This window comes from Podarcis liolepis (assembly GCF_965112155.1).
Source record: "Podarcis liolepis genome assembly, chromosome: 4".
In the NCBI taxonomy this organism is placed as follows: Eukaryota; Metazoa; Chordata; class Lepidosauria; order Squamata; family Lacertidae; genus Podarcis; species Podarcis liolepis.
In genome coordinates this window covers 22,421,007-23,403,147 of record NC_139558.1, presented here as the reverse complement: position 1 = coordinate 23,403,147, position 982,141 = coordinate 22,421,007, and the positions used below count along the sequence as shown (strand labels likewise).

The window sequence follows — 982,141 nt, the reverse complement described above, 5'->3', positions numbered from 1 at the left end:
GTGACCCCATGGACCAGAACACGCCAGGCACCCCTGTCCTCCACTACCTCCCGCAGTTTGGTCAAACCCATGCTGGTAACCTCGAAAACACTATCCAACCATCTTGTCCTCTGTCGCCCCCTTCTCCTTGTGCCCTCCATCTTTCCCAGCATCAGTGTCTTCTCCAGGGAGTCTTCTCTTCTCATGAGGTGGCCAAAGTACATGCCTTCAGCATGTAGCAGTTGGTAAAAAGAGGCAATGCGTATCATATGGGCTTCTGAAAACAAATGACTAGACTGCGTTCAGGTGGGGAGCAAATTGAAATACAGGTGTGTTTGAGGTTATCTACTGAAACATCAGCACAGATGTGGCAAACCACCAATTACAATATCTACTACAGACTGCAGATGTGTAATGGATTTTTATAAACCTATCTCTTGAGAGTCCCATGGACTGCAAGAAGATCAAACGTACCCATTCTTAAGGAAATCAGCCCTGAGTGCTCACTGGAAGGACAGATTGTGAAGCTGAGGCTCCAATACTTTGGCCACCTCACGAGAAGAGAAGACTCCCTGGAAAAGACCCTGATGTTGGGAAAGATGGAGGGCACAAGGAGAAGGGGACGACAGAGGACGAGATGGTTGGATAGTGTTCTTGAAGCTACCAGCATGAGTTTGACCAAACTGCGGGAGGCAGTGGAAGACAGGAGTGCCTGGCGTGCTCTGGTCCATGGGGTCACGAAGAGTCGGACACCACTAAACAACAACAACAACTGAAGCATCAGTACAGATGTGGCAAACCACCAACTCCGAAAAGTACAATATCAAGCTTCCACACTACTACTGCCTGCAGATGTGTAATGGATTTTTTAAAACCTATTTTGTGGATTTTTTCGCTGTATGAGGAAATCAATTTTAAATTGGGGTGTGTGTGTGTGGAGTGCAGGCTGCCATTTTTTTATGATACCTGCATAAAAACCTGTGCACGTGAGCAGCAATAAACCTCCATCTGGAAACACCCCTAGAATCATTGTAAAGTTTTGCATTCCTAACATAACATGAATCAACACATCAAGTTTAAGTTGTTTTTTGAGCATGTGGAATACAAATAATTTAAGGTACATACTTTTATGTGTCCAAAGGATATCGATTCATAAAATTAAGTTCCACTTAGCCCAATGGGACTTATTTTATTAATATTGTTAGCCACCTTTCAACCTGCAGTATTTTCTCAATGTGGCATATAATGTATAGTGAATTAAAAATCAGTTTAAAATATCTAGAACACTCAAATTCAACAATAAAATAAGAGTTCTATTTCTGTCAGCCACTCCACAAAAAGGCCACCTAATCTACCCCCTCACAGTTACAAGAAATCTGGAAAGAAAAAACCCTTTTAGATCCATCTAAACAAACAATAAGGGAGCTGATCATAAGTGAATAGCGGATTGGATCCTTCATGATTTATAATGCCAAAACCATTTTAAGCTAAAAGGACTGGTATACGTGTTTGTAAGAACAATCAGGGGGTCAGGCAAGAAAATAATAATCTATTTCCCCGTTATTCAAATGAGATTATCAGGAAGCGAGCAGAGGACTCGTATATACAGTCATACCTCATGTTAAGTTTGCTTCAGGTTGCGCGTTTTCAGGTTATGTCCCGCGGCGACCTGAAAGTACCGGAAAGGGTTACTTCCAGGTTTTGCTGCTCGTGCATGCACAGACGTGCAAAATGATGTTATGCGCATGCGCAGAAGCGGAAAATCACGACCCGCCCGTACGTAGACATGGGTTGTGTTCTTTTCAGGTTGCGAACGGGCCTCTGCAATGGATCCCGTTGACAACCAGAGGTACCACTGTATTAATATTTTTAGAAGTGAGTACAATATTGCAAAATTGCAAATAGATGCAGTTAGTCTTGCATAAACAAAAGAAGAGTGCAGGGCACTGAGAAGAAACATTAATAGGGAATTTATTAATGACCCTCGAAGGTAAAGATTAACACAAATCATAACATTGGGCTTTGAATATAATAAGAAATGACCTCCTGTTCTGCCTCAGGTTGGCTTAAGACAGCTTCATATTAACATTTCTTTGATGTTTATTAATTCTGAATTATGAAAGAGAAATGAGCAGCTTGGCAGTCAAAGAGTGACGTACACCTGACTATCTGTAAGTGGATATTTTCTTTGGCGGGTTTTTTGTGGGTTTTTTTTTCAAAATCAGGAAACAAACAGCTGCCAAGGTCAATCTTGAAAATATTTTTGACATTTTGAGTTGAAAAGTCACTTTGGAAACAGCTCTGATACAGATCCTTCAAAGGAGAAACATTTTCCTGTTCCTGTTCAGCTTTACCTTGTGCACTGGTAGTACATAGAAGCACCAGTAATATTACCTCAAAACCTAGAAAGCATTAAAAATAATGTAATGGCAAAACAAAATGCTTCTGTGCTCACCTCCTTTTTGAACAGTGAATTAGCTGTGTTACAAACATAAAGTCGTATTAGCAGCCTGACGCTTCTTGTTCCATCAGAACAGATTGATACACAGAAATCAGCAAGTGAAGCTATTCACACCATGGAGATACTCACCACCTATTGATATCTGCACAAGAAAGGCAGAACAACCTTTATAAAAAGTTTGCATGGGATACATAGTTGCAGTCTGATCCTTAGCATGTTTACTGCGAAAGAAGTTGCACTTTGTTCAATGCGTCTTTGTCCCAAGTAAGCATGCGTAGGATGTGGCAATCAGGCCTAGTACTCTGGCTGAAGTAGTTTGCCAATGAAAACATCAGCATGTAACTCCACACAATTCATGGAATCCCAGGTGGCAAAGGAGGGCCTATTTTCAGCTTACCTGAGCTCTAGTAACCTCATGTTTAGATTACTGTAATGCCCTCTGCAAGGGGCTACTTGTGAAGATCATCTGAGAGCAGAATGTGCCCACCAGGGTTGTAAGCAGTGCTTCTCTTTGGGACCATGTTGATGTAATATAGGAATATAAGCAGTTGCTTTCTACTGATTCAGACTATTCACCCATCTAGCTCACTATTTGTCTACAATGAATGGCAGAGGCTCTGGAGAGCTTTAGACATGGGTCTCTCTTGGAAGTGAGAGCTGGACCATAAAGAAGGCTGATTGCCGAAGAATTGATGCTTTTGAATTATGGTGCTGGAGGAGACTCTTGAGAGTCCCATGGACTGCAAGAAGATCAAACCTCTCCATTCTTAAGGAAATCAGCCCTGAGTGCTCACTGGAAGGACAGATCCTGAATCTGAGGCTCCAATACTTTGGCCACCTCATGAGAAGAGAAGACTCCCTGGAAAAGACCCTGATGTTGGGAAAGATGGAGGGCACAAGGAGAAGGGGACGACAGAGGACAAGATGGTTGGAGAGAGTTCTCGAAGCTACCAGCATGAGTTTGACCAAACTGTGGAAGGCAGTGGAAGACAGGAGTGCCTGGCGTGCTCTGGTCCATGGGGTCACAAAGAATCGGACACGACTAAACAACTCTCTTGGTCCTACCTGAAGGTGCCAGAAATTAAACCTCAGGCTTTCTGCATGCAAAGTCAGATCCTCTACACGAGCTAAAACGCTTCCCCAAGAATGGTTCTATTCGGATGGCTACTTACAAAGCCCAGAACTTGGGTCCCAAATATTTGTAGGGCTGCCTCCCCCATTATTAATGTACCTACTTGGGGGATTTATAGCATCCCCTTCTTCAAAATGGCCACCAGGTGAGTCACAATTTTGTAACTGTCCATTCTGTCAGAAAACGGAATACTTGGGCTGCATGCAGAACATACAGTTAAAGTACACCCCCCCCCAAGAATCCTGGGGCAATTTACCCCTCAACAGAGCTACAACTTCCAGCACCCTTAAACTACAAGCTGGGTGGACTATTTTTAATTTTCTCTCACCCGTTCCCAGACTGTTCTTGGTCTTTTTTGGGGGGGCACTTAAAATTCCATTGCACCTCACCTATTTCTATGCCTAACTCAGCTTCCTATACATATTTCAGACTTTCTGTATTATCTGTGTCTAATCACAGAAACCTGCCCTTTGTTGAGCTTGACTCTTCCGTTATTCGTTATTCAAATGGTGTCAGTTTCCTGAACTATTTTATTATTTGGTATAAAAGCACACATGCAGTGTGCCATTGTAGCAAGAAGATACAGATTCTGTTCAATTTTTTTCAAAATTGTTGTTACCATATTGAAATGTAAGTCATGTCATTTAATCTAAACAAATCCCTTAAAAAACCTCTCAATCCTTGTATTTTTATTTACTATGAAATTATGGAAAGAATAGAAAAGCAGCTGATGCTAATGTTGTTCTCTTTTCTTTGTATATTAAGCTTCCATTTCCCACCTCCAGCTTTTCCGTATTATCTATTTATTTTCCCTGGCCAGTGTGTTAAGTTTCTCCTGTCCCCCCTCTGCTTTTTGCTGCTCTCTGTGGAACACCATTTTGTTTAGGTCTCATCATTGTGCCCAAGCCCATTTAACTTTTAACCCTTGGGTAGTAAAAAACTACTTTTAAAATCACCCTCTGCTATCTTGATGAAGACCAGGCACCATCCCCTTCCTCTTGACTGCTAAACATGGGCTCCCACATATCTCATAATGGTGGGAAGGCTTAAGAGCAGCAAGTTGCAGAGCTCCAAAATCAGGGAGCACCTCCCTGCCCTCCCCACTGCATTGCTCTTGTAATATTGTGGTACGTCAAGCTACACGTGCCAAAATTCTCCTCTGCCTTGCGGGTCATCTTCAAGTGAAGAAAAGGCTAAGGAGAAAAGCCTACACAAATCTGGAGTGGAATCCCGAAGTGGAGTGGGAAATGTAGTCATACCTCATGTTACGTTTGCTTCAGGTTGAGCGTTTTCAGGTTGCATCCCGCGGTGACCCGGAAGTACCGGAAAGGGTTACTTCCGGGTTTTGTCGCTCGCGCATGCGCAGGCGCACAAAATGACATCACACGCATGCGCAGAAGCGGCAAATCATGACCCACACACGCACAGATGCGGGTTGCGTTCTGCTCATGTTGTGAACGGGCCTCCGGAACGGATCCCGTTCACAACCAGAGGTACCACTGTATTGCTCTGCTTTCCTTTGAATCACATCAGTGAGGACGGGGGTGAGGGGTCGGGTCTTCTTGTCTGGGCAGCCTAGGACCTCCATACTCATTGCCCAGGCTTACGCCCTGGAGAGGCCACTTCGGTACTGCCAGTGCAGCAAAAACAACACGACAAGCAGTACTAAAAAGCTACCGGTCTCTGCAGCCACAGATGGCACTTTGAGTCTCCAGAGATCTGACCACCCCTCAAGGTGCACTCCATTGTCTCTCGGGCCAGACAGTGATCCAGGCTGTGTACACATTACCTGCTTAAAATGCAGCTAGGTCATTCTTTTGTTCATTTCAAACTGAAGCTTTTTTTGGGGGGGGATGCATTTGCGTATAGCATTTTACAAGGTACAGAGAATGGCTAATATGCATACACCGCTTCCCAGAGTGCCTGATTAAAAAGAACTATTTTATCTCCTAAAAATTTCTTATGAAAATATAACATGAACTTTTTGCCTTTTGATTTTCATGCTTGTTCTGGTGGGAACTGCAGGATGCAAAAAACAAGACTGGTAAATGTGACTGACGCAATCTCCATTTTGATGTTGATCTGTAACCAAAATCAGAATCGGGCTTACTGTTCACATATACATGCCACAGATCAGCCTGATGGCTTAGCAGGAAAGTGATTTCCTGATAAGAAAGGCTTTATGTGTCATTTTCACATGAAATACTTTCCCCAGCAGACTAAGCACAATTTTGGTATCAAATGTTTTGTTTTCACCTGATGAGTGCTTTTATATATCCTGTCAAATCAACAGGCTGAACACCCAGAAGTAATTGTGCCTATTCCCCTCATGATATTCTTTTCATATGCACATTTCTGAAGTTCCTGAAAATGTTTAATGTATGCTAGGAACATAGCTGTTTTAGATTTAACACATTTTTAAGACTCCTTCAAACGCTTCTTTCATTTCCCCCTTGTTACAAAGTCAGTATTTCACATTGTATTTGATGCAAATAGAATTAAATTAAAAGGCTTTTAGAAGAGGAGGAAAAAAGTAATGTCACACTTTAAGTTTCAGAAACACTTCTAAAATGTCAATCCCTGGTGACAGTTGGTAGGGTGAAAACTTTTCTTTAATTCTTAAAAGCTTTTTCATCAAATATTTTTGTTCAGGCCTCTGATATATATAGCTGGGTTCTTACAACAGAACTTCTGTGGCTGAAAAGATCTCAAAATGATCTGCAGAATTTTCAAAGGTCTCCCCTCATTTCCATCTCTCCTGCAAACTCAGGTTATACCTTTTAAAGGAGATGTAACTCACCTCCCAGAGTGCACCTAAGTCATATTCTGGAAAAAAATTACCTCAGAAAACCTGATTTGTGAAGTACGTAAAGCTTAGTTTCTCACTTGTGACACAGCTCTATCCCCAACTTATAAAACTGGCAACTTCGTGGTAATGCTGACTTTACATGACTCTAATGCATATGAGAAAAACATGTTTCCAAGGAAGACACAAGAGGCAAAGGGAGCCCAGGGGTCAGGAGGTTTCTTCAGACAGGATAGGACAAAGACCTGAAATGAAAATGATGGCTGGAACAAGACAAACAGAAGGAGCAGAAGGACAGAAATGGGGAAAGGATGCGGCTATGAAGTGGATAGAATTTTAAGCATAGCAAGATATTGATAGAACAGAACAATTGGTTGGGGGCAGCAACAGAGAAGCCTGGTATTCTTTTGGAATACCTTCCCTAGGACAGCCTACCAGGTCTTCTCATTGCATTCACGAACATGGTCAAATTATGTTCGGTTAGGTCAGGCTTCCTCAAACTTGGCCCTCCAGATGTTTTTGGCCTACAACTCCCATGATCCCTAGCTAGTAGGAGCAGGGGTCAGGGATGATGGAAATTGTAGTCTCAAAACATCTGGAGGGCCGAGTCTGAGGAAGTCTGGATTAGGTTTTAGGACAGACTTTTGGTATTTGACCGAAGTTTGATATTGCTTGGCCAGTGGAATTTTTTGGTGGTTTGAGTTTAACTTGTGTACTATTTTTATCAAAAGTCATTTTACCAGTTTGGTCGAAACCAAAAAGCAAGATAAAAACAAACTGCCACATAGATGCAAAGGGAAACAGCTCCAGTAAGAAGCAGAGAGTGATTCACACTTTCCCCATCAATTAAGACTTAAAGGAAGGGAGGGAACCCTCCACAGCCACCCTACACTATAGAGCAAAGTATGAGATTGGCTGTTCACGAAACCAGAATATACATTTGCTGCATGTTTTCTCTTTTGGTTTTTGTAACATACCAAGTTTAATTACAGAGTTGTAATGCTAGATTACAAGACCAAATTCAAAAGTTATTAACAAAAGATACTTTTATTGGATTTTAATATTCAAGCATTAGTTTATGATCTTTAGAAAGAACGCATTAGAAAAAACATAGGTTCTTTTCTCCAATCAGAATGTCTGAGCCCAAAACATGCAGTTTAACTTGGTTGCAGATATGCTCTTGTGGGAGGCATGCAGGCATTAACGTAAACTCAAAGCAACTCAACATAATAAACATGTTTCCATTGCTTTTTTCCAGGGATGCATATGGGTTAATGTAAATTCCACATCTAGCAAATTGAACCATTCTATTAATACAAGACAAACAGCATTTCTGCTTGTGTATGTCCAACCCCCCCAATCCATTCTACATAATATGAATCATTAAAATCTGTTGTGAGCACACTTGACAGTGCGTCTTCCTTCTCTGTATGCAGATCTTCTCAACATATTATCCAGTCTCTTAATCTAGTTATGCTAGCGGATTAGAACTGACAGTGTAGTGCAGTTATGAACAGTTACATCTATATAGGGTAGAGCAGATTAACAAAAAAAAAAAGGTTAAACCAACCTAGAATTTAACAAATATAATCTACATATTTTTAAAACATATCAATATATCTGTATTTACAAAATTTCATGGATTTATTTATAGTATGTGATGATCCACTGAAAATGTTGATAGCAATTATTACAATTATGAATGGATAGATTCCCAAGACTCAAGAGGCACATAGTTCCAAAGGCCAACAACACTGGAACCTAATGAAGTCACAGAAAAAGTGAGATGGATTTATGGCCATAACTCCAATATAAAAAAAAAATTCAGGGGGGAAAAATCAAAAGCAACACACGAGTCAACTTTCCAAGTCATGATAGAAAGAAGTTATTTCATTGGGGCAAGGGGATAATTAACCCCACTCAACAAGCCTAGAAAACTGTATTTACACCCGTTATTTATTTAGAAGCATCATTAAAAATTCTGTAATGTACTCACTTCTAGCCAGTCATTTAGAATTTAAAAGTTCTACTATAAGCAACATTTACAAACGCATACAATATTTAACTTCAACCTTCAGTAAGAACACCCAAGTGAAAACAAATTGCAAAGTTATAATACAAATGTTTTGGGTGGGCAAAATGTATATTCAGTATCATTCACAAGGTACAGAAGTCAATACTTCAGATAAAGCTTAAATTCTTCTTCAGAAGCGTATCATTATATTAGGATGATGGCTCCTATATTTTACAGTTTCTTCAATCCACTTTTACAACGCTGTATATTTTGGTCACAAACCAGAAGCATGCGAAGAATCCAATTGTTCCTACAAAACAGAACATGAATTTTAAATTGGCAGAATAAACATCAATGGATCTGTTACAGCAGGGGGCCTCAAACTATGGTATATGGGCCAGATCCGGCCCACCAGGCTCCTGAATCCGGCCTGCAAGCGGGCGGCAAGGTCTTTGGGCGGGTGCTCCCATTGTTCCCATTCAGCGCCTCAAGAGTCTGCCTCAAGCTCCTCCGTGCTCTTTTTCCAAGCAACCGCCCAAAGACTTCGCAGCCTGCTCAGTCAGTCCCTGCACGCTGAGGTAAACTCAATGTGGCGTAGGAAGGTGGGTGCGTGGGGAGCGGTGCACAGCCTGGGGGGGCGGGGTGACAAAATGGCAGGCGGCACAGGCTCCACGCCATTAAGACATTGAAACAAGAAGCTTCTGTGCCTGAAAGAGAAGGTATTGTGTATTGCAAAATAGGGTTGTGTTGATGCAACACAGCTGTTTATGCAGGAAGCGCAAGGATGCAAATGAGCAAAGGATCCATGTGGCCTGGAGAAAGTGTGGAAACCACATATACCAAGGATGAGTTTACATTTCTGTTAGATACTGTAACACAGGGGTCCTCAAACTTTTTAAACGGGGGCCAGTTCACTGTCCCTCAGGCACTGTTGGGGGCCGGACTATAGTTCCCCAGAGTTATTGACCTTTTTTACAGAAGGCTGCCCTTTTATGGAAGGTTGCCTCTCAGGACAGGACCGGATACCAGCACTCAGAGCACGGGCACCCACAAAAAATACCCATTGCTAAAAAAACCAAGACGGGACACTGAGGCCCACGAAGGATCCCACTGCTCAGCACCGCACAAATGCACAAAAGACATGTTGTGCATCAACACAACCCTATTTTGCAATACACAATACCTTCTCTTTCAGGCACAGAAGCTTCTTGTTTCAATGTCTTAATGGGTTTGGTAGCAGTAGAAGCTGGAGTGTTGTGATGTATTTTTAAAGGGAAGTCTGTACCAGTCAGATATTTTTTTTAAATCTCCAGGTAACAACATCCTAAATTGCCAGGAGATTAGTGTTAGTTATCTCCCTCAATTAGCATATACAGTGGTGCCCCGCAAGACGAATGCCTCACAAGACGGAAAACCCGCTAGACGAAAGGGTTTTCTGTTTTTGAGCTGCTTCGCAAGACGATTTTCCCTATGGGCTTGCTTTGCAAGACGAAAACGTCTTGCAAGTGTTCCTTTTTTTTCGCTTCCCCCCCTTTTTCTAAGCCGCTAATCCGCTAATAGCCTTTTAGCCGCCAATCCGCTAATCCTTTAATAGCCGCTAAACCGCTAATAGCGCTAATCGGGTTGCTTCGCAAGACGAAAAAACCGCTAGACGAAGAGACTCGAGGAACGGATTAATTTCGTCTTGCGAGGCACCACTGTATTTGAGTCTATATGTAGATTGAATTCAAGACAGTCTGTACCTACTCACAAATTATGGAGAAATAGCTTGACCAGTTCTGAGTGAAAGTACATTCCTCTTTATGTCTCCACACAGTGAGAAGACACACTAAAGCCTTCTTCTATATGAATTGGTGGGACTCAGAATTAAGTCCCACTAAATTCAAGCAAGAACATTTCCAAGGTAATGTATGCAGGGTGGTACAATGCAGTCTGAGTGTATTTTGTTATTTGGGTAAATATGTACATAGTTTTTATGCTGAAAAGCACAACCAACCAGACTATTTGACTTCATAATTTTTGGCTGATTTAGAATCCAGGGTAGCTGAAGGATATTGGAGAGTAGAACATTTGATATGTCTGTTCATGGCTGGAAGATAACCATGTGCTCCAATAAACCAACAGAGACTACTGCTTTTACAGCCCTTTGAATATATAAGTTCCCGAGCAGTCAAAACCTGCGTGACAATGGCACATTGATTTTATGCACCTTATTGATTATTCACAAAAAGTATGTACAAATAGACTTTTTTAAAAATGTCACTTGAAGTCTGTGTTTCATGTGACTGAGAATTAATGAGTGTGAATTTTTGACTGAAGATAGGTATTGGTCCTTTACACGTTGCAAAACTTTTCTATGTTTATGCATCAGGTTCTAATTCAAAGTTATGTATGTGTGTGTGTTTGTAGCAAAGAATGAAGATTTAGCAATGGTTCATTCACGATGAATAAAATTCAGCAAGAACTGTGAATGATATTGTATTATTTTTTTCCATAGTAGCTAAGCCACTGATGTTTAACTGACTCATTTACTCCGATACAGTATTGTGGGCCCAGCTGTAAGTCAGATTTGTCACATAGCTCCCAGTATTTTGCCTGCTGCGTCTGATCAATGACCCGGAATGCAGTGTGAGAAGCAAGTGCCCCAAGCATGTGCTACACCGTCACAGCAGCAGGGCACCGTCAGAACCCTTCTTGAGGCTGACCATTTTTAACAGATGAGTAAGCAGCAATATAATAGTTTTGATGCAACAATTATGAGTTTCTCTTTTTAGCTTTTATATCATCTTGACACAGGAAGCTAGATGCCTTCAGGGCTTGTGTCTGTAATTTTGATCACTTGCTAGAATGATCTCATCCAAGCTTAATGAAATTTACTATGTACGTATCCCTTAATACACAGCCTCTTTTTTCTTGTAAACAGCTACGTTTCTGGGGGGGGGGGAGGGAGAAGAATCCCAATGCACAGTTATCGGCATATAAAACTGGAAAACGCTACAAAAACTGTTCCAGAAAGCAACAGTAACTTGTGCAAAAAAATTGTTTAAAATACTAAAATGGAATCCAATTAACTTCTTATATTTTATAGCCACCAAGGTTTTGACGCCTTCTCTCTGAACCCTTACAAGTGGAGAAGAATGTTCTCCAAATAATACAGCTCTCTCTTTATAAAACTATAAGGACTGTTAGGTCCTTAATAGGTAAACAAATAGAAGCATGCAACAATACAGATAAAAAAGTGGAAGGGTCTGTATTTTGCATTTTCAATCAAATTCTGAAATGGCCCCTAACTGTGTTTAGGAATTATACAGATGACTGCCAACATTCAGCAGTCAAAGCTTCAGGTAGAAAGCAGAGGAGCAGGGAAATGAACATAAAGATGTCCTGACTACAGTTAAACATCCCACCTTTATGTCACGGCAACTTGAGGTCCATAGTCCACATTAAAATAGATAGGCACACAAGTTTGTTTGTTTTTTAAACCAGCAACCATAGGGATGTCCGTCAAACACTAGTATGAAAAAAGTTTGCACATGGCTCTAGAACTCTTAAACTGTATTGTGTGAAGCACCCCAGAAGCACTCTAACATAAAGTCTCAGTACCAAAAAATATATTCATATTTACCTGTGAAAAGGAAGAAGATCAGTACCATTATCATAGTGTACCCAAAGTATAAAATGGTGCTTGCTGTACCCGTAATTTGAAGTTTGGAAAAGAAGTAGTGTACTGCGTATATTAGAAAATAAACAGCGGTAAAGCCACTGGTGAGAAATGAGCGCCACTGCCAGTGATAATCCTAGAACAAAGAGAAAAATGGTTGAAAAACTGCTAAATACTAAACCAAAGCAACATAGACTATATATTTCATATCTAATAATGATGACCCTTTATAAGGTTTTAATAATTTTCTAAGATGAGCTACTGGCAATTGATTGCATAGAAAGAGACCATTTGCGAATCATTAACTTACTCAAATAAAATACTACAGGGATGCCCTTCTGAAGGGAGCAAACACATTCTAGGCTGACATTTGGAGCACCTGCATTCTGGAGCAGGTACCACAAATGTTCTAAGACAGTGCACAGTGCCAGGCATGTAAAGGCAGGGGTACTTCCCTGGCCAGGCCTTCCTATCTCTAACACAGCAAGTATGTACTGCAGTCCAAGTACAGATTCACTTGAAATGTAAAATGGGATTAGCATTAAGAAAACCAGTTGAAACCATGGAGCCTGTTTTTGGTAATATTCCACAGCTAGGTTCTTTTGGTGATCAGCAGCAAGCTCCATTTACTGTATCTGTCAATCACACCATGGAAAGTTTTAGTGTCAGAGAGGACAAGGCTGTCTTTAAAAAGAAAAAAAGAAGAGGCATTTGACCCCAGCAGCTGATACGATTTTAAAGACAACCTGTTGGGAAATTGATGCAGATCGTCACCTAATCGAGTTAAAACGATTCAAAATATTTGAAGGTACAAACATTTGATTTATTTAAAAAGATGCTTAGGTGGCCTCATAGGATGTCTTCTCTAAACAGCCAGCAAATGAAAATTGCAAGTGTAAGCAAGCAATAAATACAGATTAGAATGTACAACCCATCTTAAAAGGGCCATATATTTCACATTTCTCGGCCCCAGCAAGTTTTAGCAGTTATTACACTATTATATTTGAGTCAATACACAAATCTGGAGTATACCCTATGTTGCTCCTAAAACATGAAGTAGAAATTAAGGAACCCTACAAATAAGGCTGAGCAAAAAATGGGGGTGGATGATATTATGATGATGAGGAGGAGTCCTATACCGTAAGTTGGATCCCAAACGCCTTGCGAGTCAAACGTTTTGGCTCCTGAATGCCGCAAACCCAGAAGTGAGCATTTCGGTTTGCAAATGTTCTTTGGAACCCGAATGTCCAACGTGGCTGACCCAGCTTCCTGCAGCCAATTGGAAGCCACACCTTGGTTTCTGAACATTTTGGAAGTCGAATGGACTTCCGGAACGGATTCTGTTCAACTTCCGAGGTACCACTGTATTTATATGGGTACCTACTCAAAGTTTTTTGGGGGGGATTTTGGCCTCGCTCCGGGCACCCTAATACCAAAGTCGGTCCCTGATCCTCAGTACAAACATAAGCAGACTTTATGAAATCTCCCTCCATCATTGTGTAAAATGAATAGTAACTTAGGAGCCAAGTCACTGATCGTATCCTTTTTGCTAAGAATTTAAATCCCCCCAAGACAGGACTGTTGCAAGAAAGAATTCTGTAGGCTTACCTCTGCACACAAGTGGAAATAGCAAAGTAGAATTGTAGCCTCAGAACACGTGATAACCAGAATAATGAACACCAGAAACAAGAAGCCAAACATGTAATACATCTGATGAGACCTAGAAAACAGAAGTTTAAGCATAACAAAGGTAGTCTTGGTGAAGTTTACCTGGCCATTCTACGTGGCAAATATTGTTGAACTCCAGCATCTGAAGACTGCTCAACCAAATTGTATCCATTAAGAGTTTATGGCATAAAACTACTTCCATGTTTAATTCATCTCAAAGTTGCCCATGGACTTTAGGGACATAAGGCAAAGAATCCCCACCAACGAACTGTCTCACCTAAGACTGGTAAGACCTTCTGTGTCATGACACTCAAGACCTGCATCAGGCAACTTTTGGTTGGATGGTTTCAAAAGCCTATGGCCAGACAGCTACATACTTGCAAGCGTAACACAGGCTTTATATGTCATTAAAGCAGAACAGTCAAAAGCTTTGATAATGGAAGAAAGTAGAGAGAAGTGCAGAAAAACAAATACAAGCTCTTTTTTAAAAAACCAGCAAATTGAAGGCATCAAACATTTTTCAAGAAGCATACTGGCTTACCATATGCTATTAAGAATGAAGAAAAGTTGTATGAAGATGCATCCGAAGGGCAGAATGCCTCCCATAATGATACCAGGTAATGGCTGCGTGTAAAATGACTGTTCAGGAATCTGACGAGGAATCTGATTAGTACGAACTGGATGTTCTATGGCCTTTAAAAGATATAAACACAAAGGTGGAGGAGAGACTTTCTAAATTATACTAAACACCACAAACAGAAGGAAGTACCTACTCAAAAGAATTTACAATCCTATGTCATTCTAGCACATTAAAGGAAATCCAAGCTAAATCTCATCTAACGAGGTCTACCACATTCAGAATGGTTTTCTTTGCTTTGAATCCTGTTGTTTGACCATGCTTTGCATATACACAACTCAATCACTGAAGTCAGGCAGGACCCCCAAATCCACAGCCTTCTAAAGGACTTGACCCACCATTTGTTTTCAGGCAGTTCAAAAGGTATGAGATATGTGTGCAGAGAAGGCGAGTAAAACATGTAAGATCAGAAAGACAAAGAACTTACATTCTTCTTGAAACCAAAGTAGGCCCCAATGAACGTCAGTGGAACAGATATGCAAAACCAGAGGGCTAGAACGGCAACCAAAGTACCAAATGGAATGGCTGCAGAGGAATGTTCTCCCCAGAGAATCAGATTCATGATGAAGAAATCGGCAAACACAATGCTAAAAGAGAAACGAGATTTAACCATTAACTCACACTTGATTAATTTCAATGTTATTGAAATCATATCACTATATGTCTAGCTTAACGTTGAGCCCAGGTGACATGTAGAAAATATCAGGCAAAGAGGTCAAGCAAGCCTTTCTTCCTTAATCTAACAGGACTGAGCTCCAGCAGGAGTTGACGTTTCAGTTAAATAGCTCCAAATATATGTCTGTCTTAGCTCCACTTCAGGGGATGACTGCTTGCTGTGATTAAGCAGAAAGATTTGACATAGGCATTGTATAGTATATGACACCACAGATGCAGCGTGGTCTAAGAAGCAGCCCAAGGAGTAAAAGCAAGAATCAATGAAGAGAACCCCTGTCTTTTTAAAAAGTACTTCTGTCATGCTGGCACTGCTTAATCAACTTTTTTCATGTGGCAGAAGGAAACAAGGTTCACAAAAAAACCAAAAAAGGGCACGAACTGTGCATAGCTCTAACATGAAATGATGTTGCTGTGTTTTACTTATGTTGCTGAAGACTCACCAGTTTTAGCCAAGCTTCTCATATACCTATTTTAACAGTAATCGTAGGAATTAACTTACCCAGGGCAAAGGAAGGCTGTCAGCAGAACATTTGTCTTCCATTTTTCACCCCCAAATGCTGTATGAAAAGAAACCCAAAACAGCACCAATTAAATGACAGGTACTGTACAAACATAATTCCCTATTTATTAGAACAGTTTGGGAAGGCACTTGAACTTAAAGTTCAGTTTTGTTATTTGTTTCTTCATCTTTATTAAAACAAAATTTTGAGAAATTAGACTGATTCAACATACCGTACTGCATAATACTAAAAGTGCACACTGATTGAGAAGCTCAGTAAAGCAGTTATAGGTTTAACTTTTGTTTTATCTCCCTTTCAAATACATACAGACCAAAGCAGACAAAAGCTGGATCAAACTTCATATGTCAAACAAAATGCAATTTCAAAAGCCACTGACAGTCTGATTTCCATAACAGCATGTCAGTTACCTCTTCCCCTGCAAGTAGATCTAAGTAAGAACAATTGACGTTAGAGTTAATACAATAAAAGAATATCCAACTTGAAAGTTTGCTAGCTTGAGAACAATCTAAACCTGCATGTAGTCTCTCTTCAGTCTTAAAACATTTTTCCATCTTGCCCAGAGGGCAAACAGGATCAGAGGGGAAATCACTGCTGTGATGATAATTTAGACTAATGAACTTAAGTGCTGTCACGTTAAATGAACTTTTGTACTTACATTTGTAGAATCTGGCAGCAACGTAACCTGCTGGGGTTCCAAGCAGCACCCACAAGACCACAGCACAGGTCATTAATGCCCCCCGATTTGCAGGTGACAAAAAACCAAGGCAAGCAAAAACTGAAAAAGGAAATACACAGTATTTAGAGGCCTCTAAAAGATATGTGTGCTTCTCATGTAGGTGACCTTATTCACATCTGTTGTGCACAGTGCCTAGGAGTGATGGCACAATAGTATATTTCCCCCTTTTTTACCAGAGGTTTCAGATTTTTTACTTTGTGAAGTTCAATATATTTAGGATTTGTGCAGACGTAATGCTCCCTGATCTCTTCATCTATCCACAGTTCAAGTAGCCTGAAGAATACTGCAAATCACCTATGTGAACTTCCTGCTGGCTCCTACAACATCCATTTTCACTTTTGGAACCGACTACGATAGCACTATCTGTATACTGGCATAAAATGTGTTAAAATGTGTTAGGGAGGGGGGATTATTGGGTTGTTTTTATTTTTAGCATGTGTTTTGTGTTTTATCATGTGTTTATTGTGATTTTATGTTGTGAACTGCCCTGAAACCTGCAGGTATACGGCAGCATTCAAATTTAATTTAATAATAATAATAATAATAATAGCAGTAGTAGTTACCAACCAGAATTCTTATTATTTTATTTTTACATTCAATTCCATGTTTCCTACAAAGAGCTTAAGGTGGTATACGTGGTTTCCTCCACATTTTATTCTCATGACAAATCTGTGATGTGTATTAGGTCGAAACATGTGACTTGACTGATGGTCAGCTAAAGAGCTCCGTGGCTGAGTGGACATTTGCATGAACCCTGGTCTTCTGGGTCCTGATCAGTTCGCCACTCTAGCTCTCAGCATCAAAGCAGTTTGAGAGTCAAATCTCCTGTGTGTGTTTATGTATGTTTTGAGGACCTTGTGAACATCCAGCACCAGCAAACATGCCTCAAACCAGGAGGGGGGGGATAGATACATGCAAGGGAAGGACGAGGAGAGAACAAACACATTGCGTGCTGTTGATCATCTAACCAAGGTTAGGCAGAAGAGCTTTTAGAATTAAGGGGGACTGCTTCACCCATGTATCCCATTATGTTATACTTACATAGAGTAACAAAAGTCATAATTAAAATCTGTGTTCCAGACCCCAGAAACACTGAGAGTAGCATTCCTTTTCTTGGGGGCCTAAATATGTCACCATGAACCAGTTTCCAACCAAATTCTTCCTGGGCATCTTCCTGAAAATTAATAAGCCAGTTGAAGGGTTTATACACACAATTATATATACCTCTAACTTCATCCTTCCAAATAGACAAACTCTGCGTATGGTTTATATAAAATACTGAAATATCACACGACATCAAACATTCAAACTTCGTAACTCGGAAACCAACGAGTAACATACAAATGAGACCTCAGAACTTTGTTCTTTCAACCTTTTGGGACATAGTAAAGTTGGGCACTTAGTGTGAAGGTTCTTGTTGGGGGTGTCTATGGTCTACGAGGCTCCTCCCCAGTTCTGTCCCTGGCCAAGCTGAAGCAAGAATGCCCTGAATCATGCAATCATTTGTAGACAGAGTCACTCCCCAACAGGAAGAAATCCAGTGTGTGCTGGGATGACAATCTGAAAATCTCACTAGTCTTGGCAGGGTAATTCATGGGATACATCAGGCTTCCTCAACCTCGGCCCTCCAGATGTTCTGAGACTACAATTCCCATCATCCCTGACTACTGGTCCTGCTAGCTAGAGATGATGGGGATTGTAGTCTCAAAACATCTGGAGGGCTGAGGTTGAGGAAGCCTGGGATACATCATTCATCAAAAGAAGTAAGTAAAATCAAGGTAATCACCCAGCTCCCCTTGGTCTGTTTGGGGTAACCTTTGGGGGGATTGCATATGTGCCCAGCATTACCTTATGGAAAACATATAAGGCGGCTCGCAATTCAGATCCCCTGGGGGCTGCAGTTATTGCAACTGGGAAGGCCTCTTATTAGTCAACTGTCTCAATGGTAATTCCTTCAGGTGTTCAAGATGCCTGTGATATCCAAGATTAATCATACTCAGACTAGATCTAATGAAACCAATGGACTTGTTATTTATGCCCATTGAGTTCAATGGATCTACTCTTGAGTATGACTTAGATTAATAGCATCCCTATTAATATGTATTATTTTCACAGAAATTGAACAGACTGCGTTCCACCTTTCCTTCTGACATTATACGCTACGATGTCCTAACACAAAATTCTGTCAGTAACTATTGTTGCAAAAGGAGTATGTTTATATCAGTTAATACGGTTGCAAGATCAGCTGGTTTTTATTTGCTGTAAGCCACAATGAGTGGTGTATTTATACTGTACTTGAAGGGTAGCATATAAACGTTCTAATAAAATGAATATACATAAAAGCTATTTGGGCATAATACAGATAAAGAGTTAGGTTGTGGATGTGCTTCTCAGAACATGACTGAGGCAAAGACATTCACAACATTTCTAAACATGAATATTTAGAAGGCATCACAAAAAATGTTGTATTAGAGACCTGAAAAATTATAAACATTTCTTTTCCAATTTGTTTGAAAAAAACCTTATACTTACAGTAGAATCCATCTGATTATATCTTGCAATGTCTTTATGCAAAGTCCTTAGCATGATCATAGCAACCATCCCAGACAGGAAAAGGACAATCACAAGAGAATTCATAATGCTAAAAGGAAACATGATGGCCAGTTGTCAAACCATTATCTTTTTTACCAAAAAAGTGCTCCAATATGTTGAATTACAAAATGAAAACATTTCCCTTACCTAAACCATTGTATATGTGTGTGAGGCATGGATTCTAAAATGTAATCCCACCTGGAGGCCCACCTGATTTCATCATTTTTCTGAAGAGAAAATGGTTAATTATTAGGTGTCATACAACTGAAATAAAATTATAACAGACTTGTCAAGTTTTTATCCTGGGAATGGCAACATAACTACTAATATATATATATATAGAGAGAGAGAGAGAGAGAGAATAAATAATTCTTGGGGATCATGAACAACTTATTTTCTTCTGATCTTAGTTATATAGATACTAATGAGAATTTTATCACTATTTTCAGTGGAACTGAGAAATCACTAGGATTCCTGGCAACCAACATTATGATTTTCATCATAATATTCAATATTTATATAATACTTTCAAGTCTTCAAAGATGCTCACAATATGCTCATTATCTTGTTATAATCCTTACAGCAAGCCCTGTAAGTTAAATCAGTATTATGACCCACCACATTGCTGAGGAAGGACAACTAAGACTTTGAGTGCCTTACTTAAAAGTTCATGAGTTCATGACAGACACAATATTTGAATTGTGGATTTCTAACTCACCATGTGACACCTCTCTCACATTTAAGATCAGATGTCAAGAATGTCAGCTAAAACATAGTCTTTCTGAGCAAGGAATTGCTTCACTAAAATTATATCAGACATGATAATGAACATATAAAAGGTGGAAAGCAGCTACCATTGCCTCTATACTTCTTGAAGGCTATATTCTGCATAGAGACTTCTCACTGAAGCTGCAATCCTCTACAAAGAATCATAGAATTGTAGAGATGGAAGGGACCCTAAGGATCATCTAGTCCAACCCCCTGCAAGGCAGGAATATGCAGCTGTCCCATACAGGATTCGAACCTGCAACCTTGGCATTATCAGCAGTGTGTTCTAACCATCTGAGCTATGTGCTTGCCTAGAAGTAAGTTTCACTGACCACAGTGGAACTCATTCTTGAATAAACATGTATAGCATTAAGCTGTAAAGTAAAAGGACCCCTGACCATTAGGTCCAGTCGTGGCCGACTCTGGGGTTGCAGCGCTCATCTCTCTTTATTGGCCGAGGGAGCCGACGTACAGCTTCTGGGTCATGTGGCCATCATGACTAAGCCGCTTCTGGCGAACCAGAGCTGCACACAAAAACGCTGTTTACCTTCCCGCCGGAGCGGTACCTATTTATCTACTTGCACTTTGACGTGCTTTCGAACTGCTAGGTGAGCAGGAGCAGGAACTAAGCAACGGGAACTCACCCCGTTGCGGGGATTCGAACTGCCAACCTTCTGATCAGCAAGTCCTAGGCTCTGTGGTTTAACCCACAGCGTCACCCGCGTCCCAAATACCATTTTAGTGTAGATCCAATATAGAGCAACCAGGGGCCTGCTCACCCAGTGGGACTTCTTCCTCTCCTACCACTATGGCTCCCTGGCACACTTACAAAATCTGCTCCGGAAGGCAAGCAGATTTCTGTCGCTCAGGCAAGTGGCCATCATTGCCTGTCTTCCTTTATTAGGATTCCAAAGAATTTTAACTGAGTCACATCTATGACATTTTCTACAAAAGTTATTTCCCTAGTTAGCCTAGAATAACGCAAGAAAAAAGTTTAGATGAACCACCTTTCTTCAGACATTTACCAGGATTTCATTAATATTCCATAATGCCAATTTTTAAAATTCACCTAAGACAGCTCAGTCAGTAGAGCACAAGACTCTTAATATCAGCCCCACGTTGGGAAAAAGATTCTTTCATGGCAGGGAATTGGACAGGATGACCCCTCATGCTCTCTTCCAACTCTGCTATGAACTTCTGGTATAAGAATCACTAACAGAGTGTTATTTTAAAACCTCAGAAAGTACTTTCCAAATCATGCCCTCTCCAGGAAAAGAAATGGGAAAAGCCGACAAGCATACCAACCTCAAAAGTAACTGAATATGTGTAGGGAATTTTGACATTTCCAGAAGCAAGCTTGTTACTTAAATCCATAGGTGGTCCCGTGCAGTCTGGGCTGTCAGGATTAGTGTGCTTGTAACTGTTTAAAAAAACCAAAGACAATAGATTTGAGTGCAAAATGCAGTCGTTCTGGCAACAGATTTTAAATAACAAAACAAGGAGGAGGGTATTTGGTGGCCTGAAAGAGACTAGCTTTAAATCATAGCTTAAAGTGCACATTGCTCAAAGGTCCCGACAGTGCTCCTTCTCCACTGCTTCATTTAACAAAACCAGAGACTGACTTGCTGTTATGTGTGAACCAGCACTCACGGTTTGGCTTTCCCCCCTAACAAACCATGTTGGCAAGGCAAGGTCGGTTCTTGACTAAACATTATGTTTTTTAGGAGAGAAACAAACCTCAAGTGCTGGTTTGCACATAATGGCATGGTATCTCTTCTACCAGGAATAAGCAGGGGAGGAGTGACTTGTGAACTTTGGGGCAGCAAAACCACGATTAAATTGTAACTATGGTGCAGTTTGTGTTATGTGTGAACTGAGCCTATATAAATGGGATCACAATGGCAGCAATGTTTACTAACTAGTATCGTATATACTTGTCCGGTATTATTTTTCCTATTAAGAATGAAAAATCTTAAGTGTTCCCTCCCCCCCACTCCTATACTTTCCACTTAACGTGAAGTCCACTGTGAGGAGCATGTTAAATTCCCTTATACAGTGGTGCCTTGCAAGATGAAAAGAATCCGTTCTGTGATTCTCTTCGTCTAGCGGTTTTTTCGTCTTGCGAAGCAAGCCGATTGACGGATTAGCGGATTAGCGCTATTAGCGGCTTTTAGCGGCTTATCGGATCAGCTGATAAGCGGCTTAGCGGCTTAGAAAAAGGGGGGGAGGGGAAAAAACCGCAGGAACTCGCAAGACATTTTCGTCTTGCGAAGCAAGCCCATAGGAGATTCGTTTTGCGAAGCACCTCCAAAACGGAAAACTGTTTCGTCTAGCGAGTTTTCCGTCTTGCGAGGCACTCGTCTTGCGGGGCACCACTGTATCTTTCAAACCAAGTTATAACATTGCCAAAATGCCAAACAGATCTAGTAATAAAACTAAAGGCTCACCTTTTTGGTTCAAGTTTAGCAGCTACTAGTCTTGCGCTGGGAGCTTCATTTTCTACCATGTGGTAGACTATTTTGATGTCCACATGGTTGAATATATAGAAGGTGTCGTGTTCATGGAACTCAGACTACAGAAAAAAGTATATAGAAAAAATGGAGCAGCGCACAACTGGCTTATAAAATAACTCCCCTCCCCTTCATCATCATCATCACCACCATCATCATCATCGTTATTATTAAAATTTATATGCCGCTTGTTTCAACAAACCACAGCTAAGATTAACCACATTTTTTTTTTTTTGTTTGAAAATCACAACAAGCTGCATTTCCATCTAAAATGGAAGTAAAAGCTTCCAAACTCCTTTTATAATTCTACGGAAGGGGGAACACATCAGTCCACTGTTTACTTTCTGCATTCTCATACCATACATAAAAATGAGGTAACTGTGAAAAGCCATTTCATAAGATTCCATTTTTACACAGTCCAAGCTTTAAAAAATGATCCCATTTCTCAGGTTTAAGAAATTAAGTCTAAAACCTTGCAGTACAAGAAACAGCATCACAATTTACCATTAATGCTAATTTATGAACTAAGCTGACTTTTGTATACAGAATCATGGATGCTGGGAATATCCCAACAGCCAAACTTTCAGGAACAAAAATATAACATTTTATGGGAGCTGAAATCCAACTCCAAAGAAATATATTCTGTCTTTCAGAAGCAAATTCTCCTCCACGCAGAGACTGCAAATTAGTTTGAAAATTCAAACCGGTTCACCATAATCACTAATGGATAACATTACCTGTCATCCAATTTTTCTTTCATGCAACAATTCATTTCTATGTTCTTTTTATGCTGTTCTAACACCAACTGCTTTAATAAAAGGGGAAGGCATAAGGTGTGGAAATTAATGGTTTCATGGAGCAGACTTAGGATATGGGAGGAAGATGTCAGGCTGAGAAGCACAATATAAAGCAGATTAGCTGCCTATTGTTATTAGAAATAGCCTTTGTCCATCTACGCCTCCTTCCTTCTACTCCTCCATGATAACTTAGTCATTGCAATGGTGTCAAAGCAGGCTCCTAAAAATAGCATACTTACACTGATAACAGCAAAAATTTAGGGGGGGCGAATCAAGCAGCATAGTAATCTTGTACGCATTATTTAAAATTTATTTATACATACACTGATAACACAGGCATCTTTGGGATGTCCATCTTCTGTTAAGTAACAACCAATGGGAAATCCAGGATTGCAGAACCTTTGGTTATCTTCCACATCATAACACCAAGTTACTGGCATATTATCCACAATCCTATAAAATGAACAGTAATACATTATTTTCAGATGAAGCCTGTATCATTAAAGATGTACCACAGCTATAAATTTTGAGAAGAACTTTATCTGTCAAGGCAAAATATAGATTCACTAACAATGTTAGTAATAGTAATGTTTAGGTGATAGCTAATGGATACTGCTTGGGGAATAGATTCTCTGTTCTCCTGAATGCCTCCCCAAATCGGCTCCAGATTTTCCTCACCATTTGCCTCTGTAGCTTTTAATGCACAAAAGGATATCGAATTGCTGTCCCAGTAGATCCACACTTTTATTTTTTAAACAGAAATAATTATAACTATGTTGTTTTAAATGGAAGAAAACATTACATTTCTTTCCACGAATGTCCCGCATTTCTCATCATAAGCTACCACAATTCTATATTTTCTACTAAAAGTAAGCAGTTGGTTAAAAGTTAAACATGAACCTACCAATGATGCTGATAGTTCAGTAGCATACTCTTTTTCAGAAAATCTAGTTTTTGCTTGTGATCTGGGTTTTTCAAATCATATTCTTTTGTACAAACATGCTTGCACGTCTCTGTTTTCTTAAAGGTAAACTAAAAAAATGAGAAAGAATTTAGAAACAAGTCTCCTTTTTACACATTGCTCACTCAAATTACTTAAAGATTTAATGCAAAGGTTCCCAAGATAATAACAGCAGGACATCAAAATGCACACATGCACAGTTTCTCAAATTATACATACAACAATTCAGTTAACTTACGTGATTTTAGCGCGTGCCTAATAGCAACTTTTTTCTCCACAACAGCAAACCCAAACTCTCAATCCAATTTTTATTTTGTTAAGAAGTTCAACTATACTGAAAACTATTTCAAACTATTCTCTCTTTTACCTTAAACCAAAGGGAATTTTTATCCAAGTCTTTTAACAACCTTAACTGCAAAAAATATTTCAGGTGGCTAATTCAGAAGGATTTAATAAATAAAAACTTACGGGTAGAATAGGCTAAACAACAGAATTTTCTACATGGCAGTAATACCACAAGCACATTTAAAATAATACCTGAGTGAATTTTTATACATACTGATCCTATACTAGGCTTCTCTGTCCTAAACTGCTTTAAGAGACTGCCTAATATGGTTGCGACGGGACGTAGGTGGCGCTGTGGGTCAAACCACAGAGCCTAGGACTTGCCAATCAGAAGGTCGGTGGTTCAAATCCCCGAGACGGGGTGAGCTCCCGTTTCTCAGTCCCTGCACCTGCCAACCTAGCAGTTCAAAAGCACGTCAAAGTGCAAGTAGATAAATAGGTACGGCTCCGGCAGGGAAGGTAAACGGCGTTTCCGTGCGCTGCTCTGGTTTGCCAGAAGCAGCTTAGTCATGCTGGCCACATGACCCGGAAGCTGTACGCCAGCTCCCTCAGCCAATAAAGCGAGATGAGTCCACGACTGGACCCAATGGTCAGGGGTCCCTTTACCTTTTTAATATGGTTGCATGATGTAATTGAAAACTATATAGTAAGATGAGGGTACAAAGAAGCAGGACCCATCTTAGTTTAGATTCTAGCAATACTGTAGCTGCAAACAAAGCATTACATTTGGTGCAAATGAATGAATGTGTGTTGGGGCAAATGGAAAATATAGGATACCAAGGTGAGATGTTCCCAGTTTGTTTGGTGTTTTTTTTTAAAAAAAACACCACATTCCTAATTTCATCAACTGGCAGCCAACATGTCCGCAATTCCAATGCAGCACAACTGTTTCTAAGGTAGGAATATATTATCCAGGCAAGCCCTTTTCTTCTATAGCTTGGGGCCCTTCCCTTGAATAGCCTAGGAACAGACTAAGGCTGTGTGCTTCTAGAGAGGTCTGGCCAGACATAGGGCATGCCTATGAGGAGCATAGCTAGACATGTTTCTAAGATGGCTAAGCTGACCAAGCTTCTGAAGCCCAACCAGATGGTAGGCGGGGGCTGGGGGAGCGAGCGTCACTCTTGTCAGCACTGCCAGAGCTATGCAACTGGACTCACCAGCCCAGATATTATTTTGCATAATGCAACACCTGCGATATTGCCCAGTCTCAAATCTTCCATTTAGTGGGAGATTGAGAGGGTGGTTGCTGAACAACTCCAAGCACGCCTGGAGGATGCAGACCATTTGGATCCCTTCCAATCAGGATAAGACCTCATCATGGGACTGAAACTGCCTTGGTCGCACTGGTCGATGATCTCTGGCGGGCTAGGGACAAAGGTGAAAGCTGTTTCCTAGTTCTGCTGGATCTCTCAGCGGTCTATGATACCGTCAACCATGACATCCTTCTGGACCGTCTAGAGGAGCTGGGAGCACTATTATACAGTGGTTCCGCTCCTTCCCTCTGGGCCGTGTCCAGAAAGTGGTGTTGGGGGATGAGTGTTCAGACCCCTGGGCTCTCACTTGTGGGGGGCCTTGGGGTTCCATCTTCTCCCCCATAATATCCATATGAAGCTGCTCGGAGAGATCATCAGGGGTTTGGGCTGAGTATTCATCAGCATGCAGAAGACACCCAGCTCTACCTCTCTTTTAAATCAGAATTGGTAAAGGTCCTGTGTGAGTGTCTGGAAGCAGTTGGAGGATGGATGGTGGCCAACAGACTGAGGCTGAATCCTGACAAGACAGAAGTGCTGTTTTGGGGGGACAGGGGGCAGGCGGGTGTGAGGGGCTCCTGGTCCTGAATGGGACAACTGTGCCCCTGAAGGAGCAGGTGCATAGCCTGGGAGTCATTTTAGACTCAGTTATCCATGGAGGCGCGGGTCAATTCTGTGTCCAAGGGAGGTATCTACCAGCTCCATCTGGTACGCAGGCTAAGACCCTATCTATCCGCAGACTGTCTCACCAGAGTGGTACATGCTCTAGTTATCTCCCGCTTCGACTACTGCAATGCACTCTACGTGGGGCTACCTTTGAAGGTGATCTGGAAACTACAACTAATCCAGAATGCAGTAGCTAGACTGGTGACTGGGAGTGGCTGCCAAGACCACATAACACCGGTTCTGAAAGACCTACATTGGCTCCCAATACGTTCTTGAGTACAATTCAAAGTGTTGGTGTTGACCTTTAAAGCCCTAAACGGCCTTGGCCCTGTATACCTGAAGGAGTGTCTCCACCCCCATCATTCAGCCCGGACACTGAGGTCCAGCACAGAGGACCTTCTGGCGGTTCCCTCACTGTGAGAAGTAAGGTTACAGGGAACCAGGCAGAGGGCCTTCTCAGTAGTGGCACCTGCCCTGTGGAACGCCCTCCCATCAAATGTCTAAGAAATAAACAACTGACTTTTAGAAGACATCTGAAGGCAGCCCTGTTTATGGAAGATTTTAATGTTTGATGTTTTATCATGTTTTTAGTGTTCTGTTGGGAGCCGCCCAGAGTGGCTGGGGAAACCCAGCCAGATGAGTGTAGTATTATTATTATTATTAATCATAAGTCAAGCAGTGTGGGGCTGGTGCTCCTGTCAGAGTTGAAGCAGGCTGTCTCCTTGTTGCCAGGCAAACTGTCCAGTAGGCAGCTCAGCAGCAATGGGCCTGTGCAGCAGGACTCAACAATACCCACAATGTAATGCTGATGTTGCAGGAAGTGCAGTGTGGGAAAATGTAAATGGTCTAATTTACCCACTTAGGGCTGGGATTCCTGTGAAGAAAAGGTAAAGCAGGGGGAGCAACACCAGTGAGTCCTCTCCTGATCCTAATATTTCCTCAAGAATGTCATGTGCTAGGGCAGGCTTAACCAAAAGCCTAATAAAGTTTTAAAAACCTTCAGTCCATTTGTACAAATCAAAACATGCCAGCAACTGGTATTCACTGCTTGGATTCGGCAAATTCTTTGATTTTTAAAGCAATTAAAATACCTTATATGGCGAGGGCTCAATCCGTTCTCCAAACAACACCTGACCAAGATTTTCAGATGGACGTTTCCCTTCAGATGCTTCGCAAAAATCAAACCTAAAATCAAATTCAGCAAAACGTGAACTCTGTCTTATATTCTATATCTAAAATGCATACCTACATATAATTCAGGACAATTTGATGAATTTCACAAGAAACTTTTGAATCTTATTTAAGTTGCCTGATTTGAACACACCTCCCTGTTGACAATTATGTTCACTAAGTTGACTTTCAACCAAGTGTGCTTATGTCGGCATCGCTGAGCAATACATTTGCGATAATGCTCCACACAAATTATTTGCTTGTTACAACTCCCTTCATTCCTGATCATTGGCCGTGCTTTCTGCAACAGATGAGAGTTGGAGTTCAACAGTACTGGTCTATATTAAGCACCCCCAAAATAACATCTAATTAAGTTACTTGTGCATGCCATTTAAAGATGATTGATTAAAAACTTTCATTCTTTACAGGGATCCAAAAATGTTAAATTGGCTTAGTAGTGCAAATTGCAAAATTTGTGATTCTACATTTTGAAACTTCTATAGCCAGCAAAAACCATTAGTTCAAAATTCTTCCCAATTTTTTTGTTTAAAATATATAATATATAATATAATGAAAAAACCAACTTCTAAAACAGAGCAAAAGAATCCTATCCTCTTGGCAAATATCAGGAGCTGGATTTAGCAAGCTAAACCTTGGTACAAAGCAACTAAACCAAACCAAACACCAAGTAACACTGACACTGCAGCTTGGACAATCATAACCTTGTCTACGAAATCTATCCCACCCTAATTCAAAGAATAGTGTTTCATATACTTACGCAGTATATTCATATGGAAGGACTGATTCCACAGAGTCTAGTCTATTCACAAATAGCTCTATCACAGGCTGCAAAAACACAATGAGACATTATTTATATATTTAACAACATGTATACACGTCATTGTAATAAAACCTTACATTCTTTTAAAAATTCTTTTTGTAAACTGCTTATCAGTAAATAGCAGGTAAGAACAAGTGTTTAAAACTTTCAGAATGTTAGTACTGTAGTGTTACACTGAATTAAGATATGTACATAATGTATCAGTCATCAAAGCTATACACTCTAAAGTTATAGAGTATTTTGACCATTATTCTAAATGTGCATGCTCTGCCCTTCCTTACAAAAGATGAATAACATTATGCACTTGGCATTATGTAATCAAGCTTGCCTGTGTGACTTCTACAAGTAGTTATAAAGAATAGTTGTTTTGATTTAAAACCACTGCATACCAGCTCTCTGCATAGTTCCCATCTGCATAGTTGCTCCATCAAACAATAAAAGTAGTAAAATAGAATTGAGATAGGACAGATTTAATAAACAGAAGACTACATGCATCTAAACTACTTAGACGAAAGTGACAGAAAGTCAATGAGGAAAACAGAGTATTTATGAATTTTTTAATTAAAAGAAAAGAGTTTGTGATACAAATACACTGTAGGAAAACTATATCGGAAATGAAAATGGCAAACAGTGCAAAACAGTCTTCCCAATAGAAAACATGATATAAGTTACACTTACAATCCTGACTTGGGGCCAGGAGGAGCAGAGAGGCTGGTCAACCACCATACCCCAAGTCCTGATAGCATGTGCCAGGGCAAAAGGTGGTGGTAGCGGGCAGATCTTCCTTCCACTTTGCTATACTAGCTCTAGACTAAAGCTTCCATTGAAAACTTGCCATTTCAAAAGGTCATAGAATCATAGAGTTGGAAGAGACCACAAGGGCCATCGAGTCCAACCCCCTGCCAAGCAGGAAACACCATCAGAGCACTCCTGACATATGGTTGTCAAGCCTCTGCTTAAAGACCTCCAAAGAAGGAGACTCCGCCACACTCCTTGGCAGCAAATTCCACTGTCGAACAGCTCTTACTGTCAGGTGAAAGCTCTTACTGTCAGGTGAAAGGATGCCAATAGCAAATGTATTTAGAAAGCGTGGCAATTTAAAGATTTACGCTTTCTTTCCTGAATACAAGGAAACTGAACATGCCAAATCAGCTTATTCTCTAGGACACCAACTTTTCATGGCAAATTGCCCTAATTTGTGTAGAAAAGTTTTCCCATTCAAAATTTTCTGGGAAACCCACATCACGGACCTCCACAAAACTTAGAAAAATAGCATGAAGCCAACGCCTCTCTCCACCAAACTGCATCCAGTGTTCTGTTTTCCCGGAGGAAATGAATTAGAATTTTTTTCCAGGTTTGAAACAGATTATTTTTAGAGGACACTCTCTTTTGGGTTACTACCTTGTTTCATCTCATTTGGCAGAGGACTATTTTAAGACACTCAGGGCTGAACTTTATACAGCTTTTGTTGACTTAGTCCAACATGATGAATGAATTTTATTATTTCGGTCACAGACCAGTTCCAGCCCACATACAATATCAAGGAAGTCATAAAACACGATAGGGATACATCTGATCCAACATGATCGTTTATGGAAAAAACTGGAGGAGTCTTCAGCGGACAAAAGTCTATTATTTCTGATTAGGTGTTTTACTGTGAGACATCCCCACAAGCCAGCTATAGTACAAGAGGTCAGCTCTCAAAAATACTGTTGCATCAAGGGAAGAGAGTCAGATATGTACTTTGGCTCCCTTTCTGCTTGATCTGCCCTCGTATGATTCAAGTTCAATTCACTTGAGATGCATGCCCTCAAATTAAAAAGCACCTCCATTAGTATATTACGGTAAGCAGATGGTGGTGTATTGTTATCCTTAACAAAAAGTTTTAGAAGGGCTTTAAAGCAATTTTCTTCATAGAGAAACAGTGAAAAGCTGGTTGTGATAGAACTAAGATCTTGCTGTTGTTGGTTTTCTAGAAGGGGATTGATTTCTAAGTGGTATATGGATGACTATTTGTTGGAGTAATTGAGAGCCTTTTCGTAGTTGGTGTTCTTTTTTTGTTTTCCATTGCTATGGAAGACCCACATAAAGCAGGCTATAGCAATGGAATCTCTTACCTCTCAGGCTTTCGTTTCTAAAGGTGGGCAGTTCTAAAGGTGGGCAGTTCGTTATTCTAAAGGTGGACAGTTTGTTCCAGCCATCTTCCAGGTCTATAGCAGAGCTTTCCAAACTTTTCATGTTGGTGACAAACTTTTTAGACATGCATCATTTCATAACACAGGAATTCCGTTTTACAAAGAAACTAGAGGTTAAACTAACCCCTTTCCAGCCCCAGGAGGAGCGCAGGGAGTGTTTGCATTACACACCTATACACTGCAGTTGACACACTAACGTGCTGCAACACACAGTTTGGAAAGCTGAGACCCGCGGGTATAGGGCAGTATATTAATTAATTAATTAATTAATTAATTAATTATGCAAGCAAGCAAGCTCTGGTCTCTATAGGGTCAAGATTGCAGCCCAACAATTGTTTGGATTTGTTTTTTGGGCAGGGAACATTGATGGCACTCTAGAGAGAAGGTACAAGGGAATTTTTTGAAAATAATTTTTGGAACTCCTAAATGTGTAAGGAGAGCATATTGAGGTGGGTTTTAGGTTCCTCCAAGCAGTTGCATGGATCACTGTTTGAAATTATTGGCTTCATATCCATCTTAGGAAATTTACACAGTTGACTGATAGTCAGAGATTCATTCATGAGCTTCTGGGGTGGAATCTGCATTAAATACATCTTTTGGGATTTTTTTGTGTGGATATCCCCACTACTTCTCACCAAGAAGCTAAGGTGTGCATAGAATTAAGGAGCTGAAGGCCTTTTCTGTCAAACGTGTTCCCCAATATATTTGGGTTTGGATAACTGGAAATGTTATTAGATATAAAAGTATTTTCATCCCTCTTAACCTTCCTAAAGCTCAAAGAGCTTTTATGCTGGTGTGCTGCAACTCTCTGCCAGCAGCATTAATGGAAAGTAGATTTTACTGAACTTGATTAGAAGAAAGAGTACACCATTGCAATGAGGGTTGTCAGAAATTTATTTGTCATGTTCTGTTTCACTGCAAACATAACAGAGCTAGGAAGCATCTGATCCTCCCATATTTAAAGCATCAATCTGGTACTGATGTCAGAACTCCATATGAAGGAAAAAGGTGAGTATGTTATAAGAACTGGAGCCCTTTTTAAAGTTTGGTGATCAAGATAAGGGTTCAGATGATCTCAGAGTGAGTTTGAAATGGATGTAAAGCACTATATCTTTTTCAATTATATTACATTATGTATGTAAATATCCATGATGTTTGGGGTCTGGTACTCCAGTTGTATTTTACAATGGTATATGACTTTATGAATAAATCTGATCTGCAACAAAACTAATTTTTTTTGCAGTTGTCCTGTTGTTATTATTCTTATTTCATGATGTACTTATGAAATAGAACATTTTCTGTGAAAAATAAAGCAGTGGAACATCCCCCAGTTATTTTATACTTGTAAATAACTTTGGCAATTAAGCAGTATATAACAACAACAACAACAACAACAACAACAACAACAACAACAAATGGTATTTAAGTGCACTTGCAACATTCATTCGCTTTGCTACTCTTACATCTCTTTCCCCACAACTTCTGCTGTTTTATACTTCTTCTTCTTAATTGAATTTATACACTTTATACTCTTTGCTAACTCTGCCCAACATGCAGCAAAGGTTTCAGGAATCTTAACTTGATTTCCAAACACAAAGTGATCCATTGAAAGGAAAAAACATACAAATGCAAAGAACGTGGTATGGCCTTTAGCCAATAGACCAGGTTGAAAAGGCATCATCAGACACATGGAGAACATCTTTTCTCCTGAGAACAATGGAGTAGCACCTTTACATGCCTAGGTTCACTGCAGTGCCTTCAATGTATCCATACTGGAGAGAAACCCTATTCTTGCCCATACTGTAGTCCAGTGTTTCCCAACCTTGGGCCTCCAGCTGTTTTTGGACTACAACTCCCATCATCCCTAGCTAGCAAGACCAGTGGTCAGGGGTGATGGGAATTGTAGTTCAAAAACAGCTGGAGGCCCAAGGTTGGGAAACACTGCTGTAGTCTGCCCTTCACAGAATCAGGAACTTTAAGGAGGCATGAATGGGTTAATCAAGTTGTCCAAACATAGTATTCATCACATTGAGATTATTGTTGTTTTAACTTTCTACAAACATCAAAAACTTCCGCATAACACTCCATATGCACAGACTATGGCATGATCAATGCATGCATCACAATGAGATGGTAAAATCCTCAGGTGATAAATGGAGTGCTCTGCTTTAGGTTACAGGTGGCAGTATTGTTTTCCCCTCCCCGAAGAAGAAGCCCCTTGCTGCTGTTTAACTCTTCCAAGCTCTATGTACACTGAAGGTGTTGCATGTAATTATAAATAGGCTATCACCAGTTTAAACCACCAGTTTAAACATACAGTATAATTTCTAATCTAAAGTCTGTGAAGCTGCATGAAATTCAAGGGCAGCTTAAACTGCAAGGTCCATTAATACCATGAACTTACGGTATTTATCATCATCACCATCTTACTTAAAGCATGTTTACCCCTCTTTAGCCAAAAGTATTCCAAGAGGAGCTTACAAAAATCAGTATAAGACTGAGGAGAAGGTACTACATAAGAGACATGTCACATAAGGAAAGAGTGATGGGTAAGGAAGAGGGAAAATGCAAGCCCATGTTTCAGTTCCAAAGTTATGATTCCTAAACACATGAATGCAGCAAAAGTGGTAATCATACTCCATTGCCAAATATTATTATTTCAACTTCAGGCATGTCCTTCATCAATTTATGACTCCAGAGAAGGAGAAGGGAAAATAACAGTACTTCAGGATGGAGAGAAGAGGAGCTAATCTTGGGGATATGCAATCTCTTTAGGCAACTCATTAATAAAATAAAATATTCCTCTAAAAGACCCCGTCACTAGAACTTAATAAGTTATCTAACACTGGCCTACCCAATCACGTACCCCTACACAACTATTCAATGAAACATGACTCCCTTACAAAGCAGCACTAACAGTAAAAAAGAAAGGAAGAAAAGGAGGGGTCTGAAGGAATCCCAAAGAGAAGCATAAGACAAGTTAGGCTGCTGCCAATCCCACCACAGAAGTGGAAGAAAGTGCATTTTACACACACACACACACACACACAGAGAGAGAGAGAGAGAGAGAGAGAGAGAGAGAGAGAGGTTGGATGGCCACATGTCCTGTATGATCTAGTTGAGATTCCTGTATAGCAGGAAGTTGAACTAAAAGACCTATGGGGTCCATTCCAACGAGCTACCTGCAGAGCATTCTTGAGAGTGGGATGGCTCCTCCCATCTGATGGGGCAGGCAAGGTTCATGAAGATCCTCCTTGTGGGAGAGGCCATCCTGCTCTACCTGGACAGCCCCAGGCGGTTGGGATTTCTGCTTTCTCAGCTACATAGAGCTCAGCTTTAGAGCCTTATTTTAGTATCATTTCTCCAACTTCCACTTCCAAGCACCCATCATAGGAGCCGCTGCATCCTAACATAAAGGTCTAAGGAAATGAGCAAGCCGCAGCGGGCCACTAAGCCTGACCAGCTTGTTTGCACTTACACATGCCTGGGCACAGACCCCTACAAGTGTCCCTATTTTTCAGGGACAGTCCCGGATTTACTGTCCTGGTTTCTTATTTGATCCTGGAATGTCACACTTTATCTTAGGACATCCATATTTTCCTGGGAGAAATATTGGGAGGGTATGGAATAAGATGTCCCTATTTTCCTGGGAGGAATGTTGGGAGGATATGGAATAGGATGCCCCTATTTTCCTGGGAGAAATATTGGAGGGTATGGAATAGGATGTCCCTATTTTCCTGGGAGAAATGTCCCTATTTTCCTGGGAGAATATGGAACAGGGTGTCTCTATTTTCATAAGAGAAATGTTGGAGGATATGGAATAGGATGTCCCTACATGCTGGCCACATGACCCGGAAGCTGTACGCCAGCTCCCTCAGCCAATAAAGTGAGATGAGTGTTCGCAACCCCAGAGTCGGTCACGACTGGACCTAATGGTCAGGGGTCCCTTTACCTTTATTTTCCTGGGAGACATGTTGGTAGGATATGAAATAGGATGTCCCTATTTTCACTGGACAAATGTTGGAGAGTATGTGGACACTGACAAAAGCAGAGATTAAAAGATGCAGTTCGGGGCATTCTGGAAGACTTCCTGCCAGCCAATCCACTCCTCCATCCCAAACGCAAGAAAGCCTAAGCAAGCAGGAAAGACTTTCGATCTGAAGGGGGGGGGGGTTTCCTGTCACTGCACAGCTAGTTAGTAAGTATGTATGTATGCATGGGGGGGCTATTATGACATGACACCCCCCCAATAACCGACATTACACACCCCTCCGGCATTTGAGGCCTCGCTCTCCGGACTCAACCGCCCTTCCCAACCCGCCCCTACGGACCTTGCAGTCGGATTTGTCCGGGTCGTCGCAGAAGTTGACGGGCGCCAGGCCGGGCAGGTAGAAGGCCGGGCCGGAGGGCGAATTAGCCACCAGGAGCGCGACGGCCAACAGCAGCTTCGCGCCAGTCATGGCGAAGGGAAGGCGGGTGGGGTGTAGGAAGGTGGGGGGGTGAGGGAGACAGAGAAAACGGATACGGGGGGGGGCGGGTTTTTTTCTTTAAGGGAAGAGGGTACCCTCCCCCGCGCCCAAGCACGAAACCGAGCCGAGCCTCCTCAGCCGCTACTTCCGGCTTCCTCAGACACGTCAGCTCGCGCACACGGAACTGCGAGGCACGAAGTTCGTGCGTGCGCGCGCGCGCGACCGAGCGGCCGAATCGCTTCCGCCCTCTTCCTCGCCCTTCTGCCCCGGTTGCCATAGAAACGGCAGGATGAGGCGGCTCCCCCACAGGGCAGGCCTTTTGGGCCTAGCGCGGCCTGCCGCGTCCTTTGAAAATACGTCATTCGGACGGCAGGACATGTTTAATAGGCGGGCAGCCTGGTGTCCTGACGTTATAGAGTTATCAGGCTAAGACTGGGGAGAGACCCCGCTTCCAGTCCCCGTGAAGAGTACTTGGGTGACTTTGGGGCAGCTGCTCTCTCAGCACAGCCTAGCCTGCCTCGCAGGGTTGTTGTGAGAATAAGGGGACGGCGGGGGGAAACTATGCTTATTGGCTTCACTCCTTGGTGGGATGTAAATACAGTTCGTACATCAAAACAATAATATTCGCAGGTATCTTATATGCTCCCAGATTAAATGCCATTTTAAGCAATGGACCATTACAGAACATGAGCAGCAGTTAAAAGCTATAACAGTAACAGCACTTCTGAGAGTCCTGGGCAAAATCATTATCAGAAGATATCTGAAGACAGCCCTGTTTAAGGAAGTTTTTTATGTTTGATGTTTTATTGTGTTTTTAATATTCTATTGGGAGCCGCCCAGAGTAGCTGGGGTATAAATAATAATGGGTGCGGTATGAATCATCATCATCATCTTTATTCTGGCACTGAGATCATAGAGTTTCCATTAGGCAAGCTTATCTGCTGATGAAATTTCAAAGACAGGAGGCCACTATTGAGAAGGCCCTGTATCGCATGTCAGCACCTGCCTTACCCTGGATAGTAGTGGCATGCAAAAAAACCTACCCTGAGGACCAGACCAATTTATGTGGTTACAAGTCCTTGAGGCACACTGGTCCTAAGCCATATGAGATTTTGTTTTGCTTTTGTTAATTTAAAGCATTTCAGAACCACTTAGGAACATAGAAAGTTAATTTATACTCAGTCAGCACCAACAGTTCATCTAGATAGAAAAGCTGCCTATAAGCTTATACACTTGCTTCATGACTCCTTCAAAGAAACAAAACACAATTTTCTGTGTTCTAACGTCTAGGGATCACAGGAAACAAAGCTGTAATTGTTAGGTCGCTTACTAGGAACATAGGAAAGACCATTATAGTCAGAGCATCCAGCTTAGTATTGTTTTTGTTTTCACAGACTAGCAGTGGGACTTCAGGGTTTCAAGCAGCGGACATTTCCAGCCCTACCTGGATAAGTCAAGGATAGAAGTTAGGACCTTTTGCATGCAAAGCAGGTGCTCTACCACTGAGCTATAGTCCTTCTCTACTCACTTCAGAGTGCAGATGCTTAGAATTCTGCAATTAGAATATTTGTACAACTGCAAAGACCAGTCTAGATACACCAAGAATGGGGAACATGTGGTCCTTCACATGCTGGACTCCATGCTAGATGGACCAATGATCTGAATTATTAAGGTAACTTCCTACATCTCATTCTTGCTTAATAACTGCTTTATTGAATTAGGCCAAGGTCCACCTTGTCTAGCATAATTTGCAAAAATCTAACAAACAGGCACTCAGTTTCTAGCAGAATTTAGCCAACATATGAAGCCAGGTCTGCCTATTACAATACCATCCAGGAAATGCAGGAGGAAGGGATTTTTTTTAAGACAATAAACTGAAATTACGAAGTACATATGGGCCAAACAATTTTTATGTGTCAATACATTTCATATATTTTTACAGCCGGAAGTTATAAAAACACAATAAGCCAGGTGTTGAAATACATATTCAGCATGGTTTTGATGCTTTTGCTTTGCACAGCATACAAGCAGTGGCGTAGCGTGGGTTGTCAGCACCCGGGGCAAGGCAAGTAATTTGCGCCCCCTAACCCGTGGATTTGCGCCCCCTAACCCTAACACCCAGATGTTGCGCCCGGTGCAGCCGGCCCCCCCTGCACCCCCCACGCTACGCCACTGCATACAAGTACTTCACATAAAATAGCAGAAGACCAGTAGCTTTACAGTAAACTATAATATTTTTACTTGTAGAAAAGGGAGGCAGTTTCTGGACATTAGATATTGGTATCCATATCCACCGTGGGCATCACTGCAGAATATCGTTTCCTACTTCTGCTCAAAAACAAAAGAAGGAAACACACAATTATGACAAGTTATGGAGAAACTGAAAAAAGCAACAAAAATTAAACACACCATTGCTTGGATCATGTTTAACTACCATATAGCCAAGCCCATCCCAACATCTAGTAAAATAATCAAGCCCATCCCTAAGAAAGCAATGGTATTCTTCAACAAAACAAGTCCTTCTGGTTTTATGTGGGTAAACTAAGCTGATACATAGGATGAGGCTCAAAAAGCAAGAACAGAAGAACTAATCTATTCCTCTAAGTATTGACAAATTATGTAAGAGTCAAATCTCCCTACCTAATTAATTAAATAAATAAATCAAGCTCTCAACCCAGATGTATATGGGGAAAAATAAAAGTGATTAAATAGATTCCTTTGCAGTGGGAAAAACCCACTATCTACTGTACTGTTGCTGGTGTTATGAGTTTTTGGGGTGCCTGGACTCAACTTCTAATTCTTAGGTGCAAGCACTGGATTTAGCAAAGTGTTTAAACACAGGTGAAACCAATTTCCCGTGTTCAGGAGATCGCCTGAGAGATGGGCCATTAACAGAGAACAAAGACAGGGAGGTGGGATATCAGCAAAGCAAAGACTCTGTTCCGGCCAGCAAATGAGGGAAGCCCATGTCTGAGCTCTGAGATAGAAGAGCCAACGCATGGTGGAAAGTTTAGGATTGCAATTTGGGAATGATGTGAGCTGGAGAGAAAAAAGCCAGTAAAAATTCAGCAAGCTGTGGAGTGTCAGAGCCATGACTGATGTCTGTTTGAATCCCAGGCTGCAGCAATGGGAGAAAAGGGGCCCCCTTGGAGTGTTAATGCTATGAGCATCGCAGGCTCAGGTTGTAGACACACACACACACACACACACACACACACACACACACACACACACAGTAAAGACACCACAGTCTCTGCTGTGCCTCATTTCCAAAGGAAACACAAACCCTATGTTTGTGTCAGGAACCCCTGAGAATCTTGCACATCTTGAAGATTAGGGTGGTGTGTAACATAGTTGTCTCTTAAGTTTTCATGCTGTTTTTAACACATTTTAAATTACTTATTATGAACACAAACATTAGAATACTGATAAATCTCTCCTCCTCCTCAGGGCTTCTTTTGCCCTTTTCCTCCTTGACTATGAGCTCTTCTCCTAGCATGCTTCCACTTCTCGATCTCCTTGTTTGATCAGCCTCTCTCAATCTAAAAATAGGGGGGGGGGGTTGTAAGAGCTGAAGATAGTACAGTGGTACCTTGTGTTACATACGCTTCAGGTTACAGACTCCACTAACCCAGAAATAGTGCTTCAGGTTAAGAACTTTGCTTCAGGATGAGAACAGAAATCATGCTCCGGCAGCGCGGCAGCAGCAGGAGGCCCCATTAGCTAAAGTGGTGCTTCAGGTTAAGAACAGTTTCAGGTTAGAAACGGACCTCCGGTACGAATTAAGTACTTAACCCGAGGTACCACTGTATGATGCAGCATTGTTCATGGTATGCACACATCCTGCTACTGTCTCTTTTAACAGGGTTCACAAGGTTTTATAATATTTCACACAGCGCATGCAAAACCTTGCAGCCTCTCCCTATCCTCCAGCATCTGCTGCCCAATGGTAGGGCCGGGCTTACATATACTTTTGAAGCCTTATTTCACCAGGGATTTGGCATTCTAACTAGCCTATCTGCAATTCTCCCCCGTAAACCTATGGCTTTCTTTTTTTCTTTTTAATAGTCCCATGCACACAATCACCTCTTAGCCTAGAAATAAGTCCAGACTGGGTGGGTGGAGGAAGAGGTTGCACAGGGAAAGGATGGATAAGTATGTACATGTTATCTGTTTTTCCTACAAATGCTCCCCAATCTCATGTTTGGAAACACACCTTTCTTGAGATAATGTGTTGTTTGTGCACTAGACAGCAAGAACATGAGTTTCCAAGGCATTTAGAGAGGTGCTTTTTGCAATAGATGCTAAGAAAGGGTGCAATAAAATGGGCTGCAGCAAATGCTTTTAAAATGAGCTAGAACAGATTAATTTGTCCTCAGTTTCCCAACCACTTAAGCAGCTGGCTGGATGCCTTGAATGAGCTCTCAAAAGTATTGTATCGGGAGCAATTAGGTAATTGAGAGGTGGAAAGGTACCAGGAACAGATGGCCTTCCTATTGATTTTTCTAATATATTTTCTGATAAATTGTTCCAGTCATCACCACCCCCTTCTCCCTGGCTTTGAAAATGTGTGGCCATTTTGTCCAAAATATTATCGACGATGGAATAAGCACAATTCTCATAACAATTTCCTAACTGCATCCTAGCCAACATCTAGATGTTAAGAATGATATAAACGTTATCCCAGAAGGCTGGAAAGTATCTTCATTTTAAATTATTGTACTTGTCTCCATTCAGTACAATAACTGTGTACCAAATATGCCCTAAAGATTTTCCATATCTAAAACAGTGGTTGATTTTTAATTTTCTTTCGTCTCACCATAGCCGCCTGAGATTATAAAAAAATGATTTACTTGGATCCTTAAGTGGTTTTTAAAATAATTACTCTTGTTACATCAAACAAGGTTAAGAGGCTGGTGTTCTGGGCCCTGGCAGGTGCCTGAGAATGGCTCCCGCTGACATGGAGGCCTCATCTGAGCTGTGTAATATCGGTGAAATTTACAGAATACATAGTAGCAACTTCTGTGAGATATCCCTGGCTTGCAGAAGTTGCTACTGCGTCTTCTGCAAGTACTTGTCTCACATTATACTGGTGGGATTGTAAGTAGGCTATAGGATAGTACTGCTGGTGGTGAATAATTGATCTGGGAACCGGACTCTATTTCCTTTCCTTGGGAGTTTTTTTCTGAATCGCGCTCCAGCTAGCAGCGGTGGCTAGCGATCCTTGGATAAGATGGATCTTCATCTTCCTCCCTTGTGCAAAAATAGTAGGCTCTTAAGCATTGCCATTTAGGGACGCGGGTGGCGCTGTGGGTTAAACCACAGAGCCTAGGACTTGCCAATCAAAAGGTCGGCGGTTCGAATCCCCGCGACGGGGTGAGCTCCCGTTGCTCGGTCCCTGCTCCTGCCAACCTAGCAGTTCGAAAGCACGTCAAAGTGCAAGTAGATAAATAGGTACCACTCTGGCGGGAAGGTAAACGCCGTTTCCATGCACTGCTCTGGTTCGCCAGAAGCGGCTTAGTCATGCTGGCCACATGACCCGGAAGCTGTACGCCGGCTCCCTTGGCCAATAAAGCGAGATGAGCACCGCAACCCCAGAGTCGGCCACAACTGGACCTAATGGTCAGGGGTCCCTTTTAAGCATTGCCGTTGTATCTTTCTCCCCAGTGGTATTTTATTTGTCAACAGTGCCTACTTCTAGAGGTAATATAGTCTGCTATCCTATATGCGAAGGGTGGAAAACATTTAGCCCCCTTGATGTTGTTGTTGTTAATTGAATTTATATTCCGCCCTATACACGGGGGTCTCAGGGTGGTTCACAGAATAAAATCAAGATATGAAATCATAAAACGCCTAATAAAAACAAAAACAACTACAATTCCCATCAGCTCCAGCAAGCATGGCAAATGGCAATGGATAATAGGAGTTGTAGTTGAGGGCCAAAAATTACTCGCATGCTGTGCTACGCACACTTACCTGGGAGTTAGTCCCATTGAGCAGAAAAAGCATATATAAAAAGTAAAACACCAGAAAATGTTTTATCCCTTCTCCTGCAATTAGAAATATAGTCTTAAGTTCTGTGCATTGATTGCAACCAAGTATAAAAAGTTATCTGTGGAAATTTAAAGACTATCCGTTCAGATTAACACGCAACTCCCTCACCCTGCCGTTGTTTCGACATGTCCAGAAAAGCACAAGCCTTTTAAATTCTGCGTCTGACGGTGCATTCCAGTCAGTGGTAGAACTTGATCTGCAAGGTGTAAGACAGAAGGTGGAAGACTTGGGAGACAAGGTTTCAAGTCCCCCATGAAACTTGGTGAGGCAGCAGGCTGGGGCTCCTGGGAGGAGCAGCAGATCTGAGCCCCCAAGGAATTTGCCACCTGCTGCCTCCTGCCCTTGTCCCCTATCCCCCCTCCGCCACAGACACACACCTCCACCTGCTCCTCTCTGGCCTTCCCCCCCCCTTTTCTCTGGGGCATCTCCAGGCCACTTCCAGTCAAGTCAGGTGGTGGCGGCAGCAGAAGGAACAATGATGCATTTTCTATTTTGCCTCAAGCAACAAAACGTCCTGCGCCAGCCCTGCTCAGAGGATTGTTGTGAGGATAACATGGGGAAGAGGAGAACTATGAATGCCACCTTGAGTTCCTTGTAGGAAATAAATGCAATAATAAATGAATAGGAATATTAATAAGAAGCCTATCCCCCAGCCTCTTAAAAAGCAGAGACATCACCTTGCCGACAAAGGTCCGTATACTTAAAGCTATGGTTTTCCCAGTAGTGATGTATGGAAGTGAGAGCTGGACCATAAAGAAGGCTAACTGCCGAAGAATTGATGCTTTTGAATTATGGTGCTGGAGGAGACTCTTGAGAGTCGCATGGACTGCAAGAAGATCAGACCTCTCCATTCTGAAGGAAATCAGCCCTGAGTGCTCACTGGAAGGACAGATCCTGAAGCTGAGGCTCCAATATTTTGGCCACCTCATGAGAAGAGAAGACTCCCTGGAAAAGACCCTGATGTTGGGAAAGATGGAGGGCACAAGGAGAAGGGGACGACAGAGGGTGAGATGGTTGGATAGTGTTCTTGAGGCTGCCAACATGAGTTTGACCAATCTGCGGGAGGCAGGAGTGCCTGGCGTGCTCTGGTCCATGGGTTTACGAAGAGTCGGACACGACTTAATGACTAAACAACAACAAATCCCCCAGCCTGCCTTGATGTAAGGATTAGAGGGCTGTAGGAAACGCAGAACACTTATTTTAATAAAACTTTCAGATTAATTGATAGAGGTTCATATTTGTAAATTAGTATCCGACCTGTAGAACTCTGAAAAAAGATTAAATTGATTTACTGCTTTCTGCTTTTTTCTGTCTTTCTATCTGCCCAGGTTCACGGCAGTGTGCCAAAACAAACACTGAGCTATCAGACATCAGCTTGGTGCCTTCTTCAGCTCAGCAAGCCCTAAGGCTGACCCTAATAATGAATCTGCTTTTTAATAATCGTATCTTTCCCTTTCCAGTAGATGTAACTGGCCATTCAACACTGCACACCTGGCAGTATGGATAAAAGAGCAAGTCATCTACCTTCATTGTAAATTACTGTGATGGGAGATAGAATGAATCACCCTTCTTATTTTGATGGCCATTTCTGTGGTTCACTGAACAGCTGCCCTGAGATTTTGTCCTCTTGTAATTAATTAATTGTTCTGGACTGGTATCCCATTTCATTCCAATACAGTTTTATAAATTATTTGCTGTTAGAAAGTGATCCTCTTAAAAGTGTGACTTCTGCACACACCCACTCTCCATTTTGAAGAGAGAAAATTAAAATATAGAGCCATTTCCCCTGCTCCCTTATTTAAGAAAACCTGGATAAGCACCACGCAGGGGAAATCATAAATGCCTGCCATTAGAGACAAAGTAAGAAATGGATTTATGAAAGTATGACGGAGCCTCCTGCCATGAGCACTGATCAGGAAAGCTCTGATGTGCATTATGTTTTCAGTTTGTAAATTAAGTATACTTAACATTTATAGACTCTGACTGCACATGAGACCGTTTTATGATTCTTAAGGTGGAATGGTTCCTTGCTCTCCCTCCTGCACTGCACTGCTCTGATAAACCAAAACACATTTCTAATAAACAGGCAGAGAGATTAAAAATAAAGCCACTACTTTTTTTTGTAAGGTGCGCTCCAGACTCATTATAAAAGTTTATCGCCTAAGTAAAGCTGCACTCTTAAAACATTTAAAACCTGCTATGTAAGAGAAGCAATAATTCTGCCCTGACATGACTTGTCCATGGTATCAGTCTGTGATGTACACTAAGAGCTTTATTTTAAGGAAATCAGCACATAAAAAGTGCATTTGTTCTGAGAACTTCAGACTGAAACACAAAACAAACAGCCCATGGGGGTGCATATCCATTTAAAAGGCTCAGTGCCTATACGGGCTACAGCCCTGCATGCAGTTAAAACCTCTTATATCCTGTTTATTTCAGTGCAGTTTATAATACAATCCTTTACAGAGTTGCCTGGGAGTACGTTTTGCTCAGTTTGTAGGGACTTTCTTCCAAGCGAACATGTATAGACTCATACTATTGAGCAACCGACCTTAGTCTATGCACCACAGGTATTGACTTTGTATTGAATTTATGCCCAACAGATCACATATACTCCATCTCTCTGCTAGAGACAATCCCCCCTTTTCTGGTACTAGCCCCTAGTAAAATAATGTGCCTATTTTGCAGAAATAGCAGAGGTGCCTTTTTAAAATGCCACACATACTGCGTATCTGTATGTTTACCATTTTGAGTTAATAGCAGCTGAGGGAATGACAGGATAACAATGCATATGAGGAAAACAATACAGGGAACAGTTAGCACCCACCCACACGAATTTCCACCCAGGGTTGGGATGGTGAGCAAACAAGCAATAATAATAATAATAATAATAATAATAATAATAATAATAATAATAATAATAAAGTGCTTTTTTCAGCTGGAACTCAGTTCCGGCCATCTCTGGTGGACGCCATTGTCATTGTTAGAGAATAAGGGAGGCACTCATGGTGAGTTCCAGCACCTCTTTTTCTAGAAAAAGAGCACTGTTACTGTAGATAAACTTTTTGCCTAAAGGCCACACAGTAAATTCATGCATAAGATGACTTTTGGGTTTTCCTAGTTCATATTCTCTTATCGGTTGCACCGCAGTCTCAGCCTCCAGCCTCATCAGCAAGGGAAAGTACACAAGCCTGCTTGCCTCAGAGGGGTTTTCCACAAAAGCAGTGTGGCAGGAGGAGGGCTATTCCCACAGAGCAGTTTCTCGTGAGCATGGTCAGCCACAGCAGTGAGACAGCACAACAGAGAGGATGAATGACGCCAGCTTTGTGAATAGCAGCACAAGAGACGAGGATATTTAGCCCGTTTAAGAATTGCTCTCTATAGCCTTTGAGGAAAACGATGCTATGAGAGCGCATGAGGCCAGGGAACGTTGGGTCTTTGAGGGAGAATGTTTTAAGAGAGAGAGAGAGAGCAAAGTAATGTCTGTGTGTCTTGGGAACAGAGGGAGGGAAGGGGAAAGAGATAAGAGATGCTTTTTTAAAAAAATGCATCCACAGAGGCTAACGTTTTGACAAAAATGTTAATAGGCAATAATCAATAGGATGAAACTTTTCCTCACTTGGGAAAGCTGCATCTGTTGCTTTCTGTGAGCTGCACTAGATACTGTCTCGGTAGACATGTGGCTTTTTAACACTTAAAAGTAAAGGTAAAGGGACCCCTGACCATTAGGTCCAGTTGGGACCGACTCTGGGGTTGCAGCGCTCATCTCGCTTTATTGGCCGAGGGAGCCAGCGTACAGCTTCCGGGTCATGTGGCCAGCATGACTAACCGCTTCTGGCGAACCAGAGCAGCGCACGGAAACGCCGTTTACCTTCCCACCAGAGTGGTACCTATTTATCTACTTGCACTTTGATATGCTTTCGAACTGCTAGGTTGGCAGGAGCAGGGACCGAACAACTGGAGCTCAACCCGTTGCGGGGATTCGAACCACCAACCTTCCGATCGGCAAGCCCTAGGCTCTGTGGTTTAACCCACTTAGGAAGCAGCTAACAGTTTCTAAGTGCTGTACAGACATTAAAAGACAGGGAAAGTCCCTGCCGCCCCCTGCCCACAGGCTCACCATTTAATACAAAGTGGGGGATGCAATGCAGAAGGAAAATAAAAACAAGCCCGGGAGCAGCTCCACCTTCACATTGGTCTCCTGCTTGCCGTATGATGCAGTTCCTCAGTCTCCCCAGGGTAACTTGCAGTCCCTTGCTATTTACTCCAGTTCAGTGGTAAAATGTGGGGTTTCCCACGGAAGGCATTAGGGGGGGAAAACGAAAAACCCGCTTGGACACAGAGCTTTAACATGCAGCCCTGTGCCAAGGTAACGTAGGAGAGGTGGCCCTGGAATAGGTTGATTTCAGTGAGGCTCTCCCCTCCTTCCTTGGGCTTGTCCTCTGCCTGCAAGCCAAATTCTGTATAGCAAATTCCTCCACCACTTCGCCACAATATAGTATCTGTAAAATACACAGCACCATTCTCACCAGCAGCCTCTGAATATCTGGGAGTAGAGGGCAAGGTTTCCTAGGCAGATTAAAGCCCCAGCACCTCCCCCTCTCTCTCTCTCTCTCTCTCTCTCTCTCTCTCTCTCTCTCTCTCTCTCTCTCTTTCTTTCTTTCTTTCTTTCTTTCTTTCTTTCTGGGACACAGGTGGCGCTGTGGGTTAAACCACAGAGCCTAGGACTTGCCGATCAGAAGGTTGGTGGTTCAAATCCCCACGACAGGGTGAGCTTTGTACCTCTTTTTCTTATACAAATTATCCCTGCAATTGTGTCTGTAGACATATGGCGCAATGAGTCAGTGCATCTGGCTGTTAATAACTAGAAGGCTGTTGGTTCGAGCCCACCTAGGGACAGCTATGGGCAGGATTCTTGTGTTGATAGATTATGACTAGATCATCCTCACAGTCCCTTCCAACTCTTCAATTCTATGATTTAGCCATTAAATTCAGAAGACTGCTCACTGAAAGACTGGAGCCATACTCCACCAACCAAGGGGAAGAGAAGCCACGAGACGAGTTATCTAAGGATTAGAAGCTATATTTAGTTCCTCTCTTTTTTTTCTTCTAAGGCAGGGCTGAGTCACACTGCACTGGGCTTGAGCTGATATAAGGGCTTTCTGTATCCAAGGCGTAGTTTGTGCACAAGCCTGCAACAAGCTTCATGTGATTTCTTCTGTTTATGTCCAGACTGTGGAGCTCCCTGGGTAACCTTGAGGCAGTCACTAGCTCAAAGGTGCCTGATCTCATACGCCGGAGTTGTGAAGAAGAAAAATGTTGCGTGCCTATATGAAACAACACACTACCCTGAACTCTTTGGGATAAAAAATGCAAATCAATCTATCAATCTCGACTTTTCAGTAGGTACTCACGTTTGACTATTCAACTCCCAGCCACTCTTTGGGGGCCTCTGTAAAAAAATGTTGGCATGCACTGAAAGAAAACAACACCTAGGATCTATGAAGTTGCAACTACTTTAATGCATGTAGAGAATCAAATGCCATTCTCTCCACAGGTCCTTAAGTTATCCATAGTTGTCCTCAAGGTAAATGAAAAGGTAGCAAGCTTCTCTTGTCCTGCTGTTAGGAATTTGTGAAATGCTGACCTCTAGTGGCATTGAAGGAAATTTGATGTGTTGGTCTCTGGCTTTGTACTGGCAACGCAGTGAATATTCTAAATTAGTGTATGGTTTGCCCTTTATTATGCTTTCGGATATTTAAGGACTTGTTATACGCTGAATGGTGGATAAAATCACTTGCATCATATTGACTCTGCTGTTACAGCAGCTGAATCTCAAGGGCTGCCCACAGAATTTCCTAGTCTTGTTGTGTTGGATGAGTTTCAGTTGGTAAGGCTCGATGATGAAGGTTCTTGGATTGGTCAGGGTGACTACTTGTGCTCTGGACCCTTGCCCCCCCCCCCGGCTGATAAAAATTAGCAGGGAGGGGACAGTTGGCTGGGCCAGGGAGGTGATTAATGCCTCCTTGCGTGGAGGAGTGGTAAAACCCTCCCTGGATTTGGAAAATCTAAGTAACTATCTCCCTTTCTTGGACAAGATTCTTGAGTGGGTAGTTGTGGACGAGATCTAGGCTCTCGTGTAGGAAACTGATTTTCTAAATAATAATAATAATAATAATAATAATAATAATAATAATAATAATTTATTTATACCCCGCCCATCTGACTGAGTTTCCCCAGCCACTCTGGGCGGCTTCCAATCAAGTGTTAAAAACAATACAGCATTAAATATTAAAAACTTCCCTAAACAGGGCTGCCTTCAGATGTCTTTTAAAGAGAAGATAGCTGCCTATTTCCTTCACAGCGGAAGGGAGGGTGTTCCACAGGGTGGGCGCCACTACCAAGAAGACCCTTTGTCTGGTTCCCTGTAACCTCACTTCTCACAATAGGGGAACCACCAGAAGGCCCTCGGAGCTGGACCTCAATGTCTGGGCTGAACGATGGGGGTGGAGACGCTCCTTCAGGTATACAGGACCGAGGCCGTTTAGGGTTTTAAAGGTCAGCACCAACACTTTGAATTGTGCTCGGAAACGTCTATTTCAGTTGGGGTTTCGGCACAGAAACTGTTTTGGTCACGCTGTATGATGACCTCTGTCTAGGAGAGAGATGGGGAAATGTGTCCTTGTTAATTCTCCTTGACCTCTCAGTGGCCTTTGATACCATGGTATCCTTCTGGAGCAACTGTCCGAGTAAGGGATGGGTGGCATTGCTTTGTGGTGGTTTCGGTCCTACTTGGGACGGTCGTTTTTAGAGGCGATGCTTGGGGGGTGCTCTTGGGCCCTGTACAGCCTTCAATGTGTTTGACACCTACATGAAACCTCCAAGTGGGGTCATCCAAAGCTTTGGAGTACGTTGTCAGCAATATGCTAAAGACACACAGCCCTACTTTTCCTTTACATCTACAGGTGTGGCAGTGGAGGTGCTGGAAAATTGTCTTGCCTCAGTAAAGGACTGGATGAGAGCAATCAAACTGAAGCTCAACCGAGATGAGACTGAGACACTGTTGGTGGGCGGTTCCCTAGACTGAACAGATAGGAAATGGCCTGCTCTTGATGGGGTTACACACCCTCTGAAGGAGCAGGTACACAGCTTGGGGGTTCATTGCTGTTGCTGGAGACTCAGGTGGCCTCAGTGGTGTTCCATCAGTTTTGTGTGGTGGCCCAGCTTTGCCCCTCTCTGGACAGGAATAGCCTAATTTCTGTCATCTATGCTCTGTTAACCTCTAGATTAGATTACTGCAATGTGTTAGACGTGGGGCTACCTCTGACGACAGTTTGGAAACTGCAGCTGGTGCAGAATTCAGCAGCCAGGTTGCTCACCTTGAAAATCCCTGAAAATCCCTGAGAAGTAATTGACTATAGAATAACAAAAATAAAAAATAAACTAAAATTAAACAAAGACTTTACGAGATGCCGGCTACAAAACTCGTTTCACTGAACTAATCAGTTTCCTCAGAAGGAAATAAAGGAATTATAAGATTTTAAGTGATATCAAACAAGCTCAAGAGCAGGGCTGAAAATGCTTCCTGGAGTTTACAAAAAAGGTATGAAAACCTCAATGACAAGTTTTAAACATAGCCCTTTTTAAGAGAATCCAGCAGTAGTGATAAGAAACTGAGGTTTTAAAGTTTCAAACAAACTCAAAAAACAGGGCAGAAACTCAAAAAAGTTTTAAACATAACCCTATTTAAGAGAACCAAGCAGTAGTAATAAGAAATTGAGGTTTGAAGTTTAAACAAACTCAAAACCTTGACCTATGAAGCCTTAAATGGACGGCAATACCTCAAGAACCGCCCCTCCCCATATGAACCACCCTGGACCCTGCATTCATCATCTGAGCCCATTTTTCATGTGCCTCCTCCATGAGAGGTCTGGAGGGTGGCAACACGAGAACAGGGCCTTTTCTGTGGTGGCTCCTTGCTTGTGGAATGCTCTGCCTAGGGCGGCTTGCCTAGCCCCTTTGTCACGTATCTTTAGGCACCACCCCTCTTTTCCCAGGTCTTAAACAATCTATGGCCTTTTAAACTGTGTGCGTGCGTGATGGTTTTATGATGATACGTATTTTTGTATTTCTATGCCTGTGCTGCTTGGATGAAGGGTGGTAGTAAAGGTAAAGGGACCCCTGACCATTAGGTCCAGTCGTGACCGACTCTGGGGTTGCGGCGCTCATCTCGCTTTACTGGCAGAGGGAGCCGGCGTACAGCTTCCAGGTCCTGTGGCCAGCATGACTAAGCCGCTTCTGGCGAACCAGAGCAGCGCATGGAAACGCCGTTTACCTTCCCGCCGGAGTGGTACCTATTTATCTACTTGCACTTTGACGTGCTTTCGAACTGCTAGGTTGGCAGGAGCAGGGACCGAGCAACGGGAGCTCACCCCGTCGTGGGGATTCGAACTGCCAACCTTCTGATCAGCAAGTCCTAGGCTCTGTGGTTTAACCCACAGTGCCACCTGCATGGTATATTAATTTAATAAATAAAAACAATAATTATTAGACCAAGCTGTGGGAGGGGAGGTTTGGACGAGCTGGGAGGAAATAACAAGGGCGGCAGCGGGGGATGGTTTGAAGTGTAAAGACAGGTTTGTCAAGTGTCAAGGGAGGAGGGGTTGGGGGAAGGGGCTTAGCAAAGGAATACATACTGTATTCATACATACGTGCACACACATACACAGGAAGTTTGTATTAGCAAATGCTTCAGTCTTATTACACTTTGGGTTGGTAGGATTTCATGCCAGATGTTTTCTCTACTTTTTTTTTTTTAAAGTCTTACTTTGTTAGTACACTGTAACATTGGGGAAAACTCACAACTTTTAAAGTACCCTACTCTTTCCTGTTACCCTGTCATTCTTGTATTTTTTTTTTAAAAAGCAATAAATGACTATTTAAGTAAGAAAAAAACTCCAATACCGTTTACTTTGACACTTTGAGTCAGATCTAGTCCTCAAACACAGTATTTCCCACACCTCCTCATCCTTCAGTCATATATTCTGTATCGCCTTAGAACCAGCCTGCCTTCCTACTTCTTACAGTGGTACCTCGGGTTAAGTACTTAATTCGTTCCGGAGGTCCGTTCTTAACCTGAAACTGTTCTTAACCTGAAGCACAACTTTAGCCAATGTGGCCTCCCGCTGCTGCTGCGCCGCCAGAGCACAATTTCTGTTCTCATCCTGAAGCAAAGTTCTTAACTTGAAGCACTATTTCTGGGTTAGTGGAGTCTGTAACCTGAAGCGTACGTAACCTGAGGTACCACTGTATTTCTTTCACTGTCACATACCTCTTAGTGGCACTCTTGGAGTGAGCGTTACATTCTGAAAAATAAAACAGGATTCTATGCTATTATTGCAAGGAGAGTTCCTTTATGAAATGTTGTATGCTGATGACAGACCAACGTAGCCAAGTGCATGTAAGAATAAGCTCACAGACGAATCACCACAAGGAGAACTTTGACAATCACCCATAGTTAACTCAAACAATATTCTTCCATGGCGTCTGCTCACATTTTCAACGGCGAGTCTCTAAAATGTACCCTTCATTTTGTGGAATCTCCTGTTGGTACTGCAGTATACATCGTCTCCTGGTGTAATCTTGTTTTCTCATCATTGGTAGTTTATTTAATTTGAATTTAAAAATTAAAGAAACTTAACTGGTGAGAAGATGGGATTCTTTTTCCATTTACAGCCAGATTGCTCCAATATATAGATAATGGGTTATAAGCTTATGGCAGCCGGCAGCTGATTGGCACCCATCAATAATACGACTTAAGGCATTAGATCTTCTCATACATGCTCAACGTTCTGTGCTTCACTACTAATCCCTATGAAGATGTGGCCTGGGAAAATAAATAGGTTGCTCCCTGAGACATGCCTAGTTAGTAAGCCAGCTTACCCATTTTCTTCCTTGGTTTGTACTGGAAATAATGTTTACATATTAGATACGTATGTATGAACAGGTGATTTGGGCATATGCTTCTAAGTAAACCAAACACAAAGTATCTCTGAAAATGCTCAGCAGCTCAGATGATGGGTGAGGAAGAGTTCTATCCAGAAGCTGAGCATAATTCAGACAGCAACAGTAGCTTTGCAATTTGGACGTGTGCCATTGCGGGTCTAGATGCCTCTTCTGCCGCTTTGGCAATTCCCACTTTTGCTCTTGGCCCCATAAATTAGCAATGGGAAAGGTAACCCTAGGGATTTCTGCCTTGTGGGAAAAAGGCAAATTAAAACTTCTTCATCAGACCCAGTTTGAAACTCAAAGAAAGAATATTGCTAAATGTTTACTGGACCCATTAATGACAAATTGAAAAACACATGAAATCCTACTTGTAATGTCCTGTGGCCCAATATTTTCATTCACTTACTGCATTCATTTACCACCTTTTAACACCAGAGTTTCCCAGGTGGTTCATGGGATTCAAACTTGCCCAATTGTATCCTGATTCCAGGCCAAAAGCAAGCAGACATCAGTGGCCTCACAGTCTGCATTATCCCTATTTGACTAGCACTGTCCTTCAGCCTCCCTCCAGGTAACTGGGACTTCCCAAATGGCTCTGTCACTTGCTCAGGTGAGTAGTCCTATTTGCCGAGAGTGTGATTTGGGAGGGCTGTAATTTTCCCCTTTCAATGGACTTCTGGTCCAGCCTAGCAATACATCAATATGGTATTCCTGATAAGTGGAAACAAGTAAGTACCTGCTGTTCAGTATGAAATTCTTACATAGGAATCTGTGGCTGGCTCAGAAGATGGCTACTCTACAAAGGTACAATTCACTATTCCTGATTTGGCAAAAAAAAAAACCTCCTGTGAATAGTGTACAGTTACTTCAACTATATATGATTGTAGATGTATGTGATCACCATGCTTTTAAACTCTTTTCCCTTGTTGTTTTTCATTAAGCATAAGCATTTCACAGTTATGGAATTTGAATGTGTGTGGTAAGTTAAATGAAAAATATGAAACATATCTTTGTTTTATTGCAGTCTCTATTTTTCTTCTTCCCAGAAAGAAAACCAGCTCTAGAAAATATGTGTACAATCTTTTCCTCACTCCCACAGCAAGAGTGAGCAATATTATAGATCAGATTTGATTTGATTTCTGCTCATTCAGAAAGAGAATGTAAGCAAATGTGGGTTAAACTGGAAACAAAGGGTTAAAGAAATGAAACATTGCTTTTTGTTCTTATTGCTTATTGTTCTTTGGTAACTGAAAAAATCTTCAAATAAAATAATAAAAACATTTTAATCAAGAAATCCCTGTAGTGGTCCGTTAAAACCAATTGTGGTATGATAAATTACAAGTAAGATTGTTGAGGGTGTTTTCTGAACAGTTGATTTTTTTTTCTCACTTGCTTTTACAAATGTTACTTTTGCTATAAATCTTTTTCAGCAAAACACACACCCTAAAAAGTGTGATCCTGAAATTAGATATGCCATAACTACACAGGAGACTGCAAGCAGCAGTCATTGAAACCTGAAAGATCACCAAGATAACGATGTACAGTCGACAAACCGCAGTATTTGAAAAACAAGAGAAACACCATGCAGGCTTATTTGAAAGGAAGGGTGCACGGGCATTCTTTGCTGCTGTTTTCAGAGTTTTCATTCTATGCTAACAATTGTAATATTCATATTTTTGTTTAACTGTGACTGGGATACAGAGGGCTTTAACTGGTTAAAAGGCTACCCAGAAATATTAATAAATTATGGCTCAAAGTTCTGCATCCAACCCTGATATGATGGGGCTATTATAGGCATTTTTAAAATTATGATTTCAAGAAGATTTGAGAAGGGAAGCAGCATTAGTCACCATGGCATTCAAATAAATTTATTATGGCATAAGCTAGTCTTCAAGGTGGCATGGAACCTTAAAGTCAACAACTTAAAAAGCACTTGTAGATCGAAGCCATGAGTGATCAATCCCAGGCACAGTGAATGTATGAGGCCACCCAAGCAATTTTTTTGCCCACCCCCTCCCCCAAGACTCGAAAAGAAAAGAAAAAGTTGACATAGCACTTGAGTGGGCAGAAAGATTTATAACCAGTCCAGCACCTTGATTCAATTTGCCCCTTTCCTCGCAATCAGATCAATCGTTTGTCGAGCATGGAGAGAGCAAAGACTCTCTGCAGTTGATTTGTGCAGGTCAGCCGAGGAGATGGGCGATGTGGACCTATTTATATGTGAGCACGCAGACACACAGGAACGCGGGGTGGTCACAACTACTTCTGCCAAGGGTTGGCTAAGGGTGAATGTAGCCTTCGGGTCAATAAAGGCGATCTGATCTGGATCCAGCCCATAGACAGTGTGCATATATGTAGCCTAGGTGTGGACTGATTTGAGCCAAGATTCGCTGCGACTCATACAGAACATACTCTGAATGCCAATACTCAGTCACAGAAAACAAAACAATGCCTTGCGGCATGGACAGAGTTCCTGAGTAATCCCAAGTAGCTCACATCTGTCTGGCATTAGGATGCAAAGATTCCACCTAAACTGCATAAGCTACAGGTGGGCTTTAGCCCTGGTACTTCTTTCTTGGTTAAGATATAGAGCAAAGCACATACCAACATGCGTAGCCTTCAACCTTTCAGACAGGGACTCATCTTTAACCCAGTACTTGCCCTCCCTTCTTCTTTCCCTTTTAAAAAGTGACAAGAGGCAACAATAGTTGTGTCTGCTGTGCAACCTATTTTCAGTTAAAACCCACCAGCAGAATACCAATGATACATTATTTCTATCAAGTGTTCTATGCCTGATCCATGTTTTCTTAGAAACCTGAGATATTATGGGAAAAAAATGTGGTGAGTGCAATGTTACCAACTAGTTCATTTTTATTTCCCCTATTCCCATATTTTGAGTGAATTATAACCATTTTTTATTAGATGTATATGGCCAATCTACTGTGACTTGCCAATATTGCTCTTAATTTTTTTAGTATCCCTGTTTAGCTACATAGATGACTTAAAGGTTGAGAATGGAGATTAACATTTTTCAGAAATGTTAACAGACTCCTCTGAACAAGAACCTCACAGTCCTTTCTCCCTTTAATGAAATCACATGGCTAAGTAATTCTTCACATTTCTTAGAGCTGTGATGAAGGAGATGAAAGAAATGTTCAAAAACGTTAAAGATTAGAAAAAAGGAAAGTGATGAAAGATAGGAAAACCTGTATTTTTTTGCAAAAAGAGCCATAGTACACACTTTTTTTTGTTTCCTCCTGTTCCTAGTTATTAGGAATGGTGAAATATTTTCTGCTGATTTTGTGTTGTTGGGTGTGGGGTTTTTTTTGGGGGGGGGGAGAAACCACAGAATTTGTCAAAATAAATATTGAATACAACCTATTTGTACGATTGAAAGTACTCTTCAAGTGCAATCTGGCCAGTACAAATCACCATTCAAGAGTCAGGTAATTCCAGTGCCATCCATCATTTCTGCTCTGATATGTCACATGTGAAGAGTCAGCTTATTCTTCTGGATTTAGACATTCAGAAGTCTATCCAGTCAATGGCTGAAGTCTTCTTCTGGGCAGCACACCAAACGTGAAAAGTCAAGTCCTTCGTGCAGGCACTACTCAGTGCTGGAGCAGAAAGTTGGTGGCTACGTTAAGGTCATTATTTGAAGCCCTCAAAGCTTCCAGAGCATCCAGTCGGGAAAATCCCATTTCCATGAGCCGTGCGACCTTGCAGAAAAGGAGAGAGACAAAAAGAGGTCTTTCTCTGGAATTTCGGCTAAGCAGCCAAGATAATTGCATGCTTTAAAAAATGGTTAAGAATAGGTAAATAGTATAAGATAGGACTTTGGCTGCCTCATGGGAAGAAACCACTCTGTAGCTCCTTGTCCAATGTCCATGCCTGTGTTAAACCAGTTTCTGGAGGCTGATGCTGGGAAAAGGAGGGGTCTTATCTAATGTGATCTGGGGCTTTTCACTGTTAGTAACAAGGGAAGGGAGGCACAGAGGTGGTTACCACACCACCAGAAAAGTGTGAGAACCCAGCCTTAGTTTTCAGGTCTTTTCTCTTAAATGCTACGTTCTGAGACAGTGAGATTTTCACATGGAGTGGTTGTCCCCACCCACCCTGGTTTAAACTGAAGCTATAGTCCAGGGGTCAGCAGACTTTTTCAGCAGGGGGCCGGTCCACCGTCCCTCAGACCATGTGGTGGGCCGGACTATATTTTGAAGAAAAAAATAAAAATAAATGAATTCCTATGCCCCACAATTAACCCAGAGATGCATTTTTAATAAAAGCACATGTTGTACTCATGTTAAAACACCAGGCAGGCCCCACAAATAACCCAGAGATGCATTTTAAATAAAAGGACACATTCTACTCATCTAAAAACATGCTCATTCCTGGTCCATCCACAGGCCGGATTTAGAAGGCGTTTGGGCTGGATTCGGCCCCCGGGCCTTAGGTTGCCTACCCCTGCTATGGTCCTATCAGAGAAGTGTATTGCCTCAAAAAGGGAACATGTGAATTTGGTTTCAGAAATGCACTGTACGAAAATATTGAAATTGGAGGAAACACTGTTTAAAATAAGGTTATCGACAGCTTGGAATCTACTTCCTTATCACAATAAATCTGTCATTATCCAAGTTCTCAGTTGGAAGCAAATGTAAAACCATGTTGGACGGTACTATATAAGGACTCGCTGAATGCCTTTTCTCTTTTAAAAAATGTGTCATGGGTGTGCTACCTGTATTTCCAAAGAACATTTAATGAGGCCCTTAACTAAACCCGCTGTAAACAAAGTTGTCATTCTAACACGCACTGTTCCAGCTCCAATGCTCATAACAAAAGGAAGAAGGGTCATTGGCTTTTGATGCACCGTGTGCATTTAATTGCAGTTATTCAGGGAGTGCTGCTGCTGTTAAGATCTAGATGTGCCTGCTGCTTTGCATGGTGGAATGGACATGTTTAAACCAGAAAACACATTTCTAAATGAATCAACATTTCCAGACTGATGGCATGAGTACTTTTAAAGAACAGAGAATGATCAGTATTTGTCACAGTCCTGATTTTCATTTTTTCTTACGCAGTTATAGAAATGAATCAGAGAGACAGGTGAGTCAGGGAACCCCCACACCAGCTCATCAACTGCCATTTGGTTCCTGGCCTGATTTTCTTTCCACCAATGGTCACCCACCAAGCAGTGAGCCCGCCCACCCCACCCCACCACCCATGGTCTCCGCTGGGTCCAAGTGCTACTTGGCTCCCACTCCTCCTAAAATTGTCTCATGCAATTCCAATCTTTGGCCTCTACACTTTCAAGTCTAATGCTTGTAAGAAAGGAAAGAAAGGCCATTGTACCTTTTGTTTTCAGCTGTGTGTGTGTGCACTTCTGTGTCCTACACCTGATATGCAAAACCTGCTCCATGTGGCTGACGGGAACCACGGTGGGAACAGACAATGCAAAATTCCCATGATCAACTTTCTATTCTCTGATTGGGTACTCTATGGTGCTAGGAAGGGAGCATGGAACGCTATGGAAGTGACCTTAATTAAGCAGAATTGTGTAATACGCCACATAACCATGTTGGCTCTCCCCATCACCAGCAAAATCACACATATTTACCTGTTCTTCAGAAACTTCAGCCGGAGGTAGCACCTCATGTTCTGTCTGGTGATTATCCTGATAGTTTGCATTCCGTCGATGGCGTAAAGGAGGAAAGAGACGATTCCAGTTGATCATTCCACCCTGTAAACAAATATCCCCAAAATTGCTATTGTTTAAACACAAAACTGGCAAAACGGCCATTAGGACTGAAGAGGCAATCAATCTCTGCCACACAAAATGAAGCATTACATGCTTTGAGACCAGGATATTAAAGGACGGCCTCTTTCCATATCAACCTGTCTATACCATGTCATCTTCGTTGGAGGCCCCACTATGCGTCCCACTAGATCAGGGGTCAGCAAACTTTTTCAGCAGGGGTCCAGTACACTGTCCCTCAGACCTGGTGGGTGGGTCGGACTATATGGGCGGGGGGAGGAGAACGAATTCCTATGCTCCACAAATAACCCAGAGATGCCTTTTAAATAAAAGCACACATTCCACTCATGTAAAAACACCAGGAGGCCCCACAAATAACCCAGAGATGCATCTACTCATGTAAAAACCTGCTGATTCCGGGACTGTCCACGGGCGGGATTTAGAAGGCGATTGGGCCGGATCCGGCCCCTGGGCCTTAGTTTGTCTACCCATGCACTAGATTCAGAAGCATGAGTGCGAGGCAGGGTATCTTCTATTGTACCCAGCTTATGGAACACTCCCTAGAGAGAGGTTGGCTGGATTCTTGCAGTTAAGCTTCATGTGTATGAGTGGAACTTTATTATTATCATTAAATCACAGACCTTTCAGTATGTGGATTAAATCTGTATCCCTGTTTCTTTTACTGCACTCTTGGTTTTCATGTAGAAAATAAATTTTAATCGTTCACAGTGTTTCTATTGTTAACTTGTTGTATTTTCTTTTGTAAACCGCTTCGAATTTATTTTATAATGAAAAATGGGGAATGAAAAAATAAATACATGAAGACTGGTCAGAAAACTTGTAAGAATGATGTAAAATGTACCTCAAAATAAACCTTGTGTTCTGAAAGTAGTTTAACATCCCTAACTGCCAATGCTAATTCCCATCCTAAGGTTGACTCATGTTTGTCCCAGTGTCAAACATTCCATTTGTAAGATAAAGTGACTAACTACTACTACTACTACTACTACTACTGTTACTAATAATAATAGCAGTCCCTTAGCTCTTCCCTGGTCATTCTGTTGAAGTGCTGTGCTAAGCCACAATTTGACTTAAGTGTGTTGTCCAAACCTAGTGAAGGGGCCATTAGAATATTGTTCTTTATATGATCCCAAAAAAACTGTTTAAGGCATTTTCTCCTCTCTCATATGTTATCCCAAAGGGGGGAGGTTTTGAAGGTTTTTCACCAGCCAGAAAAACGAGGCTTTTTCTTGCTGAGATGTTACAGTAAAAATAGGCCTATCTCAGGAATGTCTGGCTTGGGCGAGTAAAAGATAAAGAGCAAGGTTGAATAGGTTGAATGGATGTTATTGTAACCCCAGAGGGAGGGACTGGACATATGTGAAACAAGGAAGTCCAAATATGGAGAAACGAAAGCTAAATTCTATACCATTTCCCGTAAATCACATGCTTTCTTGTAAATCAGATGATAGACCGTCACAGGGGATATAAAAAGGGCTGGCAAGCCCAGAGAGGGTGGGCAGGCAATGAATTTTACCTTGTCTGTACCATTATTTTGTCATGATAAAATAAAAATGATTTTACTGCTGTCAAATTGACTTTTTGAAGCGAATTCTGATACTCCGAAGGGAAGGAACTAAGAAAAGGTCTTTCACTAGAGCTCATTTAGCTTCCGCCAGACAAGCCATAAGTTGTAACCAAGGTTTGGCCTATGGTTGACAACTCATGGCTTGTCTAGCAAAGCTAGGCCCTGTCTGATTCCTTATGTTCCACCTCAATCATTAAAATACTCTAATGGGGGACTGAGGTTTGGTTGATCATCACCAGGGTCTAAGACTTCATTGTGGTGTGGTAAGCCCTGCCCTGTGAACGCCCCCCTTCCTTCAGACATCTTTTGAAAACTTTTATTTTCTTTTCACAGGCACTTACAATATGATTTTTTTAATTAAAAAAAATCAGGTTTTTTGATGTTTTACATGTGTTTATGGATATTGTCAGGGGACTGCCATCGGAACAGGGGAGGAAGCCAGGGGGCTACAGAGAGCCTCCGGCACTCCTGAGGAGCAGCGCCTCGTCCGGCGGTAGAGCTCGAAGATGCTACTGAGAGCCCAAGCGCCTCACCTAGCCTGGCTGGCCAGGAGGCAGACATGCCGTTTCCGTCACCCAGCTTACGCAGAGGGATGAAACGTAAGGAGTGAAGGTGGAGATTTGGGGTGTCTAAGTTCTTATGTTGGGAGAGAAACCGGAAGGGGCCGCTCCAGGAATCTGCAAGCGACTAAGACGGACATGAACTTTATGTTTTTGCACTGTGTACAGTTTGCATCAATAAAACCTGCAAAAGACATGTTGGAGTCCTGCCTGGTTACTCACAAACAACCACCACTAGCACCTGACAGATATCTTTGTTGATTTTTATTGGTGTATATTGTATTCTGTCTTGCTATATTTTTATGAATGCGTGGATTAGAAATTCATTCATTCATTCATTCATTCATTCATTCATAAATAAGCAAGCAAGCTCAGGTTCAGATGGCAAGCTAAGGCAAAATCATGGCTTTGATTTTGCAGCAGCAAAATGACCAAGGAGGAGCAAAACGGTCACAACCTCCTCTCTGAGAGCCTACGCATTTGCTTGTTCATGCTACACCACGATTTCATTGGGCATTATGTGCAAATAAGGGCACTGTGGTTCTTTTAAGAGCCTATTTACTAGAAATAAATCTGAAGCAACTTCTACCTAGGTGGCACCAGCAATTCCTTTCCCTTTTTTAGCAAATCCGACCTCATTCAAAGTTACTATGTCCATATTTTTTTTCCAGATTTGCAAGCACGCAGGCGTATTCGACCATTTTCTTACCTTAACTCTTCCTGTTATTTTTAGCCAAAATAAAAAAATTCCTTCCTGTAGCACCTTAAAGACCAACTAAGTTAGTTCTTGGTATAAGCTTTCGTGTGCATGCACACTTCTTCAGATACACACTGTTATTTTTAGCATCTGCATCACTGAACCGGCACCTGACTTCCACTAGTGGCAAGTTCTGATCTACATTAGTTAGAAGGTCCTTGAAAAATATTTGATTATTTTGAAGAACTTATGTTTTAATTATTCCCCATGGTGTGCGTATGTATATCTCAGAGGCAGACTGGGTTTATTCTCCCTTCCTCTCAGATTTGTGACAAGATTCCTTCCTTTCCTGTTTCTATAGGAATGTGGTTTCCTTCCTGCTGAGCCTATCAGTCGTGTTTCTCAGCAAGGTTCCTTCTTAAAAGGAATCTATTTTTGTCTACTTTGATTGTTTTTGTTTTCCTTTGGGTGGTGATTTTTCTTCCCTCTGCTGTCTAATGGCTTATCTGAATTAAAAAGTAACTTAATGTTCCTTTTCAGCCTTTTTAAAAATGGATGGCCTAATCTTAAGACCCGCTTTGCCTTATTTGTAGGCTCACATAATCCTAACTATGGCACATGCCACAGGGGGACAAAACATGGTTGCCATCATGTCAGCATCACCAGGGCCTTAGGTTGGCAGATATGACAAAGTAAAGTTTCAGAGTGCCCACTTTGCACATCACAGAGTTAATTGCTTACCATTAATGCACCTATCTGGGCTGTTCTGTTCCTTTTTACTAACACGGGGGGGACGGGACCCCCAATTCCCAGCTGGGTGTTCTGTCCGAGCTAGTGATTGTACAGTGGTACCTCGGGTTAAGTACTTAATTCGTTCCGGAGGTCTGTTCTTAACCTGAAACTGTTCTTAACCTGAAGCACCACTTTAGCTAATGGGGCCTCTTGCTGCTGCCGCGCCGCTGGAACACGATTTCTGTTCTCATCCTGAAGCAAAGTTCTTAACCGGAGGTACTATTTCTGGGTTAGTGGAGTCTGTAACCTGAAGTGTCTGTAACCTGAAGCGTATGTAACCTGAAGCGTATGTAACCCGAGGTACCACTGTAGTTTGTTTCACTCGGAACAAACCACAACAACAACCCAAAGTTTGTTCTTGGCTCACCAATAATAGTGTGCTTAAAGTGAAATACACCCTAATCTCTAGTTCAGCTGTGATTGGCTGAACATGGTAAACGGTTAACTATGGTTTACTAGGATGCGCAAACACAGCCATTGTCATTTAGTGCTCTCCACCTTTGAAACAGAAATAATAATGACCTAATGCATGGAGCTTTGAGAAGATATGAGATAAATATTACTGAAGTTGCACTAAAATAATTAGGAGTAGTCATGCTAACAGTGTGGTATATTAGCACCAGGTTACTGGAGGGTGTTACCTACATTACAATTTAATGAACGCTCCCTCCCCCCCAAGTAAGTAAGACTTGAACCCCCCCCCCCGTGTGTGTTCTTGTGTCTGTCTGTCTCTCTCCACCCCATTCAGATAGCCCGAAAATAACTTGGAAATGAGCAGCACAGAAACCTCTGTTCTCTTAAGTTCAATTAGTGCCTTTCTATTTTCTCTACTGTGAAGAACAGCTGGTTGATTTGGAGCTTTAATAGCCTGCCTCATTTCAAAAATTCCAGCAGCTTTCAGAGATGAGTAAAATTACAAGTCATTAGTAAAGATGAGCAAAATCAGTTCCTATCGCTCTCTGCAGCTGTGCAGAATTAACGAAAGACGAATATCCCTCTTCTTTAGCAGTGAGAAAAAGAGACTACATAAAGGCTGCAATCCTACACGCTGCTCTGAGGAAAAGACTCACTGAACACAAGGAGTCTGACTTCTGAGGGAAGATGCATAGGCCTGTGCTGTAAATATACTAATTCTGTTCTTACCTCTGTCACCTTCTTCTTTATAGCTCTATGAAGATTTTTATGAGTTGGTAAGCAGGTGATTTTTTAAAATAGTTTTTTTTTAGAAATAACTGTTAAGAACAGCAGTTGCCTTTCTTTCCAAGGAGATTACTGTCCCCTCATCCTGCGCATTACTGATTTCAGGAACTCTATTAAGCTCACCAGGTTTTTAACTGCATTGGTTAATTTTATGTATTTCTGCAATGTGGGCTTGTGTTTTCCAAGAAAGCAGGGTAGGAATCAAATGAATCAATCATCTCTTGATGAAGGGTGGTATATAAATTTAATAAAAAATAATAAGTAATAAAATTCAAAATATAATATAGGACTAACATATATTAACTTCACTTCAACTGTCTAACCTTCTGAGAGGCAAAAAGCCCCCTAGAATAAAATTTGCTTTACAAATATCGTAAAAATGAGGAGGGGGGGAAGAAGGCGGAAATGGCCAATTGAGTTTCTTCAGACAAATAATTCCAAAATGTGTGTGCCCCAGCTAAGATAGTCTATGAACAGACAATCTTAAATTGCAAAAGAAGAGAAGGCAGGTCGCGTCATATTATCATTTTAGCAGATTAAAGGTAAAGGGACCCCTGATCATTAGGTCCAGTCGCGGACGACTCTGGGGTTGCGGCGCTCATCTCGCTTTAATGGCTGAGGGAGCCGGCGTACAGCTTCTGGGTCATGTGGCCAGCATAACAGTTATTTGAGTCTAAAAACAAATAAGGAACAATTTGAACCCAGAAGTTCTAAACTTGCCTCTGCCTTGAACTCTTTGGAAAGCCTCTATCTCTTAGCCTCTTACAGGGTTGATTTCCTGAGATAATGTAAGTCAAGTGCACGCCCTTTACCCAAAGAACATAGGGCGGATTACGTAAAAGATAAAAAAGTATAAGAACTACAGAACCTAAAATCACCGGAAAGACAGCAGTGCACCAATACAGTACATTGGGTAGAGTCAACTAAAACCTCAACCCCACAAAAGCCTGGGCAACAAGGTGCATTGGCTGACCTGCTGCTTAAAGATGGACCATGTTTGTGCAAGACGCATCTCAGTGCAAGACGCCATTTAAGCAGGATACTATACAAATCCAAACCATTTGTTCTTATTATTTAGACATCAAATGCTCCCCTTCCTGTGCCTGTGAAACATCCTCCAAACTGTGACCTTCATTTACCATCATACGATCGGTTAATATAAAGGAAACAAGAGTAGGAGGAATATTTGAGAAACTGATTTTATCGCTGGCATGCTCAGCTAAGGCACCTCAGGTGACAGAGTTGTCAGCCTGGGGTACTGCTGTTAAACTCAGGCATTAAGGAAAAAAAAACACTTCCCACATCTCCCTTGCCCTACGATGGCTTAGCAATGACTCTAGAAAGGGGCATGATATCGATGGGAAAGAAGAACAAAAACGGGATAACTGTGCTAAAGAAAAAAGAACAAACTTGTGGCCATTAACTCGTTCTTGTTTTTTTTTTTACACATAAGTTAATAATGAAAGAAAATATTGTTATAACAAAACAAAACAAAACAAAAATTGGTCAAATGACTGTTCCAACCGACAGGAAAGGTAAAGGGACCCCTGACCATTAGGTCCAGTCGCGGACGACTCTGGGGTTGCAGCGCTCATCTCGCTTTATTGGCCGAGGGAGCCGGCGTACAGCTTCCGGGTCTTGTGGCCAGCATGACTAAGCCACTTCTGGCAAACCAGAGCAGTGCACGGAAACCACCGGAGCGGTACCTATTTATCTGCTTGCACTTTGACGTGCTTTCAAACTGCTAGGTTGGCAGGAGCAGGGACCGAGCAACGGGAGCTCACCCCATTGCGGGGATTTGAACCGCCAACCTTCTGATCAGCAAGCCCTAGGCAAGACCACAGCGCCACTTGTGTCCCTCCAACCGACAGTAGGTTGACACAAAAAGATGTTGAGCAAGTTCACACGTCATGATAACTCGCAGTTAAAATAAACAATGGTTTGATGCTCCTGCAACTACACTTGTTCACATGTAATGGGCTTAGCATTACATGTGAACAAGTGCTCACGGTTCATTTCCCTCAAACAAACCACAAGTCCTAGGTGAAGAAACACCCTCGGTTTCTGCTCATGCTTTGTTTGGAGGGAAACAAAACTCAAGAGCTTGTTCACATGTAATGCTAAGCCCGTGCTGCAGTTTGTTTCCTCCTGGCTGGGGAAAGGTAGGAGGGAGCAAAGTGGGCATGAATGAGCAGCATGTATTATTTTCAATATGGTTTAATGTGTCATGTGCACCAGACCATTACACATCGGTTCCTAAGGAAAGGGTGATGGCTCTCTGAAGAAGGCAACAGATATTCATGAACCTTAAGTCTCAAGTCTGTGGAAAGAACTCCTCAAATCTCTTCTTCAGATTAAAATAGGGAAAAACCCTAATAACAGACTTCCAACCAGGAGCTTTGAACAGCTGTCTGCATATCACTGACCTTTTGTAGAGCCTTCCTAGATCATGAAGGCAGCCAGATTTTATTCTTAAGTGTGCTACTGACACTTTCCCAAATTCGCCATGAGTAGCATAATGGCCAGTCCCCACATCATAGGCCTGGAATGGGGAAGAGACATTGTGCAACTGGAGTTGCTCCTCTGTTTGAAAATTTAACAAATGAGGGCAAATATATGCTTTAGCATTAGATAGGAGCATGGATCCCTTAGCGAACAAAGAAAAAAATAGGGATATACTCAGACAACAATATTCACTTCAGGCACTGATTCAGTGCTTCAGAAAACAGCCCAATTTGGTTTGGACTGATTGGGTCTGAATCCCAGTTTGAAAAATCCAACACTTCACATTTCCCCATTCACTATTATGAGGAAATAACAACATGGCTATAACATTCTTCCGTTAGGCAGAATTGGATGAAACCTACAGATATAATAGTAGCTCTTCTTGGGCAAACTGCAGAAATATAAGTCCAGGAAATCAGAGGAAAAGCTCCTGAATTTTTAATTCCAAACATCTACTTTGTCTCTTCATCACCACTTGTTATGCCCTCTTTTCAGTTTTCTAAACAAAGAAGCCCCCAAAACAATCTCTTTATCATTCTGGTTCCCATTTTCTGTGCTTTTTCAAACTCTATGATATACTTTTGAGATAAAAAAATTTCTTCCAGTAGCACCTTAAAGACCAACTGAGTTAGTTCTAGGTATGAGCTTTCGTGTGCATGCACACTTCTTCAGATACACGAATTTTTTTATTTTGACTATGGCAGACCAACACGGCTACCTATCTATACTTTTGAGATTGGATGATACCAAATGCTGCCATGCCATGGATTTATATATTTACAAAACAACCTGGTAAAGCCAAGATGGAAAGTGTCTGATCACTGTTTTTATTTCAAACCAAACACAAAGCTTGGGAACAGATTGATCATATGACCTTTGCCTAAAAAACAGACAAACACTCTTAAACCAGCTTTTCCAACCTTTACTTAAAGCTTATATATCTCACAATAGAAATGCAGACAGATTGTTAACCAATAATGGAAGAATACAGACAATGTTTATAGAGGGAGAAAATAAATCAACCAATTTAAACACCCTGCCAGAGTTTCACAAATATTCCTTCATGTTAAAGGGGTTGTGTGCAGTTGCTATGGCAATCTTACTTTTCATATCCCTGCTTTCATTTAGATCTTGGTTCCTACTGGAAAGAACACTGTTGTTCAAGACAGTCAGTGGGAAGGAGAATGTTGGGAAATTGAGCGAATTAAAGAAGAAGGGGCTTCGGGAAATGTATTTGTAAGGGGAAGTGTGTAGGCGGTTTCAACACCTTGATAACAAGTGTTGCAGAAGACACTGCCCTCAGAAAAGTTTATGCAAACCTATCCATTCTGGCAGCTTCTCCAGGATACAGACTGACCCACTGAAGGCACAAATTTCCCTCCAAGTTTGGGCTAGTCAAGAAGATGTGGGTCTTGCTCATGCCCCCTCTTTGAATGTCATGCCACTTATATCAAGAAATGACAGATAACAGGAGAGGGTTCTCATTCCATATTGGCCTAATATCATGCAATGGGGAAAGAAAAATTAAGCACCATCAATGTGAATTGTGCACAATAAAATGGAAATGAATATCGGAGAGGTCTATTTTATATTACAACTGTGGCATCTGCAGGCCATATTCAATCAAGTTGAACGTATGTTGCTGGCCATGTTTTTGGGTGTACTTATATTTGCATAAGGTATTCAGACCTATAAACTTTTTATCATATGTTTCTTATATGTTTCAACTAGTCTTAATCCTTCTACCTCTTTGAATGAGGGAAAGGGGGGGGAATCATTAAAGAACTGAGAAAGTCCACTTAGGGGGCCTTCTCCACCACTTCCTGCAGGGTCAAGGGCCACTTGGAGAATGCTTGGTGGGGCCCCTAGCTATTCTCCTCCAACGATGCCCCTTGCTACATCATAGGGTGGATTCATTTCAGAGGGACTACCGGGTGTGGGGTGCACAGTATCAACTAGAGGCCAGCCACTGAGAGGATCTCTGCTATATAGCCCCCTCCCCAAATGTCCACAAACCTTTGCCCCCTGAAATAGTCACCCCTAGTTTCACTACCTCTTTTTGCACCCGGTGTGCCAAATTTCAAATCCAAAGCTTAGAAAAGCAGCCCTTCAGCTCACCCCTAAATATAGATATATCTAAGTACCTATAAGGGACGTGGGTGGCGCTGTGGGTTAAACCACAGAGCCTAGGACTTGCCGATCAGAAGGTCAGCAGTTCGAATCCCCACGACGGGGTGAGCTCCTGTTGCTCGGTCCCTGCTCCTGCCAACCTAGCAGTTCAAAAGCACGTCAAAGTGCAAGTAGATAAATAGGTACCGCTCCGGTGGGAAGGTAAACGGCGTTTCCGTGCGCTGCTCTGGTTCGACAGAAGCAGCTTAGTCATGCTGGCCACATGATCCGGAAGCTGTACGCCGGCTCCCTCGGCCAATAAAGTGAGATGAGCGCCGCAACCCCAGAGTCGGCCACGACTGGACCTAATGGTCAGGGGTCCCTTTACCCTTTAAGCCCTGTAATCCCAAGTCCAGCCTCTAGGAGGAAAAGATGCTCTGCCAAGGTCTGGGAGACGCTACCACCACCACCACCCTCTGCCACATCCCTACAAAAACCACACTTTTCTGGGGAGTCTTGGGGCAGGGAAAGGGGACATTGTGAGAGGTACTTCTCAAGTATCCTTGAAGGTTCGTAATGGTTTCAAATGCATAGAAAGCCTTGACTCTTTTGGGGGCTGCTTAGCATCCCTCGATCTAGATAAAACAAATTACGCTCTACAAATAAGCTAAATCCCCCAGGCAATATGGTATTTTCTTTACCTGCTGCTGTCTTTGATGCCTCATCTGGGCAAACTGAGACATCAAGATTTGTCTATCCAATAGCTCCATTCTTTGTTGCCTCTGTATGTCCACAGTTGCTCCCATTCCAACGCTTATCTCACTGGATGGCTCCACAGATGAGAAAATTGGTTCAAGAGTCCAAGCAAATATTCTTGCCACACCACTGGGTACACAAAGTACATGGTACACTTTTAGCACACTGCTGCTGTAGCACATTCCAGAAATCTGAAAGCAAAAATAATCAACAATTCTTAACATGCAGCTATAAGAACGCCAATTGACTAGCAAAATTTGGATAATATTAATCTGAACAATTATTAGCTTTAGTGACACATCATTACCTCATAACTGGATATGAATTTCAAAAGGTTACTTTTAATGTGAAAGCAAAACTCCAAAGATGACGAATCTTGTCTCACACATGGTTCCAGATTTTACTGAGGCACAAGTATATCACAAAGAATATGGTTCTGGCAAGTAATACAAAGAAGAACCAACTATTTGAATAACTGTCCAACTAAATGTGGGCAGGCAAGATGAGAAATTAGGAGGGAAGTTAGTTATCTATTCCACAGCAGACTCTACTTGGGAACTTCACAAGGAAAATGTTTACAAATGGCAGAAATCACCCATTTCTTTATGCGAACACAACAAGAGACCCCACTTGCTCTAGAAAAGGTAATTTTCCTCCATCTAAATCATAACTGTTTAATCATTACAACATAGCAAAGAAAGAAGTTACATCATCCAACAGGTTAATAATATTGCTTGTCCAAATTAATAAATTTATGCCTGGTTTTTACTACAATTACAGTATTTTGTAATCTTAAATCAGACGGATGTTTTTAGAAACTAATACATGCCTCGAGAATATTTTTGGGGGATGAAAAGGGTATGGAAGATGGCAGATATAGATGGGAAAATTTCAAGTCAGGGTGACGGTTTATTTACCTGCTGAAACTTCAAGCAATTCAGAGGCCCCTCTTTGGCAATATCACCATTGCCTATGTGTCACGGGTATTCAGCATAAGTTCTTTTCTGCTTGGAGCTGCAACTAAGCTACCCACTTGGCCAGATGAGTGGATATTTGCCTCAAGAAAACTGAAACATTGGTATTGGCAAAAGGGCCAGGATCTTTTGTTAAGCAAGTGCCTTAACTGTCCTGCTTTAGGACAGGAAAGTCTGTTTTCTCCCGGAACAAATACTATAAGAGTAGAGATGAACAGCCTCTTTCTTCCACTTATTTTGTCCATGTGTAAGATGCAACCAGCACAAGAGCAGCATGCATTTTTCTTTTCTCAGAAGAGATACGATCTTACACATATAACACATTGTGGGGAGAGGCATAGCTCGTGTCTGAGACAGTGTTCATTTCCTCCTTGGAGTCTAATGTGGCATGGTGAAGATGCACCACATTCACTCCCAACTCTACTCACATAATCGTGCTGTGTGTGTGTGTGTGTGTGTGTGTGTGTGTGTGTTGATGTTGCCTAAGATCCACCAGTTAGCTATCCCTGTAGGAAACTAAGAGAGATATTTAACTGTCACATATGCTGATACCGTGCAACATGAGTACTGATGCATCTATACTGGTGTAAAATGTCTTAAAACCACAAAAGGAGATGGTGAATTATACCTATTTCCATTTGCCCTATCAAGCATTTATGCGTATTTAGTGGTGTTTGACTTGGTTTTTTACTTTCTTTGACACTCAGAACTTCCTCTTCTGCTAGTTTATAAGTTATCACCTGAGAAGCTAAACACAGGCAAATTCAAGCTGTTTTTCTTTCTATAAAAAAACTGTTTTTCTTCTGACTTAAAAATAAGATGGACTGTGTGAGGATCTTTGTACAGTTCAATTGCTTTCTAAATGAACTCTATTACAGCATTATCCCGGAATCTTAATGCACAAACTAAAAAGGTTGCAAGGATATATATTCACGCAAGAGCCTAACCAATTAATTAGTCAGCAAGCTAAATGAGGTGGAGTCATATTTTGTATTCTCTCCAGGGTTTACTTATGTTTTTAAAGAGTAGCTAAACTGTCCTAGAGCAGAGATCAATATTGTTATGGTGTAAGCAGAGGACCCTTCGCATTGTGCATAAAATCTGGCACATGATTTTAACAAGCCTCTTCTTTTTCCCTTGGATTAGCATTGTCAAATGTCCTCATTTGAAATACACATCACTGTCTAGTGGTCTGCACCCTCCCATCGCAACACTAAACCACAAAGAAAAAAGGAAGTGGCTGTGGCTTTGTTTTCACTTCCGATAAATCAAACAGACATTCTGTGCTGACATGCTATAGGACAGAGATGTCCTTTTGCACTCCTTTTGCTTAAATGGAAGATTTAACAATTCAGCTAGAATCATCCACATTCCACTGAGCATGAAAAAGGGAAGAAGTAATGAATGACAGCCAAAACCCGTTGCCAGGCATGTGAAACAAGACTGTCCCATCATTTTGTTCAGCCTTCTTCCCTTGGCCTTCTGTGAGCAAACGTCAGGAAGCCAAGGGACAATTTCATTACTCTAAGTTTCCAGCACATTCATCATGACTCACAACCCCTTTCCAGTTTAGGATAGTACTTAAGCAACACCATATTGGCCCCAACAAAAGTTCTGCAGTACAGCTGATTTGAAAACAAGTGCTGTTTTGAAATACTGGCTACCGATGTGAAATCAAAGGCCGGCATATGGCTCAAGGGGCAGATGGACTCCACATGTTTTGGGACTACAACTCCCATCATCTCTAGCTAACAGGACCAACGGTCAGGGATGATGGGAATTGTAGTCCCAAAACATCTGGAGGGCCGAGTTTGCCTCTGCCTGCTCCAGAACAAAACCTCCTCACACTTTACATTTCAACCTGACTCCCTACCTAACTCCCAACCTCAGTTCCAACCAACACCTCCCACTCGACTAGACTTAACTCACTCTCTCCCTCCAAAGCCTCTCTTTTTAAACTCTCCCTCCTGGAACCACAGCCAATCAGAGGCTGCCGTTCTTTAACCATTTGCTGGTAGGAGATAAAAGTAAAAAGCCCTATGCCTGGGCTAAGGGTACAGGTCCTCTTATGAATCTGTAGCTGAACAGGAAACAGAGCAGGAATAAATCAGCAGTAGTCACAATGGAAACATGTAAAAAGGATTTGTATTGGGACTGGCCCGTTTAACTTGCTTATAAAACAGTGTTGAATTACGCTGGGGTGAGCAGTGTGGTTTGCTGATGACCTCAAATGATTCAAGGTGAAAAGAAAAAGGCGACTGCCGAGATTCCCAAAATGATTTCTCCGAACTTGGGGAGCAGGCAACAAAATGACAAACACAGTTCAAAGTAAGAGTACAACGAAATACAGTGAGGCAAAAGCTCCTAACTTCGTATGTACACTAATGGAGTTTGAGCTGATGGTGACGAACAAGGAAACCGACCTTGGTTGTCCTGGGTGGGTAGCCAATCAAATCAAATCACAGCAGCTGCGAAAAATGTGAATCCCACCCTAGCATTAGCAAAGCGACTAAAAATGAAACTCCCAATACCACAATGCCTTTATACCAGGAGTGGCAAACCTCTGGCCTAAGGGCCAGATGTATCCTGTAGCCCTGCCCAACATCTGGCTTGTAGTCTCACTGCAGCTGGGGTGGATCTTTCAGGGGTGTCACAGGTAGGGAGGGGGGGCTTAACCCTCCACCCGGTGCACCATCAGTTTGTCAGTCATATTTTTATTGTTTGCAGTACAATATCACTCACTCTCCACTCCTCAAAACCCCCAGACAATTCAAGAGCAAGTTAAATATAAATGTTCAGAAAAACCAAGTTCTCAGAACTTCAAAATGTCAAGTTCCCCAAATCATTTAGGTTAAAAAGTCCCATGGCAGTTGACACTGTTTAAGATTTTAGAAGTAGTTCATAACTATCTTGATGCAGCTAGTGCATATAAAGTGAGCCTTGTCTATGTCACCCAGCGGCTATTTAATTCCCAAAGCTTTTGACCTCCTAAATTATTATGAAATGGACAGATCAATCTATCCATAGTTGATTACAGGAAGAGTAATGAAGAATGTATTACCCAATATCTTCAGTCTGGCCTGATCTGCCTACAGAAAGGTGGTCCCGTCAGATATTTTGTGGGCATAGTTTGAAATATAAGCTGAGTAAATGCATGCCCTAACAAGGGGTGGGGGAGTTACTGATAATTTCTGCAGATAAACAGTTCATTTATGGCCAGATTTAATTTTAATATTCCAAACTGAAGGCTAAGAATCTTTCATATAGTCAAAGATCATTTTGGAAACTTCAGCAAAAATTACATCACAGATCTTATGGTCAGAAATGTCCAAAGATAACATTTGAAATGGAATAACTTGACAACAAATGATCACGACGCCTACAAAACACAGTTCTCCTAAATCTTGCTAAATTAGCAAGATTTTTTAATGGAGAATAAGGATATCAATGGCTACTAGTTATGATTGCTATAGTCTAGCTCCAGGACCAGAAACAGTATGTCTCTGAATACCAGTCACTCTAGCACAACATTAGAAGGCAATTGCCAGATCAAGGGTTTCCCCCACAGTCACCAGTTTGACCACTGTAGGAAACAGAATGGTGAACTAGACAGGCTTTGGTATGATCTGGCAGCATTTCTGAAATCTAGATCTCAATGTTGGACAAAAGACTAATCTTTCCACTACCTAGTAATCTTTGCACAGAACACAGCACAATCAAAAATGCAATCCGACTTTCTTTTTTTAAACTTTTTATTTTAGAATACATTACATACACACATGCAACAAAATAATGAGGAAATGGAAATATAAAGGGAGTGGGGTAAAAAGGACATCATTCAGTTTAACGTGCAATAAATAATGAATTAAAGTCCACAATACAACATGTCCTTCCTATCTCAGAAGCTGCATGTGTCACATTTTTCAAGCTCAGAACAGGTAAAAAAACCAAAACAAAAAACCAAACTATTTTGTAGATAGTTCTCGTGGCTTAAAACAAGAGGAAAACTTTTACTCTTTGACAGTTAATAGCTGTAGTCACTAACAGAGGCTGCCAAGGGTAGCTTGAAAAAGGAGTGCAGAATGACAAATAGATTCATTTTTTTCTATATTCTATGGTTTTGTCAAAGGAGTGCCATGTGCATAACAATGTCAGCATTAACATTGACATGGTATTCATTCATTCATTCATTCATTCATTCACTCAATTTGCATCCCACCTCCCCCCCCCCCCAGGTGGGAGAAAAGCCCAGAGCATCAGACACAGTAATGATAAAACATTAAAAACACAACAGGTAAAAACCGTTTAAATATTATAAAAAAGGGTTACAGTGTACTGCCTTAGTAAAATGCCTTAGTAAAAGGAATGTTTTAAAATTTCTCTTGAAAGTTAATCATGAGGGAGACAGATGCACCTTACTAGGGAGGATATGCAGGGTTGTGCAGAGTTGTTAAGGCAGCAGAGAGCATTGTTGGCTGCCCACTCTCCACCTTAGAGCAGATTTATGCCACAAGGTGCCATAGGAAGGCACTGGACATAGTAAAAGATCCATCGCATCCTGGTCACTGTCTCTTCGAGCTCTTGCCGTCGGGACGGAGATACAGGACGATGAAGACAAGAACGAGTCGTCTTAAGAACAGCTTCTTCTCCAGAGCGATCTCGGCCCGGAATGGGAAGCCCGGACTTTGAAAGTCATCTAATCTCCCTTGCTGTATTATACTGTATTGTTTAATTAGTGTTTTTATGGAGCAGTCAAGTAATTTCGTTGTCCCCGAAGGGGGCAATGACAATAAAGATATTATTATTATTATATTCCACAAATGAGGAGCCACCACTGAAAAGGTCCTTCACAGCTCATCGTCAACCAGGCAGCCAGCTTATTTGAAGGCAGCTTTCCAGTTTTTGTAAATACAATGAGTTGGATCCAAAGGTCCCTCAATCAAAAGAAGGGAACCTTTGTATCCAATACGACATATTTTTGGCATTGGTAATAAACACTGAAAGGAAACACAGCTGGACTGCAACTTAAAACTTGCCAAGTCTGCACCAAATAAAAGTTTCATAAACATCTGAAAATAAATTAAAATTCTCCAGTGAAGTTACCCACTCTCTAACAAAAGTAAGACTGCGCACTGAGGCCAAAAGTCCTTTAGCAACGATAGATCTCCCAAGATAGCTCAGTCAGAAGGGTATGAGACACTACAATCTCAAGGTTGTTGGTTAGAGCCCCGCATTGGTCAAAAGATTCCTGCATTGCAGTGGTTTGGACTAGATGACTCTTATGGTTCCTTCCAACTCTACAATTCTATGATTCCAAGACCTTCAAGCTTCAAACACAGTTCCTAAAAGGCTACCCTGTGGCTTACAGCAACTAAGTTCATCCTTCCTCAGCCTCCCAAGGGTGACCCTATATAGGGAAGCTCATTCAAATATCAATGGATGACATTTTACCCATGGATGCATTCCTCCAAACTCAATAAAGTTGCATATTACATCACCAGCCTATGCTTATGGGATAGAGCACAGAACAAAGGTTACAGAGTGCTGGAATTAACCCTACCACCTGGGATTCAGATTTTATGTTGTAGTACATTTTCTGCATTGGCAGGAGGTTGACTGGTTGACCTCTGAGATGAAGAAGAAGAAGAAGAAGAAGAAGAAGAAGAAGAAGAAGAAGAAGAGGAGGAGGAGTTTGGATTTGATATCCCGCCTTTCACTCCCCTTCAGGAGTCTCAACGCGGCTAACAATCTCCTTTCCCTTCCTCCCCCACAGCAAACACTCTGTGAGGTGAGTGGGGCTGAGAGACTTCAGAGAAGTGTGACTGGCCCAAGGTCACCCAGCAGCTGCATGTGGAGGAGCAGAGACACGAACCCAGTTCCCCAGATTACATGACTACCGCTCTTAACCACTACATCCCCTTCAGCTCTATGAGTAGCACAGACAATGATTCCTCCAAACTCAATAAAGTTGCATATTACATCACCAGCCTATGCTTATGGGATAGAGCACGGAACAAAGGTTACAGAGTGCTGGAATTAACCCTACCACCTGGGATTCAGATTTTATGTTGTAGTACATTTTCTGCATTGGCAGGAGGTTGACTGGTTGACCTCTGAGATCCCCTTCAGCTCTATGAGTAGCACAGACAATGATTCACTTAAGGATTACAGTGGTGCCTCGCAAGACGAAAAGAATCCGTTCTGTGACGGATTAGCGGATTAGCACTATTAGCGCTATTAGCGGTTTATCGGCTTAGAAAAAGGGGGGGAAGGAAAAAACCCCCGCAGGAACTCGCAAGACATTTTCGTCTTGCGAAGCAAGCCCATAGGAGATTCATTTTGCGAAGCACCTCCAAAACGGAAAACTCTTTCGTCTAGCGAGTTTTCCGTCTTGCGAGGCATTCGTCTTGCGGGGCACCACTGTATGCAGTATTAGCTTTTTGCAAGCTTTCAAGTAGGGTACAATATCAAATTGAGGTCCATGAATTTTCAAATGATAACGAACTATCCTTTGAAAATGCAAATCACACAATGCATTTTGGAAATGAGTGTCAGGTCTGTCGAAGTCTGCCATTCTAACTGCAGAAACAGCAACTTGAATGTCTAGGCAACTGATAAAACAATCACTACCTTACTCACCTCTGATTGCTGGTACTTCTTGTTCTGTGGTTTGCTGACAAAACATGAGAACAAAACAAGAGTCCTATGCTTTCAAACAGACTTCCAACTAAATAAATGTGACAGACAAGAGATACTGAAAGAAAAACCAGTCACGGAAGTTGAAGGCAAGTATTTAAATTCCACTTTAAATATTTGGAAGTTTTGTAAGAACCCAAAGAATGCCAACTTTTATTTTAAAATATTTCTGTTCATCATGCTACATTTTCACATGGTAAAAAGTAACACAGGATCATCTAATGAAGGGCAGCTCTAAGACCACTTTGCACCTGTTGGATCTGCATGGCAATATAGGCATTAAAAAGTCCACTTCTTCTGTTATCCACAACTGAAATGCCATGTTGCTGCATATTTATGCTACATAAAAATGTCCCTACAGCTGTGACTTGGGGCAGCCTGGGACTGATTTCCACTATGAGAAAATAACCATTATCAGAAGAAACCTTAAAAAACCTGACCCCAAGAAGCATTTCTCAAATGCAGCCACTTTTATAAAGAGAGGATGTTGAATCTAAAACAGCCTGGAAATGAATACACAGGATAGGTCAAACAGGTGGGCATTTAGAGTAGCATTGGTGATTAGCAAGGACAAGTATTTTAGAAAAGGCATTTTTCATTCTCTTGCAAAGATTTTATGAAATATATCAGTACAAGAAGGGAAGACTGTCAAGCATCTAACTACTTATGTACTCTTGCCAAAGTGTACATTAGAGTATAGCTTGAAGTCATGCCAAAGGCACAGTGCAATTCAATTCATGTGCTTTTGTCTTCCACATACAGGAAGCTACATCTGTCAAAGGATGTCAAGGAAGACTGTTTCCCCTCATCTGTCCAAATAATCAGTGTAAGCATTTCTTTGTTTCGAAAACAGAAATGAAAGCCTCAGTTTTCCTGCCCATTATTCCAAAAATATCAGCTATCAACCAGCCACACAAAGAAAAACAAGTCGTCTTGGCCTAATATGGGCTAAACGATTAAATTATAAGAGACTAAAAATAAGCTTCTTAAAGCATAAGCTTTATTTGTAGTCTAATGCAGAGATGAATACAAATGCTAAATTAAACAAAGGAAACTGTATTAAACATTACGTCTGAAAAGCAAGTCTGAAAAGCAAAATGACAACCCTGTTACCACTGGCTTGCGCTCATGCCTATGAACCACGAGCCAGGCTCCTGGATATATTTAGATTTGCCTGCATTGTGTGCGTAAGTCTACTTCCCAGTCCCAGTCCATTGTAAACAAGATGAAAGAGATGTAGTAGCATTCACAGGTCCTATCCACTAACGTCAGCCGTCAACTTTTACAATATTGTGACCTGAAGTAAGGTGAATTTGGTATGACCTTAGAGGCAGAATGTTGCAAATCATAGACGCTTCAGGGTTGGTAAAGTCAACTTCAGGGTTTTGTATTTGTTTTTAATGGAAATGTGGAATGATAACAGTTTTACGTACAGCAGAACAAAGCTAGCAGCTGGCTAGGCTAAATTCAGCTTGCTAAGAGGTGTTTTCCCCACAGATGCAAGTTCACTGGAAAATGAGGAACATGGAGGAATGACACCTGCGGCAATGGGACTTGGGAGCAGGAATCATCTGGCAAAACTAGGTGTTAACCAGACTTCTTAACTTCCAAATTTACAAACTGTGGTGCACACCCCATGGATGCATGTGTTTGGGACAAGACAAAGTGTGTGCAAGGTTTCTGAGAGGAAACCTTAATCAAGGTTAGGCATTGCTGTCTCTAAGGGAGACAGACTTGGCATAAAATACAGATGGGGTTAGGGTGATGAAGTTTCAAGGAGAGGATCATACCTTAACTTTTTCTCCAACCCCTAGCAACTGAGGCTTGACATTGCAGCTATCACCTCCTCCAGGCATAGGCAAACTCAACTCTCCAGATGTTTTCAGACTACAGTTCCCATCATCCCTGACCACTGGTCCTGTTAGCTAGGGATGATGGGAGTTGTAGTTCCAAAACATCTGGAGGGCAGAGTTTGCCTATGCCTGACTTACTCTGTGCTTTGGGAACATTTTCTGCCATATATAAAAGAGTGTGCCTGAAACTATGTGGAAGAATTGCTATATCATACATCTAACAGCTAACTAGCACTGAGCTACGAGGTCCAGAAAGGGCTGCTGCTTAGAAGAAGGCTTTGAGTTCAAAATGTCTGATAAACAGAGCTTCAGCTACAATATCCCAAATTGAAAATTTGCAGAAATTGTAGATGGAACATCCCTTACCAGCTTTTTGGATGTTAAGATCTGCAAAGGGCCTCTCTCCACTTTCAGAAGTGCAAGGAATGGCAGCCCAGACAAAGGCTTTCTCCATTGAAGCTAACTTGTGGAACTCCCTCTCCAAAGAGGTCACATAGCAGCCTCATTGTACCACCTCTGTTGCATGTTGAAGATGTACCTCTTAACACTAGCCTTTCTTTGACGGCACAGGTCCCAATTTGGCCTGTGAGGCAATTTCCCTCAAACTCACCCACCCACCTGCCCCACAAGTGGTGTGGGGAATCAGTTGACGAATGGCGACTTCAACCCTGCTAGATTGGCTGTGTGACTGAGTTTCTTGAGCCCTGCAGAAAGCAGCTTTGCTAGCCCTATGCTCAGTGTTTTGCCAAGCATGAGGTAGGCCCTGTCTAATCTTTAAAATTCATTTTATGGGCAAGATGCTCAAGGGCATTCTGGCAGCTTGATCCAGTATTCCTGGAGGAAGCCATTTATCTTGATCCTTTTTCAATCTGATTTCCACCCTGGTTTATAGACGGAAATTGCCTTGGTATCCTAGTGGATAACCTGCACCAAAAGATGGATGGTAAGAGTCTGAATCTGTCGGTTGACCTGTATCTCTAATCAACATTCAATACCACCAGCCACAGTATTAGTGTGAGTCAACTATGCAGTGTGACTTTATTCCTGGAGGGCAGACTCTAGAAAGCAGAGCTGGAGGACTGCTATTGGACTATGGGTCCATCTTATCCTCAGTGCTTTCTAAGATCTACATCTGGGGTGAAGGACTTCTGGACCTACGAATACTGCTGGACTCCAACTCACTTCAGGTCCCACCAGCTTAACTAATGTTTGGAGATGATGTGAGTTATAGTCCAGCAGCAAATGGAAGACCAAAAGAGAGCCACCCCTGATCTATGTAAACAGATGGAGCTTGGGTGATCATCAATATTGCTTTCGCTTTTTCATTCAGGTTGTAGGAAGTCAGTGGAAAGTCTCAATCAGTACTCATTATGGTGCATCAAGGTGCATACATTAAAACATAACCCAGAAGACAAAAGTACTGCTGGACAGCGAATCAATCTATCCAGAGACAGGTGTACATTTTGTGATGACTCCCTTTTGTTGTTGTTTAGTCGTGTCCGACTCTTTGTGACCCGTTAGTGCTGATCACTTTGAAAGGAAAAAGATCTGATAATTACAAACACTGAAACACAGTGCAGTTTGCAAAGTGGAAGTGTTTTACTACAGGTGTGAGGCGACTGCCCCCACCCCACTCCCACAGAAATAAAATAAAAAAATAAAAATACCTGCTGCAAGATTTCAATGTAGACACGTGAGCTGAAACCCAAATATAGATTCTATTTTTGGACAGTTTGCATTTAGTGATGCATGCAACTTATGTATATTATTTTAAAGAACACTTTATATAGCTTGAAAGGGGAAGTAAAGAGTGGAAGAAATTAAATCTAGTTCCAAGGTAATGATGACAGAGCTGGAGAATGACTAAAGTATAAGCCCATCCATTTTTTTAAAAGCTTGCATTTTACTAGGAATCGTCCCTTGTAGACCACGTTTCACCATACTGGTTCCCATGTACTTCAACAGGGAACAGGAAAAAAATGTGAGTATTTGCAGCAAAACTGCCCTCCGCACCAACACTAAATGATCTGATTCACCTTCAAATTATCAAGATATTCCAGGGGGAGCAATGTGTCTCGGTGCGCCAAGTGCACAGAAACTCACCGCATCCTAACCCCATGTCCTGCAGTAGGAAGACTCCATGAGTACACAAAGGTCCATGTTGAAGAAGTTCACTTTAATCCAGAAAGAGGCTTGGAGGACTCACACACCTCAAGGCTCCCTTCTTAGGGCAGAACCGCACTACCTGGTGTGAAATGCAAGTGCCTATTGTAGCTTACCAATTGTTTGTGGTTGTCGTGCGTTGGCTGGATCCTTCCTTGTTTACTGACTTGCCCGTGCATATTTTGTAGATACAAGCAGCACTTTTTGCTTATGCACAATATACACAAATGATCCCCTGTGGTTGTGTGTTTAGGAATAAAATGTACACAAAATGCAGTCTTTGAGGTAATGGTGGAGATTTGAACCCAAGTTCTAATTAAATAATCTATGGCCTTTTAAACTGTGTGTTGGGGGGATGCTATTGTTTTTGTTTGTTACTATGTTATGTATTTTTGTGTATTTATATTGTAAATCACCCCGAGGTCCTCGGATGGCCGCAATCATGAATTTACGTAACTAAATGTTTATGTATAGATTTAAAAATCTGAGCATACAGTGCACTGACCTAGCTATTATATGATACAGCTTACAGATCTATCACCCTCCATCTTCATGCAACCCTGTATTGTCCAATTAAAAAGTAGGTAAGTATAACTTCAGTCATTGCCATCTTTGGCAATTACTGTTCTGTTTTGATTCAAACCTGGCGGGGGGGGAGAGAACAACTTTAATTTGAAAATTAGTGTTACAAATAGAGAACAGAGCATCAGAAATGCTGCGGAAAAAACAAGTATGTGAAAATTATTTTGCCTGGCTTTAATTTTTTCTATGGGATTTTAGGCTGCTCTTATGTCTTTCGTTTTTGTTAGTGGTGTTTTAAACATTCAGTATCCTCCTGTTTTAATTTATCTCGCAGCTGTATGGCAACCATAGAATTGTAGAGTTTGCAGTGGCGTAGCGTGGGGGATGCAGGGGGGGCCGGCCGCACCGGGCGGAACATCTGGGGGTTAGCGTTAGGGGGCGCAAATCCATGGGTTAGGGGGCACAAATCCACGGGTTAGGAGGCGCAAATTACTTGCCTTGCCCCGGGTGCTGACAACCCACGCTACGCCACTGAGAGTTTGAAGGGACCATCAAAGCCAACCACCTGCATTGCAGGAATATGCAGCTGTTCTGTATGGGGATTGAACCTACAACCTTGGCATTATCAGCACCATGCTCTAACAACTGAGCTACCCAGTGGTGCCAGCAAATTCTAAATTGTGCACAAGTAAAATGTGTACTTGATTATGTTAGCTGCCTGGAAACCTCAATGAAGGGTAGGATATAATTACTCAAATAAAAATCCGCAAACCTCCCATATTATCGCTTCTTCTGTTGTGATTATTAGACTTCTCTTATCAAAAAGGAAGCAACTGGCTACAGAATTTAAAATAAAACACAACACTGAACTTATGATCCAATCTTTACTGGTCACAAAAAAAACCCTCACTCATGTGATACGGAAAAATATAAACGAGATAGAAAATGTTTCCTACCACTACAGTCTAAGGGACTTTCCAGATTATTCTTTTTGTGCTGAGGGAACCTGAATGGCCAAATCCCAATCCTATGCAGCTTACTTGGAAGCATTCAGAGGAACTTCCAATGTAATTTACTTAATTTCCGTGTATCAAGCCAACATCCATGCCAGGGAAAATTGTGGGCCCCCCCCCGAAACCAAAGCAAAATACTCAAATGCGGACATCAAAGGTACTGTACCTAGTTACTCTTGATTAGAGTTTGCCATGGTCATCTAATGGGCACTGCCCATGACACAACTGGTAGTAAGTGACGCAAGCCATTTTTGCCACATTTGGACATAGTGCTAACCCAGCCTTCCCAAGTCTGGTGCCCTTCCGATGTTTCGGACTGTAATTCCTATCAACACCAGCCAGCATGGCCAATGGTTGATGGGGTGGTAAGAGCTATAATCCAGCAACATCTGGAGGTTACCAAGTCTAAAAAGCGCTGTGCTAAGTCTTAGTTAGGTCCAGCGCCGAGGGCCTTCTGGCGGTTCCCTCACTGCGAGAAGTGGGGTTACAGGGAACCAGGAAGAGGGCCTTCTCGGTAGTGGCGCCTGCCCTGTGGAACGCTCTCCCAGCAGATGCCAAGGCAATAAAGGACTATTTTACTTTAAAAGAAAACTGAAGGCGGCCCTGTTTAGGAAATTTTTTAATGTCTGTTTTTAATATTTGGTTGGAAGCTGCCCAGAGTGGCTGGGGAAACCCAGCCAATGGGCAGGGTATAAATTAATAATAATAATAATAATAATAATAATAATAATAATAATAATAATTTTTAACCGTGGTTTGTTGAACAAGCCAGCATCAAACACAGAGCTATTCAAACAACCCAGTTTGTTGCCCCAGCTTCCTCTGTGAATATCCAACAACTGCGCCTAACCTTTTGTGTTGCCTAAAAAGGCATCACTCCATGCCCAGTTCACTGGCCAGCTGTAGAATTGGTGCAGGGAACACAAACCCTCTCCTTCTGGGAAATCTCCCGCAGCTCTTGGCAAACCCTGAAGAAGAAACCCCCCTAAAGCATTCCTCCCTTCTATCATTCCTATCATGACAGTCCTCTTTGTAATGGATAAGTACTGACAATGTATAGATTTATAAACTGTATCAAAGGCTCTATCAGTTACCACTGGGATTTCTTTTAATTAAATGGAGTGTAGAGTACTTGTAATGTAGCAGCCATCTCTCTGTGAAAGCTAGCCTATGTACTGAGCAACGGAGCAAGCTGGAAGGGAAATAACAGGCAAAGTTTATGTGCTGAACCATTTTGGCCACAATTTTTTGTTGTTATTGTTGTTAAGAACCTCAGCTGAATTGAATTTGGTAAAGGCTGTAAATATTAAAACAGAAAAGTGCACGTGAGTGCTGAAAACTGTTAACTTGTTGTAAAGAAAACAGTAATGAAATACACTTACCAGCCCACTTAAAGCTACAATCCAGATGTAAGACCCAGAAGTTAAAAGCTACAAGACAAAAAAGCACAGTTTAAAAACGCAACTTTTATTACACAATGCTTTGGTTGAGTATTGCTACCAATAAATAATGTAGCAGATATCACAGTAAATCTGTGTGAGTAGGAAAGTGATCGAAACCAAAGGGGATAGAACAAGAAACAAAGCTAGACCACAACCAATGAAAACACCTTGGTGGAAACAATTTGCCAGTTAAATCTTTTGGAATATGGTGTTTCAGTAATGGTACCTGGTTGGTGTGGGGGGGGGTGAGGGGTTGAGTCCAATTGCATATATAAAAAGGAGAGGGAGAATACAGTTGAAAAACCATGCACCAATCTGCTGGCGATTGTTGTGCAGCAAAGTGCAACTGGATCTGACCCTTTTTTCTTCAGAATTTACTTCTACAGGCAAAGATGGACTTAATGACTTTTCTTCATTAGACTCCCCATCTCTACTATTTAAAAACAATGGGTAAAATACTTTAAACGGAGAGAAGGGTTGGAAAGGAGATACAAAGTTACAGAAAGATGAGACACAAGAAGATGCTGAAGCCAGAGAAAGAAGTATTTAAAAGGAAACGGTTCTGTACATAGTGCAGGAGAAGCAGAAATGAGTAATAACCTGACAGTGGCATATTCATCCCCCCTCTTCTGCAAAATGTTAATTAAAAAAAACCAACCCCAAAATGAACATGGAACAGATGAATAAAAAACAGGCAATTTCCGCTGGCCATTGTATTTATTTTATAAATTATGCTATTGTTATGTGCAGCTCTTCAACCTTTTTAGAACTTTCAGTGTGTAGCTCTTTCTGGATCAATAATAATTTTTTAACAAGTCTTGCCACTGAATTCTGACAAACTGCTTGAATGTGTGCCATATGTTGGACAGGCATTTAGTCGGCACGAGAAAAGCACATTCAGATTGCAAAACCACATAACCGAGCAAAATCTCTGTTGCACATGGTGAAGTTTTTAACGGCACACCTACCAGTTTGTCATGATAAGAAAGGAAAGCACACCAAGAATAACTGAAGCTGAGATAAACATCTAGACTAGTTGCTAGCAGTTATCGCCTTACTTGTAAGATAAAAATGATCAAAATAACAGACTTTGCAGAGCATGTACTTTATTTTCCTCTGTTATTAGGAATAACGAATGGCTCTGTCAACAGAGCCAGGTTTGAGGCTATACTCAAGGGATGCATTTCTACTTTAAGATTCCAAACATCAGCATCTGAACTGAAGTTATTATTATATTAAGCAGAATGCACTGCTCTGTTAACTATTCAGAAGACAGAGACTTCTGGCCAACCTAGGTCCCTAAGACTCCCAGTTCAAGGCCCAGGGGCTCCAGTAGCCTCCTGTTTTCTTAACTTTTTTAAAATACTCATTTTTAAACTCCAAGGAGAACCATCTCACCCTACCTAATCAATAAAATTTTGTCAATGGGAAATACTAGACATGCAGAAAGTGGGCTGTTATCCACTAACAGCTATGGAAAAGGGAGAAACTATGGACACTCACTGAATTCCATTTTCCACAAGGTGTCTGGATTACTGTCACTAACATTTGCAAAATTAGCGAGCACTTCAGGTTCATCATGCAACTCCATGCACTGCAGCATTAATTGAAAAGTTCCCAATTCAAACAATTCTATTGTGTCTTCGGACTAAATATTTGGAAACAGAGTATATAATACGGGGGAGTTCTGGAAAACGCTGCAAGGAAATGAAAGTTGCTGCACTGCTAAGTAAATGAAAAGCAAGCAAATCAATACATACTGTACCTGCAAACCCAATATATAGACCAGTGTCTTGTTTGTGATGGAAAACTGGCCTAGAATTTGTGTCACTTGCACTCTTGGAATGGAGCAATAAAATGGTACAAAAAGAGCAAATACAGGGCCCAAGCTGTTGAGACAAAATACAGTACAAAAATGGGGGGTCAATAGAATTTGTACAAAAAAGGTTTCAGCCTCTCTCCCTTGACTGATTTTGAAGTCAAAACATGTCTCTCGGTCTATTAAAAATGTTAAATGCTGTGCCTATCTTATTTAGAGCAAAAATTCTACGAATGACCAGAGGCTTTCCCCTCCCCAGATTAGCATATGATGACAACAACCCAGAAGGCTGAAAGACCCTTGCCTGCCTCCCATCTACACAACCCTGTAGTCCATCATTAAAACTGCTATTGCTGGATGAAGAATGATGAACAAGGCCCACTCTCATCTAAGCACCTATCTAGCATGTCAGAGGTGAGGGATTTCACCTGCCTCTTTTCTGCATGATCCATTTTTCTTCATCATACTTGGTTAATTTGAATAACAACCAAGAGACAGAAAGTAGGAACTGGCTTTCACAGAAAGACTTGCTTAGAAAACTGCGCTCCATAAAAGCAGTAGGAATATATTTCAGTATAACGATGGTAGCTTATCCTGAGTAGCTACTTTTACTTAAAGAACAAACAGCAAAAGAGCATAATACACATAATATTTCCGGGCGGTGGGGAGGGAGCAGTTTATCAAATTCAAGTAGAAGAAAAGCAAGAAAACAGGAATTTCAAAACTCTGATTCACAGCCCTCTTCACGACACATCACCACCTATTTAGTGTCTCTGTGAATAAAAACATGAAACCATGTGCTTAGAGGTGCAAGACCAAAACACAGAAGTTTTTTATTGTAGCAAGGTCACACCCAGTTATTTTTTCCGTAGCATTTCTCTGGCTCTCCCACTTTGTTGCACATACAGAAGTTACTTTGAGTTATTTTGTTCTCTCTTAAGCACCTTCTCCCACAATGACCAAATGTTCTCTTGCCTCATACATTCTCTTAGCATCATTTCCCTCAAAGGATAGAGAGCAATACTGAGGAGGAAACTGCAGCTGGGTGAGCAAGGAGCCAAATGTCATTGCTTCTTGTGCTGCTTTTCACAAACCTGGTGATATGCATTTTCTCCTCTGCTGTGCTCTCTCACTGATTTTATCTTTAGGGACTGGACATGCTCGGGAGCAATGGCTCTGTGAGAATAGTGCTACTGCCATACTGGTTTTGCGGGAAACCCCTTTGAGACAGGCAGCCATGCTTGTGTACGTTCCTTTGCTGATGGGGCTTGAGGCCAAGACTGTGGTACAACGCATAAAAGAATATGATCCAGGAAACTGAAGTGCTCATGAACCTTTTGTGTGGTCTTAGGCAAGTCACTATTTACAGAAGTATTACTAGCTTTCTAAATGTAAACAAACAAACAAACAAACAAACAAACCATTGAACAGAACACCAACATTTCCTCAAAAGCCAGTCAATGCTGGCTTGAGACAACCCTCATCTTGGCTTCCTCCTTCAGTTACAACAAGAGCCCTCAGAGAGCTGCTACCTCATTTGAAGGAGGTAGCCAGTGGTCTTCTAAAGTCAGCCTCAGGTCTCAGGAACTAAAGCTCCCAACAGATGTACATTACTGGTAATCTGTTTTGCTATAAATCAACAGAGCATTGGCCTGGGGAGGCATAAGATCCTCACATCAGAAAATTGTTAGGGAGCTATATTTCTAAGGGCATTAAAAAAATTAAAATTCTGACATGCGTAATGCAAGTCAGTGTGACGCCCTTGCATGTAAACAGGTTTTTAATATGGAAAATACCAGTATAAACTGAAAATGCAGTCCTATCTAATATGTTTGAAAATGATAAGAGAGCCCAGTATGTCTTCTGTCTGTAACATGGCAACAACTAATCGCAACCAAGGTTCTGGTAGTGCAGGGGTTCTCGTATGGCAGACAAGAAATCGAATGCCAGCTGTATTTCCCCCCTACAATTCCATCTGTATAAAGCCATGTGTGGACAGGTCTTTGATAACGAAGATGCACAGGCAAAAAATTCTCCAGAAGCATCCTAACCATGTAGTTCCTTATTCTCTGTGCTTTTGAGGTTTTGCAACTCTCTATCACAATGCCCATTTCTTGTTAAGTAATATGTTTACTTACAGAAGAGGTTTCACGAGACTGAAAAAACCTAGTCAAAGTGCTCGATGCTGTCTATAATAAAAGTTCAGCCTTGTCTCCATGTGCACCAAAATAAGACTATAAGGTTCTGCTGGATCAGATTAATGGTCTATCTCACCTAGCACCCTGTTTTACAGTGGCAGCTTCAAGCATTTGGGAAGGCTACAAGCAAGCATGAAGGCAACAGCTCCTCCCTGTTGTTTGCCCCTTCCCTCAGTCATTAGTATTAACATTACCTCTGAACAAAGAGCCTATATTTACAAGTCATGATGAATAACCACTGATAGATCTATTATCCCACGAAGCATCTAATGGCAGCAGATTCCTGAGGTTATTTATGCACTGTGTGAATAAGCACTTTCTTTGGTCTGTCCTGATCTTACTGTGAAAAGCTGAGTTCTAGTACAATGTTCTAGTACTGAGTTCAGCAAAGAAGAATCTCTCTCTATCCTCTTTTTCCATACTATAAATCTCTATAAACCTCTGTCATGGGTGTAGGAAGGGGGGGGGGCGGTTCGCCCCGGGTGTCATCCCTGGGGGGGTGACAAAATCCCGGCTGGGCGTGAGCTCTGAAATGTCAGGACTTTGCAGATAACTTGTGAATCTTAGCAGCATTGACAGTACCCCAGCCTAAACATATGTATGTCTTTTCCAGAGGGCTAATGACAGGCTGATGGCTGAATCTTAAGCTACTGTACATTGCATTTACCATCTCTGTGCAATGGAAGGGACATTGCTGGACAGTAATAGTAATATCTGAAAGTACCTGCAATGAAATATAAAGAGTTTGTCTGCACCAACTAATTTTCATGCCCTTTGTATTTGCAGATACTTAAGTAGCTTGTCCCATTACCCATACATCTCATGATCCTTGATAGCTGGCACTTCTACTTATAGTGTCTCAGCAGGAAAGTTAGTAACTCACCAGATACTAACTGCAGAAAGTTTGGTGCCTGGTTTCTCTTGCTTAAAAGGAGAGAATTCTGTATTATCCTTTAGCATGAGCCACCAAAAACATTGCAAAAGGTGGAGAAGAGCTCGTGTCGTGTAGTAATAAAAATAAAAAGGGTGGGGTGACAAAATCCCGGCTGGGCGTGAGCGCAGCCATGCCGATCGCACCCCCTAGCCGGGCATTATCGCCACCGTGCCAGATTGAGACTATAATTCTTTCCAACAGACAGTGCAAAAGAGACTTTCCCATGATCAGCAGACTTCCCCATCATCCCTGATCACATGGTATATGTATCAATGGTGGGGAGGCAAATGTTGAATGCACGTTAAAACTGAACATATCAGGGGAAAGGGTAAAACTGTATGGAAAAGCATTCAGATATTTGGCATTTGACAGAATCCAGCTGCAAATAAATGTCATGGCACTGTGGATTACGTAACTTGGATTTAAAAGCAGCTTCCTCTGTATATTTAACCAAATTTGCTATTGTCAGCATGTGTGATGCTCAGGCCTGGCCTAAGACATTTTGCAGCCTGGAATTACAGTAATTTCAGACACAGAAACTGAGTGGACTCACAGTGGAACAACCTCTTCTGCTGTACCTGAGGGTAGATTAGGAGTAGAGATGGATTTGAGGAGAGCAACCAGTTCAGTCACACTGGGTGCAGAACATCAGTGGCACTGCAGGGGGCTCTGCAACTATTATGTAGAATGGAAGGTGAGGGGCCAGGAGGGGGCACCAAATTTTGGCATTGCACAGGGCTAAAATTTGAGACCCCAAGTTACACCACTGTTGTTAGCAAGCTAGCTTTGGAGGTTGTTGCAGCCCCAACCTGAGGCAGCTGCCATATTGCTTAATGGCAGTGAACTTTGGAAACATGTTTCTTACGTACAAACAAGAGCACCACAAATCATGTTTAATGCATCATTGAAGTCGCACTAAGTACTACAGTATTTTGATCACATGCCTACATTAAAAAACAAACAAACACCTGAGCATTTCATTGCTTTTTGGAAAGACTACACTATAAAATACTAAGCAGGTGGCAGCTTATTAAAAATGGCACATCACACAGCATGTTAATAGCTTGCCTCTTAACACCAGTTAACTGTCAGTAACTGAACAGATATGACTGCAGACTTGATTACATTTACAACTCATGGACTGATTTGCATTAACTGGTGTGGAATTTACTTGTACAAAATCCCCCACACTAAAATCAAGAGATGCTTCAGGGAATTGACATACATAGATACCCCAGGTAATTTCCTATGGAATGACTGCTTTTTAGTTTAGGCTTGTATCATCCCATTCATTATGTAACACAGCTTCTTCTTTTTTAAGTCGGGGAGGTCCTGAAAACCCCACAAAACAGACAATACAGAATACAGCACCACGACCCTTTCAAAACGTTTTCCATTTTTTGTCACAGAAACCCACGAGATGCTTTAAGTTCTTTAGTCAGACCATGATATACAAAACCCATCTACCCCACAAAACCTCACTTTTCACCAAAACCTGATACTTGTTTCTAGGTAAACAAAACATTGGCTAAATGTCAAGTAGACGTCACAGTTCTTCCCTTTTGAGTGTGGCAGCTTCTGTTTTGAGTTGGCTTTCTTGTCTAGCTAATTAGATTTTATTTGTGGATGTGTGCCCTTGCTTGCCCTAGGTGTTCTCTTACTGCTAAAGGAAGACCACACTCTCATTCCTATTTTATATTTGAATGAGGAGAACAAGCCCCCGTGTATTTTGGGGGGCTCAAAATTTAGAAAATGGGGGGAGATTGTCCAGAGTTGTTGAACCACAAAGAAACCGTTCACCGCCAGCTACTGCCTATTGCCTGCCCAAATGCCGCTGCAACACCCAATCAAAAAAAGGCCTTGCCGCAGTAAAAAAAAATCCTCGTCTTATACCCGGAAAAGTACGATACCTTTCTGCCATCATGATATGAAGTCTGGACCTTGGTTTCAAGAACCGCTTGTGCTGAGATTATGATATCTGCAACAGTGCTGAGCATCCACACCATAGCCCATCAGGCTAAAATATAAACGCCTTCATCTTACGGTAGATATCATATCTAGCAATTTTAACTTTCCCCTCTGCTTTTCTGACTTTCTTTTTTGGAGGGGAACTGATGAAGTAAGGTTTGGTCTATGAAAGCCACGATCTATCGGTTTCTTTTTTAAATGCCGTTAACACTCTTGGGTGGGTGGGGGGAAAGAGGCATGAAAAACATGAGGTGAATAGATGCTGTCACTTCCCATACTGTTTTTTTAGGTATACTTCAGCCATAGGGAGGGGAAATGCCATCACCTCCTTAAAAGGGTAGTCTGACCTAATCACTCGTAAGAACAACACGCAAAGGGGAAACAGTTGCATCTGAAATGTGTAGCAAGTGCAAGCACCACACAGAGGACTTAACAGAGGACTTAAACTACTGATAAAGTGAGTAGAGGGAATACTATGTTCCGTTCTTTTTCAAAATAAGGCATTTAAACAGCTGTGGGAGTCAAATTTTCTGATGTGACTACGAAGCAGGCACTTCTTTAGACAGGAGGGAGAAGCAATTTGTGGAGAATATTTATGATACAGCAATGTTCATAGAAGGATGTAGCAGAGCAAATTGGCAATTAAACTTAAGGGAATATGTAGGGATGGAGAGCCTCTCAGAAGAATAAGAAATCAAGAAGAGAGACTTTTTAAATGGGGGAAAATTTATTGATTATTTCAGGACATATTGTAAACAAAATAAAACATTAGCAGAATTGACATAAACACGTGCAGTAAAAGATAACTAAGGAGTGGATAAAGGAAAATTTATAAATATATTTGAATTAGATATGCAGTAACAAAAAGATATGAAAGAAATAACTGCAGAAAGGAGGGGAGGGAATTCGAGGGGAAGGTAAATTAAATTTGTAAAGAGTTTGCTTTTCTTGCTAAAATGTTTCAATAAGTTGAAAAATAAGAAGCATGTAGTAGTAGGACTGTAGTTAACATCTGTTGCAGGAATACAAATAACTTTAATTTCAATTGCAACATTGTTAATGTTTCTAATATAGGTATTGGGGTGGGAGTTAGAACCGGGAACTAAGCCTTATATTAAAAGTGTACTAGAAAAAAACAACTGGTTCAGTACAAATTTTTAAAGAATAAAGGATAGGTACTTATAGGATATGAAGTAATATTAAGCTGTTATTTACAAACTAGTTTAATCACTATTCATGTTTAAAGAATGTGATAATGACTTTACAGTTCCCTTTTAAAAATGGATTTTTTCTTTAAAACTTTTTATTTTTAGGATGCATTAAAATGTCTTCCCTGGGAAAATTGTTCTAAAGTAGTCCAGCCCTATGCATGTTTTACAATATCTGGTGCTTTTTAGATTAGAAAAAAGGCAATCAAGAAGGGACATACAGAGGTGTGAAAAATACTACACAGTGTGGAGAAAGTAGGCAGAGAGACTTTTCCCTCGTTCTCTGCAAATTTCAGGAGACACAAAAAGAAGTGTTTTTTCACACAGCACATGAGAAAACAGAATTTGCTGACATGTTGTGATGGGCGCCACACCATGACTTTAGAAGGGACTTAGACGATTTTGTGGAAGATGAGGCTAGCCTATTCATGATGGTGGAGTGCTGTCTCAAGTAATGGAAATGGTATACCTGTGAATACCAGTTGCAGGTGAACATAAATGGAGAAAGTGCTGTTGGGCTTCCTATAAACATCTGCTTGGCGACTATGAGTAAAGGATGCCAAACAAGATGGGCTTTGTTCTGATCACAGAGGGATGCGCATGGCGCTGCGGTCTAAAACCACTGAGCCTCTTGGGCTTGCCGACCAGAAGGTTGGCGGTTCGAATCTGCACAACAGCATGAGCTCCCACCATTGCTCTGTCCCAGCTTCGGCCAACCTAGCAGTTTGAAAGCATGCCAGCGCAAGTAGATAAATAGCTGTGGCCAGGAGGGTAAACAGCATCTCTGTGTGCTCTGGCACTCGTCATGGTGTCCTGCTGCGCCAGAAGCAGTTTAGTCATGTTGGCTACGCGACCCTGGAAAGCTGTTTGTGGACAAACGCCAACTCCCTCGGCCTGAAAAGCGAGAAGAGCACCACAACTCCATAGTCGACTTTGACTGGACTTAATATAATAATAATTTATTATTTATACCCCGCCCACCTGGCTGAGTTTCCCCAGCCACTCTGGGCGGCTCCCAGTCAAGTGTTAAAAACAGTACAGCATTAAATATTAAAAACTTCCCTGAAGTTGTCTTTTAAAGATAGGATAGCTGCTTATTTCCTTCACATCAGAAGGGAGGGTGTTCCACAGGGTGGGCGCCACTACTGAGAAGGCCCTCTGCCTGGTTCCCTGTAACCTCACTTCTTGCAGTGAGGGAATCTCCAGAAGGCCCTCGGCACTGCATCTCAGTGTCCGGGCTGAACGATGGGGATGGAGACGCTCCTTCAGGTATACAGGACCGAGGCCATTTAGGGCTTTTAAGGTCAGCACCAACACTTTGAATTGTGCTCAGAAACGTACTGGGAGCCAATGCAGATCTCTCAAGACCGGTGTTATGTGGTCCCAGTGGCCACTCCCAGTCTCAGGACTCTTAAGCTGTGGTGGTGAGTGCAGACCCCGTCCCTTAGGCCTGATGGAGCTGGCTGGAGGGGGAGCGGTCTTCCTAGCACTCACAAGCGCAGCAACAGCAACTTTACCATCCAGAGGTCCTTTACCTTTTTTTTTAAGCTACCTGTTCTGATCAGCACGGCTCCTCTTTTGTTCTTACCCCCCACTGATTAGATTTACTCCCAAAGAGGTATGCATAGCATTGTCCCCACATGATCCAAACCAGTCCACATTTATACAGACACTGCGCCCACTGGAGCTTACTTCCAAGTAAGCATTGAAAGGGGGCTTCAGTCCTCGGATAACATCCAAGCTGCCTGCCCACTCATGCAACGGAAGCTAGTGGAACAACAGGATCCCTGGTTTCTCTTAGAATCATAGAATTGTAGACCTGGACCTTGAGCGTCATCTAGTCCAACCCCCTGATATGCAGGAATCTCAACACGTGGTTCCCCTGTGTGTCACCCGACCCTCTGGAGCAGATTTCTGGCACACACAGTGGGCTACAGGGGGAAGGAAAGGAAAGAGAAGCTCTGCTATGTGTGTGAACGCTCACACAACATTGGATCTCACTCCATACACAACATTGGATCTCACTCCGAGTGGTGTATTAATAGGCTTCACAATGTTTTGTTGTTTATGTTAAATGAACAGTGACCTTGTAATATACTTTGGCTTTTTAAGTGGGGCAGAAAAGTAATATTCACAATGCATTTTCTCATATCTATTTTATCCCACAGTAAGTTTGACCCCCCCTCAAAATAACAGTACACTCTTATATTTATATTCAAAACTCAGTTACACTGTATTCAGCGGCACTCATTAAGATAAATGTGCATACGATTGCAGCCTCAGACTTTTTATTTAAGAACAACTGCAAATCATACACTTTCAAAAAGTGTTGTCATTGCTTTCACTGTGATAATGATCATTGCACTTTATGTATATTTGACAGTTAAATCTTATTTTAATGTACCAAATCTGACAAGTTGAGGGTTATAGTTGTGTATCTTTTAACCACTTCATTAGAGTGAAAGGTTATATACATGCTGGTTTGTATCACTGCAGAATGTATGTTTAATGCATTCAGCAACTCATTTTGACATCTCTAGGGTTCTCTGCCAATTCAAGACATTAATAGATATGACACTAAGAGTTTTTCACTTTTCACAGGCAATCACATTTCAAAACTGCACACAACTATATCCATATGCTATGTCCCCATTAGATACTGGTCATCCTCACATTGGCAATAATTCAGTATCATTTTGTGTATGGACACCTGCATTTACTTCACTCATCTCTTGATATTTTGACAGGCTTTCTTCTTTATGAACTAGATAAATTTACAAAGCTTATTTTTTATCTATCACAATTTTTCCCTGGACACAAAAATCTGGAAAAGGACATTTGATTAATGTATTGAGTTTGAACAGAATATGTAACAGAACCGGTATACTTAAGCATAAAAACATACTAAAATGTTACAAAATCTTCTTTATTTTGCAGTTGTGAGCTCTGATTTGACATTGTGTGTATATGCAACAACCCTTAAAGAAGGCTAGAATTGCACCAATCAGCCACAGAGTGAGAAGAGGGATGGAGGGGGACTTTTCACAGTTTAATCAAGCGCATACTTAACTTTGTCCTGTTCAAATAACCCAGCCTATTTGTGGAGTTCTCACTGTCCAATACATCTTCCATACACAACTATAACCATGCAGAAATTATTGAAATGGAGGAGCGTTTCAGCCCACCAATTCCCACAGCCCATCAAAACAGATAATGAGGATTCCAGCTTCCCTTAAAGAGCTGTGCAAACGCTCTGCTGGCTGTGAGATAGGAGGATCACATCTATAGCTCCTATTTCATGCATTTCTGTCTAGGGATACAAATACAGATGCTAGCTTCTCAGCACATAAATCCCCAGGTTAGTTCAGGGCACTGCTATTTCTCTAAGCACAACAAATTCAAAAACACTTGACGCAAACTGCTGTTAACATTGCAACTACTGGAAACCCCAAAATTAGGAATCACATATAAATAATATTGTGAAATACACAGAAGTTGGGAGGAGCAGTTCTATCTATTCATGTCTCCTATTAAAAGCTCCCTTGCACTTGAAACAAAAAACCATTAGGAGTTGTGCCAGCAAAGTCTCTTCCTTCCTCTTTTCTACATCTGTTGTCTCCACCCGCCCCCCCCCAAGCTAGGTTAGTTTTTGTACTTGCACAAAACGTTATTCTCAATAAAAACACCATGGACTGAGCTCTAAGTTGCTGCTGCTGCAGATATACTACAAATCGAAGAATATATCCTCATCATCCAAGACAGCTAGTGAGGTGCAGAAATAATGTTACTACAAACTGAACTAATGTCCTGTTTTTATTAACTGTGCCACAAGACCGCTTTGTAACACAGTTGTGAAGCAATCTGTGTGGCTGAGGGTTGCTAACTATACAACACACTAGACTGAGCAGAGTGAAACTCCATGTAAGTTTGGGAGCTGAAAGCCACACAACCACTTCTGCTGCCACAACCAACCATTGTAAGCTTTCTAACCACTGTGGAGTGTAGATGAATGAACCTAGACTTCATTTCTTTCCCCTCATACAACCATAGCCATTCAGGATGGAAAAATTGTTGGACTAGTGAAAAGGTTTATGAAGTAGTATGTACGTGCAAAGTTTCATTTGGTAAATAAGGAGCTACTGTGCTGAAAGTGAGAGGTGGGTTTGTGTACCGGGGTGGGGGGAGGGTTCTTAATGGGCGTGCAATCATAAAATAATATCACAAACTTATTTCCCCCGTCGACACACCATGAAACAAAGGGTGTGCATGGGTGTGAAGAAGTGAGTCTGAGCATGTTGGAGGTGTTTGGGGAGAGGATAGAAACTCTTGAAACAATGCAAAGGCAATTCACATGAAAGAAGTTCACACACAAAATACTGTACTCGTTTTTGAAAAAGGAAATCTTCAGAACCTACTTCTAAAATGCTAGAGAGCTGCAGTCAAAGCTTTGACTGCTTTTGTTTTTTTAAAAAAGTAAATGAATGAATAAATAAATATATTATTGGCTGCTTCCCTGGCCTTTGAGCTCCCACCTCTGTTTGCTTATCACTTTCCCTTTAATAGCACACAACTGCTTCCGTTCTTAAGACTGATGTGAGGATTACAGACAGAAGTTAGTCAGGTAGTTACCAGAGACAGCAAGCCATTGGGATGGGTGGTCTTTGGAATTTCCATTCCCAGGGAGAGTGCATGGGCAATATTTCACAGGGTGGAAAAAAATAGTCATATCAGAAAATTTGACAGTGTATTTTGCAGCATGGCAATGATTTAGTTGACCTGGTCTGCCAACAATCCTTTGAGACAGAAAGTTCGTTCTGTCATACTGTTCCAAGTCTAGTGTCATGGTGTCAGTTTCAGAAAGCAGATTTCTCCATTTATTAATACTGCCAGTGAGCATTTAGGTTAATCCCGAAGAAACCAGAGGCATGGCTTTTGGCCCTTCCTTTCAAGTTATTAACTTGCTTTATCTCATTTCAAACTTCTGATCTTCTATAGAATGCCGTTTTGAAATCCAAACTTAAAGAGTTGGAATTATATTTTTTAAAAGAAGAAGAAGAAGAAATAATTTAACTACTAATTTAACTACTTGGTTTTACACAAGGCTAACCTATTGACCACTTGCAATGAAAAATATGATTGCCTATATTAAACACAACACCCCCACCCCCTTTCTTCTGTTTTTCTAGGTCTCCTAAACTTCCTGGATATATCAGCTATGGCCAAAGCCTGGGCCACCGCTGCCTCGACAGTCAATCAGACTAATAATTCAACTTGCGACCTATATGAGCACAGCGACACGGCACATATCCTGTTGCCCATGTTCTACAGTGTTATTTTCTTAATCGGAATGCTTGGAAACGCACTTGCTTTGGCTGTAATCGTTAAGAACAGAAAGAAGATGAATTCTACTACTATTTACTCAACGAATCTTGTCGTATCAGACATTCTTTTCACTACGGCGTTGCCTGGAAGAATAGCATACTACGCACTGGGCTTTCACTGGCCATTTGGAGAAGCACTCTGCAGACTCTCAGCACTTGTCTTTTACATCAACATTTATGCCGCTGTGAACTTCATGACATGCCTGAGCATTGACAGGTTTGTCGCCGTGGTTCATCCTTTACGCACAAAGATCAGAAGAGTTAAATGTGCCACGTATATCTGTTGCTTTGTGTGGTTTCTTGTACTTGCCCAAACCATTCCATTGCTTTTACAAAAAATGTCATACGAGGAAGGAGAAAGAATAACATGCATGGAATACCCAAACTTTGAACGAATTGCAAATCTCCCTTGGATACTTCTTGGAGCCTGCCTTCTGGGGTATGCATTCCCCCTTGGGATTATACTAGTCTGTTACTCTAAAATTAGTTGCAAGCTCTGCCATATTGCAAGAGAAAACCCGCTAGCTGAAAAGTCCGGAACCAACAAGAAGGCTTTTAATACAATTATTTTTATCATCGTTGTCTTTGTCATCTGTCTTACTCCGTATCATGTTGCCATTATTGTATACATGATTAAGAAGATTGTACTTAAAGATATCATTCCATGCAGCAGTCGGCAAATCTTCCAAAAGACCCTCCATTACACTGTTTTCCTGATGAATTTAAACTGCTGCTTGGATCCTTTTATCTATTTCTTTGCATGTAGAGGATACAAAAGAACAATCATGAAAATATTGAGACGTCAAGGAAGCATATCACTATCGAGCGCTGTCAAAACAGCTCCTGAGGAAAGCTCTCGTGATATAGGAGACACACAGTTGTCTCCCCTTTCAACATCTCTAAATGGAAAAAGGTGAACACAAATTAACATTTGAAACGTGCTTAGAGTTTCTATTTCAGAAAACATTGGTAACAGTAAAAACCATGAACTATTTCTTTTTTTTTTAAAGGAGCTAATATTTTTATTCTTCCAGGAGTGGCGTGGATTGGAGTGGTGATGTAGCACATGTAGCCACAAGAAAGAGAAAAACTGGCATTGTATTTGCTTTTAAAATTTGGTTTCATGTCTTTGTTTGTCCATGTTGCTTTATCATGGGGTGCAGTTATGTATATTTCTTTTTCTGAATCTCAGGAGCCCAGGCAGGAGAGTGAATCACTTTGTGATTTAGGACTTAGACAGAGAAGCAAGATAAAATTAAACTGAATGTTTAACTCCAGTTCATTCACCTTTAACACCCATGACTGGCACAAGGGATATACCTGGAAGGGAGCATGTAATCATCTTTGCTTTTTCATAGGTAATGAACTATATAAAATCATTGTTTATATATAAAAGCCTCCTGTCACAAGAAGGGGGTGATTTGCCTAATCTACCAGTGTGACTTTCCAATATACCATGTGGCTCACATAATACGTCTCCAAGAATATGCAGCATGCTGGCAAACAGTAGAGTATGAAACTACCACAGCTGGGCAGATGGTAAGCAACCAAGATAGGGAGGAGGTCAGATGCAGGGTGCGGCTAAGAATGGCACTTCTGTTCAGTAGGAAGCCAGTCAGTGATTTAAGCAAAAAAACACCCAGTCTCTTAGCTTCTAAAAAACAAAGAAGAAAATAGCATGTTGTACAAGAGGAAGGAGGGAGGGGTTGCTATCCACCATCAGCAACATCTGCATCCTAAAAACCCTTTGTTGCAATTCTTCTGGTTTACTTTTCATACTGTTTTGTTTTCCATTAGTGAGTTCTTTTGCATCCTGATCCTGGGACTTTTTGTTTGTGTTTTTGTACCTACGTGCTTTCCTTTCTCAGAATCTGGGGGTCGTTGGATCACGATGGGCTTGCTTTTTTTAAATCCCAAGCATACATATAGGCAGCTGTGTTTTGGCAGAAACCAATAACCTTGCTCGGTCCCTGCTCCTGCCAACCTAGCAGTTCGAAAGCACGTCAAAGTGCAAGTAGAGAAATAGGTACCGCTCTGGCGGGAAGGTAAACGGCATTTCCGTGCGCTCCCCTGGTTCACCAGAAGCGGCTTAGTCATGCTGGCCACATGACCCGGAAGCTGTACACTGGCTCCCTCGGCCAATAAAGCGAGATGAGCGCCGCAACCCCAGAGTCGGCCACGACTGGACCTAATGGTCAGGGGTCCCTTTACCTTTACCTTTAATAACCTTGCTTGGATTAAGGGTGAACTATGATAAATTAGTAAGCATGCAAGGGAAGTCATTCATGGAATAAGAGACTGAAGAATGGGTAGATATGTACAAAAACATATATTTTATAAATTCAGCTAAAAAAACTCTCCAGTAGGAAAAGTAAAGCAATGGCTTAAAAACTGGCTGTTACGAAAGATGTGTCTATAAAATTAGAGATATTGTGGTAAAAGGCAGTACCTAGTTTTATAAGGCAATAACTCTCCCAAGTACGAAACCCAGAAGCAGGAACAGTGATTGGAACTTGAGGTTTGGATGGCACAAGCTACCTGTAGTATTTTTAGAGACATATCAAGTGAAAATTAGGTGGTATGTTTCATTGTGGGAGTTCTGATACCTCCTGATGTTATAAATAGTTGTGGACTGGGACCTAAAAGCAGTTGCTCTGTAGTAAAACAAGCAGTGAACACGTGGCGCGTGACAGCTGCCCGTGCAGGTGCGGAACCGTGGCAGAGCTCAAGCTAGCAAAAGAAGAGGAGTTAACACCACTACCAGTTCTCTTGCAGTGTCCTTCCTTCCATTTAAGGATTGATAGATTTTAAAACATCAGAAATGAGTTAGAGGAGCATTCCCATGTGAGCCTAGTACTAGGTAGCATGAAGTGACAGATGAAAAACAGCCTGATTTTTAGACTTTTAAGGGTGGTATTTTTCTTCTTCTAAAAATCACGTGTTTGACATGTTAATTGGTCTGAGACACATGGCAATCAGCAACGTTGTTATTTGTCTGAAGAAGAAATGTAACACAATATCTATTCTTTAGGAACATATACAAATATAGTCAAAGCAAATTAAAACCATCTACTTGCAATATCCAACCTATGTTCATTTCGCTTATTTATATTCCTGCTATTTTCCTGGACGCTTTATTTTTAGTCTAAGAGCAAGAAAAGCTGGGTCTACAAAAAGGTACCAATGCCACATATGCCTATTATAAACATTGCTGTAATAGCAAATTTGAAGTCAAGCCAAAAAAACTAAGAGTTTTACACGATAAAGGCTTAAAGAACTGGCTCATATTAACTCAACACCCTTTAATGTAAAGCTAGTGAGGAATGGTGCCTTAAAGCACTGTTCCTCACGGTGGGCTGAGATGGAGCAGTTAGCCTGGAGCCACTTTCAGGTGGGCCTCCTTGCAGCTGCCTGCCCAGCACCTTCTTGCTTGCCTGTCTCACCCACTAGCCATGTCATAGCCTTTTGGTTGGACCAACTCCTTGCATGCTGAACAAAGGTGGTCACGAGATGGAGAAACTGGGGGAAGAAGGAGGTGGGAAATAACGTCTTCCCTCAGTGCCAGAAGTTTCGCCATCATGAACCCAATACAGTATGTATTAAACCAGGGATGGGGAAACTATGGCCCTTGTGATGCTGTTGGACTGCAACTCCCATCATCCCTGACCATCTTCCCATGCTTGCTGGGGGTTAAGAGAGTTAGAGTCTAACAGCATCTAGTGGGCCTCTGGTGCCCAATCTGTACATTAAACAATACATAATCGTCAACATAAAAAACTTGTACAAACATACACACACAGAGCAGAGAGTACATAATATTTAAAAAAACCAAAAACAAACTAACTAACCTGGATGATAACACAGTTCTATTACTTCTGTATTACTGTTGATGCTGAGACAGTGTCTTGACTGAAGCTATTACAGTGGTACCTTGGGTTACATACGCTTCAGGTTACATACGCTTCAGGTTACAGACTCCACTAACGCAGAAATAGTACCTCGGGTTAAGAATTTTGCTTCAGGATGAGAACAGAAATCATGATCCGGCGGCGCGGCAGCAGCAGGAGGCCCCATTAGCTAAAGTGGTGCTTCAGGTTAAGAACAGTTTCAGGTTATGAACGGACCTCCGGAACGAATTAAGTACTTTACCCGAGGTACCACTGTACTGAGTTGAGATTTGGACCATCAATTGTATCCCACCCTCTTTATTACTACACGATACAAGCTCTTCTCCACCTTTTGCAATGTTCTTGGTGGCTCGTGCTAAAGGATAATACAGAATTCTGTCCTTTTAAGCAAGAGAAACCAGGCACCAAACTTTCTGCAGTTAGTATCTGGTGATTTTCCTGCTGAGACACTATAAGTAGAAGTGCCAGCTATCAAGGATCATGAGATGTGTGGGTAATGGGACAAGCTACTTAAGTATCTGCAAATACAAAGGGCATGAAAATTAGTTGGTGCAGACAAACTCTTTATATTTCATTGCAGGTACTTTCAGATATGACTATTACTGTCCAGCAATGTCCCTTCCATTGCACAGAGATGGTAAATGCAATGTACAGTAGCTTAAGATTCAGCCATCAGCCTGTCATTAGCCCTCTGGAAAAGACATACGTATATTTAGGCTGGGGTACTGTCAATGCCGCAAAGAGTCACAAGTTATCTGCAAAGTCCTGACATTTCAGAGCAGTATCTCATGATCTCCCATTGTGGCTTCATCCTTGGCAATGAAGAGGAAGGAAGTCTGGTGACTTAAGTCTGGCAAAAGGTACTCTTCCCTTTATAAATGTGGTCTCACAAGGCAAAAAGATATTGACAGTATTTTCAAATGTGATTATTGAGCAAAATGCTGCAGACAAGCTGGTAATTAGCAATGATAATTATCAGTGTTGTCACTAGTTAATCCTTTGAATTGTAGAAAAATTCATGTATGGAATCTGAATATATCTGGCTATGACGAAGAAGGTGGTACCCAGACCTAGAGCTAACACACTCACTGAAATCAATGGAGGTTAATTATGACTGACTAAGCGAGATGAGCGCCGCAACCCCAGAGTTGGCCACGACTGGACCTAATGGTCAGGGGTGCCTTTACCTTTACCTTTTTAAAATCTGATTGATTTCATTAGTTGTACCTAAATCTTTAGGTGCTGCAGATATATTCTTAGAAGAAGGGATCTTCCCTTCACTTTTATACTGGAGGGAATGCCTGTTCTAAGTGTGCCCTTGCCGCATGCAGCTTTTATTTGTATAAAAATAAAGCACTTTTTTTAAAAAAAAATATGCCATCTAGTTGAAAATGTCATAGCCCTAGTAATTACTGGTATGTTATCCCCTGAATCAAGTTCTCTCATACAGGAGATGAGAAACCAGCACAGGAACACCATCTCTCCTGCTCCTCTTCTTAAAAAACCATGGTTCTCATATCTTCCATGACCAGACATGATATTAGTGTCAGCAGCAAAAGAGCCAGTTCTGCTACTGTACTGGAGAGTTGGTACCTGACACTGACAATGGCAGAGATAGTGGCAGAATTCCATACAGGCCCCTTGTACTGCACCCTATAGGTCTTTTCAGTCTTTTTCTGAGCTCCAAAGAACAATGTGCAAACACGTATTAGTTCTAGCTTTAGCTGTGTTATACATAACACTACATTTGGGATTTATAAACGTGAATAGGCAGAACTCGCATATTGTGAAATACGATTTCACAATATCTGTACAACTAGGTCTGTGACCTCAATGGAACCTATTGTTTAGTTTGACTTTTTTTCCAAGTATTTTGAGACATGGAATCGTGTTTAGGAAGAAAGAAAAAAATGCAAATTCTCACTCTTTGGAGTCAACCTATTATCTTGAAATACATTTAAGAATAACCTGCAGTACAAACTCCAACCCAAACAGCACACTTTTGGAAAAGTTATTTGTATATGTATTTCCCACTCGGATAAAAACAAACCAATGTTTCAGTTGCAAAGCTGATGAAATTTCTATACCTTCCTCTAAGCAAACTTTTTTAGAAAATGAATAGATTAAGGTCAACGCACATCTGTATGTGCTTATATAAGTTACCAAGGCAGAGACACAACATGCGGTTTATGTTTTGAAATGCTTTCTCAGAATAGCCCGAAAACTTCCTCCCAAGAATGTTTCACAACATGATATCCATCAGTAACAAACAAGAAAAGGAAGCGAAGGTACTGCTGGCAAGACACCTTTCTCATTTGATTTGCCACCTCATTATACCTTGCCGCTTCTAACCGCATTAAGCACTTTTTGTGTGGTGACAATATTGATTGGAAGTGAAATTGAGGTTTTTCAAGGTGCTGAACCAGTCCTGCCATGCAGCTACTTGTTGCAATTGCCAAATTTTGTATGAACTTTTTCGTTTTGAAAAGCATTTCTCCTAAGGCAATGGCAAGAAAATACATCACCAAGTATTATACGAAATTTTAAAAAGAGAATGAAGTCAAAGCTTTTCTAAGACAAAAAACCTCCCTTATTTCCGTGAGCAGCTGTCCTGGTTTTACGTCTACAACCAATTCAAGAAAGTCATTCTCTGCACAAAGAAAAGGGGAAATAATCATAGTTTTACTGCAAAAAATAGGCAGGACTCACACAAGTGCCTTTCAAAAGAGCCTTGCAGTTAAGAGGAAGTTTGCCCTTATCTTCCTTGATGTTGCTGCTTGGAGTGGAAAAACAAAGAAACGTAAGTGGGCTTGCTCAGATGCCGGGGCTCTGGCAATTACCCTAGGATGCAAGGTGATCTTATTGGTTGTGTTCATTTATTTAATAAAATGTATGCACTGCTTGATTGTAAAAACAACAACACACCACAAAGCAGTTTACAAAAGGATCAAACAAATCAATAAAAAAATACAACAATAGTTTAAAACATGCAAAAAGTTGAAATACTAATGATGCACACATGTCCTCTTCACGTGGTCAAATCTGCTCACTGGAACGGGGCCTGTATCAATGCTATGTTGGATGGCACTAGCAAAAGTGTTTTACTCATTATGGCAAAGAGAAGACTAGATACTGTGAAGCAGCCTTGGGAGATAATAAACTGTCACATACAGGTCTGTTTCTCTCCAAACAAACCACAAACGGAAGCCAAGGTCCGTTCCAGTATGCTGCTCATTCACTGTAAGTCATAAACCATAAGCTGCCGTGACATGTGAACCAATCCACAAAATCCAGGGTTCAAATGGTATTTGAACCTGGATTCCCATGTCTAAGCCCCAAGTTTTGTCTAGCTGATGAAATATCACTTTCTTGAAGCCCTACCATATCAGAGTAAGGAATCAAGGTACTTTTGCAAGATATTGCATCATCCATGTAGACATTTGCGAGGTTGGTGGAAAGAAAAGAACTTGTGATTTTTAAAAAGAAAAGCCTTTTGTAAGCCTACAGCTAGGAGTAGTTTTATGAATAGTTTCATGGATATCAACAGTTTCAACAGCTATGCCAAAGTCACACAACAGTTTGCAACCCATAAAGTCGAATGCAGGTCAACAGCTGTGTAGACAGTCAACCAAGTGGTTGATAAAGTTTTGGGGGGTGTTGTCAGCTGTATGCTGATGACACACAGCTCTATTCTCCTTTACATCTGCAGGCGTAGCAGTGGATGTGCTGGACCGGTGTCTTGCCTCGATAATGGACTGGATGAGAGCCAATAAACTGACCAAGACGGTTTGAGCATATAACATCGATCCTGGCCCAACTACACCATGTGCCAATTAGTTTCCAAGCCCAATTCAAAGTGCTGGTGCTGACCTGTGCAGTCTTACATGGTTCAAGACCTCAATACTTTAAGGACTGCCTCTTCCCATACAAACTGACCTGGACCCCGTGCTTGTCATTTGAGGCCCTTCTCTATGTCCCCATCCCCAAAAGGTTTGGAGGGTGACAAAACGAGAACCAGATTTTTTTGTGATGGTTCCCAGTCTGTGGAGTGCTCTCTCCAGACAGGCTTGCCTGGCAACTTCATTACATGTCTTCTGGCGCCAGGCGAAAACATTCCTCTTTACTCAGGCCTTTGGCCATTAAATAAGCTATGGCCTGTTCAATGTTGGGAGGGGGGCTGTTATTATGATAATTTTTAAAATTATGCTGTGCATTATTATGCTCTGTATTTTTTAAAAATTATGCTGCGTAATTTTTTTAATGTTGTGCACCGCCCTGGGATATTTGGCTAAAGGGTGATAGATAAATCAAATAAATAAATAAATCTCCTGTATTTACTATCTGTGCAAGGCTGCAAAAACAAAGAGAATTTTCAAGGATCTGACATACCACAATATTCAGGGGTATAGGCTGGATCTGGCTTGGTGGGTCACAAGTTATGCAGGCTATGTAAAAACAAGTTAGTCCCTAGATATAGTAGGAAGCCTGCACAACTTATGGCTGAACAAGCCAAACACAAGCCACCAGCTATTTATTTGGCATGCCAGGAGGTTGACACTCACACATGACCATGGCAGTTTTTACAATCCTAAGTATGCAGCAAAAACCAATATGTTAATGAAGTTTGTGGGCTGCATTTGGCTTGATGGATCACATATTGTAAGGTCTGATCTCTTATGTCAGAGTTAAGACAGTCACATATGCCACCAGCAAGTCAAACTACTGTATTCCATGACTGCTCTGTAGCAATAATAGATACTGAACAGTAGAGGGCAATACAGTTATGTCAGGGAACTGCCATCAGAGCATCAGGTGGTGGAGGGACTCAGGCAGGATGAAAGAGACTCAACTGCTGAAGCAGGGACCAGCAGGGGGAGGAGTGGGTCTCTGAGGGAATGCGAGCAGGAGGGAGGGCTCAGGGAGGCTTCCAGCGAGAACAGTGGGGAGGTATCGGAGTCTCCCATAGGGAGACCCACACCTCGCAGGAAACTGTCACGCCGTGAGTCCAGGAGACGCGTTTCCGTTAAGGAACTTCTTTGCTGGAAACGCTTCCGCAGACAGCCACTGTCGGACTCTACTAGTGACTAGAGCAGACATGTCTGAGGAGCTCCGTCACACACGGAGGTTTGTGGGGTCGCACAAACTCTGAGGGAGCACGTTTTCACGCACAAGCAGCTAATCAAACCCTCACAGCAGTCCGACAGTCTTTGTACGCTGCCTGTGCAAGAGAAGGCATCATGAGCGAACCAACCGGAACCGGAGGAGCAGGGGCTGGAGCTGGTCCAAGCTTGGAAGATAGATACCGAGCGTTGGAGGTTCAACTGGCCCTGCAGACGGCGAGGCTGGAGGAGAGAAGGGCTCAGGATGCAGACAAGAAGGGGAGAGCCACTCAATTCCCCAGAAAGGTACCAGGATTGGTGCAGAAATTTGGGGGGGACCCCAAGGACTACCATGCTTTTAGGACAGAGATGCAATATGCCCTTAATGTGCAGTTCGATGAGTTCCCTGATGAGGAATCGCGAGTTGCTTTTGTAATTGGGCATCTTGAGAAAGGGGCTAGAGACTGGGTTCGACCCCTAATGGCAACGCACAATGACATACTAAAGGACACAATGAAGTTCTTTCGTGCAATGGATATCATGTTTTCCAGCGATATTGAGGAAGGGGTGGTGCGCAGACAGCTAATGGCTTGTAAGCAGGGAAGTCGATCTGTCCGTGAATATTGGACTGAGTTTACCATGCTGATTCACAGACTGAGTTGGGATTTATCGGCGGCACCCGTTCAAATGCTATTTGAAGAAGGTCTTTCTTCGGGGGTGAAAGACGAGCTGGCACGGAGCCCCAGGGCGGAGTCTATGGATCAGCTGACCAAATCTGCGCTGACCATAGGAGCGCGGCAGGAGGCAAGAGCCTTGGAGAGGCGGGAAGGGAGAGGGGAACGTTGGAAGGAGTTCCGCATTCCAGACATTCCTGAGCCAGCTTTCCCGCCGGCAGAGCCGATGGAAATTGGAACAGCGCGCGCGCGCGCATTTTCAAAAACCAGCGAGGGAGCTAAGAAGGAGGGAAAGGGCCCCCGGAAATGCTATCTCTGCCAACAGCCAGGCCACTTTGCCAGAGTCTGCCCCCAGAGGAAGGAATGGCAAGGGATGGTGGGAGCTGTTGAGGGGGGAGAAGAAGGGGGAGCGGAGCAGGTAAAAGCCAACGCCTGGTTGCCACAATTGGGGCACTGCAGCCAGGCCAAAGAGCAGTGAAAGTGCCCGTGCCAGAAGCTCCTCGACCTGCTCTAGTGATTGAAGTGTCGCTAGAGCTGCAGAATGGGCACCCCCTAAAAATAAAGGCGCTATTGGACTCAGGCAGCTCCTGCAATTTTATGAGCAAGGAGTTTGCTGCTGAACACCAGATACAGACCATCCCTTTAAGCAACCCCCTGCAGGTGACCACGATTGATGGCAGGGAGTTGTTGGGAGGAGGAGTCCGCTTGCAGACTGTCCCAAGGATAATGAGGGTGGCAAGGCACACAGAACTGATAGCGTTTAATGTGGCCACCCTGGGAGGCGCTCCCATTATTTTGGGAATGAGCTGGCTAGCTCTACATGATCCGCTGGTTGGCTGGCATCAAAGAGTGGTGTCCTTTGGTTCAGCACATTGCCTAGAACACTGCAAAGGGGAGAAGGGTTCAGCAGGGGCCCAAGCCACCCTAGCAGGGACTGAAGTAATGGGGAAGGTGAAGGTACCACCACAGTATGCAGATCTCAGCGACGTGTTCAGCGAGAAGGAAGCTGACCAACTACCACCTCATAGACCCTTTGATTGTCAGATCAATTTACTCCCTGGAGCACAGCTTCCCGTGGGCAAGTTGTATGCCATGTCAGACAGGGAAATGCAGGAGTTGCGAGGGTTCATTGACAAGAACCTGAAGAGAGGCTTCATCAGAGAGTCCAAAGCAGCAGGGGGGAGCCCAGTGTTCTTTGTGGACAAAAAAAATGCGGACAAGCCGAGACTTGTATGTGATTTTAGGCGGCTGAATGCAGTGACTGAACCGGTGGCGTTCCCTATGCCCAGAATTGATGATATTTTGACCAGGGTGAGGAAGGGAAAGATTTTCACAAAGCTGGATCTAAGGGGGGCGTACAACCTGATACGCATAAGGAAAGGGGATGAATGGAAAACCACCATGTTTACCCCTTTGGGGGCGTTTGAATACCTCGTTATGCCATTTGGATTACAAGCCGGCTCCGCGTGTTTTCAATCTTTTATGAACCACGTGCTGGGCCCTTTGCTCTACAAGAATTGCGTTGCCTTTCTAGATGATGTGTTGGTGTATTCTGAGAATGAGGAGCAACATGTGAGAGACGTCAGAGAAGTGTTGAGCAGACTGCAAGCCAACAGGCTGTGGGTCAAATTGGAGAAGTGTCGGTTCCATACCAAGGAGGTGGAATTCCTGGGGTACCGCCTGTCAGACAAGGGATTGGCCATGGATCCCGGCAAGGTACAGGCAGTGCTGGAATGGAGAACACCCAAAACCAAGAAGGATGTGCAGAGGTTCCTAGGGTTTGGAAACTTTTATCGTAAGTTCATCCGCAACTTCGCCCATCTGACGGCGCCCATCACTGACTGTCTCAGCAGTAAAAAGAAGTTTGTATGGACGGCGGAGGCGGAGCGAGCGTTTGAGGAACTGAAAAGGGCCTTCGCCTCTGAAGAACAACTTCTGCATGTGGATTTACGAAAGAAGCTAAGGGTTGAAACAGACGCATCTGACAGAGCCATAGGGGCGGTGCTTCTTCTGCAGCCGGGGAAGGAGGAGTCAGAGTGGCGTCCGTGTGCCTTCTTCTCGCGGAAGCTGAACAAATCCGAGAGGAACTACACGGTGTACGACCGAGAACTGCTTGCTATTCATGAGGCGTTCCAGAGATGGAGGCATCTGCTAGTTGGTGCACAACATAAAGTGCAAGTGTGCACGGACCATAAAAATCTAGAGTACTGGAGAACGGCGCGAGTGCTCAACCAAAGGCAGTTGAGATGGGCCCAAGAGTTCTCCAAATTTAACTTTGAGATTTGTTATGTGCCAGGCCCAGAGAATGTTAGGGCGGACGCTCTCTCACGCAAACCTGAATATTTGGAGGGGGAGGGAGCACCCGAAGAAACCCATATCATTCCAGAGGACCGCTGGGTGTGTGGGGCGACTTTGGTGGGGCAAAGGGAATTGGTAGAGGGTACGGTGCAGGATGCATACGCCCAGGGGAAACTCAGGGATCTCAGAGGGGAGGAAGACAAATCCGGTGGTTTTGAGGAGAGAAACGGGGCATTGTATTATAAGGGAGCGTTATATATACCTGAAGGGGAATTGAGGGAGAAGGTACTCAAGCAGCTGCACGATAGCCCCACAGCAGGGCACTTTGGGCAACACAAAACCATGTGGCTGGTTACCAGGGAATTTTGGTGGCCCAAGGTCAGGGAAGATGTGCGGGAGTATGTGAGAGGGTGTGAACAATGCCAAAGAGCCAAGGGGGAGAGGCAGGTGCCGGCTGGTTTATTAGAACCACTGCCCACACCTGAGAGACCGTGGGAAGCAGTGGCAATAGATTTCATGACTGATCTGCCAAGGTCTAGAGGGAAAACAGCCATCATGGTTGTAGTAGACCTGTTAACTAAAATGGCCCACTTCATAGCCTGCTCACATGCGGTTACAGCAGAAGAAACCGCCAAATTGTTTGTAGAGAATGTGTTTAGGTTGCATGGCGCCCCCTTGAGGGTGGTTTCAGACCGAGGGAAACAATTTACTTCCAGGTTCTGGAGGAAGCTCATGAGCTTACTGCATGTAGAGGTTAATTTCTCGACGGCCCGTCATCCTGAAACCAACGGGCAGGCGGAAAGAGCAAATGGGGTTCTCCAACAATATTTGAGGTGTTATGTTAATGACAGAGAGAATGATTGGGTGGAGAAGCTGGCGTTGGCAGAATTTGCCTACAACAATGCAGAGAACGTGTCCACGGGGATGAGCCCCTTTTTGGCTAATCACGGGTGCCATCCCAGAGCCTTCCCAGGGGGGGAGGGGGAGAACTGGAGCGTTCCAGCTGCAGAACAGTTCGTGGAAGAAATGGAAGCGATCCATCGCCAGCTCCAACTCAACTTAAACAGGGCTAAGGAGGAATATAAGAGGCAGGCAGACAAAAACAGAAGGGAAGGTGAAAGCATCAGGGTGGGGGACCAGGTGTGGCTGTCAACCCAAGGGTTGCCATTCAAAGGAGGTTGTAAGAAATTAAGACCCAAAAGGCTGGGTCCGTTTGAAGTCATACAGCAGGTCAATCCAGTGGCTTTCAGGCTCCGGTTACCGAACCACATGAAGCTGCACCCAGTTTTTCACAGGTCGTTGCTGTCACCGTATAGAGGAGACAGTGAGGGGAGGGTCACTAGGGGACCAGCAATGGAGGAGAAGGAACACAGCTACCATGTAGCGGAGATCCTCGATTCCAGGTGGAAGGGAGATCAAGTAGAGTATTTGGTAATGTGGGAAGGGGAACTGGAGTCGGAAAACACCTGGGTTAGGGCAGAGGATATCAATGACGAGGTTTTAATAGAGACTTTTCATCAGAGGTTCCCACGTAAACCTCAGCCTGTAGCGAGGTTCCGAAGGGAATACTTTGCCACCACCGACGAGGAAGAGGAGTTGGAGGGGTTCCCAGATTCTGAAGAGGAGGAGGATTCAGCTGGCCAGGACGACGATCGATGGAGAGAATTGTTCGAGACGTCAGAAGATGAGGAAGATTCGTTTCGGGGTTTTAGCCCTTCACCTCCCAGGGGGGAGGAATTGGGAGGGGGTGAGGGGGGCCCTGGAGGGGAGGTGGATGTCAGGGAACTGCCATCAGAGCATCAGGTGGTGGAGGGACTCAGGCAGGATGAAAGAGACTCAACTGCTGAAGCAGGGACCAGCAGGGGGAGGAGTGGGTCTCTGAGGGAATGCGAGCAGGAGGGAGGGCTCAGGGAGGCTTCCAGCGAGAACAGTGGGGAGGTATCGGAGTCTCCCATAGGGAGACCCACACCTCGCAGGAAACTGTCACGCCGTGAGTCCAGGAGACGCGTTTCCGTTAAGGAACTTCTTTGCTGGAAACGCTTCCGCAGACAGCCACTGTCGGACTCTACTAGTGACTAGAGCAGACATGTCTGAGGAGCTCCGTCACACACGGAGGTTTGTGGGGTCGCACAAACTCTGAGGGAGCACGTTTTCACGCACAAGCAGCTAATCAAACCCTCACAAGTTACATCAATAACTCTAGCCTTTTGAAGGCAAGGCGAATAAATACAACTAAGATAAAGCATGGGCATACAGAACGATATTTAAGGAAACAGGCTAAATTCAATGGAATGAATCATTCGGAGTGTTGCTAATATCCAAACATAACAACAGCACATGAATGCTATACTCATGGTCCCTCACAAAGATGACCTAGCGTTCTATATAGAATCAACAATTTCACATGGAATTATTAGGGAACTTGCCACATCCACCATAAATACTTTCAGTCTCAAACCAATACTAAGCATTGCCCAAGCACTAACAATAATTCTGCTTCTTGATTTCTTAATTTTAAGAAAAGCCCCTAAGGTCTCGCGGCTTTGTAAGTACCGATTGTCATCTTTCTGAAATCTCAGCAGCCTAAAAAAGTATGCATTTGTGTCACACTGGAGCCAAAGTCCAAACCTCTACACTAGTGCTTAGTGCTTGAGGGGATGTATTTGGGCTTTGTGTTGTTTTCCCCTCAATTATTACTTCCTCGTCCTCTGAAAGTTCCAGAAACCTGAAGTCTGTTGTGGACATGTGTGGACATGTACAGTGGTACCTCGGATTAAGAACTTAATTCGTTCTGGAGGTCTGTTCTTAAGCTGAAACTGTTCTCAACCTGAGGTACCACTTTAGCTAATGGGGCCTCCCTCTGTCGCCACGCTGCCGCCGCACGATTTCTGTTCTCATCCTGAAGCAAAGTTCTTAACCCGAGGTACTATTTCTGGGTTAGCGGAGTCTGTAACCTGAGTGTCAGGGAACTGCCTTCGGCTCAGGGGCAAGAGGGGAAAAGGCAGATGGATTACAGAGAGCCCCCAAAGATCGTGGGAAGCAGCACTTCCTCAGGGGAGGAAGGAAGCCACGCCTCTAGTGGGGAGGAGATGCAGGGCTCGGGGGAGGTGAGGCGGTGCCAGGACACCTTGCCTGAGCAAAGCAGGGAGGAGGGAGGTCCCCCGTCACCCAAGCCTTCCTTGCGCAATAGGCTTCCGCGCAGAGAGGGGAGGCGCAGACTGGGGGTCAAGAAACTACTCTGCTGGGGAAGATTTAAGGACCGCCCACTCTCAGATTCTGCCAGTGAATGAGCAAGACATGGAATAGAGGCGCTCTGCATTCTAAAGGTTTTTTTTAGCACCAATAAGCAAGCTTTAGAACAGACTAGTGAGGCATCTTGCCTGATTGCTCTCGAGCAACCACCCGATACCCTTAACACTGAGGCACCAGTGTACTCATGTATTTATTCACCTATGCATGTAAACATTTTTTTAAAAGGCTATCTTGGAACAGTGCCATAAAGTTACCTAAAACAATTTTCTCTCCTCTCCTTCTCACCCACTCTCCTGCAGCCACTACCCAAGGGAGGTGGCCAGCAGGGGCAGCCATGGAGAGACCATGGTGAGGAAACAGGATGCTCTGTCGCAGTCGCCACCGTTGTGGCAGCTGCTCAGGACAAGCACTGACTTTTCCTCTTTCCTGAGCTCAGCACTGGCAGTGCTGGGGGCGGGGACAAAACTGGGACATTATGGGATCAAATCAGAAGCCGGTTTGGCTTTTGAAATTCCGGGACTGTCCCTGGAAAATAGGGACATTTGAGGGTATGCCACACATGAGCGCTTGCATGAAAATTCGAAGTTAAGAGTGAGCCCAAAGCACAGGAGAGCCGAGTACAAAAAGTTCACATGCCAATTTATCTGCAGGATTTCTAAAATCTGCCTGCTCTTACTTGCTTACCGCCCCCCCCCCCACTCCATAGTCTCTGGTAATAACAGCAATTTCCTGAGCAGCTTCAGCCTGGTTCCCAATGGAGTACTGCTTATAAAGCAAATAAGGTAAAGGTAAAGAGACCCCTGACCATTAGGTCCAGTCGTGGCCGACTCTGGGGTTGCAGCGCTCATCTCGCTTTACTGGCCGAGGGAGCCGGCGTACAGCTTCCGGGTCATGTGGCCAGCATGACTAAGCCACTTCTGGCGAACCAGAGCAGCGCACAGAAACGCCGTTTACCTTCCCGCCAGAGCGGTACCTATTTACCTACTTGCACTTTGACGTGCTTTCAAACTGCTAGGTTGGCAGGAGCTGGGACCGAGCAACGGGAGCTCACCCCGTCGCGGGAATTCGAACCACCGACCTTCTGATCAGCAAGTCCTAGGCTCTATGGTTTAACCCACAACGCCACCCGTGTCCCTATAAAGCAAATAAAAGGTAAAGGTACCCCTGCCTGTATGAGCCAGTCGTGTCCGACTCTAGGGTTGTGCGCCCATCTCACTTAAGAGGCCGGGGGCCAGCGCTGTCTGGAGACACTTCCGGGTCACGTGACCAGCGTGAAGAAGCTGCATCTGGCGAGCCAGCGCAGCACACGGAAATGCCGTCTACCTTCCCGCTATAAAGCGGTACCTATTTATCTACTTGCACTTAATGGTGCTTTCGAACTGCTAGGTGGGCAGGAGCTGGGACCGAACTACGGGAGCTCACCCCGCCGCGGGGATTCGAACCGCCGACCATGCGATCGGCAAGTCCTAGGCGCTGAGGTTTTACCCACAGCGCCACCCGTGTCCCTTTTAAAGCAAATTGGCAATAGCAAATGAGGCATCAGTCACCAGTATGCTGAAAAATGTACATCATTCTGCAGACAAACTGTTAATAGGTGGTAGAATGCGCCTGAGACAGGGCTGTAGCTCAGTATTTTACATGCAGAAGGTCACAGGTGCAATTCCTGGTGTCACTAGGTAGGACTCAGGAAAGACTGCTGCCAAAAATCTTGGACAGCTGCTGCCATTCAGTGTTGACCATGCTAAGCTAGATAAGCCAATAGCCTAGCAGTCAACGGTTTTCAACCTTTTTGAGTCCACGGCTCCTTTGACCAAGTACACTCTTTCTGTGGCACCCCCGAGGGGCTCAGGGGCCCAGTTATGTCACCCCTTGCCTGCAGGGCTGGCAGCCTCTCGCCTTTTTTCAAACACCATCCCCTTGTGGAGTGTTCCCTCAGCCTCCTCTCCTCTCCTTGGCAGTCCTCAGGGCAGCTTCTGCTGCAACAAACAGCTGTGCAAACCTTTGGGAAGCAGAGATGTGAGAGGACATCAGAGGAGGGAGGGAAGGAAAGAGGGACAGAGGCCAGTGTTGTCTGCGGCAGGCACCCCTGGCCATCGCTCAAGGCAGATTTCTAATGACAACTAGGGCATTTCGGGAAATGTCGTTTCACTATGCTGGCAAAACAGCAATTTATTTTACAGTAATTTACAACTGGGAGTGATTGTGTCAACCTCCCATTTCATACCACTGTTCTATAGCGGAACTAGGGCTTCAAAAGAGTGGCTGGGGAAGTCCAGCCAGATGGACGGGGTATAAATCATAAGTTGTTGTTGTTGTTGTTGTTACAAAAGGATTGTCTTCTTTCTCCACTGGAAAATTCCCCAGAATACACAGGACCACATCAGGTTCCATCCGTCTCTGAGGGTAGGACATCTGAATGCCATTAATAATTCTCCCTCATTTTCTCTCAACCAACGCTGTGCAGCCCATGGCATTCTCTTTCCTTCTTTCATATACAGTCATACCTCGGGTTACAGACGCTTCAGGTTGTGTTTTTTTGGATTACGGACTGCCAAAACCCAGAAGTACCGGAACGGATTACTTCCGGGTTTCAGCGGTCACACATGCGCAGAAGCGCTAACTCACTCTTTGCGCATGCATAGAAGCGCTGAATCGCAACACGCGCGTGCACAGATGCGCCGCTGCAGGTTGCGAACATGCATACCGCACGGATTACGTTCGCAACCCGAGAGTCCACTGTATATGTGCCATTCATTTCACTGTACAGTGGTACCTCGGGTTACATACGCTTCAGGTTACAGTCTCCGCTAACCCAGAAATAGTGCTTCAGGTTAAGAACTTTGCTTCAGGATGAGAACAGAAATTGTGCTCCGGCAGCGCAGCGGCAGCAGGAGGCCCCCTTAGCTAAAGAGGTGCTTCAGGTTAAGAACAGTTTCAGGTTAAGAACGGACCTCCGGAACGAATTAAGTACTTAACCCGAGGTACCACTGTATTATATTAGGTCAACTGACAGCAAATCTTCATGAAGAGTTTAATGTTGCTATTATGTGATGAAATGTAGTCCTCAATCCTGTTAGTTACAACTTTCATAGTAATCACCAGTAGGAGAATTAGTTATCATTAGGATTTACTAGGAATGAAAGGGAAGTGCTAAAAACCTAACCTCTGCATTCACAACGTGCTTTCGATTTTGAAAAGAAGGGTTACAAATGACATGCGCAAGGGGATTTCCACAGGAGCACAGAGTTAAAGCATAATGATTTATCAGAAACTCCCTGCCCTATGAAAATAAATAAAATGTATGCTTATAATACACAGCCATTACAACAATAAATGTGAACATGTTTATTTCTTTACAGTACTTCAGCCATATTAATGCTTTATGTTTATGCCATGAAAATGAACAATTTAAGGGTAGGAAAGCAGAAAAACCACACTCTAGCAGACAGGAGGAAATATTTGGTCAGCTGACATATGTAACAAGAACGAAACGCGCCTTGTTTATACACCTATAGATTATTCACAATATTTTTTTTATTGGAGAAAATCTATATAACCAATCAGGGAACTAGTTGCATTATTTCATTTCCTGACTGTAAATGAGGGCTTCTATTTTAGTAAACGGAAGTTATTACAAAGACAAGAGCTCCAAATCTTTTGCAGATCAGAGAGTACAAAGAAGGCATCTCTAAAAGAAGAGCAAAGTGCAACCAGGTAGGAAATGTGATTAATTGTCCATCTCCGTTTGTGCTATCAACCATTTTAAAATATCGACATATACAAATATACGGATTCTAAAGCAGCAAAATAAAATTGAATGCCACCACTGTTTAAAGCTTTTAACACTAATACTTCAGTATTGTAATGTAAGTGATTTTTAACTTTCTGAACTAAATGCAATTTTTCAAAATCCCTGCAGTTTTTTATCAAATAACTAGAAAGAAAGACTGACAACATAAAGACCATCTCTATAACAAAGGGAGGACTGTTCCCACATTTCTGAAATAATGAATACGCTATACTTACAATATCCTCAGTTAATTTAAATTCAGAAGCATTGAGAAATACAAAGAATTGCTGAAAAATTGAGTTTTTCCTGTAGAATTAAGCAAACGAAAGGATAAACCAAAGCAAACTCAGGATATATATATATGCCATATTTATGATCCAAAGACTTACTTTAGGCACACCTAAGGCACTGAACACACTCTGTGGGGTTTCTACTTTCTTATTTTTGGACAGATTTCCATGTAATGCTGCAATCTCCTTTGAAAGTCAACTCAGCTCCAAACATCACCAGCCACATTTCATAGGGGCAAGCTACTTTAAAAAAAATACAAGCCTCGCACCCCCTGTTGCAAGGTTATTTAGATCCAAACCCATGTTGTGTTATGTTGTATTATAACAGAATTGTTACTAAAAGTACTTATACCAGCCTAACTTTAAACTACTAAACATTAATGTTGTGACCATTTTCACATTATCTTTAAGGTTAGGTTTATAAATAAGCAAATTAAAATAAGCCGCTGGGAAAGAGGTTTTTTGATGGAGCTCATTATTCAGTTACAGCAGCTAAATGTTTTTACCACTAAACATAGCAAATGGGTCCAAATTCTGAGGTCCTCTGTGCCCAAAATACAATTATAGATGTGCAGCCCTTTTGGGGTTTGTTTTTTTAAAGTCACTTGGCTGGTAGCCCTCGTAAACAAGATCTGCCTGATCAGAAATCCATTTTTTTGTTGTCGTTCAGTCAACCAGTGTGCCACAAACTACCCCATGTATCTCCGATCAAGTAGATCACTAAAAATGTTAAATTTGCCCAACAGCTGCCCTTTCCAGACTTCTTCCTTACATTTTCTCGACTTCACGCACCAAAATGGTGACAAATCGACCAGCCAAGAATAAGCCTTGGCTACAATTCTGTTGGTGAACCACAAACTTGGGGTTGGGTGATACTCAAAGCCAAACCTCAGCTTGGCTCAGTGTGGGATGGGAACAAAAGGAACCAAGGAAGAGCAAAGCAGATGGGAGCACTTTTCTGGGAGCCCACACATTCACACGGCCCAGTAAGCCATGGTTTGGCTTACTGTACATTGCGAATCTGGCCAGACTGTGCTATATGATCTATCTAAAATTCCAGAGGTATGGTACACATACAAAGGTAAAGTACTGAGAGATAAAGCAGCAGTAGTTCATGGCTGGCAAAGTCTTCTCTTACTAAAGTGAACAGGTTTAGCCATAGTTCAGTGGCAGAGCGCATGCTCTGGTTGCCAAATGCCTTCAACGTTCCAGCTTCAATTTCTGGCATCTCCAGGTAGGGCTGGGAGACACTTCTCTCTGAATCCCTAGAGAGCCATTGCCACTTGGTATAGATGCTACTGAGCATGATGCGCCAATGGTTTGACTCCCATGGATGGGGAACCTGTGGCTCTCTAGATTTTAATGGGTGACCAATGGTCAGGGATGATGGAAACTGTAGTCCAACAATGCCTTGAGGGCCACAGTTTAGCCACTCCTTCGTTAAATTTGAGTTTTATACTGAGAAACAAGGAAGTGGTCCCCTCCAACATGAAAGCAATGTTTCTGAGGTTGGAAGCCAGTGTTGCTTTCTAACTACATCTGGGCTAAGCAATCAGTTCTGAGCATGTACTTGTAACATGTTGTGGTAACAAATATATTCCAAATTTCATCTAAGCAAACTGGTTTATTTTAGTTGGGCGTGTTTTTTCTTTCATTTCTAACACACTTAGTATTTAAGCCTTTCTTCCTATTCATATAAATAACTAGATGTCGAAATGTTATATCATTTCCCAGCTTGCTTTTATTCTCACAAATTTACAACACCATCATGAAAATTTTCATTCAGAAGTTCATCGGTGTTCAATAGGGGCTTGTTTCAAGCTAAGCGCATAAAAGACTCCAACCCTAAATTACCAAAACCACTTCTGTTGTTTAGTCTACACTAAGGCTCATAGGCTAAAGGGAACTAGGAAGCCTTAACACACAGCTGCAAACTTTAGCTTGCTTTCATTTCCAAGGTTCTATTGACCTAGGAAACCTAAATAATCCAGTGGACAATGGCAAGATAAATTGGTTATCATGTGTCCTAGTCTACACATGCCACCGATTACAGATGAACAGGAGGAACATGTGTTTGGGTCTTTAACCAAGGATTTTGGTGTACTAGGGTAAACTAGGTCTCTTGGTGATGGGTCTTAGGGATGAAATATTAGTCATGTTCTCTGGAAAGGGTTCTCTGGAACTTGGGGAAAACAATGCCCTTCCAGGCCCCTTGAGCCTTGCATGTTATGAGGCTTTTGGGGTGAAGACTTGGGGGAGGAACACGAGGCTCTTGGAACCCTGACTAAAATCACGTACAAATTATAAAGATGGGGGGGGGGGAGAGCAGAACCTGACTATATCCCTGAAGAACCAAGCACAGTTTTTCCATCTGGATCCCGTCTTAAGGGTTTGGTCATATGAAAGAGGGATTTTCCTAGACTGAAGAATGGGAAGGGTATCTAAAGCAGTCATGAGTAGGTAGTCTGTGGGGTGCAGTATTATGTTAGCATAAATTGGGTGATGGTCTCTAACCTTGATTGGTACTGATGTGTTTACCAGTTCCTGGCATAATGCTTCATGCATGGTGCTTTTCCTAGGCAGGCCTCTAAAACCAATCAAGAGGTGTTCTGTAATAGTTTGATCGCTGTAGGAACCAGGCTGGGAGGAAGACACTTGCATATTCCGGAGGTCTCACACACTTCTTTGCATAACAAGTGAGAGTCATTCTGGTTGCTAAAGAATGATATTATCCTGGTGCTCTTAGCCAAAGCTAAGTTTAGTTTCTCAAACAAAAATTGAGATTTCTAAAGTCATGGTGCGAATGAACATTCAAAATGGCAGTGGGACCTCAGTAACATATTTGGATCTAGAATATGCTGTGATCTAGATCATGTTAGATATGCTGTGTTAACGCCAATTAGCTTTTCCCCCTGCTTTCTGATCTAAGTTGAGGATCCCATCCAAACTGTACTAAACAAAGAATACAGCAGCTTCTTGACAGTATTATGTGGTCTCCATGTCAGCTACTCGTGGTGGCTTAAGCCAACGTCACTGCAACAGCCTCATGTATGTGATGCTAAGCTAGCTGACTGGTGGTCTAAATTCCATTATAGCAGGTTTGCAAATAATCAATTGCTCATTCACCTGTGATGAGTAAGAATCTCCTCCAGCGTACTAGGTAGGAAGCTTAACAAAATGTCACCTTTTAAAGGGCAGCACAAGTTACTTTCATAGGTGGGGGGAGGGTAGGAACGTTAGTAAAAGCTGAGTAGGTTGGTAACTTGCAGACGTATTGGCAAGACTGCATTGCAGCAAGCTACTACAAAATATCTAGTGGCTAGGACTGCATTGCCATAACTAACTTTGTGGTAGCTAAAGGCTCCTTAAGAGACTAGGTTGCCGCATGCAATTATGTCCCCAACCCATCTTATCTCTCTGTCCTATGTAATGCTTTTGCATACAGCTGCTGTGCTTCATCTGGACTTTCTGGAACCACAGATTTCAATGCTAACAATGATCAGCTACTGCAGTAGTAGCAAAGACTGCAATCTTTGCAAGAAATGTGCAAGTGTCAAAACCAGTGGCACCCGCCACTTCTGCACATGAAAAACACACAGCAGAGGCAGTTCAAAAGCACAGCTGCTCAGAAGACGAAGCGAGACCAAAGGTTTTCTCATTCAGCCACAAAAACAGGGAGGGTGTGGGGAGCTGCAAAGCAACAGGCGCTGGCAACCCACCCAAGAGACTGAAAGAAAGTAAAAAGACTCTCTTTTACCATGTTCAGAACTTCCTCTATTAAAATTATCTGCTGCAAAAGACTGCAGAGTTTTTCAGTCTACTTCCCTCTACTTTCACCACATCTTATTTCAGATATGAGCATACTGGAGGAGGAGGAGGGAGATATGGTCATTCTTTGACATGAGTAACGATGCATAAATACGTGGTTCAGAGTTTGCCACTTACAGCAAATAAAAGGAGTTTGCATTAACACATTGCGTATGAGAAAATCCAATGAATATTCAGGAAATATTTTTGTCTGTTGATAATTCTGCAATATTAGTAAATACCAATCAATTGCTCTTGCACGACAACCTACTCTTTATGGCAACAACAACACAGTCAATAATTTGTGAAATGCTCAGCATTTCTCTGTAACGAGGGTGCGGGGTCATGGACTAATGATGAACCACCTGTTGGTGCCTGGAATTTCTGCTAATAATAATAATAATAATAATAATAATAATAATAATAATAATAATAATGCTAAACTAGGCCAGGCCTGGTCTGATTCAATTCAATGCATTCTTAAGTTCTTAATCAAGAAAGAATGCTTAGACTCACCACAGGAATCACTATGTCAGAGCCAATACAGAAACCATGAAAATGCATTCCTGCTTTGTAGATTCCAGCATGCACTGGGAGATTCTAATAGGATTCAAGCAGAGTCTACAAAACTGAAGTTAGTCCACCCTTCCTCTAGTCCCCTTCATCAGCAAAATTTATCAGCAGGGGGCCAGTCCACTGTCCTTCAGACCTTGTGGGGGGCCGGACTATATTTTTTGGGGGGGAGGGGGGAATGAACAAATTCCTATGCCCCACAAATAACCCAGAGATGCCTTTTAAATAAAAGCACACATTCTACTCATGTAAAAACACCAGGCAGGCCCCACAAATCACCCAGAGATGCCTTTTAAATAAAAGGACACATTCTACTCATGTAAAAACACGCTGATTCTCGGACCGTCCGCAGGCCAGATTTAGAAGGCAACTGGGCTGGATCTGGCCCCCAGGCCTTAGTTTGCCTACCCATGCTCTACAATATAGCTATTATAAAGTTGCTTCTCTAAAAGCTTGTTTGTGGGTTTTTTTCTAAACGATATTCATTGGCATGATTTCACTTTAAACCATAGTTTAAACTATGGTTTAAATGTGGACACACAGCTGATGCACATGCAGATGCTTCACTCCTCTCCCACTCCTGTTGCACTACCAGGAATGAAGTCATGATCTGCCTTTTTCAGCATGTTCGGGTCTCACTGATCTCTAGGTAAAAGCCAAACCCCGAAGAAAATTATGTGTATACATAAAATGCGCAAAAGGATGGTTAGATAAATAATTGTTCTCCACTGGGCTCCCTTGTAGAGGCTCAACATAGTACGTTCATGTTTATTTTTTTCAAAGATATATATCTTTAGTTCTCTAAATCACCTTTATAACTATATAAAAAAAGAATGAGCTACCTTCTGATATAAAATTATGTGCTAATTCTTCAGGCTAACAATCATTACTTTCTGTGCAAACCTTGCACAGATCATGGAGTGGAGAAAATGACATTTTAATTTTTTTAAATAAAAGCAGTTAACCTAGAGTTGCTGAATGGAGGTAGAAACTTACTACAGACCATGTTCCTTCTCTCAAACCTTCTACATTTAAGGGATATGGACTCAATGACCCTCGGGATCCCTCCTAACCCTACAATTCTATGAAGAACTGCTTTGCTGTGGCTGATTTCTCTGCCCCGCTCCACCCACCTGCCCATTTTGCATTAGCATCAGCATTTTACAGAACTTCAGGGGGTCATTTGTAACTTATAAAGATCTCATGGGTCTATAACCTAAGCTAGCACATCAGAGGTTATGTTCAGCCGAAGTTTAACGTGCAGCATTTTAAGAGAAACCACTTTCTCCCCAGTGAAAAGCAAGCATGGGACTGCCTGGTTCCAAATGCATCTTCCCCATTGCAAACTGACCTGACTGATTGTGCGACTTAATTTATCATTGATCTGTTTTGTTTTTAGGTATCATGTTGTAAGTTTTGAATAACTACAATCAAAATCTAATTGCAATGTCTGGAAGCGATCATCCTGAAGAGTACAGAATTTCATCGCTTGTCTTCTACAGCTTTATTTTCGCAATTGGCTTATTTGTTAACGTCACGGCTCTCTGGGTCTTCAGCTGTACCACCAAGAAGAGAACAACGATAACTATATACATGATGAACGTTGCATTGCTTGACTTGCTTTTTATATTTTCCTTGCCTTTTCGGATGCTTTACTATGGCAAACGGTCTTGGATCTTTGGAGATGTCTTCTGCCAGGTTCTTAGTGCATTTACAATTTTTTACCCCAGCATCGCTCTATGGCTGCTAGCTTTTATAAGCGTGGATAGATATCTGGCTGTTGTGCAGCCCAAACATGCTAAGGGACTCAAGAACAAAACCAAAGCTCTGATAGCCTGCATAGGCCTTTGGATAACGACTCTAGCGACATCTTCTCCACTGTTGTTCTTAGATTCTGATCCAGACAGAACGTCAAACTTCACCACTTGCATTAAGATGATGGATATTATCTACCTAAAGGAAGTCAATGTGTTAAATTTTTCTCGACTGATTCTTTTCTTCTTGATCCCTCTATTTATCATGATTGGTTGTTACCTAGTCATCATTCACAGTCTCGTTCGTGGAAGAACTTCCAAGCTGAAACCAAAGGCTAAAGAGAGGTCGATCAGAATTATTGTGACACTGATCGTCCAAGTGCTTGTGTGTTTTGTGCCTTTTCACATCTGTTTTGCATTTCTGATGCTCCAGCATGGACCTGTAAGTTACAACCCATGGGGAGCGTTTACCACCTTTCTCATGAACCTCAGCACATGTCTAGACGTAATTTTGTACTATCTTGTTTCTAAACAATTTCAGGCCCGAGTGATCAGTGTCATGCTTTATCGTAATTATCTTCGAAGCGTACGAAGGAAAAGTGTACGATCTGGAAGCTTGAGGTCATTAAGTAATATCAACAGTGAGATGATATAAAAAACTGTCAATAAAGACTTGAATAGTATTCAACAGAGCACAAGAAAGTATAGCAAAACTTAAGAACAAATGGAAAATGTCAAAGAAGAAAGAAATAACTATTATTCCTCTCTCAAATGGTATCCACTCTGAAAAAAGAGGTTAGCCTATGTGGACATGCAATGAGACTCCTGCTTATTTAATAAATTCAATTTTATACCTGTTTCCTTATAATTTTATTATCTTTGCTGCTTGGCTGTAAAGATTATGTTACCTTTCTGGAATTATAAAATCTGAAACTTGGTTGAAAACTGTATTATTTCAGTGTTTATAGGAATGCCACACACATGCAAGAGGGGGGAGGCGTGGAAAGGGGGAAACTGTAGAATTCCTTATTTTGAAATAAAAGCCTGTAGAATTCTGTATTTCGAAATCAAGTTTTCACCTGCAATAAACATTTAAGTAATAACAACTGATACTGCCTAATCTGTTATTTGCGCCTGCCAAAATAAGAGCAAGATGCAAAGACTTCCACACAAGCAAACAAGCATGGAAGCCAGCACTGTGCCCCTGGCTGTAACGAAGTTTGTAATGCTGAAGGCTTCATTCTTGCAATGCATTGAGAAGGACCTTAAACAGCTCAGGACCGCAACACTTCAAGGTTCACCTTTCCCCATATGAATCAACTTGGAACTGCGATCAATATCTGAGGCCCTTCTGTGTGTACCTCCTTCATGATAGGTCCAGAGGGTGGAAACACGAGAACGGGGCCTTCTCTGCAGTGGCTCCCCATTTGTGGAATGCTCTCCCCAGGGAGACTCGCCTGGTGCCTTCATTATACACCTTTAGGTTCCTGGTGAAAACATTCCTCTCCAACCACGCCTTTGGCTGATTCACATTCTATGTCTTTTTAGATGTGTTTGTTTAAATTGTTTTGGTTTGGTTTTCACTGTGTATTTTGTGTTTTATTTTGTATTTGCATGCTGTGAATTGCCCTGAGATCTTCGGATGAAGGGCGGTATACAAATTTATTTAACAACAACAACCTTGGACAAAAAACATTTTGTTTCTGCAGCAGTTCTGATATGGACAGGGTGGAACCCTCCCAAACGAAAATAGTCCAGCCTGTCAAATTGAAGGGCCTTTTGCTAATTATAAAAATAACAACAAAGTATAGTAACATGATAGTATCTGAATTTAAAATGCCAATCTTTACGGCAAACCTGAAAGGAACTTTTAAGTATCATAACAAATCTTTGAGGCTTTCTATTGCTTTCTGTTAGTGCAATGTAATAGACTTTACTTCCAAATCTGGTATAGGTATTATCAGCTTATCATCAAAAAGGAAGATTTCGCAGCTAAAAGTAAAGGTAAAGGGACCCCTGACCATTAGGTCCAGTCGCGGACGACTCTGGGATTGTGGTGCTCATCTCGCTCTATAGGCCGAGGGAGCCAGCGTTTGTCCGCAGACAGCTTCTGGGTCATGTGGCCAGCATAACTAAGCTGCTTCTGGCGAACTAGAACAGCGCATGGAAACGGCGTTTACCTTCCCACCAGAGCGGTACCTATTTATCTACTTGCACTTTGACGTGCTTTCGAACTGCTAGGTTGGCAGGAGCAGGGACCAAGCAACGGGAGCTCACCCCGTCGTGGGGAATCGAACCACCGACCTTCTGATTGGCAAGCCCTAGGCTCTGTGGTATAGACCACAGCGCCACCCGCGTCCCAGATTTCGCTGCTACTACTACACAAAACATGTCAGTGCTCTCTTTGAACCTACTGCACTTTACAGCTCATTGGCAAAAAAATTTACAAGGGTTCTGCTGTTTTATATTCCTGATGCAGCACTTATCAGCCCTCCCAACCCCCCAAGTTGTGGCCTTCTGAGAAATATAAATAGAAATTTCAGTATACAGTCAAACCTCGGAACTCGAATGGCTCTGTTCTCGAACGTTTTGCTCCCGAACGCCAAAAACCCGGAAGTGCTCCAGTTTCCAAATGTTCCTCAGAAGTCGAAGGGCTTCTGAGGCACATTTTTCATTCCCCCCCCCCCATGACTTTGCAACCAGCCCAGTGATACTCGGTTATTGAACATTTTGGAAGATGAACAGTCTTCCAGAATGGATTATGTTCGAAAACCGAGGTTCCACTGTACTTAATATGTGTAGTTTATACTCCCAGCTGTTTTTGAATTGAATAAAAGTACAGTGGTTACTCAGGTTAAGAACTTAATTCGTTCTGTAGGTCTGTTATTAACCTGAAACTGTTCTTAACTTGAGGTAGCACTTTAGCTAATGGGGCCTCCCGCTGCTGCTGTGCCGCTGGAGCACGATTTCTGTTCTCATCCTGAACAAAGTTCTTAACCCAAGGTACTATTTCTGGGTTAGCGGAGTCTGTAACCTGAAGCATCTGTTACCCGAGGTTCCACTGTACTTACAAACTTACACAAAATAAGGCACATGCTATCAATTTTATGTGTCTAAAGTCACACATACATACATACACACAAATAAAGAAAGACAACTTTTCAAGAAACTTTGAATGGACTTTTTGATGAAATCTGATTTCCATTTCAAAAATGGCCATGTTCATGAAAACAATTCCTCTTTTTCATATATGTTAGCAGCAATTATCTATCACCTGCTGCCGCCTAGGCTTCCTTCTCTCTTTTTTTCAACTCAAAATAATTTATTCAACGACCCCAATTTATTCAGTGCAGGATCCCAGCCAATTGGGTGCTGTATAATAAAAGTTATGGCAACAAAGTGACATATAGCCAATAAAATTTGGCTATGCGAGGGTATCACCGAGGGCAAACGAAGCATTCCCATTGCTTAACAGCAAGAGGAAAGCAACCCCCCCCCCCAGATGACCAAGCTAACACTTCTTATCTTACAATACAAGGTTTCCCCCTCAAAACAATTTCAGTTGTAAGTAGCAAAGTTTATTGCTCATTGGCCAATCAGGCCTTATGTGTACATACATACTAGTATATATAGCTCATGATCAAGAAAGGAACATCAGAACAAGTATCTGCGATGGTGGCTAGTTATAAACTTTCCTTCACAAAATATTAATACATATAATCTTAACACGTTTCAGTTTTGTGTAGGTATGCATGATCAGTTAGTAGAGTGTGGATCAGGATGCTGAGAAGTAACGAATAAAAGAAATGCATTTCCTTATAAGACTTAAAACTGTACTAACTACATCCCTTAAAACCATATTTAAGGTACCCAGAGTTCAGCAAACCCCTTAACAAGCTGCGGTACTTACAATCCCGACGGCAAACTATTGATGGTGAGGCCAAAAGAATATTCAACAGCTTCTACAAGGAGAAGATCAAACAATACTGACAGCATCCAGGAGCCCAGCAAAAATGACTGAAAAAGAGGAACACAAATGGTCAGAATCACAAACTTAATACATCTTCCCACAGGCTTGAGATGCACACCGTCTTTAAAAGACTTTTCTAAGGTCTAAAGATGATTTTTAGTTTTCTGGATTTTAGACAGAAGAGAAGAAAGTGGTGAAAGAGATCATAATCCGGAGAGCAAATACTTCAGCTCCCAACTTTGGTCTACCTAAACACAGTGATACAATTCCCAGCACCCTTAACATGTTTTGCACTAAGTTTGCCAACAGGGAGGAAGATACAAAGCATGAAGATGTAAAAACGTGAGAGGAAACAGAACTGGAACTTACAGAAAATTTTCTGCTGCCATATCTTCTTTCAAATATCCTGAAGTTGTAGATGAGCAAGCTGCTACAGAATGTGTCTTTGAGATCAAGACATACTGTTCTCCCACATACAAGTCTCCAAACCTGAAAGTAGCAGAAAACACATGAATATGCATGAATATGTCCCAAATGCCAATTGCTCTTTTGGTAAGATAATTTAAAAGAACAAGTTGCTTATATGAACACATTTTCAACCTTCGTCTTATAAACTGCATGTCACCTCAAGGCACACTAGATACAATTCCAGTGCACGTACCTAACGTAGCTTGCTCTGTACTTTGAGAACCAATGGTCCATAGCACTATAAAGCCGTAATACGTACAAGGCCATAAAATGTTAATAGAGAGCAAAAGAAAACCTTCCAGCAAGGACACTGCTATTGCTGGAACAAGTTATTATCCTGGATCCCCTTTTAAAGACAAATCACAAAAGGAAATAAATGACTGTGTCCGCACTCTGTACCCACAGGGGTTTGCTACAAATATTTCTATCCATATAACACTGGTCCTGAAAGATCTTCATTGGCTCCCAGTACGTTTCCGAGCACAATTCAAAGTGTTGGTGCTGACCTTTAAAGCCCTAAACGGCCTTGGCCCAGTATACCTGAAGGAGCGTCTCCACCCCCATCATCCAGCCTGGACACTGAGGTCCAGCTCCAAGGGCCTTCTGGTGGTTCCCTCGCTGTGAGAAGTGAGGTTACAGGGAACCAGGCAGAGGGCCTTCACGGTAGTGGCGCCTGCCCTGTGGAACGTCCTCCCAGCAGATGTCAAGGCAATAAACAACTATTTTACTTTTAAAAGACAACTGAAGGCGGCCCTGTTTAGGGAAGTTTTTAATGTTTGACGCTGTATTGTTTTTAATATTCGGTTGGAAGCCGCCCAGAGTGGCTGGGGAAACCCAGCCAGATGGGCGGGGTATAAATAAAGAATTATTATTATTATTATTATTATTATTATTATTATTATTATTATTATTATTACATCACCATCAACTTTTTTTCTTGTTCCAACAAGATTAAAAATCATATACCCATTTCATATTACAGTCCACATGACACAGTACAGCTGCAAGGCTGTGTCTTGTGGTTCCGTAGGGGGTGGGGATTAGCATCTTATTTAAAGAGCAAAAATGTCATGCTGGTAGAGAAACACTTCCCTCCACCTGCCTGATGCTCATCTCTCTACATTCTTCCCCCAAACATTACTTTCCTTTCTCCAGACTCAGATACTAGGATGCATACTGACAGTGGCCTGGTTAGCATATCATGGAAAGCCAAGCACTGGCTTACTGGAAGCATCCAAATGTAGCTCAATCGAAGTTTGTAGTTAAGAAGTAGAGAGCTTAACCATAATCTTGTGCTCAGATGGCACATTAAGACAAACCTTGGTTTAGCTGTCATGCCAACAATAAGAGAGGAAAAAAGTGGCTGTAATTTCTCTCTGGAAGCCAGCATTTTCATCCTAAATCATGGTTTGGTGTGATGTAAGAATGTGGACGGTAGAAGACTGTGCTTCTCACAGGGTTTTCTGGGCTGAATATGCTATAGATTGCATCCTTCACCCCATTCATTTTAAAAAGGGCAATTTCCATCAAATTTGTATGCATTGTGTGCCATGTGCAAATATGTATCCTCTTTCAAAGGTGCAATGGAGAGCTCCAAAAGAAATCAGGCTCACACACAAGCAAGAAGATGCCCGGCAGGCAGAAGTCAACAGGTGAATTTTCCTATACGTTATTTCTATAGTAGGAAACCCCTCACCTGTTGAATTTATGCTTGCCACACAGCTGTTAAAAGTACAAGAATCCTCTTTCACTCAATGACAATCCAAAACCATGCAAAGAATTCAAGCTTCATGAGCTGTAAACCAATCATCTTAATATAGGTCTTTTGTCAAATTGATTTAGACTGGCAATAACACATTGAATGCAAAATCAGGCATGGCATTTCAGATTTAGGGTGTGTGTCAAAAGATATTTTAGATTTATAGTGATCAGGGTTCAGATACTCATGGTTGGAGTAATTTTTTAAAAAAGCAAGCAGTGTATTCCAATAACATTTATTGTGGTTAGTCAGTCGTTGATCGGCTATCAGCACAGAACAAACAGCCATCATTTCCTCTCCCTCTCCCTTTCTCTTTGAGCAAAAAGGATCTGAGATTTTGACATTCAAGTGTTCCAGCAGCAACAATCCGCCCCCAATAACTCTCTCTTTTCCCCTCACGGGTGAGAAAGCAATTAATCACCTCCCACATTGCTGCTGCGGTCAACAGCCCCCATAACTGCATTTTCATAAAAATATGTGTGAGAAGCAGAGATATGCATACATACATACATACATACATGATCAGTATGTATGCACCCACCCAAGTAAGTCAGAGCAACTGGAGTTCTCAGCAGCTGGGCTATAGCACTTTACCTCCTGCATCACCACAACTCAGTTTTTGTAGCAAGCCCAATAGACTGTGTCAGTGTTTTGAGGCTGCACTCACTTTGCCTTGATACTAGCCAGTATCCCTACAGCAGGCCAAAAGCATCCTCTGGAATGCATGCTTCAGGCAACATGGGGATTCCCTCCACCCCAGTGACACAATCCCCCAGCAACAAAGCTATTGCTCCGTCTCTAATTTAATATGACCTTTGGACCTTTAAACTGAGACTTATAGGACTGGATTGACATCACTGAAGGAAGAACAATTATGCGAGAATGCACTTAACTCATGGATGAATGAAATGGGCAGAGCAAAAAGCCTTTCCCCCAGTGTGGGTCCTCTGTTGCAGCCACTGCTAAACATTTGACATGAGAGACCTGCTTTCCTATTAGTTATGTTTCCCAAGTGTTGTGTGTTAATATTCCATTTGGCTTAGAATACACACATACACACACACACACACACACACACAGGTTGCAGAATTCCTGACCTTTAAAGTTATACATATGCATTCTTACAAATGACTTCTTGCTTACCTGAAATTCCTCTTTTACTGCTTGCAGATTGTATGTGAAGAACTTCTGATAATGTTGAAAGAGCAGAGCCAACAGAAGTGAGAGAGTGCTCGGTATTATTAAGAGGCCTTTTGACAGAGGTGCTTTATCTTTAAAACAAAACAAAAATAGATAATAAAATGTTCCAGTTACAATAATATTTCTGAAAACAGATTAAAGAACAAGAATGCTTCCCAATCCAAATTAAATGATATTAATTCCCGTTACTTATAAAACTGATTTATGGTCCAAGACCGTAATACTCATCTTCAATCTTTTCCCCACTTTGAGTCTGTAGGAATGTGACTCTCTTATGAAAACGTACGTGAAGAAACCAACTAAACAGAAACATATGCAGTAATTTTATTTTATTGATTTCTTAAAATCACAGAATCATAGAATTGTAGAGTTGGAAGGGGTCCCAAGGGTCATTTAGTCCAACCCCCTGCAATGCAGGAATCTCAACTAAAGCATCCATGACAGATGGCCACCCAACCTCTGCTTAAAAACTCCCAATGAAGGAGAGAGAACCACCTCCCAAGGAAGTCCGTTCCACTGTCTAACAGCTCTTACTTATTTCATGAGCATGCTATTCTTTATTCATATTACAGCATTTGTACAGGCTCTTCGGCCAAAAGGACTACCAGAGCAGCTTAAAGGTAAAGGTAAAGGGACCCCTGACCATTAGGTCCAGTTGTGACCGACACTGGGGTTGCAGCACTTATCTCGCTTTATTGGCCGAGGGAGCCAGTGTACAGCTTCCGGGTCACATGGCCAGCATGACTAAGCTGCTTCTGGTGAACCAGAGCAGCGCACAGAAATGCCGTTTACCTTCCAGCAGTACCTATTTATCTACTTGCACTCTGATGTGCTTTCGAACTGCTAGGTTGGCAGGAGCAGGGACCGAACAACGGGAGCTCACCCCGTCGGGGGATTCGAAAAGCCGACCTTCTGATCGGCAAGTCCTATGCTCTGTGGTTTAACCCATAGCGCCACCCGTGTCCCTACAAGAGCAGCTTACATACAATCAAATTACATACAATAGAGCATAGCAGATGGTTGTTGGTTCGAGCCCATCCAGGGGAGCATTGCAGGGAGTTGGACTAGATGACCCAACTCTACCATTCTGTGATTCTAATCAAAACAAGAGGAGTCCTTGTCTGCAGGCTTACAATCACATCAGGGAAGAGGGACCGGGACAAGTGGAAAAGCAAATTCAGGCACCAATTCCTTAATTCTTTTGACCAGCTAGGACAGAGACGGTTCAGGAACAGGAGGTGCCTGATGGGGCTTGTCTTCAGCAGAGCTGATGGAATAAGCCTTGTTTCTCACGTGTTCCCGAGGCAGTCAGCTGTTGAATCAGATGATGGGTGAGGGAGAGGAGACCCAACGGAGCTCTAGCATGTTATGCTATGCGTGCTTATACTACTTTTTGAAGATTTTACCAATAGGCTCTTACTTCACTCTGTATACTTTATGTGTTGAAACATATCCCAAGATCTGCTGGCTGTGGGGCAGGCAATATGAAGTAGCAGGCTGCCGCCACCGAGTGTGTTAATGCACACTCATTTACCTACATGTGCATTAGATCCAGGGTTGCCAATGTGGTACCCGTGGGAACAGCAGTGCGCTTCCTTGAGGACTTCCCCTGGTGCCCAAGAGCCTCTGAGCACCTTCGCTTCTTGCTCATTGCCCCCTTTGTGATCAGATAGTGAGAGTGCTTACCTCCACACTCCCTCCCCCCCCCAAAAAAAATATGTACAGCTGATGGAAGAAGTTGGAAGAGCAATGCTCTTTCCTACTTCTTCTTTCATTTCTAGGTGCTTTCCAAGGCTCCAAACAACTAAAGAGAAAGTGACTGAAAGGGTAGGAGGGAAAGGGGAATGATATGGGAGATGGGAGCAAAGAAATGGTGCACACGCACACACACAAAAATACAGTAAACTGGACCCTTTTAAAATTGCAGCGTTTTCTCTCATCCTAACCCCTCACCACTATCACATCACAGACTAGATCTGTCTTCACTGACCGATGACATAAAAATCACAGCTCTGGTGCATTCCAACAATACCATGGCACAAGAACGTACACCCAAGACACAGATCCTTATGTAGTCTCATAATTTTATTTTACAAGGTATTCCCTCAAAACCACCAGCAAATCATAGGTCATCTCCGTGTCCATAGATGCATTCTGTGATTTGTTAGCAGCTTGTTGTAATCCAATGTAAAAATTGTGACTATGACCTGGATCAATGTGTTTGTGGTGCTGGTGTGCCAGATCTGTTATTTTGATTGAGAGGACTACGAATATAAGCTTTAATTTGATTGAGTTTATCTTTGTTTTTAATGGTGGTTTTATGTATGTTTGTTTTTAAGTTGTTTGTGGACTGGGGTGGGTGGGGTGCTGGGCGGGGATAGTACCTCTGGTGGGGGACACATTGTGCTCCTTCTGGGGTGGTTTGTTTAACTTTGGTCCCTACCCTGCACTCAGCTCTCACCAGTGGCTGCTAGAAGTTGTCAGCATGCGACAGCAGCCACACCCTGGAAAACAGTTTCAACTGACTAGATAAACCAGGCGAAGGTTGCCGATGGGTCTCAAACCCTCAGTGAGTTAGGGACTTCCCCTGCATGTGAAGACAGACTCTGGCACATTGAGCGGACAAGACCAATATTGGGTCCAATGGTCCAGAAGACAGCTTCTAAACATGAAGAAGAAGAAGAAGAAGAGTTTGGATTTGATATCCCGCTATATCACTACCCGAAGGGGTCTCAGAGCAGCTAACAATCTCCTTTCCCTTCCTCCCCCACAACAAACACTCTGTGAGATGAGTGGGGCTGAGAGACTTCAGAGAAGTGTCACCCAGCAGCTGCATGTGGAGGAGCAGGGACGCGAACCCGGTTCACCAGATTACGAGTCTGCCACTCTTAACCACTACACCACACTGGCTCTACCACACACATGCTGTAGAGAGAAGCAAGGGGCAGGTGGGGCTTGTCAACCTGAGAAGGTAGCCCATCTAGGAGATGTTAAACCTTCGCTGCCTTGCAGGATATCTTCGGGAGAAGAAAAGGCTAAGGAGTAAACCCCACACAAATGCAGGGTGGATTTCACAAGGTGGTTGGATAGCGCCTTGTAAGTTCCTTCTGGCAACTCCTGTAAGCAAGCTGGTGCCAAACATATTTCTCTGCTTTCTTTTGGGCCATATCAGCAAGGCCAAGAGGAAACTCGTGTTATCTGGGCAGAACAGGACCTCCATACACATTGCTCAGGCTTGCGCCCCAAGATCTCATTACACAGACTCAGACCCTGCAGTATACAGTATATAGATGCAAACCTTTCACCCGTACTTGGTCATCTGTGTTTCTTTTAGACATCTAAAACTTTAGCATACAGGAAGTGAGTATTTGGCTATTTTTACTTTTATCACAAGGTAGAGTAGCCACAGCTGTAACCAACACCTAAACGTGACAGTTACCCACAGTGGAAAGTACAGCTGTCTGTTCAATCATCAGATGCAAGCAAAATGTCGTCAGGAAATTGTTTTAAAATAAGAATGCATGTCAGTTTTAAAGGTATAATAAAGTTGTGTGGCTCTATGAAATTGTTCAGTAGATCAGTATAAAACCTTTACTTATCAGCAGCAAAAATACTGCTACTAAAACAGTGCCTGTTCACATTACCTGGATTTTAAAAATATTCAAATTGCCTAATAAGTTTATAAAATCCTGAACTCGTTTATAGCAACAATGATTTGGCATTAGGAGTCCACAACTCAAGAAAGGCAAGCATTCAAGTCTTCATAAAAAGGACCTTCCTAAGAATACTAGGGGTCAATGAGGATTTTTTGACAGCATAAATTGTCAGCTCATTCTCCCTTCACTACCAAAAATATTTTTGGGAAAGGGAGAAATTAGCCCTCAAAGCCCAAAAAATCACATTATAATCACATTATAAGCATCAGGCAGGAGGCATGGTTGCCATGAAACTAACTGGAGACCTAATTTAGTGTCTCCTATACCCTCAGAGCATTTTTTAAGCCAAATAACTGTAAAATTTACTTTAATAAAGCATCAGGTAGACACCCCCCCGAAGGCCCTGGTTTTGGTCACTCAATATATTTTGGTTACAAGTCCCATCAGCCCCAGCCAGCATTACTAATGGTCAAGGATGATAGGTATTGTAGTCCAACAACATCTGGCTAACCTTGATTTAAGGCATCTGTCTTTTTCAATTCCTTCAGAAAAATTGGTTAAATCCAGAGATACTACAAGTACTGTGACACATATGATACACTTTTTTAAAAAAAGTTCAAAGATTGGTCTTGCCTGCCATCTATCTGTTACTGGATATATTTATTTTAAAGTCTGAAGTTTTCTGCATGCTGAACAAAATGCAGGAATTAAAACAAAGGCTGTAATCTTGAAAACACCTGTATGCACTGCCCTATTAACCTACTATTTAACTAACTGCATTCCTATGCTAGGTGGGGAAGAGGGGGCTTGCCTCTTCCAATAGCCCTCTTTCTATGTTGGGTACAGAAGAGAAACAGAGAACTCCACCTATACTAGACTGAAAGAGTTCAGCACTCCACGCTTCACTCGAATGAAAAGGATCCTAATTTGAACAAATAGCAAGCATTTTAAATCTACTTTCTAATCAGAATCTTCTTTTTAAAACAACAATATTGAGTATATGGCACTCTTTCCAAATTATCTAAACAAGGGGTGGGAAAACTGTGGCTCTCCACATAATATTGCAATGCAACTCAACAGCTATAGGCCAAGCTGGCTAAACATAATATTGCATGACTATTGGCCAAGATGGCTGGAGTTATGGGAGCTAGAGTTCAACAATATCATGAAGCCCATAGCTCCCCACCCGATTTAAACTCAAGGGTTCAGAGTGGACAATAACTGCTCAGCAACAATACTTGGTCTTGCTCTAACTAGTTGATGCAGTCTCGACCACAGCTGCTATTTAATGTGCATTATCTGTGTATCCTACTGGTAAAGGGGTGGAATTTGAACTCATGCAACAGGAGGCAGAGGAGAATGTTAAGGGAAAGTTCGTGTTAAGGTTTAATGCTCTTCCCACATTCTTACAAGTCATCCAGTCACCAGGTAAAACATCCCTATACTATATTAAGTTGGCCATCACAGCTCATTCTTACATAGTCCAGACTCCAGTTGTGCCATAACCACAACGGAAGAACAAAAATGTGTAACTCAACTAGCTGAGTGCAGCTAGAAACAGCCGTCCCGGATAAGACCATAGCTCCTTTTAATCTAGCATGCTGTTTTCGACAACAGCTGGCCAGATGCCTATGAGAAGTCCACAGACAGGACATGAGGGCAACAGTCATTTCTCACTGTTGTTCCTCAGCAGATGATATCCTGGGGCACATTGCTTCTGATCCTGAAAGTAGTATACACTTATCATGACCAGCAGCTATTGACAGCATTATCCAATCTCACTTTAAAGGCATCTAAATTGTTGGCTATCACGTCTTGTTGAAGTGAATTCTACAGTTTCACTCTGCGCTGTCGTTTACATGCAGTCAGATATAGAAAACACACAGATTTACAACGTATTATTAACATGAACACATGGTGGGAAACAATTTCCCTGCTAAGGCCATTGTGAGTCAAGGGTGAGGAGGGAGTGCACTGCGATGGTTATATTATTGCAACACAATCCTAACCCTGTCTATTCAGAAGTAAAGTGCTAGAGGTTTCAGGATTGCAGCTTTAGGTGCAGGAAGGTTCAGGTTCAATTCCCTGAACGATGACACTGACTGAATGACTTCAGACCAATCGCTGTGTCCCAGCCTAACCTATTGCACAGGACTGCTGTTGAAGGTAAGACGGAAGAAACCATGAGTGTTGCCTTGGATGAAATGTGGAATAACACACTTTTTTACCCCTGGCTTTTAACACTTGAAGTGTATGTTTTTAGGACCCACCTCGTATTTATTTTTATAGGTGTTGTAAGTTGTTAATTGTTATTAATGCTGTAACCTGCCCTGGGACCTTATGTTGAAAGGTGGGCAATCAATCAATCAGTCAATCAATCAATCAATCAATCAATCAATCACATGTGTTGCTGCCACCCTGTGCACACTTATTTGGAAGTATGTCTCTCTGAACTTTGCATAGGCGCCGACTCCATGGGGCCTGAGGGGGCTCGAGCCCCCTCAAAAATTTTTTTGGGGGGGCTCAGCCCCCCCAATAATTTCGGGCGCCCTTCCAGCAGAGCGCCGCCGCCGTCCCTCGCCAGCCAGCCAGCCAGCCAGCCGCGCGCCCTAGTCTGAGAGCCCCGGCCGTCCCCCGCGAGATTAGGGAATCCCCGGGGGCGGGGGCTCCTGCCTCGCTGCTTCGTTTCAGCTCCCGCGAGAACAGGGGAATCCCGACTGGCCACACCTCCCAGCCAGCCAATTGGCTGGCTGGGGGGCGTGGCTTGCCCTATTTGGGGCCGGAGCCACTTTATTTGCATATTCATGAGCTTATTTATTATTCATGAGCTTTCCCGGGCCCCCCCAATATTTTTTCTAAGTCCGCGTCCCTGGAACTTTGCTTAATTGGGGAATCTATGGCCTTTTAAACTGTGGGGAGTTACTGTTTTCGTTTGTTACTATGTCATGTATTTTTTTGTTTTGTTTTGTGTGTTTTTTGATATTGTAAACCTCCCTGCGATTCTCGAATGAAGGCCAGTATAGCCATTTAATAAATAAAATAAATAATAGTAATATGCTCACTCCAGAGGGTTAAGCCCGTTGCAGCAGAAACCAAAGAGTTGCATCTTTCAACGACAAGATCTTTCTTTTAGAACTTAGAGAAGACATGTGAAGGCAACCCTGTATCGGGAAGTTTTTTTGTTTGACGATGTTATATGTGTTGGAAATCCAGCCCAATGGGCAGGGTATAAATAATAAAAGTATATCATCATCACTTCCCCCCCCCCAGAGGATACTCAAGGATATGCAGTACCAGCACTTTTTGTTGTTAAAAAGTGTGACACTTTTTTGGTTAAAAATTGTGACACTTATTGTAACAACTTCATGGTGAGTACAGGCCCCTCTCTTTTTTTGGTTAAAAATTGTGACACTATAACAACTTCATGGTAAGTACCTGAACCTATTTTTCTAGAAAAAAGTTGTTCTTCTTCTTCTATTATTATTATTATTATTATTTCTGCAATGCGAACTTCCTGGGACTCTAGATAACCCACTAAGGGCGGACTCGCGATCTGGCTAACGCGCGTTCCGAGCGGGCGCCGTGCACACGCGCAAAAACTGCGACACGGGGGGGGGGGAGCGATCCTTTCTTGTTAACGAAGCGTCGGGCCGGGCCTGCGCGGCTCTTGGAAACGTCCCCCCGCCGGGTGGCGGCCAGAGGGTTTCGGGGTTGGGGAGGGCCGAGGAGAGCGGAAGAGGGAGGAGACTCCGCGCGGGCGCCCGGAGAGAGGAGCCGGGGAAGGGGAAAGGGAGAGCCGGGTTCCGGAGGGCGGCTGCCTGCCTTGCCCCTTCCCTCCGTCCCCCAACCAAGGGCAGCGCTACTTACACAGCCCGCTGGAGCCGGTGCTGGTGAACATGGTCCCGGGCCGCAGGCCTCGCCGCCGCCCGCTTGCTCGCCGCCGCCGCGACGCCTTCGCTGGCCCGCTGCTCCCTCAGGAGGCCCAGGAGCCTCCAGCGGCGGCCGGGCCCGGAGCCTGAGGAGAGCTAAGGCGGCCGGGATGGGTCAGAGGCGGCCGGGAAAGGCGCCCCCCCCGTGGCAGCGCCCCCTGCCGGAGCCGCGGCGGCATCCCGGCAGCAGAAAGCGGCCCCGGCCCGAGAGGAAGCGCCCTGGCCTGAGGCGCGACGGGCAGGCGGCCTCTCGGCTACAAAATGCCCCCTCCCCACCACACACATTGTTTTTTGGGGGGCTTTTCTACGCTACCCCGGCCCTAGTTCGGTAAATGTCCCACAGAGTTTCGTGGGGTGGGGAGTAGGCGACGCTGTGGTTTGCTCGGGTGGGGTTAGGGTTATAATCCCAACCCAAAATTGGGATGTCCGCACGGTCATTTTGGACTCTGAGCACGCGTTAGAAGTCGAAGGATATTGCCACGCTTCACCTCAGAAGAAGGAAGCCCTGCTGCGGGGTTTTTTTGGGGGGGGGCTGCATGCTCCTTTTGAAGTCCAGTTCCAGGGGCACCACCGCCCAAGAGACCTCCATAAGCACCTGCCAGGGGAAAAAAAGTTGCCTTTGATATAAAAGGCTTTTTAAACTGGTGATCCAGTCATGTTTACTTTGGCTATTAAGGCTGCGATTGTAGGAAGTTTCAATGGGGTGGTCTTCAACCAACTTTTCCATTGGAAATCATGGACCCTAACTTAAGTCAATGGGTCTCCCAATGAGTAAAGGTTAGCTGAATACTGTGTCATCGGTTGCAGTCGGTAGTACTCGCTTCTGAATCTTCAATAGTTTGGGCTGCGAGTCCCACTGAGTTAAATGTATAATATTGGACAAATGGGGCCTGCAACAAAGTGTTGCAGTGCAGAGTGCTCCTGTGCAAGGTGCTGGACAGCCATGACTTTTTTCACAATAGGTAAAGGGACCCCTGACCATTAGGTCCAGTCACGGATGACTCTGGGGTTGCGGCGCTCATCTCGCTTTATTGGCCGAGGGAGCCGGCGTACAGCTTCCAGGTCATGTGGCCAGCATGACTGAGCCGCTTCTGGCAAACCAGAGCAGCATACGGAAACACCGTTTACCTTCCCGCCGGAGCTGTACTTGCACTTTGATGTGCTTTCAAACTGCTAGGTTGGCAGGAGCAGGGACCAAGCAACGGGCGCTCACCCCGTTGCAGGGATTCGAACTGCCGACCTACTGATCAGCAAGTCCTAGGCTCTGTGGTTTAACCCACAGTGCCACCCGCGTCCCATCATTTTTCACAATACTCCATTTCCCTCCTCCTTCAGCCAGCATGCCATGGCAGCTGAGTATACGTATTCCTCATTGGTCTGTTTTGGGGGATCTCTCCCTGTCAGATTTCCCCCCACCCGACTGCAAGAGTTTTTGTACTTCTGCAAATCTTTGGGTTCCTCAAGCTTCCTGATAAAAGGATCCACACTTAAAGAATGAGTTCAGTATCAAGAGTGTAGGATGCCAGCCACAAAGCTTTTATAGCGAACAAATCTTCATTTGCCGCATATGTTTGTTCTACACGGTCGCTTTCTCTCCTGATAATTACCTGTTCTACATACCAAACACTAACACGGAGTTAGTGCATGCACACACTGGAGCATGCAAAAGATCTCTTTAAATGCCTTAATATCTTTAACCAACCTGTTGCATTGACAGTCTACATAGTTAAGGAATGGTAAAGCAAAAAATAAAAAATGAAATCCCTTCCACTCTTCTGATGTTTGCTTATAGCTGAAGTATGGATTCTAATTTGCATTTATGAACAATAGATCACTGAAAATGGCAGCCTGGATGAATTATACAGTGAAGGTGTAGCTAAGCTTGCATCTCAGGACTGAGGCCAAATACCATGTAATGATTAAAAAGGGGTTAATGAAACTGACCACTTTGCAGGATGGTTGTAAGGATTACCTACTTCAGAAATGTGTTGTATAAATGCAGAGTATGTATTATAGTAGCAATTTACTGTTTGGACTGAGTAAAATAACAAAAGCAGTGATCCTATGCACATTTAATTGGAAGTAAGCACATTAAGCTCTTAAATATTTTCTTCTAGGTACGCATTAAGAGGATATGGCTGCATTTATTTGTCAAAGCAGTAACCTGTGGACTTGGGTGGAGGTAGGTACCATATTTTCAGAAGATCTAAAAAAAAAGTAATGGTGCTTAGTAACCTCCAAACGTATTTCCCACACAATTCCAGCGTATTTCTACTCCCACACAATAAGGCCATGGGTTGGGGTGTAATAGCTAGTTTATCATAAATAACAGTAAGGATATACTTGAGTTTCGATGGGTGTTTTAACAGTGGGAGAGCATATTCTGAGCTAATAATCTTCCTGAATGTTCTAAACCTAACTCGTCATACCTTCCCTCCAGCTCCCATAATCCACTGCCTCCTACTGCTTTGCCTTAAAGCCTTATAGGAGTGCTCTGATGGTGTTTCCTGCTTGGCAGGGGGTTGGACTCGATGGCCCTTGTGGTCTCTTCCAACTCTATGATTCTATGATTCTAAAACATGGAGCTGCTGCATAAATGAGGCCCTGTCATTAGCCGTAATAGCAAAGTGCTGAATGTTTTCTGAACTTCCTGGAACTAGTGTGAAGAAGCCTTTTTATTTTATTTCCATCGTGATGAATGGGAATTCATGCTTGGGGGCATCCCATCGGCATCTGGTTAGCCACTGATAAGAGGATGCTGAGCTAGGTGAGACTTTGGTGTTACCCAGCAGGGTTTTTCTTATGTCCTTAGGATCTAGTTAAATTATGGAATTCCCTCCACGTGGACAGCAGGACAAAGTACAAAAAGATGCTTTTCAATATAAATGTTTCCAGATTTGCTACTCTTGAAATTTGTGGCTCATACTTTGTAGGAGGTATACAAAGAATTGCAGTTTTAACCCAGAAGTGCTTCTAAAGAGGTGAGCTGGGCATACTTCCAATAAAATATAATATTAAAATATTGTAGCTGGGTGAAAAAGAGTGCAATAGCTGTGTAGAAAAATGGCAGCAGGTGTAGCTTGTCATGCAAGCCACACCTCAGATTCCTCTTCTGCACAAATATTAACATACCCTCTAACATTTCTCTGATGAAAATAGGGACGTCCTATTCCATGAGGGGGGCAGTGGAAGACAGAAATGCCTGGCGTGCTCTGGTCCATGGGGTCATGAAGAGTCGGACACGGCTAAACAACAACAACAATTCCATAACAATAATTTTACTATTTATATCCCACACATCTTACTGGGTTGCCCCAGCCACTCTGAGCAACTTCCAACATATATAAAAACACAATAAAACATCAAACATTAAAAAAAAAGGATTGAAGGGTTGCCTTCAGACGGCTTGGGGGTCGGATAACGTCATACCCTCTAACATTTTTCCAATTTAAATAGGGACAGCCTAAGAAAAAGTGGGACATTCAAAGATCAAATCAGAAACCAGGATGGCTTCTCTAAATCAGGGACTCCAGTTACAGGCAGCCACATTATTCCATACATACGACAGTGATCCAGTTTATAAAAACAACTTTTACTGATCAACAAGAGAGAAGGCAACTCTGTTACAGTCACATGCCCTGCCTCCAAAATAACTCCTCACCAACCCATGATCCCCTGGCTTCCAGAACACACTCTAGTATCACAAATATCTCCCTCTAGAGGCTGTTCTTGGAGGTGCATAAGGCATACAAAAGTTTTTGTTTATTGTTGGGATACCAAAGGGAAGCAGCCCTAAGCTTTAATACAATTATTGTTAACAATTGATGTCTGCTGCTGAGTATAGCATCAAAACAATTCCCCAGTCCAGTGACACAATCAACTGGCAGTTTCATGACACGGCTGCAGATGTTCGTGAATAGCTGTTCAGAGGCATTCTGGAAACAAAAGCTGGTACTTCTCAGTACAATGGACCAAGCGGATGAGGCTTCACAGTGGCCTCTTGCCCTGCTTTTGACACTTGTATAATTGCAGCAGTGAAGATCCGGTTCTGCTCATGGTAATTGTGTTACACAGAGAGCCAAGAAACAAATTTCACTCCTTAAAGACTTTCGTTATTTATGGGCAGGACATAACATAATAAAATTATTATTATTATTATTATTATTATTATTATTATTATTATTATTATTTTATTATTATTATTATTATTATTATTATTATTATTAAGAACATAAAATACAAAACAAAACAAGAGTTAACCAACAATAAAGTTTCTGGTACTGGTTTTTAAGAGCCTGGTTCAGAAGGGAGGGATCAATGATATACAGCTGGCTCCCACATCTCTCCAGAGAAAGCTGCCAACAGAAAAAGGTAAATGTTCAGGAAGGCAATGGTGGTAAGGCTGTTCATCCTCCTGGAATTGTCAACTGCTGGTGCAGGTCTTACTGCACTATTGGAATGGGTGGCTTGTTTCTAACAGGGTTGCATAATGCCACCATGCGATTGTGGCTACTACAGTCCTTGAATCACTTAGTCTGGGATAGCACTGCTGATTCTGAAAGCCTGTTTTGGACAGTGCCGGATTTATGTATAGGCTAAGTAGGCTAAGCGGGTGGCACTGTGGTCTAAACCACAGAGCCTAGAGCTTGCCGATCAGAAGGTTGGCGGTTCGAATCCCCGCGACGGGGTGAGCTCCCATTGTTCAGTCCCAGCTCCTGCCTACCTAGCAGTTCGAAAGCACATCAAAGTGCAAGTAGGTAAATAGGTACCGCTCTGGCGGGGAAGGTAAACGGCGTTTCCGTGCACTGCTCTGGTTCGTCAGAAATGGCTTAGTCATGCTGGCCACATGACCCGGAAGCTCCCTCAGCCAGTAAAGCGAGATGAGCGCCGCAACCCCAGAGTTGTCCACGACTGGACCTAACGGTCAGGACTCCTTTTTTTTTTAAGTAGGCTGAAGCCTAGGGCCTCTAAATCTAGGGGGCCTCGCCAGTCCTCCCGCTCCCCAGCAGGCAGTCCCCCCCCCCTAAAATTGCAAACCCAAGACTTCATGTGAGGGCAGGGCAACTTGGGCATCTAAGTCTAGGGGGCCTCACCAGCCTGCCCTCTCCCCAGTGCCGCAGTCTCCCCTCTCCCAAAATTGTAAACTTGCAAGGGCAAGGCAACTCAGTAGTAGTAGTAGTAACAACAAACAAACAATTCCGCTCACCTCTCAGTCTCCACATAGTAGAACAACTTAAAATAAGCTTTATACCTCTCAAAATACATAGTTGGAGTAGTCTAGTAAGAAACTACATTCAAGTCTATAATGTCTGTGTCAGACTCCTAAGAAAGTTTAAGCATTTTATGATAAATGCATTACAAATAAGCTTTGAATGAAGTCATTATTATTTTTTGTAAGGTGGATCTCAAATTAAATAATGAGTGTTGCATGAATCCTGCATATTTTAACAACCATCTGTAAAAGAGCAGAGACCTAAGCACAATATATGTATGACAGTTGAAGAACTTAGCAGCAGAGCCCAGTCTTCCTTTTATACACAACATAGCATACTTTTTAATTTGTTCCCTTGAGAACCAGTCAGCCCTCTGGGGAGTGTGCTGTCAGCTTTCTCCTCCTTAGACTTCTGGAACTCAGCTGGAAGAGAATGGGAGCAAAGGTGGAATTAGTTGACCCTGGCGCCACCTACTGTTGACTTCCCTGTCTTCCACTCTCCCAGTACCAATGGGCACCAGCCACCACCGCTAACAAGAATGTATTTTATTTCATTTGTGAGGTAGGATCCCGCTAACCTGCTGAACTGACCTAGAAGCCAAATTACCAACAGTTTTTAGGATATGGAAACTAAAATTACACATAAATAAATCTATGCTGCTTTATTAAAAGATAATCCTGCCGCCCAATCCTATTATGCTTTTGGAGCAATTAAGTCCCAGTGGGGTTTACTCTCAAGTAAATGTGTTTGGGATTCCTTTAATAATATGTGTATGCAGAAGTAGCTGTTCCTTTTCTGCCTTCAGGGATTATGGCTAGGCAAACTACCGTACTTGGAATAAAAAGGACCCGCACCGCTTTTTTTTGAACAGGTAGTTTTCAAGTTGCATCCTAATAGGAACATTCCAATTACCTTAAGGGTGCATACAGATGTGCAGGAAGGGGAAGGCACACTCAGTTTGTTGTCACTCAGAGATATATATTTTTCTGGGGGCTGAGCTCTGGTAAAACCAGTTCTGCTGTGTGGGCCTAAGAGGAAATTCTTGGTTGTTATTAAATGTCTGGTACTTTAAATTCTGGGCGCAGATGCTCGGACAAAGTAGACCCATCAACTCACTGCATGGTGTACAGAATGATTGTTCCTAGGAACTTGCAAATCCTTACTAAGTTTTGAGTGAGGCATTGCTTATTTTTATTTTTGGACTTCGCTTTTGTGCAAGCATTGTAGATAACAAAAGGTGTATGTGCACATTTAAATAAAAACCCATGGATCTCAACTTTCCTGGCTTGGAGCAATACAAACACACACACACGGCTGCTGTTTTGTGCAAATTTGGTAGATTGAGAAAGTTGTATTTAATATTTTTTTTAAGTGTGTGCTTACAGGTAAGCAGATAGCAGTGTGCATGCCCATAATAACCTCAGGCAAGGCCACCCCACCCATGAAGTGAAGTGAAATGGCTGCCTCAGCTGGAGTAGGCTCAGGTCAAGGTCAGATGCCTCATTGAGCCCAGAAGGTATAACAGGAAAGCCATCCTGGCCAGGCCTACGTCCATAGTTGGAGCAGAGTGCTGTGGCCAGGCTACTGAGCAGAACACCTGGAAATGCACATATTGCACCTGTGTTGAGGGAACTGCACTGGCTTCCAATCAGCTGTTGGGCTATGTGCAAGGTCTTGTGTAAACGCATAAAGCCATGAGCAACTTGGGACCATGTTACCTGGAGGAGTACCTTCCCCTCTGTAAGTTCACTTAGATCATCTGCGGAATAGTCTCTTCATGATTCTGCACTCTCCAGAATGTCATTGGGCGATGTCCCTGAAAACAGGCCTTTCCAGCTATTGCGCTTGTACTGTGGAATTCTCTCCCCTCTGCCATACATGAAGCAGCAACCATCAATTGCTTCAGGTGTATGTAAAGATGTATCATTTTTCCATCTAAAGGGTAAGGGCATTAAGTCCACATTGAGCCTGGCGACCATGTTTTGTGAGACTCCCTTTGAACTGTCCTGCAGGCTCAAGCACCGCACAAGGGGGGAGTGCTAAAAAAGCAAAGGGCATCAAATGATGAGATTCAAGATGCCTGCATTGTTTTTCTATTGGATATTTATCTGCATGCAAAATTACTATACTGCTTGTCAAACTCAGTTGAGAGATGGCTTATTATAACTGGCATATGATTCATGGACCAGATGCTTATTTAGCAGGATTTTTTTTTTCAATGAAGGGGGAAATGATATTTAGTGATTATGAAAGCTGTTGTGCCTGTGCTGAATATAAAGTGGTTAAATGAAATGATGCATGAGGCAAAGAATGGGAAAAAAGGGCGTAATCATGAGAAACTTAGGGTGATGGAATGTAGGGAGTTGGCAAGGTGTGAGGGGGAGTGTAGGAGGAGATGAGGGGAGCGATATTGCCACGTCTGAAGTTACGCAAATTGCCGTTCCTTAAATGAGACTGAAAAAACAGAAGAAAGCTAGGCTGGTGTACAAAAAAAATGTGTGGGTGATGATCACTGTGATAAGCTAGTGCCAATTATACTATTCACACAGAATGAATATTTATATCTTACTGGAGAGAGAGAGATTATTTCCTCACATTTAAGCTAAACACTGATGCAATTTATAACACGGAAGGAATTCCTTTGATTCCAGTAGGGTGACTGGCCTTCATATCACTGAGTATGAAATCAGAAGGCAATGTACAAAGTTGGGAAAACCTGCTGTTCAAGATAGGCATGACGTTTAGAATAAAATACTCAAAGCTGTAGACTTTCTGTTTGCTGAGTGTGGCAGCCCTGCCCTTGAAAAAGAGCCAAGGCTGAGGTGGAGAAAGAGGAGTTTGTGGTCACTGTACAATCTTCTGAAAAATACAGCTGGGTTATTGATACCAAGCTTTAGGCTGATGGCCATGAGCCCTGTGGATTCTGAGACAGACCCAGACACTCCCCAGATGTGATTCACCCAAAGAGCCAAGCACCTTCTGCTCCACAACACCTTTCCAGAAACACAAGGACATACTAGACAAGAAGCCAGCGAGACTACGAAGTGCTCTTCTGCAAGGCAGGGAGTTGCCCCTTTAAGAAACTATGCTCTAAAGGTGGAGCCTAGGAGGACTAATCTGGGCTGAGGGATTGAGGGAATTATGAAGCCTCCGGCAATTTCTACCTTTATTGAAGCTATGAATGGTGCCAAGACTCCAGCTGCCTTGCTTTCTTGAAGTGTTGCCATCTTGCCCTATGGGTTCCTGCTGCAAACAGAACCAGATAGCTTGCTCCACCCAATTTTTGCAGGCTGGTGGATCTCCAGAAGTAGCTTACCAGCTAGCAGCCAATAATGCCAAACTGCAAGCGTGCCTGGAAGTCATAACCACACTGGGTTTTGCTTTCACATTTTACTACATAGTCTAGGTGTATATGCTTGTACCTACAGAGCTAATCTAATCTAATCAATGCTTCTTAATGAACAGCTCAAGGCCAGGATGACATATCAAATCCCAAGTGTTTTCCCACAGATTGTGTTCGACCTATTGACAGAAAAGGAAAGAGAAAATAAAATAATCAGAATGGCAAACCAAATTTAGTTACAGTAAAAATGACATTAAACTCACTCACTCAGAAACTTCAAAACTGCTTAATGATAACATGTTTCAGGGTGCTCAGTTCATTTAAAGTGGCATCACTTCTTAATTAGAGCTGTACTAATTTAAATAAGCTCAGAAATCTGGGCCTGCTTCCAAGTCCAAACCTATAAATACTTACCCCTTTATATAAATAGAACCTTTTTTATAATAGGTGTGAGTTTGTTGCTGTTGCGTTGAACTATATTTATTATTCTTGGCTCAGAGAATGAATAATGTGTACAAGTTTATCCATGTTAATAATTATGGCCATATTTCAAATTATTTCTCCATTGTACTTGTCCACTGGAGCAAGCACGCTTCTATTAATATCACTCGATTCTTCTGCTGTTTTAGTTTAGTGGAATGAATGAGAGCCTTTCTGGGAGCAACCTTTCAGGAACGCATGGATGGAAAGCTCCTCTGTGGACTTGGTGGTAAAACATAGTTGTATATTATTAAAGTGACAGGACAAAACAGGCTGCACAAAAAGAATTTTTGAAGGACTACAAAACACTTTGGCTGCATTCCTAGGCCAACTTAATTGAATTCATTGGATCCTACTTCTGAGTAAATGGGTGTGATCACATGGGTTTATGGGTAACAGAAGGCGTGGGGAACCTCTGACCCTCCAGGTGTTGCTGAACTACAATTCCCATCATCCCCTGGGTTAAGGAAAGAGCCATAGTTCAGTGGTAGAGCATCTGCTTTGCATGCAGAAGGTCCTGGATTCAATCTTTGGCATATCCAGGTAGAGCTAGGACTGCTTCCTGGAAAGCCGCTGCCAGCCACTGTAGACAAAAGCCTCTCCTCCTTCCGGAGGGGAGGGGTTGTGAGCGGGAGCCGATTCCAGCGTCATGCAGGGGGCTCAGCCCCCTGCCCTTCCATCATCACAGGCGCGCCACGCCTCCCGGTTCGGCACCCAATCGGGTGACACCGCGGGGGGCGTGGTCTAGCCGCTCAAATGCGGCTGCGCCAGCTCTCCCCGCCATTGCACTGCCAATTTCCACAAGTCTCCTACCCACCACTCCCTTTAGAGCGTAGCTTCTCGCCGGACCTTACTATGGACCCATGGTTGGTCGCCCTGGTTGCCCAGGGGGCCTGGTAGGAGTTTTTTCCAATTGGCAAATTGGCACCGGCCTCTTGGTTTCTTTCGCCTACCTAATAGCAATCGTCACAACTTTCTTGGTATTTGGCATTTAGGCATTGGAATGTGTTGTTGGTGTATGGAAGGGCAAGGTGTGGCCATCGCCTAACCCTTCACTTATGTGTATTCCGTTAAAGGAATCCAGCGGTCGTGGATCCTGTCCGATGCCCTGTGTGGCGGGGGGCCATGGCACGACCCCCGGTGACATCAGGGGAGAGCTTATAGTTGTATTTGTATCAACAGGCTCCCCCTACTGGTGGTTAACCCTTCAACAGACTCACCCCTCTCCAAGTGGATGGAGTCAGATTTGCTGTTGTCCAATGCCTAAGCCAATACCTTCTCAGATGCTGTAATCAATAAAGTTGTGGCCTTTTCTAGCCCATTAACCTTATATGCTGTGTCCACGTGTCATTATTATTCCCAAGCAGGGGACGGGTCCTGGAATCACAATACTGAGCTTGATGGACCAATGGTCTGACTAAGTATAAGATTGCATCCTATATTCCCATATGTTAAGAAGCATAGTACCAGAAAAGGTCACAAACTTTCTGAAAACTGTCATCTCCATGTTATTTGTAAAAGAAACATGGCTTTAATATGAGTTATCTGTAAGAGAGACATGGTTTTAATATGAGTTGTTATCAACTATATTTTCAGCTACATTCACTTCATAATTCTCAGGCAAGAAGTAAATGTTCTGACGTATTTAGGAAGCTGCCTTATACCAATTCAGAGTACAGTACTGGTCCATTTAGCTCAGGCAGGGGTCTTTTCCAGCCCTATCTCAAGAAGCCGGGAATTGAAGCTGGGATCTTTGGCACCTGATGCCACAACATTGCTGAAGCAAAGCAGGCATGGATATGTTCAGAAATTGGGAGAGGAGACTGCTGGGAGCCTCATGTGGGACTACATGTAAGATATAGCTTGCTGTGGCAGGAACTTGAGTAAATAGATGTCTCCTGCTACCTATTGGGAAGCAATGGATGATTGGAATAGAGAAATAGGACAAAGAGATCATAAGCAGTTCAGCTTAATTGCCAAGGAGCCTTGGCATTGGGCAACTTCCTTTGTATGAGCAATGCCCTGCAGAAATTCTGGCCCTAGTCCAGTCATGCCTTGCAAATCTCCAATTGATTTCCTATGTTCGTTTTTCTGAGCACAATATTGCAGTTGTAATATTGCTGATTTGAATACTGTAATTATCAAAGGTGTGACCATGTATAATTGGGAGGATGCTTGATATGGAGGAATGTGCATGGAGCTGAGGAATCAGGAAATCCTGTGACACAAGAAAGGCCTTGCCAATTAGTCACTCTGTCTCCATCCATAAATATAAATAAGAACACCTGAGCTTCATTTTCTGTTTTTGTGCCAAGAGGACTGCAGTATTTTATTTCTTTTAATGTGATGGTTGGTTTATTAAATGCATGTACATCAGTCATGCAGTAAATGATGCTTATAACTTCTCTACCCAGTGTAGCCCAAAATAGAAATATATTTACATATAGTTAACTATAGAAACATAACAACTTTTTATGAGACAATCAGGAGTCCTTTGTGTCAGACTCTGGTGGTGGCCAGGCAAGATTCAAAGTCTGAGCCATGTGAACCTGTTATCAGTTTATATAAAAAGGTAAAGGGACCCCTGACCATTAGGTCCAGTTGTGGCCGACTCTGGGGTTGCGACGCTCATCTCGCTTTACTGGCTGAGGGAGCCTGCATACAGCTTCTGGGTCATGTGGCCAACATGACTAAGCTGCTTCTGGCAAACCAGAGCAGCGCACGGAAATGCCGTTTACCTTCCCGCTGGAGCGATACCTATTTATCTACTTGCACTTTGACGTATTTTCGAACTGCTAGGTTGGCAGGAGCAGGGACCGAGCAACGGGAGCTCACCCCATCGCGGGGATTTGAACCGCTGACCTTCTGATCACCAAGCCCTAGGCTCTGTGGTTTAACCCACAGCGCAACCCGCGTCCCTCTATCGTTTTATATAACAGGGCCTAAAAGGAGCAGCATAATCCAGTTCCTTAAGCACTGTTTACATATTTATATGGAGTGACTATGAAAATATATATGATCTAAACATTTTGAATTACAAGCAAAAAGGCCATATTATTTTCATCCAACCCAAACCCACTAAAATAAGGATTTATTATTATTATATGCTAAAATTCCCAGATGCATTAAGCTATCTCAGTAATTCAGCTGCTGGTGAATTATGAGAAAGATGCATCATTCCTAAGAGTCAGATGGGACTGAATTGCTGCAAAGGTTACTAACATTCCTGGGAATGTCATCATGGCACATTATTTGTCATATGATCTAGTTCACATAACATTTGCCCCTGAAAGATGGAAGAAGATTTAGTCTAAAATGACATGCTCCCAAAGAATAAAAAAGTTTTTTTCCCCTTGAAGATGATACATTTAGGCTGCATGACACACATGATGCAATATATGCCAGGCAGTAAATAGGCTTGAATACATAACATCAGAATAACTGCAAAGATTGTGGAATCTGTTTAACCACATGGACTACAAGAAACTGAGGACAAGCTCTCACATGCCGGAGGAATGCTACGCAACAAAGGTTTTAAGGCGAGGATGAGGAGAAAAACAAATAAAAGATTATTAATGGGCTGTAGAACCACAATTGGGGAGTGAGTAGGACCAGCTGTGGGATGCTCCTTCCCAACAAAGAAAAATGTGGCTAGTACCACAATAACAATCAGGGACGTGGGTGGCGCTGGGGGTTAAACCACATAGCCTAGGACTTGCCAATCAGAAGGTTGGCGGTTCAAATCCCCGCAACAGGGTGAGCTCCCGTTGCTCGGTCCCTGCTGCTGCCAACCTAGCAGTTCGAAAGCACAGCAAAGTGCAAGTAGATAAATAGGTACCGCTCCGGCGGGAAGGTAAACAGCGTTTCCGTGCGCTGCTCTGGTTCGGCAGAAGCGGCTTAGTCATGCTGGCAACATGACCTGGAAGCTGTACACCGGCTCCCTCGGCCAATAAAGTGAGATGAGCGCCGCAACCCCAGAGTCGGTCACGACTGGACCTAATGGTCAGGGGTCCCTTTAGCTTTTTACAATATCAATCAGTTTTTTGTCGTTAACACAATGTTAAAAGTCTTGAGCAGAAAGCTTGAGCAGCCTCTGGGTCTGACGTAGCTCCCCAGGCGAATTTTTCTGCCTCCGCCCCCCACACCATCCATTTTGGCAGCAGGGGAGAAACGTGGGGGAAATATTAAAGTAGACACAGCACTGGGGTGGACAGAGTGTTTAAAACCTGTCTGGCCAGTCCTGGTGAGGATGCAAATTGTTTCCTTCCTACTCATCAGATGGATCATTTGAGAAGTGAAGAGAAGGCAATTACCCCGTATCTTAACTGATCTGTATGGATCAGCGGGGTGGGAGGGGGGGCTGTGTGCACAATTCCTCTCTGTGTGTGCTTGTGCAAGTGAGGTGGGGTGCCCACACCTTGCATAGGAATGTGGCCCCTGGAGTGGCCAAGAGTGAATGTGGCCCTTGGGCCAATAAAAGTTAACTGCACTTGGTCGAGAAGATGTAGTAGTGGCTCCCATATCTATTACTCAGAATTGCTTTGGAGGTGATTTTTAACATCTATGTTAGGAAAAGCCAGCTTTCACACTGAAACCTAATTCAGGTTGCTGCTACCATGTCATCCCTCAAGCCACCCCAAGTTTAAATGTATGTAGGTCTATCGGCACATTTCTGTTTTAGCTAAGTTGCCTTTCCAACTTGCCATTTACGTCCTTTCTGTGTTATAATTTATGAATGCAACCTCTGATCCTATATCATAAGTATGAGCATGATATGTTATACTGTGAATATGGAGTTGACCTGAATATTACTTATCAAGTTATGTTTTCTATATACAGGGCTGCTTCTGTTGCAAAAGAAAATACCACAGTTTTTGCTACCAGGTCCTTAAACTGCTTTTTTCTATTAAGCAAGTGGTGTTATTGGGCATGCATGAAAAGCAGGCTCATCTCCTCTGTAATATAATTTTATCCATCATTGCTTTTAAACTGTTACCACATGCTGTATATTTCCATTTCTCATGCCCTATTGGCCTTGGCAGCAAGCTTAAATTGAATGAATTTTTCCTCCTAAAATTGACTGCTTATGCTATTTTCCCAGCATCCCAATAGATTTCTATTTTTGTATGACTGCATTCCTAATGACTTCCCCAAATAAATATTTTTAATCAGTATTCTATTCTCAGGAGGTAAGGCAGTGAATGTTCAGGTCTTCAGATTGTTAGTATAGTAATTGTTGAGGGAAAGAAAAATGGAAGTATAAAAGTTTATGAATTATAATGCTAATTTTAAAACGCAAGGAAGAGAGAATAGTTAGAAGCTAGAATATTCATTTATGCAACTTAAGAATTAAATCTAAAGCAAATTAAGAAATGAGATATTGCCTTTGAAATAGGGCTGCCATATTCTCCCATATTGGAAGTGTTGATTTTTTTTGCGACCCCCCCCCCCAAAAGGAAGAAACCATCAATCTTTTGGTGAAAAAAGCTCAACAAAGTTTTTAAAAATAAAAAACTCACCCCCCCATATTTTCCCTTTTTTGAAATATTGCAACCCTACTTTATATATTATTATTATTATTATTATTATTATTATTATTATTATTATTATTACTTTGAGATCCATAGTCCCCCAGCACAATTGTGCAGGCAATAATTCCTGTGTTTCCCAGAGATACTAATCTTCCTTGGCATTGTGCTTTGCTATTTTTTAAAATCCTCAATAAGAATTTAAATATTATTTGGGCTGGGGGTGAGTGGCACTTAAAGGCTTAGTAGTATCACATGGTTTTAAGCATCTGTATTGACTGCCAGTTCATTTGTGGGCCCAAATTTAAAAGGCTGATTCTGATATTTAAAGCCCTAAAAGTCTTTGATGCAGAGTTTCTCAGGTAATGCCTTCTGCATAATAATTTATATTTATATAATTTATATTGTATGACCCCCCCCCACAGCACTTAAGTTTGTCTGATGAGGTCCTGCTCTGAATTTCATTTTATAAGGAGCAGAGGCGTAGGAAGTGGGGTTTGATGGGTGCGAATCGCCCTGGGTGTCATCACTGAGGGGGTGACAAAAGGTCACAAAATGAGGAGACCGCCCCCCCCCCCCAGCAGGCTCTGGAATGGCCGCTTCAGTTCCTATGGGAAGAGAGAGAAGAGAGGTTGAGTGCTGGGTTAAATCTTGCAAGGGTGTGAGAAGAAGAAAGAGCTGTGCAAAGGGAAGTCAAAGCAGAGGACATACCTCTTTGTCCTCCTCCTTTTCTGCGCCCCCAAGAACAGCCTCCATTGTCCTACGCAGGATAGCACTGATCATAGCGCAGCTGAAATGGGGTCTCATGAAACTGGAGAGAGAAAGGGAAGGGGTTAGACACTGCCTCCTCCAAGTCTCATTTGCCCCCTTTTCCCTCCTGCCTGCTCTTGACCACCCAGAGCACCCCCTGGCGTTCTGCTCCTCACCCACCCCATGCCCACCCCAAAGACCATACTCACATCAGCTGGAGGAGGGCCTCAAAGGCCAGGGCCAGGCTCAGGAGGCAATCCCTGAAGCGCTCGAAGTGGCCACGGATTTCCTGGAAGAGAGCAGAGGAGGAAAGTCAGCTCCTTCCGGGAGGACCTGGGAGAGGAGGGTTCGAATCCCCACTCAGCCATGAAGCTCCCTGGTGGACCTTGGGCCAGCCTAGCCTACTTTGCTGGGCTGCTGTGAAGATAACAGTTGGTGGCGGGGAGAACCATGGGAGCCACCTTGAGCTCCTGGGAGGAAAGTGAGCTAGGAATGTCTTAGTAAATGTAAATGATGAGAGGGGAGAGAAAAGGGGAAGGCAGGGAAAGAGTGTGGAGGAGCTGAGCTCTCTGGGGAAGACTTGCCGGGTCGATTTCCAGAGAGCTAAGGCTGTGCAGCGGACCCCAGGACTCACACCCCGCCCCCAGGAGACCAAGAGAAAGCAAAGGAATGCTACTTACAGTCTGCACATTTTGTTCACAAAAAATTCCCACCCTCCTCACTAAACTAGCTATCTAAAATGCCCACCCAAGCCTAACTCTGGCCCCAAACCCAGCCCTAAGCCTAACCCTAACCCCTGCCCTAACCCTACACTTACCCCTAACTACTCCTCTATGCACAAAATAAATATATAAAAATATGTGCATAAACGTGCACAAAATAAAAATGTAAAATAAAAAATATGAAAATAAAGAACAAAAAATAAAGTGTTAAAATAAAAAGTAAAATAATAAATAAAACAAAAATTAATAAAATCAAATGAATCAAATAAAAGTACAGTGGTGCCCCGCAAGACGAATGCCTCGCAAGGCGAAAAACTCGCTAGACGAAAGGGTTTTCCGTTTTTGCGTTGCTTCGCTAGACGAATTTCCCTATGGGCTTGCTTCGCAAGACAAAAACGTCTTGCGCTTTTTTTTTAAAGCCGCTTGAAGAGGCGCAGTTGCGACGGACCGTGCTTCGCAAGACGAAAAGACTCGCGGAACGAATTCCTTTCATCTTGCGAGGCACCACTGTAATAAATCAAATGAGCACCTCTCCTCCTCTTCTCCAACCACCACCAACTCCTCTCCTCCACTTGCCTCACTGCTAACCCACAATGACCGCCTGCAAGTCAGTGGCTTTTAAGGGAGAAGCAAGAGATGTCACAAAGGAGGGCAGGTCCTTGTCACCGTGGCAACCCCCCCCCCCAACTGATAATGAGACCAAGCTTTCACTGGAAGCAAGGCCTTAGAAGCCCCTAAGTTCTGGAACTCTCTCCTAAGGATCAACACCACTCCTTCCTGCAAATTTTATGAGACTTAGCAAAAACGTTTTCCTTTCACTTGTTAACTGGTTCTTTTTCTGGCCCTTATACAGATTATGTTGCTGCTTCTTTGCAGTTTTTATAATTTGGCTTACAGTGGTACCTCGGGTTAAGAACTTAATTTGTTCTGGAGGTCCGTTCTTAACATGAAACTGTTCTTAACCTGAGGTACCACTTTAGCTAATGGGGCCTCCTGCTGCCGCCATGCGATTTCTGTTCTCATCCTGAAGCAAAGTTCTTAACCCGAGGTACTATTTCTGGGTTAGTGGAGTCTGTAACCTGAAGCATCTGTAACCTGAAGCGTCTGTAACCCGAGGTACCAGTGTATTTAGATTGTGTTACTGAGGTTTGTAACTGTTAACGGAAAAATCCGAGGGCTCTCTTGGACAAAACAAAGACACCAACCAGGATAACTTGGAGCAAAACAGCAGCCTGTAGGCTTGGCCTTTATTGAACTGTTGCAACAGGGTATTTCCTTCACTTGCAAGAGAGAGGAAAAGACCCAGAACAATGGGCTGCAAGACCTTATAAAAACTTTTGAATTTCCCCTCCTCTAGGTCAAGCCCACCCCCAGAAACATCATGCATACATTACAGAAAGGAGGGGTTGACATCATGCATACATTACAGAAAGGAGGTGATGAGGGAGGAGTTGTGGTGGTAACCTGAGTGTCCTGTCACCTGGCTGGTTCCTCCTTTCCCCCTCCCCCATGAGTACTTTCCAGGTGACAATGGGGAGTTTGCAGTTTCCTGCCCCCAGAGGGAAGATCTGATCATTGTCCTTTGTTTCAGCCTGTGGTGAATCCACTGTTCTTTGTGATTTTGATTGTCTTCTGTCTGGGATTATCAGGGTTGACATAGCAACTGGGCAGGGCTCCTGTGGATGTGCTGGTATGCTGAAGAGATTATGGCTGACCAGAAACCAAGCACCCCCTTTTGATATTAAAATAAAAATGGAACAGTGCAAATCCGTTGTATGGTTGATTTTCTATGAATTCATAAGAGAAATGTGGCGTATGTAGTGTGTGAGTGTGAGTGTGTGTGAAGTTTGTACAAACAGAATGATTGGGGTGGGGGGGTTCCTGCTACAGTTCCCCCCTTCGGAGATAAGATTGCAAAGGTGGCTACTTTGCAATCCTTTTCTCCGCACAATTTAAGGTGGTAAATAATAACCTGGTATTCTCCGTCCCAGATGTGTGTGTCCATGTGAACCTGAAAGGGACTTGGATATCATGCTACTTTAAGGATATTTGCATGGAAATATAATGGTGTAACAGTGCACTGCTCAGTTACTTGTGGTATTCTAGCACCTTGGAAGAAATATTTTCTCAATAGTGATCTATGCTTTACATTTAGGCAGGAAGGTCCACTAATGACTGAAAAGTGCAGTTTGCTTCCCCCCCCGCCATTTTTGTGTTCTCAGGTGTCAAGGTAGCTCTTCTGTGGTCTCACATCGGCATGGTGTCGCAGTAGTGGCAATCCCTGGTGAATCCACTTAGGGCTTTCATATTTATCATGTAGCCTGGTACCCACCACAGCTGGCACAGGTTTCGGACACGTCCTGAGAGAAATGTCTTTGCCTTGGCCAAAATCCATGGGATTCCTTATTATTATTACAGGCTCTGGTCTTGCAGTCATGGGAGTTGCTCACTTGCACTTTAAGGATCAAAGAGCTAATTGCAGCCTGGATACACTTGCCCAATTCAAACTGAGTCCAATTTGAATTTATGTGCCCCATGGTTCTCAACTCTTGAAACCAATCTGTTAAAAGAAAACCATTCTTAAAAGGGCACTTTGTCGAAATAAGACAATTTAACTCTATAAGGGATCATTCCTGCTAAACCAAAGCATATGCACCTTCATATATCTTATAAGCTTCTCCTTGGTAAAGCCAGTTTTAGCACATTTTAAAGTGGATAGGGAAAGTTGGCAGAGTGCCAGGTGGGACAATGAAATGTGGTTATCTAAACATTGGACTACACAATAGTGTGAGCTATCAGAGAGTATAAAATGCATGAGAATTGGTGTGCAAGCAATAAGACATTAAACATAAAAATAATTACACACAAAATAGCCCCCCCCCTTGTGGGAATAACACACTGTCAGACACATTTCAACATTCCTACATAATAACACTTAAAACAGAACAAACTAATTAAATATCAGTTGCATATCTTGACACAATTGTGATCTTTTACGCATGTATCTTTTGAATCCTGGAGCGCAGAGGCTTGAGGTTCAAGTGAAAAGGTGTCCTTGCAAGTCAACTCCACCCCCCTTTGTCAGGCCCACTCCCCTGGCAGTCTATATCCTTTGAAAGAGATAGCTGTGGGCACTTGAAAACTCTGGTGTCTTGTGATGACGGAAGAACTGAGTTGAGGGGTTGTTGCTGCTTTTCATCATTGCACATCTGTATAGGTGATATCCTGTAAGGGGCAGGGTTTTGAGGCTTAAAGACAGTTAGAAAAGGGAGGGGGCAAAAGGCAAAAAGGATGTCCTCCAGTTTCCATGGGAAGCTGCAAATAATAACAATCTTAGCACATTAAGCATTTTATTCATTTCAATATTATTATCACATTTCCGCATAATTACTGTTATTATCTGCTAAGTTTGTTTGCTTTCCTTCACTTAGTTTTTGTTGTTGTTGTTCTTTTCATATTATAAAATAAAAATTACTCCACATGTATAGAAAGAGAACTGGAACTGTAAAAAAATACAAAGGTTAAAAAATACAAAAGGAAGCAAAAAATTAGATTACCAGTCAGATGAAAACAAACTAGACACAAAGACATCAGATTTAGAAAAGAATTATTATTAAATATATTATCAAAACCACGCAGATTACTACTAGACTGGAAAAAAATGGGAAAACCATGGGGGAAAAACTTTAAATTCACCATGTGCTATCTGATAAAAGAACTTCATGGAACTGACTTTCAACATGCGATGAACATGTCCCCAAAGTAGAACACACAGACACAAAATTACCTATGAGGAACCAAAAATAAATAAATGCTAAGACACGCAATTAATAGAAACTTGAAGTAACCTGAAGTAACCTGTTTTGGCATTTTAACATCCCAAATGATGTGACAACAACAACTGTAATGTTAATAGCGGAATACTGGGAAATGAGTTAATACCAAGAAAAATGAATGGCAATTTAAAGTTGTGCAGGTACCTTGCACTAGCCAAAATGACAGAATTAATAAGAAATGCTCAGGCCGAAGGTAAACAAGTACCATTCCACAAACAATGTTTGGTTGTGCTTCGATTAACTTCATAGACATCATGGAGAAACGGATTAAATAAATGAAAACAGATTATTTGTAACTTTAAAAGGAAGTGTCAAGGCCACAAAGAGATTGAAGTTACTAATATAGCAGGGATTCAGACTTGTTTCACAGAACAGAAAGAAACTTGCTGTGGGAGGAAAAAGGGACAAACACTTTGTTATCGGGGTTCACATATCCTGTTAAAAGGGAAAATTATTTCATGTGAGAAGCTTGTCAGGAAATGCTGTTCCTAAAATTCCCATTGAGGGGGGAATGCTTTGATATTTACCTGTGAAAAGAATTTGGCATGTTAAGAATTGGAACTTGGAAAGCTCTTGACTTTTGATGGGCTAGTTGTTGTTTTGTTTTTTAGCCTTTTGTCTTAAGTAGCCCTGGAGCAAAGACAGATTAAGGGTGATTTACCTCAATGGTTCCAAGTTTTCTTTTCTTTTTTTTTCTTTTTTTTTTTTTGGAAGAAACCTCCTCTCCCCCCTTACAGTTCCCCCCTTCCTCTCTCTCTCTTCTTTAGCTGATCTAGCCTCTGTGCATGTGCAGAGTTCATGTCTCAGCAAACCTTTTATACTATTGAAAATGTTGCATCCTTTGGCTAAATTACCATTTGAATAAGGGAAAGGAAGGGTAAGGAGTAGATTTTGAAAACAGGGTTTGATTTTAAACAAAAAAGAGAAACTCAGCAATTTAAGTATTCATCAAAGCTAGCAATTTCAGCCCAAGCAAACTGAGACTGCTTCCTTTATGTACAGGAAAGGGCTAATATCCCTCTGGCCATTCACGGAACAATCAACCGCTCTCTTATTTATGAGTAAAAATGGCCAGAGTTAGAATTCATAGGATTTTTTTATTTTATTTTTTAACATTCTCAGCCATTTCAGCCTTACCATTTGCAGACAAAAAAATATTATTATTATTATTAATATTATTATTTCCTGCCCTTTATTTACAGGAATGGTCAAGGCTAATTCTACTTGATTATTCATTTGTATGTGCTTAAACTTTGAGTAGACTTTTAAGTCTGATTTTTTAATAGTAGACAAAATGATAAACACTGTAATCACTCAAATGCTTGATATTACCAGTTGGGCTTCACCTCTCACCTTTTAAAACTAAAGAGCAAAGCTAGGCTGAATTTCAACTCCATTACCACACCAGAATTTAAGAATTACCCTCCAATGCTTGCAGACACATGGTCTTCCACACAGCCACAAATTGGGAGAGTTGAAAGGGGACCCTGGGGTCATCTAGTCCAACCCTCCAAAATATAGGGTTCACAGCAAGATTTCACAGCAAGATTTGTACTACCAAAGAGGCATACACATTTAAGTACAGATTTACAGCTGGGAAAGGAAACATCTATACTCCTGAGAGGATCTCTTATAAAGCACAGTTAAAGCAGCCCTAGATTTGATTTTTTTTAAAGGGAATACACAAGTGTTGCCCCCTCCCCTCTTTGCAGTTTCCTTTAAAGGAAGCTTACTCGGGAGTAAATTTACCTAGCACAGAAGTAAGAAGGGAGAAAACAACTGAAAGAGGCAGAGTGAAACAAGGGGGAGGGGGGCATTTTCTAACAAAAGAGGCCATGAAGTCTTATAGAGACTGATATCAGGAGCCTTACAATAACTCTTCTGTCCAACCAAATCAAAGTTAAAACTGGACTCAAATATTTTTTCTTAGAATGAACACCATACTTTTATAGGCATACGCTTAATGAAATACATACACTGCATTTTAGCTTGAGAGAGCAGTTGTGCTCAACTAGGCTTTTGCAGCAGAAACATTAGGTTAACTTCTCCTTCTCGCAAACTCAAAAGTTACAACAAACATCATTTGCCATTAGACTTAGAATCACCCTCCTCACTTAAAACTAGAAGAAACAGGTGGGGTAATCCCCCTTTCAGAACACAAGTAGCACGTATACAGGATTTCACCACTTGGGAGGGAAACTCTCTTTTAGAGCCTCTCTCAAATAACAAACATTTGCACACTCCATTCTCCATTTTGTTTTGTTTAAGATCGATAAGGCGCAACATGGCTTCCTTAGATTTAGAATTTTGAAGCAAGCTTGCAATTTAAAACTATGTGCATTTAAGAACAGTCTGTGGATGCCAAGGCCAATGTAAATACAAACCCTTGAAATATTTCTAAATCTTTGAGTACATCTCTTATTCATTTATTTTATTTTATTTTATTTTATTATATATATATATATATATTTTTAAGAGAAACTAAAATCTCTAATGCGTGGGCTCTCGGGCTGGGCTGTTATTATATCTACTGCCTTCTGAGCACCATTAAGTTTACAGTTTCATGTTCCAGCTGTAGGCTACAGTTTAACAACACAAACTTAACCATTTTTTTTTGCCCCTTTATTTTATTTCTATTTTTTCTCTAATTGGAGATGACAAGCTGGAGGGGCATATTAGAGTCCTCTCTGGGGCAAAAAGGCTTCATGGAAGCTTTGTTGCCAGGAGGAGTCCAACTAGGGTGTTTAGTGAGCCCCCATTCTCTCATATGTTATTATTGGGCTTTTTTTTTTTTTTTTCGTTAACAAAGTACGCTAAAGACAGAAAGAGTGGAAACACACACACAAGGGAGGAAAGGGGGGGCAATGGGAAAGAAAGGGGGAACAGATAAAAGATCCTTTCAGTACTCAAAGTACCCTTGACTAACACAATTCCTACTTATCTATAAACCACGAATTAAATTCTGGAAATCTCAAACCTGAACCTGAAACAAAACCACGGGTCTCTCAGCCCAGAAACTCAAACCACGGGTCTCTCTGCCCGGAATTCCTTTCCTCAGCGCTGCTTCACAAGACTAATCCTAGTGTGGGGCCCCAATTGTGAACCTCCCCTTCTACCCTCCACAACAGCCTCCTGCCTAGCCTTTGAGACTAAGTTTGGGCTCCCTACTGGACGCCTGCGCTGTGCAGTGCCAGATTGGGGGTCCGAGAAAACAAAGTTTTGAAGGGGGAGCAAACGACCTTGCGTTCTCACATACCCAGGTCATCCCTAACAAAGGTCGCCAGGCAGGAGGGGCAGCTTCATTTGCAGAGTTAGGGTAGGTGGAGAGTAAGAGAATACTTGAAAGACTCCCCTGGACGACTCCGAGAGAGGGATGTCAGAGAAACAGTAAAAGAGCCACGCTTTCCCGGACTCAATTCCAAGACGGAAAACGGGGGAGAAAAGGGATAGAGAGATTAAGACGTTCCTGGACGACCCCGGGGGGAACGTCAGAAAACAGCAAAAGGTACCACAATTTCCCCGGTCACACACCGCGTAAGAAATTGAGGGGAGAGAAAGAGAAAGGTTTTGGCGTACCTAGACGACTCCGAGAGGTATGCGCCACACAGTAAAGTTCCGCGATCTCCCTGGCCACTTTCCGAAGGGGAGAATCGGGTTAGAAAAGGGTAAAGTTAGAGCGCACCCGGCCGACTCCGAGGGGCTACGCCAGAAATGAAAGAAGGAAAGTCTGGCTGTCGTGGGGTCGTTACTTTCCCACCCCCCTCCCAATGTATTTACTTCAAACCATACTCACGTTCAAAGATGTCCCCCGCGAATCTCAGGATCCTTTTCTTTTTAGCCGGCTTGACCTCGCCTTTGCTCCCCTGGTTGAGCTTTTGGTGACGATTGATTACCGCCCGCAAAGAGGAGGCAGGGAGAGGAAGAAGGATCTCTGGGCTAAGGTTGCCCAGTGGCGCCTGATCCCTTCTATCTCCCCTCTCACCTTTACAGGAGAACCAAGTGTCCCTGAGTCGCGGTCGCCAACTGTTAACGGAAAAATCCGAGGGCTCTCTTGGACAAAACAAAGACACCAACCAGGATAACTTGGAGCAAAACAGCAGCCTGTAGGCTTGGCCTTTATTGAACTGTTGCAACAGGGTATTTCCTTCACTTGCAAGAGAGAGGAAAAGACCCAGAACAATGGGCTGCAAGACCTTATAAAAACTTTTGAATTTCCCCTCCTCTAGGTCAAGCCCACCCCCAGAAACATCATGCATACATTACAGAAAGGAGGGGTTGACATCATGCATACATTACAGAAAGGAGGTGATGAGGGAGGAGTTGTGGTGGTAACCTGAGTGTCCTGTCACCTGGCTGGTTCCTCCTTTCCCCCTCCCCATGAGTACTTTCCAGGTGACAATGGGGAGTTTGCAGTTTCCTGCCCCCAGAGGGAAGATCTGATCATTGTCCTTTGTTTCAGCCTGTGGTGAATCCACTGTTCTTTGTGATTTTGATTGTCTTCTGTCTGGGATTATCAGGGTTGACATAGCAACTGGGCAGGGCTCCTGTGGATGTGCTGGTATGCTGAAGAGATTATGGCTGACCAGAAACCAAGCACCCCCTTTTGATATTAAAATAAAAATGGAACAGTGCAAATCCGATGTATGGTTGATTTTCTATGAATTCATAAGAGAAATGTGGCGTATGTAGTGTGTGAGTGTGAGTGTGTGTGAAGTTTGTACAAACAGAATGATTGGGGTGGGGGGGTTCCTGCTACATTTCTAAGTTTGTGGACTTTTTTTTACAGCTAAAATGATAAAGTGGTTGTAATAAATTAAATTACTCACTTAATTTGAATTTTAAAAGTACAAACGAGGGCAGTTGTTGAGCTTTCTTTCTTACAATAAGGCGCCAACCCCCCCCCCCTGCAATTTTTCGATAAGATCCAGAACAAAGTGCCACCTTTCAGAAATTCCTCCTGGACTTTAATTCCGCCTTTGAAATCCCAGTCATGTACGGCAGAAAAGCTGGACGTATGGCAGCCCTATTTTAAAAAGCAGTAAACAGCAGACAGATAATTTTGGAAGGAATGGGAATCAAACAAGGACAGCCCAGTTCTCCTGGAGTAATCCAGTACTGTACATAAAAATGCTACTCAACCTGAAAAAGTTAAAGCCAGTTTGGGATAATATTTTAGGCAATATTTAGAGGCAAACATTAAAGCATAAATGGCAGAGTTTCTGGAAGTGGCTTTCTCAGTTTAACACCCCACCTCCAAATCAGAGGAACTTAAAGCTGAGGTAAACAGAGGCTTAGTCTTTGAAACATTTATGGCAGTGGATTGCGAGAGCTGTCTTCGGCTGATTGATGGGAACTCCGCTGACTATTGTCTCAGCTACTGAGGTGTTGTGAAATGTTTATATGCATTTTAGCTTCTCATAAGTTAATAAAACAAACAAAAAAAACCTGTCAGCACACAAAGCCTAGAGACGGACACAATTAAAATCTCACCCACTCACAAATATGCACTTACAGAGATCTTGTACTCTTATGTTGCAGTGGAATGCACCACAGCTTCATCGGATAAAAGGGGTGGTAGTCAACGAAATTTTACTCAGAGCAGACCTATTTAAATGAAATAACTTGACTAATCCAGGTCCATTAATTTTAATGGATCTGAGTAAAACTTAGCTGAATACCACCCAAGCATTACAGATGGCTTGTCATGTGTGTACATAGTCTCCTGGAGCTAAAATATTATGGAACGGCAATTTACACAGTCCCTGCCGGTTCTCAATTATTCCAACAAGTAAAAACTTTTGCAATTTGTTGGGAAACTGAGCACACAAACATATAAAAGAGCAAATATACCAAGGACAGGGCCTGTTAACAGAGGCTGCACAGTGGCTTTAATAATGCTGGACTTTCCCCTCTGCTCATAACAGTTTCTGTTTATAATTTCCATTTATTTCAGTGGGCATCACTTCCAAGTTAGCATCCATAGGACTGCACTTTTGTAACTTACTTTTATTCAGTTACCTTCTTCCCATTTCCCTGAGCAGTGAGAAATTTAAGGGGCAGAGCATAGTTGCCTTTGGTTATCTTTAGAAGGATTGGTCCCCAAAGGCTTGTTGTTGTTGTTTAGTCGTTTAGTGGTTTAGTCGTGTCCGACTCTTCGTGACCCCATGGACCAGAGCACGCCAGGCTTATAACCTTTATAATTAAATTTGTTTACAGCTATACATTGACCAAAGCTGGAGCCAGACAGCATAGCTCTACTGCCTTTGCAGAATTCAGAGCTAACTCTTTTCCTGTTTCTCTAAAGACTACACCTTCTGTAGTTTTTTTTCACAGTCAACTCTTACTCATCGCTTCCCTTAGCTAGGGAGAAGAGAAGAGAATGAATCATCTTCACCAAAATGGCTCTGACCTTCCAGCGCTATCTCCAGCTATTTCCTAGCCACTCTGGGTCATTTACCTGTAATTCTTCTAACAATCCTGTGGCTGCCAGCTTATCTGCTGACTACGGATGGAAGAGAAATTAAATTCAGTTCACATTTGAAAGGGAACTTGGCTAATCTGAAACAAGATGCAAACCAAAATGCCGCTGTCTTTCGAAATCCACACTTTTCTGAATTTTGCTAGGCCGTTCTCCATTCAAGATATTGGCATCCATCTGTCCTGAGAGACAATGGAGTGCCCCTCCAGGGGTGAAGTCAAGACACTGCAGTGTGTATGGGGAGCAAGCCTGTGCAGTGTGTATGGAGGCCCTGGGCTGCCCATATGACAAGGCCTTGCCAATGTGGTCCAAAGGCAAGCAGAGCAAAAGGTCTGGCACCTTCTTGGCTGCAGGAGTTGCTAGAAGGAGGCGTACAAGGCAGCATCCAACCGACTTAGGGACTCCACTCTGAATTTATGTAGGGTTTGCTCCTTAGTCTTCACTTCTCCCGAATATATCCCCTAAGGCAGTGGAGGTTTAGGATCAGAGTTTTCCTTCTCCTAGATGGGCTACCTTTCCAGGTTGATGAGCCCCACCTGCTCCTCACTTTCCTCTACAGCACATGCACCTTCATGACTGTTGGACCCACTATTGGTCTCGTCCGCTCAATCTTCCGGAGTCTGTCTTTGCATAGGGGGAAGTTCCTAACACAGAGGGTTTGCGACCTATCGGCTGCCCTCACTTGGTTTAGCTGGCCAGTCGAAACTGTTTCCCGGGGCGTGGCCACTGTTGCATGCTTACAGTTTCTGGGAGCCACAGGTGAGAGCTGAGTGCAGGTTGGACACCAAAGCACTGGTGGAGGAAGAGGGGGCGGGGGGAGTGCACAGCCCCCAGCACCACGATCCCAGTGGGGTGCCACCATGGGCTGCCCCCCGTGCTGGGCGCCACGCCCCTGCGGGCGGTGTACCACGCTCCCAGTATGCACACCACGCCCCCAGGACCCGTGCCACGCCCCTGGGACGTGTGCCATGCCCCCGGGACACGCGCCAGCCATGCCCCCACCTGCTCTCTGTCCCCGGTGCTGGAGCATGAAGCTCCGCCACTGCACCAAAGGTGGACAAACTACCCCAGATGGAGCACAATGTGTCCCCCACCAGAGTTACTACCCCTCCCCTAACACCTCATACAAATAAGGTGTAGGAAAACTGTGTATGTAAATACATACATTAGTGAAAACAACATACGAAAATGCAATATATTTGAGAAACTGCTTTGCAAACATGTATATTGGGCAACATTCTCACCAGAATGCTGATGAATTTTCCCAAGGGCTTTTTATTAATAAATCACATACTGGTGTGGAAATGTGGGGAACTGAAGTTAAGATAGGAAAAATGAGAAATTGAGAGTTAGGCCAAAGCTGTCAGATCTGCCCATCCCTACTGTTGACTGTTAAGGAACTTCAAGCAATCTGTCTCACCCCTCCACTGCCCCCATAAACCCTCTCCTATCAAAGCTCTCAAAGTAAGATGGGACTTGCATGTCACAAAAAAAGGAAACATGTCATCAAAAGACATACTTGCATGAAATGTGCATAAAAACCCATATCTGTATAAATGCAACTTTAGAAGCAGAAAAAATTACTATAATAGAAATGCAATATAGCTAACCCTAGACTGTGACAAGGTGCCTAGTACTCACTGTTGGAAAGGCAACTTCAAAGCCTTATTATAGTTCTTTATCTTTAAACTAGAGTTAAATCAAATAGAGGACACCTTCAAACAGAAGGTTGTTCTCTGTAAGGCAGGATTCTTATCCAGCTTATCACATGCTGCAATACATCAACTGTTTAAAGATGGTGAATAAAGGCAATTGTAATAACGCTTTAGTGAGAGAAGCAATAAGGGAGGATTATGTTTCTTTTTTCAGATGCTCGGTTACACTCATCGTACAGACTTTGAATCTCTGTCATTGGCTGAGATGTTGTTTAAGACACACACACAAACAGCAGTGTGGTATAGTGGTTAGAGTATTGAACTAGGGCCTGTGGGGCAGGGTTTAAATCTCCACTGGGTGGCCTTGGGCCAGTCACCACCTCTCAGCCTAACCTACCTGATAGGGTTTTTGTGAGGATAAAAAGGTAGGGTGAGAACCATGTACACTACCTAGAGCACCATGTGGCGATCACACAGGGTCCCCGGACATTTGATGGTCTATTGATCCCTGTGCCACCACCACTGTGCTCGCTTCCCCGCTGCCACCAACCCATTTCTTTCGGGTACACACTGAGTCCAGACAGTTGTTAACATTAAGCCAAATAAACAAGTTAATTTTATAAGCATGAACAAGTTTATGGCTTCAGATAATTTTCCTTGTCAGTTTCTTAATCTTAGTTTTTTTACCGGCCTGCACCTTCCTAATACCTTCTAACTGATTACCCCAACTGTTTAACCGACTCCTCTTAACAGATTCTCTCACTCTCTCAGGTCAAACTAGCCCAACCCACAGACTTATCCTCCCGGAGTCTCCCTTCTCTAACTCCAGACTCACTTCTTAACAACTCTAACTCCTCCCCTTGGGTTCCTATTGGTTAATCATTTTACACTTAGTTAACCCTTTCCTTATGACCCAGTATGATGTCACACACCTAGGAGGCAAACGCCACACACCACTTCAGAGGAAAAGTGGTAGAGAAATGTAGTAGTAGTAGTTAGTAGTAGTAAGTAAAGGTAAAGGGACCCCTGACCATTAGGTCCAGTCGTGACCGACTCTGGGGTTGCGGTGCTCATCTCGCTTTATTGGCCGAGGGAGCCGGCGTACAGCTTCCGGGTCATGTGGCCAGCATGATTAAGCCACTTCTGGCGAACCAGAGCAGCACACAGAAAGGCCGTTTACCTTTCCGCTGGAGCGGTACCTATTTATCCACTTGCACTTTGATGTGCTTTCGAACTGCTAGGTTGGCAGGAGCAGGGACCAAGCAACGGGAGCTCACCCCGTAGCAGGGATTCGAACCGCCAACCTTCTGATCGACAAGTCCTAGCCTCTGTGGTTTAACCCACAGCGCCACCCGCGTCCCATAGTAGTAGTAGTATTAATACATTAATAATTATAATAAAAATTAATTAATTAATAGTAAAACAATTGAGTGAGCATCAGTAACCTGAATGAAGAGAGAGACATGAAATTATAATTGCATCAGGAAGCGTACTTGGAAATGAAAAACTTTATCCAGAGCTGATAGAACAAATTTTGAGGATGTGAGGCCCATTTGAAGCAACCAGCCAGTTCTCTGTCTATCAACCTCTTGTACGTGGCAGTTCCGATCATTTTTTACGGATTAATTCATTTGCTTTTTTCCACGAGCTTCAGAAATAACCCCTGTATACGTTTGCTTTGGTTCACCGCAACTCTGTCCTTTTAAGACTAAGCACAAAGGGATTAAAGCCGTCAGACTTCAGGTTTGCCTGGCTGCAAATTCAGATGTTTGACTTACAGTTATTGGCTCTAGGGAAGTTGGATTTGTTTCTGTATATTTATGTTGCCAAGAAACAAAGAAATGACTATTGTAAGAATTTTTCCTGGTGCTGGTTGTACACAAGAATTTCCTTGTGTAGCCTGAACTATAAGTATGTAATCATAATTGTCTTCAGCAGTGGGTTTTTTTAATATAAAAGGGGGTACTCAAGGGTACGCAGTACCGACACCTATTTTGTTGTTGTTAAAAAGAGTGGCACTTATGGCACCCATTTTTCTAGAATGGATCTTCAGAACCATTCAGATAGCCAATGCATATCACAAACTGCTTAAGGCAGAGTATTGGAATTTCAGCTGAATGTAGTACAGTGGTACCTCAGGTTACATACGCTTCAGGTTACATACACTTCAGGTTACAGACTCCGCTAACCCAGAAATAGTGCTTCAGGTTAAGAACTTTGCTTCAGGATGAGAACAGAAATCATGCTCCGGCGGTGCGGCGGCAGCAGGAGGCTCCATTAGTTAAAGTGGTGCTTCAGGTTAAGAACAGTTTCAGGTTAAGAACGGACCTCCGGAACGAATTAAGTACTTAACTCGAGGTACCACTGTATTATACCGGGGGGGTGTCAAATTTTATTTGAACTTCTTGATGCTGTAATAAGGTAGTTGTCTTACCAATAGTACAAAGCCACATTATTTATTTAAGTCATTTATACCCCAACATTCAGATAAAAAGACTGTCCGAGAAACTTACAAAAACGAGTACAGTAGTCCTTGTCTTTCATTTTACAGTGACATGATACATGAGGAAAAGTGAAGAAGACAAAGAAAGGGGGGAAACAAGCTCAGGCCCTGGTTCTTATAACACATTTATGCAGATCTGTGAAGATCCTGGCTGTCTAGGAGAGCAGAAAAATATCCACCCTGATCAGAGGACAATGTCTAGGCTAAGAGGCCACGGCTGTTCCTGCAACACAGTTCTGTTCCCAGACAGCTGACTTGATGGCAGCTAGAATCCTCATAAGGTCACACGTAGGCACAGATGAATCTGTCAGTTTCTGTTTCTCTCAGTTTCTAATTTTTCCGGTCACATTACTGCATCAGTTGGTGATTATTGTTTACATAGAAAATGTCCTCATGAAAATCCATCAGTACTTTTGTATGCAGTTTTGCCTAATATGCACATTTTTGCTAGCAATCTTTTAGGTTATTTCCATGAATATATGCATCTTTGAATACAAAATTGTATGATTTTTGCACACATTTACTTACAAAAATGCATTGCAAAATTCTGAGAAGTGAGAATTTCAAAGGATAGCCATGTTTCAGCTCACGTAGTGTTTTGGAAACTGCAATTAGGTAAGGATGCATCAAACTGTTAAATTAACCAAATTTTCTTCCCTGTCACTACTACTCACAGCAGGGGTTTGATGGCCAACGCTAGTGGAATTCTGGCTGACTTGGCACTGGCAAAGAGCGATCCCTTCGCAGAATAACTCTTCCCACCCCAAGCAGATCCTTGACCGGAGCAGATGACAATGTCCAGGCCAGAAGGGCAGGGCTGCTCTAGCCACCCAGTTAGTTTCTCAGACAGCTCGTTTATGATTAATTATATTGAGGATATACTTATTTAAAATGGATTGGACCCTTATCTTTTCTGCATTCAGAAATTCTTTTGTTTGAGTGTCTGTTAAGTACAATGAAATTAAAAAGATATCCACAAGACAGTGAAAGAACACTGTTCTGGAAATAACAGAGAATACATGCTCATCAGAGGTTAGATGCTAAGAAGGATAAAAATTAAAGCAGGTGGATGGATTAAATCAAATGAAGCGGCTAGGCTTAGGCCACAATAAACTATGTGCTATTAGAGGATATTAAGATAATGATCATTTGGGTTAGCCTACAGCCTAATAAGAATTCTGGGATTGTAAATAACCCTTGATGGGTACAATAGTTCATGACTTCCTTGTTGTGAGAGAGCACCAGCTCATCTTCATTTTGGGAGCCAAAAGTCTCTATCTGGAAATGTTAGTGTTAAGTTGTGGGTGAACATATCAGATGACACAGCGATTCTTCAGACAGCTCTTGTTTATTCACAGGCTAGAACAGAACTGAACTGAACTGAAGGGTTCAGCCAACCTGCTTATATAGAGCTCAACTACAAAGCAACAGTAACAACTTTCTGTAACTATCCAATCACTGAACGTCACTTTCAATTCCTTATTTGCATATGCGGACCTGAGTGAAAACTATCTACAGTATCCCCCTGCTGGCCCAGGGTGAGAACTTCAGTACATAACAGTTAGCCTTGGTTTCCCACTCATATCCTTTATTGCAAGAGGGAGAAAATGTTTTCATTCCCCTTTCCCGAAATTGTGGAACATCCATTGGCAATGGTATTGCATCGTTCCCTCTCTACCTCTCCCTTCTCAGATGTCTGTGAAAACATGTCCTAAACTATGTGGTAACATCCCCACTTTTCCTCCCAGAGATTAAAATAATGTTTCAGTCTTCCTGCTGACGGGAACAAACTGCTTGCTTTGATTAAAAGTTCTGCTCCACCTCTGCTGTACCAAGTCCTGAGATTTGGGGGAGACAAAATTCCCCATGCTACGACTCTCATAAGCTCTGATGCAATAGGATTTATTCATTTAAGGAACTTATACCCCACTTTCCTGCATAAGTCGCAGGTTAATTCTGTGTCCAGGGCAGCTGTCTACCAGCTCCACCTGGTACGCAGGCTAAGACCTTACCTGCCCGTGGACTGTCTCGCCAGAGTGGTGCATGCTCAAGTTATCTCCTGCTAGGACTACTGCAACGCGCTCTATGTGGGGCTACCTTTGAAGGTGACCCGGAAACTGCAATTAATCCAGAATGCAGCAGCTAGACTTGTGACTGGGAGTGGCCGCCGGGACCACATAACACCAGTTCTGAGAGATCTGCATTGGCTCCCAGTACATTTCCGAGCACAATTCAAAGTGTTGGTGCTGACCTTTAAAGCCCTAAATGGCCTCGGTCCTGTATACCTGAAGGAGTGTCTCCACCCCCATTGTTCAGCCCGGACACTGAGATCCAGCGCCGAGGGCCTTCTGGCGGTTCCCTCATTGCGAGAAGTGAGGTTACAGGGAACTAGACAGAGGGCCTTCTTGGAGGGCCTGTGGAACACCCTCCCTTCAGATGTGAAGGAAATAAGCAGCTACCCTATCTTTAAAAGACATCTGAAGGCAGCCCTGTTCAGGGAAGTTTTTAATATTTAACGCTGTACTGTTTTTAACACTTGAGTGGGAGTCGCCCAGAGTGGCTGGGGAAACTCAGCCAGATGGGTGGGGTATAAATAATTATTATTATTATTATTATTATTATTATTATTATTATGACTCAAAGTGACTTACAGTAAAAACAAACCATATACAAAATTTAAAATGCATATTAAAACATCAGAAATAGAAACATTAGAACAGCACTCAATGTGCAAAGGCCTCCGGGGTGGGGGAATGTTTTCACATGGTTTCTGAAACTTAGCAGGCATGGTGCCTACCTGATTTTTAATAGGAAGGAGTTTTACAAAGTTGGGCCCTCTGCAATTGAAGGCCTGAGTCGTGGTTGACACGAGTTGTGCTTCTGGTCCATCTTGGTGCTGTTACGGCCTGCTTCAGTCCGTCTGGTAGGAACTGGAAAGAGGAAATTATCATAGCCTGCTTCAGTCCGTCTGGTAGGAACTGGAAAGAGGAAATTATCATAGGTGATGCCTGCAGCCCCTGCCCACGATCTGGTGAGCATTTTCAGTGATGCGTTTCCCCCCAACATTCTTAACATCATTTTTTATTTACCCAAGTGTATATGAATGAGATGTTACTGTGGGTGGTGTTATTGTTGTGCTGTGTTTTGATACTCGTGTGAAAAGCAGTATATAGGTCTTTGAATAAACAGGGCTCCTTTGGGAGGAAAGGCGGGATACAAATTGAGTAAATAAATAAATTTAACAAAGAAAAAAAAAGTGGGAAGCCCACATAGCAGGACATGAACACAATACTATCTCCTTATGTTGTCCCACAATGACTGGTATTCAGAAGCATAGTGCTTCTAACTCTGGATATAACTATTTTTTAGTTTTTATTCTTATTTATTATTTAAATTTGTATACCACCCTTCATCTGAAGATCTCAGGGTGGTACACAGCATAAAAATACAAAATAAAAACACAAAATACATAACAAGAACAATAAAAGAACAAACCCATAATCACCCTCCCACGAACACATTTTAAAAAACCCATAGAACGTTAATCAGCCAAAGGCCTGGTTGAAGAGGAACTAGAAGCAATTTATGGCTTAATCCTCCATGAACTTGTCTAATCCCCTTTTAAAGAGATCCAAATTGGTGGCCATCAACATTTTTTATGGTAGCAAAGTCCATATTTGAATTACGTTCTGTATGAAGAAGTACCTCCCTTCCTGAACCTGCTTTGTGTTCTAGTGTTGTGAACTTATGAGAAAACCACTTTACATTTACCGTGCATAATTGTATAAACCTCTCTCATATCTACTAAACTCCCCCCCCCAAACTAAGATGTGTCATCCCTTTGTTTCAAGGGATGAATAAAGAAACAACTCTTCCTGAAGAAGAAGCAGAGCCTCCTAAGATTTAGCAGAATTGTACAGAACAAGCTGGCACCATCTGGTCAAAAGACAGCCGCTTCCCTTCTGCATCTCTGCGACATGCATAATTGACACATTGATTCTTATTTTTTAAAGAGGAATGTTTTTTACAACCTTCTGCCATTACACCATTGTGCCAGTCAGACTAAGATTTTGTCTGCATCTCTGCCAAGTCACTTAAGCACAGGATGTTGCCAAATTGCTTTTTAAGCTCACCAGAGAGTTTGGTAGCAAGGATTGGGCGGAGGCTGTTGTGGCAAAATTTAATGAAAAGCACTGGACCTCTGCCATTGTTTCAGCCATGTGTCAGTCATAACTAGCATGGTTTAGTTAAATAGGCAGGGTTTTGTTAAGTGGGGTATGTTGGGTCTATGGGTTGCTATCACTCAAGGTTAGGTCACTGCGAACCTTAAAACACTCTCTCACACACAGAGACACATTCACATGCACACTCTTGCCTTAAAGGAACTGTCAAGCTCTTAATCCTGCAAATTATCTGAGTAAATCCTATTGTTTCTGCAAAGAGATTTATTTGGGGGGTGGGGCTTACATTTCCACCAGAAGGTAAACAACAAGCTTCCAAAAGAATATTTCCAGTGCTTGCCTCAAGTTAGATGTCTTTTGAAACCTTTAAAACAACCAACTGAAGTATCCGTCTCATGACGGCAAATTAAGAAACCTAATATCCATTCATGATTATAGTTTGAAATCCAGTTTTAGCAGTTCTTTTCTGCCATAAAGGGGGCAGGGGTTGGGTTTTTTTAGGTCAGCTACCCAATAAAATTGACAGCCAGCTGAGGCTGTCTGGTGAGTTTTGTTTTATAAGCAAACACGTATCTGCAAACTGATATTAATACTTCTTAATTAACAGCTCCCATTATTCCTGCAACAGGTTATGAGTCAACTGTGCCTAGCTACTACTAGGTGTCAGGATAATACGACAGCCAACGCATGAGCCACATCCTTAAAAAAGAAACAAGGTTTAGATGGAGAAGGTGAAAGAAAAATCTGCTTGCTGGCAGGGATTTAAGCTTACTCAGCTGTTCTGCCATGAAGCACTTTTATGGAGATATATTTATGCTATGCAAACTGCAAGATTTTTACAGCTGAATACCACCCTAACTTGCTCCATCTTGCTTTTCTCTGAAGTCAAAGGTGCTGACGCACAGACAGAAGCACAACTGAATATGGGCAGGCATAATGGAAAGGAAGATGTTAGCACTGAGAACTAGCAGAATCAAAATAATCTGTTCAGTTTAACTTCCCTGGCATTAAACACTGTGCTTATCTAAGCTGGTTTGTGTGGTCTGGAAACATTTGATCTTGATAAGTACTGTTGTGCACACACCAATCTCTGAGCAGTGAGAGACTTTAGGGGTTCCAGCACATATCCAGGGTGCTGTTTTCTTGGAATGGGGTCAATGGAGGCTCTGATGTCTTTAGGATATATGGTTTTTATAACATATATAACCATACCCTACCCTACTTATGCTGGTCTATGACCGTAATAAGATTTGATTGATTGACATATATAACCTGGGCATAAGCTGGAAATGCTCGCAGCATTAACACTCCAACACATCTTGTTTTCCTATAAGGCAGGGGTGCCCAAACTTTTTTCAAAGAGGACCAGATTTCATTAAGTGAACATGTGTGAAGGCTGACCAAAAGACCAACCATAGTTGTTGAGCTTTTAGGATTGAAGTTGTTGAACTTTTTTCTTAGGATTTCCCCCCAAAATTGTTGGGCTTTTTAAAGGATTTTAGCCAGGACATGTACTGACATGGGAGGGGATGCGGGTGGTGCTGTGGGTTAAACCACAGAGCCTAAGAAGGTCGTCGGTTCGAATCCCCGCAATGGGATGAGCTCCCGTTGCTCAGTCCTTGCTCCTGCCAACCTAGCAGTTCGAAAGCATATCAGAGTGCAAGTAGATAAATAGGTACCGCTCTGGTGGGAAGGTAAACGGTGTTTCTGTATGCTGCTCTGGTTCGCCAGAAGCGGCTTAGTCATGCTGGCCACATGACCCGGAAGCTGTACGCCGGCTCCCTCGGCCAATAAAGCGAGATGAGCGCCGCAACCCCAGAGTCGGTTACGACTGGACCTAATGGTCAGGGGTCCCTTTACCTTTACTTTATGACACGGGGGCCAGAATAAATCGACCAGCGGGCCCCCGAAACGGACTTTGGACATGCTTGCTATAAGGTTTCTAGTTATGTCCCCAAACCCAGAGCTTTGGATTCAGCACAGAGGGCAACTCAAGCCTCTGTGACCTTCCAGCTTTCACCCATGGCCCCATACTAAACCAAAAGACTAGCTCCTGGCCTACTGTTCTCCGGGCCTATAAGATGATGTGACCTCTAGCCAGCAGGGAGGAAAGTCTACCTCCTCTAGAAAAAGCATCAGTGCCCAGTTGTCAACACATCTGTTCTTCACCACCTTGTCAGACATGCAAATGGAGGGTGACAGGCCGGACTAGGGCAATTAACAGTAAAAACAAACAAAAACAAACCTGGTCTGAATAGTTCTACTACAAACTACAACCTTACAGTTATGAAATCACAGACTTGGTTGGGATCCATGGACACCACCCAAACAAATCCTCCAATACTATAATCCTCCAATACTAGACAGCACACCTAGGCAATTGCAGGGGTGTGTAACCTCTTTCAGACCAAGGTCCACATTCGTTTTGTGGTCAACCTTCCAGGGACACACCAGTGATGGATGGGACCAGAGGCTAAAATTTGCAGAGCAATAGACACGGATCGGTCACATGGGTAGAACCTGTCAGAACCTAGGATTTACTGTATTTTTAGTACTGATTACTAGTTAGTCCCATATAGACATACTCTTTAAATATCCTCTCAGCTGCGTGGGTGGGCAGCTCCTACCCAGCTGAGAGAATTGCAAACACTGTAATATCCTATACTGTACATGTTTACCGAGAGGTAAATTCCACTGAGCAAAGTGCAGCTTATCCCTAAAGCAACAGTCAGGATGACTCAACTAGAGTTGTGTGGGTCAACTGCTTGGTGCTGTTCAAAAAGATCCAGCTGATCCACGTCCAGATGAATGGCTCATTTAAATGTTCTCCCAGTCTCACGGAAGCTGCTTATGGAGAATAGCTCCCACACAATATGTCTAGGTGCACCTAGCAAAACGTGATTTTACAGGTTGGACTAGTATGTGTACTGGGTGGTTTGCAAATTCTTAAATACACTCTAAGCCTTTAGAGGCCAAAAACTACTGTGATTCCAAACTGTACACAAAGCAACCTTTGGGCTACTCTAAAATAACATCACTAACAGGAGAACTAACAGGAGGCTTTGTTCTCCTGGCAAAGAGATAGGAGTTCACATACTCCACCTTTTACTTATATGTCATATTTGAACCTTCTACAATGTACAGCAGGGAGGGGAAACTGTTTTTCAGCCCAAGGGCCGCATTTCTTTCTGGACAGCTTTCTGAGGGCCACATGGCAGTAGTGGTCAGAGCATGTTGGCAGGCTGCTAAATACAAGAGCCTGGGAAACAAGTCTACTCCTGTATTTGCATTTATGATTTTAAAAGTGGCTTCAGTATGGTTTCCTGCACAGAAAAAGCATGGAGGCTTCTGGAGGCCTGCCTGACAGGAAAAGTAGCTGAAGGGATCAAATTGGTCACCTCAGTGGAGGTGATGTTATATATCTTGTGAGCAGGACATAGCTTGAGCAATCCAATCCAATCTACCCACCTTACAAGAAGATTTCCCTCTGGAGATGGGTCAATTTTTCAGCAGTACAAATTTAATAATATTAACAAAGGAGTGAATAACACTACTGTTCTCCACAAAATAAACAAAGAATATCCTGGCAGTGTAGGGACTTGCCCCATCTTGCCACAAACAGAGTTTTACTATGCTGTAGAGAACAAAAGGATGCCCAGGAATTCGTGCCTTCCTCTAACCAATCAGTTTTGGAAGTGCTCTGAAGTTTTTATTTAGGAGGGTATATTCACTCTGGGCTCCACAGCCAAATTGCAAAATCACTCTTGCTGTCAGCACATAGGCCAGGTCTGACTCTGTTTCTCCCCTGGCTTTTCCTCCATTGCTTCCTGTCAGCTGCCTCCATTGAACTGGGCTTGATGAAGCAGATATTATTGCCCTAGCTGTTCAAAAGCCTTTTTTAGGGATCTACATACTGCTGCCACTATGACTATCTTGCTTCTGTTTTCAGTGTGCGATGAGTGTTTTGTGAATAAACCTGACACACTGAGAGGGGGAGCCACCTCTGTCTTTGTCATTTCCAGTTGATGATGTCAAACACCAGGAATCCTGTTCAGGTGATGAAGTGGAGAACTCCAAAACAAAAGGGGAAGGGTCTGCTGAACACACCCCAGAAGCACTGCCACCTGATGACTCCATGGAAGAGTCACAGTAGCCAGAAACTCCCTTTGGCTCTGGCTCCCTACTGCAACCAGATACTAACTGAGCTCCTTAAAGCAAAGCAGCAGCTTCCAATACTGGAAGGGCTCACAATTAGGAGGCAACTGTGTTGACCCTATATAGGGCTGAGGCTCAGTTCGTTCCTCGATGAAGCAACATGGGAGCTATGTGTTCTGTGCAGGGTAGAGCACATCATGAAACCTTCCCTAACTAGTCTTGCCTCATCTGGTGTTCCACTTCAGTCAGCTCCAGAGTATGACAGATGAGTCTAAAGATGGTAACAAAAAACCCCACTTCTTCCTCAACATACAACTTGCAAACACGCCTTAGTGAATTTTATTCCATATCTCTAGCCATGGTTTATGAAGTCACCCAGTTCATCCTACACACTCTACCCAATTCAGTGGTACCTTGGTTCTCAAATGCCGAAAACCCGGAAATAAGTTTTCTGGTTTCGAACTTTTTTTTGGAAGCTGAATGTCCGATGTGGTTGTTGGCTATTGTTTCTGGGGCGCCTGCACCAATCAGAAGCTGTGCCTTGGTTTTTGAACATTTTGGAAGTCAAAACGGACTTCCAGAATGGATTAAGTTTGGTGCTTTTGTTTTTGCTATTTATTTTGCATTTTTGTTTTTGAGGCTTTTTCGGTTAATTTGTTATTGTGACTGTGTGAAGCCCAGTTCAGCTACTGATTGATTGAATGAATGTGTGACTGTGGAAATGGATAAAAGCCCTCCATCCAAACAATGGCTATCATCAGTGCCGGTTAGAAAAAAAATAAAATTTAATTTTTAACAGCTACAATACTGTCTTATGTATTTTATAGTACAGTACATAATTATTGCTTTCATTTTATGGATCAATGGTCTCGTTAGATAGTAAAATTCATGTTAAATTGCTGTTTTAGGGGTTGTTTGGAACAAATTAATCTGGAACAAATTAATCCCTTTTGCATTGCTTTCTATGGGAAAGCGTGCCTTGGTTTCGGAACGGACTTCTGGAACGGATTAAGTTTGAGAACCAATGTACCACTGTATTAAAATATGTGCCCTAAGTTACTTCGCTCCACCATATTACTCATTATAAACCCTCAGAGTTCCGTTGTTACTCATGAAATTAGGACTGACGTGTAAAGAGGTGTCTAGGATTGTTCTAGCCCCTTACGCAGTACCTTTTCCCTTTGAAATTTCCTTATTCTTGTGAATATAATTTTTGGGGGATTTTTTAAGAATCTAACATAAAATGTATATTTGAATCAATAACACAGTAGAAGTGTGCATGCACACGAAAGCTCATACCAAGAACTAACTTAGTTGGTCTTTAAGGTGCTACTGGAAGGATTTTTTTTATTTGGACTATAGCAGACCAACACGGCTACCTATCTGTAACAGTAGATTCCAGTAGCTCGAATGTCAATTAGGGCTAGCCCTACTGACAGCCATTCTCTTGGACAGAGTTTCAGAGAATGTGAAACCTATCTGATGTGTCTGGTGGCAATAGTTTCTGGACTGGAGAAGCAGGTTGCCCCCCTCTACTTTTCCAGGTTCCCAGCCGTTTCACTTTCTCCTATACAACTCAGCTGAGAACCACCTGCATAGCCCTGAGCTGGGTCTGTCATGCCAGGCTAGAATATGAGGAACTGGCAGGTTGCCAGATGTTGCTTTTTCAAGGCAATCTCCTGCTCATGGGCATAAAACAATAAAAATACTTAACTACCCAATCACATTGGTTCTGCCCCCCCCAAAAAAATCCTCTCTACACCCACATGCTCCTGCTGTAACATTCAAGTGTAAAAACAGTGATGTAACTTTAAAAAATGAAAAACATTAAAAATGCTACCTTTGATTATTCTTTGCAGCATTGTGTCATACTTGACAAATAAAAGGCTGTGCAGCCTTGATAAATAAATTCTAATTCTAAATGAAAGTACTGCTGTACACCCCCCTCCCGTAGAAACGCTACCAAATCTACTTCCATAATATGGAGACAGGAATTTGGCAGTATGTAGTTGGAATATTTAAAAAATTGTGGGTGAAATCTGGAAGAGTGCTTATGGACTTGGAACAGAATGAGGTGGCGGCCTTTTAAATAAGTAGAGCCTGAGCCATTATGGATTGAAGCCGGCAACTGGCCTCGTTCCTGGAGTGTTTTAAGGAGCCAGCACAGATGCTAGAGCTCTCTAGAAACATGCATCACTTACGGTAAAGAGCTTCCTCGCGAAGCCGCCCTTTGAAGCTGCATCGGGGGGAAGTACTCACAACGCAAAGGTGATCGGAAAACAAAAAAACCGCTAATGCTTTAAAAGTAATAAATCTTATTTATAGAACGTGCAAATCGTATTTATACACACATATCCGCACCGCCGCCCATTGGCTGGGAGTTATATGTATTGTACTTCAGGAAAAAGACCAGCAGGCACAGCGCTCTGCCAAGGGCATCCCTTCCACAGCCGCCCGCGCCATCCACTGTGGAATGACCTGGTGGCACTCAGTACCGCGCTAGAGAAAGCCAGGAGAGAATAAACGCCGCTCTGGGATGGGATTTCCGCTCCCTCTCAGCCACGCCCCCTCCTCCCAGGCCGAGCCAATAAGGGGGCCGAGGCCAGGGTGGTGCAGGAGAGCAAGCCGGGCAGGTAACGCGAGGCCCAATCAGGAACCTCGCCTGGGCCACGCAGGTTGGGGAGGCGGCTGGGAACTTCGCTCCTTGTGGGGCGAGGAGGGAGCAGCCGGGCCACGCCCCTCCGGCGGCGCCCGCGCCAATCAGCTCAAGCGAACCCGCCTCCGCTTCGCTCTCTTCACCCCCGACCGCCCACCCTCTCCCGCGTGCCAGTGTTTGGGGGCTGGCGCGAGCGGGCGCCGTTGGTGTGTGTGTGCGCGCGTCGCCCGGAGGGAGGGGCCGCCTGACAGGAGCGGCGCCGCCGCGAGCCAAGACCAGCTGCGACACTGACTGGCCGGCCGGCAGCTCGCTCTCTCGCTCGCGCGGCGTTGTTCAGGGGATGGTGGGGGCGGCGACGGGACTCCGCCTGAGGAGCCTCCAGGCAGCGCCCTGAGAGGGCCGGGGATTCCGCCAGGGCCGCCGGGAGGAGCGAGGGCCATGGCAACGATGCCCTTCCAGCCGGCGCTGGGGCCCCCGGAGACGCGCAAGTTCACGCGGGCGCTGAGCAAGCCCGGCACGGCCGCCGAGTTGCGGCAGAGCGTCTCCGAGGTGGTGCGAGGCTCCGTCCTTGTGGTGAGTGGGACGGCGACGCGGGTGGGAAACGCGCACACCTGACCGGGATATCCACTTCGCGCCCACTTCTTGCCCCGCCATTACTTCTCGCATGGGGGAGTGGGGGGTGGCGTCGTTGAACCTGGCGCCCTGTTCCCTACTCCCCCCCCCACCCTCGGATGGACCTGGCCGAGATGGACACGCCTCCTGGGGCACTTCATCCTCCTCGCCATCTCCCCACCTGGCCTGACAACCCCCCCCCCCGCCATCCTCCGTCTCCTCTCGGAAGCCTCACTCGCTCCGCATCCCTCCCCCCGTGGGGGTTTCCTCCTCTTCCAAGTCAGGGCGTATCCAGGGGCCGGATCCTGGGCTCGTTTCCTCGGGAAGGAAACTCTTTCCCTAAAAAAAGGGGGGGGGCTGTGCTTCCCTCCCAGGAAAGCGTGCGTGAAGGCGCAGCCCAAGGCAGAAGAAGCAAAAAGAGGAGAGGGGCGCCTTGGGGAGATTTCTCTTTTTCTTTCTCTCTCCCCTCTTCCCTCTCTTTTCTCTCCTAATCCGCATGTCGGAATTTGCATGGCTCAGCTTAACCTAATCAGCTGGGGGGAAAGGAGCGCTTGGGTGGGTGGAGAGAAGGGGGACACAGCCTGCTTCCGGCCGGCCTTTCCTCCTTTCGTTTTCCATTCCAACCTGCGTATATAATACTTAGACCCCATTTCCCGTCGCTCAAACCCTTCTGTTTTCCGTTGCTTGCACCGGGATGCTGAGCGCACAGGAACGGGAAGGAGAGGGTGGTCCTTTCTAGCCTCGGCGTCTGTCTCCAGACGTGCGCTTCTCCCTCTCTCTCACCCCCCTTTCTTTCTCTCCCTGTGAAAACTTCCGTCCATTCACATTGAGTCCCGCCCTTGCTTCCTTCCCCGCTATATCTATGAATGAATGAGTGGCTGGAAAACTTTGGAGGGGGATTTCATATTATCTGCCCGCACACGAATAAAGGCTGGGAAACATTTCTGGGTAATTCGCAGATTTGTTCAGTCCCACCCCACATCAGATCACAAAACCCAACATTCAAAGTTGTGGCTGTACATTCATCATACACTGATATCAGGGTGAATGTTTGATTTAATGTTTAAATAGTTTTACCCATCCCCAGTTATGTTTGAAAGTCTGGACTGCATTCTTGTTACTGCCACTGTCCTCAGTTCTATGATTTTTTTGTGATCTGCTGTCTCTTGGTGTCTTATTTGGAATGGCAAGTGGAGCACATTCATTGTGTTTCTATTTGTGTTTAGTTTGGCAGCTTAATTGTTGCTTCCCTGCCTCCTTTTACACTGGGTATAATACTGTAGCTATATGGTAAGCTAAACTGAAGATTCACAGCAAGGATAGAATTTATTTCAAGCAAAATATGTGTTATGGAATCTTTCATAATCTACACAGAATAGAATTTATATTTTGGCAGCCTTTATTCTAATTCCTACTGTATTATTCACCTTGAATTTGTTGCAAGGTTTTAGTGTGATGATATTACTATTCTAAGACATTTGCTATTAATAACTTGGTATAGTCATTCACAATTAATTGTCTTAAGAATTTGATGCTGCTATCTAATTCTGTTTCTACCTTTTGACAGGACTGGCACTTAAACATATTTTTAGTATCCTAGAATTTTTCATATAGTTATTGGCCATGGTTGTTTATTAATTTACAAGAACAAAGTGCTGTACAGTAAAACAAAAGTTAGACCGGTCTTGCCTGCAAATAGGCAAAAAGAAGGAGAAAGGGAGCTTTAGCATTTCATTCAGTGATGTATATTCACTTTGCTAAGGCACTTGAATTTGTCATGAGGACTGGTATGTATCACATGACTATCCTGCTGATAGGGGAAACTTTTTGTGCACATTAATTGTCATAATCATGTTACTTTTATTGTCACAAGCAGAAATGCCATTGCATTACCATAATTAGAAGATTGTTGTATCTGGCAAAGTATCAGAGTCTAAAAACCTGTTCACTATACATCTGCAATGTGCTGTGGAAAACATGGCCACCATGAGCTGGACATATGTCAAGAAATGTTTTTAAATTCTTGCTCTCAGCATTGTTGAGTACTTCATTCTCAGTGACTTGAAGGTTCTTCTGACATACTAACTTGCACTCCAGTTTATCAGAAATAAAATGTGATTAAACAAAGAAACATAGAGGTACGAAAATGTACAGCTTTTAAAAACTGCTGAAGCTAGATTCTATCTGGTTACAAGCTGTTCCATTACCACATAACTCTTAGCTGTTAAAGGCTGAACCATAAATAGTGTACTGGTCAGGTTTTAAAGGAATTGCTTTACTATGCAATGCAATATGACAGACCACTGCTTCACAGATCTCTTAGCTGTCTTTTTACCTTCTCTCCTCTCTATGTAAATTTCATTGTATATTTTTCAGTTGTACTGTCAAAACTCTGTATAGTGCATTTTCTTTGCTATGTGAGGTATTCCTCCCTCTGTGCTATTCTATATATTTCTTAGAGTTAATGTTGCTTAATATGTTGGAAATACTATGGACGTGTTGACAAATAATACCACAAGTAGTTAATATGTTCTAAAATCTTGCTGTTCTGGGCTTGAGTTCTTCTGTTTATTGTATATTACTGGCTACCATAGTGAAATTGTTTCTCAGCAGAGGTACTAGTCAACTTGGATCTGGGAAATATGCTCTGTGTTAGAAAATACTCTTTTTTTCATGCTGGTCCCCACCTAAGCTAGTTGAAGCCTGGTGAAAAAATTAAATCATCGTCACTCAATCTGGTTCTACTAAAGTCGTCAGTCTGCTTTTTTGGAAACATTCAAATCATTTATTTCAAATCTGTTTTTGATCTTCCTTGGATATAGTGCTATCATCTGGATCCTTGTTATCATCTTTTGTCTCTCATGTTTGTACATATTTGTTCTGCTTGGTCTGTTGGCAAAGTATTGCCTACTGAAGAATAATTGGTTCCCCTGATTTTGATTGCAATACTGGTAGTATCTTCTTGTCTGTCATCCTCAAGGTCCTTGAAAAATGAATCTCTTCCTCATCAAGGCCCTTAAGAAGAATCTTAACAGTGCATAGGTTCAGAAATAACAAACTATTAACAGACACATGAGAGCTGGCACAAACCTCTGGCCTGTAGAACTATATTCCCCTATATATTGGAGGGGGGAGATTTATAGTTTCTGCCATCATTAGGAACAAACAGTAGTTTGTTGCTTCTTACAAACACTGTAAACAGTGGTTTCTGCAGACCAGATTTTTTTTAATTTTTATTTTTTTTACAATCCAGGATATCAAATCTAGATCTCATCCTGAGTCATGGTTTGTTATACCTGAACTGCATCAGTGAATTTAGTGAATTCCTTTATTAGACCACTTTGAAGCTTTGGGGGTGTGGTGATGCTTCATTCCAGGGTTTCCTAACCTAACAGCATTGTATCACCAGGTGCTCAGTGGGGCCTTGGGGAAACCTGAATCTCTATGCTGAGAGCCCTGGAAGTGTTTTCTTGCAATTAGGTCATACATATATGATAATGAGCACTATATTAGTGAGGGAAAGCTCTTTGCTTTCAGTTACGATTTGTTCTGGTCTCTTATCCATTCACTAACATTATTTTAATTATTGATTCATACTAATACTCCCTCTCACCTCTATCTTCCAAAGCTGCTCCTATTACACTACTACTACTACTACCACCACCACTACTGATACTAAATGTAGATTCCATTCTTGTTCCTGAAGGGCCCAGGGCAGCAAACAACAGAGTAGTTAAACAATACAATTAAAAGTTTTCAGAAAATTAGGGGGGAGGAATTAAAGTCATAAACCCTCACATCTATTGATGTGAGTCACTCATGTTTTCTTTATCTAGCATTGGGCAACCTCCAGCGCACTGGCCTAATTGGGCCCAGTAAGTTCCCTGTTTGCTGCTTTTGCTAAATGGTGCTCACGGGCCCCATACCTGTGGCAAAGCAACATTTGCAGGCATTGTCAATCAGTCCTGTTCCTTTGCAAGTACCAACAATCAGCAGATTGTCAGTGCTTACAAAACCCTTACCTGCAGTAGTGGAGGAAGGCTCTCGGGCACCTGGGGCAGCGTGCCCAGGGGCAGGGCGAACCGCCCATAGGGGCCGGGCGCAGCGCTCATAGGGATGGGTGCACAGCGGGGAGGAAGCGGGTGGACAGCACAGAGCCTGCAGGCACCGAGACGTGTGGCTCGTGAACGCTGCAGGCCCCACAGTGACAAGTGCCGCCCGCCATTTTGTCACCCCCCTGTCAGAGTGACACCTGGAGTGGACCATACCCTCTGTATCCCCCCTCCGTACATCCCTGCTTGCCTGACAGCCTGTCTTCAAAGTCCATATGCTTATATTAACCAATAATAACTGCATGTGAAAAAACTTTGTGAACTGGTAGAGGCATTCATTATGGAACTATAGTGATTCCATAGTTTTAAAGGGACTTGCTTTTTAAACATTCAGTCATTATAAATCCTGAAAGTTCTTTGTTGTGGAGATAAGATGATTTATCCTATCAATATGACATTTGACATGGGAATTTGCTTTCATTAGTAGTGTAATTTGAGCAAATTGCAGAAAAATTCTATAAAAATTGTTGAGTTACAGCAGTTTTAGAAAGTTTGCTTTTTAAAACTACAGGTGCTTCAATTGTTAAGTGTTTTTCTGGTCATCAAATACATCATATATGCGTTTAAATTTTCATTTTTGTCTTTTAGATTATATAATATAATCAGAGATATTGTGGGAGTCTGCCCTTCAGTGGAAATGCATTGTGTATTTCTAAAACTATCAAGTTTCTAAGACCCCATTTTAAATGGGAAACAATGCGTGTCAGGAATTCTGTGGGTGCAAAGAAGTGAAGGAAGTCCTGGCAAATGCAGCACATGCCTGATTTGGCAGATGGAGTTGCCAGGGTACAGCTGCATCCTAGCTGCCATCAAATCAAGCAGAAGGTGGGGATAGTGGTATCTAGAGATGTGAATGCCTGAAAAAAGAGGGGGGAAATGAAGGACTCCCCCAATTTTCCTGTCCTTCCCCATTTGTTTTTGAAAAGCAGTGGCCCACCAGATGCTTAGACAAAACTTGCATCGGAAGGTACCTAGCACTGAGTTCGACCATTGGTTTGTCTAAGTAAGTATTGTCTACACTGACAGGTAGTGGTTTCCAGGATTTCAGACAGGGTTGTCTTCTGCCCCTACCTGAAGATGCCAGGGATTGAACCTGGGACTTTCTGTATGCAAAACTGACTTTTTACCGATGGCTAGAAGCTTGGCCGGCCACTTGATGGATCTGATCAACCCCACAGACTGTTGGCTTGCCACTTTGGCTATAAAAAGTAAACATGTACTTCAGTCTGTTATAATGATCACTTAGAACTTCATCTCCTTTTGCTCACACTTACCCTTGGTCTTTCAGCCCAATCCTTTTATCCTCTTGTTTGGAGTTTTTGGGGCATCGCTTGCTGAAATTTGTGGTATGTCAAATTTTAACATATGCTTTGAAATGCTAAACCATTAATTCTGACAATCAACCTCTGGCAAAATTTATTTTAAGTTGAGCGCAATCTTTAACCAAAAGTTAAAACAGTAGAGTATCTAATCATAATTAAAGCATTCTCCTTGTAGATATGCTCTGCTTGAAAAATCTAAATATTTAATAATATTAAAATAGAACCATCCTGTGAGAGAGCATAGTCCTGTGCAGTTTAATTCATAAATATTGGGTTCACCACCTCTTATTTCTTTTGTGTATCACTAAATAATAATTTGCCCCACTGCCTGTTTCCCTCCAGTCTTATGTCCTTTTCTTCATCCTTGGTCTATCATCTTTATTCTCTCTCCTTTGTATATAGGTGGAATCTAGACACTTATAAAAAACGTTGTGAAAAATGCTATTTTTTAATGTCTTGAAAAACATATTGAATTTGCCATAACTCATCATTGCCCTCTAGAGTCCCATTTGTATAATGCACTTTACAGCACACTTAAAACGTTTTATTTGCAGCTGTATAGCTGAGTCCTTAGTATGACTTTTTACTAATGCCTTTCTCTAACTCAAATGAAATAATGTAGGGGAAGCAGGGGAGAGTCATTATTTCCCTCACCTGGAAATACGAAGATTGGAACTGTAAAGCCTAAGATATGAGGATACAATATGTGGGATCAGAGAACATGTTTATTGCTTATTAGAACAACTTGTCTCTTAAATGAAAGGCGCCCATTCTAGGGGAAGTATGTAGCTTCAAAAGTTCAAATTATAAGATATATATTTAAAATTATTGTTTTTGTTGTTTAAGTACACACTTAAAATATGCTTTGAGAGCCAGAGCTATGATAGACCCTAATCTATTTGTGTTCATACAGATTTTTTTTCTTTTGAATTCCAGAGGATTATTCTGTAATCTAGGAGCGGCAGGATAAAATGCCATTATAATCCTGGGGCTGTCAGTTTGGTTCATGAGATTTATCACTAGCTACTTTACCTCAGTGAATCTCCTGTGAATACTCTTTGAATTTTTGCAGCCCATGTGCAGTGATGAGAATTTAACAAAATGGAACTATTTGAACATATCTTTCATTCAAAAATTGTTTTAGTTTATGGACATATCTAAGATCCTTCTCTTAATCAGACTCCTGATTCAGTTCTATGGCTCAGGCCAGACAATACAAAAAATGATTTGGTGCTATGGGAATTAACCTTATGCTCACATGTGCCTTCCCTTGCTTCAATAAATTGCTTTGTGGTTTGATCAGACCACAGTTTCCTATGCCTAGAGAGGTTTGCCATGTGCCAACCTATTGTCGTTTTGGCATCAAGCAGAGACTGAGCTTTTTAGATACGGTTTTAATCCTGCTGTTTTATGCAGTTCTTATGTTTTATACTTTTTGGGGTGCACTTTTTGTAATTTGTTCCAGGAATACAATTGAATGGCAATATAAATAGACTTATTGCTTGTTTGTGCTTGCCCTATAAACCACAATTGGAGTCAGCTCCATGTATGTGGATTGAGTAGATAAACTCTAACTTTTCTGTAGTGTTAACTTGTAAAATGTTTTGGAAATGGATTAAGAATTAGTCAGCAAAATTGTTGGATTATTTATATATATATACACACACACACAATTTAACCTAATCCTTATAGAGAGCACACATCGCTGGAATATATGAACTGATAGCATGGCTAAGTGAGATTTGAAGTTAGGCTTGAATTTTTTGATGATTAAGTCCCCCATCAGATTTTATTTGAAAATTCTACTAGAGCTATGTCTGTTTTTCAGCCACTGCAGGGGTATTCTGCTTCAAGTCCTTTACCTGTAGATTCACTAAGCATTTTTTCAGTATACCTTGGTGCCCACTTGATTGGTAAAATTTGATGAGGAATTCTGCATTCCTTATTCCAGTAGAAACTTGTTGAACATTTTTTTTCAGAAGTTGTTTGGTTTTACCTACAGTTTAATGCCTTTCGGCAAGATCAGCAGCAGAAAAAATTGAGAGAGCATGCCTGTAAATTTGAATTCCACCCTACTGACTTAAACCAGTTACACATCGTTTGTTTTGTCATTAGTTGAGGATTAATTAGAGCTCATGAAAATTCACAGAATACTGAGTAGGAATTTGAGCTTTAAGAAGCATGTTTCTCTCCTTCCCTCAGATCTTTTGGTGGTAAAAAGGTCCTCCTCTCACTCACCAAATGATCCTTAGAGGAGAAGGCACTGCGTCCTCGGAGACCCATTGGCCACTCTAGCCCCCTTCTCGCAGTCCAAGACTTGAACGGAAGCTAGTGATGGGCTGCTTACAGTGGTGCCTCGCAAGACGAAATTAATCCATTCCACGAGTCTCTTCGTCTTGCTGTTTTTTCGTCTTGCGAAGCACGGCTATTAGCGGCTTAGCGGCTATTAACGGCTTAGCGGCTTTAAGAAAAAGGAAACAAACTCGCAAGAACTCGCAAGACGTTTCGTCTTGCGAAGCAAGCCCATAGGGAAATTCGTCTTGCGAAGCGACTCAAAAACGCAAAACCCTTTTGTCTAGCGAGTTTTTCGTCTAGCGAGTTTTTCGTCTTGCGAGGCATTCGTCTTGCGGGGCACCACTGTATTTCCTTTAATCTTCCAGTCCTGGTTGGTTGAGGGCTAGTGCCTGCCCAGTAGTTAACAGGAATTACTGTCAACTTGAGAGCAGTGTCCAGGCTTGTATGTCCAGGCTTCACAGAGTAGTATATTTAGAGTTACCGGTAAATGTATTCAGTGGTATCTATCCTTGATACATCTATGTTGCCATCTAACCCTAGAGCATAGATTGGTTGTAATAGACAAAAATATATGGCTGCTTTCATTGACACATTGCAATTTACCAAGCCCCTAAAATAAGTTTTATCTAAATTGAAAATATGCTTTATATGAATAATGTACCTCTTCTCATGAGAAGACTCCCTGGAAAAGACCCTGATGTTGGGAAAGATGGAGGGCACAAGGAGAAGGGGACGACAGAGGATGAGATGGTTGGACAGTGTTCTCGAAGCTACTAACATGAGCTTGACAAACTTCAGGAGGCAGTGGCAGACAGGAGTGCCTGGCATGCTCTGGTCCATAGGGTCACGAAGAGTCGGACACGACTAAACGACTAAACAACAACAACCTCTTTACTATTAGGTCATTTTAATTAACCTCAGAATTTCCCCAACCATTGAAATTTGGGGCAACAGTGTACTTTATAATGAGAGAAAAGGAACAATATTCTTAAATCAAAGATTTATAATTTGCACTTGAACATTTTAGTAGCTGAAGCATTGAAGATTTATTTTATATTGTGTGAATTCACTTCCACGTTCCTGACCAATACAGCTTGTTGATTTTTAAAATACTGTATTTTTAATATAGTGTTGAGAAAATGCCCCACTGGACTGAGCAACAGTGAATTCACTGTAATGTTTTGAAGTAACATGCATAGAATAGTACTGCACATGACTTTAAATGTATGTACTCCAACCACTAGATGGAGTAATATGAAAGCATTTTAAATAAGATGCATCATACTTCAAAAAACTATATTTGAAGACAAATTGTATTCTTTTGGGTTTTATATTAAATATTTGTTTATCACCAGTGAGAAACATATTTTTCAAGTCATAGCTGTAACATTTTTAAGCTTGTGGATAATAAACCAAAATATTTCTAGTAGTATTCAAATCAAGAAGCTGCTTGTTGTTGTTTAGTCGTGTCCGACTCTTCATGACCCCATGGCCAGAGCACGCCAGGCACTCCTGTCTTCAACTGCCTCCCGCAGTTTGGTCAAACTCATGCTGGTAGCTTCGAGAACACTATCCAACCATCTCGCCCTCCGTCATCCCCTTCTCCTTGTGCCCTCAATCTTTCCCAACATCAGGGTCTTTTCCAGGGAGTCTTCTCATGAGGTGGCCAAAGTATTGGAGCCTCAGCTTCAGGATCTGTCCTTCCAGTGAGCACCCAGGGCCGATTTCCTTAAGAATAGATAGGTTTGATCTTCTTGCAGTCCATGGGACTCTCAAGAGTCTCCTCCAGCACCATAATTCAAAAGCATCAATTCTTCGGCGATCAGCCTTCTTTATGGTCCAGCTCTCACTTCCATACATCACTACTGGGAAAACCATAGCTTTAACTATACGGACCTTTGTCGGCAAGGTGGTGTCTTTGCTTTTTAAGATGCTGTCTAGGTTTGTCATCGCTTTTTCTTGGAATCCAAGAAAGTAAAATCTCTCACTGCCTCCATTTCTTCCCCTTCCTATTTGCCAGGAGGTGATGGGACCAGTGGCCATGATCTTAGTTTTTTTGATGTTGAGCTTCAGACCATATTTTGCGCTCTCTTCTTTCACCCTCATTAAAAGGTTCTTTAAATCCTCCTCACTTTCTGCCATCAAGGTTGTGTCATCTGCATATCTGAGGTTGTTGATATTTCTTCCAGTGATCTTAATTCCGGCTTGGGATTCATCCAGCCCAGCCTTTCGCATGATGAATTCTGCATATAAGTTAAATAAGCAGGGAGATAATATACAGCCTTGTCATACTCCTTTCCCAATTTTGAACCAATCAGTTCTTCCATATTCAGTTCTAACTGTAGCTTCTTGCCCACACCGAGATTTCTCAGGAGACAGATGAGGTGATCAGGCACTCCCGTTTCTTTAAGAAGTTGCCATAGTTTGCTGTGGTCAACACAATCAAATGCTTTTGTGTAGTCAATGAAGCAGAAGTAGATGTTTTTCTGGAACTCTCTAGCTTTCTCCATAATCCAGTCCATGTTTGCAATTTGGTCTCTGGTTCCTCTGTCCCTTCGAAATCCAGCTTGCACTTCTGGGAGTTCTCGGTCCACATACTGCTTAAGCCTGCCTTGTAGATTTTTAAGCATAACCTTTCTCGCGTGTGAAATGAGTGTAATTGTGAGGTAGTGGAGCATTCTTTGGCACTGCCCTTTTTTGGGATTGGGATGAAGACTGATCTTCTGCAATCCTCTGGCCACTGCTGAGTTTTCCAAACTTGTTGGCATATTGAGTGTAGCACCTTAACAGCATCATCTTTTAAAATTTTAAATAGTTCAGCTGGAATATCATCACTTCCACTGGCCTTGTTATTAGCAGTGCTTTCTAAGGCCCATTTGACTTCACTCTCCAGGATGTCTGGCTCAAGGTCAGCAGCCACACTTACCTTTGCTTTAAAATAAACACTCTAACAGCATAGCTTATACACTATAGAAGAAAAATGCTTATCCTTGATCTTATGTACTCCTTGATCTTATGTACAAACAAATTAAGATCAACTGAGTATAAGCAGTTGTCTCTAGTGCTTACTCTAAAGGCTGGAAAAAATATTTCCAATTTCTAGGCTCTTATCAAGCATTGTAAGAAGAAACGCCTGCTTGGAGTGGCTGTAATAATTAATAGACAGAGAAGGGAATACAAACTGATGTTCTGGGTAGGGTTGCACTTGCTCTGAATGAACAGGTTTGTTGTTTGGGAGTGCTGCAGGCTCCATCTCTCTCACTTGAGGCTCAAGTAGCCTCAGAGGCTAGGAGTGCCTTTGATCAGCTATGGCTGGTATGCCAACTACAGTCATACCTCGGGATAAATACGCTTCAGGTTGACCGCTTTCGGGTTGTGCTCTGCGGCGACCCGGAAGTAATGGAGTGTGTTATTTCCGGGTCTCGCCACTCGCGCATGCGCAGACGGTCAAAATGACGTCACACCCATGTGCGGAAGCGGCGAAACGCAACTCGTGCACGTGCAGATGCACTGTCGCGTCTTACATTCTGTTCAGGATGTGAATGGGGCTCCCGAACGGATCCCGTTTGCATCCCAAGGTACCACTGTATAGCTGTTCTTGGACAGGGATAGCTTGACCACAGTGATTTATCTATCTATGTATTGGTAACCTCTGACAGAGACTCCCCCATCACAAAAGCTCAATTGTTAAGCAGGAATGTGAAGAATTCTGCAGTCCTTAAGGTATTTGGGCCCAAGTTGCCAAGGGTATTTTAAATTAATACAAGAAACTTGAACTTTGCCAAGTTCAAGTTCTGAGGACTGGACAGTTAAGTCCAGTCGAAGGCAACTATGGAGTGCGGCACTCATCTCACTTCAGGCTGAGGGAGCCACTGTTTGTCCACAGACAGTTTTCCAAGTCATGTGGCCAGCATGACTAGGCTGCTTCTAGGGCAACGGGACACTGTGACGAGTGCCAGAGCACACAGAAACGCCGCTTACCTTCCTGCTGCAGCAATACCTATTTATCTACTTGTACTGGTATGCTTCCGAACTGCTAGGTTGACAGGGGCTGGGACAGAGCAACAGGAGCTCACCCTATTGTGTGGATTTGAACTGCCAACCTTCTAATTGGCAAGTTCAAGAAGCTCAGTGGTTTAGACCACAGTGCCACCCACTCCCCTTACTTTGCCAAGTAACACAGGCGCAGCCAGTGCAGACTTTTAGGCACCAGAGTTATGTGTTGGTGGTAGTCTGTCCACTGGCATGGTGTGTGTGTGGGGGGGCATTGCCCTAGGTGCACAACAGAGAGGGGTGCAGCTGGGTGAGTGCGGAGAGTGAAGACCACCCTCTGCCTCACGCCTGCCCACGGTCTTAACCCTCTATTTAACCCAGCCCTCATTCCCGACGAGCAGTTGGTCTGCACCTGGCAACTCCACTCCTGGGTCAAACTGCTGCCCCTCTCGGCCTGGTGACACTGAGTGAGGATGCTTCCAAGCAGCATTCTTGCAGCCCGGGCTGGGTGCAGTGGCCTCCCAGCACATCATTAACGGGTAGAAATCAATAGCCCTTTCACCAATTTTAATGCATATGCTAACAAATTTTAAAAGGCTCCCTCAAAGACAAAACAAAGAAACTGGGGACAGGAAGCTAGAAAATGATACTGCATGGGCCAGGTTCCAAAAAATAAGCACAGATGCAACATACATGAATATAAGAAACAGGAAATATCTTTTTTTAAAATAAAAAAAATATTAAAGATTTTCATAATACAAGCCGAAGAAGTGGAATACCGAGTTCTCTCCTAAAGGCAATTCTCAGCCCCACAAGCTACAGAAGGTAGCAACCCAACCCATCTCTCACCTGGGATCCCTCCTTTTCCTTCCTGACTCTCATCTGGGGGAACCAACATAACCCTGACTCCAACCTTGGAAACAGAAAAAATATCTGTTTTGATATCAGGGAGGGGAACCTCAGGCCCAGAGGCTGAATGTGGCCCTCCAAACCTCTCTCTGGTCCTCAGAATTCTCCTCAGGACAGTTCTCTTGTCCCAAGGCCATAGCCCTCATCAACCCTTCTTTGTACAGTGGTAACTCCAGTTACGAACTTAATTCATTCTGGAGGTCCATTCTTAACCCGAAACCGTTCTTAATCTGAGGTGCGCTTTTCCTAATGGGGCCTCCCGCTGCTGGCGCGCCACTTCTGCAATAATATTTTAAATTTAAATTCAGACTTCAATTCTGATATTAAACATATGGGATTGGATTCGGCTAACTGGTCCTGCTAGCAGAAGCCCTCATAATAATGTACGCTAGTGCAGTGTTTCTTCCCCATCCCTCTCCCTGCTACGCCCTGTTGGCTTGGGGGTGTTGGTAGAAGCCTGAAAACAGTGCATGGGAAGAGTAGAGTGAAGATTGCTCCATTAGGCAAGTAGCAATGTGCGATAACAGAATGTTTGTTTCAGCATGATGATGAATTCCTCCCATAGGGTGGTATTCAATTAAGTTTTAATTAGAGTAGAACCATTGAACTTAATGGCACTAATGTGGACATGCTCATTTGTATAAATGGGTCTTAGTTGAACACACCTCATAGTCTTGTTTTCTGTATTCAGTGTGAGTTACTTTCAAATACAGATTTATTCAGAAGTGTTAAATATGTTTGTTCCATTCTGAGTGGACATAGGATTGCAAGTTTACAGCACATTCCTATACTTGTCTACCTTAAGTCACATGGAATTCAGTAGGGCTTATGACCAGAAAATAGAGTTTAGTATATATTTTTTGTTTGTGTGTGTCCCCAGTTAAAATAACAAGGTGTGTCCTCTTTGTTTGGACAAGGGGAAAAACCAAAAACGACAGAACAAAATCTTATGCTCCCTAGTGGTTTTCTACTTACAGTACAAGCGTATAATAAAGTGATTTGAAATAGGCTTGCACGTTAATATGTGTTAAAGTGTTTCCATAGCAGCAGTAGGTGGGACAATTTTCCTGAATTTTGATTTTTATGAAAGGAATATGGTTCCCTGTCAGTTCCCCCACCCAATGCAGTACTCCCCCACCCTGCAATATTTAGGTCAAGCAAAGAAACGTTGAATTTGAAGCTAAGCATTCTGGGCTAGCCTTTTCTTGCAGCAGATGAGAATTCTTTGTGCCTGACGGTAGAAGCTGCAGCAGCATCTTTGCTTTAATAAGATTTGAGGATATTTGACAAATGGAATTGAGGCAATTTCTTTAACAATATTATGTTTCAGTATATTGTATTAATAGTATTTGAGAGAGCATTCTCTTTGAGAGAGGGTTATATTATGAGGTGTGGCTCTTGCTGAAACCACAGGATTTTTAGCACTCAGCTAAGCAAGCTTGCAATACGGTCACTGATGGTATTTAATCTGAATAGCTACTAGCTGGACTTGGTAAAGAAGACTGTGCTTATGAAGCAAAGGAATTAGTCTCTGAAGAGATCATTTAGCAAGAAATGCAAGCTGAATTGTTTCTGGAATGGGTTGCACTACTAGCGTGATTTTATTTAAAGGTATTCGTACAGTTATTGAGAGAAACTGTTCATATATTTGCAAACATCAAGGAGAAAACAATGCTCTGGAATATGCAGCAAATAGTTTGACAAAAGAAGATTCTGGACTATTGAGCCATTCATTACTGGTAAATGTTCACTTGTTTCATTAAGATTTTTTTAAACTGACTTAATATGATTATGTTTTTTTATATCTGGTGTTTCAGAAATGGTCCAACAACTACTGAACACAACGCTGTTGAGTCTTTATTGGCACTATAAATGCTATTTGGAATGGGATTTTAATACTACTCTTATTTTGTGGAAAGCAACATATCTTGCATAGATAGGCTTATTCATAATTATAGGAAGCTCTCTGTTTTTGTACAAATGTCCAAATCATACATTTGGATAAACCATGATTGGGGTAGATGGGAAAGTTATTTCTCTTTCCTGTACAATATATGTGGTTTAATGGGGTTGATTGAAAGGATGAACTGAATGCACAGAAGGCAAAAATAAGTCATAGCCTCTAAGGCAGGTTTTTATTTCTTATAGCCAGGTGTTTTGTAGGTAAGTGTTGATAACCTAAAGAGGGCTGCTTAGGAAATAGGCACCACTCATTTACTGATGCTTCTTGGCATAACAGTGCATGAACTAGTACTTGGTGGTGGTGGCTGGTAGGTACCACTCGCCTAACTATACACTGTAAAAGCTCATTTGAATAGTTTTTACCTAAGGCTGATTCTTGTTCCTTTGTGTTTCGCACGGCTGTTTTGGGAATATGCAATCCTGTACAAGTCCCATTGAACACAGTATGGATTGTACTTTTATGTTTTGTTGTAGATAGCAGGAGACAGTAATTTCATTAGTTTTTGTGGAATTGATCTATGTCTAACATTTTCTAATAAAATCAGAAATGTTGAAGAGAAAATAATATAGTGCAGTGGTTCCCAGTTAGCTATGCACTGCGGATCCCCTGTTTTTAAAAGCCAAGCCATGGACCCCTCTACTTTTGAAAATTTAGGTGTCTCTATGGTAGTTTTTGTGTGTGAATGGTGCCATGGACCCCCTGCGTGGGTTACTGATACAGTGCAAGCAATTTTATTGAAGAAAGAAGTTCTGGAAATTAGGTAGCTAATGAGCCTGATTCATACAACCATCCAGTGTCAAAAGAAAATCTAGATATAGATTCATCTTAATTCACCTTTTTAAAATAGCATTGTGGTAATATTAATATATTAAAGTAGCTAATGCCTGCAGACTTGTGGAGGTAAGTGTCAATCCTAAGTCTGACACATTGATATTTTATGGAAGGTGTGTTCATTTGAATATGCTTAAGCAAAAAAACAAAAATCTGATTGCCTTAATTAGGAAGACACTTTGGTTTGAAAAGGCTGTATAAGGAGAACTAGGTTACACTACTGAATTTCTTTAATCTTTACCACATCAGTGGATGTAATTTCTCTTTGAAAAGTTTGAAAGGAAATATTGGCTAGAAAAAGTTGCATATTTAGACATGAAGGTTATTGGGTGCTGTTCTGACTGAGGACACTGAAAAATTCCAAATTATCACTTAAATATAAGCAAATATAAAATTTGCCTAGGAGCAGATCAGAAGACTGAATCATGACATTGTCCTAAAAGAAACTCCTTACTCTTCCTCTATGCTCTTGGGTATACATTACCAGGATGAATATTAAAGCTAGTTTCTAATATAAATTTACACTTAGTAGTCTTGTGCCTTCTCCCAGACTACTCCATTCCATTTTATTTCACCCTCTTTATGCCTTTATGTCTCTCTCTTTCAAGCAGACACTCTGTGACTAGTGAGCCTGCTCATTCCTAACTTACCTGTTTTGGGAATATACTTAATTCAAGGCACTATAGTATGCCCTGCCTTGTATGATGCAGAAGATAGGTGTGCACCGTTTGGCTTTCTCAATAAAAGCACATAGATTATATACTTGTAAGGGGCTGTGGTAATCAACTTCACTTTGTGTGACTAGGTGACAGGTCAAAATGTTTTTATTTCAGCAGACTCCCCATATATTTTGTGTTGTGAAGGAATAGAATGCCTGGCAATTTGGATTATGCAGATTTATATGTGCCGTGTGTGGAGTTGGTGGTGATTGGAACAGCATTCAGTGCCAGAGTGTATTTAATATTCAAGTGCATGCACTTCAGCATTCTGGGCTATTTTATTTTTGAATAAATCACAATGCCTCAGTGTTTACAAGCGGAGACTAGTGAAAATTTATTTTTTTATATTCTGTACCTTCTGTATCCATTCTCTATTTACACAATAGTAACACACACTGCGAATACCACCCATTCATAACACTTATTCACACACAGTCTTAACAGCTGAATATCCATTGTAGTAATGGTCCATGTTCCTTTTCTGTAGCCCTTCTCATCAAGTGTAGCATCTGTTTTTAGTAGGGCCGTGCACCAGATTTGGCTTCTGCCTCAGTCTCAGGCCAAATCAGATCAGAAGGATTTGGGACTCAGTCAAAGTGAGTTGAGACAGCCACAGACTGCTTAAGTTGGGTTGGATGGCCCAAAGGATCTGGGGCTGTTATGCAGTAGGGCATCAGGCAGGAGGAAGAGGCAAGCATTGGGTTTCCCATGAAGAGACGGGGTCCTACCAGATGCATTGCTGGTTGTGTCTTCCCAGGAGAACTGAATTCAGCGTGATTTACTTCTGAGTTGAAATGTACAGGGTTGCACTCTCAGGCTGCAATATTATGCCTTCACACTTGTTTGGAAGTAAGATGACAGTTGCACAAAGATGATTTCTAGTTGGGTAGGGTTGAAATGATGAAAGCGTCATGAAAAGGGCAGGGAAACCAACCAGGCAATTCATATCAGGCAAAGACATCTCACTCCCTCTTCACCCTCTGGTGTGGACAGACAGCAGGAGATGTGGAAACACATCAAAGCAGAGGAACTATAAAACAACATGCAAATTCGAATTTAAACAGTGTGGTAATGTGAACACAGCATTGGCCCTACTGGTTTGGGATAATTGTCACCCAGATTCAAATATTCTATCTTGGACAAAGTGTTGAAACGTATGCTGGTTGTTCAACTCCAAACAGTGTTGGAAGATGCAGAATCTGGTTTCTGGCCTGGTTTTAGGATAGATGAAGTCTTGGTTACCTTGGTGAATGACTCACACTGGTGAAATGGATACAGGAAATTCAAGCCAGTTGATTTTCTTGAACTTCTCAGCAGTTTTCAATACCACTGCCCATAGAACCTTTTGGAGCACTTGTCGTTCAGCCTGAGACGCATGATGTGATGGTGTTTCTAGTCCTTTGTGGATTATTCTTCTCAGGCAATGCTGAAGAGTGACTTCAGTCCCCATAATGACAATTGACTTAATGACCGTTTCCAGGTTCTGTTCTGTCACTCATGTTTTTTAACATCTACATGCAAACATTGGGAGAAGTCATCCAGAGATTTGGACTGAAGTGCCATCAGTATGTAGTAGTAGATTATATTTGTGGTGGTGGGTGTCCCAAGTCATATCAGAGTAAACCTATTGAAATTAATGGACTCGACTAACTTTTAAAATTTAATTTCAGTGGTGATACTCGTGAGTATGACTAACCCTATGTGTTTTATATGTTAGTTTGATTTTGAGAGCCACCTTGTGTTGCTTTTTTCTAATATTTGGGGTATAAATCCACTAAATAAGTTACTTATTGGCATCCCATTATCTCCTGAACATTTCTTTTTTTTTCAGTAGGTTGTCACTTCTTTAATTCTGCTTACTCTTCTGTCTTTTGTTTTGCAGTTTTTATCAACTGATTATTAATCATGTTTTATGTTTCTGTGTTTAATTTATTCTAGCTGCCTTCATTGGTTCAAAGCTTTAACTGGAGAGTTGGAATATAAGTACTTTAATTGTATAATCCTTCAGCTTTCTATTTAAGGCTAAACATTGTTTCTAAGTCACTATGTTTGCTTTTCTTATAAATCAACATTGACAATAGTGTTAGGCAGTCAGATCTCCTTTATCTACAAAATGATGCTATTCATTCCAATAATCCTTATATAGAAATATGACATCACATTTTATCTTGAACTCTTTCCTGCACCTTACTGTGGCTTATTGTTGTTAAAATAATCAGTGATAAATTTAACCCATTTCTGTGACTAAATACATTCGTTTGTCTTTTAAACGTCAAACATAAATTCACTAGCATACATTTTAGATAATGTTTAATGTTACATCTGTGTTTTATCATGATGAGATCCACTTCATGTGTAGGTTTATGCAGAGCTCTGCAGAGGAAGCATCAGGCTGTTGTCCAGATCTTAATCCCTAATGATTGGGCTTTTTTAAACAAATGGAAATTCTGACAGTTTGTGCAGATACATGTTTATACAAAGAAGTGGCTGACAGCCAAATGTTAAACCCATCAATAATATCAGAATCTCCTCAGTGTGGTACGTAGGTCATCGATTTATAACTGAAAAATGGCTATCTTTACTAGCAAAGTACCTGTAAATTTCATGACTGCAAAAGGGAAGCCAGGCCTCGCTATCCCCAAATACAGATCAGCTTGTTTCTGTCAGATAGTTTTGGCAGCTATACAGGTGAAAGGTGAAAGAGAACCCACATGGGTAGAGGGATTATCAAATAGTTTTTGTTTTACAGTTTTCCAGATCAGTGGTACTCTGTGAAAACACCTTTTAAAACAAGCTAGAAAGCAAGATCAGGAGAATGTGGTAGATTGTGTTGTTCATCACTACCATCATCACTAAGATGTGCAGCAAGTGTCCCCTTCTTTCTGTCTCCACACATGCATACACATGTGCTACATTCCACAAGGTAAACAGAATAGCAGTGGAAGTACTGTTTGAGAGAAAGTACTATATTGGTAGCACCGCTAAATATATTTAAATGGGCAATAAATATATTAACATCTATTTATTGCCTATTTAACTTCACTCTAGAAAGAGAATATATTATTTTTAACTTTCAGCTTCCTCCAAGTGCTGAATGCTGGAACTGTTAGGTGCAGAAAATGAGGTTCTGATCTCAAATACCTGGTCCACCTGACTTACTGCAGCACCAAGCTAAGCAGAGCTATCTACATTTCAAAAACTGATGCTAGGCTGCAACAGGGTTGAGTCCTTGAAGCTTTGCTCTGAGGTTGTGTCCAGAAAACTAGCACTGGGTCATTAACATCTGGGGTGAACCAAGGCTGAGAGTTAGAACAGCTGCTGAGAAGGCCTAGGCTAATAGTGCTGCTGAACCAGTATGAAACCATTCCTAAATCAGCTTCAATAGAGGACCATTGACTAATCTGGGGTGAAGGAGAGGTGAAGTTGTCTAAGGTATATGACCCTGAATAAGAAGAAAATGAATGGGTATGAGAGGGAGGAGAGAGCAAGCAGGTAGTGGTAGGGTTATCTGTGACATCCTTCTTCTTCCTGTTGAATGAATTCTGCTTCTGAAGCAAGGTAAGGAGGATTTGAAGTAAACTCATAATTTTCGATATCGGAAACTAATATGTCAGCACAATCCCTATTCCTAGTAACATATGTCAAATGTTTACTGAATACATAATTTGTTCAGACTGTGGCAGAAATCCACCCAACATTCATGGGAGAATGTGGTACGATCTTTTAGAGCAGTCAAATAAAACTTTATTACATAGCATGACAAAGGTCTGTAATTTTATCAGGACAATTATTTGTTGTTTACTGGGTTGGGGCAGAGTAGAAGCTATTAGTAATTGTGGCTCTGCAGGTGGGCACACGCTTGCAGAGCCATTACCAGAACTCTGCTGACCTGACCTCCACCTTGTCCCTCCCCATCCTGATGAGTGTGACACCCCACCACAAGCCACTACCACATCCTACTGTAATCTTGTGGCTGCCCTGAACCTTTTGTGATATGCATATATTGCCCACATCCTCTTTAAAACTTGACCACACTGTTTCTTCTCTCCACAGTTGCCACAATATTTTACTCTGCAAAATATTGTAGAAAGAGACATATTTAGGTGGCTCAGTTCAGTAATATCAGTGCAGAGGTGCCACATTAAAGGCTCAGACAATTTTCTTTGCATGCTCCTGAGAAAAGTTGGCTATTTCATATCAACATCAGTGTTAACTGAGAGAACTTTGACTTGAGTTAGTAATTAATTTCATGGTTTAAGTTAATCATTTTGAAAATCTACTGAAATGACAATACTGAACTGTAAGATTTGCTAGCTTTATTTCATGGGAAAAATTGCTTTCTGTTCCTAACACTGAAAGGGATCCGCCTTCTCTTCTCCCACACTCTTTTTCTCCCCCTCCCAAGGGGTTGGCCTTCATATGTCATGCATTCCCACCCTAACTTGTCTCAGACTGCTGCAGAGTAGCACAAATACTTGGTTTTCTTTCTAGCTTGAGGGTGGAAGAAGCTTTCATTTCCTTGAGATCACTGGTATGCTGCTGTTGGAAGAGAAAATTGCTGAATTTTACAATTGTGTTAAACCTTTTGGTTAAGAATGCTGGCAAGAACAAATAGTAAAAATATGAAAAAGGAACTGGTTATAGAATCTCCACAAAAGTGCCCAAACGCAGCAAGTTCTGAGGCAGAAGTGGACAGTCCAGTTGAAGTTTTGGTAAGGTGATCTCTCTCTCTCTCTCTCTCTCTCTCTCTCTCTCTCTCTCTCTCTCTGTGTGTGTGTGTGTGTGTGTGTGTAAAAGGGAGAGAGGCTATGCAGAAACATTTCTATTTAGAAATCCTTGAAGTCTTGTAAAGTTTCTTAATTTTCTTTGTGATTAACAATTGCATCTTCTACTGTTCAGTGTTCTGTTGCAATCTGCTAGTGTGACTTTCAGTGACTAATTTCTATGTGAAACATTTGGTCTCTCTTTATAGTTGGTAAAAACACTTTCTAATTTCTTTTCTAAACGGCTATCTAATTTTAAATTAATATAAACAATCTAAAGTGGAAACTGTTAATCCTTTGATATTTTAAATAATATGATGAAGCAAATGTTCTGCTGTCCCCAGTTTAATTTTCAATATAGGGTGCATTTAAAATACTTGAGTGTTTGAAATGTGCAGTACAGATATTGTTGCTTTTGCTATCTTGTGGTACACTTCTTAAGAGGAACATTTTTTGTAAGTGCAGACTGAGAATTCTAGTCCTCTTGTTGAGCTTGATTATATTCAGGGGTGAGGGAGCAAGGCATGCAATGCACTTCTGAGGAATCATTGAAAATATTATGCTCTTTGTGACTGATGAGCTTCTATGTTCCACAGGCGACCTGTATAGTTGTACAAGTTGTACAAGAAGTTTCTGGTTGCGTACTCTTTTTGTAAAATCTGCATTAATTTTGATATGTATTGTTTTCATTTGTTTTGGGGTTTTTTTGGGGGGGAATGAGAATATTATGACTTAATAGCTCATGAGTTGTGACACCAAAGGAAGTATGGTTGGACCTTATTGTGTGCAAGGTCCACCAACACTCTGCACTCAGATAATTAGTTCTTTCAGCTGTTTGGCAAGACATTAACTAGAACATTGTGTTAAAACAAAACAGCTGCAAGTGAGCAATTGTTCCAATTGGCAGGCACTCTTCATTAGACCTAGGTGTATTGTTTGTTAATATATAAATGGCTAATATCTGCTAGACAATTTTCAAACATGCATGTTCTCCATGGAGAAATAAAATAAACACGGCAAATGTTTTGCCAGAAAGAGATTCATTTTAAGGAGAAAGCAATGAGCAGTGTGCTAGATTCCTGCTTGCTTCTGTTTTGAATATCCTTCCTGTAAAATCCTTGTGGATTTTGTATTTGGATGCATTGTACTTTCCTAAGTATTTGGGAAGGGCAGTGGGGGATGGAAAAGGAGACATGTCTTAATAGCTCATGAGTTGACCCCAAAGGAAGTGCACACTGCTAACAAAATTGAACGGAGAAGTGAGCCACATCCCTTGTTTTGAGAAACTAGTAATCAGTGGGTGTATATTCTAAATAATATCCAGGTTTTCATCAGAGATATTCTCAGCAAGTTTTCTTTCTCTCAGCCCTTCTTTTGCAATGCTTCTTTATTTAGACACATTGCATTTTCACCCTTACGTTATAAACAAATTAAATGTTAAAAGTGAAGTTATTCTGCATGCTGGTTATTGAAATTATTTTGTACATTTCAAATGAGTTAAAGGGGGAGATGAAACATTCATAACTTCATATTTGTTGTGTAACATTGAAGTGGGAACTATGTAGAGAGACCTGCAAGTTTCAGTTACATATTATGCTTGTGCATTTAGTTCACAGGGAATATGCCAATTACGGTTGTAAAAAGAAGGGCTTTCTGTTTCCCACCTGGGGAAACAAGTATGGCTTGTTGCCTTTCACATGTAATTTCAGAATGTTTTGTAACGGTTAAAGGTAGATCAAAAATGAAACCGTATCGCAAGGTGGATTTCTGTTAACCATAGAATAATATCCTTGTTCAGCATAATAGTAAGCTGTTGCTTCACGCTATGTACATAAGTTAGAACGAACCCAAGCAAAGCCTTGGGACTATCCTGTCCCCATGTAACTGGGTGAAGGACTGCTGCAGCATTATGCATGAACCAAAAATTGTTGTTTAAAACACACTCACACAATTTCTAAACAAACCAACTTCAGAACATGGGTTCATTGTGGATGTAGTGCTAAACTATAAACAGTAACATGAAAAGTCAGTCCATTATGGTTGACAAAAAATAAATGTGAGTTTAAGGTGGAAAGTTGAGTACTGTAGTGTTATTTCTTTGTGTATTTTCTTAGAAAAATTATAGGGCGGAATTCAACTCATTGGACCTGCTAGCAAAAGCCCACACAACTACTTATACTTAAATCCTACCAAATGAAAGTAAGCTTGATAAGGATAAGTCATGTACGGAAATACTGCGTTATCTCCTACCTCTACGCCATTCATGCTTTTCATGAAGGGAGAGAGGAATGCTCCAGATACTTTGCTCATAGCTTACCATGTTTTTGCCGTAGGGTGGGGAAATCATGGTGGTGAGGCAGAGCAGACTGGTCTTTAATTGTGTAACTAAGGGGAATGTATATGCTGCTTTCCTACATCTTGCTTCCCTGTCTTCTTCAAGTTCTGCAGCTCCTTTACTGGATCACCTTCTTGCTGTAATCCATGTTAGAGTAAAAGGACCCCTGACAGTTAAGTCCAGTGGCGAACGACTCTGGGGTTGCGGCACTCACCTCACTTTACTGGCCGAGAGAGCCGACGTTTGTCCGCAGACAGTTTTTTCCGGGTCATGTGGCCAGCATGACTAAGCCGCTTCTGGCAAAACCAGAACAGCACACGGAAACGCCATTTACCTTCCCGCCGGAGCTGTACCTATTTATCTACTTGCACTTTGATGTGCTTTCGAACTTCTAGGTTGGCAGGAGCTGGGACTGAGCAATGGGAGCTCACCCCATTGCTGGGATTCGAACCACTGACCTTCTGATCGGCAAGCCCAAGGCTCAGTGGTTTACACCACAGCGCCACCCGCATCCCTACCCACCCGCATCCCATGTTAGAGTAGTAATGCTTAAATGCTTTTACCACATTGGACATACAATTATTTTAACCAATACCCTTTTGAGTCCTTAATTACATAACTTCTCTTGTATGGTTTGTACAAAACAAAGTAGTGAGGAAGGAGCAGAAATGCAGACTCTACTGAGACCTTTCAGACTTTACTTCACATGAATGGGTCTCAGATTCCAAATTCAGGCACATGTATACAGAGTAGGATTGTAAAGATAAGGACAGAAGGAAATGAAATATAGAAAAATACAAATGGTGGTGATCACAAATGGTGATCATTACCTTGTTAAGAATGGCCATTCACAAAAGTAGTTGATAATACAGAAATTATGGCATTGATAAGCCAGTTAGCACATGCAGTGTGGAAAAAATACCAATTGTGCTGATTCAGATGTAGTCTGAATGTAGTATGTCAGATGTAGTATGCATCTGAATACCAGCTAATAGAAACTGTAGAAGGGCAGAGTATGTCTGAGTTCAGGTCATGCTTGCAGGTTTCCCATAAGCATCTGGTTGGCTACTGCAAGAACAGGATGCTAAACTAGATAGGTCACTGGCTTGTCTTATGTTCTTATGATAGTACAAGTGCTGAACTGCAGCCTTACAGACCCAGAGGGAATGTAGCTCTCCAGGCAGGGGGTGGGAGTTGCCCCACACCTGCTGCATGGTTCATTACTTTTCAGCAGGCCCTTTTCTTGTGCTACAAATACCTCTGTTCACTACTTACCCCAAAAGGTCACAATATGTAGTTCTGAATACATCTAAAGAGTGGAGCTTGTGCTTCCAAATGTGTGTGTTTTACAGGGGTGAAGTTATTTCCTAGCATCTTGAGGCCCAAAAATAATCGCTTTAGAGGTAGTATTGTATGCAGCCTATAACTTTTTCCCTGTTAGACAATGGTTTATAGAATGGAAAATATCTGTAAGAGGGAGCACAGGGGAGAATCTGCTTTCCTGGAAAGTGTGTCACTGTAAGTAGTGCCAAAGTCAATATGTTGTCCTCTATTCTTTTGTTGAGAATGATGAAATATCCTTCCTCTTACTGAGGATGTGAACTCTAGAAAACATATCAGAATATTCTCTTAAATGAGATGATTATTGTTAGGGTTATGCATAGGTGTGTAAGGCATTAGTTTCAAGAATAGCATGCAGTCATAAACGAGGGCCCCGCGGCTAAGGTTAGTAGATTTCCATATGTTTCGGTAGGGTAGAAAGGATAGGAATCTTGTCCATTAGAGCCAAATGTAATCCATGCTATACAAAAGAAGATAAGAGCAGGTTCACTGGATCAGGCCAAAAGACCATCTGGTCTAGCATCTTGCTCTTACAGGACCAGCCAGACCACAAGCAGCACGTGAGGTTATGAACACTTCCCACTTAAGACAGTGGAAATACAACATAGCCATCATAGCTAGTAGGCATTATATGGTGGTTTTATTTATATTTATAAACTGCTAAACCTTACAAAACACCACAGTGGTTTTTACAACCATTTCTATTTGTTTGTTTAAAGGTCATACCCTGCTTTCCACCATGCAGGTTTCAAAGCAGCTTACAACAACAAATAAAGTACAACAAATAAAGCAGTTATCCCAAGAGAAATCAGTTACTGCCCATGAGTCAGCTCATCCTTCCTGTAAAGCCTGTAGAAATAGGAGAGTTTCTGGCACCTGACAAAATATGTACAATCTCATAGCTGGGTTAACTTCAGTGGGCGATGTATTCCACAAGGCAGGTACTCTGTGTGGAAGGACTTCGAGTCACTGTGAAACAAACCTCTGGTACATGGGACACCACAAGCAGGGCCCCCATAGATGAGCACAGTGAACAAGCAGGGCTTTATATATAAACAGTAAAATACTAAGTTTGGCCCAGTAGCTTATTGACAGTTTCTCAACACAGGTATTATGTCCCACATAGAATTCATTGCAATAATTCAGTTGTGATTTTACCAATGTTACCAATGTCTAGGAATATCTGTAGTTGGCACACCAGCCAAAACTTACAGTAACTACTCCCGGCCACTGAGGCCACTTGAGCCTCCAGTGACAATTACAGATCAAGAGGTACTCCTAGACTATATAAATATTCCTTCAGAGGTAGCATAACCCCAGGCTGAAAAGGTAACTGACCTATATCCAGAACAGCACAGCCATTCACCCACAGAGCCTCCATTTTACCAGGATTTGGCTTCAGTTTATTGCTTTATTAATATTCTGGGACAATAGGCTTTGAAATACATTCTTTATTTTATTGTGTACCTACATGTGGTTGCAAGATGAAAGGGGGAAATAATCCTATTTTGTTGGATCAACACATGTCAGTACAAACAACAAATAATCTCCCAGTTATTCGTAAACCTTAGCTTTTTCTTCAACAGATTAACTACTTTGCTAGAACATAGAAGTAAATATGTACAGTGCCTTAAATATTAAAACATTGTCATGATAGGGAAGAATAACTTTTACTTGTATTCAAACAACAAATTTTATAGTAAAGTAAATGAGGAAAGGAGTTTAAAACTGGTTGTGGGTAGAGATCTGGAATATAACTGTCCACACTGAGGAAGAGAGAAGGAGGTTGTAACTTTTTCCAGGCTTGTCTTTAACAGTAATATTTCTAGCTGCTTTAATTAGTTATTTTTCTATTGGAAATGTGTATTTATTGGGGCTTGAACCTCTCATTTACATTGTGTGCGTATACTTTGCTTGAACTTTTCGTGCTATTATCAGTATCTTGTAATCTCACCAGATGCCTTTTTCATAGGAAACTTTCCATGATATGCTTTATTTTGAAGCTTTCAGGAAATAGAATTTCAGGAAGCATATTTAAAAACAATAGTCTGAGCTGTGTTTGTAGGAGATATTTCCACCTGATACCATAAAACCAGTGTTCTTTCTTAGTGTTGCTAATAGACCTGGGCCCTTGTCCAGAGAACCACAAAAGCAAGAGAACATTGCATAGATGGGCTTGTTCTCTTACAGTGCCAACTGGAATTGAAGCAGGAGCTTAACACAGTGCTGATCCACAGTTGAAGGAGTATAAACAGGGGAAGGGTGTGCCTCTAGTTGTGTTTCTCCTATTGCAGATTGGCATTATGAAGCTTTAGAGTGAAGACTCTCGCATGTTTACCTATTAGACTGGTGAGGAGAGCACAAAGATGGCACTTGTTCAAGTGTGCACATACAGGCAGCTGTGTCTGAGACACAGCACTAACTGGTTCACCCATAGTCTTCCCCACAGTTGGCTTCTGCACCTGTAGTATGGCTGATCTGGAAGATATCTGCATATGGGAATTGCATTCTCTGGATGTATGCAACTGGAAGCTCTTTCACTACCTGTGAAAGAGCTTCAGTATCATTCTGCTTCCCAGTGGTAACAAGTGGGTACAGTGGTACCTTGGGTTAAGTAATTAATTCGTTCTGGAGGTCCGTTCTTAACCTGAAACAGTTCTTAACCTGAAGCACCACTTTAGCTAGTGGGGCCTTCTGCTGCTGCCATGTCCCGGAGCGCGATTTCTGTTCTCATCCTGAAGCAAAGTTCTTAACCCGAGGTACTATTTATGGGTTAGCGGAGTCTGTAACCTGAAGCGTCTGTAACCCGAGGTACCACTGTATTTGATCATGGATTAATAGTCATTATTTCCCTACCCCATAGTATCATTAATCTAAACAGTGGTGTGAAAAGTACAAATTACAGAATCTTCCATTTGTTCGTGTATATTTTCTTTTGGTGGAGGAAATAACTGTTATGGTTAGCAGTTCATGCACAGGGGTAACAGATTCTTTAGGTAGCTTGTTTCCCTTTTGAGATCAACAAAGAACTAGTATTTGTTAATAGCACCAAATGGAACTAATTGACATGAAGGGGTGTGATTGGATCTCAGCTAGAAGAGAGATGCTATCATTGAGCTCTATGTAGTGTCCTTTCCCAGGGGCAGAGGAAGGGGGGTGCAGTGGGGGCAGTTACCCTGGGTGTCACCACTGAGGGTGGTGACAAAATGCCAGGCGGCACTCGGGGGGCCTGCAGCGCGCCCAAGCCACTCGTCTCTCCTGGGAGACACATGGGGCTTGAGCGTGCCCGGGCTCCGCTCTGCCAAATGGTCCGCCCGCTGCCTCCCCCTCAGCTGTAGGGCAGCAGAGTGGGGGGAGGCAGGTAGACTCCGGAGGCCCCGCAGAGTGTCCTGCCCCGGCTGGCCCTGCTCCATGGGTGGTTGGCCCCACTCCCGGGCGCAGGGCACGCGACCACCCCCAGGCGCCTGATGGGCTTGCTCTGCTGCTGCCCTTTCCATCCTCTGTTTATAAGGCAGGCTAATTATTTAAAACCAGAAACAAATTTAGGAGCAATACTGTTAAATTGAGAAACAATTTCCTTTGAAAAAGATTCTGAATTAAATTTAGATTAGGAGTAAACAAAAATAGCTCACCCACAGATTTTTATTGGCTTTTATTGGCTCAAAAACCTCAAGTAAAAGTTGATCTATCTGTGTCCTAATACTAGAATGTTCAAGCCAAATGGCTTCCATTGTGTTTTACTCCTTTGCGCCGTGCTGTTGCTGTTTCAAACACTGAGAGAAAAATGAAGATACTAAGTAAACTTGTGTCTACAGTACTCTTTTGGGAAAATGTCTCTGGAGTCCTTCATGGTTCTGTCTTAGAAGCAAGGCAGAAAATTTGCTGCAACTCTTAACTGTACACATTCTAGCATTTAAAATCTGCCACCTGGCTTATGCAGGCAATTAGGAAAATTGATGGTCACTGATTTTAAATGTGTATGTGTTGTATTTTATTGTAAACTGCTTTCATGTTTTTTATGATACAGTGGTATAGAAATATTTAAATAAATAAATAAATAATACACATAATACACATAATACACATAATACACATAATACACATAAAAGTTATTTATTCCTATATAGCACAATAAAAATCATATGCGGTTATTACTTTCACATACAGTTGTGTGAAATACCTATGTAACGGCAATCTGTTTCTAATAGAACCTAGATGGGTAGCTATATCATGTCTGTTAAAGTTTTGATACTTTCCTGCAGTACGCCTTTCTCAGAGTAGGATCAGTTACCTTTATGTTCTTTTTAATAAGTGTTCCTTGATTAAAGGAATTTATCTTTCACATTCATTGGCAATGGTCAACTGCTTTAATAAGTCTCATCCTGATTTGTTCATTTGCTGAAATCATTAGATTTTGCTGGTGGTTTCAGCGAAAATATGTCTGTATAACTAGAGATGTAATGATTTCGTTATCTAGCTGTTGAGTAACAAGTGGGATATTATGGTCAAGTTGTATTTCAACCAGAAAAACTGTGTGTGTGTGTGTGTGTGTGCGCGCGCGCCTTGTATTTCTTTAGGGTTTGGTCTATTTTATTATGTCGTCAAGAGTTTCTACGTTTACTTTTGAAGTTAAGTTTGCCTATTCTTTTGCATGTGGGTGTTCTTATTATTCTTTGAACTAAGTATGCTCCGCTATACAAACAATTAAAGCATACTTTTCTTTTTTGTGATAATGTATTGTGTTCTCTGTAAGAAAACAAAAACTAAAACTTAGTTGCACACTCCCAGTTCTCTAGCCTCTCCTTTGATAGTGTTTCTTTCCAAATATAACATTTTGTTCTTTTGAACTCCATCCAATATGACGTTTTATTTAACAGGAATGTTCCCATGTGGTAGACATTAGAAAATCTGAATTAAATTTGACTAACCTGTGTGCAGATCAGTGTGTCTCCAAAGAAGCCTTTTTCGAAGAAAATCTTAACATATGCTGTATCTTCCTCTGAAAAAAAATGATCTTTGATAAAAAGTCTTCTGATTTGCCTTAATTTACTTCATGTAATTGTTAAATATTGGGACTTACGGTAAATTCCCACATAGTGTTCCTGATACAGAGAAAGTTTACATATTTTCCAGTAAAAGGAGCATTCAGAAGAAAAATACTTTATGGGAATTCAACCAAAAAAAGTGAACTTAAACCATTCTCGTACTATTTTCTGCAAGCTTCCTTCCATGGTATTTACACAACTAGAGCCTTTCTAGATAGCAATAAAAACCTTATCAAGACATGTAAAGTGTTCTATTGCAGCATAATTAGTATTCACAGTTTCAGCTAGAAGTTTACCTGGATCCATGATCCAAAAGGGTTTTTTTTGTTTTTTTGTACAGAGATTCTTTAAAAATAATCAGTTGCTCACTTGGAGTTGGGCAATAATTGGCATAGTTTCTTTATCTATGTTATGTAGAGTAATTTTGCTTAAGTTGTATGTATGTATAATGGATAGATAGTTGGATTAGATAGTGTTATTACAGTTATTTCCAAGCCATTAGAATCAGGTTGCTTAATTGCAGCAAAATATACTAGAGGTGTTTGCCTTGTGTTAAGAAAGGCTGCACAATATTCAGTGATAAGAGTAAAATATCTCATTTGTAAACTAGGAGAATACTTGAGAATAATGCAGCTATTAGATAAAGTGAAGCATCAGCTTAATGACATAATACTGTGCTGATTAAAAGGAATGGATTGCTTTATATAAATAAACCTGCATAATTTGTTAAGCATTTTGAACTTAAGTAAAACTTGACTTGTGTCTCCATTGTGCGCAGCCATTTCTCCACACATGTTGGCTATATTGTTTTTTATACAAACACTTTGTTATCTGTAGTTCAGTTCAAACTCTGTTTCTATGGTATTCTAACTTTATTAAGTCTGCAATCCTATACACACTTTAAATGGAGCTTAATGTGTAGAATTGTGCTACAGTAGCCCATGGGTATATATAAATCCACATAAGTATATTTATAAATAAATTTGTGTTATCTAATAACTTAAATATTTCTATTTCTTTTTAGGCAAAACCAAAGCTCATTGAACCAATAGACTATGAAAATGTCATTGTTCAAAAGAAAACTCAAATCCTCAATGATGCCTTGCGTGAGATGCTGCTTTTCCCTTATGATGACTTCCAGGTAGCGTCTTTAATTCCAACACTAACAATTTTTTAAAAAGTTATTGTGTATTACCTTGTCAAATGCTATTTCCTTTAAACTTAGATTCAGCCTATAACCTAACTGATTTTACTGGTTACTATTGCTTCCCCTCCCTCTAGGTATATGTGTGTATGTATATATGTGTGTGTGTGTGTGTGTGTGTGTGTGTGTGTGTGTGTATGTATACACACACATACACACAGTGTATGTGTATATATGTGTAATACACACACACACACACACACACACACACACATATCTTTTAGTACTTTTAAATTATAAATATGGTAAATATGATTTACCATTATGAAGAAACAAGGCTATTGTTTCTTCTGTGCTGCTTAGTTGCTTGACTCCAGACTCTGTTCAATGTCTTGGTCCTAATCTTAAAAAACATTTTTTTTTAATTGAGTGACTCCTTGTACATTTGTGTCTGCATGCTCAGATCAACATCTGAGGTTCTGTGTCTTGCTCTGTGTGTCTGATGTGCAGGCAGGTACAGATTCTCAGTCATGGAATCTAGCTGCCCTTAAGGATGCTGATGTAACTCCCATCACTGTGTGGTTTTGCCATATAGTAACATCTTGGCTCTTAAGGCAGGGTCTTTGAGATTGCACAACTTGGCTTTTGGCAAATGGCTGTGTAGCTGATTTCCCCACTGTCTTTTTTGTGTCTTTCATTTTTGTTTGCTTCTGTGGCTTTGGTCATGTTAATTTTTTTGTTATAAAACTCTTATTGATTTTATTGTATTTTGTATCGGTTATTAATTTGATTAACTTTTATCAATTTTGGAGTTCTTTTTTGAAAGAAAAATAGAATACAATTTTTAAATAAAAAAGGAAAAGTAAACTATGAAATTTACTATATTTAATCACCTCAGTGTAGCTAATGGAGTTATTTCCTCCCCAAGAAAGAGTTCTTTAATTAAAAATATATATAAACAAATATTCTGCTTCCAGAATAAGGTTAACTTAATTGTGTGCATTTCTACACTGACTTCTTCCTTTACCTCACCATAAAAAAGGTGGGGAACCTTTTTTAGTCTGATGGCCACATTTCCTTCTCAGCAATTTTCTAGGGGCCACACACACCAGTGGTGCACACAGAAGCAAAAGTATGTGGAGCAAAAAATGAATCCCCCCCCCTTATATAGTAGGCTGTTCTCTACACAAACTCATGCATCCGTCTCTGTCCCCAGTCAAGGCAAGCAAAATGCATCATCAGAGTTCAAGGACATATTCCAGCCAGTCAAAAACAATCAAGGAGGTTGCAATGCAGGACTAGAGGGCAGAGTCAGAGGTGGTTAGGAAGAGATCATAGGCGCCGACTCCATGGGGCCTGAGGGGGCCCGAGCCCCCTCAAAAATTCTTTTGGGGGGGCTCCGCCCCCCCAATAATCTCGGGCGCCCCTCCATCAGAGCGCCACCGCCGCCCCTCCCCCAGCCCAAAATGCACAGGGTCGGGCTGCATGCCTCCCGCCCTCCCTCCCGAGCAAAAGCTCCACCCAATTTCCTTCGGAGCTGATTAATAGGCGCAGAACGCTCTCCCCTATTCGCTCACGAGGAGGCGGCGCCACTTTATCTGCATATTCATGAGCTTATTTATTATTCATGAGCTTTCCCGGCCCCCCCCAATATTTTTTATAAGTCCGCGCCCCTGGAAGAGATTGCAGTTTGGGAAGAATCCCAAGGACCAGATAGAGAGGCTTGGACAACTTCTTTTGTCGCTTGGGCCAGATGTTCCCACCCCGGATATAGAGTCTTCCATCCACTACTTAAAACCTGGTTGTACAGCTAGCATAAAAAACAACAACAACCAGTGGTGTTAGTTTGTCTCACAAGAAGACTTGGATTTCTTACTGCAGCCATGTGAAAGTATTTTAACTGCTCTGGGATTGACCACTATAACTGGCTGTGGCATGGTGACATTGCTTTAAAAAACACACAGCAAAAACTATTCTGAAGGCTCTCCAGCTATCATGGAAGTAACTCAAATTAGTATGTAACCACTTTGACAGAGATGGTGCAAAAAATGAACATGTAACATAGCATTGCAGACCTGCTTCATGTGTTTGCTGTATCTTCTTGAGACTTGTGGGATCTACTGGGGTTTAACTATTCATTAAACTCCTTTAAGAAAATGATCACAGTTCTGGCTGTGAGATTTCTCTATTTCTTGTTGAAGCCCCATGTATCCTGATGCAAAGTAAAATGAGTGATTTTTTTTGTTGATATTTGCCTTAAATGTTTGATATAAATACTGGATTAAATTCATGGAATGCTGATATTTTTTCTGGATATGAGCATGTTACTTTTTTCTTTTTCTTTTTGGTAAATGCCTTTGTTTTAAAGAAGGATGCCCTCCTTCTTTAAAGGGTTTGAACTATGTTTATCTCTGTTTGGATAATACTATTTTTAGCAGAACAAAGGAAGAAGTATGCTGAGTATCCATGGAAAGACCAGTATTGAATGCAGGAAGCAGGTGTGACTGCAAACAATAGCAAATGTATATGTGGCTCAAAGAAAGTTAAACATCTTGGGATTTGTTAGCAATCCAGTAAGACTCCAAATAAGCTTAAAACCATCCTAGAGTGTAGGCCATAATCTTGATAAGAATTATTGGGAAGACATCAAAGTTAATACACATAATGTACTTTACAAAACAAATTAAACTACCAGTTCTGCCACAGAGCTGACTTTCTGATGCACAATTTGATTTGTAATACAGTAGTAGCCATACTATGTTATTGTACTCCATATAATATGTAATGTAATACTCCATTGCTAATAGCTACGGAGAGAGTCATAGGACTATTACATCAAAAGAGGCAAATCACTTGGGGATCCTTTGTTTGAGTGAAGTTATGTATATGAAGATTTGTAGATGAGGGATTATTGTGGTGTAGAAGGATAGGAGAGGCATGAGTCTCATAGTTCAGGCATACACTAATAAGAGGAGGGGGAAATAGGACATGCCAGGGGAGGTTTGAATTAGGGGAGGAAAGAATTATTTTGACTAAAAGTAGAGCTGAGACAAAAAGTTCTTTCAGTTTGAATTTGGGATAGGCAAAAGTGGGGGCTGATTTTCCCTTACAAAATATTTTTGGGGTAACTCCCCATAATTTTGGGAGGGAGGGGCCCTCTCAGTAGCAACTACAGCTTTCTCTTTATTTAAATTGCTTTTCTGTCAGCTGCTATTCCATCTTCCAGTGCTATATGTCATAACATAGTCCCATAGTGTGTATCTGAAGAAGTGTGCATGCACACGAAAGCTCATACCAAGAACTAACTTAGTTGGTCTTTAAGGTGCTACTGGAAGGAATTTTTTTATTATAACATAGTCCTGTAACAGTCCACCACATCTTGTGAGGGCAAAGTAAGATTGTTGTTTTTTTTCTTTTTCTTTTTAAAGCAAATGAGGAAAGCTCCCTGAAGCTTAAATACAAATTAACCTTCACTCCCAGGAATAGTTCCAAAATATTTTCCCCAATTTGCTGCCCCCAAATGGGGTGATGAATTAGGGGAGGGCATTTTTCATCTGCACTCAGTGAAAGAAAATGAAGGCCATCCCTCTGTTGACCCCAACAGACAAAACATAGGTTTGTGGAATTGAAGAGGAGGAGCTGCTACGAGAGAAGTAAGGAGAAACAGCATCAGCGGTGGGTTCTAGTGAGCTCTTGCTGCTGCCACCACTTCTCTGATGGGAGAGGGCTTCAGCAGGGAAGAGCAGTGGCAGTAGCGGTGGTGGCTGGGTGAGGCAAAACACTTTTTCATTTTGCCTCAGGCAGCAAATCAGGATGAGCCGCCCTTGAGGTTCCTTGTATCTGTGGTCAGTTAAACTTCCAGGCAGTCTACACTCTTGTGAAAATTAGTCTTCAGCTTTGTTAACTCATACACAGCCTTAACAACTGTAGAATAAAGATGCTTAAAAAGTTGAATCTGAGATAAGAGAGGTAGGAAAAAACTGGGACAATTTCTTTTAGCTTTTTTCGTATTTCAAAAACAGGATTGTGAACACTAAGGGCCCTGTCTCAGAATGATATGTATGATGACTAAACTAACAAAATCCAGGCTACAGTAAAAACGTATTAGTTATAAAGTGTGGTGTAGTGGTTGGACTAGGATTTGGGAGACCATGGTTCAAATCTCCCCTTGGCGTTGAAGCTCACTAGGTGACCTTGGAACAGTTGTGCCTCTCAGCCTAACCTACCTTACAGCATTTTTGTGGGTATTAAATGAGGAGGGGAGTGTATACCACCATGACCTCCTTGGAGAAAAAGGTGGGATAGGAATGTAATTTATAATAATACTGTAATGACAATTTATTTCCATAGTGTGTATTTTAGTATTTTACATATAGTTCCCAAAAAATATATATAATGAATTAACAAATTGATGAAGAACAAACCTTTCCTTGTGAGCTATTTGATTTTAGAAATCATTTTAGTTAAATTTTATATTCATTTCAGCCTCAGTCCTTGCCATATTTATTTGGGAGTAAGCCGCATGGAACTCAGCGGTGCTTGGTCTTAGACCTTGATAGAATTGCATTGGAGGATGTAATTAGCATTTATAAATACAAGTGAAAACTATTTGCAATTAATTATACTTTGATCTCTCACTAAAGACAGCAGTACTGAAACGACAGCATCGATATGTATGCTCTACAATTCCTGATAATGCAGAGAAAGAAGCTCAGAGTTTATTTGTTAAAGAGGTAATGCTTCTAGTGTATTTGCTACTTGATTCCCATGCTTTGTATTTTTAATTTTATGTTGTAGCAAGTAGAACATGCAGCAAAATGTTGTTACATAATTATCAACCCTAAAAGGAATGGTCCTGTTCAGGGCTCCTGCTAGCTGGAATAGAAGACATGTAGTTCTGTTGATGCCTCTTGGAGTTTTAAGAAGAATTTTAAAAAGCTCTCACTTTTTAGTGTGTTCTGTGAAGTGGTAAAGACATTCTGACTGTCCTGCTTTATATCACCCATTCTAGTCTGTTCATACATGTGTTATTTTCACAGTTGTGAATGTTTTTACAAGTTGAGAATTGTATGGTTTATCTAGCTGTATTATTTCACTATAGGACTTTCAAGGACAGCTACTAAATTAACTTTTATGAAAAAATAGTTGCTAGCATAGCCTTGGTTCTTATAATGAGCTTGACCAACATGCAAGATAAGCTAGTGTTGAAGCGAAAATAAATGAGAATTGTTATGTTAGCAGAGCATGGGTGGAGTAAAAATGTACTTCCTCTGATCGAGGGTTGAAAAGGCTTTACTGCAATTTTAGCCAGTTTAGCAGCAGAACAAGCTAGTTGTATATTCAGACGGATATTCAGTAATATTAATTGTGATAAATTTTATACAGTATATGGGTGCATTTTTATTTTTATACTTTTTCTTACTACAGTATCCTTATTTAATGGGGAGAAATGCTTTTTCACTAATAACAAATCTCATCAAAAAATTTAACTGACAGTTTTAAAAGCAACAATTTAAATAAAAAGAAACTCGCACTGCTAAGAAAATCACACTGTTCTATAAAGAATCTCACTTAAAGTTATATGTTTTGTCCTTATTTGCAGTGCATTAAAACATATAACTCGGACTGGCATGTTGTAAATTATAAATATGAAGATTACTCAGGAGAGTTTCGACAGCTTCCAAAGTGAGTAGGGTTTTCTAGGATTATACTACCTTTGTACTTGCAATAAGATTTTTGTAAACTTTGGATAACTAATCTGAGGCTGTGTGGGTGATTTGGTGAGTGACAATTCCTTATCTTTGTGCTGCTTATGTAATGTTTGAAATAGTTTTGCCTCTCCTCCTTGCCCCCTTCGGATATTCAAGAGGTCCTTCAATGAACACAGAGTAGCACTGTAGTAGTAGGCTGTATCCGTGTGCTTCCTTATATGCTCACAATGTCCCAAACATACTTTGTTAGGCACTTCTGCCTATGACTGGGAACCCTGTTTCTTCAAGATTTTACATCACAGGGAGATTTATAGGCCTGTTGAAAGAAAAAGCCTGCATGCCCTAAACATGTTTGGTACGTCTTCTTTGGAACTACTGAAAGGGGCTTGAGATCCCCGAGTTCCAGATGTAGATATAACCTACATATTTCATTGGAAACAATGCAGGACACAGGAGTCATTGGGCTCTTATGCTACTTCGTTGTACCACCATATGTTGTATCTGAAGTTGCTATAGGTGGGAATGCTATAAGGAATGTCAACTTTAAATGTCTTCGTTTCATTTTTACCTTTACAGTGCACCTCTGAAAATAGCAACTTGTTACTTGGGAGGTACTACAAAATGGGAATGATTGGAGAGGCAAACATTTTTTAGAAGACAACAAATTCTCCTTTGAGAGGACATATTTGTTGCCAACTCCATTTTATTAAAGAGCATAGAATGTGCCAAATAATGCAAAAACCCAGTAAACATGGAAAGGGGTGAACGTGATCTGTGTGTTAGTACTGGCAGAATATATAGCGAGAATGCCCCAAACACATTGTCTTTTCTGCCATAATTAGGATCATTGCAGCTTGAAGAAAAGTTCCTTTTAATGGTTTCTTGGCAAATAGGAACTTTGTTTTTTATATTTTTTGAAGAGAAATAGAATACCATTTTCTAATAAGATACAATTGTGCTGAACCTGAAAGGCTAACACCATGCAGAGTGTCTCACCTGCCACTGCCCCCACAAAAAGCCCCACTACTTTTACTTCCATTTAGGCAAACTAATAATATATGTTCTTTCAAGTATACATCTCTATTTTACTGTGCATATATGCATTGACCATTCATTACTCTAGTGATCCTGAACTGATTATTGTGGGATGTGGTATTCTTTTTTTCTTAGCAAAGGGACCAAATTAGATAAACTTCCAGTTCATGTTTACGAAGTTGATGAAGAAGCAGATAAGGATGAGGTAAGCATATGACTTCTGTTTTCAACTTGTCAGTTTAAACTCCTGTAATAATTCTTCAGATATTCTAGCATGGTATAATGTCAGATGGTTATCAGAGATGTGTAAAATATCCATCTAAACACAGTTTTTAGTTTGTGGTGCATATCTGGTCCCAGAGTTGGCAGCTTAATAATCCTAGCGCTATTGTCAGCTCCTGCTGACTTCACTTTAACTCTGGTGGAAATTCTCTCAGGCCATGTCTCTCTAACTCAAAACTAGAGAAAGTGTCATTAAATCTCAGTAGTTAAATGTGAAACAAACAAAATTTTAAATAATAATCTAATATGGCCATTGGCACAACCTATCAGCATTAAGTAGTTTTTGCTTGATTCAAAAGACATTTGAAAACATGACCTGTGTGCAACTTTGATCGGGAAATGACCTGACCTACAGGAACCAGAAAGTCACTTTCTGTTATAAAATTATTGTGTAATTAGTTAGGGCATTGTCTTCTTGATTCAACAGATGGCATGATATGAGGTACTTTCAAAGTTTGTAAACTAATTCTTTATTCTCATATCCTGCCTTATTCCCTCAAGGAAACATATGTTAAAGCCGATGCAGTCTTGATCTACCACAGTAACATCAAACTGTTGACTACAATTGGCAGACAAGTTAATAGGGCCCTCAAAGATGTAGAAATGTGAATTGAATTTAAGGTTGGAAAAATGAGAAAAGGAAAGAAACTGAAATGGACTTACTTATCGATCTCTAGTACAGTTGTGTCTTGCATCCCGAATGCCTTGTGAGTTGAACATTTTGGCTCCCGAACGCTGCAAACCCGGAAGTGAGTGTTCCGGTTTGCGAAGGTTCTTTGGAACCCGAACCCTCCGCGGCTTCCGATTGGCGGCAGGAGCTTCCTGCAGCCAATTGGAAGCCATGCTTTGGTTTCCAAATGTTTTGGAAGTCAAACAGACTTCTAGAACAGATTCCATTTGACTTCCGAGGTACCACTGTATATATAGAACCAGCAGCTCATGATAAAGGACCCAAATATGTATCACTGTCTTATTGTAGCCTTTTCTTTTCTTTTTTTTAAAAAAAACAAAACAAATCCCAGGATGCAGCCTCTCTAGGATCTCAGAAGGGAGGAATTACAAAACAAGGATGGCTATACAAAGGCAACATGAACAGTGCTATCAGTGTTACTATGCGGGTAGGTTTTATCTCTTCTGCTAGACTTTCAGTACACACAGTTGCACATTGTCAATATTATTGATTTCAACAGCACTTCAGCATGTGTAGTGCATTGTAGCGTTGGGGTTGAAATCCAAAGAACTCCCTACTAAAGATCTGTGAAAGTGCATTTTCACTTTCTCCTCTGATAACCACTCTTCACAATGCTACAGGATGTTTCTGAAGCTGCTTTTGGGCCAGGCAATATGACCGTTCCTGTTTGGGGGCTTGCAAGCCCTTGCATGTTCCTAATAGGGTCTTTGGATTATGGTGTATGGAAATTGAGTGCTTTTGTGTGTGTTTTGTTAGTTTCATATTTTTAATGTGACTACTTTTTCATAACTAGTCATTCAAAAGAAGATTTTTTCATCTTCTCCAACTTGGTGATGGATCATATAACCTAAATTTCTACAAAGATGAGAAAATATCAAAAGAACCAAAAGGGTCAATATTTTTGGATTCCTGCATGGGAGTGGTCCAGGTAAGTAGAGAATTCTACTGTTTAATATGTTAAAGTATTGTACAAACTTAAATCTATATGTTCCTTTTGTCTCTCTTCAGTACTTTTGGAGTGGATAAATAGGTTTAGGTGGCAGTCATAAATATAGTAGGATATTTACCTCGTTAAACACAGTCTTACTTTTGAATATACACGATTGCTCCCTCAGTGCATATTGAATAATAGGGATGATTTAGATAAACATAGTGTTTCTGTGCTTTTAGTGAGCAAATAGTCTAAAATAATGTGTGCATTTTTTATGTTTAAAAAATCAGTAATGATAGCACAGTTCATATCAAGATTTTCAAAGAGTGCTCTGTTTTTATATAAAACAATCAAGAAATATTGCCACTAAGTGTTATGTTGGTTGCTGCTGTCAACTGATTATTTGTGATTATCTGCTGACTTAAGTTTTATGTCTCTGGAGTTAAGAATAGAAAAATAAATAAATCACAGAATGGAATTTAAGATTGCATGAAGATCTAATAGAAGCACAAACAGTGCTGCAATATGACTGTAAAATGTTTTGCATAACTTCTTGTGTGGGATTTCAGTTGTAGGAGCTTCATCACATTCATAGCTGTACTCCCAAATGTTTTCACTTGACCTTTCCGATATTAACTTCTTTTTATAAAAAAAACCCCAAGCCTTTGAAGCAAAACATAACGTAAACTCCAAGTCTAAATCTTGCCAGTAACAAATGCCAAAAAAGGGCTGTTTGCATCTGTGTTCTGCTCAAAGAACACTATGGACTTGTTCTGATGGAAAAAACTTAGAAACAATTGGGTTCTTGGATCTCTCCTAGTGATTATTGCATTTCAGTCATAATGGCAATCATACATTCTTACAAATTGCTTTGCAGCAATAAACATCTTTTGCTTATATTTTGTAGTATTCTAGTTTACAGATTTTGTAGACCTGCATCAGAATGTGTGAAATCGATATTTATGTATGCATGCATTCATTCATTCATTCATTTATAAATGGTCCCATGTGTGAAATTTTATCTTAGGGTTAAAAGAAAATAGTCGTAAGTATTCCTCTCCATATGATAAAGTTGGTTACTAGTTCCAATTCTTTATCTGTGTGAAAGTTTGAAACCTAGCTCAATCACAAAACTTTAAAAACAGCTGACATTTACACCTCTGAATCCCAAAGAGTAGTTGTGGCTCTCTAGGTGTTGGTTGACTACATCTCCCAACATTCCTAATGGCTGGTCCTGCTGGCGGGGGTTGGTGCACCTGAAGGGCACCATGATGGCTACATAAATTTCAATGTCTGGGGACTTGCCTCTTTGGGATCCACAATAATTTTCTCCACTCCAGACAGTTGCTAGGTCCCTTCACTGCTTACATAGTTGATTCATAGTCCATTGCTTTAGAGCCCTCTTCTAACCTACATCTTTTTGGCACTCTAGATTCTCCTATTTCCTGTATTTCAAGTCCCTTTTCCACAGTACAATATGGGCTACAGCAACACATTTGGGAAATGTTGCCAATGGCCCACAATTCATTAAATCTACTCTTAATCATGGTGTCCGCAGTGCAGTAATTTTTATTGAGCTGTAAGGACTATAAAAGTTAAGATTTTCAAATGAAGCCTGTCACTTGCTTTAAGAAAATAGCTGCTTCCCCTCTTCTTTTCTTCCCCATTCCCTTCCAAAATGTTCAGAGGCAAGCACACAGATATTATATATTTTAAATAAATTAGTTATTTATCTTACTATTATAAAACAATTCATACAATAATTTAACCTAAAAACAATTCTTATATTGGCTCTACATCGTCCTATATCTACACATTTCATATTTGTTTTGATTGTTATATGTTTAGAGCTACACACCAAAATTTACACCGTGCCTAAAACATATGCTTAGATTTAATTCTGTGAATGTGAAGCTAGAATCTCTTTCCCACTTGCCAAGAAAGAGATAAAAAAGGGCTTCAAAAAGTTAACAAGTTCTGCAAGCTCCAGGGATTTATGTTGAACATGTTTATGCACAATACTTTTCTCCACAGTTACATTTGCCCAATGCTTATATATGTGTGATGACAAAAATAAATAAATAAATCCATTGCAGGTAACATGTTAATATCCTTTATTATATTGCAGAACAACAAAGTCCGGCGTTTTGCCTTTGAGCTTAAAATGCAAGACAAGAGTAGCTATCTTCTTGCAGCAGACAGTGAAGTAGAAATGGAAGAATGGATTGCAACTCTAAACAAAATTCTCCAATTAAATTTTGAAGCTGCAATGCAAGAAAAAAGAAATGGAGACTCCCATGAGGGTAAATGCGAGTTACATTTGCTCAGTAATTTAGAAAATGTGATGCACTAAAATAAAGATTTGTAAGGATTTGTGGCTACTAAATACAATATAGTAACTACACACTTCATTTATTCAGCCTCTGCATGAAATACTTTGTTTCTTTGTGCAGCTGTTAGCTAACATCAACATTCTTGAAGGGATTACCCCTTCCACTAAAGCCCCAGTTGTCTTCTTGCATTTGCAGGAGTGGCAGGTTTCTTAGGTTGGACCATTTTCCCTTTAGATTTGCCAACCTTATGAAGGGAAGGGGAAGGGGTCAGGTTAAATCTGCATCTTGTTCAGCATTCAGTTTCCAACAGTGGCCAGGCAGAAGCCTTTCAGAGGGCTGAAAGCAGCAGCCCTCCCTTGTTGCTTCTCCCCAGTATCTGGTACTCAGAGTTATAATGTGAACACGGAGATTTTATCTACCTGTGATTACTAATACCTGTTAATAAATCTATCTACCATGACTATGTCTAGTCCTTTTAAGATTTATGCTTGCCATCATCTGAAGTGGCCTTAAAGAATTATCTGAATGATTTGGAGATGACTAAACTGTGAACCATTTTATATAGGAAGTGCTTAAAGTTATCACGGTAAAAAGCAGCTGGTACATTAGATGGTACCAAGGATAGAAAAAAGTATTGAGGGAATTGCTGATTACAGCAAAAACATCTTAAGTTAGAATTTGCCTTCTCCATATTTCAAGTTAATCCTTACAACATTTTGGTTATAGCACTTTCCTAAAGTCATCAGTGAATTTTTATAATTTCACTTTTTAAAATTTCCAGATGATGAGCAAAGCAAGATGGACAACTCCTCATCCAGTATAGATAGCTATTTTCCTGAAAGTGCCAAGGTAATGTTGTGCTTTTTAAAATTTTAAAGTATGGTATGTCAATAAAGGAATTACAAAATCTAATCCTAATTATGGGAGTACTGCTGACTGTGTTGCAATTTGATTTATGATACCTTCACACCATAAATGTTCTTTTGCTGAATGTATATCAGACAAGTATTTTTGAAATAGTTATTTAATAGTCTCTAAATCTTACAAAGAAGCTAATGTAGTTTTCCCCTCCATTGATAACCAAAACCACTCCAACATGAAGTTGCTTTTTTGCACGTTTATACCACTTATACTGAAGAATGTAATGGGTGGACTAGTCTGTCTAGTTTAACTAAAGCAATCTATGGAGGCTCGACTGTAAGACGGATGATAGTTTCCAGTATCAGATCTGTGATTCATCAACTAAAGCCTCTGTGCTCTTCCATCTTCTTTTTTGCTGCTAAAAATTATTCACTTATTTTTAAAAGGTAGCATTCCCTGCTCAAAAACAGACTTCTTGTTCTGTCTGGGCAATGGAAAGACAGAGCTTTTAAGATAAGCTTCTCTGTGCCATCATGAGTGTGCCTAGATAACAATATGCTGGCCTTGAACTTCCTAAAATAAGACAAATAAAAGTTACTCATCTAACAGTGCTTGGTGATTCCAGGCACTGGGTAGCAAGATGAGTGAGAAAGAGAAGGGAGTAGAGCCACATTAATAGCATTCTTCATAGAATTGCATCTCCTTGGAGTTCCTCCAACTACAGAAAGTTGCTCCCTTCATCCAGTACCCAGTGATGCTGGATGAATTTAACAAGCATAAACTAATCTGTGATAGATGGGACTACATTTTGTTAATTTATTGAAGTTAAGCTGGATATAAAACTTAAAGTGTGAAGAATTCTAAAATTTTTACATTTTAATGCACATATACTGTGAAATAGGAAATGTTTTGGTTTATAGGCAATAATTGAGATTTGACTCCTCCTTGAAAGTCTGAACACCTGCTCATTATATCTAATCTTGGTGCCACAAATGCAGCTTCCTTTTTCCGTGAATGCTGGAATCTATTTTGGCATCTATGTTTTTCTTGTATGTTCCCCTGCCTTCCAGGGGCAGTGTACTTTTAGTTGCTCTTTACGATCAGCTTATTTTGTTTTGTTTTGGAACCTCTCCAGAGAATTCCTGAGTGCTGTGAACTAGGCTCTAATGCTCACCATCAATCTGTTAGCTATCTTTTTCTATACAGAAACAAATTTACATTTTACATAGGCATGGAAAACCTGTAGCCGTCCTGATGTTGTTGAGCTCCAACTCCTATCCTCTTCTATTGGCCATACAGAGGATTTAATGGAGTCCAATAGCATTTGGAGAGCATGTACAGGTGTCCCATCCATGTCTTAAGCATTCTCAAAAGTGACACAATGTGTGCCCTATATATTTTGGATGCTTTCTTGTTTTGTTTGGTTTTTAATAAACTTTGTAGCAGAATTTCCAATTGTAATATGCTACTTATCATACATTCTTCTCTTCATTTTTACAAAGTATCATTGCAGAGGTTTTGTTTTGTTTTGCAGAGTTCACTGTGCCATCCTAATTCTTAGTGTAGCGCCAAAATCTCCTGTCACAGTCGTCTTCTTTAGTTTCGAACCAAAATAATTCTAGACAGGATGTATGTTGGTCAGGAAGGTTGTGTTTTAGTACAAAAATAACTGAAAAGTAGTTCTTGCAAAAATAAACTTTATTCCTGGAGAACTGTGGAGAACTGAATATGTTGCCAAATGTGAAAGTTTGCCCCATTGTTACACTATAAACTTTGTCTCAATGACTTAATACTTCCTCTTCATTTTATTAGTTTTTCTTCTCATAAGAACAGGCACTGCACTATTTCCTTAACCTTGGCACTTGTTACAGTGATTCCTTTTCAACTTTTTGTTTTTCAACTGCTCACACTCTTGATATACCTGATATACCTTTCCATACTTTGCAATGGAAGCAAATATGCATGCTTCAGGGTTACAAAATCTCTGAGGATGTACTTTTGGAAGCACCTACTTGGATTGTGTCTGGGTAATAATTAGAATAGGAATAATAATAATAATTTATTTATACCCTGGCCACTTTGGGTGGCTTCCGACAAAATACTAAAACTACAAACATCAAGCATTAAATACTTCCCTAAACAGGGCTGCCTTCAGATGTCTTCTAAAAGTCAGGTAGTTGTTTATTTCCTTGACATCTGATGGGAGGGCGTTCCACAGGGTGGGTGCCACTACCAAGAAGGCCCTCTGCCTGGTTCCCCAGGGAGGGCATTCCCTGTGGCATACCCTAAAGCTTTGGAACTCCCTCCACACAGAGGTGCATATGACACCTTCATTATACAGCTTCCAGTGAATGCTGAAGATGCACTTCTTTACTCTGGTTTTTGACACTTGAGATGTACATTTTTAGGATCCACTTTGCTTCTGTGATTTTACGTTGTTTTAATCTGTTATATTTGTGAGAACTCTGTGAAATGGTACCAATTATTCACTTCTCTCTAGAAATATTCCATAAGTAAACTATTGTTTATTGCAAAGAACAAGCGTAACATACGTTTACAGTTAAAGAAACAACCTTTTGTGTTTGTAGTAAAAATCCTGTTTTAAAATATTAACTTATTATTTTGCAGAGTTCCAGAGATTCTGAAATCAAATTCAAAAGTGAAAGCAGAGTGAAACTCTTTGCATTGGATCCAGATGCACAGGTTAGATAATTTGGTAGGAAAATTGAAAATTTTAAAGAAACAATTATTCTTTTTGGCAAGTGAGACGTTGCTTTCTCTCTTCTATTTATTTTAAAGAAACTTGACTTCTCTGGTATTGAGCCAGAAGTAAAACCATTTGAAGAGAAGTTTGGGAAGAAGATTCTGGTGAAGTGCAATGATTTATCTTTCAATCTGCAAAGCTGTGTGGCTGAAAATGAGGAAGGACCAACAACAAATGTAAATACTTCTGAGAGTTCTCAAGTCTCTTGATGTTGGAATGATGAATCAATATCATGCCTAAATCCCCCCCTTCAGTTACCCCCTTGATATATTAATGGATGCTTAGAGAAAACAAAACAATGAGGGACATAGCTGCACCTGTAGATGTTTGTCAAGATTTTTATGAACCAGCCCAGAAGCAGAATGAGTGGCTATTGCCAGCAGAAAGAGAGAAAACAGGAAAGGCATAAGTTGTGCGGAACTTCATGAGTAATTGTTAGTTGTTGATTACATAGCAAACATTGTAGTGTCATATTATAGTGTGTGGATTTTTGTTGTTGAATAAAATACATTTTCCTAAAAGAGAGCCTAAAATCTTTACATATTCAGTGGTATAAGGTATTTGGCTCTCTAAATTATAGAGGTTCTAAAATACAATTCCAACACATTGACTTTTTAAAGTAAAAGTCACTGTATAATATAATAACTGCTCTTCCTATGTGCCAATTATCAAGTACCCATTATTTCTTTGCCTGATGGCCATGTTTACTGTTTTGTTTTTGTTTTAAATGCCCAGGTAGAGCCATTTTTCATAACACTGTCACTTTTTGATATAAAAGAGAACCGGAAGATTTCATCAGATTTCCATGTGGATTTGAATCATAGCACAGTGAGGAATATGCTAGGTAGTGCATCTCAACAGGTATTAAATGACAGCAGTGATTGCTTACATCGGATTCAAGATATTATTCCAGAGATAATGTTACAATATCCCAAACAGGTAAGGAATAAAGAAGTCACTATTTCCCCTTCTTTGCAAAATATTTTCATTTCAGTGTCAATAAACCAAGCATTTATTTTCAGGGAATATTCTCAGTGACGTGTCCACATCCTGATATATTTCTAGTGGCCAGAATAGAGAAAGTCCTGCAAGGGAGCATTACCCACTGTGCTGAACCATATATGAAAAGTTCTGATTCTTCCAAGGTATACTCTTGACTGTTTGACATCCCATTTGTAAGTCTCAGTTTGTTTGCAATGCCATATACACTGGAGTATTAAAATGTAGTACATATATTCAAGGCAAATGAACTTTTCAGGGTCAAAGATCAGATCAGATTCTGAATCTTTTGTTAAACATGAAAGTTCAAAATGTGGTGCAATATCTCCCTTGAATGTTATGGCTCAGTGCAGACATCACAAACCAGGTCTTCTCAGCTGTGGTTTGGAGATACACTAGGGGCTTTCAGGTTCTGTTCCTTCTCCCTCTTTTCTCCCTGCTTTCTTGAAAGTTCAGTCTTTCACTTCCTGGCTTTTTCTAACTGTAATTTGCTATGACATCAGAGATGGAGAAGGGACGCGGGTGGCGCTGTGGGTTAAAGCACAGAGCCTAGGACTTGCCGATCAGAAGGTCGGCTGTTCGAATCCCCGCGACGGGGTGAGCTCCTGTTGCTCGGTCCCTGCTCCTGCCGACCTAGCAGTTCGAAAGCATGTCAAAGTGCAAGTAGATAAATAGGTACCTCTCCGGCAGGAAGGTAAACGGCGTTTCTGTGTGCTGCTCTTGTTTGTCAGAAGTGGCTTAGTCATGCTGGCCACATGACCCAGAAGCTGTACGCCGGCTCCCTTGGCCAATAAAGCGAGACGAGTGCCACAACCTCAGAGTCGGTCATGACTGGACCTAATGGTCAGGGGTCCCTTTACCTTTACCAGAGCTGGAGAACTGTTGTTAGTGCCTTGCTTTCAAGCCATCATTTGCTGACCCACTTCAAACCTGCCATAGTCAAAGGCACCAACATAACAAAAGTAGTCATAAACAAGAAATAAATCATTAAAAAATACACAACCAAGCCAAACAATTTCCAAATAAATCACAAGATCTAAAATAAAGATACAAAAAACTAAGCGGCAACCCCCAACACCACCACCACCACCAAACAACACCCCAACTCAATAATCTGTTCAGCAGCCCCAGCCTTTGTAGCTGAAATCAGTCCGGGCCATGCAGAACTTGAGCTGAGGTTCATGGTTGCCTTGAGCACACATACAAAATTTCACTCTGATGCCCCTAGCTCAATTCAGACATTATAAACCTGGTCCTCCAAATCATATTTGGAAACTTAAGAACATACCACTGGCTCCTTACCATTTGTGTGTAGGATTCCTCTTCCCCTTTGATTTTTTCTACCTATAGTTTGTTATGTTGTACTTATGTATTTTTTGTGTTGTACGCTGCTTTGAGCATGGTTGGAACTGTGGAAAGGCAGCATATAAATAATACCATGTATATATGCATTTTAATAATCAAGTAAAGTAACAGAAATGGGAAAAGGAAGAGGGGAACCCAGGTACTTGGTGAGAATAATTATAACACATATAGATGTGTCTGTGTCTTGCTCCATACTGTGTCTTGGCTACTATTGTGAGTAATAGTGTTAAAAACCTAAAATCTTCGCCAGTACCTTCCAATCCAAAATTCCCAGTCTGGGAAAGAGGCCCTTCTTGTGGTCCTGTCAAGAAGAATACAGTGGTACCTCTGGTTATGAACTTAATTTTTCCTGGAGGTCCGTTCTTAACCAGAAACCGTTCCTAACCTGAGGCTCGCTTTCACTAATGGGGCCTCTTGCTGCCGCTACCGCGCAATTTCCGTTCTCATCCTGAGGAAGATTTCTTAACCCGAGGTACTACTTCCGGGTTAGCAGAGTCTGTAACCCGAGGTACCACTGTATCATGAAGGATGAGTATTTGAGATAAGTCATTATCAGTGGAAGTGAGGTTAAATAAATAAATAAACCAAATGTTATTTGATGAAAAACTTATGTATTTCTATTATCATTTACAGGTTGCTCAAAAAGTTCTGAAAAATGCAAAGCAGGCATGTCAGCGGCTAGGACAGTACAGAATGCCATTCGCATGGGCAGCTAGGTAAAGACTGGGGCTTCTTTTCTTCGAAGTGTATTAATTTGTGTGCCTTTTTATTTTAGTCAAAACTCAATTTAGTATTTGGGACAGAATTCCCAAATTTAGTGGGCAAGGCTAAAGTCACTCTCAACCTACTGTATTTAAATCACAGGACTTGGAAAAAACCAGATACTATTTTAGAAAAATACATTGTGTAGGTTAGGAGTTCCCAAACTGTGCTCTGTTAACCACCAGTGGTCTGTGAGCTTTATTCAGGTGGTCTGTGGTGTTTCTGTGGATTTGTGGCTGAGAACACAAATTCACTGTATTAAATATTCATGCTGATTTTTAATAGCGTTTTTATTGCTTCTTGTTGTATTTTATTTCATTACAATCTGCATTCTACAGCATTCAAATTATAATCAATAAAATGCATTAAATAAGAAATAAAAGAAGCACTAAAAGTACAATTTTTAAAAATCATGTTGCTTCTTGCTCATTGCATTACAGTTGCTGCAACATGCAGAAAAATCATTAAGTAGTCTGCCAAGACCCTCAGCAATTTTCAAATGCTCCATGGGGAAAGAAGTTTGGAAACCACTGGTGTAGGTAGTAATATGTATTGTTACTCAATAAATGTTGGCTTCCTTTCTTGGGAGCATTTATGCATATTTCAGTGGATCAGGGTTTGCCAATCTAATTTCAGGATGTCAAGCGTTCACTTTAGTTTTTTTCTCTGTTTCATTTTGTAATGAGATTCTTATATAAGAGTTCATGTTTCAGGACACTGTTTAAGGATGCATCTGGGACACTAGACAAAAATGCACGATTTTCAGCACTCTACAAACAAGACAGTAACAAGCTCTCAAACGAAGACATGCTTAAATTGTTAGCTGATTTCAAAAAGTGAGTACTGTACATATTTATTATTTAGAATACTTACACCTTGCATTATTTTCCTTAAGGGCTCTTAAAGCAGCACCTGTCACCTTTGTTATATCTCTTTAGGTGCCAAGTAGGAATATTCCTCTTCTCCCAAGCCTTTGGCTAATTAAACAATCTATGGCCTTTGAAACTATGGGGTATTGTTTTTGTTTGCTACTATGTTGTGTGGGGTTTTTTGTGTGGTTTTATATTGTAAATTATTAAATTTCTATACAGGGCGGTATAGAAATTTAATAATAATAATGTGGCTAAGACTAATTCAAACAAATAAAGTAATATCTCTTGAACTGAGTCTGCAGCAAGCTTCTTTCCATAAAGAAAACAATCTGAGTATGAGTGGAAGTGCTTTCTACTCATGCAAGTACAACTTCAGAGCCAAATCTGTTGTCACATACTGTACATTTGTCAAGTGCTTGCTGTTTCTTATGGAGGGCGGAGGCACCAAAGAAGGCCTTATTGAGTGCCATCATACCAAAGGCTCTGGGTTGGCCTCTCCTGTTTTAAGGTTTCCGTTAAATGGGTGCTGTGGAAGAATGATTTTTTTTTTACAAACAGATTATAGGTGAAAAGTCTGGACTGAAGACAGTGGTCAGTACAGCTGTTATTGTCATAAGGCTAAAAAAGTCAAGTCTGTGAGGGTCAAGTTGTCAAGGGAAGTTGCTAAATTGGGCTTGATGTGGTTTCAGTGAAAAGCTGCACAAATTGAGGAGATATAAGTATTGCCAAGGAATGTAGTGTTTACCTATCTCTCTGGAAAAAGACTTTGTCATGCTTTCCAAGCCTTTTGGGGTGTTTCCTTTCCTATTTGAGTTCTGCTGTATTATCCATCCCGAGTGATTTTTCTGTTGAGTCACTTTGTTTTTTCCTTCTTCCATAGACCTGAAAAGATGGCCAAGCTACCCGTTATTTTAGGAAATCTAGACATAACAATTGATAATATTTCTCCAGACATCCCAAGTAAGTATAGAAAAGTACTTTTAAATAGCTGAGAAGCATTTTTTCTTCAATTTTTTTATTGGTTTTTAATATATTTTCAGATTTTGTTAGCTCATCATACATTCCCATGAAACAGTTTGAAAACAGTACCAAGACAGTAGTAACGTTTGAAGTAGAGGAGTTTGTTCCCTGTATACCAAAACACACTCAGCCTTTCACCATCTACAACAATCACCTTTATGTTTATCCAAAGCACTTGAAATATGACAGTCAAAAGTCATTTGCAAAGGTGAGTTAATGGGCCACTAATAACATTCAGATTCAAGACCAAATTGAATCTGAATTGAATTTGGTGTTCTTTCTTGGAAGTTTTGGTTGCTTGTCTGGCACTTCTTAGGAAAAACAAAAATCTCTGTATGTGTTCTTTTTAGGCAAGAAATATTGCAGTTTGCATTGAATTCAAGGATTCAGATGATGAAGATTCCATACCTCTAAAGGTTTGTTGATCTGACTTACAGATATTTATTCAAAAACTCACTGCTTATTATTCTGTGCAGGTAAGGTGTCCTCAAGTAGGAACTCAACCTCCCCCTAGTAGTTGAAGGCAGGAATCAGTTTGCTTCAGAATACGTTTATGGCCTTTTCAATTAGATTGAGTAACATTTCCTTTAGTAGGGCTTTTTTGTACTTGTAGAGAAGTATTGAGCAGGCTTCTTCAACCTCGGCCCTCCAGATGTTTTTGAGACTACAATTCCCACCACCCCTGACCACTGGTCCTGCTAGCTAGGGATCATGGGAGTTGTAGGCCAAAAACATCTGGAGGGCTGAGGTTGAGGAAGCTTGGTATTGAGTATGTGATCCTTCTGATGATTTCAGTGAAAAAATAGAGTACTGATTCAGACCTTCTTTTCTCAGTAAAGTAATATGCAGAGTATGCTTTAATCACAGCTGCTACCTAATTTTGGTTTATGTGTCCCTTACATTTGAATATAGTTTCTAGGTGATGCAGTGCCATCACATACATATGTGAATTTATAGAATAACTTAGGCAAAAAGACAGGTTCCTGCTTATGGTCTAAAATCATAGACATCAGTCTAGTTGCATAAAACAACTATAGTTCTTGTGTGGTTGTCATACATTGAGTGGGAGCTTTGGTTTATCTAGGCCCAGCACTATATAGTTTGACTAAAATCAGTTCTCTAAGGCAGGGGTGGGAAACTTTGGGTCCAGGGGGCAATGCACTTCAGTATGCCCCTTAGGACTCTTCCCTACCTATCCTCAGGCCTTCTCTGCTTGCTCCTCATGTGCTTTTGCCTGGTTAGAATGTGACCTTGAAACATGATAACACTTCTTGTTTACCTAATGGAGATTGGGTGTGTGGGTGTGAGAGAGAGAGAGAGGGAGGGAGGGAGGGAGAGACTTTTGTATGGCTGGAATGTGGCCCACTGTAGATATAAGAGTCAGATCAGTTAATCCCATAGGCAGACCCTGGAGGCTTTCCCGAGAGGGAATGTGACTCTTGGCTGAGAAAGTTTCTCCTGCTATATAAGGTATCAGGCGGATAAATTTTCCAGCCCTGCTACCTGAGATCCTTTCACTAGGCCGTATTTTGGCATGTTGCTGCAAGTGTTGTGTTTACATAATGATAGTTGAAGTTCTCTTTGAATTTTTTAACAGCACATCAAAAAATGTTTCAGTCATGTTCTTGACCTAAAATACAATAGAATAAGTCTTTCTTTTGTTATTTGATTTTTAGTGCATCTATGGCAGACCCGGTGGATCAGTATTTACAAGACAAGCATTTGCTACAGTTCTGCATCATCACCAAAACCCAGAGTTTTATGATGAGGTAACCCATTATATACTTGCCAGTTTCCAAAAACATAGATGAGATGAGAGTGGAACTGGTTCCTTAAATTAGAGTGCAACTGTCTTAATCAATTTATCAGGTAGCCGTAGGCAAGCTAGCATCTGTCTGCCTCAGTTTCCATCTTACAGTTCTGTTGTAAGCATACCTAGAATAATTCATGTTAAGCGCTTTGAGTGTTTAGGAAAGTATAGTAAAATAGTAACTAGTAATAAATAAGTGGTGGATCTGAACGGTTTCTTGACTACTTTGGAGAAATTGCTTGCTGTCTTAAATGACAGTCCTGTCAGAAGCCCTGGATGATCTCTGGAACAGAAAGATGAACAGAGAAACATATTGGAAGATAGTAGGATGAGATGGTATAATTTCTCTCAGATTACCTCTCTTATCTACAAAAACCAGAGCTCTATAGTTTTCTGAAGAATTGGGGGTGGGGACAGGATACAGCTCATTTTAGGGATTATTCTATGGATGTACGAGTGGAAAAGAGATCTTACTTGCTTATCACCATTACAGTGGTGCCCCGCAAGACGAATGCCTCGCAAGACGGAAAACTCGCTAGACGAAAGGGTTTTCCGTTTTGGAGGTGCTTCGCAAAACGAATCTCCTATGGGCTTGCATTGCAAGACAAAAATGTCTTGCGAGTTCCTGCAGGGTTCCCCCCCCCTTTTCTAAGCCGCTAAGCCGCTTATCAGCTGATCCGATAAGCTGATAAGCCGCTAAAAGCCCCGAATAGCGCTAATCCGCTAATCTGTCAATGGGCTTGCTTCGCAAGATGAAAAAACCACTAGACTAAGAGAATCACAGAACAGATTCTTTTCGTTTTGCGAGGCACCACTGTACATAAATTCCACGTTGACTTGTGACGCTTTTCTGCATACTAAGGGGGTTAGTATATCTAAATCGTTTAGGAGAAGAAGAGGAACCCTTTGTAGTCTGTTATGAATAGTTTGTGGAAAACCTTACTGATAAAACAGCTAGAATCCATTTTGATTTTGACTTCTCATTTAAAGAAGGTCACTGATTGTGCCCATGGTATCTGCTTGAGGTTTGAAGCCTATTGTAGCTGCTGAAAGCTGCCAGAGGAGGTCTGTTCACTTGGGTAGCAAAGTTAATGCCTATCTTGAAGAGTATAGTACCATCAATTCTGAAAAATGCTATAGAGAGACCTCTGCTGAAAATGAGTTGTATCCTGCACTTTTGACAATCCTAAACAAGTCTTTAATCTGCCATTTTTGAGGTTTGTGTTGCACCTGCAACCACTGGGAGAAATCATCTAGAGATTTAACGTTGCATGTCCCTCTCCTTTCCCTGCATGTTTCCTAAATCTACCCCAGGGGTTCCCCTAACTATCCAGAGCAAATTTAGGGTGTGCGATAAAAGCCACGACATTAGTGTAACTGTTGAATGATGTCCAATTGTTTAAAAAAGGAATTTTATTGTTTTTTTTTTGTCTTTATTGCAAGCATCTTTTTGAGCCCTTTTTAGAGCCAAAAATCAAGGTGAAATCTATGCACACATAAAAAACGTTCTGAAAATGCTTTTTTAAAAAAGCGTTTTTAAAAATACATTGAATTTTCCTTAAGGCTCACCATCGCCATCTAGTGCCACATTGTATATTGCACACTTAAAACGTTTTATTTGCAGCTGTATAGCTGAGTCCCAAGGTAAATAGGTCTCAAAACTGCCTCAGAGATACATATGGAAAAACATTGTCATTGATACGTCTCATGTTAAAATTCTTCTACACATATGAAGCTAGAAGTCTGTTGGGTATAATTGTTCTAGTTCGGCCTTGTTGCATATTTAAACTCATATATTCACTTTTGTAACTTAATTAGAACTTTTAAGGGTAGCACTTTACTACTGTATTTTAATACTGTACACTTAAGATTATATTAAGCTGAAATCATGCAAGCTAGTCAAAATCTGTATATGCTGCCCATTCCATTTTAGATAGCCCCCACCTAATTCATGTAATCATGCAGTGCACTTCACTATATTGGAGGGAAAATTCACTGTGTGTATTTCTTTGCATGATCACAGCTGTCACCTCCATTGAAATGATTCTAGAGTTTCACTCTATATTTGTCTTTTTTAAAGTGCATATAATCCACTTTTCACCAATTGCTCCCAATGTATGATCTCTTGTTCAAAATCTTGCTTTAATTGCATTGAAAATTATTTCCTATATGTACATTTTATGAGGCATGCCACAACACTATTGGGAATATTCTCTGAAGCCAAACTTATATGTTTCTTCTTCTTAGATTAAAATAGAGTTGCCCACACAGTTACACGAAAAACATCATTTGTTGTTTACCTTCTACCATGTCAGCTGTGATAGTTCAAGCAAAGGGACTACCAAAAAGAAGGACATAATTGAAGCACAAGGTATGATTGACTTGGATTTTCTGTGTTGAATTCAAAGTCTGACACTCATTTCATAGCTTCTGAAGATTTATCATTAAATCTATCATTTTCTTGTTGCTGGGTTACAATAAAGAGAGTCCAATGCTAAATATATTTACTGACTTAAAAGCATTTTTAGAGAAATAAGTTGACTGTCAATTGCTTTTTAAAATTGAAATTTCACTCTTAACTGCTATAGATAAAAATGGGTGCTTTGTTCCATTGGGTAGAGCCTTTCTTACATGTTTAACAGGATTTTAGCGGGTGAAGTATAAGACCCACCAAGTCTTGCTAGATGAGGCTGTGTTGTGTTACATTATATACTAAAGGTGTGAATATTAGAAATGTTTTTTCTTTGCATTTTTTTTAGTTGGGTATTCTTGGCTTCAGTTGTTGAAAGATGGAAGAGTAGTGACAAATGAACAACATATCCCAGTAGCTGCATACCTTCCATGTGGATATCTCAACAATCAAGAACCTGGCATGATCAAAGTAAAAAAACTCAACAACACAATAATGATTGATTATTTTTCATAGAACTTGATAGGGCAGAGTTGTTAAAACACACACACAAAAGCAAACATTAATTTTTGTATCTAAATATTCAAGATGTTCAAAGTGCATTACTAGATTTTTGTCATTTTCAAATTTTAAAGTGTCAAGCCTGCTTGCTGTATACCTGTTCACTGTCATGTGTCACTGACTGACTGTGAAATAATTTTTCCTTGCAAATAAATGAAAGCACCAGTAATTTATTATGGTTCTTGCTATAGAAAGTACACCATGCATTTCGAATCCTTGGTTTGCCAAACAAGCCATGGTTTAGTGTTATATTTAAACCAGGCCGGTATATCCATATTTGGCGTTTGCTAACTCAAGAGTAGATGGGAAATCTTTCATTTGTGCGAAAGAAACAAACTATTATTGGACAACATATGGTTAACTCATGGTTTGCTTTAAAAAAGCATGGCTTTTCTGCGTGTGCAGACCAGGCCAACATGTCCATATTTGGTGTAATAACAATACTTACGTAATATCAACAGTATTTTAACTTTCTTCTCTATATACAGCATTCTGGTTCTGAAATTAAATGGGTAGATGGAGGCAAACCACTGTTAAAGATTTCAACCCATCTGGTTTCCACTGTATATACACAGGTAGGCTATTCCACTAGAGCTTTTTACCACATTTTTTGAGTTGATTGTGCTGTTAGATTGTACATAACTGGAGGGCAGGGTGACAAAAGTCCGTGTTCAGTGATGGTAGGGCTGAGTTGGAGTAGGTAGGGGGGAGAGAAGTGAAAAATAATTTTTGGTCTTCTGGTGCATATTATAAAATCTTTGCTGTTATAGCACACCAAGCAAGCAAAAGCAAACTTCATAAGCTTTGGCTGTGAGATTAATGTAGCTTCAAGAATCAGGAGTTATGCAAAGTTTAAATTGCTGAGAATTCCGTCACATTGCTTTATTCTTTTTAAGCTTAACTTTAATGGATACTTGAAAGGAGGAACATTTTGGTCATATTTACAGTGGATTTCTTTTATCTAGAGGAAGTGACATTGCAATAGCACATTTGATCAAATCAATTTGAATTATATATTAATTGACTTAACCTGTTTTTGTCTTTCTTTTCCTAGGACCAGCACTTAAACAATTTCTTTCATTATTGTCAAAAAACTGAGTCTGGAGCTCAAGCCTTAGGAGTTGATCTTGTGAAGTATCTTAAGGTATATAATTTATACTATGGGTAGGCAAACTAAAGCCCGGGTGCTGGATCCGGCCCAGTCACCTCCTAAATCCGGGAAATCTGGGAATCAGCATGTTTTTACATGAGTAGAATGTGTCCTTTTATTTAAAATGCATCTCTGGGTTATTTGTGGGGCATAGGAATTTGTTCTCTCCCCCCCCCCCAAAAAAAATTATAGTCCAGCCCCCTACAAGGTCTGAGGGACAGTGGACTGGCCCCCTGCTGAAAAAGTGTGCTGACCCCTGATATATACCATGGCTTGCTAGTGTAGACTGTCATACTAAATTATAGTTAATCTTCCTTAATTGTGGCTTGACACGTAGCCTGAATTTGAGTCTTCCTGTGGTATGCCACAACGCAACATGCGGGGAGGAAGTGATCACATGTAACTAGCACATATTTTAGACTTCCTTTATATTTTAGCCATACTATTATATTTTGCCATGCAAAATGTGCACCTTGCAATGTTGCGGCTGCGAAGTATTTTCAACATTTAATCAACATTTATTTCACAAATGTCTTGACAAGTATTTTAACAAGGCAGCATTAGCCACTATCATATTGAACACATGTCATCTTATCCCACAGCATGATGCTTTTGTGCTGATTTCAGTATTCTCTGCTGAATTGCTATTTAATAATGTATCCTGTATATGTATACCTTCAACTCCCAGTGCACTCTCTCATTTACACCGTCTGCTTGAAATCTGACAGGCTATGGAATAGCATCAGATGTTGCATAGGAAACCATTTACTTATATTCTTAGATTTCCATGTTTCCTCCTAGAATAAGTTATGTGTAAGTCCTGTTATTTCAATAGAACTTGCTTCCAAGTAAAGTTTCTGAAGATTGTTAAGCTTTACACTTCTGATATATATATCTATAAAGTACGTTTTTATTCTCATACAATTCTGATTTCATTTTATTATTTTCTTAATTTAGAGTCTTCATGCTATGGAGGGCCATGTGATGATAGCTTTCCTGCCTACTATTTTAAACCAATTGTTTAGAGTCCTTACTAGAGCAACCCAAGAAGAAGTTGCAGTGAACGTGACAAGGTAAGCATTTTGATGCAACAGTCCTGGTACATTTAATCACCTAAAAAGCAATTTTGGGGTATTAATTTGCCAAGGTTGTTCTAATTTTTGTCAAAGTACTTTGCAATGATATTTTATGGTCACTTCATTTTGTTTAGGGTTATTATCCATGTAGTTGCCCAGTGTCATGAAGAAGGGCTGGATAGCTACTTGAGGTCCTATGTCAAGGTAGGATTCATACAAAGTTGCTTTATCAAAAATTGTACCATTAACATCTGTAATAATTACTTCTGCATTATGCAAAGCTAATTTCACTTTTTGTCTTGCCAAGTATGCCTACAAAGCAGAGCCTTACATTGCTACTGAATATAAGACCGTACATGAAGAACTTGCCAAATCCATGACAACAATCTTGAAGCCATCTGCTGACTTTCTCACAAGCAACAAGCTGTTAAAGGTATATATAGAAAAAATCATTGATTGCTGCTTTTCTTGGTATTACCTATTTAACTGTGCGGGGTTGTTCTATAACTAGATTGGAGTCTTTAGTGCTGCTGAGGCATTGCTTTTCCATAAAGTGGAATTTAAGTGGAGATTCCACACTGCACATAATATACAGATATATTATCCAAGATCTTCCTTTCTTCATGGCTATGAACCTTCTACAGTGGTACCTCGGATTAAGAACTTAATTCGTTCTGGAGGTCCCTTCATAACCTGAAACTGTTCTTAACCGGAGGTACCACTTTAGCTAATAGTACCTCGGGTTAAGAACTTTGCTTCAGGATGAGAACAGAAATCGTGCTCCAGCGGCAGCAGGAGGCCCCATTAGCTAAAGTGGTGCTTCAGGTTAAGAACAGTTTCAGGTTAAGAACGGACCTCCGGAACGAATTAAGTTATTAATCCGAGGTACCACTGTACTTTGGTTGTACTGCAACTGCATGCTGTTGCAAAAGATAAAAATGGTGACAAATCAGATATTTTAAAAAGCATGAGGAGATAAGACAGAAAAAGATGGACTGCAACAATTTGACAAAGTTATCTACATTTTTTATTTTAAAAAATGAGTGAACAAAGAGTAGCAATGCCAGTGAAAACCATTTAACAATAATCCCATTAACAATAAACATTTTATGTATTACAGGTATAAATGGACTGCTTGTATAATGTGTTGATTTTGTTTTGTTTTAATAGTACTCCTGGTTTTTCTTTGAAATTCTAATCAAATCAATGGCCCAGCACCTGCTAGAAAATGCTAAAGTAAAGGTACGTATAATATTCTGAAGAGGCTTGGTAAATGGCTAGGCTTTTAGTCCCCTTAATTCTAGGCACTTCCGATTTTTTGCTGTATGAAAACGGAACAATGCATAAGTCTAGTTATTTCTTTAGTACAGCCTTCCACAACCTCCCAACCTGGTGCCCATCAGCCCCAGCCAGCCTGGCCAGTTTATTTTTATATTTTTGTAACATATGAAGGAGTATCAAACAGAATTATAGCAAAGATGTTCCTGCTCTAAATAATCCAACAGCATACATTTTATTAGAACCAACGTGGAATAGTTGTGCATGACATAGTCCAGACAGACAGAAGTCCAATGCCATACTCACCTGTGAAGCTGGCTGGATGACCTTGGGTTGGTCACTATCTCTTAGTTTAACATACTTAACAGGATTGTTGAGAGGATAAAATGAGAGGGGAGAAAGAGAACCACATTGGCTGGAGAAAGGGCAGGATATAAGTCTAGTTAATAATAAACAGATGCCAGTGATATTCATAAACTTTTTTTGCCTTTTCCTCTTGGTTTGAGTTTTTAACTACCAATTCACCGCGTAAGGGTAAAAGGATAATTTTGTCAAATTCTGTTGGTTAATTTCCCCCCCTAGTTGTTACGAAATCAGAGATTTCCAGCATCTTATCATCACGCTGTAGAAACTGTCGTAAACATGTTGATGCCACACATTACTCAGAAGTATAAAGATAACCCAGAAGCTTCAAAAAATGCAAACCATAGCCTTGCTGTCTTCATAAAAGTGAGTATGGTTCTTTGTTGGCCTTTCTTGAAGAAGGCTTCACTTAGTCAACATAGCAATACCTGAAGTGTTACGAAAATTTCTCTTTGGCCCACAAGCCAATCTTGGCCTGGCAGGAGGTCCAATTTGCCCCAAACCATGCCCCTGGGTGGATGGGAGCACATTGTTAAATCCAGTAGGGAACAGGCTGCATGCAGCCAAGGCACGGCTGGGGTTTTTTAACTCCCCTGCTGTCATGAGTTAATGACTAGGGGTTAAATCCTGTTCAGTTTGACAGGATTCCATGGAAACTACTTCCTCATTCAGGAGGAGGGTTGTATTGGACTCTTGCTAAACAACAGCAGCCATCTCAGAAACAAAACTTTACAAGCTCTTGCATTGTGTTTGTGAGAGGAGTGCTTTTTCTCAGCTGATCTGCAAAATGCAGGGGGAAGAAACCAGCTTTTGGCAAATTGGCTTTGGGAGGGACCTCTCTTGCACATGTTGATGCCTGCAAAATGCCAGCTTCTGTGTCCCCACCTCCCCATGGGGAAGTATGTGTCAAGAAAATAGATAATGTAAATCTTTGATTAAAGCTGATTTTGAATGCTCTGCTATTAATTATAGATAGTACTGAGATGATAGAAGGGGCAGCACTTTTCAAATAAAAATCCTGCAGTTCTGGGGTATTTTGTCAGTTATCATTGATCCTGGATTAATAATGAAGACTATGAATTCATAGTCTCTCATCATAAGTAGTTATGCACAATAAAAACTTGTTTGAAATGTGGTGTAGAATAAGAAGTTCAGATGAGATTATTAAATCTTTGATTTAATTTAGAAATATTTAATTTATGAGTCATGTATTAAGCATCTGATGCTTGGCATCCGAGTGCTGCTTTAGGCTAGTTTAGTTTTTATAGATTTTTTTTCTTGTAAATAGCTTTAAAAATATAACTTACTAGCTACCATGCCTTTAGAATGCTCTTGTGACTTTTTCTGCTTTTGCAGAGATGTTTCACCTTTATGGATAGAGGATTTGTGTTCAAGCAAATTAATAACTATATCAGCTTCTTTGCTCCAGGAGATCCAAAGGTACTGTATAGCTTTGTTGTAAGAAATTGTGTTGCCATTGTCATTTTGGGGTGTTTTGGGTTTTGTCCCAGGTCCCCAGCTTACCTAGAGAACCCCATTTGGCTCCCTGTGTGGGCAGAGTGGGTGGAAAAGGCTTGTCCTGGATGCAATCCCCTCTAAAGCGCTGACTGACTCATAGCACAGACAGGTCTTCCGCGGGGAACTAATGTGAGCTTCCATTTGGTTGATTGAGGAGCAGAGCCTGGCAGTTTAACCCTACTTGCCACTGAGCACCTCTCCTTAAGGGATCTTGGACTGTTGCTTTCTACCTAAAACAGAGCTCATGGGTGGCATGAATCCTAGTTTGCCTGAGAGGCCCACTGGACTTGCCCACACCCAGATTGCCCTGTACTCAGGCCAGCTCTTCATTTCTGGTTGCAGATGGGGCTGCACGATGGATAGTTCCTTGTCCCCATGCTAGAGCAAACCCAGTAAAAGTTGTGTCCTTGTTACACCCATGAAAGGTCTGTGTCCGTAACGTTGTGTCCTGTAACTGCAACCTTTATGCATGTAGCATTCTGAGACATATATTTTATGGGCAGTGATTTTTTTTCTTAGTTGCAATATTTAAATACGTTTCCAGAGCAAAGCTTGCTTGCTTTTTGGTTTCCAAGAATACCTTCATCTTATCTCACAAAGCAGGCAAGATTTCACCATGCATAAGCTGGAAATTGGTTATACAAAAAGATCTGCTATATTTCATATTTCTAATAAAATTAGAAGAAATACAGTGGTGCCCCGCAAGACGAAATTAATTCGTTCCGCAATTTTTGTCGTCTAGCGAATTTTTCGTCTTGCGAAGCACGAAATCCCATAGGAATGCATTGAAAATCAATTAATGCGTTCCTATGGTCAAAAAAAGTCCAAACAAAGCCAAATTTGGTACAACAACAGTTTATTAACTGCTCTTTAAAGTCACACATACTGTAAAGAGCAGTTCAAAAATTTAAGGGAAAATAAATAAACTTTATAAACATGACAGAAATACATTTAAAAATCAATAAAGTACAGTATACAGACATTTTCTAAGTCTCTGGGGGACCACTTGAAGAAGGCTCCTCTTCCACTCTTTGCTTCTTGGTCAAGAACCTGTCCATAGTCTGCTGCTTTATCCGCCTTTTCAGCAGCTCCCTGAAATACGACATGACCCTCGTATCATAAAAGTTCCCAGCGTCATGTGCCACGTGCTTCTCATGGTGGTGTAGATCTGCAAAAGTCTGCACCTCCTTCCACCTCTGGCAAATGTCCCTCAGTCTTTCGGAGGACAGCCGTTCCTCAGTTGCTTCCTCCTCTTCCAGTGAGGCCTGCTCCTGCGCAGCCTCTGCCTGCAGTTCGACCAGCTCCTGGGTGGTCAGCTCGTCGTCGTGCCCCTCTACCAGCTCGCAGACGTCCTCCTCCGTGACCTCCAGGCCCATGGTCCTCCCCAAGGCAACAATGTCCTGCACCACTGTTGACTCTGGTGCATCAGAGTCACTTGGTGCCACACAGTCCGGCCACAGGCTGCGCCAAGCGCAATTCAAATTTCTCTGGCTGATCCCTTTCCAGGCCGTGTTGACCATCTTCAAGCAGGTGGCGATGTCGAAGTGGTCCTTCCAGAATTCCCGCAGGGTGATGGTGGTGCAGTCAGTCACCTCGAAGCATCGCCTGAAAAGCTCCTTGGTGTAGAGTTTTTTGAAATTGGCGATGACCTGCTGATCCATCGGCTGGAGCAGTGGCGTGGTGTTAGGCGGCAGGAACATGATGTTGATGAAGCTGAACTCCTCCAACAAGTCCACCTCAAGGCCTTTAGGATGGGCAGGAGCATTGTCCATCAGAAGCAAAGCCTTCAGCGGCAGGTCGTTGTCCAGCAGGTACTGCTTGACAGCAGGGCCAAAAGCAAGATTGACCCAGTCCACAAACAGCACACGTGTGACCCAAGCCTTGCTGTTGGATCGCCACATGACACTCAGCCGCTCCTTGTCGATCTTGTGTCTCTTGAAGGCCCGTGGGTTCTCCGAGTGGTACACCAGCAGGGGCTTGATCTTCAGGTCGCCGCTTGCGTTGGCACAGAAGAGCAGGGTCAGACGGTCCTTCATGGGCTTGTGGCCAGGCAGCCTGGACTCCTCCTGAGTGATGAAAGTCCTTTTGGGCATCCTCTTCCAAAACAGCCCGGTCTCGTCGCAGTTGAAGACCTGCTGCGGAACGTAGCCCTCCGTCTTCACAAGCTCCAGGAACTCCGCTGCAAAGTCTTCAGCCGCAGGAACATCAGAACTGGCAGCCTCTCCATGCCTGACCACGCTGTGGATGCCAGATCTTGTCTTGAACCGGTCAAACCAACCTCTGCTAGCCTTGAAGACTTCTGGCTCGGCTGAGGTTCCTGGCTGTTCCCGGATGAGGTCAGCATGCAAGGCCTTGGCCTTCTCACAAATGACGGCCTCAGACACTGTGTCCCCTGCACGCTGCTTCTCTTCTATCCAGATGAGCAGCAACTTCTCGACCTCCTCCAGGACAGCTGGGCGGTTCCTCACGATCCTGGTGACTCCCTTGGCTGCATCAGTCGCCATGATCTTCTCCCTCATCTTCAGGATGGTCCCGATGGTCGATGGGTTCCTGCCGTACTCCCTGGCGATGTCCGTCACACGCATTCCGCCGTCGTGTTTCCGAATGATGTCCTTCTTCATTTCCAGCGTCACCTTCTCCTTCTTCCTCTCGCCGGCCACCGCAGCAGCAGTCTTCTTGGGTCCCATGGCAGCACAGGTCCTACCTTCGTAAACTAAGAAACAGGAAAAAAAATCAGTGATGTGCTTCAAACCCAAAAAATACAAAAGCACCCAGCCACCCACCACACAGAAATTAAAACCCAGAACCAAGGCCTTGAATCCCAAGCACCCCAACCCCAAATCCAAAATCCCAAAACCCCCAAAAAAGTTTTAAAAGTTGAGCTTACCAAATGGATGAAAGAGAAGTTCTGGAAAAGCTTCAACAATCAACCACCGAAGTCCTCAGGAACCTCAAATGGCTGCAAAAAAAGTTTAGGAAAAGCTTCAAAAATCACCAATGTCTTCAAAAACCTCAACTGCTCCCACAGACACGCACCAACTCACCCACAACACAGAAATTGCAAACCCCTCCTCAACTGCTCCCCCAGCCCCTCCCCTACTGCTGCAAACCCCTCCTCAACTGCTCCCCCAGCCCCTCCCCTACTGCTGCAAACCCCTCCCCAACTGCTTCCCCACCCAGACAAAAAAAATTTCAAAAAATAACAACATGGCCAGCACTCAGAAATTCAAACTCAGAAAAAAAAATTTGAAAAAAAACAGCCATGCCTAGTGGTCACAGAAAATCATAAAAATTCCAAAAAACCCCCACATGGTCCCAGATTTCTGCAGAAACCTCCCCCACTGTTCCCCTAGCCAGCCAGCACTCAGAAATTCAAACTCAGGAAAAAATTTTTGAAAAAAAACAGCCATGCCTAGTGGTCACAGAAAATCATAAAAATTCCAAAAAACCCCCACATGGTCCCAGATTTCTGCAGAAACCTCCCCCACTGTTCCCCTAGCCAGCCAGCACTCAGAAATTCAAACTCAGAAAAAAAAATTTGAAAAAAACCAGCCATGCCTAGTGGTCACAGAAAATCATAAAAATTCCAAAAAACCCCCAAATGGTCCCAGATTTCTGCAGAAACCTCCCCCACTGTTCCCCTAGCCAGCCAGCACTCAGAAATTCAAACTCAGAAAAAAAAATTTGAAAAAAAACAGCCATGCCTAGTGGTCACAGAAAATCATAAAAATTCCAAAAACCCCCCAAATGGCCCCAGATTTCTGCAGAAACCTCCCCCACTGTTCCCCTAGCCAGCCAGCACTCAGAAATTCAAACTCAGAAAAATTTTCAAAAATAAACAACCTGGCCCAATGGTCACAGAAAATCATAAAAATTCCCAAAAAAAACCCACAAGCCCCCAGATTTCTGCAGAAACCTCCCCCACTGTTCCCCCAGCCAGCCAGCACTCAGAAATTCAAATTCAGAAAAATTTTCAAAAAAAACCAGCCATGCCTAGTGGTCACAGAAAATCATAAAAATTCCCAAAAAACCCCCACATGGTCCCAGATTTCTGCAGAAACCTCCCCCACTGTTCCCCCAGCCAGCCAGCACTCAGAAATTCAAACTCAGAAAAATTTTCAAAAATAAACAACCTGGCCCAATGGTCACAGAAAATCATAAAAATTCCCAAAAAAAACCCACAAGCCCCCAGATTTCTGCAGAAACCTCCCCCACTGTTCCCCTAGCCAGCCAGCACTCAGAAATTCAAACTCAGAAAAATTTTCAAAAATAAGCAACCTGGCACAATGGTCACAGAAAATCATAAAAATTCCCAAAAAAGGCCCACAAGCCCCCAGATTATCGCAAACCCCTTCCCAACACCAAGTCCTTGAATCCCAAACACCCCAACCCAAAATCCAAAACCCCCCAAAAAAGTTTTAAAAGTTTAACTTACCAAATGGATGAAAGAGAAGTTCTGGAAAAGTTCTGGAAAAGTTTTGGAAAATCTTCAAAAGTGAGCAAAGTCTGATAAAAGGCTACCAAACCACGTGCTAACAGTTGCTCCTCGAAGCCAAGTCGCAACTGCAGCTGCTCAAGCTAAGCACCCTTGGTTTTAACGGTTTTTACACAAAGGAAACAATGTCGCGAGACGTTTTCGTTTTGCGAAGCAAGCCCATAGGGGAATTCGTCTTGCGAGGCAAATCGCGGACAAAAAAACCTTTCGTCTAGCGAGTTTTTTGTCTTGCGAGGCATTCGTCTTGCGGGGCACTACTGTATAATGAGTCCTCATGTTATCAGAATATGTGTGTCCTTGTATGAAAACATTGTATGGAAATCAGACAGTGTGCTGTTTGTTTATTAGGTCTTCTTAGCCATCCTTTCAAAGAACTGAAACCAGATATTAAAAATCTTTTGCTTGCTTATTGAATTTAAATACGTTAATTTTGTTAAACAACCAATTTTATGACTTCAACATATTTTTGCAGACCCTCTTTGAATTCAAATTTGAATTTCTCCGGGTAGTATGTAATCATGAACACTACATTCCTTTGAATCTGCCTATGCCTTTTGGAAAAGGCCGGATTCAGCGATATCAAGGTAAATTCACATTTGAAAAGATAATTTGACATTGTTGTCTTGTAAGAAAAATCTTGAAATCTATTGTGACTTGATATATGTATATTGGGGTTCTTTAATTGTGAGATGGAGATTTTATTTCTGTCTCCTCTAATTTTCACCAGTTTGTATAATAAAGTGATAGAGTGAAAGCAGATAGGTAAGTAATTTAGTTCTGGTATAAAACACACACACACACACACACACACACACACACACACACACTGTCTCGTTGTTTCTTTGTGTTGTCTCAAACCAGAAAAGCTATTTGTTACTTATTGGTTTTGTCCTACTTTGCTTCTTTTTTTCCTTTGAATTAGCTTTTCTTTCACCAACAGTGGAATCCTATGACACTCCTATAGGTAGGTGTGGAGTGTGCTGTTTGATCCTACACTGACTTTCTAATTTAAAAACCATGGTGACTTGTGTAAAATGGAAGAATGTGCAGTAATTCCATTTGTGAGTCATGCTACACTGCTATAGATAAAACAGAGCTTTTAAAATAAATTTGATGTGCTTATTTGGAAACAAATTGAAAATGCATGAACATGTCACTATAAATTGATTGAAAACATTCCAGAGCTTTCATCTTGCTAGTACAAGCCAGAGTATCAAGAAACACTTATTTTCTTTCAGTTGCCCTGTGCTTGCATGGATGCTTCAAGCTTGTGTGTATTGAATAGCAGCTCCCCTGCACTTCACTGCAGAATCCTTGACACAGAAAGGGTTTTCAAAAGTATTTTGTGATGTGGCCTGCTACTCAAAGGGAATAAATTCCCTCTGGGTATGCCCATGCTCTCTTTGGAACCTGTTTTGTGTCAGCAAGCTTTGCTGATGCTAATTGTGGAGCAGCAGGGGTGGGATTAGTTGTGAATCATTTTTGAGTGACTCAGATTCAATGAAGACTATGGGGTGCATTGCAATAAATCACATACCTAATTTTCTCCAGCAGTCATAAATATTAAACTATCCTTTAAAGTGAAATTTCAAGTTCTCAAAATTCAAAAGGACTCATTCTGTCTTTCCACCTACTGGACATATTCTATACGCATATGCACCCTGGTGGTGTCATTGGACCAACAGAATGGAATTATTATGCAAGAAGCGAGGCACACAAATATAAAGGCCCAGCCTCTTAAGGATATATTAATTATGGGGTCTCCAAAAGCTGCCTCATCAGCCTCTTGTTGTCTACAACATGCTGACACAGATGGTAGACACTCGCTACAGCTGGAGTCATGGGGCATGTTTTCTTCCTGCTTTCTTCTGTTTCACAGTGCATAAGCAAAATAAGGCCTTTTCCACCATTTTCCAAGCTCTGTATTTCCTGGAAATATCTGTGTCCAATGCATCACATTCTAGGGGCGGTGCTTGCCTTTTTTCCAACCAAGAAAAGGAAGGCTAGCTAGCTGTGTGTCCAGTTCTTGGGCTAAATAAAAAAGTAATATTAAAAACAAGAAGTTTGATAGTACAGGTGCCGCTGAATTACTAGGTACGCCATTGGTTGTTTTCTTTTTAAAAAATGCATGTTCAGTTTTGTCACAGATAGCTGACCTTTTGCTTGTAGTCACCCACACTTGCTTGGTTTTAGCAGAACATATTTGTGTGAAAGTGTGGTTGTCTGAAAATTATTTAAAATGCATAAATGTTGCTCTTTAGCCACATAAAGCATGAAAGAGCTTTGGACCACAGCAGACCACCAATTGAGTTCTTTTCCAAGAGTTCATATTTAGTCAGTAAGCCACCATGTACTCAAGAGAGTAAATTACTGAATTACTGTCAGTACCGGTGACTCTCCATTTACACAGGGCTTCCATTTTGGGCCCCCGTGTGCATATCCAAAATCACGTAAAATAGAGAGCACCCTGGCGAGTCCAACTGGCTCAGCAGGAGGAGACCTACTCCAGAGCCCAAAGAGGAAGGGTCTCCTCGTGAGCTGGAGGAGCTGCAGGGCTTTGTTGAGATTTTCAGCCTTCCCATCTCATCCTCTTTGGGCTCTGGGAACGGTCTCCTCATGAGCCAGAGGCTTGTTGGGGCTGCTCAACAAAGCCCTCCTGCCCCTCTGGCTTGTGGGAGCCAGAGGGATGGCGGGGCTTGGTTGACCAACCTAGCTGACGTGCGTGGGGAAGCTTCTTCCCCACTCGTGGCAGCTGTGGAAGCTCCGCCATCCCTCCAACTCAGTTGACCAGGTGATCCCCATTTCCTGGTACCACTTCTGGATATCTGGCACGGTGTGTGCATAGTAGTGTGCAAGTAGAATATACATAAACTGGGAATTGCCTGTAATTCATTACTGCTTAAATATTTTCATTTTTAGTCTTGGCTCTGCTTATAAAAAGCAAAAGAACAATCTGTAGATACATTATTTTGTTTTTCTAATAAATAAGAGGACATAGAATGTAGTGAACATTGTGGTGCTTCCAAATGGCAATGGATTGCATCTTTCTGTATTAGAATACACACTTTCTTAACAGTGGTGTTTGCTTTCAGACCTTCAGCTTGACTATTCCTTATCAGATGAGTTCTGCAAGCATCACTTCTTGGTAGGACTGCTGCTGAGGGAGGTGGGAAATGCACTGCAAGAGTTCAGAGACATCTGTCAAATTGCAATCAGTGTTTTGAAGAATTTGATGATAAAGCATTCTTTGGATGACAGATATGTTTCCAGGGTAAGTATATTTTCAGAAGCTTTTTTAGTTACATTAAGTGCAGAAGTTTTTGTGACTTGGGTCCTACGAAAAGTTAATTTAAGGAAGTGAACTGAAGAAATGTTTTATATCCCTGTTTCCTTATTGTAACCGCCTGTGCCCCATGAGAATCCTCTGTGGGGGAGGTTGAGGGGCTCTCCTGAACAATGTGGGGTGTGGGTATATGGGACTATTGGGAATCCCATATTAGGTTGCAATTCACAGATAAATTGAAGTTCATGAAATGAAATCTCACCTTCCCATCCTTCTCCCAACAGGCCTCCATGCTCTGTCCCCCCATTGTTCAGGAGAGGGCACCACATCTCTGGAGAGGCTTTGTGGAGGTTATAGGTAGCTACAGGAGGGAGGAGGGGATGAAAATATTTCCCTCTATGAACTTCACTAAGCTAGCCTGTGTATGCTACAAAATACCTGCAGTGCTTATTTACTGAAGTTTCACAAATAAAATCAGTCTAATCCCAGGGCTCCTCTACTCATGCTTTAATAGTAGATGCAGAGATCATAGCCAATACAGGATTCTAAACTTACTGCACTTCTCTGAATAGGGGGAGCCTGTCTGTGCACCAGAACTCTTTATTTCTTTGTAAGCAGAGATCTTCTGAGATGAGGTTCGAGAACGCTGGGGGAGATGATCAAAGAGCCTTTTGCCTGTATTACCAGCTCAAGCAAGAGTGAATCATTGGGCAAAGATAGACTTGCTCACCTGGCAAACTATGCTTCTTGCACTATAAAATATATTATTAATTCTCACCTTGCCATACTTGTTGAGCTTTTTCTTAATTGCTAACATCGTGATTAGCAAATTCAGATTCAGTAAACTTGTGACTCCCACCTGACTGCAAAAAGGATATGTTTGAGGGTTTGCACATTTAAAAGGAACAGCCAACATCTGTTCCTTTTAAATGTGCAAGAACCAAAAATCAAGTTATAACTCTAGCTTCACAACAGCGAATATCTGAAATGTGAGTGTGTGTATATTCCCATTGAATAATGAGAACAAAAATGTTTTGGTACAGAGCCATCAAGCGAGAATAGCTACGTTGTATTTGCCAACCTTTGGAGTGCTGATAGAAAATGCCCATCGAATTGATGTCAAGGATATTTCACCTTTCCCTATTAATGCTTCCAGCAGTGTGAGTAGATATTTTTATTTCTGAAACTTTAAAGCTTGAAAAAACTTTAGCGTAAAAATATACCACTTTTAGGCATATCAAAGGAAGTGAAATTATTTCTTTTTTAACAGAGCACAAAAGATGAATCCCTTAGCTTACCAGCTGCAAATCCACTGATGACTCCTCAAAAATCTGTGAATACCCTTGATAGCAACCTCCACAAGGACGTGTTTGGTGCTATATCAGGCATTGGTAACCATTTAAAAATATTTTTTACATTTATCTTAATTCTTCTAAGAAATGAAATTTGATACTTTACATGTAGATCTTTTATTGGTGAAAATGATCTTTTGAGGGATGTAATGTTGATGTGGCATAGTGGGTGGTGTTTGAACTTCGGTCACTGAGACATGGGTTCAAAATTTGAGTCTGTTGTTGATGCCGTAAATGGCTTGGGTATTATCTTGTCATGTGATGGAGGCAGGAGAGCAAAGAACTCTGGGAGGCAGGTGTGGTCGCTCGTCAGTTTTTTCTCTCCTGCCTGACAGAGCAGTTCATTTTCCTGCTCTCGCTGATCTCTCTTTTCAGTTAGGTTTTTTAATTAATTTTCTATCTAATTTTGATAACTTTCCCATATACTTTTTCATCCTTTACCTTACGGTTTCTTCTTCTTTCCATTTCTGCGTTCTATTTCTAACTTCACATCCCTTTAAGCCCTTATATTACTTTAAAAAATCAAATTTCCACACAGTTACAGAGCTTGTTCCCATGAAACTCTCTCAGCCAAATCTACTTTCAGTTGGTTATAAGGAAAAAATTGGGTACTCATTAGTTTCTTGAATGGGATATAAAATAATGAAGTCATATATATGTATATGTATATCCGTTAACTAAATACCGTATTTTTCCATCTATAAGACGCCCCCATGTATAAGACGCTCCCTATTTTGGGGGACTCAGATTTAAGAAAATGGGGGACGATGTATCTGTGTATAAAACGCCCCCTAATTTTTGACATTATTTTTAAGGAAAAAAACCTAGTCTTATACATGGAAAAATATGGTAAGTCTGTATTTCTTCGCATTCAGATATCTCCTACTGATAAATCCAGATGTTGAATTCTGTCACCTGAAACATGCACCCAGCTGGCAATCCCTTTACAAGCCAGGTTTCTGGCATCTACCTAGCATATAGATACTGGAAGGGTCATTTGAATAAAAGAGGGGCAGTTGAATGCAGGTTGAATCTCACACTAGCAGAGCCTCTAATGTATCCCTTTTCTACCATCTTATTATTCAGCATCCCCATATACCTCTTCGAATCCAAATGTTAATTGTGTAAGAAATGCAGACTCAAGAGGTTCTCTTATAAGTACAGATTCAGGAAACAGTCTCCCAGAAAGACATAGTGAAAAGAGCAATTCCCTTGACAAGGTAAGGGTACTTTTATATATTTGTGTTTGTAAGAGAAGCTTCTTGCTTTTTCGCTACTACTGTATAATTTACTCCGCTGAGGGAAAATGAGTAGCCATTTCTAGTTCTTCTCTTATTCTACATTAAATAAAATGTGTCTAGCTGTAAGGGGAAGGCCCCTATTGAGTGAACGTTAATTTCTAGAGGAAACCATGCCACTGTCTCAATAAATATGTTATATGTGTATTTACTTATGTGTATATATAAAGGTAAAGGAACTATGTAAATTTTCCTGCATTCATGCAGTCTAAAAAATAGTCAAAATAAGTTGGTATTATATACGTGTATAATTTCCTGCATTCATGCGGTCTAAAAAATAGTCAAAATAAGTTGGTATTATATACGTATAGACTATTGCTATGCATTCATGCAGTCTAAAAAATAGTCAAAATAAGTTGGTATTATATACGTGTATAATTTCCTGCATTCATGCGGTCTAAAAAATAGTCAAAATAAGTTGGTATTATATACGTATAGACTATTGCTATGCATTCATGCAGTCTAAAAGTCAAAATAAGTTGGTATTATATACGTGTATATAATACCAACTTATTTTGACTATTTTTTAGACTGCATAAATGCAGGAAAATTTACAATAAATTAATATTTTTAGACAATATAGTACCATTCTTTGAAGGACACTCTTAATTCACCAAGGGCTGTCTCCAATAGTAGCCACACTCAGTGTAAAGCCATTAAAATTAAGGGGGATAACTTAGGTTCATTCATTTCAGTGGATCTGCTTAGAGTGTGACTACCATTGGATACAGTCCTACTTGTCTTAGTTCACTGGTATAAATCCACATGGTTGCTTTCAGTGAAAGAGTTTTAATAATTAAGCGTATTTAGCTTCTCACGTTCAGTTGCATTTGCCTTTTACCTGTCATATTTCTAACGTTTTGAGGTTGGATCTTGTGGCAGTCACACCATGGTTTAATGTTTTCTTCTTGACCCTGACATGCCGCCTTGTGGCAGAGGGAGAAACTTCTCAGAAGGCATTCTGCTCATACATTATTTACTAGTGGAGAGGAACGAGAACACTACCATTCATCAAAGAAAAAGCGTGTTACAGTGGATTTTTCACTATTGACAGTTCCATCTTTACTAGAGAGAGATTTCCATGCTGTTGTGTCTCCTCCATTACAAGAAGTATTCATTTTTGTGTGGTTTATTTGGTTAAGTTTCTGAGTGCAGCTTGTTGCCAATTTTGCCCTGAGCATTGAAGAAGCTTCTACTGGAGAGGAAACAGTATTTTAATTGTTTGAAAGTATCATGGCGTACTGAAATGTAAAAAACCACACCATCAAATTTGTTAATGATCTGCACACTGTAAGGCTACTTCTGCTATATGGCAAAATTGTCATCTAATTATTTTTTTCTTCATGGTAATGGCTTGATTTGCAGTGTGAAGCAATTGACAGTAGTACTGAAATTTTAAAACTTGGTGTAGCCTTTTTGAATATCATATGTTATACTCGTTTCTTGCTTGACATAGCTGCTATTTTATTATACATTTCATGATGGTACTTATCCTAGCTGACTTACTTCTAAGCGTTTCTCCTGGCTGATATTTTATTTGGTCTGATTGATTTCAAAGCAAGTTGCCTTTTGGGGCTACAGTGATGGGTGCAGGGCTTTCCTGCAGCAACAAATATTGCAGAAAGTCTTTACAACTCAGGAATGGAAGTCAGAAGACCTGAGTTGATCTTAATAGGATTGAAAGACTACTCTGCATATGTAATTGTATATTTTTATCTTAAAATTAGTATGCCTGGGGGAAGGCATGCAGGCAAACACTTGAAAGAAGGCCTGAAACATCTGTAAGGCTTAATTAATTAATTAATGCAGGTTTAAGCATTTACTGTCAAATTGTCTTTGGCTTTTGTGTGATATTCCTGTTTCCTGTGTGTCAGATGATCATGCATGCCTACCAAATATTCTGAAACTTCCATATAGTTTCTATTCCATTTTTGACAATTATGATGAGGCATTATTTGTGTTGGCTCTTTTTATTGTTCAAAGTTATACCATGACACTTCATTCCTTGCTCGTAGTCTTCTCTAATTCCACATTAGTTTAAGCTGTTTGTGCGCGTTTGCAGTGTAGTACTTTTGCTATTGTAGTTTGAGGCTCAAAAGTAATTGCTTTATGGTTTGGCATTTCCATATACAAATCACATATTGAAGCATGGCTGTATCATACACCTTTAGATACTGACCAATTGCCCTAAAGAAGATACGCATTTACTTTAACTCTTATCCTTAAGTAGTTTTTCTTGTTTACAAATTGAAGGCTTGAGAGAGGTAACCATCGAATGTGTACAAAAAGGGAATTGGATCTGGGTGCAATGTACAAACTTAGATTGGTCTATATGCTGGTGTGTCTTAGCAACTTACACTATCAACATGTGAGTGTTCCTCTCCCCACAAAAGGATCTGGTTTGTGATTTAGGAGTGTTCCACCTTTGTCCTTGGATACCCAACTCTCTCGGTTTTGAGATGCTGTGTTTGTGCCTTAATGCATTAAGATGAGCCTCTTGTCCGACTTTATTCCTGTATTTTTCAGAACCAACAGATTTGCCCTTTGGGAAGTTCTGTAGTTCGATGTGACAAGCTTGATCAAGCTGAAATCAGGAGTCTACTGATGTGTTTCCTTCATATTTTAAAAAGCATGTCAGATGGTAAGCAAAAGCTTTTCACTTCTTAAATTCTGACAGTGAGTGTTTTAAACCCCTGTTCAGTAACAGCTGTAACATGTCATGTGTAACTTGGAATGTAATAGCCTCTGTTAGATTCTCTTCTGATTTGTATTCCTCGTGTTTAATTCTGCAAAAAGTTTTCTGGTTCTGCTGTTATTTATTAGGGGCTGAAGACTAGATTACTTCAATGCTTCCTGCTTCCCTGCCCCAGAACTCATCTCTGAATTTGGCATTCTACCAACCAAATACTTGCTAGGGGATGTAAACTTATATAAATGAGCAGAAAATGCCCACAAGATGAATGCTTAATCCAGACAAGACAAAAGGTACCATTGGTGGGTAGTTTATCCCTCTACAGAAGTGGAGTTCAGCCTGTTCTGGATGGGATTCCTCTCCCCACAAAAGGGTCAGGTTTGTGGTTTAGGAGTGCTACAGCTTTGTCCCTGGATACCCGATGTGTGTTAGTGGCACAGAGCATCTTCCACCAGCTGAAGCTCCTTCCGGTCTGAAATGGAGAATCTGGCTCCGTTATCCATGCTCTGCTAAACCTCCATATTAGACTATTGCTATGTATTGTATAAGGGACTGGTTCTGAAGACTGTTCAGAAACGCCTGGCAATTGCCAAGCACAATTCAAAGCTCTGGCATATATTTACATGGCTGGGGACCTGGGGGAATGCTTCCTTCCACAGCATTCAGCTTACACACTTAGGTGATATCTCATCCTAGTTCCCCTGCAATACCTACCTAATCCTTCCCGAATGGGTATCTCCCAAAATATCCTTTGAATTTCACATTTCTACAAATGTTGTAATCCAGTTCTTCAATCAAAAAAATGAGCAAAAGGTAAAAATACAATACAGAAATGCTTCATGTTAGGGGGTATTGCTTGCATATTAGGAGAAATGTGCGCTGAAATGCAGAGCAATATTCCTGAGTAGTTTTTTTTTTTTAATCACAAGCTAATGTGGAAATGGGACGCGGGTGGCGCTGTGGGTAAAACCTCAGCGCCTAGGGCTTGCTGATCGCATGGTCGGCGGTTCGAATCCCCGCGGTGGGGTGAGTTCCCGTCTTTCGGTCCCAGCTCCTGCCCACCTAGCCGTTCGAAAGCACCCTTAGGTGCAAGTAGATAAATAGGTACCGCTTTATAGTGGGAAGGTAAACGGCGTTTCCGTGAGCTGCGCTGGTGCCGGCTCGCCAGAGCAGCTTCGTCACGCTGGCCACGTGACCCGGAAGTGTCTCCGGACAGCGCTGGCCCCCGGCCTCTTAAGTGAGATGGGTGCACAACCCTAGAGTCGGACACGACTGGCCCGCAAGGGCAGGGGTACCTTTACCTTTAATGTGGAAATGTGGTGAACTGAGCTTAAGAGTGGAAAAATTAGAAACTGAGAGAAATTGATAGATTGGCCCATCTCTAGTTCAAGCTATGTAATCTTGACCAGTATAGAATAGAGAGCCTATACAGAAGAGCTGTGGAGTAATAAGCTGTGCACTTGTACCTCAAATGCATATTTAGAAGGCTGTCTGCTGTTAGATGTGTAGTCTCAAACCAGGTTTTGCTTTGTGTAACATACTAGCTTTCCTGCTTTGTGTCCTTAAAACTATTCACATCAGTGATACTCACATTTTATTAATTGCTTTTTCCAATACATTGTAGATGCCCTTTTCACATACTGGAACAAGGCCTCAACATCAGAACTTATGGATTTTTTCACAATTGCAGAGTGAGTTGGCTTGGCTATTACTATAATTCTTTGTACAGTACAGGTATTGCATTTCAGACATGAACTTAAAGTCCGCAGTAAATATTGTATATACTATATAGCATTGCAACTTTTTGCAATGTCCTGGTAATGGAGAAATCTGCAATACATCTCACAAGCTCCCACATGCACACATTTATCTCCACACATTCAACATTAATACCATGTTGGCAATTAGAAGTAAATCAGCTTGCAGTTTTTCCAACGAGATGTATGCAAACCTGTGTGTGTATACTGTTCTACTATTGTTCACGTATAAGTTGGAGATGGAAATTATCATTTTATACTTCATGAAAAGGGATGCACAGATGAGGGGACATTAAACATATTTCCTCTCCCCATCTTACCTTGCTGCATTCTGTTGTTCCAAGTGTTATTATCATTATACAGTATATTAATAAGGTCTTGTGAGCTGCTTTGAACATTTTATTGTAAACACAGGATAATTGTGCTTAACAGAGTACAAAAGATGAATCCCTTAGCTTACCAGCTGCAAATCCACTGGTGACTCCTCAAAAATCTGTGAATACCCTTGATACACCTAAGGTGCTATCAGATTTCTATAAACATTGACGGGAACTGAAGGCCCTCAGTCAGATACAAAACTAACACATGGTTGTTTGCATCAATCTGTCTGTCCCTAAGAAGAGCGAAAGAGCCCTGCTGGATCAGACCAAAGATCCATCAAGTCTGTTACCCAGCTTCCCACTGTGGCAAACCAGATGACTCCAGGAAGACCACAGAGCATGGAGGAAATAGCTCTTCTGCATTATGTGTCTGCAATATATCATATTCAGCCATACTGCCTCTGAATATGGAGATTCATTTATCAGTCATAGGTCGTATCTCTTGATATACCAAATCCCTAACTAATTTGTTTTCTATAAGTCATGATCAAGGGACACGGGTGGTGCTGTGGTCTAAACCACAGAGCCCTAGGGCTTGTCGATCAGAAGGTTGGCGGTTCGAATCCCCGCGACGGGGTGAGCTCCCGTTGCTCGGTCCCTGTTCCTGCCAACCTAGCATGTCAAAGTGCAAGTAGATAAATAGGTACCACTCTGGCGGGAAGGTAAACGGTGTTTCCGTGCGCTGCTCTGGTTCGCCAGAAGCGGCTTAATCATGCTGGCCACATGACCCGGAAGCTCCCTCGGCCAGTAAAGTGAGATGAGCACCGCAACCCCAGAGTCGTTCGCAGCTGGACCTAACAGTCAGGGGTCCCTTTACCTTTACCTTTAAGTCATGATCAAAGTTCTTTTATTATTAAATATTTTAGGTTGCCTGTTTTCTGGGCATTTCTGACTGCCTGTTAATGTTTTCAATGAAGTTACCTAATAATGTGAATAAAACACTCACTACTTCTGATCCCTTATCTATTAATGATGGGATGCCAGCTACTAGAAACCCAAATAAGTACACTGTTACAGCTCTTTGAGAAGATGTTCATGGTAGTGAATTTTTATGGAAAGGTCGCTCCGCAGGACAACAACATGTTCTATGATGCCCCCATCACACAGTATCTGTGTGTGGGAGATATTCTGTAGACTGCCTTCTATAATTAGAGGTTACTATCATGACCTCTCTAGCATAAGTAGAGCCCAAGACAGATCCTGGTAAGAATGCATTTTGACCCTAAAGAAGACCACATGCCTGTAGGCTTTTCATTCATTCACTTGACTGATGTTGCTGCCATAGCATTGGCATAAATATTTTTGTGAAGAAAGCAGATTGGCTGTGAACTGTTTTTTCACTGTTGGTGGTTCAGGAATTTAAATGTACTAGAGATCATTGAAGACGCAGGTACAATCCTAACAACTTACTTTTCATTAGACATGGTTTGGATTGCACTACAGTACTACAGAAAGTGGAAAAAATTGTCAGTGATAATTCCTATACTGTTTTAATAAATAAGACAGGCATAGCAACTACTGCATCTTGGCTTCACTCTGCATGAGAGCAGAAAGTGTTGAACATAACTTGTTTGGCAGAAAGGTGACAGCTGTAACATGGGATTGAGGTAGAGACTCTGGTTTGGGGATGGGAATTAAGCCAAGTGATCATTAAAATCGTGGACATTCATTATTTTATCATATCATGAGCTGGCTCCAGTTAAGTTTTTACTAAAATTATGCCTTAGTTTTAAAACTAACCCTCACTGTGTTCTTTGCAGAGTGTGCTTGCATCAGTTTCAATACATGGGAAAACGATACATCGCCAGGTACTGTGTATAACCTAATGGTGTAACTTTGTTGTGACAGAATGCCTTAAATTCTTGTCATTTGAATAATGTTCAGTTAATACTGGAAAGAGATGTCTTTGTATTAGAAGGTAAGTATACGGCCTTTGTAGTGCTTGACACATGTTACCTGTGTTGCCTTACTAGCACTGAAAACTCATCCCAAATTGCTGCACTACATAGTTAGGGATTTTTGTGTTAGCTATTAAAACTGTGGAGGTTTGCCCAAACTGCCTTGTGACATTCTCAAAACCGTGCATAGTACCTGAATGATAGCCTGTGAATTATTCCTACCTCCTGTGCACTCTCCAGTCAGACTAAACAAGGCTTTGTAACACCACATGTATCTTTTCATCCTATCCAGTGCTGGCCACACTGGGCTTAGTTCCATTAGCTGCTTGTATGGAAATTTACCTCGTTTGTTGCAATATTTTGATGTTAGAGACAGCCTCCACATGGACTTTTGGCACAAGCCTGTCACTTGCTAGCTGATGTTATTGTGACTTACATCAGACACAAATACAGGAAATTATGACTTGGATATATGAAAGAGAAATATACAACATACATTGCCTTTCTTTCTCTCCCAAAGATTATCCTATTGCCATTGGTTGATTTTTGCTTTTAATCTTTGACAATGTCTTGAAAGGGGGCATGGAAAAATCAAAATAAAGCATGCTGTTCTGTGAATCAAACTGAATAGGTATTTGAACTCACCTAAAAGTGTTGCAACACTTATATGGCTATTTATCCTCCATCTCCTCAGCCTGCTCCCAGGGGAAAATGCCATTTGGGGTTCTTTAAACCTTGGATTTTCCCCCAGCTTTAGATTTGTTCTGCCTGTTTCCTAATGTTTGCACCTAGTTCTCACAAAGCGCCTGAGGTGGTAAAGCAGTGTATGATCTGTAAATCACTTCAGATAGCAGGTCTGGGCTCTTCTGACCAAAAGATCCCTCCACACAATAAATTAGATGTCAGGGAGGACTTATCTTATCTTCAAGACATTGTTGAACTATAGTGTCCATTATCCTGATTATTGGCTATCTTGACTGGGCTAATGAGAATTAAAGTTCAGCATCTGGAGGGCAATGTGCTGGTTACTCTTGAGTAAGACCTCACATGCAGACTGAAGTGATACAGCACATACATGGTTTTGCCATCCAGAATTAAGCCACACATTTCTAATGTGGCACTGGCACTTGTGTTATTTCTTTGGACTGGAGTAAAATATCCTTTATTTCTTTATTGTTGCATTTTTCTTAATGTACTACATGATGTTTAACCATTTTATTTAAGAATAATACATATTGCTGCTCCTGAAATTACAGTTTGAGCTTTTGCCCACTTGATATAGTTGTATAAGTAGGAATATTCATAATGCATGAAAATGCATTAAATAGCTCTTGATAAATTGGTTAAGAGACTATTTCACCAATAACATACCACTTGGTTGTGTTGCATGTGAAAACATTGAACTGAAAACTATGCACGTTTCTGATGTAAATTGTGATTATTGAAGTGATTCACAAATATTTCACATTGAGATGCACCAAAGGAATGTGCTAGCAAAAAAATAGTGCATGCAATCTTTACACACCCTATGGTTGAGGAAACAGGGATGTGTGTAATTCTGGTATTGGTTTTCATTTCTTGTCAGCTCTGGTGGTGGTACACACTAGGAGGTTAGTCTGTACTGATTGCTAACACAGATCACTTTTCTATTTCCTTCACTTGATTGCTGGCAAGTTTAACAAAGTATATGGCTCTACTCCCTTCCTGCCTCGGTAAGATACAGGCATTAGTATATCACGTAATTTTGCTCTTACTGCATGTGTGCTTACTAAATACTCTCTCAGATCCTCCTTAAACTTTCTATAACAAATTCAGATCACACAAAGCTCTCTTAAAAATTATTTGTATACACGGTAGCACATTTACTATTCTGAACTAAATGTTTCTAAAGCAAGTTGTGTGCTGCTGCTTTCAAGCATTTTTGAAGCTTTTGGACTGAGAAGGTACTTGCTGTGATGCTTTTGGAATTCTGCCTAGTTTAAGCTAATGTAAAATGACCAAAGTACAGTGGTCAGGTAGAGTTAGTCTTCCTGACTGAGTCTGTCTTCCTAAGACTCTCACTATAGCTAACCTACCTCCAGTCTGTCCAACTGTAAATAGTCCATTGTGGTCAAGAAGTAAATACTATAGTCCACATCCTTTATATACTGCTTTGACTGACTGGATAAATTTCCCAAAACTTTTAACTAAAATAGATAATAGGCTGCATTGTATTTTCATCTTCTAGTAGAGTTTTTGCTTGGCCTGCTTAACTAACTCTCACCCTCTCTTGCTGCAGTGCAACATGTTTAACTTTTGCTTCTGTCCCATTTCACCCATCTTGCAGGAACCAGGAGGGGTTGGGACCCATAGTTCATGATCGAAAATCTCAGACATTGCCTGTTTCCCGTAACAGAACAGGGATGATGCATGCCAGATTACAGCAGCTGAGCAGCCTGGATAACTCTCTCACATTTAGCCACAGTAAGTTCCATGACATAACACCTGAAATCTCATCCAGTACCACAACACCAGAGGCAGGTCGAAACCCACACCAGAGCATGTCATGGACTTTATTTTTCAAGGTCAAGCACCAACATGAATTCCGTTCACAGCTGAGTGGAAGTAACAAATGATGACACAATGTGGAACATGGTTAACTACAGCATTTTAACATGCTATACTCAAATTTTTGTATACATTGGTATTTGATGTATTCTACTTCAAATTTATGCACTCTGTGGTGTTCATCTTGAACAACGTTTTCAACTGCCATTGAGAACTTTCATTATACTCTTTCTCAAGAACATTTTGAAAACGGTGAAATGTGCTTGGTTGACCATGTGACCATGTTTTGGCATCAAGTTTTTAAGGGGAAGTAGCATAAAAGTACTGTGACAGTCCATGATTTAGTTTGGATGTGAAGAAGCACCCAGTAATGAAGTGACTTTTTCTGTGTTTTCAGTGTGAGAAAAATATCAAGTTTGCTTGGAATTTCTGTAGACAATGGTAAGACAATCAGGTTGAAGTCAGCTTCTGTTGGAATTTTTGAAATGAAATCTAGATTTAAGTAATCTTTGGAAATATTTCAGCTGCATCATTAAGAATATCACTCGACTTTTGTGAAGCTTCACAGTATTCAAGAATGGGCAGCTTACTGAAATAATAAAACCCACATTAACTATGTACTGCCTGAATACTTTTAACAAATGCATCTCTGGAAATTAGTAGTGAGCTGATTTAAGTCTTGGATACTTTTTCTTCATTCTAGCCTGTTTTTAAGGCTATAATCTAGCAGTGTATTCCCCATTTTTCAAATTTTCCAAAACTGAAAGCTCACCCAGACCAGACACAGAAAAGATTGATTGGCAGCTCTTTCTCAAAAATACCTCACAGAATCCCCAGAATTATTCTCCAGAAGACTTCTATCCCTGAGTTCAATTTTTTTGTGGGGGGGGGGGCGAAGAGATTTTCCAATACACTTTTTAAATATGGACATGGCACTGCTGCATGCAGATTGATTTGACTGAACACTGTCTTTGTGAAATCGGAAGTAATTTCCACTCAAGCAAAGGGGGGGGGATTTCCCCCTCCATCTGGAACTCCCACACCACCTGCTTTGGAGGGCCCCAGGAGCAGCAGACGGAAGGCAGAAAACCCCTATTCCGCAAGTGGAACTTAGGACCAAAGTCATCATTTTTGTTCTGTTTTAAAAACCCTCATGTCAAATCCCATTTTGAGCACAGACATTTAAAGAGCACTTCAGGAATTTGGTTGGGACAATTTTTGAGAAGGAAGGTATTCAGGAGGGAAATGGGTGCATGCAAACCCCCCTGTGTCTCTGCTTGAGCCTTAGGAGATCCTTAGATTTCTTCTTCTTCTTGTAGCCATATTTCACAGTTTGCCAAAATTCCTTTGCCATTCACCTGATGTTTCAATGACGGTTCTTCTCTGCTGCTTCCTTTAATGTACAGCAGGGCTGTGGAACCTTTGGCATTCCAGATGTTTATGAACTACTCATCAGCCCTAGCAAACATTCCCAAATGGCCAAGGATAATGGGATCTGTAGTTCAGCAACATCTGGAGGGGCAAATGTATTAAAGGGCCACCTTATTCCTAAGCGTAGGTTGATCAATGCTTCATATTTCTGGGAAGAAAATTTGATTTTAAATTTTGCTAATTGGTATTCCCCCCCCCTTAAAATGACTATACCTATTTCTTAGCATCTTATTTACTGATATTATGCTCCCCTGGAGTAATATGTCATTAAATAGTTAAACAAATAACTCGTTTCAATAGTGCTTTTATGAAGATAGGAAATAATGGTGTTCAGTTAGGGAAATACAAGAGATACGTACATTTCTAACATACCTAGTCTAGCTTTTTATTGGTTTTGCAATACAGTTTTAGTGCAAATTCAGTTAACTGTATATGAGCAAAAAATCCAGAAATTAATTGTTCTAACAAAGTGGAGATACAGGAATGAAAGGTAGTTAACTTAAAAAAGGGTTAACTCCACTAAGTTGCTTGGGTTTGCAGTGATTTTAGATGCTGCCTTGTGAGGTGCCTAATGCAACATCAAGCCCAGTGTTGCTGGATCAGTTCCAGTTAATGCAATCTGATGATATGGACAGGATACTTGCAATGATCTGCCTAACTACCTATTCATTAGATCCTTATCCATCCTGGTTTATTAAAAGAAGCTGGGGTGAGATGACTGAATGGGTCAGAGGAGCAGTAAATGCATCTTTGTGTGATGGGGTGGTGCCCACTCCCCTTAAAGAGGTGGTGGTGTATCCACTCCTCAAAAAGCCCAATGGAGTGCAATAACTGTAGACCAGTCGTAAGCACTCCTTTCTTGGCAAAGGTGGTAGAGAAGGTGGTTGTGGAGCAACTGCAGGTGTTCCTGGATGAGCCTGGTCATCTAGATCCAATCTGGTTCAGACCTGGTTTCAGAACTGAATCCGCCTTGGTTGTCTTGATGGGTGCCTTTCATCACAAAAGGGGACAGGAGAGTGCAACTCTTTTACTTCTGCTTGATCTCTCAATAGCCTTTGATACCATTGGCCATGTTATTCTCCTGGATTGACTTAGTGAGATGAGTATCCGTGGCATAGTATTACAATGGTTCCGTTTATATATTCAGATAAGAATGAAAGTAAATGCTCTTGTGAGCCCATTGTATGCAACCATGAAGGAGATTGCCCATTGCATCTCTCAGAGATGCATGCTGGGGACTTCTTTCCTTCTGTCTGTGTTGCAAATGATTAGAGCATTTAAAGACTCCTGATGCAGCAGAATTATCTGCCTTTAGAGGAGGCTAACAGTTGTCTGTCTGCATGAGTCTGCTCAGGACTTGTCACCTTCCAACAAGCAGGCATATCCTAGAATGAGGACTCATTAAGAAACGCATGGATTGTGTTTTTTGAAGGTGGGTAATTCTTAATCTTACATTCTTAGTATGAGGGTAAAACTTTTTGATTTTCTTTCAATTTTAAATCATGAAAAAATGTGCTTCAGCTATCAGAAGTCTGGAAAAGAACTGTCCTAGACCAAACTGAATGGGTCTCAGAATTTTTGAAAATTATTTCTCAGTTGTCACTTATCTAGGCTAATTCCACCTATGTGTAGGCCACAGGTCTGGGATACAACTGGAATATTACTGTAACTCATTTGTTATTTATGTACTCTCAGCCCTTACTTTTTGCTTCAAGCTATCTGAAACATAAAGCAATCATTTACACGACCCAAGCTTGCAAATATGTGCACATGTTATATACCTGCAACTGCAGCATTCCTGTAAGACACATAAGAATTCCAGCTTTGCTACTATTCAATTAGTAGTGTGGATATTAAAAGGTTGGAGTTTTGTCAAAGTCTGGTACAGAGTTCAAAGTAACAACTGCCTCAAATTTCCACAGGTTATGGCCATTCAGAAGCAGACGTCCTTCACCAATCTTTACTTGAAGCCAACATTGCCACTGAAGTTTGCCTTACAATTCTGGACACTTTATCTTTATTCACAATGGCATTCAAGGTATGTGCTTAGATACCTGTATAGTTAGGCGTAGCCATAGTTTTTATCCAGAGGTAGCCAATGTAGTGGTACGCGGGTGGTGCTGTGGGTTAAACCACAGAGCCTAGGACTTGCTGATCAGAAGGTCGGCGGTTTGAATCCCCACGATGGGGTGAGCTCCCGTTGCTCGGTCCCTGCTCCTGCCAACCTAGCAGTTCGAAAGCACGTCAAAGTGCAAGTAGATAAATAGGTACCGCTCCGGCGGGAAGGTAAACGGCGTTTCCGTGTACTGCTCCGGTTCTCCAGAAGCAGCTTAGTCATGTTGGCCACATGACCCGGAAGCTGTACACCGGCTCCCTCGGCCAATAAAGCAAGATGAGCGCCGCAACCCCAGAGTCGGTCACAACTGGACCTAATGGTCAGGGGTCCCTTTACCTTTAGCCAACATAGTGCTCTCCAGATGTTTTTGGACTCCAACTCACATCAGCCCCAGCCAGCAGTTCTGATGATCAGGGATATTAGGAGCTGTCACCTGACAACATCTGGAGTACAGGCAGCAACCAATTTGTGCATGGTTACACCCCAAGGCACCGCACACTTACGTGGAATCATGTATAATCAGAACACCCATTGAAAAACTCTTCAAACAACCCCTGTTTGTGATGTTTCCGGGTCACCTCTGAGTTTGACACAATGTGTATAGTCACGCTCGTGCTCGTTCATCAAGCACTTTAAGCAACACCACTGCAGTTGGGTCCCACCCAGTTGGGAATCACTGTGGTATGTCCCAATCCAGTGGGCTTCATCATCCACTGCAATAAATAGAACGATTGGTCTTACCTGAAGAGTAGATTTGTAAGGTGACAAACAGATGAAAACACCAGAGCCCTCCCTGCTGTGGTCTGCAGTTGTGCTAATTTCAGACTGCTGTCAAGGCTTTACTTAAGGGTTCCCTTTGTTCCTATGTTTAAGGGGTTATGTTATTTATTTTGGCGGCATGTCATCAGCTGTGGGGAGGTAGGCAGGTACATTCAGAGTTCTTTTCTATGTACATACATCGATTACTGCTGCTTGGTGAGCCTGAAAAACTGAGGCGATTAAGCCTACCTCCCACAATTCTGTGTTCCTGCCTCCATTACTTGATTACCGAATCAAGTGTCTTCATTGTCCATGTTACCAGTCTGCAATTCAAGTAAGATCAATAATTCTTTCCCAGATATTTGTGTGCAGATAGCCAAAACGGAAGCATTCCATTAACAAGTCTATAAGGTTTATAATGGCTTTTGAGGCCTTAAAGTAATTCATCTGTGTAGGTATCAAAATATAATTCTCTTAATTTTAAGAATCAGCTCCTGATGGATCATGGGCATAATCCTCTGATGAAAAAAGTGTTCGATGTGTACCTTTGCTTTCTGCAAAAAAATCAGTCAGAAACTGCATTAAAAAATGTCTTCAATGCCTTAAGATCACTAATTTTTAAGGTAAGTAGTCTTCAATTTATAACTTCTTCTCTCTGTATGTTATATTGATTGGGGTGGTGGTTCTGTTTTGTTACTTATATGCTGCCTCTAAATGTAGAGAGCCTAGGGCAGGGTATTGCTTTTCTTCAGACAGCATATCTCTTTGTTCAATCGGAGTATATACAGTGGTGCCTCGCAAGACGAAAATAATTCTTTCCGCGAGTCTTTTCATCTTGCGATGTTTTTCATCTTGCGAAGCATGGTCCGTCACAACTGAGCCTCTTCAAGCAGCTTTAAGAAAAAAGCGCAAGACGTTTTTGTCTTGCGAAGCAAGCCCATAGGGAAATTCGTCTAGCGAAGCAACGCAAAACCGAAAAACCCTTTCGTCTAGCGAGTTTTTCGTCTTGCGAGGCATTCGTCTTGCGGGGCACCACTGTATTTCTGAAACTGAGTGAAGGAGGACTCTGTTGTGTTCATGGAGCTTTAACTTGGGAACTAGATGCCAGGTTAATTGCTTTTTTGAATTTGGACAAGTCATTGTCTTGTTGAGTAGACTGACATTCTAGTCCAGCCAGTGCAAAGAAGCAGGCTCCCAAATCTCTTGATGGAACAGGTGGGCCCATTAACTGAGCAGGCCACTGTATGTTCAGAACCCGGAACTGCATTACCAACAAGTGCTAGTCCGGTATGTAAACATAGTGTTCGGCCATTCAGTTTTACAGTTGTTATCTCCGGGTGTCATGGGAGAGATTAGAATGTGGGCCATATGGCCCACCCTTTAAAACAGGTGACAAAGTCACAATTGCTTTCTTTTTGGGAAATGGAGTTGCAGATCTGAAATCTGACAGCCCCGAAACACTGAATTCCTGTCTAAGCTTTGGTCTTATTTTGAGACAACCACTACCTTCTGTCAGGCTGTCAAAATAGATTTTCTAGTCACTTTAAGGGTGAAGCTTTACAGAGTTGCAAATTTCTGCATAAACTACAATTTACTAAATTTGTGAGGTAGGCAAGCTAGCAAACTCTTTGTACACTTATTTGCAAAGCTGACTTGGGGACTCCTAAACAAACGGATGCACATACAGTGGTACTTCGGGTTAAGTACTTAATTCGTTCCGGAGGTCCGTACTTAACCTGAAACTGTTCTTAACCTGAAGCACTACTTTAGCTAATGGGGCCTCCTGCTGCTGCCACGCCGCCAGAGCACGATTTCTGTTCTCATCCTGAAGCAAAGTTCGTAACCCGAGGTACTATTTCAGGGTTAGCAGAGTCTGTAACCTGAAGTGTATGTAACCTGAAGCATCTGTAACCCCCAAGGTACCACTGTATCTGTATCAAGGGTGTTTGTTTTCGGGGACCCTTTCTAGTGTGTTACAAATTAAACAGCCAACTCCCATGTGACATTTTTTTGAACACTTTGCTATTTGAAACTTGTTACCTGATGGTTTCGTTTTATCCTACCTTTTAAAGAGTAAATGTTTCTGTGTGTTCTACAGTTTCCTTCTACATTTTATGAAGGAAGGGCTGACATGTGTTCTTCACTGTGCTATGAAATTTTGAAGTGCTGCAATTCCAAACTGAGCTCAATACGAACAGAAGCATCACAGCTCCTTTATTTCTTGATGAGGAATAATTTTGATTACACAGGAAAGAGATCGTTTGTGAGGACACACCTACAAGTCAGTACAGTTTGTTTTTATGTATTTAAGGGGTTTTAAGGAGATGAAATGCTGACCTTTTCTGGTATCATGTTTTAAAGACTGGATTGTGTGTACTTAGCAACATAATATTATAACAGACTTCAGCTACATAGTGCATCGAGCAGCACACACACACACTGTAAGTTATGTGTGATAGTAAACGCTGCATGCCCAGCAGCTATGTGAAAAGGTCACCCTTGCTGCTGCACTCTCTATGTGTACTTCCTATACACAAATTTTGGAACAAGTAGCTGATTTTTCTAGATATTCAAACTCATGCCCTATTGTATCACTGCAGTTTTAATGCAAATTATTCACATACAGGTTTGCATTTTCCCCAGAAGTGTCTACAAATCTATTTATTTATTTTATGTATTTGTTTATTTACACAAAGTTACAGGCTGCTTAATATTTAGGAAAGTTCCAAAACTGTATACAGAATTTATAATGCATACAATATAAACCCCAACCTGAAATCTTCAAGATTTATGTTTCTACTTCTTTACAAGGTTATCATTTCTGTGAGTCAGCTGATTGCAGATGTTGTCGGAATTGGTGGAACCAGATTTCAGCAGTCTCTTTCCATCATCAATAACTGTGCTAACAGTGACAGACTTACTAAGGTTTGTAGTAGGCTTTTTCCATTTAATTTTGAAATTATAAAGAAGGGTCTGGATCATCAGTTTCATTCCCGTGGGACTGATGCTAAAACCTCATCATGTAAACAGCCCGTATGGATCAACCATAAGAAGGTTATAGTCATGTATAAGCAGAGAACAAAATGTACAGAAATGCTGTAGAATGAAAAATACAGAAGCAGTCACAAAAGGGACCTTGATGAAGTGCCAAAAATGCCAAGTTGTTCTTGATGCTTGAGAGAAAAAGGAAAATCTCTGTAAAATCTTTTCAGATCACAATAGTCCATGTTTGAGACACTAGTTTAAATATTCGTTGTATAATATAAGTACATACAAAATTAGCTTTTAAAATAGTTCCATTTTAGAGTTGTTTTACTTTGAAGGAAACAATGTAACATTAACAGGAGTAGATGCAACTAATAGCCAAGACCATGTTCATGTGGTTAGGATTCTGAGGAACAGTCCACACAACTTTACTCTTCTTTCATACTACTTGATTATTCCTAAAGGAATTTCAAGCAATAGGTCACTAAGTGGATAGGTACAGTTTAGCTTCCCCTTGTTGAGCTCATTTTCTATATCTTGCCGCTGTTTTCACATTACAGCACACGACATTTCCTTCCGATGTCAAGGATTTGACAAAACGCATCCGTACAGTCCTAATGGCTACAGCACAAATGAAGGAGCATGAGAATGATCCAGAAATGCTTGTGGATCTTCAATACAGTTTGGCAAAGTCTTATGCCAGTACACCTGAACTCAGGAAGACATGGTTGGATAGCATGGCAAGAATTCATGTTAAAAATGGAGATCTTTCAGAGGTAAGCAAGACAGAAAGTACTCCACTGGTTTTTGATGATCTGGCCATACTGTTCATAAAGTTCAAAATAATTCTATAAATCTATCACACACATATTGAAGAGGTTGGAGAAAAATGTGCCAACAGAAATTAGAAAGAATTGCTGTGCTGCTCCAGCGTTTTTAGTTTTATTCAAGATATACAGTAAGCCCACAACTTATGCAGGGGTTACATTCCAGGGATTGTGCCTAAAGCCAAAATTGCATATAGTCAAAATATAATGGGTACAATGGTAGATGGGATTGCCAAAGTTGTGGTTTTTTTAAATTGCCAAGCATGTAAAGCTGAATGTTGCAGGCTTGCTGTATACAGAACTTAGTCACAACAAAAATTGTGTAGTAATGGTTGCTATTGTTTGTATTTTAGGCAGCAATGTGTTATGTCCACGTAACAGCTCTGGTGGCAGAGTACCTTCTCCGAAAAGGTATGTATCATGCACCTACTCCTTTGTTGTTGGGATATTTTAAACTGCTGCTTAAGTGGTTATATACCTGTCTGCTTTATAGTTTGTGCATTTATGTTTTGCCTAGCCAGTTGTAGTTATGCATATTGTCTATTGCCCTCGCATCCATGTGGATAAAGGTCCAAAAATAGTTTAATAAATAACAATTAAATTAATATTCTTTCTATTTAAAAAATAGCAACAAAACATTTAAAGAAATATCTTCAGAAAATACTGTTACAGAAAGGAAAATCCAATGTAATCTCATCACACTCCATCTGTTAAACTGTCACTCAGAATGTTTGTTTTCTATAGTTTTACCATTGCCTTCCTCCATAAAGCTTAGGGTTCTCTTCTCCTCCCTCCTCCTTTTATTCTCACAACAATCTTGTCCGTGCAGTGATTGCATGGTAATAGTTGATCAGTGGACCGCTCTATTGCACTGGTGAGCCTTTTAAACATATCAGCATCACAGGATGTACCATCAGAAAAACAGCTTCTTTACTTATCTATATTGTCTAAAGACCCCCATACAGTTTTTCTGTTTGCTATGAAGGTACCTCACTTCTATTTTGCCACACTGGGTTACTGAAGATAATTATATCTAATGCCAGCCCTGAATAGTCATTAGTAACCATGTGTAAGAGGCCCTCCTGTTACCCAAGTTTCCATCTTAGGCTTTGAAGGAACCAAGGTTGTGAAAACAGACAAGCTTACTTAGTAACTTGCAATCAGTAGAATTTTGTCCTATGGTTCAGAAACCCAAGAGCATGGTTTCTGATTATTCAAGTCTTTACTAAAACACTATACTGTTTAAGAATAAAATCCAAACCTGCTGCTGCTGACCCCCTGCATAGTGGTGCTACTGCCACATGGCAGTGCTGCAGCCTAGCCACTGGCAGTGGCAGTGGCAGCAGAAGATTTGCAATGGGGCAGGGGGTGGATCAGGACTTTGGGATTGGCTGTAAGAGCAGCTTGGTATCCAACAGAATGCCCTTGAATGCCCTATTTGGGGACTGCATGCTGGCAAGGATACTGACAGTTCGCCTTCTGCCCACACATTCAGCAGGCAGAAAAGGGGGGGGGGGCTGCTCCAGCATAGTGGCACAAGCACTACTCAGTTGGCAAGAGGAAACCAGCTGAGATTGCAGAATTTAGTGAAGGGATGCCTCTACTCAATTCAATACCCCCCCCCAACCAAGGGTAACTTGAAATTAGATTTATTCACTGCAACTTTAAGATTGTTAATTTCTTTCATGCCTTTGTGGGTTTTGCTGTTCCTCTCTTCCGTTGATCTACTTCAAGAGTGTTGTCTGCATTTTTCCCATCCAATATAAATAGGAATGTTTAAACAAGGCTGTATAAGCTTCAGAGTAATCACTCCAAATATAGATGAAGAGGCTTCTATGATGGAAGATGTTGGGATGCAAGATGTTCACTTTAATGAAGTATGTAAACTTAATTCATACTTATTTCTGTATCCTTATAATACTAATATATTTTTTATTGAATTCTAAAATGTCTTGCTTGCTGTCTAACCCAAAGAGTTCATTAACACATTGAAAATATTTTTAACCCATGGAAACACAACTAAATAATAAATAGCATACACCATTACTCACTTTATAGCATGTTAAGACAAAGAGGCCAAGTTATGCTGGAGATGCTATAAAAGCAAGGCATAAGTTCAGGGGAGAACCTGGGGAGAGAGCATTGAGGAACCTTGGACCTGGCAATTAAATGTTAACCAGACGGGATTTCCACAGTACCCTTTAGAAAAGTGTGACACTGCAGACTGTAGGAAGAAGGGAGAATTGGTAAAATTGCCTCTCCCCTTCCACTGTCAGGAGCCTTTGCTGGATCAGAAACACACTGTACTGGAAATTAATCCTTTTTTATGCTGCTTGAGAAAAATAAAATTAGATTGCTCCAGATTAGTCTCTATCCACATGTGTGTGCTTTTCTTTCTGTAACTAGGATGTACTGATGGAGTTGTTAGAACAGTGTGCAGATGGGCTGTGGAAGGCTGAACGTTATGAACTGATTGCTGACATCTATAAACTTATAATTCCTATTTATGAAAAGCGGAGAGATTTTGAGGTATTTGATACAAATCTATTTATGCTATAATGATTTCATTTGATACTTGTTAATGCTGTGGGATGTTGAAATAGGTAATGTTCAACTAAAGTTACAGCGAAGTCTCCTTGAAAGTTGTGAGGATTCATTTGATTGCAACTAACTTCAAAGTGCTCTGGGTTTTTGTACCTATAAAACTTTATAAGGCTTGGGACCCCATTACCTTATGGAGCCTCTTTTCCCCTATGAATCTGGCCAGCTCTTCAGCTCAGCTTTGGAGTCCCTTCTCCAAGTACCTCTTCTAAGGCAGGTGCAGAGAGTGGCTACATAAGAAAGAGCCTTTTCTGAAGTGGTTCCCATTTTTGGAATGCTGTTCACAAGGAGATACAGCAAGCCCTTAGTCCACCATCTAAGACTTCTTTAGATTCCAAGGCACTGGAAATTTTGATATCTGCATCCTGCTCATTCAATGGATGGTTAGCTGTTTACTGGTTTACAGTGATGATGATGTTATGGTGGGATATGTGTATACTTGGGGAAATGTTCACTTTTGGTTATCATTCTTGCATGTTTTTAATATATATTTACTACTAAAGTCAACTTCAAATATAATGTTACACCTGAAAAAGTAATCATTAACTGTTCCATTGCTTTCAGTGGTACTTAGTTATCCCTAATTTTAGCTAAATTGAGACAATTGGGTTTTCCAAGCCGTTAAGCACTGTATTATTTTGATACAGTTTGCTAACAATATATAAAAGCTTGTATGTTTTTTATTCTGTTTTTTTGTTGTTCAGAATATACTAAATATCTCAGTGCCACCATTTACCAAAACGTATTTTCCCATTTTTTTTAGAGGCTAGCTCATTTGTATGACACATTGCACCGGGCGTACAGCAAAGTTACAGAAGTTATGCATACAGGAAAAAGATTGTTGGGAACCTATTTCAGAGTTGCATTTTTTGGACAGGTGAGCATTGTCCAGTGTCTTTCCTGAACTTTAACTTAGCATATGAAAAATTGCAATTTTTTTTGCAATGTATTCTTTTTTACAGCATGTGTTAACTGCATTGTATATTTCTACTTGCATGTATTTGAAACTAATGAACTATTGAACTAATAACTGTTTTCTGAATGAGAAATTTCTTCAGTAAACTTTCTTTTCTTCCTTTTTTCCTTTTTCTATTACTTTCTTAAGGCAGCGGTAAGTTTTTCAATAATAGCCATTCATAGCTATTACTTAAACACTGCCTTTGGTGTTTTTATATATTATGTTGGTTCACTTTCTGATCTGTATTATCTTGGTTTAAAATATTAATATATTTAGTTCCACTTGCAGAAGAAAACTGCACATGTTCTATATTTGTACTGCATGCTTATACAAAGAATCAATCTTTTTCACTTTTATATGTTATTCCATAGTGGCAAAATACAGTGACTGCAGGATGTGTGTGTGTGTGACATGAGCATGTGTATTCAATGGAGGAAACACAGTTTTAGATAGAAATAGTTGATCAAAAAAAAAATTCAGTCAGGGCACTGAATTGTACAATTTGAGTGATATAACATTCCATTTATTCTATTGTCTCTTATGACTGTAGCAATACCAGTTTACAGACAGTGAAACAGATGTGGAGGTAATTACAGAAACTGCTGTCCAAAACAAGCAATGCAGTAAAAATTACTGCATATAAGCTTAGTTTGTTGTGGGTATTTTTGTCAGTCTAGTTTGCGTTTATACATGCTATGTTGTGATCCTTGCACTACATTGTCCATTTCATCTTCAGATAGGAATATTTATTTTTGCAACTTAAAACATTAACTCAGATCTGACATTCTGTATGAAAGCAGACACCTGTTTCACCTTCCATGGGACCTATTTTGGTTGTGTTTTGGGCTTCAAAGTAAATTATAAAATACGATTATATTAAAATTTATCTAGATAACGTTGCTTTATTTGTATAGAACACTTGGCCATATTTTGTTCAAAATAACACGGCTTTCTCAGAGGACTACCATATTGGCATGTGAAACAGGCATGCGAACAATGAATATGGAAATAGAGTGCTGTACTCTCAAAACATTAAAGTTGACATATCATGTAATTTACAGCATTCCCTCAATAATATTGTAATAATTTTCAATGCATCCATACTATAATAGCTGTTTTGCTCTCCTTACCTTGATTTTTCAATATCACTTTTTTCTTTTCCTTTTTGCTTGCAACCTTTGTGTTCTACATTGACCTTGCTTTAATTATTAGGAGTCATTCTTTTTTGGACCTTTGTTTGTTTAGAACTTAACTGTTGTTATTGGTTTTTCTTTTCTAAAGGGATTTTTTGAAGATGAAGATGGAAAAGAATATATATACAAAGAGCCTAAACTCACATGCCTTTCAGAGATTTCCCAGAGGCTACAAAAACTCTACTCAGATAAGTTTGGATCTGAAAATGTCAGGATGATCCAGGACTCTGGAAAAGTAGGACTTAACTAATAATATACAACTGACTTATATATAAATTAACATGAGCTCAAATCGAAATTTTCTTTCTAGCCTGCCAGTTCTTAAGCATAGTAAAATGTGGTTCCACTAAGGATGATCATCTACTTGTGCAGTACAAAAAATACCAAATGAATGAAGCAAGAAGGACCTTGGTGGCATACATGGATAATTTTTATATTGAAGGCACCATAAGCGTTTTAAAATTTTATTAATGATGATCAGCGTATTAGCTCAAGTAACCTTTTAATAATGTAACTTTTAAATAATTGCATATTTTCATAGTTGAGATTTTAATTCTCTCAAATTCTTTTAAGGTAAATCCTAAGGATTTGGATTCAAAATATGCCTATATTCAAGTTACTCATGTAGTTCCATACTTTGAGGAAAAGGAACTACAAGAGAGAAAAACAGAATTTGAAAGAAATCACAACATCCGTCGCTTTATGTTTGAGATGCCATTTACTCAGATGGGCAAAAGAAGAGGGGGAGTGGAGGAACAATGTAAACGACGCACCATTCTTACAGGTACTAGGTCAAAATTTGCAGTTCTTTGGGACAGTACTTTGATTTCTAAAAACCAAAAGAGAGCACTTAACACCTTTCATTGATGTTTTTTGTCTATAGCACCTGTAACACGCTTCCATTTAATCCAAAAAAGCCACAGAGAAATCTGAGTCTTTGCTAAATCCTGCATGTTTTGGGTCCTAATAACCTATCGGAGCCTAAGAGTTCAGCAGGAAACTAACCTATAACTAACAACTAACCAAGTTAAAGCTATTTCATGCAATACACTCACATTTTGTACACGTAAAGTGTTATTAAAATTAATGTTTTGCAGCCACATGAACTATACTGCTATACTTTCTGGGGAGCTGGAATTGACATAAGGGTACACTCTGACAAATATGGGCTACCACAATATAATGTGTGAAACAAAGACACACAAATTGATGCTCTATCAGTACCCTGGATGTTATTGATGCAGTTTCTCTGGTCTGCCAGGAAGCTGTTTAACAGCAAGGTCACGTTTTAGAAGCACTTGGAACTGTGATCCAACTCAAAGAGAAAGGTCTTGGGTGTATTTTAAAACCTGTGTAGAAGGGGAGATATTTTATGTTCAGGGCAGTTGGCTGTAAAATTAGACAGAGGTATTCACCTCTGGCAGCAGGTGCTCAGAAACAGGAGCTTCCCCATTCATTCCTCCTGAGCCATTCCCTTCTATTGGAGATCAGAGCTGTGTGTGCCACAGGCTTGCCATACAACTGGTCTACTACCCTTAGGCTCAGTGAAGTATGCTATCCCATTTTGCTTCATCCCTAAACTGGCCTAGTATGTACTCTTGCAATCCTGTGAATAGCTAATAGATAGGTAGGTAGGTAGATATTTAAGTTGACTCAAACATTTATTGCCTCTCAATTGCCTTGTGTTCATGTGCAAATATGTCAAGGCCAGGGTCCAGTTATTTTGCATGCTGACTCATGGCTACTCTTTGCACCAGGATTACTGGTAGCTTAAAGACTGACACTGCATGTGAACTACTGTTATTGCTAATAGCTAATCTCCTGGCAAAGAACCAAGTGGAAACAGTAGTGTTGTCATCCTTCTTTAGATAACAAAATGTGAATTACATTAACTAAACAAATAGAAAAGCATAGAAAGACCCATGCTTAATATTTTTCTAAGTTTTTCCCACCTGTTGGTTTACCTACTTGATACTTAATCATTAGTCCTTTCTGGATAGAACAGCATGTAACTTTCATGGGCTAGCAGACAGTACTATATATGTCCCGCATAATGAGAAGATACAGGCTAGTCTTCTTCTGCAGATCAGAATTTTTCCAGGGGCATACAAACACTGGACAAAAGAAGCACACAGTCTGCAGAGCAGGGGTAGCCAATGTAGTGCCTTCCGGATGTTTTGCACTAAACTCTTAGTATCCCAGACCACAGGCAATGAGAACTGGGGCTGATGGGAAATGCCGTTCCAAACATCTGGACACATCACATTGATTAGCCTTGCTCTATAGAATTATGCTATTAAAATATAGGCTTGTTTGTTTATAAGTCTAATTGCTCACAAAATAAAAAGCATTGACTTGCAAGTTTCTTAATATTTCAAGATAGCATGAGTATAGTCGTGTAAACATAATTTCATTGTTTTCTTTCCCTAGCTATACATTGTTTTCCATATGTAAAGAAGCGGATTCCCATAATGTATCAACACCATACAGATTTAAACCCAATTGAAGTCGCTATTGATGAAATGAGTAAGAAGGTTGCTGAGCTCCGGCAACTTTGTTCATCAGCTGAAGTAGATATGATCAAACTTCAGTTGAAGCTGCAGGGTAGTGTTAGCGTTCAGGTATGTTGATTAAATTGATTATGGTGTGGAGTTTTCCTTTACCTTAAAATCGCCTAATAAGCTTCTTCTCGCTTTAGAATTCTGTTTGTGTGTTTGTGTCACACCGATAAAATAATATGCAGCGCCAACAATGTCCATTGAATAAGAGTGGTAGACTTTGAATTTGAGACTAAGTTTTACGCAGAATAGACCTATTGAAATTAATAGGCCTCACCTATTCATGTCCATTTATTTCTGTAGGTCTGTTCTGAGTAAAACGTAGTTGAATACCACCACAGGTTCAACACTGCGATCACTTGAGCAACTTGTTAATTCTCAACCTTATTTCACAGGAAGCCCCTTCATTTGTAGTTCTGTTTGGGTGTTATCCCTCATGAGATTAATGCATAAACTTATAAATCACCTTTGCTTGTAGAGCAAGCTGCTTACTACAGCTGTGCCCTCCAGCAAGCCCATGCACAGGGGACAGCAGCCGGGTAAACTTGCCCCAGGCCTTGGAGGACTAAGGCTACTGGGGGGGGGGTGCCAGGGGCCTGCCGTACCTACAGTCATGCAAGGAATGCCCTGTGCCTCCCAGCTGACCAGGAACTTAATGGGTGAAACATGCATGTCTGTCCGTATGCACTGCAAGGTTTCGATAGTAAAATCTAGACCTGCGTTACTGCATACAAGTGTGTAGCATCAGATCAAATTAGGTGCCGGCACTGTGGTGGCACATCTCATGGATAAGGCTCAGACCATCTCCTGCATAGACATGTCCTCCCACACAGGGTTGGTGCTAACCCCACTCTTCCCTCATGGAGTAGTTAATCATATGAAGGATAATGCCTGTGCAGAGCTTCTGTCTAGTTAGTCACTTGTGTGCAACTTGTTCCTTTCATGGATATGAACTCAGTAGTGTTTTTGCACCAGAAGGGCAGGATAGGTAAAGGTAAAGGGACCCCTGACCATTAGGTCCAGTCGTGACCGACTCTGGGGTTGCGGTGCTCATCTCGCTTTATTGGCCAAGGGAGCCGGCGTACAGCTTCCGGGTCATGTGGCCAGCATGACTAAACCGCTTCTGGTGAACCAGAGCAGCACATGGAAACGCCGTTTACCTTCCCGCTGGAGTGGTACCTATTTATCTACTTGCACTTTGATGTGCTTTCGAACTGCTAGGTTGGCAGGAGCAGGGACTGAGCAACGGGAGCTCACCCCGTCACAGGGATTCGAACCGCTAACCTTCTGATCGGCAAGTCCTAGGCTGTAAGGTTTAACCCACAGTGCCACCCGCGTCCCTTAATGTTTTAATAAATACAGGCTATTTTTCAGAAATGTATTTGACTTGTGTATAGCCCTTTTCAGAGGGATGAGCAAAACTGGTTTTAATATTATTGCAGAGGGGTAGGAACATAATTTATAACTGTTTATATATTTTTAGGTTAATGCTGGGCCATTGGCATATGCCAGAGCTTTTCTGGATGATACAAGCACCAAACGGTATCCAGACAATAAACTAAAGTTACTCAAGGAAGTTTTCAGGTAAAAAAATATGAAAGTTTATTAAGTTTCTTTTTGGAACTTTGAGATTAGAACCATTCTCAATATATTTCATTTTATGTAATTAAATTTATTTCAGACAATTTGTTGAAGCTTGTGGGCAGGCCTTAGAAGTAAATGAGCGGCTTATAAAAGAAGATCAGATAGAATATCAAGAAGGAATGAAGGCTAATTACAGAGAAATGGCAAAAGAACTCTCTGAAATCATGCATGAACAAGTATGTACTGAACATTAAGTATTTCATTCAGGTCATCCTGTTTTGGTTGAGAAGAACCAAATATTTTTCTTGGAATTCTTTATTATTTAAGTATTTAATTCAGAGGATCCAAGTCTTTAGTATATTCCTAACTGTAAATTGCTGTAAATTGCCAATAACAATTTACTGCTTTGAGGGTGGTTGTTGTTTTTTACACTCAAGTTTCTTTCTGTAAGCCACCTTAGGGGAAAGACGAGGTATAAATAAATGTGAAACAATTATAATATGTCTTTTTATGACATTAAATAATATAATGATGCTGAAGGAAATGGGTTAAGACTTCCACCCTGGAATGTTTTATCTAAAGTTAATATTTATAATAGATGTTAATGGATAATGCCCTTGAAGCATATGCTATGATTTATTAACTGCTGTAAGAGAGTTATCTAACAATAAATCCTTTCATTTCTTCCATTCTGGTTGGTACAATGCTGACAATTTCATGAATTCAGTTGTACGGGGGATTTTAAAATAACAGAATTACAAAGAAAATCAGTTTAGTTGGCACATGAATCAGACTTAAATGCAGTAGCCTATCTTGCCTTAAGCCTGCTAGTTCTAACATGAAAAATGAGCACTTTTCTCTCCCTTTTTTCCATTCTTGTCGCCTAATAAAACAGCTTAATTGATTATTATACTTTACTTGGCAATGTAACACTAGAATATGGTCAGTCCACAAGTACACCATAAGTTGCTTTGCTAAAAGAATGACTTCTGCTGTGACTTCTGTTCCAACATTGCATGATGTGGGTGAATGTTCAAGAATTAATAGACTTCTAACCATTCCTCTACAGCAAGGAGTGGGGAACCTCAGGCTCAGGGACTGCATGCCTCTGTATTTGACAGTTTGAACTCTCCCCAGGCTACTTACTTCTCTGAGCCTAAATATGCCCTAAATATTTTTGCCGGCTAGAATGTGCCCTTGAACTCGGACAGTGCCTCTTGTTTGTCTGGACAGAGCGTAGAGAAGAGGGGTGGGCAAATGCAAGTAGAAATTAGCTTACCACACCAAGATAAAATTAACATTAATTGCTCCACCCACTTTTGCCTCTGACTCTGCCCACCTCAGGCTACTTTCCCCTGCCTAGAAGGCCCTTGAGCGAAAAAGGTTCCCCATTCCTGTTTTACAGATTTAATTTCGATTTGAAGCTCATGTATTTTTCCATTGGAAAATGTAATCATGATGGAAGCAACTCTTAAATACCAAGGAAACAGGCATTTTATGGAAATATAAGTGCATGGCTTGCATGTAAATTTGGTTGTACTACCTATTCTGCAAACATTGGAATGTCCATTTTGCTTTCTTAAATAAATGTTTCAGAGATATTTTCCCCCCTGTTTAATACATTTTATAGAAATCTTAATGGGCATCTCTCTTTCTTCCTTCCCTTTTCCCCTATGCTGCTTTGAAAATGTGATCAGCTGGGATGGTAATACATTTTTAGTTTCTCTTTCGAGTTCTGAGTTTTGTTTAACTTCCTTTACCCAATATATAATGTGGAATTTGTAGTGCAGAACTGAGGGAAGACTTAGGCTTTATTTCATTTTAATGTTGAATAGTCAATCATTATGCATATCGCTGTTGCTTAACAAAATGTTTATCAGTCAAATAATAATGTTTTGCTACACTGCTTCTTACATAACTAATAGGGCAATCAGATTTTTTTAAAATAAGAAGGATCTAGTTTCTTGACAGAAGTCGTTAGAGAAGGGTGAATTTTAGCTAAACATCTTTGCTATTTTCAGAACCAGTCACAAAATTAAACATATATTAATTCAGAAGGTCATCTGACCTATATCTAACTTTTGTGTCACTATAGACTTGCTCCCTATCATAATTCCAATTATCTAGAAATACATTCCATTTAAATCAAGTTGGACTTTGCTTCCAAGTAGAGATGGGGGAGGAATTTAATCCTGATTGCATTTAAAACTGAATCTACCTAATTCCCACTTTTTGAAACAGTATGCAAACCAGAAAACAGCCATCCTTGGAAATTTGCAGGCTTCCCAGTTTTGTAATGCAGTTCTCTTGCCAAGCAATATGTAGAAAAATGCATATCTGGTGAAAATAATATACAAAACTGCATTATATTAGAGAAAATATGTTTTGCAAGGATGTATGTGCTAGGCAGAGTTGCATACTAAAATGTGTCCCCCCTACTTGCTGTATCTGAAGTTAGGTCCCAGTTCACATTTTAGCTAGAAGCCAAAGGACAAGCCCATGGTTACCCCACTCTTTTGAAAACCTCCTCCCTCAACCATGTCTAAGGCATGTGTTTTTCTTTCTTTAAGATTACTGCTATGGAAGAAAAAGCCAGTGTAATGCCCAACTCGCTACACATTTTCAATGCCATTAGTGGGACACCAACAAGCACAACAGTTCATGGGATGCCCAGCTCTTCTTCAGTTGCATAAGCATTTTGTGACGGAAAGCGCTGCTTACCTTGGAACACAAGTGGATCTTTGAACATTTGCAAACTCAGGATGAAATCCAAATCTGAAAGAGGACTGTGAAGATACTAACAATTGAGCATGCTTAACTCTTTGGGTCAGTCAGGGATAAGGAAAAAGTAAGAGGTAGATTTCTAAAACATATACTGATGGTGCACATATTTTTTATATTCTGCTGGCAATATTACAACACCCAACACAGAATTGTTCTGGGGAACTTAACTGGTTCTTCTGCTCTGATAATGGTATTCTAAAATAAATGGCACATTATAGGCAAGTGTTATGGAATGTAAGTTTGCAGACACAAACCATAAAAGTGTTCTTTGATATATGCACATACAAACTGATATAAAGTACAAACACTATTAGACTTAATAGGCACTAATTTGAGGGGTTAATGTAGGTAGAAGTAGTTTTTTGTACTGTTGACTATAACAGTTGTGCACCATTTTATACCTTGTTGGCATTTTGGAGAGCATATGAGCTTAAAATTGATCAAGCAGTTGCATCCAACCAAAGGTTACCATATGTTACTAACTAACTATATATTAAGCAAGACATGTACATATTTGTTAATACAACTCATAAACCCTGTACATAAATGAAATGCATTTCTAAACATTTTTAATATTCATACCAGCTTTCATCCTCCTACAATTGTGATAAATTCATGTTCATTCCAAGTAAATGCTCTATTTTCTTTTACAGTTATTGTATATAAATACAGTAAGTGCAATATGAGGTTGTATACAGTTTCTATAACGTTATGCACTGTTTTTAAAAAGAATACATAATTTTTGCCAAAGTGATGGAGTATATAAGTGGTGATAAACTACTGTGGCTAAATGGTGATGTAATTTAAAGCTTTTGCTATATTGTTTTAAGACATGAATTAGTAATTTTATATTTGAGAAAGATAAAGGGTTTTAATTTTATTTAACTGGAATCACTGGCCTGCTGTAATTAAACATTATGTACTTCATCTATATTAAAAAGGAATTAATTTATGTAGAGTGTGGTTGGATCATTTTATTTTGCTGCTGTAAAGGAACATTGTGTATTAAATCAATTTATGGAGGGTGTCGCTGGGCTATGAGGTTGGTCTTAAGATGACAAGGCAGGAGCAAAATTCTTCAGGGCTCCCCATCACTTTTCTGCTCCTGCCTGCAATAAGCAGATCACTTCTGTTTTTTCCGTCAGGTTTACTCACTTTTCTTTGCTATTTTTTCTTTATTTGCCTTCTCCAAATCTCTTCTTGGCTCCGCTGATATGAGTTGCCCTTAATCTCCTTTCCTTTACTAGGCGAAAAAAGGATATATACGATATCTTTATTGTCATTGTCCCTTGCAGAACAATGAAATTGAAAAACTACATGATACATACAAAAACCCCTAAAAACTCTGAAACCCCATTTTAAAATACACTATACTATAGAGACCCCTTATGCTGCGTTTAGAACCAGAATTACATTTGTGTAGAAACTGTTTCTACACAAGGAAGGAAGACAAAAATTATTTACCTCAGATTCCCTCTGTCTTCTGTTTTCCCGCCTTTTTTTTTTTTTTTTTTTTTGCATGCCCCTGCACACCCTTGCTTTGTTTGCTGGTGGATGGGGTTTTTTTGCCTGCTCTTTTGGGTCAGAAAGAGAGGAAGGCATATTGGGTGAGACAACCTTTGAAACAAAAGCAAAAGCAAAAGGGAAGCTCCTTTGCTTGGACTGAGGCCTCAGCCCCAGTCGCTCTAGAGCTCCATTTCTCCCTCAGGGTTTGTCGATCCGGTGAGTCTCCTCAAGACCTGCTAAGCTCTCTCTCCTCATGGTATTCTGAGCTCTGTTCCTTCCTCCTGATACACAGTGGTACCTCGGGTTACATATGCTTCAGGTTACATATGCTTCAGGTTACAGACTCCGCTAACCCAGAAATAGTACCTTGGGTTAAGAACTTTGCTTCAGGATGAGAACAGAAATCGGGCTCCGGCAGCGCGGCGGCAGCAGGAGGCCCCATTAGCTAAAGTGGTGCTTCAGGTTCAGAACAGTTTCAGGTTAAGAACGGACCTCCGGAACAAATTAAGTACTTAACCCGAGGTACCACTGTACTGAGCTTGGTAATCTTTTGTCTTCCCGGGCTCCCTGGCCATAAGCTCTTTTCCATGACAAGAGGTCCAACAGGCCCAGTTAGCCATGACCCTCACTGCCCTGGGAAGCCTCTCAGGGCAAAGAAGGAGGAGGAGGAGGAGGAGGATGAAACCTTGGAGGCAGTGGCAGCATGCCAGCGGGAGACAGGCCAGACAAATGGAGTTTGAATCGAGAAAGAGGCAACTGTTACAGGAGAGGTGAAGATCTTCCCAACCCTTCCTTGCCCACATGTGGACTTCCTCTTCCCCAGAGGCTTCTTCATTTCTCCCAGCTCAGGGGAGGGATGGTTTAAATTCACAGGATCCCTCCCAGCTTTTTTGCTTTTTCCTCCTCTTCGGATGAAGACGGCTTAAGGGGCTTCCTGAGGCAGTTTCTCCAATTTATGGCCAAAAAAAGAACAGCGGCAGCCTTCCAACTCCAATCCCATCCCAATAATAATAATAATAATAATAATAATAATAATCAGGTTTGCGGTTGAATCCTCATTTAATTACTCTGTTGAAGGAGACTTTGATTGCATCCATTGCCTCTGAGGGAAGAGAGTGAAGTGAAAGTGAGGTTACTGAGGAACTGCAATCCCACTGTCTGTTTCAGGATGTGAATCATATGTGGCTACTGTGCAGAGCCTCTAGGTTTGAATTCCTCTCCTCAAGAAGCCCCCACCCTAACCCAGCTCATCTTGAGAGATTACTCTGCCTTGCTTTGCCAAGTTCTCCTGGCTTAAAGGTACACTGTGCAGTAGGGGGGGAAATAAGTATGAAAATTTGTATTGACTGACAGAGCACCACACCTCTCCTGCTGCCCTGCTCTGAAATAGCTGGGTTTGAGCAAAATGCTTCCATACTTCCCTCCTTTGCTAAGGGGACAAATGAAATTCTGCTATCTGGGCTGCCCTTGATTCACAGGACAAAGGCGGCTCTTAATTTGCAAAAGAAAGAGAAAGCCCAAGTCCCCGTCAACATTTTATCCTCAGCAAACAGGAAAAAGCTTTTTATTGGATATTTATTTCTATTGGATCCTAGAACTATAGGCAGATAGGATCCTAGAATGCAACAATCTGATTGGCCAGCAGGAGCAGCCCAATCAGACCCCAGGGGGGATTTAGTCAGCCTGTTAGGCCGGTAGGATACTAGGATGCAACAACTGATTGGGCTGCAGCAGGAAACATAATCAACCAATCAGTACTCATTGTGTAAATAATGTATATAAAGCCTGAGGTTTGGGGGGGGGGATTCAATCACTGTTCCTATGAGCTGAAAGAAAGAGCATGAAATTAATACTTGACTGAGTATATTGAGAGCCTCAACTCATTTGCAACAAAACTGAAAGGAGAAGGAATTTAGATCCACCCCTTTCCTATAGACTGTTTGGGTGTGTTGTATCTCCCAGTCATCCCTCATCAATGACTGAAACCTCTTCTGTTTCAGTGCCCACTAGTGTTACAGTTCATCTCACCGTGTGCAAAGCCTCATCCCCGCCCCCCCAAAAGGCACCTGGATCCTGCAGGAGGAAATCGGGATACAGGGCATGATCAATCGAGGGAGACTAGATAGCTGTGGGGAGGGGGGAGTAAAATACCATCTCCCTCCCTTGAGGCAGATCCCAATTTAAACTTTATTCTCAATAACTGCACAAGTGTGTCCTACACTGTGACTACCATTGAAATACCTGTAAGGCTTAAATAGCTATGTAAAAGGTATGCCCAGTCTATTAAACAGCAACAAAGATACATCGGCGATGAGTTGTACCCTTCCCATGGTTTACCGTAGCCCCTAGCCTCATTTACACCCCAAAGTGAGCCTGCTGAGGCATGTTCTATCGTTTCCATAGAAAGTGGTGCCAAGTCCAGAATAATAATAATAATAATTTTTTATTTATACCCCGCCCATCTGGCTGTGATACATCAAACATTAAAAGCTTCCCTAAACAGGGCTGCCTTCAGATGTCTTCTAAAAGTCTGGTAGTTGTTCTCTTTGACATCTGGTGGGAGGGCGTTCCACAGGGAGGGCGCCACTACCAAGAAGGCCCTCTGCCTGGTTCCCTGTAACTTGGCTTCTCGCAGTGAGGGAACTGCCAGAAGGCCCTCGGTGCTGGACCTCAGTGTCCAGGTAGAAAGATGGAGGTGGAGACGCTCCTTCAGGTATACTGGACCGAGGCCGTTTAGGGCTTTAAAGGTCAACACCAACACTTTGAATTGTGCTCGGAAACGTACTGGGAGCCAATGTAGGTCTTTCAAGACCAGTGTTATATGGTCTCGGCGGCCGTTCCCAGTCACCAGTCTGGCTGCTGCATTCTGGATTAGTTGTAGTTTCCGGGTCACCTTCAAAGGTAGCCCCACGTAGAGCGCATTGCAGTAGTCCAAGCGGGAGATAACCAGAGCATGCACCACTCTGGCGAGGCAGTCCGCGGCAGATAGGGTCTCAGCCTACGTACCAGATGGAGCTGGTACACAGCTGCCCTGGACACGGATTTAACCTGTGCCTCCATGGACAGCTGTGAGTCCAAAATGACTCCCAGGCTGCGCACCTGGTCCTTCAGGGGCACGGTTACCCCATTCAGGACCAGGGAATCCTCCACACCTGCCCGCCTCCTGTCCCCCAGAAACAGTACTTCTGTCTTGTCAGGATTCAATCTCAATCTGTTTGCTGTTTGTTTTCAGAAGAAATGGAATGGACTGTGTGCACTTCAAATTGCAAGAGAGGCAATAACACATTTAAATATGGGGCCCCAGCAACAGAAGAAGAGGAAAAGGTACCCACTCCTCAGTGATTTCCAGCAGCTGGCCTTGTGGCCAAGACATCTGAGTGGAGAGATTTAAAAGAGATAGGTGGGTTGATACTGCTGGCTTCTGGGTTTTGGAGTTGGGGGAGAGTCATTGAATCTTGCCCAGAAATAATTGGGAGGGGGGGACTTTGTGCAAGCGCTAGAAAACTAGCACAACGGGGGCTCGAACCTTTCTCTCTAATGTGCTTGTGTGTTTTTCTACTTAGAGGAACCTTTTTACGCGATTTAATTTTTTTTAATTGTAAAATAAAAACTTACACTCTTATCTTGCTGCATATAGACCAAGCCTGAGAGAAGTGTGGAAGAGAGCTCGTTATCCTTAGGCAAAGTGTCCCATATTTAAATAGAACCTTTCAGGTTGCTGCTGATTCGGGTTTGAACATGCAGCCTTGCACCATTGCATGCATTTTGAACCTCAGCCATGCATAGATTGTGCTCACAACATGGGCGCCTCAGGGAGGTTCATGGGTAGGCCGATACCCAGTGTTCCTAGAAACCAGCACATCCACCCACCAGTGGCGCTAATACATAGGACCTGTTTGTCCATCTAGCCAAGTATTGCCTGTTCTGACAGGAAGCAGCTCTCTTAAGGCCTTCGGCAGAGGTGTTTGCACAACACTTGCTAGAGCCATGATGGTTTCTTCTGTCACTGGAAGCCGTCTGTGCACACCCTGCCATTGACCCTGAAGCCGCAATGATGTTGTGCACCTTTTATGAATGGTGCACCAAACACACAGTGCCCAAACACAGCATCCTGCTCTTTATGCATAAAGGGCAGATAACCCCATTCCAAAAGTATAAAATACAACCCAAGACTTATCAATACACATGCAGATACTGAAGTGGAATCTTCTTCCTAATTTAACAGTTCAGTTACTCTTATCATTTGCTATTCTTGTCTAATCCTCTTCATATACAATGGTACCACAGGTTAAGTACTTAATTCATTCCGGAGGTCCGTACTTAACCTGAAACTGTTCTAAACCTGAAGCACCACTTTAGCTAATGGGGCCTCCTGCTGCTGCTGCTGCTGCTGCTGCTGCTGCGCCGCCGGAGCACAATTTCTGTTCTCATCCTGAAGCAAAGTTCTTAACCTCAGGTACCATTTCTGGGTTAGCAGAGTCTGTAACCTGAAGCGTATGTAACCCGAGGTACCACTGTATTTTAGAGATGATGATGATTAAAATTTGTATACCTCTTTATACCCATAGATCTCAGGTCAGTTCACAGGAGGGAGAGACCCCTATGTATGGGGGGGAGTCTTTGTGCGATGTTTAGGGTGCTTTTTGAAGATATTTTTTACTTTGAATGTATCATTTGACTTCAATTATATTGGTTCTAAATATAATTTGAAATTCTTGCTACACCAGGATTTTTGTAGTTTTGTTGCCTCTAATTTATATCTCACTATTTCAGCTAGTTACAGGTAGGTAGCCGTGTTGGTCTGCCGTAGTCGAAATGAAATAAAAAAAATCCTTCCAGTAGCACCTTAGAGACCAACTAAGTTTGTTATTGGTATGAGCTTTTATGTGCATGCACACTTCTTAGCTTACAATTAAAATCCATCACAATGACAGTGACAATCTCCTCATTTTACTGTTGATCATCTTGCCTACTATTTGCAGTTTCACTGACACATTTTAAGAATGGACACACCCTCCCAAGTGTTTCACATTTAGGCTGGCAGAACTGGTTTTGTGAGAGTTAACACCTAATATTTAGTTTCTCTAGCTTAGTTGTTTCGCGTACTGGAAAATATCCACCTAGTGGCAGAAGGTTTGTCTTGTCAACTGAGATGACACTGCGTTCTGGAAGCAGCAGTCTTTGAAACAATATTTTAATCTATTTAGGTCACACAAGCGTAACGGAGAAAGAAATTTCTAATTCAGTTACTCTTATCATTTGCTATTCTTAACTAATCCTCTTCATATATTTTAGAGATGATGATGATTAAAATTTGTATACCTCTTTATACCCATAGATCTCAGGTCAGTTCACAGGAGAGAGTGGTAATCTTGCTGATCCCCATCCCCATTAGGAATGGGGAACCTGTGAGCCTCCAGATGTTGTTGGACACTGTTAGCATGGTCAGTGGTCAGAAATTGTGGAAGCTGCAATCCACCAACATCTGGATGGTGATAGTTTTTAATGTTTGAAGTTTTATTTTGTTTAATATTCTGTTGGGAGCCGCCCAGAGTGGCTGGGGAAATCAAGCCAGATGGGTGGGCTATAAAAAATAAACTACTACTACTAGTAGTAGTAGTAGTAGTAGTAGTAGTGCTCTCTGTAAGGAGAACTATGCTAACAAATCTCTCGCTTCAACCTAGAGCCAAAGGCTGTGCTCACACCATGCATTTAAAGCACATTGTCGTCGTCCCCAAATCCTGGGAACTGGGATTTATCCCCCAGGACTACAATTCCCAGGACTGGGGGAAGTCAGGTGTTTTAAATGTACAGTCTGTGTGCATGCTATGCAGCCTTAGCTCACACATGCACTATACAAAAGAGTTCCCATTCTGCTGACTGTAGGGTCAGAGGGAGTGTATGGAACCTTTTTCAACCTAGATTATCTGAAAATACATTAGAATTTAAAGCTACATAACAGCTAAAGGGAAGAAATTATACCTTCATAAGGTCTATGTTTGGAATGTAGGTAACACAGTCACTCGGGTTTGGCCAATACCTTTATAACCTTTGCCTGAATTTAACAGAGGTGACTCACACTGGTTGTGCTTCCATCTTCAGTAGTTAGGGATGTGTGAAACTGATTAAAATCCTTGCACCACCCCTTAGAATTTTGCAGATATTGTACCCGAATAGAAATCTCTGAATTTGCCTCATATTTCAAGGTAGGCAAAATCTGGCATTAAGTGGAAACCCACTGAGTTTCCCTTAGTCTTCTTGACATTCCTCTGCTTCTCTCAACATTCCTTTGATGTTTCGCTGAAGCAAGGAACCTCGTCCACACCCACCTCCAGCCCAATTTGGTGTCAGTGATGTTTGTCTAGAAGGAGATACAAAGTGAGACATTATCTTGCGCATACGTTCTCTTCATATTCAGAACGTGGCAAGCACCTATATGCTGTCCCAAATCCAATGTGAGAAAAGCCATGTGAGCACAGATTAAAAACCCAGCACTGGAAACCACAGTACAGTGGTACCTCGGTTTTTGAACAGCTTAGTTCCTGAACAACTCAGAACCCAACGCTGCAAACCTGGAAGTAGGTGTTCCGGTTTTCGAACTTTGCCTTGGAAGCTGAACGTGCTCCTGAGCTTCCATTTCTAATGTTGTGCAGCAAATTTAATTCCTTTTACCCTTAAGCAGCAAATTTAAGTTGTCCGAATCTACCAGACACAGTTGCACGCAGGAACCGCCAGAAGACTAGAAAGAAATCCAAGACAGAATTGACACCACCAGGTGAGTCAGTAGCACTTATCTATGTTTGGTATATTTTTGTATGCCTTCCTCCTCCTCCTCCTCCTCAAATCAGACTTGAGGTCAAGCCTTTTTCCTCCAACTAGGACGGTATAATTTAGATTACAACATAACTGTGGGCAGCTTCTGTTTAGAGGTGTTTAAAGTTTCACAGTGAATTTCAGTATGTCAAAACAAACACAACAGGGAGGGAGCCTGTTGCACTTGGAGCAGGGAGACAAGGCCCGAATCCCTGTCCAGCTATAAATCTCTGTGATGTTGTTGTAGGCAGCTCACTAACATTCTTATCCTAATTCGCACTGTTTTAAAATAAAATGGGAAAATAGCACCGTGGGTCATCCTAAGCTCCTTGGAGCATGGGCAGGGACATAAATATACATAAATCTAGCTGCGTTGTTAATAAATGTTTTCTGTTTTCACTTGATGTTGTATTTAACTGAAATATTGTTTTATTATGTTTTAGTGTTGTTCCCCACTCTGAGATTGTGTGAATAATGAAGAGCAGGTTGCAAAATAAATAAATAAATAAAAAAATAAATAAAGAAAGAAATAAATAGTAATCGCCTTTCTCCCTAGACTCCAGAGGGCATTCCTAAACCTTTAGGAAGCATGAAGAGGAGGAAGGGATTTGTCTTCTTCAGTTGCTCCTATAAGGAGAGGGAGCCTTCCTTCCAGCATCCCCAGTTATCCCTACCAGAGCAATGGCAGTGAAGCAAGAATTCCAGCTAAGCTCAGCATTTGCCATCGCCAGTATCATTAGTGTTGATCTGGATGAGGGTGGGACATTTTTCCCCTGATCCTGCCCCTTGTCCCAGTGCTGGTTTCAGGCTGGTACAGATGAGAGGCTTGGAGCTTCTTAGTATCCAGTGGACCAAAGCTCAGCTCTGTTTCGCACAGTCCCATTACTCACCATTTTAGGGCCCTATACTTGCTACCATTTGTGGATGCACCACCAATAGTAGTGTTCCAGGTGCCATGCTTTCTAATGATTGGTAGAAGGCAGTAGGTGAGCATGTATAGAGTATACTATTTTCTAACCTACTCCAGCAGCAATAATCAGGGAGTTAAAGCTGCATTCCACTAGCTTGGAAATTATGTCAAAGAATCAATTTTAAAAAATCATTTTGTTGTAAACCCCTATAAGAATAACTAAAAAAAAAAGTTGCCTTTTCCTACTTTGAAATATTGGTGTAAATACAAAACAAAACTTGAGACCATCCAATAAATGGGGCACAATTTATCTAATTATTTGTGGAAAATCAAGGCTATTAGTTCATAGATTAAAAAAAAAAATGTTTTCAATCTGGCCTGGAAATAAAAGTTTATTGAAGATAAGATTTGAAACGTACTTTGGAATCATGATGCTTCTTATCTCTCTTTCAGTTTCTATCTAATTCTTCCAATAGAAACAGGATAACACCTATGATGAAGAAGATTAGACCAATAAATAATTGTGGGTCCGTCCAATCTGTTGTTTTATTGCAGGAGTTTGCAGCAACATCACTGATGCATTAAGACTGCATTTGACGTGGATGTATTCTGCATCCCATTTTATCACTTGTTCTGAGATACTTCCCTAATGCTTTCACATTACTGCATCCACATTAGCTTCACTATGATTCCATGCCACCATATTTTAATTTGTACACTTTATGTTGGGATTGCTGTGCTAAGCCATCCCTTCTTTCAGAGGGAAAAAACCTTCCACAGAAATTCCGATATTTGGCACCAACAGAGTAAGTAGGTGGGGTGGCTACCTCATAAACATGTGGATACATTTCCTTTTACTAGACAGCAAACTAATTTCTGTGAGCAGAAGGCTATCTCAAATTGTTAAACACAGAAGAAAAAGAGTCAAGGCAGGAGAAGAGAGCAGGGTTGCGATTTCAGTCTTGGACTTTTCCTAAGGCATGGTTGGGGAACACGTGGGGTCTGCTAAAGTTAAAGGTAAACCTTATGCATCTTTAGATAAGAATCAGTTACCCGGTAGAAAAATGTCCCTATATTTCTGTTGGGTATATGCAACCTTGCATCCCTCCCATCAGTAAAGGGCAGAGTTGAGACTAGCAGATAAGTCAATGCGGTTTCCCACTAAACACCTAAGCTCTGCCCCTTCCTTCTGCGCTCTCTCTCTCTCTCTCTCTCTCTCTCTCTCTCTCTCTCTCTCTCATGCCATTCAATTAGCTCCAGTCATATATTGTAGAATCCCAAACCACTCGTGAATATGAAGTGACCATTTTTGTCTACCAGTGGGACCTTCTGTGTGTTTTAACTTTTAACTGCGGGTGCAATTTTTTTTACTAGTAAAGTTAAAGGGACCCCTGACCATTAGGTCCAGTCATGACCGACTCTGGGGTTGCGGCACTCATCTCGCTTTATTGGCCAAGGGAGCCGGCATTTGTCCGCAGACAGCTTCCGGGTCATGTGGCCAGCATGACTAAGCCGCTTCTGGCGAACCAGAGCAGTGCACGGAAACGCTGTTTACCTTCCCGCCAGAGCGGTACCTATTTATCTACTTGCACTTTGACGTGCTTTCAAATTGCTAGGTTGGCAGGAGCAGGGACCGACCAACGGCTCACCCTGTCGCGGGGATTTGAACTGCCGACCTTCTGATCGGCAAGTCCTAGGCTCTGTGGTTACTACTTATACCTTTAATCAGGGTCTGCCTGCCCATGAGACAGAGTGAATCAGCTGTCCTGTAGCAGGATCCTATGGGGCACTTCCCCCATGGCTGCCCTGCCTGTCCCTGCCACCGAAGTCGTGTGACCCCAGTGAGGCTTCAGCAGAGGGACAGCAACACCTTCCCATTTCACCTCAGGCAGCAAAATGGAATGGGCCTTTAATGTTGTGTGTTTCAATATTGGCATCTACATTTATGCACGGAAGGTGGAAAAAAGTCACAAGAACCAGGCATTAGGCAACTAATCACAACCTGTTTGACAGTCATATAGCACTGGTTTCCTGACCTTGAAAACATCCGTTTCAACACCATATTCAAATGTGCCATGAACTTCCTCAAACCCTAATATGTTCTAAAGAACATCGGGTGGGGAATTCTTATATAATAAAGACAATTTACATGGCAACAATACTCTGTCAAAAGCACTTCCCACACTAAACAGTTGTATTTTTTTGTTTGGCATCTCAGCTGTGGAGAAGGAGTTGGGAGTTGAGAGGGAGTCCTGCGCTTCTCTGCATTCCTTTATTTTTCATATTTTATTTTCAGCTTTCAATAATTTAACAATTTAACATCCAAATTACTTACTTATTCATCCCTTCAAGACTTATCCTCAGCCCAGCTTCTCTGCATTCCTAGGGAAATAACAATGTACTAATAGTGTAATGTCTGCCTGTGGCTTGTTTTTTCCTTTTCTTTGTTTACTATGTTTACCTTACATCACTTATTGATTGAGGTGAACATAGGAAGTTGTCTTATGCCAACTGAGACTATTGGTCCATGAATGACAGGCAGCTGTCTCCATGGTTTCTAGCAGAAGTCTTTTCCAGCCATACCTGGAGATATCAGGGTTTCATGTGAGACCTTTCCATGCAAAGTTCTGTTCTGTTCTGTTCTGTTTGTGTTTGGCGAGCAGCCATTACACACATAAAATTCATAATAACAATAATTCTGCTAATAGTAGTGGTTTACATTTCTACTCTACCACTGAACTAGCCACTAGCCCTTTTTGCTTTATATCATAAATAGTAAGCCTTGTATGGAATTTGTAAGTTTATTGTTCCTATATAGTATCTTTAAGAGTGATGCAATGGTTTTGATTCATGTCATTCCCACCAGATACGTACGTGCATTTCATTCACAGCTCCACAAGACTCATTTCTCTATTGATCATAATTTGATTCATAGGGGCCTTTTCATCAATGCTGAAATTTTCAGGTCATTTGGCTGCAAAACTACTGAAATCCCCTGTACTTGTTTTTTGCTAGAAAGCATTTCCACATAATCAAACTGCTTCCTCTTAGACTTCTGAATTACTCATCCTTTATCACTAGTTTCAACATAATTTAATTTATTGAGTGATGTGTGCAATACTTTCAGGAAAGAGAATAATTAGCATTGTTCCATGAAATCCAAGATTTCCATCTTCTGACAGTTCAACATTTGATTCAATCAGTGGGAATCCTTAATCTTCAGTAGTATTTTCTGCATCTGTGTAACTGTCATTTACTGTTTATACAAAAATTGTTCTTAAATTTCCTAATCCCAAAACTATGAAAATGCATTTTAACAGAGGAGAATCATGTCCACATTTTGCAAGCACCCCTTCCCTAAAGAGTCCAGGGATGTTCAAGGCAGCCTCCACAATATGAAGAGAGAGCACAGGATATTTTTGTAAAGACACCATATTTTTAATTTTAAATGTACAGGCTCAGAAAAAAGAGAGGTACAATAACAATTACATATGTGCGCAACTAGATTCCAAAGCAAGAAAGATCCTAGAATCTCAAAAACAGTGTATACAGTGTATTTCACTCCTGGCACCATGTTTTGTCTTTAGCATGAAGTTCCAAGTTCAATACAGTAATTTAGGACATATATTTTATCAACAAGCCAACACCCATATATGTACAACATCCATCAACTGAAATTAACCGTATCAAAATGAATAATCTAACTTACAGATGTGTTAGCTTCTGTAAGCTTCTATATGGCTGTTCATATATTCTACGTAGGACACCCAGGTTAGAAGATCCAGTTGGACTCTGGAAGTGTGGACATTTTGCATGTTGTGCTTTAGTTTGTAACCCAAATAAATTATTAACCGAACAGATAGTAGGAAACTTGTGTTGAGGTCTTTTACCAATTGTAATTCAATTTATGTTATATACATAACCAGATGCCTATGTGCAAAATTGCATTTTAGTCAGCCCACCAGATAGCTCCACTTCCCATACATTTTTTTTGGAAAGCAAAACAGACCTCCCCTTTTTTTCTGCAGTTGAAAGGGTTCAATTGAGTTGATACAAAAGGGTATCTTCAGAGTTGGTATTCTCACAGTGAGAGGCTTTTGGATATACACTTTAAATACCTGCTTTAAGTACCTAGCCCAGGGATTTGTAAACGTTATGCAGATATCATCTATTGTTTCTGGCCTTATTAGATAACTAGCCATGTTCCTTTAAACCAATGCTATCTCTTTGATCCAGCTTCTCATTAGAATGGAGGACCCTTTGCTCCCATGTAGAAGCTCGGTTTCTTTTTCTCAACAAGTAGCTACTAGTCATAATACTATATACTGTCTCTAGGATCAGAGACAGCAGGCTTCATCTTAATACCTATAGCCAGGGCATGCTATAGGTAGGCCAAGCTGAGCTCAGTGGCTAATTTTAAATATACTGTTTGCAGAGAGCCAGGGTGGCAAAAACCACAGAGCCTAGGACTTGCGGATCAGAAGGTTGGCGGTCCGAATCCCCGCGATGGAGTAAGCTGCTGTTGCTCGGTCCCTGCTCCTGCCAACCTAGCAGTTCGAAAGCACGTCAACATGCAAGTAGATAAATAGGTACTGCTCCGGTGGGAAGGTAAACGGCGTTTCCGTGCACTGCTCTGGTTCGCCAGAAGCGGCTTAGTCATCCTGGCCACATGACCTGGAAGCTGTATGCTGGCTCCCTCTTTAATAAAGCAAGTTGAGTGCCGCAACCCCAGAGTTGGTCATGACTGGACCTAATGGTCAGGGGTCCCTTTACCTTTACCTTACAGATTGTTTGGCTACTAAGTACAAGAATTATCTTCCTTCAAATAGTTTAAAAATATGTTTCTTTTCAGTTTCCACTTTGATGTCACTTGTGCCAGGTAAAAATCAGTGGAACACAGCTTTACTTTGAAGCAGTGTTCATGAGCATTTAGCACTTCAAATACCATAAGCACTATTTTGAATGATGGCGAGCTAGAAGAAACTTTGGTCTGATCCAGCTATTATTGCAACACTTCTCCTGTTTCCTGTGCATGTCTATTTTGGCAGTACTTCCAAACAATGCTTAATAATACCTGGTTTCAAAACAGGACCAACCACCACTTTTCTCTGTAGTAACTGTCTTTGGCAAATATATGAGTTTGTTTATTTGTTTGTTTAGTGAGTTTGCCTTAGGACAGCATCAAGCAGGAATTGAAAATTTAACCAGAAACCTACACAGTCTTTCATGTAGCCACATAGTGTACCTTTTACTGTTCATAGATAACAAGAATAACGAAGCGGATATGAAATCTCATGTTGTCCAAAAAAGGGCACATTGCTTCTTCCTGGATAGTTTGCTCTTTCAAGGTTCTAGTTAATGCTCTATTGCTGTTCAGGAATCTTTGAAATTTTAGGCAGCTTCACATAGCTAGGAGTGAGCTAGGATAGGGAATGGCAAACAAGCTTTAAAAAAGTGTTTAAGTTGCATTGATACATAAAGTTTAGGACTATGGTTAAGAGTAAGGTAAAGGTAAAGGTACCCCTGACCATTCGGTCCAGTCGTGACCGACTCTGGGGTTGTGGCACTCGCTTTACTGGCCGAGGGAGCTGGCGTACAGCTTCTGGGTCATGTGGCCAGCATGATTAAGCCACTTCTGGCGAACCAGAGCAGCGCACGGAAACGCTGTTTACCTTCCCGCCGGAGTGGTACCTATTTATCTACTTGCACTTTGAACGTGCTTTTGAACTGCTAGGTTGGCAGGGGCAGGGACCGAGCAACGGGAGCTCACCCCGTCGCAGGGATTCGAACCACCGACCTTCTGATTGGCAAGTCCTAGGCTCTGTGGTTTAACCCACAGCGTCACCCACGTCCCATGGTTAAGAGTACCACTGATGAAATCCAGAAGGGAGGAGGCGTTGGGGGGGGTGTCGCCAGTAATTATGACATATAGCAATCTATACCCATATTCTTCTGTTACAGCAATGTTTTCCAGATTAATGATTACACAAGCAATACATTCGAGAACAAGAAGTTGACCCAAGGTTTGTATAGCTTTGTGTGGTGTGAGTATATACATAGGACACTTCCCACCCAACCCACCGCAAGCCTGAAAACAATGCTCCCTTCAGGGGAATATGCCAGCATAGCACCTGAAGCTTCAGTTGGGTTTCTTGCTATTTGGGTTTTGTACAAGGTTTGTTTTACATTAAATTTAATGCATAAAGAAATGGTTAAAGGTGTATAAAGAATAAGGGTTAGAAAATAAAAGTAGTATATTGTTAAGGATGAGTTGTTAAACCTCATCAGAGAAAGGCATGTACGACTGAAGTTCTAATCACACTTACCTGGGAGTAAGACCTATTTATTCAGTAGGACTTACTTCTGAGTAGACATAGTTAGAATTGCACTGTAATTGAGCAAAGTTCACAAGTTCCATGTGTGATATCAGTGCCTTTTGCGGATGCTACCATCATGTTTTCAAACAGATGAGACTCTTAATCTCAAGGTAATGGGTTCGAGATCCACGTTGGGCAAAATATTCTTGCATTGCAGGGGTTGGACTAGATTGCTCTCGTGGTCCCTTACAACTCTACATTTCTATGATTCTATGAATCACACTATGTTTCCTGTTACAGTGGTTCCTCGCAAGACGAAAATAATCTGTTCCGCGAGTCTCTTCGTCTAGCGGTTTTTTCGTCTTGCGAAGCAACCCTATTAGCGGCTTAGCGGATTAGCGCTATTAGCGGTTTAGCGGTTTATCGGCTATTAAAGGCTTAGCGGCTTAGCGGCTAAAAGGCTATTAGCGGCTTAGAAAAAGGGGGGGGAGCGAAAAAAATCGCAAGACTCGCAAGACGTTTTCATCTTGCGAAGCAAGCCCATAGGGAAATTCGTCTTGCGAAGCGCATCGAAAAACGGAAAACCCTTTCGTCTAGTGGGTTTTTCGTCTTGCGAGGCATTCGTCTTGCGGGGCACTACTGTACTTCCACAACCAAGTCAGAAGCTTCCTTAAAAAAAAAAAAAAAGCAGTGTTTGTGAAGATTCTGTACTGGCTGCAACAACTTACCAAGACTCAATGTGAGCAAAACATTTTTTTTAAGGGAACCAAAACACTTTCTAGATAACCTGCAGCTTAATCTGCACATGTGTATCCAGAAGCAAACTGCTTCAGAATGCAGACATAATAAGGGCTGCCACCACTTGCCTCCAATCAGCAGAACTTTACTTTGTAGTATATTAAAAGAAATACAGTTTACAACATTGAAGTGGACTCTATTCCATGAAAGCTTATGCCATTATTTTTTTAAGTCAAGGTGCCATAGGGCTCTTTATTGTTTTTCTTGCAGCAGACTACCATGGCTACCCCCTCTGGAAACCTTTACAATATTACTTTTACTACTTATTACAGTTCAGCCATTTTTTTCTTTACTCTGAGACCAGATGTGGCCATTTCTAATGTGAATTAACAGTACTAGGTGCATTTATCTCAAAAGTTAAGTCTCTGTGTGGCTTAAGTTCCCCAGTACAGTGGTACCTCGGGTTACATACGCTTAAGGTTACATACGTTTCAGGTTACAGACTCCGCTAACCCAGAAATAGTACCTTGGGTTAAGAACTGAAATTGTGCTCTGGTGGCGCGGCGGCAGCAGGAGGCCCCATTAGCTAAAGTGGTGCTTCAGGTTAAGAACAGTTTCAGGTTAAGAACGGACCTCCGGAATGAATTAAGTACTTAACCTGAGGTACCACTGTATTTATAATTTTAACCATAATCTTCAATCCTATGCACATTTGCTTGGGAGTAAGCCCCATGGAACATAGTGGGGCTTACATTTGAAAAAACTTGGGTAGAATTCTGCTGTAGTTTTCCTGTTCTGCAATATTCCTTTTTATGTATTCTATAGGCATCGGAAGACAGGAGTGTCTGGTGTGCTCTGGTCCATGGGGTCACGAAGAGTAGGACACGACTAAATGACTAATCAACAACAACAACAACATAGGCATCGGAATTGCAATTTTATAACAAATTTCCCATAACAAGAAAGTTTAACATCTTAGCCAGACAATGTTTCTTTCAGCCATAACAAGAAAATGTTTGGATCCATCTTCAATGTATATCCAGTTGTATTAGGATTAATGCCTGAAAATGTAATCCAGAAATGTATTAATAATCAAGGTAAGTTACTACTGACATACGTGTGTGTGTATGAGAGCTTACCCTACTCTTGTGGTAGTAATTTGTTGTTATTGAAAACAGTTTTTTTATTGTTGAGACCCACCCTGAGACCTTATGGTAAAGTAATTGATATTATTATTATTATTATTATTATTATTATTATTATTATTATTATTATTATTAGAGTTAAAGCAGAAAACTCAACTAGTGCCACACACAAATACAAATAATGCAAAGAAATGCTCTTGTATCAAACTATATCGATCTGTTCATATAAACATATAATTCAAGTGCTTAAGTAGATTATATAAATGTCCACCCATTGTTCCTTGGTATCTGCATTTCTTATCAGCTACCTTTTCTTCTGTGTTTGCCCAATGCATTTTCTAGCTCATGTTACTTTCAGGCAGGATGAAAAGCGGAGCTTTTTAAAAAAACAAAAGCTGGCGGGGGGAGGGCTTTCTATTATTCCCCCCCCCAAATTATTTGTACATAATCCTTCAGTTTAGTTTCCCTCCCCCCTTCTTAAGTCTCTTCCTCTCTCCTGGCACAAGCACATTTCCCCAGTGTCTCCACCTCCTCCTAAAATATTCCTTTTCTCCATCTTCTAGGTTTTTTTGTTTTTTAAACTGTTTCACCTTGCTGTATACACCTCCCAAAACCCTTCAGCTCCTACAGCTAAGCACTTCTCTCTCTCTCTCCCATCGGAGTCTCTGCATGACAGGTGGAAATTCAACAGGTCGTGTCCTGGCAGTGCAGTGAGAGGGAGCGATGGCACCTGTTGGCTTTCTACCAGGATGCCAGTCAAGGCCAAGGGAAAAGGTGGCGGCCTCTCTACTCCTGCGAGAGGGACCAAACCTCTTCCTTCCTCTCTGACAGCCTCCCTCCCTCTTTGTGTAACTTAGTGGGTCGACGAGGTCAACGATGTCTCTGTGGTGATGGGGAAAAGTGGTTCCTCCCTCCCTCTCTCTCTCCCTCTCTCTCGGGAGCGAGGGCGGCCCATGATCCAGCTTCCTCCCCGCCTACCACCTCCTCAGCTTCCTTGGCCCAGCCAGGTAAGTGGGGGGTAGGACTTGGCGCCGGGCCCAGGGCCAGAGGCTTTAAAGAACAAAACCCCGTCCGCGTCCTCCTTCCCTCCGCAGCGCGCGCTCGCTCGCCTCAGCAGGACCAGCAGTACCATCCGCGGGCGCCCCGATGGGTACGTATGTGGGAAGGGCTGGCGCCAGGCGCTGCAGCCGAGGCACCTGTGTGGGCTGCGCGCGGGAAACGCGCGCAGCCCTGAGGTGACCCCGCTGTTCGTGCGCGCGTCTGCGTCTGCGCGCGTCTATATACTGTACCCACTTCCCTGGGAGTCCTAATAGGGTAGCCACTCGTCAGGGCTGCAGCCGTCGAGGGCGACGACCTGCAGCGCAGCATCCTCGCCCGCTGCCTGCTCAGCCTCTGCTCAAACACCACAGCCAAGGGGAGCGCAGGCAGAAGAGACGGGCGCTCTCCTTGCCAGGCGAGAGGCGGGAAAGAGCCGTGCGCTCCTGCAAGCTGCACCCGCTGAAATAGCCTTTTCCACACAACCGTCCGAACTGCCGTCTGTCAATGCTTGTTGCCCGTGTTACCAAGCGCTGCTGCGCGCCCTGAATGAATAAGTTGTCTTTTTCTTAGGGGGGCCTTGAGCACTGAGGGGAACACTTCCCTCAGGAAAGCTACGAGCGCCGGGTTCTGACTCAGGCCCATTTCAGACAGCCTTTCTCAACCTGTGCGTCCCCAGACGTTGTTGAACTACAACTCCCATCGCCCCTAGGTAGCAAGGCCAGAGCTCAGGGAAGATGGGAGTTGAGGGATGATAGGAGTTGTAGTCCAGCAACGTCTGGGGACCCACAGGTTGAGCTCTCCCTCTCCCTCCCTTCCCTCCCTCTTCCAACTTGAATAAAATATTTGGGGGGGGGGGCAGTTAAGCCCCACCTCACATACAGTTCAGCCTTTCTCAACCTGTGGATCCCCTGAGCAAGGCCAGAGCTCAGGGATGATGGGAGTTGTAGTCCAACAGCATCTGGGGACCCATAGGTTGAGAACCACTGAAACAGGCCTCTTCTCCCCTCCCCAAGAAAAGGGAGGAGATGCCTCCCCCCCTCCCCGCAACTGTATCCCTGACTGATCCATGCTCCCACCCCACCCCAAACAAGAATCCTGGGAACTGTAGTTTGCCAAGCTTTCTGAGAGCTGCAGTCCTGCGAGGAGCCAAACTACGGTTCCCAAGATTCTTTGGGGTGAAGGCGGGAAACGTGTTTGAAATGGTGCGTGGGTGCGTTGGTTGAAACCATGAGAAAAGGTAAAGGGACCCCTGACCATTAGGTCCAGTTGTGGCCAACTCGGGGGTTGCGGTGCTCATCTCGCTTTCTTGGCCAGCATGACTAAGCCGCTTCTGGTGAACCAGAGCAGCACACGGAAACGCCGTTTACCTTCCCACCAGAGCGGTACCTATTTATCTACTTGCACTTTGATGTGCTTTCAAACTGCTAGGTTGGCAGGAGCAGGGACCAAGCAATGGGAGCTCACCCCATCGCGGGGATTCGAACCGCCGACCTTCTGATCGGCAAGTCCTAGGCTCTGTGGTTTAACCCACAGCGCCACCCGTGTCCCACACGAAACCGTGAGAAGGGACTCTCAGATGCCTGGGAGCAGCGTGGAAGTGCCCTGGGGATATTGGGCTGGGGGTGGGGAGAGAAAGAGAGACACCCCACAAAAAAGTTCCTTTCTGAGCAAGCCAGCTCTCAGGTTGTCTGCGGGCAAGCGCAGGCTTCCAAGGACAACGAGAGGAGTTTGCTGGCCTCGTTTGACGCTCAGTTCTCTTCCGATGAGGGTCTGCTCTGGTTTCTAGGCAGCTAACGGTGCTTTGGAGCCCCCACAAGAACAGCTCAGTCGGTAAAGCACCAGACTTTTAATCTTAGGGTCGTGGTTTTGAGCCCCACGTTGGGCATTGCAGGGGGTTGGACTAGATGACCATCAGGGTCCCTTCCAACTCTACAGTTCCATGAGTCTAACGTGGTGCCCTCCAGATGTTGCTGGACTACAATTCCCACCATGTTCGGCCATCAAGCATGCTGGCTGTGGCCGAAGGGAGTTGGAAGTCCAGCAATATTTGGAGAGCACCATGCAGTCTAAAGCCAGGCATGCTTCTTAGAGGCCTGGAGACGTAGTGGGAGAGGTGGCTTGCGCTTCTGAAATCTAGGACAGCAGATCCCAAACTGCTTGAATATTGCTGAGTTTTTCTGGAGGACCGCTTAATCGCTGTTGTAGCAATTGCAATGTGCCATGCCAGACACTCTGTGAATTGCATTTTTATTGCTGCATTCTTTTCTTATAGGTTTTTTTTTTGTTGCATTAGCATTCCAAAGACTTTGAATTGTAATGCAATTAAAATACAGTTTGAGAAATAAAAGAAGCAGCAACAACACAGTTTAAAAATATATCAATGTGAATATTTAATGAGGTCATGTTGCTGAAGAAAGACTGTGGACCACAGCTTGGGAACCTCTGGTCTAGCAATTTCCTCTCACATAAGTGGCACCTTTAAAAGATTAACAGGTTTACAACTCCCAGATTAGAGCCTAATTCAATGGACTCTGGTCCACAAAGCTCAAAGGCAGAACCACGGCTTCTTATGCAAAGGTTTAGCCCCCAACACTGCTTGTCTTTCATCAGTCACTGCAGGCAGTACTGAAAAAGATGGGCCAATGATCTGGCCCTGATATAAGGCAGCTTCCTATTCCTAAACTCATGTCATCATAATCTATTGTCAGTCTTCAAGGTGTCACAACATTCCTTTTCCTTGTATTTACATGGCTCTCTGGCAGCTACTCCCAACTACAGGTTTGCAGTCCCGGTTTTCACCAGAGCTTGGGCGCATCAAGTTTAAACTCACTCTTGCACTTAGAGGCAACAGCCTATAATGAAATGCAGAAAAGGGGTGTGTCACATCAACATATTTAGGTCATTGGTATTCATGTATTCAGAAGTTCATATGGATACTAAAGAGAGAGCTATTTCTTGTTCCTTTTTACTTTCAGTTAAGTGAGTTGTTTTTCTAAAAAGATCAACACAAATACTGATTTGGCATGAAAATGGAAGGGTTAAGTAAATAGCCAACTGAAGAAACTGGGGCTGATGAGCTTGTTGTCCGGCTAATGTGCTGGTCTTAAGATAATTAGCTATTAGTGCATGCAACTGCTACCACCTTTTGCTGGCAGGGCTCCTATGCCCTTAACAGCTGCAAAACAGACTCAGATTAAATGAGTGACACTTGTTTCAGTCCCTGTGTTTCCACAGGGAAGGGGTGGAGAATCAGTTTCATTCCTCATCTTTGGAGCAAGTAGCTTTGCCAACTCTCTTGTTGCTGCTCCTTTAAGAGCAGCTAGGCCTCCTGTAATAAATAGGTGGTGATGTTTAGCCATGAAGCAAAAAGGTAAACCTGATGGTTTCTGCATAACAAGGCTCTGAGAAAGAGGCCAAAGCAACCTACCTTGTCTTTCTTTCCTTCTCCCACCCCACCCACAAGTTGACAACCCTAGGGGTGAGTTTAGCTTCATTTGACTCCAAAAAGACATCTCACTTGTGTCCAGTGAAGCCTATTCTGACAATGCATGTGGTTTTAGAAGTGTAACTAAATGTCTGGAGGTGTGTTCTTGTGATACATACTTTTTATTAACTCATATCATTAGTGTTTAAAATATTTTTTAATAACATTTAAAAAAAACCAGATGCAGTGTGTATTTTAAAAACCAGAATGGTTTTTAAAACCTTTATGGTGTGTGGGTGTGTATATCCACATGTGCCCAGAGAGAGGTATTTGGACCATATTACTATTGAGTTAAGGCTACAGTCTAAATAATACTTTTAAGGCAGGAAGCTCCACTGAACTTAGAGGGACTTACTACAAGTAAGTCCATGTCAAGGAAAGACCTTTATTAGGCCAACCCAAACACCATGATGGGATGCGGGTGGCGCTGTGGGTTAAACCACAGAGCCTAGGACTTGCTGATCAGAAGGTCGGTGGTTCGAATCCCCACGACGGGGTGAGCTCCTGTTGCTCGGTCCCTGCTCCTGCCAACCTAGCAGTTCGAAAGCACGTCAAAGTGCAAGTAGATAAATAGGTACCATTCCAGCGGGAAGGTAAACAGTGTTTCCGTGCGCTGCTCTGGTTCGCCAGAAGCAGCTTAGTCATGCTGGCCACGTGACCTGGAAGCTGTACGCCGGCTCCCTTGGCCAATAAAGTGAGATGAGCGCTGCAACCCCAGAGTCAGCCACGACTGGACCTAATGGTCAGGGGTCCCTTTACCTTTAAACACTGTGATGTAGTGTCCAAGCTTTTGAGTTCTCCAGAACTCTTAATCAGCATGGTGGGGATTGAAACTTTTGCAATAACATCATGAATCTGCATCTAATCAGAGTCTTAAAAGAGAAGGTAGGAGAAGGTAGTAAACATTTAAATCAGGCTCTTTTAGGTACCAGACACCAAGGCTTACTGAGAAGAGGCATGGCAAACCTGATCAGCATCTCCTGAGGGTGGAGGATGCCTGCTTTTATTGTCTCCATCCTTAGGTGAAACTGCAACTTCCTTGCTAATTGTAACAGGAATAAAGAGAAACTAGGCAGTCTTAATATTAACCAAGTTAGAAATTAGTTTTTTCTGACCTTGGTAACAGTGAACTCTATGCCATTGCTATTCCCTTTGTAGCTAATTCTATCCATTTGCACAGGAATACTTAAATCCATCCTGTATTTCCCATATCGGTGCAGCAGTGTTGCACTGATTCATATTGTGCATGTTCAAATATTGACACTTCCATTTGCAAGTACAGAAAAGGCCATTCACCCCAGAGGCAAACTGTTCATCTGTGGTAAAGATGGAAACTGGCAATCAGTGATGTATCTTTCCTTTGGACACAGGAACAAACTTTTGTTTTGTTGTTTTAAGTAGAAGAGGTGATTGTGTGCTTGAAACATTTATTGTGCATTTAGGTCCCATTATCTGAAAATCAGAATTTGCCTGATAGGATGCTCAGGAGTGATTAAGCACCATCAGTTTTGCATTATCACTCAGGTGCGTTCCAGCTGTTTGTTTTTATCAGTTTTTGCAAATTCGTGCAAAAGCTGGTTCTTGCATCTATGAAGGGATGTACAGAACTACCTCATCATGGACCAAATGAGATGGAAACAGAATAGCAGTTTTTCCAATGGGCACAATGGAGTGGAAGTCTGAGTAGGTCCTTAGTCCCACCAAGTATTTTTTCATTTTTTCTTCTTCTGTGTTATGTCTGAAGATTAGCTAACAGTACTGCCAGTTGTTTATGAACTCTGGACCACATGTTAATAGCTGCAATAGCTTTCCCTTATGGCCAAGAATATAGCTGTGATAGAAATATGCTTATTTCACAAATCAGGATGCTAAAGTACAAATCCTTCTTGTTCTAGAGTCTTATCTTCAAGATAATGAAGCTGGGTACATAGTAGCACAATAAGTGCTGACATTAGTCATGCAAACTTTTAAAAGCCCGAGGTGACATATACTTTAATTTCTTTATTCCCATGATATTTACAATGGGCAAACTTAGCCGGAAGTTGAAAAACTTCTTTTCAGATGTTGGACTATAACTCCCATTATCCCCAATTAGTATTGGAGCCTAATGCCATCTGGAGTGCCACAGATTCGCTACCCTGCTTTAGGGGTCTCACTTTCCGGAAGCAAAGAAGTCATTCTGTCACAGGTACATATTACCTGTACTTAAGACATTGGAATACTAGGGGCAAATTCATCACCACTAACTAATGAAAACCCATTGTTTGATTCCAGTGGTACTTAATTATAACTGCTACCATTAGTTGGATTAGGGCCAATGCATGGCAAGAGATAGCAATGATAAGAAACTGCACAGTGTCCCGTACAAGGCTATATAATTAATTGTGCATATCTCTGAAGCAGCAAGGATAAAAAGGGGAGACCATTCCTTGGAGCAGACCACTCCTGGAAGGGCAAGTTTGGAATAAAAATAAAAATGGAATAAAAATGTAGCTTTAAAATTCCAGAATTGAAAAAGTGCTTAGGGCAACCAAATTTGACTATTTCATTCCAAGTATCACACATTAAATGTGAAAAGTGCATCATAATCGGTGTGCTGAGTGTCCACACAACCATCTTCTTTTAATTTAATTTAAATTTTAATTAAATTTTATTATGTCAAAACACCTTTATTTCCCATCCCCTGGTGGACTAAGCAGATGAGACCAATAGTGGGTCCAACAGTCAAGAAGGGAAGCGAGGGGCAGATGGGACTCATCAACCTGGGAAGGTAGCCCAAAATCAGAAACAACAACATCAACAACGCTGATCAACTATCTCTTCTTTAAAATTGAAATCCCTAATATAAACAAACAAATTAAAGGTTTAATGAAAATAGGGAAGGGTGGGAGCACTGCAGTTGGAATGAAAGCAGAGAGCATTGCACATATGATGACTACTTACATTGCATTAGCAGGTCAGGAAGACCAATCACATCTGTTCTCCAGTCTCTGTAAATCCTGTTTAAAAATGGGATATCTTTTATTGACAACCCCAGTAGATTCTACTGGGCACCATTTCAGATATTGGAGTGGAGTTGCAGGGGGGTGAGTCTCAAGCAAATTGGTAAATTCACAAGGCTGATATTTGGTTACGTACAAAATTAAACGGTGGGAATTCAGTCTTGGTTAAGAATTTTGTATGTATGTGCTTATACCTCTTAATAAATATTGGAATATGAGCTTGGCATAAATACTTGAACATTTTTTAAGGCAAAGAGATTTTGAGCTCTTGATCATGCCTGCCTGCTATATCTTTATAATAGTGAGTAAATGTGGAAACCACAGTGAGTTGGTTGAAGGGAGAGATAGAGAAGATTACTTAGAGCTGATCAGTGGTGGATCACATTCAAAAGTGTGTGTGCTATTTCTGCTGTGTAGGAATACTACACATGAATCTGCTGTGCGCTCCACATATTTTACAAGATTAATGTGCGAATTATGAGCGAATCTACTTATAATAGACCTCTACATCTTTTAATCTTTTACACCTTTTTATCCTATCATATGGGATGCGGGTGGCGCTGTGGGTTAAACCACAGAGCCTAGAGCTTGCCAATCAGAAGGTTGGCGGTTCGAATCCCCGCGACGGGGTGAGCTCCCATTTCTCGGCCCCTGCTTCTGCGAACCTAGCAGTTCGAAAGCACATCAAAGTGCAAGTAGATAAATAGGTACCTCTCTGGCCGGAAGGTAAACGGCGTTTCTGTGCGCTGCTCTGGTTCGCCAGAAGTGGCTTAGTCATGCTGGCCACATGACCCGGAAGCTGTACACCGGCTCCCTCGGCCAATAAAGCGATGAGCACCGCAACCCCAGAGTCGGCCACGACTGGACCTAATGGTCAGGGGTCCCTTTACCTTTACCTTTATCCTATCATATGGAAACTGTGGCTAGATGGCATTTATTATACTTCATGCATTTCATAGGCCCTTAATTTCATATTTGGTCCTTATGTCTCTATACAAAAATGTGGCTTAAATCCAATTTCCTCAACAGTAAATTAAAATAATGTGTGTTCATTCTACTATTAAATTTATTCAGGCTACTTATTGCTTTTTCTCCACCATTCCCCTCACCCCTGTCTCATTGCAGAGAAAAATACAGGACCTCGAAGCCGTTCGGTAAGTGCTTGTGCTGCACAATTTGGCAGCTTTAGTTTGGGTGGGTTGTGTATGTGCATGTGTTGCGAGTACACTTGAATTTTGCCTAGAACACGTCTAGAAAGTCTTAAGTAACTTAGATTCTTTTTTTTTTAAATCAACTGCTTCCATCACTATTTCCCATTGCTACTAATATGATTTATAAAGCTCCTTGCTCATGTCTCCAGTACTGCAAGAGTGAGTGGCAAGCACAGATAAGATGCTGTTCTTGGTGATTGCTCCACATATCTGCAGTTCTCTTCAATTAAACATTTGCTGACATTTAAGCATAATGCTCTCCTAGAAGCAATAGAACACATCTTAAAAAACCTTAATGGAATAAGGAAAGGTTGAATGACCTGGGTATGTGTTATGTACTGAGTTGAATAGGATCCAAAATACAGCAGTCTGATTGGTCCTAGAACAATAGGATCCAAAATGCAGCAGCCTGATTGGTCCTAGAACAATGCAGCAGTATGATTGGTCCGCAGGAGCCACCCAATCCAGCTCCAGGTAGAAGTGAATCCACAACCTGATTGGCCTACAGGAGAATCCCGGAATTAGCCAATCATGTGCAGCCCATTGTGTAAATAATGTATATAAAGCAGATATTGTGGGGGAACTTCCATTCCTCCTCACCACTATAAGCTGAATAAAGAGCATAAAATCCACTCTCGACTCCTGGTATATTTCAGTATGTTTAACCTGGAAAAAAGGAGACTGAGAGGAGATATGATAGCCATCTTCCAGCATCTCAAGGGCTGCCACATGGAAGATGGAGCAAGCTTGTTTTCTCCTGCTCTGGAGGGTAGGAAATGAATGGAAAAGGCTACTTAGAACCATACAAACAGAGCAGCAACCACAAATCTAGACTGTATTTCTTAGATGAGCATGTCACAATCTTTTCCTATGAAGTTCGGAGCAGCATGTGTAGGTAGTTTGTTTCCCATCCAGCTGCTCCCTAGGCCTCTAGGCCAGCCTTGCTCCAGGGGTGAAACTGCACCTCTCACTTTCACATCATTTTCTGGGCCCTGCCCACACGTTTTTCATGTTAATGGATGAGGAAGGACGCTCTGACAATTCCTGACAGCCATTACCTGTTCATCTTATCAGTTAATGTTTAAGCAATGCAATCATTGTCTGATGTACCAGAATTTCTGGAAACATGATTGTATTGATGCAAGCTTGTAACTGCTTTGATGTTTCATGTCTGGCCCAGGCTTACCCATGCAAAGCCTAACACGTACATTGGCACGTGGCCTTAGAAAGTATCATGAAAATTATGGGTGTGGCAAAACAGGGGATCCTCCAGTTGTTTACACAATGTGGCATTTAAATATTTAATTTTAAAAAAGCAGTCACAGTATTTTATAGGTAGAAAAATTGTCTTATATTTTTCCATCAATTAGTATTCTGTAGCTGATCTTTTTTTTAAAAAAAAAAAAAAACCAACACAAAACAATTACCGGGGCTGTCAAGGGAGGAATTGCATTATTTTTCCAACAAGCAAAATACTTGCCCACAGATTCCAGCAAAAAGTACATTCTCTTAGCACAATCTAGCTCTGAGTTGGACACGTTCAGGCCTATTGAAATAATTTTTAAAAGGCCTTAGTATACTTAATCAATGGGTTTGATTGTAGCCTCAATCATTAGTTTATCCAGAATGCCTGACATCAGCCCTACATCTCTGGGCAGCAGCCAATGGGCTGATGCCTGCCGCTCTCCCCACCCCCTGTGTTCCCCTTTAGAAGATTATCTGGGTCTGGGGGCTGCCATCTTCATTTCCCACAATGGGCTACAATGTGGGAAATTAACATGGCTGCTCTTGGACTCAGCGACCTGATGCTGACCCAAGGTCACCTGGAGGAGGTCCACTTAGGTGGGTCCACTCAAACTTGGACTCTGCTCTCCAAAGAGAACAAGGCCTAAGAAGTGTGTGAGTGAAAGAATCCATATTTTCTGTTTGTTGCAGAAATAGGTGTGGGTTGTGTTGTTCTTGTTCTTGTTTGCTCTCCAGCCAAATCTGTTTCTGTTATGTTGTTCCGCTGTGATATTATGTATTTCAGTCATCCACCTCTCCCATAGAATGTCCTAATTATTGAGGCTAATCTTCTTTTGATTTTCTGTTCCATCAGCCCGGTTGCTTTGGCTACCCGCTCAGCATCTTCTTCATAGTCATCAATGAATTCTGCGAAAGATTCTCCTACTATGGAATGCGAGGTGATTTTTGCCTTTACTTCTGCTGGATTCTTGTGGATATAGTGACTGAGCGCTTTCTCCCCTCCCTCCTTTCCCTAATTACTCTCCTCGTTTTCTTTCCATAGCTGTGCTTGTGCTCTACTTCAAGTATTTTCTCAACTGGAACGACAATCTTGCGACAGCCATTTACCACACATTTGTTGCCCTCTGCTACCTCACACCTATCCTTGGAGCGCTTGTAGCTGATTCCTGGCTGGGAAAGTTCAAGTGAGTGCAATTTAGAATACCAGAATAATTCTGCGGAAGATGCATCTGAATTGCGTGAAGAGCGTCAAGCTGTTTCATTCGAAGGGGCATTACTTAAAAGAACTCTGGGCACAGAGGCCTGTGACATTGTTTTATATAAAATGTACACATATTAATTTATATGTATAGATGCCTGTAGGCAAATTAATGGAGTGAGTAGCTGGGGTCCCACCAGCTTTCTGGTGTCAGCAGTTCGAATCTGTGTGACAGGGTGAGCTCCTGTTGTTATGTCCCAGCTTCTGCCAACCTAGCAGTTCGAAAGCATGTTGGGGCAAGTAGATAAATAGGTACCACTGTGGTGGGAAGGTAAACGGCGTTTCTGTGCTCCCTGGCTTCCGTCATGGTGTCCCTTTGTATGAGAAGCAGTTTAGTCATGCTGGTCACATGACCCGGAAAGCTAGCTGTAGACAAACGCCAGCTCCCTCGGCCTGAAAAGTGACATGAGCTCCGCACCCTATAGTCGCCTTTGACTGGACTTAACCGTCCAGCAGTCCTTTACCTTTTTACCTTTTTACATATACACACATGTCTGAAAGATGGGGAAAGGAGCTTTTGTGGAGCTAATAAAAGCTTTGGTCTAATACTAAGATGAAGCAGAGCTTCTACTTCTCCCTGTTAACCTCCAGGCAGATGCTGTGCGCTAATGACAACAGCAAGGCAGGCAGAAATCCACCAAATCTACCTCTCCTTGGGTTGAAGACAATGAGATTGAATTTCTGTCTGTTTTGCTTCTATAAAGATGTAGGCATTGGCCTGGGCACATCATTCTAAGCTGTCATGTAGATGTGCAGATATGCAGGCTTCCATAGAGGAGATGGCAGCTGCTTTTACTTTTTCCTGGATGTTTTGCTGCTGCACTGAGCGAAGCCATGGCTTAACAGGCTGCATACACAGTAATCAATTTCCAGCACAAAAATGTAGCTTTCCTCAGACTTTAAATCATTCATGTTTGTCCTCAACATGTTGCTTTTAATGTAGGTCGATTCTAGAACCTGCCATTCACAAGGGTTGGTGTGATTACTCAATACACAGTTTGAAAACCCTCCCCTTGATTAGGTTATCCATGTTTTTTCCTCTGTTCCCCAAGTGAATGATGCAGGACATGGGGGTTGTGATCTTAGTATATGCCGACGCTGCATATATCTGTTTTCAAAAGGACACACTGGGGCAGTGTAGATGCAATCTGCTATGAGCTTGTATTTTCAGAATGAAACCAGTTTCTCAAGATGCACTTTTCATGGGCAAAAATATGCAATGGAGTTTAGATTGCATTTGTACTGCATAGAAAAGAACCCCCAAGTGCTCCATCTCCATTGATTCGATAATGAATGTGTATATGTAACCTTAGTGTGTTGTCTGAAACCAGACTAGCTATGAGTTCTTTTAACTAGGGTTGGTCTTATGGTTGATGGCTTGTGGTTTATCCAGGGCACCTAAACCACAAGCCTAGATTCAGACAACGCGCCAAACCATGGCTTAGTTTGGCAGAATGACCGAGAAGCAGTAAGGTGGCTGAAACCTTGAGTCCTGAAGGCTGCATGCATAGTTTGGATTAGCATGGCATGTAAACTAGGCCAATGTGTATTTTTAAAAAAAGGTAAGCTTTGTTTTCTTTTCTTTCCTACATGGAAATGAAATTATGTAAGCTTTGAAGACTTATGAGACTAGTTACCTAGTAGTTAATAGTATTTGTAAAACCTTTTTATAAGTTCCACATTTCAGCTTGCAACTCAGACATGTATCATTCTTGGTTTTGTGCATTTGGGATGTGTCATCATCCTTTTGTTTTACTTATAAAATGTATTAGCTTAGTTTATTTTTAAAAAGTGCTATCTATCATCTATCTATATCTATGTATCTTATACAAATAGAAACTGAAGTGTAGATTGCCAAACAATTGTATCGGAGAGAGGATGTGTACAAGAGCTTGTTAACTATTATAATGAGTATCAGGCAGGATGACCACAACAATTAAGAAATGTTCAGGTCTCATGTTGCCAGTCCCTGCTCGGTTTTACCCTGTGTGAGTAGGAGCGTGTCTTGAAGTTCCTCTCTACTCAGTTAGACTGGGCGTTCCAGTTTTGTGGGAGAGAGTAGATGCCATGGGTGATACCTGTTGCATGTAAAAATTGGACAGCGCCAATTACGTAAGATGCAATACGTGGTAGGTCATGCTGTCATTACTGTAGCATTGAATAACCTACAAATAATAATCAGCACATTTTTCTATCCCTTTTTCCAACATGATGACTCACCTTGGTCAGGAAAAGGGCTGTAGCTCAGTGGTAGAACACATTGCATGCAGAAGGTCCCAGGTTAAGTTCTCTGCTTCTCCAGGAAAGACTAGGAAAACCTGGAGAGGCGATGTCAGTCGGTGTTGTCAAGTCAACACAAAGCTAGATGGACCATAAGGCACATTCCAATCTTCCTGAAATATTTTCCTGAGAAAAGAAGTTTATCTTCCTGAATGCTGTGTTTTGCATTTTCTTTTTGAGCTAGCTATATGATAGTACTTTTCCTACCTTCTGCTAAGTATGATTGCTTAGTAAATCCCTAGATGTTTTTCTTTTAACTGAAGAAAATTGCAATGCAGCAAATCCAATCTGAAAGCAGGAAGCGGGTTTTGCACAGAGGCCTACTGCTCTGGGTGCATAGAAATTTTGAGTCCCAGGGATATGCATAGGCATGATTATTACAATTTGTATAGCAAACACAGTTGCTACACATACGTTGCTGCTGTCCTTAGTGAAACCATAAAGCAGGAGCAGGACCCTAGTGCCCTCCAGATATGGTTGCACTACAACTTCCATCATCCTTGATCATTGGGCAGGCTGACTGGGTCTGATAGGACCTGGAGTCCAAGCACATCTGGAGGGCCACCCCCTGCGTTAAACTGTGGAATTACCCTTAGTTGGAGCTAAACCCCATTGAAATTAACTGGACTTACTTTTGAGCAGATGTTGATAGGACTGAGCGGTTAATTGTTCACCGTACTTTACATATTTGGTATATTGTCTTCACATACAGAGCAAAATAGGATACTGAGCATGGAAGTAGTGCAGCAAACAAATGTTGAACGGACATGGAGTGCTCACGTTCAACAACAACATGCTCACCTCTTTGTTGTCATGCTTTAGTTGTCTAAGCAAAATGCAGCATATTCAAGAAAGATAAAGGGATTGTGTCATTAAAAATACATCTTTTGTCTCCTTCCTTCATAACAGGACCATTGTTTCCTTGTCGATTGTGTACACAATTGGGCAAGCGGTCTTGTCGGTAGGCTCCATACATGATTTGCTGGATCAAGACGGGGATGGTCGTGTAGATAACGTTGCAATTCCCATGTAAGTTGCAGCAGTTACTTCTGCTCTCCTTGTAAGTGCAAATTGGAATCGAGTGGTTCAATGTATCCACAAATCCTCTGTTTACTGTGGTTTGAACTGTTGCAGCCTTTGTTCCTTTCTTTGCATAACCATATGACTCCTATCACATGGCAAAGTCCAAGGAGCTTTATTTTGCTATCTCAGTAAAACTGCAGCTATCCTTTGGAGGAAGTGTTTCAATTATCATATTTTGTTCGTGCCTTGAAAACTGCGTGAGACATGTTGTTTTTGGCGTAGAACTTTTGTAATCTCCACAATCCTGTCAGATAATCCTGTCACCTGCTTGAAAAATAATTGCATATGCCTGAAAACTTATTGCCAGATACACAACATGGAGATTCAGTTGAAAACTAACTTTAACTTTTGCCCCTTGAGGCACCATAGGTAAGCAGAAGTTCTCTTGTCAGAGTAGAGACATACAAAAGGAGGAAAAACTGGTGCGTTCAACGAATCAGCAACAGCAAACCAGAGAACAATATGGGTCAGCATTATTAGGTCGTGACTCAAGGAGCTCAGGCACGGAGTCTTCTGTGCTAGGCACCAGATCTACTGTCTCTTCATCTGTATACTTATGGAGAAGCTCAGCATGCTCACATTTACCTCTGTTACATGTGATTGCTTTGCATTTGGATTGCCTACTAGCATACAACCCAGTTTCTGAAAAGAGCAATCTTTGCTGTGAGCATATTTGTATATTTAAAATAGTTGTAGCATACCCAGGGACCTTATGGTGAAGGGTGAAACAACAACAACTATTAATCTATTTCTGCTATTGCAGTGCTTTCTCTATGGTTGGTTTGATCCTTATCGCTTTTGGAACTGGAGGAATCAAGCCTTGTGTAGCAGCCTTTGGTGGAGACCAGTTTGAGGATCATCAGGTAAGAAGTTCCAGAGGCGAGGCACTTAATTGGGCTTTGTTTTTATTTGGAGGAAGGTCACTAAAGGCTTATTGGCGTTTTGTAATTTATTTACAAACATACTGGTTGAGCCACATCCGATCTCCAGAGATAGGCAGCTCCGCAAAGGCACTTTCCAGAGCTTGCCTTCTCATTGTTTCATCTAAAACTCATATCTGAAAATGTTTCTGCTGGTTTTTTCCACTTACACCTACCTTGTCCTCTCCATCTCGCTGGAGTATTGCTGTGCAGGAGGAGAAGGAATGAAGATGAGAAATTTTCTCCAACCTAGTTCCCTGTAATTTCCCTAACATAAAACGTGGGCAGTTCTTCCAACGGCTATTATGGAGTATCAGTTTGTAGTCATTATGGTTCCATTAACCCTGTCCTGTCCAAATAATAATAATCCACCCAAGTCACAACACTAAATTGAAATGTAGAATTTGCTTCTTAAAATCTATCATGGTGGTTTTGCAAAAGCATGTTTTATTAATAGCAGCCCTGCATGTATGCATGTATGCATGTATGCATGTACGTATGTATGTATGTATGTATGTATACAAACAAGCAAGCAAACAAACAAATACACACACACACATACAGAATCACAAACATGTACAGATGGACATTTGTCTCCTGAGACAGACAGATGCCAGCATATATGAGCATATACTGTAAAAACTAAAGCCCACACAGTCAAGCACTTGGCCATTATTCTCTGACCATTAGCTGAATTAGCAATTACTTTGCACTTTGTGCTTTTCCAAAAATAGGCTTCCAAAAAGATATTTTACACTAATGTTCTCCTTTGTATTTCAGGAAAAACAAAGAAATAGGTTCTTCTCTATATTCTACCTGTCCATTAATGCTGGAAGCCTTCTTTCTACTATAATCACACCAATTCTTAGAGGTAAAAATTGCTTTTCTAATTAATGTTTGTGTGTGTGAGAATATTAACCAACCAACATAATGGTCAGGGTTCTAAGGGTGTGTCCAGACTGCTACTGCCGTAATTACTTGAATGTAATTTACACTTTTTTTTTGCCAAATTACATCACGAAAATTAGGGTGTGCATTGGATTTGATGGCACCTTTACATTCGCCAGATAATACTTTTTGGGTTTCAAGGTTTTGAAAACTGATGTGCGCATTAGATTCGATGGCTAGATTAGATTCACATAAATATGGTATTTTCAGATGGGATTCAATCACATACCACCAAATTCAGGTTGTGCAAGTATAAAGTTCCCTACAAATTTAGACTTTTAGCGATAAGGAAAGTGACGGCACTGGAAAACGTGAGATAACTTGCTTGACACAATGTCATCTAACCTCCCCCCAAAACAAATCAAGGTGAATTCCCAATAAATAGTCCGTGTTGTCTAACCTCCCTAGAAACTTTGCGCAGCAAACAGGTTGTCTGTGAGCAGCCTTAAGAAATGATGGCAAGGAGACTGGGCAAAAGTGTACACAAAAGTTTCAGTGGTGCCATTTAGTGATGACACAGCAGGAGTTAGGCCATTGTGTTATTGGTAGGATTAATCCTTAGAAGCATCCCTGCCTCTGGCCCATTCACTGAGCTGCATGAACAGAATTCCACTGCTGCTTCCTTTCTACAATTCCTTATCTCCACCCCACCACCCAAAAAGACATTTTAGGAGGGTGAAGGGACTGCCTAGCAAGTGTGTGGTGCAGCATGGAGATTTGTGAGGCATAAAATGGAGACACACCTCTTTTGTCGGGCGAAGATCTCGTTCCACTTCTGCAGGGTCCTGTTGGATCCAAACCAACGGCTCCGTGTAGTAAGGAGACCACCATTAGCAACATTTAAAAGGGCCTATGCATGGCAGAGGTACAAATCATTTGGCTGGGAAAAAAGAGGATAACTTGCCAGTGTTAGTAGTATCAACATTATGGTTTTGTAAACATAAAGTCATTGTACCAAATGTTCATAAAATACAGGGCTTTCGCCCTCAATGTAATCCTGAATATATATTGAAGACCATGCTTCCATACCTCACTGAGAATCTCTTCTCTCTCCCATACAAATCTGAAATGAGACTCCTCCTGAGAAATATCTATAGTGGTTACTCTGAATATGTGTGAGAAAATAGATAGATAGATAGATAGATACTGTAGATAGATAGATAGATAGATAGATAGATAGATAGATAGATAGACAGACAGACAGAGGTGGATGGGTAAAATGTGGCCTACACAGGCTTCTGCTCAAGGAAAGAGTCATGATAATATATACTGTTTATTTATTCGATTTAGGGGTGGAATGTGGAATTCACGTCAGACAAAAATGTTACCCTCTCGCATTTGGCGTTCCTGCTATACTAATGGCTGTTGCACTGTGTAAGTCAAATGCTTTTTCGTTTTCCACTTACCTGTCGTATTTGCTTTAACTCTCATTTGCTGTATTTTGTTGCAGTCTGGGTTCCAGAGGGAGCAATTGTGCTCTTTCTTCATTGATTTTTAACGTTTTTTTACCTGCAAGCTTGCAAGGGTAGGATGGACAATGACAGGAATATAATTGCACTGCAATTTTGAAAAAGAGGGGTTTTTTAAAAAGAAAAAATGTAGTAGCACTATTAAAATAGAAATATCAAAAATGGGATGCAATCTCTCTGTTGATCATCAGATCAGATTTACTCAGAGTAGACCCACTGAATTTAATGGACATGGCTTATGTCCATTCCAGTGGGTTTATTCTGAGTAGCACTTAGCTGGATAGAACCCATAGGTTTTCTGGTACCCACTTCCTTGTTTCATCCTATCTGGATCAGCTGTGTATAACCTATGGAAATGCAAGTTGCCTACATCCATGCAAGCCTTATTTTAGATCCAGCTCTGAAATTGGCAGGCTCCCACATCTTTTCCACAGCTAAAGTAAAAGCAACTGGACCACTTTCTCGACAGAAAGGATTAGCAACTCCCTCATCTTCCCATCTGCATAGGTCTTCCTCATCAGATTGCAGCCTTAGTCTGTAATATGAGGGCTGTTCCTCCAGTGAGGCAGTGCTCAGTAGACTGTAAACTTTTTGTAACTTTTAGAGAGCAAACCCTAACATTACACTAGGTTCTGGAGCAGCACGCCAGGAATCTGCTGTTCTTAAATTAATGTTTGGGAAGCTGTCAGACTTAGTAGGAGGAATGTGGTGTTGACGAAGGAGTGGGTGGGAGAGAGGAGATAAGAACTGGGGTGGCTAAAAATGAAAACGTGTGTCGTTGGGAAGGAATATCATGCTATGTTGAACTGAGAGGAGATGGGGAAAGAGTTAGCAAACAAAAACAGCTGTAAAGAAAGTGGAAGGATGACAAGGATAGGACTTTATTTGAAGGGGGGGAAGGGTGTTAGAAGGGTGTGTGGCCAGTCCTACATCCTCAGGGGCACACATTCGCTCTTTGCTTCATCAACCCAGGTAGTGATGGTTGGTGCCTATTGGTATTGGTTGGGTACAAGGTGGGGAGACCAACAGCAGGTGGCGCTACAGCCAACAAGAAGCAGAGGCAACTAATTACAGTTTTGTCTACATCCTCCTCTCTGCTTAATTCTGCAAGGGCCATGTGGAGCTGGAAGAAGTGCCACCCCTTAGACTAGTTGTAAGAAGGCAGGTTGAGGTTAGTGGTCCCATTCGCTCTAATGAACCAACCTCCACTGAATCCAGATACTAGTCACGAGGCCTGATGCTTCGTGCTGCCAGTGGAGACCTAAACCTCTGTATTTTGCAATGGTATCTCTTGCTGATGCTTACGGGCAGTTACAGTGTCATCCTATGTATAGCTTTTGGTGGAGAAATGAGTTAGATGTCAATGAGGAGGAACTCCTTTGCCACAGCTCCTACCTGAGCTAAGTTGTGAAAGTATTAAACTCTGAACGCTGCGATTTCTGTACTAGATCTTAAAGTGACTTCGTCAGCCGTTATGAGAATTTGATTTACCAGACTGCCTTTTGGCACTTGAGAATTTGTCCCTGTCAAAGTGTTACAGTCGAAACGCTGTTACATATCTTTCCATCTATTGTAATTTGCACAGGAATATAAGTTATGGTTTTATTTCCTCAATACATTATTTTCACCTGGGAAACTCATATGATATGAATTCTACATATTAGTTTTAATGGCAGATTCCAACCCTAAGATAAAGGGCTCCACCCGCTCCCTGTAACCATCAACATTAGGTCACGATTATTAAAAGGAAGATGAGTTCAAATTGTTTGCATTTAACTATTTTTGATTGTGTATGGGTTTTGTAATACTCTCATGTTCAGTCTGTGTGCATGTATTTTTGTGTGCAGTGCCAGCCCTCACTTTCTTCCTCTCTCTGTTTCTTGCTGTGGTTTCTCTTGATAACCTACACTGTATTTGATGTTTATGGCCTGTGGACCAAATAAACTTAATGTAATGTACATTCTGTGTCCAGGGCAGCTGTTTATCAGCTCTATCTGGTACGCAGGCTGAGACCCTACCTGCCTGCGGACTGTCTCGCCAGAGTGGTGCATGCTCTAGTTATCTCTCGCTTGTACTACTGCAATGCACTCTATGTGGGGCTACCTTTGAAGGTGACCCGGAAACTACAACTAATCCAGAATGCGGCAGCTAGACTGGTGACTGGGAGAGGCTGCCGAGACCATATAACACCGGTCTTGAAAGACCTACACTGGTTCCCAGTATGTTTCCGAGCACAATTCAAAGTGTTGGTGTTGTCCTTTAAAGCCCTAAACGGCCTCGGCCCAGTATACCTGAAGGAGCGTCTCCACCTCCATCGTTCTGCCCGGACACTGAGATCCAGCGCCAAGGGCCTTCTGGCGGTTCCCTCACTACGAGAAGCCAAGTTACAGGGAACCAGGCAGAGGGCCTTTTCGGTAGTGGCACCCATCCTGTGGAACGCCCTCCCACCAGATGTCAAAGAGAAAAATAACCACCAAACTTTTAGAAGACATCTGAAGGCAGCCCTGTTTAGGGAAGCTTTTAATAGGTTATTGTATTTTAGTGTTTTGCTGGAAGCTGCCCACAGTGGCTGGGGAAACCCAGCCAGATGGGCGGGGTATAAATAATAAATTATTATTATTATGCATCCTGGATCTCCTTGCATGGCATGGTCTTGCCCTGTCGCAGATTTCTACAACCTCAGCAAATCTTGGTGTTCTTTATTTTTCTCTGCAGTTGTGTTCATAGTTGGAAGCACAATGTACAAAAAAGTTCAACCTCAAGGCAACGTAATGGTTCGAGTTGCTAAATGTATTACGGTAAGCAATATACAATTCATGGCTAGCATTTTCAAGGACAACTGTTAAGTGTCACAAAATTAAGTATTTAATAATTGATTTTTTATTTCATCCCCCCCTCCCAAGTTTGATCCTAGAGAGAGAATAGTTTGTTACACTAACTTCAGTTTAAAACTGAAGTCAATGCGCTTGTTGAGTGGTCATGCCACTCAAATGCTGTGTACTCACTATACTTTTAAAGCACCTTTGAGGCACATTTCTCCCGTCGAAGGATTCTAGGCACTGTAGTTTGTTTGCTGAGAACTGTAACGGTGAGGGGTGAAATACAGAGCCCAAAATTATTTAAGGAAAATAATTTCCTTTAAAGATATGTTGTGCACACAGTCAAACATTAGGATTACATTATAAGTCCCTACAATAATTCTACATAGATAGATAGATAGATAGATAGATAGATAGATAGATAGATTAACAGAGATTAATGCCTTTAACATAGGAGCCTAGTTTTAGTTTGAATTACTTTTCTAGGTTCTTCTTAAATGCCACTCTGGAATTGTCAGAACATCTAGATCAGGTTTCCCAAACTTGGGAAACTCACGAGCTGTTTTTGGACTGCAATTCCCATCATCCTTACCACTGGTCTTGCTAACTAGGGATGATGGGAGTTGTAGTCCAAAAACAGCTGGAGACCCAAGATTCGGAAATCCTGATCTAGATTATCTGAAACATTGTGGAAAAGCGATCTTTAAAAAGCAAACAGCTGCCAATAGCACCTACGTCTAGACATATATCGTATTTTTCGCCCTATAGGACGCACTTTTTCCCCTCCAAAAATGAAGGGGAAATGTGTGTGCGTCCTATGGGGCGAATGCAGGCTTTCGCTGAAGCCTGGAGAGCGAGAGGGGTCGGTGCGCACCGACCCCTCTCGCTCTCCAGGCTTCAGGAAGCTATCCGCAAGCCTTGGGAGCCCGGCGGGAGTTCCTGCCGGGCTCGCAAGGCTTGCGGGCAGCAACCTGCAGATGTCCGCAAGGCTTGTGGATAGCAGCCTGTTCTGGGAGCTGGGGGGGGGGAATAATTTTTTTATTCCCCCCCAAAAAAACATGAGGTGCGCCCTATGGGCCAGTGTGCCCTATGGGGCGAAAATTACGGTATATAGTACAGAAAACAGAGGTTTTGAGGTCTCTGCTGATATCACTCTGTGAAGTACAAAATAATACATTTGCATTTAAAATGCAACAACTTTATTAATAAAGCTACTAAAATAGCTCAAACGGTTTACAGTAAACCCTTTGAAGGAGGGGGAGGTGAGCAATGATGACAGTTGCCATATCCTGTTGGCAGAGTTTCTGTCTTTGCTTCATTTTGCATTTCGGTCTGCTGGGAAGCAGTTTCCTTTCCACAAGAATTTGTGAAAATAATTTTGGGGGGAAACAACAACATTGTTTAACCAATTGTAAATGGTCTCTTTGCAGTTTTCTATTGGAAACAGATTTAGACATCGCAGCAAGCAATACCCCAAGAGGGAGCACTGGTTGGACTGGGCTAGCGAGAAGTATGATGTAAGTTGTGCTAGTTGTCTGTTCAGAGAGATTAGAAACCTGGCCCCTTATATGACATATTTGCCTTATACTTAACAATGCAAAGTTTAAGGAGATTCCATGACTTCTGGCATCTTGAACCCTTTGTAAAATCTCTCTGCCTGTTGCTTCCGAGTCCAGTAGATCACACAGGGATTTACAGCTGATTGGAAAGGCGACAGCCATCAAATAAGATCTGAATCCACAGAGTTCAGAGCTTTAAATAAGTGCTTGAACTAGTGTCAAATTAAAAGAAAGAGGGCTCTGTGCGTAAGCATCACTTAAGACCTTAAACAGTGTAAGGCAGTTTTCTATGTCCAGTAAGTCACTAAGCTGATCTAATGGAAGCAGAAGATCAGAATCAATAAATGCAATTGACACAGTTGTGCCTAATCTGCAGTGGAGATCAGATGTATAATTTACCGATCCAGTCTTTGGCAGATAAAGATGCTGCATTGTTTCTGAAATAGAACCAGTAGTCTCCTCCTTGTGCAGCCTAGATTATGTGTGGTCCAAATTGGCCGCAGTTGGAAATGTGCTTCCTATATTCTGTATGTCGGTTGTGTTATCTCATCAGCTGTATTGTTCTGGCACATTTGGGCTCTGCCTAGGCTGAGACTCTACCCTCTGACATAATTTTAAGCCTGGGATTATCTCTCTCTGTATTCCAATAATTTTGATCATGGCCCGTACTTCAAGAGTTACAGGACGGTCGCTTTGTGATAAGGGGATGGGCCGTTCTCCAGATGGACTATTAATAAATCCAGCTTCCACAACTTCCTTTTCTAGCCTTTGAGTTGGTCGCTGGTATTTCTGAAGGGTGCTGTTACCTTCTGTAATCTCATTGTAAACCTCATTCTTAAAATGTTCGTATTTAATTATTATTATTATTTGTTTCACTCCTTTGTTATAGAAACGACTTATTGCCCAGACAAAGATGGTCTTAAGAGTGCTGTTCCTGTATATTCCTCTTCCCATGTTTTGGGCACTTTTTGATCAGCAGGTAACTTTGGAAAGAAAGTTGTTAACAATTTATTCAGGTGTTTAAAAAGCTCCCATTCCCACCCCATCAAAGTCATGATGTATCGTTGGATATGCACTGTTTATTTTTTTCAGTATTATTGTTATAATACTTTTCATTATTATTGGTAGGTGTTTTAGTCGGCAGAACAATCTTACTCGTAAAAAAATTAATTAATTATGTGTCCACTGATGTAACATACGTGATTATGTGTGAGAGAAGGAACAGCAGATTTTTTTCACTTCTGATTGTCCACTTAGAAGTTATTTGCTGAGTGTTATTTTTATTTTCGGTATGCCTATAGGCTGGCAAAAGCTTCTAAAAATTAGTTGTTCTTGCCTTTTGGCATTGTTGATAAAATTACCGTACTTATTCGGTTTCTTACCCATAGTTCTTTACAACATGGACACAAGGTGTCCTAGTACAGCAAATACTTTTGATATTCTGCAGACACTTACTGTACCCTGAGGATATTTAGTGACAATTGCTTTTTAAAAGAAATTTCTAATGTTTTCTTTCAAAGGGATCACGATGGACATTGCAGGCCACAACAATGGATGGAGATTTTGTAAGTTGTTTCTTAAACTTTCACACCTGCTTGAGCTCTGGGCAGATCTTAGATTGTATGTTTGGATAATAATAATAATAATAATAATAATAATAATAATAATAATAATAGACAGAATTTGGTCTGATCCAGCTGTACATGCATGGATACTCTTGGCTAGATTGGGCAAGGATATTTAAAGTTTCAACTTACAGGTACCTTAAAACTAAGATATACATCTCTCTCTTTTTCTCCAGGGCCCTGTTCAGATTCAGCCAGACCAGATGCAGGTGCTGTAAGCTTTTGTATTTATGTTTTCAGCTATTTCAAGCGACCTTTATATAAGCTGTTTGAAAGTTATTAACTTTCTCGTGTTTTTTCCCCTTTCCTCTCAACAGACTGTAAACCCAATCCTCATTGTTATAATGGTCCCAGTTGTAGATGCTGTTGTTTATCCTCTAATTAAGAAATGTCACATTAATTTCACGTAAGTGAATGTGGTGAAATTCAGCAAGTTGGGCGGCAGTGGGGAAAACATACAGACTAGGTGGGGTTGGCATTTAAAAAACATTTTTAATATGACAATTGCTCTCCAAAGTTTAGGCAGAACCGCACAACGAAAAAATTCCTGAAAATTATCTTCAGATGAATTTTGGTCTTACCCTCAGGCAAATGGAAAAAAATGTGGCTTTATTGCTGAGCATCAATAACTAAAACTAGAGCACTTATTCTATGGGCTATTGCTTTATATGCCAAGGGAAGATTTTGTGATGTCTGAAAGTGGCCGGAATGAGCTTTGAGCCTGCCGTCTTCCTTAAGTGCTATAAATAACGTAGTGAAAAGGCTATAAACAATGTGGCTTTCTCGAGAATTTAGGCTAGTAATTAGTGTTATAGAGACCCTAAAAGCCATGGGGATACTTAATAAGTTCCATCTTTGCAAGTAATTTTTCCATGGACTACTGGAGAATACTGCTAAGATATTCACAGGGATAGTTTACAATGTGCAAAGGGGTAATTTTAATCATTTTCAAAGACTTGTAAGCAGCAGTGGGTTTAAATTTCAAATTGTGGCAGGGAACCTGTGGCTGTTCAGATGTTATTGGGCAGCAGTTCCCATCAGCATCGTCCAGCACGGCCAGTGAGCAGGGATGATGGGAGTTCTAGTCCAACAAATATCTGGAGAGTTTCAGAGAGTTCCCTGTCATTGTTCCAAGCCAAGTATGCTTCTGAAAATCTGCTTTCTCCATCTTCCTTCACCAGCCCTCTGAGGAAGATGACAGTTGGCATGTTGTTGGCGGCTTTGGCATTTGTTGTTGCTGCTGTGGTGCAGGTACAGATAGACGTAAGTAAAAAAAAAAATCTAGCAAGGCCTAACCGTTTAGCTTTTTGTCTTCATTTTTACCACTAAGGCAAAGAACAGAGGTTTGATTTTGAAGTATTAAAAATTGTTTATACAAATCAGACAAACAGAAATACCAAATCCTGCAAATAAAGCATACAATGAAAATTTGAAAATATTTAACATGCTCCCCCCCCAACATCCTTCTTAGCGAATTCATATATGAGGGAATGCTGAAAAGATAGGGTGAATTATATTTATGGGGAAAACAAGAGACCACTTTGGAGAACATGGAGTTGAATAGGGTCAAAATTCATCTGAGAAGGGAAGGCCACAATTCAGTAGCAGAGGGCATACTTTGCATTCAGATGGTCTCCAGTTACAGCACCAGTAAGGTAAAGGGTAAAGGGACCCCTGACCATTAGGTCCAGTCGTGGCTGACTCTGGGGTTGCGGCGCTCATCTCGCTTTATTGGCCGAGGGAAGCCGGTGTACAGCTTCCGGATCATGTGGCCAGCATGACTAAGCCGCTTTTGGCGAACCAGAGCAGCGCACGGAAACGCTGTTTACCTTCCCGCCGAACTGCTAGGTTGTCAGGAGCAGGGACTGAGCAACGGGAGCTCACCCCGTCACGGGGATTCAAACCACCGACCTTCTGATTGGCAAGTCCTAGGCTCTGTGGTTTAACCCACAGCGCTACCCGCATCCGCTACAGCACCAGTATATCTAGTTAAATGGATATAATGTACTAGGCATACTGACAGATGACCTGTCTTAAGGCAGCTTCAGGTTTTCATACGAAGATATAAAATACTACAGAGAAAAGGGGTGGAAGGATCTGTCAATTTTGGTTCTTTTGGGTTCTCTTTCTTTTCCAGTCAGGAGAACAAAAAAGGGGGGCTCTGTGGAAAACGGTAAATGGTTGAGGGCTCCCCTTTCAGCTCAGGAATAGTTATTAAGAGAGAGGCAGAGCCTAGTTTGCTAGAGACAAAGCAGTAAGCTGGAAACAGACAGAGCAATGCTTGATTTCTGTTTGAATCCAGGGCTGCGGCTGTCGGGGAAACAGGCCCTCTTGGGGTGTTGATGCTGTGAACCTCTGCATTGTAGACTCAGGTTGTATATATGTGTAAATAAAGTATATATCACAAGGACACCACAATCTCTGCTTCATTTCCAAAGTAAACACAAATCCTGGCCTAGAATCCCTAGAATTTTGCACTGCTTGGAGATTAGGGTGGCATGCAACCTCCCTTCTTACTTTTATAAGGGATTAAATACTGGCCATGGACGCGGGTGGCGCTGTGGGTTAAACCACAGAGCCTAGGACTTGCCGATCAGAATGTAGGTGGTTCGAATCCCTGTGATGGGGTGAGCTCCTATTGCTCGGTCCCTGCTCCTGCCAACTTAGAAGTTCGAAAGCACATCAAAGTGCAAGTAGATAAATAGGTACTGCTCCGGCGGGAAGGTAAATGGCGTTTCCGTGCGCTGCTCTGGTTCGCCGGTGTTATGTACTGAAGTTATCACCTGGGCCAGCAGGGGGATACTGTAGATAGTTATGCAAATGAAGGATCGAAAGTGACGTTCAGTGATTGGATAGTTTTAGAAAGTTGTTACAGTAACAAGGTAGTGGAGCTCTATATAAGCAGGCTGACTGAGCCCTTCAGTTCAGTTCTGTTCCAGCTTACAAATAAAGAGCTGCTTTGGAAGAATCGCTGTGTCGTCTGATATGTTCACCCACAACTTAACAGCCAGAAGCGGTTTAGTCATGCTGGCCACATGACCTGGAAGCTGTACGCCGGCTCCCTTGGCCAGTAATGCTAGATGAGCGCCGCAACCCCAGAGTCGGTCACGACTGGACCTAATGGTCAGGGGTCCCTTTACCTTTACCTAAATATTGGCCATATGGGTAGAGTCACACTTGCAGGGCAGAATTTGAGAAATGTAGGGTGAGTTAGTGTTTCCTTTCTCCCACCCATTATACTTCCATGCAAGTTTCCTTCTCAATTATGCAACTTACCCTGAAATGGACTAATTTGCCTTTGGAGCCCAGCTGAGAGAGGGGGGAGGGGAAACACCTATTTTAAAGGCCTGGGGATTTGCCGGAGAAAATCAGTAGCAGTGGGAAGGTTTAAGCAAATGACTTTGCTTCCATATTAGTATTTTATGAAAAACAAAAGATTTGGGAACTTTAGGTGTTTCTTTTAATGTGTGGTTTTGCCCTGGGAAAGAAAGAGGTGCTTTTAAAAAAAGGTGACCCTTTTCTTTTTACACATTTTTCTTCCTCTACAGAAAACTATTCCAGTTTTTCCTGCTGCAGGCCAGTCCCAAATCAAAATAATAAATATGGGGAACACCAGTGCAACAGTTAACTTTACTGGTACCAGTCAGACTGCTGAAGTGGGTCCTGCAAATTCAGTAAGTTTTGAGAATTAATTGCGCAATTAATTTTAACTTTTGTATTATTTGAATCTGTGACATGTGCTTTTTTTGGTAATAACTATTCCATTTATTCATGTTTTGGTGTTTTCACTGGTGGATGGTTTGCGATTTAAATAGTCCAAAAGTGGAAATGGTACACTGAAATTCCATTTAGATCCCGCTTTAATGTCCAATAGCGTTCTTGGGACAGCTTCAGCCAGTGCTTTCTTTAAGAAAAAAAAGGTGCTTACCATGAAGTTGTTACCCTAAGTGCCACAACATCTGGAAAAAAGGTGCTGGTACTATGTACCCTTGAGTACCCCCAGAAAAAAGCACTGGCTTCAGTAGCAAGGCAAAACAATTATTTTCCACATTTTCTGTTGCAACAGAAATATTTCCCTTCATTCTTATTTTTTCTAATCTAAGGGTGGTTTTACCAATCTAAGTTTTACTTAGAATAAGCCCATTAAAATGAATTGAACAGGACTAAAGTCATTTAATTTCAATGGGTCAACTTTGGGTAAAACTTATTCTGTACAGTTGTTGCTTATAGCTTATCCTTCTTAAAATGTGATAGTTTGTACAGGATAGCCTAAATGGAGTGCAATTTCTTATATCCTGGAACTGGTGCTTCTGTTATATCCCCAAATATTGTTTTTGGTTTCTTGTTTTATTAACAGCATCCACCGTAGCTCCAGGTCTATCTCAGTTGTATTCAGCGGCGGAGCAAGTCAATTGGGCGCCTGGGGCGGCGTGCGTTCCCTGAGCCCAGGGCAGGACGCTCCGCGGGGCCTCCAAGGAGTCTGCCTGCCTCCTCCCACTCAGCCGCCCTACAGCTGATGGGGAGGCGGCCAGTGGACCATTTGGAGCAGCGTGGAGCCTGGGTGCCCTCAAGCCACCTCGTCTCTCCCAGGAGAGATGCATGGCTTGGGTGCACTGCAGGCCCTGCGGTGAGTGCCGTCAGGCATTTTGTCATCCCCTCAGTGGTGACACCTGTGGTGGACCGCCACACCGCCCCCTTCCTCCACCACTGGTTGGATTACCATAAAGGTTGTTATACTCCAGTTTTTCATGTTATGAGAAGAAGGAAAAGGTTACAGTGGTACCTCAGGTTACATATGCTTCAGGTTACATACGCATCAGGTTACAGTCTCCGCTAACCCAGCAATAGTGCTTCAGGTTAAGAACTTTGCTTCAGGATGAGAACAGAAATCGTGCTCCAGCAGCGCGGCAGCAGCAGGAGGCCCCATTAGCTAAAGTGGTGCTTCAGGTTAAGAACAGTTTCAGGTTAAGTACGGACCTCTGGAACGAATTAAGTACTTAACCCGAGGCACCACTGTACATCAGTGTTGATTTGCTACCTCTTTTGAGAGGGAGGGAGAGAAACAAACAAGCAAACAAACAAACAAACAAACAAACAAACAAACACCCTATGAACTTCACATGCACTGTAATTGTTGTGATCTGTAATATAAGAGGCAAGCTGAGCTTTATCAAAGTTCTCTGGTGCAAGGAATGTTAACTGTTTCATTGTATTTTATCTTTGTTTATAGACAGACTACTTCACTTTTGACACAACCGAGTTAAAAAATATTGATATAAACTTTGGGAAGGAATTTTTTAATCAAACGTTTGTTTACGTGGGAAAAGAACGTCACACCCTTCAAATATCAAATAGAGCTGGGGTCCAAGCTGAGCTGGTAAGTCAGTTTAAAAGCTAGTTAAGAAACCAGCCTTCTAGTTTCTGTTGCATATCAAAATAATACTCAGGAAGTCCAATGCCAGGTAGATACTTCTGAAAAAAAAACTGTCTTTGTTGGAAGCCTGAGGGAAACTGAAGCACATAAAAGGGCTGATACAGCTGTACTAATAAAACATTTTAAGTGTGTTGTAAGTGCATTATACAAATGTGACACTAGATGGTATGGTGAGCTATGGCAAATTCAATATATTTTTCAAAACTTTTTTTTAAAAAAACAACAACATTTCCACAACGTTTTTTATTTGTGTCTAGATTCCACCGACATTAATCTTGGTTAAGGATAACCAGAGTTCTGTATTCACCAGTGTTGATAGCTGACTTCAAATCCTTGTTAGGAGGGCAGTCTGTTGTCCTCAACGGTGATTAACACTGATGCTAATTAACACTTGGCTTGTAATTCTATACAGAGGTGCAGCCAGGGTTTGCAAGGCCCTCCCCCAGGACCACCCTGAGAGTTGCAGTTGTTGGGGGGCAGGGACAAACAGGGCCAACATCTGAACTTGGTCAGGAGGCAGCCAGCTAGGCATGTACCTGGTTACAGGTGTTCACATTATTGTTTTGAATTTAGAATATATTACCTTTTTCTAAAACATAGTGGTGCTTATTCCCAGGTAAATGTGTTCAGCATAATCACGATGCTACGACGATTGAAATGTTTTCGAAATGTAAAACCACACATGATCAAAGTATTATTATTATTATTTTTAATGGGCTTGGCAAGCTTTCTCCTGCTCTAACATATCAGGAACGAAGAAGCATTTCTAAAACATGGAATAGCAGCGGTGGAGCCAGGGAGAAGGAAATGTTAATGATGTGGTTCACAACTAAAATATCACACAAGGCTGCCCGAAGGAGCAGTGGCGTAGCGTGGGGGGTGCAGGGGGGGCCGGCCGCACCGGGCGCAACATCTGGGGGTTAGGGTTAGGGGGCGCAAATCCACGGGTTAGGGGGTGCAAATTACTTGCCTTGCCCTGGGTGCTGACAAGCCACGCTACGCCACTGCGAAGGAGACCTTGTGAGACCATTAAATCCAAGGTCTAAAACTGCCTATGATGTTATGGTCCATGGAGGCATATCCCAGGATCCATATTTCTCCATCTTCACCCATATTTCAAAAGGGGACACAGTCCACCCCTGTTTTCAGTTGCATGAGCATTTTAATATGGGAGTATTGATTCAAGTTGAACAAGAACTGTTTATGAATGCTGAATTATCGTTTGTACAAAGCATTGGTTAAAAATGAATGGCATTATAAAATAGCCATTAGACTCCTCTAACCCAAAATCTCCGTTCTCTCAGCTTGTGGATGGCCTCACAGAAAAACCAGAGCAAGGAAACAATGAGATCAGGTAATATATTCGTTTTTATGTTTTTTAATTTTATTTTAGAAATTGACTTCTGTTCAAAGGGAAACGAGTCCTGTGTCATTTTCCCCACCTTAATCACTAGTGATTTTCAAAACATAGGGCATTCTGCTGCAAGTTCCTCTACTCTGCCCCACACAGCCAGTCCACCTGTTGCTGCCTACTTATGGGTACAGAACAACTACGTGTAGTGATGTGTTGACTATCCCTAGGCCTAGTGAAGTGGGGCTGAACTTTTTGGCAGTATGCGTGCATGGACTATAATGTTTCATTCCTGTCTGAATGATGCTTCAACAGCAATGGGATTTCATAAGATATAACAACTTCCTTTAACAAAAATTGGAGCAACTGAGAAACTGAGCTTTTTGGCTACATAATTTTTTTTTAATCTTTCTTAACAAAGTTGTTCAGCAACATCTGGAGGGCCAAAGGTTCACCATTCTTGAGTTATCCATTACAGTGGTACCTTGGGTTACATACGCTTCAGGTTATAGACTCCACTAACCCAGAAATAGTGCTTCAGGTTAAGAACTTTGCTTCAGGATGAGAACAGAAATCGTGCTCCGGTGGCACAGCAACAGCAGGAGGCCCCATTAGCTAAAGTGGTGCTTCAGGTTAAGAACAGTTTCAGGTTAAGAACGGACCTCCAGAACGAATTAAGTACTTAACCCGAGGTACCACTGTATATAAATGAAAGAAGAAATATGTCATTTCACTTAAGTTACACAGACCTTCAAGTCTTGGGTGTCACAAATTCATATTACCTTGCATGGAGTCTCTGGACTTCATAGTTTGTATTAATAGTTTGATACAAACGTCTGGGAATGCTTGCTAGTGCTCATAGAAGTTGGCCAAGGATGATGGGAGTTGTAGTTTGGCATCAACTGATGGGCCAAAAGTTCCCCATGTCTACAATAACTGATAAATTGTGTTGTTTAAAAACACTTAATTTAAATCATGTCTTAAAGGTTCATAAACAATATGGATTCAACTATTAATATCACTATGGATGGAGTTATCTTTGGATATGTGGATTATTTTTCTGCCACAAACTACACGGCTTTCCAAAGAGGAGAGTAAGTATTACTGTTTGTTTGCCAGATTTTTTAAACCTGCCCTTTACCAAAAGATCATGGGGTGGGTTACAACCATATAATATATGCCATAATTTTCCATGTATAGGATGCCCCTGTGTATAAGACAACCCCTATTTTTTGAACCCCTAATTAAGAAATCAGTAGTTTAAACTTTTGGGGGGATCTCAAAGTTGTTGAGCTACTTTGGGGTGATTGCCCTCAAAGTTATTGATCGCCCTACTGAAAACCGTGTTTATGATGACCCCCCATTTTTACTCAAAAAATTAAGAAAAAACCATCGTCTTATACACAGAAAAATACGGTACAAGTAAAAACTTTTATAACTAAACTAAATAATTGTCTTATTGCAATTATTTGTCTCAGTGCCAACATTTGTTTGATGAAGTGGGTTCTAGTCCATGAAAGCTTATGCTACAACAAATCTGAGTATTTTTAAGGAACTGAGAATACTCATGGGATGTGTGCTTCAATAGACTAGGGTATATTAGGCAGAAAATCTGTGACTGGATCTCTGAATGTATTTTTCACTGCAATAGAGCCATGAGGCCCGGAATTTGATTGATAAACTGGTGATGGTGGAGATATTTTTAGTCCCTCTTGTGCTGTACTGTTTGCCTGTTCTAAATGGCCCCTTCAAACTGCTGTTAGTCTTGTGAGGGAGAAAATGTGCACACTTTCTGTATTAATATGATGGCAGCCACCACAAAAAATACTGCTGCTGTCAGGGGCTGCCATTTTCCCCACCATGCCCTGGAACAAATGCAAAGTCCAAGGTAATTATGAGTAAATAAAATGCTGGCTGCCAGAAGACAGGTGGGGGTGGTGGGAGTCAGCTCAAAAAGAGAGAAGAAGATCCAAATGTGAGAAAACAGATGCATGCTTGACCAATAAGCGTGGGTGAGTTTTGGAAGATTGCATTGGGGTTGGCAGGAGAGAAAGCTGTGTAAAGCAAATGCTCTTTTTCTAGACCAGCTGGATGGAACCCTCTGGCTTGTAGGTGGATTTTGGCCCACAAGGCCTCTCCATTTCACCTGCCAAGGCCATATTCCCCAAACCACATCCACCTGCTCCATACCTGAAGTCATATGTAATGTCAAGTATGGGACAGTTACAGATGTGACTAGATCGACTGCTTTCAGAAAGCGGGATTAAACTTGGTCAGTGACTCCCCTTTACCCTTGCAGGCCAGCTTTGACAGGGCCTGCCAATCATCATCATAGTGTCGGATTATTGGCAGGTGAAATGGAGAGGCCTACCCACCTGTCAAAGATACAGATTTAGCCTGCCAAGCCGAAAAGGTTGCCCCCTCTCGTTCTAGAGCCTCCTAGTTCCTGGTGAGAAGTCATTAAGGAAACATGCATTAGTTGGGGTAGCTTTTACTTTTTAAATGCTATGGCAGACATAGGCAAACTCAGCCCTCCAGCTGTTTTGGGACTACAACTCCCATCATCCCTAGCTAACAGGACCAGTGGTCAGGGATGATGAGTTGTAGTCCCAAAACAGCTGGAGGGCCGAGTTTGCCTATGCCTGTGCTATGGAATAATATAATTCATTTTGATCACTAGTAACGATGGTGCACTGGGAGAGTGGTCAGAAAAACTTCCTTAGACAATGTCCTGTCACAGCAAGCTTTAGAACTGGGAGTAAGCTGTTAACCCGAAATGCACGTGGTTAATGATCGTAAGCTGAACAAATAATGCTCAGGCTGTTGCTCTTAATACTAGCAATTCTTCTTCTTCTTCTTCTTCTACTATAGCTTCATATAAGTGAATTAAATTGGGTAGGTTGTGTTGATCAGACTTCATTTCCCCCCTCCCATCTTTCCTCCCAGAAAAGAAATCACTGTTACCATTCTCAGCGATCTTCGTAACTGCAGTGGCAAGTCTTTGACATTTGGGTATGGCAGCGCTTACACTATTGTAGTAGATGGGGTAAGTTGTTTTGCTTATCTTTAAGGAATATTGAAACACCACTGGCAGTTGAATGAAAGTTTCTGGGTACCTGTTAACAATGGTGCATGAAATATTCCACATGAATTATAATGGTGTTTTTATCCTCGTTATGGCTTGCTATCTGACCATAAATATGAAGATTAGGGAGTCTGTGACCCTGCAGCTGCCATTATCCTTGACCATTCTCAATGCTGGCTAAGACTGATGATAGTTGGAGCCCAACAGTATCCAGAGGCTCACCAGTACCGATGTATAACAAATATCACACCATAACCATACCAAAGTTACCAAAGCAAAATATATATGACTAGAAGTATACTGCTGTTGTAAACACATGTAAAAGATTAGCACTGAAGAGTTGGTATAGCTAATGATGGAAGTCACAGTAAATGCAAATAGGATCTGTTTAAACTTAAAATACACAAGCCACTTTATAATTCAAAGGCTTTTGGTTTCAAATTAAAATATACCTGGATGATCTGCTATCTATTGAAGATTTAGTTGCTATCTATCTGACTATAGACTATCTGACTTTTAGAAGACCTCTGAACGCAGCCCTGTATAGGGAAGTTTTTAATGTTTGATATCTTACTGTGTTTTGATTTGCTGGAAGCTGCCCAGAGTGGCTGGGGCAACTCGGTCAATTGGGATTATTATTATTATTATTATTATTATTATTATTATTATTATTATTATTATCTGGTAGTCATAATATACAACTCCCATACTTAATCCATAGTCATGTGCTCCTCACTGCACATTGATCTCTTTATATGAACATGCTTTCCCATTCACTTTAGCGGAGACCATATCTCCCTTAAGCTTTCCCTTGTTTCTTCCATCGAAATGAATGGGGAGTCTTTGGTGACATGGAAGCTCTGTCAGTGAGCACAGTGGAGATTTTGTAGCCATCAGAATCTCTGGACGAGTGCACCTGAGATCACTGTGTTTCTCATTGTTGATTTGCTTATAATAATCTTTTTTAATGTGAACAACTTAAAAAAGGGGTAGTCTTTTGCAGTTATTCATATTTTACGTCTTCAGTGTCAGTTTACGCTGTGATTAAAGTTATTTTTAATTTGTGCTGCCTATTTAAAATGCAGGGCTTTTGTGTGGATTAATGTAATTTGGTTTTCCTTTCAGTGCAACAGCAGTGAAGTACTCCTCAACTATGTTGAAGACATTCAACCCAACACAATCAGTATGGCCTGGCAAATTCCTCAGTATTTCATTATCACCTGTGCCGAAGTGGTCTTCTCAGTCACTGGACTATCGTTTTCATATGACCAGGTAGATGACTTTGCTTGAGAGATGTCTCAGTTGCAACAGTAGCCTTGAGATGTTATAAAGTAGAAACACATGCAGACTGCTCCCAAGGAAAGACCGGCAGTAGGGTTTGCAAGTGAGCTTGTAGAATCTATGTATGTCAGATGGATCCTAAGCCATCTGACACACACAGCATAGTTCTGTGAACTCAGATTTGTATTTTTCAATGGTGTTCTCATTATGAATATTTTTCTAGTCTGCACAGTACTTCCCATGTAGAATCTGATACAGTTCAGCCTTTCTCAACCTGTGGGTCCCCAGATGTTGTTGAACTACAACTCCCATCACTCCTAGCTAGCAAGACCAGAGCTCAGGGATGATGGGAGTTGTAGTCCAACAACATCTGGGGACCCACAGGTTGAGAACCACTGACAGAGCATGTGATTCAGTAAAGCCAAGCTATGGGGTTTTTTGGTGACTAGGTGTGATCAAAAAAAGAACAAAGAATTCTACTCTGTTCCAGAAGTAATTTCTTAGCTTGCAAACGATTACGAGCTACATCCAACCACCAGGAGGGCAAAACTAGATGGTGCATATAGCAATCACATCAGGATTGTTAAAAACAATTAATAGAAAGCTCAGCAGAGTGGGCGGGTGGATGCTTCTTGACATTTTTTTCTCCATGGGACCTGCGATCCCATTGCAACCCCAGTAATTACCCCCCGCCACGTGTGGATGGCATTCGCCCTAGTAAGAGCAAAAAACAAGTGTAGGGGTAATTTTAGTTGGAACCACAGTGGGGAAGGAAAGTGTTGCATCCTCTGCCTCCTGAGTTTGGTATTTAATCCATCCCCATAGCCTTGACATAATTACTCAATATACAACTGGCCCTTGAAAGCCAATTTTGAATCATAAATATTCGATACTGTACCTCAAAACAATGTGCAATTAAATAACTTGTTTCGGTAGGCTCCAGCAAACATGAAGTCTGTTTTGCAAGCTGGATGGCTGTTGACAGTGGCTGTGGGGAATATCATTGTTCTTATTATAGCTGGAGCTTCAAAAATTGAAGAACAGGTAAAGTAAACTTTGTCTTAACATTAGGGCTACAAGTTTTTATATCTAGATATACTGGTGAACACTATTGTATGGGAGAACAGTCACTAAAACACAGCTCTGTTACTATGGCAGAGTTGTAGTTTCAATAGAATACTGAGCATGCAAAGATGTCAATACGATGCACAGCGAGAAATACAGATGGTTTTGAATCCTTGATCTCTAACGTTAGTTTTACATGTTGGAATCTTTGGTATAGGTTCCATGAAGGTAGCAGGAGTCCAGTATATTAACAACACAATCCTATGCATTCAGAAACAGATCTTGCTGTGTTCAATAAGGCTTGTGTGTTCATATGGGCTGTATATCTTGTATCCTGTATGGGTGGGGAGTGGGGATAAGTCACTGGAGAACCTTCACACTCAACATCTGGAACTTTAATTTCGGTACAAAAGCATATGGTTAGGTCGGAGAACTTCAGGAAATCTGGTGATTCTGGATGGTAGCAATTGTTTTTTTTTAAAAAAAATAATTTTTATTAACAAACCAATCAAATCACATTAGTTCCAAATTACAGAGCCAAATTTTAAATTTTTGTTGGGGGTACCCATGCTTCGAGCTCAGAAAGGGATCCAATCAGCTCTATTGCTGCTGCTTTGATATTCACAGTTCTGTCTAATTAATATTCACAGTTCTGTCCATTCCTCTCTTTGTTGTTTTCCTCATCTCTTCTTGTTATCCTTTCTTTGTTCCTTTCTTTGTAACCTCTGATAGTTGGATGGTAGCAATTGTGACATGACTTGCAAATCTAAAGATGGAAGACTTCAATTAACGACTCAGAAGTTTTAAGTTTTTGCAGAGCACAATTTTGTGGCCCATGTACTAGCAGCAGTAGTAATAATAATAATAGCATAGCCAAAGAAAGGTTCTGTTAAACCTATAGAAATGGAAATCCCAGTGAGGTTCTCTAGATACCAGAATTTCCGTGTTTAGTGCCAGACACAATCCTACAAAAATTATCCCTGCTCCTTATCCACTGCCATTGTGGAGTGCAAGGAAATTTGTTCCCCATCAGGCTGCAACCCCACTTATCTGAGAGTAAGCCACATTCAAGTTAACAGGACTTATTTCTGAGTAGACACAGTTAGGATTGCAATCTCAATTTTCCTGAACCATGTGTTACTTCCTACAAGAGGTAAGCTAGGCAGTTTGGATTCCCAAGGGCATCTCATGTGACTGTGCTAATGTTTGAAGCAAGCCTTAAAATAATGTAATGACTTCTGCTAAAAATCCTCTGTTCTTTGAATTAATGCATAGATGCTTATTCATTAGCAATAGCATGTTGTATATATAAATATAAATATATATAAATCTAAAACCTTTTTTTTTTAACTTTTATTTTACAGTGGGTAGAATACGTTCTGTTTGCAGCTTTACTTGTTGCAGTTACCCTTGTTTTTGCCATCATGGCCTATTTTTACACTTATGTGGATCCAGTTGAGGTTGAAGCTCAAATGGTAGAGGATGAAAAGAAGAGGGAAAAGGAACCGCCATCTTATGAAAATGGAAATGCACCTGTTTTACAGACTCAGATGTGAGCGTATACTAAAGGCTGAATGAGAATATAAACTGTCATTGGGACATCGGCATTTCTAGTCCAAGACACACAAGTGCTGCCTTATCACTGGGCAGGGATGGTTCGTGAACACCATCAAAATACACACCCTCCCTCCCGAGGGCGAAGATTAAGAAATCTGTTCTCCTGTGAAGAAAATGAGGACCCCCCCCCCAGTTCTTTCTCAGCAGATTTTGCACTTAAAAAGGGATCTGAACCTAATTACACCTGGCCACAATGAAAAGACATTCAAAGTATTATTTTTTTATACAGAACTGTTTTAATTTCATGTTGTATCACAAAACATACAGGCTTTAGAGGCTCTTTGATATGCTGTCCTACAGATAATGATTGCTATTATACATGTGTGTGGGGTTTTTCCTCCTGAGAACACGTATCTGAGCCAGTTGAATGTTGATGACCCTGGTATTGCACTACACACCTCTTCCTTTGTTTTCTGCCAGAGGACTGCCAAATCTAGCTTCAGGTGCCTATTGTGGTAAAGATGAACAAAGAGGAATTGCATTATAAACAAGCAAAGGCAAACGAAATAAAACTGCGACTCGAAAAATGAATGGTTTGGTTTACTTTCTCAGAGGAAGAAGAGAGCTGGGCTTTCTGTGGTGTAGTGGTTAAGAGCGGTAGTCTTGTAATCTGGGGAACTGGGTTCGTGTCTCCGCTCCTCCACATGCAGCTGCTGGGTGACCTTGGGCTAGTCACACTTCTTTGAAGTCTCTCAGCCCCACTCACCTCACAGAGTGTTTGTTGTGCGGGAGGAAGGGAAAGGAGAATGTTAGCCGCTTTGAGACTCCTTAAAGGGTAGGATATCAAATCCAAACTCTTCTCTTCTTCTTCTTCTTCTGTTTCATTACTGTTGAGGATCAGGATAGCGCAGGAATTGCCAGCCTTTTGTAAATCCATGGCCCCACTACATCACTGCAACCAGGAACACACCATATTCATTACAATAAAATGCTAATTTAAGAGGGTGGAGGAGCCTCTATGGGGGCACCAGGGAAAGCTTACATCCTTCATTGGCCCTGCCTTGTCTAAAACATTCTGCCTGTCTAAAACATGTCCGTGAACTCTGACAATGCTCCTTGTCTGGGTGGAAGATAGAGAGGAATGCAAATACAACCTGGCCTGCTGTACAAAGGTAAAATTACATTTGTAGCTTTGCCCACTTTTGCCTTTGCCCTTGCCCTCCACTCTCATGTGGCCTTTGGAAGACTGTCCAGAAGGGAATGTCACCTTTTGCACTGCAAAGGGTTATCTACTCCTCATCTGTATACAGTGCTATTTTTCTAGAAAAAAATAGGTGCTGGAACTCGCCATAAACGCCTCCCTCGTTCTGTTAGAATGGCAATGGTGCCAACTGAGTTCTGGCAAGTCTCAGCTTAAAAAAAGGCCTGCCTGTATGACTTACATACCACCCCCATCTTCAGACTATCTTATAAACCAAAAAAGATTATCAAAACAAGCAACAATCTAAAGAGATTTCTTAAGGTATAACAGAGAGGGATTGGCAATTGATGGGCTATGGTGAGGCCCCCTTTTTGTGGTAACAGACCAGGGGCTCTCTTCAGCCACATTACTGCAAATTCCAGGACACATGGATGTTAGACTGGAGTAATTATACACTGCTGCTACCGGGACCATAGGAGTTTGTTAAAAGTCGGAAGCATTGATAGAAGGATTTTGGGAGATCCATGTATATGTGGGTGGAAGGAAGGATCAGATCAAGTAAAATAAATAATTAAATCATCCACTGGCCATCAACATATAAACCTAAAAGCCTATAAAATCCCTTAGCCCTCCACTTAGTTGCATAATAAATATGATATACAGTACATTTAGATACAAAGAGTGGAAGGGCAGGGATCACCAGCGACACGGCAGGGAACAACAAACCACATTCCCCTTCCAGCACATTAGCTTGGCTTATATGAATCTATAAGACATTGGTTCTGAATTTATGCTTTAAGAAGGGGTATGCTGTATTATTAGGGACGCAGGTGGCGCTGTAGGTTAAACCACAGAGCCTAGGACTTGCCGATCAGAAGGTTGGCGGTTTGAATCCTCGCGACGGGGTGAGCTCCCGTTGCTCAGTCCCTGCTCCTGCCAACCTAGCAGTTCGAAAGCACGTCAAATAGGTAGATAAATAGGTGCTGCTCCAGCGGGAAGGTAAACGGCGTTTCCGTGCGCTGCTCTGGTTCGCAAGAAGTGGCTTAGTCATGCTGGCCACATGACCCGGAAGCTGTACGCCGGCTCCCTTGGCCAATAAAGCGAGATGAGCGCCGCAACCCCAGAGTCGGTCACGACTGGACCTAATGGTCAGGGGTCTCTTTACCTTTACGCTGTATTATATTTGTATACTGCTCTATACCCACAGGTCTCAGGGTGGTTACAACATAAAATCAAAATATGAAAACACGAAATACATAATAAAAACAAAAAAAACATGATATAGTTGTGATCCCTTTAATAGTTTGGGTTTCTAATTGTACCCACCTATTGGTATCATCCAATGTGTGGGAAACAAAATGTCTAATTTGGTTTGCTTGGCAATACTTAGTTAAATCAGGAAGCCCCCCCCCCCCAATTTTAAAGGTAAGCACAGCAGCTTCCCACCTTTTCTAGGTCATTTGCAAGCAAAAATAAAATAATTCAGCAGCCGCTGCCAGCTCCAAAGCTGTTTAAAAGAAACTGAAATTGGTAAGCTCTGAATAAGAAAAGTTAGCTTAGGAGGAACAATAGTTTTAACCAACGCTAACCTTTCAGGAACCTTCAAAATCATTTCCCTCCGCCTTTTTTTGTCGCAAGAGATCGGTTGTCAAATGGGTTTAAATTGGAAATACATGGATGTATGCCAGAAGAGGGAATTTCAGCAGGTGGGGCTTTTACATAACTATGAAAGTTGCAGGAGCCCTGCCCTCTTTGCCAACTGGCCACTCTATGTGAGGCATAAACACTACACATTCTTGAGCCGAATTATCTCGACAGCCTCCCTTGTGAAACCAGTGAGGTTGAGTGTGTTGCTGAAACCTCATCCAGCCCTTTTGGTGTCATTAAGCATCTGCAACCTCTTTGATTGTGTAAGCGTTGAGGTTGTGGGTGTGACGCTTTTACTGCATTAAAACAGAAACTTCTGATAATGGTTAATTGATCATCCCAAGAAAGGAATGTAGACAATTATAACCGCATGAAGAGTTGTTAGGAAATTGATTGGCCGTCTTTGTCAATTAGCCCCACACAGAAAAACAGAATGGAAAACCTGCTACCTGAGATCACATACCTTCCAGCATTTCTCCGACGAAAACAGGGATGTCCTATTCCATAATAATTATTGTATTATTTATACCCTGCCCACCTGACTGGGTTGCCACAGCCACTCTGGGCAGCTTCCAACATATATATAACAACATATGAAACATTAAACACTTCCCTATACAGTGGTACCTTGGGTTAAGTTAAGTTGGTTGCCATCAATTGGATTTTAATTATGTAATTTTTATAATGAAAGATTTTAGAATGTTGCACTATTTCATTGTTGTTAGCCGCCCTGAGCCCGGCTTCGGCTGGGGAGGGCAGGATATAAATGAAATTTATTATTATTATTAGTACTTAATTTGTTCCGGAGGTCCGTACTTAAACTGAAACTGTTCTTAACCTGAAGTACCACTTTAGCTAATGGGGCCTCCTGCTGCTGCTGCACCGCCAGAGCACGATTTCTGTTCTCATCCTGAAGCAAAGTTCTTAACCTGAAGCACTATTTCTGGGTTAGCAGAGTCTGTAACCTGAAGCGTATGTAGCCTGAAGCGTATGTAACCCGAGGTACCACTGTACAGGGCTGCCTTCAGATGTCTTCTAAAGGTTACTTATCTTCTTGGCTCACTTAACTCCATATCTTCCAACATTTCTCCAATGAAATAGGGACGTCCTAAGGAAAAGTGGGACATTCTGGGGTCAAATCAGAAACCTGGATGGCTTCTGTAAAACTGGGACTGTTCCTGGAAAATAGGGGAGCGTCTGAGATTAGCATGACTACCATTATCTTCTTTTCAATCTGTGCCTTTCTTTTTTCCTCTTTTGCCCTTGCACCAGAGCCTTAAGAAATCCCTTTGAGCATGAACCACACAGGACAGTTAACTGAAGTGTGCTTTTTGTAAGGCAGACTTGCAAGTAGCCTGTCGCTTAGCTGGCTTGGGCTGAGAGAGAAGGAAAACACACACTTAGCTATGGAGACCGTGGCACTAGAAAACCTGCACGAATTCTAAACCGCTAGCTGGATGAAGAGTGGACCTAAAACAGCCATAACTGCGGCAGTCCATTTCCACAAAGCAGAGCTGAAGAAGCTATGCACCTGCTCGCCGCAGATGCCTCCTGAATCGAATCTCAAGGTCAGCGCGTGCGAATTCCTGCACCGATTTCGCTTCCCAATCCGGGAAAAAGGTGCTGGGAAGGCTGGGGGGGGGGGCAAGAAGAGGAGTACGCGCGCCCTGCGCCCTCTCCCCCCGCCGCCCTCCTCAGGATCCTGGCAATCCCCCCGTCAGCTGCGCCTGGCTCCGCCCACTTCCGAATGGCCCAGGGTCACACGAAAGGGAGGAGCGAAAGTGGAGTTGGGAAAACACACGACACAAATAGAGACATTTGTCATCAAGAGTTCGATTCGATTGGGACCTATACTGTATATTGGCATCCGTGCATCTGAGAAACAAGGGGGCCGATCTGAATAAAATATGGGGAGGGGGCGGGTAAGCCCCACCCCGCAAAATAGATCCCAAGACGACACACACACAATTTGAATGGCAATGCCCATCAACTTTAAGGGGATATATTTTATTTGGGGGGGCCGAAGGGACCTCAGCCCTATGATTGGAAGAGTGCGCCATCGGGGGCGAAGCCGAGCGCTGTGGTTGCAGAGGCTGATGCGGGCGAGACATACCTATATATAAATAGTGCATCTAAACATCTACAAGCGAGTTCGCTTTCCGAGTTTTCACAGAACTCTTTTGGGGAGGAAGGGAGGGGCGCCCGCCTCGCCGCCGCGCGCCAATAGGCCCGGCTCGGCTGCGCGAGAAGCGTGGCTCCTCCTCGTGGCCTCGTCCTTTCCCTTTACGGACCCGTGCGCGGAGGAGGAGGGTCAGGATTCGCTCCTCCTCCAGGTTCACCCCTTTCCCAAACCCGGCTGTGTTGTGCGCCTGCCCGCCCTCTTCGCTGCCTTGCGCGCGCGCACAGACGCACAGAGACCCGGGAGTCCTCCGCCCGCCCGCCCGTCCCTTCCGTAGTCGGCTGGTAGCTCGCCTAGCCCTGGTGGATCGGGGGTGCACGAGGGGGAAGGAGCAAGCGGGTGCTGGCTGGGGATGGGGCTGAGGTGAATCCTTCCGTTCCTGGAGCTGCTTCGAGAGAGAGGAGGAGGAGGAGGAGGGAAGGAAGGCAAGAGAGGAGGAAAGGAGAGGGGCCCGCGCGCAGGAGGGGCGGTAGCAGCGCTGCCTCTGCCGCTTCCGTCATCATGGCTCACTCCCCGGTGCAGCAGCCTGGCCTGCCGGGCATGCAGGTGAGAAACCAGCCGCCGCCTCCGGGCTCTCCCCCCGTCCTAACCCACCTCTCTGCATGGGCTTCAAACTGCATCCGAGAGGCCCCTCCAAAATGGGAACGCAGAGGGGGAGGTGGGTTTTTTTGAGGGGGGGCCCCGGTCTGTTACACACACACACTTCCTCCTCCCCCCTGGCTAATTTAGTGGTACGCAGGGGTTTGTTTCATCCCCGGGGGTGCTAACATTGGGTTGGGTGAGGGTGGGGGCTGGGTGAACCTGGCTAACTTGTAAAGGAGCTGGAGGGAGCGTCTAAATGAGCAGTTGGGGGGGTTGAGAGGACAGACTCCTAGAAATGCAGAGTCGAAAGGGACCGCGAGGGTCAGCTAGGCCGACCCCCTGCTGGGCAGGAATCTCCTGGTCCAACATGGGGCTCGAACCCACGACCCTGATATTTAAGAATCTCCTGCTCTGCCAACTATTCAGGCCGCCCCTTGCAAAGGGAGGGGGTTGGTGCCTTGCTCAAGGTACAATCCGGATAGTTTGCTGTTTTAAATAAAGGGGCAACCCTTAATTTGTTTTGGGTTCTGCTGTCACCTGGGAGCGGCTAGCAGTAATGCAGGTGTGTATCCTGTGGCCAAGATCTTTTAAAGGGCTCCCTTTAGAAACAACAACACCACCCCTCACAAGAAACCCATGTTCTGATCCACTACAGTTAAGGCACATAGATGACCATGGTCATCACATCTGGGTAAGGGTCAGGTAGTGTATGAGGTTTATAAAAAGGTACAAAGAGGTAACTTTTTGGCTAGGGTGTGTGTGTGAGAGAGAGAGACAGAGAGTGAATGAGTGTGATTTAGCGAGTTTTACCTTAAGTTTTTCTCCCTTATTTTTTTGTTTGTTAGCAAAATCCATATATGGCCTCCTTGAAGTAATATTTGTTGTGGGGGGGACGGGACTTAATTGTACAGTATTTAAAATACTAGCCGTTTCAGGAATTCTTTTCATGCTTTAAGGAAGGAGTCCGTCTTCGGCCTCATTTATTTTTACCCGTGAGTTTTCCATCTCTCTGGAAAACTTCTTTGAAACTTGTTTTGCATCTGTAGTGTCGTAGTATTTGCATTAAGTGGCATAAAATAACATCTCTTTGAGTGTGCCTGGCAAAACAGGGAAGAAGAACTCTGCTGTGAATTCAGATGTGCATTCCTATTTTGTATATTATGACGCGAGTCTGGTTTTCCAAACTCAAGAGCGCTGCATTTTGATGGCCTGCAGGATCCCAGGAAGTGGTGGTAGACATGTAGGCCTTCTTATTCTGGCCTGGGGTTGCTATGGCCTACCAAGGAGAAGTGGTGTGAGGGAAGAAGGCCTGTGTTTTACCAGACCAAGGGATAAGTGACTACATACACAAGAAGAGAGAACTTTCTTCTCAGCCAAGCTGAGTAGCAGAACTAACCCAGACTGCAGCTTTCTGTTCTTTGCAGGCCGCAGTAGATCTGAATGGGTTGGCTGTGCCTTGGCTAGAAAGGGGGCCCGAGAGTTGAGCTGCCTTTTCTTCTGTAACTATGCCAAAAATGAGAAGCAGAAGCGTGCTTCCTTGTTCTCTACTTGGAAAGAAGCAGGTATATTTTATTGGGGCACAGCTGAGACTACAAGCCCATCATTATGAGGTAAAGTGTTGAGGCTGCATTACATATCATGCTTGAGGGTTTTTATGCAAACTTATTTCCCAGTACACTGGAGTTTCTGGATCTTGTGAGGCTTTGGAGCCAATCAGAAGCCGAAAAGAGCAAGCAGGGTTAGGAAGAGTGAGCTACTGCCCTCTAGAATGGAGGGAGGCTGCTTCTACAGGAAACTCTAGTACTGGTACTCGTGAGTGGCAGATGTGAGCCTTTTTAAGCGGACATGCTCAAAAATGACATGGCCCAGAGTTCTTTTAATTCCTGCTTGGCATTTCCTGGGCGCAGACACTTAGGAGTTAACAGGGGTGTAGTAAGTGACTGATAGCAAGAGAAAAACAAAGAAAAACTATTGTGGACAGTCAGATCTCAGGGACAGGTGAGACCAATAGTGCTCATTTAGTAAACAGATTCCAGCACAGATGTGAGTTGTAGCTGTGATTGTTACTGCTTGCACCCAGGCCCCTCAAAGCAACTTGCACTGCAAAAATAAAAACGGAAGGGATTAAAATAATGTAAAAACAGCAATAAACAAAACCTCAAACACTCATTCCAGCACTGTATTTAAAAGGAACAAGTCCTACCCACACCACTTAAAGGATAAGTCCCACAAAGGCCACAGTAACTGCCTTGGCATTTACAAACCATGAGCCTGGGTCTTCTAGGTGCCAGGGTTTTGCCTGGCACCTAGAAGCACAGCAATGACTCCTGGCATGCTTCGTTGGGGAGAGCCATTCCACAAGTGGAGCCATTGTGGGAAATGACTGTTCTCATGTTGCCACCCTGCACACTTGCTGTGGAGAGTAAGCCTGAAGAAGGGCCTCAGGTGCAGGTTCTGGGTTGGTTCATGAGGAGAGAGGCACTCCTTGAGGTATGTGTTAGGCCGCTGGTCCCCTAGTATCTGTATACGAATGGAGATTACAGTGGTACCTCAGGTTACAAACGCTTCGGGTTACAGACTCTGCTAACCCGGAAGTAGTACTTCGGTTTAAGAACTTTACCTCAGGATGAGAACACAAATCGCTTGGCAGTGGCACAGCAGCAGTGCGAGGCCCCATTAGCTAAAGTAGTACCTCAGGTAAATAATGGTTTCAGGTTAAGAACAGACCTCCGGAATGAAGTAAGTTCGTAACCAGAGATACCACTGTAGATTCTAGAAATAGAATCAGCTCTAAATGGCATTTTCCAGTGCATTTGTGTTTCTATATGTGCATGCCTTGCAGCTCTGTCCGAGCACAATTCAAAGTGTTGGTGCTGACCTTTAAAGCCCTAAACAGCTTGACCCAGTATACCTGAAGGAGCGTCTCCACCCCCATCGTTCACTGAGATCCAGCGCCGAGGGCCTTGTGGCGGTTCCCTCACTACGAGAAGCCAAGTTACAGGGAACCAGGCAGAGGGCCTTCTCGGTAGTGGTGCCCGCCCTGTAGAACGCCCTCCCATCAGATGTCAAGGAAATCAACAACTATCTGACTTTTAGAAGACATCTGAAGGCAGTCCTGTTTAGGGAAGTTTTTAATGTTTGATGTATTACTGTGTTTTTAATATTCTGTTGGGGGCTGCCCAGAGTGGCTGGGGAGGCCCGGCCAGATGAGTGAGTATTATTATTATTATTATTATTAGTCAGGTGGTCAAAAATGCAACGGGTTTGAATACAGGGGACTAAAAGAAGCTGAGGAACAGCAGTCAATCCTCAAGTGTTTTCAAAACGGACAATAGATTTTGGAAGGGAGGAGGCATTTTTTACAAGTTGGACTGGGCCTATAGAAATGATGTTAGGGTGCTGCCTTGCACTGCTTTTGACGAGCTGCTTCATAAGTGGTGCGTTGCAAGGAGGGCAACATCTGTTTCAGAAAAGGTCTTGGAGGTTGTTGAGTAACAAGGGATTATTCATGACCAGCTACTGGGAACCACTGGAGAGAAGTCATTTGAAGCCCTGTAGGGGTGCTGACATCATGTGATCAGCTGGGTTAAAGGACACAGGGGATTAGGCAGGATATGGTTCCTCCTTTTGAAATCTGGTGAAGTTCTTGACTAAAACAGGTTAGACAAGAGTTGCAGGGGCCAGGTGCAAGAGAGTGGCCAAGATGCAACACTAGAATTTCCTGGTTAAACTCGGAGGCTCTGTTTTCTAGATTTGTGTTTTCTGAAACCCTATTTAGATCTGCAAAGCATACATTTTATAGTTCATGTGCTGGCGCATTGTCATGGAAAGGGAACCGAAAATAGTGATAACTGTAGACAATATATAATCTAAGCACATTTTCCCTTAAATTAATCATCCTGTTTTGAATGGCAAAAGGAAATTATGCCTCTTTTAAGATAACAATATTTCCATAGGAACTTTTTGATCATATCTGTTCCAATACAATTAGTTTTTACTGTAACGAGTCTTAATCTTAGCATTCTCACTGACCTCACAAATACTGTAAATTTCACCGAATATAATATATCTCTTTTCTAACCAATCCTCAGAAATGCCTCTTTCTACACTTGCTGCTAAAATCAGATAACAATAATAATCTTGTTTGTGTTTTGCTTTTCTATATGTATTTTAGGTATTGAATTCACTGCTAGTTTTTGTTGGTTACCTGTTTGTCTTAACGCTAATTTGTATTGTCAATTATCCATATCCCTTTAGGGCTGGTAACGTTATTGAAACTATGAGTATTGGAAATAAGTTAGCAAAAACTAGTTTTACACACACACAATCACCATCTTGGTTTGACTGCTCTTTTTTGTAGTTGGGGGAAAACCCCAAAAGAACCCCAACTTTTAGAAAGTTTTTGGGCCTAGCTGCCTGGGAGTAATTCATATGCTCTGCAGGCTAATTATAAGCTTGAATAAAGCACACACAGTAAAGGATTACATTCTCATCAATTTTAATAGCTCTTTCAGTTAGTTCTGCGAATCTGGTTCTGCAGAGCTCTGCTGTAAAGCTGAAAATGTAAAACTTTATTGCTGTTCGTAATAGAAAGCTTGCCTCCCCAGAGAAAGCACATATACCCCCTTCTTATTAACATGTTTGTGTGCAGCTCTGTTGCTCTTAGCTAGTTATTCTACAGTTAAACAGAAATGTTCAGTTTGGCATTTATATACATACTCTTATGGAAGCCACTTGTAAAAATGAGTGGGAATATGAGGGGGGTGTATATAGAAACTTCACAGTCCCAGTCTTGTGGTATATTTACATTGCTGGGGGAGAGGGAACAGGCCTTGGGACTCTTCTTTGTGTGGTTAGTGCTTATATTGTGGACTTGATGGGCCCTTGTTATTTTTGAACAGGATAAAAGATTGGTCCCAGGGTATGGTCTAAGAAGGCCTTACCGAAAGTAAGCAGGCTTTGTTAGTGCCTAGTACACCACCTTGAGTCCCATGATGTGGAATATAAATGTCCTAAAATGTCTGAGGGCCTTCTGGCGGTTCCCTCACTGTGAGAAGCGACATTACAGGGAACCAGGTAGAGGGCCTTCTTGGTAGTGGCTCCTTCCCTGTGGAACACCCTCCATATCAAACAGATAACTTTTGTTCAGGGAAGTTTTTAATTGTTGATTTTTTGGGTGTTTTTAATATTTTGTTGAGAGCTGCCCAGAGTGGGTGGGGTAACCCAGTCAGATGGCTGGCTCATAATCATAATCATAATGCCTTTAGTCATATTCTGATTTGACACTTTTGGAAAACTGGTAGAAAACAGTCTCTCTTTTCTCTGGCCATGTAATTTGTGTTTTAAAGCTAATCCTAGATGCTTCATCAACAGTTTCTGTTACTGCTGAGTAGTAGTTTGCATGAAATTTAGCACAATGTTCCATTGACCTTCTAGGAAAGAACTGAGTTCTTCTCAGAGACAGTAGTTTCGACAATGTGGCAGAGTTCTAATAAATTAATTAGTTAATTTGACAGTTGCCCAGGGTAATTGTGGTGTCTGCTACTAGTCAACTCTAAAAACAAGCTATACATACCTTTGCTTGATCTCAATGCATCAACCCTCATCTCGCATACTGTGATACCTTGAGGTTAGTTTGGGCATCATGGAAGCCAGTCATTTGAAGGGGAAGGATCCAGATTGTGTTTGGGGCTTTGTTTCTCTGCATGCGTTTTGGCCAAGCACATGTGGGCTTCTTAAATGTGCCTTGTAAACGATGCCAGCCATTTCTATGCTTTTCTGTTATTAAAAGGTGGAATTGTTTGAAGCTGCACAGCATGCATTCATGGAACAAAGTTCTCGTGATGCACACATGCACTGCATTACAACTGCAGCAACAATCCTATATGTGAGGCTGTTTCAGCTTTCCTCAACTTGATAGCCAACATTCAGGGTTGGTGGAAGTTACGTTAGCTGGGGTTGATGGAAGTTGTGGTCCAAATTATCTGGAGGACACTATATTGAGGATATGTATATACATTATATACACTATAATGTATATTATGTAGTATGACAGCATACATTGGCAGTGTAAGCTAGATTCAGCCCCTAGTAACTTGGGGGATGGAATTATAATGAGTAAAATGGAATTACTGCCTTTCTAACACACTTGTCTTCCTAAGATCACCCTCCTTTCTGCCCTATTACTTTTAACCAGCATACATTTTACTTGCCGAAATCACCTTAATTTTTCAACCCCTCAACTGCAACAGCTCTATAAATCCAAATTCTTAAGCGCAGATCGTCCTATTCTTTACCTTGTGGTTAGCATAGAACTTTGGTTTTCACGATGGAAATTTTGGGTTCATTTAGACATTGGGGTTCTGGAATTTCATTTAGGGACGACCCTGCTTTTGCTGGTAGATCACATGGGACTCAGTATCTAGGAAGGAGAATATTACAAAATTGAAGTTCGAAAACTTGTTTGCAAAAAGTTTGAACATAGAATAGGCCTTCCCATGTTTGTTTGAAATGATTGTATTTTTACTGTCAACCTAGAATATTTGTACTGAACTGAGATCTGCAGTGTAAATTAAATTATTTGACGCCATAATCCTGTGTATGCTACTGGGGAGCAAGTCTCACTTCTGAGTGGACATGCCTTCAAGAACTCAGAATCATAAAATCAAAGGTGTTGTTTTTCTTTTCTGTATTTCTGCAGAATCTGAAAGCAGATCCAGAAGAACTCTTTACAAAGCTGGAGAAGATCGGCAAAGGTTCATTTGGTGAAGTTTTTAAAGGAATTGACAATCAAAGTCAGAAAGTTGTTGCTATAAAAATTATTGATCTTGAAGAAGCCGAAGATGAAATAGAAGACATTCAACAAGAGATTACAGTGCTGAGTCAGTGCGACAGTCCATATGTTACCAAATACTATGGATCTTATTTAAAGGTAAGAGGATTTATGTTGAATTGTCTTATTTAAAATATGCACGTTTTACAAATCAATATATTTGTGAAATTACAGAATAGCAATTAGCAGAAGAAGGATGTTTTGAGTACTAGACTAAATGGATTGTTTATCTTTTCCATAAGGTTTTTTTTGGAAGAGTTACATAGTGTCTCTTTATTTAGATATTGAAGTGCTATTGATTTATGTGTTGAATATTGATAAAAGTAAACCTTTTTTTTTTTTTTTTTGGTAAAATGGAACAATCCTGGAGGCTGTGTGTGTGTGTTACGTATGATATTATACAGAAACACTCTTTCTTTTTACACCAAAGCTAAACTCCCGCAAAGAGAGGGCACTGATTGCTTGATATCCTTGATGCCTCTACTCTAGTGTTTTGTTTAAATTTCTGAGGTTTTGAATTTCTGAGTTTTTAATTTATATTTAAATTAGGTGTTCTGTATGTTGCTGAAATGGGTGGCGCTGTGGGTTAAACCACAGAGCCTAGGACTTGCCCATCAGAAGGTCGGCAGTTCGAATCCCTGCGACGGGGTGAGCTCCCGTTGCTTGGTCCCTGCTCCTGCCAACCTAGCAGTTCGAAAGCACGTCAATGTGCAAGTAGATAAATAGGCGGAAAGGTAAATGGCATTTCCGTGCGCTGTTCTGGTTCGCCAGAAGCCGCTTAGTCATGCTGGCCACATGACCCTGAAGTTGTATGCCGGCTCCCTCGGCCAATAAAGCAAGATGAGTGCCGCAACCCCAGAGTCGGCCACGACTGGACCTAATGGTCAGGGGTCCCTTTACCTTTACCTATGTTGCTGTTGTAAGCCACTTTGAGACTTAGAGGGTGAAAAGGGGGTTATAATTTTTCAAAAAATTATGTTATCCAGAGTTGCCTGCATGGCACTGGGAACTGGGCCAGTGAAATTCCATTTGCGCAGTGGAGAATGCCTAGCTGCTTCTCCAGTGGAGCTCCCCGTATCCCCTTGGCATCCCAAGCTTCAGCTTTTTGAACTCCCAGGAAGGCCTGGGATGTAATGACAGGAGAATTGGAGAAAATCACGTGGAAGCAGCTTTTAGGCTCTGGAGTCTAGTCTGATTTCCACTCATGTATTTCAGTTAGAAAATATGTAAACATGGAAGTCTTAACTAGATTGCAGATACTAGTTGTCACCATTAATAATATAATTTAAAATCTGTTGCCCACCCTTCATTCCAGGGTCCCAGGTCAGGTTATAGCAATTCAAAACACAACTGTAAAAACAGTTTGAAGTAAGTTAGAATCTCTTACTTTTAAGTAAGGTGGATTCTAAAAATATACATTTCAGGTGTCAAAGGCCCAGATAAAATAAGTGCATCTTCAGCATTTCCTGTGTGGAGAGGGAATTCCACAATTTAGGGGCTGCCACAGAGAATTCCCTTACCCAAACCGCCCTCACCTGGGTAGTGACAGTGGAACTGCCAAGACACTTCCCTACCGCTGCTGATCTTAACAACTGATCTTAACAACCCATTCCTTCAAGAGTCTGTAAAGAAGGCCGTGATCTCTCACATATTTGGGTCCTAAGTTATTTAGGGTTTTGAACACTAGTGTGAGCACCTTACTCACATTGGCAGCTAATGCAGCTGTTTCATGAGCTGCATATATGAGTTCTGAATGGAACCTGAGCTAGGAATCTGGCCACCCCATTTGGGACCAATTTAATATTTATTTTATGAGTTACGTACAGGTATTTGCATTTGAATGTACAGAAGTTGGTTCTCTTTGATGCTAGCAAACCAAAATGAGGAACTGTTTTTGGCAAGGTTTTCTTTTTGTGTCACTGATGATGATTGCCTCAGAATGATATAGCTTGGGGACATATTTACTCAGGCCTTCATGCATGTGAAACTAGAATATGCCTGCGAAGTCTTTCAAAGCATAATGATAGTGTGAAAATAGAGTGGAAATATGATTGGATGGCGTGCTCTTGAACTTTGTCTAAACTACTGCTGGCTCTTAGATGGTGGAACATCTAATAGTGAGTTGGTTTGATGTGTTGGGTGCCATGATGATGGAAGATTAGAGCTGCATTCAACAGAAAACTGGCCGTTTTTATCAATCCCTTCGCCTTAGCTTTCCATAGAGTGATTAAAACCAATAGACTTTACTCAAATACGTGTTTCTTCTAAAAAGCCGAGCAAGTTCAAAAACAGGAAAATGAAATCTTGCTGGAAAAAGTATTGTATTGGAAAGAATGCAATAAAATTGTTTCCTTGTCCCGTATTTACTGCATTCTTATTCTATCTTTCATTAAACCAAAACCAAGAAGGCTTACAAATAATACACAGAGCTTAAAATCTCAATGGAAAATCCAATAGGGGGGGGGGAGGGATGAAACAAAACATTTAACAAAACCACAGACTTCTGTAGACTTAGCATCGTCTTTCCTTCCTCTGCAGTGTTTGAGTGGTTTCTACAACACTTCACAGTTCAGTATAATAGATTGTGCTTATACCTCTTTTTTCGTTTTAATCTGCTGAATGATCATTTGTCATGCCACTGTATGTTCTGTATTGGTGAGAATGCATAATATGCTATAGATCAGAAATGATTATCTTGATTGGTTTTCTATATCTCTAGTGAGTAAGTGTCAGTGATACTCTTGATGACCAAAAAAAGAGAGAAAAACTACAATATCATGGTTGCGTTTTGTCCCGTCCCCCCCATCTCCAAGGGCATTTTATTTAAACATTTAGGTTTACATTTCACATTAATTCCATGGCTTCTGGAAGCTTACACAAATATGTGTAATTTTATATTTTTAGAAAGGAAATGAAAGAAACACAACCCTTCTTTGAAAACATTCCAGAAAGAGGCCGCAGAGCAATTAGTAATTGTGATATAGATCTTCGTGGGAGGAGTGAGAGCACAAACTTCTAGTAGTTTATGGTCTTAATAAATCTCGGCTAATCCAGATTTAGCAGATCCGAACCTGCAGGGAGGTGTTAAATTGAGATTCCTTCATAAATCAGGGTGGCTCAATTTTTTCACATCAAGTGGGCTGCAAGAGTACTTTGACCTGGAACCCAGGGGCCACACAGTGCCTTGGCAAGGCCAAAATTTGACAGTCCCCCCCAGCCCTCATTGTGCCTTCCCAAAGCAAGGTGCCAGGCTCTGGTAGGGTCCTAGAGCCCTCCAATCTCCTTAAAAACAAAACCAAACACATTTTTAATTGGTTTTTAAGAAATACAAATACAATAACCATTAAACACTTCTCCAGCAGTACATATAATGGTGTTTGTTTTACATACACTTTCAACATTCAAACATAGTACTTAATGTAACCCCTCCATGGAGAATATTGAGCAGTTGATATAGGAAAGGTCTTGATTTTTGGTCATTAACATAGTTAAAGAAAGGGGTCCACATTTCTTGAAAGTTGTCTGTTTGTTATGCCTCGAATTTGTCTGCCCTCCTGTGTCTGGTGATGCTCAGACATTGTCATATCCCAGATATTATTTTCCCATATGTTCATGGCTAGCCCTCTCATCTCCTTCCCAAAGCTGGGAAAGCACTAATTTGACTTTGGGAAGGCAAAACTCTGGGGGCCCCCTTCTTAAAGCCCAGCACTTCACTCACCCACCTTGGAGAAGGCAGAGCAAGGGCTGGAGGCATCGAACATTGCCGAGGGGCTCCCCAAAAGGCCCTCAGGGGTTGCTCGTTGGGCCATCCTCCCATAAGTGATTAGGAGTCCCCAATACATAAGTCCATTGGAATGTCATGGAGGTGATCAACATGAGACGAGGCATATAGGACCAGTTCTGCAGTTTCCAAAATGATTTGCAGCCAGTGGACAATAGGCTCGAACGGGTTCCATAGCCACACTCATAACATCTTCCCTGTGGGCCCTGCTACCTGTCACAGGTGCCACTCCCTCTCTGTAGACTGAATGTCTTAAGTGGGGTTGTTATGCTATGAACTGTATCCAATGGAATGTTGCTTGTGCGATGGAACAAACTGTTCTCCTTTCCCCCCATGCATTGTTGAAATCGGCTCCAAACTGTTGGGGCCCCCCCTCCAGAACAGATATTGGAGGTACGGGGAGCCTGCAGGGAGGATTTGAGAAAGGGGCAGCCCCATTGCTTGAGTAGGACTCCACCCACACAGTGTTGGCTTACAGACCTCTACACTATTTGTTTATTTTCCCTATGGAGTCATTGGTGTCTTGGGTTGCGAAGCTTTGGGTGGGGAGGGTCTGGGTTGGTGGTGGTTCTGGCAGTATCTGTTCTGGGCTGTGCGGCAGACTCTTCTGCAGCATCGGCGTACGTATAGCTGTCAACTTTTCCCTTTTCTTGCGAGGAGTCCTATTCGGAATAAGGGAATTTCCCTTAAAAAATGGGAAAAGTTGACAGCTATTAGGATGTGGAATCACAAGTCTCCTCAGAGCTGTCTGGTATTTTCTTTTGATTTGGTGACCTAGTTGCTGCTCAAGGCCAGGGTTACAAAAGTTGGGCAGTTTCCGCAAGGCCAGCTGATAGGTTTGATGGAGTTCTTTCAGGGAACTGCAGAGAGAGATTTGCTTTTGCTGATAGTTCTGCTTGCTGTATATACACAGGCATGGTTTCTTCGTTTCCCCCCCAGCTTGACTCTGAAAGCGCTGGTTGACTGCAAAGCAGACATTGACCCAGAATGTACCAGATCAGCATATGCACTTCTGCCTTGTAGTGCCCCTTTCCATTTCACATGGGTAGTCAGGGCTTAGCAGTGTTAAATGCAGCAGCCGCAAGGATTCCTTTGTTTAGGAAGCTCTGAGGTCCTTTTGGTGGTTCTCTTGTTGCAAGAAGTGAAGCTACAGGGAACCAGGCAGAGGGTTTTCTCGGTAGTGGCGCCCACCCTGTGGAACGCCCTCCCATCACATGTGAAGTGTTGGGAAGTTTTTAATGTATATGTTTTTGTATATGCTGGAAGCTGCCCAGAGTGGCTGGGGTAACCCAGTCAGATGGGAGGGGTACAAATAATAAAATTACTATTATTCTTATTAACATGTTCTCAGCCTTAATAATAGGTAATAGCGCTTGAATGTCACCAGCTCTGTCTCATAGCACCATGTGAATGCCATGCGCATTTCATTTATTGCTTGCATTTCAATTTGCATTATGCTGGATGCTCCACGGTCTGTTCTCCGATTTAAGCCAGGGATCGGCACAGAAGTGTTATGGCTAGAACAGGGGAAGTTGGGTGTTGCACAAGCAACCTTAATCTGTCAAAATTCTACTCGCATTGCATACCTTCTGAGCAGTAGAGTAGAAGCCAGAGTTGTTCTGGCAATGAAACCTGTTTTTTTGTGATCACCTCCCTGGCTCTTTCCTACGCCTTCATGAAAGGCCTTTTGAGGCCAGTTCTGCAGCATTCTTGGGCGTTATGCTATTTTGAAAACTCGGTGAGCTTCATTATTTAGAAGCGTCTAGCCTTGGTATGCAGAACCTCTTGAAGAAAAGCAGAATCACAGTCCCTTATTGCAGTGGTTTTCAACTGTTGTGCTGTGGCATTGAATGATGTCTGTTGTGCTGTGGCTTTGAATGATGTGCTGGAATGCATTGAATGATAGTCAGGAGTGCTGTGAGCAACACTGGTCTGTGTCCCTCCTTCCTTCCCTCTCTTCTCTGATTCCCTCTTGTGTCTCTGCCTCCCAAAGGCTTGCACAGCTGTTTGTTGCAGCAGCCCTGCCTGCAAGCTCCCCGGGCAAATGGTGCCTCTGGTGCTGGCCAGGCGGTGCTGGGTGCCTTGGAATAAGCCAGCAAGTGGGTGAGGGAGCTCAGCCAGCCTGCCTGCCAGTCCTTGGGAATGGACAAACAAGTCCCAGGCCCCTGTGGGGCAGTGTGAGGAGGCACCTCTCTTTGGGGCTCATAGATCAGGGAAGGCACCAGCAGCTGCCCAGAGTACTCCCAAGGAGAGGGAAGAGGAGGCTGAGGGAACACTCCACAAGGAAGGGTGTTCAAAAGAGGGTGAGAGGCTGCCAGCTCTGCAGGCAAGTTGTGACATAACTGGGCGCCTGAGCTGCTATGGGGTGCTGCAGAAAGAATTTAGTTGGTCAAGGGTGCTGTGGACTAAAAAAGGAAGAAAAGCTCTGCCTTACTGCATGCCTTCAGATCACTGCTCTAGGCTGTTTGCGACATGGAATCAGTGCTTGCTCAGCATTCAGGCTTTTTGTGCTGCCGAAGGGTTTTTTACCTAGTAGATGAGAGAGACAAGTTGGTCTAATGAAAAAGACTGCAGTACCTGCTCTGTACTTGCTAATCTTTAGAACCACCTAGATGGCCAATATTTACATCATACTATAGGTATAGGTCTGGAATCAGAACAGTGACTTGCCATCATTGGGGGAAGTTGAGTCAGGAGGCCTTGCCTGATGAGTAGGAAGAGCCACCTTTGCCACGTAGGTGAGTCGATGTACAGGTTCCCTTTGCTGTTGTTTGATTCGGGGAATGTATCCTCTCTTCCTTCTATAACATCGATCTTTATATTTGAGTGTATATCATGTCCCAGTAGGTAGCTCTGGACCATTTGGCTTTTTAAAGCAAGACTATGAAACCCAAGCTATACATCCTCCATGGGTCACACAGTGTAGTCACACAAATCCCATGTACAGGTACTATCCCACTTAGTTAAAAACTCAGATATATAAGCTAGGTGCTAAAATTCAAATGACCGGAATGTCATCTGGCTAGTTCAGATGACAACTTTGAGCTAGGTTAAGAGCTTTGAGAACCTAAAGGAGAAAAGTCACTCGATCCATGGACAGTCCACATGTTTATTGGCCTATTCCGACTTTTTCTTTTTCTTGGTGATTGCTCCTGCTCAGCCTGCACAGAAAAAGCATTTAGGTTCCAGAAATTCATTCTGATTGTGCAGATAAAATACAAATGGTAAAATTCTACAGGCTGGGGTGTAAGTGTGTGGAAGCTTTTCCACATCCAATGATCCTCAGATGGTGGAGATGTCAGGCACCATCCTCGTGACAAGGCCACTTCACTTGGTCACAAGTGGTAAAAAAAAAAAAAAAACAGGTGCAAAAGGTGCCTGGGTAATTTTGAACACTGCTAAGTACAGTGGTGCCCCGCAAGACGAATGCCTCGCAAGACGGAAAACTCGCTAGACGAAAGAGTTTTCCGTTTTGGAGGTGCTTCGCAAAACGAATTTCCTATGGGCTTGCTTCGCAAGACGAAAATGTCTTGCGAGTTCCTGTGGGTTTTTTCCCCTCCCCCCCTTTTTCTAAGCCACTAAGCTGCTTATCAGCTGATCCGATCAGCCGATAAGCCACTAATAACGCTAATCCACTAATCCGTCAATGGGCTTGCTTCGCAAGACGAAAAAACCGCTCGACGAAGAGAATCACAGAACGGATTCTTTTCGTCTTGCGAGGCACCACTGTACATTCTGTTTGCAATGTTGTATGGTATTGAGGGATGTTTGCAGGATCAATGCTGTTCCATTGTTCCTGTGTTGACCTTATTCAGTAACCGCTCACTAGTTTGGCTTTTCATACCTTTGCATCTCCATGGGTAAACATGTCGTTAACACATTGTAACATGTTTTAGTGCCTGCATTTTAAAAAACCAGTCGATATCTGTAAATGTCTTTATCTGTACTACAGAATACTCTATAACTGTATACAGTTGTACCTGGAAGTCAAACAGAATCTGTTCTGGAAGTCCTTTTGACTTCCAAAACCCAAGCGTGGCTTCTGATTGGCTCTAGGAAGCTCCTGCAGCCAATTGGAAGCCCATCGGATGTTCAGCTTCCAAAAATATTTCTCAAATTGGTACACTCACTTCCAGGTTTGTGGCGTTTGGGAGCCAAAACGTTCAAGAACTAAGCTGTTTGAAAACCAAGGTACAACTGTACTTAATAAACCTGCTTCTGCTGTATCAGAATAGGAATACTATTTCACCACTAGATGGCCCTGAATTATTAGTCTATTTTGTGCAAGGAAGGTTTGTGCCCCCCCCCCATAAACTTATTGGCTAGCCAGCTTTCTTTTAAAAGTCTATTTAAACTCAGGTGGAGGAGAGGGGAAAATATACTGCTCATTCTGCCAACCTTTAGGGTTCAGAGTAAGTAAAATACTTTAAACGTATGGATGTGATAAAAAGACTACTTACAAATATTGCCAGATCAAAGGATCTAAAGCCCGGACTACTTGGAGCCAAATGGCGGTTAATGGATTGAGATTGAATCCTGACAAGACAGAAATACTGTTTCTGGGGGACAGGGGGCATGGAGGTGTGAGGGTACATTTCCAAGCACAATTCAAAGTGTTGGTGTTGACCTTTAAAGCCATAAACGGCTTTGGCCTTGAATACCTGAAGGAGCGTCTCTTCACCCCCAACATTCAGCTTGGACACTGAGATCCAGCTCTGAGGACCTTCTGGCAGTTCCCTCACTGCGAGAAGCGAAGCTACAGGGAACCAGGAAGAGGGCCTTCTTGCTGGGCAGAACCCCCTCCCATCAGATGTCAAGGAGATAAACAACTGTCTGACTTTTAGAAGACATCTGAAGGCAGCCCTGTTTAGGGAAGTTTTTAATGTTTGATGTCTTACTGTGTTTTAATTTGTTGGAAGCCGCCCAGAGTCGCTGGGGCAGCCCAGTCAGATGGGCAGCATATAAATATTAAAGCATTATTATTATTATTATTATTATTATTATTATTATTATTATTAAATGGGACACCTGTCCAAGAGGCTTACATAATGTGCCTGAGACAAGGTGGAATGGTAACACAGTTTTGACAACTGAAAATGAGCCAGAGGGAGGATGAGATCTTGGGCAAGTGTTCATATACTTAGGCAAATACTCGGTTTCATAACCAACTGTAATGTGTCAGTAACAATACAAATACCATGCAAATATCATCCAAGTGGCAGTTCATACTAGAAAGCAGCTGGAAGAGAAGGGAGGCAGAAGCTGAAGAAAGACCTGTGAGTGGAGAGAAGAGTGTTGTCCTTTTCCCATTCTTGGAGTTTCCTCTGGGAAACTCACCAAACCTGCAACTGGGTACAGAGAGTGCAGCCAACTGCTCAATGAACATGGCTGTGCTGGACAGCCTGAGGAAGCTCTGCCCACCTTGCCCATGAAAAAGCAAGTCTAGAGCGAGAGACTAGAGTTATGTCCGCAGCAACCTTGCTCTTTGTGAGACTTGTGGGTGGGCTGAGAGTTTGTTTGGATTCTGGGTGAGTTCCAGGGTGGAGCCCTGGGTGAGAGCCAGGAAGCTGATAGGGAGGGTGTGTCTAGAGGCAAAAGAACTGATATTGTCTTATATTTATTAGTAATGTTGTATTAATGCAAAATATTTTTATATGTCAACTCTGTGTTTTTGTAGTATTTGTTGCTTAAGCTGTCTGTTGCTTTAGTATTTTGTATACCGCATAAAAGATATCTATCCATCGTCTATCAATCTATCTATATCTATCTCATCTCTACCTATAGTGGGACCTTAGTTCTTGAACTTGTTCTGGGAGTCTGTTCAAAACCATTCAAAAACCAAGGCATGGCTTCCAAGTGGCTGTAGGAGCTTCCTGCACTCAATCAGAAGCCGCAGAAGCCACGTCGGATGTTTGACTTCCGAAAAACATTCACAAACCGGAACACTTACTTCCGGGTTTGCGGCGTTCGGGAGCAGATTTGTTTGGGAACCAAAGTACCACTTTATCTATCTTCTATCTATCATCTACCTATCATTTATCTATCAATCATCTATCTATCTAATCTTAAGCGATAGAGAAATGATATAAATAAATAAAAACCTTCACATCGGGTTTCATGTCAAGGAAGAGCTATTTGTGTTTCAGCTCCTTTTTTAGCCCATGTTTGAGTTGCATCAGTCCTCAGGTGTGAAATTGTTTCTGCTTTCTTTGCATTCTGCTTTGGATTCTCTCTCTCCTCCCTGACCCCCTTTGTGGTTTACTATTTTGGATGGATGGGGATCTTCCAATGAAAAGGGCAAATGTGCTATGTGCAGAACCAGAATAACTTATCTGACAGCAGGGATCTTTGGGGCAGCTTGCAGTAAGAATTGGTTGTTTAGAAGATAACATTTGGAGCTGAGTATTTCTCCCATCAAAGGGATGTAGTTCAAGGGCAGGTAGCATCCATCATGATACGAGGGACTTCAAAAGAGGGAAGCATTTTATAAATGCTCACCAAGCCAATGGCTTCTAATCAGTTCTGCAACCTGTCTTGAGAATGATCTTCAGCCCAACATTTTCATCTCTCAAAGGTTTCCTTGCAGGATTATAGAAACCCTATAATCCCTGAGATTGCACCTTCTGATTCCAGGCCTTTTCGTGTTAAAGGTGGTACACTACAATTGGCAAAGTCAATCTAGTCAACACAAGGAAATCATTAAAATGCATTCTTGGTCCTTGGATCTGAAGCAAGACTAGAGCTTCGGTGTCTGGGCTCATCTCTTAAGTGGATACCACGTTGATTTGACATACCACAAATGAGTATTTCTGCTTTATGCTCCCTCTTATCTTTCCCAGTCCTTTTTCGCAACATTGGACAAGTTGCTTAAGTGGAACTCAGCAAGAATGGAAGAAATACAGCTTACTCACTCATCTAGTGAAATCTGCTCCTGCCCATAAAAACCTAGGCTTCAGTAAACCAGTTGTCTGCATTTCTTGCTGCAAGAGACTAATGCTGCAATTTTTAAAAGAAGCATCTTCCAACCCTAGTTTTTGCTGAAGATGCTGCATACTTGATTTGTAAAGGTGTTTTTGTTTTTTAATGCTTATAGTGTTACCTGGAGAAGTGAGATTTAGCAACTGGAAGATAGTGATCAAAGGAAACATAGATAAAAGGGTTTCAGAGGTCAGTCTGTGAATGCAGGAGTAAAACATTTGGGCGACTTAAAGTACTTAATTCTCATTTTCTTAGTGGACGACTTCCAAGCATTTTACTTGTAGAGGCCTTTAGAACATTGTAGGTTACACCTTTTATTAGAACTAATACAGAAATGGAAACGAAGGACTTTGCCTGCCATTGTTTAGTTCCCCATCCATAGGTCAAGGATCTGGTCTACAGCATCTCTGTTGCAAAGAACGGTCCACTTTCAACTTCAGTGACAGATTCCCTTCTTTGCCGGACTTCGATCTTAAGAAGCTAACTCACTAACTCCTTCTGCCTTGGGGATCAAGTCTGCTTCAAGTCATTTAATCAGTATTTTTTGACATATTCTATTGAGCTAGAGATTTCATGTAAGTTCAGGCAATTGATTGCCATGCTTCTTCACTCCTGGAGTTCAAAAATTCTTCCTAATGTGAGTCATAGCCCTTTGTGGGTGCAGGATGTTGTCATCTCATATTGGAGAAAAGCTCAGCCTTGTTTTTGAGAAGTCTTAATTCCCATTTCTCTCCTCCAAACTGAACATATTGGTTTTTCCTCCTGCTATTTATGGGCCATCAGTTTTAGGCCTCTACTAATCTTTATTTTGTTTCTATGGATACTTCCAGGTTTTTGTCCCAAATGGATGTGACCAGAGTTGAATATGACACAGACATAATCCATTTGAATATAATGGGAGAATTAGCTTGAATCACCTGTCCTTTCTTTTTTGTAATAATGCAACACATGTGATATTGGCTTCCCCCAAACTGTTTCTTTGGCTCTAAAACTTTACAGCCTTGCCCCTCTCTGCAAACTGCTTTTGCAACTTCTGGGAATTTAAGAAGCAGCTTCGATGGCTGAGGAGGCGAGACTGTAGTTGCCTTAAAAAGAAAAGTTAAAATCTCTTATGCGCATGTTGAGTGAGCTGCAGACTTTTTTGGATTGCATCCATTGACTCTTTAAGAAACTGTTTGCTTCTGTATTTGGAGGGAATGAGTCACGAGTCCACGGAACTGCTAATATTAAACAAACTGATTACTGGCAGTGAATTGTGCTTGGATGGTATTTAAGTGTAGGGTTGCTGAGGTTGTGCACCCTTGACTGTGCTGGAAAAAATATCCTAAGCCTCAGATCCACAAATGGTAGAAATGCAAAATAATGTTAATGGTGCTGTTGTTGTTTGCTTCATTTATGAATTGTTTCTGTTGAAGCATGTTGAAGCAATTTCACAATACAATAAAAGCATGTATAAGAGAACAGCATATTAAAAAAATTCAGATCTAACACAGATACTGATTAGGATAAAAACCACCGCGTAGCAGACTTGCTGAAAGAGGAAATGGCGTCTTCATAATAACCTTATGTTGAGGAAAGTTTTCTCCTGGTGCCTAAAAATATATATTGAAGGCGCCAGGCAAACTTCACTGGGGAGAGCATTCCATAGACAGGGAGCCACTGCAGAGAAGGACCATTCTTGTGTTGCCACCCTCCGGACCTCTTGATGAGAGGGCACACGAAGAAGGGCCTCAGAAGATGATCTCAGGGTCTGGGTAGGTTCACATGGAAAGAGGCGATCCTTGAGGTATTGTGGTCCTAAGCCACTGTAGACAAAGACTGGAATAATGGGCAAGATGTCCTTTGAGGAACACCTGCCAACCATTATTGATCTTTGGTTTGAGGGACCCCTGAAGAGTTTTTGGGCAACCCTAGGGATCCTTGAGTAGAGTAAGCTACTCTACTCAAGTATATATATAGTTACGGATGTATCTACTCTACTCAAGTATATATATAATTATGGGTGTAAAATTTCTGGAATTTTCAAGACAATTTGCCTCTTTTGGAAGAAAACTGAAACTTTTGGAGAAATTGAAATATATCCATTAATTGCTTTTTTATGAAACCTAAACTTATTTCACTGCTTTAACTTGAAACACATCATTTTTAAGTTGACATACAAAGTGATACTGTTTGATATGTTTACGAAATGGGTGTTTACTCTGAAGACTCACTCTGTTTAGTAGTAGAACTTATTTCCAGGATAAGGGCCTCAAAAGTATATGTTCCTTAGTTTTGCAGAAGCAAAATTGCAGGAGAGAGCTGTGTGTGTGTGTTTATATATTTCCCTTCAGTCAAAACCAATTCCTAGAGTAGCTTATGAATACTTGTGGTAAGACAATGCTTGCTCCCCAGGCTTACATTTTAAAAGGCAGGGCACAAAAGGAAAAGGGACTGGGCACTATTTTTTACTTATATATAAAGCATTAATGAAAACGATGTAAAAAAAAATTCTTAATTTTTTTTGGCTGATATTTAGATAAATATTTTTCTACCTTTACAGGATACAAAATTATGGATAATAATGGAATATCTTGGCGGAGGTTCTGCTCTTGACCTTGTAAGTAATCAGCTTATAGTAATGGAACTAAAGGGTATTTATCTGAATTTGCAGTTGTTTCTATGTGCATTATAAATTCAGAGTGATGTCCAGTGATGTCCGACTGCTTAAACAGAAAGACATTCAGCTGCTTTTCTTTCCTCTCTAGCATTCCTGCACCCCAAAAACTGCTCTGGTGTGCCCCAACCCTCCAGGTCATATCTTGAGAGTGCATGGGAGGTGCAAGGGGGAATATAATAATAATAATAATAATAATAATAATAATAATAATAATAATAATAATTTATTTATATCCCGCCCTCCCCAGCCGAAGCCGGGCTCAGGGCAGCTAACAACAATAAAATAGTACAACATTCTAAAATCATTTCATTATAAAATTAATTCAGCTGAAATTGATGGCAACCATTAGGCTAAAGTTCTGTGAAGATTGCCAAAGGAGGGAGTCAGGCTGTGCCCTGACCAAAGGCCTGGTGGAACAGCTCTGTCTTGCAGGCCCTGCGGAAAGATGTCAAGTCCCGCAGGGCCCTAGTCTCTTGGGACAGAGTGTTCCACCAGTTTGGAGCCACAGCCGAAAAAGCCCTGGCTCTGGTTGAGGCCAGCCTAACCTCTCTGTGGGCCTAGGACCTCCAAGATGTTTTTGTTTGAAGACTGTAAGTTCCTCTGTGGGACATACCAGGAGAGGCGGTCCCGTAGGTACGAGGGTCCTAGGCTGTATAGGGCTTTAAAGGTTAAAACCAGCACCTTAAACCTGATCCTGTACCCCACCGGGAGCCAGTGCAGCTGGTATAGCACCGGGTGAATGTGATCTCGCAGCGAGGACCCCGTAAGGAGTCTCGCCGCGGCATTCTGCGGTTGGGAAGAAGAAAAGTTTTTGCTACACTGGATCTCCCCAATAGGAATTTATTTATTTCTTGCATTTATTTCCCACCCTCACTTTGATGGCTCCAAGCCATCTTCATGTAAGCCTCATAAATTTGTGCTAACTAACTTTAGTAAAAGGGTAAATTTATGTAACTGAACCATTAGAATCATAGAATCATAGAGTTGGAAGAGACCACAAGGGCCATCGAGTTGCCAAGCAGGAAACACCATCAGAGCACTCCTGACATATGGTTGTCAAGCCTCTGCTTAAAGACCTCCAAAGAAGGAGACTCCACCACACTCCTTGGCAGCAAATTCCACTGTCGAACAGCTCTTACTGTCAGGAAGTTCTTCCTAATGTTTAGGTGGAATCTTCTTTCTTGATTAGTTCTTGGCTTAATAATACAGGAAAAGGTATTTTGATTGTGTCATTTGATTTTTATTGGAATAAATGCCCCATTCTTAATCATCTTCCTTGAATATTGAATAGGAAAACTGTGAGCCATGATCCGCTGTAATAAAATTGGAATAATGATGAGTGAGCAGAGGCTGTTTGCCTCAAATGGCTCTGTCCTCCTGGAGCAGCCCAGTCAAACACGGAAAACTCCACAAGTGATTCAGTATTGAACTGATTATAGGGGAGCAGATTCCCTTCCAGCTGAATGCCCGATTCTTCGGCACCCTCCCTCCGATTCCTCGCAGCCTTCCTCCCAGCCTATCCCAGTTCCCAAGGGGAAAAGCTTACACCCCGAGTTGGCTTTTTGTAATGCCACTGTCTGAGAACATGAATGTGCAGAAATGGTCAAAATAAATACTTCTGTAGTTTTGTGTCGTTGGCTGATTGCTCACGTTTTCTCCTCTATTGTGTATGATGTGTCTAAAATTCTTGACTTCAATTTCCCCACCCACAAAGGTTTATCAGCTGTATTTGTGCGACATTTATCTTGGAAAAATAATCTGTTGTGTTTTCTCCTAGTTAGAACCAGGGTCTCTTGATGAAATCCAGATTGCTACGATATTGAGAGAGATTCTGAAAGGCCTTGATTATTTGCATTCAGAAAAGAAAATCCACAGAGATATTAAAGGTAAAACTTCGTAGGGTTTATGTTTCAAATGCTTTGGGATGGATCTAGTCTTAGTCATGGTTAGAGTAGACCCACTGAAATCTAATCACATAAGCTAGTCCTTATTTCTGTGGGTCCTTGACTAAGTCAACCTGTTTAGCTTTAAACATTTGAACTCAACATTCTTTTTTTTAAAAAAAAACATATTTTCTAGCTGCTAATGTGCTGCTGTCTGAACAAGGAGAAGTCAAACTAGCAGATTTTGGTGTAGCCGGACAACTAACTGATACACAAATAAAGAGAAATACCTTTGTGGGTACACCGTTTTGGATGGCACCAGAAGTAATAAAGCAGTCAGCGTATGATTCAAAGGTAAGATTAAAGGAGGAATGCTTAGGGTTCAGAGTTGGGCCTGAAAATCTTTTCTTTTGTCTTTGTTAGGTGAAGTAATATTAATCTGCCATGCTGATATTGAGACACACACACACACACACACACACACACAGTAGTACCTTGGTACTCGAACGGCTTGGCTCCTGGACAAATCAGCTCCCGAATGCCATAAACCCGGAAGTCAGTGTTCCAGTTTGCGAACATTTTTCGGAAGCCTAATGTCCAACGCGGCTTCTGCAGCTTCCGATTGAGTGCAGGAAACTCCTGCAGCCAATCGGAAGCTGCATCTTGCTTTTTGAACAGTTTCTGGAGTTGAATGGACTCCTGGAACAGATTAAATTCAAGAACCAACCTCGGGTTACATACGCTTCAGGTTACAGACTCCGCTAACCCACAAATACAGTGGTACCTCAGGTTAAGTACTTAATTCGTTCCGGAGGTCCGTTCTTAACCTGAAACGGTTCTTAACCTGAAGCACCACTTTAGCTAATGGGGCCTCCTGCTGCCGCCGCACCGCCGGAGCACGATTTCCGTTCTCATCCTGAAGCAAAGTTCTTAACCTGAAGCACTATTTCTGGGTTAGCGGAGTGTGTAATCTGAAGCGTATGTAACCTTAAGCGTATGTAACCCAAGGTGCCACTGTAGTACCTCGGGTTAAGAACTTTGCTTCAGGATGAGAACAGAAATCGCGCTGCAGCAGTGGGAGGCCTCATTAGCTAAAGTGGTGCTTCAGGTTAAGAACAGTTTCAGGTTAAGAACGGACCTCCGGAACGAATTAAGTACGTAACCAGAGGTATCACTGTATACTGTATATTTTCTATATATAGGTTTGTATATATACTGTATGTCTTATTAACGCTTTTCAGAGTACAATAAAAGACAAGCTTGTTCTAAGCGCGCACACGCACGCACACACACACACACACACACACACAGACACACACAATCAGAGAATAAAAGAAGAAAGAAAAGATAGAAGAGATAAAAAGTACAGGATCCTCTCTCCCCAATATATCTTAACTTTTGTCCCATACTGAAAAGGGCGTGTCCTCCCAGCTCTCACCTGGGGGCGTTCCTCTCTTCTCCCAGCCTCTCATCCTGAGAGATTTCTGCTTCCCTGTCTCTCACACAAGGACCTTCAGACTGTATATCACGCTGAAATTTTCTTAGGAGGATTTACCTGGATCCCTTTTGTATAGCCCTTACTGCTCACGCAGGTGTTTAGGATTATAATATTTCCAGAATTGTTACGTAAACGGGTTTGAAAAACAGACATGTTTATTTTGAGTGCTTATTTCGAATACCTAAAATTAAGATGCAGAGGGAAGGGTGTGCTTGTTTCATGAATGATCAGTCAGTGAAATGAATGAAATGTTGTAGTTGGTTTCAATGAAAGGGCTCCCTTTTTGCCTCCCTCCTGCTGTAAGTAAGATGGCTTCTGTGTTGCAGGCAGATATCTGGTCACTGGGCATAACAGCCATAGAGCTTGCGAAAGGTGAGCCTCCACATTCAGAGCTGCATCCCATGAAAGTTCTCTTCCTGATCCCAAAGAACAACCCACCAACATTAGAAGGAAACTACAGCAAACCTCTGAAGGAGTTCGTTGAAGCCTGCTTGAACAAGGACCCAAGTTTTGTAAGTTGTTTTGGTTTTTCCACACCCCATATACCTTTGGTCATGTTGCTTAACGCACATGTGGGAAAATGGAAGACTGAAATGTCGATAACGTTTGAACGTTCTGTGTATTGGATATACTTTTTTTTTTTACAGCAAAATAATTTTATTCTGATACATCCCTGTTTTTGTGGAGCTTTATCGTGAAAATGTCTGCCTTTCTCCTTCCCGTGTTAACTTTTAAAAAATCGATTACACATTCAATTTAGTAATAATAATGATGATGATGATGTTATTTGTACCTCACCTATCCAACTGGGTTGCCACAGCATTTCATTCAAAACAGCCTCTTTCAGTTAAGATAAAGGAGAATTGAGAGGGTTTCTTTCAAATTCAAAAATCTTCGCCAAAACCATGTTCATGTGGGTTTCACTTTGTGTATTCAGTCCACATTTTGTTCAGGCTGATGACAAACAGGTGTCACTTCCACAAAATCGTTTAGCTTTCTTACATTCTCTAGGATCAAAATATTTTGATGGAGGTTTACAAGCTGCCTACATTTTAAGCTGTTTCTAACTTTTTATGATCCATCTATACTACTGATTAGCAACTACTTTTGTCATGGAAGCACTTGGACAGGGCGAAGGGTTTCAGCCAATGCATTGACCACCTTCCTGTTGTGTGCAATGGTTGTTTCTGGAATGTGGAATAGGGAAACGCTTGATTGGCAGCTAGGGATTTAGGTAGCTGTGCATGTATTGCATTGACGAATCCGTCTAAAAGTATCAGTGAATTCATGCCTAAAGTCTACTATGGCTCATCTTTCCACCTATCTATATTATTAGTGAAATCTATATGCCAGGGGTCAGCAACCTTTTTCAGCCGTGGGCTAGTCCACCGTCCCTCAGACCATGTGGTGGGCTGGTCTATATTTTGAAAAAAAAACCCACAAACAAATTCCTATGCCCCACAAATAACCCAGAGATGCATTTTAAATAAAAATGCACATTCTACTCATGTAAAAACACGCTGATTCCTGGACCGTCCGTGGGCCAGATTTAGAAGTTGATTGGGCTGGATCCAGCCCCCGGGCCTTAGGCTGCCTACCCCTGCTATATGCTGAGAAAGGAATAAAAGTAATACAGGAGAATTAAGCATTCATTAGCCACAAATACACATTTCTTAAAATAAACCAATGCCTGGTGTCTCTCTTCAGTGACTGTATGTTTAGCATTTTGGTGGACTTCAGTTTCTTTTTCTCAGTTATCTCCTTGCAAATCAACTGAAGTGTATTAAGCAAAGCAACTTGCTTTTATTTTTAAGAGACCAACGGCAAAAGAACTGCTGAAGCACAAGTTTATAATACGGAATGCAAAGAAAACCTCTTACTTGACAGATCTCATCGACAGGCATAAAAGATGGAAGTCTGAGCAGAACCATGATAACTCCAGCTCTGAAGATTCAGATGGGTAAGCGGGAAAGCGGGAGAATACTGCAGATGCGGTGGGGCAAGCTTAAAAAAAAACAACAATATATCTTGGGCATACTCAAAATTAAACTGCTAAAAAGTAACATAACTTTAAGAGTATAGTCGTACCTTGGATTCCAAACGCCTTGCGAGTCTTAACATTTTGGCTTCCGAATGCCACGAACCCAGAAGTGAGTGTTCTGGTTTGCAAACGTTCTTTGGAACCCGAATGTCCGACGCGGCTTCCTGCAGCCAATCAGAAGCCACGCCTTGGTTTCCAAACGTTTTGGAAGTCTAACAGACTTCTGGAATGGATTTCGTTCAACTTTCGAAGTACCCCTGTATGTACATAATCCTTCCTTTTTCAATGCTTTGGGTAACCAGAAATAACTCTGGAGCAGTCACCTGCGATCTGAAGTGTGGGAGGGAAAGTTTTAATTAAAGTTGAGTTTTAGAAGTAAAAGAACATGAGGACAACAAGTAAGATCAAGAAAGACAAGGATTTTTTTTAAAGAATGCAGTTCTTTGTTTTTTTTGGACTATTTGGGGTAGCATCATAGATAAATGAGTGGGATTTGAGAAAGAATTATGAAAATAATTTTATCAAAGTTTTGTAATGGATAAGATTATAATGCAGCAGGAAAGGTCCGGCAAAAAAACACACCATGAAGATAAGAGTGGGAAGTCAACCTCTAAGGATTTATTCAGTTGGAAATTAATTTTTATTTTTTTAAACTGTTAATCTTAAAATTTGTTAAATTTGTTTATCTGGTTGTTGTTGTTTTTTTTTATAAAAAAAAACCTTAAAAATTAACCCCCCCAATGAAGTATAGGAGGAATACTTTGAAGCAAGCATGTCCCAAGCATGGCACCCTTGTGTATAAGAGAGCTGTAGGACAGTATTTAAAAAGTGCTGTTTTTAAAGTCTACGTTGCTGAGATTGTGTTAAGGAGCCTTTCTGATAAACCTGAAGGGAGAAACTCACAGGGACAGATGTGATACACATGCACACTTTTTACATTTGTCTTGATTTCAGCTTGAATAGACAAAAAAAATCCCTAAGAATGGTGATGGAGTGTTATTACCAAATTACCAAAACACTCATGCTTTAGTTGGGCTTGTTGCATGCTGCTAAGATGTAGAATGTTGTGGGATGCGGGTGGTGCTGTGGTCTAAACCACTGAGCCTCTTGGGCTTGCCAATCAGAAGGTCGACGGTTTGAATCCCTGCGCCGGGGTGAGCTCCCGTTGCTCAGTCCCAGCTCCTGTCAACCTAGCAGTTCAAAAGCACGCCCAAAGTGCAAGTAGATAAATAGGTACCGCTCCAGTGGGAAGGTAAACGCCGTTTCCGTGCGCTGCTCTGGTTGCGCCAGAAGCGGCTTAGTCATGCTGGCCACATGACCTGGGAAAACTGTCTGCAGACAAACGCTAGCTCCCTCGGCCTATAAAGCGAGATGAGCACACAACCCCAGAGTCGTCTGCGACTGGACTTAACTGTCATGGGTCCTTTACCTATTAAGATTGTATAAATCCAGAAATGGATCATGGAGCAGATTTGTAATTTATGCTGGATGTAATAATTCTGGCGCCTAATTATTAAAAACCTATTTCAGATTGCTTTTTCTGTCCATAAAAACTTTGAATTTTGGTGATAGAGTTGGTTTAAAGTAATCATGTTCGAGTTTGCCAGTTTAGTTTTATTAACAGCTGATGATGATCATATGAACAATGTGATTATTTTCTTTGCCATAACCCATGAAAAAATATTTGTGCTAAAGGGAAACAGATGGCCAAGCCTCGGGTGGCAGTGATTCAGGTGACTGGATATTTACAATCCGAGAGAAAGATCCCAAGAACCTTGAGAATGGAGCTACTCAGCTACACGAGTGGGAAAGGAACAAGGTATTTATAGACACTGAAGGAAACAAGAAACTGAAAGTATTTTAAGAAGAAATGCATGCTTTTCAACTTTCATTATCACAGCTTACATGTGAGGTTTCAGGCTGTACCCTGCATGCAGTCTTTCTCTTGCTTAACAGGACTTCCTCTTCCTCTCTGTGCAGCCACAAAATTAGCTCCAGGAGGTGCCCTAAACCAGGGGTAGGCAACCTAAGGCCCATGGGTCACAAGCGGCCCACGGGGGTTGTTAGACCGGCCCCCGAGCTGCCGGCTTGGTGAGTCTCCGTGTGCTGTGCTAAACAGGCACAGCGCAGCGCGGGAACTCGCTTCTGCGGCGCTGAAAATCACATCTGCGCAGATGCCGGAAATTGTGTCTACGCAAACACCAGAAATCGCGGCCGTGTGCTCACACACACGCGCAGTCTGGTCCACGGAGGGATCTCCACTGGAGTGATCTGGCCTGGCGAGGTAAACCTTGCCGACCCCCGCCCTAAACTTTGTGGAGCAGTCGAGGTGGTGTGCAGAGGGCTGGAGGAAGAGAAGAGGGGCACGTTCCATTGCACAAGCACGTGTCGGTTGTGCAAGCGGAACAGCAACGTTGGGTGCAACCCTTTGTAACTCTGCACATTCAGAACTCAGTGTGCAGATTCCTAAGTATAGGGTCCATCAAAATTCCTGTGAAACTAAATGGGTTTGGGGAACTTCTGGCCTGTGGGCCAATTTTGACCTGGCAAGGGTCCCAGTTTGGCCTGAGAGGCAATTTCCCCCAAACCATGCCCACCTACCCCAGACCTGGCCTTATATGTGGTGTCAGATGTGGGGCAGATAGACACAGCTGGAACCTGATCGCACAGCCGGTCCTTGCAGAAAGCAGCTTTGCCAGCCCTTTGGAAGTACAGAAAAAGGGCTTTCAAAGCAGCGGTTTCCTGTGTGCAGTGCTTCCCAAGTGCCAAGCATAGGGCTGGCAAAGCCCCTTTTGCTGTGGTTCTCCCGTGCCTGACAACCAACCGGGTGTTGGGCATTTGGGAACAACAGTGAAAAAGGGGCTTTGCCAGATCTCTGGGACAAGTAGCTGGCAGATGGGATATTTTTAATGCTATCCGTATCACGGAGTCTGTCTACCCAAACCTGTGATTGCTTTGTGCAATGCTGCATCTGATGATGCTAGCAGCAGCCACTGTATTAGTGCCGCTGAAAGATATTCCTGGGTTGGCATGTGGCAGTGATGCAGCAGTTGTTTGCCATCCTCAGTGTGCCGGTTTACGCATTAAGCACGTGCACATGTGTTCCTGTAATGTCTTCCCTTGGTTTTATTTTATATTTTTGCAAATAGTAAACCAACTCCTTCCTGAAGTTTCATCAGATACATACTTACTTCCCACCCACCTCAAATTTAATTTATTTGGTATTGCACATCTGAAATATTTCATAATCCTAAAGTACACTTTGCTACATAGTTAATTGTCTGTTTAACTACATTTCCTTGTTATTTGTAATAGAACTTTTGTTATGTGATATACAGAAGGATTTCCACTTGTTCAAAATTGAATTTCAGCTTGCAATAATGCATTAATGAATTCTGGATGTATTTGTACTTGGAAGTGTGTGTTGCATAAAATGTGGGATATAGGAAAAGAATGAGAAAATGTTCAGTATATGTATCTCGCTTGATGTATTATGGAATTCTTTGTTTTTTCTCCCAAAGGAAAATACCATTCAAAGGCGTCCTTTATCTCGGTGCTTATCAACAATCATATCGCCATTATTCACAGAGGTAAATTTCCATCAGGTTCACTGTTTTCCAGTCAACGTGAGGACCACATTGCCTTGTGGTCAGCCTTCCTGGTTGGGAGACTCATGCCGGTGGTGGGTGGGGCCAGGTACAAAACGGGTGGAGCAAAATATATGATCCTCCCTTTTGTATAGTAGGCTACATTCCTGACATGCAAAAGTCTCTCTATATACGTACATTCCTCCCTCTTGGCAAGCTAGAGATGCTTTCGCCATTTAAGGAACCATTCCAGCCAGGCAGATGCTCTCAGAGACTGTGGAGCCTGGCATGGTGAGGGTTGTGGTCTGGGTAGGAGAGGCAGGACTTGGGGAAGCGTCCCAAGCAACAAATAGAGTCTGTGTATTTGGTCCCTGAGGGACGCGGGTGGCGCTGTGGGTAAAACCTCAGCGCCTAGGACTTGCTGATCGTATGGTCGGCGGTTCGAATCCCCGCGGCGGGGTGAGCTCCCGTCGTTCGGGCCCAGCCCCTGCCCACCTAGCAGTTCGAAAGCACCCTTAAGTGCAAGTAGATAAATAGGTACCGCTTTATAGCGGGAAGGTAAACGGCGTTTCCGTGCGCTGCGCTGGTGCTGGCTTGTCTGGGCAGCTTTGTCACGCTGGCCACGTGACCCGGAAGTGTCTTCGGACAGCGCTGGCTCCCGGCCTCTTAAGCGAGATGAGCGCCGCAACCCCAGAGTCGGTCACGACTGGCCCGTACGGGCAGGGGTACCTTTACCTTTACCTATTTGGTCCCTGAGCCCGGTGTTCCCCACCCCCCGCTTTAGAAATGATGGGAGAAAATACAGGAAAACAAATGTAATTAGTTTTGCTTCTTTAAGTACATATAGGATAAATGCAAGATTTCGTTTTTTAAAAAAATGAGAATTACAGCAGGGTTTCCCAAACATGGGTCTCCAGCAGATTTTGGACTACAACTCCCATCATCTCTAGTGGTTAGGGATGATGGGAATTGTAGTATAAAAACAGCTGGAGACCCCAGTTTGGGAAACCCTGAGTTGCAGTGATATTTTGATCCCTTCATATTGGAAATAGTAGTAGTAACAATTAAATACCTATGTAGCCCTGTTCAGAAGCTCAAAGACTATCCCGTCTTTGCAATAACTCTGCAAAGAAGGTCAACAGCATTCTTGCTGCACAGCAGATGGGAGGCTGGAGCTGAGATAGAGCAGCTTCCTAGCTTAAGGCCTAGGGGGATTTTGGGAGAGATGTAAGTCTGAACCAGGACTTGATGCTGAAAGGCACTAGGGCATCCTTTCCACCTCGCCTAGTGATGATGGGGGCTGTAGTCCAGCAATATCTGGCGAGCTCCATGTTGGGGGAAGGTTACAGCATGGTAGCAGCAGGGGATAAGACTGTCGAAACTTGAATTTAATATGCACCAGAGTGGGGAGTACCCATTACTGCCTGCAGAGTACTTCATAAAGCGGGTATCTGTCCATCTTCTGGTCTTCAAGAGTTAGAGCAGAGTTTCCCAAACTTGGGTTCCCAATTTGATTTTGGACTACAGTTCCCATCATCCCTGACCACTGGTCCTGCTACCTAGGGATGATGGGAGTTGTAGTCCAACAACAGCTGGAGACCCACGTTTGGGAAACCCCGGTTAGAGAAACACAGTGATGAAGCGGCATTTGTTCCTGCCCCCTCTCCTCCCTGTTCCCTTCCTGGTTTTAAAGACCTCATGGTGGGAGGTGGGGATATTAGCAGTTATGTTAGTGAGCCATAAGGAGAAGCAGTAGAAGTCCTTCTCCCACCTCTATTTTGAAGAGGGCGGGGGGCAGCTGCTGTAGTGCAGCCCACATTTCTTAAGTTAAAGGTAAAGGGACCCCTGACCATTAAGTCCAGTTGCAGACGACTCTGGGGTTGCGGCGCTCATCTCGCTTTATTGGCCGAGGGAGCCGGCGTACAGCTTCCGGGTTATGTGGCCAGCATGACTAAGCCGCTTCTGGCGAACCAGAGCAGCGCACGGAAACACCGTTTACTTTCCCGCCAGAGCGGTACCTATTTATCTACTTGCACTGTGACGTGCTTTTGACCTGCTAGGTTGGCAGGAGCAGGCACTGAGCAACGGGAGCTCACCCCGTCGCGGGGATTCGAACTGCTGACCTTCTGATCGGCAAGTCCTAGGCTCTGTGGTTTAACCCACAGTGCCACAGAGAAGCACCTTGTGGTGTGAGAGGAGCCAACCATTCCCCATAACACACACGCATGGCTGCTTTTTTTATATTAGCTGTGTATTCGATTCTGCAGTTTTTATTTTGCTGGGTTAAAACTGTTAACCACTCTGAGCCTTGGGCATGGAGTGGCAAACTCCTATTGGGAGACGGAAAGGAACTCTTTCCCAACGAAAAGGTAGCCTAGTGACTCACTAAATGTGTTCGTTGCCATTAGAGGCAATTTATTTGTGCGGTGAAATTACTTTCCTTTTTTGGCACAGCAGCCTCCTGGTTACTTCTGTGAGTTCCTGGTGCTTTTAAAGGGAACATATTGTTCAGGGAGGGAGATCAGGATGGGAAAGGCTATTTTGCTGAAAATAAGGGACATGACCCTGCTATACATGTGTCCGTGTAGAATGTTGCCCTGCATTAAACCATGCATTTATAAGCAGTTGTCAAGTTAAAGCCCTGCTCATGCTTTTAGAGATTCTGATATTTCTTAGCTGAGATTTGCTTGATAACATACAATAGTTTCAATGTACGTTGTAGATCTCCATGCAGTCTGTACACCTAAAGTGTGGTGGTACTTGATTTTTTAAAAAACTCTTTTGCTCATTTAGATTGTATACGCATTTCAAATGGTTACATGGCTAACGCCCTTTTTTATTTTGATTCAGCTGAAAGAGAGGAGTCAAGCTTGCGGGGGGAACATGGGATCCATAGAAGAACTGAGAGAGGCTATCTATTTGGCTGAAGAAGCATGTCCAGGCATTTCAGATACCATGGTGACAGAGCTTGTGGAGAGGCTTCAGAGGTAATAGTAAAGCCACCTAGCAGGAAACAGTATTATCCAATTCAGTGTGGTTCCTTCAACGTAAATGTATCAGTGGTATCCTAACCCACATGGCCAAAGCGTATGAAACCTGAATTCTCTGCCAGAAGGAGATGTGAATTCTCCTAGCAGAAATCCCTGCTTGTTTGAACTCATGCATATTAGGTAATATTGTATGATTTAGTAAGTGGAGTAACATTTCTACAATCAAGGATGTCACAGGGCATAAGTTATTAGCAGAACTATTGACTCTTTAAGGAATAGCCTTGAGTTATTCACTAATTTACTGTTTGCTATCAGATTGGACATACAGTGGAACCTCAGTTGCCGAATGCTTTGGAAGTAGAACGTTACGGCTTTCGAACGCCGACAACCTGGAAGTAAATGCTTCCATTTTCGAACGTGCCTTGGAAGTCGAACGGCTTCCGAGGCGGGTTGCTCCATTTCCCCCCAATGGATTTTGCCGACCTGCAATTGCGCCTTGGTTGTCAAAACGTTTCGGAAGTCGAACGGTCTTCTGGAACGAATTCCGTTCGACAACCGAGGTTCCACTGTAGTGGCAGGTTTTAAGACATCCACAAACTCTGGATTTGAGCAAATGTCTTATGAGAGCATAGCAAATTGCAAGGAGAGTAAAATTACCAGAGCATATGAGGGGCAGGGGAGGGCCAACTGGGCACTTTTTAGAACAGCGTTTCCCAAACTTGGGTGTGTTTTGGATTGATTTTGGAATCTTCTGAGATTGCCTCCATCTCTAGAGACATAGGCTTGAAAAGAAGCATTATCTTAACTGCCATCACAAAATAGCTTGATCACCGGTTTTGCTTTCATGACACCATTTCTCCCCCCCCCCCCAGGTATTCAGTAACTGGAGGAGGAAGCAAATCATCCCACTAAAGTATTGTTTCGCGGCGTTTGCTTGTTTGATGTGGCTCCTCTAGGCACCTCCTCAAATGCTGGTCTGCCGCTGTTGCTTTCAGTGGTGAGCTCTCCAGTATGTGGACATTCCTGAAGGTGCATCAACACAAATGGACAACATAGCAAGGGCATTGTTTTTCAGCTCTGTATAGTTTTTTTTTTAAAGAAAAAACAATAATGCACATATTCAAAGGAGGTATCTTTTTAAATTTCTGAGATGTATATTTAGGATTGCAGTTAGGAAACTAAAGCTATTGTGAAATCTCAGGTATCTTGCTTTAAGTCATTGGTCTTCAACTCAACGATCCAGATTCAGAAGCGATTTATGTCTCAATCTAAAAGTGGGCGCCCCAATGGTACGGCCACTGTTTTCTTTCAGGGTCTTATTTTAACAAAATGCATAAGATTGGGAGATGAAATAAAGGGGTTGGGTGGGGACGAAGTGGGTATCATATTTTAGGTTGGGATTTAAGATGGATCTCGGACCTGAACAAGTTGAAGACAACTGCTTTAAGTCGATGAATCTGTGAATTGGAAAACATACCATTGGCTCTGTGTACAGATTTGTATATAGTCACCTTTTTTACTCAAAACTTGCTCAATGTGCATATAGAATCCCTCTGTACAAATGGCCAAGTTCTCTGTAGATGATGCTAGTGAGGTAAATATTTTGGCAGGTCAAAACTGATTATTGGCTTGCCTTTTGTTATATGACATTTTCGAACCGTATGACAAGAGGTTTGATTTGACCTTGTATTTGTAGGTCAAAAAGCTGTGCTATAAAAAATTGGTTTGTACCTCAGATGCAAAGTTTGCTCTAGTTTTGTTACACGGTGTTATTCTTTTTATTAATCTAGAGTTGGGTTTCTAATCATGGTACGACATTGATTATTTCAGTTTCCTGAATCACTTGGTTTGAGGTTCTCTAATACTTGTTTGCTTTAGTGGGTTTTTGTTATCAGTCTAAATTGTGCCAATCCAAAGTCTGAATTCAGTTTTATTAGGGTTTTTGTTTTTTTGAACTTCCTTGTAAAATCAGAACATCTCATACAACTAAATTAAATATTTTTTTTTTCTCTTGAAACACCACTTAGGAGGCTGGATAATGGCAATTTGTAAGATGGTGATCTTAAAAACAATATAAAATATATGAAACTTATGTATATGAAAACTTTTAATCATGATCATTGAGAGATACATTTGATTTAACTTGGTATCCAAGATCCATTGTTAAGGGGGAGAATACTTGAAATTTCATCAAAACTTAAAATAGATATTCTCACTGCTGTACTTTAGTTAAATATCTGTATATTTGCTTGTTACATCTTTTGTGGTTCATCTTCTGAACTCGGCCTCTTTTACAATGGGCAGAAATCAGTAGAATGTCAACATTTTGCCTATTGGGAATATTTTTTTTGTAAATGCTGTATAAATATCTGATAAGATATTCCATTGACTCTATTTCTTTTCAAGAAATTCCTTGAGGTGAATGGAATACATCCATGTGAAGATGTAGTTCTCAAGAATTATTAAAAGGGGCTAACAAAAGAAAATAGGTTGCTGACAATGACTTACATCACAATCCAACCATGTCTAGTCAGAAGTGAGTCCTATTGATTTCAGTGGGACTTGCTCCTAAGTAAAGAAGGGTAGGCTTGCAGCCTTAGTCAACATTTTTAATATTTCACAGTTCCGAGTGAACGTGAAATCTTTGTTTTAGTCTTCAATAATATTAAACCCATGAACTTGAACTCGGAACGTACCCTTTTGAGTCCAACCATGCCTGATCACACCTTGAGTGAGAACTTCCTATGCCATATGGACTAAAGATGAGCCAGGTGTGAAAATTCACTTCCAACACTTATACCATATTCTGCCTGCTAAAATGGTCTGATGTAAACTGATTTTGCCACCTCCTCCTCCTCTATAGGGTTGCCTAAGGCTCCCTGAAAAGACTTCCCTGAGGGTTGGAGCACTCTAATGATTGCAGTGGGCTGTGACAGGAGGCACAGAGGGAAGGGGGGAATCTTGTAAAACAGAGAGGAGGTAACTTCTGGAAGTGAGACCAGACTGCCTGAATCATATGAGCAGAGTACTGGTGAAAAAGAGGCAACTTTTAGTCTGAAGAGGGTACCCTGTGGGAAAACTCCTCACACACACACACACACACACGTGATCCAGTTTCCAGTCTACATGGAGCCTAAGACCTAACAGCATTTTCCAAATGGAGCTACTGTAAGAAAAATAATTGCAATTCACTTTGTTAAGAGTATTCACAGTTTGAGACTGAGGCAGAAAACTCTTTTGAAGATTTGGGCGTTGGACTACAAGAGACACCTTGACCGTGGCCTTTTTCTTTTAATTGGTAGGTTTTTTTGCGGTACTATATTTGCATAATTGGGCAGCTCTTATACAAAGATGGCTTTTAACAGAGGTGTTTAGTTGAAGACTTGCTGAAAGATTTAGGGATTTGCACCCAATCCTATGCCTATTTACCCAAGTCCCACACAGAATTCAGTTGGATTTACTCCCAAATAAACATGCATAGGATTACAGAACAATAATTTTTGTGGGTGAGGATGTCCAGTTGTGGTGTCTTGCTTATGCAAGGGACTGTACTTCAGTGGCGTTCCTCCTCCTCCTCCTCCTCCTATGCACCTCCAAAATTTGCTCGCAGGTGGGAGGCTGCAGGAGGGAAACTCCTGTTGCGTTTGATGTCATGACATTCACTCTTACCCTCCTGTTAGAAGATAAAGTAAAATTGCAATTCTCTTCTGGTTATGATCAAATTTGGATTGTAGTTCCAAATCACCTCTCAAACTTTGCTGTATGTTTTTTACTTTGGCCTTTTAAGTTAATGGGTGTCACGTTTTAAACAATGTATTAGAATTGTGCTCTTCTAGGGAAATGCAATGTATGCTTTCTGCATTTTCGATGTGCATGGTGTCAGCAAGGCCATTGGCTTATGCTTCCTGGTGCTGCTGGGAATTGCACTTCAAAACCTCTAGAGAGCACCATTATGGGAAAGGCTGGGGTAAGCTAATACAGCTTTTCGTCCCTTGGCCAGGGGAGGTTTCAGTCTTAAAATATTCTTGCTAGTGAGCACCAAACACTTCCACAGTTACTCTAGAAATTTCCCACTTTTTCAAGATTTAGTATAATTAGGGCGCTAAGTGAGCTGTAAAAACGAACCCAAGTCTTTCGAACAAGAAAGGCTTCCTGTTTGTGTGGGTCGGGTCACTTTTCACATGTTTTGCTTCTCTTGCCGTTGCACTCTTGTAGTTGGGTGTAGGAGGTTAGGTGGCTGTTGTGTTGGTGCACAGAACTTCTGGTGAAATAGTGAAAGTCTCCTGTTTTCTGATTAGGTGCCATGGGCTCTTTGGTTCCCCTAATAGTTGGTCGTGTTGGGAGTTGCATCTGGTCTTGTTTTGTTCTTAATCGTCATGTAGCGTTTTGTATTTTTGGTACCTTGCAGCACGGGCGTTTTTGTTAACATCTTTAGGGGAAGTTCGGAGGTTTCTTCTTCTAGCTGTCCCCTCCACGCAGCACACCCACCTCTGCTTACTGATTGGGGCGGGTAATGTGTGTCTTGGCTTTTCTACATAATGATGATTAACATGATTACCACTTCCATCACCCGTTTTGAAGAGGAAGGATCACGGCAGCTGCAGGACTGTAGATCCTGAGACCTATTCCTACACCTCACCTTGCTGTAGCCATTGCAGAAGCATCGGAATTGGCCCCATATTTTCTTGTTAGACATTTGCTACTGAATTGAAGTTGCAAATGCACAGTGGAAAAAAGATTGGAAAAAGGATTGCCCCATGACACCTGAAAGCTTTGTTGTCATGGTTTCATTGGCTAGAGTCCTCTTGATCAGATGCACATAGGATTATCAGTTAGCAGATGCACATACGTGTAACCAGTGTGCCCAAATGTAAGAGATATCAGGTCTACAAAAGCCCTGGTGGTGGGTCTTGTTATCTGTTTGGATTCAGCAGACTTTCATCTGCCTCTCATGTTTCGTGACCTTTTGGCGCCACTGATTACAACTTTTCTTCGGTACTTGTGTGCCTTTAGATGACCCTTTATGCATCTGATAAAGTAAACACTGCCGTAATCAATTTAAAGCAGCAGCGTAGGATTTAAACTTTTGTAAATAAGAAATCCAGAAATATTTTGAAACGGAGAATTTTCCACTTCTAAAAACAAGTTGTTCCTTAAAATTAGTAACATAATAAACAGATACAGAACTAGTTAACTTATGCAGTATCAAGAGTTGAAATTATTATTAATTATTATTATTTTAGGTACGATCCCTTGGGAGAATGCATGCATAAATAATATAAACACATAGTTTTTGGGTGTGCAGAAAATTAGCGTTGACAGGTTTCAGTGCCTTCCCCTAAAACTTAAACCATGTGAGGTGATATATGCTATTAAGTCACAAATAATTTTTAATGGAATATTTTAATGTAAACCTTTGAATTTGTTCCGACTATGACATTTAAACACATTTGCTTTATTGACTCCCCACCCAATATTTCACTTAATACTTTGGGCTGTTGGGGGGGAAATTGCGATATTTATACAGCACATAAAATCATCTCCTTTTACTCAAAATGTAAATTAAACATGCTAAAGCAGATCTCCATCAATTTAGGGCATCAGAAAGTTCTCTGGAAATCCCCCCCCCCCCCGGAAAATCTAATTGAAAGTCTTCCAGTAAACTTACATCACTAAGAACATAGGACGTTGCCTTATACTGGCTTGGATCATTAAGTCTGTCTAGCTCAGTATTGTCTATATCAGGGATGGGGAGCCTGCAGTCCTCCAGATGATTTTGGAACAACAACTCATATCACCCCTGACCAATGGCTCTGCTGGCTGGGGCTTATGCACTTCCAACAACTTCAGGAGGGCCTAAGGTTCCCTCCCCCAGATTGCATTGTTCCAGAGGTGGTTTTTCCCCCTGCCCTACCTGTAAATGCCAGGGATTGAACCCGTGACCTTTGGGCATGCCAAAACGTGTGCTGTGCCCTACATGGTCCAGGAGAGCTTACGCCACAATAAATCAATGTGAGATGTGACAGTACTGTGTTTGCTGCAGCAGGCTTAAGGCAGCTACCCCATTTGAAGCCGTTACAGTAAAGTGGAGTTTATCTTTAGTTCATAAGCAAAAGGTACAGTAAACAGACACTGGACATCTTTCCGTATAAAACCAGTTTGGGTGAGGAAGGCAGACCTTAACATATCAGGCCAGGGTGTCTATTAACCAAGTACATGCTAAGGATATGTTGCAATATAATAAGGAGCGATCACTTGGCTAAGGAATTTGCCCAGGTGGTTATTGCTGCCCTCAGCATGTGTTGGATTCTTTTTACAGGTAATTAAAAGAATTTCCTGGCTGGATCAGATCAAAACCTAGTCCAAAGCCATCTGCCTTTAGGAAATACACAAGCACAGCAATCTGTTGATAACTAGCCGTTCTCCTCATACCCCCCGAGTGTCTGGTAATTGGGTATCTATTGTCTCTGTACATGGAGGTCTCATTTTTAGCTATTGTGAGGAAATACCCAATGAATAGCCCCCCTTATCCTTTTATCAAATTCTATTTTCTTCTGTAATGATGTTCTCTATTTATAAGCCTGTATAAAAATTGCTTATGGTCACACATCAAGCTGTTCTTCAACTCCTTGTATGTTACATGACACAGAAATAAAGAAACGCAACAATTTTGGGTGTGTGAGTGTGTTTATGGGCGACATTATCTAGGAAAACAGTTTCCAGTATTTTAAGGAACATGGGGGAGAGAAGAGACAGCATAGTGGGGATTCAAAGCAGCTCATTTATATGTGCATCTGAGAATTTTGGAACTTTATAGCCGTGATGCGCAGGAATTTTACTTATATACAGGTAAATATACATTAATTTGTGGTTGTTTGTTCCTGTAGGTTGCTGTTATACGAGAAGGTAAGAAACGATACTTGTCTAAATTAGGTGGGAGTGGTAAACCCAACACAAGGGGAAGGTGAGGGGTTCACACATAGCACAATTACAAATTGCAACTAGATGTCCCTTGCTTTGCACTCCTGGTGTGTTTGTTGGTTGTTTTTGTTATACTGAAAGATTGTGCCTAGTTAATCTGGACTGAGTAGCTTGCAGGCATGTTTACAAGACAGTCACTCTATTAGTTATGCTAAATTAGCATGTATAGATTGAAAGTAGTAAATAGCATGATCGAACTTGGTTGGTTTTGTTATTCCTAAAGGAATACCACTGGCAAGTCATGTATTTTGGCATTTCTTAAAAATGAGATTTTCTGTCTTCAAGATTTCAGCGTCATACTTTTTTTTAAAGTAGGGGTAGAGAAATATGACAGATTATTACCTTAAAATTATTGGGTTCTTTAAGACGTTGATATACTTCATTTCCTTTTCCAGTAAGCCACATTCTGAACCGTTTTTGCACATTGTGAAAAGGGCAAATGTTGTGCTTTCCAGCTGGGCTACATTTGATTCAAACATAGCAAATGCAAAAACATTTAAGGATGTTGTGTCTAATTGCTTTCAGATGTGTATATATACACAAAATGTGGATTGGTTTCTAGTAGCATTTCTAAATAAAGGTGTGGAAACATACCACACAAGAGAGAGAGAAAAGGATTCTTCCAAAACTCACGATGCTGTTACTGTCTTTACTGAACCACAAATTAGTGCCACAATTCTTGTACCAGACAGCTGTTGACATGTTAGACCAGCTTTCAAATTCCCCTTCTCAACCTTCACAGGACATCAGTGTTCTAAATATTGCACAGGTTAATCATGTAAACTGTTCACCTTGCAGAATTTTATGTACTGGAACATAATTTGTGCCAAGGAAGAGTAGAGAGAACCTCCTGACCAGATTTGAAGCAAATGCTCTCGGCTTCTGGTAAGATGAAATGAGCAGTCTACAGCCTTGCTTGGTAACTTTAATTTTTAGAAGTAAAATGTGTAGAAACACTGAATAATGTAATTAAAATTACCCCTCCTTGCTTTGAGACTGCCCCTTATGAACATTTGAAGGCTGTTAATGCATACATAGGAAATACATTTTTTTTATATAAAAAAAATGGCAGTTTACGAATTAATCACTTTGAGGGGTTTGTCTGAAAGAAAATGCATTTTGCTTTCCAAAAATTCTATTATTTCTGGTGCAAATCTTTGAGGCAAGGAAATCGTCTTTTGGCACTCCAAGGACAATATTTTAATACTGGCACAAGCTAAAAAAAAAAAAAACCACACCAAAGGACAAATACGAGACAGTCACTTGGCCGATAATAGTAAACAACCCTGCTTGAGGCAATATTACAAAAAGCTGCTCCAAAACAAGTTTTTTAAAAAACGAATTTATGTTTTTACTGAACTTTAAAAGGAGAAAGAATTCAAATGTCCTCTAGAAAAGCAGCAATTGTTGGAATGAACAATTTGGAGTTCAGTCATCAATAAGCATGGGATTCCTCGTGACTTAAAACGTGGATGCGCGAGGCTGGACTAGTGGCACTTCGGATCACCTCCATCCATCTAAGCGATACAAAAACAAAAACAAATACTTAATACATTTCCCCTTAAGATGTGGTTGTGTGCCTTTTAACACATGAAATACAGTGGTACCTCGGGTTAAGTACTTACCGTATTTTTCGCCCTATAGGACGCACTTTTTCCCCTCCAAAAATGAAGGGGAAATGTGTGTGTGTCCTATGGGGCGAATGCAGGCTTTCGCTGAAGCCTGGAGAGCGAGAGGGGTCGGTGCGCACCGACCCCTCTCGCTCTCCAGGCTTCAGGAGAGCCCCAGCGCCAGCCCCACAAGGTCGGGGGACAGAGGGAGGCGGAACACCACCATCCTGCTGTCTCCCGATGTGGTTTGGAGGCTGACCGCGGGGAGAAGAGCGCTTCTCCCCGCTGCCTGCCCCGCAAGCTCCGGGGACAGCTGGGAGGCACAGCGTGTCTCCCCGCTGTCCCTGGACCTGATCTCAAGGCGGGTGGCGGGGAGAAGAGTGCTTCTCCCCGCTGCCGGCCCCACAAGCGCCTGGGGGGGAAATAAATTTTTTCCCTTTATTTCCCCCCCCCCCAAAAAAAAACTTGATGCGTCCTATGGGCCGGTGCGTCCTATGGGGCGGAAATTACGGTAATTTGTTCCAGAGGTCCGTTCTTAACATGAAACTGTTCTTAACCTGAAGCACCACTTTAGGTAATGGGGCCTCCCACTGCCGCTGCGCAATTTCTGTTCTCATCCTGAAGAAAAGTTCTTAACCCGAGGTACTATTTCTGGTTTAGCAGAGTCTATAACCTGAACCGTATGTATCCCGAGGTACCACTGTATTGTACAACACGCACACACCTCAAGTATTTTAATCCAGTGGGATACAGTCATACCTCGGGTTACAGACGCTGCAGGTTGCATTTTTTCAGGTAAAGGGCCGCTGAAACCCGGAAGTACCGGAATGGGTTACTTCCAGGTTTTGGCGGTCGCGCATGTGCAAAAGCGCCGAATCACAGCGTGCGCAGACGCAGGTTGTGAACTCTGCAGGTTGCGAACGTGTATCCTGCACAGATCACATTCGCAACCCTAGCGTCCACTGTATTTGTGTGCTCAGTCATAGATGCCTCTATTTATAGCACGGAGTGGGGACTTACCGTATTTTTCGCCCTATAGGACGCACTTTTCCCCCTCCAAAAATGAAGGGGAAATATGGGTGCGTCCTATGGGGCGAATGCAGGCTTTTGCTGAAGCTTGGAGAGCTCTCCAGGCTTCAGGAAGACATTGGCAGCCTACGCAGCCCTGCGGGAGGTCCTGCAGGGATGTCTAGGCTGCGGATAGCAGCCTGCTTCCCGGAGCGTCGGGCGCCCTGAAAGCAGAGTGCCCGGCGCTTCGGGAACACATCCGCAGCCTAGGCAGCCCTGTGGGAGGTCCCGCAGGGATGTCTAGGCTGCGGATAGCAGCCTGCCGCCCAGCGCGAGGGGCGCCCTGAAGCAGAGCGCCCCCCGCGCCAGGCAGACATCCGCAGCGTGGGGAGCCTTGCAGGAGTTCCCCGCAGGGCCTCCCACGCTGCTGATAGCAGCCTGCCGCCCGGTGGGCAGGGCGCCCTGATGCAGAGCGCCCCTCGCGCTGGGCAGACATCGGCCAGCCCCACAAGCTCGGGGGACAGCAGGGAGGCGCAGCGCCGCCATCCCACTGTTCCTCGACCTGGTTCTGTTTCCCCGACCTGCTTTTGTGGGGGAAATAAAGGGGAATTTTTCCCCCTTTATTTCCCCCCCAAAAAAACTAGGTGCATCCTATGACAGAGCGTCCTATGGGACGAAAAATACTGTACATACATTTAATACCATAGACCACTGGTTCTCTTAACTTTTTTCCTCTGGTCCACACTGATCAAGCCACTCTGTATTTTTCATTGAAGGGAAAACACAAAGAAACGACTCCAAGCAGTGCCTGATTTATAACACAAGACAACAACTACTTTATAATAGTAGTTGTGTGTTTATGTTATAGCTCATGGGACACCCCTAAGGTGTAAAACAAGGCAGCTGAATGAATAATTCTGCCTTGCAGTAAAGAATTAAAAAGCAATGACATTTCAGCTCACGGAAAACTGACATACCTTTCAAACGTGTATTCGCTCTCCGCCCTGAAATAGTACACATGGGATTTGAAGTGTAGCTTAAAGACATAGTCTTTATGAATGTTCTCAGATTCGGAAGGAATGGTAAGAGAGTAACCCAGCAGAGGGAGGCTAGCTAAAGGATGATTGTCCTAAAAACAAGAGAGAAATCGTTCACCAAACAGACCATCCCCCCAGAAGTCACTTCCCTTTATCCAGAATACTGTGTCCCCACAGTTTTCACTGACTCTTGGGACCTAAACAGAAAATGCCTCTCATATATGGCCCTGGTAGGCTCACAGCTGGGAGGGACATGAGGCATCTGGGTGGAAATCCAAAAGCTATAGTCTTCCTCATCAGATTGGCACTATTTGAAGTGAGTCACTCAAAGGCCCTTCAAAGCTCCGGCCAGCAGGTGGGGTTTTTTTGGGGTGTGTGTGTGTGACTGTCCCTTTCTTCTGGCTCCTCTGATCCCCTAGATCAGTGATGGCCAAACTTGGCCCTCCAGCTGTTTTGGGACTACAACTCCCATCATCCCTAGCTAACAGGACCAGTGGTCAAGGAATGATGGGAACTGTAGTCCCAAAACTGCTGGAGGGCCAAGTTTGGCCATCACTGCCCCTAGATGGATGCTGTGAAGTGAGTCCACGTGGAAACGTGTCTCATGGGGTGTGGGAACTATTCACAAGAAGGCTGCATCCCTCTCCCTCTACTCCAAGTCAATTTCTTACCTCACCCTTCACCCAAGGCACAGTGTGTGCGTATGACAGCAATTTAAAAGTCAGTGTTAAAAAATAGAGCACATACCCAGGAATGGGGCAAATGGACACAAAAGCCTTGCCAATCTCCACCCACAGTGGCCAGTCCACTATGAGTGCGCTCATTCCCTTGATTTTCTATATACATCTGTCTGCACCAATTTCAAGTCATTTTTCTTCTCAGCAAAAATATACCAAAAAAAAGAAGGGTTTTTGTGTGGTTGTTTCATGCAAATAAGCAATGTTTGTATTGCAGAACTTTGACCTCTTAAAGCAGTAACTACACCATGGAATAATAAGCACACATTCCCAAGATAAACACTGAAGTGGTTTTTAAATAACTGCAGCACCTTTCAAGTGCCTTTGGAATAAGCAGTGATGCTGAACGCTAATGTTTTCTTTCCCAAGTGCTCAAAGTAATGGGGAAGTGGCCTCAAATTAACTTGGTGTTCTTTTTTATCCCCCTCCGCCCCATCCTAGTGAACAAATGTTGAATCGACCTTTTTGCAGAGGACAGTGGCTGGGCCATCTGTTACAGAATAGTTCTGTCTTATTTTGCCCCCATGTGCCCCTGACCTCACATTTCTAGGGAAAGTGTATGAGTCAAAGCCTCTACTGATATGGTAGCGGCTTCCAAGCTGATCACAGTCAGGGTCTAGCCCAATACATTTTGCACCGGAGGCTGACAAGATGACAGTTCCCTATTCCAGACTGGACTGGCAGTGAAACTTCCTTTTGACATTGGTGATAGGATGATATCCACCACCACACCTTGAGGCAGCAGGCCAGATTAGGAGACCAGAGACTGCTCCTGAACATCTTCTGCCTAAAGCAGTTGCCTCATTAATATTAGGGTTGAGCCTTATCCTAGTTAAGCATTTTCAACTTTTCTCTCCATGCACGGAAGAACTTTGTCTGTATCCATGAAGTTCACAAAAGCTTCAGTTATCTCTGCAAATGCATCCTTTGGGGCAATCAACAATGCATAGCAAGGAACTTTTTTTGTAATGTGTGAACAGTTAACAGTTATATTCATCTCTGACTTCCAAGCACCAGTTACTTACCTGGTGGGATTTGTAGAAAAACATGCAGAAATTGGTGAATACCACCCAGAGCTTCTGCCAGCCATTGCTGTTTTTGAACTTTCTCAAAAGGTTTCCAGAGAGTTGGTTCTGGAAATGAAGAGAGATAGTGCAGCAAACTTGAGTTAAGTCATATGCAGGTGGAAAAACAGGCTGATGGGAAAAACAGGCAAGCCTCATGTAAAATCATACTTTTCTAATTGAAACTGGCTGACTTTTTTCTCCATTGGTGATTTACCATGATTAAGAGTTCCAGATTCAGAATTCCCTATCATTCTTTAAATGAAGCTTGCTTGTAAATTGATTTTCTAAGGAAAGAAGTCATCTGCTGTTACCTCATTCCAGGAAGAAGTTCTACATCTATATTTCTATATTGGGGTGGGAGGGTGTTAGCTTTAATATTATACCAATTTAGCAACCTTGTTACGGGAACAGGCATCTCTACACAAATGATTTAAGTCCTGCGCACAAGCGCAGATGTTTAAAATTACTAGGAAAAATGAAAGCACATCCTTTAATTAACTGAAAGCACCAGATATAATGCATGAACAGAAATAACTCTAGGAAATAGGCTCCCCCCTCCAACCTTGCAGGTCTGGAACAGTTTTACTCTTGAGGAAAAACCTGGAGCCTGGACTGTGGTGTCATCGATTATAAGGGTTTTGGCTCAGGTTTGAATGTAATAAATGAGCCAGTTAAGTTGGCAGTCTTCAAACAGAAGCACCTGTAAACTTCCTCTCTGGGAAGGAAAGAAAAAATTGACAGCTAATTTGAGGGATGACATTCTGCTGGATGCAAAAATTCAATTTGTTTTGGTGAGTAGGATATACTGAAGTTTTTATCTAGAATCCTAAGGTTCACCAAGCAGTGCTGTGTGTAAAATGTTCAGGGCTGTGTGGACTTGCGCAGTGAATTAAAGACAGGTTGCCACTGTGAACATGCTCAATCCTGGACAAAAACTCGGGTCTAGTTCCCTCCATCCTTGCCCCAAAGCCTTCTTTGTTTCATAGCCTAATCTGGGAGGGGCTTTTAATTGTTGCAATGGTTAGCGATTTGGGAGTCCAGAGAGCTTTGCCAATCTGCTGTAAGTCATGCAGAGATCACCCGCTGGATCCCGGCCTGACAAAGGAGTGATAAACACACGTTTTAACTTGAAAATATTTGCTGCCTCTGCTCCCCGAGTGGAATATACTAACCATTGCTGATATATTTTATTCTGCTTCTGGTTTAATAACATAATAAGCTGTCTCCACTAGAATTTGCCAAAGGGACAGACAAACAGAATGTCCCCCATTATCATCAGCAATTATAGCAGTGAACTGGTAAGGTTGTTTTTATTTCATTTTAGAAACCAGCTGAATTCTGAAAACCTGACAGGGTTTTGAATATGCTGGAGTACAAAAAGTGCCTGTTCTCCTTTTACTGTTCCTAATTTCTGTTTCTGTTACCTCAGCACTTTGGAGGGTATCATAAACGGACAGGCTTTGCATTCGGTACCAGCAGACATATGAAATGGTAACAGGCCGCTGATCACTGATCAGTCCAGCAGGTAGGGAAGGACAGTCACTGACTGTGAGAGGATCTTCCACCACAAGAGAGAGAGATAGATAGAAAGAAAGGCAGGAAGGAGGGAGAGACACAGAAAGAAAGCATAAACTACGATACTGATGTGACATTACCCACAGACTTAAGAGACAGTATGACTGCGACTCTGCCTGCCAAGGGGCAGTTGCAGAACGGAAGACAGATGTATAAAGAGTGGAATCTGCTTCTAGGTTGCTCAATAGTTCATGCCGATCATTTAAACTCAAAATAAACGACGTTAATGCGTAGGGGGGAGCCTTAGCAATGCAGTCCTCTTAACATGTCCACTGAAGTACTCATTTAACTGAGTTCCAAGGAGATGCACTGCTAACTAGGTTTGTATAGAATTGCAGCCCAGGAGGAGAATTTTGTACCTGCACGATTTAGTTGATAGCTCTGGTGAATCAGTGCAGGTGCACTACAGCTAATCGGTAAATCTCCAAATGGTTGTTAGCCGCCCCATTACACAATACAACTTAAAAGCAACCTAGAGGCATTCTTTCTGAGAATGGGTGTCTGCAGGTACCTTGAAGAAGCTAAACCAATTTATAGTTTACTTCAAGTTCCGTGTTATCCTTTCGTCTGGAACCAATTTTACTGAAGATTTATTCGCTTTACAAGAACTGTTTGCTCATTCTGCTATTTTCCAGGAACACTGAGGCAGTATTATCTTCAAGGAACTGACTTTCAAAAGGCTCATGATCTCTTCAAATAGTCTCTTCTAAAGAGCTGGAATTAATTGTGGAAGTTCCACAAGAAAGCTGAAATTAGCTGTCATTAAAATGCAATACTGTTGCGTGTATTCTGCATTTCAATGAGCTGAAGCATTCTGATTCAATAGCCAACTGATCTGTGTAAAATTGGTTTAGCTGTAGTCAAATACATCATCAAAAAACACACACAGACTTCCTGTGATAGAGAGGACACAAGTGGAGGGAGGCAGATGAGAGACTGAGAAGAGAACACTTCAAGGATCCAAAGAGGGGGAGAAAAACAGCCTAAAATTAAAGTGGCATTAAAATGCAGCAGCCAGAGTCAGGAGCAACATCCTTTCCGAGATTAAAAACAAAACAGCAACAAAATGCTCAGAGGAAATACTATCTCAATATTTGGAAATTAAATTAGAACTGTGAAAAAATTCAGAGAGTTTACCAAAACGATTTATAATTTGCTAAAAAAGGAATTTGTTAAAATGAGGCTTAATATATAATTGAATGCCAGCTCCCCAGAAACAGAGGGAGGCGATGATTGGTTGTTGCTTCCTCTGAGGAGATGGAAAGGAAATTGTCCCTGAAGAACAGGGGCTGCAGACCAGTTTGTTCTGAGGCAGATACCTCCACAGCAATACTAAAGTCGACCATGGAAACGCTGGTATTTCTGTGCCAGCAGACGTGCACCGTCGTGTTGCCACGGTGAGGGGCCTGACGTTCGAGGGAGGTGCGGGAAGCATTGAGATCGTCTTCCGATTCCTGGTCTACAGTGGATTCCTCAGGGGATTCTATGAAATGCAGGGAGAAACCATCTCTTTTTTTTCCCCCTTGCAGAAGATACAAACTATGAAAGCATTAAGCAAAAGGCTACTTCTGGTAAAGCTTAAAACTTTCCAAACCTGTGAAGTACAGTGGTACCTCTGGTTACGAACTCCGCTAACCCGGAAGTAGCTGCTCCTGGCTGTGAACTTTGCCCCAGGATGTGAATGGAAATTGTGTGCAGTGTGAGACCCCTTTAGCGAAAGCGCGCCTCAGGATAAGAATGGCTTCAGCTGACAAACGGTCCTCTGGAACAAATTAATTTCGTAACCAGAGGTACCACTGTATTGGGGAAAGAAGTAGGTTTAAAAAAAATACCGTATTTTTCACTCTGTAAGTTGCACCCTTTCCCTCCTAAAAAGTAAGGGGAAATGTGTGTGCATCTTATGGAGGAAATGCAGGCTGCGCAGCTATCCCAGAAGCCAGAACAGCAAGAGGGATCGCTGCGCAGTGAATGTTTTTTTCTTGTTTTCCTCCTCCAAAAGCGTCTTATGGTCTGGTGCGTCTTATAGAGTGAAAAATACGGTAGATTATGCCACAATCCAACATGGAATTTGTACGCTTTGTCTATTGCTTTCCTTAAGCTCGAGCACACTTTTAATTCACTGTTGCACTGTGAGCTCTGTAAGTAAAACAACTTTGCGTGCATTTTGTTCTCCTGACGCTCTTGAGCAGAGCCTTGGAGGAGGAGAAGGGGAAAGGTCACATTGTGCAGCAGGTCGCATTCCACTGGCCAACAACTTAGTTGAATGTGTTCAAAGGTGCATTGCTATGCACACTTGCGGGAACACAGCGGGATGTATTTGCAAGTGGAAAAGCCATAGGATCTGGTTTTTTAGATAAGCTCACCCAAATGCAATCCTGTACATCTCACTTAGAAATAAGTCCTGTTGAGTTCAGTGGAGCTGGCTTGCAATGTTAAGTAGGTATGGGATTGCAACCTAACTGTAGTTCCTTAACTTTCTTAAAATGCACCCTTGCTAGGGTTGCTATAGCTGAATAAAAATAGCGATTCAAGGCACTGTAAAAAAAATAAAAATCTATTTCCATGCATTCTATCTGAACTAAAATCAACTAGGGAATAAAGGTAATGCTGATCTTTAAATGTGCAGTCCAAAGAATTATTTATAGCTAAATTGTCATGCAGCAGACTTCATACTACGTGGCTGTGTTTTCTGCAAGCCTTAAGTCTGTACTTACTTGTGTCTGGTGGGCTGCCCCCTAGGAATTCAGGAGTCGGGCCATTACAATTCTCTGCCAAGTCAATAGCCATCTGTATGTCCTCAGTCCACTTGTCCATTTCCGTGCGGCTGCTAGGAACACGAAGGGAGATCTTGTTCATTTTACTGCAAGCAGCTATGAGCTTCACAAACTGGTCAATTTTTTTTTAGCTGAATGCAAGTTTCGGCCTGTTTCCTTAAGCTACACCAGGCATAGGCAAACTCGGCCCTCCTGCTGTTTTGGGACTACAACTCCCATCATCCCTGACCACTGGTCCTGTTAGCTAGTGATGATGGGAGTTGTAGTCCCAAAACAGCTGGAGGGCCGAGTTTGCCTATGCCTGAGGTACACTCTAAGAACACCCTAGTTTTAGTGTGTTCTCTTACGTTGAAAGCAACCGATTACAAATGTATTTACAGTGAACTGTTGTTGATCTTCTTTTGACAAGTTGCAAAAAGAGAGAGCGCAAAGTGGAAATTACTTACCTTGCAGCCACAACAATGGACTGGTGTTGACCTCTCAGTGTGAAGCAGTGAGGAACCCCCCATTCTTCTTCGCTCTCTTCAATCTGAGGATACGGACATATAGACACCCTCACAAGACAGGAAAGGAGACAACGATCCGTAGCACAGTTCTGTACTATATGAATAAATATGTGGACGGTTTTGTTTCTGGGAAAAAAACTAAGGTTGAATTCCCATTGCAATGCTCAGGAGAATCTGGCAAAAAATGCAGGAGGATTGGAGTAAGCACTGTCTGGATCTAGGCCCTTCTGAGGCTATTAGCCATTGCTGTTAGCTTCACAATTCCAGCAGTACATGTTCACTTCAATGTCAGCAAATGGGAGGAAATGCACAACGACTTGGGCATAGCCTACCTCTGGCTAAGCAAACTCCGGACCTCCAGATGTTTTGGGACTACAACTCCCATCATCCCTGACCACTGGTCCTGTTAGCTAGGGGTGATGGGAGTTTAGTCCCAAAACATCTGGAGGGCCGAGTTTGCCTATGCCTGGCCTACCTCATCATGACCACAGGAAGTAATTGCATTTGGATTTTGAGCAAGCCTGCATGGATTCACAATCACAACTAAAAACAATTCAAAAAAGGCAACTTGATGGATGTTTGTGTGCATCAAATTAGTATTAGCACACCCCTGGCAGCAGCGGTTATGTTTCGGTGGTGGATGTCAAATGCAAAGTTTCTGTTTTGAAAACTATTATTTTCCATGTTCCTAGGGAATCCTCTTGTTTGGGCTTTGGTTAGCAACTGATTTCACATGGTTCTCAGCCAACAGAGCCGCTGTGTACCAACACAGAGTCTACAAATAAAAAAATGGCTAAGATTTAACGCCGGACCATTTATCCCAGTCCCCTAGAACAGCACGCATGCATTCTCATTTCTAATTTGTCTCAAAAATTCCAGAAATGGCTTTCATTTCATATAAAGACAAAAAAGTATCAATCACAAGGTACTGTGATTTGAGATGCCCAGCAGCTAACTGATCAATCCACAGCTCATACTTACCATCATACCATATAGCGGAAGCTGCCCGTGGACTTTGAATTGATTTGATGCTGTTAGCCCTCTGCTTGTGTACAGCAAGACATCGTTGAACTAAAAGGCAAACACAAGAAGGAACGTAACTTGGTTGAAGACAGGAGATTTAAACAGGTTTGGTTTATAGGTCTAGCCATCTGGAGGAAGCACACAGAGCCTACAGATGTGCCCATCACTCTGTGTGAAATGTATATTGGATCATCAGTATGTACCTGCAACCATCCCACTATTTATGCCCAGTGGGCCCACATTCCAGAGAACGCACTATTTCAGGGGTCTAATCACATGATCCAACAGTGTGGGAAACACTTAGACTGTTGTCCCCATCCCTGGCATTCAATAGCCCAAATATATCTCAGTGTTTCATGATGTCTTAAGATCACAAAAATAAGTAAATAAATCTTGAGAGACACAGGACGCAAAGGGAAGATTCTTTTGCCATCCCTAAAGATAGCTTGCTTTGCTTTTTAAGCTGTGTATTGGCAAGGTAGATTCTGGTATTTTAGGAGCTGGCTTTGTTCCATTCTTGAACCGGGTGCAGACCCTTCAAGTCATGCACCTGTGGCCTTTGGGACTCAAAGATGATGCACCAAAGGTTGAAAGTACCAGTTGATTTATTGTAATATGTACTAGGTCACTAGTACACATTTATGCAAATAAAACAGGAAGATGAAAGGACAGGATAGCAGCCCGGTTCAGACATAGATCTTGTTTACAAATCGCAGTAAGCCATAGTTAATGGTTTGCCATGATTCATTCTTGCCCTTTTGTGTGCTACCCATGCTGTTAAGACCACATTCATGAAAGATGATCTTACTTGGCTATGAGTGATCGCCAAAGAAGAGCTACCCATACTGAGGAAACAAAACATGATCCTTGGTTTACCATCATGTCTGAACCAGGGATCATGGCTTGTTTCACTCCCAACAAAACAATATCTGCAGCCAAGGTTTGTTCTTGGCTTAGTGATCATGGTTTGTTGGGAGTGAAATCACCATCCTAATTTGGATACAACTCTATGCCAGGGGCTGTGATTTGTTTCCCCTGTGTGTTAGTGTAGTGTTGTTTTCTTAGATTATTTTACAGTTTGCATCAAACTCCTCCTTTGAGCTTCTCCCTCCCCCTACCTTTTCCATCACTTGGCATTTATTGCACAGTTGTGTTTGATTACACACAAACATTCCACTTACCAGGAAGAACATCCGCTGCTGTAAGCCTTTTCCAGACAACTTACTAAGGCTACCCAGTCTAATAAACTCCTGTGCAGGAATGGAAACAAAACATGCCATTTCAGAGCAGTATCCAAACATCTGGCTAAAAGTCTGGGCCTAATTAATGTTGCATCACTCGATTTATTATGTTATGCCCGCCCACCCCGTTTTAATTCAGCTACACACATGCGATATCCTCTAGGCCACTTCTGCCCATAAGGCCTTGCTCTGTCATTGTGTCAGAAGTTATGAAATGGAAGTTGGGTGACACTTAGGAAATAGTCGGAACTGGTTGCAGAGCAATGAGGTGGTAAGTGGGATTGTCTATCATGGTGGGCATTGAGCAAAAGGGGAAGGGGGGAATTAGAGGACAGGATGCAATTAAAAAATAAGAGCCATGGTAATGAGCAATAAACAGAACCCAGGAACAGAGTTATTACCGCATAACGTCATTTAACTAACTAAGTCAGAGGGGAACCAAACATCCCTTCATTCCTTCTGCACCTCCATGAGAGGCTGGCAATACATTAGCCAGGAAGGCTACACAGAGAGCCTTGTTGAGCAAATGCCAGCTCAATGTGGAAAGAAGTACAACTGGCTTATCCTCAAAGTGTCCATTTATAGCAGGCTGCTTCCGCATGTTGCTCTCAGCAGCGACGGCACAAAGACAGGATGTGGAACAGGAATCATCGCATGAAAAATATATTTTACAATGCAAGGGCTTAGATCTCCTAGGGTGATGGCATACACTGATGGTCTACCGAGAATCACAACCCTTGGTACAGAATCCACCTATGGTGCATTTATTTCCCTAGTCCAATTGATGCACAACCCACCCTCCTTTACCAGTGCAGGTAACTGGAGCTCCAATTCTTACTGTCAAGTCACCTGCCTCCAAAATATGCAATCATTGTATTTTGTTTGTTTCTGGAAAGTAGTGTTTCGAAGCAGTGCGTGGAGCAAGCGGCTGAGAAACAGGATCCTTTTATGCATTAATCAAATGAAGGGGGTGATGTGTTCAAAGGAGTCCTGTAGTGCTAAGGTAAGAGAAGTGCCTTTTACTGTCCAAGAGCAGACAGGATTTATCTTATTCCTTAATGCTGTGGTACCAATGTGTTAAGATAAAGAGGTAAGCCTTTGCCTGCTTTTTCAGAGGAAAAGGGTATGGGTAAGGAGGCCTGCTCCCCTTGCTTCTCACCCCTTTGGTTTAACATCCTCCTTTTTTGGCAGAGCCATAGTCAAACAAGACATTCCAAGCTCATATAAGGAGTGTAACAACTTTCAAGACACTTCTCCTTCACCCCAATTACAGTATTTTTAAAACATCCCCCCCCCCCAGGATATGCTCCCAAATGATGTTCTGTCACTTACCCTTCCGGGGATCACCAGATTGTCAATACCTATCAAATCTTTCTTCAACTCATGCAACTTCTGGAAATTTTCCATCTTCAGCATACTGCTGTGAAGTTGAGCGACCGCTTCTGAAATCTCTGCCAGAGCAGCTGCGAAATGAAACACAGAAGAAGGTAGCAGATGAACTACCTGGGCTGGAGCTGAATTCCTTTTTATATATATATATATATAAAATTTTTATTAGTTTTACAGGATTTTTTCAAGACAAAACAAACACTTAAAAAGACATACAAACACGTATAGTTTCATAACATTTTTTCATAAACCTCTTTTCCGGGACTCCCCCATACCCCCCCTTTCTGCATCCCAATGTCCATAATTTTTTTAGCAACTTCTAAATATTCCTTTCCAACCTCTGTCATCTTAATCTTTTCTATAATCTGATCTTATATCACTGTATCCCTTTTTTACTGAAAATCTCGACATTCTAGCATTCATCAAGTTTATAGTAGTCCTTAAGATAGCTTTTAAATTTTCTCCATTCTTCTTCCGCCGTCTCTTTTCCCTGATCACGGATTCTGCCAGTCATCTCAGCCAGTGTCATATAGTCCATCACTTTCATCTGCCATTCTTCCAGAGTGGGTAGATCTTGTGTCTTCCAATACTTTGCGATGAGTATTCTTGCTGCTGTTGTAGCATACATAAAGAAAGTTCTGTCCCTCTTTGACACCAATTGGCCGACAATGCCCAAGAGAAAGGCCTCTGGTTTTTTAGGGAAAGTACATTTAAGTACCTTTTTCATTTCATTATAAATCATTTCCCAGAAAGCCTTAATCTTCGGGCATGTCCACCAAAGGTGATAGAAAGTACCTTCAGTCTCTTTACATTTCCAACACTTATTATCAGGCAAATGGTAAATTTTTGCTAGCTTGACTGGGGTCATGTACCACCTGTAGATCATTTTCATAATGTTTTCCTTTAAGGCATTACATGCCGTAAATTTAATACCGGTGTTCCACAACCATTCCCAGTCAGCAAACATAATATTATGACCAATGTCCTGTGCCCACTTAATCATGGCCGATTTAACTGTTTCATCTTGTGTATTCCATTTCAGCAGCAAGTTATACATTCTTGATAAATTCTTAGTATTGGGTTCTAACAATTCAGTCTCTAATTTTGATTTTTCCACCTGAAAGCCAATTTTCCTATCCTGTTTAAAAAACTCCATTATTTGATGATATTGAAACCAATTTTGTACTTTATGTTTCATTTTCTCATGACTTTGTAATTTCAGTTTATCTTCCTCCTGTTCCAAGATTTCCCAATACTTCGGCCATCCGACCTCCATATTGAGTTTCTTCACTGCCTTAGCCTCCACGGGAGACACCCATCTAGGGGTTTTGTTTTCCAACAGATCTTTATATCTTATCCAAACATTAAACAATGCTTTTCTGACAATATGGTTTTTAAAGGCCCTATGCAGCTTAATTTTGTCATACCATAAATATGCGTGCCAACCAAATGCATTATTGAAACCTTCCAAATCCAATATGTCTGTGTTCTCGAGGAGCATTCACTCTTTCAGCCAGCAAAACGCTGCTGCTTCATAGTACAATTTTAAGTCCAGCAGGGCAAATCCCCCTCTTTCTTTAGCATCTGTCAGTATTTTAAATTTAATTCTGGGCTTTTTGCCCTGCCAGACAAATTTCGAGATATCTTTCTGCCACCTCTTAAAACAATCCATCTTGTCGAGAATCTGCAAGGTTTGAAACAAAAATAACATTCTAGGCAATACATTCATCTTAATCACTGCAATTCGGCCGCCCAGAGTGGGTGGGGAAGCCCAGCCAGATGGGCGGGGTATAAATAATAAATTATTATTATTATTATTATTATTATAACATTGACAATTTCAAATTTGACCATATTTCTAGATCTTTTTTAATTTCTGACCAACATTTTTCATAGTTATCCTTATACAAATTCAAATTTTTAGATGTCAGATAAACCCCTAGATATTTCACCTTCTTAACCACCATCAGCCCTGTCTCCTTGGAGCTGAATTCCATGGGTCTCCCTCTGCCAAATGCCTCAAGAACCATATATAATAGGCACTGCGACTTATACCAGGAAGGAGAGAAGCAAGGTTCATGCAATAATGCACCCGAGGAACCAAATTGTTGTTCTTGCAGGTGCATTTGCAACCTCGCCAATGCCTTGCCCCTTTCCTTCCTGGGAAGCCGCAGCAGGGAAGGGAGGTCATACAAGGGCCGTCACTCCACCGACCATGACTGCACACAAGATCTGATGTTACCGCTCCGGGGGCAGATTTAGTCTTGCCAGGGCTTCACTCAGGGATGGTGATGTTTTCAAAAGCGCCAAAGCAAGGAAACAGTAGCCAATGGTGAGGCCTCCTAACTCTTACCCACCATTCCCTTTGCCCACCCATTTCTCTTGGTGACTGATTCCCCCCACCCCCGCTTAATAGGTGAGCCAGGAGGTGGCAAAGGTAAAGGACCCCTGGATGGTTAAGTCCAGTCAAAGGTGACTATGGGGTTGCGGCGCTCATCTCACTTTCCAGGCCGAGGGAGCCAGTGTTTGTCCACAGACAGCTTTCCGGGTCATGTGGCCAGCATGACTAAACCGCTTCTGGCACAATGGGACACTGTGACGGAAACCAGAGTGCACAGAAACGCCGTTTACTTTCCTGCCACAGTGGTACCTATTTATCTACTTGCACTGGCATGCTTTCGAACTGCTAGGTCGTTAGGAGCTGGGACAGAGCTCACTCTGTCTCAGGGATTTGAACCATCAACCTTCTGATCGGCAAGCCCAAGAGGCTCAGGGGTTTAGACCACAGCACCACCCGCCAGTCCTGCTAATGGTGTAGGGAGCACGGCATGAGTTCCAGCAGTCTCCATCTCGGGGCGAAAACTTAGCAACCCACAACTGCTAATGTAAATAATTTCAGGTTCTACTTTAGCTGTACTTGCCCCATGGGTCTGTATAAACACATTTAAGTATGATATAGACTAATAACAAGTGCAACATTTCTCTTGTCTCCTTTTATTACACTGGGATTCTTTCAAGGAATGTTATTTCTGATTAAAACAAATGGTTCCTCTGGGTTTCAAGATAATTAAATTATCTTAGTCGTTCATCAATTGATGTTTTTAGCTTGTGGGTCTGCAGTTCACATAACTTTAGTGCACACATTTCCTTGTTTTAAAGCACCTTTCATGCAGTATTTTGGGCATGTTTCAATATCAGGCATTTTTGCTTCTCTATTCTGTATTTAAAACCACACATTTCAGCTACCTTTTACACCCACTGGTCATCACATTATTCTGGATGGCTGCCCAGAAATGTCATAAGAAGCTTGAAAGATTGAAATGCTAATGCCCATAAACAATGATTGTGTTGTGTTTGTCTGTATTTTTAAATCTCTCTCTAGAGGCTCTACCTAAGGAACCTATTGGAGTGCATCGTTACTTTCAACAAAGCCCAAGGGATAACCCTGTTGTAGTGAAATATAAATTATTTAGCATTTCCAGCCTCGTTTCAGCATTCTGCACAATTGTTCAGTTGTTTGTGAAATGGACTCGTATGGGAGAGTTGGGCTGAAATCCTATACCTATTTATCCAAGATCCAAGCCCCACTGAACTTACAGCATTTCAGAGAGATATGCCTGGATCACTCTGTTAAGGACTCAACTATGCATTACACAAAAATGCATATAACTAAACTCCACCTCTCCTTTTCTCAAGAAACAGCTTCTGCAGAAGCCAATTTTATAGAATCATAGAGTTCTGGTCCAACCCCCTGCAATACAGAAATCTCAGTGAAGGAATCCATGACAGATGGCCATCCAATCTCTGCTTGAAAACCTCCAAGAAATGAGAGTCCACAACCTCCGAAGGGAGACCATTCCACCGTCCAACAGCTCTTAGGTTTTTCTGATGTTTAGTCAGAACCTCAATGCCACTGGTTCGAGTCCTACCCTCCAGAGCAGGAGAAAACAAGCTTGTTCCCTCTTCCATATGACAGCCCTTGAGATATCTGAAGGTTCCTATCATATCTCCTCCGAGTCTCCTCTTTTCCAGGCTAAACATACCTTAGATTGGTGACACAGCACAGCAGGTTACTGCTTAATCCCACCCCCTCTTTCTACTCTAGATCACCTCCTCCTAAAGCCACAGAATAAAAAATAAAATAAAGGGCTGTCGGGGTTCAGTCACACACATCTGCATGCAATATGTCCTTAGGAGCTAAGAGGTATGGATCTGCTAATCGAGGGAGATTTCCTCCAATACTCAACTCACCTCTGGAGTCCCTGAAGTCCACATGATTTGGTGGATAATGTTTACAGAGCCTTTCCATTATCTGTTTGTAGTGCATAAGTCTGTGCAGAGGCCTGAGAAGGAAGGTGTTGAGGGGCAGGTAACAGACTTTCTGCAACTCAAAGTCTCTGCATAGGGTTTCCAGCTTTCGAGAATTCTTGATCCCATTCTCCAGCTCAACCAGGACTTCGGTGTGCTTCCGCAAATGAACAGTCAGTTGCTAGAGAGAGAAAGGGGTGGGGGAGAGACGTAGTCATTATTTAGTACATCTTTAACTCTGCATCTTCAGCGCAAAGGTGTATAAAGCTACTACGACGGCATAACTATAAAATCAAGGGCAACACAATGCAACATCACAGGAAGAGAATGTGCAGTAGATACAAACACATATAATAACAACACTGCTTCCGTAGTGGTTTAAAGAGATTTACAAGGCTAGGAGAATAGAAAGATCTTTGCTTGAAACAAGGTCAGAGTTGCTTGAGTTGGGGTGCCACAAAAACTCTGTCCCTGGTTGCCATGTGCTTTAGTTCAAAAGGTGAAAGTACCTGGAGGAACATCTCTGATAGTGATCTCAGGAACTAGGTCGACTGGCAATAAACTGCATGTGAGATTGAAAAGGAGTAGCGCCATGTTGTTGCCATACTGAATACCACTACTACTACTTCTTTCCTGTTTTCATGCCGGCAATGTAAAGGGTTTAGACCAGGGATAGGGAACTTGTAGCTCTTCAAGTGGTATGGGATTCGCAACACCTATCAGCCCCAGACCGTGCAGCCAATGGGCAGGGTTAATGGGAGCTGTGGTCCAGCAGCCAACGAGGGACCACAGGTTCATTACCTCTGATTGACACCACGGATCTCTTAGGGAACTCCTAGCCCTACATCAGTCTTCCTCTGCTGGTACAAATCCAATGAGGCTGCTTTGAGTGCCTTCAAAGATCTGCCTGGTCACTTCTCTGTTGTGACATCCTCCCTATGGAATGCTCAGTGTCCCAACAACACTCACTTTCGGAAAGGCTGTGAGGAACTTGGGCCCAAACATCTCTGACCATCTTGGACACTGGTTTGGAGATGCTTTGTGGAATTTCCCCCAACCTCTGAGATGGGAAGCTTTTGAATAATGCACTTACCAGCAGCAAACACATGGGGTTGTAATGTTCAAATTAAATGTTATGGTCAGCCTTGGAAAAACAACAGTTTTGTATGCCCTGTGTGCTATCCATCAGCAAAGGCTAAGGAGAGCTTGGAGTATCATGGATAAAAGAGCACTCCACAAACTGATGGAGCAAGCCCAGACTTGAATATTACCTCAGTAGCTTTTCCCACCCAGTTAACGTCCTTGTGGTTGGAGTTGGATGCTGCTCAAGTATCCTCCAAACTTATTTACCTCCATGCATGTGTGAACCAGAAGCACAAACAAATGGTGCTTTCATATAAAGATCTTGGGTTCTGCATCTCAAAAAACTGACCCTTATGATACCATTTCCAAACCAGCTTTGAATTGGTGGTCCTATGCTTCTACTTACAGGAAAAAGAAATACATTAAAAACTTACCTCTGTGTGTTTGAAAACCTTATGGCAAAGAGGTGACCTACAAATTTTAATAACTATTGTTTCTATAATGACTTGGGCTTTAGAGAACCCATAGTTTTCAGCTGCAGAAGCTCCACTCTAATTGCTCAGAAAATCATTGACTTGTTTTTGTTTCAGTGAGCAATTGCAGCACAAATCACAAATTTTTATTGCTTAGCCAATCATACAACGGTACAATAAAAAAATAAATACGATGAAAGGCACAATCCACTGAAAGATCCAATATCTTTTGCAATTATCATGATGATAAAAACTATAAACACTTACTACAAAAAAATCATATCCTTTTACAATGTAGGGGGTTCACAGTCCCCTATTTCACCTTATTCATCCACCTTCATTATTCTAAATTATGCTGGCGATCCATCATAGCGGATTTGGCCCAGAACTAGGAAGCTAGCTAAGTCTAATATGGTCTTATGGGTCTGATTTGTCACCAAGAAGACCAAAATGTCCTCTCCTACTCAACCCTTTTCGCCTTCCAATCACTTTGCCATACGCTTATGTCTAAGACAATTATATTGACCGCACTGCATCCACTGTATGTTCCAGCTTCTCCGCGGCTGGTTGTTCACACGGGCATTAGCCGTGTCTAGTTGAGCCAACTAGACATAACTGTAGAAGGGAACCTATTAAGTTTTCCCAAGAAATACAGCAGGGACTGTGTGATGTTGTTGTTCAAAAAGAGAGCGAGCAAGCAAGGCTGCATGAACGCCTGTGTGTGCATGCATGCATAAACTGGTCCCATATGACCCACACTGGGGTTTGAAGGCTGTGCATAATTCATACCTTCATATTCTGGATGTTCTTCAGCATAACGTCCCCAATTCTTTGGTAATCTCCTTTCAAGTGGGCATTAGAGCGGCCTTCCCTGCCAACAAGAGAATTATCCCATGTCAGTCAAGCATTATAACCGTATCATCACTCAAAGAGAAAAAGGATTTTCTACATTAAAAAAAAAACACAACCCCAACATTGCTCTGTGCTGCTATTTGGGAGTCTTATTAATGTGCTGTTAATTCCCACACGAGGTACATTCTTCCTTTGCAACAGCTTGCGTTTCTGACAGTGCCGAGGCCATGAACTTTGCAAACCTACAAAGTTTTGAAGACAAAAGGGCAAATGCATCGTTTTGAAAGCTACAAGGGCTGACAACTGGAGGGGGGTGGAAAAAGAAATGCTGGGATAGTAACAGAAAGGAAATTTACCACACAGTGGGAAAACACACACGCATTTGCCAAATACTTGTAATGTTCGATTCAAAAGTTCCGGGAGATAAATTGAAATTGCAGAGTTTTGAAAAACTAAAAAATAAGGTGCGAGATTGGTTTCATTATTATCAGAAAATGGAGGCATATAATGTGGACAAGAAAATTACCTTCCAGGTGGAAAAATCAAAATTGGAAACAGAACTGTTAGACCCCAAAACCAAGATTTTGTCAAAGATGTGTAACTTGCTGTTGAAATGGAATACTCAGGATGAAACGGTGAAATCTGCTATGATTAAATGGGCACAGGATGTTGGACATAACATAATGATGGCGGACTGGGAACAGTTATGGACCACAGGTATGAAGTTTACGGCATGTAATGCCTTAAGAGAGAATATTATGAAAATGATATACAGGTGGTACATGACACCAGTCAAGCTTGCAAAAATCTATCATTTGCCCAATAATAAATGCTGGAAATGTAAAGAAACTGAAGGTACATTCTTTCACCTTTGGTGGACGTGCCCAAGGATTAAGGCTTTCTGGGAGATGATCTATAATGAAATGAAAAAGGTATTTAAATATACCTTTCTGAAGAAACCAGAGGCCTTTCTCCTGGGCATGGTTGGCCAATTGGTGCTAAAGAAGGATAGAACTTTTTTATGTATGCTACAACAGCAGCAAGGATACTTATTGCAAAATATTGGAAGACACAAGATTTATCCACTCTGGAAGAATGGCAGATGAAGGTGATGGACTACATGGAACTGGCGGAAATGACTGGCAGGATCTGAGACCAGGGAGAAGAGTCGGTGGAAGAAGACTGGAAGAAATTTAAAGATTATCTACAGAAATACTGCAAAATTAATGAATGTTAGAATGATGTTGGATTGAAGTTAAGTGGTTTTTAGCAGCAATATTATAAAGGAATATGTAAAAATGGATTGTTAACAGGTGATAACCTGAAGTTATAATATATTAAGATAAAAGATTAAGATAAAATCAAAGAGGGAAAGGATTTGCTGAATTAACTAATTGAACTGGAATACAAAAAAGGGAGGTGTGAGGAGGTTAGGGAAACAAGCAAATGAAAGATAAGATATGGAAAGACTGATTTGTTTTTAACTGTTTTTACTTTGTATTTTCATTTTCTTTTTTTTTTACTTTTTTCTCTTATTTTGTAATATGCTGAAACTTTAATAAATATCTTTTTTAAAAAAAAACAAAAACAAAAGTTCCAGCCCACAGTATCCTGGGATAGACTTAAAGGATGCTAATTGAAACCCTTGTCTCCTTGGACTGAGCTGGAAATGAATCATAATAATAATTTTTTCTTATTTATACCCCACCTTTCTGACTGGGTTCCTCAGCTACTCTGTGGCTTACAACATACATACATACAAACATAACAAAACATAAAAAACTTCCCTATACAGTGGTACCTCGGGTTACATACGCTTCAGGTTATAGACTCCGCTAACCCAGAAATAGTACCTCAGGTTAAGAACTTTGCTTCAGGATGAGAACAGAAATCGCACGGCAGCAGCAGGCCCCATTAGCTAAAGCGGTGCTTCAGGTTAAGAACAGTTTCAGGTTAAGAACAGACCTCCGGAACGAATTAAGCTCTTAACCCGAGATACCACTGTACAAGGATGCCTTCAGATGTCTTCTAAATGTTATGTAGTTACTTGTCTTCTTGGTTTGGGAGCCACTTAACTGCATGCCCTCCAATATTTCTCTGATGAAAATAGGAACATCCTAAGGAGAAGCGGGACATTCTGGGATCAAATCGGAAACCGGGATGGCTTCTGTAAATCCGGGACTGTCCCTGGAAAATCGGGAGACTCAGAGGATCTAGGATAGACCCTTGGAGGGTCTAGAATACCCTTCCTTCTCCACTGCCCTGATATGTTCCTTTGCAGCGAAACAGCACTGACCCATAGGTGCCGACTCCATGGGGCCTGAGGGGGCCCGAGCCCCCTCAAAAATTCGTTTGGGGGGCTCTGCCCCCCCAATAATCTCGAGCGCCCCTCCAGCAGAGCGCCACCGCCGCCCCTCCCCCAGCCCAAAATGCACAGGGTCGGGCTGCATGCCTCCTGCCCTCCCTCCCGAGCAAAAGCTCCACCCAATTTCCTTCGGAACTGATTAACAGGCGCAGCACGCTCTCCCCTATTCGCTCACGAGGAGGCGGCGCCACTTTATCTGCATATTCATGAGCTTATTTATTATTCATGAGCTTCCGCGGGCTCCCCCAATGTTTTTTATAAGTCGGCGCCCGTGCACTGACCCTTGGGTCTCTTTCCAAAGGCTGCTGTTCTATCACCTCTGGTGTGCTACAGATCATGTTAGGACAATGGAGGGAGAGGAAAAGAGGGGGAATTGCTGTTCTCACATGCCAATAAGTAAAGCAAGGGATGGGAATGGGGCTTGGTGGTTGGCAGCGAAAGCACCTATCACCTGCCTGGATCTAAGCCAGAAAAAGTTATGGATTCTGCCTCACCAGGGATTCCTAAAAGCCTGACTCTACTTTGAGGTGCACTGCTACAAACCTTGGAAGTTAGCCTGAACTTCTATAGATGAAACTGATGGGAATGCACCCAGACAGCTCCAGATCAGTGTGCAGACTTTAGTTTGTGTATCACAGTACAGTGGTACCTCAGGTTAAGTACTTAATTTGTTCCGGAGGTCCGTTCTTAACCTGAAGCACCACTTTAGCTAATGGGGCCTCCTGCTGCTGCTGTGCTGCCGTTGCACGATTTTTGTTCTCATCCTGAAGCAAAGTTCTTAACCTGAAGCACTATTTCTGGGTTAGCGGAGTCTGTAACCTGAAGCGTATGTAACCTGAAGCGTATGTAACTTGAGGTACCACTGTATATTGTGCAAGCCTTTACTTTCAGGCACTTAAATAAATAAATAAATTCGGTCCTTCTCCACTGGAGATATTTAGACTCTCCATTCACTCAGTATTTGAAAAAGCTGAAGCAAAGTTGTTTGTCGTGTGGCATTGGGGATGGGGAGGGGAGAGGTTGCTGTTCAATAAACAGTGGGCGCTAAGCTCCCTTGGGCGCAAAGAACTGTGAACTTCTCTGGATCCAGCCCGATTTAGTTCCTGCTCATTTCAACAGGGCCACTTTCCAAATAAACGTTCTTATGATTGTGGAGCAGACAAAGCCTCCTGAATCCACAATGTTTTAAGATAAAAAGAATAATGCTATTGAGACAATTCTTCTGGGTGAGCATGCATTTGCATTCAGCATCCTTATTACACAGGCCTCTTGTGTATTATTTTCTAGCTCGAGAAGCGTAAGAGGAAAAACAAATATCGCAGAGAGAATCAACCACTGAATTATCTCTGCCCAACAAGAATTTTAAAAAAGGATTTCCAAAAGAAGATGCTGAACTATTTCATATTAGTGGACCAGTGAAGCCAGATTGCTGTATCTTACATTTTATCATTATATTATACCCCAGACTGCTGCATCTTCCAGCTTTATCGTCAAATGCTCTCAGACCTCAGTACAGTGGTACCTCGGGTTACATAAGCTTCAGGTTACATACGCCGCTAACCCAGAAATATTACCTCGGGTTAAGAACTTTGCTTCAGGATGAGAACAGAAATTGTGCTCCAGTGGTGCGGTGGCAGCAGGAGGCCCCATTAGCTAAAGTGGTGCTTCAGGTTAAGAACAGTTTCAGGTTAAGAACGGACCTCCGGAACGAATTGAGGACTTAACCTGAGGTACCACTGTCTGCAGAACAGAACAAAGCTTAAAAAAAACATTTTCTCCCTGAAAGACCAGTTTGTGCTACAATAAAGACATTAATATTGCATGCTTTTCTTTTTAAAAATGTAATGAATGTCACAAGCTTGGCATTTGCTTCAGCTCCACTTATAAACATATGAGGTGGAGCTGCCTACGGAAGTGTGCGCAATTGCCAGGAGAGGCTAGCCTGACCTCAGGGTGGGTGGATCTGTCTCTTTCTAATCCATGTCACTTTTGAATATGTTCATTCATAAGTCTGTCACACCCTGTTTCAGCATAAGTGGGATTTTAAGACTAATGTGCAGATCTGAACAAAACGGTTATCCTTCAGAATTTGCACCTCCCCAAATTCTGTGAGGTAGGTTTTCAGCTCAAAAAAGTGTTACGATTCATTAAAATGCATTTATTTCTTAGATGAAATGCAGTTTTGACAGAAAATATATTTAGAAATGCAAATTTTGTGAGAAAATATGTTTAAAACAATGTGTGGTATTCAACTAAGTTTTATACAGAGTAGACCCATTGAAATTAATAAGTTATGCCTGTCAATTCCGGTGAGTCTACTATGGGCAATACACCTTTATTTTCTCTACCAACATTATTGCCACGGACATTATCCCTGACTCTGCCAAAGGATATTCTACTCAAATAGAAGCATAAAATGGTGCTACACCTCCTAAAAATGAAGGTAAATTTTAATTTTAATCAAAAAGTGGTATAAAAGGCCCCAAAGCGGGACCCAAAACCAACAAAAAATTATGATGCTATAAGAAATATAGCAACCTATTGTTATTTGCCTGTGAACACTAGAAGCTATGCTTTACAGCGATAATTCCACTCTCCACTTATCGGCATCTCAATATTGAATGCTAATTTTATTACACTGGGAGAGCAGTAAAGAATAAATACCTGTACTGACTTTTCTTTTCTTTTTTTCATTTTTGCTAAGGAAAAAAATATCTTAAGCTGGTCCTGTAGAAATCAACATAAAGCTTAGCCAGAAATTAAGCTTTGAATATAAGGAGGATTCAGATTTTGGGAAAAGCTCTGAGCAGCTGTACATATAAGAATGGTGATGTGACCATTCAGTTGCAGCAAAGGTCATTTTAACACTACACACCTTTGCTGCGACTGAATCGATTTCCTAGTTTTACTCTGAGTGCAAGTAGGCCGCCTGCTGAGGTCAGAGGGAAGGAGAAATTGTTGGATGCTGACATGCTGAAGTGCCGTATTTTTCGCTCTATAGGACACACTTTTTCCCCTCCAAAAATTAAGGGGAAATGTGTGTGCGTCCTATAGAGCGAATGCAGGCTGCGCGGCTAAGCCCAAAGCCAGAACAGGGAGACGGAGCGCTGTGCAGCGCTCCGTCTCGCTGTTCTAGCTTGGGGTTAACTGTGCAAAGCCTCCGCAGGGCAGCGGGGTGAAGGCTGTCCCCGAAGCCAGAACAGCAAGATGGAGCGCTGCTCTAGCTTGGGGATGGCTGCGCAAAGCTTTCCCGGCTGGAGAGGTTGCAGGCGGCTAAAGAGGAAGCGAAGACAGCCAGCGGGATGGATCCTGCTCGCAGTCTTGGCTTCTTTGCTCTTTGGGGCTGGGGGGGGGCTAAGATTTTTTTCCTTGATTCCCCCCCTTAAAAACTACCATATTTTTCGCACCATAGGGCGCACCAGACCATAGGGCGCACCCAGTTTTTAGGGGGGGAAATCAAGGGGAAAAATCTCCCCCCCCCACCCCGAAGAGCAGCGTACTGGCTGCGCACCTCTCCCTGCCGGAGGGGTTGCGCGCCGCTATGGCACAAGCCAAGGCAGCGAGCAGGATGGATCCCGCTCGCTGTTTTGGCTTCCCCTTTAGCCCCGGGAGAGGCTGCGTGGGGCTAAAGAAGCCATAGCCCCGTGCAGCCTCTCCTTGCCGGAGGGGTTGCGCACGGCTATGGCACAAGCCTGCATTTGCTCCATAGGACGCACACACATTTCCCCTCAATTTTTGGAGGGGAAAAACTGCGTCCAATAGAGCGAAAAATACGGTAGGTGCGCCCTATGGTCCGGTGCGCCTTATGGAGCGAAAAATACGGTAATTCTGCCCCTTAGTCTCCTTGATTGCAGGACTATACCCAAAGGTTGCATTAGTTCAAACAATGGCTCAAAAGGGTCATGCGTTCCAAACTACAATAAGGAAAAACAAACTCTAATTTACACACAGCCCCTTCAAAACAGAAGGCAATCCTGAAATAACATGCAGAATGACTGAATTATGGCATTTTTCCTGGTAAGGGAATATCGCTCTTGTCCTGACATGAAAATGGAGACCAGAACAGAAAAGGATAAAGCCCAAGGCAAAACATCTGATCACCACTTGTTGCTATAGTTGATAGGAAGCCATAAGGAATCTGCAGTGTCTTTACAAGAAAACTGATCTCCAAACACAGGAAGAAGACAGATGAAGCAGAGGGGATCAAAGATGATAAAAACCCAATAATTGTTTTTACAACCTAGGGATTCTTTTAACTACCTTCTTTAATCAACTCAGATTTCAGAAACCAATCTTCATCAAATGGGCCTCTGAGATAAAATAAGCAAGATGAAATATAGCGGCTGGGCATCTGCAGAAAGAATACTAGCTTACTGTTACTATTTCTTGTGCTGACACCCAGCTGTTCCTCTAAGGCGCTCAGAGTTACTTGCACACATGGTGCCCAGCTGGCCTCTCATTCAACTGGCACCAAGAGCCAGACATTTTAGCTTTGATGCCTTCAAGACCACTCTTCCGAGTTTATTTTACAGGATATTTTTTGGGGGGGGGACACGGGTGGCACTGTGGGCTAAACCACAGAGCCTAGGACTTGGCGATCGGAAGGTCGGTGGTTCGAATCTCCGCCACGGGGTGAGCTCCCGTTGCTCTGTCCCTGCTGCTGCCAACCTAGCAGTTCGAAAGCACCTCAAAGTGCAAGTAGATAAATAGGTACTGCTCCAGCAGGAAGGTAAACGGTGTTTCTGTGCGCTGCTCTGGTTCACCAGAAGCGGCTTAATCATGCTGGCCACATGACCCGGAAGCTGTACGCTGGCTCCCTCGGCCAATAAAGCGAGATGAGCGTTGCAATCTCAGAGTCAGCCACGACTGGAACTAATGGTCAGGGGTCCCTTTACCTTTACTAAGGATTACTGAGATAACATGGTATCCAGCACCCAGGTAAAAGCGCTCTAAGTACCCCCGTATTATGACTTTAACATGCTCTGAAGCGAGAGCACAAAGTGTACCTGATAGTTAAAGTGAGAAATGCTTATTCCAGGTTACTGATGCTTTTGGTGAGTATAGTTAACTCCAAAAGAAGTTAACTTGCATCACAGTCTTGCACACCCTACTTATACAAAAGTCCAACTGAGTTTATTATTTACAGTGGTGCCTCTCAAGACGAAAAGAATCCGTTCCGCGAGTCTCTTCATCTTGCGGTTTTTTCGTCCTGCGAAGCAAGCCCATTAGCGGCTTAGCGCTATTAGTGGATCAGCTGATAAGCTGCTTAGCGGATCCGCTGATAAGCGGCTTAGCAGATCAGCTGATAAGCGGCTTAGCGGATCAGCTGTTAAGCGGCTTAGCGGATCAGCTGTTAAGCGGCTTAGGATCAGCTGATAAGCGGCTTAGAGGCTTGGGGAAAAGGGGGGGGGAGGAAAAAAACCCCGCAGGAACTCACAAGACATTTTCGTCTTGCGAAGGAAGCCCATAGGAAATTCATTTTGCGAAGCACCTCCAAAACGGAAAACCCTTTCGTCTAGCGGGTTTTCCGTCTTGCGAGGCATTTGTCTTGCAGGGCACCACTGTATTTTCTTACTATATACAGTCATGGGGGGAAAGGAAGTACATTTTCTTTGATTTCTATGGTTTAACGTATGAGGACATAACAACAACAATCTGTTCCTTAGCAGGTCTTTAAAATTAGGTGAATACAACCTCAGATGAACAACAACACATTGGCATGTAACACTGTGGCAGGAAGAATCAGCCCCACAGATATAAGATGGGGGACACCTGGCTTGCAAGTAGTACATGTGAAAAGGACCTAGGGGTCTTAGTAGACCACAGGCTTAACATGAGTCATCAGTGTGATGCAGCAGCAAGGAAGAGTTAATGTTCTTCTAGGCTGTATCAACAGAAGTATAGTGCCCCAATCAAGGGAAGTCATAGTACTGTTCTATTCTGCCTCGGTCAGACCACACCTGGAATCCAGCGTCCAGTTCTGGGCACCACAATTAAAAAAGGTTATTGACAAGCTGGAATGTGTGCAGAGAAGGGTTATCAAGATGACCAAGAGTCTGGAAACCAAGCCTTATGAGGGAGTTTAGCCTGGACAAGAGGAAGCTGAGAGGAGATAAGATAGATATTTTCAAATATCTAAAGGGATGTCTCACGGAAGATGGAGCAAGCTCCTTGTCTCCTACTTCGGAGGGCTAGGATGTGACCCAATGGATTCAAGTTACAAGACAGGAGGTTCCAACTAAGCATCAGGAAGAGAGTGGAACAGGCTCTCTTTGAAGGTGGTGGTCCATTGGACATTTTTAAGCAGAGGTTGGATGGCCATCTGCCATGGATGCTTTGGTTGAGATTCCTGCCTTGCAGGGGGTTGGACTAGATGACCCTCAGGATCCCTTCCAACTCTACAATTCTATGATCCCTGAACAATGTGGAAAGGGGCACTGGTGACTGCTGAGAGGACAATGGGACAGGGGAATTCCCCACCCCCACTGTGAACTTCCTTAATGCAGCCTTTGAATTAAAGGGAACACAGCTGAGTCCTTGTATATTAAAGTGTTAAGACAAGAAGCCCCTTGAGGTCAAGCTTTGTCTTCTTATTTCAGACTCTAATGAAGACGAAACAGACCACATCCAGCCTAGGTTAAGTAATGAGCCATGGCCTTAGAAATCAATCACAAAAAGAGGGAGAGAATGCGAGGACAAAATGTATTCATGACCTCCTTTTTAAAAAATTCATTCATGCCAAAAGTGGGATTTCTTATGTGCAAATTCAATTCTACTAGTTCTGTTCTAGGTATGACTACTCAGAAGTATGTCCTATCCCTATATACACACACTTGCTTGGAAATAAACCCTAGGTAGACATGCACAGTAAAAATGGGAGGAACAATCTGGCTTTCTACAGCTGGTGGGACTAATCTGACATACAGGTTATACTGTATATGCTGAAAGCAACTAGCAAGGCTTATTTGCAGAAACTGCAAGGAGATAAAAATCACTCTACATATTTTACTTGCCTCATTATTTTCAGTCAGTTTATTGTTCAGCGCAATGGATAAAAACTAGCAAACCCCCCCTGCGGTGTTTTAGCCTGCCTGGGAAAACTATTACATTAGAATAAAGAACTCGCTGTGCAAAAAAATAAAAAATAATCTAGGATAAATCTTAACACAGAGGATTTCCTCATGTGAAACATAAAATTTAAATCACAGGCCAGAGAAACAAAACTGCAGTTTGTTACTGACCTTGCTTTCAGTCAAAACCTCCCAAGACAGACCTATAAATTGTTATGAGTTTGGGGTTAACACATTCCCCTGGACTAGTACAGCTTGCCAGAACACAATAAACAACAGTTTGCAAGCGCTGTCTCCAGAGAGGTTTCCCAGTGGCCTACTTACCGTACTTGGTATTATAGAACGACTAAAGAGTTTCTATTACCTATGAATGCACAACGAAAGTAACGGATATTTGAATGCACAACAAAAAAAGTGCAACGTTAGATAAAAAAACAGAAATATGAAACAAGACTATGGTTTCCAGGACTAGATCATATTGTTCTTTCTTAAAAACAGCTTTAAGCCCATATTGAAATCATTCACCATCTCAAACAATTCTATGTCCATGAGCCGAAATGCCTGAGGCCTCCTTTGAACATTCCTTAAAAATGCCAAGAGAGGAAGTCTTAGCAAATTATGTTTTCTGCATCCCCACTACTATAGAACGGGCGAGGTGCCCTGCTGCAGAAACAATTCCTAACTTGTGCTTCTGGCTAATTAAATCTGAAAGAAAGAAGAAATATTCCTAACAGAAGAAAGCCTTAGTATTGATTTGGCTCCACTGATTTGGAAAATATATTCATAGGGTGACTACCCCTATCCCTTTTGGGCACAGGCAACCCTACAAATCAACTCATTCTAAGGAAGGGCTTAACTCACTTTGCACAAATATAGGGCCGGAGGAAAAAATATGTCTGGTACAAGATGTTAATTTTCCCCACCACAGACACAACACTACACGGAATACCTGCTCAACACAGACAACCACTGTTGCCATTGCAGGTAGAGAATAAACCTCTAAAAGTGGAAGCAAATGAATGGGTTGTCATTGTGAAAATGAGAGTGACTAAGGCCCGGATTCAACTAACCCAGTGTGCTAGGGAGCAGTACCAGCGCTTCCACTGGTCTACTCCCTAAAATCCACGCAAGAGGGTCAGGAAACTCCCAGACAAGTCCTACTACAAGCTCCAGCTCTGCCAACTACATTATTTCCAAGGCATATTCACTTGAGTTGTCAGGCAGACGATTGGTGAAATCTTAGGTTAATATGCCATACAGCTGAGTATGCTCACTATAATACACTTATATTTCTGCAAGACTATTTGTAAACTGAAGCATTAGACAAAGAAAACATAGCAGTTCAAATCTTTACAACTTATCTATTTTGTGGCAGAAAAAAATTGGCATTAAATAAAGAAACAAGCCTCTTGGTCTCAGCTATTATTATTTTTTGTTGTTGTTTCAAAAAAGCTTAGTAGAAAGCATTTCACTTTTATCCCCTTTTACAAAATATAAAAAAGGGTGCAAACTCTTATTATTTCTGCTATTCAGCTCAATACTACTTATCACATTTGGCTCATGCCCAGCAAGCAATGTGTAAAGGCATTGTAAAGGAAAACTGATTTCGTTTCTGTTTGATCGCCACCAAATAGAATTTACTCTCCTGAGTAATGCTACTAAACTCCAGGTTTTCTAGATATGTACTATGCCAATGATTAAGGAGTACATTAGAGTACATTTCCTTTCAGTTTTTTCTTCTTTGACTATTGATGGAGAAAATTACAGATGCCAATAAAGGGAATAATTCATTAAAGATCAGTGACCAATTGGGAGAGTAAGGCTACCATCTGAGATATTTATTAATCTGTCTATCTGCTCAAGGGCACAATGGGGGAGGGGAAGGTTTAACAGGGATGGAATAGCAAAAGAAAAACATTTCCAAATTACTCACAATAGGTAGGGAAAAGGTTCCTTAGCCGATTCTGATAAGTCACCAGATCTGCCTCTTATTGCCTCTGTTTTTAATAAATCAGGATTAGCTAGAATCACACAGTGGGGAATAATCTTATAAAAACCATTAGCTCCTTCTGGCACCATTCCACCTCCCTTTTTAAAAAAGGGCTTCTTTGACCTTAGAGCTGAATCCCTTCTCGTAATCGATCTCCTGCTCAGAAGTTTAAATATATTGTCTACATTAAAGATCTAGAGGGATTTAAGAAGTTGATGAGATGATTTGGCTATCAGATTGGTGAGGCTTAAGACCAACAGTAGAAGAGGAGGAATCTGTAAACCTGGAACTGCAAACCTGTAGGTGCCGCCACAGAAAAAGCGTGCATAACTCAGGAATAACGTTTTATCCTTCGCATCAAACTCCAATCTCCAAATCCAATCTCTGGGTTCCAGCCAGTGTTGCACATGCAGGAAACAATTTGAGCAGCCTCTCTTTCCTTTCCCATACTACTGATATCCTCCAACCCTCTGAACATCGGACCATCTGGGAGGGGGCTACAGAACATTCTGGGATGTGGCATATGGTGTGGAAATTTGGGGGTCTGTGTGCCTAAAATCAGGCACTATTGTCACATGTACTATTGTCACATGATTCCTTATTTCAGGTGGTTTCTGCCCCCAAAAAGATAGTTCAGAATGTTCAGTAGGCTCTACCCATCTGCTGCTGCCTTGGTCATCCGAATAAGTTTTCTAGGAGAGGGTATTGAGAGTTGCAGAAGCGTTGGACTACTGGTTGCACGAGCTACCTTCTGCTTGTGCAATGTTGGCTACAACCCGCCATGTTGAAAGAATCTCATGGGTAATAGTACGTTTCCGAGCACAATTCAAAGTATTGGTGCTGACCTTTAAAGCCCTAAACGGCCTCGGCCCAGTATACCTGAAGGAGCATCTCCACCCCCATCGTTCACTGAGGTCCAGCTCAGAGGGCCTTCTGGCGGTTCCCTCGCTGCGAGAAGCCAAGTTACAGGGAACCAGACAGAGGGCCTTCTTGGTAGTGGCACCCGCCCTGTGGAACGCCCTCCCACCAGATGTCAAAGAGGAAAACAACTACCAGACTTTTAGAAGACGTCTGAAGGCAGCGCTGTTTAGGGAAGCTTTTAATGTTTAATGGATAATTGTATTTTAATATTCTGTTGGAGGCTGCCCAGAGTGGCTGGGGAAACCCTGCCAGATGGGCGGGATATAAATAAATCATCATCATAATCTTTGCCTGAGACCTTAGGTAGCTGCTGCCAATACTGGGATAGAAGACAGAGTAATGGTTTTAGAAGGAAAAAAATTAATGCAAGTGCTTTCTGTGCTTCATTGGGTTCAGGGTCTGGTCATAAAGCAGTGGATAGTTAGGGTCATGGTTTCCTGAAATTCTACCTCCAGAATACTCTTTCCACACAAGCTCATGTGCCTAACCTAGTGGGGCACCTTCTACATAATCCTATCCCTGCATACTGTAAATGACAACGTTCTAGGCTGCACACTTTTCATACAAGGTGGTACTGACAGGTAAGAAGTCACCTGGCTACATATTCTAGAGGGGAAATGGGAAATTATGGAAAAGTGGTCTGCTAAGCAGCTTGCCTTGCTTTTCACTGTCAGACCCTGACAATCTCCAAGGAAGACAACGTTTTAATGGAACACAATTTCAAACTATGCTTGGGGGTACTTGACAGCTATGGTGGGAGGTTTAAATATAGCTTTTGTTACTTTGTGGGCCTTTCAGCAAAGCTGTGACACCATGCTGTACGTTGTGCTTTTGGAAGGTTTACAAATAGATGCCTGGCAAATGGATCACATCTGTCAAACGAACATGTCAAAAAACCTTGCTTCGGAGACAATTTTTATCTACCCGCCATTGCCCTAGTTTTGAATTTTCACTTGAGACTATGTAACAGCAAAATATCATTTCTGGATAGGTATTTATTACACTGTACTAAAGACTGCAGAAGTTGGTGGGATCTATCGAGGCTTGCTGTCTGGGACTGCTGAATAGACCAAACTGTACTCCACATTCTTGCAATGGAATCCAACCAGGTCTCAGTGGAATCAGCCTCAGAGAAGTATGATAACTACAGGGTCCTCCTTTATATCACTGTAGCGTAAGACATATGGCTACGGTTAATCTAAATCGCAAACCCTCATCTATCAGCAGCTCTCCTTTCCTAATACTTGGGAAATCCTTTGTGGATTATGAGAGCTAACTCACTGATAAACGATGCCACTTCTAAATGAAATTACACATTAGTACAACCAACACAATCAGGCACACATTCATAAATTTTATTAAGTTTAGCCTACTCCTGTTATGAAATCATTTTTTTTTTTTTGCAGAAAATGGACACCTTTGCTATAGAAATGGCGTGTGAGGCATCAGAAGTGGGTATCTTTGTGAAATAACTTTCTTTCAGTAATATATTGAATAAATATTTTGCCAAGGTTGTTGAAGTAAAATTCATCGTCTTACCTGCCACTTTATGTCACTGCATATTTACAAAAAGCTGTCTAACTTGCAAAGGGGCTTGTCTGAGTAAAGTTGCAGCATTTTTTTGTCTACTGACAAAGTAGACTATGACATACAAAAAAAAAAAAAAAAGAAGAGCTTTACTTGCTTATGTCACTTTGGAGATGATGATGATGATGATTATTTTTATTATTACCCCACCCATCTGACGGGGTACAGACAAGAATGCAGGCAAATTTAGGAGATCAGCAAAGAGGGCATGCATTTTAAATGTGGAAAGCTTGAATCCTACTGCAATGCTGCAAGATGAAATAAATGATCCTGGGAGATCCTATGAGTACCACACATACAATTCTTTAGCTGCAGACCTTGTTCTGAATACAATTCCCTTTCTGTCACGGCAAACAACTGATTTGGTTGCTCACCTACTTGCTGTGAGGGGACTAAGGAAGGAAGGGTCACTTCTGATCTTTCCTTGGGTACAATGGGGATAGGAATTGAGACATAATCTAAACACATTCTCAACAGCATTCATGATACGAGGAGAGAGCAAATCCTCTGTTTGGTGCTTAGCTTTCAGTGGTGCTGCAAAAGCATTAATTCAGAAACAAGGGGAAGTATCCCTTACAGCATTGTTCTGGAGGAGGAATGTTTAGGAGAAATATTCCCCAAGGAGAGCATCTACAGACTTAAACACTTGTGTTTGGCATCCTAATGTTTTGCTTCCATAAATACTAGACTTCTCCAATCCTTTGTTTTGCTTTTGTTTCGAGTGACTGATTAAAGCAAAATTAAATTGATTAGCGCTCGTCAGGTCTGATTGCACGATTACAGTTCCCTCCTATTACAATTCACTTCCGAAATGAGGTCAACTAGCTTCTCCTATTGCACAGCGATACCGGAGGCAAAAGAATAAAGGTTACGAAGAATGATAGAATTCTGAACAGGCTCAGATCATTGATTAGATTTCTGCCAGCAAAGAAACGTCTCCTTTGATGAACATTTCTTTCAAGTGGCATGTCTCTCTGACAAAGTGTTATTTTATTTCTCCTAAAGCTAACAGGTGTGTCCCTCTGCCCCACTGGCTGATTCACTGTCTTGCTTTCATCCAATACAATAAACAAGTAATTAAAATAACAGTACCTTTTAAAGGCTACCATGCAATGTAGGTAACAGTTTGGGCATGCAGGCCACTATTATATATTTGTAAAATAAATTTGTCTGAATTAAGAGATGTACAGGTTCAACAAAATCAGCTCTGGAAATCATTTAAGGGGCTTTGAACTCAGCAGCCCACATCTTATGATCTAGATGAACCAATTTTACTGATTTATCAAACCAATGAATGTTTTCAGCCATGATTGATGTTCTATTTTATTATTTTATAAAGCTTTGCAGCTTGTTCTAGGTGGTTCCACTAATTTCAGTGAGACAAAAGCTTTAGCACTACAATCTTCTAATGCTTGGATCTCATTATTTTACTCCTGGGTAAACATCACACAAAAGAGAGGAAATAAAACATAACATTAAGTTTTGCTACCATTCATCTGTACTAGGTAGAGAGACAAATCTTGAAGAAATCAAGGCGATCCAGCTTTGTAATATACCTGTATCACATTTGGGGTGGGTGTGTTAAAAGATGGAGGGAAAACAAAGGCTTTTCTACAGCTGTCCTACACCAAACCATTCACATGACACTAACTCACATATCCCTGATATTCTCCCCCAATCCGGATTTTCAAAGGGCTTGGAACCCCAGAGTATTTTAAGAACAGGGGAGCACTAAAAATATGGCCTCCCAGGAATCTACATTTCATTCTGATGAACTGGTAGATCAGGCCTGGGGGGGGGGGGAGTAAGAGATGGACAGAGGTGGAAGCATCAGGTGAACTGAAAATATAATAGGGGGTCAGTTACAGCAAGATATTCAAGAAGCTGAGCACGGCATTGAGGTGGCACAAATACAAGATGGGTGACACCTGGCTTGAGAGCAGTACATGTGAAAAGGATGTAGGAGTCTTGGTTGACCACAAACTTGACATGAGCCAACAGTGTGACGCGGCAGCTAAAAAAGCCAATGCAATTCTGGGCTGCATCAATAGGAGTATAGCATCTAGATCAAGGGAAGTAATAGTGCCACTGTATTCTGCTCTGGTCAGACCTCACCTGGAGTACTGTGTCCAGTTCTGGGCACCACAGTTCAAGGAGGACACTGACAAACTGGAACGTGTCCAGAGGAGGGCAACCAAAATGGTCAAAGGCCTGGAAACGATACCTTATGAGGAACGGCTAAGGGAGCTGGGCATGTTTAGCCTGGAGAAGAGGAGGTTAAGGAGTGATATGATAGCCATGTTCAAATATACAAAAGGATGTCATATAGAGGAGGGAGAAAGGTTGTTTTCTGCTGCTCCAGAGATGCGGACACGGAGCAATGGATCCAAACTATAAGAAAGAAGATTCCACCTAAACATTAGGAAGAACTTCCTGACAGTAAGAGCTGTTCGACGGTGGAATTTGCTGCCAAGGAGTGTGGTGGAATCTCCTTCTTTGGAGGTCTTTAAGCAGAGGCTTGACAGCCATATGTCAGGAGTGCTCTGATGGGGTTTCCTGCTTGGCAGGGGGTTGGACTCGATGGCCCTTGTGGTTTATTCCAACTCTATGATTCTATGATTCCTCTGATAGAAAATAGTTTGGGGAAGGAGACCCGACTCAGCAGAAGCAGATCATAACCTTTTATGCCCCTATTCCACTCCACAGGCAAAGCAAACTTACAAAAGATGAATGAGAAAAGGGTATATTTAGGCAAACAAGTGGATAAGTTCTTTTAACTGAACAGGTTAGAATGCAACATCTAAAGGCACAAAGAGAAGCAGTGCAGGATACCTGATAAAGATCCCCTACAGGGAAGAAGAAAATTAATAGCAGCTTTGGGTTGGAGGAGATCAGATTGGGACAATGATCCTGGCAGTGCAGGGCTTAATCCTTTCTTCCACATGCTGTATTCTCACTCAAAGATTGATTCTCCACCCTATGATCTGGTTTGCTTTTTGCCATGTGGAAGAAAACCTTCCGATTTTATTCATTTATTTGTACATTTACAGTGTGAGAGGATTTGGAACTGGAAAAAAGAAAAGGACTGGTATAAATCCAGTCAGTGCCCCTCCCCCTTTATTAATCTTTTTATGCAATCAAGGATCTCCTGCATCACTTCTAGGTGCACCCGAAGATTTGTAAAGCTCTTCTTGCTGGAACTGACAGCCGACCCATTCTGACGTGAAGAGAGGCATAACAGAACATGAACCTATTTAGCACGGAAAAGGAAGGTTAATTAAAAAACAAACAAAACTGCTTACCACAGGGCAAGCCGCTGCTCTATTTCCTTTAAAAAGTTGGTGTGAAATTTGTGCAAAGGTTCAAAGTTGGAAAAGATGAGATTCTTCAGTGCTTCTGGCATGCAGTCTTCCTTGCTAACTGTGCTCTGGAACCACTAGAAAGACCAAGAAAAGCAATAAGGCAGGTCACCTTTGGGGCCAAGTCTGTTGAGTAGCATAGCCTTTCCATGGGGCTAAAAGAGCATAGGTTCTGCTTGGTGAATAACTCTCCCCAGCAATAAAGGTAAAGGTAAAGGGACCCCTGACCATTAGGTACAGTTGTGACCGACTCTGGGGTTGCGGCGCTCATCTCGCTTTATTGGTACAGGTCATGTGGCCAGCATGACTAAGCCGCTTCTGGTGAACCAGAGCAGCGCACGGAAATGCCATTTACCTTCCCGCCGGAGCGGTACCTATTTATCTACTTGCACTTTGACGTGCTTTCGAACTGCTAGGTTGATAGGAGCAGGGACTGAGCAACGGGAGCAACGGGAGCTCACCCTGTCACAGGGATTTGAACTGCCAACCTTCTGATCGGCAAGCCCTAGGTTCTGTGGTTTAACCCACAGCGCCACCCGCATCCCCTCCCCAGCAATATCACATCACAAATTTGCATCTTGGCTCAGCCAAAGGGTGCTATATATAACAGAGAAATAGACACAGCATGCCTTATAAACAAAGTAAATTAGCTTCTAGAATGTGTTTTATTGAGAATGTATAAAATGTTTAAGAGTTTACTGTGTTGGGGGTGGCGGCGTTATATGAAGGGGTTAAGTTTAAAATAGCATGTATATGTTGGTGGCCAAGAAAAGCTGGGTTCTTTTTACTGTGTTAAAGGATTGTAAAATTTCACTTCTGATTGGCTTGCTGCATAGAAATTCTTGGTCACTCATTGGATGAGAAAAGTGACTTGATGAGGAGAGGCCACTCAAAGTGGGGGAGATCAGGAGCCGGCCATTGCCTCACATATTCCCTATCCGGTAGGGAGAGGGTATTGAGCAAAATATATCAATTAATTTTTTGTATTTTTCCCCCTACCACAAGAAGAGGGTTGCGAGGGAGGGAAGGCACAACCACCTAGAATCCCTTAAGTTAAGTTTTGTCCAGGAAAGCTCATGGCTGTGTGTGTAATGCAAAAGCAAACATACCGACGTGATAACTTCAAGGTCTTTCAGGTAAGTTCGTTCTGTGGTGGAAACTTCTTTAGCAATGAAGTATGCTTTGTCAGTTGGAAACCTCTGAAAACAGCAAGAAACAAACAAACATAGGTTTTGGTCTTTACCCAAAAAGTAAGTTCACAAATTGAAGAAAAATAATAAGGAAGAAAGAGTGGGCCTATTATAATTCAGAGAATTATAATTCAGAGAATTTTGGAAAAACCTTGCCCAACGTGATACAGTGGTACCTCGGGTTACATACGCTTCAGGTTACATACACTTCAGGTTACAGACTCCGCTAACCCAGAAATATTACCTCTGGTTAAGAACTTTGCTTCAGGATGAGAACAGAAATCGTGCAGCAGCGGTGCAGCGGCGGCAGGAGGCCCCATTAGCAAAAGTGGTGCTTCAGGTTAAGAACAGTTTCAGGTTAAGAACAGACCTCCAGAACAAATTAAGTTCTTAACCTGAGGTATCACTGTATATTTTCAGAAATATGAAATTTTTTTAGCTGCTATGTATTTATTAAAAATGGTTTTAGACTGCTCTCTCATACAAAAAATCAAGTTGCTGTACAACAAAATAGACAGTAAATCATAGTACACCACAAAAACGTTAACAAGTTTAAACAACTGGACACAGCGGCTGCAGAACCCCCAAGTGTCCCTATTTTCCAAGGACATCCCTGATTTAAAGAAGCCGTCCCGGTTTCTTATTTGATCTCTGAATGTCCCACTTTTCCCTAGGATGTCCCTATTTTCACTGGAAAATGTTCTAGAAATATGAAATTTTAACTAAAGATTTGAGGATAACTTTTTATGGTCATGGGGCTTCCAACGCAGGATTTGTGAGAACATGGTTTTTCAAAGGACCCTCTCAAAACCACCACGAAATAGTAAGAAACTCCCATGCCCATGGAAGCCTCCTGTAATTTCCTGGATCTGTTGTCATCCTATGTAAAAAAAAAGAATCAAGAAGATCCAAAGATCCATGAGGATCTGTGCCCTGAGTCATTTTTGTGGTGCTGAAAAGCACCGGAGCTGTGGTTTTTACGGTGCAGTCTGCCACTGCAAGCTTTGTTCTGATAGAGTTTTCTAATGGAATTTTGGGGATTTTCTTGGGGGGGGGGGTACCATCTAAAATCATGCAAATGTCAGAAGATTCATTTCAATTCTCCTGGATGTGACATTTGTCTGAACCCTGTGGAAAAGCAAAAAATATATCTCTATGTGCTTTCTCTTTCTGTACGAAGGAGTGAAGGAGGGGAGGAGAGAAGCAATCAGGAATTGATCAAGATTTTTTGGGGGATTATATGTACCTAGTATTTTCAGTATTAGGATACAATAAGGGGCATATACTGCTTCCTCCATATATGTAAATATGGGCAAGAACTGTTTGCATGCAGGACAGTTAGCACTCCATGCAGTAATTGACCAAGAATGACTTCATATCCGTATTCCAAACAAGGCAAGAAGTACACGTCATACCTCCGAGAAACCTAATGAATTTCGTGATTCACAAATGGCAAAGGAAAGCTCTGAGGTTTACATATAAAGAAATTGCATTCAACTAATGGTGTGGTGTCCTGCTTCCTTATCCTAAAGACATAAACTCTTCCAGGCAGCGCAACAACTTTTATTGCCCTGCCTCCATCCAACGATCAGTGATGTGCTAAGCACACCCTGCAGCCAACATTGGAGCATTTCTAAGCAAGCTTAGGCAGAAGTAATCAAGAGTTCACTGGCACTTGCTCTCTAGTAAGCACAAAGCAGGATTGCAGCCCAGGTTTTCTTCATTGTGATGGTTGTCAAAGGGGCCTTGTCAAACGTGGATGTATTGTGATTTGGCCATCTACAAAGAGCAAGGAAAAAGCTCAAATCAGCTGTACAGTCAGCCAACCACCCAACACGTGGAATGGAAAATCAGCTTCTAGGCTTTTGACTTCATTCTTCATGCACTTTGCCTGCCTTGTCAAGGAAGGCAGCTGAACCCTGCTGTGTGCTCCATTAGAACAATCAAGGCTAAGAGCTGCCTAATCGTGCCTTGCGACTGAGAGCAAGAGTAGAAAGAAATACAGGAGAGCAGAGCGTTGCATGTTATTGGTGTGGGTGTAAGCAGCATCAGGCAAAGGGGACCTAGTAAGGTGGTAATGTAGCCTTATTAGACTTTACCAATTGGTGGGCTCTGCATTGCTCCCAGACGGGAGGAAGGAAGTCAAGTGACACTGAGGGTTGGTTCAGAGAAAGAGTTCTTTATTTCTGCTCCCCGGAGCAGCAGAAAGGCACTTGCGTGGTCAGTCCACAGCAAGTCCAAAGAAATGAGCAATTTCATGCAGTATATATATCCTCCAGGCACCCTCTCCCCCCTTCCCCAGAAATCCAGTCATGTCAGCTTGTACACGCAGGTTGACATCACAGATGTTCCTGCTCTTAACCATAAAAGGGTTTTCCTTCCTGTACTTCTGACCATAAAAGGGTATTCCTGTTCCTATACTGTTATCTTGGAGCAAGAGGTCACCAACTCCAAGAACACACTCTGGCACTGTTCCCGGACTAGGTCTGTGCGTCAGAGTGTGTTCAGAATGTAAGATAAGACCTAGACGTGTCATCCCTACTCCACTGGAACAGCCAAGGTCATCCTTTGGGGTGACTGATAAAGGAGAGAGCTTTGTTTATACAGCTCTGTTCTTGTTATGCATTTGCTCAACAGCTCAAGTTAATGCATTTTAGAAATGCTCCAAAGGAGAAAGAGGAAAAGGGGTTTTTTGGATCCCGTTTCAAACTGACTGCACAGAAACCCATTCCTTCATTAATAGGAAGAAAAGGGCATTGAATCCAAAGGATTTGGGGTGTGTAGGAGAAGATAGGAACCCTGTTCCCTAACATGTACAGAAAGCTTTTCTTTGCATCTATGAGGAAGCATTCAAATATGAGCAGACACCCTTGGTCTGACTAATACAGTGCATCAAGAGCTCAACCACATGAATCTGCTGATGGTGTAATTCAACATCAGAGGTAGATGGATAATATTTCTGGTAGATGTGGCCTCCTATACTTGTGAATCACTGTATCAATTTGAGCACACAAATTCATTGCATCACCTACTTTGTGGTAACAGGAATTTATTTTTCAGGTTGTTTTTTTTTAAAGTTAAAAAAGGAAAGAGAAGTCATTTGTGGAAAGGAAATGCCGCAAATCAAAGGCTCGCTTCCCAGCAGCCCAGTGACTTTGAAAGATCACTGCTTGAGCCCTTTAGATCTGTTAAGTGTTAAAAAAAAATCAGTAGCAGACACTTATGCTCTGTTAAGCATATGCTAGTTCCTTGTATAAAAAATGGAGGTTGGTTGGACTGAATCTGATAGAATAATAAATGCAGTTATAATCCAATGTGTTTTAGACATGCCAGATATCGTAACCAAAATGGTAAGAGCATCAAGTACCTTCCTCCTGACTTCCTCTTCATCATCAGTGCGGACACCAGTTTGGTCATTCATCAGAGGACTGACTAATGGAGAAGCTTGCCTGTTATCAGGACTCAAATTAGGAGACAACGTTGCATTTGTCATAGCTGGTCCGCCTTGGGAATTGATGGACAGTTCTGAAAGGTGGGGGCTGCCCGTGAGAGAGCCTGCTGAAGGAACAACAGAGTAAAATTCAGAATAATTTAGAAATATGACTTTTTAGCATATATGAGAATTATAGCCAAGAACCTCAGCCTATGTAAATGAGATGGTTCCAGCTAGTTAAATTGAGCTACTAGTTATGTGAAGAGCTAATCTGCCTATTTAGTGCGTATGGAGAACAGACTTGAGTAAGATTCACATTGTATTACAGCAGTGAAGAAAGAAGAATGTAGCCTTGCTTGAGCATCTGCTTCTTTCCTAGCATGTGGTGAATCAAGTTAGAACAGCTTTAGAGAGGCAGCTTTGTGGGGTGTATGAGCTTCTGTTGTTAGATCTTATTCCACTCACACATTTCAGATGCCACAATAAACTATTGTTGCTCCATCTCCCCCTTCATGAACAAAATGAAGAAGTTTTCAAGCTTCTGTTTTTAGTTTTAAGCAAACCAGCTTCCCACTATATCTGACTATAGGAACTGGCTTTTTCAAGTTAGTTGAAGCAAACCGGGATCAAATCGTGGTTTCAGATCCCGGATTAACCAATTAACCGTGGTTAAAACCAGTCACTGTTTCCTGCATCCAGGCACAAGAGGAAACTGCATTTTGTTCAAAGCCATGACGGGAAGTTTTAAACCTCCTCCTCTTGCACACAAATGGGGGAGAACATGAATAGGAGGCTAAGACCTGTTCATCTTCATAACTTTGAATTGGGCCTTACGGTCAAAGGACCTTGGTCTTAGCTCCAGTAGGCAATAAAACTGTCCGATCTGCAGCCAGCTCAAAAAAAGGGTAAAGCTTGCAGCTTTCACTATAAATTCAAAATGTATGGTTTTTATCATCCATTAGTACTACTACCCAATTAGCAGCACCCAAAGAAACAGACATTTTTCTCACTGAACTCCAACCCCCATCACTTGTTATGCATAGAGATACAAGCAAAGTGTCCTGCTCTATCCTCGCCCCACATTTTTATTTGAAAATTCATTGTCTTCCTCATCACTTAATCTAAATAGAAACGAATGGGGATAGGGGTGGGATTCAGTTCAGATGGTTGGGGAAATCCTGTAAACAGAAAAAAATATGAGATGTTTAAGAAGCAGTCAAGTTGTGTGGGAGAGAGTAATACTGTCCAAAGAGGACATTGTCAAAGCTGTAAAATTTCTGTGTGCTCTACTATTAGTTTTACTACATAATAAATGTAGAAACAGAGAGAGTTACCCTATAGTTAACTGGCGTTTTATTCACCCTCCTACAAACTTAAACTCCAGAAATGCAACTGATTAAAATTATTTCACAGGGTGCTAACAGAATAAGCATTAGAAAAAGCAGAATCTAGAGGAGGAAAGTGACTTTCTATGTCAATGTCACATCTAGAACAAAGGGAGCAAACTACTCAAGCCCTCTTGCTACGTACAACATAAATATGTACAGTGTACCTTGTCAAGTTATTCCACGCTCCTCTGACTGTTTTGGGGTTGAAATGCTAGCATTACATTGATACAACAGATGTTATTTTTTAAAAAGCATGTGGAAGGACCACTTCAAAATGTTCGCTGTTGTTAAGCCTAAGAAAAGTGTACAAAAAAGCGTGAAAATGGACAATTGCACACTTTGGTGGCTACGTGAAAGACAATGGCCCGAAAGGGCTTTAAATGCTGTCCTCCTTTCTTGGATGAAGCCTACCATTTCTTTTTGACATAAAGTAGTCATCAAGCTCACATTCACTATATTATTTCCAACCACATATTTCTGCAACCCATTAATCTTCCTTCATGCTTTAGAAAAGCATCTTAATTTAGGGAAACAAATAAGCTGCCAGCTAGTACAGCTAACAATACCCATCATGTTCACGCACAAATGATAGGCTCTTTATTACAAACATATCAAGAAGTTTCATCTGAAATTTATCTTGGAAGCCCCAGTAAAATATAGCACAGCATCAAAAATTCAGAGAGATTATGATCAATTCGTTTTTCAGCAGGACCTAAATGGTGTATAGATTTTTGAGTTGCACTAGCAAGTTTCATATTTATCTCATCATCTTTATCAGCACCAAAGCAAATTATGCAGAGCAAATGGGATACTTGCCTGTAGATATATATATATATGCCTCAATGAAATAAATTTACCCACAATTCCAGGCTATGCAGATGCTCAGGAAAATCTGAGAGAAAGCCAGAGCTTGTTACACAAATGTCAATTTTATTGACACTAGTACACAACTGTATACAATAATTTCATAATAAAATTAATGCAGTTATAAGAAAAAGAAGAAGGGAGGGACCCTAAGGTCAGGAAATCGTATTTTCTAAGTTTACAACTGGTATGTTTTCAAACAACATGTACAAAAGACCTACAAGAATCATAGTATCACCTCAAATATGTAGTAAAAACACAGAAATTCTGGCACCGTGCCTGCCCACATGACAGAAGAAAAGAAACATTAGCATCCGTATGTGAAGTTTTCTGCTTCTCGGAAATTAAGCATCTGAAATCTAAGTTTACGGACTGGCCACAGCTAATCATAGGAAGTAGCAGCTATACATGACCAACAACCTTGTTTTTATTTTTCTAGATCTTCAACAACTGGTGTATTTGCCATTATACAGGAGGGCATCCGTATGGCAGCCTGATGCAAATGCTTGGGCTGCCCCATCAAAACACTTGCTGTAGTGTTGAGGGTTCCTGTCTGACTCGTGGCTCAGCTAGATTGCATGGAAGCTCCAAAGGCATTAATCAGCACCTCAGCAAAGGGTCTCTCTGTGCAGCCTACTGCAATTCAGAACTGGTGTTTCGCAGTTCTCTGAATCCAAACTCCACCAAGGTTTGGTTGGGGACAGTTCACAGCAAATAAAGTCAGGATTCCTTTGAACGTTCTTAATTTAATATCACCCAGTGACCACCAAATGTAAGATAGTTGCGTTTCCAAAGGCTTAATTAATACAGTGTTTTTCCCCTGTCAAAATATGCGGGAAGAAGAGACTAAACGAATACTGTATAGAATTGAGATCTAATCATTTTCTTACTTGCAGCTGCATGTGTGGAAGATGCCACACACATTTTATGCTACAGGGTTGGTGGACTGGAATCTGGGGATTAGCAAGGGACAGGCCATAGGAGTCAAAATGCAGAAATATTTCTCTGTTACCTGGTACCCCTTCCTTGCTTTTAAGGACAAAGAAGATGATAAATTGCTCCTTCTAATTTCACAAAGACCCCATTGTGGTCAGACACAATTCCTAAGCATTCATGGCCGCTTGATTGATAACAGCATAACCTACGCCTGCTTTATCTTATGCTACATTGCAAATTCTGCCTCAGTTGTGAGAGTTATTGGATGTCATATCTGTACCAATATTGACAAATTATCTATCTTTCTATCTACTGAAGGCCAAAGGCTAGGAACTAAAATGGACAGAAGGCTTCACGGCATTTTCTCCATGCTGTACGTCATGATCTAGATTAAAATCAGCCTCGCCTTTTAAGCAGAACTCTTTTGCTCCTTGTCTGTCAAGCAGATGCACTGCTTTGAACTTATCACAATGCATACCAAGACATGTGATAAGCTACATCCTAGAAATGCTATGTAACTTCCAAGAGCTCATGCGAGAACAAAGATGGAAGGCTTCTCTCCTTAATAACCATCTATCAGTCTTCAAAGTCTGTTTCCTACAAGGAGTTGCAGAAAATCACAACACGTTACAAACATATTGTATGATTTGAAGTTCACTTCAGTCATATTAGCTTTGGGAGAACGGCTCACATGGTGCCTTTCTGTAAAATGGGGCACCTTTGAGAAATGCTTCCTATGAACACATATATAATTGCCCTGTAGAAAACAAGTGATATTTCAGGGGGCTGTAAGGTAGCTATAAAGACGTAACTCTAGCCTTGAAGTAATGAATGCAGTATTTTCCTGGTAGAAAGCTTATTCATTGGCCAAAAAAAGTAAGATTCCCTGGAACTCTTCTCTCTCAAAACTCATTTCTCCACATAAGCAAAGAGTCAGCTGATGCCTCGAAGGGTGTCTTTATATAAATATTTAACCCCAAGCAAGCATTTGGATTACTAATCCATATGTAATTACACATAGGATTGTACTGTCTTAGATCTATGTCTGCATAACTCCCCACCCCAATCTGTTTGATGCCCAGCTGAATAATGTAGATGATGTGTAATGTGAACTAATCCCTAGAAGGATTCATAGCAAGTCTATAAAAAAGGCTTTCAAATAAGATTAAAATTTTCTTTAGACTTCTATAACTAAAAAATTTGCATCACTGAACTGGGATACTCGTAAGATTGCTATTTTGGACCTCAAAAATATTTAAATGCTGGTTATTTAATTTTTTTCCTTGGTACACGCTAGAGTCAGAAATGCAAATGCCTCTAAATCAAACTGATGCATTCCACATTCCTCATACTATAAAATGGAGGGTGAATGGTAATTTTAGCTTCATGTCAAAGCATCCAGATTGACTTTAGAACCTGAAAATCAAGCGGTGTTCTTGTCATTCCTCAGATCGTCAACAACAAAATAAGGATTGCCTCAAGCAAAATTTGATGTGGAAGTGCTGGCATGGGGTAGGGACAGGTTGCTTATATTGGCTTTTGCATAGCTTTTTTTTTTTAATTAAAGAACCACCACCAAAAAAATCTAACAACCTTTTCTTTAAAAAAGAAAATGAAAACAGACAACGTACTCAAAAGACTGATGGAAAGCAGACACATTCAGTAAGAACGTGTTAAAGAAATGTAGATTTATAACCAGCACTCAATAATAACGAATAAAGGTACTATTGACAGCTATAGCTAAGGTACTTGAGTTCATACACTCCTCACCGGTGTCAAGACCGTTAAAACAGAATTAATTCTGAGTGTTCTTTTGTTTCACAGATTCCCCTTTCCCAATTTAAAGAAGAGGAGCCTGCGAAGATTATAAGAAGGAACAGAGAAATGGCTGATTTGTGTGGCCCCCTCCATCCCTTTCTGAGCCTTTGGCAAAGGTGGGGGAGAGGGGAGAGAGAGGCCCATGTCTTTGGCGGCAGATGAGTATTCCATTTCTGAATCAGGAAGATCTCCCCTGGTTCCTGGACAGAGCTACAATTCCCAGAGTTCCTGCTACAGTTCCTAGGATTCTTTGATGGTTCAGAGAAGGATAATATTGCTTTAAATGTGTAGTGCAGAGGGCCCAAGGAAGTCATGCATCCCCTCTTACAATTTCTATGGAATGTGCAATGCCACAACTTCCTCTTGAGCTAATTTATTGGACAAGAGGTTTTCAAAGGGGAGATGCAGCAAGAGGTTTCAAAAGTAACATAAAATAAAAATAATGCAATTTCAGCAAAGATATGGGACAGAAGCTGCCTTGCTGAGATAAACGAGAGAGGAAGGACACAAAGGGTTTTTTGGGGTTCTTAAGGCTTGAAATGGATACCCGTGACAGTGGTGATAGGGCATGATTTGAAAATATGGCGCATCGTACCAATGAACATGTCCCCCTGCACTTGGGTCAACAATGTGAGCAACAATTAAGCAAGGAAAAGTTTTACAGCAAGACACCAGTTAGAAAGGGTAAAGCCTTCAGTACAGGTAATAAAAAAGCAAAACGAAATTAATGTCATGCATACATAGGATAACTTCAGCCTGACATGCTTACAGACAGTCACCAAATTCAGCATTAGGTTTAGTAGCCAGGAACCCCTTCCTCTTGGGTACAAAAATCCATGCTGAAGTGATATATAATAGTATTAGACAGTGGCAGGTACAAAACTGGACAGTAACTGCAGCAGTTAGCCGATAACGGATTACCCTTTGATGGAAAATAATGTACATCATGACAAGTCTAATAGCAATATGGGTGGGGGGGGCTTTTAGAGGCGTGAAGCATGTCCCTTGTCTATCTTTGTTCTTTCCATCGCTGAACTAAGCAAAACAAAAAGGAACAGAGAAAAAAAAAATAGTGGTCTGAATATAGTACCTTAAAGCACACATGCATGTAGAAATAGTTGCTTAATTCTAAATAAGATGCATATTAAACATTACAGAATATGTTTGCTTGAACAGTCTAGGACACTGGTCCAATCCACATGTGCAAGCAAGCATGTGCTGCAGCTACTGTCCATTTTGGCTTCACATCTCCCTAAGAAAGCAGTGATCCTGCTAAAAAGCAATTTTGTAATGGATCAAATCATTTTGAGTGCTGCCTTCACTGGAAAGCGAAGGGCATGGTGGCTCCATATCATCACCACGGTCCAAATATTTGTGCAGAAGGTCACATTCGTTTATTCATCAGTTTCTCCATTTTTTATTTATTTATTGCAAAATAGGATCCTTGCAGTGGGTGACCACGAAATAATGAATTTTATAGATGAATGCAGGATCACTGTGCTAGGAGGATATTTGCATTTCCAAGTGGACCATTTCCCCCTCTAGCAAAAGGTCATTGGGGTAGCGTGGCAAACAATGCAAGGAACAGAAGATACACCATGCTTTGAGTATAAAGACAGAACAATGGAAAAAGGCTTTTTCCTCCCATAGAGGTACATGCTGAAAAAAACATACAGTGGTATATTTCTTTTAAAAAAACAAACAAACCAACAAACCATTGTTAAACAAATGACAAGAATGAGAATGAAGACCCCAGCAATTTTTTGAATTGGTATTTTCTAAGTTTTGAATTTTCAAACCTATAATTCAATGTGTGAAATATATCAGGGAAGTGCCAATCGTAAGAAACATAGTCAAAGTTTGTATATTAGATCTATCAGAACAGCAATAAGGGGTGGGGTGGAGATAAGAAACTGGGAGTGCAGTATTTCGTGCCCTTCCTGAAAAGTGATCTCTGAAATAGGTAACTCTTTCCAAGCCCAAGATTGATAATTATGTTGTAAATTCTGCATAAAAAGTAATGTTTGAATGACGTCATGAGCGTTTTGCTGCAGCTGCTGTGTTACGGTTGCTATACGTCCTGAATTTCCCGGACATATCAAGAATACTGCAGCCAAAAAAAGCCCAACAGCTCTGGCAAAAAAGCCCAACAACTTTTCTGTCTGGATATGGCGACCCTATGCTGAGTAACATGCTCTCCATGCAAATATAAAACAGAGCGTTTGCTTTTCATTCACAAATGCTCTTTTGCACAGATTCCTGACGTGAGCTTTATTCCCCTTGTTGAAAAAAGTAAAATGCAAGAGCTGCTTTAACAGATAATTAGATAAAAACGATCTTTCTATAAAGCACAACAGACAAGTAATCAAAAAGCTCCTCCTCATCAGTGAGATGAAAACCCATCGAAAGGGTGGGTATACTAGACTGCTTTGCAAGAACCAGAGAAACAGAGCTATTCCTAACCTTTGCAAGAATCTTATAGAGGGGGGGGGGACCCACATCTATAGAACAGATGATTGAGAGTGGGGGTGGGTGGGTTCATAAAAAAGAATAATAATACTGCTGTATTTAGAAAGTGAGCCTTCCAAAAAATGGAGACACAAAAAATATGGATTGCCACACACTACTAATACTACATTAATTTTTTAAGAGGAGCCTTAAAAGGAAGTGCAACTTTTTTATTTAAAAAGTAATAATCTAAAGTGAAGATCAATGTATGGACAGCTACAAAGATTCTGTAGATTCTTAGGACTGATAAGAAAACAAATCTGCAGGGCATGTCCAAATATCACAGAGCATGTGAGAGACTTAAAGGGGAAACCATGTCATACTTGGGAAATTATTTTTGACTTGGGTTTACTTTGTACGCCCCACAGAAGTGACAAGAAAAGAACTGTTGGTTGTGTGTCCTCTCCCAACACTTATGACTCATGTGAACGTGCAAGCTATTCAATCTCTAAATGAAGAAGACAGAATGTGCACCACTCTCTCTAGGGTAAATGTGCATCAACTGTCACCCCATAAGAGCCAGAAAAGTAGACAGGAAGACAGGAAGTGTCACTCCCATAATGGTTCCTCTTTTGCTACTTTCATGGAATGGTTAAAGTGGACCTCAGTTTGGGATTCTCCCCACCATCAAAAATGCCCATTTTACTTTGCTTTAGTAGCAAATTTCCAATTTACTCTTAACTCTATGCACAACACAGAGAGCAGACATAAAGAAAGCAGTGAATACCAACAATGAGAATTCTAATTGGCAACAGGCTTGTCGTTTTCATATTTACAAGTTACAATTCGGAATCTGATGTGCTTAAGCTACACAATTCATATTTTTTATCTCAGCTGCACTGTTTAATAGGACTGTAAATTTAAAAACAAACAAGAGCATGATTTTATGTGGCTGAAACGGCAATACCAGCCCTATGGTTAGTGGTAAAGCTAAATTGTGCCATTTCCTTTGAGGATATTTCAGTGATGGAAAACACCATTATATAATTAAGTATTGATCAAGGTAACATCTCTGTTACTGAAACAAGGACAATAATCAGGAATCATTAGAAAAGAAATCATAATAAAAAATAGAGCTGCCTATAACACGATGCCTTTAATGCAAATCTAGTGTGAGAGGGGCAAATTTCATGAAAGTGATTAGTAATATCTCTCTACAAATCGATGGCGCAACTCAAAATACAGCGTGCAGCTTTGGTTCCCGCTCCTCAAATAGAGCATTGCAGTGCTAGAATGGGTGCCAAAAAAGGGCTATCAAAATGATCAGCCAGCTAAAGCAACTTCCCTATGAGAAAAGGCTACAACATTTAGGTATTTTTGAAAAGGCAAGTACAAGGAGAAGCATGATGGTGGTCTCTAGTAATATTAGATGAAGTTGAATGATGCGAGATTTTAGACAGAAGGAAATGCTTTTTCAAACAGTGGCATATTTAAACTTTAGAATTTCCTGTCACAAGATGCAGAGACTTTAATATGGCTTTAAAAGGGGGGTTGGACAAATCCGCGGATGACAAGGCTATCAATGGGTGCAAGCCCTTACAACTATATATTGCCTCCAGCATCAGAAACAATGGTCTAGTTTGCATGCAGCTCTAAGCGATATCATGGCTTAGTGAGAATGAGCAAGTGTGCTTGTACCCAGAGAGAAATTGCTTTGCTTCTCTCCTGCTCCTACTGATGATGTACGACCTGGCACAAAGCCATTCATGTGGCCTAGCATCACACATGAACTCAATTGCTTGTCTCACTTCCAGCAAACCACAAACAACCACCAAGGTTACTTTCCGTTTCCTGCTTGTTGTTTGTTTTGGGGAAGACAAAGCGCTAGCCCAGGTTTGCACATAATGGCAATCCAAACCATGTTTTATGGGTAGCATGGCAGCAGCACAACTGGGAGGGGAGCAAAATGGCATACCTGTATGCTTGCTCACTCTTGGTTAGGCTTAGCATTGCATGAGAATGAGGCCCAGTATGCCTCTGAATAGCACTTACTAAGGATCACAACCTGGAGAGGGCTATATTGCACTCATATTCTGCTTGTGGGTTTCCTATGCATATTCACTGGCAATGTATGGAATACCCCATTTCTCTCCCCCCCACCCCCTGGACCCCAAACACATCATGCAGAGGCTATGCACTTGGATTGGGTAATACAAAATCCTATTTATGCTGTTTCGTTTCTGCACGTTCTCTGCAATGCTTAGTGAATGCGCACACAACGGTAGGTGGTAATGTACATTCTCCACTGAATCCACATCATCACCACAACATAGACGTTTTGTAGACCAATGGCCACTTCTAATCATAACATTAAGATGCTTTAGCTTAAGGAGGAAATGAACTATTGTGCAATCTGCTCTAGAATGCCTGGCGGCGGCGGGGGGGGGGGGGAATAATTGAAACAACTAGTGCTTTTGTAAAGCACCTAACAAGCCAGCGCTTTACTCCACAATATGTTATTTCTATGCCATAATCGCCAGAAGTCAGCAAACATGCCAATAAAGAACACACTGTGTACATTCTATCTACACTTTCCAAAGTGGGTTTTTGTTTAGTTATGCTTTAAATTAAACATTCAGTAGTTAAAGGCAATGATTTGACAAACTATTCTAAACCCAAAACACAGATCACCTTCTCAGCACAACATTAAATAAAACCTTCCCTTATTAGCCCATGCTGCCGCCTAACCACAAAGTCACAGATTTGATTACTTGTTCTCTTGTCTACTAACTAAACAAAACATCTGAACTGCATTTACATCTGCACTGAACTTCACATTAGTATAACAAAAACGCGCGCGCGAGAGAGAGGAGGTTAAATATTCCTATGCATATGCCAGCATCCCAAAGGCCTTTAAAAAAACAAACCCTAACCCTTTGGATTGTTATATAATCCTGTAAATCCCAGTTCCCATTAAATAAAAAACAGCCCTCACAATCACAGAAATATGTTTGCTGATGCAATGGCAAGTATTTCCAATGCAGTCTATAGTGCAAACATGTTGCCCATCCTTGCCATTTACCCTGTTCTAGGAATATGTAAAATACTGAAGAGGACTAGGCAACTATATAGATTGAGTTCTGTTAAAATATTCTTACACTCAGATGTACCACTTAACACGTCTTGGTTCAAGGCATCAGAAAAAGGTTATAAAACGCATCGATTTTGTTCTATAAAAATCTAAAACCATCAAAATATAGAACTGCTCAGGATTAAAAGATGTCCTGTAACTGGCTTTCATGAGAATGAATGAATAGTTGGAATCAACTGTACTCAGCTAAAGCTGTCCTCTGTTATTTAATTCTGACACATTCATTTGAGAATACTTTTTCACATACTTCCCCTCTGACCCAGTTAAACACATTTAGCAATGGTGGTAAGGTCAATGGGTATGATTTGCTGCTTTTCTTTACTCAAGAGAGTTTCCTGAAACACAGGGTAAATTATTTGTCTTACTCCTTACAGATTTCCTGATTCCAATGTTCTTTATCTTATTACATTGTTAAATGAAAAAGAAAAAAAGACTGGAGCATCCCATGCCTTGCTAGATATGCAATATTCAGAGTCTACCTGACCCCCGTGTCCAAGAATGCAGCAGCTGGCAGGGTCTGCTTGTGCAAAACCATTTCAGATAATTACAAGAAGAGTTTGGATTTGATATCCTGCCTTTCACTCCCTTTAAGGAGTCTCAAAGCGGCTAACAATCTCCTTTCCCTTCCTCCCCCACAACAAACACTCTGTGAGGTGAGTGGGGCTGAGAGACTTCAAAGAAATGTGACTGGCCCAAGGTCACCCAGCAGCTGCATGTGGAGGAGCGGAGACGCGAACCCAGTTCCCCAGATTACGAGACTACCGCTCTTAACCACTACACCACATAGGCTCTCACTGACCAGCAGTTGGGTGGTGTGTGGGGGAGACTAACTCTAGTATCCTACTGCCCTCCCAATTAGCTGATTGCTTAGTTTTCAGAAACGGCTTGATCAGGATGTGAACCATGTCTGAAAATGTATGTACACTTGGTTTCTCAACCAGCTAGGGATGCATGTGTAAAGCCTGCTTTAACACAGCATCTGATCTAGATACATTGGGGTTCCTGTTTCGAATTGGCCCCGTGATTAATGATGACAAAATACCCAAGAAGAACGTTTGCAAGTAAGATCTACTATGCTGAAAGCAATCTTACAACCAATGTATAGAAATTATGATTTCTGATGTTTAAACGAGCCCATTAATAACTACAGGAACGTACCACTGAGCTTCTTTCAAAAGACTGCTTACATCCCCCCCCCCTATTTAAAGTTTGCATGTTCCATATTCTTCAACATGTTCAAATAGGAAAAAACTTGTTCAGCTCACAAATGCAACTTTTCATACTTTCAGCATAAGAATGATTTGTGGTTATAGTATTGCTTCCTTCAAAAACTCTTTTATTATTATTTTTAACAATGCCTAGATTTGATAATATCCTCTTTTTTTGCATTTTGATTGCAATGTAAAACTTTAAACTCTAAACTGAGGCACTGGATAGCAAGCTCTCCTTTAGAAGGAGAGAAAAGCACATGTGTGTACCATGAACTCAAATCACGTTGCTTCTCGAATAACGAACACTGAAATCCTATGTACATTTACTTGTGATTAAGTTCCACTGAAAACAGTGGGAGATGCTTATAAGTAAAAATTAATAGGTTGGGGCTACAAGTCATCTCTATCTGACCTATACTTCATTAAATATGACACACAACTAGAGTACAGATTCCTTCTTAATGAACAAATCTACTAACAGGGTTGTTAGATGAGGAATCAGGTCTCCTTCCCGCCCCATTCAAATCCACATGCCGCTAGTAGATTTCACCACCTCTCTGTATAGCAGTAGCTCCTTCTAACTTCTCCAAAGGAGAAGGTTAAGAGGTTGACATGCTGCTTTATGTACTCGATGAACAACCTTCCAACAAATCACTTTCCTGTTAGGCTGGTCTATTCCTGGAAGTGCTGCTTGGTTTTCTCAGCAACTGAAGACATGAACACCATCTTCATCACTGAGGGCCAAAGACACATCCTCTACCTCTTCCTCTAGTTGGAGGCTGCCAAATGAATACTTGTTCCTTGGCATAGGGGATGAATTGAGCACTATGGGATTTCCAAACACAAGAGGGTGGGTGAAAGGATTAACCATTTCTGAATCTGAGTCACTAGACTCCGTTCCACTGCTGGTAGAACCTTCCAATATCTGGATGGTAGACATATGGTCCATCATGCCCCTAGCATACAAGGACTGTATAACTGGGCTTTGCTTCGACTGACTAGCAGCTGGCACACCATTTGCCATGTTTTTGCCTTGTGAAGGGACCATTCTAACCGTCCCTCCTTTATGATACCTATCTGCTCTATAGTCTTGGTTTGGAGTGGAAGATACCTGGCTCAAGATAAATGGGTCTGTTTCAGATCTGTTGCGCACATGTGAAACCACTTCCATTTGCCTTTGCGAGACTGGGGAGCGCTTGCTGTAACCGTGGCAGCTATACGAACGAGTGTCATCATCTTTACTCCTAACCCTACAGTCATGCCCGTTTTCGGAGATGTAACTCTGGGAGCCTGCTCTACTGAAACTCATGTGAGGACTTGATCCTCTGCTACTGGAAGGCAAGGGAGTAGCCAATGGACTACGGGTATCTGGACCTCTAAACATTTCATCAACTAGAGTGCTGTGCCGTGGGATTCTGGGACTCCCACCAACATAGAAGGACATACTAGAAGGGCTGCCATCATTGCAGTCTTCAGTGAGATGGTAAGATGCCTTTATAGAGGAGATGGAAGAATCCCTGTATCTAATTCTATTACGATTTTCACCTCTATAATCAATGTAGGCACCACTGGTCGAATCACCCTCATAATTGTCATTTGTTTGGGACTGTGAACGGGTTATCTGCCCTCTGAGGAGGTCATATTCACTATCTACATCACTGCAGTCAATGAAAGGAATTGATGTGCTACTGCCACGGGCAGCTCGGGATGCAGGACCTGTGCTCGGTTGCTGTGTCTGAGATCTACTGTGCTGTGATCTGTCCTTTGCGACCTCCTCTTCTTCCTCCATAGCTTCCATCACAGCACCGTCCAGCCTCCTGCCTTCTTTTTCGGGGCTCTTTTTCAGGGAAGGGCTCGTGTGGTGTCCGCCATCTTCCACTGAAACTTTTAGTTCCTTCCCCTGCCGGCAGCTTTGGACTGCTGGGGAATCAGCACCGTCTCCATATGTAAAACTACAGCTCTGGAAAGAGAAAGGAAAGAGATGAGAGGGGACAGGAAGATGACAAATCAGCACCAATCTCAACATCAACTGCTTTACAAATGAATCATACAACACAGTGCGACAAATTTAAATATGCCTTCAAGCCTAGAGAATAGAAGAGAGGAGAGCTCATTCCTTTGGTCAACTTCTGCGGCACATAGGACCCCTGATAGAGAAAACCACACCTCTGTGGCAGAAGCTTTGCAACTGCATGCGTGAAAAGTACCAGATTCAGTCCCCGCCACCTTAGGAGAGGTAAACAGGTGATGTGGAAGACCTCCACCTGAAACCCTAGCCTAGAGAGGCACTGCCATTCACCACGGACAATATTGGGCTAAATAGACAAAACAGTCTGACCTGGTAGATGGCAGGCTGCCTATGAGAACAAAATCTAATGCCCCACAACAGTTTTGTGGATTGTCTCTAGCTTATGGTACATTATCAAAGGAGATTAAAAGGTTGTGAAATGCCATCTTGTTGTTCCTATTATGTGGTTGGAGAACCTGTGGCCCTTCAAATGTGGTTGGACTCCCATTAACTGCAACAAGCATGGCCAATTGTGAGGGATGATGGGAGTTGTAGTCTAGCAACATCTCTGGAGGGCCACCAATTCCCCATCTATAGTCTAATATGGATCTCTAAGTCATGCACTAGAATGAAGATAATACAGGGGGACGTGCTTGTTGGGACACGGGAGAGGGCCTTCTCGGTGGTGGCTGCTCTGAAACTGTGGAAGTCCCTCCCTGGAGAAGTTACAACTAGCTCCCTCCTTGCTGTCCTTCTGCTAGCAGGCAAAGACTTTTTTTGTTTCAACAGGCTTTGGGGAACTGACTGCTTTTAATGAAAAGGCTGGTGCTGTGTTGTTTTTATTGTAATTATTTGTATGTTTTTAAACAGATTTTATATATGTATGTAGTTTTAATTCTATTGATGTTTATTTTTTAAAAATATTTTTCCTATGTTTTTAGCAATTCTTGTTTTATCTGTAAACCGCCTTGAGACCCACCAGGGAAAAAGGAAGGGTATAAATAAATATTACAATAATCTCTCTCTTTGTGTGTGTGTGTGTGTCAAAACTATTGGCAAATACTACAACAAGGCAATACTTTAGTTGAGCTATACCAGAGGGATTCAAACATTTTTTAAAAATCATTACATGCTGCAGGAAGTCATATCAGCCAACCCAGCTTAAGAGAAAAATTCTTTATGAATTGAGAACTTTTAGCCAAAATGCTTATAAAGACCATTACTGTTTCTTTTCTCAGCAAGGTTATTAATTTTTTCACCTAGCTTTAACTGGAATTTCACCAACACACATTCTCTTCTTTTGAGCTGCTTCTAGGCAACAGATCAAGCTTCTCTCAGAAGGCAGCCTTGACCACAAATTAGGAACAGGTTGCCTTGGCTTCATTTTTACCCTTCAGAATTCTGAAAATCAGGATTGTGATGGGGGGCGGGGGGAGTATTGTTTTATTCCCTGCGCTCACTGAGTCAAACCGGGTTAAATCTGGGGTCAACTTCTTCAACATTCTCAGAAAGTAGAATGGAACTGTTTACATGGATCATAAAATAACACATTCAATCCAGGAGTCTCCCCGAGGGCCAGCCTGTTATTTACTCCAAGCCTCATGGGCCAAGTCTGGCAAGTGGGCAGTGTCACCCACCTGCCAATCACTACATGTCACAATGTCAGGAAGAATTTCATCTATGTTGGCATGGGTAGGGGAAGTGGGCATGCCTCGGCTCAAATGGCAAGCCCTGGAGGACCTAATTAGGATGGCAAGTTCTCCAAATCTGTCATGTCCTCTTCCTCTAAACCTTGGAAAAAAGAAGCCTACCCTGTGTAAAAATTATCCGTAAGTGCACATGCAGATTATATACAGTGGTGCTTCAGGTTACATACGCTTCAGGTTACATACGCTTCAGGTTAAAGACTCTGCTAACCCAGAAATAGTGCTTCAGGTTAAGAACTTTGCTTCAGGATGAGAACAGAAATCGTGCTCTGGCGGCGTGGCAGCAGCAGGAGGTCCCATTAGCTAAAGTGGTGCTTCAGGTTAAGAACAGTTTCAGGTTAAGAACGGACCTCTGGAACGAATTAAGTACTTAACCTGAGGTACCACTGTACAGCAATGCATATCTGCATAATTTATTTATTTAATCAACGAGTGACATATGAACTTGCTAGGCACGCAGTTTAAATATTTTAATGTGTGTAAGGCTTGCCTAAGAAGTACAACTAATAAACACAAATAAAAATACTGCTACTGCTTTCTACTTGGCTTGGAAACATTCCAAACCAGAGAAAAGGACAAAGTTGCTTAAAGCTGCAGTGTTGCCATTCATTTGGCCTCTCCTGACTGTGAATTATGGTACAGTGCGCAATACTAAACATGGCCTAGGCAAGACAAACAGAACTATTGGACATTTTTGCTTAAAAAAGCATGAAATATAACTGACTTGTTTTGGCACCTCTGAATGCTGTTCTGAAGGCTTTGCTGTCAAGCTCCTAATAGAGTGAATCTTGCTGTGTTTCCTGGAAAGGGGGGAAAAAAGCAAAAAGCAAACATATTTTGCAACAAGTTAAAATGCATGTCATTTCCCACCCCTGTGAATAAATCAATGGCAGACAATCATGTCTCTAAGCCCAGCTTCAAACAGACTTCTTGTCCCAAAAAAGATTTCCTCTCTGTCGTCGTATATGTATGCGGTATTTCAGTGAAGCTATGTGTTACATAAATGGCATAAAAGGAAAGGACAAGTCACCAAAAAATAAATCCTCCAACTCCAAAAGATGACTCAGAACACAAACCTGTCGCTAGGATCATTCTACAGTTTAGCAAAAACACTGAACTCATCAGGCTGGCTTAGAAACACATTTGGCAATAGCATGCAACACTCCAACCTTCCATTGTCTCAACATTTCACTGCCTGTAGCCGGCTGCACCAATTTGCTCTCCTCATTCTGCTTTGTTTATTTAATTAAGAAGTAACTGTCTACCTATCTACAGATCGCCTGAATTCCTATGATCACAACACCAGTAATCTGAGCAGGTTTCATGGACCTGGGGTCAAGATGCAGCAAGCCCTGTAATACCTCACTGTTAACAAGCAGGAACTATTTTGCAGGCCATTTGTTATAGTCGTAAGCCAAACACAGGGAACAAAAAGAAATAGATAGCTAATTAGAAGGCAAAAACAAATGAACAATAAGTTCCCAAACTCCAAAACACCTAAGCACAAAACTGGGAAAGCAGGAAGCAGAAGCCAGGAAGAAAAATCTATGTCACGCTGTTTTTTTCTTGTGTATATTGCCATTTTCTTCTGGGAAGACTATTCAAGCCAAGCACACTCTCCCTACTTTCCTGCAGCTGTGTCATTTGGCTAACTGGGCTGAATGAGCATGCATGAGGCCCAAGAAAACCCTCAAAAAGTAAACAGAGCAAATTATTTTTATTGTTGTTGCAAAGACTCTTTCTAACCTTTCAAACTGTACTTTTTTGTGTCCTCCTTCTTTGACATAGTCCAGAACCTGCTTCTGAGTTCGGCCACTGGGAAGGAAACAAAAAAAAAACCAAGAGTTAAAACCACGAAAATAAAAGGCTGTGGAAGTACATTCTTCTAGTATTAGTGCATCCTTAACTGTGGACTGCTTTTAATGCCAGGCATGGTTATTAGTTACCAGGGACGGTAAATAAAAGCTGGAGAAATCTGCTACTATGAGAATGCCTCTGATGTCAACTCATTCACAATGCCTGGGAGTATTCATCACTATGAATCAGCACCATCACTCTGTCAAAGACGGTGTCCCCACCGGCTGCAGATTCTTGGAAGTGTCGCGGAGAGGCAAGGAGCCTCGCAATGTGGTGGCACTGATTTATCGCTCAGCATGTTTTGGCACCACAAAAGCCCCTGCTCTCAGGCTACTGCTAAAACCATTCATTTCTTGCAAAAAAAGCAAAAGTGAATTTTCACCTACATGCCTCGGGTAGGAGGAACCGGACTTCCAAAGGTTAACAGAACCATTGCGTTACTTTCTACTTCTTTAGCATAAAAATGTTCCTTTACATATAGGAGTGATTTTATGTTCAGCTGCTCGCGACATGATTGCAGGCATTCACAACTGGTACCCATTAAACTGAATGCAGTCCCCTAGTCATGTATGGTGGGCCATGAGGCCCCCAGTAAGCCTCTGGCTTTTGCTGCCTGTCTGAGAATGCAAAAATGCTGCGCTACACCACACATCAGCTGATAGGCGGGGAGGCGGAGCAGCTTAAAGAAAGCCCTGCTGTGCCTTGGGTCTCTTCAGGACGTCCTCCACCCTCACTGTCCTTTTGGGGCTCCAAGGAGGGTCCCCTCATCAGCCACAAGGACTCTCAAGTTCTCTCCTGCCATTTCTGGGTTTTAATTGAATTCATTTCATTCTTTCCGGGCACTGTGCACATATATAGTTGCACGCAAGTGAATCGCATGTTAAGTGGGGGGACGCCTGCACACCCACCCACACCCCTATGAGTTCCATAAGCTGTAAGGTTCTCCAAGAGATCAAATGGTTTGTTACTACAAGCCAAGACGGGGTGCAGTCAACTCTATCCAAACCTTTACAGAGATATGATCTGCCTACTCTGAAACAGTGAGTGTGAAACTTAGCAACTTGCAGCACTGCCCAGCCACTCTTAAGAACAGAAAGATTGGTCAGACATTGAGAAAACTCGTGTTCCATGCCATTCAACTCCCTTCTTGGGTACATTTCTAACCTATCACAAAGACTGATGAATTCTCCTGTGGGAACCTTTTCAAGGACCTCAGTAACTTATGTACCTGCCTCAGGCAGTTCTATACTCTTATACCACTTCTAAGGAACCACCACCACAATGAGTTATGAATTTTTAAGAATACTGTTGTTGAAATTCCAAATTTTAATTGCCCAGGTGGCTCCAGTTCAGAAAATTTGGTGGGGAAAGCTGCTGGTCGCTGCTATTAAATGTCATATTTATTTGATTCCCACACCTCTTTCCCCAGAGAGGGAACACTGAATTATGCATTAGGCTGCATACAGAGGTACTTGAAGCTGGAGCTATGAAACTCTGTCCTATTAAGCATCTAAGGAAACTCATATCTGGCTTAAAACTATGCTCAGCTATTCAAAATGGACGCAAACATGAATAATTTAATTTAATGCTATTTTAACATTAGAAATACATACTATGCTAGTCACACTATCGACTGCATCTACAAACTTGTAGTAGCCAGCTAGTAATCAGGGTCTCCTGCCCTGTGTGCACATGTCACAAGAGACATGTATGTGTCAATCATACATGATGCATACATGCAACCGCTTGCACAGAGGCAGTATTTGTGCAAGAAATCTGCCACGCGTGAAACGTCTCAAAACGTTAGTTATGTGGATAAATAAAGCAAAACACACTGTGTGCTATCAAGAGTGTGCATTATTATCCGAAGAATATATTTTCCTTGCGAACTAGGCAATCAGCTGATAAGCTATGATTTAACATGCCATTTTAATTTTCTGCTAGGAAGCAGTCCCTATAGATACTAAATGAAAGTGTACTAAAGATTCAAATGAAGATGGTTCGGTCTCTGTATGATTCTTTTTTTTAAAAAAAAAAAAGATTAACAAATAGTGCATGCCTTTGGACAGAAAGATGTCAATTTTCTATTTCCATTAAAATAAAAAAGTACCTGGGGCATTGCTACTGTCAATCTCTTACTAAGCTCTTTAGAATACTTGAGGATACCATGGTTTTGCTTTAATTAAGACTCTTCAGGGCTGGGGAATGTGTGGCCCTCCAGATGTTGTTGGAACTACAACTTCCATAATCCCTGACTACTGGCCCTTCCAGTTGGGCTGATGGGACTTGGAGGACCACAAGTTTCCCACCCCTTTCTTAAATACAATTCAAACATATAGACAATTAGCCTAAAGCTGCTACTTAAGACAAGAGGAAAGACAAACATATGATCAAATATGAACCCCCAAAAATCAGACTATTGGTTGGCCCTTTTAGCCCAGAGTTAGCCAATGTGGTCCTCTCCAGATGTTGTGGAACACAAGTCCTATCAGCTCCAGCTATCATGGCAGAGATGACTGGAAGTTGTACTTCACAACATCTGGAGGGCATCTCATTGGTGACACCTGACCAGCATCTAACTCTCCAAGGCCTCCTAGAACATCTTTGGGTGTGGTGGCATTGGCCTACTGAGTGCAACGCACCCAAGAAAAGCAACACATATTTTTACTCTCAGAAATGTTTATCTGAAGACTTTGGAAGTTGGGGGTGGGGAGAGATATCTAGCATGAAATGAAATAGCCCCTAATTATTAAAGATGCTTCAGGCAGACTTTTACTGCGAGTCTGAATAATTTCTAGGACATTCAGCGAGTAGTGTGTAGATCAGCATAAACGGCCACCGCAAATTACATGCTTGGGAAACTGCATCCCTCAGCTATCCTGAAAATAAGCATGAAAAGCTTGGTATGCAGAGGAAACATCACACAGAACTCAAGAGGTCGAGATAAATGGGAAGGCAACATATGTGATGAGCCACAGAGCTGAGACAGCAAAAGAAACAGAGCAAATCCCAATTCTGGTGCATTTTTCTCAATTTAACTTAATTTATCTAGGTCATAATGAAATTAAAAAAGCAACTGGAGTATAAAGAGTGAATCTTGAAATAGCCACATATGGCAGGGGTCAGCAAGCTTTTTCAGCAGGGGGCCGGTCCACTGTCCCTCAGACCTTGTGGGGGGCCGGACTATATTTTGAAGAGGGGGAAAAAAATGAATGAATTCCTATGCCCCACAAATAACCCAGAGATGCATTTTAAATAAAAGGACACATTCTACTCATGTAAAAACACACTTATTCCAGGACAGTCTGCAGCCCGGATTTAGGAGGCGATTGGGCCAGATCCAGCCCCCGGGCCTTAGTTTGCCTACCCATGACATATGGCATGTATACTCTCCTTGATAAATATAATAAATTTTAATCCCCAAATTCCATCACCCGATTGAAGCTCAACCCTAAAAAGGAAGCCTAAACCTATATATGAGAAGGAAATGGCTTTTTATGTATTGTAGTTGATAAATAAACTTCCCCAGAGATGCTTATGTTAATCTGTTGGAGTAAAACCACTAAAATATTGCAGCACCCTAAATACTCCCCCCTTCCCCGCAAAGCAATTCAATATTATACAGTAACAACCAAACACTGATGAAATCATATTGTCATATAATCTTTGATAATGTGCTTAACAATATTCTGCCAACTGGGTGCCCTGTAGATGTTTTAGACTACAACTCCCACCACCCTTGACAACTGGTTGTGCTGGCTGGGGCTGATGGGAACTGTAGTCAAAAACACCCAAAAACAGGCCTGTGAAGGCTGTTTTATGACACACACTGTTGAAGACTGCAAGACAGTAAGATTTCACTCAGACATCGTAGAACCCTTCACAAAGCATTACATTCTTGTCACATTTGATTAATTTTATCATTTATTTATTTATTGAGTTTCTTAACCCGGCTATTTTAAAAAAAATGATTGTATCTTTCTGCCAACTCAAAATCACTTTCCTATTATTTTCATATGTTCACCGTTCTGCCTTCTCTGGTTCAAAACAGATGGGTTATGTTTCAGGCACTTTATAGAGGACCAAAAATTTATTGCCAAATTCGCTCCGGTGGAATTTCTCCTTTTCCTACAACCGGGCAATTACAATACCGACAGCTATTAGGAGGTATTATACTTTCTATTTTTGTCAAGTGAGCAGCAGTCACCTGGTTGCCTTTTACAGCCAATAATGTCCATGTGTGTAGGTGGTGGCCTACCTTTTTAATCACATCATAGCATTATCTCCTGTGCCTTTCACTTTGCTCAGCATCAGAATTTTCCTATCCTCCGCTGCCAAAACTGTGTTCCAATTCCTCTCCAAAAGTATCTCTGGTATCATATATTTGAGGTGCTAGCTTGGGTGTTCCCCTGGGCCAGTGCCTCCTTATGACTGGGACTCCATGAAACGAACATGATTTCCTAACAGGCCTCAGATATTTTGTTAATTACTATGCTGGTTCCAGGGTACGGGGCTACCTGCTTAGCTGAAGCTGGCTGTAGGGGAGGCCACCTAAGAACATTATGTATACCACCTTAATACACCACAATGGGCTTTTTAAATTTAAGAAATCATTCCTCAGTATGGGCAACCCTTTGCAGGTATTCTCAGCCTTAATCCACACTCAGAGACAACTGAAGGGCTATGATGCCTCACTGTCAAAAACAACGACTACTTGATTCCACAAAGAAGAGACAGAGAAATCACCAGGAGCATCTCAATGTCACTTTTAACCCCACCTGCACATTTCTCAACATTTCCCCTCCCCTAGCATTCAATAAACCTTTCATCAAGCCAAGAATGACAAAAACTGGGCCTGATGTGCACTGTTAAACTGAACATTAAATTATAGGTGCTGCCATTTTTGATGTGGCTCTCTGTGTTCATGCACATACGCATTAGTACTCAGGAAGTCAGAATACACAATGCTTTAATGAAGTCTACAGTCCTCAGTCCGAAACTGTTCAGTATAGAAATCTTAAGTGCAAGCTGAACCATGGAAAATAAAACACATTGGTACCTTGGGTTATAAACACCTTGGGTTACGAACATTTCGGGTTACAGACTCTGCTAACCTGGAAGTAGTACCTCGGGTTAAGAACTTTACCTCAGGATGAGAAGAGAAATCGCGCGGCGGTGGCACAGCGGGAGGCCCCATTAGCTAAAGTGGTACCTCAGGTAAAGAATGGTTTCAGGTTAAGCACAGACCTCCGGAACAAATTAAGTTTGTAACCAGAGGTACCACTGTACATTCACCTCTCTTTCAGTAATTCTGTCAATACATAATGCTCCTGCTCCAACAAACCATGGGTTGTGGCAATGGGAACTCACAACAAACTCAAGCACTCCCTCTTTCCTTTATGGCTTCAGCAAATATTTCCTGGTTTATTTCCTATCTACCAACTTGGAGGGAGTTTTGTATGGAGCCTTAAAACTAGAGTTTCTGGGGTTGGATGTCAGAGAAGGAGGGAAGAGGGTGTGCCCAAGTTTATTGCTTGTTTCCATTGCAACAAACTATGGTGTGCTGGAGAACATTATGTCCGAACTGAGCCAATACCTCAGGGTGGGTGAGCACACTTTTCTCATGGATTGCTGTAGCAAAGAAAAGTATATTTTACCTGAACCTAAAGGATGAACCTCTGGTAAAGAGAACAGGTTTAGGCTTTGGTTTAGGCTCCTCAAATAATCTGAAGAAGGCATGGTGCTCTACACAGATCTTCCAAAAGGCTTTGCAAAAATCCCGACTGGCCATCAGGAATTCTAGGGTGTCCTGGAAGGAACTCTGAAAGATAATGGTGGGAGATTTAACACTGGAAGGAGAGTGAACATCGCCCAAGTGCAAATGTGGAAATTTCCCTCCACTTTCAACTTGTAAAAAAGGACATCTATATTGAATAAAATTAAAGCAAGCAATTAACACTGATTCATTTATTTTTAGAATTATTTATTTTACGAATGATATGGCTTTTGAATCTACTCAGCATCTACTATGCTTTTCTATACCATACAGTACCTAGACCTACTGAGAGGTTGAACTATAATTTTGTTATGTAGAATGTAAAACAAGGCAGGTGGTTAGCTCAAGTGGTTAGAGCGTGGTGCAAATAATGCCAAGGTCGCAGGTTTGATCCCTGTAAGGGCCAGCTGCATATTCCTGCATTGCGGAGGGTTAAACTAGACGATGCTCAAGGTTTCTTCCAACCCTATGATTGTATGCTAATAGAACGTAACTTTCCTGAAAAGTCATTATAATGGAATATTATGAAGCCCTCCACCTATATCAGCATGACTATCTGTTTCCCTAAAGTAATCATTTCTCTTGCTGACCCACTTCATCTGCCTCAAAGCATTTAATGCCAGCCTCAAAACATTCATTTTGTGAATGCTACAGGAGAAGTGACAGGCAATATTTTAGAATGGTGAGAGCTTCCTAAGTAATCACAGCTGACTGGAAGCAAGAATCTGCTGAACTGTCAGTTTCTGATATTTAAATCTAAGAGATAAGACACTAGATTCCACTCAAGTGGTAGGACTGTACCATTTTGGACCACAGGTTTGGGGGTGGGGGACTCCCATGACTAAACAATTCCTCCCACACAGAAAACTAGTTTTCAGGGTTCTAGCCAAGAATCCTCCTGACATCCAGTTTTTCCATGCAGATACATTTCCAATTAAGGCTTATTTAAGTCCTCACCTGTAGTCTGAAGTGGCACAGCCCAAAATGCAGGTTTACCAGTTCAGTGAGAACTAGGACTAGGCCTAGTGAACAGAACAGAGTATTTGGAGGTAGTCAATTGTTACGTTATTCCCTAGGGAGATCACCAAAAGGGGAAAGGATAACATACACAGGAATCTGATAGGCAGAATCGGAGGCTGATATATAGTGACTTTCCAGGGCTTGACTTTCATAGCCAAGCTGAGATTTAAACCTGGATGTCATGAAAAGCAAGTACAATATAGAAATAACAATAATAATTTATTAATGTGTCCTTTTGTCTTAATGATGCTCCTTCTACGCTGGAGCGCCAATTTTCTCTCATCTCACTTCCTACCTCTGCTCACCCTTCCCCCAATCCATTTTACCATCTTTACTGACCCATTCCTTTCATATTTTACGACCTCTCCCATCAATCCTCTTCTGAATTTAGCATTGGCGGCCTATTTCCAAACCAGGGTACATTTTGTAAGAGGTACTACTGGCAACTGGTTTAATGGGGCAATTTGAGGGAAGGGGAACACCCAAGATCAGTTTGAGATGGAGGCAAGCTCAGCAGCTATGATTGGACTAGCACAGAAAAGGGGTGTCCCAAATGAAGTCAGCAGCTGTCAGGGCGGGAAAAAACAAATGTTCATTTCCTATGTCACAGTTCAGAGCCCACTGAATTGGGCAAGGTATAAGCTCACAACTTTATGCAGAGATAAAGGTGGTTTAAAGAATCCAGTATGAATAAGCTGAATGGAAATAATACATTTTATGTTTTCGTCAGGCATCTGCCACTTCAAATTGCCTTGCGCATTCCAGAGACTTACGTTTGCATCTGGCCTCAACTTAATAAGAAAACGCTTCCTCTTAAAGCTCAGTTTTCGAACTTTAGCCCAGTTGAAGGCATTGATTTTGGTGTGACCCTGAATATGAAGAAGAACGGAAAAGAAAAGGTATGAATACGTTTCTTCCCCCAAAATAGGCATTCATTCATCTGCAAAATTAATTTTCAAAACTAACAAAAGGTGCAGTTCACTACACTCAAACTATTTTAATTTAGTCTGCCTGCTTAGCTGCCTAAAACAAATAAGGCAATTCCACTTTCAGTGGCACAGTAAAGGAAACTGAATATAACGACCTATTTCCACTTTCTGCTCAACTAGGCAATTATCAGTGCCAGTCTAACCACCATAGAGTTAGGTACCTTAAAGCCTTAGCTACCTTAAGGCTTTAATATCCAATAACTATCTGCAAGAAAACTATCTGCAATGGGGTAACTGCCCTAGGGCTTCCCCATCGAAGAGGCCATCTCTACACTGGCAAACAGTTACTATAGGGTACTAGCAGACTGGATCTCACAAGATAGCAGCTATGAGCTGACTCCTACTCATTTGCAGTCTAGACTGAACTATGATTAGAGCTTCTCACCTGAAACACCAGAATGCCTGTATGGGCAACGGCCAGGTTTATCTTAGTTCCTTCCCTGTCCTTGGCTGGATGCAATCGGATTCCGTACATTTCCAAACGACGGGCAATCTCAAGCAGCTGGAAATCTGATTCTGCTGGTGTCTGTCCACTGAAGGAATGATAATTGATTTTACACAGGACAAAGAAGGTTTAAAAGAACCGTTAGAGCTTTTCACGGCAGATGTTGTTTCCTGCTCAGACTTGCATACAAAGTCACTGTGAAACAGACCCTAGCACCAATTTGACGGCTTGAAAGACCTACTACAAATAAATTTCATATCTATTGCATGTCCTTGCATGCTTTGTGACTATCTGCTGGAGCAACAACTGGCACACTAGACTGTCACCACTAATATTTTAAACACTTAAAGAGTAGTTTCAGGTGTACCAGCGAAGCAAAATGAAGACATGAAAATGAAGAACAGCACAAAAGGTTTTAGGTGGCTCTATTCACAAACTGGATAAATAAATGTAGAAAATAAAACAAAAGAAGAAACGAGTAAGCTGAGGAAAAACCGAGACTCGCCTTCTTTCTTTTGTGTCCCACTCCAGAGTCCAGTTTTTGTGCTTTCTACTACACAGGTAATTATACATAAAACATTGTCTTTCTCCCTTTAATTTTTCATCCATCCCCAAAACCACTTCTGCAATGCCTTTTTGGAATGCAAAACTTCCATTCTTTCTGCTGTTTGTTATCACCTCTGCCCTCTTTCTCTACTCTGTTATGAAGCCCTGTCTTCTCCTCAAACCTTTTTGCTGGTTTTCTTAGATTATAAATCCTAAGGACAAAGGTCCTGCTTAATAAGACAACAGCACTAAGAATGCCATTACTTAAGCATTAAATAGTAATACTTACATGTGATTACGATGAAATTCCATGATTTTGTCTTCTAATGCTTCTTGCTGAGGTATATACTTGTTCTTTGCTAAGTGTTCACGATCAATGGTTTCGTCAAAATCCCCAATCTCAGCTAGGGAGAGGGGGGAAGAAAGTGCACTCAAATAGGTGAAATGTATGAGGCAGTCTATTCCAATGCATGTTTATTTATCAGTAAGCTCTACTGAGTTCAATAGGATGCACTCTTAAGTTGTATGGATGCTTATTTTCGAGGTGGAACGAACAGAAAATCCTGAAAGATGCAGTGAGCGGTGAATAAACAGAGCACTGTACTTGGGGTCCTGAACATTTCATGCAAAGGACTGAAAACAGGGAGGAAGGAATACTGAGCTGTAGGGTCTGCTGTCAATTAGCAAGGATCCATTGGGATCAAACCACAGCAGTGAGATTTCTGAGGGTTCAGCAAATTACACAAGCTCCTCTTGAAAACATGCAGCATTTTCCAACGTATCACAAAGCATGCTGTTCTTTACAGCTGCTTTTCTCAAAAGGCCTGTTTTTCTTCTGTTACAGGACTTCTGTGGGAATAGTAGATAGCAATGTGATGCCCAGAGTAGAAAATCCAGAGCGTGACACCCCAAACAGTGGTTAAACTATGATAATAAACGAAATAATTGATAATTGGGTGCCTTGTGACAACAGCCTCACCCTGTCTGCTGTTCTGTATTTCTATCTCTACCAGTTTCATCTTACTCGGATGACACATATGAGACAGGACAGGGAAGATTTGGCACAGTAGATAACTAGTTAGAGATACTCTGGAGAGAAAATGCACTGAGAAATGCAGAAACTTTGATGAAGAAAAATAGTGGCATGTGGCTCTCACTGTAGTTCTCTTTCAGGCATTTTTGCTGGCACATGTCACATTTACACTAATGAGGAAAGACGTGTATAAGGTTCTAGTCACACATAGGAGAGCACAGAAAATCACACGCAGGCCCATCAAAACCATATGAAGGCAAACACAATAGAAAATGCCTCACAACAGACACCACCATGAATTAGCTGCTAGTCTGGCAGGCAAATTGTGAAGGGCAAATTCTACCTGCGCTAACTGAAAGTGAATACTCTAAATCCCACCAGGTGTGTGTGTGTGTTATTTATTAATCCCATTTCGATTATGCACATTCCAGCGGCAAAGAATATTGAAAGAAACAAGCAAATAGCAATTCCTGCTTCCATTTTCACCACAGTATTTTGAAACAAGCTGAAGAAAATGGATGCCACTCAGATACTAGCTCAATGCATCTTTGTGAACATACATTTATGATAACGGCAACCGACCTTAATCTATTGAAAATGTATTCATAAGTCAGTATTCTACCTGGGAAACAAACACCCTATTCTTCAAAATGCAGGAAGGGTTTGGAGATGAGCAAGTTTTACTTACACTGTACAATGTGTGAGATCAAGAGAGCAGCACTGGTGTCGTTACAGGTTAGTCTTCCTTGTGCTAAATCCTGCTTTACCTGCAGTGCAAATAAGTACCTGAAAACACAAAAAGAAAAAGAAGTGGAGGAATGAACACGGCTTCCATGGAGTGGCAAGGACATCTGTGAAATCGAAATGTTAAAAAGGGGAGATTTAGTAACGATCCCTTCCACTTCGCAAACAAGAGATAACTGCAAAATAACGTAGTGGTTGTACGGTCTTCATGGAATTAATTCTCACCTTTGGAATTATGGGTGTCTGAAATATAAACACTCTCTGGATTTCCTGAACTTGCAACTAGCAAAACAACAATTGTCAGAGGAGTGTAGTGGTTGGACTAGGGCCTGGAGTCAAATCTCTGTTTAGTTATGACATTCACAGGGCAACTTCAGGCCTCACAGGGCTGTTGTAAAGACAGAGCAGAACCATGTATACCACTACAAGCTTCTGGGAGGAGTGGGGAGAGGCAAGATAGGTAATAAATAAATCTAGTTGTTGCAAGAATTTCACATTTTTAACCACCAAATGATACCCCCTTTTAAAACAAACTCATAAGCTATGCAGGCTAACAATTGCACCAGAAAACATTATATCCTATTTATGTTGGATATAGGGCTTTTTAAAAAAGGAAAGAAAAAAGAAATAAAAACTCTACCAAGTGCTTAAGGCACTATTAGATTGCAGTTTGGCTGCCTTATTAAACTAATCTTTAAAAAAAGAAAAAGTTTAGCATTGCATAAGAACGTGGCCACTCTCTCTGAAATTTCCACCACATTTTTCTTATTCAGAAAGCAAGTGAGATTTATCTTCTCAGAAGAGGGTATCAGATTAGTCTGGTCTTTGATTTTTTAAAGAACCTGTGCTGCCCTATGTTCCATCTGCTAGTTTCTTCCATAACTTTCAGGGGTTGCCTATACCTGAAAACCAGCATATTAAAAAAGCAAATGAATAAATGAATAATAACGAGTATTTTCCATTCACTGTTCTTCCTTTTAATATTTGCTCCAGGGCCTTGCCTGCTACTGAAGATAAGCTTCCAGGACTGTTGTTACCTGCCTTTATTGTCTTTCAGGAATATAAACACTATTCTCCGCCCATAATCCTACCACCACCAACCCTTCTTAGTACATGTTAGTTTAAGAAGCGGGAAATCATGGAGGGGGAGGGGGGAGAAATCAGATCAAACAGAAAAAGTGATGCTAAAACTTCAAAGAGGTGCAGATAAGTAAGAGCAATTAAAATTACTAATATGCAATGATGGTTCAAAGGTCTATAGTACTGAAACTCAGCATCTCGCAGTAGTAGCAGCTCGCTATAATGCTAGGAGAATTTGAAACAGTAAAACCCTCCAGCTAAAGTATGTCATTTACATATTCACTAGAGGTGCACACCCTGAAGATTACAGAGTTATAATCCTGTACACAAAAAAACTCCCCCCCCCCAATTTTGAAATAGAAAACTCATTACAGAACTGGAAACGCAACTAAACTTGTAGGAGGAGGGAGATGTTTATACCTACAACTTGGGCCAGATACTGATTCCATGGTCTCTCAGAACTGGAGAGGACAAATAGGCACCAAAATACAGTGTGAAGACCACAGGTGCCCTCTAGCCCTTGAACAGCCTTGCATATGAATTATATGTCTACAGCATGCGGGTGTCATGGAAACTGCAGTTACAATGGACAGTCCACACATTTACAGAGGCATCCAAAATGTCACTGAAAGCTGAAGCCACAAATGGCATCCTGCTGGCAATCCAGGAGAGAAGAGGGCCAATCTGTTGAGGTCTCTAGGCCCTTTCCGTGCTATAGATTAATGTCAGACCAGGAACTGGAATCCAATTCAAAATGAACTCCTAACCCCCTGTCATAATCTGGTTTATTTTTTTTCTTCATTCAGCAGTATATCTACATGCATGCTTCAAGTAGCTGTCAATCCCCTCCTTTAATGAGGCACAAATGAAAATGGATGGCAGTACTGACCTTGTTAACTCCTCTTGCAGTTGAGCATGATCAGGTGGGAAGAATTTCACCACAAATTTTAGAATCACGTGCTTAGGCCCTAGGGGGAAGAAAAGGGGGATGGGTGAGAAGAAACCTAAAATTCTGAATTAAGTAGTTTCCTCCTGCTCACACAAACACCTTTGTCTGAACTCAGGTGTGACTAGTACCAATCAACCACAATTACCATTGGACACCCATTCACTTTGAGCCAAGACTTATTTTGCCAAAATAATAGCACAAAGACAGCTTTCAACGTTTTTCTGATCCTTGCAGATCAGAATGGCCACTGGCAAGTGTGTGCTGCTGTGTTAAGAACATAGAAAGTTGTCTTATACTGCCATTCTGTTGGCCCATCTTGCTCCTAAACCTGGTGCCCTTCCAGAACGCTTTTGATTACACTCTCATTAGTCCCAGCCAGAACAACGATTCTCCTTTCTTCACAGCATGACAATGCAGGAATCTCAGACCAGAACTCCAAGCCTGAAAGCCCTTTTATTTTTAATAAAACTAAAGGCAGTGTGGACATTTGTGCTCAGATGATCTCTACGTCCGCTTCCAACCACATAATAAAACAATGGCTAATAGTGTCCCCCTTCCCCACACTTCTTCAATTATGGTTGCCATTGCCTGATTAAATGCAGAAGCTGACCGACCCATGATGGTGTGAGTATCCCAAAATAATTTCTTTAGAACTATGTGTAGGGTTTTTCAAACCTGGATTCCAAATGGGAAGATGTCATCTCTGTAGCTGACACTGCAGAAAGCTATAGAAACTACGTGCTTCATGAAACCAATTTATTTGAAATATGCAGGCAGTTGCGAAATGTGGTGATTGTGCATAGGCTTCTTGAGCAGCCTGTAAGATCATATTCTTGCTACCAGTAACATACAACTCATGATTACTGCACTGTTGTGCGACTGTTATGCTTTATGTATGTTAAGAACACAATACTGGTTTGTGTTTTGAAAATTGCAGGGCCAGGTTTATCCCACCATACTTTCTTATTCATGTTTTTGTACTTTATGTTGTATTGCTGATGCTGTTTATTTGTATGCAATTATATTGTTATACTGGGGAAAAAGAAAGGCCTCAATGAAGACGTGATTTTTTAAAAATACTCTTCCTTAAAGGAATAATTCACTACATGTAGGGAATGCTGAGTGTATGTGTGGGAACATTAACAAAATGCAACACCCGACAACTGAAGTGTATTCAGCCACCTCATCCGCAAAGCTAAGTTCTTAAGGACTGCAGACATAAATTGCAAAACTTGCCTAGCTTCTAACCTTCTTTCTGAAACCACCCCTTGTGACTTGCTGCAATGTTCTGAAGAAAGAGAGACGTGAGCAAGCACAGACGCACGGGAGTAAGCAAATGGTTTCAATCATTATAGCATATTCTTTTTCAAAGCCACGCTGACAGGCTTTGAACCAGGAGAAACTAATGCAACATAAATTAATTCAAGGTGTAAGTCAGCATTCACGTCCATGCATCTAGCCTGTTGCGCAACTGGCAAATAAAGCTGCCAGTGGCTATTGTCAGAACCTAATTTGGATAAGCAGTCTGCTGAACTATTTCGTAAAGTTCTGCTAGAAAGGTAGCATATAAAACACTTCACCATCACAAAGTCAAAACAATACACGGCATTCGAAAGGAACTAGTAGTAGTCCCCTGATCCAGTTCAAGTAAACTATGGTCTGTACTGTTAAGGAAAATGGTTTGATTTCCTGAAATGGGAAGGTTTACTTATGTTGAATTGCCATGTATTTTTAGCTTGGTGTTTTTCCTTTGACAGTAGCTCTCATGCAACTGGCTGACAGTGAGTCACATGAGGGAGGCATTCTATTCTGTTGTGACTGTTATTCCTGTAGCTGTCGTTTGACTGTTTTCTTCTCTCTGTGTGTGATAGGAAAATGGCTGCTGAGAGAGACTTCTCAGGATACTGCTGAGGACAGTGTGTGTTAGTGTGATCTGTGTGTACACACACACACACAAACACACCATGGACTGGATCTATCCTGTATGTGTTGCGAGAGGTGAGAGTGCACCTTGAATAGCTTGTCCTGCCTCCAACATTCTTGGACTTCCACATAGGGGTGTAATATCTGAACAGGACCTACATATATAAAGTCCAATTACTGTATACCCACTTTGCATGCTCAGCAGCCCAGATAAAATCTTGGCACTGACCATGCAATCAGGGCCTACACATGTTGAATTTTACATACATAGGACCTATCAGAATACTACCACCTGAGCATCCATGGAAGAAGGTGAGTAAAAAGAAATGTCATGCTCTTGCTCTCCACTAAATATTGGAAAGAGCTGAGGTGTTTATGGATTCACGCTTGTCTTTTCTTCTTTTTAAAAATTTTATTCATTTTTCTTTTTCATTCATTACGTACATTTCAATTTCTTAACATATATTATATATCCCTCCCTCCCTCCCTCCCCTCCAGGGCTTCCCCCAACTTCCGCTTCTGGTTTGTTTCTCTTTTCACCCACTTTGCTATCTCCTAACAGAAAAAGTTATTAATAACATAACATCAACCCTAAAAACCTAAAAATAAAAGTAGATACACTGCAATATTTCACTATTTTCTAAACATTTCTAATACTAATAATGTGAATGTTCATTTAAATCCTGCCATCAAGTCTATTGACTTTCTTTGTTTCTGCAAATATAATATAAATGGTACCCATTCTTACGTACTTCTGATCTGTTTCACGATAGGTTTCAAAAGATCCAACCATACCTAGGGGAAGGAGGGAGAAATGCACACGATCATCTCTGCAAATATAGCAACGCGGTGTAGACAACTAAATTATTTGATACAGCATGCAGCAGTCTTCACCACATTTTAACAGCCAGCCAGTCACCCAGCACACATTTTCCTGCTTTCAGATTCCTCTTTCTCTGCCAAGGGAAACTAAAAGCCTAAACCGCCATTAAACCTCAACCAAAGGGCCTTGAAGTGTATGTAACAAGAAGCATTCAAAAATTTAAAGACCATGGCAAAACCTCAACTAGTAGCGGAATGAACAGTCACAAAAACCTCCCACTGAAAAATGGGACAAGGCTGTTAAATTGCTTAATGCTGTGAGGGCGGTACAGCTGCTACTCTCCTGTAGCTCTATTCCATGCCTCTTAGGTAATTTGGGAATATAGAAAGCACATACAAAGGGTGGAGATCATGGTAGTGTTACACCCAGAGTAGTGACAAAGAGAAAAGCTAAATGATCTTATCCCTCCCTTGTGGCTTCTGCCACTCTGATCAGTCCCTGGGCTGGGTGGCTTGCTGGGTGGCCAGTCAATTAGATGCATCACTTACACAAGTTGGTTCTAGCCTTCCCTGTTGCAGGAGGCCAGTAGAGAGCTGCGCCATTAAAATACTCGTGGGGAAATAAGACTATTAGTCATGATAGCTATATGACTAAGTGGAAGTATGCCTTTGAACACCAGTCCTGGGGGCTGACTATCAGAGAGGGCTACTGCATCTGGTTGGTCACTGAGGAAAACAGCACGGGACCTTTGGCTTGATAGAGCAGGGCTCTTACATGAATTCCTCTGCTATCAAAGTAGCATCCCAAAATTCCATAGGGAGAGCAGCTTCCATAATATAAAGCCTATTTGGTCTGAGCAACATTTGATGATGCTTTCACAAATTCCTGGTGCATGAATGAAAGTGGGGGAGAAAGCTGAACACACCTGGAAAGTTAAGATACAGGTGAAGCTGACCATCTTTACAAGACAGAGATAACAGGTTCAGACTTTAATACTACGCAGTTACCAGGGAGTAAACCCCACTGAATTTAATGGGACTATCTTCTGAGCAGACATGCACAGGACTGTGATATCAGTAACATGTCATATTAATATTAATAGAATATACAGTGGTACCTCGGGTTACATACACTTCAGGTTACAGACTCCGCTAACCCAGAAATAGTGCTTCAGGTTAAGAACTTTGCTTCAGGATGAGAACAGAAATCATGCTCCGGCGGCGCAGCAGCAGCAGGAGGCCCCATTAGCTAAAGTGGTGCTTCAGGTTAAGAACAGTTTCAGGTTAAGTACGGACCTCTGGAATGAATTAAGTACTTAACCCGAGGTACCACTGTACAAGCTTGGTTGGGTTTAGATGCAACATTTATATCACAAACCAATACATGTCTACTCAGAAGTAAGTCACTGTAGCTTACTCCCAGATAAATAGGTACAGGGCTGCAGCATTAAATGAGCGTGCATTTATTTAAAAATAAATAAATCTATAACATATGTTTCTTACAAAAAGAAAATTCACCTTTCTCCTGGAAATGAACTATTTAAAAAATAGGCTTTAGAAAGGAATACAGGTGGCTCTTTGGGGATAGTACGTAAAGCTAAAAATCACATACAGTAAAAACACATGGGGTTCCGCCCCCTTTCCCTTTTATTTTTTTCAAACTTTGCAAAGTATGTAGTAAAGCTGAATGCACCGAAGTTAAACGCGCATAAGCTGCGAGTTACCTGTACGCATACAGTGGTGCCTCACAAGACGAAATTAATCCGTTCCGCGAGTCTCTTCGTCTTGCGGTTTTTCCGTCTTGCGAAGCATGGCTATTAGCGGCTTAGCGGCTATTAGCGGCTTAGCGGCTTTAAGAAAAAGGAAACAAACTCGCAAGAACTCGCAAGACATTTCGTCTTGCGAAGCAAGCCCATAGGGAAATTCGTCTTGCGGAACGACTCAAAAAACGGAAAACTCTTTCATCTTGCGCGTTTTTCGTCTTGCGAGGCATTCGTCTTGCGAGGTACCACTGTATTTGTTAGGTGTGACCTTGAGCAGCTTTAAATTATGCGAAGGCAAAACTCATTTCCAGTGTCCTTGTTATAGAAGCATAGCCCCAGGAGCCACATTTGAAGAAAACCCAAAAAACCTGAGAAATATTTAAATTATTCAGTCTCCCCCCCCCATTTTTATATTATTAAAGAGCTAAAATAGCAATTTAACAAAGGCATTTTTCATTTCAAGGTTCTTTTCTTAAGCACATGAAATTGTATAAATAATTCCTTTGAGAAAAGCAAGCTTTTTTTAAAACCATATTTTTGCTAACCAATAAAAACCTTTAAAGCGCTGGTCATTTATTTGTTAGCAACATCTTAATGTTCGATGGCATTCCATTAACTCTACATCTTGTTTTTTTTAGCTTCACATTTGGCACAGTGAAGAATGTTGTGCACTGCCAATTTCCTAAAGAAAATGAGTAACTAAGCTACAAATGACTGGGCATCCTGCACAGGAGGAGGTAACTGTGCCTTGTTATTTTTCGCACAGAGATTACAACTGGAAATGGGTAAGAAGCAACTCAGGTCAGAATCTCCTTGCCAGCAATATGTGAATTTATCCCAGTCAAAAGGGTAGTATAGGAAGCCATTGACAAGCTACGATAGGTGGTCCAATTTTTCTAGCAGAGATAAACCAATGAATGGACAAAACAAATGCTATTTACTGGAACGCAGTTTGGACAAAGATATTGCAAATTATATGGAGACTATTCGACATTTATCATCTATGTATAAGGACAGCAGCTTTCTTGTTTTAACCAACCTTTTTTTTAAAAAAAAACACCCTTCTGATAGAGCTTATGATTCTATTATGCTAATAACAACTTTGTACACAAATTACATGTTCACATGTAGTTCTGAAACATGTGGAAGCTTGAACTAAGGAGAGGGGCTTTTCTGCAGTGGTACCCCAACCCTGGAATACCCTCCCTAAAGAGGTAAAGTTAGTGCCAATTTCACAATATGTTTAAGCACCAGGTTATTTTTCTAACCATTAAAAAGGTTGTGCAGTCTGTCTGCTTTTACTTTCTATATTGTTCTGTTGCATCTCAGTATGCAATTTACTCTGATGGCTGTTATTTGATTGTTTAGGTACTCTGAATAATTTTATGTCTATTGTACACTACCCTACTGCCTTCAGAAGACAGTTTAGAAATACTTTAAATAAATAAAATTTAAAAACTACACCTAGCTGCATATGCCCAATTTTGTTTTTCTTCTTCCAGTACCAGAATAAGAAAACTGGGAAGCATTTTAAATGCAACTGCTTGCAAGCCCACTCCCATGTTTATTTTTACGCTGACAAAATATGCATATAAAATGCTTCTTCACATACCATGATCTTTTTATGATCCAGATACTCAAGGCCAAAATAGTCACCTTCAACAAGGTTCAGGTGAGTGCAGACTGCATCCAGCAAAACCTTCCCTGGTGCTCTTTGCTGTAATTAAAAACAACAACAGGTTACATGCTGTACATCCACATGAAAAGAAAAATAAGTTATAAATCCAGTTTCCTTGGCGAGCACAAAATGCAATTAAAATATAGTTAGGTGTTCAATTGAAGGAAAAGCAGTAGCTATTTTTATTTGGATGCCAAAGTGTTGGGAGTACTGACTCAGTTGTGGATCTTTTTCTCATTTGTATTGTTGCAAGGATTGTTGGAACTGAGATGGGCAAGAATTGGCCCAGAATGCTCATTCTGTGTGCAACTTCTTTGTAACAAGCCACTCTGTGCTCAATATTCATTTCTGCACTTCTTCTGATTAAGCAAGGTAGATGATTACTGTTAATAGATTTGTATGGCCATTCTCAAAGTTCAGCTTGCAACCATTTCCACAAAACTGCATCGCCATTTTTCTTTACAAATCCGTATCTTAATAGTTTCAGAAGTCACACCAGTTGAGCTGAATAAGATACGCACACTGGACCGAAACGGAAGCGTCAGCTTCCTGTTCTGCCTTCCCTCGAGTACCAGAATCAGAATAAATTATGCAAAACAGTAAAAACAGCAGAGTAACTACTACACTGTGGGAAAGAAGAAATGGCAAATATGCTTAAACAAACCAGGATGCAAAATCCAAGTGTGTTCTTCCAATGAATTTAGGAATCATTTTTGATCTGGCTATGCATGCAGCCTTAAAAATAATGAAAAATAAGGCCCACCACCACACCCAACTCCTGGCAAAGCACAACTTGTGTGTTCAGACCCAGAAACCTCCCCCCTAAATAAATTCACACTTGACTCAAATTTTGGTTTGGTTTATGGCAGAATTTAGGCCACAACTTTATTGATTACAGAAAGTGATTGGTTGCATAGGCTCTGGTTCGACTAGTTCCCTGCCATGCAGGTAGCGCTGACCCAGGGTTCCAGCATAGGTCAGCCAAGGGCGAACATCTGGATAAGCAGAAAGCCGGGAACGGGCTAACTCTACCACTCAGATGCCCCCCTGGACTCAGGCATGGGCACAACCCCCTCTCAGGGGTTGACCAAACCATCGAGTCCCTGGATTCCTTTAACAGAATACCCTTCACATAGGGATGGCGAGAGCATTCTCCCATCCCTATCACCTGAACCAGAGCCTATCCGCAACCTTACAAGTTGTGACAATTTGCTACGCGGCAGGTGAAACCCAAATGGCAACAGCCAATCAGCCAAGTGGAGAAAATTCCTGCGTGTCCCTGTCCCAACAACAGACGATGGCATAGCAAGGTCAATCGCAAAATGCCCTAAAAGTAGGGAGAGGTGGGTGGATGTTCCGAATGCACGCGCCGAAAGAGGAAGCTCTGGGTCACGTGCATGGGCATAAATAGGTCCCTCGAACCGTTTGTGTTAAGTTGTGGGTGAACATATCAGACGACACAGCGATTCTTCAAACAGCTCTTGTTTATTCACAGGCTGGAACAGAACTGAACTGAAGGGTTCAGCCAGCCTGCTTATATAGAGCTCCACTAGAATGCAACAGTAACCATTTTCTGTAACTATCAAATCACTGAACGTCACTTTCGGTCCCTTATTTGCATATGTGGACCTGAACTATCTACAGTATCCCCCTGCTGGCCCAGGGTGAGAACTTCAGTACATAACACCTTGGACTGTGTCCCATTGTACCCAGCTTCGAGGGACCTACCAACCGGGTGTTGTGGCTGTCCAATCATACCCACCCACAACACAGGGTGTCGGTTTTCCAGGTCTCACCGCAATACGTGTCCTCTTTAAGGGAGGACCCGATTTCTGTGCAGAAACAGGCAAGCAAGTGGTAACTCAGGCTGGACCTGAGTTGTCTGTTCGTCCCTGTGCTGGCGTCTCTGTGACCTAGGCAACGAAGGTGACAGCAGCACCTCCGAACTGGACTGAGCACCTGACTTCTCCTGAGAGGATGGGCTGGGGTGTGCCCTGGCAATGCTGAGGAGCGGTACTGAGATGGGAGAAGAGGTGAAGAGAGATACAGGAGCTGGGGTGAAGTGGGTTAGAAGAGCAGAGTGCTGGGTGACTACCCTGGGATCTGACTGGGATCTCTCTGTGACGCACCCCATCCCTAACCCACAGAGCCCCTCTCCAGGGTCATCAGCCATTTCAGGCTAGAGAAACTGTTGACCTTTCTGGCTTCAGATATATATATATTCCATTCAAATGAGGGGAGTTCACAGTAAAATCCTATGCATGTTCACTCAGAAGAAAGTCCCACTGTGCTCAGTTGGGCTTAGTTTTTTCCCCTATGTGTGTTTAGTGTTACCGCCTAAGTTATGTGTTCAGCATTCTTCATGTCTGCTAGTCACTTCCACTCTGCTCAGTCTCAGTCTCTCCCCCCCACCCTGCCAAGCCTGGAACAAGGGTATTTATTCTTCTTTCATTAGAAAAAGCTCAGGGTCTCCAATAGCTTTAACATTTGCTTGACCCTAAAGAAGTTCTCAATCAATAAACAGATTATCTTCTTCTATGGTCAAGAACTGTGTGTACCTCATTCTTTGAGATGACCTTTCAATCAGGAAGTGGTTGAAGGAGAAAAATGTTCAGCAATGTTTACAGAACCCATGTCCTGGAAGCTTTTTCTTTTTAATCCACTGCTTCTCTGAGCAAATTGATCCTTCTAATTTAAAGAGATTCTTCATCAGCCCAGTTAGACACTGCTATCAATACACAGTTTTTAGTCCACCTCAAGTGATTTTGGATTATGATTTTGTAAGCGAGGTTTCTCATAGGCTACTAAATCCCTTGCACTCCAATAAAGCTGTAGTAACAAAATAGAGGTTTCGTAGGGTTTTAAACTATCCTAGTCAGCCATTTTTCTAAATGGGGATAAAATCTAATTTTATTTAGTAACAAAATGGGATGCAGGCATTAACATTGATTGGCTCCAAATATTTCATTACTTGTTCTTTCCACATTATCTGCTACTTTTATCATTAATTACTGTGCCTTTTTTCTCACTGTGTCTTCCTTTTCTCTCACGGTAATGTTTCTTTTCTTTCTTTACCCCAAGCACAGAGCCTTAAGAGTCGTCTTCAACACCTCTTTCTTTTTCTACTTTTCTTCAGACTTTCCATACCTACTTTTTAAGCATTACAAGTTCTTTCTTTCCTCATCGTTTGATTATTGCAATTCTCCCCTGCCCTAGTTTGGTTCTTTCTCTGCTTCATTACTGTTCAGATGCTACCAATGTAAAAGGTTCATTAATGGCGTTCCCAACACACAGTTCAGCAATGGGTTTTTATTAATCCAAGTGAAGAGAGGGCTGGGAGAATCAAACCCAAACTCCATTCTTAATTCTACTACTCGATTGGCTTTTTCTGAATCTCATTTTGATCACATTGATCATTTTATTTTTTATTTTTTAAAAATATTTATTAGAGTTTCCAATTTTTTACAAACAAAAAGAAAAAAGCAAACATAAAAAACATTAAAAACACGTAAATTTCACAACTTATTTTCTCATAACATATTTCCCTGACCTCCTCATACCTCCCCTATACCCAGTTCAAATTATTTATGCAGCAAATCCTTATCTCAAAGCATTTACAGCTTAAAAAAGGAAAACCACCTTATTTTCTCTCCAACATCTTAGGTTATTATAACTTTGAATTCTTACTTATAAAAAGAAAACCATTTTATCATATTCCTTACATTGATCATTTTATTGCACTTCCTACATTTGCTTCTCTTTGACTTTGTACAGAATCTAGTTTTGAGGCAGTTTTGATTATTATAAATATCGTTCAATCACCTTTTTCAGGAATTATCTTGTCTGTAGAATCATTTTTAAATATAAAACACCAAATGTCTCTTGTTATTAGTAACTTGAGAATGAAAATCATTTGAAAGGAAACAAGTTCTGTTTGCTTATCTGCCCATGAGTGCATTACATTTTTTAAAAAAAGTCCCAAGGAGTCTTTAACAATATTGCTTGGAAATGAAAGTTGTACATAATGAGAAGGGAGATTTTCCTCTCTTCTCCTGAACCTTAGGAATTAATTTTCAGGTTGATGATAAATCAATCCAGTAGCCAGCATTTAGAAGTCCACAAACATGAATTCAGTAACTGTTTTTTTCTCATGAAACTGGTCCAGGGAAGTAATATTGACTCTGGAAATGAAGGTCCCATTTAGCTATCATTAATAAAAGCTACTACAGTGGTACCTCTGGTTACGTACTTAATTCGTTCCGAACGTCCATTCTTAACTTGAAACTGTTCTTAACCTGAAGCACCACTTTAGCTAATGGGGTCTCCTGCTGCTGCTGCTGCTGCGGTGCCGGAGCATGATTTCTGTTCTCATCCTGAAGCAAAGTTCTTAACCCAAGGTACTATTTCTGGGTTAGCGGAGTCTGTAACCTGAAGCGTATGTAACCTGAGGTACCACTGTACATATGTTTTTTAAAGCCAGCTAAGTTAGTGGCCTTTATAACATATTGTGGGAATGGATCTCATGTTCAAAGAGTAAATCTTGAAAACATCTTGCCATTATTTTGAAGTAACATGCAATTCAAATGAACAAGCAACTCTCTGAATGCAACCAGCTGGAGGTGATCCAGAGGACTTTTTGTATGTAATAGAACTCACAGACCCCTGAAGTGTCCCTATTTTCCAGGGACTGTCCTGGATTTACAGAAGCCTTCCCGGTTTCTGATGTGATCCTGGAATGTCTCGCTTTTCCTTAGGACGTCCCTACTTTCGTCAGAGAAATGTCGGAGGGAATGGAGTTATGCGACTCACGAGCCAAGGAGATAACTAGCTAGATAACTAGCTAGATAACAACTTTTAGAAGACATCTGAAGGCAGCCCTGCCTAGGGAAGTTTTTTAATGGTTAATTTTTTATTATGTTTTCATATATGTTGAAAGCCGCCCAGAGTGGCTGGGGCAACTCAAGTCAGCTGAGCAGGTTATAATATTACTATTATTTTGGAACAGCGCATCCTTATTTTCATTGGAGAAATGTTGGCGGGTATGAACTCACTGATGTGGAGTACCATACCCTTTCTTTTGCTATCCATGGCAGCCATTTTGTGTTGGTACCCACAGCACTTCTATCAATGTATGAGTACTGGCACCTCATTTATTTATTTTTTAAGCACTGTGTGTGTATACTCCGAAACACCTGAGCTACTTACAAAGCAATCTCTCTCTCTCCCCCCCCCTCGTGTGTGTGTGTGTGTGTGTGTGTGTGTGTGTAGAAGGGGAGTTTGTTATCACTAATGGCTTAGACATTACACGGAAGTAAGTAACAAAGCTTGGCAGAGGTCATTTTGATGTACCTTACAGAAGTAAAGGTATCATCATAAGCTAAACTACTGACAATTTTTTGTCTTTAATGGTACCTCCAAAATTGGCACCTGAGGCAGGATGCCTAACTGCTAGATGGTACTAAAACAAGTACAATGAGCTTATGCAGCAACACATAAAGTGGTACTTGTGTATCCCAACAGCAGTGAAATTTGTTAAGCTCTAGGAGGCCACCTGCATAATTTCACCCAGTCTAATTTTTAAATGATATATACTGGTATATATTTTTCAAATGGCTAATTTCATAACGGGTGTATAAAGTTAAACAAAGAACTGGCATTATTTCTTCCCCCACCCCCTTTTGCAAGTACTGAATGAAGTGCATCCCCCCCCACACCCCAAGCCTCCAAGCTATTCAAAAGCACACTGTGTCCCTTGTTTCTTCGCAGGGGTTGAAAAGAGGTTCAGAATGCTCATTAAAAGTACTTCAGATTGAATTTCATAGTCCACAATTTCTGCGGAGCAGCATAATAGTACCATTCAGATTAGTTTAGCTATGCAGCAAACACTGCGTAATGAGGTATTGGCAAACTCCACCCCTCCCCACTCCTGCCCCCAAGATGTGCCTCCAAAGTTGGAAGGGAGAAAAGGTCCAGTTTTACCACCATGCATTCATTTTATAGACAGTTTGTAACTTGACAGCATGCTCACAAATAATCTCTGCAGGTTTTGGTGTTAACCTTTCTTTCCTCTAATGCCTGAGTTTTTCCTTTATTCAATTTTATTATCCAACTACCCTTTACTGAATTCATCAATACATAACACTAATCAAATTATCAATGGAAGTAGAAGGGCATTTACAGTCATATAGGTACAGACAGACACTGCAGATAACCTGACAGCCACTGAAAGAAGCTGCCGCCATGTGACTCCTGCTCCTCTCTCTCCCCTCCCGTGTTAACAACCAGAAAGTAAATAAGTACCATGATGCGATGTCCCTGTCTGTTGATATCAGGCAGGCGCCTCTTACCGTTTCGTTTTGATGCCTGCTAAAGACATTCTTATTTAGCCAAGCCTACCCAGATATTTAGGGATGCGGGTAGCGCTGTGGATTAAATCACAGAGCCTAGGACTTGCCGATCAGAAGGTCGGCGGTTCGAATCCCCGCGACGGGGTGAGCTCCCGTTGCTCGGTCCCTGCTCCTGCCCACCTAGCAGTTTGAAAGCACGTTAAAGTGCAAGTACATAAATAGGTACTGCTCCGGTGGGAAGGTAAACGACGTTTCCGTGCGCCGCTCTGGTTCGCCAGAAGTGGCTTAGTCATGCTGGCCACATGACCCGGAAGCTGTACGCCGGCTCCCTCGGCCAATAAAGCAAGATGAGTGCCGCAACCCCAGAGTCGGCCACGACTGGACCTAATGGTCAGGGGTCCCTTTACCTTTACCCAGATATTTAGAAAGCTTGTATGAGTTTGTGTGCTTTTAATCAGCTTCACCTGTTACTCTTTATTTGAATCAGCAAATGTTTGCATTGGTAATCTTGACGCTGGACTACTGCAATGTGCTTTACATGGGGCTGCCCTTAGGCCCAGCCTGGAAGCTCCCGTTGGTGCAGAATGCAGCAGCTAGACTACCGATGGGCTCAAACAGCTGGTGGTATGTGACATGTCTGCACTTGCTGCTCATATACTACTGGGTCAGGCTCAAGGTTTTTATATTAATATAAAAGGCCCTGAACAATTTGGGTCCAGGATACCTTAAAGCATGGGTTGGCAAACTAAGGCCCCCATTCTTTTCCTCTCCCTCACACAACACCGCCTCCTCCTCCCCCCTCCATCCTCCTGGTTTCTCCCTGCCCTGCCTAGAGGAGGAAGGGGGCTGGGATTTGTTGGTGCCAGCCCCTCTCCAGAGCCCTTTCGCACATCACTCATCGTCCCGTCGCCAGCCCCTGCCACTTGCAAGACACAGGAGCCACGGTTGGCTGAGAGCCCCTCTCGAGCAGCCGCCATTTAAAGCAGCCCCTCTCTGGAGCCCTTCACGCGCCTCTCATCGTCCCTCATTCATATTTCCCCCCCCAAAATATAGTCTGCCCCCCCCACAAGGTCTGAGGGGACAGTGGAAAAAGTGCTGAAAAAGTTTGAGGACCCCTGCTGTTAAGTCGTGGGTTGACATAGCAGCCGGCACAGCGATTTCTTCAAGTAGCTCTTTATTTTGGTAAGCTGGAGTAGAACTGACTGCGAACAGCTCAGCCGGCCTGTATTTATAGGCAGCCGGCTGTCAACATTGTAACCACAACAGCCCAGAGTTCCCGCCTAAAATAACTGGCGCGGACCTGAGTGAAAACTATCTACAGACCTGAGTGAAAACTATATACAGTATCCCCCTGTTGGCCCAGGGTGAAACTACACTACATAACACCTGCCTTAAAGACTGGCTGCACTATTATATCCCAACTCAACCACTGCAATCAGGAGAAGTACTGTTCATTGGAGCCCGTGCTACAACTTGGCTTCAAGGAGAAGTGAGCTGCTTAGTGTTGCTGATCCCAAACTACAGAGTACTCTTCCAGCAGAAATTCACCAGGCATCTTCACTACTAACTTTCAGGCATCTCTTGATGAACTTTTAACACAGCAAGGTCTATGCAGTTGTTTATATTAATAAAACAGAGCAGTGTTCCCTTAGAAAAACATGTCTGTGCACAAAAAAATGCATTCCTTTGTGATTAAAATAACTGCTTTTGTTTCATGGTGTTATTTTTAAAATGATTGTTAAATTATATTACCTGTTTTACAAACTCTTTTCTTCGTTCAGATGAAATTAAGGGGTAAAAGGATCTGACAGCAGAACACACACTGCGAATTAATCAAATTATTTCTGACCTTTCCCCACACACATGAGTTTCATATGCCTGGAATTAAACTTTGAGAAATGACCTTTTACAGACTGCAGGCTGCGGAACAAGAACTCAAACTTAGAATCTGGATTTAAAAAGAAAAAAATGAAGGGTTGGCTAAAAAAATGTTTTCCTCATGGAAGCTCACAACTGGCAATTAAAAACAAACAAACTGGGTGGTACTAAGGATGTAATGATCTTAAATAATTTCAGATGACAGAGAATTAAGCAGTTGATCGATTTATTTGCAGGCTACTAAGGTTAAACTAAGACCCTGATGTTGGGAAAGATGGAGGGCACAAGAAGGGGACGACAGAGGACGAGATGGTTGGATGGTGTTCTCGAAGCTACCAGCATGAGTTCAACCAAACTGCGGGAGGCAGTGGAGGACAGAAGTGCCTGGCGTGCTCTGGTCCATGGGGTCACGAAGAGTCGGACACGACTAAACAACTAAACAACAACAACAAGGTTAAACTGTGTGTTTTAATGGCAGACCCAAGTCTAGAAACCCAGCCTGCCATTTGACAGAAGCAAAGCAGTGTGAGGAGGACACAGTTTGGAATGAAAGAGTGCCAGAAAAGAAGGGGGAACTTTTATCATTCTCCACCTAATGCTTTACCCAATGCAACCCCTTCCCCTAGCTGCAATTGTGGACGAGGCTTTCCTCAGAGCAAAGCAGTTGGGGTGAGGAGTTTAAGAGGAAAAAACTGGGCAGAGGAAAAGATCTCCAGTGCAATTTTTGCTTCTTTCCTTTTCCCTGCAGCTTTGCAAATGCTTGCTGCCTAGTTTGGCCCTTGGCTCTAAACAGAGACAAGAGGCATGATGCTGTTTGCTTGCCAGGCTTAACAACTACTATTGCTGCTAATGCTCCTACAATTCAAAGCAGAGAAATCTCTTTCCCCTATAAGGCCTAGCAGGTTCCTTCTATGCATACTAAAACACTGAGGCACGAAAGATATTTCATACCGAAAGGATGAGTTGCCGAAATAGTTTTCACAACACACTGCCATATAAAAACCAAGGAATCAGAAGGGAGGACTGCCACCCGCCCAGTGCTTCACATCTTGTTGGCATCTCGAGACACATTATTTGTCTCGAGGCACAATGGAAGAGACACACCTCCCAGCGGCCATATCTCCTGTGGTCACTGTTGTGGATTTTTCACATATTTTGGGAATAAACCCAACACTGGGTACTGAGGTCTGATAATAAAATACTGGGGGGTCCCACTCATGAGACCCTCTGCGGGACAGACAACTTTCACATCACCTTGCAAGCTCCTGTATCTACTGAAATTCTGTTCTTGAGGCTGGGGGACACTGGAGCAGTGTGGAAAGTGGCGGGAGGGGGGCTACAAAGGGAAGAGAGAGAGTCAGCAAAAGTTGCCTACTTCCTCCTTTCTTCAGTGGGAGCTTACACTGAATTTTAGTCTTTTCTGTGAATGAAAGGATCTTGTGGTCAGGGCTGATGGAATCTGTAGTCCTTGTGTAGGCAAACTAAGGCCCGGGGGCCAGATCTGGCCCAATCGCCTTCTAAATCTGGCCCGTGGATGGTCCGGGAATCAGTGTGTTTTTACTTGAGTAGAATGTGCCCTTTTATTTAAAATGCATCTCTGGGTTATTTGTGGGGCCTGCCTGGTGTTTTTACATGAGAAGAATGTGTGCTTTTATTTAAAATGCATCTCTGGGTTATTTGTGGGGCATAGGAATTCATTCATATATTTATTTCCTAGTCCGGCCCCCCACAAGGTCTGCAGGACAGTGGACCAGCCCCCTGCTGAAAAAGTTTGCTGACCCCTGCGTCTAACAACAGCTGTGGGGACATTATTTCTCCATCTCTACCCTAGGGCCTATGAAATAATAATGAATGATAGTTAACAGTCTCATGGAGTACGTTCCTGTAGGGTTTTCCAGCTGTTATGGAACATGGGGGAGTGGGGCAGTGGTTGCTGCTATAAAAGGGAAGTTAAAATGTCCCCCTGTGGATGCTAGCTTGAATCCTGGTCCCTGAGCCTAGGTACTCAATCTCAACCTCTTCACCAGCTCTATAGAATCCTCAAAATAGCTACCTGTCCATCGGCCTGACACAGAAATGTGGGCAGCTTGAAAGCTTATAAACTATTTCAGGAACAGAGTTATCTTATGCCCCTTGCACAGACCTGGCAATTGCTCTTTGTTGTGTTGGATGAAGTAGGATCTAGCTCGTGATACAAATCACAGTGCGTTGTGGAGAGGGAGTTGCCTTTGGCATTCTTACTAGAGAGGAGAAGTGGTGACTGCATCCAGATGTTGCACTGCGGAATGCTGTTGTCAGGATTCCCCCACCCCTCCATTTCCCTCAATTCAGTCAGCAGTCTGTGGCCACTGAGCCTGCTCAGTCCATACTAGACTGGTTGTTTTGTTTTTGGATCCTCCTTTACTCCAAACTTTCCCCAGAGTCTGCTGAAATCTCCCCACTGTTTGTTTTGGCTAAATAGCAATTGCATTCACAGTCTGAACAATGGAAAGGAAGAAAATGTGAGGCTGCCCAAGTATTCCATTGATTAAACTATTTCATCCATTTCCTTTTGTTTTGCTACTGTGGACCTTTTAATGATTTGAAATGAAGAGCGCTTAGAAGTAGAAAGAACACCCATGGGTAATAATATCAAAATAGAAAAAATACTCTGCTAAGAGTAATGCATTTTAGCAGAGGGCACTCACAATTATCTATACAGAATATTCCTAGGATTCCCTTTGAATTCTTCACATGAAAGTGCATTGACAGCAGTGGAAACCGAAGTTCAGAACAAGTAAATTAACTGTAGATTTGGCATCACATCTACCCAGCTGTCACTAAATAGCAGTGTATGTTTCCCCATTCTTCTTCATCAAGAAAGGATCTGATTACATGATAAAGGACCGTGTCTTTACTCCTATCTTGCCTACAATCTTCTGACAGTTATATCAAGATAGTTTTGCAACTGATTGCTAACATCTCATTTCACACAAGATATAAATAGTCAAGTCAATACCCGAGGAGTCTCTGTTATCCACCTACTTATATAAAACTGAAGCTATGCAAGACAAACTTGATAACCAGACAAAAACAGCAGCGTGTTTTGTAGCACCTTAAAGGCTAACAGATTTATAATTCCATAAGTTTTCATGAACCAGAGTCCCCATTTATCAGACTTTAGTCCACAAACATTTATGCCACTGTACATTGTTTTAAGTCTTTAAGGTGCCCCACAAGACTCTTTGCTAGTTTTGATGCAACAGACTAACATAGCTGCCTCTCTGGAAATTGAAAACAGGGGTTTATTTTGTAAACAACAACAACAACAAACCCACAAAAACAGAAAACAAAAGTACGGTAACTGGCAATGCTGCGAGTTATCAAGCAGAAAGTTGTCCGGTCTCTATATTTTCTGTAAAGTTCAAGATTGCTCCACAATATAGGGCCAATACAGACTACCCAATATATGTTGAAGAACATCTGTGAAGTTTCTTGTTTTCCTGGCTTTTACCAATTGTTTCATCTTCCCTCCAGCTTACACAGTTTCAAGGCATTACAGCATTACAGGGTATTCTATGGGATGAACAATCTTAATAGCTTCCTTTATATCAAACATTACTCCCTGCCACAGCAGCCTCAGTGCAAGGGGGATCACACTTTCAAGTCCTACCAAAATGAAAGTTAAATTGGTGGTTGTGTTTTGCTCTTTCCTACTACATTTGAAAATTCCCATACATTGCATTTCATGCGTTCAAAATTATTTATTTATTTAGTTAGTTAGTTAGTTAGTTAATGCAGCCCAGTCTCTGTGGCTCAATGCAGCTTGTAATATAAAACCACTGGACAGAATACCTAGTTAAAGAACAACCAAAATCACTAGAAACTTATTTCCAGTTAACGGATTACCCATGATTGCTGGGAAGGCAGCCCAGACATTTCTTCCAACACTTCAAAAAGACGCTCAGGCTTTGGCAGGAAAAAGATTGCCATAGTTCAGGGGTGATCACAACAAGCATCATTCACAAGCCCTTACTGTATGAACTTTGCACAGAGGTTGGTTAAGAAGCGAAAGCAAAGAATGGAGTGCTTTCTAAGGTACCAACGGTCTATTTAGACTTAAATCGTAGATTGCAAAAATATTAAGGAAACAAACCCCCAAGGAAATCTGCAGCATAATTTATAGGGAAGTAATAAAACATATGCACATCTCTGGCAAAGCGAAAGCCATGTATCCACATGAAGAAATGGCATAGGGCACACACAAATACTCCTGTAGAGGAACTGGCAAATAGCAGCCCACACACAAAATCTGGTGCACAGCCCAAGGACGGATTCAACTTTTCAGCACTGAGAAATAGTCAACACCAGATAGGAGAGAGAGAGGAGAAAATAAGAAGAGGTGCTTATGTGGTTGCTAGGATACTATGGAATCCATCCTCTGTTGCTCTCCTTGATCCCTCCTATCCATAATTACTATTTCTCAGCTATCATGAAGGTAAGCTGAAAAGTTTCATCACTGAAGATGATACCTCTTAAAGGAGAAATGGTGCGAACAGCCACAAAGCAACTCGTCTACCACTTCTCCTCAGTAGCTGGTAGTCTCCCGCAGGTCAGAAACCAACACTAAACTAGGCATGCCTCAATCTTTCTCCGTAATGCTACTTCTGTGTAAAGTGACGATTTTAAAAATTCCTCTGGAAATACTAGGAAATTACAGTTGATTGGTTTTTTTAACTATCATTCACTTCTTACTCACCCTAAATGGGTCCAGTTCCAATCTGAGTGGAATGTTGAAGATACAACTGGCTGAGTGATTAGGCAGTCAGCAATGCTTGTAAAATGCTCGTAAATGCTGTCCACAGAAAGCAGAATCCCCATAATGTCTGTATGGTAAAGTGGCCTGAAATCTGTCCAAAACGCTCAGGGATTCTTTAACACCACAAAAGATGCTCAAATAAAATGCATACCACAGAAGAGGATATGAACCGCTAAGTCCAAGAGGACGTCAGGGGCAGTCAATGAGCAGAGTCAATAAAGTTATCAGAGGCAAGAAGTCTTCTTTCAGAAAATGGAAGTATTGCCAAAATGAGGGGAACAAAAAGGAATACTGCAAGCAAACAATAATGGGAGGGGTGGAGAAAGACTTTGAAGAGTGTATTGTTAACAACACTAACAAGTGTTTGCTAAACACACCATCACCAATGAAATAAATACTTTAAAAGCAGAAAATGGGTTAAGAGTGACGGGACCATTGGACAACAAGGATGTCAAAAGTGTGCTAAAGCAAGATCAGCAGATTGCAGAAGAGTTGTCCACAGCAGAACATGAAAGGGCAGATTAACTGTGTCGTGGACCGACTTTTTCAGGGAGTGCGTCTGAAGAACCGTGGCAAATAATGGTGACAAGAAATGAAGCTGTATCCCAGCTGGGGCTGATGGAAAAACATCTGGAGGGCACCAGAATGGGGAAGGTTATTCCTGGCATTGCGAAAAATAAAAGTGAACAAAACACCAAGTCCAGATGGTATCCACCTGAATGTTTTTAAAGTGCTGTTCGTCCAACAAAAATAACTTGTCCCTAAAGCTGGCTTCCAAGCCTCAGGACTGAAAGGGGTCCAGTATAATATCAAATTTAAAAAAGGAATCTGGTGGATCCAGTAAATTATAGATCAGTTAGTTTAACATCTGTTACTGGAAAGCTTGTGATACAGAACTAGGATGTAGAAACTTTGGCCCTGCAGATGTTGTTGGACTCCAATTCCCATCAACCTCAGCTAGCATAGCCAATGGTCAGGAATTATTAGAGCTGTGTGTTTCCCACCCCCCAAACAGAAGAGCAAGTCTTGCTGAGAAAGAACCAATATGGCAGCTGCAAAGACAAGTCCTGTCTTAACTAGCCTTACCATATTATTCTGAGCTGTATCAACAAGCATGTGGTTGGGTGAGCCAGTCAACACTGTATCTGGACTTCCTTAAATCTTTTGGCAAAGACTCCTCCTGAGAAAACTTGGCAATCATGTGATATTGTTTTCCAAATTTGGGTCCCCAGCTGTTTTGGGGCTATAATTCCCAGCATCCCTGACCACTGGCCCTGGTAGCTAGGGGTGATGGAAGTTGTAGTCCAAAAACTGCAGGAGACACAAGTTTGGGAAATATTATGATAAAGAATGGGTCCTCTTATGGATCGGCAACTGATTACATAACAGGAAATGTACAGCAGGAATAAATAGAAAGGTATAAGGAGTAGGGTCGTATATCCCATTGATCTGGCTATTTGGATGGCTTTAAAAGAGGATTAGCAAGGGATATTAGCCATGATGGCTATGTATACTATCCTCCAGTTTTGCCAGGTGTTGAGCATCGCAAGTGGGCAGAGTGCTTTGAGCTCAGGTCCTGCTGACGGCCTTCCCAAGATGCACCTGGTCGGCCACTGTGAGAAGAGGGTTCTGGCCTAGATAGGCTTTTCGTTTGATACAGCAGGGTTTGTGTCCATGTAAATCGCACAAAAATCAATAGAGCCAAAACCACAATAAAGCATCAACAAAATAGTAACGCATGGAATCGTGAGACTTCCTTGGACTATGTCTAGTGGCTTCTAACTATTTCAAAGTTCTACGGAGTCCTTCCTTACGACATCACCATTTGGCAATTCTCTTTGCGGAGAATGGAGTTGTTAACAGAATATAGTACTATGTCAGAGAGGAGGGGAGGTTCGTTCTTAAGAGGAAGAAACAGGGTAACTAAGACGCTGGCCACACATTAAATACAAACGAAGGATGGCTCAAAACACGTCAGTAGTATTTCAAAAAGCAAACAGATGCCTATTTAGAGTGAGTGCTGCTGCCAGGATGTTTTCTTTAAAAAATAAAACCAGGAAGGGGGAAAACAACTTGCTTAGAAAACACACACCTACATACAAAATATTTATACAAAGCTCTTATTACAGTCTCCCAAGGCAGAACAATAGAACCACTATATCCACAGCCAGCTTACTTGGTGGCCCACAGTGGTCATATTTTCATAACCAGCACTTTTCAACATCTCTATAATACATATATTGCTTTTCTTTCCTGCTGAAGGGAGGTGCTGGAGATAAGAGGCTAATAAAACTGACAGGCAGGATGTGTTAGAATGGTATAAATTATGCCTTACATCTAGAATCCTGAAGTATATTTTTCTTTGCTTATCTGGACTGCCAGTTTTGCCAGGTTCACAAACTTGACTTTAAGAACATTGTGCCACAAAACTACCACAGAAGAGTGGCAGCTTGTTGGTTCTCTTCTTCCCAGAACCAAACAACATTCCTTCCTTACCTCAGACCTTTTCTTTGGAAGGCATTTCACATTAAGCCTCTCTTCAGGGAAACTGAACTTGTGAGCTATACAAACAGAGCCCAGTTAAGCTTTCAGTCAACTAATGAAATGCCACAAAATTGGCAGAATCTTAGAACACTGCTTGGATTTAGTTGATGTAAATGGATTGCAGTTTACCTTTGATGTTTGCCTGGCTAATTCTTGAAGAAAATGCAGAGCTATAATGTAATCCAGCGGATGCTTTTGTTCCTCAGAGCCCTAAAGGTGTGTGCAATTGTACTATTAAATCACACCTTTAGTTTAGATCCTGTAAGCAAGCTATCCTGAGATCATGCAGCTTAGCGAGGAGCCTGTTATCCAAATCTTGGTAATCCGAAATTCTTTGTAATCCAAATCTGTTGATTTAGAAGTTGTTGTAGATCTGGAAGTCAATGCATTCAGTCTGCAGAGAAGCAAGTAGTTCCTTCCTAAAGTGCATTCTACAATTGTATCCTAACTAAGTTAGGCAGCACCTCTTAGCCAGCCTGTGCTCTATTTACAAAATCTGTTTCCTTTAGGGTTCCAACACTTGAATTCACTCCAGTCTTAGATTTGATTACATGTTCAAGGAGAAAATTAGAAGTTGAACAGAGCAGAAAGCGAATCAATAAGCGCTGGCAAGATTAGGATTATGAATTAACCTCTCTTTCACCCTATGATAATACTGATCATGGAAGCGATAGCAAAGTCACCATTGGCAAGACAAGTTCACAGTTCCACAGAGAAACTTGGTAACCTCTAAATTACCCCCAAATCAGTCAACAGACAGAAGTTAACTGTAATATCTTGCAATCTCTTATTTGTATAATGTAAAGGTTTGTTATATCGGAACAACCCGAGTGAACCAAATCTGGACTAAGAAACCCATAAGCAAGTTAATACTGTGCAACACACACACACACACACACACACACACACACACACACACACCACTTGATTGTGCAAACTTAATAGTTCACTTCAGTCTATCAATGGAATGACACAGACACACATTTTGGGAGGAGGCAGTTACCTGGGATCTCTCTTTTGAGCACCTGAACAAAGTATTATGCCACCTTTGCTCTGAGTCTATCATGTGTAGCAGCTCTTAGTGACACTTCAGCAGATTAAGCTGGAGAAGTCTTTCAGTTTAACCAGTAAATTTTGCACAACTTGCTGCATAAACAAACAATAGGTACTAACAGAAGCACGGGAGGGAAAAGTCCCAGAAGGATGCATAAGCCTGCAGCAAGACATCCCTTTTTTTACCCTTGGCTTCAACCATTATTCCAAGATAAGTGCAAGAGGCAGCATGATATTTTCAATGGCAAGTGGTGTCACAAGAGAACAGATTGTCTGTTGTTTTATGAAAACTGAATCTTTAAGTAAATGAGATAATTAGCATCACAATCCTACACATGTCGACTCAAAGGCAAGCCCCAATGAGTGCAATGGGCTTACATCCAACAAGATTATGCCTAAATTGTTACACATGACTTAGTACAACTTCAACATCATCATGAACTATTTGTCGTCTTTAAAAATGATGCACATGCTTGTATGGGGGCAAGGCTTGTGCAGGAACCCAGCACCTGCTTTCAAACATTGTGTGTTCAGACAAATACCCGATTATGACTAGGGTAAAAAAAAATTCACATAGATCACACAAAACAAGCTAGCACAGGTGTTTCCCAACTATGGTCAATGGACGGCAAGTGGTCTTTGAGCTTCATTCAGGTGGTCTGTGGAGTGTCTGTAAAAATACCAGAAATAAAATAAAAAACAACTAACACAGTGCATTGCAATTGCTTTAACATGCAGAAAAATCATTAAATGGTCCACTGAGACCCTCAGCAGTTTTCAAGTGGTTTGGAAATTGGAAAACCATTGGGTTTCCCCAAAACACACTCTGCTTCACCGTCCATCTGGCTGGGGAAACCAAGCCAGGTGGACGCTGTATGTATGTATGTATGTATGTATGTATGTATTCACCAAATAATTACCTAAGTCACATTGTTTTGCTACTATCAGAACACATGCAAAATATACAGAACACCAGCAAAACATACAGAAGTCACTGAAAGGCCAATGGAGTTAAACGAAACAGGGCATGCCTGTATTTTAGAGGCACTGCCAGATCCCCAGTGTTCTGGTTTGTAGCTGGCTTGCTGTCCCAATATCTCATGTGCTGCCAAATTCTAACATACAATGAGAAACTGCATTCGCAGGGCAAACATGTTGTAATCCTGTCAAAAAATACAGACTTCCGTTCCAAACTTCAAAGCACTGCTTTCTTAGGGATTAGAGTTACAGTCATCTTTTGTCATTATACAGCAGTTTGTCTGTTTTATGATAGGAACCCTAGCCTGGAATTGCAACCATCCAACTGCAATAAAAAACAAAATATCCCCCCCCCACCCCAATTAAGACATTTCTTCTGGCCCTGGTCTGCAGTTACTTTAGAGAAGGTATTTTCAACCTTTTCAGACCCAGAACCCACTTTTAACCCAAACATGCTTTAGCGACCCATTTCTTCATCTATTTTTGTATGGTGGTAGACATATTCCTTTAAATCTCCAGTTAAGTGGGAGAAGGCAGCCATAGATTTTTCTGACTGTTCCTTGCCCTAGTCATGACATTTGTCCTCCTGCCAAACCACATCCTGTGGTAACCAGGATTCCAGGCATTCTTTACTCTCTTTTTCGTTGGGAAAACTAAACAAGTCCTTTCCTCATGATATAATAATTATTAATCCTCAGGAGGAGGAGGCAGGTGTGGATGCTTCCTTCCAGAAGAGCCCAGGTCTTGGCCAAGAATTACCGTATTTTTTGCACCATAACACTCACTTTTTTCCTCCTAAAAAGTAAGGGGAAATGTCTGTGCGTGTTATGGAGGGAATGCCTACGGGTGGCAAGCCTACGGATTTTCCTCCTCTAAAAACTACGTGCGTGTTATGGTCGGGTGCGTGTTATAGAGCGAAAAATACAGTATACGGCCATGCAATGTACTGTTCTTGAAGCTCTGGGACCACTGCGTCTATAATCTAAGGCAAGCAAAATGGAAACCCACCCATAATGCTAAATGGGTAGCTGGGGTTGTAATGAGGAAACGTCACTGAATCCTTAAGCTTTTTTTATTTATTTAAAAAACTCATTTCTTCCCATGCCCTCCCCCGCTCAACTGTTTGGATTTCCCAGGAGTCCGGCTCTAATGCAACTGCAATTATTCCCTTTTACAGAAATTTTGTTTTATATTTTCATACGGCAAGAATGGACAGAAGGGAGTCTGCTATTCACTTAAAAGTTTAACGAAAGTCTGCAGCAGGAGCGCTCATAGACTGAGCCAGATTAAGCAGTAATATAGAGATAATTTTATACACGAAGGTTGGAAAGGAAATGGATGTGTACCACACATCGCTGAATTCTAAATGTCATCTAAATGGTTCTTCTATTGTTTTCCTAACAAGAATTATAAATCTTCTGAAACTGATAAAATGTATCTAGGAACAATACTGGCAGGCAAAACACTGAGAGAACACTGCACACATGCTGCTGCTCAACTAAATCCCCCACTTTTGAGATTGCAGCTGAATAACAATTCCCCAGCTAAATATAGATCTGCAGCTATGTCGCTTCTAAGCTGTGAGCTGAATTTCAGAACTTGCAAAGCAGTTCTCAAAAGATGAAAAGAAACCAAAAGCTGTATGATGCATATGGAGAGAGATCATGCGAAGTTTCAGAATCCCATGGCCTCCTGAATTTTACAACCTTCCTTTCTGCCAAAATATTTACCTGAAAACAGTGATGCTTCCACTATTAAATGAGTATCTGTGGACAGGGCAAGGGAGACACTCAAGACTTTGATGTGTACCTTTCACTGAAACTATGAAGTGTTAACATATTATCATGCTCTAGGGACGCGGGTGGTGCTGTGGGTTAAACCACAGAGCCTAGGACTTGCTGATCAGAAGGTTGGCAGTTCGAATCCCCATGACGGGGTGAGCTCCAGTTGCTCGGTCCCTGTTCCTGCCAACCTAGCAGTTCGAAAGCGCGTCAAAGTGCAAGTAGATAAATAGGTACCACTCCAGCGGGAAGGTAAACGGCATTTCCGTGCGCTGCTCTGGTTTGCCAGAAGCGGCTTAGTCATGCTGGCCACATGACCCGGAAGCTGTGCGCTGGCTCTCTCGGCCAGTAAAGTGAGATGAGCGCCACAACCCCAGAGTCGGTCACGACTGGACCTAATGGTCAGGGGTCCCTTTACCTTTACATTCGATTTAGGTTGTGTCCACACAGCTGCCCCATAACTAAACATGATGTTTTTGACTGCCCTTCTGGTCCCTGCTTGGTCATTTAGGTATCAACGACGACTACAACATGGTTCCTTCTTATATCATTTTGGTGATGAGGTGTCTTGGGTCAAATAGTGATTGATCTTCAACTCTGCCCCTCCTAGAAACTGAGCAGGTGTTGATGAAGGTGCTACAAAACATACAACCCCAAGAGAACCCATGGTTATCCACTGCTAAGCCTGAGAAATTTGATTGATCCTGTGATAAATTTTAAACCTCCTTGGGTCAGTGTGAACTGTACATAAAGGCTTGGGGCACAGAGTTTTTGGCTGGCTCAGTGAGTGTGGCATTGGTACTGAGCCCACTGGAAGCAAATGGGCTACTCCACAGTTACTAGATCCTGTAGCCTGGGGAAACTTAGGCAGCTTTCAAGAATGAGCTTATCAGTGCTTTTCGGGATCCCTGAAAAAGAGATAATGACCTCAAAAGCCTGCTGAACTTAAAGGCAAGGACATTGGTTTGAATCCGATTTCACATCTACCGTATTTTTCGCCCCATAGGATGCACTTTTTCCCCTCCAAAAATGAAGGGGAAATGTGTGTGCGTCCTATGGGGCGAATGCAGGCTTTCGCTGAAGCCTGGAGAGCGAGAGGCATCGGTGTGCACCGACCCCTCTCGCTCTCCAGGCTTCAGGAAGCTATCTGCAAGCCTTGCAAGCCCGGTGGGAGTTCCCGCGGGCTCACAAGGCTTGCGGGCAGCAGCCTGCAGCCCCCGCGAGTGTCCGCAAGCCTTGCGCGCCCGGCAGGAGGTCCCGCCGGGTGCGCAAGGCTTGGGGCAGCAGCCTGTCGCCCGAAGCACGGGGAGCCTTCCGGAGGGTGCCTCGTGCTTCGGGCGAGTGTCTGCAAGCCTTGCGGCCCGGCAGGAGGTCCCGCCGGGTGCGCGAGGCTTGGGGCGGCAGCCTGTCGCCCAAAGCACAGGGAGCCTTCCGGAGGGTGCCTCGTGCTTCGGGCAGGTGAGCGCAAGGCTTGGGGCGGCAGCCAGGGCGGGGGGGAGGGAATAATTTTTTTTTTATTCATTTCCCCCCCAAGAAACGAGGTGCGTCCTATGGGCCGGTGTGCCCTATAGGACAAAAAATACGGTACTTTCAGATTGCTGTCCAGGGATGTGGGGTGGAACGAAAGAGCACTACAGGATTTATACCAGGATAGTTTGAACTACGATGTTTTGGATGAACGGGTACACTATCCAGTCCTTGCTGGATTTCATCCAAGCTTGCCTCAAAATTGAAGGGAGATTGGAAAACCAATGGAGAGCAAAAAGAGATCGTAGTGAGCCGTTGGCCAGGTTGCAAACATGGCTAAAAAAATGTACAAGAGCCAGGAACGTGGGATAGGACCAGAGGAGAGGAACCTGTATTTGACCATTGGACTTACGTCCAGGTATGCCAGGGTTCAGGACAAATTCCCAGCATGCCCTATTTATATAATAATCTTTTGGCAATACTTTCCCCCTCTTTTGTTCAATCATTAAGGCAAGTATAAAAGGAGCTTATATTCTGCACATTATCCTAGTCACGTCGCCAGGGCTTCTATAACTGTGCTCTTCCTCGTTTTCCATTTTACAACTACCACCCAGAATATGCCTTCAGTACCCTTTGCAGGTAGCCTCAGCTTGAAATACAAACTGCCACAAAAGATACATCCTGCTAGCTCAATTCACTCATGCAGCCAGCTGAATAACTCTCTTCACTGGTAGTGAATAGTACATTTCCAGGGTATGAAAAGGTGGCCTTGTAGCTTTAGCTCACCTATCACTTCCAAGCTGCTAGGGGCATTTTAAACATGAATAGCACAACCCTGTCTCTCTTGTTTAAGGTTACCTATACATAAACAACACGTGTAACATCTACCCTTCCTCCTCCCCCTCCCTAGCTTATATAATAAAATTTCAATATTCTCTTCTAATAGTCACAGAAAGAATGTGGTTTTGGAAAATTGAACCGTGTGAAATGTCACAGAATCACAAAGTTGGATGCGGTGGTCAGGTAAGCCATGCAGTCCAGCTCAGTGCAGGAAATTCAAAACTAGAGGATCCTGTTAAGGAATGCAGTTAAAGGGTTGATTCTCCATGAGTCAGAAGAGATGACTCATTCCCCACAATGCACTTGGAGGCATCTTGTGACTCTTTATCTGTCTTACTGGGCAGATTTGGCAAGTAACTACAGTGGTACCTCTGGTTATGTATTTAATTCGTTCCGGAGGTCCGTTCTTAACCTGAAGCACCACTTTAGCTAATGGGGCCTCCCACTGCTGCCGCACCACGATTTCTGTTCTCATCCTGAAGTAAAGTTCTTAACCCGAAGTACTATTTCTGGGTTAGCAGAGTCTGTAACATGAAGCGTATGTAACCTGAGGTACCACTGTATGTATAAAAGGAACTGTGTATAAAAGGGCTCAGGTTACAGTGTGCTGTGTGGGTTCTGGTAGGAGAACCCAGAGTTGCTGAAGGCTATCTGTTGGAACTGTAAATTTGAGTGAAGACTTTTTGATGAGATCGTCTGAGGAAGAAGTTGGGAAAATGATCAGACTTTGGAAGTCAGAAAACTCAGTTGCAGGACTTTGAGCAACTGAACTTGGGTCTTGGCTGTGGATGGTGAAGCAAAGAACCCTCTCTGGGTTCAGAGAGAGAGAAAACTAATTGTAATATCTGTAAACAGTGTGTGTATGTTGGTGTTGGCCTAGAAAAGACAACTCTGCTAAATGGCTGGCTTCTATGGTGAGCTTAACCACTTGACTGAGCTTCTGCAGCATATACACACAACATATTCCTGACCAATTGCTGTTCAGCCTTTTGCTTGAAGACTACCACTGAATGCCAACTGTTTCCATTGTCAAAATTCTTTGTGTAAGAAAGTTCCTCCAAACTTTCTTGCAAAGTCTACTAAACTGCAATTTAAGCTTATTAAGACTTAGCCTTGCCCATCTGAAGCACCAGACCGTGTATGCATCCACCCTCTTCAATGTAATAGCCCACCTGATATCTGAAGAATGCCATCAGTCTTCTCTGCTCTAGGCCAATTATCCTTTTCTACAAAAGCAATAGTGCATATGTCCAAATAAATGTGTTTAGCACCACGACAGCAGAAGCAAGCTCCATTTTATCGCTGTAATCATGGTGGTGTGAGTAGTCATGATAAGTGAGTTTTAAAAAGCAAGAAGAGTATTTACTTTTTATCAGAGTGGAACACTTTTTTGTTGGTGGGGTTTTTCTCTCTGATATATCATGGATGTAGAAGCAGCTGTGAGAAATGGGGTGGTGCTGTGGGTGAGAAGATAAATGTCAACCATGTGCTTCACAGCTGAAGCAATGCACATAGCTGTCTAAAGTGTGGCCCCTGTAGGACCACTAAGTCTTAGACAATGGACCTAGCTGCACCACCGAGTCCCTACGTAAAGCCTCATGTGAAGCCCAGTAAGTTCCGCCACTCAATTCTGGACCTCATTATTTCACCTGATGCTTGATTTTTAAACATTACTGTCTGCAGTGCATGTATCAGACAGGCTCCTTTTCATCATGTGCAGTTTTTGAAGAGCTAACCATAAAGTAATGGAGACATATGTGAATGCTTTCAGCGATAAGACGGAAAGAAAGAGAAGGCGAGATGAAAACAAAACAGTATGATAAAAATGTCTGATTGGTAATAATATGGAAAGTCCAGCACTAACATCCACGTGTAAAAATTAATAACCAGTCACATGGTTGAACTCCTTTTAAAAAAAGTAGAAATCATTTATAGGCTCCCAACTCTTTTCAGTGCAGGTAGCTTTTAATGATTAGCAGTCACTAAGCACAAACACACGTTGTTAACACTTAACTTGGAAAAGTATTAAACGAACAAAATGCAAATTCAACGTAACGAATTATGAAGCCACTGGTTGTCAATTTCAGGTTTAAATTATGGCCAGTTTGCAGGGTCAGGAAGCAAGTTTAGGAGATGAGCCATGCATGAAACACAACTTCCCGTGCAATCTAATGCTGGTTGATGATCCTCATCAAGAAAAAAATTAAAAATACTGCTCTTGTGTTGGAATCTCATGCCAGCCCCACAGCTTGCGAAGCCCCACATGTGGTGCCCTTAATTGACAAGAGCAGGGAGAGTAAATGAGGGAAAAGGCCACAGATGACTCTGCCGGATTAAAGGACAGTCATCTCAAGCCTGCACATTTCAGCTTTATGGTGTGCTGCTGCTACAGCGAAATCCCACAGCATGAGGCTGTGGTAAGGGCAATAAGAAAAGAAGCGGAGCAATTTAGTATGCAAATAGTTTATTTTATGAAGGCATCACTGCAGGCTTTCTGAGGTAACAGCCTATATCCACCCTGAATGTAATTTCCCCCTCAAACAGTTCTCTCTCAATAAGAGAAACTACTTTGTGAAATGACTATTATATGATCTAGTTGGTGGGTACACACAAACACAAATGCACCAACAAAACAATTTTGCAAAGGTTTCCGCACATTGAGTACTATGAGACCGTCACTGCTGCTGTAGAAGCACTACCCTACAGAAAGTCAACAATATTAGTAAGGACAGAAAGGATATATGTTTCAACCCTCCAGAGACTTAAGTCACGGCAATTAGTCTGCATTGCTGAATTTGCTTTGTGCTTCAGCCCAAAAATAAGGAGTTGCTTTTCAAGGCTAAAAGCTGGTGGCAGAAGCTTTGTATGTGGACCTTTTTTTCTTCCATTTCTATCAAATGAGAAGAGTCTGTATCAAACCCTTAGAGGTAGTGAATTTTGTCTTATGTCTTATCGACCGTGTGCAGAAAAAAACCCAGTGCAGTGGTACCTCGGGTTACATACGCTTCAGGTTACAGACTCCGCTAACCCAGAAATAGTGCTTCAGGTTAAGAACTTTGCTTCAGGATGAGAACAGAAATTGTGCTCCGGCAGCGCAGCAACAGCGGGAGGCCCCATTAGCTAAAGTGGTGCTTCAGGTTAACAACAGTTTCAGGTTAAGTGTGGACCTCCGGAACGAATTAAGTACTTAACCCAAGGTACCACTGTATTTCCTCCCTTAGCTTTGAATACAAATAGAAGAGATCTTTGTTTCATTGTTCCTGTTTTGGGTTTCCCCACTAGTTTTCAGGTTTCACCTGTTTATTTAGGTTCAGGAATCTTAATGCCAGAAAGATGTTAATTCCCCCCCCCCCCCATTCCATTTGATTAGTTTTAAGCATTGCATCTGGTGGAAGTTTTCTCTTTAGAATTCTGCTTAGTGGTAGCATCTGGCTGAGCAGACAATTGGTTCAAAAGGATATAAAGTGTTGTATCCAATTACATTTTAGTCAGAATAGACCAACTGAAATGAATTAATGGACATTAATTTCAATAGGTCTACTCTGAGCTAAATTTAGTTAGCTCAAATAGGTACACTAATTTCAATAGGTCTACTATGAGCTAAACTTAGTTGGCTACAATACCAAAACTTTCATTTTGTACCACAGAATACCTTGGATATGAAAATTATATCTAAAAAGAGTTTTATCTGCTGTCTTTTTTGGGAAATGGTCTGTTTGTTCTCAAAAGGATTACCCACCTCTTGTGATACTGATGCCAAATTTGGCATGAGGGCTTATGAGGTGGGGGTGGCAGGTTTTTTTTCATACTAGCTAATCAAGATGGTCAACCCAAATGTGACTTGGATGTGACTTTGCTCAATTTTTGATGTGGTAAGTTCAAATTGCACCAATTTCAAACTTGGCGCAAGGGTTCTCCAAGTGCAGGCAGAGGTTTTGTTGACACTAGGATTATGGCTGCCATTTTGAATCAAGATGGCGGACTAAAATGTCACTTCAGCATGATGTTGCCCAATTTTTTGGCAGAGGTTCGGCCACCTCTCGAGATACTGGTTGTATTTTTTTGTCTGGTTAAATTTTGTGTGTCACTATCAGCCTTTTTGTTGGTTTGAAAGACCATCAAAATATGTATTGAGAGGGGATTGTTTCTCTCCTGAAGATTCTGTTTTGAAATATTCTTATTGAAGTTTTATATCATTACATTTTAAATTTTACCAATAGGACACAATAATATACATTAGTTTAATATCAGTTTAAGAGGACATATTCTATTTCTTTACATTTTGTACCTTGTCCTCTATCTATTGTTGTTGTTGTTTCAATTTATATTTATGCTGTTTGTATATTTACAGTGATCTTGAAGAAATAAATTTCCAGAACTGTATTGTACCTGCAATAAATTGCATTTCTAGCACCTAGAACTCTCTCTCTCTCTCTTGCCTGCCAAGTAAAGAGCAGATCATACTAACCCTTTAGTATAATAGCAATCCTTTCTGTTCAAACTCTTGATGGAAACAATTATGCAAAAACAGAGCCACTTTTGCACAGTGTAGTGAAAATACCTGCATGTGCACTGGTGAACGCCAATATCCCTCAGCTTCATTTGGAATTGGCTCTACATTTATCAGCTCTCTCAGCTAAATGGAAAAGGTAATTTTTTCCCTCTCCCCCTTGGGAGTTCTTTCTGAATAACAGTTTATGTATGTGAGCATGCCCTTACTGTATTGCCTCTGAGATTTTTGCAGTTTCCCCCATCACCACCACTCCTAAAAAAACAAGTAAACTGGGTTTGCATCTGGATAGAGAAAGCCATAATCAACTGCTTGCAAGAAACAAATTGAGATTAACCAAGTCAAATATACTCGACAAATAAAATACTGCTTGGTTAGGTGGATGAGTGTCAATGAGAGTTAGAATTAAAAGTCTATTGCAATTATAAAATTATTTACAAGAAGCAGCAGGCTTTGGGTGCCTGGTCTATTGAAGTTGGACCACACACATTTTGCCCTTGAAGCTGGAGAAGAAAGCATTTCTAAGAGGAACGGTACTTGATTTGCAATACATCCAAGTTGGATTCATTAGTCTTATAAACTATGTTAACTATGAACCTTAGTGATATCACTAGGGTTGATATCATTCCACTGGGCCTGCAGTGTGTGTGTGTGTGTGTGTGTGTGTGTGTGTGTGCACGAACCCAAGAAAAGGAAATGGGTGGAAACAGAGAGATTCAATTAAAGGGCCCTTTTACAAAGCATCCCCCCGCCACCAATGTATAGGATTACAGCATCAGTAAGGTGCAACAGGCACACTTTCAAACGCCTGTTGATTTCCCCCCCTATTCCTCCAGGCCTATGCAGGCAATTAAGAGTACATCCCCCACAATGTTCTATTGATGTTTGTTTTTAATTACTTTGCTTTTAACTTGTTTTATTATTATTTTTATATATAGATAGATATTTTTGGTGATTTTATGTTGCATACTGCCTTGATTTAAAAAATAAAATAAAAGTGCAGATTATAAAGACATACTTAAAACAACAAATAAATAAAATCTGCGATTAGTTCTGTATAATTAAAATTTTAGCATCCCGGTTTTTGTCCCAAGATTTGGGTGGGGGTTGTAAATTGTGAATTCTTAGTCAATATAAGACTGCAACTGTAAGCATATTTGCCAGGAAGCACGTCTCTTTGGACTCGGAAGAACTTCTGAGCACACTTAAGTTTGGGGTAGTCCAAATATAGGCTTAAAAAAATGGTTTTGCCTATCATCCTAGCTTACACCACTAAACGTGTATACAAACCTGCAGGAAATTGATGCAAGTACAGTGGTACCTCGGATTAAGTACTTAATTCGTTCTGGAGGTCCGTACTTAACCTGAAACTGTTCTTAACCTGAAGCACCGCTTTTGCTCATGGGACCTCCTGCTGCAGCCGCGCCACCGGAGTACAATTTCTGTTCTCATCCTGAAGCAAAGTTCTTAACCTGAAGCACTATTTCTGGGTTAGCGGAGTCTGTAACCTGAAGCATATGTAACCTGAAGCGTTATGTAACCCGAGGTACCACTGTACTACTTTATGTAAATCACTGTAGCTATGAACAGTAAATTTCCAAATGAGATCAGGTTGCATTATTTAGATTCTACACATTATTTTGTGTCAATAGTAGCTAAGCAACAACAGCACTCTGCTTTGAATACAAACAAGTTGAACACATACTGAAATAGCAGCGGCTTTCTTAAAACTCTTGTGTGCTCACAAGCACGCTCTTCTCTACTCGCTGGTCTTGCTTTGAGGGCTAGTGATAATTTTATCTCATCTGAACTTCTCTTTAATAACTGTTGACAGCCACAGATGCCAGGCCCTTGGTGAGAGCATCTGTTTGCCTATTGAGGATTAAGTTAAACTACTTAGCCTTCAGTATAGTAAATCCATCTCGCCTACAGACCACAGGCTGCCGTAAGTATGCTAATCATATAGAAAAAGATAGACACCCAAATTGTAGTGAGATCAAGAAATTTCAGGCATAGGTAGTTGTTCAGCTCCTGGCCCCCAACTCTACTCCAAGCTTGGTGGGGGGCGGGCGAGAGTTCACCAGCCCACCCCTCTCCCCACACTGTTTCTCAAACCCTCATTGCTGCATTACAGCTTTCATAAAAAATGGTCGAAGCAAAAGGATTGCGATGCACGTTAAAAAGTCCTTTGTTGTCTCAGACCAACGCACAGCAGCAGACAACTTGGACTCATCTTGTTTGTCATGCAACTTAAGATGGAGATGAATACACATTACAGTGGTACCTCGGGTTAAGTACTTAATTCGTTCCAGAGGTCCGTTCTTAACCTGAAACTGTTCTTAACCTGAAGCACCACTTTAGCTAATGGGGCCTCCCGCTGCCGCCGCACCGCCGAAGCACGATTTCTGTTCTCATCCTGAAGCACAGTTCTTAACCTGAGGCACTATTTCTGGGTTAGCGGAGTCTGTAACCTGAAGTGTATGTAACCCGAGGTACCACTGTACTTGGGTGAATCAAGGGGAACTTTTGCCTGGCACTGTTTTAGAATGTGTAGGATAAAAACCATAAAGTTCAAGGGAGACATGTGTTGGACAAGACACAAGAACATATGCCTGGCAGCCAAGAACTTGTTGAGGCACCCCTCTAAGCATACATATTCAAAAATGCTCCTTTATTCCCCATAATTGATGAAGTTGCCCTAGGAAAAAAGAAATATATAATGAAAAGTTCACCATTTGACCTGTATAGCACCATTGCACATTTTTTGCAATGTAATTATTATTATTATTTTAATCCTTTGTCTCTGAATGAATAAGCAATTCAGAATTAATTTCCTACACCACAGACATGTAAGTGGATACAAAACAGGCCCCCTTGTTCCTCAATGGTTAATTAAAATTAATTAAACTCATTGATACCTTATCTAACAGCTCCCAAAGCACCCCTAGTTGATCCATTGTTCATGTAATCCAGCTAAACATTATATTCAAGAAGGATTTAAAGGAGACGACTCTTATGGCTTTGTAACAAAAATGCGTATTTATATGAAAATGGGAGTACTGTACAGGGCCCCCATTCCATCTTTGAAGATATTCACATCTATGAGAGCTGCTGTAGCCTAATGCTTAAAAAATGAGTTGAAAATCAGAAAGTCCTTGGTTTAGCTCTCACCTCTGCCCTGAACTCACTAGACAAGAGAGGTCACCTTCTCCCTCTCAGCCTCAGTCCCAGTCTCCAGCATGGAGATGATAATGCCAACCTCGTCAAGCTGTCATAAGAATTACCTTTCAAACAAAGGTTACTATAACTAAAGTACTTTGATTACACAAGAGTACTACAAATATATTCAGATTGCTTTCGCACTAGGTACTTCTGTGGAATAGTTACACATTGTTTTTACGGGGCAACCATGCAACACTGGGAACAAACAGTCTCCTCTTGTTTCCCCCCACATTCAACTTCTGGTGTGTGCATCTTCAAAGCTCAGGTTTATAATATAACAACAACAACAACAACAACAACAACTTCTTGATGGAAAAGCTGCTCAATTTCTTCAGATAAAGATGATCCCATTGTTATTTCTGTAGGGTTATAGACGAACAACCACTGCTTCCCAAACTCCCTAGGATGCTTGAAAAATTGCTGCAGGTCTGCAGATGACTTAATGGTTTTCCTGCCTATTATAACAATTTTCTGCCACCAGTGGAGAAGCAGCAATGGCAGCAGTTTCTGGTGAGATCTTGTGCACTCTTGCAGGAATTTGCCGCTGCTTCACGGCCGCCACACTGCAGACCAGGTAAGGAAGACTTCAGGAGTGGTGGGGTGGCAGCATGGTGACAAAATGGGACACATTGCTCCTGGCTATGCTAGATGCTGAAGGATTTTTACTTGTTTTTACTGCTTCTCTTATCATTTATTGTATTAACAATACAATTATTGTATGGTATTAACATTTGAATCACAAAGAATTCAAAGTGCAATGCAATAAGAAATAATAAAGCAATAAAATCCGATTAAAAATAAATATGAGTATCATATATCTTCAACTGCAAATCCACAGACCATAGGGCTTGCCGATCAGAAGGTCGGCGGCTCGAATCCCCGCGATGGGGTGAGCTCCCGTTGCTCGGTCCCTGCTCCTGCCAACCTAGCAGTTCGAAAGCACATCAAAGTGCAAGTAGATAAATATGTACCACTCCAGCGGGAAGGTAAACGGCGTTTCCGTGAGCTGCTCTGGTTCGCCAGAAGCGGCTTAGTCATGCTGGCCATATAACCCGGAAACTGTCTGTGGACAAATGCCGGCTCCCTTGGCCAGTAAAGTGAGATGAGCGCTGAACCCCAGAGTCGTCCGCGACTGGACTTAAGGGTTGGGGTCCCTTTACCTTTACTGCACACTCCCTGAATGAAGCTTGCAGGTCACTGGTAATCCATGGACCACTGTTTGGGAACCCCTGGTATAGGTTGTTCAGTCATTTTCTAGGCTGTGTCTTAGCCATTTCCTTTTCTATAGTCTGTCTCTCCACTATGATTATTATCACATATATATCCTGCTTTTCCTCCAAGGAGCTCAATGGTGTACATGGTTCCTCTCCTCCTCATTTTACTCTCATAGGAACTCTGTGTGGTATGTTAAAGTAAAGGGACCCCTGACCATTAGGTCCAGTCGTGGCCGACTCTGGGGTTGCGGCGCTCATCTCGCTTTATTGGCCGAGGGAGCTGGCGTGCAGCTTCCGGGTCATGTGGCCAGCATGGCTAAGCCGATTCTGGCGAACCAGAGCAGCACACAGAAACGCCGTTTACCTTCCCGCTGGAGTGGTACCTATTGATCTACTTGCACTTTGACGTGCTTTCGAACTGCTAGGTTGGCAGGAGCTGGGACAGAGCAACGGGAGCTCACCCCGTTGCGGGGATTCGAACCACCGACCTTCTGATCGGCAAGTCCTAGGCTCTGTGATTTAACCCACAGCGCCACCTGCGTCCCGTATGTTAGGTGGATATATTTACTGGCCCAAGGTCACCCACTTCCAACATTTGAGATTGGGGAAATAACAAATGTATACTTGGCTGGAAGTGGAATTCTTCCTTCACCCGAGTGGGCAATCCCCAATGCAGAACACCAATGGCAGCATTCCATGCCCAGAAGCTGCTTAAATATTATTCCTGCATGATAAAGCTATGATTGTCACTTTTCTAGCTATTAACTGCTGCAAGGAAGAGCAGATCTAAAAGTCAACCTGTGCCTTTTGGGAGGATGCACTGGTTTTTAAAAAGAGAAAATTTAAATCACAAAAGAAGAAAAAACTGATTTAAAAACAAGCTTCTCATTTTGCGATGTATGCATTTCCTGAACCGCCTTTCTCTTTATTTGTTTAAATTATATCTGGGCTTTTTGTGCTTCCGTATCAAATCGTTAATTGCTTTTTGCCATCTCTAATAAGACATTGTCTGGAATATAGACTGGAACGTTCTGAAATAGGAAATTCAGCTTTGGAAGCAATGTCATTTCAATGGCGGTGATCTTCTCAAATCCTAGAAAAATGTTATTTCATATTGCTTCGTAACTGGGAAATTGTTGTTTTTAACCAGGGCTTTATAATTTTTTTTGTGATGCTGATGCTTAACCATTCCCATGACCTAGTTATGCATGCAAATTGAGATAATCTTGCTAAGACGGTTTCCTCTTTGGACATCCAAATTTGTAGCCAAGACTTCTTATTCTTCCATAATTAATTTCAGAGCGTGAAGCTTTACTGTACTAACTTCTTTCTCTTTAAATTTATTGAAGTCACATTTCAGGACAATTAGTGATAATGTTCATGTCTAACTGCAAACTGATATATTTTGTGCTCTTGACTACTGATAGGGACACCAGCAATTTTTCTATTATTTCTTAATTAAATTTCAGGCAGTTCAAGAGAGCTGAGAACAGGGGCCATAAAGGACACTCTTGACTTTTCCCTTTCTTCACAGGAATGGTGAATGAATCCAATCCATTTGCTCAGGTCGCTGCTGTTGACTGTTTGCAAACTTGTCCAGTTGCATCAGAAATCACTGTTCGGTAACCATTCTATATAGCATTGATTTAATAAAGCTCTGTATCTTAGTTTCTTCCCACTGGCACTGTTTCACATCCCCCTTAAGTGTGTTCTCCTGCCATACATCCAGAAACTGTGTTTATGTGAAAAGTGCTTAAATGGCCGGGAAAATCCAGACCTATGGCAAAAAATATTTTTTTAAACAAAAGCTCAACAACTTTTGTGACCAGACTATTTGAAACATGGCAACCCTACTTATACTGATTAAGACTCCCCAAGGGATGGAACATTACTTTCTAGTTTCTTAACCTTCATTTAAAATGCCTTCTCCAGTCTTGAGAAAAAATCATGTATGCGGCAAAGTGAGAGAAGAGTTTTCCAGGATCATCCTAACTTTTAGGAACTACACTTGCAACTACACCTACAAAGAACTGAGCTGAAACAGAACTTACTGCCAGACTAAAGGCTTTCTGTCCAATTATTTCCTGTCATGCGTAAATGGACGTCTTTCTATACACAAACAATGCATGGCATTTCCTCTACATTCCTCACAAGGAAAAAAATTACAGGAAAAACATGACACTTTGCATAATAAATTGACAGGTTTGCAACAGAAGCTGACCAGTCTCCCATTTGTTTTCTATTAATAAATTGCATTTCCAAAACCTCCAAAAGCTTCTAAGTGGCTAACCACACAGGAACCATAAAAACAGACCGAAACCTTCACAAATCAGGATTCCAAGAAAGTTATCACCCTGGCAGCCTGGGAGATCACTATTCAGTGAAAGACGTATCATGCAGCGCAGGCGTTAACAGTACAGTCCTGACAATGTTTACTCAGAAGCAAGTCCTACTGAATTCAGAGGTGCGAGGCCTGCAGACTAAACCAAGGAAGATTTCTAATGCTTAAAGACACACAACAGACTGCAGTGTAATTCTTTACAGGTGGCAGGAGGTCCGAAATCCCAGAGACAAGAGAATAATTTGAAAAGCTAAGGATGTGGTGCAGGTAGGCCTACACAATTAAGATGTGTTTACAATCCACAAGTTCACTACTGAAGTAGAGAGTCAGAGATGTCCTCAGGCTTCTAGTCAGAACAGACACTGCTATTTACCAGTGAAACTTAACTGTTCAGTTTAATATAAAACACAACTGAGGCCTAGAGCTTCTAACAAGGTAAGTTATCTTATCAGTATCATAAATAACCACCAGGGGTGGTTCTTCTCAAACTGGAAGGCGGATGGCCACACCAACAGTTATTAACTCGTCACTTTCTGCAGTGCTGTGGCAGGTATTTTCTTGCATTCTCCTTATAAAATTAAATCCAGATTCCAGGCACACACGCCCCAATTCATGGCACAAATGCAACACCACATTTTCTTTCCCTTTCGTAACATATTTATGAATAAAGACAGGGTAGCGAGCTGACATGCGCCACCCCTTGCCTCATTAACAAGCCAAAAATGTCAATTTTGTGTGTGTGCTTTTTCTGTTCTCATGCTGCCCACACTAAAGTCACAATCTGTTGGCAAGAAATTACAAAAATAAATAAATAGGTGCTTGTAAAAGCAATTGGTGCTTCAAAAGCACAAGTGCAGATATGATGCAAGAAAATACTGCATTTTTTCGTGCATTGGACGAGGTTTTTCTAACTCAAAAATCACATCAAAAAGCTGGGGTCGTCCAGTGTTTCCTGCTGCGTGGGGGGGAGAGAGGCTCAACAACCTTGGGCCATCTCCCCTCATTTTCCTAAAACTGAGTCCCCCAAAATACAAGGGGGCATCCTATAGACGGAAAAATACGGTAAACATCTTATTGTATAGTTATGGAAAACAATCCTCTGATGTTGATCTTATCAACCCGCTACAAAGCCGAGGCTGCTGAAAAGACTTGGGCTGGGGTGTTATTTACATGCGGTTGTTGGGAAGGAGTGTTGTTGCCAATTATCATTATTAACTTTTGTATCTTTATTTTAGACCTTATTGTGATTTATGTTGAAATTGTTTAATTTGGTTGTGTACTTTCTGATGTTTTATTTATTGTTCATGGTTACATTTGTCTCGTTTGTAATTATGGTTTCCCCCCACGCTGTAAGGCACCTTAAACATGGCTTGAACTATGCAAGCCGGCATACAAATAGAATGACGTATGCATGCATGTAACCAATAATTTGAGTGGGGGAACCCTTGAGTTTTAAAAGAGAAATGTGCAAACTTTTTAGAACGGCGCAGAAATTAATGCTGCAGTCTCGTAAATTACAGACTTCCCACCAAATTCCATGACGACTTTTTGCACAAAATTGCAGTCTTTCTTGGAGATGTTCTTGCAGTGAAAAATTATCCCAGATTACAGTTTAAGAAGTATTTGTGATGAGACATGTTTTATCATATTAAAATGTAAAGTATGAGAACGTATTGTTCAATGGGGATTATAAATGCTGGACAACTGCTCTGCTTTTTCCCTGGAATAGGATTAGGTACAGTGATAAAAATTGTCCTCCTAAGTATTTCTCTCATACATACACACACATTCATTCCATGTGAAAACTCAGCAGTTCAAAATACAGTTACACGTTTCCCAGACTTTTGCCGTTCATCACAATGAAACAGATCCTAAGGTCAGGTTTTCTGTCAAAGCGGTTAATGAACAGCTGAGTCTTCTGCAACCTTTTTTTTTAAAAAAAAAAATCAAAATCTCCCCTAGCCAGTCATTAACCAACAGGAAATTCCAGACTGGGAAGTTCTCTTTCAAAAACCCCAAGTAGTTTCTGAGCAAATTTTTATTCAGACTAGTAGGGTAGTTTGTTGCAGTTGTGACAAGCCTGAAATTCTAGAAGTCCTAAGATATCAATAGATTTGCAGCCCAAACAAACTGCCGGATTTTGCTTCGTCTAGGGGCCAAACTAGTAAGGATACAGGAGTACTTGTTTTGTTTGTTTACCTTTAAAAAAGGCGCAGAGGACATTCAGTTTGATCAGAGCAGCAGCAATGGCAGAGAGGCTTTTTAATGTCTTCTCCACATGGCTCTCCAAGCAATGCAATCCTGATAAAATTCAAAACTCACCTGATGCAAAAAGTCAAAATCCAGCACACACATACACACCCGAATGCCCTGATCACAAATCTCTCACATCACGTATGATTTGGCCCTTTTCCTTTCATTCTTTGGCATTTAGTAAGTTGATAAGGCAAATCATAATTTACTAGCCTCAACCATGAACAGTAATTCCACCAAGGTTTTCAACCCAAATTTCGCCTGAGAGCTCTTTGGAAAAAAATCAATTGCAGTAAACTCAGAGGCAATAAATAATCACTGGGAAGGAACTATAATCCACCCTCACTGCTTTAGTTCTTATTTTGTATTGGAAACCAATAAGGCTTGCTATAACTAGAAAATAGCAAAAGGTTGCTGCAAGTAGAAAAATATGGTCACTTTGGTTGCTTAAATTCTTACTCCGAAAAGATTGTTCATTCATTTACACACATTAACCTAAATCTACAAATGAACTGCTTATAATTTCTTCTTTCAGCAATCTTACTCCCAAATAGCAGAGTTTAAATATTCATATCAGAAAAGTTTGTCTGACAAGTTTTTTAAAAATCATTGAATTTTCCCCCCCAGAAGACATATCACAAACAAGCAAATTTGAACCTATGGTACAGCTTTTATACAAAAGCTTACATCATGTCCCTTACTCAGGCAATTCCTCCAGAATATTTCCCTCCTTTTACATAGTTTTACTCCTTGAAACTCACTAGGGGGGCAAGTGTATAGCAAAATCCGCTGGGAATGTTGCAGGGCAAATCTGCTGTCTCACTTGTACCATTAACTACTCGTGAGTCGGGTTGAAGGAAGAGTCCAGAAAGTTTATTTACTGCAGTAAAGTGTTTCAGTGGGGTCACTCCACAAAGGCTGGAAACCCCCCCCAAGTGCTTGGGGGGGGGTTACTTATAGGTTTCTTACACAAAGCATTACAATTTCCTCCAATCATATGCATTCTCATTACCTCATTCAAAGAAGCATACAAGTTGTCGTTAGCCAGGATTCATTTAGTTACATTTCATTGGCTGTGCAACAGAAGGAGTGGGTTAGAATCCGGTGGATCTCTTCCTGAGCGGTTCTCAGCTCAGAATATACACTGGCATATCTTCCCCATCCCAACTCAGCCAGGACCCAGCAAAGATGGTGTAGTTCCTCAAACACTATTTTAAAGGCTCGTTTTCCCTCTGCCAGGCTTAGTTAGGCTGACTCAGCCAGCAGTAGTCCCATGGCTGAACCGAGTTTGGATCTGGTGTAACTTTATGCTGGCTTAATTTACACTGGCTTGTGTCATTCCAGCTTCTTGTGTATATAGGATTGCTCCCTTACTGTATATACAAGAACAAGTCTTAACTATGATTAACTAAACAAGATAGGGACAATGTTTACCTGCTCAATCATTAAGCTTATTGATTATTTTAATTATCTGAATGTTTTAAATACTGTAGCTGTTTTATTGATAATGTTATTGTTTTATTATTTTTATAAACAGCTTTGAGGTTTTCCTTTCCAATCAAATAGTTATGTAAGTTTTTATGACGTAAATAAATAAGTCTGTCCGCAACGTTTCATGTACAGTCATACCTCAGGTTGAAGTTGCTTCAGGTTGAGCGTTTTCGGAACGCGTTACTTCCGGGTTTCGCTACTCACGCATGCGCAGACGGTCAAAATGACGTCATGCGCATGCGTAGAAGTCGCAAATCGCAAACGTTGCATTCACTTCAGGATGTGAACAGGGCTCCAGAATGGATCCTGTTCGTATCCAGAGGTACCACTGTATTGCAAATGGGTTACACTTTCTCTGATTCTGACTCTTGTGGGTAATGAAACAATTCCATTTTGGGCAAAAGTCATTTTGTCAATACAATTGGGATTTACGGAAGTTCTAGATTTCCAGTTCCTGGCTAGAATTTGTACAGCAACAAGTTAAACTATTCCGCGCATTGTCATTTTTGTATGAAGCTCTTGCTTTATGCTTGAATAAAGAGTGTTTTGTTCACAAGAAGAGAAGTAGTGTTTAAAGTACCATAAAGGAAAAGGCACTTGTTCTGAACAGCAGGTAAGTACTGAAATGTTCAATGCACAAACGTATAGGTATGAGGAGTCACAACGGGTTACCGGATCTAGGCAATTAAAAGAATTATCATAGAAGTGACTCGCAGGAGAGACACAAGTAGAGCAAAGGAATTATGAGAATAATTATGAGAATAATATCCACAAGGGGGGGGGGAACCCCAAGGGAAATTCTGAGCAAAGTAAGATAAGAAAGCAACAAAGGAACTACAGTCGTACGCTGGCTCCCGAACACATTGCAAGTCGAATGTTTTGGCTCCCGAACGCCGCAAACCCAGAAGTGAGTATTCCGTTTGGAACCTGAATGTCCAGTGGGGCTTCCGATTGGCTGCAGCCAATCTTCTTGCAGCCAATCGGAAGACGCGTCTTGGGTTTCTGAACGTTTTGGAAGTTGAACAAACTTGCAGAACGGATTCTGTTTGACTTCCGAGGTACCGCTGTATAAGAGAGAGGTTCAGAATGGGGGTGGGAAGTATGCCATCTTGAATAAAAAGCTCTCTAATGCTTATCACAGCATCATCCTTCCAATCAGAATACATACAGTCTTTGCCTCTTTTCCCCAATCAGTGCTAAAGGTCATGGACTGAGGAATATAGTTCTTGCACGCTCCCAAACAGAATCAAACATGGCCTGAAGTCCTGAGAAGAAATCTGGAGCTATGATGAGGACCTTTCTCCCCCCGCCCCCTTCTAAGCCCTGCTGACAACCTCCCATTAAATCAGATCATTTATTAATTTAGCGAGCTGATAAGGCATCTTTTGTGTATAGTCCAACATAGAACGCCGAGCTTCTGTGCAGCTGGCACACTCTGTATTAGCACATTAACACGAACGGCATATAAATAGGCAATATTCCCTCAGCTGAAGAGGCCAGATAGTGAGTTGGGTGGCATCGGGATTCACTCCCAGCCCTTCTCTTGTCACATTTTTTTGCTGTCATGGCAACTAGATCCAGCAGCAGCAGCAGCAGCAGCAGCCTAGTTAGCTTGGTTTTCAACTTCACAGCAGCACTATTTCAGAGGAAGGAGCAGGATGCCGCTGGCAGAAAGACCAGCAGTTCCCATAACTGCTTGTTTTCTGCTTTCCCTTTGCTGCTGATCTTTGACCGATTCTTTATAGACAAGGATTTCCATTTGCCCAGATTGAGGACTTGCTCTGTTTATCAAAACCTTGGTCTGCGTACAGCTTCTGGGTTACGTGGCCAGCATGACTAAGCCACTTCTGGCGAACCAGAGCAGCACACAGAAATGCCGTTTACCTTTCTGCCAGAGCAGTACCTATTTATCTACTTGCACTTTGCTGTGCTTTCGAACTGCTAGGTTGGCAGGAGCAGGGACCAAGCAACGGGAGCTCACCCCGTCGCAGGGATTCGAACCGCCGACCTTCTGATCGGCAAGTCCTAGGCTCTGTGGTTTAACCCACAGCGCCAGCCGCGAACCTTATTTTCATGGTACAGAAGATCAATGTTGAGGAAACAATTGTTACAGCAGTAAACAACAAGTAACATGTCCTGATAAAATTACAGGCTTTTATCATGCCATGTGTTACAATTTTCATTTGATTACTCTTAAGAGGTCTGCTTTGAGCCAGTCTGTGACCTGCCTAATTTTTCTGCAGGGATTTTTGTTCAGCACCGTATGAAGAACACTGGCTTCAGCCCAGTGTTTCACTGGAGTAAAGTATCTTGTGTACAAAAAAAAAAAAAAAAAAAAAGCTTTAAAAAGGAGTTAAGTACTCAGTATAGATGGGCAAGTGTTGGTAGCCAAGGTCCCCGATAGGCCCATCGCTACTGATGCAGGCCTCTTAAAACCATTTAAAATACCATTTTTAAAATGACTTGGTGCTGTGAAATGCTACGTAGGGGCTGCCATCCACCTTAGCCCCAAGTGCCTCTGGGCCCTGCCTCACCTAGCTGTTCTCTTCACAACATGGTAGCATGGCTTTCAGAGGCATCACCTATCCCAAATGCTGCCCTGCTATACTTCTTCTTTGGCGATCACTCGTACCCGAGTAAAACTGTCTTCCATGAACATGGTCTTAACAGTGAGTCTGTAAGGGACTGTGGACGCCAATTCTGGATCCACAGTGGGACATAGGTTTCCATGCGGGAGTTGATCATGGCGAGAGTTTGCCAAGCGTGCCTTCCTCTTAGCACGTTTCTCCCTTTCGTCCCGAGTTCAAGCGTCTTCAAAGCCCATGACATCTTCAGAAAAGGTTGTTCTTCAACTGGAGCGCTCGCAGGCCAGTGTTTCCCAGTTGTCAGTGTAAAGGGAGATGGGAAAAGTTTCTCTCAATATTTTATTCTGTTGCTCTCAAATATTATCTACACATAATAAATAAATTCCTGCACTCTGCTAGGAGGGACAAAACAGCCCAAAAATTGCAGTAGCTTGCAAAAGCCTAATCAGCTACTTGAAACTGCTGATGCTAGCTACAGGTCAGAAGGTCGCTTCCTGCCCAGCCAGAAACTGCTGTTAACTAGAAAAACCACTAGCAAGAAGTTTCCTGTTTTACTTCTGCTTAGTAATGCAAGAAGAAAACCACTAACAAGATGTTTCCTGCTTTACTTCTGCTTTTAAGTAATGCAAGATAGGAAGAGATACGAAGGGAAAAGCTTAGCTAACAAAAGAAGACACGTGCACAAGGAGGTGGGAGGGAGTGCTGGCTTAGCAGAAAGACAGAAATGATTTAGCAAGCAATATTTGCTAGTCGATTGGGGAAGTACGGCGGGTATAAGAAAGACTGTTGAAGTGACTTGCTTTACAGCCAGAATATTTTTAGGAACTATCCAGTTGGCTGTCTCTGAGTACAGACCTTGACTCTGTGCTCAGATCTCTCAATAAACTCTTTTTCTCCAAAGAAGATTTTGCTTTCCTGGTACTTTTGTTCCCTCCGAGGTCCAGGGGGATGGCGAGGCTAATGGATCCCTAGGTAAATAAGGCTTCAAGTGTTTATACTACATTTTAAAAGATTTGCCTTGATAGAGTCTTTAAAGCTGTTTTGTTGACCACCAGCATTACACTCTCCATTTTTAAGTTTGGAATAGTGTTGATGCTTTGGAAGACAATAAACAGGCATCCGCACAATATGACCAGTCCAACGAAGTTGAAGAATCATTGCTTCGACATTGGTGATCTTTGCTTCTTCCAAGACACTGGCATTTGGTTTGCCTGTCTTTCCTAGTGATGTGTAAAAATTTTCAGACACCATTGATAGAACCATTTGAGGAATTGGGAGATAGTGTTTGTAAGTGGTCCGTGTTTCACACGCATACAGTAAGGTTGGTAGTACAAAAGCATTCTGGTTTCCCTGTGAATGTCCCAGTCCCCAAACACTCTGTACTTCAATCAGGAGAAAGCTGCTCTTGCAGAGCTCGGGCGATGCTGGATTCTCTGGTAACCTGGGCCAGGGGTGGGGGTTAGGTACCAGGGTGTGGTACTGGGGGCCCTAGTGCCCAGAGCCCCTCAAACTTTGTGATGGCCCAGAAAATTGACGTCACTTGATTAGATACCAATCCTTCAGGCTATAAGTACCTGCATAAGACAATGAATCATAAATTCCCCGGTTCAAATTTTGCCTCTGACATGAAGACACAATTTCCTCCTCCTCTCCTCTCTTCTTGCCCTGCCCCAAGCTTTCTATGCTACATTTTCTAAAGTACGGTAACTTAAGGACTGACACGCCAAGTTTTGTTTTGTTTTTCTTAAAGGATCTACACATTGTGCTGTATTTGCTAACCCAAACTCTAACTGTGCAGCTGGCATTAATATTAGATTCTTGGGCTCTCTGCAGAAATAGCAAGCAAGCACAAAAGCGCAGCTCTGAGTTATTCTCCTGAGCTTCCCAGCTTTGTAGGTGATGCCTTTTCAACTTGGTTATTTGTGTTCATGTCTTGAGTAGCGACAGATTTGAATAATGGCATTAGATCTAAGCAGCAGCTATTGATAGCTTCACACCGACTTGCACATATCACCTAATATCTTAAGTGGACCTATAACATACACGCAGAGAGCACAATCGGAAGCAAACAGGATGGCAGGAGAAATTAACAGCACGAGAGGCTGTGAATTGTCCTTTCTTTTTGCCATATTTAATTGGAATTAGCTACAACCTTGAGAGAGTAGTTTAGAAAAAGCTGAAATTCAGTGCCCTGCAAGTGTTACTCAAAATGCAAAGCAGATTTTTTTTAGTTCACTATGCAATTTTGATATGCTCAGAACAAAATTATTAGAGAGTGGAAAAGTTGTCTAGACAGTTAAGCTTTCTCACCTATAATTCCCAGCCCATTTTCTCATCACTCATTGTTCTGTTAAACATAGATATTTACACCATCTCTACTCTGCTAGCACAACACTTAGCTGTTCCAAAAAAAGGAAAAAAGCTAAGTAAGCAATTCTTTATCAGCACATAGTGGTTCATTAGGCCGCTCATATAATCAAAATCTTCCCTCAGGTTTTTATCACACAACTAAACCACCCCTTGCCACTACAACTAAGCCACACCTTTGCTGGTTTTTCAGCATCAGATGAGAATGTTTTTCATTTAGACACAAGTCTCCTTGTCTCTCTTGAATTCTTGCTGCTCAAGATGATTACTAATAGGGGGGAAAAACAAATCTCAAGAGAACAATGTATAGGAAATCAGTGTAATTTCTACCAGGGTGATTTATGCCGGTGTAACTTACCCCTATTCCAAACTCCATTCAATAGTGTCGCTACTGAGGCAGCAATCCTTTGAAAGTGGGTTGGACTTGCAGCACTGTTCTTACCAGTGTCACTTCTGCTGGGTTCCTAGGTCATGTGACCAAGCTGAAAGGAGTCCGGAATAGGGAAAATTCTCCCCCTGACTCATCCATCCCAGGGACACAGCTTTGGGGGGAGGCTTATGCTAGCCATGGGTCAGCTGAGTCCCAGCTGAGACATGATGGAGGGTTTAGGTGGGCACATCTGAGCCAGGATGTGGGGCTTCAGCCAGCTCAGAGGGAGACCCACCTGTTCCAAATTCTGCTCCTCCCAGTGGATCCTTGGTTTGGATTGCTCCTTAAAACTTTTTTTAGTTTTATAAAATGATTTTGAAATTGTTTTGATGTATTGGCTTTCTTATACTGCAGTTCACCACTGCAGTAGCCTTTTTATTTTTAAGAACCTCTATCACTAAGTAAAGAGAAGATGCACAAAAAGGAAGGGGTGTTGAAATTGTGGGTTGCTTCATTAAGGGGAACAATTTGGGAAGTACACAGGGAGAACTCTATGGGGAGATCCTTTGATCTAAATTTCCACTGAACAGTATGAAAAGTGAAAGAAACTAGGATTTCCCACTCTTGGTTTTCTTCCCTTTTCTTCGTAGTTTTGTAAAAGCAGAGTTTCGTTTGTTATAATAAAAGTTCGTAAGTTAATAAATTAAATCTGTGTTCAAGCAGTCAGGCTTCTGAGAACCATAATTCCTGTTAAGATAACCTTGCCTGCTGCAATAGGTAAAAATAGGTAAAGGACCCTGGACAGTTAAGTCCAGTCAAGGAGACTATGGGGTTGTGGTGCTCATCTTGCTTCATGCTGAGGAAGCTGGCGTTTGTCCACAGACAGCTTTCCGGGTCATGTGGCCAGCATGACTAAACTGCTTCTGGCTCAACAGAACACCGTGACGGAAACCAGAGCACACAGAAACACCATTTACCTTCCCGCCACAGAAGCACCTATTTATCTACTCGCACTGGCATGCTTTCGAACTGCTAGGCTGGCAGAAGCTGGGACAGAGCAACGGGAGCTCACCCCGGCGCACGGAATTGAACCGCTGACCTTACGATCAGCAAGCCCAAGAGGCTCGGTGGTTTAGACCACAGCGCCACCCGAATCCTTGCAATAAAGGGTGTCGGGGAGGACCCCAGCCTTCTCCTAAGCTTCCTTTAATTCCTTCTAAACTCAAATGTGAACCTTTCTCAGAGTACAGCACAGAAACACAGCTTTGCGGTGTTGACTCAATCACAGCCCGTCTTCCCTGCTGTTAAGCTGTTTCCCCTGAGCAACAGAGAGGTGGGATATCAAAGCATTTCCCACCCCCCTTGCCGGCACATGTGATTGAAGGGCAACAGTAAACTCAGTTGAATTTAATAAGCAACATTAAATATACTTAACATGGAAGCCCCAAGGTGTAAAGTGAGTAAAGGCTGGTTAGGCTTTTAAAAACAAGTAGGTTAAAAACGAAACATAACATAAATAGATTGCTTAATTACAAATCAATCATGTAAGACTTTTAAATTAGCTTTGGGATATTTATGTGGGGAATTATTTCTGTATGTGTAATTTATAAGGAGATTCCAGTAGGTTGGAAATGGGAAATATATTGTTTTTTTCTATGCCAGTACAAGTGTATAGAAAATATTCAGTTGCTGTGCCAGCTTCCAATTAATTATAGCCAGAATTCTACCTTTGGAATAGCCCAGAGAGAGGCTGGCAGGGCAAAGTTGCCCCACCTCCATTTTTAATTGAATATAATAAAAGCCCCCACCCCACAATTCATACAGCTGAAAATACTTTTCATACAAATCTAGCAGGATAACCCAGCTCAGTGGGTTCAGTGGGAAAATAACATTTTAATGGGATTTCCCCTTAGTTCAAGATTTTGTCTTCACAGAGCCATATGCCACACAGAAACATTTGAAAGGCAATTAGCAGACAGCAACAGCTTGCTGCATTAATTATTAGTTTATTTTCAAAATAATAATAATAAAACAATCTTGCTTCAGAGGAAAGTAGTTTAGGTTTAGGAGTTGATTATGAAAATGTGTTTCACTGCTTTAAAAAGGAAAAGCAAGATCAATCACAAATCAACCCTGCCAACAGATGGATCCATGCCAGTTTGGCTTCAGGCTGGCCTTTTATTTAGACCTCATATAACCCCTGTTATAAGACAGCAGGGGCACTGGTTGCCAGTTCGTTTAAATACTCATGGTGATGTTTGAAGCCCTAAACAACTCAAGTCCCAAACCTGTGAAAAACCGCCTCCTTCCCTACTGAAGAAGTGTGCATGCACACGAAGGCTCATACCAAGAACTAACTTAGTTGGTCTTTAAGGTGCTACTGGAAGGAATTTTTTATTTTGACTATGGCAGACCAACACGGCTACCTATCTACTATCCTTCCCTACAGACCTTCTTGGGTGCCGAGGTCACCAGAGATTGTCCTCTTGTTCCTCCACCCTCAGCGGCTTGGAGGGTGGCGGCCCCTGAGCTGTGGAACTCCCTCCCCACAGAGGAGCACCTTCATTCCACACTTCCAGAAGATGCTCAAGATGCAACTCTTATCCATCCTGAGTCATGACACTTAACCTGTATATTTTTAGGAGAGATTTTATTTTTGTGATTCTAGGTTGTTGTTGTTTTATAATAATATTTATTAAATTTTCCATTCTAGGTTGTTTTAAACAGTTTTTAAAATTGGGACCCTAGGATGAAAGGTGGGTTAATAGTAGTAATAATAATAATAATAATAATAATAATAATAATAATAATAATAATGTATTTTAATAAAGAAACACTTTCTTGGGTTCCTCTTTGAGAAGGCAGCAAAAAGCATCATTCAAGTAAAATCTTTAGATTTCTCCATAGCAGGTGAGCCTCGACACAATCTCAGCTACATTCTTCTAATTAGAATCAGGAGGAAGAGACAAAATAAGCCTACACAAGTTATAAATTCTAAAGTATTCTGAGGACTGAAGGCTTATTGAGTTTCCAAAAATATCTGAGCTCCAAAATGCAGAACAAATTTTATTTGCTCACTGAATTTCTGGCATAAAAGATCCAAACAAAAGTGAGCCCATGAGCTACATAATTTGGCTACCACTCTTCTTAGTAGTGCTTGCTAAATGGTCTGGATGTGTTTAAAACAGATAACATATAAGCACATGTAAATATACAAAACTTCAGTGAGGAAGGGAAATAACTCTTCCTCCATTTTTAAACACCCTGCTAAAATCCAGAATTCCTGCCAGACTCCAAAATTTATTCCTAGTACTAGTTAAAAAGGTAGAGGGACCCCTGACCATTAGGTCCAGTTGTGGCCCACTCTGGGGTTGCGGCGCTCATCTCGCTTTATTGGCCGAGGGAGCCGGCGTACAGCTTCCGGGTCATGTGGCCAGCATGACAAAGCCGCTTCTGGCAAACCAGAGCAGTGCACGGAAACACCGTTTACCTTCCCACCTGAGCGGTACCTATTTACCTACTTGCACTTTGACGTGCTTTTGAACTGCTAGGTTGACAGGAGCAGGGACCGAGCGACGGGAGCTCACCCCGTCTCGGGGATTTGAACCACCGACCTTCTGATTGGCAAGCCCTAGGCTCTGTGGTTTAACCCACAGCGCCACCCGCGTCCCTTCTAGTGCTAGTTATCTTGCTTTTAATATCTGCACACTGTGAACTCTGATGTAAGCATACAGTTTGCTGCAGACCTTTAGCTGTAAGTGGAAAAATAGGAGATGGGGAGAAAATAATGGAACTAGATCTTGGCTTAAAAGCAGCTCGATTTAAAGGAGAATGATAGACAACTTACTGGAGCTGACCGAGTGGGACTTACCCCCCAGGTAAGATTGCACCCTTAGTATAGACCTCTCATTTTCTCCAGTGGTTAAAGACTGTCGTTGTTTATAAAAAGCACTTTGATTTCATGGACCACAGTGCTTCTTTTGGTGTCAAAACACTATAAAGATGGTCATTTCCTCATTTCTCCTTTCAAACATGCCTTGAGCAAGTACTACAGACTGAAAAAGAGATTTGTTTTCAGAATCAAGCTGGCTTTGCTAGTCCTCCCCTGGGAAAGGGAACAGGGGGGCACTGGAGTGCAGAACTTGTGAGCAGAGACAGGCCTATATTGCCAGCAGCAAACCACTAATTAAGGCAAGTATACTGCAGTTATGAGAGGAGATAATTGGTGCTGGTGAATGCAAACAGCAAGCTAAACGCTGTGTTTGGAGTTGCAGTCCATGGTTTTCAGCAGTCTCAGTTTATTTGAAATAATCACCGCTGCTTTAGGGGTTCCTGTAACGGACCATACATGTCTGCATTTTCTCTCCTGGCTAAGCAATGTTTTCAAGGCATCAGCTGTGGTCAAGTACTGTATTTTTCGCTCTGACCATCTTGACCATCAGCTGTGGTCAAGTACTGTATAAGGCGCACCTGACCATAAGGTGCACCTAGTTTTTAGAGGGGGGAATCAAGAAAAAAATATTATGGATCCTGCTCGCTGTCTTGGCTTCTTTAGTGGCTTCTCCGTCCGGGAGAGGCTGCACGCAGCTATGGCAATTCCCCCACCTCCCACAAAAGCCCACAGGAGCCGTGCACCCTTTAAGGAGCGGGCAGCTCCTGCGGGCTTTTCTACGAGGAGGGAGAAGGGACTGACTGCCAGCGTCAGTCCCTTCTCCCTCCTGGGGAGAAGCCTGCAAGAGCCATGGGGAGCTTGTGTGTGGCTCTTGGGGTCTTTTCCTGCCTGCCTCCCCCCTGCATTCGCTCCGTAAGACGCACACACATTTCTCCTTACTTTTTAGGAGGGAAAAAGTGCGTCTTATGGAGCAAAAAATACGGTATGTTCAGCCAAGAGAGACATTAGCAACATGGTGTTTGCTGAGGGGTTGGAGAATTGCTTTGTGCAGAATCGTGTAAAGGAACGGTTGGCAACTGGAGGCCCTGATCCAAACTATGACACCCACGAGCATGAATTCTGTTGCTTTTTCTTGAGCAGAGACCCTGGAAAAGGGGCTTTTTATACCTCTACAAAAAAAGGTGCTGATCAGGGCTGTAAACCAGGCATAGGCAAACTTGGCCCTCCAGATGTTTTGGGACTACAACTCCCATCATCCCTAGCTAACAGGACCAGTGGTCAGGGATGATGGGAATTGTAGTCCCAAAACATCTGGCGGGCCGAGTTTGCCTATGTGTGCTGTAAACAATACTAGAAAGAAGTATTTGCTCTGTTTCTGTCCTCTCCTTGTCCTCAATGCTAGAGAGAAATCAGCTCCCTGCTGCTTATTAGAGTGTGAAAGAAAGGTATTGAGTATTCATTGATATTTTCTATAGGGTGCCATGACCCAGTGGAGAATTTGCTGATCCTCATTATTCCTGCAGGCTATTAATTATGTTAACATTGGCTTCAAGAGAATTGGGGGTGGGGAAGTAAAATTTAACTGGAAGGTTGTATTCATTGGTTATACTATTATTATTTTTAAAAACCATCAAAATCGGTTTACGTCACTGTTTAGTGCAGCGGTTCTGCTTTAGTGTTTCAACTTAAAATCCACGGATGTGTTATATGCATTTGTGCTTGTAGCATCATTTTAGGAAAATGCAACAGAGAACAAATTCTATTTGGTACTATTTCTATAAAATGACATCTGGATTGGAGCAATACTTTTCCTTACTGCAACTCTGTTAAGAAAACAATTCACAGTTTTAGGGCTTCAGTGCATGCTCTCTGCCTATTTGGACGGAAGGTTTAACAACATTCCTGCTCACCAAAGGCTTTGTATCTGTGAGTCTGGAGAAGCTGAGAATATATCACACTACTTTTATTAAGCTGTCCCTCGTACGAGGCCCACAAGGTATAAATTTCTCATCTGTATCCTCCGCTCCTTGCCAAACAAGACTCTCCGTTCCCTCTGAACAGGTTTGTAAACTGCTAGCAGGCAATGACATATTACTATCCAGGCTGCAAAATTTGCTCTGGCTGCTAGAAAATGAAGAGCAAGAGATAACAAAATAATGCCCTAGTAGGGTGAGAGAGATGTGGTTTTGCTCCTCCATATCTGCAATACCTATGCACTAATTCACAGAGACCAGGATTCCTTTCGTTCCACAAGGAAGTCTTTTGTTGCTGTTCCTTTTCTTATGTGCGTTACTTGAAATATATTTGATATAATGTGTTAAACTGATCTGTATTTTCATATGTATTTTGTTTTTCTATATGTACTGAATGGTGGTGGCCTACAGCTCTATGCAATAGTTTCATTTCAGTTCAATATAAACTTTGATGAAAATGAATAGCTTGTGTATGTGAGGGAGTAGGTTTTACAGAAATGCAACATTTTAATGCATGACATAAAAGAATTGTAGTGTAAAATGCACCACTTCTTTAAAATTGCACTTGATAGGTTTATATGCATTCTTTTCAAAGAAATTCACAATAGTGAAGGTAAACCATGCTTTCAACATGCTAGAGTAACACTGTAGCTGGATTTTTAGTGTCACATAATTTGAAAGAACCATCTGAGTTTATAATCGTAATGGCCCAATCCTGAGCCAACTTAGTTATTAGGATGGAACATTCAGAGTGTTGTCCCAAAACACAAAATAAGCCCATGATCACATAATCCTGCCATTCTGCTATGTTGTTATCTATGGTTTTATTCTGGTTTGTTTTATTTTAAGTTATGGGATATGACAACTTCATATAAATTAGCTTGATTTATTCGAGACAGTTAGGATGTGAGGTGTCGCATCGGGTGTGAAGAAGAATAGAATTGGTTTAAACATTTCAAAAAATAGTATTTGTTCATTTCCATTTCCGTTCTGCCCTTCAAATAAACCCCATAGCAGGAATCGACAACATTAAAACACCCACAATAAAATTACATGAAGCAGCACTACCCTCAGATACCTGGTCCCCAAGTTGTTTAGTGCTTTGAAGGTCAGTATCAACACTTAGAACAGAGGTCAAGCAAACTTTTTCAGCAGGGGGCTGGTCCACTGTCCCTCAGACCTTGTGGAGGGCCGGACTATATTTTGAAAAAAATAAAATAAAAATGAACGAATTCCTATGCCCCACAAATAACTCAGAGATGCATTTTAAATAAAAGGATATGCTGATTCCCGGACCGTCCGCGGGCCAGATTTAGAAAGCGATTGGGCTGGATCCTGCCCCCAGGCCTTAGTTTGCCTACCCACGACTTAGAATGTGGCCCAGAAGTGGACAAGTAATATTTCGGGATTGGTGCTGCATGATTCCTGACAGCTGTTCCTTTCAGTATTCAGAAAGCCACATTTTGCATTTTTCAAAACTCTGGCTTAATATCGGTTAAAAAGCCAGGGTAATAAGACATCCTGGCTTATGATCCTGGTATGTCAACCAAAATTAAGCCCGATTTCTCCAGTTTGGATGCAGTGGGAAACCACAGTTTAATGCAAGCCAAGATCTCCGCCCCAAAACCAACACACAACGAGGAAGCTCATGGCGCTGCAAGCCAAAAACCAGAGCCAGCATGTGTTCATTCATTACTTTCTCCCAAGAAACTATATAGTAAGATGTTTCTCTTTTCATTTATAAATATTTTACTCAGCTATTTAATTGCTAATTAGCAGACAAATCCTTAATTAATACAAAGTTAGTAGTTTACCACTGAATTGATTTGCAATTAGCATGTTGTATCCCAGAACTGCTCAAGAGTCATTAATCATTTTCATGAGCATAAGATCTTTCTCTTCCAGTATTTTCATCGGCCACAGTAAGTAGGTCACAAGGAAGGGACAGGCCAGGTTGGGGGAGTGACAGTTAACTTTCAATTTGATAATTTCCATCCATTCATAAAAGCACAAAACGTTCTATTTGCAGACCTTTAAATTCAATTAAGAACATTAATTTTGTAGCAGTGGATTTACTGAGATGAAATCTTGTCAACAGGAGCTTCCCTGGTTGGCACTGGGAAAAGCTTGAAGCTCAGTGATCGATTGCTTCCATCAGTGGCAGATGGCTCCAGGTTCTGCCATTGGAATCTCAAATTAAAATGTTCTCAGGAAGCAGGGCTGAGAATGACAACCCCTGAGACTGTGCTGAGGTGCTGTCAACAGCATGGCTCTGTATATTCAAGAATCAATGCCATATGGCAATGCAAGGATGCCTCACAACAGGAGTAAACAACATGGTGTTGTGGACTAGAACTCTATCATCAGCCCCAACCAGTATGGCCAACAGTCAGAAGAAGAAGAAGAGTTTGGATTTGATATCCCGCTTTATCACTACCCGAAGGAGTCTCAAAGCGGTTAACAATCTCCTTTCCCTTCCTCCCCCACAACAAACACTCTGTGAGTTGAGACTTCACAGAAGTGTGACTAGCCCAAGGTCACCCAGCAGCTGCATGTGGAGGAGCAGGGAATCAAACCTGGTTCAACAGATTACGAGTCTACTGCTCTTAACCACTACACCACACTGGCTCTCCAGTCAGGGACAATGGCCGCTTTAGCGCAACATATTCTGGGGGGTACCTAAGTGGCTAATCCTGATTTACAACGAGGTGGGTTTTTAGTACAACAGATAACCAACAAGTGATCAGAGATACTGGCAAAAAAATAAAAATGTGAGGTTTTTTTGGTCTATTGAGGAGGCTGGCTTAGCCTCTACTCCAGAGTTTTGAGAGCTCGTGCATGTGTGTGCACAAAAATCTCATAGGAGCAGATTTATCAAGTTCACTCCAAGGTATGGGGCAGCACAGTAGAATGTGCAAAGGTAGAGCCATGTAAGAGCATAAGGTTTTGCATATACACAAGCAGCCCCTGGATGGGGGCAAATGGGCGGCACGTTTTCCATGAAACTGGTTTCAATTTAGCTCTCCAAGTACTTGCCAGCACTGAGGTCAGCTGGGAGCTTCCCAGTGTTCATGGGAAGAGGTCAACAGTGAACACCATGAGCCACAGCAGCCCTATGCCACTCAGATAATTTGGTTCATATTGTCATCACTTCCCACATACAAAAATTCCCCTCTTTTGACTCTGCACTTACATAGAACAAGTACAATGCAAAATGCTATGTTTCAGACGTTTAAATATTGTACTTCTAGCTCTTAATCGAATTGTTTCCGTGCATTCTAGTTTACAACTGAAAGGCAGCTTAAAACCTAAGGCTTCTACCAAGCTTCTTACTCAGCTAGGCTATCCATAAATATGAAACACTTATGGCAAAAGTATTTGTAACCTGACAGACCTTTGGGCACAGTAAATCAGGTGGGGTTGACCTGTTTGCAGTGCTTATGGTGATCTGAAAGCAACACACTTTTTCCTCACCAAAAATATGGTCAACTGATATCCTAGCTCAGTGGCAATTTGTATGAAGGTGATCTCAAGTACAGTCCCTAAATCTCCAGTTAAAAGGATATCTGCTATCAGTCTGCCAAAACCCTCTGCAGCACACCTTGGAGAGTCACTGCCAGATCAAAGTAGAGCTAATACTAGTTAGAACAATAGCACGACTCAGTATAAGGCAGCTTCTTATATATGTGTGTGTGTGTTTATATATACTGTATCTTACTAATGCATAAAACACTTCACCATTTTCAGGTATAAAAAGGTAAAGGTACCCCTGCCCGTTACGGGCCAGTCTTGACAGACTCTAGGGTTGTGCGCCCATCTCACTTATGAGGCCGGGGGCCAGCGCTGTCCGGAGACACTTCCGGGTCACGTGGCCAGCGTGACGAAGCTGCATCTGGCGAGCCAGCGCAGCACACGGAAACGCCGTTTACCTTCCCGCCAGTAAACGGTCCTTATTTATCTACTGGCACCCAGGGGTGCTTTCGAACTGCTAGGTTGGCAGGCGCTGGGACCGAGCAACGGGAGCGCACCCTGCCACGGGGATTCGAACCACCGACCTTTCGATCGGCAAGCCCTAGGCGCTGAGGCTTTTACCCACAGCGCCACCCACGTCCCTTATTTTCAGGTATAATTACTTGCAAATCATGTACAGTATTTATAAAATGCTGTGCATCAAGCTTTTGGAATGTAACCACTATACATTTTCAGCTTGCAAAAAGCCTTAAAAAAATGAAGTTTCACCAACACATGTAAAAAAGCATGTAACCACAAGCAGCTGGTGAGATTCAGTCCTGATATAAATAGACTCAACATGAAAACATGAATTCCTAAACTGCTGAGAATTCAGAATCTTGCTTCACTGCTGGGATTAATTTCTTTCCAACAGACTGGCTGTCTGGAGAATTCCCATGATTCTGTAAATGAAAACATATGGATGTGTTACAGCCAACAGTGGGAGTAGATGCACTCTAACTGATGGGGATTCAAGGGACAGCTCCATACAGAGGAAATTGGCGGTTTGGCAGCTGTTAGGAAACCTAACAAGGCCATATAGTGGAAGTTTTCCTGCTTGCTGCTGTTCTTGTCTGTTCGTTCTGGAACTCAAACATACTTGCTTATTTTCCAGAGAGAGACAGAGGAGTAATGGTTATCCTTCCTAAACAGAAAATCCTTTTTGAATATAAACAACAAACTAATGGGGAGAAGACTTATTTTTACCTACCTTGAGTCCCAGAACAGTAGGCTTATAACACTTTTCTTCTTGCAAAACAATGAATTAATTAAGAGAACTGAGAAAAAAGCAGGTGTTGAGTGTGAAATCAATGAGTGTGAACTGAAGCAGCATAGTAAATAAGATTATACGCCAGGAGTTCAAATCTTCCTCAAGTTTAAGGCTTCGGGGGTGTGGGGAGTATCCTGTTTTGCTTGTTCCTTGATGACATGTGACTGAGGGATACATTTCTTCACAATCACAATTTCCCTAAGTTTAACTGTTTGAGGGGTTTATAGTAACTATTGCAGGGCTGCCATACGCCTGGAAAGTCCTGGACATAGACGGGATTCGTCTGTCAAAAATGGCATCCTGGCGGAATTTTAGGAAACTGGTTAAAATGTCTGGGAAAATCCGGGTATATGGTGTTGATTTTTTGGCGAATTTCCCCCAAAACAACAACCCTAAACTATTGTATTGCTTTGCCACAGTTGTGTTATCACAAGTTTGGTAGCAATTAACATGAGCCTAATCAAGTCCTTAAACACCACACACTCACACGCTGAATCAAACAGTGAACAATGCATTAATTTTGGTGTTTTAACAATGATTTGCCTTGCCAAGTGTGAATCTCCTTGAATACTTCATTCCTGCATTTTACCACCTGAAGATGAATATAAGTGCCCCATTGGTAGAGTGGGCAAGGGGCACTGTGCCCAACATCTTACTGGGGCACATCAACAGTGGCTTCTCTCCAATATACACAGAAACAGATTGCAGTAGGTTCACCTTCTAGGTGCTACCTCATTGTCTAGATGGAATTCCCCCTCTTTCTGTCTGTCTCCCAACTTGCCCTAAGGACAACCCTCTTTTCTGTGTTATCTTCCGATAATGTAGACCGGATCTTTGAAACTAAGCCGCTCAACTCATCTGCAACACCTAAAACTAAGGCTTCAAAAGGCACAAGACCTCTGGTAGCTTTCTCCTGAACCTGCCTGTTGGAAATAAAACAATTCATCTAATGGATATTAAGACATTCAACTTGTCTAACTGAGCTCTCATTTGTTTTTCCCAAGAATGAAAATCACGGACGTTGACACAGAAGTCCTAAAACTAGTACAAACCCTCTCCTTAGTCCCAAAACTGTGTGTATGTGTCTACACTGTAGAAGGGAGGGTGGTATTTGTGGTGGGGGTGGGAGTGGACAGAGGTAGCTAGGATTAATTTAGATTGTCATGATTTCTGTTAAATAAATGTGCGTCATGAATACCTTTTGCAATTGTATGGAAATTTGTTGGAAGGAAGGGTTGTGCCCATAGAGCGAATCCTCACAGGGCTTGTCTTTATTGCCCAGTATCAGATAAATTAATTGGTGCAACGAAAAGCTTTGTACTTCTTTTCACGTGGAAATTCCTCAGCACCACCCACAGAGTGCCCTTTTTGCAGTAAATCTGACCCTTTTTATTCTAAAAATAAAGTAATTAATGGAAGTTTGCCATTTTCCAATAACCTTTTTCCAAAGGTTATTGGAATGGGAAACACCTGAAACAAAAACTGCAACTATTTTGCCTTAAAGTAATAACTTTAAGCTTATTCAGATTTTCATTTCATTCCTAACTCTGGGCATAGGCTTAAAGGCATACTGTTTATTAGAGATTTCTTGGAATCTGAGCCCCCAGGTATCTGACAGGTTTAAAAACAATCCCCATCACACAATTGATCTGTATTTGTACTCCAGGGACCAAAAAACAAATCCGCTGTCTTTTTGCAGACTAGATGGGCCCACAATACTGAATACATGGGTTCTGCTGCATATTAGCTATGCAACCGAACCATGAGGGACCACTTTTGTTGGCATCCCTGCAGCAGCCACAACAAAACAATGCAAAGTCGTTGCTCTGTGTAAGTCTTTATTTATTATCATTACGATACAGTGGTGCCCCGCAAGACGAATGCCTCGCAAGATGGAAAACCCGCTAGACGAAAGGGTTTTCCGTTTTTGAGCTGCTTCGCAAGACGAATTTCCCTATGGGCTTGCTTCGCAAGACGGAAACGTCTTGCGAGTGTTCCGATTTTTCCCCGCCCCCCCTTTTCTAATCCGCTAATCGCCTTTTAGCCGCTTAGCCGCTAAGCGGGTTGCTTCGCAAGACGAAAAAACCGCTAGACGAAGAGACTCGCAGAACGAATTATTTTCGTCTTGCGAGGCACCACTGTATTTTATTGATTTGTTGCAAGGTTTATGAATATGGTGTGCAAGAAGCACTCCTTTTGACATTTGGAAGTGTACTTTATAAACTATTGGTGCACACCACCCCAATCTCCCCGCGGCGTGAGATTCCAGGGGCTCTAGGCCCTTACCCAGGGTTTGTGTTTCCTTTTGGGAATGTGGCACAGCGGATACTATGGTATATGGTTTATTTACACATATATACAACCTGAGCCTGTGATGGAGGGGCTCGCAGCATTAACAGCCCAAGAGGATCCTGCCTCCTCCACAGGCGCAGCCATGGATGCAAACAGAAACCAAACATTGCTCTGACTCTGTCTCCAGCTTGCTGCCTTCTTTCTTGCTGCCCAGACACTGAGGTCCAGAGCCGAGGGCCCTCTGGCGGTTCCCTCACTGCGAGAAGCCAAGTTACAGGGAACCAGACAGAGGGCCTTTTCAGTAGTGGCACCCGCCCTGTGGAACGCCCTCCCACCAGATGTCAAAAAGAACTACCAGACTTTTAGAAGACATCTGAAGGCAGCCCTGTTTAAGGAAGCTTTTAATGTCTATCAGACTACTGTATTTTAATACGTTGTTGGAAACTGCCCAGAGTGGCTGGGGAAACCCAGCCAGATGGGTGGGGTATAATTAATAAATTATTATTATTATTATTATTATTACTATTAATATTATTATTATTACTCATATCACCATCACCTCTGCTCCCAACTCTGGTTTGTTCTGTTGAGGGAGGGGGCCCCACCCATTTGCCACCTCGCACCAAGCCCCTTTATTCCCATCACCTCACCAGGAAGCTAATTTGGCTATTTCTCGGAATTAGAAGGCTTGATTAGCTTTTAACACTTGCTGGATGCAGGGACGAGTGGGTCTCTGCATACAGCCCTCTTCCCTCCACCCCAAACTCATAACTCTTAAGGCCATGATGCAGTCCAAGCGAAGCACTTTAAGTGATATGTCTAACTTTCTGGGAGTTGAAATCTTTCACATTGAGATCAATCAAATTTAAACAGTGCTTCATTTTCACCAGATCGTGTGCTCCATAAAATATCATTAGATGTTTGGAACGGCACCATGCTTTTGGAACACACTTTTAAAGGTTTACAGTGGTGCCTCGCAAGACGAAAAGAATTTGAGAAACCAGAGGCCTTCCTCCTGGGCATTGTGGGCCAGAGAGTGATAAAGAAAGATAGAATTTTCTTTTTATATGCAACTACAGCAGCAAGAATCCTTATAGCCAAACATTGGAAGGCACAGGAGCTACCCACGCTGGAAGAGTGGCATACGCAACTGATGGACTACATGGAACTAGCTGAAATGACTGGCAGAATCCGAGACCTGGGAGAAGAGGCAGTGGAAGAGGATTGGAAAAAATTTAAGGACTATTTACAAAAACATTATAAGTTATATGAATGTTGAGAATTTGCTAAGTTTTGGGAAAAGTACGCTTCAGTATTGAGATTTGATAATGATGGAAATCAGGTTACGATTGCGAAAAGTTTAAATTTTTCAAAGTATATAATTAGATGAAAGTATAAAAACACATGAAACAAGGTATTAATTTGCTGTTTATTTTTTATTGTAAAGAAAACAGGGGGTGGGAGATGTGGGGAAGTCCAGTGGATTATGACAAAAGATTTGGAAAAGTGAATGTTCTTCTATTTAAATTTCTTTTTTTCTTTCTGTAAAACCGCTTTTGTTGTGTTATCAATGATGTATTCTGACCTTGGAAAAAAAGCAATAAAAAATATTATAAAAAAAAGAAAAGAATTTGTTCCGCGAGTCTTTTAGTCTTGCGATGTTTTTCGTCTTGCGAAGCACGGTCCGTCTTCAAGCGGCTTTAAAAAAAAAGCGCAAGACGTTTTCGTCTTGCGAAGCAAGCCCATAGGGAAATTCATCTAGCGAAGCAACGCAAAAACGGAAAACCCTTTCGTCTAGCGAGTTTTTCGTCTTGTGAGGCATTCGTCTTGCGGGGCACCACTGTACTCACATGTGGTCTATATAAATCCTTACTTATCAAAGCAATGAGAGGCAGGCACTTCACTAAAATTGGGTAAAAGGTGATCACTCTCAAAGACTGAAATGCAAGCTGATTTCTCAATTCCCACAGTGTTGCTATTCAGGGGGGAAAAAACACACCAAAAAAACAAACAACCATTGACTGTTTTTCTAGGGCTAATCAATGAAGTGAACTTTTCCCAAACTGGACAGGAACAATGTCCGACATGTTTGGCATTTCACTGTCATGTTCTCGTGTTAGAAATTGTTTTGCTCTAATGTAGCTGTCAAGCGTTTACATGTTAAAACTGTATTCAGCTGCTTCAGAAAGTGCGGTTCTAAGTCAACACACCAGCAACTGTGAAAATTCAGTTTATCTCCCCAGTAGATGAGATTGTGACATTTTTCACTTCCACAACATAGCATGCAAAGAATTCCCTTGGAAATGAATATAGCTCATGCAACACAAAAGCTACAGGAAATGGCATGCTATATATTGCTGACCTGGATTTTGACTACAGACTCTTTGAACCAAGAAGAGTAATTAAAAACACAAGTACATATGGCTGCAAAAGAGACCACAATCCTTCAGTCTTTGATAGATCCTTGTAAACTATTCGGCTAACTGCATACTTTGTATATATTTACATATCTTTCCAGGGTTAAAGGAAAGAACTACAAGCAAGAACAGACACAGAGGACCTCCTCATAGTGTGAGTGGAATGGAAAAAAATGACTGTATACATGTACATGCATAATTGGGGAACCCTTAATCTACCAGGTTACTGAAGTTTACAGAATCTACGTTTATGCTCAGTTTGTTTTCACAGTCTGTCTTAACATTGGGGATTGTTCCAAAAGGTGCAGACTTGCTCCTCTCTACTTGTTGATGGAACATATGGATGGGTACATGAGGGGGGGAAGGGCTTACACTACAGGAGCAGAAGATCTATCAAAATAATAATAACTGGGTTTCATCATCATTTTACTTCCTGGAATATTGCTTGCTTTTGGAATCCATGGCAGTGTAAGGACTTTTTTTTTTAAAGGGAGATATTTCCCCCTTTCAAAACAAAGCAGATTCAAATTATGAGAACAGTGGAGCATTTTGCCCCCCCCCCCCCCCCGCTGCTCTTGCTGTGAATATTTTTAGACTCCCAAATGAAAAAGGGAATTAAAGAAGTATACCAAAGGTTATGGTTCTCTTGGGGATATATATTTTCTGCAAGAAAGAAGCAACTTGAGATAAAGAGGAACTATACTGTTAGGTAAGCTCAAATAATCCCTAAGAATTCTCAAGAGTAAAATAAGTGGTTTCTAAGCTTCTGTTTAATTTTGGCTGATCTTTGGCTTCAAGAAAGGAGCATAAACGTTATAGCACCTCAGACACCTGACTCTTGTTCTATATTTTAAGAACTGAGAAGAGAAAAAGCTGATTTTAATAAGATAAATTTGCAAATATATTTTGGCTTCTCTCTGCTTTAGAAGTAAAGTAATGGAATAGTATGATGTTTGATTCTCTCTTTCTCCAAAGCCTTGAAAGCAACTTGGATCCCACCCAAACTAGCACCCATGGAAAGTGTATTCTCCTTCACATAATATGCCCCTTTCCCATCTCAAATTTGTCTTTTATTTTTGCAGAATTTATAGTCTACTTTATTGCACACAAAAAATGAAAGCACAGCTGCTGTCGAGAGAGCTCTCTTGGAAAACGTGTGCTATTTTGTGGAAGGGTTTTGCCCTCCCTGTTCCCACTGAGTAATGAAATATTTAGCAACATCTTGATCTATGACTTGACACAAACTATTAAAAGAGATTAACACATCCTGTTAGATCCCACATGTACAAATTTGTATCTTTGCGGTAAAAGAGAACCCCGAGTGGCAGACGTTTTGGAATTACAGCACTTATAAAACTCCCACCAGTTTCATAACACAGAGCTGGGCTTCAGGCTCCTAAAAGGTTGGTTCAAATATATATATATATATATATATATATATATATATATATATATATATGCTGCTAGGGTCACAGGTTCATGGGTTCTGCTGTTCCGTCATTTTCCTGTGTTTGTGCAGAACTTAATACTGACTGCAGAATCCAGCATCTTCAGAATATGTTCACGCCTGTGAATATAAGGTTTAAATCCTGCGGGCAATTGTTGTGCTCAGTTCCTGTTAAGACGGGGATAGTGTAGTAATATAGGGATCAAATAGATCTGTAGAACACACAAGGAGCAGCAGGAATAGTTCTCTAATTTCTCATACCAAGGCTGATCTGGAATATAACATCCTGCATATTCTCTATAGAGAATAACTTAATATAGCACTCATTCAAAACAAAACACAAAGTATTTTGCACGGAAATCTACCTACCCATTTTGCTTATGCGGTGAGACTAAAGATAGGTCAAATCACTCTCCAGAATTTTAGACACACTTATCTCTGCTACAAGATACCAACTGCATCCTTTCCATGCTGTAATTTTTATACAATAATTGAGTTGTAGGGCTGCTGCCCAAATAGGAACTTCTACCGTATTTTTCGCTCTATAACACGCATCTGACCATAACACGCATGTAGTTTTTAGAGGAGGAAAACGAAGAAAAAATATTCTAAATGAAACAGTGGATGTATGATTTTTGTGGTTCATGCTGTGGCCACAGACATGTGATCTGACAGTGAGTTTGGGGTAGCCAAATGCAAAAATCCTGAGGATCCATGTGGATCCGTGCTTTGTAACCACATTTTAAGTGGGGAGGGAAGGAAAAGAACTCAAGGGACAAGGAGCTTTTCCGCGGGGAGGAGGGAGGGAAAGAGCACTGTTGCTTTAAAGGTATACTTAAGGTATTTGCCCTGTGCCTGGGTTTTTTTTTTCCATTTAACAGTTTGCAGCCTTTTCCTTCCGCTCCTTGTTTTGAGGCGGAATAGATTTGAGCAAGTGAGGAGGACTTGGGATTGCAGGGGATTTGCCATTAGCTGTGTAAAAGTGCTCCTCCTTGCAGCCTGAATGGTAAGCAGCCACCAGCAGCAGCAATAGAATGGAGCACAAAAAAGCGGTAGGGGCACTAGGACCCAGACAATGCTCAAATCTATCCTGCCTGAAAACAAGCTGCTCCATCCCAGCCGATCAGCTGAGACGCGGGGGATTTGCGAAGTTTTCCCCTCTCCCTCATGCCCTCCCCAGCCTTTTTTTTTTTTACTTCCTGGTTTTCACTGCGTGGCTCAGAGCTAGAGGTTGGTTTTATTTTGCTGCTGGTTGCTTAAATTTTATCTTTCCTGCCGTCTCTCTGCAGCCTCATTGCTCTGTTTAGAGAGCGCGCAGACCTTTGCAAGCGTCTCTCCCTCCCGTGTAAGCGGCTGCTGCCGGCTTTGCTGCTATGGCTCTCCTTCCCTCCCTCCTTCCTGGCTCCAGGTCGCTTTAAAGAAAGCAAAGTGAGAGCCTCGTAGAGCGTGTAAGTGGCTCCCGCTTTGCCTGACTGACGGCAGCCATGGCTCTGATCCGTGCATTCGCTCCTTAACACGCACAGGCATTTTCCCTTACTTTCTCGGAGCAAAAAAGTGCGTGTTTTGGAGCGAAATTTACGGTATATGGCAAGATGCTCCAAGGAGAATTTTTTTGCAGACTGGTGTTCAAAATCACACATGTGTGTGTCTTGCCTGCTGCCGACCACTCCAGCATTCTCCAGTTTCTCTTCTTGATGCATCTACTGTGTATGTGTGCATCCCCTTTTCAACCTTCCTTTCCATCATTTTGTCATTTCTGGGTAGAAAATTCAAAAGTCCGCAAAAAACCCAAGTAACTAAAATCCCACTTTGAACATTCACATTAACTATGCAAATCAAGCTGATGGGCACATGTTTTCCCCATACAGTATATGCATACATCCTTCGGAAAACAAGAGTTTGGGCAAGATTTTTGCACAGAGTTCCTGAGCTCACTTCATATGTCAGACTATTTCAAGCTAAAAAGAATGCGGTAGGAGTTTGTTCTCTCCTTTTCTCAAGTGAATGCTGGCTTGTTCCCAGTCCCTCCTTCCTAGTCAAGAGAGAAAAGGAAGTATATCCTGCAGTTATCAGCCAGCTGGCTGCCTTCTATCCTCTCAGACACTTGGGCTTAATGCACTTTCAAAAAGTGTTCAGCTGCAGCGCTTGGACCAGGGACAGCGTTTTGGCAGGACATGTTTTCTCCTTCACATTCAATTCTCTTTAGCAGGTCCCCAAACATGGCATGGCAGCAGAACTAGAGAGAGCCCTTTCTAAAGGGAGAAACAATAACGCTTGTGGCAGTGAAAAGGTTGGGTCCACTTCCAGGAAAGTGTTATATAATATATCCTTAAACATTCCTCAGCAACAGGAGGAAGCAAAGCCAATGAGTAACACCCTGCAATTAATTTCCTGCCAATGGATTACAGTGGTACCTTGGTTTGCATACGTTTTGGATTGCAAACATGGCAAACCCAGAAGTGCGTGTCCCGGTTTGCAACCTTTTTTTGGATTACAACCCCCCCCCCTTTTTTTTTATTATGAACAAATTTTTTTTGGTGAAAGCGTGCCTTGGGTTACAACCTGTTTTGGTTTACAAACGGACCTCTGGAACAGATTATGCTTGTAAATCAAGGTACTACTGTATGTTCAGGAACACTGAGCACAGAGACTGAACATACTCTGGCAAAACCCTTGAGGGGAGCAGGAGCACTGGAAGGTAGCTAACTGCACTGCATCTTTTAGAATTCGGGTCTCCAGTCATTTTTGGACTACAACTACCATCATGCCTAAGCTAGCAGGACCAGTGGGGTCAGGGATGGTGGGAATTGTAGACCAAAAACAGCTGGGGGGCCCCAAGTTTCGGGAAACCCTGTTTTAGAGGCGGGTTCTCAACTTGCTCCTGAAAATCCTACTGGTGGCTCCAGGAGTTCCACCAATGAGAAAATGATCTGATACGCTTTAATTTTCATCTAGAAGTGATAACCACCTCTCCCTTCCTATGTGAGATGAGCTAGGGAGGGACGTTACTGGAAGAAATGGGGAAACAACAGAAGATTTCATTTCATTTATATGCTCAACACGGTATCCACAAGTCTCCCTCTTCCAGTGTATCCTCACGTGATGCAGTTTAGGCTTAGAGATGGCGGTTGACCTGGGGTTCCCCAGTGAGCCCTATAAATGAGTGGCAATTGGAGCCTATGCCTCCCTTATCCTAGCTCCTAGCCTGACACACAAACAACTACACCATACCCTAGACATTAGCCTAAAGCAAAGTCCATTTCAGGGGGCCTATTTCCTGGGGTAAAACTAAGGCTGGCCCTTTGGCTGGCCCCCACGGCCCTTCACTTCATCAAATCTGGCCCTCTTTGAAAAAAGTTTCGACACCACTGATCTAAAGCAAGTATGCTACCATACATTCTTACTCACATGCTCCGTTTGTACTCAATTCTCTTCCCACTCATTTTCTACATAAAAATAAAAAATAAAATGCAATTTTTGATGTGGTAACAGAACAACAACAACAACAAAATCAAACCATTTGATTACTCTTGAACCTTCCCCACCCCCACCTCTTAAAGGCCACCATTAAGTCTGCTTTGGTTACAAAAGCTATAAATGCTAAGTTGCTTGGCATCTGGCATTGATCCATGTATATCGTATTACAGAGGCTGGGTCGTGAAACCCAAATCTTTCCTCATTATTCTTGAAATTGACAAAGCAGCAGCAACATACCATGGTACAACCAGGAAGATATTAATTTACACTGCACAGGCACTGTGGTTGCTGCTGCTGTGAGCACAAACTGCATGGGCTCCTCTCCGCGTGGCTACCTGCTTGTAGGAAGAGGCACGTTTGTAGATGAGAACAATGGCAACCATGCTAGTCATTGCCCCCTCCCCCCAGATATAATGATGAACTTCGTACAAGCTACTTATAATAGGGTTCTGGTCATAATATCAAATGCCTTTATGCTCTGCCCAATGCAAAGTTAAGACAACGCTGAGCATAGGATGAATTGCATGTATTAAGGACAGGCACACCAATTAACTGCAACCTGAAGCTTTTGTACTTCTAAATCACCAGTTTTGGAATAGGAAACAATAGGTCATTCTAACCTAGACATTCTTTAATTTGAACTAAATCTGACAAAGACACAAGCAGAGGGGGGGGGGGACACTTCAAAAAAAGGCCTTGTCATCCAATCTGACAACAATTGCTTTTCACATATTTCTTTGTGCTACACACTCCTAAACTGGGTTGTTGTTTCAGTGGGAACAGCTTACCCTCTGCCAACTTTCCAGCACCTAATTCAGTCCTTGAGTTTGTCTGTGTGAAATAAAACCACCAAGCACACCAAATGATATGTTATATATACCGTATTTTTTGCACCATAACACTCACTTTTTTCCTCCTAGAAAGTAAGGGGAAATGGCTGTGCATGTTATGGAGGAAATGCCTACGGGTGGCATGCCTACGGATTTTCCTCCTCTAAAAACTACGTGCGTGTTATGGTCGGGTGCGTGTTATAGAGCAAAAAATACGGTAGTTAGTTGCAGCTTAAGCTGAATAGTGGAAATGCGAGAAATTGTGACTCAATTTGGTAGGCATATATTTCGGATGAATGGCTTGGTCCAGACTAATGCAAACCATCTCTTGACTTCTTTCATTAAATTCTAATGTTACGTGACAGGCCATTACAACCTGCCTTATCTATGGGCAGCCCAAACAATGGATTGACCGGCAGCAGCTAAATTTAAATACTATTATTGGCAACTGGGATGGAGCCAAGTGTCTTTGATCCCTGCCAGGGAAACCACCCAAGCATTTACTGCTGGGAAAGCCACGCACAGGATTGCACGGGATTTCCTTTGATCTCAACGGAAGAAAGCATCATTTGTGCACAGGCATTGTACCAGCATTAAGACCCTTCGGCCAGATCCTAAGAGTTCCCAACGGAGTGCCACACAGCAAGGTCAGAATACTAAAATTGCAGGCACCTCTCACTTGGACCATCAGGCAATTCTGACTTTCTTACCTCAGCAGAGATCAAATTAAAGTATGCTAGTTAACAAAAATAGATGCATGCTTTAAAGAGCTGATGAAAGAGGCTAAATTATTTCTGTTCACTTTGCTCAACAGCTCAGTTCTATATACAGTAGTACCTCGGGTTAAGTACTTAATTCGTTCCGGAGGTCCGTTCTTAACCTGAAACTGTTCTTAACCTGAAGCACCACTTTAGCTAATGGGGCCTCCTGCTGCCGCCGCGCCGCCGGAGCCCGATTTCTGTTCTCATCCTGAAGCAAAGTTCTTAACCTGAAGCACTATTTCTGGGTTAGCGGAGTCTGTAACCTGAAGCATATGTAACTCGAGGTACCACTGTACCTCTAAGCAGAAGCCTCTTGGTCTAGCATGGGCTTTGCAGCACAATCTTATGTATGTTTACCTAGAAATCAAGCCCCACTGTGTCTTACTCCCAGAGAAATGGGTAAAGAACTGTAGCCTCATAAATTTCTGGTGCAACTTTTTTGGTTTATTGGATTTGGATTTGATATCCCACTTTATCACTACCCGAAGGAGTCTCAAAGCGGCTAACATTCTCTTTTCCCTTCCTCCCCCACAACAAACACTCTGTGAGGTGAGTGGGGCTGAGAGACTTCAGAGAAGTGTGACTGGCCCAAGGTCACCCAGCAGCTGCATGTGGAGGAGCAGAGACGCGAACCCGGTTCCCCAGATTACGAGACTACCGCTCTTAACCACTACACCACACTGGCTCCTAAGCTGGCTACTAAGCAATTATTGAATTGCTTAGTAGAGTTGAGGGTCCAGGAAGACAGGCACATACACGTGTTTGCTAACATCTAGGAATGTGAAATATTTATTTAGCCCTGCACAGGCTTGGTGTCTAAAAATATGATGCCGGCATCTAGGAATTTGAACTATTTCCCCCCAACCCTGTTGTAGATATTTTAAAATACAGCCATGAGCTGAGAAGTGACAGAGAGATAAAGAACCGTCACAACAAAAAGGTGCGCAAGATTTAAAGTTAAGAGAATGTATGCAAAACATGCACAAATTTATTAAAGAGATCAAGCCATTAAGATTTAAGGAGACTGAAGGGACAAGACAGATTAATGACTGGACTCAAAGTCCAAGCAACTCAAGTACAGTTGTGTTAGCAGGGTGGGTGGGAGAGTTACATAAATTAAATTGAAATGCAGTAATGGATGGTTTTCACTAAATAGTGTCTAGCATTCACATAGGCAATTCCCTTTCTAAGTTCATAAAAAATGCATTTAATGAGAACCACATGGATCAGGAAACACAAAACCAAGCAGGAAAATCCACTGGTGAAAAGACACGGAAATGTCTGGCTGACATACAGGTCACTTGAGAGGAAAGGTTACAATGGAAAGAAAATGGAAAATTGTAGCTACTGCTTTCTCATATCGAAATATGCAAAAAATTAATAATTACTTGGCACTAGGCTACTGAAAAGCAAACTGGCACACAACTACCAACTGAACATTTGCTATTTGTTTTAGAACAGCGACATTGTTTTTGCAAATTGTGACAAATCAGTGCTTCAGCTTCTGTTAAGCATTACTTATTTGACCACCTTATCTCTCCACATTCTCCCATATACACACACGTTTCCAGATATTAGAGCAGCCTCTCTCTATCCCACCCTTAAAAACAAGTCTCCTGTTCTACAGGGCTTGATTTTGCAAGGTAGCTGCATGATTTCTGCAGGCTCCTCCTTGTATAATGCCCATATCAGTAGCAACAACTGTTAGGGTGTGAAACCTAAGACACTGGCAAGTTAGCAATGTCATGTGACTTTAAGTAGTCAAGCTCGTTAAGTTGTTAAGTTGCTCAGTATATAAAGAGTGTTTGTTTTCTCTGCCTGCGGGGCGTGAAGCAAAAATGTCTGAAAGCTCCGGAGGTGTTTCTGTTATCTTTCTGCAATAAACCTGTCTTTGGAAAGACAGGCTTCCCTGTGTCGTTATTTCTTTGCTGCTGAGACTCTGAAGCTTGTGCTGCAATAAGAATCTCTGCACTGGACTTACTTAATGCTCTGCAAAGAGAGCTGTTGCTGGTGGCGCAGCGGAAGTGTTTACTGGACCAGTACACAAACTCTCTTAGGTTATGGATCCTTCTACGTTTCTACAGCTGTATTGTGTGCAGAGAAAGTGAAAGCAGCTTTCGCATGAGAGAAGACCGGCTTGGTCGTAAATCCAGCTCTTAAAGGCTTCAGAGGAGGCTGGAGGCATCTGAAAAGTGAGTAAAACAAATCCCAAGGGGAAAGAGAAGAAAGGGCACACAGAGGGAGTAGCAGCAGACCCCAAGAATGGCAGTGGAAAATTTCCAGGTTCCCTTTACAAAGTTGAACTCTGCTAATTACGTGCAGTGGTCTAAGAGGGCTCAAGTCTGGTTGGAAGCCAAAGAAGTGTGGGCTGACTATGTCCAGAGGCGAAAGCCGTTTGTGGCTGTTGCAGCAGATGCCACAGCAGAGCAACAGGCTGCTGCACATGCTCAGAACAGGGAACATGATAAAATGGACACTAAAGCTAGATGCATGTTGATGGTATCGATAGACGATTCCCAATTACCTCATGTGGAAAATTTAAGGTCTGCATTTGAAATTTGGGAAGCTCTTAGGCAAATTCACCATAGAGCCACGCCCGGAGAGAAGGTGAACATTATACGTGCTTTGTATGAGTTGAAACTGAAGCCAGGGGATAGTGTGGTTGAACATACGTCACAGATGACTGAGTATTTCAACCGACTGTCATCTTTAGGTGTGAATTTTCCTGAAAATATTAAAGTTTATACTCTGCTTAGCAGCCTGCATGCAGGGTTTGAAAACTTAGTACTAACTTTACAAGTTTTGCCAGAGGACCAGCTGAATATGAATTATGTGACTGGTAGATTGTGTGAGCAAGAATATCAACATCATCGAAAACGTATTGATAATTCAAATACTCCAAGGGTTGGATGTTCAGATAATTCCCAGCGTGGGGAAACTAGCAGGCAGAGCTGTAAGGAAGCCTCACAAGTGTCTGCTATGGCCAGCAAGTCATGTTTTCGATGTGGCAGCAGGTTTCATTTGATAGCAAAGTGTCCAGAAAAACAACAGGAATTTCAACAGTCCAAGGCCAGTTTCCGGAGTTACAGGGGAAGACGATGTGAGAACTACAAGAATCAACGATCCAGAGGGGGAGCAGGTGCTGATAAGGGACTATCTGCAATGGCAGCACAACAGAGTCCTAAAAGGAGCCAACAAACCTTGAAGTGGATAATTGACAGTGGAGCAAGTCACAGTATTAGTTCCAGAACAGACTGAGGAATTTGAGTCTGAGGACAAGGGTGAGAAATCGCCCAGTTCACCCAAGTCTGTAAAGTCAGAATCTTCTAGCTCTAAAAGTTCACCTGTACAGCAAGAGAGACGTGTAAAGTCAGAATCAGAAAGTTCTTCAACTACTAGTGACAAACAGGTGACAACTAGTGATTCTGGGTCAGAGGGGGAAACTGAAGGAACATCGCAGGAACTGTTAAGGCGTTCTAAGCGTACCAACAAAGGTAAACCTCCTGAAAGGTACCAAGCTATTAGTGTTTGGGCTGGTTTGGCAAATTGTGAACCTGAAAGTTTTGAGGAGGTTGAGCAATTACCCCAGGAGGAGGCCAGTAGGTGGCGTGAGGCCATGCAAAAGGAGTTGAATTCTATGAAAGAACTGGGTGTGTTTTCCATCACCAAACTGCCAGAAGGTACCAAGGCAGTAAGTTGTAGGTGGGTGTACAGGATAAAGACAACAGCGATGGGGAAACCAGAGTACAAAGCAAGGCTTGTAGCTCGAGGTTTTACGCAAAGAAAGGGGTTACATTATTCCGAAGTCTATGCACCCACTTCAAGGAGTGAGACCCTACGGGCACTATTAACAGTTGCTGCTCAGAAAGGGTTCAAAGTGAATCAATTTGATGTCTCTACAGCTTATCTTCATTCAGACTTGGCTGAAGAGCTCTATATGGAGCTACCGCCAGGATTGAAAGTTGGTAAATCAAATCAGGTATGGAAACTACATAAATCTATTTATGGACTCAAGCAATCTGCTCATAATTGGAATGAGTGTTTGAATGACGTTTTGGTAGGCATTGGATTTAGCAGGAGCAAGGCTGACAATTGCTTATATTTCAGAAATTCAGGAGATGCTCAAGAATCTTTGCTTGTTTATGTAGATGACCTGATTTATACTTCAAAGACACAAGAACAAGTAAAAAAACTAGCCAAAGAGTTAAATAAACACTTCAAAGTTAAGAATCTTGGTGATGTGAAGGTCTATCTTGGTGTTCAGATAGATAGGACCAAAAATGGGCAGTTTAAAGGTCGTACAAAACATTTAGATATCCGCTTTCAAAATGTTTGTCAAACAGTAAAAGCAGGAATTGTTAAATTAAATTACTGTCCCAGTCATGAAAATCAAGCTGATGGTTTTACAAAACCGCTTGGGTTTCAGCGGCATGAAAACTTTTGTGAAGAAATGGGTCTGAAGTAATTTTGTTTTTTGTATTGCCAGCGAGAGGGGGTGTTAGGGTGTGAAACCTAAGACACTGGCAAGTTAGCAATGTCATGTGACTTTAAGTAGTCAAGCTCGTTAAGTTGTTAAGTTGCTCAGTATATAAAGAGTGTTTGTTTTCTCTGCCTGCGGGGCGTGAAGCAAAAATGTCTGAAAGCTCCGGAGGTGTTTCTGTTATCTTTCTGCAATAAACCTGTCTTTGGAAAGACAGGCTTCCCTGTGTCGTTATTTCTTTGCTGCTGAGACTCTGAAGCTTGTGCTGCAATAAGAATCTCTGCACTGGACTTACTTAATGCTCTGCAAAGAGAGCTGTTGCTGGTGGCGCAGCGGAAGTGTTTACTGGACCAGTACACAAACTCTCTTAACAACTACTTGCCAAAAGGGATGGCCAAAGACAACATGAACTAGAAAATCAGTGGTGGGGGTGGGGGGTGGAGAGAGAGAAATAAACCTATTTTTTTTAGTTACAGATAGGTAGCCGTGTGTATCTGAAGAAGTTTGCATTCACACGAAAGCTCATACCAAGAACTAACTTAGTTGGTCTTTAAGGTGCTACTAGAAGGAATTTTTTTATTTTGACTTTTTTTTTAGGTTGAAGAAACTGCAAATAAATGAATATGCTTTGAACATTCCGTCATAATGCTGCTTTTAACCATGCAGAGTTGTTTCAGTGCTGGTTTACATTGCTTGGAGTATGTTGATTGCATTAAATCAGATTTGAAGCTTGTATGCCCGATATAGAAAGGTGGGATCTAAATTTCAGAAATTACTGCTGTTGCAAAACGCTCCTGGCATTACCTGATTGCAATTGTGGACCATCACAGTTCTATATTTACCTGGAACTCATATATCTCACTCTAAAGATCTGCCACTTCCCCACATGTGCAACACGGAAGCCCGGAAACTCGTTTACACTCCCTCCTACACCAGTTTGCTTGTAACACACAAGGCTGCTTTCTCGGTTTTTTTAGTCAGAGCTTGCATCACCTTGTTTATACATCAAATATTGTGCCATTACCCCCAACATTGCAGCGAGTGACATCTTCTGGAGGGCTTTTCTTTGGGGGGGGGGGAGGCAATACTCAGGAAAAGGTCTAAAAAATATTATCTGTGTGTCATGGAGCCAGTATGGTTGGTGGGGCAGCAAAGGTGGGGTAGCTTTGCACATTCGGCTTCCAGATGACAAGAGTTGCAGCCAACAAGAGTGTTTTGATATTGAGAACCAACATGACCCAGTGTGGCATAATGGTTAGAGTGTTGGACTAGGACCTAGGAGGGCAGGGTTCAAATCCCCATCTGGCCATGAAGTTCACTGGATAGTAGTAAGTAAGTAGGTACCAGTAATTTTTTATTTATACCCTACCCTCCCTGGCCAAGGCCAGGCTCAGAGCGGCTAATATCAAATACATTAAAACACAATCAAACAATTGATTAAAATACAGCTTAAAAATTAGAATCAGGATAAAATCAAATGACTGCCCATGAAATTACAACCATAGAGGTCGGGAACCTCAAGTATTCATCAGGGCCGGCTATCCATGTTGGTCCCACATGAGCCAATAAAAGGGCCAAAGAGGTAACTTTACAGGGTTCCATAGAGGGGGGGGGTCAAACTGGGTCTGGACCGAAGGCCAGGCGGAAAGATGTCAAGTCCCGCAGGGCCCTGGTCTCTTGTGACAGAGCGTTCCACCAGGCCGGGGCCAAAGCTGAAAAGGCCTTGGCCCTGGTTGAGGCCAGTTTAACCTCCTTGAGGCTCGGGACCTTGGGCCAGTCCCCATCTCTTAGCCTAACCCAATTTATAGGGTTGTTGTGAGTATGAAATGGGAGTGGCTTTGTTGATTGATTGATATTTATTACGGCCATTGGCCCGTCACACGACAATTTCCCATACCAACATATATGTACTTAAACCTCCAAATCTGAAACAGCCAAAGCTTACAAGAAAAAACAAACAAACAGACAAGAACCAAAGCAAAACAAAAACAAAAGACCAACATCATACATTACAATAAATTTGCAACATAAACAGCGCCCTCTGCTCATAAATTAATAAGAGACATCAATGGTGATATCACCTAATTACATCCTAAAACATAGATCATGGTTTAAAAGGGTTATCCGAGCCGCACAGGAGACCGTTTTTCTTCTTTAGAGATAGGACGCTGATCAAGAATCTGGCAACCGTGAGTGATCTTAGGGGGTCTTCATCATTTAGCAGATATCTCAGTTTGGCTTCATTCGAATCATCGGCGATTCCCTTTAAAGAGTGGCTTTGTTGGGTGTTATATCGGGAGTAGATGAAGTGAATATGGTTTATATATAGCGGACAAAGACTCATAAGTCCCTTACCCTCTCAATTTTATTTCTCTCTCTCTTAACCTCTTTCTTTCTTTCTTTTCTTTCTCCCTCTCTTTCTTTATTCCATTCCCCCCCCCCTTTATGTTTTTATTGCATTTATATCACAGTTTTAGCTTGGACCAAAAAAAGAGAGGAAAAGATATTTAATATTAAGTTTTGTATTTTTCCTCTATAAGCACGAATAAAATTTATTCAAAAAAACACTAAATCCATGTTTTATCATTCTGAAGAAAACATGAATATTTTAAAAGATGAGGCACATGACCCCTTGCATTTCAACACACACAATGCAATTACACTTTGGCTAAAAGTCTTCCGTCCTTTTAGGAGTCTGTGCCAAATGTGTTCTGCGAGGAATTAAAACTACTGCAGTTCCAAGTTACTGAAGAGAAATGTCACTTCCCTCTTCTTAATTCACAAGACTCGGCTTGGCTGTTGGGACTAACTACTCGGTGAATATTTAAATGCCCTACTTTCCATTGGGAATAGTTTTGACAGTGGCGGCCACATAATTTCAGGCATGGAGAATTTCAGGCACGGAGAATAAAGCCTCCGAATGATGAATAGATGACACTTGACTTGCTGTTCATTTCTGAAGTTGGAAGGAAGGGCAACTCGCCTGAAAGATTGCTTTGTGGTTTCTGCACAACTCCCTCGACTGACGCTTAACCCCCCCCCCAAAAAAACCCCTAGAGCTACAAATCTTGCAAGAGGGTGGAGAACAGAACTGTATGATACAACGAAAGAAGCTCTTTGCAGTGTTACTTTGCCCATTTACAAGCTGCCCGGGAATAGAGTTTAGAGGACTCATCAGTGTGATGCACCATTAAAAAAAGCAGACACTGTAAAATCAAAGAAACACAAAAGCAGAGTGTCGATGAAGCTGCAGCAGCAGCAGCAGCAAGAACTGCGAAAACCCAAGCTATAAAAACACGTTTAAAAGGTTGGGTGGGGAATTATTTGTGTTCAGATGAGTGAATTGGGGATTTTATTTTGTGAAACACAGGGGCTATGGGTGCTTCATAGAACTACAGTGTGTTTTCAGTCCTGGCGCAGGTCCCCACCCCCCACCCCAATGCTTTTTTAAATGACGATAGAGCCATAACTATCAGCCACACCAATCCTTTCCTCTATTCCATTTAGCACCACAGCACCTCGGCTGCGAGCAGGGGGAGCAGAAACCCCTTTGTTTTATTGCCTACCGTAACTATTCTGCATGCATCCACCTTCGCTGCCCCACCCTCGCCTGTTCTTTACCTCAGCTAATGGATGAACGCACAGCTGCAACATCCGGATAATGCCAAGCTCTGGCACAGGTTGTGAATAGAGGCACACAGAAAATAAACTTTGCTGAAGCCTTAGAAGACCGAAGGAGCAGGCAGGAGGGGATGCTAGGAACACGGTTATTAATTATTATTATTAAATTTGTATACTGCCCTTCCTCAAGAGATCCTAGGAGGTTTGCATGGTGCAATATCCCCATTAAGTGTATTTCAGCCAACACAAACCCCAGATGAAATTGGGAGAAACTGTATACTGTTATCTTGGGTCCAAATTGGACAGTCCAATGCCTATATTGGAGGATGAAGAATACAAATGTCTCCAACATGAGGTCTGCAAAGAAGGGAGAAGCTGTGCAAAAGGGTGGAGAAAGCTGTGACTTTTTATTGGGAAATAATTTCTATTTAATTGAAAAAAATGTATAAAAGTACATTTCCAAAAAAAACAACAGAGTCCTTTTTGTTGGGGATAATTAAGATGGAAATTCCCAGGTGTCAAAAAAAGGCTATTTATCTATGTTACTACTGCAGCTTGTGTTTGGTTAGCCCAAAAATGGAAAACGAGCTAGGTCCCAACTAAAGAAGAATGGCAACTTAAACTGATGGAATATGCACAGCTTGCGGACCTAACATAAGAGAGCAAAAACATACATTCAAAGAAGGTTGTAAATTGTTTATTGAATATATGGGGGGAAACTGTACACTTGAAAAATGGTGGCGGCATTAAGATAAATTCAACAGTGTAAACAAGTTTTGATGGATGTATTAATGGAATACTGAATGGTTTAGTTTATGTGAAATATGCATGGATTTACAGTATGCAAATTGAACCATGGAAAGAGAAGAAGGGAAGTCATTAACATTTTAAGGTTGTTTAATGAATATTTTAAATTGTAAAATAGGTAACTTAATAAAAATTGTACAGGGAAAAATAGAGAAATCTGTGACTTTCTTGAATCTTAAACTTATTTTTTAAAAAGAGCAGGGATGTGGAGGAGAGTAACGAAGATCAACCAGCCAATATATTTAATAATATACGAGCTCCATGAATCCCTTTATTTTACCCATAAGCAGAATAAGGAAAATGTAATTAACTTTCTCTCATACTCTGCTGCAAACCCCTGGAACAAAATAATAATTAAAAACCACCGGTATCCGACAGGAAAACTAGGAAACTACCACTTCTGCTATTTCTTTTAATACAATTTAACATCTCCCAAAGCCTTAATGAAAGGAGAAAGCGTTGACCTCGGGTAATGCATCGCCATCCTAGTTCCAATCAAATCAGTGTCAGCAAGTCCATGGTGTGTAATACAGTCGGTCAGGAAGCCCTCAGTGAAAACACCGGCTTCAAGCACCGAATCCCTGCGCGATAGTCAGAACTAGCAGCCTGGAGGCAAGCAAGCAGGGTTCGAAATTAGCAGGGCGCCAGGCGCATTTTGCACCTAAAGATTCTCCATTTGCAAGCACCTCAGACGGTCTGGGTGTCATTTTTTTTTTTTGCACCTGGCTGAAACTCAAGGATTTGTGATTTGAAGCCTCGAAATGTATGTGATTTGAAGCCTCGAAATATATGTTAAAGATAGACAATACATTAAGGAGTTTAACAATAAAGAGTAGAGTGTTTTGAAAACTGAAGTATGGTACCAATATTCTTATCGTAAACACCAAATTAAACATGTATTAACAATTTCTGATTAAAATGTGATATTGACCATGTGTCCCTTATGTGAATTGTGTATTACTTCTTGCTTATCAAATGAATAAATAAAAATTGTTGCCGACCCCCTGCAAATGGCGACTCGACAGTCTGTTTTGGCGCCCACAACCCAGGTCCCAGAAGCCATTTGGCTCCTAGCTTTTCTATCCAAGTTTCTAACACTGCAAGCAAGCAAGCCGAAATGTACAGTGAGAGAACAGCTCCATCTGTTACTGAACAACAGATTGGACTTGCTTTTCAGTCTGAGCAACTTCATAGGCCAGGTGAAGCCATATCCTGGAAGTCCTGTTGTCACTGCTATATTAGCTTTCATTTCTACAGTTCTTGTGCTCTTGGTTCCGTTGCTGGTTGAGACTGGGTGTTTATCAGCCAACTGTGTAACAAGACCTCATGGCTACTCATGTTAAAAATGAGGAGGAATGCCTTAAAACGACAGCACTGATACAGGGCAAATCCTTCTTTGAAACAGATGGGAAGTCAATCCTGTAAGGCTAATCAACTGCCCTAAGGTCACATCGTAAGCCAGCTAGAGAGAGAGTGAAAGAGTTCTCTTCTTAGCATTCCAGACATTCAGAACCATGCTAACCAATCTGAAAACCATACACTCCATTGGTTCTTCGAACCGAAACATTTAAGGAAGGCATTTATCAATCTGTTACTGGGATGCATTCACCATTTAGACATTATTAAGGAGACCAAACTTGCAGCCATGCTTTTATATCATTTATCCTATCTAGTTAACACAGGGAGTCTAGATGTGAAGTGCTGGAAAATATGGAGGGTGTGTGTGTCAAACTACCTTTGCAGAACATGTTGGGATTAACCCAAACTCTCCTGAACCAGTTCAAGTCAAGAGCATTTCCACACAAAGGGCAATATGAGGGACAAGCGAGTTAATTTGAGTGGCTGAGCTCAACTGAGACAGCACAAGAAACTGAAGCTCCTCCCCAACCCTGCCAACAGTTGCAGTACGAGGGAATGGTGGGGGGTACATTTCTCCTTTTTCTTCACTTTTTCACTATGACATGATTGGGGAGAGACAGAGAAAGAGACAAAAAACCCACAAAAAACCAAGTCCTCTGCTCCATCATAAATTTGCACCGCATCCAATGAATTTTGCAGGGTTCCCCACCTGTTAATCTGAACTGCGCTTAGAACGATTCTGTAGAATTCTCTGTATAAATAATGTAATAGAAGCATATTTAGCCCCTTTATATATAAGGACCACACATGACTCGCAATCACCACTTGTTTTCATGAATGGCAAGGAAGCAGGTCAGTCCTTTCCAGCTCAGCGCATGTTTCATTCACAACTAATTCGTAATGTGTGTGCACTTTGTATCAGTGCCCAAATGACTAAGAGTATTGTAAGAAGTGGTCCTCAGATAACCGAAGTTATGTAACCACCTTTGTCGAGACAATGGAAGCAAACTCATTAGTGAGCCATTTATGAACACAAAGTATTATATTAAAAAGAACAGGGATTCCACTCCAAGATTGTCAAAGGAGCTAATTGGTTTGTTAGTTTTTTTAAAAAAGAACCTTTTCATTTAAGATAATTTAATTCATTTGCATCCTAGTATTTTGGTGTGACTGTCTATGATTAAAGCGTTGGTTCCTAAAATGGAGGAGAATGCAACATAATACCAACCTTTAAAACGTACACTTTTCTGTGAGAAATACAATGGGCAACTAGATCCTCATTGCAATTTCAACCCATGTGTACATTAAACACAAAATACAAAAGTAATATTGTGCACAATAAAATTGTAACCAGCCAGCAATAAACCAATAAATCTTACCGGAACTTCAAAAGCTTCCTGTGCATCATCCAGCATCTGGACTTTGATAGAAATAAGTTTTCCTGTAGGGGTTGTGGGCATTTTTTGTCCATGTTCCAAAGTACTGATCCCGGCATTTTCCTGAACTCCTAACCGGGATCCTGCTGTTGTCCTCTGCTCCACTTCACCCATGTTTGGAGGAGCTAGTTTCTATATCTGTTAATGGGAGAGAAAGAGAAAGAAAGAAAACATGAAGCCACATTACTTAAAAACTGTTCAAAGACAATAATGCACACAGGAATGTACTACTTCGCACCATTTTGTAGTTGTGAATTGTTTTCCTTTTGAGCAAAAGATGCACACAGTATCTGTCCTCGTAATCTTTTTGTTTGAACCCCCTTAGTATCTTGCTGGTGTTGTACAATCCGTTGTAGGTTTACTCAGAAGTAAATCCCACTATTTTCAATGGGACTTAGGAAATGTGTAATGGCTGCAGTCTTGGTTTATTAATTTTATTAGTAGTATCAGCCAGGCACTACATCTTCTTACATCATTTCGGATTGTGAAATGAAGAGGAGCAGGTACCACACACCTCAAATTGTTTCGCTGATCTCCTTGCACTCCAGAAGGAGGAAGAATCAAGAAATATATCGTATCAACCCTCAAGATACCAAGAGATTAGTGCGAAGATCTGCAATGCCACAAGCATTATAAAGACAAGCTAAGCAGTAATTGGAGGGAGGAAATATCTTCACTTTCACCAGTTGCAATGTTTGCAATTCTGTGTGGCTAAGTTCACTCGTAATTCTAAACGCAACATGTGCAAAAAAACTAAATGAACAAAAACTACTACTTGTTCAAAATGCCATTTAACTATGAAAAGTTCCATGTCTTCACCAATCAGAACCTGAAACAATTAAATGATATATATGCCAAGCAGGTCCAACGGAAAGCTAGATGGGATACAACTAGAATCAAACTGCACCAGACTTAGAATTAGCTCAGAAAAACTTAAGCAGTAATGGAAATAATCAAACTTGTCTTTTTCATGCCCTCCCTCCCCTCACATAAAAGAACATAACCAAATAGGGGAGGTCGCTGCATCACTTTGGAAGAAAATGCCCCACCTTTTATTACTGCACACTTGAAAGCAAACTCAAGGATAGCAAACTATTTCAAAGACATAACTTTAAACGAACTTCTAATTCTTCTGCAATCTCACATTTTTCTATCTTCCATGGAAAAGCCAATTGTTGATGCAACTGATCTTGCATTTTTTATTACTTCTGTTGCTTTATCGTTTGATACATAATGCAAGGGCCCTTAGCCTGATCTGTCAAACCATACATATATATGTATAAAACCTCAATTATTTTTTTCTCCCACTCTCTTCTTTTGTTCTTGAAAACAGCCTGAGTCCGAGACTGAACCTGCTGCTACCATCCACAGTATTTGTCTAGCTGGGTAATTGCCTTTCCATCTCTCCTGGACTTGTATGCCCTGATCAATGATCATTAACAAGCATGTAACAAAACAGGAGGAACAGGAATTTAACTTTCTGGCTGAACAAACATACAGTAATAATAGACCCAGCCATTCCAGTCATTTAAAACACAGTCATAGCGCCAGGGATCAGAAGCAGGGCAGAACGGCAAAAAAGGAAATGACTACTGTTGCTGTTTTTTAATTCATTGTTATTCATTATTTCATATTAGCATGTGAATTTAACAGCCTAAATAATGCAACACTGACCTAAAATACAAATTCTACCACTAAAGCACCTATGCTGATATGTGAATCCCTGGGCACCAGCAGACCAGTGGTTTTGTTTCTTGTTTTTACAAACTGTTTTCCAGTGAACCTTAACTCTCCTGTTCAGAGCAGGACCTGCGATTTGGTAGAAAGTCAAAGGTTCCAGATGGCTACCAGGTACAGCCACATTTTGTGGACCTTGCTACTGTCCATCCTTTGCACAGTCCTAGAAATTAGATGTGGCAACAGCTGCTTATTTGGTGTAATTCAGCACACGCAAATTAGTTCTGTAGTATGCACCTTCCATTCAAAGTCAATAATTCTGCCTTAGTATACCAAGATATGTAGGACAATTAAAAAAATAATAATCATATTACAAAATCTCTTTAGAAATACTTTCAAGTTTTGCATTGTTGTAAACAAATCAATTATTAATTTGGAAAACTAAGGACTGCTTTCTAGGGGTTATTTTATTCTCTTCTGCTTAATTAACACAAACAGAAGAGACTCCTGGTCAATTTGGTAGCAAGCTAGAATGAACTTCTGCCTTGCTATTAAAGCTGATGACACACAAAGCAAAAGAATAAATATTTGCTTGTTTCACTGGGGCAGTGAATAAGGATATCACTGAAACAATGGCATGCCTATCAAGGGCCAATTTGGTGCCCTCCAGCTGTTTCGGAGTACAACACTCATCAGCCCCAACTGGCATGGCTAATGATCAGGGATGCTGAGAGTTGAGCCTCAAAATGTCTGGAGGGGAATAGGATGAAAAAAAGCTGCACTATATAATCCCCAAAACCTCCCTGCTTCAGAAAGCTCCAAAAACAGGCACTTAATGGGATAATAATAATAATAATAATAATAATAATAATAATAATAATAATAAATTTTATTTATGTCCCACCTGTAATGGATTTAGGGGTTGCTCGTGCGTAAGTTGCCGCCACTGCTGGCGAGGTTACCTGGTTAAACCCTTTCTGACTGAACAGCCTCCAGCATCGTGGCTGTCTCAGTTGCTGGCAGAATCCGTCAGTGGGCGTTTCTTGAACCTTTTCCAGCATAAAAGTTGTTTGACGCCAAGTCTCCTCCTACTCTCCCTGCGCGGAAGTCTTCTGCGCAGGGAGGGTGTGGGCAGCGGAGTACCTGTACTCTCTCCGCTGGTCTCCGGCGAGGAGTCTTGGAGCCTCCTCTCCGATTCCCCCATCTGCCCCCCTTCTCCACTGGTGTTACGCTGATTTCCTTCCCCAGGAGATGGGCTGCCTCTCTCCCTACTGGGACCCTCTCCTGCATCCCTCTGGGGCCTTCCCTCCGCCTCTAGCTCCGATGGCAGTTCCCTGACACCACCCTCCCCAGCCGAAGCCGGGCTCAGAGTGGCTAATGATCTTCTTCCCATATTGTCCCTAGGAAAGTATCAGACGAAGGCTACAAACTCATGCAGAGAAAAGAGAACAAATGACCTTTATTTATATTCCTTGATCCTATCAGATTTAACCCTATTTTAAGGTCTGGGCCAGGCGAGATCAACCACCATGTACAAAGAACCAGGGAATCAGAGACTTCTGTTGATCTTCCTCTTCCTATAATTGAGAGGGTTGGGAGAGAAAATACATGCCCTCCCAGGGGCTACTGTTGGGAGTGGACCTGAAGGGAAGCAAGGCCCCACGTCTTGGTCTACTGATGGTGGCTGTGCGGCAACATGAGATTAAAGAGCAGCACTGTACAGTACCAATCAGCTTGGGGGATGTGTGTTTTGAAAACCGGGAACTAAACATGAGAGACAGTGGCCTCACTATAGAAGGGGGACAATTTTGCCTGCAACTACTTCCTGCAATTGCTGTTCCGAGTTTCTCTGCCTCCAAATTAAAAATAAGCAAAGCAGTCAAGTAGACAATTATGTAATACGCCATGTAAAATAAAAAGGGTTCAGCTGGTCTTCTATAAGAGTCCAAGGCTGGGTAAAGACAGAAGATTTCCTTCAAGCGGAAGGCAACTACGGCAAATGCTCTTTCTAGCAGATTACTATCTCACCTGCAATGGGGTATCTGAATTCTTTGGGTAGTTCATAGAGTAAAGGTAAAGGTAAAGGGACCCCTGACCATTAGGTCCAGTCGTGGCCGACTCTGGGGTTGCAACGCTCATCTCGCTTTATTGGCCGAGGGAGCCGGCGTACAGCTTCCGGGTCATGTGGCCAGAATGACTAAGCCGCTTCTGGCAAACCAGAGCAGTGCACGGAAACGCCGTTTACTTTCCCGCCAGAGTGGTACCTATTTATCTACTTGCACTTTGACGTGCTTTCGAACTGCTAGGTTGGCAGGAGCAGGGACCGAGCAACCACCCCGTCGTGGGGATTCGAACTGCCAACCTTCTGATCGGCAAGTCCTAGGCTCTGTGGTTTAACCCACAGCGCCACCCGCGTCCCTGTTCACATAGTAGTTGCCTCAAATATTCCTGACGCAGGCCATTTACAGCTTTAAAGAGTAAAGATCAGCACCTTGAATCTGGCATTGAAATGAACAAGAATCCAAGAGAGCTCTCACAAAACTGGTGTAATACGCTCCATGCCTAGGGCCCAGACAACAACAAAACAAAACATTCTGGACTAGCTGAGGTTTCTTTCTCATCTTCAAGTGCAGCCGCACAGAGAGTACTTTAGGGTAGTCAAGTTGAGAAGTTGCTACAGCATACAAAATGAGGACCAGTTTCTCTGCCCAGTTTCTGCACAAACTTCGTTTCTGCCAAGCTAGCTCTGTCATCTGCGTTAGTGTCTGAGCAACTCATCCAACGCTACGGATCAAATCAAGCGAAGGCGGTGCTCTGGTTGAGGTTTTCCCCGCAGCTCACAGTGCTTAAGGGATGTTTGGTGTAGTTACACAGCCTTCAGAAGTCTCCTAATTTCTCTCTTCTCATTTGAGGTTTGAACCTCAAGGCAAACAAAGATTGGATACTAATAAACTTCCATCAGAGCAAGTTTACATTATAAAGATCCATTATGCAAGGGCTGCTCTCCCCAGAGGCGTTCATTTTGTCCAACTAAACAAAGAAAGGATTCTTCAGGAGTTGATGCACTGGAATAGTTATCCAGCTCAGTATGATGTTAAACACATAGGAGAAACACAGGGATAGAAAGAGCAACAAAGGTCTGTAGCTTAGCAGCTATAATTTTTTTATATTGCCCAGAGGAAATATACTAAAAGTGCTTCTGAGCACATGCAAAAATTCCCTTCCCTTTCCACTGAGCAAGATCAGTTCACCACCCACAGAATTACAGAGAACTGCTTAATAGCCAATGGATTGGTTTTCCATAGGCCCAAGTCCCTGTCCTCCTCTTTTTAGAAATTATACACTTTCCCCCCCAATTCCCTTGAAAGTACAGTGGTGCCCCACAAGACGAATGCCTCGCTAGATGAAAAACTCGCTAGACGAAAGGGTTTTGCGGTTTTTGAGCTGCTTCGCAAGACGAATTTCCCTATGGGCTTTCTTTGCAAGACGAAAACGTCTTGCGTTTATTGCAAGTTTGTTTCCTTTTTCTTAATACCGTTAATACAGTTGCGACTTGACTTCGAGGAGCAACTCATAGAACGCGGTGTGGTAGCCTTTTTTGAGGTTTTTGGTGATTTTTGAAGCTTTTCCAAAACTTTTCCGACACTGTGCTTCGCAAGACGAAAAATTCGCTAGACGAAAAAACTCGCAGAACGAATTAATTTCGTCTTGCGAGGCACCACTGTATACTGTAAACAACTACAAACACAGCCTTTCTGCCCAAAGATTTCAGTCCTGGTTTATACCCTCCAACTCCTATCCAGCTGCTTTTCACAAAAAACAAACGCACCCCCCTCAAGAACAAAGCAAAGAAGAAGAAATAAAGTCTGCACAAAAACTTTGTTCTACATGAACTGGTTTTTGCTTTGGGGTTTTTTTTTGTAACTGGATCTCAAGCAACTGGAGCAAGTTTGGTGTTTTCTCAAAGTAAGTGGTGGGGAGAGATTTCATCCAGTGATGGAAGCCAGCTGGAAGCGGTCTCTGCAGCAGACAAGTCCCAAGGAAACGGAGGGGGTGGGGGAGGTTGGACAAGGCAAAACGACTTTCCTGAAGTGGAGAAGTTAGGAGATTGCAGCAGGGAGTAGCAAACAAACACTTGCAGAGAAATGGGAAGTAGAAAAGGAGTTTAAATTTGATGCTAGCGACTCCTACTCAGTCAATCAATTGGGAGTACAGCAAGGGAGTGGCAGAATTAGAGACACGGCAGTCTTGCAGCAGAGTTTAGCGGAGCTTAATGGGGAAAACTGCTAGCAGTTACAAAATACAGAAGGGCAAAATACTGATTTCTCTTTTCTCAGTACTCCATCCCAGCTCTGGCTGCCAGAATTACATTCCTGGTCACCATGGCAACTGTGGCAACCATATTTGTGGGGTCCTGGATTCAAGCCAAAAAGAAATTTGAAGAAGAGAGACATGCAGGCAGCGTTAGAAACTGGGATAGAAAAGCTAGGAGCCAAATGGCTCCTGTGACCTGGGTTGTGGGCACCAAAACAGAATGTCTAGTTGCCATTGATATATGTGTGTGTGTGTGTGTGTGTGTGTGTGTGTGCGCGCGCACACACACACACACACACACGCAACACTTTTTATTAATTTTATAACCATGAACTAATATGCAATTCACATAAGTGACACATTTTAATACATGTTTAATTTGGTGTTTACAATAAAAATATTGGTACCATACTTCAGTTTGCAAAACACTCTACTCGTTATTGCTCAACTCCTTAACACAGAGTCTGTCCCTAAAATAAATTTTGAGGCTTCAAAGCACATACCGTACATTTCAGTAATCATTGAGTGTCAGGCAGGTGCAAAAAAAACGGCACCCAGACTTTTTGATGTGCTTGCAAATCGAGAATCTTTAAGTGCAAAATACCCCTGGCACCCTGCTAATTTCAAACCCTGCATACAGGAGAAATATAAGACACCTGAGGCCTTAATTAATTATTATCCAAGGTTTAAAGGTCATTAGAAACAGGGAAAACAAAAGCAGCAGTCGTGCTATGAGCAAGTGGAATAAAATTTAAGTAAGCAAAGACAATGACTGTGCTACTTAAGAATTTTTAAAGTAATCCGAAGATTGTATTAAAATGTAATGAGATTTGAAGTGTTGCAGTTAAGAACCATAGTTGCCTGCTAAATTATTTAAAATTAAATTTAATTAATTCATTTAAATCTAGCTTAAAAGCAGGGAGAGAAGGCAGGATTAGATTTTTTTTCCCAACCACTAGACCAGTCACTGGTCAGATTTGCACATCACACTGAGCATATGCTTAAGATGATTTAATGTGGACACATAGTGTACCGATACACACTGCTGAAAAGTTCTCGCTACACATCTGTTGTTGTTACGCTGCTAGGAAACAAGCCAGGGTCCAGCTTCTTGCAACATTTGAACCTTGGGCTTGTGGTTTGTTTCTGTCCAAACAAACCATAAATGATTAAATCATGGTTAACCCATATCTATAGGTAAAGGACCCCTGACCATTCAGTCCAGTCGTGACCGACTCTGGGGTTGCGGCACTCATCTCGCTTTATTGGCCAAGGGAGCCGGCGTACAGCTTCCAGGTCATGTGGCCAGCATCACTAAGCCGCTTCTGCCGAACCAGAGCAGTGCACGGAAACGCCATTTACCTTCCCGCCGGAGCAGTTACCTATTTATCTACTTGCACTTTGAGGTGCTTTCGAACTGCTAGGTTGGCAGGAGCAGGGACCGAGCAACGGGAGCTCACCCCGTCGCAGGGATTCGAACCGCCAACTTTCTGATCGGCAAGTCCTAGGCTTTGTGCTTTAACCCACAGCGCCACCCGCGTCCCGAACCCATATCTATAGGTGCCCACAAAACTTTACCATGGGCACAGCTTGTGAACAGACTTTACAGCTGAGATACATACAGCGTTCTTTCCAATTTCACCTCAGAAGCCCAAGTGTGAGTCTGTCATGCATAAACCTTTGCTGCTTCATTCTTTAGAGATTGGGATGAGGCAAAAGGGCAAGAGGCTTTGCAAGTTAAAACAAAAACAAAAAACCAGCTCCTTGTATTGTGCCTGAAACACGCAATTCACCAGAGAACCACAGCTCTGCTAGAAAATACTCGCAGTGGAGCTCACCTTGCCAAGAGGCAGGTCAACATGTTCCCAGCAGCTGAAGCTTCCAGGCAATAACAAGAAGCCCTTCGACGAATGCATCACAGTACTTGAGCCTCAAGGTTACAAATGAGAATAATGAGACACAAACATCAAAAGGAACAGGAAAGGTAAGGAGCCCTTGCTAGTCACTTCCAAAAAGTGATATAATTAGCTTCAATACCCAGAAAGATTTTGCTTGCTTATTTATTGCAAGTATGTACAGTGGTACCTCGGGTTAAGTACTTAATTCGTTCCGGAGGTCCGTACTTAACCTGAAACTGTTCTTAACCTGAAGCACCACTTTAGCTAATGGGGCCTCCTTGCTGCTGCTGCGCCGCTGCACGATTTCTGTTCTCATCCTGAAGCAAAGTTCTTAACCTGAAGCACTATTTCTGGGTTAGCGGAATCTGTAACCTGAAGCATATGTAACCTGAAGCATATGTAACCCGAGGTACCACTGTATGTCCCACCTTTCTAGTATATATGTAATACTCAAACTACCCAAGTACATGGCATATTACATCCCCATTATGATGAGAGAAAGGAGCACATATGAATGTAGGGCGGCCAATTCTGTCAATTCAGTTGACCTCAGTCAGTGTTGGCTTGAAAGTCTTCTGCAGCAAAGTGAACAATCTGCTTCTTTTTGCTAGCGGCACACCAGTGTTAGAAACTGAGATATATAAGTTAAGTGCCAAATGGCACCTTAAACCTAAGTTACAGTTGCCACAACGGAATGCCTGTTCGCTAGGGGGTAGGGACTAGGTGAACCTTGGTGTCCCTTCCAACATTACAATTCTATGATCTCAACGGCATTGCTTGACTGTAGCTTGCTCTTGCAATAATTCACTTGTCCCAGTACGCAAAAAGCAGAAACGCACACAGTGGAAATGGTACTATGGACTAAGGCAGAGATTTTGAAAAGGTGGTCGCCAACCTGGTGCCTGGAAATCTCCACGTAGTCGCAACTGGACCCACGACCAGTAGCAAAACGTGCCTGGTGCCCGGCTAATTTCTAACACTGCCACACAGCTATGCATTCTATATTGACCCAAACTGGAAATGCGACTACTGGTTCACTGTACAACACGGATGAAGAAACATGTAGTTGCCAATATATTCTGAGCTTCATGGGATTTTTAGAAGATTGGGGCAGGGGTCATATAGTAGACTGGTGCTGCCAAGGCAACCTGCAAGTCCTTTGGAATGAAATACAAAAGCAAAACACGACTCCGGCTCCTTCCCTAAACCTCAGGCCTTAGTCACCCTATCCTCTGCTAACTGGGAACTTAAGGGGGGGAGGAGGAAGTTTCTCTCCTAAAAAACATTTGCCCTCCCTCCCTTCATGTCATGAATTCTGTGACTGCCAGGTGCCAGTTTTGCGAGTGGCATGGATGCAATTGTGACCACATGGAGATCTCTGGAGGCCGGGTTGGCGACAAACACCTCCATCTGGCTGGCCCCTCCAGTTTTCTTAGGCAGGTAAGCAGAAGAGCTTATCTACTGCACTTGTATCCCACCTTTTTCTCCAAAAAATACATGGTTCATCCCCTTCCTACAACAACCCTGAGAGTTAGGTTAAGAGGCCATGACTGGCCAAGATCACCTGGCGAGTTTCATGACTGAGTGGGGAACTGAACTCTGATCTCCCAGGTCTGACACTCTGAACACTACATCACATTGGTTTCCTAGAATACTTCTATTTGGGGCAGCTATGAGGGACATTGGTGGCGCTGTGGGTTAAACCACAAAGCCTAGGACTTGCCGATCAGAAGGTCGGTGGTTCGAATCCCCTTGACGGGGTGAGCTCCCGTTGCTCGGTCCCTGCTCCTGCCAACCTAGCAGTTTGAAAGCATGTCAAAGTGCAAGTAGATAAATAGGTACCGCTCCGGCGGGAAGGTAAACGGTGTTTCCGTGCGCTGCTCTGGTTCGCCAGAAGCGGCTTAATTATGCTGGCCACATGACCCGGACACTGTATGCCGGCTCCCTCGGCCAATAAAGCGAGATGAGCGCCGCAACCCCAGAGTCGGTCACGACTGGACCTAATGGTCAGGGGTCCCTTTACCTTGTATAAGTAGACAAAAAAAATATGGGGAAAGCAAAGTGTAACTTAGAGAAGGATCTGAAATATTCTCCTTGAAGCTTGAATTTGTTTTATTCTGGTTTTTTTTTTAATGCAAGGTGCTTTTGAAATCTTTTCTTTAAAATATAAAGAAGTATAGAAATGAAATGAACAACAACAACAACAACAACAATAAACGTGATGGGGGGGGAATGGTGCCTTGACATTCTGTTGCAACAACCGTAACCTGGGGTTGGGGTGCCATTAGCTTATATATGTGAATTTCTAACACAGGGTGGTGACAGGCATTTCAGTACTCTACAGTGCTTAAGGCAAAGCATGCAAAACCTTATGAGTGGCAAAGAGCCAAGCAATGTTAAGAGAAGGGATTGATTATCTGCGCAAAAGACAGCGAGAGGAGAGATAAAGAACCAAAATTTATCAGCTGAGCCAGTGTCATCACTCATCATGTAGGAGCAAATATGAAAGGCTTGACAGATTTGCCTTTATGAAAAGGAAAAATAGATGCTTTAGAAGAGGCTCCATAAAGAATCCCCGCTGAGTTTTGATCGGCAGTATGATTTTAACTTCCACATTTGCTTGTTTGGATGTTTCAAGAACACAGCCCTACTTTCCTACTGTGCACGGCATAGAACATTTTTCATCATCTAATTAGAAAAAGGGCATTTATCCAAAGCTAGACTCTGGTTAACGCCGAAACGAATCCACAAAAATAAAAATAAAAGCTATTTTAAAACGTATTGGCACCTAGGATCAATATTTAGCAGCTCAAAAGAGGAAGTATTTTTAGTTTCCCATCTCTCCAGAAACACTGCGCTCACTGCCTGCTTCAAATCCAAATGATTTCTGGCACTTAGTCAAAGTATGTCTAAGCTTGTATTTAGTGTCGGTCTGAAAAGCACATTTAAGGAGCGTTTTACTAAGTTGTCAATCTTCCGCTTTCCTTTGTATTCAGTTACAAAGTAGGGACATTTAAAAAGTAACAAGCAACAGAAATACACATTGTGTTCACCACAATGTAAATGTAAAGACCGGGGGGGGGGGGGCGTGTTCTTCCAGTAACATGAAAAGCAGCAAATGACTTAACAGTAAAGGCACAGATAGGTTTCATTTCCATCACATCAGATACAGCTTAGAAATTCTACATACCATTCTGCTTCACAGTGTAAAATCCAATTTACAACAACACTGAATCTCTACAAGTTCAATGGACCTACAAGAAAATGTATTTAGGATTTCATCTGAATCTTACAGCTCCGCTCTCAATCAGCTGAGTAACCAATATTACCCATGTGCTATCATTGCGAAGATTTTACTGATTCACCATTGGTTTGTGAAAACCAAGGTGTGCCTTCTGTAAAATTTTAGGCAAGCTTCCCCCCCCCCCCAAGTCAGCATTTACCAGTGTTGGCCAAAGTTGGGTCTCCAGCTGTTTTTGGACTACAACTCCCATCATCTCTTGCTTGTAGGACCGGGGTCAGGGATGATGGGAGTTGTAGTCCAAAAACAGCTGGAGACCCAACTTTGGCCAACACTGATTTACAAGAATGTCTTTTAACGCTGGCATTTTTTTATATATATACCGTAAATAAAACTGTTGTATCAGCTGGAAGATTTTGTACTCACACACACACTCTTTCACTTGAAAGCCAAGCAAGATGTGCATAACGAGTAATCAGATTTCTTTCCAGGCATCACTGTGGAAGAATCCAGACATGTGTGCCCAGTCCCCAAGGAGAATGTAGACACCAGTGCAATGAGAGAGAGAAAGGAGAAAATGCCATTCACATAGGGCTCTTTGAGAACAGGATATTGAACTTGATGGGCTATTGGCGTGGTTCATCAGGCTTTTATCATTTGCATGGAATAGAGTCCATTTCATTAGATACAATATGGAAAGTCATCAGATGTATAGATAAAAATGCTCATACAGGGTTCCCCCCAACCCCCCCCATCTATTTTAACATATGGCCAAAAGACAAAACAAACAAACAACAACAACATGTGTATTCTAGTACAGTACTATACAAGCGGACAAATGAATTCAATATTCAGGGAAGATACTTTCATTTCTTGCCAGATGGCACAGGTTGCACCAAATTCACAACGGCATACGCCCAAGGTGCTTTGTTTTAACTTGGCATTGCCGCAGATCTAAGTTTACAGTTGTTTCAGGGAACAGAAATGGAAACCAGGATCTTAAGTACCAAAATTAGCTGCTAGCTCATTGAGACGGAAAATAAACAGCTTTCAGTTATTCTCACTATATTACAATACTGCAATAGTAGTATGCATGCTAAGTGGGATATTTTTTGGTGAGTTTTGTAGTGCTGGTTCAACAAGGCTGTAAAGCCGGGAATGCGAATCACTGCTGTTGGAACAGTGGTGCCAAATCGCAGCACATTTCAAAGGGTTAATTTGATATATTAGATGTTCAGGTCAGCCACACGACGTATAACTCAAACAGTAGTCCATTTTCATTGCTAATGGTGTGAAAGAATTCTTGAAGTGGCGAGCAAGAGATACTACTAATGAACCATTTTAATGCAGCATTTAAGAGGAATAAAGCTAATCCAAAATGGAAATGTGTTATCCTTTAAGTTGAATTTGTAGGAAACCTACACATACAGCTTCAGTGAGAAATAGCTCCTAAGATGATAGAGGGGTTGTTGTTTTGTTTACATATGAAGCACTGTAAAAACACACACACAAGGGTGGTTGTTTTTTTACATGCTCTACTACTGTGCTACTTTGTACACATAAATGCTACAACATATACAAGGGTAGACGATCAATTTAGTCCAGGAGTGAGCTGGTTTTAGTTCAACTTTACAAACAAGCAAAAAGAGCTGCTTCTCCCACTGCTAAGCACTCACACTGGCTTTGGCAGGGCACTTTACATTTCTGAAAACAGGTTCAAGTTTAGAAAGCATAATTCTAAGGAAGCAAAAATTGGGTACCCCAGCATAATCTAGGGTCTTTCACAGGATTCTATGGCACACAATGGCCTCATTAACTGTGGTTATTGAGTCTCATCCCCTAAAAGGGTTTAGAAATAGCATTCAAAAGTAACATGGAGATCCCTACTGCATCTCATTCGCTCCATTTGGACCTCATGCTAAACTGTGGTATAGCAAGACATGAACAAAACTAGCCTCCCCCTAGACTTATGCTCTTCCCTTCTCATACGGCCAAGAGGATAAGCTTAGAAGCTTTCATTTCTGCTTTTAGATAACTGTGGCTTCAGATATTATTGAACCTATGGAACTATTGTTAACATTACTTATGGTTAGTTTAAATAAGCCAGCTTCAGAAACCATGGTTGGCTTATTTTAACCAAGGTTAACTAAAAGCAAATGTGAAAGCTTCCAAACTCTTCCCCTTTGCTGCACAGGTTGAGGACAAGGAAGCACTTCAAACAATGAGATACGCCCCTGGTCCTTAATTTAAATCTCCCATGTAGTCTGATATTCCGTCCCACATACTGTGTAAAACAATTTGTTTTCAAATGTCTAATCTGGCAGAGGCATCTAGCCTTCCCTTTGGATTTCAGGAAAATAGCACACATTTTACCAGCAATATTTGACCTCAAAATATGCCAGCATCCTTTGGATAAACACAGCTGTCACACTACAGACTAAATAGACAATTATTTTTCTCAGTACTCTAGTATCAAAGCAGTTCTCCACCTTCTGATCTATACCCACCTCCCAACCAAGCACAAAAGAACAAAATTAGACAGCGCAGTTCTCTAAACATTAGAGACAAAGCCAAAAGAAAAATCAAGATTTATAAACTCACAGGCCAAGAATGTAAGGCTGTATACGTATAATAGTTTTCAGAAAAGTGAATGCGGTTTGAGAAAGAGCTTGCTATACATCCCTATTCAACCAAGTTTCCAAAATATAAAACCTACAAAACATATTTACTAGGTGTCATGGACTGGTTGGACAAAGAGGAATGGTGGGAGGAACCAGCTGGGGAACTCCCAAGCGAAGTGGTCAGAGGAAGAGGAGGGAGAAGATTTGGAGGAGGTGTCGGAAGCTGAAGAGGTAACAGGGCTTGGTGAGCAGGGAGAGTTCGTGGCAGAGGAAAGCCCAGAATCAGAAGGAGGAGATGAGAAGGACCGAGAGGCAGAGATGAGTCAGGCTGGTGAAGAGGCATGCATGTCTCCCCCTCCTGCTGCAACAAGTTCCCCTCCCTCTTGGTCTCCAGAACCAGAAGAGGCATAAAGCAAGTGGAGCAAAGGCAGACATGCAGGCGCAGTCTCAGATTGCTTGGGAAAGATGCAGGAGAGGATACTTAAGGCGGGGACCTTCATTCTCCACAGCTGCCTCATAGGGGCAAGACTAACAAAGAAGAGTTGCTGTGCTCATTAGGCCTGGCATTCCTGAGCAGACCCTGTTTTTCTAATAAAGAGTTAACTTAGTGTGATGTACTGTTGGCTCACTCTTGACACTAGAGGGGTAAAGTTGGACCAGCATGCATATCATGAGTAACAATCCTCCTTTCAAGCCACCTTTCTCAGCTCTAAGGAAATATCAATCCATCCTATAGAAGCATTTTAAGAAAAGCATTTTCAAGTTTGTACACAGGGGTTTGTACACGATGGCAGAAGCTTTTGACTGCTGCACATTAACAGTGCATGTATTGTGCAAGCGAGATATAGACAGAGATAGAAATAGAGAGATAGAGATATAGAGAAATATAGATATATATATATATAGATGCTCAACATGGTTCTTACTTTTATAGATAGTTTCAGGGTACAGTAGCTATGAATGAAGTCATTAAAAGACAGGAGGCAGGATCTGGCTCAGTGTTAGAAACACGTAGGAAAGACAGGAGCTAAATGGCATCTTAAACCTGGTTTATGGGCACCGCAACGGAATGTCTAGGCATGCTTTTTTTAATAGCAAGAATACAAAGCTGAAAATGAACGAACTGCAGCTAAAATCTTATATTCATTTTTCACATGGTCTAGTCCTCATCTGAAGACTGCAAAAAACAAAGCCATACTTCCCCTGCCCAACCCCGTAATATTCTTTTAAGAGTCCTTTCTCTAGTCCTCAGAGAGTGGGGAGGCGGAAAAAGGTCCTCCTTTCATTCCAGCAGTGGCAGTTTTAATCTGAAATCTTAGGCTCAGTACTGCTGCCAGAACTAACTGCTCACACTAATGAAATTCACTGTCACAAAATACGCCTAGAACAATGGGAGTTTCAAATGCTGATCTGGGTACGGGGGAAATGTGGATAAACCAACACATACCGTATTTTTCACTCTATAAGACGCACTTTCCCCCTCCTAAAGAGTAAGATAAAATGTGTGTGCGTCTTATGGAGCGAATGCAGGCTGCGCAGCTATTGCTGAAGCCTCTTCAGGGCAACGGGAGGAACGCTCCCCCTACCCTGAAAAGGCTTGGCATGACTATCCCAGAAGCCAGAACAGCAATAGGGATCTGTTCCGACTTCGCTTCGCTGGAGAGGCGCTGCGCAGCTTTCCCTCTCTGCGCAGCGCCCCTTCAGCAAAGCGGGAGGAGAAACAGAGCCCCTTCCATTTCTCCTGCCGCTTTGCTAGAGAGGCACTGTGCAGAGAACGAGAGAATATTTTTTTTCTTCTTCTCCTCCTCTAAAACTAGGTGCATCTTATGGTCAGGTGCGTCTTACAGAACGAAAAATACGGTATATTCATCCTGTCAAGAACAAGAGAAAAAGTGAACTGAAAAAAGAAGAGTTGTGGAGACAATTAAGTAAGAAACTAAAGAGAGGGTGCTGAAGGAGGAAGGAGTTTGAAGAACTGAAAAACTTGGAGTGGATCCCGACTAAGTTAGTTGAACTAACTGTCCATCAAAATCAATGGGATTTCAGTGACGTTTTGACTAACTTGGTCCACTAACTACAATGGGTCCTACATTCAACAGTTAGGCTGTATCCAATCTTTTATTTCTATACACCTCTGACTTCTACAATTCTTCCCTTCAACCCTAGGTGGTACACACTTTGGAAAACACATTTTTTAAAAGCTAAGCCTCATCCCCCTTTATAAACAATATTTCCTCATTCAATAGCCAATGCCATGGTGGTATATATTTTTTAGAATCCAGTCTGCAGAGGAGGCAGGAACAATGAAGTCACCATTAACATATTCCAGTAAAAAACTGACAAGTGGAGGAAATCCAAACTTCATGCTCTGATGGCGCAAAAATGCTACTTTAAGAAAAAAGAAGCACACACAATATTCCTATTCAGTTCTCAGATACCACAGTAATGCCGTGGGAAAGAAATGGTAGCACACAAAGCTGCCTATAACTTGTTGCAGTTTCATAGTCTGCCAAAACAGTATTTCAATTCAGGAGTATTTGTCAAAGGCCTGCTCACTAAGGAGCCTTGTTAAAACAGCTTGGAAATAGCATAAAATTGCAAGAAGCCAAAGCAGTTGTCAGTCCGTTCATTTAGATTTGGAAAAACAAGTGGCTTGGACACGAAGTTTCTCCTCCATTCAAGCAAAAGATAGGCAGGGCCGGCCCAGGCGCAAGGCAAGGTGAGGCAACCGCCTCAGGCAGCAGAATCCAAAGGGGCAGCAGGTCCCAATTTAGATATTTATCCCTTCCCCTTGTTCCCAATGTTCAAAATTAACCAAGTGCCAGGCACATTTTGCACTTGGCTATTGTCCACTTGCGACCAAGTGGGCTCCAGGACAGTGCCTGACATCTCCACCATGCTTGGGGATAATTGGATCTTGATGCCTAGTTTATAAATCTGAGTTTCTAACACTGCTTGTGTATGTTATGTATACACCTTATGTAAAGGCCCAACCCCTTCCTCCGCAGTGGGGAGGGAGGCACCATTTTGTGGTTTGCCTCAGGTGCCAAAATGTCTTGGGCCATCCCCTAAGAATAGGTATTATCTCTTCAAACTCCCCTTCCATTTGCCATCCTCCTGACAGCCCCCTACCCCCCAACAAGGCAACAATCCCCAGGATTTGATTTTGGGAAGGCCAGGCGGCCGCAGAGGCAAGAGGGAGGTTGGAAAGCCCTGCTCCATTCACAGGAGGGGAGTTGGGCTCCAAGCCAGCATGCCCTTTCCAGGTGAGGAAATACCAAGATAAAGTTTTTGACATCGCTTTTTGAACAGCTAGGCTTATCCGAAAAGGCGTCAAATGATCTCTTCGGCAACAAAATACAACCACATCATAAAAGCGACAGATCTGTTTGCAAGCCGCTCATAAAACACAAAAGTGCAAACCTTAATGGCATCTGACATTTTATGAGAGTAAAAAGTGCTCCAGCATGTACTTTCTCTCCTCCACATTCCACAGTTTAATTGACCTGCACTTTTAATCTCCGCTGGAAAAATAATAATAATAATAATAATAAAGGAACTCATTTATAAAGGTAAATCATTGCTATAAAATTTATAGATTCTAGAGGGAAAATAGCCTTACTCTTCAAATTCCTATCAAAAGGAGAAGAATGAGGACAAAAGAACAAAGCAAACCAATAAAGTGATTGCGGGGTGGGGAGGTAGAGAGACTTCCTAAAAGATTTAAGGGAAGAGATAAAGTGTAGCTCACAAACTGAAAGAGAGAAATCATTCAATTAAAAATGGATGGCCGTAGAAGTCGCTTTCAAGAGCCCCATAAACTGAACCTATCTGTGGATAAACTAACTCAAATACTACATATTGCATGACAAAGCACTTAGAATGATGTCAAGAACAGAAGGTTTCCTGCAAGCATTTATGAGGGAGTGGGAAGTGATACATGTTAACAGACACCACAAGTATTTGGAGGATGTAAGCTCTCAGGATAAAAGATTAAACAAGAAGTGGAATGGCTGAAAAGAGGAATGGTTTCATGACAGTGAGAACTTACATAGAGAAGAGGTTCCTCAAAACAAAACGCCTTTTTTCTTTTTAGAAGATTAAATGCCGGGGGTGGGGGAAGAGTTTATAAAATGTAAATGTTGCCATTTATACAGTGGTACCTCGGGTTACATACGCTTCAGGTTACATACACTTCAGGTTACAGACTCCGCTATCCCAAAAATAGTGCTTCAGGTTAAGAACTTTGCTTCAGGATGAGAACAGAAATTTTGTTCCGGTGGCGCGGCAGCAGCAGAGGCCCCATTAGCTAAAGTGATGCTTCAGGTTAAGTACGGACCTCCGGAACGAATTAAGTACTTAACCTGAGGTACCACTGTATACCAATGTTGGTAACTCAATGAATGGTCAAAAACTCAAACGATACATTTAGGTGACTTATCTATCAACATCCACTGTGTATTCCGAACCACTGGCGCATATACAGCATATGTATTTTCAAACTTTAATGGAATTCAACATTCCATTTTGGCTCCTTAAACCAAGGTTACAGTCACCATTTCTGAGTTTCCAACACTGGTTCTGAACTCACTCATCCCAGTGAATCTTGGGTTTGGGTTGCACTGTAAGGCTATTTATAATGATTTCAACAATTGCCTCCAGTCTCATGTTTCCTGCTCACCAAACATTTTGATACACAATGTTTTGTGTTGGAGCAACAAACAGCATTTTACGTAGGATGCCTTGTAAAATCTTAGCTCGTTATAAATCCCCACTATAGAGTTGCTAGAAGTAGCCAGGGATTTACTTCCTGAAACAAGCTTTTCTTTCATGTTTGTGGGCTAATGTTTTCACAGCTGAATTAGCTGATCATACACCAGTCAATCTCTGGTAGAGTCCAGAAGCACGTTTCTGGCCTGTAATTGGCATTTGTAAACAAGACTCAGTAGGATTCCTGTTGGTCAAATGCATGGCTTCAATACCCTGATTAACTCTCTGCTGTTCCTCATTATCAGCAGAAACAAAAAAAATCATGCAAAATAACTACATACAGATTTGCCTAAGTCAGTATAATTTTACACAAGTCACTGAATTTGGGTTAACGCAAAGTACACTACTCAGAGTTCATAATATTCAAGAATGAAAACAACAACACACTTCTTAAAAAGGCACTGTTGATTAATCCATACAGTAAAATTAAACTATTGAAACCACAATATTGGACAACATATTTAAGTGTCATAGTAAGCATAATTTTATCATATCCACAAATTCATTCATATGTTACACACACACCCATCAATGCAAAAATATTTGTTTCCTGTTCCCATAAATGTGAGCTAATTTAGAAGCAGATAATCCCTAAACAATTTCAAATATTCAGAGGTCGAGACTTTTATTTCTGCTTTTCAGTCATGACTGTGAATTGTCATTCTCTGAAGAAAGTAATGGAGCTCCCGCAAAGCACAAATGTTTTCATACCTTGATTTGTGAGCGCACACATTGACACGCCAAGACTGCATCAAGAATTATCAATCCAGTTTTCCAGAATGAGTTATGCAATATATTCAATACATCTTAAAGCGAAAGGCAGAGCTTAAAAGACAATCCAAGTTTTAAAAAGACAACTCGCTGACAACAACTGTGGCCTATTTATTAAAACAAGTGATGTTATGAACAAAAAAAAATCCACTAGAATAATTCTATGCCATAAAACAATGTTTTATGGCTCATCTTTATGTAGCCAAAACACAATCTACTGTATGTACAAGAGAGGTGTCAACGGGATCAGGGAAACTGCAAGGTTTGCAGAAGTGGGGGCAGGGGGAAACACACACACAACCTTAAGGGAGTAAAACACACAGCAAAACCCCCCGCTGAACATGCCTAGTAGCTGCAGAATAATTATGGCCAGTGGGGAGTGAGGGGGGAAAAGGGCCGAAATATGCTAGAAAAGGGAATGGCTGATGGGTTGGCATTTAGAATAGGAACATTCTACACTGGAACATTCTGTTGCAGGTTCCACCTGTTCGGCTAAGTATCCTTTCAAACTACAGAGTAAGCAATGAAGCACTCTGTGATGCCACTTTAAGCAGAACTTATTTACTCATGCATTAGTAAAGGGATTAGTATATTACAAAGGGTGGGGTTTTGGTTAGAGTGCTGAACTAGGACCAGGGAGACTATGGTTCAAATCTTCTCTCATCCTCCATGAACTTCAATGGGTGACTGTGAGCCAGTCACATTCTCTAAGCCTAACCTACCTCACAACGCTGTTGTGGTATTAAAAAAAGGAAGTGTGTATGCCACCTCAAATCCTAGGAGGAAAGGTGGGAGATATATATATATATATATATATATATATATATATATATATATATGCTCTATGCTGAAAGCTAAAGCATTCAAAACATGATGAATTCAGCATACACTAGACAAATAAAATACTTCTAAGAGTCTCACTGGGAGCTGATGCAAAGATCACACTTCTCTACAAATCCAATGTTCATGTTTGCACATAATAATAATAATAATAATAATAATAATAATAATAATAATAATAATATCTTTATTGTCATTGCCCCCTTCGGGGACAACGAAATTACTTGACTGCTCCATAAAAACACTAATTAAACAATACAGTATAATACGGCAAGGGAGATTAGATGACTTTCAAAGTCTGGGCTTCCCATTCAGGGCCGAGATCGCTCTGGAGAAGAAGCTGTTCTTAAGACGGCTCGTTCTTGTCTTCATCGTCCTGTATCTCCGTCCCGACGGCAAGAGCTCAAAGAGACAGTGACCAGGATGCGATGGATCTTTTACTATGTCCAGTGCCTTCCTATGGCACCTTGTGGCATAAATCTGCTCTAAGGTGGAGAGTGGGCAGCCAACAATGCTCTCTGCTGCCTTAACAACCCTGCACAACCCCATCCTGTCCTGGGTAGTACAGGACATGTGCATACCAGGAACTGTGTCAGCCAAGTGAACATTTTGGTGGTCAGCATCAATTTTCAAGATCACAGTGGCTCAACGTTTTTCAAACTACAAGAGCAATCACAGAAACTTCTGGCAAATACCCAGTTCACATGCTACGCTTCCCTGTTCTAATCCGTGTCTCGAAAAGACCAACTCTGTTCAAATGGAATATGTGTGAAATAATCATACATCACACACAAACACTACTACTATTTTTTATTTTTTTATTTTTATTTTTATTATTAGATGTATAAAACCCCACCTTTCATCAGATGATCTAGGGCGAGTTCGATAAAATTTACAAAATCACCGAGTACAAAATTAAAACATCAGACCACTGCACATAAACACAATGTATAACCTTCCTTTAGTGTTTAGTGCTGTATTACACACAATGCATACATAATGAAAACTATATACAGTATTTATGCCATATGTACATGAAGAACAATATAGAACAGCATGCCCAAAGAGCAGGAGAGATATGAATAAGCTGCTTCGACAGAAGAAAAGCAAACACCGTATGTTAACACAAAACTAGGCTGATGATCTTGCTACAATTATTTCCAACTGACTGGAGTCTTGGCTGCAATCCTGTGCCTAGTCTGACTGTTTAGCTGCCATTGAAACTCTTGATATTTAAATAGCCAACCATCCCTCAAGTTTCAAACCAGAGATGGTTCTAGATTTTTATGGACCCCTGTTCTAGGGGCTGATAGCAAAGAGCCAGTGCTCAAAATTAGCCAGGTGCATTTTGCTATCAACCACTTGTGACCAAGTGAAGATGTCTGGACGTCAGGATGGCGCCTGACAACTCCACATGCCTGGGGATCATTGGATCTTGGCTGTTTTCACACACTAATGCCACATCCTGTTGAATTCTATGAGTTATATTTTACCTGCACAATTGGAATGAATTTCAGGAACCAAAATGCTTTTTCTGGGCAGCCTGAACAGGAGCAGTCACCATTAAGAAAGAGATCAGAATAGGCCAATATATATGTGGACTGTCCCTGGATAAAATGACTTTTCAAGTTATCAAGGTTCTTAATCCTAGGCTCAAAGTTGTCATCTGAACTAGTCAGACGTTTAACTGAGAATCAATCACAGTCCAGTCCATCATTTAAAAATAAGACTTCATAGAGCCATCTTACTCAAAAAGGGCAACTTGACATTCCATTTTGGCGCCCAGCAACTTTGGTTTAAGGAGCCATTTGGCACCTAGCTTAGAGATCCGAGTTTCCAACACTGCCAGGATCAATGTACAAACATATTTTCCAAGCACATCAATATTAGCCAGTTAATTGGTAGTTCTTTCATTTTTTTATTTGTTTTTGCCAAGCTAGGAACTTGTGAAAAGGAACAGGCATGCATTCTGTAACAGCTATCCCTACGTGATTTCATTTCCGCTAACATAAACACCCATTTGCAATCTTCATTCCACTCATAATGCAACCTAGAAGCGGATACATTCCTTTTCCTCAAGCATACCTTAGCCACATTGACCGATACATTACGGAAGGCACAGAGAGACACTGATTATTCACACATACTGCGTGCGGTGAAGAGAAAAAGATGCAAGGGTTCAAAGGCAGGGTGCACTTTGAGAACTGGTCTCAAGTGGTTTTCTTCCCTTCCTCTGCTCACTACTACGGTGGTCTACTACCAGAGTAGTATATCTATCTATATCTATCTATTTGCCATCATAATCCATCATAATATTTTCTTGTACGCGACAACAGCAGCGAGAATGTTGATAGCCAATAAGTGGAAAGGAAATTACGTTCCAACCAAAGAAGAATGGTTGAATAAATTATGCGAATACTTGGAATTAGCAAAGTTGACTGCTTTAATAAGAGAAAAACCAAAAAATATAATCCAGAAACAATGGAAATGTTTAAATGATTATTTATGTAGACAAAGATTAAATGTAAGGTATTGGCTGTGTTTAGAATAGATTTACGAAAGATTTAGAAAACTTATTGATTAGATTATTTGCGTGAGATTGTATGGGAAAAATATGGGACAACAGATACAATCTTGCTTAAAATGTATATAGGAAGTGCAATGTAAGCGATGGAAGTCAATCAATGAAATTTTATTATTTTCATATTGATATATTTGTAGAATAAACTTGGAAGAATTTCTTCCAACTTTTCTTCTCCCCCCCCCCGTTCCTTTTTTCATATATACCGTATTTTCTGCACCATAACACTCACTTTTATGCCTACGGATTTTCCTCCTCTAAAAACTACGGGCGTGTTATGGTCGGGTGCGTGTTATAGAGCGAAAAATACGGTATGTGCTTATTTGAAATATATATGTATATATTTGCAATATTTTGCTTATATTTTGTATTATGTTAAATAAATTTAAAAATAAATAAAGGGGGGGAAATATCTATCTATTTACATCCATCAAACTTTTGCCTGATTGCCTTGCCTCTGGGGATGGAAGCTCTGCAGACTTCATAGACTAAAATCCGAAGTCGGGGTTTAGTGGGGAGGATATAAAAGCTTCTCCCAAACACAGTGGATTCTTTAATCTGGCTGCCTAGTACAAATAATGACTACTCTAAGATGAGACAACAAAAACAATTTTATTTGTATACTTTAGGGACCCACAGCTGGATTTAATATAAGAACAACAACAGCAGCTGTGTTGATCCTAGGAAAACACAGTGGCTTTTGAAGCGAATACCTCCTCAGCCTAGGACACCTTGGGAGGCTGGGAAACCTGTCTGGAATACCTATTCTGTGGAAAACGCAGCAACTGGAGGCACAAGGTATGTCCAGAATACAGAAACAGACAAAGGAAGTAATGAATCAGGTATAGGTACCTCCTGATAACAGGAAGCGTCCATATGCAGCACACCTGACAGTTTATGCTTTTCGAGGTTTTATACTTGGGGTGGATTCTTTACTCTTTTCTCTTGAACGAGCCCTCTCACAAGTACAGACCGGTCACAAACAAGGCATTTAGTAGTCCTTGTAGGTAGCTTATTGTAAGCCCCGCCCCACCGATGGTCCTTTAGCTCTCAGGCCTATAAGGCCGAACCACTGGCACATCTAGGCCAATCTGATCATGTGTCCCTGCTCCTGACTCCTGAATATATTCCATTGAGGAAACGGACTCCAGCTATAAAGAGGGATATTACAATATGGCCAGCTGAAGCATCCCAACAACTACAAGACTGTTTTCATGACACCGATTGGGAGGTATTCGCCCAACAGGATGTAGAGACTCATACTGAGCAAGTGTTGGACTATATTAGGTTCTGCACTGAAAATGTAACACGGAGGCGCCGGATAAAGATCTACCCAAACAGGAAGCCCTGGATGACAAGGGAGGTTCAGGGGTTGCTAAAGGCAAGAAATACTGCTTTCAGAAGTGGAACTAAGTCATTGTACAGCTTAGCTAGAGCGGATTTAAAGAGAGGTGTCCGTGTAGCAAAGGAGGCGTATAGACAGCGGCTGGAGAATCATCTACAAAGTAACAACACCAGGCAGGTGTGGCAAGGTGTACAAGAATTAACAGGGTATAAATCCAAGGATTCCCTGGCAGACGAGGGAGGGGCATCCCTCGCAGAGGATTTGAATGCCTTTTTTGCCCGTTTTGAAGTAACATCTGCAGCAACACCTGCTGAGGCTTTACCACCACCACCACCACTCCCTGTGAAGGCCTTGCCACCATCACCACCATCACCATCATCAGTACAAAGGAATGTAGTAGTCTCTGTGGAAAAAGAAGAGATGAGGAAGGTGTTGAAGGGAATCAACCCAAGGAAGGCCACAGGGCCAGATGGGGTAGCTGGAAGGGTATTGAGAGACTGTGCAGATCAACTAGCAGGAGTTTTCACTGGGATCTTAAATCGATCCCTAGCCCAGGCTATTGTTCCATCCTGCCTAAAGTCCTCTACTATCGTTCCAATAGCAAAAAAATCTAACCCGGAAGATCTGAATGACTTTCGTCCAGTAGCACTCACACCTATAATCATGAAGTGCTTTGAAAAGCTGGTACGAAATTATGTCATTGCCTGCCTACCAGAGGGACTGGACACATTCCAATTTGCTTATAAAACGAAAAGATCGACAGAGGACGCTGTGGCGATTGCCCTCCATGCCGTTCTTGCACATTTGGAGCAGCGGGGGGGTTATGCCAGACTGCTTTTTTTAGATTTCAGCTCGGCATTTAATACCATTCTACCACAACGTCTGATGTCTAAACTGGAAGATCTGGGGATTCCGTTATCACTTTGTGGGTGGATATTGGACTTTTTGTCAGACCGCCCCCAGAGGGTTCGGTTGGGCCCTTATACCTCTAGTATGCTTAGGACTAACACAGGAACACCACAGGGATGCGTACTCAGTCCGCTCCTTTATATTCTCTACACGTACGATTGTGTCGCTGCTCACCCTAGCAATAGGGTTGTCAAATTTGCAGATGACACAACCGTGATTGGGCTCATCTCTGAAAGGGAGGGTGAAACGGACTATAGAGATGAGGTGGAGCGGCTGACAGAGTGGTGCAGAGCTAACAACTTGCTCATAAATACAAGGAAGACAAAGGAGCTTGTGGTGGACTTCAGGAGACAGAAGAGCAATGTCCACCCACTTTTGATTGATGGGGTCTGTGTGGAGAGGGTAACAACGTTCAGATTTTTGGGCATTGAATTACAAGAGGATCTGTCCTGGAGTGTCAACACAAGGGGGCTTGTGAAGAAGGCGCAGCAGAGACTGTACTTTTTGAGAATTCTAAGGAAAAACCATCTTCCGCAGAAACTGCTGCTTGCCTTCTATCACTGTGCCATTGAGAGCGTGCTCACTTATGGCTTATGTGTGTGGTACGGAAGCTGTACTACCCGGGACAGGTTGGGGTTGTGCAGAGTTGTTAAGGCAGCAGAGAGCATTGTTGGCTGCCCACTCTCCACCTTAGAGCAGATTTATGCCACAAGGTGCCATATGAAGGCACTGGACATAGTAAAAGATCCATCGCATCCTGGTCACTGTCTCTTCGAGCTCCTGCCGTCGGGACGGAGATACAGGACGATGAAGACAAGAACAAGCCGTCTTAAGAACAGCTTCTTCCCCAGAGCGATCTCGGCCCTGAATGGGAAGCCTGGACCTTGAAAGTCATCTAATCTTCCTTGCTGTTTTATACTGTATTGTTTTAATTAGTGTTTTTATAGTTGTTTTGATTTTGTGTGGAGTGCCCTACCTGGGTGGATGGAGCAGCCAAGTAATTTCGTTGTCCCCGAGAGGGGGCAATGACAATAAAGATATTATTATTATTATTATTATTATTATTATTATTATTATTATTATGATCTGGGTGGTCAGAAAAGCACCGATATAAAGAGGGATATAAATAAATGAGGACATGAGCGATGCTACAGTGCCTTAAAAGGGGTTGGCTATCTAATTGTGGTGATTTGCAAGAACATTTCAAGGGCTCAAGGTTTGCAAAGTCGCTGGAAGAGCTGAGAAGCAGAGGGCTTCCTTTAATCCAGAAGTGCCCAAAGTTGATTTCATAAAGTTTTACAGATTTCTATGGAAGATGTACAGTGGTGCCTCGCAAGACGAAATTAATTCGTTCCGCGAGTTTTGTCGTCTTGCGATTTTTTCGTCTTGCGAAGCACGGTGTCGGGAAAGTTTTGGAAAAGCTTCAAAAATCACCAAAGTCTTAAAAAACCTCAAAAAAGGCTACCACACCGCGTTCTATGAGTTGCTCCTCGAAGTCAAGTCTGTATTAACAGTGTTAAGAAAAAGGAAACAAACTTGCAAGACGTTTCCGTCTTGCGAAGCAAGCCCATAGGGAAAATCGTCTTGCGAAGCAGCTCAAAAAACCCTTTCGTCTAGCGAGTTTTTTGTCTTGTGAGGCATTCGTCTTGCGAAGTACCACTGTACTCATAATATAGTACAGCTGACAGATAATGTAGGGTCCCACTCTTTTACCTCTACCTAGAAAACTTGCTATTTTCCTCTTAAAGGGACGGGGATCCTTTTTCAGCATGAGGGCCGCATTTACTTCAGGGTAGCCTTCCGGGGGCCACATGGTAAATGCTGGGTGGAGCCAGAACAAAAGTGAGTGGTGCAACAAATGATAATTTTGCTTTTGCGCTGTAGGCTGGTTTCCATTCTTCATCCAAGCAAGAAGCAAGGACCCATTCCAGGTTGGCAAAAAACCCAGGGCTATTTAGGGGCGTGGCCTGGGGAGAATCCCAAGGGCCAGATAGTAAGCCCTGGAGGGCTGGATTTGGCCCCCAGGCCTCAGGCTCCCCACCCCTGCCCTATAATCTAGAGCCCAATACAATTTCTACCTTGGAAAGCAAACCTTTCCAACCGAGATAGCTCAGTCGGGTAGAGCATGAGTCTCTTAATCTCAGGGTTTTGGGTTCAAATCCCATGTTGGTTGAAAGATTCCTGCATTTCAGGGGGGGTTGGGCTAGATGATCCTTGTGGCCCCTTCCAACCCTACAATTCTAAGTAAGATAATCCTTTGAAGTCTAATGTATATTCTGTGCATTCCTTACTTATACTTTTTCAGTCATGCTGTTCTTAGCACCGGTAAGTACCTTAAGACTCCTCTGAAATACTTCGTTCAGAAGGGTAGCCACATTAGTGTTGTTGTAGCCAAAACAACCAGGAGTCTTCTGGCATCTTAAACAGGAACATGTTTTAATGAAGTAGCGTACTCTTGCTTGTTTTTTGAAATACATTAGTCACCTACGTTACAAAAATGAAAGAATGCTAAGATTTACAAGCCTGGGTTATTATTATTCAATTGATTTAGTTGCCAGGAATAATCTTTGAATAATGATGTATTACTTTGATGCTCTTTAGAGTGGTACCATGGTTTACGAACTTAATCCGTTCTGGAAGTACGTTCTTAAACCAAAGCGTTCTTAAACCAAGGCGTGCTTTCCCATAGCAGTGGGGGACTCAATTTACAAATGGAACACACTCAAAAGGAAGCGGAACATGTTCTGCTTCCAAGGCAAAGTTCACAAACCAAAACACCTACTTCCTGGTTTGCAGCGTTCTTAATCCAAGTTGTTCATAAACTAAGCCATTCTTAAACCAAGGTACCACTGTACTCTATATAATACCATGACGGAATTCAGAGCACACGGAAACGCCATTTACCTTCCCGCCACAGCGGTACCTATTTATCTACTTGCACTGGCATGCTTTCAAACTGCTAGGTTGGCAGGAGCTGGGACAGAGCAACGGGAGCTCACCCCGTCGCAGGGATTCGAACCGCCAACCTTCCGATCGGCAAGCCCAAGAGGCTCAGTGGTTTAGACCAGAGTGCCACCCTAGTCCCCTCTACTCACTCCTTTTAAAAGGCTCATTAGCTTCAGCTCAGAAACAGGTGACACATATGCAAGCAGTAAGAAATGGTGGCGTGGTTTTTTTACCATTGCCTTGTCAAACTACCTTTGCCATGTTAATTATAGCATGCTCTTTCCCTCTGATGATTAAAAATATATTGCTAGAGAATAACCTATAGGAACCTATGCTCACACACATTCAACTGAAAAAAGAGTTAAATTAATACAATGCACACCATGGCCTGAATCCAAATAACTCGTCCAACCAGTTTGGTGTATCTGAAGGTGCTGTGGACAGATTTCTTGTACAGTAGTAACCCCACCATGACACAAAAGGCTTTTAAGAAAGGAACTGTTAAAGGAGTTGTGGTATCACATGGTGATCTACTGCTCAAAGGAAAGCAAGAAGAAGAAAATCAGCTGGGTGAGAACAAGCCGTTGGGGTAAGCCCAAGCAGCTCTTTGGATCCTAGTCAATGTTTCTCCTTCGCTTTCCTGTCCTTCCATTGTTCAGGAACATTTCACACACTGCATGGCAGCAAACCCAGGTCTCTTGCCAAGTAGACACTTAATATGGAACTGTACTCAATTGCGGCCAACTTCCCGGATAAGTTCATCAATATTATACACAAGTTGGACACACCTAAGTCATATTCACATTTTACATGTCAAGTGAACACTGAATATGAGAACAATCCCTCGATCCATAAAGTATACGCCACTTATAAACTGCAATCATTTTTCAAGATTAATTATTGCCAACCAAATCTATTATTTCTGAGGATTAAGATAAAAGTATAAAGCACAGCAGAACTGCCTAGCACATATTGCAAATTTAATTTTCAATCTCTCTGTCTACGTCCTTCTAAAACTGTCTGGAGAATTATCAAGGTTTTTTAATGGAACAGGCAAGAAATATTTCAAATTGCCATGCCAATACAGTATCTCTCTGAACCAAAAGGTGCTGCCCTATCCTTTGATGGAAATAATGTGTCAATAGTTTTGTTTTGTTGATTTTTATAACAACAACAACAACAACAACAACAACAACAACAACAACAACAACAACGTAATTGGCCTATGCAGATTCTTTTCTTCTACACTTTAGTTTTTTTCTTTCCAACCCCAAATACTGATTTCATCTGTTACACCTACTAGGCATGTTGTAAAATATGCAGAAAATTAAACCCAGGGGAAAAGCAACAACCGGGCGGACCTCTGCACCACAAAATTCAGGACAGGGGTTAGCAAACTTTTTCAGCAGGGGGCCAGTCCACTGTCCCTCAGACCTTGTGGGGGGCCGGACTATTTTTTTTGGGGGGGGGGATGAACGAATTCCTATTCCCCACAAATAACCCAGAGATGCATTTTAAATAAAAGGACACATTCTACTCATGTAAAAACACACTGATTCCTGGACCGTCCGCGTACCACATTTAGAAGGTGACTGGGCTGGATCTGGCCCCTGGGCCTTAGTTTGCATACCCATGAGTTAGGATAACTTAACAGGGTTGGGGAAAAACCAGGAACAGAATGTGGCCTTTGGTTTCTCTATCTGGTTCTTGGGTCTCTTTCCAGGCTATAATCTTCTCCAGACCACAGCCCTTCCAGCCCCCACTCTGCACCCCCTCCTTGAGTGCTTTTGCCTGGCTAGAATGCTTTTTTTTGCCTGGATGATGGACAGTGAAGAGTTTGCGTATGTGCAGAGGCTAGCTCCACCCATTTTGACATTGGCCCCACCCACCACTGATATTTGGCCCAGAATGAAATGTGACTCTCAGACTGAAAAAGGCTTACTATGCCTGTGTGAGCAGGACAATGGGAGAGGGAGAGGGCGAGAAGTAATCTCAACACAATCATTTGGCTTCTTTTCTGTCATAAATCAGGATTCCCCCCCACCCCACCCCCTTTTACAACAAGCTCAATGCACTCACTACAAAGTGTATCAATACCAAAAGAAGAGGCATAGCGAATATTGTAACATAAGCCATCCTGGTATCTTAACTTGTATTAATGCAATACTTTCTCACCTGACGTGTAATCGGACTTTGTACTGAAATCAGTTATTAATAAGATAAAATACATATACAGTTGCCAACAGCAGTAGGCTGCAAACCCAAGTGTACTCAGGAGTAAGTTTGCAATCCATAAATAAAATGTATATTCAGATGTTTGCATGTTTAAAGCTTAAACTCACAGACTTGCATTTAACACACATTAACTGGTTCGTAAGGTATCTGAATGGCTCTAATTCTATCCAGTTCCACAGAAAGTTACTTTACAAAGGAACATTCAAAACCCATTCTAATAGATGCAAAGTCAGCTTTTTCAATGAATAACATATTCCTTAAAGATAGGGGAGAATCCCAAGTGTCAAGTACTACCGCTGGAATTTTGTGCTGTCAACTGAGTGGCCACATAAAACTCATTTGAAAGAAAATATTTAGCTCAAGAACTACAGTTCTCGGCATGCAATTCCTCATTTTTGAAACAGCAACTGCAATAAAGTACAGCTTCATATGCCGGTAGATTGCCAACAGCAGTCTCCATGCACCAAGCTGCTCTTGGCCATTTCAGTTGTCTCAGCTCAACTCAAGACATAACATTACACAATGGTTTGTGCTAAAATAGTTAGGAAGCTCAAACCACGGTTTCAGTTTTAAAAATCAGACAAACTATTGTTTAGTGTTTGTTTACATTTACTTGGCACTCCCATTTCTCTGATGCAGCAACCTCCTGAGATGTAACTATGGCGTACAGATTTAATAAATTACTGCAAAGCACAGGTATTACAAAACATAGTTTGAAAATCCATTTCAAATCATGGTTTCCTATTCTATTTTATCTATACAGGCATAGTTCCAAGAAAGCTTTGCATTTAACACTACAGCGAAACTTCCTTGATATCCATCATTGGGCACGACATCTGAATGGAGTTAATATGACTACAGTCATACCTCGGGTTACAGACGCTTCAGGTTGTGTTTTTTCGGGTTACAGACACGCCACTGCGGGTTGCAAACATGCATCCTGCACGGATCACATTCGCAACCCGAGGGTCCACTGTATCTGTAAACCAAGTATGTTCTCTGTTGTCTGGTGGCAAACTTATATTTTGGATACAAACACACTACGACCGGCCACGTATTTGATGGTGGAAGAGTTCTAACACAGCATAACATTACTTAAAATGGATTTACTCCAATATCAACAGGTTATCCAAAGATTTATATTGGATATGTTACAAGGCAAAAATGTCTATGCACTTAGAAGAAAAACACACACACTAAAACAACCAACTAGCCCCCGTGTTTTAACAGTTATTTCCTCATCCTCAGGAGAGCAATCTACTTAAAAGAAGGCCTAGGAAGATATCATGGTTTAACAGAATGTTACTTTCAACATATCATGCTACACTTATACAATTTGCAGTGAACAACAACAACAACATTTCTTAACAAAAGGAAAGAAAAATTGAAAACTTGCTCTGTCTTGCTTTCAATTTATAGACTAGGGAACTCCAGATTTTTAAAACTTCTACTTATTACTAGCAAGGAATGCCAACTGATTAAAGACTCTCAAATCGATTTGCTGTCAAGCTTTTCAGCCAATTAAATCTAAGTCAATCACTGCCATTTTGTAATGTACAGAAAGGACTCTGAAGTTCTTTGAAGAGTTCATTTTCCTTAAGGACAAGGCAGCATAAATTGCAATAAATAAAAGATACTATTCCACATTAAAATGACAGCATCCGTAATATGCCCCAGATGTAGTAGGATGCCAAACAGCTTCTGAAATGAACATCTTCAAGATTCATCTATTGCAATCAAAGATCAAGATACAGTGGTACCTTGGGTTAAGTACTTAATTTGTTCCGGAGGTCCGTTCTTAACCTGAAACTGTTCTTAACCTGAAGCACCACTTTAGCTAATGGGGCCTCCTGCTGCCGCTGCACTGCCGGAGCACAATTTCTGTTCTCATCCTGAAGCAAAGTTCTTAACCCGAGGCACTATTTCTGGGTTAGCGGAGTCTGTAACCTGAAGCGTCTGTAACCTGAGGTACTACTGTATATTGGCACAGAGTTCACCCTCATGCATATCAACTGCTTTTGGTTCTTATTTTTAGAAGGAGAGAAAGTGTTCCATGAAAACTTTGCTAACTATCGATAAATCTTATGGGAAAAGTTACAGATAGGTAGCCGTGCTGGTCTCCCATAGCCAAAATAAAAAAATTCCTTCCAGTAGCACCTTAAAGACCAACTAAGTTAGTTCTTGGTATGAGCTTTCGTGTGCATGCACACTTCTTCAGATACACTTTTCTTATGGGAAAAGTTATCCTTCAAGGAGTTCTATCAGTTTCGGCTCATTGAAAAGGAAAATGGCACATCTATATAGCCCAGCCATTGACATGCCCTTCAAGTGCCCCATCTGACTTTTGTTGTCAACATCACGGGTTAGTTGAGGGGCAAATTTTAATCAGCCACTGAAACTCAAATTGAATAATCACACTGATTAAAATCGATTAAAGCTTGCAGTCCTAATTACACATAACCCACTATGGGTACTTCCAATCCCGATGCGAAATAACCTTGGAAAGTATACGCACCCTTAAAAAGAAGAAGAACAACAGATTCATGTTTCTGCCTGGTAAGGGACATGGACAACTGTATACAAATGGTCAAGTACACTGGCTGGCAGTGCAAACTAGGGCAGATGACAAGGAAAAGAAATAGGTCAGGAAAAAAATCCCCATGTACACACTGCCCTCTGCCACAGATCTCTCTGCTTTAAGCTGTAGTTTAGTTGTAGAATTCCTGTTTTGCACACAGAAAGTCCAGGTACAATCCTCAGCATCTTCTGTTTCAAGTAACTCAGGTACCTGGTAGGTCTGTAAAAGACCTTTGACTGATAGGCCAAAGAGTCACTAGCAATCAGTGTGGACAATACAGTCGTACCTTGGAAGTTGAACGGAATCCATTCTGGAAGTCCGTTTGACGTCCAAAACGTTCAGAAACCAAAGCTGCTTCTGATTGGCTGCAGAAAGCTCCTGCAGCCAATCAGAAGCTGCTCCTGCAGCCAATGAGAAGCCGCGGAAGCCCCGTCTGACATTTGGCTTCCAAAACTAGTTTGCAAATTGGAACTGTCACTTCCGGGTTTGCAGCGTTCAGGAGCCAAAACGTTCGAGAACTAAGCCATTCGAAAATCCAAGGTACGACTGTATTGGCTTGCTTCTAGTCTCCATAAAAACCTGTTTCAGGTGCCTTCAGATCCTCACCTCATTTTTGGGTTAGCCAATAATCACTCTCTCTATTTTTATATCAATCTTTCTTACTGTGGATTGGTCTGATGATGGCTGGGGAGAGGAATTTAGAACTTTTTAACATTCCAGAATAAACCAAACTTCATGCTAAGTATTTTTGTGTTTGTTCAGTTTTGCTGTAAATATTTTACAGTACAGCTTTCAATTTTAAAAAGGAATTAAAAAACAACAACCTAGAACTAAGACTCCACACGAAACATATGCCAAAAGCTCTTTCCATGATTAAGTTTCTCTGTGACCATCAAATGCAATCCCAAATTAAAAGAACCTAAATTGATTTTAAAAGAGATTCTGCATGTCATCAGGATTCCAGAAAAACAGAAGGGCATAAACATGGGGAAGACATTGTTCTTGCATCTCCTTGTTGCCTGAACTGGGATGTTCACAGCTGATACAAGGGAGTATAATGAGACATAAGGGAAGAGGTAGCCTCCAAGGTCATGCAAAGATCAAGTCACACAAGATGCAGAGGGAAATCCGGGTCTCCCACGGAATATACCAGCAGTTGCAGTCCACCTTGAGACATGTACCTGTATGACATACATGTTGGTGCACATGCATTTCTGAGGACCTATCTATGTCATTAAATGCCTTCTATTTTTAGGTGTGCATCAAAACATGTAATGTGTGAAACGGTCCTTCACAACCCTTTGTGAAGGCGGTGAAGGTCCTGTGTGAGTGCCTGGAGGAGGTTGGAGGATGGATGGCGGCTAATGGATTGAAGTTGAATCCTGACAAGACAGAAGTACTGTTTTTGGGGGACAGGGGGCGGGCTGGTGTGGAGGACTCCCTGGTCCTGAATAGGGTAACTGTGCCCCTGAAGGACCAGGTGCGTAGCCTGGGAGTCATTTTGGACTCACAGCTGTCCATGGAGGCGCAGGTCAATTCTGTATCCAGGGCAGCTGTCTACCAACTCCACCTGGTACGCAGGCTGAGACCCTACCTGCCCGCGGACTGTCTGGCCAGAGTGGTGCATGCTCTAGTTATCTCCCGCTTGGACTACTGCAATGTGCTCTACGTGGGGCTACCTTTGAAGGTGACTCGGAAACTACAGCTAATCCAGAATGCGGCAGCTAGACTGGTGACTGGGGGCGGCCGCCGAGACCACATAACACCGGTCTTGAAAGACCTACATTGGCTCCCAGTACGTTTCCGAGCACAATTCAAAGTGCTGGTGTTGACCTTTAAAGCCCTAAACAGCTTCGGCCCAGTATACTTGAAGGAGCGTCTCCACCCCCATCGTTCTGCCCGGACACTGAGGTCCAGCGCCGAGGGCCTTCTGGCGGTTCCCTCATTGCGAGAAGCGAAGCTACAGGGAACCAGGCAGAGGGCCTTTTCGGTGGTGGCGCCCGCCCTGTGGAATGCCCTCCCATCGGATGTCAAGGTGATGGACAACTACCTGACATTCAGAAGACATCTTAAGGCAGCCCTATTCAGGGAAGCTTTTAATGTATGATATTTTAGTGTTTTTTGGTTTCTGTGGAAGCCGCCCAGAGTGGCTGGGGAAGCCCAGCCAGATGGGCGGGGTACAAATAAATTATTATTATTATTATTATTATTATTATTATTATTATTATTTTGGACTTCAGTTCTGTGAAATGAATTTCACTGTGCCCAGGTGTATAAAGTCAATGCATAAGGAAACCTCCGTTTAAGCATCACAAGAATGCATCACTGTGGAACAGCATTATGGTTGCAAAGGCAAGAGCGAGACAACACACAAGGTATAAGCAAGGCAGCTGCACAAAGTGCTCCTCAGATACTACCGCTAAACACCATCAAACCACAAAGGCAAAACCCTTGTCAATGCTGTGATTCCTTAGCATCCCAGAGACGCAGGTCTTGTCAACCATCATTATCTCAAGTCTTCTCTCTGTCCCCTGTGTGGACAGTCAACAAGAACCAAAACAAGCAGAGGCCAGTTCGGATGGAAATAAATTAAACTGTGTATCTGTATATAATTCCTCTATGACAGCAATAAGATTATCTGGAAAGGGGAAGACTGACTGAAGGAACCACAAATGTGGTTGCTTAGTAACAAAGCACACATTCCCTCTTCCAGTCTCATCCAGAAATAATATATTACAAGTATTTTTATACTACTCAATTAATTTCCCAGGGCAGTTTACAAAAAGAAGAAAAGAATTAAACTGTAAGCAACAAATGGTAAAAGCAGTGTTAAAGACAGTGGGATTGATATTGTCTTACAAGCATGGAAGATAAAAAAGGTCTCTGCCTGGTGCTGAAAGTGCAATTAGGCACCAGGTGGGCCTCTCTGGGAAGTGTTCCACAATTGGGGTGCCAACACAAAGAAGGCCCTTTCTCTCATCAGCCCCTGACTCAGCTTAGGTGGCAGAGACACCTGCAGGAGTCATTTCACAATGAAGATCTTAATTTACAGAAAGGTACCTAGGGAGTGGGTACAGAGAGTACCCAAGGGCAGTGATGTTTCCTTAGCACCTCCCATGTGGTTCCATCTAAAGTAGTTCACATGCTGGCATAAAGTCAGCTATGAGGCTGCAAAAGCAGAACCCAGTCAGCCCGTGTGTAAACAGGAGTGGGAAGATTGAAAAGAAGGGGATTCCTTGGCCACTGGGTCATCTGGAAGCAAGCAAGTAGGCTGAGGACTATCAGATTTCCAGAACTGCATAATGCACATTTGCCAGAAGGCAACCTATAGGGATCTGAGCTAGAGCCACATAAGGGCTCTGGAAGTAAGATGAGATATAAATGCACTGATCAGTTAATTTAAATGATAGCTCTGCTTCTACCACTTCTCTAGAAGGTTCACAACTAAAAGCTCCCAAGAGCTTTATACAGTACTATTCCAAAAGGCACAGAAGTCCTCCCCCGTCCCCCCCGCTACAACAAATGCAGTAGACTCAATGTGCACCTGTGGCTTGTGTGTAGGGTGCCTCTCAGCAAGTGCACAGTTCCTTTGCAATGGAGAACAATGCCCCCCCCCCCGCCAAAGGCTGATGGCACAGTGCTCCTGGGCATGTTTTATTTGGGAAGAGATTACTTCTGCGCCTGTCTAATATTGATCCTGCATCTCACCCTCAAGGTGGTTGTGGCCCAACAGATGGTTCATTGTATTATAAGTTATCTAGACATGACAGGCGACCCATTCAACTGAAGGAAGAGAAAATCTGCAGCTCTGCTCTGTGCTGGCTATCGATATGCATGGTCTCCCACATACCATGTAGCCTTATGGAATGTAGCTGCAAATTACTATCAGCCATTGCATGCTCCTTATGGACTGTAGCTGCAAATTACTATCAGCCATTGCATGTTCCTTATGGAATGTAGCTGCAAATTACTACCAGCCATTGCATGCTCCGTTTACTAAGAGGCTGCACATGTATTTGCATTCACCGTTCATGCATGTAAAAATGCAGCCAATACCTTCCAAAATTCTGTTGTCTGTTTCATTCTCTTTCCTATACTTCAAATTCCTCTGCAGTGAGATGCATGTAGTTTATCAAAAGCCCAGTAGAGTTAAGACTATGTAGTTTAGCTAGGAGGGGGAAACTCTTCCAAATGATCTATAGGGCAGGGGTTGCCTGCTCCAAGATGAGGTGAAGCAGGGTGTCTCCTGACCTTCAGGCATGGGAAGCAAGTGCCTTTTATCCCTTGCCACTGCTGCCAGAACACATCATGATTTAGGAGCCCACAAGGGCTTTCTTGACTTCATGGAATATTTGACCAACGACCAGCATCTCAACCTTTGGCCACAGTGTGAAAAAGTCCCCAAACAAATTTTGTACTGCCTCCCATAGCCTCAAGCACAGTTCTTTTCAATGCGAGTCAATTCGCACATTCAGCTGTGAGTCATCAGGTGTTGAGCAATCAAGTGATAAGAAAGCAGCTGATGTAAACATATCTGTGAAGCGGCCCAAATAGACCATACCATGTCTTATTTTGGTTGCACCTGAAACTATGTGATCAAGGCAAAAGAAAAAAGAGGGCCACTGCCATGGGACCAAATAGGTCATGTAACTCCTGATCTTGGAGCTTCACTTCTTATTAATTTAGAATGATTGGGTCATGGAGAGTGGGGTGGCATGTCACATATTCTTTAGCATTTTCTCCTTTGTTGACTCAGTTAAGATCTGGGGTATCAGCTGCAACTTAGATCCAGGTTTTCAGCCAGGGGTGTGTGTGTGTGTGTGTGTGTATACAGCCTGTTGTGTACACACACACACAGAGTGAGCTTAAGTCCAGAGGGCCTTCTTGGTAGCTGGATTCTTTAGTTCCCTTCCATAACTTTCCCCTCGTCTCATCCGTTTTCAAAAACAATTCACTTAGCTTGTACTACCATATTTACACGAATCTAATGCGCACCTCAAACCTTGAAACCAAAAGGGTTTGGTTTGCCGGCACCATCAAATCTAATAATGCACTCCCTGATTTTCGTGACGTTAATTTGGCCAAAAAAGTGCACATTGCATTTGAGCAAATACGGTAGATAGTGTGCATACCTTTATGAGCTTCCATGGTAGGAAGGCAGCAGTTGCACTCTGGAGCTGTAAAGACACTGTGCATTGTTCAGCTGCGAGGTCTGATCATGGGAGCCAGAAAAGGGTGTGTTTCAGTCAATTCAAAACCTAAAACACCTGGGTACCTGTCAAGAGGCTGGAAAGCCAAATGGCACCCCTTCCAACTAATTAACACGAGGCACAATCTACCAGGGGGGGAAACAACCACCCCTCCTCCGAAATGAACCACCAGGCTCTTGAGAACCTATCCTCTCACTTCAACGGGACACAGTGTACAATATTGTGCCCAATAGCTCAGCTTTGATTCCCCACCTCCCACCCTGCTTTAAAACACCAGGTATCTTCCAACTGAAGCAAATACCACACCTTGGTCCCCAAGGCCTCCTTTGAATGGCACCCCCTACCTTAGCTGCGCACCCCTCCCCTGCCCATATTGAGGAACCCTAATAAATGCTCCGCGATCCCCTACCACCCCCCCCCCCCGCTGGGTCGAGACCCGACCTTTCGCGGAGTTAAACGGTTCCAGATGAGAAGCAAGGCTGGCTGCTCCTCCCCACGTCTGCCCGTCCCGTCCATCCATCCCAGGCGCCCCCTCGGCTTCCTTTGTGCGCAGCCAGCTCTGCCGAGATGCACCGCCCGGCCGTCAATAGAGAAAGGCGAGCCGGATGGTTCTTATTCTTATATACAAAGGGGTAGGGTAAGGCGATTTGAAACACACATACACACTTCAAAGGCCCCCCAAGACGAAAGATCGCATTTGAAGCCTGGGGAGGGACTGGGGGTGGGGGCGCGGGCCCACCAGAGATACTGCAAAGCGAGAAGGGGGCGGGGAGAGAGAGAGAGAGAAGTCAGAAGCGGAGCCCTTCGCCCCAGCAACTTCCAAATCGGATCGAGGAGACAAAAGGCAACTTCTGGAAGTAGCGGCGTGCAAAACCGGAGCGGGGGCGTGTGCCATAAAGACGGGGGGGGGGGGAGAAAGAGACCGCACAACGCAGCACACAAACATACACACACCTCTCAGCCTGGTCCAAGCGGATTTCCAGGGCTGGCGCCTCACCCCCGCAAGAAGCGTCTCCGGCGGCGGACGAACATAAAAAGGGCTGCTTCTCCTCCTGGCTGCCTCGCCGGAGCGGCCCCCTAACCCGCGCCGAGCCCGGACTCGGGAGCCGCCGCCCCCTCAGCCCCGCAAGCGCCCACGCGCCCGCCCCCTCCAGCCCCTCTCCCCCATTGTTCGCTCCGAGGTCCGCGCGCCGCCCCTGCTCACCGTGCGCGGCGCTCCTCCTGGGGCTCGCTCCCTCGCTGTGGTGGCGCAGGACGAGTCGGCTTGGGGCCGCCGAAGGGTCCGAGCCATTAAAGGCTCCGGGAGGCGGTGTGGTGGCGAGGAGGAGGAGGGGGAAGGCAAGGGGAGCAGCAGCGGCGGCGAGCGGGCGACGGGAGCGAGGGCGCCATGGCTCTCCAGCTTCGCTCGCCTTTTTGCGCGCGGGGAAAGGGAGGCCAAAGGGTCAGGGGACCGGAGCCCCGCCGACCCAGGAGCGGGAAGCGAGCGCGGCTGCTGCTGCTGCTCCTACCGCCGCCGCCGCCTTCTGTTTCCCCTCCCACTCCCACTCCGGCCTCCGCCTCGGGGAAAGGCGCGGCGGCGAAGAGCCCCCTCCAGCGTCCGCGCGCCAGTCCTGCCCCTGCTGCTGCACAGGCGGCCCCCGCCCCGGCCGCCTTTCTTCTTCTCCTCACACGGAATAAGCGCAACCCGCGCGCGCAAAGCGCCCCCCACCTATCCACCCAAGACTCACCCTCCGCACAGAACGCGGGGCGGGAGGAGCCTTTTTCCCGCCTTCTCGCCGAGGGTCAACTCATGCAAGTCTCTCGTTTTGGACGAGGCGCGGCAGAGGCCACAAGCGTCCGAAGGTCTCGAGGCGGCGGCGGCGCGGGGTTCAAGCCGAGCCACCAGGCAACAGTTCAGGCTCAGTACCTGCGAGGGGTACCGCCAACTGCAATAAAATATTGGGTGGGGGACGGCCAGGTAAGCCCCGCCCCCCACAATCGATCACATGACGTGGCATACAAACACGCTATTCGAATGGAAACGCCCATCAACTTTTTTGGGGGGGGGGGTCCCATAAATATTTTGGGGGGGAGGGGAGCCAGAAGAGACGTCAGCCCCTAGGAGTTGGCTCCTATAGTACCTGCCTTGCAAAAAATAAAAAAAATCCAGGTTCCTTTCAAATTATTCTTGTCTCCAGGTCATAGGTGCCAACTCCCTGGGGGCCCCAGCACCCACAAAATTCCCCATGAAGGGGCCCACTTCCCACAAATTTTGGTGCCACGGCCATGCACACTATGGCACCCACAGTCACAGGGCTAAGTTGGCACTCCTACTCCAGGGAAATCAGATTCACCACTATCCGGAGACCTGAACTATCATCCCTTCCCCACAGTTCTCGGTTACTTACATCTTACGATGGCAATGCATAGAATGTGTGCAGCATAGAATCATAGAATTGGAAGGAACTCCATAGTCATCTACAGTGGCGTAGCGTGGGGGGTGCAGGGGAGGCCGGGCGCAACATCTGGGGGTTAGGGGGCGCAAGTCCACGGGTTAGGGGGCACAAATTACTTGCCTTGCCCCGGGTGCTGACAACCCATGCTACGCCACTGGTCATCTAGTCCACCCCTGCAATGCAGGAATCTCAGTTAAAGCATCCATGACAGACGACCATCCAATCTCTGCTTAAAAACCTCCCAAGAAGGAGAGCCCACAACCTCCTGAGGGAGACCATTCCACAGTCAAACACCTCTTAGTGTCATAAAAAAAATTCCTGGTAGACCTGGATTTGTACTTTGCACATGGTCGTTGTGTTTGCCATTTCCCCGGCTCTAATGACTCACAAAAATGATGCTACAGTACTTGCAACAGCCGGCATGTCACCTATGGCTTTGTCTTTTTCTTCACTATGTACTACTTAATACATATTCAATATGTACTACTGCTAATGCAAGCTGATGATAGTGTTACTTGGGGCCGGTATCTATGGGAAGGAGGCTGCTGGATTTTGTAATTTATTTACAAATATGCAGGTTGAGCATGATTATTCAGACTGTGATGGTATTCATTCAACTAAGCTTTACTCAGATTAGACCCATTGAGCTAATACAGATATGGTCTTTAATTTCAATTGGTCCACTTTGTTGACTACAGCCCGATGTTTCCTTGAGCCAACCAAGAGGAATGCTACTTGAATATCACCAGTTACCAACATTCTGTTGTCTGAGATGTTGACTGGGTCAGTCCCATGCTGGTAGGCAGCCCTATTAAGAGAAATCTGATAAGAAATCTATAACAACGTACTCCCCCTTTGTTGAGAAATCAGCAAAGAGATGTGCAACCCCAAACCCTAGAAAGGTATACGGATGGCCACTAGGATAGATAGCTTTAAGAGAGGATAGACAAAAAAACCAACAACCACGGAGGATAGTTCTATCAGTAGCTAAGACCCAAGTGAACTAAATAGAATCTCCATATCTAGATACGCCAACCAACAGCAGGGGTGGTCTATTGCCTCCATGCCTTGCTTGTGGTCTTCCTGAATTCATCTCACCAGCCACTGTTGGGAACCAACTTTTTGACCTGGTGCACAAGCATTTTTTCTTAGTTTTACATTATGCTTGCCTAGGCTGGTTATTGAATTTACACAATGGGACCGTGTAAGATTGCAAGCCTGTCCTTGTACTTTATGTGTGGGGCAATCCTAGACATATCCCCCTCTCCCCATATATATGTCCCACTGTGTTTGATGGGGCTTACTCCCAGGTAAGTGTACACAGGGTTGCCGTCTTTATATGGCTGAAGTGAATGGCCAGCTTCATGGGAGCATTCATATTTTCCAAAAATGGATGTAAAATTTTGTACAGTGGTACTTCGGGTTACGTACGCTTCAGGTTGCAGACTCTGCTAACCCAGAAATAGTACCTCGGGTTAAGAACTTTGCTTCAGGATGAGAACAGAAATCGTGCTCTGGCGGCGCGGCAGCAGCGGGAGGCCCCATTAGCTAAAGTGGTGCTTCAGGTTAAGAACAGTTTCAGGTTAAGAACGGACCTCCGGAACGAATTAAGTTCTTAACCCAAAGTACCACTGTACCCATGTTTTTCTTCCTGTTGGATGGAAGGAAGCTGGGCCTGTTTATTTCACTTTTGATTTATATTTTCTCTATGGTCAAATGTGTGTCTCAAGAGCCAAGGAGAAATAATATTATTGGTAAGTTAAGAACAGGCAGGGTGTGGTCCCAGGAGGTCTGGAAACCTCAATCACCTCCCCATTTTTCTTTTACCCTCCCCCCACACTTTGCTTACACGGTGTCCTGAACCCCAGACCTACCTAGCCAAGCCAAGGTCCATCAACATGGGCAGTTGGGCAAAAACAGCATCTCAGCTCTGCTTCTTCTTTGTACTTGGCCTGCTGATTGCAGCATCTGGGCTTGATGAGCCAGGCGACCCTCACCTGTTCCAAGCCCACTCCAGCTGAGGAATCACACACCTCCTCCCAGAGCACTGTACCTATGGAGACCACGGTCACCTGCCATCTTAATTTGCCAGGAGGCCATCTCCTCCATCAGAGCACTGGTGGGAAGGAGAGAGAGATGTGGGCATTTCTGTAGCTGCAGGAATGCCTCAGAGAGGAAGATCAACAAAATCCGAGGGCCCCTGAGGTACCCTTCCAGGGAGCGTAAGATAGCCCCCAGGTTACAAAAGCCAAACAAAAAACAGCAACCAGTGGCTGCTGTTATCTAAGGGAAAACCAATGGATCAGAAGCTTGCATGAAACACAGACAATAAAAAAAAACAAAAACTGGATTACACTGTAAGTAGAAAAAGAAAAATGCTTCACGGTGGTTTTTGTTTTGTTTTTGCTACTAACCCCGCACCTTTTTCTATTTTAATTAAAAGCTTCAAAACTGCTGAATAGAGCTACCGTAGTTATTTAATTAGCCATTACACCATTATTCTTCTAAGCTAGAGGCTGATGCTCCTGACTCCATTTCTAATCAGGAGACAAGTGGGATGCTTTAAAAATTAAATAAAGGTGTTTTGATGTCTAGTCTGCTTCACCTTGAAGTTCAGAACCTATAACAATGTTTCGATGTAGAGACCAGCAAATTTTCGGTGGAAAGATGTTGTATTACAAAATATAGACCATAAATGATTAACCTGAAGATGGTTGTTGTTGTTATATTTGCACAATTATGATACCACCACCAAATTTGCCTGCAGGTATCGTCTCATACCCTCCAGACTTTTGTGTTGGCATCATCGCTGAGTAGTTTCTGCAAATTCATGGATGTCTACCGACTAAAATATGGATTTCCCCTGTACAAAATCCAGAAAATGAACTATTCCTCCATGTAAGTCTGTCACTTAGTAGAAAACTGCCAACAAATTTGTTTTCTGGAGTCTGACGCCCAGTTGCAATAAATTAACCTTTGATATGTAATCCCAGCTGGTGGGCTGTGGTAGTGTTCACTGTGGTTGTGTGCCTCTTCCCAAACCCACCCTGTTTTTGTGTTTTCTTCCTTTGCATTCTCCTCCCCTCTTGATTAAAGCATGTATCAGATTCATCAGCAAATCTCCAGACCTGGTATAGGAGCACAGGGCTGCTCAGCCTGTTAGTAGAACTTAATCTGAACTGAAATACATTTAAGTTATCATTTACTAGTCCCATTGACTTAAATGGGAAATGAATGCAACTCAATCCAGACCCGTGTATGCAGATAAAGAAACTGCCGTTTCACGTCAGCAAAGATGGATGATGATACAGGATAACAATTTCAACAAATGTGAATAAAGTAATACTGACTATTGTGATCTTATTATCTGCATTCTGTATTAAGACACATTAAAAAAATTGCATGACATTAAAAATGCACATTTTATGTTTAAAAGATGGTTAGAAATTGTGAGCATCTCCTCTGCCCATTCTCTTTGGTTCTGCTCTTGAGTTTTCTCATTCTACCCTGCGGACCTCTAAAACACATGCCTCTTCCTAAGCTCTTTCAACTTCTATGTTTCCTGCATTTGTCCATCTTTCTACTCAGTGCCTCTAATTATACCACCGTAGTCCAGAGTATGAAAGCTAAAGGCTCTTCTGTGACATCAGAGCAGCTCATCCAATCAGTGCTAGTGTGTCACCATCCCCACCATCAAATGCTTTAGCAAAACCACCTTATACAGAGATAGGTAACAGGGCTGCAACCCCCTTCTTCTCCTCACAATATATTTTGCTCCTCTAGTAGTCTATGCTTTTCTTCATAAGCTTGACTGCTGAACAGCAGGACATGGTCATGCACTGCTTTGAGCATGAGCAGATAAGGACTAGATTTGCCAGGAGGGGTGTACGTCCACTCAATCATCCCTTAAGCATCTGTCTGAATTACAGAGGTTCCAAAGGAGCGGAAAAGGATGGATGGGGAGGTTAATGGTCTCATTATTTCTGCTGTTGGCTGGTAACCTATTTCTGCCCCTCATTATGTTCTCCCTACTACAACCCACAGAGTGGGGAAGTGTATCAAAATAGCTGTAATGCACATTGCAAGGATGGTTAGGAAGGGAATCCAAAAGCTGCATGGCCAGAGCATCCTGGCAATGACATCAACGATTTAAAGAATGCGCCTCTTGCAAGTTAAAATGTACATGTTATACACACCAAGTAATTGAAAGGAACCATGGCCCATAGTCATGAGTGCTGTTAGAAGAAAATGCAGTGGATTTCAGTCTGTAAACAAGGAGGACTGATGCAAAAAAAGAGAAAAGTACTAGGCAATTCTTAAAGTGGGTAGCTGTTAGGCAGACCTGTAGCTACGGTGGGACTAGCCAGGGTTTTTTGGCCCTGGGTGAAACTTCCAGAGGGGCCCCCATTTTCGCTCCCCTATTGCTACAGGGTGAATACATGTTGGTGGAAATCCTCTGTGGAAGAAATATTCTCAAACAAGATAATTATTCCTTTACAAAATTCCTGTTTTCCATATCTGATCACAGTATTGCAGTGTTTCCCAACCACTGTTCCGTGGCACACTAGTGTGCCGCGAGATGTTGCCTGGTGTGCCGCGGGAAAAATTAAAAAATTCGAAATATTGGGTTTTTTTAAGTCACATTTTCGATTGGGGGGCCGTCACTAGATGACCCCTGGGGTTCCCTCCCTCCCTCCCGCTCTGCGCCTCCCTCCTCCTCCTCCTCCGGGGAGGCCCTTCCTGGCTCTCGGCCAAGGCTTGGCGGCTGCCACTCACTCACTCGCTCGCCCACCCGTCCCTCCATCCCTGCACCCGGCCTCTCCCCCTCCGTCCCCGGCGCGGGGGCTGCCGGGATCCGTAGTCCCCTCGCCCTTGGGCTCCGCACCCGCGCGGGGTGCACGAACTACGTTTCCCAGCGTGGCCTGGCGGGCCGGGCGTTTTGTTTGAAGCGCTCTTCTCCCGGCCATGGAATGAGCGCAGCGGCGGCGGCCGGGCGGGCAGGGGCTCTTCCGCGCAGACCCCGCGCAGCCTGCCTGCGCCCCCGCGGAGATCGGGCGGCAGGATGGAGCCCGGGGATCCCCGCGGAGGCGGAGGCTGCCCCCCAGGTAGGGCTGCGTCGGGGGTTTTTTTTATTTTTGCAATGCTGCATCCGCGCCAGAGGGGACGCATCGGACCGCGGGGAGACCCCTTGGCGGGCGTGCAAGGCAATGCATGCGTGCAGGCGTTGCATGGAGTGCAGTGCAATGCAATGGCAACGCAGCGCCCTGCATGCATGCATGCAACTTCCACCGGCGCTCCGGACTTGGCAGGTGAGGGGGGTCCCCAGTGGGCGGCAGAGAGAGCCGGGAGGGCAAAGGGGAGCTGGGGGGGAGCAGCGCTGCTCCCCGAGCCGAGCCCGGGGGGGAAACTTCGGTGTCGTTGTGCCGGGTGTTGGAAGCGGAGGCTGGCGGGGGCCCCTCACCTGCAAAACCTGGTCGCCTCTCATATATTTCGTGCATTGCATTCATCGCCCACTTTCTCCTCCAAGGAGCTCCCGGGGGCGCGCGTGGTTCTCCCCGTGTTATCCTCGCAACAACAGCCCTGCGAGGTGGGTCAGGCGAGTGGCCCAAGGGAGCACCCAGGGATTGTCCTGGCCAGGTGGGGTGATTTGAACCCTGCTCTCTGCCCGGTCTTCGTCCTCATTTAGCCCCCACATGTGCATGACTGTGCATGACTGAGGTTTTCCCCCCTCGTCTTGGCTATGGTGTGAGTCTGTCCTGTTAATTAATGGGGTTCTGCCTTCGGAGAAGATGAGCCAGCCCTCAAGGAGGTGATTATGTAATTTGCTAGCAATTCATGTCCCTCCCGGCGTGACGCTGCGCGCTGACGTCACGGGGCTGTAATAGCGGTGTGCCTCGAGATTTTTTTCATGAAACAAGTGTGCCTTTGCCCAAAAAAGGTTGGGAAACACTGCAGTATTGCATATGCATGCTCCTATTTAAGGTGTACCTTTCTAAAATTGCCTCCCTCTAGTGGCAAGAAAAGATGCAACGGAAACGTCTTTTAATTTCAACAGTTTTTAAGACTAGTACAATTTCACAAGCAATTTCACAGCTGGATATTTTTCAGGTATTGCTCATTAACCATCCATTTATCACACAGACTGTTTTGAAAACATGTGCTAGGATGGCCTTTTTTATTGATCAGAATAGCCTTTGGAAGGAAAAAAAAAAAGCTTCAAAATCAGAAATGATTACCATTATATGGAAGATACAGCATTATGAACGGATATTTGGATCAGAGAATGCTTCATTGAAATAGTCTCCTCACATTATTCAATCCCTGTATATACTGGGTCAGGCTTATTTGTGTCGTGTTTTGAGCAATTCAAGGTGTTTCACTCAGTGTTCCATACAAGTCAAAATTGGGGAAAGGTGCTTCACTGTGAATTTGTATTGTAAGCCAGATGCATGTACCAGAACATGGGAGTTGCATGAAAGTACAGGAACTTGAGGACCACTTTGAGAATTTTTGAAGAAACTATGATAAGTTATAAAACACACAAAAAGCAGGACAGCACCATGACACTTCCTTATGAACCTATAGCAGACAGATTTTCAAGACTCCAGATTATGCTCCAAGTAGACAGCATAGAATATTTAAATGCTTTGTTGTGCACCAATATTTTTGCAGTGAGATTTAAGTGCAATATTAAAGAACAGGGTTCAAATATAATATGGCAATTTCTGCAACCTTTTCCCATATAAGTTTGGGAATTCATTTTTAGTGAAAGAAAATCATAATGCTGAAGCAAGCCATAGCTATGATATTCTTGCTTCCTGTGTAGTCCCAACATTTAAGATGACAGGCAGTGCTGATCATGTTGGTACTTTGTGCCATAAAGAATCAATCCATTTTCCTCTCCATAACTTAATCTGCAGCAGCATTTGAGCAGAAGTATGGATATAAAGATTTCTGTATGGTGTAAAATACAGACAGTTAAAACAAAAAATCCACTGTTGTAGCCAAAGCCTAGCAGCACTGTCTATTCCAGAGAGGAATGAATGAGAGGTGGGTTGAACCACCCAAAGCTCAGTATTTCATGTGTTTACACAGATGGGAAGTAGCTCAATTCCGGAACTTTTAGTGACATTACAATGCAATCTGCATGGCTCCATGAAGGAGTTGGCATGAAGGCAAAAAGTAGCTATTGCATATATATATATATATATATATATATATATATATATATATATATATACACCAAGTGGCAACAGCCTGAAGAAACTATGCAGGAGAGATGCTCAAAATGAACAATTATTTTAAAATATAGTCCAAAACAGAAGATGGAGGTGGAACTTGTTTCTTTTGTTAGAAATAAGCCTTTTCCTTCCTCAAAAGCACAGGGATTAAATAGAAACATTTCTCTTTCATCACGGTACCAGATGATTAACCATGAACTAGAAAAGTCCATTCTTCAGGCCTTGACAAAAACAAGTACTGTGAATTTTTAACTTAAAATATATTGTGGCATGAGTTTTTGTAGGTTAGACACACCTTCTAGATTCTATGTTACTGTAGTCCCTTTATGTAGTGTTTCAACTTTTCAGTTTCAGTTGTCAAAGTCAGATTGAATTCATTTACAGTGCAATCATATGTGTGCTTACTTAGAAGTAAGTCCCAGTGGTTTTGAGTCAAGCATAGCTCTTTCCTGTTCCTTGGGACACCATAGAACAAAATCAAATACTTAAACACTGAAGATCTCATATTAAAAAGGCCCATAATGAAGCACTTTGCAGAACAGTGCTTAAGTCACATCCCCCCTATCAAAACATGTCACCAATTCCATTTTGAAATGTAGCTTTGTATGTGTGCTGATTTACAAAGACCGGGCAATTCTATTCAGCGATCATTCTGTTGCTAAAATGCACATCTCAGAAAATATGGAATCAGGTCAAAACAAGCAAACAGAAAGACATATGGAGAACATGAAAGTACCCTAAGAAGTGGATTCTTAAATCTCTACACACGGAAATACGAAGACTGAAAAAACATGATTACAGACCAAGCATTCTGAGCGCGACATGTTGTACTTGGAAAAGTAAACAATTATTTCCACTGAAGGCAAACAAGAGACCACACAGCACTGGACTTTTACACAAGCTTTGATTGTATTTCAATGTCATTTATTGAAGGAGTGGATGAGATACTGTCAGACATGTCAAAGACACTTCACATTCAAGGGCTGAGAGCTCAATGGCCTTCTTCATTGAGTCGCTACACAAGCCTGTTTCAGAGAACTGAATGCGATATCGATGAAGTCTTCATGCTCGATGTTGCCGTCAGTTTATAGTCTCTTAATCTACTTGGTTTGGTGGGCAGAAGGGTGTTTCCTACCCTACAAAAATACTCACACTCCAATACATGTTAACACTAGAGGGTAAAAATGCCTGTAATCTGTTATAATGGGTGTCTACTGAATACCTGGTCTTAAAAGCTGTCTTAATTAAGTTTATGCTTAATGGAAATTCAACTTGTTTCCCTTTCACCATCATGTGGTTGGTTCATACCATTAGAAAAATACTCTTCAGTGCTACTGCAGGTTTTACAGGGAGCTCCTTCAGTGCTGATGGGTAGAAATTCATTGCAACACCATTTGAAACCGTTTCTTCCTGCTGCCACTGCTTGTAGGTTGCAGAATGGCCTACATGCACTACAGTTTTCTCTCTTAAAAACAAAACAAAGAAACCTAAACCGAAGGGTAAATGTTTATTTGGAGTTTTCTTGTGGATGATAGTTAAGGCCCTTTACGCAGAGTTCAGGAGCTCCTGTATGGCTGCCTGCTGTTCTGCATTGAGCTGAGATATGCATTCTGTCCACAAACCTCCAGAAGTCTACAGAATGAAGGAAAAATAGTGGGTAAGTTAAACATGCATATTAACAGGTACCCAGTAGGTACCCACTCTTAAAAACCTTCAACTTCATTTTGCTAAGTGTGCTCAGGTGTGTGGAGGTAAGACAACATTCAAAAGTTTAAAATGAGTGGACTGGAACACAACAGGTAAAAAGTACTCAATACAGCCAAAATAATAAGCATCGCTAACATTCTTTTAGAGATTCCCGTTCTTCTGGAACAGGAACAGAATCAGAGGCTCTCTAGAAGATGTTACTGGATTTCAGATTCCATTAATCCCAGCCAGCATGCCCAGTAATTAAGGAGCATGTGAGTTGGAATTCAACAACATCTGGAGGGCCACAGATTCCCCATCTCTGTTCTAGAGAAAGTATATGGTGATTCTTAGACAGAAGACTGGGAAGACAAGGAATAAATTAACCAGAGTAAGAAGGACAAAACCACAGCAAAAATGTGGCAAGCTACTTTCCAGAACCTCTCTTTCCTTTGGTTTTTGCTGAATCGCAAGATCTGAAATTTTATTCGTCTTATCTTCTCCCAGGAGAGTAGATTATGCTTTATAACTCTACTAAGACGTGTGCATTCCTTCTACTATTTGCTGCCTGTAAATTGTGTTTATATGCCACACAAATCTGAGCAAGCTCTGGGCCACTGGACAGTGGCTATCTTTCAAAATGAAATGTCTTCCAGTCAGAGATACTGCCACTTTTGAGGGAAATGTTACAATTCTGACAAGTGACAAAATCAGCCTGGTTTGCATGTCATGGTAAGCCGCCATATGGCTTACCATGACAGCTTGCCATCTGCTTAGCTCCTCTCTGAACTTTTTAGGTTAGTGCAGAACAGCAGCTTAAGTCAAGGTTTGGCTTAGCATATCATCCCAGTTTACAATTGTGGTTATTATTATTATTAATTATCCACCTTTCACTCTTAGGGTCCCTTGGCAAGGTCACAACATTAAAACACAATATTCAAAAGAGTTTAAAACAACTTAGTCACAAAAATAAGGTGGGTTTTAAAATTTCACCCCCAAGTGTCGAATGCCAAGGTAAAGAAGTGTGTCAATAATAATAATAAATAATAATAATAATATACCCCGCCCATCTGACTGGGTTTCCCCAGCCACTCTGGGCAGCTCCCAACAGAATATTAAAACACGATAAAAGATCAAACATTAAAAACTTCCCTAAACAGGGCTGCCTTCAGATGTCTTCTAAAAGTCAGATAGTTGTTTATTTCTTTGACAGGGAGGGTGCCACTACCAAGAAGGCCCTCTCTGTCTGGTTCCCTGTAACTTCGCTTCTCGCAGTGAGAAAACCGCCAGAAGGCCCTTGGAGCTGGACCTCAGTGTCCGGGCTGGACGATGGGGGCGGAGACACTCCTTCAGGTATACTGGGCCAAGGCTGTTTAGGGCTTTAAAGGTCAGCACCAACACTTTGAATTGTGCTTGGAAACATAAGAGCTCTTTGCTAAGATCTCTTCTCTTAAACCATGACCTATAACCACAGGAGAAACCCTGACACACTTGCTGTACTGGAAAGCACCTGTGATCTCCTTGAGAGCTCACACATTTGTGCTAAGCCAGGGTTTGGATTGGCAAGATGTGAAAATGCAGACATGAAAATATAAATTTGCATTTACCTGCACTTGCCGAACTACGTTAGCCAGTCGTTTGGTGCATGGATCTCCACGCTTCATAGCTTCGTTCATTTCACCATCCGCAATTATACTGAATATTTTGGGCAGATTAGAATTGTTGGGGCCCAAAACAATGGGATGATTACTGTTGGGAAAAGAAAATTAAAATTAGCTAGCATCAACACTATAAAGGTTTCTAGGTACACAACACAACAGCTTTAATGGAGAGTATTATATGAAAATTCCAGGTTGCCATGATTGGTGTCCTAAACATTTTCTGTTCTTCCCTCCTCCTTTTTCTGCTTCTGTCTTATTTTCTAGCACACCCTGGAATCTCCCTAGTTTGCCCTTCCTTTTGTCCTAGCAACCAGAAAGCATCTTTTCTGTGGTGGGCTCATCTGAGATCAGGTACTCCCTAGGAGTTATTTTCTGCAGATGCTGCAACACAGTAAGTGAAAGTGGATGTTATTTTCTAAACATATTCAGGATTTTGATCTCTGGATGAAGGAAACGAACTAATCTAAACTGGGTTAACTACTCTAAATTTCATCTACCTTATTAGGACTACCAAAACAGTGTAATAAATGTGCAATAAACATTTGAGGCAGGTTTGTTCCCGTTGATACCCAGCAACACATTAAACTATCACTCTTTACAGATGTTCCATAAGGATCTACCATGTTGTACTAATATTTATTATGCTACATACGCATACAACATAAACTCAAGATAACAGATATATGTAATATGTTGTGTGTGGAATTATTAACCTGGTAACAGGGTCAAATATGTTAATTGGCAGCTTATTTTTTTTAATAGTAACTTTATGTGAAGCCCCTCTAGGAAACTCTTTTCTGCTGTACATTTTTAAACTTTAAAAAGGTGTCAACGTCAACTTACAATTATTGTGTTATCATGGGCCAAACAAAGACCCATCCCTTGCTTTTGCAACTGTGGCACTGAGGAAGTTAATCCTTTTCCTTATGGGTACACCATGGCAGCTATTTGCCAAATAGAAAGAGAGGTGGGCAGTATAATTATTAATCTCCATTGCCTCGACTTGTTTGATTAAAAGTGTGTGTGTTCACTTTTTTTAAAAAAAAAGTTTGAGATAATACATGAGGGTTAAAACTGCAGACACTATATCAAGGGTTGTTTCATTTTCACATTTGAGGAGGACAGTTGTACCTTGGTTCTCAAACGGCTTAGTTGCCGAACAAATCGGCTCCCGAATGCCACAAACCTGGAAGTACCGTATTTTTCGCCCTATAGGACGTACTTTCCCCCTCCAAAAATGAAGGGGAAATGTGTGTGTGTCCTATGGGACGAATGCAGGCTTTCGCTGAAGCCTGGAGAGCGAGAGGGGTCGGTGCGCACCGACCCCTCTCGCTCTCCAGGCTTCAGGAAGCTATCCCCCCAGCCCGGCAAGCTCCCAGAGCGATAGCGAAGCTGCGCGCAGCTTCGGCATCGCTCTGGGACCCGTTCTGGAGGCTGGGGAAGCTCAGGCTTCCCCCGCCCCAGCCCCGCACCTGGGGGAAAATAAATAACCCCCCCTTTATTTCCCCCCTCCCAAATCTAGGTGCGTCCTATGGGGCGAAAAATACGGTAAGTATTCTGGAAGCTGAACGCCCAGCGTGGCTTCCGCTTGAGTGCAGGAAGCTCCTGCAGCCAATTGGAAGCTGCGCCTTGGTTTTTGAACCATTTTGGGAGTCGAATGGACTCCCGGAACTGATTAAGTTTGAGAACCAAGGTACTGCTGTATATGGAAACTGAAATAAAATCTAAAAATGTAATGCCTAAAAATAAAAATCATGGCCAAATGTTACACTTCACGCACACACATGTAGAAATCAGTCTTAACCTTTATGGCTCAAGCAGCATTTTCTTCTTACCTCTCTATTAGGTCACACAAATAATTGAAAGTATGAACAGCTTCTTCTTTGTCTTCATGCAGTGGCAGCCATGATAACCAATGAGGGAGCACTTCTTCAACATTTATACAGTCAGGCTTAAACTTCATGATCTTCCCAACTGCTGAAATGCAGTTTTCTGTTGCGTTGATATTTTCTTTGGTTTTGGCATCTGCTGATTGAATAACTCTCACCAGCAATGGAAGGGCCTCTGGTAATGCCAATATTTTTGGTGGAGAAAAAAAACACACTGCATTATAATACTTGAATTTTTTTTTGCAAAATTACACTTTCAAGTAGAGGTGTCAAATTGGCAGCCTACAGGCCTGAACAGAAGGTTACATATGCAAAAGATAAAATATGTGCCAGATAAATAGCATGTAAGATACCTGTGCAGAAAGGCCGATAATTGTCCCCGCCAAATTGTGCCATGACGCCAATACCGTATGCAGCTGCTTGTCTAACCTCTGGGCTGTTGTCACATATTGACTGTAGCATTGGTCTCAAGAAGTATTCTGCATATTTGAATGAGGATGGGCTGCAGTGTTCTATGACATCATCAAAAATGCATAAACCCCACTGCCTGTCTGGCCATGGCCTATGTGGGCACTATAAAGGGAAAAAAACACATAATCAGCGTTCCTTCCACCTATTTGAAGGTTGTCCCTTGTCTTCCCACCTCAATACATCTAGAACTTCTTTAGAAACCCAGATTGCCCTAGATTCCTAATCTACCAATATGGTATGCCCAGCCCTAAAGCCTTGAAGAGGTTTCATATCCATATTACATATACATATTACGGGGTCCATCACCCTACATCAGTTAATTAATTGCTTCTTGAGAAAAACTAAAGTACCATCTCACTGTAAATATGCCAGCACTATTTACAAAACAAAAGCCTATCTTCACTGCTCCAAGTTACTCTTTACCCTTAATATTTTGCTATTCCTCCAATATTCCTCTTGTTGCAGTGTTTATGTCTCTGTGCAAATGCATATACCAGCATTGCATTTAGTGTCAAGGGAAAAGCTGCACAGAATTATAGCCAATAAGCTATTGAAATAATTTCTTGTACCTAAGCATCATTGTACAAGGAGACTTCCCTGACCCATCCTCCCATAGCTGACAATATTAATTTGAGGGTCCTCTGTGCCATTCTAAATAAGCCTTGAGGAGCTCCAGGATACTTACAATTAAGTTGACAATTTGTGGTAGTAGCTGTTCAAACCATGGTAACACCTTTGACTTGTAGCTGCTGAATATTGAGTGCAAAATATCTGACACTTTAGTCAGAATGTAGACATCGCTGTCGTGCTGATAAAGGGGGGAAAAAGCAAGGGAATCAGTATCTACCATTTGGATGATGTTGAATGATGGATCTTAACATTTTTTACAATTTCAGGGTGGTATGCAATGCTGTCTGCCCACTTACTCAGTGGGACTTCTGCAGCTCCACAGGGTACCCCTTCCCCCAAATATCTGCTTGAAGGTTTATCTACTTGATGGAGCAATTAGGGGGCTGTAGGGGGAGGTGAGGAAGAAGCCCTGTTGCATGGCCACATGCCTGCTCATGCTATGTTGGGCTCTCACCATCAGACTAGAACTAACTTGGTATTTTCCTAGCAGTGCCATCTTATGGAAATGGCAGGGAGAAGAGAATATTCTAGGCTGAAAGGTATTATATCACTCATTTTATCTAGGTCAGCATTAGTTTTTTCTTCTTCTCTCTCACCCTCAACAGACCCTGTTTCTCACAGTTAACACTATTTGCTATAGCCCTTTTCCCCACTCACACAGCTACTTCCTATAGCCAGCCATCTGCATTTTCCTACACTGAAGCCCAAGATGTTTGATTTCCTTGCTTCCACAAGGGGTCGCTGAGCTTCTACAAATGCTTAAACTGCAATATAGTAAGCTGCCCTCCAAAGAAGAATGGTAATTGGTATAATCTTGCCAAATAGGAAGGAAGATCTTGCTACACATCAGGTGCAATGGCGCAATTGTGAAAAAGTGTCATCTGTATTCACCCTTCCAACCCTCACAATAAAATAACTGCCATTTCCTAGGTGATCTCACCAATTCTTTTCAATCCTAGTGCATGGCTGGGAGGCGAAGAACGCAGCTACTGTAACCAACAATATGCATACTCATGAACCAGCCAGGACCTGAAATTCAGTGACTGCTTATATAGTAATACTAATACTTTAGAACTGACTGCCTTGATTCCGATACCTACTGCTTAATAAGACCAGTTAGGCTTTCCATGAGCAAATAAAAGTATCTGCATCAGTTTGTCCAAACATGAGAAGAATTTAAACTACAGCTGAATATTAATCTTGCAGAATGCTTGCCCAAAATGTGACTAAGTATCCTTCTTTGAAATTAGTTTAATGTCTATCCAATGAACCTTCCAGACCTCAGTGAAGGCTTGACCAATGTAAAGGAAGGCTGATGGTACTTGTCCTGGTTTTTTAAGGTTTGTGACTCGAACCCTAGCCCTTCCAGCACAGACAGTCCCTCATCCATCAGAAGAAAATGGGGGGGGGGGGAAGGGAACAGCCCTTAGAAAGAAAAGGCCAGGACAGCTCCTACCAGCAGCTTTACATTGGAAACCAATGAAATGAAGAAAAAGAAAACAGCCAAATGAATATTCACTTGGGAATTTCTTTCAGAGACCACTCTGCAAGATGGGTTATACTCCTATCAAAGTTGTTTATTATTTTGCATTTACACACTAGTGTGCTAACATTTTGAAATACTAAAAAACTGATCAAGACTGCATCTAACACCTGCTTTGGAAGAACTCACCTGGAAAACACTGGGTTAACTCTGCCCCCCCCATTACATAACCCCAATCCCAGTTCAGCTAAGAAATCTGTAGAACCACCGATTGAGGCAGAACAGCACAAGCTGCCCCCTCACCCAAAAGCAGTGCCATTACTGTACCCTTTCACGACAACTCCCTGGGCCACGGAAAACAAAGACCCAACAAGTGCTTTTTGGAAGGGAATAAATGTACCTTGACAAAACCAAGGCAAGCATTATGAAGGAGAGCCCTGCATATATTGTGCACAGAATTAAACTTGGAAATAAATATCATGGTCCTAGGCATGCCTTAATCCACCATGATAAAGATATCAACGTTTCTGTCATATTAATCCACAACCAGAAAGTAATTCAACATCTGATCTGAAACAACTTGTCATGGACTTCCTTATGCATGCTTACTCAGAAGTAAACCCTACATCTTACTAAGAAGTCCCCTAAAATAGTTGCTGTTGGCAGGGCTGCAGGGGCAGTATTTGTCTGAAACTGCTTACAGCAATGTATAATAAAAACAGTTTCTAAGCAGTTTCTAAGACTGCTTACAGCAATGTATAATAAAAACTAAATGTAATATTTTAATGGATACCAGATAGTTGCCACAAAGATGGGGATGCTGCGACCGCTGGCAGATTTCAAGCAAATTTGTGGTTGCCAGATCCAGAATCTCACCCTTAACATGCATCCCAAGGCAAGGGATATTACCCCTCTCCCTCAGGGTTACATTTCAAGATGGAGAGGCAACGCACCCTGATAGCCTAACCCAGTTACAGGGACATTCATCTGTTCAAAGCTAGAGAGGAGTCTTGGGCTGTGTTTTGGTGCAGAGGCGTTCCAAAGTGCATCAGAAACACAGCGACTCCGCAGGAAGGCTGGGCTTTATTAATTTGCTTCTGAGTCTCTGAGGCAAAAACAAGCTATGCTTCTTCCAACCTTGAAGTCACTGGAATTGTGCAGCACTTTGGAGGTGCTTTGAGTGCTTCCAGGGTGCTGCGCCAACAGTGGGGATGATTCCCCATCCCTATTCTGCAGCTCTTGAAACTGGGAGGAAGTCTGGTGCCTATCACCCTTGCCAGATGATAGTACAATACTTGCCATGACAAGTGGGATTGTGGAACCCTGGGCACCAGTTCTCCAGGACTGGGCCCCAAGGAACAGTATCAGGAAGAGACGGCCATGTTCATGTGTGTGGTTGTGTACCGTCAATTTCCTGTCCTAAGATCAGTAAGCACTGGCTCCATCAAGTCCGGGCCAGTCCTACACTGTTCCCAATGTGATCTGGATGTTTCTGTAGATTCAAGGTCATTGCTAGGTCTAGAGTCCTACTGAAAGAAACAGCCTGTGATCTACTGCTATAGAAGATGTTTGGAAGCATGCCAGAAGGATGGTATGTTCCCCAAAACAGTCTCCCATCAATAGTTACTCCACAATCTACTTTCTTCCAGCATGTTGTGGAGTGGCACCTGAGAGAATCTAGAAAGTTTGTCTCCTTTGCACTGCCTACCCAAGACTATTAGGTATTTACTTGATAGAAGCTTCCCGAAGAACATGAAAATTATCTGCAAATCGGGCATGAGGAAAGGCGATAGCACCATTTCATACTGTTACGTAATATGAAATGGCTTCTAAGAATATTCTGTTTGTGAAGACAACCAAGAGAAGACTTACTTCATCTTGCAGTGACTCTTCAACTTGCTCATCGTAATCTTCATCTTGCCTTTTCACTAATTAAAAAGCAAATTGTTAATGTATTAGCATGGCTGCTTTCAGAAATGTTCAGGCTTGCTGCAAGAAGAAAGCTGTAGAAAAGGAGCAGAGGGCAATTATTTGGTAGATCAACCCAAGGGACGGGAGATTTGCTCTAAAAGGGATAGAAGGACCCTTGGATGATGACGTGCAGGAATAAATGGCAACCTATCCCGAGACAAGTTAAGGTAGTTTCATGTTTCTAGAATGAATTTTAATTGTTCTTATTCAGCTTGGAAATTCTGAATATTCAGCAGCATATTAAACATATATTTATATATTAAGTATATAATCATACTAAAGTAAGAAAAAAGCTGTATCAAGCTTTACTAAAAAATATTGCTGTAGCTACTGAGATAGATATAGAATTATCATATTGTTTAAGGAATTTAGTGCTTTCGTGGGCTGGCACTTGACAACAGTGTTTATCAATAGTATAGGGGGTGGTTCACCATACATATTACTTATTTACTGCTTTTTTGTGAACCAGTTAGTTAAATTTAGAAGCTGTGCCTTGAGAAATATTTGGATGACATTAAGCACCCTTAATTAAGCTTACCTTGCCTTAATTCTTGATTTTTAAAGTGCTCTTCTAGCTTTCCTTTCAATATTCCCCCAAGTTCTTCAAAGTGTTCATTGTTAAGGCAGCCATCTCCCATTACTTCAATACACTAATGAAATAAAAGTTCATCAGCTTGAAAAATGATGTTCAAACAATTTCAAGTAACACTTTCCAAAACACTCTCTATATAATAATATAAATAATCATATTCTTTACATCCCACCTTTCCTCCAAAGAACTCAAGCTGGTGTACTTGCTTCTCCCTACTTCTTCTCAAAGATTACCCGCTATGATTGTGGTCTTTTTAAAGTACTTGCATAAAAATAAATTTTAAATCAATCAATCCCCAACAGGGACTTTCCATGCGCTAATCTAATCACTTAAATTGCAAACTAAATAAATATCTAAATCTACCTAATTTGGATTACCAGTTTTTAATGCAAGGCTAGATAGGTTTACCGGTATATTCTTGTACAGTAAGAAAACATACAGTTTTTGTTCACTAACCATTTAAACTTTAACAACCTTTCGCTGTTGCATCAGTTTTGTAAGAAAACTAGCAAGTTTGTTTGACAATTTGATGTCTTTCAAAAGAAATTCACAAACAAAATCATCTCAATCGCAAGGCACCTAAAGTCGATTGCTAAATATACTCTGCTTCACAGTGCTAATACTGCTCTGCCTTTGCACAAAAATTCTCAGACAATAACTGTATTCTTGGTTTGAAAGATTGGGAATATATAAGGATCTCCAGTTTCATCCTTCCCTCTTCCCTTCGTCTCCGTTAGAGACAAATAGAACTTTTTACTTTTAGTTAGTGCTTAGTGCTTTGCTACAAAAGGTGAATATTTCTAATTGCTTCTTGTAAGGAGGGGGAGTGAGAGCCTAAGGCTTATAGTTACCTGCACCTGCTTGTCCAAATTCAGATAAAACCTGAGCACTAGGACAATATGAAAATTATTAATTTAAATTCTCTTTTATTTCTCCTTACTGAAAATATAACATTTTCTATTCAGAGACAGGAAAGGTAGCTCACGCAAATTAAAATATTACCTTGGCAAAAGAATGCATTATTTCTGACAGTACATCTGAGTCAGGTTCTGTCCCTATGGCCTTGATAAGGGCATCACACATAAAATGCCACATCTGGGTGAGGTATTCTGGGCCACGAACTCTTGCACATTCCAGGAGCAAAGGCATAGATTCTGCAGCTGCCACACGAACACGTTGAATTCATTAAGGTAAATGACTGCCAAACATTTTTTTACCAGTGTCAGAAAACCACCAATCATATACCATATTTTTCGCTCTATAAGACACACCAGACCACAAGATGCACCTAGTTTTTGGAGGAGGAAAACAAGAAAAAAAATATTCTGAATCCCAGAAGCCAAAACAGCAAGAGGGATCACTGTGCAGTGAAAGCAGCAATCCCTCTTGCTGTTCTGGCTTCTGGGATAGCTGCGCAGCCTGAATTCGCTCCATAAGACGCACACACATTCCCCTTACTTTTTAGGAGGGAAAAAGTGAGTCTTATAGAGCAAAAAATACGGTAGTTTCCTTCTTGAGGCTATGATCGAATCCCACTTTCCCCAGTTCAAAACCCTAGGACGTGATTTTAAATTACAATTAAGCATAAAACATTATATATCTGTTACAATTTGATTCCACTCAACAAAGTAAAAAACAAACAAAGTATAGCACATTTTTAAAAATCTGGGTAAACAATATTGATTCCTGGATTACATTTTGGACAACATGGAAGGATAAATGGTAGAGTGCTTAGCAATTTTACATTTGAAAAGGTGTTTAAATATTGCCTATCCTTTCAAAATGAAGGTAAATTAGTAATACACCTCCACATAATGTTCAAAACTGGTGGTGTGATCCTTCAGTGTTGCCTTAACTGAATATAGGCCTTTGCATCACTGAAGCTAAATTAGAATCCTATACACCAGGGTGTGGATAACCCCCCCCCCTTGAGGACCACAACCCTTTTGGTGAAATTTGTTTAGGCTGCGTGTCAACACTGGGTGAGACTCAGAACCACTCACTCACAAACTCCCTTCCTCTTACATACAACCCCCTCTTCCCAGCCTAAACAATTAGGAGTAAAAATTAGTTTCCACCAGCACAAGCTGTTTTTGAGCCCAACTAGTATATGTGGAGAGGAATTTTGTGTGTGTGTGTGTGTGTGTGCGCATGTATGTTACAGTGCAGGGAGAAAGGAGATTTAACTCTTCCTTTCTCAGCTGTGATGCTCCTCCTTAAAATCATTCCTATGTGGCAATCAGGCTTACAAAAGTTCCCACTAGTGGCATTAATGGAAGTAGTTATTTTGGAGGCTGTAGGCTGGGTGGGGAGATCCTATAGGTCAGTGTTCCCCAACCTTGGGCCTCCAGCTGTTTTTGGACTACAACTCCCATCATCCCTCGCTAGCAAGACCAGTGGTCAAGGATGATGGGAATTGTAGTCCAAAAACAGCTGGAGGCCCAAGGTTGGGGAACACTGCTATAGGTCACATTCAGCTTGTAAGCTGGAGATTCCCCATCCCTAAATATGGAAAGCAAGGCAGAATTATGCACATTTGCCACGGAAAAGCCTTAAAGAAGAGGGGTACCATTCTATCAGCCCTTTTAAGAGTCTTAATATGCTGCTTCTGTAAGAGTTCTATCCTGCCTCAATGACAAGATCTTGCAGCTCTTCCAAATAGCTTACAGCAGTGGTTCCCAACTGGTGGTCCATGAATGCTGGGGTGGTGGTGGTTCGTAGCACCATTCACGTTACAAAACCTAACACAGAGATATCCAAAATATTTGAAAATGGGGGGTCCATGGCTTGGCTTTTGAAAAGCAGGGGGTTCCAGTACTTAGCAAACTGGGAACCGCTGGCTTAAAGGATGACATCAAAGTATTGCGAACATTTTGCAGGTTATAATATTAAAACTTCACAGGGCATTTACAGACACATTCTCATAAAAGGATATCATCATGGAAATAGAATTTTAACAAAGGAACCATCAGTTTTACAACTTGCTCTGTGTACTCCACAAATCCTTCTTTCAGCTCTTTGGCATAGCAAACCTAAAATAAAAAAAAGTAAGCAATTTAGAAAAGGAATACTGTTGTGCAATTATTAAATGACCATCAGGTATATTGAGAAACAATTAAGCAAACAGGAAAACTACATCTACAAAGATAAAGGAAAATGGGACGCTCTTGTGTCGCTTGTGGTAAGTTGGTGCACTTTGTCTGATTAATTCATTCCTACATGTTTTTGACTTTACAGAACAATTAAATCTTTTAACAACAATAACATTCCACAAGTGTTATCTAGTCTGTCCATACCCTTCCTTCACTAAAGTTCGTCCCACTTTCTCTTCTCTATTCCCAAGGGCAAATGTTCCCTATTATTAATAGCGTGAAAGAGCCTACTGAGTCACCAGGCTATTCCACCCTTCTTGCTACACCCTCCTAAATTTTAATTGCCCATGAGCCAAATTCAGCTCCTGAGCTGCAGTCTACTCCAGCTTCTGGGCCTCCATACTGCTGAATACTGATTTCAGTTCAAACCGTGTGGTCAAAATAGTACCCACCAACATCTGGCATGCAGTTGCTTTTTCTTCAAGGCCTGCAGTCTTGATACCAAAACTCTGCTGGTCACCCAGATTTACAAATTCCCAGCCATCATCGTCACTCATGTTCTCCATATCTTGTGCTATCGAGAGAGAAAACGATTAGGAGAGCTGTGCCCTTCCTTACAGCTAATTTAAGAATGGAAAAAGTCTCAGAACTTACTGTCAAGGAGAGCCACTTCGGGCTTAATTGATGCAGTTTTCATTAAAGGACCCATCACAACAGGGAGGTACTGCTGGAATTCCTTTCCAAGGATCTTGCACATTCTAGCCCATGCAGAAATCATATACGATATCTGAAAATTAATAGCCTTAGTTTACTTCTCTTTTCTGCAAGAATACTTTCTTAAAGGTTGCATTACTGCCTGTGCTGGGCAAAAATCAAACCCATCTTAAAAATTAAGTTGTTCAGATGCATCACATTGACGTTAGGAATTATTTTCTACAGGCAACAGCTGAGCAGTAATCCTTAGCATTTCAAAACTGTAGTTTTGAAGATTTCTAGGGGGAGCCTTCTAAGTCCCCATACTGCAGATAGGGGTGAGGCTGAAAAAGAATAGCTTGCCCAAGGCCATCTAGTAAGCTCATGGACAGAGGTATGATGAGAAGGGAACATTTCATCTGGGTAGCCAAAAGCCACTTTCCCATTAGATAACAAAAAATGCAATCAGCTGGAGCCACAACACTCAGCAAGATATTAAAAAGTCAAAACTTTTGACTCCAGTCAAAAGTGGTTTCTGAATACTGCATTGATAAAGATGTAGGAAAGCACCACAGAACTGCACCACACCAGTGTTATAAACAAAGCACATTCCTTATCTGGCTTCCCCAGTGAATCCTATTTTCTGTATACGAACTGTCCCTATAGGCAAGGAATGTGACTATAGGAAAAAGTGACTCCAGAGAGCAGTGGGACAAGTGCAGAATGCAGAAGCTACTGCAGATTGGAACTCACAAATCACCCAGTAAAATGATGAATGGGGTTGGAGAAAGGTCTCAGATTTTTTTCCCATCTCATCTCCGCTCTATCACACAATGACCCTTTAGCTAGTTTGGTATAAAGCTAGCATTAGTTCCGCAGCTTTTCCCTTCTCCAAATACAACCAACTGGAAAAAGGCAGATTTGGGCCACTTACATACAGTGAAATCTCGAACCAAGCTAAAACTAAAACCAAGTCACATTGCCACAGAAACCTTTTAATCTACAGATCCTACTAAAAATGCATGTGGCAACAGAAATTTTGGCCAAAGTATGGATCAGCTTTCTAAACAGCCACCGCCCTGACAACAGGCATGAGATACTCTAGTACAGTGGTGCCTCGCAAGACGAAAATAATTCGTTCCGTGAGTCTTTTCGTCTTGCGATGCACGGTCCGTCGCAACTGCGCCTCTTCAAGCGGCTTTAAGAAAAAAGCGCAAGACATTTTCGTCTTGCGAAGCAAGCCCATAGGGAAATTCGTCTAGCGAAGCAACGCAAAACCGAAAAACCCTTTCGTCTAGTGAGTTTTTTGTCTTGCGAGGCACCACTGTAATAAGGTGCTTTCAAAGGTAAAAGTAGTGCTTTGACATACCTGAGGGTCGTCATCTTCCAGGTCATTGAAGTCAGTCTGTGTTTTCAGCAAGAGCTGCATCACATCTGATGCATCCTGCATGAACTATAAATAGGAAGAACCAAGAAATCATGTCAGGGCGGCTAAATAGTTATTTTCTAAGTAAAAAGCTTAATACTTTTGAAAAGATACTCATGGTTTTAAACTGGTTTCAATCAAAGAATGCAAGGACACTGCAATGAAGTTATGAACATTTGAAGTGACATCGAAAGCAGTGAAACCAAGTGCATTCAGATGCTGCTTGCTGCTAACTTATACATTCATTCAAAATTTCAGAAAAGAATTGTAGCGCCAGATGGAAACAGTTATGTAATCCAAACACCTGCACAAATGCAACAGTCGCCACACCAAAGCAGCTTGAATGGATTACACTTCAAGACAATAGTTTCTTATAAGAGACCAGAAAGGATATGAGAGGACCACAGTAGTGTTGCAAATAAACATGGGTTCACCATCCATATTAAACTGGAGAGCCAAGATCAGCTACAGAAATCTGACACCACAGGGAAGAAACAGGATCTATCTAGTTGGCCTCTAAGAACCTACTTCATTTAGAATGCTAGCTTTAGATTAGTCATTTAGGCTATCTTAAAAACCCTGGAAATCCCAGGAGAAAATGTGAGTTCATGAGTTATTACAGAGAGAGCCTACTACATACTGAAATACAGCAAGAGAACAATAGTCAAACACATAAAACAACCAAATTTATTTTCAGTTTGTGTGTTGAACCAAAGATGAACTGTTACAGAAGCTCTGCGAATGCCATCTTGGTAGTCAAGATAACTCTACAATTAATTGGTAGTTGTTGTAGCAATGAGCTCATAGATGCTTATATTCACTTGCTTTGATATAAACTAATTGGCTTGCTTTGATGTTATCCTTATCGGTGGGCTTCGGATCCTGGGCTCTAAGCCCAGAAAGGGGAACTATCTGTAATAGTTGGGTATTTGCCACCTATGCCCTCATCTGGGAAGGGGGAGCAATGGGAGATCCTGGGCAGCATAATGCATGTTCTTTTGTTTATAAAGAATGTGGGCACTTTTGCTTAGGTGCAGACAAGTCATCTCCTAGCTGTGGACTCCATCCCATGTCTGCAAAGGCTAGGAGAACTGGCAGGCTGATAAGAAAGTTACAGACCTATAGCTAAATAAAGAATTAGAACTGGTCATTCAGATGTCTTGGGCAGGGCTGCCTCCTGACACCAGTGTTGCTGCTGCTCGCTAGGACAGGGGTGAGATTTTGGGCTGAAAAGGCACACAGAGAGAGCTGTCAGTGCCTCCACACAACCCTTACTCTGATGGGTGACAGCGATGCCAGTTTCGGGAGTGTGGCTTCACAGCACCGCCTCACCATGCCAGCCGCTCCTGGCTTGAATACAATACTGTTCACTACACAATGAAAGAGCCAGAGGATGACTTGGGCTCATGGAATCACTCCCTCCCCACTCCTGCTGTGTGACTGAGGACGAATTTGGGAGCTTTTACATCTTTTCAGTTAACCATGGTTTGTTGCATCAGCTATCAGCTGCTAACACCAACTATGGGCAGTTTGAAACAAGACAACTTCAAACCATAGTTTTTGAAGCTGGCTTTCTTAAATAACATTGTTTTAAGCGCATGCAGTGGTTTACAGTACATAGGAAACTGTGGTTACATAAAAAATAGATCAAAAGCTTCAAGAACCTTCTCCTAGCTATGTGGGAGGAAAAGAGGGGAGCATGTGAGCTTCGGGCTGATCATGTTGCACTAAGACAGGGGTACAAAACTTTTTGAGGGCTGGAGGTCACAATACACAACTGAAAAACTGGGAGGGCGCCACTATTGAGAACGCCCTCTGCCTGGTTCCCTGTAACCACTAGCAGTAGTATTAATAGTCAGCATACATTAATAACACAAGAGCTTGCTACATCAGGTCAATGGCCCATAGAGTACAGTATCCTGCTCTCATAATAACAAACCCGATGCCTATGGGAAGCCCAAAAGCAGTATCTGACCGCAACAGCACTCTACCCCCTTGTGATTCCCAGCTGCTGGTATTCTGGGATATTTGAGCACACAAAGCCATTTCCCATGAAAACACAGGTGCTTATTTAATTCTTATCAACTTACCTTTTCTTTACCTACTGCAAGGCCAATTAAGCTGATGCATTCTATGGTTTTCCCTCTCAAGAGTCTAAGTTCCTTCTGCACAGCATTCTCAACAATGTGTTTAAGAGAAGGCATAAATAAATCATAGTATGGAACAAACTTTTCTTCTGCTGTATCAGCAACTGATGCAATGGATGTAACGACCTGTTCCAGAACCAACTTAGTGCCTTTTTCAATCAGCTGTTGGGAGAAAAAACATTAAAAAAAAGTTATGAAATCTCAAAGCAGGATTGTAGTCAAACCAATTCTGCTTTCAAACCATCCTCCAGTTGATTGTCTTACCTCCTGCAATTTTAATACCATAGTGGAATGAAGATGCTTCACTAAGTTATCTAAGTAAGGAATAAGCAGTGATTTGGGACAGTCTTCAGTGAAGTTGATCAGAGCAGCGGCTGCATGAGCCTGAACTCGCTGATTGCCTTGGTCTTCCATAGTCTGCAGAAGAGCTGCAATTACCTACAACACAGATGGCTACTGTGAGTGAACTGTCTCAGAATGAATTTAGCTGATACTGAATTACATAGCTTTCTACTTGCCTTCTCATGGAATTTTTTCTGGAAGCCTGGTGCAAAGTCTGTAGCCATCTGGCCAATTGCATTGCAAGCTGCATATCTTACTCTTGGGTGCTGAAATATTTAGCTTTGATTAATAAATTCATAAAAGAATCAAATGCAAACTTTGAAGAAAGCAAGTGCTTTAAACTTACAGGGTCCTGAAGAAAAAGCAAAACCAGGTTAACTATTTCATTCAGAATCCCCTCCATCTGTTGGTGACAGCCTTCGCCAATAGCTGAGAGAGCCATCAAGCCAGCATGTCTACACTTCCAGTCAGCTGCATTGAAAGATATTGAATAGAAGCAATATTGTTTAGTAAAAAGCATACAGAAACTAGGAATATATTTTTACACATAACATGAGTCTCTTCAAGCCAATTTCAGTGGCTCTCTTATTCTAAGCTGTGAATACAACCTTCATCCTTTCTCTCTCAAGCTGCACATTGTGGTTTGAGATCCTGGTTAGTAAGCTGATATTAAGGAACCAAGTTCTGCCATATCAAAAGCCACAAGCAATGTGAATTGGGAAAGGGGAGCACATGCTTCCTCCAGTGGTTTAAAAACAGAGGTCAAGTGCTCTGTTTTTAGCAGTATTTCCCCCTCCACAGATTTCAAAGTATATTCTTGTAAATGAAGATCAGCTGTTATAGCAACTTCCGATGGACTTTGAAAGCTGTCAATCACATGTCATAATTATGACATCAGGTAACAGATTGGTGGTCTTGCCCACAAGCTGAAAGTTAGCTCACAGGAGCCGGGAAAAGTACGGATTTGACTCGGTCTACTTCTCCACACCTGCATTACAGCAAAGGTTAGAATGCAAGGCAGGCAGATGAAATCCTACTACCCATTTATTTGTTTGGACAAATAAGGAGAATGACACATTGATACTCCTGTTCACACACTTGGGACACTCCTTGAATTGGAGGAAGGGTTTACAGTCACAATGAAGAACAATCCTGGATTGCAGAACAGAATCAATCCTGATGAATCCGTTCCCAGAACCTTTAAATATTAGGAAAAATTAATAACTCTCTCCTCCTACAAGCAATAACTGCACAAGAAGCTCCTACTAAAGATCACTCAGAACTGTTGCTGAAAGAACAAATTGCACCTTGCCACTGGCTTCAAAGTTACTTAAGCCTGTCTTTGATGACATTTTTCACTTGTTTTAACAGCTCAGCACCAGAAGCATTACCACTGATTAGCATGTTGTAACATCTGCCTTGAGTCCAAAATTAAATTACTTACGATTCTGAAGCATTTGCATAATATGTTCTTTTATCATGGGCAGGACAAGTTTTCCACCAAGGCCACAAGCCATTCTGTCCAACGCACTCTCACCAGCAACAGCATTGCTAAAGTAAGTTTGTAAAAAAATAAAAACCTGTAAGTCAAAATTTAGGATAATAGCCAATGCATTGCATCCAACTAAGTCATACTCAAAGCAGAACCTATGAAATCAATGGGCTTGCAATTTAGCCTTGACTGACTTTAATCTGCCAATTTCAATGCAATCTCCTCCAAGAATGACTTAACTGGTTCCAACCCAATAAATTAAGTACTCAGTTGTATTCCTTCAGACATGCTTCCTAGTGTTTTTGGTTTCTCAGGAAAACAATGTGTACTTTATCCATTAGATGCACAGCTTTCATGACACATTTTAAAATTCAAATTGATTTTGCATTAAACCCACTTTTGTTTTTAATATAAATTCATCAAGACATTTAATATGCTGAATTTTATATTTCGTACTGGGAGATGGGCTACGCCCCCAAAGTCAGCATATAAATAATAAAAATTGGCTTCTGGTTTCAGATGATGGCATAGTCACATACTCTTCAGTTACTCCTGCAATTGTGGGCTTAAACATAGCCTGATAATTACACAAACTGAACCAGTGGACTGAATGCAGGTGATTATTTTTCAAAGAGTATTTTCTGTGAGATGATAGCATCTAAAACTCAAGTGCATCTGCCACGAACCTGAAGGCCCCAGCCTCTCACCAGGCTGCAATGACAGTGGGAATTGAAGATTCTAGAATCATAGAATTGTAGAGCTGGAGGGGACCACAAGGGTCATCTAGTTCAACCCCCTGCAATGCAGGAATCTTTTGCCCAACATGGGGCTTGGACCCACAACCCTGAGTTCAAGCGTCTCATGATCTAATGACTGACCTATTCCAATAATGTCAATTCCCAAAAAGATGGCTGGACAATAAAAGCTATAAACGCCTATTAAAGAATCTATTGCTCAGCTTCATGATTCTGTACAGAGCACTGCAGCTAGGCTTGATCAAGCAGAATCCAGAATGTCTAAATTGGACGACAGTGCAGCTGCATATGACACATCAATGGCGGCACTACAAAAATCTGCTTATGTGATGATGGCTAGAATGCTTCAACTTGAAAGCGGCACACAAAAATGCAATATGGATTCTTCGCAATCTGGCCAAAAGTAAGATCAGCCCGTTAAGTTCATTGAAAATGTTTTATGAAAGATATTGGCATTACCTGAATATTATCAACTTGGTAGAGATATTATTATCAACTTGGCTCACCAGATATCAACCCTCTCTTTACAGGTTACTGATAAACTTTGCCAAATTTATTGATTTTATTATTATTATTATTTACATTTTAAGTTAGAGAGTTTCTGCTGCAATGTGCCAGAAAGGGGGAACTTCGGTGAGGAATGAAACAGCATAATATTATGCTATTTGCAGATTGCATAAAAGAGACTCTAATCAACAGAGATTTTTAATGAAGCATGGCAACAGGAAATTATTTACTTGGTAAGTTTCCCTGATACTTTTTGCTTTTGTATAGGTGATCAGCAACATTCATTTTTCATCCCAGTACAAAGCAGAGGAACAACACATCATTGGAATAAATCCAACGCTGGATGCAGAGTGAAATGTTCCAGTGCTTTAAGGCCTTCTCTTCTGCTATCGCTGCTGGACTGGAGATACTAATTTGAAGTGATTAAGGCTTATCTTCATTGCGAAGGCGTACGTGGCATTAAATCATGATGTGACTGAGGACGTTCCTCCAACTTATAACTGTGGCCTTTTTATTATGCTCTTACAGATTGTTACATATTATTAATGTTTGTATTCCTTTTAAAAAAATGATAATTTATTATGAAATAAAATAAATAAAAGAAAAAAATGGGTAAACAAAGAAAAGGTTCACTGCCATTATCTCAAAACAAAGTATATTCTCAAGGGACTACAGAATGAATTAGATGCTACAACAAAAACCGACCTGATACAGAAAAAATACAGAACAAATGTTATGAATACCAAATAAAAAAAATGAGAACATTACTTTATTGAACCAATATTTAAAGAAAAACCTAAGGACTCCTTCCATCAGCAGCCCTGCGATATGGTCAAACAAGCACTGACTAATAGAAAAATTGTAAGTGGTTTGCATATTACGTCTATAGTCAACCCATACTTTTATCGCAGTATTGGATTCCAGTGTGTTCTATTTTTGTGTGTGAAAAATCTAAGGAGACAATGGGATTGGTGGGGGTGGTGAATGAAGTATGCTGTTATCGAATATGAAAGTTGTGGGGGGGGGGTTGTCCTCCCTTTTCTTGGTTTTTGGATATGCATTTTTCTACTCCCCCTGCCCTCTCTTTTTTTGATTGGCCTTCCCAGTTTTTACAGATGGTGCTATGTCAACGTTTACACAAATTGCCTGTTTAATCTGTTTGCTCAGCACTGATACATACTATAGATATTTACGTTATAAGGATATTGTGGTTTCTACACTGTAATATAGATGCTTGGAAAGTGTCCTCCTAGATTATCAACAAATACACTGTCTTTGTGATTTATATGGATTTTTAGTAGTGTTACATGCCTGAGCATTAGGAGATTTTATACATGTTGTGGTGGGGAAGAGTAATAAGTGTTCCAAACATATTGGTGACAAATATAATACTAGTAATGTAACCATCATATGACTTTAAATTTTGCACATAGAATGTGAAGCATATCCTAAAAAAAGAGAACAGGTGCCCTCTAAACTCAAAAAACTTAAAGCTTATCTTGTGGTTTAGGGGACTGTGTGCTAGTGGCCATTTTAAGAATTCTCAGGATGTGGCTAATTTTGGGATCTAATGATTAAAGAAGAAAAAGACCTATAGCACCTAAAAATTTAGCAACTAAAGAGACATAAGATACATTGTCTTGTCAGTTACAATTTGACCCATATGCACGTGACAAATTATGGGGTAATTCTAATTTTAAGATAGTGGCACTCTTTCTTTGTGGAAGAAATAGGTTGACTGAGGAATTTATACAGCTGAAAGGTTCAAATGGGATAATTTTTGTCATTTTCAATACTTTGGTTTATATATCATTTATTGGAGAGTGCTGAACAACAATATCTTCAATTACAACACCTGTTGGTGTCTATTTATAAACCAACTGCTTTGAGTGCTTTGGCACCTCCTGAATTGTTGGAAGGAATTACTGGATCTTCTCAGAAAGTTAAATCCACAACTACTATTTATAGTTGCTTATTGGACCTTTGTAAAGTAGATGCTCAGAAACTTTGGAGTCTCAGTCTAACCTACACCACAGGGTCGTTGCTGGGATAATATGGGGAGGGGGGAGAGGATATGTGCCATTTTAACCTCCTTGGAGGAAAAGTGGGATATAAAATGTAATGATATAAATAGATAAACAAAACCCAAACAATGGAAATTGCTTCAGAATCTATACAGAATGTTTCTTTAGATTTATAACTGAGGTGGATGCAGCAAAAATGTTGTTTCAGGTATATTAGATTCCACATTTGTAGAGGAAGGCACTGTCTAATACAGCTAGATGCTGGAGGTGCAATGCTGCTAGACCTCAGTGATATGCTGTTTTTAGTCTAAATTTCATATAAATTTTGTACTGGCAAAATCAATCTGCAGGTGGTTTTTTTTACTGTTTTTTACTGCAGGTGCTGTATTTTTAAACTATATTCCTATGGTATGCACGTTAATAGCAGGACAATAAGTGGATATTGTGAGCACTTATGGTTGTCAAGAGACATACACCTTGATCCTGGAAGGATAAATGCTCACTGTCCATTGTGCAACTTACAAGGCCCTTGCTACATTTGAACATATTTTACATCAATGCCAATTTCATGCAGATAGCTATTTGGACATCTGGAGGGTTTATATTGAGTTATGTTTCATTTTAGAGGGAAATACTAATGGCCTTTGAATACTGACAGTATATTGTTACTGCATTATTTTTCTGCCCTTCAAAAAAACTTTTTCTTTGTTACACACGATACTTAAACAAATGTTGAGCCCTTTAATAGGAGATCAAACACAGTCCATGTCTTACTGTTTGCAAAGACTGTTGTAGTCATGAAGTGGCCAGTCCTACGAAGTATCTTTTATTTAGTTTCCTGCTCCTATACAAATTCTAAATGGTTGAAATCTCAACATAAATTTACAGTTACAGTCTTTAAGTAAGCTTGAGTACACTCCAGCATGTGAACAAACTGCTCTAGTAAATATGCCATTTATTTTTGGTTTCTGGCATACACATAATTTACTAAGTAGTTGCCAAGAAAGCAAAAGATATGTTCTAAATATAGCAGTGTGCTCCTGGCACATTGTAAACTATACTTTAATGGCTATATCAATAAATGCGAATAAATCACTTAAATAAAAAGCTGATGTACAAATCGGAAACATGAAACAAATTACTGATATGCATCAACACACCAATCTACCTTATTGTATTCTGAGAGTTATCCCTTTACAACTAAATTCTGTGCTTCTGAAAACTCTGAATTCTTTTGCAAAAATCTGGGGTTTTTAAGGCGAGAAAAGTTAAGCACCATTATTTTCTTACCAGCATCAACCTAAGGACTAATTATGCATCATGTTAGCTCCCATTTCAACACCTTCGCATGAAGGTGACATTTAAAACCTGGCAGCTCAACGTGGGGATGTTGCATACACAGGTAATGGTATGCAAGCCGGCAGGAGGTGTGGTGATCACACAGGGTCCCTGGACGTTTCACCGTCTATTGATCCCTGTGCCACCACTTTATTTCTTGCTGCCACCACCCAGGGCCTACCTGGTACAATACCGAGTCCAGTCAGGTTTAAATTGAAACATAAACTTCTGTTTATTTATTGCAGTTTAACAAGCGTGTGGTTTCATAAATGGTATCGGTCAATTACAATCATAGGGTGCCTATCCAGACCTATAACTTCCGCTACCTGCTCTCACTCACTAAACCACCTCTCAGGTATTTACTTGTCTTCCTAGCTCCTAACTGTTCCTGACTCAGCTGATTTCGCTACACTAACTCAACCTACCCCCCAGACTCTATCCCAATTCACTCCCACTCCAACCAACCACCCAAGTCCCAACAAACTCCCCCTTCGCCCCTCCCAGAGCTGGTCTTATAGTCCCTCTGACTCCACCCCCGGGTTCTGATTGGGTAACTTGTTTAACTATTTCACCTCCAGCACTCTCATATGTTAACGTCACAGTAGGTACCAAAGAAAAGCTTACAATGAAAGGAAGCCCTTGAGAATGGCAAACCATATGATATTTTTCTTTTTTAAAAACAACTTGTTTACCTGTCAAAGTCATCGTCTTCTAACTCATCAGAATTTGCCCAGTCTTCATCTTCTTCTAGGTCAACCATCATTGTTAACATCTGAGGAACTAAGGAAATTAACATTGCTCAATCTACAGAAAAAGGTCTAACAGAGATCTGACTGCTCATGAACAGCCACCTCACATCCCAGTAGAATTCATGAAGCAATGTGGCACTTGTCCATATTTCACTCTGCCACAATATGTACCAACAGAGTAATTTTGGATTGTGAGGCACCAGTTCCGAATTATATCTGTGCAATTGCCCCACAGGGAAGGATTATTATAGCACATGCTTTGCGTGCAGAAGGCGACAAGCCAAATCCCTGGCATTTCTACCTAAAAATGGTTGCAAGGTAGGAAGTGGGCTAGATGTACCGTTGAACTGACTCAATATAAACTAGCTTAATATATTATTAATATTATTATTTAAATTTGTATACCACCCTATACCAGCAGATCTCAGGGAAATTCACAACATAAAACCACAATACAAAAATACAAAACACATAATAAAAACAAAATCAAGAACAACCTATTAAGCCGCTCTTGGGTCACAAAAAATCAGCTCACAGGCAGCACTGAGAATACCTTCTTAATAAGCATGTGGTGCCCATATTAATAAAGTTAATGAGTGTTTTATTTTTGCTTCATGCTGGCCCCATTTTAGATTCAACAGTCAGGGCTGCATACTCGACAGAGTCTTATAAAAAAGGCAAAACTCCTTCTTTCCACTTGTTTGGGGAGCAGACTAGAGTAGATCAGTAGGATTTTGGCTTCTAAAAAACAGCTCTGTGACTACTGTATAAGACCAGCGCATGTATCTTTTACCTAATCTACAAATCTATGCCACATTAACTGTTTTAATTCTAACTGAGAAAAAATATAACAAAAGACATTAAATTTACTTACTAGCTTGTGCAACAATATTGATATGCCTTCTAAGCATAGCAGCTGCGGTCTCAGATAATGTAACTATTACTTCAAGAGCCAGTTGGCGTTGCATGTTGCTGAGATTAGTATCTGCACACAACTGAAAAAGAAAGATATTTAAGTATAGTACTAAAAATCAGGCCACCTATCTAATCAACCAAAACATGAATTGGGATGGGACAGTCAACTTACCTTCAAACTTAGTTGCAATGTAGGTTCTAAGTGTGGCCGTAGATACTTTGGAACCGTATCTGCAATCTCTACAAGGGACTTCAGTACCGAATCATCATTTTGGTAACAGGAGTCATTTACCGCCTAAAAGAGAATTCAGTTAATACCCTTTTCACCTGTAATTCACATTCAAATCCAAGCACTGTGTTAGGAAAACACTATTCAGTGCTTCAAGACACTGCAACCAAAATACATAACCAAAGACTAGAGGACATACTGGAGAGCTCGAAAAGTGGAAAATGTATCTTGTCTCATCGAGTTATTTCAAATAATTTCATCTACTAAGACATATTTTATTTGCTCACATTGCTCTTTTCCCTCTCAATCTCCTGCCTGGTGAAGATGCAACACCACCTGATCTCTTAACTATGATTAGGAGACTAAAAGCCTACAGGGTGCTCCTTAGCTCTCTCACCTCCCACCTCCTGTGAATAATGTTTTTATTGAGTACACCACTTCAATGGCTCTATGCTGTGAAGTAGTCTTCACAGTAGATACAGTAGCTGCCCTTGCATCAAATTCAGGAAGCACGTAATCTGTATTTTAGGCATTTACAGTGTATTATTTATTAGGCTATGCCTTGTATTTAAACTTTTGCTACTGACACCTAGTGTACTTGATGCTCACACTAGAATTCATGTATTATTGACATGGAAACAGCAACACTCTTAAAATACAAGCCAGAGCCTATAGGAGGTAACATACTTCGGTCAACTTGATGGATGAATTTTTACCTGCAGGATTCCTGGAAGTAAGTCTGCAAAATGTTTTAGAAGAGGAAGATTTTGCTCATTAGCAAGAACAAATGCAGCCGCAGCCCTAGCTGACAGTGTCCTGATCTAGAAGGAATATAAAATAGCAACATCAGTAACATACAGTGTTCCTCAAACTTTTAAATTCATACTTGCATGTCAAAGGTACTCATAACTTTTGCACTCACACCCACTCCCTCCTCACCAGATATTTATGTACAGAGATCCAATACATAGTATCAGTAGTAAAACTTTATGCTCAAAAAGCAAGACACCGTGTCCTCCTAAAGCAGTAAACTAGAAAACAGCCTCAGAAGAAAGGATATGCTCATCCTGAGCTTCCTTCTTCTTATATCAGGTTGAGATGATGCAGTTAAGTCCAATTATGTTGGACAAACGCAACTTATTTAGTGGTTATAATACACCAGCTTTTTAGGTCAAAGGCCTGCCTGAATAAAAATGTACTTGCCTGTGGTGAAAGGCGAAGGGGCTGAACAGATCCCTCAGAGACTTAAGAGTAGCTAGTTAGAAAGGTTCTCTCTTTAGTTCTTGCCAAACAGGCTTCAGATGTTGGCAGGATAAAAAGAAGGGTCTCTCAGAAACATCTCATATAGGAAAATATGGTGATTAAGGTAGTTTGGTCTCTAGTTGTGTAAGGGTTTGTAGGTCACAACCAGTACTCTGAATTGTGTGCAGAAAAAATGGTAGCCAAGGAAGGTGTTATGAAGATAGGAGTCACATGCTCCTTATAAGTGTCCCAAGTCAGTCTGGCTACAGCATTCTGAACCAGTTTCCTAATGCTCTCCAAAGGCAGCCACATAAAAATAATGTTGCAGTACTAGAAGATATAATTAAGATGAAACCTAAGCATGTATCACCTTGGCCAGATCTGATACTTTGCTGAGGTTGGCACACAAGCATTAGCTGTGCAAAATAATTCTTGGCCATTGCAAAAACCTGAGCATTCAGGTTCAGGGCTGAGTTGGGAAAAATATCCAAGTCACAAATCCAACTTTTAAAGCTAAGTGCATCTCTATCAAAAGCAGGCAAAATCTCTCTAATTTGATCAGGAACACTTCTGTTTTGCTGAAATTAAGCTTCCATTTGTTCTCTCTCATCTCACCCATTACCAGTGTTGGACACTAATTCAGACTTTGAACACAATCCTTGAATTTAGATGCAAAGGAGAGACAGAGCTGGGCATCATCAGCACATTGTGACTCCCCAAAAACTCAGGTGTCCACATCCAATGGTTTCATGTAAGCATGATACACAAGATGGGACCCCAAAGGGCTCCACAGGCCAACAACCAAGACAACTACAAGAAAATGCCAGAACCACAATCCCAAGGAGAACAAAAACTACTGTAAAACAATGCTTCCAAGTTTATCCCAACCAGGTAGTCTATCCTTCTGCAATGATTTCAACTGTTCAACAAGCTGGCATGTTTTCATTTCGGGCGTTTGCTTTTTCAGAGTAGAAAACATTCTTTTTTCAGACAAAAGAGGAAATGAGTTTTAAATTACCGTGGGATTCTCCTGATCTTGCATACACTGCACCAACATCCGTTTGATGACATCCAAATAATGCTGCTGTTGATTTCCAAAAATACCAGGAAAGTTCCTAAAGGGACAATACAAAGGTGCATTTAAGCATCCCATAGGCCTTAAAAACTTTATGCAGAGCACCACACATCAAACTGTCTGTCACAAAGTTCTTCTGAGTTAGTCAGAGCTCTGATGCAAGATCTAAAGTTCATACTCAGCTCACACAGATTAATGGTAAGGCCAGTTAAGTCTCACTGTTGCCCCAAGTGAATTGGAACATGCACCAGAACACACTCAATAACTTCCCTGCGGATGATCACCCACCATTATCCAATTGCTTCTAGGAACCTTGCAACCCAGTCAGAAAGTCATGTTTGAAGATGTGGTTCCTAACAGAAATGTTAAACAACCTGACAATCTTGCATGACCATGCACTTTTCTGCAAATAATAGTATACCAGAAGATGTGAAGTGCAGCTTCGCGCAGTCCCACATTTTGAGAGCTGACAGAGTCAAACAAAAACTTCAGCCCTTCAGGCCATTGGTTATTGCCATCTTCATCTAAAAGAGATAGAATACAAACATAAAGACAGGAATTTTTGAAACCACAATAGCCAACCAGAAATAATAATTTGTTTCATTCTCTTAAATGGAAAAACTGCCAATATTGCATAGCATTTCCTTATAGGCTGTGAACTGTGAGGACATTATATTCTTGCATGGTTGCCAGGAGTATTTTCTAAAGCCCCACAGCACTTGGAGGAGAGATGGGAAAGCTCAGGCACAGTGGAAGATTAGAGAAGATGCTAAACAGGCTGACACTGTAATTGCACCCACATTCTAGAATAACCCCCTTGCCTACTTCCTTCACTTGATTTTTTCTAGAAAGTGACAACATTTCTATTTAGGAAAACGTTTATGAAAGGATGATGCTGTCTGGTCAAACATGGTCATGTTTCTAGCCTATGATGATTCTGCTAGCTGTTCACCCTTTAAAATTATTATAAGTGCCTGTTTGATTTGTGTATTTTTCATTTAAGTTTACATTGCCTTTAAATGTTTTCAGACACAGCCAGCATCACAGAAATACAAATAAATAATAATAATAATAATATAATATACCTATTAGATTCCTGGCCAGCTCAGCTACGATATCACATATTTTTCTCCTCATACTGGATTGTGTTTCCAGCTGAATAATCAACAGCAATTCACTTTTGATAGCAGTTTGAACTTCAGGGGGTAACGTTGGATAAACTTCCTCAAAAGAAGCTGACAAAAGTCTTCGGAGAAGCACAGCAGCCATTTGTCTAGCCTATTAAGACAGATATACATTATATGATGGAGAATTAATTTCAACACAATATATTCCACTTCTGTTCTTTGCTGTTGTTTTCCTACAAAGCATAAACAAAACACCTAGAAGTTCAGCCAAAGTGCTGACTCTGCCACACCTATTTTTGGCATCTTTAGTCACATAGCTATTTTTTACCCAACTATTTCATGTCACAGTTGGTATAAGAACTAAACTAGGTGACTGACTCTATGTTAGAAGAACTTTGAACTTAAGAGGCATTTAGTAAATAGTTTCAGCAAATTAAATCAAATGTTTTCTACCATATATTAACATTTATACGGAAACATCATGTGTGAACAGTTAACTTTGTGTTAACACGAACGAATAAAGTGAATTGTGTACAGATTAGGCATAAAGACTCTGTTGAAACATATTAATTCAAATGTTACTTTGAATACTTAAGTATTCATTCTTTCAAGCAAGTCATAACTGCAAACTCCAAATCAGAAAAAATGCAGAATGAATTCCTCAGAAGGGGGTCAATGGGTATACACTAACCACAGTAATATGAATTATCCGTTATTTCAGCTCAGATATTGACAGTTAATTAGTACAAGGCATTTGAATCAACACTGGTGACTTGTTCTACTTGAAATACTGTGATGACAAAGGACCACAGCAATTTGCCTTATATAAAGTCAGACCACTGCTTCATCTAGTTAGCAGCTCCCCTCCCGGGTTTCAGGCAGGATATTCACAGCCCAACCTGGAAATGTTGGGGATTGAACATGGGAACTTCTACATGCAAAGCTGATGTTCTACTAATGAGCTACAGCCTTTCTGTAGGGAATAGGGAGACAGCGAACATGCAGTCCTACCAAATGAGGAGCCACATTGTAGTGGACAAGTATGCTAAGGACAACAGAAATAGAATGTGTGAAAGACTGAACCACTTCCATTTGTGTTGTGTGGGAACATCTATGGCAGTGTCAGGCAACACAGGCACTGTACAGATTTCTTGATGTATGTCAGATGCGATGGTTCCACCAGCGTACATGCCAGAATACTCACTGTGATTTATTGCAATATTGATATATTTGGTCTTAATTTTGCATAGTATAGCAACGCACATGCATCTTATATACATAGCATTTTCAGCTGCCATTGCTTACTGATTGCAAATGCTTCTACTACAACAGTTGTTAAGTCAATAAGTGAAATTAAAACCTAATGCACAAGCAATAATAGGTTTGGGCAGCAAATATGTTAAGGAGCAATGCAATAAGGAGTAGATTCCAAGACATTATGAGCCCAGAGGTGTATATTAGATAGGCTGCTTTCAGAAAACAGAATTTCAGACGGCACCAGGAGTCAAAGGGAAAGGGAGAACGCCTTAACTCATGTACAGTAGAGAATTTAGGATCCAAACCAATGGGTCTATCAAACCACTGAAAAAACCAATGGTTTGCCACTAAAATGGGAACTGAAGCTTCCAATCTATGGTGCAAAGACAGGAAGGAACTGTATGATCATGCTTGCTTCTTCCCATAAAACCGAACTGTGGTTTAGCATTACTGCAGTAGTGTTTGCTACTCAAACAAATTTCCAATAATTCTTCAACTTACTGACATTGCTAGCAATGTATTTTTCAGGTGCCTATTACAGCTGGTAACATTCAATACAATGCTACTTCATTTTACCACAACATGAAACAATGATTCAATTATGCTATTATAAATGTTTTGTAGGGACTACTTCTTAGAAAATACCTCTTCAGCAACCGTAGTATTTCTGACAGCTTGTAGAAGGAATGTAATTTTAGATTGGCCTGGTATGTTCTCATATGTTTCCTACGAAAGAAAAGAGAATAATTAAAAACAAAAACCATGAGGCATTAGTTTGACCCTCAAATATGCTCCAATAAGTACAATTTTTAAATTTACTAGAAAGCATATCACAGAAGCACCTATGTTGAGATTAACTTTCAATTTGAATAAGTTTGATCCACCAGTTCTATTGAACAAAAGTATAATTCTAAACTAAAACCTTGAAAATTAACTTTATCATTTCCTTTAGAAAGCAAGACTAACATATCTATCAACATCTCTAAAGAGATTAGTGCTTGCTGTGTTCTTAACTCTGTTCTGCCAAATAGCGCTAGTTACTTTAGCCTATGAAGTACTGCTTATTATTCTATCTAGCTCTTTACTTTTTACTTTGATTTGCCCTGTGAGACAGTCAGTGCTTTCCGTTTTTAACATTAGAATGACTGAGAAATAGGATTTTGTGGAATTGACTGGAATGAACAATTCCCAATATTCTTTGTTTCAGGTATTTAAGTATACAGTTGACTTCCAATCTGCATTATTGCAGTTTTACAAACTTGATGGCAGGTCAACCGACATAGCATTAATTAAATGCACACAAAGTGGAAAGCTTAAAAGTTCTTTTGGTGTGGAAAGAGCTTTTAAGCTCTCAGGCTTGTTTACCGGCCTCAGGGAAGGTCTCAGGTGGGCTCTGGATCTCGCTGGAACTTCGCAGAGCCCGTTCAAGACCCTCCCAGAGCCAAGTAACGAAAGTGGACAAAGCCCACTTCTCACACTGGCTTCAAAAAGGTAGCGATGGTCATGCAGGGGTGGTTCCAGGGCTGTTCTGACTATGCATGCTTTCAACTTTAGGCACAACCCCCCCCTGCGACTGCTACACAAGTTGTGTGTATTCACACTGCATATTCAAAATGCAAAGAGCTTCACGTTGACACACATCTCTCTTGCATAGATTCCAGAAAACAAACACAAAAAAGGTTCAATGTAGCATTGTGCACATTTTCAAAGAAAAACTGAACTCTTCAGCCTAGATCCTGCTAACTCTCCAAAGTAATCAAAGTGGAGAAGTAAAAAGAAATCAAGACCAAGGACTGCCTATTTCCATATGCAAACCTACTCCAAAAATTAGTGATCTCAATCCTCTCTTCTAATTTAGTGACATCATTCTCATTCATACTCAGCAGTGGCTGGTAAGATGACTCGCCATGAAAAATTGCCACTGCACTCTGACAGAGGGCTGAGAGTGATTTCCTTTCCTTACACTTTTTGTGCTGGTAGACAGTGACACATCCTTCCATATGCAAATACCTGGTGATGAATGTGGCACCCTACTCCCATCTCCCAGGGCCAAGAAGAGCAGGAGTTCCCTTTTCGGCTCCCATACACTGTTTACCAGCAGCTTCACCCACCTGACACACTGGCTGTTGCTATTCAGACTACTTTGAGGACCCTAACCCATGTGGACCTCCACTTAAAGAGCTCTCCTCAACTGGTTGGCTCTCCAGCAGGGGTTGGGTTAACTTTTTTCAGCATTTCATCCTGGGTAACCTTCCAGGGACCACACACCACCACTGTCTACGTCCAGAGGCAAAAGGTTTTCCTCTCACATGGTCCTTACAACCTGGTCACATTATGAGCAGCACAAGAGAATTTATTTTTGCTCAAATACACCATTTGCCTCTTCTTTCATCTATGTTTCAGAAAATATACATGTATGCCAAGCGGCTTCACAATATTTAAATTGCTTGTGTTAGTATGTACAATGTTGAAAAATAATCAGACTGATCTCTTTTACATTAGGGTACTAAGAACAGATTTTTTTTACTCTATTGTTCCCAATGAAAGAATGTGCTGAACTCTACTGACCGCTCCAGTGATGTAAATGATAAAAGCCCCAGCACAGCCATCCAATGAGATAAAAGCCCCAGCACAGCCATCCAATGCTAAGCCAGACGCTGGTATTTATTTCAATGGAACAGAGATTCCCCACTAGGCTTTACAATAAAGGATGTAAAGCACTCCTGTGGGTGGAAATAAAGCACTATCCTGATTTACTAATTACAGAGAAATCCTGTAGTTCAGAGTTTTCTCTAATAATAAGACACATACAACAGAAAAGGGGGGAAAGCTTCATTCAGTACCCTATTGAACACTGAAGCCACTTCACAGATTAGAAAACACAAAGCTTAAGAGACAGGTTCATTACTGTATATCGGTTCGTGCAACAAGCTCTGCTAAGTTTTCAAGAGATCTACATCCCTCCGGCCACAGTAAATTGGGGGAAGGGAAAGCACGCATGGCACTTATTCTAAGAATCCCTCCCTGATTACCACACAGCAAATCAGCTGAACTGTGGACATAAGACTCATTCTTCAAGGGTGGCCCCATCCCTGCCCAGTGTCTTGGAAAGAGATGGCAATCAGAACAGACCCATCTCCCCTAGGTGCTCCAGCACAGCCCAGAATGGCGCATGCAAACAAACGAATGATAAAACTTAGATCAACACAGGAGCATTGCAGCTGAGGTCATTTTCGCTGCCAGCATAAACAGTATTTGCAGCTACTGTGTCTACCAATAAGTTTGCTATATAATGTTGCCCAACTTACCACAAACTACTCAGGTACAGCAAACTACAGTACCCCTCTGTACCTCATCTGACCCTCCCCTGTAAATCTAATGGGAGGGTTGCACCCCTGAGCCCATCCCTATAGAAAAGGGAACTGCGACCCCCACCCCTTTTCCACCCAGGGACGACTGTGGGCAGGATTCGTGCACTGCAGGGGGTGGAACTAGATGGCCCTTGGGAATCCCTTTCCAACCCTACAATGCTACAGCTCTATTCCATTCTACATTTGTCCCGGGGGTAGTTCAGCCAGGAAAGCATGAGACTCTTCATCTCAGGGTTGTGGGTTCGAACCCTCCCCCCCTCGGTGTGTGAAAAGACTCCTGCGTTGCAGGGGGTCGGAATAGATGATCCTCGTGGTCCCTTCCCAACAGTTCCATCCTATTAATCTAAGGGCTTGATCGAGGAGGCCATGGTGGCTCCAGCCTTGGGCGCTTATCTCCACGACCAGGGTCAGGTTTGAGGTGGAGAACGAGGAAAAGGAAATAGAAAACAGAATTTGGGGGGGGGGGGAGAGAGAGAGAAAAAGAGGATACTGAGAAATCGGGGCCAGCACTAGAAACGTAGGATCTCACATTAAAAAGGAAATAAAAATCAGGGGACGTGGAAGGGGAAAAGGTCAGGGTGGGTGGGATGGGGAGGATCCTCTGAAAGGCCCACGTTTAGAGAGAGGGAACACGGGGGCCGGATTTCCCAAGCTGAAAGGGGAGAAAAGAGATAAGAGCCGGTGCGAGGTGGAGGTGCCGCCCGGGGGGGGGGGCTTTGTGTGGGGGGGGAAGGGCGGTTGGTGGCCGAAACGCCCCCCGGCCAACGGCTCTAACGGCCGCCGGCCCCGTCTGTGGAGATTCCGGCCGGAGCACGTGGGCCCCGCCAGGGCCGCCCCGCGCGCGCACGCCGAGACACACACACACACACACACGGCGCTGAGAGGCTGACAGGGCAAGGCCGGGTCCGGAGAGCGCGGTCGGCCGAGGCTGGAGCCGGCGGGAAAGGGAGAGCGGGGAACGGGGGAGGGGGTGCGAAACAACGCGAAGCCGCCAGTCACCTCGGCCTGTTTCCGGACGACATTGTCCGGGCTGAGCAGGTTGCCTAGGAGAAGGTAGAACTGCTGCTGCTCCTGCTCCGCCGCCGCCGCCATGGCTGCCTGAGAGAGAGAGAGAGGCCAGCCGGGCAGGGAGGAGGGAGGCAGGAGGCGGGGTCTCCAGGCCGCGCACCGACCACAGGGAGGCGGAGCCGCCGCCGCCGCCGCGCTTCTGGTGAACTTCTCCCCGCCCCTGCCGGCAACACAGACGCCCCCTCCCTACCGCCCGCCTCCTGCCGGCGCCGGGCTGCTGCTGCGGCGCTCCCATTGGGTGCAGGGCGAAACGCGGCCTTGCTCCCATTGGCCCGCGGCCCAGCCGCCTTTGTGATTGGGCGGGAGAGCGCCATTGTGAAGTCACTTCCCTCTCGCCTCCCTTAGTCCGCCTCCCTCTCTCTCCCCCTCCCTTGCGGGGGGCGGGAGGAGGGAAAGCGGTTTGCTTCATCGAGCTGGGCGCCAATTGGCGGGAGGCCCTGACAGAGGTTCTCTGACTGGGCGGGAAAACAGTCGGGCGGCCAATAAGGAGGGAGTGGGGGGCGGGGGACAGAGTAGGAAAAAGGCGGGAGAGTGTGAGGGGAAAAGGCCGGCGCGTTACTCCTCATCTTCGTTGTGCGAAGCGAGCGCGTCGGCTTTGTGTTGTGACCTTACCGCCCCGAGCAGGAAATACTGTGTCCTATAAGCACAGACTCTCCAATTGCCCCTATTTTTCGAGAAACCGCCCCGGTTTCTGATTTGTCCCGCTTTTCCTTAGGGCGTCCCTGTTTTCATCGGAGAGATGCTGGAGGTTATGGTAGGACGTCCCTATTTTCCCTATTTTCATCGGAGAAATGTATGCGAGTTATGCGACCTCCCGTAGCCAAGAAGACGAGTAACCCTACGACCTTTAGAAGACATCTGTAGTTTACTAATATTACGGTTTTATATACGTTGGAAGCCGCGAAGAATGTCTGGGACCACCCAGTCAGATGGGGTGGGGTATAAATAGTAAAAATTATTATCAGTCCTATCAACGTCTGTTGAAGTGATTGATTGTGTAGGTATGGCTTACACATTGACATGTGGATAAGGTGTTTATTGTTTTTAAAAAGAAGTGCTTTAAATATTTCCTAGTATTAATAATAGCATGCCACTACCCAGAACCACTGTGGGGACATGGGTGGTGCTGTGGGTTAAACCACAGAGCCTAGAACTTGCTGATCAGAAGGTCGACGATTCGAATCCCCGCGATGGGGTGAGCTCCCGTTGCTCGGTCCCTGCTCCTGCCAACCTAGCAGTTTGAAAGCACGTCAAAGTGCTAGTAGATAAACAGGTACCGCTCTGGCGGGAAGGTAAATGGTGTTTCCATGCGCTGCTCTGGTTTGCCAGAAGCGGCTTAGTCATGCTGGCCGCATGACCCAGAAGCTGTACGCTGGCTCCCTTGGCCAGTAAAGCGAGATGAGTGCCACAACCCCAGAGTCGGACACGACTGGACCTAATGATCAGGGGTTCCTTTACCTATTTTTATCAGAGAAATGTTGCAGGGTATGTAAACAGCCCCTGACTGGGGGTGAGAAAGAGAATTGAAATGTGGGGAGATGCTACTGGACACACTCCAACTTGCCCCATTTTTGGGTACCCTGCGCTGGTAAAGCGCCCGTTTTGCCTATTTATAGGCCATCATATACTGTATATATAAATGGCATTAATGTTATTAAGATTAATGGATATGTTTTTCCACCATCTTGATTTGTGGACCCTGTGATTTTGTGAGACTCCTGTCAGTGCCAGCTAGAATAGCCGGTAGTCAGGAATGATGGGGGATGTCTGGAAGGTTGCAAATTCCACATTTCGACTTTTTGACATATCATACATGCTTGCATAGGAGCCAGCTCCTAGGCACCAAGGTCCCCTTGGACCCCCCAATAAAATATGTGAGGGGGCCAGCCCTCCCCCCCAGTTGATGGGCATTGGCATTCACATGATGTGTGTGTGCCGTGTCTTGTGATTGATTATGTAGGGTGGGGCTTACCTGGGCCCTCCAATATTTTATTCTGGTAGGTACCTCTGTGTGCCTGAGAGTAACTCCCATTGAACATAATGAGTAGACATCTGTAGGACTGCACTGTGATTTTTTTGATTTTAGGTTGTTGCATGTCATCTTGTTGTGCTCTCGCTCTAGATGATCGCATAGCTGTCAAAACTGTCTTCCTTATTGCCCATAACCATCTTGCCAGATAGTGAATGTGGCCGAATGTGTGTTAAGTAGTCCTCTTGTGAGGTTAAGCATGTTTAAGGTTTTTGCTCCAAGGAAGTCATTGCAGTCAGCTTTGTTAACACATCTCACCCATGAAAGAGAATGCTGCATATAATGGATGAAGAAAACCTGCAATTGAGTATTTGTGTGTGTAGGATGAAAATTATACACCACAATAAGAGAACATACTTGGTATGATTGCACAAATATCCGTATTTTTATAATCTGTGGTGAACACAGAAAGATTGGTATCCCACAAAACTTTGTAGAGTCCCAGACCATTATTGAATATAGAGTTCTGAGACTTATGGAAATTATGTGATCCAGTCTTAGTATTTCATGGTCAATTAAATCACAGTACATGGTTCCATATGATGACGGTATGGTTGTGCAAGTAATCTTAGAGCACTTCCATGGCAAAAGTAGTTTTTACTTTCTTTTGAGCCATCAAAACAACTTGTTCCTATGTGTAAGATAGCAAGCCTTTCATTACTGTCCTTTGCTTGTCTACTCCAGCACAAGTGCCATAGAATTAAATGGAACCTACTCCCAGGGATGTATGTTTGTGTGTGTGTGTGTGTGTGTGTGTGTGTGTGTAGGCTTGCAGCCTTTAGTCAGTTACACTGAATCTAGAGTTGCTGTCTCCATGTAATTCCCTATCCCCTCCCAGCTATTCTAAACTCCGTTCAAATTTTGTTTTCAAAAATCAAGGTTATTCCATGGCTGTCTTATTAAGGGTTAAACACGAGGTGCATCATCATAATTATTGCATCACCACCTTGTCACAATGGTGACAAGTTTTTCAGTCCTGTTAACCCCTATGATTGGAAATGCAGTAAAGTTTGATCATGTTGCTGTTGCTAGTGAGAGTGACGTATCTGTAAGACCTCTAGTGCTATTATTCTAGAAAAAGAGGTGCCGGAACTTGCCATGAACGCCTCCCTTGGTCTCTTATAATGGCAATGCTGCCCAAGTTCTTCCTGAAAAAAGGACTTGTGAGGAGATTTGTAACTAGCCCTAGCAATATTCTGCTCCAACTCTAGCTTACTTGGCTTCTTTAAATGGTTACAAATCACCACAGCATGGACATAATAAAAGGAGCAAAAGTTTTTTTTTTAAAAAAAAGGTTCTGGTGGTGGTGCCTGAAAGTCAAAGATAAAACCTGCACACTTGTTTGAAATGGAATGATACTGGTTTCATAATTTCATGAAAATTGGCAAGAAGAAGAAGTGGAGAAATGTTTTGGCACCTTCAATATTATTTGGGTTAGCAAGCTTGAGAGAACCCCAAGGTTTGCAGAAGTTCAAATATATATTTAGGGGGAAAGTCCTAAGGAGGGACCCCCCCCCAAAAAAAAACCCCAAATTGAGGACTGAGTGGATATAGAATGCTGATGGAGTGCTGGAAAAAAACAGGGCAGGGGAATAATGCCCACCAGCCATGGAAAAGTGCATGGCTGGTTGGCATCACTCCAGACAGCACCAATTAGTTGCAGGTCTCATTTGTTAATTTCAAATATCAAGCTCATGATAAATATTTTATAAAAAATAATTCAGAGAAATCTATGATGAATGCACAAGCACAGATAACATGGTGAAGGAGCTGGGTTTTGCTGCAAAACAAAGAAATCTATCAGAATTGCTTTATTCCTCCAAACCCAAGTTTTTAAAAATTACAATATATATCAAAATACAGGCATACAGAGAAAAAAAAGGAGGGTATTATAAAGCTGTTATAGGAATTCTAAGGTCTTAAATATAGAACAAATGTTGATAATTGCACAAGGTACACACACATACCTAAGTATATAAACCACATGCCGTAGAGGGGAGCAATCCAAAAGGCTCTCCTAAAGATTCTAAATATTTCCTCTGCCTCCTTAATCCCCCTTGCCTGAGACCAGGTAGGCAGATAACAATCAGGGGAAGTTCCTGAAGGGATTCCTTTCCTATATCTATGAACCTTCTTTGTATTACCGGTAATTGCCATTGCCTGCCCAGATGCTCTGCATTGAGGGATGCCTGATGGGCATCCTGGTTATCTTATCAAATGTTAATGTTTTTTGTAAACTGTCTGGAACTATGTAAAACTTGCTAAATCCTCAGGAGTATTACGCCTTGGCCTGCCTGAGGCACAGTAACCCCACCTTATGTGTGATGTAATTTCTGGCTGTTTGGGGGGGGTGTCCTTCTGCAAGCCAAAATGCAAATCCTTAAAAAGAGATGTTTCTTCTTGGTTCGGGGTCTCTCTTGCCTCCTTGCAAGGAGGGGAGGGAACTCTGTTGCAACAGGAAAAGAAAGATCTGTCTTGCTTTCACTGCATCCTGCCTCCATCCATTCATTTCTGACCGATCATGGACTTAGGGCAGGCATGTCCAAAGTCCGTTTTGGGGGCCTAATCCGACCCACCAGTCGATTTAATCCAGCCCCTGTGGCAGTATGCAGTATATGTCCTGGGGTGGGTTAAACCACAGAGCCTAGGGCTTGCTGATCAGAAGGTTGGCGGTTCGAATCCCCGTGACGGGGTGAGCTTCCGTTGCTCGGTCCCTGCTTCCGCCCACCTAGCAGTTCGAAAGCACATCAAAGCACTATTAATTTTTATAATGAAATATTTTTAGATTGTGTAACTATTTTACTGTTTGATTATTTGATTGTTGTTAGCCGCCCTGAGCCCGGCTTCGGCTGGGGAGGGCGGGATATAAATAAAATTTATTATTATTATTATTATTAAAGTGCAAGTAGATAAATAGGTACCGCTCCGGCGGGAAGGTTTGCCAGAAGCGGCTTTGTCATGCTGGCCACATGACCCGGAAGCTGTACGCTGGCTCCCTTGGCCAATAAAGTGAGATGAGCGCTGCAACCTCAGAGTCGGTCACGGGTCCCTTTACCTAAAAAAAAATCCTAAAAAAAGCTCAACAACTTTGGTTGGCCCTCACTTCATCAAATCTGGCCCACTTTGAAAAATGTTTGGGCACCTTAGGGGACTTGGGGAGTTGGGCAGCAAAAGCCAACCACCCCTATTTTTTCTACATCAAAGCCAAATATAAAGTATAACCATCACTTTCTATTCATGTATTTAAAATTTGATATATGGATTGTAGAGCTGGAAAAGGTTCAGAAGAGGGTAACCAAAGTTATTATTAAAGGGCTGAAGCACCTCCCCTATGAGAATAGGTTATAATATTTGGAGAGGACGGGCGTGTTAGAGGCATATAGAATTGTGCATAGTGTGCAGAAAGATGATAGAAGTCCCCCCTGCAGTAACACTAGTACCTGGGGATATCCAATGATGCTGACTCTGGAAGATTCAGCAGACAAAAGGAGGTTCTTCCCTACACAGTACACAAGAATGGCTATGTATTGTCTGCAGTGATAGATGCCATGTACCTCTAAATACCATACCGGTTGCTGGGAATCACAAGTGCTGTTGCGTTTAGGTCTTGCTTGTGGTCTTCCCATAGGCATTTGGTTGGCTACTGTGAGAACAGAAGGCTGGGCTTGGATGGGCCTTTGATCTGATCCAGCAGATCTCTTCTGTTCTTATAAGTGCATAAAGAATAATAATTTAAAACCGGACAACATACCGTATTTTTCCGTCTATAAGACTAGTTTTTGTTTTTTTTTAAAAAAAGAGCTTTAAAATTTGCCCTCGTCTTATACATGGGTAGTGCAGAGGGCGGTTGGGCAACTGGTAGCAGCCGCGAGCAGGAGATTTTCTGCGGCGACAGGGCAGGTGATTGGTGGCAGTGTGAAGGGCTGCTAGCGATTGGCTGCCTCTGTGTCAATAGCGGGTTTGATTGTCAGCGGTGGGTGAGTGATTTTTGGCAATTCCACCCCCCAAAAGCTCAATAACTCTGGGCAATCGTCCGCAAAAAAAGCTCAACAACTACTCTGTGCTATCTCCCGCCATTTTCTTAAATCGGAGTCCCCAAAAATAGGGAGCATCTTATACATGGGGGCATCCTATAGACGGAAAACTATGGTAAATAACAACAAAAAACATTGATAGCAGTTGCCAGTGGCAACATTCAAACAACACTCAGCCCAGTAATACTAGAAAATCTAAACCCCTTTGTCATGCATCCATTATAGGTACATTCGGGAAAATGATGGCAATGCCCAACATAGATTCCTATACCTTTTTTTTCTTAGAACAAGGCGCAAAGGTTCTAATATCGAAAGGGAAATCTTACATCCATGTCTCTAGTCTTCTGGGAAATCAAGTTTTCTTTTAATTCCTGAGACCGCTTCTCTTGTTCCAGGAGAACGGTTCAATTTCTGAGGAGTTTCTGGTTCTGATAGCTGATTTCTTTTCATTGCTGGTGATTGACAGTGACCATCCAAAGGAAGATCTGGTTTGGAATTTTCTTGGGCACCAAGTTGTATTGTACGAGCTAAAATTATTTTTAAAACAACATGTTACAATCACATTTTGAACTTTGGGAAATATAATGTTCTGTAGGCTTGCTTCTTTAAGTTTCATCAGACCCCAGTGTCCAGTGGTGTCCTCCATACCAACAGCTCTTTGATCCAGTAGAGCAGGAATGGCCAAACATGGCCCTCCAGAAGTTTTGGGACTACAATTCCCATCATCCCTGACCACTGGTCCTGTGAGCTAGGAATGATGGGAGTTGTAGTCCCAAAATAACTGGAGGGCCAAGTTTGGCCATGCCTGTAGTAGAGTGTTCTCTCAGTGTAACTCCCTGCAACACCCAATGTTCCCCTAACATGAGCTCAAGAGGGTCAGGGGGAGCTGTCTGGGAGAGAGGGGAAACTGGCAAAAATTCTCACCCTCCCCATTGTTCCGAGCAAAGCCATCACTGGATCTAAGAACTGTTGTCGGTTCTAAGGACACCACTGGATACACCACACTGAGTTTCTATTAAATTTAATATACTGTTGACATTACCTGAAATGCTGTCTGAATCAATCATTTTGTCATTTTCTTCCTCCTGGGGTAAAAAAACAATAACACAAGTTGGGGCAGAGGACTATATAAGAGATCACTGGTTAAGTTGAAGCATTCCTGAAGATATATGGCTAGCGTAGGCTAGATCTACACAGCTTTAAAAAACACTCTTTAAATGCTCTGCAAAAAACCATTGTAAAGCTCACAATTCAAAATATAATTGAGTTGCAATTTCATCTGGTGTCACTGTGTTATAACACATTTATTATGCTGTATTTTGAGTCCATAATCTCCTCTGTATGTTACCATACAACTGAATTTTACAGTATAACATTGACTTGTTGCTGAACATTAAACAGATTGATACAGTATACACATAAAAGCATAAATAAGCCAAGACTGTAGCACAGGGCTAGCTGACATGAAGCCCTCCAGATGTTTTGAACTACAAATCCCATCATCCTTGACTAGGGATGGGAGAGAAATTCTATTCAGTTTGCATTTAAAGGCCAATCTATCAAATTCTCACTTCCTGAAACATGATAATAGCCAGCAGCTATTTCTGTAATTGTGGTAGCTCTGTTTCCAGCTGTCATTAAATTTGCTGTGGCAAAATCCATGTTGTAGGACTTGGTTCATGTTAACATTTGTCCATGCAATTCTGAACATGCATGCAGTTTAGGGTTGGCCGGTTTTGTTCATGCATATGAAAAACAGATTGTGGGGGAGAAATTAATCTGGTTCACTTTGTTCATCCCAAACTGATACACAAACCTAAATGTAGATTTCCTTCCTTCAACATTCCCACATATTGAAATCTGCAGTGCAATTCTCCAACAAAAAAATGCATACATTGGTGGGGGGAAAATACACACAAATGAGTATATTAGTAGAAATAAAGTACAAAAATGCATTATATTAGGGGAAATGGCTTGCAAAAAATGCTTATATTAGGCAAAATAGAACAAACACACATGGAAATGTATGGATATTGTGTGGACTTTAATTCTTTAAAAGCAAGCTGATGCACATATGCGGAACTGAGATAAGATTTAGAAAAATGAGAAAGTAATACTAGCAAATTTGAACCATCCCTTCCCAGCTCTAATCCCAGGAACTTTATTTGGCATTTTAGCAACACTGTATCCAAGGAAACGTGCCACTCTCAAAATGTTTCCTGTACTTTATATGAACTGCTTGCATTTAATTTATAAATAAACGGCACTCTCCAGTTCTTAGAAAACTTTAGGTACTTTATCAGTGTTTAACACTGATAACATAATAATTTACATTCAAAGTGAAATAGATTTTCTGTTTGTGTGTGTTTCATATAAATCTGGTTGAAATTTAAGGCAAACTAATAATAAACTTAGTAAGCTTCCAATTGCGTTTCAAAGCAAATGGTAGATCTGCACTTATAGGAAATATTGTACAGTCGTATCTTAGAAGTCAAACAGAATCTGCTCCGGAAGTCTGTTCAACTTCCAGAACGTTCATAAACCAAAGCGTGGCTTCCGATTGGCTGCATGAAAATAGTTGGAAAATTGGAACAGTCACTTCCAGGTTTTGGCATTCAGGAGCCAAAACTTTCAAGAATTAAACTGTTCAAAAACCAAGGTATGACTGGACTGTATTAGGGGACAATGCAAAACCAAAAGGTTCAGAAAGGGTTTTCATCATTCTTAGAATTGACTTGGTGGATTTCCCTTAGAACAAGCATTTGGAAGGCCCTCTGTCCTTCTACAACCCAACAAAATTTGTGTATCATTTTATCATTTATGATCTGGGTCAAAGTTTTGCAATGCCTCCACCTCCCTTTTACCTGTTTCAAAAGTGTGTCCAGATAAATTGCATTCTTCTTGCTTTGTTCATCCAGATCTGACCATGGCGTAAAGTTTTCTGATGGGTGTACAAATAGAGCAAAGCATTCTTCATAATCAGATTTGTTCATCATTTTAATTGAAACCCCAGAGCTCTTCAGAAGGTGTAGACCTTTTTGTTCTCCTTCTCTGTTAAAATAATATGGCCTCGAAGCTTTTATTTCCATGCATATTCCACTGTTTTTTTCCATAAAAGATTTTATCCTGACACTGCATTCATGGCAAGGGGTGTATGACACAAAAAGGTTCAGTTCATAATTTTCTTTGGTTATGTTTTCTGCGATTTGGTCTTCAATATAATCTAAAACTAAAACTTCAGCATGCTTGCCACGAGGTTCATTGTACACATGGCCCCATATTTCCCAAATCAGCTTTTCTTCCTTTTTGAAACTAAACAATAGTAATGTTGTTTTGCGTATTTTTGTGTTGTCAAAATCTTCTTGGAAGTCTTCTTTCGGACATAGTTTTTTGAGGAAGAAGGGCATTTCCTCTGACAGTTCTAAGCCAGAAACTTTCAAAAGGCTGTAAAGATAAAAAGGGCATTTAAAATAGAAATGGATCGCTGCTTTTGTCCATCAGAACTACAAGCACCACCCTCAACACATGGCTGGGTAGGGGGGGATTAGTTCTTCATTGGTAAAGGTAAAGGTAAAGGGACCCCTGATCATTAGGTCCAGTCGTGACCGACTCTGGGGTTGCGGCACTCATTTCACTTTACTGGCCGAGGGAGCCGGCGTACAGCTTCCGAGTCATGTGGCCAGCATGACTAAGCCGCTTCTGGCAAACCAGAGCAGCGCACGAAAACACTGTTTACCTTCCCGCCGGAGTGGTACCTATTTATTTACTTGCACTTTGACGTGCTTTCGAACTGCTAGATTGGCAGGAGCTGGGACCAAACAACAGGAGCTCACCCTGTCACGGGGATTCAAACCGCCAACCTTCTGATCGGCAAGTCCTATGCTCTGTGGTTTAACCCAGAGCGCCACCCGCATCCCTTACTGACCTTCAAAATGTATGGGTAGTTGAGAGGCCAACTGACAGTACCCCCATTTACAGGGGCCAGGGGAGGACCCCAAAAGTCAGGGAAGGGGCAGGGCTGAGCCAGTCTCACAGCTGTGGCATGACTGCATTAGACTCCAATTGAGGTCCACTTGGCCCACCCAACCGCCTTCCACCATAACTGCAATGAGTGGCAGAGCTGTCAATGCGACTGTGTTTCTGTTGCTCCACAAATCCCCCCTGGTAGGTGGCAGGAGTTGGGACTGCACTCAAAGTGTCCATTCTAACCTGAGAGTCCCATTGAACTAAGAGTGACTTACTACTGAGTAAACATGATTACGGCTGCATTGTAAGAGGTACTTTCTAATAAAGTGCTGGACAGGTGCCTTCACTGTATCGTTTTGGATGCCAGCTAAAAATGTTTTGTTAGGCAAGCCTGCTTGGACATGTAATTTTGTTTTGTGTATTTGTCTTAAAGATCAATTTTATTTATATCTTGATAACCTTTATGTCTGGGACGTGGGTGGGTGGCGTTGTGGGTTAAACCACAGAGCCTAGGGCTTGCTAATCAGAAGGTCGCAGTTTGAATCCCCGTGATGGGGTGAGCTCCCGTTGCTCAGTCCCTGCTGCTGCCAACCTAGCAGTTCGAAAGCATGTCAAAGTGCAAGTAGATAAATAGGTACCACTTCGGTGGGAAGGTAAACGGCGTTTCTGTGCACTGCTCTGCTTCAACAGAAGTGGCTTAGTCATGCTGGCCACATGACCCGGAAGCTGTACGCCAGTTCCCTCAGCCAATAAAGCGAGATGAGCGCCGCAACCCCAGAGTTGTCCACAACTGGACCTAATGGTCAGAGGTCCCTTTACCTTTACCTAACCTTTATGTCTACAGTGGTACCTTGGTTCTCAAACTTAGTCCGTTCTAGAAGTCCATTCCAAAACCAAAGCATTCCAAAACCAAGGCGCACTAATCCATGCAAAATGGATTAATCCATTCCAGACTTTTAAAAACAACGCCTTAGGACTTCCGGGTTGGCGCCATCGCCGAATGGCGGACTCCCCCCGAGCTCCGGAGGGAGTCTGCTCGGCAGGGGATGGGTCCTACCGCGCCGGCGACGCGTGGACCCTTAAAAACCACGGGCACGGAGCCCGTGGACATGGGTGACTCGGCTGGCACCATTAGCGCCCTCCCGACTCGTGAAGGAGCCTTTTTAAAGGCTTCGGATCGGGTGCCGGGGAGCGGCGTGGTGCTTTGAGTCCTCTGCTTTCCCTGCCGAGCGCAGCCGCATGCCATTCGACGGAGAGCGCTGACTTCTTCCATTGGAAATTCGGACTATTAACAACAACCCGTGAGTAATTGGGAAACCAGGTTCAAAAGGAGGAAAAAAAGGAATTTTTTTCGGATTTGGCACGAGCGGGGGTGATCTAAAAAGGAAGTCAATCCCCCCCTATTGTAAACATTCCAAAACAAGGACTGGGTAACCAAGGTCGAAAGAGAAGTATACTTTTGATAAAAATCATTAATTCCACGATGGGAAATTATAAGAACTGTGCTGGAGGAGAAGAGTGGAGGGTGAGAAGGAAAATGCAACCCCCCCAGGGAACCGGGGCGATGCGTGAGAGAGCCTGGTGAAGAGAGACAGAGACTTTGACAGCTGTCAAAGTAGCTGTCAAAGCTGGAGAATATAAAGAGGACTTTGTTATGAGGACTTTGCTGGTTAATTTTGTTACAATTTGCTACAATATGTATATAAACTGTCGGAAAATAAGGAACAACAATTTGACTTTTGGATTAGAGGATACAAAGTTATTATAATCCCCCTAGAGGGGTTTCGGGACATTACAAGAACGGTCGTAAGTGGAAAAATACTCCGGGATTCGACAGGACTTGTTATCTTCTGGGAAAGCTGCAAAACTGAAATAGTATTTTGTCTACAGAGGTGTTTACATTAAAGGAGACAATAGAATTTTCTATTGAAGAAAGGAAGGGACTGGACGTAAGTTTTTGTTCCTGAACAACAAACCTCTGTAGAGATACCAGATTTCTGAATTAGAACATTTTAGCAGCTGAACAGGACAAGAAACCTGAGAAAGTGAGGAATAAGAAGAACAAAGGACTGACTACGACACGGAAAGAACAATGGGAGGAGTGGTAAAGATCAAGGAAATTAAAGGCCTCTGTTAGATTGGACGTTTGAAGTTAAATATTATTAAAATTAATAAATTAGAAGAAAACCGGCAAGATGGAATTGGGGAGAAATCTGGCCATGACTTGAGACCTCCAGGCTGATAACATATAGACTGATGGACATGGGGAATTCAAACCGGGGAAGGGGGGGGGGAGATTTGGAATCCAAAGGCTGTGTAACCATCTTTTGAATCTTTTTATATCTTTTATTTTCTATTTCTTTATATAACTTACGTATGTCATTTTATTTTGATTGGACGTGTTTAAAAAAGGGAATTCGTGGAAGGAACCGGGGTGGATCTTGGGGAAAATCTTTTTTCTTTTCTTGTTAATAATGTGGGACGGAGGTAAGATTTGTACAAATCAATTTGGATAGTGGGTTAAACAAATTAAGTTTCAAACTGGGAGTGAGAGCTTGTAGAACCAAATTAATGAAAGGGGAATACAGTTGGGAGGGGGAGGGGGGGAGTCCCAGAAAGTAGGCAATGAAAGTAAGGTTTTAAGTATCTTTTCTTCTTTTTCTTTTTTCTTTGTATTTCTATATTTCTGGAAACTTTAATAAATATGATTTTAAAAAAATAATAAAAACAACGCCTTAAACAGCAATTTAACATGAATTTTACTAACGAGACCATTGATCCATAAAATGATAGCAATAAACAATGTACTGCATTCACACAAACAATCAGTAGCTGAACTGGGTTCCACACAGTCACAAAAACAAAACAAAAAGAGCTGCAAAAACAAAAATGCAAAATAAATAGCAAAAACAGACAGACCTCAGCGTAAAACTCAAATCGAAAGCATAACACTTAAAACGGAGCATGTTCGGCTTCCAAAAAAGGTTCACAAACCGGAACACTTACTTCCAGGTTTGCAGTGTATGGGTTCCAAGTCATTTGAGTACCAAGGCGTTTGAGAACCAAGGTACCACTGTACTTGTTTTTAATGTTTGATTTGATGGGCATTTTAAAATGAAGATTCTATATTGTTTTCTGTAAACAGCTTGGAGATTTTGTTGATTAAGCTGCATATGCATCTTGTTAAATAATAAATAAAATTAAAATGTATATGTAAAATTGATCTCAACTAACCACATCCTTTCCTAGCCGGTTTTGGTTATCCAGCTGTGCCAGCTATTGCTTCTATCCTCTCTGTTGGTTAACTTTCCAAACAGAAGAAGACTTTTGGGGAAGTGAGAGCAGCACAGAGGCAGCCCCACCCTAAAAAGTATCTCTTTGTGACTCAAATGGTACTCGAACCACAATTCTTAATGTTTAATTAAGCCAAAATGAATTTATAGAGTACCAGAAGAAACGCTGCCATGCAACAAGAAAATGGAAAGATAATTGTTCATGCTAGATGTGTTTTGAATGATGGCTGCCTCTCCTCTCTCCCACGTTCCATTTTTTGACTCAAGTTTATTACTGTCTAGCCTGATTAAGAGTTCTGGAGAACTCTAAAGCCTGCCATCTATTCTGTGACATTTTTGTTGACTTAATAAAATAATTGCCCTCATATGGATTTTAGAATACATCAGCTGTGTTTCCAGAACAACAATGCACAAATACATTATAAATAGCTTGGTCGGGAGTGAGGACAGCAGATACAATAAAAGTTCTGTCGGCTCTTCTGAAAAGAAAACAAGCGAACAAGTTGAGAAGACAGTCAAATCACATTCCAGACTTGAATCCCCAGCCATACTATTTACACATTACATATTCTACCACATGTAAACTTACAAAAATATGTGCACTTACGTTATTATTTAAGCCAGGTTTTGATGACATTTTTAGAAGCAGCTCTTGAGAAATAGCCATGTTTTTCAGTTTCGGTTTTCCAGGAGATAAAGAAGTAGAACTTTATCCACAATGCCACCTGGTGGCATTTTTAAAAATTGTTAAAGTTTTTTTTCACTGGCTTGGTAGCTTATTTGCTATAAGGGCAGACTTAGCTAGGCCTTGGGTTTCATGTGCCCTGGTAATGTTAAGCAACTAACTCTTTCCCCTTCTAGAGATTTCAAGTCAAGATATTGCTGCTTCTCTCATGAAGGCTGTTGGTCTCTCCCTATCTGGATACCTTCTCACAGAGGGAGGATCTTAAGCAGCTGTCAGGGACATGTCCTGAATATACATGTATTCTCACAATATATAGTGTTTGGGAAGAGAGAATAAATGGAGAGAGAAGAGAATGATCACGGTAGAGTAATTGCTTGCTATTAATGTGTATTCAGTTCAGTGTGTGCACTGTGGATACCACTTATAAAAACCACCTCCAACTCCTCAAAATATTCTGTCAATGATATTTCTGGAAATTTTTACGCATCACTTGGGAAGACATGCAAACTAATGCCAGTGTACTGGAAGAAGCAAAGATCACCAGTGTCAAAGCAATGATTCTTCAACATCAACTTTGTTGGACTGGTCATGTTATGCAGATGCCTGATTAGCATCTTCCAAAGCAACTGCTTTATTCCGAACTTCAAAATGGAAAGCATCATGCTGGTGGTCAACAAAAGAGGTTTAAAGACTCTCTCAAGACAAATCTAAAAGTAGTATAAACACCAACAACGGGGAAACACTGGCCTGTGAGCGCTCCAGTTGGAGAACAGCCTTTACCGAAGGTGTCATGGGCTTTGATCAAACTCGGGACGAAAGGGAGAAATGAGGTAAGAGGAAGGCACATTTGGCAAACCCTCACTGTGATCAACTCCCACCCGGAAACCTATGTCCCCACTGTGGAAGGACGTGTGAATCCAGAATTGGCCTCCACAGTCACTTACAGACTCACTGTTAAAACCGTGTTCATGGAAGACAATCTTACTCAGCTACGAGTGATTGCCAAAGAAGAATACAGCTGTGAACATATATGACCCTTTCACCTTCCCACCCCCACAGTCATTAATTGATTCAGGACTCACTGATGATAAGCAAATGGGTTATTCAGATTAATTTTTCAGTTCTCCAAATAGGTTTTCATGGCAATATCAACAGTGAGCGATCCTGGCAGAACTATACCGACAACCCTGGAATCCAACTGAAAAAAGGTTGGAGGGGCAGGGGAAATAATCATTTGCAACTCCAGAAATTAAACAATAATGTAAAATTACCTCAGTCTGAGTTGGAGAGACTGCCGATACAATCTTGTGTCTTCTCAGGTGGAGCGGGCTGGAGACTTGTGGAGAGGAATACAGTACCTGGTTACGATGACGCTGTCCAATGTGTGCTCAATGTCAGAACAAGATGGAACTTGTTTTGACGTGGATGGAACTAGCACTGTGTCACCTATGTCTCAAGGATTTTTCACTTCTTTATAAGGCTCACATCTATATGTAATGCCCAATCATGAGAAAGCAAAAAATTCTCTGTACTTTGTCACTGACGTAATTAATGAATCATCTAAGCCAATGCCCTCTGTTTATTCTGGGCAAGACCTTGGTAAGATTACTATTTATATATGTATCATCTTTGTTTGATACTATAATTGAGGAGCCACACCTTGTTTACTTTTGATACTTACCGGTACTTATTGTATGAAACAAAGAGCTAGAACTGGATCCACTAGCTCTATTTTATGGTTACTGTAGAGCAATTTGTACAGTGTTAATGCCTGCAAAGGTCTGTTGCTATTTAATCACAGTGTGTGTGTGTGTGTGTGTGTGTGTTGGGGGGGAAACAAGATTACGATAGCCTTCTTTAATGTAGTTAGCTTCAAATAGTTTACATATGAAGAAAATTGCATTTGTAAAATTATTTTTAAAAAGCCAGGAGAGATTATTTTAAAAATATTATTTAAAATATTTATATATGGCTTTTCTTTCCATAAAGGATTTACAACAAGGCAGCTAAGCACAGTATAAACTTTATACTAAACATTTTATACAATAATCAAACAACACTAAACATTTTATAGCCATAATCAAACAAAAATAAAAACAACAACAAAATCAACAACAACAACATGTTTTCTTTCAAGGGAAAATTTTTCTCCCTAAAGGATTATGTACTATATTTCTAATCTTATGCAGGTTTCACTTATGTGGTCACAGGTTTGTGCAGATTGCCATAAAATAAATGTCGAGAGTGGGAGAACAGGAAAAAGCATCCTGCATTCCCATCAGCCATTGGGTGAGTGTTTAGGTGTGGTTGGAGAATCGATGGAATGTCGAAAGAGCCCGGAGGAGATTGCAGAGAGATCAGAGGTCTTTGGAGAGAGTTTGGAGAAATGCAGGGGAGCCCAGGGAGAGTTGCGGAGGAGGTTGAAGAGTCATTGGAGGAGACTGGAGGGATTTGTGGAGGAGATGGAGAGAGCCGTGGAGGAGTTTTGGAAAGTCTTAGGAGGAGGTTGGAGAGTGACTGGACAATGCTGGAGAGAGTTACAGACTGCAAAATTGCCCCAAAGTGTCATTGTCATCAACAACCATGCCACCTAACGGTCCTGATTTTACCGGGACATCCTGGGTTTACAGAAGCCGCCCTGGCTTCTGAAAGTTACCCTAGATGTCCTGTTTTGGCCAACACTGTAACTGCTGCACTATGGCCTCCCTGCAGGCGGTGGCGCAGCCCAGGACCGAGGCTGCTGGTTTTTCCAGTGATGCATCTCCAGTGCGCTGAAGCCTTCGCCTTCTCTGCCACGCCACAGCCTCCGCCTGCAGCTGCAGACCACAGAGGGTGGTGGAGAGAGAGAGGTTCCCAAAGTAAGGTGCCGGGGACAAGTGGTGGCAATGTTGGGGGGGGGGTGAGCAGGAAAGAGGTTGCAGGGGGTGGGATGGTGTTGTGGGATGCCCCAAATTCCTCTTGGGAAATGTTGGAACATACACGTCAACTGCTGAAAACGCAAAGAAACAAAGCAAAGAGTGGTTCCCATGATTTAAGAGAAAGTGTCTGTGCTTGATTGATTGAGGGGTGACATGTCTTTGTGTGCTGTGGCACACAAATGTGGCCAGAGTGATTCCAGCATCCATGTGCCATCTAGGTGTGCAAGAAGGAAATCTGTGGGGCTGCAACAGAGAGCGCATCACTAACTGCAGCCGGCTGCAGGACAAAGCTTGGGTGTCTCTGGTTCAGGTCTGGAACCCTGGAGAACTGCAGCCAGTCATTGTAGACCAGGCTTCCTCAACCTCGGCCCTCCAGATGTTTTTGGCCTACAACTCCCATGATCCCTAGCTAGCAGGACCAGTGGTCAGGGATGATGGGAATTGTAGTCTCAAAACATCTGGAGGGCCGAGGTTGAGGAAGCCTGTTGTAGACTGTACTGAGCTAGATGGACCAATAGTCTGACTCAGTATAAGGCAGCTTATGCTCATTTCTACATACATTGCACATACTGGCATGAAGGCATCACACTTTATAGTGTCTTCTACTCAAATGAAGCATCATGTTGGATGTGTTGCTGTGACATCTCATAGAAGATGTTGTAAGAAAAACTGCTCCCTTTCCCTTTCCGGAGCCTGTTAGAGTCCTTAAGTAGGTTCCCTATCGGTAGGAGAAAATAACAGAGGCCAACCAGAGTATATTGAGAAGCAAAGTGGCTAGTAAGCCTGATTTTTATTAAGGGAATTCACCACACGCAGGAGGGAGGAGAACCCTGAACAATGGTGCACAAGCCCTTATGTACACTTTTGAAATTGCCCACCATGTAGCCCCCCCCCAAATAATCATACATACATCACAGAAAGAGGAGGTCTACAGCAGAAATTCTGTCTGTTAGGATACCTTATGACAGCCGCTGATTGCATCACCTGGGCAGCCTGGCCATTCTTTCGTAAATACTTTAGTTCCTGAATCCAGGCCACAGGCTCACCCTATTCATACACAAATACGCCCGTAAGACAGGATTTGTAAATGGAAAAGGCAATGGGAAGGCTTTCCCCATTTGCCTCCCTTATAGCAGAGGAATATTTGAGGTCATTGAGAGAGTCAAAATGGCTTCAGGATTGCTCTCCCATACTATTTCTTTGAAGACGAAGCCTGATGTCAGAGCACACATCAAGGCAGGAGAAAATAACAGCAACAATAACTTAAGGTTTCAAGGTGATGCTCCAAAATAGTAATTTATCATTACAACGAAAAGCTCCAGTTGAAGGCTTTGCCTTTGCCTCTTTTTTTATTTATTTAACATAAATCAAACCATTCATGACGCATCTCTGTGGATCTTGATTGCACTTTATCTCAGCTTCACAGTGAGACAATTGAATTGTATAAATGAACATAAAGCAGTTTCAATATGACTACTCCCCTCCCAGCAACAACTTCCACGTTACTAGGAAAAAAGAGGCACACTTTTAAAAAAATAAAATAGTTTGATGCGGTTTTAGAACACTAGATGGCACTCTGTGTGTGTTTAAATTGATACTTCACTCAAATTCTATGGAGAGAAACCGTATGGGTTTTTTTTCAAGTGAAAAGCGTATCTATTTGTACCAAACATGCCAAAGAAATAACAAAATATCCTATGGTGCCTAAATTTAACATTTGCAGAGACAAGCAGTTTCTGATCTTTGTCTGCATCAGTCATTTTCAAAACTTTCTGCCTTCAGAGAACCCTTTCTCTCTGTATCAATTTTTTCCCTGCTGAAAAACCTTTGTGTATCCTTTACTGAATCTTTGCACATTGCAAAGTATATGGGGGTGTATTCTAGAGCCACGGCTGTCCATTTCCCAATCTTTAAAGAAGCTTTTCCACACCGACATGTTTGCCATGGAACTTCTGCCCTGTTCACGTGGAATGTGGTTTCAGAGTAAAAGATGCGTAAGACTGCATCTTCTGTGCAGTCACACCTGTCGGGCTTCACTGCTGCCGCATCTGAACTGATCATGCGTCTTCGGCACATCCAGTACCTGTGCAATGCAGGAGGAAATTGGAATTTCAGGGTAGGCTGTCAACTCTTACTGACCTTCTCAGTGAAGATGCCCAGTTGAAACAAGGCTCCTTAGAACATGGTACAAAAAACATAGTTCTGGGGCAATGGGATTCACTGCAGCCTTGTATATCAACTGAGTATACACCTCAGTGGCAATCCAAGCCCCGAATCCATTGTATCTCTCTGCCCAGCTCTGCCATCTCCCACCATTAGGGGGCCTCTCACTGCTGGGCCAACGCCATTGGTGAGCAGTGCCCCAATTGCTACCCCCCAGGTAGAAACCATTTGTGGGGAGGGGGAGAGATTAGCGGGCACAGGGTCTACTAGATTCTGTGTGGACCCTGCTGCTGACATAAATTGTAGAGTTGGTCCAACTCCTTACCAGGGGTGCCAACTTGAATAAAATATTGTGGGGGCCCAGGTAAACCCCACTCTGCATAACTGATCACATGATACAGTGCACACACACCATTTGAATGGGGATGCCCATCAATTTTGGGGGGCCCATCCCCCTCAAATATTTTATTGTGGGGGCCAAAGCCTGCCACGTCCACTAGGAGTTGGCTCCTATACCCCCTACAATGCAGGAATTTTTTTTTTTAATTTAATTTTTATTAAAGTTTTTATCTCTACAAAATAACAGAAAGGAAAAAAGGTTTACACGTATGTACATGTTAGTAACACAAAACATCCCCCCCTCACCCCCCCATTGTTTCAGCATAACTCGAAATGTGAGTTCAAATATGACTTCCTTCCATCGTTGCTTGACCTTAATTCTATAACTTACCTTTACAGTTGTGTTGTTATATTGTATTTGACAAATATTCAGATTTTACTTGCATTTGTAACCTTTCCCCCTTACAAACTTTGTTCTTTACATATCAATATTTCTGTACCGGAGTAGTGTTTTTTTCGTATATTCATTCACGCAACCCCATTCTTTTGTTAAATTTTGATTTGTTTGACCTCTTAATAGCTGCAGGAATCTTTTGCTCAATGTGGGGCTCGAGCCACACAACCCTGAGATTTAGAGTCTCGTGTTTTTCTCCCCACCTTCTGCCTTGGCTGCCATTCATAGTGGGGGTTGTACCACCTTGGCAGCTCTGTCGAGCTCTGCTGCTGCAATTCATAGGTTTGGATTTAGTCAGCTGAACTCAGCTCACATTGATTTCATTGGTGCTTTTTCTTTGGCATGACTAACTTTTCAACCGTTCAACAGGAAAAGTTCCGCTGACCGAGGCTGCAATCCTGTGTGTACACAACAACCTGGGATTAAGTCCCAGTGACCTCAACAGGACTTACTTCTGAGTTGGCATGCATAGGCTAGGACTGAAGAAGAGCTTGGATTTGATATCCCGCTTTATTACTACCCGAAGGAGTCTCAAAGCGGCTAACATTCTCCTTTCCCTTCCTCCCCCACAACAAACACTCTGTGAGGTGAGTGAGGCTGAGAGACTTCAGAGAAGTGTGACTGGCCCAAGGTCACCCAGCAGCTGCATGTGGAGGAGCAGAGATGCGAACCCGGTTCACCAGATTACGAGTCCACCACTCTCAACCACTACACCACGCATCCGACTAGTTTTGTATAACTGCCAACATGGCTTCCACCACAAACTCTGAGAACTTCAGTCTGATGGGGACACTGGGAAGAATTAGGGGTTCCTGGTAGTCCCTCTTAACCGAAATGCAATTCCTACGCTTCCCTTGACACTGAAACCAGTTTAAGGCTGTAATCCTGTGAACAGTTACGTGGGAATAAATTCAGCTGAACACCCTTCAGAGTGGACATGCATAAGCTTGTGCTATTGCGTCTGACTTATCCTTGCACCTTGTACGTGTCACTAACAGGCTGGGAGAACACAGCGGGAAAGGGAATTTTTCAGAGCGCAGGAACTGCTCAGCTAGTAAAGTGGATTTCTCCCAGTGCTTCAAACAGTATGTCCAAAGAGTTCATCAGACACGCTTTCCCAGTGTTATGCTTCCAGAGTTCAAACAGCTTTATCAGATGCTAACAAAATACCTTCGCTAGTCAAACAGGAAATTACCCCGAGGAGATGGTTTTTGAACATTTATTCAAGATGTATTCTGAGTGCCGTTTCGGCTTTTACTTTGAGTCACCGGTGGAGATGGAGCTGTTCTGCCCTAATCGGAACTTCTCTAATCGTTCTGAAATGTAGCTCTCGTGCCACAAAAATAAGAACCGCAAAGAGAAACCGGCAAAAACAATTCCGAACGCCTAAAGAACCGTATGCGAATCCTGAAATGTTCCAATTTCTGCAAAGGAAATCTTAGTGCTTTTCAAAGGGTTATAACATTTCGTTGTTTTATTGCAAAATAATGCACAGCCCTAAAACATGAATATGATTTATGTTTAGCGGTACAGTCGCCCATTGCAAGTGATGTTTGTTGTCCATTAACTTTACTGGGGTGTGTGAAGGAATGCATGGCTATAACACATCCTTTCCTGAATCGAACAAGTCAGCCCAGAGTCAATGCCTAGAAGGATGTAAGAATGTAGCAGCCAGTTGGATCATCCCAGCTGGTCATCTAACTAAGCGTTCTGTTCTGATACTGGCCAGTTTAGTGCCTGTGGGGAATCCTCAAGCAGATTGATTCTGTACTATAAGCAGGGTAAAGTGTAAATCATACTGAGAGGTTTTATTTACAGCTGAACGCTGTACAGATTTGGTTGAATAAATTTTAAAAGGGGGCTGCTGCCTCAAGCAAAACGTACACAGGGATATTAAATGCTAATTGAATGTCATAAAGCATTTGACATGTGGGTGGCAGTAGTATCTGTGATTTGCTAGTCATTCAATGTCAGAGAGTGTGTTGCCTCTGTGGGACTAGATTGTCCTTGATAATAACATTCCCTGTTGCAGCTCCACATTATGGAGTTCATTACTTATTGAGATCTGCAGGATCTAAGAACTTTTTTCGGCTGCATGAGTTATTAAGATATTACTGGTTAAGCAGGGTTTTAGCCTCTGAGTATGATGACGGTTAGCTGAGTTTGTGTTGTTCTCAGTGCTGTTGAGACCGTATTGCTGCTGGTTAGATTGTATTCTTATTAAGCAGGTGCATGTGTTTGTTGGTTCTTAATATTGTCCTCTGTTTTTCGAACACAGCACAGAAAAATCTGACAACAAAGAGTTGATTCCTTACTCAGGACATACCTTGCCAGTCAGTGCCATGATAAGCAGCTTCCTTTGTCCTTTAACTCCTGCCAACCTAGCAGTTCGAAAGCACGTCAAAGTGCAAGTAGATAAATAGGTACCACTCCGGCGGAAAGGTAAACGGTGTTTCCGTGCACTGCTCCAGTTCGCCAGAAGCGGCTTAGTCATGTTGGCCACATGACCCGGAAGCTGTAGGCCGGCTCCCTCGGTCAATAAAGAGAGATGAGCGCTGCAACCCCCGAGTCATCTGCGACTGGACCTAATGGTCAGGGGTCCCTTTACCCTTTTGTCCTTTAAATGTTCTTGCACCTTGTCTATGAGTAATTTATACAGTGGTACCTCGGGTTAAGTACTTAATTCGTCCCAGAGGTCCACTCTTAACCTGAAACTGTTCTTAACCTGAAGCACCAGTTTAGCTAATGGGGCCTCCCGCTGCTGCCGCGCCGCCGGAGCACGATTTCTGTTCTCATCCTGAAGCAAAGTTCTTAACTCGAGGTACTATTTCTGGGTTAGCGGAGTCTGTAACCTGAAGCCTATGTAACCTGAAGCATATGTAACCTGAGGTACCACTTTAGAGGTTCGGCCTGGGAGACTGTACAAGGCGTATTCCCAAGGGCGACAGGAGGAATCCGATATACCCCTCTGATACCAGTCCTATATGAAAACGCCAGCGATTGCATCTGGGATCTTTTGCTTCCAAAACTGATGCTCGATCACTGAGCTACATCCCAACCCTGTAATTCAGGTTTTTCCATCAACGGAAATGATCCCCTTCACTTTGACAAGGTTAGTACTGAAGAAGTGTCTGGAAGATATGCTTGCAGTATCTGCAAGAAAAAATAATTTTAATGCCTTAAAAACATATACCGTATTTTCTGGAATTTATTTTTGTGATAAATTGAGGGTCGTGCTAAGTATGCGAGGGCTGGTGCTGTGGCGGTACCAGGGAAATATCGGAGAGGAGGCTGCTTACCTGCCCTTCCCGGCTTAGGAAGAGTTGGTGAGTGCCATTATATGGTGTATTACGGCAACAGTTCCGTCAGCCAGAGCGGGGGATTGTCGAAAAGCTGCTCAACAGCTCAGCAAACTTACGGAAGAAGCTCAACAACTGTTGAGGGCTCCCAAAAAGAGGGGTCGTCTTATACACGGAAAAATACGGTAAGAAGATGAATCTTTGTGTGCAGTGTCCGGCTGCTCAGATGCAGCTTGTCCGTGAGCTTTCTGTTTTAGCCACACAATTAATTCCCATGTGGGTACTTAAACTTCTAGCAGAGTCAAAGTTTTCACCCTGAGATATTGTAATTAAGTTATATGGGGGAAACAGAAGTAAAGGTAGCAGCAATGTAGATATTCAGATCACCTCTGAAATTCAGAACTCGTGGATGAGGCCTGTGGGGGAACTAGGGATCCACCGATCACACTAATTAAACACTAACAAGACGTTTGTCCTTGGTTTGCCAAATTCAGCACGTTTCCGGTATTAACTCCCTGCACAATTAGAATTTTCATTTGCAATTGTTGAATTTGTCATCATTTACCGCTGCACATTTGCACAGCAGGGGACGCAAGCCACATGCTCCTTCCCTCTGCCTGTGGTCCTCCTTCAACCAATAAAAGTCACTCATAGTATTTATTTACAGCATCAGAAAAGGCACTGTACGCATTTCTTGCTTTTTTTTTTAACCTGGAAGGAAAGAGAGGAAGTTGTGCAATTGGCCTTGCCCGTATGGCTGCTGCATTGGAAAATTGGAGTTGACTGTTGAATCCTCATTGAGCAGAGGGCCTTCTCGGTAGTAGCACCCGCCCTGTGGAACGCCCTCTCATCAGATGTCAAGGAAATAAACAACTATCTGACTTTTAGAAGACATCTGAAGGCAGCTTTGTATGTTTCCCAACAACACACCCTCCAACATGTTGAAACCCAAAACCGAGATGCATGGCTCCCTAGCCACACTCTTGTGTGAGTCCCGTGATCTGTGCAAGGTCACAGAGCTCTGTGATCTCGTGCGAGGTCATGATCTTGTGTATTTTGCCCCCAAATGTGTGTTTTGGGGCTCCTCGATCTCTCTCTCTCATTTTGGGGCGCCATGCTGAGATCTCTCGGGGTGTCCCCATTGGGGCAGTTGAGAGGGATGCAATAAGACCTTTAGAGCTCCTAAGCACTGAAAAGACTACGGTGCCCCCTATACGTAGTTCAAAATAAAAACAATAGCAAAATGTAAAATTTAAAATACAACAGTAAAACAAAGCAAAGATTTATTATGTCGAATGACAGGATATGATTTGCTTTCCTCGTTTTAATCCACTTTAGTAGGATGTCCTCTGGTTGACGTGGGGATAAATAGGTAATAAAAAAGAACAAAAAATGTGGGAAGAATGTGTTGTGGACTGTAGGAAAGTCTTACTAAGTTTTGATTTCCCCCATGATGAGTCCTTCAATGCTTTTTAAAAAAAAAGATCAAAGTCAGAATCTCTCTCTTTTTTCATGTCCCTAGTTTGCCCTAAACATGTGCTTCGTTTTGCCTTTTGGATAACCCAGTTCTGTTTCCCAGGAATTTTCTTGAAGCCTTTAGTTGAGATGGTTTCATGGACTCTTCTTCCCGTCTCCTTCCATTTCATTTTGATCTTGCTTGAGGAAAACTTTACCTAAGAGAGTTTTGTTGTTGCTCCAACAAAACATAATTCTGGGGACACTTTCTCCAGTTATATCTTTGCCAGTCACAGGGAGGTTCGCTGCAAAAAATCCTGAGGATCCATCTTGGTAAGATAGCATGAGTTGGTTTATTGTGAGGAACAGTTTGCATTTATCCTTCCCGGAATTAACTGCTCTCCAAACTCTTGTTTCTGGCTCCAGCATTTTGATTCATCTGCCCTGTCATCTGATCTTGACAAATCTCTGAATGAATTGAGTGTGTGCCTGCGTGGAGTGGGTGAGGAGAGATATGGCAAGGGCTTATGGGGACCCTTTCCCTTTATTAACCCTTGCTTAATAATGTGTGAAGAGCTAACAACGGAAAAAGGCTCCAGTGTTCTTTTGTCAAAGAGCTTGGAGGGACGCTTCTTGAAAGGAGCCATTCTTTCCTTAATGCATACTCAATTAGTGAGGGAGCCCCGTGCTAAGCGACCACGAGGCGGAGAGGAAGTCTTTTCTTGGATGACTTTCCAGTGACTTTCAGAGATTTATGGGCATCGCACAAAAGGAAGCATTGTAATGACAACATAAGAAGCATTTCTCCAAAAATCTCGATGCGCGGTACCTTGCTTTGTGAGCAAGGGAAGCTTTTCGATGGTGCCGCTGCTGTGCTTTTTCATAATGTGTCAAAAAACCATTTTTTAAAGAAGACGACCAAGTGTTAAAATTAATTAATATTTTGTGCTTGGCGGAAAAACTTGCCATGCCGTGTACAAACAGGAAACATAGCAATACATAGTGTTTGTCAGCACTTGTTGAATGATGAATGTGCATCTGTGTAGCATTGCAAATACGACACCATGAGACTCCTCCTGTGTGGAGCCAGGACCCATTTTGTTCTTGAAAGGTAGATTCACGGTCAAGTTGGAAGAACCTGAGTGAATATTTTTTACTGGGACCAGCATTAACTTGGCATGTGACCTGTGCAAGCGTACAAGTAGCACCTCGGCATGGAGTGATTACAGTAGGGCTCATTGGAGCCTGATTTCCCGTCTCCCACTGCTTGGCGTACACACATGCAGTGCGATGGGCCTTTTCAGAAACCAGGAAGTCCGTGCACACTTCCCATACCCTGTGCATGCTTCTCCGCGGTTTGCTATGTGCAGATGAAGGGCTGGCTATTAATATTTTTTAATAAATAAATAAATCTTCATCCAGCTCTCCCTCTCACCTGATCCCAAAGGAAGGGCAAGATGTGGATGTGGAAAGTGTGTGCCAATTTCTACTGTCTTCTCGTGCACACATGCTGTGAAGGTGGGAAACAGGGCTCTGTTGTGACCTATGAAAAACCTCCTTGTATGAGGCCTGTGGGCAACCTAACCTAAACGGCCTCAGCCCAGTATACCTGAAGGAGCATCTCCACTCCCATTGTTCACTGAGGTCCAGCTCCAAGGGCCTTCTGGCGGTTCCCTCACAGCGAGAAGTGAGGTTACAGGGAACCAGGCAGAGGGCCTTCTTGGTAGTGGCGCCCTCCCCGTGGAACGCCCTCCCATCAGATGTCAAGGAAATAAACAACTATCTGATTTTTAGAAGATATCTGAAGGCAGCCCTGTTTAGGGAAGTTTTTAATGTTTGATGTTTTATCAGTTTATAATTATTACAGTGGTACCTCTGGTTATAAACTTAATTCGTTCCAGAGGTTCATTCTTAACCTGAAACCATTCTTAACTTGAGGTACCACTTTAGCTAATGGGGCCTCCCGCTGCCAGCGGTGCTCGATTTCTGTTCTCATCCTGAGGTAAAGTTCTTAACCCAAGGTACTACATCCGGGTTAGCGGGGTCTGTAACCCAAAGTGTTTGTAACCCGAGGTACCACTGTATTATTATTATTATTATTATTTGTTGGGAGCCACCCAGAGTGGCTGAGGAAACCCAGCCAGGTGGATGGGGTATTATTAATAATAGTAATAATATCCTCATGCTTACTGTGCACCCGCTGCATTTCCAGTGCTGGGTTTTTAATCTGTGTTCACAAAATGTTATCCAAATGCATATGTGTCCTGTACTTGCAAATCCCTACTGGGCGATGCGTTGCTTTTCTAAGCAGCTTCTCTAAGCAGTTTCACACCCTTAAGCCATTCCTAATTCACCTCTAGCCAAGGTATGAACACTTTCACATGGGGTAAAGACATCGCCACCTGTCAGCAGCCCCTGGTGTGTGCACAAACAGAAAGGAATCTTGACAGTGATTAAGCTGTGTTGTTGTCATCGACTGGTTGGACACAATGAAACAGTGGGAGGAACCATCTGGGGAACGCCAAAGGAAGAAGGCTCAGAGCCCAGGGAGTGGTGGTGAGACAACGATGAGTGGTCAGAGAGAGAAGATGGGGAAGAGGCAGTGTCAGAAGCTGAAGAGACAACAGAGTTTAGTGAGCAGGAAGATGCTGGGGCAGAGAGCAGTCCTGATTCAGAGGAGGGCCAGGAGACAGAGATGAGGCTGGCTGCTGAAGAGTCCAGGGAGTCTCCCCCTCCTGTTGCGGCCAGCTCCTTTCCCTGTGGTCTCCCAGAACACACAGTGAAATGAAAAGAGCAGAGGAGAGATTTGTTGTGTGCAGGCGCAGTCTCTGCCTGCTTGGAAAGAACCCTGAAGAGGAGAAGACCTTCTGCCCTCACAGCTGCCTCATTGGGGTCAAGACCTACTGGGAAGAGTTGCTGGAATCACTAGGCCTGCACTGTTTTGGTTTCTTTGAATAAAGAGTTAACTTTACTGACACCAGGTTTTTCCATTGCGGACCTTCACCTGACTCTGGATCCTGACAGCATGAAACGAGAGGAGCAAAGTCAGATACACAGGCGTAGTCTCCGATTGCTTAGAAAAAGCTCTGGAGAGGAGGAGACAGAGACTGCTGTGGGGAGGCAGGAACCTTCAGTGTGGCAACTGATTTCATGGAGTAAGACTTATGGGGAATGAGCTGCTGTGCTCATTAATCCTGACACTCCACCAAGTCTGTGGAGATAGTGGTTTTGCTAATAAAGAGTTAACTCCAAATTCAAACTGTGATTTGCTGGACTGGCTGGTTTTGTGACAGTTGATGTGAGCAACTGGTGGGGGTGGGGGATAGTGCTATAAAATCTGGATGGTAGGTGAACAACTTTACTGCACTCTGAGGCAGTAATGTGAACACACTACTAGAAGAGATTTGCTCCAGGTTCTTGTGTTAATTGCTCCAGTATCTCCCCAGCCCCCACTTCTAATTTTCCTTCAGCAGTACATTTGCATTATTCCCTCAAAGCAAAGCTAATGAAATTATTTAAACCTGAATGAGTTTTGGGTTTTATGTGACACGCAATCAATTTATTACATTATTTCACTGGATTGTTCCATTGCTGGAAGCTGCGCGAGAAATTCCTCATACATGACTTTAGGAGGTAACCCGTGTCTCTTTCCAAGCGCATCTCAATAATGCTGTGTTATGATCCTTGAATAATTAAATTAGTGGGGTTTCATTGGAAAGGGGATTTAGCATTCTCCACATCGTCTGCTGGGCTAATCCACATTACAGGAAAAGCAAAGCCTCAGTCGTTTGGCACTTGTTTATATGAATAGTCAGCTGAAGTGTGGTTATGCCATTGAATTTGGATGGCCACTTACAGATTTTTAAAAAAGGGGAAAGCATCAGCGGAATTAGAGGACAAAAAAAGAACACTGATTTACATAAATTTTGCATATGTTACTTTAGACCAGTGTTTCCCAAACTTGCGTCGCCTGCTGTTTTGGGACTGCAATTCCCATCATCCCTGACCGTTGGTGCTACCTAGGGATAATAATAATAATAAAATTTTATTTACACCCCGCCCTCCCCAGCCAAGAGCGGGCTCAGGGCGGCTTACAACCAATAATAAAAATAAGTTGATTAAAATACAATTTAAAAGATTAAGATACAACATTAAAACATTAGGATACAGTGTCTTCATAGGAGGAGAAAGGAAAAAGAGGGGGAGGGAATCAAACTGATTCTAAGCCAAAGGCCAGGTGGAACAACTCTGTCTTACAGGCCCTGCGGAAAGAAATCAGATCCTGCAGGGCCCTGGTCTCATGAGACAGAGCATTCTACCAGGCTGGAGCCAGTGTTGAGAAGGCCCTGGCTCTGGTTGAGGCTAATCTAACTTCCATAGGGCCCGGAACCTCTAGGGTGTTGCTATATATGGACGTTAAGGTCCTCCGTGGAGCATACCAGGAGAGGCGGTCTCATATATAATGGGAGTTGTAATCCAAAAACAGCTGGAGATCCAAGTTTGGAAAACGCTGCTTTAGACTGATAGGTGCAAATTTAGAAGTAATTACTGTAAATACAGTAAATGTCTCACCATGCTGGAGAATACTGTGCAACTTCAGCTGTAAAAATGAGGTTGGATAATTTTAGGGACCAGTTATCTAGGAGATGGGAGTTGCCTTACTTAATCAGATGCACTCTGTATATTCTGCAATATTCAGAACAAAGAGAAGAAGTTATTATTATTATTATTATTACTGCCTCTGCAGTAATACAAGCATTACACCTGCTTTAGAATACAATCAATGCTTTTGATTGTTTAAGCAGTTGAAATCAGCAGCATTAGTAAATCCCAGATTGCTGGTGGGGAGAAGGCTGAGATTGAGGATGAGGACTAGCTCCTTGCCTAAGGCCAGCTAGTGAGTTCAGAGCAAAGGTAAGATTAAAAGCAAGGACTTTTGATTCACAGCTCAGCTACATAGTCTACTATATTTGCATTTCAGACCACTTGCAAGGTGTCTGAGAATTCGGGAAAGGAATTCTCATCCTTATCCACAGAACTACAGCTCCTGAGGAAATGGGAACAAGGATTAAACCAGCAGTATGGTACATATTTTAAGAAGTGTTTAGGGTATTCTTGAAGGGCATAAAATAAACAGCGTCCTCTATAATGGTCACGTCTGTCCTGGAAATATTACAAAAGCAGAAACATGATGCTGTAATCCTAATTGCCCTCTTTCAACATCTCTTCAAACATTATTTCCCGACTTGGAATAACTTTAAGTGCCCAATAACAGGCTCTTAAACGTAGATTAGGTTTATGACATTCAGTGTAAATGTTTACATTTCTAGAAGAAGAGTCTGAGCTCAAGGCTGTCTGGAAACCATATCCTGAGGCCATGTAGGCCTGTCCTTAGTGCCAGATGCGCAGATGCTATCGTAGTTTCTTTGTGATTATTCTGTGTGTGCTCAGAGGCACTGATTATTGTGTTAAGACATAATCCTTCGACTGAAAACAGGTTCTAGTGCTAAGTGATGCACCAAAGTTTGTTTTCTAAAGACTGCAATAAAATGTGCAGCAATTTAGAAGAAGAATAAAAACAGCAAATAAAAGCATCAGTGACAAACTCTTCAGAATAATTGCACCTCAAATCTCTTCTGTCATAAATTAAGCATTTCCTCTTAAATTTCTTGATTTTTCCACACAAGGAGATCATACTATAACGTATGCTCTTTCTTGAACTGGCCAAACTAATGCTATGATCTATGAATTTTGGTTCTTTCAATTTCCAATTTTTCTAGTCTTAAAATTCTGTTTTCTACATTCTACAGTAATTTGTGAATCCCTCCCCCCTGAAAAAAACCCCAAACCCATAATGAAAACTTCAGCATTTTAGTGCAAATTTCTCCTAATAAACATTTTATGACGTAGCTTCCACTACGCATTTTTGCAACCAGTTTCTCTGGATTAGGATATATTTGCATATGATATGTGTGTGTGTGTGTGTGTGTGTGTGTGTGTGTGCGCGCGCGCGCGTGCGCTTTGATGCAAACTTCCACCTAGCAGATAGCATTTGTATATACGTTGTTTGGTTGGAGGACTGTATTGCAAAATTTGGAAAAGTACAAATTTTTAAGGAGAGCTGTGTTTTGAGTTCTCGTTTCAGAGACTGTCGCTCCAACAGGTTTGAGCTGAATTGATTTCCGTCCCCAATGCCTGCTGCCAACACGGACCAAAGCTGAGACCAACGTGTTCATTCAGAAGTAGACCAAAAGTGCCGAAAAGTAAAGGTATTGCTTGAATGTTGTTGTCGCTACAGCTTTATTCTCTCCACCCCCCTTTTAAGTAAAGTATACACTGGTCTCTCATCAACCTGGTAATTCCAGGGCACCATCTGCCATCAAAGGAAACTCCAGTGTATATGTGGCAGTAGCAATTGAACGGAGAGTTGGGCGGAAGGAAAAGCATCACTGAGGATGTCCTGATAACTTCTAAATGTTTGGACCCAGCCACTAGGTGTGGCTCTTTCGATGTCCTGCTCAACTAAAGGCAGAGAGGATGTTTGGGCACAGAGCAAAAAGCAAAGGCTATTTCCCTTAGGTAATAGGAAGAGCACTGGGGTGTGTGCTACAGTAATTATGAAATGATAGAAGAAGCGGGGTGGGTTCGTTTATTTATAATGTTATGAGAATTTTAAGGTCTTAGATACAGAATAAATGTTCATAAATGCACACATATCTAAATATATGAACTACGTGTCTGAAATAGTATGGGAGAGCAATCCTGAAGCCATTTTGACTCTCCCAATGACCTCAAATATTCTTCTGCAGTAAGGGAGGCAAATGGGGAAAGCCTTCCCATTGTCTTTTTGCTTGCAAATCATGTCTTAAGGGCGCATTTGTGTATGAATAGGGTGAGCTTGTGACCTGGATTCAGGAACTAAAGTATTTAAAGTATGGCCAGGCTGCCCATGTAATGCAATCAGTGACCATTAGCAGGTATCCTGACAGACAGGATTTCTGCTGTAGACCACCTCTTTCTGTGATGTATGTATGTTTTAGGGGTGGTGGTCTTGGGCTACAGGGTGGGCAATTTCAAAAGTCTATATAAGGGCTTTCACACCATTGTTCAGAGTTCTCCTCCCTCCTGCATGTGGTGAGTGGGGACCCTGTTGCAACTGTTCCTTTAATAAAAATCAGGCTTACTAGCCACTTTGCTTCTCAATTTACTCTGGTTGGCCTCTGTTATTTTCTGCTACTGACAGGGAACCCACTTAAGGACTCTATATGGGCTCTGGAATACCCCATAAAGAAAAAAGAGCAGTTTTTCCCCCTTATAACAATAATATCACAGTAAAACAAATCATTGAATTGTAGAGTTGGAAAGGACTACAAGGATCATCTAGTGCAACCCTTGCAAAGAAGGTATCTTAAAACTAACATGGGACTCGAATCCACAACCCTGATGTACCCAATTTGCAGACTAATATATGATAAACTTTTCCTACATGGCGTATGTGATGTTGCAACATGCATCCGTATCTGAAAACTTATCACTGTGTATTAGTCCACAAATTTTATGAATTGGTGCTTTTATGAAAAATATAAGGTTGTTAAACGAGTCTCTTGAAGTGCAGCCAGAGATGGCAAGTGATCATTTTAATGAAAAACTCTCTTTCAATTATATACATTTGTCAGGGATCGTGAAGCCCATTCTTTAGTTATTTAATAAAAAAAACAAAACAGCTTTAAATAGTGGCTGTAAACAGATCTATAGTTTATCTTTTGAGATACTGAAGTAAGGGTAAGTTCAGCTAAATCAATGAAAGGTGAGGGCAGAAAGAACACTTCATCTAATGAAACAATGTACAAATATCTTTATTGATAATTCAGTTTGCTTACATTGTAGTAACCGTAACAGTTGATTTTTAAGTATCCATAAAAAGCAAAATACACAAATATTTTACATGTTCATAAAACTATATTAAAACAAAGAATATTAGCTGCAACAAGCAGCCTAATTTACCTCTCCTAATCCACCTGCCCTGGTATGAGCAGCGAGGGGAAGATAAAACTCTATGGAAAAGTGGTACAGATCTCTCTGTATACGTAAACCTCTTTTGTGTCAATCATTCATTGGAGAGCCGAAATATTGTTTCCTTGTACTTTTAATTAAGAGCCACAACCCAATGCACTCCACACTATTTATATGACCAGCGTTTATCGTCTTACATATGTAGGCCATGATCCAGTACAGAGAAATTCACAGGATCTTCACAGTTTCCAGAGGTCTACTTGTGTTAATCTGTTGCAACAAAACCAGCAAATGGTTCTATGTCACCTTAAAGACTTAACCGATTGATTAAGGCATCAAGATTTTGTGGGCTAGAGTCCACTTCGTCAGATAAATGGTTGTTTCCATAAGCTGGCAGGTTTATATTTTACATGGGATCAAGCGGCAATGGAATGCATGAAAAATTCAGTTAAAGGGTGCAAAGAGAGAGGAAGAGACCAAGTGGTTGGGAAAGAACTCTGTATCCAATTGGGATGTCTAAATAGTGGAAATTTAAAAACAGTCGGACCTTTTCCTGTCTGTTTAATTATCTTATGCTTGTATTGCTTCAGAAAATATTTGTATAGTAGAGGTAGTTCCTTATTATGGCTACATTTTTAAAAAGAACTTATAGCTAGATCTGTTAGGCTTGCCTTGCTCGTCTCTTCCACATCAGCCTGAAGGTTGCCAGCTGATCAGAAGAACAACAACATCCTGGTCAGATGTTAGCAGTTTGATCTGCAGAAATTCACATGTGACGTTTTTGGCAGCATGGAAGTAACCATTATCACTTGCTAGTGTCTGCAGCATAATCTGCTCTTAAAGGCATAGCATCAGGAATCAGTACAGTCAGAACTCATGTTGCATTAGGTTCATGTTGCATCTTTTTAGCTTGCGAACGTGGCAAACCCAGAAGTGTATACTTCCAGGTTTCACCGAATGTGCAGAAGCGTTCTGTGTGTTCCGCGCATGCGCAGAAGGGCCGCTCTAGTTGCGGACTTTTCAGGGTGCAAACAGCACCCCAGAATGGATCACGTCTGCAACTAGAGGTACCACTGTATATATATATAAAGTTAGCAACCCCAATCAGTGTTCGGAAAACCACCATTTCTGGAAGGTTACTATTCTCAAAAATACTGGATAAAATGAAATGTGAGGATAATATATTTAGAATACACAATTGTCTAAAGATTAGAGAGCATTTATGCTCTGCATCCGTAATAGATGACCAACGCATGTTCCACAGGTGACCAAATTCCTGCACGGAAGGCAATTTGTTAAAAACTCACATGTGGGTTTTGTTGCATGTCAGGATCTGCCCAAGGTGCTTTCCACAGAGGAATTTAGGATCGAGTGTAACAGCTCGAAGACACATTAAAATAAACTCATCAAGGGGAAAATACCCCCATACATCATACAATGAAGACTACATTTTAAATAGAATTACAAATATCATATATGTACAGTACTGAAATACTAGAAACAGTAGCAATAATACTGAGCAGATTCAAATAGACAATTTATTTGGTTTCCCATTGACTTCAGAGGTTAAAAGTGCTAGTCAAGTGTCAGTGGTAAACAGTCGATCAGAACCAATGTTGGATTGACCATGCCAACATTAATACTTTCACCTCTCTCAAAATAACTGCTAAAGAGCATGGCAAGATGAAAGCAGTGAGTGTGTGTTTGTGTGTGTGCGCGCGTGTGCACACACACACACACACACACACACACACACACACACACAGTTTATGGCTAATACTAAAGCACATGAATACATTTCATATCTAGGACATTCACCCATGCATTTTACTTTTTCTATGGTATTTTTCACCAGAAATAAGAGTGTGTACAGCATATTCACTACGGTTGAATTATTCAATCTCTTAAGACCTAGGACACAAGACCTTTGATTTCTCATGCATCTGCTTTCATCCTAATTGCCAAAGAATCATGGGAACTGTAGTGTTTGTTAAGGGTGCTGGGAGTTGTAGCTCTGCGAAGGGTAAACCAGTTCTCGGGATTCTTTGGCGGAAGCCATGAACTTTAAATGTACACAGTCTCGGAGGATGATAGAAAACAACCCACAATTGTTTCATTATAGTTCTGTTTAACGTTCCAATATAGTTTGTCATGAGCTCAAAGTGATGAGGGCAGTTTTATAAAAACCCCAACTATGGTGACGCACCATGAGGACAAAACACATTGGCAACATCGTGCACAATTCTTTTTGCAGCTTTCATTCATTTTGGTAGGTGCTTGTGCAGAGAAACTTCCTGGTGGAATGTCCTTTAGTTGTCCATTCATATTTACTGCCTACTACCATCAATGAGGCTTATTCTCTACTTTTATTTCAAGAGTTGAGGAACTGCTGCCTAAATGATGTTCCCCAAGAGGGAGGGGCACATTTAGTGACTGAGAAACAACACCCCATGTTCTGAACTCACCTGTGGCAAAAAAGATTATACATATTCTAGGAATTTGCCATCCTTTTTAACCTTGCCTCAAATCTCCTAACTGGGGTGAATGTCTCTCTCTACCTTCTAGTAGGGCCAGCCAGGGATTCTGTAACAACAGTGGATCTCGTCACAGGGCCAAGGATCTGACTAGCCTTGAAGCTGCCAGCCTTTACGGGCCTGTGGTCATGTTTGGAATTTGGGAAAAGTGCCATGGGTGGGCACCAGTCACAAAATAGCTGCCACAGGGTGAAGGGCATAAAAAAAAAAATGGTTGCCATATCTAGAGAAGCAGAAAAAAGAGACAGAAATGGGGAAAAAGTTTTCATGCCCCCCAGTCAGTGCCTGCACTTGCTCATAGAAAGAAGCTCATTGCCCCTCTCCTCTGCTTGGAATGGGTGGGTGTTCAATTGTTACGTGTTTATGGGGGCTGGTGTAGGGCAGGCTAAGTCAGTGGAAGCAAGAATGGCATTGAGGATGTGGGTTTTTGAGGGGATATTTACTGAGATCCTTTGCAGACACCATGAAAGGTACTCGAGGGCAGCATATTGGCAGTGGCTGCTTTTCTAGCTCAGATTATATATAACCCAGAACAATTTTATTAATTTCTATTATGGTTTTCCCAGTAGTGATGTATGGAAGTGAGAGCTGGACCGTAAAGAAGGCTGATCGCCAAAGAATTGATGCTTTTGAATTATGGTGCTGGAGGAGACTCTTGAGAGTCCCATGGACTGCAAGAAGATCAAACCTCTCCATTCTCAAGGAAACCAGCCCTGAGTGCTCACTGGAAGGACAGATCATGAAGCTGAGGCTCCAATACATTGGCCACCTCATGAGAAGAGAAGACTCCCTGGAAAAGACCCTGATGTTGGAAAAGATGGAGGGCACAAGGAGAAGGGGACGACAGAGGACGAGATGGTTGGATAGTGTTGTCGAGGCTACCAGCATGAGTTTGACTAAACTGTGGGAGGCAGTGGAAGACAGGAGGGCCTGGCGTGCTCTGGTCCATGGGGTCACGAAGAGTCGGACATGACTAAATGACTAAACAACAACAACACAGTGGAACCTCTACTTACCACCATAATCCGTTCCGGCGGCCCATCCTTTAGGCGAAACGGGTCACTGGTAGAAGCGCCATTGTGCGCATGTGCAGATGGCGGCAGCTGCTTCTGCGCATGTGCAAGCAGCAGAAGCCGTTTCTGCGTGTGCGCGAATTTACTTCCGGGTTTGCTGAGGTCGCGACTTGGATCAGGCCCAAGTAGAGGCGGTTGTAAGTAGAGGTTCATCCTTGTAGTAAGCTTTAAACCTATTTTAACTAGCAGTATTATCTTTCAATGCACAAAAAAATGTGATCTGCTGCTGACAATGCACAACATGTTTATTGCAAACACATTTTCTCTCGCACGTGCCCTATTCGTACAGGCATTAATGGGACCCGCCCATGTTTTATTATTTACTATTCTAAGTTTGGTTATGTCTGAGATTTATAAAATGCTAACTGTGTGCTCTTTACATAAACATAGGTAAAGATAGGGATCCACCATTTTCGACACTGATAGGTGCTAGACCTCTGTGAATATGTGGGTAGTTTCTTTTGCCATGGAAATAGTAAGAGCGAGTTCTCAAATGCAGGAAGTCATTTGCAAGTTAAACTATACTCTTCTCTATAACAGAGATGACAAACACCTAAAACTGAGATGGTATAGAGTCAGGGCTGGGAGTAAAGGTAAAGGTAAAGTAAAGGTATCCCTGACCATTAGGTCCAGTCGCGGACGACTATGGGGTTGCGTGCTCATCTCGCTTTATTGGCCGAGGGAGCTGGCGTTTGTCCACAGACAGCTTCCAGGTCATGTGGCCAGCATGACTAAGCTGCTTCTGGTGAAACTAGATTTGCTAATTTGCATAGCCTTATTTTCTTTAATTTATTCTGTAATGTTTACTACTTTGCACCATTTAGGCTGGCCAGTCCTGGGTGAGGGAGCAAAGTGGTAAGCAGGGCACTGAAACCCCACACCAACCCTCCAAATCTTCAGAAGAAAGTTGACATTCTGAAGACAATGAATTCTGTGGCCGCTACCACATTCTGTACCTCTTCCGTGTGCAGTTGCAGAACACAGAACATACTTAACGTCTGCATGCTTGGGGCAGTTTGTTCATATACCGGTATTTCTTAAACTTGGGTCTCCAGCTGTTTGTTGGACTACAATGCCCATCATCCATGACCATTGTTCCTGCTAGCTAGGAGTGATGGGAGCTGTAGTCCAACAACAGCTGGAGACCCAAGTTTGAGAAACACTGATACAGTCGTACCTTGGTTGTTGAACGGAATCCATTCCGAGAGTCCGTTCGACTTCCAAAAACGTTTGACAACCAAGGTGCGACTTCTGATTGGCTGCAGGAGTTTCCTGCACTCAACTGGAAGCCATGCTGAACGTTCAACTTCCAAAGAACGTCTGCAAACCGGAACACTCGCTTCCAGGTTTGTGGCGTTTGGGAGTCAAAACGTTCGAGTCGCAAGGCGTTTGAGATCCAAGGTACGACTGTACTTGGTGAGGGAGAAATTATGGTAACGTCTTTTTAAGAGCTCCAGAGTCATAACCAGTGATGACTGGTTAACCCAGCATCAGACAGGGGTTGTTATGGCAAAGAGAAGAAATTGCATCTTCCATATGGGCCCAAAGAGTGCCGCTCTGATCCCTGAAATGCTTAAGGTTCAGAAAATGGAGTACCAGATGCTGACCAGAAGTTAGCCACTCCTACTGTTTGTTCTCAGGCAGAGCTGTTGAATATACATTTTCCCCATGGAAAGAAGATCAGTCTCCAAAGACGCATTCCACTCTGCTCCTGCAAATTCCTCTATCGTCCTTACCTCAATCAGTCTACAGCTTGTGGCTCGCTAGGCCAAACACAGATCTCTGCTTATGTAAACGGACTCGCCAGGAGCCTGATCAGCCTTCTTGGGTTTGCTGCCTGCCTGGTGGGATGAATGCAGCTTTGTAGATCATGAGGCTGTGCAGGCCTGATCGGATCCTCTGATGAGAAATTGGTTTTACTTGCCATTTCCACCAGTGGAATGCAGCTGAGTTCCTGCTGACATGCTCATGGCTTCAGGACTCTGCTGGCGTTTTAAAAAATTAAGTTGCGTTGCTTTTCCCTGCTGCTGATCCTCCCTACATGGACACGCTTGCATTTTTCTTACTTAACAGCAGATTGTTTTGAGCCTGATTATGCTCTTTGAATTTTGTTTCTAGCTATGTGGGTAAAATATCGATATATTTTTAAAGCTACAGTAGTGTTTCGTTTGGTTTTTACTCCACGACACAATGCGACATGCTTAATGCAGCAAGATGCAATTTGCACATTTGATAAGGGATTATGTTTTGGACATGCCTGTATCTTTTAATCTCTCCCACCAAAGAAAGAAAGAAAGAAAGAAAGAAAGAAAGAAAGAAAGAAAGAAAGAAAGATTACAGTAATTTATAGACAAAGCTGGCTTTGTCCCAAACAATAGCCATGGTATACTATATACAAAGAATTATTACTCAGACTCCCAGGGCTAGTTCAATGAATACAGAGTTGTTTCATTCACAGGATTTGAGGATGATCTGGAAGTGCTCATTCCGAAGAGTTTAAGTGCTTTCAACAAGGGGTTTTCTCTTTTTTTTGCGTCTCCTGGTGATTTTCATGTGTTCAAATAGCTACGGGCGCCGTGCGTAATCACAACTGGTACAGACTGTAAGCAAAGTTTTACAATTTGGTTTTCTGAGCAAACTCAAACTCGTTTCTCCCCAGAAATCTGCTGTTTTTACCGCAGTCTTTTCTCGCAGGAGCTGAGGGTACATTTCCCTTTCTTAAGACGAGCTGTACTTGTTGCTGGAGCGGAAATTGTCATACCCATGATCATTGGCTCTGAACTTTAAGCAGGACTGTTTCTCTTCCAGGGACAGCATATCTTTCGAATGGCACCAGCAACACAGACATGACTTGAAAGAGAGCAGAATCCCTTATTAGAAGGCTTGGTGCAACACTTCAATAGAGAGAATGCCTACTACCTGTTTCTGACCAAAAACTCAGAACTATTTTTTTGGGTTACAGTTTATTTATGTTTACATTTCTATCCTACCTTTTCTCCAAGTTAATAATAATAATAATAATAATAATAATAATAATAATACTTTATACCCCACCCTCCCCAGCCAAGGCCAGGCTCAGGGCGGCTTACAAGCAATAATAAAAACAAGTTGAATGATTACAATTTAAAAACAAAATTAAAATACAACATTAAAATATTGAAACATTAAAATATTAAAATGCAGCCTCATCACAGGAGGAGAAATGAAAAAGGGAAAAGAAAGAGGGGGAGGGAATCAAATTGGCTCCAAGCCAAAGGCCAGGCGGAACAACTCTGTCTTACATGCCCTACGGAAAGAAATCAGATCCTGCAGGGCCCTGGTCTCACAAGGTAGAGCGTTCCACCAGGCCGGAGCCAGTGCTGAAAAGGCCCTGGCTCTGGTTGAAGCTAATCAATCTAAAGTTACATGGTTCTCCCCTTCTCCATTTTATTGCATCCACCCAGTGAGGGAGAGTTAGGCTCAGGACCCAAGGTCACTAATAATAATAATAATAATAATAATAATAATAATAATAATAATAATTTATTTATACCCTGCCCATCTGGCTGGGCTTCCCCAGCCACTCTGGGCGGCTTCCAACAAAATATTAAAATACTGTAATGTATCAAACATTAAAAGCTTCCCTAAACAGGGCTGCCTTCAGATGTCTTCTAAAAGTCTGGTAGTTGTTGTTCTCTTTGACATTTGATGGGAGGGTGTTCCACAGGGCAGGCGCCACTACCGAGAAGGCCCTCTGCCTGGTTCCCTGTAACTTGACTTCTTGCAGTGAGCTAACCGCCAGAAGGCCCTCGGCGCTGGACCTCAGTGTCCGGGTAGAATGATGGGAGTGGAAACGCTCCTTCAGGTATACTGGACCGAGGCCAAGCTGTGAGAACCTGAACTCAGATCTCGCAGGTTCTCATCCAACACCCTTAACCACTACACTACTTCAGTCCATGGTCTCTCCAGTCCATGGTCTACCTCACTGGTCCTCAAAGTAGGAGGTGGACTTGCTGGAGAACTGGAGCCAATTGCTGCTGTGGCTCTTCTTTCTCCCTGAATTTTCTTATCCCAGGTTTTGGAAATGTGCGCTCCCTATTGAGTCAGGAGTCCCCTCCTCCTAGGCTGTAAATTGATAGTGCTAAGGAATCAATGGGACAATCACAGTTGCTCACAACACAACTGCTGGTAGTCCTTAGGGATGCTCCTAGAGAGCAGCTGATTCATGTGGAAACTGTGCAAAGAAGGAACACTTTTATATAGTGAATTTGCACTAGACACCTTGATAATTTCGTTTGCCAGCGCCTTTAAGCAGAAACAAAACCTGTCCAGTTCCTTATCCCAGACACACCTCAAGGTTTCATCCCAGCAGGTCTTGGGTTTGGATTCTTCCCTTAACCTGATACTGCCTAGCCTCATTTCTATAAAAGCACATTTCAACAAAGACTTCTTACCTTAAAGCAGTTTTTGAATCTTTTGCTCACCCAATAGAGAGCAATTGGATTAATGCAGGAATTCAGGGATGCCATGTTCATAGCAATGTAGTTCCATATGAGCAAAAAGCTGCATGGGGGAAAAAGATATGAAAAATAGTTGAAATTCTTTATTTAAAGATAGTTAAGCATCAGGACGTGTTAGGCAGTCTACTGCAACTAGGGAGCCCGTGTGATATAGAGGTAAATAGTGCTGGACTAGGAGCAGGGAGAAATAGGTTCAATTCCTCACTCACCCATGAAGCTAGCCGGGTGATCCTAGAACATTTCCCCTGTAAATGTTTTGAAGGAATTCAAAATAAGGAATTTCCCATTTGTGAAAGCAGGCTGCTAATCACACTATCTTCTGAAAGCAGGGGGGGGGAACTGCTTTAGTCTTTCCAGAAGAAACTAGCTATTTTGCTCCAGTGTGCAATGGGAGCTTCCCATAAAGAGTGAGCAAATAGTTCTACAGGTTGGGTGTGTCTCGTTGGGAATTTAGGGCTTTCATGCAGGAGACAACAGTTGGAGGACGGTTGGTTCCTCCCCATGACTGCTTTAAGGTAGTCAGATTAGGAAAAGATTTCAGGTAGAACTGCTGGACTTCTTGGGGTTGTTTTGGTGGGGAAATCAAGATCATAAATAGGAAGTAGGTCACAAAGAAGGAAGTCTGGTAGGATGGATGAAAGACAGGGAAAAAAAGGATGAATTCATTTGGTGGTGGTGAATAAACACAGTGGAAAGGAGGATATTGTCTTCCCATGCTTTCAGACTGCTTTCCTTGCCATCACCTTTTGACCTGTGGGATTTCTCTCTGGCTCCACACCTTAGGCACACTTTATCAGCGAAATATTCTGCGTATTTTATTGGGAAAAGCAGCACATGGAAGCTCTCAGAGGCTGAAGATCAAGCATACAGGGCGGCCCAAAATTAGGTATACTGCTTTAGAATCCACTTTCTTCATTCTTGACTCAGGTTCGCTGTCCTCGTTCACAATATCAGTAAAGAAAAATAATCCTTTTATCTGACTCCACTATTTCCCCCGCCAACTGCCGCACTATTCTCTCCAACGGCAGTTAAACCAAGTTTAACTGCCACTTGGTTGCGTGTCAGTTATGCGTACCCATATAATGTGTTGTGATAAATTTCCACCCCCATCGTTCAACCCGGACACTGAGGTCCAGCGCCGAGGGCCTTCTGGTGGTTCCCTCCCTGCGAGAAGCGAGGTTGGAGGGAACCAGGCAGAGGGCCTTCTTGGTAGTGGCGCCTGCCCTGTGGAACGCCCTCCCACCAGATGTCAAAGAAATAAGCAACTATCTGACATTTAGAAGACATCTGAAGGCAGCCCTGTTTAGGGAAGTTTTTAATGACTGGTGTTTTAATGTATTTTTAATCTTTTGTTGGAAGCCGGCCAGAGTGGCTGGGGAAACCCAGCCAGATGGGCAGGGTATAAATAATAAATTATATTATTATTATTATTATTTCATTGATTCAACTGTATACCTACTTTTGCGCCACCTGTACATGGCTGAATCTGAGTACAGTGGTACCTCTGGTTACGTACTTAATTTGTTCCGGAGGTCCGTTCTTAACCTGAAACTGTTCTTAACCTGAAGCACCACTTTAGCTAATGGGGCCTCCTGCTGCTGCCGCGCTGCTGCCGCACGATTTCTGTTCTCATCCTGAAGCAAAGTTCTTAACCTGAAGCACTATTTCTGGGTTAGCGGAGTCTGTAACCTGAAGCGTATGTAACCTGAAGTGTATGTAACCCGAGGTACCACTGTAGTGCAGATGCAACATGTATATAGGAACCACATAGGGGTTTTACAAACAGCCTTTGTGATTAGACTGGGCACTAGAATAGACAGACTTGCACCCCTGCATGTCTACTGGCTGCCATATACGCTCCTCACAATGATCTCAGAGGGCCACTTGCTGTATAAATTGGCTCTGCATAAATGCCACCTTTGGGGGAGTAAATCAAAATGGCAGCGCTATCTTGGGAAGCGTTTCATCAGAGGAGCCCTACCTCAGAAGTTCGCATCTGTTTGGGTCACTCGCATCGTAAAGAGCAAACTTCAGTATCCTGCCAAGGTGGAGAGGAAGCCAACACACAGCGAAGACGAGCACTAAGAAGAACACGGTTCTGGCCACTTCGCGTCTCTGAAAGCAAAGAAACAGCCATTGAAAATGGGAAAACGGGTCATACTTAATGAAGCTGAACATTTCAATTGGAGCATGATCCCTGACCAATCTCTGCATTATGTTTCCCCTACACACACTGGCACACTTCTGGCTTCTGGCTATGAAAAAAACAAGGGCACTGGGCAAAATATTGCATGATACTTCAAAAGAAAAGTCTGCGCATTTTGCTTTTGGGGTTTTTTGACCATTGCTCTTTGATCTACTTTGAATTCTTCCAACAAACAAACCAGCCAAAGAACAGCAACTGCTACTTCCGAAACTTCACGATGGTGACACGCTTTTTAGACATGCATCATTTTGCGGCACAGTAATTCAGCTTTACTAGAAAACTGGAGGTTAAACCAACTCCTTTCCAGCCCCGGGAGGAGCGCAGGGAACGGTTGCAGGTCATGCCTACGCACTGCAGCCGACACACTAACGTGTTGCACCACGCGGTTTGGAAAGCTGTGATTTAGACAGACCTTCTGTAGTTCAAGGGCTCACCTACATAACCAAAATAGCACCAATGAAACGAGACACGCTGTTGTGGATGCACACGGCAGAGTGTTAACACTTGGAGTCAATTTGATTCCCTCTCCCTCTTTCTTTTTCCTTTCTCCTCCTGTGATGAGGCTGCATTTTAATTGTTTTAATGTTGTATTTTGATCTTGTTTTTAAGTTGTATTCATTCAACTTGTTTTTACTATTGGTTGTTAGCAGCCCTGAGCCTGGCCTTGGCTGGGGAGGGCGGGGTATAAATAAAATTTATTATTATTATTATTATTAGTCAAAAGCGGACACTTAAAGTAGTTTCTATGGCTCCAAATAGCCCCACACCAGTCTATTCAATAAATAAAAATAAAATAAATAAATAAATAGTGTGATGTGCGCTCTATGAAGTAGTTGCAGCAATGGCCCTCCCTCCCTCCATTTCATATACAGTTGTACCTTGGAAGTCGAACAGAATCCGTTCCAGAAGTCCGTTCGACTTCCAAAATGTTCAGAAACCAAGGCGTGGCTTCTGATTGGCTGCAGGAAGCTCCGGCGGACGTTTGGGTTCCAAAGGACGTTTGCAAACCAGAACACTCACTTCTGGGTTTGTGGCATTTGGGAGCCAAAATGTCCAAGTACCAAGGCGTTCGAGATCCAAGGTACGACTGTACTTTCCGATGGGCTGCGAACCTGTGTGGAAGCCACCTCTGCTCTTCCCTCTTCAATCCTCTCCTGGTTCTAGGAGACAGTGGTGGCATTTGGCCTTGACCTGACCTGCGTCTTCCTCCGACCCCTCCTGTGCTCCGTGCTTCAGCTCTGAAGCTTCCCTGCCTCTGACTCTTGCCTCCTGGCTGATACAGGTCCCCACAAATCACTGGAGCCCTCTCCTGAGTCAAAGACTCCAACCTCCCTTCCTCTGGTGCCAGCTTCTCAGCGCCCTGCCAGTCCCTGATGCATTACTTGGTTGCATGCTATTATCTCAGGAGCTCAGCCTCGCCGGCCCTAGAAATCACCATTTTGCCTATGGAGTATATCAAGCAGAAGGCACGACTCTATGTGTGGTAGTGTGAGAGCCCCAGGAAACACAAATGCCAAACCTCTAATTCAGCCATCCAAGGCCCATATTGGTTTGGCCTAGTCCAGTGGTGTCCAGGCAGCATTCATCTAAATAATGGCAGGAGCAGAACAACAACTGCTTGTGAAACCGGACTCCCCACACCCCTCTCCTCCTGCCACACGCCCCGTAAATCTATCCTGTGGAATTCTCCAGCCCCCCAAGAGCAGATTTGGGGATAGTGCCAGGTGTGTGCAGGGGGCAGGAATCCCATTGCACAACTGAAAGCCATTCCACACATGCAATTATTTCGTTGAATACCACCCTCCACTTTTAAGGCGCAACCAGTGGAAAGGCTAGGCAGAGGATGCAAAAGCGATCACTGTATGTAGCAAAGGTTATGGATACCCTGTGGTTGATACTATACTTTTAAAATGTCCCAGTGAAGATGCCAAAGCCATAGCTTCTCCTCTCCCATTTTCCCACATTGTCCACCATCTGCATCTTTACCGAAACCCTGGAAACAAAGCCTGTTTGCTCCTATCAACCTGCTTATTATCATTCATCGAGGCAGATGAAGACCACACTTTAGCCTGCTTGAGTGCTACAAAAAGCATCGAGAGAAAACTTTCCTGGGAAAGTTATTTTCGTCACAATAGGATGTACACAATGTCAGGGAGATAGGCCAGTGTGTCTGGCTGTTAACCAGAAGGTTGCTGGTTCGAGGCCACCCAGCGACGGTTGTAGGCAGGATTCTTGCATCACAGAGGGGTTGGACTAGATGCCCCTTCCAACTCTACAATTATATGAATCTGTATGATCTTTACCTGTTTTAAGTGGTCGTTTAAAGCGATCTGCATCCCACTCTTCTTCCTGAGCATCTCGCAGGTCATCAAAGTGTAGAAAAGGCCCGTGGTTGCCAGTGGCAAGCAGAAATAAAAGCTGAAGAGCCACCAGTCTTTAGCGTCCTTGTAAAGCTAAGAGGAGGAGGAGGGAATGAAAAAGATAAGTTTGCTTTATATTTTTAAATTATTTCTTTTCTGCTTTACATTTTAGAATATTCATTTAAAGAACCTTAAAATATCAATGACTTCCCTTCTTCTCTTTCCATGGTTCATTCTGCATACTGTAAATCCCTGAATATTTTACATAAACCAAACCATCCAGTATTCCATTATTACACCCCATTAAAACTTATTTACACTGTTGAATTTATCTTAATGCTGCCATCGTTTTCAAGTGTACACAATTTCCCCCCATAATATTCAATAAACATTTTCCAATCTTCCTTAAACTCATGCTCTTCTTGTTTTCCTATTCTTTATGTTAAATCTGCAAGCTGCGCATATTCCATCAATTTAAGTTGCCATTACTTACAATAACTTTGCTTTATAATGGCAGTCAAGGACACATGCATGTCCACGATGTACAGAGTATCACACGCCAAACCTAACAGACTGGCATGTTCAGAGTACCTTCACTGGAGTCTCATAAGAATATGCCCTTCTGGGGGATGCTGCCTCGGACTCCCACAGCAGGCAGGTTGGCCGGAAGAACTGGTGCCCAGGAGAAAAGCAGCACCCCACCTGACATGGGAGTCCTACTCCATCACCACTTGGAGGACCGCAAGTTCTCCATCCTTGCCGCACAGGTGAGGAAAGATGAAGGGACTCAATGCACTCACTTGCCCCATGCCTTCCTCTCTGCTCTGAGGGATGTGGGAGCCCCAGCTGAACTATACTCACAAAGAAGGAGGAGCCAGGAACCTTCCTTCCTTGGCTAATCTCGCTTGCTTTTCTTGCCAACTGCGAGGGGAGATTAGCTGTGTGAGAGATAAACAATGGAGGGGGGGGGAAGAGCTCCTTCTCTAGAAGGGAAGAATATGATGGGAAAGGAGACCGCACTGGCTGCCAAATCAGCTTCCGGGCCCAATTCAAAGTGCTGGTTTTGACCTATAAAGCCTTTAACGGCTCAGGACTGCAATACCTCAAGGACCGCCTCTCCCCATATAAACCACCCCGGACTCTGTGTTCATCCTCTGAGGCCCTTCTTCATGTGCCTCCACCATGTGAGATCCAGAGGGTGGCAATACAAGAACAGGTCCTTTTCTGTAGTGGTTCCTCGCTTGTGGAATACTCTCCCCAGGGAGGTTCGCCTGGTGCCTTCACTTTAAGGTGCCAGGCAAAAATGTTGCTCTTCACCCAAGCCTTTTAAATGTGTCTGTAGGAAGGTTTGGTTCTTGTTTGTTTTTAATTATTTACTGTGTTTTATCGTGTATTTTATTCTGTGAACTGCTCTGAGATCTTTTGATGAAGGGTGGTATGTAAATTTAATAATAAAATAAAAAGGTTGAGGTTAGCGAGCACTTGACGCTCATATCAGCTGGGTCCACGTATCAAGGGGACCAGACTAAGGCTGGATCTAGATGGATCAAAGAAACGTTTCGGTTAAACGCCCTGTAAACTCATACAAGGAAATCCGGTTGGGAAAGATGAGACTCCACAGCGCCACCTGGTGTCACAGTGTTATATCGCATATAGAATGCATTTGGAACGCTTTTTCTAGCTGAGTCCTAAGTGCTATATAGCTCTTCCTGACACCTGAGAGGGAAAATAACTTGTAAAACACATAGTGGATTGTAATCAACGAACTTGTACTCAAGAGTAGGCCTGCTGAAATTAATGTCCATGACTAAGACCCATTCACTTCCATGGGCCTAGTCTGAATGAAGGTTAGTTGAATGCAACCCTGTTAAGTCAAACCACAGGCTTTTTGTGTGTCTTGTGTTTATCGTTGCTCTTTGTCTGCAAGTACACAGACAAGCGCATCATTTGTACCCTCCTCAGATGTGTATTTCTGAGACAGGCAGGGTACGGCTTTATTAAATAAACACATCTCTTAACACGGAAGCAGCTGGCTCACGAGAGAACACCGTACCTGCATGAAAGAAGTTTCCTGGCGGGGATTAAGTAGACACACTTTAAGTTTCTGGCCGTGGTATGGGAGGGTAATCAAATCAAAGCCTAAAGCCTCGGGGACAGCTAAAACAAGAGACACGGCCCAGATCAGGACGATTTCAACCGCCGTCCACATTGGGACTCCAATTCCCTTGATACGGCTCCACGAAGCGACCGCCCGATACCTAAATGGAAGAAAGAGGTGCTGATTAGATCAGATCATACACTATGCTGGGACTAAAAGCCCGTCTCCCCCCCCCCCAGTCCTGCTGATGTGAACGTAAGCATAAGTGGTGACATTTAGGCCCTATTTCTGTCCCAAGTACAGCACTGCAGAAACGCCTGCAGCACGGAAGCAGAAAGCATGACATGTTTGGGAAGTGAGCAATAACAGCAGCTCCTTCGTCCATCTGAATCTGGTCAGCAGATAGCTCACGAGGAGACCTTCTCCAGAGTCGGAAGAGGATATCTTCCATGGCTGTTGAAATATACTCGGAGTCGAGTGTGGATTTCATGCTCTTTATTCAGCTCATAGTAGTGAGGAATGAAAGTTTCCCCAAAATATCTGCTTTATATACATTATTTGGGGACGCGGGTGGCGCTGTGGATAAAACCTCAGTGCCTAGGACTTGCCGATCATATGGTTGGCGGTTCAAATCCCCGCGGCGGGGTGAGCTCCCGTCATTCGGTCCCAGCTCTTGCCCACCTAGCAGTTCGAAAGCACCCCTAAGTGCAAGTAGATAAATAGGTACCGCTTTATAGCGGGAAGGTAATGGCGTTTCCATGCGCTGCGCTGGTGCTGGTGCTGGCTCGCCAGAGCCACTTCGTCACGCTGGCCACGTGACCCGGAAGTGTCTTCAGACAGCACTGGCTCCTGGCCTCTTAAGCGAGATGAGCACACAACCCCAGAGTCGGTCACGACTGGCCCGTACGGGCAGGGGTACCTTTACCTTTACCTTTACACATTATTTACACAATGGGCTGCACGTGATTGGCTAATTCTGGGATTCTCCTGTAGGCCAATCAGGTTGTGGATTCACTTCTATCTGGAGCTGGATTGGGTGGCTCCTGCGGACCAATCATACTGCTGCATTGTTCTAGGACCAATCAGACTGCTGCATTCTGAATCCTATTGTTCTAGGACCAATCAGACTGCTGCCTTTTGGATCCTATTCAACTCAGTACATAACAGCCGTGGTTCCTGACGTGGGGCACACACCCTACAGGGGGGCCATTTGATTTTTAAGGGGGGAAATTTGAGAATGAGTTATTAACAGTGAATGGCCTTTTAGGCTTTCTCCACGTGAATAAGAGTTCACTTTTGGAATAATAAGAATTATATGTCACGGGCATCAGGATTTTAGATTTTAGAGATGTGTGTGTGATTTTGTTAAGCTGCTCAGCCGCAGCTAGGTAGCTTCTCTGCACCTCAGCGGAGCAACCTCAATAGGCCTCTGGCTGGCAAGGAGTCACTCCCCACCCCACAAGCCTGAAGAGATCGACTTTGGGCTCTGTGGTGGGTCTTCTGAGGGAGGTATGTTCCAGCACACTTTCCTCTAGAAAAAGAAAATGTTGCCCATACCCATCTGTTCCTTTAGGTATCTCTTCTCTAACATGCATCAGAATTATTTTTTCCCTGGATCTACTATTTTAAAAGGGACGCGGGTGGCGCTGTGGGTTAAACCACAGAGCCCAGGACTTGCCGATCAGAAGGTCGGCGGTTCGAATCCCCGTGACGGGTGAGCTCCCGTTGCTCGGTCCCTGCTCCTGCCAACCTAGCAGTTCGAAAGCACGTCAAAGTGCAAGTAGATAAATAGGTACCGCTCCAACGGGAAGGTAAACGGCGTTTCCGTGCGCTGCTCTGGTTCGCCAGAAACGGCTTAGTCATGCTGGCCACATGACCCGGAAGCTGTACGCCGGCTCCCTCGGCCAATAAAGCAAGATGAGCACCGCAACCCCAGAGTCAGCCACGACTGGACCTAATGATCAGGGGTCCCTTTACCTTTACCTTACTATTTAAAAGATTATTTATACCAAATGTGCACACTGGGTAAAAATAGAATGAAGATCTTGATTTCTCACCTATCAATACTGAGAGCACATAAACTTAACACGGTGATGCCCAACGATGTCTTTTGAATGAAGGGGACCAGTTTACACACGGCAGCCCCAAAAGGCCAGTTTTCCGCATGGAGCTGTGAAGAGTGAACAAACAGCTAAGGGTTAACAATTCTATATCAATCACAGTTTGTGCCTCTATGCAGCTATATCTGCAACCCCCCACCAGCGATTTAGAACCTTAAGAGTAGAACATATGTTAAGAGAATCAAATGGAAATATGTCCTTACAGCACAAGCGAATAATGAACTATTACTATAGTCAAGTAAGCAGGTATAAGACTGCAGAAAGCTAAACTCTGGCCCCTGGAAACCAGACCAAATAATAAAGCTGTTAGAACATGCTCAGGAAAATTGAAATGAAAAATCGAATGCACGGATCGGGCCTAATCCAGGAAAAATTAATCACATGGAAATCAACAGAACTTAAGCTAGTAATGAATAAAGTCTGGCTTGTATAACTTCAATTGGCCAGAGATATTATATGTGTGGTGGGAAAGTGGGAACTGATCCTTTTTGAAAGACATGTATTAAATCTAAAAGTTTCACGTTTGTCAATGCAATCCTAATGCATTATTTTTTCCACCATACATATAAGGTCCTTATCTGACTGAGTAAACATGTACAGTGGTACCCCAGGTTACATATGCTTCAGGTTACATACGCTTCAGGTTTGCTAACCCAGAAATAGTACCTCGGGTTAAGAACTTTGCTTCAGGATGAGACCAGAAATCGTGCTCCGGCGGTGCAGCAGCAGCGGGAGGCCCCATTAGCTAAAGTGGTGCTTCAGGTTAAGAACAGTTTTAGGTTAAGAACGGACCTCTGGAACGAATTAAGTACTTAACCTGAGGCACCACTGTACTGCCCTATTCCACTGATTTTTAATGTAACTTAACAATGATTAACCAATCCTATGTTTGGTTCATTCCAATCATGTTTGCCTGGCCTAAGCAAGGGAAGCAATATTAAAAAGGACTATTTTATTAACTGGAAGTAATAGCTATCAACAACCGTTAGGACGGTGCTCTGTGCTTCAGACACTGAACCTCAGCAATAGGAAAATAAAATGTATGTATGCATGTTAGTCTGAACACCCAGGATACAAAAGTGTTGGATGAATGAATGAATTAATGAATGGCTAGATAGACAGGTAAGGGCTGCCAACCAACTGGCATTATTGATTAATAACCTACCTATTAGGTTAAAAGAATAATCATGAAACCAAAATGCCAATATAAATGCCTTTTTGAGATGTTGATGCAAATGTGAGATGCCTTAAAAGTTATTAAACAAAGACTACCACTCATTGTTGGGCGGAAAGGCTGCCTTTGATATTTTGATTTCCACGTCGTAATTCACGTCAGGCTCATGCCAGGACGAAAAATTTGAAAAATGCAACAAGTGGTTTTAAAGCTCAGCTCCCTTATTAAAACTGGCCCTCACTGCTTAATGACTTCATTAAAACTTTAGTTGATTAATGCACTGATTAAGTCAAATAAAGCTTGCAGCCTGGATTTAAAAGGAAAAAAATGTAGATGAATGCATATTTAATCTGATGAGAAGAGGCGATGGAGGTATTCAAAAGCAAGAATTTGTTTCATGCAGTGGGGTGCAGGAAAAACTGAAGCGGCAAGACAAATACTGTATAGTCTGATATGAAGACAAGATATGATCTTCCCACCCACATAGCATAACTAGGAATTGAATCAGTCCACAGAAAGAGGACTATGGCTTTATCTGCCTGGGTGATAAGATAGAGACATGATTCATGAATGCTCTGGAGCTCAGAGGGGTTTGCAGATCCTCCAGACTCAAATTTCATGGTTTGAGTGAGCCAAGCAAGTTAAACAAGTTAGAGATTTGTCCATATTTATTTCGTTGCCATGACTTTAAAACAGAAATCACAACTTTTAGGACTCGGCTTGTGGATAGTGTCACAGATACTCCCCAAAGCGTACTAATAACCTGGATTTCTCAAATTGTTGGGGAGAGAGAGTAGGGTGTGGGCAGCAACAGCAACTAGAACCAGTTGACCATTACAGTGGTACCTCGGGTTACATGTGCTTCAGGTTACATACGCTTCAGGTTACAGACTCCGCTAACCCAGAAATAGTGCCTCAGGTGAAGAACTTTGCTTCAGGATGAGAACAGAAATCGTACTCCGGCGGCGTGGCAGCAGCAGGAGGCCCCATTAGCTAAAGTGGTGCTTCAGGTTAAGAACAGTTTCAGGTTAAGTACGGACCTCTGGAACAAATTAAGTACTTAACCCGAGGTACCACTGTACAGGATGGAAGAGCAAAATGGATGGATCTTCACAGTTTATCATCTTGGCGTTTCCTGGCAAGATAATATCAGCAGTATGGAATGTGCAGACCTACCAAGTGCCTTGGTTTTCCCCCAAAGAGAGATGGCTGCAGTGATTTGGGTATGTATACAAACTGCAAGAGGGATTTACTCTCGATATGGTGATATCGTCAATGCCAATAATCCTAGAGGTCGCTCAGAATTTTGATAGAAGGCTCCCTTTTCAACAGACCTGCAGCTTCTCTTATATTGCTCCCAGGAATGTAAAAAAATATTCTGGCTACGTAGCTAGGCTTTCAGTAATGTCTAGAAACCTTATAGCCATGTGGTTGAGCTTTGTCGCACGCTTACATGATAGCCTTTGGAAAGCCTATTTTGTGCACTCTTTACAAGGATGCAAGGGAGTTCGAGCGCGTGGCTATACAGTGGTACCTCGGGTTGCAGACGCTTCCGGTTACAGACACTTCAGAAATAGTACCTCGGGTTAAGAACTTTGCTTCAGGATGAGAACAGAAATCGTGCTCCGGCGGTGCGGCGGCAGCAGGAGGCCCCATTAGCTAAAGTGATTGCTTCAGGTTAAGAACAGTTTGAGGTTAAGAACGGACCTCCAGAACGAATCAAGGTACCACTGTAATGTTTTGTACATGTCTGGGAGTGACATGGGAATAATCGTACAGAAGGCTGCAGCTACGTTTCCTAAGTCTATGTAAAGGCAGGCAGACACATTTCCAAATGTAATTTGGATGCCAGCCAAAACCTCATTTAATCTACAAATGTGACACCTTGCAGTGGGTCTGGCTCCTCCTGTTTGGCACCCTTCATCCGCCCGAAGAAATGTAACCACATGACTCCAAGCCATCCAAGGAGCTTACAAGTCCATCATCTCATGAAGACAGATGGTTGATAACAGGTACTTAGATTTTTTTGCTTGCAGCATGGGAGCTGTCGCTGCAAAACTCGGAATACTATGATTTATGCAAATCAAATCCAGAGAAGAAGAAAAAATTACATAACTAATTACATAACGCAACCACTTTATTAAGATTCTCGGTTACTGCAACAATAAAACCAGTTAGCCTAGAATTGTTTCATAGAACTTGTCCTGGAGGAAAAAAAAGATCTGATTATTCGCAGTCACATTTGCTGGGAACAACACAAGGAAAAACTGCCTTACACTATAATCTGAAATGCACGGCAACCGTTTGGTTATGTTAAAATCAATGTTAAGAGAGGAATGATGAAAATTATTTCAAGCCCAAGAAAGATGTTAAATTATTTTTGTATGCCACAACGGCAGCCCAAATATTACTTGCTAAAAATTGGAAAACACAAGAATTACCAACAGTGGAAGATTGGCAGGTGAAGATGATGGACTTTTTGGAGCTAGCTGATCTGACTGGAAGAATCTGCGACCAGAAAGAAGAGGAGTTTCAAGAGGACTGGAGGAAATTTAAGGACTATTTGAATAAATACTGTAATATAAAAAAATAGAAATTACTTGAAAGAAACAAATAGGCCTAGGTTTAAACTAAGTTATAATTAAATAAATGGGATTTAGAATATTAAGAAAGGTGAATAAAATGGACTATAATTGGAATTTGTTTTAGTTCAATAAAGATATTGGAAAGCTGTTACTTTCAACTACAAGGAAACTCAGAAGGGAGGGACTAGAGGAAATCAACCAAGATGTTTAAAAGGTTGGATTTGTAAAGAATTAAGTTAGTTGTTATTGTTTATCTGTTTATTGTTCCTTTTATTTCTTTGCTTCACTGATGTATTTTTCTTTTCTTTTTTCTGTTTTTGTGTGTTATTCTGCTTTGTGGTTTATGTTATTATTGTGGAAAATCTATTTTTTTATATATTTTTAAAGAAAATTATTTCAAGCTGGAAAAGGAGCCAGGCACTGAAACTTGGCAAATCCTAGAGAGGATGGGATAGGGAAGAAGCTTGGCAGCAGTAAAACAGAAAAAAGGACGAGGCTAAGGCAGTGTTAGAAATACTGTGCTGAAGATACGGAACTTGGGAAGAAGAAGGAAGGATTTTGATGGACACTGAGAAGTGGGAAGCTGGTAAAAGGCAAAGGGCAAAAAGCATGGAGACAGGAGTGAGAGAAGGAGAAGGAGACAGAAGGGGCTGATAAAAGATAAGCTTGTGTGGAGTGATATGCAGATAAGGGATACAGAAAGATTTAAGAGCACTGGGTAATAACCATGAAGCCACTGCAAACAAGCATAGCTTCACACTTTATGTAGCTGCAAACACATGATTTCCAACCTAACAGGGAGCCTTAAGAAATCCAGCCTGGAATAAACTTCCATTCCCGATAGATGTGCTTTGAAAAACATAGGCTTCTAACTATCCTGTTTGAATTCATTTTGTGTGTATACCTTTCAAAGCCGTGAAGTCCTCATTTAAAGAGATATTGCTGAGGTTTGATGTATATCATGAATAAAAGGTTGAATTTAGCAAATCGGTTCAAAACTGGTCAGAGAGGATAACAGGAATGGTCTGAACACACTGGAATACTCTAACATATTCTGAAATAGGGGTGCCCAGAAGTTATTATAATGAGTACAGTGGTACCTCAGGTTAAGTACTTAATTTGTTCCGAAGGTCCGCTCTTAACCTGAAACTGTTCTTAACCTGAAGCACCACTTTAGCTAATGGGGCCTCCTGCTGCTGCCGTGCCGCCGGAGCATGATTTCTGTTCTCATCCTGAAGCAAAGTTCTTCACCTGAAGCACTATTTCGGGGGTTAGCGGAGTATGTAACCTGAAGCGTATGTAACCTGAAGCGTATGTAACCCGAGGTACCACTGTAAAAAGAAAGGGGTGTGTGTGAATCTATTCCAAGTCTCCCCAAGATAACTGATTAAATTAATACAGAGGTCTCAGCTGAAAGCACTCATGATAATCTCAGATGCGGATCGGTCTGTGAATGAAGACTGGAGGGCAACATCAAAAAGAAGCAGACTCATAAAAACTCATGGAAATTCACTTAGCTTTCGCCAATAGAAGGGATGATGGGAGTTGTAGTCGAACAACGCCTGAAGGGTCACTTGTTCTCCATTCCTATTGTATGCTGCAGAAGAGGAAATGTAAACCTCAGGGCCCCCCTTTCTATCCAGCCTGGGATTCTTCCCAGTCTCTGCTCCTTCTCCAAGGCCATGTCTCTCATTGGCTCTGCTCTGCCTGAGTTAAATGATGGCCATCCAACCTCTGCTTAAAACCCTCCAGTGAAGGAGAGTCCATCACCTTCCACTGACTAGCAGCTTATACCAGCAGAAAGTTCTTCCTGATGTTTAGTCGGAATCTCCTTTCTTGTTCCGTCTGTCCACTTCTGTCTCTGTCTCTCCCTGCCCAACACTAATATGTGGCCCTTGGGAATTTGTCTATAAGGGAACCCCTGGGCTTAAATAATAATAATAATAAAAGGAAGTCCCATCTCCGGTGTAGAAATATGTTAAAAATTATCACCACTTTGCAATAATACCGCAAATGGGTTTACCGGTAAGTTGCAGCGTGGTAGAAATGGTAACCTGTATTTGATCTCTACTTCTCTAAAATGTCATTCAGGAGAAACACAAAAGCATTTTGTGGCACTTTCCTCCAATTCTGCCAATGTCTGACTCTACACTTACCGTATTTTTCGCCCTATAGGATGCACTTTTCCCCTTCAAAAATGAAGGGGAAATGTGTGTGCGTCCTATGGGGCGAATGCAGGCTTTCGTTGAAGCCTGGAGAGCGAGAGGGGTCGGTGCGCACCGACCCCTCTCGCTCTCCAGGCTTCAGGAGAGCCCCACCGCCAGCCCCACAAGCTCGGGGGACAGCGGGGAGGCGGAACGCCGCCATCCTGCTGTCCCCCGACCTGGTTTGGAGGCTGGCGGCGGGGACCCATTCTGGGGGCTGGGGGAAGCTCGGGCTTCCCTCTCCCCCAGCCGTGCAAGCTGCCAGAGCGATGCCAAAGCTGCGCGCAGCTTCTGCATCGCTCTGGGACCCGTTCTGGGGGAGGGGGAAGCTCGGGCTTCCCCCGACCCCAGCCCCGTGCCTGGGGGGGGAAAATAAAAATTTCCCCCTTTATTCCCCCCCCCAATCTAGGTGCGTCCTATGGGCCGGTGCGTCCTATAGGGCGAAAAATACGGTACTTGCTGTACTAATATAATACAGTCATACCTTGGTTGTCGAACGCTTTGGTACTCGTACATTTTGGCTCCTGAACAATCGAAACCTAGAAGTTAGTGTTCCAGTTTTCTAACTATTTTTTGGAAGCCGAATATCCGATGGGGCTTCCACGGCTTCTGATTGGCTGCTGGAGCTTCCTGCAGCCAATCAGAAGCCATGCTTTGGTTTCTGAACATTCTGGAAGTTGGAACAGACTTCCAGAATGGGTACGACTGTAAAAACGGTGCACTGAATGGAATGTGGAGCACCCTAGTCAGTGTGAAGTGTTGCTGACACCCCAGAAGTCAAAGGATGCTAGGTTACTTGAAAGGGATGATGTGGCAGCAGATTTTCTGCACCAGCAGGGGGTTGGACTAGATGATCCTTGAGGTCCCTTTCAACCCCACGACTCTGTTCTATGAGAAGTTCTTCCTCGCTCTCTCCACGTGGCAGGTCCCCCTCTCCTTAGTCACTGCCCTAGAAAAGTGCATGAACGAATGATGACGCTGCTTTTCTGCTAGCTCTGAATGAGCTTTGCAGTGATGGAAGCCAAGGGGGGTGGAATTCATGAGCGAAGCAATTCTGAGCTCTTGCTGCTTTTGTACAGGAAATTCAACATGCGGAGTCAAACAGATCTGCATAGATCTGTGACAATGGGAGCGTTCGTTTTTATTTGACAAACAATACTAAGCATCAGCTAGCAAGCGAAACAAACTTTATTTCTGGGAAATCAGCAACTGCAAAAGAAACTACAAGGGCAATTACTTAAATAGTTTCAGGATTGGTTTAGGAAATAGGATGCTGTTGTACAGGAAGCCCCCATTAAGGCTTTTTTGGGTGTGCATTAAACCTCTGTCAAATGTGGGAAGGGCTGGGAGCAGGAACAAAACTGGCAAGCTTTGAATTGTGGCTGGGATGGTCACTGTGGTCAGCGACACTTCCTTTGCACACATACTGGGGATCTGTTCTATCCCAGCAAGACATGAGTCAACCAAACTGTCCAATGGCACCAGCTGAGAATGGGACGGACTTCGGAAGGAAATGGCCAAAGAGTTGTTGGTCAAGGAATGTGATTAGTATCATGGTGGCTCAGTTGATTTCAAATGCTATGGGGTAATGGTGGGCCAGGCCAATGGTTAGTGCATCAGCGTCATATATCCTACCATCAGCCAAACGGAACCTCAATGGGACCTCATAAAAAGATGGATAAAACACAATACCAGAATTGCCCAAATTTAGCTCTCTCCCTTGACAAATGAGTCAAAATTGCGGGGGCCATGACTGACTCAAGCGAGTGAGCCAAGCCACATGCCTCAAGGCTTGCTGCCTCTCACCAAGACCCCAGCCAGGGACCCTAGCATGAAGCCAATCCCTGCCCAATTATTCATATTCAAATATCTTCAAATACTTGGTATTAACAAGGGCATGGGTGGTGCTGTGGGTTAAACCACAGAGCCTAGGACTTGCCGATCAGAAGGTCGGCAGTTCGAATCCCCATGACGGGGTGAGCTCCCGTTGCTCAGTCCCTGCTCCTGTCAATCTAGCAGTTCGAAAGCACCTCAAAGTGCAAGTAGATAAATAGGTACCAATCTGGCGGGAAGGTAAACGGCGTTTCTGTGTGCTGCTCTGGTTCGCCAGAAGCGGCTTAGTCATGCGGGCCACATGACCCGGAAGCTGTACGCCGGCTCCCTCAGCCAATAAAGCGAGATGAGCGCCGCAACCCCAGAGTCGGCCACGACTGGACCTCATGGTCAGGGGTCCCTTTACCTTTACCTTTAACAAGGGCAGTCCAGTCTCAGCAGATCACCTTCATTGCCTGGGGTATCAGATAAAACTATGTATATCTCTAACAGTGTAATCCTAACCATATCTACTCAGGAGTAAGTTTAACAGAATGCAATGGGGCTCACTCTAGAATAAATGGGATTAGGACTGCCGTCTAAAGTCCAGGGGAATTTAAGTTTTTGAGACAATATTCAGTGATATTTCCGTCTTTCATGAATTTGTCTACTTTTTTAAATTTAAGGCTCTTAACATTATTCTCTGCCCTGTAATAAATCCTCAATATGATCCTCAATATGAATATTCGTGTTATTTAATATCACAGCAGAAAGTTCCTCAGTTCTGTTTTGCATAGTGTGAAATACAGGACAATGTGAATGAAATCCAACCAGAGTTAAGCACTCTTTAAGACCCAGTGATTACAAAGAATTATACTCTCATCTATTTCCCGGCTGAGTTTCTCATAGAAAAGTCAAAGGGGGCATGAAAAGTGAATGTTTCTGCACACCTCATGAAGCGCACCCCAGTTCTCATGACAATTCATACCAGCGCCCATTTACTCAGAGGTAAGCCCTACTGAGTATAATGGGACTTACACCAAAGAAAGTGTGCACAGGAATTGAAGCCCAAGACAAGCAGTTGTTGACAAGACTCAGAAACCAGGTTTCAACAGAAGGGTTCAGACCTAGAACCGCTGAAGAGATGATAAAGTAGATAATGCGTCTGACCATGTGCAGAGTTCCTTTCTCTCACTACTAAGTGCTGTGAACCCCAACATATCTGTTATTAGAGAAAAGAGTTTCCAGGGCAGAGTGTATAACCTTTTGAGTGCTCTTGAATAGCACCTCTCACTGTAAAAACACTTTTTTCTACTCATTTTAAAAAAAATTAATACTGTTTTTATTTATTTTCATGGCACAGAAGATAAATTTTGACAAATCAATTGTTCAAAAACCCCCCACAAATGGCTGTTTACTCATTTTAATTTTGAGCCACTTGCAACCCTTAGCAGCCATGTACCGTATTTTTTGCACCATAACACTCACTTTTTTCCTCCTAAAAAGTAAGGGGAAATGTCTGTGCGTGTTATGGAGGGAATGCCTACGGGTGGCATGCCTACGGATTTTCCTCCTCTAAAAACTATGTGCGTGTTATGGTCGGGTGCGTGTTATACAGCGAAAAATACGGTAGTTTCTTTTTAGAGCTTAAACATTTTATGACTGAGACTGTTTAGAAGACTTAGGCTGCAATTCTGGGATGTAAGCCTCAGTGAATACGGTGGAACTTTCTTCAGAATAAGCATGTACAGGACTGCACTGTTAACTCTACTTAAACCGCTCCTCTGTTTTAATGGATGCAAGGATCCTGTGCGTAAACTCGGCAATTCTCCTTCCGAGAAGCTCTGCCCTTTCAACAGCAAACGTGTGAGTCGGCCACCATTAATGAGTAAGGCCTGTGATGTACTCTGCACATGCTCAGAGGCCACCCCTTTATTACCACCCGAGTCCCTCAAACTTAGATTACAGAGCGATTTCAAATTAAAGCCCAGCATCCTCAAAAGGAATCAAGAACTTTTTTATGATTGCTAATTTCTGGAAGCGCTCTTATTAATGTCCTTTGTATAAATGAAGCTACATACAGAGAGAGGAAGTGATGGTTAGAAGAGAGAAGCCTGTGTGGGAGACAGGCAAGAGTGGGCTTTTCTGAGGATGTGAGGCTAAGAGGAAAACATCCCTGGTTGGGCCAGGCAGACTCACTTCTTTGTATATGGATTGAAGATTAGAGTATAAATAGAATAGAGGGAGATAGATCTATCTATCGTCTTTTTCCTCTTTCTTTTTTTCTTTATAGTAGCACCTTAGAGAAGTGTGCATGCACATGAAAGCTCATACCAATAACAAACATAGTTGGTCTCTATGGTGCTGCTGGAACGATTTTTTTCTTTTTTCCTTTGCTTTCCTCCTCTTTCTATTTCTTTCTTTTTCTGACTTCATTTCTTCTAGACAGTGCTTTTTTCTGGGGGCATGCAGGGGTACACATACCCCTAAACATTTTGTGAAACTTTGTACTTTTGTCCATTTACTGTACAGTGGTACCTCAGGTTAAGTACTTAATTCGTTCCGGAGGTCCATTCTTAACCTGAAACTGTTCTTAACCTGAAGCACCACTTCAGCTAATGGGGCCTCCTGCTGCCGCCGTGCTGCTGTAGCATGATTTCTGTTCTCAACCTGAAGCAAAGTTCTTAACCTGAAGCACTATTTCTAGGTTAGCGGAGTCTGTAACCTGAAGCGTATGTAACCTGAAGCGTATGTAACCCGAGGTACCACTGTAGTTGTTGATGTTATTGTTGTTATTTTCCCCAATTTGAACTATAAAATTGTGGTTTTCTTGAGTTAAAATGAGAGTACCCCTAAACATTTTTTTTGGGGGGGAAGCACTGGTTCTAGATATAATTCTATTGTCTCCTTAAAACTTTAATAAAAATTTCGGGGGGCGGGGGGAGAGAGAAAGGAAACAAGAAGACGTCGCCCGAGTCCCCCTGCTTAGGTCTGCCGCTTTGCTGTTCCCACGCCACCAACCGCGCGCCTTGCTGTCTGCCGCCGCTTACCTTGTACAAATTGATGGGGATGTCGATGATGATGAGCAGCAGGTCTCCCAGCGCCAGGCTGGCGATGAGGATGTTGGGGCCGTTCCTCATGCATTTGTTCTTGTAGATGATCCGCAGCAGCGTGGAGTTGCCGATGATGCCCAGCACGAAGACGGCGCAAGCCACCACCGTGTTGACATACTTGAACGCCTCGGCGATGTCCGTCTTCCTGGCGCACGGCGGGTACGACCCTCGGTCGCCCTTCCCGGGCGCCACCGCCTTGGAGAGGTTGGAGCTGCCGGTGTCCTCTTCCTCCAGCTGCTCTCCGGCGGCGATCGGGACGACGCTGCTCTTCCCAGCGCCACCGGCGGGGCTGCTGCGCCCGGCCTCCCCCTCGAGGCGCGCCGGAGAGGCGCTGCTGGGCTCCAGCGCTGCGCCGTAGCGGAGCAAGAAGAGCGCCAGCACCCACAGCTCCCAGGCGCTGCGCCTACCCATGACCGCTGCCCGAGGAGACTGGTGCGCACGCCGCCGCCTTGGGTCTAAAAGGACGGGAGAGAGAGAGAGAAAGCCTCCGGATACGGGATCAGCAAGCCCGCCAGGTGGCAGCGCCCGCCGGATCCCCGTCGCGGCCAATCCCAGGCAGCCCCAAACACGTGCGCCCACCCTGAGCGCACCAGGCGGCGAAGCAGCCCGGCCGTCTGCTGAGCGCAGCGCTGTGCGCCGTCGGGAAACCCAGCGAGAAGTGGGTGGGGAAAAGGAGAAGAGGAAAACACACACACACACACACACACACACACGTCCTCGAGCCAAGCCAGCGTGATTTGCGAGGTAAAAACCCTGCCAAGCCTCTTTACTATATCTTTACGCTCCGCTTTGATCTTTTCCCGGGCGCACAGCCAGGTTAGGTGCAAAAGAAAACAGCGAGCTGCGGAAAAGCGAGGGTCTCTGCTGCTCCCACTGAACTAATCGCTCCAATTTTAATATCAAAGCGGGGGGGGGATTCTAAACTCAAGAGTGAACCACGACGTCATGGGCATAGCCAGGATTTATGTTGGTGGCGGCCAGGACACCCACCTGTCTTCATCCTCTGCCTGGCTCTGGCTAGCAGATTCCAAATGAAATGTCTCAACAGGAGTTGTTTAAAATTACTTTCTTTTGCCCCGCCCCCATGCTCAGAAACATCTGTCAAAATCTTTATACAATTTCTACTTTTAGTTAAGTATTTTTATTTATTTACTTGGATGACCCCTGGCTATACCCATACATGACGGGCGCAGTTTCTGGGACATCTCTGCCAACAATATTTGTTAAAGGGAAATATCACAAACCACCCAAACATTATATTTTGGTTAAGGTATAGGTAGTGGGTTGATTCACAGCACGTGATCCTATTAACATGCCTATTCAGAAATAAGTCCCACTGAACTCAACAAGACTCATTCCTTGGCAAATGTGCATATAGAATTGCGGCCCACTTGGGGAAAGCAGTGTGTGATGGGTTATTTGTTAACATATGTCCACTCAGGAGTGACTTGCATTTATGGTAAATTCCTCCTCTTTTCCCATCACATAGTCACATCCCAATACTGTACCTGTTAAGGTATATTGATTGCATGTGGGTATCTCTAACTGCTGCTCTTTCTTGGGCAAATTTATGAGATGCTCAAGATGGCTCACAAAAAGGATCCCATAAACAAATCAGTAAAAGTATGAAAACCCAAAGTAAAAATAAATCAGAACTGTTTTTCAGTATGGGGCAAGACCCTTGACTGCACTATTTAAAACATGTTTACGGGGATGTTCCTGAATTACTTCACCTTGACTTGAAACACATTATGTGCAGAATCAAATCAAGTCCTATTTCATTCAGCGAAATAAATTCCAAGGAAGATTTCATTTAAGTCAAAGGGACTTCTAAAAAACATATGTTTTTAATAAGAATCAATTAAAAAGAGACACCCTCTGGTTTTCTAGTAAAAGCTTGTGTTCATTCTAAACCGACTTGAAATAAGATCTTTACCTTGTAAATTGTCCAAGCAGAAGAGTCCTTGATTTAGTTCCAACTGCTGGTAGAAAACCCTTTCTTGCTTGAGATAGTTTGTCTGCCCACTGCTTGTCTGGTGTCTACACTGTACAGGGTTTTGATAATGGAGCATTCTGAAGGCAGTCTCCCTGGTTTATTTATTTTTTAAAACCACCTTGTGTCTTTCCCATCAGTCACTGCTAAACTCCACCCCCTCCTTCCACCAGACCAGCAGCCTTTCCCGCTTGTCAGCTCTAAAGGCCTGGAGAACATCAGCCCAAAGTTTCCTGTTAGCTGAGACATGTCACAATGCTCCTCCGTGGAAATCTGAAACATGGGAAGGGGAAAGCGAGAGACAGAGAGAATCTTCTGGCTGTAGGATTATACATCCTTATGCAAATAATAAAAAATTTGAGAGCCAGGATGGTGTTGTGATTAGAATATCCTCAGACTAGGATTAGGGAGATGAAGGTTCAAATCCCAATTTAGCCATGAAGATCACTGAGTGATCTTGGGAGAATCATAGAGTTGGAAGTGACCCAATGGTCATCTAGTCCAATGCAGGAATCTCAGCTAAAGCATCCATTTCCTCTTACTTCATAGACTTCTTGTGAGGTTAAAATGGGGGCAGCCAAGGTGTTGCCTTCCTCATGCTTTTGGACTGCAACTCCCAGAAACAATGCCTGGCTCAAGGTCACCCAGTGAGTTTTGTAGCTAAATGGGGATTTGAACCCAGGCCTCCTTGGATCAGTACACCACACTGCCTCTCATAGGTGGTGAGTGGGTTAGGCTGTACACCCCGCTTCCTCTCAGCTGGCAACTGGGGTTTTGGTCCTAAGGTCTCTAGTTGTCAATTCCTGCTATAAATCATATTAGCATACAGTGGTACCTCGGGTTACATACGCTTCAGCTTACAGACTGCGCTAACCCAGAAATAGTGCTTCAGGTTAAGAACTTTGCTTCAGAATGAGAACGGAAATTGCGCCCCGGCGGCACGGCGGCAGCAGGAGGCCCCATTAGGTAAAGTGGTGCTTCAGGTTAAGAACAGTTTCAGGTTAAGTACAGACCTCTGGAACAAATTAAGTACTTAACCTGAGGTAGCACTGTAGTCAAGTTTCCCAGCAGAATGTGGAAAACGGATATCCCATGGTATCAGATTTAATGATCACGTATATATTTGCATATATTTTCAAGATCTGTTTTCCTATCTGTGTGTTTCACCTGTACAGCTGATGATAAGAAATGCGCACAGTTGTTGTTTTTAAAATATTTTTATTAAACAATTTCAACATAACAAGTTATCAATCCAAATAATAAATTACATTATTTCCCCCCTTTCCCCCCATCTCTCCCACTCCCCCCCACAGACTTCCCTCAGCTCCCCCCTCTGATTTCTTTTCACATATTATTTGTTGCTTGTTATAAAATTGTACATTATCTTTGCCTTATCTATCATATGTTCAACCAATAAATTTGTGGGCGTTTATTCAAAACCTGCCAAGGAGTCCAAATCATTTTGTTGTCTTTTTAGGTAATTTGTAAAAAGTTCCCATTCTTCCTTGAAGTCACGATTGTCCTTATCACACAGTTTGTATGTCAATTTAGCCAATTCCGCATAGCTCATCAATTTTTCTTGCCATTGTTCTTTCGTTGGGATTTCCTCATTCTTCCATCCTTGTGCTAACAAGACTCTTGCCACTGTTGTAGCTTACCTAAATAAGTTCTTTGTTTTTCTTGGCAGGTCTTGTCCTAAAATCCCTAACAAAAATGCTTCTGGTTTTTGTTTTACAAATGTCATTCTGATTTTTTTTCCCAATTCATTATATATCATTTCCCTGAATTTTTTAACTTCTCTACATTCCCACCACAGAAATGTCCACAGTTTTAAGTTTGTGTGTTGTCTTTCTAGGAGATCCGTAAAAGTCTTCCATGCTCTTAAATCTTTGGCCTTGCTCATATGCCACATTGTCATTAAGAAGATCAGAATTAAAGGAATCTTACGGTTTATTGGGCATAAAGGTAAAGGGACCCCTGACCATTAGGTTCGGTCGTGACCGACTCGGGTTGCGGCGCTAATCTCGCTTTATTGGCCGAGTGAGCCGGCGTACAGCTTCCGGGTGATGTTGCCAGCATGACTAATCCACTTCTGGCAAACCAGAGCAGCACACGGAAACGCTGTTTACCTTCCCGCTGGAGCGGTACCTATTTAGCTACTTGCATTCTGATGTGCTTTCGAACTGCTAGGTTGGCAGGAGCTGGGACCCAGCAACGGGAGCTCACCCCGTCATGGGGATTCGAACTGCCAACCTTCTGCTCGGCAAACTCTAGGCTCTGTGGTTTAACCCACTGAACCACCCGCGTCCCTTTATTGGGCATATTGGGACCATTATCATAATACAACGTCCTTACAAATATAGCCGTTCAGGAGAGTAGCAGCACTGTACTGAAACACTTGTCTGCTAAGTGGTTGAATTTCCACTGATCTCTCTTCTCTTGTTCTGGCGGTTCCAAACCCCACAGAGAGAAAGATCACTTTGCAGGGAGGGTGGAGGTGAATTTCAGGAGAAAATCAGCTGGTGAACAACTCACTTCCTTGCTGGAAATAGCCTCATCTAGAGAGCACTTCTTGCTTTGCAAAAGAGGAGGAGGAGGCTGTTGTGCTGGTGTTGGTGCTGACCTTTAAAGCCCTAAACAGCCTCGGTCCTGTATACCTGAAGGAGCGTCTCCACCCCCATCGTTCAGCCCGGACACTGAGATCCAGCGCCGAGGGCCTTCTGGCGGTTCCCTCATTGCGAGAAGTGAGGCTACAGGGAACCAGGCAGAGGGCTTTCTCGGTAGTGGCGCCCGCCCTGTGGAACGCCCTCCCATCAGATGTCAAAGAGATAAATAATTACCTGACATTCAGAAGACATCTTAAGGCAGCCCTGTTCAGGGAAGTTTTTAATATGTAACGCTGTACTGTTTTTAACACTGATTGGGAGCCACCCAGAGTGGCTGGGGAAACTCAGCCAGATGGGCGGGGTATAAATAATAAATTATTATTATTATTAAAATAAAAAAATTCCTTCCAGTAGCACCTTAAAGACCAACTAAGTTAGTTCTTGGTATGAGCTTTCGTGTGCATGCACACTTCTTCAGATACACTGAAACAGAAGTTGCCAGATCCTTCTATATAGTGAGAAGGTGGGGAGGGGTATTACTCAGAAGGGTGGCGGGAATGGGAGATTGGCAGATAGCTGAGATGAGCCTGTTGACGACTCTTAATGACTGTAATAGGTCTTACAGGAAATATTATTATTGTTGTTGTTGTTGTTGTGCTAAAGCAGCAATTGCCAACCTGGTCTGCTCCAGCTCTTTTGGATTGCAGTTCTCATCTGCCCCCAGTGAACATGACTCTGTTGTCTGGGACTGATGGAAACTGTAGTCCCACTCTCCCAGAGGGCACTAGGTTGGTGAGGTTCTGTGCTAACGTCGCACCTAACAGCATAGCGAATGTGCCCTTCCTTACTGATTCCAGTCACGAAACGACTTCCTAAAAAAATTCAGAAGTGTTCAGACTGCTGCGGGTGTCTTTTCAAAAGTCAGAGCAGCAAAGAATTTCCTGTTTAGGCATACAGGGACTCAGCTGAAAAATTCCCATTTTGAACATCATTAGGGGCATATCATTTTGAGAGTTCCCGTAGTACAGGAAAGATGAGTGGACAAAGTAATCTGAATAAATGATTCATTTTTTCCTGGTTATATTGAACCTGTGTATTGTGAGGTTGTGGGAAATCTGTGAATTACCACCCCAACCTGTGTGGGCTTTGCTCTTTGAGGGCTTTGGCAGCATTCTGTGCTTAAAGTGTCACTCTTCATTTGATCTTGAGCATGCTACTATTTTGTTTTAACCAACAAAGAAATATTATAAGCTCTGGTTTGAAAACTTGGGCAGAGCGGTGACCGAGAGCCAAGCATATGTGATTTATAAAGGCTGCAGAAGAGACCTGTGTGCTATGTATAATGTGATTCAAAGCTGTTCTGGCACAGGCATAGAAACTTAACTGGGGCGGCGGGAAGCCTTTTGTTATTCCACTTCGGCACTAATTGCATATACAAAGATGTCTACAAAAACCATTACAAATACTTGAACTTCTTCATGTGTCAAAGGGGAAGATAGTGCTGCTTTTCTTAACGATTTGCTGCTGACTAATTGGGAGGGTTGGCCATCACTGGTGGGAGCCCTAAACATTCCTAGGTATTTCGGTGTAATTATTGTCATGTATGATTTCTTGAGGATGCAGTCTTACTTGGAAGTAAGGTAAAGGTAAAGGGACCCCTGACCATTAGGTCCAGTTGCGGACGACTCTGGGGTTGCGGCGCTCATCTCGCTTTATTGGCCAAGGAAGCCAGCGTACAGCTTCCGGGTCATGTGGCCAGCATAACTAAGCCGCTTCTGGCGAACCAGAGCAGCGCACGGAAACGCCGTTTACCTTCCCGCCGGAGCAGTACCTATTTATCTACTAGCACTTTGACGTGCTTTCAAACTGCTAGGTTGGCAGGAGCAGGGACTGAACAACGGGAGCTCACCCCGTTGCAGGGATTCGAACCACCGACCTTTTGATCAGCAAGTCCTAGGCTCTGTGGTTTAACCCACAGCACCACATGCGTCCCTTACTTGGAAGTAAGGTCAGGTAAAAAAATGTAGAGGATTAGGCTAGAAAAGCAACCCAAATAAGCTTGGTGTTGTACATTTTAGGTTTGCAATCTAACCATCTGAAACCATCTAAAGCAGGGTTTCCCAAACTTGGGTCTTCCACCATTGTTGGACTACAACTCCCATCATTCCTAGCTAGCAGGACCAGTGGTCAGGGATGATGGGAATTGTAGTCCAAAAACAGCTGGAAACCCAGCTGTTGGGAAACCCTGATTTAAAGCATCAAAAACAGCCTAGGATGTGAAAGAGCGGGGGGCGGGGGAGATTAACAGTTTTCTGGTGAAACAACAATGTGTTTTGACAAATTGCTTCAGCGACAATTCTTACCATTGCCCCCTTCACCAGATTTTATTAAGAAAGTGAGAAGAGCTGCGGCATAATCCTATGTGAATTTTGAAGGCTAGCTGTGTATCTGTTCCCATATGGCTTCAGAAAGTGCAGATTTGCTAGATCCACCTTTAAATGCAAACGGAACCCAATTTCTGCCCTATCTCTATCCATGGTTCAATGGCAGAGCATATGCAAGAGGTTCCAGGTTCAATCCTTCCAGGTATGGCTAGGGAACCCCAGAGAGTCACTGCCATTCTGTGTGCAGACAGTACTGAACTAAATGCACCAGAATGCTTTTGTATAAGGCAGGTTCTATGAACAGGGGGCAGGGACTGGGCAGAGGAGGAATGGGGGAGACTGCCTCCCCATCCTGACCTTTCCAGGGAGGAGGAAGAGGAAGATAATATAGATTTACAACAGGGGTTTGAGGAAGGTCACAGCTCGGAGGCAGATGAGGGGAAAAGCTGGGAAGTGCTGAGAGAGCCGGGACAACACCCAGCTGACATGGTGTCACTAGAAAGCACCCCAGACCCTCCATCTCCCAGAACCTGGCGAGCCTTAAAAGTAGGAGAGCAAAGAGCTCAAAGACAGAGGGCACATAGCACCACCTGTAGAAATAATAATAATAATAATAATAATAATAATAATAATAATAATAATAATAATAATAATAATAATTTATTATTTATACCCCGCCCATCTGGCCGGGCCTCCCTAGCCCCCCTGGGCGGCTTTCAATAAAGTATTAAAATACAGTGGTCTGTTAAACATTAAAAGCTTCCCTAAACAGGGCTGCCTTCAGATGTCTTCTAAAAGTCAGATAGTTGTTTATTTCCTTGCCATCTGATGGGAGCGTGTTCCACAGGGCGGGCGCCACTACCGAAAAGGCCCTCTGCCTGGTTCTCTGTAACCTCACTCAGGACCAGCGCCGGCTCACTCTTCTCCCTGAGCTTGGCGGCGCCAGCACTGGCTGGGGAAATAGGGGCATTCCGGGATCAAATCAGAAGCCAGGGTGGCTTTTGTAATTCCAGGACTGTCCCTGGAAAATAGGGACACTTGGAGGGTATGCTATTGTACTCAGAGAACATCTGTACCGATGCTCTCGATTCATCCACACAGGACTTGGTTGAATGGGTGGTGTATAAATGTGGGGAAATCTCTCCCAATAACTACTAGCCACAATGGCTACATTCCAGCTCTGCTCTCAAAGGGAGCCTGGCTTTGAATACCAGTTGCTGACCATTGCAGGTGGGAAGAGTGCTTTAGGTTCTGTTTGTGACCTTCCCAGCGCCTGAATAGGACCACAGTCTGTGCAACAAAGCTACATGCGGCCCATCGGCTTTGATAAGGCCTGCCAAATGCATCACAATGCTTTTCTTTTCATAGCTTCAGGGATGTAGCCATCTCCGGATGCTTTTTAATCCCCTGGTGGGCTACCTCATTCGGCTGGCAGGCTACGGACGGCTTTGTGGGTCACAATTTGTGCCGGTCTGGCAGGATGATGTAGGGTGCCTTATCTGCTTCCGTTTTTCTTGATAGCAGTGCTTTGCATGCAGGAATTTATCCCGTCCATGTAGGAAAACAATCAGCACGCTGCCTGTGCAGCAATATGTATGGCAGACACAAGCGGAAGCTGAGAGATGTATGTGCTTCTCTTACATGTGAAACGAGATGCCCGTGGAAATGATATCTGTGTAGCAAACCATCAGATGTCAACAGCAAAGCAGAAGATCTGCCCTTCTGTAAGCGCTGGGAAGAAAGCACTTGGGGGAAGGCTAGCTCAGTGCTAGTGCTTTTTGTGTTTTGCATGAAAAAGATCCACAGTTCAGTCCCCAGCGGATGTTGTCCGATACCCTGGAAAGCCACTGCCTGTCAGAGTAGACAATAATAAGCTGGGTGGACTAGTGGTCTGGTTGAAGGTAATGCTTCTATGCTCAATGCAACATATAAAGGTATTAGGTCCAGTTGTGGCCGACTCTGGGGCTGTGGCGCTCATCTCGCTTTATTGGCCGAGGGAGCTGGCGTACAGCTTCCAGGTCATGTGGCCAGCATGACTAAGCCACTTCTGGTGAACCAGAGCAGTGCACGGAAACGCCGTTTACCTTCCCGCCTGAGCGGTACCTATTTATCTACTTGCACTTTGACGTGCTTTCGAACTGCTAGGTTGGCAGGAGCAGGGACTGAGCAACGGGAGCTCACCCCGTCGCGGGCATTCGAACCGCCGACCTTCTGATCAGCAAGTCCTAGGCTCTGTGGTTTAACCCACAGCGCCACATAGGATCACCTATATATGATTTAAGTATCATGTCTCTCACGTGAACAAATACCCATGAATCTCAGGTTTCCTGGCTTGGAGCAATACACACACACAAACACACACACACACAAACAGATGGCTGCTGTTTTGTGCAAATCTGGTAGATTGAGAAACTTGTATTTAAAAATAAATAAATAAAGGTGTGTGCAGCGGCGGAGCAAGTTGATTGGGCGCCTGGGGTGGCGCGCATATCCTGCGCCCAGGGGCGGGGCCAGTCACCCGTGGGGTGGGGCCAGGCAGGGCAGGACGCTCCGTGGGGCCTCCGAGGAGTCTGCCTGCCTCTTCCCACTCAGCCGCCCTACAGCTGAGGGGGAGGTGGCAGGCAGACCATTTGGGGCAGTGCAGAGTCTGCGGGCGCCCAAGCCACCTCGTCATTCCCAGAGAGAATTATGGCTCTGGCGCGCTGCAGGCCCGTAGTGAGTGCCGCCCGGCATTTTGTCACACACCTTCCTCAGTGGCAACACCCGGGGCGGTCCGCCCCCACCGCACTCCCCTTCCTCCGCCCCTGGGTGTGTGCTTACAGGTAAACAAGTACCAGTGGGCATGTCCATAATGACCTCAAGCAAGGCCAGCCCGCCCATGAACTGGCATGAAGTGGCTGCCTCAGGCAGCCTCAGGCAGCAGGAGCCCCTGAGGTGGTGGTGGTTTGCTGGGTGCTTTCCCTTCCTCCATGTCCCCTACTTCCATTTTGTTTCCATCAGCCCAAAGGAAAGGCTGCAGTCTGCCTTTTCCCACAGCCGGCTGCTGAAGGCACATTTATGGTGTTGCCATTTTTACCATTAAAACATCTCTTTTGCACAGAGATCCATTCGCGCAAAAGAGCAGTATTGAAAACAAAACGTTTCCCTTGCAGGTTTAGAGCTTGCCTTCGGGGATCATTCTATGCAAAAACATCACCCGGAGACAGAATTCCTGTTCCAATTTGGCTCAGAAAGTGTTATCCTTTTTGTACTAAATATAGATGTGTGTGTGTGTGTGTGTGTGCAATGCACACACTTGCGGCTTGAGCCTTTACCATACAAGGGGACAAGGAGGTGTAACACCATTATCGTGTTTGCTTTCTCGGTGGAAACTAGATTGTGTTAGAAACTCCTTTGATGCCAACAGCCATACATAGCCATGCCTTCAACCTCTCTGCTGTGGGAAATAATAAATATGCAGAGAATCTCATTTAAAGAGTCTCTTTACATCATATATAGTTTCCTTTAAAAAAAACACGCACACAAGATACACATGCAAAGTACTTTTCATGTAAGTGCTGACTTTGTTGTTTAAAAAAGAGGGGTTGGGGGAATCTGTTGGGAAACTGCCAGGGAGATAGTGTCCATCATGAGCCCCCAAGCCGGAGTTCTGGACGATCCATCGGCCTCCCGTAGACAGGCAGATCCAGCAGTTAGCGACACGAAGCCTCTGGAAATTCCTAGCCACATTCCAGGGCTGGGTGTACACTGTTTATCAGCAGAAACACAGCCAAAAGCTTGCACCGCAGAAGAGCATAATTTTCAGACTTTATTAGCGTTTAACAGAACAAAAGAAAACGTGACCGTTCTGTGTCAGCATCTTCGGCCAACTGAGAAAACGAAAGGAATCTCAGCAAGAACATAAACATCCTGTGACTAGGACATGCGCAGACTCTGTTACTCACAAAGCCTGCTCCCTTTAAGGTGGAACGGAAATATCCTAACATCCTCCCCCTTTCCGTGTAACCTGTTGTACCTGTGGTTCACTCAATTGCAACCTTTGTACATAAACCTTATGTTGTTCTTTGTTAACAACCTTAGACAACAGATCAGCAGGAATTTCATTTCCTGCCATGTAGGACACCTGAATCAGTCCTTTCTGAATACACTCTCTTGCACGATGTAGCTTAATCTGCAGGTACTTGGTTCTCTGCTTGCAACTCTCGGAGTTCAGCAAAGCCAAACACGATCTATTGTCTTGATACACTTGTATAGGACATTTCACAGACACCCTGATGTCCTTAAACAGTTGCATCAACCATTCACAATCCATGAGTGAAAATGACAGAGCATTGAGTTCTGCTTCACAGGAACTTAGGCTCACTGTTGTTTGCTTCTTGCACAACCAGTCAAACAGGCAGTACAGGGTTTTGATAATGGAGCATTCGTGAGGCAGTCTCCCTGGTTTATTTATTTTTTAAAACCCACTTGTGTCTTTCCCATCAGTCACTGCTAAACTCCACCCCCTCCTTCCACCAGACCAGCAGCCTTTCCCGCTTGTCAGTTCTAAAGGCCTGGAGAACATCAGCCCAAAGTTTCCTGTTAGCTGAGACATGTCACAATGCTCCTCCGTGGAAATCTGAAACATGGGAAGGGGAAAGCGAGAGACAGAGAGAATCTTCTGGCTGTAGGATTATACATCCTTATGCAAATAATAAAAAAATTGAGAGCCAGGATGGTGTTGTGATTAGAATATCCTCAGACTAGGATTAGGGAGATGAAGGTTCAAATCCCAATTTAGCCATGAAGATCACTGAGTGATCTTGGGAGAATCATAGAGTTGGAAGTGACCCAACGGTCATCTAGTCCAATGCAGGAATCTCAGCTAAAGCATCCATTTCCTCTTACTTCATAGACTTCTTGTGAGGTTAAAATGGGGGCAGCCAAGGTGTTGCCCTCCTCATGCTTTTGGACTGCAACTCCCAGAAACAATGCCTGGCTCAAGGTCATCCAGTGAGTTTTGTAGCTAAATGGGGATTTGAACCCAGGCCTCCTTGGATCAGTACACCACACTGCCTCTCATAGGTGGTGAGTGGGCTAGGCTGTACACCCCGCTTCCTCTCAGTTGGCAACTGGGGCTTTGGTCCTGAGGTCTCTAGTTGTCAATTCCTGCTATAAATCATATTAGCATACAGTGGTACCTCGGGTTACATACGCTTCAGCTTACAGACTGTGCTAACCCAGAAATAGTGCTTCAGGTTAAGAACTTTGCTTCAGGATGAGAACAGAAATCGTGCCCCGGCGGCGCGGCGGCAGCAGGAGGCCCCATTAGGTAAAGTGGTGCCAGTGGCGTAGCGTGGGTTGTCAGCACCCGGGGCAAGGCAAGTAATTTGCGCCCCCTAACCCATGGATTTGCGCCCCCTAACCCGTGGATTTGCGCCCCCTAACCCTAACCCCCAGATGTTGCGCCCGGTGCGGCCGCCCCCCCTGCACCCCCCACGCTACGCCACTGAGTGGTGCTTCAGGTTAAGAACAGTTTCAGGTTAAGTACAGACCTCTGGAACAAATTAAGTACTTAACCTGAGGTAGCACTGTAGTCAAGTTTCCCAGCAGAATGTGGAAAACGGATATCTCATGGTATCAGATTTAATGATCATGTATATATTTGCATATATTTTCAAGATCTGTTTTCCTATCTGTGTGTTTCACCTGTACAGCTGATGATAAGAAATGCGCACAGTTGTTGTTTTAAAAATATTTTTATTAAACAATTTCAACATAACAAGTTATCAATCCAAATAATAAATGACATTATTTCCCCCCTTTCCCCCCATCCCTCCCACTCCCCCCCACAGACTTCCCTCAGCTCCCCCCTCTGATTTCTTTTCACATATTATTTGTTGCTTGTTATAAAATTGTACATTATATCTGCCTTATCTATCATATGTTCAACCAATAAATTTGTGGGCGTTTATTCAAAACCTGCCAAGGAGTCCAAATCATTTTGTTGTCTTTTTAGGTAATTTGTAAAAAGTTCCCATTCTTCCTTGAAGTCACGATTGTCCTTATCACACAGTTTGTATGTCAATTTAGCCAATTCCGCATAGCTCATCAATTTTTCTTGCCATTGTTCTTTCGTTGGGATTTCCTCATTCTTCCATCCTTGTGCTAACAAGACTCTTGCCACTGTTGTAGCTTACCTAAATAAGTTCTTTGTTTTTCTTGGCAGGTCTTGTCCTAAAATCCCTAACAAAAATGCTTCTGGTTTTTGTTTTACAAATGTCATTCTGATTTTTTTTCCCAATTCATTATATATCATTTCCCTGAATTTTTTAACTTCTCTACATTCCCACCACAGAAATGTCCACAGTTTTAAGTTTGTGTGTTGTCTTTCTAGGAGATCCGTAAAAGTCTTCCATGCTCTTAAATCTTTGGCCTTGCTCATATGCCACATTGTCATTAAGAAGATCAGAATTAAAGGAATCTTACGGTTTATTGGGCATAAAGGTAAAGGGACCCCTGACCATTAGGTTCGGTCGTGACCGACTCGGGTTGCGGCGCTAATCTCGCTTTATTGGCCGAGTGAGCCGGCGTACAGCTTCCGGGTGATGTTGCCAGCATGACTAATCCACTTCTGGCAAACCAGAGCAGCACACGGAAACGCTGTTTACCTTCCCGCTGGAGCGGTACCTATTTAGCTACTTGCATTCTGATGTGCTTTCGAACTGCTAGGTTGGCAGGAGCTGGGACCCAGCAACGGGAGCTCACCCCGTCATGGGGATTCGAACTGCCAACCTTCTGCTCGGCAAACTCTAGGCTCTGTGGTTTAACCCACTGAACCACCCGCGTCCCTTTATTGGGCATATTGGGACCATTATCATAATACAACGTCCTTACAAATATAGCCGTTCAGGAGAGTAGCAGCACTGTACTGAAACACTTGTCTGCTAAGTGGTTGAATTTCCACTGATCTCTCTTCTCTTGTTCTGGCGGTTCCAAACCCCACAGAGAGAAAGATCACTTTGCAGGGAGGGTGGAGGTGAATTTCAGGAGAAAATCAGCTGGTGAACAACTCACTTCCTTGCTGGAAATAGCCTCATCTAGAGAGCACTTCTTGCTTTGCAAAAGAGGAGGAGGAGGCTGTTGTGCTGGTGTTGGTGCTGACCTTTAAAGCCCTAAACAGCCTCGGTCCTGTATACCTGAAGGAGCGTCTCCACCCCCATCGTTCAGCCCGGACACTGAGATCCAGCGCCGAGGGCCTTCTGGCGGTTCCCTCATTGCGAGAAGTGAGGCTACAGGGAACCAGGCAGAGGGCTTTCTCGGTAGTGGCGCCCGCCCTGTGGAACGCCCTCCCATCAGATGTCAAAGAGATAAATAATTACCTGACATTCAGAAGACATCTTAAGGCAGCCCTGTTCAGGGAAGTTTTTAATATGTAACGCTGTACTGTTTTTAACACTGATTGGGAGCCACCCAGAGTGGCTGGGGAAACTCAGCCAGATGGGCGGGGTATAAATAATAAATTATTATTATTATTAAAATAAAAAAATTCCTTCCAGTAGCACCTTAAAGACCAACTAAGTTAGTTCTTGGTATGAGCTTTCGTGTGCATGCACACTTCTTCAGATACACTGAAACAGAAGTTGCCAGATCCTTCTATATAGTGAGAAGGTGGGGAGGGGTATTACTCAGAAGGGTGGCGGGAATGGGAGATTGGCAGATAGCTGAGATGAGCCTGTTGACGACTCTTAATGACTGTAATAGGTCTTACAGGAAATATTATTATTGTTGTTGTTGTTGTTGTGCTAAAGCAGCAATTGCCAACCTGGTCTGCTCCAGCTCTTTTGGATTGCAGTTCTCATCTGCCCCCAGTGAACATGACTCTGTTGTCTGGGACTGATGGAAACTGTAGTCCCACTCTCCCAGAGGGCACTAGGTTGGTGAGGTTCTGTGCTAACGTCGCACCTAACAGCATAGCGAATGTGCCCTTCCTTACTGATTCCAGTCACGAAACGACTTCCTAAAAAAATTCAGAAGTGTTCAGACTGCTGCGGGTGTCTTTTCAAAAGTCAGAGCAGCAAAGAATTTCCTGTTTAGGCATACAGGGACTCAGCTGAAAAATTCCCATTTTGAACATCATTAGGGGCATATCATTTTGAGAGTTCCCGTAGTACAGGAAAGATGAGTGGACAAAGTAATCTGAATAAATGATTCATTTTTTCCTGGTTATATTGAACCTGTGTATTGTGAGGTTGTGGGAAATCTGTGAATTACCACCCCAACCTGTGTGGGCTTTGCTCTTTGAGGGCTTTGGCAGCATTCTGTGCTTAAAGTGTCACTCTTCATTTGATCTTGAGCATGCTACTATTTTGTTTTAACCAACAAAGAAATATTATAAGCTCTGGTTTGAAAACTTGGGCAGAGCGGTGACCGAGAGCCAAGCATATGTGATTTATAAAGGCTGCAGAAGAGACCTGTGTGCTATGTATAATGTGATTCAAAGCTGTTCTGGCACAGGCATAGAAACTTAACTGGGGCGGCGGGAAGCCTTTTGTTATTCCACTTCGGCACTAATTGCATATACAAAGATGTCTACAAAAACCATTACAAATACTTGAACTTCTTCATGTGTCAAAGGGGAAGATAGTGCTGCTTTTCTTAACGATTTGCTGCTGACTAATTGGGAGGGTTGGCCATCACTGGTGGGAGCCCTAAACATTCCTAGGTATTTCGGTGTAATTATTGTCATGTATGATTTCTTGAGGATGCAGTCTTACTTGGAAGTAAGGTAAAGGTAAAGGGACCCCTGACCATTAGGTCCAGTTGCGGACGACTCTGGGGTTGCGGCGCTCATCTCGCTTTATTGGCCAAGGAAGCCAGCGTACAGCTTCCGGGTCATGTGGCCAGCATAACTAAGCCGCTTCTGGCGAACCAGAGCAGCGCACGGAAACGCCGTTTACCTTCCCGCCGGAGCAGTACCTATTTATCTACTAGCACTTTGACGTGCTTTCAAACTGCTAGGTTGGCAGGAGCAGGGACTGAACAACGGGAGCTCACCCCGTTGCAGGGATTCGAACCACCGACCTTTTGATCAGCAAGTCCTAGGCTCTGTGGTTTAACCCACAGCACCACATGCGTCCCTTACTTGGAAGTAAGGTCAGGTAAAAAAATGTAGAGGATTAGGCTAGAAAAGCAACCCAAATAAGCTTGGTGTTGTACATTTTAGGTTTGCAATCTAACCATCTGAAACCATCTAAAGCAGGGTTTCCCAAACTTGGGTCTTCCACCATTGTTGGACTACAACTCCCATCATTCCTAGCTAGCAGGACCAGTGGTCAGGGATGATGGGAATTGTAGTCCAAAAACAGCTGGAAACCCAGCTGTTGGGAAACCCTGATTTAAAGCATCAAAAACAGCCTAGGATGTGAAAGAGCGGGGGGCGGGGGAGATTAACAGTTTTCTGGTGAAACAACAATGTGTTTTGACAAATTGCTTCAGCGACAATTCTTACCATTGCCCCCTTCACCAGATTTTATTAAGAAAGTGAGAAGAGCTGCGGCATAATCCTATGTGAATTTTGAAGGCTAGCTGTGTATCTGTTCCCATATGGCTTCAGAAAGTGCAGATTTGCTAGATCCACCTTTAAATGCAAACGGAACCCAATTTCTGCCCTATCTCTATCCATGGTTCAATGGCAGAGCATATGCAAGAGGTTCCAGGTTCAATCCTTCCAGGTATGGCTAGGGAACCCCAGAGAGTCACTGCCATTCTGTGTGCAGACAGTACTGAACTAAATGCACCAGAATGCTTTTGTATAAGGCAGGTTCTATGAACAGGGGGCAGGGACTGGGCAGAGGAGGAATGGGGGAGACTGCCTCCCCATCCTGACCTTTCCAGGGAGGAGGAAGAGGAAGATAATATAGATTTACAACAGGGGTTTGAGGAAGGTCACAGCTCGGAGGCAGATGAGGGGAAAAGCTGGGAAGTGCTGAGAGAGCCGGGACAACACCCAGCTGACATGGTGTCACTAGAAAGCACCCCAGACCCTCCATCTCCCAGAACCTGGCGAGCCTTAAAAGTAGGAGAGCAAAGAGCTCAAAGACAGAGGGCACATAGCACCACCTGTAGAAATAATAATAATAATAATAATAATAATAATAATAATAATAATAATAATAATAATAATAATTTATTATTTATACCCCGCCCATCTGGCCGGGCCTCCCTAGCCCCCCTGGGCGGCTTTCAATAAAGTATTAAAATACAGTGGTCTGTTAAACATTAAAAGCTTCCCTAAACAGGGCTGCCTTCAGATGTCTTCTAAAAGTCAGATAGTTGTTTATTTCCTTGCCATCTGATGGGAGCGTGTTCCACAGGGCGGGCGCCACTACCGAAAAGGCCCTCTGCCTGGTTCTCTGTAACCTCACTCAGGACCAGCGCCGGCTCACTCTTCTCCCTGAGCTTGGCGGCGCCAGCACTGGCTGGGGAAATAGGGGCATTCCGGGATCAAATCAGAAGCCAGGGTGGCTTTTGTAATTCCAGGACTGTCCCTGGAAAATAGGGACACTTGGAGGGTATGCTATTGTACTCAGAGAACATCTGTACCGATGCTCTCGATTCATCCACACAGGACTTGGTTGAATGGGTGGTGTATAAATGTGGGGAAATCTCTCCCAATAACTACTAGCCACAATGGCTACATTCCAGCTCTGCTCTCAAAGGGAGCCTGGCTTTGAATACCAGTTGCTGACCATTGCAGGTGGGAAGAGTGCTTTAGGTTCTGTTTGTGACCTTCCCAGCGCCTGAATAGGACCACAGTCTGTGCAACAAAGCTACATGCGGCCCATCGGCTTTGATAAGGCCTGCCAAATGCATCACAATGCTTTTCTTTTCATAGCTTCAGGGATGTAGCCATCTCCGGATGCTTTTTAATCCCCTGGTGGGCTACCTCATTCGGCTGGCAGGCTACGGACGGCTTTGTGGGTCACAATTTGTGCCGGTCTGGCAGGATGATGTAGGGTGCCTTATCTGCTTCCGTTTTTCTTGATAGCAGTGCTTTGCATGCAGGAATTTATCCCGTCCATGTAGGAAAACAATCAGCACGCTGCCTGTGCAGCAATATGTATGGCAGACACAAGCGGAAGCTGAGAGATGTATGTGCTTCTCTTACATGTGAAACGAGATGCCCGTGGAAATGATATCTGTGTAGCAAACCATCAGATGTCAACAGCAAAGCAGAAGATCTGCCCTTCTGTAAGCGCTGGGAAGAAAGCACTTGGGGGAAGGCTAGCTCAGTGCTAGTGCTTTTTGTGTTTTGCATGAAAAAGATCCACAGTTCAGTCCCCAGCGGATGTTGTCCGATACCCTGGAAAGCCACTGCCTGTCAGAGTAGACAATAATAAGCTGGGTGGACTAGTGGTCTGGTTGAAGGTAATGCTTCTATGCTCAATGCAACATATAAAGGTATTAGGTCCAGTTGTGGCCGACTCTGGGGCTGTGGCGCTCATCTCGCTTTATTGGCCGAGGGAGCTGGCGTACAGCTTCCAGGTCATGTGGCCAGCATGACTAAGCCACTTCTGGTGAACCAGAGCAGTGCACGGAAACGCCGTTTACCTTCCCGCCTGAGCGGTACCTATTTATCTACTTGCACTTTGACGTGCTTTCGAACTGCTAGGTTGGCAGGAGCAGGGACTGAGCAACGGGAGCTCACCCCGTCGCGGGCATTCGAACCGCCGACCTTCTGATCAGCAAGTCCTAGGCTCTGTGGTTTAACCCACAGCGCCACATAGGATCACCTATATATGATTTAAGTATCATGTCTCTCACGTGAACAAATACCCATGAATCTCAGGTTTCCTGGCTTGGAGCAATACACACACACAAACACACACACACACAAACAGATGGCTGCTGTTTTGTGCAAATCTGGTAGATTGAGAAACTTGTATTTAAAAATAAATAAATAAAGGTGTGTGCAGCGGCGGAGCAAGTTGATTGGGCGCCTGGGGTGGCGCGCATATCCTGCGCCCAGGGGCGGGGCCAGTCACCCGTGGGGTGGGGCCAGGCAGGGCAGGACGCTCCGTGGGGCCTCCGAGGAGTCTGCCTGCCTCTTCCCACTCAGCCGCCCTACAGCTGAGGGGGAGGTGGCAGGCAGACCATTTGGGGCAGTGCAGAGTCTGCGGGCGCCCAAGCCACCTCGTCATTCCCAGAGAGAATTATGGCTCTGGCGCGCTGCAGGCCCGTAGTGAGTGCCGCCCGGCATTTTGTCACACACCTTCCTCAGTGGCAACACCCGGGGCGGTCCGCCCCCACCGCACTCCCCTTCCTCCGCCCCTGGGTGTGTGCTTACAGGTAAACAAGTACCAGTGGGCATGTCCATAATGACCTCAAGCAAGGCCAGCCCGCCCATGAACTGGCATGAAGTGGCTGCCTCAGGCAGCCTCAGGCAGCAGGAGCCCCTGAGGTGGTGGTGGTTTGCTGGGTGCTTTCCCTTCCTCCATGTCCCCTACTTCCATTTTGTTTCCATCAGCCCAAAGGAAAGGCTGCAGTCTGCCTTTTCCCACAGCCGGCTGCTGAAGGCACATTTATGGTGTTGCCATTTTTACCATTAAAACATCTCTTTTGCACAGAGATCCATTCGCGCAAAAGAGCAGTATTGAAAACAAAACGTTTCCCTTGCAGGTTTAGAGCTTGCCTTCGGGGATCATTCTATGCAAAAACATCACCCGGAGACAGAATTCCTGTTCCAATTTGGCTCAGAAAGTGTTATCCTTTTTGTACTAAATATAGATGTGTGTGTGTGTGTGTGTGTGCAATGCACACACTTGCGGCTTGAGCCTTTACCATACAAGGGGACAAGGAGGTGTAACACCATTATCGTGTTTGCTTTCTCGGTGGAAACTAGATTGTGTTAGAAACTCCTTTGATGCCAACAGCCATACATAGCCATGCCTTCAACCTCTCTGCTGTGGGAAATAATAAATATGCAGAGAATCTCATTTAAAGAGTCTCTTTACATCATATATAGTTTCCTTTAAAAAAAACACGCACACAAGATACACATGCAAAGTACTTTTCATGTAAGTGCTGACTTTGTTGTTTAAAAAAGAGGGGTTGGGGGAATCTGTTGGGAAACTGCCAGGGAGATAGTGTCCATCATGAGCCCCCAAGCCGGAGTTCTGGACGATCCATCGGCCTCCCGTAGACAGGCAGATCCAGCAGTTAGCGACACGAAGCCTCTGGAAATTCCTAGCCACATTCCAGGGCTGGGTGTACACTGTTTATCAGCAGAAACACAGCCAAAAGCTTGCACCGCAGAAGAGCATAATTTTCAGACTTTATTAGCGTTTAACAGAACAAAAGAAAACGTGACCGTTCTGTGTCAGCATCTTCGGCCAACTGAGAAAACGAAAGGAATCTCAGCAAGAACATAAACATCCTGTGACTAGGACATGCGCAGACTCTGTTACTCACAAAGCCTGCTCCCTTTAAGGTGGAACGGAAATATCCTAACATCCTCCCCCTTTCCGTGTAACCTGTTGTACCTGTGGTTCACTCAATTGCAACCTTTGTACATAAACCTTATGTTGTTCTTTGTTAACAACCTTAGACAACAGATCAGCAGGAATTTCATTTCCTGCCATGTAGGACACCTGAATCAGTCCTTTCTGAATACACTCTCTTGCACGATGTAGCTTAATCTGCAAGTACTTGGTTCTCTGCTTGCAACTCTCGGAGTTCAGCAAAGCCAAACACGATCTATTGTCTTGATACACTTGTATAGGACATTTCACAGACACCCTGATGTCCTTAAACAGTTGCATCAACCATTCACAATCCATGAGTGAAAATGACAGAGCATTGAGTTCTGCTTCACAGGAACTTAGGCTCACTGTTGTTTGCTTCTTGCACAACCAGTCAAACAGGCAGTGGTTGTACATGTAGCACACACCAGAAGTGCTTGTACCATCCGTGGTGTCACTTCCAAAACTTGCATCAGCAAAGATTTCAAGACCTCCAGTCTTCTGACTGGTGAACCTCAGCCTGTAGTGCATAGTCCCTTTCAAATAGCGGGCTATGCGCTTCAGAGCTTTCCAATCCTGAACCGTAGGATTGTTGGCATGTCTGCTAAGCAGATTACAGCTTACAGCAATGTCAGGTCTTGAACATCTGGCAATGAAATTCAGCTTGCCTAGAATGCATCTGTATAGCGTTGTGTCAGAAAACGCTTCAGCAGTACTGTCTACCTGGTAACCTGTCACCATCGGTGTGTCTGCTGGGTTTGCATCAACCAAATTCAACCTGGTTAACACATCAGCAATTTTCTGTGTTTGGTGTACCAGAAAATTACCTGCTTGGTCTCTCTCCACCTGCAGAGAAAGATAGTTGGATACCTCACCAAGATCCTTCATGTCAAAGTGCTCCTTCAGTTGAGCTAGGGTGCTTTGGTAAAAAGCCTGATTCTTCCAAAACATCAGAAGATCATCAACAAAACATAAACAATACAGTTTGTTTTGCCCCTCCTCCTTGACAAACACACATGGATCAGCTTTGCCCTGGTGAAAACCTAGAGAAAGCAATGTCTCAGTGAGTTTTGTGTTCCAACACCTGGCACTCTGCTTGAGACCATATAAGGATTTCCGCAGTTTACAGACCATACCCTTCTGTATCTCCATCCCATCAGGTGGAAGCATGAACAGCTGTTCATTCAAAATCCCGTACAAAAAAGCTGTATTAATGTCGTGGTGGGAAACATGCAGTTTCTCCTCCGCAGCGACCTTGAGCATCAGCCGAATGCTCTCATATTTGACTGTGGGAGAGTAGGTCTCGTGGTAATCCTGTCCTGGTACCTGTGAAAAACCTCTGGCAACCAATCTGGCTTTGTGTCTAACTACCTTGCCATTCTGGTCTGTCTTGGCCTTGAAGACCCATTTGCTGCCAACCAGTCTCATTCCTGGGACTACCGGTACCAATTCCCAAGTTTGGTTCCTGTTCAAGGAATCAACTTCAGCCTTCATGGCATTAAGCCAAGGCTCAGCATCTTTAGAGGTCAACTCCTGAACCTCTTTGAAGCTTGAAGGTTCCCACACCTTCTCTGAGCTACTAAGAACAGCAGTTGCTGTCTTAGCAAACTCATCAGCATACCTCTTTGGAGGTCTGCCTTTGGTCGCCCTTTCAGATCTGCGTACTAGACGCAAGTCTTTTGGACTCATCTCCTCTTTCTTAGGAGAAAAGTGACCAATGGTGAACAGTGGTTCTTCCAGTTCATTGTCAGACGCATCAGATGGTCTGACTGAGGCCTTTGCGCTTTGGTAGTCTGCTGTGTCATCACTTTCACTGACATCAGCAGCAGCGCCGCCCACTGAACTGGAATCCGAACTCTGATCATCATCATCATCATCATCATCCTCATCAGCAGCTTCCTCAGCTTTAGCTGCTTGCTTGACATCACCTTCTTCCTCCTCTGGGTAACTCTGGAAAATTCCCACATTTTCCCCCCACTTAGGATTGTACTCAACACTCCTTGTGAACTTAATGGACTTAGAGTCAGTCATCCATACCCTGTATGCACCTTTTTCGTACCCCATGAACAAACCATGTGCCCCACGCTTCCCAAGCTTGTTGGTTTGTTGTGTGCGTACCCACATGTCCGAACCAAAAATCCTCATGTGTTTGGTGTTGGGTTTCTTACCAAACATCTTCTCATAGGGGGTACAACCAATGGGTGATGACAATCTGCGATTATAACTGTAAACCAGATTCCCCAAAGCTTCCCCCCAAAACTTATCAGGGAGATTGGCATCATGCAACAAGGTCTTGATTCCTTGCAGCAATGTTTGATTTGCTCTCTCCGCAAGCCCATTCATCCATGGCGATCTGGGCGTTGACATGTCATGCTGGATTCCCTTCTCAGTCAGGAAAGCTTCAAACTGCTGAGAAGTAAACTCCCCGCCCCGATCAGTAAACAAACAAGAAATACGTTTACTGTGCACATTCTCCAACCAAGCACAGAATTCCTTAAACTTCGGAAACGCTTGCGATTTCTGTTCGAGCAAATACACATGAATGTACCTGGAAAAAGAATCAATCAGAATCATGAAGTACCTTGCTCCTCCTAAAGAGGGCGCTAGTGGACCAACCAGGTCCGCATGCACTAGCTGGTAGGGTTTGGAAGCCTGCCTGCTAGACTCCTTGCCTTTTGGAGCAACCTTCACCTTGTTCTCTGCACAAGATACACATTTCATGTGAAATTTACAGGGTTTGATGTTCAAACCTTCAACCACCTCTGGCATCTTGGCCAGTGCCTTCCAAGAGAGGTGACAAAATCTTCGATGCGCATCATGAATGCAACCTGCATGAAGAACTTTGTTAGTTTGTGCAACACAACAAGAATCAGCATTAGAAACAATAGCAGTGTCATCATAAGTTATATGGAACAAACCATCCATAAACTTTGCATGCAAATAGTCCTCTTTGCCTTTACTGATGACACAGACGCTCCTCTTGAAGGAAATCTGAAAACCACGCCCAGTAAGCTGTGGGACGCTCAACAAGTTGCTCGCAGCTCCTGGAACATACAGTACACCGCTGATGGTTGTGTGCAAACTTGCAAGTCTCACAGTCCCTTCTCCAGCAATTTGCAACGTCCTTCCATCAGCCAGGTGGATCTCACCTTCCTGAGGCTTGAAGGAGATAAAGAGATGCCTGTCCTTGGAGATGTGGCGCGTGCAGCCTGAATCCACAACAAAGTCGCCTTTGGCTGTTGGAGCAGTCTTTACAGCAAGCAAACCCTTGTTTTCCAGCGGTTTGGGCTTTTGCAGCTTGCCCCCCTGCTGCTCCTGGCCAGCAGACTTGCCTTTAGCCTTTGGTGAAGCTGTGCCAGCAAGCAAAACCTTGCTTTCCACTGACGTGGGCTTTTGCAGCTCGCCCCCCTGCTTCTGGCCATCTGCAGACGTGCCTTTAGCCTTTGGTGAAGCTGTGCCAGTAAACAACGCTTTGTTTTTCCCTTGCGCGGGCTCTTCACCCTCCCTCTGCTCCTGGCCATCTGCAGGTGTCTGCCTGTGGCTCTGTTTACCTTTGCCTTTCCGGCCTCTGCAAAGGCGATGGCCTTGGTTCCCATGAGAACCAGAGCTCTCAGCTGCCGACTCCTTGGCTCCCCCTGGAGGCTGGAATGCTGCCTGGGATGACGTGACGGTCAGCTCCCCCTGCAGCTTGCAACTGGTGCCCTCAGCATCCCTGCACTCATTCGCATTCTGGGAAACAGCTAGGACCTCCGATGCAGTCAAACTCTGGGCTGGGATTATTGGTTTGTGAGCTTTCAACAAAGCAGTCCACATTGCACGTGCAGTGGTGTTGCCAGCCAGCGTCTTAATTTCCTCAAGAGATACGGATAGGACTATTATGTCAATCGCTCTCGAATCAGCTGATCTCCATTTCTCTGTCAGAGGAACTGGGGGGGCTTCATAAACAACATGCCACACCCCAAACTGACGCAGCAAACTCTCACACCATTTTGCCCAGATCTCATAATTCTGCCCATCCAACTTAGGACACGGAGCAGTTTCAGAAGCTTGGAAAAATTCCATTCCAGCTTTTGGCATTAGCCGTGAGTCTTATGCCTTCAAAGACCCCTTATCTTGGCAGCCCATTAATCACGAACTCTTTGGCTCGGCTCCCAGGCCAATTAATCTGCCTTGCCGGAGATCAAAGACGAGGTAAAACAGAAAAGCCAAAAACCTCCCTTTTTTTCTTTCGCTTTTCCCACCATACCTCTTTAACGCAGTCTGTTGCAGCTTTACTCTCCTGTAGGTGCCGTGAATCTGGGCCCATAACCTTGTTGTTGGGAAACAAGCCGGAGTTCTGGACGATCCATCGGCCTCCCGTAGACAGGCAGATCCAGCAGTTAGCGACACGAAGCCTCTGGAAATTCCTAGCCACATTCCAGGGCTGGGTGTACACTGTTTATCAGCAGAAACACAGCCAAAAGCTTGCACCGCAGAAGAGCATAATTTTCAGACTTTATTAGCGTTTAACAGAACAAAAGAAAACGTGACCGTTCTGTGTCAGCATCTTCGGCCAACTGAGAAAACGAAAGGAATCTCAGCAAGAACATAAACATCCTGTGACTAGGACATGCGCAGACTCTGTTACTCACAAAGCCTGCTCCCTTTAAGGTGGAACGGAAATATCCTAACAGAATCTAGAAAACAAATTTATCGAGAAACTAGAAGGGGCTTCTCGGTAGTGGTGCCCACCCCGTGGAACGTCCTTCCATCAGGTGTCAAGCAGATAAACAACTATCTGACTTTTAGAAGACACCTGAAGGCTGTCAAGGAAGTGTTTAATGGATGATGTTTTACTGTGTTTTAAATATTTTGTTGGGAGCCGCCCAGAGTGGCTGGGGCAACCCAGTCAAGATGGGTGACATATAAATAATAAAGTTATTTTTTTCCTTATGAAATTATTCATTGGGAAAACTAATTTTGCTTAATTTCAAAACTTAGCAAAATTTCAGATTTGAACTTCTGGAACTTTGGACTTTTCTGGATATTGTTTTTTTAAAAGTGATGCTGTTTATTTATATGCTTAAAGGTATTTCTACCTTATCTTTCAATCACAGTTTTCTTAGGCTTCCACAAGAGGCAGAAATGACCAACAACTTACATAGCTTATAAGGGGATCAGACAGATTCATGGACAATAAAGTTATCAACGGCTACTCTGGTATCAGTGGTACCAGAGGCTATGGTACAAGATTTGGAGAAGGCAACAGCTCCCATGTCCTATATACAAGTTTCCCATAGGACAAGACCACTGCCAGAAACTGTACTAGATAAGGCTTACGTTGTTAGACTTCAAAGGCAGTTTACAAGTCAACAAGGAAAAAACCATGGGAAATATCATTAGGTATGCTTCAGTAGGAGACAGCAAAAATGCCTGTTGTAGTGGGATTAATGGCTAAAATGCCATTACTGCAGAACCCTGTTGTCAGCGGCTCCCGGCTGGTTGCCCAGGAAAGCATAAAGACAAGGAAAAGATTCTTACCGTCCTTTTTAATTTCAATCTTTACAGAGAGAGGCTATAGAACCTGACTTCTTGCAGTGAGGGAACTGCCAGAAGGCCCTCAGAGCTGGACCTCAGTGAACGATGGGGGTGGAGATGCTCCTTCAAGTATACTGGGCTGAGGCCGTTTAGGGCTTTAAAGGTCGGCATCAACACTTTGAATTGTGCTCGGAAACGTACTGGGAGCCAATGTAGGCCTTTCAGGGCTGGTGTTATATGGTCTGGGCGGATGAGGAAGTGATGAATGAGGAAGTGGGAGACATGGGGAAGGGATGGAGATTCACCTGGGACAACCACCGACCTTCTGATCGGCAAGTCCTAGGCTCTGTGGTTTAACCCACAGCGCCACCCGCGTCCCTGCTCCAGATGTTACCAGACTGCAATTCCCATCATCCCTGATCATAGCCAGGGCTGATGTGAGTTGGAATCCAACAACATCTGGAGGGACATATGTTCCTCACCTCTGCTAATACATGGACTCAGAGATGCTCATGTGGGATTTGAGTGTGCATCATGCTTTGCTTCCTCATTCCTATCCATCCAGATGTTTCATTTCGAGGGGAATGTCCCAGCTAATTGAGTTATCCAAGAAAGGAATACGCAGACTATGATCTTTGCAGCTTTCACTTTTGTGTGCCCCCTGTCAGGGTTCCATGGCCCCAAATAAGCATCTCTTATGCTTCCCATGATGGAATTTAAAAATACAGAAAAACAGAGGTGGCTAAAGGCACGAGAACTGAGCTGAAGAAGATAAGCTTGGACACCAGAATGATGAAGGATCAAATGTTTGGAATATTTCTGAGGTTCAGTGATACAGACCTTGTTTTTTTGGGAAATAACATGTCTGCCAGGGTGGTCCAATATGCGGCCAGAGAATCACATGCTACCCCCAAGACCCTTTTTGGCGACGTTTGATGCCCCCCACCAGCCCTCACACTGCCTTGTGAAGTTTGCACGATACAATTAAAAGAACAAACTGATCTGCAAGAAATAAATAGGAAACAAAGAAACTAAAGAAAGAAGAAACAGGAAAAGAAGCTACAAAATCCTCTCTCATTCCTAGAGGAAGGTGTGGCTTCCCATCTCTCACCTGGGCTCACCCCTCTCTTCTTACAGCCTTTCTCCCTTACAGAGGTTCTCAAACTGTCTTTCCCCTTCAGACTAGATGCAATTCTCAGCTCTGGGTGTGAGTTCTGGGTGTGAAGGGGGGAAATATAGAAGCTGGAGTTAAATGACAACAGAATGCAAAAAACAAAGAACAAAAAACCCAGTCTTCAATTAGAACTTGATTGTCTGCAAAACAAACACTCTGACGCTCCACAACATCAGTGAGAGATGATAATGCAAACAGCAGCGAAGAGTAAATTAATACCTGTAATGGGACAGGAAAGGAGAATCTCTATTCATACCTGATAGAGTAGAATAGAACTTCTTGATTAAGTTCCAATTCAGCGGTTTCCTGCTGGAGCCTCTTTCTGACAGTGTATGCCATAATAACTGTGTGAGTCTTTAGGGTGCTACAGATAGATGCATGTATAGGCTTCAGTCCAGGTGAGCCTAGGACTCAACTTTTGCACCCTGGTGCTTGCGGCAGAGACTTGTTGAAGCCAAGTGCGAGAAGGCTGCAAAACTAATGGTGGTGGAACTAATCAAGCCAACAAGACCATCTTTACTATTTTATAGGGATGCGGGTGGCGCTGGGCTCTAAACCACTGAGCCTCTTGGGCTTGCCGATCAGAAGGTTGGTGGTTCAAAGCCCCGTGATGGGGGTGAGCTCCTTTTGCTCTGTCCCAGCTCCTCCCAATCTAGCAGTCTGAAAACACACCAGCGCAAGTAGATAAATAGGTACCACAGTGGCGGGAAGGTAAACAGCATTTTTGTGCGCTCTGGCTTCCGTCATGGTGTCCTATTGTGCCAGAAGTGGTTTAGTCATGCTGGCCAGAAAGCTGTCTGTGGACAAACGCTGGCTCACTCGGCCTGAAAGTGGAGATGAGCGCCACACCCCTTAGTCAAGTTTGATTGGACTTAACTGCCATGGGGTCCTTTACTTACTTTTTACTTACTATTTTATGCAGAATGGATTCTAAGTAGAATCGGCTCCCTTTTAAGCCCCTTCACTTTTTTTAAATCAATCTGATGAAAGAATTCCTAACAAGTGAAAATGTGTTGAGCGTATCCAGGTTTATTGGCTGCTGTCTTTCAAACTGCCAAAAGGATTAATCCCATCCCAGTACAGGCATCTTGCCTGAGAATTGGCAACCTCCATGGCATTTCAAGCTGTCTGGAATGTCTGCTGGTCTGTGGATCAAAGTATGCACGTTTTAATTCAAACTGGGGAGTTGTGCGAGATTTAGAAAACCGGGAACGTAAACAACAGCACCACAGCTGTGTTGAAGGAGCTTATGGCATCTGGCTCATGAAGGATACTTTCCAGGGCTGGTGTTGGAACCTATGTTTGGTTCATAGTCTAATAGTTTTCTCCTTTCTCCAGGACAAAATTTGTCCCTGGACAAAGCCCATGCATGGCAGACTTTTCAAAGTGTTAGACTCCAACCTGAAGTCAGCTTCTAACACCTTTAGAGTCCTATGTAGATATATATAGAGGCATCTGATATATGAAGATAAGGACATAAGAGCAGTTCTACTGGATCAGGCCAAAGCCTCATCCAATCCACCATCTTCTTTTCACAGTGGCCAACCAGATGGCTCTGGGAAGGTCACAAACAGAACCTAAAGCACTCTTCCCACCTGCAATGGTCAGCAACTGGTATTCAAAGCCATGCTGCCTTTAAGAGCGGATCTGGAACATAGCCACTGTGGCTAGTAGTTATTGGGAGAGATATACAGGCATGAAATTGATGTATCCAAATGATTTCAGAAAGAAACATTGATTCAACATAACGGTGGTTGCTTCCAGTCCAGTGGTTCCCCTTCACCCCTTTTGGTCTTCAATTGCCATCTTTTGTACACTTACTTTCTCTGTGTGTGAAGCATACAGAAGATGCCATTGTCAAAATACTGAATTCCTCCCCCATGAGTGGTCATCCACATATGACAACTCTTAATTTTTGTTTTTAATATAAATGTGACGGCCATGCAAAATCTTTCCAGTGTGGACTGGCCAAGTGCTATTGAGACACACACACGCAGAGCATGGGTGTTTGGGAGGTGGGGGGAAGAAGTCTTCAGGCACACTGTGGTGTAGTATGTAGCCCCAGATGCAAAATTGTTAGGGGTGCAAAATTTCAATACAACTGCACGCTTCTGTCTCTGGGCTCCATTGAAAATGGCTTCTCCATGCAAACCAGGTGGTGACTTCTGCAGACAACGGAACAACTCTTCTTTTCTTTTCTCTGCGGCTGCGATCTCCTGGGTGATGCAGACACCGGTAGGCAGTTGAATGCACATGCGTACTCCATCCATTACCCTTCATCCTCAGTGGCGTAGCGTGGGTTGTCAGCACCCGGGGCAAGGCAAGTAATTTGTGCCCCCTAACCTGTGGATTTGCGCCCCCTAACCCTAACCCCCCAGATGTTGCGCCCGGTGCAGCTGGCCCCCCTGCACCCCCCACGCTACGCCACTGTTCATCCCACCTCTCCGTGCAGCCCCGGGCACTGGCAACCCATGCTACGCCTCTGCAGGTGTGAATCAATTTCTTAAGTTTCAGTTACAAGAGCCTCTGCCTAATTAGAAAGGGAACCTCCAAGGGCTCAACCTGGGCACCCAAACGCAAAAACGAACATTACAGGATTTCATCAGGAGCTACCAGGAAATGCTCTGATTGGAGTTGAAACAGAATGTTTGCCCTAAATATTTCACAGGCACAAATAGTATTGAAAGCTGGATTGTGTATGACCACCCTGATAGCATTATGATCACGAATCATCATATATAGGAACCTAGAGGGGTCTGTATTAGATCCCAGCATTTCTGACCGTTTATACCCTTCTCAACTCAGCTTTAATATAGAGACTGTAAATATTCTATTTTGTAATTGACCATAGCACACTTACAAACAAAATCTCTGGTATGAGATATGAAGGCAGTCCTGTTTAGGGAAGTTTTTAATGTTTGATGTTTTATTGTGTTTTTAATATTCTTTTGGGAGCCACCCAGAGTGGCTGGGGAATAAATAATAATAATAATAATAATAATAATAACAATAATAATAATAATAATAATAATTCAAGATTAACAGGCTGGTCAGCTTTTACTCCGCTAAAACACATCTACACAACAAATCTACATCAACACGGCAAATCTATCTTGGTTTTCTAGCATCTTACCTGTCATGGCTTCCCCCAAAGAATCCTGGGAATTGTTGTTTGGGGTGGGTGCTGGGAATTCTCTCACAGAATTACATTCCCCAGGGTTCCCTAGGGTAGGGCTGCCATACGTCTGGGTTTTCCTAGACATTACTGGGATTTCAAAGGCGGAAGTGACGTTTGTCCTGGATGTTCGGCAAGTAAACCCAAAAATCACATTTTTTTGCTTTTTTCATAAAAAAGGCCCAATAACTTTCTGGGGTCTTCCTAAAAAAAAAAGCTCGGGATGTCCTGGTTTTTAATTTTTGAAATATGGCAGACTTATCCCAGGGAGAGGGAATGATTGATAAAGGAGCTGAAGTCCATGGTGGCACCTGACCTAAAGGATCTGAATATTAAAAAGTTTGTCGGGAACACACTTCAACAAAATGATAGAAGAAGAAGAGGTAAAAAGGAGACTGGTGGTGGTAACTCCCTCCTGACCCTCCTCTGTGGCACTACAGTGGTGCCCCGCAAGATGAATGCCTCGCAAGACGGAAAACTCGCTAGACGAAAGAGTTTTCCGTTTTGGAGGTGCTTCGCAAAACGAATTTCCTATGGGCTTGCTTCGCAAGATGACAATGCCTTGCGAGTTCCTGCGGGTTTCCCCCCCCTTCCCCCTTTTTCTAAGCCACTTATCATCTGATCCGATCAGCAGATAAGCCGCTATAAGCCGCTAAAAGCCGCTAAAAGCCGCTAATAGCGCTAATCCGCTAATCCGTCAATGGGCTTGCTTCGCAAGACGAAAAAACCGCTAGACGAAGAGAATCACAGAACGGATTCTTTTCGTCTTGCGAGGCACCACTGTACTTCTAGAATGGTTAGTGAGACAATATGAGAAGTTAATGTCCTTCAAGGAGTTGGACATTTGCCATCAAACCAGCTACTAACAGAGCACCTCAAGATTTTCTCAGGAAAGCAATGGGAAATAAATAACCTTGTACCTTTGAACTTGTGTACTTGTCCTTGAACACGTTTGCTCACTTGTTTACATTGCCCCCAAAACTGATTTCAGTGACAATTTTAACGGAAACGACTTTGCTCGACGTTACTCCTAAAGATAGTCCGTCTGTCCTAAGAGAACTCCTAAATATAGACTGGCTGTTTTCTGTGCCCTTATTTTGTCTGAACAGAACTGCCCATCCCTTGTTTGCCTTTGGCACTCTCATCTCCCAGCAGTGCTCTCAGACGCGGATTTTCCCAAGCGACAAAGGCCTGCTCACATCCATAAAGTCACAAATATTTGTTTCACGTAGTCCGACAATTAGATTGACGTAGCTTTGCCTAAACAAAAACAGGCAATTTTAAAACAAAGGGCAGGTTGTAGCTGGATCAGAAAGGATCAGGATGAGATCAACCACATGTTTGTTTGCATAGGAAGGAACTTCTCAAGAACAAAAGGTAAATCCTATATATTGAGTAAGGCAGACAGGAAGATTGGTGCATACGGTTGCCAGCCAGCACATTCCTGGTCAACCAATCAAACTAAGGCTATTAAGTATTGACGAGGTACTTCAGGTTAAGAACAGTTTCAGGTTAAGAACAGACCACCAGAACGAATTAAGTTCTTAACCTGAGGTACTACTGTAAAAGACCCCTTGAGCTCTACTCCGCTCTCCCTTTCTTCCTGCCCATGGCAGCCCTACCCTCTGCCTGCCCCCCAGACCCAGTGTCGCATGGAGGTGGGTCTCAGATGCAAGGGCAGCCTCTCCTCATCCTCACTCATAGCAGCCACTACGAGTTGCCCAAGGGAAGAGTCCAGCAGCAGTGGCCATGGAAAGGTAATGAGATACTCCCTCGCAGCAGCCATTGCCTCCATCACCATTGCTTGGGACAATCTCAGGCTCTTCCTTCCCTGAGCTCAGAGGTAAGAGCACTGGTAAGGGAAATAGGGACATTCCAGGATCAGATCACAAACTGGGATGGCCTTCATAATTCCAGGACTGTCCCTGAAAATTTGGGGCACTTGAGAGAGTATGGTATTGCAGAAAGTCTCTTAAATTTATTTATTTTTTTAAAGTGGGTTTGTTGTGTCAGAGCACTCTCATGCACTTTACATTGCACAACCATAATTTTCAACTAGATAGATAGATAAACTTTATTTGCATTAGCCAATGGCCATAGCGACATAAAACATGCAATATATACAATTAAAAAGACAACAATGGATAAAAAGGACAATCAAATGATCAAGACTATCATTCAGATAGTGGCCCTTAATCTCATTGCACCCTTGATAAACCTAGCAACCTTTGCTGTTGTCTGATCATTTTGATCTGATAACAGAAAGAACAATGTGGCCGCAGATGGGCGGCCTGGGATGGTGAGTAGGAGTGGGGTGATGATCTCATTCCTCAGGTCTTTATAAAGGGGACAGGACAGGAGAACACGAGCCACTGTTTCCAGATTGCACAGGGGCAGAGTCGTTTCTCAGTTGGAATCTTTTGGTATCTGTCCTCAAGTACGGCAGAGGGCATCACATCCAATCTGGCCCGTGTGAAGGCACGTCTGTATTTTGGGATAGTTAATTTATACAAATATGGTGCCAGAAAATCAAACTGAGAGGGAGCGGGGAAAGTCATACCAAGGACAGAGTTTCTTTATAATGGCCAGAATGTTCTGTTGCTCTAAGTCCTTCAGACGCTGTTCAGTTAGCCTTTTTGCTTTAATAAAGCCCATCGTGAGAAGCTGATGTGGGTGGAGTCCGCAGGAGAGGAATTTTTGGTGCACAGTTTTGGACCATGCACCTTTATGGGGGTCTTGTGTCACTAAGGGCAGTAAACTGGGAGGATTTTCGACTATGTGGCTGAATCACTCCTGCAAAATAGGGAGGGTCTGGCAAAGACCCTGTTGTGGCTCTGCTCCCTGAGTCCCAAGAAAGACAGGAGGCCGATGTGGTGGGAGTGTAAAAAGGTGAGAGTCTTCTGGGAACTGATATATAATGAATTTTTAAAAATGTTGAAATATACATTTGTTAAAAAACCAGAAGCTTTTTTGTTAGGAATGGTTGGAAATGAAATAAATAGAAAGGACCATAAATTATTTTTATATGCAGTATCAGCAGCAAGAATACTACTGGCTCAAAAATGGAAGCAGGAAGAATTACCATTGATAGAAGAATGGAGAATGAAATTAATGGACTACGCAGAATTAGATAAATTAACAGGAAGGATCCAAAACCGACAAGATCACAAGTTTACCAAGGACTGGAGCAAATTTGTGGACGATATGAAAAGCATTTGTGGTACGCAAATATAACGTTTGTGGGTTTACAGGAAGCTTTGTGAAGAAAAAATATTAGAAACACTGTAAAAAAGGGAATAAGGGAATAGGTTTATTTAAAATAAAAGGCAATGTTAAATTTAGAATTGCGGATAGAAGATTAGAAAACGGAAGATTCGCGGATGAGCTGAAGGAAGTCAAAATTACGTATCTGAGATAATATTGAAAATGTATGTTTAAATCTTGTATTGGAAATTGAATAAAAATATTAAAAAAGAAAGAAAGAAAGACAGGAGGCCGGTATTTCGAAAACAAAGAGTTGGTGTGTCATAACAGGCTGGGGGACGGGAATGCAGTTTGCCTCCTGGCAAATCCTGGCCTGTCATCACGTCGAGTGAGACGAGAACTGTCGGGAAACAATGGCATTTATCAAAGTACAGTAAGGGCTTCATATCCAATCCATCTTCCGGTGAAAAACGGCTCGCGTTCTCACCGTGTTCCTGCCAGCCGCTGAGCTTGTCCGCCCTGATTTATGAGCGGTTTCGCCCTGTAAAAATAAATGCCTGTAATTTCAGGGCTTGTGAACGACCCCAAAGATGATAACCTCGGGCTTGTCTCATAGATTGCAAGCTGCAGCAATACAGCCCCAAAGTACAATGACAGGAATTAAGCTAGTAAAGAACAGAGCCTTTTATTTCCCCAGAGATACACATGGGAATATCATGGGAAGCGCAGTGACGTTCTCCGTGATGTATTTATAACTGCTGGGAGTCCCACCCTCATCTGCATTGTTTGAAGCGCTGTTACTCTTTTACGATTCAAAAACCCACCTTAAGTACATCCTAAAACCGGTGGGTGGGGTTGAATGACCAGTTTGGGGATCTATGAAAATAAAGTCCCACCCTCATTTGTGCAAATTTCTTTGGGCTAATGGGTTTAGATTTTTAGAGGACAGGGCATATGTTATATGCGAAGTACAGTGGTACCTCAGGTTACATACGCTTCAGGTTACATACGCTTTAGGTTACAGACTCCACTAACCCAGAAATAGTGCTTCAGGTTAAGAATTTTGCTTCAGGATGAGAACAGAAATCGTACTCTGGTTGCGCGTCGGCAGCAGGAGGCCCCATTACCTAAAGTGGTGCTTCAAGTTAAGAACAGACCTTTGGAGCGAATTAAGTACTTAACCTGAGGTACCACTGTATTAGGGATCAATCCTGTACAAAAGAAGGTGGAGTAAAGCAAGCCTGGCATAAAGGAAGCCGGATCCAACCTCCATTCGCTCGGCAGAGGGGAAACAAGCCATCAAAATAGTATTTAAGTCGGGGTCAGCAAATTTTTTCAGCAGGGGACCGGTCCATTGTCCCACAGACCTTGTGGGGGGCCGGACTATATAGTGGTACCTTGGGTTAAGAACTTAATTCATTCTGGAGGTCTGTTCTTAACCTGAAACTGTTTTTAACCTGAAGCACCACTTTAGCTAATGGGGCCTCCTGCTGCCGCCGCGCCGCCGCCGCGTGATTTCTGTTCTCATCCTGAAGCAAAGTTCTTAACCCGAGGTACTATTTCTGGGTTAGCAGAGTCTGTAACCTGAAGCGTATGTAACCTGAAGCGTATGTAACCCGAGGTACCACTGTATTTCCTATGCCCCACAAATAACCCAGAGATGCATTTTAAATAAAAGGACACATTCTACTCATGTGTCTACCAGCTCCATCTGGTACGCAGGCTGAGACCCTACCTGCCTGCACATTGTCTTGCCATGGTGGTGCAAGCTCTGATTCCCGGGCCGTCTGCGGGCCGGATTTAGAAGGCGATTGGGCCAGATCCAGCCCTCAGGCCTTAGTTTGCCTACTCATGATTTAAGTTGTATAACCCATTACATTGGGTTGCCAGGTCATGTAACTGAGTTTAGGATCCAGCCTACCGTAATTAGGCCCCTCCTGCTCCCTCAATGCCCCCTTTTCAGGACTTATGCCGGTTTAAGATTCTCTGAGTCCAGCTCAGCCAGATGGAGGAGACATACCAGTGTAATATCCGACTGAGCCAAGTCTGAGGGAGTTAAGCCAATGTATCCCAGTTGCATTGGGAACCTCCTGCTGGATCAGCTGGAGATCTGTTAGAGCCTCACCCCATCTGTTTGGGCTGATCCTGCTACAGGGTAGCTCCTTTGAGGTGTGTCTTGAGCAGCATATTAACTTCACAACCTTTTTTCAGTTGCATACGGGGGAAAGATCCAAAAAGGTACTGTATAGAAGAGATACGGCATAATTGTCAAACCACTCATTCTATTTTACTTTATTTATTTAAAGTATTTATAGCAGACGCCCTCCGTACTAAGAATGCTGGGTGGAGAAATATAGGATAGAAGTACTGTTTCTGGGAGACGGGGGCGTGTGTATGTGTGGGGGGACTCCCTGGTCCTGAATGGGGTAACTGTGCCCTTAAAGGACCAGGTGCGCAGCCTGAGAGTCATTTTGGACTCACAGCTGTCCATGGAGGCGCAGGTCAATTCTGCGTTCAGGGCAGCTGTTTACCAGCTCCTTCTGGTACGCAGGCTGAGACCCTACCTGCCTGTGCATTGTCTTGCCAAGGTGGTGCAAGCCTTTTGGCGGTTCCCTCCTTGCAAGAAGTGAGGTTACAGGGAACCAGGCAGAGGGCCTTCTCGGTAGTGGCACCCGCCCTGTGGAACACCCTCCCACCAGATGTCAAAGAGAACAACAACTACCAGACTTTTGGAAGACATCTGAAGGCAGCCCTGCTTAGGGAAGTTTTTAATGTTTGATCTTTTATCGTGTTTTTAATGTTCTGTTGGGAGCCACCCAGAGTGACTGGGGAAGCCCACTCAGATGGGCGGCATCATCATCATCATAGTTATAGTGGGCCCTCCGGATATGAACTTAATTTGTCCTGGGGGTCCGTACTTACCCTGAAAAGTCTATGTCCTGAGGTGCTGCTTCTGGTATGCACATGGTGCGATAGAGTGTTTCTGCGCATGCGCGTATGGCGGAACCCGGAAGTATACACTTCTGGGTTTGCCACATTCATAACTCGAAATTACGTTACCCAAAGGCAACGTAACCCGAGGTACCACTGTATTTAAAAGCAGTTTCCATTGACAATAAATGAAATTAACAAATGTCACCAGGCACAACAGATCAGCTGAAAATCACAGCCAGGCTTTTGAAGTTATGAGCTGCCTGGATCAGAGTCCAGTCTGACACACAAGAGAGCCCAAAATGTTGCATGTGAGTGAAGATGCTGAGAGGGTAAGAAACCCCAGCTGTGGGAGAGGAGCTCACAATGGCTCTTCCCCATGTCAGCGTCCTCCTTCAACGGTCCTGGAACAATGGAGGCATTGGGAAGAGCAGCTTTGGGGGAGCTGGGGCCTGCTGCAGCCGCCCTGCAGTGGGTCATATGACATGCATGATAGCTCCATTGGCATGGCTTTAATTTGCTGGGTCAGGCGTGCTCATTTATCCCTTCTCTGAATTATGTCCTGCTTCCCAGTCACTCTCTCAAAAGGAAAAGGAGGGACGACAGATTAGAGCAGTGCCTCTCTGAATGCCCTGGCTTCTTCCAGAACCCATGACTTTCTTCTTCTTCTTCTGTTGCCCTTAGCCAGTCTATTCCCCATCATCTCTGAGTAAGAGTCAGTGAGCTATGACCCTTAATGGCTAGTTGGCTGATGGTCTCTTTGATTAAAAGCCATTTCTGCAGGATTATTATTACTATTACTATTATTATTATTATTATTTGCTCCTTTCTACAGGGTCTCTTTATCGGTTATTGAAATGGTTATTATTAAAATACATTACTACTGCGGCCCGTGTTTTGTTAGCCCCAAAATGGAAAACGAGCGAGGTCCCAACTAATGAAGAATGGCAACTTAAGTTGACAGAATATGCACAGCTCTCAGAATAAGAGAACAAGAAGAACATACGTTTAAAGAAGACTGGGAAAAGTTTATTGAATATATGGGAAATAATTGTGAACAGCTGAAAACGCTGGCAGCATTAAGATAAATTCAACAGTGTAAATAAGTTATGATGGATGCAATAATGGAATACTGAATGGTATAGTTTCTGTAAAATATGCAGGGATTTATGATATGTAAATTGGACCATGGAAAGAGAAGAAGGAAAGTCATTGATATCTTAAGGATGTAAAATGAGTATTTTAAATTGTAAAAGAGAAAATTTAATAAAACTTATATATATATATAAAATAAATAAAACACATTGCTTTGTTTTTATGCTTAGTCTTCTTGGCTCTTTTTTGTATGTCACTTAAAGAGTTTTCTTGCAGTAAGCAATTAATAAATGAAGTTATTAATAATAATAAAAATAATAGACACTTACTGCATTGGATGACACGAACAGTTGCCTACGAAAGCATATGCTATAATAAAATGCGTTATTCTCTAAGGTGCCAAAAGATGGCTTTTCTGAATATATCTTCACAGCATGAATAACCCCTTGGCTTCACAGCATCTGAACTCACACCTCTTGTTGATTTTAACGAGCTTGAGCCAATTAGTACCTTCATGGCCAAGCCCCGAGCCCTGAGCCATCTCCTGTGCCAACAATCACAGACCTCACAAGATTGACTAACTTGGTGTGTTGTATTTGGCAAGCTGTGTTGCCAGATATCTCACTTTATACATTGAGCGAGCTAAACGGGGTTGTTTTTCTTTGGCCAATAGGTGGACTGGATTATGGCTCTTCTTCTGTGCTAAATACCGTTGCGGCTACCAAGGAGTCAAAACGTGTGTGTCTTCCAGAAGTGAAATAATGAGCCAAACAGAGACATTCCCCACCCCACCCCCAGTTTGCTTTCTCTGCATGTGAGTGGAACAAACAGCACTCATTTGTAGCACAGTCCTTTAGGGTGCATCTGCTTGGACTAAGCGGCAGGATGCAGGAGAATCTGAGACACTGTACCTCTTCTTCTGCAACTCCCCCAAACCCAAACCCCTACTGTGGGTTGGCATTTACTGCTTCTATGTGATGATGCTGAGAGCTTTGTTGGGGATCCCTTCACATCCTCTCCAAGACTTGCATTTGTGAAAAGGAAAAGATATTAGTGTGGCTGCACTCTGCAAGTTCCTCTGAAGCTGTTACTCAAATATTGGTTCTGGGGCAGGATTCAGACACACACAATGGGAATCCTGTGTGGATTTGGAGGCACTTCTGAACAGTCATTTATACATATATACAGTGGTACCTCGGGTTAAGTACTTAATTCGTTCCGGAGGTCCGTACTTAACCTGAAACTGTTCTGAACCTGAAGCACCACTTTAGCTAATGGGGCCTCCTGCTGCTGCCACGCCGCCAGAGCACAAGTTCTGTTCTCATCCTGAAGCAAAGTTCTTAACCTGAAGCACTATTTCTGGGTTAGCAGAGTCTGTAACCTGAAGCGTATGTAACCTGAGGTACCACTGTATATGAAAAGGCTCACCCTCCCATTCTCCCTTTTTGCTGTTCTCTGTATGGCCCAAGATATACGAAGTGTGTTCATCGCTGCTTCTACTCAGTGTGTGAATGACGGCTACATGTCTGGTAGAAGTCAGGACCTCTTCTTGTTTCCATGCTTCTAATTTATTTATGGTATTTTAGAATTTCTTTCCCAACCCTGGTTGTCAAGGCAGTTTGCTAATACTGCAATAAACCGCATAAAAACAATTTACAAAGAAAAAAATAGCATTAAAAAGATTCCTAAAAATACCACAGAGAGGTGTAAGAGGGACATAGCTCATGCTATCGTCCTGCTATCTTAGAAAAAGCCTGTGTAAGCACCTGTGCTGGCTTGGTGCCGTCACAACAATCACCTGCGCTCCCAGCAGCAAAGCAGTCAGTAGTTCCAGTAAAAGTAAATACCAGCAAAGCAGCGACAACAGTCTGGCAACTTCACCATTGCTCACAATGATGACCATTGCTCACAATGATGACAACAGCCCCATTTTAGTCTTTAGCCATGCATGGAAGGCCAACAAGTAGCATAGTGAGGGCTGGGACATCATCATGATGTCACAGAAGCCAGTTCATACCTGAGTCTGACACACACAATGTTGTTGTTGTTGTTGTTGTTGTTGTTGTTGTTGTTCTTCTTCTTCTTCTTCTTCTTCTTCTTCTTCTTCTTCTTCTTCTTCTTCTTCTTCCTCTTCCTCTTCCTCTTCCTCTTCCTCTTCCTCTTCTTCTTCCTCTTCTTCATGTGTTTATCTGGAGTGAGGAGAAATGACTTGCTTAAAGTCACCCAGACAGTTCACAACTGAATCCCTGAGACAGAGGATGAAGCTGTGCAGTCCCAGCTGCAATGTGCATCTTCACTTGGGCATTGTTGGCCAGAAAGTGTTAAAGAAGGACAGAACTTTTTTTATGTATGCAACTACAGCAGCAAGAATACTCATCGCAAGACATTGGAAGAAACAAGATTTGCCCACACTGGAAGAATGGCAGACGCAACTGATGGAACTGGCGGAAATGACTGGCAGAATTCGAGATTTGGGAGAAGAAACAATGGAAGAGGATTGGAAAAAGTTTAAAGACTATTTACAAAAACAGTACAAGTTGTATGAATGCTAAGAAACTGCACGAGCCAGAAAAGTATGGTTCCAGTAATCTGACTGTGGGTTATAGAAAATTAAGTGATACGTAAGAAAGGGATGAAGCTTAAAGCAATATTTATGTTAAATATAAGTTAAAACCAACTGACTAAGAATACTTTAAGTTAAGAAATACAACATTTGAAAAATACAAAATAAGGAATGAAACAAGGTAACAATTTGCTGACATTTTTATTATAGAGAACGCAGGGTAAGGGAGATGTGAGGAGGTCCAATTAGTTATACAAAAAATGTTACGAACAGTTGTGTTTTTCTTATTTTTTCTCTTTTATATATTTTGTTGGTGTATTTTGTATCTGTATTTGTTTTTTGGTTTGTTATATTCTTTGGTGAAGGGATTTTGTGTGTTTAATATATGTTTTTCTGTTTTATGTTTGAAAACTTAATAAAAATATTTTTTTTTTAAAAATGTGCATCTTCACTCAGCAGTGAAAAGTCCTCCCCCCCTCCATTTTTCAGTTCTCCAACAAAACATTTTGTAAAGGTCTCATGAACATTCACCAGCATTTTAGTGTGAATGTACACGTGCTTGCACGCAATACGCACATTTTTGCAAAGCAGATTTCCCACAATATTGGTATTTCCCCTAATGCATTTTTATATATTGTTTCCACTAATAAATACATTGTTGTGCACCCTTTGCTTATGTATATGCATATATTTTTTTTGCATGCATTACAGTGGTACCTCAGGTTACATACGCTTCAGGTTACATACACTTCAGGTTACAGACTCTGCTAACCCAGAAATAGTGCTTCAGGTTAAGAACTTTGCTTCAGGATGAGAACAGAAATCATGTTCCGGTGGCACGGCAGCAGTGGGAGGCCCCATTAGCTAAAGTGGTGCTTCAGGTTAAGAACAGTTTCAGGTTAAGAATGGACCTCCAGAACAAATTAAGTACTTAACCCGAGGTACCACTGTACTTGGTTGGGTTGGCCTTGCCAAATTCAGGGAAGTCCCCATTTCGAAGGATGTCCTCGTCTCAGTTCGCACATTGTTTCAGAGAATGCGATTTAGGTAGATTTGCCTTAAATGTGAACTGAAATGAATTTCTCTCTCATCCCTAGAGCACGGGAGGAGCACTTTGGACGTATTTGCATTTGGGTGACTCTTCCCATGAATGGAGGCTATCTGAGGAGCCCTTGGTCCAAACTCCATTGTTATCTGAGGTCTGAAGTTATCTCCTGGTTATCGCTCCCATCTGTCATGGCAGCACAGCTGAATGTCCTGCCAGCACAGCTAACAGATCTTCAAATAGGATGTCACCTGCAAAATTTTTGTTTTAACCTTTCCATGCCCTTTTAAAAAAATGTCAGAACCAGTGTAGGCGGTGAAGGTCCTGTGTGAGTGCCTGGAGGCGGTTGGAGGATGGATGGTGGCTAATGGATTGAGGTTGAATCCTGACAAGACAGAAGTACTGCTTTTGGGGGACAGGGGGCGGGCTGGTGTGGAGGACTCCCTGGTCCTGAATGGGGTAACTGTGCCCCTGAAGGACCAGGTGCACAGCCTGGGAGTCATTTTGGACTCACAGCTGTCCATGGAGGCGCAGGTCAATTCTGTATCCAGGGCAGCTGTCTACCAACTCCACCTGGTACGCAGGCTGAGACCCTACCTGCCCGCGGACTGCCTCGCCAGAGTGGTGCATGCTCTAGTTATCTCCCACTTGGACTACTGCAATGCGCTCTACGTGGGCCTACCTTTGAAGGTGACCCGGAAACTACAACTAATCCAGAATGTGGCAGCTAGACTGGTGACTTGGGGCGGCCACCGAGACCACATAACACCGGTCTTGAAAGACCTACATTGGCTCCCAGTATGTGGTGCTGTGGGTAAAACCTCAGCGCCTAGGACTTGTCAATCGCATGGTCGGCGGTTCGAATCCCTGTGGCGGGGTGCGCTCCCGTTGCTCGGTCCCAGTGCCTGCCAACCTAGCAGTTCGAAAGCACCCCCGGGTGCAAGTAGATAAATGGGGACAGCTTACTAGCGGGAAGGTAAACGGCGTTTCCGTGTGTGGCTCTGGCTCACCAAAGCAGCTTCGTCATGCTGGCCACGTGACCCGGAAGTGTCTGCGGACAGCGCTGGCTCCTGGCCTATAGAGTGAGATGAGCGCACAACCCCAGAGTCTGTCAAGACTGGCCCATACGGGCAGGGGTACCTTTACCTTTACCTAAGTTTCCGAGCACAATTCAAAGTGTTGGTGTTGACCTTTAAAGTCCTAAAGGGCCTCGGCCCAGTATACCTGAAGGAGCGTCTCCACCCCCATCGTTCTGCCCGGATGCTGAGGTCCAGCGCCGAGGGCCTTCTGACGGTCCCCTCATTGTGAGAAGCAATGCTACAGGGAACCAGGCAGTGGGCCTTCTCGGTAGAGGCACCCGCCCTGTGGAACGCCTTCCCATCAGATGTCAAAGAGATAAACAACTACCTGACATTCAGAAGACATCTTAAGGCAGCCCTGTTCAGGGAAGTTTTTAATGTGTGACATCTTAGTGTATTTTTGGTCTTTGTGGAAGCCGCCCAGAGTGGCTGGGGAAACCCAGCCAGATGGGTTGGGTATAAATAATAAATTATTATTATTATTATTATTATTACCAGCCTGCTGGAATTTGTTGGCAATTCTATTGTATTTTACCTCCTTCTTTCTAAGTCACTCTGAGAGCTGCAAATGAAGGGAAGTCTAAAAATGCAACAAATGGATAAATAAAGGAGCTTCGGTTGGGAAATGGAAAGTGATGAGATACCATTGAACTTCTGCATCCAGCAGTTTATGTAATCATGTTAAGGGGTCCCATCATTTACTTAGCATTTATAAACACCCCTTTGTGGTGCTGAAGGACCGTAGCTCAATGGAAGAACATCTGCTTTGGCTGCAGAAGGTCGCAGGTTCAATCCCTGCCAGGTAGGGCTGGGAGAAACCTTTGCCTGAAACGGCACTGCCAGTCAGGGTAGACAATACCAAGATAGTTGGACCAAGGATAAGACACCGTCCTATGTTCTTGTTTCTAAAATAGCTTTGTGAGAGAAGTTAGGGTCCGAGATAGTGACTTGCTCCTTTGTCTTCATGGCTCAACAGAGGTGGTGGTGGGGAATGTTTGGCTCCTCCATGTGCTGCTGAACTACAGCTCCCATCAGCTTTAACGAAGCTGGCCAATTACCAGGGATGATGGGAGTTGTAGTTGAGCAAATATCTGGAGCCTTGACGCACTTGGCTTAACAGGAATTTGAATCCCAGCTTCCCTAGTGGCCAACATGGGACCCACCAGATGTTCTTGGACCACAACTCCCATCAGCCTGAGCCAGCATGGCTAATTGTTAGGGATGATGGAAGTTGTAGTCCAGCAACCACATTAGCTACCTTGCCCTAGTGTGACAATATTAGTTACTGTACTGTGTAATCTTTGAGAGCTACACTGTATCTAAATACAACTGACCTACAAAATTCAGCAGAAAGCTGAATGTTGTTCACTTGTGGAAGGATTTTTTTAAAAAGTTGTGCGTCTTTGTTTCTCAGTTTGATCGTTTCACATGGTTCTGTATGTATCGTGGTATTTTATGCATTGTGACTTGCAGTTAATTTTATTGATCATAGTTTAGTAATTATTTATTGTAATAATCATATTATTATTAATAATAATTTTATTTATATCCCACACATCTGGCTGGGTTGCCCCAGCACATATAAAAACTGAATAAAACATCAAACATTTTTAATTTCCCTATATTGTAATTGTTAAGAGTGAATTTCTGTTTAATTATTTGCTGGTGTTTTGAGAGTTAATTTTATTGTGTACTATTATATTCTAACGGATTATTAAACATTACTTTATTTGATATAAGTCTTATTATGACTTTCTGTATTGGATCAGATCATTATAAGGTGTGTGTTCTTTGTCGTATATTTTGTTGCTGCAAACCACCTTCTGTATAGTAATTTAGAAAGGCGGTATACAAATTAAAAATGACATGAAATGTTGCCTTGAGGAGGGGAATCTAAACTGTTATTTAGGAGTGGAGTGTTTGTCCTTGTGTGCTTTTATTGCAAGAGGAAGACGCTGCTTGAACACAGGAAAATTACGATCTTTCTCAAGGATTGTTTATGAACCAGGAGTTGTTAAATATGATTTGTGAACCAGAAGTGCACTGCCGTATCATGTTGTTTCTTTGGGAAAGATATTAAGGGAATCAAGCCTATAGCAACAATCTTTATCAGATGCCATTAATGAGCATGCAGGAGCCTATTAAATTTTGGCTCTCAGGTCAAAGCATAGCTTCTCATGAACGGACTTTTAAAGGATGCTCTCTCAAGGCTGAAATGGGCTGCATTTGCTTCATGGGTTCCCAGCCAATTCACAGCAGACAGTGTTCATAATGGTATTTGCATGACTGCATCCTTTGAGAGGAAGAAGATGTGGGTTTAAACTCCAGCCTTTTCAGGTGGAAGGACATTCATATTTATCTCCAGCCTGCAACATGAAATCCCTTTTTAATGTTGACTTTATATGTCTATCCATCTTTGTGCTCTCTAGAGTGACCAAATTAATTCAGTGGTACATCTGGTTACATATGCTTCAGGTTACATACGCTTCAGGTTACAGACTCCGCTAACCCAGAAATAGTACCTCGGGTTAAGAATTTTGCTTCAGGATGAGAACAGAAATCGTGCTCCGGCGGTGCGGCAGCAGCGGGAGGCCCCATTAGTTAACCCGAGGTACCACTGTAGAGGCAGGGAACTCATCTACATTTAACAGCTGGGTTAGGAGAGGTTAATTTTTGTAAGCACTTGTATTAAAAACAGTTAATCACCTGGGCTTTTTAATCAATATGCAGAGTGTTAATCAGTTGATCAAACCCATTACTTGATTACACATTGCTGCACATAACAACAACAACATCAACAACTACAGTGGTACCTCAGGTTACATATGCTTCATGTTATAGACACTTCAGGTTACAGACTCCTCTAACCCAGAAATAGTACCTCGGGTTAAGAACTTTGCTTCAGGATGAGAACAGAAATCGTGCTCCGGCAGCAGCAGGAGGCCCCATTAGCTAAAGTGGTGCTTCAGATTAAGAACAGTTTCAGGTTAAGAATAGACCTCCGGAATGAATTAAGTACTTAACCCAAGGTACCACTGTACTATTTTATTATTTATACTCCACCCATCTGGCTGGGTTGCTGCAGCCACTCCGAGCTGCTTCCAGCACATATAAAAACGTAATAAAACGTCTAACATTAAAAACTTCCTGATACAGGGCTGCCTTCAGATGTTTTCTAAAAGTTGTGTGGTTCTTTATCTCCTTGACATCTGATGGGAGGGCGTTCCACAGGGAGGGCGCCACTGCCGAGAAGGCCCTCTGTCTGGTTCCCTGTAACTTCTCGCAGTGAGGGAACTGCCAGAAGGCCCTCGGAGCTGGACCTCAGTGTCTGGGCTGAATGATGGGGGTTATGCAAGGCTGAGAAATGCTGCTTGCCTCTTTCCTGATTTGCCTTCATCCACATATTGCTGTCCCCCTTCCACATCTTCCTCCTTCAATAATGCTTGTGATGACAATAATAAATACTCAAAACAACTAAATGAATAAATAAGACACTCTTCTATCAACATCAGTCTATTCTCTACAATATGAGGATAGCGAAAATAACTGTGGCCTACCATACAGGTCCATTGTAAGCAGCGCTATTTTTCCATAAAAAGAGGTACTGGAACTCAAAATGAATATCTTCCTTTATTTATTATAATGGCAATGGAGTTCACCTGAGAGGTGCCGAACTGAGTTCTGGCGAGTTCCAGCTGAAAAAAAAGCATTGGTTGTAAGAGTGGATGTAGCACACTTAAAATACACTGGGAAATGATTTATAATGAATTGAAGAAAATGTTTAAGATAACTTTTAGTAAAAAACACCAGAAGCTTTTCTTTTAGGGATAGTAGATACAGAGATACCAAAAGATTTTAAAAAATTTGTTTCTGTATGCTACAGTTGCAGCTAGAATGGTTTTTACCCAGAGATGGAAAGAAGATGTAGTACCAACCAAGGAAGAGTGGCCAATAAAATTAATGGATTATGCCGAAATGGCAAGGATAACAGGTGTAATAAGAAACCAAGAAGAAGAAGAAGTTATTAAAGATTGGGGAAAATTTGTGGAATATCTGAAAAATTCTTGTATGCAAATAAGTTCCTTAGCAGGGTTAACATAAAACAAGCAGTTAAACGTATTATCAAGAGAAACTAAAGAATAACTTTTAAATGGATTTATGTGGAAAATGCAGCATAAAAAATTAAAATTAAAAAGAAACCACAAAAAGGTGCGGGGTGTGTGTCAAACATATATGTGTATTGGAAATGTGATTTGCGTGTTTGTGATCTGTATGTCTGCAATTTATTTGAAAAACTGAAAAATAAAATTTATATTTTATATTTAAAAACACACTATACAAAAATGTGAAGTGGGGAGGGCTACAAAGGCAGAAGGAGAAGAGAGGCATGCTTCTTGAGGCCCTGATCTGCCAACCCCCAGCTGCCCCCGCAGCCTACTGCCTGAGGAGACTGCCTCACCATGCCTCCTGAGCGGGCTGGTCCTTGTGGAGGCACCCAGGAAGGCTGCACAATGCAGACTACTAGTGGGATGGCTTATACAGTCGTACCTTGGATCCCGAATGCCCTGGAAATCAGATGTTTTGGCTCCCGCCAAGCGATTGTTCCAGTTTGTGAACGTTCTTTTGGAACCCAAACGTCCGACAGGGCTTCCGCAGCTTCCAATTGGCTGCAAAAGCTTCCTGCAGCCAATCAGAAGCCACAATTTGGTTTTCGAACATCTTGGAAGTCGAACAGACTTCTGGAATGGATTCCATTTGACTTCCAAGGTACGACTGTAGCATGAAAGAGAGGACACGCATCCTTCACCAAATTGAGATAAACCCAATGAAAAATGCTCCACCCCTCTCACGACAATTTCACAATTTCCCTTTGATAATTTTTGAATGCAATTTCTTTCCTCCTTCGTCACGCTGGAGTGCCGGGAGATGCAGGAGATATTGTTGGCATGGCAGGATTAAGAACAAAGCAGCCACCAGGACTTATATCCTGTATATTGTTTCCGATAGGAAAAGAAAGTCAAAGGGCAGAGTGCTTGATTTACTAATGTCCTGAAGGCTGCAAAGCAAGTTCACACCGGCACTTTTCTACTGTTTATGTGAACCTCTACTCTACTCCACCCAGTGTATCTGGGGAACAGAGATTAGCCATTTTACACAACCCACTTGAGTTGGGAGTACTTTTATCTGGGTGGGAAATCTGTGAGCTGGTAGGCATCAGTATATCCTTTATCTTCCTGTTTGGTAGAGGATGCCCCCTTCCCACAGGAGCCTGCTTAAAATTCATTTGTTAAAAGGATAGCAAAGATTTGGATTGCTATCTGTTAGCTATGTGCAAAGGAAATTTCACTTTCTTAATCAACAATTGTGTCCAGGGCAGCTGCCTACCAGCTCCATCCAGTACGCCTGATGAGACCCTACCTGCCCACAGACTGTCTCGCCAGAGTGGTGCATGCTCTAGTTATCTCCTGCTTGGACTACAGCAACACACACTATGTGGGGCTACTTTTGAAGGTGACCTGGAAACTACAACTAATCCAGAATGTGGCAGCTAGACTGGTGACTGGGAGCAGCCGCTGGGACCATGTAACTGACCTTTAAAGCCCTAAACGGCCTCGGCCCAGTATACCTGAATGAGCATCTCCACCTCCATCATCCAGCCCGGACACTGAGGTCCAGCTCTAAGGGCCTTCTGGCAGTTCCCTCACTGTGAGAAGTGAGGTTATGGGGAACCAGGCAGAGGGCCTTCTGGGTAGTGGGGCCCATGCTGTAGAATGCCCTCCCGGGAAAGAAATAACTATCTGTCTTTTATAAGACATCTGAAGGCAGTCCTGTTTAGGGAAGTTTTTAATATTTGATGTTTTATCGTGTTTTTAATATTCTGTTGGGAGCTGGCCAGAGTGGCTTGGGAAACCCAGCCAGATGGGCGGGGTATAAATAACAAATTATTATTATAATAATTCACCAAAGAAGAAAGAAGAAGAAATGGGAGTTTTAGTTCAGTAACACCTGTTGAAGAAGAAGAAGAGTTTGGATTTGATATCCCGCTTTATCACTATCCGAAGGAATCTCAAAGCAGCTAACATTCTCCTTTCCCTTCCTCCCCCACAACAAACACTCTGTGAGGTGAGTGGGGCTGAGAGACTTCAAAGAAATGTGACTAGCCCAAGGTCACCCAGCATGTGGAGGAGCGGGGAAGCGAACCTGGTTCCCCAGATTACGAGTCTACCGCTCCTAACCACTACACCACTGGCTCTCAAAGGTTCTCCATATTTGGATTACTGTGATTCTGAGCATTCACAGTGTGTGTGTGTGTCGGGGGGGGGGTCACAGAAGATACAGATGCAAATCCCCATTTTTATTTTTTCCCTAAGCACATTTCTAGTTCTCATATTTGCAAATGCACATTTCAATCCTAAATTTACTTATTAGGGAGCAAGCTCCAATGAACAAAGTGCAACTCGCTTCCAAGTAAAAATTGCACAGGTTAGAGCGATACACAACAGTGAACTCCTAAGCATGTTTGTGCAGTTAGTAAGCCCCCCAAGAGCTCAGTGAGGCTTGCTCTTTACTGAGTGCGCTTAGGATTGTGCCAAAAGCTCAACCTTTGTGTTGAATAAGATTTTTAGGGATCCCACCAAGCTTTCCTTGTAAGATTACGGCTCAAGAAGGATCAAACAACCTCAGCAAGTGCCCAACCCCCACTCTGGAAAGCAGCTTTGAAGAAAAGAGTTTATGTCCTTTATTTCTATCATGCTTGAGGTTAACGCTCTAGGGATAAAACTTAATACAAATAATTTAAGGCAGTTGGCAACTGCTCTGTGTAACATCAATTCAGAGATTACGGCTAAAAGCTGTGTGAGTCAAATTGGCAGAGACTTTCATGCATAAATATGTTTTTGCAAACCAGGGCAACTGATGGATTCATGAGTGTGATCTTGGAGATGAATTTCCAACGGCTTTGATTTATTGAGAAAGTTTCATCCCTTGAAGAAAGGGATGAAACACATTGACAATAAAGGGAGGAGTCTTTCTCTCTACACAACTGCCTGCGGAGCGTCAACAGTAGCAAAAACTGAACACATTCATCTAATAAGAGAAACAATGCACATGTGAATACCGTATTTTTTGCACCATAACACTCACTTTTTTCCTCCTAGAAAGTAAGGGGAAATGTCTGTGCGTGTTATGGAGGGAATGCCTACGGGTGGCATGCCTACGGATTTTCCTCCTCTAAAAACTACGTGCGTGTTATGGTCTGGTGCGTGTTATAGAGCGAAAAATACGGTAATTTGTATCTCACATCCAGGTTGCAGAATGCAGCTTTTCTTGATGCGGAATAGTGCAGGCACTTGGTTCCTGTATATCCCCCACAGGGCCGGCCCACCCATGAGGCAGGCTGAAGCAGCTGCCTCGGGTGGCTGAATTTTGTGGGGCAGTGCCTCAGTGGATACTCTGCCCACCCCTGTGAGAGTGAGATCTCTCCTTAGGCAGTGAAACGGAATGGGACGCCCCTGTGCCCCACATACGGCTCTGAGGAACATGGTAATCCCGTGCATTTTACTGAGTTAATAGCAGGAAGATTTTTCACATAAAATACTCCTCAAGCTATGTGTAAGTCTAAGGGACTTTGTATGTATGGTGCAGGCTGGATAATTTTGACTACAGACCCCCCCCCAAGTGTCTGTATTTTCCAAGGACAGTCCTGGATTTACAGAAGCCGTCTTGGTTTCTAATTTGATCTGGGAATGTCCCACTTTTCCTTAGGACATACGTATTGGAGAAAACATTGGAGAACTGTTGAAAAGTATGGTAGGATGTCCCTATTTTCATCAGAGCAATATTGGAGAGTATGGAGATATGCGACCCCTGAGCCAAGGAGATAAGTAACTATGTGACTATGACTAAGTTCAGCTAATTTGAAGGCCCTCCCAGTACCTGCTCCTGCCAACCTAGCAGTTCGAAGGCACATCAAAGTGCAAGTAGATAAATAGGTACCACTCCGGCGGGAAGGTAAACGGCGTTTCTGTGTGCTGCTCTGGTTTCGCCAGAAGTGGCTTAGTCATGCTGGCCATATGTCCCTGAAAACTGTCTGTGGACATACGTCAGCTCCCTCAGCCCATAAAGCAAGATGAGTGCCGCAACCCCAGAGTCTTTCACAACTGGACTTAACTGTCAGGGGCCCTTTACCTTTTACCTAGTACCTGCATTTATTTTTGTGCTCCTGTGCTGGGTTGCTGCAGGGAACACGTTATAGATGACTGATCGGAGTGGGTTTGGGGGGCCTTGACAGCCCCTCAATGAATCAGCTATAGGAAATGATGGATGGCAGATGTGAGCATGAAATTGGAGTTCTGAACCGCATTCAAGATCTGTGAATGAGTCTGAGCCTGCAACTCTTTGAGGAAGTAATCCCAGCGAAACCTGGTGTTTACAAAAGTTTAACTCTAATCAGTTTAGAGCCTCTCTTCTCCATACTAACCGGAGTGAGCCCCTGCGGCATACATGCCAAAACAGGAGTTGTATGCAGGTGGCACAGATGACAATCTAAAAGCATCCCTTGTGCTAGGCAAATCTCCAAAGTCATGTCTTTTTGCCCTCATTTTCTTTGATTTGTATAACTTTTTTTAAAAAAAGTGGTCCACAAATACCCCCAGCAGTTATCAGGTGGGCTGTGGAGAGACAGAAAACAAACACCTGCAAATCACTGATCTAGATACTTCCAGAGTGTATCCACAGGGATAGCCAAGCACATCTTGGAATGTGTGTTTCAGGTTTGAGATATTTGGGGCATTCTTGTCTAGTGGTGTGACCACCACTTTGTGTGTTTAAGGCTGCTGAATCCAACAAATTTTGACCTAAGCAATATGGTGATGTTTAGAACTACAGTTCCCATCATCCTGAAACAGCAATGGTCAAGGTTAATAGGAATTGTAATCCATAATATCTGGAGGGCGCCACATTGGGCACAGGTTGGAAAAGAGATGGCTACCTTTGGACGCTCCTTTATGCTTAGGCATGGGTTCCTTCATTGACACTGGATCTGTGTGATTCCCCAAGTCTGCATCTTGACCTACCAGTAGGGTTGCAGAGAGGTCTTCAAGGATGCTGTAAGTGGATTGCTGAAACTGTCATTCTGATACACTCAAAACCCTTGGTGCGTAGCAGGAAAGACAGAAGCTTCCCCCTTATGACCCAAGAAGATGAGGATGGGGGAGCAAGAAAGAGGCACGAAGCAGCCCTCAGGCAGCACTGATATGATAGTAAAGCTCTATATCATCCAACCCCAAAGCAGGGCAATGCCTTCTGAACACAATTGAGGCCATAGAGAGAGACAACACAGGAACGCTTTATTTCACCCCAGGACCAATACGGTGCAGTCAGCACTTGTCAAATGAATGGTTCCATCAATTAGTTAGTTACCTCCTCCTGACCCTCTGGAACTAAAGGTTACTTGTTCTGTGTGGTAGCTCTGAATTCTGGGGCGACTCTAAGAAAAGAAGCCAACAATTGCCCGTTGTTTCTTGATAGTCCTGCAGCTGGAATTCAAGACGCTGCAGCAGGGACTTTTGGACTTCTTAGGGTAGAAAAGAAGTCACCTAGGTGGCAACTGCCCTCCTTTCCTACGCTCAGCTATCATGTGCTTGGCCTCCTCCCTGGTCCCGAGGACCACAGATGTAGCAGTTACTAGTTGGCATTGACCAGAATGCTTCAATCTCCCTTTCGCAATGGAACTGATGAGTACCCCAGAGTATTTTGTGGCACCCACACTTTAGTGGAGGTGAACTGCAGGGCAACACAGCTCTGTGACTCCCCTCCCCGCCCCCCCAGAGCAGGAGCAATGACGTTTTCTGTTGAGAGCACCAGGGTAAAATCTTTTGGGTTTCTTCAGAACAAATATATGATGTGCTTGAACTTCTTAGAAACACCCCCCCCAATTATTGATCCAAAACATTCTGAGAAACATTCCTCAGCTCTTTTGAGAATCTGAACTCATCCAAGTTCTCAAGTGTGTGTGTGTGTGTGTGTGTGTGAGAGAGAGAGAGAGAGAGAGAGAGAGAGAGAGAGAGACAACTGCAAAGGAGATGGGTACACATCATCATCAACAACAACATCAGCATCATTATTATTATTCTATTTGTATGCCTCCCATCTGACAGGGTTGCCCCAGCCCCTCTGGGCGGCTTCCAACAGAGTACTAATAACTTTGTTGGGAGCTATATAAAGCAGTTCTATAAAACAGGTGTTCTCAAATTGTAGTCTGTGGACCACCAGTAGTCCACAAGCTTTATTCAGATGCTCCACATGTCAGCCAGATAGGGTATAAATAATAACATTATCATAATAAATTATATACCTAATGAATTTTAAACTTTATTGTATTACTTTTATTTCTTACATTGTTTTCTATGATTTTATGATTTGAATACAATGGAATGCAAATAAATATTAAATTATTATTATTATTACAAATCATTATTATAATTTATATACATGATGACTTTTAAACTGTATTTTATTGCTTTCGTTTCTTATATTGTGTTTTATGATTTGAATACAATGGAATGCGAATTGTAACACAATAAAATACAATCTAAGAGCTCAAAGAACTAATTAAATGCAATTAGAAATAATGTAGCATTTAGCACAGTGCAGTACAGTGGTACCTCAGGTTACAGACGCTTCAGGTTACAGATTCTGCTAACCCAGAAATAGTACCTTGGGTTAAGAACTTTGCTTCAGGATGAGAACAGAAATCGTGCGGCGGTGGTGCGGCAGCAGCGGGAGGCCCCATTAGCTAAAGTGGTACCTCAGGTTAAGAACAGTTTCAGGTTAAGAACGGACCTCCAGAACAAATTAAGTTCTTAACCCGAGGTACCACTGTACAATTGCTACAACAGGCAGAAAAACCATTAAGTGGTCTGCCAAGACCCTCCGCATTTTCAAGTGGTTGGGAGGCGGTGGATAGTTTAAGAAGCACTGCTATAGCGCAAAAGAAGATCCTGAAGCAGATTAAGTATTTTTTCCAAAAAGGCAAGAACTATTAAAGGTCGCAGTCCAAAAGGTGAGTTGACTACTGCACAGCAAAGGACCCGCATTGATACATGTTAGAATTGGAGGGTATAAGCACAAGGATTTTTGATGTGGCTAATCATCCAAACAAACCACTTATTCTGAAGTGTTTCACCTGAATATATTGATTATCTGTTAATGTTTCCATTCTACAGTGTAGTTGTTTTGCAAAAGATTATAGGCATATAACATTCACAAGGCTTTGCCTTTCATGACTAAGGGTGGCAGACCTGTGAGCTTGCAGTGCCTTGACAATGCCTGTTAGAAAATGTCTACTCTAGGTAACTCCTGAAAATACTTCAAACCTTGGAACCCGAGGCTTTTGCCAGCAAACACTGAGAGGTGATTTACACCACCATAACATGATGCTTTCAACAAGAGGTCACTTTCATTTCACTCTGGCGCATCTAGTTTGTTCTATGAAAGGCTGTGACATGTCCAATGATCGTCCAACATGCCCTGGTTGGTATTCCCCAATTGGTTCAGCCATGATATGACAAGTCACAGTCAAGTCCTTTGTTTCACCCTCCATCAGTCACACTTGACTTTCTATGCAGTTAGAAAGCAAATATCTGCTTTGCCTATTGAAAAACATACACACAAGAAACCTATTCAGGAATCAAAGACCATAATAAATATTGGAAATGTTGTATTTTATATGCCGCAAACTCTGTTTGCTTTTGAAGGACTGCAGTGATGGGTAAAAGGGACCTGATCCTAATTTGCCAGAAAAGAATAAAGCAAAATCTCTACAGCACCTGGGACAACGTTAACGTTTACTTATTTTGAAAGTATATGAAATAAATCGTACACTCTGATCTCAAACCCTGGGGCTGGCAGGCACGGGGAACAAATGATATACAATTAAGTTCTTTGAGTCTGACAGACCATGAAATCCAAGCAGACAAGATGGCACAGATGTCTGTCTCTTATTCTTCCTATTCATACTACACGACAATACACAAACCTGCAAAGTACAGACACAGCCGCTATGGCTTGTGATGCGCAGGAATGTGATTTCCCCCCCATTGCTTATGGTAATCACACTGAGCAAACTACTATACAAGGTATTCCCCCCCTCCCGAATTGCTAGAAGCTGACCCTTTATGTACCTTTGACTGTCAGACTGAAATTCTCCATTTTTAGCAGAGTCTTGCCAAACAGAAGATTAGCACTGCAGTAGTTTGGGTTCGCGCACTGAAAGGGAACCAATTCCATAACCAAATAGGGGTAGTTCTGTGGCTGCTTTTCAGTCTGCGAGGCAAAGGCCATTGTCTGGGTTTTTTTGCTTTACATTACTCTGTTTATATTACTTCATTGGTATGGAAAAGTTTAAGGCAGATGTGTGCTTTAGCTTAATCCCGTGCTTTGCAGAGCCGTTTATGCAGAAACCAAAGATAAATACGCTTGCTATAGCGAAGCTGTGGCCTCTGGAAGCGAGTTTCCTGAAAAGATAGCACAATAGTGGAAATCACCGTGGAAACTGCCTGTGGAGGACAATTTTGGCTACTTCATACATGCATGGAATAGAGGTTGCCCTCTTGATGCCCGAGTTGCTGCAGCACTGGTCCTGGCTGGGGCTGGGTATCAGTGAAGCTGGGGCTGTATAGGCACACCAACAGAACCCATCATCATCATCATCATCCTTAACGTCATCATCACCATAATTTTATTATTTATATGTCACCTATCTGAATGGGTTGCCCCAGCCACTCTGGGTGGCTCCCAACAAAATATTAAAAACACAGTGAAACATCAAACAACAAAAACCTGAACAGGACTGCCTTCAGATGTCTTCTAAAAGTCAAATAGTTGTTTATCTGTTGGACACCTGATAGGAGAGTGTTCCACAGGGTGGGTGCCACTGCCGAGAAGGCCCTCTGCCTGGTTCCCTGTAGCTTCAAGTCTCGTAGTGAGGGAACCCATCAATCGTGAAGGCATATCCTCCAAGTGTCCCAATTTTCTAGGGACAGTCCCGGAATGATGACAGCCATCCCAACTTCTGATTTGATCCCACCACCAAGCTCAGGAATAAGGATGCCCTGAGTAACGCTTGCCCTGAGTAACGATGGCGGCGAGGGAGCATTCTGTTGCCTCTCTATGACCTCTGCTACCGTCTTCCTCCCTTGGGCAACTACAGGCGAGGAGGAGGAGGAGGCCCAGCCACATGTGATGTGTTGGCTCTGAAGGGCAGGCAGAGGGCAGGACTGCCCTGGGCAGGAAGAAAGGGGGAGCGGAGCACCAGGAGTCTTGATATTTTTAAAAAATGCTTTGTGTGTCCGTGTCTAATCTTGCTCCTTTCTAAAATTTCTAAAATATTTCTAAAATTTACTAGTCTGTGGCACTCACCCTTTTTCTGATAGGAAATGCTCCGCAGGCTGTTGGGGGACAAAAAAAGGAGGGCATGGAGGAGGGTCAGTTGCGGGAGAGTGAGAAATGTCCCCATTTTCATCTGAGGAATGATGATGGAGGGTATGTGAAGGATCAATTGCCCCATACCAAAGTTTTGCATCGTCTTTCATGTAAGATGAGACCATCAGTGGCTGCTTGTCATAATAGTCATTACCCTGCCTGTGTCGACTCTGCCTCTGAATACCCCTTGCCAAGGATCACAAGTGGGGAGAACGCTGTCAAGACACACACGGATGCCAACAACCAGTAGAAACAAGAAATAGTGTCGTGACACTGACAGCCACGCTCTCAGCATGGCCAACAACTCTGCTGCCACCCATTGATCCTGACTTTCCACATAGATGAAAGCAATGCCACAATGCCACAGAACCCATCTTATGCACACTGCTGCATAAACACACAAAGAACCAGCATTATCTACCCCATCTGAGCCACCGACGGCCCATTTGGCTGCAACACGAAAAACTAATTTCGTTCTTTAGAAGGAATACCAGGGATGGGTGAAGGTGGGGGTTGGAAACCCACATTCCGTCTTCTGCCAGACTGAACTCCTGCAGTTTAGAGTGCCAAACTGCTACAATAAATTAAGTATGTTAAACCCATGTAATTAGATGATTGTATAATAGATTTTGCTGAGAGAGAAAGGAGACTAATCCCCTAAATGTCTGAATCTCTGGGATTTAGGAGTGAGTCTCATGTTACCTTTCCAGAAATGTGATGAGTCCCATAAATAATTTCATGTGCTTGTCTATGTGTACAAGCTTATTGTGTGATGGAGACTGGATTCGCAGCCTCTGATTTCCCCATTTCTTGGGGAATGTGTAAGCTGGCACTGAATTATAAGCACAGTTGGCCACAGATTGTTGTATTACAAGACTTGCTGTTCACTGGCTTGTTGGTAAACTTTGTATTGACCCTCTAAACAATGCCACTACCCAAGAGTCTTTTCAGCAGTCTCAGCTTTTGTAGCTGGAGTCAGTCCAGGTCCCTATTCCCAGGCCAGGGGGGGGGGGGGACGACGACTTGCAAAGCAGGGAACAGGACTTCCAGGACTCACAGTCAATATGGTCCTAAAAGGAATTGAATGTGTTTTGGATGATATTAGTACACAGATGCTGAAAAATACCTTTCCTGCCATTACAGGTCACAATTTTAGCACCACATTCAGAACACCCTCCAATGATATGAACTTGGAGATGATGTTTCCTTGTTCTAACTACCAATAGTGCTTTTGAACCAAAACCTTATGCTTTATATGCTTTACACTGATGTGTTGCTGAAAGTGCTCTCAATATTTTGGACAATGCACACCCCTTTATAAAAGTTCTTCTTTGTTCTGTTTTGGTGCAGAGTTGCCTTCAAAATTATTAAAAAAAGACGGCTTGACAACTCTGATCCTCCCCCCAGCATCACATCCTATGACTGAGATGTTTAATTGCTTACTGTTCTCTGAACAAAGTCCAATTTTACTCCTTGTTCAGCAGTAGGACAAGAAGACTGGCTGTTCGGAGACTGGGGGTCGTGAGACAAAGTCCAGCGATTGATCCACAGCATGGAGGGCCCAACTTCGTGATTTATGAGGTCAAAAGTCTGTCAAGAACCCAGACTGGATGCAGCTGCTGAAGTCTCTATTCAAGCACAATCTTGCATGTTGGTGAAAATTTCGCCAACTCCAATTTCCTTGACTCCAGTTCTCACTCAAAACTATAGTGTAATAATTTTGGGGACATGACCAGAGACCACCTTCCCAGCTTCCTTCTCAGACGCTGAGACCTTGACTGCAAGAATATTCTGGGGAAAGGAATCTGCTTTTCTCCCAGGGATATTTCTGAGCCCATCACAGACTGACCTGAGACAGTTTCGGTAGCATCCAGCCAAGTTCTACTCACCGTTGACCCATTGAAATTGACGGACCTCAGCTAGTATGGTCTGTTAATTTGAGTGGGTCTGACTAACATTGCACGCAACCTTTTGTTCTACAAGAAACTGTATTCTGTGATCTAAGTAGGTTTAGCGCTAGTTGCTTTGCAGTGTTGCAGAGAATGTGTAGACATTTAAGAGGTGATATGATGACCATTTCAAAATATTTGAAGAGATGTTACATAGATGATTGAGCAAGTTTGTTTTCTGTTGCACCAAAGTGTAGGATCTTAATAATCAATAGGTTCAAATTATAATAAACAGGGTTACATCAGGAATAAACATCAGGAAAGACTTTATGATGGTATATACCATATAGTGGGAACACACTGGCACACTTTCTCTATATTGCAGTTTGAATTCCATATATATTGTATTTTGCTGTATCACAATTTGAATTGCGTAGAATTCAAATTGTAGCACAATAAAACACAATATAATAAATTAAAGAAGCGATATATATATATATATATATATATATATATATGCAGGTTTTGGTGTCTTCGGGTGTCTTCCCGTGTAAGAGTTGGGGTGTCTAGGCGACGTTTCGACGAGGTCTCACTCGTCATCTTCAGGCTGGTGCTTTCGGCTTCTTGTTACTGGAACAGAGCAGGATCTCAGTGTTTGAGTTCCTATAAATACTGTTGAGGGGGTGTGGTGTATAGCCTCCGACGTTCTGGGCAGAGAGGAAGTTCCCAGGTTAGTGTGTCTTTTCTTCTTTTGTTCCTTAATTACTTGAGGGATATCTTGAGTGATTTCTTGAGTGATATTCTGAGTACCACTTAGGAGGGTCATTAAGTGTGGATTAGTTGCTAAAGCTTTCGTGTCTTGACCTCTTGAGCTTGTGAAGAGTTTTTCTGAGAAGATGGCTGTACTGCACTTAGTTGTGCTCTGGCTTGGCTTCGTGTATAGGGGCGAGCTGTGGTTTTGTGCCCTGTGCCAGCCAGATCTGTGTAGGGATTGCAGGGGGGTGCAGCATCCGGAGGTGCCACTATGGTTTGGCTACTGGATGGTGTCTGTAATTTATCTGTGGAGAGGGTCTGGGTTTGGGTCTGGTGTGGTTGATTGGTGATGGCGTTCTGTGTGTCTCTGGTTCTGGTGTCGGTTTTTGTGGGGAGGGCTAATTTCCAGATGTCTGGCAGGCGGGACGTGTCGTCACGCTTGTTCATGTTGTGAGGGTGTTTCTCTATCTCGATGGCTTCCATGATTATTCTCTTGTGGTGATGTTCCATGTTAAAGAGCAATTTGGAATCTGCAAAATTAATTTCGTGTCCTGTTTCTTTCATGTGTTGGAAAAGAGAGGAAGTTTTTTCTTCTTTTTTGACGGCATTCTTGTGTTCTGCGATACGTGCATTTATTCGTCTGTTTGTTTGTCCAATGTACGTGGCTGGGCAGACTTTGCAGGGTATTTCATAGACCCCTTGGTTTTCCAACTGGATTTTATCTTTGGGGTTTCTGAGGATATTGGCTATTTTTTGGTTGGTGCAAAAGGCTGTTTTGATATTGTGTTTATGGAGGATTTTGCTAATTTTATCTGTAGTGCCCTTGATATAAGGACAAAGACCACTTGACAACTGAGTTACAGAATCTCTCAAATGTATTAATCGCCAATGGATACCAGCAAAACAGGGTTACGAAGCTAATCCAAAAAGAAACACCCCCCAAAAACCAAGACACAGAAGAAAACAATGGCATGGCCCTCCTTCCTTATATCAAGGGCACTACAGATAAAATTAGCAAAATCCTCCATAAACACAATATCAAAACAGCCTTTTGCACCAACCAAAAAATAGCCAATATCCTCAGAAACCCCAAAGATAAAATCCAGTTGGAAAACCAAGGGGTCTATGAAATACCCTGCAAAGTCTGCCCAGCCACGTACATTGGACAAACAAACAGACGAATAAATGCACGTATCGCAGAACACAAGAATGCCGTCAAAAAAGAAGAAAAAACTTCCTCTCTTTTCCAACACATGAAAGAAACAGGACACGAAATTAATTTTGCAGATTCCAAATTGCTCTTTAACATGGAACATCACCACAAGAGAATAATCATGGAAGCCATCGAGATAGAGAAACACCCTCACAACATGAACAAGCGTGACGACACGTCCCGCCTGCCAGACATCTGGAAATTAGCCCTCCCCACAAAAACCGACACCAGAACCAGAGACACACAGAACGCCATCACCAATCAACCACACCAGACCCAAACCCAGACCCTCTCCACAGATAAATTACAGACACCATCCAGTAGCCAAACCATAGTGGCACCTCCGGATGCTGCACCCCCCTGCAATCCCTACACAGATCTGGCTGGCACAGGGCACAAAACCACAGCTCGCCCCTATACACGAAGCCAAGCCAGAGCACAACTAAGTGCAGTACAGCCATCTTCTCAGAAAAACTCTTCACAAGCTCAAGAGGTCAAGACACGAAAGCTTTAGCAACTAATCCACACTTAATGACCCTCCTAAGTGGTACTCAGAATATCACTCAAGAAATCACTCAAGATATCCCTCAAGTAATTAAGGAACAAAAGAAGAAAAGACACACTAACCTGGGAACTTCCTCTCTGCCCAGAACGTCGGAGGCTATACACCACACCCCCTCAACAGTATTTATAGGAACTCAAACACTGAGATCCTGCTCTGTTCCAGTAACAAGAAGCCGAAAGCACCAGCCTGAAGATGACGAGTGAGACCTCGTCGAAACGTCGCCTAGACACCCCAACTCTTACACGGGAAGACACCCGAAGACACCAAAACCTGCATTCCTGTACCCGTGAAAATCTACGAAAGCATATATATATATATATATATATATAATGCAATGGATGCACCATCTTCAACCTCAAATCCATAGACACACCACAGACCATCTGAATAAAGATCAGGGACCACTGGTGGCTCATATTTTGGGGACCCCTGAGCTAGATAATGGAGGCGATTCTATGAACTAGAAATTGATGCAATTGAAGCTTGCAAGCCTACTAAATAACTCAAGTTATTACAATGATCTCATTCTGCCATCAGATCTTGGGCATTTTCTCCTACACTGAGAGTTAGAATTTGGCCTGCTTCACATGTTACTCTCTTGTCCTGTCTTGCCTGTTAAAATACCAATGCCAGCAAAGCAACAATATTGTAAACTCCTTCCTTCCTTCCTTCCTTCCTTCCTTCCTTCCTCCCTCCCTCCCGTGCTGTTGAGAATATTTAATACTACAAGAGGGTGTGCCAAGAAAATCCTGTCAAATAAAACAGAATGCAAAGCGGTTTTGCTCACTTGGGGATAAACCACAGAAGTTTTGCGATTACGTCGTGGCGACCTCTGTGAAAAACTGGACTGTCAGAATGAAAACATAAAGGCTGTTGTTGAAGAATGGTGTGCCTGTTAAGGAAAGACATCCTAGGAATAAAGGTAAAGGGACCCCTGACCATTAGGTCCAGTCGTGGCCGACTCTGGGGTTGCGGCGCTCATCTCACTTTATTGGCTGAGGGAGCCAGCGTACAGCTTCCGGGTCATGTGGCCAGCATGACTAAGCCACTTCTGGTGAACCAGAGCAGCGCATGGAAACGCCGTTTACCTTCCTGCCAGAGTGGTACCTATTTATCTACTTGCACTTTGACGTGCTTTCGAACTGCTAGGTTGGCAGGAGCAGGGACCGAGCAATGGGAGCTCACCCCATTGCGGGGATTCAAACCGCCGACCTTCTAATCGGCAAGTTCTAGGCTCTGTGGTTTAACCCACAGCGCCACCCACATCCAATCAACATGGAATGGGAGTTTAAAGATGGGTTCCTGAACACTATCTTGTCATGGTGTGGAAAAAGTGGACAGAGAAAAGCTTAGCTCCCTCTCTCATAATACTAGAGTCCACTGAAGTTGATTCAAGATAGGCAAAACGAAGAACTTATTCCTAAGTTGTCTGGTTAAACACCAACTTGGATGTCTTTAAAAGAGGATTGGAGACGTTCATGGAGAATAAGGCTATCAAAGGCTACTTAGTCATGATGGTTATATGCTCCCTCCAGTATTGGAGGCGATATGCGTCTGGATACAAGCTGTTGGGAATTGCACCTGTTGCATTCATGCCCTGCTTGCTGATTTCCTGCAGGCATCTGACTGGCTACTGTGAGAACAGGATAATGGACTAGATCAGGAATTCCAAACTGTGGTCCACAGACCATCATTGCTCTGCAAGCTTCATTCACGTGGTCCGCAGTGTGTCTCTGTGTGTCCGGGAGCAGCAGCTGTGAATGGCGGTCGCCGTGCATTGAGTAGCTACACTGATTTTTACATGTGTTCTATTGCTTCTTTGCTTTCTTATGTTGCATTTTATTATTCCGAAATTTCATATTGCATTCTGCGGAATTCAAATTGTAATACCATAAAATTGACTCTGAGACATCAGAGAAGTGATAAAAACGCAGTTAAAAATCACACAGGACCTAGCACAACAGCACATTGCTGAAACAGGCAGAGAAATCACTAAGTGGTCTGCCAAGACTCTCAGCAATATTCAAGTGGTCTGTGGGGAAAACAGTTTGGGAACTCTGGTTAGATGAATCTTTGCTTTGATTCAGCAGGGCAGGGCTGTTCTTATGCATTTATGCCAGTTTTAACTGTCAGATACAGAGGTGGACTTTGGTAATATGGCACCTGAGCGAGGACAAAATTTGGTGTTTCCCCCAAAATGCTTCTTATTCTCACAACAACAATAACAACAATAATTTTGCGTTCCCTCAGCTTGACATCCTGTGAAGGGGAACTAACTGCCTGCACCACCCTAAATTTGGCTCTGGTCAGATATGATGCTCCATAAAGTTGGTGCTCACATCTGTCTTCTGGAACTACTGTAGGACCACAGTGTATGTGGTACAAAGTGGGGAAGAGATGCTATTCTAGCATCCCACCAGGTGGGTCACTGTGGCCTACTGGGATCTGCAATTTGCAGCACCCTTAACAAACTACTGTATTAAGTTCAGACCCTCCGAGTGTCCCTATTTCATAGGGACAGTTCTGGATTTACAGAAACCATCCTGGCTTCTCATTTGAACCAGGAATGTCTCGGTCTTCCATAGGACATCCCCATTTTCACTGGAGAAATGTTGGAGGGAATGTTCAGGGAAGTTTTTAATGTGTGACATTTTAATGTATTTTTAATCTTTGTTGGAAGCCGCCCAGAGTGGCTGGGGAAACCCAGCCAGATGGGAGGGGTACTGTCAGGGGCTCAGGAACAGAGGCACAGGGGAGGAAGGAAATGGAGAGCGAAGGGGAAGAATCTGAGGGCAGCGTAGGGGAGTATGACAGTGACCCGAGAGATTCCATGAGCTTCTCCAGTGAATCGGAAGATTCCCAGAAGGAGGCGCCGATGGTCAGGGCAAGGGGGGTCCCAGGGGGGACGCACCAGAAACAAGGGGCCAGCGGGGACTCCCAAAGCAGCAGCGGTCTAGAGTTTCAGACGTAGAGCTGCGCGCTGCGGCTGTGAAAGCGAAACTGAACTTCAATAAAGACTTTTGTATATAACAACGAACCGGCGTTGGTCCTTTGTGAGCTGGGACCTCGGGCAGCTCTGACAGGTACAAATAATAAATTACTATTACTATTGGAGGGTATGGAGTTAGCAACCCCCTAGCCAAGGAGATTAGTAACTACACAACCTTTAGAAGAAATCTGAAGGCAGCCCTGTATAGGGAAGTTTTCTTTAAAAAAAACTGTTTTACTATGTTTTTATATATTTTGGAAGCTGCCCAGAGTGGCTGGGGCAACCCGGTCCGATGGGTGGGGTAAGTAATAATAATAATAATAATAATAATAATAATAATAATAGTAGTAGTAGTAGTAGTAGTAGTAGTAGTAGAATAGGACATCCTTAGTTTCATCGGAGAAATGTTGGAAGACATGCAAGTTCCCAGGATGCTCTGGGGGAAGCCATATACCTCAAATGTGATCAAAATGCCTGCTGTGTACACAGCCTGTAGTGGTGAGGAGAATCAGAAAACTATCATTCATGGCTCACTGTTATACTACTGGACTCGGGAGAGACGAAATCTTTGTCAATAGACAGGGGACACTGTATATCATGTGATGGGAGAATTTACCCTTAAGCAACCATCTAATAATTTCACAGGGAATGAAGCTGCCTCTTTGTTAAGAGTCCAGCAAGCTACACACAGTTGTCTAATCCACTTTCGCCAATGGAGGGTCAACGATGTCAAAGTCTGTTCATTGTACTCAGTTTATCTCAGCTATAAAGAGTGGGGTTTATTCAGTTACTATTTTGTGGTCCTTCCAGTTAGGTTGGTTTGAGCCAGACTCACAGTTATGTGCATCTTAACAACCATTTCAGGAAAAATGCAGATGACCAATGGCAAAGTGATGTGTCCGCAGCTGACATCCTGCTAAGCAGAGAGGGGCCTGTTAGCTCATGCCTGAACCAGTATGTCAGTGGAGTGTTAGTAACCTTCTCACCAGCTGGCAGAACATTACAGAGGACTAGCTTACCAAGTGGTTGCACACACATTGTTGCAATTTACCACTTGGCAAATGGTCTAAACCACTGAGCCTCTTGGGCTTGCTAATCAGAAGGTCGGCGGTTAGAATCCCTGTGACAGGGTGAGCTCCCGTTGCTCTGTCCCAGCTTCTGTCAACCTAGCAGTTCGAAAGCATACCAGTGCAAGTAGATAAATAGGTACCGCTGCAGCGGGAAGGTAAATGCATTTCTCTGCACTCTGGTTTCTGTCATGGTGTTCCATTGTACTAGAAACGGTTCAGTCATGCTGGCCACATGACCCGGAAAGCTGTCTGTGAACAAACGCTGGATCCCTCAGCCTGAAAGTGAGATGAACGTTAAAGCTTTTTGTTCCAGAAATCTGCCAAAAATCCAACACTTTCAATACGGGCTACCATACGCCCGAGTTTTCCTGGACATTTTAACCAGCTTCCAATGGATGAATCCCGGCTATTTCTGGGATATTCTGGACGAATGGCAGCCCTAATACAAACAGCTGTCAATACACAATAAACAACAATGTGGACAAGCCCTATGTATTTAGCCTCTCTTCAACTCAAAACTGCCTTCTGTCCTTCACAGACACCTAAAAAGGACATCCTTGGCTGCAGAATGGAGGAGGGCCCCTGTTCTTCACCATTGTGGGCCAATTACCTTTAATTTCGATGACAATGGAGATATATGGCAACTTTATCAAGACAAGGAAGGCAGCCTGCAGCAGTACTATTAATGCTCTCCTGCCCAAACCGCTATTCTTGAAACATCTAAAAGTTGTTCTTGTTAGTAGCTTCCCTTAAGCAGAATACACACAAAAGACTGTGGGACAAAATCCCTTGAAGTCACTAGGTTGGTCAGCTGTTGCTGACTTTCCCAGGGACTTAGAGAAGGGACACAACTGAAATGAAGCCAATAGCAGGGGAAACGTTCTGCAGTTGAGGTAGTTCATTTCCTCTGTCAAAGGTGAGGAACGAAACTCCATTGTAGAAAGTACTGTTTTCCTTGCTGAGTAAATACAGAGGATTAAAGCACTTCATAGAGAGAGATGGGCCATGCTATGTTATTATCTAAGCTTGTACAGCTGCTTCCTTTAAAACCTTCCCCTTAGCCTGTGGTGAGAAAAGGTAAACAAACTTTCATCAGGCTTTTTCTCTCCCGTGTGTTGAGAATCTAGCAAAGGGCTATCAAATAGCATCCTCAGACAACCGGTGAGAAAGAGGTATGAATAGCCTGAAACCTGCATTCCTAAGAAAAAACGGCAGTAGTGAAATGCTTCTTGAAAGCTGAGACCCAAATAAACTTCACTGTGGCTGTGCTTGCCCTTAATGTTTATCTATGGTTTGCTTTACCCTTAACTTGCTAAACAAACCAGGGTAAGCCTGGCAAAGGAACTGTGGCTTGTTTTGCCTTACTTATGTTGGTTTTGTTTTCTAATCACTTTTGCGTGGTACTTTTGTAAGACAATGGGTTTGGGTGTAATGAGAAACCATGGTTAGTGCAAGATCTGAAAGCCAGTTTCAGCTATGATTTCATTGTCTGCTCCCCACTTAAAAATGGTTGTCCAGGGGCCTAGCAAAAAGACAGTTGTGCGGTGTCATGGCCATATGACATGCCGTAGCTATGTGAAATTCAGGGAACATGTTTATGTCTCTAAACTGAGTTAATTATCCTGTTGGTATGGTTGATAACATGGTTGCTGGTAAAATCAAGATATATATTCAAGTTGAAAAACATGGAGGACCAACTCTGGGGGTGGGGAGCATGAGAATGACTTGTGTGTTTGGGATCAAAGTAACACATTTGTATGATTTGTAGTGAGTAACTGTTTAATTTTGGAAGGGGAAGTCTCCTGTGATGACCATTAATTTGCAACGAATTGCTATGACAGCATGAAAGACATTGAATTTTGAAACACAGCATGTCTCCTAAAATCCAGGAAGTGTTTTCTGCTCTCTCTAAGAGTTTGAAGCTTAGTGATTTGAACAGTGAAGATAAATCAAGCAATTTTTTCCCTCCGCCCCTTGCCTACTTTCCCTCCTTCCAGTCTTAAGGAAAGGAGTGGGGACAGAATCAATCTCTAGGTTGTCGATAAATGTTTATTGACATCATTGGTCGTGGCCCTAACCAGTCCTTCCAAGCCATCTTCCTGAATGTTCAGCTACCATTTTAATTTCTATTCTTTTTAAAGTGACTAATTCTTACACTGACAAAGAGGAAAAGGCAGTGCTGACCTCAAATTCTCACCAGGAAGTATACCTGATTCCAGGGCCAGCCCTATCACTAGGCAAAGTGAGGCAGCCAACCACCTCAGGTGGCAAGTGTTTGGGGCTGGAGAGTGGCAGCTGTGAGGGGAAAGTTATTTTATGAGATGGAATGAAAGACGTGAGGGATTAAAGGATGTAGCCTGCTATGGAGAGGAAGTGAGGCAGAACAGGCTACCAAGGTTAACCAAGATAGAGCTCTCTTGTATTAAATCACAATAAAATGTTCATTACCTTATAATACTTGTTAGCTTTGTTCCATAATATGAGGTGTACCACACTGGCAAGGTGCTGGAAGACAGAGCACACTGCCTTATTACCAGAATCTTTGGCTGTCAATCCATCATAGGACGATAGGAGGCAACCTTATGTCAGTCCATCTAGCTCAGTGTACATTGACTGTGATTTTTCATTCCTACACAGCAGCATTCAAGATTTCAGGCAGGGGTCTCTATAAGGGCAACACTAAGATGACAAGGAGGAGGCTGACAGTCAGTGGCACTTCCCATGGACTGGTTGTAAGAAATTAAGCAGATGGGGGCTGGCTGAGGACAGACTGAACTTGATGGGGCAGTGTCTCCCTTGCTCTGAAGACTTGCCTCCATGGGGTAAAGGTAAAGGGACCCCTGACCATTAGGTCCACTCGTGACCGACTCTGGGGTTGCAGCACTCATCTTGCTTTATTGGCTGAGGGAGCCGGCGTACAGCTTCTGGGTCATGTGGCCAGCATGACTAAGCCGCTTCTGGCGAACCAGAGCAGTGCACAGAAACACCGTTTTCCTTCCTGCCAGAGTGGTACCTATTTATCTATTTGCACTTTGACGTGCTTTCGAACTGCTAGGTTGGCAGGAACAGGGACCGAGCAACGGAAGCTCACCCTGTCACGGGGATTCGAACCACCGACCTTCTGATCGGCAAGTCCTAGGCTCTGTGGTTTAACCCACAGTGCCACCCGTGTCCCCCTGTATGGGGTAAGGCAGGTTTAAACAGTGTTTTTCCCCTTAAGAAAAATAGGTGTTGGAACGTACCATGAAGTTGTCACAGCAAGTTGTGGGGTGACTCAAGACAGCCCTGAACAGATGCTGGTGCACCTGGGACTGGTGCAGATCAATAAAATGTACCTCCCTCATTCTCTTAGATTCAGGCGGATGGCTAGGGCAGCTCAGAAGGGGCCTCATGCAAATGTGTGTGTGTGTGTGTGTGTGCACGCGCGTGTAATGGTAGAGGCTTGGCTTGAAAGCTTTAAGCCCACATCTGCTACACAGGAGATGGACTGAAGTAAAGGAAATACGAATTGGTCCTGCCCCGTAGCTTGACCAATTGCAGCTAGGACAGGCTAGGAGCTAGGTGGAGTCCTAGATATTTAAAAAAGTGTAGACCTGCACACACTGGCCATCATCCAGTTTTGACTTCTCAGAAGTACGTAAAAGCAAGAAGCAGGTGGGAGGAGCCCGCAATGGATCCCATCTGCGAGGTGCCAGAACGTGCTCCAGCTGAAAAAAACACACTGCTCTAAAAACATGCCTCCATGGGGTAAGATAGGGTCAACTCAACTTAAATTACCCTCCCAAGCTGCCATTATCAATGGGGGAAAGCACCCACTGGTGTCAATCACATAATCATTGGTGTCCAAAGACATGAGGAGAATCTTTTTATATGCAACAGTCGCCGCAAGGTTATTGATTGCAAAAAATTGGAAATCAGAAGAAGCACCAACATTGAAAGATTGGCAATATGAATTTTTTGAAATGACTGAATTAGCAAAAATGATGGCAACAATTAGAATGCAATCTAATCAAAATCTCAAACAGGAATGGAAACGTGTAGAAGAACACATGACCAAAACAGGCTCCGACAAAAATTTATTGATATGTATAGACTGATTTCACAAAGTTAAGTTCAGCTAAGCAGATATATAAGACTGAATGTTTAATAATTAAGATACAAGAATACAAACTCAATAATAAAGTTATAAAATAATAACAAGGAAGTCACGCACGGGTGGAGGGAAGACACCGGGCAAGAAACAAGAAATGGATAAATGTTGGTACATAATGAAATGTTAAAACGTGAATTTACGAATATAATGTATATGTATCATTATGTAAAGATTTCATATATGGACTGCAACACTATAAATAGATAGATAGATAGATAGATAGATAGATAGATAGATAAATAAATAAATAAATAAATAAATAAATAAATAAATAAATATCATTGGTGCCTTCCATCATAAGCGGCAAACATACCATGTCACATGTCCAGAAAGGAAACTGTTAACATAGTTATTCCGCAGAAAACCATTGCATGAAAGAGGCTCTGTTGAGGCGTTCAGCTCACTTTAATGTGGCATCTTCAATTGGGACGAAATTCACTGGTGTTTAGTATCCCATTTGGGTTCAGATATACAGATAGGTTGGTAATCAGAAGCAATTTGCTTGGTGTATTCCACCCGCCAAGAAAACTTTAAAAGAGGCTGTCTGTTATGCTTTCTTTGGAGAGCTGACTTGTTTGAGGAAAACCACCGATTCCCTGGCTCATTTGGAATTCCAAGCCAGGCACTGATCCAAAAGGATCTGCTAAGATTGTGGCACGCTTGAGTTTACTTGTAATGAAGCATGCCGTGTTTTGATTCCCACCAACTCTGCATCCTTGAAGAAACAATGTGATGTTTTGAACAGTCATTATGGGCAGGCTGCAGGTGTCCCATGCCAAACAAGTGTTTCCCACTGTGATGTCAATTTTCCATGCAAGAATCCAAAAACCATCTGAGACATTTATCTGAAGTCAGAGTACTCTTTGCGAACACACAGGCAAAAATAAATTTATTATACATGTGTAGTGGTGGTACCAGGGAAAAAAAAGTATTTGGGCAGGGGCTACAGAAGGGGTGAAATATCTTTTAAAGGACTGCTTTCTCTTGCATGTTGGATTTGTGAAAGAGAAGCAATGGTACATTTCACATGAATGTTCCCCATGACGCTTTTTTATGATTTAGTTATAATTTGTATGTCAAAAAGGCCTTTAAGTAACCACAAGGATCTAGCAACTGGTCAGGGGCTGGTGGTGCAGAGGTCACAAATTGTAGATTATTCCGAGGCATAAATTGCTAAAGTACTGTAGCTGTTTGGTGCATATGCATTAGAGCTGCATGCAGATGGTAAACTGTCATGTAGATGATCTCTGGATCAGTGGCGTAGCGTGGGTTGTCAGCACCCGGGGCAAGGCAAGTAATTTGCGCCCCCTAACCCGTGGATTTGCACCCCCTAACCCTAACCCCCAGATGTTGCGCCCGGTGCGGCCGGCCCCCCCTGCACCCCCCACGCTACGCCACTGCTCTGGATCAGGCCTGCTGTGTAAAAAGAAATGGAAAGAAAAGTATTGCAGACAAGAACAGATTACAGTGGTACCTCGGGTTACATACGCTTCAGGTTACAGACTCCGCTAACCCAGAAATAGTACCTCGGGTTAAGAACTTTGCTTCAGGATGAGAACAGAAATTGTGCTCCGGCAGCGCGGCAGCAGCAGCAGGCCCCATTAGCTAAAGTAGTGCTTCAGGTTAAGAACAGTTTCAGGTTAAGAACAGACCTCCGGAACGAATTAAGTACTTAACCCGAGGTACCACTGTACTAAGCAGAGAAGCTTCTGAAAATTTGGCTTCCTTTTCCTTTCTTCCACCTTGGCATAATTTGTGTATCTTCCAGAGGCCAGTTAAGGGTGTGTCATTTATTTCGAAATCTCTTTGAGATAAGCTATTATATGTTTTAAATTCACATTTATGGTTCTCTGAAGGGAAAACACCCCCCTCACATCTAATATAAACAAATGCTCTATTAGATCAGACACATAAAAAAAGGAATATAGCCCGTAAAGTTTTCCTGTTATGTCAGCAAATGGCAAATGGAGTCTTTATGCTGGAAAACATTGAACCCTTTACAGTCTACTTTGTTTATATTGAGAACAATTTAAAAGGCAGGTGCATTCATCTGAGCTCTTATAATAACCATTTACTGAATGAGGAAAAGCTTGAAAGTGGCAATGGAAACAGCCGCAGACTCATTCTAAAGAGAGAAGTACAATCAATTTTTCGCAGCAGTATTGGCATATAACTGTTGTAAGAGGGTCCCCAGTGCCCTAGAATGCTGCCCAGGAATTCTTCCCTGTTACCATTTCTGTCTTTTAAAATCATTGCTTTTTTCTGTTAAGTGCTGCAATTCATAGCCAAGGCTGTATGTACTCTCCAATGGAAAAAGAGAGAGAGAGTAAAATTCTTCACTAAAGCAATGCGGGCTGAGTTCCAGGGAAAGGGAAATTCAGTGATCTGTACATCACATGATCTATATCTTGTTATGAAACTTCAGCTTATGGGCACGGTTCCTCTGAATTTGAATGATTTGTTCTACATCTTTCCTAATTTGCATAATTTGTTTTTGTTCTGCTAGCCGAAAGGAAGGACATGGTGACTATTGTAGGTCAGTGAAGCCTCACGGAAAATCTTATTTATCTAGTATGGCTGCCCTCTTGTTTTACAGTTCTCTCCTTGGAGGAGCCCTCTATTTGAAGGAGTGTCTGGTCCGAGCCTTGCTCCAAGATAAATAACCATAACAAGGGGAAGGCAGGGGCCTTGAAATTGTCCCTCAACCCTTAACATCTGACCATCAGACTGAGCAGGCAGGCAGTTCGACTGATCACAGTTTTCCCCACTACAGTGGTGCCCCGCAAGACGAATGCCTCGCAAGACGAAAAACTCGCTAGACGAAAGGGTTTTTCGGTTTTGCGTTGCTTCGCTAGACGAATTTCCCTATGGGCTTGCTTCACAAGATGAAAACGTCTTGCGCTTTTTTCTTAAAGCCGCTTGAAGAGGCGCAGTTGCGACGGACCGTGCTTCGCAAGATGAAAAACATTGCAAGACGAAAAGACTCGTGGAACGAATTATTTTCGTCTTGCGAGGCACCACTGTACAGTGAGATGTATCTCTTTTTAATTTATAGTTTATGAAAGATGCCTGCTTCTTGGGAGAAAAGCAATGACAAACCTAGACAGCATCTTAAAAAGCAGAGACATCACCTTGCCAACAAAGGTCCATATAGTTAAAGCTATGGTTTTCCCAGTAGTGATGTATGGAAATGAGAGCTGGACCATAAAGAAGGCTGATCGCCGAAGAATTGAGGCTTTTGAATTATGGTGCTGGAGGAGACTCTTGAGAGTCCCATGGACTGCAAGAAGATCAAACCTCTCCATTCTGAAGGAAATCAGCCCTGAGTGCTCACTGGAAGGACAGATCGTGAAGCTGAGGCTCCAATACTTTGGCCACCTCATGAGAATAGAAGACTCCCTGGAAAAGACCCTGATGCTGGGAAAGATGGAGGGCACAAGGAGAAGGGGATGACAGAGGAGATGGTTGGACAGTGTTCTCGAAGCTACCAGCATGAGTTTGACCAAACTGCGGGAGGCAGTGGAAGACAGGAGTGCCTGGCGTGCTCTGGTCCATGGGGTCACGAAGAGTTGGACACGACTAAACGACTAAACAACAACAACAACATGCTTTTATTTATTCCTTTTACAGTCAGAACTGTTATGAAAATCCAGAGTTGATGGCAATACACTGTGGGACAGCTCACAACTGGTTACCTAGACGGGACCAGTTTCCACTCATGGTTGCTAGCAGTCGGGCAGGGAAAGAAGGAATCTGATCCACCCATTGATGGATACAAGGCCTTGGCTGCCCTTGTGATGCTCCTATGACTGATGAGACACAATGTCTACTGAAACAGGGAACTGAGAGGTAGGCTACATTTTATCAGGGGCTGGACAGAGGAAGAGGAGTGGTGAAGACCACCTCCCCACCATGACCTTCCAGGGAGGAGGAAGAGGAAGACTGTACAGATTTACAACAGTGGTTTGCGGGAGGTCACAGCTCAGAGGCAGATGAGGGGGAATGTTGGGAAATAATGGGAGAGGAGGAACAGGCAGAGCTGGAGCAGCAGCTGGCTGACATGTTGTTACTAGAAAGCATTCCAGAAGCACCATCTCCCAGAACCCGGCGAGCCTTAAAAGTAGGAAAGCAAAGAGCTTGAAGACAGAGGGCACTTAGCAGCACCTGTAGAGGAGGTAATGGTGATGATGACGAATGAGGAAGTGGGAGAGAAGGGGTGTGTGTGGAGATTCACTTGGGACAACGCTATTATCCAAGAGGCTGGGTTCTATGGCCCCTCTCTCTATGCAGTTTGAAATAAAAAAGGACTGTAAGAAACTTTTCCTTGTCTTTATACTTTCCTGGGCAACCAGCCAGGAGCCTCTGACAGCACCCTGACATCATACATTTTAAGGAAATTTAAGACCCCCAAGGTCAGGTATAGGCAAACTTGGCCCTCCAGATGTTTTGGGACTACAACTCCCATCATCCCTAGCTAACAGGACCAGTGTTAAGGGATGATGGGAGTTGTAGTCCCAAAACATCTGGAGGGCTGAGTTTGCCTATGCCTGCCCAAGGTAGATAGACAGACAGATATACAAGTTAACATTAATTTTATATGGTATTTAATGAGCTACTATTTCAAAAAAAAGGCTTTCAAGTTGCTCTTTTGTCCAACTGCAACAATATATTTTAGGTGGCTACTGCAAAGTCCTCAATATTAGGACGATTAACTTAAAATTACCTTGTTCTAAAAACACATTACAGAGGTGCCTCGCAAGACGAAATTAATTCGTTCTGTGACTTTTTTCGTCTTGCGAATTTTTCGTCTTGCGAAGCACGGTCAAGTCGCAACTGCACCTCTTCAAGCGGTTTTAAGAAAAAGGAAACAAACTTGCAAGACGTTTTCGTCTTGCGAAGCAAGCCCATAGGGAAATTTGTCTCGCGAAGCAACTCAAAAAATGAAAAACTCTTTCGTCTTGCGAGTTTTTCGTCTTCTGAGGCATTCGTCTTGCAAGGTACCACTGTAAAGGCAATTCAAGAAAATAACTATTTTAGGTTTCCTTATCAAGAAAAGCCACAAGATAGCCTTAATTTTCAGCAATCTAACATCTTGGCCCCAACTTTACCAATGCATTGTGTGTTCTAAACTTGTCATCAAAGTAGTTATCTATGACGTATGGTTAGAGTTATATATAACTTCAGGTCACGGTTCTCAGGCTCTAACCACGGGTAAGTGTGGGTTCAGTCCTTCTTCCTCAGATAAATCTCTCTGGCTATTATTAGAAAACAATACAGCTGGCCAGCCAATAAATGCCCCAAAGATATAGGAGAGGCCTCTGCTCCATTGTCACGACCGGGGGAAACAGCGCTATGTCAAAGGCAGAAGGTTATCATGAAATGTTTTCCCCTTTTGCTTCAAATCACTAGTGTATAAACTGTGTATGAGGAACTTGTAATAAACAGTGTGGTTGCTTTTATAGGAATAAGGTGACCAGATTCTTTCCTTACTACATAAAAACAGAGACAGTATTCCAAACATACTTGTTTTTTGTGGTGGAATAGTATTTCTTCTAAACTTGGACCTAACACACATTACTATGTGCAGTGGCATGCAGTAATATTTTCACTGATTTTTAACTTTCTCTTGATATCAGTTGGTGGAATGCTTCTCATTAGACTGTATACCGTATTTTTCGCCCCATAGGACACACCGGCCCATAGGACGCACCTAGTTTTTTTTTGGGGGGGGGGGAATAAAGGGGGAAAAAAATTATTTCCCCCCCAGGTGCGCTGTGCTAAGCCCAAAGCTTGGGGCGTGTAGAGTTCAGCGCGCCCCAAGCTTCTGGGTGCTAGCAAGGTCTCCGCTAGCCGTGGGAGAGCCATGTGACTTTGCGCTGCTCTCCCAGGGCTAGCAGACCGCTGCGCTAATCCCGAAGCTTGGGGCGTGCAGAGCTCAGCGCGCCCCAAGCTTCTGGGTGCCGGCAAGGTCTCTGCTAGCCCTGGGAGAGCTGGGTCTCCCACGGCTAGTGGATAGCTTCCTGAAGCCTGGAGAGCGAGAGGGGTCGGTGCGCACCGACCCCCCTCGCTCTCCAGGCTTCAGCAAAAGCCTGCATTCGCCCCATAGGACGCACACACATTTCCCCTTCATTTTTGGAGGGGGAAAAGTGCATCTTATAGGGCGAAAAATACGGTATATGTGGTGATCTTTTACAACTTCAACACATGAAAACACACCCATCATGTGGTTGGGGAATTCAGCTTCCTAATGGCCAAACGACACCTTACACTTAAAATGCTGATATTGCAAGTTTCTTTGTCCTTAGAATCCCAGGACATACTCATGCTTATCTTTTCTATTCTTCATGTCAAAATATTTGCTCTCTTGAAGTGGCTTTGAGGGACAGAAAGAGATCCTGTGTCAGATCAAGAACTGCATCCTAAATAAAAGCTTGGTGGCTTGGTGCAAGCAGTCTTGTAAGAAAACAGGGTTATCAACATCTATTGAAATGCTTGATTGTGTAGGTATGGCTTACACATTGAAATGTGGATAAGGTGTTTTTTGTTTTTAAAAAGTAGTGCTTTAAATATTTCCTAGTATTAATAATAGCGTGCCACTACCCAGAACCACTGTAGGACTTGCCGATCAGAAGGTTGGCAGTTCGAATCCCTGAGACGGGGTGAGCTCCCATTGCTCAGTCCCTGCTCCTGCCAACCTAGCAGTTCGAAAGCACTTCAAAGTGCAAGTAGATAAATAGGTACCGTTCCAGCGGGAAGGTAAAAGGCGTTTCCGTGCGCTGCTCTGGTTTGCCGGAAGCGGCTTAGTCATGCTGGCCACATGACCCGGAAGCTGTATGCTGGCTCCCTCGGCCAATAAAGTGAGATGAGCGCCGCAACCTCAGAGTCGGCCATGACTGGACCTAATGGTCAGGGGTCCCTTTACCTTTTACCCAGAACCACTACTAGATTGATCTGTCTATCAATTATCCAAGAGCTGCAGTTTCCTTGGCCTCACATTAAAGAAACCAGCACTGTGTGATTCTAAAGGAAGGATGACGAAGCCATGACCTGCCAGATGTTGACGGACTCCAACTCCTATTATCCCATCACCCCTGACCACTTGCCATGCTTTCTGGGGCTGATGGAAATTGGAGTCCATTGATATCTAGATGGCCACAGGTTCCCCCAACTTGGGTCTCCAGCTGTTTTTGGACTACAACTCCCATCATCCCTAGTGAGCAGGACCAGTGGCCAGGGATGATGGGAACTGTAGTCCAAAAGCAACTGGAGACCCAAATTGAGGAAACCCTGTTCTAAAACCTCCACTCCACTCAGTTTGTACCCCTCAAATCAATAGGCTGTCTCCAGGTCCATGCTTTTGTTCTTCAATATATTCTTATTTAGATGAATGCAAACTGTACTCTCAAACTAAAAACTGGAAAGTTATTCTAATTTATTCAGATAGCATTGGCGGCCGAAGTTATGGGAACTGTGTCTCATGCAGATGTTCAGCAACAGCTTCCAGCAACTCATAGGATGATGTCAGACTGTTGCAAAATACATAGATGTTTGTTACTAACTGGAATAAACAGTCACTTGTCCGGATATGCATTAGTGCATGAAGTCCTTCTAAGGCTGATGCCCAATAAACCAAGCAATCATTTATATCTTGCAATATAATCTCAGTGACCTTTTAAGCATCTGCTTTGGTTGCACAGTCATTGCCGAAGATTGTGGCAGTTTCGCAATGAGATGAGCAGGTACAATGGCTTATATCCTCTGTGTTATAAGAATTTTAAGGTCATATATAAAAAATTTAAATGTTCATAACTGTATATATAAACCACATGTCTGAAACCCCACAGATTAGGTCCTGAACAAACTGACCTCAAATATTTCTCTACAAGGTCAAAGTGGGAAACCTCCCCATTGTCTATTTCCTCATAAATCCTATCCTCACAAATCCTGTCTTAAGGGCACATTCAGGATATGAACAGGGTGTGAGCCTGTGACCTGTGACCTAGATTCAGGAATTAAGTAGTTATAATAACAAAAGAGTGGCCAAAACCCAGATAATGCAATCAGGTAACTTGCCAGACAGGAGATAAACAACGCACTCAGATTTCTGTTGTAGACCGCTTTTTCTGTGATGTAGGTATGATGTATCTGAGGGGTGGTCTTGGGCTACACCCCTTCTGTGATGTGTGTATGATGTTTCTGGGGGGTGGTCTTGGACTCCAGGGTGGGCAAATTAAAATGTCTATATATGGACTTACACGTATGGCTCTGGGTCCTCCTCCTTTCTCCTGTGTGTGAGGATCAGGCTTACTAGCTATTCTCTGGTTGGCCTCTGTTATTTTCATCTACCGATAGAGAACCTACATGGACTCTATATGGGCTCTTAGGTACCCCATAAGGGAAAAGGAGCAGGGTTTTTTTTACTTATATTACTCTGCTACCAAGTCCTAAATATCAAAACCAGGCCTGTACTTTTAGGTTTCAAACTGGTTTGATTTCATTACTTGGGGCAGAGGGCGATGAAACATTTCAAGGACTGTGTGCCCCAACCATGGTCAGATTTGAAAATGGCAAAAATTTCAAAAACCTCCTCCCGGACACTCTAGGAATATCTCAAAACGTGAAAGCTCCAGAACTATATCAAAGCTTTTATTGTGAGCACAGAGCTTGCTTACTATCCTACCCAAAATGTTTTCTTCCTCACAAATGTTTTTAGAATGTGTTGCTGAGAGAAAATAAACATTTTCATTTTGGATTAATGAATGCACTAATTTGCACTACATTGGGTGCAAACAGTTCAAGAAGAGGCAGAAGGGAATCTGACCAAGCCCTCAGACTTCCTGATAAAATGTAAAAGTCACAAAGATTGCAGTTAGTAAATAAAACTGAATAGTTTTTCTTGCCTCAGTTTCTCCAATGAAATAAAAATGACCATATATTAGTAGTATAGACCCTTAAGGCTGCAATCCTAAACCTACTTACGGCATAGCTGTCAACGTTTCCCTTTTTTGAAGCGAAATTCCCTTATTCCGAATAGGATTCCTCGCAAGAAAAGGGAAAAGTTGACCACTATGACTTATGGTGAATAATTAAACTTCACTGGATACAGTGAGATTTTCTTCTAAATAAGCATTGCTGGAAGTCTTTTGTGATGCACTAAAGAGACTTAGATGTATCAGATCCAGAGGCAATACACAATACAATGTAATAGGTTTGTTTTTAAGAAATCAGATCATTTGGAATAAAAAACATAACATAATATTTCTCAGAAGTTCTGCCCCATGAGAGTAAGGTTGAGGCTTGTACCAGTAACAGGGTTGTCTCTTTCCAAGGGGTAGGAGCAGACACTCAGCTTCCACTGACCCCGAGCGCATGGTGTTCATTCAAAATATCTGAATGAACTAACAAATTTACCATGACAGTAGACTTGTACCTTTTAGTGAGGAGGAAACTGCTGGGAATCAGGGCATGGGCCAATCAATATTTTTAATTCCTAGTGTTATGTACTGAGTTGAATAGGATCAAAAATGCAGCAGTCTGACTGGTCCTAGAACAATAGGATTCAGAATGCAGCAGTCTGACTGGTCCTAGAACAATAGGATTCAGAATGCAGCAGTCTGATTGGTCCTAGAACAATGCAGCAATATGATTGGTCCGCAGGAGCCACCCAATCCAGCTCCAGGTGGAAGTGAAGCCACAACCTGATTGGCCTACAGGAGAATCCCGGAATTAGCCAATCACGTGCAGCCCATTGTGTAAATAATGTATATAAAGCAGATATTGTGGGGGAACTTCCATTCCTCCTCACCACTATGAGCTGAATAAAGAGCATGAAATCCACTCTCGACTCCGAATATATGTCACCTAGAGACCACAGAAATGGGACTCCTGAAATGCCAACCTGGAAAGCCTAGAGCAGGAGTCAGCCAACCTTTTCAGCAGTGGGCCGGTCCACTGTCCTTCAGACCTTGTGGGGGGCAGGATTTTATTTTTTGGGGGGGGGGAGAATGAACGAATTCCTATGCCCCACAAATAACTCAGAGATGCATTTTAAACAAAAGGACACATTCTACTCATGTAAAAACACGCTGATTCCTGGACTGTCCATGGGCCAGATTTAGAAGGTGATTGGGCTGGATCCGGCCCCCGGGCCTTAGGTTGCCTACCCATGGCCTAGAGAATGAGCAGCAAGAGCTGTGTGTTGTTTTCTTTTCCTAGTGACATATCATTTGGGTCATTTGTTTTCGTGGGTTTTTTTGAGGAAGACCGTGCCTTTAAAACACACACACACACACACACACACACACACACACACACACACACAGTATTATCCAAATACAGTGGTACCTTGGGTTAAGTACTTAATTCGTTCCGGAGGTCCGTTCTTAACCTGAAGCACCACTTTAGCTAATGGGGCCTCCTGCTGCCGCCGTGCCGCCGGAGCACGATTTCTGTTCTCATCCTGAAGCAAAGTTCTTAACCTGAAGCACTATTTCGGGGTTAGCGGAGTATGTAACCTGAAGTGTATGTAACCTGAAGCATATGTAACCCAAGGTACCACTGTATCCCTTACTGGGGGACTCTGTCTCATGGAGAGTCAGTGTTCTGTAGGGGTTAGAACATTAGACGAGGATCTGCGAGAAGTAGGTTCAAATATCCGCTCAGACATGAAGCCCAGTGACCTGGCATCTGCCACTCTCTCTCAGCCTAACCTACCTCACAGGGTTGCTATGAGGATGAAACAATGAGGTCATGCATGCTATCTTGAGTTCCATGGAAGAAAAGTGAGGTATAATTGGAATAATAATAGAAATTACATGCCAGCTATCTGCCTGTCTGCAACACATGGTAGAATACTGCTGGCATCCTTGTTTTGTGTGTGAGTGGGGTGGGTGGGTGTTTTGGATCAGGTTAGCCATATTGATCACCACAGCCAATCACAAACAAACAACCACACCCTAGGCCAACCCCAACCTCTCTCACCACCAAAGGAACACAAGTGAGCAGCAGAGAACTGGCACGAGTAACGCTGACACCAAACCCTACATACATTCAGCAAAATAGAAACATCGCCACCCGACCCCACCCATATTCCCCCCCTCCACCCTTTTTCTTCCTAATGTCTCAACAAATGAAACTGATTTGTAAAAATGTTACATGGGAAAAATACGAGAGACATTACACATACTTCTGTAAAACAAGAAAATCTTTAATAATAATAATACTGCTGGCATCCGTCCGTCAAGGGAAACCATGGAGGAGTGCGCCTTTAGTGGTGAAGTCAAACTGTCAGAAGGTTGCAGCGCTTGTTGTGGCTGTAGAGACCGATATGGGAGAGACATGTTTTGTCGCAGCTGGGGCAAATGAAGGCGTCTTCTCCTCTCTGTGCTCCTCCCATATATTTTATACTCTCGGTATTCCATAGCAAGAGAGCTTCACATGACAGGTTACAGAAGGAAGACACTTGGCTTCTTTTAAAGGTGCCCTCCTCCCCACATTTCCTTCATGTCCACTATACTGCACAAGCACTGAACGAAGAGCTTAGGAAATTTCCTCTTGGCATTGCTCCTAAAGATATTGAAATTGCCCATTGCCCAAGGGCTGGGAGATCAGTGAGCACCGGAATGAGATTAGTTCATTCCACTGCTTTTCAGACCATATGCCGAATAAAGGAAATTAAAGTGGAACTGTAGAGGAAGGAGAGGCAAGGAGCTGGTTTGCACAGTCCTTTATGTCTTCTTAAGTGATGCCAATTTAAACACAAGATAAGGAAATCAGCCGCACTTGGCGTACTTGGATATTTCAGGAAATTATTTTAGCTTAATGCTGAATAATAAGAGTTCAACGTGCTCTGGATATAAATTACCGCATGCATTAGATTGCACAGAGCGGACCTTGCCAAAAAATACAAAGAACAGAACCATGAACTTAGATGAACTTACCTTGTTTAGAGATAACTTCGGAAAGCAAGAATAAACAACTTAAGTTAAAGTCCATTTGCACATTAGATGTGGACGTCACTGCTCTGGCACTCCTTCGCTTGGCCAAAGTAACCATATCCAATGTTATTCCTTCATAGAATCTGATCTGAAGAATCGCATAAGTGTAAATATTGCTGTTAGATGTAATTAAACTCTTTCCTGATATCTCTTGAAATGAATATGGCCAGCTCTTCTGTGCATGGGAAACAAGTTTCATAATGACCCTAAACAAAGTGAAAACACTTTCTCATCCCTTCCTTTAGAGGAACGATTGGCAAAGTATATGCAGCCATACTTGTTTTCCACTGATTTTCTCAGAACAGACACTAAATGTTAAGTTGTGGGTGAACATATCAGACGACACAGTGATTCTTCAAACAGCTCTTGTTTATTCACAGGCCAGAACTGAACTGAACTGAAGGGTTCAGCCAACCTGCTTATATAGAGCTCAACTACAAAGCCACAGTAACAACTTTCTGTAACTATCCAAACACCGAACGTCACTTTCAATCCCTTATTTGCATATGTGGACCTGAGTGAAAACTATCTATAGTATCCCCCTGCTGGCCCAGGGTGAAAACTTCAGTACATAACACTAAACTTACCAGTTCATAATTTCCCAGGTACCTTGTTGTTGTTGTTTTAATTAAAAAAATGGTATCATTTACACAAGCTGCTTTCTACTCTTGCTTCTACTGTTGGGAGGGTCAGAACGAGGCATCAAAAGTACAAAGAAACATGAAGCCGGGTGAAAGAAGCCAAAGCCTCTTGCCAAAGATATTTAGAGAGAGATGCATTATATAGGTGCTTATATAGTATGCCATCAGGAGACACAATTATCTCTGGACACAAACACTATAGGAAGGGTGGTGAATGGTGAACTGGAGGTGGTGTTGGAGCCCACTACCAAGTTGCAGCCTGAACTAATGTGATTGCTGTGGGTTAAACCACAGAGCCTAGGACTTGCCGATCAGAAGGTCGGCGGTTCGAATCCCCACGACAGGCTGAGCTCCGGTTGCTCGGTCCCTGCTCCTGCCAATCTAGCAGTTCTAAAGCACGTCAACGTGCAAGGAGATAAATAGGTACCGCTCCGGCAGGAAGGTAAACGGCGTTTCCATGCGCTCCTCTGGTTCGCCAGAAGCGGCTTAGTCATGCTAACCACATGCCCCAGAAGCGGTACACCGGCTCCCTCGGCCAACAAAGCGAGATGAGCGCCGCAACCTGCAAGTGCTCCAGTTGGTCCAAAGATGTCATGGGCTGTGAAGACACATGAAATCAAGACGAAAGGGAGAAACGTGCTAAGAGGAAGGCACGCTTGGCAAACCCTCACTGTGATCAGCTCCCACCTAGAAACCAATGTCCCCACTGTGGAAGGACGTGTGGATCCAGAATTGGGCTCCACAGTCACTTACGGCTCACTGTTAAAACCATGTTTATGGAAGACAATCTTACTAGGCTATGAGTGATCACCAAAGAAGAAGAAGAAGAGTCTCAACAGCAGCACTACCAAGAAAGAAATATATGGCAAAATATTAAGAAATGGGTCCACAAATGCAGGTTTGGGTTAAAGGTGGTTCCTGGGTTTGATAAGGTTGAAGACTGATATGTTAGAGGACCTAGATTAAAGTTCAGTGGTGCCTCGCAAGACGAAATTAATCCGTTCCACGAGTCTCTTTGTCTTGCGGTTTTTTCGTCTTGCGAAGCACGGCTATTAGCGGCTTAGCGGCTATTAGCGGCTTAGCAGCTATTAACGGCTTAACGGCTTAGCGGCTTAGCAGCTATTAACGGCTTAGCGGCTTTAAGAAAGAGGAAACAAACTTGCAAGAACTCACAAGACGTTTCGTCTTGCGAAGCAAGCCCATAGGGAAATTTGTCTTGCGGAACGACTCAAAAAACGGAAAACTCTTTCGTCTTGCGCGTTTTTCATCTTGCGAGGCATTCGTCTTGCGAGGTACCACTGTAAGCTAAGAGTTGCCAGTTTCTAGATGATTTTTTTCAATCGGAGTCTTGGGTGAAGTTTCTGATGTGGTGCAATTACCGTTAATACAGCCAAACGCTGTGTTAGAGCTCCTTTTCCATTTTCAATGACTCACAAACATGGATGTCACCTCCTGAAAAATGCTATTCATAACATGCCTTGAAGTTACTAAAATTCTGAATTGGATATAAGAAGTAATTTAGCCTCCTTTTCTCATCCTCTTCCAAGCTTCCAACTTTCCCACCAGTGCTCTTTGCCAAACAGAAGCTTTAGAAGTTGTTTTTTTTAAAAAAAATAATAATTATTAAAGCTTTTCTTGTGTAGCAAACAAGCAAATAAATAAATAAATGTACTGTATAGCCTCTCCACTTTCAATTCATAGTCCTTTTCACATTTTGTTTCATGTGTTGTGCCTGCCTTAGAAGTTGACGCAGCAAAGCAGGCTTGTGAGAGGATAGAAAAGGAAGATAAATTTATAGAAATATAGTTCCCATAGCTGTCTTTTAGGTAAGTAATGGGGCAAATAGTTTCCATCCCCTGAGACTCAAACGTATTTCTGAAGAGACAATTACCTGAATAAAATCAGTATTTGTTACTTTCGGTTTGGAGGGGAAATCTTTACAAATTTGGTTTTAATAAGCTGACATTAGCTATTTTCTGACAATCTCATTGTGTTAATTGTATTCTAAGAATGAAATCCATCTCGTGCCCTTGTGCTCACGGAAGCGCTTTTGATCCAGCAGAAACATTGGCTAATGGAAGAGGAGGGAGCTTTTCCTTTTTCCTTTCTGCCAACTTCCTGTCCCCTCTGCAGCCACCAGCAACCAATGAAAAACGGCCTGAGAACTGGGGCAGCTCCAGAATAGGATGGAAGGTGGCATGGCAGCCAACTGACCAGATTGTTGCAGTTCCGCTGGCCTTGAAGTTATATACCAGGCAAGGGCTTGTGACTGGCTCTTTGAACACCTGGGCTGGATCTAGAAGCATATAATGGGAAATCACATTGCGAAGGATCGAACTCTACAATGCCATCTGGTGTCACAGTGTTATAATGCATCTAAAACACTAATGTGGCTGAATCCCTGATTTCCAAGACAAAGAGGATTCTTGCTCCATGGCATCAGCATCCTTATTTTCTCAGGCAACGTGGACAATATATGTGCATCTACTTCATTTCTCCTTATTTGAGGTGTTTAAAATGAAGGGTCCGTATAGTTAAAGCTATGGTTTTCCCAGTAGTGACGTATGGAAGTGAGAGCTGGACCATAAAGAAGGCTGATCGCCGAAGAATTGATGCTTTTGAATTATGGTGCTGGAGGAGACTCTTGAGAGTCCCATGGACTGCAAGAAGATCAAACCTATCCATTCTGAAGGAAATCAGCCCTGAGTGCTCACTGGAAGGACAGATCCTGAAGCTGAGGCTCCAATACTTTGACCACCTCATGAGAAGAGAAGACTCCCTGGAAAAGACCCTGATGCTGGGAAAGACGGAGGGCACAAGGAGAAGGGGATGACAGAGGACGAGATGGTTGGAGAGAGTTCTCGAAGCTACCAACATGAGTTTGACCAAACTGCTGGAGGCAGTGGAAGACAGGAGTGCCTGGCGTGCTCTGGTCCATGGGGTCACGAAGAGTCGGACTCGACTAAACAACTAAACAACAACAAAATGAAGGGAGGGGCATCGAAAGGGGCCTGTGTGATATTTGCTCTGTCATAGTTCTAGTCTTTTCACACATGCAAGTTCCTGTTTTGATGCTATAATGATCAAGTGAAAAACATGTGTGTTTGGAACCTGTTTGCACCATGAGGAGAGAAATTGAAAGTTATTCACAACCATTATATTCATTGGCAGGGTGGCGTTTTTTTAGCAGGAACTTGGAGGAACTGAGTTCCCTTACCTTTTTTTTTTTAAAAAAAATTGTTTGGCGGTGCTGGGACAGATGCCTTAAGCATAATCATCATCATCATCATCATCATCATCATCATCCACCTATATCTGTAATCAGTAAAGTTGTGGCTATTTCTAATCCAGAGCAATGTCTCCTTGAGTTTATTAATCACAACTTACATTTAGCCACTGCTAATGCAAGGCTATATTCCTACAAAAATTAATAAGGCTACATTCCTCTGTCCAGTATCAGTATTTGCAACTTTGATATGCTTCATTTCAGAACTTTTTTTTCTATTATGGAGTTTTAAGACCTCACCCTTCAGATCACAGCACAAGTTGTAGTGTGCAGATTTGCTGATTTTTCATACGCACACCCAAAGATTTCAAGGCTGAATAAAACAGATCTGCAGAAGACCCTTAATATCCCACCATTTTTACAGTTTAAATTATTATCCGCTAATTATATGTATTTAATACTAAGCAATTTTCAAAATAAGAAGCCATGTGCGAATAAGGTCTCTTTCCAATCACTTCTGAGTAAGCATTGTCTTTCCATGTCTCTTCTGCCAATGTTACTTCTTTGACTTAGCATCTCAATAGCTAGGTAAAGGTAAAGGGACCCCTGACCATTAGGTTCAGTCGTGACCAACTCTGGGTTGTGCGCTCATCTCACTCTATGGGCCGAGGGAGCCGGTGTTTGTCCGCAGACAGCTTCCAGGTCATGTGGCCAGCATGACCAAGATGCTTCTGGCGAACCAGAGCAGTGTACAGAAATGCCGTTTACCTTCCCACTGGAGCAGTCCCTATTTATCTACTTGCACTTTGACATGCTTTCGAACTGCTAGGTTGGCAGGAGCCAGGACCGAGCAACAGGAGCTCACCCCGTCACGGGGATTCGAACCACTAACCTTCTGATCGGCAAATCCTAGGCTCTGTGGTTTAACCCACAGCACCACCCGCGTCCCTATCTCAAGAGTTAAATCACTCCTATTGTTAAAGTGTTTAGCATAAAGTATACATGTCCAGGGTGCCTTATATACAATGTAGAAGCTTTGAAATGGAAAGGTCAAATTAGCATAGCCTTTTAGCCCGGGCCATTCATTCAATCGGTTTGATTTTGGATAATAAAAATCTTCTCTGCAGGACAAATAAATGAATTCTAAATTAGAAGGCATCTAGGGGTATTGTAATGCAGAACAAAACCAGAATGGTGCGCAGTGATTAGCCTGATGCATCATTCTTCCACTGAAACATTATCCCAGTGGTGGTGTAAAGAAATAAGTAGTAATTAATGGTCCTGAGATGCATGGGGCCAGAGTGACCACCTGCCTAGATCTGATGGAAATCAAGAAAATGCCTTCTGGAAGTACATATATTATTTTTAATAGACTAGCCTGAGAGCATTCAGTAAGAATGTCAAATGTCTACAAAGGAACTACAAAGAACAATTAGATGTCAATTGGATTGTGTTGGTGGGAGGTTAAATGAGAGGTGGCTGAGATGTTGTTTAAATGTAAAATGGTCCTTGTGTAAATAGAAGCAGCAAATGTAGAGCAAGGAGATGGATCTTGTGTTATATCAGTCAACTAGTTCCTAAGATCATCAAAGTGTTTTAAATAAGTATGCAGCCACAAGCTTCTGATATTGTATCATCAGAAGAAAAAATATTTTGGCTTGAAATAAGCACGTGAGGAATTACGACAGCCATTTGAAGGTAAAGGAAGTTCACACTTACTGATATAATGTAGTTGTAAATAAGGTTCAGTGTGGTGTAGTGGTTAAACGTAATCTGGGGAACCGGGTTCGCGTCTCCGCTCCTCCACATGCAGCTGCTGGGTGACCTTGGGCCAGTCACACTTCTTTGAAGTCTCTCAGCCCCACTCACCTCACAGAGTGTTTGTTGTGGGGGAGGAAGGGAAAGGAGAATGTTAGCCGCTTTGAGACTCCTGAAGGGGAGTGAAAGGCGGGATATCAAATCCAAACTCTTCTTCTTCTTCTTCTTCATTTGCAGTTGCATAATTGTTATATGATATTTTGTGCTTTTTCATGATCTACATGCTTCTACATTTCATTGATTAAACTGTAGCTGCTGTTGTGGCTATCTAACTTGAGTATAGTCCAGTATAGAGTGTAGGGATGCGGGTGGCGCTGTGGTTTAAACCACTGTGCCTCTTGGGCTTGCCGATCAGAAGGTCAGCGGTTTGAATCCCTGCGACAGAGTAAGCTCCCGTTGATCGGTCCCAGCTCCTGCCAACCTAGCAGTTCAAAAGCATGCCCAAAAAGTTCAAGCAGATAAATAGGCACCGCTCTGACGGGAAGTGAAATATACTTGGAGTCGAGTGTGGATTTCATGCTCTTTATTCAGCTCAGAGTAGTGAGGAATGGCAGTTCCCCTGAAATGTCTGCTTTATATACATTATTTACACAATGGATCCCATGTGATTGGCTAATTCTGGGATTCTCCTGTAGGCCAATCAGGTTGTGGATTCACTTCCACCCAGAGTTGGATTGGGTGGCTCCTGTGGACCAATCAGACTGCTGCATTCTGAATCCTATTGTTCTAGGACCAAAAAGACTTCTGCATTTTGGATCCTATTCAACTCAGTATGTAACAGGAAGGTAAATGGTGTTTCCGTGCGCTGCTCTGGTTTTGCCAGAAGCGGCTTAGTCATGCTGGCCACATGACCCGGAAAAAACCTGTTTGTGGAAGCAGACAAACGCCGACTCCCTCAGCCTGTAAAGTGAGATGAGCGCCGCAACCCCAGAGTTGTTCGTGACTGGACTTAACTGTCAGGGGTCCCTTTACAGTTTTATACTCCAGTGCAACCACAAAAGTCGAATATAATCCATTCCGAAAGGACATTCGACTTCTGAAACATTTGAATTCTGAGGCGTGGCTTCTGACTGGCTGACAGCTTTTGCAGATCGGAAGCCGCATTGAATGTCCAGGTTCTGAGGAATGTTAGGAAACAAGAACACTTCCTTTCAGGTTTTTGATGTTCGGGAGCCAAAACATTCGGGAATGGAGAGGTTAGAGAACCGAGATTCCACTGTACTGCATTTTATGATGTCAATGGCTTCCCTGCTTTCCTGCCTCTGTCAATGGCAACCCCCCCCTTTTAAATAATTTTTATTAAATTTCTATTATAAATTTATACAAAATTAAACATCCAATTCTCACCAACGTCTTCTTTTTGGACTTCCATCAACATGCCTGACAATTCTCCGCATTCTCCCTTTTTTCCACATTTCTCAATTTAATATTGCACCATATCATTATTTGCCTTATCATTATTATTTAAGCACTATTTCTACCAAACATTTTCTCAAAGCTTCTCAAAGCTGTTATCTGTTTATCACATATATTTTTAATATATTCTGTAAATTTGTTCCAGTCCTCAGTGAATCTCTGGTCTCGTCGGTTCTGGATTCTCCCTGTTAACTTGTCCAGTTCTGCGTAATCCATTAATGTCATTCTCCATTCTTCAATCGTAGGCACTTCTTCTTGTTTCCACTTCTGGGCCAACAAAATAATGGCAACCCATGCTGTGGAGGTGAGAGAGGGGTGCCCAACATGATGGGCGTGTGTGATGCTACATGGCAAGACGGGTGGACAACTTGATACAGGAACGAGGGAGGCGGGGGAACATTTATTTGACCTGCATCAGAACCAGGGGCAACCCCAAAACCATCTAGGGAGACAGCCTGCCATGGTTTTTGGCACCTCCGTCGTCGCTGAATGCAACTGTTGTCAAACTGCCATCTGTTCAGGGTTGCCTTGAGTCGCCCAGCTACTTACGGTGACTTAATGGTGAGTTCTGGCACCTATTTCTCTTGGGCAAAAGCATTGCTCAAACATATAACACTGGCTGTGTTATAAATCATGAGGGTAATAATCTGGGTTGAAAGGTCAGTCTTTGACTAGTAAAAATGCTTTAAAAAAACCTTAAGAAACTATTTTTCCTCATTAAGTCATCCAACAGAAGCTGTGGTCAAGAATTAGGAATGTAGATGTTCTGCAAAGCCATGAACTTTTTTTCTTTGAAGCTTCAGAAACTTTCTGGAAATATTCGTGGAAAAGTTCAATGCCCAGCAGAATATTAATTTAATTTAACAGGGAAGAATTTGGGTTGCTTATCTTGCACTTCATAAAGTAATGCGGAAACTTCAGGGAACATATCATCGTGTTCAGTTGCATAACCCAGTGAAAAGTTAGCCAAGAAAGGGTATATTCTCGGTCAATAGAATTAGGAACTTTGAAAGCTGCCTTATAGGGAGTCAGAACAATCCTGAATCCATCCTGCTCAATACAGTGGTACCTTGGTTTTCAAATGCCTTGGTGCTCAAACAACTTGGAACCCAAACACTGCAAACCCAGAAGTAAGTGTTCCGGTTTGTGAACTTTTTTCAGAAGCCAAACATGTTCTGTTTTGAGTGTTATGCTTCCAATTTGAGTGCCACACCTCCATTTTGAGTGTCTGTTTTTGTTATTGATTTTGCGTGTTTGTTTTTGCGGCTCTTTTTTGTTTTGTTTTTGTGACTGTGTGGAACCCAGTTCAGCTACTGATTGATTGATTGATTGATTGTGTCACTGCGGTACATTGTTTATTGCTTTCATCTTATGGATCAATGGTCTCTTTGGCAGCATTTTTGAGTGAATTGCCGAAAGTCAGACTTTTGATGAAATTGTGACCCCGGGGATTTAGGATTTTTTCAAAAAAATATTTTTCTACCGGTTAAGTTGTCGAGGGCTGATTTCTTGTCCTGTGATAAAAAGCCTTCTGTCTCGACCGCCAAACCTTTCAGGGGAGCATTTGGAAACGTTTGGCAACATTTTTGATTGAATTGCTGAAAGTCAGATTTTTTATGAAATTGTGAAATTATGAAAATTATGAAATTAGGGGTTTTCTCAAAAAAATCTTTTTCTGCCAGTTAAGTTGTCGAGGGCTGATTTCTTACCCTGTGATAAAAAGCCTTCTGCTTCGACCGCCAAACCTCCCAGGTGAGAAGTTTCAAAGGTTTGGCACCATATTTGAGTGAATTGGAGAACGTCAGATTTTTGATGAAATTGTGACCCCGGGGCTGAGGGAAATTTTCCAAAAAACCTTTTTCGGCAGGTAAAGTTGTCGAGGACTGATTTCTTGTCCTGTGATAAAAAGCCTTCTGTTTCGAACGCCAAAGCTCTCAGGGGAGCATTTGCAACCGTTTGGCAGCATTTTTGAGTGAATTGCCGAAAGTCAGATTTTTGATGAAATTGTGACCCCGGGGCTGAGGGATTTTTTCAAAAAAATCTTTTTCTACCAGTTAAGTTGTCGAGGGCTGATTTCTTGTCCTGTGATAAAAAGCCTTCTGTTTCGAACGCCAAACCTCTCAGGGGAGCATTTGCAACTGTTTGGCACCATTTTTCAGGGAATTGGAGAATGTCAGATTTTTTCTTAAATTGTGACCCCGGGGCTTAGGGATTTTTTGAAAGAAATATTTTTCCGCTGGTAAAGTTGTAGAGGGCTGTTCTTTTCCCCTGTGATAAATAGCTTTCTCTTTCGACTGCCAAACCTTTCAAAGCAGCATTTGCAACCGTTTGGCAGCATTTTTGAGTGAATTGCCGAAAGTCGGATTTTTGATGAAATTGTGACCCCGGGGCTGAGGGATTTTTTCAAAAAAATATTTTTCTACTGGTTAAGTTGTCGAGGGCTGATTTCTTTTCCTGTGATAAAAAGCCTTCTGTTTCGAACGCCAAACCTCTCAGGGGAGCATTTGCAACTGTTTGGCACCATATTTCAGGGAATTGGAGAATGTCAGATTTTTTCTGAAATTGTGACCCCGGGGCTTAGGGATTTTTTGAAAGAAATATTTTTCCACTGGTAAAGTTGTAGAGGGCTGTTCTTTTCCCCTGTGATAAATAGCCTTCTCTTTTGACTGCCAAACCTTTCAAAGCAGCATTTGCAACCGTTTGGCACCATTTTTGAGTGAATTGCCGAAAATCATATTTTTGATGAAATTGTGAAATTAGGGATTTTTTCAAAAAAATCTTTTGGCACCATTTTTGAATTGCCGAAAGTCAGATTTTTTATGAAATTGTGACTCCGGGGCTTAGGATTGTTTCCCCAAAAATCTTTTTCTGCCGGTTAAGTTGTCGAGGGCTGATTTCTTGTCCTGTGATAAAAAGACTTCTGTCTCGATTGCCAAACCTCTCAGGGGAGCATTTAAAACCGTTTGGCACCCTTTTTGAGTGAATTACCAAAAGCCAGATTTTTTTCTGAAATTGTGATCCCGGGGGTTAGGAATTTTTTCAAAAAAATCTCTTTCTGCCGGTGAAGTTGTTGAGGGCTGATTTCTTGTCCTGTGATAAAAAGCCTTTTGTTTCGACCGCCAAACCTCTCAGGGGAGCATTTGCAACAGTTTGGCACCATTTTTGAGTGAATGGCTGAAAGTCAGATTTTTTTCTGAAATTGTGACCCCGGGGGTTAGGGATTTTTTTCAAAAAAATCTTTTTCTGCCGGTAAAGTTCTCGAGGGCTGATTTCTTTTCCTGTGACAAAAAGCCTTGTGTTTCGACCGCAAAACCTCGCAGGGGAGCATTTGCAAACGTTTGGCACCACTTTTGAATGAATTGCCGAAAATCAGATTTTTGATGAAATTGTAGCTTAGGGATTTCTTCAAAAAAATCTTTTTCTGCAGATTAAGTTGTCGAGGGCCGATTTCTTGTGCTGTGATAAAAGGCCTTCTGTTTCGACCGCAAAACCTCTCAGGGGAGCATTTGCAACCGTTCGGCACCATTTTTGAGTGAATTGCCGAAAGTCAGACTTTTGATGAAATTGTGACCCCGGGGATTTAGGATTTTTTCAAAAAAATATTTTTCTACCGGTTAAGTTGTCGAGGGCTGATTTCTTGTCCTGTGATAAAAAGCCTTCTGTCTCGACCGCCAAACCTTTCAGGGGAGCATTTGGAAACGTTTGGCAACATTTTTGATTGAATTGCCGAAAGTCAGATTTTTTATGAAATTGTGAAATTATGAAAATTATGAAATTAGGGGTTTTCTCAAAAAAATCTTTTTCTGCCAGTTAAGTTGTCGAGGGCTGATTTCTTACCCTGTGATAAAAAGCCTTCTGCTTCGACCGCCAAACCTCCCCGGTGAGAATTTTCAAAGGTTTGGCACCATATTTGAGTGAATTGGAGAACGTCAGATTTTTGATGAAATTGTGACCCCGGGGGTTAGGGATTTTTTCCAAAAAACCTTTTTCGGCAGGTAAAGTTGTCGAGGGCTGATTTCTTGTCCTGTGATAAAAAGCCTTCTGTTTCAAACGCCAAACCTCTCAGGGGAGCATTTGCAACCGTTTGGCAGCATTTTTGAGTGAATTGCCGAAAGTCAGATTTTTTTTGTAATTGTGACCCCGGGGGTTAGGGATTTTTTCAAAAAAACATTTTCTACCAGTTAAGTTGTCGAGGGCTGATTTCTTGTCCTGTGATAAAAAGCCTTCTGTTTCGAACGCCAAACCTCTCAGGGGAGCATTTGCAACTGTTTGGCACCATATTTCAGGGAATTGGAGAATGTCAGATTTTTTCTGAAATTGTGACCCCGGGGCTTAGGGATTTTTTGAAAGAAATATTTTTCCACTGGTAAAGTTGTAGAGGGCTGTTCTTTTCCCCTGTGATAAATAGCCTTCTCTTTTGACTGCCAAACCTTTCAAAGCAGCATTTGCAACCGTTTGGCACCATTTTTGAGTGAATTGCCGAAAATCATATTTTTGATGAAATTGTGAAATTAGGGATTTTTTCAAAAAAATCTTTTGGCACCATTTTTGAATTGCCGAAAGTCAGATTTTTTATGAAATTGTGACTCCGGGGCTTAGGATTGTTTTCCCAAAAATCTTTTTCTGCCGGTTAAGTTGTCGAGGGCTGATTTCTTGTCCTGTGATAAAAAGACTTCTGTCTCGATTGCCAAACCTCTCAGGGGAGCATTTGAAACCGTTTGGCACCCTTTTTGAGTGAATTACCAAAAGCCAGATTTTTTTCTGAAATTGTGATCCCGGGGGTTAGGAATTTTTTCAAAAAAATCTCTTTCTGCCGGTGAAGTTGTTGAGGGCTGATTTCTTGTCCTGTGATAAAAAGCCTTTTGTTTCGACCGCCAAACCTCTCAGGGGAGCATTTGCAACAGTTTGGCACCATTTTTGAGTGAATGGCTGAAAGTCAGATTTTTTTCTGAAATTGTGACCCCGGGGGTTAGGGATTTTTTTCAAAAAAATCTTTTTCTGCCGGTAAAGTTCTCGAGGGCTGATTTCTTTTCCTGTGACAAAAAGCCTTGTGTTTCGACCGCAAAACCTCGCAGGGGAGCATTTGCAAACGTTTGGCACCACTTTTGAATGAATTGCCGAAAATCAGATTTTTGATGAAATTGTAGCTTAGGGATTTCTTCAAAAAAATCTTTTTCTGCAGATTAAGTTGTCGAGGGCCGATTTCTTGTGCTGTGATAAAAGGCCTTCTGTTTCGACCGCAAAACCTCTCAGGGGAGCATTTGCAACCGTTCGGCACCATTTTTGAGTGAATTGCCGAAAGTCAGACTTTTGATGAAATTGTGACCCCGGGGATTTAGGATTTTTTCAAAAAAATATTTTTCTACCGGTTAAGTTGTCGAGGGCTGATTTCTTGTCCTGTGATAAAAAGCCTTCTGTCTCGACCGCCAAACCTTTCAGGGGAGCATTTGGAAACGTTTGGCAACATTTTTGATTGAATTGCCGAAAGTCAGATTTTTTATGAAATTGTGAAATTATGAAAATTATGAAATTAGGGGTTTTCTCAAAAAAATCTTTTTCTGCCAGTTAAGTTGTCGAGGGCTGATTTCTTACCCTGTGATAAAAAGCATTCTGCTTCGACCGCCAAACCTCCCCGGTGAGAATTTTCAAAGGTTTGGCACCATATTTGAGTGAATTGGAGAACGTCAGATTTTTGATGAAATTGTGACCCCGGGGGTTAGGGATTTTTTCCAAAAAACCTTTTTCGGCAGGTAAAGTTGTCGAGGGCTGATTTCTTGTCCTGTGATAAAAAGCCTTCTGTTTCAAACGCCAAACCTCTCAGGGGAGCATTTGCAACCGTTTGGCAGCATTTTTGAGTGAATTGCCGAAAGTCAGATTTTTTTTGTAATTGTGACCCCGGGGGTTAGGGATTTTTTCAAAAAAACATTTTCTACCAGTTAAGTTGTCGAGGGCTGATTTCTTGTCCTGTGATAAAAAGACTTCTGTTTCGATTGCCAAACCTCTCAGGGGAGCATTTGCAACCATTTTGCACCATTTATGAGTGAATTGCCAAAAGTCAGATTTTTTCTGAATTTGTGACCCCGGTGCTTAGGGATTTTTTGAAAGAAATATTTTTCCGCTGGTAAAGTTGTAGAGGGCTGTTCTTTTCCCCTGTGATAAATAGCCTTCTCTTTTGACTGCCGAACCTTTTAAAGCAGCATTTGCAACCGTTTGACAGCATTTTTGAGTGAATTGCCGAAAGTCAGATTTTTGATGAAATTGTGACCCCGGGGGTGAGGGATTTTTTCAAAAAAAATTTTTTTCTACTGGTTAAGTTGTTGAGGCTTGATTTCTTTTCCTGTGATAAAAAGCCTTCTGTTTCGATTGCCAAACCTCTCAGGGGAGCATTTGCAACCGTTTGGCTCCATTTATGAGTGAATTGGCAAAAGTCAGATTTTTAATGAAATTGTGACCCCGGGGGTTAGGGTTTTTTTCAAAAAAATCTTTTTCTACCAGTTAAGTTGTCGAGGGCTGATTTCTTGTTCTGTGATAAAAAGCCTTCTGTTTTGACCGCCAAACCTCTCAGGGGAGCATTTTCAACAGTTTGGCACCATTTTTGAGTGAATTGCCGAAAGTCAGATTTTTGATGAAATTGTGACCCCGGGGGTGAGGGATTTTTTCAAAAAAAATTTTTTTCTACTGGTTAAGTTGTTGAGGCTTGATTTCTTTTCCTGTGATAAAAAGCCTTCTGTTTCGATTGCCAAACCTCTCAGGGGAGCATTTGCAACCGTTTGGCACCATTTATGAGTGAATTGCCAAAAGTCAGATTTTTAATGAAATTGTGACCCCGGGGGTTAGGGTTTTTTTCAAAAAAATCTTTTTCTACCAGTTAAGTTGTCGAGGGCTGATTTCTTGTCCTGTGATAAAAAGCCTTCTGTTTCGATTGCCAAACCTCTCAGGGGAGCATTTGCAACCGTTTGGCACCATTTTTGAGTGAATGGCCAAAGGTCAGATTTTTAATAAAATTGTGACCCCGGGGCTTAGGGATTTTTTCAAAAAAAAAATTTTCCCGGTTAAGTTGTCCTGTGACAAAAATACTTCTGTTTCGATGGCCAAACCTCTCAGGGGAGCATTTGCAACCGTTTGGCACCATTTATGAGTGAATGGCCAAAAGTCAGATTTTTTCTGAAATTGTGACCCCGGGGCTTAGGGATTTTTTCAAAAAAATCTTTTTCTGCCAGTTAAGCTGTCGAGGGCTGATTTCCTGTTCTGTGATAAAAAGCCTTCTGTTTCGACCGCCAAACCTCTCAGGGGAGCATTTGCAACAGTTTGGCACCATTTTTGAGTGAATGGCCGAAAGTCAGATTTTTGATGAAATTGTGACCCCGGGGGTGAGGGATTTTTACAAAAAAATTTTTTTTCTACTGGTTAAGTTGTTGAGGCTTGATTTCTTTTCCTGTGATAAAAAGCCTTCTGTTTCGATTGCCAAACCTCTCAGGGGAGCATTTGCAACCGTTTGGCACCATTTATGAGTGAATTGCCAAAAGTCAGATTTTTAATGAAATTGTGACCCCGGGGGTTAGGGTTTTTTTCAAAAAAATCTTTTTCTACCAGTTAAGTTGTCGAGGGCTGATTTCTTGTCCTGTGATAAAAAGCCTTCTGTTTCGATTGCCAAACCTCTCAGGGGAGCATTTGCAACCGTTTGGCACCATTTTTGAGTGAATGGTCAAAAGTCAGATTTTTTATGAAATTGTGACCCCGGGGGTTTGGGATTTTTTCAAAAAAAAAAAATTCTACCAGTTAAGTTGTCGAGGGCTGATTTCTTGTTCTGTGATAAAAAGCCTTCTGTTTTGACCGCCAAACCTCTCAGGGGAGCATTTTCAACAGTTTGGCACCATTTTTGAGTGAATGGCCAAAGGTCAGATTTTTAATAAAATTGTGACCCCGGGGCTTAGGGATTTTTTCAAAAAAAAAATTTTCCCGGTTAAGTTGTCCTGTGACAAAAATACTTCTGTTTCGATGGCCAAACCTCTCAGGGGAGCATTTGCAACCGTTTGGCACCATTTATGAGTGAATGGCCAAAAGTCAGATTTTTTCTGAAATCGTGACCCCGGGGCTTAGGGATTTTTTCAAAAAAATCTTTTTCTGCCAGTTAAGCTGTCGAGGGCTGATTTCCTGTTCTGTGATAAAAAGCCTTCTGTTTCGACCGCCAAACCTCTCAGGGGAGCATTTGCAACAGTTTGGCACCATTTTTGAGTGAATGGCCAAAAGTCAGATTTTTTCTGAAATTGTGACCCCGGGGCTTAGGGATTTTTTCAAAAAAAATTTTTTGCCGGTTAAGTTGTCCTGTGATAAAAAGACTTCTGTTTCGATTGCCAAACCTGTCAGGGGAGCATTTGCAACCGTTTGGCACCATTTTTGAGTGAATTGCCAAAAGTCAGATTTTTAATGAAATTGTGACCCCGGGGGTTAGGGATTTTTTCAAAAAAATCTTTTTCTACCAGTTAAGTTGTCGAGGGCTGATTTCTTGTCCTATGATAAAAAGCCTTCTGTTTCAATTGCCAAACCTCTCAGGGTAGCATTTGCAACCGTTTGGCACCATTTTTGTGTGAATGGCCAAAAGTCAGATTTTGGATGAAATGGTGACCCCGGGGCTTAGGGATTTTTTTCCAAAAAAAAACATTTTGCCGGTGAAGTTGTCGAAGGCTGATTTCTTGTCCTGTGATAAAAAGCCTTTTATTTCGACCGCCAAACTTCTCAGGGGAGCTTTTGCAACCGTTAGGCACCATTTATGAGTGAATTGCCAAAAGTCAGATTTTTTCTGAATTTGTGACCCCGGGGCTTAGGGATTTTTTCAAAAAAAAACTGTTTCTGCCAGTTAAGTTGTCGAGGGCTGATTTCGTGTCCTGTGATAAAAAGACTTCTGTTTCGATTGCCAAACCTCTCAGGGGAGCAATTGAAACTGTTTTGCACCATTTTTGAGTGAATTGCTAAAAGTCAGATTTTTTCTGAAATTGTGACCCCGGGGGTTAGGGATTTTTTCAAAAATATCTTTTTCTGCCAGTTAAGCTGTCGAGGGCTGATTTCTTGTCCTGTGATAAAAAGCCTTCTGTTTCGACCGCCAAACCTCTCAGGGGAGCATTTGCAACCGTTTGGCACCATTTATGAGTGAATTGCCAAAAGACAGATTTTTTCTGAAATCGTGACCCCTGGGGTTAGGGATTTTTTCAAAAAAAAATATTTTGCCGGTGAGGTTGTCGAGGGCTGATTTCTTGTCCTGTGATAAAAAGCCTTCTGTTTCGACCGCCAAACCTCTCAGGGGAGCATTTGCAACCGTTTGGCACCATTTTTGAGTGAATGGCCAAAAGTCAGATTTTTTATGAAATTGTGACCCCGGGGCTTAGGGATTTTTTCAAAAAAAAATTTTTGCCGGTTAAGTTGTCCTGTGATAAAAAGACTTCTGTTTCGATTGCCAAACCTCTCAGGGGAGCATTTGCAACCGTTTGGCACCATTTTTGAGTGAATTGCCAAAAGTCAGATTTTTAATGAAATTCTGACCCCGGGGGTTTGGGATTTTTTCAAAAAAATCTTTTTCTACCAGTTAAGTTGTCGAGGGCTGATTTCTTGTCCTGTGATAAAAAGCCTTCTGTTTCGATTGCCAAACCTCTCAGGATAGCATTTGCAACCGTTTGGCACCATTTTTGAGTGAATTGCCAAAAGACAGATTTTTTCTGAAATCGTGACCCCTGGGGTTAGGGATTTTTTCAAAAAAAAATATTTTGCCGGTGAGGTTGTCGAGGGCTGATTTCTTGTCCTGTGATAAAAAGCCTTCTGTTTCGACCGCCAAACCTCTCAGGGGAGCATTTGCAACCGTTTGGCACCATTTTTGAGTGAATGGCCAAAAGTCAGATTTTTTATGAAATTGTGACCCCGGGGGTTTGGGATTTTTTCAAAAAAAAAAATTCTACCAGTTAAGTTGTCGAGGGCTGATTTCTTGTTCTGTGATAAAAAGCCTTCTGTTTTGACGGCCAAACCTCTCAGGGGAGCATTTTCAACAGTTTGGCACCATTTTTGAGTGAATGGCCAAAGGTCAGATTTTTAATAAAACTGTGACCCCGGGGCTTAGGGATTTTTTCAAAAAAAAATTTTTGCCGGTTAAGTTGTCCTGTGATAAAAAGACTTCTGTTTCGATTGCCAAACCTCTCAGGGGAGCATTTGCAACCGTTTGGCACCATTTTTGAGTGAATTGCCAAAAGTCAGATTTTTAATGAAATTCTGACCCCGGGGGTTTGGGATTTTTTCAAAAAAATCTTTTTCTACCAGTTAAGTTGTCGAGGGCTGATTTCTTGTCCTGTGATAAAAAGCCTTCTGTTTCGATTGCCAAACCTCTCAGGATAGCATTTGCAACCGTTTGGCACCATTTTTGAGTGAATGGCCAAAAGTCAGATTTTTGATGAAATTGTGACCCCGGGGCTGAGGGATTTTTTTCAAAAAAAAATATTTTGCTGGTGAAGTTGTCGAGAGCTGATTTCTTGTCCTGTGATAAAAAGCCTTTTGTTTCGACCGGCAAACTTCTCAGGGGAGCATTTGCAACCGTTTGGCACTATTTATGAGTGAATGGCCAAAGGTCAGATTTTTTCTGAAATTGTGACCCCGGGGCTTAGGGATTTTTTCAAAAAAATCTGTTTCTGCCGGTGAAGTTGTCGAGGGCTGATTTCTTGTTGTGTGATAAAAAGACTTCTGTTTCGATTGCCAAACCTCTCAGGGGAGCATTTTCAATAGTTTGGCACCATTTTTGAGTGAATGGCCAAAAGTCAGATTTTTTCTGAAATAGTGACCCCGGGGGTTAGGGATTTTTTCAAAAAAATCTTTTTCTGCCAGTTAAGTTGTCGAGGGCTGATTTCTTGTCCTGTGATAAAAAGACTTCTGTTTCGATTGCCAAACCTCTCAGGGGATCATTTGCAACCGGTTGGCACCATTTATGAGTGAATTGCCAAAAGTCAGTTTTTTTCTGAAATTGTGACCCCGGGGCTTAGGGATTTTTTTTTTTAAAAAATTTTTTGCCGGTGAAGTTGTCGAGGGCTGATTTCTTGTCCTGTGATAAAAAGCCTTCTGTTTCGATCGCCAAACCTCTCAGGGGAGCATTTGCAACAGGTTGGCACCATTTTTGAGTGAATGGTCAAAAGTCAGATTTTTTCTGAAATTGTGACCCCGGGGCTTAGGGATTTTTTCAAAAATATCTTTTTCTGCCGGTGAAGTTGTCGAGGGCTGATTTCTTGTCGTGTGATAAAAAGACATCTGTTTCGATTGCCAATCCTCTAAGGGGAGCATTTTCAACAATTTGGCACCATTTTTGAGTGAATGGCCAAAGGTCAGATTTTTAATGAAATTGTGACCCCGGGGCTTAGGGATTTTTTCAAAAAAAAAATTTTCCCGGTTAAGTTGTCCTGTGACAAAAATACTTCTGTTTCGATTGCCAAACCTCTCAAGGGAGCATTTGCAACCGTTTGGCATCATTTATGAGTGAACGGCCAAAAGTCAGATTTTTTCTGAAATTTTGACCCCGGGGGTTAGGGATTTTTTCAAAAAAATCTTTTTCTGCCAGTTAAGTTGTCGAGGGCTGATTTCTTGTTCTGTGATAAAAAGCCTTCTGTTTCGACCGCCAAACCTCTCAGGGGAGCATTTGCAACAGTTTGGCACCATTTTTGAGTGAATCGCCAAAAGTCAGATTTTTTTTCTGAAATTGTGACCCCGGGGGTTAGGGTTTTTTTCAAAAAAATTTTTTTTTTGCCAGTTAAGTTGTCGAGGGCTGATTTCTTGTCCTGTGATAAAATAACTTCTGTTTTGATTGGCCACCTCTCAGGGGAGCATTTGCAACCGTTTGTCACCATTTATGAGTGAATAGCCAAAAGTCAGATTTTTCCGGAAGTTGTGACCCCGGGGCTTAGGGATTTTTTCAAAAAAAAATTTTTTGCCAGTTAAGTTGTCGAGGGCTGATTTCTTGTCCTGTGATAAAAAGCCTTCTGTTTCGATTGCCAAACCTCTCAGGAGAGCATTTGCAACCGTTTGGCGCCCCTTTTTTGAGTGCATGGCCAAAAGTCAGATTTTTTCTGAAATTGTGACCCCGGGGGTTAGGGATTTTTTCAAAAAAAAAAATTTTGCCGGTGAAGTTGTCGAGGGCTGAATTCTTGTCCTGTGATAAAAAGCCTTCTGTTTCGATTGCCAAACCTCTCAGGGGAGCATTTGCAACAGTTTGGCACCATTTTTGAGTGAATGGCCAAAAGTCAGATTTTTTCTGAAATTGTGGCACCGGGGGTTAGGGTTTTTTTCAAAAAAAATTTTTTTTGCCAGTTAAGTTGTCGAGGGCTGATTTTTTGTCCTGTGATAAAAAGACTTCTGTTTCGATTGCCAAACCTCTCAGGAGAGCATTTGCAACCGTTTGGCGCCCCTTTTTTGAGTGAATGGCCAAAAGTCAGATTTTTTCTGAAATTGTGACCCCGGGGGTTAGGGATTTTTTCAAAAAAAAAATTTTTGCCGGTGAAGTTGTCGAGGGCTGAATTCTTGTCCTGTGATAAAAAGCCTTCTGTTTCAACCGCCAAACGTCTCAGGGGAGCTTTTGCTACAGTTTGGCACCATTTTTGAGTGAATGGCCAAAAGTCAGATTTTTTCTGAAATTGTGACCCCGGGGGTTAGTGTTTTTTTCAAAAAAAATTTTTTTTTGCCAGTTAAGTTGTCGAGGGCTGATTTCTTGTCCTGTGATAAAAAGACTTCTGTTTCGATTGGCCACCTCTCAGGGTAGCATTTGCAACCGATTGTCACCATTTATGAGTGAATAGCCAAAAGTCAGATTTTTTCGGAAGTTGTGACCCCGGGGCTTAGCGAATTTTTTTTTTAAAAAAAAATTTGCCGGTGAAGTTGTCGAGGGCTGATTTCTTGTCCTGTGATAAAAAGCCTTCTGTTTCGACCGCCAAACCTCTCAGGGGAGCATTTGCAAGAGTTTGGCACCATTTTTGAGTGATTGGCCAAAAGTCAGTTTTTTTCTGAAATTGTGACCCCGGGGCTTAGGGATTTTTTCAAAAAAAAATTTTTGCCGGTGAAGTTGTCGAGGGCTGATTTCTTGTCCTGTGATAAAAAGACTTCTGTTTTGATTGCCAAACCTCTCAGGAGAGCATTTGCAACCGTTTGGCACCATTTATGAGTGAATTGCCGAAAGTCAGATTTTTTCCTGAAATTGTGACCCCGGGGCTTAGGGATTTTTTCAAAAAAAAAATTTTTGCCGGTGAAGTTGTCGAGGGCTGATTTCTTGTCCTGTGATAAAAAGACTTCTGTTTCGACCGCCAAACGTCTCAGAGGAGCATTTGCAACAGTTTGGCACCATTTTTGAGTGAATGGCCAAAGGTCAGATTTTTTCTGAAATTGTGACCCCGGGGCTTAGGGATTTTTTTCAAAAATATCTTTTTCTGCCGGTGAAGTTGTCGAGGGCTGATTTCTTGTCCTGTGATAAAAAGACTTCTGTTTCGATTGCCAAACCTCTCAGGGGAGCATTTGAAACCGTTTGGCACCATTTATGAGTGAATTGCCAAAAGTCAGATTTTTTCGGAAGTTGTGACCCCGGGGCTTAGCGATTTTTTTTAAAAAAAAAATTTTGCCGGTGAAGTTGTCGAGGGCTGATTTCTTGTCCTGTGGTAAAAAGCCATCTGTTTCGACCGCCAAACCTCTCAGGGGAGCATTTGCAACAGTTTGGCACCATTTTTGAGTGAATGGCCAAAAGTCAGATTTTTTCTGAAATTGTGACCCCGGGGCTTAGGGATTTTTTCAAAAAAAAAATTTTTGCCGGTGAAGTTGTCGAGGGCTGATTTCTTGTCCTGTGATAAAAAGCCTTCTGTTTCGACCGCCAAACGTCTCAGGGGAGCTTTTGCAACAGTTTGGCACCATTTTTGAGTGAATGGCCAAAAGTCAGATTTTTTCTGAAATTGTGAACCCGGGGGTTAGGGTTTTTTTCAAAAAAAATTTTTTTTGCCAGTTAAGTTGTCGAGGGCTGATTTCTTGTCCTGTGATAAAATAACTTCTGTTTTGATTGGCCACCTCTCAGGGGAGCATTTGCAACCGTTTGTCACCATTTATGAGTGAATAGCCAAAAGTCAGATTTTTCCGGAAGTTGTGACCCCGGGGCTTAGGGATTTTTTCAAAAAATTTTTTTTTGCCAGTTAAGTTGTCGAGGGCTGATTTCTTGTCCTGTGATAAAAAGCCTTCTGTTTCGATTGCCAAACCTCTCAGGAGAGCATTTGCAACCGTTTGGCGCCCCTTTTTTGAGTGCATGGCCAAAAGTCAGATTTTTTCTGAAATTGTGACCCCGGGGGTTAGGGATTTTTTCAAAAAAAAAATTTTGCCGGTGAAGTTGTCGAGGGCTGAATTCTTGTCCTGTGATAAAAAGCCTTCTGTTTCGATTGCCAAACCTCTCAGGGGAGCATTTGCAACAGTTTGGCACCATTTTTGAGTGAATGGCCAAAGGTCAGATTTTTTCTGAAATTGTGATTTTTTGTGAAATTGTGACTTAGGGATTTTTTTCAAAAAAAAAAAATTTTGCCGGTGAAGTTGTCGAGGGCCGATTTCTTGTCCTGTGATAAAAAGCCTTCTGTTTCGACCGCCAAACCTCTCAGGGGAGCATTTGCAACAGTTTGGCACCATTTATGAGTGAATTGCCAAAAGTCAGATTTTTTTCTGAAATTGTGACCCTGGGGCTTAGGGATTATTTTAAAAAAAAAATTTCTGCCGTTGAAGTTTTCGAGGGCTGATTTCTTGTCCTGTGATAAAAAGACTTCTGTTTCGATTGCCAAACTCTCAGGCGAGCATTTGCAACCGTTTGGCACCATTTATGAGTGAATGGCCAAAAGTCAGATTTTTTCTGAAATTGTGACCCCGGGGCTTAGGGATTTTTTCAAAAAAAATTTTTTTTGCCGGTGAAGTTGTCGAGGGCTGATTTCTTGTCCTGTGATAAAAAGCCTTCTGTTTCGACCGCCAAACGTCTCAGGGGAGCTTTTGCAACAGTTTGGCACCATTTTTGAGTGAATGGCCAAAAGTCAGATTTTTTCTGAAATTGTGACCCCGGGGGTTAGGGTTTTTTTCAAAAAAAATTTTTTTTTGCCAGTTAAGTTGTCGAGGGCTGTTTTCTTGTCCTGTGATAAAAATACTTCTGTTTCGATTGGCCACCTCTCAGGGTAGCATTTGCAACCGATTGTCACCATTTATGAGTGAATAGCCAAAAGTCAGATTTTTTCGGAAGTTGTGACCCCGGGGCTTAGCGATTTTTTTTAAAAAAAATTTTTTGACGGTGAAGTTGTCGAGGGCTGATTTCTTGTCCTGTGATAAAAAGCCTTCTGTTTCGACCGCCAAACCTCTCAGGGGAGCATTTGCAACAGTTTGGCACCATTTTTGAGTGAATGGCCAAAAGTCAGTTTTTTTCTGAAATTGTGACCCCGGGGCTTAGGGATTTTTTCAAAAAAAAAATTTTTGCCGGTGAAGTTGTCGAGGGCTGATTTCTTGTCCTGTGATAAAAAGACTTCTGTTTCGATTGCCAAACTCTCAGGCGAGCATTTGCAACCGTTTGGCACCATTTATGAGTGAATGGCCAAAAGTCAGATTTTTTCTGAAATTGTGACCCCGGGGGTTAGGGATTTTTTCAAAAAAAAAAATTTTTGCCGGTGAAGTTGTCGAGGGCTGATTTCTTGTCCTGTGATAAACAGACTTCTGTTTCGATTGCCAAGCCTCTCAGGAGAGCATTTGCAACCGTTTGGCACCATTTATGAGTGAATTGCCAAAAGTCAGATTTTTTCTGAAATTGTGACCCCGGGGCTTAGGGATTTTTTTTTAAAAAAAATTTTTGCCGGTGAAGTTGTCGAGGGCTGATTTCTTGTCCTGTGATAAAAAGCCTTCTGTTTCGACCGCCAAACGTCTCAGGGGAGCTTTTGCAACAGTTTGGCACCATTTTTGAGTGAATGGCCAAAAGTCAGATTTTTTCTGAAATTGTGACCCCGGGGGTTAGGGTTTTTTTCAAAAAAAATTTTTTTTTGCCAGTTAAGTTGTCGAGGGCTGATTTCTTGTCCTGTGATAAAAATACTTCTGTTTCGATTGGCCACCTCTCAGCGTAGCATTTGCAACCGATTGTCACCATTTATGAGTGAATAGCCAAAAGTCAGATTTTTTCGGAAGTTGTGACCCCGGGGCTTAGCGATTTTTTTTTAAAAAAATTTTTTGACGGTGAAGTTGTCGAGGGCTGATTTCTTGTCCTGTGATAAAAAGCCTTCTGTTTCGACCGCCAAACGTCTCAGGGGAGCTTTTGCAACAATTTGGCACCATTTTTGAGTGAATGGCCAAAAGTCAGTTTTTTTCTGAAATTGTGACCCCGGGGCTTAGGGATTTTTTCAAAAAAAAAATTTTTGCCGGTGAAGTTGTCGAGGGCTGATTTCTTGTCCTGTGATAAAAAGACTTCTGTTTCGATTGCCAAACTCTCAGGCGAGCATTTGCAACCGTTTGGCACCATTTATGAGTGAATTGCCAAAAGTCAGATTTTTTCTGAAATTGTGACCCCGGGGGTTAGGGATTTTTTCAAAAAACAAATTTTTGCCGGTGAAGTTGTCGAGGGCTGATTTCTTGTCCTGTGATAAAAAGACTTCTGTTTCGACCGCCAAACGTCTCAGAGGAGCATTTGCAACAGTTTGGCACCATTTTTGAGTGAATTGCCAAAAGTCAGATTTTTTCTGAAATTGTGACCCCGGGGCTTAGGGATTTTTTTCAAAAATATCTTTTTCTGCCGGTCAAGTTGTCGAGGGCTGATTTCTTGTCCTGTGATAAAAAGACTTCTGTTTCGATTGCCAAACCTCTCAGGAGAGCATTTGCAACCGTTTGTCACCATTTATGAGTGAATAGCCAAAAGTCAGATTTTTTCTGAAATTGTGACCCCGGGGCTTAGGGATTTTTTTAAAAAAAATTTTTTTTGCCGGTGAAGTTGTCGAGGGCTGATTTCTTGTCCTGTGATAAAAAGACTTCTGTTTCGATTGCCAAACCTCTCAGGAGAGCATTTGCAACCGTTTGGCACCATTTTTGAGTGAATGGCCAAAAGTCAGATTTTTTCTGAAATAATGGCCCCGGGGGTTAGGGCTTTTTTCAAAAAAATTTTTTTTTGCCAGTTAAGTTGTCGAGGGCTGATTTCTTGTCCTGTGATAAAAAGACTTCTGTTTCGATTGCCAAACCTCTCAGGAGAGCATTTGCAACCGTTTGGCGCCCCTTTTTTGCGTGAATGGCCAAAAGTCAGATTTTTTCTGAAATTGTGACCCCGGGGGTTAGGGATTTTTTCAAAAAAAAAATTTTTGCCGGTGAAGTTGTCGAGGGCTGAATTCTTGTCCTGTGATAAAAAGCCTTCTGTTTCGACCGCCAAACGTCTCAGGGGAGCTTTTGCAACAGTTTGGCACCATTTTTGAGTGAATGGCCAAAAGTCAGATTTTTTCTGAAATTGTGACACCGGGGGTTAGGGTTTTTTTTCAAAAAAAAATTTTTTTTGCCAGTTAAGTTGTCGAGGGCTGATTTCTTGTCCTGTGATAAAAAGACTTCTGTTTCGATTGGCCACCTCTCAGGGTAGCATTTGCAACCGATTGTCACCATTTATGAGTGAATAGCCAAAAGTCAGATTTTTTCGGAAGTTGTGACCCCGGGGCTTAGCGATTTTTTCAAAAAAAAAAAAATTTGCCGGTGAAGTTGTCGAGGGCTGATTTCTTGTCCTGTGATATAAAGCCTTCTGTTTCGACCGCCAAACCTCTCAGGGGAGCATTTGCAACAATTTGGCACCATTTTTGAGTGAATGGCCAAAAGTCAGATTTTTTCTGAAATTGTGACCCCGGGGCTTAGGGATTTTTTCAAAAAAAAAAATTTTTGCCGGTGAAGTTGTCGAGGGCTGATTTCTTGTCCTGTGATAAAAAGACTTCTGTTTCGATTGCCAAACTCTCAGGCGAACATTTGCAACCGTTTGGCACCATTTATGAGTGAATTGCCAAAAGTCAGATTTTTTCTGAAATTGTGACCCCGGGGGTTAGGGATTTTTTCAAAAAAAAAATTTTTGCCGGTGAAGTTGTCGAGGGCTGATTTCTTGTCCTGTGATAAAAAGACTTCTGTTTCGATTGCCAAACCTCTCAGGAGAGCATTTGCAACCATTTGGCACCATTTATGAGTGAATGGCCAAACGTCAGATTTTTTCTGAAATTGTGACCCCGGGGCTTAGGGATTTTATAAAAAAAAAAAATTTTTGCCGGTGAAGTTGTCGAGGGCTGATTTCTTGTCCTGTGATAAAAAGACATCTGTTTCGACCGCCAAACGTCTCAGAGGAGCATTTGCAACAGTTTGGCACCATTTTTGAGTGAATGGCCAAAGGTCAGATTTTTTCTGAAATTGTGACCCCGGGGCTTAGGGATTTTTTTCAAAAATATCTTTTTCTGCCGGTGAAGTTGTCGAGGGCTGATTTCTTGTCCTGTGATAAAAAGCCTTCTGTTTCGATTGCCAAACCTCTCAGGGGAGCATTTGCAACAGTTTGGCACCATTTTTGAGTGAATGGCCAAAAGTCAGATTTTTTCTGAAATTGTGGCCCCGGGGGTTAGGGTTTTTTTCGAAAAAATTTTTTTTTGCCAGTTAAGTTGTCGAGGGCTGATTTCTTGTCCTGTGATAAAAAGACTTCTGTTTCGATTGGCCACCTCTCAGGGTAGCATTTGCAACCGATTGTCACCATTTATGAGTGAATAGCCAAAAGTCAGATTTTTTCGGAAGTTGTGACCCCGGGGCTTAGCGAATTTTTTTTTTTAAAAAAAAATTTGCCGGTGAAGTTGTCGAGGGCTGATTTCTTGTCCTGTGATAAAAAGCCTTCTGTTTCGACCGCCAAACCTCTCAGGGGAGCATTTGCAACAGTTTGGCACCATTTATGAGTGAATTGCCAAAAGTCAGTTTTTTTCTGAAATTGTGACCCCGGGGCTTAGGGATTTTTTCAAAAAAAAATTTTTTGCCGGTGAAGTTGTCGAGGGCTGATTTCTTGTCCTGTGATAAAAAGACTTCTGTTTCGATTGCCAAACCTCTCAGGAGAGCATTTGAAACCGTTTGGCGCCCCTTTTTTGAGTGCATGGCCAAAAGTCAGATTTTTTCTGAAATTGTGACCCCGGGGGTTAGGGATTTTTTCAAAAAAAAAATTTTTGCCGGTGAAGTTGTCGAGGGCTGAATTCTTGTCCTGTGATAAAAAGCCTTCTGTTTCGATTGCCAAACCTCTCAGGAGAGCATTTGCAACAGTTTGGCACCATTTTTGAGTGAATGGCCAAAGGTCAGATTTTTTCTGAAATTGTGATTTTTTGTGAAATTGTGACTTAGGGATTTTTTTCAAAAAAAAAAAATTTTGCCGGTGAAGTTGTCGAGGGCCGATTTCTTGTCCTGTGATAAAAAGCCTTCTGTTTCGACCGCCAAACCTCTCAGGGGAGCATTTGCAACAGTTTGGCACCATTTATGAGTGAATTGCCAAAAGTCAGATTTTTTTCTGAAATTGTGACCCCGGGGCTTAGGGATTATTTTAAAAAAAAAATTTCTGCCGGTGAAGTTGTCGAGGGCTGATTTCTTGTCCTGTGATAAAAAGACTTCTGTTTCGATTGCCAAACTCTCAGGCGAGCATTTGCAACCGTTTGGCACCATTTATGAGTGAATGGCCAAAAGTCAGATTTTTTCTGAAATTGTGACCCCGGGGCTTAGGGATTTTTTTCAAAAAAAATTTTTTTTGCCGGTGAAGTTGTCGAGGGCTGATTTCTTGTCCTGTGATAAAAAGCCTTCTGTTTCAACCGCCAAACGTCTCAGGGGAGCTTTTGCAACAGTTTGGCACCATTTTTGAGTGAATGGCCAAAAGTCAGATTTTTTCTGAAATTGTGACCCCGGGGGTTAGGGTTTTTTTCAAAAATATTTTTTTTTTGCCAGTTAAGTTGTCGAGGGCTGATTTCTTGTCCTGTGATAAAAAGACTTCTGTTTCGATTGGCCACCTCTCAGGGTAGCATGTGCAACCGATTGTCACCATTTATGAGTGAATAGCCAAAAGTCAGATTTTTTCGGAAGTTGTGACCCCGGGGCTTAGCGATTTTTTCAAAAAAAAAAAAAATTTTGCCGGTGAAGTTGTCGAGGGCTGATTTCTTGTCCTGTGATAAAAAGCCTTCTGTTTCGACCGCCAAACCTCTCAGGGGAGCATTTGCAACAGTTTGGCACCATTTTTGAGTGAATGGCCAAAAGTCAGTTTTTTTCTGAAATTGTGACCCCGGGGCTTAGGGATTTTTTCAAAAAAAAAATTTTTGCCGGTGAAGTTGTCGAGGGCTGATTTCTTGTCCTGTGATAAAAAGACTTCTGTTTCGATTGCCAAACTCTCAGGCGAGCATTTGCAACCGTTTGGCACCATTTATGAGTGAATTGCCAAAAGTCAGATTTTTTCTGAAATTGTGACCCCGGGGGTTAGGGATTTTTTCAAAAAAAAAATTTTTCCCGGTGAAGTTGTCGAGGGCTGATTTCTTGTCCTGTGATAAAAAGACTTCTGTTTCGATTGCCAAACCTCTCAGGAGAGCATTTGCAACCGTTTGTCACCATTTATGAGTGAATAGCCAAAAGTCAGATTTTTTCTGAAATTGTGACCCCGGGGCTTAGGGATTTTTTTAAAAAAATTTTTTTTTGCCGGTGAAGTTGTCGAGGGCTGATTTCTTGTCCTGTGATAAAAAGACTTCTGTTTCGATTGCCAAACCTCTCAGGAGAGCATTTGCAACCGTTTGGCACCATTTTTGAGTGAATGGCCAAAAGTCAGATTTTTTCTGAAATAATGGCCCCGGGGGTTAGGGTTTTTTTCAAAAAATTTTTTTTTTGCCAGTTAAGTTGTCGAGGGCTGATTTCTTGTCCTGTGATAAAAAGATTTCTGTTTCGATTGCCAAACCTCTCAGGAGAGCATTTGCAACCGTTTGGCGCCCCTTTTTTGCGTGAATGGCCAAAAGTCAGATTTTTTCTGAAATTGTGACCCCGGGGGTTAGGGATTTTTTCAAAAAAAAAATTTTTGCCGGTGAAGTTGTCGAGGGCTGATTTCTTGTCCTGTGATAAAAAGCCTTCTGTTTCGACCGCCAAACCTCTCAGGGGAGCATTTGCAACAGTTTGGCACCATTTTTGAGTGAATGGCCAAAAGTCAGATTTTTTCTGAAATTGTGACCCCGGGGCTTAGGGATTTTTTCAAAAAAAAAATTTTTGCCGGTGAAGTTGTCGAGGGCTGATTTCTTGTCCTGTGATAAAAAGCCTTCTGTTTCGACCGCCAAACGTCTCAGGGGAGCTTTTGCAACAGTTTGGCACCATTTTTGAGTGAATGGCCAAAAGTCAGATTTTTTCTGAAATTGTGAACCCGGGGGTTAGGGTTTTTTTCAAAAAAAATTTTTTTTGCCAGTTAAGTTGTCGAGGGCTGATTTCTTGTCCTGTGATAAAATAACTTCTGTTTTGATTGGCCACCTCTCAGGGGAGCATTTGCAACCGTTTGTCACCATTTATGAGTGAATAGCCAAAAGTCAGATTTTTCCGGAAGTTGTGACCCCGGGGCTTAGGGATTTTTTCAAAAAAAAATTTTTTGCCAGTTAAGTTGTCGAGGGCTGATTTCTTGTCCTGTGATAAAAAGCCTTCTGTTTCGATTGCCAAACCTCTCAGGAAAGCATTTGCAACCGTTTGGCGCCCCTTTTTTGAGTGCATGGCCAAAAGTCAGATTTTTTCTGAAATTGTGACCCCGGGGGTTAGGGATTTTTTCAAAAAAAAAATTTTTGCCGGTGAAGTTGTCGAGGGCTGAATTCTTGTCCTGTGATAAAAAGCCTTCTGTTTCGATTGCCAAACCTCTCAGGGGAGCATTTGCAACAGTTTGGCACCATTTTTGAGTGAATGGCCAAAGGTCAGATTTTTTCTGAAATTGTGATTTTTTGTGAAATTGTGACTTAGGGATTTTTTTCAAAAAAAAAAAAATTTTGCCGGTGAAGTTGTCGAGGGCCGATTTCTTGTCCTGTGATAAAAAGCCTTCTGTTTCGACCGCCAAACCTCTCAGGGGAGCATTTGCAACAGTTTGGCACCATTTATGAGTGAATTGCCAAAAGTCAGATTTTTTTCTGAAATTGTGACCCCGGGGCTTAGGGATTATTTAAAAAAAAAAATTTCTGCCGGTGAAGTTGTCGAGGGCTGATTTCTTGTCCTGTGATAAAAAGACTTCTGTTTCGATTGCCAAACTCTCAGGCGAGCATTTGCAACCGTTTGGCACCATTTATGAGTGAATGGCCAAAAGTCAGATTTTTTCTGAAATTGTGACCCCGGGGCTTAGGGATTTTTTCAAAAAAATTTTTTTTTGCCGGTGAAGTTGTCGAGGGCTGATTTCTTGTCCTGTGATAAAAAGCCTTCTGTTTCGACCGCCAAACGTCTCAGGGGAGCTTTTGCAACAGTTTGGCACCATTTTTGAGTGAATGGCCAAAAGTCAGATTTTTTCTGAAATTGTGACCCCGGGGGTTAGGGTTTTTTTCAAAAATATTTTTTTTTTGCCAGTTAAGTTGTCGAGGGCTGATTTCTTGTCCTGTGATAAAAAGACTTCTGTTTCGATTGGCCACCTCTCAGGGTAGCATGTGCAACCGATTGTCACCATTTATGAGTGAATAGCCAAAAGTCAGATTTTTTCGGAAGTTGTGACCCCGGGGCTTAGCGATTTTTTCAAAAAAAAAAAAATTTTGCCGGTGAAGTTGTCGAGGGCTGATTTCTTGTCCTGTGATAAAAAGCCTTCTGTTTCGACCGCCAAACCTCTCAGGGGAGCATTTGCAACAGTTTGGCACCATTTTTGAGTGAATGGCCAAAAGTCAGTTTTTTTCTGAAATTGTGACCCCGGGGCTTAGGGATTTTTTCAAAAAAAAAATTTTTGCCGGTGAAGTTGTCGAGGGCTGATTTCTTGTCCTGTGATAAAAAGACTTCTGTTTCGATTGCCAAACTCTCAGGCGAGCATTTGCAACCGTTTGGCACCATTTATGAGTGAATTGCCAAAAGTCAGATTTTTTCTGAAATTGTGACCCCGGGGGTTAGGGATTTTTTCAAAAAAAAAATTTTTGCCGGTGAAGTTGTCGAGGGCTGATTTCTTGTCCTGTGATAAAAAGACTTCTGTTTCGATTGCCAAACCTCTCAGGAGAGCATTTTCAACCGTTTGTCACCATTTATGAGTGAATAGCCAAAAGTCAGATTTTTTCTGAGATTGTGACCCCGGGGCTTAGGGATTTTTTTTTAAAAAATTTTTTTTGCCGGTGAAGTTGTCGAGGGCTGATTTCTTGTCCTGTGATAAAAAGACTTCTGTTTCGATTGCCAAACCTCTCAGGAGAGCATTTGCAACCGTTTGGCACCATTTTTGAGTGAATGGCCAAAAGTCAGATTTTTTCTGAAATAATGGCCCCGGGGGTTAGGGTTTTTTTCAAAAAAATTTTTTTTTGCCAGTTAAGTTGTCGAGGGCTGATTTCTTGTCCTGTGATAAAAACACTTCTGTTTCGATTGCCAAACCTCTCAGGAGAGCATTTGCAACCGTTTGGCGCCCCTTTTTTGCGTGAATGGCCAAAAGTCAGATTTTTTCTGAAATTGTGACCCCGGGGGTTAGGGATTTTTTCAAAAAAAAAATTTTTGCCGGTGAAGTTGTCGAGGGCTGAATTCTTGTCCTGTGATAAAAAGCCTTCTGTTTCGACCGCCAAACGTCTCAGGGGAGCTTTTGCAACAGTTTGGCACCATTTTTGAGTGAATGGCCAAAAGTCAGATTTTTTCTGAAATTGTGACCCCGGGGGTTAGGGTTTTTTTTCAAAAAAAAATTTTTTTTGCCAGTTAAGTTGTCGAGGGCTGATTTCTTGTCCTGTGATAAAAAGACTTCTGTTTCGATTGGCCACCTCTCAGGGTAGCATTTGCAACCGATTGTCACCATTTATGAGTGAATAGCCAAAAGTCAGATTTTTTCGGAAGTTGTGACCCCGGGGCTTAGCGATTTTTTCAAAAAAAAAAAAAAAATTTGCCGGTGAAGTTGTCGAGGGCTGATTTCTTGTCCTGTGATATAAAGCCTTCTGTTTCGACCGCCAAACCTCTCAGGGGAGCATTTGCAACAATTTGGCACCATTTTTGAGTGAATGGCCAAAAGTCAGATTTTTTCTGAAATTGTGACCCCGGGGCTTAGGGATTTTTTCAAAAAAAAAATTTTTGCCGGTGAAGTTGTCGAGGGCTGATTTCTTGTCCTGTGATAAAAAGACTTCTGTTTCGATTGCCAAACTCTCAGGCGAGCATTTGCAACCGTTTGGCACCATTTATGAGTGAATTGCCAAAAGTCAGATTTTTTCTGAAATTGTGACCCCGGGGGTTAGGGATTTTTTCAAAAAAAAAATTTTTGCCGGTGAAGTTGTCGAGGGCTGATTTCTTGTCCTGTGATAAAAAGACTTCTGTTTCGATTGCCAAACCTCTCAGGAGAGCATTTGCAACCATTTGGCACCATTTATGAGTGAATGGCCAAACGTCAGATTTTTTCTGAAATTGTGACCCCGGGGCTTAGGGATTTTATCAAAAAAAAAAAATTTTTGCCGGTGAAGTTGTCGAGGGCTGATTTCTTGTCCTGTGATAAAAAGACTTCTGTTTCGACCGACAAACGTCTCAGAGGAGCATTTGCAACAGTTTGGCACCATTTTTGAGTGAATGGCCAAAGGTCAGATTTTTTCTGAAATTGTGACCCCGGGGCTTAGGGATTTTTTTCAAAAATATCGTTTTCTGCCGGTGAAGTTGTCGAGGGCTGATTTCTTGTCCTGTGATAAAAAGACTTCTGTTTCGATTGCCAAACCTCTCAGGAGAGCATTTGCAACCGTTTGGCACCATTTATGAGTGAATAGCCAAAAGTCAGATTTTTTCGGAAGTTGTGACCCCGGGGCTTAGGGATTTTTTCAAAAAAAAATTTTTTGCCAGTTAAGTTGTCGAGGGCTGATTTCTTGTCCTGTGATAAAAAGACTTCTGTTTCGATTGCCAAACGTCTCAGGGGAGCATTTGCAACAGTTTGGCACCATTTTTGAGTGAATGGCCAAAGGTCAGATTTTTTCTGAAATTGTGATTTTTTGTGAAATTGTGACTTAGGGATTTTTTTCAAAAAAAAAAATTTTGCCGGTGAAGTTGTCGAGGGCTGATTTCTTGTCCTGTGATAAAAAGCCTTCTGTTTCGACCGCCAAACCTCTCAGGGGAGCATTTGCAACAGTTTGGCACCATTTTTGAGTGAATGGCCAAAGGTCAGATTTTTTTCTGAAATTGTGACCCCGGGGCTTAGGGATTTTTTTCAAAAATATCTTTTTCTGCCGGTGAAGTTGTCGAGGGCTGATTTCTTGTCCTGTGATAAAAAGACTTCTGTTTCGATTGCCAAACCTCTCAGGAGAGCATTTGCAACCGTTTGTCACCATTTATGAGTGAATAGCCAAAAGTCAGATTTTTTCTGAAATTGTGACCCCGGGGCTTAGGGATTTTTTAAAAAAAAATTTTTTTTTGCCAGTTAAGTTGTCGAGGGCTGATTTCTTGTCCTGTGATAAAAAGACTTCTGTTTCGATTGGCCACCTCTCAGGGTAGCATTTGCAACCGATTGTCACCATTTATGAGTGAATAGCCAAAAGTCAGATTTTTTCGGAAGTTGTGAACCCGGGGCTTAGCGATTTTTTCAAAAAAAAAAAATTTGCCGGTGAAGTTGTCGAGGGCTGATTTCTTGTCCTGTGATATAAAGCCTTCTGTTTCGACCGCCAAACCTCTCAGGGGAGCATTTGCAACAATTTGGCACCATTTTTGAGTGAATGGCCAAAAGTCAGATTTTTTCTGAAATTGTGACCCCGGGGCTTAGGGATTTTTTCAAAAAAAAAATTTTTGCCGGTGAAGTTGTCGAGGGCTGATTTCTTGTCCTGTGATAAAAAGACTTCTGTTTCGATTGCCAAACTCTCAGGCGAGCATTTGCAACCGTTTGGCACCATTTATGAGTGAATTGCCAAAAGTCAGATTTTTTCTGAAATTGTGACCCCGGGGGGTTAGGGATTTTTTCAAAAAAAAAAATTTTGCCGGTGAAGTTGTCGAGGGCTGATTTCTTGTCCTGTGATAAAAAGACTTCTGTTTCGATTGCCAAACCTCTCAGGAGAGCATTTGCAACCATTTGGCACCATTTATGAGTGAATGGCCAAACGTCAGATTTTTTCTGAAATTGTGACCCCGGGGCTTAGGGATTTTATCAAAAAAAAAAAATTTTTGCCGGTGAAGTTGTCGAGGGCTGATTTCTTGTCCTGTGATAAAAAGACTTCTGTTTCGACCGCCAAACGTCTCAGAGGAGCATTTGCAACAGTTTGGCACCATTTTTGAGTGAATGGCCAAAGGTCAGATTTTTTCTGAAATTGTGACCCCGGGGCTTAGGGATTTTTTTCAAAAATATCTTTTTCTGCCGGTGAAGTTGTCGAGGGCTGATTTCTTGTCCTGTGATAAAAAGACTTCTGTTTCGATTGCCAAACCTCTCAGGAGAGCATTTGCAACCGTTTGGCACCATTTATGAGTGAATAGCCAAAAGTCAGATTTTTTCGGAAGTTGTGACCCCGGGGCTTAGGGATTTTTTTTAAAAAAAAATTTTTGCCAGTTAAGTTGTCGAGGGCTGATTTCTTGTCCTGTGATAAAAAGACTTCTGTTTCGATTGCCAAACGTCTCAGGGGAGCATTTGCAACAGTTTGGCACCATTTTTGAGTGAATGGCCAAAGGTCAGATTTTTTCTGAAATTGTGATTTTTTGTGAAATTGTGACTTAGGGATTTTTTTCAAAAAAAAAAAATTTTGCCGGTGAAGTTGTCGAGGGCTGATTTCTTGTCCTGTGATAAAAAGCCTTCTGTTTCGACCGCCAAACCTCTCAGGGGAGCATTTGCAACAGTTTGCCACCATTTTTGAGTGAATGGCCAAAGGTCAGATTTTTTCTGAAATTGTGACCCTGGGGCTTAGGGATTTTTTCAAAAAAAAAATTTTTGCCGGTGAAGTTGTCGAGGGCTGATTTCTTGTCCTGTGATAAGAAGACTTCTGTTTCGATTGCCAAACCTCTCAGGAGAGCATTTGCAACCGTTTGGCACCATTTATGAGTGAATGGCCAAACGTCAGATTTTTTCGGAAGTTGTGACCCCGGGGGTTAGGGATTTTTTCAAAAAAAAATTTTTTGCCAGTTAAGTTGTCGAGGGCTGATTTCTTGTCCTGTGATAAAAAGACTTCTGTTTCGATTGCCAAACGTCTCAGGGGAGCATTTGCAACAGTTTGGCACCATTTTTGAGTGAATGGCCAAAGGTCAGATTTTTTCTGAAATTGTGATTTTTTGTGAAATTGTGACTTAGGGATTTTTTTCAAAAAAAAAAATTTTGCCGGTGAAGTTGTCGAGGGCTGATTTCTTGTCCTGTGATAAAAAGCCTTCTGTTTCGACCGCCAAACCTCTCAGGGGAGCATTTGCAACAGTTTGGCACCATTTTTGAGTGAATGGCCAAAAGTCAGATTTTTTCTGAAATTGTGACCCCGGGGCTTAGGGATTTTTTTTTTTTAAAAAATTTTGCCGGTGAAGTTGTCGAGGGCTGATTTCTTGTCCTGTGATAAAAAGACTTCTGTTTCGATTGCCAAACTCTCAGGCGAGCATTTGCAACCGTTTGGCACCATTTATGAGTGAATTGCCAAAAGTCAGATTTTTTTCTGAAATTGTGACCCCGGGGCTTAGGGATTATTTAAAAAAAAAAATTTCTGCCGGTGAAGTTGTCGAGGGCTGATTTCTTGTCCGGTGATAAAAATACTTCTGTTTTGATTGGCCACCTCTCAGGGGAGCATTTGCAACCGTTTGTCACCATTTATGAGTGAATAGCCAAAAGTCAGATTTTTTCGGAAGTTGTGACCCCGGGGCTTAGGGATTTTTTTTTTAAAAAAATCTTTTTCTGCCGGTGAAGTTGTCGAGGGCTGATTTCTTGTCCTGTGATAAAAAGACTTCTGTTTCGATTGCCAAACCTCTCAGGGGAGCATTTGCAACCGTTTGGCACCATTTATGAGTGAATTGTCAAAAGTCAGATTTTTTCTGAAATTGTGACCCCGGGGGGTTAGGGATTTTTTCAAAAAAAAAATTTTTGCCGGTGAAGTTGTCGAGGGCTGATTTCTTGTCCTGTGATAAAAAGACTTCTGTTTCGATTGCCAAACCTCTCAGGAGAGCATTTGTAACCATTTGGCACCATTTATGAGTGAATGGCCAAACGTCAGATTTTTTCTGAAATTGTGACCCCGGGGCTTAGGGATTTTATCAAAAAAAAAAATTTTTGCCGGTGAAGTTGTCGAGGGCTGATTTCTTGTCCTGTGATAAAAAGACTTCTGTTTCGACCGCCAAACGTCTCAGAGGAGCATTTGCAACAGTTTGGCACCATTTTTGAGTGAATGGCCAAAGGTCAGATTTTTTCTGAAATTGTGACCCCGGGGCTTAGGGATTTTTTTCAAAAATATCTTTTTCTGCCGGTGAAGTTGTCGAGGGCTGATTTCTTGTCCTGTGATAAAAAGACTTCTGTTTCGATTGCCAAACCTCTCAGGAGAGCATTTGCAACCGTTTGGCACCATTTATGAGTGAATAGCCAAAAGTCAGATTTTTTCGGAAGTTGTGACCCCGGGGCTTAGGGATTTTTTTAAAAAAAAAATTTTTGCCAGTTAAGTTGTCGAGGGCTGATTTCTTGTCCTGTGATAAAAAGACTTCTGTTTCGATTGCCAAACGTCTCAGGGGAGCATTTGCAACAGTTTGGCACCATTTTTGAGTGAATGGCCAAAGGTCAGATTTTTTCTGAAATTGTGATTTTTTGTGAAATTGTGACTTAGGGATTTTTTTCAAAAAAAAAAATTTTGCCGGTGAAGTTGTCGAGGGCTGATTTCTTGTCCTGTGATAAAAAGCCTTCTGTTTCGACCGCCAAACCTCTCAGGGGAGCATTTGCAACAGTTTGGCACCATTTTTGAGTGAATGGCCAAAAGTCAGATTTTTTCTGAAATTGTGACCCCGGGGCTTAGGGATTTTTTCAAAAAAAAAATTTTTGCCGGTGAAGTTGTCGAGGGCTGATTTCTTGTCCTGTGATAAAAAGACTTCTGTTTCGATTGCCAAACTCTCAGGCGAGCATTTGCAACCGTTTGGCACCATTTATGAGTGAATTGCCAAAAGTCAGATTTTTTCTGAAATTGTGACCCCGGGGGTTAGGGATTTTTTCAAAAAAAAAATTTTTGCCGGTGAAGTTGTCGAGGGCTGATTTCTTGTCCTGTGATAAGAAGACTTCTGTTTCGATTGCCAAACCTCTCAGGAGAGCATTTGCAACCGTTTGGCACCATTTATGAGTGAATGGCCAAACGTCAGATTTTTTCTGAAATTGTGACCCCGGGGCTTAGGGATTTTATCAAAAAAAAAAAATTTTTGCCGGTGAAGTTGTCGAGGGCTGATTTCTTGTCCTGTGATAAAAAGACTTCTGTTTCGACCGCCAAACGTCTCAGAGGAGCATTTGCAACAGTTTGCCACCATTTTTGAGTGAATGGCCAAAGGTCAGATTTTTTCTGAAATTGTGACCCCGGGGCTTAGGGATTTTTTTGAAAAAATATCTTTTTCTGCCGGTGAAGTTGTCGAGGGCTGATTTCTTGTCCTGTGATAAAAAGACTTCTGTTTCGATTGCCAAACCTCTCAGGAGAGCATTTGCAACCGTTTGGCACCATTTATGAGTGAATAGCCAAAAGTCAGATTTTTTCGGAAGTTGTGACCCCAGGGGTTAGGGATTTTTTCAAAAAAAATTTTTTTGCCAGTTAAGTTGTCGAGGGCTGATTTCTTGTCCTGTGATAAAAAGACTTCTGTTTCGATTGCCAAACGTCTCAGGGGAGCATTTGCAACAGTTTGGCACCATTTTTGAGTGAATGGCCAAAGGTCAGATTTTTTCTGAAATTGTGATTTTTTGTGAAATTGTGACTTAGGGATTTTTTTCAAAAAAAAAAATTTTGCCGGTGAAGTTGTCGAGGGCTGATTTCTTGTCCTGTGATAAAAAGCCTTCTGTTTCGACCGCCAAACCTCTCAGGGGAGCATTTGCAACAGTTTGGCACCATTTTTGAGTGAATGGCCAAAAGTCAGATTTTTTCTGAAATTGTGACCCCGGGGCTTAGGGATTTTTTTTTTAAAAAAATTTTTGCCGGTGAAGTTGTCGAGGGCTGATTTCTTGTCCTGTGATAAAAAGACTTCTGTTTCGATTGCCAAACTCTCAGGCGAGCATTTGCAACCGTTTGGCACCATTTATGAGTGAATTGCCAAAAGTCAGATTTTTTTCTGAAATTGTGAACCCGGGGCTTAGGGATTATTTAAAAAAAAAAATTTCTGCCGGTGAAGTTGTCGAGGGCTGATTTCTTGTCCGGTGATAAAAATACTTCTGTTTTGATTGGCCACCTCTCAGGGGAGCATTTGCAACCGTTTGTCACCATTTATGAGTGAATAGCCAAAAGTCAGATTTTTTCGGAAGTTGTGACCCCGGGGCTTAGGGATTTTTTTTTTAAAAAAATCTTTTTCTGCCGGTGAAGTTGTCGAGGGCTGATTTCTTGTCCTGTGATAAAAAGACTTCTGTTTCGATTGCCAAACCTCTCAGGGGAGCATTTGCAACCGTTTGGCACCATTTATGAGTGAATTGTCAAAAGTCAGATTTTTTCTGAAATTGTGACCCCGGGGCTTAGGGATTTTTTCCAAAAAAAATTTTTTGCCGGTGAAGTTGTTGAGGGCTGATTTCTTGTCCCGTGATAATAAGACTTCTGTTTCGATTGCCAAACCTCTCAGGAGAGCATTTGCAACCGTTTGGCACCATTTATGACTGAATTGCCAAAAGTCAGATTTTTTCGGAAGTTGTGACCCCGGGGCTTAGCGATTTTTTTTAAAAAAAAAATTTTGCCGGTGAAGTTGTCGAGGGCTGATTTCTTGTCCTGTGATAAAAAGCCTTCTGTTTCGACCGCCAAACCTCTCAGGGGAGCATTTGCAACAGTTTGGCACCATTTTTGAGTGAATGGCCAAAAGTCAGATTTTTTCTGAAATTGTGACCCCGGGGCTTAGGGATTTTTTTTTAAAAAAAAATTTTACCGGTGAAGTTGTCGAGGGCTGATTTCTTGTCCTGTGATAAAAAGCCTTCTGTTTCGACCGCCAAACGTCTCAGGGGAGCTTTTGCAACAGTTTGGCACCATTTTTGAGTGAATGGCCAAAAGTCAGATTTTTTTCTGAAATTGTGACCCCGGGGGTTAGGGTTTTTTTCAAAAAAAAATTTTTTTTGCGAGTTAAGTTGTCGAGGGCTGATTTCTTGTCCTGTGATAAAAATACTTCTGTTTTGATTGGCCACCTCTCAGGGGAGCATTTGCAACCGTTTGTCACCATTTATGAGTGAATAGCCAAAAGTCAGATTTTTTCGGAAGTTGTGACCCCGGGGCTTAGGGATTTTTTCAAAAAAAAATTTTTTGCCAGTTAAGTTGTCGGGGGCTGATTTCTTGTCCTGTGATAAAAAGACTTCTGTTTAGATTGCCAAACAACGGGGAGCATTTGCAACAGTTTGGCACCATTTTTGAGTGAATGGCCAAAGGTCAGATTTTTTCTGAAATTGTGATTTTTTGTTAAATTGTGACTTAGGGATTTTTTTCAAAAAAAAAAATTTTGCCGGTGAAGTTGTCGAGGGCTGATTTCTTGTCCTGTGATAAAAAGCCTTCTGTTTCGACCGCCAAACCTCTCAGGGGAGCATTTGCAACAGTTTGGCACCATTTTTGAGTGAATGGCCAAAAGTCAGATTTTTTTCTGAAATTGTGACCCCGGGGCTTAGGGATTTTTTCAAAAAAAAAAATTTTGCCGGTGAAGTTGTCGAGGGCTGATTTCTTGTCCTGTGATAAAAAGACTTCTGTTTCGATTGCCAAACTGTCAGGCGAGCATTTGCAACCGTTTGGCACCATTTATGAGTGAATTGCCAAAAGTCAGATTTTTTTCTGAAATTGTGACCCCGGGGCTTAGGGATTATTTAAAAAAAAAAATTTCTGCCGGTGAAGTTGTCGAGGGCTGATTTCTTGTCCTGTGATAAAAATACTTCTGTTTCGATTGCCAAATCTCTCAGGGGAGCGTTTGCAACCGTTTGGCACCATTTATGAGTGAATTGTCAAAAGTCAGATTTTTTCTGAAATTGTGACCCCGGGGCTTAGGGATTTTTTCCAAAAAAAAATTTTTGCCGGTGAAGTTGTTGAGGGCTGATTTCTTGTCCTGTGATAAAAAGCCTTCTGTTTCGATTGCCAAACCTCTCAGGAGAGCATTTGCAACCGTTTGGCACCATTTATGACTGAATTGCCAAAAGTCAGATTTTTTCGGAAGTTGTGACCCCGGGGCTTAGCGATTTTTTTTAAAAAAAAATTTTTGACGGTGAAGTTGTCGAGGGCTGATTTCTTGTCCTGTGATAAAAAGCCTTCTGTTTCGACCGCCAAACGTCTCAGGGGAGCTTTTGCAACAGTTTGGCACCATTTTTGAGTGAATGGCCAAAAGTCAGATTTTTTCTGAAATTGTGACCCCGGGGGTTAGGGTTTTTTTCAAAAAAAAATTTTTTTTGCCAGTTAAGTTGTCGAGGGCTGATTTCTTGTCCTGTGATAAAAATACTTCTGTTTTGATTGGCCACCTCTCAGGGGAGCATTTGCAACCGTTTGTCACCATTTATGAGTGAATAGCCAAAAGTCAGATTTTTTCGGAAGTTGTGACCCCGGGGCTTAGGGATTTTTTCCCAAAAAAATTTTTTGCCAGTTAAGTTGTCGAGGGCTGATTTCTTGTCCTGTGATAAAAAGCCTTCTGTTTCGATTGCCAAACGACGGGGAGCATTTGCAACAGTTTGGCACCATTTTTGAGTGAATGGCCAAAGGTCAGATTTTTTCTGTAATTGTGATTTTTTGTGAAATTGTGACTTAGGGATTTTTTTCAAAAAAAAAATTTTTGCCGGTGAAGTTGTCGAGTGCTGATTTTTGTCCTGTGATAAAAAGACTTCTGTTTCGACCGCCAAACCTTTCAGGGGAGCATTTGCAACCGTTTGGCACCATTTATGAGTGAATTGCCAAAAGTCAGATTTTTCTGAAATTGTGACCCCGGGGCTGAGGGATTTTTTTCAAAAATATCTTTTTCTGCTGGTGAAGTTGTCGAGGGCTGATTTCTTGTCCTGGGATAAAAAGCCTCCTGTTTCGACCGCCAAACCTCTCAGGAGAGCATTTGCAACCGTTTGGCGCCCCTTTTTTGAGTGAATGGCCAAAAGTCAGATTTTTTCGGAAATTGTGACGCCGGGCGTTAGGGATTTTTTCAAAAAAAATTTTTTTGCCTGTGAAGTTGTCGAGGGCTGATTTCTTGTCCTGTGATAAAAAGCCTTCTGTTTCGACCGCCAAACGTCTCAGGGGAGCTTTTGCAACAGTTTGGCACCATTTTTGAGTGAATGGCCAAAAGTCAGATTTTTTCTGAAATTGTGACCCCGGGGGTTAGGGATTTTTTCAAAAAAAAATTTTTTACCAGTTAAGTTGTTGAGGGCTGATTTCTTGTCCTGTGATAAAAAGACTTCTGTTTCGACTGCCAAACCTCTCAGGAAATCATTTGCAACCGTTTGGCACCATTTTTGAGTGAATGGCCAAAAGTCAGATTTTTTCTGAAATTGTGACCCCGGGGCTTAGGGATTTTTTCAAAAAAAAAAATTTTGCCGGTGAAGTTGTCGAGGGCTGATTTCTTGTCCTGTGATAAAAAGACTTCTGTTTCGATTGCCAAACTCTCAGGCGAGCATTTGCAACCGTTTGGCACCATTTATGAGTGAATTGCCAAAAGTCAGATTTTTTTCTGAAATTGTGACCCCGGGGCTTAGCGATTTTTTTTTTTAAAAAAATTTTTGCCGGTGAAGTTGTTGAGGGCTGATTTCTTGTCCTGTGATAAAAAGCCTTCTGTTTCGACCGCCAAACCTCTCAGGGGAGCATTTGCAACAGTTTGGCACCATTTTTGAGTGAATGGCCAAAAGTCAGATTTTTTCTGAAATTGTGACCCCGGGGCTTAGGGATTTTTTCAAAAAAAAATTTTTTGCCGGTGAAGTTGTCGAGGGCTGATTTCTTGTCCTGTGATAAAAAGCCTTCTGTTTCGACCGCCAAACGTCTCAGGGGAGCTTTTGCAACAGTTTGGCACCATTTTTGAGTGAATGGCCAAAAGTCAGATTTTTTCTGAAATTGTGACCCCGGGGGTTAGGGTTTTTTTTCAAAAAAAAATTTTTTTTGCCAGTTAAGTTGTCGAGGGCTGATTTCTTGTCCTGTGATAAAAATACTTCTGCTTTGATTGGCCACCTCTCAGGGGAGCATTTGCAACCGTTTGTCACCATTTATGAGTGAATAGCCAAAAATCAGATTTTTTCGGAAGTTGTGAACCCGGGGCTTAGGGATTTTTTCAAAAAAAAATTTTTTGCCAGTTAAGTTGTCGAGGGCTGATTTCTTGTCCTGTGATAAAAAGACTTCTGTTTCGATTGGCCACCTCTCAGGGGAGCATTTGCAACCGTTTGTCACCATTTATGAGTGAATAGCCAAAAATCAGATTTTTTCGGAAGTTGTGAACCCGGGGCTTAGGGATTTTTTCAAAAAAAAATTTTTTGCCAGTTAAGTTGTCGAGGGCTGATTTCTTGTCCTGTGATAAAAAGACTTCTGTTTCGATTGCCAAACGTCTCAGGGGAGCATTTGCAACAGTTTGGCACCATTTTTGAGTGAATGGCCAAAGGTCAGATTTTTTCTGAAATTGTGATTTTTTGTGAAATTGTGACTTAGGGATTTTTTTCAAAAAAAAAAATTTTGCCGGTGAAGTTGTCGAGGGCTGATTTCTTGTCCTGTGATAAAAAGCCTTCTGTTTCGACCGCCAAACCTCTCAGGGGAGCATTTGCAACAGTTTGGCACCATTTTTGAGTGAATGGCCAAAAGTCAGATTTTTTCTGAAATTGTGACCCCGGGGATTAGGGATTTTTTCAAAAAAAAAATTTTTGCCGGTGAAGTTGTCGAGGGCTGATTTCTTGTCCTGTGTTAAAAAGACTTCTGTTTCGATTGCCAAACTCTCAGGCGAGCATTTGAAACTGTTTGGCACCATTTATGAGTGAATTGCCAAAAGTCAGATTTTTTTCTGAAATTGTGACCCCGGGGCTTAGGGATTATTTTAAAAAAAAAATTCTGCCGGTGAAGTTGTCGAGGGCTGATTTCTTGTCCTGTGATAAAAATACTTCTGTTTCGATTGCCAAACCTCTCAGGGCAGCATTTGCAACCGTTTGGCACCATTTATGAGTGAATTGTCAAAAGTCAGATTTTTTCTGAAATTGTGACCCCGGGGCTTAGGGATTTTTTCCAACAAAAAATTTTTGCCGGTGAAGTTGTTGAGCCTGATTTCTTGTCCTGTGATAAAAAGACTTCTGTTTCGATTGCCAAACCTCTCAGGAGAGCATTTGCAACCGTTTGGCACCATTTATGAGTGAATTGCCAAAAGTCAGATTTTTTCGAAAGTTGTGAACCCGGGGCTCAGGGATTTTTTCAAAAAAAAATTTTTTGCCGGTGAAGTTGTCGAGGGCTGATTTCTTGTCCTGTGATAAAAAGCCTTCTGTTTCGACCGCCAAACGTCTCAGGGGAGCTTTTGCAACAGTTTGGCACCATTTTTGAGTGAATGGCCAAAAGTCAGATTTTTTCTGAAATTGTGACCCCGGGGGTTAGGGTTTTTTTCAAAAAAAATTTTTTTTTGCCAGTTAAGTTGTCGAGGGCTGATTTCTTGTCCTGTGATAAAAATACCTCTGTTTTGATTGGCCACCTCTCAGGGGAGCATTTGCAACCGTTTGTCACCATTTATGAGTGAATAGCCAAAAGTCAGATTTTTTCGGAAGTTGTGACCCCGGGGCTTAGGGATTTTTTCAAAAAAAAATTTTTTGCCAGTTAAGTTGTCGAGGGCTGATTTCTTGTCCTGTGATAAAAAGACTTCTGTTTCGATTGCCAAACGTCTCAGGGGAGCATTTGCAACAGTTTGGCACCATTTTTGAGTGAATGGCCAAAAGTCAGATTTTTTCTGAAATTGTGACCCCGGGGCTTAGGGATTATTTAAAAAAAAAAATTTCTGCCGGTGAAGTTGTCGAGGGCTGATTTCTTGTCCTGTGATAAAAATACTTCTGTTTTGATTGGCCACCTCTCAGGGGAGCATTTGCAACCGTTTGTCACCATTTATGAGTGAATAGCCAAAAGTCAGATTTTTTCGGAAGTTGTGACCCCGGGGCTTAGGGATTTTTTCAAAAAAAAAATCTTTTTCTGCCGGTGAAGTTGTCGAGGGCTGATTTCTTGTCCTGTGATAAAAAGACTTCTGTTTCGATTGCCAAACCTCTCAGGGGAGCATTTGCAACCGTTTGGCACCATTTATGAGTGAATTGTCAAAAGTCAGATTTTTTCTGAAATTGTGACCCCGGGGCTTAGGGATTTTTTCCAAAAAAACAATTTTTGCCGGTGAAGTTGTTGAGGGCTGATTTCTTGTCCTGTGATAAAAAGACTTCTGTTTCGATTGCCAAACCTCTCAGGAGAGCATTTGCTACCGTTTTGCACCATTTATGACTGAATTGCCAAAAGTCAGATTTTTTCGGAAGTTGTGACCCCGGGGCTTAGCGATTTTTTTTAAAAAAAAATTTTGCCGGTGAAGTTGTCGAGGGCTGATTTCTTGTCCTGTGATAAAAAGCCTTCTGTTTCGACCGCCAAACCTCTCAGGGGAGCATTTGCAACAGTTTGGCACCATTTTTGAGTGAATGGCCAAAAGTCAGATTTTTTTCTGAAATTGTTACCCCGGGGCTTAGGGATTTTTTTTAAAAAAAAAATTTTGCCGGTGAAGTTGTCGAGGGCTGATTTCTTGTCCTGTGATAAAAAGCCTTCTGCTTCGACCGCCAAACGTCTCAGGGGAGCATTTGCAACCGTTTGGCACCATTTTTGAGTGAATGGCCAAAAGTCAGATTTTTTCTGAAATTGTGACCCCGGGGGTTAGGGTTTTTTTCAAAAAAAATTTTTTTTTGCCAGTTAAGTTGTCGAGGGCTGATTTCTTGTCCTGTGATAAAAATACTTCTGTTTTGATTGGCCACCTCTCAGGGGAGCATTTGCAACCGTTTGTCACCATTTATGAGTGAATAGCCAAAAGTCAGATTTTTTCGGAAGTTGTGACCCCGGGGCATAGGCATTTTTTCAAAAAAAAATTTTTTGCCAGTTAAGTTGTCGAGGGCTGATTTCTTGTCCTGTGATAAAAAGACTTCTGTTTCGATTGCCAAACGTCTCAGGGGAGCATTTGCAACAGTTTGGCACCATTTTTGAGTGAATTGCCAAAAGTCAGATTTTTTTCTGAAATTGTGACCCCGGGGCTTAGGGATTATTTTAAAAAAAAAATTTCTGCTGGTGAAGTTGTCGAGGGCTGATTTCTTGTCCTGTGATAAAAAGACTTCTGTTTCGATTGCCACACCTCTCAGGAGAGCATTTGCAACCGTTTGGCACCATTTTTAAGTGAATTGCCAAAAGTCAGATTTTTTCTGAAATTGTGACCCCGGGGGTTAGGGATTTTTTAAAAAAAATTTTTTTTGCCGGTGAAGTTGTCGAGGGCTGATTTCTTGTCCTGTGATAAAAAGACTTCTGTTTCGATTGCCAAACCTCTCAGGGGAGCATTTGCAACCGTTTGGCACCATTTTGAGTGAATGGCCAAAGGTCAGATTTTTAATGAAATTGTGAACCCGGGGCTCAGGGATTTTTTCAAAAAAAAATTTTTTGCCGGTGAAGTTGTCGAGGGCTGATTTCTTGTCCTGTGATAAAAAGCCTTCTGTTTCGACCGCCAAACGTCTCAGGGGAGCTTTTGCAACAGTTTGGCACCATTTTTGAGTGAATGGCCAAAAGTCAGATTTTTTCTGAAATTGTGACCCCGGGGGTTAGGGTTTTTTTCAAAAAAAATTTTTTTTTGCCAGTTAAGTTGTCGAGGGCTGATTTCTTGTCCTGTGATAAAAATACCTCTGTTTTGATTGGCCACCTCTCAGGGGAGCATTTGCAACCGTTTGTCACCATTTATGAGTGAATAGCCAAAAGTCAGATTTTTTCGGAAGTTGTGACCCCGGGGCTTAGGGATTTTTTCAAAAAAAAATTTTTTGCCAGTTAAGTTGTCGAGGGCTGATTTCTTGTCCTGTGATAAAAAGACTTCTGTTTCGATTGCCAAACGTCTCAGGGGAGCATTTGCAACAGTTTGGCACCATTTTTGAGTGAATGGCCAAAAGTCAGATTTTTTCTGAAATTGTGACCCCGGGGCTTAGGGATTATTTAAAAAAAAAAATTTCTGCCGGTGAAGTTGTCGAGGGCTGATTTCTTGTCCTGTGATAAAAATACTTCTGTTTTGATTGGCCACCTCTCAGGGGAGCATTTGCAACCGTTTGTCACCATTTATGAGTGAATAGCCAAAAGTCAGATTTTTTCGGAAGTTGTGACCCCGGGGCTTAGGGATTTTTTCAAAAAAAAAATCTTTTTCTGCCGGTGAAGTTGTCGAGGGCTGATTTCTTGTCCTGTGATAAAAAGACTTCTGTTTCGATTGCCAAACCTCTCAGGGGAGCATTTGCAACCGTTTGGCACCATTTATGAGTGAATAGTCAAAAGTCAGATTTTTTCTGAAATTGTGACCCCGGGGCTTAGGGATTTTTTCCAAAAAAACAATTTTTGCCGGTGAAGTTGTTGAGGGCTGATTTCTTGTCCTGTGATAAAAAGACTTCTGTTTCGATTGCCAAACCTCTCAGGAGAGCATTTGCTACCGTTTTGCACCATTTATGACTGAATTGCCAAAAGTCAGATTTTTTCGGAAGTTGTGACCCCGGGGCTTAGCGATTTTTTTTAAAAAAAAATTTTGCCGGTGAAGTTGTCGAGGGCTGATTTCTTGTCCTGTGATAAAAAGCCTTCTGTTTCGACCGCCAAACCTCTCAGGGGAGCATTTGCAACAGTTTGGCACCATTTTTGAGTGAATGGCCAAAAGTCAGATTTTTTTCTGAAATTGTTACCCCGGGGCTTAGGGATTTTTTTTTAAAAAAAAATTTTGCCGGTGAAGTTGTCGAGGGCTGATTTCTTGTCCTGTGATAAAAAGCCTTCTGCTTCGACCGCCAAACGTCTCAGGGGAGCATTTGCAACCGTTTGGCACCATTTTTGAGTGAATGGCCAAAAGTCAGATTTTTTCTGAAATTGTGACCCCGGGGGTTAGGGTTTTTTTCAAAAAAAATTTTTTTTTGCCAGTTAAGTTGTCGAGGGCTGATTTCTTGTCCTGTGATAAAAATACTTCTGTTTTGATTGGCCACCTCTCAGGGGAGCATTTGCAACCGTTTGTCACCATTTATGAGTGAATAGCCAAAAGTCAGATTTTTTCGGAAGTTGTGACCCCGGGGCATAGGCATTTTTTCAAAAAAAAATTTTTTGCCAGTTAAGTTGTCGAGGGCTGATTTCTTGTCCTGTGATAAAAAGACTTCTGTTTCGATTGCCAAACGTCTCAGGGGAGCATTTGCAACAGTTTGGCACCATTTTTGAGTGAATTGCCAAAAGTCAGATTTTTTTCTGAAATTGTGACCCCGGGGCTTAGGGATTATTTTAAAAAAAAAATTTCTGCTGGTGAAGTTGTCGAGGGCTGATTTCTTGTCCTGTGATAAAAAGACTTCTGTTTCGATTGCCACACCTCTCAGGAGAGCATTTGCAACCGTTTGGCACCATTTTTAAGTGAATTGCCAAAAGTCAGATTTTTTCTGAAATTGTGACCCCGGGGGTTAGGGATTTTTTAAAAAAAATTTTTTTTGCCGGTGAAGTTGTCGAGGGCTGATTTCTTGTCCTGTGATAAAAAGACTTCTGTTTCGATTGCCAAACCTCTCAGGGGAGCATTTGCAACCGTTTGGCACCATTTTGAGTGAATGGCCAAAGGTCAGATTTTTAATGAAATTGTGACCCCGGGGCTTAGGGTTTTTTTCAAAAAAAATTTTTTTGCCGGTGAAGTTGTCGAGGGCTGATTTCTTGTCCTGTGATAAAAAGACTTCTGTTTCGACCGCGAAACCTCTCAGGGGAGCATTTGCAACAGTTTGGCACCATTTATGAGTGAATTGCCAAAAGTCAGATTTTTTCTGAAATTGTGACCCCGGGGCTTAGGGATTTTTTCAAAAAAAATCTTCTTCTGCCGTTGAAGTTGTCGAGGGCTGATTTCTTGTCCTGTGATAAAAAGACATCTGTTTCGATTGCAAAACCTCTCAGGGGAGCATTTGCAACCGTTTGGCACCATTTATGAGTGAATTGCCAAAAGTCAGATTTTTTCTGAAATTGTGACCCCGGGGCTGAGGGATTTTTTTCAAAAATATCTTTTTCTGCCGGTGAAGTTGTCGAGGGCTGATTTCTTGTCCTGGGATAAAAAGCCTCCTGTTTCGACCGCCAAACCTCTCAGGAGAGCATTTGCAACCGTTTGGCGCCCCTTTTTTTGAGTGAATGGCCAAAAGTCAGATTTTTTCTGAAATTGTGACCCCGGGGGTTAGGGATTTTTTTAAAAAAAATTTTTTTGCCTGTGAAGTTGTCGAGGGCTGATTTCTTGTCCTGTGATAAAAAGCCTTCTGTTTCGACCGCCAAACGTCTCAGGGGAGCTTTTGCAACAGTTTGGCACCATTTTTGAGTGAATGGCCAAAAGTCAGATTTTTTCTGAAATTGTGACCCCGGGGGTTAGGGTTTTTTTCAAAAAAAATCTTCTTCTGCCGATGAAGTTGTCGAGGGCTGATTTCTTGTCCTGTGATAAAAAGACTTCTGTTTCGATTGGCCACCTCTCAGGGGAGCATTTGCAACCGTTTGTCACCATTTATGAGTGAATAGCCAAAAGTCAGATTTTTTCGGAATTTGTGACCCCGGGGCTTAGCGATTTTTTCAAATAAAAAAATTTTGCCGGTGAAGTTGTCGAGGGCTGATTTCTTGTCCTGTGATAAAAAGCCTTCTGTTTCGACCGCCAAACCTCTCAGGGGAGCATTTGCAACCGTTTGGCACCATTTATGAGTGAATTGTCAAAAGTCAGATTTTTTCTGAAATGGTGACCCCGGGGCTTAGGGATTTTTTCAAAAAAAAATTTTTTGCCGGTGAAGTTGTCGAGGGCTGATTTCTTGTCCTGTGATAAAAAGACTTCTGTTTCCATTGGACACCTCTCAGGGGAGCATTTGCAACCGTTTGTCACCATTTATGAGTGAATAGCCAAAAGTCAGATTTTTTCTGAAATTGTGACCCCGGGGGTTAGGGATTTTTTCAAAAAAATCTTTTTCTGCTGGTGAAGTTGTCGAGGGCTGATTTCTTGTCCTGTGATAATAAGCCTCCTGTTTCGTCCGCCAAACGTCTCAGAGGAGCATTTGCAACAGTTTGGCACCATTTTTGAGTGAATGGGCAAAGGTCAGATTTTTTCGGAAGTTGTGACCCCGGGGCTTAGCGATTTTTTCAAAAAAAGAAATTTTGCCTGTGAAGTTGTCGAGGGCTGATTTCTTGTCCTGTGATAAAAAGCCTTCTGTTTCGACCGCCAAACCTCTCAGGGGAGCATTTGCAACAGTTTGGCACCATTTTTGAGTGAATAGCCAAAAGTCAGATTTTTTCTGAAATTGTGACCCCGGGGCTTAGGGATTTTTTCAAAAAAAAATTTTTTGCCGGTGAAGTTGTCGAGGGCTGATTTCTTGTCCTGTGATAAAAAGACTTCTGTTTCGATTGCCAAACTCTCAGGCGAGCATTTGCAACAGTTTGGCACCATTTTTGAGTGAATAGCCAAAAGTAAGATTTTTTCTGAAATTGTGACCCCGGGGCTTAGGGATTTTTTCAAAAAAAAAATTTTTGCCGGTGAAGTTGTCGAGGGCTGATTTCTTGTCCTGTGATAAAAAGACTTCTGTTTCGATTGCCAAACTCTCAGGCGAGCATTTGCAACAGTTTGGCACCATTTTTGAGTGAATGGCCAAAGGTCAGATTTTTTCTGAAATTGTGACCCCGGGGGTTAGGGATTTTTTCAAAAAAATCTTTTTCTGCTGGTGAAGTTGTCGCGGGCTGATTTCTTGTCCTGTGATAATAAGCCTCCTGTTTCGTCCGCCAAACGTCTCAGAGGAGCATTTGCAACAGTTTGGCACCATTTTTGAGTGAATTGGCAAAGGTCAGATTTTTTCTGAAATTGTGACCCCGGGGGTTAGGGATTCTTTTCAAAAATATCTTTTTCTGCCGGTGAAGTTGTCGAGGGCTGATTTCTTGTCCTGTGATAAAAAGCCTTCTGTTTCGACCGCCAAACCTCTCAGGGGAGCATTTGCAACAGTTTGGCACCATTTTTGAGTGAATGGCCAAAAGTCAGATTTTTTCTGAAATTGTGACCCCGGGGCTTAGGGATTTTTTCAAAAAAAAATTTTTTGCCGGTGAAGTTGTTGAGGGCTGATTTCTTGTCCTGTGATAAAAAGACTTCTGTTTCGATTGCCAAACTCTCAGGCAAGCATTTGCAACAGTTTGGCACCATTTTTGAGTGAATAGCCAAAAGTCAGATTTTTTTCTGAAATTGTGACCCCGGGGGTTAGGGATTTTTTCAAAAATAATTTTTTGCCGGTGAAGTTGTCGAGGGCTGATTTCTTGTCCTGTGATAAAAAGCCTTCTGTTTCGACCGCCAAACCTCTCAGGGGAGCATTTGTAACAGTTTGGCACCATTTTTGAGTGAATGGCCAAAAGTCAGATTTTTTCTGAAATTGTGACCCCGGGGCTGAGGGATTTTTTCAAAAAAAAATTTTTTGCCGGTGAAGTTGTTGAGGGCTGATTTCTTGTACTGTGATAAAAAGACTTCTGTTTCGATTGCCAAACTCTCAGGCGAGCATTTGCAACAGTTTGGCACCATTTTTGAGTGAATGGCCAAAAGTCAGATTTTTTCTGAAATTGTGACCCCGGGGTTTAGGGATTTTTTCAAAAAAATCTTTTTCTGCTGGTGAAGTTGTCGAGGGCTGATTTCTTGTCCTGTGATAAAAAGACTTCTGTTTCGATTGCCACAGCTCTCAGGAGAGCATTTGCAACAGTTTGGCACCATTTTTGAGTGAATGGCCAAAAGTCAGATTTTTTCGGAAGTTGTGACCCCGGGGCTTAAAGATTTTTTCAAAAAAAAGAAATTTTGCCGGTGAAGTTGTCGAGGGCTGATTTCTTGTCCTGTGATAAAAAGCCTTCTGTTTCGACCGCCAAACCTCTCAGGGGAGCATTTGCAACAGTTTGGCACCATTTTTGAGTGAATAGCCAAAAGTCAGATTTTTTCTGAAATTGTGACCCCGGGGCTTAGGGATTTTCTCAAAAAAAAAATTTTTGCCGGTGAAGTTGTCGAGGGCTGATTTCTTGTCCTGTGATAAAAAGACTTCTGTTTCGATTGCCAAACTCTCAGGCGAGCATTTGCAACAGTTTGGCACCATTTTGGAGTGAATGGGCAAAGGTCAGATTTTTTCTGAAATTGTGACCCCGGGGGTTGGGATTTTTTTCAAAAATATCTTTTTCTGCCGGTGAAGTTGTCGAGGGCTGATTTCTTGTCCTGTGATAAAAAGCCTTCTGTTTCGACCGCCAAACCTCTCAGGGGAGCATTTGTAACAGTTTGGCACCATTTTTGAGTGAATGGCCAAAAGTCAGATTTTTTCTGAAATTGTGACCCCGGGGCTTAGGGATTTTTTCAAAAAAAAATTTTTTGCCGGTGAAGTTGTTGAGGGCTGATTTCTTGTACTGTGATAAAAAGACTTCTGTTTCGATTGCCAAACTCTCAGGCGAGCATTTGCAACAGTTTGGCACCATTTTTGAGTGAATGGCCAAAAGTCAGATTTTTTCTGAAATTGTGACCCCGGGGTTTAGGGATTTTTTCAAAAAAATCTTTTTCTGCTGGTGAAGTTGTCGAGGGCTGATTTCTTGTCCTGTGATAAAAAGACTTCTGTTTCGATTGCCACAGCTCTCAGGAGAGCATTTGCAACAGTTTGGCACCATTTTTGAGTGAATGGCCAAAAGTCAGATTTTTTCTGAAATTGTGACCCCGGGGGTTAGGGATTTTTTCAAAAAAATTTTTTTCTGCCGGTGAAGTTGTCGAGGGCTGATTTCTTGTCCTGTGATAAAAAGACTTCTGTTTCGATTGCCAAACCTCTCAGGCGAGCATTTGCAACCGTTTGGCACCATTTTTGAATGAATGGCCAAAAGTCAGATTTTTTTCTGAAATTGTGACCCCGGGGCTTAGGGATTTTTTCCAAAAAAAAAATTTTTTCCGGTGAAGTTGTCGAGGGCTGATTTCTTGTCCTGTGATAAAATGACTTCTGTTTCGATTGCCAAACCTCTCAGGGGAGCATTTGCAACCGTTTGGCACTATTTATGAGTGAATAGCCAAAAGTCAGATTTTTTCTGAAATTGTGACCCCGGGGGTTAGGGATTTTTTCAAAAATATTTTTTTGCCGATGAAGTTGTCGAGGGCTGATTTCTTGTCCTGTGATAAAAAGACTTCTGTTTCGATTGCCAAACCTCTCAGGGGAGCATTTGCAACCGTTTGGCACCATTTATGAGTGAATTGCCGAAAGTCAGATTTTTTTCTGAAATAGTGACCCCGGGGCTTAGGGATTTTTTTTTTTAAAAAAATTTTGCCGGTGAAGTTGTCGAGGGCTGATTTCTTGTCCTGTGATAATAAGCCTCCTGTTTCGTCCGCCAAACGTCTCAGAGGAGCATTTGCAACAGTTTGGCACCATTTTGGAGTGAATGGGCAAAGGTCAGATTTTTTCTGAAATTGTGACCCCGGGGGTTAGGGATTTTTTTCAAAAATATCTTTTTCTGCCGGTGAAGTTGTCGAGGGCTGATTTCTTGTCCTGTGATAAAAAGCCTTCTGTTTCGATTGCCAAACCTCTCAGGGGAGCATTTGCAACCGTTTGGCACCATTTATGAGTGAATTGCCGAAAGTCAGATTTTTTTCTGAAATTGTGACCCCGGGGCTTAGGGATTTTTTCAAAAAAAGAAATTTTTGCCGGTGAAGTTGTCGAGGGCTGATTTCTTGTCCTGTGATAAAAAGACGTCTGTTTCGATTGCCAAACTCTCAGGCGAGCATTTGCAACAGTTTGGCACCATTTTTGAGTGAATGGCCAAAAGTCAGATTTTTTCAGAAATTGTGACCCCGGGGGTTAGGGATTTTTTCAAAAAAATCTTTTTCTGCTGGTGAAGTTGTCGAGGGCTGATTTCTTGTCCTGTGATAAAAAGACTTCTGTTTCGATTGCCAAACCTCTCAGGAGAGCATTTGCAACCGTTTGGCACCATTTATGAGTGAATTGCCAAAAGTCAGATTTTTTCTGAAATTGTGACCCCGGGGGTTAGGGATTTTTTCAAAAAAAAAATTTTTTTGCCGGTGAAGTTGTCGAGGGCTGATTTCTTGTCCTGTGATAAAAAGCCTTCTGTTTCGATCGCCAAACCTCTCAGGGGAGCATTTGCAACCGTTTGGCACTATTTATGAGTGAATAGCCAAAAGTCAGATTTTTTTCTGAAATTGTGACCCCGGGCCTTAGGGATTTTTTCAAAAAAAAAATTTTTTGCCAGTGAAGTTGTCGAGGGCTGATTTCTTGTCCTGTGATAAAAAGACATCTGTTTCGATTGCCAAACCTCTCAGGAGAGCATTTGCAACCGTTTGGCACCACTTATGAGTGAATTGCCAAAAGTCAGATTTTTTCTGAAATTGTGACCCCGGGGGTTAGGGATTTTTTCAAAAATATTTTTTTGCCGATGAAGTTGTCGAGGGCTGATTTCTTGTCCTGTGATAAAAAGACTTCTGTTTCGATTGCCAAACCTCTCAGGGGAGCATTTGCAACCGTTTGGCACCATTTATGAGTGAATGGCCAAAAGTCAGATTTTTTCAGAAATTGTGACCCCGGGGGTTAGGGATTTTTTCAAAAAAATCTTTTTCTGCTGGTGAAGTTGTCGAGGGCTGATTTCTTGTCCTGTGATAAAAAGACTTCTGTTTCGATTGCCAAACCTCTCAGGGGAGCATTTGCAACCGTTTGGCACTATTTATGAGTGAATGGCCAAAAGTCAGATTTTTTCAGAAATTGTGACCCCGGGGGTTAGGGATTTTTTCAAAAAAATCTTTTTCTGCTGGTGAAGTTGTCGAGGGCTGATTTCTTGTCCTGTGATAAAAAGCCTTCTGTTTCGATCGCCAAACCTCTCAGGGGAGCATTTGCAACCGTTTGGCACTATTTATGAGTGAATAGCCAAAAGTCAGATTTTTTTCTGAAATTGTGACCCCGGGCCTTAGGGATTTTTTCAAAAAAAAAAATTTTTGCCAGTGAAGTTGTCGAGGGCTGATTTCTTGTCCTGTGATAAAAAGACATCTGTTTCGATTGCCAAACCTCTCAGGAGAGCATTTGCAACCGTTTGGCACCACTTATGAGTGAATTGCCAAAAGTCAGATTTTTTCTGAAATTGTGACCCCGGGGGTTAGGGATTTTTTCAAAAATATTTTTTTGCCGATGAAGTTGTCGAGGGCTGATTTCTTGTCCTGTGATAAAAAGACTTCTGTTTCGATTGCCAAACCTCTCAGGGGAGCATTTGCAACCGTTTGGCACCATTTATGAGTGAATGGCCAAAAGTCAGATTTTTTCAGAAATTGTGACCCCGGGGGTTAGGGATTTTTTCAAAAAAATCTTTTTCTGCTGGTGAAGTTGTCGAGGGCTGATTTCTTGTCCTGTGATAAAAAGACTTCTGTTTCGATTGCCAAACCTCTCAGGGGAGCATTTGCAACCGTTTGGCACCATTTATGAGTGAATGGCCAAAAGTCAGATTTTTTCAGAAATTGTGACCCCGGGGGTTAGGGATTTTTTCAAAAAAATCTTTTTCTGCTGGTGAAGTTGTCGAGGGCTGATTTCTTGTCCTGTGATAAAAAGCCTTCTGTTTCGATCGCCAAACCTCTCAGGGGAGCATTTGCAACCGTTTGGCACTATTTATGAGTGAATAGCCAAAAGTCAGATTTTTTTCTGAAATTGTGACCCCGGGGCTTAGGGATTTTTTCAAAAAAAAAATTTTTTTGCCGGTGAAGTTGTCGAGGGCTGATTTCTTGTCCGGTGATAAAAAGACTTCTGTTTCGATTGACAAACCTCTCAGGAGAGCATTTGCAACCGTTTGGCACCATTTATGAGTGAATTGCCAAAAGTCAGATTTTTTCTGAAATTGTGACCCCGGGGGTTAGGGATGTTTTCAAAAATATTTTTTTGCCGATGAAGTTGTCGAGGGCTGATTTCTTGTCCTGTGATAAAAAGACTTCTGTTTCGATTGCCAAACCTCTCAGGGGAGCATTTGCAACCGTTTGGCACCATTTATGAGTGAATTGCCGAAAGTCAGATTTTTTTCTGAAATTGTGACCCCGGGGCTTAGGGATTTTTTCAAAAAAAAAAAATTTTGCCGGTGAAGTTGTCGAGGGCTGATTTCTTGTCCTGTGATAATAAGCCTCCTGTTTCGTCCGCCAAACGTCTCAGAGGAGCATTTGCAACAGTTTGGCACCATTTTGGAGTGAATGGGCAAAGGTCAGATTTTTTCTGAAATTGTGACCCCGGGGGTTAGGGATTTTTTTCAAAAATATCTTTTTCTGCCGGTGAAGTTGTCGAGGGCTGATTTCTTGTCCTGTGATAAAAAGACTTCTGTTTCTATGGCCAAACCTCTCAGGAGAGCATTTGCAACCGTTTGGCACCATTTATGAGTGAATTGCCAAAAGTCAGATTTTTTCTGAAATTGTGACCCCGGGGATTAGGGATTTTTTCAAAAAAAAATTTTTTGCCGTTGAAGTTGTCGAGGGCTGATTTCTTGTCCTGTGATAAAATGACTTCTGTTTCGATTGCCAAACCTCTCAGGGGAGCATTTGCAACCGTTTGGCACTATTTATGAGTGAATAGCCAAAAGTCAGATTTTTTTCTGAAATTGTGACCCCGGGGCTTAGGGATTTTTTTTTAAAAAAATTTTTTGCCGGTGAAGTTGTCGAGGGCTGATTTCTTGTCCTGTGATAAAAAGACTTCTGTTTCGATTGCCAAACCTCTCAGGAGAGCATTTGCAACCGTTTGGCACCATTTATGAGTGAATTGCCAAAAGTCAGATTTTTTCTGAAATTGTGACCCCGGGGGTTAGGGATTTTTTCAAAAATAATTTTTTGCCGGTGAAGTTGTCGAGGGCTGATTTCTTGTCCTGTGATAAAAAGACTTCTGTTTCGATTGCCAAACCTCTCAGGAGAGCATTTGCAACCGTTTGGCACCATTTATGAGTGAATTGCCGAAAGTCAGATTTTTTTCTGAAATTGTGACCCCGGGGGCTTAGGGATTTTTTCAAAAAAAAAAAAAAAATTTTGCCGGTGAAGTTGTTGAGGGCTGATTTCTTGTCCTGTGATAAAAAGCCTTCTGTTTCAACCGCCAAAAGTCTCAGGGGAGCATTTGCAACAGTTTGGCACCATTTTTGAGTGAATGGCCAAAAGTCAGATTTTTTCTGAAATTGTGACCCTGGGGCTTAGGGATTTTTTCAAAAAAAAATTTTTGCCGGTGAAGTTGTCGAGGGCTGATTTCTTGTCCTGTGATAAAAAGCCTTCTGTTTCGATCGCCAAACCTCTCAGGGGAGCATTTGCAACAGTTTGGCACCATTTTTGAGTGAATGGCCAAAAGACAGATTTTTTCTGAAATTGTGACCCCGGGGCTTAGGGATTTTTTAAAAAAAAAAATTTTCCCGGTGAAGTTGTTGAGGGCTGATTTCTTGTCCTGTGATAAAAAGACTTCTGTTTCGATTGCCAAACTCTCAGGCGAGCATTTGCAACAGTTTGGCACCATTTTTGAGTGAATGGCCAAAAGTCAGATTTTTTCTGAAATTGTGACCCGGGGGTTAGGGATTTTTTCAAAAAAAAATTTTCTGCTGGTGAAGTTGTCGAGGGCTGATTTCTTGTCCTGTGATAAAAAGACTTCTGTTTCGATTGCCAAACCTCTCAGGAGAGCATTTGCAACCGTTTGGCACCATTTATGAGTGAATTGCCAAAAGTCAGATTTTTTCTGAAATTGTGACCCCGGGGGTTAGGGATTTTTTCAAAAAAAATTTTTTTGCCGGTGAAGTTGTCGAGGGCTGATTTCTTGTCCTGTGATAAAAAGACTTCTGTTTCGATTGTCAAACCTCTCAGGGGAGCATTTGCAAAAGCTTGGCACCATTTATGAGTGAATTGCCAAAAGTCAGATTTTTTCTGAAATCGTGACCCCGGGGGTTAGGGATTTTTTCAAAAATAATTTTTTGCCGGTGAAGTTGTCGAGGGCTGATTTCTTGTCCTGTGATAAAAAGACTTCTGTTTCGATTGCCAAACCTCTCAGGAGAGCATTTGCAACCGTTTGGCACCATTTATGAGTGAATTGCCGAAAGTCAGATTTTTTTCTGAAATTGTGACCCCGGGGCTTAGGGATTTTTTCAAAAAAAAAAAAAATTTTGCCTGTGAAGTTGTTGAGGGCTGATTTCTTGTCCTGTGATAAAAAGCCTTCTGTTTCAACCGCCAAACGTCTAAGGGGAGCATTTGCAACAGTTTGGCACCATTTTTGAGTGAATGGCCAAAAGTCAGATTTTTTCTGAAATTGTGACCCCGGGGCTTAGGGATTTTTTCAAAAAAAAATTTTTGCCGGTGAAGTTGTCGAGGGCTGATTTCTTGTCCTGTGATAAAACGCCTTCTGTTTCGATCGCCAAACCTCTCAGGGGAGCATTTGCAACAGTTTGGCACCATTTTTGAGTGAATGGCCAAAAGTCAGATTTTTTCTGAAATTGTGACCCCGGGGCTTAGGGATTTTTTCAAAAAAAAATTTTTGCCGGTGAAGTTGTCGAGGGCTGATTTCTTGTCCTGTGATAAAAAGACTTCTGTTTCGATTGCCAAACTCTCAGGCGAGCATTTGCAACAGTTTGGCACCATTTTTGAGTGAATGGCCAAAAGTCAGATTTTTTCTGAAATTGTGACCCCGGGGGTTAGGGATTTTTTTTAAAAAAAAATTTCTGCTGGTGAAGTTGTCGAGGGCTGATTTCTTGTCCTGTGATAAAAAGACTTCTGTTTCGATTGCCAAACCTCTCAGGAGAGCATTTGCAACCGTTTGGCACCATTTATGAGTGAATTGCCAAAAGTCAGATTTTTTCTGAAATTGTGACCCCGGGGATTAGGGATTTTTTCAAAAAAAAATTTTTTGCCGGTGAAGTTGTCGAGGGCTGATTTCTTGTCCTGTGATAAAAAGACTTCTGTTTCGATTGTCAAACCTCTCAGGGGAGCATTTGCAACTGTTTGGCACCATTTATGAGTGAATTGCCAAAAGTCAGATTTTTTCTGAAATTGTGACCCCGGGGGTTAGGGATTTTTTCAAAAAAAATTTTTTTGCCGGTGAAGTTGTCGAGGGCTGATTTCTTGTCCTGTGATAAAAAGACTTCTGTTTCGATTGTCAAACCTCTCAGGGGAGCATTTGCAAAAGCTTGGCACCATTTATGAGTGAATTGCCAAAAGTCAGATTTTTTCTGAAATCGTGACCCCGGGGGTTAGGGATTTTTTCAAAAATAATTTTTTGCCGGTGAAGTTGTCGAGGGCTGATTTCTTGTCCTGTGATAAAAAGACTTCTGTTTCGATTGCCAAACCTCTCAGGAGAGCATTTGCAACCGTTTGGCACCATTTATGAGTGAATTGCCGAAAGTCAGATTTTTTTCTGAAATTGTGACCCCGGGGCTTAGGGATTTTTTCAAAAAAAAAAAAAAATTTTGCCTGTGAAGTTGTTGAGGGCTGATTTCTTGTCCTGTGATAAAAAGCCTTCTGTTTCAACCGCCAAACGTCTAAGGGGAGCATTTGCAACAGTTTGGCACCATTTTTGAGTGAATGGCCAAAAGTCAGATTTTTTCTGAAATTGTGACCCCGGGGCTTAGGGATTTTTTCAAAAAAAAATTTTTGCCGGTGAAGTTGTCGAGGGCTGATTTCTTGTCCTGTGATAAAACGCCTTCTGTTTCGATCGCCAAACCTCTCAGGGGAGCATTTGCAACAGTTTGGCACCATTTTTGAGTGAATGGCCAAAAGTCAGATTTTTTCTGAAATTGTGACCCCGGGGCTTAGGGATTTTTTCAAAAAAAAATTTTTGCCGGTGAAGTTGTCGAGGGCTGATTTCTTGTCCTGTGATAAAAAGACTTCTGTTTCGATTGCCAAACTCTCAGGCGAGCATTTGCAACAGTTTGGCACCATTTTTGAGTGAATGGCCAAAAGTCAGATTTTTTCTGAAATTGTGACCCCGGGGGTTAGGGATTTTTTTTTAAAAAAAATTTCTGCTGGTGAAGTTGTCGAGGGCTGATTTCTTGTCCTGTGATAAAAAGACTTCTGTTTCGATTGCCAAACCTCTCAGGAGAGCATTTGCAACCGTTTGGCACCATTTATGAGTGAATTGCCAAAAGTCAGATTTTTTCTGAAATTGTGACCCCGGGGATTAGGGATTTTTTCAAAAAAAAATTTTTTGCCGGTGAAGTTGTCGAGGGCTGATTTCTTGTCCTGTGATAAAAAGACTTCTGTTTCGATTGTCAAACCTCTCAGGGGAGCATTTGCAACTGTTTGGCACCATTTATGAGTGAATTGCCAAAAGTCAGATTTTTTCTGAAATTGTGACCCCGGGGGTTAGGGATTTTTTCAAAAATAATTTTTTGCCGGTGAAGTTGTCGAGGGCTGATTTCTTGTCCTGTGATAAAAAGACTTCTGTTTCGATTGCCAAACCTCTCAGGGGAGCATTTGCAACCGTTTGGCACCATTTATGAGTGAATTGCCGAAAGTCAGATTTTTTTCTGAAATTGTGACCCCGGGGCTTAGGGATTTTTTCAAAAAAAAAAAATTTGCCGGTGAAGTTGTCGAGGGCTGATTTCTTGTCCTGTTATAATAAGCCTCCTGTTTCGTCCGCCAAACGTCTCAGAGGAGCATTTGCAACAGTTTGGCACCATTTTTGAGTGAATGGGCAAAGGTCAGATTTTTTCTGAAATTGTGACCCCGGGGGTTAGGGATTTTTTCAAAAAAATCTTTTTCTGCTGGTGAAGTTGTCGAGGGCTGATTTCTTGTCCTGTGATAAAAAGACTTCTGTTTCTATTGCCAAACCTCTCAGGAGAGCATTTGCAACCGTTTGGCACCATTTATGAGTGAATTGCCAAAAGTCAGATTTTTTCTGAAATTGTGACCCCGGGGATTAGGGATTTTTTCAAAAAAAAATTTTTTGCCGGTGAAGTTGTCGAGGGATGATTTCTTGTCCTGTGATAAAATGACTTCTGTTTCGATTGCCAAACCTCTCAGGGGAGCATTTGCAACCGTTTGGCACTATTTATGAGTGAATAGCCAAAAGTCAGATTTTTTTCTGAAATTGTGACCCCGGGGTTTAGGGATTTTTTCAAAAAAAAAATTTTTTGCCGGTGAAGTTGTCGAGGGCTGATTTCTTGTCCTGTGATAAAAAGACTTCTGTTTCGATTGCCAAACCTCTCAGTAGAGCATTTGCAACCGTTTGGCACCATTTATGAGTGAATTGCCAAAAGTCAGATTTTTTCTGAAATTGTGACCCCGGGGGTTAGGGATTTTTTCAAAAATAAATTTTTGCCGGTGAAGTTGTCGAGGGCTGATTTCTTGTCCTGTGATAAAAAGACTTCTGTTTCAACCGCCAAACGTCTCAGGGGAGCATTTGCAACAGTTTGGCACCATTTTTGAGTGAATGGCCAAAAGTCAGATTTTTTTCTGAAATTGTGACCCCGGGGGTTAGGGATTTTTTCAAAAAAAAAATTTTTGCCGGTGAAGTTGTCGAGGGCTGATTTCTTGTCCTGTGATAAAAAGACTTCTGTTTCGATTGCCAAACTCTCAGGCGTGCATTTGCAACTGTTTGGCACCATTTTTGAGTGAATGGCCAAAAGTCAGATTTTTTCTGAAATTGTGACCCCGGGCCTTAGGGATTTTTTCAAAAAAAAATTTTTTGCCGGTGAAGTTGTCGAGGGCTGATTTCTTGTCCTGTGATAAAAAGACTTCTGTTTCGATTGCCAAATCTCTCAGGAGAGCATTTGCAACAGTTTGGCACCATTTTTGAATGAATGGGCAAAGGTCAGATTTTTTCTGAAATTGTGACCCCGGGCCTTAGGGATTTTTTCAAAAAAATCTTTTTTTGCCGGTGAAGTTGTCGAGGGCTGATTTCTTGTCCTGTGATAAAAAGACTTCTGTTTCGATTGCCAAACCTCTCACGGGAGCATTTGCAACAGTTTGGCACCATTTTTGAGTGAATTATCAAAAGTCAGATTTTTGATGAAATTGTGACCCCGGGCCTTAGGGATTTTTTCAAAAAAAAATTTTTTGCCGGTGAAGTTGTCGAGGGCTGATTTCTTGTCCTGTGATAAAAAGACTTCTGTTTCGATTGCCAAACCTCTCAGGGGAGCATTTGCAACAGTTTGGCACCATTTTTGAGTGAATGGCCAAAAGTCAGATTTTTTCTGAAATTGTGACCCCGGGGGTTAGGGATTTTTTCAAAAAAATCTTTTTCTGCCGGTGAAGTTGTTGAGGGCTGATTTCTTGTCCTGTGATAAAAAGACTTCTGTTTTGATTGCCAAACCTCTCAGGAGAGCATTTGCAACAGTTTGGCACCATTTTTGAGTGAATGGTCAAAGGTCAGATTTTTTCTGAAATTGTGACCCCGGGGCTTAGGGATTTTTTTCAAAACTATCTTTTTCTGCCGGTGAAGTTGTCGAGGGCTGATTTCTTGTCCTGTGATAAAAAGACTTCTGTTTCGATTGACAAACCTCTCAGGAGAGCATTTGCAACCGTTTGGCACCATTTTTGAGTGAATGGCCAAAGGTCAGATTTTTTCTGAAATTGTGACCCCGGGGCTTAGGGATTTTTTCAAAAAAAAAAATTTTTGCCGGTGAAGTTGTCGAGGGCTGATTTCTTGTCCTGTGATAAAAAGACTTCTGTTTCGATTGCCAAACCTCTCAGGAGAGCATTTGCAACCGTTTGGCACCATTTATGAGTGAATTGCCAAAAGTCAGATTTTTTCTCAAATTGTGACCCCGGGGCTTAGGGATTTTTTCAAAAAAAAAAAATTTTGCCAGTTAAGTTGTCGAGGGCTGATTTCTTGTCCTGTGGTAAAAAGACTTCTGTTTCGATTGCCAAACCTCTCACGGGAGCATTTGCAACAGTTTGGCACCATTTTTGAGTGAATTATCAAAAGTCAGATTTTTGATGAAATTGTGACCTCGGGGCTTAGGGTTTTTTTCCCAAAAAAAATTTTTGCCGGTGAAGTTGTTGAGGGCTGATTTCTTGTCCTGTGATAAAAAGACTTATGTTTCGATTGCCAAACCTCTCAGGAGAGCATTTGCAACCGTTTGGCACCATTTTTGAGTGAATGGCCAAAGGTCAGATTTTTTCTGAAATTGTGACCCCGGGGCTTAGGGATTTTTTCAAAAAAAAAAAATTTGCCAGTTAAGTTGTCGAGGGCTGATTTCTTGTCCTGTGATAAAAAGACTTCTGTTTCGATTGCCAAACCTCTCAGGGGAGCATTTGCAACCGTTTGGCACCATTTATGAGTGAATTGTCAAAAGTCAGATTTTTTCGGAAGATGTGACCCCGGGGCTTAGCGATTTTTTCAAAAAAATCTTTTTCTGCCGGTGAAGTTGTTGAGGGCTGATTTCTTGTCCTGTGATAAAAAGACTTCTGTTTCGATTGCCGAACCTCTCAGGAGAGCATTTGCAACAGTTTGGCACCATTTTTGAGTGAATGGCCAAAGGTCAGATTTTTTCTGAAATTGTGACCCCGGGGCTTAGGGATTTTTTTCAAAAATATCTTTTTCTGCCGGTGAAGTTGTCGAGGGCTGATTTCTTGTCCTGTGATAAAAAGACTTCTGTTTCGATTGCCAAACCTCTCAGGAGAGCATTTGCAACCGTTTGGCACCATTTATGAGTGAATTGCCAAAAGTCAGATTTTTGATGAAATTGTGACCCCAGGGCTTAGGGATTTTTTCAAAAAAAATTTTTTTGCTGGTGAAGTTGTCGAGGGCTGATTTCTTGTCCTGTGATAAAAAGCCTTCTCTTTCGACCGCCAAACGTCTCAGAGGAGCATTTGCAACAGTTTGGCACCATTTTTGAGTGAATGGCCAAAGGTCAGATTTTTTCTGAAATTGTGACCCCGGGGCTTAGGGATTTTTTCAAAAAAAAAAATTTTTGCCGGTGAAGTTGTTGAGGGCTGATTTCTTGTCCTGTGATAAAAAGACTTCTGTTTCGATTGCCAAACCTCTCAGGAGAGCATTTGCAACCGTTTGGCACCATTTTTGAGTGAATGGCCAAAGGTCAGATTTTTTCTGAAATTGTGACCCCGGGGCTTAGGGATTTTTTCAAAAAAAAAAATTTTTGCCGGTGAAGTTGTTGAGGGCTGATTTCTTGTCCTGTGATAAAAAGACTTCTGTTTCGATTGCCAAACCTCTCAGGAGAGCATTTGCAACCGTTTGGCACCATTTTTGAGTGAATGGCCAAAGGTCAGATTTTTTCTGAAATTGTGACCCCGGGGCTTAGGGATTTTTTTCAAAAATATCTTTTTCTGCCGGTGAAGTTGTCGAGGGCTGATTTCTTGTCGTGTGATAAAAAGACTTCTGTTTCGATTGCCAAACCTCTAAGGGGAGCATTTTCAACAGTTTGGCACCATTTTTGAGTGAATGGCCAAAGGTCAGATTTTTGATGAAATTGTGACCCCGGGGCTTAGGGATTTTTTCAAAAAAAAAAAATTTTTGCCGGTGAAGTTGTCGAGGGCTGATTTCTTGTCCTGTGATAAAAAGACTTCTGTTTCGATTGCCAAACCTCTCAGGAGAGCATTTGCAACCGTTTGGCACCATTTATGAGTGAATTGCCAAAAGTCAGATTTTTTCTCAAATTGTGACCCCGGGGCTTAGGGATTTTTTGAAAAAAAAAAATTTTGCCATTTAAGTTGTCGAGGGCTGATTTCTTGTCCTGTGATAAAAAGACTTCTGTTTCGATTGCCAAACCTCTCACAGGAGCATTTGCAACAGTTTGGCACCATTTTTGAGTGAATTATCAAAAGTCAGATTTTTGATGAAATTGTGACCCCGGGGCTTAGGGATTTTTTCAAAAAAAAAATTTTTGCCGGTGAAGTTGTCGAGGGCTGATTTCTTGTCCTGTGATAAAAAGACTTCTGTTTCGATTGCCAAACCTCTCAGGGGAGCATTTGCAACCGTTTGGTACCATTTATGAGTGAATTGTCAAAAGTCAGATTTTTTCGGAAGATGTGACCCCGGGGCTTAGGGATTTTTTCAAAAAAATCTTTTTCTGCCGGTGAAGTTGTTGAGGGCTGATTTCTTGTCCTGTGATAAAAAGACTTCTGTTTCGATTGCCGAACCTCTCAGGAGAGCATTTGCAACAGTTTGGCACCATTTTTGAGTGAATGGCCAAAGGTCAGATTTTTTCTGAAATTGTGACCCCAGGGCTTAGGGATTTTTTCAAAAAAAAATTTTTTGCTGGTGAAGTTGTCGAGGGCTGATTTCTTGTCCTGTGATAAAAAGCCTTCTCTTTTGACCGCCAAACGTCTCAGAGGAGCATTTGCAACAGTTTGGCACCATTTTTGAGTGAATGGCCAAAGGTCAGATTTTTTCTGAAATTGTGACCCCGGGGCTTAGGGATTTTTTCAAAAAAAAAAATTTTTGCCGGTGAAGTTGTTGAGGGCTGATTTCTTGTCCTGTGATAAAAAGACTTCTGTTTCGATTGCCAAACCTCTCAGGAGAGCATTTGCAACAGTTTGGCACCATTTTTGAGTGAATGGCCAAAAGTCAGATTTTTTCTGAAATTGTGACCCCGGGGCTTAGGGATTTTTTTCAAAAATATCTTTTTCTGCCGGTGAAGTTGTCGAGGGCTGATTTCTTGTCGTGTGATAAAAAGACTTCTGTTTCGATTGCCAAACCTCCAAGGGGAGCATTTTCAACAGTTTGGCACCATTTTTGAGTGAATGGTCAAAGGTCAGATTTTTTCTGAAATTGTGACCCCGGGGCTTAGGGATTTTTTTCAAAACTATCTTTTTCTGCCAGTGAAGTTGTCGAGGGCTGATTTCTTGTCCTGTGATAAAAAGACTTCTGTTTCGATTGCCAAACCTCTCAGGAGAGCATTTGCAACCGTTTGGCACCATTTATGAGTGAATTGCCAAAAGTCAGATTTTTTCTGAAATTGTGACCCCGGGGCTTAGGGATTTTTTCAAAAAAAAAAAATTTTGCCAGTTAAGTTGTTGAGGGCTGATTTCTTGTCCTGTGATAAAAAGACTTCTGTTTCGATTGCCAAACCTCTCACGGGAGCATTTGCAACAGTTTGGCACCATTTTTGAGTGAATTATCAAAAGTCAGATTTTTGATGAAATTGTGACCCCGGGGCTTAGGGATTTTTTCAAAAAAAAATTTTTTGCTTGTGAAGTTGTCGAGGGCTGATTTCTTGTCCTGTGATAAAAAGCCTTCTGTTTCGACCGCCAAACGTCTCAGAGGAGCATTTGCAACAGTTTGGCACCATTTTTGAGTGAATGGCCAAAGGTCAGATTTTTTCTGAAATTGTGACCCCGGGGCTTAGGGATTTTTTTCAAAAATATCTTTTTCTGCCGGTGAAGTTGTCGAGGGCTGATTTCTTGTCGTGTGATAAAAAGGCTTCTGTTTCGATTGCCAAACCTCTAAGGGGAGCATTTTCAACAGTTTGGCACCATTTATGAGTGAATGGCCAAAAGTCAGATTTTTGATGAAATTGTGACCCCGGGGCTTAGGGATTTTTTCAAAAAAAAAAAATTTTTTGCCGGTGAAGTTGTCGAGGGCTGATTTCTTGTCCTGTGATAAAAAGACTTCTGTTTCGACCGCCAAACGTCTCAGAGGAGCATTTGCAACAGTTTGGCACCATTTTTGAGTGAATGGCCAAAGGTCAGATTTTTTCTGAAATTGTGACCCCGGGGCTTAGGGATTTTTTCAAAAAAAAAAATTTTTGCCGGTGAAGTTGTTGAGGGCTGATTTCTTGTCCTGTGATAAAAAGACTTCTGTTTCGATTGCCAAACCTCTCAGGAGAGCATTTGCAACCGTTTGGCACCATTTTTGAGTGAATGGCCAAAGGTCAGATTTTTTCTGAAATTGTGACCCCGGGGCTTAGGGATTTTTTTCAAAAATATCTTTTTCTGCCGGTGAAGTTGTCGAGGGCTGATTTCTTGTCGTGTGATAAAAAGACTTCTGTTTCGATTGCCAAACCTCCAAGGGGAGCATTTTCAACAGTTTGGCACCATTTTTGAGTGAATGGCCAAAGGTCAGATTTTTGATGAAATTGTGACCCCGGGGCTTAGGGATTTTTTCAAAAAAAAAAATTTTTGCCGGTGAAGTTGTCGAGGGCTGATTTCTTGTCCTGTGATAAAAAGACTTCTGTTTCGATTGCCAAACCTCTCAGGAGAGCATTTGCAACCGTTTGGCGCCATTTATGAGTGAATTGCCAAAAGTCAGATTTTTTCTCAAATTGTGACCCCGGGGCTTAGGGATTTTTTCAAAAAAAAAAATTTTGCCAGTTAAGTTGTCGAGGGCTGATTTCTTGTCCTGTGATAAAAAGACTTCTGTTTCGATTGCCAAACTCTCAGGCGAGCATTTGCAACAGTTTGGCACCATTTTTGAGTGAATGGCCAAAAGTCAGATTTTTGATGAAATTGTGACCCCGGGGGTTAGGGATTTTTTCAAAAAAATCTTTTTCTGCCGGTGAAGTTGTCGAGGGCTGATTTCTTGTCCTGTGATAAAAAGACTTCTGTTTCGATTGCCAAACCTCTCAGGAGAGCATTTGCAACCGTTTGGCACCATTTATGAGTGAATTGCCAAAAGTCAGATTTTTTCTGAAATTGTGACCCCGGGGCTTAGGGATTTTTTCAAAAAAAAAAATTTTGCCAGTTAAGTTGTCGAGGGCTGATTTCTTGTCCTGTGATAAAAAGACTTCTGTTTCGATTGCCAAACCTCTCATGGGAGCATTTGCAACAGTTTGGCACCATTTTTGAGTGAATTATCAAAAGTCAGATTTTTGATGAAATTGTGACCCCGGGGCTTAGGGATTTTTTCAAAAAAAAATTTTTTGCTTGTGAAGTTGTCGAGGGCTGATTTCTTGTCCTGTGATAAAAAGCCTTCTGTTTCGACCGCCAAACGTCTCAGAGGAGCATTTGCAACAGTTTGGCACCATTTTTGAGTGAATGGCCAAAGGTCAGATTTTTTCTGAAATTGTGACCCCGGGGCTTAGGGATTTTTTCAAAAAAAAAAAAATTTTGCCGGTGAAGTTGTTGAGGGCTGATTTCTTGTCCTGTGATAAAAAGACTTCTGTTTCGATTGCCAAACCTCTCAGGAGAGCATTTGCAACCGTTTGGCACCATTTTTGAGTGAATGGCCAAAGGTCAGATTTTTTCTGAAATTGTGACCCCGGGGCTTAGGGATTTTTTTCAAAAATATCTTTTTCTGCCGGTGAAGTTGTCGAGGGCTGATTTCTTGTCGTGTGATAAAAAGACTTCTGTTTCGATTGCCAAACCTCTAAGGGGAGCATTTTCAACAGTTTGGCACCATTTTTGAGTGAATGGCCAAAGGTCAGATTTTTGATGAAATTGTGACCCCGGGGCTTAGGGATTTTTTCAAAAAAAAAAAATTTTGCCGGTGAAGTTGTCGAGGGCTGATTTCTTGTCCTGTGATAAAAAGACTTCTGTTTCGATTGCCAAACCTCTCAGGAGAGCATTTGCAACCGTTTGGCACCATTTACGAGTGAATTGCCAAAAGTCAGATTTTTTCTCAAATTGTGACCCCGGGGCTTAGGGATTTTTTCAAAAAAAAAAAAATTTGCCAGTTAAGTTGTCGAGGGCTGATTTCTTGTCCTGTGATAAAAAGACTTCTGTTTCGATTGCCAAACCTCTCACGGGAGCATTTGCAACAGTTTGGCACCATTTTTGAGTGAATTATCAAAAGTCAGATTTTTGATGAAATTGTGACCCCGGGGCTTAGGGATTTTTTCCAAAAAAAAATTTTTGCCGGTGAAGTTGTCGAGGGCTGATTTCTTGTCCTGTGATAAAAAGCCTTCTGTTTCGACCGCCAAACGTCTCAGAGGAGCATTTGCAACAGTTTGGCACCATTTTTGAGTGAATGGCCAAAGGTCAGATTTTTTCTGAAATTGTGACCCCGGGGCTTAGGGATTTTTTCAAAAAAAAATTTTTTTGCCGGTGAAGTTGTTGAGGGCTGATTTCTTGTCCTGTGATAAAAAGACTTCTGTTTCGATTGCCAAACCTCTCAGGAGAGCATTTGCAACCGTTTGGCACCATTTTTGAGTGAATGGCCAAAGGTCAGATTTTTTCTGAAATTGTGACCCCGGGGCTTAGGGATTTTTTTCAAAAATATCTTTTTCTGCCGGTGAAGTTGTCGAGGGCTGATTTCTTGTCGTGTGATAAAAAGACTTCTGTTTCGATTGCCAAACCTCCAAGGGGAGCATTTTCAACAGTTTGGCACCATTTTTGAGTGAATGGCCAAAGGTCAGATTTTTGATGAAATTGTGACCCCGTGGCTTAGGGATTTTTTCAAAAAAAAAAATTTTTGCCGGTGAAGTTGTCGACGGCTGATTTCTTGTCCTGTGATAAAAAGACTTCTGTTTCGATTGCCAAACCTCTCAGGAGAGCATTTGCAACCGTTTGGCACCATTTACGAGTGAATTGCCAAAAGTCAGATTTTTTCTCAAATTGTGACCCCGGGGCTTAGGGATTTTTTCAAAAAAAAAAAATTTTGCCAGTTAAGTTGTCGAGGGCTGATTTCTTGTCCTGTGATAAAAAGACTTCTGTTTCGATTGCCAAACCTCTCACGGGAGCATTTGCAACAGTTTGGCACCATTTTTGAGTGAATTATCAAAAGTCAGATTTTTGATGAAATTGTGACCCCGGGGCTTAGGGATTTTTTCCAAAAAAAAATTTTTGCCGGTGAAGTTGTCGAGGGCTGATTTCTTGTCCTGTGATAAAAAGACTTCTGTTTCGACCGCCAAACGTCTCAGAGGAGCATTTGCAACAGTTTGGCACCATTTTTGAGTGAATGGCCAAAGGTCAGATTTTTTCTGAAATTGTGACCCCGGGGCTTAGGGATTTTTTCAAAAAAAAAAATTTTTGCCGGTGAAGTTGTTGAGGGCTGATTTCTTGTCCTGTGATAAAAAGACTTCTGTTTCGATTGCCAAACCTCTCAGGAGAGCATTTGCAACCGTTTGGCACCATTTTTGAGTGAATGGCCAAAGGTCAGATTTTTTCTGAAATTGTGACCCCGGGGCTTAGGGATTTTTTTCAAAAATATCTTTTTCTGCCGGTGAAGTTGTCGAGGGCTGATTTCTTGTCGTGTGATAAAAAGACTTCTGTTTCGATTGCCAAACCTCCAAGGGGAGCATTTTCAACAGTTTGGCACCATTTTTGAGTGAATGGCCAAAGGTCAGATTTTTGATGAAATTGTGACCCCGGGGCTTAGGGATTTTTTCAAAAAAAAAAATTTTTGCCGGTGAAGTTGTCGAGGGCTGATTTCTTGTCCTGTGATAAAAAGACTTCTGTTTCGATTGCCAAACCTCTCAGGAGAGCATTTGCAACCGTTTGGCACCATTTATGAGTGAATTGCCAAAAGTCAGATTTTTTCTGAAATTGTGACCCCGGGCCTTAGGGATTTTTTCAACAAAAAATTTTTTGCCGGTGAAGTTGTCGAGGGCTGATTTCTTGTCCTGTGATAAAAAGACTTCTGTTTCGATTGCCAAACTCTCAGGCGAGCATTTGTAACAGTTTGGCACCATTTTTGAGTGAATGGCCAAAAGTCAGATTTTTTCTGAAATTGTGACCCCGGGGGTTAGGGATTTTTTCAAAAAAATCTTTTTCTGCCGGTGAAGTTGTTGAGGGCTGATCGCTTGTCCTGTGATAAAAAGACTTCTGTTTCGTCCGCCAAACGTCTCAGAGGAGCATTTGCAACAGTTTGGCACCATTTTTGAGTGAATTGCCAAAAGTCAGATTTTTTCTGAAATTGTGACCCTGGGGGTTAGGGATTTTTTTCAAAAATATCTTTTTCTGCCGGTGAAGTTGTCGAGGGCTGATTTCTTGTCCTGTGATAAAAAGCCTTCTGTTTCGATTGCCAAACCTCTCAGGGGAGCATTTGCAACAGTTTGGCACCATTTTTGAGTGAATGGCCAAAAGTCAGATTTTTTCTGAAATTGTGACCCCGGGGCTTAGGGATTTTTTCAAAAAAAAAAATTTTTGCCGGTTAAGTTGTTGAGGGCTGATTTCTTGTCCTGTGATAAAAAGACTTCTGTTTCGATTGCCAAACCTCTCAGGAGAGCATTTGCAACCGTTTGGCACCATTTTTGAGTGAATGGCCAAAGGTCAGATTTTTTCTGAAATTGTGACCCCGGGGCTTAGGGATTTTTTTCAAAAATATCTTTTTCTGCCGGTGAAGTTGTCGAGGGCTGATTTCTTGTCGTGTGATAAAAAGACTTCTGTTTCGATTGCCAAACCTCTAAGGGGAGCATTTTCAACAGTTTGGCACCATTTTTGAGTGAATGGCCAAAGGTCAGATTTTTGATGAAATTGTGACCCCGGGGCTTAGGGATTTTTTCAAAAAAAAAATTTTTTGGCCGGTGAAGTTGTCGAGGGCTGATTTCTTGTCCTGTGATAAAAAGACTTCTGTTTCGATTGCCAAACCTCTCAGGAGAGCATTTGCAACCGTTTGGCACCATTTATGAGTGAATTGCCAAAAGTCAGATTTTTTCTCAAATTGTGACCCCGGGGCTTAGGGATTTTTTCAAAAAAAAATTTTTTGCCAGTTAAGTTGTCGAGGGCTGATTTCTTGTCCTGTGAAAAAACGACTTCTGTTTCGATTGCCAAACCTCTCACGGGAGCATTTGCAACAGTTTGGCACCATTTTTGAGTGAATTATCAAAAGTCAGATTTTTGATGAAATTGTGACCCCGGGGCTTAGGGATTTTTTCCAAAAAAAAATTTTTGCCGGTGAAGTTGTCGAGGGCTGATTTCTTGTCCTGTGATAAAAAGACTTCTGTTTCGATTGCCAAACCTCTCAGGGGAGCATTTGCAACCGTTTGGCACCATTTATGAGTGAATTGTCAAAAGTCAGATTTTTTCGGAAGATGTGACCCCGGGGCTTAGCGATTTTTTCAAAAAAATCTTTTTCTGCCGGTGAAGTTGTTGAAGGCTGATTTCTTGTCCTGTGATAAAAAGACTTCTGTTTCGATTGCCAAACCTCTCAAGAGAGCATTTGCAACAGTTTGGCACCATTTTTGAGTGAATGGCCAAAGGTCAGATTTTTTCTGAAATTGTGACCCCGGGGCTTAGGGATTTTTTTCAAAAATATCTTTTTCTGCCGGTGAAGTTGTCGAGGGCTGATTTCTTGTCGTGTGATAAAAAGACTTCTGTTTCGATTGCCAAACCTCCAAGGGGAGCATTTTCAACAGTTTGGCACCATTTTTGAGTGAATGGCCAAAGGTCAGATTTTTGATGAAATTGTGACCCCGGGGCTTAGGGATTTTTTCAAAAAAAAAATTTTTTGCCGGTGAAGTTGTCGAGGGCTGATTTCTTGTCCTGTGATAAAAAGACTTCTGTTTCGATTGCCAAACCTCTCAGGAGAGCATTTGCAACCGTTTGGCACCATTTATGAGTGAATTGCCAAAAGTCAGATTTTTTCTGAAATTGTGAACCCGGGCCTTAGGGATTTTTTCAACAAAAAATTTTTTGCCGGTGAAGTTGTCGAGGGCTGATTTCTTGTCCTGTGATAAAAAGACTTCTGTTTCGATTGCCAAACTCTCAGGCGAGCATTTGCAACAGTTTGGCACCATTTTTGAGTGAATGGCCAAAAGTCAGATTTTTTTCTGAAATTGTGACCCCGGGGGTTAGGGATTTTTTCAAAAAAATCTTTTTCTGCCGGTGAAGTTGTTGAGGGCTGATCTCTTGTCCTGTGATAAAAAGACTTCTGTTTCGTCCGCCAAACGTCTCAGAGGAGCATTTGCAACAGTTTGGCACCATTTTTGAGTGAATTGCCAAAAGTCAGATTTTTTCTGAAATTGTGACCCTGGGGGTTAGGGATTTTTTTCAAAAATATCTTTTTCTGCCGGTGAAGTTGTCGAGGGCTGATTTCTTGTCCTGTGATAAAAAGCCTTCTGTTTCGATTGCCAAACCTCTCAGGGGAGCATTTGCAACAGTTTGGCACCATTTTTGAGTGAATGGCCAAAAGTCAGATTTTTTCTGAAATTGTGACCCCGGGGCTTAGGGATTTTTTTCAAAAATATCTTTTTCTGCCGGTTAAGTTGTTGAGGGCTGATTTCTTGTCCTGTGATAAAAAGACTTCTGTTTCGATTGCCAAACCTCTCAGGAGAGCATTTGCAACCGTTTGGCACCATTTTTGAGTGAATGGCCAAAGGTCAGATTTTTTCTGAAATTGTGACCCCGGGGCTTAGGGATTTTTTTCAAAAATATCTTTTTCTGCCGGTGAAGTTGTCGAGGGCTGATTTCTTGTCGTGTGATAAAAAGACTTCTGTTTCGATTGCCAAACCTCTAAGGGGAGCATTTTCAACAGTTTGGCACCATTTTTGAGTGAATGGCCAAAGGTCAGATTTTTGATGAAATTGTGACCCCGGGGCTTAGGGATTTTTTCAAAAAAAAATTTTTTGCCAGTTAAGTTGTCGAGGGCTGATTTCTTGTCCTGTGAAAAAACGACTTCTGTTTCGATTGCCAAACCTCTCACGGGAGCATTTGCAACAGTTTGGCACCATTTTTGAGTGAATTATCAAAAGTCAGATTTTTGATGAAATTGTGACCCCGGGGCTTAGGGATTTTTTCCAAAAAAAAATTTTTGCCGGTGAAGTTGTTGGGGGCTGATTTCTTGTCCTGTGATAAAAAGACTTCTGTTTCGATTGCCAAACCTCTCAGGGGAGCATTTGCAACCGTTTGGCACCATTTATGAGTGAATTGTCAAAAGTCAGATTTTTTCGGAAGATGTGACCCCGGGGCTTAGCGATTTTTTCAAAAAAATCTTTTTCTGCCGGTGAAGTTGTTGAAGGCTGATTTCTTGTCCTGTGATAAAAAGACTTCTGTTTCGATTGCCAAACCTCTCAAGAGAGCATTTGCAACAGTTTGGCACCATTTTTGAGTGAATGGCCAAAGGTCAGATTTTTTCTGAAATTGTGACCCCGGGGCTTAGGGATTTTTTTCAAAAATATCTTTTTCTGCCGGTGAAGTTGTCGAGGGCTGATTTCTTGTCCTGTGATAAAAAGACTTCTGTTTCGATTGCCAAACCTCTCAGGAGAGCATTTGCAACCGTTTGGCACCATTTATGAGTGAATTGCCAAAAGTCAGATTTTTTCTGAAATTGTGACCCCGGGGGTTAGGGATTTTTTCAAAAAAAAATTTTTGCCGGTGAAGTTGTTGAGGGCTGATTTCTTGTCCTGTGATAAAAAGACTTCTGTTTCGATTGCCAAACCTCTCAGGAGAGCATTTGCAACCGTTTGGCACCATTTATGAGTGAACTGCCAAAAGTCAGATTTTTTCTGAAATTGTGACCCCGGGCCTTAGGGATTTTTTCAACAAAAAATTTTTTGCCGGTGAAGTTGTCAAGGGCTGATTTCTTGTCCTGTGATAAAAAGACTTCTGTTTCGATTGCCAAACTCTCAGGCGAGCATTTGCAACAGTTTGGCACCATTTTTGAGTGAATGGCCAAAAGTCAGATTTTTTCTGAAATTGTGACCCCGGGGGTTAGGGATTTTTTCAAAAAAATCTTTTTCTGCCGGTGAAGTTGTTGAGGGCTGATCTCTTGTACTGTGATAAAAAGACTTCTGTTTCGTCCGCCAAACATCTCAGAGGAGCATTTGCAACAGTTTGGCACCATTTTTGAGTGAATTGCCAAAAGTCAGATTTTTTCTGAAATTGTGACCCTGGGGGTTAGGGATTTTTTTCAAAAATATCTTTTTCTGCCGGTGAAGTTGTCGAGGGCTGATTTCTTGTCCTGTGATAAAAAGCCTTCTGTTTCGACCGCCAAACCTCTCAGGGGAGCATTTGCAACAGTTTGGCACCATTTTTGAGTGAATGGCCAAAAGTCAGATTTTTTCTGAAATTGTGACCCTGGGGCTTAGGGATTTTTTCAAAAAAAAAATTTTTGCCGGTGAAGTTGTCGAGGGCTGATTTCTTGTCCTGTGATAAAAAGACTTCTGTTTCGATTGCCAAACCTCTCAGGAGAGCATTTGCAACCGTTTGGCACCATTTATGAGAGAATTGCCAAAAGTCAGATTTTTTCCTGAAATTGTGACCCCGGGGGTTAGGGATTTTTTAAAAAAAAAATTTTTTGCCGGTGAAGTTGTCGAGGGCTGATTTCTTGTCCTGTGATAAAAAGACTTCTGTTTCGATTGCCAAACCTCTCAGGGGAGCATTTGCAACTGTTTGGCACCATTTATGAGTGAATTGCCGAAAGTCAGATTTTTTTCTGAAATTGTGACCCCGGGGGTTAGGGATTTTTTCAAAAATAATTTTTTGCCGGTGAAGTTGTCGAGGGCTGATTTCTTGTCCTGTGATAAAAAGCCTTCTGTTTCGACCGCCAAACGTCTCATTTGCAACAGTTTGGCACCATTTTTGAGTGAATGGCCAAAAGTCAGATTTTTTCTGAAATTGTGACCCCGGGGGTTAGGGATTTTTTTCAAAAAAATCTTTTTCTGCCGGTGAAGTTGTCGAGGGCTGATTTCTTGTCCTGTGATAAAAAGACTTCTGTTTCGATCGCCAAACCTCTCAGGAGAGCATTTGCAACAGTTTGGCACCATTTTTGAGTGAATGGCCAAAGGTCAGATTTTTTCTGAAATTGTGACCCCGAGGCTTAGGGATTTTTTTCAAAAATGTCTTTTTCTGCCGGTGAAGTTGTCGAGGGCTGATTTCTTGTCCTGTGATAAAAAGACTTCTGTTTCGATTGCCAAACCTCTCAGGAGAGCATTTGCAACCGTTTGGCACCATTTATGAGTGAATTGCCAAAAGTCAGATTTTTTCTGAAATTGTGACCCCGGGGCTTAGGGATTTTTTCAAAAAAAAATTTTTTGCCAGTTAAGTTGTCGAGGGCTGATTTCTTGTCCTGTGATAAAAAGACTTCTGTTTCGATTGTCAAACCTCTCACGGGAGCATTTGCAACAGTTTGGCACCATTTTTGAGTGAATTATCAAAAGTCAGATTTTTGATGAAATTGTGACCCCGGGCCTTAGGGATTTTTTCAAAAAAAAATTTTTTGCCGGTGATGTTGTCGAGGGCTGATTTCTTGTCCTGTGATAAAAAGACTTCTGTTTCGATTGCCAAACTCTCAGGCGAGCATTTGCAACAGTTTGGCACCATTTTTGAGTGAATGGCCAAAAGTCAGATTTTTTCTGAAATTGTGACCCCGGGGGTTAGGGATTTTTTCAAAAAAATCTTTTTCTGCCGGTGAAGTTGCTGAGGGCTGATTTCTTGTCCTGTGATAAAAAGACTTCTGTTTTGATTGCCAAACCTCTCAGGAGAGCATTTGCAACAGTTTGGCACCATTTTTGAGTGAATGGTCAAAGGTCAGATTTTTTCTGAAATTGTGACCCCGGGGCTTAGGGATTTTTTCAAAAAAAAAATTTTTGCCGGTGAAGTTGTCGAGGGCTGATTTCTTGTCCTGTGATAAAAAGACTTCTGTTTCGATTGCCAAACCTCTCAGGAGAGCATTTGCAACCGTTTGGCACCATTTATGAGTGAATTGCCAAAAGTCAGATTTTTTCTGAAATTGTGACCCCGGGGGTTAGGGATTTTTTCAAAAAAATTTTTTTGCCGGTGAAGTTGTTGAGGGCTGATTTCTTGTCCTGTGATAAAAAGACTTCTGTTTCGATTGCCAAACCTCTCAGGAGAGCATTTGCAACCGTTTGGCACCATTTATGAGTGAATTGCCAAAAGTCAGTTTTTTTCTGAAATTGTGACCCGGGGGCTTAGGGATTTTTTCAAAAAAAAAATTTTTGCCAGTTAAGTTGTCGAGGGCTGATTTCTTGTCCTGTGATAAAAAGACTTCTGTTTCGATTGCCAAACCTCTCACGGGAGCATTTGCAACAGTTTGGCACCATTTTTGAGTGAATTATCAAAAGTCAGATTTTTGATGAAATTGTGAAAAATTTTTGCCGGTGAAGTTGTCGAGGGCTGATTTCTTGTCCTGTGATAAAAAGCCTTCTGTTTCGACCGCCAAACCTCTCAGGAGAGCATTTGCAATAGTTTGGCACCATTTTTGAGTGAATGGCCAAAAGTCAGATTTTTTCTGAAATTGTGACCCCGGGCCTTAGGGATTTTTTCAAAAAAAAAATTTTTGCCGGTGAAGTTGTCGAGGGCTGATTTCTTGTCCTGTGATAAAAAGACTTCTGTTTCGATTGCCAAACTCTCAGGCGAGCATTTGCAACAGTTTGGCACCATTTTTGAGTGAATGGCCAAAAGTCAGATTTTTTCTGAAATTGTGACCCCGGGGGTTAGGGATTTTTTCAAAAATATCTTTTTCTGCCGGTGAAGTTGTCGAGGGCTGATTTCTTGTCGTGTGATAAAAAGACTTCTGTTTCGATTGCCAAACCTCTCAGGAGAGCATTTGCAACCGTTTGGCACCATTTATGAGTGAATTGCCAAAAGTCAGATTTTTTCTGAAATTGTGACCCCGGGGCTTAGGGATTTTTTCAAAAAAAAATTTTTTGCCAGTTAAGTTGTCGAGGGCTGATTTCTTGTCCTGTGATAAAAAGACTTCTGTTTCGATTGCCAAACCTCTCACGGGAGCATTTGTAACAGTTTGGCACCATTTTTGAGTGAATTATCAAAAGTCAGATTTTTGATGAAATTGTGACCCCGGGCCTTAGGGATTTTTTCAAAAAAAAATTTTTTGCCGGTGAAGTTGTCGAGGGCTGATTTCTTGTCCTGTGATAAAAAGACTTCTGTTTCGATTGCCAAACTCTCAGGCGAGCATTTGCAACAGTTTGGCACCATTTTTGAGTGAATTATCAAACGTCAGATTTTTGATGAAATTGTGACCCCGGGGCTTAGGGATTTTTTCAAAAAAAAATTTTTTGCTTGTGAAGTTGTCGAGGGCTGATTTCTTGTCCTGTGATAAAAAGCCTTCTGTTTCGACCGCCAAACGTCTCAGAGGAGCATTTGCAACAGTTTGGCACCATTTTTGAGTGAATGGCCAAAGGTCAGATTTTTTCTGAAATTGTGACCCCGGGGCTTAGGGATTTTTTCAAAAAAAAAAATTTTTGCCGGTGAAGTTGTTGAGGGCTGATTTCTTGTCCTGTGATAAAAAGACTTCTGTTTCGATTGCGAAACCTCTGAGGAGAGCATTTGCAACCGTTTGGCACCATTTTTGAGTGAATGGCCAAAGGTCAGTTTTTTTCTGAAATTGTGACCCCGGGGCTTAGGGATTTTTTTCAAAAATATCTTTTTCTGCCGGTGAAGTTGTCGAGGGCTGATTTCTTGTCGTGTGATAAAAAGACTTCTGTTTCGATTGCCAAACCTCTAAGGGGAGCATTTTCAACAGTTTGGCACCATTTTTGAGTGAATGGCCAAAAGGTCAGATTTTTGATGAAATTGTGACCCCGGGGCTTAGGGATTTTTTTCAAAAATATCTTTTTCTGCCGGTGAAGTTGTCGAGGGCTGATTTCTTGTCCTGTGATAAAAAGACTTCTGTTTCGATTGCCAAACCTCTCTGGAGAGCATTTGCAACCGTTTGGCACCATTTATGAGTGAATTGCCAAAAGTCAGATTTTTTCTGAAATTGTGACCCCGGGGGTTAGGGATTTTTTCAAAAAAAAATTTTTGCCGGTGAAGTTGTTGAGGGCTGATTTCTTGTCCTGTGATAAAAAGACTTCTGTTTCGATTGCCAAACCTCTCAGGAGAGCATTTGCAACCGTTTGGCACCATTTATGAGTGAATTGCCAAAAGTCAGATTTTTTCTGAAATTGTGACCCCGGGCCTTAGGGATTTTTTCAACAAAAAATTTTTTGCCGGTGAAGTTGTCGAGGGCTGATTTCTTGTCCTGTGATAAAAAGACTTCTGTTTCGATTGCCAAACTCTCAGGCGAGCATTTGCAACAGTTTGGCACCATTTTTGAGTGAATGGCCAAAAGTCAGATTTTTTCTGAAATTGTGACCCCGGGGGTTAGGGATTTTTTCAAAAAAATCTTTTTCTGCCGGTGAAGTTGTTGAGGGCTGATCTCTTGTCCTGTGATAAAAAGACTTCTGTTTCGTCCGCCAAACGTCTCAGAGGAGCATTTGCAACAGTTTGGCACCATTTTTGAGTGAATTGCCAAAAGTCAGATTTTTTCTGAAATTGTGACCCTGGGGGTTAGGGATTTTTTTCAAAAATATCTTTTTCTGCCGGTGAAGTTGTCGAGGGCTGATTTCTTGTCCTGTGATAAAAAGCCTTCTGTTTCGACCGCCAAACCTCTCAGGGGAGCATTTGCAACAGTTTGGCACCATTTTTGAGTGAATGGCCAAAAGTCAGATTTTTTCTGAAATTGTGACCCCGGGGCTTAGGGATTTTTTCAAAAAAAAAATTTTTGCCAGTGAAGTTGTCGAGGGCTGATTTCTTGTCCTGTGATAAAAAGACTTCTGTTTCGATTGCCAAACCTCTCAGGAGAGCATTTGCAACCGTTTGGCACCATTTATGAGTGAATTGCCAAAAGTCAGATTTTTTCCTGAAATTGTGACCCCGGGGGTTAGGGATTTTTTCAAAAAAATTTTTTTTGCCGGTGAAGTTGTCGAGGGCTGATTTCTTGTCCTGTGATAAAAAGACTTCTGTTTCGATTGCCAAACCTCTCAGGGGAGCATTTGCAACTGTTTGGCACCATTTATGAGTGAATTGCCGAAAGTCAGATTTTTTTCTGAAATTGTTTCCCCGGGGGTTAGGGATTTTTTCAAAAATAATTTTTTGCCGGTGAAGTTGTCGAGGGCTGATTTCTTGTCCTGTGATAAAAAGCCTTCTGTTTCGACCGCCAAACGTCTCATTTGCAACAGTTTGGCACCATTTTTGAGTGAATGGCCAAAAGTCAGATTTTTTCTGAAATTGTGACCCCGGGGGTTAGGGATTTTTTCAAAAAAAAAATTTTTGCCGGTGAAGTTGTCGAGGGCTGATTTCTTGTCCTGTGATAAAAAGCCTTCTGTTTCGATCGCCAAACCTCTCAGGGGAGCATTTGCAACAGTTTGGCACCATTTTTGAGTGAATGGCCAAAAGTCAGATTTTTTCTGAAATTGTGACCCCGGGGCTTAGGGATTTTTTCAAAAAAAAAATTTTTGCCGGTGAAGTTGTCGAGGGCTGATTTCTTCTCCTGTGATAAAAAGACTTCTGTTTCGATTGCCAAACTCTCAGGCGAGCATTTGCAACTGTTTGGCACCATTTTTGAGTGAATGGCCAAAAGTCAGATTTTTTCTGAAATTGTGACCCCGGGCCTTAGGGATTTTTTCAAAAAAAAAATTTTTGCCGGTGAAGTTGTCGAGGGCTGATTTCTTGTCCTGTGATAAAAAGACTTCTGTTTCGATTGCCAAACCTCTCAGGGGAGCATTTGCAACTGTTTGGCACCATTTATGAGTGAATTGCCGAAAGTCAGATTTTTTTCTGAAATTGTGACCCCGGGGGTTAGGGATTTTTTCCAAAAAAATTTTTTTGCCGGTGAAGTTGTTGAGGGCTGATTTCTTGTCCTGTGATAAAAAGACTTCTGTTTCGATTGCCAAACCTCTCAGGGGAGCATTTGCAACTGTTTGGCACCATTTATGAGTGAATTGCCGAAAGTCAGATTATTTTCTGAAATTGTGACCCCGGGGGTTAGGGATTTTTTCAAAAATAATTTTTTGCCGGTGAAGTTGTCGAGGGCTGATTTCTTGTCCTGTGATAAAAAGCCTTCTGTTTCGACCGCCAAACGTCTCATTTGCAACAGTTTGGCACCATTTTTGAGTGAATGGCCAAAAGTCAGATTTTTTCTGAAATTGTGACCCCGGGGGTTAGGGATTTTTTCCAAAAAAAAATTTTTGCCGGTGAAGTTGTCGAGGGCTGATTTCTTGTCCTGTGATAAAAAGACTTCTGTTTCGATTGCCAAACTCTCAGGCGAACATTTGCAACAGTTTGGCACCATTTTTGAGTGAATGGCCAAAAGTCAGATTTTTTCTGAAATTGTGACCCCGGGGGTTAGGGATTTTTTCAAAAAAATCTTTTTCTGCCGGTGAAGTTGTTGAGGGCTGATTTCTTGTCCTGTCATAAAAAGACTTCTGTTTCGATTGCCAAACCTCTCAGGAGAGCATTTGCAACAGTTTGGCACCATTTTTGAGTGAATGGCCAAAGGTCAGATTTTTTCTGAAATTGTGACCCCGGGGCTTAGGGATTTTTTTCAAAAATATCTTTTTCTGCCGGTGAAGTTGTCGAGGGCTGATTTCTTGTCCTGTGATAAAAAGACTTCTGTTTCGATTGCCAAACCTCTCAGGAGAGCATTTGCAACCGTTTGGCACCATTTATGAGTGAATTGCCAAAAGTCAGATTTTTTCTGAAATTGTGACCCCGGGGCTTAGGGATTTTTTCAAAAAAAATTTTTTTGCCAGTTAAGTTGTCGAGGGCTGATTTCTTGTCCTGTGATAAAAAGACTTCTGTTTCGATTGCCAAACCTCTCACGGGAGCATTTGCAACAGTTTGGCACCATTTTTGAGTGAATTATCAAAAGTCAGATTTTTGATGAAATTGTGACCCCGGGCCTTAGGGATTTTTTCAAAAAAAAATTTTTTGCCGGTGAAGTTGTCGAGGGCTGATTTCTTGTCCTGTGATAAAAAGACTTCTGTTTCGATTGCCAAACTCTCAGGCGAGCATTTGCAACAGTTTGGCACCATTTTTGAGTGAATGGCCAAAAGTCAGATTTTTTCTGAAATTGTGACTCCGGGGCTTAGGGATTTTTTCAAAAAAAAAAATTTTGCCGGTGAAGTTGTCGAGGGCTGATTTCTTGTCCAGTGATAATAAGCCTCCTGTTAAGTCCGCCAAACGTCTCAGAGGAGCATTTGCAACAGTTTGGCACCATTTTTGAGTGAATGGCCATAAGTCAGATTTTTTCTGAAATTGTGACCCCGGGGCTTAGGGATTTTTTCAAAAAAAAAAAATTTTTGCCGGTGAAGTTGTTGAGGGCTGATTTCTTGTCCTGTGATAAAAAGACTTCTGTTTCGATTGCCAAACCTCTGAGGAGAGCATTTGCAACCGTTTGGCACCATTTTTGAGTGAATGGCCAAAGGTCAGATTTTTTCTGAAATTGTGACCCCGGGGCTTAGGGATTTTTTTCAAAAATATCTTTTTCTGCCGGTGAAGTTGTCGAGGGCTGATTTCTTGTCGTGTGATAAAAAGACTTCTGTTTCGATTGCCAAACCTCTAAGGGGAGCATTTTCAACAGTTTGGCACCATTTTTGAGTGAATGGCCAAAGGTCAGATTTTTGATGAAATTGTGACCCCGGGGCTTAGGGATTTTTTTTCAAAAATATCTTTTTCTGCCGGTGAAGTTGTCGAGGGCTGATTTCTTGTCCTGTGATAAAAAGACTTCTGTTTCGATTGCCAAACCTCTCAGGAGAGCATTTGCAACCGTTTGGCACCATTTATGAGTGAATTGCCAAAAGTCAGATTTTTTCTGAAATTGTGACCCCGGGGGTTAGGGATTTTTTCAAAAAAAATTTTTTGCCGGTGAAGTTGTTGAGGGCTGATTTCTTGTCCTGTGATAAAAAGACTTCTGTTTCGATTGCCAAACCTCTCAGGAGAGCATTTGCAACCGTTTGGCACCATTTATGAGTGAATTGCCAAAAGTCAGATTTTTTCTGAAATTGTGACCCCGGGCCTTAGGGATTTTTTCAACAAAAATTTTTTTGCCGGTGAAGTTGTCGAGGGCTGATTTCTTGTCCTGTGATAAAAAGACTTCTGTTTCGATTGCCAAACTCTCAGGCGAGCATTTGCAACAGTTTGGCACCATTTTTGAGTGAATGGCCAAAAGTCAGATTTTTTCTGAAATTGTGACCCCGGGGGTTAGGGATTTTTTCAAAAAAATCTTTTTCTGCCGGTGAAGTTGTTGAGGGCTGATCTCTTGTCCTGTGATAAAAAGACTTCTGTTTCGTCCGCCAAACGTCTCAGAGGAGCATTTGCAACAGTTTGGCACCATTTTTGAGTGAATTGCCAAAAGTCAGATTTTTTCTGAAATTGTGACCCTGGGGGTTAGGGATTTTTTTCAAAAATATCTTTTTCTGCCGGTGAAGTTGTCGAGGGCTGATTTCTTGTCCTGTGATAAAAAGCCTTCTGTTTCGACCGCCAAACCTCTCAGGGGAGCATTTGCAACAGTTTGGCACCATTTTTGAGTGAATGGCCAAAAGTCAGATTTTTTCTGAAATTGTGACCCCGGGGCTTAGGGATTTTTTCAAAAAAAAATTTTTTGCCGGTGAAGTTGTCGAGGGCTGATTTCTTGTCCTGTGATAAAAAGACTTCTGTTTCGATTGCCAAACCTCTCAGGAGAGCATTTGCAACCGTTTGGCACCATTTATGAGTGAATTGCCAAAAGTCAGATTTTTTCTGAAATTGTGACCCCGGGGGTTAGGGATTTTTTCAAAAAAATCTTTTTCTGCCGGTGAAGTTGTTGAGGGCTGATTTCTTGTCCTGTCATAAAAAGACTTCTGTTTCGATTGCCAAACCTCTCAGGAGAGCATTTGCAACAGTTTGGCACCATTTTTGAGTGAATGGCCAAAGGTCAGATTTTTTCTGAAATTGTGACCCCGGGGCTTAGGGATTTTTTTCAAAAATATCTTTTTCTGCCGGTGAAGTTGTCGAGGGCTGATTTCTTGTCCTGTGATAAAAAGACTTCTGTTTCGATTGCCAAACCTCTCAGGAGAGCATTTGCAACCGTTTGGCACCATTTATGAGTGAATTGCCAAAAGTCAGATTTTTTCTGAAATTGTGACCCCGGGGCTTAGGGATTTTTTCAAAAAAAATTTTTTTGCCAGTTAAGTTGTCGAGGGCTGATTTCTTGTCCTGTGATAAAAAGACTTCTGTTTCGATTGCCAAACCTCTCACGGGAGCATTTGCAACAGTTTGGCACCATTTTTGAGTGAATTATCAAAAGTCAGATTTTTGATGAAATTGTGACCCCGGGCCTTAGGGATTTTTTCAAAAAAAAATTTTTTGCCGGTGAAGTTGTCGAGGGCTGATTTCTTGTCCTGTGATAAAAAGACTTCTGTTTCGATTGCCAAACTCTCAGGCGAGCATTTGCAACAGTTTGGCACCATTTTTGAGTGAATGGCCAAAAGTCAGATTTTTTCTGAAATTGTGACTCCGGGGCTTAGGGATTTTTTCAAAAAAAAAAATTTTGCCGGTGAAGTTGTCGAGGGCTGATTTCTTGTCCTGTGATAATAAGCCTCCTGTTAAGTCCGCCAAACGTCTCAGAGGAGCATTTGCAACAGTTTGGCACCATTTTTGAGTGAATGGCCATAAGTCAGATTTTTTCTGAAATTGTGACCCCGGGGCTTAGGGATTTTTTCAAAAAAAAAAATTTTTGCCGGTGAAGTTGTTGAGGGCTGATTTCTTGTCCTGTGATAAAAAGACTTCTGTTTCGATTGCCAAACCTCTGAGGAGAGCATTTGCAACCGTTTGGCACCATTTTTGAGTGAATGGCCAAAGGTCAGATTTTTTCTGAAATTGTGACCCCGGGGCTTAGGGATTTTTTTCAAAAATATCTTTTTCTGCCGGTGAAGTTGTCGAGGGCTGATTTCTTGTCGTGTGATAAAAAGACTTCTGTTTCGATTGCCAAACCTCTAAGGGGAGCATTTTCAACAGTTTGGCACCATTTTTGAGTGAATGGCCAAAGGTCAGATTTTTGATGAAATTGTGACCCCGGGGCTTAGGGATTTTTTTCAAAAATATCTTTTTCTGCCGGTGAAGTTGTCGAGGGCTGATTTCTTGTCCTGTGATAAAAAGACTTCTGTTTCGATTGCCAAACCTCTCAGGAGAGCATTTGCAACCGTTTGGCACCATTTATGAGTGAATTGCCAAAAGTCAGATTTTTTCTGAAATTGTGACCCCGGGGGTTAGGGATTTTTTCAAAAAAAATTTTTTGCCGGTGAAGTTGTTGAGGGCTGATTTCTTGTCCTGTGATAAAAAGACTTCTGTTTCGATTGCCAAACCTCTCAGGAGAGCATTTGCAACCGTTTGGCACCATTTATGAGTGAATTGCCAAAAGTCAGATTTTTTCTGAAATTGTGACCCCGGGCCTTAGGGATTTTTTCAACAAAAATTTTTTTGCCGGTGAAGTTGTCGAGGGCTGATTTCTTGTCCTGTGATAAAAAGACTTCTGTTTCGATTGCCAAACTCTCAGGCGAGCATTTGCAACAGTTTGGCACCATTTTTGAGTGAATGGCCAAAAGTCAGATTTTTTCTGAAATTGTGACCCCGGGGGTTAGGGATTTTTTCAAAAAAATCTTTTTCTGCCGGTGAAGTTGTTGAGGGCTGATCCCTTGTCCTGTGATAAAAAGACTTCTGTTTCGTCCGCCAAACGTCTCAGAGGAGCATTTGCAACAGTTTGGCACCATTTTTGAGTGAATTGCCAAAAGTCAGATTTTTTCTGAAATTGTGACCCTGGGGGTTAGGGATTTTTTTCAAAAATATCTTTTTCTGCCGGTGAAGTTGTCGAGGGCTGATTTCTTGTCCTGTGATAAAAAGCCTTCTGTTTCGACCGCCAAACCTCTCAGGGGAGCATTTGCAACAGTTTGGCACCATTTTTGAGTGAATGGCCAAAAGTCAGATTTTTTCTGAAATTGTGACCCCGGGGCTTAGGGATTTTTTCAAAAAAAATTTTTTTGCCGGTGAAGTTGTCGAGGGCTGATTTCTTGTCCTGTGATAAAAAGACTTCTGTTTCGATTGCCAAACCTCTCAGGAGAGCATTTGCAACCGTTTGGCACCATTTATGAGTGAATTGCCAAAAGTCAGATTTTTTCCTGAAATTGTGACCCCGGGGGTTAGGGATTTTTTTCAAAAAAAAATTTTTTGCCGGTGAAGTTGTCGAGGGCTGATTTCTTGTCCTGTGATAAAAAGACTTCTGTTTCGATTGCCAAACCTCTCAGGGGAGCATTTGCAACTGTTTGGCACCATTTATGAGTGAATTGCCGAAAGTCAGATTTTTTTCTGAAATTGTGACCCCGGGGGTTAGGGATTTTTTCAAAAATAATTTTTTGCCGGTGAAGTTGTCGAGGGCTGATTTCTTGTCCTGTGATAAAAAGCCTTCTGTTTCGACCGCCAAACGTCTCATTTGCAACAGTTTGGCACCATTTTTGAGTGAATGGCCAAAAGTCAGATTTTTTCTGAAATTGTGACCCCGGGGGTTAGGGATTTTTTCAAAAAAAAAATTTTTGCCGGTGAAGTTGTCGAGGGCTGATTTCTTGTCCTGTGATAAAAAGCCTTCTGTTTCGATCGCCAAACCTCTCAGGGGAGCATTTGCAACTGTTTGGCACCATTTTTGAGTGAATGGCCAAAAGTCAGATTTTTTCTGAAATTGTGATCCCTTAGGGATTTTTTCAAAAAAAAATTTTTTGCCGGTGAAGTTGTCGAGGGCTGATTTCTTGTCCTGTGATAAAAAGACTTCTGTTTCGATTGCCAAACCTCTCAGGAGAGCATTTGCAACAGTTTGGCACCATTTTTGAGTGAATGGGCAAAGGTCAGATTTTTTCTGAAATTGTGACCCTGGGGGTTAGGGATTTTTTTCAAAAATATCTTTTTCTGCCGGTGAAGTTGTCGAGGGCTGATTTCTTGTCCTGTGATAAAAAGACTTCTGTTTCGATTGCCAAACCTCTCAGGAGAGCATTTGCAACCGTTTGGCACCATTTATGAGTGAATTGCCAAAAGTCAGTTTTTTCTGAAATTGTGACCCCGGGGGTTAGGGATTTTTTCAAAAAAAATTTTTTGCCGGTGAAGTTGTTGAGGGCTGATTTCTTGTCCTGTGATAAAAAGACTTCTGTTTCGATTGCCAAACCTCTCAGGAGAGCATTTGCAACCGTTTGGCACCATTTATGAGTGAATTGCCAAAAGTCAGTTTTTTCTGAAATTGTGACCCCGGGGGTTAGGGATTTTTTCAAAAAAAATTTTTTGCCGGTGAAGTTGTTGAGGGCTGATTTCTTGTCCTGTGATAAAAAGACTTCTGTTTCGATTGCCAAACCTCTCAGGAGAGCATTTGCAACCGTTTGGCACCATTTATGAGTGAATTGCCAAAAGTCAGATTTTTTCTGAAATTGTGACCCCGGGCCTTAGGGATTTTTTCAACAAAAAATTTTTTGCCGGTGAAGTTGTCGAGGGCTGATTTCTTGTCCTGTGATAAAAAGACTTCTGTTTCGATTGCCAAACTCTCAGGCGAGCATTTGCAACAGTTTGGCACCATTTTTGAGTGAATGGCCAAAAGTCAGATTTTTTCTGAAATTGTGACCCCGGGGCTTAGGGATTTTTTCAAAAAAAAAATTTTTGCCGGTGAAGTTGTCGAGGGCTGATTTCTTCTCCTGTGATAAAAAGACTTCTGTTTCGATTGCCAAACTCTCAGGCGAGCATTTGCAACTGTTTGGCACCATTTTTGAGTGAATGGCCAAAAGTCAGATTTTTTCTGAAATTGTGACCCCGGGCCTTAGGGATTTTTTCAAAAAAAAATTTTTTGCCGGTGAAGTTGTCGAGGGCTGATTTCTTGTCCTGTGATAAAAAGACTTCTGTTTCGATTGCCAAACCTCTCAGGGGAGCATTTGCAACTGTTTGGCACCATTTATGAGTGAATTGCCGAAAGTCAGATTTTTTTCTGAAATTGTGACCCCGGGGGTTAGGGATTTTTTCCAAAAAAATTTTTTTGCCGGTGAAGTTGTCGAGGGCTGATTTCTTGTCCTGTGATAAAAAGCCTTCTGTTTCGACCGCCAAACGTCTCATTTGCAACAGTTTGGCACCATTTTTGAGTGAATGGCCAAAAGTCAGATTTTTTCTGAAATTGTGACCCCGGGGGTTAGGGATTTTTTCCAAAAAAAAATTTTTGCCGGTGAAGTTGTCGAGGGCTGATTTCTTGTCCTGTGATAAAAAGACTTCTGTTTCGATTGCCAAACTCTCAGGCGAACATTTGCAACAGTTTGGCACCATTTTTGAGTGAATGGCCAAAAGTCAGATTTTTTCTGAAATTGTGACCCCGGGGGTTAGGGATTTTTTCAAAAAAATCTTTTTCTGCCGGTGAAGTTGTTGAGGGCTGATTTCTTGTCCTGTCATAAAAAGACTTCTGTTTCGATTGCCAAACCTCTCAGGAGAGCATTTGCAACAGTTTGGCACCATTTTTGAGTGAATGGCCAAAGGTCAGATTTTTTCTGAAATTGTGACCCCGGGGCTTAGGGATTTTTTTCAAAAATATCTTTTTCTGCCGGTGAAGTTGTCGAGGGCTGATTTCTTGTCCTGTGATAAAAAGACTTCTGTTTCGATTGCCAAACCTCTCAGGAGAGCATTTGCAACCGTTTGGCACCATTTATGAGTGAATTGCCAAAAGTCAGATTTTTTCTGAAATTGTGACCCCGGGGCTTAGGGATTTTTTCAAAAAAAAATTTTTTGCCAGTTAAGTTGTCGAGGGCTGATTTCTTGTCCTGTGATAAAAAGACTTCTGTTTCGATTGCCAAACCTCTCACGGGAGCATTTGCAACAGTTTGGCACCATTTTTGAGTGAATTATCAAAAGTCAGATTTTTGATGAAATTGTGACCCCGGGCCTTAGGGATTTTTTCAAAAAAAAATTTTTTGCCGGTGAAGTTGTCGAGGGCTGATTTCTTGTCCTGTGATAAAAAGACTTCTGTTTCGATTGCCAAACTCTCAGGCGAGCATTTGCAACAGTTTGGCACCATTTTTGAGTGAATGGCCAAAAGTCAGATTTTTTCTGAAATTGTGACTCCGGGGCTTAGGGATTTTTTCAAAAAAAAAAATTTTGCCGGTGAAGTTGTCGAGGGCTGATTTCTTGTCCAGTGATAATAAGCCTCCTGTTAAGTCCGCCAAACGTCTCAGAGGAGCATTTGCAACAGTTTGGCACCATTTTTGAGTGAATGGCCATAAGTCAGATTTTTTCTGAAATTGTGACCCCGGGGCTTAGGGATTTTTTCAAAAAAAAAAATTTTTGCCGGTGAAGTTGTTGAGGGCTGATTTCTTGTCCTGTGATAAAAAGACTTCTGTTTCGATTGCCAAACCTCTGAGGAGAGCATTTGCAACCGTTTGGCACCATTTTTGAGTGAATGGCCAAAGGTCAGATTTTTTCTGAAATTGTGACCCCGGGGCTTAGGGATTTTTTTCAAAAATATCTTTTTCTGCCGGTGAAGTTGTCGAGGGCTGATTTCTTGTCGTGTGATAAAAAGACTTCTGTTTCGATTGCCAAACCTCTAAGGGGAGCATTTTCAACAGTTTGGCACCATTTTTGAGTGAATGGCCAAAGGTCAGATTTTTGATGAAATTGTGACCCCGGGGCTTAGGGATTTTTTTCAAAAATATCTTTTTCTGCCGGTGAAGTTGTCGAGGGCTGATTTCTTGTCCTGTGATAAAAAGACTTCTGTTTCGATTGCCAAACCTCTCAGGAGAGCATTTGCAACCGTTTGGCACCATTTATGAGTGAATTGCCAAAAGTCAGATTTTTTCTGAAATTGTGACCCCGGGGGTTAGGGATTTTTTCAAAAAAAATTTTTTGCCGGTGAAGTTGTTGAGGGCTGATTTCTTGTCCTGTGATAAAAAGACTTCTGTTTCGATTGCCAAACCTCTCAGGAGAGCATTTGCAACCGTTTGGCACCATTTATGAGTGAATTGCCAAAAGTCAGATTTTTTCTGAAATTGTGACCCCGGGCCTTAGGGATTTTTTGAACAAAAATTTTTTTGCCGGTGAAGTTGTCGAGGGCTGATTTCTTGTCCTGTGATAAAAAGACTTCTGTTTCGTCCGCCAAACGTCTCAGAGGAGCATTTGCAACAGTTTGGCACCATTTTTGAGTGAATTGCCAAAAGTCAGATTTTTTCTGAAATTGTGACCCTGGGGGTTAGGGATTTTTTTCAAAAATATCTTTTTCTGCCGGTGAAGTTGTCGAGGGCTGATTTCTTGTCCTGTGATAAAAAGCCTTCTGTTTCGACCGCCAAACCTCTCAGGGGAGCATTTGCAACAGTTTGGCACCATTTTTGAGTGAATGGCCAAAAGTCAGATTTTTTCTGAAATTGTGACCCCGGGGCTTAGGGATTTTTTCAAAAAAAAATTTTTTGCCGGTGAAGTTGTCGAGGGCTGATTTCTTGTCCTGTGATAAAAAGACTTCTGTTTCGATTGCCAAACCTCTCAGGAGAGCATTTGCAACCGTTTGGCACCATTTATGAGTGAATTGCCAAAAGTCAGATTTTTTCCTGAAATTGTGACCCCGGGGGTTAAGGATTTTTTTCAAAAAAAAATTTTTTGCCGGTGAAGTTGTCGAGGGCTGATTTCTTGTCCTGTGATAAAAAGACTTCTGTTTCGATTGCCAAACCTCTCAGGGGAGCATTTGCAACTGTTTGGCACCATTTATGAGTGAATTGCCGAAAGTCAGATTTTTTTCTGAAATTGTGACCCCGGGGGTTAGGGATTTTTTCAAAAATAATTTTTTGCCGGTGAAGTTGTCGAGGGCTGATTTCTTGTCCTGTGATAAAAAGCCTTCTGTTTCGACCGCCAAACGTCTCATTTGCAACAGTTTGGCACCATTTTTGAGTGAATGGCCAAAAGTCAGATTTTTTCTGAAATTGTGACCCCGGGGGTTAGGGATTTTTTCAAAAAAAAAATTTTTGCCGGTGAAGTTGTCGAGGGCTGATTTCTTGTCCTGTGATAAAAAGCCTTCTGTTTCGATCGCCAAACCTCTCAGGGGAGCATTTGCAACAGTTTGGCACCATTTTTGAGTGAATGGCCAAAAGTCAGATTTTTTCTGAAATTGTGACCCCGGGGCTTAGGGATTTTTTCAAAAAAAAATTTTTTGCCGGTGAAGTTGTCGAGGGCTGATTTCTTGTCCTGTGATAAAAAGACTTCTGTTTCGATTGCCAAACCTCTCAGGAGAGCATTTGCAACAGTTTGGCACCATTTTTGAGTGAATGGGCAAAGGTCAGATTTTTTCTGAAATTGTGACCCTGGGGGTTAGGGATTTTTTTCAAAAATATCTTTTTCTGCCGGTGAAGTTGTCGAGGGCTGATTTCTTGTCCTGTGATAAAAAGACTTCTGTTTCGATTGCCAAACCTCTCAGGAGAGCATTTGCAACCGTTTGGCACCATTTATGAGTGAATTGCCAAAAGTCAGTTTTTTCTGAAATTGTGACCCCGGGGGTTAGGGATTTTTTCAAAAAAAATTTTTTGCCGGTGAAGTTGTTGAGGGCTGATTTCTTGTCCTGTGATAAAAAGACTTCTGTTTCGAGTGCCAAACCTCTCAGGAGAGCATTTGCAACCGTTTGGCACCATTTATGAGTGAATTGCCAAAAGTCAGTTTTTTCTGAAATTGTGACCCCGGGGGTTAGGGATTTTTTCAAAAAAAATTTTTTGCCGGTGAAGTTGTTGAGGGCTGATTTCTTGTCCTGTGATAAAAAGACTTCTGTTTCGATTGCCAAACCTCTCAGGAGAGCATTTGCAACCGTTTGGCACCATTTATGAGTGAATTGCCAAAAGTCAGATTTTTTCTGAAATTGTGACACCGGGCCTTAGGGATTTTTTCAACAAAAAAATTTTTGCCGGTGAAGTTGTCGAGGGCTGATTTCTTGTCCTGTGATAAAAAGACTTCTGTTTCGATTGCCAAACTCTCAGGCGAGCATTTGCAACAGTTTGGCACCATTTTTGAGTGAATGGCCAAAAGTCAGATTTTTTCTGAAATTGTGACCCCGGGGGTTAGGGATTTTTTCAAAAAAATCTTTTTCTGCCGGTGAAGTTGTTGAGGGCTGATCTCTTGTCCTGTGATAAAAAGACTTCTGTTTCGTCCGCCAAACGTCTCAGAGGAGCATTTGCAACAGTTTGGCACCATTTTTGAGTGAATTGCCAAAAGTCAGTTTTTTCTGAAATTGTGACCCCGGGGGTTAGGGATTTTTTCAAAAAAAATTTTTTGCCGGTGAAGTTGTTGAGGGCTGATTTCTTGTCCTGTGATAAAAAGACTTCTGTTTCGATTGCCAAACCTCTCAGGAGAGCATTTGCAACCGTTTGGCACCATTTATGAGTGAATTGCCAAAAGTCAGATTTTTTCTGAAATTGTGACCCCGGGCCTTAGGGATTTTTTCAACAAAAAAATTTTTGCCGGTGAAGTTGTCGAGGGCTGATTTCTTGTCCTGTGATAAAAAGACTTCTGTTTCGATTGCCAAACTCTCAGGCGAGCATTTGCAACAGTTTGGCACCATTTTTGAGTGAATGGCCAAAAGTCAGATTTTTTCTGAAATTGTGACCCCGGGGGTTAGGGATTTTTTCAAAAAAATCTTTTTCTGCCGGTGAAGTTGTTGAGGGCTGATCTCTTGTCCTGTGATAAAAAGACTTCTGTTTCGTCCGCCAAACGTCTCAGAGGAGCATTTGCAACAGTTTGGCACCATTTTTGAGTGAATTGCCAAAAGTCAGATTTTTTCTGAAATTGTGACCCTGGGGGTTAGGGATTTTTTTCAAAAATATCTTTTTCTGCCGGCGAAGTTGTCGAGGGCTGATTTCTTGTCCTGTGATAAAAAGCCTTCTGTTTCGACCGCCAAACCTCTCAGGGGAGCATTTGCAACAGTTTGGCACCATTTTTGAGTGAATGGCCAAAAGTCAGATTTTTTCTGAAATTGTGACCCCGGGGCTTAGGGATTTTTTCAAAAAAAAATGTTTTGCCGGTGAAGTTGTCGAGGGCTGATTTCTTGTCCTGTGATAAAAAGACTTCTGTTTCGATTGCCAAACCTCTCAGGGGAGCATTTGCAACTGTTTGGCACCATTTATGAGTGAATTGCCAAAAGTCAGATTTTTTCCTGAAATTGTGACCCCGGGGGTTAGGGATTTTTTCAAAAAAAAATTTTTTGCCGGTGAAGTTGTCGAGGGCTGATTTCTTGTCCTGTGATAAAAAGACTTCTGTTTCGATTGCCAAACCTCTCAGGGGAGCATTTGCAACTGTTTGGCACCATTTATGAGTGAATTGCCGAAAGTCAGATTTTTTTCTGAAATTGTGACCCCGGGGGTTAGGGATTTTTTCAAAAATAATTTTTTGCCGGTGAAGTTGTCGAGGGCTGATTTCTTGTCCTGTGATAAAAAGCCTTCTGTTTCGACCGCCAAACGTCTCATTTGCAACAGTTTGGCACCATTTTTGAGTGAATGGCCAAAAGTCAGATTTTTTCTGAAATTGTGACCCCGGGGGTTAGGGATTTTTTCAAAAAAAAAATTTTTGCCGGTGAAGTTGTCGAGGGCTGATTTCTTGTCCTGTGATAAAAAGCCTTCTGTTTCGATCGCCAAACCTCTCAGGCGAGCATTTGCAACTGTTTGGCACCATTTTTGAGTGAATGGCCAAAAGTCAGATTTTTTCTGAAATTGTGACCCCGGGCCTTAGGGATTTTTTCAAAAAAAAATTTTTTGCCGGTGAAGTTGTCGAGGGCTGATTTCTTGTCCTGTGATAAAAAGACTTCTGTTTCGATTGCCAAACCTCTCAGGAGAGCATTTGCAACAGTTTGGCACCATTTTTGAGTGAATGGGCAAAGGTCAGATTTTTTCTGAAATTGTGACCCTGGGGGTTAGGGATTTTTTTCAAAAATATCTTTTTCTGCCGGTGAAGTTGTCGAGGGCTGATTTCTTGTCCTGTGATAAAAAGCCTTCTGTTTCGACCGCCAAACCTCTCAGGGGAGCATTTGCAACAGTTTGGCACCATTTTTGAGTGAATGGCCAAAAGTCAGATTTTTTCTGAAATTGTGACCCCGGGGCTTAGGGATTTTTTCAAAAAAAAAATTTTTGCCGGTGAAGTTGTCGAGGGCTGATTTCTTGTCCTGTGATAAAAAGACTTCTGTTTCGATTGCCAAACCTCTCAGGAGAGCATTTGCAACCGTTTGGCACCATTTATGAGTGAATTGCCAAAAGTCAGATTTTTTCTGAAATTGTGACCCGGGGGCTTAGGGATTTTTTCAAAAAAAAAATTTTTGCCAGTTAAGTTGTCGAGGGCTGATTTCTTGTCCTGTGATAAAAAGCCTTCTGTTTCGACCGCCAAACCTCTCAGGAGAGCATTTGCAATAGTTTGGCACCATTTTTGAGTGAATGGCCAAAAGTCAGATTTTTTCTGAAATTGTGACCCCGGGGGTTAGGGATTTTTTCAAAAAAATCTTTTTCTGCCGGTGAAGTTGTTGAGGGCTGATTTCTTGTCCTGTGATAAAAAGACTTCTGTTTCGATTGCCAAACCTCTCAGGAGAGCATTTGCAACAGTTTGGCACCATTTTTGAGTGAATGGCCAAAGGTCAGATTTTTTCTGAAATTGTGACCCCGGGGCTTAGGGATTTTTTTCAAAAATATCTTTTTCTGCCGGTGAAGTTGTCGAGGGCTGATTTCTTGTCCTGTGATAAAAAGACTTCTGTTTCGATTGCCAAACCTCTCAGGATAGCATTTGCAACCGTTTGGCACCATTTATGAGTGAATTGCCAAAAGTCAGATTTTTGATGAAATTGTGACCCCGGGGCTTAGGGATTTTTTCAAAAAAAAAATTTTTGCCGGTGAAGTTGTCGAGGGCTGATTTCTTGTCCTGTGATAAAAAGCCTTCTGTTTCGACCGCCAAACGTCTCATTTGCAACAGTTTGGCACCATTTTTGAGTGAATGGCCAAAAGTCAGATTTTTTCTGAAATTGTGACCCCGGGGGTTAGGGATTTTTTCAAAAAAAAAATTTTTGCCGGTGAGGTTGTCGAGGGCTGATTTCTTGTCCTGTGATAAAAAGCCTTCTGTTTCGATCGCCAAACCTCTCAGGGGAGCATTTGCAACAGTTTGGCACCATTTTTGAGTGAATGGCCAAAAGTCAGATTTTTTCTGAAATTGTGACCCCGGGGCTTAGGGATTTTTTCAAAAAAAAATTTTTTGCCGGTGAAGTTGTCGAGGGCTGATTTCTTCTCCTGTGATAAAAAGACTTCTGTTTCGATTGCCAAACTCTCAGGCGAGCATTTGCAACTGTTTGGCACCATTTTTGAGTGAATGGCCAAAAGTCAGATTTTTTCTGAAATTGTGACCCCGGGCCTTAGGGATTTTTTCAAAAAAAATTTTTTTGCCGGTGAAGTTGTCGAGGGCTGATTTCTTGTCCTGTGATAAAAAGACTTCTGTTTCGATTGCCAAACCTCTCAGGAGAGCATTTGCAACAGTTTGGCACCATTTTTGAGTGAATGGGCAAAGGTCAGATTTTTTCTGAAATTGTGACCCTGGGGGTTAGGGATTTTTTTCAAAAATATCTTTTTCTGCCGGTGAATTTGTCGAGGGCTGATTTCTTGTCCTGTGATAAAAAGCCTTCTGTTTCGACCGCCAAACCTCTCAGGGGAGCATTTGCAACAGTTTGGCACCATTTTTGAGTGAATGGCCAAAAGTCAGATTTTTTCTGAAATTGTGACCCCGGGGCTTAGGGATTTTTTCAAAAAAAAAATTTTTGCCGGTGAAGTTGTCGAGGGCTGATTTCTTGTCCTGTGATAAAAAGACTTCTGTTTCGATTGCCAAACCTCTCAGGAGAGCATTTGCAACCGTTTGGCACCATTTATGAGTGAATTGCCAAAAGTCAGATTTTTTCTGAAATTGTGACCCCGGGGGTTAGGGATTTTTTCAAAAAAAATTTTTTGCCGGTGAAGTTGTTGAGGGCTGATTTCTTGTCCTGTGATAAAAAGACTTCTGTTTCGATTGCCAAACCTCTCAGGAGAGCATTTGCAACCGTTTGGCACCATTTATGAGTGAATTGCCAAAAGTCAGATTTTTTCTGAAATTGTGACCCGGGGGCTTAGGGATTTTTTCAAAAAAAAATTTTTTGCCAGTTAAGTTGTCGAGGGCTGATTTCTTGTCCTGTGATAAAAAGCCTTCTGTTTCGACCGCCAAACCTCTCAGGAGAGCATTTGCAATAGTTTGGCACCATTTTTGAGTGAATGGCCAAAAGTCAGATTTTTTCTGAAATTGTGACCCCGGGGGTTAGGGATTTTTTCAAAAAAATCTTTTTCTGCCGGTGAAGTTGTTGAGGGCTGATTTCTTGTCCTGTGATAAAAAGACTTCTGTTTCGATTGCCAAACCTCTCAGGAGAGCATTTGCAACAGTTTGGCACCATTTTTGAGTGAATGGCCAAAGGTCAGATTTTTTCTGAAATTGTGACCCCGGGGCTTAGGGATTTTTTTCAAAAATATCTTTTTCTGCCGGTGAAGTTGTCGAGGGCTGATTTCTTGTCCTGTGATAAAAAGACTTCTGTTTCGATTGCCAAACCTCTCAGGATAGCATTTGCAACCGTTTGGCACCATTTATGAGTGAATGGCCAAAAGTCAGATTTTTTCTGAAATTGTGACCCCGGGGCTTAGGGATTTTTTCAAAAAAAAAATTTTTGCCAGTTAAGTTGTCGAGGGCTGATTTCTTGTCCTGTGATAAAAAGACTTCTGTTTCGATTGCCAAACCTCTCACGGGAGCATTTGCAACAGTTTGGCACCATTTTTGAGTGAATTATCAAAAGTCAGATTTTTGATGAAATTGTGACCCCGGGCCTTAGGGATTTTTTCTAAAAAAATTTTTTTGCCGGTGAAGTTGTCGAGGGCTGATTTCTTGTCCTGTGATAAAAAGACTTCTGTTTCGATTGCCAAACTCTCAGGCGAGCATTTGCAACAGTTTGGCACCATTTTTGAGTGAATGGCCAAAAGTCAGATTTTTTCTGAAATTGTGACCCCGGGGGTTAGGGATTTTTTCAAAAAAATCTTTTTCTGCCGGTGAAGTTGTTGAGGGCTGATTTCTTGTCCTGTGATAAAAAGACTTCTGTTTTGATTGCCAAACCTCTCAGGAGAGCATTTGCAACAGTTTGGCACCATTTTTGAGTGAATGGTCAAAGGTCAGATTTTTTCTGAAATTGTGACCCCGGGGCTTAGGGATTTTTTTCAAAACTATCTTTTTCTGCCGGTGAAGTTGTCGAGGGCTGATTTCTTGTCCTGTGATAAAAAGACTTCTGTTTCGTTTGCCAAACCTCTCAGGAGAGCATTTGCAACCGTTTGGCACCATTTATGAGTGAATTGCCAAAAGTCAGATTTTTTCTGAAATTGTGACCCCGGGGCTTAGGGATTTTTTCAAAAAAAAAAATTTTGCCAGTGAAGTTGTCGAGGGCTGATTTCTTGTCCTGTGATAAAAAGACTTCTGTTTCGATTGCGAAACCTCTCACGGGAGCATTTCCAACAGTTTGGCACCATTTTTGAGTGAATTATCAAAAGTCAGATATTTGATGAAATTGTGACCCCGGGGCTTAGGGATTTTTTCAAAAAAAAAATTTTTGCTTGTGAAGTTGTCGAGGGCTGATTTCTTGTCCTGTGATAAAAAGCCTTCTGTTTCGACCGCCAAACGTCTCAGAGGAGCATTTGCAACAGTTCGGCACCATTTTTGAGTGAATGGCGAAAGGTCAGATTTTTTCTGAAATTGTGACCCGGGGCTTAGGGATTTTTTCCAAAAAAAAATTTTTGCCGGTGAAGTTGTTGAGGGCTGATTTCTTGTCCTGTGATAAAAAGACTTCTGTTTCGATTGCCAAACCTCTCAGGAGAGCATTTGCAACCGTTTGGCACCATTTTTGAGTGAATGGCCAAAGGTCAGATTTTTTCGGAAATTGTGACCCCGGGGCTTAGGGATTTTTTTCAAAAATATCTTTTTCTGCCGGTGAAGTTGTCGAGGGCTGATTTCTTGTCCTGTGATAAAAAGACTTCTGTTTCGATTGCCAAACCTCTCAGGAGAGCATTTGCAACAGTTTGGCACCATTTTTGAGTGAATGGCCAAAGGTCAGATTTTTTCTGAAATTGTGACCCTGGGGCTTAGGGATTTTTTTCAAAAATATCTTTTTCTGCCGGTGAAGTTGTCGAGGGCTGATTTCTTGTCCTGTGATAAAAAGACTTCTGTTTCGATTGCCAAACCTCTCAGGAGAGCATTTGCAACCGTTTGGCACCATTTATGAGTGAATTGCCAAAAGTCAGATATTTGATGAAATTGTGACCCCGGGGCTTAGGGATTTTTTCAAAAAAAAATTTTTTGCTGGTGAAGTTGTCGAGGGCTGATTTCTTGTCCTGTGATAAAAAGCCTTCTGTTTCGACCGCCAAACGTCTCAGAGGAGCATTTGCAACAGTTTGGCACCATTTTTGAGTGAATGGCCAAAGGTCAGATTTTTTCTGAAATTGTGACCCCGGGGCTTAGGGATTTTTTTCAAAAATATCTTTTTCTGCCGGTGAAGTTGTCGAGGGCTGATTTCTTGTCCTGTGATAAAAAGACTTCTGTTTCGATTGCCAAACCTCTCAGGAGAGCATTTGCAACCGTTTGGCACCATTTTTGAGTGAATGGCCAAAGGTCAGATTTTTTCTGAAATTGTGACCCCGGGGCTTAGGGATTTTTTTCAAAAATATCTTTTTCTGCCGGTGAAGTTGTCGAGGGCTGATTTCTTGTCGTGTGATAAAAAGACTTCTGTTTCGATTGCCAAACCTCCAAGGGGAGCATTTTCAACAGTTTGGCACCATTTTTGAGTGAATGGCCAAAGATCAGATTTTTGATGAAATTGTGACCCCGGGGCTTAGGGATTTTTTCAAAAAAAAATTTTTTTGCCGGTGAAGTTGTCGAGGGCTGATTTCTTGTCCTGTGATAAAAAGACTTCTGTTTCGATTGCCAAACCTCTCAGGGGAGCATTTGCAACCGTTTGGCACCATTTTTGAGTGAATTGTCAAAAGTCAGATTTTTTCGGAAGTTGTGACCCCGGGGCTTAGCGATTTTTTTTAAAAAAAAAAAATTTTGCCGGTGAAGTTGTCGAGGGCTGATTTCTTGTCCTGTGATAAAAAGACTTCTGTTCCGATTGCCAAACCTCTAAGGGGAGCATTTTCAACAGTTTGGCACCATTTTTGAGTGAATGGCCAAAGGTCAGATTTTTTCTGAAATTGTGACCCCGGGGGTTAGGGATTTTTTCAAAAAAATCTTTTTCTGCTGGTGAAGTTGTCGAGGGCTGATTTCTTGTCCTGTGATAAAAAGACTTCTGTTTCGATTGCCAAACCTCTCAGGAGAGCATTTGCAACCGTTTGGCACCATTTTTGAGTGAATGGCCAAAGGTCAGATTTTTTCTGAAATTGTGACCCCGGGGCTTAGGGATTTTTTCAAAAAAAAAAAATTTGCCAGTTAAGTTGTCGAGGGCTGATTTCTTGTCCTGTGATAAAAAGACTTCTGTTTCGATTGCCAAACCTCTCACGGGAGCATTTGCAACAGTTTGGCACCATTTTTGAGTGAATTATCAAAAGTCAGATTTTTGATGAAATTGTGACCCCGGGGCTTAGGGATTTTTTCAAAAAAAAAAATTTTGCTGGTGAAGTTGTCGAGGGCTGATTTCTTGTCCTGTGATAAAAAGCCTTCTGTTTCGACCGCCAAACGTCTCAGAGGAGCATTTGCAACAGTTTGGCACCATTTTTGAGTGAATGGCCATAGGTCAGATTTTTTCTGAAATTGTGACCCCGGGGCTTAGCGATTTTTTCAAAAAAATCTTTTTCTGCCGGTGAAGTTGTTGAGGGCTGATTTCTTGTCCTGTGATAAAAAGACTTCTGTTTCGATTGCCAAACCTCTCAGGAGAGCATTTGCAACCGTTTGGCACCATTTTTGAGTGAATGGCCAAAGGTCAGATTTTTGATGAAATTGTGACCCTGGGGCTTAGGGATTTTTTTCAAAAATATCTTTTTCTGCCGGTGAAGTTGTCGAGGGCTGATTTCTTGTCCTGTGATAAAAAGACTTCTGTTTCGATTGCCAAACCTCTCAGGAGAGCATTTGCAACCGTTTGGCACCATTTATGAGTGAATTGCCAAAAGTCAGATTTTTTCTGAAATTGTGACCCCGGGGCTTAGGGATTTTTTCAAAAAAAAAAAAATTTGCCAGTTAAGTTGTCGAGGGCTGATTTCTTGTCCTGTGATAAAAAGACTTCTGTTTCGATTGCCAAACCTCTCACGGGAGCATTTGCAACAGTTTGGCACCATTTTTGAGTGAATTATCAAAAGTCAGATTTTTGATGAAATTGTGACCCCGGGGCTTAGGGATTTTTTCAAAAAAAAATTTTTTGCTGGTGAAGTTGTCGAGGGCTGATTTCTTGTCCTGTGATAAAAAGCCTTCTGTTTCGACCGCCAAACGTCTCAGAGGAGCATTTGCAACAGTTTGGCACCATTTTTGAGTGAATGGCCAAAGGTCAGATTTTTTCTGAAATTGTGACCCGGGGCTTAGGGATTTTTTCCCAAAAAAATTTTTTGCCGGTGAAGTTGTTGAGGGCTGATTTCTGGTCCTGTGATAAAAAGACTTCTGTTTCGATTGCCAAACCTCTCAGGAGAGCATTTGCAACCGTTTGGCACCATTTTTGAGTGAATGGCCAAAGGTCAGATTTTTTCTGAAATTGTGACCCCGGGGCTTAGGGATTTTTTTCAAAAATATCTTTTTCTGCCGGTGACGTTGTCGAGGGCTGATTTCTTGTCCTGTGATAAAAAGACTTCTGTTTCGATTGCCAAACCTCTCAGGAGAGCATTTGCAACCGTTTGGCACCATTTATGAGTGAATTGCCAAAAGTCAGATTTTTTCTGAAATTGTGACCCCGGGGGTTAGGGATTTTTTCAAAAAAAATTTTTTTGCCGGTGAAGTTGTCGAGGGCTGATTTCTTGTCCTGTGATAAAAAGACTTCTGTTTCGATTGCCAAACCTCTCAGGGGAGCATTTGCAACCGTTTGGCACTATTTATGAGTGAATAGCCAAAAGTCAGATTTTTTTCTGAAATTGTGACCCCGGGGCTTAGGGATTTTTTTCAAAAATAAAAAATTTTGCCGGTGAAGTTGTCGAGGGCTGATTTCTTGTCCTGTGATAAAAAGACTTCTGTTTCGATTGCCAAACCTCTCAGGAGAGCATTTGCAACCGTTTGGCACCATTTATGAGTGAATTGCCAAAAGTCAGATTTTTTCTGAAATTGTGACCCCGGGGGTTGGGGATTTTTTCAAAAAAAAATTTTTTGCCGGTGAAGTTGTCGAGGGCTGATTTCTTGTCCTGTGATAAAAAGACTTCTGTTTCGATTGCCAAACCTCTCAGGGCAGCATTTGCAAACGTTTGGCACCATTTATGAGTGAATTGCCAAAAGTCAGATTTTTTCTGAAATTGTGACCCCGGGGCTCAGGGATTTTTTCAAAAAAAAAAATTTTTGCCGGTGAAGTTGTTGAGGGCTGATTTCTTGTCCTGTGATAAAAAGACTTCTGTTTCGATTGCCAAACCTCTCACGGGAGCATTTGCAACAGTTTGGCACCATTTTTGAGTGAATTATCAAAAGTCAGATTTTTGATGAAATTGTGACCCCGGGGCTTAGGGATTTTTTCAAAAAAAAAATTTTTGCTGGTGAAGTTGTCGAGGGCTGATTTCTTGTCCTGTGATAAAAAGCCTTCTGTTTCGACCGCCAAACGTCTCAGAGGAGCATTTGCAACAGTTTGGCACCATTTTTGAGTGAATGGCGAAAGCTCAGATTTTTTCTGAAATTGTGACCCCGGGGCTTAGGGATTTTTTTCAAAAATAAAAAATTTTGCCGGTGAAGTTGTCGAGGGCTGATTTCTTGTCCTGTGATAAAAAGACTTCTGTTTCGATTGCCAAACCTCTCAGGAGAGCATTTGCAACCGTTTGGCACCATTTTTGAGTGAATGGCCAAAGGTCAGATTTTTGATGAAATTGTGACCCCGGGGCTTAGGGATTTTTTCAAAAAAAAAATTTTTGCCGGTGAAGTTGTCGAGGGCTGATTTCTTGTCCTGTGATAAAAAGACTTCTGTTTCGATTGCCAAACCTCTCAGGGGAGCATTTGCAACCGTTTGGCACCATTTATGAGTGAATTGTCAAAAGTCAGATTTTTTCGGAAGTTGTGACCCCGGGGCTTAGCGATTTAAAAAAAAAAAAAAAAAAATTGCCGGTGAAGTTGTCGAGGGCTGATTTCTTGTCCTGTGATAAAAAGACTTCTGTTTCGATTGCCAAACTCTCAGGCGAGCATTTGCAACAGTTTGGCACCATTTTTGAGTGAATGGCCAAAAGTCAGATTTTTTCTGAAATTGTGACCCCGGGGGTTAGGGATTTTTTCAAAAAAAAATTTTTTGCTGGTGAAGTTGTCGAGGGCTGATTTCTTGTCCTGTGATAAAAAGACTTCTGTTTCGATTGCCAAACCTCTCAGGGGAGCATTTGCAACCGTTTGGCACTATTTATGAGTGAATAGCCAAAAGTCAGATTTTTTCTGAAATTGTGACCCCGGGGCTTAGGGATTTTTTTCAAAAATAAAAAATTTTGCCGGTGAAGTTGTCGAGGGCTGATTTCCTGTCCTGTGATAAAAAGACTTCTGTTTCGATTGCCAAACCTCTCAGGAGAGCATTTGCAACCGTTTGGCACCATTTATGAGTGAATTGCCAAAAGTCAGATTTTTTCTGAAATTGTGACCCCGGGGCTTAGGGATTTTTTCAAAAAAAAATTTTTTGCCGGTGAAGTTGTCGAGGGCTGATTTCTTGTCCTGTGATAAAAAGACTTCTGTTTCGATTGCCAAACCTCTCAGGAGAGCATTTGCAACCGTTTGGCACCATTTTTGAGTGAATGGCCAAAAGTCAGATTTTTTTCTGAAATTGTGACCCCGGGGCTTAGGGATTTTTTTTTTAAAAAAAAAATTTGCCGGTGAAGTTATCGAGGGCTGATTTCTTGTCCTGTGATAAAAAGACTTCTGTTTCGATTGCCAAACTCTCAGGCGAGCATTTGCAACAGTTTGGCACCATTTTTGAGTGAATGGCCAAAAGTCAGATTTTTTCTGAAATTGTGACCCCGGGGGTTAGGGATTTTTTCAAAAAAAAATTTTTTGCCGGTGAAGTTGTCGAGGGCTGATTTCTTGTCCTGTGATAAAAAGACTTCTGTTTCGATTGCCAAACCTCTCAGGGGAGCATTTGCAACCGTTTGGCACTATTTATGAGTGAATAGCCAAAAGTCAGATTTTTTTCTGAAATTGTGACCCCGGGGCTTAGGGATTTTTTTCAAAAATAAAAAATTTTGCCGGTGAAGTTGTCGAGGGAAGATTTCCTGTCCTGTGATAAAAAGACTTCTGTTTCGATTGCCAAACCTCTCAGGAGAGCATTTGCAACCGTTTGGCACCATTTATGAGTGAATTGCCAAAAGTCAGTTTTTTTCTGAAATTGTGACCCCGGGGGTTAGGGATTTTTTCAAAAAAACATTTTTTGCCGGTGAAGTTGTCGAGGGCTGATTTCTTGTCCTGTGATAAAAAGACTTCTGTTTCGATTGCCAAACCTCTCAGGGGAGCATTTGCAACCGTTTGGCACTATTTATGAGTGAATAGCCAAAAGTCAGATTTTTTTCTGAAATTGTGACCCCGGGGGTTAGGGATTTTTTCAAAAAAAAATTTTTTGCCGGTGAAGTTGTCGAGGGCTGATTTCTTGTCCTGTGATAAAAAGACTTCTGTTTCGATTGCCAAACCTCTCAGGGGAGCATTTGCAACCGTTTGGCACTATTTATGAGTGAATGGCCAAAAGTCAGATTTTTTTCTGAAATTGTGACCCCGGGGCTTAGGGATTTTTTTCAAAAATAAAAAATTTTGCCGGTGAAGTTGTCGAGGGCTGATTTCTTGTCCTGTGATAAAAAGACTTCTGTTTCGATTGCCAAACCTCTCAGGGGAGCATTTGCAACCGTTTGGCACCATTTATGAGTGAATTGCCAAAAGTCAGATTTTTTCTGAAATTGTGACCCCGGGGGTTAGGGATTTTTTCAAAAAAAAAATTTTTGCCGGTGAAGTTGTCGAGGGCTGATTTCTTGTCCTGTGATAAAAAGACTTCTGTTTCGATTGCCAAACCTCTCAGGGGAGCATTTGAAACCGTTTGGCACTATTTATGAGTGAATAGCCAAAAGTCAGATTTTTTTCTGAAATTGTGACCCCGGGGCTTAGGGATTTTTTCAAAAAAAAAAAAAATTTGCCGGTGAAGTTGTCGAGGGCTGATTTCTTGTCCTGTGGTAAAAAGACTTATGTTTCGATTGCCAAACCTCTCAGGGGAGCATTTGCAACCTTTTGGCACCATTTTTGAGTGAATGGACAAAAGTCAGATTTTTTCTGAAATTGTGACCCCGGGGGTTAGGGTTTTTTTCAAAAAAATTTTTTTTTGCCAGTTAAGTTGTCGAGGGCTGATTTCTTGTCCTGTGATAAAAAGACTTCTGTTTCGATTGCCAAATCTCTCAAGGGAGCATTTGCAACAGTTTGGCACCATTTTTGAGTGAATTATCAAAAGTCAGATTTTTGATGAAATTGTGACCCCGGGGCTTAGGGATTTTTTTCAAAAATATCTTTTTCTGCCGGGGAAGTTGTCGAGGGCTGATTTCTTGTCGTGTGATAAAAAGACTTCTGTTTCGATTGCCAAACCTCTAAGGGGAGCATTTTCAACAGTTTGGCACCATTTTTGAGTGAATTGCCAAAAGTCAGATTTTTTCTGAAATTGTGAACCCGGGGCTTAGGGATTTTTTCAAAAAAAAAAATTTTGCCAGTGAAGTTGTCGAGGGCTGATTTCTTGTCCTGTGATAAAAAGACTTCTGTTTCGATTGCCAAACCTCTCACGGGAGCATTTCCAACAGTTTGGCACCATTTTTGAGTGAATTATCAAAAGTCAGATATTTGATGAAATTGTGACCCCGGGGCTTAGGGATTTTTTCAAAAAAAAAATTTTTGCTTGTGAAGTTGTCGAGGGCTGATTTCTTGTCCTGTGATAAAAAGCCTTCTGTTTCGACCGCCAAACGTCTCAGAGGAGCATTTGCAACAGTTTGGCACCATTTTTGAGTGAATGGCGAAAGGTCAGATTTTTTCTGAAATTGTGACCCGGGGCTTAGGGATCTTTTCCAAAAAAAAATTTTTGCCGGTGAAGTTGTTGAGGGCTGATTTCTTGTCCTGTGATAAAAAGACTTCTGTTTCGATTGCCAAACCTCTCAGGGGAGCATTTGCAACCGTTTGGCACTATTTATGAGTGAATGGCCAAAAGTCAGATTTTTTTCTGAAATTGTGACCCCGGGGCTTAGGGATTTTTTTCAAAAATAAAAAATTTTGCCGGTGAAGTTGTCGAGGGCTGATTTCTTGTCCTGTGATAAAAAGACTTCTGTTTCGATTGCCAAACCTCTCAGGGGAGCATTTGCAACCGTTTGGCACCATTTATGAGTGAATTGCCAAAAGTCAGATTTTTTCTGAAATTGTGACCCCGGGGGTTAGGGATTTTTTCAAAAAAAAAGTTTTTGCCGGTGAAGTTGTCGAGGGCTGATTTCTTGTCCTGTGATAAAAAGACTTCTGTTTCGATTGCCAAACCTCTCAGGGGAGCATTTGAAACCGTTTGGCACTATTTATGAGTGAATAGCCAAAAGTCAGATTTTTTTCTGAAATTGTGACCCCGGGGCTTAGGGATTTTTTCAAAAAAAAAAAATTTTGCCGGTGAAGTTGTCGAGGGCTGATTTCTTGTCCTGTGGTAAAAAGACTTATGTTTCGATTGCCAAACCTCTCAGGGGAGCATTTGCAACCTTTTGGCACCATTTTTGAGTGAATGGACAAAAGTCAGATTTTTTCTGAAATTGTGACCCCGGGGGTTAGGGTTTTTTTCAAAAAAATTTTTTTTTGCCAGTTAAGTTGTCGAGGGCTGATTTCTTGTCCTGTGATAAAAAGACTTCTGTTTCGATTGCCAAATCTCTCAAGGGAGCATTTGCAACAGTTTGGCACCATTTTTGAGTGAATTATCAAAAGTCAGATTTTTGATGAAATTGTGACCCCGGGGCTTAGGGATTTTTTTCAAAAATATCTTTTTCTGCCGGGGAAGTTGTCGAGGGCTGATTTCTTGTCGTGTGATAAAAAGACTTCTGTTTCGATTGCCAAACCTCTAAGGGGAGCATTTTCAACAGTTTGGCACCATTTTTGAGTGAATGGCCAAAGGTCAGATTTTTGATGAAATTGTGACCCCGGGGCTTAGGGATTTTTTCAAAAAAAAAATTTTTGCCGGTGAAGTTGTCGAGGGCTGATTTCTTGTCCTGTGATAAAAAGACTTCTGTTTCGTTTGCCAAACCTCTCAGGAGAGCATTTGCAACCGTTTGGCACCATTTATGAGTGAATTGCCAAAAGTCAGATTTTTTCTGAAATTGTGACCCCGGGGCTTAGGGATTTTTTCAAAAAAAAAAATTTTGCCAGTGAAGTTGTCGAGGGCTGATTTCTTGTCCTGTGATAAAAAGACTTCTGTTTCGATTGCGAAACCTCTCACGGGAGCATTTCCAACAGTTTGGCACCATTTTTGAGTGAATTATCAAAAGTCAGATATTTGATGAAATTGTGACCCCGGGGCTTAGGGATTTTTTCAAAAAAAAAATTTTTGCTTGTGAAGTTGTCGAGGGCTGATTTCTTGTCCTGTGATAAAAAGCCTTCTGTTTCGACCGCCAAACGTCTCAGAGGAGCATTTGCAACAGTTTGGCACCATTTTTGAGTGAATGGCGAAAGGTCAGATTTTTTCTGAAATTGTGACCCGGGGCTTAGGGATTTTTTCCAAAAAAAAATTTTTGCCGGTGAAGTTGTTGAGGGCTGATTTCTTGTCCTGTGATAAAAAGACTTCTGTTTCGATTGCCAAACCTCTCAGGAGAGCATTTGCAACCGTTTGGCACCATTTTTGAGTGAATGGCCAAAGGTCAGATTTTTTCTGAAATTGTGACCCCGGGGCTTAGGGATTTTTTCAAAAAAAAAATTTTTGCCGGTGAAGTTGTCGAGGGCTGATTTCTTGTCCTGTGATAAAAAGACTTCTGTTTCGATTGCCAAACCTCTCAGGGGAGCATTTGCAACCGCTTTGCACCATTTATGAGTGAATTGTCAAAAGTCAGATTTTTTCGGAAGTTGTGACCCCGGGGCTTAGCGATTTTTTCAAAAAAAAAAAAAATTTTGCCGGTGAAGTTGTCGAGGGCTGATTTCCTGTCCTGTGATAAAAAGACTTCTGTTTCGATTGCCAAACCTCTCAGGAGAGCATTTGCAACCGTTTGGCACCATTTATGAGTGAATTGCCAAAAGTCAGATTTTTTCTGAAATTGTGACCCCGGGGGTTAGGGATTTTTTCAAAAAAAAAATTTTTGCCGGTGAAGTTGTCGAGGGCTGATTTCTTGTCCTGTGATAAAAAGACTTCTGTTTCGATTGCCAAACCTCTCAGGGGAGCATTTGCAACCGTTTGGCACTATTTATGAGTGAATAGCCAAAAGTCAGATTTTTTTCTGAAATTGTGACCCCGGGGCTTAGGGATTTTTTTTTTAAAAAAAAAATTTGCCGGTGAAGTTGTCGAGGGCTGATTTCTTGTCCTGTGATAAAAAGACTTCTGTTTCGATTGCCAAACTCTCAGGCGAGCATTTGCAACAGTTTGGCACCATTTTTGAGTGAATGGCCAAAAGTCAGATTTTTTTCTGAAATTGTGACCCCGGGGGTTAGGGATTTTTTCAAAAAAAAATTTTTTGCCGGTGAAGTTGTCGAGGGCTGATTTCTTGTCCTGTGATAAAAAGACTTCTGTTTCGATTGCCAAACCTCTCAGGGGAGCATTTGCAACCGTTTGGCACTATTTATGAGTGAATAGCCAAAAGTCAGATTTTTTTCTGAAATTGTGACCCCGGGGCTTAGGGATTTTTTTCAAAAATAAAAAATTTTGCCGGTGAAGTTGTCGAGGGCTGATTTCCTGTCCTGTGATAAAAAGACTTCTGTTTCGATTGCCAAACCTCTCAGGAGAGCATTTGCAACCGTTTGGCACCATTTATGAGTGAATTGCCAAAAGTCAGTTTTTTTCTGAAATTGTGACCCCGGGGGTTAGGGATTTTTTCAAAAAAAAATTTTTTGCCGGTGAAGTTGTCGAGGGCTGATTTCTTGTCCTGTGATAAAAAGACTTCTGTTTCGATTGCCAAACCTCTCAGGGGAGCATTTGCAACCGTTTGGCACTATTTATGAGTGAATGGCCAAAAGTCAGATTTTTTCTGAAATTGTGACCCCGGGGGTTAGGGATTTTTTCAAAAAAAAATTTTTTGCCGGTGAAGTTGTCGAGGGCTGATTTCTTGTCCTGTGATAAAAAGACTTCTGTTTCGATTGCCAAACCTCTCAGGAGACCATTTGCAACCGTTTGGCACTATTTATGAGTGAATAGCCAAAAGTCAGATTTTTTTCTGAAATTGTGACCCCGGGGCTTAGGGATTTTTTCAAAAAAAAAAAAAATTTGCCGGTGAAGTTATCGAGGGCTGATTTCTTGTCCTGTGATAAAAAGACTTCTGTTTCGATTGCCAAACTCTCAGGCGAGCATTTGCAACAGTTTGGCACCATTTTTGAGTGAATGGCCAAAAGTCAGATTTTTTCTGAAATTGTGACCCCGGGGGTTAGGGATTTTTTCAAAAAAAAATTTTTTGCCGGTGAAGTTGTCGAGGGCTGATTTCTTGTCCTGTGATAAAAAGACTTCTGTTTCGATTGCCAAACCTCTCAGGGGAGCATTTGCAACCGTTTGGCGCTATTTATGAGTGAATAGCCAAAAGTCAGATTTTTTTCTGAAATTGTGACCCCGGGGCTTAGGGATTTTTTTCAAAAATAAAAAATTTTGCCGGTGAAGTTGTCGAGGGCTGATTTCCTGTCCTGTGATAAAAAGACTTCTGTTTCGATTGCCAAACCTCTCAGGAGAGCATTTGCAACCGTTTGGCACCATTTATGAGTGAATTGCCAAAAGTCAGATTTTTTTCTGAAATTGTGACCCCGGGGGTTAGGGATTGTTTCAAAAAAAAATTTTTTGCCGGTGAAGTTATCGAGGGCTGATTTCTTGTCCTGTGATAAAAAGACTTCTGTTTCGATTGCCAAACTCTCAGGCGAGCATTTGCAACAGTTTGGCACCATTTTTGAGTGAATGGCCAAAAGTCAGATTTTTTCTGAAATTGTGACCCCGGGGGTTAGGGATTTTTTCAAAAAAAAATTTTTTGCCGGTGAAGTTGTCGAGGGCTGATTTCTTGTCCTGTGATAAAAAGACTTCTGTTTCGATTGCCAAACCTCTCAGGGGAGCATTTGCAACCGTTTGGCACTATTTATGAGTGAATAGCCAAAAGTCAGATTTTTTTCTGAAATTGTGACCCCGGGGCTTAGGGATTTTTTTCAAAAATAAAAAATTTTGCCGGTGAAGTTGTCGAGGGCTGATTTCCTGTCCTGTGATAAAAAGACTTCTGTTTCGATTGCCAAACCTCTCAGGAGAGCATTTGCAACCGTTTGGCACCATTTATGAGTGAATTGCCAAAAGTCAGATTTTTTCTGAAATTGTGACCCCGGGGGTTAGGGATTTTTTCAAAAAAAAATTTTTTGCCGGTGAAGTTGTCGAGGGCTGATTTCTTGTCCTGTGATAAAAAGACTTCTGTTTCGATTGCCAAACCTCTCAGGGGAGCATTTGCAACCGTTTGGCACTATTTATGAGTGAATAGCCAAAAGTCAGATTTTTTTCTGAAATTGTGACCCCGGGGGTTAGGGATTTTTTCAAAAAAAAATTTTTTGCCGGTGAAGTTGTCGAGGGCTGATTTCTTGTCCTGTGATAAAAAGACTTCTGTTTCGATTGCCAAACCTCTCAGGGGAGCATTTGCAACCGTTTGGCACTATTTATGAGTGAATGGCCAAAAGTCAGATTTTTTTCTGAAATTGTGACCCCGTGGCTTAGGGATTTTTTTCAAAAATAAAAAATTTTGCCGGTGAAGTTGTCGAGGGCTGATTTCTTGTCCTGTGATAAAAAGACTTCTGTTTCGATTGCCAAACCTCTCAGGAGAGCATTTGCAACCGTTTGGCACCATTTATGAGTGAATTGCCAAAAGTCAGATTTTTTCTGAAATTGTGACCCCGGGGGTTAGGGATTTTTTCAAAAAAAAATTTTTTGCCAGTGAAGTTGTCGAGGGCTGATTTCTTGTCCTGTGATAAAAAGACTTCTGTTTCGATTGCCAAACCTCTCACGGGAGCATTTCCAACAGTTTGGCACCATTTTTGAGTGAATTATCAAAAGTCAGATTTTTGATGAAATTGTGACCCCGGGGCTTAGGGATTTTTTCAAAAAAAAATTTTTTGCCGGTGAAGTTGTTGAGGGCTGATTTCTTGTCCTGTGATAAAAAGCCTTCTGTTTCGACCGCCAAACGTCTCAGAGGAGCATTTGCAACAGTTTGGCACCATTTTTGAGTGAATGGCGAAAGGTCAGATTTTTTCTGAAATTGTGACCCGGGGCTTAGGGATTTTTTCCAAAAAAAAATTTTTGCCGGTGAAGTTGTTGAGGGCTGATTTCTTGTCCTGTGATAAAAAGACTTCTGTTTCGATTGCCAAACCTCTCAGGAGAGCATTTGCAACCGTTTGGCACCATTTTTGAGTGAATGGCCAAAGGTCAGATTTTTTCTGAAATTGTGACCCCGGGGCTTAGGGATTTTTTCAAAAAAAAAAATTTTTGCCGGTGAAGTTGTCGAGGGCTGATTTCTTGTCCTGTGATAAAAAGACTTCTGTTTCGATTGCCAAACCTCTCAGGGGAGCATTTGCAACCGCTTTGCACCATTTATGAGTGAATTGTCAAAAGTCAGATTTTTTCGGAAGTTGTGACCCCGGGGCTTAGCGATTTTTTCAAAAAAAAAAAAAATTTTGCCGGTGAAGTTGTTGAGGGCTGATTTCTTGTCCTGTGATAAAAAGACTTCTGTTTCGATTGCCAAACCTCTCACGGGAGCATTTCCAACAGTTTGGCACCATTTTTGAGTGAATTATCAAAAGTCAGATTTTTGATGAAATTGTGACCCCGGGGCTTAGGGATTTTTTCAAAAAAAAATTTTTTGCCGGTGAAGTTGATGAGGGCTGATTTCTTGTCCTGTGATAAAAAGCCTTCTGTTTCGACCGCCAAACGTCTCAGAGGAGCATTTGCAACAGTTTGGCACCATTTTTGAGTGAATGGCGAAAGGTCAGATTTTTTCTGAAATTGTGACCCGGGGCTTAGGGATTTTTTCCAAAAAAAAATTTTTGCCGGTGAAGTTGTTGAGGGCTGATTTCTTGTCCTGTGATAAAAAGACTTCTGTTTAGATTGCCAAATCTCTCAAGGGAGCATTTGCAACAGTTTGGCACCATTTTTGAGTGAATTATCAAAAGTCAGATTTTTGATGAAATTGTGACCCCGGGGCTTAGGGATTTTTTTCAAAAATATCTTTTTCTGCCGGGGAAGTTGTCGAGGGCTGATTTCTTGTCGTGTGATAAAAAGACTTCTGTTTCGATTGCCAAACCTCTAAGGGGAGCATTTTCAACAGTTTGGCACCATTTTTGAGTGAATGGCCAAAGGTCAGATTTTTGATGAAATTGTGACCCCCGGGGCTTAGGGATTTTTTCAAAAAAAAAATTTTTGCCGGTGAAGTTGTCGAGGGCTGATTTCTTGTCCTGTGATAAAAAGACTTCTGTTTCGTCCGCCAAACCTCTCAGGAGAGCATTTGCAACCGTTTGGCACCATTTATGAGTGAATTGCCAAAAGTCAGATTTTTTCTGAAATTGTGACCCCGGGGGTTAGGGATTTTTTCAAAAAAAAATTTTTTGCCGGTGAAGTTGTCGAGGGCTGATTTCTTGTCCTGTGATAAAAAGACTTCTGTTTCGATTGCCAAACCTCTCAGGAGAGCATTTGCAACCGTTTGGCACCATTTATGAGTGAATTGCCAAAAGTCAGTTTTTTTCTGAAATTGTGACCCCGGGGGTTAGGGATTTTTTCAAAAAAAAATTTTTTGCCGGTGAAGTTGTCAAGGGCTGATTTCTTGTCCTGTGATAAAAAGACTTCTGTTTCGATTGCCAAACCTCTCAGGGGAGCATTTGCAACCGTTTGGCACTATTTATGAGTGAATAGCCAAAAGTCAGATTTTTTTCTGAAATTGTGACCCCGGGGCTTAGGGATTTTTTCAAAAAAAAAAAATTTGCCGGTGAAGTTGTCGAGGGCTGATTTCTTGTCCTGTGATAAAAAGACTTCTGTTTCGATTGCCAAACTCTCAGGCGAGCATTTGCAACAGTTTGGCACCATTTTTGAGTGAATGGCCAAAAGTCAGATTTTTTCTGAAATTGTGACCCCGGAGGTTAGGGATTTTTTCAAAAAAAAATTTTTTGCCGGTGAAGTTGTCGAGGGCTGATTTCTTGTCCTGTGATAAAAAGACTTCTGTTTCGATTGCCAAACCTCTCAGGGGAGAATTTGCAACCGTTTGGCACTATTTATGAGTGAATAGCCAAAAGTCAGATTTTTTTCTGAAATTGTGACCCCGGGGCTTAGGGATTTTTTTCAAAAATAAAAAATTTTGCCGGTGAAGTTGTCGAGGGCTGATTTCCTGTCCTGTGATAAAAAGACTTCTGTTTCGATTGCCAAACCTCTCAGGAGAGCATTTGCAACCGTTTGGCACCATTTATGAGTGAATTGCCAAAAGTCAGATTTTTTCTGAAATTGTGACCCCGGGGGTTAGGGATTTTTTCAAAAAAAAATTTTTTGCCGGTGAAGTTGTCGAGGGCTGATTTCTTGTCCTGTGATAAAAAGACTTCTGTTTCGATTGCCAAACCTCTCAGGGGAGCATTTGCAACCGTTTGGCACTATTTATGAGTGAATAGCCAAAAGTCAGATTTTTTTCTGAAATTGTGACCCCGGGGCTTAGGGATTTTTTTTTTTTTAAAAAAAATTTGCCGGTGAAGTTGTCGAGGGCTGATTTCTTGTCCTGTGATAAAAAGACTTCTGTTTCGATTGCCAAACTCTCAGGCGAGCATTTGCAACAGTTTGGCACCATTTTTGAGTGAATGGCCAAAAGTCAGATTTTTTCTGAAATTGTGACCCCGGGGGTTAGGGATTTTTTCAAAAAAAAATTTTTTGCCGGTGAAGTTGTCGAGGGCTGATTTCTTGTCCTGTGATAAAAAGACTTCTGTTTCGATTGCCAAACCTCTCAGGGGAGCATTTGCAACCGTTTGGCACTATTTATGAGTGAATAGCCAAAAGTCAGATTTTTTTCTGAAATTGTGACCCCGGGGCTTACGGATTTATTTCAAAAATAAAAAATTTTGCCGGTGAAGTTGTCGAGGGCTGATTTCTTGTCCTGTGATAAAAAGACTTCTGTTTCGATTGCCAAACCTCTCAGGAGAGCATTTGCAACCGTTTGGCACCATTTATGAGTGAATTGCCAAAAGTCAGATTTTTTCTGAAATTGTGACCCCGGGGGTTAGGGATTTTTTCAAAAAAAAAATTTTTGCCGGTGAAGTTGTTGAGGGCTGATTTCTTGTCCTGTGGTAAAAAGACTTCTGTTTCGATTGCCAAACCTCTCAGGGGAGCATTTGCAACCGTTTGGCACCATTTTTGAGTGAATGGCCAAAAGTCAGATTTTTTCTGAAATTGTGACCCCGGGGGTTAGGGTTTTTTTCAAAAAAAATTTTTTTTGCCAGTTAAGTTGTCGAGGGCTGATTTCTTGTCGTGTGATAAAAAGACTTCTGTTTCGATTGCCAAACCTCTAAGGGGAGCATTTTCAACAGTTTGGCACCATTTTTGAGTGAATGGCCAAAGGTCAGATTTTGATGAAATTGTGACCCCGGGGCTTAGGGATTTTTTCAAAAAAAAAATTTTTGCCGGTGAAGTTGTCGAGGGCTGATTTCTTGTCCTGTGATAAAAAGACTTCTGTTTCGTTTGCCAAACCTCTCAGGAGAGCATTTGCAACCGTTTGGCACCATTTATGAGTGAATTGCCAAAAGTCAGATTTTTTTCTGAAATTGTGACCCCGGGGCTTAGGGATTTTTTCAAAAAAAAAAATTTTGCCAGTGAAGTTGTCGAGGGCTGATTTCTTGTCCTGTGATAAAAAGACTTCTGTTTCGATTGCCAAACCTCTCACGGGAGCATTTCCAACAGTTTGGCACCATTTTTGAGTGAATTATCAAAAGTCAGATTTTTGATGAAATTGTGACCCCGGGGCTTAGGGATTTTTTCAAAAAAAAATTTTTTGCCGGTGAAGTTGTTGAGGGCTGATTTCTTGTCCTGTGATAAAAAGCCTTCTGTTTCGACCGCCAAACGTCTCAGAGGAGCATTTGCAACAGTTTGGCACCATTTTTGAGTGAATGGCGAAAGGTCAGATTTTTTCTGAAATTGTGACCCGGGGCTTAGGGATTTTTTCCAAAAAAAAATTTTTGCCGGTGAAGTTGTTGAGGGCTGATTTCTTGTCCTGTGATAAAAAGACTTCTGTTTCGATTGCCAAACCTCTCAGGAGAGCATTTGCAACCGTTTGGCACCATTTTTGAGTGAATGGCCAAAGGTCAGATTTTTTCTGAAATTGTGACCCCGGGGCTTAGGGATTTTTTCAAAAAAAAAAATTTTTGCCGGTGAAGTTGTCGAGGGCTGATTTCTTGTCCTGTGATAAAAAGACTTCTGTTTCGATTGCCAAACCTCTCAGGGGAGCATTTGCAACCGCTTTGCACCATTTATGAGTGAATTGTCAAAAGTCAGATTTTTTCGGAAGTTGTGACCCCGGGGCTTAGCGATTTTTTCAAAAAAAAAAAAAAAAAATTTGCCGGTGAAGTTGTTGAGGGCTGATTTCTTGTCCTGTGATAAAAAGACTTCTGTTTCGATTGCCAAACCTCTCACGGGAGCATTTCCAACAGTTTGGCACCATTTTTGAGTGAATTATCAAAAGTCAGATTTTTGATGAAATTGTGACCCCGGGGCTTAGGGATTTTTTCAAAAAAAAATTTTTTGCCGGTGAAGTTGATGAGGGCAGATTTCTTGTCCTGTGATAAAAAGCCTTCTGTTTCGAGCGCCAAACGTCTCAGAGGAGCATTTGCAACAGTTTGGCACCATTTTTGAGTGAATGGCGAAAGGTCAGATTTTTTCTGAAATTGTGACCCGGGGCTTAGGGATTTTTTCCAAAAAAAAATTTTTGCCGGTGAAGTTGTTGAGGGCTGATTTCTTGTCCTGTGATAAAAAGACTTCTGTTTCGATTGCAAAACCTCTCAGGAGAGCATTTGCAACCGTTTGGCACCATTTTTGAGTGAATGGCCAAAGGTCAGATTTTTTCTGAAATTGTGACCCCGGGGCTTAGGGATTTTTTCAAAAAAAAAAAATTTTGCCGGTGAAGTTGTCGAGGGCTGATTTCTTGTCCTGTGATAAAAAGACTTCTGTTTCGATTGCCAAACCTCTCAGGGGAGCATTTGCAACCGCTTTGCACCATTTATGAGTGAATTGTCAAAAGTCAGATTTTTTCGGAAGTTGTGACCCCGGGGCTTAGCGATTTTTTCAAAAAAAAAAAAAAAATTTTGCCGGTGAAGTTGTTGAGGGCTGATTTCTTGTCCTGTGATAAAAAGACTTCTGTTTCGATTGCCAAACTCTCAGGCGAGCATTTGCAACAGTTTGGCACCATTTTTGAGTGAATGGCCAAAAGTCAGATTTTTTCTGAAATTGTGACCCCGGGGGTTAGGGATTTTTTCAAAAAAAAATTTTTTGCCGGTGAAGTTGTCGAGGGCTGATTTCTTGTCCTGTGATAAAAAGACTTCTGTTTCGATTGCCAAACCTCTCAGGGGAGCATTTGCAACCGTTTGGCACTATTTATGAGTGAATAGCCAAAAGTCAGATTTTTTTCTGAAATTGTGACCCCGGGGCTTAGGGATTTTTTTCAAAAATAAAAAATTTTGCCGGTGAAGTTGTCGAGGGCTGATTTCCTGTCCTGTGATAAAAAGACTTCTGTTTCGATTGCCAAACCTCTCAGGAGAGCATTTGCAACCGTTTGGCACCATTTATGAGTGAATTGCCAAAAGTCAGATTTTTTCTGAAATTGTGACCCCGGGGGTTAGGGATTTTTTCAAAAAAAAATTTTTTGCCGGTGAAGTTGTCGAGGGCTGATTTCTTGTCCTGTGATAAAAAGACTTCTGTTTCGATTGCCAAACCTCTCAGGAGAGCATTTGCAACCGTTTGGCACCATTTATGAGTGAATTGCCAAAAGTCAGTTTTTTTCTGAAATTGTGACCCCGGGGGTTAGGGATTTTTTCAAAAAAAAATTTTTTGCCGGTGAAGTTGTCGAGGGCTGATTTCTTGTCCTGTGATAAAAAGACTTCTGTTTCGATTGCCAAACCTCTCAGGGGAGCATTTGCAACCGTTTGGCACTATTTATGAGTGAATAGCCAAAAGTCAGATTTTTTTCTGAAATTGTGACCCCGGGGCTTAGGGATTTTTTCAAAAAAAAAAAATTTGCCGGTGAAGTTGTCGAGGGCTGATTTCTTGTCCTGTGATAAAAAGACTTCTGTTTCGATTGCCAAACTCTCAGGCGAGCATTTGCAACAGTTTGGCACCATTTTTGAGTGAATGGCCAAAAGTCAGATTTTTTCTGAAATTGTGACCCCGGAGGTTAGGGATTTTTTCAAAAAAAAATTTTTTGCCGGTGAAGTTGTCGAGGGCTGATTTCTTGTCCTGTGATAAAAAGACTTCTGTTTCGATTGCCAAACCTCTCAGGGGAGAATTTGCAACCGTTTGGCACTATTTATGAGTGAATAGCCAAAAGTCAGATTTTTTTCTGAAATTGTGACCCCGGGGCTTAGGGATTTTTTTCAAAAATAAAAAATTTTGCCGGTGAAGTTGTCGAGGGCTGATTTCCTGTCCTGTGATAAAAAGACTTCTGTTTCGATTGCCAAACCTCTCAGGAGAGCATTTGCAACCGTTTGGCACCATTTATGAGTGAATTGCCAAAAGTCAGATTTTTTCTGAAATTGTGACCCCGGGGGTTAGGGATTTTTTCAAAAAAAAATTTTTTGCCGGTGAAGTTGTCGAGGGCTGATTTCTTGTCCTGTGATAAAAAGACTTCTGTTTCGATTGCCAAACCTCTCAGGGGAGCATTTGCAACCGTTTGGCACTATTTATGAGTGAATAGCCAAAAGTCAGATTTTTTTCTGAAATTGTGACCCCGGGGCTTAGGGATTTTTTTTTTTAAAAAAAAAATTTGCCGGTGAAGTTGTCGAGGGCTGATTTCTTGTCCTGTGATAAAAAGACTTCTGTTTCGATTGCCAAACTCTCAGGCGAGCATTTGCAACAGTTTGGCACCATTTTTGAGTGAATGGCCAAAAGTCAGATTTTTTCTGAAATTGTGACCCCGGGGGTTAGGGATTTTTTCAAAAAAAAATTTTTTGCCGGTGAAGTTGTCGAGGGCTGATTTCTTGTCCTGTGATAAAAAGACTTCTGTTTCGATTGCCAAACCTCTCAGGGGAGCATTTGCAACCGTTTGGCACTATTTATGAGTGAATAGCCAAAAGTCAGATTTTTTTCTGAAATTGTGACCCCGGGGCTTACGGATTTATTTCAAAAATAAAAAATTTTGCCGGTGAAGTTGTCGAGGGCTGATTTCTTGTCCTGTGATAAAAAGACTTCTGTTTCGATTGCCAAACCTCTCAGGAGAGCATTTGCAACCGTTTGGCACCATTTATGAGTGAATTGCCAAAAGTCAGATTTTTTCTGAAATTGTGACCCCGGGGGTTAGGGATTTTTTCAAAAAAAAAATTTTTGCCGGTGAAGTTGTTGAGGGCTGATTTCTTGTCCTGTGGTAAAAAGACTTCTGTTTCGATTGCCAAACCTCTCAGGGGAGCATTTGCAACCGTTTGGCACCATTTTTGAGTGAATGGCCAAAAGTCAGATTTTTTCTGAAATTGTGACCCCGGGGGTTAGGGTTTTTTTCAAAAAAAATTTTTTTTGCCAGTTAAGTTGTCGAGGGCTGATTTCTTGTCGTGTGATAAAAAGACTTCTGTTTCGATTGCCAAACCTCTAAGGGGAGCATTTTCAACAGTTTGGCACCATTTTTGAGTGAATGGCCAAAGGTCAGATTTTGATGAAATTGTGACCCCGGGGCTTAGGGATTTTTTCAAAAAAAAAATTTTTGCCGGTGAAGTTGTCGAGGGCTGATTTCTTGTCCTGTGATAAAAAGACTTCTGTTTCGTTTGCCAAACCTCTCAGGAGAGCATTTGCAACCGTTTGGCACCATTTATGAGTGAATTGCCAAAAGTCAGATTTTTTTCTGAAATTGTGACCCCGGGGCTTAGGGATTTTTTCAAAAAAAAAAAATTTTGCCAGTGAAGTTGTCGAGGGCTGATTTCTTGTCCTGTGATAAAAAGACTTCTGTTTCGATTGCCAAACCTCTCACGGGAGCATTTCCAACAGTTTGGCACCATTTTTGAGTGAATTATCAAAAGTCAGATTTTTGATGAAATTGTGACCCCGGGGCTTAGGGATTTTTTCAAAAAAAAATTTTTTGCCGGTGAAGTTGTTGAGGGCTGATTTCTTGTCCTGTGATAAAAAGCCTTCTGTTTCGACCGCCAAACGTCTCAGAGGAGCATTTGCAACAGTTTGGCACCATTTTTGAGTGAATGGCGAAAGGTCAGATTTTTTCTGAAATTGTGACCCGGGGCTTAGGGATTTTTTCCAAAAAAAAAATTTTTGCCGGTGAAGTTGTTGAGGGCTGATTTCTTGTCCTGTGATAAAAAGACTTCTGTTTCGATTGCCAAACCTCTCAGGAGAGCATTTGCAACCGTTTGGCACCATTTTTGAGTGAATGGCCAAAGGTCAGATTTTTTCTGAAATTGTGACCCCGGGGCTTAGGGATTTTTTCAAAAAAAAAAATTTTTGCCGGTGAAGTTGTCGAGGGCTGATTTCTTGTCCTGTGATAAAAAGACTTCTGTTTCGATTGCCAAACCTCTCAGGGGAGCATTTGCAACCGCTTTGCACCATTTATGAGTGAATTGTCAAAAGTCAGATTTTTTCGGAAGTTGTGACCCCGGGGCTTAGCGATTTTTTCAAAAAAAAAAAAAAAATTTGCCGGTGAAGTTGTTGAGGGCTGATTTCTTGTCCTGTGATAAAAAGACTTCTGTTTCGATTGCCAAACCTCTCACGGGAGCATTTCCAACAGTTTGGCACCATTTTTGAGTGAATTATCAAAAGTCAGATTTTTGATGAAATTGTGACCCCGGGGCTTAGGGATTTTTTCAAAAAAAAAATTTTTGCCGGTGAAGTTGATGAGGGCTGATTTCTTGTCCTGTGATAAAAAGCCTTCTGTTTCGAGCGCCAAACGTCTCAGAGGAGCATTTGCAACAGTTTGGCACCATTTTTGAGTGAATGGCGAAAGGTCAGATTTTTTCTGAAATTGTGACCCGGGGCTTAGGGATTTTTTCCAAAAAAAAATTTTTGCCGGTGAAGTTGTTGAGGGCTGATTTCTTGTCCTGTGATAAAAAGACTTCTGTTTCGATTGCAAAACCTCTCAGGAGAGCATTTGCAACCGTTTGGCACCATTTTTGAGTGAATGGCCAAAGGTCAGATTTTTTCTGAAATTGTGACCCCGGGGCTTAGGGATTTTTTCAAAAAAAAAAAATTTTGCCGGTGAAGTTGTCGAGGGCTGATTTCTTGTCCTGTGATAAAAAGACTTCTGTTTCGATTGCCAAACCTCTCTGGGGAGCATTTGCAACCGCTTTGCACCATTTATGAGTGAATTGTCAAAAGTCAGATTTTTTCGGAAGTTGTGACCCCGGGGCTTAGCGATTTTTTCAAAAAAAAAAAAAAATTTTGCCGGTGAAGTTGTTGAGGGCTGATTTCTTGTCCTGTGATAAAAAGACTTCTGTTTCGATTGCCAAACTCTCAGGCGAGCATTTGCAACAGTTTGGCACCATTTTTGAGTGAATGGCCAAAAGTCAGATTTTTTCTGAAATTGTGACCCCGGGGGTTAGGGATTTTTTCAAAAAAAAATTTTTTGCCGGTGAAGTTGTCGAGGGCTGATTTCTTGTCCTGTGATAAAAAGACTTCTGTTTCGATTGCCAAACCACTCAGGGGAGCATTTGCAACCGTTTGGCACTATTTATGAGTGAATAGCCAAAAGTCAGATTTTTTTCTGAAATTGTGACCCCGGGGCTTAGGGATTTTTTTCAAAAATAAAAAATTTTGCCGGTGAAGTTGTCGAGGGCTGATTTCTTGTCCTGTGATAAAAAGACTTCTGTTTCGATTGCCAAACCTCTCAGGAGAGCATTTGCAACCGTTTGGCACTATTTATGAGTGAATAGCCAAAAGTCAGATTTTTTTCTGAAATTGTGACCCCGGGGCTTAGGGATTTTTTTCAAAAATAAAAAATTTTGCCGGTGAAGTTGTCGAGGGCTGATTTCTTGTCCTGTGATAAAAAGACTTCTGTTTCGATTGCCAAACCTCTCAGGAGAGCATTTGCAACCGTTTGGCACCATTTATGAGTGAATTGCCAAAAGTCAGATTTTTTCTGAAATTGTGACCCCGGGGGTTAGGGATTTTTTCAAAAAAAAATTTTTTGCCGGTGAAGTTGTCGAGGGCTGATTTCTTGTCCTGTGATAAAAAGACTTCTGTTTCGATTGCCAAACCTCTCACGGGAGCATTTGCAACAGTTTGGCACCATTTTTGAGTGAATTATCAAAAGTCAGATTTTTGATGAAATTGTGACCCCGGGGCTTAGCGATTTTTTCCAAAAAAAAATTTTTGCCGGTGAAGTTGTTGAGGGCTGATTTCTTGTCCTGTGATAAAAAGACTTCTCTTTCGATTGCCAAACCTCTCAGGAGAGCATTTGCAACCGTTTGGCACCATTTTTGAGTGAATGGCCAAAGGTCAGATTTTTTCTGAAATTGTGACCCCGGGGCTTAGGGATTTTTTTCAAAAATATCTTTTTCTGCCGGTGAAGTTGTCGAGGGCTGATTTCTTGTTGTGTGATAAAAAGACTTCTGTTTCGATTGCCAAACCTCTAAGGGGAGCATTTTCAGCAGTTTGGCACCATTTTTGAGTGAATGGCCAAAGGTCAGATTTTTGATGAAATTGTGACCCCGGGGCTTAGGGATTTTTTCAAAAAAAAATTTTTTGCCGGTGAAGTTGTCGAGGGCTGATTTCTTGTCCTGTGATAAAAAGACTTCTGTTTCGATTGCCAAACCTCTCAGGGGAGCATTTGCAACCGTTTGGCACTATTTATGAGTGAATAGCCAAAAGTCAGATTTTTTTCTGAAATTGTGACTCCGGGGCTTAGGGATTTTTTCAAAAAAAAAAAAAATTGCCGGTGAAGTTGTCGAGGGCTGATTTCTTGTCCTGTGATAAAAAGACTTGTGTTTCGACTGCCAAACCTCTCAGGAGAGCATTTCCAACAGTTTGGCACCATTTTTGAGTGAATTATCAAAAGTCAGATTTTTGATGAAATTGTGACCCCGGGGCTTAGGGATTTTTTCAAAAAAAATTTTTTTGCCGGTGAAGTTGTTGAGGGCTGATTTCTTGTCCTGTGATAAAAAGCCTTCTGTTTCGACCGCCAAACGTCTCAGAGGAGCATTTGCAACAGTTTGGCACCATTTTTGAGTGAATGGCGAAAGGTCAGATTTTTTCTGAAATTGTGACCCGGGGCTTAGGGATTTTTTCCAAAAAAAAATTTTTGCCGGTGAAGTTGTTGAGGGCTGATTTCTTGTCCTGTGATAAAAAGACTTCTGTTTCGATTGCCAAACCTCTCAGGAGAGCATTTGCAACCGTTTGGCACCATTTTTGAGTGAATGGCCAAAGGTCAGATTTTTTCTGAAATTGTGACCCCGGGGCTTAGGGATTTTTTCAAAAAAAAAAATTTTTGCCGGTGAAGTTGTCGAGGGCTGATTTCTTGTCCTGTGATAAAAAGACTTCTGTTTCGATTGCCAAACCTCTCAGGGGAGCATTTGCAACCGCTTTGCACCATTTATGAGTGAATTGCCAAAAGTCAGATTTTTTCGGAAGTTGTGACCCCGGGGCTTAGCGATTTTTTCAAAAAAAAAAAAATTTTGCCGGTGAAGTTGTTGAGGGCTGATTTCTTGTCCTGTGATAAAAAGACTTCTGTTTCGATTGCCAAACTCTCAGGCGAGCATTTGCAACAGTTTGGCACCATTTTTGAGTGAATGGCCAAAAGTCAGATTTTTTCTGAAATTGTGACCCCGGGGGTTAGGGATTTTTTCAAAAAAAAATTTTTTGCCGGTGAAGTTGTCGAGGGCTGATTTCTTGTCCTGTGATAAAAAGACTTCTGTTTCGATTGCCAAACCTCTCAGGGGAGCATTTGCAACCGTTTGGCACTATTTATGAGTGAATAGCCAAAAGTCAGATTTTTTTCTGAAATTGTGACCCCGGGGCTTAGGGATTTTTTTCAAAAATAAAAAATTTTGCCGGTGAAGTTGTCGAGGGCTGATTTCTTGTCCTGTGATAAAAAGACTTGTGTTTCGATTGCCAAACCTCTCAGGAGAGCATTTGCAACCGTTTGGCACCATTTTTGAGTGAATTATCAAAAGTCAGATTTTTGATGAAATTGTGACCCCGGGGCTTAGGGATTTTTTCCAAAAAAAAATTTTTGCCGGTGAAGTTGTTGAGGGCTGATTTCTTGTCCTGTGATAAAAAGACTTCTGTTTCGATTGCCAAACCTCTCAGGAGAGCATTTGCAACCGTTTGGCACCATTTTTGAGTGAATGGCCAAAGGTCAGATTTTTTCTGAAATTGTGACCCCGGGGCTTAGGGATTTTTTTCAAAAATATCTTTTTCTGCCGGTGAAGTTGTCGAGGGCTGATTTCTTGTTGTGTGATAAAAAGACTTCTGTTTCGATTGCCAAACCTCTAAGGGGAGCATTTTCAGCAGTTTGGCACCATTTTTGAGTGAATGGCCAAAGGTCAGATTTTTGATGAAATTGTGACCCCGGGGCTTAGGGATTTTTTCAAAAAAAAATTTTTTGCCGGTGAAGTTGTCGAGGGCTGATTTCTTGTCCTGTGATAAAAAGACTTCTGTTTCGATTGCCAAACCTCTCAGGGGAGCATTTGCAACCGTTTGGCACCATTTTTGAGTGAATTGTCTAAAGTCAGATTTTTTCGGAAGTTGTGACCCCGGGGCTTAGCGATTTTTTCAAAAAAAAAAAAATTTTGCCGGTGAAGTTGTCGAGGGCTGATTTCTTGTCCTGTGATAAAAAGACTTCTGTTTCGATTGCCAAACCTCTCAGGAGAGCATTTGCAACCGTTTGGCACCATTTATGAGTGAATTGCCAAAAGTCAGATTTTTTCTGAAATTGTGACCCCGGGGGTTAGGGATTTTTTCAAAAAAAATTTTTTTGCCGGTGAAGTTGTCGAGGGCTGATTTCTTGTCCTGTGATAAAAAGACTTCTGTTTCGATTGCCAAACCTCTCACGGGAGCATTTGCAACAGTTTGGCACCATTTTTGAGTGAATTATCAAAAGTCAGATTTTTGATGAAATTGTGACCCCGGGGCTTAGGGATTTTTTCCAAAAAAAAATTTTTGCCGGTGAAGTTGTTGAGGGCTGATTTCTTGTCCTGTGATAAAAAGACTTCTGTTTCGATTGCCAAACCTCTCAGGAGAGCATTTGCAACCGTTTGGCACCATTTTTGAGTGAATGGCCAAAGGTCAGATTTTTTCTGAAATTGTGACCCCGGGGCTTAGGGATTTTTTTTCAAAAATATCTTTTTCTGCCGGTGAAGTTGTCGAGGGCTGATTTCTTGTTGTGTGATAAAAAGACTTCTGTTTCGATTGCCAAACCTCTAAGGGGAGCATTTTCAGCAGTTTGGCACCATTTTTGAGTGAATGGCCAAAGGTCAGATTTTTGATGAAATTGTGACCCCGGGGCTTAGGGATTTTTTCAAAAAAAAAAAAAATTTGCCGGTGAAGTTGTCGAGGGCTGATTTCTTGTCCTGTGATAAAAAGACTTCTGTTTCGATTGCCAAACCTCTCAGGGGAGCATTTGCAACCGTTTGGCACCATTTTTGAGTGAATTGTCAAAAGTCAGATTTTTTCGGAAGTTGTGACCCCGGGGCTTAGCGATTTTTTCAAAAAAAAAAAATTTTTGCCGGTGAAGTTGTCGAGGGCTGATTTCTTGTCCTGTGATAAAAAGACTTCTGTTTCGATTGCCAAACTCTCAGGCGAGCATTTGCAACAGTTTGGCACCATTTTTGAGTGAATGGCCAAAAGTCAGATTTTTTCTGAAATTGTGACCCCGGGGGTTAGGGATTTTTTTCAAAAAAATCTTTTTCTGCTCATGAAGTTGTCGAGGGCTGATTTCTTGTCCTGTGATAAAAAGACTTCTGTTTCGATTGCCAAACCTCTCAGGGGAGCATTTGCAACCGTTTGGCACTATTTATGAGTGAATAGCCAAAAGTCAGATTTTTTTCTGAAATTGTGACCCCGGGGCTTAGGGATTTTTTTCAAAAATAAAAAATTTTGCCGGTGAAGTTGTCGAGGGCTGATTTCTTGTCCTGTGATAAAAAGACTTCTGTTTCGATTGCCAAACCTCTCAGGCGAGCATTTGCAACCGTTTGGCACCATTTATGAGTGAATTGCCAAAAGTCAGATTTTTTCTGAAATTGTGACCCCGGGGCTTAGGGATTTTTTTCAAAAATAAAAAATTTTGCCGGTGAAGTTGTCGAAGGCTGATTTCTTGTCCTGTGATAAAAAGACTTCTGTTTCGATTGCCAAACCTCTCAGGGGAGCATTTGCAACCGTTTGGCACTATTTATGAGTGAATTGTCAAAAGTCAGATTTTTTCTGAAATTGTGACCCCGGGGCTTAGGGATTTTTTCCCAAAAAAAATTTTTGCCGGTGAAGTTGTCGAGGGCTGATTTCTTGTCCTGTGATAAAAAGACTTCTGTTTCGATTGCCAAACCTCTCAGGAGAGCATTTGCAACCGTTTGGCACCATTTATGAGTGAATTGCCAAAAGTCAGATTTTTCTGAAATTGTGACCCCGGGGGTTAGGGATTTTTTCAAAAAAAATTTTTTTGCCGGTGAAGTTGTCGAGGGCTGATTTCTTGTCCTGTGATAAAAAGACTTCTCTTTCGATTGTCAAACCTCTCAGGGGAGCATTTGCAACAGTTTGGCACTATTTATGAGTGAATAGCCAAAAGTCAGATTTTTTTCTGAAATTGTGACCCCGGGGCTTAGGGATTTTTTTCAAAAATAAAAAATTTTGCCGGTGAAGTTGTCGAGGGCTGATTTCTTGTCCTGTGATAAAAAGACTTCTGTTTCGATTGCCAAACCTCTCAGGAGAGCATTTGCAACCGTTTGGCACCATTTATGAGTGAATTGCCAAAAGTCAGATTTTTTCTGAAATTGTGACCCCGGGGCTTAGGGATTTTTTTCAAAAATAAAAAATTTTGCCGGTGAAGTTGTCGAAGGCTGATTTCTTGTCCTGTGATAAAAAGACTTCTGTTTCGATTGCCAAACCTCTCAGGGGAGCATTTGCAACCGTTTGGCACTATTTATGAGTGAATTGTCAAAAGTCAGATTTTTTCTGAAATTGTGACCCCGGGGCTTAGGGATTTTTTCCCAAAAAAAATTTTTGCCGGTGAAGTTGTCGAGGGCTGATTTCTTGTCCTGTGATAAAAAGACTTCTGTTTCGATTGCCAAACCTCTCAGGAGAGCATTTGCAACCGTTTGGCACCATTTATGAGTGAATTGCCAAAAGTCAGATTTTTCTGAAATTGTGACCCCGGGGGTTAGGGATTTTTTCAAAAAAAATTTTTTTGCCGGTGAAGTTGTCGAGGGCTGATTTCTTGTCCTGTGATAAAAAGACTTCTCTTTCGATTGTCAAACCTCTCAGGGGAGCATTTGCAACAGTTTGGCACTATTTATGAGTGAATAGCCAAAAGTCAGATTTTTTTCTGAAATTGTGACCCCGGGGCTTAGGGATTTTTTTCAAAAATAAAAAATTTTGCCGGTGAAGTTGTCGAGGGCTGATTTCTTGTCCTGTGATAAAAAGACTTCTGTTTCGATTGCCAAACCTCTCAGGAGAGCATTTGCAACCGTTTGGCACCATTTATGAGTGAATTGCCAAAAGTCAGATTTTTTCTGAAATTGTGACCCCGGGGGTTAGGGATTGTTTGAAAAAAAAATTTTTTGCCGGTGAAGTTGTCGAGGGCTGATTTCTTGTCCTGTGATAAAAAGACTTCTGTTTCGATTGCCAAACCTCTCAGGGGAGCATTTGCAACCGTTTGGCACTATTTATGAGTGAATTGTCAAAAGTCAGATTTTTTCTGAAATTGTGACCCCGGGGCTTAGGGATTTTTTCCCAAAAAAAATTTTTGCCGGTGAAGTTGTTGAGGGCTGATTTCTTGTCCTGTGATAAAAAGACTTCTGTTTCGATTGCCAAACCTCTCAGGAGAGCATTTGCAACCGTTTGGCACCATTTATGAGTGAATTGCCAAAAGTAAGTTTTTTTCTGAAATTGAGACCCAGGGGCTTAGGGATTTTTCCAAAAAAAAAAAAATTTTGCCAGTTAAGTTGTCGAGGGCTGATTTCTTGTCCTGTGATAAAAAGACTTCTGTTTCGATTGCCAAACCTCTCACGGGAGCATTTGCAACAGTTTGGCACCATTTTTGAGTGAATTATCAAAAGTCAGATTTTTGATGAAATTGTGACCCCGGGGCTTAGGGATTTTTTTTTTAAAAAATTTTTTGCCGGTGAAGTTGTCGAGGGCTGATTTCTTGTCCTGTGGTAAAAAGACTTATGTTTTGATTGCCAAACCTCTCAGGGGAGCATTTGCAACCGTTTGGCGCCATTTTTGAGTGAATGGCCAAAAGTCAGATTTTTCCTGAAATTGTGACCCCGGGGGTTAGGGTTTTTTTCAAAAAAAAATTTTTTTGCCAGTTAAGTTGTCGAGGGCTGATTTCTTGTCCTGTGATAAAAAGCCTTCTGTTTCGATTGGACACCTCTCAGGGGAGCATTTGCAACCGTTTGTCACCATTTATGAGTGAATAGACAAAAGTCAGATTTTTTCTGAAGTTGTGACCCCGGGGCTTAGCGATTTTTTCAAAAAAAAAAAAATTTTGCCGGTGAAGTTGTCGAGGGCTGATTTCTTGTCCTGTGATAAAAAGACTTCTGTTTCGATTGCCAAACCTCTCAGGAGAGCATTTGCAACCGTTTGGCACCATTTATGAGTGAATTGCCAAAAGTCAGATTTTTCTGAAATTGTGACCCTGGGGGTTAGGGATTTTTTCAAAAAAAAAATTTTTTGCCGGTGAAGTTGTCGAGGGCTGATTTCTTGTCCTGTGATAAAAAGACTTCTGTTTCGATTGCCAAACCTCTCAGGAGAGCATTTGCAACCGTTTGGCACCATTTATGAGTGAATTGCCAAAAGTCAGATTTTTTCTGAAATTGTGACCCCGGGGGTTAGGGATTTTTTCAAAAAAAAATTTTTTGCCGGTGAAGTTGTCGAGGGCTGATTTCTTGTCCTGTGATAAAAAGACTTCTGTTTCGATTGCCAAACCTCTCAGGGGAGCATTTGCAACCGTTTGGCACTATTTATGAGTGAATTGTCAAAAGTCATATTTTTTCTGAAATTGTGACCCCGGGGCTTAGGGATTTTTTCCCAAAAAAAATTTTTGCCGGTGAAGTTGTTGAGGGCTGATTTCTTGTCCTGTGATAAAAAGACTTCTGTTTCGATTGCCAAACCTCTCAGGAGAGCATTTGCAACCGTTTGGCACCATTTATGAGTGAATTGCCAAAAGTCAGATTTTTTCTGAAATTGTGACCCCGGGGCTTAGGGATTTTTTCAAAAAAAAAAAAAAATTTGCCCGTTAAGTTGTCGAGGGCTGATTTCTTGTCCTGTGATAAAAAGACTTCTGTTTCGATTGCCAAACCTCTCACGGGAGCATTTGCAACAGTTTGGCACCATTTTTGAGTGAATTATCAAAAGTCAGATTTTTGATGAAATTGTGACCCCGGGGCTTAGGGATTTTTTCAAAAAAAAAATTTTTGCCGGTGAAGTTGTCGAGGGCTGATTTCTTGTCCTGTGGTGAAAATACTTATGTTTTGATTGCCAAACCTCTCAGGGGAGCATTTGCAACCGTTTGGCGCCATTTTTGAGTAAATGGCCAAAAGTCAGATTTTTTCTGAAATTGTGACCCCGGGGGTTAGGGTTTTTTTCAAAAAAAAATTTTTTTGCCAGTTAAGTTGTCGAGGGCTGATTTCTTGTCCTGTGATAAAAAGACTTCTGTTTCGATTGGACACCTCTCAGGGGAGCATTTGCAACCGTTTGTCACCATTTATGAGTGAATAGCCAAAAGTCAGATTTTTTCTGAAGTTGTGACCCCGGGGCTTAGCGATTTTTTCAAAAAAAAAAAATTTTGCCGGTGAAGTTGTCGAGGGCTGATTTCTTGTCCTGTGATAAAAAGCCTTCTGTTTCGACCGCCAAACCTCTCAGGGGAGCATTTGCAACAGTTTGGCACCATTTTTGAGTGAATGGCCAAAAGTCAGATTTTTTCTGAAATTGTGACCCCGGGGCTTAGGGATTTTTTCAAAAAAAATTTTTTTGCCGGTGAAGTTGTCGAGGGCTGATTTCTTGTCCTGTGATAAAAAGACTTCTGTTTCGATTGCCAAACTCTCAGGCGAGCATTTGCAACAGTTTGGCACCATTTTTGAGTGAATGGCCAAAAGTCAGATTTTTTCTGAAATTGTGACTCCGGGGGTTAGGGATTTTTTCAATAAAATCTTTTTCTGCCGGTGAAGTTGTTGAGGGCTAATTTCTTGTCCTGTGATAAAAAGACTTCTGTTTCGATTGCCAAACCTCTCAGGAGAGCATTTGCAACAGTTTGGCACCATTTTTGAGTGAATGGCCAAAGGTCAGATTTTTTCTGAAATTGTGACCCCGGGGCTTAGGGATTTTTTCAAAAAAAAAAAAATTTGCCAGTTAAGTTGTCGAGGGCTGATTTCTTGTCCTGTGATAAAAAGACTTCTGTTTCGATTGCGAAACCTCTCACGGGAGCATTTGCAACAGTTTGGCACCATTTTTGAGTGAATTATCAAAAGTCAGATTTTTGATCAAATTGTGACCCCGGGGCTTAGGGATTTTTTCAAAAAAAAAAATTTTGCTGCTGAAGTTGTCGAGGGCTGATTTCTTGTCCTGTGATAAAAAGACTTCTGTTTCGATTGCCAAACTCTCAGGCGAGCATTTGAAACAGTTTGGCACCATTTTTGAGTGAATGGCCAAAAGTCAGATTTTTTCTGAAATTGTGACCCCGGGGGTTAGGGATTTTTTCAAAAAAATCTTTTTCTGCTGGTGAAGTTGTTGAGGGCTGATTTCTTGTCCTGTGATAAAAAGACTTCTGTTTCGATTGCCAAACCTCTCACGGGAGCATTTGCAACAGTTTGGCACCATTTTTGAGTGAATTATCAAAAGTCAGATTTTTGATGAAATTGTGACCCCGGGGCTTAGGGATTTTTTTTAAAAAAAAAATTTTGCTGCTGAAGTTGTCGAGGGCTTATTTCTTGTCCTGTGATAAAAAGACTTCTGTTTCGATTGCCAAACTCTCAGGCGAGCATTTGCAACAGTTTGGCACCATTTTTGAGTGAATGGCCAAAAGTCAGATTTTTTCTGAAATTGTGACCCCGGGGGTTAGGGATTTTTTCAAAAAAATCTTTTTCTGCTGGTGAAGTTGTTGAGGGCTGATTTCTTGTCCTGTGATAAAAAGACTTCTGTTTCGATTGCCAAACCTCTCAGGAGAGCATTTGCAACAGTTTGGCACCATTTTTGAGTGAATTATCAAAAGTCAGATTTTTGATGAAATTGTGACCCCGGGGCTTAGGGATTTTTTCAAAAAAAAAATTTTTGCCGGTGAAGTTGTCGAGGGCTGATTTCTTGTCCTGTGGTAAAAAGACTTATGTTTTGATTGCCAAACCTCTCAGGGGAGCATTTGCAACCGTTTGGCGCCATTTTTGAGTGAATGGCCAAAAGTCAGATTTTTTCTGAAATTGTGACCCCGGGGGTTAGGGTTTTTTTCAAAAAAATTTTTTTTTGCCAGTTAAGTTGTCGAGGGCTGATTTCTTGTCCTGTGATAAAAAGACTTCTGTTTCGATTGGACACCTCTCAGGGGAGCATTTGCAACCGTTTGTCACCATTTATGAGTGAATAGCCAAAAGTCAGATTTTTTCTGAAGTTGTGACACCGGGGCTTAGCGATTTTTTCAAAAAATAAAAATTTTGTCGGTGAACTTGTCGAGGGCTGATTTCGTGTCCTGTGATAAAAAGCCTTCTGTTTCGACCGCCAAACCTCTCAGGGGAGCATTTGCAACAGTTTGGCACCATTTTTGAGTGAATGGCCAAAAGTCAGATTTGTTCTGAAATTGTGACTCCGGGGGTTAGGGATTTTTTCAAAAAAATCTTTTTCTGCCGGTGAAGTTGTTGAGGGCTGATTTCTTGTCCTGTGATAAAAAGACTTCTGTTTCGATTGCCAAACCTCTCAGGAGAGCATTTGCAACAGTTTGGCACCATTTTTGAGTGAATGGCCAAAGGTCAGAATTTTTCTGAAATTGTGACCCCGGGCCTTAGGGATTTTTTCAAAAAAAAAAAATTTTGCCGGTGAACTTGTCGAGGGCTGATTTCTTGTCCTGTGATAAAAAGCCTTCTGTTTCGACCGCCAAACCTCTCAGGGGAGCATTTGCAACAGTTTGGCACCATTTTTGAGTGAATGGCCAAAAGTCAGATTTTTTCTGAAATTGTGACCCCGGGGCTTAGGGATTTTTTCAAAAAAAATTTTTTTTGCCGGTGAAGTTGTCGAGGGCTGATTTCTTGTCCTGTGATAAAAAGACTTCTGTTTCGATTGCCAAACCTCTCAGGAGAGCATTTGCAACCGTTTGGCACCATTTATGAGTGAATTGCCAAAAGTCAGATTTTTCTGAAATTGTGACCCCGGGGGTTAGGGATTTTTTCAAAAAAAATTTTTTTGCTGCTGAAGTTGTCGAGGGCTGATTTCTTGTCCTGTGATAAAAAGACTTCTGTTTCGATTGCCAAACCTCTCAGGGGAGCATTTGCAACCGTTTGGCACCATTTATGAGTGAATTGCCAAAAGTCAGATTTTTTCTGAAATTGTGACCCCGGGGCTTAGGGATTTTTTCAAAAAAAAAAATTTGCCAGTTAAGTTGTCGAGGGCTGATTTCTTGTCCTGTGATAAAAAAACTTCTGTTTCGATTGCCAAACCTCTCACGGGAGCATTTGCAACAGTTTGGCGCCATTTTTGAGTGAATTATCAAAAGTCAGATTTTTGATGAAATTGTGACCCCGGGGCTTAGGGATTTTTTCAAAAAAAAATTTTTTTGCCAGTTAAGTTGTCGAGGACTGATTTCTTGTCCTGTGATAAAAAGACTTCTGTTTCGATTGGACACCTCTCAGGGGAGCATTTGCAACCGTTTGTCACCATTTATGAGTGAATAGCCAAAAGTCAGATTTTTTCTGAAGTTGTGACCCCGGGGCTTAGGGATTTTTTCAAAAAAAAAAAAATTTTTCTGCCGGTGAAGTTGTCGAGGGCTGATTTCTTGTCCTGTGATAAAAAGCCTTCTGTTTCGACCGCCAAACCTCTCAGGGGAGCATTTGCAACAGTTTGGCACCATTTTTGAGTGAATGGCCAAAAGTCAGATTTTTTCTGAAATTGTGACTCCGGGGGTTAGGGATTTTTTCAAAAAAATCTTTTTCTGCCGGTGAAGTTGTTGAGGGCTAATTTCTTGTCCTGTGATAAAAAGACTTCTGTTTCGATTGCCAAACCTCTCAGGAGAGCATTTGCAACAGTTTGGCACCATTTTTGAGTGAATGGCCAAAGGTCAGATTTTTTCTGAAATTGTGACCCCGGGGCTTAGGGATTTTTTCAAAAAAAAAAAAATTTGCCAGTTAAGTTGTTGAGGGCTGATTTCTTGTCCTGTGATAAAAAGACTTCTGTTTCGATTGCGAAACCTCTCACGGGAGCATTTGCAACAGTTTGGCACCATTTTTGAGTGAATTATCAAAAGTCAGATTTTTGATGAAATTGTGACCCCGGGGCTTAGGGATTTTTTTTTTAAAAAAAAAATTTGCTGCTGAAGTTGTCGAGGGCTGATTTCTTGTCCTGTGATAAAAAGACTTCTGTTTCGATTGCCAAACCTCTCAGGAGAGCATTTGCAACCGTTTGGCACCATTTATGAGTGAATTGCCAAAAGTCAGATTTTTTCTGAAATTGTGACCCCGGGCCTTAGGGATTTTTTCAAAAAAAAAAAATTTGCCAGTTAAGTTGTCGAGGGCTGATTTCTTGTCCTGTGATAAAAAGACTTCTGTTTCCATTGCCAAACCTCTCACGGGAGCATTTGCAACAGTTTGGCACCATTTTTGAGTGAATTATCAAAAGTCAGATTTTTAATGAAATTGTGACCCCGGGGCTTAGGGATTTTTTCAAAAAAAAAAATTTTGCCGGTGAAGTTGTCGAGGGCTGATTTCTTGTCCTGTGGTAAAAAGACTTATGTTTTGATTGCCAAACCTCTCAGGGGAGCATTTGCAACCGTTTGGCGCCATTTTTGAGTGAATGGCTAAAAGTCAGATTTTTTCTGAAATTGTGACCCCGGGGGTTAGGGATTTTTTCAAAAAAAAAAATTTTGCCGGTGAACTTGTCGAGGGCTGATTTTTTGTCCTGTGATAAAAAGCCTTCTGTTTCGACCGCCAAACCTCTCAGGGGAGCATTTGCAACAGTTTGGCACCATTTTTGAGTGAATGGCCAAAAGTCAGATTTTTTCTGAAATTGTGACCCCGGGGGTTAGGGATTTTTTTAAAAAAAATTTTTTTGCCGGTGAAGTTGTCGAGGGCTGATTTCTTGTCCTGTGATAAAAAGACTTCTGTTTCGATTGTCAAACCTCTCAGGGGAGCATTTGCAACAGTTTGGCACTATTTATGAGTGAATAGCCAAAAGTCAGATTTTTTTCTGAAATTGTGACCCCGGGGCTTAGGGATTTTTTTCAAAAATAAAAAATTTTGCCGGTGAAGTTGTCGAGGGCTGATTTCTTGTCCTGTGATAAAAAGACTTCTGTTTCGATTGCCAAACCTCTCAGGAGAGCATTTGCAACCGTTTGGCACCATTTATGAGTGAATTGCCAAAAGTCAGATTTTTTCTGAAATTGTGACCCCGGGGCTTAGGGATTTTTTCAAAAAAAATTTTTTTGCCGGTGAAGTTGTCGAGGGCTGATTTCTTGTCCTGTGATAAAAAGACTTCTGTTTCGATTGCCAAACCTCTCAGGGGAGCATTTGCAACCGTTTGGCACTATTTATGAGCGAATTGTCAAAAGTCAGATTTTTTCTGAAATTGTGACCCCGGGGCTTAGGGATTTTTTCCCAAAAAAAATTTTTGCCGGTGAAATTGTTGAGGGCTGATTTCTTGTCCTGTGATAAAAAGACTTCTGTTTCGATTGCCAAACCTCTCAGGAGAGCATTTGCAACCGTTTGGCACCACTTATGAGTGAATTGCCAAAAGTCAGATTTTTCTGAAATTGTGACCCCAGGGGTTAGGGATTTTTTCAAAAAAAAATTTTTTGCCGGTGAAGTTGTCGAGGGCTGATTTCTTGTCCTGTGATAAAAAGACTTCTGTTTCGATTGTCAAACGTCTCAGGGGAGCATTTGCAACCGTTTGGCACAATTTATGAGTGAATAGCCAAAAGTCAGATTTTTTTCTGAAATTGTGACCCCGGGGCTTAGGGATTTTTTTCAAAAATAAAAAATTTTGCCGGTGAAGTTGTCGAGGGCTGATTTCTTGTCCTGTGATAAAAAGACTTTTGTTTCGATTGCCAAACCTCTCAGGAGAGCATTTGCAACCGTTTGGCACCATTTATGAGTGAATTGCCAAAAGTCAGATTTTTTCTGAAATTGTGACCCCGGGGGTTAGGGATTTTTTCAAAAAAAAATTTTTTGCCGGTGAAGTTTTCGAGGGCTGATTTCTTGTCCTGTGATAAAAAGACTTCTGTTTCGATTGCCAAACCTCTCAGGGGAGCATTTGCAACCGTTTGGCACTATTTATGAGTGAATTGTCAAAAGTCAGATTTTTTCTGAAATTGTGACCCCGGGGCTTAGGGATTTTTTCCCAAAAAAAATTTTTGCCGGTGAAGTTGTTGAGGGCTGATTTCTTGTCCTGTGATAAAAAGACTTCTGTTTCGATTGCCAAACCTCTCAGGAGAGCATTTGCAACCGTTTGGCACCATTTATGAGTGAATTGCCAAAAGTCAGATTTTTTCTGAAATTGTGACCCCGGGGCTTAGGGATTTTTTCAAAAAAAAAAATTTTGCCAGTTAAGTTGTCGAGGGCTGATTTCTTGTCCTGTGATAAAAAGACTTCTGTTTCGATTGCCAAACCTCTCACGGGAGCATTTGCAACAGTTTGGCACCATTTTTGAGTGAATTATCAAAAGTCAGATTTTTGATGAAATTGTGACCCCGGGGCTTAGGGATTTTTTCAAAAAAAAAATTTTTGCCGGTGAAGTTGTCGAGGGCTGATTTCTTGTCCTGTGGTAAAAAGACTTCTGTTTTGATTGCCAAACCTCTCAGGGGAGCATTTGCAACCGTTTGGCGCCATTTTTGAGTGAATGGCCAAAAGTCAGATTTTTTCTGAAGTTGTGACCCCGGGGCTTAGCGATTTAAAAAAAAAAAAAAAAAAATTGCCGGTGAAGTTGTCGAGGGCTGATTTCTTGTCCTGTGATAAAAAGCCTTCTGTTTCAATCGCCAAACCTCTCAGGGGAGCATTTGCAACAGTTTGGCACCATTTATGAGTGAATGGCCAAAAGTCAGATTTTTTCTGAAATTGTGACCCCGGGGCTTAGGGATTTTTTCAAAACAAAATTTTTTGCCGGTGAAGTTGTCGAGGGCTGATTTCTTGTCCTGTGATAAAAAGACTTCTGTTTCGATTGCCAAACTCTCAGGCGAGCATTTGCAACAGTTTGGCACCATTTTTGAGTGAATGGCCAAAAGTCAGATTTTTTCTGAAATTGTGACTCCGGGGGTTAGGGATTTTTTCCCAAAAAAAATTTTTGCCGGTGAAATTGTTGAGGGCTGATTTCTTGTCCTGTGATAAAAAGACTTCTGTTTCGATTGCCAAACCTCTCAGGAGAGCATTTGCAACCGTTTGGCACCACTTATGAGTGAATTGTCAAAAGTCAGATTTTTTCTGAAATTGTGACCCCGGGGGATAGGGATTTTTTCCCAAAAAAAATTTTTGCCGGTGAAGTTGTTGAGGGCTGATTTCTTGTCCTGTGATAAAAAGACTTCTGTTTCGATTGCCAAACCTCTCAGGAGAGCATTTGCAACAGTTTGGCACCATTTTTGAGTGAATTATCAAAAGTCAGATTTTTGATGAAATTGTGACCCCGGGGCTTAGGGATTTTTTCAAAAAAAAAATTTTTGCCGGTGAAGTTGTCGAGGGCTGATTTCTTGTCCTGTGGTAAAAAGACTTATGTTTTGATTGCCAAACCTCTCAGGGGAGCATTTGCAACCGTTTGGCGCCATTTTTGAGTGAATGGCCAAAAGTCAGATTTTTTCTGAAGTTGTGACCCCGGGGCTTAGCGATTTTTTCAAAAAAAAAAAAAAATTTGCCGGTGAAGTTGTCGAGGGCTGATTTCTTGTCCTGTGATAAAAAGCCTTCTGTTTCGATCGCCAAACCTCTCAGGGGAGCATTTGCAACAGTTTGGCACCATTTATGAGTGAATGGCCAAAAGTCAGATTTTTTCTGAAATTGTGACCCCGGGGCTTAGGGATTTTTTCAAAAAAAAATTTTTTGCCGGTGAAGTTGTCGAGGGCTGATTTCTTGTCCTGTGATAAAAAGACTTCTGTTTCGATTGCCAAACTCTCAGGCGAGCATTTGCAACAGTTTGGCACCATTTTTGAGTGAATGGCCAAAAGTCAGATTTTTTCTGAAATTGTGACTCCGGGGGTTAGGGATTTTTTCAAAAAAATCTTTTTCTGCCGGTGAAGTTGTTGAGGGCTGATTTCTTGTCCTGTGATAAAAAGACTTCTGTTTTGATTGCCAAACCTCTCAGGAGAGCATTTGCAACAGTTTGGCACCATTTTTGAGTGAATGGCCAAAGGTCAGATTTTTTCTGAAATTGTGACCCCGGGGCTTAGGGATTTTTTCAAAAAAAAAAAAAATTTGCCAGTAAAGTTGTCAAGGGCTGATTTCTTGTCCTGTGATAAAAAGACTTCTGTTTCGATTGCGAAACCTCTCACGGGAGCATTTGCAACAGTTTGGCACCATTTTTGAGTGAATTATCAAAAGTCAGATTTTTGATGAAATTGTGACCCCGGGGCTTAGGGATGTTTTCAAAAAAAAAAATTTTGCTGCTGAAGTTGTCGAGGGCTGATTTCTTGTCCTGTGATAAAAAGACTTCTGTTTCGATTGCCAAACTCTCAGGCGAGCATTTGCAACAGTTTGGCACCATTTTTGAGTGAATGGCCAAAAGTCAGATTTTTTCTGAAATTGTGACCCCGGGGTTAGGGATTTTTTCAAAAAAATCTTTTTCTGCTGGTGAAGTTGTCGAGGGCTGATTTCTTGTCCTGTGATAAAAAGACTTCTGTTTCGATTGCCAAACCTCTCAGGAGAGCATTTGCAACCGTTTGGCACCATTTATGAGTGAATTGCCAAAAGTCAGATTTTTCTGAAATTGTGACCCCGGGGGTTAGGGATTTTTTCAAAAAATTTTTTTTTGCCGGTGAAGTTGTCGAGGGCTGATTTCTTGTCCTGTGATAAAAAGACTTCTGTTTCGATTGTCAAACCTCTCAGGGGAGCATTTGCAACCGTTTGGCACTATTTATGAGTGAATAGCCAAAAGTCAGATTTTTTTCTGAAATTGTGACCCCGGGGCTTAGGGATTTTTTTCAAAAATAAAAAATTTTGCCGGTGAAGTTGTAGAGGGCTGATTTCTTGTCCTGTGATAAAAAGACTTCTGTTTCGATTGCCAAACCTCTCAGGAGAGCATTTGCAACCGTTTGGCACCATTTATGAGTGAATTGCCAAAAGTCAGATTTTTCTGAAATTGTGACCCCGGGGGTTAGGGATTTTTTCAAAAAAAATTTTTTTGCCGGTGAAGTTGTCGAGGGCTGATTTCTTGTCCTGTGATAAAAAGACTTCTGTTTCGATTGTCAAACCTCTCAGGGGAGCATTTGCAACCGTTTGGCACAATTTATGAGTGAATAGCCAAAAGTCAGATTTTTTTCTGAAATTGTGACCCCGGGGCTTAGGGATTTTTTTCAAAAATAAAAAATTTTGCCGGTGAAGTTGTAGAGGGCTGATTTCTTGTCCTGTGATAAAAAGACTTCTGTTTCGATTGCCAAACCTCTCAGGAGAGCATTTGCAACCGTTTGGCACCATTTATGAGTGAATTGCCAAAAGTCAGTTTTTTTCTGAAATTGTGACCCCGGGGGTTAGGGATTTTTTCAAAAAAAAATTTTTTGCCGGTGAAGTTGTCGAGGGCTGATTTCTTGTCCTGTGATAAAAAGACTTCTGTTTCGATTGCCAAACCTCTCAGGGGAGCATTTGCAACCGTTTGGCACTATTTATGAGCGAATTGTCAAAAGTCAGATTTTTTCTGAAATTGTGACCCCGGGGCTTAGGGATTTTTTCCCAAAAAAAATTTTTGCCGGTGAAGTTGTTGAGGGCTGATTTCTTGTCCTGTGATAAAAAGACTTCTGTTTCGATTGCCAAACCTCTCAGGAGAGCATTTGCAACCGTTTGGCACCACTTATGAGTGAATTGCCAAAAGTCAGATTTTTCTGAAATTGTGACCCCGGGGGTTAGGGATTTTTTCAAAAAAAAATTTTTTGCCGGTGAAGTTGTCGAGGGCTGATTTCTTGTCCTGTGATAAAAAGACTTCTGTTTCGATTGTCAAACCTCTCAGGGGAGCATTTGCAACCGTTTGGCACTATTTATGAGTGAATAGCCAAAAGTCAGATTTTTTTCTGAAATTGTGACCCCGGGGCTTAGGGATTTTTTTCAAAAATAAAAAATTTTGCCGGTGAAGTTGTCGAGGGCTGATTTCTTGTCCTGTGATAAAAAGACTTCTGTTTCGATTGCCAAACCTCTCAGGAGAGCATTTGCAACCATTTGGCACCATTTATGAGTGAATTGCCAAAAGTCAGATTTTTTCTGAAATTGTGACCCCGGGGGTTAGGGATTTTTTTTTAAAAAATTTTTTTGCCGGTGAAGTTTTCGAGGGCTGCTTTCTTGTCCTGTGATAAAAAGACTTCTGTTTCGATTGCCAAACCTCTCAGGGGAGCATTTGCAACCGTTTGGCACTATTTATGAGTGAATTGTCAAAAGTCAGATTTTTTCTGAAATTGTGACCCCGGGGCTTAGGGATTTTTTCCCAAAAAAAATTTTTGCCGGTGAAGTTGTTGAGGGCTAATTTCTTGTCCTGTGATAAAAAGACTTCTGTTTCGATTGCCAAACCTCTCAGGAGAGCATTTGCAACCGTTTGGCACCATTTATGAGTGAATTGCCAAAAGTCAGATTTTTTCTGAAATTGTGACCCCGGGGCTTAGGGATTTTTTTTTAAAAAAAAAATTTGCCAGTTAAGTTGTCGAGGGCTGATTTCTTGTCCTGTGATAAAAAGACTTCTGTTTCGATTGCCAAACCTCTCACATGAGCATTTGCAACAGTTTGGCACCATTTTTGAGTGAATTATCAAAAGTCAGATTTTTGATGAAATTGTGACCCCGGGGCTTAGGGATTTTTTCAAAAAAAAAATTTTTGCCGGTGAAGTTGTCGAGGGCTGATTTCTTGTCCTGTGGTAAAAAGACTTATGTTTTGATTGCCAAACCTCTCAGGGGAGCATTTGCAACCGTTTGGCGCCATTTTTGAGTGAATGGCCAAAAGTCAGATTTTTTCTGAAATTGTGACCCCGGGGGTTAGGGTTTTTTTCAAAAAAATTTTTTTTTGCCAGTTAAGTTGTCGAGGGCTGCTTTCTTGTCCTGTGATAAAAAGACTTCTGTTTCGATTGGACACCTCTCAGGGGAGCATTTGCCACCGTTTGTCACCATTTATGAGTGAATAGCCAAAAGTCAGATTTTTTCTGAAGTTGTGACCCCGGGGCTTAGCGATTTTTTCAAAAAAAAAAAAAAAAAAGCCGGTGAAGTTGTCGAGGGCTGATTTCTTGTCGTGTGATAAAAAGCCTTCTGTTTCGATCGCCAAACCTCTCAGGGGAGCATTTGCAACAGTTTGGCACCATTTTTGAGTGAATGGCCAAAAGTCAGATTTTTTCTGAAATTGTGATCCCGGGGCTTAGGGATTTTTTCCCAAAAAAAATTTTTTGCCGGTGAAGTTGTTGAGGGCTGATTTCTTGTCCTGTGATAAAAAGACTTCTGTTTCGATTGCCAAACTCTCAGGCGAGCATTTGCAACAGTTTGGCACCATTTTTGAGTGAATGGCCAAAAGTCAGATTTTTTCTGAAATTGTGACCCCGGGGCTTAGGGATTTTTTCAAAAAAATCTTTTTCTGCCGGTGAAGTTGTTGAGGGCTGATTTCTTGTCCTGTGATAAAAAGACTTCTGTTTCGATTGCCAAACCTCTCAGGAGAGCATTTGCAACAGTTTGGCACCATTTTTGAGTGAATGGCCAAAGGTCAGATTTTTTCTGAAATTGTGACCCCGGGGTTTAGGGATTTTTTCAAAAAAAAAAAAATTGCCAGTTAAGTTGTCGAGGGCTGATTTCTTGTCCTGTGATAAAAAGACTTCTGTTTCGATTGCGAAACCTCTCACGGGAGCATTTGCAACAGTTTGGCACCATTTTTGAGTGAATTATCAAAAGTCAGATTTTTTCTGAAATTGTGACCCCGGGGGTTGGGGATTTTTTCAAAAAAATCTTTTTCTGCCGGTGACGTTGTCGAGGGCTGATTTCTTGTCCTGTGATAAATAGACTTCTGTTTCGTTTGCCAAACCTCTCAGGAGAGCATTTGCAACCGTTTGGCACCATTTATGAGTGAATTGCCAAAAGTCAGATTTTTTCTGAAATTGTGACCCCGGGGCTTAGGGATTTTTTCAAAAAAAAAAATTTTGCCAGTTAAGTTGTCGAGGGCTGATTTCTTGTCCTGTGATAAAAAGACTTCTGTTTCGATTGCCAAACCTCTCACGGGAGCATTTGCAACAGTTTGGCACCATTTTTGAGTGAATTATCAAAAGTCAGATTTTTGATGAAATTGTGACCCCGGGGCTTAGGGATTTTTTTTTTTAAAAAAAAATTTTGCCGGTGAAGTTGTCGAGGGCTGATTTCTTGTCCTGTGATAAAAAGACTTCTGTTTCAATTGCGAAACCTCTCAGGCGAGCATTTGCAACAGTTTGGCACCATTTTTGAGTGAATGGCCAAAAGTCAGATTTTTTCTGAAATTGTGACCCCGGGGGTTAGGGATTTTTTCAAAAAAATCTTTTTCTGCTGGTGAAGTTGTTGAGGGCTGATTTCTTGTCCTGTGATAAAAAGACTTCTGTTTCGATTGCCAAACCTCTCAGGAGAGCATTTGCAACCGTTTGGCACCATTTATGAGTGAATTGCCAAAAGTCAGATTTTTTCTGAAATTGTGACCCCGGGGCTTAGGGATTTTTTCAAAAAAAAAAAATTTGCCAGTTAAGTTGTCGAGGGCTGATTTCTTGTCCTGTGATAAAAAGACTTCTGTTTCCATTGCCAAACCTCTCACGGGAGCATTTGCAACAGTTTGGCACCATTTTTGAGTGAATTATCAAAAGTCAGATTTTTGATGAAATTGTGACCCCGGGGCTTAGGGATTTTTTCAAAAAAAATTTTTTTGCTTGTGAAGTTGTCGAGGGCTGATTTCTTGTCCTGTGATAAAAAGCCTTCTGTTTCGACCGCCAAACGTCTCAGAGGAGCATTTGCAACAGTTTGGCACCATTTTTGAGTGAATGGCCAAAGGTCAGATTTTTTCAAAAAAAAAATTTTTGCCGGTGAAGTTGTCGAGGGCTGATTTCTTGTCCTGTGGTAAAAAGACTTATGTTTTGATTGCCAAACCTCTCAGGGGAGCATTTGCAACCGTTTGGCGCCATTTTTGAGTGAATGGCTAAAAGTCAGATTTTTTCTGAAATTGTGACCCCGGGGGTTAGGGATTTTTTCAAAAAAAAAATTTTTGCCGGTGAACTTGTCGAGGGCTGATTTCTTGTCCTGTGATAAAAAGCCTTCTGTTTCGACCGCCAAACCTCTCAGGGGAGCATTTGCAACAGTTTGGCACCATTTTTGAGTGAATGGCCAAAAGTCAGATTTTTTCTGAAATTGTGACCCCGGGGGTTAGGGATTTTTTTTTAAAAAAAATTTTTGCCGGTGAAGTTGTCGAGGGCTGATTTCTTGTCCTGTGATAAAAAGACTTCTGTTTCGATTGTCAAACCTCTCAGGGGAGCATTTGCAACAGTTTGGCACTATTTATGAGTGAATAGCCAAAAGTCAGATTTTTTTCTGAAATTGTGACCCCGGGGCTTAGGGATTTTTTTCAAAAATAAAAAATTTTGCCGGTGAAGTTGTCGAGGGCTGATTTCTTGTCCTGTGATAAAAAGACTTCTGTTTCGATTGCCAAACCTCTCAGGAGAGCATTTGCAACCGTTTGGCACCATTTATGAGTGAATTGCCAAAAGTCAGATTTTTTCTGAAATTGTGACCCCGGGGGTTAGGGATTTTTTCAAAAAAAAATTTTTTGCCGGTGAAGTTGTCGAGGGCTGATTTCTTGTCCTGTGATAAAAAGACTTCTGTTTCGATTGCCAAACCTCTCAGGGGAGCATTTGCAACCGTTTGGCACTATTTATGAGCGAATTGTCAAAAGTCAGATTTTTTCTGAAATTGTGACCCCGGGGCTTAGGGATTTTTTCCCAAAAAAAATTTTTGCCGGTGAAATTGTTGAGGGCTGATTTCTTGTCCTGTGATAAAAAGACTTCTGTTTCGATTGCCAAACCTCTCAGGAGAGCATTTGCAACCGTTTGGCACCACTTATGAGTGAATTGCCAAAAGTCAGATTTTTCTGAAATTGTGACCCCGGGGGTTAGGGATTTTTTCAAAAAAAAATTTTTTGCCGGTGAAGTTGTCGAGGGCTGATTTCTTGTCCTGTGATAAAAAGACTTCTGTTTCGATTGTCAAACCTCTCAGGGGAGCATTTGCAACCGTTTGGCACAATTTATGAGTGAATAGCCAAAAGTCAGATTTTTTCTGAAATTGTGACCCCGGGGCTTAGGGATTTTTTCAAAAAAAAAAAATTTTGCCAGTTAAGTTGTCGAGGGCTGATTTCTTGTCCTGTGATAAAAAGACTTCTGTTTCGATTGCCAAACCTCTCACGGGAGCATTTGCAACAGTTTGGCACCATTTTTGAGTGAATTATCAAAAGTCAGATTTTTGATGAAATTGTGACCCCGGGGCTTAGGGATTTTTTCAAAAAAAAAATTTTTGCCGGTGAAGTTGTTGAGGGCTGATTTCTTGTCCTGTGATAAAAAGACTTCTGTTTCGATTGCCAAACCTCTCAGGAGAGCATTTGCAACCGTTTGGCACCACTTATGAGTGAATTGCCAAAAGTCAGATTTTTCTGAAATTGTGACCCCGGGGGTTAGGGATTTTTTCAAAAAAAAATTTTTTGCCGGTGAAGTTGTCGAGGGCTGATTTCTTGTCCTGTGATAAAAAGACTTCTGTTTCGATTGTCAAACCTCTCAGGGGAGCATTTGCAACCGTTTGGCACAATTTATGAGTGAATAGCCAAAAGTCAGATTTTTTTCTGAAATTGTGACCCCGGGGCTTAGGGATTTTTTTCAAAAAAAAAAAATTTTGCCGGTGAAGTTGTCGAGGGCTGATTTCTTGTCCTGTGATAAAAAGACTTCTGTTTCGATTGCCAAACCTCTCAGGAGAGCATTTGCAACCGTTTGGCACCATTTATGAGTGAATTGCCAAAAGTCAGATTTTTTCTGAAATTGTGACCCCGGGGGTTAGGGATTTTTTCAAAAAAAAAATTTTTTGCCGGTGAAGTTTTCGAGGGCTGATTTCTTGTCCTGTGATAAAAAGACTTCTGTTTCGATTGCCAAACCTCTCAGGGGAGCATTTGCAACCGTTTGGCACTATTTATGAGTGAATTGTCAAAAGTCAGATTTTTTCTGAAATTGTGACCCCGGGGCTTAGGGATTTTTTCCCAAAAAAAATTTTTGCCGGTGAAGTTGTTGAGGGCTGATTTCTTGTCCTGTGATAAAAAGACTTCTGTTTCGATTGCCAAACCTCTCAGGAGAGCATTTGCAACCGTTTGGCACCATTTATGAGTGAATTGCCAAAAGTCAGATTTTTTCTGAAATTGTGACCCCGGGGCTTAGGGATTTTTTCAAAAAAAAAAAATTTTGCCAGTTAAGTTGTCGAGGGCTGATTTCTTGTCCTGTGATAAAAAGACTTCTGTTTCGATTGCCAAACCTCTCACGGGAGCATTTGCAACAGTTTGGCACCATTTTTGAGTGAATTATCAAAAGTCAGATTTTTGATGAAATTGTGACCCCGGGGCTTAGGGATTTTTTCAAAAAAAAAATTTTTGCCGGTGAAGTTGTCGAGGGCTGATTTCTTGTCCTGTGGTAAAAAGACTTCTGTTTCGATTGCCAAACCTCTCAGGGGAGCATTTGCAACCGTTTGGCACTATTTATGAGCGAATTGTCAAAAGTCAGATTTTTTCTGAAATTGTGACCCCGGGGCTTAGGGATTTTTTCCCAAAAAAAATTTTTGCCGGTGAAATTGTTGAGGGCTGATTTCTTGTCCTGTGATAAAAAGACTTCTGTTTCGATTGCCAAACCTCTCAGGAGAGCATTTGCAACCGTTTGGCACCACTTATGAGTGAATTGCCAAAAGTCAGATTTTTCTGAAATTGTGACCCCGGGGGTTAGGGATTTTTTCAAAAAAAAATTTTTTGCCGGTGAAGTTGTCGAGGGCTGATTTCTTGTCCTGTGATAAAAAGACTTCTGTTTCGATTGCGAAACCTCTCACGGGAGCATTTGCAACAGTTTGGCACCATTTTTGAGTGAATTATCAAAAGTCAGATTTTTTCTGAAATTGTGACCCCGGGGGTTGGGGATTTTTTCAAAAAAATCTTTTTCTGCCGGTGACGTTGTCGAGGGCTGATTTCTTGTCCTGTGATAAATAGACTTCTGTTTCGTTTGCCAAACCTCTCAGGAGAGCATTTGCAACCATTTGGCACCATTTATGAGTGAATTGCCAAAAGTCAGATTTTTTCTGAAATTGTGACCCCGGGGCTTAGGGATTTTTTCAAAAAAAAAAATTTTGCCAGTTAAGTTGTCGAGGGCTGATTTCTTGTCCTGTGATAAAAAGACTTCTGTTTCGATTGCCAAACCTCTCACGGGAGCATTTGCAACAGTTTGGCACCATTTTTGAGTGAATTATCAAAAGTCAGATTTTTGATGAAATTGTGACCCCGGGGCTTAGGGATTTTTTTTAAAAAAAAAATTTTTGCCGGTGAAGTTGTCGAGGGCTGATTTCTTGTCATGTGATAAAAAGACTTCTGTTTCAATTGCGAAACCTCTCAGGCGAGCATTTGCAACAGTTTGGCACCATTTTTGAGTGAATGGCCAAAAGTCAGATTTTTTCTGAAATTGTGACCCCGGGGGTTAGGGATTTTTTCAAAAAAATCTTTTTCTGCTGGTGAAGTTGTTGAGGGCTGATTTCTTGTCCTGTGATAAAAAGACTTCTGTTTCGATTGCCAAACCTCTCAGGAGAGCATTTGCAACCGTTTGGCACCATTTATGAGTGAATTGCCAAAAGTCAGATTTTTTCTGAAATTGTGACCCCGGGGTTTAGGGATTTTTTTCAAAAAAAAAAAATTTGCCAGTTAAGTTGTCGAGGGCTGATTTCTTGTCCTGTGATAAAAAGACTTCTGTTTCCATTGCCAAACCTCTCACGGGAGCATTTGCAACAGTTTGGCACCATTTTTGAGTGAATTATCAAAAGTCAGATTTTTGATGAAATTGTGACCCCGGGGCTTAGGGATTTTTTCAAAAAAAAAATTTTTGCCGGTGAAGTTGTCGAGGGCTGATTTCTTGTCCTGTGGTAAAAAGACTTATGTTTTGATTGCCAAACCTCTCAGGGGAGCATTTGCAACCGTTTGGCGCCATTTTTGAGTGAATGGCTAAAAGTCAGATTTTTTCTGAAATTGTGACCCCGGGGGTTAGGGATTTTTTCAAAAAAAAAAATTTTGCCGGTGAACTTGTCGAGGGCTGATTTCTTGTCCTGTGATAAAAAGCCTTCTGTTTCGACCGCCAAACCTCTCAGGGGAGCATTTGCAACAGTTTGGCACCATTTTTGAGTGAATTGCCAAAAGTCAGATTTTTTCTGAAATTGTGACCCCGGGGCTTAGGGATTTTTTCAAAAAAAATTTTTTTGCCGGTGAAGTTGTCGAGGGCTGATTTCTTGTCCTGTGATAAAAAGACTTCTGTTTCGATTGTCAAACCTCTCAGGGGAGCATTTGCAACCGTTTGGCACAATTTATGAGTGAATAGCCAAAAGTCAGATTTTTTTCTGAAATTGTGACCCCGGGGCTTAGGGATTTTTTTCAAAAAAAAAAAATTTTGCCGGTGAAGTTGTCGAGGGCTGATTTCTTGTCCTGTGATAAAAAGACTTCTGTTTCGATTGCCAAACCTCTCAGGAGAGCATTTGCAACCGTTTGGCACCATTTATGAGTGAATTGCCAAAAGTCAGATTTTTTCTGAAATTGTGACCCCGGGGGTTAGGGATTTTTTCAAAAAAAATTTTTTTGCCGGTGAAGTTTTCGAGGGCTGATTTCTTCTCCTGTGATAAAAAGACTTCTGTTTCGATTGCCAAACCTCTCAGGGGAGCATTTGCAACCGTTTGGCACTATTTATGAGTGAATTGTCAAAAGTCAGATTTTTTCTGAAATTGTGACCCCGGGGCTTAGGGATTTTTTCCCAAAAAAAATTTTTGCCGGTGAAGTTGTTGAGGGCTGATTTCTTGTCCTGTGATAAAAAGACTTCTGTTTCGATTGCCAAACCTCTCAGGAGAGCATTTGCAACCGTTTGGCACCATTTATGAGTGAATTGCCAAAAGTCAGATTTTTTCTGAAATTGTGACCCCGGGGCTTAGGGATTTTTTCAAAAAAAAAAATTTTGCCAGTTAAGTTGTCGAGGGCTGATTTCTTGTCCTGTGACAAAAAGACTTCTGTTTCGATTGCCAAACCTCTCACGGGAGCATTTGCAACAGTTTGGCACCATTTTTGAGTGAATTATCAAAAGTCAGATTTTTGATGAAATTGTGACCCCGGGGCTTAGGGATTTTTTCAAAAAAAAAATTTTTGCCGGTGAAGTTGTCGAGGGCTGATTTCTTGTCCTGTGGTAAAAAGACTTATGTTTTGATTGCCAAACCTCTCAGGGGAGCATTTGCAACCGTTTGGCGCCATTTTTGAGTGAATGGCCAAAAGTCAGATTTTTTCTGAAGTTGTGACCCCGGGGCTTAGCGATTTTTTCAAAAAAAAAAAAAAAATTTGCCGGTGAAGTTGTCGAGGGCTGATTTCTTGTCCTGTGATAAAAAGCCTTCTGTTTCGATCGCCAAACCTCTCAGGGGAGCATTTGCAACAGTTTGGCACCATTTATGAGTGAATGGCCAAAAGTCAGATTTTTTCTGAAATTGTGACCCCGGGGCTTAGGGATTTTTTCAAAAAAAAATTTTTTGCCGGTGAAGTTGTCGAGGGCTGATTTCTTGTCCTGTGATAAAAAGACTTCTGTTTCGATTGCCAAACTCTCAGGCGAGCATTTGCAACAGTTTGGCACCATTTTTGAGTGAATGGCCAAAAGTCAGATTTTTTCTGAAATTGTGACTCCGGGGGTTAGGGATTTTTTCCCAAAAAAAATTTTTGCCGGTGAAATTGTTGAGGGCTGATTTCTTGTCCTGTGATAAAAAGACTTCTGTTTCGATTGCCAAACCTCTCAGGAGAGCATTTGCAACCGTTTGGCACCACTTATGAGTGAATTGTCAAAAGTCAGATTTTTTCTGAAATTGTGACCCCGGGGCTTAGGGATCTTTTCCCAAAAAAAATTTTTGCCGGTGAAATTGTTGAGGGCTGATTTCTTGTCCTGTGATAAAAAGACTTCTGTTTCGATTGCCAAACCTCTCAGGAGAGCATTTGCAACCGTTTGGCACCACTTATGAGTGAATTGCCAAAAGTCAGATTTTTCTGAAATTGTGACCCCGGGGGTTAGGGATTTTTTCAAAAAAAAATTTTTTGCCGGTGAAGTTGTCGAGGGCTGATTTCTTGTCCTGTGATAAAAAGACTTCTGTTTCGATTGTCAAACCTCTCAGGGGAGCATTTGCAACCGTTTGGCACAATTTATGAGTGAATAGCCAAAAGTCAGATTTTTTTCTGAAATTGTGACCCCGGGGCTTAGGGATATTTTCAAAAATAAAAAATTTTGCCGGTGAAGTTGTCGAGGGCTGATTTCTTGTCCTGTGATAAAAAGACTTCTGTTTCGATTGCCAAACCTCTCAGGAGAGCATTTGCAACCGTTTGGCACCATTTATGAGTGAATTGCCAAAAGTCAGATTTTTTCTGAAATTGTGACCCCGGGGGTTAGCGATTTTTTCAAAAAAAAAAAAAAAAAAATTTGCCGGTGAAGTTGTCGAGGGCTGATTTCTTGTCCTGTGATAAAAAGCCTTCTGTTTCGATCGCCAAACCTCTCAGGGGAGCATTTGCAACAGTTTGGCACCATTTATGAGTGAATGGCCAAAAGTCAGATTTTTTCTGAAATTGTGACCCCGGGGCTTAGGGATTTTTTCAAAAAAAAATTTTTTGCCGGTGAAGTTGTCGAGGGCTGATTTCTTGTCCTGTGATAAAAAGACTTCTGTTTCGATTGCCAAACTCTCAGGCGAGCATTTGCAACAGTTTGGCACCATTTTTGAGTGAATGGCCAAAAGTCAGATTTTTTCTGAAATTGTGACTCCGGGGGTTAGGGATTTTTTCCCAAAAAAAATTTTTGCCGGTGAAATTGTTGAGGGCTGATTTCTTGTCCTGTGATAAATAGACTTCTGTTTCGTTTGCCAAACCTCTCAGGAGAGCATTTGCAACCGTTTGGCACCATTTATGAGTGAATTGCCAAAAGTCAGATTTTTTCTGAAATTGTGACCCCGGGGCTTAGGGATTTTTTCAAAAAAAAAAATTTTGCCAGTTAAGTTGTCGAGGGCTGATTTCTTGTCCTGTGATAAAAAGACTTCTGTTTCGATTGCCAAACCTCTCACGGGAGCATTTGCAACAGTTTGGCACCATTTTTGAGTGAATTATCAAAAGTCAGATTTTTGATGAAATTGTGACCCCGGGGCTTAGGGATTTTTTTTTTTAAAAAAAATTTTGCCGGTGAAGTTGTCGAGGGCTGATTTCTTGTCATGTGATAAAAAGACTTCTGTTTCAATTGCGAAACCTCTCAGGCGAGCATTTGCAACAGTTTGGCACCATTTTTGAGTGAATGGCCAAAAGTCAGATTTTTTCTGAAATTGTGACCCCGGGGGTTAGGGATTTTTTCAAAAAAATCTTTTTCTGCTGGTGAAGTTGTTGAGGGCTGATTTCTTGTCCTGTGATAAAAAGACTTCTGTTTTGATTGCCAAACCTCTCAGGAGAGCATTTGCAACCGTTTGGCACCATTTATGAGTGAATTGCCAAAAGTCAGATTTTTTCTGAAATTGTGACCCCGGGGTTTAGGGATTTTTTCAAAAAAAAAAATTTTGCCGGTGAACTTGTCGAGGGCTGATTTCTTGTCCTGTGATAAAAAGCCTTCTGTTTCGACCGCCAAACCTCTCAGGGGAGCATTTGCAACAGTTTGGCACCATTTTTGAGTGAATGGCCAAAAGTCAGATTTTTTCTGAAATTGTGACCCCGGGGGTTAGGGATTTTTTTCAAAAAAAATTTTTTGCCGGTGAAGTTGTCGAGGGCTGATTTCTTGTCCTGTGATAAAAAGACTTCTGTTTCGATTGTCAAACCTCTCAGGGGAGCATTTGCAACCGTTTGGCACTATTTATGAGTGAATTGCCAAAAGTCAGATTTTTTCTGAAATTGTGACCCCGGGGGTTAGGGATTTTTTCAAAAAAAAATTTTTTGCCGGTGAAGTTGTCGAGGGCTGATTTCTTGTCCTGTGATAAAAAGACTTCTGTTTCGATTGCCAAACCTCTCAGGGGAGCATTTGCAACCGTTTGGCACTATTTATGAGCGAATTGTCAAAAGTCAGATTTTTTCTGAAATTGTGACCCCGGGGCTTAGGGATTTTTTCCCAAAAAAAATTTTTGCCGGTGAAATTGTTGAGGGCTGATTTCTTGTCCTGTGATAAAAAGACTTCTGTTTCGATTGCCAAACCTCTCAGGAGAGCATTTGCAACCGTTTGGCACCACTTATGAGTGAATTGCCAAAAGTCAGATTTTTCTGAAATTGTGACCCCGGGGGTTAGGGATTTTTTCAAAAAAAAATTTTTTGCCGGTGAAGTTGTCGAGGGCTGATTTCTTGTCCTGTGATAAAAAGACTTCTGTTTCGATTGTCAAACCTCTCAGGGGAGCATTTGCAACCGTTTGGCACAATTTATGAGTGAATAGCCAAAAGTCAGATTTTTTTCTGAAATTGTGACCCCGGGGCTTAGGGATTTTTTTCAAAAAAAAAAAATTTTGCCGGTGAAGTTGTCGAGGGCTGATTTCTTGTCCTGTGATAAAAAGACTTCTGTTTCGATTGCCAAACCTCTCAGGAGAGCATTTGCAACCGTTTGGCACCATTTATGAGTGAATTGCCAAAAGTCAGATTTTTTCTGAAATTGTGACCCCGGGGGTTAGGGATTTTTTCAAAAAAAAATTTTTTGCCGGTGAAGTTTTCGAGGGCTGATTTCTTGTCCTGTGATAAAAAGACTTCTGTTTCGATTGCCAAACCTCTCAGGGGAGCATTTGCAACCGTTTGGCACTATTTATGAGTGAATTGTCAAAAGTCAGATTTTTTCTGAAATTGTGACCCCGGGGCTTAGGGATTTTTTCCCAAAAAAAATTTTTGCCGGTGAAGTTGTTGAGGGCTGATTTCTTGTCCTGTGATAAAAAGACTTCTGTTTCGATTGCCAAACCTCTCAGGAGAGCATTTGCAACCGTTTGGCACCATTTATGAGTGAATTGCCAAAAGTCAGATTTTTTCTGAAATTGTGACCCCGGGGCTTAGGGATTTTTTCAAAAAAAAAAATTTTGCCAGTTAAGTTGTCGAGGGCTGATTTCTTGTCCTGTGATAAAAAGACTTCTGTTTCGATTGCCAAACCTCTCACGGGAGCATTTGCAACAGTTTGGCACCATTTTTGAGTGAATTATCAAAAGTCAGATTTTTGATGAAATTGTGACCCCGGGGCTTAGGGATTTTTTCAAAAAAAAAAATTTTGCCGGTGAAGTTGTCGAGGGCTGATTTCTTGTCCTGTGGTAAAAAGACTTATGTTTTGATTGCCAAACCTCTCAGGGGAGCATTTGCAACCGTTTGGCGCCATTTTTGAGTGAATGGCCAAAAGTCAGATTTTTTCTGAAGTTGTGACCCCGGGGCTTAGCGATTTTTTCAAAAAAAAAAAAAATTTGCCGGTGAAGTTGTCGAGGGCTGATTTCTTGTCCTGTGATAAAAAGCCTTCTGTTTCGATCGCCAAACCTCTCAGGGGAGCATTTGCAACAGTTTGGCACCATTTATGAGTGAATGGCCAAAAGTCAGATTTTTTCTGAAATTGTGACCCCGGGGCTTAGGGATTTTTTCAAAAAAAAATTTTTTGCCGGTGAAGTTGTCGAGGGCTGATTTCTTGTCCTGTGATAAAAAGACTTCTGTTTCGATTGCCAAACTCTCAGGCGAGCATTTGCAACAGTTTGGCACCATTTTTGAGTGAATGGCCAAAAGTCAGATTTTTTCTGAAATTGTGACTCCGGGGGTTAGGGATTTTTTCCCAAAAAAAAATTTTCCCGGTGAAATTGTTGAGGGCTGATTTCTTGTCCTGTGATAAAAAGACTTCTGTTTCGATTGCCAAACCTCTCAGGAGAGCATTTGCAACCGTTTGGCACCACTTATGAGTGAATTGTCAAAAGTCAGATTTTTTCTGAAATTGTGACCCCGGGGCTTAGGGATCTTTTCCCAAAAAAAATTTTTGCCGGTGAAATTGTTGAGGGCTGATTTCTTGTCCTGTGATAAAAAGACTTCTGTTTCGATTGCCAAACCTCTCAGGAGAGCATTTGCAACCGTTTGGCACCACTTATGAGTGAATTGCCAAAAGTCAGATTTTTCTGAAATTGTGACCCCGGGGGTTAGGGATTTTTTCAAAAAAAAATTTTTTGCCGGTGAAGTTGTCGAGGGCTGATTTCTTGTCCTGTGATAAAAAGACTTCTGTTTCGATTGTCAAACCTCTCAGGGGAGCATTTGCAACCGTTTGGCACAATTTATGAGTGAATAGCCAAAAGTCAGATTTTTTTCTGAAATTGTGACCCCGGGGCTTAGGGATATTTTCAAAAATAAAAAATTTTGCCGGTGAAGTTGTCGAGGGCTGATTTCTTGTCCTGTGATAAAAAGACTTCTGTTTCGATTGCCAAACCTCTCAGGAGAGCATTTGCAACCGTTTGGCACCATTTATGAGTGAATTGCCAAAAGTCAGATTTTTTCTGAAATTGTGACCCCGGGGGTTAGCGATTTTTTCAAAAAAAAAAAAAAAAAAATTTGCCGGTGAAGTTGTCGAGGGCTGATTTCTTGTCCTGTGATAAAAAGCCTTCTGTTTCGATCGCCAAACCTCTCAGGGGAGCATTTGCAACAGTTTGGCACCATTTATGAGTGAATGGCCAAAAGTCAGATTTTTTCTGAAATTGTGACCCCGGGGCTTAGGGATTTTTTCAAAAAAAAATTTTTTGCCGGTGAAGTTGTCGAGGGCTGATTTCTTGTCCTGTGATAAAAAGACTTCTGTTTCGATTGCCAAACTCTCAGGCGAGCATTTGCAACAGTTTGGCACCATTTTTGAGTGAATGGCCAAAAGTCAGATTTTTTCTGAAATTGTGACTCCGGGGGTTAGGGATTTTTTCCCAAAAAAAATTTTTGCCGGTGAAATTGTTGAGGGCTGATTTCTTGTCCTGTGATAAAAAGACTTCTGTTTCGATTGCCAAACCTCTCAGGAGAGCATTTGCAACCGTTTGGCACCACTTATGAGTGAATTGTCAAAAGTCAGATTTTTTCTGAAATTGTGACCCCGGGGCTTAGGGATCTTTTCCCAAAAAAAATTTTTGCCGGTGAAATTGTTGAGGGCTGATTTCTTGTCCTGTGATAAAAAGACTTCTGTTTCGATTGCCAAACCTCTCAGGAGAGCATTTGCAACCGTTTGGCACCACTTATGAGTGAATTGCCAAAAGTCAGATTTTTCTGAAATTGTGACCCCGGGGGTTAGGGATTTTTTCAAAAAAAAATTTTTTGCCGGTGAAGTTGTCGAGGGCTGATTTCTTCTCCTGTGATAAAAAGACTTCTGTTTCGATTGTCAAACCTCTCAGGGGAGCATTTGCAACCGTTTGGCACAATTTATGAGTGAATAGCCAAAAGTCAGATTTTTTTCTGAAATTGTGACCCCGGGGCTTAGGGATTTTTTCAAAAATAAAAAATTTTGCCGGTGAAGTTGTCGAGGGCTGATTTCTTGTCCTGTGATAAAAAGACTTCTGTTTCGATTGCCAAACCTCTCAGGAGAGCATTTGCAACCGTTTGGCACCATTTATGAGTGAATTGCCAAAAGTCAGATTTTTTCTGAAATTGTGACCCCGGGGGTTAGGGATTTTTTCAAAAAAAAAATTTTTGCCGGTGAAGTTTTCGAGGGCTGATTTCTTGTCCTGTGATAAAAAGACTTCTGTTTCGATTGCCAAACCTCTCAGGGGAGCATTTGCAACCGTTTGGCACTATTTATGAGTGAATTGTCAAAAGTCAGATTTTTTCTGAAATTGTGACCCCGGGGCTTAGGGATTTTTTTCCCAAAAAAAATTTTTGCCGGTGAAGTTGTCGAGGGCTGATTTCTTGTCCTGTGATAAAAAGACTTCTGTTTCGATTGCCAAACTCTCAGGCGAGCATTTGCAACAGTTTGGCACCATTTTTGAGTGAATGGCCAAAGGTCAGATTTTTTCTGAAATTGTGACCCCGGGGCTTAGGGATTTTTTTTTTAAAAAAAAAATTTGCCAGTAAAGTTGTCAAGGGCTGATTTCTTGTCCTGTGATAAAAAGACTTCTGTTTCGATTGCGAAACCTCTCACGGGAGCATTTGCAACAGTTTGGCACCATTTTTGAGTGAATCATCAAAAGTCAGATTTTTGATGAAATTGTGACCCCGGGGCTTAGGGATTTTTTCAAAAAAAAAAATTTTTGCCGGTGAAGTTGTCGAGGGCTGATTTCTTGTCCTGTGGTAAAAAGACTTATGTTTTGATTGCCAAACCTCTCAGGGGAGCATTTGCAACCGTTTGGCGTCATTTTTGAGTGAATGGCTAAAAGTCAGATTTTTTCTGAAATTGTGACCCCGGGGGTTAGGGATTTTTTCAAAAAAAAAAATTTTGCCGGTGAACTTGTTGAGGGCTGATTTCTTGTCCTGTGATAAAAAGACTTCTGTTTCGATTGCCAAACCTCTCAGGAGAGCATTTGCAACCGTTTGGCACCACTTATGAGTGAATTGCCAAAAGTCAGATTTTTCTGAAATTGTGACCCCGGGGCTTAGGGATTTTTTCAAAAAAAAATTTTTTGCCGGTGAAGTTGTCGAGGGCTGATTTCTTGTCCTGTGATAAAAAGACTTCTGTTTCGATTGTCAAACCTCTCAGGGGAGCATTTGCAACCGTTTGGCACAATTTATGAGTGAATAGCCAAAAGTCAGATTTTTTTCTGAAATTGTGACCCCGGGGCTTAGGGATTTTTTTCAAAAATAAAAAATTTTGCCGGTGAAGTTGTCGAGGGCTGATTTCTTGTCCTGTGATAAAAAGACTTCTGTTTCGATTGCCAAACCTCTCAGGAGAGCATTTGCAACCGTTTTGCACCATTTATGAGTGAATTGCCAAAAGTCAGATTTTTTCTGAAATTGTGATCCCGGGGGTTAGGGATTTTTTCAAAAAAAATTTTTTTGCCGGTGAAGTTTTCGAGGGCTGATTTCTTGTCCTGTGATAAAAAGACTTCTGTTTCGATTGCCAAACCTCTCAGGGGAGCATTTGCAACCGTTTGGCACTATTTATGAGTGAATTGTCAAAAGTCAGATTTTTTCTGAAATTGTGACCCCAGGGCTTAGGGATTTTTTCCCAAAAAAAATTTTTGACGGTGAAGTTGTTGAGGGCTGATTTCTTGTCCTGTGATAAAAAGACTTCTGTTTCGATTGCCAAACCTCTCAGGAGAGCATTTGCAACCGTTTGGCGCCATTTTTGAGTGAATGGCCAAAAGTCAGATTTTTTCTGAAGTTGTGACCCCGGGGCTTAGCGATTTTTTCAAAAAAAAAAAAAAAAATTTGCCGGTGAAGTTGTCGAGGGCTGATTTCTTGTCCTGTGATAAAAAGCCTTCTGTTTCGATCGCCAAACCTCTCACGGGAGCATTTGCAACAGTTTGGCACCATTTATGAGTGAATGGCCAAAAGTCAGATTTTTTCTGAAATTGTGACCCCGGGGGTTAGGGATTTTTTCAAAAAAAAATTTTTTGCCGGTGAAGTTGTCGAGGGCTGCTTTCTTGTCCTGTGATAAAAAGACTTCTGTTTCGATTGCCAAACTCTCAGGTGAGCATTTGCAACAGTTTGGCACCATTTTTGAGTGAATGGCCAAAAGTCAGATTTTTTCTGAAATTGTGACCCCGGGGCTTAGGGATCTTTTCCCAAAAAAATTTTTTGCCGGTGAAGTTGTCGAGGGCTGCTTTCTTGTCCTGTGATAAAAAGACTTCTGTTTCGATTGCCAAACTCTCAGGTGAGCATTTGCAACAGTTTGGCACAATTTATGAGTGAATAGCCAAAAGTCAGATTTTTTTCTGAAATTGTGACCCCGGGGCTTAGGGATATTTTCAAAAATAAAAAATTTTGCCGGTGAAGTTGTCGAGGGCTGATTTCTTGTCCTGTGATAAAAAGACTTCTGTTTCGATTGCCAAACCTCTCAGGAGAGCATTTGCAACCGTTTGGCACCATTTATGAGTGAATTGCCAAAAGTCAGATTTTTTCTGAAATTGTGACCCCGGGGGTTAGCGATTTTTTCAAAAAAAAAAAAAAAAAATTTGCCGGTGAAGTTGTCGAGGGCTGATTTCTTGTCCTGTGATAAAAAGCCTTCTGTTTCGATCGCCAAACCTCTCAGGGGAGCATTTGCAACAGTTTGGCACCATTTATGAGTGAATGGCCAAAAGTCAGATTTTTTCTGAAATTGTGACCCCGGGGCTTAGGGATTTTTTCAAAAAAAAATTTTTTGCCGGTGAAGTTGTCGAGGGCTGATTTCTTGTCCTGTGATAAAAAGACTTCTGTTTCGATTGCCAAACTCTCAGGCGAGCATTTGCAACAGTTTGGCACCATTTTTGAGTGAATGGCCAAAAGTCAGATTTTTTCTGAAATTGTGACTCCGGGGGTTAGGGATTTTTTCCCAAAAAAAATTTTTGCCGGTGAAATTGTTGAGGGCTGATTTCTTGTCCTGTGATAAAAAGACTTCTGTTTCGATTGCCAAACCTCTCAGGAGAGCATTTGCAACCGTTTGGCACCACTTATGAGTGAATTGTCAAAAGTCAGATTTTTTCTGAAATTGTGACCCCGGGGCTTAGGGATCTTTTCCCAAAAAAAATTTTTGCCGGTGAAATTGTTGAGGGCTGATTTCTTGTCCTGTGATAAAAAGACTTCTGTTTCGATTGCCAAACCTCTCAGGAGAGCATTTGCAACCGTTTGGCACCACTTATGAGTGAATTGCCAAAAGTCAGATTTTTCTGAAATTGTGACCCCGGGGGTTAGGGATTTTTTCAAAAAAAAATTTTTTGCCGGTGAAGTTGTCGAGGGCTGATTTCTTCTCCTGTGATAAAAAGACTTCTGTTTCGATTGTCAAACCTCTCAGGGGAGCATTTGCAACCGTTTGGCACAATTTATGAGTGAATAGCCAAAAGTCAGATTTTTTTCTGAAATTGTGACCCCGGGGCTTAGGGATTTTTTCAAAAATAAAAAATTTTGCCGGTGAAGTTGTCGAGGGCTGATTTCTTGTCCTGTGATAAAAAGACTTCTGTTTCGATTGCCAAACCTCTCGGGAGAGCATTTGCAACCGTTTGGCACCATTTATGAGTGAATTGCCAAAAGTCAGATTTTTTCTGAAATTGTGACCCCGGGGGTTAGGGATTTTTTCAAAAAAAAAATTTTTGCCGGTGAAGTTTTCGAGGGCTGATTTCTTGTCCTGTGATAAAAAGACTTCTGTTTCGATTGCCAAACCTCTCAGGGGAGCATTTGCAACCGTTTGGCACTATTTATGAGTGAATTGTCAAAAGTCAGATTTTTTCTGAAATTGTGACCCCGGGGCTTAGGGATTTTTTTCCCAAAAAAAATTTTTGCCGGTGAAGTTGTCGAGGGCTGATTTCTTGTCCTGTGATAAAAAGACTTCTGTTTCGATTGCCAAACTCTCAGGCGAGCATTTGCAACAGTTTGGCACCATTTTTGAGTGAATGGCCAAAGGTCAGATTTTTTCTGAAATTGTGACCCCGGGGCTTAGGGATTTTTTTTTAAAAAAAAAAATTTGCCAGTAAAGTTGTCAAGGGCTGATTTCTTGTCCTGTGATAAAAAGACTTCTGTTTCGATTGCGAAACCTCTCACGGGAGCATTTGCAACAGTTTGGCACCATTTTTGAGTGAATCATCAAAAGTCAGATTTTTGATGAAATTGTGACCCCGGGGCTTAGGGATTTTTTCAAAAAAAAAAATTTTTGCCGGTGAAGTTGTCGAGGGCTGATTTCTTGTCCTGTGGTAAAAAGACTTATGTTTTGATTGCCAAACCTCTCAGGGGAGCATTTGCAACCGTTTGGCGTCATTTTTGAGTGAATGGCTAAAAGTCAGATTTTTTCTGAAATTGTGACCCCGGGGGTTAGGGATTTTTTCAAAAAAAAAAATTTTGCCGGTGAACTTGTCGAGGGCTGATTTCTTGTCCTGTGATAAAAAGCCTTCTGTTTCGACCGCCAAACCTCTCAGGGGAGCATTTGCAACAGTTTGGCACCATTTTTGAGTGAATGGCCAAAAGTCAGATTTTTTCTGAAATTGTGACACCGGGGGTTAGGGATTTTTTCCCAAAAAAAATTTTTGCCGGTGAAATTGTTGAGGGCTGATTTCTTGTCCTGTGATAAAAAGACTTCTGTTTCGATTGCCAAACCTCTCAGGAGAGCATTTGCAACCGTTTGGCACCACTTATGAGTGAATTGCCAAAAGTCAGATTTTTCTGAAATTGTGACCCCGGGGCTTAGGGATTTTTTCAAAAAAAAATTTTTTGCCGGTGAAGTTGTCGAGGGCTGATTTCTTGTCCTGTGATAAAAAGACTTCTGTTTCGATTGTCAAACCTCTCAGGGGAGCATTTGCAACCGTTTGGCACAATTTATGAGTGAATAGCCAAAAGTCAGATTTTTTTCTGAAATTGTGACCCCGGGGCTTAGGGATTTTTTTCAAAAATAAAAAATTTTGCCGGTGAAGTTGTCGAGGGCTGATTTCTTGTCCTGTGATAAAAAGACTTCTGTTTCGATTGCCAAACCTCTCAGGAGAGCATTTGCAACCGTTTTGCACCATTTATGAGTGAATTGCCAAAAGTCAGATTTTTTCTGAAATTGTGATCCCGGGGGTTAGGGATTTTTTCAAAAAAAATTTTTTTGCCGGTGAAGTTTTCGAGGGCTGATTTCTTGTCCTGTGATAAAAAGACTTCTGTTTCGATTGCCAAACCTCTCAGGGGAGCATTTGCAACCGTTTGGCACTATTTATGAGTGAATTGTCAAAAGTCAGATTTTTTCTGAAATTGTGACCCCAGGGCTTAGGGATTTTTTCCCAAAAAAAATTTTTGACGGTGAAGTTGTTGAGGGCTGATTTCTTGTCCTGTGATAAAAAGACTTCTGTTTCGATTGCCAAACCTCTCAGGAGAGCATTTGCAACCGTTTGGCGCCATTTTTGAGTGAATGGCCAAAAGTCAGATTTTTTCTGAAGTTGTGACCCCGGGGCTTAGCGATTTTTTCAAAAAAAAAAAAAAAAATTTGCCGGTGAAGTTGTCGAGGGCTGATTTCTTGTCCTGTGATAAAAAGCCTTCTGTTTCGATCGCCAAACCTCTCACGGGAGCATTTGCAACAGTTTGGCACCATTTATGAGTGAATGGCCAAAAGTCAGATTTTTTCTGAAATTGTGACCCCGGGGGTTAGGGATTTTTTCAAAAAAAAATTTTTTGCCGGTGAAGTTGTCGAGGGCTGCTTTCTTGTCCTGTGATAAAAAGACTTCTGTTTCGATTGCCAAACTCTCAGGTGAGCATTTGCAACAGTTTGGCACCATTTTTGAGTGAATGGCCAAAAGTCAGATTTTTTCTGAAATTGTGACTCCGGGGGTTAGGGATTTTTTCAAAAAAATCTTTTTCTGCCGGTGAAGTTGTTGAGGGCTGATTTCTTGTCCTGTGATAAAAAGACTTCTGTTTCGATTGCCAAATCTCTCAGGAGAGCATTTGCAACAGTTTGGCACCATTTTTGAGTGAATGGCCAAAGGTCAGATTTTTTCTGAAATTGTGACCCCGGGGCTTAGGGATTTTTTCAAAAAAAAAAAAATTTGCCAGTAAAGTTGTCAAGGGCTGATTTCTTGTCCTGTGATAAAAAGACTTCTGTTTCGATTGCCAAACCTCTCAGGAGAGCATTTGCAACAGTTTGGCACCATTTTTGAGTGAATTATCAAAAGTCAGATTTTTGATGAAATTGTGACCCCGGGGCTTAGGGATTTTTTCAAAAAAAAAAATTTTGCTGCTGAAGTTGTCGAGGGCTGATTTCTTGTCCTGTGATAAAAAGACTTCTGTTTCGATTGCCAAACTCTCAGGCGAGCATTTGCAACAGTTTGGCACCATTTTTGAGTGAATGGCCAAAAGTCAGATTTTTTCTGAAATTGTGACCCCGGGGTTAGGGATTTTTTCAAAAAAATCTTTTTCTGCTGGTGAAGTTGTCGAGGGCTGATTTCTTGTCCTGTGATAAAAAGACTTCTGTTTCGATTGCCAAACCTCTCAGGAGAGCATTTGCAACCGTTTGGCACCATTTATGAGTGAATTGCCAAAAGTCAGATTTTTCTGAAATTGTGACCCCGGGGGTTAGGGATTTTTTCAAAAAAAATTTTTTTGCCGGTGAAGTTGTCGAGGGCTGATTTCTTGTCCTGTGATAAAAAGACTTCTGTTTCGATTGCCAAATCTCTCAGGGGAGCATTTGCAACCGTTTGGCACCATTTATGAGTGAATTGTCAAAAGTCAGTTTTTTTCTGAAATTGTGACCCCTGGGGTTAGGGATTTTTTCAAAAAAATCTTTTTCTGCCAGTTAAGTTGTCGAGGGCTGATTTCTTGTCCTGTGATAAAAAGACTTCTGTTTCGATTGCCAAACCTCTCACGGGAGCATTTGCAACAGTTTGGCACCATTTTTGAGTGAATTATCAAAAGTCAGATTTTTGATGAAATTGTGACCCCGGGGCTTAGGGATTTTTTCAAAAAAAAAATTTTTGCCGGTGAAGTTGTCGAGGGCTGATTTCTTGTCCTGTGGTAAAAAGACTTATGTTTTGATTGCCAAACCTCTCAGGGGAGCATTTGCAACAGTTTGGCACCATTTATGAGTGAATGGCCAAAAGTCAGATTTTTTCTGAAATTGTGACCCCGGGGCTTAGGGATTTTTTCAAAAAAAATTTTTTTGCCGGTGAAGTTGTCGAGGGCTGATTTCTTGTCCTGTGATAAAAAGACTTCTGTTTCGATTGCCAAACTCTCAGGCGAGCATTTGCAACAGTTTGGCACCATTTTTGAGTGAATGGCCAAAAGTCAGATTTTTTCTGAAATTGTGACTCCGGGGGTTAGGGATTTTTTCAAAAAAATCTTTTTCTGCCGGTGAAGTTGTTGAGGGCTGATTTCTTGTCCTGTGATAAAAAGACTTCTGTTTCGATTGCCAAACCTCTCAGGAGAGCATTTGCAACAGTTTGGCACCATTTTTGAGTGAATGGCCAAAGGTCAGATTTTTTCTGAAATTGTGACCCCGGGGCTTAGGGATTTTTTCAAAAAAAAAAAAAAAATTTGCCAGTAAAGTTGTCAAGGGCTGATTTCTTGTCCTGTGATAAAAAGACTTCTGTTTCGATTGCGAAACCTCTCACGGGAGCATTTGCAACAGTTTGGCACCATTTTTGAGTGAATTATCAAAAGTCAGATTTTTGATGAAATTGTGACCCCGGGGCTTAGGGATTTTTTCAAAAAAAAAAATTTTGCTGCTGAAGTTGTCGAGGGCTGATTTCTTGTCCTGTGATAAAAAGACTTCTGTTTCGATTGCCAAACTCTCAGGCGAGCATTTGCAACAGTTTGGCACCATTTTTGAGTGAATGGCCAAAAGTCAGATTTTTTCTGAAATTGTGACCCCGGGGTTAGGGATTTTTTCAAAAAAATCTTTTTCTGCTGGTGAAGTTGTCGAGGGCTGATTTCTTGTCCTGTGATAAAAAGACTTCTGTTTCGATTGCCAAACCTCTCAGGAGAGCATTTGCAACCGTTTGGCACCATTTATGAGTGAATTGCCAAAAGTCAGATTTTTCTGAAATTGTGACCCCGGGGCTTAGGGATTTTTTCCCAAAAAAAATTTTTGCCGGTGAAGTTGTTGAGGGCTGATTTCTTGTCCTGTGATAAAAAGACTTCTGTTTCGATTGCCAAACCTCTCAGGAGAGCATTTGCAACCGTTTGGCACCACTTATGAGTGAATTGCCCAAAGTCAGATTTTTCTGAAATTGTGACCCCGGGGGTTAGGGATTTTTTCAAAAAAAAATTTTTTGCCGGTGAAGTTGTCGAGGGCTGATTTCTTGTCCTGTGATAAAAAGACTTCTGTTTCTATTGTCAAACCTCTCAGGGGAGCATTTGCAACCGTTTGGCACTATTTATGAGTGAATAGCCAAAAGTCAGATTTTTTTCTGAAATTGTGACCCCGGGGCTTAGGGATTTTTTTCAAAAATAAAAAATTTTGCCGGTGAAGTTGTCGAGGGCTGATTTCTTGTCCTGTGATAAAAAGACTTCTGTTTCGATTGCCAAACCTCTCAGGAGAGCATTTGCAACCATTTGGCACCATTTATGAGTGAATTGCCAAAAGTCAGATTTTTTCTGAAATTGTGACCCCGGGGGTTAGGGATTTTTTTTAAAAAAAATTTTTTGCCGGTGAAGTTTTCGAGGGCTGATTTCTTGTCCTGTGATAAAAAGACTTCTGTTTCGATTGCCAAACCTCTCAGGGGAGCATTTGCAACCGTTTGGCATTATTTATGAGTGAATTGTCAAAAGTCAGATTTTTTCTGAAATTGTGACCCCGGGGCTTAGGGATTTTTTCCCAAAAAAAATTTTTGCCGGTGAAGTTGTTGAGGGCTGATTTCTTGTCCTGTGATAAAAAGACTTCTGTTTCGATTGCCAAACCTCTCAGGAGAGCATTTGCAACCGTTTGGCACTATTTATGAGTGAATTGTCAAAAGTCAGATTTTTTCTGAAATTGTGACCCCGGGGCTTAGGGATTTTTTCCCAAAAAAAATTTTTGCCGGTGAAGTTGTTGAGGGCTGATTTCTTGTCCTGTGATAAAAAGACTTCTGTTTCGATTGCCAAACCTCTCAGGAGAGCATTTGCAACCGTTTGGCGCCATTTTTGAGTGAATGGCCAAAAGTCAGATTTTTTCTGAAGTTGTGACCCCGGGGCTTAGCGATTTTTTCAAAAAAAAAAAAAAAAAAATTTGCCGGTGAAGTTGTCGAGGGCTGATTTCTTGTCCTGTGATAAAAAGCCTTCTGTTTCGATCGCCAAACCTCTCAGGGGAGCATTTGCAACAGTTTGGCACCATTTATGAGTGAATGGCCAAAAGTCAGATTTTTTCTGAAATTGTGACCCCGGGGCTTAGGGATTTTTTCAAAAAAAAAATTTTTGCCGGTGAAGTTGTCGAGGGCTGATTTCTTGTCCTGTGATAAAAAGACTTCTGTTTCGATTGCCAAACTCTCAGGCGAGCATTTGCAACAGTTTGGCACCATTTTTGAGTGAATGGCCAAAAGTCAGATTTTTTCTGAAATTGTGACTCCGGGGGTTAGGGATTTTTTCAAAAAAATCTTTTTCTGCCGGTGAAGTTGTTGAGGGCTGATTTCTTGTCCTGTGATAAAAAGACTTCTGTTTCGATTGCCAAACCTCTCAGGAGAGCATTTGCAACAGTTTGGCACCATTTTTGAGTGAATGGCCAAAGGTCAGATTTTTTCTGAAATTGTGACCCCGGGGCTTAGGGATTTTTTCAAAAAAAAAAAAAAAATTGCCAGTAAAGTTGTCAAGGGCTGATTTCTTGTCCTGTGATAAAAAGACTTCTGTTTCGATTGCCAAACCTCTCAGGAGAGCATTTGCAACAGTTTGGCACCATTTTTGAGTGAATGGCCAAAAGTCAGATTTTTGATGAAATTGTGACCCCGGGGTTAGGGATTTTTTCAAAAAAATCTTTTTCTGCTGGTGAAGTTGTCGAGGGCTGATTTCTTGTCCTGTGATAAAAAGACTTCTGTTTCGATTGCCAAACCTCTCAGGAGAGCATTTGCAACCGTTTGGCACCATTTATGAGTGAATTGCCAAAAGTCAGATTTTTCTGAAATTGTGACCCCGGGGGTTAGGGATTTTTTCAAAAAAAATTTTTTTGCCGGTGAAGTTGTCGAGGGCTGATTTCTTGTCCTGTGATAAAAAGACTTCTGTTTCGATTGCCAAATCTCTCAGGGGAGCATTTGCAACCGTTTGGCACCATTTATGAGTGAATTGTCAAAAGTCAGTTTTTTTCTGAAATTGTGACCCCGGGGGTTAGGGATTTTTTCAAAAAAATCTTTTTCTGCCAGTTAAGTTGTCGAGGGCTGATTTCTTGTCCTGTGATAAAAAGACTTCTGTTTCGATTGCCAAACCTCTCACGGGAGCATTTGCAACAGTTTGGCACCATTTTTGAGTGAATTATCAAAAGTCAGATTTTTGATGAAATTGTGACCCCGGGGCTTAGGGATTTTTTCAAAAAAAAATTTTTTGCCGGTGAAGTTGTCGAGGGCTGATTTCTTGTCCTGTGATAAAAAGACTTCTGTTTCGATTGCCAAACTCTCAGGCGAGCATTTGCAACAGTTTGGCACCATTTTTGAGTGAATGGCCAAAAGTCAGATTTTTTCTGAAATTGTGACTCCGGGGGTTAGGGATTTTTTCAAAAAAATCTTTTTCTGCCGGTGAAGTTGTTGAGGGCTGATTTCTTGTCCTGTGATAAAAAGACTTCTGTTTCGATTGCCAAACCTCTCAGGAGAGCATTTGCAACAGTTTGGCACCATTTTTGAGTGAATGGCCAAAGGTCAGATTTTTTCTGAAATTGTGACCCCGGGGCTTAGGGATTTTTTCAAAAAAAAAAAAAATTTGCCAGTAAAGTTGTCAAGGGCTGATTTCTTGTCCTGTGATAAAAAGACTTCTGTTTCGATTGCCAAACCTCTCAGGAGAGCATTTGCAACAGTTTGGCACCATTTTTGAGTGAATTATCAAAAGTCAGATTTTTGATGAAATTGTGACCCCGGGGCTTAGGGATTTTTTCAAAAAAAAAAATTTTGCTGCTGAAGTTGTCGAGGGCTGATTTCTTGTCCTGTGATAAAAAGACTTCTGTTTCGATTGCCAAACTCTCAGGCGAGCATTTGCAACAGTTTGGCACCATTTTTGAGTGAATGGCCAAAAGTCAGATTTTTTCTGAAATTGTGACCCCGGGGTTAGGGATTTTTTCAAAAAAATCTTTTTCTGCTGGTGAAGTTGTCGAGGGCTGATTTCTTGTCCTGTGATAAAAAGACTTCTGTTTCGATTGCCAAACCTCTCAGGAGAGCATTTGCAACCGTTTGGCACCATTTATGAGTGAATTGTCAAAAGTCAGTTTTTTTCTGAAATTGTGACCCCGGGGGTTAGGGATTTTTTCAAAAAAATCTTTTTTCTGCCAGTTAAGTTGTCGAGGGCTGATTTCTTGTCCTGTGATAAAAAGACTTCTGTTTCGATTGCCAAACCTCTCACGGGAGCATTTGCAACAGTTTGGCACCATTTTTGAGTGAATTATCAAAAGTCAGATTTTTGATGAAATTGTGACCCCGGGGCTTAGGGATTTTTTCAAAAAAAAATTTTTTGCCGGTGAAGTTGTCGAGGGCTGATTTCTTGTCCTGTGGTAAAAAGACTTATGTTTTGATTGCCAAACCTCTCAGGGGAGCATTTGCAACCGTTTGGCGCCATTTTTGAGTGAATGGCCAAAAGTCAGATTTTTTCTGAAGTTGTGACCCCGGGGCTTAGCGATTTTTTCAAAAAAAAAAAAAAATTTGCCGGTGAAGTTGTCGAGGGCTGATTTCTTGTCCTGTGATAAAAAGCCTTCTGTTTCGATTGCCAAACCTCTCAGGAGAGCATTTGCAACCATTTGGCACCATTTATGAGTGAATTGCCAAAAGTCAGATTTTTTCTGAAATTGTGACCCCGGGGGTTAGGGATTTTTTTTTAAAAAAATTTTTTGCCGGTGAAGTTTTCGAGGGCTGATTTCTTGTCCTGTGATAAAAAGACTTCTGTTTCGATTGCCAAACCTCTCAGGGGAGCATTTGCAACCGTTTGGCACTATTTATGAGTGAATTGTCAAAAGTCAGATTTTTTCTGAAATTGTGACCCCGGGGCTTAGGGATTTTTTCCCAAAAAAAATTTTTGCCGGTGAAGTTGTTGAGGGCTGATTTCTTGTCCTGTGATAAAAAGACTTCTGTTTCGATTGCCAAACCTCTCAGGAGAGCATTTGCAACCGTTTGGCACCATTTATGAGTGAATTGCCAAAAGTCAGATTTTTTCTGAAATTGTGACCCCGGGGCTTAGGGATTTTTTCAAAAAAAAAAATTTTGCCAGTTAAGTTGTCGAGGGCTGATTTCTTGTCCTGTGATAAAAAGACTTCTGTTTCGATTGCCAAACCTCTCACATGAGCATTTGCAACAGTTTGGCACCATTTTTGAGTGAATTATCAAAAGTCAGATTTTTGATGAAATTGTGACCCCGGGGCTTAGGGATTTTTTCAAAAAAAAATTTTTGCCAGTTAAGTTGTCGAGGGCTGATTTCTTGTCCTGTGATAAAAAGACTTCTGTTTCGATTGCCAAACCTCTCACATGAGCATTTGCAACAGTTTGGCACCATTTTTGAGTGAATTATCAAAAGTCAGATTTTTTCTGAAATTGTGACCCCGGGGGTTAGGGTTTTTTTCAAAAATTTTTTTTTTTGCCAGTTAAGTTGTCGAGGGCTGATTTCTTGTCCTGTGATAAAAAGACTTCTGTTTCGATTGGACACCTCTCAGGGGAGCGTTTGCAACCGTTTGTCACCATTTATGAGTGAATAGCCAAAAGTCAGATTTTTTCTGAAGTTGTGACCCCGGGGCTTAGCGATTTTTTCAAAAAAAAAAAAAAATTTGCCGGTGAAGTTGTCGAGGGCTGATTTCTTGTCGTGTGATAAAAAGCCTTCTGTTTCGATCGCCAAACCTCTCAGGGGAGCATTTGCAACAGTTTGGCACCATTTTTGAGTGAATGGCCAAAAGTCAGATTTTTTCTGAAATTGTGATCCCGGGGCTTAGGGATTTTTTCAAAAAAAAATTTTTTGCCGGTGAAGTTGTTGAGGGCTGATTTCTTGTCCTGTGATAAAAAGACTTCTGTTTCGATTGCCAAACTCTCAGGCGAGCATTTGCAACAGTTTGGCACCATTTTTGAGTGAATGGCCAAAAGTCAGATTTTTTCTGAAATTGTGACCCCGGGGCTTAGGGATTTTTTCAAAAAAATCTTTTTCTGCCGGTGAAGTTGTTGAGGGCTGATTTCTTGTCCTGTGATAAAAAGACTTCTGTTTCGATTGCCAAACCTCTCAGGAGAGCATTTGCAACAGTTTGGCACCATTTTTGAGTGAATGGCCAAAGGTCAGATTTTTTCTGAAATTGTGACCCCGGGGCTTAGGGATTTTTTCAAAAAAAAAAAATTTGCCAGTTAAGTTGTCGAGGGCTGATTTCTTGTCCTGTGATAAAAAGACTTCTGTTTCGATTGCGAAACCTCTCACGGGAGCATTTGCAACAGTTTGGCACCATTTATGAGTGAATTGCCAAAAGTCAGATTTTTTCTGAAATTGTGACCCCGGGGCTTAGGGATTTTTTCAAAAAAAAAAATTTTGCCAGTTAAGTTGTCGAGGGCTGATTTCTTGTCCTGTGATAAAAAGACTTCTGTTTCGATTGCCAAACCTCTCACGGGAGCATTTGCAACAGTTTGGCACCATTTATGAGTGAATTGCCAAAAGTCAGATTTTTTCTGAAATTGTGACCCCGGGGGTTAGGGATTTTTTTTTAAAAAAAAATTTTGCCGGTGAAGTTGTCGAGGGCTGATTTCTTGTCCTGTGATAAAAAGACTTCTGTTTCAATTGCGAAACCTCTCAGGGGAGCATTTGCAACCGTTTGGCACTATTTTTGAGTGAATGGCCAAAAGTCAGATTTTTTCTGGAATTGTGACCCCGGGGGTTAGGGAGTTTTTCAAAAAAATCTTTTTCTGCCAGTGAAGTTCTCAAGTGCTGATTTCTTGTCCTGTGATAAAAAGACTTCTGTTTCGATTGCCAAACCTCTCAGGAGAACATTTGCAACCGTTTGGCACCATTTATGAGTGAATTGCCAAAAGTCTGATTTTTTCTGAAATTGTGACCCCGGGGCTTAGGGATTTTTTTTAAAAAAAAAATTTGCCGGTGAAGTTGTCGAGGGCTGATTTCTTGTCCTGTGATAAAAAGACTTCTGTTTCGATTGCCAAATCTCTCAGGGGAGCATTTGCAACCGTTTGGCACCATTTATGAGTGAATTGTCAAAAGTCAGTTTTTTTCTGAAATTGTGACCCCGGGGGTTAGGGATTTTTTCAAAAAAATCTTTTTCTGCCAGTGAAGTTGTCAAGTGCTGATTTCTTGTCCTGTGATAAAAAGACTTCTGTTTCGATTGCCAAACCTCTCAGGAGAGCATTTGCAACCGTTTGGCACCATTTCTGAGTGAATTGCCAAAAGTCAGATTTTTTCTGAAATTGTGACCCCGGGGCTTAGGGATTTTTTGAAAAAAAAAAATTTTGCCAGTTACGTTGTCGAGGGCTGATTTCTTGTCCTGTGATAAAAAGACTTCTGTTTCGATTGCCAAACCTCTCACAGGAGCATTTGCAACAGTTTGGCACCATTTTTGAGTGAATTGCAAAAAGTCAGATTTTTTCTGAAATTGTGACCCCGGGGCTTAGGGATTTTTTTAAAAAAAAATTTTTGCCGGTGAAGTTGTCGAGGGCTGATTTCTTGTCCTGTGATAAAAAGCCTTCTGTTTCGACCGCCAAACCTCTCAGGGGAGCATTTGCAACAGTTTGGCACCATTTTTGAGTGAATGGCCAAAAGTCAGATTTTTTCTGAAATTGTGACCCCGGGGCTTAGGGATTTTTTCAAAAAAAAAAATTTTGCAGGTGAAGTTGTCGAGGGCTGATTTCTTGTCCTGTGATAAAAAGACTTCTGTTTCGATTGCCAAACCTCTCAGAGGAGCATTTGCAACAGATTGGCACCATTTTTGAGTGAATGGCGAAAGGTCAGATTTTTTCTGAAATTGTGACCCCGGGGCTTAGGGATTTTTTTCAAAAATATGTTTTTCTGCCGGTGAAGTTGTCGAGGGCTGATTTCTTGTCCTGTGATAAAAAGACTTCTGTTTCGTTTGCCAAACCTCTCAGGAGAGCATTTGGAACCGTTTGGCACCATTTATGAGTGAATTGCCAAAAGTCAGATTTTTTCTGAAATTGTGACCCCGGGGCTTAGGGATTTTTTCAAAAAAAAAAATTTTGCCAGTTAACTTGTCGAGGGCTGATTTCTTGTCCTGTGATAAAAAGACTTCTGTTTCGATTGCCAAACCTCTCACGGGAGCATTTGCAACAGTTTGGCACCATTTTTGAGTGAATTATCAAAAGTCAGATTTTTGATGAAATAGTGACCCCGGGGCTTAGGGATTTTTTTTTAAAAAAAAAAATTTGCCGGTGAAGTTGTCGAGGGCTGATTTCTTGTCCTGTGATAAAAAGACTTCTGTTTCAATTGCGAAACCTCTCAGGGGAGCATTTGCAACCGTTTGGCACTATTTTTGAGTGAATGGCCAAAAGTCAGATTTTTTCTGGAATTGTGACCCCGGGGGTTAGGGAGTTTTTCAAAAAAATCTTTTTCTGCCAGTGAAGTTGTCAAGTGCTGATTTCTTGTCCTGTGATAAAAAGACTTCTGTTTCGATTGCCAAACCTCTCAGGAGAGCATTTGCAACCGTTTGGCACCATTTCTGAGTGAATTGCCAAAAGTCAGATTTTTTCTGAAATTGTGACCCCGGGGCTTAGGGATTTTTTGAAAAAAAAAAATTTTGCCAGTTAAGTTGTCGAGGGCTGATTTCTTGTCCTGTGATAAAAAGACTTCTGTTTCGATTGCCAAACCTCTCACGGGAGCATTTGCAACAGTTTGGCACCATTTTTGAGTGAATTGCAAAAAGTCAGATTTTTTCTGAAATTGTGACCCCGGGGCTTAGGGATTTTTTTAAAAAAAAAAATTTGCCGGTGAAGTTGTCGAGGGCTGATTTCTTGTCCTGTGATAAAAAGCCTTCTGTTTCGACCGCCAAACCTCTCAGGGGAGCATTTGCAACAGTTTGGCACCATTTTTGAGTGAATGGCCAAAAGTCAGATTTTTTCTGAAATTGTGACCCCGGGGCTTAGGGATTTTTTCAAAAAAAAAAATTTTGCAGGTGAAGTTGTCGAGGGCTGATTTCTTGTCCTGTGATAAAAAGACTTCTGTTTCGATTGCCAAACCTCTCAGGGGAGCATTTGCAACAGTTTGGCACCATTTTTGAGTGAATGGCCAAAAGTCAGATTTTTTCTGAAATTGTGACCCCGGGGCTTAGGGATTTTTTCAAAAAAAAAAATTTGCCGGTGAAGTTGTCGAGGGCTGATTTCTTGTCCTGTGATAAAAAGACTTCTGTTTCGATTGCCAAATCTCTCAGGGGAGCATTTGCAACCGTTTGGCACCATTTATGAGTGAATTGTCAAAAGTCAGTTTTTTCCTGAAATTGTGACCCCGGGGGTTAGGGATTTTTTCAAAAAAATCTTTTTCTGCCAGTGAAGCTGTCAAGTGCTGATTTCTTGTCCTGTGATAAAAAGACTTCTGTTTCGATTGCCAAACCTCTCAGGAGAGCATTTGCAACCGTTTGGCACCATTTCTGAGTGAATTGCCAAAAGTCAGATTTTTTCTGAAATTGTGACCCCGGGGCTTAGGGATTCTTTGAAAAAAAAAAAATTTTGCCAGTTAAGTTGTCGAGGGCTGATTTCTTGTCCTGTGATAAAAAGACTTCTGTTTCGATTGCCAAACCTCTCAAGGGAGCATTTGCAACAGTTTGGCACCATTTTTGAGTGAATTGCAAAAAGTCAGATTTTTTCTGAAATTGTGACCCCGGGGCTTAGGGATTTTTTTTTAAAAAAAATTTTGCCGGTGAAGTTGTCGAGGGCTGATTTCTTGTCCTGTGATAAAAAGCCTTCTGTTTCGACCGCCAAACCTCTCAGGGGAGCATTTGCAACAGTTTGGCACCATTTTTGAGTGAATGGCCAAAAGTCAGATTTTTTCTGAAATTGTGACCCCTGGGCTTAGGGATTTTTTCAAAAAAAAAAAATTTGCAGGTGAAGTTGTCGAGGGCTGATTTCTTGTCCTGTGATAAAAAGACTTCTGTTTCGATTGCCAAACCTCTCAGGGGAGCATTTGCAACAGTTTGGCACCATTTTTGAGTGAATGGCCAAAAGTCAGATTTTTTCTGAAATTGTGACCCCGGGGCTTAGGGATTTTTTTCAAAAATATCTTTTTCTGCCGGTGAAGTTGTCGAGGGCTGATTTCTTGTCCTGTGATAAAAAGACTTCTGTTTCGTATGCCAAACCTCTCAGGGGAGCATTTGCAACCGTTTGGCACCATTTATGAGTGAATTGTCAAAATTCAGATTTTTTTCTGAAATTGTGACCCCGGGGCTTAGGGATTTTTTTCAAAAATATCTTTTTCTGCCGGTGAAGTTGTCGAGGGCTGATTTCTTGTCCTGTGATAAAAAGCCTTCTGTTTCCACCGCCAAACCTCTCAGGGGAGCATTTGCAACAGTTTGGCACCATTTTTGAGTGAATGGCCAAAAGTCAGATTTTTTCTGAAATTGTGACCCCGGGGCTTAGGGATTTTTTCAAAAAAAAAATTTTTGCAGGTGAAGTTGTCGAGGGCTGATTTCTTGTCCTGTGATAAAAAGACTTCTGTTTCGATTGCCAAACCTCTCAGGGGAGCATTTGCAACAGTTTGGCACCATTTTTGAGTGAATGGCCAAAAGTCAGATTTTTTCTGAAATTGTGACCCCGGGGCTTAGGGATTTTTTTCAAAAATATCTTTTTCTGCCGGTGAAGTTGTCGAGGGCTGATTTCTTGTCCTGTGATAAAAAGACTTCTGTTTCGTATGCCAAACCTCTCAGGAGAGCATTTGCAACCGTTTGGCACCATTTATGAGTGAATTGCCAAAAGTCAGATTTTTTCTGAAATTGTGACCCCGGGGCTTAGGGATTTTTTCAAAAAAAAATTTTTTGCCGGTGAAGTTGTCGAGGGCTGATTTCTTGTCCTGTGATAAAAAGACTTCTGTTTCTACCGCCAAACCTCTCAGGGGAGCATTTGCAACAGTTTGGCACCATTTATGAGTGAATGGCCAAACTCAGATTTTTTCTGAAATTGTGACCCCGGGGGTTAGGGATTTTTTCAAAAAAAAAATTTTTTTGCCAGTTATGTTGTCGAGGGCTGATTTCTTGTCCTGTGATAAAAAGACTTCTGTTTCGATTGCCAAATCTCTCAGGGGAGCATTTGCAACCGTTTGGCACCATTTATGAGTGAATTGTCAAAATTCAGATTTTTTTCTGAAATTGTGACCCCGGGGCTTAGGGATTTTTTTCAAAAATATCTTTTTCTGCCGGTGAAGTTGTCGAGGGCTGATTTCTTGTCCTGTGATAAAAAGCCTTCTGTTTCCACCGCCAAACGTCTCAGGGGAGCATTTGCAACAGTTTGGCACCATTTATGAGTGAATGGCCAAACTCAGATTTTTTCTGAAATTGTGACCCCGGGGGTTAGGGATTTTTTCAAAAAAAAAATTTTTTTGCCAGTTAAGTTGTCGAGGGCTGATTTCTTGTCCTGTGATAAAAAGACTTCTGTTTCGATTGCGAAACCTCTCAGGGGAGCATTTGCAACCGTTTGGCACCATTTATGAGTGAATTGCCAAAAGTCAAATTTTTTTCTGAAATTGTGACCCCGGGGCTTAGGGATTTTTTTCAAAAATATCTTTTTCTGCCGGTGAAGTTGTCGAGGGCTGATTTCTTGTCCTGTGATAAAAAGACTTCTGTTTCATTTGCCAAACCTCTCACGGGAGCATTTGCAACAGTTTGGCACCATTTTTGAGTGAATTATCAAAAGTCAGATTTTTGATGAAATTGTGACCCCGGGGCTTAGGGATTTTTTCAAAAAAAAAATTTTTGCCGGTGAAGTTGTCGACGGCTGATTTCTTGTCCTGTGATAAAAAAACTTCTGTTTCGATTGCCAAACGTCTCAGAGGAGCATTTGCAACCGTTTGGCACTATTTTTGAGTGAATGGCCAAAAGTCAGATTTTTTCTGAAATTGTGACCCCGGGGGTTAGGGATTTTTTCAAAAAAATCTTTTTCTGCCAGTGAAGTTCTCAAGTGCTGATTTCTTGTCCTGTGATAAAAAGACTTCTGTTTCGATTGCCAAACCTCTCAGGAGAGCATTTGCAGCCGTTTGGCACCATTTATGAGTGAATTGCCAAAAGTCAGATTTTTTCTGAAATTGTGACCCCGGGGCTTAGGGATTTTTTCAAAAAAAAATTTTTTACCGGTGAAGTTGTCGAGGGCTGATTTCTTGTCCTGTGATAAAAAGACTTCTGTTTTGTTTGCCAAACCTCTCAGGAGAGCATTTGCAACCGTTTGGCACCATTTATGAGTGAATTGCCAAAAGTCAGATTTTTTCTGAAATTGTGACCCCGGGGCTTAGGGATTTTTTGAAAAAAAAATTTTTGCCAGTTAGGTTGTCGAGGCCTGATTTCTTGTCCTGTGATAAAAAGACTTCTGTTTCGATTGCCAAACCTCTCACGGGAGCATTTGCAACCGTTTGGCACCATTTATGAGTGAATTGTCAAAAGTCAGATTTTTTCTGAAATTGTGACCCCGAGGGTTAGGGATTTTTTCAAAAAAATCTTTTTCTGCCAGTGAAGTTGTCAAGTGCTGATTTCTTGTCCTGTGATAAAAAGACTTCTGTTTCGATTGCCAAACCTCTCATGAGAGCATTTGCAACAGTTTGGCACCATTTTTGAGTGAATTGCCAAAAGTCAGATTTTTTCTGAAATTGTGACCCCGGGGCTTAGGGATTTTTTGAAAAAAAAATTTTTTGCCAGTTAAGTTGTCGAGGGCTGATTTCTTGTCCTGTGATAAAAAGACTTCTGTTTCGATTGCCAAACCTCTCACGGGAGCATTTGCAACAGTTTGGCACCATTTTTGAGTGAATTGCCAAAAGTCAGATTTTTTCTGAAATTGTGACCCCGGGGCTTAGGGATTTTTTCAAAAAAAAAATTTTTGCCGGTGAAGTTGTCGAGGGCTGATTTCTTGTCCTGTGATAAAAAGATTTCTGTTTCGATTGCCAAATCTCTCAGGGGAGCATTGGCAACCGTTTGGCATCATTTATGAGTGAATTGTCAAAATTCAGATTTTTTCTGAAATTGTGACCCCGGGGCTTAGGGATTTTTTCAAAAAAAAATTTTGCCGGTGAAGTTGTCGAGGGCTGATTTCTTGTCCTGTGATAAAAAGCCTTCTGTTTCGACCGCCAAACCTCTCAGGGGAGCATTTGAAACAGTTTGGCACCATTTTTGAGTGAATGGCCAAAAGTCAGATTTTTTCTGAAATTGTGACCCCGGGGCTTAGGGATTTTTTCAAAAAAAAAAATTTTCCAAGTGAAGTTGTCGAGGGCTGATTTCTTGTCCTGTGATAAAAAGACTTCTGTTTCGATTGCCAAACCTCTCAGGCGAGCATTTGCAACAGTTTGGCACCATTTTTGAGTGAATGGCCAAAAGTCAGATTTTTTCTGAAATTGTGACTCCGGGGGTTAGGGATTTTTTCAAGAAAAATCTTTTTCTGCCGGTGAAGTTGTCGAGGGCTGATTTCTTGTCCTGTGATAAAAAGCCTTCTGTTTCCACCGCCAAACCTCTCAGGGGAGCATTTGCAACAGTTTGGCACCATTTTTGAGTGAATGGCCAAAAGTCAGATTTTTTCTGAAATTGTGACCCCGGGGCTTAGGGATTTTTTCAAAAAAAAAAATTTTGCAGGTGAAGTTGTCGAGGGCTGATTTCTTGTCCTGTGATAAAAAGACTTCTGTTTCGATTGCCAAACCTCTCAGGGGAGCATTTGCAACAGTTTGGCACCATTTTTGAGTGAATGGCCAAAAGTCAGATTTTTTCTGAAATTGTGACCCCGGGGCTTAGGGATTTTTTTCAAAAATATCTTTTTCTGCCGGTGAAGTTGTCGAGGGCTGATTTCTTGTCCTGTGATAAAAAGACTTCTGTTTCGTATGCCAAACCTCTCAGGAGAGCATTTGCAACCGTTTGGCACCATTTATGAGTGAATTGCCAAAAGTCAGATTTTTTCTGAAATTGTGACCCCGGGGCTTAGGGATTTTTTCAAAAAAAAATTTTTTGCCGGTGAAGTTGTCGAGGGCTGATTTCTTGTCCTGTGATAAAAAGACTTCTGTTTCTACCGCCAAACCTCTCAGGGGAGCATTTGCAACAGTTTGGCACCATTTATGAGTGAATGGCCAAACTCAGATTTTTTCTGAAATTGTGACCCCGGGGGTTAGGGATTTTTTCAAAAAAAAATTTTTTTTGCCAGTTAAGTTGTCGAGGGCTGATTTCTTGTCCTGTGATAAAAAGACTTCTGTTTCGATTGCCAAATCTCTCAGGGGAGCATTTGCAACTGTTTGGCACCATTTATGAGTGAATTGTCAAAATTCAGATTTTTTTCTGAAATTGTGACCCCGGGGCTTAGGGATTTTTTTCAAAAATATCTTTTTCTGCCGGTGAAGTTGTCGAGGGCTGATTTCTTGTCCTGTGATAAAAAGCCTTCTGTTTCCACCGCCAAACGTCTCAGGGGAGCATTTGCAACAGTTTGGCACCATTTATGAGTGAATGGCCAAACTCAGATTTTTTCTGAAATTGTGACCCCGGGGGTTAGGGATATTTTCAAAAAAAAATTTTTTTTGCCAGTTAAGTTGTCGAGGGCTGATTTCTTGTCCTGTGATAAAAAGACTTCTGTTTCGATTGCGAAACCTCTCAGGGGAGCATTTGCAACCGTTTGGCACCATTTATGAGTGAATTGCCAAAAGTCAAATTTTTTTCTGAAATTGTGACCCCGGGGCTTAGGGATTTTTTTCAAAAATATCTTTTTCTGCCGGTGAAGTTGTCGAGGGCTGATTTCTTGTCCTGTGATAAAAAGACTTCTGTTTCATTTGCCAAACCTCTCACGGGAGCATTTGCAACAGTTTGGCACCATTTTTGAATGAATTATCAAAAGTCAGATTTTTGATGAAATTGTGACCCCGGGGCTTAGGGATTTTTTCAAAAAAAAAATTTTTGCCGGTGAAGTTGTCGACGGCTGATTTCTTGTCCTGTGATAAAAAAACTTCTGTTTCGATTGCCAAACGTCTCAGAGGAGCATTTGCAACCGTTTGGCACTATTTTTGAGTGAATGGCCAAAAGTCAGATTTTTTCTGAAATTGTGACCCCGGGGGTTAGGGATTTTTTCAAAAAAATCTTTTTCTGCCAGTGAAGTTCTCAAGTGCTGATTTCTTGTCCTGTGATAAAAAGACTTCTGTTTCGATTGCCAAACCTCTCAGGAGAGCATTTGCAGCCGTTTGGCACCATTTATGAGTGAATTGCCAAAAGTCAGATTTTTTCTGAAATTGTGACCCCGGGGCTTCGGGATTTTTTCAAAAAAAAATTTTTTACCGGTGAAGTTGTCGAGGGCTGATTTCTTGTCCTGTGATAAAAAGACTTCTGTTTTGTTTGCCAAACCTCTCAGGAGAGCATTTGCAACCGTTTGGCAACATTTATGAGTGAATTGCCAAAAGTCAGATTTTTTCTGAAATTGTGACCCCGGGGCTTAGGGATTTTTTGAAAAAAAATTTTTTGCCAGTTAGGTTGTCGAGGCCTGATTTCTTGTCCTGTGATAAAAAGACTTCTGTTTCGATTGCCAAACCTCTCACGGGAGCATTTGCAACCGTTTGGCACCATTTATGAGTGAATTGTCAAAAGTCAGATTTTTTCTGAAATTGTGACCCCGGGGGTTAGGGATTTTTTCAAAAAAATCTTTTTCTGCCAGTGAAGTTGTCAAGTGCTGATTTCTTGTCCTGTGATAAAAAGACTTCTGTTTCGATTGCCAAACCTCTCATGAGAGCATTTGCAACAGTTTGGCACCATTTTTGAGTGAATTGCCAAAAGTCAGATTTTTTCTGAAATTGTGACCCCGGGGCTTAGGGATTTTTTGAAAAAAAAATTTTTTGCCAGTTAAGTTGTCGAGGGCTGATTTCTTGTCCTGTGATAAAAAGACTTCTGTTTCGATTGCCAAACCTCTCACGGGAGCATTTGAAACAGTTTGGCACCATTTTTGAGTGAATTGCCAAAAGTCAGATTTTTTCTGAAATTGTGACCCCGGGGCTTAGGGATTTTTTGAAAAAAAAATTTTTGCCAGTTAGGTTGTCGAGGCCTGATTTCTTGTCCTGTGATAAAAAGACTTCTGTTTCGATTGCCAAACCTCTCACGGGAGCATTTGCAACCGTTTGGCACCATTTATGAGTGAATTGTCAAAAGTCAGATTTTTTCTGAAATTGTGACCCCGAGGGTTAGGGATTTTTTCAAAAAAATCTTTTTCTGCCAGTGAAGTTGTCAAGTGCTGATTTCTTGTCCTGTGATAAAAAGACTTCTGTTTCGATTGCCAAACCTCTCATGAGAGCATTTGCAACAGTTTGGCACCATTTTTGAGTGAATTGCCAAAAGTCAGATTTTTTCTGAAATTGTGACCCCGGGGCTTAGGGATTTTTTGAAAAAAAAATTTTTTGCCAGTTAAGTTGTCGAGGGCTGATTTCTTGTCCTGTGATAAAAAGACTTCTGTTTCGATTGCCAAACCTCTCACGGGAGCATTTGCAACAGTTTGGCACCATTTTTGAGTGAATTGCCAAAAGTCAGATTTTTTCTGAAATTGTGACCCCGGGGCTTAGGGATTTTTTCAAAAAAAAAATTTTTGCCGGTGAAGTTGTCGAGGGCTGATTTCTTGTCCTGTGATAAAAAGATTTCTGTTTCGATTGCCAAATCTCTCAGGGGAGCATTGGCAACCGTTTGGCATCATTTATGAGTGAATTGTCAAAATTCAGATTTTTTCTGAAATTGTGACCCCGGGGCTTAGGGATTTTTTCAAAAAAAAATTTTGCCGGTGAAGTTGTCGAGGGCTGATTTCTTGTCCTGTGATAAAAAGCCTTCTGTTTCGACCGCCAAACCTCTCAGGGGAGCATTTGAAACAGTTTGGCACCATTTTTGAGTGAATGGCCAAAAGTCAGATTTTTTCTGAAATTGTGACCCCGGGGCTTAGGGATTTTTTCAAAAAAAAAAATTTTCCAAGTGAAGTTGTCGAGGGCTGATTTCTTGTCCTGTGATAAAAAGACTTCTGTTTCGATTGCCAAACCTCTCAGGCGAGCATTTGCAACAGTTTGGCACCATTTTTGAGTGAATGGCCAAAAGTCAGATTTTTTCTGAAATTGTGACTCCGGGGGTTAGGGATTTTTTCAAGAAAAATCTTTTTCTGCCGGTGAAGTTGTCGAGGGCTGATTTCTTGTCCTGTGATAAAAAGCCTTCTGTTTCCACCGCCAAACCTCTCAGGGGAGCATTTGCAACAGTTTGGCACCATTTTTGAGTGAATGGCCAAAAGTCAGATTTTTTCTGAAATTGTGACCCCGGGGCTTAGGGATTTTTTCAAAAAAAAAAATTTTGCAGGTGAAGTTGTCGAGGGCTGATTTCTTGTCCTGTGATAAAAAGACTTCTGTTTCGATTGCCAAACCTCTCAGGGGAGCATTTGCAACAGTTTGGCACCATTTTTGAGTGAATGGCCAAAAGTCAGATTTTTTCTGAAATTGTGACCCCGGGGCTTAGGGATTTTTTTCAAAAATATCTTTTTCTGCCGGTGAAGTTGTCGAGGGCTGATTTCTTGTCCTGTGATAAAAAGACTTCTGTTTCGTATGCCAAACCTCTCAGGAGAGCATTTGCAACCGTTTGGCACCATTTATGAGTGAATTGCCAAAAGTCAGATTTTTTCTGAAATTGTGACCCCGGGGCTTAGGGATTTTTTCAAAAAAAAATTTTTTGCCGGTGAAGTTGTCGAGGGCTGATTTCTTGTCCTGTGATAAAAAGACTTCTGTTTCTACCGCCAAACCTCTCAGGGGAGCATTTGCAACAGTTTGGCACCATTTATGAGTGAATGGCCAAACTCAGATTTTTTCTGAAATTGTGACCCCGGGGGTTAGGGATTTTTTCAAAAAAAAATTTTTTTTGCCAGTTAAGTTGTCGAGGGCTGATTTCTTGTCCTGTGATAAAAAGACTTCTGTTTCGATTGCCAAATCTCTCAGGGGAGCATTTGCAACTGTTTGGCACCATTTATGAGTGAATTGTCAAAATTCAGATTTTTTTCTGAAATTGTGACCCCGGGGCTTAGGGATTTTTTTCAAAAATATCTTTTTCTGCCGGTGAAGTTGTCGAGGGCTGATTTCTTGTCCTGTGATAAAAAGCCTTCTGTTTCCACCGCCAAACGTCTCAGGGGAGCATTTGCAACAGTTTGGCACCATTTATGAGTGAATGGCCAAACTCAGATTTTTTCTGAAATTGTGACCCCGGGGGTTAGGGATATTTTCAAAAAAAAATTTTTTTTGCCAGTTAAGTTGTCGAGGGCTGATTTCTTGTCCTGTGATAAAAAGACTTCTGTTTCGATTGCGAAACCTCTCAGGGGAGCATTTGCAACCGTTTGGCACCATTTATGAGTGAATTGCCAAAAGTCAAATTTTTTTCTGAAATTGTGACCCCGGGGCTTAGGGATTTTTTTCAAAAATATCTTTTTCTGCCGGTGAAGTTGTCGAGGGCTGATTTCTTGTCCTGTGATAAAAAGACTTCTGTTTCATTTGCCAAACCTCTCACGGGAGCATTTGCAACAGTTTGGCACCATTTTTGAATGAATTATCAAAAGTCAGATTTTTGATGAAATTGTGACCCCGGGGCTTAGGGATTTTTTCAAAAAAAAAATTTTTGCCGGTGAAGTTGTCGACGGCTGATTTCTTGTCCTGTGATAAAAAAACTTCTGTTTCGATTGCCAAACGTCTCAGAGGAGCATTTGCAACCGTTTGGCACTATTTTTGAGTGAATGGCCAAAAGTCAGATTTTTTCTGAAATTGTGACCCCGGGGGTTAGGGATTTTTTCAAAAAAATCTTTTTCTGCCAGTGAAGTTCTCAAGTGCTGATTTCTTGTCCTGTGATAAAAAGACTTCTGTTTCGATTGCCAAACCTCTCAGGAGAGCATTTGCAGCCGTTTGGCACCATTTATGAGTGAATTGCCAAAAGTCAGAATTTTCTGAAATTGTGACCCCGGGGCTTCGGGATTTTTTCAAAAAAAAATTTTTTACCGGTGAAGTTGTCGAGGGCTGATTTCTTGTCCTGTGATAAAAAGACTTCTGTTTTGTTTGCCAAACCTCTCAGGAGAGCATTTGCAACCGTTTGGCAACATTTATGAGTGAATTGCCAAAAGTCAGATTTTTTCTGAAATTGTGACCCCGGGGCTTAGGGATTTTTTGAAAAAAAATTTTTTGCCAGTTAGGTTGTCGAGGCCTGATTTCTTGTCCTGTGATAAAAAGACTTCTGTTTCGATTGCCAAACCTCTCACGGGAGCATTTGCAACCGTTTGGCACCATTTATGAGTGAATTGTCAAAAGTCAGATTTTTTCTGAAATTGTGACCCCGGGGGTTAGGGATTTTTTCAAAAAAATCTTTTTCTGCCAGTGAAGTTGTCAAGTGCTGATTTCTTGTCCTGTGATAAAAAGACTTCTGTTTCGATTGCCAAACCTCTCATGAGAGCATTTGCAACAGTTTGGCACCATTTTTGAGTGAATTGCCAAAAGTCAGATTTTTTCTGAAATTGTGACCCCGGGGCTTAGGGATTTTTTGAAAAAAAAATTTTTTGCCAGTTAAGTTGTCGAGGGCTGATTTCTTGTCCTGTGATAAAAAGACTTCTGTTTCGATTGCCAAACCTCTCACGGGAGCATTTGAAACAGTTTGGCACCATTTTTGAGTGAATTGCCAAAAGTCAGATTTTTTCTGAAATTGTGACCCCGGGGCTTAGGGATTTTTTCAAAAAAAAAATTTTTGCCGGTGAAGTTGTCGAGGGCTGATTTCTTGTCCTGTGATAAAAAGATTTCTGTTTCGATTGCCAAATCTCTCAGGGGAGCATTTGCAACCGTTTGGCATCATTTATGAGTGAATTGTCAAAATTCAGATTTTTTCTGAAATTGTGACCCCGGGGCTTAGGGATTTTTTCAAAAAAATTTTTTGCCGGTGAAGTTGTTGAGGGCTGATTTCTTGTCCTGTGATAAAAAGACTTCTGTTTCGATTGCCAAACCTCTCAGGAGAGCATTTGCAACCGTTTGGCACCATTTATGAGTGAATTGCCAAAAGTCAGATTTTTTCTGAAATTGTGACCCCGGGGGTTAGGGATTTTTTTCAAAAAAATTTTTTTTGCCGGTGAAGTTGTCGAGGGCTGATTTCTTGTCCTGTGATAAAAAGACTTCTGTTTCGATTGCCAAACCTCTCAGGGGAGCATTTGCAACAGTTTGGCACCATTTTTGAGTGAATTGCCAAAGGTCAGATTTTTTCTGAAATTGTGACCCCGGGCCTTAGGGATTTTTTTCAAAAATATCTTTTTCTGCCGGTGAAGTTGTCGAGGGCTGATTTCTTGTCCTGTGATAAAAAGACTTCTGTTTCGTTTGCCAAACCTCTCAGGAGAGCATTTGCAACCGTTTGGCACCATTTATGAGTGAATTGCCAAAAGTCAGATTTTTTCTGAAATTGTGACCCCGGGGCTTAGGGATTTTTTCAAAAAAAAAAATTTTGCCAGTTAAGTTGTCGAGGGCTGATTTCTTGTCCTGTGATAAAAAGACTTCTGTTTCGATTGCCAAACCTCTCACGGGAGCATTTGCAACAGTTTGGCACCATTTTTGAGTGAATTATCAAAAGTCAGATTTTTGATGAAATTGTGACCCCGGGGCTTAGGGATTTTTTCAAAAAAAAAATTTTTGCCGGTGAAGTTGTCGAGGGCTGATTTTTTGTCCTGTGATAAAAAGACCTCTGTTTCGATTGCCAAATCTCTCAGGGGAGCATTTGCAACCGTTTGGCACCATTTATGAGTGAATTGTCAAAAGTCAGGTTTTTTCTGAAATTGTGACCCCGGGGCTTAGGGATTTTTTCAAAAAAAAATTTTTGCCGGTGAAGTTGTCGAGGGCTGATTTCTTGTCCTGTGATAAAAAGCCTTCTGTTTCGACCGCCAAACGTCTCAGGGGAGCATTTGCAACAGTTTGGCACCATTTTTGAGTGAATGGCCAAACTCAGATTTTTTCTGAAATTGTGACCCCGGGGGTTAGGGATTTTTTCAAAAAAAAAAAAAAATTGCCAGTTAAGTTGTCGAGGGCTGATTTCTTGTCCTGTGATAAAAAGACTTCTGTTTCGATTGCCAAACCTCTCAGGCGAGCATTTGCAACAGTTTGGCACCATTTTTGAGTGAATGGCCAAAAGTCAGATTTTTTCTGAAATTGTGACCCCGGGGGTTCGGGATTTTTTCAAAAAAATATTTTTCTGCCGGTGAAGTTGTCGAGGGCTGATTTCTTGTCCTGTGATAAAAAGACTTCTGTTTCGATGGCCAAACCTCTCAGGAGAGCATTTGCAGCCGTTTGGCACCATTTTTGAGTGAATGGCCAAAGGTCAGATTTTTTCTGAAATTGTGACTCCGGGGGTTAGGGATTTTTTCAAAAAAATCTTTTTTTGCCGGTGAAGTTGTCGAGGGCTGATTTCTTGTTCTGTGATAAAAAGACTTCTGTTTCGATGGCCAAACCTCTCAGGAGAGCATTTGCAGCCGTTTGGCACCATTTTTGAGTGAATGGCCAAAAGTCAGATTTTTTCTGAAATTGTGACTCCGGGGGTTAGGGATTTTTTTCAAAAATATCTTTTGCTGCTGGTGAAGTTGTCGAGGGCTGATTTCTTGTCCTGTGATAAAAAGACTTCTGTTTCGTTTGCCAAACCTCTCAGGAGAGCATTTGCAACCGTTTCGCACCATTTATGAGTGAATTGCCAAAAGTCAGATTTTTTTCTGAAATTGTGACCCCGGGGCTTAGGGATTTTTTTTAAAAAAAAATTTGGCCGGTGAAGTTGTCGAGGGCTGATTTCTTGTCCTGTGATAAAAAGCCTTCTGTTTCGACCGCCAAACATCTCAGGGGAGCATTTGGAACAGTTTGGCACCATTTTTGAGTGAATTGCCAAAAGTCAGATTTTTTTCTGAAATTGTGACCCCGGGGGTTAGGGATTTTTTCCAAAAAAAATTTTGGCCGGTGAAGTTGTCGAGGGCTGATTTTTTGTCCTGTGATAAAAAGCCTTCTGTTTCGACCGCCAAACGTCTCAGGGGAGCATTTGCAACAGTTTGGCACCATTTTTGAGTGAATGGCCAAAGGTCAGATTTTTTCTGAAATTGTGACCCCGGGGCTTAGGGATTTTTTTCAAAAATATCTTTTTCTGCCGGTGAAGTTGTTGAGGGCTGATTTCTTGTCCTGTGATAAAAAAACTTCTGTTTCGATTGCCAAACCTGTCAGGAGAGCATTTGCAACCGTTTGGCACCATTTATGAGTGAATTGCCAAAAGTCAGATGTTTTTCTGAAATTGTGACCCCGGGGGTTAGGGATTTTTTCAAAAAAAAATTTTTTGCCTGTGAAGTTGTCGAGGGCTGATTTTTTGTCCTGTGAGAAAAAGCCTTCTGTTTCGACCGCCAAATGTCTCAGAGGAGCATTTGCAACAGTTTGGCACCATTTTTGAGTGAATGGCCAAAGGTCAGATTTTTTCTGAAATTGTGACCCCGGGGCTTAGGGATTTTTTTCAAAAATTTCTTTTTCTGCCGGTGAAGTTGTCGAGGGCTGATTTCTTGTCCTGTGATAAAAAGACTTCTGTTTCGTTTGCCAAACCTTTCAGGAGAGCATTTGCAACCGTTTGGCACCATTTATGAGTGAATTGCCAAAAGTCAGATTTTTTCTGAAATTGTGACCCCGGGGCTTAGGGATATTTTCAAAAAAAAAAAAAAAATTTGCCAGTTAAGTTGTCGAGGGCTGATTTCTTGTCCTGTGATAAAAAGACTTCTGTTTCGATTGCCAAACCTCTCAGGGGAGCATTTGCAACCGTTTCGCACCATTTATGAGTGAATTGTCAAAAGTCAGATTTTTGATGAAATTGTGACCCCGGGGCTTAGGGATTTTTTAAAAAAAAATTTTTGCCGGTGAAGTTGTCGAGGGCTGATTTCGTGTCCTGTGATAAAAAGCCTTCTGTTTCGACCGCCAAACGTCTCAGGGGAGCATTTGCAACAGTTTGGCACCATTTATGAGTGAATGGCCAAAAGTCAGATTTTTTCTGAAATTGTGACCCCGGGGCTTAGGGATTTTTTTCAAAAATATCTTTTTCTGCCGGTGAAGTTGTTGAGGGCTGATTTCTTGTCCTGTGATAAAAAGACTTCTGTTTCGATTGCCAAACCTGTCAGGAGAGCATTTGCAATCGTTTGGCACCATTTATGAGTGAATTGCCAAAAGTCAGATGTTTTTCTGAAATTGTGACCCCGGGGGTTAGGGATTTTTTCAAAAAAAAATTTTTTGCCTGTGAAGTTGTCGAGGGCTGATTTTTTGTCCTGTGAGAAAAAGCCTTCTGTTTCGACCGCCAAATGTCTCAGAGGAGCATTTGCAACAGTTTGGCACCATTTTTGAGTGAATGGCCAAAGGTCAGATTTTTTCTGAAATTGTGACCCCGGGGCTTAGGGATTTTTTTCAAAAATTTCTTTTTCTGCCGGTGAAGTTGTCGAGGGCTGATTTCTTGTCCTGTGATAAAAAGACTTCTGTTTCGTTTGCCAAACCTTTCAGGAGAGCATTTGCAACCGTTTGGCACCATTTATGAGTGAATTGCCAAAAGTCAGATTTTTTCTGAAATTGTGACCCCGGGGCTTAGGGATATTTTCAAAAAAAAAAAAAAAATTTGCCAGTTAAGTTGTCGAGGGCTGATTTCTTGTCCTGTGATAAAAAGACTTCTGTTTCGATTGCCAAACCTCTCAGGGGAGCATTTGCAACCGTTTCGCACCATTTATGAGTGAATTGTCAAAAGTCAGATTTTTGATGAAATTGTGACCCCGGGGCTTAGGGATTTTTTCAAAAAAAAATTTTTGCCGGTGAAGTTGTCGAGGGCTGATTTCGTGTCCTGTGATAAAAAGCCTTCTGTTTCGACCGCCAAACGTCTCAGGGGAGCATTTGCAACAGTTTGGCACCATTTATGAGTGAATGGCCAAAAGTCAGATTTTTTCTGAAATTGTGACCCCGGGGGTTAGGGATTTTTTCAAAAAAAAATTTTTTGCCGGTGAAGTTGTCGAGGGCTGATTTTTTGTCCTGTGAGAAAAAGCCTTCTGTTTCGACCGCCAATTGTCTCAGAGGAGCATTTGCAACAGTTTGGCACCATTTTTGAGTGAATGGCCAAAGGTCAGATTTTTTCTGAAATTGTGACCCCGGGGCTTAGGGTTTTTTTTCAAAAATATCTTTTTCTGCCGGTGAAGTTGTCGAGGGCTGATTTCTTGTCCTGTGATAAAAAGACTTCTGTTTCGTTTGCCAAATCTTTCAGGAGAGCATTTGCAACAGTTTGGCACCATTTATGAGTGAATGGCCAAAAGTCAGATTTTTTCTGAAATTGTGACCCCGGGGGTTAGGGATTTTTTCAAAAAAAAAAAATTTTGCCAGTTAAGTTGTCGAGGGCTGATTTCTTGTAATGTGATAAAAAGACTTCTGTTTCGATTGCCAAACCTCTCAGGGGAGCATTTGCAACCGTTTGGCACCATTTATGAGTGAATGGCCAAAGGTCAGATATTTTCTGAAATTGTGACCCCGGGGCTTAGGGATTTTTTCAAAAAAAATTTTTTTGCCGGTGAAGTTGTCGAGGGCTGATTTCTTGTCCTGTGATAAAAAGCCTTCTGTTTCGACCGCCAAACGTCTCAGGGGAGCATTTGCAACAGTTTGGCACCATTTTTGAGTGAATGGCCAAAAGTCAGATTTTTTCTGAAATTGTGACCCCGGGGGTTAGGTTTTTTTTCAAAAATTTTTTTTTTTGCCGGTGAAGTTGTCGAGGGCTGATTTCTTGTCCTGTGATAAAAAGACTTCTGTTTCGATTGGGCACCTCTCAGGGGAGCATTTGCAAACGTTTGTCACCATTTATGAGTGAATAGCCAAAAGTCAGATTTTTTCTGAAATTCTGACCCCGGGGGTTAGGGATTTTTTCAAAAAAATCTTTTTCTGCCGGTGAAGTTGTCGAGGGCTGATTTCTTGTCCTGTGATAAAAAGACTTCTGTTTCGATGGCCAAACCTCTCAGGAGAGCATTTGCAGCCGTTTGGCACCATTTTTGAATGAATGGCCAAAGGTCAGATTTTTTCTGAAATTGTGACTCCGGGGGTTAGGGATTTTTTCAAAAAAATCTTTTTTTGCCGGTGAAGTTGTCGAGGGCTGATTTCTTGTTCTGTGATAAAAAGACTTCTGTTTCGATTGCCAAACCTCTCAGGAGAGCATTTGCAACCGTTTCGCACCATTTATGAGTGAATTGCCAAAGGTCAGATTTTTGATGAAATTGTGACCCCGGGGCTTAGGGATTTTTTCAAAAAAAAATTTTTGCCGGTGAAGTTGTCGAGGGCTGATTTCGTGTCCTGTGATAAAAAGCCTTCTGTTTCGACCGCCAAACGTCTCAGGGGAGCATTTGCAACAGTTTGGCACCATTTATGAGTGAATGGCCAAAAGTCAGATTTTTTCTGAAATTGTGACCCCGGGGGTTAGGGATTTTTTCAAAAAAAAATTTTTTGCCGGTGAAGTTGTCGAGGGCTGATTTTTTGTCCTGTGAGAAAAAGCCTTCTGTTTCGACCGCCAATTGTCTCAGAGGAGCATTTGCAACAGTTTGGCACCATTTTTGAGTGAATGGCCAAAGGTCAGATTTTTTCTGAAATTGTGACCCCGGGGCTTAGGGTTTTTTTTCAAAAATATCTTTTTCTGCCGGTGAAGTTGTCGAGGGCTGATTTCTTGTCCTGTGATAAAAAGACTTCTGTTTCGTTTGCCAAATCTTTCAGGAGAGCATTTGCAACAGTTTGGCACCATTTATGAGTGAATGGCCAAAAGTCAGATTTTTTCTGAAATTGTGACCCCGGGGGTTAGGGATTTTTTCAAAAAAAAAAAATTTTGCCAGTTAAGTTGTCGAGGGCTGATTTCTTGTAATGTGATAAAAAGACTTCTGTTTCGATTGCCAAACCTCTCAGGGGAGCATTTGCAACCGTTTGGCACCATTTATGAGTGAATGGCCAAAGGTCAGATATTTTCTGAAATTGTGACCCCGGGGCTTAGGGATTTTTTCAAAAAAAAATTTTTTGCCGGTGAAGTTGTCGAGGGCTGATTTCTTGTCCTGTGATAAAAAGCCTTCTGTTTCGACCGCCAAACGTCTCAGGGGAGCATTTGCAACAGTTTGGCACCATTTTTGAGTGAATGGCCAAAAGTCAGATTTTTTCTGAAATTGTGACCCCGGGGGTTAGGTTTTTTTTCAAAAAATTTTTTTTTTGCCGGTGAAGTTGTCGAGGGCTGATTTCTTGTCCTGTGATAAAAAGACTTCTGTTTCGATTGGGCACCTCTCAGGGGAGCATTTGCAAACGTTTGTCACCATTTATGAGTGAATAGCCAAAAGTCAGATTTTTTCTGAAATTCTGACCCCGGGGGTTAGGGATTTTTTCAAAAAAATCTTTTTCTGCCGGTGAAGTTGTCGAGGGCTGATTTCTTGTCCTGTGATAAAAACACTTCTGTTTCGATGGCCAAACCTCTCAGGAGAGCATTTGCAGCCGTTTGGCACCATTTTTGAATGAATGGCCAAAGGTCAGATTTTTTCTGAAATTGTGACTCCGGGGGTTAGGGATTTTTTCAAAAAAATCTTTTTTTGCCGGTGAAGTTGTCGAGGGCTGATTTCTTGTTCTGTGATAAAAAGACTTCTGTTTCGATGGCCAAACCTCTCAGGAGAGCATTTGCAGCCGTTTGGCACCATTTTTGAGTGAATGGCCAAAGGTCAGATTTTTTCTGAAATTGTGACTCCCGGGGTTAGGGATTTTTTCAAAAAAATCTTTTTTTGCCGGTGAAGTTGTCGAGGGCTGATTTCTTTTTCTGTGATAAAAAGACTTCTCTTTCGATTGCCAAACCTCTCAGGGGAGCATTTGCAACCGTTTGGCACCATTTATGCGTGAATTGCCAAAAGTCAGGTTTTTTTCTGAAATTGTGACCCCGGGGGTTAGGGATTTTTTCAAAAAAAAAATTTTTGCCGGTGAAGTTGTCGAGGGCTGATTTTTTTTCCTGTGGTAAAAAGCCTTCTGTTTCGACCGCCAAACGTCTCAGAGGAGCATTTGCAACAGTTTGGCACCATTTTTGAGTGAATGGCCAAAGGTCAGATTTTTTCTGAAATTGTGACCCCGGGGCTTAGGGATTTTTTTCAAAAATATCTTTTGCTGCTGGTGAAGTTGTCGAGGGCTGATTTCTTGTCCTGTGATAAAAAGACTTCTGTTTCGTTTGCCAAACCTCTCAGGAGAGCATTTGCAACCGTTTCGCACCATTTATGAGTGAATTGCCAAAAGTCAGATTTTTTTCTGAAATTGTGACCCCGGGGCTTAGGGATTTTTTTTAAAAAAAATTTTGGCCGGTGAAGTTGTCGAGGGCTGATTTCTTGTCCTGTGATAAAAAGCCTTCTGTTTCGACCGCCAAACCTTTCAGGAGAGCATTTGCAACCGTTTGGCACCATTTATGAGTGAATTGCCAAAAGTCAGATTTTTTCTGAAATTGTGACCCCGGGGCTTAGGGATATTTTCAAAAAAAAAAAAAAAATTTGCCAGTTAAGTTGTCGAGGGCTGATTTCTTGTCCTGTGATAAAAAGACTTCTGTTTCGATTGCCAAACCTCTCAGGGGAGCATTTGCAACCGTTTCGCACCATTTATGAGTGAATTGTCAAAAGTCAGATTTTTGATGAAATTGTGACCCCGGGGCTTAGGGATTTTTTCAAAAAAAAATTTTTGCCGGTGAAGTTGTCGAGGGCTGATTTCGTGTCCTGTGATAAAAAGCCTTCTGTTTCGACCGCCAAACGTCTCAGGGGAGCATTTGCAACAGTTTGGCACCATTTATGAGTGAATGGCCAAAAGTCAGATTTTTTCTGAAATTGTGACCCCGGGGCTTAGGGATTTTTTTCAAAAATATCTTTTTCTGCCGGTGAAGTTGTTGAGGGCTGATTTCTTGTCCTGTGATAAAAAGACTTCTGTTTCGATTGCCAAACCTGTCAGGAGAGCATTTGCAACCGTTTGGCACCATTTATGAGTGAATTGCCAAAAGTCAGATGTTTTTCTGAAATTGTGACCCCGGGGGTTAGGGATTTTTTCAAAAAAAAATTTTTTGCCTGTGAAGTTGTCGAGGGCTGATTTTTTGTCCTGTGAGAAAAAGCCTTCTGTTTCGACCGCCAAATGTCTCAGAGGAGCATTTGCAACAGTTTGGCACCATTTTTGAGTGAATGGCCAAAGGTCAGATTTTTTCTGAAATTGTGACCCCGGGGCTTAGGGATTTTTTTCAAAAATTTCTTTTTCTGCCGGTGAAGTTGTCGAGGGCTGATTTCTTGTCCTGTGATAAAAAGACTTCTGTTTCGTTTGCCAAACCTTTCAGGAGAGCATTTGTAACCGTTTGGCACCATTTATGAGTGAATTGCCAAAAGTCAGATTTTTTCTGAAATTGTGACCCCGGGGCTTAGGGATATTTTCAAAAAAAAAAAAAAAAATTGCCAGTTAAGTTGTCGAGGGCTGATTTCTTGTCCTGTGATAAAAAGACTTCTGTTTCGATTGCCAAACCTCTCAGGGGAGCATTTGCAACCGTTTCGCACCATTTATGAGTGAATGGCCAAAAGTCAGATTTTTTCTGAAATTGTGACCCCGGGTTAGGGTTTTTTTTCAATTTTTTTTTTTTTTTGCCAGTTAAGTTGTCGAGGGCTGATTTCTTGTCCTGTGATAAAAAGCCTTCTGTTTCCACCGCCAAACGTCTCAGGGGAGCATTTGCAACAGTTTGGCACCATTTTTGAGTGAATGGCCAAAAGTCAGATTTTTTCTGAAATTGTGACCCCGGGGGTTAGGGATTTTTTCAAAAATAAATAAATTTGCCAGTTAAGTTGTCGAGGGCTGATTTCTTGTCCTGTGATAAAAAGACTTCTGTTTCGACCGCCAAACGTCTCAGGGGAGCATTTGCAACAGTTTGGCACCATTTTTGAGTGAATGGCCAAAAGTCAGATTTTTTCTGAAATTGTGACCCCGGGGGTTAGGGATTTTTTCAAAAAAAAAAATTTTTGCCAGTTAAGTTGTCGAGGGCTGATTTCTTGTCCTGTGATAAAAAGCCTTCTGTTTCGACCGCCAAACGTCTCAGAGGTGCATTTGCCACAGTTTGGCACCATTTTTGAGTGAATGGCCAAAGGTCAGATTTTTTCTGAAATTGTGACCCCGGGGCTTAGGGATTTTTTTCAAAAATATCTTTTTCTGCCGGTGAAGTTGTCGAGGGCTGATTTCTTGTCCTGTGATAAATAGACTTCTGTTTCGATTGCCAAACCTCTCAGGGGAGCATTTGCAACCGTTTGGCACCATTTATGAGTGAATGGCCAAAAGTCAGATTTTTTCTGAAATTGTGACCCCGGGTTAGGGTTTTTTTTCAATTTTTTTTTTTTTTTTTGCCAGTTAAGTTGTCGAGGGCTGATTTCTAGTCCTGTGATAAAAAGACTTCTGTTTCGATTGCCAAACCTCTCAGGGGAGCATTTGCAACCGTTTGGCACCATTTATGAGTGAATTGCCAAAAGTCAGATTTTTTCTGAAATTGTGACCCCGGGGCTTAGGGATTTTTTTTTAAAAAAAATTTTTGCCGGTGAAGTTTTCAAGGGCTGATTTCTTGTCCTGTGATAAAAAGACTTCTGTTTCGATTGCCAAATCTCTCAGGGGCACCATCAGTTGCACCATTTGCAACTGTTTGGCACCATTTATGAGTGACTTGTCAAAAGTCAGATTTTTTCTGAAATTGTGACCCCGGGGCTTAGGGATTTTTTCAAAAAAAATTTTTTGCCGGTGAAGTTGTCGAGGGCTGATTTATTGTCCTGTGATAAAAAGCCTTCTGTTTCGACCGCCAAACGTCTCAGGGGAGCATTTGCAACAGTTTGGCACCATTTTTGAGTGAATGGCCAAAAGTCAGATTTTTTCTGAAATTGTGACCCCGGGGGTTAGGGATTTTTTCAAAAAAAAAAAATTTGCCAGTTAAGTTGTCGAGGGCTGATTTCTTGTCCTGTGATAAAAAGACTTCTGTTTCGATTGCCAAACATATCAGGGGAGCATTTGCAACAGTTTGGCACCATTTTTGAGTGAATGGCCAAAGGTCAGATTTTTTCTGAAATTGTGACCCCGGGGCTTAGGGATTTTTTTCAAAAATATCTTTTTCTGCTGGTGAAGTTGTCGAGGGCTGATTTCTTGTCGTGTGATAAAAAGACTTCTGTTTCGACCACGAAACCTCTAAGTGGAGCATTTTCAACAGTTTGTCACCATTTTTGAGTGAATGGCCAAAGGTCCGCTTTTTAATGAAATTGTGACCCCGGGGCTTAGGGATTTAAAAAAAAAAAAAATTGCTTGTGAATTTGTCGAGGGCTGATTTCTTGTCCTGTTATAAAAATCCTTCTGTTTCGACCGCTAAACCTCTCAGTGGAGCATTTGCTATAGTTTGGCACCATTTTTGAGTGAATGGCCAAAAGTCAGATTTTTTGTGAAATTGTGACCCCGGGGCTTAGGGATTTTTTCAAAAAAAAATTTTTTGCCGGTGAAGTTGTCGAGGGCTGATTTCTTGTCCTGCGATAAAAAGACTTCTGTTTCGATTGCCAAACCTCTCAGGGGAGCATTTGCAACAGTTTGGCACCATTTTTGAGTGAATGGCCAAAAGTCAGATTTTTTTCTGAAATTGTGACCCCAGGGGTTAGGGATTTTTTCAAAAAAATATTTTTTTGCCAGTTAAGTTGTCGAGGGCTGATTTCTTGTCGTGTGATAAAAAGACTTCTGTTTCGATTGCCAAACCTCTCAGGGGAGCGATTGCAACAGTTTGGCACCATTTTTGAGTGAATTGCCAAAAGTCAGATTTTTGATGAAATTGTGACCCCGGGCTTAGGGATTTTTTCAAAAATATCTTTTTCTGCCGGTGAAGTTGTCGAGGGCTGATTTCTTGTCCTGTGATAAAAAGACTTCTGTTTCAACCGCCAAACCTCTAAGTGGAGCATTTTCAACAGTTTGGCACCATTTTTGAGTGAATGGCCAAAGGTCCGATTTTTAATGAAATTGTAACCCCGGGGCTTAGGGATTTTTTCAAAAAAAAAAATTTGCTCTTGAAGTTGTCGAGGGCTGATTTCTTGTCCTGTGATAAAAAGCCTTCTGTTTCGACCGCCAAACCTCTTGAGACAGAAACATGGAAGGTGCCTAAAGAAGCCAGGGTGGCTATCTAAAGAACTTTTAACTGAGTTAAGATTAAAAAAGGATGTGTACAAAAAATGGAAAAGGGGGGAAACCACCAAAGAGGAATTCCAACAAATAGCCAGCACGTGTAGACACAAAGTCAGAAAAGCTAAAGCACAGAATGAACTCAGGCTTGCTAGAGAGGTTAGAAGCAACAAAAAAGGCTTTTATGGGTATGTTCGTAGCAAAAGGAAGAACAAAGAAACAGTGGGGTCACTCAGAGGAGAAGATGGTGAAATGCAAACCGGGGACACAGAAATGCTGAACTCCTCAATGCCTTCTTTGCCTCAGTCTTCTCCGATAAAGAAAACAATGCCCGACCTGAAGAATTTGGAGCAAATGATTCAGCAAAGGAAACACAGCCCAGAATAACTAAGGAGATAGTACAAGAATATTTGGCTAGTTTAGATGTATTCAAGTCTCCAGGGCCAGATGAACTGCATCCAAGAGTATTAAAAGAACTGGCAGATGTGATCTCAGAACCACTGGCAGTCATCTTTGAGAATTCCTGGAGAACAGGCGAAGTCCCGGCAGACTGGAGGAGGGCAAATGTTGTCCCTATTTTCAAAAAGGGGAAAAGAGAGGACCCAAATAATTACCGCCCAGTCAGTCTGACATCAATAGCAGGGAAGATTCTGGAGCAGATCATTAAGCAAACAGTCTGTGAGCACCTAGAAAGGAATGCTGTGATCACCAATAGTCAGCATGGATTTCTGAAAAATAAGTCATGTCAGACTAACCTGATCTCGTTTTTTGACAGAATTACAAGCCTGGTAGATGAAGGGAACGCAGTGGATGTAGCCTACCTTGATTTCAGCAAGGCATTTGACAAGGTGCCCCATGATATTCTTGTAAAGAAGCTGGTAAAATGCGGTCTTGACTATGCTACCACTCAGTGGATTTGTAACTGGCTGACTGACCGAACCCAAAGGGTGCTCATCAATGGGTCCTCTTCATCCTGGAGAAGAGTGACTAGTGGGGTGCCACAGGGTTCTGTCTTGGGCCCGGTCTTATTCAACATCTTTATCAACGACTTGGATGATGGACTCAAGGGCATCCTGATCAAATTTGCAGATGACACCAAACTGGGAGGGGTGGCTAACACCCCAGAGGACAGGATCACACTTCAAAACGACCTTGACAGATTAGAGAACTGGGCAAAAACAAACAAGATGAATTTTAACAGGGAGAAATGTAAAGTATTACACTTGGGCAAAAAAAATGAGAGGCACAAATACAAGATGGGTGACACCTGGCTTGAGAGCAGTACATGTGAAAAGGATCTAGGAGTCTTGGTTGACCACAAACTTGACATGAGCCAACAGTGTGACGCGGCAGCTAAAAAAGCCAATGCAATTCTGGGCTGCATCAATAGGAGTATAGCATCTAGATCAAGGGAAGTAATAGTGCCACTGTATTCTGCTCTGGTCAGACCACACCTGGAGTACTGTGTCCAGTTCTGGGCACCACAATTCAAGAAGGACACTGACAAACTGGAACGTGTCCAGAGGAGGGCAACCAAAATGGTCAAAGGCCAGGAAACGATGCCTTATGAGGAACGGCTAAGGGAGCTGGGCATGTTTAGCCTGGAGAAGAGGAGGTTAAGGGGTGATATGATAGCCATGTTCAAATATATAAAAGGATGTCACATAGAGAAGGGAGAAAGGTTGTTTTCTGCTGCTCCAGAGAAGCGGACACGGAGCAATGGATCCAAACTACAAGAAAGAAGATTCCACCTAAACATTAGGAAGAACTTCCTGACAGTAAAAGCTGTTCGACAGTGGAATTTGCTGCCAAGGATTGTGGTGGAGTCTCCTTCTTTGGAGGTCTTTAAGCAGAGGCTTGACAACCATATGTCAGGAGTGCTCTGATGGTGTTTCCTGCTTGGCAGGGGGTTGGACTCGATGGCCCTTGTGGTCTCTTCCAACTCCATGATTCTATGATTCTATGATTCTATGATTCTCTCAGGGGAGCATTTGCAACAGTTTGGCACCATTTTTGAGTGAATGGCCAAAAGTCAGATTTTTTTCTGAAATTGTGACCCCGGGGGTTAGGGATTTTTTCAAAAAAATCTTTTTCTACCAGTTAGGTTGTCGAGGGCTGATTTCTTGTCCTGTGATAAAAAGACTTCTGTTTCGATTGCCAAACCTCTCAGGGGCGCATTTGCAACCGTTTGGCTCCATTTTGAAGTGAATTGCCAAAAGTCAGATTTTTTCTGAAATTGTGACCTCGGGGCTTAGGGATTTTTTCAAAAAAAAAAAATTGCTTGTGAAGTTGTCGAGGGCTGATTTCTTGTCCTGTGATAAAAAGCCTTCTGTTTCGACCGCCAAACCTCTCAGGGGAGCATTTGCTACAGTTTGGCACCATTTTTGAGTGAATGGCCAAAGGTCAGATTTTTTCTGAAATTGTGACCCCGGGGCTTAGGGATTTTTTTCAAAAAAATCTTTTTCTGCCGGTGAAGTTGTCGAGGGCTGATTTCTTGTCCTGTGATAAAAAGCCTCCTGTTTCAACCGCCAAACCTCTCAGGGGAGCATTTGCAACAGTTTGGCACCATTTTTGAGTGAATGGCCAAAAGCCAGATTCTTTCTGAAATTGAGACCCCGGGGGTTAGGGATTTTTTCAAAAAAATCTTTTTCTGCCAGTGAAGTTGTCAAGGGCTGATTTCTTGTCCTGTGATAAAAAGACTTCTGTTTCGATTGCCAAACCTCTCAGGAGAGCATTTGCAACCGTCTGGCACCATTTATGAGTGAATTGCCAAAAGTCAGATTTTTTCTGAAATTGTGACCCCGGGGGTTAGGGATTTTTTCAAAAAAAAAAAAAATTTGCCGGTGAAGTTGTCGAGGGCTGATTACTTGTCCTGTGATAAAAAGCCTTCTGTTTCGATTGCCAAACCTCTCAGGGGAGCATTTGCAACCGTTTGGCACCATTTATGAGTGAATTGTCAAAAGTCAGATTTTTTCTGAAATTGTGACCCTGGGGCTTAGGGATTTTTTCCAAAAAAAATTTTTTGCCAGTTAAGTTGTCGAGGGCTGATTTCTTGTCCTGTGATAAAAATACTTCTGTTTCGATTGCCAAAAGTCTCAGGGGAGCATTTGCAACAGTTTGGCACCATTTATGAGTGAATGGCCAAAGGTCAGATTTTTCTGAAATTGTGACCCCGGGGCTTAGGGATTTTTTTCAAAAATATCTTTTTCTGCCGGTGAAGTTGTCGAGGGCTGATTTCTTGTCCTGTGATAAAAAGCCTCCTGTTTCGACCGCCAAACCTCTCAGGAGAGCATTTGCAACCGTTTGGCACCGTTTATGAGTAAATTGCCAAAAGTCAGATTATTTCTGAAATTGTGACCCCGGGGCTTAGGGATTTTTTCAAAAAAAAAAAAAAATTTGCCGGTGAAGTTGTCGACGGCTGATTTCTTGTCCTGTGATAAAAAGACTTCTGTTTCGATTGCCAAACCTCTCAGGCGAGCATTTGCAACCGTTTGGCACGATTTATGAGTGAATTGCCAAAAGTCAGATTTTTTCTGAAATTGTGACCCCGGGGCTTAGGGATTTTTTTAAAAAAAAATTTTTTGCCGTTTAAGTCGTCGAGGGCTGATTTCTTGTCCTGTGAGAAAAAGACTTCTGTTTCGATTGCCAAACCTCTCAGGGGAGCATTTGTAACCGTTTGGCACCATTTATGAGTGAATTGCCAAAATTCAGATTTTTTCTGAAATTGTGACCCCGGGGCTTAGGGATTTTTTCAAAAAAAAAATTTTTTTGCCGGTGAAGCTGTCGAGGGCTGATTTCTTGTCCTGTGATAAAAAGCCTTCTGTTTCGACCGCTAAACCTCTCAGGGGAGCATTTGCAACAGTTCGGCACCATTTTTGAGTGGATGGCCAAAAGTCAGATATTTTCTGAAATTGTGACCCCGGGGGTTAGCGATTTTTTTAAGAAAAATTTTTTGGCCAGTTAAGTCGTCGAGGGCTGATTTTTTCTCCTGTAAGAAAAAGACTTCTGTTTTGATTGCCAAACCTCTCAGGGGAGCATTTCAAACAGTTTGGCACCATTTTTGAGTGAATGGCCAAAAGTCAGATTTTTTCTGAAATTGTGACCCCGGGGCTTAGGGATTTTTTCAAAAAAAAATTTTTGCCGGTGAAGTTGTCGAGGGCTGATTTCTTGTCCTGTGATAAAAAGCCTTCTGTTTCGACCGCCAAACGTCTCAGGGGAGCATTTGCAACAGTTTGGCACCATTTTTGAGTGAATGGCCAAAAGTCAGATTTTTTCTGAAATTGTGACCCCGGGGGTTAGGGATTTTTTTTAAAAAAAATTTTTTGCCGTTTAAGTCGTCGAGGGCTGATTTCTTGTCCTGTGAGAAAAAGACTTCTGTTTCGATTGCCAAACCTCTCAGGGGAGCATTTGTAACCGTTTGGCACCATTTATGAGTGAATTGCCAAAATTCAGATTTTTTCTGAAATTGTGACCCCGGGGCTTAGGGATTTTTTCAAAAAAAAAATTTTTTTGCCGGTGAAGCTGTCGAGGGCTGATTTCTTGTCCTGTGATAAAAAGCCTTCTGTTTCGACCGCTAAACCTCTCAGGGGAGCATTTGCAACAGTTCGGCACCATTTTTGAGTGAATGGCCAAAAGTCAGATATTTTCTGAAATTGTGACCCCGGGGGTTAGCGATTTTTTTAAGAAAAATTTTTTGGCTAGTTAAGTCGTCGAGGGCTGATTTTTTCTCCTGTAAGAAAAAGATTTCTGTTTTGATTGCCAAACCTCTCAGGGGAGCATTTGAAACAGTTTGGCACCATTTTTGAGTGAATGGCCAAAAGTCAGATTTTTTCTGAAATTGTGACCCCGGGGCTTAGGGATTTTTTCAAAAAAAAATTTTTGCCGGTGAAGTTGTCGAGGGCTGATTTCTTGTCCTGTGATAAAAAGCCTTCTGTTTCGACCGCCAAACGTTTCTGGGGAGCATTTGCAACAGTTTGGCACCATTTTTGAGTGAATGGCGAAAGGTCAGATTTTTTTCTGAAATGTTGACCCCGGGGCTTAGGGATTTTTTTCAAAAATATCTTTTTCTGCCAGTTAAGTTGTCGAGGGCTGATTTCTTGTCCTGTGATAAAAAGCCTTCTGTTTCGACCGCCAAACGTTTCTGGGGAGCATTTGCAACAGTTTGGCACCATTTTTGAGTGAATGGCCAAAAGTCAGATTTTTTCTGAAATGTTGACCCCGGGGCTTAGGGATTTTTTTCAAAAATATCTTTTTCTGCCGGTGAAGTTGTCGAGGGCTGATTTCTTGTCGTGTGATAAAACGACTTCTGTTTCGATTGCCAAACCTCTAAGGGGAGCATTTTCAACAGTTTGGCACCATATTTGAGTGAATGGCCAAAGGTCAGATTTTTTCTGAAATTGTGACCCCGGGGCTTAGGGATTTTTTCAAAAAAAAAATTTTGCCGGTGAAGTTGTCGAGGGCTGATTTCTTGTCCTGTCATAAAAAGCCTTCTGTTTCGACCGCCAAACGTCTCAGGGCAGCATTTGCAACAGTTTGGCACCATTTTTGAGTGAATGGCCAAAAGTCAGATTTTTTCTGAAATTGTGACCCCGGGGGTTAGCGATTTTTTCAAAAAAATCTTTTTCTGCCAGTTAAGTTGTCGAGGGCTGATTTTTTGTCCTGTGATAAAAAGCCTTCTATTCCGATTGCCAAACCTCTCAGGGGAGCATTTGCAACCGTTTGGCTCCATTTTGAAGTGACTTGCCAAAAGTCAGATTTTTTCTGAAATTGTGACCTCGGGGCTTAGGGATTTTTTCAAAAAAAAAAAAATTGCTTGTGAAGTTGTCGAGGGCTGATTTCTTGTCCTGTGATAAAAAGCCTTCTGTTTCGACCGCCAAACCTCTCAGGGGAGGATTTGCTACAGTTTGGCACCATTTTTGAGTGAATGGCCAAAGGTCAGATTTTTTCTGAAATTGTGACCCCGGGGCTTAGGGATTTTTTTCAAAAATATCTTTTTCTGCCGGTAAAGTTGTCGAGGGCTGATTTCTTGTCCTGTGATAAAAAGCCTCCTGTTTCAACCGCCAAACCTCTCAGGGGAGCATTTGCAACAGTTTGGCACCATTTTTGAGTGAATGGCCAAAAGCCAGATTCTTTCTGAAATTGAGACCCCGGGGGTTAGGGATTTTTTCAAAAAAATCTTTTTCTGCCAGTGAAGTTGTCAAGGGCTGATTTCTTGTCCTGTGATAAAAAGACTTCTGTTTCGATTGCCAAACCTCTCAGGAGAGCATTTGCAACCGTCTGGCACCATTTATGAGTGAATTGCCAAAAGTCAGATTTTTTCTGAAATTGTGACCCCGGGGGTTAGGGATTTTTTCAAAAAAAAAAAATTTTGCCGGTGAAGTTGTCGAGGGCTGATTACTTGTCCTGAGATAAAAAGACTTCTGTTTCGATTGCCAAACCTCTCAGGGGAGCATTTGCAACCGTTTGGCACTATTTATGAGTGAATTGTCAAAAGTCAGTTTTTTTCTGAAATTGTGACCCTGGGGCTTAGGGATTTTTTCAAAAAAAATTTTTTTGCCAATTAAGTTGTCGAGGGCTGATTTCTTGTCCTGTGATAAAAAGACTTCTGTTTCGATTGCCAAACCTCTCACGGGAGCATTTGCAACAGTTTGGCACCATTTATGAGTGAATGGCCAAAGGTCAGATTTTTCTGAAATAGTGACCCCGGGGCTTAGGGATTTTTTTCAAAAATATCTTTTTCTGCCGGTGAAGTTGTCGAGGGCTGATTTCTTGTCCTGTGATAAAAAGCCTCCTGTTTCGACCGCTAAACCTCTCAGGGGAGCATTTGCAACAGTTCGGCACCATTTTTGAGTGAATGGCCAAAAGTCAGATATTTTCTGAAATTGAGACCCCGGGGGTTAGGGATTTTTTCAAAAAAATCTTTTTCTGCCAGTGAAGTTGTCAAGGGCTGATTTCTTGTCCTGTGATAAAAAGATTTCTGTTTCGATTGCCAAACCTCTCAGGCGAGCATTTGCAACCGTTTGGCACCATTTATGAGTGAATTGCCAAAAGTCAGATTTTTTCTGAAATTGTGACCCCGGGGCTTAGGGATTTTTTCAAAAAAAAATTTTTGCCGGTGAAGTTGTCGAGGGCTGATTTCTTGTCCTGTCATAAAAAGCCTTCTGTTTCGACCGCTAAACGTCTCAGGGCAGCATTTGCAACAGTTTGGCACCATTTTTGAGTGAATGGCCAAAAGTCAGATTTTTTCTGAAATTGTGACCCCGGGGGTTAGCGATTTTTTTAAAAAAAATTTTTTGGCCAGTTAAGTCGTCGAGGGCTGATTTTTTGTCCTGTAAGAAAAAGACTTCTGTTTTGATTGCCAAACCTCTCAGGGGAGCATTTGAAACAGTTTGGCACCATTTTTGAGTGAATGGCCAAAAGTCAGATTTTTTCTGAAATTGTGACCCCGGGGCTTAGGGATTTTTTCAAAAAAAAAATTTTTGCCGGTGAAGTTGTCGAGGGCTGATTTCTTGTCCTGTGATAAAAAGACTTCTGTTTCGATTGCCAAACCTCTCACGGGAGCATTTGCAACAGTTTCGCACCATTTTTGAGTGAATGGCCAAAAGTCAGATTTTTTCTGAAAGTGTGTCCCCGGGGGTTAGGGATTTTTTTAAAAAAATCTTTTTCTGCCAGTTAAGTTGTCGAGGGCTGATTTCTTGTCCTGTGATAAAAAGCCTTCTGTTTCGACCGCCAAACGTTTCTGGGGAGCATTTGCAACAGTTTGGCACCATTTTTGAGTGAATGGCCAAAGGTCAGATTTTTTTCTGAAATGTTGACCCCGGGGCTTAGGGATTTTTTTCAAAAATATCTTTTTCTGCCGGTGAAGTTGTCGAGGGCTGATTTCTTGTCGTGTGATAAAAAGACTTCTGTTTCGATTGCCAAACCTCTAAGGGGAGCATTTTCAACAGTTTGGCACCATATTTGAGTGAATGGCCAAAGGTCAGATTTTTTCTGAAATTGTGACCCCGGGGCTTAGGGATTTTTTCAAAAAAAAAATTTTGCCGGTGAAGTTGTCGAGGGCTGATTTCTTGTCCTGTCATAAAAAGCCTTCTGTTTCGACCGCCAAAAGTCTCAGGGCAGCATTTGCAACAGTTTGGCACCATTTTTGAGTGAATGGCCAAAAGTCAGATTTTTTTCTGAAATTGTGACCCCGGGGGTTAGCGATTTTTTTAAAAAAATTTTTTTTGCCAGTTAAGTCGTCGAGGGCTGATTTTTTGTCCTGTAAGAAAAAGACTTCTGTTTCGATTGCCAAACCTCTCAGGGGAGCATTTGCTACAGTTTGGCACCATTTTTGAGTGAATGGCCAAAAGTCAGATTTTTTCTGAAATTGTGACCCCGGGGGTTAGGGATTTTTTCAAAAAAATCTTTTTCTGCCAGTTAAGTTGTCGAGGGCTGATTTCTTGTCCTGTGATAAAAAGCCTTCTATTCCGATTGCCAAACCTCTCAGGGGAGCATTTGCAACCGTTTGGCTCCATTTTGAAGTGAATTGCCAAAAGTCAGATTTTTTCTGAAATTGTGACCTCGGGGCTTAGGGATTTTTTCAAAAAAAAAAAATTGCTTGTGAAGTTGTCGAGGGCTGATTTCTTGTCCTGTGATAAAAAGCCTTCTGTTTCAACCGCCAAACCTCTCAGGGGAGGATTTGCTACAGTTTGGCACCATTTTTGAGTGAATGGCCAAAGGTCAGATTTTTTCTGAAATTGTGACCCCGGGGCTTAGGGATTTTTTCAAAAAAAAAATTTTTGCCGGTGAAGTTGTCGAGGGCTGATTTCTTGTCCTGTGATAAAAAGACTTCTGTTTCGATTGCCAAACCTCTCACGGGAGCATTTGCAACAGTTTCGCACCATTTTTGAGTGAATGGCCAAAAGTCAGATTTTTTCTGAAAGTGTGTCCCCGGGGGTTAGGGATTTTTTTAAAAAAATCTTTTTCTGCCAGTTAAGTTGTCGAGGGCTGATTTCTTGTCCTGTGATAAAAAGCCTTCTGTTTCGACCGCCAAACGTTTCTGGGGAGCATTTGCAACAGTTTGGCACCATTTTTGAGTGAATGGCCAAAGGTCAGATTTTTTTCTGAAATGTTGACCCCGGGGCTTAGGGATTTTTTTCAAAAATATCTTTTTCTGCCGGTGAAGTTGTCGAGGGCTGATTTCTTGTCGTGTGATAAAAAGACTTCTGTTTCGATTGCCAAACCTCTAAGGGGAGCATTTTCAACAGTTTGGCACCATATTTGAGTGAATGGCCAAAGGTCAGATTTTTTCTGAAATTGTGACCCCGGGGCTTAGGGATTTTTTCAAAAAAAAAATTTTGCCGGTGAAGTTGTCGAGGGCTGATTTCTTGTCCTGTCATAAAAAGCCTTCTGTTTCGACCGCCAAAAGTCTCAGGGCAGCATTTGCAACAGTTTGGCACCATTTTTGAGTGAATGGCCAAAAGTCAGATTTTTTTCTGAAATTGTGACCCCGGGGGTTAGCGATTTTTTTTAAAAAAAATTTTTTGCCAGTTAAGTCGTCGAGGGCTGATTTTTTGTCCTGTAAGAAAACGACTTCTGTTTTGATTGCTAAACCTCTCAGGGGAGCATTTGCTACAGTTTGGCACCATTTTTGAGTGAATGGCCAAAAGTCAGATTTTTTCTGAAAGTGTGTCCCCGGGGGTTAGGGATTTTTTTAAAAAAATCTTTTTCTGCCAGTTAAGTTGTCGAGGGCTGATTTCTTGTCCTGTGATAAAAAGCCTTCTGTTTCGACCGCCAAACGTTTCTGGGGAGCATTTGCAACAGTTTGGCACCATTTTTGAGTGAATGGCCAAAGGTCAGATTTTTTTCTGAAATGTTGACCCCGGGGCTTAGGGATTTTTTTCAAAAATATCTTTTTCTGCCGGTGAAGTTGTCGAGGGCTGATTTCTTGTCGTGTGATAAAAAGACTTCTGTTTCGATTGCCAAACCTCTAAGGGGAGCATTTTCAACAGTTTGGCACCATATTTGAGTGAATGGCCAAAGGTCAGATTTTTTCTGAAATTGTGACCCCGGGGCTTAGGGATTTTTTCAAAAAAAAAATTTTGCCGGTGAAGTTGTCGAGGGCTGATTTCTTGTCCTGTCATAAAAGGCCTTCTGTTTCGACCGCCAAAAGTCTCAGGGCAGCATTTGCAACAGTTTGGCACCATTTTTGAGTGAATGGCCAAAAGTCAGATTTTTTTCTGAAATTGTGACCCCGGGGGTTAGCGATTTTTTTAAAAAAATTTTTTTTGCCAGTTAAGTCGTCGAGGGCTGATTTTTTGTCCTGTAAGAAAAAGACTTCTGTTTCGATTGCCAAACCTCTCAGGGGAGCATTTGCTACAGTTTGGCACCATTTTTGAGTGAATGGCCAAAAGTCAGATTTTTTCTGAAATTGTGACCCCGGGGGTTAGGGATTTTTTCAAAAAAATCTTTTTCTGCCAGTTAAGTTGTCGAGGGCTGATTTCTTGTCCTGTGATAAAAAGCCTTCTATTCCGATTGCCAAACCTCTCAGGGGAGCATTTGCAACCGTTTGGCTCCATTTTGAAGTGAATTGCCAAAAGTCAGATTTTTTCTGAAATTGTGACCTCGGGGCTTAGGGATTTTTTCAAAAAAAAAAAATTGCTTGTGAAGTTGTCGAGGGCTGATTTCTTGTCCTGTGATAAAAAGCCTTCTGTTTCAACCGCCAAACCTCTCAGGGGAGGATTTGCTACAGTTTGGCACCATTTTTGAGTGAATGGCCAAAGGTCAGATTTTTTCTGAAATTGTGACCCCGGGGCTTAGGGATTTTTTCAAAAAAAAAATTTTTGCCGGTGAAGTTGTCGAGGGCTGATTTCTTGTCCTGTGATAAAAAGACTTCTGTTTCGATTGCCAAACCTCTCACGGGAGCATTTGCAACAGTTTCGCACCATTTTTGAGTGAATGGCCAAAAGTCAGATTTTTTCTGAAAGTGTGTCCCCGGGGGTTAGGGATTTTTTTAAAAAAATCTTTTTCTGCCAGTTAAGTTGTCGAGGGCTGATTTCTTGTCCTGTGATAAAAAGCCTTCTGTTTCGACCGCCAAACGTTTCTGGGGAGCATTTGCAACAGTTTGGCACCATTTTTGAGTGAATGGCCAAAGGTCAGATTTTTTTCTGAAATGTTGACCCCGGGGCTTAGGGATTTTTTTCAAAAATATCTTTTTCTGCCGGTGAAGTTGTCGAGGGCTGATTTCTTGTCGTGTGATAAAAAGACTTCTGTTTCGATTGCCAAACCTCTAAGGGGAGCATTTTCAACAGTTTGGCACCATATTTGAGTGAATGGCCAAAGGTCAGATTTTTTCTGAAATTGTGACCCCGGGGCTTAGGGATTTTTTCAAAAAAAAAATTTTGCCGGTGAAGTTGTCGAGGGCTGATTTCTTGTCCTGTCATAAAAAGCCTTCTGTTTCGACCGCCAAAAGTCTCAGGGCAGCATTTGCAACAGTTTGGCACCATTTTTGAGTGAATGGCCAAAAGTCAGATTTTTTTCTGAAATTGTGACCCCGGGGGTTAGCGATTTTTTTTAAAAAAAATTTTTTGCCAGTTAAGTCGTCGAGGGCTGATTTTTTGTCCTGTAAGAAAAAGACTTCTGTTTTGATTGCTAAACCTCTCAGGGGAGCATTTGCAACAGTTTGGCACCATTTTTGAGTGAATGGCCAAAAGTCAGATATTTTCTGAAATTGAGACCCCGGGGGTTAGGGATTTTTTCAAAAAAATCTTTTTCTGCCAGTGAAGTTGTCAAGGGCTGATTTCTTGTCCTGTGATAAAAAGATTTCTGTTTCGATTGCCAAACCTCTCAGGCGAGCATTTGCAACCGTTTGGCACCATTTATGAGTGAATTGCCAAAAGTCAGATTTTTTCTGAATTTGTTACCCCGGGGCTTAGGGATTTTTTCAAAAAAAAATTTTTTGCCGGTGAAGTTGTCGAGGGCTGATTTCTTGTCCTGTGATAAAAAGACTTCTGTTTCGATTGCCAAACCTCTCACGGGAGCATTTGCAACAGTTTGGCACCATTTTTGAGTGAATGGCCAAAAGTCAGATTTTTTCTGAAAGTGTGTCCCCGGGGGTTAGGGATTTTTTTAAAAAAATCTTTTTCTGCCAGTGATGTTGTCAAGGGCTGATTTCTTGTCCTGTGATAAAAAGATTTCTGTTTTGATTGCCAAACCTCTCAGGGGAGCATTTGAAACAGTTTGGCACCATTTTTGAGTGAATGGCCAAAAGTCAGATTTTTTCTGAAATTGTGACCCCGGGGCTTAGGGATTTTTTCAAAAAAAATTTTTTTGCCGGTGAAGTTGTCGAGGGCTGATTTCTTGTCCTGTGATAAAAAGACTTCTGTTTCGATTGCCAAACCTCTCACGGGAGCATTTGCAACAGTTTGGCACCATTTTTGAGTGAATGGCCAAAAGTCAGATTTTTTCTGAAAGTGTGTCCCCGGGGGTTAGGGATTTTTTTAAAAAAATCTTTTTCTGCCAGTTAAGTTGTCGAGGGCTGATTTCTTGTCGTGTGATAAAAAGCCTTCTGTTTCGACCGCCAAACGTTTCTGGGGAGCATTTGCAACAGTTTCGCACCATTTTTGAGTGAATGGCCAAAGGTCAGATTTTTTTCTGAAATGTCGACCCCGGGGCTTAGGGATTTTTTTCAAAAATATCTTTTTCTGCCGGTGAAGTTGTCGAGGGCTGATTTCTTGTCGTGTGATAAAACGACTTCTGTTTCGATTGCCAAACCTCTAAGGGGAGCATTTTCAACAGTTTGGCACCATATTTGAGTGAATGGCCAAAGGTCAGATTTTTTCTGAAATTGTGACCCCGGGGCTTAGGGATTTTTTCAAAAAAAAAATTTTGCCGGTGAAGTTGTCGAGGGCTGATTTCTTGTCCTGTCATAAAAAGCCTTCTGTTTCGACCGCCAAACGTCGCAGGGCAGCATTTGCAACAGTTTGGCACCATTTTTGAGTGAATGGCCAAAAGTCAGATTTTTTCTGAAATTGTGACCCCGGGGGTTAGCGATTTTTTAAAAAAATTTTTTTTTGCCAGTTAAGTCGTCGAGGGCTGATTTTTTGTCCTGTAAGAAAAAGACTTCTGTTTCGATTGCCAAACCTCTCAGGGGAGCATTTGCTACAGTTTGGCACCATTTTTGAGTGAATGGCCAAAAGTCAGATTTTTTCTGAAATTGTGACCCCGGGGGTTAGGGATTTTTTCAAAAAAATCTTTTTCTGCCAGTTAAGTTGTCGAGGGCTGATTTCTTGTCCTGTGATAAAAAGCCTTCTATTCCGATTGCCAAACCTCTCAGGGGAGCATTTGCAACCGTTTGGCTCCATTTTGAATGAATTGCCAAAAGTCAGATTTTTTCTGAAATTGTGACCTCGGGGCTTAGGGATTTTTTCAAAAAAAAAAATTGCTTGTGAAGTTGTCGAGGGCTGATTTCTTGTCCTGTGATAAAAAGCCTTCTGTTTCGACCGCCAAACCTCTCAGGGGAGGATTTGCTACAGTTTGGCACCATTTTTGAGTGAATGGCCAAAGGTCAGATTTTTTCTGAAATTGTGACCCCGGGGCTTAGGGATTTTTTTCAAAAATATCTTTTTCTGCCGGTAAAGTTGTCGAGGGCTGATTTCTTGTCCTGTGATAAAAAGCCTCCTGTTTCAACCGCCAAACCTCTCAGGAGAGCATTTGCAACCGTCTGGCACCATTTATGAGTGAATTGCCAAAAGTCAGATTTTTTCTGAAATTGTGACCCCGGGGGTTAGGGATTTTTTCAAAAAAAAAAAATTTTGCCGGTGAAGTTGTCGAGGGCTGATTACTTGTCCTGTGATAAAAAGCCTTCTGTTTCGATTCCCAAACGTCTCAGGGGAGCATTTGCAACAGTTTGGCACCATTTTTGAGTGAATGGCCAAAAGTCAGATATTTTCTGAAATTGTGACCCCGGGGCTTAGGGATTTTTTCAAAAAAAAATTTTTTGCCAGTTAAGTTGTCGAGGGCTGATTTCTTGTCCTGTGATAAAAATACTTCTGTTTCGATTGCCAAACGTCTCAGGGGAGCATTTGCAACAGTTTGGCACCATTTATGAGTGAATGGCCAAAGGTCAGATTTTTCTGAAATTGTGACCCCGGGGCTTAGGGATTTTTTTCAAAAATAACTTTTTCTGCCGGTGAAGTTGTCGAGGGCTGATTTCTTGTCCTGTGATAAAAAGCCTTCTGTTTCGACCGCTAAACCTCTCAGGGGAGCATTTGCAACAGTTTGGCACCATTTTTGAGTGAATGGCCAAAGGTCAGATTTTTTTCTGAAATGTTGACCCCGGGGCTTAGGGATTTTTTTCAAAAATATCTTTTTCTGCCGGTGAAGTTGTCGAGGGCTGATTTCTTGTCGTGTGATAAAAAGACTTCTGTTTCGATTGCCAAACCTCTAAGGGGAGCATTTTCAACAGTTTGGCACCATATTTGAGTGAATGGCCAAAGGTCAGATTTTTTCTGAAATTGTGACCCCGGGGCTTAGGGATTTTTTCAAAAAAAAAATTTTGCCGGTGAAGTTTTCGAGGGCTGATTTCTTGTCCTGTCATAAAAAGCCTTCTGTTTCGACCGCCAAATGTCTCAGGGCAGCATTTGCAACAGTTTGGCACCATTTTTGAGTGAATGGCCAAAAGTCAGATTTTTTCTGAAATTGTGACCCCGGGGGTTAGCGATTTTTTTAAAAAATTTTTTTTTGCCAGTTAAGTCGTCGAGGGCTGATTTTTTGTCCTGTAAGAAAAAGACTTCTGTTTCGATTGCCAAACCTCTCAGGGGAGCATTTGCTACAGTTTGGCACCATTTTTGAGTGAATGGCCAAAACTCAGATTTTTTCTGAAATTGTGACCCCGGGGGTTAGGGATTTTTTCAAAAAAATCTTTTTCTGCCAGTTAAGTTGTCGAGGGCTGATTTCTTGTCCTGTGATAAAAAGCCTTCTATTCCGATTGCCAAACCTCTCAGGGGAGCATTTGCAACCGTTTGGCTCCATTTTGAAGTGAATTGCCAAAAGTCAGATTTTTTTCTGAAATTGTGACCTCGGGGCTTAGGGATTTTTTCAAAAAAAAAAAAATTGCTTGTGAAGTTGTCGAGGGCTGATTTCTTGTCCTGTGATAAAAAGCCTTCTGTTTCGACCGCCAAACCTCTCAGGGGAGGATTTGCTACAGTTTGGCACCATTTTTGAGTGAATGGCCAAAGGTCAGATTTTTTCTGAAATTGTGACCCCGGGGCTTAGGGATTTTTTTCAAAAATATCTTTTTCTGCCGGTAAAGTTGTCGAGGGCTGATTTCTTGTCCTGTGATAAAAAGCCTCCTGTTTCAACCGCCAAACCTCTCAGGGGAGCATTTGCAACAGTTTGGCACCATTTTTGAGTGAATGGCCAAAAGCCAGATTCTTTCTGAAATTGAGACCCCGGGGGTTAGGGATTTTTTCAAAAAAATCTTTTTCTGCCAGTGAAGTTGTCAAGGGCTGATTTCTTGTCCTGTGATAAAAAGCCTTCTGTTTCGATTGCCAAACGTCTCAGGGGAGCATTTGCAACAGTTTGGCACCATTTATGAGTGAATGGCCAAAGGTCAGATTTTTCTGAAATTGTGACCCCGGGGCTTAGGGATTTTTTTCAAAAATATCTTTTTCTGCCGGTGAAGTTGTCGAGGGCTGATTTCTTGTCGTGTGATAAAAAGCCTTCTGTTTCGACCGCCAAACGTTTCTGGGGAGCATTTGCAACAGTTTCGCACCATTTTTGAGTGAATGGCCAAAGGTCAGATTTTTTTCTGAAATGTCGACCCCGGGGCTTAGGGATTTTTTTCAAAAATATCTTTTTCTGCCGGTGAAGTTGTCGAGGGCTGATTTCTTGTCGTGTGATAAAACGACTTCTGTTTCGATTGCCAAACCTCTAAGGGGAGCATTTTCAACAGTTTGGCACCATATTTGAGTGAATGGCCAAAGGTCAGATTTTTTCTGAAATTGTGACCCCGGGGCTTAGGGATTTTTTCAAAAAAAAATTTTTGCCGGTGAAGTTGTCGAGGGCTGATTTCTTGTCCTGTCATAAAAAGCCTTCTGTTTCGACCGCCAAACGTCTCAGGGCAGCATTTGCAACAGTTTGGCACCATTTTTGAGTGAATGGCCAAAAGTCAGATTTTTTCTGAAATTGTGACCCCGGGGGTTAGCGATTTTTTAAAAAAAATTTTTTTTGCCAGTTAAGTCGTCGAGGGCTGATTTTTTGTCCTGTAAGAAAAAGACTTCTGTTTCGATTGCCAAACCTCTCAGGGGAGCATTTGCTACAGTTTGGCACCATTTTTGAGTGAATGGCCAAAAGTCAGATTTTTTCTGAAATTGTGACCCCGGGGGTTAGGGATTTTTTCAAAAAAATCTTTTTCTGCCAGTTAAGTTGTCGAGGGCTGATTTCTTGTCCTGTGATAAAAAGCCTTCTATTCCGATTGCCAAACCTCTCAGGGGAGCATTTGCAACCGTTTGGCTCCATTTTGAAGTGAATTGCCAAAAGTCAGATTTTTTCTGAAATTGTGACCTCGGGGCTTAGGGATTTTTTCAAAAAAAAAAATTGCTTGTGAAGTTGTCGAGGGCTGATTTCTTGTCCTGTGATAAAAAGCCTTCTGTTTCGACCGCCAAACCTCTCAGGGGAGGATTTGCTACAGTTTGGCACCATTTTTGAGTGAATGGCCAAAGGTCAGATTTTTTCTGAAATTGTGACCCCGGGGCTTAGGGATTTTTTTCAAAAATATCTTTTTCTGCCGGTAAAGTTGTCGAGGGCTGATTTCTTGTCCTGTGATAAAAAGCCTCCTGTTTCAACCGCCAAACCTCTCAGGAGAGCATTTGCAACCGTCTGGCACCATTTATGAGTGAATTGCCAAAAGTCAGATTTTTTCTGAAATTGTGACCCCGGGGGTTAGGGATTTTTTCAAAAAAAAAAAATTTTGCCGGTGAAGTTGTCGAGGGCTGATTACTTGTCCTGTGATAAAAAGCCTTCTGTTTCGATTCCCAAACGTCTCAGGGGAGCATTTGCAACAGTTTGGCACCATTTTTGAGTGAATGGCCAAAAGTCAGATATTTTCTGAAATTGTGACCCCGGGGCTTAGGGATTTTTTCAAAAAAAATTTTTTTGCCAGTTAAGTTGTCGAGGGCTCATTTCTTGTCCTGTGATAAAAATACTTCTGTTTCGATTGCCAAACGTCTCAGGGGAGCATTTGCAACAGTTTGGCACCATTTATGAGTGAATGGCCAAAGGTCAGATTTTTCTGAAATTGTGACCCCGGGGCTTAGGGATTTTTTTCAAAAATAACTTTTTCTGCCGGTGAAGTTGTCGAGGGCTGATTTCTTGTCCTGTGATAAAAAGCCTTCTGTTTCGACCGCTAAACCTCTCAGGGGAGCATTTGCAACAGTTTGGCACCATTTTTGAGTGAATGGCCAAAGGTCAGATTTTTTTCTGAAATGTTGACCCCGGGGCTTAGGGATTTTTTTCAAAAATATCTTTTTCTGCCGGTGAAGTTGTCGAGGGCTGATTTCTTGTCGTGTGATAAAAAGACTTCTGTTTCGATTGCCAAACCTCTAAGGGGAGCATTTTCAACAGTTTGGCACCATATTTGAGTGAATGGCCAAAGGTCAGATTTTTTCTGAAATTGTGACCCCGGGGCTTAGGGATTTTTTCAAAAAAAAAATTTTGCCGGTGAAGTTTTCGAGGGCTGATTTCTTGTCCTGTCATAAAAAGCCTTCTGTTTCGACCGCCAAATGTCTCAGGGCAGCATTTGCAACAGTTTGGCACCATTTTTGAGTGAATGGCCAAAAGTCAGATTTTTTCTGAAATTGTGACCCCGGGGGTTAGCGATTTTTTTAAAAAAATTTTTTTTGCCAGTTAAGTCGTCGAGGGCTGATTTTTTGTCCTGTAAGAAAAAGACTTCTGTTTCGATTGCCAAACCTCTCAGGGGAGCATTTGCTACAGTTTGGCACCATTTTTGAGTGAATGGCCAAAAGTCAGATTTTTTCTGAAATTGTGACCCCGGGGGTTAGGGATTTTTTCAAAAAAATCTTTTTCTGCCAGTTAAGTTGTCGAGGGCTGATTTCTTGTCCTGTGATAAAAAGCCTTCTATTCCGATTGCCAAACCTCTCAGGGGAGCATTTGCAACCGTTTGGCTCCATTTTGAAGTGAATTGCCAAAAGTCAGATTTTTTTCTGAAATTGTGACCTCGGGGCTTAGGGATTTTTTCAAAAAAAAAAAAATTGCTTGTGAAGTTGTCGAGGGCTGATTTCTTGTCCTGTGATAAAAAGCCTTCTGTTTCGACCGCCAAACCTCTCAGGGGAGGATTTGCTACAGTTTGGCACCATTTTTGAGTGAATGGCCAAAGGTCAGATTTTTTCTGAAATTGTGACCCCGGGGCTTAGGGATTTTTTTCAAAAATATCTTTTTCTGCCGGTAAAGTTGTCGAGGGCTGATTTCTTGTCCTGTGATAAAAAGCCTCCTGTTTCAACCGCCAAACCTCTCAGGGGAGCATTTGCAACAGTTTGGCACCATTTTTGAGTGAATGGCCAAAAGCCAGATTCTTTCTGAAATTGAGACCCCGGGGGTTAGGGATTTTTTCAAAAAAATCTTTTTCTGCCAGTGAAGTTGTCAAGGGCTGATTTCTTGTCCTGTGATAAAAAGCCTTCTGTTTCGATTGCCAAACGTCTCAGGGGAGCATTTGCAACAGTTTGGCACCATTTATGAGTGAATGGCCAAAGGTCAGATTTTTCTGAAATTGTGACCCCGGGGCTTAGGGATTTTTTTCAAAAATATCTTTTTCTGCCGGTGAAGTTGTCGAGGGCTGATTTCTTGTCGTGTGATAAAAAGCCTTCTGTTTCGACCGCCAAACGTTTCTGGGGAGCATTTGCAACAGTTTCGCACCATTTTTGAGTGAATGGCCAAAGGTCAGATTTTTTTCTGAAATGTCGACCCCGGGGCTTAGGGATTTTTTTCAAAAATATCTTTTTCTGCCGGTGAAGTTGTCGAGGGCTGATTTCTTGTCCTGTGATAAAAAGCCTTCTGTTTCGACCGCCAAACCTCTCAGGGGAGGATTTGCTACAGTTTGGCACCATTTTTGAGTGAATGGCCAAAGGTCAGATTTTTTCTGAAATTGTGACCCCGGGGCTTAGGGATTTTTTTCAAAAATATCTTTTTCTGCCGGTAAAGTTGTCGAGGGCTGATTTCTTGTCCTGTCATAAAAAGCCTTCTGTTTCGACCGCCAAACGTCTCAGGGCAGCATTTGCAACAGTTTGGCACCATTTTTGAGTGAATGGCCAAAAGTCAGATTTTTTCTGAAATTGTGACCCCGGGGGTTAGCGATTTTTTAAAAAAATTTTTTTTTGCCAGTTAAGTCGTCGAGGGCTGATTTTTTGTCCTGTAAGAAAAAGACTTCTGTTTCGATTGCCAAACCTCTCAGGGGAGCATTTGCTACAGTTTGGCACCATTTTTGAGTGAATGGCCAAAAGTCAGATTTTTTCTGAAATTGTGACCCCGGGGGTTAGGGATTTTTTCAAAAAAATCTTTTTCTGCCAGTTAAGTTGTCGAGGGCTGATTTCTTGTCCTGTGATAAAAAGCCTTCTATTCCGATTGCCAAACCTCTCAGGGGAGCATTTGCAACCGTTTGGCTCCATTTTGAAGTGAATTGCCAAAAGTCAGATTTTTTCTGAAATTGTGACCTCGGGGCTTAGGGATTTTTTCAAAAAAAAAAATTGCTTGTGAAGTTGTCGAGGGCTGATTTCTTGTCCTGTGATAAAAAGCCTTCTGTTTCGACCGCCAAACCTCTCAGGGGAGGATTTGCTACAGTTTGGCACCATTTTTGAGTGAATGGCCAAAGGTCAGATTTTTTCTGAAATTGTGACCCCGGGGCTTAGGGATTTTTTTCAAAAATATCTTTTTCTGCCGGTAAAGTTGTCGAGGGCTGATTTCTTGTCCTGTGATAAAAAGCCTCCTGTTTCAACCGCCAAACCTCTCAGGAGAGCATTTGCAACCGTCTGGCACCATTTATGAGTGAATTGCCAAAAGTCAGATTTTTTCTGAAATTGTGACCCCGGGGGTTAGGGATTTTTTCAAAAAAAAAAAATTTTGCCGGTGAAGTTGTCGAGGGCTGATTACTTGTCCTGTGATAAAAAGCCTTCTGTTTCGATTCCCAAACGTCTCAGGGGAGCATTTGCAACAGTTTGGCACCATTTTTGAGTGAATGGCCAAAAGTCAGATATTTTCTGAAATTGTGACCCCGGGGCTTAGGGATTTTTTCAAAAAAAAATTTTTTGCCAGTTAAGTTGTCGAGGGCTGATTTCTTGTCCTGTGATAAAAATACTTCTGTTTCGATTGCCAAACGTCTCAGGGGAGCATTTGCAACAGTTTGGCACCATTTATGAGTGAATGGCCAAAGGTCAGATTTTTCTGAAATTGTGACCCCGGGGCTTAGGGATTTTTTTCAAAAATAACTTTTTCTGCCGGTGAAGTTGTCGAGGGCTGATTTCTTGTCCTGTGATAAAAAGCCTTCTGTTTCGACCGCTAAACCTCTCAGGGGAGCATTTGCAACAGTTTGGCACCATTTTTGAGTGAATGGCCAAAGGTCAGATTTTTTTCTGAAATGTTGACCCCGGGGCTTAGGGATTTTTTTCAAAAATATCTTTTTCTGCCGGTGAAGTTGTCGAGGGCTGATTTCTTGTCGTGTGATAAAAAGACTTCTGTTTCGATTGCCAAACCTCTAAGGGGAGCATTTTCAACAGTTTGGCACCATATTTGAGTGAATGGCCAAAGGTCAGATTTTTTCTGAAATTGTGACCCCGGGGCTTAGGGATTTTTTCAAAAAAAAAATTTTGCCGGTGAAGTTTTCGAGGGCTGATTTCTTGTCCTGTCATAAAAAGCCTTCTGTTTCGATTGCCAAACCTCTCAGGGGAGCATTTGCTACAGTTTGGCACCATTTTTGAGTGAATGGCCAAAAGTCAGATTTTTTCTGAAATTGTGACCCCGGGGGTTAGGGATTTTTTCAAAAAAATCTTTTTCTGCCAGTTAAGTTGTCGAGGGCTGATTTCTTGTCCTGTGATAAAAAGCCTTCTATTCCGATTGCCAAACCTCTCAGGGGAGCATTTGCAACCGTTTGGCTCCATTTTGAAGTGAATTGCCAAAAGTCAGATTTTTTTCTGAAATTGTGACCTCGGGGCTTAGGGATTTTTTCAAAAAAAAAAAAAATTGCTTGTGAAGTTGTCGAGGGCTGATTTCTTGTCCTGTGATAAAAAGCCTTCTGTTTCGACCGCCAAACCTCTCAGGGGAGGATTTGCTACAGTTTGGCACCATTTTTGAGTGAATGGCCAAAGGTCAGATTTTTTCTGAAATTGTGACCCCGGGGCTTAGGGATTTTTTTCAAAAATATCTTTTTCTGCCGGTAAAGTTGTCGAGGGCTGATTTCTTGTCCTGTGATAAAAAGCCTCCTGTTTCAACCGCCAAACCTCTCAGGGGAGCATTTGCAACAGTTTGGCACCATTTTTGAGTGAATGGCCAAAAGCCAGATTCTTTCTGAAATTGAGACCCCGGGGGTTAGGGATTTTTTCAAAAAAATCTTTTTCTGCCAGTGAAGTTGTCAAGGGCTGATTTCTTGTCCTGTGATAAAAAGCCTTCTGTTTCGATTGCCAAACGTCTCAGGGGAGCATTTGCAACAGTTTGGCACCATTTATGAGTGAATGGCCAAAGGTCAGATTTTTCTGAAATTGTGACCCCGGGGCTTAGGGATTTTTTTCAAAAATATCTTTTTCTGCCGGTGAAGTTGTCGAGGGCTGATTTCTTGTCGTGTGATAAAAAGCCTTCTGTTTCGACCGCCAAACGTTTCTGGGGAGCATTTGCAACAGTTTCGCACCATTTTTGAGTGAATGGCCAAAGGTCAGATTTTTTTCTGAAATGTCGACCCCGGGGCTTAGGGATTTTTTTCAAAAATATCTTTTTCTGCCGGTGAAGTTGTCGAGGGCTGATTTCTTGTCGTGTGATAAAACGACTTCTGTTTCGATTGCCAAACCTCTAAGGGGAGCATTTTCAACAGTTTGGCACCATATTTGAGTGAATGGCCAAAGGTCAGATTTTTTCTGAAATTGTGACCCCGGGGCTTAGGGATTTTTTCAAAAAAAAAATTTTGCCGGTGAAGTTGTCGAGGGCTGATTTCTTGTCCTGTCATAAAAAGCCTTCTGTTTCGACCGCCAAACGTCTCAGGGCAGCATTTGCAACAGTTTGGCACCATTTTTGAGTGAATGGCCAAAAGTCAGATTTTTTCTGAAATTGTGACCCCGGGGGTTAGCGATTTTTAAAAAAAATTTTTTTTTGCCAGTTAAGTCGTCGAGGGCTGATTTTTTGTCCTGTAAGAAAAAGACTTCTGTTTCGATTGCCAAACCTCTCAGGGGAGCATTTGCTACAGTTTGGCACCATTTTTGAGTGAATGGCCAAAAGTCAGATTTTTTCTGAAATTGTGACCCCGGGGGTTAGGGATTTTTTCAAAAAAATCTTTTTCTGCCAGTTAAGTTGTCGAGGGCTGATTTCTTGTCCTGTGATAAAAAGCCTTCTATTCCGATTGCCAAACCTCTCAGGGGAGCATTTGCAACCGTTTGGCTCCATTTTGAAGTGAATTGCCAAAAGTCAGATTTTTTCTGAAATTGTGACCTCGGGGCTTAGGGATTTTTTCAAAAAAAAAAATTGCTTGTGAAGTTGTCGAGGGCTGATTTCTTGTCCTGTGATAAAAAGCCTTCTGTTTCGACCGCCAAACCTCTCAGGGGAGGATTTGCTACAGTTTGGCACCATTTTTGAGTGAATGGCCAAAGGTCAGATTTTTTCTGAAATTGTGACCCCGGGGCTTAGGGATTTTTTTCAAAAATATCTTTTTCTGCCGGTAAAGTTGTCGAGGGCTGATTTCTTGTCCTGTGATAAAAAGCCTCCTGTTTCAACCGCCAAACCTCTCAGGAGAGCATTTGCAACCGTCTGGCACCATTTATGAGTGAATTGCCAAAAGTCAGATTTTTTCTGAAATTGTGACCCCGGGGGTTAGGGATTTTTTCAAAAAAAAAAAATTTTGCCGGTGAAGTTGTCGAGGGCTGATTACTTGTCCTGTGATAAAAAGCCTTCTGTTTCGATTCCCAAACGTCTCAGGGGAGCATTTGCAACAGTTTGGCACCATTTTTGAGTGAATGGCCAAAAGTCAGATATTTTCTGAAATTGTGACCCCGGGGCTTAGGGATTTTTTCAAAAAAAATTTTTTTGCCAGTTAAGTTGTCGAGGGCTGATTTCTTGTCCTGTGATAAAAATACTTCTGTTTCGATTGCCAAACGTCTCAGGGGAGCATTTGCAACAGTTTGGCACCATTTATGAGTGAATGGCCAAAGGTCAGATTTTTCTGAAATTGTGACCCCGGGGCTTAGGGATTTTTTTCAAAAATAACTTTTTCTGCCGGTGAAGTTGTCGAGGGCTGATTTCTTGTCCTGTGATAAAAAGCCTTCTGTTTCGACCGCTAAACCTCTCAGGGGAGCATTTGCAACAGTTTGGCACCATTTTTGAGTGAATGGCCAAAGGTCAGATTTTTTTCTGAAATGTTGACCCCGGGGCTTAGGGATTTTTTTCAAAAATATCTTTTTCTGCCGGTGAAGTTGTCGAGGGCTGATTTCTTGTCGTGTGATAAAACGACTTCTGTTTCGATTGCCAAACCTCTAAGGGGAGCATTTTCAACAGTTTGGCACCATATTTGAGTGAATGGCCAAAGGTCAGATTTTTTCTGAAATTGTGACCCCGGGGCTTAGGGATTTTTTCAAAAAAAAAATTTTGCCGGTGAAGTTGTCGAGGGCTGATTTCTTGTCCTGTCATAAAAAGCCTTCTGTTTCGACCGCCAAACGTCTCAGGGCAGCATTTGCAACAGTTTGGCACCATTTTTGAGTGAATGGCCAAAAGTCAGATTTTTTCTGAAATTGTGACCCCGGGGGTTAGCGATTTTTAAAAAAAATTTTTTTTTGCCAGTTAAGTCGTCGAGGGCTGATTTTTTGTCCTGTAAGAAAAAGACTTCTGTTTCGATTGCCAAACCTCTCAGGGGAGCATTTGCTACAGTTTGGCACCATTTTTGAGTGAATGGCCAAAAGTCAGATTTTTTCTGAAATTGTGACCCCGGGGGTTAGGGATTTTTTCAAAAAAATCTTTTTCTGCCAGTTAAGTTGTCGAGGGCTGATTTCTTGTCCTGTGATAAAAAGCCTTCTATTCCGATTGCCAAACCTCTCAGGGGAGCATTTGCAACCGTTTGGCTCCATTTTGAAGTGAATTGCCAAAAGTCAGATTTTTTCTGAAATTGTGACCTCGGGGCTTAGGGATTTTTTCAAAAAAAAAAATTGCTTGTGAAGTTGTCGAGGGCTGATTTCTTGTCCTGTGATAAAAAGCCTTCTGTTTCGACCGCCAAACCTCTCAGGGGAGGATTTGCTACAGTTTGGCACCATTTTTGAGTGAATGGCCAAAGGTCAGATTTTTTCTGAAATTGTGACCCCGGGGCTTAGGGATTTTTTTCAAAAATATCTTTTTCTGCCGGTAAAGTTGTCGAGGGCTGATTTCTTGTCCTGTGATAAAAAGCCTCCTGTTTCAACCGCCAAACCTCTCAGGAGAGCATTTGCAACCGTCTGGCACCATTTATGAGTGAATTGCCAAAAGTCAGATTTTTTCTGAAATTGTGACCCCGGGGGTTAGGGATTTTTTCAAAAAAAAAAAATTTTGCCGGTGAAGTTGTCGAGGGCTGATTACTTGTCCTGTGATAAAAAGCCTTCTGTTTCGATTCCCAAACGTCTCAGGGGAGCATTTGCAACAGTTTGGCACCATTTTTGAGTGAATGGCCAAAAGTCAGATATTTTCTGAAATTGTGACCCCGGGGCTTAGGGATTTTTTCAAAAAAAATTTTTTTGCCAGTTAAGTTGTCGAGGGCTGATTTCTTGTCCTGTGATAAAAATACTTCTGTTTCGATTGCCAAACGTCTCAGGGGAGCATTTGCAACAGTTTGGCACCATTTATGAGTGAATGGCCAAAGGTCAGATTTTTCTGAAATTGTGACCCCGGGGCTTAGGGATTTTTTTCAAAAATAACTTTTTCTGCCGGTGAAGTTGTCGAGGGCTGATTTCTTGTCCTGTGATAAAAAGCCTTCTGTTTCGACCGCTAAACCTCTCAGGGGAGCATTTGCAACAGTTTGGCACCATTTTTGAGTGAATGGCCAAAGGTCAGATTTTTTTCTGAAATGTTGACCCCGGGGCTTAGGGATTTTTTTCAAAAATATCTTTTTCTGCCGGTGAAGTTGTCGAGGGCTGATTTCTTGTCGTGTGATAAAAAGACTTCTGTTTCGATTGCCAAACCTCTAAGGGGAGCATTTTCAACAGTTTGGCACCATATTTGAGTGAATGGCCAAAGGTCAGATTTTTTCTGAAATTGTGACCCCGGGGCTTAGGGATTTTTTCAAAAAAAAAATTTTGCCGGTGAAGTTTTCGAGGGCTGATTTCTTGTCCTGTCATAAAAAGCCTTCTGTTTCGACCGCCAAATGTCTCAGGGCAGCATTTGCAACAGTTTGGCACCATTTTTGAGTGAATGGCCAAAAGTCAGATTTTTTCTGAAATTGTGACCCCGGGGGTTAGCGATTTTTTTAAAAAAATTTTTTTTGCCAGTTAAGTCGTCGAGGGCTGATTTTTTGTCCTGTAAGAAAAAGACTTCTGTTTCGATTGCCAAACCTCTCAGGGGAGCATTTGCTACAGTTTGGCACCATTTTTGAGTGAATGGCCAAAAGTCAGATTTTTTCTGAAATTGTGACCCCGGGGGTTAGGGATTTTTTCAAAAAAATCTTTTTCTGCCAGTTAAGTTGTCGAGGGCTGATTTCTTGTCCTGTGATAAAAAGCCTTCTATTCCGATTGCCAAACCTCTCAGGGGAGCATTTGCAACCGTTTGGCTCCATTTTGAAGTGAATTGCCAAAAGTCAGATTTTTTTCTGAAATTGTGACCTCGGGGCTTAGGGATTTTTTCAAAAAAAAAAAAATTGCTTGTGAAGTTGTCGAGGGCTGATTTCTTGTCCTGTGATAAAAAGCCTTCTGTTTCGACCGCCAAACCTCTCAGGGGAGGATTTGCTACAGTTTGGCACCATTTTTGAGTGAATGGCCAAAGGTCAGATTTTTTCTGAAATTGTGACCCCGGGGCTTAGGGATTTTTTTCAAAAATATCTTTTTCTGCCGGTAAAGTTGTCGAGGGCTGATTTCTTGTCCTGTGATAAAAAGCCTCCTGTTTCAACCGCCAAACCTCTCAGGGGAGCATTTGCAACAGTTTGGCACCATTTTTGAGTGAATGGCCAAAAGCCAGATTCTTTCTGAAATTGAGACCCCGGGGGTTAGGGATTTTTTCAAAAAAATCTTTTTCTGCCAGTGAAGTTGTCAAGGGCTGATTTCTTGTCCTGTGATAAAAAGCCTTCTGTTTCGATTGCCAAACGTCTCAGGGGAGCATTTGCAACAGTTTGGCACCATTTATGAGTGAATGGCCAAAGGTCAGATTTTTCTGAAATTGTGACCCCGGGGCTTAGGGATTTTTTTCAAAAATATCTTTTTCTGCCGGTGAAGTTGTCGAGGGCTGATTTCTTGTCGTGTGATAAAAAGCCTTCTGTTTCGACCGCCAAACGTTTCTGGGGAGCATTTGCAACAGTTTCGCACCATTTTTGAGTGAATGGCCAAAGGTCAGATTTTTTTCTGAAATGTCGACCCCGGGGCTTAGGGATTTTTTTCAAAAATATCTTTTTCTGCCGGTGAAGTTGTCGAGGGCTGATTTCTTGTCGTGTGATAAAACGACTTCTGTTTCGATTGCCAAACCTCTAAGGGGAGCATTTTCAACAGTTTGGCACCATATTTGAGTGAATGGCCAAAGGTCAGATTTTTTCTGAAATTGTGACCCCGGGGCTTAGGGATTTTTTCAAAAAAAAAATTTTGCCGGTGAAGTTGTCGAGGGCTGATTTCTTGTCCTGTCATAAAAAGCCTTCTGTTTCGACCGCCAAACGTCTCAGGGCAGCATTTGCAACAGTTTGGCACCATTTTTGAGTGAATGGCCAAAAGTCAGATTTTTTCTGAAATTGTGACCCCGGGGGTTAGCGATTTTTTTAAAAAATTTTTTTTTGCCAGTTAAGTCGTCGAGGGCTGATTTTTTGTCCTGTAAGAAAAAGACTTCTGTTTCGATTGCCAAACCTCTCAGGGGAGCATTTGCAACCGTTTGGCACCATTTTTGAGTGAATGGCCAAAGGTCAGATTTTTTCTGAAATTGTGACCCCGGGGCTTAGGGATTTTTTTCAAAAAAATCTTTTTCTGCCAGTTAAGTTGTCGAGGGCTGATTTCTTGTCCTGTGATAAAAAGCCTTCTATTCCGATTGCCAAACCTCTCAGGGGAGCATTTGCAACCGTTTGGCTCCATTTTGAAGTGAATTGCCAAAAGTCAGATTTTTTCTGAAATTGTGACCTCGGGGCTTAGGGATTTTTTCAAAAAAAAAAATTGCTTGTGAAGTTGTCGAGGGCTGATTTCTTGTCCTGTGATAAAAAGCCTTCTGTTTCGACCGCCAAACCTCTCAGGGGAGGATTTGCTACAGTTTGGCACCATTTTTGAGTGAATGGCCAAAGGTCAGATTTTTTCTGAAATTGTGACCCCGGGGCTTAGGGATTTTTTTCAAAAATATCTTTTTCTGCCGGTAAAGTTGTCGAGGGCTGATTTCTTGTCCTGTGATAAAAAGCCTCCTGTTTCAACCGCCAAACCTCTCAGGAGAGCATTTGCAACCGTCTGGCACCATTTATGAGTGAATTGCCAAAAGTCAGATTTTTTCTGAAATTGTGACCCCGGGGGTTAGGGATTTTTTCAAAAAAAAAAAAATTTTGCCGGTGAAGTTGTCGAGGGCTGATTACTTGTCCTGTGATAAAAAGCCTTCTGTTTCGATTCCCAAACGTCTCAGGGGAGCATTTGCAACAGTTTGGCACCATTTTTGAGTGAATGGCCAAAAGTCAGATATTTTCTGAAATTGTGACCCCGGGGCTTAGGGATTTTTTCAAAAAAAAATTTTTTGCCAGTTAAGTTGTCGAGGGCTGATTTCTTGTCCTGTGATAAAAATACTTCTGTTTCGATTGCCAAACGTCTCAGGGGAGCATTTGCAACAGTTTGGCACCATTTATGAGTGAATGGCCAAAGGTCAGATTTTTCTGAAATTGTGACCCCGGGGCTTAGGGATTTTTTTCAAAAATAACTTTTTCTGCCGGTGAAGTTGTCGAGGGCTGATTTCTTGTCCTGTGATAAAAAGCCTTCTGTTTCGACCGCTAAACCTCTCAGGGGAGCATTTGCAACAGTTTGGCACCATTTTTGAGTGAATGGCCAAAGGTCAGATTTTTTTCTGAAATGTTGACCCCGGGGCTTAGGGATTTTTTTCAAAAATATCTTTTTCTGCCGGTGAAGTTGTCGAGGGCTGATTTCTTGTCGTGTGATAAAAAGACTTCTGTTTCGATTGCCAAACCTCTAAGGGGAGCATTTTCAACAGTTTGGCACCATATTTGAGTGAATGGCCAAAGGTCAGATTTTTTCTGAAATTGTGACCCCGGGGCTTAGGGATTTTTTCAAAAAAAAAATTTTGCCGGTGAAGTTTTCGAGGGCTGATTTCTTGTCCTGTCATAAAAAGCCTTCTGTTTCGACCGCCAAATGTCTCAGGGCAGCATTTGCAACAGTTTGGCACCATTTTTGAGTGAATGGCCAAAAGTCAGATTTTTTCTGAAATTGTGACCCCGGGGGTTAGCGATTTTTTTAAAAAAATTTTTTTTGCCAGTTAAGTCGTCGAGGGCTGATTTTTTGTCCTGTAAGAAAAAGACTTCTGTTTCGATTGCCAAACCTCTCAGGGGAGCATTTGCTACAGTTTGGCACCATTTTTGAGTGAATGGCCAAAAGTCAGATTTTTTCTGAAATTGTGACCCCGGGGGTTAGGGATTTTTTCAAAAAAATCTTTTTCTGCCAGTTAAGTTGTCGAGGGCTGATTTCTTGTCCTGTGATAAAAAGCCTTCTATTCCGATTGCCAAACCTCTCAGGGGAGCATTTGCAACCGTTTGGCTCCATTTTGAAGTGAATTGCCAAAAGTCAGATTTTTTTCTGAAATTGTGACCTCGGGGCTTAGGGATTTTTTCAAAAAAAAAAAAATTGCTTGTGAAGTTGTCGAGGGCTGATTTCTTGTCCTGTGATAAAAAGCCTTCTGTTTCGACCGCCAAACCTCTCAGGGGAGGATTTGCTACAGTTTGGCACCATTTTTGAGTGAATGGCCAAAGGTCAGATTTTTTCTGAAATTGTGACCCCGGGGCTTAGGGATTTTTTTCAAAAATATCTTTTTCTGCCGGTAAAGTTGTCGAGGGCTGATTTCTTGTCCTGTGATAAAAAGCCTCCTGTTTCAACCGCCAAACCTCTCAGGGGAGCATTTGCAACAGTTTGGCACCATTTTTGAGTGAATGGCCAAAAGCCAGATTCTTTCTGAAATTGAGACCCCGGGGGTTAGGGATTTTTTCAAAAAAATCTTTTTCTGCCAGTGAAGTTGTCAAGGGCTGATTTCTTGTCCTGTGATAAAAAGCCTTCTGTTTCGATTGCCAAACGTCTCAGGGGAGCATTTGCAACAGTTTGGCACCATTTATGAGTGAATGGCCAAAGGTCAGATTTTTCTGAAATTGTGACCCCGGGGCTTAGGGATTTTTTTCAAAAATATCTTTTTCTGCCGGTGAAGTTGTCGAGGGCTGATTTCTTGTCCTGTGATAAAAAGCCTCCTGTTTCGACCGCCAAACCTCTCAGGCGAGCATTTGCAACCGTTTGGCACCATTTATGAGTGAATTGCCAAAAGTCAGATTTTTTCTGAACTTGTGACCCCGGGGCTTAGGGATTTTTTCAAAAAAAAAAATTTTGCCGGTGAAGTTGTCGAGGGCTGATTACTTGTCCTGTGATAAAAAGCCTTCTGTTTCGATTGCCAAACGTCTCAGGGGAGCATTTGCAACAGTTTGGCACCATTTATGAGTGAATGGCCAAAGGTCAGATTTTTCTGAAATTGTGACCCCGGGGCTTAGGGATTTTTTTCAAAAATATCTTTTTCTGCCGGTGAAGTTGTCGAGGGCTGATTTCTTGTCCTGTGATAAAAAGCCTCCTGTTTCGACCGCCAAACCTCTCAGGCGAGCATTTGCAACCGTTTGGCACCATTTATGAGTGAATTGCCAAAAGTCAGATTTTTTCTGAACTTGTGACCCCGGGGCTTAGGGATTTTTTCAAAAAAAAAAAATTTTGCCGGTGAAGTTATCGAGGGCTGATTTCTTGTCCTGTGATAAAAAGCCTTCTGTTTCGACCGACAAACGTCTCAGGGGAGCAGTTGCAACAGTTTGGCACCATTTTTGAGTGAATGGCCAAAAGTCAGATTTTTTCTGAAATTGTGACCCCGGGGGTTAGGGATTTTTTAAAAAAATTTTTTTTGCCGTTTAAGTCGTCGAGGGCTGATTTCTTGTCCTGTGAGAAAAAGACTTCTGTTTCGATTGACAAACCTCTCAGGGGAGCATTTGTAACCGTTTGGCACCATTTATGAGTGAATTGCCAAAATTCAGATTTTTTCTGAAATTGTGACCCCGGGGCTTAGGGATTTTTTCAAAAAAAAAAAATTTTTTGCCGGTGAAGTTGTCGAGGGCTGATTTCTTGTCCTGTGATAAAAAGCCTCCTGTTTCGACCGCTAAACCTCTCAGGGGAGCATTTGCAACAGTTCGGCACCATTTTTGAGTGAATGGCCAAAAGTCAGATATTTTCTGAAATTGAGACCCCGGGGGTTAGGGATTTTTTCAAAAAAATCTTTTTCTGCCAGTGAAGTTGTCAAGGGCTGATTTCTTGTTCTGTGATAAAAAGATTTCTGTTTCGATTACCAAACCTCCCAGGCGAGCATTTGCAACCTTTTGGCACCATTTATGAGTGAATTGCCAAAAGTCAGATTTTTTCTGAAATTGTGACCCCGGGGCTTAGGGATTTTTTCAAAAAAAAAATTTTGCCGGTGAAGTTGTCGAGGGCTGATTTCTTGTCCTGTCATAAAAAGCCTTCTGTTTCGACCGCCAAACGTCTCAGGGGAGCATTTGCAACAGTTTGGCACCATTTTTGAGTGAATGGCCAAAAGTCAGATTTTTTCTGAAATTGTGACCCCGGGGGTTAGCGTTTTTTTTAAAAAAAAATTTTTTGCCAGTTAAGTCGTCGAGGGCTGATTTTATGATGTAAGAAAAAGACTTCTGTTTCGATTGCCAAACCTCTCAGGGGAGCATTTGAAACAGTTTGGCACCATTTTTGAGTGAATGGCCAAAAGTAAGATTTTTTCTGAAATTGTGACCCCGGGGCTTAGGGATTTTTTCAAAAAAAAATTTTTTGCCGGTGAAGTTGTCGAGGGCTGATTTCTTGTCCTGTGATAAAAAGACTTCTGTTTCGATTGCCAAACCTCTCACGGGAGCATTTGCAACAGTTTGGCACCATTTTTGAGTGAATGGCCAAAAGTCAGATTTTTTCTGAAAGTGTGTCCCCGGGGGTTAGGGATTTTTTTAAAAAAATCTTTTTCTGCCAGTTAAGTTGTCGAGGGCTGATTTCTTGTCCTGTGATAAAAAGCCTTCTGTTTCGACCGCCAAACGTTTCTGGGGAGCATTTGCAACAGTTTGGCACCATTTTTGAGTGAATGGCCAAAGGTCAGATTTTTTTCTGAAATGTTGACCCCGGGGCTTAGGGATTTTTTTCAAAAATATCTTTTTCTGCCGGTGAAGTTGTCGAGGGCTGATTTCTTGTCGTGTGATAAAAAGACTTCTGTTTCGATTGCCAAACCTCTAAGGGGAGCATTTTCAACAGTTTGGCACCATTTTTGAGTGAATGGCCAAAGGTCAGATTTTTTCTGAAATTGTGACCCCGGGGCTTAGGGATTTTTTCAAAAAAAAAATTTTGCCGGTGAAGTTGTCGAGGGCTGATTTCTTGTCCTGTCATAAAAAGCCTTCTGTTTCGACCGCCAAACGTCTCAGGGCAGCATTTGCAACCTTTTGGCACCATTTTTGAGTGAATGGCCAAAAGTCAGATTTTTTCTGAAATTGTGACCCCGGGGGTTAGCGATTTTTTTTAAAAAAAAATTTTTGCCAGTTAAGTCGTCGTGGGCTGATTTCTTGTCGTGTGATAAAAAGACTTCTGTTTCGATAGCCAAACCTCTCAGGGGAGCATTTGAAACAGTTTGGCACCATTTTTGAGTGAATGGCCAAAAGTCAGATTTTTTCTGAAATTGTGACCCCGGGGCTTAGGGATTTTTTCAAAAAAATCTTTTTCTGCCAGTTAAGTTGTCGAGGGCTGATTTCTTGTCGTGTGATAAAAAGACTTCTGTTTCGATTGCCAAACCTCTAAGGGGAGCATTTTCATCAGTTTGGCACCATTTTTGAGTGAATGGCCAAAGGTCAGATTTTTGATGAAATTGTGACCCCGGGGCTTAGGGATTTTTGCAAAAAAAAATTTTTTGCCGGTGAAGTTGTCGAGGGCTGATTTCTTGTCCTGTGACAAAAAGACTTCTGTTTCGATTGCCAAACCTCTCAGGGGAGCATTTGCAACCGTTTGGCACCATTTATGAGTGAATTGTCAAAAGTCAGATTTTTTCTGAAATTGTGACCCCGGGGCTTAGGGATTTTTTTCAAAAATATCTTTTTCTGCCGGTGAAGTTGTCGCGGGCTGATTTCTTGTAGTGATAAAAAGACTTCTGTTTCGATTGCCAAACCTCTAAGAGGAGCATTTTCAACAGTTTGGCACCATTTTTTAGTGAATGGCCGAAGATCCGATTTTTAATGAAATTGTGACCCCGGGGCTTAGGGATTTTTTCATAAAAAATTTTTTTTGCCGGTGAAGTTGTCGAGGGCTGATTTCTTGTCCTGCGATAAAAAAACTTCTGTTTCGATTGCCAAACCTCTCAGGGGAGCATTTGCAACCGCTTGGCACCATTTATGAGTGAATTGCCAAAAGTCAGATTTTTTCTGAAATTGTGACCCCGGGGCTTAGGGATTTTTTTCAAAAATATCTTTTTCTTCCGGTGAAGTTGTCGAGGGCTGATTTCTTGTCCTGTGATAAAAAGCCTCCTGTTTCGACCGCCAAACCTCTCAGGAGAGCATTTGCAACAGTTTGGCACCATTTTTGAGTGAATGGCCAAAAGCCAGATTTTTTCTGAAATTGTGACCCCGGGGCTTAGGGATTTTTTCAAAAAAAAAAAATTTTGCCGGTGAAGTTGTCGAGGGCTGATTTCTTGTCCTGTGATAAAAAGCCTACTGTTTCGACCGCCAAACGTCTCAGAGGAGCATTTGCATCAGTTTGGCACCATTTTTGAGTGAATGGCCAAAAGTCAGATTTTTTCTGAAATTGTGACCCCGGGGCTTAGGGATTTTTTCATAAAAATTTTTTTTTGCCAGTGAAGTTGTCGAGGGCTGATTTCTTGTCCTGCGATAAAAAAACTTCTGTTTCGATTGCCAAACCTCTCAGGGGAGCATTTGCAACCGTTTGGCACCATTTATGAGTGAATTGCCAAAAGTCAGATTTTTTCTGAAATTGTGACCCCGGGGCTTAGGGATTTTTTTCAAAAATATCTTTTTCTGCCGGTGAAGTTGTCGAGGGCTGATTTCTTGTCCTGTGATAAAAAGCCTCCTGTTTCGACCGCCAAACCTCTCAGGAGAGCATTTGCAACAGTTTGGCACCATTTTTGAGTGAATGGCCAAAAGCCAGATTTTTTCTGAAATTGTGACCCCGGGGCTTAGGGATTTTTTCAAAAAAAAAAAATTTGCCGGTGAAGTTGTCGAGGGCTGATTTCTTGTCCTGTGATAAAAAGCCTTCTGTTTCGATTGCCAAACCTCTCAGGGGAGCATTTGAAACAGTTTGGCACCATTTTTGAGTGAATGGCCAAAAGTCAGATTTTTTCTGAAATTCTGACCCCGGGGCTTAGGGATTTTTTTTTAAAAAAATTTTGCCGGTGAAGTTGTCGAGGGCTGATTTCTTGTCCTGTGATAAAAAGCCTTCTGTTTCGATTGCCAAACCTCTCAGGGGAGCATTTGAAACAGTTTGGCACCATTTTTGAGTGAATGGCCAAAAGTCAGATTTTTTCTGAAAGTGTGTCCCCGGGGGTTAGGGATTTTTTTTTTTAAATCTTTTTCTGCCAGTTAAGTTGTCGAGGGCTGATTTCTTGTCCTGTCATAAAAAGACTTCTGTTTCGATTGCCAAACCTCTCAGGGGAGCATTTGCAACAGTTTGGCACCATTTTTGAGTGAATGGCCAAAGGTCAGATTTTTTCTGAAATTGTGCCCCGGGGCTTAGGGATTTTTTTCAAAAATATCTTTTTCTGCTGGTGAAGTTGTCGAGGGCTGATTTTTTGTCGTGTGATAAAAAGACTTCTGTTTCGATTGCGAAACCTCTAAGGGGAGCATTTTCAACAGTTTAGCACCAGTTTTGAGTGAATGGCCAAAGGTCAGATTTTTGATGAAATTGTGACCCCGGGGCTTAGGGATTTTTGCAAAAAAAAAATTTTTGCCGGTGAAGTTGTCGAGGGCTGATTTCTTGTCCTGTGACAAAAAGACTTCTGTTTCGATTGCCAAACCTCTCAGGAGAGCATTTGCAACCATTTGGCACCATTTATGAGTGAATTGCCAAAAGTCAGATTTTTCTGAAATTGTGACCCCGGGGCTTAGGGATTTTTTCAAAAAAAAAAAATTTGCCAGTTAAATTGTCGGGGGCTGATTTCTTGTCCTGTGATAAAAAAGACTTCTGTTTCGATTGCCAAACGTCTCAGGGGAGCATTTGCAACAGTTTGGTACCATTTTTGAGTGAATGGCCAAAAGTCAGATTTTTTCTGAAATTGTGACCCCGGGGCTTAGGGATTTTTTTTTTTAAAAAAAAATTTTGCTGGTGAAGTTGTCGAGGGCTGATTTCTTGTCCTGTGATAAAAAGACTTCTGTTTCGATTGCCAAACCTCTCAGGTGAGCATTTTGAACCGTTTGGCACCATTTTTGAGTGAATGGCCAAAGGTCGGATTTTTAATGAAATTGTGACCCCAGGGATTAGGGATTTTTTCAAAAAAAAAATTTTGCTGGTTAAGTTGTCCTGTGATAAAAAGACTTCTGTTTCGATTGCCAAACCTCTCAGGGTAGCATTTGAAACAGTTTGGCACCATTTTTTAGCGAATGGCCAAAGGTCCGATTTTTAATGAAATTGTGACCACGGGGCTTAGGAAGTTTTTTTTCAAAAAAAATGTTTTTTGACGGTGAAGTTGTCGAGGGCTGATTTCTTGTCCTGCGATAAAAAGACTTCTGTTTCGATTGCCAAACATCTCAGGGGAGCATTTGCAACAGTTTGGCACCATTTTTGAGTGAATGGCCAAAAGTCAGATTTTTTCTGAAATTGTGACCCCGAGGCTTAGGGATTTTTTCAAAAAAATCTTTTTCTGCCAGTTAAGTTGTCGAGGGCTGATTTCTTTTCCTGTGATAAAAAGACTTCTGTTTCGATTGCCAAACCTCTCAGGGCAGCATTTGCAACAGTTTGGCACCATTTATGAGTGAATTGCCAAAAGTCAGATTTTTTCTGAAATTGTGACCCCGGGGCTTAGGGATTTTTTTTTTTTTTAAAAATTTTTGCTGGTGAAGTTGTCAAGGGCTGATTTCTTGTCCTGTGATAAAAAGCCTTCTGTTTCGACCGCCAAACCTCTCAGGGGAGCATTTGCTACAGTTTGGCACCATTTTTGAGTGAATGGCCAAAAGTCAGATTTTTTCTGAAATTGTGACCCCGGGGCTTAGGGATTTTTTCAAAAAAATCTTTTTCTGCCTATTAAGTTGTCGAGGGCTGATTTCTTGTCCTGTGATAAAAAGCCTTCTGTTTCGATTGCCAAACCTCTCAGGGGATCATTTGCAACCGTTTGGCACCATTTATGAGTGAATGGCCAAAAGTCAGATTTTTTCTGAAATTGTGACCCCGGGGGTTAGGGATTTTTTCAAAAAAAAATTTTTTGCCGGTGAAGTTGTCGAGGTCTGATTTCTTGTCCTGTGATAAAAAGACTTCTGTTTCGATTGCCAAACCTCTCAGGGGAGCATTTGCAACAGTTTGGCACCATTTTTGAGTGAATGGCCAAAAGTCAGATTTTTTCTGAAATTGTGACCCCGGGGCATAGGGATTTTTTCAAAAAAAAAATTTTTTGCCAGATAAGTTGTTGAGGGCTGATTTCTTGTCCTGCGATAAAAAGACTTCTGTTTCGATTGCCAAACCTCTCAGGGGAACATTTGCAACTGTTTGGCACCATTTTGGAGTCAATTGCCAAAAGTCAGATATTTTCTGAAATTGTGACCCCGGGGCTTAGGGATTTTTTCAAAAAAAAAAAAAATGCTTGTGAAGTTGTCGAGGGCTGATTTCTTGTCGTGTGATAAAAAGCCTTCTGTTTCGACCGCCAAACCTCTCAGGGGAGCATTTGCAACAGTTTGGCACCATTTTTGAGTGAATGGTCAAAAGTCAGATTTTTTCTGAAATTGTGACCCCGGGGGTTAGGGATTTTTTTTAAAAAAATTTTTTTTGCCGGTGAAGTTGTCGAGGGCTGATTTCTTGTCCTGCGATAAAAAGACTTCTGTTTCGACCGCCAAACCTCTCAGGGGAGCATTTGCAACAGTTTGGCACCATTTTTGAGTGAATGGCCAAAAGTCAGATTTTTTCTGAAATTGTGACCCCGAGGCTTAGGGATTTTTTCAAAAAAATAATTTTTTTGCCAGTTAAGTTGTCGAGGGCTGATTTCTTGTCCTGTGATAAAAAGACTTCTGTTTCGATTGCCAAACCTCTCAGGGCAGCATTTGCAAACGTTTGGCACCATTTATGAGTGAATTGCCAAAAGTCAGATTTTTTCTGAAATTGTGACCCCGGGGCTTAGAGATTTTTTTTTTTAAAAAAAATTTTGCTGGTGAAGTTGTCGAGGGCTGATTTCTTGTCCTGCGATAAAAAGACTTCTGTTTCGATTGCCAAACCTCTCAGGGGA

General features: G+C 42.0%; 11 protein-coding genes and 6 long non-coding RNA genes across 58 annotated transcripts; 10 read left to right on the top strand and 7 right to left on the bottom strand.

The window, feature by feature from the left end:
* Positions 1 to 7,406: 7,406 nt before the first annotated feature.
* On the bottom strand, positions 7,407 to 35,108 carry TM9SF2 (transmembrane 9 superfamily member 2). Of its 2 annotated transcripts, none has more exons than XM_083501229.1 (17): positions 34,717 to 35,108; positions 28,128 to 28,195; positions 27,271 to 27,364; positions 23,862 to 23,989; positions 23,281 to 23,410; positions 22,098 to 22,222; positions 20,956 to 21,070; positions 19,030 to 19,109; positions 18,823 to 18,931; positions 17,332 to 17,464; positions 16,210 to 16,329; positions 15,533 to 15,590; positions 14,786 to 14,945; positions 14,263 to 14,414; positions 13,662 to 13,773; positions 12,018 to 12,189; positions 7,407 to 8,702 (listed from the first exon to the last, which is right to left on the bottom strand). In XM_083501229.1, exons 1-17 carry the CDS (start codon positions 34,843 to 34,845, stop codon positions 8,635 to 8,637), a joined length of 1,953 nt encoding a protein of 650 aa, XP_083357355.1. In that variant the 5' UTR covers positions 34,846 to 35,108; the 3' UTR covers positions 7,407 to 8,634. The 2 variants fall into 2 exon arrangements, with proteins under 2 accessions (XP_083357355.1, XP_083357356.1); XM_083501230.1 differs by lacking the exon at positions 34,717 to 35,108 and adding an exon at positions 34,338 to 34,484.
* On the top strand, positions 28,203 to 31,616 carry LOC310706083. Its single transcript, XR_014525651.1, has 3 exons — positions 28,203 to 29,036; positions 29,244 to 30,330; positions 30,370 to 31,616. It is a non-coding gene; the product is annotated as an uncharacterized lncRNA (long non-coding RNA).
* A 16,817-nt stretch (positions 35,109 to 51,925) lies between the features above and the next one.
* Positions 51,926 to 296,179, bottom strand: UBAC2 (UBA domain containing 2). 2 transcript variants are annotated; one of them, XM_083501338.1, is made up of 10 exons: positions 296,176 to 296,179; positions 135,412 to 135,471; positions 127,832 to 127,959; positions 124,831 to 124,950; positions 124,402 to 124,508; positions 83,304 to 83,427; positions 81,479 to 81,526; positions 66,821 to 67,066; positions 56,531 to 56,653; positions 51,926 to 54,635 (listed from the first exon to the last, which is right to left on the bottom strand). In XM_083501338.1, exons 2-10 carry the CDS (start codon positions 135,440 to 135,442, stop codon positions 54,528 to 54,530), a joined length of 1,035 nt encoding a protein of 344 aa, XP_083357464.1. In that variant the 5' UTR covers positions 135,443 to 135,471; positions 296,176 to 296,179; the 3' UTR covers positions 51,926 to 54,527. The 2 variants fall into 2 exon arrangements, with proteins under 2 accessions (XP_083357464.1, XP_083357463.1); XM_083501337.1 differs by lacking the exon at positions 296,176 to 296,179 and having other exon boundaries at positions 135,412 to 135,613.
* GPR183 (G protein-coupled receptor 183) lies at positions 87,427 to 98,132 on the top strand. 2 transcript variants are annotated; one of them, XM_083501324.1, is made up of 3 exons: positions 87,428 to 88,533; positions 88,747 to 88,914; positions 94,852 to 98,132. In XM_083501324.1, the coding sequence occupies exon 3, from the start codon at positions 94,881 to 94,883 to the stop codon at positions 95,961 to 95,963; it is 1,083 nt and encodes a 360-aa protein (XP_083357450.1). In that variant the 5' UTR covers positions 87,428 to 88,533; positions 88,747 to 88,914; positions 94,852 to 94,880; the 3' UTR covers positions 95,964 to 98,132. The 2 variants fall into 2 exon arrangements, with proteins under 2 accessions (XP_083357451.1, XP_083357450.1); XM_083501325.1 differs by lacking the exon at positions 88,747 to 88,914 and having other exon boundaries at positions 87,427 to 88,533.
* On the top strand, positions 113,715 to 121,601 carry GPR18 (G protein-coupled receptor 18). Its single transcript, XM_083501348.1, has 2 exons — positions 113,715 to 113,991; positions 120,137 to 121,601. The coding sequence occupies exon 2, from the start codon at positions 120,184 to 120,186 to the stop codon at positions 121,144 to 121,146; it is 963 nt and encodes a 320-aa protein (XP_083357474.1). The 5' UTR covers positions 113,715 to 113,991; positions 120,137 to 120,183; the 3' UTR covers positions 121,147 to 121,601.
* Positions 135,673 to 278,599, top strand: DOCK9 (dedicator of cytokinesis 9). 24 transcript variants are annotated; one of them, XM_083500979.1, is made up of 57 exons: positions 135,673 to 135,801; positions 137,591 to 137,656; positions 139,766 to 139,844; positions 208,238 to 208,354; positions 213,001 to 213,090; positions 213,960 to 214,042; positions 215,239 to 215,308; positions 216,408 to 216,503; positions 216,870 to 217,004; positions 219,136 to 219,310; positions 220,122 to 220,189; positions 222,830 to 222,904; positions 223,001 to 223,141; positions 223,701 to 223,904; positions 223,988 to 224,110; positions 225,963 to 226,045; positions 226,805 to 226,927; positions 227,844 to 227,923; positions 228,004 to 228,191; positions 228,334 to 228,399; positions 229,660 to 229,752; positions 232,041 to 232,164; positions 232,553 to 232,674; positions 233,253 to 233,339; positions 233,819 to 233,908; positions 234,872 to 234,987; positions 235,125 to 235,194; positions 235,298 to 235,423; positions 236,161 to 236,232; positions 236,851 to 236,997; positions 237,988 to 238,071; positions 243,117 to 243,228; positions 243,567 to 243,608; positions 245,737 to 245,915; positions 246,971 to 247,087; positions 247,198 to 247,318; positions 248,366 to 248,499; positions 251,104 to 251,218; positions 252,894 to 252,960; positions 255,167 to 255,214; positions 257,631 to 257,767; positions 261,205 to 261,320; positions 262,643 to 262,780; positions 264,256 to 264,438; positions 264,969 to 265,082; positions 265,703 to 265,918; positions 266,323 to 266,380; positions 267,740 to 267,846; positions 268,376 to 268,498; positions 269,334 to 269,447; positions 270,079 to 270,114; positions 270,810 to 270,956; positions 271,295 to 271,505; positions 273,152 to 273,342; positions 274,763 to 274,863; positions 274,961 to 275,099; positions 277,434 to 278,599. In XM_083500979.1, exons 3-57 carry the CDS (start codon positions 139,791 to 139,793, stop codon positions 277,554 to 277,556), a joined length of 6,291 nt encoding a protein of 2,096 aa, XP_083357105.1. In that variant the 5' UTR covers positions 135,673 to 135,801; positions 137,591 to 137,656; positions 139,766 to 139,790; the 3' UTR covers positions 277,557 to 278,599. The 24 variants fall into 24 exon arrangements, 22 of the variants coding, with proteins under 22 accessions (XP_083357105.1, XP_083357115.1, XP_083357111.1 ...); XM_083500989.1 differs by lacking the exons at positions 135,673 to 135,801; positions 137,591 to 137,656; positions 139,766 to 139,844 and adding an exon at positions 177,042 to 177,546; XM_083500992.1 differs by lacking the exons at positions 135,673 to 135,801; positions 137,591 to 137,656; positions 139,766 to 139,844; positions 243,567 to 243,608 and adding exons at positions 191,448 to 191,955; positions 256,979 to 257,016 and having other exon boundaries at positions 255,167 to 255,221.
* On the bottom strand, positions 163,322 to 164,820 carry LOC310705682. Its single transcript, XR_014525447.1, has 2 exons — positions 163,917 to 164,820; positions 163,322 to 163,841 (listed from the first exon to the last, which is right to left on the bottom strand). It is a non-coding gene; the product is annotated as an uncharacterized lncRNA (long non-coding RNA).
* LOC310706068 lies at positions 164,910 to 166,888 on the top strand. The gene is made up of 2 exons (XR_014525633.1): positions 164,910 to 165,069; positions 166,030 to 166,888. It is a non-coding gene; the product is annotated as an uncharacterized lncRNA (long non-coding RNA).
* LOC310706129 lies at positions 282,749 to 295,255 on the top strand. Its single transcript, XR_014525708.1, has 4 exons — positions 282,749 to 283,431; positions 283,681 to 285,928; positions 292,838 to 292,899; positions 294,757 to 295,255. It is a non-coding gene; the product is annotated as an uncharacterized lncRNA (long non-coding RNA).
* A 28-nt stretch (positions 296,180 to 296,207) lies between the features above and the next one.
* Positions 296,208 to 333,381, top strand: SLC15A1 (solute carrier family 15 member 1). The gene is made up of 23 exons (XM_083501241.1): positions 296,208 to 296,226; positions 303,726 to 303,754; positions 305,910 to 305,994; positions 306,099 to 306,240; positions 309,504 to 309,623; positions 310,441 to 310,540; positions 311,378 to 311,468; positions 312,836 to 312,919; positions 315,730 to 315,812; positions 317,264 to 317,350; positions 318,282 to 318,371; positions 318,913 to 318,957; positions 319,194 to 319,226; positions 319,335 to 319,423; positions 320,199 to 320,280; positions 322,566 to 322,691; positions 324,248 to 324,394; positions 325,756 to 325,805; positions 326,789 to 326,896; positions 328,749 to 328,848; positions 330,013 to 330,159; positions 331,105 to 331,212; positions 332,598 to 333,381. Exons 1-23 carry the CDS (start codon positions 296,223 to 296,225, stop codon positions 332,787 to 332,789), a joined length of 2,142 nt encoding a protein of 713 aa, XP_083357367.1. The 5' UTR covers positions 296,208 to 296,222; the 3' UTR covers positions 332,790 to 333,381.
* A 4,504-nt stretch (positions 333,382 to 337,885) lies between these two features.
* STK24 (serine/threonine kinase 24) lies at positions 337,886 to 377,316 on the top strand. The gene is made up of 11 exons (XM_083501270.1): positions 337,886 to 338,363; positions 345,100 to 345,330; positions 358,533 to 358,589; positions 360,427 to 360,535; positions 360,729 to 360,886; positions 362,357 to 362,542; positions 363,845 to 363,990; positions 365,767 to 365,890; positions 367,593 to 367,661; positions 370,509 to 370,645; positions 371,521 to 377,316. Exons 1-11 carry the CDS (start codon positions 338,319 to 338,321, stop codon positions 371,558 to 371,560), a joined length of 1,302 nt encoding a protein of 433 aa, XP_083357396.1. The 5' UTR covers positions 337,886 to 338,318; the 3' UTR covers positions 371,561 to 377,316.
* On the bottom strand, positions 377,317 to 571,906 carry FARP1 (FERM, ARH/RhoGEF and pleckstrin domain protein 1). 14 transcript variants are annotated; one of them, XM_083501135.1, is made up of 27 exons: positions 571,657 to 571,906; positions 531,937 to 532,131; positions 456,317 to 456,421; positions 452,872 to 452,914; positions 450,137 to 450,215; positions 448,112 to 448,209; positions 446,680 to 446,794; positions 445,785 to 445,932; positions 445,184 to 445,279; positions 443,272 to 443,435; positions 437,504 to 437,572; positions 436,494 to 436,557; positions 433,760 to 434,003; positions 420,162 to 420,349; positions 416,714 to 416,803; positions 415,548 to 415,681; positions 398,250 to 398,331; positions 395,848 to 396,085; positions 391,540 to 391,670; positions 390,148 to 390,216; positions 388,925 to 389,014; positions 387,884 to 387,966; positions 387,378 to 387,490; positions 385,983 to 386,146; positions 383,047 to 383,154; positions 381,225 to 381,376; positions 377,317 to 379,146 (listed from the first exon to the last, which is right to left on the bottom strand). In XM_083501135.1, exons 2-27 carry the CDS (start codon positions 532,105 to 532,107, stop codon positions 379,065 to 379,067), a joined length of 3,120 nt encoding a protein of 1,039 aa, XP_083357261.1. In that variant the 5' UTR covers positions 532,108 to 532,131; positions 571,657 to 571,906; the 3' UTR covers positions 377,317 to 379,064. The 14 variants fall into 14 exon arrangements, with proteins under 14 accessions (XP_083357261.1, XP_083357264.1, XP_083357268.1 ...); XM_083501138.1 differs by having other exon boundaries at positions 420,162 to 420,352; positions 436,482 to 436,557; positions 571,657 to 571,873; XM_083501142.1 differs by having other exon boundaries at positions 436,482 to 436,557; positions 571,657 to 571,873.
* LOC310706064 lies at positions 451,604 to 456,118 on the top strand. The gene is made up of 3 exons (XR_014525622.1): positions 451,604 to 452,431; positions 452,893 to 453,135; positions 455,343 to 456,118. It is a non-coding gene; the product is annotated as an uncharacterized lncRNA (long non-coding RNA).
* On the top strand, positions 571,653 to 576,597 carry LOC310706117. The gene is made up of 3 exons (XR_014525696.1): positions 571,653 to 571,748; positions 571,780 to 571,886; positions 575,132 to 576,597. It is a non-coding gene; the product is annotated as an uncharacterized lncRNA (long non-coding RNA).
* A 3,910-nt stretch (positions 576,598 to 580,507) lies between these two features.
* On the bottom strand, positions 580,508 to 615,077 carry IPO5 (importin 5). Of its 2 annotated transcripts, none has more exons than XM_083501128.1 (26): positions 614,769 to 615,077; positions 611,044 to 611,124; positions 609,100 to 609,292; positions 608,436 to 608,538; positions 607,958 to 608,054; positions 606,414 to 606,518; positions 605,641 to 605,763; positions 605,428 to 605,548; positions 604,497 to 604,584; positions 599,133 to 599,239; positions 598,035 to 598,159; positions 597,865 to 597,954; positions 597,611 to 597,784; positions 597,290 to 597,508; positions 595,143 to 595,226; positions 593,735 to 593,867; positions 593,533 to 593,654; positions 592,924 to 593,020; positions 590,991 to 591,163; positions 589,935 to 590,046; positions 589,298 to 589,353; positions 585,998 to 586,120; positions 585,195 to 585,414; positions 584,788 to 585,016; positions 582,899 to 583,040; positions 580,508 to 581,237 (listed from the first exon to the last, which is right to left on the bottom strand). In XM_083501128.1, exons 1-26 carry the CDS (start codon positions 614,859 to 614,861, stop codon positions 581,151 to 581,153), a joined length of 3,297 nt encoding a protein of 1,098 aa, XP_083357254.1. In that variant the 5' UTR covers positions 614,862 to 615,077; the 3' UTR covers positions 580,508 to 581,150. The 2 variants fall into 2 exon arrangements, with proteins under 2 accessions (XP_083357254.1, XP_083357255.1); XM_083501129.1 differs by lacking the exon at positions 614,769 to 615,077 and adding an exon at positions 613,707 to 614,561.
* Positions 615,078 to 619,765: 4,688 nt separating this feature from the next.
* Positions 619,766 to 628,931, bottom strand: LOC310706038 (DNA dC->dU-editing enzyme APOBEC-3H-like). 2 transcript variants are annotated; one of them, XM_083501374.1, is made up of 4 exons: positions 628,767 to 628,931; positions 623,765 to 624,344; positions 621,943 to 621,985; positions 619,766 to 621,427 (listed from the first exon to the last, which is right to left on the bottom strand). In XM_083501374.1, exons 2-4 carry the CDS (start codon positions 624,305 to 624,307, stop codon positions 621,237 to 621,239), a joined length of 777 nt encoding a protein of 258 aa, XP_083357500.1. In that variant the 5' UTR covers positions 624,308 to 624,344; positions 628,767 to 628,931; the 3' UTR covers positions 619,766 to 621,236. The 2 variants fall into 2 exon arrangements, with proteins under 2 accessions (XP_083357500.1, XP_083357501.1); XM_083501375.1 differs by lacking the exon at positions 628,767 to 628,931 and adding an exon at positions 625,717 to 625,779.
* An 18,381-nt stretch (positions 628,932 to 647,312) lies between these two features.
* EDNRB (endothelin receptor type B) lies at positions 647,313 to 677,340 on the bottom strand. Its single transcript, XM_083501250.1, has 8 exons — positions 677,200 to 677,340; positions 675,201 to 675,718; positions 664,313 to 664,425; positions 662,211 to 662,415; positions 660,101 to 660,250; positions 657,573 to 657,706; positions 655,526 to 655,634; positions 647,313 to 653,942 (listed from the first exon to the last, which is right to left on the bottom strand). Exons 1-8 carry the CDS (start codon positions 677,333 to 677,335, stop codon positions 653,811 to 653,813), a joined length of 1,497 nt encoding a protein of 498 aa, XP_083357376.1. The 5' UTR covers positions 677,336 to 677,340; the 3' UTR covers positions 647,313 to 653,810.
* Positions 677,341 to 982,141: the final 304,801 nt, after the last annotated feature.

Excerpts from the sequence above, each read along its gene's own strand:
- TM9SF2 (XM_083501229.1), bottom strand. The coding sequence starts at position 34,845 with ATGACTGGCGCGAAGCTGCTGTTGGCCGTCGCGCTCCTGGTGGCTAAT. Across the intron at positions 22,223-23,280 it reads AAGATGCCTGTGTTATCAGT|TCTGAGTTCCATGAACACGA; the intron begins GTATGTATAAAT and ends TTTTTTCTGTAG. Across the intron at positions 8,703-12,017 it reads GATCTTCTTCCTTTTCACAG|GAACAATTGGATTCTTCGCA; the intron begins GTAAATATGAAT and ends TCTGTTTTGTAG.
- STK24 (XM_083501270.1), top strand. The coding sequence starts at position 338,319 with ATGGCTCACTCCCCGGTGCAGCAGCCTGGCCTGCCGGGCATGCAG. Across the intron at positions 360,887-362,356 it reads AGTCAGCGTATGATTCAAAG|GCAGATATCTGGTCACTGGG; the intron begins GTAAGATTAAAG and ends TCTGTGTTGCAG. Across the intron at positions 370,646-371,520 it reads CTTGTGGAGAGGCTTCAGAG|GTATTCAGTAACTGGAGGAG; the intron begins GTAATAGTAAAG and ends CCCCCCCCCCAG.
- EDNRB (XM_083501250.1), bottom strand. The coding sequence starts at position 677,335 with ATGCTCCATTATCAAAACCCTGTACAGTGTAGACACCAGACAAGCAGT. Across the intron at positions 675,719-677,199 it reads CTGCTTGGACAATTTACAAG|ACCCAAGGCGGCGGCGTGCG; the intron begins GTAAAGATCTTA and ends CCGTCCTTTTAG. Across the intron at positions 653,943-655,525 it reads GATTCAAAAACTGCTTTAAG|TCATGTCTGTGTTGCTGGTG; the intron begins GTAAGAAGTCTT and ends CTCTCTTTCAAG.
- UBAC2 (XM_083501338.1), bottom strand. The coding sequence starts at position 135,442 with ATGTTCACCAGCACCGGCTCCAGCGGGCTGT. Across the intron at positions 124,951-127,831 it reads CAGTAAAAGAGGAATTTCAG|GTTTGGAGACTTGTATGTGG; the intron begins GTAAGCAAGAAG and ends TGCTACTTTCAG. Across the intron at positions 54,636-56,530 it reads CTGAAGTTTCTGAAGAACAG|GTCGCACGGCTCATGGAAAT; the intron begins GTAAATATGTGT and ends CTTTTCTGCAAG.
- SLC15A1 (XM_083501241.1), top strand. Across the intron at positions 306,241-309,503 it reads TCCTGGCTGGGAAAGTTCAA|GACCATTGTTTCCTTGTCGA; the intron begins GTGAGTGCAATT and ends CCTTCATAACAG. Across the intron at positions 310,541-311,377 it reads ACCAGTTTGAGGATCATCAG|GAAAAACAAAGAAATAGGTT; the intron begins GTAAGAAGTTCC and ends TTTGTATTTCAG.
- GPR18 (XM_083501348.1), top strand. The coding sequence starts at position 120,184 with ATGTCTGGAAGCGATCATCCTGAAGAGTACAGAATTTCATCGCTTGTC.
- FARP1 (XM_083501138.1), bottom strand. The coding sequence starts at position 532,107 with ATGGGTGAAGTGGAGCAGAGGACAACAGCAGGATCCCGGTTAGGAGTT. Across the intron at positions 456,422-531,936 it reads AGGAAGCTTTTGAAGTTCCG|CAAAGAGCACCAGGGAAGGT; the intron begins GTAAGATTTATT and ends TTTTAATTACAG. Across the intron at positions 387,491-387,883 it reads TCCATTGTTGTGGCTGCAAG|CAGCCGCACGGAAATGGACA; the intron begins GTAAGTAATTTC and ends TCGTGTTCCTAG.
- LOC310706038 (XM_083501374.1), bottom strand. The coding sequence starts at position 624,307 with ATGCCCTTCTTCCTCAAAAAACTATGTCCGAAAGAAGACTTCCAAGAA. Across the intron at positions 621,986-623,764 it reads TGGACACACTTTTGAAACAG|GAGGAAGAAAATGACAAAAT; the intron begins GTAAAAGGGAGG and ends TTTTTACCCCAG. Across the intron at positions 621,428-621,942 it reads TGATTCAGACAGCATTTCAG|CTCGTACAATACAACTTGGT; the intron begins GTAATGTCAACA and ends AAATAATTTTAG.
- GPR183 (XM_083501325.1), top strand. The coding sequence starts at position 94,881 with ATGGCCAAAGCCTGGGCCACCGCTGCCTCGACAGTCAATCAGACTAAT.
- IPO5 (XM_083501128.1), bottom strand. The coding sequence starts at position 614,861 with ATGGCGGCGGCGGCGGAGCAGGAGCAGCAGCAGTTCTACCTTCTCCTA. Across the intron at positions 609,293-611,043 it reads ATACTACGGTTGCTGAAGAG|GCTAGACAAATGGCTGCTGT; the intron begins GTATTTTCTAAG and ends CTGTCTTAATAG. Across the intron at positions 597,785-597,864 it reads AGAAAAAATTCCATGAGAAG|GTAATTGCAGCTCTTCTGCA; the intron begins GCAAGTAGAAAG and ends TCTGTGTTGTAG.
- DOCK9 (XM_083500992.1), top strand. The coding sequence starts at position 191,794 with ATGGGTTGCACTACTAGCGTGATTTTATTTAAAGGTATTCGTACAGTT. Across the intron at positions 232,675-233,252 it reads AAGAACCTGGCATGATCAAA|CATTCTGGTTCTGAAATTAA; the intron begins GTAAAAAAACTC and ends CTCTATATACAG. Across the intron at positions 233,340-233,818 it reads TTTCCACTGTATATACACAG|GACCAGCACTTAAACAATTT; the intron begins GTAGGCTATTCC and ends TTCTTTTCCTAG.